Genomic DNA, 1,153,433 nt, shown 5'->3' on the forward strand with positions numbered 1-1,153,433 from the left:
GTGATCAAAGCATAATGAAAGAACACTACACGAAACAAACTGTCATAAAAATCCAAGGCCACAAGTCAAATCTGCCACCACCTTTTTGACAACTAGACATGTGTTGGGGGGGATAATCGGAGGACTAAGGATGTTCATCTAGCAGAGATTGATAACTGCCTAAACATCAGGTGAGAATGTGCTCTAAAGCAGATGTCAAATTTAATTAAACTTACGGCTACTCAGAAAAAAGGCCAGGTCACTTAAATAAAAATTTAAATTAGTCTTTCTCCCTATCCATTTTGTAATGAGAGTTAACTTTTGACTTCAAGAAATAAAGTAATAATTTAACAAAATAATTGTTACCATATGTATATTTAAACTGTGCTGAAGGAAACAGAAGAACTTTTTTAAAAGTTTGCTTTTTAGGGCAAAATGCCCTGCTCTGCAAGTTTTAAAACAACAAAAACCCACTTAGGAGTAAATGACACTATTTGAAAATATAATGATAGGAAATCAAGTGTGAAAGTGTAACAGGGCACAGCCAGGAGGGGGGCCCCCAAAAAGGATTTGGAATGGGGTCCAGAACTCAAGGTGTCCAGGAACTGTTAAGATGTCCTTACCCTCCCCCAACAGGTGTCAGTTGGGGGAAGGGACAAATGGACCAAGGCCTTTGAGAGTTGTTTTGCATAGCAACAGTTTCACAGCTAACCTCTGGAATGGTCATTTAACATATTTATAACCTTTAACTGGTTTCATAGATATGTTAAATAGCTGTGGCCCTGCTTTGAGACAGGGAGAAGGTGGTGACTTCCACCCAGGATGTAACTGGGAGGCAACACCCCGTGGTTACAGCACCTGAGTGAGAGCTTGAAGATGATTGGCTCCAGGCCATGGGGCCACACCTGCCCAGACTCACTATGGCAGCCCAGTAAAGCTGGGAGGATATGGGAGTCCTGGCAGGTGTAACCGATTGTAGGAGGCGTCGGAAATGGGGCTGCAAAGGAGAACTGGAGTGGGGGATTTAAAAGCAGAAGCGGCAGCCATTGAAGGGAGAGAGCCATGCAGTTTTGGCAGAGTGAGGGTCTCCTCTTGGCCATATGAGAGAGAACCACCATGCGGCTTTAGCAGAGAACCACCACTCAGCTTTGCCAGAGTGGTGACCCTACCCTCTCCGCAGCTCTGGTGGAGAGAGACACGGTTTTGGCCAGAGTGCAGACCCCCACAGCTCTGGTAGAAGGGGTCCACACAGCTTTGGGATGCTCCCTTGGGCCACATGGCCTGGCAACCAGGAGAGACTTTGCCTGGAAAATGGGTACAAAGAACTCTTACCAGTAGGTCATGAGGAGGTGCCACATGGCATTGGAGTAATTAGAGATCCTGCCTAGATGGCCACACAGCTGATGGTGCCAGCGGCCTGGAAACAAGGACATGTGCTTCTTTTCCTGAGTTACAGTACCCCGAATTAGGGCAGAGGGGGAGGAAGTGCTGTGGGCATCTGTGGTTATCCTAAAGGACTTTGAAATATTAATGGGGACATTGGATCACTACTTTAAGTCTGTATAGCTTTTAAATAAACCTCTCCTTTCCTTTTTACAAATCTCTGGTATTGAGAGATGTCTTTCCAATTGGTGGCAGACAGATGAGCCCATTAGGTATTAGTATATTGTCCTCGGGGGGACCCTGTTGTTCTGTAACTGTTTTTGGCATGCCTGGGTGGGCCAAATAATGCCTCCCTTGAACCTCTGTTCTGTAACAATAGTTTCTACAAAATACTCTCACAAGTCAAAATACACCAGGAAATAATGTAACATGGAACTAGATATTATTGAAACATACTTCACTCTGCCCCTTAGCAGCTCAACCCATGTCTGGAGAGACTCCACAGCAGCCAGTTAAAACAGAACATTGGCTGGCAATGTGCTAGTCCTTCTCCTCTCCCACTGAGTATGAGAACACGTGCTGCCCTAGGAGCGAAAATGATGTTTAATCTTATTCTAAGTTTCAAAAATGATACCTCTGTTGTAAACATATCTAATTCATAATGACATCCTTATCTTGTGATTCTTTCAGTATGAAACCAAAAGATTCAAAAAATTAAGAGCTGCACTCTAGTTTTATTTTTCAGGGATTAATTTCAAATAATTACAGTTCATTTCATTATAAATTTTAAACTCAAGGATTTTTCTAATTTACATATAAAAGTTCATTTTTTGTTCAGTGTTTTAAGCTGTTAAGAACGTTCTTTATTGATTTACATTTATTATCTACTCTGCCAGGTAGTGTGTTAGTCAATAAATAGCTGAAAGGTGATTCCTTATATACTAAAGTAAAAAGAACTTACAGAATTTGAGAAGTATTATTTTATTTGTGACCGATTATTATAAAAAATGTCAAATTTGTTTCTAAAAGAAGAAAGAATAGCATGGGGAAACCCTGTGTGCTCATTGTTGGGAGAGTAAGAAATATTACTCTACCCTTTTAGGTTCTTTTGGCTGAACTAACAATTAAATTGACATGAGACAAATTAACAAGAAAAATAACCAAAACTAATTACTTATGTACAAATGGGAGCCCCACATACATGAGAGATTCAGAGACAGAAAGATGAAAGGAGGTGCACTGGACGTCCTGAGCTAAGGAGAGAAGTGAGATGCCCTGAGGCTTCACAGGGGAGGAGGTGTTTTGCAGGGCAACAGAAGAGCAATATTCAGTAATTAGAAGTTTTGTTTCTTTTTTTAAAAATTTTAATTGTTCAAGTGCAGTTTTCTGCCTTTTCCCCCAATGCGAAGGCAACTTTCCTCTCAAATCCCTCCTTGTGCCATGGACAAGAGTAAATATGACTGAGACATGATGTGATCTGCTTGGGGAGGAGAACTGGGCCATTTTCCCAGAGGAAAAAGGCCATGAGCAGTGGTTAGTTTCTCAGGGGAAAAAGGCCTCGAGTCCCCTCCTCCAGGGCCTTTTGTTGGGTTCTAATACACAGGAATACAGGGCAGCAAAGATCAAACAGTAGATAACATTTCAAACAAATCTGAGGGCTTACTATGAGTCAGAGTCTGTCAGAAACAGTTTAGGGTTTCCTGCTCGAACTCTTAACATATGAATGAAAACATGCTTAGCAGAGCAGATTTCACAGGTTTATCAGGAAGTCTTTGTGATGCCAGATTTTTCTCCAGAACACACTCTAGCAAGGCAAGGAGCTGCACCTCTCCCCATAAGGTATTCAGGCTTAAGGGGATTAGAGCCAGGAAGTGCTTCTCCCAGAGCACATGGGGACTCCGGCTATGTCAAAGCCAGGGGGAGAGAGTCCATGGCTCCCTCCCTGCCCAGTCCTTCCATGAAGGCCTCCCAAGTGATCAAGTTTGGCTTAGGTTGCCTCCTGCTGTGAGGGGTCTTACCAGTCATTGACTTCCAACCAAGCTTGGAGAGCAGGGAGAGGAAACTGAGGCAGCATTTGCTACCAGAGACAAGCTTTGTCTCCTGTGGTTCGCATTCCAAAGGTAATCACTAGCCCTTAGCCACAGGGAGTTGAGATAGAACAATTCCTAGAACCAGGCAGAGTGGCCTACAACACCCCCACCCAGGCCCACACGTAAATGGTAACTCTGAGAGGTGATGGTTAGGCCACTTCATTATCAACAATTCACAGCCACTCTGCTTTCATCCCCACTCCACCACTTCTCCCACTCCCAGATAATTTTGAAGCGAATCCAAGACTTCACATTACCTAATCTAATAAAAGTTTTTGATCTTAGTGAGGACGTAGGGGGAGTAACACTAAGCACAGAAGATTTAGCACACGCAATTCCAATTTAAATTTTATGGTTAGAAGAGAAAGACTTCAAAAGAATTTCTTCTGGCATCTTTATGATGGATTACATTCCAGAAAATCAACACACTGCATCATCCCATACATAACATTCTTAAAATGACAAAACTGCACTAATAAAAAAGATTAGTGATTGTCATGGCTTAATGAGGGGTTGGGGGCAAGTGGGAATTGGGTGTGGTTATAAAAGAGCACCATGAAGAAATCACGTGTTCATGGAAACGTTCTGTGTCTTGACTATCACTGCCAGCACCTCGGTTGTGACACTGTAGTACGGTTTTGCAAGATAATACCACTAGAGTAAATGAAGTAAAGGATACATGAGCTCTTCTTGTATTATTTCTTACAAGTAAATATAAATCTAAGAGTCCAAAGTAAAATTTAATTAAGAAAACAAAACACTACCCACATCTGAGAAAATCAATCTGCTGTACACAGAAATGTACAAAGTTTAATGTTTATGACACAAAGATTACCACTATAGTTAAGGAAAAAATAACAGAAAATGTGAATAAATTATATACATACATGTTTGGCCTTTTTTCAGAGTAGTATTATAGGGAATTTTTCATAATTAATTTCTATAATAAAATATGTAACAGATATGATACATAATTTCACATTCATCAAATTAGTAAATTATAAGAAGTCTTTCAGCCATTTTTTTTCCAAGAGGCTCAGGTGATCATTAGCATTTTTTAGCAACAAGGTATTTTTTAATTAAGGTATGTATATTGGTTTTTTTAGACATATGCTATTGCACACTTAATAGGCTACAGGATTGTGTAAACAACTTTTGTATGCATTGGGAAACCAACATATTTGTCTGATTCGCTGTATTGTGATATTCGCTTTATGGTTGTGGTTTGGAATCAAACCTGCCACATCTCTGACGATACGTTGTCTGTATCTTCTGACAGTGGAGTACAGTGGGGAAGTGAAAATAGATAGGGCACTTCTCTCACCTAAAAAGAGGTCAGAGTGAACAGTATTCACTTTAGGGAATATAATTCAGTAAAATACAAAAAAACACACAAAGGAATGACAAAAATGAAACATTCGTGGTTATATCTGAGTGAAGGAAGGGTGATGCAATTTCAGAGAGGAATTGAGGAGGCTTCAAAAGTACCGCTAATTTTAATTTTGTAAACTGAGTGGTAGGTACAAATATATTATTTAATATGTTTAACTCTGTGTATATGTGTTATATAAATGTAATATATATGTTACAGAAAAGACCCGGGGAAGATGTACTATTACCAAATGGACCCCACGTTGTGCTCTGGGAGTCCCCCCATACTAGGTTCGCCCTGCCTGCCACCAGGGAAAGATGCCTCTCAATGTCAGAGATTGCTGAAAAGGAAAGGGATTATTTGCTGTAAAAGTTATACAAACTTAGAGCAATGACGTGATGTCTTCATTAAAATACTGAAGTCCGTTAGAATACCCTCAAACACACACAGTCCTTCCTTCTCCCTCTGCCCAGTCTGCAGTAGCATATCTCAGGAAAGTGTAAGTCTGTGAGTTCCTCGGTTTTGGCACCATCAGCTGTGCTGCCACCAGGATCTTCAGTTAATCCAAAACCACATGGCACCTTCTCATGGCCCATCAGTGTTGCATTCACCAACCGTGAGAACAAATGTCGGAGACTTTCGGGGTTCCAAAGATGTTACTTTATTGGCCAAGTTTAACCTGTGCAGGGGCGAACTCTCCAAAGTGTCCGGAGACACGGTGCCCGCAAGGGCTGCAAATGAGAGTCGCGCCAAACGCTTACAGGCTTAGGGTTTTAAGGAGGCGCGCAAGCAAGCTGGATACAGAAGCAGATGTGGCGGTTAGCGGTTGGCTCAGGGGCACAATAGGGTCACTGATTACTCGTGCACTGGCTCGTGCTCCTTTACCTGATTGGTCAGTTGAGCTCGTGCACAGGGGCAAAATTTCCCTCCCTAGTGACTGTCCAGATGGCTATCTGCCTGACTAACCTTTGCTCTTAAACCACATCCTGGAACACACCCTGCTCTTCGGGCGTGTCCCGGAGCCTCTTTGCGTTAGTTAGTAAAACACCTTTTGCTTCCTTACAGCTATGTTCTGGCTAGTTCCCCTTGCCCTCAACAATCAGCAAGTGTCCTTTCACCCATTTTTTCCCTGGCAAGGTCTCTCCTGCTTTCTAAGCCATGTGGCAAAAAAAGGGAGTACTCCAAAGTTGCGTGGTCCCAACTTTCACCGAAGCTGTGTGGTCCCAAAGAGCCCAGCACGGCTGCCGCACCAGCACCGATCTTTCTCTGCAGCCCCATTTCTGCCTCCTCCCACAATCAGTTACACCTGCCAGCGTCCCATATTCTTCCAGCTTTACTGGGCTCTTACAGTAAGTCTGGACAGGCATGGCCCCGTGGCATGGAGCCAGTCATCTCAGAGCTCTCACGCAGAGGCTGTAATCAGAGGGAGTTTCCTCCCAGTTGCATCATGTGTTGAAGTCGCTCTCATTCCCCTGGCTCAAAGCATGGCCACCACTATTTAACTTATCTATGGGACAAGTAAAAGGGTATAGATATGTTAAATGACCATTCTAGAGATTATCTGCAAAACAGTTGCTTTTCAAAACAACTCTTCATTGCCCTGGTCCACAGGCCCCATCCCCCAGCTCAGACTTGTTGGGGTGAGGACATCCTAGACATATATATATTTTTCTAATGTTTCCTGGAAACCCTGAGTTCTGGACCCCATTACAAATTCTCATTCAGGGACCCCCCATTGGCTGCACCTTGTTACAAATGTGGCATGTGTGTTTAAAAATTTTATAAATGTACATATATATTATGGGTTTATCATTTAAAAACTAAATTAAAAAATTAAGATCATAGGCTTTGCATTATTACAAACCTGAGTTTGAAACTTAATTCTGCCACTTTTCAAGTGTGTGATCCTTGGGCACTTGTTAAACACTGTGAGGAACTTTTTCCAAATTTCTGAAATGGGAAAGATAATTTAAAGAGAAATAGTCAACTAGACATTTTTGTTTCTAATACTCTCATTTCCTTAACACTTTTTTTAATCTGAAGAAAATCAGGCTTGACAGTATAAAAACAAAAGGTCTTGCAGTGTTTACTCATTTACTTCCTCTCTGGTGCAACTGCTTTTATGAACCTTACAGAACAGCTAAAACGGGGGTGGACTCTGCATGTCCAATCTTGGGTCTACTTCCAAAGCGGTTCTCCCAAAGACTTTGTAATCAACTACTGTTCCCCTTGGAGTAAGTTGAACTTTGTTTTTATTGTTATTGTAAGAAGGATTTCATTTAGATGGAAATTCAATCCTTTGATTTGCCTTGTACTGGCCCCTAAATTAAGATCTTAGAAGAAATCAAAGTCTAGACTCGGCTCCTAAATATTTTCACCACACCTCTACCGCAATTTTTCTTTAAGTGCTTGAAATAAAATTAAAAATTTAGATGTACAGCTTTTGCCAACGTGAAGCTTTTAAAATTAAAGTTCATTCACTTACACAATTTAGAGATAGTTCTCAGATAAATATAAGTAAGACAAACACTTAAGTGCACGAGGTTCACTAGAAATTAAATTGCTATTCTTTAACCATAATTAGATTTTATTCTTAATTTCTGTGACTTTTCACCTTTTTCTTTTCCTTTCCCACAGGACTTCATATCAGATATTTCATGGTGCAGCCATAACTTTTGCATCTCTCAGTTAATACAAAATGAATCATTGACTATTACTTTAGAAATTCTGCCTACTGGGAGGGTTGCCTTCACCCTCAAAAAGGGTTGCCTTTTGGGGTTGCCTTTTGGGAAGGCAACGTTCTTTCAGGCACATTCCTGAAAAGGCTGTAACCACACACCAATTCACTTCATGTTGGGTGCTCACAGTTCTGTGGAGACCCACATTTTTATTCCTCAGTCAACAGTTATGGAATTCTTCATGAGGCTACTGGTCTGCATTCTAGGCACTAGTTCATGCGTACTTATTTGGAACTTTCTAACCTGCTCAAGCCTGATCTCTTCAATATCGTTTCCACATGGTTATGGATTGCTGTTGAGTATAATCAGTCTTTTGGTGTCTGAGCCAGATATTATCAGTTCAGGATTGTCAGTGATTTGCATTCATTGTCTCCTAGATAAAACATGTATTCAGTCTCTGCTGCATCTCAGGAGTAAGTCAGAAACAGTTCCCAATAAGGTATGTGTGCAGTAAGAAATAATTTTTCTGTAAACATTAGGGTTCTGCACTGGTATGGTCCTGTTGGAGCTTGCCAGAGACAAGTTTGTTTGCTATATACACTTCAGTTATCATTGGCTGTTCTGGGTCTTAAGTCCCAGATACCGGAGAAGCTTCTCCATGCTAGGCCCGAGGTAGAACTTCTCTTGTCCTGTGCCTTACTTAAAATAACAACTTAGCCAATAGATAAGACTAGCACCCTGAATGTGCTATATGTTGACTACAAAAATAAACATACCTACATACGAATGTGCATTTTAGTAACAGGAAGTACAGTTCACAGTATCTTATCTTCTTTGGTAGGGTAAAAAATCTCCAGATCCCTGAATACTGAGAAATTTGCATGAGCTAGTGGGCTTCAGAGTTTTCACAAGGTTTATTGCCTACTCTGGTGTTATGTTACTACTAAGGCATTCTAGATTTTTATAGTTGCTGCTTATAAGGTTTAATTTTCACTACATCATCAATAAAGTAGAGCAGTAAGATGTTTTCTAGTCAACAAATTTTACAGACTAGATAAGGCTGTTTCAGCCAGCTCCTGCAAAGTAGTAGAAAGACAAGAGAATTTTCTACATCAAATGTAGGGTTAGAGGATCTATGTTGATTTGCTATATTGATTAGAGAATATACAATAAGAGAAAATAAAGGATAGCAGAATACAAGAATGCATTAATACAAACTTAATAAATTAGAAAACAGAGATCTAGGAGAGTAATAATAACCCAAAAGTTAAATTTTTGAAAATGAATACATAAAACATAAATTTCTAAGAAAAAAATAAGCTCAAATTTTAAAAAAATGAAGTAATAAGAATGTCAAAAAATAATTTGAGTCATAATAGAATACCTTACTTAACCTGTTACTAAGTATGTTTTTAATATGGGTAAAATACTTTATTGTAAAAATACAATTTTCTTTTTTATTTGTGTTTATTCTATTACAATTGTCCCAATTTTTCCCCTTTTGTCCATGTCCATGGATTATTCATACATGTACTTTGATTACCCCCCCACCTTCTTCCCACCATTCTCCCCATCCTGCTTTCCTCTGGCAGCTGTCAGTCTGCTCCCTGTTTCCATGTCTCTGCTTCTGTTTTGATCATTTGTTTATTTTGTTCATTAGTTTCCTCTCATAAGTGAGATCATATGGTAGTTGTCTTTCACTGACTTGCTTATTTCACTTAGCATAATAGTCTCCAGTTCTATCCATGTTGTCACAAAGGGTAAAATTTCCTTCTTTTTTCTTTTTGCTGCATAATATTCCATTTTTGTAAATTAACCATCCCCAAACTTTTTGGCACCAGGGGCCAGTTTCATGTAAGACAATTTTTCCACGGAAGGGGTATGGGGGAGACAGGAGGTAGGGCTCAGGAAGTAATTCAAGCAAAGCTTTGCACACTTGCCTGCTACTCACTCCTGCAGTTCAGTCTGGTTCGTAACAGGCCACAGACAGGTACCGGTCCACAGCCCAGGAGTTGGGAACCACCCATGTAAACTTACCACAGCTTTTTAATCCATTCATCAACTGATGGGCACTTAGGCTTGTTTCTGTGAGTGCTTATTGTAAATAATGCTGCTATGAACACAGGGTTGCTTAAGTTCTTTTAAATTGTTGTATCTGGATTCTCAGGGTATATTCCCAGCAGTGGAATTGCCAGGTCAAAAGGCAGTTCCATTTTTAATTTTTTGAGGAAATTCCATACTATTTTCTACTGTGGCTGCACCAGTCTGCATTCCCATCAACAGTGTACTAGGGTTCCCTTTTCTCTACATCCTTGCCAGCATTTGATGTTTGTTGATTTGTTTATGATGGCCATTCTGGCTGGTGTGAAGTGGTATCTCATTGTGATTTTAACTTGCTTCTCTCTGATGGCTAGTGATGTTATTTTTTCATATGTCTATGGGCCATTTATGTGCCCTCCTTGGAGAAATGTCTATTCAGGCCCTTTGCCCATTTTTTTAATTGCATTGTTTTTCTTCCTGGTGTTGAATTGTATAAGTTCTTTATATATTTTGGAGATTAAACCTTTCTCCAATGTATCATTGTCAGATATGTTTTCTCATATAGTTGGTTCCCTTTCCATTTTGATGCTGGTTTCTTTAGCCATGCAGGAGCTTTTTATTTTGATGCAGAGCCATTTGTTTATTATTTTTCCTTTTTTCCCTTGCCCTAGAAGATATATCGACAAAAATATTGCTTTGTGGGGCATATGAAATTTTACTGGCTGGCTATATTTTCCACTAAGACTCTTATGGTATCACAACTTAATAAGTCTTTTATACATTTTGAGTTTATTCTGATGTAAAGTGTAAGTTGGTGATCTAGTTTCATTTTTTTTTCATGAACCAGCCCAGTTCTCCCAAAACCACCATCTGGCTCCCAGCAGTGCTGGGGTGCATGGCTGAGTGGGCACAGAGATCAGACAAGTCCGGGTGCTAAGGCACAGCCACTCTGGTGGCTTCTTCCCAAGGAGTTTATTGCAAATTCCACAAAATGGCTCCCACTCTAAATCTGCACAGCCAGAAGTGTCCACTAGGTGGCAGCTGCTGGGGCAGCCACAGCCGCTCTGTCAGGAGAACCTGGGCCACCCACCCCAGGTGCTCTGGCGGGCAGACATGGCCCTTGCACACTTGCACAGACACCCACACACTTTTCCACGTACATACTCACTCACACACTCTGTCACTCACTTTCGGCTGGATTTTCAAGCTGATTGTCTCTGGTTTAGCTGCATGACTGGTCTGGGGCTGGGAGCAAGTGGATGGAGCTTCAGTTACTCTGTCTGCAGCCACCTTGGAAAAAACTAATTTTCTAAAGTGAGTCTAGAAATGACAGGTAATATAAGCAATCCAATATTTATAAAATAAATAGGAGCTACTTTCAATGTGTTACTTAAATGCAAAGCATCAGATTGCGAAGGCAGTGACCAAATGATGATAAATAGTGCTGTGCCAATGTTAACTAGTACACATTTTGTCTCTTCCTGATGTGTTTAGTGTTCCCAGTTGAATTTGATACTGTTGCTTTTGTTTTTATGATATTTAAAATGTAGTCTTCTTCTCTTTTATCATTACATGTGTTTACCAAGGACAGATTATAAATCTTAAAATGCAATTTCAGTATTAATGGATATCCTTTATTTTTCACTTTATGTACATAAATATCATGAATTATATCAATGCATTTCTTAATGTTAAAACATCTTGCATTTTTGGATTCATTCCAATTTACTTAAGTTTTATTATTCACGTCATGTGTTGTTGAATTCTATTATGCTAATGTTTAGGAATTTTATTTACTACATGTAAGAAAATTGGAAAAATCTTTTGAACAATTTTTTCATTTTATGTTATTGTTACTTATTCTCTAATAAGGTAGCAGCTTTCAAATTCTTACATAATCTGGAATAGAGCTGTCTACCCTTATATAAGTCTTGCTATATTAATATAGTTGTTTCCATTAGGTTCACTCTCATATAATCATATTCATAATAAAAGTTAATGTTGTTTCTTCAAATTACAGAGTTATTCATAAGATCTGACTACAACTTTCAACAAAATAGTACATGCAGGATTGGTTATAAGATTTTTAAGACCCAGCGCAAAATGAAAATATGGTGACCTTTGTTAAAAATTATTAGAAATTAAAAAATATTTTATTTATTTGCTTATTTATTTATTTATTCGCTTATGTATTTAATTTTTAGAGCGAGAGAAGGGAAAGAGGGGAGAAAGAGAGACAGAAAAACATTAATTGATTGCCTTTCCCAAGTTCCCAGCTGGGTACCTGGCCTGCAAGCCAGGCATATGCCCTGACCAGCACTCAAACTGGCAACCTTTCGGTTCACAGGCCAGTGCTCAATCCACTGAGCCACACCAGCCAGAGCAAAAAATATATACAGAAATTTTATGATGACAGCAGCAGGGCATTATGCTAAGCATGAAATTCTACTGTGTTTTCTGTCCAGGTCATATACCCACGAAGCCAGCTCTGGGAGCCCTTCACAAAATTGCAGGATGTAGAATCAGAAGGGACTTGAAAATTGTAACCTGACTTCATAGAAACTTGAAATGAAGAAGTTAGCTTAGATCATACTTTCAGAAGCCTTGCTTTGTTACATTAGGTGGAGGTTGGAGATAGGGGTAAGTAAGAGGTGGTTTACAACAGTCCTAAGCCTTCTAGATCCAAGTTTCTAAGGTTTACTTTGACACAGCTAACTCTGGTTCCCAGGTATATCCTCCTTCTCAGTTTACAGAAGATTGCTTATTGAACTGCTTTAACATGAGGAGGATTGTCCAATAGCTACTCTTTGCTTGATGCTGCATTAACCTAGATACATTTATATTGTCTTCACCAATTGTCTTGTGTATACTATCAAACACCAAGCTATTTTCACAACATATGGACCTCAGTTTCCATACAAGAGATTTTTTAAAAGATGATCACATAGCTGTCTTAAGAACTAAGTAGTATAATGACACCAATTCTGTCCTCTTTGAATTGTCAACACCCATGTCATCAGTGTAAGCTAGTAAATGTAAAAAGGCAGGTGCAAAGGTTTTAAGGGGCACTTAATAACAGCTCTTCAATCATGAGCTATAGAATGAAAACCACTTCTAAAAGGGCAAAATTAGACTCTATGTTTCAGCAAAAATGACTGGGCCTGAAAGTCATTTTACAAGGAATATTGTGGCTTATTATCAGTAAGCAAGTTTAAAAAGATTAAGTTTTGCTTTTTGTTTATTATGCAGAACAATGACAGAAATTCCCACCATTCAGCCTCTGAGGACTGAAAGTCAAGATTTATGTCACTAAATAACATGTACTTTAAACCCCATCACTTAATAATTTTATGCCCTCTGAATGAACTAAGCCCTTATTCTTACTTTAAGAGGTATGAGGACATTTTGTCCTTGATGAGTTATTGTCATCTGGCTTCTGAAATAATTTTAAGTCACTAAACATATGAAACAACCTATAAGAAATAACTAGAAATAACTCTTCTATTGCAAAACTTAGAGATATTGTGGTACAAACCCAGTAAATTCTCCAAATTCAAAATCAAGGACCGATGATCTAATATACTTCATAGGTCTTCTTTTATTCTGTAATAGAAATTATCTATGATATTTAAAATTTTTGCATCATTTTAGTTTCTGAGTTAACTTTTTGACTATATAAGTATCACAAACTACTGTGATAAAATTATCTTTACCCATGGTTACAAAATTCAACTTGGACTAGATAACAGAAATGAATATACATATATTTTTTCAAAATAGAGACAACATTTTCAGTTTAGGTTAGTAGGAAATTAGTGCAAGCACACACACATTTAATACATCTATAAATCACTGGACTGGTGACGCCTTAGAGACAAAAACAACCTTTGCTTTTTATAGTTAGGGGAGCTGAAGCCCCAGTTAGGTCCTCACTACTGGTGTGCATTGAATGACAATTCAATCCAGAACCCATGTGCTTCACTACTAAGCTCTTCAGCTTCTTAAGAAAATGCTTTGTACAAAGGATGGCAAGAAAGGAATCTGGAAACCAGTGAATTCCTCGGTCTTGGCTGTAGAGGTGTAGAAGATGGGACCGGGGAACTGAAGTGGACATAGGTGTGACCCAACTCCTTGATACTGCAACCTCTAGTGACGCCTGTACTAGAACTATATTTCCTACAATGAGTATTTATTTGTCCCCAAAGAAAAGAGAAATACAGCTTTTATTTTTTAATTATATGTATGCCACATTAGTTCATTTGAATATTAAAATGTGATTTTTTTGCTGAGTTTTTCTTTTCTTCATGTGTGTAGCTAGGACCTTTTGTTCCCTCTGGTGTCAGACTTCATACAAATGTAATACANGACCCAACTCCTTGATACTGCAACCTCTAGTGACGCCTATATTAGAACTATATTTCCTACAATGAGTATTTATTTGTCCCCAAAGAAAAGAGAAATACAGCTTTTATTTTTTAATTATATGTATGCCACATTAGTTCATTTGAATATTAAAATGTGATTTTTTTGCTGAGTTTTTCTTTTCTTCATGTGTGTAGCTAGGACCTTTTGTTCCCTCTGGTGTCAGACTTCATACAAAGGTAATACATGCTTATAAGCAATGAGAAATCTGAAAATGAAATTAAAGTTCCATTTACAATAGCATGAGTACAATATTTGTGGAAAAAATTAATTAAAAAGTGAATATATAAACTCAAAATTACAAAATTTTGAGAGAAATTAAAGGAAATATAAACAAATGGAGATACATTCTGTGCTCAGGGACTGAAAGACTCAATAATGTTGAGGGCAATATTCCCCAAGTTGATCTTTAGTTTCAATTTAATCACTATCAAAATTACAGTACTTTTTTGATTCAGAAATTAACAATCTAGTTAAAAAAATTTACATGTATTTGTAAAACATGTACAATAGCCAAAACAATTTAAAATATATATAATTAGAGGACTTTCACTAACCAATTTCAGAATTTAAACCTCCAGTTACTGAGATAGTAGAGATAGACATATGGACCAAAGAAACAGACTTGAGAATCCAGAAAGAAATAATTATATTTATAGTCAATCTAATTTTTGAAAAAGATGCCAAGAATGTTCATTGGGGAAAAGACAGTTGTTCAACAAATGGTGCTGGACAACCGGATGTCCACGTGCAAAAAGACGAACTTGGACCTATACCTCATACCACCCACAAAATTAATTCAAAGTGAATCATAAATCTAAATGATATAACTAAAACAATGAAAAATACTTTAAAAATAAGAAAAATGATTGAGATTTGAGTTAGACAAATATTTCTTAGTTATAACACTAAAAACACAGTCCATAAAAGAAAAAAAATCATTGCTCGAACCTCACCAAAATTCAAAATTCAGAATTTTCATTAAAAAACCACAATTAATATATATCTATTAGAATGGCCAAAATCCAGCACACTGGCAATGCCAAATGCTGGAAAGGATGCACAACAACAGAAATTCTCATTCATTGCTTGTGGGAATGCAAAGTGGTACAGGTACTGTCAAAGACAGTTTGGTGGTTTGTTACAGAATTAAACATGTTCTTACCATATGATTCAGCAGTCACACTCCTTGGCATTGACCCAAAGTATTGGAAAATGTATGTGTACACAAAAGCCTGCACACATATTTATAGCAACTTTATTCATAGTTGTCAAAATTTGGAAGCAACTAGATGTGTTCAATAACTGAATGGCTAAATAAACTGAGGTACATCCAGCCAATGAAAATATTATTCAGCACTAAAAATAAATGAAGTATCAAGCCATGAAAATACACGGAGGAACCTTAAATACATATTACTAAGTAAAAGATACCATGTATCTTTTCAGTCCGAAAAGGCCACGTACTACATGATTCCAACTATATTATTGCACTAAGTGAAAGAAGCCACCCTAGAACAGGGAAAACTACGGGGCAGAAAAAGATTGGTGGTTGCCAGAGAGGCTGTGAGGGAGGGAGGGATAAGAAGGCCTACCACAGAGGACATGTAGGTACATAAAGCACTCTATATGGTGCTATAATGGTGAATATATGTCACTGTTGATTTTCCCCAAACTACAGAGTATACAACACCAAGAGTGAACTCTTATACAAACTATGGACTTTGGGTGATTATGATGTGTCAGTATATAATAGGTTCATCAAATGTAAAAAATGTACCATGTTTGTGAGAGACGTTACAGAGGGAGGCTGCACATGTGTGGGTATAGAGGTCATATAGGATGTCCTTGAATCTTACTCTCAATTTTGCTGTGAACCTAAAACTGCCCTAAAAAATTAAGTTGTTAAACAAAATCACCATTAAGAAAATGAGAATATAAGAAATATATCAGGAGAGGATATTTGCAAAATATTTTTCTGATAAAGTATTTATATCCAGAATCTACAAAGAATATTTACCACTGATAACCAAAAATGGACAGATGCCATTCATACACTTCTTGATGACATTACTTCAAGCTCAAGCAACATTCTTGATGCAGTCATAGATGCAGTAATGCTTCCAGAATTGCAACAGTGTCTTCCTCAGTTGCATCCTAGAGCCTGGGCAAAGGACCTCCTCAAGTAGTAGGCCTTAAAAGCTGCTACACTCCATTATCCATTGGTTTGATCAAACAGGTGGTGTTGAAGATCACCAATAAAAAAGAAGATGTCTGGGAACAAAGTTTTGAAAGATATGCTATTTTCCAAACAGTACTTCTCCACTTTGTTGGCACAACGATTCATGCAATTTTCTTGGAAGAGGAGCTGGGTCATCCATGCTCCTGTAGTACGCTGGCAATGTATGCTTATTGATATGCTTGAAGGCCCTGGTATTAACATACCAGTTTACAAAGGATTTCAATTTGTAGCCTTCAGTACTGCCCTCAGACAAAACTGTTACACTCTCCTTAATAGCCTTGAAAGCTGGCACTGACGTGGCCTTAAAGATAAAACTCCTTTCAGGCATCCATATCCAGAATAAGGAGGTTTCATCCATATTGAATATCTGCTCTGGCAAGTAATTTTTCTCTACAACGACCTTATCTGGAGTTTCCAAAAATTCTTCAGTTGCCTTGATATCAGCATTTGCACACTCACCACTTACTCTCACATTATGTAATGACTAATGATTTTTGAATCATTATTTAAAGTACCCAGAGCTAGCAGAAAATCTAACATCATAGTAAGTCCAGCCATTTTTTCAATATTAGAGCCTTTTTGCTTTGCCTATGATTGTCATGATGCTGAGAGGGATCCACTTTGGTATCTGATCCTTAATTTAGGTCATTAGAAGTTTCTCAGTGTGTGCTACAGGCCCATCTTAAATTTTGTTAATCTATCTGATGGCCTTCAATGAAGCAGAATTTTTCACAATTTCCATCACTTTGCTCTCATTCTTCAAGTTCATAGCTATGGTAGAATGGGACAGGCCTAACTGAAAAGCAATAATCATCACTAATTTTCTGCCTTCTTAGTTCTTAATCACTTTTTACTTACATTTCCAGGTTAGTCACTTGATGTAACCCCTAACTGGCAACATTAGCAGTCAGTTTGTACTTGTAGGGGCCACAATGAACAAAGCAACATGAGATTAAATGAAGCACAAGAGAAAATGATGCAATTAAAGAAAAGTGGTAAACATGGGATGTATGAGGCCAGCCTAAGAGGGCATAGTGTTTTACAGAAAACTTTTTTTTGTAACAGAGTGACAGAATACACTCTGTTCTACACACAGGATATCTGAATGTTCTACACTCAGAATTCTGTGGAAAGAATATACTCTAAATAATGATAAAAAGTTTAGTGTAGTAAGTAAACTAGTAACATAATAATTTATTATTATCAAGTATTACATAAAATTGTACATGCTATGGTTTTATACAATTGGCAGTACAGTAGGTTTGTTTATCCAGTACACCACAAACAAATGAGTAATAGCTTATAGTATGATGTTATGACCTATGACTAGACCTCACTAAGCAACAGGAATTTTCCAGCTTTATTACAACCTTATGGAATAAGCACTGTGTATGCAGTCTGTCATTGACCAAAACATCTTTATGTGGCACATGTCTATAATCATTCCTACTCTTAATAAAGATTCAAAGTAAATAGGTTTTGCATACAGCACATTGTTGGTGTGATTGGATTTTTAGCAGCAAATAGAAAAGGAGCCCATACTTGCATATTGATCAGCACAAACCAGATATATTAAACACGTTTCATTTGTAGAGTTTCACATCTTTTGTTTTTAGTATTTTTAGTAACTGGGGAGATCATTTCTCTATTCAGCAATGCTGATAGATATCAGAATAGTAAGTCAATGAAATGTAACATGAAAATTATATCACTTAAGGTTATTTTGAACTATAATTTAATATAGTATTATATATTAAATATACCTAAATTATAGTAATTAACTTTCAAGTCATTTGTGTCTTCTTTTTCTTTTAACTCATGGAATTATGAATTTATTTTAGATACATTTCTTCCTAGGGTCTAATAATTTGCCAATAGTAAATAGATTAAAATGTATTAACATTTACTTTTCTCACTTTCAAGTAAAACTATGAATAAAGGGGAAAATAGTTAATTCATCATAAGGTATAAAAGAGAATAAATCATTGGTAAATGAAAATACTAGCTTTAATAGTGCTGAAGTACACACAGAACATTGTGAATAAAACCATGAAGACTGAGCTGGCTTCCTAGTTACAGGACCCATCAGTCACACAAGCCCATGTTCAAAAGGGCCCGTGATTGGTTTGATGTTCTGCTATTGCTTTCCTGATAGTCTCAACACTTTTTAGCAAGGGACCCCACCTTTTTATTTTACACTGGGCTCAGCAATTTAGCTAGCCAGCACTGCATGAAGAAACAGCATCTGAAGAAAGGTGTCACTTTACCATACTAGTCTACTTTAATTATCCTTAAATTGAAATGTTTCCTCTCTGTGTACTTAGACTTAGATAGAGATAAAAATGTGTGCCTTTCTGTGTTTGTACTCAAACAACAGAAAGAATTCATGCAACCGTCTAAGATTCATTGTTCTGTTCAATTTACTGAATTCTTTGCAGATTTTATAATATAGTAACCAGTTTGTTATTACACAGCTTAGAAAAGGTCAGACTGTGGGATCCACCCAGAAGAACATCTGTCTGGCCAGTGAGCGCATGGGAATGACACATTCACTGCCAACAACTGCTGAGCGGGGAGGGAAGAACAGCTGTCCAGAAGTCTAATTGCTGGAGGCTACTCTGCTCACAGTTGACACTTTGTGATAGAGAAGAAGGAGAGGTGCCAGACAGGATAAATGGCACTTATTCTGAAACTAAATTATACTATATTAAACATACTTGTGAAAGCAAGCGGGTGTCATCTGCTAATGACTTAGCTGTTATTGGCTAATATAAAAGCTCTGAAAAACTTATTGTAGATTAATAAAACATTCTGAAGAGTTTACATTTTCTAGGAAGTAAAAGTTGATCTTCTCACAGCTTCACATGAAACAATACTCTTTCTCTACTTCTCATCCATGAAATGCTTACCCACTCCATCTCTTTCACCCTTTCTGAAGAAATCTAGTTGTAGACTTCCACATTCCCTTTCACTAATACCCCCTACACCCACACACATGTCACCCCGGATTAACTGGTGAGAAGATGCCTCAGTGCTGAGATGAGGACTCTTGGTTGCACCTTGGTAAGCAGGAAAGTGAGTTGTGACAGGTTAGCAGTGTCTCAACATTGTGGAGCAGGGTGTTAAGATTGTGGGTGTGGTGACCCAGGGAAAGGATGGTAAGGAAAGGTGTGTGTTACATGTTTGCAAAAATTGAAGAAGAACCGGATCTACTGCCACCAACCAGCCAAATGCACTAGCGTTTGCAGATCCTTTCCATTTTTTGCAGAAGTTTGAATTTGAGAAATACTGATTCAATCAATGTCATTTTTATATTCACTTGCATCTGGTTTGATATTATGAAGGGTGAAATCTGGAAGTAAATTGAAACCTATACTGAAACCTTAAGTAGTGCAGAGAGTGGGACGGAAAGCATAAAGTCAAATGGATGAATACCAAAGCCTCCACATTTTCTTTTTTCACGTACACCTCTCTACCCTACCAGGGAATGCCCTCGTTCATGGAATTATTGCATTTATTCTTTAAATCTAGCTCGGAAGTCATCTACTTCAGTAAGTTATCCTGCCTTTTTCAACTCAGGTCACTGCACTCTTACCTTTGTTTTTATTTTAGCTCTTTTCACTGACAATAATAATGTACTAATTTTTTAAAAAAACTTTTATTTATTTATCTTTAGAGGGGAAGGGAAGGGGAGAAGGAGAGAAACATCAATGTATGGTTGCCTCTCATGAGTCCCCCAAAACACTGGGAATTGGCCTGCAACCCAGGCATGTGCCCTGACTGGGAATCGAACTGCAATCGTGTGGTTCGCAGGCCTGCACTCAATCCCCTGAGCTACACCAGCCAGGGCATAATGTACTAATTTTTAAGACTGGTTTCTATTCTAACTAATGAACCTCACAAAAAAATCTGGTTCAAGGAAACTTGCCTTTCAGAAGACTTGTTAGAGAAGGGCTTATAATTTAACCTCCCAACATGAACCCAAAGGCCTTTTATGCTGTTATAAATATGATTTCATTTTATGTAACAGGGCATTAATAAGAATAAAAACAAGAATAAGAATAAGAAAAGAATATATGGATTCAGCATCTGCAGAAACATTCCAAGTTAGGGTAGTACTATGATCATAGGTGATGCAAACCTGTCTAGACTGATGTGGGAGAATGAAAATAGGACGAACCCTTGGCAAACCTTGGCACTAGCTAATGGACTTTTTCTGTGAGGAAGCTATAAATATTTTGTCCATCTATAGAGTGACTAGACCTGTGGACATTTTGTTGTCTTGTGTCTTCAATTTTCATATGAATTATGCTTTCTGACAAGGCTGGGTCTTCTCAGAACTGTTTCCAAATATACCGTACTTAATTCCAAAAAGTACACACCTCAGAGCTGTTAATTAAAAGGGGCTGATGGTATAAATAAACACATATGCCGCTTATTAGCCACCCTTTAGGGGTCAGCAGTGGGGAACTCCTGCTGGGCTTCTGTTAATTGTTGTCAAAAATCTTAACAGGAACTGTCTAATGATCTCGTATGGCTTTGGCCATCTGCTCCTCTGAGTTTGCTTGCCAGTAAATAGACAACCTTTAGAGAAAGGAAGAAGTACTGGGTTGGCCAAAAATTTAATTTGTTTTTTTTTTCCTGTGAGATGGTTATAGTAGCACTTACATTGTCTTTAACTTCCTTTAAAACGATTTTATTAGATTATGTTGTGACAGCTCTCATATCAGCATGCATTAAAAAATATCAAAATTAGTGGGGTTGCGTGTAGCCATTTTAATACTGAGGGTAGAACATAATATGTAACATTTTTGGCAAAGTATGCTGTATTATTTCAAGAAAAGTAGAAATGCAACTGAAATGCAGATTGTGCAGTGTGTGGAGAAGGTTCTATGACCAATAGAACACGGTAAAAATTGTTTGCAAAGTTTTGTGCTGGAGATTTCTCCATGCATAGATGATGCCCCACAGTCAGGTAGGTGAGCTGAAGTTGATAACAATTGAATCAAGACACTAACTGAGAGCAATCTATGTTATAATATGTGAGATAGCCAACATAATAAAAATATCTAAATCAATATAGTTAATGGTGAAAATGAAAAATGTGTCTTTTATTTTATGGAAAAAATTAAATGGGATTTTTTGCCAACCAAATATTTCCTATAAGAGAGATATGTTATAGGGTGTGACCTACCCATCCATAAGTGTGCATAAGAATTGATTTACCTTAATTTATGAATCAAACCCAATACATCTAATTTAAATTACCCTTTAGATTTATTCTGATGTCAGCTGCTTTAATACTAGCTACAAAATTAATGCTTTTGCTTTTCTTACATTAGCAGCATTAGATGTAATCAGGACTTGCTAGTAATGCATGCTATATTTATAGTAATAAACTATAAAGATTGTGTCCAATAATTAATACTTCTGGATCATATCTGACAATGTTAAGTAATGATGCATGCTTTTCCTCCAGTGAAATACTGTAGAACTAATGACCAAGTACAAAACCTGGTTTATATTCTAAAAGACTTAGAATTTGGGTTGGTATTAGTCTTCTAAACATAACAAAGCTGCATGATTAGCTGGGTTATTTTTACTACATTATCCTCCCTTTTTTTCCAGAATGTTACATAATGGAAAGAACAGATTTAAAGGTAAAGAGAAACGAGTGTTCATTCATAATAATATATCATTTTAGGAAGTCTGATTTGTCTCATTTTCAAACAGACATGAAAATATGAAAATGTGGGAAGAGGTCTTTCATTTCAAGGTCCATATGTGCATATTTTCATAGATAGTCATGTGTTGAAGAGAAGACTGTAACTGGCCACATTTACTTTTCTATGTATAATATGCTAATATACTATGAAATGAGATCTGATAGCACTCATAAATTTAAGCAATGTAAATGGAAGTTAGTAGGATGATGTTTTTTTTTCCTTTTTTAAAAATTTAATTATTATTCAAGTACAGTTTTCTGTCCCCCACTCCCATCCCAGCTCACCCCCCATGCTCCCCACCTCCCTCCCATTTCCACCCCCCTTAGTTGTTCTCCATGTGTCCTTTATACTCGTTTCTGTGAATCCTTTCCTTTTTCCCCTGAAATTCTCTGCCCTCTCCCCTCTGGTTCCTGTCAGCCTGTTCTGAATTTCAGTGTCTTCGGTCATATTTTGCTTGCTTGTTTGTTTTGTTGTTTAGCTTCCTGTTAAAGGTGAGATCATATGGTATTTGTCTTTCACCGCCTGGCTAATTTCACTCAGCGTAATGCTTTCCAGTTCCATCTATGATGTTGCAGAGGGTAGGAGCTCCTTCTTCCTTTCTGCAGCATAGAATTCCATTGTGTAAATGTACCATAGTTTTTTGATCCATTCATTTACTGGTGGGCATCTAGGTTGCTTTTGTGCTGCTATGAACATTGGGGTACATAGGTTCATTTGAATTGGCGTTTTAGGGTTCTTCGATATAATTTAAGCAGTGAAATTGCTGGGTCAAAAGGCAGGTCCATTTTTAGTTTTCTTAGGAAATTCCATACTGTTTTCCATAGTGGTTGTACCAGTCTGCAATCCCACCAACAGTGAACTAGGGTCCCCATCTCCCCACAACCTCTCCAACATTTGTAGCTTGTTGCTTTGTTTATGATAGCCATTCTGACGGGTATAAAGTGGTATCTCATTGTGGTTTTAATTTGCATCTCTCTAATAGCTAGCGTTATTGAGCATCTTTTTATGTGTCTCTGGATCCTCTGTATGCCCCCCTTGGAGAAGTGTCTGTTCAAATCCTTTGCCCATTTTTTAATTGAGTTGCTTGTCTTCTTAGAGTGGAGTCATGTAAGTTCTTTGTATATTTTGGAGATTAAACCTTTGTCTGAGGTATCATTGGCAACTATGATTTCCCAAACAGTTGGTTCTCTTTTTATCTTAATACTGTTTTCTTTAGCTGTGTGGAAGCTGTTTATTTTGATGAGATCCCATTTGTTTATTCTTTCCCTTATATTCCTTACTCTAGGGGACATATCAGTAAAAATGTTGCTGCGTGAAATATCTGAGATTTTCTTGCCAATGTTCTCCTCTAGGACTTTAATGGTTTCACAGTTTATATTTAAGTCTTATCCACCTTGAACTTATTTTGGTGTATGGTGTAAGTCGGTGCTCAAGTTCTATTTTTTTGCACGTAGCTGTCCAGTTCTCCCAGTACCATTTGTTGGAGGCTATTTTTACTACATTTTATGTCATTGCCCCCTTTGTTGAATATTAATTGACTGTAGAGAGTTGGGTTTAACTCTGGGCTCTCTGTTCTGTTCCATTGGTCTATGTGCCTGTTTTTATGCCAGTACCAGGCTGTTTTGATTACAGTGGCCTTGTAATACAGTTTGATGTCAGGTATTGTAATCCCTCCTACTTTGTTCTTTCTCAAAATTGTGGCTGCTATTCGGGGTGTTTTATGGTTTCATATAAATTTTTGAAGTGTTTGTTCTATGTCTGTGAAATATGCCATTGGTACTTTAATAGGTATTGCATTGAATCTGTAAATTGCTTTGGGTAGTATGGACATTTTGATGATGCTAATTCTTCCAATCCATGAACACGGTATTTGTTTCCATTTGTTTGTGTCCTCCTTGATTTCTTTCTTCAGTGTTGTGTAGTTTTCTGCATACAGGTCTTTTACCTCCTTGGTTAGGTTTATTCCCAGATATTTTATTTTTGTTTTTGCTATATCGAATGGGATTCTTTTCTTGATTTCTGCTTCTGCTGATTCATTGTTAGTATATCAAAGGCCTTTGATTTATGAATATTGACTTTTTATCCCACTGTTTTGCCAAATTCATTTATTAGTCTGAGCACGTTTGGGGTAGAGTCTATAGGATTTTCCATATACACTATCATGTCATCTGCGAACAGTGACAGTTTTGTTTCCTCCTTTCTGATTTGGATGCCTTTTATTTCCTTTTCTTGTATGATTGCTGTGGCTAAAATTTTCAATACTATATGGAATAGAAGTGGCGAAAGTGAACAACCTTGTCTTGTTCCTGATCTTAGTGGAAAAGCTTTTAGTTTTTGCCCATTGAGTATGATGTTGGTTGTAGGTCTCTCATATATGGCCTTTATTATATTGAGGAATGCTCCCTCTATTCCCACTTTGCTGAGTGTTTGTATCATAAATGGGTGTTGTGTCTTATCAAAAGCTTTTTCTGTGTCTATTGATATGATCATGTGATTTTTGTCTTTGCTTTTGTTTATGTGATGTATTACATTTACTGATTTGAGAATATTGAGCCATCCTTGAATCCCTGGGATGAATCCCACTTGGTCATGGTGTATGATCTTTATAATGTGTTGTTGGATGCAATTTGTGAATATTTTGTGGAGGATTTTAGCATCTATGTTCATCAGCAATATTGGCTTGAAGTTTTCTTTCTTTGTTGTGTCTCTATCTTGTTTTAGAATTAGGATGATGTTAACTTTATAAAAAGAGTTTGGGAGTTTTCCATCATTTTGGATTTTTTTGGAATAGTCTGTGATGGATAGGGTTTAGCTCTTCCTTAAATGCTTTGTAGAATTTTCTTGTGAAACCATCTGGTCCAGGGCTTTTGTGTGATGGGAGTTTTTTGATTACTGCTTCAATTTCATCTGCTGTTATTGGTCTGTTCAGGCTTTCTACTTCTTCTTCATTGAGTTTTGAAAGATTGTATTTTTCTAGAAATTTGTCCATTTTACCTAGGTTTTCAAATTTCTTGGCATACAGTTCTTCATAGTAATTTCTTACAATCCCTTCTATTTCTGTGGTATCAGATATAATATCTCCCCTTTCATTTCTGATTGTGTTTATTTGGGTCCTCTCTCTTCTTTTCTTGATGATCCTACTTAAAGGTTTGTCTATTTTGTTTACCTTCTCAAAAAACCAGCTCCTGGATTCATTGATCCTTACAATTGTGCTTTTAGTCTCTATGTCATTTAATTCTGCTCTGATCTTGGTTATTTCCTTCCTTCTACTTGCTCTGGGCTGTCTTTGTTGTTGTTCCTCGAGTTCTTGCAGGCGTAGGGTTAGGTTGTTTGTTTGAAATGTTTCTATCTTCTTTAGGTAAGCCTGTATTGCTATGAACTTCCCTCTCAGGACTGCCTTTGCTATGTCCAGTAAGTTTTGGGTTGTTGTGAATTCATTTTCATTTGTTTCCAGGAATTTTTTATTTCTTTCCTAATTTCATTCTTGACCCATTCATTGTTTAATAGCATGCCATTCAGTCTCCATGATTTTGAGTGCTTGGGGTTTTTTCCTTTGGGATTGTTTTCTATGGTCAGTCCCTTGTGGTCGAAGACAATGCTTGGTATGATTTCAATTTTTTTGAATTTGTTGAGGTTCATTTTGTGCCCTATCATGTGATCTATCTTTGAAAATATTCATGTGCATTCGAAAAGAATGTGTTTTTAGCTTCTTTGGGATGAAGAGCTCTATATATATCAGTTAGGTCCATTTCATCTAGGGCACTGTTCAATGCCACAATATCTTTGTTGATATTTTGTTTGGAGGATCTCTCCATTTTTGACCGTGGGTTAGTAAAATCCCCTACTATAATTGTGTTACTGTCAATAACTTTCTTGAAATCCTCTAAGATTTTCTGTATATAATTGGGTGCTCCTTTGTTGGGTGCATATATATTTATGATGTTAATGTCTTCTTGGTGGATTCGTTCCTTGAGTATTATCAAGTGACCTTCTGGGTCTCTCTGAGACCTTTCTTTGAAGTCTATTTTGTCGGATATGGGTATTGCTACCCTGGTTTTTATTTTTCTAGTCCATTTGCTTGGTAAATTTGTTTCCAGCTCTTCACTTTTAGTCTGTGTAGGTCTTTTGTCCTGAGGTGGGTCTCTTGTAGGCAGCATATGTGTGGGTCATTTTTCTTATCTATTCAGCTATTTTATATCTTTTAATTGGAGCATTTAATCCATTTATGTTTAAGGTTATTATTGATACGTACTTATTCATTGCCATTTTTGTACCAGAGTTCCTCTCTGTCTCTCTCTTTTCCTTCCTTTCCTTAGAGCAGTCATTTTAGCATCTCTTGCAGAGCTAGTTTGGCGGAGGCGTATTCTTTTAGTCTTCTTTTGTGTTGGAAGCTCTTTATTTGACCTTCTATCTTGATTGAGAGGCTTGCTGGGTAAAGTAGCCTTGGTTGCAGGCCTCTGGTTCTCATTACTTGAAATATTTCTTTCCATTCTCTTCTTGCTTGGAGCGTTTCCATTGAGAAGTCAGTAGCTAACCTTATTGAGGCTCCCTGTATGTTACTTCCTTTTTCTCCCTTGGTGCCTTTAAGATTCTCTCTTTATCTTGGAATTTTGCCATTTTAATGATGATGTGTCTTGAAGTAGGCCTGTTTGGGTTCCTCTTGATTGGGAGTCTCTGTGATTCCTGGATTCATGCGACTTTTTCTCTCAACAAATAAGGGAAATTTTCCCTCATTATTTTTTAAAATAGGCTTTCTATCCCTTGTTCTTCCTCTTCTCCTTCTGGTATCCCTATTATTTGGATATTATTAGGTTTCATATTGTCTTGCATTTCTCTTAATCCCTCTTCATTTTTTCGGAGCCTCTTTTTATATTCTTGCTCTTTCTGTGATTTTTTTTTTCTACTTTGTCCTCCACCTTGCTGATCCAATCTTCTGCTTCATCGATTCTACTTTTCATACCTTCTACAGTGTTCTTCAACCCAGAAATTGTATTCTTCACTTCCTCTTGTCCCTTACTGATAGTTTCTATTTCCTTTTTCATGTTGATATAATTTGTGGTGAGTTTATTGTAGCTCCTTTGTAGTTTCTAGTAGCTCATTGTGAGCTCTTTGAACTTCCTGATAACCAGTGCTTTGAATTCAATACCTGATAGTTGACTTGCCTCTGTTTCATCTAATATTCTTTCTTCAGCTTCCTTCTTTTCTTTCGTTTGTGGGTGTTTTTTGTCTTCCCATGGTTTGTGAGCCTCTTCTTGTTAGCCTCAGCTTCTTAAATTGATCTGTTCTGACTCCTTGGGTTTATGGTGTGAATTTATGTGGTGGAATGCCTGTGAAATTCAGTGTTGCAGACTCCTTTGGTTACCCTGGTGTTCTCTGTTTCCACCTACTCCTTGTGTGTGTGTGTGATCAGTTGGAGGGGGAAGCAAAGTGGTTTATGACAGCTGGAGAGTAATCTGTGATATTTACAGTAACAACTGGTGGAGAAGAGATAGGTGATCCCCTGGCTATGTACAGAGTTAACCATAATCTTCAACCCAACTAGCCACTTTTTAGAAAGGATGGAAGGAGGATAAGGCTTTTGTTGGGGAGGGAAGGTTTGTGATTTGGATCTAGAAAGGAGTGAGGTTGAGGGAGGTCAGATTCTGAGGTAAGGTGAGAATAAAGAATGGTAAATAGGTGTAGTGTGAGAGAGAATAGTTAATCACTGCAGTATTATAGTTCAGGCAACAATGTAGGGGGCTAAGATCTGGGGGGGGGTGTTGTGTAGTATTTACAATAGTATGTAATAGCTATTATTTACAATAGTATTAGAGCAATAATCATATGACAGAATCTATGATATACCAAGATTAGGGAGTATTGGACCTTCAATAGTGTGCTAGCTGGGCAAGGGCAATTAAAGGACAGTAAATTAGCAATACAGTATGATTGAGGGGACAGGGAAACCTGTCAAGTGATACAATATATCTAGCCAAGGAAAAGAAGACTATACAGAAAGAGAAGGAATAAAGAGATACTATTAAAATAGAAGATGTAAAAATAATGAAAAAGTACAAATATTCAGTAACTTGTTTTTCTGTTATAGCAAAGTGAATTTTATCTCTCTGTTTCTACTGTTGGGATGCCCCCTCTTTGAGTCCAGCTCTGGTCTTTTTGCCTTTCTAAGTCTTTTGTTTCACTTGGTGGAGAGAGGGGCAAAAAGAAAGAAAAAGAAAGAAAAAAGGGGGCGGCAGATGGGTGGAAATGCAGTAGGTTTGGAAGAAAATGAAGAAGGAATAAAACAAGAAAGAAGAAGAGAGAGGGTAAAAGTATTGAAAGATAAAAGAATAATAAAGTTAAATGAATAAAAGGTTATTTAAAAACAAACAAACAAACAAACATCCCCGCCCCCCACAAAAAAACCCACGCAAAAAACCAAACACCTCTTGTTGGTTTCCAGCTGGTCAAACCTTTTCTTCTGGTCACACTAGCTGCAGCAGCCTGAGGGGCGATTAGTGTGGCCTTCCTTCCTTCTTTGTGAACTCAGCCAGTCTCACCAATGCCCTCCCAAGATCCAGACTGGTGCCACTCTCCAGCGCCCCACTGAGAGCAGATTTTCCCCAGGATTTATAGTCCTGGCCTGGGGTGTGGGCCCGCGCTCCCGGTCATGCTTCCCTGGTATCCCAGGCTTGGGCACAGACCTTTCCCAGTGCTATGGCAGAATGCACAGGGCAACTCTCAGTTCTCCCAAGCCACCAACCACAGACTGACTCCGTGGGTTATCAGAGCTCTCTGGTTTGCTTCCTAATGCCCACTCCGCTCTCTAACACTACAGGCAAACTGATTTCTCCTGGCATTTTTCAATCTGCTCCTGGCCGGGTAGGGAGGGTGCTGATGACTGGCTCTCTCCCAGGGTTCTTGCTGCCAGCCCTGGGCTCCCAGAGACCAAGGCAGACCGGCCGGGGCCCTGGCGCAGTTCCGCGGAGGGCCTGCAGCCTCTGCGCTGTTCCCTCGGACCTTGTTGACCTGTAGTCATCTCCTCTTCTCACCTTCTGGTCATTCAGTGTCCGCTACACTTTCTGGAGTCCTACCTTCCTATATGCTGGGTCTCTGTTGGCTATCCGCTATGCTCCTCTGAAGATCAGCCCGATTTTTCTCTGGAGTGTAGGGGGAAGTGAAATCTTTTGTCCTACTCTGCTGCCATCTTCTGAGCTCCTCCAGTTTTTGTTTGTATTATTTTATTGGTATCTGGCCTTACAGCAAATGAATCCTTTTATTTCTAAATTATCAAACTGTTCTTTTCCCAAGATGATACATTTTCCACTTAGGGCTTTGATTAATTAGTATTATTTTAAGGAAAGTAAGTACAGACAGAAAATATTCATTGTGTTGTTGATGTTGGCATAATCGGTGAAGTAGCATGAATGGTGAAACACAGTCAGCCTGTGACTGTCAACTGTAGGACACATAATTGCTTTTTAGTTATAGTTCCTTGATTCTAAAAAATAAAAACAACTTCTTTAGAAGGTTTTACAAAGAAACTGTATACGAGGAACAGAATGTCAAACTTGTTCATTTTTTGGGTTTTGTCCTCTGTCCCTTTCTTCCACGGCAAATGCTACCAGATGTGAGAGTGGAGTGGAAAATGAGGAATCAACTCAACTAATCAGAAGATTTTTCTAGAACACACTCCATCCAACAACTCTCCATCAGGATGCTTTCCAATCACAAAATTAAACATTTGTTTCTAGATACAATTAAAATCAAACAAAGAAACAAAGACCTCTTGGATAACTGGGAACCTCTTACCCTACATCCTTCCAGAACCCACAACCTAGGCTGCTGTCATTCTTGTTTTGCTTGTCCTGCCACAGCCTGGTTCCATTATTGGTAATGTTGGAAAGTCAGCAAATCTTCCTGTATTTTTTCTTGCACACATTCTGAAAACTCCTACTAATTGTACAACATCTCTCTTCAGAGGCACTTAAATATTTAAGATTTATCCATATACCTAAATATTTTGCACTTGTCAACAGTACAGTAAGGGAAAATATATACCTTTTCAGGGTTTCTATTTTTTGCCACATATTTATTCTTTTAGAAAACATTTTTTTTTATTCTTAAGAGATTTTGGTGAAAGAAATGACCAACTAAAATTGAAGTTAGCCCTGGCTGGTATGGCTCAGTGGTTTGAGTGTGGGCCTGTGAACCAAAGGATCATGGTTCAATTCCCAGTCAGGCCACGTGCCTGGGTTGCAGGCCAGTTCCCAGCAGGGGATGCACGAGAGGCAACCATACATTGATATTTCTCTCCCTAACCCTTCCCCTCTAAAGATAAATAAATTAAATTAAAAATAAAATAAAATAAATTTGAATTGAATTTAAGTTTAACAAATGTATTTATTTGAAATACCTGAAAACTGAATTTAATTGCTAGTATTAGAGTGACTTTACACTTCAGGGAGGCAAAAGAAGACATTTAGTACATTCATAATATTGTACAACCACCACCACTATCTAATTTTATAACATAGCCATCACTTCACAAAGTGACCTATTTATCAACCACTTCCCATTTCCTCCCCCACCCTCAGTCCCATGGCACTAATCTGTTTTTTGTTTCTAAGGAATTCCGTGGTCTAGAAATTTCGCATAAGTGGAAACATACAATATATGTGTGGCTTCTTTAATTGAGCACCTTCTCTTCAAGATCCATCCATAATGTAGCATGAATCAGTATTTCACTTCCTTTTATGTATCAAATAACATTCTGTTGTATGGATACACCATTTTTTGTATATCCATTGATCATATGATGAACATATGAGTTCTTCACACATATGAGTAAATATATAGACATTCATGTACAAGTTTTTGGACTTTAAAAAATTCTCTTCGGTGTATAAGCAAGAATAGAATTGCTGAGCCCCATGGTTTTCCATTTAACATTCTGAGAAATTACCAAACTGCTTCAGCAGGTTTAGTGTTTTACATTCTTACCAGCAATGTATTGTTTCCAATTTTTTCACATTTTTGCCAAAAATTTTTATTTGCATGACTATATACATCTAATGAATATGAAGTGATAGCTCATTGTAGTTTTGATTTTATTTTCTATACTGACTCATGTTGAGAATACTTTCATATGTTTGTTGGCCATGAGTATGTATTCTTTGGAGAAATATTTATTGAAGCTACTTGCTCATTGTTACTGGGCTTTTTTTATTTCATTGTATGATACTTTCTGTATTACAGATGCTTGATAATTATCATGTACATTATTTGCAAATATTTTCTCCTACTCTGTGGACTGCCTTTTAGCTTTCCTGATAGTGACTTCTGAAGCATAAAAGTTTTAGATTCAACAATGTCCAATGTGCTCGTTTTTCTTTTTTTGCTTGTGCTTTTGGTGTCATATTTAAGTAAATGTTGCCTACTGAAATGTCATGAAGATATGTACCTATATTTTCTTCTAAGATTTTGACAGTGTTAGCACTTACATTTATATCCTTGATCCATTTTAAATTAATTTTTTGTATAATATGAATCAGGGGTCCAAATTATTATTTTCTATTTGGCTATCAAGTTGTTCTAGCATGATTTGTTGAAGCACCATTCTTTTCCTATTGAATAGTGTTGAAATTTTAATTGTTTTTAAATTTATTTTATTTCTGTATGATCAGTAGTAATGTCCATTTTCAGTCCTGATCTTAGTAATCTGAGTCTTCTTTCTGATTTTATGGGTCAGTTTACCTAGATAATTGTCAATTTTGTTCCTATTAAAAAAACTTCTAGCAATGTTGATTTTATTATTTTTTCTATTTACTATTTAGTTTATTTCCACTGTAAACTTTATTTCTACTACTGGCTTTGGATTTAGGTTTCTTTGTTCCTTAAAGTGGAAGGTTAATAAATTGATATGCCAACCTTTTCCTTTTAATGTAGGTATTTATAGTTCTAAACTTCTCCCTGAGCACTGATTTTGCTGTATCTCATGAATTTTGTTGTTATACTTTCATTTTCATTCATCTCATAGTATTTTCTAGTTTCCCTTGTGATTTCACTTTTGAAACAAATATATATATATATACTTAAATTTCCAGATTTCTTTTTTAAAAATCTGATTACTAGAACAATGTTTTTTAATTTATTTATTTATCTTTAGAGGGGAAGGAGAGAGGGAGAGAAACATCAATGTATGGTTGCCTTTTGTACATCCCCTGCTGGTAACTGGCCTGCAGGGAACCGGCCTGCAACCCAGGCATGTGCCCTGACTGGGAATCGAACTGCGATCCTTTGTTTTGCAGGCCCGCGCTCAATCCACTGAGCTACACCAGCCAGGTGATTAAATTCCCAGATTTCTTTATGTTATTGATTTCTAGTTTTATTTCATTGTGGATGGAGAGGATACTTTTTGTGATTTAAATATTTTTACATTTACTGAGGTTGTATTTCTGGGCTGAAATATGAGCCATCTGGGAGAATGTTCCATGAACACTTGAAAATGAGTATCTTTCTGCATTAGGTAGCATGTTTTATATTTGATTTATGGGTTGGTCAAGCCTTCTAGTACCTTGATAATCTTGTTTAGTTTTTGCTATCTATTATTTAAAATGTGGTATTGAAGTATCCAACTATTACAGTTAAACTATTATTTGTCCCTCCAACTGTCAATGTTTACTTCATGTATTTTAAGGTTGTTGTTTTTTCATGCATGATTACAAGTTTTATATTTTCTTGATGAATTGACAATTTTTTCAATGCATAATGTCCTGCTTTGACTCTAAACAATTTTTCACTTAAAGCCTTTTTACAAGATAGTGATGAAGCCACCCTAGCTCCCTTTTGGATATTATTTGCATGAAGTATATATACTTTTTTATGTTTTCAAAAAATGTATCTTTGTGTGTGGCAGGAGATGCTGCAGCATAATGAAGTATCTTTTCATGTCCTTTTACTTTTAACTGATTTGTGTTTCTAAAGGTAAATGAGTCTCTTCTAGAGAGCATTTATTTGGGTCATTTTTTCCATCCATTCTGCTAATTCCTGACCTTTAATTGAGGAGTTTAACCCACTTACATTTAATGCAACTACTTATAATTTAATTGATTAAATTATACCTTTTTATTCCAGTATCATTTTCTTTCCTATTTTACTTTGTTTTTGCTTTATTTTTGGTTATTTTCTTAGTGATTACTGTGAGGTTACAATTAAAATCTTAAATTTATATCAAACTAGTTTGACTGAAAACCAACTTTGCATTAATGTACATAAAACTATGCACCTATGCAGCTCTATCCCTCCCCTTTATGTTGTTTTTGTCTCACATTACATCCTCAGGTATTATACTCTTGTTAACACAGATATATAATTATTATTGTTGCATCTATTCATGTTGGGAACCACTCTGCCTGGTTTCAGGAATTATAACTGCCTCCCGTGCCTAAGGATGAGTGAGTGACCTCTGGAATGTGGTCACAAGGAGACAAAGATTGTCTCTGCTTACTTCCCTGCCTACAATGCATGATTGGATAGTCAATGCTGGGTAGCACCCCTTAGAAGCGGGGCAACCTAAGCCAGACACTACCACTTGGGAGGACATCATGGAAAGACTCGGGGGGATGCAACAAAGAGGAAGTGATGGACCCTCGCCCCCCCAACTACTCTGACATAGCCCAAGTCCCCATGTCCTCTGGGAGAAGCACTTCCTTAACCCACTTAAGCCTGAAAACCTGTGATGGGGGAGGCAGTGCAGCCTCTTGCCAACTAGAGCGAGATCTAGGGTGATGGGGCATAAGAAAGAGTTCCTGAAAGTCCTGTGAAGCCTGCTTTGCTAAGAGTGCTTTCATTCATATGTTAAGGGTCCAAGCAGGAAATGAGTATGTCTCCCAAAGTTTCTGCAACCCTCCTTTCCTGACAGACACTGACTCAGACTAAGCCCTCAGATTTCTTTGAAATGTTATCTACTGTCTGTTTGATCCTTACGGCCTGTATTTCTGTGTATTACAACCCAATAAAAACCATTGAGGAAGGGGCTCTTGGCCTTTCTCCTCTAAGAGATAGGCCACCTCTTCTTCCCAAGCAGATCATGTCTTGGTAGTGTTACTTTCGTCCATGGTGGACAGGGGGACTTGCTGGCAAAGTTGCCCCCACATAGTCAGATCACTGTCATTGAAATTTTTTTTTCTTCCTGAAGATACCTATAATGTGGTTTTATTTGTAAATGGAGTTTACACATGTGTAATCAAGTTAAGATGAATTCGTTAATGTGAGCCCTTATCTAATATGCCTGGTGTCCTTATAAGAGAGGAAGATGGCCATGTGAAGACACAAACACACAGAAAAAAATGCTATGAGACAACCAAGGCAGAGATTGAAGTGCTACAGCTACCTAGATTGCCAAAAGTTCCCAGGAGTTATAAAGAATCAAGAAAGGATTCTCCCCTAAGGGTTTAGAGAAAACATAATCCTGATGACAACTTGATTTCAGATTTCTAGCCCCCAAACTGAGACAATAAATTTCTTTGTTTATATAGTATGCATACAAAACTTACAAAGTGCTGGACACTATCAAGATTTGCTTTAACATTCACAATGTTTGTCCTTCACTTCTGTAGGAATTACTAGGGGAACATCCAAGGAAAAAGATATTTTTATAAAAAACAAATTATGGCACATGTGAAGACAATAGGAAAAGGATGAACTACATTCTTGATCAAGTCAGAAAAATCTTGACAGTAGAAAAAAACATTTCATTTAGAAGTGAAATGGTGAGAAACGGTTAACTGGAGCAATGGGAAAGAGTTTTAGATGAGGAGATTTGTGCCAAGCCATAGAAATATGAAAGGACATAAGTTGTTTTGGAAAGTATGAGAGTCCACTACTGTAGGAAATAAATGTCTGAGTTGCAGAAGGGAGGGGGTATTAGTCATGGCCATCAGTTCAAAGATGGAAACTTGCCTCAATTGGATTCAGGGCGAAATGGAGAACTATTTGTTCTCCTACAGCTAAGAAGAATGTGATTTCTGGAATAGGAATATCCAGGGATTAAAATCCCATTATCTGGACTCCCCTTTTGTTTCCATCCTTTGTCTCTTCTTTTCTCTGTGTTGGCTTCATTCAGCTCTAGTGAGCTGACAATGATAGAAGCCTAAGCTGACAGTTTCTACCTATCATTTTAGCTAACCTAAAGAATAACAATTTTTTATTGTTGATATTGTTATTTTCCTAATATGATCATACAAATTCTGGGTAGGGGGTACATTAACTCATTTTGGATCATTATCTCTTTTCTGAACCAATTACATTTTCTGAATATATGGGGTATTCTGTCATATGTTTGATTTCACATGCCCACCTCTGCTGAGGCACAGCAGACGGTAGTGCCAAATCCTTCTTAGCATATATAATGACCTGAATTATTGTAAAATCATATAGAGCTAACCTCTAAAGATAACCTCTAAAGTAGATTGTGAGTAGAAAACAAAAGACAGCATAAGAAGTAATGGCTCTTACTTTTTTTTAAAACCAGAAACCAAACAAACAAGTGCCAACTGCTGAAGAAGAGAAAATAAGCATGATGTGTGGGCATCATTGGACCATGATATAAGAGAAAGAAAATTTTGTTTTATCCTATGGAAAATAAGAAGGCATCAAAAAATGTAAAGGATGGCAACATAATTGAATTTTAATGTTAGAGAAAGAACTCTGAGAATGATCTAGAAGACACGTTAGAAGGTGTGACTGAGACACTCTGGCCCTTGGCAAATAATGTGTCCCAAATACATTTTTTTCCTTCTCTGGATGTATTTTTCTAGTATTTTATTTTTTTAATTTTATTTATTTTAATGATTTTTCAAGTACAGTTTTCTCTCTTTTACTCCCATCCCAGCCCACCCCCTGCAGTGCTCCCTACCTCCCTCCCATTTCCACCCCACTTACATTTTGTCCATGTGTCCTTTATACTTGTTCTTGTAAACCCTTCCCTGAGAATCCACATGTTTAAGTGTTCCTCAGGTGATTATAATTTTCCAATAGATAATGGAGACCCACTCTCCTAGGAAATAGTTTCCCATCAATCCAACAAATATTTATTGAGTATATTCTGTATTCCTGAAAGTATGCTAGGAAATGGCCCCAGCTAAACATCTGGTAGGAGAGAGAGAGATGTTTAGAATGATACTTGAAATGCAGTATCATTAATGTTTTTCTGAGGCATCTGTTAATTGCAGGATGCCAGAAGACAAAAGAAAGGTATATCTGGATTTTAAATATTTTTCAGAAGACTTGGTCCACGTCAGAAAAATATTGGATCATAATTAAGCCAACTATTCAAATATAATTCAATTGTGAAATACACATATAAATATATATTATATATAATGTTATATAATATTGATTTTTGAGGTACTGCTTTTTATAAAAATGAGAATGCCTTATTTCTGAATGGAATATGTGTGTCTCTAAAATACTATTTCCTGTACACACTCATGTGTTTATACATACATAATTAAAATTGTACTATTTTTACATACACACTTTTTATGTAAGCATTGTATATTCTAAGGAAGACATTTTTAGCAGACAAAGCTATAGCTTTCTGAAATAACATGATTTAGAAAATAGTAAAATCAACCAGAATAACAGTGAATATTCATTATAACTTGACATGTACTAATATCATACATTACTTATTAAGTTAATTTCTTGATTATTTTTCCTCCTTTAGTATATATTAAACATTAGCCTGCACTGCCGGTTGCAGCTTTTTCCACAATGAAAAATCACTCATATTCATTCAGGCTCTCACAAATATTTGTGTTTATTTTATATCAGTAATCTTATGTGAGTTTTGATTAAAAACACACCGTGAAATAAAAGCTTCCAACACAGATATCTGGCAGCACAGTACAAACAAAGACCAGCACTTTGAAATCCCATTGTAAACAGAAAGCCTTGGATTACTGAATCATAAAATATGTCAAGAGAGCGTGCTTGCTTATTTACTTTTATGTTGCATATTATACTGGGTCTTTTCCTAAGTTTGTATTTGCATAGTGCTAAGGGTGCAGAGAAAGGAGTGTATATTTGCATTTTTAACATTCAGTGTATTTGGCATAAATGGGAGTAGGCAGTTTGCCTTAGTGTATTCTTAATACTTGTCATGAAAATATCTCCCCGGTGATTCACTAGTATGGTGTGTAGGAAAATTGAGAATATGATTGAAAAAAATTTTCATATATCAGTTAAAAATCTAGGCAGTTAAATCTACATCTCAAATGTAATTTTAAAAATGCTGTTATGAGATTTAGTCATGCATTCCTTCCTCAGACACCTATCCACCATTACCAAACATTCCGTGTGTTTGTTGATACAAATTTTCCCTGACTCATTTATCTATCTCTAACCAAAAAGAATAACATCACTTAAAATCTTACAGTAGGTTAGTAATACCTGGACTCATTCAAACCAATCCTCTAAAGCATACAGCAGTTTGACTGCAAACAGGAGAAACAAACAAATAGTAGTATGTTCTAAAACTCACAGACCTGCCCTGGCTGGTGTGACTCAGTGGATTGAGTGCCTGCCTGTGAACAATGGGTCACTGGTTCATTTTCCAATTAGGGCACATACCTAGATTGCAGGCCAGGTTTCCAGTAGAGGGTGTGTGAAAGGCAACCACACAATTGATGTTTCTCTCCCTCTTTTTCTCCCTCCCTCTCTGTCTAAAAATAAATAAATAAAATCTTAAAGACATAAAAATAAAAATCACAGACCAAAACAGACATTAAGTGCAATTCATACATGTGCTAAATGAAGAAAAGCACAGATATAAGCACAGAAGATACAGAATGGCGGGCCAAAATCTCAGTTTTAATGCTTATTCTCTGGATGAATTTCAGTGTGTTTAAAACAGCCTATAGTAAAACAGGAATTTCATCTGAATTTCATGTTACCACACATATGCCCTAACTTTGTTTTTAATATTGTATCAAAAGTGGCATATGTGAAGTACTTAGCACAATGCATGGAATATTTGGGGGGATTTGTTATATTTTGTTGAATAGATGAATAATGATAGTATTAACAAAAAAACAAAAAATAATTTAAAAATAAAAGAACTTCCTAACATATGAAACAATCCTTTTTAGCTTAGAACATATTAGATTGTGCAGGAATCTTTTAGAGTTCAAAGAGAAACCACACCAAAAAAGCTTATTTTCCAGACCTCACAATATTTTATTGTATATATGAAGTCTGTCCAGAAGGTAACTAGCTATATAATATGAAAATTAGAGACATTTACTGAAGAAGATACAAGATACAAGAAACATTGTACATAGGATGATGATGCCTGAGTTCCCTTCAAAGTAGTCTCCTGGGGACCTCACATGGTTCCCCAGTCACCATCAGCTGCCCTGTTGTATTTTCCTGAAACTCATCAGTGGTCTGAAATCTCTTGCCTTTAAAAGATGATTTTAGTTTTGAGAAAAGCCAGAAGTTGCAGGACACCAAATTTAGTCTGTAGAAGGGCTGAATCGCTTGGGTGATTTGATGTTTTGCCAAAATCTCTACATGAAATATAATACATGTGTGAGCACATTGTTAAGATAAAGCTGCCAATTACCAGTTGCCCAAAGATATGGCCTTTGAATCATCTGAATAGTTTCCATGGATGAATGGTCAAACTTAATGCAAAATTTGGTCAGATTCGTTTTGAATGCAATGGCCATACAATACACATGCTCACTCAGCAGTATCTACCACCCCACTGACTAGTTCAGCATAGTCCTCATTTTTCATGCATGAACATTCCAATCCACTCTCCTTGGCTGTCAGATTACACTGATGTTGCGCAAACCATTCTCATTATATTAACAATGGCTGGACTTTTTCTGTACAGACCTTCGCACTTTTGTTTTCAAAATAATTGTGCACCTCTATGTACAAGTACTATCACATTATCACCCCTTGGACAACTATGTAGTTTTTGTTAGTGCACATGAAACACCAAAACCCATGGTTAAACTCATGATATACCTATTCATAATAATAGGTATCTGTTAATAATACATGTTTTAAATTTGCTCATCAGCTTTATAAAAATGGGTTGGTATTGTATTTATTATTTTCTGACCATGTTTTTATTTCTCATAGTTTTAACATTCACTCAGAATGATTCCTGTAGCCCTATTTCAATCATTTGTATTGTCCAAAAGTAGCAATACTTGAAGCTTTTGGTCTCAGGACTCCTTTTTCTTCCCTCCTTAGTAGATAACTAAAATTATTTCCACAACAATTTTAGTTTACTATTTTCTATATCATCACCCCAGCAAAATGAGCATGTTTGCCAGATTTTATACTCATAGTCTTTCTTCATTCTTACACTCTCCATCCACCTCTACCCTCTCAGCCAATGCATAATGAAAACATCTAGCCCTGGCTGGTGTAGCTCAGTGTATTGAGTGTGGGTCTGCCAGCCCAGGATTGAGGTTTGATTCCCAGTCAGGGCACATGCCTGGGTTGCAATCCAGTTCCCAGTAGCAGACCCACGAGAGGCAACCATACATTGATATTTCTCTCCCTCTTTCCTTCCCTTCCCCTCTAAAGATAAATAAATAAATTATTTTAGCCCTGGCTGGTGTGGCTCAGTAGATTGAGCGCGGGCCTGTGAACCACACAATTGCGGTTCGATTCCCAGTCAGGGCACATGCCTGGGTTGCAGGCCAGTTCCTGGTTCCCAGCAGGGGACGAATGAGAGGCAACCATACATTGATGTTTCTCTCTCTCTCCTCTTCCCTTCCCCTCTAAGATAAATAAATAAAATCTTTTTAAAAATTCTTTTAAAAAAATCTAGAATTTTAGGGCCATCCTAAAAAGGCCACTCATTGTTATCATAATGAGACCAGTTTGTCCAACATTGATGTAACCTGGCAGCCAAGGAGAATGGACTGGAATGAGCATGCATGAACAATGGCAACTTCACTGTACTAGTCAGTGGGGGCAGTAGATGCCATTTAGTGAACATGTGTATGGTGTGGCCATCACATTCAAAATGGCTAAGCAAGTAGAACAATGAATCTGCATCAGATTTTGCCATAAGCTTGAATATTCCTCCATGGAAAATATTTGGATGATTAAGCTATGGGCAACTGTTGATTGGCAGATTCATCATGACAACACCCCTGGTCATCCATCATGTCTCCTGCAGAGTTTTTTGGTGAAACATCCAATCATCCAGGTGACTCAGTCCCCCTACAACCCAGATTTGATGCCCTGTGACATCTGGCTTTTTCCAAAACTAAAATTGCCTTTGAAAAGGAAGAGCTGATGGTGGGGCAGCTGATGGTGATTGGGAGAACTGTGTGAAGTCCCAAGGTACCTACTTTGAAGGGGACTGAGGCATCATTGTCCTGCATACAATGTTTTTTGTGTCTTGTATTTTCTTTAATAAATGGTTCTATTTTCATATTACATGGATGGATACTTGCTGGACAGACCCCATATACATTTGGTAATTTCATTTTGTTTTATTTGCTTTCTGAGAAAATATTAAATTTTACTAAATTATGTAACACCATTACTTCCATTAGTTCCTAGTATCCTCCTCCATGATACTGCTTTCTTCCTAATCAAGCATTATTCTCAAGAGTGTTTATAAATAGATCTTGGTCTGATAAACCATTTGATGCCTTAAAAGCCTGAAAATTATTTATTTTAATTATTGATCCAGAAGTAACTAAATTGAATATAAAAATATAGTCTCAAATTTAGTTACTTAAACACTTGAAAATATTACTTTCTTCTTCAAAATTGCTGTTAAAACTTCAGGTAGATTTGGCATAATATGTTTTCTGTACCAATTTCTTTCCTTTCTAGAGGTTATGAAACATTTTTGAAACATAATTTGTTTATATTTCTCAACAGTATATCTATATGTGATGCTTTGAGTACTCTGAAGCTTTTCAATCTGCTAATATTTTCTCTTATTCTTAGAAATTCTAAAATGATATTTCTTTTCTTCTGTCCCAGAACACTTCTTTTATATTGATATAGTTGCATTTTTGTTCTCCATATTTCTAAACTTTTCTTTTTCATTATCTACTTATTTCTCTCTTACACTTTTCAAAAATGTATCACAATCTGTACTTTGAATTCACTGATTTGTCTTTACCTAAAATTACTTCCCAAAACTGATTAGTCATTTATTCATGTTAATTAAATAATTAATTGAAAATAAAAACAAATTAGTATAATACTAGCCCTTGGTTCTCCTTATAACTTTATATTCTAGAATACTTAATAAGGCTAATTTAAAATTTTCAGTTATATGTTCTATTATTTTTACTTTGTGTAAGTGATTCTATTTATCTTTTTCTGTATAGTTGTGCTCTTTTATCTCCATTTTTCAGTGTCAATTTATGCTTTCTTAGTGCTATAGAGATTATGTGATTTTGTAACCATAGTATCTCAAATGATTGTCTGTCCCTATTATTCCTCTCCCTATGCAAATGAAGAAAGTCAGACAGGGATCTTACTCAAATTCACATAGCTCATAGTAGTGGAATCTCTGTTTTGAAGGTGTAATGTGTGTTCCTTTACTGTCAGAATTTTTAAACTCATAAAAACACTGCAAGGTTTGTAAATTATCCACTTCTACAAATGTGGCATCAAAGTATACAAACAGGAATCCTAAGGCAAAATGGCATTCCATTCATATGATACTCGGGAAAGTTAAAGGTCCTAAAATTGATCAGCGGTTAAGAGTGCAGGGGTGCAGTACAAGTTGCCACCACAAGTGTTCTTGTCAGGTGATGAAGTGTCCTCTCTGTTGATGGTGGTATAACTATACATATGTGAAAAACTCACAACTACACTTAAAATAGTATGTCTGTATACTAAAAATAAAGAATAGAAAACAGCAAAAATGTTTCACAAGCTTGGAGACATTGAAACTATCCTGAACCTTGATTTTTACATGTGCAACACTTCCTTCTACTACTTTGAAATCCTTCTTAGAAAGACCTGTAAGGACTGGGGCCATGGGCCATCACGGGCCTTTCTTGGAACTCCATCTGAAGTTAGAAAACACCCTTTAGGGCTACACATGATCTCATGTCATTCAAATAATTTGTGAAAAAGTGATAGGTCTCCCAGAGTCTGCCTCTAAATTTACACCAGGTTTCTGGGTGTAAATTTAAATCTTGGTCCAGATCTGGGTTGTGGTCTGAAACATAAAAGAACATCTAAAAGATCTTCCCAAGTGGGATCTGCCTGGATTTACCAGCATCCTTGGGCATCAGCATCGTGTCTTCCCTGAGCATATTTTGAGGCCACTTCCAGTTTTTAATGTTCCCATCTCAAGCCTACTGTAGACCTCTGTGCTGGGAAACATGTTTAAACCCCAATATCTGTCCCATTCTGGGAATTTTTTTTGTTGAAACCCCAAGTGACTGAGGTGAAGCAGGGACAAACCCGGAGCCCATGTCATAGACACTCAGACACAATAATCCCCATTGTCAAATTAACACCAGCACTGCGTCAACAGTCTCACAATAGTCTTAATATCACCAATGTCAAAGAGGGATGCCCTGCCGTGTACTAGCTTTAGGAGACCCTTGGGCACTGACAGTGTCTAAATCTCCTGCCTGAGATCCCTGGCACATTGCATGTTGAGGGTTCAGCAGCACATGCACTGAGAGTGCCTTCCTCCCTCACTTCAGAGCTGCCCTCCTGATTGGTTTGGGACCCACCCATTGAGGCCAGTCTTTACTCTTTTGTGGAAGACAACTCACCCTGCAGACTTCCAAACCTCTGTAAGAAATGGTGAGCTCTGTGAGAAAACGTGCTTTCAGCATGACCATCCCAGTGCCAGATCCATAGGTTGACATAGCTCCCATAAGGCAACACAGTTGGAAGAAAGTGGCAGGAAAACTTTTGGGGAGACTCTTCTTCCCTGAAGTGTGAAGGCGTAGGGGGTGGTGCCCTCCCACTTTGTCCAAGGCCATGCCCACTGCAATCCAAAGACAGAAATGAGCCCAGCTACCTCCGGACTTGGCAATACTTTGCTTTCGTGGGTCCACAAGGTGATCTCTCAGTAGCTAGAGACCTGGGATCTGAGGTCCCTCAGCTTCCATGTTCGCCGTCAGTGGATGATCAGGGGACCAGTGATCCAGCCTTGGTGAAGACAACCTCTCAGGCCTACTGAATTGAGGATAGCACCTAGGTGAGGATTCTGGAGAAGGGTGGGAAGAGGATAAAGCACTCACTTGGGAGATCGCAGAGGAGGACATGGGGACTGAGTGAGGACGTACAAACCTGTGTTGACCTCACTGGATAGGCTGTTCTCTTAAAATGCCTCTCAGTTTTTCCCTGTGAGTTTGTTGGTGATGTGTGTTGCAAAGGGTTTTTGCACAATGCTTTGACTATCTTATGCTTCTTGTGATGGATTTAAGTGGTTGGGGTCAAGTCTTAGGACAATAATTCTTTGGCATTTTAATATTGAGCCTCCATCCTTACACGGTTGATTTTCAAGAGTGATCTTTCTCGATTGTAATAATCTTGCCCTTGAGGTATGGACAGAAACTTAAATGGAGTTAATGCTGAAATGTTTGCCAGTTAATTCCTATGGACTGATGACTTCCCTCCATTGCTGAGGTGATGCAGCCAGTAGCTTTCCTTGATCCTGCTCTGCACTTTCCTCTTCAGACTATGAAGCCAAAGTTTCTGTAGTCCTATACACTTCTTATAGGGCTTTCGTTGGTTGGCAAACCAGCTCTTGGCATGGGTATGAAAATCCCTGCTGCTTCATCATTCTCAGAAACACCCACTGACTTTGTATCTTAGACATTTCCTTTTTAGTGACCGATGGATGAAAAGGGGAAGGTAGGTTGGGAATGCTTAGATGCTATCTTCTCCAGTAGCTTTTTATCTTAGGACAATAATAATAAGATGTTTGTATGCCATTCATTCAGCATGTTAGACATTGAGGCAATTGAAGCAGGAGATGATTCCATCTCTAATAGCAAAGTTGCATTAGATAAAGTCCTCCAGAAATAGAGAAATCATTTAGGAACACTGCACAACATTGTGTTACCCATTGAGTGACCTAAGAGGATTTGGCTAGACATTAGTAGGCAGCCAAAGGCTTGCATTTAGTGAAGGAAGATTTTTATTTCTAAGAATAACAAATTAGATAACTTCAACAAGAGATATGCAAAAGTATGATTTTGAAGAAGAGAAAGATCACATTCTGAAAGCTCAGAAAAGTAGTTCAAAATTTGTTGTTGTAGGAACTGCGAATTTGCTTGAAAACTAGGTGCAAATATAAAATGCAATAAAGGATTGAGTATGGGAACAAACTGAAGAGATCTTAAGACTGAAATAAAGTTCTCCAGTGAACAAGCTTAGCTCAAAGGATGCTGCATTTTTAGAAAAAGTAACCACCCTTAGGTCAGAGTCCTAGTGATAAGGAGACCATTACAATGACCAGAGGCCAACAATCTTCCAGGCTTTTCTGAAGGCGGTATTACTGATAAAGGACTTGGCACAGAACCCTGGAAACTACACTTCTTTTCAGCATCGAGGAGAGAGCTCTCAAGGCAGAGTTAATTTGATTAAATAAATTTTTTGAAGTGTCACTTTAAAAAATTTTTAAAAATTATTTTATATTGATTATGCTATTACAGTTGTCCCAGGTTTTCCCCCTTTGTTTCCCCCCACCCAGCATCCTCACCCCCTCAGTCCATTTCCACACCATTGTTCGTGGCCATGGGTCATGCATATAAGTTTTTTAGCTACTCCATTTTCTATACTATATCGTACATCCGAATGGCTATTCTGTAACTACCTATTTGTACTTCTCAATCCCCTCACCTCTTCACCCATTCCCACACACCCCCATTCCATCTGGCAACCACCAAAATGCTCTCCATATCCACGATTCTGTCTCTGTTCTTCTTGGTTGCTTAGTTTGTCTTTTAGATTCAATCGTTGGTTGATATGAATTTATTACCATTTTATTGTTTATAGTTTTGATCTTCTTTTTCTTAAATAAGTCCCCTTAACATTTCAAATAATAATGGCTTGGTAATGATGAACTCCTTTAGTTTTTTCTTGTCTCTTTATTTCTAGAGAAAATTTAGCCTTGACACATGTGTGTACATGTGTGCATGTACACACATGTAAAATATATAAAAGACCATAAAAATACCAAATGCTCAAAATATTCTCTTATTAGTAGGAGTAAAGGGAACAATTATTTTCTTCTTACTTTTTGGCATTTTCTACAATGAGCAATTATTACATTTGTAATTGGGAAAATATTGTCAGGAAGAACATAAACTAACTTAAAATCATTTTTTCAGCTTTCCCACAAAGCCATTGGAAAAAGTCTGCTATGATTTCTGCTATATTTAATATTCTTTCTTATTCATGCTAATGTTTAAAATTAACCACCACATTTTGCCATGTACAATGTGCACTCTTTTGCCCAAATTTTTAAGAAAAAAATAAGGATTTCTATTATACATGGGTAGTATTAATTCCATTATCTATATAAATGTTTTCGATTCTTTTATTAATGTGTATAAGTGTAACTCTAGAAGGCAATAATGATATCCTGAATGAGATGCAAAATAATACTCCGGAATATGATAATTTGTTTTGTTTCTAAATATAAATAAAATATTAAATTAGAAAATTAAAACAAATGATTGTTTTCCTGAAAGTTTGGACCAAAAATGTGGGTGTGCATTATACATGGCAAAATATGATATATTGGCAATGTGGATGTTAATTTTCAATAAAGGGAAGAGCAGAAGGGATGATATCACAGTTTAAGGGTCATTTGGTTAGTAGAACCATGGCAGTAGGCCCTTTCTGATATAGTGATTCTCCCTTATTTCTGATTTTACTTTCCTTGATTTCATTTATCCATGGTCAATTGCAGCCTGAAAATATGAAATGGAAAATTCCAGAAGTAAACAGTTTATAAATTTTAAATTGTATGCCATTTTAAGTAGCATGATGAAATCTCCCAACTTCCTGTTCCATCCTATCCTGGACGTGAATCATCCTGTTGTCCAGGTTATCCGTACTGCATATGCTACTTTCCTTTAGGTAGCTGTCTAGGTCAGCAATTTTCAACCTTTTTTATCTTATGGCATACATAAAGTAAGTACTAAAATTCTACAGCATGCCAAAAAATATATGTTTTGCTGACCTGACAAAAATAGGTATAATTTTGATTCATTCACACTAGCAGCTATTGTTGTGTTGGCTGTTGTCATTTTTTATTTGACAAGTTCAAAGAAAACAGGTCATTTTTGGTCCCTGACTAAATAGTCAGATATTGAATGTTTTAAAAATTCTTTTGGCACACTGGTTGAAATTTATTGGTCTTGATTATAAAATCAACTGTCATTGTATCTCAGTGCTTGTGTGCAAATAAACCTTACTTTATCTAGTAATGTCACATTCACATAACTTGTTTACAGTATATTGTTATTTGTTCTTTTGCATTATTAGTTATCGTTGGTAATCCCTTACCATGCCTAATTTATAAATTAATGTGGGGAACGGGTTTGTCTTGGCCTGGCAAATGTGACTCAGCTCTGTACGGAAAACCTACAGATGCGATTTGGTGGGCAGGAGCCAGATCTTTAAACCGAGTTTTCCTGTGGGAATCAGGCCTAGAAAGTGCATACAGACTGTTATGGCTTGCTCTTGCTAGAACTCCATCACCCTGGTCTAAAGCATCAAATATGTATTGTCTGTCTTCAAGGCAACATCCAAAGCCTGTGTGAGCTCTCCCAAGGACAGAGCTAATGAGCTCATCGTCATTCCCCTCTGCATGTTATTTTCGTTTCCTCGATTGTACCTAGAATGTAGACAATAATATTCTATGTGATAGATAATAAATCTTTCTATGATGTAAGACCCCAGGAAAACAATAAAAGCCTGTCTAGGCAAGGGTCCGCGCACTCCCCTCTTGAGGGAGTGGCTGAGGCACCATAGGCACTCTCCCCTTGAGAGAGTAATCATGTAGCAACACAGGATTGTTGTTGCCTGTGCATTCCACAACAGGCAGACTCTGCAGGTCGGGGTCTGCAACAAATTAAACTTTACCATGGCTATGTAGGTATAAGAGAACATAGTGTTTATAGGGCTCAGTACTATGTGCAATTTCAGGCATCCACTGGGAGTCTTGAAACATAACCCCCGTAGATAAGGGGGGGCTACTGTACATGGGAAACATAGCCCAATCTTTGATGTACTACATTTTGCCATGTATAATGTGCACCCACATTTTTTGCCCAAACTTTCAGAAAAAAATCTTTTGTTTTAATTTTTAATTCAATTATTTACTTATTTATATGCAGATACTTGTTCTTTGTATTATAAAGGAATTTTAGCATTTATTTTGGAATGTATTATGGTCCAAGAAATTTTATGTAACACATAATTACAAAAAACAAAAACAGATACAAGGTATTCGGGTACTACTCATGTATAGTGTGCATATTTATTTTTCCCTCAAAAATTTGTGCAAAAAATGCACATTATACATGCAGAATACGATATTTTTTGGGTTTTTGCCACAGCTCCAGTATCAAGAGAGTGGATTTTGACACTTTTGGCATTTAGTTTAACAGCTTCTCCGGTAGTCATGGTCCTAAAGTTTAAGTGTTCACCATTCTGGCAATAATCACTCAACAAAAATATCTCAGTGCAATGTGCTGCCTAATTTGTTTAAATTGTGAGCAGATAGCCATGCAATGTGAACACCAAACAATAAAGATTACATATACATATATAGCTCTTATTTACACTATCCCATAAAAGCAAATTTGCTAATTCATTCAATAACTTTTAACAATTTTACGTGACACAGTCTTTTAGATGCTGCACCATCAGAAAATATTCCTGAACTCACACAGCTAACATCTTAGGGGCAGAGGCAGATAGCAAGCAAGTGTGCAATAGGCATCCTCAATTATAATGATATGACCGATGCCTTAGGATGTGACCTCTCTCCCCTAAACATGTTATGGAGATCAATATAAGCCCAACATTCAGAAGCCCCAGAATGTTATGTATAGTGGAAATATCACTTTAGCATAACAAATCTTGTTTTGTTTTCTACCATTTGGTTTTCTGTTAAAACTTTGAACAGAAACTATTTCATCACCAGGCAAATGCAGACATACATATCCAAGGACAAATGCTCAATGTGTTTCATTTCTTTTTATTCTGTCCTTTCCTTTCTTGCACAGGTTTTTGTCCTAAGGACATGTGTTAATAAATATCCTCCATGCTAGACTTTCTCACAGGTTATGCTTCTCAGGAAACCCAATCTGCAACACCAGGAAATTAGGCTCTGTGTACAGATTGGTCCTTTCTAATTTTTTGAGTTGGACCACATGGGCAGGTCTTTATAGTCTCCTGTCAGCCTGTCTTTGGATAGCAGTCTCTGAGGATGGGGCATGGCCTTGGACATAGTGTATGGCAGCTCTAGCCAAGGACTGACTGCTTTCTCCTGGATGCAGCTCACTAACTCATGCATCTTTGACCAGCGGCTGATACCCATTTTCTTTTCCTTCTTTCAAGGAGGTAGTGAGCATAGGGTTGAAACTTTAGTCTGTAAGGTAACTACAGGAGGAAAAGAGGGGCCCACAACAAGATGAGTTCAAGGGTTTGTAAGAGACCATCCCATTAATGGCCTGGAACTGTAAAGCCCTCTGGATTATGTACATGCAGAAGAAGGCAGTAAAGGGAGAGTGAAGCCAGGCCTCATAATGCCCATCCTGCCCATCACAAAATGATTTACAAACATGTTTACTAGTACTGATGTATGACCTCAGAGATGAAGAGACTTTTATTTCTACCAAAATGATCATGTCCAACTTCATCACCTTCATGTAGTGGCATTGTTTCTCTTTCATTATTTAATTTAAGGTTAGGTATTTTATAAAACCATTAAAGTGGACTTTTCACATGCAAGTAAAAACGAGTTTAAGTAAATAGCTTCAGCTGTCTTATTTTACTTGCCACCGTTTTCATGCAATAATGAATTATCTTCTAAGCCTCTTCCTTGAGATATTCCCAAAGGCTTACAAAACAGAGAAAAAAGGCATTCAAAAGAGCAAAGTAGGACTTCCAGCCAGATGAAGGAGTAGGTGGAAATACTGTGCCTTCTCGCACAACCAAAATTAAGGACAACAAAGATTTAGAGACAAAAACACCACCAGAACAGACAGAAAATTGAACTGTATGGAAGTCCGATAACCATTTAATCAGATCGGTAAGAGGGGTGGTGGAGTCAGTGGCCAGTGGAGAGGGATCTAGGCAGGAAAAGGAAGTGGCACCCAGACCCGGGAGTACAGGGGGTGCTGGGCTGAATGCAGTCACACATTCATGTGTAGATAAACCAGGCAAAAATGGGCAAGACAGACTGCACAATCCAGGGCCCCAGGGATGAGAAATAAAGCCTAAAAGCACTGGTTGAAAAGGTGCCAGCTTGTGGAGAGTGGCAGAGGGGACTGAAATCCAAGAGAGTGCAGAATAAGCACCATTGCTCCCTCTCTGACCCTGCCCCCACATACAGCATCAAAACCCAGAGATGTGGGTTGCCCCACCCTGATTAACACCTAAATCTCTGCCACTCATACATAACAGGTGCGACCTGACCAAAAATGGCTCAATCAGAAGAACAAATCAAAGCCTCAGAGCCAATACTTTTAAGCAACCAAGAGATAGCTAACCTATCAGATGCACAGTTCAAAACACTCGCGATCAGGATGCTCACAGAACTGGTTGATTTTGGTCGCAAATTAGATGAAAAAATGAAGGTTGCACTAAGTGAAATGAAGGAAAATGCACAAGGATCCAACAGTGATTGAAAGAAAACTAGGACTCAAATCAATGGAGTGGACCAGAAGGAAGAAAGAAACAATCAAACAGAAAGAATGAACAAGAATTCAAAAACATGAGGAGAGGCTTAGGAACCTTCAGGAGATCTTTAAACATTCCAACATCCAAATTACAGGGGTACCAGAAGGGGAAGAGGAAGAGCAAGAAGTGGAAAACTTATATGAACAAGTGATAAAGGAGAACTTCCCCAATCTGGGAAAGGAAATAGAGTTCCAGGAAGTCCAAGAAGCTCAGAGAGTCCCAAAGAAGGTGGACCCAGAGAGCCAAAGAGAAACACATCAAGGCACATCAAAATTACATTAGCCAAGATTAAAATGAAGGAGAGAATTCTAGAAGCAACAAAAGATAAGGGGACGGTCACCTACAAAGGAGTTCCCATCAAACTGCCAGCTGGCTTCTCAAAAGAGGCTTTACAGACAAGAAGGGGGTGGAAAGAAGTATTCCAAGTCATGAAATGCAAGGACCCACATCCAAGATTGCTTTATCCAGCAAAGCTTTCATTTAGAATGGAAGGGCAGATAAAGTGCTTCTCAGATAAGGTCAAATTCAAGGAGTTCATCATCACCAAGCCCTTACTAAATGAAATGTTAAATGAACTTATCTAAGTAAAAGAAGATAAAAATATGAACAGTGAATGGACAGCAAACTCACAGTTATTAACAACCACACCTAAAACAAAAGCAAAGTAAGTGGACACCTAAAGCAGGAGTGGAGCCATAGAAATGGAAATCACATGGAGGGTTAGCAACAGGGGAGTGGGAGGAGGAGAGGCAGGGAGAAGATGGTTGGGAGAAAATAGGGGGAGGGCAGGAACAGTGCGGGAAATGCACAAGCTAAAGAACTTAAGACACATGGACATGAACTAAAAGCAGGGCAATGTAGGTGGGAGGAGGTGTGCAGGGTGGAGGGGGAAGAAGGGGAGAAATGGGACAGCTGTAATGACATAATCAACAAATTATGTCAGAAAAACTAAGATTGAGCCTGGGAAAAGAAACAATTGCAGCCAAGTCTACTTTATTTGAGGACTCCCCTAAATTAGTGTAGGGTGAAGAAAAGTACATTCAAGATACACTAAAGGCTCATTTTCTCCTCCACTCAGGAGTCCTCCAGAATCTGACTTAGCGTGTACAAGCTGATTCAATGGGAGAAAAGCTCCAGAAACACTTATTTTTTTAAAAATGTATTTAAAAAAAAAGTAAAGTGACTTCAAAACCACATGGTAGAATTATATAAGAGAATGAAAACTAATGTACATATATCTGCTTATATAGAAATTCATAAGATAATAGCATGTACATTCCAGTCTACTTTCCTTGGCTGCCAGGTTACATTGGCATAATGTTGCACAAACCACTCTCATTATATTAATAATGGCTGGGATTTTCTGGACAGATCTCATATAATTTAACTACAGTGTACTGAACTCAGTCCCATGGGATGATTCAAATAGTCTTTTAAGGAATTGCTCAGTGTTCTTAAGGAAACATGTTTAACCACTAATATTACTCCATCCTCATTCCTCTGCTAAAGAAGATGCCTAAGTGTATGAGGGAGCTTGCTGTATCACAGGGCAGCAGAAAGGGTAGGAGTCTTCAATTACTGATGGGTTCTGTGGTTTCTCACTGATCTCTGCTGGAATTTCTCCTAGAGACAGTAGCTGGTAAATATGTAGCCCATTTCCTTTTAACGTAATGAAAACTACATCACCTTCCAGTGCTGACATTACACCCCTGGGTATTCGCTGGTTCCTCAGACCCTCTCTCACTGGCCTCCACTTCCACTTTTCATCTTCTGGCCAGGATATCAATGGCACAGAATCAACTGGGAATCATCCTTCCCTTGAACAGTTCAGAACTCACAAGCAGACTTAAACACTACTATCTGCTTCAGACGGAGATTTATGAACTTTTGGGATCTGTCTATTCCACTGAGGAAAATTGGAAGACTCAGAAAAACTAAGATGGAGCCTGGGAAAAGAAACAATTGCAACCAAGTCTACTTTATTTGAGGACTCCCCTAAATTAGTGTAGGGTGAAGAAAAGTACATTCAAGATACTCTAAAGGCTCATTTTCTCCTCCACTCAGGAGTCCTCCAGAATCTGACTTAGCATGTACAAGCTGATTCAATGGGAGAAAAGCTCCAGAAACACTTATTTTTACACAAGGTTATTTCTTCAACAGGNTGAGGAAAATTGGAAGACTGAGAAAAACTAAGATCGAGCCTGGGAAAAGAAACAATTGCAGCCAAGTCTACTTTATTTGAGGACTCCCCTAAATTAGTGTAGGGTGAAGAAAAGTACATTCAAGATACTCTAAAGGCTCATTTTCTCCTCCACTCAGGAGTCCTCCAGAATCTGACTTAGCATGTACAAGCTGATTCAATGGGAGAAAAGCTCCAGAAACACTTATTTTTACACAAGGTTATTTCTTCAACAGGAAGCTCTAATTGTTATATAGTAAACTACATGTTTTCTGCTTTTCTTTCTCTATAATACATAGACTGCTGTTAAGGATTGGGTCTTTCTGCAGGTGCAGTTCCTTGTTATGGTCAGTGATGCTCAACATTAGCTGCCTTTATAGAATGGCAAGAAAATATGGAAACATATCCTATACTACTTCTCTGCCTCTACTTTTTCTTAGTATGTGTAGTTTATCATTTATAGTACACAGCCCCCTGTTGCTATGCATCTGTGCCTTGCTTATCATAAAGAAGGAAAGGATACATTCCTTCTTACTCAGGCTAAGAGGTGCCGTATCAAGGAATCAGGTAACATTCCCCCGGATCATTGTAACCTCAGGCAGAACTCGGAGCCAGTATCCAGCGATATGCTAGAGCAGGCATTGACCACTCACGAGAGATGATTGTTAAAGTTTTAACAAAACCTCTAAAACTTAAATAATGTAAATTTATGATTAATCATATTAAAACAAAATAATAAATACTCAGAGTTCATCACTTATTAACTATTTTAGTATTGCATTTGCTCTTGAGATTAGTTACATCAATTATATTTTTATGGTGGAACTACTGCATTATGGTATACTAATTACTGCACATTTCTTCCCAGCTCTGTGTCCAGTGACATTGTGTCACCAACTTGAAACTGGTTATAATAGGGGCATTTATACCACAGAAACTGGCAAATACGGCAAACATGGGCTTTATTTTTCTCCTAGATTGCTATTGTTCATCGTTTGAGAGCGCACTACTTATATACCTCTCTCCAAATGGAGACCATTGTTTCTTGATGATTAGGAGACAAGAGCAGAAAACCATCCACGTGGCCATTGGACTCTGAAAACTAAGCTCTCAGAAAACTGCCCACTGCGCAGGAACCAAAACAAACTGTTTCACTACAGAACCGCAACTTAACTATTTCTTAGTACATGTAATCAAATCTCAATTACGTACATAAACAAAAACTAACCATTTAAAATAAATAAATTTAATCATTTTAATGTGACTTTGTTAACTATTACCCAACTTATTTGTGAAGCATTTACCCTTCCAAATGTGTCTAGTTTAACCCAATTAGGTATTAACTTTTTGACATAGGATTTGCCACCTATCTTAAAGAAAGAGGAAAATAGCCTGATTAAAATGTTTTGCCACCAATAATACAATCAAGAAAAAAGACTATTCTTCCAATTTCTTTCATGCCATGAATTTCGAAGTTGTTTGAAGTTAACTATACTTTCTCTCTTTTGATTTTTCTATAAAATCTTAATGTATTATTTTAAAATAACACATACTTTAAAAGAATGATGGTGATTCAAGGATGAATAAGGAGTGGTCTCTGCCCTCCATAAAATTATTGCTTAATCGGAGGGAACAGCTGAATAAATAGGAGATATCAAACAACAAAACGAGTGCAATGATATAAATGAAAGATGGTCTGTGGGAGCAGGTGTGTGTATAAATGTGTGTTCAGGTATATAAACATGGGGTAGTCCTTCCTTCCTCCCCTCTTTCCTTTTCTTTCTTTTAGACCGCTCCATGCTCCTGCTGGGTGAATCTATGTACAATATATAGTGATATCCTTCATCCTCAGTTGCTTCATGTGGTACTGTGAAAACAAAACCAATTTTAGCATCAAAGGATATTTTCGAGTATTTTTCTTCACTAGGCAAGCTGTAAGAATCTTCAGCTGTTTTGTTGCCATGGTGAGTGGAGTTGAAATGATATTTCTAGTCAGGGAAAAAATCTAGACAATGAATGCTAATATGAAATAAACTAACAGCCATCATTCTTTAATGCAGCAAGGTTTAAAAGTGAGAGTTATTGACGACTCTCAGACGTATAGAGAAGCATATAATGGTGCATGAAGACTCTGGGGAAGGGTTTGCCTGTTTCTTCCTCTTTGCATATTTAGTTTTGAATACATTTAAAGTTAAAACTTGTACTTTTCTTCAAGAATGGGCTTAAAATTTGATTGTAGTGAGAAGATATGTTTTTGTGGGGACAGAGGAACTAGGTAGGTTTCAGTCAGTTCTCCAGAACTTATTACCTCCTACTTGACCTGGGGAAGTTAAAAAATCTGCAGGAGCTTGTTCCTTCATCTACAAATGAAAAAAAAAGAAAGGAAAATAAAGTCAGAAAAGAAGAAAACAATCTTTGTTCTTACAGAATTATTTCACTAGTACATAATATAACGCATCTTAAAAGACTTGCAAACTGTTAGGCACTAGACAGACATTTAATTTTAGTATTTTTGACAACAATACAACACACAAAAAAGTGTATATTGATCACAACACCTGATACAATAAATACAGACTACCAGGTTGCCAGTGAAAATCCTTCTCCCATTTAGTGCCTTTTTAATGCAGTTTGTGATCATTATGGTTTCTTTTTTAGACTTCTTTAGCTATAGCTACATTCAGGAGGCCAAACTGGTCTTTTGCCCACTATTTTTGTAGATATTTCATGTTCTTATTATTAAGTTGTAAGAATTGGTTGTGTATTCAGACTATAACCCTGTGTTGTTTGGACATTATACAAAAAAGACACAGGATTGGCAAGTAAGCACAAGAACTGTTGCTCAAATGTTTTAGTGACTAGGGAAATGCAAATTAAAATTATAATGACATGCTGTTTCATAAACACTAGAGTGACTACTGTTAAAAAGAATATTGACCAGGTGGGAAACAGCTACAACTCTCATATTTTGCTAACAATAGAGTCAAACGGTACTTTGGTGAATTTTATTTCATTTAAAAAAATTAAACATACACTTATTACAATACCCAGAAATTCCATTCCTAGGTATTTTCCTAGAGGAAAAATGAATGCATATCCAAAAAGAGTTATACACATATGCCATTTAATTCATAATAACCCCAAAAGGAAGTAATCAAAATGTTCTTCCACAGTGAATGAAATACATAATTCATGGTATATTTATAAAATAGAATATTACTTATCAATAAAATAATCAAATGCTGTTTTATATAACATTGACAAACTTCAAAAATATCATGTGACATGAAAGAAGCTAGAAACAAAAGATTAAGATTTTAAGATCTCTAACAAAATTTTTTTTAAATTTTTAAAAATTTAATTATTTTTCAAGTACAGTTTTCTGTCTATTACTCCCATCCCATCCCACCTCCCATGCTCCCCCCTCCCTCCCATTTCCACCCTTCTCAGTTGTTGTCCATGTATCCTTTATATATGTTCCTCTAAATCCCTCCCTTATTTCCCCTGAAATTCCCTCCCCTCTCCCTTCTATTCAGTCACTGTCAGCCTGTTCTCTATTTCAGTGTCTTTGATTATATTTTGCTTGCTTGTTTGTTTTGTTGTTTAGCTTCCTGTTAGAGGTGAGATCATATGGTATTTGTCCTTCAACACTTGGCTTATTTCACTCAGCATAATGCTTTCTAACAAATTTTAAGATTTCTTAATATAAAATTTTAGACAATGAAATCAATATATAATGGTATAGACCACTCAAATTATTTCAGGCTGGGATTAAATTCAAAGAGGTGCAAAGAACTTTATGGAATGATAGAAATATTCTATACCTTGAATAATGTGGTAGTCTTATGTGTGAATATATTTATGGGTATTCATCAGATTATATGTGAGGTATTTCCAGAAGGTATCCAGGCATGTAATATGGAAAATAGAGATATTTATTAAGGAAGATACAAAATACAAGAAACATTGTACATGGGGCAATGGTATCTCAGTCCCCTTCAAAGTAGGCACCTTGGGACCTCACACAGTTCTCCCAGTCACCATTAGCTGCCCCATCATATTTCCCTGAATTTCTTCAATGGTCTGAAATCGCTTCCGTTTCAGAGGTGATTTTAGTTTGGGGAAAAGCCAGAAGTCGAAGTGTGCAAATCTGGGCTGTTTGGGGGCTGAGTCACTTGGGTAAGCTGATGTTTTGCCAGAACCCTCTGCATGAAATGTAATGCATGAGCAGGTGGGTGGTTGTGATGAAGTTGCCAGTCTCCAACTGCCCATAGCTGTGGCCTTCTGAATCATCCAAAGTTTCCACAGAGGAATGTTCAAGCTTCATGCAAAATCTGATGCAGATTCATTGCTCTACTTGCTCAGTCATTTTGAATGTGACGGCCACACAGTACACATGTTCACTCAATGGCAAAACTGATTAGTACAGTGAAGTTGCCATTATTCACACATGCAAATTTAAGTCCACTGTCCTTGGCAGCCAGGCTACACCTACGTCATGAAAACCATTCTCATTGTAGTAACAATGGCAGAACTTGTACTCAAAATTTGTCCATATTCTGTGAAGTATAACTTATAAGCTTAACTTTAAGTAATGAAGGTAAAATAAAGAATTTTCAGATAAATAAATACAGAGAAAAAAATTAAACATAACCATAATAAATGCTAAAGAAAGTTCTTTAGGTTTAAAGAGATATTACCAAACAAAAACTCAGATCTTCCTGAAAACTTTCATATTTAGTGTTCATCTTTTAAAGCTGTTTTGCTGAGAATTCACATACATTTTCATTTTATCACTTTTAAGAGATTGTTCATTAATTTTGTGTTTTCATTGTCTGATGAGATGTCAGCTATCATTTTTATTGCCTTTCCCATGCATGAGTAAAAATAATTTTCTTCAGTTGCTTTTAAGGTTATCTTACTTGTTTTTAGAGTTCAGCATTTGTCTATAACATACATAGACATGATTTTCAATGTATTTATCTTTCTTGGGGTTTATAAAATATCTTAGGTTTTTGGGTTGATATATCCTTTATCAATTGATGAACTTTGCCCAATATCTTTTCTGATTTTTTTTCTGCTTTATTCTTTCTTTCCTTTCCTTCTGGAAATCCAATTTTATAAATGTTTAGTTTATTTGGTTTTTTACAGCTCTCTAATATTATGTTCATGTTCTTTCTTATTCAATGTTTTTATTTAAATATATCATATTTACTTTTATTTGTGTTCACTGATCATTTCTTATGCTATCTCAAGTGTGTTATCAATGTCATCCAGTAAATATTAAATTGCATATTTTTTATTTTTTAGTTCTACAATGTCTATTTAATTTTAATTTAGAGCCTTTGTTTCTCTGCTGAAATCTCCATCTACTCACACATTGTAACCATCTTTTCCTATAAATTAAAAATCCTTGTCTCCATTAGTCCTTTCATTTACTTATTTAATTGTTAATTATTTTATCTTATTCTTTTATCTGTACTTCCTAATTCCAACATCTAGGACATTCTGTGTTCTGAACCTGTTGAATCTTTTTTTTTTATTATGGGTGACATTTCCCTGTATATGTGCATGTCTCTAATCATTGTAATATGTTTGACATTTTGCATAAAAGTTCAGCAGAGAGTAAAATAGATCATTTACTTTTGTTTTGATTTTCTCCCCTGGAAACATAGGAGCCTAAGTGAAGTGGTTAACAGCTGGACAAGTGCGAATTTAATTAGTTTTACTTTAGCTCTGATTTTAAATGACATAACAGGAAGTGTTACTGCCTTTTGTCCCAACCCTCAACTTCTTGCATTGACAAAGGGACTATTCTCTTTGATATTTCATATATTGCCTGGGAAGAAGTGTGTGTTTGTAGCTTTAGTTATGTTAATCTCAGCTCTAAATTCAACCCCAGTAGTGTTCTGTTTTAGAGCTCTACTCTCCCTCAGTTAACATAGCAAAATTCCAGTGAAGAATAACTTTTAAGTCAATATACTAATTTTTGTCTCTGAGACCCTTCCAGTTGCCAACCATAGTTTCCATATTTTCCAAACAATAATATTAATAAAAGTGTGACTGGTTTCTTCTTTTCCTGGGAATGTCTTGCTAGTTTCAGGATTCATGTCCTTCTCCTTACACCTACTTTTGGCAACTGACCCATGTCTAACACCTCACTGAAAGGCTTGTGCTCTTCAGAATGTATTTAATGTAGATTTGTTTGCATTCATTGCTCTTAAATGGCATTGAGGAGAAGCATGCTTTTATTTTTCCAGTGTTTTCTTGTTTCAGTGGGAGCAATGTCTTCTCACATGAATACAGTTACTGTTTTTATTTTGTACTTTGCTTTTTCTTTTATCTTTAACAATATATATTTCCCCCTTATTCTTGAATTGGATAGCTCTCTAGGTTACTTAGTTCATGAAATCTTTTCATTATTTTTACTAATCAGAATGCCGAAGGTCTGAAATCAAGGTTTAGGCAATGCCATGCTCCCTTTGGAGACTGGAGAGTATATTCTGTTGCTTTCTATTTCTTCCTACTTCTGGTGGCTCCAGGCGTTCATTAGCTTGTGGCTGCATCATTCCAATCCCTGTCTCCATGGTTATATTGCCTCCTCTTCTTCTGTTTATAATATGTTTTTCTTCTTTGTGTATCTTTTAGTGGCACTTCTCCTTGGAAATTTGGGCCCACTCTGTCATCACAACTGTGAGATGATTAATTTAATACAGGATGATACATTAATTTAATTACATCTGCAAAGACTCATTTTCTGAATATTTGACATTCATAGTTTGTGGGGACCCAAAATACAAGAACTTTTGGGGGCCACCTTTCAATCTACTATATACCCTGAATCAGGTTGAGGAAGATTCCCTTATATAATAATTTGCTGAGAATCTTTACCATGAATAGGTGTTGAATTTCGTCAAATACTTTTTTGAACTTATTGAGATATTTTTGTGTTTTTTTTCTTTCATTCTGTTAATAAGCTTAATTATACTTACTAATTTTTAGTTGTTAAATGAACTTTGCATTTCAGGGATACACCTACTTGGTCATTGTGGATTATGCTTGGGATATTTTGATTTAATTTTCTAATATCTTGTTATGTTTATCAGATGTCTTGGTCTGCAGCTCTGTTTTGTTTTACTTGTACTATTGTTTTCAGGTTTTGGTAAACAAAAACCTTAAAAAATGAGGGCACTGAGTTCCTTCTCTACACTCTGAATTTTTTTTGTAACATTGGTATTATTCTTTCCTTAATTCAACAGTGAACCCATCTGGAACCAGAATTTTCTTTATAGATAATTTTCTGATTGTGAATTAAATGCCGTTAACAGATAGGAAGCTATTAAGACTTTCAATTTCTAAATGAAAGCTTTGCTGAATAGAGCAATCTTGGCTATAGGTCTTTGGATTTCATGACTTGGAATACTTCTTTCCAGCCCCTTCTTGCATTTAGAATGGAAGGGCAGATAAAGTGCTTCTCAGATAAAGTCAAATTCAAGGAGTTCATCATCACCAAGCCTTTATTATATGAAATGTTAAAGGGACTTATCAGTTATTAACAACCACACCTAAAACAAAAACAAACTAAGAGGACAGCTAGATCAGGAGCAGAAACATAGAAATGGAGATCACATGAAGGGTTAGCAACAGGGGAGTGGGAGGAGGAGAAGGGGGTAGAAGGTGCAGAGAATAAGTAGCATAGATGGTAGGTAGAAAATAGACAGGGGGAGGGCAGGAATACTATGGGAAATACAGAATCTAAAGAACTTGTGACACATGGACATGAGCGAAAGGGGGAAATAGTGTGAAGGGTGGAGGGGAGTGAAGGGGGAATGGGACAACTGTAATGGAATAATCAATAAAATATATTTTATAAAAAGACTTTCAATTTCTTATTGTGTTAGTTTAGGTAAGTTTTATGTTCCAAGACATTTGTCAATTTTATCTAAGTTGTCATATTTATTGTCAAAATGTTATTTATAATATTTCATGCTATTCTCTCGTAACTGTAGGGTTGGTAGTGATATCCAGTCTTCCATTCTTGATATTAATAATGTTGTTAAATGGTAATAGTTAACATTTATTCTGTGCCAGACACTTTGAAAGTATTAATTTCTAATAATAGAAGTAAACAATTATGGGGCAATTATTAAGTAGTAAGCACTGTTCTAAGCACTCTTATTATCTAAATCTTGGAGCAATACTGTGAAATTTTGCAACTGTTATCCAAATTTTTCAGATAAAAACATGGAAGCACCAATCTGCCGAATGTCACATGCCTGGTAGAGACACAGCCAGGGTCCTAGTGTGCCCTGATTGGACCATTATAGGCACTTTAAGCACTTTACTAAAAGCTTCTGTAAGTATTTTATTTAGTCTGCACAACAACTTATGAGCAAATACTATTATTAACACTAATTTTATAGATGAAGACATTGTATTTTAATTGACTTGAGTTAATTACAGTCACAAACATGGAGACCTGTGAAGATAGATTTAAACTTAAGTGTTACATCAAAAACTCTACTGAATATATAAGGCTTGTGTTTGTTATGCCTCAGGCACTAAAGTAAGGAAAGATAATGCTAGTGTATGATGAGGCTAGCTAACATGAATGATAACAGTAACCTGAAACCAGTTCCAAAGGGATAGGTGATGCTTAAAGGAAAACTATTGGGGTCAAGGCCCATTTTGCTTTCTGCATTTCCAGTATAAACTATTGCATTTTAATTAATTGTGTACCATATATAAGTATGAAAGGTAGTCAGATGTGCATACTGGAAAATTGTGGGGTGTCGCATTTTGATGACCTGTAGAATATCAAATCTTTTAGCTGCAAGGGACAGAAAAATACATTCATGCTCTTCTAAATAGTCAACTTACTGTCTCAAATAACGGTCAGTTCCAGATGTAGATTTCATTTTGTCCTGTTCAAATTCAAGAATTGTAATGATCTCCTGAGCACTCAGTCCCACGTTTTTCACTTTTAGCTTCACTCTCCTCTCCTTGGGTCTCTTGGCATGCAGTCATTCTTCTTGCTATGACATTGTAGCCACCACAAGATCTGTACTTTACTGTTCTCCTCACATGTTCTAAAAACATCTAAGATTGGACCTCATTAGTTTTGTGAAGTTCAGGCCTATAAAACAAATCACTCCCTTTAATCAGATGTGATAATAAGTGAGAAGGTCTGGGTGTGAAGCTCACTTCTGGAGGATACAGTAGAATTTTATTTTAGAAGGAGAATGAGGAATAAATGGCTCCCTTCTTCTTTTCCCACTGGAGATAACCAACATTTATTGCTATATTTATTCATAGTTTTACCACTTATGTGCATTCCTGAACAATGTAATGTGGCTTTATCTGTTTTTGAAATTTATATAAATGGCATCAAAAATAGACAATATTTTATCTTACTTCTTTAGCTCAAAATCAAACTTTTGTTATTCATGCCAAGCATTGATTGCACTTGTGGTATACTGGTTGTCATTTATATATTATATTCCAATATATAACTATACTCTATCTACTATTATGTGGATGAGAGATTTTGTTGTTGTTTCTAGCCCTGGAAAATAACAACAAAAATCACATAAATACATGTGATCACATAAATATATGCTGTATAAAGAGCAAATGTTTTTCTAGAACATATACTTATAACTGAGTTTCTGGTTCACAGGATATGCATGTTTTTTCTATTTAGAAGATAAGACCATCCAAAGAATTTGAATCAATGTACATTCCTACCAAAAATGGATAAGAATTCCTGCTGCTTTACATCTTCATTCTACTTTATATGATCACATTAAAATTTTTTTGTCAATTTGTTGACATATGTATAATTGTTTCAAATTGTCATTGTCCTTGGTGCCTTATTGGATGGATTTTCTTTTTGCTCAAGTACCTCTTTATTTTTTGCCTCTCCATGTTGGGTTTTGTGTTTCTCTCATCTAGGTTCTCCCTCTCCCTCTCTCATCTAGGTTCTCTCTCTCCTTCTCTCTCTATCTTTCTCTTTCTCCAGATTTAACTAGTTTTCTAAATTACATGAGTTATGCATAATATTTCTTCTGTCTTAAGCAATTACTTCCTGTCTTTAAGTAAGGAAGTTATTTCCCTATGTTCTTTGTTTTATAATGTTCTGTTAAGAAAATTGTTTTAATTAACTTGCTATTAAGAGATTAAATAGTTAAATTAAAAAATTAAAAAAAATTAACTTGCTATTGATTTTATTGCAAGGTTAGAGTCTACCTTCATTTTTACCACATATTAATACAATTATCCTATAACCATATATTTATATCAATTATAAAATTTTTGTTGGAAAATTTTCAACTGCCTTGCATGGCATGTCTTTCATAAAATAAATACCCATATAAGAAATATCTCTTTCTGATTTTGCATCTTTCATTCTGTCCATTGGGCTTTATGGATATCTGCAATCTAACATTACAGTGTGTTACTTACTATAGCTTAATAATTAAGGTGACCACATGATTTATTTTCCAAATTGGGAAAAGTGTGAGAATGAAAGAAGGCTCCAAAAATTATGTGAATTTTAGAAATATTTATTTATTCATGTGTAATTCTATTTTATTGTATTGGTAGGATTGTAGAAAGTCTTATTAAATATGATTTTTAAATAAAAGTATTTCTGAAAATAATTTTATCTTAGTCTGTTCCAGCTGCTATAACAGATATAACCAAAGACACTGAAATAGAGAACAGGCTGACAGTGACCAGAGGGAAGAGGGGAGGGAATTTCAGGGGAAATAGGGGAGGGATTTAAAGGAACATATATAAAGGATACATGGACAACAACTGAGAAGGGTGGAAATGGGAGGGGGGGAGCACGGGGGTGGGATGGGATGGGAGTAATAGACAGAAAACTGTACTTGAAAAATAATTAAATTAAAAAATTGGGGGAAAAAACAAAAAAAATACCATAGGCTGGGTGGTTTATAAACAACAGAAATTGACTTCTCACACTTCTGGCATCTGTGAAGTTCAAAATCAAGGTGCCAGCAGATTTTGATTCTAATAAGAGCCAGCTCCCTGAACCATACATCTCTGTTTTCTGTGTTCAGAATGGATGAGGGAGCTCTCTGGAGTTATTTATTTTAATAGATTTTTTTAGAGGGGAAGAGAGAGAGAGACATTGATTTGTTGTTCCATTCATCTGTTTCTTCTTGTATATGCCTTGATTGGGCATGGAACCCATAACCATGGTGTATTGAAATGACATTCTAACCAACTGAGCTACCCAACCAGGTCTGGGGTTATGTTTATAAGGGCATCAATCTTATGTGGTGTCCACTTTCATGATCTAATAACCTTCCAAAGCTCCACCTTCAAATATCATTGTCTCAGGGTTAGGTTTTAACATACAAATTTTAAGGGGACAGAGACCTTCAGTCTCCGGCATCATTGTATATATTAAAGCAAATCTTTAAAGTCTTTTTTCACTGTCAGCATCAGATAATAAAAGCACTATAATTAGTCTTGGTAATATTTGCAAAATTGTTTTTTACCTATACCTGTTTGTTTTATTCAGTCACTGCTGTTTTTTAAAAATAAAGTTTTTAAATATGATCTCATGATATATAATTTGTTGTAAAATTTATTGAAGTTTCAAAATTTTCAATTTATGGTTAATAATTTTATGTTCATTGAGATTTTTGATTGGCTTTTGTCTGTAAACCCAAAGATTTTTGAGAAAATACTTCTTTCAAGTTTTTAGTTACCTAGTAAGCATAGAGCAAATTCTGCTTAATGGAGGATTTCCTTTTGTTTCTTTAAAAAATATTAAGTGTGTAATTATTTTACCAGGATATTTTCCAGGTACTATTTTTTAGTCTTTATTCAAATCATCTATCTTTGAAAAAATTTACAAGAAAAATTACTTTAAATCAGTCAATTCTACCTATGATTCTTTTTAATGTTTCACCAATGTATATGCTAGAAAAAAATCATAGAACTTCTCTGTTTCATTTTGTACCAATCGGTACATAAATTTATGCAATTAAAATATAAACTTCATCAAAAATTCTTCTCATGATCCAAGATATTCCAAATCACACGTATAGAAGTTAAAAATTAAATTCTGTACACCATCTGAGCTCTCACTATTTGATTTGTTCACGTCCGCCTTTGCTCTTGTCAGGATAATTTCCAGGGTCTTCTGGCTTGCAAAGTTTATTTTCAATAATAGCTGTTCACTCAGTTATTTAAAAGCTGAAATTTCTTAGCACCCCACTCACTGAATACTTGGATTAAAATATTTTTAACCAATTTGAATTAAAATGGGACTGATTATTTTAAAACTTGTTTATAAAATAATAATATATTATAGATTGGTTTAGCCATACCATATCTGAACTTTGATATATCTGATTGGTTATTTCAAAGCTTTGTTCTCTTAATTCTTCTAGATCAATATAACATATTATACTACAGTTCCATCCACTTTGTGCCTATGTATTTCTGGTGTGTTTTCACTATCTGTCAAAATGTGAATAGGTTTATTTTTTTATCTTTCTCCTTGTGATATTTAAGGATTGGAGTATATCCTCTTGGGTCCTTCCATTGCATGAGATGATGAGACAGGGATGGACTGCGAAGGCTTCCTTTCTCTGCTGGCTTGTGGGGTGCTCCTTGTCGTTTTCCTGAAGGATTCAAGATAGGGCCTTACCTCTTTCAGGTAGGCTTTCTTTGGTCTTTCTAAATGAGGTGTCTCTCAGGGTGACTTTTCTTTTGATGGAAGCCTCAGTCCCAGGGCTCAGGGCCCATGCTGCTCAGGGCCAGGCTCTCAACCTTAGACATCTTTTTGCTTCTCAGTACTTCTTGGACCTGCTTCCCTAGGGCAGCTCCTCTAGACTGACTCCCACTGAACCTTCTCTCACTCTCACACCTGGTGTTCCTTCTCTGCTCAGTTTAGATCCCGTCTCTTTAACTGTTCCTCAGAATAAACCCCTCCTCTTCTGGAGGAGAGTATTTGTAGGTATTTCTGAGGCTCACAGGCACTGGCTCTGTCACTGCAGTGTTCGCCGTGCTGCCTTCTGACTTTTTGAGCTTGCCAACAGCTTGGAGGTTTTGAGGACTTCTGGTGTATCGGTGGCTCTTGGTTCTCTCTGGCTTCCAAACTCAAAGTTGAATCCTCTCTTTGGGTCAGATAGAGGTTGGAAATACATCGGTTTCCACAGCATTTACAAGTTGTGTATTCCCACACATCCTATCACTCACTCCCTCCTCCCCAGATACTGATTTGTATTGGTTTGGCCTAATGCAAACTTGTCTTAGGATATTTAGACACTCTGTCATCTACTTTTGTAGAATATGCTATCATTGTTCTCCCTTTAACTATCCTAATTTGTTTTGTTGTTTTTTTCCAGGAAGAATACTATGGATATTAAAAAAATGTGCTGCCAAAATGATTGCATTACTTGAATTACCTATGAATTCTAATTAAATAATACAAAATAATTCTCACTCTGCCTTTTAATCCTACCCCTCAGAGATAACCACTATTTAGCTTTTATTGGACTTTTAATTTTTTATCCTCACCCAAGGACACTTTTTTCATTGCTTTTTAGAGTAAGAAGGGAGAGATAGAAATATTGATGTGGGAGAGAAGCACCAATTAATTGCTTCCTGCGTGCTCCTGGGCTGGGATCAAACCCTGCAACCCAGGTACATGCCCTGACTGGGAATTGAACTTGCTACCCTTTGGTTACAGGATAACACTCCAACTGACTGAGTCACACCAGCCTGGGCTTTTGTTAGATTTTTAAATATTTTTATGAACTTAAAAAAGCCCTGGCTGGCGTAGCTCAGTGGATTGAGCACGAGCCTGCGAACCAGAGGATTGCGGTTCGATTCCCAGTCAGGGCACATGCCTGGGTTGCAGGCTGGTTCCCTGCAGGCCAACTCCCAGCAGGGGATGCACGAAAGGCAACCATACATTGATGTTTCTCTCCCTCTCTCCTTCCCCTCTAAAGATACATAAATAAATAATCTAAAAAAAATTTAAAAAGATATGGACTGAATTGTATCTCCCCCAGATTTATATGTTGAAGCTTTAACCACAGGTGTGTTGGTATTAGTAGATGGAGTAGATTGAGAAGTAATTGGAGTTCTATGAGGACATGAGAGTAGTGTCCTCATGAAAAGATTAATGTCCATATAACAAGAGATTCTAGAGTTTGCGTCTTCTCTCTCTCCTGCGAGTACAGAGTGAAAGAGCTACCACCACCAGGCCAAGAAGAGAGCTTCCACCGGAGAACCTGGTCTCTGCCACTACCATCCCTCTTGATTTTAAAGTCCAAGAACTAGTGAGGGAAATACAGCACAGCTTACTCTTCTGTAGATGTATCTGATAATAATTTATGACTAATTCTGTACCTAGTGTCACCAATTTATTCTTTGGATGGTGTGCGGGAATAAGCACCAGCATCATAATATCTGGGAATAATTGCCCGGGTGTAGTACTCTGAGATCTGTTCCTCTGGCTTCACCCATATTCTGGCTGGAGATTTTCTAAATGCTGTGGAAAGATGGAGAGGCAGAGGATAAGTCAAATGTTCATGGAATGAATAAGTCAGCATTTATATCCCCTGCCTGGTGTGCTTTCCTGTTGAGTCTTATAATGGAACATCATGAAGTTCAGTTGAAAGTGAGACAGAAGTTCCTATGACAGCTGCAAAGTGTTGCAGACATACACTGAGAAAGGCTTCATGCCAAAATCTATTCACAGTTCCAGATAGTCTTATAGCTTTTCAGGTTCTACAAAAAAATTCTATTTTATTGAAATTGTATTAAATAAACATATTTGTACAGTTTATAGGGTAAATGCAGATATAATGAGTTAAGACCATTCATTTTAATGAATCTGAAACTTATCCCAGAAAGATTTCTTTAAGTTTGTACTTCCCAAATTTAAGGATAAAAATGAAATTAAATAGCAAATATCTATTTATAATATCTCGTGTATTAATTTAAGTACACATTTATTGAAAGTTGCATGTACAGTAATATTTTAATTTTGAAAGATCTCTTTTATACTCTCAGGTACCAGGAAACAGTAGTACTCTAACTCTTCAAACTGTGGATTTGATATCAGAACCTTTCTCACTACTACAGCCGCTGTCACCATCCACTTCATTCTCTCTCTCCAGCACTTGCATAGTTCTATGACAATGTGACTGGGAACTTTGGTACCAAACTAGAGAATCCATTTCTATAATGGTAAGGCTGTTCTTTTCTCTTTTAAAAAAATAAACAGAAACAAAATCTAAAAATTTTGAAAATATATTCTTAACCACTGCCACATGAATGTTTATTATATTATTTTACACTCTGATCTTTAAAATCTGTATTTAAAATAACATCTAATACTTCCTATTGTGGAATCATTACCCCAGAAATAATTACTAAATTTACCTCCTTTAAAATATCTAATTTTGTTACAGTAACAGCTTCATTGGATGAACTATATAATCATCTAAAACTAACATTGGTGAATATAGTTTTAGGGAATATTATTATTTTATTTCAAAATTCCACAAAAGAAGTTTGAATTGGAATATGGAAGCCCTCATAATATGAGAGATTTTGTAAGAATTTGGACAGAAAGTGGATACTTCTTTTTATGAAGAATTTTTTTTTCAGGAAAAACAATCTTACCTTGTTTTCAATAATATATAAATTAATTTAGGGATAATTTCTATCTTTATAATAATCATCTTTCCTTAAAGATAATCATCTTTCCTATTTACATATTGGTATATTTTTCTTACTGTTTATGTCTTTATATTTTTCAATAATTTTGTTTATTTCTTCTCAGGGAATTTACTCTAAATGTCTTGAAGGAAATGTTTTCCTTTTTTCATTTTTTTCACTTGCAAAACTATGTGTGTTTACACATATACTCAGAACTCTAGTTGGAAAATAATAAGCAATTTCTACAATGATGGCTGTGATGTAGATTTTTAATTATGCATGGTATATTTGAATTCTATGGAAAATGTTCATGAGCTAACTCTGTATGTGCTGAATCCTTTTTTTCTATCTTAATCCTGGGTTCATTGTTTAATGTTTTATTGTTTATGCTATTACAGGTGTCCCATTTTTCTTCCTTTCCCCCTCTCTACCATGCCCCCCCCACTTCCATAGTCAATCCCTATACCATTGTCCATGTACATGGGTCCTTCACCCAAGTTCTTTGACTATATGTGCTCTCAATCAGAAATAATAATATTTAAGACTACATTCTCCTATAGATGAATCTTGATATTGGTTTAAAATGTAGGGGTATATCCTCATTTGACTATCACTGGTCACTCTATCCAGCAGGGCTACAATGGTATATAGAAGGATTTATTGGTTATATAAAGTCACCAAGAGGAATTGTTGTGAATGCAATTTCCTCAGACTTCATCCTAGTCCCACTAAAGCAGATTTCTGGAGAGGGGACTGAGTTCACTAAGCTTCCACTTGATTCTCTGCCCACAGACATTTAAAAACCACTGAGCCAGAGCAAATTACAAGTATACAGATGGAGAGCAAGTCTTAGTTCTGCCCAGTCAACAGTCAAATCAAGGTCGATTGGGGTTACAAAGAGACTAGTACATTTACAATTTTAGGTAATTAGTCAGGCCCTTACATACCTGATAGTGCTAGAATCTGTTTTTATATTTTTAAAAAAGGTTTATATTAACTGTAGAGAACTTACAAGATAAAAATTTAATCTTATTTTCTTTATAAATAAACAGGCTACTCTTTATTACTTCTTTATATGTAGCTTTTTAAAAAATGTAGACATTCTGGTCAAGAATATTCATATTATATGTGAATTCTGAAAGTACACAGTTCCTTTTTTAGATGAATAAGTATGGAAGAATGTAATCTAGCTTTACTCATATATGGCACATAAACAGTGTATAATGACAACAATGAGGATGTGCCTATTTTTCTGCATCCAGAAGACATTTAAAGTGAAAAGTCTACATATTTTATGTAGATTTTATATATATTATATAAAATATAATATATTATATATATTTGATTTAGGGAGTGAAGGTATTCAAGAAGTGGTGTTTGCTAGCAAAAATATATTTATTTTTGATTTGACTTTTCCAAAATTATTTAAAATTATTGGGCAGACGATAAATCTAGAGGACAAGAGTAAATATTTGAAAAGACAATAAACATTCTATTGTTTATGTAATACAAAAGCAGAGTTAGAAAACTATCTTCTGATGCATAAAAATTAAGCCATTTAAATAAGGATAAAAGTGCATATTCCCATTAAAACAAGTATTATCAAGTAAATTAAGAATTTTGAATTCTTGGAAGGACATAAGCATAAACGACACCCTAAAGAGTAAACATAGAGCTATGATAAATGTGTAGACCATTTCTGCAATATTCTCTTGTATAAAGCACATTCCATTGCCATATCCCTCAATACAATGTATCTGCAACTGTGTATGATTGATTCAGCAGCCTTGTGAAATGTGCCTGAACCATTAAACTTCTCTATGCCATTAGTCACACTCTTAGGTAAAAGCTACGTAGGAGTTTCTAGACTCTACAGCCTGCTGTTGCTGATAAATGAACCTTATGTTCCAGGCAAACTATTTGCTCTTCTTTTCAAATATGCTACATCTGAATGGATAACATAATTTGCTCCTCTTTTTCACTGAGCTACATTTGAATGGATGAGCTAACAAGAATCAACATTTACTAACCTGGTTAACACTTTCTTCGAACAATATTTTTCATTTTGATTTTAGTGAACAGTGATTTAAATGAAAATGAACTTTTAACCAATATCTAAATTTCCTCCATGAATCCTAACCACCTTTAGTGGATCCAATTTTCTTCACTTACTGCACAATATTGTTCATGTGGAGCCTCAGAAATCTGCAATCCTTGCAGATTTCTCATGTATCCCCCCTCCCTGCCACACATTTCAGCACAGCCCGCTCACCCACAGATCCTCCATTGCCTTGGGTTCCTGCAAGCCCAGAATCTTGAAAATTGGTGTCTGCTTCAAGAATTCTTAATGTTGCTCAGTGCTTAATAGGTTACTGTCCTGGTCCCTCTAAAAATTGGATTGGAGTTCAATCCTGTACATTTGAAGATTCTCAAATTGCTAATCTTAGAGCATTTTCCATTGGATTATGGTTGCTGATCTAGCTGTTATTTCTTCCCCTTAACTAAGCTACTGAGTGAGCTTCAAGTGCACAGACATGGTCTTTCATCTCAGTCATCTCATGTTCACTCTAGAATCAACACAGAGCAAACCAACTTGGAATTGGTTGTGGCTGATAACTTACTTTCAGAGAGCCTGCGAGCTTAAAACTGTCTTATTTTAAAATGTTCTAATCCATAGGAACTATTAGAAGGTAAGGTCCAGGTTACTTTAAAATAGTTAACTTTATTTAACTCTTTAACCTTTAGAGAGTGTTATTATCCTAATTATTTTTAAAAAGCAGATAAAACACTGTTATTTTAATACAGCACATCAGACTTTTGCTAAACATCATTGAAGTATTTTGTGAGACATAATTTGACTAGATATGCATAATAATAAGATAAAAATAACAGCTCAGCTTTGCTTCTTCACCTTGTGAGTAAAGGATATTTAATTTTATATATTGTTCATTTCTTTAATCTTCTGCATTCCTAGTCCGCCTTCTTATTTAATCGCATGCTCGACAAAAGAGATGCTAATGTTCTGGGACACCATTAGAATCTGTGTGTCTCTGGTTAAAATTAATAATGCAATACTGAAAGAGAAATTGCAGTATTATCTACTTCAATCCTTAAAAATAGCTGGCTTGGCTATTTTGTCACAAACAAGGGAACTTGTAATATAAAATAAATGTTAGATGCTACAAAAGGGAAATAGTGACTATATCTGGCTGTTGGGATTATTTATAACTTTTTAAATTGCCAATTTTCAATAATTCTCTACAATGTGAAAATAGTACTTGTAATATATATTATATAATTACAATTATGGTTATTGAACATATGCATATATTTAGTTTAGTTTATGCTATATTGTGGTTGATGGTCCACATATAAAGTAGAAAAATTTGATTAATAGATATTATTTTAGTCTGAGTTATGGAGGAAAATCAATCAGATTTAAATGATAATTGTCAACTGTCCCCTCAACTTCGTGTTGGGCAAGGGTTAAGGGAGTTTTAATATTTTTTGGTCTTTTAAAAATAGTCTATAAGGAGGGTATGTTTAGGTGGTGATTTTAGGTGAAGAGTTCTTAGATTATGAAATCCCTGGATTAAGAAAAAATTATAGTTTTATTTCTGATGCCAGTACTCCCATGCTGTTATGCATTAGGTAACCACTATTACTTTAAGATGTTCTTGGAGCAGTGGTTCTTATGTAGAAGCAAGTTCTAGGAGATATTTGGCAATGCTTAGTACATTTTAGTTGTCAAAACTGGGGAGAGGGGTTTGTCTTTCTGGTGTTTCATGAGTAGAGGCTAGGGAGGCTGCTGAACCTCATACATAGTATAGGACAGCCAGTCACAACAAAGAATTATCTGACTCCAAATGTCAATCGAGCTAATGCTGATAAACACTGTCCAGATAAATTGTAAATAGCTTGATATCAGTAGCTCTGTTGGTTTTTAGCTTTAAACCAAGCCCTGGGAGTTATAATGAGTCTATCTGTCAACAACAAGATCACTCAACAAAGAGCATAACTCTAGACTAGTGGACATGAAATGTGAAGATTGTAAAAATGGAGTGGTGGGATTGGGGAAAGGTGTTAGTAAAAAATGATATTATACTGGATTTAGGAGAAGAAAGAATATATATTTTGAGAACAAATGTGATAGTTCGTTTTAGCAGAACCTCTGCTATTGTTTCTCTAGAAAGAGGAACTTAAGGTCTTTACATTCAATTGAGGTGCTATTAATCACTATGAACAGGAACAGGTTTGACTTGAGCTGAAAGTCCATATTGCTTGGGTTGGAGGTACAGGGCATGCAAAAGAAGCCAGGCTGGGTGGTGGTGGTATGGTACGCAGTTGGGAAGTGGTCATCTATTTAGGTATTCAGACACATGGCTCACCTTTCTCTTGGGCTAGCAGAAGGTCTATGATGAATTTTCCCTTTCCATATTGAAATTCTAGTCATCCTAATACCACCTTTGTGTTCTAAAACTCACCCTAGTCTGCCTGTGAACTTTCTGTGTGAGCATCCCAGCTCAGGGACACCCTGTAGGCTTCCCTAGCCAAGGATATTTTGAGCTTTCTGTCTTACATAGGAGAGATCAAGAGAAATATAAAACTATCCAGGCAGCATCTTCAAATGAGGAAGAAACAGCTGAAGAAAAATGAAAAGGCAGATAAGAGAAACAAGTATGAAATTATTCTGTAAAAAATCCTGTAACTTGGGTATTAAATAACTAAAGCCAGATAGAGATAAAGATAGATAAATAACAAAATTAGGAGAAAAAAATTTCTCTAAAGCATTTTTTAGGATTAAAAAATCTTTACCCTGCCCAGGCTGGTGTGGCTCCATGGGTTAAGAGCTGGCCTGAGAACTAAAAGATGGCTGGTTTGATTCCCGGTCAAGGCACGTGCCTGGTTATTGGACCAGGTCCCCACTTGGGGTCGTGTGAGAGGTAACTGGTTGAATTATCTCTCACACATTGATGTTTCTCTCCTTGTCTTCTTCCTTACCCCTTTCTAAAAATAAATAAAATTTAAAAAAATATTTAAAAAAATGAAAAATCCCCATCCTAAGTTTATAAAAAAGAAAGGCTCTGGATTATTATATTTTATCTGTATACCTTTTTAATTTTTAACATTTATTTATTAGTTTGAGAGGGGGCAGAGAGAACAACATTGATTTGTTATTTCATTTATTCATGTATTCACTGGCTGATTCTTGTATGTGCTCTGACCAGGGTCAAACCCACAACCCAAGGTCAAACCTTGGCCCATTGGGATTATTCTCGAACCAACTGAGCTACCTGGCCAGGGCTATTTCATCTATATATTATAACAAAATTTCAAGAGCTTCAGAAAAAAAGGGAGAGAGAATCATTTTAGGGTTTAGAATATGTTATGCTCACTTTCATGTTCTGCAAAAATCTATCAAGAAATAGAAGTGCAGACTTCTGATATTTCATATGTATTTATTTATACAATAGAAAATATCAGACCTTATACTCATTTATGTCTGCAAGCAGACTTTATGTTGTATTTAAATTGAATTTGGTTTATGAAGTTTAAACTTTAAATTAAAAAAAGTAATCATAAAAGGGTAGAAAAAATGCTTTCTAAAACTTTAAGATATTTTCTTCAAAGGGTATCTTCATCCACATCACTAGTTAAGAAAAGAATATTTTATTCAAAAGACCTCATCCTTAAGTGATCACCTGGGAAGCAGAAGTGGTAGAGAAAGAAGCATCAGTTGAAGGCGTTAAAGGTTCCATTGTCTCCATATGGACTGGACTATTATATGGGCTTTACATGACTTGCCTCTAGGTTGTATGTTTGTTGAGTTTAAAAAGAGACCTTTGCACCTTGATCCGGTGGCTCAGTTGATTGGAACATTGTCCAGTGCACCAAAAAGATTGCAGATGAGACTGAGGACCAGAGAGAATGCGACTTCCCAAAGTCACAGAGTATTTGGTTGAGCTGGACAAGAACCTGAGCCTGTAACTGAAAAGACCAGAGATCTTTCAGTTATAATCTTGGGAAACAGCCCTAAGATCTTTGCAAATTATCTTACGGGGGAAAATGTCTAAAGTCAAAAGAAGCCAGAAAGCTCCCCCAAATGGCTGGGAGTTGATTGAACCAATACTGGATGAGTTAGATAAAAAGATGAGAGAAGCTGAAACAGAACCTCATGAGGGAAAGAGGAAAGTGGAATCTCTGTGGCCTATCTTTAAGATCCACCACCAGAAGACCTGCTATATTTTTACCTTTTTTACAAGCAAAAAGCATAAGCAGAGAACTGTATGAATACTGTATTAAAGAAGGCTATGCAGACAAAAACCTGATTGAAAAATGGAAAAGGCAGGGGTCTAAGAACTTATGCTGCCTGTGGTGCATTCAGACATAGAACACAAATTTGGGGACAAACTGCATTTTCTGGGTCCCCAAAAATAAGCTGGAAGTGGGCCAGATCATTGAGTGCACAAACTGCAGCTGTAGGTGCTGCTCTGGCTGAGGCCCTTGAGCCCTGACCCCTCTCCATCCAGGACATTGGACTTCACAGGTTTCTGCCTGTCTTGCCACCCCTTTCCTGGGAGAAGCTCCACCAGCTCCTTTGGTAGAGCAATGCCCCAGGCCCACATTGGAGCATGGTCTCTGCATATGAAGGCATTGTTGTTCATTAGCTATAATTTGTGGAAACAAAACTTTTAACCTTGAAAAAAAGAGAATGTTTTACTTAATGTCCAAGTAATTTAAACTATCAAAAGAGAAGAATTTAAAGACTATTTCCTCAGCTTAAGCTAGATGCAGATACAAAACTCTGCATATTTCTTTAAAAAAATTCCAAGTAGCCAAAATGGAGGCATAGGCAGACACGCTTTGCTTCCTTGTGCAAGGAATTCTTTGTAGAAGGAATTATAACTATATCTCGAAACAAATAACACCCAGAACCATAAAAAAATTGAGCCATATGGAAATTTGACAACCAAGGATTTAAACAAGCAGTGGTCATCCAGATGAGTAGGGGCGCAGAATGGCAGACATGCGCAGAAATGCGTTGTTGTGTGGAGAGGTGCTGGTGGCAGCAGAATGGATGATCCCACATTCACGTGAGGTGGATACAAATGGGGATGGGTACGTTGGGAGTGAGGGACTCCAGTCCCAGGCCAGACCACCCAGCCCAGGGTTCCAAGAGTGGGAAGATAAATCCCCTTTACCTCTGGTTGTAAGAAACTGACAAATTTTTACCCTTTAAGGACGCTCACAGACTTAGAATGTACGCAAACCAGCCCACTTTAGGTTTTACCAACAGGGAAGTACCTGGAAGGGTGCCAGTTGCATATGAGAAGTGAGTGAAGTGACTGAAAGTGGGGCAAGTGCCAGGCAAACCTCCAAAAGCCAAGCAGCCACAGTGTCCCTTCTCTGCGACCTCCCCACATATAGAGCCACAAAGCAGTGAAGTGCCCTGCCCTGGCGAACACCTAAAGCTTTGCGCCATACAGCTTAATGGGTGCACTAAGTCAGCGAGTCAATGCAGCTCTACCTAACACACACAAACAAACACAGAGAGACTACCAAATTGAGGAGACAAAAAATATGGCCCAAATGAAAGAATAGAACAAAACCCCAGAAAAAGAACTGAATAAACGAGAGATAGGCAAGTTATCAGATGCAGAGTTCAAAATACTGGTGATCAGGATGCTCAGAGAACTCATTGTGTATGGCCAAAACATAAAAGAAGAAATGAAGGTTACTGTAAGTGAAATAAATAAAAATCCACAGGGAACCAACAGTGAAGGGAGGAAGCAGAGATTCAAATCATTGATTCAGAACATAAGGAAGAAATAAACATTCAACTAGAACAGAAAGACAAAACAAGAATTTGAAAAAATGAGGACAGACTTAGGAACCTCTGGGACAACTTTAAATGTACCAACATCTGAATCATAAGGGTGCCAGAAGGGGAAGAGGAAGAGCAAGGAATTGAAAACTTATTTGAAAAAATAATGAAAGAAAACTTCCTTAATTTAGTGAAGGAAATAGAACTACAACTCCAAGAAGCACAGGGAGTCCCAAACAAGTTGGATCCAAAGAGGACCACACCAAGACCCATCATAATTATGTGTGTGTGTGGTTGTGGGGGATGGAGGGAGATTAGGGGATGGAAGAATTGAGCAAAAGAGTAGTAAAACTCATGGACATGGACAACAGTGTGGTGATTGCTGGGGGGGCAGGTGATATAAGGGGACTAAATAGTAATGGAAAAATATAATAAAGATAAAAAAAGAAAAAATAAATAAATTGCCAAAGGTTAAAGATAAAGAGAGAATGTTAAAAGCAGCAAGAGAACTGGATAGAGTTACCTACAAAGGAGTTCATATAAGACTGTGAGCTGATTTCTCAAAATCAACTTTTCAGGCTACAGGGACTGGCAAGAAGTATTCAAAGTGATGAAAAGCAAGGATGTACAACCTAGATCACTGTATCCAGCAAAACCATCATTTAGAATGCAAGGGCAGATAAAGCGCTTCCCAGACAAGGTAAAGTTAAAGGAGTCCATCATTGTCAAGCCATCATTACATGAAATATTAAAGGGATTTACTTTTTAAAAAAGAAGATAAAAACTATAAACAGTAAAATGGAAACAAATGAACAACTATGGACAACTGAATCTAAAAACAAATAATTAAACAAAGCAAAACCCCCAAGTAAATAACCAGAACAGGAACAGAATCATAGTATGGAGATCATTTGCAGGGTTATCAGCTGGGAGGGGGAAGGGAGGGGGGAATAGGGCGCAGATTAAGGAGTATAATTGGTAGGAACTAAAAAAGACAGAGTGATAATAAGAATAGTACAGGAAAGATGAAGCCAGAAAACTTTACATGCACAACCCCTGGACACAAACTAAGGTGGATGATGCTAGAGGGAAAGGAGGTATCCGGCCAGAAGGTCAAAGACGGAAAAACTGGGACAACTGTAATAGCATAATCAGTAAAATATACTTTAAAAATCACTAGCGCCAAATGCAGCCTCTTACAACAACAGCATCTGAAGCACCGATAGAGATGTGTTTCTAGAACACTCAGTTAGTGGGGGAAGCCTGTACTTCAAGGGGCCTGCCCACCAGAAGATAATTCCACATATTTTGGGTCTCCTTTCATATAGTAACTATTTCAAATATTAGTATTAAATTAATAAATGAATTCTGCAACATTATGTTTAAATAATAAGCACAACAAAGCTAATTTCCAAAAACAGCCAAATGGTATGAGATATTTCAAATATTTCCCATAGTTAACTATTAAGTGCCAAGAGGATGCTATAAAAGAAGAGCTGAGGATGTAAACTCTTAGAACTTCATACCACTAAACTGCTCTGTTAATCTGACATTATTTCTCTGTTTTATTTAGATAAAAGAAGTTGACTTCCCCTATAGTATTTCCTACAATAATTATAAGAATCCATGTGTATGTTTATACCTTTAAATGCAAATAAAAATCATTGCTTCTATGTGAAAAAAACTCTCAACAAAACCTCAATTTTTGCCTATTTAAAGATGCTTTATAGTAAGGATAAACTTGCCAAAGAAAACATATCTGTAAATTTGAAGATCTTTTCTGCAGCTAAAAATTTCAGTACTCTGCAATCCAAAGAGCCAGAATAATATGCTTACACAAATGGTACTTTAAGACATTAAATGAAATTTACAGATCAACTAGCCATGTCAACTGCACCGAGCTTTGACAGTCACTGCATATAGTTTTTAGGAACTTAAAATTTACATATAAGATTTAGTATACACATTATGCCACTGACAAGACTAATTGATTGAATCCTGCCCATTCCTTTGCAACCTGACATTTTGAAAACACCCACTTCTCCAACATCCCAATACCCTCAGCATCTCCAGAAAATGAATACAATGATCCATCCCTTTGGTTTCTCAAGATACTTACTTAGAACTTTGGCATTCTAACACTGCCTATGTGAGTGTGCGCCGGACAGAGTATTAGGGTCATTATAAAGCGGGAAGGGATACAGTGATTGCTAGGGTGGAACAAACGGCTTTCCTAGGCCACTGCAAGAGAGAGCACAGGATGTGCTGCGGTTCCGCGCACAGGAGGATCCGGGAACCAGAGCGGTCTACTGCTCTGGCAGCTCCGGTGGGAGTGAGGAATAGAGCGGGCAGGAGCGGGCAGCTCCTCATATAAAGCCAGACTCACATTTGCTCACAGCACCAACCGGTGAGAGCCAGGATCTTAGGGGTCCCGTTTCCAGAGCGTCTGCAGCTTTCTCGGAACTCCGAGAATCAACGCTAAGGGGCACCAGAGGCTTGGATTGCAGTGTCTGCCACCCAGGTGTTCCGCTGGTCCGCGGCTGCGGATGTCTTGAGAGACAGCAAAGCCTCTCTCGGTGGGGACTGGGGTCAAGGAAGCGTGGGATGGTCCAGATCCGAGGAGAAATCTTTCGAGGTCAAGAGTTGAACTCAGCAGAAGGCTTTGACCCCTGGTATCTGAGCTGTTACTGATTTTTCTTGGCTGTATGAGCCCATCTCGAATCTTTTACTTTTGACTATCAAATACTCTCTGTAATTTACACAGGGGTACATATAGCTATAGATATGCACACCATTCTTTCCACAAAAAGCACAAAACTAACTTGACAAAACAATTTAACACACCGGTTGCTGATCTCTAGTTTTTCAAGGATCCCCAGGCCATGTAAAGAGACCAGATGTCACTTCCTTCCTCCTCTAACCTGTTCATGTTTACTCCCCTCCCAGCACTGCCGCCCCCAACCTTTCATTTGCAGTCGATCATTACTTATTTAAAGAGTGCAATACCTAGACCCTCTCCCCAATAAGAAGCCTGGTGCCGACCGCAGCAAGCCTTCTCCCCCCCCACCCCCCGCCCCAGAGGCGGAGAGAGAGTGGGGAGATGCTGAAGGAATTAGCTAGCATCCTCAGTCATGCATCCGCATTCTGACTTTTGTCAGTGCTAACAGAAAAAGCCAAAAGGTGGAGAAAGGGGACTGAAACGAAGGAGCAAGTGCTGGAGCCCAGAAGCCCAGACGGGGCTGGCGGCCACAACCACACCACCCCCACTCCACCTCCGGCCCGGTGCGTCCTCTCCCTCCTCCTTCGCCCCAGCAGAGCCCGAAGCCAATGCGCCAGGATGGAGAGATCTCGGTGCGGGAGGAGATGACGCAAAAGCCAGCGCTCCCCCCAAGAAAGTGTTTCTCCAGGACGAAGATGGCGGCAACTTAGCCGGGGACTGAAGATGACTGTGGCTCTCGGGAGGCCCAACCCAGGCAATTCGGCCCCGAGGTCCCGGGGAGGCGGCGCCAGCAGTCGGAGCCCGGCGGCGGAGGCGCCGGCGGGCAGACCTGCGACAGCGGCGGCAGTTGGAGTGCCGGGTGGGGGGTGGGGGGGAGGGAGAGCCCTGCCGTCCGCGGCTGCCCAGGCTCGGAACTCGGGGAGAGACAGCGAGAAGTAGGAGCAGGAGGAGGAGGAGAGAAAGGAGAAGGAAAGGAAGGAGGAGGAAGAGGAGGAGAAGCGGAGGAGGAGAGGAGCTGGGGAGGCGCACTGGTCGCTCGCTGTCAGTGGGCATTGGAGACGCGGCATGCCCCTGGCAGGGAAGAGCGGGCTGTCCTCAGCAGGGCCATGGGGACCAGCGCTCTGACAATGCCTGGGTGAGAGGAGCAGCGCCAGCCACCCCGCCACCTCCACCAGCACCTCCTGCACTCAGCTCACCACCGGCCACCAGCCCCAGCCACCTCCGACTGCTTCTCTCTCTCTCTCCCCCTCTCTCTCTGTACTATTGTTTCCTACTCTACAGAGGATGGGGTCGGCTGATGATTAGGTCGGAAGCAAGTGAGATCTTCCTCCAAAGCCTGGTAATATTTATGTAGGCAAATAGAGAGGGAGAAAGAGAGAGAGAGAGACAGAGGGAGAGGGGGAGAGAGAGAGAAAGAGAGAGAGAGAGAGAGAAGAAACGGGAGGAGGGGATAAGGAAATTAAACCCTTTAAGTCAATGCATATTGTGGAGACACCGGCACACGAGCCCTCACGGTGGAGTCGGCCCGGGCTGTGCGTTCCCAAAATATGACCAGGGGTGCTTGGATGTGTCGACAGTATGATGACGGCTTAAAAATCTGGTTGGCAGCACCCCGGGAGAACGAGAAACCGTTCATCGATTCAGAGAGGGCTCAGAAATGGCGACTGTCTCTGGCATCTCTCTTGTTTTTCACAGTCCTGCTCTCTGATCACTTGTGGTTCTGCGCCGAAGCCAAGCTGACCCGGACCCGGGACAAGGAGCAGCATCAACATCAGCAGCAACAGCATCAGCAGCAACGGCAGCAGCAGCAGCGGCAACGCCAGCAGCAGCAGCAACAGCAGCGGCAGCGGCAGCAGGAACCCTCCTGGCCCGCGCTCCTGGCGAGCATGGGGGAGTCCTCGCCCGCCGCCCAGGCACACAGACTCCTCTCCGCCTCCTCGTCCCCCACTCTGCCCCCCTCCCCTGGAGACGGCGGCGGCAGCAAGGGCGACAAAGGCAAAAACAACCAGAGCAAGGCTCTTTTTCTAGGAAACTCTGCCAAACCCGTGTGGCGCCTGGAGACTTGTTACCCCCAGGGCACCTCCTCGGGCCAGTGCTTTACCGTGGAGAGCGCGGAGGCGGTGTGTGCCAGGAACTGGAGTCGCGGGGTGGCAGCCGGGGGGGCGGAGCGGCAGGTGAGGGGGACGCATCCAACTCCACTCTGGAACTTGTCGGATTTTTACCTTTCGTTTTGTAATTCCTACACACTTTGGGAGTTGTTCTCGGGGTTGTCAAGTCCCAACACTTTGAACTGTAGTCTGGATGTGGTGCTCAAGGAGGGTGGCGAGATGACCACTTGCAGGCAATGCATCGAGGCGTACCAAGACTACGACCACCACGCTCAGGAGAAGTACGAAGAGTTCGAGAGTGTGCTCCATAAATATTTACAATCGCAGGAGTACTCGGTGAAATCCTGTCCTGAAGATTGTAAGGTAGGGACAGTGGATTTTTTTATGCCTTCTTGAGCTTTTCCATTTATTCTCTTTGGTTGAGGTGTCTTCTAGAGTTTTAAAACAGTTTCGTGTTTGTTTTTGCTCTGGTTTTGTTACTTCTCTCGTCGTTATTGTGTTTGTGAGAGCTTGACTTGGTACTTGAGTTGGGAATACCTCGTGGATTACTGGGTAAACAGGTGCTTTCTTATGGGAATCCTTGGAAGATCAAGGAACACTCTGGTCTCCTGAGATAATAAAAGCTAGGGCTTAAATGACCTCTTACAGATATGCGACTTGTTCAAGCTGTGTTACCTTTTTTAAAAAAATGAAATTTGAATATGGCTTGTTAGGAAGACAGTGGTGGAACTGCATAGTGACGATCCTAGCTGAAATCAGAAGAGTCAGAGACAGGCATATGTGGTTTGGCTTATGGACCAGTACACATGAACACGTTTTACCTGTTTTACAGGAATAGTTCTGGTTGTTTGGAAAGTCTGGAGGCCTACCTAAGCACGTTTACTTACAATAAGTTTTCTGTTTTCTTAGACATTGAAGTAATTATTGATCTGAGACTCATGGGGGGGAAAGTTTTAATTAAGTATCTGATGATCAATGATCAATGTTAGGTTTTATCAGACACTATGCAATTAGCTTGAATTTTCAGAATGTTCTCCAGAAATACTAAATGGCAAATGCAGGTCCTATGAATGAAAAAACACAGCTATTTACTAACCTGTTTCAAATTCAGTCTATTCTTGTTTGATATGATAATGGATGTAACCTTTGTTGATTGACCAAAAAAAATGTGTGCAAATTTCTTAAGAAATGGCCAATGAAACGGTGGGTGCACATCCTAGAAGTGTCACTGTCCGCGGTGCTGAAATGAGACTTGCTTTAGAGCTCTGTTGAAGATGAAGATTACTGTGGTGACGTTTTAGTTGGGAAGAAATGGTGACAAAAATCTTAGTATGCCTTAATGTTTTATTACAAGGGTAATTTGTTAAACAATACAATAAAACGGTATTGCTTTTAAAAAGAAATAATATACCACACTCTCTTTTTCTTTCTCTTAACTGTTCCCTAACACCACATAGGAAGAGTAAAACTGATCCTCTTTTGCGTCCCTTGCTCTGTATTGGGGAAGTGTAATCAAGGACAGTGTGGAGAAAAAGGATGTGACGCTTTCACAAAAGAACTGGTCTAATAGATACCTATTTAAAGTGAATGTAGTTCAGGAGCTGTATTTTACTTTGGATTTATTAGCTGTGCTTTTGACAATTAAGCTAAACTCATACTCGGCTTGCTTTTCAACATTCGTTAAGACCAGAAACGGATCTTTGAAAGAGGTAATATTGAGTTTACAATATTAATTTAGAATCCTACTTTACAAGATAAATGTATTTTAAACTTTCCTACATACTTTTCTTAACCATACCACTGTAGCTCATGCTTGGGAATTAAACTTATTCTTAATGGTAAAAGTTAATAATGAATGGCTAGTGTATTTATTACACAGTTATTTATTGTGACCAGATAAATTGTATCAGAAAGTAAAAATAAGGTAAGTAGTTTGTCTTCCAATTTTGCCACTTATAAAAAGGTTACAAGCATTTTAGTATATTAATGTTTAAAAGTAGCACTTTGTAATAATTTGAATTTTTCTGCTTTTCTAATGAAATTCTCATAGAAATTTCTATTAATTACAACTTGCATAGGTTCAGTATTTAAAATATAGTCTGCATTGTCCATAGACTGCAACACATTTTCAAATAAGCATGTCAAATATGTCTTTGTTCAAATATCCAAATTTTAAATACAAGTAAATTTTAATTTTTCCCATGATGTAAAAGTAATTCTCAACTTTATATTTGTCATCATAGCTGTAAGGCATGATGTAGGTGAAAGTAATTTGTAATGTTAGGGATTACTTCTGGATTGTGTTTTTATATAAAGTGATAGTTGCTAACTGTATACACAAAAGCACAATATAAGAATCTTAACTCCTTTTTAGGGACATTTCGTCTTTCCATTGAAAAGTAAGCACAGCCATCCAGCCATTCAGTCATTTGAGTTTCTCATCACTTCAACACAAAATTTATTACCTGTGTTGCCTTGTAGCTATTTTCTTGTTGGTGTTTTTTTTGTTTGTGGATTTGAAACATTTTTTCCACAATGACTATTATAAATAATTATAATTCCAAATTTAATGTGCAATTGTTGCTGGTTGATAACTTACAAATTAATTAGTTAGTTTCTTATTTGTATCTATAATTTCCTTATGATAATGCAAAAGCCACAAACACATTCACATACAAATTATATTACCTGGCTTAAAATGCTACTTGTACTCTCTTGAGGCTACTTGTAGCCGCTTGAATTTCTTTCTAAATACTTTTACTTATTTCAAGCGTACATTTTATTTAGGAAATTGTGACTATCATCAGGGACTTTGTTCATGATATACATTCTATGCAAAATGTTTTATATTTTAAGGTAGCCACAAAGTCCTAGGTTATGTTAAAAACAAATGCATATATTTCTAGAATTGGTAACATATTCATGAACAATCCAAGTTAATAATTTATAGATACATTTATAAAAATATAGATAAAATACATTTAGTCATATTGCTTATACAAATTATTAACGTTTATATTTTAGGAGAAATACATTAATTTTATCATGCCCATATATAATTAAATAATTAATGTAGTGATTTCTAATTTTTAATTTAGGATGTATTATTATCTTCTAGTTTTATATTCTCCATTAAAAAAGTCACATTCTATACATGTATAAAATAAAATTGATTAAATTTAATTTTTATTTAACTTGTTTTGAAGGGTTTTTGGACCCCTTATCATTAAACAAATCCCTTAATATTGATCTAATACAATTATAGTGCCTTGAGTCCATAATAATTGGAGTTCAAATACAGCTTGGATTTACTGTAGTAAACATTTGTATTGCAACACGTAATAGAAATCATTTGCACCCAAGAATATTTTTTAATATTCTGAAAAATCTGGCTTAATTTTTTTTAAAAGTAATATACATATTTATCTGGGAAGTAATTTATGAAAAAATAAAGAACATTCAAGCTGCTAAATTACATAATCAAGTAGCAAAAATTATGACAGTAATTGTCCATAGTTTGCACTGTTTTTTAAAATAATCTGTGATATATAATAAGAGTGAAAATCTACAATAATCTTCAAGTTGGTTGGTAATAGTTCAATATGCAGTATTCTAAGCTAGGAATTACATATGTATATTATTCACATGCTTGATTTTTTTACTTGAACAAAAATTTTCTCTTCAATATGTCCTACTTTATCTTCTAAGAATATATATATGTATATATATATATAAGAATATATATATATATATAAAATTGGGATATTTAAGGATTTTAAATTTCTATGTTGCTAGTAAACTTTTGTTACTGATAACTTTATGTACTTACCAAACCTTAAAGTAAGGCAGACTATCAATGAAAGCAGATTTGAGACTGTAAAATAAATATTGCATCATCTGTATTTCAGTTCTCTCAGAATAAATACTAATTATATTCTCAAGAGTATATGCATTTTCATATTTTTATCTTTATAATATCCTGTTAAAGTAGATTCTATTGCCTATTTTTACTTAATAGACACTAGCCAAAAGGATGTGATACCAGTGTTAGGCTTATATAATGATCACAATACCTGAGACTTTCTGTGTTGTTTGAAGGAACCACTCATAAACATTAACTAGTTCGATAACATAGAATTTGGGTTACACAATGTACAATTCAAGCATTTCTTCAGTTCTTAATTCATTTTGGTGCACCCTAGATTTCATGCACCCTAGATTTTTTAAAAAATATATATTTAAAATAAAATAAAATATGTAACAATTCTTTCCACTTAAATTTTGAATATAAATTACTTTGCTGTTAAGTACAATTGTACATAATATGACACTGTCCACGAATGTGAAATACATATACAAATAGATCTTTTTATATTTTACCATTTTATTATTTTCAAATCATATTTTTATAGTTGAATTGCTTCTCTGTGAAGTCAAAGAGCCTAATCATGCAGATAATAATTTTAACCATTGATATGGCCATTTGTAAGGTCAAAACCCCTATTGTGACTATTTTTATGACCCCAATTTTTGTTTTTCATACTTTTGTTTTATATATGACCACTAATTTTATGATCTGTATTTTATTTTTATAGAAAAATGCCACAGAATTTTATCTTAATGTTAGATGCCTATAGAGTAAAGAGTGAATTTTTCCTTTGGATTTGGAACTGGATCATATTAGTAGCTATATAGAGGATAACCACAAATTTTTAATAATTGACAATATGCATAGATTTTAATCACTTTAATTCTATGAGATTAGTGTCTGTATGCACCAAATGAATTAAAATATAAACAAAGGGAAATCAGTAATGTTCTCAGTCTCATGTTCCCCCACATACAAATCATAATCCATTAAGACATCTTTATATGTTAAATTAAATATACATGAACAAATATACAGATAAGTACCTCAAATAATATAATTTTGCAGTTTGAATTATTTGGCTTATTGTTTTAATTTCAATTTCTAATTTTTCAAATCTTTATCTTTGATGTTGCCATCACATTGAGTAGGTATGAGCATTTTGTTGCTTTACACTGCAAAGATGTTTCTTCAATATCAGATAATATTTACTCTAGATCAGAGATCCGTGGGGGTCACGTTAATATCCTAGAGACTTAAAAATGGAGCCGCACACAAGATATTCTGATTTTATTCATCTGGCTTGTGTCATGAACTTGGGATCTTCTACTGTTCCTGATGATGTGTAGCCAAGGTTGAGAACCATTGTTCTAGTTAACAGTGGCAACTAATGTGGTAAGACTTTTTAGCTCCATGCCTTAGTAATACATAGTAATCTCATTTGTTCAACTCATGAGAATGGAACACAGACAAATGTTTTTTAAAGTGGTAAAGGCAATAGGACACAGCTCAAGATCAGGGGAGCAAATATGTAGGTACTGAGCTGAGGAAATAGATGAGAAGTAAATTAACTCGGTGAAAGGGGTAGGGATGTTCTGTAAGAGAACATGACGAGAAGGAGGTAGGTGCACAAAGGAAAAGAATTTGAAATGTTTAAGGATGGACTTGTTGGCTGTCAATCTGCCACTTAGCCAAAACTGATTCATTACACTGGTGTTAATAATGAGCAAAGAAATTAAATGAATATCTGTGAAGACTGATCAATTATTCGATTATGGGAGTCCCAGCCTTATCATTTTTATCTCAAATTTTAGTCTATATAAATGAGTGAAACTTTTTCAAAAGTGTGTGGTTGATTTTATGAGTAAGCCTGTTGGCGTTTTATAGTACAGGGTCTGGCAGAAGTAATGCTTGCTTGAATTGATTGTGGTTGGTTGGTAGGGTAATAATATGGGTGTAATAAGTTATAGTTTTCATTTGAATATTTCACCTAAAATGTCATATAGTGTGTGCTTGAGTGTGATATTGTTATGTTACAGAATTACATGCTTATAATTTTGTAGTAAAAGAGTTTATAATAAGGAGGGAATTATTTATGCTGGGCATTATTTATATTTTGTATGAATGAAGTTTATTCTTTCTTCATCTATATACTTTAGTAAACCTATGAAATTACTAATGATTTCTCACTTTATTTCATTGTGATGATAATGATAAACCATGTTTTCTTTTTTTTAAACTTATTTCTGTAATGCTGGAATAACTAGTATAACATTTATGTAGTTTTGGGAAGAGGCAAACTGCTAAGTAGTTACAGATTACTACTAAACTTAATTTAGGAATTAGTTTCAAAATTATTTTATTGCTCAGTTTTGAAGTGATTATAATATCGGTCATATTTTACTTTTTAACATTTTAGATAACAAAATGCTGTGAAACACTAAATCTAATTTTATTTAATAATAAATTAAATATTGTTACAATCCAAATAGTGAAATTTACTCATGCAGTTTTCTAGTACTCTGATTCTGTAATACTGGAAGTAAGAGATGGTTAACATTTGCCCTTTTCACTAATAAATAGGTAATGATTTATACTATGTTTTATACTGGAATATGTAAAAATATTTAATTCTTGACAGTGTAAAGTGTTAAAAGATAATATTTGATTCCCCTCACTCACCTCTGCAATCTATTTCTACGTTCAGGTGTTTATAAACAAATTATAGTAGAGGATACCAGAGATGACAAGAAAAATCCTGCAAAAAATTTTAAGTTTATTATCTATTTAAATACTATCATTGATCTTAGCAGTAACAGTAGGATAGCCGCACATGTGTGATGGATGAATGCAGTAATCATGTCTGTGAAAATGTATGAGGATTACGTTTGTCAGCTTCCCCACCCTGCATAAGAGGGAAAATGGGCTCTAGTCAAAACTGTGACTCTTCACCCTCCTTCATCTGTGTGCTTTCTTGCTGTCATTTGGCTGTGTCCTCTCCTGGCATGTGGAAGCTGCACTTTCCGGGGTTGTATTCTAATGGGAAATCCAAAGGTCAGAAGACTTTCTTCTCTGTATCTCCACTTCCATAAAAAATGATTAGTCTCTTTTCCGTTGAACTATTACTGACTTAGCTTATTTGAAAAGTGAACTAAGATGTAAGTGGATGATCATGACAATGTGTTAGCTCTTCCAGAAAATAATTTGAATCACTCAGAAATTTAAGTTTTAGAATAAATTTCAATAGTAGCTAACAAGCTGTAGAGCTTATTAGAAATCAGAAACTAGTTTATTTTTTCTTCATGTGATCTCTATGTGGTATTATCATGAATTTTATAGATTTTATAGATCAGTACAGTGAAGTCATAAAGTTAACCATTCCAAGGTCAAACTGCTGGATAGTGTTAAAGATTGAGTACACTTTATTGTTTGAATGTATTTTCTGAATGTATATTCATTATGAATATTACAAACATACCAAAGAATGAAAAGATTAATAAACTTACATATATCTGTTACATAGATTTAACAACTATAAACACCTACCATATTTACTTCTTTTTTATTTTAAATTTATTATTAAAAATATTTTACAGCTGATAAAGCAAGCTAAGATGACAGAAACTTAGGAGTCTTGGACAGCTGGCATGATTGGCCAGAAATTCCTAGTTCATCATTTCAAAGGCTTAGGCAGTAGATATGAAAATGAATAAATCAACAGAACACTTAGGGTTAGAATTGGGTAGGTAAAATGATGTGTGTAAGATTTTAGTGGAAGGAAGTAAACTTAAGAAATCTGTGATAGTTCTTATGCTGAATTCATATGTTAAATTAGATACATTCACTTTTTATTTATTATTTTGATCAACACCCCATTTTTACCTTGCTCTGTTAAGAGATGTTTAAACTTATTAGTTGAGAATTGTCTCTGTATTGGCCAATATCTGTAATACTTAGAAATCTTAATTATTATCTGATTTTTATTAGCCCCTGATAGGCCTAAATACAGTCACACTGGGGGTCAGAGCTTCAATGTATAAATTTGGGGGGGTGGATACAATTCCATCCATAACACTGAGTAAGGTGTGTGTCAAGAGGTATAGAAATACCTCCGGGAAGATGTTAGTACTCAATTGTGAAGGACCATGTATCCTGTTGTAACACCTTTGAATTTTATTCCCTGTGTGATAACGTATCAGAGTGGAATTTTAATCCAGGAATCACCTGGGATGATTTGTTTTTCTTAAAAACTGGCTCTGGCAGCAATGTAATAATGAGTTGAAACAGGATGAACTTATACCACAAAGGCCAATTCAGAATAAGCTGCTTCCTTCAGACTAATATGATGACTCTCAATCAGCCTCTCCAACAGAACTTTCTGTGGTGACAGAAAGGTTTTATATTTTGCCCTCTCCAGTATAGTAGAAATGTGTGGCAGTTGAACATATGAAACTTAGTTTGAGTGAGTTAAGAACTGAATTTTAAGTTATATTTAATTTTAATCAGTGTATGTCTAAACAGCCCCAAGTGCCTACCATGTTGGACAGAGCCTTCTAGATGTCTTCAGGGTCTATGAAAGTGGAGAAGAAAAGCATAATTCAGGAGACTTTTTTGCATTCAAATTTACAAATTGCTATGTAGAGGAAGGATATCATTCAGGCTTTAGAAATAATGAGACTGCGCATGTTGATAGCATCTAATGAGATAGTGTATATAAGAGGAATAACGGGTTGGGATTGAGGTTGGTTAAAGAAAGAGTTCATTTTTGGAGTTAATAGTATGTCCAATAGATATTAGGAAATGCCACCTGAGAAGGGAGTTTGGGTGTGATTCAGGAAGCTTTGGGCAGCGATTAGATGGCTTCAAAAAAACATTATATGGAAAGAATAACAAAGATGAATCCTAAGAAATAATAACACCTAAGGGTCTGGACAGAAAAGGTACCAGAAAAAGGTAGTGACAAGAAAGAAGGACTGAGAGTGAGAATGAGAATAAAGGAGAGGGAGAGGGGGAGGTTGGAGAGGGAGAGAGCAAGCAAGCAGAGCCAAAGGAGATAATCATGAGAATGTGATGACTTGAAAGGCATTGGGAAGGACTTTTAAAAAGGCATAAAGAAGAATTATAGAAAAGATTCAGAAGCCGTCAGGAGTATCTCATCTCACAGAAAGAACATGTAGAATGAAGCCTAGAAAGGGGCCATTGAATTTGGTGGTAACATTTGTTGACCTTACAAATGTGGTTTCAACAGAATGGTGGGAAGAAATATCAAATTGTAATGGGTTGAGGAATGAGTTGGAGCTGAGGAAATGATGACTAGTCCAACCTACTCTTCATTAAGATAGGCAGTGAAAATAAAAAGAAAATGGAATAGTTGGGAAAATGTGATTTTAAGTAAATAAATATTTTATTATGAAATAAGCTTTAAAACGTGTGTAGCTTTTGATCTCGAAACCAGATGAGAGTATGAGACTAAAAGTATCATACTCACAAAAATTAATGATAGCAACATACCCCCCAAAGGAAGTGATGGGCTCCCATCTATTGCAATTCCTGGGGAGGAGGAGAGATTGCATCTCTACATTCTGCTGGATATCTAGGTGCCTTTGCTTCATTGTTTATGTTTTAAACAGAAACACAGCTTTAATTTCAGGATTTCAGAAAATTAAACACAGGTACCAACTTGAATATGTTTAAATGAAGAACAGAACTCATTTTTTAAAAATGTATTTTATTGATTATGCTATTACAGTTGTCCCATTTCCCTCATTTATCTCCCTTCACCCTCTACACCCCTTCCCACTCGCATCCCCCATCCCTTAGCTCATGTCAATGGGTCGTGCATATAAGTTCTTTGGCTTCTACAGTTCCTATACTATTCCTAACCTCCCCCTGTCTATTTTCTACCTACCATTTATGCTACTTATTCCATGTACCTTTTCCCCCATTCCTCCCCTCCCATTCCCTGCTGATAACCGTCCACATGATCATTTTTTTGTGATTCTGTTCCTGTTCTACTTGTTTGCTTAGTTAGTTTGGTTTTTTTCGGTTGTTGTTGATAGTTGTGTTTGTTGTCATTTTACTGTTCATAATTTTGATCTTTTTCTTAGAAAAATCCTTTTAACATTTCATATCATAATGACTTGGTGATGATGAACTCCTTTAACTTGACCTGGGAAGCATTTTATCTGCCCTCCTATTCTAAGTGATAGCTTTGCTGGATAGAGTAATCTTGGATGTATGTCCTTGTTTTTCATGACTTTGAATACTTCTTTCCAGCCCCTTCTTGCCTGTAAGATTTCTTTTGAGGAATCTCAGGGGATCTCCATGCCTGGGCCAGGTTGATGGAGTGGTAGCCAGGTTGATGGCATCTCAGATATGATACCCACTTGCCAGCTTAGTGGCTCTGTGTAGAGATGGTTCCAAAAAGGACAATGCCGTCTGCCTTCCTTTTTCTCTAAAAGAAAGCTGTCCCCCAGCTGTCTCCTGCTGTCAGACACTTAAGTTCGCCTCTGCATGCCTCTATTGCCTTTCATGCTGCTACCACAGTGCTAGAGCTCAGCAGGAGTGTATAGAATTCCACTGTCTGGGGTTCTTTTAGAGGAACTACTTGGGACTCCAGAAGTTTCTTCCACAGGTGGAACCTCCACTTGTTTTGCAGCCAGAATTTATAGGAACTTACTATCCTGGCACTGGACTCCTGGGCTGGAAGGCTTGGTGTGGGGCTGGGATTCCTTACTCCCAAGATATTCTCCCAAATTTTTATCAACCACATGTGGGTGTGAGACCAGCCCAGTCTGTGTCTCTGCTCCTCCTACCAGTCTGTATGAATGTGGATTCTTTAATTCCATAGTGGTCAGACTTCAATTCAACCCAATTTCTGATGTGTCTGAGGGATGGTTGTTCTATAGATTAAGTGTAATTTTGATGTGGTTATAAGAGGATGAGAGCCATATTTTACCTATGCCACCATCTTGACAGGAAATGTGTCTTGACAACTTTAACTTTAGAAAACTTCTCTGAGTTTTATTCATATTGTTATCCATTTGCATAATTTTGAAAAAGAATCAATAGACTAAATGTGCTTACCTGAAGATAGATAGGAACTAAGTTAGACTAATTTATAAGTAAATTTTTGTTGTTGCTAATATTAAAAAAATAGACATTCTTTTCTTCTGATCACCAACACATCAATCACTATTATAAAATCTCAAATAATATTGTTTTGAGCAAAGTGGGACTCAACAGCATGGTCAGACTGGGAACAAAAAAAGGCATGTGGTCTTTCTCCATTGATATTACAGCGCTTCTTTTCACATGTGATAATTCATCCCCACATCCAGTTCTATGGAGATATTATCACTGCATAAAATCACCCATTCTCAGCTCTGGCTGGTGTAACTCATTTGGTTGAGCGTGGGCCTTCGAGCCAAAGGGTCACCAGTTTGATTCCTAGTCAAGGCACATGCCTGGGTGGCAGGCCGGGTCCCCAGTAGGGGGCGGGTGTGAGGCAACCACACTCTGACATTTTTCTTCCTTCTTTCTCTCTCCCTTCCTTTCTATCTAAAAATAAATAAATATAAGCTTTTAATAAAATAAAATCTCCCACTGTCATACCCATCTATTACATTTTCAATAAACAAATCCTATACTGACAACTTTAGCATTCTTCTCTTATTTATTCCTTACAACAATTCAATATTATAGGAAAAAATAGCTTTCTTTAATAAATGGGGTGACTAAGGCTTAGAGAAGTCAAGAAATGTGCCGTGGTTCTCACAGGTAAGTGTGCCATAGCCAGAATTTAAACTCAATAATATCTGATTCTTAATCTTATGGGTTTGATTTAACTACTACAATATACTGTTCACTCTGTCAGAAGTCATTGTTCAGGTATAACGTTTTTATGTATTTTATTTTTTTTTAAGGGAGAGAATGTAGGTGGTTGATAGCAGGAATGAATAGAATATAAGGTCTTTGGTACACAAAGGAAAATGTAACTTCATTTAAAGTTTTTTCTTGTTGTAGCATCTTGGTGTAGGGAATGGCCTTTGGCCTAAAAGTCAGAAAGGCCTAGTTTTAAATAAAATTTTGATCCATTTCTGTAAAATGGAGATACTTATATCACAGCTCAAGGAGTCTGTGAGTAAAGTAAGAGAATAGGTGTGTGATAAAATGTAGCTGGCAAGTAGTGTTCCTCTTAGTTCAAGCTACTCTGAGAAGACACCGTTGCTTTGCAGTGCATGACAGCAGGGCTCTACTATCTCTACTGTTTAGAAACGGTGTTGGTTGAGACGTTGATGAGTTTGTTCTTCTGACCCCATAATTGGTTTATAATCAAAGATGTCTTAGTCCAGATGAAGTACCAGATAGACATTTTCAACTTAGTTTCCACTGAGGCATTTCAAAAAGGCACTAGTGATGTATTTACCTTTAGGAATCACAATGGTTCTAGATAAAAGCTGTGTAAAGAGAAACACATGATTTTCTTAAAGATCAGTCTGAATCTTAAACCATTTAAAAACAGGATTTGTCTTTTCCCATAGTGAAAGCCAGACTGGTTGTTACAGGCCATTAAGAAAGAGGTTGTGGGGTGCCTGTGCTTTCTGAGGCAATGGCTGCATGACAAAGTCCAGTTGAAGTAGTGGGAAAAAGACACCTGGAAATGGAAATGGTCTTGCCAGCAATGGAGTCTACATCTAATCTGCTTTGTGGCGGGTTGGAAAATTTGACAAGTTTTATATATATTCTACTAGTCACATGACATTTTAAAATATATATTGAAATTTTAGAGATAATTTATGAAAAAGAATCTTTTCATATCATTTCAGTTTAGAATTTTGAAACTTCATTTTTTATTCAACTTCAGTGAAAATTCAAGCAAAGAGGAAGGGATTTAAATCTGAGCGAACAAGTTCTTATCAGCATTGTTTGGCTTTATTGATTAGTATAGATTATTTGGTTTTTCAGCTGTCACTGTTGTCAGCTGCTTAGCTATGGACTTGAGTTCTCCATTAAACTGTGGGACATTTTAAGATAATTAAATAGTTGATCCAATCTTTAAGTATCTTTTTTGTTCTTAGAAACAGACCAAACATGTACAGGGTATGGTAAATGTAGGTTTACACTTGTGGGTACACAACACAAGTGTTATTCTTGTGTTATTATTTATTAATTATTGTATCATTTTCCATACAAAGAACTGTGAACCTACTTTTGCCTCAACCTAGAGGCATTTTACCTACAAGGAGTCAAAGAAGCTATTTATTTATTTATTTATTTTTGGCAAAGGTAACATACTAAAAGAGTACCTAAACTTTTTATTTTATTTACTTAGTTTTTGATAAAAACATTTCTTGTTTCCAAATAAGTTCCTCTGTGTAGCTTGGCTCTTCAAGGAAACATAATCCAACCAGCAGTTCAGGAATCTGTGATACAGAGAACTCCCTGAGGAACTGGGGTGGGTAGGTAAATGCTACCCTAACCTCCTCCCAGGTCCAAATGATTTTGGAATCTGGGGAAAGTTGATAAAATCCATTAATATTTGTAAGCCTTAACATTTTTAATCATCACTCCAGGACATTATTATTGGTTTCAGAGAGAGAGAAGAAAGGAGAGAGAGAGAAAGTGAGAAAAAGAGGGGGAGAGAAATACCAATTTGAGAGAGAAACATTGGCTGGTTGCCTTCTGTGTACACCATGACTGGGGATTGAATGCACAACCCAGGTACCTGTTCTTACTGGGAATTGAACTAGCAACCTTTTGGTGCACAGACAATGCCCAGCCAACTGAATCACCTGGCGAGGGCTGTAAGTATCAAATTTTTAGTTTTATATTTTATATGTGATATTAAGAAAGCAAACTTTTTCATAATTAATATCTAAAATGTTTCCTTAAAGCTTTGGTGATTAATTTTTGATGTTCTTTAATTATTTCATAGTGGTAGAAACATTTAAAAAGGCTGAATGCAGGAGTAACTCTTAACATCCACAAAGTGGGGTCAGGCTTTGCCCTAGTCACATGGTCCAGACAGGAAGCACCACAGACATGTTGGCCAGAGAGTTCACTGTCATTAGGTTCCACTGCTTTTGAGTGTTAGTGTTGTCTGTCAGATTTTCCTAACCTCTATTTTTGCTGTGTCCACATAGGAACAGAAAAGTCATACCAATAAATAATTATAATTGAAACAAATATGAATTTTCAAAGAATTGAAATGCTTTTGTTAATTAACTTTTTTGGTTAATAGTCTTTGTCTGAAATGATATTCACTTCTCCTGCATCACTTTAACTGGGTAGATGTTTAATATTTTCACAGTGTTCACTTTATTTTTTTAATATAATTTTTATTTAATTCTTGTTCAAGTACAGGTTTCTGTCTGATATTCCCAACCCTGCCCGCCCCCGCCCCATGGTCCCCGCACAGTGTTCACTTTAAACAGATAAATGTAAAAGCTAAGCAGCACAAATTTGCTTTTCTTCAGCAGCTTGATTTCCTAATAATACTAATATAATGTAGTGAATGGCACTATGCAGCCCTCAGCAACTGCTTTGAAGGAAAACTGAGCCAAGAATAGAGTTAATGAATTGTAGAAAAGCTAACTTATGGTAGATATGGTTTAGAGAAAAATCATATTTTCATCCAAATATATTAATTTATTTAATAGCCTGATAGTTGAAATACAGGGGGAGAGATGAAGGACCTGAACTGATGTTGCAAATGGAGCATGGGAAAAACACATGATGGTGTTGGTGAGTTCTCATTTCCTACCTGTGACTGGCTGTAACAATTACTCCTGTATATCCAATGCTGTGTTCATTCTGGGCTATTTTGTATGGCCCTAAGCCTATTCTTATTTTACATGTGCTTTTTTCTTAATACCATGACAATATATGATGCATTTAATGTGGTAAATTATTAGAGAGAATTTCCTAAAAAGCTATTGAACCAAATTCCTCTGATTTCTCCAAGTAATGGTGAAGGCCCACCGTCTGGGGCTGCCTCTGTTTGTTGTGGATTTGTTACTGAACAAACTTAGGGTTCAATTGCCCACCCTCAAACACAGGCATAAGACAAAGTTTGGTGCGGAAGGGAAACTTTTTTATTGAGATATTGCACAATTTGAGGGAATTGGTGACTCCTCACCTCCAGGCCAATCTCACACAGACAAAACCCATCCTCCCTCAGAGCCAGAAACAGTGACCAGAAATCCCATTCCATCCTTATCTGTAGCTGGAGGTTGCTAAATGGTGGGCTCTCTGGCTTCAGTCTTCCTCGTTGGAGTTTGTGTTATGGGACCAGTGGCACCATCACCATGCTGCAGCTTCCTGCTCCAGAGGCAGGACTGCTACATGACCTGATTGTGTAGGGGCTCCATCCATGGGGCCCAGTGCCTGGAGCTGCCCCATCTAGTAACCAGCGAGAGTCCTGGACCACTCATCCATGCATGGATACCAGAGGAAGAAAGAAAGGGTATGTCTTCCCCTTTACACTGAGACTTCCCCTCCATGTGAATCTCTTGGCCCAAATTTTCATTCACTCTGAAAGTGTCCAGCTATCCCAGCCAATCCCTCCCTTTTTCCCAGGCTAGACTGGCAGGTCTGCACCTTCCCCTGCCACATGTTAACCTTTAGGTACGCCTCTGTGACCTCTGGTTTCCCCTTCAATCAGAAACTGGGAGGATATAGGAGGGCTTCTCCTTTTGTTCATTATGCTCCAGCCTTGCACATACTCCACAGAATGACACCCCTGCTCACCCAGTCTCCACCAGGCAGAGGAAATATGCCATCACGCATCGCTCCTGGCTCAGTTGTGGGTGCAATGTGATGCTGCTGCACTGGCTTGTTTACCCTTTACCCAGGGAACCGAGCCTCTCCCATGCCACCTGAGGGCCCCTGACGTCTCCCCAGCAATCTAGCCAGATCTTCCTGTATCAGAATGAGCTTTGAACCAGAGGGACTGAAGAAGTATCAGTACTGAAGAGAATGCATACAGTTTCTCAGAATGTCCTCAGTGATTATTTGCAAAGGATATAATAATTGTCATCCAGATGCATTAAAAGTAGCTACATAAAGAATATTTGAATAACTTAATTTATAATAATTTTCTCTGGGAATGTTTTTGTTTAATACATGTTATGTACTATATAGGATAAAAACATTATGGTAACAAATTAATATTTTAAAAAATAGATCTTTAGTGGAAACTGTTATTTGGATAATTTGAGCACTATTATTATATGACAGTAGTAATTTAGTCACTGAGGTATAAAATATCCCACAGTGCACCTAGTTAAAAAAAGAAAAAATAATTGAACATTATATCCTATGTGACTCATATATGCACATGAAAAATATTTAATAATTTATATATGGACAGGATGATTATTAAAGCAAAGGGTAAAAAGAACATGAGGGACAGTTTAGGAGAGTATGTATTTATTTTTTGTCAAGATGAATGTTAATGAGAATAAGATTAAAAGACGTACATTTTTTAATCCAAAAGCTGTTGTGTTCATAATCTGTCATTGAAAAAAATTACAGTAACAAATTTTTCTTTTCAAATGGTCTTGCCTTCAACCTGTAAGTAAAATTTAGGTTTTACTCAGAGCCTTAGAATCAGGGTAGCGCTGCAGTTACAACCTGAAGTTGTTTCCTCCAACTTGTTTTTGAAAAGTTCATTGTTTTCTCTCGTAAAATACAGTATGCTCTGAATCAGATAATTACAAAATAACAATTTTGTAAAATACATGGTGTTTGATATCTCTGTCGGTGAACATCAGAGCTTTTTATATGGAAATATAAACATAGTATTTTATTTGTACATGCGTCCTTATGGGTAACTATGGGTATGAAAAGTAATAAACAGCAGTGTAATTATGCCGTAGCTTGCCATACGGATGTGTGTTTTCTTAATCTGGCCACTTGAAGAAAGAAATAACTATTCATCGTTGAACCTTTCCAGATAAGCATTTTTTAAGCCAATGTAATTTTCCAAATTTAGAAGACTTTAGAAAAATATTTCATGATTTGGTTTTTCTGATTAGTTTACAAATTTTAAACTGAAAAGCTACCATAATTTTACTATGTTGTAGACCAAAATCTAGAAGAGATCAAGGCAAGTTTCCATTTAACAGGAAAAAGCAAGAGAAATATTTGACAGCATAATAGAAACTTTTTGATTAACCCTACTGTTGGAAAAAAGTATAGATATATACTTTATTTACTATAAGATCCTAGTCTGATAACTAGCTAGGATGTTCTGAGCAGCAAATTTATTATATCATCTTAGAAATTAACCTGGACAGGTCAAATAGGTTTAAAAATTTAAATAACTAAAGGAAAATATTTTAAAATACCACTTTTTAAACACTGTTTTGTATTATTTCACATTGTGGAATGAACTAGAGTGTTAGTGATAGAACAGAGAAGAAGCTGAATCTTTTTTGTAGAATATTTGTTACTCATAGAAACTGATATAAATCAGTACTGTGATCTGGTCATTTGAAGAAAGTTTGATCTTAGTCAATAATCCAAGTACAAGAAAATAACTTATATGAGTCTATGTTTCTGTCTTTGTAAATTAAAATGATTTAAATACATTTTACATATGAACTTTAATTTGATTGATGGATATTCATGAAGTTATGCCCAAAGCTGGAGGGCAGTTTTCTTCTCTGTGAAGATAGTGATAGTTAACAATTAGCATCTCATGTTGGTACCAGCCCATTTATTTAATCCAATGAAGTAGATTAGATAATTATCCCCATTTTATAGATAAGTAAACAAAAAAAAAAGGCCTAGGGTGCACACAGGTCCCATAACGCTTTTAACAGATATTTTATATTTGTGTTATATTACATTTCTACAGTATAGAAGCAATCCTGATTTTCAAAGATTATAGATTATTGAAAAGGAAAAAATAAGAAATTACTGAAAATATTATCTTGAAGACATTTTCTAGGAACATATGGCCAATTTACATAATAAATCTATAAAATAAAATTTACTAATACAGAGTGGGGCAAAATTAGGTTTATAGTTTTGAGTATACAAAATGAAGTTTATTATTGTGTTATTTGTTAATTATTGTGTTATTCTTCATTTGAGCAACTGTAAACCTCCTTTTGCCCCACCCTGTATTTATATTAGTCCACTGTTGCTTCTATTGGATTTGATAATATTCTTACAACTAGGATACCTGTTTTATTCACTTGGTCTAATCACTTCTAAAGAAGATAGGAAAAAAATAAGATAAATGAGCTTGTGATGGTTAGAAAACATGGAAGGAGATTCTTTGACATCCCTTCTACTGACAGGTGCCAGCCTGCCCTCCCTTTGAATCTGGGTATGCTTGTGACTGCTTCATTCAAAAGATTAGGGTATATGTAATCTCTGTCACTTCTAGGCCATATGATACAAGGCCATGTTTTTTTGCTGGAATATGTATTTTTTAATCTTAACCTGTCATGTAAGATACTAAATTAACTAAGGACCACCATACTGTAAGGCAGCCGGAGCCACATAAGGAGGCCATAGTTAGGCTTTTGAAGACAGTCTCAATTGAGCCTAGCCTTTGAGCTGACCTAAGACAACTGCCAGACATGTGATTGAAGCTTCCGGGTGATTCCAACACTTAATTCACTTAAGTCATCCTGAACCTTTCAAATCTTCTCAAGTCACTAGATACTTTGGAGGGGAGAAAAACTACCCCACTATGAAATTTCTGACTTAACCAATTCACAGAATTCTAGACTGTAATAAAATGGTTGTTGTTTTAAACTGCATTTTGGGGTGGTTTATGTAGCAATTGCTATTTTATGTAGCAATTGCTAACCAGGATGGTGTATGATAAGATGCAGTGCCTGTAAGCAGGATGTGTACAATGTAACTGAAAAGATGAGGCAGCCTGTAAACAATGCATGAAGAGGTATATAGCACACTACTTTGGAAATTTAGAAGAGACAATTTTCTTACATTTGTCATTGGATTATACTAACATGTTTCACTGTGTGCCCATATGTAGTATATAAAATGGAATCTAATAAAAGTGCACAAATGATTAAAATATCAATATATATCCACTGAAATTTTTAGGGAAAAAGTCATTTTAAAGCTTCATTAGCTGGGATATTCAGTTGTAATTGTCATATTTTAAATTTTATTTTAAATTAAGGAACCATAGTGAACTAGTGCTCTTGAATCCTTTACTTTTCATTTACAATAAGCATTTTCAAGTGCGTAATTATCATATACTCTCTTTTAGCTACCCAGTTCTACTGTTCTGTAGGAGAAAATAGCTATACTTTTACACATCTATTAAAAACATCACTTCTTTGATTATATACCTACTGGCTATATCTTTGGAATACTGTAAACATCATTTGCACAAATTTGCACATTTTATTTATCCAAAATATTTTGAGATGAGTTAAAAACTAATATTTGTAGAGATCTCAAAAAAACTGGTTATGATATAGTCAGGGGCAAGCAGAGTTATCTGACTGCTGGGCAGAATACAAAGAAGTGAGTGATCATCATGAAGTGAAGTATGAACCAGTTTTCTGAGTGTTTTTCTGAATTTTTTATTCAACAAAATATTCACTATTTTTCATGGATAATTTTAAAAGTGGAATAATATTATATATGACTTGTTTTTGCAGTTTAGATAAAAATGAAGCAACTTGAGTTTTTCTTACTTTGAAAAGAAAGAACATAGAAATTCCATTGTATTAATTATCTATTGCTGTGTAACAATTTATTACAAACTGAGAGATTTAAAACAACACAGATTTATTACCTCACAATATCTTTGGGTCAGAAGTCTAGTTGTGACTTTGATATGTTCTCAGTAAAGGTGTGTGTCAGACTGAAACTGAGACTCTACTAACGAAAGATAAGATTCCAAATTCACTTGGCTATTGGTGGAATTTGTGACTTGGAGACTGTGGAACCCAGGACCACAGATAGTCGTTGCCTATTGTTTGGACAATGTTTTTGTGTCTTTGCCATGTGGCCCTCTCTGGGGTAGCTCATAACCTGGTGGCTTGCTACTTAATAGTCAGCAAGGGGAAGGTTTCTCAGGAAGACAGATGTTTGTCATCATGAAAACGACATCCTTTGCCTTTGCTCTGTTCTATTCCTTTGGAAGCAGTTCCTAACCACTCTCGGGGAGGAGGCTACAGAAGGATGTGAAGACGAGGGAGGGGAATATTGGGGCCACCTTATAGATTATTTTTACATACCCAGTACTTTTAAAGGTCCCTCAAAGGCATTATTGTTTAGTCAGAGACAATTTCACATGTTCCTAATTATCTCAGCTAAGATATATATTTATTTTTATTTATGTTATCACTAAATGAAGAGATATTTGATAAATACTTAACTGTAAGCATAGAAGAACATCAGAATTATTAAATACAAATGTGTTTTACTGTGGGGACATAATTAAGTAAAATTTTTATAATGCATAATTCTACATGGGGAGTATAATTTTTATTAAACACATTGAAAAAGGTCGTTTTCAAGTGTTCTTGTTTTTTTCCAAAATTATTTCCGTATGAAATTATATTCTAGAGTTTACCTTGAAATATTTTTAATTAAAATTTATTCTATAGAATAATAAATCTCACATAATTGATTTAGACAAATACAGTCTGTTTCCTGAAATATATTTTAGGGTAAATTAGTGAATCTTTAGAACCTATAGTTTCTAAGCGGTGGCTTATAATTCTTATAATAAGATTGAATTATTTAGACCAATGCAGTAATCACATTTTCCTATTTAGTCATCCGTATATAATCTCATTTGTGTGGAATACTGCCCTGAATGTTACATTCGGATTAAAGGTTTCAGCAATGGGATTTGAAATAAACATGAAGGCACTTTAGTGCAATTGCCTTTATAAACAGAGATCTGGAAACCCTCTCCAACTATATTGACCTTATTAGGAGAATGTTTTTTTCCCACCATTTCCAGAATGCCAGATATTCTTTTAGGGCCTGCATCTTTTGTCTTCAGTTCTTTGCTTTTTAATTTTTTCATTTTAATTGTTGTTCAAGTACAGTTTTCTGTCTTTTACTCCCATTTCAGCTCACCCACCCAACCCTCTCCACTCCCATTTTCACTCCTTCTAATTTTTGTCCATGTGTCTTTAGTTTGGAGGCACTGTCCTAATTTATGTATTCAACTTATTGAGGAGCTGGCCTGGTGTTGTATGGAGAAGTCGTAAATTGTACTGGTGTGTTGGGCAAACAGGTTAAGACTATGATCTATCCACCTCAACTTCCCCCATTCTTTGTCATCAAATTCTATTCTGCAGCACTGACTTGATCTTCTACTTGTTTAAAGAAGTAGAAATGGAACTCTGCAAACACATCATTATTATTGGAAAAATGATTTCAAACATATTCTACTTAATAGCATCATCTTGGTATTTAAAGGAGAAATGAAATTAATAATCCTTTATCTGGACTTCATGCCAAAATCCATCATCTGTGTCATGCCAAAGCGATGGGCAAAAAAATCAACTAGTACAAAATTAAGAATTAAAAAATGTTGCTGGATTTTTTTTTTTTGCTATCAGTGGAATCAATGGAATCATCTTCCTGGACATCCTGAACTGAATATTAAGCTATGTGCATGTTTTCCTATTTTTCCCTATGCGTAATTAGTGGCTTAGAATTAACATGCTATGTAAAATTAATTCCAGGACTCATTATTATCTTTGCCCTATACCTAGAACATGATTTTCACTAAATATTTGTTGAACAGATAGTGCTAATTTGGAGAAAATCTAGTTTTAATTCCATAAACATAAAAATATTATTAAGTTGGGTAGCCAAAGATGCTCTGATTCCCAGAAACACTTAACTTCATAGTATACTCTTGAAATCAAGCACAATTCAGCTGTGATCTTTTTCTGCATAGTTTTAGATGAAGTCACGCTGGATCACAGTGTGAAAATCTCATTTGAATTATGGAAAAAGAAGTTAAACAAAGTCATCTCTTCATTTCAAACTATATTCATTCCATTGTCAAACTATCAGTAGTTTTTGAATTTTTTCAGTTCAAAGTATGATTCATGTAATTACTGTATTATGATTAACTTTATTAAAGATCTGAAAGTATTTTAATGGTTTATAATGAATGAAAAGAAGCATGAAGAACTAGTCTGCAGTGAGAAGTGCTCAATATTGAATAGTTAGAGTTATTGTTGAATTTTCTTTTGATAAGATTGAATCTAAAGACAAAACATTTTGTTCCTTAAAACCCTATTGAAGTATATTTTAAGAATGACCTACATAATAATGAATTTTCAAATTCTCAATAACATTATGAAAAAATGCCACAATGACTTGGTTTTCAGTTTAAATTTGTGCTTCTTGTTCTCAGTTTTCTTCTGGCCATTTCACAGAATTCTCTCATAGATTTTGATTTTCCAGATTTTCTTTAAATCTATAATTTATTTGTGGCAAGTTACAACTTGATACTTAACACCTTGTACTCATTTTCATTCATAAATAGTAACACCTAATAGATGTTTCATACCTAATTTTAAATGTCAAACAAAATGGACCGGTATATTAGGAATATAAGAAAGAGTCAGCAAGTAAAAGCACAAAATATATGTATTCTTCTTGAATTTGTCCATACTTACTGTCTTCTTAAAATTCTGTTGTGCATATTGATTGTCTACTGCAAAGATACCTATTTGCTTGAAGTTTTATATACTACATCTTTCATAAATCCATCCAGTTTATTTTTGGAAAAGTTACCTTTCATAAAACCAGTTTACATTTCACAAATTCATCTAGTACCTTTTGAGTTTTAAGTCACGTATTCAAGGATATTATTCTTCATCAGACTCATTAGACAGTTGGCACTTATCTCATGATATATCAGAAGTGAATAAAATGAGCAGAGAGAAACATGCACATATTAAGGAAGAAAGTTGATATAATATTCTGTAAGATCCATAGTTTAAGATGTTTTAAAATTTACTGAGTTTCACTTCTCCACTTCAGCCTCCTGGGGTTTTAATTAGTTAAAAAATATTCTACACTTTTTAAAAGATTTTAAAAATTGTTATTCTATTACAGTTGTTCCATTTTTTCCCCCTTTGCCCTCTTCCACCCATCCCACCCCTGACTTCCATAGGCAATTCTCACACTGTTGTCCAGGTCCATGATTCATTCAAAAATGTTGTTTAACTAGTACCTTCCCCTTCTACATTATCCCCCTTCTGCTTCCCCTGTGATCACTGTCAGTCTGTTTCATGTTTTCATGCCTGTGGTTCTATTTTATTTGTTAGTCTATTTCGATTAGCTTATGGAACAGTAAACCTTTTTTTGGGGGCATGATGTTATTTAAGAAGTATATGTTATTTCACTTTGATGTGTGACTTTTTCTCGTCATTGTTTTAAATATTATCGTAATTTTGGAATATCTCAATGTTTGAAGCCTCATCTGATTAAATAATTGTTTAATTTATAAAAATTTTCAGGCTCTTTTGAGTTGTTTGGTTAAAAGTACACATTTTAGATGAGGCATCTCCCCAGGGGTCAAAATTATTCTGAGAGATTGCTCATTTGTCATGACAATAATTTAGAAAACCATAATGTACCTGACATTTTTTCATTTTTAACCTAGGGCTTCCTGCAGTGTTTTGGAGAACTTTAGACTCATTGAACATAATGTGCTTAATTTCCAATGTAGAAATATGATAGATAGTGAATCATGGGTCTAATTACGGGCCTGATAACATATTGGGCCAGACCATGATGTCTGGTAGGATTTTTTGATTTGGACTTGCATCAGAGTATCTCTTACTCCTAGTAGTAAAAGACAAGCCATATGAAAATACAAACAGGTTGTCAAGACAGTTGGTTTCTCATATGCTTTCTGTTGGATATATGCAGACACATCCACTCACCTGTGGATTTGCCACCTTTCCGCCTTTAGGCACATCAGCACAGAAATAATTTATACTCCCTAACTTCTAGATTAGTGAGATATTATGGGACTTAAAGTGTGACTTCTACAAGAAATATAGCCACTGTCCTTACCTACCCTGTGTTTTGGCCTAGGCAGTTTCTATATCCACCCATTTCAAACTTTACATGAGCAGGCCTGGGCCCCACTTACTGCTAGTATAGGTTGAATTTCATGTATTGCAGGGATTTCTAGTACTCAAAGTGATAACAGGAGAAAAGGAGAGTGAAATCCATCAACTGAGGCTCAGAATAATAGTTTCAAAATTAGAAAATTAGAAGCATATAGGCAGTCATTCAGGCATTTAAAAAATATCAAGTAAAGAAGGGGAAGGGACTAGACAAAGAATATGTATGAGTGACCCACAGACATGGATAGCAGTGTGGGAATTGTTTGTGGGAGCTGAGGAAAAATTGGGACGACTGTAATAGAATAACAATAAAAATTATTTTAAAAATGTCAAGTAGAAATTAGAAAAATATCAGTGCTTAGAGAATTACCACTGACTGTCTGATAAATGTTATTAGTTAAATGTGTTTCTACTACCTAGGTACCAGCAGTGCATGTAAAATGCACATGGCTTTTCCTTTGCCTGTCCAAGAATATCTGGATAGTGCTTTTACTGAAGAGAACACAGAAAAGCTCATGGGGGTATGTTGAGGGGCATCCTAGTGATACCTAAGTTAAAAGCTGGGTACAGATATCACACTAGCAGATGTCTTTTTTCCAGAGACTTGCCAAGATTATATTAAATCACCGTCAAATTTTCCCAAAGAATGTTCTTGGGAGTGACTCATTACATAGCAGGTTAAAAAATGTTAAAATACAAAAGATTTTGTGCTGAAATATGTCTGAGAATTGCTAGCTTTAAAAAAAGTTAATTATACTTTATGGCAGGCCTACTCAGAGTTTTTCATATATCACTTTGCTTAGTGAACCTCCAAATTTGTTTAATTATGAAACTCTTTTTTTAAGAGACGTTCTGGGGATTTATTTCCAGTATAATTTGATACACTGTAAAATAATTCAAACAACACTAAAGAGAAGTTAAACAAATACTAATTTTTGTTGGTAAATATATAAATATCTACATTTAATCTTTACATGTAATATACTTTCAATCTACATATTTAATTTTGAAAACAATTATAACCTTTGCACCATAAAATTGTCACTACTGAATACATTTTCTTTTTTTCTTTTTTATTGAATTTATTGAGGTGATACTGGTTAACAAAATTATATATGTTGCAGGTGCACAATTCTACAACACATCATCTCTACACTGTGTTGTGTGTTTACCACCACATGTCAAGTTTCTGTTCATCATTATTTATCCCCCATAGCCTCCTTCATCTCCTCTTCCTTTCTCCTTACTCCCACAATCACCTCACTATTGTTTGTGTCCATGAGTTTTTTCTGTCTTTTTTTCCCTCAATCTTTCCACCACTGGCCCCCCCTGCTTCCAGCTATCAGCCTGCTCTCTATCTACCGGTCTGTCACTATTCTGCCTGTTAGTTCATTTTGTTTATTAGATTGCACATATGAATGAAATCAGATAGTACTTATGTTTCTCTGACTAGCTTATTTCACTTAGCATAATGCTTTCTGTGTGTACCCATGCTGTCTCGAAAGATAAGATTTCTTTCTTTTTTTAGGGCTGAGTAATATTCCATTGTGTAAATGTATGACAGCATTTTTATTCACTCATATACTGATGAACACTCATATACAGTGAAATTTAGACTGTTTCCAAATTTTAGCTGTTATAAATAATTTTGTAGTGAACATAATATATTTTTTTAATTAGTGGTTTGAGTTTCTTCAGATATATGTACTCAGAATGAATTTTAAAAAGGCAGTATACAAATATCGATAATAGACATGCTGTTTCTTTGTGACCCTACACAAGTAATTTGATCTTTCTTGGTTTTGATTTTCTTATCTTAAACTAGGCTTTCTTAATTTACACACAAGCAAATGATAAAGTAGATCATTTTTATGTTATTTTCAATCTGATATCTATGAGTAAATAAATTTTGGATAATGTTTACTAAAATGATATATTGAGTATTGTAAAGAAAGACATGTATTCTTTGTCTTACCTTACTATGTATAGTTAAATTGGCTAAAATATTTCAAAATGGGATCAAAACTTTTCAAAATTATTATGTGTATATGAAAAGAATATATTTCACCAAGTTATGGATAAGAAATATTTTGTAAATATAAATAGAAAATAATGTATTTGCATTCTTAATATGAAATATTTGTTAATATTTTTAAATATTTCATTTATTTATTTTTAGAGAGGGAAAGGGACAGAGAAACAGAGGGAGAGAAAGATCTGTGTGAGAGGGAACATCGATCTGTTACCTCTCATACATGCCCCAACTAGGGATAGAGCTGCAACCCAGTCATGTGCCCAGACTGGGAATTGAACCAGAGACCTTTCTCTTTGAGGGATGATGCCCAACCAACTGAGCCACATTAGTCATGGCTGTTCATTACTATTTCACCTATATGTTTTATCTATAGGTTTTGTTCTAAAATGATAGGAATTTATGTGTAGATGTACATTTATACACATGTTTTGCAAAAAGCATTCTTTTGCAAGAACATTTGAAATTTCAGCATGTTGGAAATATTGTACAGAGTAAAACAAGCATGCAATTGACTTTTTCCCCTAGAACTTATTCACACAGTATGCTTTCCCCATGGCAGTGCCAAAGCAGTCTTTGTGAAATGTGGCGTGTAAAAACAAACAAAGAAAAACAATGTTAAAAAATAAAAACATTTTTATATTTTCTAGTTTGGGCTTTAAAAATTTTTTAGCAATGATGCAACTTATCTTTTTTATTTCTGGTTTGTATGGACTATACAAGCCACAAGTCATTTCATAGAGAACAACCAAGAGCTAGTAAAAGAGGGAGTATCTATGACCTTTAATATTTTTATACATCATTTGACTGCTGGTGATTTCCCATTATTTTCCCCTTAAGCAGTTTATTATTTTTTCCATCTACTAAAAAACACTCCTGAACAGTGCATTCTAATGACATCAACAGTGCTAAATGGTGGTCTTTGATCAGCTCTTTCCCTTTTGAGATGGTTCCCTGAAGGCTGATAGAGCCAGGACTTTTGCTCCATTGCAAGCTCCTTAGATAGCAGTTTTGGCAGGAACAGATGGGAGTCACAGACATTTCCAGATTCCCTCAATCCTTCATTGGACTGTAAAGTCTTAAGTGCTGTTAAAATTTTATTATTTGAAACCTGCTTAAGTATAGTAACATAATTTAGTAGATATTTATTGAACATCTATATGAAAATGTAAGGGAAAGTCATTTCATTTATGTTTGTTGAATCTGTGGATGAATAAATGCACTGGTGACCCCCTACCACCATGTAATTTAATGGGAAAAACATAATTACTTTAAACTATTTGTATTACAAACCAGTATTTTGTGAATTACTAGCAAAAGGTCAAGTTCAACCTGGAAGATTAGGAAAGATTTTATTTAAGAAATATTTTTTAAGTGAAACATAAGGTTAAATAGGATCTTGAATTTCAGAGATATAGTCATTCTCTCTCTCTTTTTATTTTTGAAATAAATTCTATTGATTATGCCATTTCAGTTGTACCAAATTTCCCCTTTGTCCCCCTCAACTCAGTATCCCAATTCCCTCCAGCAGTCCCCCGAAGTTCATGTCCCTGTGTCTTGCATATAAGTTCTTTGGCTTCTCCATTTCCTATACTACTCTTAACAACCGCCTGTTTGTTTTGTTCCTACCAGTTATGGTTCTTAATCCCTGTAACTTTTCCATTTTTTTTCACCTTCCCTCTCCCAGGTAATAAACCTCCGAATGATCTCCATATTTGTGATTCTGTTCCTGTTCTGGTTGTTTGCTTGTTTTTTTTTTTTTTTTTTGATTCAGTTGACAGTTGTGAATTTCTTTCCATTTTACTGTCCATAGTTTTGATCTTCTTTTTCTTAGAGAAGTCCTTTTAACATGTCATATAATAAGTGTTTGCTGATGATGAATTCCTCTAACTTGACCTTGTCTGGGAAGCATTTTATCTGCCCTTCCATTCTAAATGATAGCTTTGCTGGATAGAGCAATCTTGGATGTAGGTCCTTGCCTTTCATGACTTGGAATATTTCTTTTCAGGCCCTTTTTGTCTACAAGGTTTCTTTTGAGAAATCAGCTGACAGTCTTATGGGAACTCCTTTGTAGGTGATGTGCCTTGGTGTATTCCTTCTTGGGTTTAACTTCTTTGGGACTCTCTGAGCTTCTTGGACTTCCTGGAAGTTTATTTCCTTTGCCAGATTGGGGAAATTCTTCTTTATTTGTTCAAATAAGTTTTCAGTTTCTTGGTTTTCATTCTCCCTTCACTCATTCTCCTCATTCTCCCTTTACTGTTTTCTAGTAAAACCCAGATATCCTTAGGGTGGTGCAAAGTGCCTCACTGCTCTGTGTCTCTGTGTGGGGTGAGGTCACTAAGAGGGGTTAGTGCCTTCCTGCCCTTTGGGGGTTTGCCCTGCATCCCCCTTGTTTGGCACCATTGCTCTGGTGCATAATCCTACAGTGCGTGGGTCTGCATACGTTTTAATTCAGTGCAGACCCTTTATGTTGAATTTTTTAAAGATCTATCAGTTTATTATGCTGCCCCAAACCCACTGGTTTTTACAGCCAGAAGTTATGGGGATTTATCTTCCAGGTGCTGGAACCCTGCTGTGGTCTTGCCTGGGGCTGGAATTACTTACTCCCAAGCTATCCCTCCAGATTTTCATCCACTACATGTGAATATGGGACCACCCATTCTGCTGCTGCTGCCTGTCTGCACCACACCACATCTTCGCACCTCTCTGTCAGTCTCCGTATGTCCTCCCCTCTAACCCATCCGTATAAATTTGGCTTCTTTAAATCCTTGGTTGTTGGACTTCTATACAGCTCTATTTTCTGATGGCTCTGGGTGTTATTTGTTTTGAGGTCTAGTTGTAATTCTTCTTGTGGTTGCTTGAGGAGGCAGAGTGTGTTTACCTATGCCTACATTTTGACCAGAAGCACACATTCTCACTTTATTGTTTTCTAATAAAATCCTGATATCTGAACTGAGTTGCAGTTATATGGGGCCACGTGACAAAGTACTAGCCAATAAAATGTATGCAGAATTTCACTGTTATCCTTCAGTGGGATAAAGGTAAAAGGCAATCCTTCACCTTGCATCTCTCTATTTGCTACCTGGAGTGCAAGTGTGATGTTCTCTAGCTTCAGCAGGCATCTTGAATCTTGATGAGGAAAGTCTGTTATGCTAAGGTTAGAGCAGTTTCACGAGGGGTCCTGATGAGTGTTTGAAGCCACTAAGCCGATGTAGACTACCTAGTGCCAAACTTTCTCCTTTTCAAAGTGAGAAAAGTAATACCAGCTTGAAGCAACAATTATTTGGGATTTTACTGTTACATGTAGTACATGTGAAAGTGATCGAAAAAATAGTGACTTTGCTAACGAGCTTTGTCATCTGTGCTCACTTCTTTCTGTATCTTTAAATTTACAACTTAGGATATTTATAGGATCAATTTGTAGATCTCATTTTAGCTATGTAGGAATATAGGACATTCATAGTATATGTGCATTTATGGAGTATTTGTGTTTGTGTCTTTACATATTAAAGAGAGGAGGAATACAAGTTTCATGTAAATTGAATACTATATAAAATAGCTCTTCAGCACTTTAAATTGTGCACTGAATAGTCTTAAAGTTACATATAGGACATTAAAAATTATAGCCCTTAGTCATCTTTATTCTCTGCATTTATTCCTTGCCTTTCAAATTGTTTATGAGTCATGAAGATTCTTCATCTAAAATATAACTAATGTTTAAGAGATAGTTATATCTTAAACATGCACATATTTTTACCCTATGAATCCAGCATTGGATTTCAAATTCCCAACTCTGCTTTCTAGTTGAGTGACCTTAGGAGAATTTCTTAACTTTTCTTTAGTTTTCTCACCAGTAAGATTGGAAATAGTTGAACTTACCTTAGAGTGAATCAAATTAATATTTGGAAGTTGTTTGTATGGTAGTTGGCACTAATAAACATCATCAAATAATGAGCAACATTTTTAGTGGTGATTCTTTAATGATAAGCTATAGAATTTAGATTTTATTAATCTATAAAATGGCAAAAAATTTAAATTGGAAGTAGAAACACTGAGATTTTTGGTGGGTTAAAGAGATTGGAGTTTGGAAGATGGATTGAAATACAGATAAAGTAGAGATGCTATATCATCATTTAAATAACAGCTGGACTCTTTCATAAGGTAACTAGATTAAGAACAGTAAGACTGCTTTCATCTTCATGGCAGGAAGATTATTCAAAGCACTAAAATACGTATGCCAACTAACATCATTGTTTTACTCGTAGTCTTATTAAAATCAGGTATTTTATACCATTAAGGTGGTGGTTATTAACTCATTTTGGGGGTTGTGGAGAAGGTTATTATTTATTATTAATCCTTGCTCTTTGGAAGGGCAAGATCCAGAATCAAACACAGAATTGGAATCTGAATTCTACAGCCAAAGGTAAGGCACCTGCAGATTTGTTTATGGAACTGCTGCATGTGCTCTTCCTCTTTTTTCTTTTACTTTTAAAAAATATGTTCATTAATTTTAGAGAGCAAGGAAAGGAGAGAGAGATAAACACTGATGTGAGAGACAAATATCAATCAGTTGCCTCCCATACGCTCCCAGACCAGGGATCGAACCAACAACCTAGGTATGTGCCCTACTGGGGATGGAACCCACGTGCAACCTTTTGGTGGGTCAGATGATGCTCCAACCACCTGAGCTACACCAGCCAAGGATGATGTTGTGCTCTCTTTCTTTCTTTTTGCAAGGTTAGTTCTGCACTTTCTAGAACATAATAATTACTTACTAATAAATGAGAGAGAAGAGAATTTATTTTCATATATGACTTCCATATTATGCCTTTCATGTTATAAAACATCCCCAAACTCCTTGCAGATGAATGATTAAAGAGCTTTGTCTTATCCTCCCACCTGCTCAGGAATAACTGAAACTTCTGACAGCATATATTTTTTTAAGCTAACTGAGATCACAAGGATGGAGGTGTTTTTGGCAAGATTTTAAATGCTAGCCTGAATAAAAATGATCTCTGAAACACTTTTTACACTCTTGCTGTCTTCATTGTTTTTGCTAAAATCTCTTTAATTTATGATATAGACTAGATGCATATTCATGCAAGCATGCTTCCCATCATTTAGCTTTTATGTGCAATGTAATTTGAAATGACTTTAAGAAATGTGTCCCTGAGTCCCTTTTGAACAGGAGAACCAAAATGATTTCCAAATGTAAGAAGCTATGTGAGGTGCAAGCAATTTAAAAAAAAATACAAAAACAAAAACAAAACACATACCGGAGCTGAGAGCTTAAAAGGAAAAACAAAAACATTCATTGACATTTTACTTTATTGTTTAAAAAAAGTACTTTGTTAAAATTCAGATTTTGATTTGTTGATGGGGTAGAGTCTGAGATTGCACCTCTCAGAAGCTCCCAGGTAGTGCTGATGGATGCTGATGGTAGGGGTCTATGGCTTGATGGCATGCCTCATTAGTAGATATGAGAAATGGTCAAAGACAAGCTCTTCAGAAACCCACTCTTTTATGAGTGGTTCTCATGCTCAGCTTCCAGCATTTGGAAGTTCAATTTAAACGGAAGTCACAGCCACTCCTACTCACATTCTGAGCACCTAACATGAAGGCCAAACCACAGTGCGTTTCTGAAGAATTGTGTGTCTAACGTGAGTTTTGGACCTGTGTTTTAAAATAAGCTGGATAATCGAGTGATGGTGGCTCCCTTGTAAGTTACTTAAGACTCCTTTATTCACAGAGTAATCTCAGTGAGATGGTTTTTGAAGTTTTCAGGCTTTTTTTTTTTTGCAGAAGGAACTGGGAAAGTTTCATTTACATGTATCATCCTCATCAAATGACTTTTCTGAAACTGGGATGGCATTGTACCTGGTAAGTGAAAGCATGTATTGTGCTGACTTCTGGGAGAGTCTGTGAAGGTGGCAAGGCATTTGGGGCCTGAAATCCTCTTCAGACTGTTACAGGTCATATGTGTCAGTCAAACTTTGGTATCTCTCTATGTTCTCAGCATCTTCACACTAATTTCAGGACCCATTATATGCAACATCCTCTATGCTTACAGAACTCACTACAGACCCCTCAGAAAGGCAGGTGCCTGAAGAAACTTGTGAAGATCCATTTGACAGTGGGAGGGGAAGGCCCTTTATTGCCACAAACAAGTATCATGGCACTGACATACTTCATGCAGTAGATCAGAAGTGGGAATTTTGAGAGTGGGTCTGCTGTTCTTCCTTTTGCCCTCTCTCAGTACCAGCCTACCAGACCCCTTTGTTTGCCCCTGGTAAATGCTCTTTGACGGTGATGAGTTTATAAAAAGGGTTATAGCATCTTCCAATGTCAGTAATATTTACAAAGCTTTTCACATAAATTGTCTCAACAACAAAAGTAGGGCAACTCGCCTGAGGAGGTCCCTTGGCTAGTGAGGATTTAAAGGAGTTCGGAAGCCAGGTCAGGGCTATCATTGCTGAAAAATGCAGTTAAATGCCCTTGGAGTATAGAGTAATATTTAACACAGAATATTGTGGAATCCTGATTTTCATGTTTTTTATGATATGTTGCTACTATTTTTCTAATTAAAACCATGATATCTTGAAATTTAAAAATATTCCATCTTATGAGCCAATGGGCTAATCTGTTTCTCAGAAATTTTTCATTCTTTTTTTGTTTAACCTTTATTGTATTTTTACTACCATTAATCTCCTTATATACCTCTCCCCCAAGCAATCACTACACTATTGTCCATGGTTTCCTCGTTGTTATATTTAACAAGAAGATACCACTATATAAATATTGATGTTCAACTATATTTCAATACATAGAATATTCTTCTAAGTGATTCTTATATCAAACACAAATAATTCAAGACAGTTTTGCAAGCAAAGTGTTGTGTAAAATTTGCATGAAATTGCTCCTGTGTTGTGCTTAAAGTCAGGAAGTCTCTCTGTGTCACTCCCTGTATTCGAGTTTTTGTTGTGATGATTAAAATAGGAGTGTGCAGTACACAGCCTGGTAGAGAGTATGCGTGGTCATTTTACATATGTTATGTCACATATTATTTATATACTTCAAAAATGTCATTAATAGCAAACTAAATTCTCAATACTGTTTGGCCTATTGCATTTGTTCCTGCTTTTATGTTTGCTTGAACAAGCTTCTTAGTTTTATGCTTTCCATTGCTTTAAAATCAGTATCACGAAAGACTCAGTGGCAAAAGTCCCTGATTCCTTCATTCTCAGAGCAGATTCAGTGGAGGGAAGGGACAGTACCTAAGTCAGAGTTTATTGTTCCTGTTTTTTGGGGAATGAATGGGTGGAGAAGGTGGCCCTTTTCTTTAAGGTCAATTCTGCTCACTTGTATCAGCTTTCACAGTGTAGGAAATTAAGAGGAGAAAGGTGAGGTCGATCTGTCTTTCCGGTGTTGAGGCAGAAAGATACTGATGATATGTATATAGAAATTTTAAGGCTTTTCATTTTTTGTGTACCTGAGAACAGAAAAATAATTCTAGCTGTCATTTATATATGAACTTGTGCTCTTACATGTTTCTGTGACCTTCATTTTTAATTTGACATTATATCTGGACAACCATCTTATAATATCTTGCTACATCAGAGGAAAAAATAAGTAATTAACTAGTCATTAACCCAATATCAGACTTTATGGATGGTATATGAAAGAAACAACATGAAAGAAACAACAGAAAAAAACAAAGTACTAACATATATCACCACTATGTTATTTCAAAAGCTTTTAGGGCTATCATTTATAGCATGTCTCCCAGAAATTCTATTCCCTTTCTTCTTGGGTGCTATTTGCTGTTATATTAAACCTGGAATTAGTTTGGCATTCTTGTCTCGTTTCCTTAGAAACCTTTCTGAGTGATTTGTTATACAGAAAATTATCATTCCACAGTAAGGGAAATAATGTTACAGATAATAATGTTTTGACAATTTTCAAAATTAAATTGCATGCCATACCTTACCAGAGTTGAAATATCATAATGTATATGTTCCTGAGAGAGTTATCTTTATCATCCAAACAGAGAATACAAAAGCAAGAAATGATTCGTTTTTTGTAACAAAAATTGGAGAATAACTTTTCTCCAGGCAAATGATCCAGCTGTCTGGGGTAACATTTAGACAAGAGATTCAGAATCTCTTTAATTATACCCGTTAATTGTTTACCTACTTAGTGCCTCATTAATTGCCACCTTTGTCGGGCCAGCATCCTCATGACGATCATCTTACAGCTCGGATGATAAGTGGAGAATGATTCATTGCAGTCCCCCGCCCCACTCTCAACCGCCACCACTCTCTTGACATCAGTTGTAAGAGCTCTACTATTATTAAAAATGTAAAAAATTCTCTCATGTTCTCTGACTCATGTATAAAACAAAGGCAGTCTAATTTAGTATTATCTTTGCAATTTCTTCCTTGAAGTTGGAGAGTTAACACGTGTGTTAATGAATGGCATTATTAAAAATAAAAGACAACTTAACTATGCAAATAATAAAAATTTAAATATTATGAGAAGAAAGTAAAATGGTGTCATGGAACAGTATCTTTTCATGGGAAGCATTATGATGGCATTAGATAATAAGGGGGTCAGACATTTTTTAAATTGTAGTAAGAACACTTAACGTGATATATACCCTCTTAAAATTTTAAGTGCACAAGACAGTATAGTTAACTATAGCACTATGTTGTCTGGCATATCTTCAGAGTTTATTCATGTTGTATAACTGAAACTTTATATCTGTTGAATAACAACTATCAATTTTCTCCTCCCACCAACCCCTAGTATCTACTATTCTACTCGGCTGGTATGAGTTTGACTATTTTAGATACTTTATTAAGTGGAATCTTCCAGTATTTGTCTTTCTATGACTGGCTTATTTCACTTAGCATAATGTTCTCCAGGCTCATGCATACTGTTGCATATGGAATGATGTCCTTTTTTTAAAGACTGAATAATATTCCTTTGTGTAGACATAGATATAGACATATATCTTTATATATATATAATCACATTTTCTTTACCCATTTATCTTCCAGTGGACATCTAGGTAACAGAAATCTGGGTGCTCATTTTGACACTTGCTAAATGAGAAATTTTGGCCCATTATTTAATCTTTTGATCCTCCATTGCTTACTACAGAGTATCTTATTTTTAACATTTTTCTATGTGATACAGTTGTGAGCTGTGACTATCAGACATGAGGAAAAGAAATTTAAGTATGACACACAAAAAAGCTAAATACATTTGATGGTTAATCATGATTGGGAAATTGGAATGTAGAAGATTAATTTTAACATGTAGAAGTAAACAGCATAATAAGAGTATGAGTGAGAATAATTTTACCAAAAAAATCTATAGGAGAAATACAGGAATAGGAGGTAATTCTTTTTTAAAAATTTATTTATTTTAATTGTTGTTCAAGTACACTTTTCTGTGTTTTACTCCCATTCCATCCCACCCACCCCCTCAGTGCTCCCCACCTCCCTCCCATTTCCACCCTCCTTAGTTTTTGTCCCTGTGTCCTTTATACTTGTTCCTTTTCCCCTTTTCCCCTGAAATTTCCTCCCCTCTCCCCTATGGTCACTGTCAGCCTGTTTTCTATTTCAGTGTATTTGGGTATATTTTGCTTGCTTGTTTGTTTCGTTGTTTAGGTTCGTGTTAAAACTGAGATTATATGGTATTTGTCTTTCACTGCCTGGCTTATTTCACTCGGCATAATGTTTTCTAGTTCCATCTATGCTGTTGCAAAAGGTAGGAGCTCCTTTCTTTCTGCTGCATAGAATTCCATTGTGTAAATGTACTATAGTTTTTGGATCCATTCGTTTACTGATGGGCCACTTGGCTATTATAAATTGTGCTGCTATGAACATTGGGGTACATAGGTTCTTTTGGATTGGTGTTTCAGGGTTCTTAGGATATAATCCTAGCAGTGGAATTGCTGGGTCAAAAGGCAGATCCATTTTTAGTTTTCTTAGAAAATTCCATACTGTTTTCCATAGCGGTTGTACCAGTCTGAAATTCTACCAACAGTGAACTATGGTCCCCTTTTCTCCACAACCTCTACAACACTTGTTTGTTGCTTTGTTTATGATGGTCATTCTAGCCAGTGTAAAGTGGTTTCTCATTGTGGTTTTCATTTGCAATATCTCTACCTAACAGAGAGGAATAGGAGGTAATTCTTCATTCAACCAATGCATAGCATACAGCAGAGAGCTTATTTTGAACCTGATATAAATATATATATATATGTAACCTGATATAAAAATATATATATTTAGAAAACACATGTCTTTCTAAGGCCAAAATCATTGAACTTATAGACACAGAAATTATGGTGGTTGCCGGTGGTGAGAAGGAGGTTGAAATGGGGACTTTTTATTTGATGGGCATGAAGGTTTAGTTTGGGAAGACATATTTTGGTTTGCACAGTCTAACCTATTCATTTTAGCAATTCTTAGACATCATATTGCTTTTAACATACAAGAGGAAGTAGCAAGGGAAATAAGCCATGGACAAGTGGATCAAAGTGGTGTCCATGCATTGAATCATTTTCTTACTTATTAGATGAAGGTTCCTAGGGGTAGTGATGGCATTCTTGGGATCATGAAAAGAGAGTTGTGTTAGGGATGTTAGGGATGGCATAAGTAGTCAAACTATAATGTTACTCCTTTTTGCTAACTTCCTATGACTTCATGTCCTTGTCAACACAATGACACTAAAAGTAGAGTTGTCTTAAATTGTATTATAATTATCATATTGTCAAAATGCCAAAAGGAGGTTCTGCTAATAACATAACCCCTAAATGTCAGTGGTGTCTGGAAGTGCCTGAAGACCTGGTTTTATGAAACAGCTTCAAGGAAACAAATGACTTGAATTCTAAAAAAGTTATTTCCCTTTCTATTGTGGGCATATATTATGTCAGCATTAAAATGTAAGTTTCACCACTATACTTTTGGTCTAGCAAATTTCTGAAACATGCATGTGACTTTCACACTAAATATGATATACTTTATCAGAGCCCCAGGCTTTGAGTAACCAATGCTATTAGAAGCAGATTAGTTACTGCTTATCTAGATTGTTTCCTAGCTAGAGTGTGGAGCAAGTATGGGAGATGGATGTCGGGGTACTTTTATTTCACCTCTGTGTGACTCTGAGATCGCCAAAAGATCTTTCTTTTCTTTGTTTTGAATATGTAATAATAGAAGATCTCTATTGTATACATACCTTTACATTCTCAGATTTGCCTCTACACTTCTGTTCATGTGGCCAGCTAGTCTTACCTGCAGAAAAGAGAGTGGATATCTTCATGCTCCAACTGTCTTTGAAAACTCAATGGTTACAGATTATATTGAACCTTGGACCAGAAAATACAAACAAACAAAAACTGCACAAAATCTAACTGCTTAGAGAAATGTCTTTGTCCAGGTACACACACAATAAAAATGGTGAAATTGGTACTGTCTCTCGAAGCTGATAATAAATCATGTTCTTAATCATATAGATTGAGTTGCTAGTCATGAAGTGAAATATGAATTTACATCTGTCTTATACGGGTTTGAATAGGTAACCAGTTGTTAAATCAGTATTCTTTTGTCTGCCTTTCTAAGCAGAAATAAGTCTTCTGTGAAAAGAATATTGGAATGGAATACACCAGAAGATATGCTCACATGTGTGTGTCCTGATTGAGTTTAATGTGAATCACCACATATTCTGAACTTCCTCATAGCATTCTTCTCTTTGGGGGGGAGGCAAAAAGACTTCTGTTGTTCAACGCTCAAAAAACACTTTAGTTACTGGGTGATTTTATTTCATCACATTAAATGCAGTGGGTTAGAGAAAAACCGACCGACACTAATATACATTGGTGCAGTTGCTACACAGAGTGTGACCTCAGGCCTTTTAGTTTCAGTTTAGTGCTGAGACATAGTGACTGAAGATTAGAACTACACAAAATGACATGAATATGGGCCATACAGTAATAACAAAATTGGAATGCAAGCAGTCCTTAAGGGGAAGCCTAATTCTAATTACTCATAAAAAACCTTTTCAAAAAGAAATATAAGATTGTATACTTTAAAAAAGTACTATCAGCACTTTAAGAATAAGCTGAAAATTGCCCAAATGAGAAGTACTGTGAAATCTAATTCACAAATACCTTTGGTTTGCTCAGATACTGTAAAATCTCTATCACCCGCTCAGTGCCTAGCACTATGAATACACATTGTCATCAGTTAAATGGCAGCAAGGAGATTCTCACTGAGGAACAAAACTTTTTTCTTCTTGTTTGCTGCAGTTTCGTTCAAGACATGTATCTTCATGGTTATTTCCAGAAGAATTTATCTTTTCTTGGATAAAACACATATTTTTAACTACCAATTTTATTTTTAATATATTTTAATTGTATTTGACATACAATATTATATTAGTTCCAGGTGTACATCATAGTGATTAGACATTTATATACCTTACAAAGTGATTACCATGATGTACAATACCCATCTGGCAAATTACATAGTTATTGCATATTATTGACTATACTCCCTATGCTGTACTTTACATCCCCTTGACCAATTTTATAACTGGAAGCTTGTGCTTTTTTTTAAGAGAGGAGGGGAGGTGGAGAGTGAGGGAGGGAAACACTGATGTGAGAGAGAAACATCGATCTCTCCCACACTGTTGTATGCCCTGGTATTGGGTGGAACCACTAACCTAGGCATGTGCACTAATGGGGGAATTGAACCTGCACATTTCGGTTCACAAGATGACACTCCAACCAACAGAGCCACACTGGCCAGGGTGGGAAGTTTGTATATCCTAATCCCTCTCACCTCTTTCATCCATCGCCTCACCTCCTCCCGGCTGGTAACCATCAGTTTGTTCTTTGTAACTGTGAGTTTGTTTCTGTTTTGTTCCTTACTCTGTGTTTTAGAGTTGACATATAAGTAAAATTAGATTATTTGTCTTTCTCTGTCTGACTTATTTCACTTAGTGTAATGTCTTTTAGTTCTATTCATGATGTTGCAAATGACAAGATTTCATTCCTCTTATGACTGGGTGATATTCCATTTTCTATATGTACTACATTTTCTTTGTCTGTCTATGGATGGGCATTTAGGTTGCTTCCATATCTTGGCTATTGTAATAATGCTGCAGTGAACGTATTGGTGCATGTATCTTTTCAAATTATTGTTTTCAATTTTTATAAATACACAGAGGAGAGATTGCTAAGAATTATGGTAATTTTATAGTAGCTGCACCAGTTTACAATCTCACCAACAGTGTATGAGGGTTTCTTTTTCTCCATATATGTCAACACACATTCTTTGTTTGTTTTTTTTTGTTTTTAATAGATATTCTGACAGATATGAAGTGTTATCTCATGTGGTTTTGATCTGCATTTTCCTGATCAGTGCTCATATGGATCACCTATCTTTTCATGCATGTATTTGCCATCTCTTTGTCTTGGAGAAATGTCGAGTCATGTCCTTTGCATGTTTTAAAATAAGATTATTTATTTTTTGATGTTTGAGTTATATGAGTTTTTATATATTTTGGATATTAATCCATAATCAAATATATCATTTGCAAATATTTTCTCCCAGGCAGTAGATTGTATGTTTTCTTTGTTGTGCTTTTACGTTTGATGTAGTCCCATTTTTTGTTGTTGTTGTCTTTGCCTTAGGAGTCACATCTGAAATATATTGCTAAGACTGATGTTAAATAATTTATTAGATCTGTTTTCTTCTAGGAGTTTTTTTGTTTCGGTTATTACGCTTATGTCCTTAATCTATTTTGAGTTTAGTTTTGTATGTGGTGTAAGAAAGTGAGGTAGTTTCATTATTTTTTTGCATGTATGTGTCCAGTTTTCCCAACACCATTTATTTAAAAGATTGTTTTAAGTCCATTGTATATTCTTGCCTCTATTGTCATAGTTTAATTGTGCAATAGCCATAGACTTATTTCTGGGCTCTTTATTCTGTTCTATGGGTCTATATGACTATTTTTGTACTGCGAAAGTACCAACTTGTTTTGATTACAATGGCTTTGTAGTATAGTTTGGAATCAGGTTGCATGATACTTCCAACTTTGTTCTTCTTTCTCAAGTTTAATTTTTAAAAATGTAACCATTAGTTATAGTATATTTTCAATTAACTACTATACATATAGAGAAAGAAACATTTGGTTTATTTCATTTTTTGTGTCTGTGGAAAATAAAGCAGAATGTTTGTGAATAAAATGTTTTCTTCCTGAGTAAGATCAGACTATTGATTTGCAGGATGTCATAGACTGAATGCTTTTGTTTCTCCATAATTCATATGTTGACACCTACTCCCCAAAGTGGTTATATCTGAGATGGGATCTTTGTGAAGTTACTTGGTCGTGAGCACAGAGGCCTATTCGTGAGCACAGAGGCCTCATGAATAGGATTAGTGCCTTTATGAAAGACAACTCAAAAGCTCTCTTGATCCTTCTGCCATGTCAACCAGGAAGCAGGCTGTTGCCAGATACCAGGTCTGAGGGCACCTTGATCTTGAACTATGCAGCCTTCAGAACTGTGAGGAATACATTTCTGTTGTTTTATAAAAGACTTAATCTGTGGTAGTTTATTATAGCAGCCTGAATTGACTACGACACAGGAAATACATGAAATGTATTTAAAATACATGAAATGTTGAATAGTAGTTAAAATACATGAAAAAGTTGAATAGTAGTTAATTCGAAGTAAATGAAATAAATTGGCCTAGGAGTGGCATAATGTTTGCTGGCCTGTAAAAGTGGGTTTTGGCTGTTGCATTCTCATGCTTCCTAATTATCAGGAATCATTGTTGGAAGACACTAGGTTTATTTCCTAGAAATAGGTGTGTTCTCAATGATTCTTCAGCAAAGTCTCTGATTCTGACAAATATTATTTGGTGCTTGCAGCCGAGGCTGTGAGAGTAAAGAGTGTTTTCTCAAGGTCACATAAATAATAGGATGGAGCAGAATTTTAATTGAAGTGTTTCTGAATTTAAAAGCTTTTCCTGTCTAGAGGGAAACACCCTCCTCTCCGAGTTGACTATTGTCCTCTCCACCAGGATCTTTACCGGTTGTAATTCTAAAAGGACTTTCCTACCCTTGCTGAAAAGTGTTTATAAGCTGCCTTCTATTTTTGTGAAATTTATTTTCTACTTTACACTTTCAGCCTGGAGCCCCCTGTCATCTTTCTGTTCACACTGGATCATTACAGCTCTGATGCTTTTTTCCTGCTCTTTGTAGGGCATGCTCTTTTGTTTCAAGTATGCAAATATTGTTCCTGCTTTCTCTGTTGTGCATGGTCTTCATGCTGTGTTTGACAGCATTTCATCTGCTGGCATTCCCCGAGGCACACCCTCGCAGTTGATGGTGTTGGTTGAGTGACTTTGAAATATGGTAAGAGCCACATATGCATGTGCACACACATGTTCATGCATAACACATGCACACAGGAGAAATCAGGCACCTGTATAGGAATAGACTAGTTCAGAAAGACCACTTTTCAAGGACTTCAAATGAGCCAAATCTTGTTCTCTCTCTCATTTTCTCAATCTGAAATTTTCTACTCCAGGCTTCATCAAAGCAACTGTGTTTAAAAGACTAACAGCTCAGTCCTTTTACTCTTTAACAGGCTTACTACTTACAGTCAAAATACAGATTCATTATTGGACTTTGATGAAACAGTAACTGCTTATTTACAAAGGTTATGGTTTCTCTTCTTTTCAGAGTTTTGCATAGTTTCCTACATGAGGAAAATATGAAGTCAATTATTTTCTACAAGCATGTGAATTTATTGACTTTTAATTATCCTTTTGTTTAATTATTAAATATTTTCAGGAGTTACTCACCTAATGCTTTTTGTGAGTTTTTTAACATATTACATAAGGATTAAGACCTAAGTATGGGTTGAGGTAAGAATTCAAATAAAGAAAAGAAGGTTCTGATGAAATATTATATATGTCATTTTTTTAAATCAACGAGCATCAGTATTTTAAAAATGCCATTGCATTTGATATTGAAAATGGCATTTCACCAACTACATAATGTGTTTCTTTTAGGTTAGGTTAGAGACAAGAAATTATGTGTAGACAGAGATAAGAAATTATAGTTATAAAGCCCGCTAGTCATTGAATATCATCCAATATAAACCAATATCATCATTTTACTCCTGAGAGAATATTGAGAAGTTAGATTTTCAGGCTACTTATCACAAAACAACAGAGCTAGTTAGATGCATAGGTCAGAAATCCTGACTCTCCCCTGACCAGGAATACATCTGTTATACCCTAGGAACTAACAGTTATATTTTTACTTCTGAGAATGATGAATTTATTATTCTCAATATTGCCTTTCCTTTGTAAATGTCCAAAATACTGTTGGAATTTCAATGAACAAGAAAATAAATAACAGCTGCCTAATACCTGCTAGATTTGTTTTTTGGGACTATGTCCTAGTATATTCAGGAGAGGTGGAAACAATTTATTACTTTATCTTCTACTTTTTGACCCTAGCCATTGAAGGGATAAACCAAAGTCCACTAGGTCAGTGGTGTCAAACAAGCAGGATGCATGACTGCAAGACAGTGGGAAGGCCAGATATGCACATGATAGAACACAGGTGCACTCACCCACTTAACTGGGTTCTCATCAGCAATGAAGTACATTTATCGTTATGGCTTCTTTTCCTTGAACTCTGTGATTTACCTCCAGTTATGTATAAAGACCGGAGGACTTGACACATGCAGAATGGAGTTGAGAGTCGGGCAACTTTCTGTTTGAATCAGTTATTTTAATTTTGTAATCTGAATTAGTTTAGGTCAGAGTTTCCTGTCTAGAATATCAGATTTATGGGTTTTTATTCTTCCCTTTTTCCTGCTTGTGTTCTCAAATTTCAGGGGTGTTTCCCCAGGCTTTGTATTAATGGAGAACAGCCAATACAGCCTTTTCAATCCAGTGGAGTCACCTAAAGGCAAGTAGTTAATGAAACTCTGGTTAAAAAAATGGCTGTAAGGCAATCTATTCACACATTATTTTCCTTTATTTCCTAATTTGGTTACTCATTCAATAATATTTACTAGATGTCTGGCACTATTAGGTGCTGGAGTCAAAGCAGATGACTTTGATGTGTTCCCTACTATTATCAGCCAGACAATACAGTGGAAAAACAGAACTATGTTTAATTATTTTAAGGTAAATTAAATATAATAATAGAAATAGCCATTTGTTTCTCCAACAAACATTTATTGAAAGTCAGCCTTTTACTATTGACATGTTACTCAGGGAGAGAAAACAGAAGCTGTTCTTGCCTTGAAGGAGTGTGTAGTCAGATGGGGGATAATAATAAGAGAAATAATCATGCTAGTAATATTGACCATTCTGTAGATGCCAGCAGTACAAGAAACACTTCAATATATAATTCACTGATTTCTCACAAAAGCCTTATAAAATAAGCATTACTATTATTTATAGTTTGTAGATGACTGAGAACAAGGAGGTTAGATAAGTTGCCCAGTATCACACAGCTAGTAAGGAGCATAAGCAACACGCAAACTCATGTTTTATCACTCCAAAATTTATATGCCTATAACACAAACGTAAATAAATTTACATCGAAGAAAGAGCACTGGCCTCTAGGGTGTTATGGAAGGCTTCTCTGAAGGCTAAACCTTTGCTTCATTGTTCATTATTATTCATTTATTACCATGAACATCAGTTATTACCCCTGTAGTTATAGAACACAGGCATACATGTAAATAAAGATGATATTGTGATACCGTGTTGATATCATGCATCCTCTGATATGAAGTGATGAGTGCATTTATTCTCTGTGGCATTCTTTTCAAAAGCTCATAACCTCAGTTTAATCTTGAAAAAATATAGACAAATCTGGTTTAGGGACATTCTATAGGATACCTGACCAGTACTCTTCATATTGTCAAGGTCATAAAAAGGAAAGAAATATTGAGAAACTGTCACAGACCAGAGGAGACTAGGGAGATATGAGAACTAAGTGCAGTGTAATAGGTTGGATTTGATTTAATCTTGGAACAGAAAGAGGACACTAATTGGGCAACTGGTGAATTCTAAATGAAGTCATATCACTAATTATGTGAATAAAATGTAAATAAGTGTTTAATCCAATAAAATGTAAATAAGTGTTTAATCCAATCAGTAGTTGAATAGCAAGGTGTAATCCATCAGCAGCAAATTCGGTAGAAAATTTTCATATAAATATTGATATAACAAAGTAAAATTTTATAAATTTTGTCAACAAACAAATGAGTAAAAAATTATATTAGACACATAAATATTTTCAGTCCTTAAAAAACATTTTTTCAGTTCTACAGACATTTTACATTAAAGAACATAGGCAATGATATATACATACATATAATTATTGTAGTTTGTACTCAATAGCCCTATTTTTTTTAAAAAAATACTAAGGGAAAGGAGTGTACAAAATAAAGAGTATGCATTTTATCCAAGTATATGAAAGTGCAAGTAACAGAATTATTTTTACCAATACCTCGAGTAAATGTATAACAGGGGCTTTTTGCTGCCAGGTTACTAAAATTGATTATGAGCTACATCATTAAATAATATCATACTTTGCCAAATCAAGGTCTTCTGTGCTTATTAAGCTACAGACTAGAACTGGAAAATCCATGTAAGCAGCAGGCACTGTGACAGAAATATCAATGCAGTTAGTACTGGGGAACATGTATTTTCTATTAAAATGTGAAGTCCTTGAGCATGAAGAGAAAGATTTAGGTAGCAGATAAGGGGAAATAGATTAACTTCCCAATATTCATTTGAAAATTGTCATTTAGGCTTTAGGACTTCCTAAATACCACAAGCTTCTGCCTAATAGGTTTTGAAAAAAATATCTTTGTGTCTTTGTGTCAGTACCTTGACAAGGTAGATAGGAAGGTGCAGGTAACAAGGTTGAAGGCATTTTAGTTAGTTTATGTGATACACTATGAAGAGGCTGGAATAATCCATTCAAAGCAAATGTCAGACCTGGATGTGCATTCAATTTTAAAACTATGGGTGTGATTCAGGCCATTAGAGTCATTCATGTTCATGAAAATAAATGGTTCACAATGAGCCCTGTTGACTATAAAATATTTTTGATAGTTTAGAAAATTCTTGCATTTACAAAACATCACTCAATACATCATTTATTAATTATATATTTATTGAGCACTGGTGTAAAACACTGTGTAGCACCATAGATTATGCAGATGTATTTGAGATAAGGAATATAGCCCCTAAAAAGTGTATGAGTAAGAGCATAGTTGTCTGAGTGTTTTTTTGAACCAAGAAGGGGGCAGAGGGTGCTATGAAGCTATTTTCCATAAGCAGGGCTAGATAATGAAGTAGAAAGCATTGACCTTGAAATCTGAGCAGGAATTCTGTAGCCATGTTTCAAGGATTTAGAAGAGTACTAGATTTTCTGTGAATGAATGTACATTGCTAAAGAAATGGATAGTAAGCTAAAACCAGTTTAAACAACTATATAAAATAACTGCAAATCAGAAACCCTACAAAATAAAAAGTGGCAAGGGCCACAAGAAGATACAGATTATAAAATATGTTTGAGAGGAGGAGGAAAAAGGGAGGAAGAGGGAGAGAATTTCCAGATGGAGACTGTGGATTCATTTCATGGAAATGTAGTATCGGAGAAAAATAATTTAGAAGAACTCCTAAAATAATTTCATGTTATTTTAAAGAGATTTTATTTATTTATTTTTAGGCAGAGGGGAAGGGAGGGAAACATTAATATGTAATGTCCTACTGGGGACCTCGTCCACAACCCAGGCATATGCCCTTGACTGGAAATCGAACCAACAACCCTTTGGTTTGCAGGCCAGCACTCAATCCACTGAGCCACACCAGTCAGGGTGCCTCCTAAAATAATTTAATTACAAATCTCAGTGGTCAATGGGAAATGATTAATATTTATAAGTGGTAAAGGAACATAAACTGACTTGTTCTTTAAGAAGATTGATTTGACCACTGTTTATAAAAGAACTCTAGGTATGTAGAGCACTCGGTGTACCATCTAAGTAATATGTGCAAAAGATGATGTTTTAAGTTTGGAGAAAATAACACACAAGCGAGGTAATAGAATAAACACTAATGAGGTAGAATCTGACAAATGATAACTATTTATAGACTCATTCATGTTTAAAGGTGTTTACTAAGTGCCTATTCTCTTTGTGCCATTCACTATGTTAATATTGGAAATTCAGAGTGAACGAGGTAGGTATGGACCCTTACCACATATACTTAGACTCTAGTGGGAAAAAAGAGACTTCATCAATTAAGTGATTAATCATTTATCCATTTATTCAACATATATTTATTGAGAACATCCTATCTGTAAGACACTCTGCTAAGGAGACACTGCTCAGAAGACAGAACAATAAACCATGCAATCATGATCAGTGTTATGAACGTAATGGGGAATATGCATCAGTGAGTGTGCTTTGTCGAAAGAAAACAGATGGGAAATAATTGTCACTTTCATGAGGAAAGCTATCATTCTTTGTGATTCCTCAGCATTCTCTTCCTGCAAGCACATAGCTGGATATTTTTATCCTTACACTAGAAGTCTCAAACTTGCTAGTTTGAAAATTTCTAGGACCATTTCTGATCTCAAGAGGAAGGCATGGCAACTGTAACTCTACAGTGTCCAACTCAACACTAATCCATGTTGCCTGATAAGGGGCTCTCTGAGACTGTGATTCATCCTCCCCACAACCTCTTCTAACAGGAAGAGCTATGCTTGCACTGTATTTACTCCAGTGTTGCCAAGGGCCCTCATTCACACAGCCAAAATGTTCTGAGCACTTGCTGTTCCCAGCAACCTCTGTGAACAGGTAACCCCAGGCTAAGATTACTTGACATGCAAGCTCAAAGTACTTTGCTTTCTCTCTTCATTATCACACTCTTATACCCTAAAAAGAGAGAGCAACATGTGGCTTAAATCCTTCTGGGTCACTACTTTTCAATGTGTCCAGTTGAATTAAAGAAAGTTTATTTCTTCCAAGAATTCCTCCACAGAATGTACCCCTAACTCTGGCCAGGGAATACTTATTGATGTTTCTCAGAGACCATATACGAGAGAAGATAGCTTCATAAAAGACAATACTAATCACCATAGAGAGAATTCAAGGAGTATAGTAATTGATCTTTTTTTAAAGATTTATTGTTATTCTGTTACAATTGTCCCAGTATGGCTTATCTGTCTCTATCACCAAATAGCTCCCTGAGAGCAAACATTTTGATTTATATATCTTTATTTTCATAAGACTTAACAAAGCATACTTATGACAATCAACAAATATTTGTTGTATGGATGGGTAAATAGATGGTTGAATGGGTGGAAATAGAAATCTTCAAGTCTTTGGGTGTGCTACTATAGTACAAGCAAAGCAGATGAAAGCTAAATCACAAGGGGTGTCTATGAGGAAGTGTGAGATTCACAAAGATAGTGCCCTTCCAAAAAGTTTGCATTGATGTGGAGGGGGGCAGTATACAATAAAAGCATGATGGGTGAAAGGACTGAGAGAAGCCCTTTAAAATTCAGGAGACTTGAGAGTGACCGGAGACCAATGGCATTAATGTCCTGTATGATTGGTGAGATATTGAGAACAAACTTAAAAATGAGGAAAAATGACACAAATGGGTGAATTACCATATAAAGAAAGGAAAGTTTCTTTAATAGGAAAGAATTGGGAAAGTAGAAGAGATTCAAAGGGATAAAAATTATTATAATTCCCATGATGAATGTTTTAAAGATAAGAACATTTCTGAAGATATCATAGTATGTTTTTTACATAGTTATGGTTGGGTGTCGTTAACCTGCTTGTAATATCACAGATCTTTGCTTAAGTCTACAAATAGTTTTAGAAAAATCATTGTAAATAACATTTACTAAGATTCTATAGCTGTTATATGTTGTAGTTTCCCTATATCTGTGTCATTTAACATGGATCATAATGCATCCCACAACAATATATTGAATGATAAGGTTTTAATTTTTAGTTGTGAGAATTATTTTAAATTATCTTGTACATGTACATTGTTACTTATGTACCTATTTATGCATATTCTAGCAATGTATTTACCTTTTCATTTATCGATACTGGTATTCATATAAAGCTCTCTTTTTCTCTCTCTCCCTCCAACCCAAGAAAAGTACCCAAAATTACAAAATTACGAAAACATTTGTATTAAAGTCCCCAAAGAGAACTTCATATGTATAACAGAAGGCAGAAAAGATTAAATAATAAAACCAGATTGGAGATAACACTATTGTATTATCTCACATTTTTGCTTTTAAATGGTTCTGGCTACTTCTTTACTGGATGGATAGAAAGTTAATTCTATGAAATATATGGGTACACTCTGCATAAAAGTATGCGCTAACATAATTCAATTGTTCATTAAATTTAAACCATTTTATATTTAACACTAATAGGTCAACAAGCCTTGTCACACAGACAAATATTTTATATTTAACACTAATAGGTAAACAAGCCTTGTCACACAGACAAACATGTATTCTTTGTTGTTAATAAAAACCTTTTAAATAACATCTTTATGATGTCTTATGAGATTTCTTGACCTTATTCCCAGTTACACTTTATACTGTGAGCAGAATAAAGGAAATAAATGTTGAGGGATTTCAGGAAGTTTTATTCCAAGTGACTTTTCTTTTACTACATAGTTTTTTTTTTACATTGTTCTCAGTGATCTAAGGAGTATTTTTTATTTGCATAATGGGAACTGTGTCACAACTAAAAGTGAAAATGGAAATAGGAAAGACCACTCCCTCTGTCAGCTAACCTTTTTTTTTTCTCGTGAGTCATCTATATCTCTCTAACAGTCTTTGTTGGTAACCTGTTCNCATTAAATTTAAACCATTTTATATTTAACACTAAATAGGTCAACAAGCCTTGTCACACAGACAAACATGTATTCTTTGTTGTCAATAAAAACCTTTTAAATAACATCTTTATGATGTCTTATGAGATTTCTTGACCTTATTCCCAGTTACACTTTATATTGTGAGCAGAATAAAGGAAATAAATGTTGAGGGATTTCAGGAAGTTTTATTCCAAGTGACTTTTCTTTTACTACATAGTTTTTTTTTTTACATTGTTCTCAGTGATCTAAGGAGTATTTTTTATTTGCATAATGGGAACTGTGTCACAACTAAAAGTGAAAATGGAAATAGGAAAGACCACTCCCTCTGTCAGCTAACCTTTTTTTTTTCTCGTGAGTCATCTATATCTCTCTAACAGTCTTTGTTGGTAACCTGTTCATAGCAAGTGGATCTGTTAAAGTTAAAACAATGCTATTGTATAGGAAGTCAGGAGATAGAGAAAGACAGGCTTAAGCTAATAGTAGGAACAATCTTGGAATAAATTTCCAAAAACTAAGTGAAATTTATATTTTCCAGGAAAAAAGAGAAATGGATGGGGAGGGGTTCCTTTAATATGGCAACATCTAAATTAGTATCATAAACATTTCATTGTAAATATTATTAGGTATAATAATTTATATGGTAGTCCTTATAAGGTGTTCCCTGTGGTGTGTATATGTAGGCTGCAAAAGCACTTGGGTCACATAATTCCCTTGCCAAATAGGTGATCATTATGGTCCCCTTTAATAAATAAACTAAATCAGCCTAAAGACGAAAAAGGTAATTTTCTTAAATCAGATTGCCTGCTAATGAAGGAGGCCTAGAACTCACTAGAAAAAATTGCTTTCTGCATAAAATATGGTTTGTAGAAGGAACCACATTAAAATCTTGCGAGTTAATTTATCACTGATACATTTATTGTTTTATCAAAATATGTAGGCAATGCAGTGTGGAAAGAATAACATAAAATCTACAAGTGTTGCTTTGGTGGGAACAATGTACTGGCTCTGAATGATTTTTTGTTTTGAAAATGCACATCAGTTTTGAAAATTTTCTTTTTTCTTAAGATTTTATTTATTTATTTATCTTTACAGGGGAAGAAGAGAGGGAGAGAAACATCAATGTATGGTTGCCTTTTGTCCATCCCCTGCTGGGAGTTGGCCTGCAGGGAACTGGACTACAACCCAGGCATATGCCCTGGCTGGGAATCAAACCGCGATCCTCTGGTTCGCAGGCCCGTGCTCAATTCACTGAGCTACACCAGCCAGGGCAAAAATTTTCATATATTTGTGGCATTTTAGGTGCTCATAATCATTTATTTGAGGTGCTAAACTTCTTTGTTTTTACTTATTTGATTTTATCAGCCTTTGCAGACTCAGCCAGGTGCTATAATAATACTATTTTATAATTTATCTTAATGTATATTTATACCTGGTGATAGTTTGTATTTTGAATGTGCATAGTATACAATAGATGTTGATAATAACATTTCACCATAATGCCAATTCTCCCATGAAGCTGAGTAAGCAGACCCTCATATCAGTAATATCTTACTTAGATGCTGGGTATTTTATTACTCCATTTACAAAGAAGAAGTCATGAGGGGATTATTAATACAAGAAACTAAATACACTGCTATGTCCTTTTGTGAGTACATTTCAGTATTAGGTATCCTATTGGCTTGATAAAAAGAATTTTAAACACATATTTGAATTCAATAAAATGGGAAATAAGAGGAACTTAGCAAAAATTGTTTTAATTTTGAAAGGCAATGATAGAATGTTTACTAGCAAAGTAATATAATTTGTAAAAATGAATCTGAAATAAAAGAAATAAAACATAACACTTGTAAGTCAGGAATTTTAAAGTATGTATTATTGAATTCTTGCACTTATACTCTCCAGGTTGGAAAAAAGGGGACTGCTAAAGAAAGTCCTTGTTTTTTTAAAAATAATTTCTAAAACTTTAAAAAAGATTTTATTTATTTATTTTTAGACATAGGGGAAAGGAGGAAGTAAGAGAGGGAGAGAAACATAAATGTGTTTGGCTCTGATATGCCTCCCTACCAGGGACCTGGCCCACAACCCAGGCATGTGCCTTTTCTGGGCATTGAGGGCATTGAACCAGCGACCCTTTGGTTTGCAAGCCAGCATTCAATCCACTGAGCCACACCAGCCAGTGCAAAAGTCCTTGTTTTTAATATATGTCACATTTTAACACCACATTTAATGCTAAATGAACAATCCATTGCTTTATAAAACTCATAAAATCATATATTGTTACCATTTAAAATTTTATGAAATGATTTAAAAAGAACAACACAATATATAATAACTTTAAAAACAATTTGTGTGCCTCAAGGTTAATTCATTTTTATAGGGAAGTTATCTCTACTGAGATATCTTTAACTTCTCTACTATAATTTGATCTGGAATGTTTTAACATTTCAGTGTTTTAATGTTTTCACAAGTGATAAATACAATATATTCTATTTCATCTTTCCCCAAATAAGAAGGTCAGTAAGAAGCCATATATTCAGGGACTGTATTAAGGAAGCACCTAGAGGCATAAAGAATTTTAAAGCTGTTAGTAACAGAACTGGGAGCACAGTGGAATATTTAGTTCTGGAAACTAGGTCATCCCTGTACAAGTACATGCACTCTCCTTTTCTCTCCAGGTCACTTTGAGGTTTATATGCTTAGTTCAAAATACTTGCAATCTGAAATTGTTAGAAAATGAATGATCTTTCCAAATGTTTCTTTGGATCTTTATATAATTCTACAAAATCTATTTGTAACATTGAATATCTGTATAAAAACAATCAATGTGTTTTCACTTTATTTCTTAAAATCTGTAGGTGTTTGGATTGGTTTCCTGTGGTTTTAAGATCAACAGCCCTATCCACTTCAGGGCTATGGGCCAGAAGAAGCTGCAGTCATTAGTTAAACTGAAAGTCCAACACTGACAGGAGTTAGAATTATTTCCAATTCATTAAAAATATACCTGAAAAATGCTTATCCAGGACTTCTAAGACTATAAAATGCTTTATTCATATATAAATTCATTCTTGTGTCACTAATCTTAAGGGTTAATTGACATAGAATTAAATACAGTATACCATTTCTCCAGTAAATGTGTATTTACTCATGGAATATAATTTAGAAATTTTGCATCCATGGAAATTTTTTTCTCCTGCATGGGAATAAAGAAAGGGTCAGAAAGTGGATAGACTCTGTAGTTTATTAGAGCTTCTCCCTTCTTCCTTCCCTGTGTAAGAATTTAAAAAAAATATGGGGGTGGAGAATAAATGAGATTTTTTTATATTCTTCAAGGAGTAGACAAATATGTTGCACATCTTAAAATATCTGTACCTAAGGCCGAGGACATACACGTGAAAAGCTGCAAAGAGAAACATGTTGAAAATGCCAGTGCTGGTGATACCAATAGGTATGGTGCACATGATGGGAAATCGATGGTGACATGAGAAGAGGACTGCACATAATATTTAAGAGCAGACTGTTAGAAATCTTTAAAAATAGGCTCAACAACCTATAGAGTTTACTCACAGTCTGAGGTAGTTAATGCTGTCTCCAGTGTTATCCAATTGAATACATACAAATGTAAACCAAGAATAATTATACTTCTCTGAACATATTCCAACTACTGTTTTTAGCTGCCTGACTCTAGGATGATTTGATATCAGTTGTCTGGGGTCACCTGCCTACTCAGAGATATATTCAGTGATTTTTAAATTATGGTATGTTTATGGCACATACATCATGATACGACATTTGCTCTTGTATGTTATTGTACTTTGTTCCTTAAGTCCTTAAAATGTGATTTGGAGCAAAAGAATTACAATTAAATATATAAGGCACACACTCATTATTTCGTTTACACTGACAGGTAGATATTTTAATTTCTATTTATTTTTCAGGAAGTAAATCCTGCAGGCACACACTGTTTTAGACAAGTACCTGTGTAGCAATTTTCTTCTGTGGTGAGAAAAGAATCTATTCAGTTCAGCAGTTATATACTGAGTGACCCCAGCATGGAGGGCTTTGTGAGGGGCTGAGGTGGGTAGTCCCTTTCTTTTGGGGTGCTCCCTTGCTAGCAGGGCCACTCTGTGACAGACACTGAAAATATGACGTGGGTTTATACTGAGGCACAGATGGGGGAAGTCTCCTCAGAGAAAGGAAATGGCCTTTAAGCTCTACCTGAAGGACAGGGAGGTGGGAAGGAATGAGAATAGAGCCTGTTGATCCTTTTATTCCTGCCTCCTAGCACTAGAGCAATGTGTTGGGCCTAATTGAAACTGAAGACATTTTTTAAATGAGCGATTAAAGATGTGCCAGACTGGAGATGGGCGTGTGCAGGATTGTGAAGCTAGAGAGTGCTCTGAGAGCTTCCCGGGAGGCACTTACTGATACCAAATGGGAAGATGGGAGAAGAGCCATGATTTGGGAGACAGAAACACCGGTTATATTTTAGTTTGTGCTGTGTTTAACATCAGAGCAGGGACTTATAGGAGGGGGTTTGTGCAATTCTGTTTCTGTTTAGGAAAGACAGTCCTGGGAAAGTAGAGGAGAGGACACAACTGTGACATATTGGGGTGGGAGAATGGGTAGGACTGGGTGATTCTTTGTCATGTATGTGTTGTGGTGAGGGAAAGTCAATGGAACTACCAGTTTTCCGTCTTAGACAATTCACCGAGATTGGAGCCACAGAAAACAATCCAGTTCACTTTGAAAATAATGAAAGAGAAGGAAAATGTGGGAATTTATCCTGTATCTGAATCAGTGAAATCAGGAGGAAGATGTTCTTCTTCGGGATGGGAGTGTACAAAGTACATTTTGCAGAAAAGCAAGTGTAGAAAAACTAAAACATACTCCTTTTGTTGGTGTAGGCAACTTGCCCATTTGTTTTCGCTAAGGTGAGTGGCTCCTGAACGTTATCTACCTTTGAGGTTTTTATCGGTGTCTGGAGTCCTAGCCATACACCTGAAGTAACTTCTATACAAGTCAAAAGACTATCACCTGGGTAAAAAAATCCAACCAATTTAGGAAACCTTAGTGCCATTCTTAGTCCAGAAAAGCTAAAACATGAGAGATCATTACTCATTAGTTCCCATTAGTTCCCATTACTGCACAGTTCCCAACAGATTGAAATAAATAGATAGGTGAACCCCTCCTTAAAGAAAAGCAATGAATTTCTTGCCCAGGTGCTTCCACCTACATACAGTACATGTGTCTCCATCCTTATTCAGAAACAGAAACAAGGTTACAAGACCTGTCTTGCTGATCCTAATGGCAATGCATTCATGAGCTGTGTCATGATGGCATGCACTAGGGGAAGCAAAGAAAAGATGTTCTCTTGTAGGACTCACAGGATGAATGACAGAGGTAATAAAACATTTAGGATCGGTTAGGAAAAATCTAAGTTAACAGTAGCCAAACTCCTCCTTAGTGTGAATTATTTGCACAGACCATCATATTCAAAGTACCTCTATGTGGTCCCTCCCTCTGCCCCTGCCCCAGGATCTCTCTTCCTCCTGCTAGGACCAAAAATAAACACCCGAGACACATTCTGAGTTTGAGATATAGCTATGATATATTTGAAATGTTTTTCTTTGGGGATATTTTTACATTTAATTGAAATAACCAAGCACCATCCTTCACCATTTTTTTCTGAAACAACCAAGCTTAAAACTTCAAACTACTTCTCCCCTTTTCCGTGGCGATTTCAGTCCAGTTGTCTTCTGTTTTTCAAACTGCCTCACATTAGTTCAAATCCTTATTGTACCATGTAGCACACAAGTCTAAAATGATAAATTCTGTACCTAAATTATTTCCAGGACTATTTGTTGCTTTAGAGAATATGCAAGAAGTCCTGACATCTCTCACTCAACCAAGCATTAGAAAACTTCAGCTATTAAGCCAAAATCATAACCTTTCAAAAGGCCCATATGAAGACAAAGATCATAGAGGAATAGTCAGAGCATGCTGAATTTGGGGTGAGCACATTGTGCTTTAGATTTGGGGAGTTGGTGGTATATCCCAGAGATCATTAGTTGACTCAAGTTACAGAATCAGCACTGTGCTGCATGGAAAGAGCCAGGGCTGACAGCAGGGAAGCGTTATTTGGACCCAGCTCCACCGTTTTCCCCTGCTTGTACTTGGGCAGCTGCTGCCCTGTTACCTCCATCATGTGCTATTCTGTGGGTTAAAGTAATGCCGATGAAAGTGCCTCCTGTATAATGGTGCTCACTTAAGGCTTACTAAATTTGTTATTTTGTGGTAGTTTTATTTTTGGTTTGTTGAATTAATCAAAACCATAAACAAAAATAAAACCCCATATTTCTGAGATATCTTTTTGAAGGGAGAACTTTTAGTACAAAGATTTCTTCGCTTGTCTGGGAGAATGTATTTCTCTGTGCTGAAAATCATTACAAAAATATGTACAGGAAAAGGACAACAGAGTTCAAATACAGTATTTTGAAAACAAATGGTGAGATAGTGCAAAGTTTTAATCAAATATTTCTTAATGTTTTTTGAATCCTGAATAGTACAAAGCTACTTTTAAAGGTCGTAATCCAAATTAGGCTATAAAATAATAAACTGAGTTCATAAAGTTGTTACTTTTGAACAAGATCTCATTATTATTATTCCCTAGAAACAACTAGGACTCTGAGAGAAATACATATTGACCAGACTGTTGTCAATTTTTAAAAAAAATATTAAATTTAGGTATTTGATGTTATTAAGTTATTGACATTTTCTCCTTGAGTTCATATCAGCATAATTTACAACTTAAATCCTGAATTCTCTGGTTTTCTGCGCTGTTCATTTGCTTATTTCTAATAATGGGCACAATCCTTGTACCTTCTTCTAATCTGAGAGGACAAGGCCCATTTCTTTCATGTCTGTGAGGGTTATCCCATTGTACAGCACATTGCTAGCCCTCAGCAAGGACTTAGTAAATATTTTTGAAGATATATATGCATGATTGAATGATGCCAAATTGGTTATTTACCAGGCAGTTTTTTCTCTTACCCTGTGTAAGAGATCTGTTCATTTCTACATGAAGGATGCTGATGGAGGCTTTTGTATCTAGTGCAACTGAGTTTATTGGTCAATGAGTTCATTTAAACTCAACCTTCCACTAAGATTTTTTTATTTTTGCTCTATCAGGCAAATGATCACCCTCAATATAAAAGCCAAGCACTTGAACTTAAATTTCTAACAAGGGGGTGGTATAAAAATGACTTTTCTATTTTTATTTTGTCTAGCACATTTAGCAACCTTCCTTTTATTCATGCTTTCATGCACACCCTAAAACTTATTAAATATGTACTGTGGTAAGCATTTGTTAGGTACTTGAGTGGAAACACAAAATCATGCCTTGAGGAAACTTTGTTTTGTGCATGTATTTTCTATTCTGGGAAATGCATATCTATATATATTATGTGTTTGAGTAACACATATATGTTGTGTATTAGATGACTGTAGACAAAAAAGAAAGGGTTAGAGAAAAGATATAAAATATTTAATACTTTACTTTTTCTAAGATTTATAGAATCATTCACAAATCATGATTACAAAATATATGTACATGATATTTATGAGGATGTGTTTTACAAAAAGTAGGATTTTGGTATCATTTATAAAACTTGCTCCACCCCTGGCTGGTGTAGCTCAGTGGATTGAGCACAGGCCTGCGGACCAGAGGATCGTGGTTCAATTCCCAGTCAGGGCACATGCCTGGGTTGCAGGCCAGTTCCCTGCAGGCCAACTCCCAGCAAGGGACAAGTGAAAGGCAACCATACATTGATGTCTCTCTCCCTCTCTCCTTCCCCTCTAAAGATAAATAAATAAATAAATAAAATTTAAAAAAAACCTTGCTCTTATTTCAACAATCTGTAGTATAGTATATATAAAAAATCATATATCTAATTTATATAATACATATCTAATACATGTTTACTATACATGCATATATATGTGTGTATAATGTGTATACACATAATATATACATTAAACACATACATATGTATATATTGTATTCTATTAATAGTATAACATATAATAATATATAATGCCATTACATATATGTATCTTTATGTAATATAGGCTCTAAAAGAAAATGTGGATATATACGTTTATATATACATTTCTGTATATATACACTATATATAATGTTTGTGTATGCATATATACACAAATATATATATATATATATATACAGTGTGTATGTGTGTGTATGTGTGTGCACATGCCTATATATATAATATAATTTTAAAATGTAGCCTGTAAAAGAAAAAATAAAAATACTCCAGCACATGTTTTGGGAGGGCTAATTTTGTTATTTAGATTTGTGGTAAGATAATATTTTTTAGGGATACCTTCACAGGATACTAATTTATAATATGATAAGTGAATAATAAATTTTCCCAAGTGGAAAAAAACAGGGTCTTATAAATTGAAATCAAACAATTATAAAACATTAAAACTTAAGTAACTGGTGACCTATATATTGATTCTTTGTACAAATCTTGTCTTTATCTGTGAGAGAAGACATCTAGCAACTAATTCCTTGATAATAGAGTTAAAGATATTTCCAGTGAAGAGTTTGTACTATTGAGGTGTTTTCATAAGACAGTAATGCAAATTTTCAATTAATTTTTAAAAATCATAATCCTTTCTAAAAACATGGGCAAGCAAAATGTTTCCTCAATACGCTGATGCAACTTCAGCCAATGAAATGTGCAAAAGGCAGAGGGTAATTCACAATTATGCCATTCAGCCAACACAGTGTAGGGTGTGGGATGAAGAAAGAGGAAAACAAGTAGGCAAGTAGGAGGGCTAAGTTTATGCGTGTATTCATGGCCAATTTTAGAAAGCTGACTGGGTAGACTTGGTTCATACTTATAAAACATTTTTGAAGTTTCTCTCTGTCAGTGTTAACTAGAATGTGAAATTAAAATCTGTTCACATTCACTGAATAGTATATCAGCAATATAAGGCCCATATTGTCAGTTGGTCCCTGACAGAACTTAATTTTTCTGCAGTCAGTTTCTAGAAAACCTCATAAGGAATGGAATGCACTGATCTATAGTTTCTTTTTCTTTTATTTATTTGTTTATTTTTTCATTAAAAAATATTTATTGTTGTTCAAGTGTAGTTGTCTGCTTTTCATACTCCTCCCCAACCTCTTCCCCCTACCCCAGCCATCCTCACCTCTTTCCCTTGATTCTCCCCTGCATGGTTTTGTCCATGTGTTCCTTATAGTTGTTCCTAAAAACCCTTCACCCTTTTCCTTCCATTATCCCCTCCCTTCTCCCCTATGGTTATTGTCAGTTTGTTCTTAATTTCAATGTTTCTGGTTACATTTTGCATGCTTATTTGTTTTGTTGATTAGGTTTCACTTAAAGATGACATCATATGGTATTTGTTTTTCACTGCCTGGCTTATTTCACTTAGCATAATGCTCTCCAGTTCCATCCATTCTGTCGAAAAGGGCAGGAGCTCCTTCTTTCTTTCTGCTGTGTAGTATTTCATTGTGTAAAGGTACCATAGTTTTTTAATCCATTCATTTACTGATGATCTATTTTTCTATTGACAGCTGCCAGGGTCCTGCCAAAACCATTTGTCTTATTATTATTAATTTTACTGGATTTCCTTGGAATTCCCTATATATAAGAGAAGAACAGTACTGGAGCATTTCCTATGATGGCATTATATTCCACTTGCCCCACTCCCCTTAGTAACTGCTCATCTATTTAAATCCTTTTTTGCAAATATTTTAAAACAAACTGACATCATTCTATTAACACCAGTTATTCTACATTACTCTACACGTCCAAAATATCTGCGAAGTGCCTTATTGCTGTGTTTTATATGCATGGGTATCTAGGAAAGAAAATTAAGTGTGGAAGTAGTGGGAACAGTTTACTGATATAATTACATTTAGTTATGTAGAATGACTAGATTTCTGTGAGAGCAATTTACACCTTTATAGTTATAAGTGCTTTTTTAAAAGAAATACCTTAATATTATACCATGTAGTATACCTTTAATTTTTGTATTAATGTATAGAAAAGACTGCAGGATTAGTCAAAGCAAATGAAAGTTTATATTACTGAAGAATACTTAGATAGTTTAACTGACAAATTTCTAGAACCTGTAACAGAATACACTATACAAACCATATATTTTAATTTTTCTGGATTATTTCAATTTACCTTGTTTTCTCATATCTGTAATAATTACTCAAAAATATATATAAGTTCCCTAAGTTGTTTCACCTTGCTTTATGAAGTAAAGGGGATTTGAGCCACATTTGGACCTTCACCCTTGCTGTTTTGCTTTTCTCTGCTGACCTAATTATAACATGGTTTTCACATTTTCAGCATTATTTTGAGGCTCTTTTGCATACAACATGTTAATGTGTTTTAATTCTGATTTTAAAAGCACCTAAGAATTGTCTTTCTATAGATACTTCTACTCTAAGATTTAACAAATATAAGCTTTGTTAGTTGTCAGAGTAAATAATGAGTCTAAACTTCTAGCCTTTAACTGTGGTAGTGGTTGGGTTGTAGAAAAGCTGATGAACATAAAACTGTTTACATTGTTTCCATCATTCCCAGTTTTGCATATGTCAGGGAAAAGAAGATCACAGGGATGTTCAGGAAAACCAGCTTTCAGTTTTTACAAAGTGTATACACTGGCCTTGGCACTGAATAGAGCATTGTACATACATTACCTCATTTAGAGTCATGCCCTGTTCACATCAGTACCAACTGGGATCCTCTGCTGAGCTAACCCATGAAAGATGGTGTAAATAGCACAAAATGAGAGAAGGCGATGGCAGCTTACTCTAATTTGCTAATGATTTTGCAGTGCATGCTTTCATACCCCAACAGAAGGTGTTCCAATCATTGTAATAAATATCTAAGGCCACAAACACATTTACAAGATTTCCCCTAATGTGGTGCATGAGGATTATGTACTAAGTAAAAGAAGTGGACACTATGGCAAGGGAAATAGGCTTTAGGGATAAAGAAGACCAGGCTACTAAATATTTCCATTTTCTCGTTGTGGTAATTTACATATGATTTTCTGAGGGTTGACTTTTTCTATAAAATGACGTTAGTTATGGAAGACTCATTGAGAGCTTAAAGGCAAGAACATAAAGTTCCTGGCACAGATAAGACCTCAAGAGGCCATAACTTATGTTTTTATTATTGTTACTAATTTGGAAAATATATTTTATTCCCCAGTATTTTGGGAACAGATTGCATGTTTTTATTTATAGTACGTTGTAAACTATGGGCTACATTCAAAGTCAGACTTGCTTAGAAAGATGTAGGTTGGAAAGGAGATACTGTTTTACCACACATGATCAAAGTTTTTAGAAGTACTTAAAATGGAACCATAAAACCATTCCAAAGTAAAAGAACTTTTTCTTGGGATATATTGTTTCTCATAATTTAAACTACACTTTCACTTGGCTCATCTGCTTCTTCAATGTATTTCAAAATTCAAAAGAAAAGACAGGAAGGACACAAATGAAAGAAATGAAGGAAGGGAGGAAAATATGATACTAAGAGAAGGAAGGAAGAAATTGATAATGACAGTCTCCTCTGAAAAGACTGTTACAGAATTTTCCAATTACAGTTCAGGAGTTTGTGTTTATCTATTGGAAAATTGTGTTATTAATATAAATAACAGTGTCTGAATTCTGAATAAAAATATCTTAAATCTCTAGAGACAAGAAATTAGCATATTCAACTTGCAACATCATATATTTAACGTGGGTGTTATTTTATTGATTGTGTCCTCTGAAATATAATTTTGTACAAAAAGGACAAGAAAATATACAAACCTAAACTGACTGCTATCAGCAACTGATCATCTTCACTAATAGTGAATGGACAGATGCCACTGCATCCCATATTCATAAGGGTAAAAGCAGGAAGCAGGAAGCAGAAATCAACAAGGAAAAGCTGAGTATCCATCCTTACACATTCACATGCCTCTGTGGCCAAGAATATTGTTTTCCAAAACACAGTGATATGCAATATTTTAGAAGGACTTTCACAGAATCTGCTGAAATCTAGGCTGAAGAAAATGGGTATGCGATTTAAATTGCTGCAAATGGCTCTCAAACTGGTTAAATATAGAAAAATAGCTATCTTGGGCCATTTCTATTAAAATGCATTTCATTTAGTTTGTTGAAATACTTTTAGGTGCAGAATAAAAAGTATGGTGAACTGTCATGATAGAAGAGAATGCATATGTTAGTGGTTTATGTTTCCTGCTAAGGAATTTTTATTTATTCTATAATCAGAGAGGTGTCATGGAAAAGTTATAATTAAGCAAGTCTAAATGGTAAGTCACATGGTATTTTAGAACAATAATTTTGACAGCATCTTGGAAAATAAGTTGAGATTAGGATCATTAGACAGACACAGGGAGAATATTTTATGATTATTGAAATGGGGAACTGAACTGCAAACATAGAAAACTAAGACTGGCTCAGAGAAAGGTCAAAGAACAACAAAGATCAGTGAAAATTACTGAGATTAATATATTCAAGGGTTATTTATAATTATTGGAATAAATATACTTTTCATAGAAAATTTAGATGGAATTGGAATAGCAATATATCTTGGCCATGAAAATTGAGATTATCATATTTTGCCTTATTTATTGCACATGCACCATTTGGCCCAAACTTTCAGAAAAAAAATCTTTCATTTTAATTTTTAATCAAATTATTTATTTATTTATTTATATTTAGCTACTTGTTTTTTATATTAAAAGGAATTTTAGAATTTATTTTTCACATATTATGGTACAAGACATTTTATTTAACAAATAATTAGAAAACACAAGAACAGATACAGGTATTTCAGCTACTACCCATGTGTAAATGCACGTCCTTATTTTTCCCTCAAATATCTGGGCAAAAAGTGCATGTTGTATATGGCAAAATACGGTAAACATATCTCAAGGATTTGTTTATATCAAATAAAAAATATTTGGAAAAGAGTAATGTGAAAAAGAATTCTTTAAATTAATACATGCAAAATACTAAAAAATTTTAATAGGCTTGAAAACATTCAATTTAACAAATATAACTTTGTAATCCCTAGAGCAGGGAAAGATGAATGTTGACAAATTTGATGCTATTTGTTATGACTTAAAACTATAGTGAATTTATTATAGCACTCAAATACTTAAATAAATAAGATAAATAAAAGGAAATCCAATATCATGAATAAATTTTAAGAAGGGAATATAATTAGTGAGAATTATTAGTCTGTATAATTGCCATACACAAAGATATCTTATATTAGTGGTACATGTGTTTTTGATGTAAAAAATAAAAAAATAACTATCAGTAATTGATATTTTTAAAGAAGGTGACATAGGAACACAATAAGACGCTCACCAATATTGACACTGATATATTTTAAGTTTAGCAGTAATCAATCTGGTATGAAATTTAACAGGTGAGAAACAAGATGCTTTTAAGAGTACAGAAGGAGGAGAAGGAGGAGGAGAAAGGAGAAGGAAGGGGAGGAAAAGGGAAGAAAGCAAAGGAAACTACAGTGTAGGGTAATTGGATTTGGAGAATTTTTTTCTCTGCACAGCACAGGAGTACTCAGATGAGAGTGAGAGAAAAAAAAACGTCTTTTATGTTTGAGGATATTATAATCAATGGAATATTGAAAATGCATGTTAAACTCTCACTCAGTATTTTTTATTATTAAGTTATGATCATTTGGGTTTACTAACTGCAAAATACAAGGTGCTACATGAACATAGTATTATTATAAATATTAGACATGATAATTATTACATGTACAGTATTTTGCTAACATAAAGTGATGTGTTGAAATCATAACAGAGCCTTCTACCTTAATGAACATGGAGTGTATTTGAAGAGAATAGCTTCATACAGAGAAGCATAAAGACCCTTTTTTCTAGCATCTTAAACCTCAAATTGTTGAAAGGTAGAGAGATGTGGTGTCAGAGGAAAACAGACTAGAGAGGGTGGACTAGTTCCTTCGGTGTAACTTCATTCGTTGATCCATGGCTTCTACAAAAGGACATGTAACTAGACAGATAATTTGAATAATTTAAATATGAATGATGAGCTTCATTAAAGCTTTTCTGTTCTCTAGATTAGTGAGGATTTTTTCCTTCTCTCACAAAATGTGTGCAGAGTTATTGTTTTTTTGTTTTTGTTTTGCCTGAGAATGAACAAATTAGATTGACCTGAATATTACTTGACTGCAGTTTACTTTATCCAGAAACACAGGCAGGGTTTGTAATTACCCCTGAGTTCTGGATAAAAATTTCAAATACACAACTCTAACATTACCTTAGCTAATTTTTGCCTGATGTGTGTTCTTTTTTCACAATTATTTGTATATGCAAATAAACACCTTGTGAAATTGATGTACATGTTCACCTTGTCTATTATTTTTGTTGCTTATTTCGTTCTCATTGTTACATTCTCTGTCAATAAGGCTACTGTGAATAATTTTTTTGTCTTCTCAATGCTATAAGAACTAGTTCAGACAGATTTTTTTCCCTGTTGTTTAAGCTAGTTATACCAATTATTTGGTTCAGTTTAAACATAGCTTGAATATATTGTACATACATTCAAAATCAAACTCAAAGAGTTTAAGTAAAATAATTTGTCAGTACTTCCTTTGTGACAGAGGTTTGCCTTACAGCATTTTAAATTCTTACAATTATCCTGTAATGGAGTCCCGGTTATTCCTAAAGTCCCATAGGTAGAAAATAGGGATAGTGAGGGATTCTTTTTCCCATTATGTAGATTAAAAGAATGCTTGGAAACTGGCAACACATGTTAGATTCTAGTAGGGATTTTTTGTTGCTAGATGAATAAAGTCTTGAAAAATGGTTTTATAATATATTGACATATTTTGTTTTAAGTATTTAACATTGACAATAAAAAAGAACTACATGCTACTATGAATAGAGAAAAAAGGACTTTCCCCATTATAATCAGGATTATTAGGCCCTCTGCATGTCTATCGAGTTCAGAAATCTAACAGCTAGAATAGAACTGGGAAAAGATGGACACAGAAATTATTCAGTAGGGGGGAGGTCAGGAGCTCACAGAAAAACAACCATGGTTCAGATTTAGGAGAAAAAAGCCCAAAGAGTACCCTGGCTGGTGTAGCTCAGTGGATTGAGCATGGGCCTGCAAACCAGAGGCAGAGGATCACGGTTTGATTCTCAGTCAGGGCACATGCCTGGGTTGCAGGCCAGTTCCCAGCAGGGGACACATGAGAGGCAAGCATACATTGATATTCTCTCCCTCTCCCCTTCCCTTCCCCTCTAAAGATAAATAAATAAAAAAAAATTTAAAATGCCCAAAGAGTTATGTAACTAGAGGCTTTCAGATTTAATGAAAGAGTGATGGGCTTGTTCTTCATTACCAAGGGCACAGAAAAACTAATAAGGGGTACAATGTATTTAGTTTAAAAATAAATTGGCTGTTGGTTAAATATAAAATTACTTTGGGAATAATTTACTTAAAGAAGATATTTAACTCTTCCTGGATATACCTAAAAACAGCGAAAATTTTCTCACCTGTTGCAAATGATTTAAGTATTAGTTACCATACTTAAAATTAAGAGTGACTAAGATGAGTTAATGAATTTCAGATTCAAGCTCATCTCTTTTTTTATTCAGACAATTTTCAGTAACTTTTAAAGACATAAGAAAAAGTCTGTAATGATTCATTGTCAATTTAAAGTCTAAAGAAAGTAGTTAAGCTGAAGTGGGTTTATTTGTGTCTGGATACCAGAATTCATTATAAGCTATGTAGGTGGGGAGAGACTCTATTACCTAAAATTATAGTAGAAATTGAGTCAGAATAACTAAACCTTATTCAAAATTATGACTCATTGAAGGCAGGAACTTTGAAAATGAGATTTTGAAATACTAACACTAAAATTTTGACATAAACCTACTTCTTAATAGAAGTAGAATTGAGTATTAACTGTTATGTGTCAATGTAGTTTGGGAGAATTTTTGAAATAGAATAAGTGAAACATTCAGGATAACATATTACATGATATTGGATAGAGGTGTTGCACTCGATAGATACGTTGAGATAGTATTAAGTAACCTTAAATTCACACTACTCATATGTTAGAACAATTCTTACATCATAATCATTCTAGTGTTGACAGGGCAAATTTCCACTGACATTATACAATTCCGCCCCCCCCCCCCAACACGCACTTTCTTCATTTTAGTTCACTATTTTCTAACTTGGATTCCTACTTTTGATCCAGGTCAGATGAGGCTTTGATCTACTTTATTGACAACCCAAGGGAGCAGTTCAGTTGGACTCTGAGCTTGCTCTGTCACCCCTGACAGTTTCCTGTCTCCAGTCTGAATACCATTGGTGGCAGACACCTCTGATCTCTCTTTAATCCAATAAGGTTCCATTAACTTAACTAACTAGGCTACACGTGCTTGGTATTTGTTATCCCAGGCCAGCATTTTTAAAGTATATTTCATTGATTATGTTACTACAGTTGTCCAATTTTTCTTCCTTTGCCCCTCTTCCTGGTATCCCCTTCTCTCAAGCAATTCCCCCTTAGTTTATGTCCATGGGTTATGCATATAAGTTCTTTGGCTTCTCTATTTCCTATACTATTCTTAACACACCCTTGTCTATTTTGCACCTGTCAATTATACTTGTAATCCATGCATCTTTTCTCTTATTTTCCCCCTTCCACCTCTCAGCTAATAATCCTCCAAATGATCCATCTCTATACCTGTGATTCTGTTCCTGTACTTATTGTTTGCTTTGGGTTTTGCTTCAGTTTTTTTTTGATTCAGTTGTTCATAGTTGTGAATTTGCTGCCTTTTTTAAATGTTTGTAGTTTTGAGCCTCTTTTTCTTAAATAATTCCCTTTAACATTTTATATAATAAAGATTTGGTGATGATGAATTTCTTTAGCTTTACCTTGTCTGGAAGCACTTTATCTTCCCTTCCGTTGTAAATGATAGAATGGATAGAGTGATTTGGGTTCTATGTCCTTGCTTTTCATCACTTTGAATACTTCTTTCCAGTCCCCCCTTGCCTGCAAAGTTTCTTTTGAGAAATCAGCTTACAGTCTTATGTGGATTCACCAGTAGATAAGGAATCCCTTTTTTTCCTGCTGTTTTTAAGATTCTCTCTTTATCTTTAATATTTGGCATTTTAATTATGATGTGTCTTGGTGTGGTCTCCTTTGGGTCCAACTTGTTTGGGGCACTCTATGCTTCCTGGCTTGTACCTCTATTTCCTTCACAATATTAGGGAAGTTTTCTTTCATTATATTTCCAAATACGATTTCAATTTCTTGCTCTTCCACTTCTGCTTCTGGCATCCCTATGATTCAGATGCTGGCATCTTTGAAGATGTCCCCTAGACTTCTTACACTGTCCTCATTTTTTGAATTTTTGTTTCTCCTTTCTGTTCTGGTTGAATATTCATTTCTTCTTTATGATCCAAATCACTGATTTGAAACCTAGATTCTTTTCCTTCACTGTTGGTTCCCTGTGGATTTTTCTTTATTTCACTTAGTGTAACCTTCATTTCCTCCTTTATGTTGTTGCTGTACTCAATGAGTTCTCTGAGCATCCTGATCTCCAGTGTTTTAAACTCTGCATTGGATTGGTTGGTTATCTCCATTTCATTGAGTTATTCTCCTGGGATTTTGTTCTGTTCATTCATTTGGGCCATTTTTCTCTGTCTCCTCAATTTGACAGCTTCCCCGTGTTTGTTTCTGTGTATTAGGTAGAACTGATTTAACTCCCTGTAAAAGACACCTGTAAATTGTGTGGGGCAGAGCCTTAGGTAATAGCCAGGATAGGGCAACCTGCTTCATAGCTTTGTGACTCTGTTTGGGAAGGGGGTTTAGAGAGGGGACTGTGCCTCTGCTTGGCTTTTGTGAGTTTGCCTGGCACTTGCCCTATTTCCAGTCACTTCACCGACACCCTGTACGGGATCAGTGCCCTTCCAGCTGTTGCCCTTGTGTTGAATCTCAGAGTGGGTAGATTTCCCTATGGTTTAAGACCATGTGGGCCCTTTAAGCAAAGTTTCTTGAAAATCCTGCTACCCCAAACCTTGCTGGTTTTTACAGCCAAAAGTTATGGGGATTTATCTTCCTGGTGCTGGAACTCTGGGCTATGTGGTCTCACCTGGGGCTGGGATCCTTCACTCCCAAGGTATCCCTCCCAAATTTTATCTACCACATATGAATATGGGACCACCTGTGCCTCTTCCATTGCTGCCCCCGACTCTCCATGTCACACCACATCTCCTCACCTCTCCACCTTATCTCTGTGTCTTTGCCCCTCCTACCTGTCTGGATGATTTTGGCTTCTTTAAATCCTTTGTTGTTAGACTTCCATACATTTTGATTTTTTGATAGTTCTGGGTGTTCCTTGTTTTTACATTTAGTTGTAACTCTTTTTTTGTGGTTGTGTGAGGAGGAGAAGCATATCTACGTATGCCTCCATCTTGACCAAAATCCAAGCCAGCATTTTAAAAAAAATTTTAAAGTATTTTATATATTTATTTTTAGAGGGGAAGGGAAGGAGAGAGGGAGAGAGAGAGATCAATGTATGGTTGCCTCTCATGTGTCCCCTGCTGGGCACTGGCCTGCAACCCAGGCATGTGCCCTGACTTGGAATTGAACCACGATCATCTGGTTCACAGGCTCGCGTTCAATCCACTGAGCCACACCAGCCAGGGCCAGCATTATTAATAATCATATATTTTTGCAATATTATTTACAAGAAAATTCTAACTAATCCTCTCCTTTATCACCTTGACATAGTGCCCCTCCTGGAGGGAAAAAAGTTTAAGACACTGCATTCCTTGATTGCCAGATATGTAGATATGTTCCAGTTACTAAATTAGGAGCTGGTGTCCCCAAGATAAGTAGATGAGCCCCTGTTTTCAGGAGCTTGCCTTGTAGTGGGTGGTACTGAGAGATGGACCAGAGCTGAGTAATAACTGTTACCATGTAGAACTGTACTCCAAGTACTATGGAATCACCTGGATAGAACAATGGCTAGCCTGAGCAGATACAGAAGGCTCACTGGGAGAGGAGAGGACTAGAATGATTGCTATATGTAGAAAAAAAGGGGAGGATATTTTAGGAAGAAAAGTAATGATTATAATGCATTCAGAGAAAAGCACTGTTTTATAAAACTCATACTATAGTCACCAGTGGAAGAAAAACAGAATGGCTATGAACGGCCTAAATAGAAGGATTAAAATGGGATTAAGTTGGATAACTTGATATAGTAAGCATAGAATGGGAGACAGAATAATTATGTAAAATTATTATATTAAGGTTCTCAGGTATTTTTTAATAAGTAGGCTTGTTAATCTCTCTGGAGTCCTGTGTTCTTATCTCTAAAATAAAGATGTCAGGTACAGCAGACATCTATTCCACCAGATCCATTCTCTACCATTTCCCACTCTGCTGGGGGAGGTGGACCCCATGCTATCTACTCTAAGCTTTATCTCAGTGAGGCTCTTGACCGTTTGGGTAAGGTAAGTGATTCCCTCTGGGAAAGATGAGAGAAAAGAAGGAGCCTCTGGTTAGGGCATTTATTCTTTGTTCCCTTCCTATCAATGTTGCCTTGTCCTGGCTGGATCCTGAAGAGGCCTTGAATTTCCAGAGAAGAACCCTATGGAACTTTCTCGTCTTTCCCTCTCTCTCCCCTTGTTTTTTGGGGTGTTGGTTTTGGAAAGAGCTAGCTAGCCCCTGACTTTTACTCTACCTTTTATGATATTTTTACATCTTGCCCACAATTGCCCCTTTGTAATCAAAGCTCCCTCACATTATTCATATTTGAGTACTATCTGTATTCTGTTAGATCCTGAGATATAGTAGTTTCTAGAATTACAATCAGGAAAAATATTATTTGTTTGTGTTTGTTTTGAAAACCACTGTCATCATAATAAAACCATTTGCATGTATGTCCAGGATTATAGGTGCTTCTTTGTATCTCAATGATACTGCATGCCTTGTCAATTACATTTTAAATGTTGATTAAAGCAGGCTTTCAAGTGGTTCACCTATGGCACTTTTAGACAATCTGAGAAGTTTTCCATTCTATATAGAGGGAAAAAGAATTATTGACAACTAGGAAAACTCTTCCTGAACTGACACATAGGAACAGCTATTCTGGTATGGCACGCGCTTTTGCACAACAGCACAGGAGAGTTGCTGTTTCAGTGGTCACTAACACCGCACAGTTCCCATATATCCACATTCTATTTTGGTTGTTCAAAAATGGGAGGGAGGTGGGGAGCACTGGGGGGGGGCAGGGCTGGGAATGTAAGACAGAAAACTGTACTTGAACAAGAATTAAATTTAAAAAAATCACAATTTCTATTTGAGATTCAGCATTCAGGGCAATAGTTATTTAGGTCACCTTTTCATGGTAATCTGTGTTTCTAGAACAAACAAATATATATAGACCCTAATGTCCAAGTTCTGTCTGGAAAAAGTACAGCCACTGGTAATATGATGGGAACAGTTTGTGTGACATCAATGTAACCTGGTAGCCAAGGAGAGTGGACTGGAATTCACATTCATGAACAATGACGACTACACTGTACTAGTCAGTGGGGGTGGTAGATGCTGTTGAGTCAGCCTGTGTACTGTGTGACCATCACATTCAAAATGACTGAGCAAGTAGTGCAATGAATCTGCATCAAATTTTGCATTAAGCTTGAACATTCCTCTGCAGAAACTATTTGGGTGATACAGAAGGCTACAGCTATGGGCTACTGGTGATTGACAGCTTCATTATGACAATGCACCCACTCATGCATCACATCTCGTGCAGAGGGTTTTGGAAAAGTATCAAATCACCCAGGTAACTCAGCCCCATTACAGCCCAGATTTGGCAACCAGCAGTTTCTAAAACTAAAATCTCTTCCCTTTTCACCTTTGAAAGGGAAGAGATTTCAGATCATCAATGAGATTCAGGAAAATATGATGGAGCAGTTGATGGCAACAGGGAGAACTGTGTGAGGTCCCAAGGTGTCTACTTGGAAGGGGACTGAGGTGTCATTGTCTTACATACAGTGTTAACTGTATTTTGTATCTGCTTCAGTAAATGTCTCTATTTTTCATATTAGATTGTTATCCAGATACATCTGGACAGACCTTGTATGTAAGTAGTCCTGATATCTCATGTAGCTTGCTTGTCATCTCATACACCGTCTGTGTCTGCTCTCATCTGTTTATGACTCTTGGGAAGAGAATTCTCTCTGTTGCTCATCCTGACTTAAGGGAACAGTAAGCATGGAATTGGTTTTCTGTAACTCAGACAAGACTTGCCGACCTTGTAAGAGTTCGGTTTTGTTGGTGTGCTGTGTAGAATAGGGAGTGAATTCACCTCTAACAGTGAAAGAGTTTTAATGTGATTTCTTATAAACTTAGTCTACAGAAATGTAACTTGCCCTTCTTTATTATTTTTATTATCTACTGGGGAGTAAAAAAACAGTGTTTAGCTCATGATAAGTCAGCTTTGTGCAAAAAATAATCACAAATGTAACTATAAAATAGTCATTTGGTTCACCTATTCATTCAACAAATTTTACTGAGCTAGACAATGAAGGTATTATAATGATTAAAACATATATAATCACTGTCTACATGATGATTATAGTAAATGCAAGAAACATTAAATTATATAGGGAGTTAAAATGAAACAATATAGTTTAGAGAGGCATCCAACTCAAAATTAGATTCTCAGATGAAGTGCTGTAAAAAGAACTGAAGGGTGGGTTTTGCTTCTAACATAGTCTAGTCAACTGGAAAATTTGTGCCTCTATCATTTAATGGGAGTTGCTGATACATATTAAGTTATCATAACAAAAACATCACACTCTTAAAAAAACAATTTAAACATGTAATATTGTTAGTGAGGGTGGAACAGATGTGGATAGACTCAGGTAGCACCTGGAGTTAGACAAACAACTGAGTTTACATGGGAAGGTTTAAGGGCAAGCTGAATCAAAGTTTTGTACAGATCCCAAATGTAGATCAGACTTTAAACAGTCAACAAATTACCCAGGCTGTTTCTTCACTCAGATGTTGATTTTTACATCTCTTAAGGCTTCTTCTGTAATACAGCCGTCGCTCCAAGCAGATATACAGTGCTTTCATATAGCACCTTGTTTTGCCTTAGAATGATTAATATGGGAAAGACTCACTGAATAAAAAACAAACTTTTTTTTGTAGAGACATCTCTGGTTCAAAAAATATACAAACAATTAGATCTTTTGTATAATACTATTACCATAGACAATATTGGTTCTTTTTCCCATTGCATGAGCAGAAATTTGCAGTATCATTACAAGTAGAAAGTGAGCTGCAATCCACCATAAGTTTGATAAATATTTGACATTTTTGCTATGTTCTAGTTTATGCAACTGAGTAAAATACTTAGCACATATTTATTAACTAATTCAATACATCAGTATCTAAATTGTGATGGACAGTGTACTAAATGTTAGAAATATAAAAATTACCGAAACCTTTGACTCTATCCCCCAAAAGCTAGTTTCCTATTATTGAAGATATTGCAAAAAGGCTTTTTATCCAGCTTTTTTGAGATATATAACATTGTGTAAGTTCAAGGTATACAGTGCGATGATTTGATACAAGTATATAGTGTAAAATGGTTACTGCTATAAGGTCAGGAAACATCTTTAACCTCATATAATAGCCATTTTTGTTGTTGTTATAGTGAGAAAATTTCGGATATACTCTTCTAGCAGTTTTCAAGTGTGCAATAAAGTATTATTAATGATAGTCACCATGCTGTACATTAGATCTCCAGAACTTGTTTATTTTGTAGCTGGAAATGTGTATCCTTTGATCAACATCTCCTGTTTTCTTCTACCCCCAGACTCTGGAGATAACCGATCCTATTTCTGTTTCTTTGAGTTTGGCTTTTTAGATGCCACATGTAAATGAGGTCATATAGTATTTATCCATTTTTGGCTGACACCTTTAATTTGGCACAATGTCCTCAAGGTTCACTAATGATACAAATTGTAGGATTTCTTTTTTTCTTATGGATGAATGATATTCCATTGTGCATGTATCACATTTTCTTTATTCATTTGTGTGTTGGTAGACAGAGGTTGTTTCTACATCTTGACTATTGTGAATAATGATGCCTTGAACATGAGGTACATATATTTCTTATGAGATAGTCATTTAATTTCTTTTAGATAAATACACAGAAGTGGGATTGCTACATACTCTTTTCCATAATGGCTATAGCAATTTACATATTTACCAACAGTGCCAAAAATTTCCCCTTTACTCTACATTTTTACCTACATTTGTTTCTTGTCTTTTTATAATAGTCATCCTAACAGATATATCTCATCATGATTTGGATTTGCATTTTATTAATAATTATGTTGAGCACCTTCTGACATACTTTTTGGTCATTTGTAAGTCTTCTTTTGGAAAATATTTATTCATGTCCTTTGCCCATTTAAAAACTGGACTACTTACTTAATTAATTAATTTTGCTATTGAGTTATATGAATTTCTTATATATTTTGGGTATTAACCCCTCATCAGATATACAAAGGGGATGTCCCAAAATGAAATTTATTTATTAAAAACAGTGTTTATTCTTACATGTTTAAACTTTAGTTGCCTACAAAGTACTCACCATTTGATGCAATACACCAATTGAGACGTTTTTTTTCAATGGTCAAAACACTTTTTGAACTCGTTGACTTTAATGCCTTTTTGTGCTTCTACTGTTTTTTTGTTTGTTTGTTTGATGGTTTCACTTCTTCCACATCATCATAACTTTTCCTTTTGAGGGCTTTTTTTCAGCTGAGGAAACAAAGAAAACATCACTTGGGGAGAGATCAGGTGAACAGGTAGGATGGGGCATAGAGTTCATGCCATTTTGGTAAAAAAAATTGCTGAACACTCAGCACATTGTGAGTAGGTATGCTCTTAAATCATCTGTCATGTAATGGGCAAACATGTTGAAAGAGTCTTCAGAAAAATCACTGAAGCTAAACACAGCCTCTGACAACAATGCCAGCTGGTTCACTGATACAGATGGGTTCCTAGAACACCCACCTAGCAGGGAAAGCCTGTACTACAAGGCGCCCACCCTTCAGAAAATAATTCTGGTATTTTTGGGCCCCCCCTCATATGGTTTGGAAATAATTTCTCTCATTCCATAGATTGCCTTTTCATTCTGTTTGTTGTTTCTTATGCTGTGTAAAAGCTTTTAAGTTTGATTTAGTGCCAATTGCTGTTTCACTCTTGTTGCTTGTGCTTTTGCTCTCATATCCAAAAAATGATTGCCAAGACAAATGTCAACTAGTTTTACCTATGTTTCTTTTTAAGAGTTTTATAACTTAACATCTTATATATAAATAAATCTCTAATTCACTTTGAGTTAATTTTGTAAGTGGTGTAAGATAGGGGTTCAATTTCATTGTCTTTTGTGTGACCATTTATTTTTCCCAGCACCATTTATCAAAGGGATTATTCTCTCTGCATTGATTATTCTTGGCTCACTTGTAAAATGCTGGTTGAATGTATATGCATGAGTTTGTTTCTGCACTTTTCTGTTACACTGATCTATGTGTCTGTTTTTATGCCAGTGCCATACTGTTTTGATTATTATAACTTTGTAAGATGATTTGAATTCAAGAAGGGTGATAACTCAAGCTTGATATTCTTCAAGCGTGCTTTGGCTATCTGAAGTCATTTGTGGTCCATATAAATGTAGGATTGTGTTCATTTTATTTCTGTGAAAAAATGGCATTGTAATTTTTATAGGGAGTGCATTGAATCTAGAGATAGCTTGGTGTAGTAAGGACATTTTAATAATATTAGCTCTTTCAATTAATAGATTGGAATAGATTACATATTAATATCTTACTGCAAAAGGGTTTTCCTGTCCTAGCTTGGGACCCCTCTAAAATGGTTACATAGTAATAGCTATTACTGCAAAATACTTTGCAGAAAAAAATTTAAATACATTAGTTTATTTGATACTTTCAATACCTCTGAGAAATAACTATACCTTTTTATCACTTTCATATTATGAATAAGGAAGTTGAAACTGAATGGCATCAGAATTTTTCTCTAAGGCAGGGAAAATTTGTGTAAAATATTGGGTATAAGAAAAACCTTTGAATAATAGAATAAACTTGTAAATAAGTTAAAATATTTAAGTAGGTAGGGAGTACAAGATATGAATTAAGAGAAAAATGAAAAAAAGCAAAGTAAAAATAGCTAAAGATTATAAATATAAGTAGTAAGCAAAGATCTAGATTAGCTGAATGCCATGAGTTTTCAAATTTCAGAACAGAAATTTGTGTAGAGGATCAAAATGTTGCTCCTAGAACAAAATTTTACCCCAATAGCAGCAGCAGCAGCAGCAACAACAACAACAATTATAAATTCAGGGTTAAATATGCTTTGGATATAGAGAACAAAGTAATAATAGCACATTTTATGTAAAAATAAAATAATAATTCTGTATTAGCTTTTATCAGCATACCTTTGTTTTCCAAAAGGCTTATGCCCATGAATAATGCTTTAAATTTTATAGCAGAGAATGTTCAACTTGAACATCCCAGCATAAAATGGAAAAGAAAAATTGCTAATACCTGCTTCATAAGTGAGAGGAACTTGCCTGAGGTTTTAGGACCGGGTGAAAGGAGGAATAAGAGAAGGAATTTAAAAGGCAGCTTGAAAGGATTGATTAAATGACCCAGGTATGGAGAAATATCAGCTTAGTATATGAAAGTATCCAAATAAAACCTAGTACAAAAGGCAGAATAAGAAATAACTAGTTCTTGGCATGCTAGGAATCAGTGTATTTTTTTCTAGCTATGAATTTTTGGCTAAGAGGGGATATGAAAAATGACTCAAATGAAGAATTAGTGTCATTATAAGCAGAAAGGCATATAGAAAGATATTACTGTTTGAGAGTCACTAGGTTTGATTTGAAAATCTTATGTGAGAATCAGAGACCATGAAATACCTGGTTCTGTTACTCTATATTCCCTTAATGAAATACAGAAAAAATTACTTAAAATATGATACACATAGTAATGAAAGTGGTATTAGAGATGGACTTTTAAGCATTGGCAAGTTTGAAATCACCTAAGAGGAAACATGAACTGAAGTATTTGAATGAATTATATAACAATGTATGTGTTAAGATGTTCATTCTTAGTTAGATTAACATGATAAGATAATGGAATATACAGCAGAAAAATCAAAGAAGGCCACTGAAATTTATGTATGAAAAACCATGAAGCTTTGAAAATATTGCACTTCTCGGTGACAATTCAGCCAAAATATTTTAAACATGATATAATGAAGTTCTTATAAATCTATTAACCTAAGTAAAAGAAAGCAGCAGATTTTGATGACATATTGGCTATAAAGTATGTAAGATTAGGAACAGATTAATTATAACACTTTTTAAGTAAAAATTGCAAGTAGAAAAATGTAAGAGTTTGTGGCTAAAGATACATAGATTTAAGAAGTGATATTTGGACTGTGAGAACTGAAGCTGTTGAGAGAGCCATTGGCTGTTCAACAAAATAAACAGACAAAGTTGAAACAGACTCATAGATACAGACAGCAAACTGACAGATATTGGAAAGGAGGGAGTTAGGGGGCTGCGTGAAATAGGTGAAGGAATTAAGAAAAAAAGAAAGCTCATAGACACAGTCAACAGTATGGTGATTACCAGAGGGAAAGAGGAATGGGGGAGGTAGAAGAGGATAAATAGGAGATAAATGGTGATAGGAGGAGACTTGACTTTGGGTGGGGGACATAATATAAGATACAAAAGCTGTATTATAGAATTGCACACCCTCAACCAATATAATTTTTATTAACCGGTGCCACTCCAATAAATTCAATAATTAAATAAATATAAATAAATATTAGTTTGGGCAAAAAGTTCATGTGGGTTTTTTCCCATAAGGTGGCTCTAGTAGCCCTTAGTTGTCTTTAATTTCATTTGAAACCATTTCCTTAAATTGTATTGTGACAGCTGTCATATGAGTGTGCACTTAAAAAGTTGATCAAAATGGGTGAATTTTTATAGTTATTTTAATACTGAAGATGGAAAGAAATACACAATATATTTGGCATATTATGCTTTATTATTTCAAGAAAGGTAACACAACTGAAAGGCAAAAGATTTGTCTAGTGTATGAGAAGATGTTGTGACTGAATGGATGTGTCAAAAGTAGTTTTTGCTGGAGATTTCTCTAGGCCTGATGCTCCACAGTTGGGCAGACCAGTTGAAGTTGGTAGTGATCAAATTGAGGTGTTAACTGAGAACAATCAATGCTACACCATGCAGGAGATGGATGAAATACTAAAAATATCCAAGTCAGTAAAGTTTTGGTGAAAACCCTAAAACACCAATCCCAAAGAACATATGCACCCCAATGTTCATAGCAGCACAGTTTACAATAGCCAAGAGTTGAAAGCAACCTAGGTGCCCGTCAGTAAATGAATGGATCAAAAAAACTATGGTATATATACACAATGGAATTTTATGCTGCAGAAAGAAAGAAGGAGCTCCTACCTTTTGCAACAGCATGGGTGGAACTGGAAAGCATCATGCTGAGTGAAATAAGCCAGGTGTTGAAGGACAAATACCATATGATCTCACCTTTAACAGGAATCTAAACAACAAAACAAACAAGCAAGCAAAATATAACCAAAGACACTGAAATAGAGAACAGGCTGACAGTGACCAGAGGGGAGAGGGGAGGGAATTTCAGGGGAAATAGGGGAGGGATTTAGGGGAACATATATAATGGATACATGGACAACAACTGAGAAGGGTGGAAATGGGAGGGAGGGAGGAGCACGGGGGGTGGGATAGGATGGTAGTAATAGACAGAAAACTGTACTTGGAAAATAATTAAATTAAAAAAATTGGAAGAGCCCTGGCTGGTGTAGCTCAGTGGATTGAGCATGGGCCTGGGAACCACATGATCGCGGTTCGATTCCCAGTCAGGGCACATGCCTAGGTTGCAGGCCAGTTCCTGGTTCCCGGCAGGGGATGCATGAGAGGCAACCATACATTGATATTTCTCTCTCTCTCTCTCTCCTTCCCTTCCCCTCTAAGATACATAAATAAAATCTTAAAAAAATAAAAAATAAATAAAAATAAAAAAATGGGAAGAAAAAATGTGTCTTTTATTTTAACAAAAATATGGATTTTTTGCCAACCTAAGCAAATAGATAAATAAGTAACTAAGTAAATACATACATACATACATACATACATACATACATTCCTGAGAAACAGGATGCTGGACCAACACCTTGCTGATCCTCCAGAATGAGAGGGAAAAGAGGGAAGAGGATTCAGCAAGTTGGGAGGGATTTCAGGGTTTGTGGCCTCAATCTCCTGTTCATACAGAAAAGGTATGGTTAGGTCCCTTTAGAAATAGGTAATTTATTCTTCCACTAAAATATCACATTTCTATCTTAACCCTATCCTGAAACCTGCCTTCACCAAACATCTAATAATTGATTCTGATCAGCCATCAAAAGTCACACCAGTTTCAATTCCTCTTCTACATCTAGATCTTTCACATGAAAATAGCAGTGATACCCCTCTTTAAATATTTAGTTCAACAGGTCCAATATGCCCAGTTACTTTAATCACTCCTGACATGGTATCACTTCAACTTTCCACTTTCCTGATTTTCCTCCTCTGGGCATACCAATTAAGTTCCTTCTTAAAAGGAATGTGGTGCCTAGATTTAAACATGATGTTCCAAATACATTCCGTACACCAAGGAATAAAAGAAGACAGATGTTTCCTTTGTTCCGAATCCTGTGTTTCTATTCATTTGGACCAAGTTGCAGGGGCATTTTTTTAGCCAAGTTTCTCTGTTCACTCCTGTTGAATATGCATCCACCCTACAAAAGCCCTGGGTATTTTTAACAAGTTCTTTCATTTGTTTGGGTCTCCTTCTTCTTGGAATTCGAAGTAAATTCTTTAAGGATTAAAATGTGCCATTTAAATCTATTTATATTAAATTATACTATAATGTACCAGCAAATAAACCAGAAGAGAATTTGAACAAGATAAACAGTAAGCACAATGTTGTGTCACAGAGTCACAGGGAGAACATTTTTGGAAATATTTTGTAAAAATGTTTATCAAATTTAGTAAACATGCATCGCATAAAATCTAGATGATATGTTAAGAGCCTTTTAAAGTTTATTTTATTCAAATTTTTAAATCTCTCTCTCTTGCTTCCTTTCCTATTTACATAAAATTTGATTTCTGTTGTAGAGAGGCATTGGTTGGGTGCATCTTCCTTCCATTGAAGCTCTTCTCTAGAGAGTGATGAAACTCAAGAGGCAAACGTATGGCTGCTTCAGTTCCTAATTTGTCTAGGGCAAATATTAAATTTTCTCTTAAACTTGGTTTCCTTACCTTTAAAATGGGGCAATAATAATGTCTTCTTCATAAGAATGCTGCGACAACCATACAAGGCACCATATCTGAAGTTTCGGACAAATTGCCAGACATAGAAAGGCATCAGTAAATATTGGCTATTTTTATTAGGCATTCACTGAATCTGGAAGTTTTCTATATTTTAGAACTTACATCAAAGCACATTTCATGCATATTTCAAGTATGTGTTTATATTTTTGTTTGCTCTAACATCTGTCATATTCTTAAGGAAACTGCCTATTTTCAACTCAATTTTATATTTATATGCCCTGTCATGGTTTCTGGCACAGTAGGTACTCAATAAATGCTTTGATATAAAAACCAGTGTAATAAATTAATTAGTAAATTAAGATATTATGCAGTCTAAGAGCTCATGAATCAGGCTTGACTAATGTTTAGTGATAGTGCTCATTATGACATAATGCAAGTGTATACTTATGACCTGTTCTTTCTGTGTTAATGACTATATTGCTATTATTACTAAACGATTACCATATGTCTGAACTATTGATGTACAGTTTCTCATTTCAGACTTGCTATATCCCTGTAATATAATCTCAATCACTAGCCTGTTTATATGAATGAGGAAACTGAGGAGTAGAAAGTCTAAGACTCTTACCCAGGGTCATTCAGCTGGTGAGTAATGGAGATTGGATCAGAACCTAAGGTGTCTCACATTAGAACTGAGAGTTATTACTTTACTACATTGCCTCCTACCCTGCTGGGTTTCTCAAAAAACATAGAATTTCTGACTCTAAAATCAGTGACTGTAGTTTCCTACGGAAATTAAATCAAGTGTTCAAGTTTCTTTTGGAATCCAGTAGTGATTGCATGTGGACCTCATTTTCCTACCTGATTTAAAGTATATTGAACCTGTTGAGAGTTCCTAATAAAAACAAGAGCTTCCATTAATATTTGCAAACCATTCAGTGAAATGAATAACATGACATGGCATACAAAATTGGAGCTCCATAACACATGTATACACATAAACATAAATACATACATTTAAATTGACTCGTAATTACTGCTACAAATATGAGCCTTCTTAAACACATTGGACATGTCAACAGAAATGAATGATTAAAGTAACTGTTGTTTTTGCATTCAATAAGAGGAAAATATTCTACCTCACTCCCTGAAACGATTAATGGTGAATGAATAGAAGCATAAGAAGATGGCTTCACTAATTAAATAATTACTTAATAATGAACTGTTTAAAGTACCCGATTGATCATTTAAGTGGAAAAATGACTTTAGCTGGACTGAAAACATACAGTGATCTATAGAATGGAATCGATTTTAAACTAGCACAAAATAGTAACACATTAATTTTAACTAATAAAGAAATGAAAATCAGAAGGCAGGCGAGGCCTCTGTACTGCTAGGACCTCATGCTTGGGTCCTGCAACTAAGCTCTATCTACTTGAGCGAGGTGCCGATCAAAGCATAATTATCAACAGTTATTATGAAAAAAAGGTCTAGGATGAGTCTCTTATATTCAGAAGACATTCAGATACTTTTGAATGAGTAAATTAATTAATAAACAAAGTTGAACTTCTGGCCAAGATGGAGGCATAGGTAGACACACTGTGCCTCCTCGCACAACCAAAAGAAGGACAGCAACAAATTTAAAAATAAAAATAACCAGAACTGAAAGAAAATCAAACTAAATGGAAGTCCAACAACCAAGAAGTTAAAAAAGAAACATTCATCCAGACCAGTAGGAGTGGCAGAGATGCTTAGCCAGGTGGAGAAGACTAGCAGCAAGGGCAGTGGCTGGTGGGCAAGGTGGCAGGTGGCAGACTGAGCAAGGCAGTGGCTTGCAGACAGAGCAGTTCCACATTCACATGCAGATAAACCTGGAGGAATAACTAGAGAGCGAGATAGACCATGAAACCCAGGGTTCCAGCTCAGGGGAATAAAGCCTCAAACCTCTGACTCAGAACACCTTTGAGGGCTGAGGCAGCATGAGAAACCCCCAGCCTCACAGGAGAGTTCAATGGAGAGACCCACAGGGTCCTAGAATGTACACAAATGCACCCACCCATGAATCAGCATCAGAATGGCCCAATTTGATTGGGGGAAGTGACTGAAAACTGGCAGAGAGTGAAGCAAGTGGCATTGTTACCTCTCAGACCCCTCCCCCACGCACAGCACCACAACGCAGCCTCCTGCTGTTGAACACCTAAGGCTCTGTCCCTCACTACATAACAGGTACACTGAGACAAAGAATAAAAATGGCCCAAATGAAAGAACAGTTCAAAGCTGTAGAAAAAAATACAACTAAGCAATGAAGAGCTAGCCAACCTACCAGATACACAGTTCAAAACACTGGTTATCAAGATGCTCCAGGAACTCACTGGGTACTTCAACAGCATTAAAAAGACCCAGGCAGCAATGGAGGTTGCATGTGAAATAAAGAAAAATCTACAGGGAACCACCAGGACTCAAATCAATGGTTTAGAGCAGAAGGAAGAAAGAAACATTCAACCAGAACAGAATGAAGAAACATGAAGATTGAATGAAGAATCTACAGAATGAAGATTTGAGGTGAATGAAGAATGAAGTAATATGAGGAGAGGCTTAGTAACCTTCAGGACATCTTTAAACGTTCCAACATCCGATCAAAGGGGTGCCAGAAGAACAAGAGGAAGAGCAAGAAATTGAAAACATATTTGAACAAATAATGAAGGAGAACTTCCCCAATCTGGCAAAGGAAATAGATTCTCGGGAAGTCCAGGAAGCTCAGAGAGTCCCAAAGGAGGAACACACCAAGGCACATCATAATTACATTACCCAAGATTGAGTATAGGGAGAGAATCTTAAAAGCAGCAAGAGAAAATGAGACAGTTACCTACAGAGGAGGTAGGTAGCCTATCTACCTACCATTAGACTATCAGCTGATTTCTCAAAAGAAACCTTGTAGGCAAAAGGGGGCTGGAAAGAAGTGTTCCAAGTCATGAAAGTCAAGGATCTACATCCAAGATTACTCTACCCAGCAAAGCTATCATTTAGAATGGAAGGGCAGATAAAGTGCTTCCCAGATAAGGTCAAGTTAAAAGAGTTCATCATCACCCAACCCTTATTGTATGAAATGTTAAAGGGACTTCTCTAAGAAAAAAGATCAAAACTATGAACAGTAAAATAGCGACAAACTCACAGCTACTAAAAACCAAACCTGAATAAAAAAAGTAAACTAAACAAACAACTATATCCGGAACAGAATCACAGAAATGGAGATCATATGGAAGGTTTTCAGTGGGGGAATGGGAGTGGGAGGGGGAGACTGGGGAAAAAGGTACAGAGAATAAAAAGCATAAATGGTATGTAGAAAATAGACAGGGGGAGGTTAAGAACAGTATAGGAAATGTAGAAGCCAAAGGACTTATATATATATATATATATATATATATATATATATATATATATATATGACACATGAACTAAAGGGGGGGATGCATGTGGGAGGGGGTATGCAGGGCAGACAGGAATAAAGGGGGGGATGAGACAACTGAAATAGCATAGTCAATAAAATATATTTAAAAAAGAAAAGAAAAAATCAGAGCTTGAAACACAAAAATGATTTTATTAAATTAAAGAATTTTTCTATAGGATAATTTTTGTTTTGTTTCAGAAAATTTAATGAGAAAAGGAGGGGTGTTATTAGGACAAGAATAAAATATCAAGGCTCTGAGATTTTAAAATAAAGTTCTTTTCTTTCCAACCCATGGCAAAGTAATCATAAGATTATTTTGTCAATAACTTTAAGATATAGCCATATAGTAGCTTTCAAGAAAAATAGTAGTCTGTATTCAACATTTTAAGGTAGTTCATTGTATGAATATGATTTATAATGCTGAACCATAATTTAAGATGTTTATCAGGATAGTTTTACATTTTCTAGTGCTATCTTTGTCCCAGCTTGTGTTTCTGATGAGAAAATTAAAAATAATTTATCCATGTAGAGTATGAACAAGCTGGAATTATATCAAAGATTTAAATAAAACATGTATCACAAGTTAAATAGCTTTTGCAGACACATGGCCGATATATCGTTTACCATAATTTGAGAAATAGTACTTTTGTATTATCCTTTGATGAAATTGAGCTTCGTAAAAGTTAGTAACTGAATTATTTATTCTAAATTTCTTGGGCCTATTAGCAAAGTACATTCCAAATAATCTTATGATGTTTATTACAGAAAGGAAATATAAGATGTAAGAAACTTTTTAAAAATAATGTAATAAAGGTCTATCCTGAAATTTTTTATTCTATAAAATTCAAACATTAATTTTTAACTAAAAACAATCACAAATGTTAGAGATTTTGTATATAAATTCAATATAACATTTAAAAAATATGTTTCATAAAGCAGTACTTTTAGAGGTTGTTAATAGGTTTTTCTCTTATATTGGGTCCAGAGATTTTTTTCATAATAGGCCAACATGCAAGATCATGGCCCAAGAAGAGATACAATTAACTGTGTTTTCTATGATTATTCCATCACAGAATCTCTTTTGTCATTAAATTTACTTTAGCAAAGGCTGATGTGAATGATACTCCACATTTCAGATTAATTTGTCCTTTGCTGATGAATTTCTGATATTGTTAATAAGGAATTTTTTCACATAACATTTCATGTAACACCTGCACTGCCTCACTGAAGCTATATTCCAGGTTTAATTTATCTCAAAAAATTGAGGCATACTGAATGTATTATTTATACTAGGACAAACTTTTTTCCCACATGAAGTATGGAAACTTTCCAGAATACATAACTAGCTCAGCCTAATTGTCCACCTACCACAATATTCTTTCATAGTAATTACTAATCTATAGGGATGGGTTATATGTATTTTTAAATAACAAAAAATTTACTAAGTACATTTTAAAGATCTAACTGGCTTTATTGAACAATTAATGAATTAGGCAACATTCTACCTAGCAAGTAGAAAGAAGCTCCAAAGAACTGCAGTAAGAGGAAGAATTTTAAAGGTAGGACAAGGAGGCCATAAACAAACAGAAAAAGGATTATTTCAGTCTCTTCCCTTTGGAGGAGAAAAGGGTCAATTAGGAGGATTGCTTCATCTTCCTTTGGGGATGGAAAGGCCTATCTGGTAGATTACCTCACTCGTGCTGACCAGAAAATCCCAGACTAGCCAGCGTTGCAACTGCAATTAGGTTATGTATTAAGTTTTGGTGGGCTTATTACAAGATTCCATTTAGGGCCTGCCATTTCTGTGTGTGTGTAATGGCTCCAACTACTCGACAGCAATTATGTATGTTATGTATTTATTATAATAAAAATTATAGGCCTTTTTAAATCAATTTATATGTTTGGTCAAAATCCAAGTATTTATCATATACTAAAAAACTTTAATTAAAAATATTATTTCAAACTAATCTAGAAATTTGGGATTTGGAAACATACAGAAAGTGAAATTGAATGCTGTTAATTTTATATTTTGGCTAGATTTTTTGAACTTTAGTCATTAATGTAAAGCAAATCTATACTGTAAGATGAAATGTTACATGTATTATAAGTACATTGTCAAATAAAATTGTTTTATGTCCCGGTGTAAAGAAAGCATACATATCAAGATATTTTTATTAAGGTGCTAACCCAAACTCCTTTAGTCCTTGGAAGGAAAAAAAACAAATGACTGCAAGGACCACTAAAAGGCAAAGGAAATTTAGGCCAAAGCCAAGAATGCAGCAAAAGAATTGACAGAAGCAAAGAAGACACAGTGAAAAAGGAAATCAGCAAGTTCTTTAAAAAGGGAAGAAGAAAATCAAAGTTTAGGTAATTATTTAATTGACTAGTCAAAGTCAGAGAGAGCAAAGACATCAAAAGAAGTTTTACAATGTTTCCAGAGAAAGTTCACCCAGTCTTATTAACTTATCTTCCTAATTACACAAGGCAACTTTCAGACAAGCTGTTGGTAAACCCGCAACTTTTAAGAAACATAATTGGATAATATCTTGAAAAGGAGAGAAGAATCGTTGTGTGAGTCTGTATTATTGTGAAACCATGGTGCTTTGAAGCCTGTATCATAAGTTAAAGCCCAGTTATATATTTTTATGAAAAATGTACTTATGATATAGAGCTTTTCCTGAATAATGAAGTTGAGTTACTATTCTATATATCTATGGACAATTTACTATGTATAAATATTAAATAACTCATATTTAAGTGTTGTAAAAGCTTAAAAGGCTTAAAGCATTGCAAAAGCTGTATTGTATATGAAGCTGACCTCTATCCTTCATCAACACTTTTTTAAAAAAGATTTTCCCATTTATTTTTAGAGAAAAGGGAAAGGAGAGAGAAAGAGAAGGAGAGAAACATCAATGTGTGGTTGCCTCTTGTAAGCTCCCAACTGGGGACCTGGCCTGCAACCCAGGCATGTGCCCTGACTGGGAATCCAACCAGTGACCCTTTCTTTGGTTTACAGGCCAGCACTCAATCCACTGAGCCACACCAACCAGGGCTTTTTGATCAACACTTGTTATACAAAACTAAATGTTTTATGAGAATAAAATAACTCCCTCTGAATTTTAGAAGCTCTAAACAATATAAATAATCCATAGAATGTCTTAGGTGGCTCTATTGTTGGAGATTATAATAATTATTAAAAAACTAAAGTAGATATTGAAATTTGAGATATTTGAAGTGTCTGCATTGATGAAATTTTCCAAGTAGTGACCAGAGTCTAGTACAGTTTAGGCTCAGGAGCAGAAGCTGTGTCCAGCTGAAGTAGCCATTGATCTAATGGGTAATTGGTTAATGTAAATGTTAATGTTAATGTTAATTACTTAATGTTAATGGAGCAGTGCTAAAGGTTAAGCACTATATTTATTTCTAAACTCAGAAGAATTTGCTGTATGTGCTAATCTGTTGCTGGTTTTTTCTATTATTTTTTATTGGTAGTATGGATTTTAAGAATTTATCCTACTTTCAAAAAAGATTTTACTTCCTTCTACTTTTTTAAATCAGATGTTAGAGATGGAGGGAAATGTTATACAGAGAATGACTCAAGTTGTTCATCCCTGTTCTTAACAAATATTTTTGTGAGATTTTAATTAATAGGGAAAATGTGTCAATAATTTTGTTTAAATCCTAAATGTTTTTAAGACTATTGTGTAGTATTGATACATTATGCTCCTTCATGTTAGGATATTTCCATAGATTAGCCTTAATCCTGAAAAGCAGTCCCAGTTTTAGGTAGGAGTGTTTATTCTGATTTTGTAGAAGAAAAGCAAAGAATCACAGTGGTAAAATAACCTACCTGTCACAATTCCACAGTATTTAGCCTGTCAGAGCCATAATCTTATTCAATACATTATCCATTATTGAGTTAGGTACTGTTGAAAGAATTTTGTACTCACATGAATCTTATGAGGTATGTTGCATAGACCCCATTTTCGGTTATGGAAGCTAAGGTTCAAATAAATGAAATAACTAGTTCAGCGATACTGGCCTCTCAAATGACAGAGATGAGATTCACATCCAAATTAATCTGCCCCTCTCTCTGGATGTTTTTGCCCTCTGTGTGGATTACATCCCTCAGAATATTTGCTCGAATGACTGCCCAGTGGTGATTCCTGGGGCTCCTTGATTTCTTGGAGTTTCTCTTCTTATGCATGTCTCCCCACTCTTGAAACATATCTTTTTATATAGAAGCATGAAAATGAGAAAAACACTCTAAAGATTTAGCAATGCCTTAAAATATATACTACAGCAGGATATATTATCATATATAAACAGAAACATTCTATTATAAATAGTATTATAAGGTTACACATACATGCACACAAATACATACATGTATGCGTTTACATGATTAACATGACATGACCTTCAGCAGCATCCGTATGCCTCAAACTATTACATGAAAACATCTAAAACAGTTGATATGCTCCATAACTTGAAGGTACTAATGCAATTCCAGGATAGTTCTCAGCAGGAAGGTACTTATACCTTAACTGATATATTGATATATCACCTTCTGGAATATTCTGATGTGGACCATGAAACTAAATCTTCTAAGGCATTGTAGACCATTTTAGGACACTGGAGTAATATTTAATAACCAGTTATTGCTACAAAACACTAATAGAAGGCTAGACTCAACCTCTGGTACCCAGTTACACTTGGGTGTGTGGCAGGGAGAGAGAGAGAATCCTGGGCGTGTGACTGCATTTTATTGGCCACGGAAGGTCACATGGTATGCATTTCTATATTGTTACCTTTTGTATCTGTTCCTGCCCACAAAATATTAATTTTGCTCCTGAGAGAAGCATCATGGGGTATTTCTGCATAATTTTTCCCACATGAATCTCTGTGTGTATTTTTCTCCCTTCCGGTTGTGTTTTCCCTCTGCCTCTGGTACTTTTTTGTCCCCTTCCGCCAACATTTGCAGTTCTTTCTGCCGTTAGTTGGCTGTGTCCTTCAGCCATAATGTAAAATAAGATAAAAAACTCTGAGTCACTTTTTGGCCTTTTATGTAATATGAAAATAAAAATTAATTTATTTATACCTTTGTGGCTTTCAGTTGATTATGTTTAGGGACCAGATGCCATTAAAGCAGAGAATGGAGCGTGAATCCACTTTCTCTACCTTTTCATGATCTGTTCACAAGTGAACACGTGAAATAAATGTATGACGATTTGAAATTCAATTTGTTACGTTTAATTATTGTAGTGAAATTTGCCGTATTGTATTTTAAATTAAATTGGCACTCTTTGTTACTTTAACAAAAAAGGTATCGATATCTTCATATGAGAAGTGATTTTTCTGTTGTCTTACATATGCAGATATATATCCTCTAAAAGGTTAACAACAATTATAAAATATCCTGCTTGATACTCAACCAATCTGCTTAAAATCTGTATTAATTAGACATGTTAATGCAGGCAATAACTGAGATAACAAATTACAGATTTCAATACATATTTCTCCTATTATTATTAGTGCTAATAGGTGTGCATTTTATCTGCTTTGTAGTAATATTTCACTTGAAAGAAAATTAATTTTAGTGACTGAAACATGCATTTTTTTGTGATTTTCACTTAATTTAAAAAGGAAATGGTTAGTGAGCACATTATTACCTACTACTCACTCATTTGCAAAGCAGCACTTCTTTTTTAAAAAAAATATTTATTTATTTATTTATTTTTAGGAAGAGGGGAAGGGAGGGAGACAGAGAGAGGGGGAGAAAGAGTGTGAGAGATATATTGGTTGGCTGCCAGGCATGTGCCCTGACGGGGAATAGAACTGGCAACCTTCCAGTTTGCAGGCTGGTACTCAATTCACTGAGCTATACCAGTCAGGGGGGCCCAAAGCAGCATTTCTAACACATTTGCTAAGTCATTGTTTCCTTTAGTATGAAAAACCCCTCTTTCATTTACTTATATCTAGGGATGATACAGATTCACTTTCCCAGCACTGCCCTGAGTGAGATTTACTGAGGTTCTGAGGTGGCTATGAGCTATAGTCGCTCATAATAAAAGGGGAAAGGGACTGCAGGAAGGCTCCTTATAGTTGCACCTGCATTATATCGCCTGTTACACCCACCTCCCAACTCAACATAAAGGATAATCATCAGATAAAAACAGTGATTAAATCGGAAGGAACTATCACAGATGACCATTCTCTTCTTTCTCTTTTTTGTTTTTACAGTGAGCAAAGAAAAAAATCTATATTTTAGCTGATTTTTTTTTACAGGACAGTAATGTGACCTACATAAAGAGGAATTAAAAGCAGCTAGTTGATGCGACCCCTAAAGGGTGTAATTTGTCATAGACATAATACATTCCTCAGATATGTATAAAGGTTTAATAATAGGTATTCTCTAAATATTTCATTCTCTTTAAGACCTCCAAATCTATGTAATGTTTATTAGTTTACATATTTATTATATTAGCAAGCTTAAATAAACTAAATGATATTTCAGTGAGACTAGGTTTCATAAATGATACAATCAAGGCAACTATTTTCATTTATTATGAATATAAAGAATGAGTGGGCAGGAATTCTATTTACTAAATGGTTTCATGAGAGACCATTCAACTTAGGTTTTACTTAATCAATGTTGTTTCTCCTCCAAAAGCAATGGTGAACACTCAGTTTAAGTTTTAAATCTGTCTTGACTGTCAAAGTTACTTATTTATTTTTGATGTGATACTTTAAATACTTTATCTTTTATAATATTTTTGTTCCAGTATAGTTGTTTCCATTTCCCCCCCACCACGACTACTGCCCCGCATATCCCTGCCTCCGACCCTGGACCTACCCCCTTTGGCTTTGTCCCTGTGTTCCTTATACATGTTTTTTGTGTCCCTTATACATGTCCCTTTCCCTTTCCCCATATTCCTTTCCTGCCCCCCTCTGATTACTGTCAGTTTGTCCTTTATTTCACTGTCTCTGGTTATATTTTGCTTGCTTGTTTGTTTTGTTGATTAGGTTCCACTTACAGGTGAGATCATATGGTATTTGTCTTTCACTGCTTGGTTTATTTTAGCACAAAGCTCTCATACCCTAAGAACCCTGAAACACCAATTCAAAAGAACTTATTCACCCCAGTGTTCATAGCAGCACAATTTATAATAGCAAAATGCTGGAAGCAAACTTATTTTTATTTTAAAAATCCATCCTTAGCATAATCATGAATGTGTATATATATGCATAGAGGCTTGTGCATTTATATACATACACACATAGTTACAACTAAATAAATATTATGTGAATGGGTTTACAGGTTTTTGTGCTGAACTCTAACAACTAATTAAGATATGATGACATTTTTATGTGCTGTTATTTATGTAACAATAAATACTGTTTATACTGTCTCATCCACATTAACCTGATACTCAGCTTTGGAATTTTGCTGTTAGATAAATATTTTGAAAGAGAAATTTAAAAACCCCACTGAACTGGATTCATTCAAAACAGATTCTGGAGATACCCAGCTCTCTTTGGAAATGATATTTATGGCTTGTTGAACATTTGTGGAGCAAGGAAAATCTGTAAATTGCAATTAACACAACAAAGCTGAAAAATGAAGTTGTGAGATTTCAGTATCTCTTCTGCTGATCTGCTGGCACATGTGGTTGTGGGGATTTCTGCGGTATTCTAATCCTAGCAGCATTATTTTTTCCTATTTAGTCGTAACTGTCATGCAGAAAAGTGGCAAATGTATCTACTAGATATCCCTTTCAGTGGGCGAATAACAGCTCTTGTTTTAGAGAGTACTTAGTAAGGGCTGAGTAATTCGTGCTGACCTAAAGCAGGGAATAGATGTCCTCTGTGCATAAATACTCCCAAGTTGTAAAAAAAAATCAGTTTATAATCTGTATTCACTCTTTCATTCCAATGGCTGGAAAATTATGAATTAAACATAGCTCTCCAAAGAGTCTGACTTGATAACATAGAGTTGGTCTCAACACAGAAAACATTTTGCTAGAGAAATTATAACCTTTGCAAAAGTATGTCCTGATCTGTCACTGAATATTTACACTCTTTCCATTGACTTTATGGATCTTGATGGTATGATGAATATTTTTGTGATAGGAGAGATTTCTCAGGACAAGTTATGCTTTATGTGTGGCAACACAGAATGGCCAGTTCGACATAATCACGGTGATTTTCAGGTGCTGGTTTTAAGAAGTCAAATGTACTTGATTTTTTCTTTCTTTATTGTTCTTACGTAACTATCAAATAGACGAGACAAAGTCTCTTCACTGGAGTATTTTTGTCTAGTTTCTCTCCCAACATGTCCAGGTTCCACCTCAGCTAAAAGATGTGGGAAATAAAACTAAGTTGTCATGACAGTGGGGAAATTCTTGATGTTGTGGTATGTCAACGTAAGATGCCTGGCAGGCTTTTTCAGAGCTCATGGAAAAGAAAGGCTTTGAAGACCAAACTGAGAAGATGAAATTGCTGAGATTATTATATCAATTCAAATATATGGTGAAAAAGAGGAGGAAGAAAATGATGAATGGCACACTCAGGACGGCATGCCAGAGCAGTGGGGAAGCTTATGGCCAAGTGAGGCAAACCTTTCGGGCTGTGCAGGGAGAGCTCATTCGGATGGCTGGCTACCTCGTAGTCCTGTCTTTATGTAAGTTTGTATGATATTGATATATTAATCCAATGGTACAAAAACAGTAAGTATTTTACTAGTAGAATGTGTGCATTATACTCCTGCATATAATTACTATAACTACAAGTATGCATGTCAGTGTCAAAATCAGTCTCTAAGTTTTTAAAAAAGATTTTTTTTTGTTTCCTGGTAATACCTATTTGATGCTCTTTTAAAATGTTTGTTTCAGACAAGTAGAAACAGGACCCAGAGCTTTAATAAATATTTTGAAGGAAACTTAAAATGGAAGCAATCCTATCTACTCTTTTTCTCCTCAGTGAACTGGAAAGGCCTGCTTTTTAATTTTTTAAAATTTCAGTATAGATCTCAGATGTTCTGAAAGTACCTTATGTGAGAACCAGTGATTTAGTGTGGAGAAAATAATCACAGGACAACTAAATAACTATTTAAGGCTATAAGTGGACATTATATGGAGGATGACATCTAGTGATATTTAATATACTGGAATTATTATTTTTATCCAGTGTGATCTGACTGATGCCTAATTCTTGGGGGTAAAGGGGGAGGTTTAAGAACAATTTAACTGGATATCTCTTACTTGTGTAGATATTGATTTTTATAATTTTTCATTTCTGTTGTATTATGTTTAGAAGATTTTACAACATATATAAAAATGGTTTCAAAAGATGTGTTGGTGTCAGAAAAAGTATCAAAATAAGTGTGCTCACTGCTATTCCTTATAGTATCTACAAGTCTACAAGACTTATGCCAAGAGGTTGGAAAATCTATATTTTGCTTGCCTCAATTCCCTTTCTAAAAACCTTGTGTTGGAAGGAGCCTTGACTTGGAGTGGTGAACACCTAACAATATACAGATGATATGTTATCGAATTTTGCACTTGAAACCTACATAATTGTATTAATGAATGTCACCCCAATAAATTTAATAAAACCATCTTGCAATGTTATTTTTATTGACCCTCACATATTATTGTATCTTTAAGGAAATTTAAAAGGCTTTTTAGAAATGATTATTTTGTTTTATTTATTTTTTTAAAGATTTTATTTATTTATCTTTAGAGAGGAAGGGAAGGAGAGAAGGAGAGAAATATCAATGTATGGTTGCCTCTCATGAGTCCCCTGCTGGGGTGAGTCCCCTGCTGGGAACTGGCCTGCAACCCAGGCATGTGCCCTGACTGGGAATCCAACCGCGATCATGTGGTTCGCAGGCCCGCACTCAATCCACTGAGCTATACCAGCCAGGGCGATTATTTTATTTTTAATTGTAGTAAAATTTACCTTCTTAGCCATTTTAAAATATGCAGTTCAGTAGTGTCAAGTATATTCACGTTTTGTACAATAGATTTGCAGACCTCTTTAAAAAATTCCCTGCAAATTAAAATTTATACCCATTAGACAACTCCCCTTTTCCCCCTTCTCCAAACCTCTGAAGACCACCATTCTGTGAAACTTTCTTAATCTGGCTCCTACCAATCTATCACTGGAAAAGGTCATTCTTAGACTAGGTAATTTGGTGTGGCTTCATAGATTTGTGTAGTTTGGATGTAGAATTCTGGGTTTTGTGGTTCCTTTGAAATCTGTATTGAGATCCTGAATAAAACAATTCTGTACCTAAACATTTTTTCAGTTCTATACCTAAACAAAATAAAAATATTTTAAGCATTCATTTTCATGAAAGCAGAAAAAGAATGGCAAGGATATCCTGCTTTGTGTTTGCTCAACAAATGAGTTGCAATAAGAAAATGAATGTCCTTTTGTATAAAACTTAAAATAACTGAGTTATTTGATAGCTTTGATAGTTTGAGGTATATGAACAGGATGATGCCCATACATCAGTGGAAACTTATTTATGCTGGAAATTTATAGTTTTGTCAGTATAAAACCCACACCAATTTATTAATGGTAGTGTAGGAAGGAGTGACGTAAAATAAAAAGTTCACTTTAAATCAAAGTCTTATTGGAGTTCTTTAGATCCTTTTAACCCATTTCTCGGTCAGATGTCTCTCTTGCATTGCCTAAATAACACAAAAGAGGAGCTACATCTTGATGTTACTTCCTCTTTCTATTTTTCTAGAGTAATAATGGGGAAACAGCACCATCAATTGAATATATAAATAAAATGACTAAAGAAAAATTGTATATCTGCCTTATCAGTCCCCAAACAAATGATAGTGAAAAATAACTAGTGCTATTCGTAATGTTCAAAATAAGAGGTTATTCATGAGTTATTATCATTAAGAATAACAATCCAAAGTTAAGATAATTTTACAGGATTTTTCAAATTGTTCAAATCATTTAAGCATCCAGTTTGAGAAATCTTCAAAATAGTCAAGTGATTCACTTGACAGATGCTTGATTTTACTGATCAACAAACAAAACTCTGAAAAATTTATCTTTGGCTCTTGGAACCTGTCTATTTTTCAGTAATAAAACCAAGATGTAATTAATTTCACAAGGGAAATATATATGTGTGGGTATATAAACATACAGTTACCTATTTCAAAACATTGAAGGAGATACTTTGGGAGTAATGATATGCACAACTCCTTGTATCTGCAATGCCTTTACTCTCTGTTAGACAGAATTGAAAGTTTTTCAGAAGTAGGGCCTGCATCTTTAGAGATCGCTAGTTACTTATTGTTCAGATACACTTTCAATATTATACGTTGAATGTACAAAAACAAAAGCCAATGTTAACTGTAATGTGAAGCTGTCCTAACATTCCTCTTTACCTCTCCCAAATTGCTATTACTACCAAATGAAGCCTCAGCTATGTCCATTCCCCTAATAAATCTCCCACCCTTCTCCTCAACATGGAATGTCTTTCTTACTGCTAATACAGAAACAATCTCACATTATTAAGTGGATCCTTCAAGTTTTATACTTTCTAATATTTATCTTTTATTCCTCCACACCAGTACATACTGCCTTTTAATAGCTGTGTTTGTTATTTAATGTCATGGACCATGTCTGGAATCGCCTCAAAGCTTATGTTGGGCAAGGCTTTTGTGTTAACATGTCTTTTTTTATTTTCATTTTCTTTCTCTTTAATTGTTGTTCAAGTACAGTTGTCTCCATTTTCCTCCCACCACTCCCCTGCCATCCCAGCCATCCCCACCTTCCACCCTCAATCCTACCTCTCTTTGTCTTTGTCAGTGTGTCCTTTATGTATCTTCCTTGACAACCCTTCCCCATTTTCCCCTTATTATCTCCTCCTACTTCCCCTCTGGTTACTATCAGTTTATTCTTAATTTTAATGTCTCTGGTTTTATTTTTGCTTGCTTGCTTGTTTTGATGATTAGGTTCTGCTTATAGGTGAAATCACGTGGTATCTGTCCTTCACTGCCTGGCTTATTTCTCTTAGCATAATGCTCTCCAGATCCATCCAAGCTGTCGCAAAGGGTAGGAGCTCCTTCTTTCTTTTGTTGCATAGTATTCCATTCTGTAAATGTACCACAGTTTTTTGATTCACATCATTTACTGATGGGCACTTAGGTTGCTACCAGCACTTGGTCTTCAGTCCAGAGTCTCATCTACACATAATTTTTTCCTTTACAAAGTATCTTCTAGTGAATATTTTTAGTGAGAGACAACTGGAAGTAAAGATGTATGTGTCAATTTGTAAACTTTAATTTGAACTTATTAACTAAAACTCATGACATTAGTGGCTTTATCAGACTAATTGTGAAGATTTGTGTGACAATTATATCTAATTTCATTACAACAAAATGGGATCCTTAAACCTTTGTACATGAACTAACAATTAATTTTACAATCCAATGAGTCTTCTGTCCTTGTTTATTGTGTGAAAGAGGAAATGTGGATCTTCTTTCTGAGTTTAATTGTTGCTTTCACTGCTCACACGTTCTCTTTCCCTGAACCCCCTTTAGGATTGCTTCTAACCCATGATGTGCTTGTGAAAGTTGATATTCATGGTTTATGAGTCACAAGGAATAATTTAAATGGTGACAAATCCCTGGAGGAGTTCAATGTAATTAAACAGACATGGTGAATAAAGGATAAAAATTTTATTTATTTTATTTTTAATTTTATTCATTTATTTTTAGAGGGAAAGGGAAGAAGAAAGAGAGGGAGAGAAGGATCAATGTGTGGTTGCCTCTCATTTGCCCCCTGCTGGGAACATGGTCTGCAACCCAGGCATATGCCCTGATTGGAAATCCAACTGGTGACCCCTTGATCTATAGGCCAATGCTCAATCCACTGAGCCACACCAGCCAGGCTGGATAAAAATTTTATAAGGACAGTTGTGAGGATATAAAAACTGTGTCAGACTTGCTTAGGCTAAAATTTTATGTTGTAGTGTGGAGACTCCATCATGATTTTGTGTTGGTGTTTTATATTAAACCAACTTAATATTTAGTTATGATTATTTTGAATATGGCATTATAATCCACATTTTTGCTTCTTTTTATTTTTATTTATTTATTTATTTATTTATTCTTAATTTATTTCTTTTTCAAGTACAGTTTTGTCTTATATTCACAGCCCTGCCCCCCCCCAGTGATCCCCACCTCCCTCCCATTTCCACCCCCACCTTAGTTATTGTCCATGTGTCCTTTATACCTGTTCATGTGAGTCCATCCCCTTTTCCCCTGTGATTCTTTCCCCTCTCCCCTCTGGTCCCTGTCAGCCTGTTCCGTATTTGAGTGTCTTTGGTCATATTTTGCTTGCTTGTTTGTTTTGTTGTTTAGATTCCTGTTAACCGTGATATCTTGTGATATTTGTTTTTCACTGCCTAGCTTATTTCGCTTAGCATAATGCTTTCCAGTTCCATCCATGATGTTGCAAAGGGTAGGAGCTCCTTCTTCCGTTCTGCTGCATAGAATTAGATTGTGTAAATGTACCATAGTTTTTTGATCCAGTCATTTACCGATGGGCATCTAGGTTGCTTCCAACTCTTGGCTATCGTAAATTGTGCTGCTATGAACATCGGGATGCATAAGTTCTTTTGGATTGGTGTTTTAGGGTTCTTAGGATATAATCCCAGCAGTGGAATTGCTGGGTCAAAAGGCAGGTCCATTAATATTTGACAAAGCGGGTAGTGACATAAAATGGAGTAAAGATAGCCTTTTCAACAAATGGTGTTGGGAGAACTGGACAGCTACATGCAAGAAAATGAAACTCGAGTACATCTTTGCTTCTTAAAGTCCAGCCCATTGACCAGCAACATTGGTATCACCGGGGGGAGCTTGTTAAAAATGCAGAGCTCAGGTGTCATCCTAAACTACTAAGGGAAACAAATTGTAACAAGAATCTTCATCCTGATGTTTTCCATGCACATTGAAGTTTGAGTACTGTTCTCCGTTTCTATGAAATGCTCCCTGTTTGTAGACATGAATTAGTATTCTGTTTTGAAACATGCCATTATTCTTGAAAAGGTATGGCCCCTAGAAAAAATAATTTAATATTTTTATAATAAAGTCTTCGAGCTCTTACCAGGGAGATACAAATGTTATTTGGGAGCCACACAAATGAAATATTATAAGGAAGCATTAAAATAGTGTTGTTAGTAACTTAAAAAACAATATTTCATTAGACATTATGTGTATAATGGGTCTAAATATCTCTGAAAGAAGGCTCTTTCTTGTTAGTGACCCATTTGTCTGTAAGTTGTCATGTCTATATTCCATGTGGAAACCTATAGGATTGTCACAGAATTGTATATAAATTAAAATTTTGGCTGAGTGAATTTGCTGGATCTGATCTGATGTCCATTGCCCCTTAAGTAACAGAGCTCCCAGTTGTACCGCTCAAATCTTTATGTTTTGAAACAAATGCTACCAACCAAAATGTTGGGTCCATTCTAAGCCTGCAGTAGACTGTAATTTTCCTTTACGAGTATACACATAGCGTATACCCACATGCACTCATGTTATTTCAAATTAAGTTGGAGCAGCCCTGGAAGTTTTATCTATCAACTTAAGTTTATTATTGGAGTTGTAGCAGTTACAGAGTTAAGTAGAGAATAATTCTGCCATCTGTGCATTTATAATCTAGTATGGAAAATAAATTGAACAGAAATCACTTTAGTATGAGCTGCAACAAAAGAGCTCCTGATTACTTTTGGAAAGGGTAATCAAAAGGACATTTTTGATGAAATGGTATGTAATTGAATCTTGAAAGTTACATGGCACTCCACAGGTAGGAAAAGGCAAGACCATTTTAACTGGAAGCCACAGTGCAAACAAAAACAAGAAAACAAAAAAAAAATGGTGAAGCATGGAGAGAAATTGAAAAAAAAAACCTAGAAAAAAAAAGAAAAAAATCTTAAAAGTATTACCTAAAATTGAAGAACTAGAACTCTGCTTGTCACTAATCCACATATGTATATCTTCTCACCTTTCTAATAACTGAGGTATATATTGAATTGGCCAAAATATCCATTTAGTTTTTGTCATAAAATAAAAGACATTTTTCATTTTCACCAATAACTTTATTGATTAGAATACACTGAGTATGTTGGCTATCTCTCAATATTGACTTCTAGTTGTCAGAGGCTAGGGCTTCTGCTAAACATCTTCTAATACATAAGACAGATCAACAGCAAATAATTATTTGGCCAAAGTGCCAATAATACCAAGAAACTTTGCAAACCACTTTTGACATGTTCAATCACAAATCGTTTTTTTTTGCATTCCAGTTGTGTTTCTACCTTTCTTAAAATAATAAAGTATAGTATGCCAAAAATGTTACATACTTTCTTCCATCTTCAATATTAAAATGGCTGCACAAGAATAAGTTTTTAAAATGCATGCTGATATGACAGCTATCACGATACAATCTTAACAAAATTGTTTCAAATGAAGTTAAAGACAGCTAAGTACTACTAGAAGAACCATTGTACAGAAAAAACTAAATGATCTTTTTGGCCAACCCAATAAATGAATTATTCTTGATAATATTGGTAGATAAAAATGCTCAGGTGAATTTAGAAGATAACTGAAAGACACTTCTTAAAATAGGTGACTAAAATCATTTGGTCTCAGAATGAAAACATAATTTGAGAGCCATCTTCTCCAACTTTCATGTAAAGGAGAGAAGTCCTTTTTATCTCATTTCTGATTTCCATTAAAGTTTTGTTTAAATTCACTTATTGTTGGGCCTCTTCACTAAAATTGTCAAGACAACTTTTGGTAAGCTCTTTTCTTCTTGAGTTGACTGGAAATCAGAGGAAAACCATTCAATGTTCTACTTGTTTGTCGGCCCTTGATCCCAAATTAAGAAATTGAGAACACATGATTTCTTTCTACTTAGACCTTTGGTATTTTTCTAAGTGAAACACTTATATTCTACAAAGTTCCATATATATCAGATATATATTAGATATATGTTATGTATATATACACATATGCACACACACACATATATACACAGACACATACTATGTCTGTGTGTATCTGTGTGTGTGTATAAAATTTCTAAGTACCCTGGTATTCCTTTTTTTTGCGGGGGGGGGGGGACTAGTTCCAAGGCTTTTGAATCTAATGGACCAGTAAATTCAAATCAGATAAAAGATTTGTCAAAAATTGCATTAAAGTTATTACTATCATGTATCTAATTTCACTTTTATTGGATGAAGAGAAATATAGATTTTACTTAAAATGAAGAAAGGAAAATAATCACAGGATAAAACCACCCCTGACAACAACTTAATTTTATTATGCATAGCAATACTATGCACAATATAGTCTCTATTTCTTTCACTTCTTCATGGATTAAAGGAGAACTATATATGGTCAACAGACAAATTTCATGAAATATTTATTGCTATTCTGTTAGAGTTGTCCTGATTTTCCTCATTTATCCTCCTCCACAGAGACTAGCCTTTTGAAAGCATTCTGCTATCTGATATCTATTTTGTTCATGTATGTTTTGAAAATGTTCTATCAGAATTGAACTCAGTACTCTCAGATGCAGCCCTCTCCTATTTGGGCATGCTCTAGGTGTCAGCGCAGTTGACATTTTTGTCAGTATTAGCATTCTACTTGCTGGTCTTGTATTTTAAGTATTGTCTCAGACCTTTTACTACACATATTTTTTGTGTAATTAACTTTCGAACCCCAAACAGCACTCTGTATTCACCTTTGTTCAATTATATGCACTTTTGGTTTGGGCCCATTGTATTCTGCTCAGAACTTTAAAAATAATGGTGGTGTATCTCTATAAAGTTTATTTTCCATGGTTTCAGGCTGTCAAAAAATTGAGCAGGAAAATTATGTAAAACTCCTCACATAATGTATTCTGTGTATTAATGATGTGCCACATTTCTTTTGCCTTGACATGAATAAAAATTGAATCATGTCCTTTCAAAAAATCCTGCCAGGTTGAAATTTTGGAAAACATAGTTTTGTATTTCATCATCTGTTCAACATTTTTATAATGAGTTTTTAAAATAGGCATTGTATATATATTTAACGTATACAACATGATTTTATATATGTATAGTGAGATGATTACTACAGTCAAGCTAATTCACATATCTCACAATAACCATTTTGGGTGTGTGATGAGTATCCCTGAAATCTATTCTCTTACCATATTTCCAGTGATCAGTACAGTATTATTAAGCATAGTTGTCATGTCTATACTTTAGACACCTAGACTTACTCATCCTACATAAGTGCAAATTTGTACTCCTTGACTAACATCTTCCCATCCCCCCCCCACATGACCCAGCTCCTCACCCCCCCCACACACATGTTGCTGGATCATATAGTAGTCCTATTTTTAATTTTTGAAGAATCTCCATACTTTTTCCCGTAATTGTTGTAGTTACATTCTCATCAATATGTGTGGGGGTTCCTTTTGTTTACATCTTCTCCGGCATTTGTTATCTTTTGTCTTTTTCATAATAGCCATCCTAACAAGTATGAGGTGATATCTCATTGTTGTTTCAATTTATGTTTCCTGATAATTATTAATGTTGAGTACCTTTTCATATATTCAGTGACCATTTGTATATCTTTTGAGACATCTATTCAGGAGTGCTTGCAGTAAATAATAGCACACTATGTTATTATTTCACAGCATAATAGTCTCCAATTTTATTCACGCTATTAAAAAGGTAGGGATTCCTTCTTTTTTCTGCTGCATAGTATTCTATTGCATAAATGCTGGAAATACACCCTAACAATCCTGAAATATCAGTTCAAAAGAATTTATGAACCTCTATGTCCATAGCAGTGCTATTTACAATAGCCAAGATTAGGAAACAGCCTAAGTGTCTATTAGTAGATGAGTGGATAAATACATTCTTTTAAAGAAAAATAGTCAATCCAGTTAGTGTTTTGTGTTAAATCCAAAGACTAGTTGTTGGACACCATTATAGGTATTATTGTTACTGTTTTTTAATCTGAGTAATTTTCTCCAACATTTTACAAAGCAGAGATACTCTTCAGGGTGATTTTCTCTTATATTTAACCTGAAAGAAGGCCTCCATAAACACACAAATGAATTTCTGTTACCTCTATATTAGGCAAAGCAATGTGAAATATTATTGGAACATACTCTCCTGTTTTGCTATGAGCTTTACAGTAATTTATATTCTCCAGAAAGGTTAAGACATGCCATCCAGCTAAAACCTCCTAAGTCTACAAAATAGATTAATTTATGGTAAAGCAGCTTTCCTTTCTCAGTATGCTTTGCCCTGGAGGAAATGAAGTTGCTGCTTTAGAATGTTTAATAGCACATCCCACTCAGCATTATAGCTCATGGTGGTAAATCAGTTTCTGTTCTGTTTTATCGCTTATTCAAGAAGCTTTAATCCAAATTAAAGTTGGCACCTGTTAGGCTTTCACCTATGCACCCTAGGATGTAGTCTTTAAAGGACGTTTTCTGTGTTGCTTTTCTTTTTCTATTATTGTCCTGTTTTATAGAAAGATTTGAAATTAATCAGTTATTTCAAGTTTAACACTGTTTAGTGTTCTAAATTAAAAGAGAAGTTACTTAAATATGTTTATTTTTTAATTTTTAATGTTTTATGAAATTTTAGTGTAATGGACTTTCATAGTAACATTTGAGAAAATACAATTTAAGATCTGTGATTCTCTAGTAGATTCTTCAAAAAGTGAGTACAATATCTACTTGAAAGCATTTTGACCTGTTACTATAACTTAACTGTTTGTGTGTTTGTTTTATCCATTGCTTATCTTCATTTTCCTTTTTTTGTGTTAAAGAAATCCAGAATAATATTGTGCTGGCTATGTATTTGCCACCCCAAATAATTTTTATTCTTTTTGTCCTTTTTCGGTTTTTTTCCTTTTCATAAACATAGGGATTTGGGTTATCTAGAGTCATTCTAAAACACATCTAAACCACTATGTGGTTTACATTATGTTTCTATCATACAGTGAAGCTCTGGAAGTTCAGATGGAGGGAGTGATAGTTCTCTACATAGAGGTGAACTTAGCAGTGAGTTCCCACAAAATTTAACATTTTGTACATCATTACATATTCTTTTCTTTTATATTTATTAACAGAAAATCATCATGAAACACAGATTCCTACAATTGTTGACAATGTTACACAAGTTTTTTTAAGGTTTAATGTGCCATGTACCATATATAATAACCATTATACCCTGGAGTACTTCCCAAATTGTCTTCTAATGAGCATCTCTCAAAAACAGCAGTCTGTGGACCAGATGAAGTATAATAATGGCTATCCAGGTCATTATTTTGCTCGTCTTTTATTCTAATGTCACAAATCACGGTGCCTCACATTGCATACCACATGTGTATTTCACATGTATTTTATGTTACTTGACACTTTTCCATGTGGATAAATGGTCTTTTCCAGCTCTTTAACTTTATATTCCTCACGTAGCTCCACTAATTCTTTCCCTTATTCTCAGATTCATTCTTTGTGGGTAAAAGAACAAATAATGTATGTTAATCAAACTATTTGTGTGAAATCCATACCCCAGTTTTTAACACAAATAATTTCATGTGCTAAGCATTTCTAATATTTTCACTGGGCTCCATCTAAATATATAAGACATTATGTTAACTATCAGAGGGCATTCAATGCTAACAAAATTATTCATTACTAATGATTATTAATTAATTTTGAGGTCATTTATTAATCTGACCTCACAGAATAATTGTATCAATAAAGAAATGCCATATATTTAGTAAAAAGAGCTAATTATAGTATACTATAAAGACATTAATTTATTATTGTGGAATTTCCTTTTTCTTCTTATGTTAAATAAAATATTTTGTGTGGAATATTTTATATGCTTTATATAAACAAGATATGTTAAATATTCCATACACTTTAAATTGATAAAAATATAAATTATAGATGAACAATTACATGATAGATTCTTTTGTTTTTTAAAGACTTACCCGAGGATATGTTCATTGGATTTTTCAAAGCGACAGACAGAGAGACATCAATATGAGAGAGAAACATCAACTGGTTGTCTCCTGTAGGACCACGGAATGTGGATTGAACCTGCAGCCTTTTTGTGTATGGATGATGCTCCAACCAACTGAGCCACCTGGCCAGGCCTACATGATAATGCTGGTTTTAATTTTCTTATGTCTTTCCCCCTTTTCATTGTAATTTAAACATTTAACATCATGCTTCATTCCTGAAAGAGGAAGGGAAGCTAGGAGTGTTTTCACAGTGCCAAAGAAGAGTAGTTAAATCACTGTAATTGAGATTCAACTTTATAATTTTATTAAAATTGAAACTATTACTTACAGAAATAACTTGGCTTCTTTCAACTGATAACTGGTTCACTTAAGATGTTTCTCATTAGAGATCAGAAGAGCTGAAGTATTTGGTGAGCGTAACATCATTCTATAAAATGTACCACTGACTATATGAAGAAAATATATCAATATTAATTAAACTCATAATTAAATAGTTTACCTTAGGTCTTTTAAATTTTTAAAACTTTTTATTCACAGTATAAAATCAAATATACATTTTTACAGTGTTTCATTAGATTTCTTAAAAGTTCCAAATTTGCTCAAAGAAACAGAACTGAATCCTAAAGAGTTATCTTTCCATAAAAGGGGACTGTTACATGCCATAATTTTAGTTATCTGTGTCTAACAAAATTGAATGACATAATTACCATGAATTATAGAATATGGGCATGTAAGATTCTTTGCTAGTTCTCATAATTGCCTTTCAAATATTAGATTCACACTGAAGTTTGTCCATCTTGCAGAAATGTGACCCCATTTGAAAAAAAATGTATATAGAGATAGGTGTTTAAGGCAATGGAGAGATAGAGTGGGGAGAATTTGGAACTCTTGATGTAGATGGAGGCAAGTTATATGACCCTGAAACCAGGTTTTTTTTAGATCAAAGTCCTGCTGAGATTCAGGCAGTTCAGGAACATACTTTACACAAAAATATTTTATCCTCAATTATTAAAATCATCCACAAATATAAAGTTTATTTATATTATTAAATAGAAAAAAGTATTTATTTACTAAACCATTTGACTCAAAATGTAAATGGCCTTGGGAAGTTTAAGTGTGTAATCTTTTACACTTCTGTAAGAATGTATTTAACCAGTTTTCTTCATTTCATCTGGGTTCACTGATTCATCAGAAAGATATGATAATTCTTGAATTGTATGCAATTAATGAAAAAGACTAAATTGATAACAATGCAAATTGACAGAACTACAGAACTCTATTATCATAATGACATATTTCAATATATCTTTCTCAATTATTAAGTCAGAGAAATGAAAAATAAGATGAAGATTGGAAAAACCTAATCAAAAGGTCTGATTTATTAACACTGCTACAGAAAACTGGAGAAAAAGTATATACTTTTAAATGGGCAAAACCAAGGGGGCTGTGATTGAGGGTGGGTGGTAGAGGTGGGTAGAGTGGGGGATAGTGGTAGAGGTTAAATGGAGACAACTGTACTTGAACAACAATAAAAATGGAGAATAATAAAGCCTCTCTAGGTTATTGAAAAGATTCTATAACAGAATAAAGATTATATGTTCCTCCTTAAGTTTAAAAAATCATCCACTAGGCCATACATAAAGCCGGTCTCAACAGAATATTATGCTAAGTGAAATAGCCAGTCAGAGAAAGACAACTACTATATGATTTCACTTACATGTGGAGTCTAATGAACACACTGAAGTAACAAGTGAAACAGAGACAGACTCATAATAAATTTTCCAGGACTCACATCACACAATGATTCAGTGAGACAGTAGGGTTTACTGGTTAAGAGTATAGGCTCTTAAACCCCACTCTCTGATGTGAAGTCCTGGGTTCTTCATTTATAAAAAAATTTGGGGGAAGATGTATATATATTTTCTACTTCTGTTTTCTTAGCTATAAATAAAGATAATAGTATTGATATTTTTAGAGTTATTATGAGTATTCAATAAGTCAATATGTGGAAAGTATTTGGCAAAGTCTCTAGAACATAGTAAAATGATCTAAGAATTTGTTATTTTTGAAAAAGTAGTAGTTTTGTATAGCACAGGAACAATGGAGAAATAAATAGTCCTTAGGAGCAAGGCAAGGCTTCTCTAGCTGTCTGGATAGAAATCTAGAATGGGTTTAGGAGATATAAGAGAATGTGTATGATAAAGGGTGAACGGAAGCCCAATAACTAGAAAGAGAGAGGGGTAGGGAAAGTGAGGATAGAAAAAAGCAAAGTCGGTCTTGTGTTAAGTGTATTGTTAACAGTGATAAATCTCAGACACTGGCTAAGGCATGCTTTTCATCCTGTTGTTTTTTTTTTGTCCCTGGCAGCTCCAGGAATATTTTTACAAATACTAGGTGGTGATGCTCTGGGAGGTAATGGCATGGGCATTGAAGCCCCTCTTTACACCATCTTTGGCATGCCACAGGTTGTGAGCTTGAGCTTTGCTCTGTGGTCATAGATGTTCTTATGAACACTGAGACAGAGTACCAGCAATGGAACTTGGTGTACCAATGGAACAAGGCACACCCCTGTACATTATTGAACACAACCTATTATTGTATAGTCTTAGGCCGTTTTAATTTCACTACTGATAATTCTGTGAAGGCCCAAAACGTGTGCCTTTGGGCTTGGATCTTAATGTACTGATATGTGTTAATGAACATTTTAATAAAAAGTAGAAACCATGGAATTCTTTTTGCTACATTTATTACAATAGAAACTTGTTCTATCTCAGAATGATAGCCAAATGCCTATCTGAAGAATGGAACATTTAATCTTTAATCTGATTAGAGGAATATATATGAATACTTGTTTGAGAATGCTAATTTAAACAGGCCCTGTTTAAATTACACCAGTGTTCCTTTCCAATTAACCTTGAGAAGAAGATTCAAAATTTTACTGCATCTGCAGCACATATGTAGGAGATAATTAGGAATACTTTTATTTGGTAGTAAAATTTCTAGGTAAGTGGAGAATAACTGCTAATTTGCAACTGTAGATGAATTAAAGAATGATTGGTCTCAAAAAGTCTATGCTAAAACAAAGTGCTAATGAGTGAAAAATCAAGTTCTCTAACAAAACATTTCCCATAATGTCTTGAAAGAAAACTTGATTTTTTTCCCCCAACAGATTATCTTTTTCCCTTAGATACACATCAAGGCATCGGTATTTATTAGGAACTGCGGGGTGAGCTCAGGATGTGAATTACTGTTCTGCCTGGCTATAATAGGCAATAAATATTGGTCTTGTGCTTGAGAACAGGAATTCCCTTATTTAATGGTATTTTTATTCATAAAAATAGACATAGGTGACAATAAATATTTTATTATTTTCATTAGTTTTCTATGTAAAATCCATTATGAAATAAAAGGGAAGCAAGAAATAAGATTGGATCTATGTTGGCTAAAGAGCGATAACAGTTCGGGGAGGATTTTAGAACCTGCAGAGACTTTCATGATCATCTAATCTGATATGCTCAGGAACATTTGCAGAAACTGGGTGCTAATCCATGTCAGCAGTTTGACTGATGTCACACAACTGGTTTATGACAGAAGTGAGAGCAGATTTCTCTCTTGGCTTCTTAACTCCCAATCAGGTGCTCAGAACAAAACCTTTCTTCAGAAGTTACTTTTAAAAAGTAATAAAGTCACTTGGTTAATTTGTGTCTTTTTAATTTAAGTTTTAGTTGTAATGGAGTTCATTCTGGTACTCCTTTTACTCTAGGCACTCATGGATTTGAATATTGTTTTTTTTTACATGTTAAAGTGATATTTTATTTTATTATTTATTTATTTATTTAAAATAATTTTTTATTTAATTCTTGTTCAAGTACAGCTTTCTGTCTTTATTCCCAACCCTGCCCGCCCCCCGCCCCATGCTCCCCGCCTCCCTCCCATTTCCACCCCCCACCCTTATTTATTGTCCATGTGTCCTTTATACTTGTTCATGTGAGTCCATCCCCTTTTCCCCTATGATTCTCTCTCCTCTGGACCCTGTCATATTGTTATTGTCATGTTTGTTAAGAGACTTTTACTGAAGGTCATAATGGATCTAACTTACTTTGTTCAGCTCATTATTAATTTAAATGAAATAGAATTTTAAAGAATGTGCAGTCAAATCATTCACTCAGGAGTGTAGAGGACCACCATATGTCGGGCATTGTGAAATGAAAGAAATAAATGAATACAGATACTTCTTTCTAAATTCTTCTCAATCTATAATTCTTTAAATATTTTATTTACATTTATTTATTTATTAACAAAAGAACCTTTTACTTATATAAGCTTCAACAAAGTGTTTTTACTTTCTTTAAATATTAGCTCCCTCATGCAACTGAAACAGAAATTACTAGGCAAAGCATGGATTCACAACATTTTAGGGCTTAAGCTAATATGGGAAGTATGGTTTATCTGAGCCAATGGTGTAATCCCTGTCCTTAGTTTCCATTGCAGAAAGAGACAAGATTTTTAGAGAGAGAGAAAGGGGAGGAGAAAGAGATGGAGAGAAACATCAGTGCAAGAGAGAAATATCAATCACTTGCCTCTCTAACCTTCCCCAACTGGGGACCAAACTTGCAACCCAGTCATATGCCCTGACCAAAATAAAACCAGCAACATTTTGCTTTGTGGGGTGATGCCCAACCAACTGAGCCACACTGGTCAGTCAAATTTAAACTTAAGGTTTGCACTCTTTGAAACTTGAATTTGTTTTTATGTAGATATGTGCCAAATAGGATTCATTTCTTTTTTTAAACAAAATGTTTTTATATTTTCAATGACAGTTGACATATAATACAACACAGTGATTAGGCAGTTTAACTTACTAAGTAATCACCCTGATAAATCTAGTAGCCAGTTGACACCATACATAGTTATTATATTATTGACTATATTCCTAATTCTGTACTTTACATCCTACGATGTACGTTTTAGTCTCCTTGCCATTTTTACCCATCCCTTGCAAATTCTCCCAACTCACAACTGTCAAATTGTTCTTCATATCTACAAGTCTGTTTATTTTCTGCTTGTTTGTTTTTTTAGTTTCCACATATCAGTGAAATCATTGCATTTGTCTTCCTCTGACTTATTTTGCTCAGCAAATTACCCTCTAGATCCATCCATGTTGTTACACATGGAAAGCTTTCATCATTTAAGGTAATTATTGATGGATATGTATTTATCGAAATTTTATTATTAATAGTTTTGACTTTTTTCTAAAAGAAGGTCCCTTAATGTTTCTTATAATACTGGTTTGGTGGTGATGAATTCCTTTAACTATTACTTGTCTGGGAAGCTCTTTATCTATCCTTCTAAATTATAGCTTTGCTAGGTAGAGTGAACTTGGTTGTAGGTCTATGCTTTTCATCACTTTGAATACTTCTTGCTTATCTCTTTTGGCCTGCAATGTTTCTATTGAGAAATTAGCTGACAGTCTTATGGAAGCTCTATTGCACATAATTAACTGCTTTTCTCTTGTCACTTTTAAGATTCAGTGTCTCTCTTCAAAGAGAGACAAAGACTGTCTTTGTCTTTAACCTGTGGCATTTTAATTATGATGTTTCTTGGTGGGGGCCTCTTCAGGTTCACCTTGTCTGGGACTCTCTGTGCTTTCTGAGCTTGTAGGTATATTTCCTTCACTGAGTTAGGGAAGTGTTCCATCATTTTTTCCCACATAGGCTTTCAATGTTTTGCTCTTTTCTCTTCTTCTGGCACCCATGATATGAATGTTAGTGTTTCTGAGGGGCCTCATACTAGCTTAACTTTTTAATATTTGCCCTTCTAATTGGTGTTTTCTGCTTTCTTCTCTTCCAAATTTGATTTGATCCTCTGCATCATCTAGTCTGCTGTTGATTCTCTGAAATGTATTCTTCATTTCAGTTAATGTATAATTCATTTCTAACTTTTTTAATGTTTTCTCTTTCCATGTTTATGGTTTCTGTCTTTTATTGTAGTTCTCATTACCTGTAACATCCAGTGGCAAGGCTTCCTATTCACCTGAGCTGGGCACTTCAGATGTGCGTTGCCCTTGAGGGCTGTGTACACCATTCTGTTGTAGTTGAGCCTTGATTGCTGTTTGCACCTCTCTGGGGGGAGCAGATTTACAACCAAGGTGATTGGCTTTGAGGACTGATAATGAAGGGCCCACTCTATAGAGCAGGACTTATTTCAGGAGGGCTCTGGTGCCCGCTGAGTCTTCCCCTTGATTGTGTCTTTTGTGGAGGTAGTAGAGTGGTTCCAGATGTGGTCTGAAGTTGTCCACCAAGGGTGTTGGCTCTGGGATCTCCCAGGAGGTTCAGGCTGAGGTCAGCTGCTACCTGCACCCTGCCCAGGACCACCCAGCATGAGCTACAGAGTCATCTGCACATGGCTGCCACTTTGCTGAGTTTGTAGGTACCCAGAAGAGGCCAAGCTATACACCAAGAGTGGCTGCCACTAGTGCTAGGCTTGGGGCTACCCACTGAGAGGTAGAGGGCACACTGAGGCCAGATGCTCCTTGTTTGAGAAATTTTCAGAAAACTGAAGCATGAGCCAAGACAGATTGTATGGAACACCTACAGGAAGCAGCTTGACAATGCCTGCAAGTTGGGAGTGCACTGTCTCAAAATCACCAAGGCAGAACAAACAGCATTAGCCAGGATGATGGAGCTCAGATATGGTGCCTGTCTGTAGGATCTGTTGGGAAGAGCTTAGAAAAGGAACAAATGGCCTTTGTCAGAACTTCTGTCTTGGAGAAACCTCCCTCTCCGGTTCTTGCCCTGATGCCAGACAATTCAGTTCCTCCACATACGTTCCTGATACCTTTTGAGCTGTACCCAACACTGGAGTTCAGAGCCGGTGAGTCCAAGTAAGTCTATGTGTGGGCCCATTAAGAGGAACGTCTGTGTCTCCAGTCACCTTCATTCTTGCTTACCACAACCCCAGTAGTTTTTATAGCCAGAAGTTATGGGGACTTCTTTTGTTGGCACTGGAACCCTGGGATGGGGAGCCTGGTGTGGGGCTGGGATCACCTGGTTCTTCACAAAGTTCCTCCAAAGCCAAGACATTCCCCCAATTTTTATCCACAACACATGGATGTGGGGCCATCCTATTCCATATCTCTGCCCCTTCTATAGTCTCAGTGTGGCTTCTTCTGTATATTTTTAGTCATAGGACTCTTGTTCAGCTAGACATGGTGGTTCTGTATGATAGTTGTAATTTTGATATGGTTGTTGGAGGATTCAAGTAATGCATTTACCTACTCTGCTGTCTTGATTAGCATCTGAATTTCTTTCAAGAGTATAAAAATATTATATACCATGTTATAATAGACTATAAACTTCAAATGAGAATTTATTAAACTTTAACAAAAATACTAGTTTCACAGACAGCAGATTTCTCAAGTTAACATGGCCAGTGTTTTATATTATTGTAGTCAGACCTACAAATGAAACCAAATTATAATCTCAAAATCTTTTTTTAACTGGAGAGAGAGAGAGATAGAAGAGAGAGAGAGAGATTGATTTTGACTGATTTGTCATTCCACTTATTTTTGCATTAATTGGTTGTTTCTAGTATGTGTCCTGACCAGAGATCAAACCTTGAACCTTGGCATATCAGGATGGCACTCTAACCAACTGAGCTGCTGGGCCAGGTCCTTAAGGTTGTTTTGAGATTATGGAGGCAGAGGCAGAAGGAAAAATTGCATGATTCATGGATGAGTTGCTGGCCTCTGCTTTAGGTCTGTCTTTTGTTCCCCTTTCTTTAATAATTAATTCTAGGTCAATAAATTCCATCCCTTTTCTGATTGATAAATTCTTTTTTAATATGTTAATATCTTTGGCTAAGTTTTGCCCTTAGGGAAGTAATTTTTTAAAGACTTTGCTTATTATTTATGCTTTAACAGCAGCAACAATAATGACCATTAATTAATTGCATACTTAATATTCTCCAGGCACTCTGCTGGACTTCAAATGCATTATCTGTTTCAGACTTCACAAACCCATAGGGTATGTCTTTTTCCCATTCTTGCAAAGGAAAATGTTCATGTCTCACAAGACTGAAAGAGCCTACAAGATCTCACACTGGATTAAACCCAAATCTGTCTGCCTCAAAGCTTTTTTTGTCAGCTGTACTTCCTGTGCTTTATTTTTATAGTCATATCCTCTTTGCCTTAGAGTCAACCAGGCTGTGTCTGATATATACCTCTGTCTTTTCTTTTCCGTTTTCTCTGTAGTAACCTTAATTCTTGGCATCATTATTTGCTACCTATACTACTAGACTAGCCTTCTACGTGGGTTTTTGAACTCTTTCCCAATTCAAATTTAGCTTACACAATTGAAAGATAAATTTTCCTCAGGTACTTTCTGATCTTGTCACTTACCTTTTTAAAAAACCACTAAGGTGCCCTGGCTGGTGTAGCTCAGTGGATTGAACTTGGGCCTGTGAACAAAACAACTACGGTTCGATTCCCAGTCAGGGCACATGCCTGGGTTACAGGCCATTTCCCAGCAAGGGACGCACGAGAGGCAACCACACATTGATGTTTCTCTCCCACTCTTTCTCCTTCCCTTCCCCTCTAAAGATAAATAAGTAAAATCTTTAAAAAAAACCACTAAGGTTTCTCATTGTCTGTACAAAATAATCACAATTCTTGGCCAAACATGCAATGTACTCCATGTCCAATCTATCCTCTTAACTAACCCCCCTCATGTAGCCTATGATCCAGTCAAACGGAAACACACACTGTCCGTTTAAATCTGCTGTATGGCCTTTATATGTTTCTCAGTCCTTTATTCCGTTAGGAACATCCTCAGTTTTTTCCTGTTAGTAACCTAAACATTACTTTCAATTTGACCTAACTGAGCTTTAACCTATTGCATGCCCTTGGTATATATATCCATAGTTCTTTTCTTTTTCAAATGCCATCTGAAGTGATTTTAAGTATAGTACCTCCTGTGAGGTTCCACGGCACTTGATCTGCACTTACATTATGTCCTCTATCAATTTTAATATTATACCAGAATATAAGTACTTTGTCCCAGAAATCAAAACTGAAACAAAGTTTTGAGTGCAAGTAATTTATTTTGATCTTAGGAAGCATTTACAGGAGATTTGGAAGGGTGAGACAGGGAAGGGAAAGATGTGTGCTAATGAGCAACTTAATGCTCTGAGATACTGAGATTCAGTTCTCTGAAAATCTATAAAAGCTTGTTGTGTGTCCCTGCTAAGGAGGAAGAAGCTAGTGTATTTATTTACTAAATTCCTTCTGGTACTGCTTGAGAGGATCTCACTCAGATAAAATAGATTCTCCAGTCCCCCCGAGAAATGTGTGTGCTGAGGAAAGTGGGTATGGGTAGGACTGTCTGAGCCTCCAGGGCAAAACCTTGCAGATTTATCGGTATAATGACACTTGACAAACCAGTTTAAACTGCATGGGTTCACTTATATGTGGATTTTGAAAAATAAATACCTATTATATTTTTAATACAAAGTGGGAGTATGCACATGGCACATGCAGAGGGCCAACTGTATCCATCAATCTATGCTATTTTATATAGTATATGGAATTTGAATATTCATATATTTCAGTTTCCCAGGGAGCTCCTGGAATCAGTTTCCTGAAGGTATGAGGGACAACTTAAATTTCCAGTGAGTCAAAAGTTATACACGATTTTTGACTTTCTGGTGGGGGGGTCGGTGCTCCTAGCCCCCATGTTGTTTAATGGCCACTTGAACTTAAAATCAATTAAATATAATTTACACTGACTTTTTGAAAGTACACAACATCTACCATTGGGATATTATTCAGTTTTAATCTTTCAGATTCATGTGCAAAATATAATATAATAAATAAATATAATTATAAAGTTAAAATTGTTTGCACATTAACTTCATCTGTCTTACCATAAATCAAATTAGTAAACTGGGAAACTCCCAGATATTAGTGAATGTGCTCACTTTGTCTTCATGAACATTTTATCAACAGCCAACACTTGCGCGCATCACTGGTCTAAGAATGGTATGCCACGTGGGTAGAATATTCTACCAATTCCTGACAGTTTTCTTGGGGATCAAAAAAGCAAAATCACACTGGACCCTTCAGAGTAAGCGATGAGGTGTATAATTCAGAATAGAGACAGAAGAAAGTAAACTATTTCTGTGGCTTAAAGATGAGGGTGTGTGGTTGGAGATGAAGGTGAGGAAGAACATTATCATTAAAACTCAAGAGCTAAAGTTGCAGTGGCCATGATGTTTATTTATTCAGCACGCATTTAATGTGTTTCTGCTATATGCCAGGCATAACATTGATTCTCCTGTCTGATCAGAGTAGTATTTTGTTAGTTATAATGCAACAAAATAAATTGATATTAAGACAATTCATTTGTGATAATATATATGAACTTAGCAATGATGTAGTTGACATACAAATACAAGATCTATTGTTTACATTAGATTCTGGTGCTCAATGGATAACTATTGTGACTTTCTCTGAATATGCTTTCCCAAATAATAAATATGGCAAAAAAATTTCTACACATTCCACAGGAAAATCTTAATAAATGGTAATTACACATTTAGAAATAATTTAACCTCCTTAAAGAAATATTTGCAAAAGCATAAATTTTTAAAGAAATCATCAATTTATTACAAATTTAAGCATTGTTTTGTTCATAAAATTAACACAAAAAGATACTTAGTATACATATACATTTAAAGTAAGAAGACAGCCACATTAAATCATGGTCACTGGCATATTTCTCAATCCTAAAGCAGTACCACCTGGATTTAAAAAATAATGCTTTTGGTATAACTTTAGCTTCTTTAACTTAGATGGGGCAAACAAAATTTTGCTTGCAGGTGTTCCTTAAGCAATGCACACAGATGTTATCTCTGTTTTTTCCTTCTTTGTATACTGACTCTTTCTCAGGTGTGTAAACTCCATGTGACCAGCACTGATATCCATCTTGTTTGTGGATACATCTACAATCCTTAGCACAAGAGCCTAGCATCTAACAGACACTAGATAGACAGTTTTAAACATATGACCAAATAATGAATGGCACCATATTGAGAATTATTGACATTATGAAGAATGTGCAGTTGACCCTTGAACAATGCAGGGGTTTAGGAGCACCATCCCCTATGCAGTTAAAAATATGCATATAACTTTTGACTCCCCCCAAAATTAGCTTGTCCCTAGGTACCTGAAGGTTGCTTCTAGGCCCCCACTCCAATACCAAAACTTGTGATGCTCAGGTCCACTTTGTATAAAACGGTGTAGATCAATGTATACAGTTTGCTTTCTGCACCCTCAGACACTCACCTGCAGATTGAAAACAGTGTTTATTGAGAACAATGTATATAAATGGACGATGTTATTTAAGGGTCAACTGTACTAAGTCCCCCAAATCAAAAATGGTATTTTGAAATTGTTATCCTATCATCTCCAAAAATATAGAGCAGATATAATATTATCAAAAGATAGCTCATGGATTATCTATCCTGATTCTATTCCATACTTTTTAAAATATATATATTTTATTGGTTATGCTATTACACGTGTCTCATTTTTGCCCTTTTATTCCCCTCCTACCCCCCTCCCACCTACATGGGTCATACATATAAGTTCTTAGGCTTCTACATTTCCTGTACTATTCTTACCCTCACCCTGCCTATTTTGTATCTACTATTTATGCTTTTTATGGTTTACTTTTGAGTATATTTTATTGATTATGCTATTAGTTTTCCCAACTTTTTTCCTCTTTACCCCTGCTCCACCCTGCACTCCCCAAACCTCCAAAATTCCCCGCTTAGTTCATGTCCGTGGGTTGTACATATGAGTTCTTTGACTTCTCTGTTTTCTATACCATTCTTAACCTCTCCCCATCTATGTTATGCCTACTGATTATGTTTCTTGTTTCTTGTACCTTCCTCCTCATTTTTCTCCTCCCCGTCTCACTGGAAACCTTCCATGTGATGTCCATTTCTCTGATTCCGTTCCTGTTCTAGTTGTTTGCTGAGTTTTTGCTTTCATTTGTTTTAGGTTCATAGGTGTGAGGTTTTTTTGTCATTTTATTGTCCATAGTTTTTAATCTTCTTTTATTTGTTAAATAAGTACCTTTAACATTTCATTTAATGAGGGTTTAGTGATGATGAAGTCCTTTAACTTGACCTTATCTAGGAAGCACTTTATCTGTCCTTCCATTCTAAATGATAGCTTTGCTGGATAGAGAAATCTTGAATGTAGGTCCTTGCATTTTATGACTTGGAATACTTCTTTCCAGCCCCTTCTTGTCTGTAAGGTCTCTTTTGAGAAATCAGCTGATAGTCTTACAGGAACTTCTTTGTAGATAACTGCCTCCTTTCCTCTTGCTGCTTTTAAGATTCTTTTTATCTTTAATCTTGGGTAATGTAATCATGATGTGCCTTGGTGTGTTCCTCCTGGGGTCCTGGGTGTGAGCACCCTGGACTTCCTGGAAGTCTATTTTCTTTGCTAGATTGAGAAAGTTCTTCAGTATTTGTTCAAATATGTTTTCAATGTCTTGCTCTTCCTCTTCTCCTTCTGGCTCCTCTATGATTCACATGTTGGAATGTTTCAAGTTGTCCCATAGGTTCCTAAGTCTCTCCTAATATTTCTGAATTCTTCTTTCTTCATTCTGTTCTGATCGAACAGAAATTTTATATTTTTATATTTTCTTCCTTCTTATCCAAACCATTTATTTGAGTCCTTGTTTCCTTCCCGTCACTATTGGTTCCCTGAACATTTTCCTTTATTTCACTTTTCATAGCCTTCACTCTTTCCTCTATTTTGCAACATATTCAACCATTTCTGTGAGCATCTGTATTACCAATGTTTTGAATTGTGCAACTGATAGGTTGGCTATCTCTTCGTTGGTTAGTTGTATTTTTTCTGGAGCTTTGATTTGCTATTTCATTTGGGCCATTTATTTTGTCTTGGCACACCTGTTTTGTAGTAAGGAGCAGAGCTTTTTGCCAGGGTGGGGCAACCGAGGTCTTTATGCTGTGGCACCATTTGTAGGGGAGGATTCAGAAAGGGAACAATGCCCCTGGCTCAACTCTTGGTGGGCTTCAGTAACTTCCTCTGTTACCCACAAGCAAATTGAGTTCTTCTGGTGCTGATTCCCAGGTGGGTGGGAATGGTCTGACTAAACTAAGACCATTTTTACTGCTTCTAGTATGCTTGTATTTGTGACTGTGCAGAAATTTTATATTTTTCTGAATGACTTTACATGTTTTAGTATTCCCCTGCCCAAATCATACATGGATGCATTTTGTATTCTTCAGGAAGAATATCCTGACCTCTACATTTAATTTTGTTTATCCTTACCTGAGGATATGTTTATTGGTTTTAGAGAGAGAGGAAGGGGGTTGAGTGATAGATAAATAGAGAGAGAGAGAGAGATCAGTTGCCTCCCATGTGCATTCCAATGGGGGGGTCAAACCCACAAGCTAGATAGGTGCCCTAATTGGGGATTGAACGTTCGACCCTCTGGTTTACAAAACTATGCTCCAATCAACCGAGCCACACAGCCAGAGCTTTTGCAATACTTTTATAGATAACTGATATCCTCATACAAAGTGAAAAAGAGTCTACAAATAATTAAGAAATTTATTTCTATTGTAGTTCCTCCCGTTCCTCTGGAAGTTGTTTATGCAAGGGTTTAGAGTGAAACTAAATAACATTGTTTTATTTTGACTGCATTTTGCAGAAACCAGCAAATATTTTGAGGGTGAAGGAAAAATGATGATTATAATATAGAAAATGTAAATGGCAGCAAACATGGAAAAATATTACCTGCCATTATCAAAATTGTATAGATTTTGAAAATAATGATCCTCCAATTTCCCCATTAATTGTTTAGGAAATTAATTAGTTTTAAAATGGAAATATCTAATACTATTTAGTATTCAATGAGTGGGAATTCTGTATTGCACTGGAATGTTGATAAAACCTATTTCAAAAATAACTGGCTCAGTAAGCTTATAAATATTCACCACATTTGACCTAAGAATTTCATTTATTGTTAGCTATACAATAAAAGCAACAACAGCAGACTACAGAGAAATGGTTTCACAAAGTCACTAATAATGATCATGAAAAATGGAAATTAGATAATGGCTAATGAAGAGCTTACTGGTGCTTCTGTATGAAATACTTTTATGCAGCTATTAACAATGTTGTTTATAAAGATTTAATAATAGTGTTTTAATGTTTAGGATAAAGGAAGATCCTGAAAAAGTTGATACGATTCTCAGCTGGCTCTCTAAGTGGTTGAACAGATAAAACACGTTGTAATTTATGGAATTTGTGTAATTAGAAATGCAGGGCTGCTCCAGTGGTTGGCAGGCCATTGGTGTTTCTTCACTGACTGAGCATCCCCTGCCAAGTTAGTCTAGGAAGATATATTAATATGGAAGAGTGGCTTTTGTTTTGTTTTGAATATTGGAGAAGGGTGTGGTTGGCCTCTACTCTGACACTTCTTCCACAACCTTTATTTTTCTCATCTATCTGTTCCTCTTCACACTTGAAAGTGCCTACTAGTCTTTGATTAACTCTGGTTTATGTCATAACTTTTTAACTAAAAGCAGTAAATGAAATGACTAGAATTTATAGGCAGAGGGTTGAGCTGAAAAAACCCCCCACAAAAACCAAGAGGGGTTAGGGGGTTAAAAAAACATTTTAACCCCCTAACATTTGAATGGTGATCTGACATCCACATTGAACTTGGGGCTATGCTCTGTACTTGGGAGTTCTTTTAGATAACTAACAGTAGGTGCATTTTAAAGAGGTTCATAACTAAGCACAAAGGAGTGAGTAAATTAGCTGTTTACTTGTGCAGATTTATTCCCTCCTGTGAACTGCAGCATCTTATTTTCAGTGAAACCTACTGACAATAGCTGTAGCAGGGCTGTAATCAACCTGCGTGAGCCATCCAACAAGTGAACTCCAATGAGGAAATATTACACAACCTAATAAATGCTGCTGCCACAGCTGCCTCTACATTCTAATGCAGGTGTCCACATTTCTTACAGAGTTCAACTAGTTAGATGTAGGTTATTAGATGTGTATGTGTCTTGGTGCAATTTTCAGAGAAGCCATAAAACACAATGTTTATTCTTTTACATTCCATTCGGTGTAAATTACATCATACAACCAAACAACACAGGGTTACTGCCAATATGCTGCAGTTGTCCCTGCCCTCAGGGTCTTTATGGTCTAGCAGGAAAAATAGTATTAACATAAAAATAACTTTGATACAGAATAAACTGAGATAAGTTAGATTGGAGAAATATCATTTTAAAAGGCTGGGAGTTCAAGACTACACAATTTTCATTCTTAGGCAAAACTATGTTGAACGCTTTATTTGCTACGATAACACAATTTTCAGTTTCCAGGGCTTGCTGTGTTCCTGTTTTTTTTCCTTATACCACAAACAGTTTGTGGTTAAAGACATGCTGGGAGAGAAGCCTGTTTTTGTTTGAATATAATCTGTTAATTATGTGAATTCAAATATAGAAGCCTACAGATCTTTGTACAATATCTACTGTTTTTACTAATGTGATTAGGTGCTTTAGTAGAAAAGAATGGTTTCATGATCAAAGCTTCAGAAGAGGTCTATTTGGGGTCGTGTAGGAAATTCATTTTTTATTTTATCCCTCCCCACTTACCCCTCTCCCACCCTAACCTAAGAATAAAGAAAAGGTAAGCATATGTGTGTTCAGATGGGGAATTTGGAGAGGCAAGCTTTCTGATGTCATAGATTCTTCCTGGATAAAGTGGGCTAGTTAGCATTTCGAAATCAGGAGAAAAGAGAAGCTACCAAGACTCCTTGGCTGACATTTGGCCGTTCTTTGTAAATTATTTGATTCATCTAACCATGTCCTGTTCTTGACCACTTGTTATCTGGACATGCCCACTGCTTAGTCTGTTATGAAGGCATGTTGGCTTTGGTATACCTTTACTGCACAGGATTAGTCGTCATACGTAGAACTAAAATTTAGTGAAAGCAAAATGTGTTATTATAATCATCTCTCTTTGGACATTTGATGAGAATATGTGGCCTGGGTTGCTATTTTCTACTAGCAATGTTAGTTTATTACAGAGAACACATAAACACATGGAATAACATATACAACATGTCCCAACCACCAACTCTTCTTCCATCTTTCCTCCTTCTGACATAAGTTTTTTTGTAGTCATATTTGTGTATCGCTTACCCACATTCAGCAAAAACTTGGTTTTCTGCAAGTTATTTTTAAAGTTCAGATAAAGGCAAGGAGTGAAGACACCTTTGCTTGAAAATACAGTGTTAATTTAATGGAATAATGTGGAAATTCATGAAGTAAGGTAGCACCCTGGAGAATAAGAGGGACTCCTGGATCTGAAGCACCTTCACTCAAATTCTGTAGAAATACTGGGCATTTCTCTGGGTTAACAAAGTATTCTATTAGAATAAAAATACCCCAAATATTGATCCATTAGTCATTCATGCCCTACACCATGTTTTAAGTATTAAATCGATACCTAGTTCCTATCAGCCTAAGTGACCCAGGGTGTGTTGCAGAAGCTGCAGAAGCAGGTTGCAGACCACTTTGCTATTCACCAGTTCTTGCAACTGGATCAAGTCTTTATCACTAGCAGCAGTGTGTCTGATCTGTCAGCCCACCAAGTTTTCTGATGAAAAGTTGGTTTCGTGGTGGGCAGGCAGACTCTCCCTTCTGCACCTGTAGATTTTGCTTCCAGAACTGATAGCCTTTGATCCCATAGATACCAAGATTGGGTTTAATTCACCAGTCAGCTACTCTTTCACTTCCCCTATAAAGAAGGATTTGGAGCAATGTCTAAACTTTGGCCTCTAATGGTTCCAGGAGTGTAGTGGGGAAGGGGAAACAAAATGTAACTCATTTTGGAGGATTTAATGTAATATAATTTATATAAATCACTAGTGTATAGTGACAGTACTGTGAATTGTAGTTCTCAGCATCATTATTAGTAACATGAGCGCATTACATATCTTACTTTATTTCAACCTATTAATATTCTTATGAAATAAGCATTGTCACCCATACTATAGGTATCAGAAATCTGAGGCTCAACATCTTTTCCAAGTCACCAACCTTTTGGCAGCAAGATCTAAAACTGCATCTTTCTGGTTCCAAAGCTTTTTTAAAAAGATTTTATTTATTTATTTTTAGAGGGGAACGGAAGGAGAGAGGGAGAGAAATATCAACGTATGTATGCCTCCTGTGCATCCCCTGCTGGGAACTGGCCTGCAACCCAGGCATGTGCCCTGACTGGAAAGTGAACCGTGATTCTTTGGTTCGCAGGACCACGCTCAATCCATTGAGCTACACCAGCAAGGGCCCAAAACTTTTTTTTCTATTATACCACATATGTTACTGTGTAATATGCCTTAAAATATAAGGATTTTGTAAGAACACCGGTTTTACAGCAGAAAAAAATAAATATATTTTCACTATCCTGTATCTAAGGCTATCTAAGGCTCCTTCGCTTTTTAAAGCATAGAAAAGATTCATGAGTTTTCTATTGCCTCACAGTGCAACACCATAGATGTTCTCTAGCCATGACCTTTCCCAAAATTGTATTGTAGTGGTGGCTGATACTACTTGTTAACGAGCATGAGTAACTGATGTGTGGCAAGAACAAGGTCCTGTTTATATATATTCTGTTCTTTTGTCTTCCTCTTCTGGGAGGTGCACATGAACTGTATGTATCCTAGGAACAAATTTTAATGTTACATGTTATCTAATGATAATTATGTATGTACATTAAGTTTTGTTAATGACCCTAGTGGCTTTTAATGTCATGATGTTTCTACTTTTGGTCATTGATTTATTTTCATATGGATTAGGAATAGTAAAACTGCTATTCTTGGTTTGGAGCTTATATAAATATATCCTATTTTAGGATGGTACTAACATACACCTTTGCTTTTTAAAAAAAGTACTCGATGTAAGAAGTATCACTGTCTATTTATGTAATTTTGCTTTGTAAAGACACATCTAGATAGACTATAATGTTCAATGTAAGCTGTTGAAATCTTCCATATTACCAGAATTCTAACCCTGCCTGAATTTCTAGCATCAGAAATTCAACTAAAAATAAAGTAAGATTTAGGCCACTCTGAATAAACAGAAGCTTTCAAAGTTGTTAATAGTATGAATTTACTTTCCTGAATGTGGTGATATAGGAGTATCTGTAATAAAACGTAGGTGTGTTCTAGGAGGTGAATGAGATAGCACAGTGGTCTGCAACCTGCTTCTGCAGCTTCTGCAACACACCCTGGGTCACTTAGGCTGATAGGGTCTAGGTATCGATTTAATACTTAAAACATGGTGTAGGGCATGAATGACTAAATGGATCGATATTTTGGGCATTTTTATTCTAATAGAATACTTTGTTAACCCAGAGAAATGCCCAGTATTTCTACAGAATTTGAGTGAAGGTGCTTCAGATCCAGGAGTCCCTCTTATTCTCCAGGGTGCTACCTTACTTCATGAATTTCCACATTATTCCATTAAATTAACACTGTATTTTCAAGCAAAGGTGTCTTCACTCCTTGCCTTTATCTGAACTTTAAAAATAACTTGCAGAAAACCAAGTTTTTGCTGAATGTGGATAAACTATATACAAATGTGCTTACATAAAACGTGGGACAGAAGTGCCCTGGCTGATGTGGCTTAGTGGATTGAGTGCCAGTATATGAATCAAAGGGTCATGGGTTTGATTCCCTGACAGGACACACACCTGGGCTGCAGGTCAGATCTCCACTAGGGGGCACATGAGAGGCAACCATGCATTGATGCTCCACTTCCTCTCTCTCCTTCCCTTCCCCTCTCTCTAAAACTAACTAACTAAATAAATTTTTAAAAAGAAAACTATGGCAGAAAGGAGAAAGATGAAAGAAGAGTTGGTGGTTAGGACATGCTGCATGTATTATTCCATGAGTTTACATGTTTTCTGAAATAGGTTTATAGTACTTTGCGTATCTGTATATGATAACAATGAAAGTTTGCAAAAGTGAGGGAAAGCCGCAGCTCTCACTATTGAGAAAAGTAGGCTAGAATGAATAAATACCAGGAGGCGAAGATTCTTCTCCTCCAGTTCTATAGAATACTTAGGTGGAGCTGGTTACACTTTCATTGAAGAGACGTCCTAGATATGTGGGTGAAGAATCACATGGCAATCTGCTGAGGAAACGAGGGGCGTAGACATATTCTGATGCAGTTGGAGCACTACCCTTGCTCTCACGTGCAAAAGGAGGAGGGAACGCCACTCTTAACCAACTTCAACATCACTTCCTGAGAGGCTGACTTTTAGGTGTTAATACATCTTTCCAAGTGCCCACAGTGTTCAAAGTACTGCCCGAAAATGACAAACTCACTGTGTGTACTACACACAGTACAGAAATTTCTTCAAATGGCATTGAAATTAATACAAACCATATATATATGTGTATATATGTGTAGGATGCATATAATACTATACATATATGCCATGTTTATACTATAAGATTGTACAGAGTCCAACAAAAGTAGGTTTACAGTTGTTCACATGGGCAATAGTTCAATAATTAATAAACAATAACACAAGAATAAACTGTTGCATATTCATAGCTATAAACCTACTTTTGCCCCATCCTGTATATATATTCATGTTTGTAGTATATATAGTACATATGGTACAGTGTGCAAGATCAAATGAAAACAATACAGAAAAGATTTATTAAGAAGGATGAATGAAATTGTTTCACAGGGAGCTAAGAGAGAGTCCAGAATAACTGTGAATAAGGGAACTGATATATGAGAAGTTAACCTGTGAAGAATATGCTAGTTTAGGCAACAGTAAATTCCTATTTTCTAGGTTCCTTTTTAATTTTTTCTCACCATACACATTTCTACAGTACCAAATAGCCCTTTGGAAAATTATAGAGGGCAAAAGAAGCAGGAGCCAAAAAGTTTAAGGAATTTTAAAATTTACTAGAGTATAAATTAACATGTGAATCCTCCAGCGCACGTTTTTAACTATTGCCCCAAAGCATAATACGTTATTGAAAATGCACATATGATACAAAGGTTATTGGTGACAGTGAATCATGCTATTCCTGCTGTATTAATTTAGAAATAAAATTTTCTTATAGTGCACAGGAATATAATTCAAATCATCTCCTATGAAGATACAGGACCACTTCCACACCTTTGTGCAAAAGTTGCCTCCACTATTTTTTTTCTGGAAAGCTAGTCAGCATACTAACTTCCTAAGAAAGACACCAGGAAAATAATGTCATATAATTCTCTAATAATATTGATTTCTGTAATTTATACTGTAGAAACAGCTCTCATCCTCTCCTAAAATGTTGGCATGCAGTTCCTGTTTTCAGATGGGTATCCATTAGCATACCGGTAGTGTTGATGGTAAACATGACATCAGTGGTCTGAGGCTAAAAACCCAGAGGTAATTCACAGTGCTTGTATGTTACATTGTCCCTAATTGTTCACAGACTCTGAAACAACCCATTTCAGTTCATGGTGGCCTACAGAGAGGAATGTTACTTGGTTTCTACAGTATCACAAGCACCCACTTTAGACTATGTTACACAGTTACTGACTTATAATAAAAGGTAAATAAATGGTGGCAAGTCGCTCCCAGATTGTTATCTAATTTTATTCAATATTATCAGGTAGCCCAGAAGACTAAAATGTATGACACTTTTATTGAAAAACACATTAAAAATCATTCCCATTTGGCATTCTAAAATTTGTTTCAGAGGTATCAGATTAATCCAGGGTAATACTGAATGTTTTCTTAAAGAAAGTAACTTTTAGATTGGAACACTAGGAATTATTAGAGACTCATTTTCAAAGGCTAGTGAATTAATTCAGTAAGCATAAAAAATGCTGGGAAAACACTAAGTTAAAGTCCCAGTTGAATTTATGTTATGACTAGAGTTGAAACAAAACAAAACAAAAAAAAAAGCACATAACTCAGCAGCTAATGTCAGTCACAACAAAAATGAAAACCAACTGAGGAATCAGAGTCCTCTTTAATTTTCATATGGAGGCTGTGGCTCTGTAATTGTATAGGAGAGTGTTGGTGGAGCCTGAATCCCCCTGTGATGGGTAAAATGTGTGAAAAGCATTCGTATATCAGTCAATTTTTCAGTGACTTATTTGTGCCTACTTCAGTGAAGAGAAATTACTTAAAGAAAAAATAATAATGAGAAGATTCTTGATAGTAAGTCTCTCTGTAGCAGCCTACTTTATGAATGTGCCCTCTCATTTTTCTTGCGAGAGGCTGATATTTGATCTTTCCTGTAGCAATTTTAGTAGCATACTTAGAAAACAGTGAACACGTACTATAAACAGAAACTGTCGAGATTATATTATTGATAATTCATAGGAATGACTTTTGGTATATTAACGAGAAGTTTTATAGGTCTAGGGAATTTAATGCACTTTGACTACATTGCATGAAGCAGACAGTCAATAAATACCTGTGGTATATTGAGTCAGTCCTTCTAGGTGAATACCCCAAAGTCCATCTGCTGCACCTGGCCCAATGGAATTGCACAGTTCCAGCAGTTTGATTCATTTTAAACTCATTTGTAAAATTAGTAATACATTAATACCTAACATCTTAAGATCATTAATATACATTTCCTCATTTATTTTTTCTGAGTAGTAAAATAATGTATCACAGATAGGATTTGCTATGGATGAGGCAAAAAAAGAAATTTAAGATAGGTCAAATAATAGCTTAGGTCAGGGATTGGCAGACTTTTCTTTTTTTAAAAATATATTTTATTGATTATACCATTACAGTTGTTCTAGTCCCCTCTTCATTCCCCTCCACCCGAACACTCCCTCCCCACCATTCTCCCCCCCTTAGTTTATAACCACGTGTCTCAAGTTCTTTAGATTCCATATTTTCCCCACTATTCTTGCCTTCCCCCTATCTATTTTCTACCTACTGTCTATGCTATTTTCTGTGCCTTCTTCCCTCTTCTCCTCCTCCCACCCCCCTGTTTCTAACCCTCCATGTGTTCTTCATTTCTATGGTTCCACTCCTGATCTAGCTGTCCTCTTGGTTTGCTTTTGTTTTAGGTGTGGTTGTTAGTAACTGTGAGTTTGCTGTCCTTTCACTGTTCATATTTTTCATCTTCTTTTTCTTAGATAAGTCCCTTTAGCATTTCATAGAATAAGGGCTTGGTGATGATGAACTCCTTGAACTTGACCTTATCTGAGAAGCACTTTATCTGTCCTTCCATTCTAAATGAAAGCTTTGCTGGATAAAGCAATCTTGGCTGTAGGTCTTTGGATTTCATGACTTGGAATACTTCTTTCCAGCCCCTTCTTGCCTGTAAGGTCTTTTTTGAGAAATTCGCTGACAGTCTGATGGGTACTCCTTTGTAGGTGACTGTCCCCTTATCTCTTGCTGCTTCTAGGATTCTCTCCTTCATTTTGGTCTTGGCTAATGTAATTATGATGTGCCTTGGTGTGTTCCTTTTTGGGTACAACTTCTTTAGGACTCTCTGAGCTTCCTGGATTTCCTGGAAGTCTATTTCCTTTGCCAGACTGGGGAAGTTCTCCTTTATTATTTGTTCAAACAAGTTTTCCGCTCCTGACTGTTTCTTTCCCCCTTCTGGTACCCCTATAATCTGGATGTTGGAACGTTTAAAGATGTCCTGGAGGTTCCTAAGCCTCTCCTCATTTTTTTGAATTCTCATTTCTTCATTCCTTTCTGGTTGGATGTTTTATTCTTCCTTCTGGTCCATTCCATCGATTTGAGTCCCAGTTTCCTTTCCATCGCTATTGGTTTCCTGGACATCTCCCTTCATTTCAATTAGTTTAGCCTTCATATGTTCCTCTAATTTGTGATTATACTCAACCAGTTGTGTGAGCATCCTGATAAACAGTGTCTTGAACTGTGCTTCTGAGAGGCTGGCGATTTCTCGGTCGCTGAGAGTTATCAGCTCTGGGACTTTGAGTTCTTCTTGCGCCATCTTTTGGGCTGTTTGTGCCTGTTATGTAGCAGGATTGGAGCCCTAAGGTGTTCACCAGAGCAGGGCAACTCAGTCACTGGGTTGTGACGCTGTATGTGGGGGTGGGGTCAAAGAGGAGCAATGGCGTCCCGTCTGCCGCCTCCCGCTGTGGCCCCCTCAGGTGGGGCAGCTGCCACCGTCACCGGGGTCCACACGTTTCGTCCCACTGCACGTGAGTGTGCCACTGCCATCAGCCCTCGCCCCCTGGGGTCCACGTGGTCTGTCTCACTGTGCGAGAATGTGCGACCGCGGTCAGTCTGCCCCACTCCCTGACTGGGTCGGGGCCACTTGCGCGCCTAGGTCGGGGGATCTGTCCTGCCTGATCCTGCTCCGCTGCTGGCTCTGCCCCTCTTACCATCCTGGTTGAACGGGGTCGTTGTTGTCGGACTTCCGTATAATTCAATTTTCTGTTCTTTGGCTGTGTCTTTGTTCTCTAAACCTTTGTTGTATTCAAACTTGGTTGTGGGAGAAGGCACAGTGTTTCCACCTATGCCTCCATCTTGGCGGAAATTGGCAGACTTTTCTGTAAAGGGCAGGATAGCAAATATTTTAGGCTTTAGGTTTTGTAGTCACTGTACAATTTCTCTCACATAGTCTTTGTGTGTTTTTTCTAGCAGCCATTTAAAAATGTGAACATTTTCTTAGATCATTGCAATACAAAACAGATGCATTTGTGCACATATACTGGGCTATAGTGTGCTAACTCAGTAAAATCCATTGTGTATTTGGTGGCTCAGAGAATAAATGCCTTTTTTCAACGTTCTGAAAACCCTCAGCCTGTGGAACTCCCATGAGAAGTGCCACAAGCCCCAACATGTTTTTCAGGGTGAATTTCTGCAACAACCCATAGAATTTCAAACAGAAATAGAGAAGGAATGCATCCAACCATTTTAATCTTTTCAGATCAAATTTTTACAAGAGTATTTTAATTTTTTCTTTATGTATATTACCACTTTTTTTCATGGCAAACTGTGCCTTCATACTTCCCTTTAGCAAGACACACTGCTCTCATGTTTGTGCCTCAAGAGATGCCATTTCTTTTGCTGTCAGGAGCAGTCTGTTGTGTGTGAGTGTTTCTTTATGTCAGTTTTCTGCTCTGTCATGCTGAAATGTGCAGAATGTACAGTTTTCACTGTAAGGCAGCCAGGAATCCCAAACTTGCAAAATAAAAATGAATTTATAAGAGTATAAAATGCCAGCAAGATAATAACAGCTAAGATAATAACATCTCTTAGAAAAGAAAATCAAGGCAAAACTCTTTGGAAAATGGGGGTACAAAATAGTCTTGGGTCTCTCCTAAGAAGAAATACATGAAACAAACCTCACCTTTTCCTCTTTAATTTTCAGTGTTTACTTTGTAAGCAATAGTATGTTTTAGCAAATTAACTTTCAACCATTTGTTTTTCTACGAAAAAGGAGTTCTTTATTTTTCAACTCCAATTATTCAGCTTAACATTTAGCTTTGAATACATCTTTATCAATATAAAATTCAAATGGACAAATAAGGTATGTTGATAAAATACAACAATATATAAGACCATTTTGACTCTTCATATAGTTTTTCTTAGTAAAGTTAGATAAAACAGTGAAAGTTACGGCTATAAAGTTTGTAACAAAGATAAAATATGTTTAAATAAACAAATGAAGTTATGATCCAGATAACAAATATCTGAGACTTAGTTTGTTGAGTGAAACTGAAGGAAAATCACAAATCAGATGTGGGTCAACTTTAACGAAAATTCTATGAAGCCCAGTTGAATAGTTGGAATTGTTTTATAAATAATTCATTAAACCAGCCACTAAATCAATCCCAGACATTGCTTAATTGCTTCATGTAGAATTTTTCTCATGAAGTTACATGATTGATATTCTTTTGTTTCACTTTGCTATTGCAACCTTTTTAGCTATATTGGACCAAATTTTTTCTTCCTTCTTCACAAGTCTGTTCTGTTTGCATGTGAGCCTCAAGGGACCATTTTTAACAAAACTTAATTGGGTTTTACTGATTATGAAATTTGAGTGTATTTATCCTCCCTGCATTCCCAACTCTTAGATAATCTCTAAGAAATTATCAAGAAACATTTTATGTAATATGTATTTTATATAATAAATATCAAAATAGTACATGTTTACATATAATATATAAAGTACATTTTAATGTATATAAACTGTAGCCATATATTATATGATATATAATATGCAAATTATTTTAACATATACATATGTAATACATGTTTGAGTATAGTAATTTCAATTAGTAGTGGATTACTTATTTAAATAAGTGCTGTAAATACTAATTACCTAATTTAAATTATAAAAATATGCACTGACCTCTAGTCATCTAGTGAACCTCTGCAGACTTCAGAATTTAAGTGTAAAACTTAATTTGCAAATTTGTAAGCTTCCCTAGATTTCCTGAAGAAAATACTATAAAGTAGACACTGTATATTTTTGATGCCATTCTGTTCTTGCTTGCCCACTGCCTCATCCACATCTCCTTTTTGACCACTAATTTGGTGTTATTTTCCAGGCATTCAACGAAAAAGGTTAACACTAGTGTAGGACCAATGACAGCCACAGAGATTAAACACATAGTAGCAAGATTGTATCATTTCTGGAAAGACAGACCTGCCCCATTCTCTAACGAGTCATCATTTGAAGTGGCTATTGACTCCACCTCATGTACCTGTCCTTACGGTGAGAGATAGAGACATCAAAGGCACTGGATTTCAGTCTTCCTTGTATTAAACAGTCAGACTTCAATGAATCGATGATTTAATAATTCCCAAGCAACAAGAAACTTTTAATATCAGTTGATTTTATGGAAGAGTGGTTAATTTGATACAAATACAAGTTAGATATAATTTTTGCCCATGATTTTAGTTTTAAAAAATATAAAACCTTATGTGTGCCATTCTGTTTTTTATAATTTAAGCACACCAAATCAAGGCTTGTTTAATAAAAGTAAAATAAAACCAAGCTATCCCTCATTTCCCAAATTCACACAGCATGCTTACAGCATGTAACTATGGGAATTGAATTAACATAACAATTAACAAGTTGCATGGCTTGCAGCTTGATTAGGTACATAATGGTCTAGCCTGCATTATAAAAGAGATTTTTCTCTGCTATGAATATGTAACATCAAACTTTAATATATGGATGAAGTCTTCAATCAATTGTTTCTTTCTCTAATGACCAAGACATGCTTTAAATCAAAAATACATTGACATTACACAATCTGTAAAGAATTTTGTGGATGTGGGTGTAAGTATGGTGGGAAGAAACATACAATGTAACTTTATCTTCATTGCATATATCTTTTATATTTAATGGACTTTATCATTCAATTGAAACACTCAAATTGATTAATTGAGAATGCTTTGGTTTTGTATTTAATGAGTCAGTGGTGTGGAGCTAAGAATTATCTCTTCATTTTAGATCCCTAAGATGACATATGAGATGAATAATGCAGGCCAGATATTCTATTGCTTTAGGTGGTATACCACTCGACATTTCACTTTGCCTTTGAAATCGTGTTTGGTAAGCCCATGGCTTCAGAACCTGAGTACTCCTAGCTCTAACCTAAATATGGGAGGTAATTCTGTAATTTTCAAGTGTTCATGGGGTTACCCAATTAGGAGTGGAGGGGGGAAAATGGAGACAACTGTACTTGAACAAAAATACAAAGAATTAGAAATATCCATGACAAAAATCTGGGGAGAGAGCACATTGAAAGACACAATTGAAATAAGAAATATTGTCCTGAATGGCAAAGTTTTAAGTCTAAAACATGATAATTACTACTTTTAAAACATATGTATTCTATTACAGTTGTCCCATTTTCCCCCTTTGTTCCCGTCTGCCCTACACCTGCCCTCTCACCCACATTTCCCACCCCCTTAGTTCATGTCCATGGGTCATACATATAAGTTATTTGGCTTGTATATTTCCTATACTATTTTAAATCTCCCCTTATTTTGTACATACTATTTATGCTTTTTATTCCCTGTATCTTCCCCTCCCATTCTCTCCCTTCCCCTCCATGTGATCTCCATTTCTCTGATTCTGTTCCTGTTCTAGTTGTTTGCTTAGTTTGTTTTTGGTTTTGGTTTTCTAGGTTCAGTTATTGATAGTTGTGACCTTGTTGTCATTTTACTGTCCATAGTTTTTCATCTTTCCTTAGATAAGTCCCTTTAACATTTCATATAATAAGGGCTTGGTGATGATGAACTTCTTGAACTTGACCTTATCTGGGAAACACTTTATCTGCCCTTCCAGTCTAAATGATAGCTTTGCTGGATAGAGTAATCATTGGATGTAGACCCTTGCATTTCATTAATTCAAATACTTCTTTCCAGCCCCTTCTTGCCTGTGAGGTTTCTTTGGAGAAATCAGTTGATGGTCTATGGGAACTCCTTTGTAGACAGCTGTCTTCTTTCCTCTTGCCACTTTTAAGATTCTCTCCTTATTTTTAATCTGGAGTAATGTAATTATGGTGTTCTTTGCTGTGTGCTTCCTTGGGTCCAACTTCTTTGGGATTTTGTGAGTTTCCTGGACTCCCTGGAAGTCTATTTCCTTTGCCAGATTGAGGAAGTTCTTCATTATTTGTTCAAATACATTTTCAATGTCTTGTTTTTCCTCTTCTCCTTCTGGTACTCCTGTGATTCACATGTTGGAATGTTTCAAGTTGTCCCATAGGTTCCTAAGTCTTATTTTTGAATTCTTGTTTCTTCATTCTGTTCTGGTTGAATGTTTCTTTCTTTCTTCTGGTCCAAAGCATTGATTTGAGTCCTGGTTTCCTTCCTGTCACTATTGGTTCCCTGTTCATTTTCTTTTAATTCACTTTTCATAGCCTTCACTCTTTCCCCTATTTTGTGAGCATACTCAACCAATTATGTAAGCATCCTGATTGCTTTGATCTGTTCTTTCTTTGGGCCTTTTTTTCTGTCTCTGCATGCCCGTTACTTAGTAAAGGGAGGAAGCCTTAGGTATTCCACCAGGGCAGGGCAACCCAGGTTGTGTGTTGGCACTGTATCCCAGGCACTGTATCTGGAAGAGGGGTCCAAAAGGGAACAATACTGCTTTGCGGGGCTCTTGGCTGGCTTTCAGTAACTTCTTCTGCTACCCGCAAGCAAATTGTGCCCTTCTGGTGCTGATTCTTGGGTGGATGGTTTTGTATACTTTTTAGGATCCTGGGGGTCTCTCCAACAAACTCTCCTATGAAACTGGGAGTTTCCTGCTGCTTCACCCCCCACTGATTTTTTCAGTCAGAGGTTTTGAGGTTTTATTTCCCCTGGCTGGAACCTTGGGTTGCATGGTCTGTGACCCCCCCCCATTGTTCTACCCAGTTTATGTGCATGCAAATATGGGACTGCCTGGTTTGCCAGTCACCCCCTCACTGAGTCCACTAGCCACTGCCTTCTTTGCCCCAGTCCTCCAGCCACCACCTTGTGATGAGTCCTCTCTGCCCTAGCTGCCCGATTCTGCCCCTCCTACCAGCCTGGGTGAATGTTCTTCTTTAACTCCTTCATTGTCAAACTTCCATACAGTTCGATTTCCTGGCAGTTCTGATTGATTTTTGTTTTTAAATTTGTTGTTGTTCTTTTGTTTGGTGAGGAGGCACGGTGTATCTACCTATGTGTCCATCTTGGCTGGATCACTACTTTTTGATTAATTAATCAATTAGTTATTTTTGATATGTGCAAAAGCTGTGGGAAAAAGACTGTTGGAGAGGAGGTTCATGACAGGATACAATAAATGATTTAAGATGGATACCTGAATTTAGGAATACTCTTCACAAGTGAGATATCAAGCTTGGTAGCTAACAGGCTCTTTCTTTTTTGTAAGTTAGAGAGTTGAAATAATTTGCAGAACTCAAAATGCAGTAGACACCACACTGAATGAATGGCAATATGAATATCTTTTGGATTTGATTTTCTTCTATGCTTCCATTATGGGATACTTCACTTTCAATTTACATCCAATCTGTAATATTGACTTGCATGTATAATCCATAGAGAAAACTGGAGTTTTCAATTTTTCACATCAGAATTGTGCTTCTTGTCCTTATTGTTTATTTATTCAGTAACTCAAGGAAATTTATTTCCTGCCTCATATGTTTACATGTTTGATACATTTTGTATTGTGCAGTTAAGGCCTGGCATGCTCAAAAGTTGATCAACCCAGCATAGCTTGTATTATCATAACATTCTCATGTAACTCTTTATTATTACCATAAAATGTATATGTTATTATATGTATACACAGACACAAATGCACACATTCATAGTTCAATGAGGACAGAGGCTGTGTCTTCTACCCCTTACATAATAGGCATTCAATAATTTTTGCTGAATGAATAAAAGTACATGATATTTAAAGCACATTTTAAACCCAGTGTAAGGGATTACTAGACTTAACTCGGGAGCTAAAGAGTAAGATAAACTAATTAAGAATTAACACCAGTATCAAAGATATAGCATACAATAAACAAGAAGTAGTTGATTGTGCCTACAGGTAATAAAGAATATGATACTGGGCAGCTTCAACCTGAATCTCAGCTTCTCACCTTCCTCCCTGAAAAACATGAGCTTCAGCACGTGCTCCAGATTCTCCACATGCCACCAGACCCTGGACTCTGTGTAGCAGCCCAGCTACTGGCACCGTGCAGGGGCTCAGGCTCCCAGATCTCAGTGTTCTAGTCTACCAACATGCAGGGCAGCTGGGGCTCTGGGGGCCTGGCTGCAGGGGTAGCTGGGGATCTGGTGGGCATAGGGGGTATTCAGAGAGAGAAGGAGACTATGCAATGCCTGAATGACCCCCTGGCCTCCTACCTAGAGAGGGTGAGAAGCCTGGAGGCTGATAATCAGAGACTAGAGAGAAAAATCCAGCAACACTTAGAGAGTAAAACCCTTAGAAAGGATTTCAGGTCAGAGACTGGGCACATTATTTCAAGACCATCAAGGACCTAAAGGCTCAGATCTTTGCAAATTCTGTGGACAATGCCAGCATCATTCTGCAGATTGATAACGCCCATCTTGCTGCTGATGACTTCAGAGTCAAGTATGAGCTAGAGCTGGCTGTGCTCCAGTCTGTGGAGAATGACATTAATGGGCTCCAAAAGGTCATTGGTGACACCAGTATTACTCAGCTGCATCTGGAGACAGAGATTGAGGCTCTCAAGGAGCTGCTCTTCATGAAGAAGAACCACGAGGAGCAAGTAAATGGTCCACAAAACCAGATTGCCAATTCTGGATTGACTATGGAGTTGGATGCCCCCAAATCTTAGGATCTTGGCAAAATCATGGCAGACATCCGGGCCCAGTATGATGAGGTGACTCAGAAGAACCGAGAGGAGCTGGACAAGTACTGGTCCCATCAGGTCAAAAAGAGCACCACAGTGGTCACCTCACAGACCACTAAGATATGTGCTGCTAAGATGACACTCACGGAGATGAGATGTATGGTCCAGTCATTGGAGGTGACCTGGACTCAGTGAGGAATCTGAAGGTCAGTTTGGAGAACAGCCTGAGGGAGGTGGAGACATGCTATGCCATGCAGGTGGAACAACTCAATGGGATCCTGCTGCACCTGGAGTCAGAGCTGGCCTAGACCTCAGCATAGGGGCAGTGCCAGTGCCAGCAGTATGAGGCCCTGCTGAACATCAAGGTCAAGCTGGAGGCTGAGATTGCTACCTACTGCAGTATACTGGAAGAAGGGGAGGACTTCAATCTTGTTGATGCCCTGGACAGGAGCCACTCCTTAGAAACCATCCAAAAGACCATGACTCACAGGACTGTGGATGGCAAAGTGGTGTCTGAGGTCAGTGGCGCCGAAGTTCTGAGGCATTAAAGGCAGCAGAAGTGGGGCATCCCATGGTAGGGCTGAAGGACAATAAAAAGTTCATTGAAAGATTAAACAAAAAAGAACATGATACTGGAACAATTGGTAGGAGTTTTATTTTTCAAGGCATCATTTGAGGTGTTTTGAAAGGATTTTAAAGTTCTCTTACAATCATCTAAAAGACCAAGAAGAAACATTACTCCTCACAATTCAAAATTGGGTTTTTTTGGAGGTTTGAGTTGATTTTATCTTTTATCCTGCCACCGGGATATCATTTGTTTTGACCTATACATGATCCACACTCCAAAAGGTTTCACAGCACGTCATTAGATACTAATTTCATAGAGCAGGATGGATATTGTTGTGCCTGTACTCCTTCGTGGCTGCCAATAAAATGCCTTGCACATAGGAGATACGAAGATCTATTAAGTTTTGTGTTTTCATCTTTCAGAATTTCTCAGTCACATTCATTCCATCTTTGAGGGCATGTCTAAGAAAACTAATATTTATTTTAAAGATTATTAAAAATGAAACGTTTGAACTAGTACACATAACTATGAATTTTCAGGTCTTGGGGGATACAGTATCTAGCAATAGGAGTTGCAGGACAAAAGATGTATGAAAAGTCAGGTACCAAAAAAGTAACCAGGCTTTTGGATTGAGACACTCATGAAGGAGGAACCCAGGGATCACATGCCTCATTTCATCATTATTGCCTTCCTGGTTACCAAAAAAATTGGCTCAGTTTTATGAATGAATGAAATAATTAATTAAGGTTATTGAAAGGATTCCAGCGTTGAGTATGACTTCTAACTAGAAGGCCTGTAAGGTTTTTTAAAATATTGAAAATCTGTGACAAAGAAATGCATAGAAAATTCTAACTCAAGTGATTATTGTGATAGCCACATGTACGGTTTGCTTCAGATGTGTGCTCAGAGCAACCATGTGGTTTTCCTAAACATGAAAGTACATGCTGAAATATATCCTAAGTTGTATTAATCTGATCTGATTGGGCTGATTCTTTAAATGCAATATTTGAAATTGTAGCAATTTTGAGAATGACATTTTATTACTTCCATTTTGCAGATGAAAATAAGGGTTAGAGAGGTTTAGTGACTTGCTCAGAGGACATGGCTAGATATACCTAGGTTTTCTGCATGTGAAGCCTTTCTTTCACTCTCTGCTGCTAGAGCTATGGGCAGACATTTTAAGAAGGGAAATATCAATGTTGTAAGGGGAACTGCAGGAAGACACCACAGGAAATCACTCCTGAGTGAAAGGGCACTACTTCTGCCCCTTTGGTTCTGGAATACGGAAGTCAGGCTTTTAGGCCAGAAAGGATGTGGCTTAGCTTACTCCTAAATTTCTGTTATATGAACCATCAAATCATTCAGTCTCAGAGCCTGTTTCTTTGTTTCCCTCAGTCTGGATTCTCTGAATACAGAAAGGATATAACAAGACCATTTAATGAATTCTTGAATATTCTCCCTCCCTCCCTCCTTTTTTTCTCCCTCTCTCCTTCCTCCTCTCTTTCTTTCTTTAATGGCTCTCTCTGTTTAGCTTATGTTGTACATGCAATTCCACCAGAATGCTTTATTTCTTAACTTGCTGAATGTTTAATTTTGACTTTATAATGATTCAAAGGCTGAAATAAAAAGCACGATTACTTCTGTAATTTATCATTGGCCAGAGTGTGTGGATAAACAGAGCATGACAAAAGCCTTTTGCATGCATATGTTGTTTGAGAAAGTTTTAAAATATTCATGAAATGATGGTAGGAATGTATATGAGAGATCTACAGTCTCCAGGAATGCCTCTCTTGCTGAGGTTCCCCTCTCTCACAGGAGAGACTGAGGAGGATATTATATATTCTGTTTGCCTCTACACTAGGCAGTAAGATTAGTATAATGAGAAGGAAAAATGCAGATTGAGACTATCCCTAGAGTCCATCACTCCCCTGGAGTTAGGTGTTGGGATTCCACTGCAGAAGCAGTCATTGGGCATTGTGGGCAGAGCTCAGAAATGGGTGGGCCTCCTGCAGTCTCCTGAAGCATGGGGCCATGCAGGGAGGCACCAGGCCATGTTTTCTCCCATATGTATTCAGAGGAAGAAAGGTGACTTTGCACTCCACTGGAAAGAGCAGTATTCTGCATATTTTTTTCAGGAACACATAGAAACTGAAATATTAAGCCTGTTCTATTCAAAATACCATTTAGCATTGAACACTGTAAAGTCTGTAGGCCTGCCTCCACTGTTTACTACTCTGGATGTGTGGCAGTTTGTTTCTACTGCACTGCCAAAGGCCCATCCACATCTCTGGGCTGACCCGTGGAGACTGTGTTTTCCTTTAGTTGTGGGTGATGGTGGAAGATGGTGAGGGACCAGCTCACTTGTTGAGGGGAAGGACAGAGATAGAAGTGCCAGCAAAGCCACTTTCACTGTCTAACGTATGCCCTAAGAAGCTGCTTCATTTTTACTTGTAAACTTTATTTCATACAATTTGGTGCATGATATCCAGAGCATTTACAATCCTTCCCTTGGTACCTATGCCAGAAATAAAAGTTATGATGATTATTGTGTTATATATTCTTTTATATATGTTGAAATCTAATGACATAAGTTTTAAATTAATGCAAGGTAACATTCATATGTATACAATGAAATGCCCATGCAGAGCACAGTTATTTATCTGGATACAAATCAATTTAGGAAATAGTGTGTCCTGTTATCTTAGAGTTTTATTGAGATTTGCTTGTACACAAATGGAGCTGGGTTAGTCTCCCTGTATGGAAAAAAAAGCATGTAGGCATCCTTTGCTGTAAACAGATGTGTTTCAATCTGTGTTTACCCAGAAGGTAGCAGGAATCACTACCCTCCACCCAGCATGATTTTGCTCTAAGGTAATCAGTCATTAAAATGACATGGATAAGAACTGCAGTGCAGGCAGATGCATAAATGCTCGAGAAAATAACAAACTCTCTGGTTCCCCAGCCACATTTCTTCCATCATTTGATTTGGCTAATTTGCTGTTGCAATCTTTTAGGTGGTCAAATTAAGAACTTAAAATTTTAATTCAACAGGCACTACCAGACACTTAATACTCATAATTATGATGCTTGGAGCTGTTATTGTTACAAAAGTGAGCAGAGCACATGATTGTCTTCAAGGAGGATGAATAATGCAGATAAACTGTGTGCAGCCCTGATGAATGGCAAGGTCTTGGGGTGGAGGGCCCCAGAGTGCTATAGTATAAAACTTATGTTTAGCTGGAAGTGAATGGGAAGGGCTCCATGGAGTTGGTGGCAAATGAGAGAAGCCACAAAGTTGGAATGAAGTTTGGGATGGGGCATAGTCAGTGGGAAGGGCATTCCAAAGAGATATGACCAAGGGATTGGGTAAATCAGTGTGGAAGAGAGAACAATATTGTGCCTCTTTATTCACACAAATCTGTCATGCAGCCATATTTGCAAAGAATTTGGGTGAAGGAGGTCCCAAAACATGCTCCAAAGGAGCCGTTTAATCATCTGGGTTGGAGATGATAAAGGGCTAAGTAGGGCAAAAGCACATGAGTAAATGTTGGGAAAAGGAAGAAAAAGAATAAAATGTCACTGTGGCCTTTCAAACTTGGATACCAAGAAAACATTCTATTCTCAGCAATGAAAGATTCATTCAGAAGAGGGGAAATTAGGTAGAGGTGAGAGAAAATGAGGAACTACATTTCAATTATGTTAGTTTGCAACTATTTGCTGGAATAGCTAGTACAGATGTGTTGTAGGCAGGTAGCCGTGTGAATTTGGAGCTGAGAAAATGATCAGGATAGGATAAATAGATTGTGGAAATATTTTTAAAAAGCAATGAATAGTCCAGGTGGTAAGCACAATCATATCACTGAAAAAGAGAGAGTTAGAGAGGAAAGAATGCTGAATATTTACTTTTATGGGGGATGGAAAAAAGAGAATGTAGACATGATTATAAGGAAATTGTGTATGCAGTGGGCAGATAGGACAAAGCTGTGTTAAAACAGCTGAGGGAATATTTCACAAAGATTAAAGGCCTCAAAAAGATTAAATATGTGAAAATTCAAGGAATTATGATAATTTGAAAACCAAGAGGTTATTGGTAACATCTGTAGACAGTCACCAGATTTCAAGTAGTTACAAAGAGTAGATATGAGGAAATAAAAATAATAGCTCTCAAAATGTTTTTAATAGAGAACAAAAGGAAAATTGGTAATCTGAAAAGTGATCATGCTAGTACCGTTTACTGAGTATCTACTAGGGGCTGGCATCATATGCAATATCTCATTTAATTCTAATACAAACAATCATGATTGCAAACTTGGAGTACAGAGGAGATGAAAGTATGTAGGGTATCACTTCACCCTCCCTTTGTTTCAGCAAATGTAAAGGTGATAAAGACAGAAAATAAAATCTTATTTTCTTTTTAAGTATCAGTCCTCATCCATCTGGTTTGTCCTCACCGAGTTTGGCACTTCTTGGTTATAACTCCAGTGCCCTGGGCAGTGGACAACATCCCCCAGCTACTTTAAACAGCACATTCTGCTCCCTCCTGATTTCACACTTCACAGGTTTCTTAGCGTTTCTTCCCCTTCCCTTTAAGGATTTTCTAGCTCAGTTCTTAAACCTCAGTGTGCATCATAATCACCCAGAGTTTGTTAAACAAGCGCTTGCTGACTCCCAGCCCAGAGTTTCTGACTTCATAGGTTTATGGTGAGACCTGAGATTTTCATTTCTTGTAAGTTCCAACTTGATACTTATATGGCTAGTAAACATACTGTGCAGGGGGGCTCAAATTCAGAATATATTGGACTGATTCTAGAGAGCATTATTGACTGATTTAAATACCTACGCAGTTTTCAGAAGAGGGATTCTGTTGATATTTAGTTCCAGTAGACACAAATAGAATTAATGAGTAGAGGGTACAGGAAAATCTTGCTGATGCACATAGGAGAACTGAGCTCAACCAAAAGAGTGCACTGACATGGAATATGTGGGCAATAAGAGTGAGATTCGACAACACCTGCTGAGGATGCTGTAGTAGTTTCCAGCAGACAAACATTTGGTATAGATGATCCTTAAGCTAACCCCCAACTCTGAGATTCAGTGATTTTGATTTTCCCAAGTTCACTATTTTTATCCAGAGTAAACCTGTACCCTCTTCCTTTTCCAGAACCCAGCTTCCCATTAAAACAAGCAATAAACATTTATGTAAAAAGGAGTTTCTCTTTACAATTCTATTATTAAATCCACCACTGTCAGCAAGAGAGTTTATATCTGAACTCTTCTTCTCACCAAACTTAACATTCACCATACTTTCTGATGAGGCATGTGGCCTATGTAAGATCTTATTAGCCATTAAAAAAATGTCATCTGAAAACAAATTTGTCTTCAAATACAGTTACCTCTCCTGTGGCCAACCTAGCTCCATTAAAAACATTTTCAGAGCTTAGCTGGCCACTGCATGTCTACTTTGGGGAAGGGAGGTATTTCCTGTGTGATGTCCTGTAGACTCTTCAGAATGTGTCTCTGACTATACAGGGAGTGGAGAGAAAGCGGGTCGTCCCAATAACTTGTCTGGAACTGAAGTGCAAAGTTTCTTTCTCTTATCAAACCTTGACCCTGGATGTACTGAGAATAAGATTGGGAGAAAAAAGTAATCAAGCTGTTCTCTCTCCTGTACTCAGCATTGAACATTGATAAAACTGTGAGCCCTTCAATAGCTCAGCTGGTAGAGCGGAGGACTGTAGGCTACATCTGTGTGAACATTGATAAAGCTTTTGCAATGAGGATGAAGGGGAAAAATATGGTGCAGTGCAATATAATACGCTGTGACTCTTTTCCCCTGGGTAAATTTTACACCAGGCTGAAATTAGGGAGCACTGTTCTGGAGTGATTGAAAGTTTTATTTTCCAAATGCAAAGACTCCAATGGATGAATTTTGAGCCTTTCAGAGCTCTCTTATCCTTGGTAATAACTCTGGCTAAGAAGTGTAAATGTGCCTGATGCCTTTGAGAACACCTGAATGGTCTCGATAGAAACATTGACCGGGTGAACTTGGATATTAAGGTTGCCTTGAAGGCTGACATAAATGGGTTTCAATTACTGCCTGAGAGATGGACACTCTAATTTTTATAGGTGTCATCAGTCTTTTAGCTTCCCAAAGTTAACTGTGTTCCATGCATTGAACTTGGCAAACTTTGATAAAACAAAGTCAGAGAAGACAAACAAACAGTGTGCCATATTCTTTACATATTCGTTTACTTTTTGTTTGGAGTGATTCTTATAATTATATGAAAAAATTATGTTCCCTTTCAGGAAGCCCTGCATCTTAATCTTTTGAGCTTTTGTTTTCATTTAAAGCTTTCATATATCAAAGTCACTCACTGCTAATTCAGCAAACCTGGACCACAGTGGTGAGTAGAAGATGGAGACTTCCATGGCAGAAATGCATGCTAATGAGTGGTGCTTTGCAAACTCTCTCTGCAGAAGAACTCACTTTTTACCCTTGCATCATAACCTGTAGTAGTCTCCTGTATGTGACCATACAAAGGTCATACCATGTACAGTTCCTCACTGAGTCTCAAAACACCCTAATTAGGTGGTACCCTGTTCAACAATGTGACTCTCCTCATCATCACTGTAAAAATGTTTAAGACCCTCTCGATTTATATACTTACCTTGCTGTGGACTGTGACTAATTGTTTATTGCCATACTTAGAGTAGCACTGCTTTTTATAGAAGAAGCTGGCTAACTTTTGAGACATTTCATGATATGAAACTCTTCAGGCACAAAAACCATAGGTATAGGTTTTTGTTGCCATGGACATCATCCAATGTTGCCATGGACATCATTCCTGGGTTTTTGCAATTTAAAGTAGGAAATGATAGCAATAATTTAAATAATATTAAATTAATAATAATAATTGTAATGATTTAATATTAATAATACCAATGCCAATGTTGATAAATATCAATAATAATATGATATATCTGTATCATATTCATAGGAGGTTAACCCAGAATATCAAAGCAGAGAATGAATATACAAGAGATAGATGTTCTGTTCAGGTTAAGAAGCTGTCCGTATTGTGAGGAACAAATAATTGAGGGCAATTTCTGGGTGCATGCTTCCATCACGGGAAGAAGCTAGGAGAAAGAGCCAGCTGGAGGCTTCTAAAGGAAGCTTGGGAAGTTGTTGATTCTAAGCTTTTATGTTTGTTCTAATCATCATATCTCATGATCAATGGTGAGCATGGAATGGATTCTTTGCACTAAAATTTGTGATCACTGAATTAAAAGCTTCAAGAGGCTTTAGTGACAATCTATTCCTTACACAAAGTCAACTTAAATCCATACCGTTGACGTAACTTATGCCAGGCACCACTGGTAGTAAATGCTTGAGTAGGGCCCTTGTCTTGGACTACAAACTTCAAATGTGAGATGTTTTCCTGTATCCTATTCTGTCTCTTTCCATCTTGATTTTTCATTCTCTTCACTTAATTCTTTTTTAAAAACCACTTATTTCCTTTGGTTTACACAACAGACTGCCAATTATGCAATTATTGTTTTCTTTAAATTCAGTGATCCCATTTCTTACCACACAGGGACTAAACTTGTACATTAAGAAGGATTAAAGTATTCAGTCATGTGTCATATGACCCATTCTTTTAAAATGCTGAAAAATAAAAATTACTGATAATATAGAACACACATACTGTATATCTGGTCAGTTTAAACTTTCCATTTTATCATGCACTTGCTTCTGTATTATACTGTTCACTAGGTAATCAGGAACTAAGCTGACTAACTGAAGTAAGGTTATGATAGTGCATTGACTGGAACGCCAGTTTATACAACCCTTCTTAAATCTAGTGCTGTGATTTCAGATGATGTATTTAATCTCCTCAGCCCTCTGTTGCCTTGGCTATAGGACACAGATAATACTAGTTTGTACCATATAATCCTCTTGTGAGCATTACATGTATACATTTATTAATGCACTTGGAGTGTACCGAACATGCAGTACACAAGCTATAACCATCACCCTTGTCATTATAAGTTTATACCATTATACTCAATATAAAAATATCGAAATCCATACAAATATCGAAATCCATGTAATGAGTTAAGAAAGAAACAATGACTAGTTATATTGTTATGCTCTGAGAGAGTAAAACCCATTTATTTTCATTCATTTCCCTGAAAGGAAAATCAATATTTCACACCCTCTGCTTTCTGAAGAAATAGGAAAATTAGAATATAATTAAATTAAAAAATACAGTTTAGGAGTACCATTCTTGAGAACATTAGATGCTGCTTTGCAGTGGCTGTCCCTCAGGTGGCCACAGTCTGATCAGTAGATTTGGGTCAGGAAGGCCTTGTTGCATCTGCAGGGACACTGTATGCTCTGCTCGGGAGCAGAAGTCAAGGGCTCACTCCTCAGTGCTAGAATAACATACTGGATGAGGTCCATCTCCAGATGGAAATGAAGCCTGGGTAGACCTCAAAACTCAGTGTCAGTTTGGTTTATGGGTTAGCAAGTCAGCTTCCTTCTTTGATAGCATACAAGAGAAAGTCTTTTGAATTTAAGGAATCAAACCACTGCAGCTGCTATGAGGCAACAATTTGAAAAGCTTTTGTAGTCTGTGTGCTGAAAGACAGCTCTGTACCTTTTCATACAAGCCTTTCACACTGCGTGACATTTTCAATGCTTTCATTTTTTTTATCCTTCTAGGACATGCCACAGTAAAATTACAAGTATAGCGGTCCACCATCTGGCAAGATTCTTTCTCTCTGAAATGAAGCTGGGGCTGGGAAAGATGCTTTGTACTTTATATTTTTGCTCTTCTACATCTGTATCACTTTGTGTTATCTATTCTACTTGTTAATGAATCTTAAAAAAGAAGTTCAAAATTAATTTCTATGCTTCAAGACCTTAGGGCGTTATCCTAGATCTCAGGTTAATTCAGGACCTCTGAACTTGGTGTGTGTTTATGGCTCATATCCAACACATTTTTTAGTCTGTGTATTGCCTCAACTTCTGTTTTATTACTGTTATTGCCATCTGCTTATTGGTTTAGGGTTCATTCTTTCTGGTTTTTTAATCCTTTCTGGGGATGTCACTGCTTAATGTTTCTTCTGAGAGAGAGGAGTAAAAGAAAGAATTATGGGTATTGAAAATTCTCCAAATGCAAATGTAAATATATGAATTTAATGGAGTCACCCATTTGGACATTTTTTCTTTTAGATCCTTATTATCAAACTGAGGCACAATTTGTAACATGTGTATATTGTAGGATTAAAAGATAAAGTATCTATGGATTAAGATAATTTAATTAATATAAAAGTTTTTTTACATGGAAGGGATTGATATAATTAGGGTCTTATTTATGTATTCTGGCTAGAGACTTTTGCATGACATTTGGTATTCCGTATACAAATTTGTTTCTCTTGCTGTGAAAACAGTGTAAAATTATCTTATGTCAGTACATTTTTATTTCAAGCAGCAGACTTAAAGTATTGTTTTATTTAAAAAATTGACCAAGCACGTTTTCTATTAAAAAACAAGATCAAGAGTGATAACAAAAATATGCTCTTCTAGTCCATCTTTTTGTTTATTCCTGTAGGAAGTAGTATTTAGAAGTACTCTTGAGAATTCTATTTGAAATTCTTGCTGAATGTCCAGGGGTTTGTTGTAGATTAATAAGATATATATATATATATTTTTTTACAAAAGCCATCATATAAGTCTTCATGGAACAAAGATATCTATCTCCATGATGAAAAGGAAAGCTTTGGTAACATATTTATGGATATTTTCCTGGGCAGTTGTACAACTGGCTGTTTTTTTTCTTCATGAATACATATACTTTATGTTAGGGTGAAGGGATCACTATGAAAGAAGAATTATAACTTTGGTATAGTGTGACAATATAATACATAATTCAATTTCATAAACATTCTAGATTATAGACTGAGAGAAGGGCACTCTTTTGGTTGATGCTGGTAACACAGTGCTGTAAAAGAGACAGCCTCTTTGATCAGGTTGCTCTTAATGTATTATAAAAATGAAGCAAATAGATAACTGCTATTATCTGTGGGTGGTAAGTTACTGAGCATTTCAGAAGAAGGAGAAATCACATTGTTTGGAGGGATAAAAACATAGAATAAATAAGTGTTATTTGAGGTGGTCTTTTATAAAGTAATTACTAACACATAGACTTAATTATTCCCAAGCAAATAAGACTCATGGATATATAACAACTAATACAAGTTTTTATATACACTACTTACTATTCCACATAAGATAGATGCCATAGGGAAGTATCCATGCTGATTTTTATAGGATCACATTGATGTCATATAGCTTTAATTTATATCAAAAGAATCAAATGTAGGTTGTCTGCAAAACATTTTGGGATAACTGATATCCTGCCCATCTTGCCATTGGATGCTTATGCCTGTCCAGTTTGACCAAATTACTGAATCCCAATGAAGCTGTCACCACAAAAAAAGGCATTAAATCAATAATAAGACTGTATATACATTTATAAATGTCTCTTCTATCATTTTTATATGAAACCAAATAGAATTAACTAATGTGAAGAAACTCTCTTCATTTCTTTTTTTTCAAAGATTTTAATTTATTTATGTATCTTTAGAGGGGAAAGAGAGAGGGAGAGAAACATCAATGTATGGTTGCCTTTTGTGCATCGCCTGCTGGGAGTTGGCCTGTAGGGAACCGGCCTGCAACCCAGGCATGTGCCCTGACTGGGAATCGAACAGCGATCCACTGGTTCGCAGGCCTGTGCTCAATCCACTGAGCTACACCAGCCAGGGCTCTCTCTTCATTTCTGATGGTAACATTTTGTTTCATTGTGAAGTGAAACTTTATAAAATAGCCATGTTGTTTTTATCCTAAACAACAAATATTGAATGAGTGGAATGTAATATAATAAAAAAGATCTTGTGACCTTTTCTAAAATTACCTTCATTGCAATATTCCACAAACCTTGCATTGCCCCATTACAAAAGCCAGTAACCATGTTCTGCTATCTACAATTAAATTAAAATCAGTTAGAATTATGGACAATAAAAATTTATTTTCTCAGTTCTGCTAGCCACATTTCAAGTACTCAAAAGCCACATATGGGCGGTAGCTTCTGTATTGGAAAATTCAGATATAGAATATTTCCATCATTGCACAAAGTTCTATTGGACAGCACTATACTTAAATTCCTTTAAGGGGAGAGTTGTAATATTTTATTTCACAAGAGACTAAAATATTTTGACTAATTAATTGAAAGAGCCCTAATCTAGAACTTTTGGTCTCTTGGGGATTCCTTTTGGGCTTTGAAAATCCCCGTTTCGCCCTGGCTGGTGTAGCTCAGTGGATTGAGCACGGGCCTGGGAAACAAACAATCGCGGTTCGATTCCCAGTCAGGGCACATGCCTGGGTTGCAGACCAGTTCCCAGCAGGGGACACATGAGAGGCAACCATACCTTGATATTTCTCTCCCACTCTCCTTCCCTTCCCCTCTAAAGATAAATAAATAAAATCTTGAAAAAAAGAAAATCCCTGTTTGTGGTTGAATGTAAATATTAAACTGTAATGGCAATGGAGGCTGATGATGATAATGACCAAAATGAGATAATGGGGATCGGGTTTATGATGCTGATAATCAAGTATGAATGAGCCAGTCTAGGGGATTTGAATATTTGTTTGTTACATAATGAGCAATTGTTGCCCATTCTTTGAACTGGGAATGGCTACCTAGGACTTTGGCATGTCTGTGGTGAGGGTTCAAGTGCTATTATTTACACTGAAACCTCTTCAATAATATTTGAAGTCTTGTCAAAACTCCTGCTAGGAATTTTCTGTATCTGGGGCTGAGCTTTATGAAATAGGCTTTAAATGTGTTGAAATATGCCATTGTGTAACACCAGTACCTGTTTGGGATTATCACATGTTGTAACTATTTTAAATGGTGTAGGAAAGAGCTCTTGAGTGTTTTTCTTTTTCTGAGCTTCTTAAAAGGTGAAATGGCTCGGAAGAGTTTCTAAACTTCATATTCATGTTAAAATAATTCATCCATTTCTAACTGCTAATGGAAACTGATTTCACAGGAGACGGATGAATAAACCTGAATTTTCAAAAGGACTTTACTCTAGAAGAGACATTTTCTCAGAAACTACCTGGATAGTTTTGCTGTCTAGAGTGTCTCTTGTCAGTATAAGTTACTCACAAGAAGCACATTTGTGTTTATCGAGCTACTTGGTTAGCTTGCATTCAGAGTTGAAGGTTTTCAGACTCATTTGATCTGAAGAACTGACAGAATATCATAAATTATCCCCATTCTCACTGCAGAGCACACCTTTCCTGGTAACCAGAAAGATGCTTTAAAATAATTAAGCAAGTATTTTATTAATGTTATTTAATACTAAACCTAACCTTGGGATTACACTATAAATTTCTTAAAAACAAAGACCGTGACCTTCCTTCCTTTAAAAAGTCTATGTGGTGTCTGCTACAGCGATGCTTTTAACTATGTTAGGGAAAGAGACTATTTCAGGAGATCAGGTTAAAGCAACTGAAGAAGTAGCCATAAAATAAACTTTCAGCCAAAAGAAAGACCATGACTTGAAGGGGTAGTTGTACTCTCAAATAAGAATTGCTCAAGTGTACCCTGCTTCTGAATGTAATAGAGGAAAATGAAAGCAATATATATATTACCTAAGGACAGACTATTCCCTAGAAGCAAATTTTATCATAAGTTTTAAAGGTCCATATCATTATTATAAAAAACTTACATGAGTGTTTTCTAGATGGAAGCATAAGGACTCTATCCATCTTTCCTTTGCTGCCATCCAGAAGACAAACCTATCTGTGTAAACAGTTATGTGGAGATTATAATTATTTGTATTAGAATAACATGCATTTCTAAAATGAGGAATCAATTTGTCTTCTTTATCTAGAAGTTCCCAAGCTGAAAAATTAGAGTAAACAGAAAACAGACTATCAGAGTTCTTATCTGCAAGCAGCAGACACCAGCCAATTATGTATCTAATTTAAACATAAAAGTAAATTGCATTTAGGGCTATTATATAGCTTTCCTGGCTCTAAGAAAGCCAGCTAACCCAGCTGGAAGGCTAGATGGGTGTGGACAGTGCGATTCATCCCCCAAATATCTAGCCAGATAAAGATGCCACTGTAATCATTTGTGGGAGAGTGCTGCAGACCCTCATCAGAACTGGTTCTGTGCATTTCTTCTCACTTTGCATCATTAGCTTTCTGTTCAGAACAGGGGGTGAGTGCTTGTAGTTGGCAAAGCCAAAGTCCTAGCTGAGCCTATCTGGAGCAACAGGGAAAGTGATTATCTGGAATTTTCAATTTGGTAGTGAGAGTGAACTTTGGCTCAGGAGGCAGGGTATTTCTCAAATGTTGAAAGGGGGTTTTTAGATGAAGCAACCACAAACTGTGAAAAAGCCCTATTATACATAAAATCGAGTTACATCTTTTTATCACTGACATCAGATGCATTATTTTTATGACTCAGAAAAACAAGGAAATTGAACTTAGCCCGATTATTAGACTTATTTCAGCCTACCTGAATGGCCAAGTGACAGAATGTTCATATGAATGAATGCACCTAACTTAAAAACTACAGGACACAATTTTCTCCCCATGTATGGTAAGCAATTAAGGAATTGCATTCAGCTACTAATGAAAGTAAAAGTATTAAGAAACATTTTCTTCTTTAAGTTTTAGGTTAGAAGATAGAAAGTTAAAGGTCAAAGTTTAAGGTCAAAGAATTGGAGACCATCAGTACATCGAATCCTTGAGCCAGTCTGAGGACAAGCACTCATGCTAGTACAGCCAGCACCCTCTGAGTGGGGGCTGAAGTTATATTAATATCTCCATTTACAAAATTGGTTCTTTTGTTTTTCTGGATGATACTGTCTTGCTCAAAAGTAATCCTGATTTCAAGTCAAATGAAATAGACTGCATTAAATATTAAATATAAATTTGCATTAAAACAGCTCTTCGGGAAGTAGGCATAAGAAATAAAAAAATGACAACAGAATCTTTTCAAGATAAAACTCACCTGCCTGAAAAGAATGTATGTGAGGAATCTAAGTATAATAAGAACCTTATTAGGTTTAATTCAGTAAGCTGCCAATGCAATCTGTCTTGCAGAGCTGTTCGTCTTTGCACTCTGCATATCATGTATTTCTAGAAAAAGAAAAATAGGATCAAAGAAGAAATTTGTAATATCCAGAAAGGAGCAGAGTTCTACATTTCTGACTCACAATTTGACTTTCCCTCCTGAGTAGGGAGTAGGGAGAAACCATTTTTTTTCAGGCATTGAATTGCCACTAAAGATTGAATCCTGTTGTCTCAGAATACTGCAGACGTCCAGCTTTCTCTTTCTCTACAGTTTAACAGGATGTTGCAAATGTGTCCTTAAACTGAATAACTTGTCATTTATCCAGATGCCTATGTCATAATCATTGGTGTTGCTGGAGTGAAAATTCGTACCCGCTGTGGAGTTAAGCTTTTGACAGCTTCTTCAGTGTTTTAGCCACTGCAGCACTAAACAGCCTCCTTCTCTACCTTCCCTCCCTCCCTTACATTCCGCAGTATGTATCAGCTTGAGCAATAACTAGCGCCCTCCTTTCTCACCACTACAAATCTATGACCAAATAAAAGCTCTCAATAGAAATAATATAATAAATGCCTTGCAAATTTTGTGCAAGGATTTTTACTAAAGCATCTATTTGTTTTCTTACGCTGAAAGGAATCGTTGTTTCTATTTTTCCTCAGCAGAGGTTGGTAGCTAATTCAACCACCTTTTTTGTTGTTGTTCAGTGGTAGAGCCTTGGCTTTGGTATAAATTTTAAGGACAATTATTTAACTTACCCACATTGTTTCTTTCTAAGCGAGTGTTTTGCTTATGTTTGATACCATTTCTGCTGTGATCAATGCCAAATTCTGTGTTGTTTTATACTTATGCAACATGATCCAATTCAGATCACAACTGTAAATAGATATGTACACATACACACAAGTATTTACATATATACACACACACTACTTTCCTCTTGTAGACTTGGCACATGAACTTGCTGCAACTCAGTGCCTGAGGCCACATGATCTGCCAATATTCCAGAAGTGAGTGCATTCTCTTTCTTTGCATGCTCATCTCACAAGCACTATCCTGGGATTACCACAATGGATTTGGATTTATTTAAATTCAGGTTTCTTAAAACAACAAGCTAACAAACCACAGAAACAATGATCACAACATACATAGGGAACCCATTATGGCAAAGCATATGTGTTCTGTATCTTTGTGAGGGAGGTAGTACCGAATAGCGGTTAATAGCATAAACTTCATAGTTGGACAAAGCTGGATTTGGGTCTCACTACCACCACTTCATAGTGTTTTGACCTTGGAAATACCCTTATCCTTATCTGTAAAAGGGTGTAATATGCATACCTCTTTGATATAGCTGATATAAACTTTAAATGAGAGAATATCTTTGAAAGCTGAGACATAATATAGTCAATGAGGTCAGAACACAGAAGAACCAATTTCTGTAAGTTATATAGGCCAGATACAAAACTGATAATGAAGTCTGTTTGCACGTTAATTAGACCCCAGGGATGCAAGCATTCAGGGAACATTTTCCTCCTCTTTTTTTCTTCCTTCTCCATTTATTCTCTGGCATAAGTAAGCCAGAGAAATTGGGGTTCAGGGCATCTCAATTCTAAAGTTTAGAAAGAAAAACACAATGAATGTATCATACCGTACACTGGATGGTATAGTTCCTTTCTTCTTAACATTTTACCTAAGAATGCCTGTAACCATGCAAATATCTCCCAGAGTTGGAGGTAATAAAATTTACCTTTGGAAAAATCCAATAATCCCAACACAAAACAGTGACACTAGAATCCTCAAGCCCACGGCAAATACAATTGGCTCAGGACAAATGATGTTGCATTATGAGATAAGAATAGGATAGCATGCAAAATAAATTATCAGAGAATGGAAAAAGAGCTCTTGGAAATTAGAATTATAAGCACTGAAAATAATTAACAGAAGAATTCTAGTTTAAAGTGGCGGGTATTTTCCCAAAACATACAATGAAAAGGGAAGGGATAGACAATAGTATAGAAAAGTTTAGTGAATGAAATTAAAAAAATATGAATTATTATACCTAACTATTTGGAATTTCAGAAAGGAAAAACAAAGAAAAATAAATTTAATATTAATCAGACAGCATATTTCTTAAATATATTCCAGAATTGGAAAACACAGATCATCAGATTAAAAAGACCACTGTGCAAGCAGAATAATGGATGAGGAAAAACTGTAGCTAATGTGCACAATCATGTATTGCAGGTTGCCAAACATAATATGAGTATAAAGGAGCAACAAACCAAAAGAAGAAAAAAGTCTCATGCAAACACATCAAATGTAATTAAATAACTTAAGAGCTACAGTGGAAGCTAGAGAACAGAACAATCTAAGCCTTTCAATTTCTGAAGAACAAATATATTTTAAGGGAATTATATAGTCAATCAAACTATTAATAAAAGAAAAACAAAGACATTTTGGACATGTAAAATTCTTTCATTTTTACTGCTGACACTATTACAGATATCCTCCTCCTCCCCGCCCCCACCTTGGCCCATCTCCACTCACCCTCTACCCTGAATTTTTTAACCTCCCTTTCAATATTTATCACAAAGCTGAGAGACTCTGCTCCATCCAAACAATGCAGTGAATTATGGAAAGAAAAAACATGAGATCCAGTAAACAAGAGATTTAACAGAGAAGAGAGGGAAGAGATGTTCCCTGTGGGGCAGGACTAGAAAAGCTCCAGGGTGAAGGACTCCAGAAAAAAGAAAGGAAATAGAATTGCTAGGTTAGCTGGTGCATTTGAAAATAAAAATAATTTGGATTAGAGTGGTAGGGCTTTTACAAGTGTCTTTGGGAAATTTTTTAAATGCATATATAAAAAATAAGCAAATGGTGCTACTAACCATTTCTAAATTAAGAAAAGCAAAATTTGCACAAAGAATAAATACATGTTACAATGTTTTGGTCCAGTAGGGAACAGTATTTAAATAGTCATATAATGTATAAGCTAATTAGTAATTTAACAAAGATATTTCTCATGACAACAAAATATCCATCCACCATAATGAAAAATGAGTAAAAATATTCTAAATGTATGATTCAATAATTAATATTTAATAACTATTTTTAAGAAATATAATTTGAATACTAAAAAAATCTAAAATGGGTGAAGTGGTTGCTTCTGAGGAACAAGCCAGATGAGTCATCTGGCAAGGGGACATTTGTCATAATGAGCTTTGCAATAGAAATTGATGTTTTAAAGTTTCTGTTGCCTGTATTAATTATAGTAGCTGCTACTTACATCATTACTTTTATAGAATGAAAATAAAAGTAAAAAAATTAAATAAGTTTGCTAATGTCATTCAGATAGTAAGTGAAAGTACCATAATTTAAATCAAATCTTTCTGACTCCAAATCTCCATACTCTCAACATTAACAGTATCATCAACAATTCCATATATGTATTGCATACTTAACTCTTTTCTTGCTTTAATAAATAATGCAGTGTGCTTTGCTTTCAAACAAACATTTAACCAATTGAGTCAGTCACTGTGCCTTTAATTATAGTTCATAGCCAGTTGTGATTTCCTTATCTATTTGCTCCTGTTGGCTGTAGAATTTCAGCATCCTTCCCCTCCTCAGCCAACAGGGGTCCATTGTAATGAGTACAGTTTAATACCTATTTTAATTGAAGACAAGAAAACAATGATGGCTGTTATTGATGTGCTCTCATCCTGCTTTTCCTCCCCTCACACCAGGACAAGGTACTTACGTGGTTCATGAGAGTTCTTGCTATGCATGAAATGTGGCTGGAGAGGATCATGACCTTTCAGTTGCCTGTTTTAGAAAGGGTTTGAACAGAAAATATGAAAGGTAATTCAGAATAATTGAGCTTAAAAATATGGAACACCTATCTCCTAATCAAGATTCAGGATTCTGTAATGCCTTTTCTCCCCTCTATCAAAACAATTCAATCTCAGTAATGTACTTCTTCCAACTGGCTTCTTTCTGTGGCCTTAAGTGTAGTGACAGACTCATTTAAGAGGGTTTTAATTATTACTGGCTCAGTAAGACAAACATCAGCAATACCCCAAACCAGAAAGGTCACATTAATATTACTTCCATAAAATATTTATTGTAATTCTTCACTTTCTAATTGAATAAAAAATTGGTTGAATCTGCATATACTTAGGAAGGAATATTCACTATAATAAATACTCAGTTATGACTTGCAGAGACTTGAAATCATGGACACATTAAACAAGATTGAATTACTTTTTAATCTCTCTTGTTAAATTACAAACTGTTAAGGCAACACTGCTCCATAAAGTCATATGAATCTTGGGATCTTCTGTCTTGTGCCTCTGATATCCCTAGTCCTTATATCTTAGATGTTCAACACCACTGTGTTAGTGTTGCAATTAGCAGGAAGAAAAGGGGGAGCACACCCTCCCTTTGCAGCCAGGACTCAAAAATTGGCTACAATTGACTCACATCTCATTAGATTCAGGGCCATACCAGTTATAAAGAGGGTTGGGAAATGTAGTCATTCTTTAGACTCTGGTGTTTAACTAAAATCCTAAATAACTATAGGTGAGGGCAGGCAACTTATGACCTTGAGCTCAGGGAATGATATTTTACAATTTTTAATGGTTTGCAAAAGATTTTAATCATAAAACAAATAAGTAATATTTAGTAGGGAGTGTATCCTGGTTTAAATATACACTTGGGGAATTATACTGATTTGTATGTGAATAAGTAGGAGACAGCTGAGGGCACAGGAAATAGCCTCTGATGAACAAAAGTGTCACTAGTGAGTACTATGATAGGCAGTTAGAGAATTTTCCCTGGCTGAACCAGGGAGGACAAGATCGGAAGTAGAGGAAGGAAGAGTATGTTGTAATTGCTGTTGGATGTATAAATTGTCATAAACCCATTGGAGGGTACTTTGGCAGTGTCTCCTAAACTTATATAGTATATGAGAGGGGCCCAAATAAGCCAGAATTATCTTCTGGAGGGCAGGCCCCTTGTAGTACAGGCTTTCCTTACTAGGTCAGTGTTCTAGGAACCCACTGGTATCAGTGTACCAGATGGTGTTGTTGTGAGAGACGGCATTTGGCTTCAGTGAATTTTTCTGAAGACTATTTCAGTGTGTTTGCCCATTTCATGATGGGTGATTTACCACTGCATTTGCCCACACCATGCTGAGTGTTCAGCAGTTTTTGACCAAAAATGGCCTAAATCCCATTCCCCACCCTCCCTATTCAACCAATCTCTCCTTGAACAACATAATCAACCAGTTCAAAAACTGTTTTGAGCAGTGGAAAAAATGTCTCAATGGGAGTTATGTATCAAATGGAGAATTTACAGGTGACTAAAGTTTAAACATTCAAGAATAAATACACACTTTTTTTATAAATAAATTCCAGGGGTTTTTTGGGTCCCTTCTCATATGTACCTTGACCAAAAATGTGGACATACTAACACATTTGAGAAATTATATATGTCCAGGATATTAATGACCTTTTTTAATTAAGAAAAATAGAAAACAACCTACATTTCTATTATAAGGAGACTGGTTAGATAAACTATTGATATATTTATATAAAGGAATAGTAAATATTTGAAAAAGGAATGAGGATAGCCTTGTGAATTGACTTGTAGAGATTTCCAAATGAAACTATTAAAAAAAACAAAGAAACAAAACCAGTAACAAACAAAATGAAAAAGTTTGTATGTTGTCCATACTGTTTGTATCAAAAGAATGGAGATATTATATATACACTTGGTTTGCGATGTATGACACACTGGACACTAGGAAAATGAACAGATTGGATCAGAATAGAGAGGACTTTTCCCCACATTTTATATTTTGAGATTTTGAATTTGTTCCTATATGAAAGATAATTTAGAGAAGAGTGGAGTTGTTTGCTAAGAGAAGGTTGAAATGGTGTTTTTAAGTCACAAAGCATTAAAGAATATAATGCAAGGAAAACAGGTTTTCAATTCAAATGCTACTTCAGTTTGTGATAATTTGCAGCTAATGATTCTATTTACTTCTACCTTTGTGTATAGACACTGCGGAAAATTGAAACCTCCTTCTTCCTCCTCCATAGAAGTTTGGTGAGAGCTTACTTCTTAAATAAAAGGCATTTAAAACCAATAACATTTAAGAAAAGGAAATAATACTGATTTTTAATTAAAAATATCTAAAGCCTGAAAAATAAATATTTTCAAGATAGAAAAGTAATTAATTGTAGGTTAAAAACATAACCCAACATTGAGCAATACAAATAAAATGTCACTGCATTAAGATAGACATTTCAAAATAAACTTATCTCTCTTAATCTATGAATACAAGATTAAAAATTAATATTTTGGGTTAAAGTTCATTATAAGCCTTGGAATCATTTTTATTTTGTTTTTCAGTTAAATAAAATAGTTGGTCAGTCAGTGTCTTCACATGAAGTATTCTTAACAAATCCAGGGCTATTAAGAATTATTTAGTAGCTTGAGGTAAAGCATACCAGAAGATATTTTTATAAATGTTTTTCCTAGACATAGTCATTGTATTGAAGTGTTAGGTAGAGGGACATTTAGTTTATATTTCCAATTTTAGTTTCCACAGCATTGATATGGGGCTCCCGTCAGCTAACATACTTTCTAGAAAATCATTATTTAGACATTCTCTAAAATTCACCAGAATTGCCTCAATATACTATATTCTTTATCCTTTGTTATTGATCACTGTACAGATTAACTTTGTACTCATTCATAGAAAGGAAATGAAGAAGCTAATGTGGAGGGGAAATGTAAAATAGAGAAAGAATGTTCAGAAATATGGAGAAAACAAGTAGTGGGAGGATACAGGCAAATACCATGTATAAAATATAAAAAAAAACAGGTTGATTAGGAAAATAAAAACCACACAAAATTTAAAAATAATCCCAAGTATAAATATAACATTAATTAGAAAAATTAAATAATAATTGCTATTAATTGAGCATTTTGTATAACAAAACATTTCTATGAGATATTAGTTATAATATCTTATTTGTATATATGCATATGTATGCAGGTACATATAGCAAATAAACTATATATGTATTTATATACACACCCATAAATTTTATGTACACACAAATTTTAGGGGTACATAGTGAATGGGTAGATTTCTAGACATTCTTCTATGTTAAGTAGATATCATTAGTTTGGTTTACCCATAAAAATAAGTCAAAGTAGTAAAATTAGTTTCATATATGTTAGCTGCACAGATTTTTTGTCAAGGTTTGTGAGAAAATTTTTACTTATAATGGACAGTTTAGCTTTAGTCTTCCCATATTTTTATTTTATTTTGAATGAGATACCATCTCACCTGTCAGAATAGGTAGCATCAATAAATCAACAAACAACAAATGCTGGCAAAGATGTGGATAAAGGGGAACACTTTTGCACTGTTGTTAGGAGTGCAGACTACTTTGGAAAACAGTATACAGATACCTCAAAAAATTAAAAATGGATCTGCCTTTTGACCCAGTGATACCACTTCTGGGAATATATCTGAAGGAACCCAAAACACGAATTCGAAAGAACATAAGCACCCCTAGGTACATTGCAGTGTCATTTACAATTTCAAACATATTGAAACAGCCCAAGTATCCATCAATAAAGGAGTAGGTAAAACAACTATGGGACATTTACACCAAAGAATTCTACTTGACTATAGAAAAGAAGAAAACCATTTGCAACAGTATAGATGGACCTGGAGAACATTATGCTAAGTGAAATAAGCCAGTCAGAAAAAGACAAAAAACATACGATTTAACTTCTTTGTGGGATCTAATAAACAAACTGAACTAACAAGCAAAACAGAGACAGACTTATAGATGGGAAGCAGAAGACAGCTAGTTGAGGGGGAGTAGGGGGTGGAGAATTGAGCAAAAAGGAAAAAGGACTCAGAGACATGGACAACAGTGTGGTGATTGCTGGGGGGAGGATAAGGGAATTAAATGGTAATGGAAAAATATAATAAAGATTAAATTTTAAAAAGAATCATATAATATGGGTTTCTATATCAAGCATAACATGTCAATGAGTACATAGCCTGAATTAAAGTAATTTCTGGATTTCTTCAAACAGGGTTAGATTTGTAGAATTAAAAATCAATTTAGGTTTAAGTTTTCAAGAAAATTGATAACTCAAATGAAAAAAGTTTGTGTTTTTATACATTGGATATTTTATCAAAACTTAACACCCAATATATCACTTAACCAAATTTATGTTTTACAAAATACTAATACTTGAATTGTAATTATCATTACATTTAAGCTGCAATAAATTCAGGAATCTTATATGGATGTTGATCAAAGGGAGATAGCACAAAATTGGCATTGACTGCAAACCTTTCTCACTAGAGTCTAATTTAAAGAGAAATGAATTAAGTATTTTATCTATTTTTTTAACTTTGTGTTGGTCAAAACCACCAGGTGAATAATTTAAAATAATGACATACGTATAAGTCTCAACATCTCTACTTGCCTCGTTTTTTTTATTGTTGTTCTATTCCAATTGTCCCAATTTTCCCCTTTGCTCCTCCTGCCCAGTCCACCTAAGCTCCACCCCCTCTCCCATAGTGAATCTCCACCCTGTTGTCCATGTCCATGGTTCATTTATACCTGTTCTTTGACCAGACCCTTCCCCTTCTTTCCCCACTTACAGCCAGCCCCACACCCCTCCCCTCTGGTCACAGTAAGTGTGTTCTATGTTTCCATGCCTCTGGTTCTATTTTGCTCCCTTGTTTGTTTTGTTGATTAGGTTCCTTTTATAAGTTACATCATGTGGTGTTTGTCTTTCACCACCTGGCCCATTTCACTTAGCTTAATGCTGTCCAGTTCCATTCATGGTTATGTGAAGGGTAGGAGCTCCTTCTCTCTTTTTGCTGTATAGTATTTCATTGTGTAAATGTGCTATAATTTTTTGATCCACTTATTTACAGGTGGGCACTTAAGCTGTTTTCAGCACTGGGATATTATAAACGCTGCTATGAACATAAGTGTAAGTTCTTTTGAATTAGTATTTCAGGATTCTTAGGGTATAATCCCAGCAGTGGAATTGCTGGGTCAAAAGGCAATTGCATTTTTAGATTTCTGAGGAAATTCCATACTATTTTCCACACTGGCTGCACCAGTCCACATTCACACCAATAATGTACTAGGTTTCCCTTTTCTCCACAACCTTGCCATCTCTCTAATGGCTAGTGATGCTGAGCATCCTTTCAAATGTCTCTGGGCCCCCTGTATGTCCTCATTGGAGAAATGTCTGCTCAGGTCCTTTGCCCAGTTTACATTGGATTGTTTGTTTATCTCCCTGTTTTTGAGTCATATGAATTCTTTATGTATTTTGGAAATCAAACCCTTTTCCAATGTATCATTGGCAAATATGTTTTCCCATATGGTTGGTGCCCTTTTCATTCTGGTGATGTTTTCTTTAGCCATCCAGAAGCTTTTTAATTTGATGTAGTCCCATTTGTTTATTGTTTTCTTTATTTCCCTTGCCCTAAAGATATATCAGCAAAAATATTGCTGTGTGGGATATTTGAAATTTTACTGGCTTTGTTTTTCTCTAGGTCATTTCTGGTGTTGCAGCTTAGGTTGAAGTCTTTTAACCATTTTGAGTTTATTCTGGTATATGGTGTAAGCTGGTGGTCTAGATTCATTTTCTTCTGCATGTACCATTCCAGCTTTCTCAACACCATTGTTGAAGAGACTGTTTTTACTCCATTTTATGCTCTGCCCCCTTTGTCAAATATCCATTTACTATGGAGATGTGGGTTTATTTCTGGGCTCTGTATTGTGTTCCATTGATCTATGTGTCAATTTTTATGCCGGTACCTAGCTGTTTTGATTACAGTGGCCTTGCAATATAGTTTGACATCAAGTATTGTGATGCTTCCTACTTTGTTCTTCTTTCTCAAGACTGCTGAGTTTATTCTAGGTTGTTTTGGTTCCATATGAATTTTTGAAGTATTTGTTCTAAATCTGTGCAATATGCCATCAGTATTTTAATAGAGATTGCATTGAATCTGTAATTTTCTTTGGGTAGTATGGACATTTTAATGATGCTAATTTTTCCAATCCATGAACATAGTATATGGTTCCATTTATTTGTATCATTCTTAATTTCTTTCTTCAGTGTTCTGTAGTTTTCCAAGTATAGGTCTTTTACCTTTTTGGTTTAGTTTATTCCTAGGTACTTTATTTTTCTTGTTCCTATATAAATGGATTTTTTGTAGGTTCTGTTTTTGATATTTCATTGTTGGTGTGCAAAAGTGCCTTTAATTTCTGATACTGACTTTTGTATCTTGCTCTTTTGCCAAATTCACTTATTAGGTCAAATAATACTTTGGTGGAGCCTATAGGATTTTCTATGTACACTATGATGTCATCTGCAAATAATGACAGTTTTACTTCCTCCTTTTCAGTATGGATGTCTTGTATTTCTTTTTCTTGTCTGATCTTTGTGGCTAGAACTTCAAATATTATGTTGAATAGAAGTGGTGTAAACAGACACCTTTGTCTTGTTTCTGATCTTAGTGGGAAAACTTTTAATTTTTGCCCTTTGAGTATGATGTTGGCTGTAGGTTTCTCATATGTGGCCTTTATTGTGTTGGCATATGCTCCTTCTATTCCCTCTTGGCTGAGTGTTTTTATCATAAATGGATGTTATAGTGTATCCAATGTTTTTCAGTACCTATTGATAGGATGATATATTTTTTATGTTTAAGTTTGTTTATATGATATATCACGTTTATTGATTTACAAATATCATATCATCCTTGCATCCCTGGGATGAATCCCACCTGGTCATGGCATATGATCTTTTTAATGTGTTGCTGGATGCAGTTTGCCAACATTTTGTTGAGGATTTTAGCCTCTGTGTTCATCAGAAATATTGGCCTGTAGTTTTCTTTCTTCATTGTGTTTTTACCTGGTTTTAGAATTAAGATAATTCAGGCCTCAAAAAATGTGTTTGGGAGTCTCTTCCTTTCTTGAATTTTTTGGAATAGTTTGAGAAGGACGGGAGTTAGCTTTTTCCCAAATGTTGTTAGCATTCACCTGTGGAGTTGTCTGGTCCAGGACCTTTTTTGTGCCAGGAGTTTTTTGATTACTGCTTCAATTTCATTAGTTGAAATTGAATATTTCTTATTGGTCTATTCAGGCTTTCTGCTTCTTGATTCAGTTTTGGAAGCTTTCATATTTCTAAAAATTTGTCCATTTCACCTAGGTTGTCAAATTTCTTGGTGTATAGTTGTTGGTAGTAATTTCTTACAATCCTGTGTATTTCTAGTATCAGTTATAATTCCTCCACTTTTATTTCTGATTTTATTTATCTATCTATTTATTTATATCTCCTTTTTTCATTATGGGTCTGGTTAAAGGCTTGTTGACTTTTTTATCTTTAAAAGAACCAGATCCTGGATTTATCATTTATTTTAATTGTTCTTTTAGCCTCTATGTCATTTAATGTTCTGATCTTGATTAATTTCTTACTTCTACTTGCTCTGGGCTTTGTTTATTGTTGTTCCTCTAGTTCTTGTAGATGTAGGGTTAGGTTGTTTATTTGTGTTTTTTTTTTATCTTTTTAAAGTAGACCCTACAAACTTCCGTCTCAGGACTGCTTTCACTGTGTCCCATAGGTTTTGGGCTGTTATGTGTTCATTTTTATTTGTTTCCAGAAACCTTTTGATTTCTTTATCTCATCATTATCCCTTTTCATTATTTAATGGCATGTTATTTAGTCTCCATTAATTTGGATGGTTTTTTTTTTTGTTTCTTCCTTAAGGTTGATTTCTAGTTTCAATCTATTGTGATCCAAGAAGATGCTTGATCACGATTTCAATTTTCTTGAATTTCTTGAGGCTTCTTTTGTGTCCTATCATGTGGTCTATCTTTGAAAATGTTCTATATGCATTTGAAAAAAATGTGTACTTTGCTTCTTGAGTGCAAAAGGTTCTGTATATAGCAATTAAGTCCATTTGATCTAGAGTGTTGTTCAATGCCACAGTATCCTTGTTGAATCTTTGGAAGATCTCTCCATTGTTGACAATATATTGTTAAAACCCTCTCCTGTTCCTGTCAATATCTTTCTTGAATCCTCTAAGATTTCTTATATATTTGGGTGTTCCTATGTTGTGTGCATTTATGTTTATAAGGGTCATATCTTCTTGATGGACTGATCCCTTAAGAATTATTTAGTGTATTTCTTTGGCTCTTTTTTTGGCCTTTGTTTTGAAATCTATTTCTATTTTTCTCTTTTTATGTAAATAATTATGGCTAGTGTAAAATACAATTTTATTTTGCTTCATTTGTTTACGGACTTGAGAATTATTTATTTTAATGTACAGTTGCTAAAATTATGTTTATAGGTGAAGATAAAAAATTAGACATGTCATTTTTCTGTCTTCAATTTATGTACAAATAATAAAGAGGATAGGGTATTATGGTGTAAATGTTTTTAAGGGAAATAGATTTTTACCGAATATTATTCTGATTCTCTTTGACTATGTCTTTTTCATATGTATACTATTTTTGTTATTTTCACATTTGTGGAATATATTACAACACATAACATTCATATGCAATATTTGAGAATAAATTGTATAGTATAAATGGATTTCAGAGACTTTGCCTTTTTCAATATTCCATTGTTAATTTGTTGCTGCATTGTTTGCCTTTGTAAAAATATGCTGTAAGAAAAATGGAATTCTGATTAATAAGAGAAGAAAGATGAGCCTTTTATGTTACTTTGATTCTGACACCAAATGCAAAGTATGCGAGTCATACCTTAAGATCTGATACTGTTTATATATTGTAGAAAAAGGATGATAAGTGATGCCTTGTTTGCTTGATCAGTCTACTAGGGCAGACACAAACAAAATACTATAAACTAAGAAGCTTAAACAACAGAAACAGAATTAAACAAAATTCTGGAGCCTAGAAGTCCTTCAGGGTATTGGCAGGCTTGTTCATATTGAAGGCTGTGAGATATAATCTGTTCCAGGCTTCTCCCCAGCTTTTATTGGTTGCTGACAATCCTTGGCATTCCCTGGCTTCTGCTGCGCCACCCCAGCCTCTGGCTTCAGCTTTCCATGGCATTCCCTCTCCGTGTACATCTGTGTCCAAATTTCCTCTTTTTATAAGGACGTTAGTCATATTAGATTAAGGGCTTACCCCAATGATCTCATCTTAACTAATTGCATTTGCAATTCTATTTTCACAAAAGGGCACATTCTGAGGTACTCAGAGTTAGGACTACAACATATGAGTTTTGAGGGAACACAATTCAATTCCTAACAGATCATGAATTTTTGGCTCAGATTTATATGAAACTAAACGGATTTTCCAAATCTTTGCAAGAATTCATGAGTGATCTATGTTCTTACCATCATCGTGTTTGTGTGCTTTCTTCATGACTGGTAGGAGCTCTCCACAAGCTTTTGTAGCATGAATAATTAAATTTCTACCTCTCATTGTTTCTTCATTTTTCTGACTGAAGCATTTAATTCTTTGAGTAAGAGGCTATTCTGAGTGACATCAGTCACCCTTGAAGTGTTCTGGCTGTATTTGGTGAACTGGTGCAAAACAGCTTGTTTCCCCACTACTAGTCTACTGTGCTCTGAAGTTGTATATAAGATGAGCAGTCTCAGTGTAAACAGTTTATCTGTTCCACTCAATAAAAATATCTTTAATTTTGAATGTTTTCTTAAGTTTAAATCACTCACTGATTCCCCAGGAGACAGTGTAAAAACCACTTAAGCTTCTCAGTAGAACACACTTAAAAGCTATCATTCCAAATGTCCTACATTGAATTCTCCCTGAGGAAATCAAATCCTGGAAACTTTTAGATGCTTTTGAACCTGTGAACTGCATGTTAGAATATGATGTTCTTTAATATTTCCTAATTTATATCCTTTCCTTCTTGGTGAATCACTGCTTATCATTTGCTACATTGTGAATATGCTGATTTGAATCTTTCATTGCATTAACCACCCTTTAAGCATTATAGAATGGGTCAACCACAGGCTGGGTACCACACAAAACTGTATTTGAATCTCACTTCAGTTTTTTCTTTGCTTATACCTCTAAAACAATTTCTTAAACTCCTGTATGTTCACTTTCTTCATCTGTATAATTGGGACAGTAAAACTGACTTTTAAGGTTTGCTATGAATACTAAATCAGCTAACAACAGCAAAAGACAGCAGGGTTAGTTCCTTTCTTAAACTTTCTTTTGCGTATTTTTTCACTTTTATCTATACACATTCTAAATTTAGCTAATAATTGCTTTAAAGACATTCAAGCTCAGATTTAGTTATATCTACAGGGTGTTATAGTGTTTGAATTACTTAAATGATAAAGCATATACCATTCTAGATGTGGTGTCTTCAATTTGCAAAGGGAATGGAGACAAGAAAATAAAATTAAGTTGAAAGCAGACCTGGAATGTTTTCAGAGTTGCCATACTTATTCACTTACACATATAAAGAATGTGAAAACTTTTTATAGAAGAGAAGATATTTTTTTCCAATGCTCTTGCATTCCCAGGTTTGCATGGAGAATTCTAAATCCGAACCCCCACCCCCAAATCAATATTTAAAATTATCTGCCATAACTCTTTGATTTTCTTCATTAAACATTTTAATATTATTTTCAGAATTAAGTTTAGGCTTAAATGACCATCTCTTAAAATTCTATTTTGGAAGAGGTTCATAAAACCTAGGTATATTCTTTTTAATTGTCAATGAACTGTCTAGCACCAAGCTAGTTTCAACTTCACTTATTAGAAAAAAACTGTTAAAAAATTCAACTCCTGTGTGATTATTTATTGGGATCCTAAAATAAAGAATAGTCAATGGGTGTGAATTGTTTTATATCAGTTATTTAAAAATGTCATTATAACAAAATAGGAGGACGGAGTGAACAGAGGAGGGAAGAGAAAGAAGAAAGAGGCGAAGGTGAGATAGCTGGAACAGGGAGGGCAAACCAAGGAGGAGAGGTTAGAGGGGAGAGGTGGGACAGTGCTGGCAGGGGTTGAGAAGAGCTGTGAACTGAGAACTTGACTCCTGGAAAACACAGGCGCTGGTCTTACATTACTGTAACTCTTGGCAGGGTGATTTCTCTCTGGATGTTTTCAAAGGGACTACAGAGAAATTATCCTCAGGGAAGCAAGCTGTCTGTCTGATCAATCTTCCTGCCCAATCCAATGACAGAACACAAATTTAGGCTTTTTGAGCTGAATCTCTTTGTTCTGTCATTGTCTTTTGACTTCGTTTAAAATGTGCCTTCCTGATTCTCCTCATTTCCATCCACCCCACCTATGACCTCCATGTAGAGACTCTTGTCTGCCTCACTTTGGGGATATTTTCATTAGGTAATGCAGTTATATCACCAGACCCAGGGACCACATTCTACCAAGCTTAGCCTCTGACTTCTGAATTCTCTGAGCAGATTCTTCCCAGTTCTCAAGAAGCAGGTCCAGGGCCTTTGGAGCTAGGGGTGCCTGGACAGGAACTATACAGTGAGTAACACAGAGAAATGTCACTTTTAACCTTGCTGCTGGATTTTCTCTGTAAAATCCTAGGCATGACAAAAAAAAAGTCTGATTTTATTTCATTTGAATAGCCCCTTAAGAATTCCTATCTTCATTTTTCCTTTAAACTCTAAAAATAATTGACTAGAGCTTTGATATTGATATCTATGGCATTTTGTACTGTTCAAAACATAGGTATATATATTTTTATAGCTATGAAGTCTGGGATTATTTGCCACTCATCTAAGTTAAACAGAAATAGCATATAACAAATTTACTAGTGTTAAACTTATTAGTACTTGGGATAAGATCCTAATTTACATCTTTGTGAAAGATGGCAAAGTGGATGGTACGATCTTTTGTAAAATGAGTCTGGTGTCAGGCACCTGGGTTGTAATGCTTTGTGCTGCTGCTTCACATCAGAATGGACTTGGGGAAGCGAATGAACTGCTGCAGGCGGGTTTCTCAGCACTGTTACTGTAGCAGTAAGAGCGAAGTAATATAGCGTTGGATTTAAATCAAAATGGCATGAGAATGTGGTTGTTTAGCAGAGCATCTGCCACAGAGAAAGCAATCCAAAATTGTCAGCCTTTATTATTATTGTTGTTTTTGTTAGTAGAAGTATCTGGAATTGTCCTATTAGTATGTTTTATTTCAAAAAATTGCTACACAATGGTCTTAGAGAAAGGTTGTTATTTTTCAAGTTATATTTCTTTCTTAATAATTGGTTTGGGGATTGCAGGTGTTCTTGCTAGTGCCGTCCAATAGATGTCTCTGCACTAGCTGTCCTCCATCTACAGAACCAAGTGCTGCATACGATTATTGAGCAATTGACATATGGCTAGTGTAGTTGTCAACTGGAAATTCTAATTACCTTTCATTTTAAACACTTTTATTTGTAGTAGCCTAGGGTGACCAGCTTTAACAAATCAAAAATACAGATCATCCATTTGATTTTAATTTGAGACAAACACATTTTCATATTACTATTTTCCAAATATATCATGTCACATATTTATACGGAGTATTTTGTCTGCAAATACAATAGCTACATGTCACTATTGCTTACAGTGTTGGACAGTGTGGCTCTATACAAATTTATTTTTTAACTAGATAAAATTACCTTCCCCTGTCTATTTTCTACCTACCATCTGTGTGCTATTTATTCTCTGTACCCTCCCCCCACCCCCACCCCCACCCCCATCTCTCCTCCTCCCACTCCCCAGTTGATAATCCTCCATGTGATCTCCATTGTTATGGTTATGTTCCTGTTCTAGTTGTTATCTTAGTTTGTTTTTGTTTTTGTTTTAGGTGTGGTTAATAAATGTGAGTTTGCTGTCAATTTACTGTACCTGTTTTTTATCTTCTTTTTTCTTAGATAAGTCCCTTTAACATTTCATATAATAAGGGCTTGGTGATGATGAACTCAACTTTAACTTGAGAAGTTAAGTCTAAGGAAGTTAAATCTAAGTTAAATCTGAGAAGTACTTGATCTGCCCTTCCATTCTAAATGAAAGCTTTACTGAATAGGGCATTCTTGGATGTAGGTCCTTGCCTTTCATGACTTGGAATACTTCTTTCCAGCCCCTTCTTGCCTGTAAGGGCTCTTTTGAGAAATCAGCTGACAGTCTGATTGAAGGGCACTCCTTTGTAGGTAACTGTCTCATTTTCTCTTGCTGCTTTTAGGATTCTCTCCTCTTTAATCTTGGGTAATCTAATTATGATGTGCCTTGCTGTGTTCCTCCTTGGGTCCTACTTATTTGGGACTCATTGAGCTTCCTGGACTTCCTGAAAGTCTATTTCCTTTGCCAGAATGGGGAAGTTCTCCTTTGTTATTTGTTCGAATATCTTTTCATTTGTTGCCCTTCCTTTTCTCCATCTGGTACTGCTATAATTTGGATGTTGGAATGTTTAAAGATGCCCTGGAGGTTCCTAAGCCTCTCCTCATTTTTTTGAATTCTTGTTTCTTCATTCTTTTCTGATTGGATGTTTCTTTCTTCCTTCTGGTCCACTTGATTAATTTTAGTCCCAGTTTCCTTCCCATCACTATTGGTTCCCTGTACATTTTCCTTTATTTCACTTAGCGTAGCCTTCATTTTTTTAATGTAATTTGCGACCAAATTTGACCAATTCTGTAAGCATCCTGATTACCAGAATTTTGAACTATGCATCTGATTGTTTGGCTCTTTGTTGCTTAGTTGTATTTTTTCTGGAGCTTTGATCTAGTCTTTTATTTGTGCCATTTTTTGGTCCTGATGCACCTGTTATGTAGTAAGGGGTGGACCTTTAAGTGCTCACCAGGTCAGGGCAACCCAGTTGCTGGATTGTGATGCTGTATGTAAGGCAGGGGGTAGAGAGGGAATAATGGTGCTTGCTCCACTCTCTGCTGGGTTTCAGTCACTTCCCCTGCTTCCCACAAGCAAATTGGGCCCTTTTGGTGTTGATTCCCATGTGGGTGTTCTCATGTACTCTAGGACCCAATGGGTCTCTCCAACAAACTCTCCTGTGAGGCTGGGAGTTTCTCCCAGCGCCTCAACCCCTACAGGTGTTTTCAATCAGTGATGTGAGGCTTTATTTCTTCATGATGGGACCCTGGGTTGCTCAGTCTGTCTCACTCCCCAGTTTTGCCTGGTTTATCTGCACATGAATGTGGAACTGTGCAGTTCCACAAGCTTCCTTGCACACCACTCCCCTCCACAATCCACCGTCTCGATGGGTCCACCATCTGCCATCTTGCATGCCCCGGGTCTGCCATCCGCTGATTTGCCATGAGCCCTCTCCAGCCTCCTCCTGGTCTGATGAATGTGTCTTCTTTAATTCCTTGGTTGTTGGACTTCCATACAGTTCAATTTTCTGTCAGTACTGGTTGTTTTTTGTTTTTAAATTGTTATTGTCCTTATTTTGGTTGTGTGGGGAGGCACAGTGTGTATGCCTATGCCTCTATGTTGCCCAGAAGTCCCCAAATATATATAGTTTTTTGATGATATTATGGAAAGATACAGTGACTTTAAATAATGTAAGTTGAACCTTACCTCTTTAAATTTTATTATTAAATCTAAGCCAAATAATTGAAATAGTGGGTCACTTTAAGAAATTATTTACTTTCTTGGAATCAAGTAGTATAAATATGGACATTAAATAGCATATGGGGTATGTGATAGGAAAGTCTGGGCCATGGGGGACAGACTGAACAAGCAAGGGTTACATCTTTGAATAAAGTGACATTATTTATGTATTTGCCCACATCTGTAAGTTTCAAGAACAAGGAATTTGGTACACAAGCAAACATTTGCTCTCTATAGAGAAAATGGTCATGATTTGAAATAAAAATAGAGGGAGCAAGAGATTGTGTATTTTTATCACTTTTCTGTAGAATATCTTTTGTAATTTTGTAATTTCTTCAATCTTTAGAAAAAGTCATTGGGCATTCATAATTATCATTATTGAATTCATGATTACTTGAAGCTAGTACATTTTATGTCCTGAAAATGCAAAATTAGTTAAAATGCTTTTTCCTGTAAATTATTAAAACTAAGACAAGAAATCTTTGCATGATCATGGAACAGGCAGAGTGAAAGGGATGATGGACAAAGGGAAAAACAAGACTTGCTCCATAGGATGACCATGAAGCACGAAGGAGCGATAAACCTAATACAGATGTCAGATGCATTTATGATGGTATCAACATGCTGTGACCCTAGGGTGCATTGTTAATTCTTTCTGTTTCATTGTCCTCACTTCTAGTCAGGCAGCATCCTCTCCAAACTTTTTGTTTTCTCCTTCCTTACCTGTCCAAGGCATGACTATATCCTGTGTTTCTGTGTGTGTCTTGCTTTCATCATTACAATCTTAGAATGTATTTTACATGAAAAAGAGCAAACTTTGTAAACATATCCCTTCTTAGATCCCACTCATGTGGCCTCATTGTGGTTAAAATACAATTCTTACCTGGCCTCCGGAAGGTCTGTATTCTACCCTCTCACCCTTGTGCTGCCCCTCTCCAGTGTCCCACTCTGGATCCAGTCCCACTGGCTCTTTTGCTCTCCTACATACCACACTCCCTTTTACCAAGCAACTTTATGACAGACTGCTGTGGAATGTTCTACCGTAGACATTCCCAGAGCTTGTCATAAAGTTCTCAGATCAAACATCAGCACTTCAATGTGGTTTTACCCCACCACCTCATCTCCTCATGTACCAGCTTCTTCACCACCGCCTTGCTACTTTTTTATGCATCTGACTGTTCTATGTTCTTTATTGCACCATCATCAATGATGTCTGTGGTTTATTTGTTTTGATATCTGCTCCCCCCAAGTAGAATGTAAGCTTAGGAGAGAGAAACCCTCTTTAATTTAGTCAGTATTGAATATCAATACCTCAGGAAAGTTATAGCTTACAGGTAGAGCTACAACTGACAGAGACTAAACGCTCCAAATATGCTGGTTAAATGAATCAACAGAATTATTCAGTCATGTGCATTTCTGAACCTTGCTTTCTTGTGTCACCCTTTTCCCCCACACTTTTGTCCTCGTGTTGAATCTGGTGCATATGGACAAATTCATCAGCCTGTTAAAGATTTGGAAGGATAATGTTGAAATAAAGTTTTGTTTCAGTTAAGATTTTTAAAACTCCTTTAAAACAATATACTTCCATGTCATAAAAGGATAGAGACATAATTAAGGAAATTTATTATTGTTTTATTAATCCTCATTCACAATAAGAATGTGCCTTTGGAAAGTAATATTCGATCGTGTCCTTTCTCCTGCTCCTGTCATACTTCACATCTAAACAGGTCATTCAGAAACCATATTAATATACAAAGGTATTGTTGCTTTTAAAAGTCCATTCTTTATTTCAAGCTGCTGAAATAGTAAAACATTTTACTACTTGTTGTGTCTTTTATCTTTAGAATGAGGACAGTAACATATTATCTCCATCACAGAATTGTTAAAGGGTTAAGGAATAAATGTACACATGTAGAAGGTTTTGTGCAAGGCTAGCACATGCCAAAGGATTTTTAGATGTTAGTTGAATCTGAGTTAATATGGAGTTTCTGCAAGTTTGGGGTGAACATTTACAAACCCTGTAACACATTCTGAACTTGTCTTTTTCGGCTGGTTTCAGATGCATTGTTTAGCCATGTCTGTCACTAAAATGGCCAGGTGGTCTTTTGGGTGCTCCGTGGTTGTGGGGTTTTATCAACAGTCCAGGATGCACATACTCCCAGACTGGTGATGATGGAATGGGACTTGGGAGCTGCTTCAGTGGTCCTGGAGAGGAGGAGTGAGCCAGCCACTCTATCATTTCTATTCCTGTTTTGCTGCTTCCCAGGCACTGTTATCTATAAATAGCTGAGGCTTCTTGGACAAGTGGGTTCAGGGCTAAGAACAGAAGGAGCAGCAGGAGATCTGCAGCACAGTGGCCTCCTTAGAGAGGATAGCCTCCCACAGGCACCACAAGGTAGTGCAGGATGCAGACAGCAACATTAAGTGTCACAAGACTGCACCAGCCCGTGGGGTTATGCACAATTTGTTCCTGCATTTTCTCTGGCTCAGCCTACCCTGCTCACCCCAGGGACCATCCCGGCTCTCCTTTATATCTTCAGGATGGTATTTGATAATCAGTTTTAGAAAATAACAGGGCACAGAGATTGTGTAAAATAGTGATCTGTTTTTTCAAACTTTTCCCCCTGGAAACATGGAATACCTGAATGTAACCCAGGGCCCTTTAGGGAGCGAGGGGTTAGATATGGCAGCCTGTCCCCAATTCCCCGACTCAACCAAATCAACATGCCTTTTATTTCATTCATGTTAGGCTTTATGGTATATTTCATTTGAAGTCAGTATGTCGATCTTATAATACACATGCACGTACATATGCATGCATATATACATATATGTGTACACATACCTATGTGTATATGTACATGTATGTGTACATGTGGGAATAATGTATTCTTACTTCTCAGAAATGGAAGTGAATATAGTCACTGGCTTCCAGTGCCAGTGCAGAGTATTCAGGCTTTGCTTTAAAAGTCTAATTTTTAGTTAAACTGGGGCATCCTGTGAATTCCACTGAACAGTAAGCTGGAGATAGCTTCATTGTGAGGATCCATTTTTTTCCATCGGGAAGTTCTTCAGTGTTATAGAAATTTATAGAAGCCTGGTGACACCAGGACACTTGAGGGTACAGAATCATGTGGTTCCTGGGGGCCATGGACTGCCTTGGTGACAGGGCTCTGACACAAGCAAAGAAGGACTCTATGAGAGTGACTGAAGAGGTGATTCACACATTCCATCAGAGCACAGACCGCCCCCTCAATGGTCTTCTGCCCTCCTCCACTCTGGTGTCATTGGCTCTCAATAGTTCAGTCCATAATCTTTGTCATGATTCTAATCAGCTTTCACCTGCATAACACATTAAGGTAAGAGTGAAGGCCACCTGCACAGTGAGCTCTGGCACTGTAACCGCCCCTCCTCCCACCCAGGTGCTGCCTGTCAGCAGGGCATAGATACTGATTCCTTCCACAAATGTTCATCAAGCAATTATGTGCTAACCACTAGGTATAACTAAGGGGGAATTAAGAAAGAAAACTAAAAAATACTAGGGTTATATCCTAGGATTTTTGTAGTTAAAGATGACTATGGTTTCCAATAAAACTTCAGAAAATAATCTGAAAAGATACATTTTCTGCTATAAATTTATTTATGTGGAAAGGCTGATAAAAATCAGCTTGCTAGCTTATAAAAATCAAATATTAAAATTCTTGATCTAATAATTATAATTTTTGAACATTTAAAAAAACTATGGAAGCTGAGACTGTCATAGAACATATAATATGTATGGCCCAGAGATAAAAGTCAGATAAATGGCATGTGAATGAAACCTGTAGCTCACAGTTGTCATTTCTGGTGTCTTTAAGGTTTTCCCAGAAAAAGGAACAATCATGTATTGAATTCCAATTATTTGCTGAATACTTTATGAATTGCATCATAAGGTACAACAGATGAAACCGATGTACAAAGAGATTAGTGACTTGTCTGAAATCACTGAGATAGGTTGCTTTGTCACTAGGATAGGTTAGGGTAAGGGCACTGTTTTAGGAAACCTCCCTGGCCACTTCTCAGGAGCTGTGGAAACATATTTCTGAAGTGAATGGATCATTGTGGAATATTTTTGAAGTGGAAATCTGGAGATTTCTCTCCCTAGATCCCCACCCTCCCCTGCCACACTCACACCTTCCCACCTTCTCAGCCACTGAACACTAGGCACTTAATTAATTCCTGGTGTTAAGAATTTCCTCTAGTGTATCAAGTTCCTTGGTAGGAAGGAGAAAGCTTTTTAAATTATAAACTGAATGTGTAAACCCTATGGCTCTATAAATGCTTCAAAGAAGGTCATCAGCTTCAAAAATAGTCTAGCCAGGAGTACTTTTCATTTTAACACACAAACACAAAATGCACTGTGAGCTCTGCAATTGTTTATGTCCTGGTTATTAATACAAGAATTCATGATTTCACTGAATGTACAGTCAGGCCATTGCTGTGTATAGACATTGCCTGCAGTTTACTATGACACAAACATATTTAAGAGGTTTAAGAATGAGGAGCTGTTTCTCTAAACACACATACATGCATGTGTACATGTGTGTATATAATATGGTGCTGTATAAAAGTCAATTCAAACCTCTTTAAGGCATCTGAATCAAAAGCCTCTACTGTTTGTTGGCTTGTTTTTGCTTCCTTTATCTCCATTTCACATTTTGATTCTTCACCATATAATCAGAGTCAGATGTGTTTAGTGAATAACATGATTAAAAGCAGTTGGTGAATAACATGATTAAAAGCCTTTTTTTTTCTAGAGTATCTTTTTTTTTAAAAAGATTTTATTTATTTATTTATCTTTAGAGGGGAAGGAGAGAGGGAGAGAAACATCAATGTATGGTTGCCTTTTGTGCGTCCCCTGCTGGTAGTTAGCCTGCAAGGAACTGGCATGCAACCCAGGCATGTGCCCTGACTGGGAATCGAACCGCGATCCTCTGGTTTACAGGCCTGCGCTCAATCCACTGAGCTACACCAGCCAGGGCAATTAAAAGCCTTTTGAGCAATATTTTGATTTTGTGTTATGTTGACTCACACTTTTCACTTAACAACTTGTTATATCTTTATATAGTCTTTAAGAAATTGTTTTATCTATATAACATTTCATTATATGAGTTTGCCATGAAGTATTTTTCTGTTCCTGTTATTAAATATTGAATTTAGTTTTGATTTTTAAATACTATACATAATACTGTTGTTAATATGATTGCTTATGCATCTTTGTTTCCAAGCCTGGTTATTTCCTATGACACAACTTTAAGAGTTACAAACGTGCCCTGGCTGGTGTAGCTCAGTTGATTGAACATGGGCTGGGAACCAAAGTGTCCCTGGTATGATTCCCAGTCAGGGCACATGCCTGGGTTGCAGGCCAAGTCCCCACTTGGGAGCACACGAGAGGCAACCACACATTGATGTTTCTCTCCTTCCCTTCCTCTCTCTCTAAATATAAATAAAAATAAAATCTTTAAAAAAGAGTTACAAAGGTGATGTTTAACCCATTAAAGCATCTTGATAAACATTATGGTATTTTCCTCTGTTTATACCAATTTACACGTCCCTGGCCTCAGATATCCAATTTATTCTATCTAGTCATATGTGATCCTAAGCCCCAAATTCAGGCATCTTATTATCTGTAGGGTATTTTAACAACTAAATATTTAATGTTTTATAAATGATTCTGATATTTTATTCTCCTCCCCTTTATCCTTTATTAGGGTAATTTACATGATTTTAAAAGTCTAATAATTTTAAAGGCTTATAACAAAAACAAACATAAGCACGGTTTTATACATTTTTTAAAATGTACATTTATATGTACATTTGAGTGTGAGATATATATATATATATATATATACATATATGTGTATATATACACATTTGGCATCGATATTAGGATATTTTATATATACTTATATGCATTAGAAATATAAATCTTTTTCCCTTTAAGTTCCTCTACTGTAAGTGAAATTGCATTTCTGAGATAATTGCATAATTCCCCTCTTTTAAAAAGGCTGTTGTGACATCTTGCAGACACAAAAGGCAGGGTCTTTCACGTGGCCTCACAGCCCTTCTAAGAAAGCCCAGTCTACCTAGGCAGCATTGACAAATTATTTTACACTTTTCAAAAATTGTCTACTATGCCCAAAGTAAGCATGCCCTGGATTTTTCCTTCCATCCTTCTGCAGGTAAATATCTAAGATCGTTTAAAGGTCGATTATTCGAGCAACTAGAATTCCTAGAAAGCTGACTGCCCAACTCTATCTCCGGACTAGTGACCTCGGTGTTTCACTTGTTTCCTTGTTGTAGTAACATGAAACAGTGTCAGGACAAGATGGTGCACACACCTTCAGAGCAACATTGGCAGCAGTTTAAATGAACTAAGTCCTGTGTTTGTCATGAGCGCATTGCCTGATATATTCATCTGATTGAACTACTTTGACATTAAATATACAGGAACAAATACACTTTCAGAATATGTTCAGCACAATTAGATGAATCTTGACTATCAAAGACAAGGGCCTCATGTTCTGTGTGCATTAGATTGGGAGATAGACAGAAACATACAACACAAGTTGAAATTAAGTCCAGAGAAAGAGACCCTGACACTCCTAGCAGGGCCAGGGAAAACTCTCCTGAGGAGAGCACCTGTGTTGGATCCAGCAAGGTGGTCATCAGTGCAGACAGACAGTGTGGATACTCAGCCTGGGTTGTGACCCTCGCTCCTCCATTCTTTAATCTGTAACCCTGGGGAATCACTTAAATATTCAAATCTCATTTTCTTTATAAGAAGGGAATGGAGCCTATTTGTTTGAATTGGTAAGGATTATAAGAGCATGGTTGTATTTGCCACAAAAACAAGGACTCAAATGATGTACGGTATTATTTTGTTTAATTAATAGAAGTTAGTCATTGTGGAAAATAAGGTGCTCATTTCAGAAAAAACCTGGATCTATGAAAATCTTTACCTTCTGGGGATGGAGTACGGCAGAGTGAGGTGGTAAAAGAAATAAGATGAGAAGTGAGGAGAGACTGGGAGGGATGAGGGCTGGAGGTAGAAATCAGGAGAAATCAAAGTATAAATGATTTATGAAGCCATGGAAGTAGGTATGATAACTTAGGGGTATGGAGAGAATGACGCAAATGGAAATATAATCTGAAATCATGGGAAAATACCAATATTTAAAATTCTGGTAATAGAACCAAGTGGTTACAGCCAGAGAGATTAAAAAAAATAATAGACAAAAGCCTATAAAAACATATTTCTTTTTTGACACAGTAAGCTTAGTCTAATGCCCACATGATATCAAACCATATAATGAGGAAAATATTAATTAAGAAATGTTTAGCCCTGGCTGGTGTAGCTCCGTGGATTGAGTGTGGGCCTGCAAACCAAAGGATCGAGGTTCGATTCCCAGTCAGGGTACATTCCTGGGTTGCAGGCCAGTTCCCAGCAGGGGACACACGAGAGGCAACCGTACATTGATATTTCTCTCCCTCTCTCCTTCCCTTCCCCTCTAAAGATAAATAAATAATATCTTTAAAATATATATTAAAAAAGAAGAAGAAATGTTTAGCCCTGGCTGGTGTGGCTCAGTGGATTGAGCATGGGCCTCTGAAGTAAAGGGTCACCGGTTCAATTCCCAGTCAGGGCACAAGCCTGGGTTGCAGGCCAGGTCCCCAGTGGGGAACACGTGAGGGGCAACCACACATTGATGTTTCTCTCCCTGCTTCTCCTTCCCTTCCCCTCTATGTAAAAATAATAAATAAAATCTTTTAAAAAAGAAATGTTTATATTTTTCAGACAATGCCACATGAGAGTGTGATTAAACATTAAAAGCCCAAATAATAACAGACATGTTTTGTTTTTTCAAACAAACTGATTGTTCTAAAGTCATCAAGGCCATTTCTTTATAAACATGTAATTTCTTTTATAAATATTTCCTAATATAATATTGAATACTTTTAACTTCCAAACCTACATTTGGGGGGGGGATATTTTTTAAAGATTTTATTTTATTTATTTTTAGAGAAAGGGAGGGAGAAAGAGAGGTAGAGACACATCAGTGTGGGATTATCTTTCATGAGCCCCCTAATGGGGACCTGGCCCAAAGCCCAGGAATGCTCCGTAGACTGGGAATCTAACAGGCAGGTCTTTGGTTCTCAGGGAGGCCCTCAATCCACTGAACCACATCAGCCAGGTTTTTTCCTAGATTTACACCACAGGTGGCAAACACAAGGCCTGCAGGCTGAATCTGGCCCTCCACCTTGTTTTATCTGGCCAGCACCTTGTTTCTACCTGGTGGCAGTGCTGAGCTCCTTGCCCCTAGTTAAGGAGTAGTTATGTTTATGCAGTCCTAATATTACATTTGGCCCTTTAAAGCAACTGCAAGGCTGATGTGACCCCCTATGAAAATGAATTTGACACTTATGACACCAATGACCATAGATGGTAGACCAAGATGACTTTTTCTGTATACTACTTAGTGAGTGGTTATAGTTTCACAAATAAAAATTCTGGTATTTGACAAAGGGCCAGCTGAAATTCTGTAGATCTGTGGATGTAAAATAACATTAGCAGGTGAGAGATCTGACTCAGAGAGACATGCTTTGCCCCCCTGTGCTTTCCTGTGTTTACTTCCAGAAAGTGAGTCCTAAGGAAATTGGCATCCTTCTTGGAAATTGTTGGTGTCATTTCTCAGGTCCCGGGCCTTGCTATCAGGGATTTGGTCTCTTCATTAGTCTCTGGTTTGCATAACTAATGATGACATGGACCTTTCTTGCAGGCCATTAGCATCTGTTCATGAACCTCCCAGCACCATGCATTATCTCCAGCCTGTCTACGAACCGTTTGTTCAGGATAGAGACCATATCCTTAAACATTTTACACACTGTGAACTATCATTTGATCGTTTGATTAGATCACTAGTTGCCTATGACTAACTTTTGAGGGAGAATGAAGATGAGGATTTTGTATGTGCATATATAATGTGATTGCTAAAATTGTTGGAACCTTTTTTTCATTTTGACAAAGTACTTCTTGGCTGGGGCAGAATGCTGTGGTCAAAACTTATTTTAGGATTTTGACATGATTAGTGAGACACTTTCACATTTCTAGAGATCTCTGAAAAAGAAACAAAAGATGAAGCAGGCATAATAAGGCAAGATGATCTTAGCATTTTTTAGCTTTAAATATGACATCTTTTCCCCACAGAAAAGCCATGAGAACAACTCTGACCAATTTCATTCAACAAGTGTCCACTGGGTGATAATTTTGTCTATGAACAGGTGCAACCAAGGCTGTGGGGCTGCAGGAGCCTGTACTCCAGTGGGGAAAGCTAATGCCAGTCAGCTGACAATAGACATTATTAGCCAACTGAAGAAGAAGCACATTGTCATAGAAGTAGGGCACAAAATGCCAGTTTCATGATTTGACATGGAAGGTGATATTTGAGTTGAACCTTTTAAAAAGATGCAGAAATGTCTCTTCAGTCCCCATTGTCCCAGCTCCTTGGCTAGGACTGGTCTGAGTCTCTCTCTCTCTTGCTCACACACTGCAAGGACCTCTTCATACAGGTCCTTCAGGGCTGTCCTCAGCCTCCCTCAGGGCTGTCCTCAGTTCTTTGTCACAAACACCATCACACAGGCCAGTCACCCCTTCCCTATCTCCTTTTGGGGATGGTTAAATGTAGTCCTCAGAATTAAGCTCCAATCTTCCAATAACATTGTACTTTTAAGTACCTAGAGAAGGAGAGAAAGTAGCAAGATAAACTACTACTTAGACAAAGTTCTCTCCCATCACTGGGCCTTCTATTCCGCCACAAGGGGCTTTCCCCTGGTTCCTAAATCAGGAAAGACCTTCACTCTCCTATACTTTTGAACATCTTATTTTATGGTCTTGTTATATTTAAAGCAAAGTTTTTCATTGTTCCTTCAGGCTTGTTACTTATTTGTTTATACACACATTGTAAGACTTATTATAGTAGAATTGTAATTGTTTTCCTTATCAGTCTCTGTCCAGTCTCCAGTTTCAGCCCCTTAGAGGGGGTAAGCACAGGGCTCACTACATTGTATAATGTGTAGAATGGACCAAATAAATGCTATTTGGAAAAATTAAGAATGCATGGATAAGTGCTGATTATTCCAATAAAAATAAATTGGAAACAAAGGATACAATGCAGAGGGAACAGCTTCTAGTTATGAAAGGAAATATAAATAATAGTATGTACTCTAGGGTGAACTGGAAAATGAGACTGTGATGTTTGCATGAATGGTGATGGTTGATAGCATGCTTGTGCTTCTGAAAAGAGAATTTGCCCTACTGCAGGTTTTGGGAAAGGAAAGTCGGGTGCCCTCTTCTGTTTATAGATCGTGTTCAGATTGCAGTTCAGGGTAGTAAGATAGCAGAGGATGGAGGCAATGACTCAGTGCAGATTTTTGGCTCTTGTTCTTTGTTTTCAAATCTTCCCATTGGTCACACCAGGCTTAAGAAGCATGCCATGCCAGGAAACCAGATTAGACACTGAGCTTCATGCTGAGACTGGAAGCGAAAATTAAGTGATTGATTGGCATTGCCTCTTGTCCCTGTAGATACACTTTGGTTGACATTTAATGACTGCTGCCCATTTTATAGTAATGGCCCTGGATGTGGGGAGAACACATGTTGTCTCCACACTTCCTACCTTCTTGTGTGGATCAGTGCCAGTAGGTACACCTGAATGACTTCTGCTGTGGATGTGTAGCTGCTTTTAGCATTATTCAATTAGAAGTGACAATCTAGAGTTTGTAAAATAAATGTATCTCCATGTGATGGTACACAAGAAGACTCAATTAAGGAAAAGTGGGGGATGAAAGACAGGGAGAGGAAAGAGGGTGATGAGGCATTGAGAGGTGTCAGGCATGGTAAGCTAGCATTTGAAAGATAACTACTATTAGCAGGTCAGTAATGACCTTGGAAAAATTTTCTGTGGAGCTTTAACTTGCCAGATTTTATCTAATGAGTTGTGAAAAAGGAATGAAAGTACTGACAAAACTACTGTTCTGATGTCACTGGCAGTGGATATAAGAAAAACAGTAGAAATTTTTGAAGTAATGAAACAGAGGATAATATAAAAGAACCATAGATTTTTAAAAGGCAGTAATTTCAAATTCACTTAGAGGAAGTGTCCACATCTAAACAAATGTCCCAGCAGGGCAACATTGGCTGTCTTCTTGACCTGCATCCTCCCTGTGGTTATCTGCTTTCTTCTCTACATGATGGTAATAAGAATAATCCTGTCTAGGCTCTGGCTGGTGTAGCTCAGTGGGTTGAGCATGGGCCTGCAAACCAGACGATCATGGTTCAATTCCCAGTCAGGGCACATGCCTGGGTTGCAGGCCAGTTCCCGGCAGGGGCAAGTTACCAGCAGGGGATGCATGAGAAACAACCATACATTGAGGTTTCTCTTCTTCTCTCCTTCCCTTCCTCTCTAAAGATAAATAAATAAAATATTTTAAAAAACAGAATAATCCTGTCTATACCAAGCATCTATTCCAGGCCATTCCCTATACTGGGTGCTGAGTGTAAGCCCTGAACCATAGCTTTACCCTTTGGTATAAGGCATATCATGTTATTTTCTAAGAGGTAAAGGGCTGGACAAATATCTAAGAGGTATTATTAGATTGAAAGTATAATAATTATATTAATAAATCTTTCTCAATTTTAGCAGGTCACTTGAAAAAGTCTCATGACACTCTTGCGGATATATTGAAGAAAGGACTGGGTGATATATTTAATGATGTTTCACAACTGGTCAGCAGACTAAACATTTGATTTAATTTGAATTCTTACAAACTTATGAGGTCCATATTTTCACTGTGGTTTAACTTTTTTTTTAAAGTAGGCTATTTTATTTTTTTAAACAAAATTCACATTTTATTTATGGTGAAATAAATTATACAAAATTGATTTTCTTTACCAAAAATAACAACAACATTTTCTTTATTATTCCTAGATAACCACAAAACACATTTTTGTAGGTTTTCCATATAAATCAAGACAATTTTATTATAATTTTATAAAAATTAAAGCTCAGAAAATTAAAAGGAAGATATAAGACATTTCCTATTACATGGTAATAAACACTATTGATATTTTGGTGCATATCCTTCTAGGCATATCACTGTCTCCTGGACAAGAAATACTGCATCACACTAACTTTGATTATTGAAGATTTGGACACATTTTATATGTAATTATTGATGATTGGTTCAATTTTTGTGGATTTTTCTTAGTAATTCTAAGCCGATCTGAAGATGATTAGCTAATTTGAAGGTGAATCTATTACAGAGAAGTGTGGACTGAGACAGGCATCAACAAGGAGAATTATAACAAAATTCTGAAACATGCCTAGAGAGAACATAATCTTAATGACTAGTAAAATAGTCATATTCCTCAAACAACAGCAAAACAGAAAGGTTATATAGTAGTCACCATTAGAAGATTCTACTTTGTAGCCAAAGCGATACTGGACTTTTTATGGTCATTAGTTCATTTAATATATAAATCATCCCACACAAAAGAAATCATTACCGCTGTTTAACATGAGAAAACAGAGGCTCAAAGAGGTTGAGTTGTAGCCCCATCTTTCTTAAAGGCCTTACTTAAAGTCCCTTACCTCCTGTTCACCTACAATATCTTGAAAAGGGCAAGATAAACAAAAGGTTCTGACCCTTCCTATGATCTTGTGAGTATGCATGTGTTTCTGTGTGTAGTATAAAGGAGACTATTTTTAGGAGTATGACTACTTTACCAGTCATTAAGACCAAATTCTCTTTAAATAAAGTTCAAATTTTTATCCAAACTTTCATTGTTTTTGTCTGTCTCAGTCCATCCATTTAATGGGTTCACCTCTATGCGAGCCAGCTAATTATCTTCCAATCAATGATCGTAGATTTGCTAAACTGAACGAGTAATTTAACTGGCAACATAAACTTATCACTGTGCACGAACATCTGGGGAAGTCCAAAGTATTCATTTCCTTAAGGAGGATTTACAAGCAACTATTTTCCCCAAATCATTAAAAATCATAGGAAGAGACCAAATAACTCCAAACATCATTTAAGTTGAGTCAAACTTTCATCACTGAGAATTTGCAGCCTCATTATCTGCACAATTTCATGACCTAGAGAGTAAAACTGTGCAGTGCCAGCAAGTGGGAGGATGGATGCTGAAATAGGGCTCCTGGACTGTTCTTGTATTTGTTCTCACTTTGCATCCCAAAGCACTTTTGCTTTTTCTCATGAGCTTTTCTCTAAAAAAAGAAGCAGTAATTGCTGTCTTAGATTTTGGATCCTACATTGAGAGCATGAACATTAGCAGAAACACTGCTGAAATGAGAGAGACAAATGCTGTGCAGTTGGTTCATCTCTAAACGTAGTTGTGTTGGTAAACCTTTGTGATGAGCTCACACAAGTACTGCTTGTAAACCTGTTGTAAATAACAGATGTTAGATTGTTCATGCGGCAGCTCTGTGCTCTGCCAGGGAATGTGATACTTTCAGCCAGCTCCTGCAATTCATTCACCTGACATTGAATGTGTTTTCTTTATTAGTGCCCTGTTTGCATTCCTGTAATGCCATCACACGTCCCTGTTTGTGTTTATTTGGGTTTGTATTTATTTGGGTTTGAAAGTTTCCAAACTTTCATCCCCAAATAAATACAAACAGGTACATATGATGGCATTACATGAATGCAAACAGATATGTATATATATATATATGCACATACATATATATATGCATATACATATCTGTTTGCATATATACACACATGTGAGTTTTATAAATAGCATCAAAAGTAGCATCAGGTGTATGTATGTGTGTGTGCGTATGTGTGTGTATATGTATATATACCCGAGTTTTAAAGTAGCATAAAAGCCTGATATTTTGTAGTTTTCAGGCATTTTCTACAGTATAACATTCTGCACAATCTTTTAGGAAGTGACTATTAGTATTGGTGTTACTCAAAAAATTAATAAGGAAATGCAAATTAAAATGCAAAAACCATGCATAAGCGAGGATACAACTAGCATTTCCCATGTATACTGAGCATCTCCTGAAAACTAGAGTCAGATCTTTCTCCTTTCTTTCTTCTGGATCTCAGGCCTAAGATAGTGCTAATATATAATAGAGTTTCACAGAGTATTCATTGATTGTGTAAATGAACATGTAATTACAAACATAAGAAAAATATAAACTTAACATCAACACCACATAATTAAATTTTCCAAAAAGTATTTTAGTTTATAAATATGAAAAAGAAAGTATAAAAACAGGATTTTGCAAGGGTTTTAGAGTATCATTTAGTATTTCTGATTTTTAATCTATAAGAGATTAAATTTTTAAAAATTATTACCTGAAAGTGGAAACTCAGGAGATCATTCCAATATTTAGTGCACTATTTATGGGCTGCCTGTCTTCTAAGAAGCTCATAGTATCATCTAGACCCAATCTCATTAAATTTCATACTATTCCTCTGAGGTAGGTGATGAGCCATGGCTAAATTATAAATGAAAAGCTGTTAGATTTATAATGAAGTATTTCATGCATGGAGTCCCAAAGGGCAGAGAGGCCTGGGCTCTCCATGAGCACAACTCAGATGTCACAGGCAGAGTTGCTCCTGATTCCACTGTCCTCAGTTGTGTAAGTCCTGGAGTGGGGAAGAGAGGAATGGTTGCTCTCGTCAACTTGGGAACCCCCACCAAATATAACTCCTCCTAATGTTGCAAGGCATGAAAACAAACCAGTGATGTAGATTTAGTTATCTAGGTATCAGATGCACAGAACTAAATAGTTTTAAGGGGTTGAGGGTTTCCTACAAAAGCTGGGTCCCTGCCTCAGAGCAATCCAAGCTTCTCTGTGACCCCCACTCCACCCAGCCCAGCAGCAGCAGCAGCCGTGAAACTGCCTGGGCTTCACTAATGTATGAGAGGAGAAAAGTGTTTAGGAACCTTCAAAATATTAGAAATGACTTAGTAGTTTAGATGCAAAGCAGGTCTAAACAGGACTATGTACTATTTTCTTAACCCTGCAAGTTTACTCTTTGGGTAGACAGAGTGAAATATCTGTTTCCCTTTGGTGGATGGTTCAGCTGTATGTGCTGTGTCATCCTCCAGAAACTTTGGAATGAGTGACTTCAAAATAAACTGGAAACTACTTGAGCTACCAATATAAGTTTCCAGTTAAATATAAGATTCATCATTTCCACTTAAAAATAATTATTGATTAAAATTTCCATGTGGCCATACATTTTTATCATTTTTAAAATGTTACACAAGTTGCATATATGATACAAAGATAAGTACGTAATTTAAAAATCCATTCATTCTGCCATCACTAAAAAAAAAAGAAAGTATTTCTAATTATATTGAGAGGAGATTTTTCAAAAATTCATGATATCTTCTATGATTTTGCAGTGCTTTGATTAGGTGAGTCTTTTGCCATCAAGTAATTATAGTACCCTACATTTTCTGTAAATGTGTTATTTCTGATATACATAGAAATTATACAAATTGATTTTGCTTTGCATGACTAGATACTTGACTTTTTTCTAAAACGAAAATTACAACAATTGAATTTTTAAAAATTCACTCTTATCACTAAATTTTGCTTGAAAATTTATATGTTGAACCAAGCATATTAATATTTCACTTTCCTTTATACTACTTCTCTATCTTCACATAGTTTTAAGAATCTTAGAGATCTTCTACCTTAAATCCTTGCATAATTAGTGAGAAACTGAGGCCCGAATTGTTGAATGACATAATGAGACAAAAAAGGTCTTTTTTCTCTTATTTTAAATAACCAATAACCAGCATTGATATTAGACCACTTTTCCATTTGACTCATATGTAATATAGAATGGGAAAAAGTCTTACAATAATTTGAAGTAAAGCTTTTACAGGGGAGATGGAAAGATGATAGGATCTACTTCAATAGCATAATTTTGTGAAGTAAAGGATACTGATATTTCCAGGGTTTATTATTGTTTACTTTTTAGTGTGTGCATATGGAAGGGGTTCTCATATATATACAAGTGACTCAGATAAAAAATGTGTTTTATGGTAACTAAATGTGAAGTTTAATGTGTTCAAATTGTTGGGTGTCAACTTATTAGGTGAAACTGTATTTATTGAGGTGAAATGGTAGGAATCTGAAAAAAATCTTAAGTATAATTTCTTATCTATTTAAAATAGTTTAATGGTGTCTCTTTTTCTCTCTCTCTTTATGTATTTTTCTTTATTCATTCCCATATTAAAAATATTTAAGAGAATTTTAAAAATACAGCATAAGATAAGTACAAATAAGAAAAATAATGTAGGAGAGCAAAATATTTTCATCAGTAACAGTAAGGTATTTGGTTGTAGGTTATACTTAGTTCTTAGAGTGGTGGCAAGGAAGGGGAAATATGTTTTCTGAAAAATTAGAAGCCATGAATTACTTTATACTTGCAAACAATGGTCCATAAATTTGTCATTAAGTTTCATTGTAGCCAAAGCTGGTATGAAAACTTGCCAGCTACAATATTTATAGTGCCCATATAGTGAAAAACAAAACTTTTGCTCAAGAAAAAGAACTATCACACTTCTGGCCAAGATGGAGGCGTCGGTGGAAACACTGTACCTCCTTGCACAACCAAGCTTATGAACAACAAATATTTAAAAATCAGAACACAACCGAAACAGAGAGAAAATTGATCTGTACCAAAGTCCAACTACAATGAACCATTCATCCAGACTGGTAAGAGGGCCAGAGTCAGTGGCTGGTGGAGAGGGGTATTGCAGGATAAAGCTGCAGAACTGACCCAGGTGCGCAGGTGGCAGTTGGCAGATCCCATATGCAGGGTGGCAATGGGCAGACCCAGTGAGGGAGCAAGGCGGCTGGCTGACTGCAGTCACACATTTGCGCGCAGATAAACCAGGCAAAGGAGCGAGCAGTGAGATAGACTGTGCAACCCAGGGCCCCAGTGCCGGGAAATAAAGCCTAAAAGCACCAATTGGAAAAACTTTCAGGGTCAAGGTGCCAGGAGAGGCTCCAAGGCTCACAGAGAGTTCATTGGAGAGACCCACAGGGTTCTGGAGGTTGCACAAGCCCATATACCTGAGAACTAGCACCAGAAGGGCCCAATTTGCTTGTGGGAAGTAGCAGAGGGGACCGAAATTTGAGAGAGAGCAGAAAAAAACGCCATTGCCCCTCTCTGACCCCACCCCCACATACAGCATCACAACCTAGCAACTAGGTTGCCCCACCCTGGTGAACACCTAAGGCTCCGCACCTCATATGTAATGAGCGCAAACAGACTAAAACATTATGGCTCAAGAAGAAGAACAGCTCAAAGTCCTAGAGCCAATACTTCTAAGTGACCAAGAGATAGCCAACCTATTGGATGCACAGTTTAAAATGCTGGTGATGAGCATGCTCATAGAACTGGTTGATTTTAGTCATGAATTAAATGAAAAAAAATGAAGGCTTCACTAAGTGAAATGAAGCAAAATGCACAGGGAAACAATAGCGATGGGAAGGAAACTGGGACTAAAATCAATGGAGTGGATCAGAAGGGAGAAAAAAATGACCAAACAGAAGAAAATAATGAAGAAACAAGAATTCAAAAAATGAGGAGGGGCTTAAGAACCTCCAGGACATTTTTAAACATTCCAACATCTGAATTATAGGGGTACCAGAAGGGAAAGAGGAACAGCAACAAGTGGAAAATTTATTTGAACAAATAATAAAGGAGAACTTCCCCAATCTGGCAAAGGAAATGGACTTCCAGGAAATCCAGGAAGCTCAGAGAGTCCCGAAGAAGTTGGACCCGAGGAGGAACACACCAAGGCACATCATAATTAGATTACCCAAGATTAAAGATAAGGAGAGTTTTAAAAACAGCAAGAGAAAATGTGGCAGTTATCTACAAAGGAGTGCCCATCAACTAGACTGTCAGCTGATTTCTAAAAAAGAGCTCTTTCTCAAAAGGCAAGAAGGGCCTGGAAAGAAATATTCCACGTCATGAAATCTGAAGACCTACATCCAAGATTGCTTTATCCATCAAAGCTTTCATTTAAAATAGAAGGGCAGATAAAGTGCTTCTCAGATAAGGACAAGTTCACGAGTTCATCATCACCAAGCCCTTATGATAAGAAATGTTAAAAGGACTTACCTAAAAAAGAAGATAAAAAATATGAACAGTGAAAGAACAACAAACTCACAGTTATTAACAACTACACCTAAAACAAAAGCAAACTAAGCAGAGAGCTAGATCAGGAGCAGAACCATAGAAATGGAGATCACATGGAGGGTTAGCAACAGGGGAGTGGGAGGAGGAGAAGGGAGGAGAAGGTACAGAGACTAAGTAGCATAGATGGTAAGTAGAAAATAGACAGGGGGCAGGACAAGAATAGTATGGGAAATATAGAATCTAAAGGACTTGTGACACATGGACATGAACTGAAGGGGGGATGGGGGAGGGGATGTGCAGGGTAGAGGAGAATGAAGGGGGAAAATGGGACAACTGTAATGGCATGATCAATAAAACATATTTTTTAAAGAAACCTTACTAAAAAAAGAACTATTGTGATAGTAACAACATATGTCTTCAGTTATCTGTCTTTCACAATGCCCTTTATAGACTTGGGTAAACATGATGATAAATTTCACATGTGTAGAAAATTAGTGGTGAACATGATGATAAATTTCACATGTGTAGAAAATTAGTGGTGGGGGGCAGTTTGGAGTACAGATGTCTCTTTTCACTTTCTGTTTCACTTGCTCACTGTTGCTCCATTTTATCTGAGTGGTCTATGTAGTTGAAATGACAATGTGTTGTGTGAAGAAGGGGGACAGAATCACGTGGGCAGATTGGTTTCAAATTCATGGTGCTCTTGGAAAACTGCAACAGTGCTTACAGAAGAAGATGTTAGGTTCAAGATAAAAAAGGATGAATACAGAATATCACACTGTGTTAAAGTAATGCAGTGCAGATGCCTTATGTATGGTACCAAGTGGGTATTTGAATTATTGGGAGAATCACTTTGTAAATTATACAATTGTTTAACCATTATTTAGTATACCTGGAACTAATATGAAAGAATATTGAGTAGCAACTCTTATAGGAAAAAATTGAAAAAAGAATACAGTGCAGAAAATTAAGAGCCTTGGATACCACAGCTTCATCTAATATATCCAGGGAAACTATTTTCTTGTGTTTGTATTTGTAGCAAAGTATATAAAATCAGCCATGAATTTTCTCTGGTGAGTGGAGCAGGAGAGGAGTTGGTTCAGGGAAGAGTAATCAAAAAGAGTTCATAGATTTGGGGTTAGAGTGTGGGGGGAAATGCAGATCAGATAAGGCCTTATGGTCATCATTATTGTGTTGGCTTTTCCTCTGAATGAAGTGAGAAACAATTGAGGATTTTATTCAAAAGGGGTCCATGATCTGACTTATATTGGCTACTATGATGACAGTTAACTTCAGGGAGGTTGGCAGTTATACCAGTGAAGATTAGTTAGAAGGTTAATGTGATGCCCCAAATGAGAAATGAGAGCGGCTTAGACAAGATGGAGAAGGGGATAAGAAGTGGTTGGGTTTAGAATATGATCGAAATGTAGAACCAACAGAGCAGATATGTCGGCAGATGGGGATGTGTGTGAGAGAAAGGAGAATGGAAGTTTGAATACTGGAAGAATGAAATCCCTTCTTTTTTAAATTTTATTTATATTTAATTCTTGTTCAAGTACAGTTTTCTGTCTTATATTCCCAGCCCTCCCCCCACACACAGTGCCCCCCACCTCCCTCCCATCTCCGCCCCCCACCTTAGTTATTGTCCATGTGTCCTTTATACTTATTCATGTGAGTCCATCCCCTTTTCCCCTATGATTCTCTCCCCAATCCCCTCTGGACCCTGTCAGTCTGTTCCATATTTGAGTGTCTTTGGTCATATTTTGCTTGCTCATTTGTTTTGTTGTTTAGATTCCTGTTAATGGTGGTATCATATAGTATTTGTCTTTCACCGCCTGGCTTATTTCACTTAGCATAATGCTTTCCAGTTCCATCCATGATGTTGCAAAAGGTAGGAGCTCCTTCTTCCTTTCTGCAGCATAGAATTTCATTGTGTAAAATGTACCATAGCTTTTTGATCCAGTCATTCATTTATTGATGGGCATCTAGGCTGCTTCCAACTCTTGGCTATAGTAAACTGTGCTGCTATGAACATTGGGGTGCATAGGTTCTTTTGGATTGGTGTTTCAGGGTTCTTAGGATATACTCCTAATAGTGGAATTGCTGGGTCAAAGGGCACGTTCATTTTTAGTTTTCTTAGAAAATTTTCTATGAAATTCCTTCTGACGTCAATGAAGAAGACTTTGCATATTAGGACTCAGCCATGGATGTGCCTTTCTGAGATTATTAGATATGAAGTAAGCAGTTGCTATATGGATTTAGGCTTCAGCAGAGGTTTCTGGGCTAGAGCTAATACATTTGGGAGTCATTACCATACTGTGGACATTTAAAGCGATGTTATTGGGTAAGATCACAAAAGAATGAATGTAGAGAAAAAAGGGGTCCAAGGTTAGAGCCCTGGTCCATTAAAACAGTAAGAAGTTTGGCCGTTGATGAGAAACCAGCAATGGAGAAGAGTACGAGTGCTGGACAGTGTGGTGTACAAGAGGCCCAATGAAGAAAGTGCTTATGGAAAGGAAAGATCAATTGTGCAAATGCTCCAGTAAGATAATTGATAATATATTATTCAATTCAATTTAATAATGAGGAGGTTACTGATGCATTGTCAGGAATAGTTTTTATAAAAGGATAAAGACAAAAGGCTAACTGGAATGTTTTACAGAATATTAAATATTTCTTTAATGATTTATATTTTTTACAATAAAACATTGTATTTTTTCTAAATATCTGAAACAAACTATAATGTACTTCCTAAGGTAACAATACTGAAAATTTAACATATCTAACTGCAGTTAAAACATGGTATATCAAGTTCTACATTGAAAAAAAGGAGAGTATTATCTTCATAGATTTTTAGGGGGGTTCTGCTTTGAAGATCATTAAAAATTAACTAGGTTCTCATTTGCTGAAGAGAGCTGAATTGTATGTTTTCCTGCATCACTGGAATCCACTACATACCTTTGGAAGGTCATTTTTTGGCATTAGGATTAAAAAATTCACTTCAAAAATTTTCTACTCAGGGCTTTTATTTTTCAACAGAGAAAGGAAGGTTTGTTCCCTAAAAAGCTGATGAATACATTTTATGTGCTAAGGTGTGAAAAGAATCACCAAATTTATCATTTCCAAACACATCTGAACACTCTTGTTCAAGTAGGAAATGCCACAATACATTTAGTGTAAGGGCTGATTACTATGAGACTAAGATGATACCTATGTAACACCAGCATTATTTGTTTTTCAGTGTCAGGGAATCATTCACACTGAATACTTAGTGTCACCGTAAGTGGAAGAGGAATATCTATTTTGTCAATTTAGATGAATTAATCATATAAGCTTCCATATTTAGACATAGTAAAGTGAATAATGTACAAATATCCAAAAATTAAAAAAATAAAATTGAATTCTGGATTAATTATACATGACTAATTTAAGTTTCTTTTTAGTTTCTAAAATTTTAAAAATATACTTACCCTACAAATGAATAGATTTAGTTTAGGTGAGCTAAATCTGCTTTAAATTTTATATGTAGTCATTCAGCCCCTGAGAAAATGAGATTATCTTTTTACAACTAATAATATTCATTATCACTTAATTAAAATATGTTCATAAGTGCAACTTCCCTTTTATTTCTTAAAGGCGAAATCTTATAGAATAACATCGTACATGAAAGTTTCTTGTTAATTTACTAATCTAACCTTTTAGAATCTTTAAAATTACAGGACCTAATAAAAAAGAATTGTGATATTAATTCTGTTTTCAGATTATTGTTAATGAATGTGGTGCTTGGGAACTGCATGAAACATGTTTGTAGTAAATGATATTATGATGGCTGAAACAAACCCAATTTTTACAGAATGACTATTTTCATGTATTTCCTATGCTATTTTTAATGTTGTTGAGTTAATTTTTCATATTAAAATACTATTTATGTTCTCAATAATTTTAAGTCTACTAAATAATAAATATGGAGGTTTAGTAGAAGATATGCTTTATTTGTTGTCCTAGTCTGTCATAAAGTTTCATTTCCATCTGGTCAAACCCAGTCCCTGGGACACTATATGTATGTTTTCTGGTATAACTTGCAATCATGGTTACCGTTAGCACCTTCCTCACCAGCCCTGGCTAGGCTCTCATGCTCAGGCTATGGGACACAGGCAGATGAAAAGAGTGGTTGCCAATGTGGAAGGGAGGGGAAAGCACGAGTCGGAAGAGTCCCATGCACAAAAATATCGGGAGAAAGGATTCGACTTCCTCGGAAGGATAGAAGCTTTGTTGTATAAACTCCACTGCTGTCACTTTTCTACATAATGGGGATTGTTTAATTCAGTCCTTCTTGGAACAGATGTTAATGTTAATAGTTTCTACATGCAAGCTTTAAAAGATTATAGCCATAGGAATATCCAAAATCATAAAATTATAAATTCAATTAAGAATTGTGAAAATGTTTCCTCTTCTGGATAAAGTTTTAACAAATTCAAGCATCAGGCTTAAAATATGTATAAAATTAGTGTTGTAGAATATATTTACTCCTTGACATTTCTTATTAGCTAGGCATAATTACCTCAGTGTGAATCGGGCTGGGGAACCCATGATTTTCCCAGTGATGATGGATGACGGGATGTTATCTCAAACTGTGAGATCGGAGGTAATTCCATTTTCACAGAGTGTTTGTGTAATTCTAATTGAATTCATCCTTGAGTTATGTGGCTTGTCTTATTTAAGGTATTATATGCCTAGTGCTTTTATTTGTTAGAAAGCTTCTCTATCACCTATTTCAGATTAAGTTATCTGTAACCCTAATTTAACTGGTCTTTTGAAAAAGATATGACTGCAGTTTTGGTTGTTGGGCATCATATGTGCACTGCTTGTTAGATATGTCATGGATAGCAGGTACAAAAGTAAAAACAAACTGAAAAATTGCTTTCCCAAGCTAACAAAAGTGTATATTTTACAGATTAAATTGAAAGGTATATGCCATAGGAGAGAGGAGGTTTCTAGAAATAAATTAAATGTTGATAGTTTGAGGGGTAAGAAGGATGATCTTTTAAGGTATTTATTCATTTGACTTTTTTAAGGCCATTAATGTTGAAGACTCTCCACAGTGTATTAAAGACAAGAAGATGAAAGACATTCTCTACTTATAAGCGCCAGCAATCTAGTGGGGGGAAAGCTAAATACAATAGATTACATGCAAATTATAAGCTAGCTGTATAAATAGGATGGTGTACAGCAAAAGAATTGACTCTTGGTTTCCCCTGGGAGGTGTGGTTGGTTTTCCAGGGGGAAGTGATAATTCAGTGGATTCTTAAATAGGAGTTAATTTGGGAGAAAATTATGTCTGTGTGCATGCGAGTGCATGTGCACACATGCATGTGCAAGGTGAGTTGTGGCTAGTTGAGGAGAGTATCCCAAATAGAATATATACTTAACAGGAAAGGATATAGAGAAACGGAACAAATAAAAGTGCATACTGGTAACTTAGAAACTTCATTGTGCACACAAGGAGCATCATGGAGCACATGGACAAGGACTGGAGATGTAATCCTGTTGTAGATTGTTAAGGGCCTCCTTGCATTTAAGAAGTAATAGGGACCTACTGAATAATTTAAGGAGGGAATGATGATTACACTTTCGTCACAGAAATATAATTCTAGTGGTAGTGAAGGAGAAGAACCAGAACTGAGGGATAATTTAGGGCAGGGAGATGAAATTAATAACACTGGTAAGAAATGATAAATGTGGGTAAGAGTAATACAAATTCTGGGAGGTTAAAGGACTAGTATAGTTGGAATAAGCAAATCTGAGTCTACGACAATACAAAGCTACAGGCAGGGAAGACTTTGGAGTCTGATTTTTCAAAAATAAAACAATCTCAAGTGATGACAACAAGCAGGGTTTGAAAATGGTACTAGGTGGTACTTTTGGAAAGTCCTAGTGCTTGAGGTAAGAAACCAATCCATTTTGTTTAGGGCAGGGGTTGACACCCCTCATTTTCATGAGGGGCCACATCAGCCTCAGGGTTGCCTTCAAAGGGCAGAATGCAATTTCAACTCCTTTACAGTTAAGTAGTTACATTTGTACAGCCCTAAAATTATTTCAGTCCCTTGAAGGCAACTGTGAGGCTGATGTGGCACTTTGTGAAAATGACTTTGCCACCCCATTGTTAAGGGGTCAAGGAATAAGTTTATCAATAACATTAAACATGAAGTACAATGGGATGAACAGAGATTTGATACATGGTATGAAATGACCTAAAATGGCAGGTACTATAAAGAAAGGTCATAGGGATCCATAAAGATTGAAAAGCATACAAAATGATCAAAAGGCATAGATAGGGGACAGGTAAGGCCCATGCATAAAGTACTGATAATTGCTCAAGAGAGGAGAGGTAACCGGCAGTAGACAAAATTCAAAGATAGTTGAGAATTTTGCAGAATCAGTTAAACCCACCAATCCTCATAGTCAGAAAGCTCACAAAACCCCAACAATGATAAGTAAAATGATATTCACACCCAGAGACATCTTAATACAACTGAAAAACAAAAAGAAAAGCCAAGCAAGAGAGAGAGGAGGGGAGAGGTAAAGAGATATTTAGTTTTCAGACTAATGTTGTATGTTCATTTTTTTAAAATTTTGAGTTAAGGAAGGATAGTAATGCTGCTTTCTGAGTTTTGAATGAAATAAGAGATTTCTGAGGATTCTGTTGGTATATTCTTCTTTTCTTACTTTTGTGATATAGGAATTTTTCTTGTTCATTTGGAATCCCAAAATACCTCCTCATCTTTTGAAGGACCTATTTATCGGTTACTGTGTAGTTACTGGTAGTTGTCAGCCCATGATTTTCCATTTCTTTTCACACTTTGAAATATACATGCATAGGGTCAAGGTGAATGCACAGCACACCCATTAGATGTGACCTATTGAATATGTAGGTGGAATTACCATGTTTAGATACACCTTTTCCCCAAAATTTGGGAGGAAAAAGGGGTGCATCTTAAAAACTGAATGTAGCTTACTTGGCTCACTGTGGGGAGGGACTGATGGTGGAGTGGGCTCACAGGTTATTAAATATTTTACCACATTTTTTGCTTCAAAATTTTTCTATTTTCCTCCTCTAAAACTTAGGTGTGTCTTATGGTCTGGTGCATCTTATAGTCCTAAACATATGGTACCTTATTTTCCTTTTTGTCTTTTCCTGAGACTGACCTTCCTGCCTGCCTCAGACAGGTGACTAACCTCAGCCAGTCACAGTGTCCAGTACCCCCAAGGGAAAAGAAACTCTCACAGGTCTTTCTCACTTTCAGATACAACTGTGGGCAGGAGTTGGGTTCACATCAGAATGGGTACTCGTGCTTCACTTCCTTGAATTTTTAATTTTATTTACAATTTACCTCCTTCAGTGTTTATGTGCATGCCTGCGCTGGATGGGTGAGCAATGAGGCAAATATGTTTGACTTTGAAAATGCCTTGAGGATTGTGTCTAGTTGAACAGTTATGGGGGTCTCTAGGAAGCTAGACTTTGGAGGTGATCTTTCAGGGATTCCTGTTCCTGTGTACTGTGGGTAAAGTAGAGACTATATTTTACTTGGGGAAGTGCATTGGAAGTATCAAATGGAGGTAATGACAGTTGACAGATTCCAACATTTCTACAACTTAATTAGAAATTAAAAAGGAAATTATGCTAAGAACAAAAATAGTTTAATTATATTTATCACTGTTAGATGACTAGGAACTAAAATAAATGGTGCCCCAATGTAAAAGAAAAGTAGATAATTGGTAGATAATTTCTCCCATCACCTAATTCACTTAATTTCTCCTTTCAACAAACAGGAAACTTTTAGTGAATTGGCTTCCCAATTAAGTAATTACCAATTAGCTTCTCACCCTACCAAAAAATTTATGGAATGAGATGATATATTAATTAGCTAATAGGCTAACAATTCAATAAGCAAAATTTATAAATTTAAGTTAAATGTGGTGAAATAAAACAGAATAGATTTTTCTTGAAATGCCATGTTCTTGTAAATGCTTTAAAAACCTATTTTTGTTTATTAAATAGCATTCTGTTTTAATCTCACAAAGGACATTTGCTACTTAAACCCACAACTAATTTTTTTGCGGATCAAAAACTCATTCTGTAATGCAAAATCCCTAATTTATCTTTTCCCCTGTATATCTGATTTATTTAATTCATTCATGTGTACTTTCAGCAAATACCAACTCAGGCTTGACTATGTGCAATAGATGCTCTAGGAGCTGGGGTACAGTAGTAAGTGAATATAGTCTTCCCCTCACCAGTTGTTAGCTTCCAGGCAAAGTAAATGATTAGATAGGCAATAACATTAAGAAAAATATGTGCTATGGTAGAAGAAACGGTGGCAATGTTAAGTACCTTCTTTTGCTCCATGTTGAGGGGATACCTGTATGCATCCTTGTCCTTAATTTGATAGCACATGGAAAAGGCTTAATTTGCATAATACAAACAATAGATATAAAATCCAAAAGGAAGAGATTTGGGGTGCTTAATTTCTGCTAGCTGAAGTGTATTTATTGATACCTATAAATAAACTTTAAACTTTATACTTTAAACTTTAAACTTTAATACTTTAAACTTCAATGTTTTCTTTATAGTAGAGTACATACATATTATATAGAATAAACTGTCATTATAAAATTATCATCAATATTATTGTTTATAGCCCTGGCTGGTGTGGCTCAATGAATTGCACGCTGGCCTACGAACCAAAAGGTCACCGGTTCAATTTCCAGTCAGGACACATGCCTGGGTTCAGGTCCAGGTCCCCAGTGTGGGATGCGCCAGAAGAAACCACACATTGATGTTTCCCTCCCTCTCTTTCTCCTTCCCTTCTCCTCTCTAAAAATAAATAAATAAAATATTTTAAAAAATATTATTGTTTATATATAGCAATAAATATTTCTTTTAAATGTATTTATTAACTGCAACATCTTTGTATCTCCAAATATTACATTCCCACTAGCATTTTTCATGTTTGTGGTAAAAGTAGAAATGAAAACAGAAAACTATTGGGTTGTTATATAATGTGCAATAATTTTTCAGTTTTAATAAATTTAAGTAGTGTAATCTAAAAGATACTGTGAAAGATACAAAAGATAAATTTAACTAGTGTAATCTAAAAGATACAAATGAAATTCCATTTTGGAACAGTGCCAGTACTGAGTAGATATTTAAGTTGCACTGTATATCTAAGTAAGCTTTGTTTATTTAAAAGGCTCATGCAAAATTACCTGGATTTTTCAAATTATTCTGTTAAAAATTGGTGATTGGCATTAAGATATTTTGATGAGAACTGTATTGATAGAAAGTGAAATAAGAACATATTGTATTTAATGTTTTATGGCCCTTTTTACATTATTAAATATGCTGATATATTTAATTTAGTACTATTATTTCTGCAAATTATGTTTGAATCATAGAAAACACTTAATTTTTATTTATAACATTAACAAAATTAGCCCTGACTAAACAGTGACATTTTAATGTTACTAAAAATTATCAATTTGATTTAACCCATCTTCTTTTTATTTCCATTTTATTACACCTATCTAATTCCCGTTGGTGAGATCACATATCTTTTGACAGCTTTTGAGGTTAGAGATTGCTTTTCAGTAATTTGACCACTGAATCTTTGGTGAAGTACTTGCAGAGAGGAATACTGCATTTATTTCTTATAACCTGTACCATCTATCCTCTCACTACTTTGGTCTCTACCATGCATCAGACCCCCATACACGTATAACCAGTAACAGGGTAAGTGAATACCCAAGCCTATGCCTAAAGTGCTTTGAAATATATTCAAAGTTTTCCATATGTTAAAAAGGCACTTATTTTATCCAGTAGTCTGATTTCCAGAGAGATAGTGAAAATTAGGGAGACAAAGGTTACAAAATTATGTGGTGCCAGTATTAAACTCAAAGAAGTACTGATTTTTTCTTTATTTTTCGTATCCAGTAAAGCCACGAACATGAACAGATTTTGTGATGTCTTACATTACCTTGAGGAAAGTTACAAAATGAAACTGATAAAACTGAAAAAAATAAATGGTAAATTATTCTACCTTTTTCTAACATGTTATAATTCATGTGATCGGTTGGCTGATGAAAATTATCATGTTGGCTGGGGATGTTTGTGATTAGATGGTGATGATGAAATTGAGACCAACGAAAGCTGCACTGACCAGTCAGGAAGCTCAGAGTGGTGTGTGTTAACCTATTTTCTCCCAAATAATGTAGTGCCTTTTGTTATTATTGGGATAAATGAAATTTCTGATGCCATTTTTAAAGGAAAGAAAGGCTTTTGCTTTCAAAGGAGTTGGATTTAATCCAGCATATTTGCTTCTAGAAACTATACAAAATAATCATTGACAATATAGAAAATTACAGTACAAGATCTTTAAGTGTGAAGAAAAAGTGTTAGGAAGGAGTTTCCACCAGCATAATATAGTGTTTTAGGGGTTTCTTGACAAGATTTAGGGTGGTTTTTAATCAATGTATAATTTTTATTAGTTCTTTTTAGCATAAAGTAGAGACAGGTTACCAGGCTTGACTGCTATATTTTATTGTTCCTTTTCCCACTATGAGATAGTCTTAGTTGAAATTGCTTCTCTTCCTTTTTATTTTTTTTGCAATAGCAATGATATCTAAGAGTAAAATGAAAACATAGAACCATAAGCATGGCTTCTGCAACAACATCGAAAGGTGTAATACAGTGATCCTATTGAATAATCTAGTGAGGGCCCACTGTAGGGGTGAACTTAATTCTCAAAGCTAGACAGGCTACTAGCAGCAAGGTTTACATCACCCAAAAATGCTTTTGTTATTTTTAGAAATTATTTTATTTATGCGTTTTTAGAGAGAAGGGAGAGAAAAAGAGAGAGAGAGGGAAGTATCAATGTGTGGTTGCCTCTCATGCGCCCCCTATGGGAGACCTGGCCCACAACCTAGGCATGTGCCCTGGCTGGGAATGGTACCAGAAACCCTTTGGTTGGAAGGCTGACATGCAATCCATTGAGCAACACCACCCAGGGGCAAAAATGCTTTTGTAAGGGAGTTTTATTACCTGACAAGTGTACTTGTGTGTGTTGAGGGGGGCAGTTTGAGAATCAAGTTTCCTTCAACCCATATTTATCTCCTAAAACATTGTTAACAGAGTCATGAGGAATAAAGAAAGTGGACCGGTGGACACAGAGCAAGCTGTGGATAAACTGAGGGTGATGGTCTGAGGCTCTGAATGCAACAGTGTTTCTAATTATTGGTGTTTTCCGTATTGTGAAAAGGGGGTAATAAATAAAGTGATTATAAGAATAAAGTTCTTTATTGACAACACAAGGATGATAAATTTATAAAGATAGGGTTAGGCAGAAAAATGGAAGCAGCATAATACTCCTGGAATATTCCAAGGAACATGACTTCAAAGTTTTAATACTTTAAAAATTGATTAAAAAAGGAAAAAATGTCTCTGTGAGCATTATGTTCCAGACTTTCTGAGGCAAGTTTAAAATACCAAATGCATTTATTGGTTTAATTATATGAAAAATATGATCATTATTTTCTACTTAATACCTTGCTTCTTATTAATATTTTTCATTCTTAGCACTGTTTAATAGCATTAGGTTGCAAAGTGCTCTAAACTCAAGTAAGAGCTTGATACAACTAATAGATTCTCCAGACCAAAGATAAATTTTTTAAAAACCTGCATTCTAGTATTCTTCATCATACCTCAAAGTTTTTTCAGTAAATCATGATACAGCTATTCATAGAGGAGGTCATACATGTATCTATAAGTACATGTATGTATTTTTAGTCACATATCTCTCTTGTTTGTAACCTCATATTCACTAAAATAGAAAATGTCTATGTTTACAATTAGATTTGCCAAATTCACAGAGGGCAGTTGTGTCCTGTTTGAACATCAGGATGGAATAATGCATCCTTATTCCTTTCTATCCTTCATTCTACCCTGAATCTTTTTCAGTTAAACTAGATATTAGTACTTGAGATTTAGTGGTCCCAGTGTACAGTACTGGGAACATAGCATTGTGAAACAGTTCTCCAGGAACCTTGTGAAGGAAGCTGAGGCTTCAGCTGTGCTCAGAGACAGTTGGAAGTGCTGGAAGATGAAGGTGTGGGTAGGATTTGTGTTTCTTCTATTAAGCAAGCCAAAATGTCTTCTCAATTTCAGAAGTAATTAATATGCTGTTCCAATAAACAGGCTAGTTTTAAAATCTCTGTGTAATACTATGCTCATCAAATTTTTCACTAATGTTATTATTGCAAGTATAATTTCAATATTTTAATATGCAGGTTTTGTTTGTTTTAGGGATTTTTCTCTCCCCCCAACACACACACACACACACACACACACACACACACAAGCAAATCAAGCCTCTAAAGACAGCAATTTTCAACCTTTTTCATTTCTTGGCACACGTAAACTAATGACTAAAATTATCCAGCTCACCTGAAAATATGTTTTTGCTGGCTTGACAAAAATAGTTATGATTTTGATTCATTCACACCTGATGGTGATTGTTGCATTGGTTAGTGTCATTTTTTAAAATTTGACAATCTAAGGAAAAAGAGATCAGTGCTGTTGACTAGCTAGTCAGGTATTGCATGTTTTAAAAATTCTCGCATTAAATGAAAAACTAAACAAAAAACAACAAAATACAGAAAAAATTTTTGTGACACACTGGTTGAAAATCGCTGCTGTAAAGCATTGAAATACTTATGAAAATCTGAGATAGTCATTCACATGAGATAATACAAAAATTGAGATGAGTAATTCATCATTTTGTCATTGAAGAATTACAATAATGAAATGTTTTACAGATTCCCTGACATGATGTGTTGGCATTGCTTTCCAATTATGCTTTATACAAATAAAGAATAAAAAATGAAAGGAGCCCTGGACCAAATGTCTGAAGCCATAGGTAGTGTATTGTGTAACCTTGGGCAAGTCTTTTACTCTCTCTTGACACACATAAAATAGGGATAATAACTCATTTTCCTCCTTTCTCAAATAATGCTATAGATTTATAATGATTTCCATAAGCTGATATTACTATTCAAATGCAGTTCATATTTACCAAAGAATCATTTGATTTTATCAGAGGGGACTCTAAACTACTACCATTAGGTGGCGTAACTTCACTGCACTCACAGCGGGCCAGTTCTACGCTCCCGACAGTCGGTCCTTTCAGATGGGATAATTTGCTGACTTGATTGAAAGTAAAGTGACCTTCCTTTGCATGTGCTATTATTAACTTGGGAGGCATCTGTGTCTGCTTCATCTGACCAGATAAAAAGTGTGTTATTAATAGTCATGCAGGATGTGCCCCCAGTGGCACAAACTCTTCCAATTCTAGACTTAACAACTTTTAAAATACTAATTTTAAAAATGGAGGGATCCGCAGAGCAAATTTACTCTCTTTAAAATTTAGAGTACATTACCAGATATGCTTTTTAATCTATGGCTCTCCTGTTAAGTTTCATAATTTAATGACCAAAGTAATGTATAATGTAGAATTATGTTTTCAAATGACAAGATGACCTTTAGGAGCCAGGGCCTGACCTGTGCCTACATCATTGTGCTTAGGACCATCTTTTTTTGTGTGGACTCCAGGACACAACATGGCACAAAATATAAAGTTTCTTTAAAAAGTCTGTTTTATAAAAAGTTGAATTTTTGTGCTGTTATATTATGGCTTTCCTTTTCACTGCTATCTAACATAGCATGACATTTTTTAATAGTTTTCTAGGATGTGTTTTTCCATGTGACTGATCAATTTCTTATGTGAAAAGTTTTATTTGCAGTTAGAACTGGATAAAGGCAAATATATATATTGTTCAGTAAATATATCTCATGCAGAAAATAATATCTATGAAATAACACTATATAACCCAAAACTCAAATGGTAATTCTTGGCAAAGGAAACATCTGATTTCATCATTTAAGCAAAAATATAACTTAGGGGAAAAACACAATTACTGCACTGTGAGTACATTACAAAAACTATTTATGTAAATTTTATTGTATAACATAGAACACCAAAGGTAATCTTTAAGAATATTTTTGGTATGAACAGAATACAGCACTGTATTTTCATGTTTCTTGATGAATTAATCTTCAGATTCAAGAAATCAAAGTCCCTATTTGAGAAGCTGTTTATCTAAACAATAAAAATGGCAAGCTCCCATGTAGTGCCATGGCAAGGAAAGAAACACCGTTAATTCATAGCTTAGCTGATAACATAACATTTTAAAACAACACTGTTTAGAGAAAGAAAAAACAAGACATAGACTGGGAGAAATATTTACAAAATACATACCTGTAAAAGACTTGTATCCAAAATACGCGAAGAATTCTAAGAAAACAAACAGCTTACTCAAAAAATGGACAAGAACATCTAACAGACTCCTCAGCAAAGATGTTCAGAAATCAAATAAGCATATAAAATATGCTCAACACTATATGTCACTAGGAAATCATAAAATGAAACAAGATACCACTATCTACCTCTTAAAATGGCTAAAATTCCAAACACTGAAAACACCAAATGCTTCCAAGAATGTGAAAAACAGGAACTCGTATTGATTGTTGGTGGGAATGCAAATTGGCACAGCTACTTTGGAAGACAACTTGGCAGTTCTACAAAACCAAACATACATCTGCCGTAAGATCTAATGATCACTCTCCTTCAAGTTTACTGGAGTGAATTGTAAACATATCCACACAAAAAACTGGCACAGGAATGTTTAGAGCAAGCTTATTGATAATTGCTAAAACTTGAAAGCAACCTACAATGAGGCAGTGAATAAATAAAATTTGGTTCATCCACACAGTGGGATATTATTTAGTGCTAAAAAGAAGTGAGCTATCAAACCACAAAAAAGACATAGGAGAGCATTAAATATATATTGGTAAGTGAAAGAAGACAGACTGAAAATGCTCCATACAGTATTCCAAAAAAGGCAAATCTCAGGAAACAGTAAAAAGATCAGTAGTTGCCAAGATTTTTCCTTTCCCCTTCCTTCCTTCCTTCCTTCCTTCCTTCCTTCCTTCCTTCCTTCCTTCCTTCCTTCCTTCCTTCCTCCCTTCCTCCCTCCCTCCCTCCCTCCCTTCCTTCCTTCCAATGATTGTTCATATTATTACATATCAAATTATCTTAATCTTTATAGTGAATCACTGAACACAGTTAATATAGTTTAACTAGGCCCTATGAATGTGTCTTTAGGACATTTCCAAACTTTTGATATATTGATAAAGTCACAATAATCATTCTAGTATATATGTCTTTGTCCATGTGAACAAATATATCTGCAGAGTAAATTCCTATAAATGGAATTGCTTGACCAACATTTAGGTGCATTTACATTTTTATTACTAATGTTGCCAAATTGTAAAGAGATTATGTAAATAACTATCATTGATTTTAGAAGAATAAAAAAGTTACTATACAATTTTTTAAAGCACTGAGGTCATTCAGATTCAAGCTAATGAATTCATGAATAAACATTATGAATTTTACTGAAAAAGGGATTTAAAGATAGCTACTAATATAAAAAAGTTTATACTTTTGTCACAGTTAAAAGGCAGAAAACTGTACTTGAAAACAATAAAAATAAAAAGTGATATTAATTCATATTAATATTAATTTCAATTAAATTACAGTGAATAATAGCTAACATTTTTATGTAACTACCAAAGTCCTAAAGTTTCTTTTTTAAAGGCTTTCATAATGGTGAAATCCAGAAGTTTTGTAATTATTGGGGCAAAATTATTGAATTATCTAAATTTAAAAAGGTTGTTTAAATAAATAAATAAATAAATAAATAAAGCTAAATGTAGGAATCTCATCAAATTAATTTATGTATAGCATTACTTTATTTTTAATCGAAATCAAATACACATTAATAAAGAAATAATTCACATAAAAGACAAAATTACAGGAAAGACATAAGACCCCATCTTATGCTATTATTTGACAACATCATTATGAAAATATTCTTGCTATTGTGTTAAAATATAGTAAGGTGATTATCCATCTGCTTATTTTCTGTTACTTTGTTTTATCCCCAGTAGCTGAAAGTTATCCAGGGAATATGTGAGAAAGAGAACAAGAAAGTTATGTTAATGTTTTCCTTTATAAAATAATATTGCTCTCAATTGTGATGGACTAGCTTGTAGTTGACTACTGCTGCTACTGCAAACAAGTAGAAAAGTCAGATCCTTTCCATAAAAAATGTTTGAGAGCACCATACAGCTGCTGAGGCAATCACAACTAGAAGGGCCATTACAAGAGGGAAGGGAAGACTGATGCTAAACAATGTGTTCTAGGTTTTGGTAAGGTTATCTGCCGCTTGTTGATACAGGACTAGCTACCAAGAACTCAGGCTGAGAACAGCTGCTGAGACACAGACAGAGAAAGCACTGCAGCAGGAGTGTCAAACTCGTTTTCACCAGGGGCCATATCACTTGTGGTTGCCTTCAAAGGGCTGAATGTAATTTTAGGACTGGATAAATGTAAGTACTCCTTAACATTTAAGCTGGAGCTCTGTGCTGCTGCCAGGTAGAAACAGGGTGCCAGGCCAGATAAAACGAGGTGGAGGGCAGGATTTGGCCCTTGGGCCTTGTGTTTGCCACCTATGCACTAGAGCTTTCTGCAGCCTCTTGAAGCTTGCGAGGAAAAACTTGGCACTGAATTTTGTCATGAACTCAGGAATGAGGAAACCAAAAGTAAGAGAGACACAAAGAAATTAGCCCAGTACTCAGTACCAGTTTCATCTTGAGTTATTTGCTGATTAAGCTACTTAGGACAACTTAAGTAAAAACATAGAGATATTCTAAATATCTTTTCATACAGTTTTTCCCCCTGGTCTATGGAGCTGCAGTGAGCTAGAAAGGTTCCTTCAGTAAGCTCAGCGTGGGATGGTTGAATGGAAGAGGCACGTGCTTTATTTAGACATGGTTTCAAGTCTAGTGTCTGGTATTTATTGGTCATTTAGCATTTGATCAAAAAAATTACTTCAGTGTCTATGTAATAATACCAAACCTGATGGGGTATTAGGAAAATGAGAAATAATAGAAACACAGTTCTGAGTGTAGCAGAGCTCTAGGGATTAGCAGAAGCTACTACACAGTTGTGGGAAACCTGTCATTAAAAATTCATCTGAAATTCAGTGACAGAAGGAGTTTCTGTTTCCTGACTGTGAACTTCCCTCTGTTTCTCAGTGCAAAACTCAGCTTCCAGTCAGGCCGGGGATCCCTGCCTCTGGAGCTTGGATTCCCACTCTCCCAGGCTACACAGGAAGTGAATTCCAGAAGGGCCAGGGTTGCTGAGTGAGCAAAAAGGCAACAGTAAGATTAGATTATAAAATGTAAAGGTTTTGTGGTATCAGGCACGATGTTACTTTCTCTATGGTTCAAAAAAGGTCTCTTTCCTTTTAAAATAAAAAATGTAGGCCCTGGCTGGTGTAACTCAGTGGTTTCAGTGTGGGCTGTGGACCAAAGGGTCACTGGTTTTATTCCCATTCAGGGCACATGCCTGGGTTTCAGGCCAGGTCCCCAGTGGTTGACATGGGATGGGGCAACCATACATTGATATTTCTATCCTTTTTCTCTCTCCCATCCCTTCTTTCTAAAAATAAATAAATAAAATCTATAAAAACAAAGAAAATGGTTTTTTTTCTCATCATAAAAGATAGTATATTAAGTTTGAGATTTGGAAATAAAGAAAATCATAGAGAAGAAAATAAAATTGCTTATTTTTCTAACTATCCCCTTTTATTGGATGTTAATGTACTCAAATGACAATTTCTTTTTTCTCTGATTTATTGAAGTGTAAGTAACATATAGATTGTTGATATTTAAGGTGTACAATATGATGATGGTTTGATATACATATACACTGTGAAATGATTACCACAATCATGCTACTAATGTATCCATCACCTCGCATTGTTATCTCTTGCCTATATGGTGAGGACACTTAAGATCTACTCTTAGCACATTTCAAGGATAAAATACACTATTACTAACTACAATCACCATATTTTAAATTGTTTTCTTCCTTTCATTTTTCTCTGCCTTCTGCACACTGTATATGCACATGTCTATATCCCGAGTTTTTCTTATATCATTCTATTGGAAACCTTTTCTTTTCTTTTTTTTCATGTGCTTATTTGCTATATTTATATTAAATTTTTGCTCAAATCCTTTGACCATATTTCATTTTTGTTGGTTATTTTCTTTTTTTATTAATTTATTTAATTGTTGTTCAAGTACAGTTTTCTGTCTTTTACTCCCATCCCAGCCCAACCCCCAGTGCTCCCCACCTTCCTCCCATTTCCACCCCCCTTAGTTTTTGTCCATGTGTCCTTTATACTAGTTTCTGTAAACCCTTCACCCCTTTCTCCTGAAACTCCATTCGCTCTCCCCTCTCATCACTGTCAGCCTGTTCTCTATTTCAGTGTCTTTGGTTATATTTTGCTTGCTTGTTTGTTTTGTTGTTTAGGTTCCTGTTAAAGGTGAGATCATATGGTATTTGTCTTTCACCACCTGGCTTATTTCACTCAGCATAATGCTTTCCAGTTCCATCTATGCTATTGCAAAGGGTAGGAGCTCCTGCTTTCTTTCTGCTCCATAGAATTCCACTGTGTAAATGTAGCATACTTTTTGATCCATTCATTTACTGATGGGCACCTAGGTTGCTTCCCACTCTTGGCTATTATAAATTGTGCTGCTATGAACTTTGGATTGGTGTTTCAGTGTTCTTAAGATATAATTTTAGCAGTGGAATTTCTGAGTCAGAAGGCAGATCCATTTTTAGTTTTCTTTGAAAATTCCATACTGTTTTCCATAGTGGTTGTACCAGTCTGCAATCCCACCAACAATGAACTAGTGTCCCCTTTGCTCCACAACCTCCCCAACACTTGTTGGAGACTGGTTGCAGTCTCCAATAGCAACTAGTTTATTGTGTGCTTTGTTTATGATGGCCATTCTGACTGGTGTAAAGGGATATCTCAATGTGTTTTTTTTAAATAGGTTTTTAATTTTATTTTTAAATTTTATTTATTTATTTTTAAAGAGAGGGGAAGGGAAGGAAAAAGAGTGGGAGAGAAACATCAATGTGTGGTTGCCTCTCATGTGTCCCCTACTGGGGTCCTGGCCTGCACCCCAGGCATGTGCCCTGACTGGGAATTGAACCAGCAACCCTTTGCTTCACAGGCCCGTGCTCAATCCACTGAGCTACACCAACCAGGGCTCATTGTGGTTTTAATTTGCATCTCTCTGACAGCTAGCGATATTGAGCATCTTTTCCTGTGTCTCTGGATCTTCTGTATGTTCTTCTTGGAGAAATGTCTCTTCAAGTCCTTTGCCCACTTTTCAATTGGGTTGCTTGTCTTCTTAGAGTGGAGTCCTGTACGTTCTTCGTATATTTTGGAAATTAAATCCTTGTCTGAGGTATCATTGGCAAATATGTTTTTCCATACAGTTGGTTCTCTTTTTATTTTAATACTGTTTTCTTTAGCCATGCAGAAGCTTTTTATTTTGATGAGATCCCATTTGTTTATTCTTTCCTTTATGTCCCTTGCTCTAGGGGACATATCAGTAAAAATGTTGCTGTGTGAAATATGGAATTTCAGGGGAAATAAGGGAGGGATTTAGAGGAACCTGTATAAAGGATACATGGACAACAACTGAGAAGGGTGGAAATGGGAGGGAGGGGGAGGATGGGGGGTGAGAAGGGATGGGAGTAATAGACAGAAAACTGTACTTGAAAAATAATTAAATAAAAAAATTGGAAAAAAAAAGAAATATCTGAGATTTTCTTGCCAGTGTTCTCCTCTAACACTTTAATGGTGTCAGGGCTTATATTTAAGTCTTTTACCTACCTTGAATTTATTTTTGTGTATGGCATAACTTGGAAACCTTTTCTATAACTTACATTATTCTTTGAAAATGTAGCTATGAATAACTGTATCTTATTCATTTTTGAATGGGAATATTTTTTAAACCCACACCTATTGATTTGCTAACCCTTCTTTCTGACATTTCTTTTTTGTTATGTTAATTCTAATTTACTTTTTTAGTTATGCCACATCATTGTTTAAAAGAAATAAAATCACCTGGCTGGTGTAGCTCAGTGGATTGAGCACAGGCCTGCGAACCATAGGATCGCGGTTCAATTCCCAGTCAGGGCACATGTCCAGGTTGCAGGCTGGTTCCCTGCAGGCCAGTTCCCAGCAGGGGATGCCCAAAAGGCAACCATACATTGATGTTTCTCTCCCTCTCTCCTTCCCCTCTAAAGATAAATAAATAAATAAAATCTTAAAACAAATAAAATAAAATAAAGCTGTCATCTTCATTACCATTCAGTTGGCTGTCCCATCCCTGGAAATATCATCTGAATAAAAACACTTGTTACTTGTGTTTTGTATACTATATTTAATGGAACAATTGTGTTTTTTAGGATGATTATCATGAATCCAGGACCACTTTGTTATGGTGGACGACACCCCTGCCAGGGCTCAAGGTTAGATAGGTGAAGGCAGCCCCTTCCATCCCTTTGGCTGAATACACTGAGCAGAGAATAAACTGCAAACTTAGCATATGATAGTACTCTTGATCAAAAAGTCTGCTCTGCTATATGCCATCTCCTGACTTATGCTTTGAGATATGTTCTCTGCTTCTACATACTATGACTCCCATACATGTGACATTGTGATAGGCATAAACTCCAACACAAAGTCTTCACATAGCTCCTTTTCCTGAAATGGCAGTGATTCAAGAGCAGGGCATATAGCTATAGTCCAGTACAGTAAGTAAAACACAATGAAAATGATGAAGCAGGGCATCCATTGACGATAAATGACACAGTGTGGCTGTGTTACAAGTTAGGCACTGACTCAGGTATACTCATTGCTCTCTCATTTCCCCCTTGCAGCAGCCTCCTCTAACTCAGTCTTTGTGAGCGGCTTACCCACACATTACCTCCTTAGTGTGCCAGTGTGTCGTTCTACAGAGACTGTACACATTTCAGGGGTTTATTTAAGACAAATCTCATTCATCTATTCAGGAGATGTGTGCTGATGTCTGTAGATAAATATTATGCTGTGAAAGAAAAAAGGATAAATTTCATCGGAGCAACATGCAGTGATCACTATCCTATGTCCCAGGCATAAAGAGTCTGTGTTTTATTTATTGGAAACTGGAAATATGCCATGTCTGATACAGTGCCGGACATGTGATATTGACTTGATAAATGTATTGATACATGCAGAAATACTGACTTCAAAGCACATATATTTTTATTGTGTAGACAAAGTCAATGTTTTATCTTGGTTAACTGAACCACAAAGAAATAAACAAGTGAAATATTTACTTTTAGTGAAATGCTAACTCCATGAGTTATGGCATTTAATTCCTACCAGCTCTGGTGTGTTTAAAGCAGTGCTTCTCAGCTTTCACTATAAAACATCCCCTGAGTGTTTTGTTAAGATTCTAATCTAGTAGTTGTGGGGGGATTTTTGCAATTCTAACAAGTTGCCAGACAGTGTTGGTGCCTCTGGACTCAGCACAGTGTTTGTCATACTTGGCTGACACTGGAATCACCTGAAGCTAGAACAGCTTTTGAGCTGAATCCCACTCCAAGGTATCTGGATTTCACTGTTGTGCCATGAGAACTGAGTCAAGTTTTCTAATGTCCCCCAGGTGGTTGTAACATACAGGTTATGTGTGGAACACTGTATAGGGACAACCAGTTCATAAATCTGTCCTAGATTGTTCATTCCCCTCAGTCCTGCTAAGTTATACCCCAGCCCAGTACAGGATGCAATGTCTGATGAAATGCTGTCATCCATGAACTTATAAAATTGGGACTGTGTGCATTGGGTTATTGCCTAACGCAGAATAGAGAGTGAAGTCAATCTGGGCTGTGGCTATCTTCTGACATTTGAGAAATAGAAGCATCAGTCTGCACAGAAATTGATGAATGAAGCCAACTCAATGAGAAATGGGGAGATCTTGGAGCCCTGGGTTTTGGTTCCTGTGTTTTGAGATTCAGCTACACTTACTGCCTTTAGCCTCCATGAGCAATTTCTGCATCTTTGAAAGAAACTCTTCTTTGGAGGCTAGCTATCTGCTATCAAATGATTCTTGACTAAGATAATAACTGATGGATTTAAGCAACAGATTTTGAAAGTTTCACTGATGAGTAAATTATAAATGAGTACAATACGTACATATTCATTATAGACTCATATATTGCCAAAAGAGTGTCTTTGCTGAAAAAAATAACAGAGTGAATACAAATATATGTAGGAGGAAGGTTGCTGAAAATGGGCAGCCACATTTTTCCTGATGATGTGTGACCATTTTTATCTTGCTACAATAGTGGATTCTCAGTTTTTGTTGAAGCTTCACCAAAGAGAGACTGTAAGTATAGCTAAAAGTTATGAGAAGATCAGGGACAAATTTATAAAACCCATATTTCAACTTCATTTGATTCTCATGCTAGAAGTGAAAATTGCATGACCAGATTTCTCTGAAGTTGTGCGTCCATGCCAAAGTAGTTGGAGATACCTGAAAAATTAAAACTTATGCATGAGATTTGTCACTATGAAGGAATTTTTAAATAATTATGTGCTTATATAATTAGCATTATGGTGTATAATATGCACAGGCAAAAATACTATATGTCCATGGCCCCTTCCTTTGAAAAGCTTCCAATACAGTTTGTTGTACTTGTGCACCATTTTTGGGTGCTGATGTTATTCAGACTTTAGAGCCTGGTCATCTACATTCAAATGATAGTTTAGTTAGCTCTTACTTTCTGCTGGATAACCCTGGGCATCCATTTCTGTATACACAAAACAAGGATAATAAAGGTGCTCACCTTGATGGATGTTGACAGGATTGAATGATTCAATGATTTTAAATCAAGGGCTTGAAATAATACTTTAGCTATAGTGGTACATAACCAGTTCTTTTTAGCCATTATTGCTAACCATGCACTATAATTTTATCCCTTAATCTATAATATATTTATTTTCCCCAATCACAGGGCTAACGCTTTAAAACTAGGTTTTTATGCCTTTTAATCTTTCACATCTTATCATGGGGCCTTAAACTGGTCTCAAGGTCCAGGGGTAGCTAATGAATGTTGTTAACTAGTTAGCATTTTGAAGATATTTAATTATTGTTGTTATTAGGTGTCACTCAGATTGGTGTAACATGCATGTCAAATGTATTCCTTTCACTAAAACATTATTCTTAGAAGAATATTTATGCAAATGAAGTCCTCAGAGGGAGAAATATCTTATAGAAGTATAAGAAGTATTTTCACAAGTACTCTTTTCTTGCTGATAAATAGTTCCATGTAGTGATGTATCAAAGTCAACTCTGAACAAAACTTGATCTAAAGATTATGGTTCGGGTTTCATATTTATAAATCTCAAATACTATCAAGAAAACTGATGTGAAATTAATTAAAGATAATGAGAATGCTGCCAGGAAAGTTACTGAAATAGTTTGAATGCATTCCTGCTTTATCATAAAAGTATTATATTAAAATAAATAAAACTAAATAAGCTGATATATTCAGGAATATTTCATTTTGAGTTATATTCTAAAACCCATGCCTTGCTTTTTAAATCCTAAATTTATTTGCAGTACTGCATAAACAAGCCTTGTTCTAATCAGTTTAGCTGTAGGCTCTGTCATCTAGGGTAGGTTATAATTTTTATTTGGTTCCTCTGACTAATGCTGTGGTACTTAGTAGTTAAAACACAGAATTTGTTTATAACCTTCAACATCATGTGAACTGTTTTTCTTCTACTCTGGCAGCACCATCTTTTAAATATAATTTAAGTGATTTCCTTTGTCCTCACCAAAGAAGTGCCATAATAAGAAGAATGCAAGATAGATTATGAATACTTAAAGTGTTAAATGATTCTAACTCTTTGAATATAAGATTTTCCATTATCTTATTATGAATTTGCTTGGATGATGTTTTAGTATAAGGATTAATTTAAAGCAAGCATAAAATAAGTTGATTGATACTTTTCAAATATTTATATATTCAAAAATTTATATATTCACCATATTTATTAAGTGCTGACTACCTTTGTCAACTATTGGTAATACCAACATAAATAAAACATAGTCCCACTCATCTTATAGGTTACTACATATATGTAAATAATGAATACCATGGGTACAATGAGGGTATGAAGCTGAGCATGCTTATTTCCACTTGGAGTATGAGGCACGATGTCAAAGAAGAGATAACCTTTGATCTGAGTTAAGTAATTTCATTAACTTTTAGCTATTTAATGAGTACCTACTCTATGGCAGAATTTGCTTTTAGGTGGTAGGGATATAAAGACATACATGCTTGAAATCTGTGCCTTGAGAAACCTATAATCTAGTGAGGGGATCCTACATTCCTGTAAAGCTGAAATATAGTTGTGCATGTATTTTTAAAGCAATAGTGTTAAAAATATTTGCATAGGCTACCTACAGTGAGGATGTGGTGAGGTAGGGGGTGGGGTGGAAAGGGGACAACTAGTTTCTGCTGGGTAATTAGGGCTGTTTCTTAGATGAATTGTCACCTAAGCTGATTTTTTTAAAGCGTGAGCTGGAGGCAGAGAGTAAGGACACTCCAGGCAGAATATATACTGATTTGTTCAGACTATGAACAAGTGCAGATATGACATGTAGTGTCTGTAGAATGACAAATTTATTTTTCTGCACCACTGGAAAAGAAAGGAAGGTGACTTCATTAATAGATACGTTTGAAGGAGTAGACAAAGGTCAAATCATGCAAGGTCTTGTGGTCTAGGTCAAGGCAGTCAGGCTGTAATCTTCAGAAGAACAGAGGTGGAGTGTCATTGGACTTTGCCTTGTTAATCAGTCCGGCTGCCATAAAGGATGGATTAGTAGTAATCCATTTGGCCTCCGGTAAAATAAATAGTTTATATTAGGTAACTTATATCTTCTATGGGACAGCTATCTTTTTCATTATTTTTATCAGGAGAACAATTTGCTTTTACTGGGTATGCACAGTAATCAATCAGCTGTTCTAACAACAATCAATCAGCAACTGCTTACTGAGCTTCTGGTAATGAAAAGTATTTCACGTTTTATATGTATGTATAGAAGTCATGAATGTTCCTAATCCCTACGGAGCCTGACCTCTCCTGAATTTGTGATTTCATCACTGATCTTTTTCCCTATAGCTTATGCTTCTGTAGTCTCAGCAGCCCTCTGTAGTGCTTCTTCCAAATCAATCTCCATCATGCTTTGGGGTCTTTGCCCACTCCCTCTGCTTAGAGAACGTGTCTCCAAAATCTTCAAATGGCTGTCTTCTGATTCATTTAAGTTCTAGCTCTTCAGACCAGTTTCCTGACTATGCCATAGAAACTCCCTCAGCTACCGCTTTATTTTGTTAGCCCTTTTGATATTTTTTAAAGCTTGTGTCAGTCTCTGAAATTGTCTTAATCAGTAATGATTTCATTTGTTATTACCCAGCACCCTCTTCTTCCTCTGCCCTATGCCAGATTATAAGACTCATTAAAGCAGGGACCACCTCTGACTCACTCATTGCTGTATCTCTAGCACTGTAAACAAAGTCTAGAACATAGTAAGCAATCAATAAATATGTGTTGAATGAATGAGAATGAGAGAATTCTCATGAGAATAAAATAATATCAATGGATCACCTTTACCTCATATATCACATATTTATGGGTAAAACTGAAATTTATGAATACTGTGAGGTATTAAGAAAAATTGAAAATAAGTGTAATATTGAACAAAAGACACACAGAGGCTACTGATTAAGTAAATTATAAAATTAAGACTAATTTAAAGACTACTATAATTTTATATTTTAAAACATATTTCCTCTTATCATACAAAACTGTTTAGAAGTAATAAAAAGAAGCCACCAGTATTTCAAAAGCCAAACAAAATAAGGCACAATAGAAAGTACACACACACTAAACTATCACTCAGTTATGACTGCATTTCATTTCATTAGATTTAGAAGTAAAGAAAAGGGTTTATCCTTTACTATTTTTTCTTGAAAATAAATAGTTAAATATATAGCCAGCCTTCTTAATAAATTTCTATATTGAGCAACCACAATTCAGTGTTTTAAGTAACATGCAACAAAGAAATGTTTTGGTTTATCTTGCAAGTTCTATAGAATTGGCACCAGACAATTTCAAACAACTGTTTGTTTAAAAGCTTCCAATAGATGGGTGTATGTGTAAATTCATCTATATTTCATTTCAGTTTATGTCTTGTTTGTCAACTTTTATTTTTAGATCAAGTTATGCTGGTTAATGGATTAAATAATACAACTGTTTGGTGTAGTGAGTTTGTGCTTCTCAACTACATAGGAGAAACTCAATTGACCTTCTGCTTTTTTCTTCCTTTGGTACAGATTCAAACTGCATTACTTAGAGCACTCAGTATTTGATTTAGTAGAGTCTCCCCGTTATATTCCCTCCCATCCCTCCAAAAACATGTCTCCATTTGCATCTCATTTGTGCAGTTTTTCTTCTTGAACGTCTCTCAATCAGATTGAGGTTTACAAGTTTAATAACAGAGTAAGCTAAAGGGGGAGATCAGATCAGACTTGTAAATTCGAGAATTTACCTTCTTTTGTTCAGACCAGGAAATAAATTTTTTATTAAAAAGTTCTCCTTTACTAAAATAATTCTTATCTTTCTTCTTCCTGCTGGTTATGTAGGTTGCACGAAGTGAAGAGTGTGTGAGAGCTTCCCCTTTAGGGCTTCCTGGCTCTATTTTAAATAAGATTTCCTGTATTTATTTTCATAGGAGGGAATGAGTGGTTTGGGTTAAAGTAATGCTAGTGACAGGCTAATGTTTCAGCATGAACAACATAGAATGATCATTTCACAAGGATGTTTTAAATGATGCATAATGATAGAATGAAAGAACTTGAAATGACCCCAGAAATGGCCTATTTTCACCATTCATATTTAGATAAGATGACTGAATATTAACGAGTTATATGATTTGCTGAATGTCAGCATAGATCTTATGAGTTCTTAAGTATGCTGATCTAATTTTCTTTACATTGGAAATTACTGTTTTCAGAATTTCTTATATCCACGTTTTAAACATTTATTTTTTGAAATGTCACTAAGTTTGGAAATTGTCTGCCTTTGTATCAAACTATACATGTCTGTACATTTGAATAGGCTATTCAAGCTTTCTTTGGCTTCTAAGTAAAGCCTATCACCCCTTCCACAATTTTTAAAAATGGAGTATGATTTTAGAATCATCAGATCTCCCTGTCTAAATATACATGCATGCATTATTTTGCATGCTAATTTTCACTAAAGACAGGTGCTCATTTTAAAGTCCATCAATGATTTCAACATACCTGTACTTTCATGTTTTTTAAGAGTCTGGTTATAAAAGTTTCTGCTTTCATTTTTATGTTTCTAGTCTTTTTTTCTCTAGAGAACATATGATATAATAATTATATTCTATTTATTCACTTATTCATTTTGAATGGAATATTTATGCTCAATTTGTTTTAAAGTAAATATAAGCTGCTATCAAATTTAACCTTTAAGACTTCTGGATGGAAGCAGCTAAGAGTGAAAAAATTTTACCCTTTATTAATGAGTTTGCTGATGTAATTAAGAGCAAGTGACATCAGCTTGAAAAGGCAATTGAAAACATGGTGAAGAAGACAGTCTTAATAAATGGAAGACAAAGAGAAAGTAAAAGAAAATCAATGATCTTGGAGTATACCCTGTGTGGAAAACTACAGAGGTTGAAGGGTTATTAAGAAGGTAGTTTCCTAGGATATGGGAGAGAACAGAGGGTAGTGAAGAAGACACAGAAAGGGATCTTTTGCCGATGTCAGCCAAGGCTAGGCCGTTCCAGCCCACTCTCATTTATACTTCCTTTCCCAGAAAGAAAAGTAACCATACTGAGCTGTAAAATAACCCAAGTAGGTAAAGACAGAGATATATCAACCAAACATGTGTGTGTGTGTGGACGGATAGATGGAGATAAATAAATACATAGGTACATGGAGAAAGATGCATAGATATAAGATAGACACAAAGATAGACATAGCATTAATCTCCAGACCATTGAAAATACATATATCCTATTACAGACACTTATAATACCCCAATGTGACACATTATACTCAGTTTAAATTAAATAGTATACACAAAGATGTCTTGACAACAACAGACGCTATGCAAATGATAGCTATCTTTTATTGTTTTTAGTATATTAATATATACATTTTTAAATTTGATACCCATAATATAAAATGTGAATGACTAATACATGGGTTAGTCTCATTTTTGATATAGGAGTATCATCTTTTAAAATCTCTAAATGGAAATTGAAAGAAGACAATAAGAAAAAAAAGAGAGAGGTGAGGATGTTAAGTGGGTGAACTTACGTTTTCTTGTGTGGCCTTTAAAAAATAAAAGGGAACTCATGTGAAGTATTTTTTAATATTTCTGTCTGTATATTATCTCCATCAGATAAAATGAGCTGTGGGCCAAGATGGAGGCATAGGTAGATACAATCTGCTTCTTCGTATAACCAAAAGAAGAACAACAACAAATTTAAAAACAAAAAACAGCCAGAACTGCCAGAAAATTGAACTATATGGAAGTCTGACAACCAAAGAGTTAAAGAAGAAACATTCATCCAGACCACTAGGAGGGTCAGAGATGGTTAGCCAGGGCAGACAGGATGCATAGCAAGGTGGCAGATGGAGTATGGGGTGGGCAAAGTCGTGGCTGTCAGTCCCACATTTGCATGTGGATAAACCAGGAGGAACAACTGGGAATCAAGACAGACTATGCAACCCAGAGTTCCAACCAGGGGAACAAAATCCTCAAAACCTCTGGCTATAAATACCTGTGGAAGGTTGAGGTGGTAGGAGAAACTCCCAGCCTCACAGAAGAGTTCATTGGAGAGACCGACAGGGCCCTAGAATGTACACAAACTCACCTACCCAGGAATCAGCACCAGAAGGGCCCAATTTGCTTGTGGGTAGCAGGGGAAGTGACTGAAAGCAGGGAGAGAGTGGAGCAAGCAGCATTGTTCTCTCTCTGACCCCTCCCCCACAGAGAGCTTCACAACAAAGCCTAGCGGGTTGCCCTGCCCTGGTGAATAACTAAAATCTCTACCCCTTATAATGAAATAGGTGCACTGAGACAGAGAAATATGGCCCAAATGAAAGAACCTTTCAAAAGTCCAGAAAAAGAACTAAGTGATGAAGAGATAGCCAACGTAACAGATGCACAGTTTAAAACACTGATAATCAGGATGCTCACAGAAATGGTTGAGTATGATTGCAAAAATGAGGAAAAAGTGAAGGTTATGCAAAGTAAAATAAAGAAAAATATACAGGCAACCAACAGTGAAAGGAAAGAAACTGGCATTCAAATTAATGATTTGACATGGAAGGAAGAAGTAAACATTCAACCACAACCGAATAAATGAACAAGAATTCAAAACAATGAGGAGAGGCTTAGGAGCCTCTGGGACACCTTTAAATGTTCCAACATTTGAATCACTGGGGTGCTGGAAGGAGAAAAGGAAGAGCAAGAAATTGAAAACTTATTTGAAAACATATGAAGCAGAACTTCCCAGTCTGGCAAAGGAAATAGACTTCCAGGAAGTCCTGGAAACTCAGAGAGTCCCAGAGTAGTTGGACATAAGGAAGCACACACCAAGGCACCTCATAATTACATTAGCCAAGATTAAAGGTGAGGAGAGAATCTTAAAGACAACAAGAGAAAAGGAGGCAGTTATGTACAAAGGAGTTCCCATAAGACTATCAGCTGATTTCTCATAAGAGACCTTACAGGCAAGAAGGGGGTGAAAAGAAATATTTCAAGTCATGAAAGACAAGGACCTACATCCAAGATTGCTTCATCCAGCAAAACTTTCATTTAGAATGGAAGGGCAGATAAAGTTCTTCCCAGATAAGGTTAAGTTAAAGGAGTTCATCATCACCAAGCCTTCATTATATGAAATGTTAAAGGTGCTTATCTAAGAAAAAAGAAGATACAAAAATATGAACAGTAAAGTGACAACTCATAATTATCAACAACCGAACCTAAAAAATAAAAAACAAAAACAAAAATTAAGCAAACAACTAGAACAGGAACAGAATCAGAGAAATGGACATCACATGGAGGGTTATTAGTGCAGAGGGGGCAGGAAGAATGGAGGAAAAGGTACAGAAAATAGAGAAGCATAAATGGTAGGTACAAAATAGACAAGGGAGTGTTGCTTAAGAATAGAATAGGAAATGGAGAAGTCAAAGAACTTACATGTATTACTCATAGATGTGAACTAAAGGAGGAGGGCAATGCTTGTGGGAGCAGGGTGCAGGATAGAGGGGAATGAAGGGGAGAGAAAAATGGTACAACCATAATAGCATAATCAATAAAATGTACCTTTATACATATAAATAAATAAAAATTTCCCCAGAAAAGATAAGATGAGTTGTCTCTTAATTTAATGTCAGCAAAGATACGTGGGGATTTATCATTTAAAAGACAAATCATTTGCTATTTAAGGTCCTGGCAAGTCTGCATGACTAAAGTCAGTGCAATCCTCCAACCAAGTGACTTGTGGGCATGAGTGCTGCTGTGCACTTGGCTTATCCATAGCTTGCCTTCAGAACTAGAGAGCTTTGAAGATGGTGTCTAGTGTAATTATAGATGTTTGGTTACCACAGTGGCATTGTTTCTATTAGGTTTGCCAAATTTCAAAAGTAACATTCTTATATCTTAACTAAGAATCAACATGAAGGTGATTATTCAGCTCCTGTTTTAAAAGACAGTATTTTTCTCCATTCCCAGTCAGGGCATATGCCTGGGTTGTAGTCCAGTTCCCTGCAGGCCAACTCCCAGCAGGGGACGCACAAAAGGCAACCATACATTGATGTTTCTCTCCCTCTCTCCTTCCCCTCTAAAGATAAATAAATAAATAAATAAATAAATAAATAAATAAAATCTTTAAAAAAAAGACAATATTTTTCCCTTTAGCAATGTGATTTCCATCAAGAAAACATTATATGTCCATGTTTGTAAAATAAGCAGCAGTATCTACATGAAAGGAGTGGAAAGGGAGCATGTATAAGCCCCCAACACAGGGGCACATAGAGCAGGCACCACATGTGGCAATTTTTATTATGACTTGTTCATTAAAGAATATTTGAAAATACAGCATTAACAAAGCCATTTTGCCAACATAAGAAATATTTCCAGAACAGCATTATATTTAAACATTCAGGTCTCTAGATTCAAAAGCTGGGGGTTTTCAGCTGAGTTATCACAGTGATTGCCTTAGCTTCCTGTTGGGTGAACATGAATCCTCATCTTTTCTATTTGGTAGTTGATCTGTCAATCATCCCATAGATGAGAATTTAAAAAATATGTCATAACATAACTAACTATAGATGTTTTATAAACTATATCTCAGAAATCCTTTTTGTCTCAAAACATTTATTTGTCTTTTTATGTTAGACCTGCATATGCAAAATAAAATCTACAGCAGCTGTTAATAAGTAGAACAAAGATACATGTCCCAGTTATTCATTCAACAAATACATGTTGTGAGCTTGCTCTACAGCAGAGATACAGGCAGGAAGAGGATAAAAGCAGTAACTCTGCTTTTAGAGGCTCAAGTGGATGAAAATGATACATTAATTTTGTACAGTGATGGTTTTCTAGTACTCTGAAAAATACTTGTATTTTAATGCTGTTTTGGGGACAGGGTGATATTTGAAATTTTTTCCAGTTTTATGTGGATGTTGAAGGAATTTAGGGAGGAAAATGAACTAAAGAAAAGGCTCTACGGTCAGGAATTCATGATATGTAGTGGAGCAATGAATGACCATAATGGCAGACTAGGGATGTGCAATAAACTCAAAGGTTGGAGGGGCAGTGTGGAAGGAGGTGAGAGTAGACGGACAGCAGAGCAAACTTAAAAGTGCCTCTTATGTAAGAGAATGGACCTAATCCAATTAGGAAAGGGAATTCATCAAAGGCGTAAATAAATAGATAGTTATATAGATAGATATATAGACAGATAAATATATATGAGAGGGGAGCCCCCCAAAATGAAATTTCTTTATAAAAATTGTGTACTTATTTTTACATGTTTAAGCTTCAGTCACCTTCAAAGTACTCTCCATTTGATGCAACACAACTACAGAAATGTTTTTCCACTGCTCAAAACAGTCTTTGAACTGGTCAATTTTGATGTCCTTTAGTGCTTCTGCATTTGTTTGTTTGTTTGTTTCATCTCTTCTATGTGTGCAAAAGATTTCCTTTTGAGGACTTTTTTCATCTGGGGAAACAAAAAAAGTTGCTCAGGGCAAGATTGGGTGAACAGGGAAGGTGGGGCACAGGGATCATGCCATTTTTTTGTCAAAAAACTGCTGAACACACAGCACAGTGTGGGCAGACTCCCTCAGAAATCACCCATCATGAAATGGCCAAACACGCCGCAAGAGTCTCCAAAGAAAAAAACTCACCAAAGCTGAAGGAGCCTCTCACAAGGATGCTAGCTAGTGCACTGATATAGGTGGGTTCCTGGAACATTCACCTAGTGGGGAAAGCCTGTATTACAAGGGGTCTACCCTCCAGAAGGTAATTCTGGGCTTTTGGGAGTCTGTGCTTGTAATAATAATAATAAATAATCTACTTCAATGTATGAATGTATGTGTTTATTTATTCTTACATATTTTTAATGAAAATCACATCATTACTTTCTGGGTTAGTTTAACTACTTCCTAACTAGTGTCTTTGTTGCCAAAATCTTCTCACTCCTACCAGTAAAGATACATTTTCTAACAAGCTACCTATCATTTATCTATCGTCAGTCATCAATTTATCATCGGTCTATTGATCTTTCTCTATTTCTGAAGTAGAAGTCACAAGAGTTGGTGATCAATTGGAAATCAATGCAGTAAAACAATAGAGCTGTTGAAAATGACTTGAATGTTTGTAGCTTAGTGATATGATGAATCACAGCCTTATCAATCAAGAGGGAGAGACAGAGCAACCAGGAGAATGAGGGCAAATACTGAGTTTTGGATTGATTTTGGCAGAACATTTCCATTAACTAAGAGATGATACTCAGTAGACAATAAGAAAATATGGATCTGAAGCTCAAGAGAAAAATCAGAGTTGAAGTTTGATGTAGATATGTGAATCAAAAAGAGTATTTTAATTGGATTACATATTGCCAAAATGCCTTAGAGCACAATATTATAAATCCCTTACAGATAATTGTAAAAGCATTTCAAAGGTTTTTATGCTGACCTGAATAAATACATGTATAATGGGTAAGTAGAATGATATATTAGTGATTGTAATACATTATTCTTGTTTTCAAAAATAGCATTCTAGAGTCAGTAGTCAAGTAATTAAGTCAGTTTATGCCTATTGATAAAGACATGAAATTTTCATAAAGTTATCTTTGTGTTTGATTATATGTCTAGAAGCTTTTATTCTTTAGTGTACATTATTAGTCTCAAAAAATTTAAGTCAGCTCCATGAGGCATTCATGAGAGACAGAAATAAAAGTAGAAAATACTTCTCTCAAGTAAATTTTATGAGGTAGACAGAAGGCCATAAATACAACTGCTATGTATAATAACAGATAAAACTATAAAGAATGTCCTAAGACATATGAAATTTAATTGGAAAACATTCACAGATAAAGGGCACAATAACCTTACTTCTTAATCCAAGGATAAATGTTTGTCATAGTAGTACTTCCTTGTCTCAATTTTCAGTAACCAGTACTGAAAATTAAACATGTTTAATAAATTATTTTATAGTAAAAACATTGATAATAATTTTAAAATGTGTATGCCATTTGTCATCCTATATAAAAACTAATCAGGGTTTGATCATTTGTTTAGTTTCTCTTAAGTAACAATTTGCAAATTGGTAGTATCACTTTAGACAATGGCTTCTTTCCTGAATTAGAAAAAAATTGTGACTGAAAAAATGTTCAAGATGTTACTTAAAACTTGATAGTATCTTATTTTAAAAGAGCATTCAGAATTACCTCAAGCAACTGAAAAAACTGTTACCTTTTGATATGCAAAATACTTGAGCAAACTTATTTTAGCTAATTATCTTTTCCATTTGCTACAAAGTTGTGAGAACATTGAATCAATACACCTTTTTAAAAAATTTTTTATTTACTTATCTTTAGAGGGGAAAGGAAAGAGAGAGGGAGTGAAATATCAATGTTTATGGTTGACTGTAGTGCGAACCCCTGCTGGGAACTGGCCTGAAACCCAGACAATGTGCCCTGACTGGGAATCAAACCACAATACTCTGGTTCGCAGGCCCATGCTCAATCCACTGAGCTACACCAGCCAGGGCTTCAATACACCTCTTAATAATGTGAAACACATTTTATGAAATGTTAAAATGGTAAAGCACTTCTCAGACATTTGTGGGACACAAAAGAAGATGAAGTAAAGGGTAGGATGCCTTGAATGAAATGTGTTAACTTTAACAATTTTGCCAGTGGCCTCAAATTTTAATTGAGGCCCACAAAACCACAAGAGATCAATTAGTATATTCACTTGATATTCTACTTGAAAAAAATAATGACATAAAAGGGTATTCTAGCCAAAGGAAAGTGGAGCTTGAGGGTGTATAATGTCCAATGCATGGAAAGGGTTTTGGGTTTTGCCTTAAATCTGCTACAATGCACTGCAAAAATGCAAAGTGAAGCAGTCTGTTGATTTATAACACCAAGTGATCAGAGCATGAATCTTAGCCGTCTTTTTAAATGAAATGCCTTGCTTTGGGAAGATGTCAAGTGTGTCTGTTACAAGGGTAGTAGGTCCTCATGATGATTTATTAAAAAACACGCAAACAAGCATAAAGGATCAATCATGTGGGGAAAGACAGTGTCTGTGCCACTAAAGTGATTTAAATCTGATTTGTCTGCTAGATTGTGCATTTTCAGAAATATGAGTGAATACTTTTACTTTCATAACATTTGTACATATAGGCATTACTGAGAAATTAAAGTATAATTACATTCGTTGGTTTTATATATATGTGTGTGTGTGTACATATAAACTTTTCTACTTTCAATGTAGATAAAAACCTTTAAAATTTCATTCCTGTTATTCGAATCAGCTGAGTTTCACAACAAATCCAAGATGATGACTACTCTAGAGTTTAAGAAAAATTAAGCCAACCCATGGAAGGTGTTCATATTCAGTGCATGCAAATTTGTACTTTTCCTCTAGAAAGTAAGACATTGTTAGAACTAAGCTGAGACTCAATAATAATAAAAAGGAGAAAGAAAACATAGAGTCTGTTTAGTAGGAAAATTTTCTAACTTTCTAGGTTCTTCTGGCTGAGCTAAGAATTAAATTGACATGGAACAGATTAACAAGAGAAAATCAGATTTAATTTTTTTATATGTGCACAACTCCATAAGAATATGAAACTTATGGGCCTTCAGGTAATCAAGGCTTATAGGCTCCTCAGCGCTAAGTAAGAGGGGTTAGGAATCTGGGATGTCAAAAAGGAAGAAAAATCATTTATAGGGAGATAGAGAAACAAGTGTTTGTTGTGCCATGCAGAGAAAATGAGGTACAGAAAGGACTTTAAACCAAAAGACTTGGCTGAGTTTCTCCAGTCTACTACACCTAAGTTTTATTTTTGATAGTTATCTCTGGTGGTAGTTCTCTTCTTGGGCCAGGCTCCATACCTAAATTCTTTTAGGCAGTTCAGGGGCAGATAAAAGCTCTTCCTGAATCTTTTGGGCCTTAATTGTCTTCAGCTCAAAATAATTCATGTGCCAAAGTGGCACATTCTGGGGTGACATGTTCTGAACCCCTACAAGCCTATAGTCGTGTTCTTTCTTAGTAGTGCTTTTATTTGATTCTTTGCTCCAAGCTGCTTTCTAAGTAGCATTTTTCTTTAAACCTCATGAGTAGGCTTTAAAATATAAGTTAACCAATTACACTCATGGGCTTATATGGAAGAGTGTGTCCTGGTTGCTGATATTCAAGCAGCTTCATGTAAAGAAAATCTAAGTACAAAAGAGAAAACATCCCCCTCGTCTGTGGTAAATAACACTGAAAAGAACATGGCTTTCTCTCTTGGACTCCATTATAAGCTTTTCTAATAATAATCATAAGGAGAAAAAAAACTCAAAAAGTCTGTTCATTTTCATAATACAGGATCTGATAAATTAGTGTGATGGAATCAAGCTGGTGCAATGCTCATTTCCTTTCATATGTTTTTTTGAAAACCAATCTCTAATTCCTGTGTCCCATGGGAAATAATAACACATTTTCTAGGTAATTAAAACTTTCTCAAGTTCAGTGGTACAGAGAGAAAAACTAGATTAGTTGGATTAGAAATATTTCAATAGGGGATAAATATTGTCTTCTCTTGGTTTTGATTACATTTTTATTGTGCCACATCATCTTGAAATTGACTCAAATTTTATAAAGAATTTTTCCTTGTAAGAACTTGTGGGGAAGCATGAGAAACTATATGTCACTCTGAAGTTAGTTAACTCAGCTTTTGAAATTTATCCTTGCAGAGGGTGTGGCAGAGAAAAGTAAAAAAGTAGAATGTGCCTTTGTTTATTTAATCACTTTCTCATTGTGTAGATTTTTTATTGTTTCTACATTTTAGTCATAAATAATAAAAGGAACAGCATTGCATATGAATCCTTTATAGCATTTGTGGTTGTGGTGGATTTATGAAAGTTAGAGCTCAGTATGTTTTTGAAGATTTTGACGTATCTTTCATCTCATTGATTATTTTTTTAAAATATTTTATTTATCTCTAGAGGGGAAGGGAAGGAGAGAAGGAGAGAAATATGAATGTATGGTTGCCTCTCATGAGTCCCCTGCGGGGAACTGGCCTGCAACCCAGGCATGTGCCCTGACTGGGAATCGAACCGCCATTGTGTGGTTTGCAGGCCCACGTTCAATCCACTGAGCTACACCAGCCAGGGCTCATTGATTATTAATGAAATCTGTCCACCATCCATTGCCGTTATTTTCCAATTTCATGTAGCACATAAGATTAACAAGCTTTTAAAAAGCCTTTTACAATCTGCATAGTGAATTCTTTTAAAATAGCTGCGATTGAACCAAATGAGTACTCTGTGTGTTGAGTGAACCCTTGTGCAATTTTTCTGCTTTGAATACGAAACCCCTCATGTATCATTCATGTACCAAATTGACTAAGTTGGTGTCTACATGGCAAAACAACCTGTCAGTTCAGAGAAAATAATCAGTCAAAACAGTTATTTGGTGTCAGGTAGGAATGAATTTTCTCTTTTCAACATGTTTTGTTGGTGTCATAGCTCAGATGAAAAAACACATTTATTCCAGAAATATTATCTTTTCTGGGAAACTATAACATTCCTCTCGTGTGAAAAAAGATGAACGATTGTATTAGGTAATGATGAAGAGGAAATGAATATTGGGGTTAAATGGAGCAAAAGAGACCTAATCATATTTTTTAGCATGTCATTTATAAACTTTGAATTCTTGGAAACATTGTGTACAGGCAACTTGGGCCTCAAATTCAATGCAGTGTTAACATGTGTAGAAAGGAAAGATGAGAAATGACAATGTTTTGCAATATCCCTAAGACACTTTCAAACCTTTTTGAAGCCTACTGCTCTAGGTATAATACCTTAACTAATAACTTTTACATTAAATACATTTGAAAGATTACTTAAGATGTAGCTAACTATTTGGAGGGGGTGATTCATATCTGTGTGCTGTTTTGCTAAATGCAAAGAAGTTGACATATTTTCTGAGTCATTAGTATGGTCTTCTTTTAGCCCTTATTATAAAAAGCATTGAACTATGTTGTTTTGTGGTTTTTTTTAAATTTCAAGTTACATTGCCTCTGGGTGAAAATGGATCTAATTTTGTACCTATACAAAGCTGCAAGTAGAGAGAGGTTAGGATCAAATTATCACACCCTAGTGAAAATTTATCTTTAAAGGCAAGAAAGAGTGACACTCTATGTGGGAGTTTTATGTCTATGCCATGATTGTTGGTAATTCTTCAGCATAAATGACTCTGGGATCCTGGTAGGCAGATAAAATTTTATGCACATGTGATTAAAATGCCTGTTGGGAAAAGCTGAGCATTATGCAGGATAAATTTATGTGTTCAAATTAGAGATTTGTGTGGAATGGACATTTTAATGATATTAATTTCTACAATTTCACCTCTAAGTGGAACCTAATGAAGGAAAGAAACAAACAAACAAAATGGAATCAGAGACATGGAAATAATAAACAGACTGACAATGGCCAAATGTGGGGAGGGGACAGAGGGATAATAGGAGAAAGAAAAGGAAGGGTCTAGTCAAGGAACATGTATAAAGGACCCGTGGACATGGACAACAGGTTGGGAATTGACTGAGGGAGTAGAAAGTTTGTGGGAGAGTAACAGGGGAAAGAAAATTGAGACAACTGTAATTGAACAACAAAATAAAATTAAAATGTTTCCTTTTTAAGAAAAAATAAGATAAAAAAGTAGATATTTGTAAAGGTCTATGGTTTAGTACATTTAAATGTGTTATTTTAACTGTGTCCTGAAAATATAACTTAACAGTTACCATGAAAATGTAGAACTGGAGCACCTCTTTCTCACCCTGCCTCCCTCTCCTCTCCTCCTTTACTGAGAAGAGGAATAGTGGTGATGGGGAGCCAGTGAAGAGTGTGATGATCAAAAGAGGAATTGAGGAGGGTTTGGGAGCTAAAGTTCAAAGGCCATAGATATTGTTATCTTCAATCTTACAATTTAACTATATCTGTCCTAAAATCCACTATTCAAATTTGTACAACAAAAATTAGAAAGAACCTAAGCAACCATCCGTAAACATCCACACATTGACATACTCTGCAGATATTTTTTTAAAAAGGACATTGGCCGTGGCTGGTGTAGCTCAGTGGATTGAGTGCGGGCCTGCAAACCACACGATCGCAGTTCTATTCCCAGTCAGGGCACATGCCTGGGTTGCAGGACAGTTCCCAGCAAGGGACACACCAGAGGCAACCATACATCGATATTTCTCTCCTTCTCTCCTTCCCTTCCCCTCTATAAATAAATAAATAATATTTAAAAACAAACAAAAATAATAATAATAAAAAGGACAATGATTGTGTTATAAAAAAAGAAAAAGGTCATTGATTACATAGATTATAAAATATCTCAGGATTGCTTAAATTTTGAAACAGTGCAGAGTATTGTGTTTAATATGCTACCTTTTTATGTAATAAATAGGGAAATGGAAGTGTTTGTCTGCATGTTTGTGTATGTGTGTGCCTGTGTTTGTATGTGGTTGCATGTGCATTTGTGTGTATGAAACAGTCTGGAAGGATGAGGTGAGAATGGTTTGGTGAGTGTAGAGATTGGAGACAACAGATATCAGAATAAGAGCAAGAATTTTTATTCCATAATTTATTGAATTGTTTTTGCTTTCTAAGTGATTGTGGATAAATTACTATTCAAAATAATAAAATTCACTTTAGAAAAGAGGTTTATGTCATTTAAAAAATTATATTAAAACAAATAATAACTTACTTGTATTATACTGTAATACAGTATTATCTATATTACAGTTTATACACTATAAACTATATAAAACAGTGTTATCCTGTTTTCTCCTAGAACTAAAGATCGAGGAGAGTCTGATATCTTAAGAATTTTAACTAAGAAACTGCAGGATATTATGGGAGGCAAGTGTTATAATAAATAATTTGAATCTTAAGAGCTTTAATTATTGTCTCTTATATTTTTCCCAACAGCCACATATAATATATATTTACATTTGTATAAACCACAAAATGGCTTAATGGTAGAGTGTTAGATAGTAAATAAGACAAAATTTGCATACTGTCTCTACCACTTTCTTATAATTGCCCTTAGATAATGCACTAATATTTCTGAACCTGTAGTTCTTTGTTTTAAAATGAGTATGATTATTCCACTTAACACTGAATTGTTTTTTTCATCAAGGAGTCAGTCCTGTGACATTAAAAAACCTTTTACAAATGGTGAAGCCCAATGTAAATGGAAATTGGTGGTATTTGGTTGTTTTATTATACAACTAGGTGGTAGTTGTGATTCAATCAACCAAACCTATGTGTTGACTGACATACTAGTCGCATCCCTATATATGTTTTCATTTGTTGTCTTGCTTTGAAATGCTTTTGCATGTCATTTTCTCTTCATCTAGAAAATACATTCTCATCCTTTGACTCAAACTGATTTGTCTTTCTATTCCCTGATCAAATATTGTATAGTCCAATAAGTCTCTTCTAGTTAATGTTGTATTCTTTGTGTAGCCTTGTTATTTGCTTAATTAATGAATACATATTTATGACCATGTACTGTGTTTGAGAATTCTCAAGAGATAGGGGAGCACAGTGAACAACTTTATCTTACTTTTTTTACTCCACAGCAAGTTTGCCCTAGCTCCACATTTCTATAAAGGTTTTGTGCAGTTGACTAAAACTATGGATAAAACAGAAAAAAACATGGTGCAGATATTACATTTACTTATATTTAATTTAAGACTTTGGAATATTTTTGCACTTAAAATTCTTAAGCATTCAAAACATTTCTAAGAATAACTTCAGAGATAAAGCTCAAAGGGAATTAAATTATTTTCTGATAACTTTACCCCATTCCAAAGCTTGGAAATGTTTTATTTGTGAATAATATAGACCTTCAACTTAAATATATGATTGTACATAAAAACAATATTCTCATGAAAAAATGCATATAAAGAAAAATTGTGCACTGTGTGTGTGTTTCTTTGAATACAGACTAAAATGGAACTTATGACAGGAGATACTGAAATAGTCAAAAATTTATAAACTCTCTCACTTGAATTTGAGAGAAAGACTAATCCTAGATAATACAAAGTTGACTATGTGTTTGTGATTTATAATTTATGCTATCTCTGCATTCTCAGGAGGCAGCTCTAGGTCCGGGGATTCAAATCATCTTGATCAAGCTTGGAGCAAAGCCCAATTCATTCTAAAAAGCCTGTCCTTGGCAACAGTGGTAACCTATTACTGAAGGTTTTTTTCTTTTCACTTAAAAATAATTTATTAAAAAATTTTTCTATCTCTACTGAGATATAATTGACATAACATTGTGTAAAGTCAAGGCACATAATGTGTTGATTTGATATACTTAACTATTGCAAAATTATTATCACCATAGTATTAGCTAATATCTGCATCATAAGCACCATTTTTTGTATGATGAGAACATTTAAGATCTATTATTCTAGCAACTTTCAAGTGTATAGTACAATCTGAACCCCAGTCATCATGCTGCACATTAGATCCTGAGAACATGTTCCTCTTACACCTGGGAGAGTGTGTCCTGTCACCAACATCTCTCCTTTTCTTCCACCCCAGCAGCCAACATTCTACTTTCTAATCCTATGAGTGCAGCTTTTTTGCTTCCACATTTACATCATATCACAGTTTTTGTCTTTGTTATAGTGGCATAATGTACATTTTGCTGCTCAAATCAGGATTATTTGATGATTTCTACAATTTTGCATGGTGTCATGAGTCTGTTTTTTAGGTAAACATGGCCTCGCATCAATGTGTTTTTCTCATTTTGATGGAAAACCACTGGAGATGACATCAATCATTCCCAATTTCACTGGTACGACAAGTTTCCATAATAGTTTCTAAAATTATTCCCTATAGAGTATACTGTCTAAAGAATAAAAAATATATAAGAAAATAATGATTTAACCTGAATTCAATCAGAAATGGAACAGTTTCTGTTGGAGAATAGTGATGTGTTTATTGACCAATCAATGATATTCCACCCAGGCAGATGGATTTGTGAATCCCTGGGGTGAAGGCAACCCCGGGGATTTATATAGTACATACTTCTCTTTTCTGTCACTTACCTCTGAGTTGACCAGAAGAAATTTATCAGAGATAGAGGATCAGTGAAATAAAATAATTAATTTTGGAAAAAAATTTCTCATGGGCATATTTCAGATATCATTCCATGAATCATAGCATCATCTTTTATGTAGAGGACAATTTTATTCCCGGTTACACATGGTGGGAAAACTTTCGGAGCAAAGAAGGGGATAGAAGCTTAGATGCCTAGGTTCTTCAGGGTATCACTTGGATTAGAACCTCAGGGATTTGATTCCAATGTGATGTCTGTTTAGGTGCCAAGAGCCTCGTCTAGGCCCTCGTTACAGATTGGTTCAGTGGAGTAATGTATCTCAGTTTTTCTCATGGATTTTGAGGGTTTGGTATTTGTAGGGGGTGACAAGTCAGAACTCCAGGCACTATATTCAAGAATGCCTGGGTTTTAAATGTATATTGTCCCTGTGGAGCAAGAATAGAAGCAGAAAGTAATATCCTAACAACTATAAGGCAGGAAAAACAACAACAACAATGCAGCCATTTGAAAGTGAGAGCCTGCCAGCAGTAGCACCCAATGGGGACAGCAGAAAACCTGATTGAAAACCGGATTATCCTTTGCTAGGACTGTGCTGTTGATGACTCAACAATCCTCTCTTTGTAATCTGATGTCTGTCTGGCTTAGCTTAAAAGTTCACTAAACTGGATTCTTTTACCACCGTTTCTCTTGGTTCACAGCTTCTTAATAGAGATTAGACAGTTAAGCATTGTCACTGATAAAAGTTATATGCCCTCAGGGTCCTACATATTTTTTAACCTTAGGAATCTTAATAATACTGGAAAATATTTATTAAGGCAAGAAATACAATAAGAAAATATTCTTATTGACCTCAAAATATGCAAACTACCTCACAGTGGACTGCTGTGTTAACACTAATTTAAGACGGGAAGAATCCGATGACATTGCAGGGACAGTTAAGATGCTCAGATGTAATTACTAACTTGAAGATCAAACAGAACACCACATTCCTTTCATGATGGGATGGGTCTGCAGAAAAACTTCCAAGATCATGAGTTGGTCTGATCTTAATCTCATATTCTACTTGGCAGAACTATTTGGTAGTTCTCTGGGACTACTAGTGAGGTATATGTATTTAAACTCACAGTAAACTAGGTAAAATAAAGGCTCTGATTGACATGGAATGACATGAGCCCTCCCTAATGAAGTTGAGAAAGCAAGAGAGAGAGAGATGATCTATAGGAGAGAGTGAGCATGAGAAAAAAAAAAGGATTACTTCCAGAACTGTGGAATAAATTTTCTCTTCAGATAAACCAAAGACACTTTGAAATACTTAGAATCACACAGGAATGATGACTAATTAGCTGAAAGGAAGCTTTGAATTTGTATAGGCAAGTGTCCATGATGCCTTCCATGTAGAGAAAGTTCCATATTTCTCTACCACCTGGTCCTGTGGGAATGAAATATTAAATAGAAATATGGCTGAGTTAGAAATACGCTTCATAGTTAGGCATTGACATATTTGGTATAATTTGTTGGTTGGGTGTCATCGTGTACTAAATACATACATCAATTGCCATTTTATACTCTTAACTGGCCAAAGAGCAGACGTGGAAAAAAATCATTCTTACCAGGTTCTTACTGCTGTGGCAAAGTCATTCTGTGCAATAGTATCAGAAACTTCTGGCCATCTGCCAGAAAATCCGCAGATGGGGAAGACATCTTGTAGTTAATAAAGCTGAGAAATGTGGCAGATAAAGGGTCTAGCTGGGGAAGAATCTTGTTAAAGATTTCTGAACATTCAGTTATAGGATTGCAGGACTGGAGCCTTTTTTGTTCCTCTTAGAATTTCTAGATGACACATACAATAAGAGATTATCCTGTCTCATTCAAATAGTAGGACATTATTCCCCACACAGATTATTGCTGTTAGTGTCTGATAGCCCTTTGTGGCTCAGGTATGGATAACTTTGAATATCAAAGGTTTTTCCCAGTTAATCAAATCATCATCATACTTTTGGAGTCCTCTGGCTCATCACCAAATTGTGATTTCAATGTATACTTTGGACTTCAATAATAAGCTTCTTGTCTAAGGATTGGTGTTTTTTTTTCTATTCTGGAGGGGTTTTTGGGGAACAGATTTATTTCAAACATCGCAATTAAGGATTATTCACTTTTAAAGTTCCTAAAAAGCCAATTGGAAAATGCCAGGAAAAAAAAATGTTCGGCTGACTTTTGCCAGATTACTTAATAATAAACACACAGAAAGAAGGATACCAGTTTCTTTCCAACTCTCTAACTATTTATGATATGGGAAAAAGACAAGAAAATAGAATGCCCAGGCATTAGAGACTCTGCAATCTTGATATTGGCCTCCTCTGGGAAAAAAAATAGCTTTGGCTACTGCTATTTTGGTTAAACCTTGGCATGGTTACATTTTATGTCTAAATTATACCCACTAAGAATAAGAAGAGCTTCATTCTTGCCCCAGATCTGGCATTAACTCGTTGTTTACCTTGAGGCAAGCCACTTAGCAAGTCACTCATTCAAGGGAGTTAAATGGCAAGACTTGACAATCCCTGAGTGCCTCCTAGTTCAAATAGTTTGTGATTTTCTATAAAACTGGAATTTATTAGACAATACATACTTTTTATCTTTACAAGTTTGGCTTTAGTAAAATGTTATATGTTTGGTCATGATCTAATAAAAAAAGTACATTATGCAAAAGATTTTACATTCTGAGGCAGCCCATTCTGAATTTTCTGTTATAAAGCAACATTTCTTCCAAAATCCACATTGATCACCAAGGTTCATGAGGGACATTGTTTTGCTGCGAGGTAATGAAATACCTAATGATGGAGTACTGCTTCTGGCATCCGTCCAGATATCAGATGAAGAGAATTTTCTAGAGTAACAATACTAGGAATAAGGAGGAAGGGACAGGTGTTAAGAAGTATTTAGAGCGAACAAGAGGATCACGGTTCGATTCCCAGTCAGGGCACAAGCTTGGGTTGCAGGCCACTTCCCGGCAGGGACACACGATACATTGTGTGTCCTCGGCAGAGGCAACCATACATTGATATTTCTCTCCCTCTCTCCTTCCCTTCCCCTCTAAAGATAAATAAAGAAAATCTTTAAAAAAAGAAGTATTTAGAATTAAATTAGCAAGGCTTTGCCATTGTTGCCACATCTTTTTTAGCTCATGTCCAAACTGTCAATACTGTTTCCTTCTCGCCCCAGAAACTCCAGTCTTCAGACTTCCTCCCCATAATCCTGACACAGGTGAAGTCCACCGGTCAGGCCTACAAAATGAGTCTCAAGTCCAGCCACTCTCCTCTCTCTGCTGCCAGCATCCTGGGCTTTCTACTGTCATTTCTTTTACTTGGGACAGCTGCAAAGCATTCAAAGTTGTCTCTGCTCTTCCACTCTTGTCTGGACCCTAATTCATTTCCACACAATGACCAAATGATCGTTTTAACATATAAATTAGAGTATGTCACACTTCCATTTAAAACTCAAGGATATAATTTAGAGTAAAGACCCTTATGACAAAACATGACCCAATAGCCCTATGACCCAATGGCTCAATGATCCAATGGCCCACAAAACTCCAGCCTCTACCTTCCTTTGCCTTCCTTTACAATGTTTGGCCCACATTGTAAATGTCTGGTTTCTTCTGGCTTAATTTAATCTCAGCTGTTGCATCCTTTCTTCAAAGAGGCTTTACCTCATTGTTTTACTTTACACCCTGTTGTATTTCCTACCTTAGCATCTTATTTATGTGTTCTGCAGCACTTTTCCAACTGTCAGTAGCTTTTATTATATTTGTGTTCTTTTTTTTATTATTTGCTTGATGAGAGCAAGGATTGTGCTTGTCATATTCATTGGGGGAATATTCTAATAAGTATGTGTTGAATGAAAGAATAAATAAATAAACAAAATGCATCCATCAGTTTAGTTTAGTTGCTTGCACCAAGCACTACTAAGAATGAGATACAGCAAAATTTTGACGAGGGAAGGTAATCACAAAAATCCTGGATCATGTAAATTATTCAGAGTGGCAAGCTATAGGCAATGCAGGAAACAGGAAAACACCAGGGACCAGGATGTTGTGGGAATGCTAAAAAGAAAAATGAAAGAGGTAAATGAAAGCAATATCAGGACACCTAAAACAAGTACCTACTCCCATCCACATAGTTTTGCTGTTTCAGTGAACTTCTTTCCATTTGTCACTCTTGTGCCGCTTTACTTAACAGACTGTCCTGCCTTGCCTTACTTTTTTAATAAAAAAATTTGGCACTGTTCTCATTTTTTGCCTTCTGTAACCCAGGGAGGTCCCTAGGCTCACTCTTAGCTACTCCTCTTTATTGGAGCTCTTTTTGACATTCCATTCATCATCCACTGAGGTGATGGTCAAACTGTTGTTAATTCTTATATCATATTCAGGTAAATAAAGCCAAAATGTTTATCTGCTTCTGATAAGTTGCTATTCAAACAGCTTGTCATTGGAAGCATTTTGTTTTTCCTTATTGATGCAAAGAGAAAAACTATAGAATCCTTTTACAGAATGAGTGTAACTAATGGTTCCCTAATAAAACTGTTCAATGTAATCAAAGAATTGTAAATGAAGTGATTCCTTTCATTGGGAATTTTTTAAAAAGCTTCATATCATAGAGTATACCTGTATTGCTTCCTGAAATGGAAGACCGGTCTTTTCAAATTGTCATGGTTAAATTTAGAGAGAAATAAATATGTTCTAATTTAAAGAAGCAAGATTTAAAATGTAAAATGCCTAATATTTTTATTTGGATTATTAAATCCCATGACAAATTGCATGTATCTGTCATGAATTTACCTTGCTAAATGTGCACTTATCATATGTACTGGAGAAATCCTATTTTGTATATATGGGTTGCATTTCTATATTAAAATCATTCTTAAGAAGGATTGAGTTGACTGCTGCACACTTAAAAAAACAATAATTGCTCTGTAACAGTTTTTCATTTCCCCATACCTTGATGTTTTATTTCCATATTTTTATCTGTGGGTGGCATCTGACTGCAAACCCAGCTTTATTGCAGTCCAGAAAAAAGAGAGCACAACAAAGTGCTCTTGGAATTGCTTTTGCTGGCCGTGCCCAACCCACTATAGTTGGGAGTTCCAGACAGTGAGGCATCAGCTTGTCCTTTTACTTCTCTCACTATTCCTGATGACCCAGGGAACTGTATGTCTTCTCATATGAAAGCTTGTCTGGCATTTGTTCTACAAAGGAGGGATGAAATAGCAGCTACTGACATTTGCTTTGGACTAAAGGAAGAAAGAGTAAGCATTCAGAAGGCTTCCCTGGATTCTGTTTCAAAACTAATTTGTATTTTTTTTTAATTTTAACATTTTTTATCAAAAAGAAAAGGAGATTGGTGGTTTTGAATGAGATTCTTTTAAAAAATCTGATTATGATACTTGTGACAACAAAAAGTTTAACACTTGTTCAGCAAAAACTGGCTACACTGCCCTTGCGTTATCATTAAGAGGGATAGGATCATGTGACTGGAAGACTTCTCACAAAGAACAGGCAAATTGTCAAGTACATTGAAAGAAATCAGTTCTTAAAAAGCAGGTGCCCCCTTGAAACCTAAGCATGTGTATATGTTTTAGAATTTTAATGTTAACATCCAATTTTTCATTTCCTATTCTGATAAACTTTTATTTTAAAAACAGATTTTTATGTTCCAGAAAGTGTGCGTGTACACACACACACAGGAATTAATTTTCACATTGCTGCTTTACCTTCCTGAGGAGCATAGAAATTCCATGAGACAGCAGCTGTCATTTATTGAGCATCTACCATGTGAGAGGCACTTTAGATTCATTTTCCTCATACTCACAACAGTCGTAGGGAGGCAAGGATTGCAAAATGCTTGCTTTGGGGCTTTTTAATACACATGTGAGTTTAAATAGTAGGAAGCATATTTTTTCTCAAAATGTGCATTTTGTCTGCAGTGTAGATGGGAATGAAGAATTCTGTTTTTAGGGTACATCAGGAAATCTGTTGGAGATTTGACTATTGAGTAGTAAAATTCAAACATCCCCAGGTTGTATCTATCTCATGGTAGAGTATGATTTGAATGATGCAGCCTGGATGGGTCTCCATGTGTTTCTGGAAGGAATTAGCTGGTGGATCAGAAGTGAGACATTAGCTGCACAGCATAGCAGTAAGTTATCTGCTAAAAAGTTATTGAAATGTTTCAATAACTTTCTTCAACTGAAATGTTTCACTGTGTAGAGGGGATATTTCCCAACAGCAATGACTCCATCTACTCTGCAGAAACATCCTTGTCTAGCTCTCTAGAAACACACTGTATGGGAAATAAAACATCTTTTCAGGCCTGGGGACAATCGCAGTGTCGTACACATATGCGTGGAAATTTTCAAGAAAGGCCAAGTTAGTATACTTCCTTTACTATTAACAGAGTCTTATTTTCTTAATAAATCATTTTTGTCCATGACAGCCATGACAAAAGCACCCATAGCAAAAGCAAATAGATGGGAATATTAAAAATAAAAACATGATAATATACAACAGAGTAATAGGCTTAATAATTAGTGTATTGTTGAAACTGTTTTAAATTTACACAGGCAAGTCTTGACTCAATTAACAGGGGAGGTTGAAGAATGCCTTTAGTACCTTTAGGAACAGTTGGTTATGATATGTCCAGTTAAGTTGGAAAGGGAGCAGATAGATATGTTCCGCAGTTAATGCCATGAACTGTAATAGCTTAAAACATTTTGCTAGAAGAGAAGCACATCAAGTTCTTAGAATTTTGATTTAAGAAAAACACATGATACTGCTAGATGTGGTTATATGAAATTTTGACCTTTTCACAAATGAAAGTCATACTTTGAACAACATCTTCAAAATTGTCCTCTAAAGGGTAACAGGGCAAGGCAGCTTAGAGTCTGTCTCTGGAGACAACTGTGCTTAAACTCCAAAACCCAGTCATCCTGTGACCTTGTGCAAATTATGAATTGCCTTGGTTTTCTCATCTGGAGATAGAAACAATTACTGTATCTAATTTAGAGTATACTGTAAAAGAAGACAAGATTGCATGTAAAGTGCTTAGCATAGGGTCTGGCACATAGAAAGCATTCAGAAAGGAAAAGTCATTCTATCTGTAAAATATCAATAACCTGACAGTCATTGAAAAGTTAACATTGTCTTTGCTTGTTACCTGTTGTATGTATGTGGGTATTATATTGAAACTATCATATTTCGAGAAAAACTTAAATTTGATTGCTGGGTACCTTTCTTCTAATTGTCATTGTACTCTTAACCTTGAATGTCATGGTGATTTTCTTATCTATATTAATTTCTCGAGAGACAAGTTTCCTACAGCTTCTTAAGAAGAGGTAAGAATTTGATTTGTTACTATTAATCATCAGGTGATAAGCACCTGAGACAATGGTCTACAGTTTTTGTGATTGCATCTCATAAGATAAGATGGTCTCATTGAGAAAGAATGTATTATATTGGAATTAGGCTATGTAATAGGAAAATCTTAAAAGTTATTTAAATTTTCTTATGTGTACACAATTAGTATTTTTATCATCTATTTAATTATCTATGGATTTAATGACTACCTGCAAGTATGTAGATATAATTACCCTAAATGGTACTATACAACTTATTTAAATAAAGAAAACAAAATATATTTGTTAGATTTCTCTTTATAAACTTTTAATAATTAGCATTTTTAGCTTCTTGTCCTATTGTAGCAGTTAAAATTAACATGTGAAGACAGGATAGGAAAAAACAAAAGCAAGAGCACTTAAAATCATGTTCAACCTTATTACTAATTTGGAAATTAATTTAAAGTAAAATAAATAATAAAATGGCATTATATTAATTGGATTTACGAAAATTTAAATATCTGGCAATGGCAAGTATTTTCTGGGATGTGGAAAGATGGGAAGTCAAACTGCTGGAGGGGGTAAAAAATTGGGGGAGTATGGCAATGAGGGGGGACAAATTACATCAGATCAAAAATGAAAAGAAAAATAAGCTGCAGTTAGTAAGTATGATAATGGATAGGAAGGATGCTATCTCTGATAGGGTGGTCAATATCTCTATAAAGTGATGTTTGATTAATGACCTGAATGAAGTGGGGGAGTAAACTCTGCAGTAATGTGGAGGAAGAAGATCCTATGAAGAAAGACGAGCACATACCAAAGCATGTGTATTAGAGAAGTCATTGTTTGCAATTTCTTACTAGAAGGAAAGAAAGTAGAAAATAGAATTTCTGTGTTGCTTATATAGATAAGACTGAAGAAGGAGCATTCTTAAGATAAGGATGATTAAGTATTGTTTTTTGGCATCTTAAGTATGACATGCACATCAGGTACCCAGAGTATTATGTTGTATTTTTCTGGGCAATTATATATGTATATATATGAAGATCGTGCTCCAGAGGAATGTTGCAGAATAGAAGTTTGGAAACTTCTCTCTATTCATTGCTTTAAAACTATGGGAGGGAGGGGGGAGGATGGGGGGTGGGATGGGATGGGAGTAATAGACTGAAAACTGTACTTGAAAAATAATTAAATAAAAAAATTAAAAAAAAAACAAATAAAACTATGGGACTGACCAGGATTATTGGAAATGTGAATATAAAATTTTAAGGGCTGAGCTTTGGGTTACTTAAATATTTAAAGATTGGAAGACTAGAAGATAAAGCAAAAAGATAATAAAATTTGTTATAAAGATAAAAGCAGAGATCCAAGAGTTGTTGGTGCATACAATACAAAAATAATTAAAAATGAAATTACATTAAAGAAAACTTTGCATGTGTGTGCCTATAAAGCACTATCTGGACAGATAGCAAAAGATTAACATTAGTTATCACAATCTAGGTGATACGACATCAGGTTCTGGATTTATTTTTTCTTTTATTTTTTACTATATTGTTGATTTTTTGAAAATAATAATGTATTATTTTTACAATGAGCAACAAAAGCTTTTTTCATGAAAAATATCAGGCAGGTTTTTCATAGTCTCAGTATAAATTTTTACTGTTGTTTACCATTGTATTGAACTACCTAACATTGACTATTTTTCTTTTGTAAACTTCCATAATTTTTCCCTAGAAACAAGCCATTGGCACAAATCAATACCCTTTATGTTACCTCTGTTATTTATAAGAACAAAAGCCCTGGCAAAAAGAAATTTTCATGGGTGTGAGATTGATGGTTTCAGTTGGACCTTAAATATACAAACTAAAATTCAAGTACTTTCACTGTATTTATGTGAAAAAAAATTGAGAATGAATGGTATAGGGGATGGAGCACTAGATAAGAGAAATTACTGTAGAAGGTTCCTAATCTTGTGCCAGGTACATGATTTAAACTATCTTTGCCTTATTTTCTCTCATCTACATGTGCAGGAGTGCCGTGTGTGTTTATGAATGTGTGAGTGTGTTTTGCATTAGTTACACATTACACAGGTCACAAGGCATGAAGGCAATTATTGGGTTGGCCAAAAGTCTGTTTACTTTTTTCTGTAAAGTAAGACACATTTTTCATTTTCACCAGTAGCTTTATTGATTTGGATATTTTGAGTATGTCGACTATCTTGCTGACAGCATTGATTGTTCTCAATTAATGCGTTGATTTGATTGCTATCAACTTTAACTGGTCCACCCAACCGTGGAGCATCATCCAGCGGGAAATCTCCAGCACGAAACTTTGCAAACCTCTTGTGACACATTCAATCAATCACGGGGCCTTCTCCATACACTGCACAAATCTCTTCTTTGTGTGTTTCAGTTATGTTTTTACCTTTCTTGAAATAACAAAGCATAGTAAGCTGAAAATGTTGCTGATTTTCTTCCATCTTCAATATTAAAATGGCTACACAAAAATTCACCAACTGTGATAAGCTTTGTTTAAATGTATGCCGATGTGACAGCTGTCACAATACAATCTAATGAAATTGTTTTGAATAAAATTAAAGAAAACTAAGTGCTATTAGAGCCATCTTATAGAAAAAGCAATAATTGCTGCTTTTTGTTAGTATCTTTTATAAAAAGGAGACTTTTTCAAGGATTGACTTGAAGAGTCTGTTCACTTTATCTAGAAGTGCACATCTAAAATCTGAAAGAGTGAATATGATAAGTAGCTCCCTCAACATATATAAAATATCATTTAAGTTTAATCTCAATTTAAAAATAGATCAAAATACCTTTAGCAAATGCCAGGTTGAAGCAGGGCAAATAGGGTAACATACCTTAGAAAAACAAATCTTCATTGTTTAAGTGATGGGAGATAACTTCACAAAGTTCAACTTCTTAAAAGAACATGCATGATGTCTTTCCCTAAGATAAGTATAACATTGAGCATAACGAAAATTACCTTTTCTTATGAGGATGTATTTAAACTTCTTCAGATTTAATATAACATGGTCATTCTCCAGACGTGAGGTTGACAAAAACCTTAATATTGCAAAACGTTTATGCATGACATCTGTGATCTTATATGTGCCTAGATGCTTTCTCTCTTAGTCTACTCCTCCTCCATGAAGATTTCTTCTCTATTGCCGTCAGAGCCTGATTCCTCTCACACAGGTGTACCACATCTATATGCACACACACTGGGTTTTAGCAGTTTTCCCCCTACAGTCTTTAACATTATTCTTTTTATTCATCATCTCAGTGGCTAATAGCCAAATATCTAACCTGAAGCCACAGAAATACTTTAAAAAAAGGAACAGAAAAGCTGGTGTGTGCACTGTACTAATAATGAGGGGAAGTTTTCCAAAATTGATTGCAGACCAGTTATCTGACCATCTATAGAGTAGGGCTTCCTTACTGTTAGTGTTAAAATATGTCAAGTTTTTTAAAGTTCAATGTTTTCATTTTTTTTGGAATTGTTCAGTGTTTCCTCTCACACACCGCTTATGGTCAGACACAATGATGCATGTAATAGCTATTTCACACTGGACATGTTAACCAGAGTTTTGCAGTTATCTTCTTAAGAAGAATTAACTGGCAGATATTGAGATTAGAAAGCATGCATTAGAAATAAATCTAGTTTTCTTATATAAAAATAAAATGGGCAGTGGGACTATACTTATTTAGTACCAACTATTTTGTGTTGTCATGAAATAGAGTTAGTGAAGATGGTGGGCTATGGAAAGCATAAATATACAGGCAATAATAGAAAGATGTTCCTTGGTAGTCCATGGCTATTTTTAAAAAGATTTTATGTATTGATTATTTTTAGGTATAAGGGGAGGGAGCAGGAAAGAGAGGGAGAAAAACATCAATGTGTGGCTGCCTTATGTGATCCCCCTACTGGGGACCTGGCCTGCAACCCAGGCATGTGCACTGACTGGAAATTGAACTGGTGACCCTTTGATTTGCAGGCTGGTGCTCAATTCACTGAGCCACACCAGCCAGGGCTCCATGGCTATTTTTAATGCATTTGATAAAAAATACAAGAGGGCCCTTTTAAGATTTTTAATATACTAAAGTTTGTGGGAAAGAAAGAAAAATGTTCTAATTTTTTTCTTATTGTTTAGAATGTTTTGTGCAACAGTAATTTTTCTTAGGGCCACATTATGTTCTCATTATGTTCTAGACTTGATGTACTCCAATGACAAGGAAACATTTTACGCTGGTTATTAGCAAAGTAATGATTTTAAAATGACAAGGTTGAAGTTTGATTTGAAAACGCTGAAGGATTTCTGTTCCCTTTACTATGACACCAAAACACTTCAGGGACACAAGTGGCGGTCTTGGTGGCTCATGTGCCTGGGATGTTTCTTTTAAATCTCAGTGTTACTTTCTGGAACATCTAACATTTGAAATTATATCATTGTAAAAGATGATAAGATAGTGTCCTGAAAGCATACAAAATTTTGATACTTACTTTTTCATTTTTTGCAAAGATTTTCTAGGTTTTAACAGAGTTGTTACTAGGAAAGCACCAGTTCAGTAAATTCTTTATGAGGGAAGCAACAATATTAATTTTACTTTTATTTTCCAACTTACAGAGCTAATTGTCATAGTTGAATTTTGAATCACTCAAATAATGTTATATTTTTATGCTTTAAAATACATTTATATCAATATATGCAATTATTTTGGTTATGATTTTCATTTCTCCTCTCATAAGTTAAACTGTAATGGGTAAAATTTTTAGAATTACTTAAATGGCAATATGTAGGATTCTTTGATAACATACCAAATTGATTAATTTAGGAGAAAGTACAGGGAAGTACACAAAGAAAAAAGAGACTGGAAGATGAGAGATTGGTTGTATTAAAACCACAAAATGATTGACTCTAACCTTGACCACTCCAATGAAAATTGTTACTCATATGTCACTGCATTTACTCAAGCTATGGGGGGGAAAGAGGTTCTGGAGTATTTTCATCCATTCCCCACTTCATACTCTGTTCCATCTTATTCAGTTCCTTTCATATTTAATATGAAGTATAACTATTTTTTACATTTTCTATCTTTTATTAGAACATTTAAATCATCATTAGTATTTTAAAGAGGTTTTGTACTTAACCAACTCTCCTAAATGTTTCACAAAAATAGTCGTCTGTGTACCTATATTTTCATTACATAAAGAGTACTTGGGAACCACTGAGATATTGAATTACCTTGATGGGGTCTGTTGTTATTCTCACTCTCAGTAGCTCCATTAGGCATTTGGCCCACTGGTTGGTCTGTTTCCTCTTAGCTACTAGTCAGTTTCACATTTACACATTATTTCTGTCAATAAGTTTTATAATAGTCTTTGTAAACTCTACCATGAAGTTTATAACAGTTCAATAATTGTATCTTAGAAAGTAGTCACACGTACCCTATGACTTCATAGTTTTATCAGTCAAATCTCACTCACATACAGGGGTTTCCAGGTGTCTGTAAGGTAAATGCATATTAGAGAAGGTGGCAGTGGAAGGTTGGGGAATGTGATGGAGCAGGTGAGTTACGAAACTGCATATGAAGAAAGTACTTGGGTTCATTTATATTGTCAATGTGACAAAACAAACATAGCCTAACTGGGAACTCAATTGCCGATTTAAAGTGATATCCATGTACTGCTACTGAGAGAGAAATCCAACGCTGATGGATGTATAAATGGTAATAGAAACATGTCAGGGGTGGTTTAGGCTTCTTTTTATCCTCTGAGAAGGACTCCACATATTTTAAATAATAATTTTTTGTTTAAAATATTTCTTTGCTATCACCAAATATACAGAATATTTAGCTGTGTTGTGTACTGTAGTAAACCAGGAAACCACTTTTTTCTTATGATCAATATAAATAAGGGTGGCTTACTTATTTTAAAATTAATAGTCTATAATTCAAAAAACTACTTTTTTTCAATGAAAGAACAGACTATTTAGTACATGATATTTAAGACAATAAAAGGACACACAGTATAATGATTATCCTGAATGTCATACTTAACACTAGTTTTCCAAAACAACTGTAAGGTATTTTGGAAATTGAGAGGTTAATGAACTCATTTATGTCTCCTAAAAGAAACAAGTCACATAAGTAAAGTCACATAAGTAGTATTTCACCTTAAAAGCCAGATGCTGAATGTTGTAATTTTTGTGGAATTGTTACCATTTAAAATTTTTAAGTTTTATTCTTTACATGACAAATAATGATCAAACATTTTTTACCTAGCTGCTTGTTAGTATTTTTCATATGAATATTTGTTAATACAGTGTTTGAAGGCTATTATATAATTAAAATTTTGATGTGATCTCGAGTGTCTTTCTTGTCAACAGAGAACAAGACTAGAAAGAACATTTAATTCCATTCATGTAAAAACTAAAGATTACCCTGTTAACTGTACAAGTGGAAGTGCCTAGCTGTTCTCCACTACCCACCTTCAGCTGCGGTGTCAGTGATCCAGCAGGTCTAGATATGTTATCTGCTTGGCCATCCCGACTGACAACTTTTAACAAATATTGCATACCCACTCACAGCATATAATCACTGACTCAGGAGAATTTTTAAAAAATCAGGCAATCAGAGAAGAAACTGGTTTACTAGATAATCTACTTCCTTAATCAGTATCTAATTATACATGAATTGTTGTTTTGGAAATATTTTATTTTACTGTTTCATTTTACAATTGCAGCCTAATTACACAGAATTCAGAGACATTTATATTAAGTGTTATGAAACTATGTGATAGCAATTGTGTTCTAATAACAACAATTTACTGTTTAGGGTGAATGCTAGTTTTTCTCCACCTCACTGGAAAAGGAATGTCTTGGAGAGGTCACTTGCTCTCAAGCCATTGAAATGGCTTAACTATTATAGTAAATTCATAAAGCAAAATTTTAAAACTTCCAAAGTCTTAACTAAACATGTTATTCACTTAATGCACTTGTAAAATTACACAATGTTTAGGGAATTGTTTTCTTAAATGAATTTATAATAATAGAAAAGATTTTAATTGATATTTAGTCAAAAACAACCAAAAGTCAGACAGAATTTTTTTAACTCCTTCTATAATCTGGAAAAGTCACCAAAAGTTAATGCTGGTGAAAATAATGCATATAAATTTGTCTTTATCTTGATTTTCCTAACCACTACTAGTGAGACAATATTCATTAAAAAGTTAAAAGGTAGGAAAAGGGAAATACTTTGGTAATTCACAAATTGACATTTGATTCTTGATTTCTTTTTTTTTAGTTCAACATTTAAAATCTTTATAAAAGGCAAACTTTGATCTTTCCTTTATTTCATAACTGAAAAATGAAAATGCTCAACATGAATATTTGGTACATAATTTCCTTAAAACTATATATATATAAAGAGTGTATAGTATTATCAGCACTCACGACAATTTCAAACCAACTAGCACTGGTGTAGCTTCAAATCACTATTAGTTGTGGCTATTTTGGAGAAAAAAGGTACAAAGCTTATTAGGGCCTAGCACACAAGAAAGACTTTATTTTGCATAGTTATAGAGTTCGAAAGTGGCATCGTAGTCTAAAGACACTACAAATTGCCATCTCTCTCATATGTATCTTAAAGCACACTGGAAAAATATTCGGTACCCTATGTATAATAACTAAAAAAATACTTCCATTGGCTATTTTTGCCCAGAGTGATTAAAGACCCTCCCAATTTTATTTGTGCTACTTTATTATCTGATAAACTGCTAATAAGTTCCCATTAGTAGTTCTTTAGATATTAACCCAAGTAGCTCTGGTCTTTTGATTATATATATATATGTATATATTATATATATATATATATCTTTTGATTATATATATATATTCACACATATATGCATCCATTTTTCAAGTAAAGAAAGGTTTAACAGATATAAACTATTTATTGAATATTTGCCACCCAATATTGTTAAACACATTATCTTGCATCACATTGCTTTCAAGTTAAAATGTCAGAAACAAACAGCAATATTTACAATTCTTTTAAGGAATGTTATATAATGACACATTAAGGCGTGAATTCTTCTGGCTTATAATTCTTAAAAGAATGATAATAGCAAAAGTGATGCAAAATCTTCACTGTGAATTATGATTAAGCTACATTTCACAAAAATATGGTTTAATCCCATTCAACATCCTGGATTAGATCCCTTCAGGAGGGACTGATAATTTATACAGTCAAACTTTAAAATTTACAGATAAAGGCAGTCCAGTACTGCCACTGAGAAGTACATCTCTCAACATATACAACTTTCAGGCCACAGTTTTGAAGGTCTGAAGTATCAAGTTTGTTTGATAAATTAGTCGGTTGGCACTTATGAACACATTTATTGCCTTGCCATCTTTAAAATAAGTTTTAAGAGTACCACTGAAACTTTTGGAATACTTCACAAATTCTTTCTTTTGGTGTTAAAGTGCCCTGTGGTTCTGGTATTGATGTTTCTTGAAGACATTCACTGTATCAAGAAGCTCTTTTATTGCACTAGCTATATCCTTGATTGTCTGCAGAAACCTTGCTCTGTCATTGATCTCATGGGCGATCTTACTGAGGATTTGTTTAAGTGCTCATGTCTTTTCATTCAGGTCCTGGAATTCTGGCTCTGGTCGTTCAGTCATATACTCTTGTACACCATCAGTGGCCATTCGAAGGAGGGACTCTGTGAAGTTAACTTCTACACTTTTCTTCTCAAAAATTTTCATAATGATGTCTTGTGTGAGTCCTGGATTTTCTTTTTCAGCCTTTTTTTTTCATTTTCTTTTTTTAAAATTTAATTATTTTTCAAGTACAGTTTTCTGTCTATTACTCCCATCCTACCCCACCCCCCGTGCTCCGCCCTCCCTCCCATTTCCACCCTTCTCAGTTGTTGTCTGTGTATCCTTTATATAGGTTCCTCTAAATCCCTTCCCTATTTCCCCTGAAATTCCCTCCCCTCTTCCCTCTGGTCACTGTCAGCCTGATCTCTGTTTCAGTGTCTTTGGTTATCTTTTGCTTGCTTGTTTGTTTTGTTGTTTAGATTCCTGTTAAAGGTGAGATCATATGGTATTTGTCCTTCAACACCTGGCTTATTTCACTCAGCATAATGCTTTCCAGTTCCATCCATGATGTTGCAAAAAGTAGGAGCTCCTTCTTTCTTTCTGTGGTGTAGAATTCCATTGTGTATATGTACCATGGTTTTTTGATCCATTCATTTACTGATGGGCACCTAGGTTAATGAAAGCTGCTGTCAGTGTCTGAGCTGCAGACAGGTTTGCTCGTTCTTGCTCATTAAACACTGGATACATGACTGCATAGAGGGGCATAGAAACCATGAAAGTGGTCTCAGCTTCATTCTTCATCTCTTCCATTGTCATCCTCACTCAAAGGCCAATGACAGCAGGAAAAGCAGTGCTAAAATGCAGCAAAATCTTCATTCACTGTGGTATTTCTTTTGTGTGTGTGTGATAAAAGAATAGGGCATAAAAGATATACTGACTGGCTGCTGAGGCACTGACTTCACTTCACACCTTGGAGCCCTCTTCAGCTTCTATCGGTTCACTCTGGCGACGCTGGTAGGACCCCTGATTCTTGATTTCTTGAGAATTCATTAATATGCTACCAGCCCCCCCCTCCACAAAAATAATTAGAAAAGCTGTGAACAAAAATAATGGTTCAAAATATCTTGGCAGTAACCTGTTCCTACTTTCTTTCCTGAATATTTTAGGAAAATTTTTAATTAAAATGAATTGTAATTAAATTACTTTGGGCATAAATGTACCTTGGCTTTTGATTAAGTTGATAATTTTAGTATCTTTAACTGTCTAATCTATTTCTTAAAATGACATTGTTATGATATTGCCATTTATGGAGGTTTACATGCATTTAAAGATTTGGCTCTTTCTCTTTTTCTCATTACTCCTGGAAAATATGATTGATTCAATTTTATACACATGCAGAATGGCATCAACATGGTGCCAAGTATAATCCATTCAGAAAAAAAATTAAAAGGACATTTCTTTTTCTGCTGCAGACAAAATTTTGCAGATGTAGAAATGAAAAGTTCTAAGGCTGTGTGCCAGAGATTGTTCAAGGGAAATTTACTTACGTTGTTTTCCCTTTTCTACTCACAAATAGCAGGTTTAGAAATACCAAAACAACCTTCATCAAAACAATATAATGAGCAAAGTGTTTCCTTAATGACTGCACTCTCTCTTCCACTTGTGTATCCAAACTATTATATCTTGGGTCCCTTTTTCATGCCCAATTAATTGGGGCCTGTCTTATTTTTTCAAATGTACTTAATTGGTTCAGTTATCTGGGGCTTTCCTTGTGGCCTCTAGACATCTAAGGCTGTCATGGTCATGCTTCTCAAATCACTCTCCACATCTTGTAACATATCCGTGTATTACCCTGTGTCAAATTGCATCTAGTTAGAGACTCAAAATTGCCTGAAGTGATATGGACCATTAACTAATTTGATAAGCTAATTTCTGTTAAGGCTCTTTGGACCTTAATCCTCAGCCAAAATTTATGGCAATTGTGGCCTACCACTGACACTTTGCTTTTGGAAGCTCTTGGATGATATCACCGTGATAACAAAGGAGGAAGTTTATGAAGTACCCATTTCATGTGAGCAATGTGGAAACAGCCCTTGATGGGTGGCTATGATAGCTTAATTAAATAAATCTCTGTGAATAAAGACTCTTGTTAAAGCAAGAAAATCTTTACAAGCCATTCAATCATGCATTTATCCATTCATTCATTTATTCAACACATCTTATGGTGCAGACCCTGAAGAAAGGAGTACAGACATTGTATCCTCATGTGGCTTACAGTCTAGCAGGAATGCACTCAGGTGACAGAAATCTATGTACTGTAACTGGTGTCTGTTTGACTCTCTCCCGGCCCAGTTGGAAGTAAAAATAGGCACAATAGAGCTAATGGCAATAATGATAAAACTTAGTATTGACTAGGAGCTCTACGCATACCTCCCATTTATCCCTAGGCAAGCTGTGACAAAACCTGAACCTAAGACAGTCATTTTATTCACTTTTTTTTATCACCTTGACAGTCCCTTTCTCTTCATATTGGGTGGAAATGCATCACTTTTTTCAGATTCATTTATACAACTGCCTCCTTTTATCCATTCTTACTCACATTTCTTCTTACCCCTCTTCTGAAAAGTGACAGTAATATTTGAAATTTTATTTTCTCTACAGAGAAATAGGGATTAAAAAAAAAAACAAAATACAATTGAAATAGGGAAAGGTTACCCTGGAAGATATATATCAAAATTATGTGTAGTTTGTAAGTTGGTAAATTTATCTTCCTAAGAGAGTGATTCTGACTTTTGCACTGTGTAGTGTTTGGTACCTTTGTTTCCAAAGCATCTGCATGTAGTTGAGAAATTATCCTCAATCCCTGCAATTCATATGTAGAAGTGTTTATCTGTTTTGTTGAATGTCTGTGTGTCCCTCACCCTCTTCCTACTCTCCTGAACCTCAAAGCCATGAGGAAGCATGTTAACTTTCAATAGCTTCAACTATCCAGGCACTGTACAACACTCTGGGCATAATTTAGGTAGTTCTATCATTGTTACCTAAGAGCAAGGGCAGGTATTATTAAGCACAGGTCCCCATATTAGTGATACGTTTAGGACTTCAGTTTCACTTGAAGATTTCATGAGATTTATCCATTCTGCCACTAATTCATGGCTTTATCTTAGGATAATGGATGATTCATGGAAAATGTAAGAAATGTAATGTTTCTCCTTTAACCATGACATCTTAGTTGTTTCTGTTTAATTATTGGTCATGTCTCTTCTCTGTACATGAATTTTAAAACTCAAAGGTAACCAAGGCAGAATGTTGAGAATAGTAGAATGCAAGAGTGGCAGCATTTTGTTGATGTTCTTTACTTTTGAAATGCTATTTGTTCTAATGCATTTTATAAATTTATTCCTAGCGAAAAAATCAGCCTAGGATACCTTTGAATAAGGGCATGATTTCTAAAATATAAGTTAAATAATCTACTTCCAATGAATAGATAAATTCAATTTTTTATTTAAATAACAAATAAAATGGACCCATAACACACTGGTATTCCAGGACCACAGTGGAGTGATTGCTTTCAGTGTTTGAATCCATAGGAAATTGAAGGTTCCTATGACATTCAAACTTTAGATGCATGAGTCTTTAAGCCACATGAACCACTGGGATTCTCATCAGTAATGAATAGTAGGACTACATCTTATAGTGCTTTACTCTCTTCTTCACCACTCTATATAGTTAGTAGGATGGTTATGGACCCTGTCTGATAAATGAGGACACTGAGGTTAAGACTCCATGGAGCTACAAATTACAACTAGCTCTTTCTTCCCTACAGTGCTTTTCCCAGAGACCACAATTTCTCCAGGTGCCTTGAATTTCCTTTCTTGCTCTTTCTTTCTTTCCTTTAAACATAGCATTCTATTCTTAGGGAGTGTAAAATGAATTTTATTGCTTGACTATATTTTGTCACCTGCTGAGGTAACAAACATTCTTCGAGTTTAAGTTTTCACAATAGATGCCTTAGAACAGCATGCCACATTAGTTTGAAAACATGCAATACCTAACTATTTAGGTATTGACCTCTTTTCCCTTTGATTGTCAAATGAACAAATGACAACAGCCAACACAATAGCCATCTAGTGTGAATATATCAAAATTATACCTATTTTTGTCAGATTGCAAAAAAAATTCTTTTGATGTGCCACAGTTTTACTAATTAGTTTGTGTGTGTTGTAAGACGAAAAAGGTTGAAAATTGCTGTCTTAGAGCAGTAACGTAGAATTTTAGCTCTATCATATGCAAATGTTCCAGTGCTAAACATATGGTCAAAAATAATTAAATACAGACTTCGTGTGAAATTTCAGAGAATTGGTATTTTTCCGCAATAGAAAGAATTTTGTGAAATAAGTGATTAAACTAGTGAACTACCATACAGTGTGTTTGTGAGGTTGGTATGTGGTAACAGTGGAAAAAATTCACATAAATTCACAAAAATTCACACAAAGAGCATTGCATTGTCGTTTTGAGGTATTTATTGTTCTTGACTATGATCCAAGAACAGATGGCAGAGGCTGTCAGCTGCGTTGTGAGGTCCCACCAAGCAGGAGGTAGGTGATGATAAATGGTTGGTAATTTCCTATAGTGGAGCAACTATTCAGAAGGCCCTGCTGAAATGAATAGGTGCTGGGCTGAAACATCATCTATGGAATCTTGTCTAATATTTAATTTTTTCTGTAATAAGAAAATTCAGAAGTCTTTATATTTGCCTTTGCATAATCTTTTTCAGAAAATTGACAATAATTTGTTTGCTTCTGAAATAAAATTATTGGCCTTATCTAAGAGGTGAAACCTCCTGTTTCTTGAAAGATTTGTTGGATTTTTCTTTCCCTCTGTAAGCAGTTGGGTTTACCAAATAAATACTTCTTGTTTGCTACATTTGCCATGCCAGTGATGATCAGTTTGTCCCAGTGGTTAAAAATCTGATCTAATAATTTTCTGAATTTATTTGTATTGATTTCCAGGTAAAGTAATGAAATAAATTATTTGTTTGACTTGTTTAAACAATTGATTATTAAAAATCTATTTTGAAGGGAGATCAGCAACTAATATAACAGAAAATTTAAGGCTCTAAAAATCAGAATAATTCTGAATTATAATTTTATTACATTCTTCCTTTGTGTTGATAGTCAATAGCTTTATCTTTTTGGCCCTCTGTCAATCATCTGCGAAGTGAAAGAATCTCTCTCAAGGCTACTATGAATATAAAATATTTTCATTATCCAAGGAAGCCAGCATTATATAGTAGCTAATAGGCATTTAATAAATAGTAGCCTGATATTGAATATTGAATATTAGTGATAACTGTACTACTACTAATAATATTGAAAACACAATGTACTGGATGAAAGAAAGCATCAAAGCAGGGGAAATGTGAGAACCACCCAGCCTGTGGGCTTCAAATGGAGCAATGCCTGACACAGAGACAGCCGTGAAAATGAGAGTGAGACCCACCCGCTACAGAAATGAACCTCTCTATTTATCATAAATGAAAAGTACAGTTCATATTTCTATTTGGCTTAAAATTATTTACTTCAGTGATACAATGACAACCATTTTGATATTTGACATTTCTTTAAGAAGCAGTAATTTAAACACCTCTTCTAACTGTTGTTCTTGACATATTGATCACTGTTTCTTTGAGGTTTATTTTATGATGTTAAACTGCAGGTATGAACTGATAAATAAGTGCAAAAAATGAGTTCTTCAAATCCAAGATTTAGAAGAAAACAGCTCAGTTCCTTAAACAGCAAATGTTTTCAATGGTTCTACTTTGTAACTGTCTTGCTTATAAGTTGTAACTTCTGACATTTCAAATGTCAATTCCTGTTAAAACTCTGACATAAATCTGGTATTGATCATTATTATGGGTTCATATAAAATGATGAATGAGAGCTGTGTCTGGTGTAGCTCAGTAGATTGAGCACAGGCCTGTGAACCAAAGGGTTGCCGGTTCAATTCCCAGTCAGGGCACATACCTGGGTTGTGGGCCAGGTTCCCAGTAGGGGGCGCTTAAGAGGAAACCATACATTAATATTTCTCTCCCTCTTTCCTTCCCTACCCCTTTCTCTAAAAATAAATAAATAAAATGTTTAAAAAAATCAAAATGATGGGTGAGAATAGAGAGTGGGAGACTATATAATGCGAATTGATGAGTGTCGGAATTGGTGTGGGAGTAGAAAAATACAATTTACTTATTGAAGAGGAGTCAACAGTTCTCAAGGGTACACTTGCAAGGTTACATCTATTATCTCAACATTTATGGAAACATACTTTCATTTTGTCTCATTAAAACTTTGCTCCAGCTAAAACTAGAACTACCTGTTTATTTTGTTTGTGATTCAGTTACCTCTCTAATTATACAATGTTGTTTTGCTACATGAGATTTTATGTGTTAGTTTTTAGTTAAATTAGCAAAACCATTGATTTTGAAAGTGCATTCTTATCTTCTGATGGCTTTACACTAGTCAGAAAAAAAGACATAGACATTGTATTAAACTTTAAAACATACATATTAAGATAGATGCTAAATAAGGAAACCAAAAGAAACAAGTTTAAATCAGAAACAAGTCATAGTACATCAAGTTATAGAGATTTACTCTGTTGATTCTACATTTTTATATATGAGAAAAGCCACATGTTTCAATTCAAGTAACACCAAGAAGAAACAATAACACAGCAATTACCCAGCCTTTGACAAATGCCATCCTGATCAGTGGTTAGCTTGCCATAGCCTAATTGAAATGCCTCCAAAAAAGAAACAGTACAAACAAAACAGAAATAACTATTTTTCTTGAAAAAATCATTTTCAAGTCTTAGTTTTTACTACCAGAGCTTTTTACTTAGCTCTCATCTGGGTTTACAGTGTTTTGACCATTTTTCTCTGGTCTCTTTTTCATTTAATGCCTCTTGGCTCCTGTTCAGATGGAAAGAGTGAGGAACAGTTGCTCTTCTATTGTTACATTTACTTTCTCTTTCCTTTTGTTCTTCACCTGGGTTTTCTTTGACTTCTGAATCTCCACCAAGCCTGTTTCTCACTGCTCAAAAGCTCACACCTTTTCTCTCTAAATGTTAAAATATTTAGTCATAATTCAGAAAGAGGTGAAAATTAGTGCATTAAATATGATTCCCCAGAGTTTTCAGCTTCTTCCTCCAAACTCAGAAAGCATTTAAGCTTATAGTTTTATGTATCAGGGAAACACTGAGTGCCTTCTATGTGCTAGGCACAGTTCCAGACCCAAGAAATAGAATAACCAGTAAGAAAATGTTTCCTCTGTTATAATTCTTAAAGGAAGACACAAAATGGAACAAATAAACAATAATATAAATAGAAAGAATGAGAAGGACTTTAAAGAAAATGGAAGAAGGTCATGTAATGAAGAGCACCTGGGAAAGTGCTACTTTTGAGCACTCCACCAGGGATGAACTCTGAGAGGAGTGCCATTGGAGCTGATACATGACTGACAAGAAAGGGCCTAACTACACAGAATGGAGGCAGAGTATTTCGAATGAGAGAAATGGATGAAAAATCTCGTGGGTAGAAAGCAGGCAAAAGTGTTAGGGAGCAAAGTGAGGGCATACTGGAGCAAAGGTAAATACTGAGTGGATATTAATTAGGAAAATTAATATTCAAAGTAAAAAGTAAGGTGAAAATTGGACCAGGAATAGCATCAGCTCAGTGTTGCACCTGTGGAATTTCCAGTCTTGGTGAAATCTGCCAGAGGTATTTTTAAGTGAATAAAGATTCAGAGAGTTTTAGATGGGGGTTATATATCTAAAGACAAAGTATTAGAAGTGATACTGAATGATGAGTAGAGAGATTATATTAATGAAAGACAAATGTATTCTAGCAAGATAGGCAAGGCTAAAAGCTAGAACTCAAGACTGAAAAGAAGAGGAAAAGTAAAAAGGACATAGAAATGTGGGAGTTGAAATTGGAGGGATTCAGGCTAATACAACATTCCAGAAACAAATGGGGTTGGAGTGGGAGAATTTCAAGAACATGGTGGTTTTTACAACATCAAAGGTCATAAAATAATTCAGGGAGAGAAAATGAGAAAAAAAATCTACTGAAACATTCAATAAGATTTTCACAACAGACAGAAGATTTAAGTAAATTATTAAGTCACAGAGCTAATACTGGTAAATTGAGTGAGGATCGATATGTTATATCCCTTAACTTGGCAAAAGAATTATGAATATAAATTTTCCAGATCAGTGATTGCTCCATTTGGAAATGTTGTGACTTTAATAGTTGGTGGTATTACACATGGCTGCTTTTTCTCTTCCCCATTTATTTCCCTTCCTTCCTGTGTTGGCAGCTAACCAACTAGAATATGCACCATACTTTCCTCGCAGCTAGCTGTGCCCTTGTGGCTTTCGGGTCTAGTTTGCCCACCCTTAGCCTCTTTCATAAGAGAGAAACAAACTTTTAAATTATTTAGGTGATAGAAGAGCAGGCATTTTTTTGTTATGAAAGCTTTGCTTATCCTCTAATTTATGTTAGGGATATGTGATTCAGAGTTCATGTAACTCCTGTCCATGTAGGGCTAGCTGCTGTATACTCACTCTCATGAGAACACTTGATTACAGAACATTCAACAGACTATAAAGAGCTGCTAAATCAACCCTCCAATTGAGACCAAGAAATATTTGTTTTTATGCTTCTGTCCTTCTAAATTTCTTACCATTTGTCATTTTTAACGCATAGCATACCATTTCACACTTCCCTGCCACTGTATAAACTGTCTCCTTTTCTTAGAGTAGCTTTTCCCATTTTTTGCCTGGCTTACTCCACCCAATTCTATGAGGTCCACATCATAGAAGTTTCCCTGAATTAACCATAATATTAAGCATTCTCTTCTTTAACTTATCTGTGAGATTTTTCTTTCATATGCGGGACTTTGAACATAGTCTTACTGTAGCATATCACATTGTGTGTTAATTATTATTAACATTAGCCTCTTGCACTAGAGTGTGAAGTCCTTGTTGAGTATATAGCATGATTTTTTTTGTCTTTATTTCCCCACTGTTGCCCATCCAAGGAAAAAATTCTTAGAAGAATATAGAAAGAAAATTTTTCTCTCTTTTGGGGTAATAATTCCTTCACTCTTGGGAATTCTAGACTCAGAAAGGAAGGATGTTAATGAATATGTATAAATTACTAATGCTACAGTTATTCTCTGAAGTGAACTTTTTAGTGCATTTAAATCTGGTATAATAGGAGCTGAATCATTATCTGCAATAAGGCCTGTCAGAGAGATTCCCTTTCATCATTAAATTAGAAGCTGAAGAGGATGGTAGATTGCACTCTCATTTCCTGATTTGAGTAAGACAGAAAAATTAATCAGGTCTGATCCTATCACTGTTTTATTTATGTTCTTGCTCTTGATCAGGAGTCAGATGCTAAATGTGTTAAACCTGCACACTCGTACACACAGACCTTCCCAAACATACATTCATTGCACTTTGTTTTATACCCAAACCATATTCTATGTCAACCATAGATTGGAATTCAGAATCCAAAGCTTGTGTTACAGAGGTAAAATAAAATCATGTTAAATGTTATGATTTTTGTAACACTGAAAAATTTGATATTTTCAGACATTGCCCCACCATAGTCTAATGGCTAGAAGTAAGTCAAGTGTTCGTTTTTAATAAAAGGAAAGAAGGAGAGAAGTGATCCTGAGTTACTACTCCAAAGGAGGTGAAAAAAGTAGTTCATATCTGTGAGGGAAAATGACATAATGTGGATGGCAACAGTTTATATCAAGAAATATAAACCACCTCTTGTCATTTACCAGCATATCAGCTATGCTCATGGACTCTTGCGGTGCTGTTGGCCTCAGTATTTTGAGGTGATTTTCCTCTCCTGGATGTATGCAGACGTCATGTAGAATCTCAGGGAATTATGCTGGATTTACCTAAGTACACTGGAACTCCTGAGATGGTGCCAGGAAAAGGCGGATTATCCTGGACTGAGTGCGGGTCTTGGTTCTTCACTGACCTGCTTGACTTTGGACTCCTCCCTCGATTCCTTAACTCCTCAATCTTCCCAAATGCAAAATGGATTCTACTTAATTTTGTTAACCTGAAAAAATTAGCAAAATCCCAAGGTTCCATTCTGTGACAAATAATTTTCTATTCTATATCTGAGTAATTTCCTATTGTTAGTAGAAAATAGAATTTCACACCGGGGCTTGTCCACTTAGCTCTCAAGTTTTATTATTCTTTTTTAAAAATATATTTTGTTGATTATGTTATTACAGTTGTACCATTTTTCCTCCCTTTGTTCCCCTCTGCCATAACACCCCCCCACTAACATTCTCTCCTTCTTAGTTTCTGTCCATGGGTCATACATATAAATTCTTTGGCTTTTCCATTTCCCATACTGTTCTTAACCTCTCCCTGTCTATTCTGTACCTATCATTAATACTTCTTATTCCCTGTACCTTTGTCCCCATTCTCCCCCGTCCCCGTCCCTGCTGACAACCCTCTATGTGATGTCTGTTTCTTCAAATCTGTTTCTGTTCTAGTTGTTTGCTTAGTTCAGTTTTGTTTTTGTTTTTTTTAGGTTCAGTTGTTTATAGTTGTGAGTTTGTTGTCATTTTACATTCATATTTTTTATTTTCTTTTTGGTTTTAGATAAGTCCCATTAACATTTCACGTTATAAGGGCTTGGTGATGATGAACTCCTTTAACTTAACCTTATCTGGGAAGCACTTTGTCCCTTTCCATTCTAAATGATAATTTTGCTAGATAGAGTTATCTTGGATGTAGGTTCTTGTCTTTCATGACTTCAAATTCTTCTTTCCAGCCCCTTCTTTTCTGCAAGGTTTCTTTTGAGAAATCAGCTGATAGTTTTATGGAAACTCCTTTGTAGGTTACTGTGTCTTTTTCTCTTGCTGCTTTTAAGACTCTCTTCTTGTCTTTAATCTTAGGTAATGGAATTATGAGGCGCTTTGGTGTGTGCTTCCTTCGGTCCAACTTTTTTGGGACTCTGTGAACTTCCTAGATTCCTGGAAGTCTGTTTCCTTTGCCAGATTGGGGAAGTTCTTCACTATATTTTCAGATAAGTTTTCAATTTCTTGCTCTTCCTCTTCTCCTTCTGGCGCCCCTGTGATTCTGATGTTGGATTGTTTCAAGTTGTTCCACAGGTTTCCGAGCCTCTCCTCATTGTTTTGAATTCTTGTTTCTCCATTCTATTCTGGTTGAATGTTTATTTCTCCCTTCTGCTCAAAACCGTTAATTTGAGTCCCAGTTTTCTTCCCTTCACTGTTGGTCCCCTGTACATTTTTCTGTATTTCACTTTTAATAACCTTCACTTTTTCCTTATTTTTACAATCATACTCAACGATTCTGAGAGCATCCTGATTACCAGTGTTTTGAACTCTGCATCTGATAGGTTGACTATCTCTTCATTGTTTAGTTGTATTTTTTCTGTAACTTTGATCTGTTTTTTCATTTGAGACATATTTGTTTCTCTCATTTTGCCTGTTATGTAGTAAGGGGAAGATCCTTCGGTATTTGCCAGGGGACAGCAACACACATCACTGTGTCATGACGCTGTATGTGGGGGAGGGGTCAGAGAGGGAACAAAGCTTCTTGAAAGTCAGCTCTCTGCTGGCTTTCAGTCACTTCTTCAGCTAGCCACAAGCAAATTGGGCCTTTCTGGTGCTGATTCTTGGGTGAGTGGTTTTGTGTACATTCTAGAATCCTGTGGATCTCTCCAAGGAACTCTCCTGTGAGGCTGGGGGTTTCTCCCACTGCCTCAACTCCCACAGGTTTTTTCAGCCAGAGGTGTTGAGGCTTTATTTCCCCATGCTGAAACCCTGGGTTGCACGGTCTGTCTTCCTCCTGAGTTGTTCCTCCCAGTTTATCTATACACAGATGTAGGACTGCTCACTCTGCCAGCCTCCACCTTGCCCCACGTCCTCTCCACCATAGCTGCCTTTCTCCACCTCTCCTACGGGTCTGGATGAATGTTTCTTCTTTAACTCCTTGGTTGTGGGACTTCTATACAATTTGATTTTCTGGCAGTTATGGTTAATTTTCATTTTTAACTTTGTTGTTGTCCTTCTTTTGGTTGTGCAAGGAGTCAAAGTGTATCTACTTACACCTCCATTTTGGACAGAAGTTTCTTTTTCTCTTAATACAGCAAAAAAGAGATCCCCTTTATCAGTCCCAAGAAAAGCTTTATGGCATGCATCCATGAGTTTTGTTAGGTGAGTTTGTTATGAGTATTTATAAAGTACATGTGGAAAATATTTCAAGTGTAAGAATAATTATTGCTCACTTTACTCCCCACATTTCCAAGAACTTCTCTCACTTTAATTATTGCGCATTTTACTCCCCATTTTCAAGAACTTCTGTTCTTACTCTAGATGGTACTGACTTTTCTCTCCAGCCCTCTCTTCTTCTTGGAGTGCCAGTTTCTATTTGTAATTCAAAGTAACATATTTACTAAAGAAAGGCTGTTCATTGATATGCAGACTGAAGAATCAGTGTGTCTTAAAGGAGGTTAAAGCTGTGAAATCAAGTCAGGCCTGCAGAATATTAGGGCCATAGAGCCTTTTACATTATGTGATTTTGATCTGCTACCAACAAGTCACTACATTTTATCCACGACCCTCACTTTTCATGAAACAGCAAAGCATGATCTCCAGTACATGATTCTAGTGCAGAAGTGTGGTTTTTTTTGTGAAGTGACAGCATTTTCTTTGTATGTTCATAGTACAAAATCAGTTGTAAAAATGCAAGGAGTAATTTATTGAGTTTTTTAATTCACTCACATATTCAATAAATATTTATTGAGTGTTTTGTATGTGGTAAGAATAAACCATTTTTTAAGAAAGAACCTCTCTTCTCACAGAGTTTATTTTCTAGTTGTAGTAAAGAGGGAAGAAATAGACAACAAATAAACAATAAATGATGAAGACATCATGTCAGGTGATATAAGTGACGGAAGAAAAATGGTGTAGGATGCAAGAACAGAGAATGGAAGGGAAGTGGTTTGCCAATTATATTTGTCTATTTGATCAAATATCTGGATACTGTATCATTTTGGATCATGTGTTGATGCATAAAGTGGAAACTCCTAAAGGATATTGGTTTAAACAACACCAAAATTGGTTTCTCTCTCATGTAGTGAGAGTCTCAGAGACAAGCAGTCTGAGTTGTTTCATTAGGGACCTAAGTGACAGATATTTATGGTCCATCCTAATAGGTAACTTCTGTCCTCAACATCATCTTATGGATATGGAAGCTTAGCCATCATGTTCACATTTCAGACAACAAGAAGCATGAAAGACTGGATAAATGCTTACTGAGTAGCCTTCCTCGACTTTCCCTGCAAGTTCTGTGCACCCCTGTGGACCAGAACTTAGTCACATTTCCACACCCAAGTGACCGGGAAGAGTAGTCTTTTTTTATCTGAGGGCATTGATAAAAAATAAAAAGGTGGGATATATTGAGGACAGAAAGTTCCTGCCTTAGACACCAGTTCTGAGCTAAGGACTGTAGATGTTCTGATTACCCAGGTCAGTTATTTCTCCTACCCTATACCTTGTCCAGAGAAGACTAGACCTCGGCCACATCGGGGTCCTTTGACTGTTTCAGCTCAAACTTCAGAGGCCTTGTAACTCAGCTATTTCTCCCAGTACAGTTATTAAAGTTCAGGAAGATTTGGCTGTGACAGTAGAAATTCCTCATCTCTGTTTCTGTGATGAAGCAGATTTATGTTCATATTTATTATTGCATAAATCTCCAGAGTGTGTGAAACACTGCAAATGTACCTCATTTCCAATAGAAAGTTCGAGTCTTCTGCAAAATCTTTCCTTGCCTGTAAACTTGTGAATATCTTTTTTGAAATGCCTGTCATAAAAGGTCCCTTATTGCCATGAATAGGGTGAATGTTTTTATAGCAATTCTTGACTTTAGATGAGAAAAAAATCTCAGCTTAATGTTGCTGATACAAATTTTCTTATCACATAGAAGTTCTCCCTATAAAAATTGCCTCTCAATAAGAAAGTGTACATCAAAATACATTGCAATTCATATAGCTGCAATGTAAGTGTATTCTTTTCTTCTTCCTGGATAAATAGAATAATCTTTTTCTGGAAAGTTAGCCTTAGTCATGTTAGGTTACATTTGAGACTGAGAAAAACAGTTTCTGTCTTAAAGAGAAAATTAAATAAAAATTTTTTCTGAAAGAAGTTACTATTAGAGGTCACTAGTGAAATCAGTTACAAAATATTATTGGGAAATTTAAAATTTTGCCGGGGAAAAGCATTTTAGGCACATCGATTTCAAGAGTAATCAGATTCAGGAAAAAAGCCCAACTATTCTTGTATTGGAAGACATAGAAGCCCCAAGAGGTTATAAATTACCAAAAAAGAGAAAGGAATGAGTACTAGATTAATCAGGGTGATCACTTTATAAGGTATAGAAATGTCTAATCACTATGTCAAACACATGAAACTAATATAATATTGTATGTCAACTATAATTGAAGATTTTTTTAATTTAAAAATAAGTGAAGGTATTTCATTCCTCAGAAAAGAGAAGAAAACAAGCTGTATTCCAATACTAATACACACATGTGCACACATGCACACAATGTGTACACGTGTATACAGATATACACACGTGCATATACAAACCTGAACATATGTGCACATTATGTTGCATCATGATAACTATTTCTTAATAAGTATCTTTTAAAAAATTATCTATTTTTGGAGAGAGGGAAAAAGGAGAAAGAGGAGAGAAACATCAATGTGTGGTTGCCTCTTTCGCCTCCAGTATACTGGAGACCTGGCTCACAACCCAGGCATATACCCTGACTTGGAATTGAACAGGCAACCCTTTCGTTTACAGGCTGGCACTCAACCCACTGAGCCGCATCAGCCAGGGCTCATGTTAACTAATTTTATTATGGATAATTAAATCGAAGCCTATGGAGAATAATTAGTTGCTTGGGTCATAGAATGAATCTGTGGCAAATTTAGGCCTAGAAAGGAGATTTTTCAAATTCCAGGAATGCTTTCTTTTCAAAATATCTTTGTGCCTCTTTCTAGTCCATATAACTAGGGATTCTGTTTTGTTTTTATTTGAGCATTACTTCCTTTTTGACATATTTTATTACATTTCTAGAGTTCCTACTCTATTGCACCCCTGCATTTCCTTAATTTCTTATATTTGGCCTTTATTCTGTTTCCTCTGGTAATCTCTGGATTTCTATTTTTTCTTGTTGTATGACTCTGTTTGTTTTCACTTTATAATGTTTTTTTTTTGTTTTCGATCTTGCTCATTTTCATCTCCCTTTGAGGTACACTAGCTTTACCTCAGTTATTACTTCTTGTTTTTCTACATTTCTGTATTTGCCCACTGTCCTTTGTTTCTGCCTTCTCCTGCTCCTATTTCAAGTTACCATGATTCACCTGTATCTTCTTGATTCTATTTTATTTATTCTATTTCTGTCTCTTCCTCTTTCATTTGTTCTCCTACTTCCTCAAATAACACACTTATAATATATTTTTCTCTCAATATAAACAGTTTTACCTGCCAGTTCCTCCCTGATTTGGACATGACTCCATGGAAAATGAATACAAAAGACAATGTGTTTTCTACAAGATTTGCATTAACATATAACTGCACTGTCCAACGTAAAATTTAAAATCACATTTCTGTATTTATCTGCAATCTTCCTTTAGGTTTGGGAACATATAAAGATACTTGTAGTGAGTTGTTATGCATGGTCACAATAGAAGCAATATCAACTCTGCCTTCCAAGCCTTGCATCAGCCTTACCTATATGGAGGTTAGGGCTCAGAATTCTAAAGACTCTGATTTAGGTGCAAAGAATAAAGAGATCGTGCTACCTTTAGCTGAACTGTGGGTTAAAAAAACTGACCAAAGGAGGAGTCCTGTTCTCTTGCCCCCAACACCCCTCCAGTCCTAGAGCAGAACATGCTTTAGGCTGGTGCAGAGCCAGAGGTCTCCTCTGGGACATTGGGAAGACAGATGTGTGGAGTCTCCACAGTGGCAGCATGCAGTGCGCAAAGGGCTTCAGATGCGGGGTGATCATCTGAGCTACTCTGAAAAGAAGCAGGGTCCAGCCTCAAAGAATGAAGTTCCAGGAAGTAGGTGCCTGGAACCCTAGATTCGTGGTCCACTGGGATTGAGAAGGAGCAACCAGGGTGAACTCAGAAAGTTCCAACCACCTAGATCAACTTCACTGTTGAAAGGACGTATTTTAATGTTTACTCCAGGACATGCTTGGTCAGAAGGCAGAGAGGGACCTTGAAGAGTGACTGACAATTGTTCCTCTTTCATGAAGATTCACTATTTGGGGAACTAAGACTTTTTGATAAATCTTAATATCTCTCTCTCTCTCTCTCTCTCTCATTCATGCTCCTTTCACACATATTTATACTTTCACAGTGGTTTTATATTATAATATGTGTTTTCAAAACCTTTGAAATCAAACAAAAAATAAATTTAGAATCATTGGATGTTGGAGCTAACACGGCCTTAGAATTGACTAGCTGTATATTTAAAATTGAGAGAGAAGTGTTTGAGGTGCAGAAATAGAGGCCTCATCACCCCACCTCCTTTAGAGTGGGGCATTAACTCCATTCTTTCAATAGCTCCTTCTTTCCTGGCCTTTCCCCCTGGCATATCCCATGAAATTCCAAGCATGCTGTGAATTGGGGAAGTTTGGCAAATACTATTTTGATGAACAATAATGGGTCAAATTGGAGACATACAACAGATGTTTAGAGATCTTTGGAAAAGTATTTTGATAAAGTTATCAAGTATTTGTAAATAACATTTAATTCTCTCATATTTTAAAATGGTTATCTGCCTGACGTATTCATAGTGGATTAATTTATGCTTTTTATTTGGCCCCGGATGGATAAACTAAATAGAATTAAAATTATACAAGTAAATGTTATTTCAAACCCTCCAGTAGCAGGAAATAGCTTTATAACAAAGTTACGTAACAGCTGGTGCTGCTGCCAGTGACCAGAATGGTAATGTTCTCTTTTGATTCCCTTGCAAATGCACAGGGTTATTCAGCTGCACTGTCTTCAAAGACTTTGTAAAGGGTCAAAGCTAAGGGACACTAGGGCTTTATAAGAATAAATAAATTATACCATGTAGTATAAAGTATGGTCTCCTCATGTGAGTCAACTTCCAATTAATGTCACGAGTTTAAATGTAAATAAAGGAATAACATTGCTATAGCATCCTTCTCAAATATTAATGTGTATCCAAGTCACCTGAGAAACATGTTGAAAGGCAGATTCTAATTCCAACTTCTGGGCTGGTCCTGAGATGCTGCTTTTCCAACAAGCTCTTGAGTGATTTTGATGGTCTTTGACCTGCTCTTTCAGGAGCAGGAGTACACACAACTGACTGTCTCTGTCAGAACTGATCAGGGTTCTCTGGGCTGTCCTTAAGTCTACAGATCTGGGAGGGCTGAATTTTGAGCTGGAGGCTTGTGATTTTAATCAGCAGCTGCAGCTCACATAAAGTTGTCATCTTCCTCAATCCTCTAGTCACCTTGAGGGAAAGACTATGTTGCATTCAATGTTTTCACTTTTCAGATACCAAGTACTGGGTCTCAAACTAACCTTTTGTTCGTTCAATGTTTTTTTTAAATCAGATTTCAATAAACACTTGTTATAACTCATTAAATATATTTTCACTCTCATTTACCTATTTATGTGAAGAAGACTTCCAGACTTTGAGTTCAGAATGCCAGCCTGTCTTAGTTCTCAGCAGAGCCAGCTGCAAAATTTCAGAAGTCTGCATTGGCAGTTCTGAAGTGGAACTGAAAGGAAACTAAATGTGGGAACCGAATGGTTCCCTTAGTTGGAGGGAAAACTTCCTTTAAAATGAAAAAAAGAACTCATGACACCCACTCCTGTTCCATTAGATTATTGCACAGTCCTCCTTCAGGGCGGAGATCAAATGAGCTTGTCCCTGTAGCCTCCTTCAGCCTGGGGCACCAAGGATGGTTGAAAACATCTCTATGAGTTCTTATGATACTAGAAACAAATAGCATTATGATTCTGAGCTTCACATTTATAGACAGATTCTTAGAGACCCTACAAAGGAGATTATGAATTTAAAGATCCACTGTATGGTAGCCTTTAACCAAATTTTTAAGAGCAAAATAAAATGGAAACGTTTGTATTTATCCCAAACATCGTCATAAAGCCCAGTGCCGGAGCTGCTGTGGGTCGCATACCAAGCAGAAGAGGCACAGCAGGGGTCGGGTCTGTGCAATACAGCAGCTTCTAGTTTATAGTAGCCTGTCTTCTGGAACAGTCATACAGCCAGAAAGTGAGTGGCAGATAGGGATAGATACACAAATTTCACATAGCCTGTGGCTGTCATTTCTCTTAGAAATAAAACTGCACAGATGCTAGCATAAGACTCATTCAAAATCACGTGCTTTGCAGAATGACACTGAAGGTTAAATCTAAGTCAGAATGTACTAATTTTGTAGGTTTTATTCCATTCGGAGGAAATACATACATGTATTCCAGCCATACGTTGCAGTGGGCCCTGAGGGAAAAGACAACATTTTTATTTCCAAGATCTCGAGGCAAAGTCAAAATAACAAAATCTCTTTTTTATATATTCTGATGGTCTATTAGGCAGTAGTTGTTAGACTATTAAATTTGCTTAAATTCAAGGAATTGCAAAATAGGCTCCATTTTGTATCTTGTCTTGTTAATGTAAAATGGCAAACCCTGGAGGATTTCTTTCAATAAGTATAAGGTCCTTGATAATAGTGAAAGTAAGTCCCGAGATGGGAGATAAGTGCTGGTAATATGCTGCCCTGCTTTTGAAAGGTCAGTGGAGGGAGGCGATGACTACTGCCCCAGCACATGCTTACAACGCATACAGGCTTGCTGGGCTCACAGAAGAGAAATTAGCTGTGTTCTGGGACTGGTGAAAACTTTATACAAAACAGATGGTAATCCTAAAGAAATGATAGGTAGGAATTCACAAACTAAAAATCCAACAATGAGTATTTATTTGTATGTTCTTGAAGCTTCTCCCTGAAGATGGCTTATTATCTCAAGGGAAAAGTGGTAATTGCAGTGGAAATAATAGACAACCTCTTGACTGAGAATTTAAGATTAACATTCCCAGTGACAGAAGACAGACACTGAGTGCCTTCAAATTTGATCCCCTGAGAGTCACAGTTATATATATTATTATTATTATTATTATTATTATTAATTACTCTGGTGGTGATACAACAAAAATATTCTGTAAAATAACTCGCTTTTGGTCTTCAAAATGTCAATATCATGTAAGACTAAGTAAAGTTAAGTAAATTTTACATATTAAAAGAAGACATAAGAAACATAGTATCTAAATATGGTATGTAGTTCTAGACAGAATTCTTTATCAGAACAGGGAAATGTTATGAAGGACATCATTGCTGCATTACTGGGTTTGCGAGAATTGCAATGTGGAATGTACATTAGCTGAAACTGTGGTATCAGTATTATATTTAGTCACTTCAATAGCTGTGCTGTTGATATGTAGGAGAAGATCTTTGTTGTTAGGAAGAAAACATCAATGGGTATTAAGGGTAAAAAGGATATATATTTTTTCTCTCAAATGGTTCAGAAAAACTGGCACACATGTAATGACACAAAATAATGACCTTAATAAAGAATTTTTAAAATAAAATGCTGTTCTCAAAACATGGGTTTAGTGGTGGGTGGTGTTAGAAAATAAGGCTCCAAAAAGGTATATTGAGAACAAGTAATTGACTGTATTCTTTCACCATAATGGGGAGTTTATCCTATATATATATATATAATGTTTACTATTAAGGCTTTCAAACTATATTTTGAAGAAAGTTGCTTTTGTGCCTTAGCAAAAGCAAAAATGTGAGCATTTAAAAATGACTGGTGGTGTCTAAGCAACAACAGATTGCGGAGAGCACAAGCACGCGTGCGAATTCACTCTATTACGAAGACATGACCAGAAAGGCTGCACTAACTATCACAGAGTTTTGAAAATTCCTCTTCATTTAAAATAACTTAAATTCTAACCCTACTTAATATCATATATAAAAATACATTTAAAGACTAAATTAAACAATAAAAATGTACTGAAAGAAAACATAAAATGTATTTAATTTTGGAACAAAGGCCTTTCCAAGTAACACAGTATGTCATGTCAGTATCTAATTTGCTTTTTTATTTGCAGTGTCCTTGAAAGAAAATAATCAAAATTTCAAGTATCAATTCTCTTCAGAGGTTTCTTTTTTTCTTGTTCCAGATCCCCAAACCTCTCTTTCATACCCTCCAGTTCTACCCTGTTTACTTGCCATAGAACCCCTTTCTTCTTCTTTCCTGTCTGGAGTTCTTGATTTTATGTTTTTCATCACGTTCCTTTGCCAATTTCACTTATTTTAATTGATTTTATATTGTTGTTCAAGTACAGTTGTCTCCATTTTCCCACCACTGCTTTCACCCACCCCACCCATCCCCACCTCCCACCCTCAATCCCAGCCCCTTTGGCTTTGTACACGGGTCCATTATAGATAGATGTTCCTTCATGAATTTCAAAAGCATGTTTCAGAAGACTGCTGATTTGGCTAATACTGCTTGAAAATTCTATTAGCTTCTCAAACTCAACTTGCCCAAACCAACTGGTTTAATACAGTCTCTGCTTGTAACATGTAACATGTTTGTAACATGTCTCTGCTTGTAATCCTAAGTAACATGGTCATTTCCCTGGTGTTCATTACCTTGCTTAATGGGATCTCATTGTTCATTGTTACAGAGGGAAACCCTGTAATGATCTGACTTCAAGCCTTCCTCTGCTGATTTCACATCCATCACCACTGGTTCCATCTCTGCAGTGTCTCCTTTTTCTCGTCTTTTCTTTTACCAATATTGATCTATTTCAAATCGTTATGATTTCCCTTGTATAGAAACATTTATGTTAATTTTAGTTTTTATTTATTTATTTATTTATTAAAATTTTTATTTATTTATTTATCTTTAGAGGGGAAGGAGAGAGGGAGAGAAACATCAATGTATGGTTGCCTTTCATGCGTCCCCTGCTGGGAGTTGACCTGCAGGGAACTGGCCTGCAACCCAGGCATGTGCCCTGACTGGGAATAGAACCTAGATCCTCTGGTCGCAGGCCCGTGCTCAATCCACTGAGCTACACCAGCCAGGGCTATGTTAATTTTAGTTTTTAATTTAAAATTGTATCATTAGTTAACATTGATGAATGATACAACCCACAAGCCTATAAATTTTGTTCTTTTTTGCATTGGTCTAATGCCAAATATATGGTTCTTTGCATAACTTTTATATTCCCTATGAGGAGTCTGCTTCTTGATGAGTAGCTGTTCCTGCCCTGAACAACTCACTACTGCACATAAACAGCGTGTCTCAGTCTATAGGACACTATGATTCCCAAGTCTGATAAGCTTTTCCTCCTTAATTTGCATCTAGGAAGCTCAGATGAAAACAAATAGTATAATGTCAGATATTTACTTTTCTCTTGATTTCATTTGACTTCTCTTGTACATAATTTCCTGTTTCCACTGTTTCTTATATTATTCTTACATTTTATTGTGCTCTTTATATCTTTTTCAGCTATCTTCAACTGTTTTTTATGAAGCAAAATCCTTAAGCAATCAAAGAATTATTTCTTACCTAGATTGCTCTCTCTGTCTAGTTCTACTCATACAATGCACCCAATTTAAGTGAAAGAATTAATAAATAAATGGGTGTATGACTGTTCTTAAAAAAGAAAACAATATTCTTGCTAAAATGTAAACCTCTGTACATAAAAAAGATTGAAGAACAGATATTATTTTTTGCAATATTTAAAAATCTAATTAAACCATTTCCCTATTTCAGGAAGGTAAGCTGCTATTCCACAAACCATAACCAGACACACATTGCATGTCAAAGGCTGGACACTCGCATCACGCAAACTGTGCAATATTGAATATATGTGCTTCTCTCCTGTGTGTTAGCAGAGTATTCCTCTCCCTCTTCCTCCTTCTTCCGTCTCCTCTGTCTTCTTTTATCAAATCTGGCAAATAAGCTGAACCTAATCTGAAGGAACTGTTGAAAAATAAAATATATGAAATAATTAAAGTACTTTAAGGCCTCTTGAGTTTTAATATTAAAATAAAAATGAGAAAATGCTTTAATCCAGTTACTTCCAAAGTTTCTCCACATATATAGAAAAATCCTCGTTTATTGGTACATTTTTAAGACAAGCAAACATAACTATTGCTAGTCCCACATCTGTGGTCTGTATAATCTTTTCCTCTCCTCTCTCCCCCTGTTTCTCCTGCTCCTCTCTTTTTTAAAATAAATTGGTATGTCGCCCATTAAACTTATATGTATAAGAATTTTGGTGAATTCTCTTCAGCTAAAACAAATTTAGCTTAAATATAAAAGCAGGATAACCTCCAGGAAAAGAATGTATCCTACTTTTTTGAAGATGTAAACACTTTTAGAATAATCTTTTAAAAAGTTTATTGATTTAGAGTTTGAGAATATTCAATTATAGTTTATGTAGAGAAGTTATATTTAAATATTCCAAACTAAAGTATATTAAGTAACATTGAATCATTTGTTTTGATTTCAACAACATTCTCAACATACATAATTTTTACCCAGCCGGTAAAAGAGACCTGCATAACTACTGGTGGAAATGTAAAGCAGCACTGGCACTAGGGAAAACAATATGGAAATTCCTCAAAAAATTAAAATTAGAACTACCAGATGATCCAGAAATCCCACTTCTGGGTGTATATTCATAGGAATTGAAATCAGGATCTCAGAGCTGTCTGCACTCTCATATTCACTGCTGCAGCATTCACAATAGCCACCAAACTACGTAAACAAGCTTAGTGTCCATTGACAGATCAATGGATAAAGAAAATTGGTATATACATCCTATAGGATATCATTTCCCCTAAAAAAAATGACTGCCATTTGCTACAACATGGATGAACTTGGAGGATATTATCTGAAGGGAACTAAGCCAGTCAAAACAAATACTGTGTGATCTCACCTCTCATCAGGTATCTAAAACGGTCAGTCTCCTTGGGGCAGAAGTAGAGTGCCAGTTGCCATGCTGTGGGGAAATGGGGGTGTGGGCGTTGCTGTTCAATGGGTACTAAGTTTCGATTATGCAGGATGATTAACACTTACAAATTTGTTAAGAAGGTAGATCTCATGTTACATGGTTTTTGCACAATAAAACAAAAAGAAAAAGATCTGTGTCAAATGTATATGATAATATATTTTGCTGGCTACTAATTTTTATATAACATTTTAAGCTGCAGGTAGTAAAAATAAATTTTTCTAAACTTATTCTATGAAGCATACTTTTTTTCTAATTTAAACAATCTTCCCTCAATTATTTAGTTATTTTTCATGATTCTTAGGGAGAATGCCTGATAAATGATGTACTAAAAAACAATAAGGCTATTTGAATAAGCAGAAAAAAGTTAATAATTGTTCTCCACAGTGAATTTGGGTTTCTGGGAAACTTCTCAGATTTGTTTTACTACAATCAGACATTTTCTCCTCTCACAAAAAAAGAACTTGGAATGATAATTTGCATGAAGAAATTTGTTTTATCCTGTTCCAGAGTGCTTTTCTAATGGTTAAGGGTTGTGAATCACAATATAATTAAACAGCCTGCTAAATGATCGATTGCATTGTTTTGGTTGCTGCCAACTGGTACAATTAGAGAGTTGCGATAATCGCTCAAATGAGAGCGATTGTTTTACAGCGCAACCTGGTGTTTTTGTTTTTTTTTTTACCTGAAATATTTAGGAGAGAGCAAACATCTTTCAGTGGCAGCCTCCCTGGGTAGTTTGGGCTCACAGCCTTTGCTGTGCTGTTGCCCAGCCCCAGTGCTTGCAAGAACTTGCAGAGTTAGGGAGCTCCTTGGCATTTCTCCAACCTACATGTTAGTTCCTCCCTTCTTAGGCATTCTCCACAGTCCTCAGTCTTCACGCCAGTATTCATCCCTGCAAGCCATCGGCCTGTGCATTTTGCAGAGGGAAATACCTTCCCTTCACTAAAGGAATGGCAACACCTATCATTATGCCTCAGTGGCAGCTGGAGAAGAAGTACACAGACACAATACAAAATGGAGGGCAGGGAATGTGAATAATGTGAAAGGTGAGGCTGTTACAGAGGAAGAGTGCATTTCAAACTCTGAAGTCAAAACATGTGTAAATAATATATCCAATTTGGTGGGGCCATGGCCTAATTTGATAGGTCCCTACTGGCTTTCACATCTCAGCTTCTGCTCCCTTGAAGTGTCTCTGGGCCTCAATGCCACTGCCATTTGGGCTCTGTATGAGGAAGTGTCATCTCTGCCAAGAGGCAGGACTCCCTGGGTCCCCAACCTGCAAAGGTTCTTGTTGACTGATTGCACTGCCTTCTTCCAGTGCTCCCTTGGCTGGAAGGCCTAGCCTTCAGTATAGAATGCACAGTTCTGTGGTGGCTTTCTTCATCACCTCTTTGAAGCAGCAAACCCTCTGACTCAAGATTCACAAAATCCATCCCCAAAAGAGTATTTTTAGCTTTTTCCCCTGGACCTTTGGACCAAATAGTTTTGTCCTCTCAATCTGCAGAAAGATGGAAATAAACTACTTGCAAAGAGAAGCGTGGGCTCCACTAGCTGCCCCTTCTGACACAGCCCGCTTGATTCAGGCTCTGAATTTGACTCAAACCCTCTGCCATACACCAGGAGACCTCACCTGGTTGCAAGTGCTTTCCACATCACCCAGCCACGTGCAGAGCTGCAAGAACTTGAGTAACAGCAAGGACCCAGGAAGCATGTTGACTCTTTAAGGCTGTGAGATCCTCAGCCATGCTTCCTTACACTTAAAGCAAAGCCAAAAAGTTCCTATTTTTGGCACAATTTTGGTGAGTTACTCATATTCAGTCTAGGTATATCAATAACTTGTATAAATTAATTAAACTTAGATAACTCATATTAATTAGATAACAAAGAAATCAGTGAACGTTTTGATCACTGAGGTTTTACTGATGACAATTCATCTTGAACCTGAAGAATAGAAAATTTTCTGTATCTGTAGATACATTTCAAATAAGAATAACCTATAGTAAGCCATAAGGTTAAATTCAGAAGCAATTGTAAGGCTTTTTCAAAGGTTAGGTTATGCATGTTAAGGGTCTCTTATAATTCCTGGAATATAATGAATACTATGTAAATATTAGCTCAAAAATGGAGTTACATTCTCAGTACAGAGCAACTTCCAATGAGTTTACCATCAAAAACAGTGGGTCACATGTAGGAGTCTATGAGCTGTGGGCATGTCACAGTATGCAATTATTGATGATCACCCAAGGCACAATGACAAAAATGTTATTTTCCTGGAAAATTAAATGCATTACACAATAAGGTTCTTTACATGTTATAAAAACAGTTTTATAGAATGATCAGTAATGAGTTCCTAGCTTTTATAAGCCAGGAAACACTCCTTACCTTTAAACATTGGGTAGAGTTTTCTCTTGGAACCATTTTTGTCCTTTTACTCTGTGTGTGGCTCTTTCCACTTACTAAATGTGGACGTTGTTGAAGATCCATCTGCACTTACTTATGAGAATTGAGATGCTGAACATTCTAAAATTAAGTGAGGGTCACTGAATATTTACTTTTTATTTGTTGATTTACTGGAGAACAATTCAAAGTTTTTGATTTAACGAGCTATATCCTTTAAGCTCTATTTAATATTAATGTGCACCATGTTTTGGCATTATGTAGGGTCTGGCAAAATAACACCTTTTTATTATAAAGTATTCTATTACAAAATCATAAGCATGCAATTCTGTAACATAACAATATCACACACAATATAACAATAAATATTAAAAACTGTATTATTATACATATGAGTTACTTTTCTGATGCCATCAAAGTACAATTTACAATGTAATTCTGTTGATAAATTATGATTATTATTAATAACTACCATTTATTACACTATCTCCAAGTGTCTGGCAATGAGCAAAGACCTCTATAAATATCAAAGAGCACTATATCATTTAACTTCCTTAATAACTATGAGGCAGGTATTATTATCCCCAATTGCAAATGAGGAACCTAAAAGGATGAGAAAGATAAAATGATTTAATGACTGTCACACAGCTAATACTGGAGTTGGAATTAGAACGTACAAACTGTCAATGTTTTTATGTAGATACTCTTACCATACTTCTTTTCTATACAATGAGTTATTGTAAACATATTTCCTCCTTATACAATATATAGCAGCTATTACATTAGGTATCCAATTACACTGAATGTTGCAGAAAGTGCTACTAGGGTATGTAAAAATATATATAAATATATAGCTATGGGCCCCCCCAAAATGGCCCGCTTGTAGTACAGACTTCATGCACTAGGGGGGAGCTCTACGAACCCATCTGTATCAGTGTACCAGACAGTGATGTTGTGAGAGGCTGCGTTCAGCTTCAGTGAATTTTTTTGAAAACTCTTTCAACATGTTTGCCCATTTCATTATGGGCGATTTACCAGCTCACCTGTCCTCATTGCACTGAATGTTCATCAGTTTTTTATAAAAAATGGCTTAACCCCATGCCCTATCCTGCCTAGTCACCAGATCTCACCCCAAGTGACTATTTTTTTGTTTCCTGGGGTGAAAAAAAGTCCTTAAAAGGAAACTTTGTGCTGATGTGGAAAAGGTGAAATAAAAAATGACAAAAGCACTAAAAGGCATCAAAATTGATGAGTTCAAAAACTGTTTACAGCAGTAGAAAAAACATCTCAATAGGTGTATTGCATCAGATGTACAATACTTTGAAGGTGACTGAAGTTTAAACATTTAGTAATAGATAGTTTTTATAATTAAATTCTGACTTTTTATATAGATAAATATTATATATATTACATATTTATCTTTGATATCATATATCATATTAATATTTTATAGTAGTATTAATATATTTAACATTTTTATTCTTTTCTAAAATATATTTTATTCATATATCAATGGTATTTTATCCAATTTTTTAATTCAATATTGGTACTAAGAGTTTTTATGCATAATGAAGCTAGATGACTAGCTTGTAGAAAGCTGGCCAAGAGAAAGAAACATAGAGAAACAACAAAAATCAAATTTGTCTCATAGTGAATTATTATTGATTTGTATTTGTAGAGCTTGAGGTTGTAGATAGAACTCTTTTTGCCTTCTGGAAGTGCAAATAAAAGGGTCAATATGGAACATGAATCTGCAAATAAAGGCAGTATTTTGAAGAGCTGATTTTAGTTTAAAATGAAATAATTTAGGCCATTATACTCTGGATGCTCATCACCCATGAGGTCAATTAAGAAGAAATATGTAAGAGATTTTCTGGGCAAACCTGTGATAGGAAAGACTGAAAAACTATAGCACAGTATGTCTGTGCTTTCAATTTTATCCCTTTGCCTTGTGGACAAACACAGTAGGTATCTGTTAAGAGCACTAAGTTCAAGTGGCACTTTCCCTCTTTACATAGGCCTGCCTGCAGAGCCGCAATTGCATGGATAAATCACTATGGCCTTCACAGACACAGTGGCCCCAGGACACCAGAGGCTTGGTGTGAGTTTACAAGTATTACTGGGTTGTTGGCTGTAACTTCTCAGGAAGAAGGAAGCCGGAGCAGCTTCAAACTATCTGTGAGGTCTCTGGAGAAAACTAAAAGATATTCTCAGGTGCTTGACCTGGAGACCATGAACACCTCAATGTCAAGGAAGCTACTTTTTTTATTTGGCTGCAAAAATGCAACATCATTTTTTTTTCTAGAAAGATGTTTGCTACTGGGGATAAGCCATACTATTAGAGGCAAACTAGTTATTAGAGACATTTGTATGTCCCTATGATCTATTCCAAGGTGTTAGAAATCACAGGAGGAGAGAGTTGTACATTGAGTCTGTCCTCTGCTTAGATGTGTGTTGATGCGTTTCTTTCTCTGTCCACAAGGCCTTTATAATCTTGCTCTTCTCCCCTCGTTACATGAGAACTCCATTGTCTCCAGGCTTCATCCTTACCACCTCTTTCCAGTTGGAATGCATCAGACATCTTGCTCCCTCCGGCTTTCACACCATACTGGTTCCTGCCTGGAAACACATCTTATTTTTCCTTCACTACATTCACTGACCTTATTCAGCCTTCAGATATCACACTCTACCTTCACTTTTTCAGGGAACCCTGACCTCCTCCCTCCCTCCTGCTCTAAGCTCAGGCATTCCTGCTATACTCTTTCATGGTGTATTTGTTTGATGGTGCTGCTGAAACAAAGTACCACAAACTGGGCTATGTAAGACTGAAGTAATTTATTCTCTCAGTTCTGGAGGGTAGAAGTCAGAAGTTGTGATGTTGGCAGGGCCAGGCTCTCTCTGAAGACTCCAGGGAAATTCTGGTCCTTGCCTCACTCTTTGCTTCCAGTATTACAGACAATTATTGGCATTCCTTGGCTTGTAGATGCATCACTTCTGTCTCATCTATCGTCATGCAGCATTCTCCATGTGTCTCTTCACTTATTCCCTCCATACAAATTGGTTTCTGCAGCTGTTCTGTTCTTACTAGGAAATCAGTCATATTGGATTAGAGTTTCCCTTAATGACTTCATCTTAACTTGACTTCGTATGCAAAGATCCTATTTCCAAATAAGGTTACACTTATGGTACTGGCAGGATAGGACTTCTTCGTACCTTTTGAAGGGGACACAATGCAACCCATACTGTATAGAAACCTGTATTTTTCCTTTACAGCATCCAGAATCTACCATTGTCCATGTATTGTATAATTGTTAGTTGTTTCAGGCTTGTCTCCTGCATTGGACTGTGATCTGAATTTGTTCACCTCCAGCTCCATCCAGCTCTTTATACAATGACTAGTGCACACTTGATTTATACAATGATTGGTGCACACTCTTAACATTTCTAGGAATAAATCGTTTTTCCTACTCATAGTCTCATGTGTGAAATATTCCTCCTTTCTGTCTCCCCCAAGGCAGGTGTCGATAACAGGATCCTCCTTGGATCTGAGGGGAAGACAAAACCCCTCTATTATACATGAAGGTGGTTATAGGTGCAGAGATTATTTAGTGGTCATTGCTGGTGAATGCCTATTTTGGCAATGCAGCTAGTTTGACCAAAATACATATTGTTAGACTCTCTAATGAGATCAAGAGTGACAAAACTTTCTGAGGATTTGTTAAAGACAAAATGTCATTTTTGTTGGATGCCACAGAGGTCATTTATCTAAAATTATGTGTTAGCCCTGCCTCCTTCATGTTAGCAGATTGTTATGAGTTTGCTCAGAATCATTTTTCATAATTTAGTTTGCTCTGCATTAGCTTGTTATTATCATGTTTGCATACTTCAATTATCTAATTCCAGTGGAAGGGTGCATTCTGACATATTTGAGTCTAAAGATACTTTGGTTTTATTTTGATTTTCAGATTTTTTTTCTCGGACTAGAAATGCCACCCACTGTTAGATTTTTAGAAAACACTCTTGGCCATATGTATTGAAAATAGATATCTTTTATTACCCACAGTTTATTATTTTAAATTGCCACTGTGGTTCCACTATTTTACTGCTGGTTTTCTTTTCAACTGTGAAGTGCTGTTCAGGTTGAGAACTCTAAAATTTGCCTTATAAAATCTTTCTTTAGGAAGATATCTTGTAAATGAAGATCTCTGATGATGGACTGAATTATACTTTCGTGTCATTTCCCCCATGAGCAGGTCTGCATAGCGTCTTAGTTATTAGACTTGAATTTGTAACATATGGTTTTTATATCATGGTTATTGTTATTTTAAATAAAGTGACCTAAAACTGAGTAATAACATATTATGCAGCATCAATTTCCAGTTTGAATGCTAAACATGCTATGTTATATGTATTCACTTTGATATCTGACATAAAAACTATATATTTTTAATTTAAGAACAGAATTTTTCCTGAGAAATAACAAAGTTTATTATGTATTTCAAAGTATATAAACTTAGTAATAGCCCCATTAAATGTGAATGCTATAGCTAAACAATAATTAAATGTCTTTTAGGGTGCAATTTAGTTTTTTGAAAGATAATAATTCAACTTTTTTTCTTTTCAAAAGTAAACACCATTGGGCTAAATCTAACTCAACTATTTATTTAAAAAAACAAGACTTATAGAGATATAATTCACATACTACACAATTCACCCATTTAAAGTGTCCAATTCAATGTTGTTTTTAGCATAGTCAGAGCTACATGCAGTCACCACCACAGTTAACTTTAGAATGTTAACATCAACATAAAGAGAAACCTGTTCCCTTTAACTATTAACTGGCTTTGGGCTACCATTTCAAACAAGACTCCATTAGCCCTAAGTAATTACTAATTTATTTTCTGTGTCTATAATAGATTTGTTTATTCTAGACATTTTATAAAAATTAAATTATAAAGATATGATCTTTTGTGACTCCTTTTATTTAACATGATGTTTTCAGGTTCACCCATAATATTGTGTGTGCATCATACTTGAATACTTTTCATTATTAAATAATATTCTATAATATGGATAAAGGAAAATTTGTCATTTCATTTATCTTTTAATGGGCTCTGGGGATGTTATCACCTTTCAGGTGTTGTAAATAGTATTGCTATGAATGTTTGTGTACAAGTTTTTGTTTACCCACCTCTTTTAAATTCATTGTCATATATATCCAGGAAAAGAATCACTAGTTCACTTGGTAACTCTGTGATTAAAGAATTGAGGAACTGCAAAAGTATTTTCCAAAGTGGCTGTGCCATTTTGCATTCTAAACCAACTTTTTTTGTTTTGATGTCTCCACATCCCCACCAACAGTCATTGTCTGACTTTTCAATTGTAGCCATTACTAGGACATGTGAAGTGGTATCTCATTATGGGTTTGATTTGCATTTCCCTAATGACTAAGAATGCTGACCATCATTTTATGTACTTACTTGCCATATATATATATATATATATATATATATATATATATTCATATTCCTTGGAGAAATATCTGTTCAGATGTGTTGCACATTATTAATTGGGTTCATTCATCTAATTTTTAACCTCAGAGATTTTTAACTCTTGAGCATAACTTCAAATCTCAATAGCAAAACTTTTCTGTTAAAGAAAGCAATAAAAATTCCCCTTCATCTTGCAACCCCTTCTGAATCTCTCCTTTCTTTTATAGCTTCAACATATACATCTATGTTCACATCCCTCAGGCCTCAGTCAAATATCACTTCCCCTGATTCCTCCAAACTGGGCAAGAAACTGTCATGTGCTCCCATGGAAGGATGTGAATGTCTTTTCAGGACATTTATTCAACACTGTGTGTCAGTCGTATCTTAAACTATTCTGTGGGCACTTTCTTATTCAACATTCATATGACTATGAGATTAAGTAACATACCCAGGAACTTATATCTATCAGGTGGATGATTTGGGATTCAAACCCCATTATCAGAGTCCAACCTCAAGCTCTTAGTCTGTACCAGTTCATTTTACTCATTTTGACTATATTTAATCATTATAAGTAGTCAACTTAATGTAACCCTCAACAGTGGAGACACACAAGAGTGGACACCAGGTCTCTGCTTCCCATGTTATCCCTAACCTTTGTAATAGAGTAGGTGCTGGTTATGACTTCTCCCCAAGACTGAAGAATTCTCTGCACCTCTCACTGTCTTTGCTTAGCTTACTTACCCTTGTTTATTTTTCAAAACACAGATCAGACATAATCTCCTCTGGAGGCTGACCGTCTGAAAGCAGATTGAGTGCCCATGTGAGTGTGGAGGAAAGCATCTGTTTCCCCAAACTGTAGTATTTAGTGCACTATATTTTAACTCTTGTTTTGCCTGACTCTCATAATAAACTGAGTTTGGGGGGAGCAAACAATATAGAGAGGAGTAAACTCTTTGTTCTTGTAGTACACCTCATAGTGCTTGCTTGTTGAAAAATGAATAGACTTGTTCTGACTCTATACATCTCAGTAATGGCATAGCTGTGTATTCACTAATATCTGTAATTGCACTCAAGTAAATATTTGCAATTTAGCTACATAGAATTAATAAACCAATGTGAAGTATTTCGTGAAAAGTCAGACTTGGATTTCTGATCAAGATGGCTACATCGGTAAACACAGTTCACCTCTTTGAGCAACTATATCAAAATTACAACTAAACTACAGAACTACCATAACTTGGAACTGCCCAAAATCAAGCTGAATGGAAGTTCTGAAACTACGGAATTAAAGAAGAAACCACATTAAGACTAGTTGGAGGGATGGAGATTCAGAACAGGCTGGTCCCAAACCTACATATGGCAGATAAAATTTAGGAGGGGTGTCTTGAGAATGAAGGGTCCCACCTCCACACCAGGCCCCACAGCCCAGGGTTCTAGTACCAAAAAAAAGTCCCCATAACTTCTGACTGTAAAAACTACTGGGTACTGAGGCTGTGGAAGACAGAAACTGCTGGAGTCCAAGCATTTTTTATTAAAGGGGCCATGCATGGACTTACTCCAACTAAGTGGGAGTAAGTGGACTTAAACCCACTAAGATTCAGCTCTGGGGGCAGCAGATTAAAAGGCATGCATATGGGACATATGGGGAGGAATTGAAGTGTCTAGCACCAGGGCAAGAACTAGGAAAGTAGCATTCTCCCAGACAGAATGCTAGCACAGGCCACTGTTCCTTTTCTGAACCCTTGCCACACAGAGCCAGCAGACAGCCACCATATCTGATACTCCATCAATCTGCCTCTCACTGTTTGTCTCATCCTAGTGATTCCCACACCTGAGGTCCCACACCACACAACTTTTAGCCCACCCAAGCTATTTCCAAAGGCTTTTCTATAGAAATGGCTTTTCTTGGCGCCATACTTCAGACTTTCTTAAATTTTCTCAAGCAAGCATCATCTGGACTCAGTGAGCCCTGCATATCTTGCTAATTGATTCCAGGCCCAACATTAGCAGCAGGCAGGCTTGGCACACAACTTGGCCTCTCCTGGGTACCTCCAAACCCAACACAAGTAGCATTCATCTGCAGATTGCTTTGTAGCTTATGCCGGGTGGCCCTGGAGAGAACACAAGAAGTGGCTGATCTGGGATATGCCGACAACAATTAAAGCTCAAATAATGAGGAGTGTGTATGTAGCCCACATAATGGGCACACCTTGAGTTCCAGGCTTGGGTGATGAGGGAAGCCATGCCACTGGATCCCATAGGGCACACACTACATTAGGCCACTCTACCATACCTGGAAGATGTAGCAGTCCTACCTAATCCACAGAATCAAAGACAAGAAGGCTGCCAAAATGAGAAGACAAAGAAACATGGCCCAATTGAAAGAACAGAACAAGACTCCAGAAAAAGAACTAAACAAAATAGAGATAAGCAATATACAAGATGCAGAGTTCAAAACACTAATGAGGCTCAATTAACTTAGTGAGGACCTCAACAGCATAAAAAATATCCAGTCAGAAATGAAAGATATACTAATTGAAATAAAGAACAGTTTACAAGAAATCAATAGTGGTGTGGATAAAGCCAAGAATCAAGTCAGCAATTTGAAATACAAGGAAGCAAAAAACACTCAATCAGAACAGCAAGAAGAAGAAAATAATTAAAAAAATGAGTACAAGGAAAGGGGCCTCTGGGACAACTTCAAGCATTCCAACATTCACATCATGGAGAAGAAAGAGAGCAAGAAATTGGAAACCTATTAGAAAAAAAAATTATTTCCCAAACTTGATGAGGTAAACAGACATACAAGTCCAGGAAGCACAGAGTCCCAAATAAGATGAATTCAAGAGACCCACACCAAGAAATATCATTATTAAAATGTCAAAGGTTAAAGACAAGAGAATCTTAGTAGCAGCAAGAGTAAAGCAGTTAGTTATCTATACGGGAACTTCCATAATACTGTCAGCTAGTTTCTCAAAGGAAACTTTTCAGGTTAGAAGGGATTGGCAAGAAATATTCAAAGTGATGAAGAGCAAGGACTCTACCCAGCAAAGCTATCATTTAGAAGGGAAGGACAAAGAGCTTCCTAGACAAGAAGAAGCTAAAGGAGTTCATCACCACTAATCTGGTATTATATAAAATGTTAAAGCATCTTCTTTAGGAGGAAAAAGAAGATAAAAAACATAAACAATACTATGGCAATAAATTCATATCTATCAACAATTGAATCTAAAAATCAAAATAAATGAACAAGCAGAACAGAAACAGAATCATAGATATAGAGAATGCTTTGATGGTTGCCAGAAGGGAAGAGTTTTGGGGTGGTGGGAAAAAAAGGTGAAGGAATTAAAAAGTACAAATTGGTAATTACAGAATAGTCATTGGAATATAAAGTGAAACTTAGGGAATATAGAAGCCAAAGAACATATATGCATGTCCCATGGACATGGACAATGGTATGGGGATTGCCTGAGGGAGTGGACAGGAGCTTAATGAAGGAGAGAAATGGAAAAATTTAGGGCAACTTTAATAGTAGCGTTAAAGATAAAATGTAATTTAAATTTAAAAAGTCAGGCTCTAAGGATCTTTGGGTTTGAAGAATATGCCAGTTACTAATGCAGTAAAGTTTCTAATTCATACCGGTGTTGGCAGAATTCTATTTATTGCAGCTATAAAGGTGATATGTAGTACTTTCTTTTCATCCTCATGGAAAGATTCATGCTAGGCGATGTTACTTTGGCACAAAAGTTTGGTGAATGACAGGCTTGGTGACATAAGGCCACCTCTGAACTCTGGCTTTACATTGATTCAAAAAATTGTCCTGCTTTTACATTCAAACCTATGTATAGACTAAGTAAAAAAAAGCACTTGGTACGTAGAAATTATTTTATACTCATTTTTCTGGAATGTCTCTATTCTTACTTATCAAGGGATCCTTCTGATTTCTTGCTAAATATAAGCAACACTGCAGGGTGGTGTCACACTTAAGTTAGTTTTTTTCCCCTTATTAAAAAAGATTTTATTTATTTATTTAACATTTAAAAATATATTTTATTGATTATGACACTACAGTTGTCCCATTCTCCTCCTTAATTCCCCCCCACCCTGCACACTCCCTCCCCCACCATTCCCCCCCTTTAGTTTATGTCCACCTGTCTCAAGTTCTTTAGATTCTATATTTCCCATACTATCCTTGCCCTCCCCCTATCTATTTTCTACCTACCATCTATGCTACTTATTATCTGTACCTTCTCCCCCCACTCCTCCTCCTACCAATCCCCTGTTGCTAACCCTCCATGTGATCTTCATTGAGGCAAAGCAGTCATCCAGGGATAGAGGTTTGGTGAATGAGTATTGTAGAGAAAGTGCCTTTCTCCATCCTGGGAAAACATTTAATGTTTTATCTTTCTTTATCTTTAGTTCCATGTTTATATTAAAAGACTCTCAAGTTACTATTGTTAAAGGCTGTTGGCTAAAACTTAGAGATTCTTCCCATCTGAAGAACTCTTTACTGTCAAGGAATTTATTTAATAAGATCACTTTTGTTCTACATAGTCTTTTTAAAAATATATTTATATAATTGTTGTTCAAGTACAGTTTTCTGTCTTGTATTCCCAGCCCAGCACACTCCCCCAAGTGCTCTCCACCTTTCTGCCATTCCAGCCTCTTTGTTGTTGTCCATGTGTCCTTTATACTAGTTCCTCCAAAACCTTCCCCTTCTCCCCTAAAATTCCCTCCTCTCTTCCCTCTGGTCACTGCCTGCCTGCTCTCCATCTAGTGTCTTTGGTCATATTTTGCTTGCTAGTTTGTTTTGTTGTTTAGCTTCCTGTTAAAGGTGAGATCATATGATATTTGTCATTCAATGCCTGGCTTATTTCACTCAGCATAATGCTTTCCAGTTCCATCCATGCTGTTGCAAAGGGTAGGGGCTCCTTCTTTCTTTCTGCTGCATAGAATTCCATTGTGTAAATGTAGCATAATTTTTTGATTCATTCATTTACTGATGGGCACTTAGGTTGCTTCCAACTCTTGGCTACTGTAAATTGTGCTGCTATGAACATTGGGGTGCATAGGTTCTTTTGGATTGGTGTTTTAGGGTTCTTAGGATATAATTTTAACAGTGGAATTGCTGAGTCAAAAAGGTATGTCCATTTTTAGTTTTCTTAGAAAATTCCATACTATTTTCCATAGTGGTTGTACCAGTCTGCAATCTCACCAACAGTGAACTAGGGTCCCCTTTTTCCCACAACCTCTCCAACATTTGTTGTTTGTTGCTTTGTTTATGGTGGCCATTCTGACCGGTGTAAAGTGGTATCTCATTGTGGTTTTAGTTTGCATCTCCCTGATAACTAGGGATACTGAGCATGTTTCCATGTGTCTCTGGATCCTCTGTATGTCCTCCTTGGAGAAATATTTGTTCAAGTCCTTTGCCCAATTTTAATTGGGTTGCTTGTCTTCTTAGAGTGGAGTCGTGTAAGTTTTTTGTATATTTTGGAGATTAAACCCTTGTCTGAGGTATCATTGGCAAATATGTTTTCCCATACAGTTGGTTCTCTTTTTATTTTAATACTGTTTTCTTTAGCAGTGCAGAAGCTTTTAATCTTGATGAGATTCCATTTGTTTATTATTTCCTTTGTGTCCATTGCTGTAGGGGACATATCAGTAAAAATCTTGCTGCATGAAATATCTGAGATTTTCCTGCCTGTGTCCTCCTCTAGGACTTTAATGGTGTGACGGCTTATATTTAAATCTTTTATCCATCTTGAATTTATTTTGGTGTATGGTGTAAGTTGGTGCTTGAGTTTCATTATTTTGCACGTAGCTGTCCAGTTCTCCCAACACCATTTGTTGAAGAGGCTATTTTTACTCCATTTTATGTTGCTGCCCCCTTTGTCGAATACTAATTGACTGTAGAGAGTTGGGTTTATTTCTGGGCTCTCTATTCTGTTCCATTGGTCCATGTGTCTGCTTTTATGCCAGTACCAGGCTGTTTTGGTTACAGTGGCCTTGTAATACAGTTTGATATCAGGTATTGTGATCCCTCCAGATTTGTTCTTCTTTCTCAAAATTACAGCTGCTATTCGGAGTCATTTATGGTTCCATATAAATTTTTGAAGTGTTTGTTTTATGTCTGTGAGGTATGTCACTGGTACTTTAGTAGGTATTGTATTGAATCTGTAAATTGCTTTGGGTAGTATGGACATTTTGATGATGTTAATTCTTCCAATCCATGAATACAGTATATGTTTCCATTTGTTTGTGTCTTCCTTGATTTCTTTCTTCAGCGTTGTGTAGTTTTCTGTATACAGGTCTTTTATCTTCTTGGCTAGGTTTATTCCTAGGTATTTTATTTTTCTTTTTGCTATATCGAATGAGATTTTTTCTTGATTTCTGCTTGTGCTGTTTCATTGTTGGTATACAAAAATTCATTTGATTTCTGGATATTGACTTTGTATCCTGCTGTTTTTTCAAATTTATTTATTAGGTCAAGCAGTTTTGGGGTAGAGTCTATAGGATTTTCTATAAACACCGTCATGTCAAGTGCAAAAGTTTTTTATCTATAACATTTGGATCTATTGCTTTGAATTATATATACATATCTGAAATAAAAAAATAAGTGCATAATGGAGGTTTGGTATATGTATAATTTAAGTTCACAGAGTTAATGTGGTTCACAAAGCACATAAATCTTGTTCTCTAAATGAGAAGATGTCATTCAGATGTCTTGAGTTTGGAATCAAAGTCATTAATTTCTACACCTTAAGTGCTCTTTTTGATGTAGAAAATAAAGAAGGAGGAATGGTACTTCTGCAGATTCACGTAGGTGAAATTAATATTCTGAAGCCATTAAAAAGTTCCATTACAAACACAATCTAGTCTCTAGCAGCCTAAAGAGCAAGGCTAACACAAGGCTAAACAGTGCTCCAGCAATCAGCCTTATGTTTGAAATGACCAGAAGGTTTTCTTCACACATGCATATAATGATCCTAGCTTTTTATTCTTTGACAGTTAAATAACTAATTGCAATACATTTGTAAGATTATTGAAAGCTTTGGTTTGGTTGGAGAAAAATAAGAGTCATAAATTTTGTTTCTCATTTTTTGTTTATTACAGGTGGTTGTCAGGGCTGATTTTAATTAATTTAATATTCTTTTTTAAATTATATTTTATTGATTATACTATTACAGTTCTTCTGATATTTCCCCTTGGCCCCCTCTACTCACCACACCCAACTCCCTCAGGCAATATCCCCACCATTGTTCATGTCAATGGATCATGTGTATAAGCTTTTTGCGTATTCCATTTTCTATACTGTACTTTACTTCCTCATGGATATTCTATAACTCCCTATTTGTACTTCTTAATCCCCTCATGTTTTCACCCATTCCTGCATACCCACCTGCCATTTGGCAACCATCATAATGTTCTCAGTATTCATGATTCTGTCCCTGTTCTTCTTGTTTGTTTATTTTTTTATTCAATTTTTGATAGATTGTATTTTTTTACTATTTTATTGTTCACATCTTGATCTTCTTTTTCTGAAATAAGGCCCTTTAACGTTTTGTATAATGGTTTAGTGATGATGAACTCCTTTACCTCTTTCTTGTCTGGGAAGGTCTTTATCTGCCCATTGATTCTAAATGATATTTTTGCTGGGTAGAACGATCTTGGCTGTCGGCCCCCTCCTTTCCTGACTTTGAATATTTCCAGCTAATCTTTTCTAGGCTGCAACGTTTCTCTTGAGAGGTCAGCTGACAGTTTTATGGGAACTTTCCTGTAGGTAACTACCTTCCTTTCTCTTACTGTTTTTAAGATTCTCTCTTTACCTTTAACTTTTGGCATTTTAATTATGATGTGTCTTGGAGTGGGCCTTTTTGCATCCATCTTGTTTGGCAGGACTTTCTGTGTTTCTGGGACTTTCATGTTTATTTTCTTGACCAAATTAGGTAAGTTTTCTTTCATTATTTTTTTCAAATAGATTTCCAATTTCTTCATCTTTCTCTTCTCTTTCTGGCACCCCTATGATGTGAATATTGGACCTCTTAAAGTTGTCCAGAGACTGCTTATACTAACTATCCTCATTTGGGGGGTTCTTTTTCTTCTTATTGTTCTGATTGGTTGTTTTTTTTTTGTTTCCTTATGTTCCATATTATTGATTTGATTTCCAGCTTCCTCCAGTCTACTGTTGTTTCCCTGTAAATTGTTCTTTATTTCAATCAGTGTACCCTTCATTTCTGACTGGGTCTTTTTTATGCTGTTGAGGTCCTCAGTAAGTTAAATTCAGCATCCTCATAACCAGTGTTCTGAGCTCTGCATCTAATAGGTTGTTTATCTCAATTTCATTTAGCTCTTTGTCTGGAGTTTTGATATGTTCTTCCATTTGGACCATGTTTCTTTGTCTCTTCATTTTGGTAGCCTCCCTGTGCTTATTTCTATGTATTAGGTAGGGCTGCTTTGACTCCCTGTCTTGGTAGTGTTGCCTAATGCAGTAGGTATACTATAGGAACCAGTGGCACAGCCTCCCCTATCAGCCAAGCTGGGTACTCAAGGTATGCCCTTCATTTGGGCTGAGTACATCCTCCTGTTGTAGTTGAGCCTTGGTTGCTGTTGGCAGATCACTGGGAGGGATTTACCCAGGCCAGTCAGCTTCAAGAATTGGCTGTGTCCACTGACCACCAACCTTTGCTCTTCATGGAGGATCAGCTGTGTGGAGACAGGGTGGCGGTACTCCAACGTGGTCTGTGGCTGTCCACTGGGTGCTCTGGCCCTGGCATTTCCCAGGTGGTGCAGGCCAAAGTTAGCCCCTACCTGTGTTTGCCCAGGATCACCCTGGTTGAGCTTTGGAGCAATCTGAGATGGCTGCTACTTGTGCTGTGCTTGAGATTCTCAGGTGAAGCTAAGCTGTGAATCTAGTGCCTGGCCTGGAGAGTCACTGAGAACACCTATTGCTTGTTTGATAAGATTTAGGAAGTTTGAAGTGTGGGCCAAGAACAGACATTCATAAGGAAAAGCAGCTTGAGTTGGTCTGTAAGTTGGGTGGGGTGGAGTCTCTGAGATTCTCTAAGGCAGGTTAAACTGTATTAGCCAGGTTGATGGGAGTCCCAAGTATGGCACCAGCTTGCCCGCTCTGTGGGTGGAAGGTTTAGAAAAGGGACAATGGCCTCTCCTCACCTTGCTGTCAGAGACTTCAGTTTCTATCTGCATACCACTGGTGCCTTTCAAGCTACTACCCCATGGCTGGAGCTCAGAAGGAGTTTGAGTAGGTGAGTCCGTGTGTGGGTTCTTTAAAAGGAACTGCTTGGGGATTCAGGGGTTTCTTCCACTGATTCAATCCCTGCTGGTTTTCACAACCAGAAGTTGTGGGGACTTACCTTCCTAGCACTGGGACCCTGGGGGGTACAGGGCTGGTGTGGGGCTGGGACTCCTTGCTCCTAAGGTACCTCTCCCAAATTTTTGTATATCACATCTGGGTGAGAGACTAACCCATTCCACATCTGCACCTCTCCTACCAATCTGGATTGATGTGTTTACTTTAATTCCATGGTTGTCAGACTCCCATTCAACTTGATTTCTGATAGTTCCTAATGATGGTTGTTCTATATTTTAGTTGCAATTTTTATGTAGTTGTGCAGAGAGGCAAGGTATATCTGTCTATGCTGCCATCTTGCCTGGAAGTAATAATAGTCTTAATAACAATAACAAGTCTAGTGAAGAAATTCATTAAAATATGTAAAGTTAATTTTAGAGGGAAAATGTTTAATGAAGTGTTATTGAAGTTGTCTTTTGAAATTAATTAGGGTGATCTTGCTTAATAAGATCATATAGATTTCAAGTGTACATTTCTATGATATATAATTTGTATATTGCATTGTCTGCTCACCACCCACAGTCAAATCATCTTCCATCACCATATACTTGGCCTCCTTTACCCTTTACTATTCTCCCACCTCCTTCTCTCTGGTAATCACCAGACTAGTTTTTGCATCCATGGGTTCAGTTTTATATCCCACATATGAGTAAAGCCATATGGTTCTTATGTTTTTCTGATTTATTTTGTTTAGTATTATATTCTCAGCATCCGTACATGTTGTTGCAAATGGCATTATTTCACCATTTCTTATAACTGAATAGTACTCCATAATATATACGTACCACATCTTCTTTATGCAATCCTCTATCACAGGATGCTTTGGTTGTCTCCATGTCTTGGCCACCATGAATAAATGCTGCAATGAACATAGGGCGTGTTATGTCTTTGCAAATAAATGTTTTTGAATTCTTTAGACAAATACCCAGAAAAAGGATTGCTGGGTCATATGGTAACTATATTCATACTATTTTGAGGAACTGCCATACTGTTTTCCATAATGGCTATACCCACTTATATTGCCACTAGCAGTGAATGAATGTTCCTTTTTCTCCACAACCTCCTCAACACTTATTACCTATCTTATTGATAATAGCTGTTCTAACAGGTATGAGGTAGTATCTCATTGTAGTTTTGATTTGCATTTCCCTAATAGCTAGTGAAGTTGAGCATCTTCTCATATATCTGTTGGCCATTTTTATATCTTCTTGAGAGAGGTGTCTATTTAAGTCCTCTGCCCATTTTTTAATTGGATTTTTTGTTTGTTTGCTGTTGAGTTGTATGAATTCTTTATATATTTTGGATGGTAACTTTTTGTCAGAGCTGTTGTTTGCAAATATCATCTTCCATTTGCTTGGTTGCTTTTTTTGTTTTGTTATTGGTTTCTTTTGCTGTGGAGAAGCTTTTTAGTTTGATATAGTCCAATTCATTCCTTCCAATGCCTATGGGGTCAAATTCATAAAAGGTTCCCTGTGACCAATATCTATATTTGGTACCTATGTTTTCTTCCATGTAATTTATTGTTTCAGATCTTATATTTAGGTCTTTGATCCATTAATTTTTGTACATAAGGACAACTTATCATTTTTATTGGCTTTATAATTTTTCCAGCATTGTTTATTAAAGATGCTTTCTTTCTCCATTGTGTATTTTTGGCTTCTTTGCCAAAAATTATTTTGCCATATACATGTGCCTTTTTTTCTTCCTGGGCTATTGATTCTGTTCCATTGGTCTCTGTGCCTGCCTTTCTGCCAATATCATGCTGTTTTTATTATTGTAACTCTGGATAACAATCTGAAGTCAGGTAAAAAAAAGAATGCCACAGGCTTTCATGGATTCTTAATGAGAATCTCCTATTATCTAAATTAATTCATGTAGACATGTCTGTGTATTTTTTTATTGTTATTATTTGAGTGTACCTCAAAATATTTTTGATATGTGTTGTATAAGTCACTGAGTAGGTACATCTCCTGATATTAGTGGTTACTGTGTTGTCAGAGATTTGGAAATAGAATGACTTTAGTTTACACAAAAAGTTTGAGAGTATAAGGAAGATTAAGTGATTTTTTTTTACCCATAATGAATTCAGCATCTGAAAATACTATAAAAATTGACACACAAGTTTTCAGTCAATCTTGCATTACAAAAGCAAATTGTTCACTCCCCTAAAAGGTATTTTTTTTACTTCTCAGTCAACGTATATATGCAAATATAAAATATTCATTTTAGGAAATAATAATGCAACTTTAGGATACATAATACTATTTTTTAATCATGATAGATGGTATTTAGGTATGTAGAAGTATACTGAAAAGTGGTTCAATCAAATACATAGGCAATTTTCCTAAGTTAATCAAATTTAACAATCTTTTTATATATTAGTATTTTCAGCTTTAGCAGAGACTAAAGGATTTAGAGTTATATTTCTTTTCAGTGGGTTAGAGCCTTATTGGAGGATCAGGAATCCATAGAAAATCCAGTCTGTGCTATATGCCAATTACTCCATTTACGAGGTCTAAAGAGCATCCCTCAACCATGACAAAGAATGACTTAGCAGTGTTATTCTGCTGGGAATTGCCTACAAAATCATAATGCTTTTAGAAATTGCCCTGTGGATGATTATTGTTATATAACTTAGGAACACTTTAATTTCACTGGCTAACAAAAAGCTGGTGGCTCTGTTTTTGTCTTCTTTATGTTGTTTTTAGTGGTATTTTAAAAAATTATTTATTAATGACCTATTCTTAAAATTATGCTATCATTAGGAGCTTAAAAAATTCAGACTTTGTAGGTTTATATATCTCAGTAATAAAAAGCAAGGGCAATGCATTATGGTAGTTAAGAATATCTGCTTTGGAGTCAGAAAGAATTGGATTTGAGTCTCAGCTTCACCATTTATGATATAGACACAAATCATAACAGCTATAGTTAGAAACATATATTGTATATCATGCGATTTAGAACATTTCAAACAGTCAAATACAAAAAAATAGACTACACACAGAAAGTAAGGAATGCGTTTGTTAAATGGATTCATTGGAAGCTAAGTCAGTCAAATGAAGAAGGCAAAGACTGATTGAGTTGTGGTCCTGAGGCATGTTTGTTGTCCCCACAGTCATTCACATTAGCTGGCTGATTGCTTGGATCTTTAGGACCAGCCACCTGATGTGGGACAGCGATAACACCACCTTAAACATGATTCTATAAAATATTGTTAAAATGACAGAGTGGAAATCAATTGTAGACTGCTGGTATTGTAGAAATCAGATTTTAAGTGAATGCTGGCTTGATTAAAATGCTCAAGTGGGATGATGGAAAATATGTCCCAGTCACTAAGTAAACAAATTATAATAATGAAGCCAAAGAATAATCAAATGTTCCAACTCAGTTGTGACACAAATCACATGTGTAAAGGGATTACATGTTCAAGTTAGTTTCCACATTGGGTTAACCAATTATATGCAGAGCACTTCTGTAAAAAGCTCATTTGAATGTCTAACGGCCCTGAGGAAAATAATCAAAAGATGAGGCAGAAACTCGGAAATAAACCCATTTGTGGTTCTCAAACTTGAATGTGAGGATGTGTGAAAACACAGATGTCTGAGCCCTGCCACAGAGTTTCCAATTTAGTAATTCTGGGCAGAGCCCGATGACATGTATTCTTCACAAGTTTCCAAGCTTGCCGATGATGCTGGTCCAAGAACCACACTTTTGAAATCATTGCCTGAGATTTCCCTCTTACTCTCCATCTGAGGCTTCCATTCTCTCTCTCCATTAAGCAGAGAATTTCCTTCTTGCCATCTTTTGTCTAGCAGGATATTTAGATTTTTGGTTTTCCTCAGTCAACAATAGATGTCTTTATTCCTTCTTCTCCCCATTAAAATCAACTCATTAGATCATCAGACAGTCTGAAGAAAGAGTCTCATTTCTTGTTATCCAAGGGCAAGGAAGACACTTCCTTAGAGGTATTAAACTTTTATCAAGTCCTTAACTGAAGTAGTGATCTCCCATTGTGCCCTTCCAGGTACCATAGATCCACAAGAAACACAGGAAGGATTTGTTTGTTTGTTTTTTTTTAATTTGGTAAGCTTGTTTTGCTTTTTATTCCAAAAGAAGGCCTTTCTAATGATCCTTCAAATTCTAATTCAAAAGATATCTGAACATATTAAAGAAACTCTGCTATAATCATAAATTTACTATTTTGCATTTCAAATGAGTAAATGTCTATAAAGGTTTCTGTCACTTTTCAAGCAATCAAAATACTTAGAAAAAGACTTATCAAAGCTGGGTCTCTGTAAAAGTTATGGTTACAGTTGTACATTTTAGCAGGAATATATATGTTTAGGTAAAATGATTAAATGTTTTAATTCAAAAGAAAGGCAACAATTGAATTTTTTCAAAGCAATCCAGTTTCTAATATGTTAAATTGCAAAAGATGGGTATATAAAAACTTCATGTAACACATTTTGATTAATTTTTCAGTAGTTTATGAAGTGTGAGTTTAAGTTATTTATACTAAAAGTCTGGTGTTTTATGCATCCTGAATTCTCAATACTTAATGTAATAAAATCTATATTTATTGATGAGCATGTACACATCACTCAAATAAATATTTGTCAGAAAAACTGTAACGGAGAAAATACTAACAATGGTTTGTGTTTTATTTATTTATTTATTATATTTATTGGAATGATATTAGAACAATGGCTTTTACTCTTCAAGAAGGTATAGCAAAATAGTTCATGGTGACAATTTATCCATAAGAAAGAAAAATAATTGGAAATTCTTAATTTATTCTTTAAAACATTTTTGAATAAGAACACATCTTACACTGGGGAATTCACAATATTTCAAAAGAACTGATACAGTTTTAAATTAAAAATGTGTTCTTAAAAACCTGTATTTTTTTTCAGATTCTAGTTCTGTTTTTCTTCTATTTTGCTTTCACTTTACTCTCAGTTGACTATAATAAATTTTATTCAGACCCAAGCTCTTAAAAGGATTTAGTGTATGATGAAGTGGCTTGTAAATTAGTTAGGAAACAAAACATTTTTTAACAAAGGCTTTTTGGGTAACTAGTTAACTATTTGAGAGAAAAAAATTAAATTGTATTATTATGCCAAATCAGCAGTATTAAAAATGTAATTATGAAAAAATGCCTTAATCCCCTAGAAAACAAATGCATGAATATCCACTTGCAAAATGACAGAGAACTTTGTGAGCATAAAATTAATGAAAAATAAAAAAACAAAGAATCATTTCAAGGCTTTATAAAATGTAGAACTTCTGCATGTCCAAAAGCACCATAAAATTAAAATGTAAATGAGAACATGTAAGTCTGTCAAAATGAAACGGTGATGAACATGTCAATAAAATATGGAATATGCATATAAACAAATTACAAAAGAAGAAAATAGAAATGCTCAATGTAAATTTAACCAAAAAAAACTTTCTAGAGGGCCATATTTAAAAAATTATATATACACATAAATGTTTGATTCAGTAATTCCTCTTACTGGAATGTAACTTAAGATAATAGTTTAGTTGCAAGGCAAATATTTGTTAATAAGAAGGTTCAATAGAGATTAATTTATAAGAGGACGATCCTGCCAAAATAGAATTATCTTCTGGAGGGCAGGGCCTCTTGCAGGTACGGGCCTCCCCCAATAGGTGAGTGCTCTAGAAAACCATCTGTATCAGTGCACCAGCTGGCATTGTTATGAGAGGCTGCATTCAGCTTCAGTGAATTTGGGGGGAAGATTCTTTCAGTGTGTTTAGCCATTTCACAATGGGTAACTCACCAGCACACCTGCCCACATTGTGGTGAGTGTTCAGCAATTTTTGACCAACAACAAAATGACCCTTGTGCTCCACTCCCCCATTCACCTAATCTCACCATGGTAACTTTTTTTTTTGTTTCCCTGGATGAAAAAAGTCCTCAAAGGGAAACGTTTTGCAGGAGGGGAAGAGGTAAAACAAGCAATGGCAGAAACACTAAAAGGCATCAAAATTGGTGAGTTCAAAAACTGCCCTGGCTGATGTGGCTCAGTGAGTTAAGTGCTGGGCTATGAACCAAAGGGTCACAAGTTCAATTCCCAATCAGGACACATTCTAGGATTGCCGACCAGGTCCCCAGTTAGGGGTGTGCAAGAGGCAACCACATATTGATATTTCTCTCCCTCTCTTTCTACCTCCATTCCCCTTTCCCTAAAAATAAATAAAATGTTTTTTAAAGCCCAAGCAGTGGAAAAAACATCTTGATAGGTGTATTGCAGCAACTGGAGAGTCCTTTAAATATGACTGAAGTTTAAATGTGTAAGAATAAATACACAATTTTTAATAAACAAATTCCATTTGGAGAGTGGTCCAACCCTTGTACAATTGCAGAGGACAGTTCTTTATTTTTTTCAGGAGATTTTACACAACTAAAATTTCTTCACTAAAAATTATAGTAAGAATTGAGAGTATTCTTTACACAGATATGTAAGAGATACATTTCTGGCATTATGCTGTTTTCTGTATTATTTTTGAAATTTTACTGTCAGAATGGGGAAAATTTTATAGTTCATAGATTACTTAGAAATGCTTGTTTTTCTTTGTATAATGTCAGCTGCTTTTCCTAGATAGAGGATTAGCTCCAGTATCCTAGAACAGGTTCTAGTTCATATAATTATAACGTGATGAATATTATGTTTTTTCCTTTGCCCCCATAGCTTTGGTGACTTGCAATATTGCTTTGCCTCCTCTTTGTCATGTCATAGCTTCTTGGTTGCCTCAACAGGTTGTATTCATGTCATGGAATTTTTGTGTGGAATGAATATTTTTGCATGTATATGCCATGGACATATAAAAATAATCATATCAGATACACTTAACCTAATCCATTTATTTCAACTCCAGGAATTTGTGTAAGAGGAAATTGTTGAACTCCACTTCTTCCTATGTGGACATATTTTATTTATATAAAAATTCTTTACTAGGTACTTACTACATACAAGGTTCTTTGTGGTATATATGATAGTGGGGGATACAAGCAGGAACCAGGAAAACAAATATAGAAGTAATCATTGACTGTGATAAATGCTTTGAAGTAAACAAACTAGAGTGTCTTGTTGGATGGAGGGTTTTCCTCTGAATGCAGTTGTCAGACTTTTGAGGAGGTTACTGACATATAAAGAGTGAGACTGAGTGGTGATGTGAGTGGCCAGGAAGAGTGGTCCAGGGGAAGGGAAGGCAGAGCAAAGGCCTTGAGTCTGGGAATTTGAGAGGCTGAAGATACCCAAGGGAGCCTAATGTAACTAAATGAGAGTGAGCTGTGGAAAAGTCCAATAGAGTGACTACAAAACCCTTGATTTTTACCCTTGGCTATTGACTATTCTTCTTGACAGTTGAGACTTCTGGGTTGAGCCAACTATGAGTTTGGCTTTGGTCCTTTATGAAAATCTACCTTGAAATCCTATGGCCATTAGATGTAGGGATATCAAACTAGATACCAGCTTTGTATCCCTAGTATGAATAATTTCTCAAATTCTGTCATTGTCAAAACTACGGTGACATCATCCTCTCCTTTGTTCATTTCTCCCATGGTGTTCAGAGAATGATTCCAGATCTGAAAAAAATTTATCTTCTATTCATTGCCTTTCAGTAAAGGTGGAAAATGTTTGGTTGATGCTAACTGGGGCCTTTGTGGAAGACCGGGAAATCAGCATTCCTCCCTTTTATCTGGAAATCCAAGTTAGACCAAGGAACTATAATCTAGGGGTTTCAGAATATGCAGTGTAAAAATGTAAGGTTGTTTGAAAGTCAAAAGCATAAAGTTTGAGGGTCATCTAAGCTTGCCAAATCCTTTGGTATTCCACTAATATACCTTGCTCACTACGTCTCCCTGTTTCCAAAATCTCTTTGTCCTATCTGGAATGATCTCTTTTTCTGACTACCTACTCAACTCCTAATTACATTTTTTATTTTAGGGCCAAGATGTTAAGTGCCTTTTCAAACCCACAGAACTTGTTAATGCTGGAACTATGTTGTCATTTTTCTGCTATTTAATAATTATTCACTTATCCCTTCAAATGTGGACTCTGTGCTAGTCATATGCAAACACCAAGAAAACAAACAGGATTCGGACAAAGTCCTTAACATAGGCTGCTGACTGTCCAATAGGGAGACCTTGTTGAACAAATAAAATGGAATGTAAGGGAATGGATTGGACAGCATCCTGCAAGACAAAGGTTGACTGAGCTTCCCCATGCAAGAAGTTGTAGAATCCACACTGGAAAATGAATGGAGGTGAGGCAGGAGAAGGAAACACTTTCATGGGCAAGGGTCACACCTAACCTGTATGTGGAAGCTCATGATTTAAGGTATGGTGCCATTTTTATTCTTTTAAGTTTTTAGCTATGTTTTGGTTTATTAAGGTGTATTTTCAAATTTTGAACAATACAGCATTAGAAGTTTGATTACAAATGATCAACCTTTGTTCCTTCGCTGCACATTCTCAAGAATCACATCTGATTATGAAAGTATAAATGACTTCCCTGGAGAAATCAGTGACTGCTGACATCGACTTGTGTTAGGAAGGCATGCCATCTCTTGTCCTTCCCAAACGGGGTAATTCCTTGAGGCCTAGTGTCTTCTCCATTTTGACCTGACCTCATCTTCAACTCTGGCTCATACACCAGAAGAACAGAACCTTGACCTCAGGTGGCTCTAGAATCTGACACCTTCAAAACTGGGTACTTATCCAGGAGGCTTCTGGAGACCAGATTATGGAGTCTCAGATATTTATTCAAGTCCAACAACCTCATCAGATAAAAAGAGAAACAAAGGTTCTAGGGACTCAGGTAGGAAATCCCTGTCTAATTGGACATTTTTTTTTTTACCGAAAAAAGCATATGATTCCAGTAAAGATACTAACTGATATGTCACATTTTAGACTATATTTGTATACTTTATCTTAACCTAAGTGTATGGTTTTACCTTATTTTAATATGATATTAATATAAAGTTTCTATTTACTTTATTATATAGATGAGTAAATTGGCCCCACTCTATCAGCTACTCTAATCAGTAAAATATATCTATGCTTTTTAAAATTGCAATTACCAATTTGTACTTTATGTCTTATTGTCTAGATTCATTGTGGAAAATATTTTTAAGCTATCATCCTCACATAATTTGTTTTTAATAATATTTTTATTTATATACATTTGCATTGTTAATTAGTGGATGTTCTTTAAATCACATTAGTAATGACTGCATTTATTTTAAGGGATCAATTATGCTTGTATTCATCCATAGTAAACTAAATACTACTGAAATATAATAAACCTTTTTAAAGGAGAAAATCAAGACAAGCTCAAATTCCCCAGAGTGTTTCAAACTGTGGCAAAAAAAAAATCCTTAGTTAATTATTAATCATAAAACGTGTATGTGTGTGTCCATGCACATACATATCTGTACATATGTGTGATTAAAAGTAACACTCAATATTTCAAGTAACTCTTTGAAAATTAAAGGTTTATACTTCCAAAATGGAAAATATGTATGAGAGCTCTTACAACATTTTCTCTGAACCATCAAAGTTCCTCTGTTCATGTTTCCACAGATGCCCTCTGAACCTTTTGCAAATGTTAACAATTTATCACAAAGGAGCCGAGTTAAGCATGGAGGTGTATCAGCACAAATCCGTTCATCTCTCTACACTTCAAAGTGATTCCCCATGACAGTGGGTCAGCAGCTACAATTCCCCAAGTAAAGATCAGCACATCATAGTCCTACCTGATATGTTTTTTTATTCTTACCACTTAAGGCAATAGAAAAATCATGTTTGAAATTTCACTGGGGTTAATTAGAAAACTCCAGAAGACATATTGCAATTTTGTGACTTGGACACATCCTGCCTGTCCTAATTTTTTACTGCTGTTATTCGGGAGTCTCAGTGGATCTCCAGCAGAAGATCAATTGGGTCATAACTAGGTTAGACTGAACTTGTTCTCAATTTAATTACATTTTTGTCACTTAATAGACAAACACTTCCCAAGCTGTCTTATGTTTGAAAGTATTTTCTTTACTCACCTTTTTTCTGAGCAGCAGAGGCTGTTTCTTAAAGTCAGATAGATTTCTATTGATTTTGAATGTCTTGAGTTCAGTGCTCTCTGAACAGAGGCATGAGCTACACCTCTTCACAGGGTTAATCCCAGGCCTGTAATTTCAGATGATCTTTTCTTTGACCTTTGAATCATATCAATTGTATTGATAATGTAGGAATTCCTATCACATGTTAGGCCCCTCTTGTTAAACACTATTTTTTATTCTTTATCCAACTGCAACAAACTTATTTGTAGTTAGAATGCAACTAATGCTCAAAAATTGTCAGGCTTACTACTATATTGCCTTGAAAAATAATGCATGAAGTGAATAATATTAAATTATTCAAACCAATAACCACCCTGTACGAGGACTCCCCATTTTCTCTGCTAAGGGATATGTAGATAACATAAAACAATCAATTGAAACAGAGTTTAGAGATAAGGGCATCTGTAAATAGAACATTAGTTGCTGCCAGGAAGAAGCTTTTAGTAGATGAATACTCACAGAAGAGATGAGCTCAGTCACTCTTTTACATGTAGCTAAAAGGTCAAACTATCTTAATAACAAACTTCCATTTCTCTAAACACATAAATGCTCAAGAAAAAACATGGAGGTAGAGAGTAATCACCTTTAGAAGGAACCCTGAAACAATGATGTAATACAAAAAAAAGAAAAGAAATTTAAAGCTTTTGCTTTGTGAATAAAAGTTTAAGAGTGAAAAGAAACTACAAATTGGGCAAAGGGGTAATATTTGCAAAACAGAACTTGCATAGATAGTATACAAAGAACACTTTAAACCAATAGTATAAAAAGCAAACAACACATTAAAAATGGGAAGAAAACATATAAATACACATTCCCAAAGAAGATATATGGATAGTAATTGAACATATGGCAAGATATTGAATATCACTAGCCATTACAGAAATGCAAACTAAATCCACTATAAGATACCACAATCTAATATAACTAACATAACATATAATTTCTATATAAATATATATATAGTGTGTGTGTATATATGTAATATATAATGTGTGTTTATACACATAAACACACACGCAGTATCCAGAGTGCCCATGGGGATGCAGAGCATCTGGATCTCATACATTCCTAAAGCAAAATAGTGTCAAGAAGTAAAAAACAGTAGAGACAGTCTGGAAAACACTCAGTTTCTTATAAAATTAAATATATGCTTATAATATGACCCCCAAGTCCCACTCCTTTCTTTTGAAATAATCCTGGGTATTTGTGCAGGCAAAAATATAAATATGTATTCAAATAAGTTTGTGCATAAATGTTTATTGAGAGTCCATAATGGTCTCAAAAGTTTATAAAATGTATGACTTCATTGATAGTGCATTCTGGAAAAGACAAAACTTTTAGAGATAAAAATCAGATTAGTGCTTGCTAGAGGCTAGGAGTCAGGGGATTGTTTGACTTTAAAGGAGTAATTTGGGGGGTGAAGTTGGGGAGTGATGAGACTATTCTGTAATCTGATTATGGTGGTTGTTACAGGAAGCTACATCTGTTAAATTTCATAGAACTGTTTACACAAAAATTCAACTTGACTGTATATTAATTTAAAATGTAAAACTCTGTTCAAAAGGGGATTCACATAGCCTCTTGAAACGTTTAAGATTCACTGACTCATCTATAGGTTAAGCTCTCCAAAGCCCCATGTGGAAAACAAAGTCAGAAATGGGAGATGAACTGTCAATGCTTGGAAGCTCTCTGTGTCTCCTGGGGTTTTGTTTTCTGAGAACAAGTTCTTCAGCTGTTATACTGAAATGTTTAAATTCACAGCTTTTAAGCTGCAGCTGCTGAACTATGGCTCTGGAAATCATCTGAAACTGAGAATGTGTAAATATTATACAGACAGTAATTTAGAAGAGAGTCAATATTTCCTTCTATAACCCAAGGTTTTGAGTTCCTGAAATTGCCAAGGTTGAGTAAACTCTTAAGCCATCCATCTTATTTCATTTTATCCAAGTTTTCCTATTGAATGCCCTTTTCTGTGGCAAACTTCTAAAATTCAAATGATTAGACTACAAAGTGCTTTGAGGCTTTGGGATACAAAATGACTTTAGTGCTAATTATTAGTATGTTATATTCTTTAAAAAAATCTACCTTGCCTTTTGCTATACTGCTCTCTTATTTTCAGTTACTTTGCTGATCAGTTACTTTCAGTTACTTTTCTTATTTTCCTGCTACTTTGCTGATCATTACATTCTAACTTTTTTTATAGATCTCCTTTTTCTCACCCTTCAAATGTTGACATTTTGTTAATAAGACATTTGGATCTGTCAATTCTCTTCCCTCACACATTTTTTTGAAAAGTTATACTAATTGTCTTGGCTTTGTCTAACAAATAATCATGGAAATAGCTTCCAAACCTGTATTTTCTTTTCTGTTCTCTGTACTGAACTTTAGACATACGTTTCTAGTCAATTGCAGGTTCTCTGCTTGACTTCTCTGACAATAACTCAGACTTCCTGTATTTGAAAAATCCCATTACTGCTGAAGGTTGGGATAGATAGTCACTTGCATTATTAATGAAAATTAAAACTAGAAGAAATTTTGTAATGCAGGTTGTCAAAAATATTGAACACTTCTATGGCATCTCCTTTTACCCGAATTATTACTTCTGGAATAAAAAAAGTGTACAGATATGTATTGTCAAGGCTCATCATCACTTAAAGCAAAGATATTGAAAAACATCAATATGCGTCACTTAGGAATTGTGTAAATGCAAGATAATTTCATGTAATGTGCTTCTGTATAGCTATTATAGGTTTATTTTTATTGATATAAAATACACCCATATATGTTAACAAGTGAAACTATGAGGTTATAACATAACATATAATTGCTTCTTTTAATATTAAACATATATAATATTATTATAATATAATATGCAATATACATAATATATATTGTAACACTATATGTGATATATTATATTTTGCATTATATGTAATTTATACATAATATATTATATGCAATAGAACATGATATACACTATGTATTATAAACATATTACAATTATATGTGTGATATGTTATATATTATTACATATACTATATAATATATAACATACAGTATATATTATATATATAAAATACATAATATATCATTATAATTTCTTGGCTTAATTAGATATTTTTATAATCAGAAAAAATCTTCCTATTTTAGGGATAAAATTTAAAAAATAATTTAATCTTTCTCTTAAATGTATTCATTTTGATTTGCCTCTCCATTGATAGAAACCACCAATTCTCCTCGCACTCACATTTGAAAACTAAAAGCATTGACCCTAACAATGCAGTCTCTTCTGCTTTAGCTTTCAGACAGTTTAGGAGTCTTAACACCTGGGAATGACTCTGCCACAGTGATTCTCAAGAGAGGTTGAGGAAGGATCTGTGTATAAAAATCTCCATTGTGTGGTGGTGTACAGGGGCACTTTTGCAACTGAGATTCTAAATTGTCTGTGAACTGCTCACCTGTGCCACTTGAGAATTGCTCTATACATTGAAGGCTGTAACTGACAATGTTTTGCTATCTGTGCATGGTCCACAACAACAACAACAAATATTGCAAATTACCCCTCCGAATTCCATCCCTTCCTCATTATTCCTACTCAGTTCCTTTCCCTGGATAATTTTAGGAGTAATGTCATTGGTTTTTCTCCCTTTTTTCTCTGACATTTACCTTTTTATCCACTTTATGCAGTTCTCTGAGATCGATGTTCCTAACCGTAGTTTGAGATGGGGAAACAGATGATGCATTCAGTTTCCAACATGCTAAGCTTATGACTCCATAGTCCTAAATTTCTTCAACTTGTCATCTCTACAGAACTTTTTTGAAAGAATTTGGATTCTGACAATCTCCTAGTGAAATGAGCAGCATGCAATGTTCTTTCAACAAGAAGATGTGAACTGAAAATTTATCTTAAACTGAACCTAGAGGTGCTCTATAAAGAACCAGAAATAAAGTGCTGTAAATAAATACATTCTGTAAAAGATAAAAGGGAAACAGTTATCACGGAAGCCTTAAAATGGGTATATTTTTAAAGTATGGAGAAAGACGTTAAGAGAACCAGGCTGGAATGAAGAGAAACTGACTGTAAGAGGTAGTCTAAGATGAGGCTATGTTGTCAGCTGATAAATCCATAATGTTCTCTTTGAATTCAAAAAGGTTTGTGATGCAAACAGAAGAGGGTTTTCATTCTTTTCACCTGTACCAGTATTACTAATTGTGTTTTTCTTTTGTTCCCTGGGAGGTTGTATCCCTGGAGAAAGGCACATAGTAAGACTCAGGATGTGTGGGAGGTATGGTCATTTTCTGTGTGTATGGAATGGAGAATGAGCAATTGTGAAAAGAGAGGTGGAAAGAAGAATCAGACTCTCTGTTTCTGTCCTAGTTCTCAAGACCTCAAGGTTTTTATGCTGAAGAAAAATAGAAGCAACTCCTCAAATTATGGATCCAATACTCACTAAAATAGCCATTGTCCATTGAAGTGTGTGCTATAAAATTCGATGTTCTGCTTCTTCCAACTGTCTTGGACCCAATTCTCTGTCTGTTAGGCTCTCTTCATGAACCCACAGCCATTTCCCAGATGACCTGCCACCTCCCAGAGGACATCTGAACAGTGTGAAGAAGGGAACTGGGAATTTTCTACACTTACACATCTCCACGTTTTACCTAGGCTTGAGGCAATCTTTTTGTTTTCTATAATTAATTCTACAATCATACTTCAAAGGCACTTTTCTCTTCTTTTACAGTAGCAATAGCCTTTTAATTAACTCAGATATCCTGGGGGGGGGGGGAACAGGAAGCTCTGGTATCAAATAACTGTTTCTTCTTTCCCTACAGTACCAACCTCCCCTAGGGCAGGGAAATACATACATTTCTTAGAATGGGAGAGTGAGAAAGATTCATAGCCTAAGAACAGCACACAGAATATCATATAGGCAGCTTTCTGTACTTTTGAACTTTTTCAAAATAAAAACTAAAAAAATGACTTAGTTTCTGAGTTAACCAAATTAATAAATTAGTAAATTAATTTGCCACAAAGCACCTAGAAAAGTCATATGTGTGTGTGTGTGTGTGTGTATATATATATATATATATATATATATATATATGCATAGCAATCAGCAGCTACCTTGTTATGTCCAAATACCAAGCTTTATTTATCTCAAAATTATTCTTCAAAAAATTAGTGTTGTCCTATATTTGAGTCTTTATGAAGTCCTTCATACTATAATGCATTATTTTAAATATTTTGAAAATACTGTTTTGGGAAGACATATTGGCTTGAATAAATTAAAGCAATGTTGTTTTCCTGCCTATTTAATAGGTCACCAAATGATATTTACAAATCAAAGAAATTTAATACAAATCTAATATTTATTTACTCTTTGGAAATATGTTCCTACAGTACTAAGCTTTCGATATTGAAGTAAACAAGCTTTTCTAAAGATTATTTTGGAAAGCAATGCAGTATGTGGTTTAGATATATAACTCCAGAGGGAAATAAAAACAACCAAATACTAACATTATACAGATATTTTTGTGGTTGGCATTTGACTTTCAGAAAAGTCATCAAGGAGGCTACTGCTTCTGACTTTTGGAATTTGAAGGTGACGTGCACTGAATAATTGCTTTTAGATAATCAGAAAATTATTCAACATAAAGGCACTAGATACAGGTGAAGAGGCGAATAATTTTTATGAACTATGGATGGAAACTTCAGTGCTTTTAAAATGGCTATATTATTGGAACAAAATTAAGAAATTAAATCTTATAAATAGATGTGCAGTTATTTTGTCTGTTGTCCTAAATTTGCATCTTAGCATGCTCATTTACCAGTTGCATAAAACATTTGCCAATATATTTAATTTCTTGGTGCCTTAATTTCTCCATTTGTAAAATCTGAATAAAATCATTATCTAACTCACAGAGATACTGTGAGAAACATGTTAACCCATGCAAAGCACTTAAGACTGTGCTCACAATAATAGACTTGTTAACTCGTCATTTTGTAGGAGTTGGTCAGAATTTAGGCATTTTTACATTATTATAACATTTCTTACCAATCATTCCCATCTCTGCACATTGTTGGATGAATTTTGTTTGCCAACTCCTCCCACCAACCTTAAGTAATTTTCTTTTTGTCTTTCAACTGTCTATAAATCTATACTTGAGCATCTCATGATTCTAATCACATGCCATGCGTTCTAAGGTTATGTAAAATAAGTCTTGGATTACAATAATGTAGTCACAAGAAAGTACCAATAATAGAAGACAAGAGTTTAAGACTTGCTTCTGTTCATTAAAATATTTGTTATCTGATAAAGTCACTTAAAATGATTTCACTCATATGTAGAATATAAAACAAAAAACTATCAAGTGAGTAGCAATGTAAAACCATTCTGTTGTAGATATAGACAACAGAATGGTCACAAGAGAGTAAGGGGGAGAAGGATGCAAGTTGTGTAAAGGGGGTTATATATATGGGGAGGAAAGGAAACTAGATTTTGGTGGTGAACACATAATGGAGTATACAAACATAGAATTATAATGTTGTATACCTGAAATTTGTATAATGTTATTGACCAATCTTACCTTAGTAAATTAAAAAAGCAAATTTAAAAATATCTTTAGTTTTACTATGCAGATGCACTCTAGCATTGGATACATTGAATATCACCAAAATATATCTGTAGTCAAACAATTTGGATTATTCCTTGTTGCATCGAGGGAGAACACACCATAGAGAATCATGGGGCATCTTAACAGGAGAGTTTGAGGACATATGATAGCCGTCAGGTCTGTGTTAGGTGATTCAGGAAAGGCTTCAGAAATGGTGCTTTGCTCTGGAGGCTCTCAAGAAGCCGAATGCGGGATGCAGGACAGGGAGAATGGACTTTATGATAAGAGATTTTTTATTTTTATTTTTCAGTTGTAGTTTATATTCAGTATTATTTTGTATTTGAGTCAGGTGTACAACATAGTAGTTAGACAATCATATATTTCACGCAGTGATCCCCTATTATTCCAAGTACCCACCTGACACTATACACAGTTATTACAATATTAATGACTATATTTCCTATACTATACTTTACATCTCAATGACTATTTTTATAACTCCCAATTAATACCTCTTAATCCCTTCAAATTTTTCACCCAGTCCCCCAACTCCCCTCTCCTCTGGCAACCGTCTATCTGTTCTCTGTACCTCTGAGTCTCATTCTATTTTGTTTTGGAGATCTTAATAAAACTTACCTATTTCTGGCTGGTGTAGCTCACTGAATTGAGCACAGGCCGGTGAACCAAAGGGTCACGGGTTCCATTCCCAGTCAGGGCACATGCCTGGGCTGTGGGCCAGGTCCCCAGTAGGGGCAACCACACATTGATGTTTCTCTCCCTCTCTCCTTTCCTTCTCCTCTCTCTAAAAATAAATAAAATCTTTTTTGAAAGGGTACAGTTTTTATAAAAAGTTACTAGGAAGAGGGAAAACAAAAGTGAGGCTGTAACTTGTAACAAAGTAGCAGTCACTGGTATTAGGATAGAGGGGTGTTTGAGCATTTATGGTTTGTACCTTGTCCATATTCTGTCAGGATTCAGACATGATTACAGAGTGCTCTTCATCTGTCATGGCCACAGAGTGGCCTTGTCTGAGACTGATGTTCTGTCAGATTGTCTTGTATTCACCTGCAGAATGCCAAGGCCTGGCTGTGAGTGATGAGCAAACTATAGGATGCCAGAGGTGACTTCTCTCTTTCTCAACTATCTTATCATCTATAAATTGGCCATATGACATCAATGTTGTAGGATTATAGTAAGGATTAAATTAAATAGATTTTAAGGTATTTAACATAGTGTAAAATATTAAGTACTCGAGAATGTTTAGTTTTATTTTTGGTGTTATTTTGGAAATCTCCAGGACACATAGCACGATCAACCTCTGTTGCGATACTATCTTTGATTTGCCTTGATTTTTCACTGAAAAGCAATTAAATAAAACCACCATCTGTTGTAGGCTCAAATGGGAGAACATTCCTCTTCTATGCCACTCACAACCTTTATTGGGCAGTTGCTCTTGAGAATCATGGTGCAAACAAGGTTTAATTGCTCCTTCCCTCTGAATTAATGAGAGGAGGGCATGGGACTTAGGTGTGAAAACATCAGTGAAACTGAATGTTATCACTTAAATAACACATCATAATTACAAATATAGTCAAGCTTTTATTAGGTGTTATGCAGGATGTAAATTTTATTAAGGTAAAATAATAGCAAGCTTAAATTTTAAACAATTATTTTAATTTCAAAGGAAGGTCCACTTAAAGCCATTTTTGCTTAATTTATTTAAGAAAAATTTTTGAAGTGGCTAATGGTTATTGTTGCCAATTTACTTGTTAACGTATTACTTTTCAATAGGTTGCAATGATGAAATTGATGTTCATCTAACAAGAAATGTCGATATTTTGAAAGCAAATTGGAAGTAACAATGTAAAATTAGAAAATGACATTTTGCGAAGTTCATAGGGTTCAAAGACAGCCCAACAAATATTGTGTCTTTGAAGGATGAATATTCCAAAATTGCGAATGCATCATTGCTCCAATCCCAGATAACAATGTAAGATGTGTTTTTTATGAATTCTACCCTACTAAAATCCGTGTCATGAGGGTTTGGTTACTGTAAACTTAGTCAACAGTTTCCAAATTGTTAGTTTGCATTTTAATCATTATTTAGATTTTCTGAAGTTAAAGCACTGAAATAGTAAAAAGAAGAGCAGTCAATTCAAACTGATACAAGTAGAATAAGATCCTGCAAAGTGTCTGGTATGTTTGTGTATGTGTACAATGTCGTAAGACACTATGTAAATTGTACATGTAATGCTGATAAATATAAATATACATACTACACACATTATAATGGCATAATCTGATAAATCACATCTACAACAGTTGGCTAAATTTTTATATATTTTCAACCAATTTCTGTGTGTAACAAAAGCTGATAAAAATAAAAATTATATATGTGAAATGTATTTTAACATAAATGTATTATATATTTCAAATTTTAATTGCATTTATTAACTATTAGAATTTTTTAACATATAATTTGCAAATAGCAACTTATTTAATATTAGGCTTATTTTCATTTAGTGTACAATAACAAAAAACAAAAATGTCTCATTCAAATTTTAAACCTAATAAGCATGGAAAGTGTCTTATTTTCCTGCTTGTTTATTCATTTTCTTTTTAACAAGTACATAATTTGTTTAGCTCTGCTCTCCATCTATGAAGCGTGTTTGGTTGGCTGTTTCTTTCCAATTTGTACCAGGTCTGATTCAGGGTTTGTACATGAGTAGTTGAAATTTGTGATAATAAACAGCTGGGCTTTTCCTTCAGGTGATTATTTTTGGTGATGCGTTTTAGCAACCTGCTCAAGGGAAAATCAAAATAAATTTGAAAGATGGTGATAAAAATCAGAATAATTACCTAGAACTGCATTTTATTGTCAACATTTGACAGTTCATTTACCCCTTTTTGTATTACAAATGAAAAGTCAAAGTTTAAGAGATTAAGTGACTTGCTCAAGAGTCACACCTGTTCAGTTATACAACTTCTACCAAGCAAGCAGTTCAGCCCTCACTTAATTATCAGAATTCCTTATCTTCAGCAGTACTAATCACCAGTAATTACAATGACCGTATATTAACCCAATATATGTGATATATAGTATCATATAATATAGTACCGTATTATATTACTATAATTAATATAGCTATATAACAATATAGCAATATATTAATACAACATATATTAATAAGCTTTTTACAGTACTGACTTGACTAGAGCATTTAAAACTGCCCTTACAAATGTAATTTTTCTCCACAGCCCGTAGAGCTTCCTGCAGGTACACTAAATACATATAGATTTATCCAGGTATTGTCTGTTCCCACACCTAGAGCATAAACTCTCTGCAATAGGGACTTTTCTCTGCTTTATTCAACACTGTACTTCCAGGGCCAGAAGTAGGGTCCTGGCATATGTAACATTCACTAAATATTTGTTGAATAAACAGATGTGTAGGGAGGGAGTAACTAGACCTGGGGCTCAAAGTAACTTTACCAAGGATAATTTCTTTTCCCAGATGTGAAGAATGACCGAAGCGGGACAGTTAAAGTGATGCCAGATGCAATGATGGTAACTGAAGACAAAATAGGAAGAAAGGCTTGAGTGAAAGGATATGTTGTACCAAATAAAAATATGAGTTTTGGGATGAGCTTACTGCATAGTATAAAATTGAAAAACTATGCTAAGGTCAGACAAGTTTTAGAGAGATATTCACTGTCAGTATCAAGAATTTTGTATTTTAGTTTACAAACAATGTAAATCCATTAAGCCACAGGTGGCAAACACAAGGCCCATGGGCTGAATCCTGCCCTCCACCTTGTTTTATCTGGCCAGGCACCTCGATTCTACCCAGCGGTAGTGCAGGGCTCTCGCTTAACTGTTAAGGAGTAATTACGTTTATACCGTCCTAAAATTATATTCAGCCCTTTGAAGGCAACTGCGAGGCTGATGTAAAAATGAGTTTGATTCCCCTGCAATGAGTAAGCAATGTGAAACTGAATAGTGAGGCAATTGGAGTATTTTGATAATAAATTAGTGGTCTTTTAAAAAATTTACAATGAGCAGTAATAGCCACTGGAGGTATTTAAGAAAGTTCCTCGATTTTTTTCTCACCACCATCTACCTTCTGTTAAAGTCCACAATTTCCAATTCCTCTAAGGACGGACTATACAGGAAAACTAAATGATAAGTTAGTTTTCATTTAGTTTTCCTGTATAAAGGAAAACAGGCCTGGCTGGGGGACTTCTTCTGGAAGAGGCTGAGTAGGGGTTTGCCTCATCTAAAGGATGGCATTCAATTATATATTTTTTAACTTGAAGTCAGACTGTATCAGTGTACTGGTAGGATTCAGTCTGAGGGCTCTGAGCCTGCAGCTGTATTCTCCACAATGAAATCAACTAACCCTTGGGACTGGATGAACCTCCAGAGCTACATTTTCTGAAAGTTTTTATAAAGTCAAATTTCATGAAGTACAAATATAAAGGGGGAAGTTTAGACTTAACCATGTATCTACTTTCACTTTTATCTCGTCAGAAAAAAAATTTCTCGCACTCTAGAATTTATTGTTTAAATGGTTATAAGAAACATAATACCCAACAGACAGATTTTTAAAAGGAGGGGCTACATCCAAAGTCCCAGGTGTAGGATAAAGTGACTGGCAGTGATGGAATGAGGTGGGAACAGGTGAATTCCCATTAAAATGGGTTCTCATCAAGGCTTTTGAATTTCTCATTTGTTTTTATTTTTTTAGATAAATACCTTGTATATTGCTTACCATTCTAAGTTAATAACAACTTACCAGTACAATATGTATGTCTTTAAATAAAAACCTCCCAAGAGATTTAACTCAGAAAGTAGAAGAGAGGTTTAGACTGTGTTTACTGGAGAACTGGGTGCTGGAGGGGGATGAAGGAGGCTGGAAAGGCCTAAATGTTGCTTAAAGGACTTTTCTGAAAAACAAAAATTGATATTAACTATAGGTTTCTAATTTTCATGCTATCAATATGAAGCATTCTCAAAGGGTTTTTCTCATTCTTATATTTTATAAGAATGTCCAAAATATTAAAAATGAGGAAGACTTATTTATCATTCAAGATTATGTATCCTTTGCACACTTAACCTTATGTAGCAGGTACACAATAGTAGAAATAGATTGCTCTGCTAACAGAAATAATCTGTTTGGTTCTAGGTCAAAAATAGTCTATAAATAACAAGAGATTTATTTTGTCATTTTAAATTCTAGGGATTCTTACTATCTCCTCCAAAAGCTCCAAACCATATTTTTTTTGCATTATGTGAAAAACAATGAAATGTTCTACAGAAGTTCCATCTTTACAGTTGAATAAATTGTTAGTTGCTCCTATTATACCTCAAAAAGTCATATTTGCATTAACAAGAATGCCTAAAATCATATATTTCATAAGATAAAAGGATGCAAAAATTTGCTTCTTTCTTATTTTCTAGTAAATCACTATTTCATTTATCCTCTTTAAACTACCACATTCAACAGAGTACTGGATTGGCCAAAAAGTTTATTTTTTTTCTATAAGATGGCTCTAGTAGGACTTAGTTGTCTTGTACTCTATTCAAAACACTTTTGTTAGGTTGTATTGTGACAGCTATCATATAAGCATGCATTAAAAAAATTCAAATGGTCAGTTTTTGTGTAACCATTTTAATATTGAAAGTGGAAGAAAATAAGCAACATTTTCAGTGTAATATGCTTTATTATTTCAAGAAAGGTAAAAACATAACTAAAACACACAAAAAAAATTGTGCAGTGTATAGAGAAGGTACTGTGACTGATCAAACATGTCAAAAGTGGTTTGTGAAGTTTCATGCTGGAGATTTTTTATCAGTCAATGCTCTGTGGTCCGGCAGACCAGTTGAAGTTAATAGCTATCAAATTGAGCCAATGATTGAGAACAATCAGCGTCATACCACTTGGGAGATAGTGGACATACTCAAAATATCCAAATCACTAAAGTTACTGGTGAAAATGAAAAATGTATCTTTTTATTTTACTGAAACTCTAAACAAACAAACAAAAGAAAAAAAAACTAAACGGTGACAGACCTAGGTAGGCCTAGGAGGAGTTGAAAGTCACTAGGTGGGAAAACTGTACGGTGAGAAACTGCAACTGGAAAATGCCTGCCTGGGAAACTGCCTGCCACCCTACTCAGGACAAACAGAAGCCTGGCTAAGATTGGGGTCTGGGGTCGGCCTATCTGGTGTAACAGGATGCAGCTTTAACTTGAGCCTGACAAGATGTATTAAGAACAATTGTCAGAAGAAATGGCACCCAGCAACCAGCTCTAGTCAGTCAGACTCTGACACCCCAACCAGTTACCCTTTGATGGTTTTTGCGCCTAAAAATCCCATCCTCAGAACAACCCAGCCAGTCTTAACCTCCCTTGGCTGGCTCCCCAACCTCCCTAGGTTGGCTCCACTTTCTCATTCCCGCTAATAAACCCTGCTCCTTAGCTCACTGCATCCATCTGGTTTTTTGAGTGACTCCAACCTAACAAATGGACTTTTTGATCAACCCAATGGAACACTGTTCCCATGAGTGGTCAGCTTAAATAATTCACACACCTATTCTTAAAATTGAAATCGACTTGGTGAATGTATGAAATCACATCTACCTGATACATTTGATGTTCTGAAAATGGAGCTTCTCTTTAAATACTTCAATTTATTTGCTGTTTCGTCAGCCTTATTATTCTTAGCAGACATCTTAATGATGAGATAGGAGATGACACAATGGAAATGACAAAAAATATTTAATACAATGAAAGAAATAAGAATTGCAGCAAGGTGATATTGAGCATAAAATGACATTTTAAGACATAATTTTTAGAACCTCGAAAACAAAATGGTGGGGTACTTTTTTGTATTCCTGTCTACTTTAGAATTAATATATGTGAAATTGTCAAGCCTCCTCATACTCTTGCTGACAAGCTCAGTTGAAACTTCTAACCTCATACATAATAATTGATACAGGTGACCTATAAACTGTGTGTGATCTGTTTTGATAGTATACATAATTTTGGTTCTATTTTCATATTTGACCTTTTAAATGGAATGTTTGGGTGAGTTTTTAAAGATAAGAAGTTGTCTCAGAGAAACAATAGAGATGTCTATCAGTATATTGTTTTAAAATAACAAATAAAATTATACTAGATAATGTAGATATAAAGTAAATATAAGTCCCAAAGTCATTTATAGCTCAAGGAAAAGAGAAAATATCACATATATATAGAGAGAGAGAGAGGAAATGTAGAATAATTAGAGAAGAATATGTTAAATTAAGCATAGCAGGAAAGTCAAACCAAAGGCATACGGAAATAATTCTTTATTTTTTCCTTTGGTCTCTAAATTTCAGTCTTCTTTACAGTGTCCTCAATTTTCGAAATTATACTGTAAAAATCATACATTCTTAATATAGTGAGAAATAGTGACTTAATCAAGATCAGGCATGTGGCATGTAACCTAGAATTTCAAACTAAAAAGTAGAATTTCCATGGTTTCTGAGACAAAGTGACTTAAAAATACTTTTTTTTGTGATGCTGAGCATCCTTGATCTCACCTATAAGTGCAACCTAATGGACAAAACAAACTAGCAAGCAAAATATAACCAGAGACATTGAAATAAAGAACAAACTGACAGTAACTAGAGGGGAGGGAGTGGGAAGGTTATAAGGGTAGAAAGAGAAAGGGTTGTCAGAAACATGTGTAAAGGACACATGGACAAAGCCAAAAGGGGCCAGGATCCAGGGTGGGAGGTGGGGAATGGCGGGGGGTGAGGTGGAGGAAAAATGGGGACAACTGTACTTGAGCAATTTAAAAAGTATTGTGTATAACCTTTGGATATAATACAGTGATTAAATTCTAATAGTTTGTGAACTCTGTGGATCTATAATTTGCAAAATGTTTGGGAAAAATACTTTCAATGTTTGAAAAATTGCCCTTTAAATGGTCTATACTAATAAATTTCAATAAGTGACTATATATGAGTTTTTCCCCTTTCTGACATTAATTTATTGACTAAAATAATTAAGATAATTAAAAATCAGGCATAATCTCAGTTTTATTCACAAGTGTGCTGATCTTTTTTTTCTTTGCTGAAGTACAGTTGTCATTAGGGCTGCATCATAGTTATGCATTTGTATGTATGTATGTATGTGATAGATATGTACATATATACACACATGTATGATGAAACCCTATTAACATTTTAACTCATTACTATTGCTCTTTATATATTTATTCTCATTCAATTATTCTGAATGAAAACTGCTTTTAACTGCTTTGCCCCTCCTTTTTTTTTTTGATTAACCTGAAAGAATCTCTTCCGGCCTCTTACTGTACGACAATCACCAGGATTACTGGTTTTATTTCCCTAGTTGAAGAAACTTGAACTCATTGTTAAAATGATAATAGCAACAAGCACAAATATAAACTTCTATTTAAGTTTTTCATAATCTCTGTGTAATCATTCATTTTCTTGCCCTTCATAATTGAAATAGTCTGAATTTCAAGGTATCTTGTAGGTGTGAAATTATTTCTTAATTCTACATTGTTCTCCTAATGTCTTCTCACCATTTTTGTTTCTTAAAATTGCAGCACTAAGTCTCACTCTTTGATCATTAGTCATCATCTTTCCATATCTCTTTCTGCACAAAATCACTTACCCTCTGAAACCACTGCCCAAATTCAACTGGCTTTTAGAAACTTGAAGCCATTTTTAACAGTGATCAGGAAGCAGAAATCCCCAGGGCTTTCTTTTCTCCGTATGAATTGTTTTGATCCTCCCACATTTCTCTCCCACGACCATCAAATGCTTCTGTAGTTGTTCTGCCGTGCAACCAACAACAGGAATTTTTCTTTGAGCTTTCTGTTATACAATCTGACCATTTTATCTGCTTGACTCCTTTGCTATGTCATTAATATTTTGTCAGCCTCTCTTTTGATATAGGAATAAGTCCATCATCAGATATAACTTTCTTTATTCTTCTTTGTTGTTTAAACATAAATTCTGTTGTCTAGGAATGATATGTCTTTAATGTCCCATTTATCTAACATACTAATAAAGTACCAAATCTGATTGGCTTTATCTTAATTTTTTGGATAGAAGTCAGAACTTGGAATGCAATCAAACAAGATGGCTGTACTTCATGAAACAATATTCTTACAAGGGCAAAGATGCTGATGATCAGGAAACAGACAAATTTTACAATTATTAACTGTATCTGCATGCATGTGGTAGATCTCCTGACTTATGATTTAGTTGTTTCTTTTTATTTAATTGTCAGATGCAACAAAGACACATTTAATCATCTCTAATTAAAGGACTGGACCTAGGACGGATGCTGTAAACATGTGAATGTATTTGGGACAGGCATCTGGCCCTGGACCATCTGTATTTGATGAGGAAGATTTGCATGCACACAAATACCTGTACCAATGAATTACAGTAAGTTATATTCAAGGTGCTGTGGGGAAACTGAAAGTTATTGATTTTAGTTGCTTTGATTACAGAAGTCTTTATTAATGGACTAGCATTGGATATAGATCTTAAATCATCTAGAAGGAAAGTGTACATAAGTTTGAGGGAGTGACTTGCCCTAAGAACCTCAGATGATCTTGGTGATCAGAATGACCACCTCTGTAAGGAGACCACCTAAGATGCAGCCACACTAGATAAGACAAAAACAAGACAGCATTATATGTAATCAATGATTCTACACATATGTTGCTGCTTTAACACAATTTGCAAAATATTGGTGTTTGCTTGAAGTATTTATTTTGTATTATTTCCTTTTCTATTATATAATGCTATTATTTAAATAAAACAATAGGACTATTTAACAGTGTCAGTGGATAATTAAATAGCAGAACTAATTAATCAAGTAGTATGATAAAATATATCAATAGTTTTATAACATTTCTTTCTGTTCTTAGAGAAATTTCATTTAACTTTTTGTTAAACTAGTGGATGTTTAAAATTTGTTGGGTATGTTATCAAATATTCCTAACATCCATAAATGTGAGAATTTTTAAAATGAAAGTATATAAAAATAGGACTAATTAGATATTGCTTATATTTAATAAAATCATACCAACTTGTTGTTTTCTGTTTCATAGTACAGTAGGGTACTTTAATCTTTATTTCCTTCTCCAAAAATATTCTGGACTTCCAGCAGCCCTGAAGACATCCTTCCTTCTTTTCGTGTAGGGGTAAAATTGAACACAAATGTAAGTTTTATTTTGACTTGCAATTCTGCTCTTGTCAGAACTGCATGACCCTGATTCCTGGTGTCGGTCCTCTGTGGCAGCATCAAGCTAAATGTCCTCTTCACAAAGGCACTGGGGCATGGAGCACTTAGGGTTTTATTTACTATCAACAGCAGGTTTTAGACTTCTCGGAATCAATTTCCAGCTTTCGAAAATGCCCATCCACTTTGGGCCTACAGGCTTGTTTTTATAGTCCAGCTGTTTTTCAGTTAGGTCCTAAAACAATTTATAGATGATAAATTCATCATACTGTCACAATACATGTCATAAGCAAAACAGCTCTTTTTCAGGGAACATGCTTTTAAGGCAAAAGATAATTTGAACTTGTGAAATCAAAGTTGGTTTCCAAATGAGTAACAATTTTAGTAAAGAAATTGAGAAAGGAGAGTTAAATTTGTTTGCTCTTTTCTAGTAACATTTTGTAAAACAAAATTAAGTAGTCTTTTAAAAAAGATGTTTGGGGTTGTTTTCCTTTGTTTGCTTTTTTGGCTCTTGAGTTTTTGTCATAGCTTACTCATAGTGTTGAATAACTCAGGCATAGTCAGTTTATCCCTTTTAGGTGCCTTCTGGCTTCTTCAAAGATCATCATTTTTGGAGCAGCAGCATATATATTTCTGTTTTATCATAATTCTTTTCTCCATTCTCATCCTCAGTGTACTTCTAAATTAGTGCAGGACATTCTTTTATTCCACACTCAAAGTATAATCGTACAGCAGGTCAACATTTTAACATCTTTTCTGTGACCGACAACAATAATAACCATTTTGTCTATGGGTGCTATCTCCTTCTATAACTGAATGTAAAAAGTCTCATTAAGTGTTTTTTGTATGTTTTGAGGCAACTGAAAAGTGACCAAAACTTTTATGATGAAAACCTCAGTGTCACAGGGATGCAAATCACACCCCATTTAGCAGTGTTGTATATACAAGGTTGTATACAGTGTTGTATAGAGCATTTGGTTGGTGATTTAGTGGGGGTGCAATAGGGGTGGAAATGTACATTTTATAGTCTGAATGGTATTTATCAAAATTTGTATTTGTGCTTTCTGTCACATAGGCAGATAGGTGAACAAAGTCTAGTTTGCATTTAGATAGGGTATCAATAACCAACACTTTCTGTTTGTGTTTCCTAAGCTTTCATTAACATTTTCACAGAAATCATGATAACACTTTAAAAATTAATTTTTAGAGCAAGATATTTAAGAGTTAGGAATACCATTTTTGACATTTTTATTGCTGTGATTGGACACATTATTTGATATATACAGAAAGCAGGATTGTTAGTAAGATATGGTAAAATTGGTTTTATGCTGTAAGGGTCAACTCAAGTATTGTCAAAATCCCCTTTGACCCATGGAACATTTTAGTTGGAACCTCTGAATCTGGTACTGTTTCTGGTGCCATCAGTTCTCTGTGTCGGGGTAAGTTTAAAACCTGTACAAATAAGGCAAAAATACACTTGCAGCCTACCTGAGTGCCTTAAAGAATTTATGTTCTTAGATATCATTTAGCTGTATAAAAATGTCAATAATAATTATTATAATTATTATTATTTAAAATAATTTATCCTATTTCTTTACTTTCACACATTTTTCTTTGTCTTTAGCTTTTTTTTCTACAGTAATCTACCAGAATGAACTAAATCTGCACTATGGTTTTCATACTGTTTCATGTTTACTGAAAACTGACTGAGTTCTAAAAGAGAAAGAATAGGCATGCCTCGGGGCTAGGAGTAAATCAAAGTGTTAAATATGGGGTAAACTAGAGACAAGTGAGATATATTAGTGATGGATTCTGATGAGGTTGATGACTTTCAAATTCCAGGTACTATTTTTACCTTCTCCAATTTCATCCTTAATCTGTGTAGCGGTAGAGCATAGGACTAACAACTAACATTTGGTACCAGGATCAAGGAAGGAACCTTCTTTAGTGAACTCAGCCTCAGGGGGCTGGTGCTCACCTCGTTCCTGCTGTCTTGGCAGGGTACCCTAGGCCCTCTAAAACTGTACAAAGGAACTATAAATGCAGCATTCTGCACTGCTCTGGAAACCGTGCCTGCTCTGCAGGCATCATTCACTTATCCCCTTTCATTCTCAGACCTAAAGTCAGTCACATAAAGGGATTGCTTGCAGTGTCTGTCACTTCTATATCTGACAAAGGTCATTTGTATGTGACCCTTCAGGGGGAAACAGAAACTCTTCAAGTCTGTATAAATGTTCTGAATGCTCCTTTGTTACCACCTACACTTTACAAAATGTTGTTTTGATTAGATCTATCTGCATTGCATGTTTCACTGTTCTGTGAATCAACTCAGGGCATTTTTTTCTGCTTCAGTTTTGGTTTTTCTTTCGTCTTAACACACACATCTTCAGCTCTAATAAACTGGCTATTTAGACTCATAAGGCAGCTGTTATTACAATTTCGAGGTAGAGTTGTGTGGCCTTTTTAAGTTGAGTATGTAAGATACTTGGTTTAATTTTGCTAAAGGAAAACAATAAGTCGGGGTAGGGACCTGGGTGACTTTATTGCTGGAAACTTCAGTATCAACACTAAGAGGTTTCTTTACAGGAAAATTAGGAGTTAAGTTGAATCGATTAAACATTTTTATTAGTCTCTCAAGTATGTTATATTATCATTTACCATTTCTTCATGCTGCAATGTGTCCTACATAATAAACTTTAAGAGAAAACCCCAAGTAGGTGTTGCTTATGTAGTTAATGGTACCCTTTTTAAAATAAGACATCTTGTGGGAAAATAATAAAATGTTATACAGAGTTTATCATCAAATGAATATACATTTCTAACACCATGGTTCCACCATGTGGCACACCATGTGTGCTGAACAAATGAAGTTGGTCTTTAAGTATGTAAAGTTTTCACACTCTTGGTCATAAATCCCCTATTTTTTTTTCACAGAGGCCTCTATTTGTGGGTATGTTATCAACAATATATTCACTGTCTGCACAAACCCAGATACCTAGAAACTTACTTTCCAAGCCTCCAGAATCATCTGTGAAACTTATTAATGCTCCTCTCCCTCCCCATATTTTGCAAAAGAACATGGTGTTCTGGGAACTGAAAAAGGGCCTCATACTCAAAGACCTTGAGTGTACATTAAAGGTTTTTGACTTCAGTTAAATTTTAGGTAAACATCATATGAAATGGTTCACAGCAATCATGTACAGATGCATCTATACTTCTATTCGTGCATTCAATGAATAGTTACTGAAAAGTCCTCTGCTAACTAGAAGTGTTTGAGGCTTCTGAGCTCAAGCAGTTCAGTCTCCAAAGTATTTATAATGTTATCTTTTAAAAGAATTCATTTTTTCCATTAGAGTTTCCAGTCAATATTATTTTGTGTTAGTTTCAGGTATACAGCATAGTGGGCAGGCAGCCATATACTTTACAAAGTGTTCTCCCTGGTATTTACAGTGCCTGCCTGGCACCACACACAGTTATTACAATAATAGTGACTATATTTGCTTTGCTGAACTTTACATCCCATGATTATTTTGTTAACTGTCTATCTGTACTTCGCAATCCCATCACCTTTTCACCAGTTTTGCCTTTGGATATCTGACTGTAAATGAGGTGTAGGAAATACACTGAAGATAAGAGGGAGAAGAGTAGACTCCTTGCTTAAAAGGTAATGACATTCATTTAGATGTTTGCCCTGCAATAAACTGCTATGCATTGGTGGGTCAGCCTTTACAAACAAAATAATTGATGTTATTGCAGATGTCTGGAGCTTTAGAATGCTGGGAAATGTGAAAAGAACTGAGCTTGATGAAGCTCTAGCAGAAGTGCCAGTAAAGTGTCTAATTAATTTCTACTAATTGGCAATCACTGAGAGGCAGCAGGGAAATGCCCTGCCTTCATCTCCAAAAGCAACATAGATATACACAACACAACTGACAAAGCCTTCATTATTAGGAGGATGGCAATTACCCATGAAACCCTACTTGATAACACTAATATCATAGCTGCACATTTAGGAAATTTGTCAAAAAATAAGATTTTTTAAGGCCTTTGTATGTATTTATGAGGCTAGCAAGTCCTGTGAGGGTATAAACAGACACAGAAGTTGACATTTGTGTTCCACTAATCACATGCTTTGATCATTGGAAACATAATGAAAAAGGAGGGAGAAAGGGAGGGTAAAGAACATTAATGTGAGAGAAAAATATTGTTTGAACCAGTGACCCTTAGCTTTGTGGGGTGTTGCCAAACTAACTGAGATAGATACACAGGTCAGGGCTCAATAGACATTCTTATCTGTTGCTCTTCACTTTCCCTGCCTGCTACCAGGTAGTGTGGTATTACATGCATAATGTTAATGAGAGCTATGAGTGGATTAGAAACATTTATTCAAAGGGGCATCCATTCAACAAATATTTATTGTTTGGCATGGGAAATCTGAAAATGGGTAGCAAGAAGCCCTTTCAAATCTTTGCTTGTTCTTCAGTTAACCTCCATGTAGGAGGAGAGAAAAGGAGAAAGAAGAAAGTCTTTCTCAGCCCAAAGCACGTACTTTCCCTGCCAAACCAGTGGTTCTCCTTGCCAAGGTCATATGGAGATTTCAAAATACTGAAGAATATTTTTTTTTCAGTTTTCAGACGTCTAATGTGTTCTTGTGATTGAAAACATGACCATTCCCTGAAGTAATTTTCCAGGAAGTATTTATAAAGCAAGAAAGTCTCAAATGCGCACAAAACAAGTTCACTTCTATATTGAACATAGAATATGTAGCAAAAAGTAGGTAATTCATTTTTAGAAGTATTGTAGTATATAGGCATATTGTACACATATTTGTCTACTGTCTTCGAGCTGTAATGAATGATGAATTTCTCATTTATTTTTGGTCCTCTACACTGTGCTGTAGTGGTTTGTGAAAAAGAATGAGTGCATTTAATGTTGAATTTTCCATTTACTTGTGAGATTGTGGATAAAGCACTTAATCTCTAAACTTGAGAAAAGATACAATGTTAATAATAATAATAATAACACCAGTAGAATTTATTCCTATTATTTTTGTGAGAATCTCACAAGATTTTATATATGCCATGTGTGTGTATATGTATATGTGTATATTCTTTTAAAAGCCTTTATAACTGTAAAGGATTTTAGCTATTTATGTAAAATATATTTATATTTATAAAAGTGCTATCTGTTATAAATGCTTACAGTGTTGTAATGTCACAAGTGTGAGAGTTTAAAAATTAGTTCCAAGTTGAGGCTCCAATTCTTTTCTGTGTGGTGCAGACCCCGGCGCGCAGAGTCTGCCTGTTGTGGAATGCACAGATGACAACAACCCTGTGGAGAAAAAGGGAACAGACACGACTACTCTCTCAAGGGGAGAGTGCCTATGGTGCCTCGGCCACTCCCTCAAGAGGGGAGGGAACACCTCAACCCTTCCCTAGACAGGCTTTTATTGTTTTCCTGGGGTCTTACATCAAAGAAAGATTTATTATCTATCACATAGAACATTATTATCTACATTCTAGGTACAATCAAGAAAATGAAAACAACATGCAGAGGAGAATGGCCATGAGCTGATTAGCTCTGTCCTTGGGGAAATTCACACAGGCTTTGGAAATTACCTTAAAGATAGACAATACACATTTGTTGTTTTAGACCAGGGTGATGGAGTTTTAGCAAGAGCAAGCCATAACAATCTGTATGCATTTTCTAGGCCTGATTCTCACGGGAAAACCCGGTTTGGAGGTCTGACTCCTGCCCACCACTTCGCATCTGTAGGTTTTCCACACAGAGCTGAGTCACATTTGCCAGGCCAAGACAAACCGGTCCCCTACATCTGTGTAATCTCATTCCTATCCAACATAATAATAATTTGTCCAAAGTGCTTTCAACACAAAAATGACATGGTTTAAAAAATTGTTACGGTTGTAAAATAATTTATCTATTTTATCTAGTAGTTCCTTTGAAGTCCTATATTTGCATCTGTGGATAAAAAATGGTAAGAAATACTCTGAATAATTGCTGCTTCAGTTGCTTTAATAAACCAGATCTATATGTTACAGGTGAAAATCTCATTTAAGTGAAGACCAAACATACTTTGCATGTCTTCAAATCCAATATGCAGTCAATTTTTAGGGTAAAAAAATGAAATATGGCAAATCATTAATTTTATTAAATGACTAGATTTCAGAGATATTCTGACATGATGGGTAAAGTTGTCTTCTAGTCGTAGAAGTTTGAGTTGTGAAATGGGATTTATATTATCTATGTTGGCTAAAGCATTCATTATGCTGATTATACAATATTCATTCATCCATTCATTAATTGATGGAGAGCAACTGTGCTTGCCAAGCACAGGCATGATGCGAGGTGGATAAAAACAGACATGGTAATGTGCTGTACTGTACAGGGGAGATCATGCACTATTTGGGAGGTATACACTAAATGATCATTTCAGCATAAATGTAAATCTCCAACACTCCAGAACTGTTTAGTAGGTGAAGACATTTAGTAGGGGTTACTCTCTGCATGAGTCAAGGATGACTTCTCTGGGAGACTTACATGGCACCGAGGCCAGGAGCATGACAAAATTTGGGGAGAAGAAGGAGACTGTGATTTACATTTTCAACTTATTATTCATAATGAACACTGTGGCTAAGGAAGTGCTTTTGGACTGATTTTGCTTGTATTCTTCTCCTTGCTTGTCTAAGTCCCACAGTTAACCTTCCATGTAGGACCATTATCCATTCCATATGATTGATCTTAACCAAAATACAACTCTGTTTCCCAGGACAATTATTCTAGACGACATCGTGACCTGTTACTGAAAATTCATTTACATATTTTATTAATTATTGTCTTTAAAACACTTGTTATTTCTCATGTTTTGCAAAATGTGGGTGCCCACTTTACTTTAAAAACTTACTGTTCCTTCTCTGTCTTTATCCATTCCCTCTTTCTTACTTCAGTGATCTCTGTCTTATATTTAAGTCCTCTGACACAAAAATAAAAGGATATCATAAAACCTGTTTTGTTGAAAAATAACTTCTTTATTAGGATCCCTGAATGTAAGAGTGAGGGTTCTCTAGAGAAAAAGAATTAATAGTGTGTGTGTGTATGTATGGGTGTAGAAAGCCAGCTAGCTAGATGCGTACATGACAGATAGAAAGATAGATAGATAGATAGATAGATAGATAGATAGATAGATGATAGATAGACAGACAAATGGAGGGAAGGAGAGAGATTTATTTTAAGAAATTGGACCATGCACTTATGGGGGCTGGCAAGTCTAAAATATGCTGGATAGGCTGGTAAGCTGGAGATCATGCAAGTGTTGATGTTGCAGCCTTGAGTTCAAAGGCAGTGTGCTGGCAGAATTTGCACTTCCTTGGGGTACTTCAGCCTTTTTCTCTTGAGACATTGATTGATTTGGTAAAAGCCATCCACATTATAAAGCATCATCTACTGATTCAAAGATTAACATCTTGTAACAAATGCCTTCATAATATCTATAATGGTGTTTGACTGACTATCCGGGCACTACTATAGCCTGCCCAAGCTGACACATAAAATTCAACACACTGACATCATCAATTTCATGCACATGGCAGTAATAAAAATAATCGAACACTTTCTGTATGGCCTAAGTCAACATCTTCTACTTCCACTAAAGCTCATGGTATTTCAATTACTTGATCAGGTAGGACTTCTCAAAATCACCATCTCATGGAGCAGAGGGCTCCTATTAATCTCCTGATCCTCCAGGGCATGTAGCAATCGTCACCTTTTCCAAGAAGTGTTGCTTATGCTGTTAATTAGATCCATCCAGTTCTTTCTTTAACTCCCCACACCCATCCCAATTGCATTTTACACATTCTTCCCCTTGGATATTCACTAATAATGCTTTACTGGAAACTCTGAGACTGAAGGCAGTGTGTCTTTCTCATCCTTTGTCCTCCTAGAGTTCTACTTTTCACCTAATAGTTGCTTAACAGATAATTTTTAATTGAATTACAAAATCAACTAAAAAGTGAACCTTAGCATATCTTTTCATATGCTTTAAAGAGAAATAACATAGGTGTGCTCTGCCCCTGGGGATCCTGCCCATGCCCTTCCCATCTTCTCTTTTCCTCCCCCAGGTATGTTGCCTTTCCCTTTCTCTCCCCTAAGCTCCAAGGGTCCTTCTTTAGCTTTTGTAACTTGTTTCCTGAGCTACTCAGCCCAGCTGGCTTGCTTCACTACTTCTGTAAATTTCTAAATAGATTTCTCTTATAATTTCAAAAAATACAAAGCAATAACATAAACAATGGTTAGTTTAGTAGTTGCTTTTAATGATAATAACCTATTTTTAATAGAAAAGAAAATATCATGTTTTTTAAGTTCTGTTACAGTTTGAAAGGACAGTAGGAAAGACTTTTAAACTGTTAAATCATTTTGATGATTATCTCATATCACTGTAACAAAGGTTTATAGGCAGCAAACCATTTCAAAATAATCTTTTATTTATTAAGAATTCCAGATATGGCCAATTTTCATTCCTGGAGAGAAGTTTTGTGATATGAAATCCATTCAACTATGTATAGAATGAACACTTTTCTTCAATAGCTTTCTCTTAGTCTCAACAAAATAAAAACTCAATTATTTTCTAACATGCTAATCAAGCTCTTAGCAATCACCAGTGGTTGTATGTTTATCAGATCAGTTTAAATGTAATTCATAAAAAGAAAAAGTCTTCAACCTCAAAGAACTAGATGAGACCTAGAACTTCATTTTATGATCAAAAGAACTAACATTTTCAGATATTGATCTTCTTCAGTCACATCACAGGGTTTTTCAGTATTAAATAATCAAAGATTTGTCCTCATTTGTTTGTTTTACTCTGGAATGCTTTGAAAGAATGTAGTAGAATTCATAGATATATTAACCAAAGGGCATAAGAATTCCTTCATCAGTATATTTTGTTTAAAATTAGATATTAATAGCAATCTTAATTTTAGTAAAAACTTGCAGCTTGAGAGCTACCTCATTTCATATAATCCTTACTCAAGTTTGAAAATACTTCATTTTAGTCCAGAGTAAAAAGTACAGTAGACCTTAGCATAAAAAAAATGTAGCTATTGTATAAAGACCCCAGAGATACATGATAAACAATTTGGAATTTTACTGAAGAACAAGTCTGAGTCAAAATACTGCTAGAATGATTTAGCTAATGAATGACTTATCAAATGAGTGGCTGAGTAAATGAATGATTTGACTAATCAGTTAGCTTTACCTCTATAGAGGCAAAATTAGTGTTGTTATTAAAAGAGGATCTGTGAAGTCAGCATACCTGGCTTCAACTTCAGCTCCACTACTCACCAGCGATGCATTCCTGGTCCATCTACTTAATCTCACTGAGCCTCACTGGTCTCCACTGTAAAGTGGGAAAATGCCAGCAGGAATGCTGCTAAAAGAAGTTAGCTTTCAGTAACTCAATTTAGCTTTGAAGTTTTGCCTCCATGTTGGAAGTAAAATAATTCTCCTTCACTGGCTAGTATATTTGGCTCTTTCTGAAAATGAAATCCTTTGAAACATACTCTTATGCCCTACATCAAGCTAGAAATTATTTAAATGACTCATATTCTTGGGCTTCAATCTCATACTTAGTATTGCAACATTTTTCATGAAGGTGAAATTTAGAGAGCGAGAAAGCGGGGAGAGAAAAAAGAGGGGAAGAGAGAAATTAAATGGAAATAATTGTACATGACTCTAAAGAAATTAACTATTCTTTCCACGATATTGACTGCCTCCAACATTCTTGAAAAATAATCAATTTTTACTTTAAAATATTATGAGCAGGTTTCAAAACCATGGTTATTACATTTCATGTATCTAAATGTTTTTCCATAGGCTAAAACTGTAGGAACATTAGATTCTCTGTGAGAGTGGGGATATTAATTAATGATGAGTATAATTATAAAGGAAGCATTAGCTACTCCACTTGCATTTTAGCATACCTCACTTAAAAATTTATCTAACAATTTAATTCAGTTTAGAAATTAACTATTTAGCAATTTGAATCACCAAAATTACAATTATGAAAGTAGATGCATATAGAATATATGCCAGTGACAAATATATCTATAAAAATCGGTAGTGTGGAGGAGGGCAGAATTAGAATGGGTCTCCTTTGAGAAATAGGTAAAAGTAAAATAAGTTTCAAAATATAAAAATTTATATAATATTGGTATTTATTTAATATGGCTGTAAAAGTAAAAGAAGACATATTATGAAGCAATTTTTTTCATGAGAGACTAATAGTTATGGTGTCAGGAACTTTGAAATCCCCCCGATGCAGACCTTGATTATATAATAGATATACTGAGGACTTTCTGCTGGTAGTTTAGGAAGTCAAATGTCTAGGATGCTTTGGAACACTTAGAGGGCCAGGGTGGGAAGGGAGGAAGCAGACTAGGAAGTAGAGTGGCTGGTCCTCACCTGGATACTGACTTGAATGTCATCTTTTAGAAAAGGCTAGACCTAACAGTGTAAGTGAATCTTTTGGCACTCACAACTTATTTGAATGAAAAGGTGACTTTATATGGAGAATTCGTAATTAACTTGTTTTGCCAGGTTCTTTATATGGTGAAACCCTAGAGAAACTTTTGAAGTGTAACTTTAATGAAAAGTCAGGAATTATTTCATTTTAGGATCTGGAACAATCAGATTTGTTTCTAGCCCTGGTTGGTGTGGCTCAGTAGATTGAGCACTAAACTGTGAACCAAAAAAGGTTGCTGATTCAATTCCTATCCAGGGTACATACCTGGGTTGCAGGCCAGGTCCCTGTTTGGCAACCCATTGATGTTTCTCCCCAACTCTTTCTCCCTCCTTTCCTCTCCATCTGAAAATAAATGAATAAAATCTTAAACAAAAAAAAATTGTTTCTAAAGATCCTGTATATTAACCAAATGCTTATTTTAATAGTTAATATAACTGCACACAATATTTATATAACAGTGAGTTTTTTTGTGATACCTGTCGTTTATTTGAAAATGCCAAATATTGTTACTTAGAAGCTCATATTGATTTACCTTGCTTGACACATTATATTTGTAAATAATTTTATTTGAAGTATATGCTTTGAATCATCTCCAAATATTTATTTATTGAATTGATAATGTATTGGATTTTGTTGAATTCCCTGAAAATAATAAAGTGCAACTAGAAAAAAAATGCATTTAGGGACTAAACTTTCCTTTCAAGCAAGTACACTTGATATTTGCATTTAACTTAAAAAATGTTTGAATTGTGAAAAAAAATGTGTATGTTGGAGGTGAAAAAATGAGTAAAATACCATGCCCAAACAAAAACTCCACATGACAAAATTACATAGGTCAGTGTGACTTATCTCAAGGCTACTGCAATAAGGAGGAGAGGCCAGAGCCCAGTATGAACTCTACTCAGCTGAAACAAAAGGCTGAAATGTTTTATGGGCTAGATCAGAGGGATCATAGGCTATCTTGGTTTGCTGCTTGTCCTCACCCAGAAGAAAAGTCAGCTTTCCATAACAGGAAGTGCAGCTATTGCCAGAGTTAGATCCCACCCTGCCAACCCCTTATCCTGGGAGATGAAGATGCTATCTACTTTGCTGATTACATTTAAAAGGGTTGGGTCCAGATCCTGGAAGAAGATATTCCTGGGTTTAGAGGTGGCAAGAGGCTCTTACAAAAATTTACATCTCAAAGGGGCAGAAAGTACTTACAAGTTTTCTAAAATAAATGATCTAAGATAAGGGAGGCTTTAGGAGTTTAAAATCAGAAAAAAAAAGAAAAAAAAAAAGCCTATCTGAAGCATTGTCCCAGAGAGGAAACATTAAAGTTGTCTTGGTTCAAGCACCAGAGTCACTCCTGACCAAGCAAAGTTCAGTTCATGAGCTTCACTAAAGAAAATAACATGATAGTTTTTCAATGGATATTTACGGGCTTTTGAGGGCTCGATTCAGTAATTTGAGTCTTTCAATTTAGGTATCTGATTTGGCTTGGTCCAAACTCATGATATCATGCATTAGGATTAGTGGACCCAGAAAGGTAGGGGTCTTGAAGCAGGAATTTATAAATAAATAGTTATTTGATTAGACTGCTGTTTCAGAAGTACTTTGGGAGAAAGTTCCTCAAAAAAACAAGTGGTTTACTGGTTTAAGGCCTTTCTTGAGCAAGAATTTCTTGGAGCAAATAATAAAGTCATGTTGATATGAAAGTCCCTAATCTTAATCCTGGTAATTAAATTATGAGATGCTTTGAAGTCAGTTCCCAGTAGGTAACATTCAACTATACATTTTTTTTGAAAAATTAACTATAAGACAAGAATTGCTTTCATTTCACTTGGATTTAATTTCTCGACTCAGTTTCCCTGACTACGAATAACCTTAAGCACCCAATAAAAATACTTTTTAAGGTCACATTAACATGATTTATATTTTTAAAAGAATTATTGTTCATTTAAAAGGTCTAGTTACTCTCCTAAGTTGTTTTTGTCAAGTGAAAATTAATTGATATCTGAGCTTCTAAACACCTGTTGGCTCATTGTAGGAACACTTACACAAACTAATTGACCCAGATGAGGGTCTCTGTGGTTGTCTCAGGTGCCAGAGAGTTTCTACCATGTGAATCCATTTAGGGATTTCAACATAAACCCATTATTGTAGCCTGATGAAATGAAATCCAAAACTCCCAATTCCACTTGCTTAAAGCAAGGTGTACTTATAAACAGAGTTAATAAAATGACCAAAAGTTAGCTATACCTTAATCACTGTTTTGTGAAAGATTAAATGTTTTAGATGGTTTTATCCAAATATCAAAAGAATAATTTAGAGTTCTAACTCTTAGAATGATCATCACTTTCTTTACAATATATTAAAGTTAGATTAATTTAATATCACTATATTTCAAAGTATATACCACTTATATACTTTGAAACCAAAATTTAATTTAACTTAACTTACATGTTATGCATGTGAAAGAAATATACTGAAATGGTCAGATAGTTGGTGATGGAAACTAGAAATTCTAATCCAATGTATCAGATCTTTGTATCATGTAGCTTGCAAGTTCAAAATATCTCATTTTATAATCATTCTCTTTGATAAGTGGTTTATATTTCAAAGTTCAGAGCTCAAGATAGGTAATTTGTATACATAAAATGTCAAATCAGACATAAAGTGGCCTGAAAAGACAGAACTTTCTTTGTAACTCAATGCCACTCCGAAAAGTAATCCTATTAATCCTAGAAGCTTTCATTTTTGAAATATCTATTTCTTTCACAAACTCAATGTGTAGACTGGGTACTGATTTATTTCCCAAAAGACTGTGGTAGTCTTCAGAATCTTCTCTTCTCAATAAGTGTGTCTTCAAAGGCATCCTGTGCCAGTGATTTAGAGGGGAAAAAAATGCATTTTTGTCCTGCGCAAAGACTGTGAGCATTTGTTTCTTTATGTGTGAATTCCTACATAGTGTTGACTGAACAATTCTCAATAAAGAGCTCTGTGAGGAAATAATTTCTCCCTCAAGCTCCATTACTTCTTGATTTAATTGTGTCCATTTTATTGAATTGAAAGAGAGGATAATTTCTCTGAGAATTTCTTTAGCAACTTCTAAAATAAAATTAGATATTTATTTTCATTACTTTATTACTTGCCTCTTCAGGGCATCTTTAAAACATTGAAGAGTAATTCTTTTTATCCTAAGAATCCCCAATAAACTCATTGTCAAAACATCAGGCATTTGATCATTTTATAGTAGTTAAGACCTTCTGTGTGAAATCAAAATGCTATATGTGGACTTCCAACGAGAATTAGATTCCACACGTGAATGAATGATAGTTGAATTTGAATGTAAGTTTCGATAAGTCGTGGTGTTGTTTGCATCTCAATTTCAGCTCTTTGGGTATCCTTTCTCAAAATCTAGTGCCCCTTCTAGCTTCTAATGAGAACCTTCAGTTCCATTTTCTGGATGGTACCAATTTCAAATATTGTGCCTACAGACCCATGGCTTTGTCTTTTAACATCTCCAAGGAGGATGGCTAGTTTTATCACCAAAGTTTAGATAATAGTGGCTTAACTCAAATGATATATTCAAATACTATATATTTAGCTCAGATTTGAAAAGAATAAATGCAGTATGAAGTAAAATATCTTGTGGAAGAAGAGAAACTTAGAAGATATATTTCATCACTGTTATTTTAAGAAACTGAATAGATTTTTATTTCACATTAAAAAACAACAACCTGGGTATATCTGTGAAAGTAAGAACTCAGAGAGTTTGGGAGAAATCAAAGTACATATTTTCTGGTAAAAAAAAATCCAATTCCCAAATTTAGCAAGCCATAATATCTCTTATATAGTTTTAATTATAATAATACCTTTGTATATTTTATTAAAACCCATCAAATGGATTCATTTTCAGTAGCTAATTATGTATGTTAGTATATGTATTTTAATTCAACATTATGCAAATATAACTAGATAGTAATTTTTTGTTTTCACTTTTAGTATTTTCCCTTTTCTTTGTTTCTAAAGTGTTTTACTCATATCCCCATTGTTTAAGTCACCTATTATTATAATTGTTTATACATTTGGTTCATCCCTTACTATTTCACAAAATCAGTTACTTGATAAAAGGTGTCATATGTTTATCTTGTCCAGAGATCTAGATGTTCTGTACTTGAAGTTTCAAAACTATTTTATTCTCATATTTCTCTTGTAATATGAATAACTAATGTTAATACAAGAAAACTTAGGCACAAAATTTTAAGTGGATTAACTACTCTTAACCAGTTTGACAGATAGTGAGTTGAGGCTATAAATATTTACAGTAGAACAGCCTCAGCATTTATTTCATTCAGTCATGTATTACAGTTGTGTTACTGTCTCTTTCTTTCTTTTTTGGTACCTGTAAACATCTGTTGAATGGAATCAAACTTTTTGGCATAGCGGCCATAATTTTCCCTCAGGTAGTTACAATACAAAAGTTAGGTTTAGATTAAAAACTACTACAGCTCATCAGAGTGTTTAGCATGTTTTTTCTTTGAATTGTAAAATGAATCAACAATTTGTTTCATTTTGGGGGTATTTTTATTGTCTTTTTGGATTTTTTAATTTTATATTGAATTTATTGAAATGATATTGGTTAGCAAAATTATGTAGGTTTCAGATATATAATACTATAATACATCATCTATAGATTGTATAGTGTACTCACCACCCCAAATCAAGACTCCTTCCATCACCATTTATCTCCCTTTTACCAGCTTCTACCTCCTCCAATCCCCTTTTCCTCTTCTAATCACTATATTGTTGTCTGTGTCTATGAGTTTTTTTTTGTTTGCTTAATCCCTTCACCTTTTTCACCCAGTCCTCAACAGACAACTGTCAGTCTGTTCCCTGTATCTATGAGTCTGTTTCTATTTTGTTTGTTAATTTATTTATTTTTTCATTATGTTACACATATAAGTGAAATCATATGGTACATGTCTTTCTCTGACTGGCTTATTTCACTCAGCATAGTACTGTCCAGTTCCATCTATGCTGTAACAAAAGGAAAGATATCCTTCTTTTTCCTGCTCATCTATTGATGGGCACCTGGATTGCTCCCAATCTTGGCTATTATAAATAACACCGCAGTGAACATAGGGGTGAAAATATTATTTCAATTAGTTTTTTGGTTTCTTTGGATATAGTACAAGAAATAGGATTGCTGGATCAAAAGGCAGACCCATTTTTAATTTTGGGGGTTATCTCCACTCTGCTTTCCACAGTGGTTGCAACAATCTGCATTCCCATCAAGAGTACATGAGGTCTCTGTTTTCTCCACATTCCTACCAGCATTTGTTGTTTGCTGATTTATTGATTATAGTCATTCTGACAGCTATGAAGTAATATCTCACTGTGGTTTTACTTTGCATTTCTCTGATGAGTAGCGATGTTGAGTATTGTTTCATGTGTCTAATGGCCATCTATATGTCCTCTTTGGAGAATGGTTTATTCAGACCATTTGCCCATTTCTTAATTGGGCTGTTTTGTGTGTGTGTGTGTTGAGTTTTATAAGTTCCATATACATTTTGAACATTAAGCCTTTATCAGATGTATAGGCAAATATGTTCTCCCATTTAGTGGGTTGGCTTTTCATTTTATTGATGGTTTCCTTTGTTGTGGAAAAACTTTTTAGTTTGATATAGTCCCATTTGTTTATTTTTTCCTTTTGTTTAAAAAAATACAGCTATGAGAAATGTTCAAGATTGTATTGCCTATTACTTTTTCTAGGAGTTTTATGGTTTGTATCTTCAATTTGTTTTGAATTTATTCTGTACGTGTTGTAAAAAGTTGGTCTAATTTCATTTTTTGCGTGTATCTGTCCACTTTTCCCAACATCATTTATTGAATAGACTATCCTAACCCCATTATATGTTTTGACTTTTTTTTTTACCAAATACTAATTTACCATAAAGGTGCGGGTTTATTTCTGGGCTCTCTGTGCTCTTCCACTGATCCATGGAATAGTCCTTGGTCCATTGAACCAAAACTTCTTTACCCAGCAAGGCTATCACTTAAAATTGAAGGAGAAATAAAGAACTTCCTAGACAAGAAAAAAGCTAATGGTGTTTGTTACCAGACCAGTATTACAAAAAATGTTAAATGGCCTGCTTGAAGAAGAAGGAGGAGGAGGAGGAGGACAAGGAGGTAGAAGGAGCGGGGGGGTGGGGGGGGGGAGAAAAACAAGGAGAAGAAAAAGAAAAGAGGAACATAGTTAAAAGAATATTATGGCAATAAATACATACCTATCAATATTCACTGTAAGTATTAATAGATTAAATGCTTCAATCAAGAAACATAAGGTAGCTGATTGGACAAGAAAACGAGCTTCAGCCCTAAGTAGTGTGGTTCATTTGGCTGGGTATTTTCTGGCAGAGGGAGGGGTAGCTAGTTTAATTCCCAGTCAGTACTCATGCCTGGTTTGCAGACAATGTTTCTCTCTCTCTCTCTTTCTCTCTTCTTACCTCTCTTCCTAAAGATAAATAAATACAGTCTTTAAATAAATAAATATTTTTTTAGAAAAGAAAGAATATAAGAGCCATGTACATGCTGTCTATAAAAGACCCACCACCGCACAAAAGATACACACAGAATAAAAGTAAAGGGATGGAATAAAGATTTTTCATGGAAATAAAAACATATTATTTTTCATTTGCATTAATCAAGTGCATTTCCATCCTATAAACCAGAGATTAAAAAAAGTCATGACTTTTCTTAACCTGTTAGCAAATTTAACAGTTCCAGAATATTGATTACTAAATCATATAAAATTTTTCTGATGGTTAGAGTACTCCAGTAATCTTATTTGCTTTCATACAGCTAAATTTCCTGCGAAATGCAATACTGATAAGATAAACTTCATAATTAGTACTTTACATTGATCAATCATAAAAAAGTATGTCATGAGATTTACAAGTAATTTTTATTGTGGTTTTTCAGTAGCTTGGTTTTACAACAGTCAAGAACAGCAAGTAGGACTGAATATGCTACTATGCCTTTGTAGGTACATAGCAGAAAATATAATGTATTTTATACAAAAATGAGAGAATATGGGTAATAATAGTTCTTTTAGAAAACTGGGAACATTTTTGCTGTTAGGTTTTCAGGAACGAGACTATATCTATGCCGGGTACTAAGATCATACAGATTTTAACTCGATATTTATTATTTCCATTTTTAATAGAAATGTTACCAGGATTCACCTACTTCCATGTCAATGTGGAAAGATATGGCCCTCTCTGTAAATTCAATTAGGTAAGAACATACATTACACTGTATAAAAAGGATTCATACATATGTTTGTAGAGTATATTGAAGTAATAGATAAAAATAATTTAAAAATTCCTAAAAAAGATAAAAGAGTCAACAATTTTATGTGAAGTTTTGGTAGGAGAGGGAGTCAAATCTGTAAGTAATTACTATTCAGAATCAATAGTTAAATGCAATAAAACATGAACATAAGTAAAAGGGAAACTTGGCATAAAGTTAATAGAGCCCTTGAAAGAAGCAAAAAGCAGATTTATTTACCCTCACCCCATCTGCACACTGCCCCTAAGACACCAACATAGAGGAAGACTGAAAAAATACTCTGGCCCTGGCTAGTGTAGCTCAGTGGATTGAGCGCAGGCCTGCAAAACACACTATCTCGGTTCGATTCCCAGTCAGGGCACATGCCTGGGTTGCAGGCCAGTTCCCGGCAGGGGACAAATGAGAGGCAATCACACATTAATATTTCTCTCTCTCTCTCTCTCCTTCCCTTCCCCTCTAAGATAAATAAATAAAATCTTTAAAAAAAGAAAAAGAAAAAATACTCTGAAAGAAAAAAAGAAACTTTTATAAGAAGTTCCCCCAAACCAGATGATACATAGAGATTTTTCCCAACTCAAAGCTCCTTTCCAGCTTAACCAGATGATTATTTTTTATCTCTTCAATCTTTGAGCCATCAAATAAACTGAAGTTGAAGGGACTAGACAACTCAAAATCTGAAAAGTTTGAAAGTTGTCCATATGCTCTAGTGTTCAAAATAAAGGCAGCTGTTGGGCTTCCTGGAAGCAAAAAGTCTCTTTCTCGATTCACTCTAGACCCTGATTCTGAGGTCCTTCGCAACTATACCCCTAGAGTCCTTTATCTCCTACCACCCTGCTTTTCTCCTTGGCCATTCCTGTCCTTATTTTCTTGTCCATTACATTCCTGAACTCACTCCCCAAGTTCCATCCAATCACCAGCCATGGCCCTGCTTTAGGTGTGGACTAAGATCCCACTGCAGGTTTTGGTTGGCGAAACCAGAAGGTCATTAACTGAAGCTGGTTACATAAGGAATGCATTAGCACAGTAGATGTGCCAGAGCAAGCAGTTAAGTGACAGCTCTTCTCTGAGTCACTTTGTTCATCACAGTCTTGTGTGCTAAAGTTTCCCACAGAGCTCAGAGGACCAGGCATATGCTAGATATGCATAAGAAGAGTTTGAAGTAGAGGCGTACAGGGCATTCAAAGGAAAAGTTGGAAAACCTTACATTTAATAAAAGATGCCAAAAAGCAAATAGGAAGACAGTTAAAGAACTATACCATTTGATGAATAATATATGTTAACATGAAAATATTTAATATAATAAAGAAAGATGCCACATGTTTGATGGGAACTGCCCTGCCTGGTTTCAGAAGCTGTAATCCCCCTGTGACTAAGGCTGAGTAAAGGACCTTGGGACCATAAGCCACTTAGGAGACAAAGCTTATCTTCCTTGTAGGGGCACCACCTCTGCCTTGTTTCTCTTCACCTTGCTTGGCCCTGGGCAGATGATGGGTTAGCTAAGGACGGGTAAGATTCCTCAAAAGAGGGATGATCTAAGACAGGCACAGTCATGAAGGGGCCCTCAGGGAAGGACTTGTGGAGCTATAGAAAAAGGGGGTGATGGTCCCTTGCCCCTCAGCTTTAACATAGCCTGAGTCCTCATTCTCTCTGCAAGAAGCCTCCTAATGTCTTGGCTGCCTTACTTCCCTTGCCTGACTTAAGCCTGAAACAATGCCTTAAGCCTAAAATGATACTGGAGGTAGGTGTGGCCCTGTGCTGGAAAGGGTGGGTTCCCTAGGGTGATCAGGCCTAAGAAAGAATGCATAAAATCTTATGAAACCTACTTTGCTAAAACCCTAAATTTAAATGTTAAGGGTCCAAGCAGGAAATGAGTTTGTTCCCTAAAGTTTTATGGCCCTTTAACTATCTGACCCTGACTCAGACTAAGCCATCAGATTGTTTAATCATTTCTGCCTGACAATGATTTACATATACATCCTGTATTCCTATGCAAATTGAACCCAATAAAATCTTGTCAAGGCAAGTGTCCAGGTGCTCTCCTCTTGAGGTGGTGGCTGAGGTGCACCAAGGCTTACTCTCCCTTTAAGAGAGAAGCTGTGCTGTTCCTTTTCCTCCACAGGACCTCATGTGAATTGTGTCCACGTGAATTTGTGTCATCTCATCCACAAAGCTGTGGACCCCAGGAGCTGGGATCTGCCTCATGTGTCCTTTTCTTTTTTATTAAAAAATATCTAAACTGAAAACTTTTGTGATTTCTGAAGTTCCAAATACTATTTATTTATCCACTAAAACCACAGTGAAATACCACTTCACCCCAGTGATAATGGCCATCATAAACAAATCAACAAACAGCAAGTGTTGAAGAAGATGTGGAGAAAAAGGAACCCTAGTACACTGGTGCTGGGAATGCAAACTGGTGCAGCCACTGTGGAAAGCACTATGGAATTTCCTCAGAAAACTAAAAATAGAACTACCTTTTAACCCAGTAATCCCACTGCTGGGATTATACCCTAAGAACCCTGATACACCAATCCAAAATAACCTATGTACCCCAATGTTCATAGCAGCACAATTTACAACAGCCAAGTGCTGGATGCAACCCAAATACTTTTTAATGATAGAAGCTATACATTTTTTTAAATCATAAATTTGACTTATTATTTTTATTCTATAAATTAAAGTATAAATGTTTAAAGTAAAGGTAGTCCACCAATATATAAATTTAATTTTAAAAGTCAAAGTGTAACCTGTGGGATAATAATACTTGTGAAAAATAAAATTAAAAGCCACCTTATAATGACTACATAAGAGAGATCAGATAATTCTTGGATTATTTTACTCATTTGAAATTTCATATTGCATTTACTTAAACCATGGCCTGATTTCTCAAAACATAAAAATTGCAAATAAGTCTTATAAGAATTCAGAACTCACAGTATGATACATTATTTTAGTCTCCTATTTTTGTCACTGCAGGATCACTTTGACTCTTCCTCCTAACATTTTCATTTAAATTTTATTCATTTTCATGTGTAATCGTAATAGCCAAATATCACTTATTATTGTGTATCAGCTACTTGTAAATGTCAGTTTTTATGTGAATTAGTAAATAAAAGTATCTTTTTTACAGGTGATACACAATTATAGGGCTTTAGTAATTTGTTCAGGATAACATAGCCAAGTAAATGGAGGAGCTGGAAATCTAAAACACCTTTCTGGACATGAATAAGGGTTTTCATGTCAGACAGGTAGGTGGAAACCTTCAAAGACCATCTGACTGTTTTGATCTTAATTAGTAGTTCCTTTTCTCAAAATTAATAGTGCACTGTTCATAGCTCTTTTCTTATAATGGCAATGAATGAAATTTTTTATACAGCAATTTTCTATAACTAGATTATGAGCTCCCCAAGGGCAAGAAACTGAGTCTTATATATATTATGCCAGCAACAAACATAGTTTCTGGTTTGATGTAATAGCTCATTAACTATTTTTCCTGTTTTTTTTTGTTTGTTTGTTTATTCCTTGTTCTTTCATCTCCCACCCCTTGCCTGTGCAAGTATAATTCATGCTTCTTCTCTACTGACTGTTCTTTAATCCATGATGGATTTCTGCTCACAACCACCCTGCCTCCATTTCAAACCTCTGTGACACTGCTTTCGTCATGTGAGATAAGTACTGTATTTTCATTCACATGATATTATGATAACTGTACATCTATTTTATCTTCACATGCAAAATTTATGTTTCTCAGTTTATAAAAAGTTGAAGGCAAAAAACAAAAAAAAACCCTGTTTCAAATTATTTAATATATTGGTATCATCTGCAGAGTAAAGTTCAAAATTAGACATACATATTTTTTTTTGGTCCAACATCATCCTTTCCTGTCACTGTGTTCTGTATCCTTTCCCAGATACTTACAATTTTCTCAGCAGGCCATGTAGGATGAAGCCTCCATGTCCATAGGATAGGGGAAAAGCATGGACACTGTAGTCTGACAGACCTGCCTTGAAATCTCACACCCATTCTTCTACCTATGTGTTTTCCTCATTGTAATATGAAGATGATAATTCCTACATCTAGGACACTGAAGATTTAATGAAATTATCAACATAAAATCGGGCATTATTTCTGGCATGAGTAGATAGTCAGAAATGAGAGTGTCCTTCCTTTCTTTTTTAGGATTCCAATTACACATCTCTTTCTATCTCAAGCCATCCCTGAATCTCTATGGAAAATTATCTCTCCTTTTGTGCTTCTATCCACACATTGGCGTATTTATGTCTGGAGTCCCCAAGACCACCTTCAGTTTGATGATTTACTAGCAGGACTCATGGAACTTAGCAAAGCTGTTATGGTTATGGTCATGCTTTCTTGCAAGGATTAAAAGCAGCAAACAGACAAGGTACATTGGGTATGGCCCAGGAGAAACCAGGTACCAGCTTCCAGGCAACTCCACCAACGAAGTCCTCTAGAAATCCTTCATCCTCACAGTAAGAATGAAACAGAACCTGTGAAGTTGTGGAAACTCACCTAGCCTTGAGTTTCAGGGTTTTATTGGGAATCAATCAAAGGTACGTAACATTAAAGTTACTGACCCTTGCTATGCAATCTCTAGTCATCTGTATGTAAAACAATTTATACAATGTGGCCCAGGGCCTCAGGCGTACCTCTGACTCCTCAAAAAACAACAACAACAAGGACAACCCATGGGACTTACTATACATCACATTGTAAGCATAAACTATCTGATAACACCACTGATATTTGTGGGCAGAGCCTCAGAGATACTTAAACACTATAATCAGGCAGGATCTTAAGAGCTGAGAAGTTATGCCTTAGAAACCAATCAAGGGCCATGGCCAGTCCTACTAAAACAGGTGTTTTTTGGATGGCAAAGCCCCACAGAATTAACCTTCATTCCACACCATATTTTATTACAGTAATTTCACATGCCTTAATCTTCTATGTTCTCAATATTTACCATTTAAAACTCAATCATTATGGAGTGGTTGTAAAAATACATAAATGCATTTCTGAAACTCCTAGCATGACCTAAGTTTTCTTTACATATATGCAACATTCATTATGTATTTATAGGTTTCTAATCGATAATAATAACTAAGAAAGAAGTTTATTTTTTTCTTATTTAGGGAATCAGTTAAAATATGAACTTTACATTTGTTCACATTTCAAATTTTGTGCGGGGGCAGGGCTGGGAATACAAGACAGAAAACTGTACTTGAACAAGAATTAAATTAAAAATTTTAAAAATTGTATTTATATTTCTTTACATTATCTGAGAGCCTTTCCAAGATTGGTGGTTTGCAATTATAGTTAGAAAGCAAAGAGGCATTGATCTTTCCTTTAACTTGGAGTACACAAAATGGTAAAATGTACACATTTATGGGTAAACAGAAAACTTACCTTAGAAGGGTTCAACTTCACTAGAAATACTTAAAACATAGGATCAGAGTCAATATTTACAAAGCTAAGGAAAATATTAGTCAGATAATGTTAACTGGCTGTTAAAGGATATCAATGAGACTAACCTTCCTTCTTTATTTAAGTATATTTTATTGATTATGCTATTACATTTGTACCACTTTTTTCTCCCCTTTCTCTCCCTCTGCTCTGTACCCACCTTCCTTCCAGCACTCACCTCCCTAAGTTCATGTCCATGGTCACACATGGAAGCTCTTTGTCTTCTCTATTTCTGATACTATTCTTAACCTAACCCTGTCTATTTTGCTTCTACCAGTTATGCTTCTTATTCCCTGTATCTTTTCCTCCATTCTCCCCACTTCCCCTGCCCACTGATAACCTTCCATTTCTGTGATTTTGTTCTGTTCTAGTTGTTTGCTTAGTTTTAGTTTTTGTTTTTGGTTTTGGTTCAGTTGTTGATAATTGTGATTTTGTTGTCATTTTACTCTTCATAGTTTTGATCTTCTTTTTCTTGGATAAGTCCTTTTTAACATTTCATATAGTAAGGGCTTGGTGATGATGAACTCCTTGAACTTGACCTTATCTAGGAAGCAGTTTATCTGACCTTCCTTTTAAATGATAGCTTTGCTGGTTAGAGTAATCTTGGATGTATGCCTTTCATGACTTTATAGTTCCTAAAAATCCTTCCCTGCTCCAACCTCTCCTCCAGTTACTGTCAGACTGTTCTTAATTCCAATGTCTCCGGTTATATTTCGATTGCTTGTTTGTTTTGTTGATTAGGTTCCAATTAAAGGTGAGATCATTTCTTTTGAGAAATCCTCCAATAGTTATATGGGCACTCCATTGTAGGTAACTGTCACCTTTTCTTTTGTTGCCTTTAAGATTCTTTTCAACTCAGTCTTTGAGATGATTGGAAAGGGATGGCATCTGAGGCCAAAGCAAAAGGAGGGTAAAGAAAAGTCCACCCTGCTTCACTCAGTTCAATTTAGTCTTTCACTGTATTTTAAAAATATCATTAAAAAACTGGGGATGTGGGGGATAAAACGTAACTAAATGGAATGAAAAAAATACAATGAAATGAAAATTTTAAAAAAACGTGTTTTCAAAACTTGTGGGATATAATTAATGAATACTGAAGTGAGTAAATAAAAAAAGGCAGCCCTGGCCGGTGTAGCTCAGTGGATTGAACGCGGGCCTGCAAAACACACAATCACAGTTCGATTCCCAGTCAGGGCACATGTCTGGGTTGCAGGCCAGTTCCCAGCAGGGAACTCAGGAGAGGCAACCATACATTGATATTTCTCTCCTTCTCGCCTTCTCTTCCCCTCTAAAGATAAATAAATAAAATCTTAAAAAAAATAAAAAAGGCAGATAACACTTTTAAAAAATGTCTCTGAATTAGCCATAGACTAAATGCATATGCAAGAAAAAAATATATATATATATTTAATTCTCTCCACCTCATGGTGGGATGGAGATGTCTAAAAGTCTTTTTATGTAGAACACAGGATTTTGGAAGTTCAATACAGAGATAAAGAAATGTTTCTAAAATTTTTGTAATTCTTCAACTGAACAATGAATCTAATATTTGTTATACCTTTCTAGATCATAAATAACATTACATGGAAATCTTGAAACAAATCATAGTATGATTTCACACAATTTTAATTACTTCAGGTTAATGATAATTTTATTAATGCAAGGATATTTAATTTTTTTACTTTTTCGACTCAATGAGATCATAATTTACTCAAAAACCAATTTTATTAGATTTTTTAAAGGAATATAAATTATTGGTACTTTTTAGCAAAGTTGAAAAATCTGAACCTACGGGGCCCAATTCATTGCTTTGGACTTTATTTAACCTTCAGGTTTTTGTGGTATGGGCTTTTTTAACAAAAAGTCCTCTGAATTATGCTATGTAAGCAGTTAGTTAAAATTAAGACAGTATGCTCTGATTTTATACTCTACATTTTATGAGGTGGCTTTAAGTCCTGCATTAAATATTAAAAGAGGTACCTTATGTGTCAACTGATTCCTTTTTTAAAAATAGGATTATGTAGAAGGTACCTTCTAACATTTGTGATTAAACTACACTGGATTAGACAAAGGTATTCTTGCATTTAAAGCCTAAATTTGATATGGTCTATAAAGAATCATCAGAAAAAAATAAGTTGTAAAATAATTTTGCCTTGAGAAACATGAGTCGGGACAAAAGCAAAATCACTTTAAGAAAACTTAGGGTCGCTTTCATTATCATTATACACAGTCTGGTATGTAGAATACCAGATACAACTGCAACATCTATAAAGTTCTAGACCTATAATATGTGCCACCTTGAAAAACGTATCATATCAAAAATCTAGCGAGATTTGCCAGGCTACAAAACAGATCAATGCTTTGCTTCACCAAAGAATTCTGTATACCTTTTGCAGAAATTAAATTTGATGCCCAGGAACACATGCTATAGAACAAAAAGCCTAGAAAAGGTAAGCATATTGGAGCAGAGAAAAGCTGTTCCTCACACAGAATAATACTCTGAATGTTAGTTATTAGTTCATAACATTAGAAGCAGGTACCAAGTCTCCAAATTTTTAGATATGGGTTAAATTAGGAAAATAATTGGATGTCATGTAAAATGTCGATAACCCTGATCACTGCATTCCCATCTACAGTTGCTCTGGAGGCAAGACTCTGGCTGGTGGGGATGCACAGCTGTGCCTCGTGGGGATAAATGTGGAGGTTGTGAGTCCCTGGAGATGTCCGGGCTTTTTAATTTATCATCTTGTCACCTCCCACTCTTGCCTCTTTGGGGTTGAGATGAAAGAAGTGAGATATAAAGGAATATTCATTTCACTTTTTAATTAAACATTTGGTTTGGCTCCAAAATACAAGACTTCAGTTCACAGGCACAGAAAAGATGTCAGAAAAAATGGTAAAAAATTGAAGCCTTAAATAGATATTCTTACACACCAGGGACTTTTACTTACTTTCACTTTAGCAGAAAAACTCTGCTTGCAGGGCTGACAAGGCTTTCATATATTGCACTTTTAGAATGAGACTATTCTTTGAATCTGTCAGTGAAAATTAATGCAATATACTATAAAAATGTACAATATTATGTGGTCTCTGATGAAAAATGTTTCTTGTTTTTATATTTATTTAGTACAATTTATCAATCTCTTGTATTTAGACAGAGAACAGCTTTGCTCATTTCATGTTAACAAAATATATCTTTTTACATATTTACTTTTATGTTTTACTTTAAAAGCTTTTTACCAATTTATAATTATTAGCTCTATGGTAAAGTGAAATGATCTATTTTTTAAATAATTTATGCTTATTTTTCTTTTTTTTATCATTGCTTTTTATTGCATTTTCTCATTACCATTTATTCTCCTTCTACCTCCTTCTCCTGCAGTCACCACCCTGCTGTTGATGTCCATGAGTCCTATTTCTTTTTCCTCAATCCCTTCATCCTCTAACTACACTCCACAGCTGTCATCCTGCTCTCTATCTATGAATCTGTCTCTATTTTACTTGTTAGTATAGATTGTTCATTAGGTTCCACATATGCGTGAAATCATGTGGTGTTTTCCTTTCACTGACTGGCTTATTTCATTTAGCATAATGCTCTCCAGGTCTATCCATGCTGTCATAATGGGTAAAATTTTCTTCTTTTTGTTATGGCTGAGTAGTGTTCCATTGTGCAAATGTTCCATAGTTGTTTTATTCACTCATCTACTGAGGGACAATTTGGCTGCTTCCATGTCTTCGTGATTATAAATAACACTGCAATGGACATAGGGATGCTTATGTTCTTTCAAATTAGTGTTTTGGGTTTCTTTGAATATATTCCCGGAACTACAATCACTACATCAAAAGGCAGATCCATTTCTAATTTTCTGAGTTATCTCATACTACTTTCCACAGTGGCTGCACCAACCTGCATTCCCACCAACAGTGCGAAAGGATTCCCTTTCTCCATCTCCTTGCCAGCACTTGTTTGTTTTATTGATTATGGCCATTCTGACCTGTGTGAAATGGTATCTCATTGTTCTTTTAATTTGCATTTCTCTGATGATTAGTGACATTGAACATCTTTTCATATGTCTACTGGCCATCTGTATGTCCTCTTTGGAGAAGTGTCTATTCAAGTCCTTTACAAATTTTTAGTGGGATTATTTTTATGGTGTTTAGTTTTATAAATTCTTTATAAATTTTGGATATTAACCCCTTATCAGATGTATTGGTAAATATGTCCTCCCATTCACTGGGCTGCCTTCTTATTTTGTTGATGGTTTCCTTTGCTGTGTAAAAACTTTTCAGTATGGTATAGTCCCATTTGCTTATTTTTCTCTTATTTCCCATGCCTGATGAGTTCTATCAGATAAAATATTGCTACAGGCAATGTCCAAGATTTTACTGACTATGTTTTCTTCTAGAATTTTAATAGTTTCAGATCTAATGTTTAAGTCTTTAATCCATTTTGAATTTATTTTTGTGTGTGGTATAAGGTGGTGGTCTAGTTTCATTTTTCTTCACATATATGCCCAATTTTTCCAACATAAATTATTGAATAAACTATATTTAACCCATTGTATGTTCATGCTACCTCAGTTGAATATTAATTGATTATAAAGTGTGGGTTTATTTCTGGGCTCTCTCTTCTGTTCCATTGATCTATGTGTCTGTTTTTATGCCAGAACCATGCTGCTTTGATTACTATGGACTTATAGTATAATTTGATATTAGGTAGCATGATTCCTCCAACTTTGTTCTTCTCTCTCAGAATCACTTTTGCTATGTGGAGCCTTTTGTAGTTCCATATAATTTTTTAAAATATTCATTCTAGTTCTGTGAAATACATTATTAGAATCTTGATAGGAATTGTATTGAATTTATAGATTGCTTTGGGTAGATGGACATATTAAAGATGTTCATTTTTCCTACCCATGAACATTATTCAAAATATGCTTTCACTTATTTCTCTCTCTTTCAATTTCTTTCTAGCGTGTCATAATTTTCTGAGTACAGGTCTTTTACATCCTTGATTAGATTATTCCTAGGGTTTTTTTTGGGGGGAGCAATTGTGAATGGGATTATTTTCTTACTTTCCCTTTCTGAAGGTTTATTGGTAGCATATAAAAATGCAGCTTATTTCTGGATATTAATTTTGTATCCTCCTACTTTGCTGAACTCATTTATCAGTTCTAGCAGTTTCTTAATTAAGTCGTTAGGGTTCTCTAAGTTCAGTAAGTATTATGTGATCTGCAAATAAAGACAGTTTTACTTCTTCCTTTCCAATTTGGATTCCTTTTATTTCTTCTTGTCTGGTTGCTGTGGCTAGGACTTCCAGTACTGTGTTCAAGAAGAGAGGTGAAAGTGAACGTCCCTGTTGTCTCCCACCTGTATATCTTCTGTGTTGAAGTGTTTGTGCAGATATTTGCCCATTTTTAAGTGTGTTCCTTGTTTCATTGTTAAGCTTTATGAATTATTTGTATATTTTGGATACATTTTTAGACATGTGTTTTGGAAATATTTTCTTCTAATCTCTTAACAATGTCTTCACAGAGCAGAAGTTTTTAATGTTAATGCAATATAACATCAGTTTTTCCTTCCTGGATCATGCCTTTGTTGTTGTATCTAATCTGCTCTTAAAAATAGTCTATTAATTTAAAAAATGGGCTAGTAATAAATATTAAGCAATCCCCTCTTTACATTCAAACACCACTTTTGTCATAGATCAAAAATGGAAACTTAGCCCTGGGCGCTCTATTATTTACTCCATGTGATTGTTTTGCCCATTATTACACTACTTCAGATTTTTAAATTTTAACTGTTTAAAAATGGATAGATGAAAGTAGTTTTCCCTTATTAGTGCCACAAATATGCTGAAGTCCAAGGAAGCTTTTGAAACTTAAATATCTCCCTGTTTAACTTGACTTTGTGCTTGCTTTCTTTCCTTACTGTCTTTTCTGTCAGAACCCATAGAACTAGCTTAAATTAATTTTATCTTTGTGGCAAGCATTGCCTGCATCTAAGCAGTATTGTGCCTCCTATCTAGTCTCATCTCATCATTCTTATGTGTACTTGCTACACACCCAGCTGTTCCAAAGTTTGAAGCAATCCATGACTTTTGACTTTAGCACACAATATTCCTTTTGTCTAGAATGCTTTTTCCTATTGCTTCTCTTTCTCTTTTTTTATTATTTATTCTTTCCTATTTTACTTTTTTAACATGCAAAAAGCCTTGGCTAATGTACACAATATGATGGGTTTGGAGATAAACTCACACTTATGAAACCATCACCATAATCTGTAATAAGCTGAACCATTACCTCCAAAAGTTTCCTCCACTCCTTTATGTATTTTTTCATGATAAGAACACTTAACATAAGATCTGCTTTCTTAGTAAATTTTAAGATTGTAATATGGTATTGTTATTCTAGTTACTATGCTGTATAGAAGTTCTCTAGGACTTATTAATCTTGTAGAACCGACACTTCAGACCTTTTGACTAATACTGCCCCATTTTCTTTTTTCCTCCATCCTTGGCAACTGCCATTTGTCTGTCCATTCTGTGAGTTTGACTATTTTAGATTTATCATGTAAGTGGAATCTTGCAGTAATTTTCTTTCTATGACTGACTTATTTCATTAGCATAATGACATCCAGGTTCATCCATGTTGTCACAAATGGCAAGAACTTTTTATTTTTAAGTCTGAAAAATATTCTATTTTATTTATATTCTACATTTTTTATTTATTCATCTATCAGTAGACATTCAAGTGGATTTTATGTTTTTGATACTATGAATAAAGCTACAATGAACATGCTAGTTCAGATATCTTTTCAAGTTCCTAATTTCAGTCCCTTTGGTTAAATACCCAGAAGCAAGATTGCTAGGTCATATGATAGTTCTATTTTTAGGGGTTTTTTTTTGCTGTTTTGAGGAGCCCACCATATCTTTTCCATAATGGTTGCACCATTTTACATCCCCAGCAACAATGCATAAGGGTTCTCCTTTCTCTATATCCCTAACAACATTTATCTTTTGCTTTTTAATAATAAAAGCCATTTAACAGGTACAGGTGGCAACAGATATGTGAATATGTGCTCAACATTGCAAATCATGAGGAAAGTGTAATTAAAAATTGCAATAAGATATTGCTTTCCTCTGTTCACTCTTGTGCTAGGCAAAGACCTAGGTCAAATATTATTTCTGCCAGAAGTTGTCTCTGTTCCCTTCCATCCAATTAAGTGTTTTTTAATCTCTTCTGCTATAGTGACTCTAAAATGTTTATTATTCCACATGTTGAGGACTGGTCACTTATTTACCTTCTGACATAGGATATGCTGTTTTTCTATTTTCCCAATATTGTGTTTAGCTTGAAGTCAGCAATAAGTAGATATGTTTTGAGCCAAAAAGCAAATGAACACATACATAAATGTAGAGTGTTGTTCCCTGTATTATTTTCTTGCTACTTTGGTTTTCGAGAGCCAGAAAAAGATTAGGGTATAGAGTGTGAAGGCTTAGCATAGTGCTGCAGAGTATTTTTCAGTTAAACAATGTGGTCTGAACAACATAAAAAAGAATTAACAAAAAAATAGAAAAAGGTGCCAACAACATCTGTGTGTGCATTTGGAAATGTCTGTTAAGAGAACGATAGTTTGCAGTTGCAAAAGTGGAAAAATAAATGTGAACAAAGTCGCTAAAAATAAATTAAAAAATAAAGCCATAGAAACATTCTAGGAAAGTGTTTATTTGTTGGGCTTTCTTAACACAAACAAATGTTAGAACGTTTGTTTAAAGGACAATCTTAGATTTCTGTTCACATCTGTTATTATCTTCAATTGGCCATTTAGCCTTGAGCAATAAATTACAGAGTGCTGAAAAACATGTATATGCTCTTATTTTATCTTTGCCTATAAAGATGTAGTTGCAGGACAGCAAATGAAACCTTAAACATTCTTTGAGTATAAACCATAAGATTTTATCCTAGTAACTGTTCAAATTAAAGAATAGAATCCCTCCCTGCTTCTCTTTTGCCTGCCACACATTCTTAGCACACTGTTTGCAAATTCACTCAACAAATTATCTCATGATTTATGTCAATGAGACTATTAGTTCAGAACGTCTGAAAGTCTCTGTTCTTTCGCTGTCTCCTGACTTTGCATGTGGTATTTCTCACAGATCCAGGGAGGAATGCAGGTTTTGGTCAGGGCCATCACTGGTTAATGGGATGACCATGGCTAAATCATTGCAGGTCTTAGTTTTTCAGCAGTAAAATGAGGCCTTTAGATAAAATGCACTGAATGTGCCTCCCCAAACTAATCTTCTCTGGATATCTTAAATGTGTCTTTGCCTCCTGGACAGGTTTAACTTTAAATCATATTGTAAACTGTTGGGATGTAAACTCCTTTAGCATTAAAGCAGGATATATTCAAATGTAATGGAAAAATTAAGTATGAAAACATTCATTCTAGTTATTTGATCATTGATTTTTTCCTACACATCTACTTCCTTCTAATAGTGGTCTTATGCTCTTACATCACAGATGCATGTGAAATGTTTTAGCATTTAAACTCTTGGACTAAGTGAAGACAGTAATTTATACAACATTTCAGTGGGTCAGGGAATATATCTAAACCCATTTTTATATTTATGAGAGAAGATTCACATCTATCAGGTCTTATCTCTTTAATGAGATGATATACCCTTTCCTAGAACTTATTGTGACTTTAAGTATAATTTTTTAAAAAAATTATCAGCATGAGAGGAGACTTCTCACATCACATAGAATTTCTTAGTGGTAACAAATCCTGAGCATGGAAAAGTTTTTTTCATTTTTGCTAAAATAAATTACTAAGACACCTGAGGAGATTGTAATAAGAGATCAAATCTCACAAGACATTATATACCATCAGTGAAAAGCAAACAAATAAACAAAACTCCTGTTAAATCACAATGGTAGAAAGAATTTCCCCATTTGTACACCAAGTAAGGAAAACCTGATGAAGAGCCAGGAAATATTGTTTAGACCCGTAAACATTTTATTAAACTAACTGGGCCAAGAAAAGAGTTTCATTTAGATATGGTATAATTTATTTAGGTAATTTCTATTGGTCCCAAGAAATGACTTCTAAAGTTGTTAGACAGAAGATTATTCAAATAAGAAATAAATTCTGAAACAATGATAAGTGCCACAGGCAACAAATCTGGGTAATGATGTGTTTTCAGTGCTCACCATTGCCATCACATTTGTGTCACACTTTAGTGGAAAAATACCATTTTTGTTTTTGTTTTCCTTTTTACAGTAAACGGGGACTGTGGTGTCAGGTGGGTAAAAGCCTTAACTCTTGACAAACTCCAATTCTAGGCTGCCCTTCCACCTTCTGACATGGATTTTTTTAACTGTCTGTTTCACCGAAGAAGGTCCAAAAAGGTTCCCTAACTCACTATCTTGCCTACGACAGCCCTGTAATGAAAAAAAGAAAGCACCGAAGACATAAGGTGAGACAATCCAGCAGTCATGCTTGTAGGTATTACCCAAATGAGTTAAAAATTATGACTCCTCAAAAACCTACACATGGGTGTTTATAGAAATTTTATTCATAGTTGCCCAAACTTGGAAGCAAGTAAAATGTCCTTCAGTAGGTGAGTGGATAAATAAGCATCCAGACAATTGAATATTATTCAGCACTGAAAAGAAATAAACTATGAAGCTATGGAAAGACATGGAGAAATCTTCAATACATATTGCTAGATGAAAGAAGTCATTCTGAAAAGACTGTGATTCCAGCTTTGTGACATTCTGGAAAACACAGAACTATGGAGACAGTAAAAGGATTAGTGGTTACTAGGGGTTAGAAAGGAGGGAGAGATGAATAGGTAGAGTACAGAGGCTTTTTAGGGTGCTGAAACTATTCTGTATGATGCTATAATGGTGGACAAATGCCATTATATTAATATTTGTTGAAACCCAAGGAATGCACAGCACCAAAAATGAACCTTAATATAAAGTATGGACTTTTGATGATTATGATGTGTCCGTAGAGGTTCAGCAATCATAGTGAGTATCTAACTCTAGTGGGGAATACTGATAATGGTGCACGCTGTGCATGTGTGGGTGTCAAGGGTATTTGGGAAATCTCTGTCATTCCCACTCACTTTTGTTGTGAACCTAAAATGGCTTTGAAATAAGTATTTTTAAAAATAAGGCAATAGTTCAGTTATAGAATTTTTTAGGTATCTTGTGTTATTTATGATTCTTAAACACTAACATTTAAGTAAAATATTTAATATAACTAGGAGACAGTGTTTATATTGCTGAGTAAAAACTGGATTGTTAAAAATACTCGCATTTCACTTTAATTTGACTTGATAAACTTTTTTCACTAGCCAGATCTAATATATTACTTATAATGCATAAGTATCTTTCATTTGACTACTGACAAAAAGATTTAATTCCTGGCAAACAACAATAACAACAGCCGTGGTCACGAGAAAGGGTCTGCATGGCCCAGGAATCTGGTCTGAATGGTAGACAGCTTCCAGGAGGGAACTCAGAGGTGAAACATGAAATCAAGTCCCATCCAGAATGATGCGGTTCAGCTGGTTGTAAGGCAGAAATATTTCCAGACTTTACACAGTTTCATTGGACATCAGAGTGTAAAAGTCTCCCAATTTAAAAAGCATGCCCCAGTGTAAAGTGAAACTTTGCAGGCCAAAACAAACACATCTGTAAGACTGATGTGGCTAGTTTTTTAGCTTCTAGAGCAAAAGAAATGAGTTTGATAAAGAGACTTTTGAGGAGTCCTAGGCTAAGAACAAATAGTTGAGTCAGGAAACATAGGAGGAGAAAGCAGAGGAGGCAGCAAGGTGATCAATTAAATAAAATGCACTTATGAGTGATAGACAGAAAGATAGATATGGGCATGATGCTGGAGGGGAGAGGCCCTGGTGGGGACCTGAGCTACAAGCCAAGAAGACTTTTTACTTTGCTTGGGAAAGAAGTCAAGACGGGAGCCATACATGTGGTTGAAGTGAAAAAACATTGAGATTAACTTTAACCCTCACAAGGTATATTTTGTAGCCTTATGTTTTCCTTTAATGATATAAATAAATGATAAAGTATGGCTGAGCCACTATTAATCAGTCTTTGCAGGAATTGTCTTTGTTTGGAGGCTCTTCGTCTCCAGTCAGCCAAGATCTGTGTCAAGACGCACTTTGCAGGCCTCTGAGTTAACTTTGTTTGAACTCAGTTGATTTGTATAGTTTTCATGCCCTTCTCTTGTATAAGGCAAGCAGAAGAAAGAGAGGTGGGTGGAGAAAGAGAGAGGAAGAGAAAGAGAAAGAGATATATCAGGGAAACCAAGTGGAAGACAAGCAAGCAGGATGGGGTGAAATACATATCCAGTTTCTGAAATTAGTATAGGAAAGGCAAGCTGAAGACAATCCACTGTGTTGGACCGGTGTTTACCCTTCACCTTGGCACTGTGATATTATTTGAGCATTAGTATGCTATTTAAGGAGGGGGAATTTGGAAGGAGTTGTGTAGAACTTATTTAGGAAATAAATTGATCAGAAACCAGGAAGATAAAATCAAGTCAATAGAGAAATTATTTTTCTGGGTAAGGGATATTTGTTCAAGTGTAAAGCAGAAGTGAGAAAACCAGCAAGGAAGACAGTAAATAACAGTGCTGGGTGAAAGGGGAAAATGTGCTAAAATATCTTGAGCATTTATTCAAATATGCTCCTTCTTGTACCTATTTTTAAACTGACACTATACTGTGTCATTCTACAAAGCCCACATAGGTTGCTCTGTATTTCACACACTCAAGGCTTAATAAGTACTATAAAGCACTTGGTTCCCTAAGTGCTCAGGACACAATATGTAATTATAAAACTGTAAATTCATCTAATCTACACAATATACCCATCTAATCAATAGGAGTGGAGATCAGGAGAACCTAATTAACTCACAGCCATACCAGGCCTGCTCCCCAGACTGATGAGTCTACAGTGTTACATAAATCTCACAGAGGAGTCTTTATATCTGGCTTCTGCATCCTGGCAAAAGGCAGAGACATTTCCACCTGTCAGAACTAGCAGGATCCTGCCATCCCTGGTCTGCTACAGAGCTCTGACCCAGCCTGGGTCCCTTGCTCATGGTCTGCTTTGCTCAGCGGAGCAGTTATCTTAATTGCCTCCCTTTGGGTTTTCATTTCATCTACAGGGTGAATGGTTTCAGAAGGTCCACATCCTTTGTGTAAGCAAGATAATATGAAATCCAATGTTATTTCCTGTGCTGTGACTCACACCCCATCTGGTACAGCCAGGAATTGAATGAAACATCATCTCCAGGGCACAAAGTATTTAAAATTTCGCTCATTGCTTGAGGTTTTCAGAGCCAATTCAAAGCCTATATTTTCCATTAGTTAAATATTTAGTATTGGCAACATGAATTTGGATTCTTTCATCTTCTTGCAAATTATCTGTTTATAACTATTAGTGATGCCTAATGAGATTGGCAACAAATGGGGTTCTTCTGCAGTGTCTAGTTGCCCTTCATTTCTCAATTTTAAACCAGTTCAGGCCTCAAAGCCTGAGCAATTTACCAGTGGCATCTCCAAGACCTGTTATATATAATGGACTTTCTGTTTCCTATTCTTCTCTCCCTGCCATAAAAACACTCTGTCTCCTAATCATCCCCACTCCCAGATTACTCTTAGTCTATACTCAATGCTTCCATCAGCCCATCTTACTCCTGTACTTCATTCCCTTGCAGTTGGGTTTCCTGAAGCACACTGCAGAAATGGCTTTGTTAAAATCTGTCTTCAGATAAAATCTTCAAATATCTACACTCAGTTCTCATTTTGATTCTCATCCCCACCTCCCCCTGGCTTTCTTTTCTCTCAGACACTGGCCAGAACCACCTTTTCCTCCTGGGTCCTTTCATTCCCCAGGCTCTGCAATAGATTGGCACTTTATATTTCCCCACACCCTCTCTGATTGTTCCTCCCCTGTCTTTCTCATTCACTTTTATCTTCTGGCTACAGTATCTTCTTAATGATGTCATCTATCACTTTACATCTGAGAATTCACTCTCAGAGGTAAATCCTATTTAGAATGTTGCTAACTAGAATATAGCAACTGGGCTTGGAGTCCAGGGGCACAAATGGGAGGAAACATGTCATTTTTTTGTCATCTTTTAAGCCCTTTTGCCTTATTTATTTCACTGTGCCATGACTATTTCTCACTCAGACCTCCTCCTGGAGAAACACTTCAAAGGAAATTGTTGGTGTCAAATTGGCCAACGTATCATAGCGAAAGAGAGGGTGGTCATGGGAGGCAGCCTCCTCTGCCTCCTGACTAGTTGTGAAATTCTAGGCAAGGCATCCAACCTTTGCGTGCCTGTCTATTTGTGTGTGAAATTTGCAATATAATGAGATCTATTGCATAGGTGTTGTGATGATAAAATTAGCTACTATATTTAAAAGAAAAAGAACAGCATCTGACACGTAGCAAGAGCTATGTGGATGTTGACTGCTCTTATTTAATACAGCCTTTGCTTGTTAAGCTACCTTCCTAGCACTCATCTCTCTCCTAAGCTGCAGGACCAGATTGATGTCTTGACCTCATGTTCCCCAAGCACCTGATAATAGGTTTAAAATCAAATTTCTCTATTTCTGTTTCTGTAAACCTGCTTGAGCGTTACCTTCCTAGACTTCTTTTTTAAATCAGTGTTATACCTTACCAGCTTCTTGCCTGACACCCCTCAGTTGCTTTTAATTCCTTTATCTCTTTTGCCCTTAGAAATGTTAACTCTTTTTTCTCATCCATTTTATTTTTTATATTTCATTGTCAATTATGTAGGTCAGGCTTTCTTACCTAATTTGGACTATAAGGAAATCTCCCAATCAGTTCTTGTTCTAGTTTCACATGCCACCCAACCCATCCTCCAATCCTGTCCACTGCCACTGTGATGTTCCGAAGGCACAGTTCTGCTCTGTGGGTAGTTAGGCAGCATTCAGGGGACAGCCAGGAAAAGCCCTGCAGCTCCTGTCACAATGCCTACGTGAACCGTAAGTAGGGCATGATAATATCATTTTTGGGGACTTTGATGTGGAAGTCTATTGTGCCACTTTCAGACACCTGATTTTCAAAAACAATTCCAGGACTGCTTACATACACAAGTATGCGTCCATTATAGAGTGTTAAGTCCCCTGTTACCTAAAACAGCACATTGTATGTTTTCTGAATGATCGAATTATTTTCTAATGCATGTGAAAATACACAAAGAAAGTGCAAATAGGTACACATGCACAGACCACCAATCTCTGACATAATTCATCTTAGACACTCCTCCCCCCATTCATCCATGTAAATATTATGTAACTGCTCAATTTCTCTACTTCCATAGACATGGCAACTCTGCTGAGGTAGAGTAAAATGATCCTAGATGCCAGTTGTCAAAAATAATCTCTTCTTCCTTTATGTCATGTGACTAAAATTCCTGATACTGGGATTTCTCTTTAGGTTAAAGTACTAGGAAGAGAATACCAGTGTTAAAAACTCACATTTCCTCTTCAATGTATCTGCATGATTTTGGGGGGTCAACTTTGTTTCTATTGCTGTCATACAGTGAATGGATATTGGTTGACAGAGACATTGACTGATGACAATGATGGAGCCCGTTGCATGTAAGGTGGGGCCAAAACAAATAAGAACTGCATAACTCAGAAAAGAGCAGGAAGGGCTGACTGGTGGTCAGGCGCTGGGGCAATGAATGCTGTATGAGGGAGGAAGGGAGCCAATTCAAGCCCAGGGGAACTGGCAGGAGGAAGCAGAAGGTGAGGGTGAACTTCACCCTGCATTTGAAAGAGCAGCCATCAATTCCCCAGAACCAAGAAATAGATAAGAAATCATTTAAATGCTCCTGGCTACAACAGGAACAAACAAATGTTTTCTAAGTACTTACAGCCCAGGCAGTCAAGTGCAAGGAGCCCACTGCAGTTTACCAATGGCTGCACTTATCAGGTCTTGATGCTGGAGGCTGTGTGGTTAGAAGAACTTAGTAGCTGTGAGCGCTGACACTGAATAAATGGTGTTTTTTGGACACCATTTATTCCACGGTTGAAAGAACGACAGAATATGAAATTGCCTCTTTTTTTTTAAACAAAATAACCTCTCAGTTGATAGCCATTAAAACATTTTTACACAATGTGAAATAAAATGTTGTTTGGCAGCCCATATACCAAATGGTTTGTTTTAACTTGGTATTTTTCTAGAATATATATTATAGTAATAAATGGAGTTTATTGAGTATTTATTAAAATATCTGCATGGTAAACACATTTATTATAACAGCCAGTCCTTATAATAACCTGAGAATTGGGTATGATCCCTCCTTTACAGGTAAGAAAACAGTTTTAGAATTGCCACACAGCTAGTAAATCGTACTGGTAAGAACCAATGCCTGAGTAAGGCTAAGATTATTCCACATTGATCCACAGTTGAGTATCATGAACTAAGGTGGATTTAAGAAAGTTTACTGCTTAGGCAAACATACCTTGAGGCTTAATTTCAAAATAAAAAAATGGAGTGAAACTTATTAGGTGGACTCAGGGATCTTTTGGAAGAGATGTTGACAGTCAGTTAAGAAGTTGGGGTGGCAGAAGGAGAAAAGGAGATGAGGGTGAATGTGAAGGTTTCTGTGGTGGCAATATCAACTGTATTTGACAACTGATTTCTTCTGTCCTCCAAAAAAGTAGGAAATAGAATGGGTATCATGGATAAGGACATTTTACTGCTCAGAGAAATGGAAAAATTGTGTAACATCTATATTTCTGTTCTTTTTGGTTCTGCTTCCTGCTTTTCAAATTAAATGTGCTGTGTGCTATAGCAGCTGACTTGTGGTTCTTGTACAAGGCTGTAACCAGGGTTCTTAGAGCAGCAAAAAATGACTAAGAGGGATGTTTGTATCTTCCCTAAGGATTGAACCCCAGCCCTACAACGGTTCCCCCATTCGCTGGGTAAAGATGTGCTTTTCTCATTCCCACATGACATTGCTTGTGTTAAGAAATTTGCATAGAAGGAAAGGAAGTTTTGACCATCAAAACTGCTTGGTGGTCAGTGTTTTATGTCCTTTAGTTTTTAGAATTGCCTAATGCAGGTGTAGCTTTCTCTAGCCAGAGAGATACAGAACAAACCTAGAACACAGAAAGCATTTACCCAATTCTTATCTTGGCAGGACTGAACACACAATATATTTCCATATATTATACATACATGTATATCGTAGAAACATATTTTTGATCTCTGGTTTTCAAAAGTCTTTTTTTGGTTGATTTCTTACTTTAAGTAAATCTTAAACTGAAGCCAAAACATTAAAACAGATAAAAATCAGAGCTGATGATTTAGATGTCAATGAAGCTATACAAATAACAATAATCTATTTTATTTTTTTAGAGACAGGAATGAAGAGAGAGAGAGAAAATACATTCATTTGTTATTCCACTTAGTTATACATTCATTAGTTGATTCTTGTATGTGCCTGACTGGAAAACAAATCCTTAACCTTGACATATGGGGATGAAACTCTTACCAACTGACCTACCCAGCCAGGGCGCAAAGAACAATAATTTTAAAAAAGAAAAAAATATGTTAGGCAGACAAAAAAATGGGTTTACTCAAACCAGGCCTGCACTCAGAATTGCCCCCTAATTATTCAGTCCCGCCCATTATCACCTTTCTCTGAGAACCTCAAGACATAATGTATTTTGCTGTGTATAACACGCATCCATGTTTCTGGCCAAAATTTTCAGGAAAAAAATCTTTTGTTTTCATTTTAATTCAATTATTTATTTATTTATATTTTGATATATGTTTGTTGTATTTATAAAGGAATTTAGTGTTTATTTTTTAACATATTATGGCACAAGAAATTTTATGTAACAAATGATTGCAAAATACAAGAACAAATACAAGGTACAAGAAATTTGGTACAACAAAACTGATTATCATATTCCAGAGTATTATTCTGCATATCGATATTGTTATTGTTTTCTAGAGTTACACTTTTAATACATAATCATGAATAAAAGAATTAAAAACATTTATATAGATATGGAATTATCTGTATATGATATGCATGTATGATATGCATCCTTATTTTCCCTAAAAAATTTGGGCAAAAAGTGATGTGTTATACATGGCAAAATATGGTAGCTCCCCACTAACAGATAAACTAAAGGTAACGTCTACATATAATTAGATCAGAGAGTTTCAAAATTGTGTCCTAAAAAGATGTCTTCCAAGCCAATGACAGTTTGTTTTTCACCAAATTGAAATATTAGCATATTTTTAAAAGTGAAAGTGTTAATTAAAAGAAAGATTGGTCAGCCAGGAAATTTAGTAAAATGAGAATCACAGAAAAGAAAAAAATAAAACATTTGGCAGTATTACAGTATCCATCAGAACAAGCCAAGACAGAAGCCAATCACAATTATGAATCTATAATAATAGCACTCCTAATGAGAATAACAAGAACAACTAACATGGTACTATGTCTGATTTTTTAATAGGTACATTACATTTATTATTTCATTTAATCTTCCTGATAACCCTATGAAGCAGATTATTATCCCAACTTCACACTTGAGAAAACTGAGGCACAGAGAAGTTAAGTAATTTATTCAAGATCACACAGGAATGAAGCCAACATTTCAAGATAAATAATCTTATCCACTGTCTGTGCTCTGCCTAGGCAAGATGAGCTCATTAGGGAATATCACCTGGTGCCACAAATATCCCCATCCTTGTAAAAAACTCTACTTCTTCTATGTTCAAAATGCAATTTTCTAATTATGATCATCCTTACCATATAGTTTTGCCTGCCCAAGTCATGTTGTCCAATCTTACAGATAATTTTATTTCTAATAATAAAATATTAAATCAGCATTTTGGATTCAGTCATCAATCTTTCTTAATGGAATCCCTCTAAACCATTCTCTCTTGAGCTGCTGAAACATGTAATTCATAGACCTGAAAAGCTGAAAGCCACGTCTGAGCTCTGTTTCAATCCACCATCATTGCTGCTTTGAGTGGGCAGGACAAGCCGTTGCTTTTCTACTTGCTTCTGTCTGATCATGTTACGAGACTAGTTCCCTAATGTAAGGCCCTTCTGGCTGTAACAGCCTTCAGCTCAATAATCAATACCAGTGGTACTTCTAAGTTCCCTGAAAGAATAAAACCTGTCTAGAACTCATGGAAATCAGCTCCTGGACTAGAAAGGAAGCAGGCCAGCTGAGAACACAGATTCAGATCAAGTTGTAAAGTGAACAGGAAATGCTGTGTCTCCCAAGGTCCTGCTGTGGCTAAAGATTGCCATAACAACCCCTACTTTTTTACCATTAGAGCCCCATGCCCACTTGGCTATTTTCATCTCTTACGGGTATATACAAATGTTGAACTATCCTAGCTCCATGGTGGTACCCAGTCCCTAGTCAATCTTACTCCCCCCAGTTCTGACTCAGAAGTAGAATCCAGTCCAGATCTCATCTCAGTTCCCTTGGATTCCCTTTGACTCCTTCTTCACCTCCATCTGAAGTCTGAACCTTACAAAAGATGAGATTCTTTCCTCCTTGCTCTCATGGGGTGGTATTCCGTGGTTCTGGAGTGCCCTCCCTCTTTATATCCAGTCAGTAAATTTGACTTCATCCAACTGCAGGCTCATACCTGGTGGCCTATGGGATTTAATAGTCTCTAGTCCATGGAACCTGTCTAGACCCAACACCTGGTTCCTATACTGAGTTTGATTCCTATGGCTTCAACACACTGCTTTGTTTTATTACTATTTTTTTTAATCTTTGTGGTTGTGTTTATTGATTTTAGAGAGAGTAGAAGAGAGAGAGAGAGAGAGAGAACTTCAATTGGTTGCCTCCATATTCACCTCTACTGGGGATCAAACCTGCAAGGTTTTGGTGTCTAGGACAACACTCTGGCCAACTTAGCCACCTACCAGAGTTCAGCTCACTACTCTCAAAACCAAGCTGTGTTTTCTGATCTTGAAGATATGATTATCCAACTCATCTGTCAGATCACCAGTGTCTGATTAAATTCCCATTTTTTGAGAAAGGCAATAATGAATACTATGTAGAGAAAGAGATTAGTATTCATGCAAGTCTGATTGTAAGATGTGTTATGGAAGATTGGATTCATTACTTAAATTTTGGAGCCTCAGTTTCCTCACTAGTACAATGAGAATAATATCTACCTCATTTAGTCATATTATAAGGATTAAGTGATGGAAATACTAGAACTATTTTAAAAACTATTGATTTAGATCATAGTGATAAAAATAATAGTTTTAAAAATTGTTTATTTTTTCCATGATACCGCTTACTCTCCTGACCCCAAACTACTAAAATTGCTGCCTAATTCCAACCATAGTCTCACACATTCCAGTGTTGGACTTTCTATAACATTAAAAAATGTTAAACCCTTTCAGTGAGAAAAAAAGTGATTAAAAAAAGTAATGATTTGTTTTAGTAATATGTTTTAAGAGAAATAATTTAAATATTTATATTTCAAGTTATTTATAATTTTTTAAATGTTAGGTATATTTTGAGTACTCCAAGCAAAATAAATAAATATTCCCAAACTACCCCCCAAAGAAATTCTTCTTAAGAATTCTCTTAAGAAGATCAGCTCATTTTAAAGAAAATAACTTATTAATAGGATCAAAAGATATAACCAGGAAAATATTTAACTCTTCTGCTTAATCTATACAATTATTTAGAATCAAACTTATAACACGAATTCACTCAGTTTGCTTCAAGCTAAATCTGAAATAGCTAGGATACTGCGCAAGTGTTGACTAGGGGTAGAATCTTAATGTAATAATGTTTAAAAATAGCAATTAGTTAACATTTTTAGAGTTCAAAATGTATTTCTAAAGCCTGTGTATCCAAAGGATGTTGATCTAGCAAACCTCTTGGATCTCCTCCCTTGTAATTCTCTGATTATGTATAAGCTGCAGTGATCCATACAGTTTCTTAATTTACATTAAGTTAAATTTCTTCCTAGATCTAACCTAATTGTAGAGAAGAATTATTTCATAATTATTGATTTCAGACAAATTATCTTTTCTGACCATTTCATTTTCTGTTGATTTAATTAACAGTGGAATACATCAGTATTGTCAGGTATCAAAATGTCTGTTTCTGACAGAAATTATCCCAGGAACAAGAATCTCATATTTTTTAATAAACTGACTTTCCTTGGATTCAGTTAAAATAGCAAATTTTACAGAACTAGATACTTGAAGGGAGCCCTAACGCACTCTCCTACACAATTTTTAAAGAACATTGATTTGGGGTAAGAGAGGCACCTTTTAGGTAGCTTCAACCTGAAAATTTGGTGGCTTGATTACATTGGTTGAAGACAGCAGAGTTGTTACTTTTACTAAAAGCAGCTGAAAGAAAGTTATGACTGAAGAGCTGTTCTGAGGTTTACATAAATTCTGAAGGAGTGTTCCTTGAACACCAATGCAGCACGAGAATTACAAAACAAGTTTAGTATCGTGAGAGAAATTGGATTAAATACCTAGATTTTAAATGCATTGAAGTTGATTAGTTCACTAAAATCCAATGTAAAGCAAGATTCTGTGATATCTTCCTCACAAATAAGAACAAATTGCAATAACTGTACAGAGTAGACAAATGCTTGAGTTCCTGCTTGGTGTCTGAGTGTTTACCACTGTTTCACACACTATGCTTCAGCAACGGAGCTACTGGTAGTTCACAGAACACACCATCCCCTTCTTTCAACACTCAGTCTAAACATTATCTATCATTAACTTAAAAACAAACAAACAAAAAATGGTTTCTGTTACTTCTCTAGCACTTGGAACAGTGAGTGTACCTAGTGGTTGCTAAATAAACACCTGTTAACTTAAAGTAGTTATGTGACATATTCTCTGACTTCTCCTGGTCTGCTTAGTTGTACGACCTATATCAAACATTAACACACTCTAATTAAAGAAACCATATTGATTTAATACTTTGATATATTAACTATTATGTTCCTCTCATCACCACCACCCTCACATATTCCATAAAAACTTTTCGTCAACTCAGGTAGCAAGGATAATCCACTGTTGTCAATGAAAGGTAGAGTTTCAATGCAAAATAATATGTAGAGAAATTAGTCAAGTTCTCTTAGAGTTTCAAAATATATTTCTAATGCTTCATTTGTAACAAAAGGGTGTTGAGCTAGGAAACCTCTTGTATCTCTTCCTTTCATCATTCTATGATTCCACATAAACTGCAGTGATGTTGGATAAAATCGGATATTCTGAAATATAAAATGGATACATTTGTTTTTAAACATTTAGATATTAAAACATATATATATATATATATAATTAAAGCACATACATTTCCTCTTAAATTGTCAGTGATCTGTAATTTGTTTTGCAATTTGAATCACAGCTGAAGGATACTATAGTCAAGGGTAAGATGTTTTTTCTTTCTTTTTCTCTTCCTTTCTCCCTTCTCCCCTGCCCAGAATCATCTGAGGCTATTTCTAGGGAAACTCATTCAGTTTGGCAACAAAAAGTTGATTTCACTCTGAAGGTAGCTTACTCAGCATAGATTCGGAGGACAAAGGAATATCAAAACCATGAAGTAGGCTATGGTAGTGGAATAACTGGTTTAACTCCACCAAGTGAAAGCAAAATTCCTAACAAGTTTGAGAGTTTGATAGATTAATGCACGTGGAGAACGGGATAATTAGAGGAAAGCAATACAAGAGGGAAAGAATGTGGAAGGAAGGTGGGGCAACATTGTATTTGGGAGGGGAGAACTTATCCAGGCATGCAAGTTGTCTTTCCTTCTAAAATCACATTCTAAGGACAGGTGACATTTTCTTTAGATATTTGGGAAATAGTGTCATTCTCTACCATGAAGATCCAGCCAACATGTCAATACCAGCAACAGGAGAATTAGAATAAGGTGAAGAACTGGGTCCTGGGGAAAACTAGCCATGAAGAGGAAGACCAAAGGAGGCTTGTTAGTGCTAGTCCTATTGATACTGAATGTTCTCCGTCTTTCTTCTAAGAAATTGTTAACTATTTTCCTTTAGATGCTATAACTGTCCTGTCGGGAACATGGCCACAATTTTATGCAAAGTTCTCCGAGTGAGAATCACTGAATATGATGAAAATATGCTCTCTGTTTTCAGGCTCTTTATACTAAATTAACATGTAAAGCTATGTTGGAATAAGGACATTGGTCACCTAGCACTGCGGTTTAATTAAGCATTAAATATGCTTAATATGATTTCAAATATTTGTGAGTTTTTTTTAAAAGACACTTTTGTTTTATGCATTTTGTGAACTTGACATCAACTCATTAATAATGAATGTCATCTCTGAATTAAAATATAAATACTAAAACACAACAATATGATTTAAAATGAATGACCATATCATGTATAAGGTCACGTTGTTGGTATATATTATTGAGTCTTTCTTAAAACTAAAAAACTAGGCACAACATTAAAAAATTAGTATTGAGAATGGAGATTCTTACCTTGTTCTCAATCTTAAAGGGGAAAACACTCAATTCAGTTAACTATGATGTTAGTTTTTAGCAGATGCTCATTATCAGAGATTAGAAGTTCCCTTTTATTCTGTGTTTGTTGACAGTTTTTATCATGAATGGGTGATGAATTTTGTCAAATGCTTTTTCTGCATTGATTAAACTGATCACAAATATATCTCCTGTTATTATCCTAATAAACCAAGTATCAGGGGTTAATTTTCAAATATTATACTAGTCACATTGAGATGATGCTCATTTGGCTATGATAGGTTACTCACTTATACATTAGTTAATTCTACCTTTTTAAAAAATGTCTAGATTTGAGGAGATGGGTTGTTTGCTTATTTTTTTTCAGTGAAGCAAATTTTGTTTGAATAATATTCTGAGCTAACTATTTAGCTGCCATAATTGTAATTGCAAGAATTATTTCTGACAGCATATTTAAGCAGTTATTTAGAAATGTATTAGAAAGACTATAAATTCAAGAACAAATAATAAGTATACAAAGTTCATTTAGCCAAAATTGTCTTGTTTACTTTGATCATTGATGATTTTTTTCTCTCTAAGATAAAGTTTTGATCTAGTTTAATTTTAGGAAGATGGTTCACCTAACAAAGTGAACCCATGAAAAAAATTTATTTTTATGTGACAAAAAAATCCAGTGGCTCTGATGTGTTGGCCCTAGTCTACAGCACTAACCTCTAGAGGAAATTGCTTTAGGTCAGTTAGGGAGCCTGCAGTAGGTGTTCCTGGGAACCATAGTATCCTGTGCTTTCCATAATCATAAAGCTCTCAGAAAAAAAGGGTCCATTCTCTCATCAGATTGTTATTCCGTTTTTCCCTCTCTCACTCCTTCTCCTGTCATCTTCATCCATCCTCCAGTTTTGTTCTCATTCTTTCTCAGTCCCTCCAATTACATTATGGAGATGTGAATATTTATCAAAGGCCCTCAAGGGGTAACACATCAGCTTGTTACCCATTTCAATTCATTCCTTTTCCTATTCAACAACACTATCTTATCAGCTTATTTGAATAAGTACTTTTGCAGTTCTCTTCAGGTAGACAATGGCTGGGCTAATAGCTATGTTGAAACTGCTGGGTTTGTCAGCAAGTCAACACAAAATGTAATCATTTCATGAATGGAAAATAAACCTTTGTGTTCCTATATAATCCTGCAGAAGACATTTAAGAAACTAATATATTTGTCATTTAGCAATGTGGGTAAATCCATATTACGCTTTTATTAATTCAATGAAGGAAAACACCTAAAATGGTTCTGCTTGACATCATCATTTTGAGCTAACTCGACTTCTGATATTTTTCTAATCATATCTGAGGTGCTGTTATTTTTAATATTTTCTGTGCTCTGCTGCAGCTGGGAATGATTTTCAGAAACCCACAGAGCAGCTGGATAATGTCTCAAGGCCAGGATTAGGGTGCTTATTTTGTTGTTCTCAAGCGGCTGGAATCCTTGATACTTTGGTATTTTTGTCTATATATTTCTTATAGAGGTGAAATTATAAATGGTGATGAGTTGCCAGAGTTACCCCCACAAGTCCCACTAATCCCATAATGGAACTGAAGCAAAGACCTTATGAAGGAAAACATCTTTTAAACATATTCAAGGTCTCCAGAAATCTATGGTTGCTTGGTGACTGTCACCATTTTGAGGACAGCATGGAGATAAGTTTGATGTCACTGAAGAAAGAGTATGACTATGCATTGTGATTATTCCTCTCTCTCTTTGTTTGTGCATCCCTTTCTCCTGTGAAGATTAATGAAGCTACCTTTACTGAGCACTCCGCATTTTGGGCCCTCTGCTATCATATTAAAACCCTGTAATAGTTATTAGGGATGTAATGTCCCCTATATTTGAGAAACAGGTAAAATGTATTTTAGAGAGGATATTCTAGTTCCTTGAGGTCATTGCTAGGGAGTGGCAGAACTAGAATATAAAGTGAGATTTTTCTGATCCCAACTCTGTTTTCAAACACTGAATGCTGCCTTCTTGAGTGTCTCTACTCCCATGAGTTAGGTTTAGTGATGCGCCGTGAGTTGTACTCTGTGAGTTCTACCATTGTTTAATTTTGAGAAAGTGTAAACCATATTGGGATTCCATAACCAACTCACAGAAAGGCACAGGAGGAGTGGGCTGACATAATGAACAGAAAGAAAATTCCAGCCGAAGAGCCTCATATGAATTGTATAAACTTCTTTAAAAATATTAGTATGAATTTTATCATCTTTATGATGATGAACCTTTACAAATAGGTTGAAAGAAGATTACATTTCTCTTTACCTATTGAGAATAGAGTAAAATGAGCATTAAATGTAAGTGGTAATTGGGGAGCACTGTGGGGGCAGGGCTGGGGATATGACAGAAAACTGTACTTGAACAAGAATTAAATAAAAATAAAAAATACAAAAAATGTAAATGGTAATGAAAATCAGGCTATTGTAGGTTCATACAAACTCCTAATTTCATGTATGAATTGAAACCATGGTGTTCATCGTCTAAGATATATTTGAATGTTAACAAAAGAATCTTCAAATTACTTTGAATGGGATAGTCTGACACTAAAACAAAACCTACTATTCAAAAAATGACATCCATAGTTATGGAATTTTGAAATTGGATATGCAATTGGTCAATTTCCTTTGTTTTTAGTATTTTAGTAGGGCGGATATTTAGTCTTCTGATTCTCTTGACATTTTCTTCATGTTCTGGCTCACTGGTTCAGTGGACGACTAATTCACTCCCGTTCTCTAGCCTTAAGTGGACAAGGCCTGTTGGCCATGAAATCATGCGCCTCCCTCACACACATAGAGATCTGCCAGCTCACAAGTGCTTATCTCACATCAGCTGGCAAATTGGCTGCTTATGAGTTTCTCAAGATGGGTCTCTATTTTAGCAGAGCATCTGGGAGTCTACTTAACCTTATACGTTAAATGGAAAATGATCTCTAGGGAAATCTTTTTCTTTCATTTCTCTAAGAATTTTTGATGGTATATAATCAGTGATCATAGAGCTTCTATCGTGAAACAACATGAACCATTTTTAACCAAAGAAATGGGAAGTATTCTTCTAGGAAAAAAGAGAACTAATTAATCTCTTTAGATCTCCTTTCCATAATCTGTAACACTAGCAGCAGACTAATTTGGGGTAGAATAGGCAAATTACCCACAAACCCAAGCCTGTGACCAGTTAAGAAGATATGGATCATACAATTTAAGATAATTATATTTTCAAAAGAAATAGTTATTCTAACCTTAGACTATTATTAGTCATTATTATGTAGTAACTGTTTTTTCCAGTATTAAATTATTATATTATATAAATGATATAATAATTATTATTATATTAATAACAAAATATTTTTCACTTATTTACTAAATATAAAAAATAAATATTTTATCATGTTTGCCACTGGCACCAGAATTCTTTATAAGGTCAGGTTTTTATTTACTTATTTATTTTGAGAAAATACTTACATAATTGCTTAGAAGGGAAGGAAAGCATTAGGAAATGTTTGCTTATGGCAGAACAGCAAGGTAACAGATTTCTCTGTAAGATCAAACATAAATTTATCTTCAGATAGAAATAAAAGAAAAGATCAAGAGGTGAGTGAAGGGTTGGGGGGATGTAAGAGGGTGGAACCTTAGTGCTCCATGGGATAAGGTGCAGTATCTTTGAGAAGGGTTGACTTAAGAATATTTTAAGAGATGAATGTCTTATTTGTGATCACTAGGTATTTGCCTCCATAGAGATAAATTTCTTCTTCATTGCCAAAAATAATAATTAAAACCAATCATAATCTTAAGTTATCTGAATGAGTAAATTATTGAAATCTCAAGAAGAAATGAAAACAGCACAATTAGATGACAGAACCTCGGGACAGAGATGAACTTGAGCACATAAGACCCCAAGGAAGTGAAGTATATTGTTGAAGGTTTGAATTTACATGGGCAAAGAATTTTGGGTTTATGACAATCTATCTAGCAGTGTAAACATGGGGTGCCTCTGAAAACTGGATTCCGCACACATTTGTTTATCCACAGAAGTATTTCTCCCCCTTGACTGCATACTGAAATACCCATGGGCAACTTTTAACACCTACTAATACCTGGGACCCCATGCCAGAAAGTCTGATATTTTTAGAATGTAGGTTGAACACCATTATTATTTTCCAGCTAACCCAAATACTTCCAGCATGCACCAATGATGGAGAAGAACTGAATTCTGTGATAACAGAGACTATGATGCTGAAAATGTCATGCAACCAAGGAAATTGTAATGGTCCACTTTCTTAAATGAGGTTCCTCACTGGAACTACAGAACATCCAAAATTATGTTAGTAACTACTTTTTTTTTTTAGTTCTTTCAAGGATTCATATAACTACTACTATTCTAAGTGCATATGGCTCTCCTAGGGCCTTAGGGCCTTTGGGTTTAATTCTTTCTCTGAACCTGAATTAAAGAAATCTGGTAGACAGAGCAGGATGGTAGGGGCATTGCAGGGAGTGAAAACTGCATATAGAGAGGTAGAAATATATGGGGGTGCATTACATGGTCTTCAGATAGTCCCTGCTGTGTATGATTAAGGATATGCCTCAGTGTTCATGGCACTCTTACAAGTTAAACCAAGGCTCTACCACACAAACCTACTTAACATTATCTTCTATCACCAGCAAATACCCAATTCGTTTAAGTTATATTATGCATAGGAACCTAATAGCATCATGATGCTAGCCAAAGAGACCAAATTATCATCCGAACTGGGATAGTGTGTGCATGTGTGTGTTCGGGAGGCACAATGAGGGTTAAACTGACCCATTAGGCATCAGCTAGAACCTCCTTAAGCATATCAGGAAGCCAACTGATCCTACACAGTAAGGAGAATTACTGGGAGGGAGATTCACTTGGGCGACATGACAAGGGCCACATTAGTGGAGTGACTAAAGGATGTGCTTTGGAGTCAGAACTGTGCTTGCTTAGGAACTTCAGCATCTGTTAGCTCCATGGCCTTTTTATATCCAATTCTGGTTATTTGAATTATCTGTCTTGATCAATATTATAATATGCTACTATGTAATAGCTTTTATTTTTTTAAATATTTTTGTTGATATATGATCAATGAACTTTTTAAAATTAAATTTATTGAGGTGATATTGGCTAATAAAATTATACAGATTTCAAATATACAATTCTATGATACATTATCTTTATATTTCATTGTGTGGTTACCACCAAAAGTCAAAACTTTCTCCATCACCGTATATTTGGCCCCCTTTACAACCTCCTCACCCTTCCTCCCTCTGGTAACCATCATACTGTTATCTGTTTCTATGAGTTTTTGTTGTTTGTTTTTCTTATTTGTTGCTTTCAGTTTTATATCTCACACATGAGTGAAAAATATGGTTTTTGACTTTTTGTGTCTGGCTTATTTCAGTTAGCATGATAGTGTCAAGATCCATCCATGTTGTTGCAAATGACTGTATTTCAACTTTTCTTCTGGTTGAGTAGTATTCCATTCTGTATGTGTACCACATCTTTAATCATCTATTGAAAGACATTTCAGCTGTGTCTTGGCCACTGAATAATGCTGTAATGAACCAAAGGGTGCATATATCTTTGCAAATAAATATTTTCAAAAATTTGGGGTAGACATACCCAGGAAGGGGGTATCTGGGTCATATGGTAATAGCTTTTCAATAAATATATTCAAATGTGTGGACAAGTGAATAAGTAAATGTGTTCCAAAATCTGTCTTCATCTGATTTGCTTTGAATGTGTTTTGTAAAAAGTGATGTCTTAATACTAGGGCTCAGAAATGAACACCTAAATCCAAATGGGATCACTGAGCTCTAACATAAGAAAGTTAAGTGGTCTAATATTTTATGTGCTTGTTTAACAACTTTATCAAGTGTTGTTCTTATTAAGCTAGGATATATAAAATATCCCAGGTTTTGTACATCAAGTTGCTTTTTTTTTTTAATACTACCTTCAAAACTATATATGTGGGTTTTTTTTTTTTTTTTTAGATTTTATTTATTTATCTTTAGAGAGGAAGGGAAGGAGAGAAGGAGAGAAATATCAATGTATGGTTGCTTCTTGTGAGTCCCCTGCTGGGAACTGGCCTGCAACTCAGGCATGTGCCCTGACTAGGAATCAAACCGGGATCCTGTGGTTCGCAGGCCCGCACTCAATCCACTGAGCTAGGCCAGCCAGGGTACTATATATGTGTTTTTGACAGACTGAATTTAGGATTTTTACATTTATCCCTGTGAGATTTATCTCAGTTATTTTAGTTCTATATTTCCCTGATATTTGCTTTAAATTGTAATTCTATGTTTATTATCTATTATTCTTATCAACTTGGACACATTATATATTAGTAAAGACTATTAAGTCACTGGTAATAATATTACATAAGAAGAGAAGGGAAGAACACAATGCCCCTCACTATAGACTTTTCTCTTCTTTGACATTAGTTTATTTAGGAATGCTAGTGAGTGTGGTTTTCCACTTGGCAACAGCCCAACAGTGCTATCACCCCACACTGATTTTGCTACATTGTCTAAACAGAATGTTACCATGGTATTAAGTGGCTTCTGCATTCTCCTGCAATTATTTTAGCAATTGGTGCTCTACCCAGAAATGATATTAGATACGATATTAATTTATATTTAGCAGGTAAGCATACACAGTACACACATAGAAAATATGTTGACTACTTTCTAGTCCTCTTGTTTTAAAGATCTGAACAATCCAGACCGCAGTCAGTTCAGAGACGTGGTTACAGGGTTAAAACCCTATAGAATACCTGCTCTGTATGAAGCTCTCAGTAACCACGCTGAAGAATTTATCTTTAAATGTTTACTGATTTATTTACACCCTTGTAAGTAGGGCTCTTTAAATAGTGAAAAGGTTGTAGGACTGCTATTAGCGAAACTGATACTAAGTTGTAGCCAATTGTACATAATTTCTTAAAACAAGAGACCAAACAAGCACTGAACAACTAATCAACATGAAATATTTAGCTTAAATAAGCATTAAAGTTTGAGTAGATAGAAATAAAGATGTTTTTGAAAATATTTGCTTAGAGCTTTGAGAATTTAGAATTTGACAACATACCACTGTGTAACTCTCTGTTCTCACATTGTCCTTTATTTTGTTGCTCAGCAGCTTTTCTTGGGCTGTTTCCTGATTCTAAAAGTCTCTGTTCCAAGGTTTTTAGAGATGGAAAGAGAATCAAATAATTAAGTCTCAACTACCTCTCAAATTTTAGGTGACAAAAATGAAATCCAGAAAATGACTTTTGACGTGAAGCTGTCAGTAATTTTGTATGCAGCATAGAAGCTGGTAAAGACCCCAGATTCTGGGCTGTGTTGCTGGAGTTCTGATTATGGTTAGGTCATTTATAGCAGCTGTCTGATCTCTGCCAAGCTTACAACTCCTGATCCTCAGTTTCCTCTTCTCTAAAATGAGATGATACAATACTATGACTGATCTCATTGGGCTGTTACAAGAATTAGCCTGAGTTAATAGATACAAAAGACTTAGAAGAAAGCCCAGCTCATGAGGAACACTATGTATTAGCTAGAATCAGCTTTACTTGTTAATACTATTCTACCACATTCTAGACATCAGCTCATATACCCCTCTCTTCTAAGAAATATTTCCAACCAATTTCACCTGTTTCTTCTCTAGTAATTCAGTTTTCTTAATTACTTTATTCTGCTTTAGATAACTGAATGTCTTTCTCCCTAGGCAAAGTTCTTTGCCCTATAAGACTAATGGAATAATTCAGATATTTCCAATTAAGTACACACTTGTTGAATTGAAGTACCTTTTCCTTCTGGATTCTGAATTTTAGAGATACTTTATCTTCTTTCCAATATTTAATAGTACTTAGATGGAGAATTGGTTCCTGGAACAGAGCTCTAAGCCAGGTTATGAACAACTCTTGTGAAGCCACTCGAAAGAGGAAGCTCTTAATTGGATCTGAGAAGGAAACTGTTCCCTGTGTCTAATTGCTCCTGCTTTGAGCATACCCAATAGAAAACCCAAGGCAGAGGTTTTGCTTTCTTTTATTTTTTTAATAAAGGGAGCGAGGAGTTCACAAAACTTTCTTCAAATCTCCCTTTTTATTCTCTTTTTGCTACCTTCATCTCTTTTCTTTCCTTATTCATCTGAAGTATTATTCAAGAACTTATTATCTAAAGCTGATAACTCAGCTCTAATTCCCTGAATATTCATTCTGTTATTTAAAAAGTTTATCTTTTAAGGAGTGAAATTCAAATAAATGAGTATTTTTATACTTCCAGTAGTATGCCTCTTGGCAAAATGAAATATCCCAAACAGTCAAAATGACTATGATAATCCCTTACCAAATTGTGCCAGACTAATTTTTTAAATGTAAAATAAAATATTTTCCTTGTTGTATTCTGGAAGTAAAGCCATTTTGGAAGAAATGTAGTAAGAGTATAAACAAGTGGAAAAAACACAAATATTTTAATATATAGAGTTCTAAAAAACAATGGAATATAGTTTAACTATGTGTATGAAATGAAATAAAATAACTTAATGAAAAATTTAAACTACCTCATTTGTGTATATTTATCTATTTTAAATGTCAATCAACATCCTTATTTTTAATTATAAGGATTAATTATTAACATATTCTAGCATCAATGAAAATTTTTAGTTTTTGCTTACTAATTTCTTCTACATGTAAATTTAGAATATGTAATAATAATTGAAGTAATTTGTTAACATTATTTAGGTTATATAATTGGCTCGGTAATTATTTTACATTATAGGAGAGATATCTTAATTTTATAACCTTAGCAATGATTAATTTTAATAACTGTATTGTATTTCACTCTAGTAGATCAAGAGCCTAAAATTTGAATTATTTTATGATTCAAAATAACATGTCATTGAGCAAACTTTTCCAAGAAACGATGGGTTAAAGAAAGAGAAGCTATGTTTAAATCTGATGAAGATCATTGGTCTGTGCGTTTGAAGATAGTGCTTATTGTCTGGTTGAAAAAATCTAGAAATTCTGAAACTGCAGTGCTGCTTCAAGGATAGAACCTGCATATACAGAGGCAGTTATGATGGCCAAACTCTAATTTCTTCCAAGAAAATATTTATTTAGACCATTTACAAATTCCTCATGTTTTATTATTTTTTTAAATTTCTGTATATTCAATGATTCATTGTGAATAAGTGAGAAAAAATCATTCCAAACATACTTAGGCATTTCAAAGCTGGTGAAAGAGCTCGAGCATCACAAGTGGTGAAAAGCCTGGAGGCCCTAATGTTGGTCAAGTGAAAATTTAAATATCTGTTCTGACTGTAGGTTTCTTAAGCTTTCTCAAAAGTTGCACCATATTTATTCATTTATTCAACAATTCTTGTTCTCTTGGAGCTTACCATAGAGCAGGAGTGTCAAACTCATTTTCACCGGGGGGCCACATCAGCCTCAAAGTTGCCTTTGAAGGGCCGAAATAATTTTAGGACCGTATAAGTGTAACTACTCCTTAACTATTAAGGAGTAGAAATTACATTCAGCCCTTCAAAGGCAACCGCAAGGCTGATGTGGCACCTGGTGAACAAGACTTTGACATCCCTGCTATAGAGTTTGCCCCTTCCAACAAGAAGTGTAGACTGACAGGATTGAGCAAGTGATGGAATGAGAAAATGTCCAACATTTTCTGGTACACAGCTATTCAATACATTCTTTTAGAAAATAATAAATAAGTAAAAATCTGAGTTAGTAGGAAGTGAAACTTTTTCCTAACCTGGCCATTCTCTTTTCTTTTCTCTTTTTATACTAACTACTTATATTAAGAGTATTATATAATACTCTCTGTGCTATTCTTGAAATGCTTTACAATGTTTTAGGTTTAATTCACTGATGAAGTTTTTCTCTTCTGAAATGCATCTTGTTTATAGAAAATTACTGACCAACAGGAAGATTGTATCTAAATCTGCATCCACATTTGATTTATAGTTGGGCATATTGCTTCAACCAGTATTGCTTCCAAGTTATCTGTCTTTAGTAAAAAGCATTCTTTTCTCTAAGTTTACTCTCTTCTGCCAATTTGGACCTTGTTCCAATCAACTTTTTCCTACTGTTGCCAGTAGGGGAACTTAGGAGCAAAATGCGACTTTGATTTTTTTAAAGATTTTTATTTGTTTATTTATTTTTGGACAGGGGAAAGGAGGGAGAAAGAGAGGGAGAGAAACATCTATGTGTAGTTGCCTCTCATGTGACCCCTATCTGGGACCTGACCGGCAATCTAGGCATATACCCTAGACTGGGAACTGAACCGGTGACAACTGTTTGGTTCTCAGGATGGAACTCAATCCACCAAGCCAAACCAGCTAGGGCTACAACTTTGATTTGCTAGAGAAAGTTTGGTTTGTCTAACAAAGCAAGCTTCTGAAAGCATGTACTTCTTTCTCACCCAATGGGAAGAATGAGGAACTTTGTAACTCAGAAGTGAACGGAAGTGTATTTTGTGTTCCTTTTATAGGGATGTACTGAACAATAGAGAGATGTATAACTAGTAGTCTCATTTCCTCATGTAGCATACAAAAGCATTGTAAATGAGCATTTTAGTGACCTGCTAATAAATAGCTCACTCCTTAGGAAATTTTAGAATTTCTTAAAGAAATGCTGGAAGTCAAGTGACTTTTAATAAAAGTCACAAAATTTGAGATAGATAAGAATTGAATAGAAAGATGGTATATTATCAATGGCATATTTCTAAGTAAAATCTAAAATGTTTTAAAATGTCTACCAAACAATATCATGAATTACTTTACACAAGTTAATTATTTTGTTCAAGTGGCATGATATAGCTAAATTTGCTTTAAGGGGGTCATCGATAATCATTTAAGATATTATTCTGTTAAAAATAGCAAAAGCAGTCTATGAGCACTTAGTATTGACATGTCAGACTGGCTATGTCCTCATGAGAAGGCAGCTTCCTTACAGATGGGGGAAGGATCTCAGATCACTTTGGAAAGTTCTCCAAGAATCAGCTATATCAGTTCACTTGATTGTGGCTAGTACTGGAAGAAATCTGATAATAAGTTAATGCATTCAAAAAAATTGAAATGTGAAGCAATTAAATAATTCTGTTAGTGTTAGAAACACTATTTCTCAAGATCTAGATGAGTGCTGATAGTTATAAATGATTCTATTTAGTTAATAATTTGATGTTCTTTAAAAATAACTTGCTAAATCACGTGTCATATACTCATTTGCCAAAGATTGGTAGCCTCAGGAAATTGTCAAACAAAAGAAGTTTGCTGTGAACTTCTGGAGGCATCAGTGTATTTATGGTTGCTTCACAGTCACTAGGTGGTCCAGTTCTGGTCCTGGAATGAAGAACAAGTGTTTCTCTCTCCAACTTATAAATCCTTTGTTTTTATTAACCCTAGTAAAACTTTAAAAAATGCTAATTACTCTGTAAAACAAAATTATTATAAATAGATTTTAGAATAAGTCAGTCTGGGTTCAAGTCCTGGCTTGATGACTTCAAATATCTCCATTAATTAAGGAAATTTATCTTACAGCCCTATGTCATAGCCTATGTGCAAAGTGGAGATGATCTTAGTCAACTCTTCAATGCTGGATGTGAGTGTTTGGTGCTCACAGAGTCTGTTATTGAATACTGCTCAACTAACTGTTAGGTACCATTTTTATGAACAGAGGATGTGAGAGAGCAGCTCTTTTTAGATCTTTTATGATATTCTTAATATTCTTTACAGGTAGAAAAACAGCTCTTAAATAATTGATGATAACACTTGAAACCTATAGGGATTGCCTCCTCCCTGTTGACATTCTGGCTAGGGAGTGGTGTGGACAAGTGTATGAGGGTGAATTTTATGGAGTTGGATTGCTTTGACCAATGAGATATTTACCTGGGTTTCTAAAACCATTTTTACCTTGCCATCCTTGTCTTTATAGTAGGGATGGGATGTGCCTAACTCGTACTGTGGTTGGGAGGTTTAAATGAAATGCTGTGCATACAGCCATGAGAGTAACCATGGTATATAGTGAGCACTGGGTACATGTTAGCTGTTATTATCTACAGGGAAAAGCATCTGTTAGACAAGAGAGAAAAGGCCACCAGCCTACTGCTTATTGAGTGTGGGTGGAAGTGGGTGAGTACTATTAAACCAGCAGAATAAGCCTGTAGGAGGTGTTTCAATCCAGTAGAAAGACATGGTGATTTCAAACTTATTTTTCACTTTAAAGAAGGATTTTTCTTTTGTTTATATATAGTGAATGAAAGACAAAGAATTTTATCTTTGCTAATATTTTGTATCTGAAATGTTAAGAAAAGTTCATAGGAGGTTGAAAGAAAGGAGATAAATAGATTGGGAGAAGATAGATTAATAGGACCATTTAGGATGGTCATAGGACCATAGGATGCTGCATTTATCTGAGTACCAGATGAGAAACCCCAAATATCTTGCCAGTTCTTGTTTGAAGTTAGCCAAAATTTTCCACTAGATAACTGAAATGTGTCCATTTTCTGAGCATTGCTTCTTCTCTCCTTCTCATTCCTCTTCCCCTTCTCTTTCCCTTTCTTGTCTTCCACCTGTACGATCTTTTATCACCTATTCTCCTGGTTTATAACAGCAGAAGGAGATATATATCAGGCAACTGTGTTTGGAAGTAGAAATGCAAGTATCCCCAGCTCTACCCCATGACATTATACAGGAATTTAAAGGGTTTTAATAGTTGTATCTTATTCATTATAATAAAATTATAGAAGGGATGATTGAAACTGAAAATTGCCAGTTAGCAAACACCCAAGTAATAAATATTTCAAACAATTAGCATCCAAGGATGCTAAATTTGTAGCTTAAATTATAAAAACAAAATAGATTTTTTGCATAGTTTCAAAGTACCCTTTCATAGATATTTACTAATTGCAAAGGGGAAAATAATAACTGTACACTGAAGAAATCTGACACATCACAATAACCAAATAACCAAAGTGAACATAATCAGTAATGAGACATGTCAATAACCTGCATATCTTTATAGGATGTGAAAGGCAGGACACAGCACTGTTTCTGTTGTGTAAAAAAGTCATAGTTTGATTTTAATCATGATGAAACATTAGACAAATTCAATTGAGAGTTATTCTAAAAGTAAAAATAATTGTTCTGGGGACTATTTAAGTCATTCAAAGCATATAATACAAACTTGCTTTGTGGTAAGAACATCTTGCAAATAAATAATTTGAAGATTTATATTCAGAATATGAAATTATTCTAAAGCTTTTGGCAGATATACAGGATTGTCCATATGTTTTAACTAAATTCATAATAATAACTTCTTGCCTTCCCAGAGCAATTTCAAAGCTAGAAATGTTATTAGATCTTTAAGATTTATTTTGTTTTTCACATGAGCTGATAATATTAAATACGATATTGTTACAGAATTTTTGGTCCAGAGTAACAGTAGTGAGGTATACCAGAAAAGCTTGATGCAGGATTTATTTGCATAGTTTCTCTTTCTTGCATTTTTCACTTTCTGTCATTTGAGAAGAAAATAAGGAAAAATGTATTTTCTTCACATCATTTTTTCTTTTCAAAATAATGTTTTCTGTTTGTGAAAAACTTTCTCTTTTGGAGCATTGGTGTTCCTACCAGTAAACATGGAATATTTTACAAAAAATGACCAATGCAGCAGCCAGAATTGTGAACACAAGCAGACTATATATATATATATATATATATATATATATATAATATCATATATATGATTTATTTATGTCTTTCCAGAAAAAGTCTAACCATTGTTAGTCTAGATTGGTTTGCACAGCATTGATATAACTTGGCAGCCAAAGAGAGTAGAATGGAAAATGCATGTGCATGAACGATGATGACTTCATTGTACTAGTCAGTGGAAGCAGTAGATGCTGTTGAGTGAGCATTTATACTATGTGGCCTTCACATTCAAAATGACTGAGCAAGTAAAGCAATGAATCTGCATCAGATTTTGCGTTAAGCTTGAACATTCCTCCATAGAAACTATCCGGATCATTCAAAAGGCTGCAGTTATGGACAACTGGTGATTGGCAGCTTCAACACAACAACACACCCACCCATACATTCCTCTCAAGAAGAGTTTTTTGACAAAACATCAAATCACCCAGGTGACTCAGTCCCCCAAAAGCCCAGATTTGGTGTCTTGCAACTTTAGCTTCTCCCAAAACTAAAATCACCTTTGAAAGGAAAGAGATTTCAGGCTGTCAACAAGAGTCGGGAAAAATATGATGGGGCACCTGATGGCGATTGGGAGAACTGTGGGAAGTCCCAAGGTGCCTACTTTGAAGGGGACTGAGGTGTCATTGTATACTGTTTCTTGTATCTTCTTCAATAAATACCTTTATTTTTCATATTACATGACTGGATACCTTGTGGATATATATATTAAGTATATATAAACAAATAATATATATATATTCACAGGTTTTAGAGATTAGGAAGTATAGAAAGTGGGTATTTGAGTAAGGGAAGGGCTATTCTGCCTATTACACTCAACTTACTATCATTGTACAGTAAGGACAATATAAAACAGGAATTTGGAAATGTGCACAATTTACCCTAATAAGACCCACTGATGTGTGAATGTGATTATTAGTATTCACACAGTAGTTTTTAAGATTTATTTCATAAGAAACTGAGGTGTCATAAAATAGCTCTCTAGCTAATTTTAAATAAAGTATGCTACCCTGGCTGGTGTAGTTCAGTGGATTGAGTGCCGGCCTGCAAACCAAAGGGTCACCTGTTCGATTTCCAGTCAGGGCACATGCCTGGGTTGTGGGCCAGGTCTCCGTTAGGGGGGCACATAAGAAGCAATCACACATTGATGTTTCTCTCCCTCTCTTTCTCCCTTCCTTCTTCCCTCTAAAGTAAATAAATAGCCCTGGCTGGTGTAGCTCAGTGGATTGAGTGTGGGCCTGGGAACCAGAGGATCGAGGTTCAATTCCAGGTCAGGGCACATGCCTGGGTCGCAGGCCAGTTCCCAGAAGGGGATGAAGTTCCTGGCAGGGGGCACATGAGAGGCAACCATACATTGATACTTCTCTCCCTCTCCCCTTCCCCTCTAAAAATAAATAAATAAAATCTTTTAAAAAAATAAAGTAAATAAATAAATTTTTTAATAAATAAAGTATGCTCAGTGAATGGTTTGTTGATTTAAGCTCTTCATTATATTCATGTACTAAGGTAAAAGGCATGGCAACAGTTGAGATCCTAAGGCTTCAAAACAATATAGAATATATTTTAATATTAATCAATTGGGAGAATAATAAGTTTAATATTTAGGTATGGTGCCTACAATAGACATGTATAGAGAGGAATTTGATAATGTTTTTAAAAGAGTAACTATAACTGTGATGATGACTGGGAACAGTAGTGCTTTCCATACAAAACAATTTATGAAGTACATGGAGTAGGTTCCAGGAATAAGATTCCACAAGTAATATGGAAGAAACCATTACCTCCCAAGGAATAGAATGCCTAAGGAGAATTTCATGCCTTATTGTCAGTTTGCCTTTTCCCAAGTTGTACAGTAGCCAGGGTTTGGGTGAAAGTTGGGCCGAAAACCAGCACCACTTTTTTATGTGACCCAGTGCCAATCATTCAATGTTTGCAGAGAGGAAGAATTCTGCTGAAAGAGCAGGGCAAAAGCTTGTGGTGTTGCTTATTGACTCGCTCGGCTTCTCAGCTGTCTCCCCACGTCTGCTGGGGTGGCATCACGGAGTTCATTCACCCTGCCACACCCGCGGTATGCATCAGGGTAATAGAGTTTAAGGGAGTATCGCTGTAAAAACGGGGTTTAACTAACTCATGTCAACCTTTCTGGATATTCATGTTTATAAAATTAAATAAGATGTGCTTGGCACATTTTATTTTCCCTGTCCTTTATAATTTTTTTTTCTGAATCAGAATGGCAATGTCCTATTTTTTGCTAAGTAGCTATTTTACAAATGAAGAGGAAGCACCAAAGAAAATGCAGCACAACTGTGATTAAGAAGATTAGAGATCATCAGAGCTGGAGAGGAGTATCTAAGATCACAACACTGGCCATGGGGTTTTGTAAAAGTTTTAAGTTTCTCTTTTCCTTGCTTGAATTAAGTATGCATTGCTGAAAAGTGGGTGTTTTGAGATACGAGTGGTATTTCCTTCCATATTAAAGCGACTTCAGTGTTGTATGTTGATGAAATAAAAACCAACTTCCCTTTATGACCTTTCATTTGTGTTGTTTACTAAAAGCAATTTAAAAAGCCCCTAAGATAAAAATAATAGGAAACAACAACAGAGGAATATTGAATGGGATGCCTGGAGAAACGCAGAAATGCACAGAAAAAAACACAAAAAGTAGGAAGTTATAAAATGTTTTACAGCTAATGATAAATAAGGCATATAAAATGCAAATTAATCTATGTATGCCTGTTATGTGTGGCTGACTTTTCCTAGATTAATATTTAGAATGGGTTCCATTAGAAACCCTAAGGAGAGACTAACATTTCTGAAATGAAAGCCATATATGTAGCTATTATCACTTTTAGATGATTGCCACTATGTTCTCATTTGTCAACTGTAACTTCTGTAAAAATCTCATCGAAAACACATGAGCTTCAACAAAATTAATTTTTCTCAGCTGGAAATAGATAATATCTAATAATAAAAATAAAACACATAATTTTTGTTCACCCTTATACATAATTATTGATTTAGTTACTTTTTCTCAAGAAAAAAGTACATTTTTATAATGTCAAGTTATTGCTATATGAAAATTTATACAGTGATCCCTCACCTATCATAGGAGTTATGTTCCAGAGACCCCTGCAATAGGTAAAAATCCACAAAGTAGAGGCATTATGTTTATTTTATTATTTATATATATTCCAGGGCTTTATAAACCCTTCCCACACTCCTATAAACCTTTCCCACTCTCTTATTAACCTTTCCCACACTCTTATAAACACTTCATATTCTCTTAAACACTTTCTACACTCTTAAACCTACGTGATTTTAACAACATATAAAATTCTATATGGGTACTCACCAGTGAAGGATAGTACAACTTGAATGACGAAGATCATGAATTATGTAGCTGTGCAGTACTGATGGCGCTTAAGTGATGATGATAAAATGAATGTACTGCACAGCCAAGAAGAGCATTACAGATCTTCTGCAGGCACCACTTCATCAGGTGCTTCATCAGGTGGTGCAGTATCTTTGCCCTGGGCCATAACTTCTTTTTCCGCTAAAAGTGTAGGCGTAACTTATCTTCTCGTTGGAGTGATGAACATAGTTATGTGGAGTTGCTGGGCTGCTTTTTATCCACAGAAGCAGCTTCTCCATACAGAGAAACACTCTTGAGTCCAAAGCGACTGTGAAATTTGTCAAACCAACCCGTGCTGGCACGGAATGGAATTGGTCTGGTGGGAGAAGCAGTTGACGGTCCTGCTTCTGCGTCATGGTCCTCGTCTTTATCCTTGTCACTGTCATGAACATCCGTGCTTTCCACAAAACTATCATAAAGTTTCTTGGCCTTTGTCCTGATGGTGTTGGTATTCAGCGAGATATTTTTCTTCCTGCAGTCATTTATCCACAGGGCCAATGCAGACTCCATCTTCACAATGACCTTATTGCAGGAAGTGATCACCCTCTTTGCAGTCTTGTTAAAATTCATTGTTGCTGTGGACCTAATATTCTTCTTATATTTCTTTATGTAGCAAACAGTAGATTCGTTGATCCCATCTGGTGGCCTACAGCTGTGTAGCTTTTGCCTTCCTTTAACATGCCAAGAAGTTCCACCTTTTATTTGATGGTAAGCATATTCCTCTGGCACTTGGGTTCACTGCCAGAGGCCTTAGAAGGTGCAGAATGTTTGGGTGGCATCATAGGGCTTGAAATCAATTCAAACTTTTATGAAAATTTCACAAAAACAACACCGCAAAGCAACACTACACACATCGATGAGACATGGGTGTGAAGTGGATAAGGAGAAATGCTGATTTTTTATTGAATTTTATTCAATCAAATAAAATTCAATTTTATTTGAATTTTATTTTGATTTAATATTCTTTTAATATGTTCGAATTAACCTTTTAATATTTTTATATTGTTTTAAATTTTTAGGCAAAATAATCAAAATCATAAAATATAAATACTCATATACTGCAAAATTCTGTGATATAGTGAAAACTCTGTCATACAAAATTAGATACATTTTTTTTTAAATCCACGATTCAGTGAAGCCACAATAAGTGAACTGTGATATAGCGAGGGACAACTATATTAGGTAACCCATCTAAATAAAATAAGTATGATTTAAAACAGTTCCATGATTGCATTCACTCGATTTTTTCAAAACCAAAAAAAGAATCTCTATTACCTTGCTGATTATAAAATCATGTAAACAATTCAAAACTATCAACTTGAAGTAGTATTCATCTCTTAATTTTCTTTGGGGAATAATACAGTTGAATTCTTTTTTTTAAAGATTTTTATTTATTTATCTTTAGAGGGAAAGGGAAGGAGAGAGGGAGAGAAATATCAATGTATGGAACTAGCCTGAAACTCGGTATATGCCCTGACTGGGAGTCAAACTGAGATCCTTTGGTTTGCAGGCCCACGCTCAATCCACCGAGCTACACCAGCCAGGGCCGAAGTTGAATTCTAAAACTATAGTGTCCTAGTAGCAATTGAAGGTGGATGTAGAAAGTAAGAGGCAATGTGCCTTTCTAGAGTACAAACTCAAACTCAGTTCCATTTTTTTACTTTTCATTTGTGCAGTTTTGCAAACATTTGAGACTGGTCCTCTCAGTACCAGACAAGTGACACATAAATAAGTTATTATACCAGCACTCCATAGCAAATTGACTTCTAATTTAAAAAAAAAAAATAGAATTAATCAGAAATTAACATTTTCAAATCACAACAAAAGATATAAAATTTTATTGACACTAGAAATCAGAGAAATACTTTAACAATTATCTTATTTGATTTGCCAGTGTAAATAAAGGATAAATGATATCTGCACAATATATTATAATTTTGCCTCTTTTGTCTTAGGAAATATTTTTTTATAGTGTTTATTAAATATTTTGAAAGGAAGTGATTTAGAAGGACTACACAAAGAAATTTAAAGTATTGAGTCATTTAATTATTTTATTAGAACTACAGTTTCTGAAGTTAAAGTGATCTTAAAGTTTAACCACCTAATTAGGGCTTTTACCCAGTAGTTTTCCAATCTGTGATTGAAGCTCTTCTGAAACATAGTACCTCCTACAGGAACCAGTTCCATTTGTGTTTAGCTTTATAGTTTCTAATTCAAAACTTATATCCTTTTATTCTTTACTCTTGAGGATTAGCTTTATAGTAATACTACTCATGCGTATATGCAGAAAACTGCCTCATTTTAGATATAGGCTTGTGTAATATACCAAATAACTGATATTATGTAGAATATTTTCATTTTCAAACATAGTCACAAAATTTTAGATTTTTAAAGAAATAATATAACTTTATTTCTACTTGATCAATTTGAAAGTGGAGAATTAGTTTTTAATGCATCATCTACAAATCTACAAACAAAAATCACAAAGAACCATAAACAACTACAAACTCCTATAAAGAAAAAACATCTACTCAAAACATATGCAGTTTAATGAATTTGTACTTTGCTTATGGGGCGAATTAAACTTACTGCAGAAAGACAAGAAATTCTATTGATGCTTTCAATTTATTTATTTATCCATTTATTTATTTATTTATTTATTTATTTATTGAATTTGAGTAGCATTACAATTTTGCATACTCATCTTGATCTTTTTAAGTATGTTTTATTGATTATGCTATTTCAGTTTTCCCAATTTTCTCCCTTCAATCCCCACTCTGCCCTGTACCCCCAATCCTCTAGCATCCCCCCCTTAGTTCATGGGTTATATGAATAAGTTCTTTGACTTCACTGTTTCATATATCATTCTTAACCTCTTCCCATCTATTTTATGCCTACCAATTATGCTTCTTATTCCCTGTACCTTCCCCCACCATTCTTCAACTCCCCTTCCCCCACTGAAAACCCTCCATGTGATCTCCATTTCTCTGGTTCTGTACCTGTTCTAATTGTTTGCTTAGTATTTATTTTCATTTTTTGCTTATTTTTTAGGTTCAGTTGTTGATAGTTGTGAGTTTGTTGTCATTTTACTGTTCATAGTTTCTGATCTTCTTCAATTTCTTAGATAAGTCCCTTTAACATTTCATATAATAAGGACTTGGTGATGATGAACTCCTTTAACTTGATCTTATCTGGGAAGCACTTTATCTGCCCTTCCATTCTAAATGAAAGCTTTGCTGGATAGAGTAATCTTGGATGTAGGTCCTTGCCTTTCATGACTTCAAATACTTCTTTCCAGCCTCTTCTTGCCTGCAAGGTTTCTTTTGAGAAATCAGCTAATAGTATTATGGGCACTCCTTTGTAGCTAACTCTCTCCTTTTCTCTTGCTGCTTTTAAGATTCTCTCTTTATCTTTATACTCATTGTGTTCTTAAGTGACATTCTTACTATTAACTTTTCTTCACTATATTAGGCAATAGAAGATAAAATTTTAGTTTCTTTCAAACACTTCTTTGGAAAACAGCTAAGAATTCTGATACTAGCTCACTTATTTTTTATTTTTTAGAGTATCTTTTATTTCAGTGGTATTACTCGTATTTGTATTAGAACTAGATTGTTCTAGTTATCTCTTGCTATAAATGAATTATCCCAAAACTTAACAATTGAGAAAAATGAACATTCATTATTTTGCAGTTTCTGTGGGTCAGGAATTCAGAAACAGTTTAGCCGAGTGATTCTGGCTGCAAGCTTCCCTGGCGACTACAGTTACGGATTTGTGGTGTGGCTGAGTTTGCAGCCATCTCAGTGCTCGAATGAGAAGAGATGTGCTTCCAGGCTCTCACCTGGGCCTTCCATTTGGCTTCCTCCTGGCTTTCCTTGTAACTGATCTGGGGGAGCAAGCAAGAGAGAGAAACAAAGCCTCAAGCCTAACCTTGGAAGAAACATCATGTCATTTTTGCCATATTCTCCTCATCAGAAATGAGACAAGAAACCCTGCCCATACCCAAGATGAGGGTATTACACAAGGGTGTGAGTACCAGGAGGCAAGACTCATCTTGAACTATGTAGAGGAATCTTCTTCTCTAAAGGACATAGAGGGGTCAGATGACTAAAAATCTCAGCTTCTTATCTTTTCTGGGGCAAGCTAGTAGAGTGCCATTTTGAGTGAATTTTTTCATTATTTTATGCCTATGTATTCTTGAAAATAATAGAAAAGAGGTGGAGCCAGACAACCACGTTTCAATTCTTTAAAATGTTGTTGCCTTTTTAACATCCTGGTGACACTATTAAAGAGGAGGTAGGAAGTACTACATGATTTCCTACCTCTTTGGAGCTGTTATAGCCACACATATACCACTGTATTGGATAGAAATAAGTACAATATGCTCGCTTATAAATCTTATAATTGGGTCAGGAAGACAGAGACACAAAAGCTTAAATTAGTATAGAGAGGTATTCAACTAGATATTAAGACTGAATTGCACAAATGATAAATATTGTAGAAATTAAGTTACAGTGAACTTGCAAGCTGCCCGTCATGTTTTCTAGACACATTTGGAATTGTTAGATGAAGATGATAGATATGTACTTACTTTTGTGAAGGCCTACGATATCCTTGGAAGGTGATGTGGTTGATATCTAGGGCTTGAGCAAGGTTAACATCTGATAGACAGGAAAATATTTCACTCTGAGAAATTAGAATTAATATTCAAAGGCACAGACAATGCTTAGGGGTCCAACAGAAGAATGAATTTGAGTAAAACAAGAGACAGTTTACTCAGAATGTCTTCCAGCCAGTCCTAGGAAATAAATTCTACTTTATTACGGATGATGGTAGAGAGAAAGGAAGGTACTTAACAAAAAAAGCCGAGCATTGAATCACAGATCCATTGTAAGAAATTGAATGACCAAGGTAGCTATGATGGCAGGCGTCAGGGGTAAGGGGAAAGTTTTCCCACGCTGGCCAGATGAATGTTAGAGCAAGCTGCCTGCAGTGTGACAGGAACCCAAGAGTCCTGGAGAGGAGGATTCAGTTCAACAACAGGTCTTCGGAGGCAGGTAGAAATGATTTCTTCCTTCAAGTGTGTTGAATAAAGTTAAGTTGAGACAGGACAATGCAAGCATAAGAAATAGTGTAAGTAAACATTCAAACACTGGCATGAAGGACACATACATGGGAGGGTGAATAGCTGCAGAACACACTGGGTATCAGGCTTTAATTTCAAGTAGGCCTTAATGTCAGATAATAAATCTCACCTACACCCCAGAATTTATGTGCCCAAGTAAGGCTTTCTCAATGTTGAAGTTAGGAACTTGAAAGCCTGCTAACGTGCCAGGTCATATCAGAACATACAATTTGAGTATGTCTATCAAAAAAAATCTTACAAATGATTTTAAGTGAAAAGTAAAATGCAAAGTTAGGTGACGTAATTCCTTCTACATTTACATTTAGAGGGAAGCTGAACTATGATACCACATGATGTGATCATGAAATTTAATTTTCCACATATTCAGAGTGAACTGTCTGGCAATAATGATAAATTTGGGTGAAATGTTATAAATATTATTTTTCTATTGCTTTAGGAAGTTTCAACGCTTTTTTTCCTTCAGGATAGTGAAATCTGCTATGTTGTCAGCAAGATTCATGTGAAGGAAAACTTGCCAGTTTTTGCCCACCACTAATCCTAAATCTGTTTCAATCTAGGTAGTATAGTATGTACTGCTGTTGCCGAGCGAAGGAGACTTTATTTTTCACAAAAAAAAGTCTCTCATTTTGGTCCTTGTTTCTTTCCCTAGGATGTTGGGCATTTGGAAGTGCATGTAAAAGCCAATAAAATTTTATCATCTCAGAGTTGCTATATTTGCTGATTAATCTCTTTTATTTGTTTAATTCACTGGTTCTTCACTCTCATTATAAAAAAATTAAGACTATTATTTATGAAGATAGGATATGTTCTAAGTAGAGATAATTTCATAGATACCTTATATATATATAAATATGAAGTAAAATCAGTTCGCTTTGTGTGTCTCGGTTTACCAATGACATGTTATAAAAATAAATTTATAAAATTAAAGAAATATATAAATATATGTGTTATATTTATATATTTGTTACTAAGAAAAACAAGCTACAAATGTAATTTAAAAGCAGTAACACTATAATAAAATGTATAGATATAAATTTAACAAAGAAAATCCAGAATCTGTGGAAGGAAAGCTTTAGAATTTTGAGGCAAACAAAAGAAAAAAAATGCAAAATATATTACCTTCTTGATGTGAAGATTAGTGTTACAAAAATGTTCATCTCAAACCTAATACATATGTTAAATTTAAACTTGGTCTGAATCTACAAACCCTTTTTATTTTCAAATCTGGAAAATAATTCTGAGTTGTATATGGAAATATAAATATTAGAAAATGATCAGAAGAGTAAAGGTTAGAGAAAGACATTTGTTCACTGGCATTTATTCAGGAGATAAAATTAAAAACAAAAACTACCAAACCAGAAAACATTTCCACAAAGGTAACAGACAAAGAAGAAACACTTTTGTGGTTAGAAGAACATTAAAGCAGTTAGTGGGGAGGTTGAGGGGCACAGTGGGAAGGAGTTTGAAAAAACTGAGAACTTCTATAGACCCAGTGCCCTGGGTCCTAGATCCACAGAGCCCTCCTGGGACCCCTATCCAAGAATCACAGTTTTAGTAAATTGGTAAATTAAGTGAATTGGACCTTTAACACACTTATCCTTCAGTGAGTTAGCTTTTGGCAATACCGTCTTTAGCAAGCCATCTAGAGTGATAGCGATATTGGCACATGAGCAAGCAGGCAGGTCATGGAACAGAATGGAGAACTCATATAAATAGCCATATTAGTAATGGAATTACAAATATGAAAGGAATACCCATTGCTTAATAAATATAATTGGTATGATGGGGTAGCCATTTGAAATAAAAATCCAAAGAAAGAGGATGAAAGGGAATTAAAAAATGACGACAGGAAAAAAAAGATGGATTATACTTCACATTTTTACCAAATTAATGTTAATATTTAAATATTAAAAAATAACTTCATAAAAGTGTAGTAACTATACATACAAGGTTTTCTAAAAAATAATATTCAGCATAGAAAAGCATATTATTATTACAGAAAATAATTTTAATGTATGTTTAACTATATAAAATTTTTAAAACAAAATATTAAATATATTTTTGCATAAAAATTACCATTTAAATGAGTGAAAGCTGACTGTGGCTGATGTGGCTCAGTGGATTGAGCACTAGACTGCCAACCAAAGGGTCACTTGTTCAATTCCCAGTCAGGGCACATGCCTGGGCTGTGGGCCAGATCCTCAGTAGGGGGCACATCAGAGGCAACCACATGTTGATGTTTCTCTCCTTCTCTTTCTCCTCCCCCCATCTCTAAAAATAAGTAAGTTTTTTTAAGTAAAATGAGTGGAGAATGAAAACCTGAGAAATAAGTTATCACAATATACATGGCAGTCTTTATAGACATTCTTTATTTATTCATACACACACATATATAATTAGTCTATGATCATTGTGAAGTAAAAAAAAAGCCTCAAAGTAAAAAATTACTAAAATACACAGAGGTAATTCACAAAAGGAGAAGGATAGTCAATAAACAGGTGAGATATTTTCCTTTTGTTTGTCATGCAGTTTTACTTCAATTAACTACATATAATTGAATTCCACAATTCAATTATATCATTCCTATTTTTTTAATCCTCACCTGAGAGCATGCTTATTGATTTTAGAGAGAGAAGGAAGCTAGGGAGGGAGAGAGAGACAAATATCGATGTGAGAGAGAAACATCAGCTGGTTGCCTAGGCATGCTCCCTGACCATGGACCAAGCTCACAACCTAGGCATGTGCCTTTGCAGGAATCAAACCATGACCTTTTGACCTTTTGATCTTTTGGTTTATGGGGATAATTCAACCATCTAAGCCACACTGGCCAGGGCTATATCATTCCTATTTTTGAACATTTATAAACTAAAAGTTGTACAGAGATGACTTAATAAGATTAATCTTTGCTTTTGACATTTTCCTCTTATTATTTTATTGTAATATGCAAAGAGGCCTTGATAATGGATGAGAATTAAATGTAAAAATTGTTTTTTACTCAAAGAATAACTTAAGACTTAGCAGTTAACCTTTTCATCACTGCAAATAACATGCACTTAGAATTAATGGTAATTAATTATTCTTTTCAAGTTTATTTTTTAGAAGCAATAGCTAAAATATGATAATACATAAACATAAATTGTACAGTAATGAATGTTAAATATTTCCCATAAAAGCCAAAGGCTTTTTTAAAAATTACCAGATAGAAAAGGGATTATTCATTACTTACATTATATTCCTTTCTGTTTCTGAAAAACATATTCTTCCTTTTGGCAAGAAGAATACTATTAATATATTTTAAAAATCCAGGTTAAGCTTATAAAAATGTTTTTGGCTTTCATAGATCACACACAATGGAAAATCCTACTCATAACATCTACCTAATAAGAAAAAAAGGGTGTTTTGCTAAAAAACACCTTTTTTACAAGCATATTTCTTTCACTCTTAAAAATAAGGATTCTGCTAGTACCTACAGCATAAAATCCCATTCGTTTTAAGATGACTTCATTATACAAGATGCTGTCTCATAGTAAAGCTATAACTAGAGTAATAACATTGTACTGCATTGGTTAATGTGTTACAAGGTGAATGCATTCTCTTCATATTAAAGTTTTGCAAATATTTTTGAGACAACATCTAACTAACAATTGTCTTATGCTTTGTTGCAGACACAATGTTATGTGACAATGATGTGCAAAACACATTAAATGTAATATGAACTCATCAATAGTGAAATTGTGACTTGCTGCAGGGGACACAAATATAGCAAGCAATATGCTACTCCTCTCCTTTATGAAAATATGTGCACTGCTGAAGATAGTGCATCTAGTGATGTATGAGTTCAATAATGAACTGCAGTGGCAGCAACAGTCAATGTTATAATCTGAAATGATCCAAGTAATGGTTGCCCAGCAGAGGTAATGTTTGCCAAAACAAGGTGATCGTATACTAATGTTTGGCAATCTGAGCAATATTTCTTAATATCATTAATATTCAAGTTTTTATCTAATAAATGAAAATAACAATAGTACCTATTTCATACCATTATGATGAAGATTTAACGGTAGATTTTTGTGCCATGTTTAGTATGGTGCCTGGTATAAATAAATCTCTATTGTGTTAGCCACTGTCATTATTAGTTATTTCAGAGAAAACTGAGTTTCATCTGAGAAACTATCATTTAAGTGTGTGGAAATCTGGCTCTTATGATGTTTCTCTCTCATTTAGAGTCACAGCTCACTTATCTGGGAAATTGTGAATTGAACATATCCTAAAAATTTGTGGATTGTCATGTTTTCAAAAGTGCACATCTGATCATCAGTGGCTTCTCATTGTTTTTAGGACAAAACAAAAAAGAGAGGTAGACCTCTGCCAACACCATTGGCCCCAACTCCAGCTGCTCCCTTTTCCACACACTAGCCCCCACAGCATGTGCATACCCCACATCCTCTCCCCATCCTTCCTCCTCTTAATCTTAGAGGCATTCCAAATGAACTTCTTGCGGGCATTTTGTTGTGTTTTGCTTGCACCTATCTCAGGCTGTCTTCTCTTCCTGGAATGGCCCCTCTGTTCCAGTCCCATTGACCTGCCTTACCTTTCTCATCTTTTAAGAGTGATTTCTTCTGGGAAGTTACCTGCAGCAGTGCAGTATTTAAGGCAGTCATGTGTGCAGTGGCAAATGAAGGTGTGTGCTCATAGCTTACTCTAAGTGCTCAGAAAATGTAGATGTTCTTTCTTTTTTATTTTTAAAATATATTTTCTTGATTATGCTATTAAAGTTGTTCCATTCCACCCCCTTTATTCCCCTTTGCCCTGCATACCACCTCCCACCCACATTCCCCCCATTTAGTTCATGTCCATGGGTCATACATATAAGTTCTTTGGCTCCTCCATTTCCTATACTATTCTTAGCCTCCCTCTATCTATTTTCTACCTACCATTTATGCTACTTATTCTCTGTGCCTTTTTCCCCTCTTTCCTCCTCCCACTCCCCTGCTGATAACCATCCACATAATCTCAATTTCTGTGATTCTGTTCCTGTTCTAGTTGTTTGCTTAGTTTGTTTTTATTTTTGTTTTCATTTTTGGTTTGGTTGTTAATAGCTGTGAGTTTGTTGTCCATTTACTGTTCATATTTTTTATCTTCTTTTTCTTACATAAGTCCTTTAACATTTCATATTATAAGGGCTTAGTGATGACTAACTCCTTTAACTTGACCTTATCCGGGAAGCACTTTATCTGCCCTTTCATTGTAAATGAAAACTTTGCTGGGTAGAGTAATCTTGGAAGTAGGTTCTTGACTTTCATGGCTTGGAATACTTCTTTCCAGCCCCTTCTTGCCTGTAAGGTCTTTTTTGAGAAATCAGCCGACAGTCTTATGGGAACTTCTTTGTAGGTAGCTGTCTCCTTTTCTCTTGCTGCTTGTAAGATTCTCTCCTTATCTTTAACCTTGGGTAATGTAGTCACGATGTGCCTTGGTGTGTTCCTCCTTGGATCTAAATTCTTTGGGACTTCCTGAGCCTCCTGGACTTCCTGGAAGTCTATTTCCTTTGCCAGATTGAGGAAGTTCTCCTTCATTGTTTATTCAAATAAGTTTTCAATTTCTTGGTCTTCCTCTTTTTTTTCTGGCACCCCTATGATTCAGATATCAAAACATTTAAATATGTCCTGGAGGTTCCTAAGCCTCTCCTCATTTTTTTGAATTCTTGTTTCTTCATTCTGTTCTGCTTGAATGTTTCTTTCTTCCTTCTGGCCCACACCAATGATTTGAGTCCTGTTTTCTTTTCCATCAGGAAATGTTGGTTTCCTGTACATTTTCCTTTATTTCACTTAGCATAGTCTTCATTTTTTCATCTAATTTATGACCATATTCAACCAATTCTGTGAGCATCCTGATTACCAGTATTTTGAACTGTGCATTTGATAGGTTGGCTATCACTTTGTCGCTTAGTTGTATTTTTTCTAGAACTTCAATCTGTTCTTTCATTTGGGTCATTTTTTTTTTGTCTTGATGTGCCTGTTACATAGTAAGGCGCAGAGCCTTAGGTGTTCACCAGGGTGGGGCAAACCACGTTGCTGCCTTGTAATGCTGTATGTGGGGGAGGGGTCCGAAAGGGGAACAATGGCACTTGCTCCACTCTCTGCCAGTTTTCAGTCAGTTCGCCTGCTACCCACAAGCAAATTGGGTCCTTCTGGTGCTGATTCCCAGGTGAGTGGGCTTGTGTACATGCTAGGACTCTGTGGGTCTCTCCAAAGAACACTCCCGTGAGGCTGGGAGTTTCTCTCCCTGCCACCTCAACCCCCATCGAAGTTTTTAGTTAGAGGTTTGAGGCTTTATTTCCCTGCGCTGGAACCCTGGGTTGCACAGTCTTCTCACTCCCCAGTTGTTTCTCCCAGTTTATCTGCGTGTGAATGTGGGACCACCCAGTCCACAATCTGCCACCTGGATGGGTCAACCAGTAGCAGCCTTGCCTGCCCCATCCTCCAGCTACTGCCTTGCTAGGAGTCCTCTCTGCCTGACTGCCAACTCCACCCCTCCTACTGGTCTGTATGAATGGTTCTTCAACTACTTGGTTCTTCTTTCACTACTCCTGCCGGACTTCTGTACAATTTGATTTTCTGTGAGTTCTTGTTGTTTTTGGTTTTTAAATTTGTTGTTGTCCTTTTGGTTGTGCCAGGAGGCACAGTCTGTCTACCTACTCCTCCATCTTGGCTGGAAGTTCTCTTTCTTTTATTTGGTCCTCTAATATTTCCTGCTCTGCCTGCTGATGCTAATCACCCTTGTTGTCATTTGTCCAATATCTGCCTTCTTTGCTGCAGAAAAGCAGCGTGAGAGATTGGACCAGTTGCTGCTTTTTATTGTTTTGGTTGCAGTGCTTATCACAGCACTTGGCCTACAGTAAGAGCTGAACACCTGAATGTCTGAAAGAGGAATAAATTTATAACTTCAAATCAGTTTCAGATTTTATATTTTACCTTCAGCCTGTGGGGAGAATTGCAACACAGCAGTCCCAGAAGAAATATGTCATGAACCCTGCAACAAAGGAAAATCCACAATCTTCCTTAAATATCTTTACATTTCTTTGAGTTTGATGTTCCTTTCTCACAATCCCTTAAGGGTTCATGAGACTTAGCTGAAACCATCCCTAGGGTCTTAAAAGCTGAACTGTAACTTTGCTGTTAAAGGAAATATATTTCTTGCACATTCTAAAAATGCTGCTTAAAATAGTTGGATGTCCAGATCCAGGCATTTCTGTTGGTAATCTCAATTTGCTGTACTTCCTCCTATCTCCAAATCTTACTATTCTTGAAAATCTGATGCCTATGGAGCTCCTTTGGACTAAATGTTCTAACATCTCTTCTAGAACAAATGTCTTTAAGACAGGTAGAAGTTATAGCTCTGCATAGATATTTTTCAAAATACAGAATTGCCATAATTTGCCTTGTGTCTCTATCCCCCTTTTATAACTTTGAATAAAAATATGAGCACAGCTGAAGTAAATATTCTGAAAAAGGATGACACAAGATCCAGATTGTCTCCACCTAAGTTCCCTATAAAAGCCAGTTTCCTGTTCCTTCTAAGACATTAGAATCTTTCTCTTTAATCTGTACTCAAAAAAAAGTGGCAAGTGTTTTAACAGGTTTAATTATTGTTTGTATGTATGAGTTTTAAGTTCTCAATCCTCTCCAAAAGTAACTATTTCAATTCATAAGGTCCAGACCCTCGGAAATGATCGTCCAGGCTGTTGAGCATTGCCAGTACCTTCCCAATGGAGCATATGTAGTCCTGGCTTGACAGACCTCTGTCTACATTTCAGTCTCACATTGCATCATATTTACCAGTTTACTCTTTCAGTAGATTTTACTCAGGTTTTCTTCTCCATTTTCACTTTTATACTTTGGGGAAGTAAAATGCTAATAATGCTGGAAATCAGAAAATGACAACAGGAAAATCTGCATGTTTTGCAATGTTAATGCTGAAAGTTAGCCACTAAAAATGAGACTCTGAATATTTCATTGGCTGCTAAGATTAAAATGGTAATGATTAAATTTATATCATTTTTCTATCCCTAAATGTTACACTTTCTGCCTATCCAGGCCCGCCATCATTTAGGGTTTACTTCATACTTTTCTCTAGGAAGATATCAGATATTTTAGCTTCCTATATTTCTTTCTTCTCTCAACTTAACTAATTAACTCTCAACTTTTCTAATTTAACTTTTCACATTTAATCATAAATTGATCCTCATCTTTTCTTTTTAACAATCTCAATTCGTGTCTAATTTCCTTAATGCATGGACAAACTATATAATTGTTCAAGTTTTGCAGTCAGGTGGGCTGAAATGAAATGTATCTATCATTAAGTAAATATTTATTAAGCACTCATTATGCACCAGGCACATATTCTATTGTAGACACTGGGGTACAACAGTGAATAAAACATACAAAATTTCTGTTCTCAAAGCATTGACATTGTAATGGGTAGAGATGTAATATAAACAATTAAACAAATAAAAAGCATATTATATACCAATGTGGATATGAAGAAAAACAAAAGGATAAAATTTTGGAGGGTGCTGCTACTTTAACTAGCATGGACAGGAAAAGCCTCTCAAATAGTAGAGGAATCATGAGGGCATACGTAGAGAGCATTTCAGGGAGAGGAAAGTACAAATGTGAAAATCTGAAGACAGCAGAGTGTCAATATGTTACAAGAACAGGAAACCAGTCACTGTTCCTGGAGCTAGGTGATACAGCAATATAAGTGGTGAGTTTGGACAAAGGGCCAAGATCTGTGGTCATGCTGTCTTGTGCACCAGGACAAGGGTTCTGGACCGTAGTGGTGGAAACCATGGGAAGCTTGGACGGGAGACTAAGTTCACATGTTCGTTATGGAAGGATTTCTTTGGCCGCTGTGGATAATAGATTGTAGGCAGCATCTTTCAAATGTTTTTATCATTAACCACTGTAGTAAATCCATTTCACTTTGTGTCCCAGTATAAATATGTATTTGTGTATATATTGTGTATGTTTATAACAGGACTAATAGTTTCATAAAATAATCCTTCACAAAGTACAGCACACTTTACATTGCCAATTCTCCTCCAATGTTTTCTTTTCTATTATTTATTGAAGTGACTGCAACACACTAAATATATATCCCCACCCAGTTCTTAAATGTACTACTACGTGTGGGGGCGACTTTCCTCGAAAGTCCCCCTGTGTGCCACAGATAAAAGTAAACACGACAGAAACGTGATGTGATCTGCTTGGAGAGGAGAGGTGGCCAGTTTCCCAGAGGAAAAAGGCCTTGAGCAGTTGCCAGTTTCTTAGGGGGAAAAGGCGTTGAGCCCCTTCCTCCAAGGGCTTTTATGGGTTGTAATACACAGGAATACACGGCAGCAAAGGATCAAACAGTAGATAACATTTCAAAGAAATTTGAGGGCTTAGTCTGAGTTGGTGTCTGTCAGGATAGGGGGTTTTGCAGAAACTTTGGGAGACATACTCATTTCCTGCTTGGACCCTTATCATATGAATGAAAGCACTCTTAGCAGAGCAGATTTCACAGGTTTATGAGGAAGTTTTTGTGATGCCAGATTTTTCCTCAGACACACTCTAGCAAGGCAAGGAGCTGCTCACCTCCCCACCGAGTATTCAGGCTTAATGGGATTAGAGCCAGGAAGCGCTTCTCCCAGAGGACATGGGGACTCAGGCTATCTCAAAGCCAGGGGGCCAGAGTCCATTGCTCTCTGTTGCATCCCCTCCGAGTCCTTCCATGATGGCCTCCCAAGTGATCATGTCTGGCCTAGGTTGCCCCTCCTCTGACGGGTCTTACCCATCAAGGACTTCCGACTATGCTTTGGGGGCAGGGAGGAAACTGAGGCAGCATTTGCTACCAGAGACAAGCTTTGTCTCCTGTGGCTAGCATTCCAGAGGTCTTTGCTCGCTCATCCTTAGCCACAGGGGATAGAGTTACATTTCCTGAAACCAGGCAGAGTGGTCCACAACTATGGAGCAGAGCAGAATTTCAGGTGAGAGACCGTGATGGCCCTAAGCAAAGTGAAAGCTGTAGAGGTGTTTGGGGTTTTCTGGTAGACTGGATGTTTGGTAAGAGAAACAAGGGAATTCTGAGTGAATTTTTATTTTTGTTTTTTCCTTGAACAATCAAAAGGTTATGCTTCTTCAAGAAGATATAGAGGGCTAAAGGCAAAATATGGTCAGAGAAGACATTTAGTAGTCCAGTCTTGGACACGTTCAGTTTAACCTTCCCATCAGGCTTCCAATTAGCAGTAGCAAGTGGACCTCTAGAGACACAAACCCAGAGTTTAGGAATAAGGACGAGGAAGAAAGAGTGTGAAGAATCATCAGCCAAAAGCCATTGCCTACATGATATCACATTGTGAGCAAGTGAAGATAGAAAAGAGCAAAGGTCCAAGATGCCCAGAGATATTGGACATACCAACAGGAAGATGAGAAGACTCACAGGGAGCCTGAGGAAATGAGAGAAAACCAGCAGAATGCGGCAGGTTAGAATCTATGTGAGAAGGAATATAATGGATAGGAATCAACTGCCACAGGTGATTTAAACGAGTTGAGCAATGAGAATTGATAACCATGGCTCCAGCACCCCAAGTTTTAAAAAATCTTTTTGAACCCATTTATATTTTAAATATTTACCTATGCTTGGGAAATGCAAAACATTATCTTATATACATAACAATAGAGTATTTTCATACATTTATCATGGAACTGAATTCTTGAAAGCTCATAATATGCCTTCCAGTTCCTGTATTTTGGAATTTGTAAACATTAATGTATATATTATTATACACACATCTATTGAATCTCTTCTCCTTATCTGCTATTACAGTGCTTCATTCCCAACGTCTGATGATATAAACTAAAAAACTATATTACACTCTGGGATAATCAATAGATAGGAAAAGGTGGTCCTTCAACAATGGATTTGCTCTGGACAAAGCATGTGTAGGGAAGGGGGCTGGGCAATACGAGGCAGCGGTACTCCGCAGATGAGGGTGTAAGTAGAAATTCCCCAGTCCACCTGTATGTGTCTGTATGTAATTCACACTAATTGATGCTATCAGATCAAGATACGTAGTTTGTTGTTAACTGGATATTGCTTAAACTTTGTATAAGTCTTGGTTTCTTCATTTATATGATTAGAGGTATATTACAATAAATTTTGTTGGTTGTTGTGATTATTCAGTGAGACAATGTGCAAAGCTCATAGTGGAGGTCCACTTACCTAAGACAATTCACCACTATTGTTCTTTTAGTTCCTTAAATGTACCAAAGCAATCCCTCACTCTAAGACCTAGGACAGATTGTTCCTTCGAGCCTCAGTGTCCCTCGCTAATCAACATCAGTTCACCTCTTTTTGTTTCCTGGAGAACAGTAATTCTCCAGGAAAATCCCCTGTGATTGCCTCAGACAAGTCAGGACCTCCACTTATTTTTCCACTTTTCCCTCTACCTTTCCTTTCCTTCTCACAGTTTCCAATTTTACATTATTTATGTAGTGATTTGATTAATTTATTTCCAGAACCCTAAGCTCAATAAGAGATTGTTTTTGTTTTGTGCACCATATGTCTAACATCTAGCCCAGAGTCTAACATTTCACCGATATTTGTTGAATGAACATTGAATGAATATCATCATTATTTTACTATGGTGGTAGTTGGGTGGTATATTTCCTTTAAGAATCTATTAAACTGCAATGAGAGCTGACATCTGCCACTTGGGACAGAGACAGTAGTCACCCCTCTGGTCCCTGTGAACTCCTGTCAATGTAAAGCACACGTCCTATTCTTATTGGCTTTTGTTTGCTGATTCAACTTTTTAAACTCCTTGTGATGACCCTGCTCAATTTTATTGTGCTCTTCTATATAGTAGTGGTCCCCAACATTTGTGGCACCAAGAACTGGTTCCATGGCAGACAATTTTCCACAGATGGGGTGGGCGGGGGGTGGTTTCAGGAAGATTCAAGTGCACTGTAGTCAAGCTCACCTGCTGCGGTGTGCCCTGGTTCCCAACCTACCCGACCCAGACCTACACTGGCCCGGAGGTTGGGGATCACTGCTGTATAGGACAAAAAGACTTGTTTTTAGTAAATATATAATTTCTACTGAAGTATATACAGACAGTAATGGAATATGTATTGACTTTCTAATATCATTTCTAGCATCCTTATTTATTATTTAGTACTGAAATTTACTTCTCTAAAGTTTTCACCAGCACTTATAACATAGTCTTTTAATAATTTCCTTCTTAGGGACCTAATAGTTTAGTCTTCAGAATTTGCTTTTGATGAGTCAATTTAACCTCAAAAATTTTCAATGCTCTATTTAACCATTAAAATAATTGGCAAAATATTTCTTTTTCTTTTAAGAAATAATTCATATTTCTCTCAGTGAGCAAATTCTTTGGAGCCATCATGAATTCAGATAAGTTTTGGAAATGCTGCAGAGGGCACTAGCAAGGCCATTTACTTTATTTTTTTTTAAGATTTTATTTATTTATTTTTAGAGAGTGGAAGGTAAGGAGAAAGAGAGGGAGAGAAACAGCAATGTGTGGTTGCCTCTCACATTCCCCAAACCAGGGACCTGGCCTGCAACCCAGGCATGTGCTCTGGCTGGGAATTGAAACTGGCAACGCTTTGCTTCACAGGCCCGCGCTCAATCCACTGAGCCACACCAGCCAGGCAAGACCATTTACTTTAAAAGTGTTCTGGAATCGGTGCCAGTAAAAAGTTCTTCCTACCTCCAAATCGTACATCGCACCCTGACAGAATCACAGTCAAATAATACATGAGAGTTAAATTATAGGAGAAAAATGTTCTACTTTGGAGCAAGATAAGAGTTGAGGAGACTGTCTTGACTATATTCTCCTTCAAAAAGGTGGAATTTAGAGTGGATTTAAGGAGGGGATTTAGGGAGGAATTTAAGGTTACTTTTATTTTGATGTGATATACTTTCACGTCAGTGTCTTATAGAAATATCTATAAATAACCTTTTATAGTTCTAAAAGTTTTATTTCTTGCATCCTGATAAAATCCAGATAAAAACAACTGTTCATACTGATGAATCTGCAGTCTTTTTGTTATCCAGTCCAAAAGATTAAGTTATAATAGTAATTTTTCTCATTTATTTCTTTTTTATGGGCCCAAATCATCTTATGACCACCTATATAATAACATAGTAATATAATACATGATTATATTATATACTTCATATAATAAAATAAATATAAGATTCTGTTACTTCAGATTAAAATAAGTAAAAATAGCTACAAAGAAGTACAGTTTTTCTTGTAAATACAGGGTAGGACAAAAGTAAGCTTACAGTTGTTCATATGAAAAAGAATATAATAATTAATAAATAATAATACAAGAATAAACTGTGTTTTGCATACTCACAACTATAAACCTAATTTTGCCCTACTGTGCATAGTGTTCTCAAAGAGGTGAGTCATTGCTTTTCTTTGATCTTTGGAGGAAGAACAATATTGTATCACCTTATGGAAGAACTTGCCTTCAGTGCATAGCATTCATTAAAACTATTGAGCACTCTTTTTACTGCTTTGCAGGATTGATTTAACAGCTTGCTTAAGTATTACATTGGGCATGCCATATATGCTATGGAAAAATGCATTTTTTCCATCTTCAGAGCACATTTAAAATGTTGCATTATGTATTTTTAAAAACAAATAAACAGAAGCTGCTGAGGCTTAACATTTGGGGCAATAGATTGTGCTGAAAAGTAATGAGAGTATGGCAGAATGGCAGAGTGGCCAGAAATAAAGAAAATATCTTAAAATTCATGGAGTATATATTTTTAGAGTTTTTATACTGATGATTTCAGATAACCTGTTAAGTGAACACACAGTCACTTCCTATGTGTCCTACAACACTCTGAAGTCAGAATGATATAACTCCTTTTAGAGGTGAGAAAACCGAGGCCATGAGAACTTAAGACCTTTCCATAAACACAGATTTCACCTTCAGTTCTGTTTGACTTCAAAGTCTGTACTTTTCTGTGTCTCCCAGTGAAAATGTGGCTACAGTATGGAACCTCCGGCTGAAATATTTATGAGCAAAGCCATTAATGACCTATGTAACCCAAATTAAAGCAGGGTATATTGTCAAATATTATATTAGTTATCTATTGCTGTCTGACAACTTACAACAATTTAGTGACTTAGAACAAAACTCATCTGTTTCTCACAGTATTACTAGGCTGGATGTCCAGGCAGAGCTGAGCTGACTTCTGTGCTCTGGGTATCTCCAAGACTGAATTCAGAGTGCTGGGCAGGGCTGAGGCCCCATCTGAAGCCTTGACTGTAGAATGATCTCTTTCCAAGCTCATGTGGTTGTTGGCAGGATTCAGGTTCCAAGAGTTGTTGAACCAAGCACTTCAGTTCCCTACTTGCCCTAGGTCCTGCTCAGTTCCTGCCTACAGGGGCCTCCTTATTCTGGATGCTTGCTTCATTAGAGCCAGCGAACGAAAGAGTATATTAGTAAGAATGAAATCACTGCCTTATGAATCCTTGGCATGGAAGGGACAGGCCACCAGCTTTGCTAGGCCAGCCTACATTCAGGAGGAGAGGATTACACAGGGACATGAATATTGGCCTGCATGGGGATCACTGGGGGCCATCTGAGAGTCTGCCCTCAATAGGTGTGCAAATTTAAATGCCTTTTTGTAAGAAATGCTAAAACAAGTAATTAAATTGATGAATTAATTCAAAAGCAATAAAAAGGTCAAAGTGTATCCGTAAAAAGTCTCTGTTAACATGGCTTTGATCATGACCTTGCCCTATCCTAAATGTGTCATGCGATCATTATCTCCTGTCACATGCCAGTAGAGTGATTGGCAATTATTAAAGCAGGAAAGAAAGCTCAACATTGTTTTTGAAAGTGACAATTCTTTCAGTTGTGTAAGGATAATTTAAAAATGATCTGTTTATTTTAGAATGCACAATATTTTTTCCTTTGACATGGAAATGAGCAACTCTAGAGAAAAGCCTGTCATACAAAAACTAGTTGACAAAATAATAATTTGCTTTAATTTATCTTCAGTATTTGTTGTGATAGAGATATTTAAGATGTTATTTAAAAGAGACAGCATAATCACTACTGAACTACTGGACAAGAAAATGAAATCTTTTAGCATCTCAGGTGTGACCTTAGGTTTTCTGTGTTCAACAAGGATTTATGTCTTGGCCAAATCAGAATATACATATAATTATTACTTTATTTACTCTGCAGAGTTCTTGTAGCCCACCTCAGTGGGATTGAGTTAATTTGGTATCTAAATAATTTCACTGCTGAAGGAGTGTCTGTGTGGGGTCGCATTTAAACTGATCCAATCATTTACTTTTGAGTGCAGACACATGCCAAGGTTTGTTTTATAAACTGTGTCACTACAGAAGACTGTAAGAGATTTCTAAAGATAAAAAGTAAAATTGATTATGTTAAGGCGAGTTAACAAAAGCAAATTTAAATTTATATTATTTTTTACTAGAGTTCTAAGACAATTTAGAAAGGAGATAAAACACATTTTAGACATTAAAAAGAGGTATAGTGAAATTTGATCAACCATATAATTTGCTGCCCAAATGCAGACATTTTTGAGAATAAAAGGGGATGTTAGGCATAGGTAATTTTAGTACATATGAACCAACATATTATTTTATTGTATTGGTTGGTGACTTATAAAAGAGTTACATACAAAAATCATTTTAATAAACTTTCTTTCTAAAATAAAAATGCATGCATATTAAAACAAAACAAACCCTCAAAAAGCCTTATATTAATTATTTGGATATTAAATACTAATGCAAAAATCATTATTCTTGATATGCATTTTATATGCTTTTAATTGCTATGTTAGGCACGTTTTTCTCAAATACTATGCTCTTGTTGTTTTTCTGGAGTACTTTTTAAAATACAGTCTTAATTTTTAAAAAAATATAATTGTAATCTTTATTAAAGATATGTTTTACATTTTCTGGTTTTATATTCATAAAATTTGAAAATATCAACATTTTAAATTAATTCTATGCTATACTATTTTTAAAGAGAAAATTTCTGTACAGGTGCTGAATTATCTGGGAAATTCATAGCAAATTTGGTTTACTGAAGTTTATGATTAATATAATTTTGTTTATATTTAAATGGGTAAATGTTTGAGTGAAAACACTAGCACATGTTTTTCTTTTCTTTTTTATATTTTGTTTAAACCGTACTCTTTGAAGAAATATTTTTGTAACAACATGTAACAATTTGTTATTTATTATCATTATAAATTTTGACAAGTTGAGGTACATCAAAATTGTAAGCTTTTCACATTTTATGCAATTCCGATAAAGAGACTAAATTTACCTAATTAAAAATGAGAGTTTCTTACCATGAGTGGAAATATTCCGAGGCTGTATACTCAAATATCAAAATTAATTTGTTCTGTTTTTCCTTGTTTCTATAAAGATGTTGTTTTATTTTTTTACACACTTTGTTTCTAAATGCTAAAAATACTCAAATGTACCAAGAACATAAAAAGCTGAAGTATATTTGGTGCTTCACTTATTGAATATGTTGGTTTAATTTTTCTATTTTATTTTGAACAAATATAGAACAATTTGTAGGCTTTATTTTAAGAAATGGTTCAATAACAGTAATATATTTGGAATAATTTACAAAGTAGTTCTTTAGAACTTAATTTTTTACTTATAGGTAACTTTCCGTATTTGTATCTATAAAGTACCTTATTATTAGAATTGAAAATGAATGAACTTAATTTAAAAGAATAAGAATAACACATCTTTCACTATTGACATAATTAATATCTAAAGATTTAGTTAGATTTCATGAATTTGTTGGAAAAAACTATTACTGGAACTGATTTTTACTGTGAAATATCTGGTGATATTGGGATTGTTATCTACATCTATCAATGTTAAATTCTGGTGACCTATACCTTGAAATTTTAGCATTAGAAATTACCCTGAGTACTCAAAGTGAGGGACCCAGACCAGAAGAATTAGTATCAAACAGAACCTTGTTAGAAAAAAAAAAGTATCTTGGCTCCAATTCAGACTTCCTAAGTCAGGAGGCTACCAATCATTGTATTACAAGCCTTCCAGATGTTTCTGATACATGATGAGTTTTGAGAACATCTGCCAAAAAACATAGTTAAAGACCATCCTCTCCCTGTTGATATTTATTCTGTAAATACAGATTTTTCTTAAAGTTTACCTAAGGTAAGCATAATTGTGTTGAAAAAAGTTTCTGAATAATTTATTTACTATTAAAAAAATTAGCTACTCTATTGAATAAACCATACCCCAATTTGCATGACTAATTGATAATAGGCTGAGTTTATGTGTGTTAATATGAGTAATTATGTGTGAAAAGCTAGAAATTAGAAGATTTGTGAATCATTTGTTAAACAATTACATGCATGAGACATAGTATGCAATTCTGATATATATACATATAGTATTAAGTTATCATAGACGATTAGCAAAATTTTAATTTTAGTGTCATCTTTATTATACATAACAGTGTTCTAAAATTGTTTAAAAGAAATACTATGATTTTCTTTTTTTTAAGATCTTATTTATTTATCTTTAGAGAGGAAAGGAAGGAGAGAAGGAGAGAAATATCAATGTATGGTTGCCTCTCGGAAGTCCCCTGCTGGGAACTGGCTTGCAACCCAGGCATGTGCCCTGACTGGGAATCGAACCTCGATCATGTGGTTCTCAGGCCTGCGCTCAATCCACTGAGCTATGCCAGCCAGGGCAGAAATACTATGATTTTCTTAAAGAGGTATCATGCAATGACTTTAGTTACTGTCATTTTATATAAATAATTCACCTTTGCAACAATAGCTACAAAAATGATATAATTATTGCATAACTTTTTTCTTTTTGTTTTCAAATTTGTTTTTATGTGGTCATTTGTATGACATGTTCATAAAGAAAGAATCAAAGCAGTTATCTAAACATTTTAATAAAAATCAAGGTTGGGATTTAAGATATTCTGTTATGTTTTATCTTCTTGATTGTGCATCTCAGGATTGTCCTATTACTTTAAACTCGGAGGGTATCGGTGGGGTGTGAAGAATGTCTGAGTGCTTCCAGGAAGTTTGGGAAGCCAGGGGCTTTGGAGTAACCAGGGTTCCGCAGGGAAGAGACACTGTGTGGGTATATTATGACTGTGGCATGGCCAGGGCCATGGAGTTTTTGAGGCACACTGGGTTGAGCAGACAAGTGAGGGGTACCATTCTCTTTCACCAGCTGGGTCAGTTCCTTCTCTCTTAAGCATTGTGTGTGTGTTGTGTTGTTTCGTTTCATTTTAATTTTGAGTTGTTTATTTTAAGGAAGTGCAGTAAAGGTTGGATGATTATAAATTTTTTAACATTTTACTATATTGTTGTGAATGCCAAAGTAAGTGCTCATTTATATGAACACACACATTCACACACACACACACACACAAATGTGAGCAAACACACATATGAATGTTCGAACACACATGCATACACACACACACACATTCCTATGCCCTTAAATGTTCTGAGGGAAATACCAGTAATCAAGACACTTGTGGGTATCAAACTATTTATTCTGCATTAACATGTCAAGTTTGCATATTATCAATAACATGTGGACATAATTTGTACCATGAAAAGCAATAAATAGAGAAAAATTAATAAGTTTCCAGTGAAGCAAAACCAGCTACAATATTTATTTATTCCACACAAAAACGATATTAGTAAGAATCACCATTTTAAAATACTTCCACTTAGTTTCAAGAAGTGTCCACGAGAGGGCATGCATGTTCTTAAACATTGCAGTTCACATTGTCCATTTATTCTACATTGTTTGGACTTTGAGGATGTTTATTTATGAATGAATTAGGCACAACTGCCAACATTTAAAATTTCATGTCTTTTTTTTCTGGGTTGAGGATAAAATCTCTGTTCTCTGAATCCTTTGCATAGCCAGAAGGAATCTGAATCTTACCAGTTCTAAGCTTTTGTGGTCATTTCTTTGGATAGCTGAAATAGTAAGAAAATATGTAAAAAGATAATCATTTTATTTTTTATTTTTTCAATTTTTTATTTAATTATTTTTCAAGTACAGTTTTCTGTCTATTACTCTCATCCCACTCCCCATGCTCCCCCCTCCCTCCCATTTCCACCCTTCTCATTTGTTGTCCATCTATCCTTTATAGAGGTTCATCTAACTCCCTCCCTTATTTCCCCTGAAATTCCCTCCCCTCTCCCCTCTGGTCACTGACAGCCTGTTCTCTATTTCAGTGACTTTGGTTATATTTTAAAAATATGGAACGCTTCACGAATTTGCGTGTCATCCTTGCGCAGGGGCCATGCTAATCTTCTCTGTATCGTTCCAATTTTAGGATATGTGCTGCCGAAGCGAGCACAGATAATCATTTTAAAAGGAGATGTACTGCATACTTCTTCCTTCAAAATGGAGTTTTGCCCTGGCTGGTGTGGTTCAGTGGATTGAGTGCCGACCTGCTGGTTCAGTTCCCAGTCAGGGCATATGCCTGGGTGGCAGGCCAGATCCCCAGTAGAGGGGCATGCGAAAGGCAACTACACAGTGATATATCTCTCCCTCCCTTTCTCTCTCCTTTCCCCTCTCTCTAAAAATAAATAAGTAAACTAGAACAGGGCAACTCAGTCGCTGGGTTGTGACGTTGTATGTGGGGGCGGAGTCAAAGAGCGACAATGGCTCTCACCGGTATTGCAGGGAAACTAAGTCGCTGGGTTGTGACGCTGTATGTGGGGGCGGGGTCAAAGAGGGANAGGGTGAAATATAAATTGCCCATTATTTCTCTGCTTCTACAACACTGTCAAGCTGATGGAAAAGAATGAATAAAAGGATCAATTATGTAACAGTGTATTAGCCACTCCAATTTTAACCACTTTTCAAGATGGCCATCATTTATGTCATAAGCCTTATATGCCAAACCTTGGATTATTTTTAGGATGCTGGAATTTTCTATATATAGGAAGACATTAATATTAAACTTTTTGATTCCCCTCCTTTCCATGACCACTAATTAGACTCAAGCCTGGGATAGGTTCTGAAGGCCTAACGTTGGAAATTGTGATAGGTTATTCTACTTGACAAATATGGAGCAAAGTGATGAATTTAAGACTTTGGGAGCTCCAAAAATGTAAGTGTAGGAAACCAATTGTTAATACTAAGTATTATTTAAAAATAGACTGAAACTCAGGCAGACTAGAGAATAGGTACATACAATGAGAGTAGAATCCTGGGTGATTAACTCCAATGACACAGAAGTGCCTGAGAGTTTTTTGTGTCGGTTGACATATGCATGCAATGAATGAATATATTAGTCTGGGTTACACATTTAGGGTCTGTTCAATGAGTTGGCAAAGCATTTCAACGTCCTCATTAAGGTTCCTTGTCCTTCCTCATACCTTAATATTAGGGGCACACAGAACAAGGGAGAGTCTTGGAGCATCTCTAGTTATTTTTCCCCTTCTTGTCATCTTTCAGGATAGAGGAGAGAAGAGGAAAATAAGGGTCAGGAAGAAGCCACTTAGTTACAGGCACTGCGTGGAGTTAGCAGTAGAAGTAGACACCCGTGGATGGACTCTGAAACAGCAGACTTTAGGAATGGTCCTCACGGCAGTCCTAACATGGTTTCCCCACTGGGGTGGCTGGCCCAGTATTTACAGCCAGCCGACAGATGTATGTGGTGTAGGTGGAAATGCAAACCAGAACCTTGACCTGTAATCCCAGTGGTTAATTAGACCCTCAAATATGCTTCTGGGGTCCCATTGCTTCCTTTAGTCGCTGCCATTTTCTTAATTGTTTTTATATGTATTTATGTGAAAGTATACAAAATGATTAATATCGATCAATTAATATTTATAACTTCCTGCTCTATAACCTTTACCCAGAAGTCATTTTTCACATACACATACACACACAATTTCACAGAACTCCCGAAGTGAAAGTATAAGCAAGATACACTCTTCTGAGAAACCCACCTCCACTACAGTGTAAGAGACCTGCACTAACTCTTCTGATATTACGTAACTTAAAATCAGAATGGCATTAGAGCATTTTAATTTAATTTTCTCATTAAGTGCTACTGATGGCATTTTGTAGAGTATCTTCCATAATTGCCCTATGTTATTTTACCTATCCTTACCAGGTCTTACTAAGGAGGCTTGTTTCCATGACACCTTGCAGTATATTTATAGTCATTTTTGGTCATTTTCTGTCATTCTTTCCTAATAGTCATAGCAGCTCGGTCTCCTTAAATGCTTTAAGCATTGGGATGGGATATTGAGGTGCTCTTGTGATTGGAAAGCAAAAAATAAAAAAACCCTCGTACATCTTCTTTTGCTGGCCTACTAAAGCACAAATATTGAAGAGCTTCCCCGAATGTTTTCTCTTAGACTCTCCCAAAACCAGAGGTGAAAGTGACCATAAGAGGGTTCTTTTGATAACAGACTATTTCCATTATGGGTTAAAATGCGGCCTCCACAAATTTGTATGTTGAAGTCTGCTATGGACTGATTTTGTACCCCAAAATTCATGTGTTGAAACCCTAATTCTCAGTATGATTGTATTTGGGGATAGGGCCTCTGAGGAGAAGAATGGAACTCCTAATCTGATAGGGCTGGTGCCGTTATAAGAAAATGAAGAAATACTCTCTGTATATACCAAGTGAGGGAGGATACAGGAAGACAGCATTTGCAACCTCAGAAAAGAGTTCTTGCCAGACACCAGAAGGTCTAGCACCTTGATCTTGGACTTCCAGTCTCTAGAATTGGGAGAAAATAGATTTCAGTTGTTTAAACCACCTCTCTAAAGTATTTTTATGGCATCTGAGCTCACTAATACAGTCTTACTACCAAACCTCAGAATGTGACTATATTGGAAATTCAGATCTTTAAAGAGGTAATTAAGTTAAAATGAGGTCATGAGGGTGGACCCTAATCCAACATGCTTATTGTCTTGATAAGAAGAAATTTAGGAACGGACACGGAGGACAGGCCATGTGAAGACACAGGGAGAAGGTGACCATCCACAAGCCTTGGAGAGAGGCCTCAGAGGAAACATTAACTGTGAGACATTAACTTTCTATAATGAGCCATTCACTATAGTGCTTTCTTATGATATCCCTTGTATACTAACAGTTTCGGACAAAATTACAAATCTGCTGTCTAACAGAAGCATCAGTAACATGAAGAAGTAAAAACCTCAGAAAGACATGCCTCTGAGTTCATGGTGACTAATCTCAAAACCCTGCAGTCATTGGACCTTAAAGGTAATTGAAAGGAGGTGCTATATTTTCTTATTCCAAAAAGTTCTGAGTACTTACGGGAAGTTTACTGTGGCCTTTAGTCTATGACCTTCCGCGAGGCTGTTACTGACTTCAATGTTGCAAAGGCTTTGCCTTCCTAGAGCTGCCTCAGGGCTGACCAAGTGAAGGTCGTCAAGAACCAACACAGAGGGCAGAAGTGTAACCAGAGGAATCCACTTATTTAGTGTGGTGGATAAGATTATCTCAATTTTAAAAAAACGTCTTTTAGGCCTGGCTGGCGTAGCTCAGTGGATTGAGCTCGGGCCTGCGAACCAGACGATCACAGTTCAATTCCCAGTCAGGGCACACGCCTGGGTTGCAGGCTGGTTCCTTGCAGGCTAACTACCATTTCTCATGTACCTCCATGTACTAACCTATTAATTTCTTTAGTGGGGAAGGGATCTATGCCTAATTTTTGTATCACTTCTAGCACCTAGCACATAAATTTAAAAAATATGTTGTTTAATTTAATGAAGCAGAATATAACTGGCTGTCCCCATTGGAACGCCCTACTTGTTCCATTCTTGCCACTTTGCTGACTGTGTTAAAATCTTAGAAATATTGCTAGTTTGTTGTGCTTTACTCCTTCTTTCCTGTTTATTGCTTTTGTTTCTGCTCCCATTGTCCTTTCCAGGCCTCAGTTTGATGGCCAAGATCCATTCAGCGGGGGCCGTCCATTTCTGGACGAGGCCCTCTGGTTCATAATCAACCCCATGTATTATTCTGCTCTGAAAATTTCACATTATTTTCAGTGTTTTCATAGCAAAAAGTCTCCAATAACAGCATTTGCCCTGAGGTATCAATAATTTTAACAGTTTATTATATCTCTTCAGGTACATTTTTAGTTCAAAAAGAGATGCTTAAAGAAATACTTCCACAGTGAAATGAGTCTGCAGTATCACTAGCTTTGCCACCTGGTAATTATTATTATTTTTTTCCAAATAAGGTCATAATCACAGGTTCTGGAGATTATTTTATAAAGATTTTATTTATTTATCTTTAGAGGGGAAAGGAAGGAGAGAAGGAGAGAAATATCAATGTATGGTTGCCTCTCGTGAGCCCCCTGCGGGGAACTAGCCTGCAACCCAGGCATGTGCCCTGACTGGGAATAGAACCGCGATCGTGTGGTGCACAAGCCCTCGCTCAATCCACTGAGCTACACCAGCCAGGGCACCACCTGGTAATTAGACAGACTTTGCATGAGTCTTTGGCGGCTCCAATTTATGACTTAGCTTAACTACTAATATTTCCTCTCTTACTCTCACAAGCGTCCCATTTTGAATGGTGTATTATACAGTCACATCACGTAGAGACTATATATTTACAAGGGCAGTTTCGGCATACACAAAAACAACATTATTTTAAGGCCTCATTTATTTTATCACACTGATATTTTCTCACGTACATTTCTCACGTTGTTCACTGCTAGAGTTAGTATAAAAGCTGTAGAAATATTTTCCAGTATAATTTTAGTAAGTTATTGAACAAGTAACTGTTAATAAAATGGAAATTACTATTTTTAATTAATACCTTCAGGTGAGCAATTACTAAAATAGTAACTTATTAAATAGACTGCTAATAAGGAAAAGGGTGATACAATTTACTAAAGAGCTCAGGATAATTCTGAAAAGTATTTTTGGTGTGAAGTTATTTGTATGTTACATTATTAACAGATTTTCTCCAGTCCTGGCTACAGTTACTTACTTCCTACATATTTTAATAGTATTTCCTCACCTATCGATTTCTACATCCATTATGTAGTATTTTACAATAATTTTTATTGTTTTAGTCAAATATCTTAGAAAGTGCCTCTTCTTCGCTTTTTGTCATCTGTAATACCCAAAATTCTAATTGAGTTATATTTTGTAAATCATTTTTTAAATTTATTTATTTTTAGAGAGAAGGGAAGGGAAGGAGAGAGAGAAAGAAACATTGTGTGGTTGCCTCTCATGTGCTCCCTACTGGGGACCTGGCTTGCAACCCAGGCATGTGCCCTGACTGGAAATTGAAACTGCAACCCTTTGGTTTACACTCAATCCACTTAGCTACACCAGCCAGGGCTATTTTCTTTCATTTCTATCAACTTCTTTTTAAAATTCACATAGTTACATACAGATAAGGTTTTACATTGAAAAACGAAAATGAAAACAAAAAACCTCCTGAGTCATTTGGGCTGAATTCCATTCTTGAATTTTTTGGGAAGCTTGTCAGAGGATTATATCATTATATTTAATTTAGTCATCATTAACTTTTGCTGGCTGATATAAATATAACCCAATTTTTTAGCTATTTTATTTAATTGTCTTTGTTCTTTCTCTCCAGTTGATGGAGGATGCCGGGGCACATTAAGCAAGAAAGTTATTGAAAATTAATAGTATCTCCTTCCTTACCCAGAAGGAACGGGACTGCTAAAGAGGGCAGGCATTTGCTTCAGGTCATTTACCAATTGTCACAGCCTCATGACACAGACCTTTACAGTCCTGCTGCCTTCATCAAATATTGATAAGCTTGAATAAGTATAAAATCTGAGTAAACTAGCATGAAGCAAAGTGACTAAATCAGTGCCTTGGGATAGTGGGACGTTAACCTTCTTCTTCTCTTCTTCCTCCTCTTTCCTCTTTTTTTAATTAACAAAATAGCTCACATTGAAAAATAATTCTAGAATTTTTGAAAGTTGAATAATATATAGATCATAGTTAAGGGATCTTCCTCATTCCCATAAAGCTCTTTATGGTAACTAGAATATCAGAGTAACTTTAAATAGCTTTAATTAATTATTAAGTTAATAGGAATAACTGGATTCTATGATGTGCTTTCTTTCCCTCCCTCCATCCCTCCTCTAATTCCTCCCTTCCTTTCTGCCCCTGGACTTCTCTATACTCAGCCACAATGTGACATAGTTTTAGGTCCGAAAAATGAGCCATCATTTGTTCTCTAGGTGCTGCTGTCTGCTTCACCCTGCTCCCTGGGACCATGACTCCTCCATGGATTGTTCATCTGCCCTAGCTGGTTATATCCTCCCTGCAATCTTGGTATACTCATAATAGGATGTCAAAATAGAACTGTTTCATTCCAGATTCTTCCAAGGCCCCAGATAATGGATGCTACCTTTTGAAATGAGACTACAGACCACACATACATACAAACAGAGAAACACATATCTCCTTTAGCCCCTGGAGAATCTGATGAGGGAGAGACTGTGCATCCACTTCTGGAAAGTAAAGAAAAATTGCTACCTGATGGGACTGTCTCTGATATCCATCCTGCCAAATATCAGAATATGACAGAAAAGGGATATATGTGTGGTCAATGTGGGGCTTGTTCCAGAGACAGCAAGCAAAGGATTGCTTTTGATCCTGTTAAACAGAGCACCAGAAGGGACCAAAGGTGTAGTGCAGAGAAACCGGAGGTGCTGCCAGATACCCGGCCAGGGTGGGTGGGTGAGGTAAACCTGCATTTCTTGCTGCATACTTCTTGAGATGTCTTCTCTTGTACATCAGAATGCTCTTGCTACACTTACAGAATGGTTTCTAGGAGTTTATAGGCTCTGATGTGGAGCTTCGCACTCTCTTCTACAACTTGCTATGTGCACTCTGGCAAAGGTGTAGAGAAGCAGGCCCCATTCCCTCTTAATACATTTTCCTTGATGAGGAGCACTGCATTTAAAAGGAGTTCGTTGTAAAGCTTGTGCTTTCTGTATTCAGTGCAAGAGTTTCTCCCTAAGGTTGCAAGCTGCACCTGATTTGTTTGCATGACACTGGGGTCATATTTATTATGAGATGATTAATTTCTTATTTTCCAATTTCTTAAGTATTTAAACAGAAGTAGTATTAGGATAAACATCTGTGAGAATATAATGCAGATTTATGTGTGAGCTTAGCAGGTTAGTTCCCTGTAGTTTTACAGATTTCCAAGTGTCTGAGAACAAAATCTTCAGCACAGAACTTTTGAAAAACAGGGATCTTCTATGCTTTTATAGCTTGTTACAATAGGCTGGTCAATATACACAAAGTATTCCAGGTAATAAAACATATGTGATTTTTTATTCTGTTATCTGAGATCAGGATTGAAAAAAACCTATTTGTATAGACTTCAAATATCAACTTTGTAAATGATTAGGCACCAGAAGAAAAATTTGGGAGCATTACATTATATCTCTGATTCTTAAATTTCTAGACCAAAGATTAGCACCTGTATCTCTAAGACGAGCCAGGTATAGGGGTGAAGGGAACTGGGGATGGAGGCTGGTGCTGCTGACATGCTACAGACATTAACAGAAGGGAGGACACAGCAAGAGAGAGTGCGTGGTGGGAGGTGCACAGGGGATGTGCAATGCATGCTTTCTAAATGAGTGCTAATGAAGAGAACAAGAGAAAAAGACAAAAGAGAGACAGACTGTGATGAGAAGATCCATGACAACACCTCTCTCCATGAGTTGGGAGCACCAAGACTTCTGTGTTAATCACGCTGAAGAATGACTTAGCTTTTAAAAAAAACTACAACACCTTTGAATTTCAGCCAAATGTATGCAAAATGTGGGTCGCTGTTTGACCATTTGTCAACTTCACAGACTTGCAAATTTGGCACCTTTTGTCCTGCACACAGTCGGTGTCTACAGTTCACCTGACAGTTTTTGGGAAAGCTCAACCTCTTATGATACAAGTTATATAAATCTCAACCCGGATCAGAGTTGGTCTTTGATATTGTATCACATTCAGAAAGGGTTCAGTTTTCCTGACACCGAGCAGATCCTGTATTCAATCCCAGAAATCTTCCTTCTAATCTAGCAGCGTGCTTTCAGTTGGACAAGATAGCAGTACACAGGCAGTCAGTGAACCCCAATCAGTAGAGGCTGACACTAACCCATTAAGGGTGTGAAGAGAAGTCATGTCTTGTTAGGGAGACTTCAGCTTTGTGAAGTAATAGATGGACTTGCTATTCACCCCAGCATTGCCTGATGGGAGTTGAATCTGGGACAGAAACTTTCTGTCAAATATCATCTCACCTGTGGTCACAAAAATAGACAAATCAATTCCTAACAGGAGTCACACAGGTTTTTGAAATGTCTCTGAGTTTTAAAAGTTCACATTGGATCACTTTCAGAAGATAACTTAATTTCTGTCAGATTTGTCCAAATATCTAAGACATTTTAAATGCCTGAAGTGCTCCTTATCAACTGGTTTTTATCTCTTTTCCAGGGATGTGTCTATATGTCATTGTCCTACTTATTTGAAGCAGCTGCCAGGCTATCACTAAAGACATTTTTGGGCAGAGAGGGATTGGATTCTTGTACGTAAAGAGAAGTCTTTGTAGACTGAGGAAATGTGCAATCTTTAATCTGTGATGCCAGGTACTACATGAAAAATATGTTTGCGGCTTTTTAACATGTCACTTTTACTTAAAAGAAAACTTTGTCTTTATCTCTTTCTCGGAATATCTATCATCTTACATTATTTTCCTTTGACCTCTAATCCCCCTGCATGAAAACCTAAGTTATTTCTGAAGTACAGGTGAGAACATTTGGAGGGAATAATATCTCTGATAACTTTAGGGCATGGCCAAGGAAAAATTTGTGGCCGTACTTACAATAGAGTCATTAGAACTCCAATAGAATATCGCAACTGTGAGGTCATCAAGCCATTTCCCGCACTTCACAGAATTCAGGTGACTGTAAAGGAACACTCAGTTGACTAATATGAAATAAGAACTGGAGCACTTATCTCAAAGTCAAGAGCTATTTAGACTTAAGGATATAGGAAAATCTCCCCTGAGCAGGTGACAATTCAGTGGCAATTTAGAGAAAGGATAGTTAGAAGAGTGTTACGGATTGAAAGATTGTGTCTCCCCTAAAATTCATATATTGAAATCTTAACCCTCAATATAAGGGTATTGAGAGAGTTCATCCCTCATAATGAGATTGGCGACCTTACAAGAGGCCCGTCAGAGAGCTTCCTGACCCCCTTCTGCCATGTGAGCTTACAGTGAGAAATCAGCAGTCTGCAACCAGGAAAAAGGCCCTGCCTTCACCAGAATCAGACCATGCTGGCACCCTGATCTTGAACTTGAACTCTACAGAACTGTGAGAAATAAGAAGTTTCTGTTGTTTATAAGCTACCCAGTCTGTGACACATTATTATAGAAACTCAAGTGGACTGAGACAAAGAGGAATTATGGAGACTTTCAAAGTAGGGAAACCATTGTATAAAAAGCCTAGTTAGGAGAGAGAGCAAATTGCTCACAAAATGGAGAAGAAACATCATTCACACAATTTTTCACTCTTAGAACAGAAGTGGCTGAACATTAATCAAGATATATCGATTTGACTTAGAGCAGACAATGTTTTTGTCTATAAACATTGCCTTTAGACATTTCGTTTTTGTTAAGTAATCTAGAAATTACATTAATGTAATTTTGAAGAAAAGGTAGTCTGAGTGAAGATATTTATCTTTGGATTGTAAATCAATGCTAACTTATAACCCACTATCACTGAGAAGACATAACGGGTAAAGAAATAATAATCTCATGTTCAGCAGTGCATATAAAAGTGTGCTTTTTATGTCATTTTTAGGTGAAACTTGTTCTCTATTTGTTCAATAATAAAATTTGGTAAGGGTCTGGTTTTAAACTTAAAACATCGTCACTCGTCTCAGGGCTGCTCTGTGTGAGAGCATAACTGTTTTAATTTCTCAGTTGTGAGCTAATGAACTATTCGTATTCCAAGAGGTATTGCTTCTTTCTAAGTTGGCATCTGGATCAAACTAAGAAAGGGCTTTTCTATTCAACTTATATATCATTAAGGAGTGAGAACAAAAATTTTAAATATACTATTAAATATCACTTTCTGTGAATGGAACTAGAATATGGAAATAAGGAATTTGCTCCTTTAACACTGTTTTCTAAGAAATGGCATATATAAATTGCAAACTACTAAATAAAGCACAATATTGTTATCCAAGTAACAAACAACCTGATCTTTAATGCTCTCAGCGCACTTAATTTCCAAGAACTTAAGGATGTTGGCTTTACCTCTCCTTGTCATAGAAATGCTTTTGAGTTAAATAAAGGGATTTCTTATTTCACACACAAAAAAATAAAACAAAGGAGGGGGAGGTATTTTTCAACTGAACTTGAAAAAATAAGGCATTCTTTTTGTTAACTTTAGAGATTTTTGAAATAATAAAATGGGAATAATAACTAACATTTAGTTATTTCTTAATATGTGCCAGCACTATGCTAACCACTTTGCTTTGATTATATAATTCAATTTTTATAAACATATAAGGTAGGTGTGGATATTATCATCTGCTTTCTACAGATGGAAAACTGATTTACAGTGAATCATTTGCTTGCCTGGAGTTCCACAGCAGAGCATAGAAGTGAAATTCAAATCCAGGCAGGCCAATTCCTGAGTCTAAATGCATACTCATTGGGCCTGGCTGGTGTAGTTCAGTGGATTGAGTGCGGGCCTGAGAACCAGAGAATTGCAGTTCAATTCCCAGTCAAGGCACATGCCTGAGTTGCAGGCCAATTCCCGGCAGGAGACTCACAAGAGGCAACCAAACATTGATATTTCTCTCCCTCTCTCCTTCCCTTCTCTTCTAAAGATAAATAAATAAAATTTAAAAAATAAATAAATGCATAATCATTGGGAAGTTAACTACTTGTTACATTAGACCTTAGAAAGCAAAATCAACATATTTTTCTTATGGATTTTTATCAACTTATTTGTTCTGTTTGTATTTTTTAATCATATAGATTAATTCAAGTTTTGCTTAACCTTTTTTTTTCCCTCACCACCCTGCTTCAGCTTGTTCTGTAATTAATATAATTACCTTCAGGGGGAGGGGACTTAATTGAAAAAAATCAACATAAGATAGCCACAAACACAGATTCATATATTCTCTGTATCTGATTAAAAATATATGCCTTTCTTGGTTTTACTTATTTATATTATAATTGACCACTCACATTTGGGGAGGTATATAATTTCATCTTAGTCACTGTAAAAATACACATTATAGGAAAAAATAATAAATTGTTTTAGTATATATAAAGGGCACATGGACAAAGCCACAGGTGGGGGTAGGATTGAGGGTGGGTAGTGGGGATGACTGGAGTTGGGGGGATGGGGTATGAAATGGAGACAACTGTACTTGAACAATAATAAAAAGAGAAAAAATTAACAAGAATAACTAACCTGCTTTCTCAAAAATGTAATAATTATCATTAGCTCTATTACTAAGTTCTCAGACATTGTAAAAAGTAAAGTAAGAAGCCAAATCTAGTCCTCTATAGAGGCACATGGACATTTGAGATGCAAATGTACTTTGTTTAATAAAGTGTTTATAATTTTTAAATTGCATTTGACTTATATTTATTGCCACTTGTGCTAAAAGAATGTATTAACAATGGACCAACAATTTCTTTTTCAGATAGGTAAATATCTTATTTGCAGTTTTTAGAATTCCCTTTTAATTTTCCAAATTACTCATTTTTCAAAGGCCTCTTTTGCCATTGCTTAAACTTGACTCCACTTAAATAATATGGATTTGGTGTTTCAGTAGTAAAAGAGCAAATATTGTTGGGTGAATTGTTCCTTTAGTGGAAAAGAATAGAGCTTTTATCCCAAAATTCTGATTGCTTTTCCTACCCAAATATTTTTAAGCATAACAAGGGGATAGGATTTACAGGGACAAGTATAAAGGACACATGGACAAAAACTAATGGGGGCAGAAAAGGGAAGGAGTTGGGGAGCACTGGTGGGGGTGGGCTGGGATGGGAGTAGAAGACAGAAAACTGTACTTGAACAGCAATTAAATAAATATATTTTAAAAAGGGGATAAACATCAATTAGCACCCACAGAAAAAGAGAGAACTTTTTTAAGGTGGAGAGCTGCAGAGCATGTTGAATTTCAAAGTTTGCTTGTTTTAGTAGAACTCTTTTAAAAAGATCAAAGACCAATTAATTTTTCATATTAAATACACCAAGTGAATATGTCTACAGACTGATATTTCTGTAAATTGAATTAGCATGTCAAATTCTAACCAGGTTAGTAGAACACCACCAGATGGAGTTTTTGTTTGCAAATGAGGTGAAATCATATAACAGTTATTGTTGATAGGTTAAATTTGACTAGCTCAATTGCATGTAAATAAAAGCAATGGCTATATTTTCAGATGAAAAAGGTCACAAAATTATATTGCCATTTTAATACTAGTCATGCGTTAAATAGATTCATTGTTGAAGATGCAGACATCTTGCAGATGTGCTAAATAAGATCGTTATTTTGTAATGAGGTCATGAAATTTTCAAAATGTACCCAACTGATATGCTGCAGTTTTTAAACACTTGGAAAATGTCTGTACATCAATCCAGGAGTTGCATTCCCCTCTCCCTGGTGGCTGCTGCTGGAAGCTCTGGAGCCATGATCTCTGAATCACCTGTGATCACTTCACACGGTCCCACATATCTGCTGTCCCATGTCTCTGCTGTCTGTTTCACACTCGTGTTTATTCCCTAAAGCAAAGCTAACAGTAGCCAGTTAGTCAAAAGCTATGAATCATGCAAGAGCAGAGGAGTTCGGAGAAAAAAATTGAACTCAACATCAGATGACACTCTTCATAGTGCCCAGGGTCAAACTGAGAGACATTCTACAAAACGACTGACCATTACTCTTCAGAAGTGTCAAGGTCATTAAGGCAAGGAAAGGCAGAGGAGTGGTCACAGATTGAGGAACTGTAAGGAAGTAGGACAAATAAAGCATGTGCGATCTTGAATTCATTCCTGACATAACAAAGATATTAGGGAGAAAAAGAAGGATTGTTGTTTTGTTAAGAGCATTATATCGATGTTAATTTCATAGTTCTGATCATTACACTATGGTTACATAAGATGTTAACATTGAGAGGCTAAGTGAAGGATATACAGAAATTCTTTGCACTATTTACTTGAAACTCTTCTGTAAGTCTAAAATTATTTCAAAATAAAAAATATAAAAATTTAATAAGTAAAACACATTAAAGAAGGTAGAGTTTTATGGTTCCAGAATATTAAATAAGTGCTGTAGACTTAGTGTGTCTTCTCAAAATTCATATGTTTTTTAAAAGACTTTATTTATGTTTTTTAAAAGAAAGGGAAAAGGAGGGAGAAAGAGAGGGAAAGAAGCATCCATGCTCAAGTAAAACTTTGATTGCTGACTTTCCCATGCCCCCAATGGGGTATCTGGCCTATAACCCAGCAATGTGCCCTGACTAGGAATTAAACTGGTGACCTTTTGCCACTGATCTTTCTCTTTATAGGATAATGCCTGTTCCATTGAATCAGCCAGGGCAAAAATTCGTATGTTGAAATTTAACCTTCAAGGTGATGGTATTAGGAAGTGGAGCCTTTAGGAGGTCCACAGGTCATGAGGGTGGAATCCTCATGAATGGGATTAGTACTTGTATAGACCGAGCAGACTTTCTCATCCCTTCTGCCATAGAGAAGCATAGGGAAAGACTCTGAACTAGAAGGGGAACTGACTCCAAATCTGCCCATGCCCTGATCTTGGATTTCCCAGCCTCCAGAACTTTGAGGAATAAATTTCTGTTGTTTATAAGTCACCTAGTCTATAGTATTATGTTAAAGCAACCCAAATGGACTAGGACAAAAAGAATATTTGGCCACATCCCTTTTAGTACTAAATTGTTAATGCAGCTATTTAAACATAGTTTTTACTTTTAAGCCATCATTTATGTGGCACTATATGCCACCATACATTATCATGTACATACTGTGTACATACCACATAAATACATCACATATATATAATCATGTATATGCTAACCAGGTCATCATTTTATAATGGCTTCACACTTGTACGCATTAAATGTTATAAATTGGAAGATGATTTTTAGTAAATATCACATTTCAAGTCCATAATCCTCTTCCATTTCTTGGAAATATGTAGCATACAAAACTTGAGAGAGTCAACCATGTAGAACAATTCTGAGTTTGTCTAGCATACCTCATGAATAACTCATATTTATATCATTAGTTAATGATTTTAAGAACCAAGATTATAAATCACTAATTATAAATTATAGGAAGTGTCAATATTAATGTTGTTAAATGAATTAGTTTTAGTGGCATGAAGTAATATTGGACATTATTATTTTGTACCTTTCACAAATTTACTAATCCTTTAGCTAAGAAAATGCTATTATGAATACAGTTATTAAGTTAGTTTTATTTATTAAATTATTTGTTCAAATTATTGGAAAATTCCAATTCTGTATAATTCACTTGACAGAGTTCTATTTTTTATCCTGATGATTCAAATAGATCCTCAAATTAAGATAAGCAATTTGTGTGGCCATTCACTTTATTTTTCTATCTTGGATAGCACTTGGCCAGAAAGAAACTGTATCTCATGGGCGTGGCAGGGGGGGAATCAAAGGCCCCACACATACCCACATGGGCCATACCGTTATTTTATTTTCATTCATTTTTCCACCAACTGTTTGTGGCACCCTTACTTTGTTCCAGTCACTGTTCTAGATTCAGAGTATACATTTGGAAAAAATATAGTATTTCTGCTCTTATATAGCTTACATTCCAATAGGAGAGCCAGAAATTTACAACTACCAGTAAATAAGTATCCAGGACAATTTCAAGGAGCAATAAGAACCATAAAATAAATGAAGTCTAGGATGGAAAGTTAATTGTGAAGGAGGGCGAGGCATTTTAAATACAGCAGTAAAAAGAGTCTGTTTAAATAAAGGACATTTGCATAATGATCAAAATGTAAAAATAATTTTAGGTGATGAGAAAGAAAGGGTCAATGGCCTTGCAAAAGGAAGAAATAAGTTGGTGTATTTGAGAACCAACCAGAAGACCAATGTGGCTACAAGGGAATTAACAAGGCAGAGAAAAATTGGAATGACCTTGAAGAATCAGGAAGGATCGCCCTGGCTGGTGTAGCTCAGTGGATTGAGCATGGGCCTGTGAAGCAAAGGGTCGCCAGTTCAATTCCCAGTCAGGGCACATGCCTGAGTTGCAAGCCAGGTCCCCAGTAGAGGACACATGAGAGGCAACCACATATTGATGTTTCTCTCCCATTCTTTCTCCTTCCCTTCCCCTCTCTCTACAAATACATAAATAAAATATTTTTTAAAAAAGAATCAGGAAGGATCGAGAGTATTAGGGCCTCTAACCATTCCTGAGGAGGTTGCATTTAATTCTGAATGCAGTGGAAGCTCTGGGAAAGTATTGGGACAAAGTATAACATGATTTGATTAATGTAGGTTTGGGGTAGGTAACCCAGGGTGCTTTGCAAAGAAAATACTCTTGGCGTAGAGTGGACACAGGGAACTGGGTAAGGAGACTATTACAGAAATTCTGTAAGAGAAGATGATGGCTAGAGCTAGGTTGCTAGCAGGACCATTGTGAGAAGCCAAAATCATTTAATAGATTGGATGAGAGATAGAAAAAAAGAGAAAATGCAGATGTTTCCTATGTTTGTTTTTTTTGTTTTTTTTTTTCATTTTTGTTTCTTTGCCTGTGCAATATAATGAATAGTGGTTGCTATTTTTCTGAGAGGGGAAGTGTTAGGGGGAAACACAGTCAGCAGTGGGGAGTGCCAGTGAAGTTAGGAGTGCAATCTCAATGGTAAAGAGGAATGGAGATCAGGGAAGAGCACCCTAAGGGGTACTTGTCCACTAGGGATGGCTAGTGGATATGGGTGCAGTATTGAGCTTAGGCATCATAAAGAACTAAGACCTGGGAAGGGAAGAGTGGCCATTCTCCTGTGGCTGCTAGATCAGGTAACATCAGCAGAAACTTGTCTTGGAAACAGACCATGAGGGTCCCTTACTCTTAGATACCCCATAAACTATTCAGGGGTCCCAATATCTATCACATCCAACCCTTACACTTAGGAGTGGTCTTGGAGAGGCAGAAAAGGCCAAGACTCCCTTTTTGCTTTCCTCATTTTTTTCTTTTTCAGGTTTCATTCTTCTCAGTAGTAAAGTCTTTAGAAAATTAATATATAGGATATGAAAACAAACCAGTACCACTAAAATATATCACTTTTTATCTCCATCTTTTCACAAGATTCTTTCCCTTACTCAGAAATGGAATAGTTTTTGTTTTTCTTTGTTTTGGAAAACATTCCTTCAACAAAATAACAGCCTATGCATGATGGAAATTTCAAGGGAGGAGGAAATTGGATTCACACAACCTATTTGCAGTCTCAGAACTGACTTAAATTAATACTTGTATCTCTCCTTGCCACACAAATAGGCACCAAAGTTTTGCATTTCTTTGGGTAAGGCCATCAAATCAAACGCCTCCTTACTGCATCCTCCTATAAGATTTTTCCCTTAAGACAATTTACTTATTTAGCTTTGCATTTTGTTTTTGTAATCACTGTCACATAAATAAATAACCAGAGGACTTTTAAAAGAGAAACAACCATAAATGAAACAACCATAAATGAAACAAAAATGTGGCAAAAGCTGGGAAATGTGGAATTTTTAAGGCTATGTTGATTTAAATTGCAAACCTGGAAACATTAAAAATACTAATGCTTTTTAAAAATTCTTATTTTAGTGGATAATGACTCAGAAATACTACAAATGATGACATGAATGAGTACTGAATGTACCCATATTATAACTATAAATTATTTCATTACTTTCTCAGTGTCATAGAGGAAAAATAAAAAGCTAATCTTGCCAGTAAAAAAATCTTGGCATGTGTATAATTTCATTTTCTTGAAACTTAAAAGGAGCTTATAGTGAATTTGCAGGTGAGTATGTGTGTTTAGAAAAGGACTTTGATTCACCTTTATCTTTGAATTTTAGTGTTTCCATGTCCTACTGATTTAACAGAGACTTTTAATTTCAGCCTTGAGTACAAACCTCATATGATCTATTCAGTTAATCATTTCTCACTAGATAGAAAGGTATTCTATGATAGGTTGTCTTAAAGCATGTCATCTATCTGAAGCTTAATTAGTAAGAACTCGGGCTGGGGGGTAGTTAATCAGACAAGGCTTCATGGATATGGGATGGCGAAGAGGAAAGAGAGAATTCTCTAGATGGGGCTATAGTGAGTCCTGTGTGAAAATGAGGAACAGATGGCAAGGCTACGCTGCTGGTGAGAACAACCCTAAAAAGGGCAGAAGATCCCTCATGGTGCCAGTGTGGGTATGAAGCCTCACTCCCCCTGTTTTATATCCCTTTGATATTTCCAAAAGTACTTCTCAGACTTGAACTTCTTCCATGAACTCGGAAATACATTCCAAGTAGGAAGCATCATATTCATAAATTATCCTTTTGGCTTTATGGAAACACAGAAATTTTAGACCATTTTGAGTAACTAATGGAGAGTTACTATAGCAATAACCAAATCAGGCCCAGACTGGGACGAGGACATTTCAAGTTGTTATGGTTTATGTTGGACTGTTTCCTTGGTGAGAGAAGCTATAATTAATTAACAACCTACTACTACAGTTATTTCTGGGTTATCGCTGAACAGAACATAAAGTGATTTTTTGAACTACATAAGAAATGGAATCTTTCAACACTATGTAAAATAATTGATGACATGCAAAGTGGTTCATAAAGATTTTTTTTTAAAGAGGCCCTATGAAGTACTTGCTACAACATTCATCCTTTTGTGGTACAATACGGAGTTGTGTCTGCAAAGACCTATCAGCCCTCAGTGGTGATCGTTGCTTTGATCGGAATGATAAAAAATAAAAACATCCTGAATTTTAATTTTATTTTTCATTTAATATATCAAGCCCTAATTTTCCTGTGTTTCTAGATAATCAACATTCCACTTGTTTTTCTGTCAAACAACTGGTATAAAAAAAGTAAATGCCTGTATATCTTATTTTCAACAATAATATTAAAACTTGGAGGGGGGGGCTGGAAATCTGTTACATTACCTAAGATTTCTTGCAGAGTTTCTCTAAACAATCTTCAGAGAAAGTTTATTCTCAGAATGTTTAGAATATTTTTTTTTTAATTTCATGATGTCCAAAAGTACTTGGTAACTTATGTCTTTGAGTGTTTAATTTGCTGATGTAGTTACCAATCATAATTAACCACATTAAAAATACATCTACATATATTTAGAGATCTCCAAACTACCAGCCAGAGAAGGAAATGTTGCATGGTAATAACCATGGTTCACTGCTCTTATGTATCTCAAGTACACAAATCCAGTATTTCTTGGCATTACTCAAACTTGTAAGAACCTCTTGTTTACTTTTGGAAGAAAAATGGTTTTCATTGTTTTTCCCCCCTAGTGTTGAAGAGAATGTAAAATAGAAACTGTTATAACTTTGAACTTTCAGATAATTCCTTCATATGGCAGCCCAGAATTTACTCTGTTACATTTTAAATTGCCACTTTGTTTAAACTGTGAGGTAGCCACAGAGAGAAGCAGGAAGAGGGAGGAGATGGATTTTAAGCAGGGAAATCGTATCTGGTTAAAGGTAGAACAGAAAGGAGAAAGAAGGGCTGTTTTGGGAAAGGAATGCTAACATACATAAATTGTATCCAGTAGAGGAATTCAGTTCTCACTTAAATTTAGAGTCAGAAGTGATTAATTACTAAGAACTTAGTTTTATCTGCCAGATTATTTTGAAAATTAATTGATGCCTACCTCTCAGGTCATTTTATGCTTTGTCACACAAATCTGAGAAACAACAGATTAAGGCCAGGGCCCAGGGTCAGGGAAAAGACCTGCCTCCCTCCTAGTCTCTTTCTGTCTCCTGTCTCTTCTTTGTGAACCTCTGAAATTCCTTTTGTTACTGATGACACCCCTGTGGAGTGAAGAAGTAAAATACCTTCCTTCAGTTTCTCTACCACTTCCCTTTTAGGACTCAGGCGCAGGGCTGAGAGATATTGTGACTCAGGAAAAAGCTTGGTGACTGAGTCTCTCCCAAGTGCCAGACACAGAGCTGTCTCCTTGTCATCATCCTTCAGTCCATGACGTCACCATCCAGCCCTCTTCTCCAAGGCTCCTCGAAGCCCTCCATTAGGTGGGAGGTCACACCTGAGTTCAAGTAATAGGTCTAGCACTGGTGGTTTCTGATAACTCCCCCAGGCCAAAGGAAGGAGGAAGAGGATGGATAACCATGCCAGGCAGGGCTGCTTTCCTCAGAACAGGGCAGAACAACAAGTGGGCTTACTGAAGAGTGGATGAGCTGCCTTCCAAGGTTTTTGTCTTCTTTGCCGAATAGGAGGGAAAGTGACCTAATTTTCAAAGAGGGAGGACAGAGAGATCAGCAGATGTTAAGTGGCTGGGAGAGTAAAGGACACTTTACAGTCATCACTGTGCTGAACAGAAGGGAGGTGACAAGAGAAACAGAACAGTTGTGGGCATTTGGATGACCTGGGTGAGGTCAGTGACCATGAATTTACAGTGCAATCATTCTTCTTGGTTCTGCAATTGTCTTCACTTTTGTCTAGACCATATGTGTTAAAGTAGGTAGAATTTGATTCTCCTTTTCCACTATCGCAAGTATGGGTTACAACTGTATCATTGGTAAATGAGCTCCCTTTTTCAGTGTTTTGAAACATTTGGTGTATTTATAGAACCCACCTTATTAATATAGATCAGAGCTAAGGTGTTTTTGAAATATTGGATGTAATTTGCAGACTCTGTTACATTACAGTGTAACAACACCCTGAAGAGAGAAGATGGTCAATTACATTTGGATGGTCTTCTGGTCATTTTCATGGGAGACCAGCTGCATACTTTTAATTAGAAATGATTACTCATTGGGTTTATTTGACAGACAATTATTAAGAGCCTATTATATGCCAGGTACTTTCCCAAGCATGGGGAGTACAGAGATAAACAAATAGGCAAAGTAACTGCATTTGTGATGTTTACATGAATACATGATAATTGTCCAAAATCAGATAAGAGAATGAGTTATTCTGCATATGCTTGTGCGTGTGTGTGGGAGACACCCAGACAGGTGTGACTGTCAGGAGGGAGGATCATTGGTGTCATCTTCAGGTCTAGCTTTCACACAGTCTCCTCACTTTCTCAGTTCCATTCCCTATTCTTCTAAACTTTTTCTATATATTTTTTTGTTTTTATTGTGAATGTTTACCAGGATAATGATGCAATGGTCTGTGTTGATCCTTTTCTAAAACTGGGAGCTACTTCTTTTTTCTAGTTTTTCTTTTCTTTGTAGATTTCTTACATTATTAAAAATTAAACTATTAAATTATTAAAATTCTAAATCGAAGCTTAAATTATTTTGGATTTTTTACTATTATGTAATTTTTCTCAACTGATGATGGAAAATTCACTAATCAGTGAAATTGGGCAAAACACAAAGATGAGTTGTTTCACAATTATCTAAAAGATGCATGTTTTCTGGAATGCTTTTTATAATTTAATGCACATTTTCATGAGTAATAATATTGTTGTGGAATGTGACCAAGCATTTTCCGGAGTTGCTTTATGAGAACATAAGAAATACTAAAAGAATTTCCAATTTGTCTTTATTCGCTTGGTGAACAGAAAACGTTCACTGTAACTTGCACATGTTTAATGAATGTGCTGATGGAGGAAACGTATTTTCAAAGCCACGTGCTTGAAAGCTAAATACACACACGAGTACACACACACTTGATGTCACCACTCATGCCATTTATTCAGTTTGCTCATTTTTATTTCTGAAACCATAATTGTTCAAATTCAAATGTGCTATATTTTTCCTATCAAAATTAATGCAGTTAGATTTATGCACATATGCTTCTTTCCTGTAGGAACAGAAAAAACATAATTGAGTCATTTATCTAATTAGAAACTATATGAAGGTGAATATTTTAAACTCCACCTTTCAGTGAAGCCTATCATTCTGAGTCACAGAAGCATCTGTCTTTGCCAGGCCTACGTGAAAACAATCATATAACATTTCTTATCTCATCAAAATCAGTTGTCAGTCAAATGTCCTCAGAGAAAAATAATACCCAAAACTGTAGACTATGAATTCTCTTTTTCTGTTTGCTCTTGATCTAAGATTAGGTCAGAGCTTCAGCTTCTCTGTCCAAAAACTCAGGTAGTTTCTATGATTAGCTCAGTATTTTCCTCAAGCCATTCAGTGATGATTACAAAATGCTTTTCTCAAGTGAAACTGCTTAACGATATTTAAGTTCTTATTTTTAAATACTTGTTAGCCTGTAATATAAAACCTTGAACATTAAGAAATAAATTTTATTCCAGAATTTGATATGCAACCTTTTTGACATCCTGTTAGATTGAAAACTAGCTCCAGAAGATGGTTCGATACTGTCATGTACCGAATTGGAGTAGATGAGTTCTTCTATGCAATAACTGCATAGTCTGGACAGTGACTTTTCCCACACAGAGTGCATATTGCCATGGAGGGGCAATTCAAGCAAAGGTATGTTGGGGAAGCATGATGTTTGATTAAGCAGAATTTGCTTAGGCACACAGGAGGAAACAGGACACTGATGGATTTCATAAGATACATTCTTTATCATTATAAAATAACATGGAAAACATGTTGATTAATAAACAAAACATTGGAAAGATCAACATTTTTTCAACATTTTAATATTACTTAATTTTCATTGGGAAGAAAACATCCTAAATATTTTTTTAGGTGGTGAGGAGGACGGTATTTCATTTTAAGGAATATTAACTAATATGATTTTTAAAATATTGATCAGCATATACAATCTATCTTTTACAAGTGTTTTTAAATAAATAAAAAACATATAAGTAAAAAATTGTTTTGACTGATAGAAAATGTAAAGTATGAATTTTGTGTGGTGAACTAGACTAAATCTCATGTTGGAAAAAATTTGAAGATGATTGTGTTGCCCTCTTGTGGCCATTTCAAAGAGCAGGTTTAAAAGGCCTGATGTCTTAGAAGGCCTGATAGGAGTATCGATTATAGACAGATAAATAGCCCTGGAAATTCGAACAGCCTTTTTCACTTGGTCTGGTTTAGGAAAGCTGCTGGATCAGTGAGGGCGACCCAGTTGAGGGCCCATTTTAGTAGCTGTGGAAGCTGCAGTGTAGTCCAAAGTGTGTAGGGGTTTGGAATTATACTTCCAGTTCTCACTGTAATCTTGATGGAGTCACTGAACAGTCTCTTAGGTAGTGATCCTTAACACTTGGGATTTTGGTCCATCTACATAGCTCTGTTTCATTGTGACTTCAGCCCGTCCGGGTCGGTGCCCCTGATCCAAGTCCCCGTCATCTGTCATTCAAAGTGAAATCATCTGTGTTCTCTTTCCCAAGAACTCAGAGCTGGCTGTAAGAATGTGAGGTGCTGATCTCAAGTCTGCTTTTCACTTGCGATCCTTAAAAAATTACTTCCCTAGGTAGATCTTATTTCTCCTTAATGAAGAACAAAGGAAGAGAAAAAGGAGACTTAACGTGTATTGAGTTCCTAGCAAGAGACTTGTCCTCTGCTAGGTGCTCTGTATGTCAGACAAGACTGCATTATCATTCACATAATGATTATGTAACTCAGAAAGTTACAGGAGCAAATCCCTTAGAAATCAGAGTATGTATTTTTATCCTCAGTTTTCAGATGAAGAAATTGAGGCTCAGAGAAGTGAAATCACTTCACTTCTGTTAATTCAAGGGAATTAACAGAGGTGAGCAGTGGAGGCATTAGGAACCAACCCAAGTGTATTTGATACTTAGGTAATAGCACAGAGAGTGAGCAAGTTATATTTGAGGTTATTTACGTTTGAGAAATGCTGAGGGGAACAATGTTGAGCAGATTTTCTTCAGTTTCTTGTGGCCTTAGATATATAAATGCCCACAGCAATGCAATGCCACACCCTTCAAAGCATATTTGATCCACATTAGTGATCTGAAGGGCCCACTGAAAGCAGTGATGTATGCCCACAGGCTGTTATCCAGCACCTCACCTAATGGAAGATCACCCTAATTAATCACTACGTCTGTCAGAAGTTTTGTTTTAATCCAGGTTTCTTTCTATGGTTGTTTTTCATGATAATGTATAACATGATTTATTTTAATGTTGTAATTTTATTAAATATTTCTTTTCTGCTAAAGTTCCACTTCCAAAAGACAGAAATTAGCTTAGAGATGAGTAAAATAACTTTCAATGAATAGGCACTCAGTAAATAATTGTGGAAAATGAGAATAAAATGATATGGTTATGCAAATTACAATTTATATTTAAGTTTGCCTGGGGTGTTCATGGCTGGCATGTCATATGTTCCTGTCAAGTTATTATTTCAACAGAGGCATCACATTGCTTACCCCGGAGGGTGTCAAAAAATAGAAATTGCAGGCATCACAGCACTGTCAGGGAAGGATTTCATTGAAAGGAGATTTCAAGGCCTTTAAATCACATGCACAATGTTAAAACCTGAGCATTAGAAAGGATTATATGAGTCTGAAAGATAAAAGAGAGACTTCAGTTCATCTGTAATAATGTATTTTTCCAACATCTTACCTGCTCTGGTTGCATTTGCAGCTGAGACTTCCCTGAGCTTTGTGGGGTCCAAGTAGGAGTTCACTCAACAACATCCTTTTGAGCTCAGAGAACAAATGCACAGTCATAGAATTTTCAGGCTGGAAGAACTCTTAGAGGTCATCTTGACAGATTATTTTCAAACTCGGTAGGAAACAGATGGGGAAATTCTGGGAAAGTTTGATTAAATTTCTATTTCACAAGATATGTTTAAATATGTCTAAAAATGAAATTTTAACACATCAGATGCTATGTATCCTTTGACTAGTGCTACAAGCTTTTAACTTCTACCATTTCTACCTGATTAAAAATATTCCAGATTGGAAGGTTAATTATTAATTTTTTATCATGGTTTCTCAGGGCCAATACAATCACAATAGAAATTGGCTAGTAAGACCCAGATAAAATCACAACCCTCAGTCATAACGATTAATTTCAAAAAGACATCTTTGTTCTGGATGAACTGATTTTCTTATAATTAAAGGTTTCAGGACAGTCTCATGACACATGCTATTCTAATAAAATATCACCTCTGTTGTCTTACATTTTGAGTTTTTCCTGTGATGGTGTCTCAAAGCCCTTGTTTCAGAACTTCCCCCTGGGGTTGCCATGGAAGAAACTCAGGCCCAGAGAACAGAGTAACTGAAACCAGGATTTCTCAATCCTGAGTTTGTTTTTTCCTTTCCAATGCACCTTGTATGGAATGATGGCTGTGGGAGAAGTCAATTAGTAGAAGGAAAATAAAAAATTGTGAAGCTTTCATTCTTTTCTTTACATGAAATCAGTTTGAAATCTATGCAAAGAACAGCTCAAATCTGATTGATTAAAGTCTATACTGATGTGAGTTCATTTTGACCACCAAGGACAGACTTTGGTTCACCACCTACTGATTGGCCTTTGGAAGTCTTCAAGTTTACTCATTTTGAGAACTCAGGATAATAGATAGGCCTTTGCAAGAATGTGTTAGATTCTCCTTAGGTACTCAGGAATTTCGAGTTTCTTCCAGAGTAAAGTCAGAAGCAGATTATTTTGGGGAGGAGGATCTATGCCTTCCAGCCAGTGCTGATTCATCTCACTGCATGTTGTATACACCAGGTACGGGTTATTCAGTGATCACTTCTAGACAAGTATTTGCTGTAAAGCTAACCTTCCCCCAAACCACAATTTAGAAGGCAGAAAATGAAACAGGAGTTTCACTGTTATTGTCAAGTTTACAGAATTGCACTTTCTGTGCCTCCCAGCTACTAGACATTTAACTTTTTGAAAGTGAAATTTATGTGTTTCAGAAATGGCACTCCATCTACAAGCTTTCCAGGGTCACTTTCTCTCCTGCAGGGCAGCTCATGTTAATTTCACTTCATAAAAATACAACATTTGTGATAGCTTATTTATTTTCTCTTCCTACTTTAGTGTAGTAAATGAATGAAATAGACATTTCTAAAAAGACCTGGATTATCTTTTTATATTTATCCCAAGATCATTTTGGAAAGTCATCACAGTTAAAAGTGTGAATAAAACATGCCAACTGTCTTTTTATTATATTTTAGAACATCATAAGGAAGAGATACTTTCAGGAATAAACCATTTTCATAATCACCACTATCCAGAAGAATTTCTTCTGCCTCTATTCTTAAAAACTGTATACAACTTGGATAGTAATTAAACTACTTTTGATAAAGTCTTAAAAATAATTTTTGAGGAACCCAAGCATAGACCCATGTTTAGGCAAAATTGATGACTTCTCCAAACCTTTTATTCTGTGATTATGTTAATTCTCTTTAGGTCGTAGTTTTTAATTTTTTTTAATTTATCAGTTCTTCAATTAATTAAAACATTTATCAAGTATATACTTTGTTTCAGCAAGATGCAACTTGTACAAAATGATGTGATTTTAGTGACTTCTTGTACGTATACATAAATATGGACACACAGTAAAAAATATGTAAGCATGGAAAAACATATATCAATTGAATGTTTCCTATTTTTACCTATTAATGGTAGAATCGCAGGGACTTCTATTTTTTGTTTCATGCTTACTTAAATAATCTAAATGTACTTATAATAAGAAAAGCTTGTTGAAAAATATTATGGAGCACTTGGAAAAACTATTATATTCCAGATATTAAAATATAAATACAAGGATGACTCTTGGCATTCTGTGGTGTAGGAACCACAATCAGATGGGGAATATGTTTAAAAAATATTAAATGCATTGTGATAAACACTCTAATATAGTTGTGCAGTAGGTACCAAAGAAGTTCAGAGGAAGAGCACTAAATGTCCCTTGGAAGAAAGTACATCTTATTGGGAATTTTTGGCAGATAATGAGTAAGAGATTGTAAGTTGGATAGGAAATACTACATTTCACGAAGAGGGAGTAGAGTGTGCAAATTCACAAAGCTGTGTGAACAATGGACCTACTTTTTATAAGGGTGAGCCAATAGGTCAAGGTATAATGTATTAGGGGACACTGCCAGGAATTAAGTTAAAATGTGCCCAAGGAGCAACACTACAAACAGTGTAGTGGGACAGCCCTGGCCCAAGTGGCTTACTTGGGGCATTGTCCCTTAAACTGGAAGGTTGTGGGTTTGATACGCTGTTGGGGCACATACCTAAGTCGCAGGTTCAATTCCCAGTTGGGATGTAAATGGGAGGCAACCAATTGATGTTTCTCCTCTCTCTCTCTCTCTCTCAGTAATGAAAAAAATGCCCTTGGGTGAGGACTAAAAACTTTCTTAAAGAGTGTAGTGTGTCAAACAGTGGTCCTCCCAAAAAGTATATCCACACCTTAATTCTCAGAACCTGTTAATGTCACCTTATTTGTTAAAAGGACCTTAGTAAATATAACCAAGGAACTTGAGATAAAGGGAACATTCTAGATTACCTGGATGAGCCCTAAATCCAATCATAAGTGTCCTTATAGAAAACACATTAATGGAAGAGAAGAAACAGAGGAGAAAGCCATGTAAAAACAGGGAGAACTGGCTGTAAGCCAAGGAACGCTGAGGATTACCGTCAACCACCAAAAATTAGAAGAGGGAAATAACAGAATCTCTCCTAGAAACTCTGGAGGGAGCATGGCCCTACCGACACCTCAATTTTATATTTCTTGCCCCCAGAATTGTGAAAGTATATGCTTCTGTTGTTTTTAAAACAAGTTTGTGGTAATTTGTTACAGTGGCCATAGGAAACCAATACAAAGGGCATTATGCATCATATAACAAAGAGCATTATAGGGACTTTGGGAGTGAAACTACTATATTTGTGTTACAACTCTGAGTATAGTAAAATGTCTCTTTGTGACCTAGATGCAAGGACTCAAGATTTTTTCTAAGAATTACAATGAAACATAGGAAGCCAATTCATGTCTGTTTATGAATATAACTCAGGTACACAGAACTACATCTTTTATATACATAGAATTCCATGCTGAATAATGTAGCATTTTTATAGGGAACCAGAGTGCTCAGTATAATGGTTGCACTGCAATCAAGATAGCATCTTCAGAAACACATTCCTTTTAAGACAAAATCTATTTTTATAAATGCATCTTTTTTTGCACAGTGCAGTAGTCTGAGTTTCTTAAGCTCAGTCCTGATTTCAGTAATTTTCTTAGCCTATTCTAATGTTTGCCTAGTAGTTTATCAATGAATGATGATATTTTCCTTTTTTGCCTGTCATGATAATTTTGACATAAAAGTGAAATACTGTATTATTTTGCACAAGAGAATGTGGATCTGGATGTGAGCATGTGTGTCCCTGTAGGTATACTCCTGACCGTGATAATGATGTGATGTTAAGGAAATGTGCTGGATAGCTTATCCTGGGGGCCTGTGAGGCTCCTAATGAAGCCACAGGCTTTATGTGTGCCCTCCTGCAGGTGGAACAAAATTCAGACCACCATTGTCATTAATTATTTTCCAAGTTTGGTTTTCTCCTGCCAGCCAGGATAGATGCTAATCAAATAGGAAACTCATGATCAATATATATAAACAGGAAATGAGGACAAGAATTTGTCCCCTAGCTTCTCTACCTAAAATAAGACTTCAGGACAATGTGAATTCCGGAACAATATTTAGGTCAGTCTAATTCAGGACTGAGCAACCCGGGCACACTTAATAAGCGTCAACTGTTGGGGCACAGGTCTTGGATATGGCAGAGTCACCTAGGGCTCTCTGTAAGAGGTTGGCTTTACAACTCAGTCTTTTATTATCATAATTCATTTCTCAATTGCATTTTCATGATGGAGATTGGGTGGTAAGAATAATTGTCCCAACATTGTTTTTTAAAATTAATTTCTAAATTTAACAGCATACAGTTTAGTTGTCGTATTTCTTTCCTTGCCTGACTTTCTTTTTTCATTAAATTAAATTTATTGGAATGACATTGGTTAATACATTATATAAGTTTCAAGTAGAAATACATTATATAAGTTTCAAGTATACAGTTAGTACATCATTTGTATATTGCATTGTGTGCTCATCAGCAAAGTCTAATCTTCTTATATCACCATATATTTGTCCTCTTTTACCCCGTTCATCTTAATCTTCTATTTCTTTTTCTTCCCTTTTCACTTTTATTCTTAAGTAGGAGATTAGTTGTCTTTTCTGCCAGAGGTTAGCCATGTTCAGGGACACTCAGAGTAAAAGCTTCATTTCCCATGTAACGAAGTTCTGGCCAGTGTGCTATAAATAGATTTATGGAACATCCAGGAAGTGTTTTGAAGGAAGGCCCATGTTTCTGTCATTTTTTCCCTTCTGAAGGCTTCAATGTGGATGTGATGCCTTAATGTGGAAATTGTATATTGAGGGCAACAGATCAACAAGGGAGAGAAAGAGCTGTGATTCATTGACAGAGACATAAACGTTTGCATCGCACTGTTATTTTGGGTGTTTCTATACCACCTCTTAATCTCTCTTCCAAAGCAGAAGTTAGTTGACAGAATTAAATGTGTGATCCAAGTTATCTGTACTGACAATGTGTTATTGGAAAAATAAAAGGAAAATAATGGCTACCATAAAACGCCCTTGCCTCAAAAATAAGTTGGCTTGAGACCTTTGTGTTCAGTGTGAACTTACTCATTCTACATATGTAGACCTTTTTTTTATTGCAAGTTCAGAGCAGGCTTTGTTTGCATTAGGGAACTCAGTAGTTGGCAGAGACTAAAAGGGAAAAGAAGGGGAATAGAGCAGAAAGTTGAATAATTATGATTCCTTCTTTAAGTTTAGATATTCAAAATCATTTTTTTATCATAAGGAGAAATGAATCTATGTGTACAACTTAGCTTTTTGTGTGTGTGTACTAAAGTCATAGCACACTTTCTGCTTCACACTTTTGTATACCTAAGTCCAGGTTTTATAGAAGCCATTTGTCCTGGAGATGTTCTTCGTGGATGGAGCTGTTATACCAATTCTTTTTTTGGATTGAGATTCTGCACATGCTAAGAATGACTTTGCTGATTCTAAAAAAATAAATTGTGAATGATTATCACTCTGTGTGTCTCTGTGTGTTTTAGGGTGATACCTATACTTCTATTAATTGTTTTCTTGCATTCAATACACAAGGAATGTAGAGCAGAACCACAGTAGGCTTTATCATCCCATAGTTGCTTGCTAATTCAATGTCCAATCTTATCATTTGTAGCCAAATAACAAGATGCTTGATAGGTAGGGAGCACATAGTCTAGGGGGGGAATGGTAATGTGAATGATGAACAACAGTAGAAAAATATATGTAAGAGCATAGTTTGAGGAGTAATTTGGCAATCCAAAGAGGCTGTAGCTCAGGGAGATATTAAATTAGTGATGTTTGCAGAGGAGGATCTCTTTGATTGGATTTCAGACCGTTTACTGTCAGTCCGTTTACTGTCTGACTCAGGCCACAAATGAGGCTAGGGGGTTTCCTTCTCTTTCTTAATCAGAATGCCTCTGCAGGGGAATATCAACCTTGACACGCAGCAACCTGAATGCACCTGGTGTCAATAGGCACCATCACAAGAAACTGTCATAAGTTTGGTACCCATGCCATCTACTGTTCTTTTCTGCCTCTTCACTTTTTGCTGCATTTTCTCAGGTCAAAAACTCTAGATAGAAAGCTATAAAGTAGAGCAAGAAAACTGAACTGAGAGATGAATATCTGAGGCTTGAAGTCCCTCTGTACAGGTGCCAGAAGAAAATGTTAGAGCAAAGAGAGTTCAGAGAGAGTAATTTTGAACTTTGGGAAATAATTAAGGTCTTTTGGCAAGAGGAAAGCAGCAAACTGTCAACTCACGTTTGGCCCAACCCCTGGCAAAGTACTCACACGTTGCAATGAAGTGTTTTTTGCAGCTATGATTTTTCTATGCCTTTTCAAATTTGGTCTGATTACTTCCACAATAAAAGCATGTCCATTGTGACATATGGTGAGTGTTTTCAAGTAAACATGCTACTAGTCTCTTTTTGAGGTAAAGATAGGAAAAAAACTTACACACAGACACACAAAACAGACCTAGACCTGAATGATGAAAATACCATCTCTTTGTTTCAGTGTCAACATAACCTCACTCTGGGCCAAGCTGCCAGGCTGTTAGGAACAGGTGTTGATGAACTCGTGACTGTAGCTTGTGTCCGACCATGTTTCCAGATTTATGTTAAGATCCTGACTACCTTTAAGATGAAATAGAAAAAAAAATGTTGACTTTTATTCAAAACCTTATTTTACTGCCTGATCAGCTGTTCTTTTGTTCAACAACATGTGATATGATAATACATCTTTGAGGGACTCCTTGTCCTGGGTACTAAGGACAAAGCAGCCTGACGTTTCTGCCCTCAAGGAAAGAACAGGACCCAATTCTCTGGTCTGGATTGCATAACACCAAAGTGCTGATGGGCCTATGAGAGCCCACATGTTTGCCACTGGATATTTTAGCAATGTTAATTATATTTTTACTGTTTTTACAGCTCTTATATGTGTTAAGCATGTAGAGAGGTCTATATTTGGTGTATAACACCATACCTTACATTTTACATCCATAAAACTATGGCTCTCCATCCTTAGTGCTTTTTGAAGATTCTGAAAAATGAAGCGGTTGGCACTTCCCATCTGAGATTCATAACAAAGGCTGTATCAAAAGCAATTCGACCTCCCTAGGTCAAAATTATTTTGAATGCCCAAGGAAACATATACAATTTTTAAGCATTGTAAGCTACTTCAGTTGTTTAATAAATCAAGATACTTTAAAGTAGTATAAAGTAGCTTTTGTTTCTCAGTGAAAAGGGAAATATTTCAAATAATATGATGTTATGTGATACTCAAAATGTAAGTTTTTACTTAGAGAGACTCATTAGAATGTTCAGAAAGTACAATGATGAAAATTAACTAGCGGTTTTCATTTATGCCTACTTCTACCCTAACTCAAGTAGACATTGTCAATGAAAAATGTCCTGTCAATTGGATTCCCGGGGTTACCTGCTGTCATACCTTGAGAAGGCTAAGAAACACAACCTGACTTAGGTTTCCCTGCATCCTCTCTTTGAAGTAAAATGTTTTTATGATTTTATTTATAAACACCATTAAGAAACTTCTAAACAAAGAAACATATGAGCCTAGTTTATTTATAATACTGAAGATAGTTTTAGAACAGACCAAAAACTTCTCTCATTTATTGTGGATTGTAAACATAATCAAGCCAAACATAAAATTACATATTTTTCCAAATAAATCAAATAGACCATATTTATCAATGTTATACAGGCTAAACAGTGTTCTGAAAAAAACTGTAGGCAATCCTTTTTGACAATTTGTAAAGTGCTAAGATTAGTACTTGGTAGGAATATTAATATTTTTAGAGGAATATCTGACTATCTGATGGTTTTAATAGGAATGAACAAACTAAATAAAAAATTTGAAACATGCACAGTATTAAGGCATTTACTTATTCTAGTAGAGTTCAGGTGTTGTATATGTATTTTATTGTTTTCTAGATAAGGTTTATTTTATCACTTTATGACATCAATTGGTATATAATAAGCCTTTGAATTTTTGGAACATCATGATTATATGAAAGAGGATATGCACTAGAGTTTTTGCCTGTATCATGAGCATGAGGATATGTATAAATAACAAAAACATTCCACTTACTGTAGGAACAAAGATTCACACTTGACATGGGTGCTCTGTTTGTGTATCCATGTGGACATGCACATAAACACTCATGGGGAATTCCTAGCAGCACATGGTGCTCTGCAAGGGAATAGGAGCCTCATACTCCACAAAAAAAAACTGTTTTGGGGGTTGAATTGTGTTCCCCAAACAAGATATTTTGAAGTCCTGAGCCACAGAACTTGTGAAAGTGACCTTCTTTGGAAATAAGCCAGGTGTTGAAGGACAAATACCATATGATCCCACCTCTAACAGGAAGCTAAACAACAAAACAAACAAGCAAGCAAAATATAACCAAAGACACTGAAATAGAGAACAGGCTGACAGTGACCAGAGGGGAGAGGGGAGGGAATTTCAGGGGAAATAAGGGAGGGATTTAGAGGAACCTATATAAAGGATACATGGACAACAACTGAGAAGGGTGGAAATGGGAGGGAGGGGGGAGGATGGGGGGCAGGATGGGATGGGAGTAATAGACAGAAAACTGTACTTGAAAAATAATTAAATAAAAAAATTGGAAAAAAAAAGAAAATAAGATCTTCGCAGTTATAATCAAATTAAGATAAAGTCATTAGAATGGATCCTTATCTAATGTAACTGATGTCCTTATAAGAAGAAAATACCCTGTGAACACATACACGCACAGGGGTAACACCATGTGATGGCAGAGGCAGAGCTCACAGTGGTACAGCTGCAATCCCGGGGACATGAAGGATTGCCGGCCAAGACGTAAGCTGGGCTAGACCTTCCTCTACAGGTTTCAGAAGGAGCACATCCCTGCCAACATCTTAATTTCAGACCCTTAGTCTACATAACTACAAGGCAATAAATTTCTGTTGTTTAAAGCCACCCAGTTGGTGTTACTTTTTTACGACAGTCTTAGAAACTTCATACAACTATTCTTTCCTGCCACATGGATGTTGTAATCAAAGCCATCACCTGATCCAGCTTTCACCTACCATCAGGTAGTATTGTCATTTGTTGTATCACTCAATACAGGATAAACTATGCTCTAGTAATAAGCAACTTCAAGATTTCAGTGGCTTAAAAAATAAGAGTTTGACTCTTTCCTCTCCACATGTGGAATGTAAGTCAGTAGTGGGATTTCTGTGTGTCCATATTTCTGAAGCACCCAGTTTATGGCTGTGCCATCTCAAAACAGGATTTATGATGTTAGATAGGAGAAGACGGTATGGAAAATCAAACACTGGATTTTAAATGCTTCATGCCAGGGTGACATCAGAATTTACTCACATTTTGCTGACCCCAACTAAGGCATTTGGCCTTGCCTAATGCCTAGGAGATAAGATACTAACCCCAGAAGCACTGAGAACAAAGCATAATGGTGACCACCAATCATGTCTCCCACATTTACTAATTGCTTAACTTCATTTTTCACTTACATATAGGGAACTTAATACATATTTTACTTTGTTGTTGTGAGATTTAAATAAAAGCTTATAAACTCACAATAAATATTAATTCGTTCCTGTTTCACCTTGTATCTACAACTTTATAAAATTTACCCTGCTGTACTATCTCTACTTTAATTTTTTTCTTCTCTTTTTCTTCTCTGGCTCTTTGGATTCAACTACTCCCATCCTCAAGTCCTCCTCTTTTCTCTTGATTCATCTTTCTCTTGCAAACTCTTAAATCCAGGCTCTTTCCAATGTCTTTTTTTACAGTGTACTTTTTCCTTGAATAATTTTCTCCACATCTATTATTGTATCTATTATTATCTTCATGTGATCTCTCTGATCTTTAACTCTCCAGAATAACAGAACCAAATTTCCTACCACTTGCTGTTTACAGTTTCCTGAACCACCCACATTTCTTCATACTTTCATGGGCTTTTTACAGCAGCTTTCACTAGAAGGCTTCAAAGCTTGCATCAAAAGTTGCTTTGTTTCATAGACATTATCTAAATTTTTTCAGCCTACTTATATATGATATTTAAGTTAGTACTTAGTATTTACCTATCTTGGTATATACTCATGATAATGGAGGGCTGCACATTGAATTGGTCAGTTAAGGAAAGCAAGTTCTTGGTTATTAATCTACATAGGAAAATATTTATATTATATAAGTAATTTTGGGCTCAAAAATGAAACCTGAAATAGATCAAGCCTTTAACTACCAATTTATAGGAAATGTGGAAGAAAAAACATATTAAATAATACCACTGATGTACAACCAGTGAATTAAGACTAGCGGAAACTCTACAGGGAAAAAATGATATAACTTATTTACCAAAATTATTGTTAAAAGAGAGAAAGAAAAAGAGAAAAAGAGAAGGGAGAGAGAGAAAAAGACAGTGAAAGGTAGCTACAGATTTGAAAATACTTTAAAAATCAACCTGTTAGAATTGTTGCATTCTGATTTGAACAATTACAAATTAAGAAATAATGACAAAGTTTTTATTACATTAAGGAAATTATTTTGATTTTTGGTATAATAATGATGCTGAGGCTGTTTTAACTGTATTTTTTTAAATAAAATATATTAATATAATATCTGTTATTTTCTTCAAAATAATGCAGAGTAAGAAAAAGTATATAGGGATAAAGGTCAATTATAATTTAATATGAATTGAAGCTCGGTGATGGAGTGTGAGAATTCATTTATTATTTTTTCTATATGTTCAAAATGTTTATAATAAAAATGATTGGCTGAAACTGGTAAAAACAACTAAGCCTCCACCAATTTTCATGATGTGAAAGGGTGAGGAATCTTATTTGCAGTTTAGCTCCAAATGGATTGAATAATTCCAATGAGCTTTTGACATGGAAGTGAAGAGGAAAGACAGTTTGGAGCTTGAATTCTTTTGAGATCTGAGAACCTAGTTTAGTGCAGATTGTGTTACAATTCAAATTGTTTAGGTTCTAATACAATGTCAAGTCAAAAATGACTAACAACTTGACATAGATTTCTTTCATCTCTGATTCATTTTATTTCCACTACAATTTGTTGACTTGCAACTGCATATAAGTACCTACTTTTATTGTCTATTAGTGGCATAATAGCCAGCCATCATTCAGAGTAATTATTTTTATTGCCATTCATTTAATTTTAACTCATCTCTTGCATGTTGTTCCAAGTCATTTGCAAATTCTCACATCTATGCAATAACATAGCCACATGTGTGGTTGTCAGCTTTAAAAATTAATTTCTCCTTTGTGCCCATAGTGAAAATGATTACATGTTATATAAATGCAAGTTTTACCATGACAATAGAGCAGAACTGATGTGGCGTATTAATATATTCACTAAAGTGCAAATGAACAAACAATAATCAAAGGTGGTTGCATAGTTCTCTTTTGACCCCATTGTCTGGAAACACATGCTCCATTTAGATGTGAGACTAACAAAGACAGAATATTTGGAGCACGTAGAGCAGTTTGGTTTCAACCCCTCTGAAAGTGTTTTAAATGCCATGTTCTAGAGGCAGCAACATTTTTTATTTGGTTTCTAAAGTGGAGAGATATTGCCATTGAGGAGAAATGAAAGGGAGGGAGAGAGGGAGGAAGGAAAGGGGAGAAAACACTTTTAGGAAGAAGAACTACATAATTTTATCAATATGATGTTCAATTCTTCTTTAATATTTATTAAATTGGCCACTTGTAAGGGCATATTTTATTTGTTTCTTTTATAAAGTGACATCACAGTAGTTACTCAAGGGCTCTAGATTTGGCACAACTAACAAATCTAGTTAGTCACAAATCTAACTAGATTTCACATTCTTCCACTTTAAACATACATGAAATATGGGACATACTTCACATGGAAGTGTGGAGTGTGGAAGGCAAAGCCCACGCTGACTAAGACCTTTGGATTCAAGTAAAAAAACATTACAATCACAACATACATCAATTAGCAGCACACAGCAACTCAGTGGAACAGTATGTTGCAGATCAGTGAAACAGTGTGATTATATTAAGACAAAGGCAATCATTGTGGGTTAGGATATCCAGGGAGAAGTCCCTGCAAGAGAAAAGGGACGGAGAAAGAAAAATGGGAAGCACTTGATCTGGTAGAAGAAAATGGACTTTAAAATGAGACAACAATGAATAGGAATGTTCAGAGCATATTTTGGGAGATTACTAGCCAGGCTAGAACACAGAAAATAAAATTAAAGTGAGATTTGGCAGAATTGTTCAGGATCTCCAACAGGACTTTAAGCAACTTTTAAAACCAGGAATTAACACAAAGTTATTTTAAGAACTTCTAGAACTGTGTGTATTCTTGTGGTTGAAATGCTGATAAAAAGTTGCTGTAATATGAGACTTCTCTCCATGCTACTTTGTCTTTGCACCGGTTTCCAAAAAAGACTCTATGTAAATAGAAAAAAAATACATGTAACTCTTCAAAATCAACATTTCAGTTATGCACGTTGTCATGGTTTTCAAGCTTGTACATTAGCATAGTTCCCACTTCTGGGGTGTTGACTAAATTCACTGGCATAATATATTGTGTTCAATGATGCAAGGGTCATACATATGGCTTATTCTCCTGGTAATGGCAGAGTACATTGTATTCTTAATTTCCAACACTGTGTTTCTTTGGATATTTTAAAAGGGCGTGCTTCTGGGAGTTTCTTCTTCAAGACTGCTTAAACAAGGAGACCTAGTGTTCTAGTTGAATTAGCTTTCTATATTTGTTAGGGTATAGTTGAGTTCATCACATAGGCAATAACTGGGATTAATATTTTTTGAGGTGGGATCCTGTTTCCTAGCGTTTACTGAATCCCATGCACTGCAAAGTGCTTCTTATCTTTATCTCACTGAAGCTCAAATAATTGTGTGACAGTTACCACTATTCTCTCCTTTTGACAATTGAGGACACTAAACATAGAACTGTTAATTTTCCAAAGGTAACATAGCAAGTGGACTATGAAGCCAGGAATCAGAAATCAAATCCTACTTGTCTGCTCCAGAGCCTGTACTCATAATATATAATAGAATATGGTATTTTATTTCATATATAGTATATATAATATGATTGTAATATTCTATTCTATATACAACACAATCATAATAATATAATTATAGCATATGCATTTATACACATAATTAATAGTTATATTGAGTTATTAATAAATTTGTTGATATAATATTAAGTACATAAAACAGGTATATATATAGAAAGACATACATGTGTATATGTTTACATATATACAGAAACACATTTATATGTACACATATATATATAACCATACATTATATATATAATTTATCCATTTATTCTTTGTGGGTTTATTTTTATTTATATTATTTAAAGTTAAATTTTATTTATTTATACTTATTTATTAGTACAAGTACATGTTTTTGTGTACAGCCCAAATGGCCTACTGAAAACTATGTCCAATTAAAGTAAATGATACTATCCATGCAAATAACAGTCCCTGGAGAGCCTCGTGGTAACCTCTAACATAGCAGTGAGCTGCACTGTGTCATTTATTTGAAAATGCTTTAAGAAATAATCCGTTAAACTAAGTTCTCTAATTTAAGTTAATATGTCACTGCATTGCTCTGTGGGAAAGATATGGAATTATTTGCAGATTATGTCTCAGCACTTTGGTGGTAACATTTGTTTTTTGCAGGAATGAAAGTACTGTGGAGTACTGTGGGGAAAATGAAGTACTGTGGGGAAAACAATAGGAATCCTCCACTGAAATGCCTTTCCTTTTCATTCCCCTTGCAAAGTCTTCAAAGCTACTTTCTGTGTGACGTTTTCCTTGGCTTTTCAACAAGAAATTATGTTTCCCAAAGGCATGCCATAGCCTTTTAAAAAAGATCTCTCTACTTTCTACATTGTGTTGTGTAGTTATGCCAGCACATCTTTTATTTTCTCCATTAGATTTCATGCCATTTTATGTCTGATTCCTCTTCCTATCTTTCACTGAGTGTTTATGAGCAGCTCACTATGCTATTCACCAAGTATTTGTATAAACAGTAAAACTGTAACACAGGAAAGGCCCAGGTGAAGCAGAATCAGTGAATTCGCTCGGTTGGCATTTGTTTTTCAACTATTTTTCAAAGATAAACTAAAAAAAAATTTGTGGTGAGTTGGACAATTTGATTGAAATTTGTTGGCCCTTATTGATTTGACCACAGAATATATTCCTACCCAGCATTATAAGAGTTTTATTTATTTTTGTTTGTTTGATTTTAAACTTTTAAAAAACAGACGCCAGTTATTATTGGAAATCATTTTATTTCTAAGGTTTCGCACTGGTGAAATGCTGGGCTCTGCATTATTGAGTGATTCTGAGTTCTAAGCAATAAAGAGGGTAGGGGATGAGTAGGGAGGTCAACAGGCTGCAGAACAAATGCACGCTATAAAAGCAAGAGAAACTGTGCTAATTTTGAAGTGATAAAGATGATCCCAAGTGTAATGTTACTTTCAAAGCAATGTAAGTTTCCTTGGTAGGTATATAGTAATTTATAAGAGTCTAAGTTAGGAAGCCACTTTGGCACTGAGCTCACTAAAATATAGATGACTTGTTACCAAATGAAATAAGTGAACACTCTTTATTAATAATTAAGAATAATATTTATCACATGCATTTAAAATTTCCCTAATAGATGTGACATGTTTTTGATATCTGTTGAAGTGTTAAAGTTGCTCCTGAGTAAACTTACCCTTTTAATATCAATGAAATGCTCCTTTAAAAAAACTGATAATTCATAATTTATATCAATTAAATTAACTTACTTGATCCATAAACTGCACACAAAATTAATTTTCTTCTGAAAATGCCCCTGACAAATCAATCAACCAATCAAATGTTAAGAAGCTCTTTCATGTTTTCTGTGCAAGTGAAACAAAATAAGCAACATTCAAAGGTAGTTCCAGACAGTATAAAAACAATTGAGAAATGTTTCTAGATAAGTAAGTTTAACCGATAGAATAATTGGATATTCTGGAATGGACGTCTCTGGTGGTGGTTGACACTTTCTAGTACCAGAAAAGGTGTTGATACTTTTCTTCCCTCTGCCGTGACATATAAACAAACAAGACCAATTCCAGGCCCGTAGAGTAACTGCTGGTTTAGGAAGTGTACTCATTGCAGCATTTGTGTCATAACGACCATGCATCTTAAAAACTTGGAACTCTTCGTGGACAACCAACAATTCACTGCCATCATTACAGACAGACATTGAAGTTTACGTTTATACATTGTTATTAGTTTACAATATTCACAGCCCCTTACTGAGGTATGGTTAATAATTAGAAAGGCATTTTCTTTTCATCTGACTCAAACACAGACTTTTCTGTTTGTACTCTGTATTATTAACAAAGAGCCTAGAAATAAGGACAAGCCCCTTGATTCAGGGTCAGGCACTTTATGCTCATCACTGTTTGATGTGGTGAGATAGTCTGCCTGTGAAAAGAAGATGATGGAATTTTAAAGTAGACTGTGTTGTAGGTAGATAAGTAGAGCTAGTCATGGGCTTATAATAATTACACAGACTATTTTGTGTACCTTATTTTGTAACTCACAGTGCATGTTTGCTCTTCTGGAAGCCAGAGTTTAAACTTTGTGTCCACCTGAAGTTTTAGGTGCCAAAAGAGACTTGATTTATTAGGTAGAATGAGGTATAGAAAGCAAAAAACATCAGATTGTTGGCCGTTGTCTAGGCAAGCAAGAAGTACCTGACATCCAGCATTAAGTGATGGGGTGGGGGGTGGTGGAATGGCAGAGAGGGGTGACTCCACAGACAGGGCAAGGAGGGCAGGCTTTCCCCATAGGCAAGGCAGTTAGCAGCCTGAAGTCTGAGAACAGGGCCCCAGTCAGCCATCAGTAGAGGCCCCTTGGAGATGAGTCTGGTAAAACTGAAGAAATGAGTTCAATCCCAAGTCCACATTATGGCATTTGTGGGCTCCTTCCTTTGTAAGAAAATGTGAAAAATTATACTTTATGACTGTTAGTATAAAGATTAATGTAATTCAGGCTGGATTATTTTCACCTTTTTTCTTTTCTTTTTTTTTTTTAAATTGTGTGCCCCTCATTGAAAAGGATTTAAGAAAACAACTAACCTAGCCCTGACCTCCTGAATATAAGTATAGTTTGAAAAACCTCACTGGTAAAATTGTGATCTTTTTCCCTTCTCAAATTCTTAGACAAAAGAAAAATAAGCAGTTCTCCCAAAGCACATATCCTAGAAATAGAGTTGGTTGCATTGTTTCACAAATTTTATCACAGTCCTAAATCTGCAACAATGCAAAAATCAAAAATTGATTCTCAGGATTGATAATTTCAGAGAAAAAGCAATAACATTAGAAATTTTAACTATACCTTAATATACCAAATTTTTGACAACTTCATGATTTGTTTTTATAAGCATTTAAAGATTATTGCAAAAATAAGAAATAGCACTTTCAATTTCCATTTCAATTGTAAAACCTAAGTACATATCCACTGCATACTATTTATACTTTATTTTATTTAGCAAACACATGGTATGTTTATACTGTAACATTGTTGCCTAAGCCTTTTACAAATGTCAATCTTCATTTATTCTTTATAACCATTCATTATAGGTTAAATTGTATCTCCCAAAAAGACATTTTGAAGTCCTAACCCCCAGACTGAATGTGACTTTGTTTGGAAATAAGGTCTTTGTAGATGTGATCCAGTTAAGATGAAATCAAACTGCAGAAGCACAGGCCCTAAATCCAATATGGCTGATGTCCTTATTAAAATAAGTTGTTATATGTTTTCTTGACCACAGTAAAATACAGCTCTCATATATGTTGTAACTAACAGTTAAAGAGATGGATCTATTACCTGCAGTCACATGAGAAAAATCTAAATGAGTACTTTCTGAGGTCTGGCCAACTTTCTGAGCTCAGCCATTGTTAATACAACAAGAATGGCTTGCGAAACATCAATGTAACATGGCAGCCAAGGAGAGTGGACTGGAATGCGCATGTATGAACAGTGACAACTTCACTGTATTGGTCAGTGAGGGTGGTAGATGCCACTGAGTGAGCATGTGTACTGTGTGGCCATCACATTAAAAATGGCTGAGCAAGCAGAGCAATGAATCTGCATCAGACTTTGAATTATGCTAGAACATTCCTTTGTAGAAACTACTAGGATAGTTCAGAAGGCTGTAACTATGGGCAACTGTTGATTGGCAGCTTCATCACAACATGTGTGCTCATGCATCGGGTCTTGTGCTCATGCATCAATCACCCAGGTGACTTGCCCCACCCCCCCCACCCCCCCACCTACAGCCCAGATTCAGTGCTCTGTGACTTCTGGCTTTTCTCAATACTAAAATCACCTTTGAGAGGGAAGAGATCTCAGACTGTCGATGAGATTCAGGAAAATATGATGGAGCAGCTAATGGTGATTGGGAGAACTGTGTGAGGTTCCAAGATGCCTACTTTGAAGGGGACTGAGGTGACATTGTCCTATGTACAATGTTTCTTGTATCTTGTATGTTCTTCAATAAATGTCTCTATTTTTCATAGTGCATGGCTGTATACGTTCTGGACAGATCTTGTATAGTTAAAAAAACAAGAATTAGAAACTTATAGAATGTCACATCACAATGAAAGTCTTCACAGAAATTGATGCATACTATCTTTCATAAAATTGAGACATTTAGAACGGTGGCTGAGGGAAGGCCATCTCTCAAAGTGAGCAATTAACTCCTGTGCATATAACTCTGTTTTGTAGAGCCATGCTTCATCAACCCAGCCTGCTCCAGGGGGGAACATTTTTCTGGATGGTGCGTTCTCAGCCAAAATTTTGTACTGTGATGATAGGGACTTACAAGTATCTATCTGTGCAATGTCTGAAGATGGACTTTAGCCAGAGCTTAACAAAAACAAAACTTTACAAAAAATGACAAAATTCCCAATCTTAAATGAAAAACATTTCACCATATATTCTTTATGTAAGCAGCAAAGCAGAGTTTTCAAAAGCATGGACCCACAAGCATTTGAATCCCAGTTCTGCTCCTCATCACTTGATAGGACTTTGGATGGGTCACCTATGTCTCAATGCTTCAGTTTCCTCTGTAAAAGGGGTATAATAACAATACCTGCTGCACGGGTGGTGTATGGGTTTCCTAGGGATGCCACAACAAAATGCCACATATGGGGTTTAAAACAACAGAGATATATCCTCTCACAGTGGAGAGACAAAAGTCTGACATTAGAATTGGTTCCTTCTTGGGGGCTCCAGGGAGAATCTGTTCCTTTCCTCTGTCCTAACTTGTGGTGGTTGCTCGTAAACATTAGCACTTACTAGCTTGAAGTTACATCACTCCCGTCTCTGCTTCCATTGTCATATGGATGTCTTCCCTCTGTGTTTTAGTCTGTGTGTGTGTGTATATTAAATTTGAAAAATGAGGGAAATAATAGTTACCCATGGAATGTGGAGAGGATTATAGAGCTAATTTACATCATATATTAAAGTGGTTGACTTGTTTCTCTCTCTATATCTATATATCTATCTATATATAAATTTATATCATCTATCATCTGCCTATCTGCACACACACACAAACACGTGCACATGCATACACATACACCAAATACACAGTGTGTGTATCTGTGTTTCTGGGTCAATTTACACCAGCTAACCACGTTTCTCTTACTCCTCCATTTCATCATAATTGTGCAAGTACACCAAAAGAGAAGTACACTCTTCTATATAGGAGCCCTGCTCTAAATATTTAAGAGTTTATAAAAAGTAGGCCCCTGGGAACTATCTTATCAGGTCCAAACACATTTTATATCTTTATTATTGATACAGTCTAGGCCTCGTTGTGTTTAGCACCTAGTGTCAGCAATCGCTGCTCTTATCCAGTGTTAGCCGAAAAGGTATGCATGGGTGTTCCAGTAGAAGAAATAGTAGGTATGCATATTTTAATTTTATCAGCAATCTGTGATAGCATTGTGATTATTTAACTTTGCTGATAAGACAATTGAGCCTTAGCGATATCAAGCAACTCATTCAAAATCAAACCATTCAGTGGGGCAGTCCAGAGGGATAGCCAGTGCCTCTGATTCCAAAGTCGTCAACTATACTGCATTATGGTACATTCACAATCCCTAAAAAGTACATAGTCCCTGGATACTTTTTAAACTCTTTTCTCTGTGCAAATATTTCTACTCTTGGATCTTGACTTTTTCACAGAGGAAATTCAATAACAATTGCCCCAAAGAGCTTTCCCAGCATCAAAGGAGGGCAAGGACATAACATTGAGGGATGGAGTATTGTGACGATAGTTTTTCTCTCAAGCTCTTTCTCAGTAATTTCACTCAGGAAATACGTTACACATCAACCAACTTCAGCAATTAAATGAAGTGTAGTGCAATGTCTCAACTCTCTCAAGAATTCAAAGATGCACAAGACCTTTAATCTTTTAACCTTTTTAAAAAGAGGTTACTTTTGAAAGCCATACAGATATAGCACTGAGTTTTAGTAAATATTTACACAGTAACTTTTGCACTTCTGAAAAGTAATCATCCCATTGCTAATTTTAAAGAAGTAGTAGAATTATGATTTTCCACATTTCACAGATGTCCAAAATAGGTACCTGGCATTTTAAAGGGTTAGTCCTAGGCTTATTCTCCGACACCTGGATGTTTGTATTTTCTCAGGTATAGCCCACACCACCACAGGTATCATGCCCAGAAAAGGCCCCTCTTAACATATTTTTATAGCTAACAAAAGGAAATATTTTCTCAGGACAACCTACTATCTAGAATAAAAGAAGAATAACACTGGTCTCTTTTTCCTTTAATTGGTCATTATGCACAAATGTATTCATACTGATTAAAAACAACCACTCCAAAGGTGTTCTTAATTTTCTGTCTGGGTCCTGTTGTCTCTGTAAAATAGAATAAGCAGAAATAAAGTGATTTGGAGACACTTCAAATCAAGCTCAGCTATAGTCCTAAATTTATTGTTTTCTATTCAGAAGAGTCTTGCTTGAATTAGACTGTTGGGAAAGAATGTGAACCTGTTCAGCAATAGATTATTGTCAGGGTTGTTTCATTATAAGAAAACAAAAAACTACTGCTATCGTTAATGGGCTTCACTCACAGTTTCAGGCTACATGAAATTAATGTTCAAGTACATTAACACAAAAGGAAAAATATGAGGCCTTGTAGGTTGGTAGTGTGTGATGAATTGGCACAACTTCTCTTCCTGACAATAAGTTAGAAAACAGAGATTGTGTTTTCCTTTATACGATTTCAACAAATGACTTTACAATCTCAGTGGCTGTTGCATTAGAAGCAACCCACAAATTAAATATATAATAACATTTTAATATTTGTACTGTGAAACATTCTAAAATATAATTTCCCACTCATTACTCTATTAGCAGATTTTAATTACTAATAAGATACTAATTTTGCAAGAATGAGGAAAGTCTACAAGAAAAATCCATCACCACTCCCCAAACTCCCATCATTATTCTGTAGTTCTCTGCCACACTAACTTACTGGTTTAATTGAAAAATGCATTTTTTTAAACTTAAAGATACAATTAACAAAACTGAAAACAAGAACTAGCTAAAATTTTAAATATCTATATTAGACAAAAACAAGTATATTATAGATGATTGGAGGGATTAAAAATGAATGACTTGCTTGAGATTAAAAGAAATACAATCAATTATATTTCTAAGTAGTTATAGGTTTCGAGATAGCCATGAAGATGTCACAAACATGCCTCATTGCTGAGATTTTAAAATTATTTTTAAAGTGGTAGAAAATTAAAAGGACATGTTTAGTTGTAGATGAAAGAAAGAAAAAGGTCATTGCTTTGTGAGATTTAATAGGATATTTGAAAAATGCTTCCTCTAGCACTTTCTGAAGACCGGTAAAGAACAAACTGACAGTAACCAGAGAGGTGGGGGGAGAGAGATAATAGGGGAAGAGCCATCAAGGATCGTGTGTAAGGGACACATGGACAAAACCAAAGAAGGTAGGTTCAAGGGTGGGAAGTGGGGATGGGTGGGGGAGGGGGATGTAGTGGGGTGAAAGTGGAGACAGCTGTACTTGAACAAAAACTGGTTATAGCTTCAAAACACTTAAACAGTTTTATTTGTATTATATACAATACATGATATTTGGGAGCTGTTGTTTTTATAACAATGCCCAGTTGAAGTTGTCAGATATAATTTAATATCAAGTCCTGAGGAATGTAATGTTTTCATATAGCCAAAGCCACCAATTTTAATTTTAGGAGATTTAAGAAGAAAATTACTTAGTACCATCGTATTTTATCTTTGTCTTAATTAATTCATTTAAAAAGTTTTGTTACCATTTATCCCCCTTATACGCCGCCCCCCAAAACAATCACCACACTGTCCATGTTCATGAGTACATTTTTCTTTTTACTGGATCTCTTCACCCCCTCACCTCCCCCCACCCCCGATAGCTGTCATCCAGCTCTCTATGAATCTGTTTCTATTTTGCTTGCTAGTTCAGTTTGTTCATCAGATTCCACATAGGACTGAAATCATATGGTATTTTTCTTTCTCTGATGGGCTTATTTGACTTAGCATAATGCTCTCCAGGTCCATCCATACTGTCACAAAGGATAAAATTTTCTTATTTTTTACAGCTAAGTAGAATCCTATTCTGTAAATGTACCATCGTTATTTTATCCCCTCATCTACTGATGGACACTTGGGCTGTTTCCATGTTATGGTGATTATAAGTAACGCGTCAATGAACATAGAAGCGCTTATGTTCTTTTGAATTAATGTTTTGGATTGCTTTGTATACATTCCCAGAAGAGGGATCACTGGGTCAAAAGGCAGATCCATTTTTTGATTTTTGAGGTTCCATGGTCCCGCACCAGTTTGCTTTCCCACCAACAGTGTGAAAGGATCCCCTTTTTTCTACATCCTTGCCAGCACTTGTTATTTGTTGGTTTATTTATGATAGCCATTCTATCAGGTGTGAGGTGATATTTCATTGTGGTTTTAGTTACATATCTCTGATCATTAGAGACATAGAGCATCTATCTTTTTTTTAAAGATTTTATTTGTTTATTTATCTTTAGAGGGGAAGGAGAGAGGGAGAGAAACATGAATGTATGGTTGCCTTTTGTGCATCCCCTGCTGGTAGTTAGCCTGCAAGGAACCGGCCTGCAACCCAGGCATATGCCCTGACTGGGAATCGAACCGTGATCATCTGGTTCACAGGCCTGCGCTCAATCCACTGAGCTACGCCAGCCAGGGCCTGAGCATCTATCTTTTTAAAATTAAATTAAATTTTATTTTTATTTAATTCTTGTTCAAGTACAGTTTTTTGTCTTATATTCCCAGACCTGCCCCCCAGTGCTCCCCACCTCCCTCCCATTTCCACCCTCCACCTTAGTTATTGTCCATGTGTCCTTTATACTTATTCATGTGGGTCCCTCCCCTTTTCCCCTATGATTCTCTCCCCTCTCCCCTCTGGACCCTGTCAGCCTGTTCCATATTTGAGTGTCATTGGTCATATTCTGTTTGCTTGTTTGTTTTGTTGTTTAGATTCCTGTTAAAGGTGAGATCATATGGTATTTGTCTTTCACTGCCTGGCTTATTTCATTCAACATAATGCTCTCCAGTTCCATCCATGATGTTGCAAAAGGTAGGAGCTCCTTCTTCCTTTCTGCAGTATAGAATTCCATTGTGTAAATGTACCATAGCTTTTTGATCCAGTCATTTACCAATGGGCATCTAGGTTGCTTCCAACTCTTAACTATTGTAAATTGTGTTGCTATGAACATCAGGGTGCATAGGTTCTTTTGGATTGGTGTTTCAGGGTTCTTAGGATATAATTCTAGCAATGGAATGAGCATCTATCTTTTCATATACCTATTGACCATCTGTATGTCCTCTTTGGATAAGTGTCTATTTCAGCTCTTTGGCCAATTTTTAATTGGGTTGTTTTGGGGGTTTTTTGGTGTTGGGTTTTATAAATTCTCTATAAATTTTGAATATCAACCCCTTATCAAATGTATTGGCAAATATGTCATTCCGTTATTGGGTTTCTTTTTATTTTGTTGATGTTTTCCTTTGCTGTGCAAAAACTTTTTAGTTTGATGAGTCCCATCTGCTTATTTTTTCTTTTGTTTCCCTTGCTGGGGGAGATATATCTGATAAAATATTGCTACAAGCTATGTACATAGCTTTTCTTGTACATAGATTTTGTACATAGATTTATGTACATAGATTTTGTACATAGATTATGTACATAGATTTTCTTGCCTTTGTTTTCTTCTAGTATTTTTATGGCTTGAGGTCTAACACTTAAGTTTTTAATCCATTTTAAATTTATTTTTGTGTGTGGTATAAGGAGGTGGTCTAATTTCATTATTTTACATGTATCTGTCCAGTTTTCCCAACACCATTTATTGAATAAACTATCTTTAGCCCATTTTATGTGCTTGCTTCCTCTGTCAAACACTAATCAACTATAAAGTTGTGAGTTTATTTCTGGGCTCCCTCTTCTGTTCCATTGATCTGTGTGTCTATTTTTATGCCAGCACCAGGCTGTTTTGGTTACTATAGCCTTGTAATACAGCTTGATACTAGGTAGCATGATTCCTCCAACTTTGTTCTCCTTTCTTAGGATTGCTGTTGCTATATGGGGTCCTTTGTGGTTCCATAAAAATTTCATATAAATTATTGAAATATTTGTTTTAGTCCAGTGGAATATGTTGTCAGAATCTTGATAGGCATTGCATTGAATTTATAGATTGCTTTGGGTAGATAGACATTTTAATGATATTAATTCTTCCTGTCCATGAACACAGTGTGTGCTTCCACTTATTTGTCTTTACTTCAATTTCTTTCTTCAGTGCCTTGTAATTATCTGACTACATGTCTTTTATATCTTTGGTTAAATTTATCCTTAGGGATTTCATTCTTTTTTCTCTCTTTAGCAGAACACAGTCTTCCTTTAGCAAGACTGGAAAATAGTCCTCCTAGTTTTCTTTTTTCTTTTTTCTTTTTTTTTTTTTGAGTACATTGTGCTGGCTTTGAGGAAGACCAGGATAGGGACAGTCTTCTCTCCAAATGCATGCCCTCTAAACCTTAGCCTGACTCTGCCACTGAGGAGATAGATATACAAAGACTCAGGAAAGTTTACATTTCCCCATTTCTTCCTTATCTTTGAGAGCAACTCTGAAAATCTCAAACAACAGAAATACCCCACCAATAATAAGCAGTAATATAAATCTCCTAACCCTAGAATTATTGCTTTTGCTTCATCCAGTGAAACAAAACATTACCAAACCGAGAGGCTCAACAGCATCCTGGTAAACAAACCAAGCATTTTGTTCCTTCTTCCTGTATTTAGATATTTCATTATTTTCCAAAAATAGAAAGGCAATTGCTTTCAATTTGTATAAAGAGCCTTTTAACAAGTTAAAAAAACACACAGAGGCCCTAAATTTAAAGAAAACTCCATTTCTAGTATGAATTGCAAATTTTAAATGTAATTTTCTTCCTCTGCTTTCATTTTTCAAATTAAAAAAAAAAGCGTCTTGCCTCTGGTGAACTTCTGAAGTCTTCTACTAAGGAGCCTCTGGAAGAATGTGTAAATCAAGGGAAATACAAAGGAACATTCTTCTGAATCACAGCTCATTTGGCAGGACGCCTATGAATGAGGCATTGGGAAAGTCTCCAAATACAAAAATGAGGGTCAAGATGAGAAGTTGAAGCTTGGGTGTTGGTCCAATGGGCCACATATCCTCAACTGAAAGATCAAAGCAGATGATCAGATTCATCAATGAAGTGTGTTTCAAATTATACATATTCTGAGATATCTGTTTGGGGAAAATATCTCTAGGTAATAATGATAGCCCTCTTTGAAAACTTTAAAATACCAGTACTATGTTAAATAAAGTGTTGTTGAATATTGATTTCCTTGAATTCTATCCACTATCACATGAATTGACATATAACAAGAATATTTAATTAATGTTCCATTTCCTTTACAATGTAGATTTTTAAATTTGATGAGGCATTTCTTAACTTCCACACATAACTACATGGATGAAACATGTGATACGGAATGAACAGATTTCATTCCCTTTATTCAAGGGAAACTCAGACGAAAATAAAAAAGAATAAAGGTACATTATTTTCTCTCAATTATTCATCTGTAAGGAATTCTGAAACTGCCAAATCACAATAAGTTTTCTAATAGCAAGGAAAATACAGCCCAAATCAACCAACAGAAGCAATCCCTTCTACAGATTGGAAGCATTCGCTGTCCTCATTGTAAAGAGGAGAGGGAGAGCTAATTGCTTCCATGTTGACCTTCACTTGCTCTGCATTTTAGCACACTGTATGTTAATAAGCATTTTATGGAGCAACCCATTTCAAAGATCTCAAGTATTTGAATATCTGATGTCTATTTTCAAGACCTGCCAATCTTAATTCTTCATTGATATCATATTTCCAAACTCACCTACTCTTTAAAATTTATTTGTAAACCACCTCCCTCTCAATCAATATTTGGAGTACTTTCATGGTCATTCAGGGACATACTCAAAAGCAGTGAAAAATTTGAGTTGCCCAAGGGGTACAGTCTCAGCTGAAATCACACAAAGCAATGCTCTTCTTTCTTGTTTCAGCTCTTTTTGTGGTTTATTTAGTACCATGTTGGGTCTTTTGCCTTTTTATTGTTTTTTGTTGATAACTGCTATTTAAAATGGCTCCTGAGCATAATGCTAAACTACTGTCTAGTGTTCTTCAGTGCATGAGAAGGCCATGATGTGCCTTACAGGAAAAATACAACTGTTAGAGAAGCTTCATTCAGCCACAAGCTACAGTGCTGGTTGTCTTGAGTTTGATGTTATTGAATCAACAATATGTATTATATAAGCTGTCTTTAAGCAGAAGCACACATAAAACAAACTGTTGTATCGATGGGTTGATGAAAATGTCTGCCCAGGAGCAATGGCTCAATATTCATCAATTCAGTATTTGTGGCATTTTAACAGGATATCACTGCCGTGAATGACAAGTCTACTGTTATTTGTTTATTATTTATTTAAATATTTTATATTTAATAAAATTTTATAAAATTTTATATTTTATAAAATTATTTAATTTTAGGTGTAGAATTGCATTAATCTTTTGTTGTTTTCTTTTTATATATATTTTATTGTTTAGGCCATTACAGTTGTCCCATTCCCCCCCTCATTCCCCTCCACCCTGCACACCCCTCCCCCACCCTGCACACCCCTCCCTCACCATTCCCCCCCTTTCATTCATGTCCATGTGTCACAAGTTCTTTAGATTCTGTATTTCCCATAGTATTCCTGCCCTCCTCTGTCTATTTTCTACCTACCGTCTATGCTACTTATTTTCTGTACCTTCTCCCCCCTTCTCCTCCTCCCACTCCCCTGTTGCTAACCCTACATGTGATCTTCATTTCTATGGTTCTGCTCCTGATCTAGCAGCTGTCCTCTTAGTTTGCTTTTGTTTTAGGTGTCATTGTTAATAACTGTGAGTTTGCTGTCCTTTCACTGTTCATATTTTTCATCTTCTTTTTCTTAGATAAGTCCCTTTAGCATTTCATATAATAAGGGCTTGGTGATGATGAACTCCTTGAACTTGACCTTATCTGAGAAGCACTTTACCTGTCCTTCAATTCTAAATGAGAGCTTTGCTGGATAGAGCAACCTTGGCTGTAGGTCTTTGGATTTCATGACTTGGAATACTTCTTTCCAGCCCCTTCTTGCCTGTAAGGTCTCTTTTGAGAAATCCACTGACAGTCTGTTGGGTACTACTTTGTAGGTGACTGTCCCCTTATCTCTTGCTGCTTCCAGGATTCCTCCTTCATTTTAATCTTGGCTAATGTAATTATGATGTGACTTGGTGTGTTCCTTCTTGGATCCAACTTCTTTGGTACTCTCTGAGCTTCCTGGATTTCCTGGAAGTCTATTTGCTTTGCCAGACTGAGGAAGTTCTCCTTTATTATTTGTTCAAATAAGTTTTCCACTCATGGCTGTTCCTCTTCCCCTCTGGTACCCCTATAATTCGGATATTGGAATGTTTAAAGGTGTCCTGGAGATTCCTAAGCCTCTCCTCATTTTTTGAAATCTTGTTTCTTCCTTCTTTTCTGTTTGGTCATTTCTTTCTTCCTTCTGGTCCACTCCCTTAATTTGAGTCCCAGTTTCCTTTCCATCACTATTGGTTTCCTGTGCATTTCCCTTCATTTCAATCAGTTTAGCCTTTATATGTTCCTCTAATTTGTGGCTAAAGTCAACCAATTCTGTGAGCATCCTGATCACCAGTATTTTGAACTGTGCATCTGAAAGTTTGACTCTTTCTTGGTTACTTAGAATTATAGGCTCTGGGGCTTTGAGCTGTTCTTGAGTCATAATGTTCGGTCTGTTCACACCTGTTATGTATGAGGGGCGGAGCCTTAGGTGTTCACCGGGGCTGGGCAACCCAGTCACTGGGTTGTGATGCTGTATGTGGGGGTGGGGTTAGAGAGGGGGGAAGAGAAAAATGTCCCTTTGCTCTGCTCCACTCTCTCTCAGATTTCTGTCCCCTCTGCAGCTTCCCACAAGCAAACTGGGCCCCTCTGGTGCTGGTTTCCAGGTGTGTGGGCCCGTGTACTCTCCAGGATCCTGTGGGTCTCTCCAGTGAACTCTCTGTGAGCCTGGGAGCCCCTCCCGCCCCCTCAACCCAGAAAAAGTCTTTCTAGTTGGTGCTTTCAGGCTCTAATTCCCATCGCTGGGGCCCTAGCCCGAGCAATCTGTCTCACTGTTTGCTCCTTCATTTGGTTTATATGCATGTGAATGTATGACCGCAGTCAGCCAGCCACCATGTGCCCTCACTGAGTCCACCCATCCACCCCCATTGCCTGGGTTCCACCAACTGCCTCTGCCTCCGGTCCTGGGTCGATTGGATGGAACTATCTTTCTAGCTAGACCCGTTCCGCCGATGACTCCGCCCCTCTTACCGGTCTGGCTGGGTGGTTCGTTGTTGTCCAACTTCGATTTTCACTGTTTTGGCAGCTAAAACTTAGCTGCCTTTAAATGTAGTTGTGGGAGGGGGCACCGTGTTTCCACCTATACTTCCATCTTGGCCAGAAGTCCCAATCTTTTGTTGTTTTCTAATCATTTTTGAATACTGATAAGGATTCAGTTTCAAAAATGGGTTTTCATAGAAATAGATGAACTTAGCAGTTCCTCAGTTTGACCATGAGTGGAAAAATTAGTGTTTGTATTATTCAGGTGATCTGGCCCCATGCCTTTGGCAATGAAAAGTAGCTCTGAGAAAGGCCACCTGTCACAGTAGGTGAAATCCTTACAGATGTCCTCTGGTTGTGTATGTGCATGTGTGTTTTCTCCTGCTTTGCTCCTGTGCATAATTTTTTGAATTGTTTAAACAGTTTTGATTTAATATCCTTCCATGTTTAAATCCTCTATCTGTATGCTAGGTGGCACTGTGGTTAATGTGTTTCTGTTCCTTTGGCAAACTCCATAATTTGTACAGGGTGAGAAGGGTCATTCCAGGGTTGTTATGGAACTAAAAGATGAATATTTTTCCAGAGTAGGCTGTTTATTGATACTTTAACAAAATCCATGTATTTAAAAACAGATTGTTTTGTATACAGAATGCAGTTATTTGGAAAAGGCCAATTCCAGGAACTAAGGACTCATATCTATATCTAGGAATTGTTCTTTTATTGCAATTTAATTTAAATTTACTGGAACTTTGGAAAGGAAATATTTTACCAATATTTTTTAAATAAGGAAGAGAAATAGGATGCTTAATGAGTTTTGTCCTTATTTTCTTGTTTGCTCTTTTGATGTCTTTTGAAATGTGTTCTTCATCCTTTAGAGTCAAACATTCAAGGTTATGAAATAGAAAGTCTTGTGAAATACTTTCTACATATTTCGATTTTCTTTTCTAAATGCCTGGCTTTTTCTGAGTATTTAAAATATGCAATTTTCTCTATTGAAAGAAAATTTTATCTATTATGTAAAAATGCCCCCGTATTATAATGAATAGTTAATCTAAAATCATTGTAATACTATGATAAAGTACACATACAGGAAGAACCTGGGATTTCTGTCAGGAGAATACGATTTTAGTTCTGACTGTGCTACTAGTTCAGTATATAAACTTTTACAAGTTACTCGATTTTTCTGGGCTTCAGTTTTCTCAGTTGTGAAACAAGGTCTTTAGACTGGGATTCCTCTCTGGCTTGTGTATTGGGGGGAAATGTGATGATATATACATGATAAATGTTAATCGTACCACAGGAACTTTGTCTTTATATCTAAGTCATTTTTATTAGTTATAAACCAATTGTTTCTCAGTCTTTACAAAAAAATAAACAAGTGTTCTATATCTTCAAAACATTACTTCACTGAGAAAGGTATCAGGAAAAAATTAAGGCTTGAAATTCCTCTAAATACTAAAAAAATAAAATATACAGACATTTTGTTCAATATTATAAAACAAAGTTTCCTGATTGGCATGACATTTTTTATATAAGGGGGTCCCCCCAGAAAACAAGAATTATCTTCTGCAGAGCAGGCCTCTTGTAGTATAGGTTCCCCACACCCATAAGGTAAGTGTTCTAGGAACCCATCTGTATCAGCGGACCAGCTGGCATTGTTGTGAGAGGCTGGGTTTGGCTTCAGTGAATTTTTTTGGAAGACTCTTTCAGTGCATTTGCCTTATTCTTGGTATCTGATTTACCAGTGCACTTCCCCATACCGCTCTGAGTGTTCAGCAGGTTTTGACCTTAAAACGGCATGATCCCCATGCCCCACCATCCCCATCTTGCCAATTTCATCCAAAGCAACTTTTTTTCCATTCACTTGTTTCCTTGGATGATAAAAATTCCTCAGAGGAAAAGGTTTTGCTCATGTGGAAGAGATGAAACAAAAAATGGTAGAAGCACTAAAAGGTGTCAAAATCGATGAGTTCAAAAACTGTTTTGAGCAGTGAAAAAATTGTTCAACAAGGATGTCACATCCAATGAAGGGTACTTTGAAGGTGACAGATGTTTAAATATGTAAGAATGAATACACAATTTTTAATAAATAAAAATTCCACTGGGCAAGTACCCCTTGTATAAACTTGATTTGAAACACTTCAGAAAATGACAACTGTAATAACTGTAATCAATAAAATATAATAAAAAGTAAATTAATTTAAAAAATAACTATCAGTTATCTTGTTTTTTTTATATCTCTTTTACTTTCTATTCTATATCATTGTAAAAATTATTATATATTTCATGTATATTCTGGGACATCTTACATTTCTGTATTTCATGATACAGGTTACAATCAGGCATTAAATGATTCATTATATCAGAAGAAAATGGACATGTGTAGAAGTAGAAAAGAATATAGTACGAGAGGATAAGTTGGTTGAATCATTTATATGTATTTGAAAGAATTTTTGTTAGCATAAATCTCCATTTTTTTCTTCTTTGGAGCATTCTATGGTGTTCTTCATGACAGAGTTTGAATTTAGACTGATCACATTCGAAATTGAAAAATGCAGTTCAGCTGTTTGTACACAAATATGAAACAATTATTTCTGGAAGCATATTTATCCAGTATCTCTGTGTAACCATGGTGACACAGCCCCACAGTTCTCATCCTGTAATTCTGGATTTGAAAGTTCAGTTGAGAGGAGAGGGTAAAAGCATATAAGTATACTTATACCCAAGAATATACAGCTTTTTATTTATGCTTTCTCATTTGGAGTTGTAAACATAAACTATTCTTATCATTGTTATCTTCATTTATTTTCCACCCCAACTGAAATGAAGTAGTTTGATTCAGGGTGTTATTCCTTTAAATTTTATCTATTTCATCATAACAACACAGACATAGTTAAAAATTGAAATATTACATTGATATTAATAGATACAAAATATCAGGCATCATGGAGACAATGTGCTTTAGGTATTTGTTGATAGTTTTCCCCCTTTGCCATCAAGTACACAAAGATGCACATTTTTCATGATCAGAGCCAGAATAACCAGGCCACCTCCTTTTACTTCCTGGAGCTGAAAGTCGGCTGGGTTTGGACCATGACGCATACTTCAGTCAGACAGGCTATAGTTCTGACAAGGGCTACTGCCTTGGAATGCCTGCCTGGGGCTTTGGTCAATGTAGCTAATCAGTGTAGCCAACTTCGGCTGCCCTCGCTGGTCCCTCAGGAAGCCTGAGCCTAGAGCCCATTCTGGGCAGGAGTGCCTGGACCTTTCTCACTGAGCTTCCTGTCCTTGAGTTCTTCAGAACCAAAGATGCCTCTCAAGCAAAAAAGCAAATATCTGATTTCCAGACTTCACTCTTCCAAGTAGTAGGACTTTGTCTTAGTCAGTTCAGATGACAAAATAGCACAGGCTGGGTAGCTTAAACAACAGACATTTATTTCTTACGCTTCTGGAGCCTGGAAGTTTGAGATTGGGGTGCCTACACGGTTGGGTTCTGGTGACATCTCTCTTCTTGGTTATAGACAACTCCTTCTTGCTTTATCCTCATGTGGCAGGGGCAGAGAGAAAAGCTGTCTTTGTCTCATTATAAGGGCACTGATCCCATGATGAGGAACCCACTGCTCACTACTTCATCTAATCACTTCCCTACCTCCTAGTACTATCACTTTGGAGGTTAGGGTTTTACATGTGAATAGAGGAGGAGGGGCACAAACATTCAGTCTATAACAGACCTGAAGTAAAAGGGGGGAGGAAACAAATCATCTTAAGAGGTGAAGTTAGGCAATAAAACCTGTGGAGACCATTGCTTTTTCTCAAAAAGTAAATTAAAGTCAAGCCAGATTTTCTTAGGAAAGTAGCTATTAGATACTCAAAAATTATACTTGTTGGAAAACACTTAGCTAGGTCAGGACATGATGTTTCCTGGATACTCGACAACAGATTGCACAGACTAAGGTAAAATGCTCCTTTCCACTTCACTTGGTTACTAAATCACTAAATGGATTTCCAGAAAAATGTTCCAAATTTCCTTGCATTGAAAATTCAGTATCTTTTATCAATTTTAATGTCTACTAAGATTTTATTCTTAAATTATGCTTTTCTAAACTCCACAAGGCATATTTTCAGTTCCTAAGAAAACTCGATGTTTAAAACAATATTTTAAGGATACTTAGCATTTATGGTACACTGTTAGTCTTAAGTATTACATATCTCATTATCCTGATAATGTACCCTTAGTGAGAAACCTCACCTCATTTATAAAAGCTAATATTGTTAAATGTTATAGTAGTGAAACATTTCTAATTTTGCATGTCTAATTTAAAACCTAGTTAATATTTTTTTGTAGATGTATTGGCTTAAACTGTTAGCCCCTGAAACTCCTTTTGATTTACACTGGAATTGCATGTGCTTGGGATTCTGCAAAAAAGGTAAATTTCTCATCTTTCAGACAACCACTTTGTGGATGAGCACCGTAAACATGAGTACTTCTCATTTATTTCCTACTGTGAATGTAGAGGCTTAGGCTGCGGATTGCAAGTTTATCCCTTTATTTCTTCCTTTAAAACATGAGATGAGAAAATTGTTTTCCCAGAATGTGGATAAAACATTTTAGGAGGCATTATAGTGTTCATTTAGAAACACATTTTTTTTTTCTTTTAAATGCTAGTGTATCCATGGAAGTAAAAGAAAAAAAGCAGAGGAAGCAAAGGTTATATAAAAGCCATTTCTTCAAAGTGCCCTGTAATAACTGATTTACAGAAAGAAAATGCTCCATGTTATGGTTTCTTATCAGGCTGGATTCTTCAATTTGAGATACATTAGATAATTACAAAGAAACAGTTTATACAAACTTCAAGAAAAGTTTGGTTTAAACTCTTAAAAACCTGACAGGGAGTAGAGTGTGACAAGCCTAGGGAGGGAAATTACAGGTTGCTACTTGAGACTATAAGTGAGACTATAATGGTGAGAACTGAACCAGTGTGTGTGTGTGTGTGTGTGTGTGTGTGTGTGTGTGTGTGTGTGTGTGTGTCTTGGAGGGGATGGGGAATTATAAGAAAGGTTAGTAGAAAGGAGAAAATTATATTAGGCTAAGGTAGCCTGGAATTGGTGGAGGCATGCCACACTACCAAGACAGAATGATGGGGCAGAGGTGTGTACCTAGTAACCTATACTGTCGACAGTCACATATAATTAACCAACACATCATTAATAATTGATTGTTGTTGAAGCTAATTACCAAGAAGGAATTATTAGCCATTTGTATGCTACTACTGCAATCCCTGGTACCTAAAGGTTAGAGCAAGTGAAATAGTCACCCACAGTGAAATGCATTTGAAGCCCAGTGGTTCAAGTCAGTGAAAGTTTTGAAAAGTATTGCTATCATCATGTTTTATCAACCTAAAATTATTCACAAGCCTGATATATTACCATATCTAGGACACTCAGTGACATTTGATTAAGTGGTAATTAAACTAAAGCTTGATAATAGGAAAGAATATATTAAAGTATATGAATGACAACTTATTAAATATTACCCATTACAGAATAGTTCAGACATGGTGATCTCATTCATATTTCATGTTTCATAAAATGACTTCTCTTGAATTGAGTATAGTTCATAAAATCGTTTCTCTTGAAATGAGCTTTGAGTTGAACAGAAGGCAGGATCTAACCTCTCTCCTCTTATTCCTCTTACAAATGAGCAGACTAGGCCCTGTCACAGGGTGTGAGAAAGTAGATGGCCAGGATATGGGTAGCTAATGGACATAAGACAATTGTTGGACTCCACATTTAATAGATTTGTTAGCTCCCAGTATTTAGAAAGAGCAAGAGCTATAGATCTTCCTTCCTGTAACTTGTATATCAGATAGAATATTACAGTGGAACAAATTCTCTCTAAAAATAAATATTTATTAGCATGTTATTATAAAAAGAGTTGTACCATCTGGTCTGCGAACTTATTCAAGCCCGAGCTCTCTGGCCCGGTTCTTGGTGGTAAAAACTGTCAACACAGGCTTCTCATGGAACACATATTCTCATGGTAGATCTGCTCATTTGACTAGATCATGTGAGCCAATCCACTCTAAGGCCACACCTAGGACCTTAGACCTAGAGTGGAGGCTCTGTGTTGAAGAGCACAAATTTCATGCTTGCAGGTTTCTTTTATCTATGCAGGGTTGAAGCCCTTGTGCAACATTTCATAGCCAATTCACCAATCTTCAACACCCCTTTTAATAGGAAAACTAATATAGTATCCATGAAGCTACTCAGTCCTTTGATCTGGTCTGAGACAAAGAGCCAGAGTTCAATTTCAGATTGCTCCACTTGCTAAGAATGAGCTAGCTACCAGTATTTAACTCAAGTCTCAGTTTCTATTTCTATAAAGTACAAAAAAATAAAGAGTTGTTCTAAGAATTGAAATAAAGCATATAAATCCCTTAACACAATGCCTTGCATATGAGAAACATTAATAATTAATAAAAGCTCTAATGCCTATCATTGGCAATATCCTCTTAGGCCAGGAAAGCCTGGTCAACTGTGTTTAGATCCACTGTACTTGGACAACTGATTTATCTGAAGGAGTCTGAAAGAAAGTGGTTATGTTTTGTTTGTTTGTTTTTGCCTAAGCAGGGCTAATCTACATTAAACCTTGTTTCTGTTTTCAAAGTTAAGAAATGACTACGGCCCTAGCTGGATATCTTAGTTGGACAGAGCATTGTTCTGATACACCAAGCTTGCGTTTCGAAGGCTAGTAAGGGCACATGCAAGAATCAACCAATAAGTGTAACAACAAATTAATGTTTCTCTCTCTCTCAAATCAATTTAATTTTTTAAATGACATGCTAATTTTTCCAGATGTTATATTAGACTAAAATCCTAATCTTCAGATTTCTGCTTCCTAGCTTTTCAGCCTTCAAAATTATTTCTTTTTTTAAATTTAATTCTTATTCAAGTACAGTTTTCTGTTCCACATTCCCAGCCTTGCCCCCCCAGTGCTCCCCACCTCCCTCCCATTTCCTTCCCCCACCTTAATTATTGTCCATGTGTCCTTTATACTTATTCATGTGAGTCCCTCCCCTTTCCCCTATCACTCTCTCCCCTCTCCCCTCTGGACCCTGTCAGCCTGTTCCGTATTTGAGTGTCATTGGTCATATTTTGCTTGCTTGTTTGTTTTGTTGTTTAGATTCCTGTTAAAGGTGAGATCATATGGTATTTGTCTTTCACCGCTGGGCTTATTTCGCTCAGCATAATGCTCTCCAGTTCCATCCATGATGTTGCAAAAGGTAGGAGCTCCTTCTTCCTTTCTGCAGCATAGAAGTCTATTGTGTAAATGTACCATAGCTTTTTGATCCAGTCATTTACCAATGGGCATCTAGGTTGCTTCCAACTCTTGGCTATTGTAAATTGTGTTGCTATGAACATCGGGGTGCATAGGTTCTTTTGGATTGGTGTTTCAGGGTTCTTAGGATATACTCCTAACAGTGGAATTGCTGGGTCAAAAGGCAGGTCCAATTTTAGTTTTCTTAGAAATTTCCCTACTGTTTTCCATAGTGGTTGTACCAGTCTCCAATCCCACCAACAGTGAACTAGGGTCCCCTTTCCCCCACAACCTCTCCAGCACTTGTTTCTTTGTTTGTGATAGCCATTCTGACTGGTGTAAAGTGGTATCTCATTGTGCTTTTAATTTGCATCTCTCTGATAGCTAGCAATATCGAGCATCTTTTCATGTGTCTCTGGATCCTCTGTATGTCCTCCACAAATTTAAAAGTATTGTTTGAAAATGTGTCTATTTTTCTTTTCTGATGACAATGCTAGTAAAATTGTTTCATGACAAATAGATTATTTTCTTAAAAACTAGCAGTTACCATAGAATAAAATTTTAGAAGTCAAAGGAGAGAAATATACTGCAGAGGTGTTTTCTGCTCTCAGTTCTGGAACTGACAAATTTTGGACAAGTTATTATTTTCCATGAATTTGTTTTTTTGGTCAAATCAAGACTATAAAATATCTCATAGAATTGCCCAGAGGATTAATTAAGAAATAGAAGTGGAGGAACTTAGACAAAACATAAATACTTTAAAAGGTAACTCATTATTATGCATTCTACTTTTAGGCCATTATATTACATCATTTGACTTATTTTTATTTATACTGTACTATATTATACAATTTTATATAATAATATGCATATAGTGCTTTTTAAATTATATGGTGTTTGCTAAGTATCATGAAAAATTTTAGGACATGGAAAAAAATCATGTTGTTAATACAGTACTTCCATATCTGTAAAAAAGTTGTCGGGAACTGCCCTGGCTGGTTTCAGGAGTTGTAACTGCCTCCCATGGCTAAGAATGAGTGACTGACCTCCAGAATGCAAACCATAGGAGACAAAGCTTGTCTCTGGCAGCAAGCACTGCTTCTGCTTCTTCTCCCTCTCCCAAAGCATGGTCGATGTCCATGGTGGGTATGACCCCTCAGAGAGGGGCAACCTAGGCCAGACATGATCACTTGGGAGGCCATCATGGAAGGACTCGGGGCCGGGGCGGGGGGTGCTGTGACAAAGACAGAGCAATGGACCCTCATCTCCTGGCTATTGTGACATAGCCTGAGTCCCCATTTCTGTCTGAGAGAAGCGTGCCCTGGCTCTAATCTACTTAAGCCTAAAAACCTCTAATGGGGAAGCGGTGCAGCTCCTTGCCTTGCTAGAGTGGGATCTGTGATAAATCGGGCGTAAGAAAGAATATGTAAAAATCCTGTGAAACCTGCTTTGTTTAGAATGCTCTCATTTAAATGATAAGGGTCCAAGCAAGAAGTTTGTTCCTCAAAGTTTTATGGCTCTTTAGCTATCTGACCCTGACTGAGACTAAGTCCTCATAGTTCTCTGAATGCTATCTATTGTTTGATCCTTACTTGTATTCTTGTGCAAAACACACACACACACACACAATAAAAGCCCCTTGAGCAGGGGGCTCATGGCCCTTCCCCTTGATGGATCGGCCACCTTTCTTCCCCAAGCAGATCATGTCTTTGTAGTGTATACTTCTGTGGCAGATGGGGCACTCATGGGAAAAGTTGCCCCCACAAGAAGTCACTGACAATTTCAAGATAGTATTTGATTGAAGAGACTATCTTTGGCAAGATTGAGTGATCTCAATAGTCATTGTTAGAATTGATTCAATTGCTTCAGCAAATCTATTTTGTGGCAATAAACATAAATCATTTAAAATTGTTAAAGTGAGCAAATTGGTTTTTCCAGGTATTTTTAATATCGTAGTTGAAAAACTGTCTATGTGGCATTTAATAATGTATATACAATTACTTGGCAGTAGATATTTTTACCTAGCTGTCTTGTATCAATACATTTAGTTTCACCTTTTCTGCAGTGAATAACAATTCTTTAGAAATAATACAAATTATTAAAAAATGGGGAAAAACTTCAGGAAAATGTGGCCCTGTTTCAAGAGAGTACACGTAAATCTACTGCACATATACAAACACACCAGACCCATACATGGTATCCCATGAGTTAATGTATCGGTAAAGTGAAGAAGTGGGGTGTTTTGATTAACCAATAGTTATGCCTTCATGCAGTTGTATCATCCAGCATAAGATACTTTCTTGGAATTTAGGAATCTTCTTATAATTTAAAACCTTTCTTTTGCTTCTTTGTTTTTTAAAAATGTAATACTATAGTCTGCTACCGAGTAAACTTACTACATAAGGTCAATCATTTGAAAAGAGACCTAGAAATACAAATTTGAAAATGTCTCTAGTAAACCTAAATGTCTCTTAGGTAAATATAGTAAACCTAAAGGGAGAAAAGATTAAAATGGATTTTTAAAAGCTTTTCATGGACAAGAAGCAAAATGTTTCAGAATGTAGTCATTTTGAGATAAACCTTTGATCCAGCCATGAGTTAGAAAAATAATAGACAGTTCTGGGAATATTTCTCAAAATGTTGGTAAAATAATAAAAATGAAACTTCTCTAAAGTCACTTTCATTTCTCTTACTGGTAAAAACATCTATACAGCATATAAAGGATATATACATCTTAATATTCCTTCTGTGTACTTTCAAATTCAAAACCAAAATTAGACATAATGTGCCAGGGGCTCCCCCTAAGTGTCCTCAAGCTTCCTCCATAAAAGAGTAGAATTTGATGGAACGTATTACCTTACCCTTTGTTCCTCTGCAGAAATTCTTCCATCCAGAGATTTCAAAGTGTTTCTGCCAATGTAAATTAACAAGCTTCATCATTACTTCTCCCCATAGAGATGTTCCATTTAAGTAACACAGAGATTTACCTAAATGGCCCACTCAAGTTCACCTGAGAGGTCCTTTTTGTAATCTGGAAATGGATAGTGAAAGTGTAAAAATATCTTGCGGCCTCATTGCAGGTCCAAATTCATTGCATCCTTTGTCAAGTACCACTGGAGGGACAAATAGGTTAGTACCAGCTGGCTTTTCCTAAGCCTCACCAAGCATCCACATACCTGGAAACCCGGACTTCAGCCCTCCTCTTTTTTATCTCATCTGCCCAAAAGCGAAGTGAGGACAGAACATGATTGTATTTTCAGAATTTTTGTGTATCATTTTTATTAAATAAGTCATTGGCCATCTCTTCTTTTCTTTTAAAAACTCTTCTATTAATTCAGTCAATAAATATTTATTAAACACTTATTTTGTTGCCATTCATTGTGCTAGATTCAGGGAACACTGTAGTCATGTTCCCCTTCTTTTATGGGAAAGACAGACACAGTAAACAAGAACCAGATATCTTGTGGTCTATGAAGATGACAAATGTGTTGAGCTGGGTGAGGTAGGTAAGGATGGATGGATCAGGGAAGCCCTCTCTAAGCAGGTGATGTTTGAACTGAGACCTGGAGCATGAGAGTAAAAAAGACTTTTCTTTTTTTCTATTTTTTTCTTATCCCTTCCTTTCCTTTCCTTCTTTTCTTTCTTTCCTTCTTTTCTTTCTTTCCTTCTTTTCTTTCTTTCTTTCTTTTCTTTCTTTCTTTCTTTTCTTTCTTTCTTTCTTTCTTTCTTTCTTTCTTTCTTTCTTTCTTTCTTTTCTTTCTTTCTTTCTTTCTTCAGATTTTTATTGATAATAAAGTAAACACCAATCTGTAATATCCCTCATAAATAAAAGGCTATTTGGGCCTTTTTTCACTCCCCAGAGTGAAAGGGTCTTGAAACCAAAAAGTGAGAAATACCAGTTTGGTTTATGTGATTGGTCCATTTCTTACTCCGACTTCCTAAGTGCCATTGCGATGGAATTGCAAACAGCTCCTCTCGAATGCCCTGGCAGGAAGTTGATGTGTAGTGATCTGATGGACTTGGACTAGTTAGGTTTTTTCATTTTGTATCTTTTTAATTTTTTTCTCTCCTTGTTTTTCTTGTTGCTACCTTTCTCATTTTTTAATTTACATTTAATTTTTTTCTCAATTTTTTCTTTGTTCTCCACTCATTTTTTCTTTTTTCTCTCATTTTTCTTTATTTTTTTTTAGTTGATTGACAAGGAGACGTCAGTTAATAAAATTATATGAGTTTTAGATGTACAGTTCTATAATATATCACCTGTATATTGTATTGTGTATTCACCACTCCATCCAAGTAAGGTCTTCTTTCATCATCATTTATTCTCCTTTGACCCTCTCCCAGGTATCCTCACCCCCCTTTTCCTCTGGTAATCACCATAATATTGTCTGTGTCTCTGAAGAGTTTTTGTTTATTTATTTGTTTATTTGCTCTTTTTGTTTAAGCCCTTAAAATTTAGAATTACTTTAGTTAGTATTGTTAGTATCAGTATAGTTACTATAGTCCACATTATTAGTTTTGTTAGCATTGTCACTACATAGTCAGTAGTGGTATAGTCAGTATAGTAAGCATTGTTTATTAGCATACTTAGCATTAATAGTTGGTATTGTCAATTAGTGTAGTTAACAAATCACCATGTCCAAAGACCTTATAACCATATCTGCTGACAAGGAGTGTCATGTCGGCCATGTGTGCTCCTAAACATTGTTTGCCCAAGAACCTGTGCCAAGGTGAGGGTGGACCAACAAAGATTCTGACCAGGACAGAGGTAGCTGTCAAAGTCATTAACTGGTAGGAGTAGTCTAGACTTTTTTGTGAAGTCCATTGTGTGATGTCCTCGAATCACCCAAATATAAATTTATTTGAGGTGATTGCCACCCAAGAAACATTATTCCTCTTTATGGGACATATGAGTGGAGGGGGCTCACTCAGTTACCTGAAGGACAAAGGCTGCATGATAGAGAAAGAAGCCCAAGTCCTGTTGAGGCCACTGGTATAAGTGGTACAGCACTGCCAGCAGAGGGGCCCTGTCCACAGGGACCTGATACTGAAGGACACATAGTTACTGAGCTGGATATCAAACTTGCAGACTTTGGCCTTACTAGCAAATGTATTGGCCATAAGCTTATCATGTTCTCTCTCTCTAATACCACCCTGGAGCTCTTCCTGCACCAAATTTATGATGACTTTGGGGTTGATGTATGGAGCCTGGGAGTAGTTGTTTACCAGATGGTGATGGAGACTCTGCCATTTGTGAGTGAGGACTTTTGGAAACTGAAGCATCAGATACTCAGTATGCACTTCCATGTACCATACTTTATGTCTATAGACAGTCAAAAACTAAAAAAAAAAATAATGGCACTCAACCCCAGGAAAAGAAGAACACTGGAAGATGTAATGAAGGGCCCATGGCTCAACATGGGCCAGCAGAGGAATTCAGGCCTTCCAGCCAGTTGCCTTGTGGTAATATGGACTTCCAGGTAACAGAAATAATGAAGAACCTGGAGTTTGAGTAAGTTTTTATTCAGGAATAAGTAACAGCAAAAAATACAACAAAGTGATAAGCACATATCTGATCCTACCAGGAAAATCAAGGCAAAGGGCCACACCCTTGGGGTAAGGCCCTGTCTCAACCCTGATCCCAGCAGCAGTCCTCCCCCAATCAGTGAGGTTCAACCATCAGGGCAGAAGATCAGGGAGCCTGCCAGTTCCCCTGCCAGCCTGGAGTCAAAGATGAACTCTTAGTCATCCTGGAGACAAGGATGACCATTCTCCAACCCAGCCTGGAGTGGGAGACTGCTACCTCCAGCCCACTCCTCCGGCATGGCTCTAAAGGTTCCCTTCATCACCATCATCAGAGATTGGAGTGTATTGCCCAGGGCCCTTCTCCCCTCCTCTACTCTTTTTTCTCCCACATTTCTGGGGGTTCTTATTAAAGTATTTGAGTCTTCCAAATTTTGTAATAAACTTGATGCTCCAGAAGGATGTATGAGAAACTCCATTTTTCATCCTCTCTGCACAGAATTGGGGCTGTGCATTCACCTGTTTGAGATGTGTTTAGTGATATAATGTAATACGTGGAATTTACTGTGAGATTACCCAACAGCATTGAAGGTGGTTCCACAGGGAAAAACACGGTTCCAGACACCGGGGCACAGCAGTGGGTAAAGCAGGGAGAAGTTTCCCCTCTCATGCAGCTGAGGGAAGTTTTCCCTCTCATGTAGTCTGCCCTGTAATGTCAGCAGAAGTCATCCCTCCTGACCTCTTGGCTTTGCTTGCTTCCCTCTGTGCTGGTGTTGTTCTCAGGTGGGCTTTTTCTTCACCTAAGTCAGACTTTACTGGAGGAAGAGTGCTTCAGTCAGAAGGATCAACAAAAATAAAAAAAATCAATTTGGAAAGAATTTACCATTTTTCACAAGGATCAAGTTTAGTGAGCTAGCATGAGAACAGCAGGAGCTGTGGCTGCAGAGGAAGGGCAGAAAAAGCTTGTGGACCATGGGAAGGAGCATGGTTTTTATTCAGAGGCTGGACTGTTTTTCCCAGGGCCCTTTCCCCTCCCCTGCTCCTCTTTTCTCCCACGTCTGTGGGGCTTCTTATTAAAGTGTTTGGTTCTTCCAAATCTTGTAATAAACTTGATGCTTTAGAAAGAAATTAGGGAAAATGTCAGGATAAACAATGGACCAAGGGAAAATGTAATGGTATGTTTTCATAATTCAGCCATTATGCATTTATTTTACTCAACAAGCATTGACTGCAGGCCTACCATAGTACAGGCACTCTAGTAAGCTCTAGGGCCATGGAACAAGCATATCTTTCTTTCCTACAACCTGGTGTGGCTGAAAACTGTGTTTAGGAGACACTGGTATTTTAAATAGAGGAAGCAATGATTAAATTTACATTTTTGAATAATATCTTCAAAGACAAAGTAGAGAAACAATTGGAAAGGCAAATTCGAAAGTAACTGGGAGGCCTCCTCCCACTCCCTCCCAGAAAAGAGCAATAGGGATACAAGACTGAAAATTTGGAACAAATTTTGATTTTCTCAAAAGTTTTATAATGGCGATCTGAAGATTAAAGCCTCAAATGAAGCAAGATTGTTAAGTGTCCTAAAGTCAAAGTGGAGCTTCTAATGCTGCTCGTTAGATACTGGAAATTTAAAGGTATAATATTCTTTTATTGGACTGTTTTAGAGCAAATGGAAATTGTGTAGCAGGAAGGAAGGCACTTGTAATTTTGTTGGGAGATACACCTGAATCCTTCTCAGGGAGAAATCACAGAACCACAGCAGCATGTCTCTGCTTGTCAGTACTTGTCTGGTGCATTGGTAAGACTTCCATAAAAATACAAGCACACTGGAAAGCAGGGAAACAGTTCATTTCAACTTTAGGTGAAAAGAGCAAGAAAACTCACTGGTGATAAAGTAAGTGCTTGGCATTCAGTACTAGGCATTAGGTTGGAGTGGAGGCACCAGAAAATTACAGACAGAATATTTTGTCTAAACTTCAAAGGAAGACAAAAAGAAATTAGCTAACAGCTAGTGTAGTAGATCTGTAGTTGTTTTCTCATATCTAGTGATTGTGTTTACTTAAAAAATAAGAAATCATTGTAAGAATCCAAAATCAGTTAATTTAATCTGATGCCAAAGAGTATTTATTTTCTAGGGATTCTTTATTGTTTTCAATGAGGCATTTAACAAAATGTTTTATGATAACATTTTCGATTAGATATAGATAAAAAAGTTGATTTTTTAAGTAGTATGGGTAGGAGAGAACGATAGCTGCTTGAAGTTCTTTCTGGAGGATGTTGAGAGGAAAATATCAACCTGAGAAAAATAAGATGCCACCAAGCTTAAGAAAAGGGAGGTTGGATCAGCATGACCAACCAATTGAAATAACAATCATGGAGATCATGACCAGATTAAAATAAAATCTTAACAAATACAATACAAGGTTTAACACAAATTTTATATTCAGTGTAAGCAAGTAAGGTGGTGGTATGACTACTAAAAAACAATAATTGCTTATGCTCCATTAATAGAGAAAGGAAGATAAAAATTTCACTCTGAGTTGATTTACCATGTCAGAAATACAGGGCCTGACAGAAGTAAAGCCTGTTTGAGTGTGGTTGGTAAGGTAATAATATGGGTGTAATGATTTATAGTTTTAATTTGAACATTTCATCTAAAATGTCACATGGTGTGCTTGAGTGTGATATTGTTATGTCACAGAATTATATGCTTATGATTTTATAATAAAAAGCGGTGTTATTTGTGCTGAACCCTGTATATATTTTTTGACTATAGAAGTCATATTTTAAACAGATATTGCTAAAAGTATAATGAGAACATTGTTAATAATTGGAAGTCTTTAGAAACACCTGAAAAGGTGTGCTTTAAAGAAATCATAGACAACATCCATGGATGTCCAGGTGCAGGCCTGGGAATGGCCCTTGGAAATCACTGAGAATCAGAGTTCAGTTCCAGATGAGAACAACCTTTTCACCATTCTGAGTGGCTTAAAAATGGAATGGGCTGCTTTTCCAGAGAGAAAAAGTTGGCGAACATCCTGATACTCAGAAAGTCATCTCACTAATTATCCCCGAAATCAGGATTTAAACATTTGGAACAAACTTGCTAAGTGTAGTTTTTTCTTCAGTTCACAAAGCAAATTTAACGTTTCCAGTGGAGTTCAAGATGTTCTACTAGCAGTGAAAATTGCACAAACTACAGGGAAAATGATTAATACTCATTATCAATCACTTGCAATGTTCTCATATTTTTGTCTCAATATTCAGAAAAACAAAATTGCTTGTTCTGTTCTTTTAGCCAGTCTGTTCCCTTCAACTCATTAATTTATCTCAGAAACTACACTTTTCAAATTTAAAGGCCATAATTAGAATGTTTAATATTGATGGATAAAGTAAAATGAATATATTACCAATGAAAATAAAAACACTTGTCATTCTTTTGAATAAAAGTCCTCTAGATTTGTTTCGTCCACTGTAATTTTTGCTATTGTCTTAAAACACAGGTTGCAAAATAATATTACAAATTTCTCCAAGTATTAAACTCCCTTGGCCTGCAAAGTCATGAAATATTTTTATAAATATTGATAAGACATAAAATTTTTAAAGCTACACTAGCTCCTGTAGAGACAATGTCCTCATTAAATATTCATAGGTATCCACAGCCAGAAGGAACATTAGAGATCATACAACCTACCCTTTCAGTATAAGATGAAAACTTGAAACCAACAGAGGCCACATGAGTAGGCTTACCATGTCACCAATCACTTGCCCAGGATACAGAACTTACTAAATGTTTTTTTTAAGATTTTATTTATTTATTTTTAGAGAGAGGGGAAAGGAGAGAGAAAGGGAAGTAGAGAAACATATGATGTGTGAGAGATGTATTCATTGATCAGTTGCCTCTCAAACACCCCCAACTGGGGGCCTGGCCTGCAACCCAGGCATGTACCCTGACTGGAAATCGAACCAGCAACTTTTTGGTTCACAGGCTAGCACTCAATCCATTGAGCCACACCAGCCAGCACACTAAATGCTCATCAAGCCTCAGTTTTTTTACTCAAGTAAACTTTGATGCTTATAATATTAAACAATGACTTGTTAAAAATGGAAGGCTTATAGAAATAATTTCTGATTGTCTCAAGGTTTGTTTCCCAGTACTGATATTTTATTTTCCTTCCCAGCCCTGCACAATCATCAGTTTAACTCTGTTTAGTCCCTTGAGTTTAACTAAGGGTCAATATGGGGAAGTAGGAAAATGCCTTCCTACTTCCCCATATCGGTTTGGAAGATATGATTTTACTGACTAGCAGCAAAGTAGGTGAGGAAAAGGTGATTTTGTTTGGTTGGTTTTCTTCAGAGTTTTGTTTTTCTGGGGTAAGAAGACCAAAGGTAAAAAATATCAAAGGAAAGGCTACAAATGGTGGGGTTTTCTCCTTGACTGTATACTTTTCAGGTTTATTTTATAAGACCAAGATAGCCATGTTTTCCTACTGCCAGTCAGTGTCTGCTCATTTTATATACACGTATTTTATATACACGTATCCTAGTAAAATCTATGCGTAATATTACACAGGACAACCCCAAAGCCTTGAAATTCCTTTTTCTAGGAAACCACTTAGGTGACCTATATTGTAAATTTGCCAATAACATCTAACATTTGTATCTGAACCCCTTTTTCTTCTCTAAGCTCCTGTTATTAAGTGTCTCAACTTGGATGTATTATCACTTATATTTCAAATTTCAACTCTAAATTGGTATCTGGGTCTCGCTGTTCTTTTGTTTTTAATTTATTTTCCATTTTTATTTTTTAATTGTATTTTCCTATTAACATGTGGTTCCCTTATGTAGATATTTATATGAATAAATATTTGATTATTTATCTTCCACCTTCACTCTCTCCTTCCCCCCACAATCACAACACTGTTGTCCATGTCCATGAGTCTTCTTTTTTGCTTGATCCCTCCACACCCTTTCCCCTCACCCAGAGCTGTCAGCCTGCTCTCTCTCTATGAGTCAGTCTCTGTTTTGCTTGTTTGTTCAGTTTGTTCATTACATTCCACATATGAGTGAAATCATACAGTATTTATTTTCCTCTGATTGGCTTATGAGTATTTCACTTAGCATAGTGTTCTCCAAGTGCATCCATGCTGTTGCGAAGGGTAACATTTTCTTTTCATGGCTGAGTAGTATTCCATTGTGTAAATGTACCACAGTTGTTTTATCTACTCATCTTCTGATAGGCACTTGCGCTGCTTCCAAATCTCAGCTATTGTAAATAATGCTGCAATGAACATAGGGTTGCTTATATTCTTTCAAATTAGCATTTTAGGTGTTTTCATAAATTCCCAGAAGTTGAATTGTGGGGTCATAAAATACTTCTATTTTTCATTTTTTCAGGTAACTCCATACCACAGTAGCTGCATCAGTCTGCATTCCTACTAACAGTGCAAAAGGATTCCCCTTTCTCCATATTCTTGCCGTTACTTTGGGTCTCACTTTTCAATTGAGCTTCTCCTGCATTTCCAATATTGGATTAGTGGTACCTACTGTCAAACATTTAGCCATGTTGTAATCTTGACATCACTGCAGCAGTTCAGAGTCATCAGAGTAGTGTGAGGGAAAGAGTGTAGTGGTAAAATGTATACACAGTAGTGTTAGATGCCTTGGTTCATAATTCTGGGTTCACCATTTATTGACTGCATAACATAATATTGGAATAGTAATTTAAGTCTAATAACACTACTATTTATTCATCTGTGTAATAAAGGTGATATTATTAGAAGCTGCCTTATATAGATGTTGTAAGTAATTAATTAATATATATTATTTTATATTTGTACGCCCCCAAGAACAATGTATGACAAGCCATAAGCACTTTTTCCTCACATCTAACTAATCATCAGTTGTTATCAAGTCTGCTCCTTGAATTTCTAACTCAGCCATTCCATCTTTTCTGTCCTGTCTGCTGATGCTTACAACCAGGCCCTTGGCATCTCTTCCTGAAATACTACAATCGTCCATTTATTAATCATCCCACTTTTGATCTTACCTTAAAACCATCCTTTATGTTACTGTCAGTGATCTTTCAGTACATGAATTTAATTATTATAGCATTCTGTTCAATATGTGTTACATCAATGTTCTTCTGTGACTCTTCCTTTTAACATCTAACACCCCTTACTTTTTGATGAACCTCTTCATGGATAGTCTCCCTGCCAGTTTGTCCAGCCTTGTCTTGTGGCACTTTCTTCCCCACATCTTTCAGTCAATGCTGATCACTATCTTGTCTGTGTCCTCTAGCATCTTGTTAAGCTCTTAGGACTGGAATGGTTTAGCAAGCTGAGTTTCCTTTACTACTCAATGTGCTTCTTAATTTCTTTCTTCTAGGCAAATGTAAATCTGTGTAGGAATGTGTGTGCGTGTGTGTGTCTTACCATAGGCTAATTGATATAAAAATTATGTTCCTAAAACATATTCATGTTCACAAAAACATCATCACTCTTCTAAATAAAGACCTAAAACACTTAGATTATGTACATTGAAATAAATTTAGAAAGATTAATAAAAATGAGTAGGAATTATCTTCCAACTCACTTATTCCAGTTCAGGGTTCAGGGTGGCCAGAGCCTATCCAGGAAGCTTAGGGTGCAAGGCAGGAACCCACCCTGGACAGGATGCCCTTCCATTCCAGGGCACATTCACACCCATCCCTACACTAACTCAGACTGGAACAATTTAGACACATTGATTCACCCAATATGCATCTTTGGGATGTGGGAGGAAACTGGATTACAGGGAGAGAACCAGTGTAGACTGGGGAGAATGTGCAAACTCCACACAAGCAGTGGCTGCATTATAACAAACGATGTTGTATAAAATGGTGTTGTATGGGGATCTGCTGTATTTAAATAGCCTACTATTCCTGTCTCAATGAAGAATATTATGCATGAGTTTGCTAAATCAAGAAAATAGTTATTATCTTGACTTAGCTTATCTGCAAATAATCATATAGTACTGCCAAATAATCTTTTATTTTACTGACTATGTTTTGCCATATTTGATTAAAAAATTAAATGTAAAACTAAATATTATTCCAATTATAAAATCAGAATTATAGTCCTGGTTACTAATGTTTCTATTATAATGTTAAAATTTTTCCATAACTATAAAAGAGCAACTTGTTTCTCTCTTTCTAGAAAATATCTTTCATTTACATTACTAAAAATAAGATAAAAACTATGTTTACTTTTTTAAATGTTTCAGTACCTCCCATTTATCCCATGGTGGGATAGTTGCAATGACGACTTAATGAAAGACTGATGTGTTATTTTAAGACATTTTAAACATCAATTTAATTTATAATTTTTATTGGGAAGGAATATGCTCATTTTTACTATTTTGGAAAGAGGGAGCCAAAAGTAAAAATTAGACTTTATTTTTAAGGCCACTGAACAATAATAGAAACTCAAGCTCAACATGGAAAAAGACCTGCAAAGCTTCTGTAGTTAACTTTTGATAAATTTGGAATACCTGATAGAATTGAATTTTGGAGATAGAAGAACACTTATTCAGAAGTAAATCTGAAAAAAGCAAAGGATATTGAAAATTGAATTTACTCAGTGTTAATATGAAATTGCCTGTAGTGCTTTATTTTACATTGTATGGCAAAGTACATAACCAAGAGAAGGAAGTGAAAGTAAGGTTGTTGAAGTCTTCTCAAGTCACACAGAGGAAGCTCCAATGTAACAGGAATACATTAACTCACAAGTGAGAAACAGCATGAACTTGTCGGCATCACCCATCATGGGCATGTGAAGGAAAAATAAACCTGTAGAGGGTGGCTTGGAGGCATGTTCATGAAGCTGGGTGAATCTGAGAGATATTTTAAGGAAAACATGGGGAACTTATTACCGAGTATCTATACAAACAACAGTAAAAAAAGAATTCCTGACTTTGTTCACGTTTTCTATTTTGATACATAAAAAATTCATTGAAAAAAGAGCCAGTTTGAAAGGAAATGTTACATTTGTAGTTTTGTTCAAGTTGGACTAAAGGTGAGGACAAAGAATTCTTATAAAAGAATCCAATTAATTTTGAGGAATGTGTGGCAATCCACAGGATAACCACATCAAGAGTATTTGAGTCCATGTTATTATGGAAAAATGAAGGAGCATAGTGAAAGTATTTACAGACTAGTTACCTCTACCCTTTGGCAGTTATATTACTTTGATTCCATTATTTATATTCCATGAACATTTTTCCTTTGTGTGTTTATTAATTCAGGTAGTGTTTTTTAAGTGTTTACTAAGTGTTTTTCATTATGCTATGCATTGGACCTGTTAACAGAAAAATAAGTGAGCTTCCTTCTGGATGGAGAGGCTGTTGGGAAACATAAACAGGTAAAAAAAACAATAAAAATCCAAGAGATAAATTCAATGTCAAATAAAGCATATATATACCTAACCAAAGCTAGGCAGGTAGATCTTCAAAAGAAAATGATATTAAAGCCAAGATAATTGTGATGAGAGTAGGAGTAGAAGAAATGTGAAAAATATGTCCCAGCTAAGGGAAGATCATGTGTAAAAGGACTGAAGTGGAAAAGGAGAAAAACTACTCAGTGTAAGACCTAATGAAAATTTAGTCTTTCTGGAGAATTAAGATGAGGGTATAATTATTTTTGGTGATGAAACAGCACCAGAATGTTATTGGCGACTGGACCTAGGTTCAACGACCTCAGTACTTGAGTTCTGGCTAAGAAAGAATTCAAAGTCAAAACTCAAATACAAGCAAAATTTTATTTAGCAAGTCACAGAGTTAGAAGAAGTGAACTGTAGAGGAAATGATCTAGCTGGGCTGCATGAGCTCAGGAAACAGGTTAGAAGCAAAAGAAGGTCCCTTGGAGCTTAGGAGAAAGTAAGGCCCCCGAAATGAGCCTGGGGTAAGGAGAGGGGGAAAGCACAGGGGTGTTCCAGGGACAGGGAGCTGACCTGGGGAAAGAAGGAAAGGTTGAAAGGAGTCAGTATGCTCTAAAGAAAGAGGGTACTGTGTCCTCAGTCCTAAGGACTTTTACGGGTAGAGATTTTAGGGGAGACTTCAGGGGAGAATCTCAATAGAATATTCACCAGCTTTCCAGGTGTGTTCTTTCAGGGCCAAAGTCTCCACTTATTGGTCAGTGCCAGGGCAGGGGCTTATTAGCCATCACAGCTGGTCCTGATGTCAGCTGTGGCATCGCCCTGGCTGGCCTTGGTGCTTTTCTGGGTGCAGAGCTGAAACACAGCTGAGGCTTAGCTGTTACCGTCAGTATGACCAAAACTCTGTTTTTGTGGTCAATAGACTCGAGGCTTTTTTCTTAAGATTATTTGAGGCCAGTCAGAACCTCGTTCTGAGGGCTTAATGCTTAAGGCAGTGGTCTTACAAGGGCCTGTCTGGAAGTAATGAGGCTACTCTCTGGCCCCCTTGTTCCTCTTCCAAAATGATCTACCACTTGACTAGTGCAATGCGAGGGGAGGAAAGGTCTGGGTGGGGTCTGAACCACATGACCAGCAATATGAAAGGTTAGGGGGTCTAAACTGCATGACCAGTGAGTGATATGAGGAAACGTTATCTTGGGGATAAGGTCTTGCCTTACAATTGTCCATTGCTAGGCACCCAGGGTGACATTTCATACCTGATTTATCATTCCTTCTCTGCTCATGACTGTGGAACTGCCCACTACCACTATGAGGAGAGAAATGGAGTTTAGAGAGTGATACAAAATAAAGCAAAAAAAGTGTTAAAAGGGGGCACTTCATGCAGAGCCTCATTAAGGAGTTAGTACACTACACTGAGGCAATGAGGAGGTGAAAGCATATGCATCTGTAGAGGACTGTTGGGATTATCTGGTGGAAAGTAGATTCCAGGAAGCCAGCTGGACACCTAAAGCCTGATTAGAAGGTGATGAGCAAACTCTAGGTTAGGAATGGTGGTGGCTTAAGAGAAAGTAGTTAGATCTGTCAGTCGTTTAGAAGATAGTCAGTTTAATAAGTTATGATACACAGTAACTTGCGGTTGTATTTTTTTCATTGTCAGGGTTTTGTTTTAAGTTTATTGAGATCGTGGTTATGACTAGTCTTTTCAATCTGGAAACACATGCCTTCAATCCTGGAAAATATATTTACATTACATTTAAAAAATTCCTGTCCCTTATTATCTACACTGTGTATTTTGGGGGCTTTCATTAGTTGCTTATTTTGGCTGTACTTGACCATTTTTCTAGTTCCTTTCTTTTGTTTTTTTTCTTTGTGACATCCTAAAGATCTCCTCATTTTATCTTTCAGACTTTATATTAACTTAATTCCAGTTATAATATTTTAAATTTCCGCCCTGGCTGGTGTAGCTCAGTGGATTGAGAGCGGGCCTGCGAACCAGACGATCGCGGTTCGGTTCCCAGTCAGGGCACATGCTTGGGTTGCAGGCCAGTTTCCAGCAGGGGCCAGTTCCCTGCAGGGGATGCACGAGAAGCAACCATACATTGATGTTTCCTTCCTCTCTCCTTCCCTTCCCCTCTAAAGATAAATAAATAAAATGTTTAATAAATAAATAAATAAATTTCCAAGTGGTCTTTTGTTCCCTAGTTTCTTTTCATAGTACTTAGTCCTTGTGTCATGAATGCATTTTTTCTTTTATTTCTGTGAAAATAATATTTCTCATGGTAATGCCATTTTCCTCTGCTTTGTGTATTATGATAGTTTTTTCAACTTCCTCCTTTTGGCTTGTTTTGGTTACAATTTTCTTAGAAAATTTCTCAAAGACTTTGTGAAATTTAATTTTGTGTGTGTATCTAGAAATGATACACTAAAAAGCTAAGTGGATAATCTCTTATTGGTGGTGGGAATTTTGGAATCATTGCAGCATTCTCTGTGCTAACCACTTCCCCATTTACTTTCATTTTTTAAAATAAATTGTCATTCTGAGTTTTACATGTCCCTGAATTTCACAAAAAAATAGTGTTTCTCTTCTGATTCTCCTTCATTTCATTTTTATGACTTCTAAGTACAGAAAGCAGTTTTAGAAATGTCTTAATTTTGTCATTTTAAAACTAGGAGTCTGCTATTTAATTCTGTTTAGACTATCATTGAGTTCTTTTTTGAAAACTGAATTGTAGTGAATATGCTCCAAGATTATCATATAATTTAATGAACAATTAAATATAATTCAGTCTTTAAAAAGTTTTTTTTTTACTTATGTACTACAGTGTTCACTTCTGAACCAGTAAACCTAAAAAATACATTGTGAAGTAGAATTTTATGTTTAACAGCTGGTGGTTTCCAGACTAACAAAGTAACATCAACTCTTTTACTTTTCTGATAATTCTTTGGAGTTGACACACACTTTCAATGAGTTTAAACATAGATGGTAAACGTGTTTATCTTTAAAAGAAGCATACTGGGAGGTAACAGGAACTATTTTTCTGAACTAGACGGCTTTCACTGCTCTCTTTCCCACTGGTCATGGAGATGGGGAAGCTGAAGTACTCTTATTCTGTAGGGGGGGAAATGTGTTACATCACCATTCAGGGTATTTGGCTGACTCTAAGTTGTTTTCTTATCAGATTGATACCTTATTTTTTCTCCCCTTAGGCTACATTTTCTAATTTCACACTAGTCTTTTCACCCATATATGTTCTTTCATAGTCACAGATAGTTTCATTGTGTGTTGTGACAAGGTGGTTGATATATTTATATAATTCAATATAAAATGAAAATTGGGGCTTTTGTTTTCTCCATTTCAACTTTCTTTTCATGTCAGGAAAGATACCTTTTTCCTTTATATTTGATAAAATTAAATTCATGGTCATAGTTTCACATAAAGAAACATCACTGGCAAGAAGCAATGAAAATGTATTTTCTTTTTTAATATTTTAGTAGAAATCACATTTTGATACCTGAAGTATCAATACATTAAAGCAAACAAAAATACACCAAAAATAAGAAACACAAAAATTCCACAAAAACCTAACCCTACATTTGCATCTCAACTTGCTTATAGCTCATGAATCAAATGCCATATAGAATTGACATCTGGGAGGTTGAAGATAATCTGTCTGGGTGTTCTGCTCTTAAAATGAAAAAATAAAATGGCTGTAAACCTTCACTTAAGAGCAGCCTCCTATACTGTAAAACTCAGAGAATGAATATAATTGTTAAGGAAAATCCCTATATCACAGTGAATACCAGGCTGAAATTTGAGCCACATGATAAACAAATCTATTAAATAAACAACACGCTTTCAACAGGAACTGGCTATGTGTTCCAACTATGTTATACCCAGTGTCTGTTGAGCAAAGTGTTAACTGAGACTCAGAATTGGTAATGGTAACGCAAAAATGGGCTGATTATTTCTGGCAACCTTCACATTAAGTTTGAGTAATGGTGCTTCACAAATGAATATGTTCTCCAGATTTCGCTTTTCTTTTTCCACCTTGCTATGGACTTGTGTGCTGACCTCTTATCAGGGTGATGCCAGTTTATTAAATGTCAACTCATGCTTTAATGACTCAGATAAACTCTGCCTTCTCTTGTCCCTATCTGAGTCTTACTGGATTTGGTGTTTCTCTTAGAATTTTGAGAAACATAAAATGATAGCAATCATGCTCTTTGTTGTTTAAAAGGAGGAATATTTATGGGTGAAATCCAAGTGGTCAAGAACTCTGGATACCAATGAATATGAGATGAAAATTAAAAGGGCTGGATGACATCATTCTGGAAACCACTATGTTCAAGTTATCTCTTCCTAACTTTTTGCATACACAGAGAACGCATTTCATTGAACAAAAACAAGTTCCATTTGCTCATCATTGTGTTTTTCATTCACACACCAATGTTTTCATGAAACTACAAAGCATCAGCACAGATGAAAATGAATGAGATGGTGTCCTCACCATTAATGAACTTCCTGGTTACTTAAGAGTAGATTTAAATTAGTAGACACATTTCTATTGGAGTGATGCTCTCGTAAAAGATAGATAATAGAGCAGACAAAACATATTTGATCTGAAGCCTACATGCCTTCAATTTAATTAGTCAAATAAATTTAGCACATCAAAAAAATTATAAGAATTAAAAATGTGGAGGTAAGACAGAATTCAAGTCTAAAGAGAGTCTTGTTCAAATCTAATGCTGAGAGAAGAAAAAGTGTATGTATTCAAGCCAATACATGGGTGTTGGCTTGAAAAAAAAAATAACCTATGGGGTCATAGCTGTTTTATTAATAGCATGCCATTTGGGGGTAGATATAAGTAATTTTGGTATACATCTGTTGGTTAATATTTTTCATATCTAAGATGGATTTCTTAGGAGAATATTCCAAAGTAGAACTAGTGAATCAAAGGTATGAGCATTAAAAATTTCCTAATATGTACTGCAATTAGGGAATTGCAGTACATATTAGAGACATTTAAAAGCAATTGAGGAGGAATATTTTCTCAGCCATTCGGTGACTGTGTGCCTGTATTTTTTTTGCTCCAAATTGTCATTTCATGTGCTGTACCCATCAACTTTTTAAAATTCAGAGAATCGGCCCTGGCTGGCGTAGCTCAGTGGATTGAGCGCGGGCCTGCGAACCAGACGATCAAGGTTCGATTCCTAGTCAGGGCACATGTCTGGGTTGCAAACCGGTTCCTTGCAGGCTAACTACCAGCAGGGGATGCACAAAAGGCAACCATACATTGATGTTTCTCTCCCTCTCTCCTTCCCCTCTATAAATAAATAAATAAAATCTTTAAAAAAAAATTCAGAGAATCTCCTTAATTCTAATTTATGAAAAATTATTGGTAATATTTTATATTGTTACTAATATTTTTCAGTTTTGCTTTTTTATTCTGGTTATGATTGGTATGGACATTAACAAAAGTGTAGGGAGACATAGATATATAGAAGAGGAAAAAATTGAAGAAAAGTCATAAAGAAATCTAATGAGATTCCCAGTGATTTTCTGGGTAAGAACTAATGTAGAACTACAGTGATATTAGGAGAACAAATATTTACTCACTATTCACCCCTCCAGTTCCAAAGTATATTAGTATTATACTAAGGGTATAAAATGTCATATCTCATCATATTAACTGCTCCTTAAAAGATAATCATAATAACTTTTCACTTCCTCTCTGTTCTTTTATATCTGTCCCAAGAAACAAGCATCTTGTTAATGAAGTGATAATTTTCTTGTCAGGGCAAACAACAACAAAATGAAACATTATTTCTTTTTAGTAAAAGGGAAAAAGGCACAGAGAATAGCAGAAGCTCTAAACTGCTGGTTCTCCAACTTGGTTGTACATTGAGATCATGCTGGGAGTTTATCCCAACTCCAGAGATTCTGATTTCATAGAGTGCATCTTGGATACTGGGATTTGTAAGCACCCAAATGGTGGCTCTAATGGAAGTAAATGCTGAGACCAGCTGGTGGTTCTAATGGAAGTAAATGCTGAGACCAGCTGGTCTGAGGCACCACACATCATCACAGGTGTGCATGCTGTCAATTAAAGTGACTAAGACCCACAAATGTAGCAGGGCTTTCATAGGGGAGTGGTCACAGATGTTTAGGAAGAAATATACGTAAGTATGAAAAAACATCTTATTGTAGTAAGGAAAAATGTCAAGTCAGGACTTTCAGGTGATATTTAACATTGCAAAAATGTGGTGTTTCTAAAATAGAAGTTGCTCCTAAATCTTATGATAAACATATTGGCTAGGATGGCTTTTCTAACCACTTCTTGGGTAATTCTGAATGTATCAAGATATGGAAAGAGAAGAAAATATACCCAAACCTAGATCCCCCAGTTCTGCATTCGTAGGATGATCTCAGTAAGCAACATATGGGCTGAGGATTGTAAAAAGAACTGATATAATAGGGTTAGAGAATACAATGAAATTTGATAAGATTGATATCATTGTGTTAACATATAAATGGAATGTCTGGTATTCTAATGGAGAATGTTTTACAGAAATTACTATTATGAATAAAAACAAGATTGTTCTCTGAATCTGGGTAATGTTATATCCATAGGCATTGCATGTTGGGATAAATTTGGTCAAATGATAGAGGTGGCAATAAGTATTTTCACCTGAAAAAAAAAAGCTCATTCTTGTGGTAGTGATGGTGGTGTTCACTCTTGTTGACAGATCAGAATCAGAACCTCTTCCTCAGCCAATTCCCAAATTATAAATGATAACCAACTAATTGTTGAGTGTTTACAAATCATTGAAATTCTAGATTTATCATTGATGCTAATCCCCATTGGCACTAAACGATAACAAATCATTTGCCAAAATCACACATAAACATAGCATAAAATATGGAAGTGACTTTGATTCCACTGTTGCTGTATAATCCACAAGTGTGGAAGCTTGCTTACAGATGAGAGGTAGGGAACTCCTGAGTTCTATACCCATGGTCCAATAGCAATCTTATATCAATGTGAGCAATTGAGAAACACAGTGTTTCTTTGTTTGTTTTTTGTTTATTTTTGGTGTATCTAGTAGTCCATTATTTATTTTCAAAGACACTAATCAGGAAAAAAATTAAGATAAAATGCATAATTTATTTGGGATAATTTTAACATGTTTTTAATATTTTATTTTTAAAATTTTAATTTGTAATTAAATTTATAATTTTGGAAAACTTTAAACATGTACAAAAGAAAAGGAACAAATTTTATCTATACTTCCACCCACTCTCTAACCTCCACACTTGATTTGTTACTATTTTCACAAATTTCAATGTAAAAGTTACACACAAAAATATGCATACATTTCAGCAGCACAATTTTGACAAATGGATATATTTGTGTAATCTTCACCTTTTCACAGATTAGAACATTTTCTCTTCCAAAATGTTTCCCTTTTATTACTTCCCAGTCATGCTCCAACCTCCAGAGGCAAGCACTGTTTTGGTTATTTGATTATTTTGGCTTTTATTACAACTTCAGATATAAGGTAATATGCAGCATATGTTCTTTTGTATCTTACTTCTTTTGCTCAGCACAATCTATAAGATCCACTTATGTTTCTCCAAGTGTCAGTTTTTCATTTCTTTTCATGGCTGTGTGCTTTTCAATTAGGACATATGGCTGGTTTGACAACTCAGTAAATGTTAAAGATCCTGGCTCCTTTCTGCCAACCTCACTATGTCATAGGTGCAATATTTCATGGACACAAATTTGACTTCTCATGACAACATCTAAAGAATGTGAAGAGAATAAGTTTAAAAGACCTTGATATTTTAAAACTTAACCCAAATAAATAAAGTTAGCACTTGAGTAAGTAAATGAGGAATTCGGATATAATTATTCTATTTGTTTTACCAATGGAATAATTAGTAAATTATTCCATTGTTAATCTCTTTAAAAAGAGATTTTAAATCTCTTTAAAAAGATCTTTTTAATCTCTTTAACCAATCCCTTTTTGGTATAAAAATCCTTTTAAAATCTTTTTAATCAATAGGCAACAAGCATTTAAATTTTATTTTTATACCAAAATAAGTGATACTCTGAAGTACTTTCAGATAAGGACCAGATAAATATTAGGTTTTATGATTTATCATGTTTTCTTAAATACAGTAACCTAAAGATAGCCAGTAAACAAATCCCTTTTTTTTTTTTTTGGTCTCTAAATCAAATTTCTGGACACACTGGAGAGACACAGTAAGTGTTTTTCATTTGGCAGTGAGCGACAGTATGATGTGCTAACTTACAACCAACTAATTGATGAGCATAAGGCTATGACTTGGAGGAGTGGTCATAGAGTTGAATATGAGTGTTGATTTTGTTCAATAGACTGTTAGTTTGAAAACTACTGGTTGCATTTCTTTTAATAGCTTATCATTACTATGCATGAACTTCATTTGAGTTTTATTATTTTGTATTCAGAAAATGGCTCCAATAAGACCTTGGAAGCCTTCTGCATCTATTTTCCAGGAGTTAGCCTGTGCTCATAATTACCTATTGGAATGTAGTACATTCATGGAATAATAATAACGGTGACACATATGAGAAGACATTCGCCTAGGGCTACAAGTTGACAAAGACCTGACCTCTCTCCAGCAATTGGCATTCTCATCACCACTGTCTCATTGCCCTGGGTTCCCTTGGCTCACCAGCATGGTGTGCCTCTCCGGTCTCATGCCACTCCATCTTCTTTAATTGAATTTTCCTCCTAGGCTGAAGTGTAATTATTCAAGATTCTTAAGGAGCACTAGACTAAAGATGAGAAATTAAGAATTCTAGTCTTAGACCCGTGGTTTAATGTTTATAGTGGATATCATTAAATATCTAAAGCCGAAATTTCTTCAGCTATAAAATGGGCATTTTTATATTTTCTTTGTTAATTCTGGGGACATTGGCACCATCAATAGAGGTAATGTGTCCAACACTCTGAACACCTAAACGTTCCTTAAAATACAGTACAAATTTAAGGCCCTGCCATTCCTGTGTTCTCTGTATAATCTCAGCAAATTCACCTCTTTCCAAAATCTCTCTCATCTTTTTATTGATGAGTCCCCAATTCAAAACTGCATTTTTCAGGCCCTGGCTGGTGTAGCTCAGTGGATTGAGCGCAGGCCTGCGAACCAGAGGATCGCGGTTCGATTCCCAGTCAGGGCACATGCCTGGGTTGCAGGCCGGTTCCCTGCAGGCCAATTCCCAGCAGGGGACGCACAAAAGGCAACCATACATTGATGTTTCTCTCCCTCTCTCCTTCCCCTCTAAAGATAAATAAATAAATAAAATCTTTAAAAATATATTTTTAAAAAATTGCATTTTTCTGTTTTTGACCTAAATTTTAATTTTTTATTTCTAAAAGTCAATTTTAATGTTCATTAGTACCTTAAATTCAATGTTGAAAGATCATTTATACTAGTAAAAACAAATGAACATGGTCAAATATGAACATAACATGTCTAACTGGAGAAGGGTGACACTCCCCAATGTATATCTGCAATATTAAACATGATTTTTTAAATATTTATATTTACCCATTTTTACCTCTCCTGAATCACATAGAATAAAATTATATGGTCATAAGGAATTGTGAATATATCTCTAATTATTTGCAAATCTTGCATGGGGAAACTAAACCCCAAGGAAGTGGTTGTGCTATGATTTATTTTTCAAAAGGATTCCAACAATAAAAAGTAAAATAAAAATGTATTAACATATAGTTACTAAAATATAATAATATTTAGACTAACTATCTGAATACCTTCTGGAAAAAAATCTCAGTCTGCTAAGAGATAGTATCTGCTATATTTTTGAGTTGCCTTTTTCCAAGTTCAATTGTTTAAAAAGAAAAATAATTATTGAAGAAAACAGTTAATCCTTCATGAATTTTGAGCATCAGGAAATGATTAGTGTAGTAATGGGCTATGTGATTGTGTAGTAGAAATGGAAATTTAGGAAAAGAAACTACATTACTTCATTTGTAATAATGAGAGAGATAATGATATTGAGTCAAAGAGCATCATGGCTTTTAGGAACATGAGAAATTTTATTTACATAATTCAGACATTTTGATTCTATATTTAAATAGCAAGCATCTCAAATATAAAGAAAACAGGAAATCATGATAATTCCATACTTATGGCACACAAATATTTTTATTAACCTATTTATTTTTAGTTGAACTATAATTTACCTACAAAAAGTGCAAAAAACATAGATGTGTAGTTCAATAAGTTTTTTTCCATAAGGTGTTTGGTTTTTTTATCCCGTCAAGGTATTTTTGTTTGAATTTTATTACAGGAATTTAATATCCATAATATATAAAGAGCTCCCACAACACAACAAAAACACAAAAACGAGCAAAGGACTTCATTAGACATTTCTCCAGAGAAAATATACAAATAGCAAGTAAAAAAAAAATCTCAATGTCATCAATCATTAGGGAATTGCGAGAATCAAAACCACAATGAAGTCCTACTTCATGGCTCTAGTAAAATGAACAACAGCAACCAAGATATGGTTGAGAAGGATATGGAGAATGTTATATGCATTTAATTTATTAGGAACAAAAAAGAAGATTATTTGAGGCTCTACATCAGAAGAGCCTGCAGACCAAGTCAAGACCAAAGCATAGCTTTTGCCAATTGTGAATTGTATATCCACAATATACCACAGTTTATAAGTCAGCAGATGCTTCAAGACAAAAATGAACAAGAAAGGAATTGTTTTAAATAAAGAGTCTATCCGTGTGCCGTCCAAATTTCTAAGATTGTGGGCTCTTAACCTCTCATATTTTTGGTAACTATCTAATAATGCAAATAAATTTTCCTTTTAGCTTTTCAGTTGTTTTTGATTGTAGGGCTGATTTCTTACTAGCTGGTCCATGACCGATAGGATGTGAAATCCCATATCACATTTATTTATTCATATGTTAGAATAACTAATGTTAAATATAGACTATAAGAATAGTCACTGAGAAGTTTTTGTAAGAATGAACCAGAGAACAAAAGTGCTATAAAACAACTTGTTGGAAATAACTTAATTATAAAAAGTAGTTATATAAGACATGTATATAATAATGATTTCATGTAAACATAATACCATATAGTATTCTCATTTTCAGATGAGGAAAATGTAGGTGAGAAATAAGTGACCTTTTCAAGCTCACATAACAAGTAATATTAGAGGTGAATACAGGGCAGAAATGTTTTATAGTATTTATTTGGAACAGTGTTTGGAAAATACTATTGATATTACTGATTATTTCCTATTTCAGTAATTTTTACATTTGCTTTATATATCTTACTACACTGGAAGCATTGCCTTATATGTTTTTAATTTTTCACTTTTTAATTCTTCACATCAGTGGTCCTCTGTTTTGCTTCATTAATTAGTGAGTGCATAAGTGACCAAATGCATGGATGGATGTTGAATAGGCTAGAACTGTGGCAGAACAGCAAAGTAAATGTCCACTTGCTTAAGTTTAGGAACTAGGATGGGGAACTAACATAGCAGCTTTGGTTAAATTGTATAGAGAGTTTGTATATAAGGAAACAATGATTTACAACATGTGTATATAAATATTATATAACAATATATACAAAAAAGGAAAGAATATAGGGAAGTCATGAACTCTCAATGCCAGCATCCCATTTTATAATAGTTGAACCTGATAGGTTTAAGAATATGCAAGAAAGATTGGAATATAATGTAAATTTAGATATGTAAGAAGCAGCTGAATTTTGCTTGCTCTAGATATGTGTCCTTCTATCTTTGGGGGATTATGAAGACTGCAATAGCTAATCTGTTCCTCTAGAAAGACTATATTTTAGCTAAAATTTTTGAAACTGCCAGTGGGAGGTAAACCATCATGAGTATGAGGCATTTTTTGTTTGTTTATTTTTAAATATAAATATATTTTATTGATTATGCCATTACAGTTGTCCCATTGCCCCCTTTATTCCCCTCTGCCCTGCACACCCCCTCCCACCCACGTTTGCGCCTTTAGTTCATGTCCATGGGTTGTACACATAAATTCTTTGGCTTCTACATTTTCTACACTATTCTTAACTTCCTCCTGTCTATTTTCTACCTACCATTTATGCTATTTATTCTCTGTACCTTTCCCCCCTCTCTCCTCCTCCTACTCCCCCTCTGATAACCCTCCATGTGATCACCAAGTCTGTGATTCTGTTTCTGTTCTAGTTGTTTGCATAGTTTATGTTTGTTTGGGTTTTGGGGGGGTGGTTATTAATAACTGTGAGATTATTGTCATTTTACTGTTCTTATTTTTTATCTTCTTTTTCTTGGATAAATCCCTTTAACATTTCATATAATAAGGGCTTGTTGATGATGAACTCCTTTAACTTGACCTTATCTGGGAAGCACTTTATCTGCCCTTCCATTCTAAATGACAGCTTTGCCAGATAGAATAATCTTGCATGTAGTTCCTTGAGTTTCATGACTTGAAATACTTCTTTCCAGCCCCTTCTTGGCTGCAAGGTTTCTGTTGAGAAATCAGCTGACAGTCTTATGGGTACTTCTTCATAGGTAACTGTCTCCTTTTCTCTTGCTACTTTTATGATTCTCTCCTCTTTAAACTTGGGTAATGGGATTATGATGTGCCTTGGTGTGTTCTTCCTTGGATCCAACTTCCTTGGGACTCTCTGAGTTTCCTGGACTTCCTGAAGTCTATGTCCTTTGTCAGATTGGGGAAGTTCTCCTTCATTATATTTTCAAATAAGTTTTCAATTTCTTGCTCTTCCTCTTCTCCTTCTGGCACCACTATGATTTGAATGTTGGAAAGTTTAATGATATCCTGAAGGTTCTTAAGCCTCTCCTCATTTTTTTTTAATTCTTATCTCTTTATTCTGTACTGGTTGACAATTTATTTCTTCCTTCTGCTCCAAATTTTTTATTTGAGTTCCAGTTTCCTTCCCATCACTGTTGGTTTCCTTTACATTTTCCTTTATTTCATTTTTCATAGCCTTCATTTTTTCCTCTAATTTGTGATCATATTCAACAAATTCTGTGAGCATCCTGATTACCAGTGTTTTGAACTGTGCTTCTGATAGGTTGGCTATCTCTTTGTCCCTTAGTTGTATTTTTTCTGGAACTTTTATCTGTTCTTTCATTTGGGCTATTTTTTTCTCTCAGCTCACCTGTTACACAGGAAGGGGCAGACCCTTAAGTATTGCCAGGGTGGGGCAACCCACACTGCTGTGTTTTGACGCTGTATGTGGGGGAGGGGTCAGTCAGGTAACAGTGCCACTTGCTCCACTCTCTGCAGGTTTTTAATCATTTCCCCTGCTTCCCACAAGCAAATTGAGCCCTTCTGGTGCTGATTCCTATATGGGTGGGCTTGTATATGTTCTAGGACCCTGTGGGTATCTCCAACAAACTCTCCTGTGAGGCTGGGTGTTTTTCCCACTGCCTCAACCCCCACAGGTGTTTTCATTCAGAGGCTTTGAGGCTTTATTTCCCTGTGCTGGAAGCCTGGGTTGCTCGGTCTATCTTGCTCCCCAGTTGTTTCCCCCGGTTTATCTGCACTCACATGTGGGACCAGCCAGTCTGCCAGCTGCGAGTGCTCTCCACCCCAGCTGCCCGTCTCCACACCTCCTACCGGTCTGGATGAATGTTTCTTCTTTAACAACTTGGTTGTCAGATTTTCATACCGTTGGACTTTCTGGCAGTTCTGGTTGGGTTTTGGTTTTAAGTTTCTTGTTGTCCTTCTTTTGGCTGTGTGAGGAGGCATAGTGTGTCTACCTACACCTCCATCTTGGCTAGAAGTCCCAATATGAGGCATTTTAAAAGGCTATTTATTAAGTCAGTTGCTTTGTTTTTCCTTGTGATTTAGATATAATACTTTCATACTTCATTTTAAAATCCATCCATAAGAAACATGGCAACTGTTAAAATACTCAAATAGCATGGATTTTAATTTACAGTTGAAATTTAGGATGAAAACAATATTTTTATTTTTTTATCATGGCCAACTAAGTGTAGCTACTCTGAAGATGATAAAATTAAAGGAAGTATATTTGTAAGATATGCTCATTTACTGCATTTAGAAATAATATAAATATTAATATGAGTTATAATTGTCCAAATGAGCATAATTAAAGCAATCATGTGCATGAAAACTCACCTTGTTAAATGAAACTGCAAGCATATCTGATTAAATTGGTCCTGAGGCTGTATATACAGTGAATATTCTTATCATATTGCTATCTGGATTGGAGTTTTCTTGATGAATTTTTAAAACTGGTTCTTAACTGTGTGGGTCTACAAACAAGGCATGGATAATTATCAGAGCAGTAACTTTGGATAATTGGTATCTTAATTATCAGAGCCATAACCTTTAATAAATTGTGTAACCTCAGGTTCTCAAACCTTGATAGGCAGAGGGGGAAGAATCAACTCATTTGGTATTTGTGTCTAAATTTCAGAAACTTGTAACCCCGTACTGTCCAAGCAGAGCCTCCAGGCCCTGCATACATTTTAGGGGCAGTTCCCAGGAGTTAACTAATGTGGGCTAAGGAACCAACCCTTCTCCCAACATGACTGCTGACCCTGTGAGAGTCCCTGAACACTTGGGCACCCCAGGCTTTTGGGGGCTGCCCTGTGCTTTCAGTTTGAAAAGCTGCAAGAATGTAGAGAAAATTTTGTTGTTAAAACTTATATCCTTTCTTTTAGTCACAGAGAGCCTAACAGGAAAGCGTTCATGGTATGGCTCCCAGTCTGGAATCAGAAGTCTCATTTCTCTCCAATAACTGAAAAATTTTAAATTAGGCTGATAATTCTTTCTGACTTCTTCTAGTTTACTGAGTTTTTCATAGAGTCTTCAGTGTTCTCTGATCCCCCACCCCTTCTACACATACACACAAATGCATACACACACTTACATACATATATTGTTCTGTCTAAACTCTTGTAGCATGTAAATAAATCATTTTCCCCTGAAATTTTTCGAGTTCCAATTAAACTAGATTTTAGTTTGAATCTCATATTAGTTTGTCTGATCAGCCCGAAATGCCTGAATCTATTATTATCTAGATATAAAAATATCTTAGCTCTCAAACACAAGCAAATGATCTACTCACTACTATCTAACTGATGTAATATTAACACAAAACATAGCCTTTATCTAATTTGAGAGAAATTTTGTTTTACAGGGTTTTTGGTAAATATGTTTTTTAATGTAAATCTCCACATTGCCAGTTCTTAATTGTGGTATTTTTTAAAGATTTTATTTATTTATTTTTAGAGGGGAAAGGAGGGAGAAAGGAAGGGAGAGAAACATCAGTGCATGGTTGTCTCTGGTGCACCCCCTACTTGGAACCTGGCCTGCAACCCAGGCATGTGTTCTGACTGGGAATCGAACCAGCAACCCCTTGCTTTACAGGGCAGCACTCAATCCCCTGAGCCATACCAGCCAGGGCTAATTGTAATGTTTTTCTAAGTATCATTCTCTAGGAACCAGAACTGGAGAAATGTTTAACTTTAGGTAAAGATGGGAAAATACCAGATGAGCCTGAAATTTAGGGCTTATTATCTCTTCTGCGGTGGGATTTTCAGACACCAACATAAGTCTGAGAAAATATCAGGCAACCCTAAACCTATTCTACAAAATAACTGATCAATACTCATAAAAAGTATAAAGTCATGAAAGATAGGAAAGAATGGAAACTGCCACAGATTAAAGGAGAATTAAGATGGAGAATCATTAAGTGCAATGTAGTATCCTGATATGGATCCTAGAGCAGATAAAAAAACAATAGAAAAAAGCTGGTAAAAATTTAATAAACTCTAATATTTATCTAAGAGTATTAGACCAGGCCCTAGCTGGGTGGCTCAGTTAGTTGGAGCATCATCCCCATATGCCAAGGTTACAGATTCAATCTCTGGTCAGGACACATAGAAGGGGCAACCAATGAATGCAGAAATAAATGGGACAAATTGACCTCTCTCTCTCTCTTTCTTCTTCTTCTCTCTCTCTCTCCATTCCTCTGTCTCTCTGAAAACCAATTTAAAAAAGAATATGATACCAAAGTTTATTTCCTGATTTTGAGAATTGTACTGTAGTTATATGTTGTTATCATTAGGAAAAGCTGAATGGGTAGTACTATAGATGGGAAGTATCTGTACTAATTTTGTATTTTCTGCAAGTTTCATGTTTGTTGAATGAAAAATAAATGAATATATGTCTGTGTGTGTGTGCATATGCATGTGTATTTTTATTTACTCATTATAACCAAAACTTAATCTATTAAATTTGCCCAAGCTTCTGTGCATAAATATAGAAAAGATTTTTGGTTTCAGTTTGAGACATAATTTGAGTGGATAACTGGTAGCTTTTACTGTAATAAGTGCTCCTTTTAATTGTTAAAGAATCCCTCAGTGAATTGGAGGACATTATTTGGCTTGTGTTGATTCATGGAGATATTTACAAATGTGTCCTATTTCTCATTTTGCTTCTAATGTATGCACAATTCACATCCATGTGGCTATAATCTATTCAGCAATAACTCGTTAAATTTGCTCCATGTTGCCAGCTGTTCAATATCTTCAAAAGTCATTATTAAAATATAAAAATAAGATGGATTATTAAAGTATGAAATTATTCAGTAAATGGGTTTAATGCAAGTTTGAACTGTATCTGCCAGGTTTGACCTGTGCTCAGGTTTTTCATTAGTTACTCTAATAGCTGTTAACTTTCTCCAGAAGTTCTGAGATCCTTCGATTCCTGTTCTTCTTATGAAGAATCTATGGAAAATGATTTGGAATCATTTTCCAAATCTAGCCTTTTGCACATAACTGACTACCTTCTTAAATAAAAGGAAAAGACAGGGTTGCCCCTTCCTTTTAATAGATGGAAGTCAGATATCTTATCCTCCTCTATAAGTGTTAGACATAGAAGTAATTTCATGGATACACCTGATTTTAGAGAGATGAAAGTGAGACTCAGACAGGTAGATGAATTGTATAAGATCTCAATGATATTACTGGTAATTTGAGAAAATATTATTATCAAAATAGTCATTAAAACATCAGCAAATATTAATTTTGTGTTACCATGTCCTCTGAAGGTAAAAACAAGAAAAGACATAGCATTTTTTTCCTCACAGAGCTTTCCATTTAGTGAAAAAGGGAGGAAAATCAACATCTATAATAGAGCCCAGAAGATTCACAATAAAATCCCTGAGGAGAAGCCCATTATGTGGACTGAGAGGGTTAGAAAAACTCAACATTAGTATCATTTGTATTTTCTATCACAGCTCTATTAAATCAATGAAAAAAATAGTGTGGTCTGTGTAGGCCTGAGTGATGGCTAACAATGTGGCATTAATTTTCTAACTTTTTCCAGACACCTTTGCCTGATTATTAACTTAAGATGACACCTGCCCCTAATCATTTGTGTGGGCAGAGCTCTGTATGGGGCAGAATGGCTCTAAGGACCTCATTCTATCTTGGAACCATATCTGCAAACACTTTCAATCACATTATTTTGTTTTGATCATCTCTTGCCATGCTGCAAAATTATATTTTTATTCACTTCTTATCTGGTAATTTTCTATCTTCCCCCAAAGGATGTTGACATTGGAATATTGCTGTGGCCTAAAAGATTGCCTGAGGACTCACTCCTTAAAAAGTGTTTGTTAAAAGAATGCAATCTAGGGATCAATGGATACTCATTGCTTGTCAGTGTAAAGTGAAATGCCTTCTCTTAAAATGTTCCTCAGTGTACAACAGACTGGCAGCTGTTGGCTGGGGTGGGGCAGGGCATGTGTTGGAGGGCTGAGTGCAAAAGGTAAAGGGATAAAGAAAAAAAAAACAATAGACACATTGAGAAGGAACTCCAGTTGTCTCTCACTAAAGGAGAAAAAGATGGTGGGTTGTACTGTGAGGAAGGACACAGCAGGGGTGGTACCTGAGCCACTGACCTCCAAGGGGTGAGAGCATCTGAAGAGATGTCACTGGAAGAAATATGATTCAGGGAATGGCTACAATCAAACTTCTCACACAGAAGAAGCTAAGAAAAAGGAGTGTTCTGAGTCCTCTTTTCAGTAAATGGTACATTGTCTTGTTTTCATCCTCACTACTCGTGAGTTAGGTATTATACTCACACCCTTAACTTAAAAGAAGTTAGATACACCAAGAGGAAGTATAAAGGAATGTTTAGGAGCTTGGCCATGGCAGATAAAATTCTCTGCTCTGCCACTTCCTAGCTTTCTGATCTTAGACAAATTCCTTGAACTCTTGTTGCCTCAGTTTCCACATATTTAAGATGGGTGTGAATAATAGTACCACCTTGATGGTGTTGTTGAGGGTTATATCACTTACGACATGGAAAGTGCTCAGAAGAGGACCCAGAATATGTTTGACACCAAAAAAAATATTTGTGAGATGAACATGTTTTTCAATAAATTTTAGTTATTCTTCTTCTTATTGTTACTATCATTACTAAGTAGCTTCTCCAAAGTTCCTGAGTTTGAATTTCGGATCTGATATTTTATGATTATGTGACCATGAACAAATTATGTAGAGTACATTCAGTTTCATTATAATGAATGACAAAAACAACACTACTGTTCAAAGATTATAAGGATTACATAGAGTAATGAAGGTTGACAGAAAGAAATAAGGCCTGCAAATCATCTTGTTTGACTATCTGTAGTGTGTGCAGCGTGAATTTTTTTGTTTGTTTTTGTTTTTTTATTATTATTTTTTTATTTTATTTTTTTTTCAAATATATTTTATTGATTGTGCTATTACAGTTGTCCCATTTTTCCCCCCTTCACTCCCCTCCGCCTTGCACTCCCCCCCACCCACATTCTCCCCCTTTAGTTCATGTCCATGTGTCATACATATAAGTTCTTTGGCATCTACATTTCCTATACTATTCTCACCCTCCCCCTGTCTATTTTTTTTTCTTATTTTTTTATTTAATTATTTTTCAAGTACAGTTTTCTGTCTATTACTCCCATCCCGTCCCACCCCCCATCCTCCCCCCTCCCTCCCATTTCCACCCTTCTCAGTTGTTGTCCATGTATCCTTTATATAGGTTCCTCTAAATCCCTCCCTTATTTCCCCTGAAATTCCCTCCCCTCTCCCCTCCGGTCACTGTCAGCCTGTTCTCTATTTCAGTGTCTTTGGTTATATTTTGCTTGCTTGTTTGCTTTGTTGTTTAGCTTCCTGTTAGAGGTGAGATCATATGGTATTTGTCCTTCAACACCTGACTTTGATTTCTCCCCTGTGTTCTGTGACTAGATGGTCCCAAAAAGGGTGAGATTCGCAATAGAAATTTCTCGGTCTGCCCAGATATACCTGCAAAGTGTACCTCACAGAGAAAGAAAGCTAAGTCAGTCCTCACAGCATCTAAGGATATTAACTGAAGTGGTAGCAGAGGAGCTTAAATCATCTTGTTTTCTGCTTTAAATCTGTGCTAAATTTGCTTCCTATGGGTAAAATATCTGCGTTTATTTTTATATAATAAGGCTTTGTTGTCCAAGTCTTTAAATAAAATTGCCTTTCCAACCAGATGCTTTAAATTCCCTGGGTTTGTTTTGGTTTGTTTCCCTTGAAGCCCATTTCTCTGAATAACCTTGGGTACTTCTTACAAATACATGTTGCTGGGCTCCCCTCCAGAAATTCTGAGGCCCAGGCCAAGGAATTTACATTTTTTACCAGGACCTAAAGGAATACCAAATGGGCCCTATATGTAAATGACTTAGTATTGAATACCACTGTACGCATAAGGCTGAGAGGGGGAGAGGGGCAGGGGTTGGTGAATTGTTTGTTATTTCCTTCTAGAAGCCTTTTGCTGGATGCTAGGGTGGGGATCAAATTCCACTGAGTGAGAAACAGGGAAATGAGAGCAGTAAATACCTAGTACAGTTTCCCATGGCTTTGGTTTATGGTGGAATAAACCATGAATATGACATTTCCTATTTTCAGGACAAATTAAAAAACAACTAAAGCAATGCATACTTTTCAAAGAATTATACTGTAATATATGTAGAATTGCTAAGGTGAGATAACAGGCTTTCATTTATATACTTCTGTATTTTATCGAATTATGTAAAAGGTTAAAATATTTAATGACTGTTCTATTTTGAAATTTAATCTAGAATATGCACAAATTTGTTAAAATAAAATATATAAAATATTGTGACATAAAGCATTGCTTTGAAAATGTTTTTATTACTGTTCATTAAAAATAATTTTGGCTTACTCAGAGATGAGTAATTTTAAATCTTTGGTTTTGGAGATAATTTCAGTTTATTCTTTATCAACATAAACCACATAAGGGAGGGGCTTTATTTCTTATTATCATTTAGCCCTTCAGATCAGGATCTAGAGCACATTATATTGGCATTATTTGTCACATTTGGTCACATCAACATAGGTAATGGGTAAAGAAATGGCTTCCAGAATAAAGGTATACTATAGGGAAGAAGGTTTTACATATCTGATTATATATTTGAACTAGTTATTAAAGATGATCAAACAATAAAATATGGTACATTAGAAAGAGTGCCCAAGAAGAGACAATGAAAAAGTACATTGTAGTTGATGAAGGGGAAGCTTTAGCCCACTGAGAACAAGCAACAGCCTTTGTTTCCTGGAATTTCCCTCACAATCTCAAGTGAGAACTATAGGATACACTATACCTTCTATTAATAACTGTTTCTAAATGTATCAGAAAAGACTGGCATTGTTTCATTTGACTTGCAAATTTGAAGATTGACTCATAAATCTGTGCCAGCCTATAAACAACTATAGATGATATGTACATAATATGCATGTATACATGTATGTGCGCGTGTGTATAATGGCATGCCTAAATATCAATTAGCTTACTTAAAGTGTTGAATAGTTTCACTCTAAAATAAAATACTGAACACAAGAAATATATATTTTTTCTTCTATTGCTATTTTTTTAGGGGGAGAGGGAATTAATTACACTGATTACTTGAAGCCACTAAAAGAACTTCCTGGTATGAAATCATCCACTGTGATTTTTAGCAAAAAACTATTTTAGTTTCCTGTAGCTGTAGGAAGTGGGGTGTTGTATAGGTATCTGAGACAGAGGATACTTAGTATTTTAAAAACTTGACAAAGAAATTCTACCAGTGAGGTCTAATGAAGTCCAAGCATCCTCTGGATATAGGACAATTCTGCCATTATCCTACCAGAATATGGAAATGTCAATACTCTGTTACCTGCCATCCTTGCTCCCCTGAGTGTTCCTGGACAAGATCATGGTCAACACTTAGGTACATTTGAATGAAGTCATTACTGTGACTGCTGGTTCTAGGAAATGGCTTGTTTTTTAAATTCATTTATTCTCCAATATCTATTCATTTACATTTTATGACTCATAGGAATGACCATATTTTTTTAGTGTTCTTTTAGTCATTGAAACATCTATATTCCAAGCTATTCTGGTAGAGTGTTGGTAATGAATTCATCCAGGAAATAGCTTGTTTTAGCCACAAATGGCTCTCAGCTGGATAACTGCAGATGGAGACTGATGGATTTGCATGTGTACCCTCAGATGTCTACACTCCTTGAAAGGGTCTGCAAATTTGGATCTGTTATCTTCTAGTTCACTGGCCTCTAAACCATCAGTAAACAGCCCTGGCTGGTGTGGCTCAGTGGATTGACTGCCAGCCTATGAACCAAAGGGTCACTGGTTCAATTCCCAGTCAGGGTCCAGACCTGGGTTGCAAGCCAGAACCCCAGTAGGAGGCATGTGAGAGGCAACCACACCATGATGGTTCCCTCTCCTTCCCTTCCCCTCTCTAAAGATAAATAAATAAAAAAAATTAAAAAAGAAACCATTAGTAAACAGTTTTGAACATCTCTCCCAAGTAGGTGTGTATGTGTGCAACTGTGTGTTTGTATGTGCATACAAATATATAGTAAGTTGTATCATGATATATCTGTATCATGTATTACATTATAAAACAAAAAGAACAAAAACAACAATATTTAATAGAAGTCATTTCAACTCTTTCAGTGAGTATTTATTGAGCACTTATTTTGTACCAGATACCATTCTAAGTGATGAGGACTCAGCAGTGAATAGAACAAACCTTGATACTACATGGTGCATGTATTTTAGTGGACTGATAAACAATAAGTATGTAAGTATATAATAGTGTGTTAGTGATAAGTATTTTGTTTTAACTGTTATTTCTTATTTTTTTAGTGTTGTTCAATTACAGCTGCCCCCATTCCCCACCCCCATTACTCTCCCCTGACCCACCTAGTGATAACTATTTGGAGGAAAAAGCATGGTTTGTTGCTCAGAAAGTGATGAGAATTGAAGGGGCATTATTTTAGCTAGGGCTTTCAGAAACACTTGAGCGAAGACTCAACAAAGAGAGACTGTGAAGAAAATATTTGAAGCAGAGGAAAAAAAAAGTGCAGTGCTTTCAGACAATGTCAGATGGGATAGATAAAATAAACAGAATTAATTTATTAACAGTTAATTAGACACTGTTACAGAGAATAGGGCATATCTCTCTTTCACATATTCTTATAAATACTTTTTATATTTTTTAGTTGTTTGTGTTATCTGATGAGTTTGTTATTAACTCTAAATTGTAGCTAACAGGGATCTTGTACCAAGAATAAGAGAGAGAGTAAAACCTATGCAACTTGTTTTTTTTAATCTAAACATAAATACTGTGTTCAATATTTTCAACAAAGACTGGTCTGCTATTAAATATGCTTTCAAATCTCTTAACAGTCATAAATTTTGCCTAAATTTTATGATAAAAGAATAGAATTTATTATAAAATTTTATATTTAGTGTTTTGCCATCCTTTATTAATAGAGAAAGAACTAGAAGACAAGGATCAAGTCTTTTAAAATATCTGTATATCACAGTGAAACGAGAACCAAAAACACACAATATCTTAAATTTAATAATCAAGGCTTTGCACAGTTTAAGCAAATTTCAGATCATTTCGGCTAGGATACAAATCTCTATTTGGTAGTCAGTATTCCATGTATTGTAACAAACCTATTTTCAGAAAAAGCTCTGAATTCTGGAAGAAATCTGAATTGCTTACTGCTTATCTGACATGTTTAGAGTATCAGAATATCAAACAAAATGTTTAGAAAACCAAAGTTTCAGACAGCAGTCAAGAACTTTAGTAACATGCTAGCTTACATTATGTGTTATTTGTGTATGTCATTGTAGAATGGTAAAAGTCTGAACTTTCTAAAACTCACTCATACATAGAAGGTATCAGAATGCTATATGGGGTTGTATTTGCTGTAATGTTGCAATGACAAAGACAGAATCTATTTGTACCTGAACAGCTTTCCTTACAGTATATGTTGAGGAATGGCAGGAAAGATGGAATGAAGACTAGAGTTACTGTATATTTCTAGTCACTAATAGCTCTTATCAGTTTGCAGCAAGGTATTCATTGCACTCCATCTTAAGAATATGGCTCATGAGTCTGTCTATTTTAAAAATAATTAATTGAAATAAAATCCACATAACATAAAATTAACCAATTGAAAGTGAACAATTACTTCACTGGTATTTAGTATATTCACAATGTTGTATACACACCATCTCTATCAAGTTCTAAAATATTTTCATCTCCTAGAGTAACACCTCTCACATTAATCTATTTTCCCCTATTTTCCTTCCCCCTAGATCAGGGGTGTCAAACTCATTTTTACCAGGAGCCACATCAGCCTCCAGCTTGCCTTCAAAGGGCCAAATGTAGTTTCAACTCCTTAACAGTTGAGGAATAGTTACATTTATACAGTCCTAAAAGTATTTTGGGCCTCTGAAGGCAATGGCAAGGCTGATGTGGCCCCTGGTGAAAATGAGTTTGACACCCCTGCCCTAGACCATGGCAACCATCAATCTGAGTTCTGTGTGTATGGATTAATTTCTTGTGGATATTTTATGTGAATGGAATCATATAATACATGATCTTCTGAATCTGACTTCTTTCCTTTAGCATGTTGTCAAAGTTCATCAATGTTATAACATTTGATAGTATTTCACTGTTTTTATGATTGGGTAATATTACACTGTATACATCTTTGGATAAATAAATTTTGAGAGATATATATTTATATATATATATATATATAATTTGATGGACATTTGGCTCTTTCACTTTTTGGCTATTGTCAATAGTACTGCTATGAATGTATGCATGCATGAATCATGTATTTGAGTAACTGTTTTCTATTTTTTTTAACTTTGGGGTCATATGGTAATTCTATGTTTAATTTTTAGAGGAACTGCCAAACTGTTTTTTACAGCAACTGAACCATTCTATATTCCTGTCAGTAATTCATAAGATTTTCTATTTGTCTTTGGCTTTTAACACTTTCATTATAAAATGCCTCAATTTTAATCTTTTTGAGTTTATCTTACTTGGAATTCTTAGAGCATCTTGGTTGCATACATTGATTAATGTCAACAAATTCAGGAAATTTTTGTTCATTTTTTCCCCTCTTTTTCTCTTCTCTCCTTCTGGGATTCCTATAATTTATACACTGGCTACTTTTATAGTTTCCCATAAATTTTTTAGGATTTGTTTTGTTTTCCTCATTTTTTCTTTTCATTTCTCAAGCTAGATGCTTTCAATTGTTTAATCTTAAAATTTGTTGATTATTTCTTATATCTGCTCTAATCTTCAGTTCAACTTCTCCAATATTTTCTTTATTTCAGTTATTTTACTTTTATTTTTTTAAATATTTTATTTATTTATCTTTAGAGGGGAAGGGAAGGAGAGAGGAAGGAAACATCAATGTATGGTTGCTTCTGGTGCATCCCCTGCAGGGAACTGGCCTCTGCCGGAAACTGGCCTGCAACCCAAGCATGTGCCCTGACTGGGAATCCAACCGCGATCGTCTGGTTCGCAGGCCCGCACTCAATCCACTGAGCTACACCAGCCAGGGCCAGTTATTTTACTTTTAAATGCTACAATTTCTATTGAATTATTGTGTTAGTTGATTTGAGATTTGCATGCTATAACAAAATACTATAGATTGATTGGCTTAGCAGAAATTTACTTCTGGCAGTTTCAGAGGCTACAAACCCAAGATCAAGGAGCCAAAAATGTTCTCTTGGCTTGTAGGTGGCACCCTCTCTCTCTGAGACCTAAGAGGACCTATTCTTTATTTATTCATGGAAAGAAAAAGAGATAATGCTCTCTGGTTTCCCTTATTATAAGGGCACTAATCCCACCAAGGGGCCAGAATCACTAGGCACAAATTTGGAGCTGGCCACCACACCAATTGTTTTATGAGTCAACAAGTTCACCAGTTCTACCCTATCTTCCCTTATCTCTCCCTTATCTTCCAAAATCCATTCTCTCTGCTGTAACTCTAATCCAGGCTTTACTATGCTTATTCATTCTATTGTGTGCCATATGATTTAAGCGTGAATTCAAAAGGTGATTTGGGGTGGAATATTGGTGTTAATGATGACAAATTAGAGTTTGAAACTGGGTTGCTCAAATTAGCAGCAGCCAGTTTATGTTACACCAAATGAGGTTACAGCCAAGAGATGAGGGTCTGCACCTCCTGATTCTCCCTCTTCTTTCAGTGAGGTGCACCAGCTCAGTGGACCATAGAGTCAGGGCAGAGTGAAAGCCTCTGGTCATGTTTGAGGAAGTCAGGACTGTGGACCCACTGACTTTTCAGGCCGGGAGAAACACCTTGTCACCACTCAAATGTTGATCATTTCTCTTTCTTTGTGTTCTGTTGGGTTCTGCACCCGCCACCCCGCAACATATGCAGGACTATAGACACTCTAAAATGTCCTCTTTGCCTCTTCTCATTTTGTTTCCTTTAATTAATTTAATTATTTCCCTTATGTCCAAATTATACCAATTGTTAAAGGATGAGCTCAAGTTTCACATTTCTGTGATGCCTTTCTTCTTCCTTCCTGCTGTGGAAAGAACCTCATTATTTCAAGAACTCCCATGGCATTTAATCTTTAATGCCCTTATGGGATATATTACTGTCAACCTTGAATCAGAGTTATTTGTGTATATTTTTAATGGTCTCCATTATATTAGGAGTCCCTTAAGAACAGGGTTTTTGTTTAATTTATCTTCATATCCTCACAGCACCTGCAGTATTTTTCATGCAGCAGGCACTCAATAGATATTTTTTAGAGTAAATTAAAACATTAACCAATTAATATTTTTAAGGGAATAGCCCCTACATATTGGTCTTTGTATTTATATTCATATAGGGATATAGAAAGATGAACATGCATCATAGAACATTTCATAGAAATATTAAGTTAATTAAGTAAATATAAAGCTCTGATATAGCCAATTATTAATTCAAAGAGCTGCAATACTCCATTTTGATCATATGCATTCTCTTAGTTGGTTAGAAAAACTAGAGACACAGTTGTGGAGCAGTCCAGTTTGGCACACAAATTTATACTCTCATTTCCATAGACAAGTGGCACAATAGAAAGACTACAAACTACTCTTTTTATTAGTATTTGCCCCTTAGTTTGAACTGACTAGCCACAATTTGCTTAAAGGAAGCAATTTAGAGAATAAAGTTTTTTAGGATTCTTCAGTTTACTTCAAAATAAAGACATACAAATTTGTTTGAACAAATTTTATCTTAAGAACAGCTTTCCATCAAGCAATAAAGGCATTTAAGCTATAGGTTACCTTCAGGTTAAACATTATGTGATTATATTTTGGAAGTTAATCAATTAACAATTGTTTGCATTTATCATTGAGTCCATAAGCAACTTCTTCATGGTTAAACATGGGGCACTCCTGGGGGTTTGATGTAACCTCAGTTATCACAGTGTTGGTACAAAGGTAAAAAGGATATAAAGCTACAAGCCCTAGGCAGTTCACTATATAAGTAGCATTTATATAAGTAACTAATAACGTAATTAAAGAGATTAAAACTGAGAGCTTTGAAAGTTCAGATTAGTGAGAGAGTATCTTCATCAAATATCAATATAAGCATTTGGTGAAGAGGAAAATTGAACATTTGGAGATTGTCAGTAGAAAAATCCCAAGGTTCAGAGGCATAAAATGCAGTATTGATAACTTAATAGTGCAGTTCATCTGGAAAATGCAAAATTCATAGATGAACAAATTATTTTAGGCACTGTAGAAGGCAGAAGAGCAAGAATTGAGAAAATCCCATTAAAATTGGCATTTAGAAACTAACTGCTGGCCATTAAATTATGGGAATAGATTGCAAGTCATTATTGAGCAGGTTGAGAGGAAATGAAGATTGCTAGTGGAGATTGTGTGGACTGATGATAAGAAAAGAGAGATAAGACCATATGTGGCAAAGATCAAAGATTTGAGATAGAATGTTTAAAACAAGGAAGTACTTTTTAGGCAGAGTTGAGTGGGTTTAGACAGAGGTAAATGGAGAGATTAAAGACAAGGAGATAATGAAATAATTGATAGTGCAAGGTCTGAGAAGAGGAGATTTCAAGAACATCTCTGGATAATTTTACATTAGAAAATATTGGAGAATGGAGCAGCTATTTCTTCCTCTGTGTCTGGGGGAAGGAAAAAATAGATGAATGTTTTGAGGGAAAAGAAGAAGAAAATTGAGAGACCTCAAATTACTGCAGCCTTGATCTCAGTCCAGTTAGAGGCCAATGTAGAAACTATGGGGGTTGAAAGAGGACAATTGATTTGTTAAAAAAAAAATCCTGTAAAAAAACAAATAGATGGACAGTTGAGAAAAAAATGACATTCATTTTTCTTGAATTTAATCATTGTTATTGCCTGAATTTCTCTAGAAACCTTGCAGCAATGTGGAAAGGGAAATTTTGTATAACATGGAAAGTTTAGCAGAATATTTAAAGCAGATAAATTCCAGTGTACTCTGGAAAAAATTAAAAATGTTCAAAGACTAACAGTCTTTTTTAAAAAATTCTACTTCATAGCCAATCATTTGTAGCTTAATAGGATTAGGTAAAGTACTCTCATTTCCAAGACTCAAAATAAAAAAATCAGGTTTTGTAATTAGCTGGTGATTTCATTTACATAAAACCACTATTGGTTTCCAGATTTAGCTAATATGTTCAGAATACATGGCATTCTTGTTTTGCTCTAGGATATTAGATTATAAGAAACATGATAAACACATCAACTCACTCACTTCTCATTTGTTAAATTATTTACATTTGGTGGTACTCTTGACTATTAAGGAATATTATAGGAGTGTCAGAAAGAAAGAGGAGGAAGAAGCCCATATAATCCCTAATTCCAGGGAATTTATTGTCTGATGTCTAATTCTATCTACATATCTATGTATCTATGTATCTGTGTATCTATCAATCTTGCATGAACAAATGTCAAATACCGGGGGCTTATTAGCAGTAACTCTTAATTTAAAAAAATGCTTTGGCAGATGATAAACAGAATGTTTGACCAGGAATTTAGGAAATACAAAGATCAAAATGGAGTCCATATTTATTTTGAGAATGATTAAAATTAAAATACATGAAACAATCTAGCCAGTAACCTCTACTAAATATCCTCAAAATGATAAATGTGCCTGAATGGTGAGTTGACCTTTAATGTGACCCATGATTAACTGGATAACTGATATTTTGTGACACATTTTTAAACATCTTGCAAAAACTATGTTCTTACTGGTAAATCATGATATCAAATGGAAACACATCGGCTGTTTTGAGCCGCTTTTCCTCCTCAATTATTAAATCAGCAATTCAAAGGCATAGAGAGAGTACTAATATATAGTAAAGGTTTTCATAGAGAGAGTAATGATATATAGTAAAAGTTTTGCACACTGTAAATGGAACAAACAACATCTAATGAAAGGGGTTCATGGGAGAGGTCCATGATGATAGTAGGGGGAAGAACATGTGAAACGCTTACAGTGCCCATACATCAATTTTATTTCTTAAACTCTCACTATCTTGTTTTGAAGTTACTTTGGTTTGATCTTCCCACTAAGAATCAATTTCATAAATTTTCTTATTAATGCTTTGTGAAATAACAGATTGGCAAAAGAAATATTAGGAATTTGTTGATAATGGGTGGGGAGAGGCGCAAAATAGAAGCTGGGAATGTGGAGAGAGCCAGAAATGGGAAACATACGTACATCTTTTAGTGGCTGGCTTTACAAGGAATTTTATTAGTAGAATGAATGACTTTAACTAAGTTGCCTTTTTCCACTGCAATGCTAATGAAAACCTGACAACCAAGATCCAAATTTAGACACTGGTAATGGCTCTTCTTGGCCTGTAGAAACAGCTAAATTTTGACTGAGAGGAGGAATAGGAAAAATTTTCTGGGTATTTGAGTTTTTAGAGAAAATTGTCTAAAGTAGAAATGAATCTGTCATTATTCCTTTCCTGACAGAAAAAAAAAATGAGACGAAGTTAAGATAATACCTATTATCTAACACTTAAAGTTGTATGGTGTTTGCTAACAGGGTAATATGTTATGCAGTAACACATTAGCTAGCTTTTAATTTGCTTTTACATGGTTTATTACTTTGGAGATGGAAGAAATGTATAATTTATATTTAAACGCTGGACTGAAACACAGTTTCTAAGACATAACTCTCATAGCCCCGTCAGAGAAATATTTGGAAACAATGTGTAAATACTGCTAAAACTTTAGTTTTTAAAATAATCCACCTATTTTAAAAACTGTGGTATTCAGAAATTACTACAGCGATGCCTAGAGAAGGTTTGTTGTCACTAACCATTAAAATACAAATAAAAGTTTTTATACAACTTTTGAAACTGCATAGATTACACACATGATCCCTGGTTGAAGTGCAAGATTTCATACTACCTTATTTTTCGGGCTATGAGACACACTTTCTCCCTCCGCAAATTTGGGAGGAATAATAGTTGCTAGTGCTGCTATTGAGTTCTGTTTACATTTACATTGGTGAAATATTATGTTATTTATGTTATTAAATATTTTACCACATTTCTTGCGTCACATTTTTTTTCTATTTTCCTCCTTTAAAACCTAGGTGCATCTTATGGTCCGAAAAATACAGTATATGTAAGACACTTCACACTTATTCATCAAAAACCCAGATCCATCAAAAAAGTGACATTGAATTAATTATATCCTTTTCCTTCCTTTATATCCAGCCATCACTAAATACTGTTATGCCATTCTTTGCAACATTTTTCAAATCCTTACCTACTTTTTTATTTTTTTCTTCCAACCACATTAGGCCTTTATAAATTCAACTGTTCTACTACCATAGTCTTCTAACTGATCTCTCTGTCAATGTTCTCTCCCTCTCTCTCTCTTTTTTTGCACTGTGTAATTTTTTAATTTAATGAACAAAGATCTGCTTCTCATTCTCTTTCCCTATGTAGACTGTGCTGACTCAAATTTCATTTATTCTGCATTATTATCTCTTTAATCCCCTTTTTATCTCACTTATTTTCCCATTTTTAATATATTTTATTGATTATGCTGTTACAGTTGTCCCATTTCTTTTTCCCCTGTATCCCCCCCGTACCCTCCCTCCCACCAGAATTCCCCTACCTTAGTTCATGCCCATGGGTCATACATAGAAGTTCTTTGGCTTCTCCATTTTCCATACTATTCTTAACCGCCCCCTGTCTATTTTTTACCTACCATTTACGCTTCTTATTCCCTGTACCATTTCTCCCATTCTCCCCATTCTGCCTCCCCACTGATAACCCTCCATGTGATCTCCATTTCTGTGAATTTGTTCTTGTACTAGTTGTTTGCTTAGTTTGTTTTTTCAGATTCAGTTGTTGATAGTAGTGAGTTTGTTGTCATTTTTGTGTTTGTATTTTCTATCTTCTTTTTCTTAGTTAAGTCCCTTTAACACTTCATATAATAAGGGCTTGGTGATGATGAACTCCTTTAGCTTTGCCTTGTCTGGAAAGTACTTTTTCTGCCCTTCCATTTTAAGTGATAGTTTTGTTGGGTAGAGTAGTGTAGGTCCTTGCCTTTCATGTGGGAGGAGGCAAAGTGTATCTACTTATGCCTCCATCTTGGCTGGAAGTCCTACTCTGCCAATGTTCTCTTGCATGCCCAGAGTAACTCCACATGCCAGTGTATGTCTTTCTGAAAGATTATAATCACCATGCTACCTCCATGCTCTGAAAGTTTTACTTGCTTTTCTTAGCCAAGAGAATGGGTGGAACACATTTTGAACTAGAAGTAATGTTTTTTGAAAATGTCACTGTGAATCTCGTATTTATTTGTGTTGCCTCATTGTATTCTTCCATTGTATTGGCATTATGAAATCATTTACAATATACTGGTTGCTGGATATTCCACAGAAGAAAATGACTCTGTTGTTACCTGTGTGGAATATAGCATGTCTTCACTCATTTGGATATTCACCATATGTAGAAGCAATGGCAGATACAGGCTTTGGAGGCATCTATTTAAAAAATATAAATTCAGCCCTGGCTGATGTGGTTCAGTGGATTGGGTGCAGGCCAGTGAACCAAAGGGCCATTGGTTCAATTCCCAGTAAGGGCTCATGCCTAGATTGTGTGCCAGGTGCTCAGTAGGGGGCATATGAGAAGCAACTACACATTGATGTTTCTCTTCCTATCTTCCTCCCTCCCTTCCTTTCTTTAAAAATATTTTTTTTTAATCTTTAAAAAATATAAATTCACTAGTACAACATTTTGTATGAAAGTGAAATATTGGTTAAAATGTAGACAAAGTTAAAACAGGTCACTGGACCTCTGAAGATTCAGGTCCTTTTTAACTTTTTCAACACCATAGAGTCCTTGAGAAGCTATTAGTAGGATATGATAATTCCTCTCCCCAGCAAAATACAAGGGTCCACACCCATAAAATGTTTAGTTGAAGTATTCTTAATACTTCACCTCACCTATCTGATTCTGGGAGGTTACAGGATGCCTGTCAGCACCTCAGCTTTGGGAAGCATCCTGATCCCTCAAAGAGAGGACAGCCCTATACTGCACTATGTATCTCAGCTAAAACAAGGTTATTTCCCCAGGAATTTGTTTTACATTCTTCTTCTTCATAATTCTTGGTTCTTCATAATATCCTATCTTCCATCAATCTGCACCCCAAAAGACAGAAAATATGGTGTCCCAACTCAATATTTGCAGCTGTCCTCTATAACCAAATTAAATGTCACTACCCTAATGACATATTAATTTTAGTTAAAATTTATATAATTTTTCATTAAATGCTAAATTTTCAAAACTTCTTATTTATAATATAGAAATAAATCTTTCCTAGATTTGCCTAGATTTATCTGCCCTAGACGAGCAGATAAATGTGTCAGCGGCTTCTTTCATCTTGTCTAGTGAGTAAAAATATGGAGACAAAGAGCTGTGTTCAATCTAATTTTAATTTTGTGTGGTCCTATAAGAATGATTTATTGACCCAATGCTGAAAGTTTCACAGCAAATCTAATAACCAGAGCTATATAAATAAAAGTACATTTTAAATCTATTGAAAATAAGATACTGCATTTATTTACAAAGTTACTTCCACTCAATGTTTTCAATTTATTTGTTTTAGCAGGTCCCGATATTCTTTAATTAGAGTTTTGTTTGGCTACAAGTTACAAAGACCTGTACCATAATGCATTGAGAAAAATAGGCATTCATTACTCTCTCACTTAAATAATACGGAAATAGCAATTGGGACTTAATGGTATCAGGGGCTCCAGATCCCCCTACATAATGATAGCCCCGTATGTACTCTCCACAAAGTTCATGTTCCAAGGTGGCACTAGTAGGTCCAGCTATTAAATCTACCTGCAAAGCAACTGGAAGAAGGTAAAGGCAAAGAAGGCATATGTTATTAGTCTGAGGGCATTTCAGTTTTCCATGTCTGTGCTCATGGACAATATCTTAAATCCATTGTATATCTAGCTGCAGAATGACAGGGAATGTGATTTTTGAGCTGGAAAGAATGTATCCAGTTAAAATTTGATAATTTCATATGCATCTTATATGTAATAAGGGTGTAGTGATTATTTAATGTTTATCTTAAGGTTAATCTACTTATAAATGTTTTAAAAATATTTTATGACTGAGGCAAAGAAATGCAGCTGAAGCAATGAAGTACTGAGATACCCTTTATATGTGTTTGATAAAATCATAAACATTTTTCAAGAGAAAAAAGATAGAAAAACAACTTAGCCAATAAATGGCTTGGATAAATCAAAGGGTTGCACCCTAGCCAAAAGCTTACCAAAGAATAAAATAGTTCTGGCTGCAAGTGAGCAAGCAAACAATATTTGAACCCAATACTGAGTTCATCATAATTAAATTTAATTGTAAATCAATGTAAAATCAGGGTGTATTTACTATGTACAAGAAAAACAAACTTTAAGAAAAGACACATGTTTTATACACTAATGCTACAAAATCCTAAAGTGAAGCTTTTATTCATAATGACAAAATATAATTTATTAACACTGTACTCAGTTAAGAGAACATCCTGATGCCTAATATGTCACAAAGTTAAATTAGCACCACCCAAATAAGTAAGCACTTTCTGTTCCATGGTATTATATATTGAAAATTGGTCAAAACTTTGGATATAATTTGTTTAGAAGAATTAAGAAATGATTATAATTTTAAAAGCTTGATAAGACAGAATTTCCATTTTGTTATCTACCAAATCAATTGCTGAAAAGAAGAAATAAAGTACCCCTCTAAAAACTGATGATCTTACTAAATCAAAGCTGTCCCTGTCTTTGTGGCTCAATTATTTTTAGGTAGTTCAGACTACAGAGGTAGTTGTTTTTAAGTGACACTATTGTATGTTTGCAAAGTTAGCTCTCTGAAGATACATTGTCATCAAAAAGAATCGTTATAGCCAGGAATAACTTTGTGTTGTGTCGTGTTGGGTTATGTTGTGCTGTGTTGTGTTGTAAAAGCTTATTACTATTTTCTGGCTATGAATATAAGTACTGCTGGCAGAGATTGCCACCACTTTCATTCTGCCACATTCATCTCATGGGATGCTCAATGTCCTTCTCAATAACAGTGTTCCATTTCTGATTACTGCATGGAACTTTAAAATGCAGAAATGCAGGATTTCTCTGTCTCTCATTGTACTTACATGTTTTCAACCCACTTTTTCTGCAGACACATTTCTTCTCACAATGTAAAGGCAGATCCTTCTCTATGTTCTATTTAGTACATAATACTTCTCTTATTCATTTACCTCTCTGTTATATATGAGGCAGATGATTCTATTAAAGTGGTCAATCAATCAACAAGAATAACATTAAGAAAAACACGTTTTAAGAACCACTTCTGGGGTAGGTTCCTGTGATGGTCATACTCTTGGCATGGTTTCTGATAATCCTTGGCCATCATTTAAAAGGAAGTTAATTTTGAGAATAATATTAATTAAATGACACAACAAAAACAGTAGTATGTGAAAATAATCCAAAGCTTCTTGAGTAAACATGACATGCTGTCATAAACTTTACATGCAGTGAGAAAGCATGTCTGTACCATATACTTTCTTGTGATAAAAATCTATATATGTGTATATATACAAATATATGTGCCTTCCTTATTCTTATTTCCATATTGTAGCTAATAAAATCAATGTGGATTACTTAGTTATATCAGTGTGTTAATTTTATCTCTGAATTTATAACAATGTTTCTTTATTGGCAATAACAGGATTTCCTTATTTTAGGCAACCACAACTTCAGCTTTTCTTAGTTTTAACAATACTTGAAATATATTGACATTTCAAAGTAACTTATGATTTATAGCATTTTTTCCCTTGCTTAAAAGTTTTCTCAATGGCTTTTAATGGTTTTGATAGTATATGAAATGAATAAAACTCTTGAAGGACTGAAATTTACCTTGATACTGATTTATAGCCTCCTGATGAGCCTTCAACATCACTGCCTGAGCTGACTTCTACAAGACAAGAATTCTTAAACAAACTAACTTCCTTACAGTTGTTTAAAAAAGAATAAAATTGTATAGGAAATCTTTAAATGTGACTGAACAGATACCTCACAAAATACCATGAATTTTTCTTGGAATTTTCTGGGGACTGCTTTTTGTCAGCAAACATTAATTTTATGTGTGTACATTTGGGTACATATGTGTTATATATGTGTGTGAGTATATGAATATTATATCCTTATTTTGACATATTCGTGTTGTATTTTTTAGTGATGAGCTGTTGCCTCCTTAGGGCACTATGTATAAAAAAGAGAAAAGGACCCTCAGTTATTATGTATCAGAACATGAGTTTAAGAACTGTGGAATGATTTGCTACATAAAAATTGACTTACAGAAATAAAAATAAATTCAAACTTTTACTCACAGACCTATTTAAAACTATTATGGACATCCTCACCTCCAAAGTCTTTCCAAAAATTGATCTTGCAATTTGAACACTTGATCCCAGACTTTTTTCAGGTATTTCTGGCTTTAGGAACTAACATTACTTAGCAATACATAAATTTATCTAATCAGTTACCGAGTCCATTTCTCTTCTTTCTAAATATATCCTGAGTCCATCTATTTTCTCCATCTACATTGCCATCAATTACTTTGGTACTTGTAGTCTTTCTTCATTATTGCTATAGATTCTTGAGTACACTTTTCCCACTCATTGACTCCCCAATTTCTAATCTAATCTCCAATCTACAGCCAAAGTGATAATAGAAAAACATTCATCTATTTATATCACTCTTCTCCTCAAAATAGACTGCTCTTGGAGAAAGGTGAAAAACAAAACAGAAAGAAAACTTACTATAACTTCAGTGTCCCCAAAAGTCTGGCTTCTTGCTTACTCTTGATACTCACATTGAAATACCCCTTCCTGCTTTCTCTGCTTTAGCCACACTGACCTTTCCTTAGTGCCTTCAGCCAGTTAGGCTTTGCTGCCTCAGGGCCTTTGAATACACTACTTCTTTTTTTCTGAAATACCATACCCATGACCCCCCAATTCTCCTCATCCACCTAACTCATCTTCTGGGCCTTAATATAAACATGACTTCTTTAAAAAAATTGATTCACCAGTCTATATAAGTAAACCCTTCTTTCCATTTTTATTGGACTTTTTATTGAGATAATTATGGATTTACATGCAATTATAGAAGTAATACAGAAAGATCCCATGTACCCTTTATTTAGCTTCCCACAATGCTGTTGTCTTGCAACATTATAGTCTAGTATCACAACCAGGGTATTAATCATGACACAATCTATCAATCCTATTCATGTTTCTCCAGGTTTACTTGTACTCATTTGTGTGTGCATGTGTGTGTTTATTTGTATATAATTTCATTATTTGTGAGTTTGTATACACATACACAACCAGAGACCAAATACAAGTTCATCACTACAAGAAACCCTCATATGACCTTTTGTCTCCATTTCCACCTACTTCCTACTCCCTCTTTAACCCCTGGCAATTATTCATCTCTTCTGCAGTTTTCTTTTTTATTCAATCCTTTATTAATTTGTGCTTCTGTAATTAATTTGCATGGTTGTATCTTAATTGTTACCTTTTATTTGGCATCTGCATCCCCAGATAGACTTTAAGCTCTATGTTTACCTCCGTATTTTCAGTTTCTACCACATTGCTTGGCACAAAGTAGGTGATCAATAAGTATTTATTGATTGGCTGATGGACTCTAAGGGAAAACAAAATAAAACATGGTGGAGGGAGTCTTGACCAGGAAAGAGTGATTTGGGGTAAACATTGATTCTAGGACTGGCCCTGTAGTGCAATACTTGACTCAGGGATGTTAGTTAAACCTTATGTAAAATGAGACAGAACATGCTTGAAGCAGCATTTGCTCAGTAAACATCATAGTGCAGAAAGGTGAATTGGTGAGGCTCTAGGATCACCACCAGCTAAATTGTACTGTACCCACCGTGTCAGAAATGGTCATCCTCTCTCAGGTCGACAATGTTCAGTTCAACTGTGATACAAGAACCTAACCTAATGGAAAAAAAAAAAAGTATCATCATTGAGCAATAAAAGAGAATTTTGTTAATGATTAACATAGCTGATTTTGAGCACAATCACATTTCATGGTCTTTTTTTAAAGAACAGTTATAATTTGCATTCTGAAGTGCTATGACTTTGGTCAACTTCTGTGATGTTTTTCCCATGATGTTATATTTCTGTTTATAGTTTAAAAATAGATATGTAAAGTCATAGGTATCAAATTTTTCCACAGATGAAGGCTGGACACAAGAGGGTAAAAACTTTAGAGCAATGAGAGAAATAAGCTGAGAAAGAGGAAATCAGTGCCAACAAGGAAAACAGATGTTTGTACCACGGTGTGAAATCTTGTTAATCAGCAATACAGGTACCCATCTACTTGCTGGAGTCGGCATATACAAGGCACTATGTTAACTTGCAATGAACAAGCTTGTATCTTTTTGAGCAATAAAAGGGTAATTTATTTAATTTTAGGAGAATAAAATAATAGGGATAATTTTTCATTTAAATGTAAAAAACAAAATCATAAAACATGCCTGAGTATTTATATCCATGACAAAGTCATCCTGGGACTATGTAGGTGGCTAAAAAATCTTTTAGTGTGATAGGAAAAAGCACTTTGATGAAAAAAATTGATACCATAATGTAGCTTGCTTATAGAATTTGTAGGTTACCTTGTCTAGGTCACTAAAACTTTATTTTTGCTGTATTATTTTACAAGACAATTTAACCTCTTGTTTCACTAGCTGATTTTAGGAAATAGATTATAACATTGACACCACTTCCAGGAAGAGGATAAATGAGAGACAACCTGAAATAATGATCTCTCAACACACTGGAGAAAACCCAAAAATTATTCATTCTATACTTTTATAATTCCCAACTCTGAAGCTACACTGCTGATTTCTTTATTAAGGTATACTTCAGAAATAATTATATTATTTAGTCTATGCTGATTTCATTTCTTATGAAAATGATAAGGTTTCTGAGATATTAATTACATGGAAAAAATAATCTCACATTAATAAACCAAAGTAATTGTGATAATTTCTCTAAACATTTTTTTTTTTACAAAATGTAGCTTCTCTGGCATATCTTAAAATTAATGTTTAAAGAAAGTTTTTGACATTTAGTGGTTGAATTAATGTTCTAAAAATATGATTAACTAGGCAGTTCCATTTTTAGTTGTGTAGGGAAGTTCTGTACTGTTTTCCACTGTGGCTGCACCAGTCTGCCTGCATTCCCACCAACCGTGCAGGAGGGTTTCCTTTTCTCCACATCCTCTCCAACACTTGTTTTTTGATTTGTCTATGATGGCCATTCTCATAGGTATGAAATGGTATCTCATTGTGGTTTTAATTTGCATTTCTCTGGTGGCTAATGATGCTGAGCATCTTCTCATATGTCCCTGGGCTCTCTGTATGTCCTTGGAGAAGCACCTGTTCAAGTCCTTTGCTCATTTTTTAATTGGGTTGTTTGTCTTCCTGGAGTGGAGTCATGTGAGTTCTTTATATATTTTGGAGACCAAACCTTTGTCCAAGGTATCATTTTATAATTAATAAAAATAAAATTAACTAAAAAATCAAGTCACGTATTAATATTAATAAAAACCAAATTTAGTATTGTGGCTAGGTGGAGAATAATATAGAAAGAAATTCAAGCTATATATAATACACACACATATAGCTTGCACCATTACACACACACACACACACACACACACACACACACACACATTGATTGCTAAGGAAGTAAATCCTTTGAAAAGGAGCTCTGTAACTTGCTAAGTGCTTCCAGCAAAACATGGGTTATTTAGAACAAAATTTTCTCTCCTGTTTTGGTCCTGGTAGGAGAAAGACTTGCAGAGGCCATAAGGAAGGTTCAGAAGCTCTTCATAGTGTTGCATTATCCCTCACCCATTCTCAGCAGCCCTGAAATCACCCGAAAATGGCTTTTCTGCAAGTCACATGACTCAACTGCAAAGGTTCCATCTGTAGAGATGGCTGCCCATGCCTCTGGATGCCTCAGGGAAATAGGTCCTCGGCCTCTTCACGGAGGGAGAGTTTCCAGCTGCAAGTTCTCCAGATCAAAGAGAAAAAAACATTTCAGTGATGCCCTGGGCTCTTTATAACTATACCACTGATTTTTGCTAGAACATATGTGAGATTAAATCTAAATCAAGAAAAAATGTGGAAAGAATGATTTTGAAGTCTTGTGAGTATTCATGATAGCTCTTTTACAAGCCAATATTTTAAGTATTTGTCCAATGGATCAAGGATTTTTAATTTCCTGTCATAAGTTGAGCAATTCTATGCTCCATGAGAGGATGCTCATGACTGTGTTTTTTATTGCCATACCAGTAAATGGTCAATAGCAGGCTCAAAGGTGTATGCATAGGTATGTATGTACCTAACTTATGGTACATTTTACTGATATTGGATGTGTAGCACACAATTTATAAAAATAAAATATACAATAATTTTTGTTATAAATTATGTTCAGCAACTTGATGCTTTTGTTGAATTTTGAAAACTATTGCATATATAACCAAACTGTGGTTGTAACTGACAAATGAGTATATTTCTAACATGAATGTTTTTTAATATTTTTAGTTCCATTAACTAGTAAAAAGAAAGTGATGCATTAATGATGTAAATTAAGAATTTGCTTATTGGCCAATGCAATAATGTGAGAACATTTGTTTTTTCTGGATTGGTTGCTAGCTTTTATTTTTAATATATTTTATTGATTATGCTATTACAGTTGTCCCATTTCTTTCTCCCCTTTATCCCCCTCTACCCTTTACATGCTCCCGGCATCATTCCCTCAACTTAGTTCATGTCCATGGGTCATACATATAAATTACTTGGCTTCTCCATTTCTCATACTATTCTTAACCTCCCCCTGTCTATTTTGTACCTACTATTTATGCTTCTTATTTCCTGTACCATTTCCTCTATTCTCCCCCCTCACCCTTTCCCTCCCCATCGAAAATCCTCCATGTGATCTCCAGTTCTGTGATTCTGTTCCTGTTCTAGTTGTTTGCTTAGCCAATTTTTGGTTTTGTTTTTCTAGTTTCAGTTATTGATAGCTATGAGTTTGTTGTCATTTTACTGTTTGTACTTTTGATCTTTTTTCTTAGTTAAGTCCCTTTGACACTTCATATAATAAGGGCTTGTTGATAATGAATTCCTTTAACTTGACCTTATCTGGGAAGCACTTTATCTGCACTTCCATTCTAATTACCTTTGCTGGATAGAGTAATCATTGGATGTAGATCCTTGCCTTTGATGAATTGGAATACTTCTTCCCAGCCCCTTCTTGCCTGCAAGGTTTCTTTTGAGATACCAGCTGATAGTCTTATGGGAATTTCTTTGTAGGTAACTGTCTTCTTTTCTCTTGATGCTTTTAAGATTCTCACCTTATCTTTCATCTTGAATAATACAATTATGATGTGCCTTGGTGTGTGCTTCCTTGGGTCCAACTTTTTGGGGCTCTGGGCTTTCTGGACTTCCTGGAAGTCTATTTCTTTTGCCAGATTAGGGAAGTTCTCTGTCATTATGTTTTCAAATAAGTTTTCAATGTCTTGCTCTTTCTCTTCTCCTTCTGGCACCCCTATGATTCGGATGTTGGAACATTTAAAGTTGTCCCAGAGCTCCCTAAGCCTCTTCTCATTTTTTTGAATTCTTGTTTCTTCATTCCGTTCTGGTTGCATATTTATTTCTTCCTTCTGGTCCAAACTGTTGATATGAGTCCTGGTTTCCTTCCCTTCACTTTTGGTTCCCTACACATTTTCCTTTATTTCACTTTTCATAGACTTCACTTTTTTCTCTATTTTGCAACCCTACTCAGCCATTTCTGTGAGCATCCTGATTACCAGTGTTTTGAACTGTGTATCTGATAGGTTGGCAATCTCTTCAATATCTAGTTCTCTGTACTCTGGAGCTTTGATCTTTTCTTTCATTTGGGCCACATACTTTTTTGTCTTAGTACATGTTATATGTAGTACGGGGCGGAGCTTTAGGTATTCACCAGGGTGGTGCAACTCTTGTTGCTGCATTGTAGAACTGTATGTGGGGGAGAGGTTGGTGAGAGAAACATGCTGCTTGCTCAGTTCTTGGCCCACTTTCAGTCACTTCCCCTACTTCCTACAAGCAAATTGGGCCCTTGTGGTGCTGATTCCCATGTGGGTGGGCTTGTGTATGGAGGACCCTGTGGGTCACTCCAACAAACTCCCCTGTGAGGCCGGTAGTTTCTCCCACTGCCTCAACCCCCACAGGTTTTTTCAGTCAGAAATTTTGTGGTTTTATTTCCATGTGCTGGAACCCTGGGGTGTATAGTCTGTCTCGGTCCCCAGTGGTTCCTCCTGGTTTATCAGAAGGAGGAAATGTGGGACCACCTGGTCACCCTTGCTTGCCCTGGTCCTCCAGCCACTGCCATGCCCTGAGTTCTCTCAGGCCCTCCTACTGGTCTAGAAGAATGTTTCTGATATAACTCCTTGGTTGTCAGACTTCCATATAGTCCAATTTTCTGGCAGTTCTGGTTAGTTATTGTTTTTAAATTTGTTGTTATCCTTCTTTTGTTTGCACAAGGAGGCAAAGTGTATCTACATACACCTCCATCTTGGCTGTGGTTGTTAGATTTTGAATGCTGGAAGAATATTTCTTAACTTCTGTGCTATTCACAGTGTGACAATACACAAGAAGTGCTTTTAGGTTTAACTTGATTTATTAACATGTTGTCCCTCACTTTCTTAAGACTAGGCAATGAGCAAAGCAATAAATCAAGCCAGCTGTGATTTATATTGTTTACTGATTTTTGTTGTGTAAACACACTGTGGCCGATATCCAGCTACCAAATCTCATCACTGAATATGGAGTTGAAAGGAGATGCACAATAGCCCTCCATTACCAGAATGTTCACTACCCAAATACACTCAGTGCAAATAACTTCAAGAACATAGAAAACAGTAAAATAATTGCTAAGAAGTAATGCATTTTGAGTATTTACCCTCTTTGCTATTAATAAAGTTTATTTAATTGTAAATTTATATAATTTAATTTTGAAGGGTGTGAGTGTTTAAATAAGCTTGAAATCTCCTTTTGTAGTGAAAGGAATTTCTGGAACTAAATGATTCTGATGGTTGCACAACATTATGAATTATTCCTTTTTCTGGTGTTGCTTCTATAACATTTCTTTTTTATTGTTTCTTTCTTTCTTTCCCTCTTTTTCTTTTTTTATTTGTTTATCATTGTTCAGTAACAGTTGTCCTGCCTTTTCCCTCATTACTTACTCCTACTCTACCCTCCCCATTCCCCCCATTGTCCATGTCCTTGATTCCTCTATTTGTGTTCCTTTGGTTGCCTCTTCCCCTTCTTTCCTCTGTTTTCCCCCTCCCTGCTTCCCTCTGGTCACTGTCTGTTTGTTCTTTATTTCCAAGTTTCTGGTTCTATTTTGCTCATTTGTTTTGTTGATTAGGTTCCATCTATAGGTGCAATCATATGGTATTTATCTTTCACCATCTGGCTTATTTCATTTAGTGAATGCTCACTAGGGGCTCCTTCTTCCTTTCTACTCTGTAGTATTCCATTGTGTAAATGTACCACAGTGCTTTGATCCACTCATTTACTGATGGGCATTTAGGTGGTTTTGAGCTCTTGGCTATTGTAAATAATGCTGTTATGAACTTTGGGGTGCATAGGTTTTTTTAAATTGGTGATTCAGGATTCTTATAGTTCCAGCAGCAGAATCACTGGATCAAAGGGCAGTTCCATCTATAGATTTTTTTTAGGACATTCCATATTTTTATTTACAGTGGCTGTACCAGTATGAAATTCTATCAATGGTGTACAAGGGTTCTCTTTTCTCCACAACCTCGCCAGCACTTGATGTTTGTTGATTTATTAATGGTGGCCATTCTAACTGGTGTGAGTGGTATTTCATTGTTGTTTTAATTGGCATCTCTCTAATGGCTAGTGATATTGAACATTTTTTATGTGTCCATGGGCCATCAGTATCCTCCTAGAGAAGTCTGTTCAAGTCCTTTGCCTACTTTTGAACTGGAATGCTTGTCTTCTTGTGTGGAGTCATGAGAGTTCTTTATATATGTTGGAGATCAAACCCTTGTCCAAGGTATCATTGGCAAATATGTTTCCTCATACTGTTGGTTTTCTTTCCATTGTGTTGATACTTTCTTTAGCCATGAAGAAGTTTTTTAGTTTGATGTAGTCCCATTTGTTTATTCTTTGCCCTAGGCGATATATCAGTGAAAATATTGCTATGAGGCAAGTCTTCCTATGTTCTCCTCTATGACTTTTACGGTGTCATGACTTATATTTAAGTCTTTTATGCATCTTGAGTTTATTCTGGTGTATGGTGTAAGTTGGTAGTTTAGTTTCATTTTTTTGCATGTATCTTTCCAGGTTATTTTTACTCCATTTTGTATTCCTGCCCCCTTTGTTAAATATTAATTGACCATATTGACATGGGTTTATATAATTTAATTTATAATACCTGCTTTGACAACTAGTGCAAATTTCCTAAAAATTTAAAAACAAGCTTTTCCAAACCAGCACAAATTACATCCATACAGTATTGGATATTCACTCCTATTGTCTAGCAAGCCTATTTTGGCACTGAGCATATACTGTAAAATAATGTTGGTTAATAACTTATAATAACTTCCTATGTTAGATGGCCAGTAAACGTATTGACCAATTGAATACTAAACCTGTAATACTAAACCTGTAGTTAATAAAACCTATCTATCCCTTCTTTCAGTTTGTTCTTAATTTCAATGTCTTTGGTTATATTTTGCTTGCACATTTGTTTTGTTGATTAGGTTCCACTTACACTTGAGATCATATGATATTTGTCTTTCACTGCGTGGCTTATTTCACTCAGCATAATGTTCTCCAGTTCCATCCATGCTGTGGGTGAAGGGAAGGCACTCCTCCTTTTTTTCTGCTGTGTAGCCCTCCATTGTGCAAAAGGATAGTCAAAGAACATGTATAAAGGACCAATGGACAAAGCCAAAGGAGGGTAGGATTGAGGGTGGGAGATGAGGGTGGGTGAGGCGGGGTAAAGTGGTAGTTGAAAAATAAAGACAAGTGCATTCGAATTTTAAAAAAGATTAAAATGAATAAATAAACAAAAATAAAATAAAATTTATCTAACTTTTCTAAATTTTTTCTGGAGTGCACTTTTCAATACAGTAGCTACTGGTTACATGTGGCTTTTAAATTTTATATTACTTAAAACTAAATAAAATTAAAAATCTAGTTTTTCAGTTTCATTAGCCACATTTCAAGTTCTTGATTGTCACATATATTCATATGACATATCACAGATATAGAACATTGTCATCCTTGAAGAAAGTTCTAATGGACAAGTATTGTTCTAGAGTTTACTGGAACATTTTTATATCATGGGAACTTGAGTGTAGAGAGTAATGTACAGTCTTTTATCTTTGCAGTAGAGACTACAGAAATAGTTTCTAAGTGAATAATGTTTATATTGATGGATATGGATAAAGGCATCACAATAAATACAAAAACTTTTAAAAATATTTTAAAATTTATTTTTAGAGAGAGGAGAAGGGAGAGAATAAGAGGGAGAGAAACATCAATGTGTGGTTGCCCCTTGTGCACTCCCTACTGGGGACCTGGCCTGCAACCCAGGTCTGTGCCCTGACTGGAAATCAAATTGGGTGACCCTTTTCTTCTCAGTCTGGTGCTCAATCCACTCAGCAACACCAGCCAGGGCTAAATACAGAAACTTTTAAAACTCTTTCTGGAAGTCTGATTTAAGATGACAGGCATAATACACAGAGATGTGACTTGTTTATATGAACATATAAGTATATGTTTTCAAAGCAAAACATATATACTTAAAACAACACTGACACGTTTCAAGTTGAAAGGTGTTAAAAATTCCTCAGAAAATTTTCTGGTTCTAGAATTTGCATCCTTCCACTTAGTTTTTGAATTTATTCAGAGTATGATTTCTACTATATTTAATACAAAAATATATTGTACAAAATGTCAAAAAACTAGTTATATACCATCAAAGCAATATTTCTCTTTTAAGATTTTAATGACAAAGATATGATAAGAAGATACTTTTGATTTCAAAATTAGAAGTTACAAGTTTACAATAAGATATTGTGATGGTTTATGGCATGGCAAAGGAAATCTAGATTAAATGGAGTTCATTGAGAACCTTATTTTCTTATTGAGGAACAGAACTAGAGCAACACACACAAAAATGTTATTTTATAAACATCACACTCCAAATATATTGTAAAATTCAGACAAATAAAGTTGCACAATAGAATGCTAGGGAATTGAGCCAATTCCAAATAATGCTCTTATCTAATGAAAATACCAACTTTGGGGAGCTAAAGATATTTAGCAAGTGATTACAGGTTAAGTTGCTTTATATAAAATGTGGTCAGATACTTTAAAAAATCAATCTGAAGGGTAGTCAAACTGCTTCTCAAATAGCTATTCAAGTGTAAATGTTTTGTTTTCACATTCAAATGCAAATAAGGCAAAAAAATCAATTCTCAATATATATGTAGGGATATGGCCAAAACTATAATTTTTATATGCCATAGATGAATGAGATTTTTATTCTGTATTTTAATCATTTTCCTTCTTTCCCTTTCTTTTATTTTCTTTTCTCTTTCTTCTCCCCTTTTTCCTTTCTCCCTTTCTTCTCTCCCCCTTCCCTCTTTTCCTTTTTTTCTTTTCCTTTTAGCATCTACCTTTAAAAAATATATTAAGAAATCATGGTGCCCTTTAGTTTTTGTCTAAAAGTTTTTGTTTTATGAAAGTTTTGCTTTTGGAATACTTGTTAATTATAATGTTTGATTTTCATACTGATTACTAAATGCAGATTAATTAATAACTATAAACATGCACCTGGTTTTCAGAGGCATTCCTTCAGTTATAAATCACTGGTTCTCAAACCCTGATGCTCATTAACATTACTTGGGGGAATTTTAATATTGAATATTCTCTTTCTGCTAATCAGAACAATTTTAACAGATCCTGTAGGGATAAGCTAGGGCATTGACTATTTTTTCAAGCTCCCTAGTTAATATTATTGTGCAGCCAGGGTTGAGGAGTATGGCCAAGATAAATTCTTCACTATTGCTGGGACTCTAAATTAGGTAATGTCAGGATGAGTGGGTTAGGACAAAATGGAGGCTGAACTACAACCCGGAAAAGACAGCTGACGTCAAACCAGAGAGCCGAAAGGGTGGGCTTTGCCAAAATAGATATCCGTATAGCAACCTGAGCCTGAGGAGAACCGCCAATGATATATTGCTGCTTTGTTCAAAGGGGACCAACCCCCAGCTCCCACGAAGAGAGCCAACCAAAATAAAACCCTGCCAGATTCCCTGCATGCGGGCATGTAACTTACCCGGCCCCACTCTTCGGACTGGAGAACCTCCCCCAGGTGCGCAAACCCCAATAAAGCTCTACACTGCCTAACTTTGTGGTTGATTGGCATTTCTTCCTAGGCGGAGCCTAAGAAAACCTTTCAGGTAATTCTGGTTATTCACTAGAAAAAAAATAACCTATTTATTTAAGAGACATTATCATAGTAAGGAAAATAATATTAACATAATTGAAATTAGCTAAAATCTATTTTCTGTTGTTAACTAAAAAGGTGTTTAGGGTATTCATATCAGAAAAAAGTAATTTTTAATATTAGTCTCAACAACAGTTACAAGATTTTAAAAATACTTTACAAAAACGGTAGAGCTAGACAAAAGAATGCCAAAAGAACACAGATGAGTGAGTGTATCTTATCTCACATGCGATTTTAGTGGCATTTTGGTTGGTAGTATCATTACTATTGGTGGTTAGCTAATTATTAAGAAAAAAAGGATGCAAAGGAAATTAGACATTGAGGTTAACAATCTGGGGAGCATGAGCCTGTTTGCTTCACCAAGAAGCTACAGCTTCACACCCCAGGGATAATAGCATTGCTGAGCTGAGGAGGTTAACACTCCTCTTTTCCCCCTCTAAGGTTTGGGTACTGGACTGTTGCCAGGCACTGGGGGAGAAACTTGACCATAGAAGTCTGTTAGTCTACCTAGGGGGTGAGTCTATCAAAAAGTCCACAAAAGCTTGAGAAGTCTATTGGTTTTTTTAATACATACCTGGTTCGTCCTAAAACCAAGCTTGTATAACCCCAGAGGAACAAAGAAGCGAAACTGTCCCCCTCTCCCTATGTCTGTCTGTCTCACCTTCTAGTAACATATTTGCCTCCTATATTCAGTATGTTCTCTTGCCTGGAAGCATATGACCACGTGGGTCTAACAGCTACCAAGGTCTGCAGCACATGGTATGGGTTCTAAGGGGACTAAGTTTTAATATAAAGCAAAAACATTGGATACTTGCTTTTGTTTTTGCCTTGCTGAGGATATAGTGGGACTTCTCTTGTGAGACAGCAGAGATGGGACATTGAAAACATACAAGGCAGCTTCTATTTCTATGCAAATAAACCATGCCACAAAACAATCTCCCATGCATGGGTCCTTGGAATGCTCACCTTGCGATCCTATGGAAGAGCCTAATTTCCACCACAACAATACCATTAGACTTAGTAGGCATGATAGAAATATTACCCATTTTTATTTTCACAAACGTCTTATGGTAAAGTTTTCAGAGATGATAGAAAATGCAAAATACTATTTTTAATTAGTTTGGGCACATTGTGCAGCTGAATTTGTTCTTCAATGAATGCCTGCATTTCTATTTCATTAGACTGAAAAAATACAGAAAGCAGCAAATGCAGAAAGTCCAAGAAATTTGTACTTCTGGGAGATCAGAAAATAGTCACAGAATTAAAAGAATAAAACAGGACACTGTTCTATTTTGTCTCAGTTTAAAAAGACATAAATTTGGTAAAGTTGGAACAGAAAATTTTGTTTGTGTGGACAGCTAAGATAGACTTGCAACTTTCCCCAGGTCTGCTACCTGCTTTCATTAAAGAAGTGCAGCTGATGGGCAGGGGCCGCAGGACCCACTCTGGAATAAGAGGTTACAAACTTTGATATGTCTTAAAAACAAAAAACCTGTAAGCTGCAGATAGGAGAGCAATGGAATTTAATTATGGAAAAGTCATAGAAGATGGGGTAATGGACACAATATTAATAAAAAGTATGGGAAGGATATATTGATTTATTTGCATTCTTCTACTAAGAGAGACTTTTTCTTCTCACATGTATTTGGGAGTTACATAGTTAGATTTTGAGAGAAAAGCAAGATTGTGTATGTCTATTAAAAATGGTGTTTGGAATGTATAAGATTTCATTTCCTGGAAATATTTTAATTCTATTATATGTGTTCTTCCAAAACCAGTACATATAATTTTAAAGGCATATTTGAACTAATTCATAGTTGTTAAGAACTTTGAAATAATACGTCCTTTATTCTTTTTATACTAACCTTTTCTCCCCATGTTTGATTTTTTTCTTACCTACTTTCAGAATTATTTATTTCCATTTATCAAGTGATGATTTTGTTTTAGGAGCCCTGAAGCATGTCTGTCTAGCAATGAATTAGATCCCCAGCAGTCTGTTTCTAAATTCATTTGCTTATAAAGCAAAATAGACCCTAAAAGACTGATGACTGGTGCTACTTCCTATGGCAGGCACAATTGGGACAGTTTTTAGATGCTCACATCTCCTCAGGATATCATGCACACCAGCAGAAAGCCACCTTGCTCCCTTCAATAAGTTCCTGAATTCCACTCTAAAGTAGCAAGAAAGTTCCTTTATCCTCCCCCTTTTTAACTTAGTTTGTGTTCTCAGCATCTCTATTGCTTGTTTACATGATGTAATCAGATCATATCATTCTAAAATACTAGTTCTATAGCATGGCTTATAAACTGAGTTATGAAACATTAACTTCTTGGCATGACTCCTGCCTATAACCTCATCTCCTGTCTTTATCTTGACTATTCTCTCCAGTCACACAGGTCTTTTTGCATCTCTCTGAACATGCCAAGCACACTCCTTACTCAACACATTTGTGAATCAACTCCCTTCATCTCATTTCCTCTCAAAGATTTTTATATGTCACTTAATTTTCTACTTAAACAATACCTCTTCAAGAAGCCTTCCTTCTCAATGACCCACAGTTTCTATATACTTCATAGCCTGTACACCTGTCATCATATTATATATTCTTGTGTTTACTTCTTTATTGTGGGTCTCTCCCACTAAAATATAAACTTTGTGAGGGCAAAGACTTTGTTTTGTTCACCACTGTATTCCCAGTGCCCCAAAGAATATCTGCATATCACAGATGTTTAATCAATAAGGATTAAAGGTGTTTATTAAAACTGTAAGCACACAGGAACTTGGTAAGAATAAGATGATTAATCACTGAGTGCTAAGTGTGCATAGACAAAGTTTGGGACACTTTGTTTTCTAACTACTTAATCCCCACAGTAGTTTTATGAGGGAGTGGCTGTTCTCATCTTCATTTTACACAAAAAAGATGGAATACATTAGTTTGTAAAGGGAACACAGCTAGAGATGAGCAGAGTCAGAAATTAAACTCAGGTCATTCCATTGGAAGCTCATCCTTTTAGCTTTGCCCTGTACTGAAAAAGCATCACATGAGAAATAAGACTTATGCTGGGTGTGGAATATTAAACAAAAATTAAACCAAGTGTGGAGCTAGAGGAGAGGTATGCATATTAAAAGGACAGGGAGGAAAGTAAGTGGAGGGCCAAAAAGTAGTAGGAAAGGCTTAGTGAAAGTTTTTAACATCATAGTTTGAAAATTATCAAAATGGGGAACTGTTTTATCTATAGCCACTACATCATTTGTAAAAGATAAATTCTAAAGTAAATAAGCCACTGAAGGTGATATGACAACCTACATCAGGCATTTTTATTTAGATTATAGTAATCACTAACAGAACTTTTTATCATTAGCAATTTCAACCTCCCCCTGCATCTAGAATTTTGAAAAATTATATTTTAGTCATATAATTTAATCAAGCAAATATAATAATTCTAGTTATTATTATTTGCATATTGGTTTATAACCTTTAAATATTCAGTTTAACTCAAGGAAACACATATAATAATAATTAATAAATATCACTGGTCTTATGGAAGTCCATATTTACTTAATCTTTTCAAAATTAGCTTTTTTTCTAAAAAACATAAGGTTGCTAAACTCAGAATGTATTTAGTTTATCTCAGTTTTCTCATCACAGACATTCTGCAAGTATATTTTAAAATCTACTCCACAGGGAAGAGAATTAGTAGTGCTCAGAAAATATCTGTCTGTTTCATTTGCAGATCAGCAATTTTTATTTTAAAGCAAGGAAAATAGACAAATCTTTCAGAGGTTGCATATTCTATCCCTGAATGGCAATGTACTGGCAGAAAAGACAATGACTTCTCATTTTTCCCTATATTTTTGCTGTTTTTTCGTAAAATGGTTTTGTTCTTCATTCCCAACAAAAAAAAGTCCTTTTATTTTTCTGGTCATTGTTTTATGCTTTACTGTATCGTGATACTGAAGTAACTTTTAATAAGCTACAGTGTGGGTCAGCATTCAACTTCTTGGCAGCCACAATGTGTGCTACACAAAAAAGACTCAAATCCATGGATGGACTCTTCATTCTCCAAGTATCAGAATAATATTCACAGCCTTACTGAGTCATTGGCTGACATCCTGGAAAGTCAGGAGTCATTAACCCTATTGCATAGATATACAAATTCAACTGCTATTTAAAGATATTGGAAGAATTAATTCAAAATTTACAAGTGATTTTTTTCCATTTCTTAATATATGCCAAGCACACACATTATATACAGTGTTTAATGCTCACAACATCCTATGATGTTGTTATTGCTATTATCACCATTTTATAACTTGAAGCAACATGTGCCATTTCTTGATCTCTGCACTCGGAGTAAGTTACAGAACCAAGAGTTAACTTAGTTTGTCTGCCTCTGAAGCTATCTTTTTTTTTTTCAATACTACTTTTATTTTTTATTTATTTTTTTAAAGATTTTATTTATTTATCTTTAGAGAGGAAGGGAAGGAGAGGAGAGAAACATCAATGTATGGTTGCCTTTCATGAGTCCCCTGCTGGGAACTGGCCTGCAACCCAGGCATGTGCCCTGACTGGGAATTGAACCTCGATCATGTGGTTCACAGACCAGAGCTCAATCCACTGAGCTACACCAGCCAGGGCTGAANCTGCACTTGGAGTAAGTTACAGAACCAAGAGTTAACTTAGTTTGTCTGCCTCTGAAGCTATCTTTTTTTTTAATGCTACTTTTATTTTTTTTTTATTTTTTTAAAGATTTTATTTATTTATCTTTAGAGAGGAAGGGAAGGAGAGGAGAGAAACCTCAATGTATGGTTGCCTTTCATGAGTCCCCTGCTGGGAACTGGCCTGCAACCCAGGCATGTGCCCTGACTGGGAATTGAACCTCGATCATGTGGTTCACAGACCAGAGCTCAATCCACTGAGCTACACCAGCCAGGGCTGAAGGCATCTTTTAATCACTTTTCTTTATTGTTCAAATAAAGAAGTAGAATTTTATTTTATAAATGATTCTACATTTAACTTGTGATCTTAGTGTATAATATTCTTTTCATTTCTAAAATCTGAGGTAACTCTTTCATTTGTATCCCATGAAATGTATTATCGCAAAGGATTATTAAAAGTTGTTTTTATATCAGAATTTATTTTAAAATAAGCAAAATGTACTCATTTGCTTTGATTACTTATAGTAATCAAATTTTGGGGGGTATATCATGAAGAACATTGAATATCCTTATCTGTCAAGATAATGCAAATCTAAGGTAAATAGATTTTGTCACCATCTTGCCAGGAATTTTACATTTCAATGCATGACACTAGGTAAAATGTGAAAATAAGTAGAATAATCGTTTGTGATTCTTAAAATTAATTCCTGTCAATATTAAAGAAGACGAAATCAAATGTTTAGAAGTTCCATGTAATATTTTATTATATGTTTCAACCAATAGATTATTAATAGCATTAATCTAGATTCACTGTAACATGTCCAGCTGTTTCTTTTTGCTCCTTTATCTTAATCCAAGGAAATAAAAAGGTCAAACCAATTAAAATTAAATTAGGTGAGAAGAACTTATTCCCTGGCTAGGAAATTTATTTTTAACTTTGAGTAAATTTTTGCAGATAAGCTATAAATCCTTGCAAATAAATTTCATAACAGAAATGCTGAAATGCTTTAATGAAAGTATTCCAGTAGAAACTCTCATAAATGTGTATAACAACTGACATAGGAATGTTCTTTTTAGTCCAGAAAGTTACCATATTATTAACTGTTTATTATAATTTTGAGGAATACCACTAGAACATGAAACTTTCTCCTTCCTTCTTTCCTACATCCAAGCATAAGCATGATTATTGAATGTTTGGTAATTTATCATTAAAAATCATTTCCAAAGTAGCATTTTCTTCCACAGCAGAAATAAACCATAATTTTATTATTTTTAAGTAGTCTTTTTGGTCTTTTCACCAAAATATGGCAAGAAACTCTAGCAGTACCATCCTGAATGGAGAAATGCTTTTTTAAAAATCAGATATGCTCTTCAGCAGATACTCATGGGGGATCAAATATATAAATAGAGTTGAACAGTCTTTTTGCAAGTCATACATTTTGCCCTATGAGAATTCTATGTGACTTCTCACTAGGTTTTGAAAAACAAAATAATTTCTAAAAGAGAAATTCAATCTTTGAAAGAGAAAGTAAAAAAGATGAAAGGCTAAAAAATATCCTACATTCTGTAACAGGATTTCAAATTTTAATACTTGATATACAAGCAGGATTCTAACTCTGCCTGCTTTGTTTTCTTTTTAAAAAAAGATTGTTAAATTAGGACTTATACACATGACCCATGGACATAAACAGTGGTTTGGGGATTGCCTGAGGGAGTGGGGGGTGTTGGGTGGAGGGTACCAAAGGGGGAAAAATTAGGACAATTATAATTGCATAATCAATAAAATATAATTACAAAAATAAATACAACAAAATCACAACTTAATGTCTAACGTAAAAAAAAAGTAGTTTTAACTACTTGGAGGACAGATAAGTTTTAACTACTGGGCCTTGAAGGTTGAAGGGAATACTTTTTGTCTTTGTTATTGTAAAGAATACTTAAACCTGCAAATGAAATATTTCATACCACTTGAAATATGTCCTCACATGAATTTTTAAAAAATGCACAGATGGAGAGTGTACAGATGTTCTGGTTTCGGAGAAGCAGAATATTGTCATTTGTGCAGAATGAGACAGAAGCACATGGCTGGAGTGAGAGGAAGACACTCCAGGTACCAGCAAAATTAGCAGAGCCAGAGGGAAGGAAATGCTGGTTTCAGGAGGAAGGTGGTGAATTCTTTTTTATATGTACTGAGTTCGTGTTTGAGGTGATGGTGGTCCTCTTGGAGGAAATGTCTATGCTCCATTCAGAATGTGGAGCTAGGCCTCACAAGAAAGGTCACATTAGGCATAGAGGTATGAATTTGGGAGTTCTCCACATTGAAAGATCCAATCTTTAAAGGGGGGCAGAAACATCCTTTGGGCTGAATGTCCCAGAAAGAATTTCTTTATTTTAAATTTTGTGAGAGAAAATTGTTTTGGAAAAAACATTACTTTTTTTCCACTTGATTTGATTTCAGCCTCTTATGGCAAACATTTCTAGGTAAAAAGATATAAAAGAGAAAAATCAGGAATCAGAATATACAAGGCATCAATACATAAAATGGTTAAAATAATATTCTTAGTATTTATTTTCAAGTAAGAATAAAAGAAAAGTATTATTAGATTTCATTGACTTAGAAATCAAGAATTATCTCTTGATGAGATGTGGCTCTGAACAAGTTCTATTAGTTATAGGAGGTATGAATACAGATGACAATTGTGAACCAGGGCACAAGAATTTGTGTCTAACTTAAAAACTTAATGAAGTAAAACTTTAATCTGATTTCACTTTATATTAGAAATATAATGATAAGCAAGTTTCAAAATTTCAACAAATTCATGACTTGCTATTAAACAACATGAAAACCTTTTTTTTCTTTTTATTAAAAAACTTAGGTGAGAATTGCTATTTTTCATTTAACACATGCTTGTTAAGATGTTTCTAATTTTAGAAAAAGATTTTTAATGTCAAAAAGCCATAATGAAAAGTAAAATTATACCATGTTACCATCTTCAATATATCACTTTGATTCTAGTATCTCAAAATTAAATATCTAACTCTAGCTATACTAATAGCTGCTTTATAAATTAAAGTTAGTATTAAATTGCAAAACAATCATGTTTCTCCTCAGTTAACACACTGTAAAATGTAAATGGCCATTGATGAGGACATTGACACTTAAATAAATAAATAATAGGAAAGACATACTTTGTTTTCTATCTACTGACTATCAGTTAGGATCAGATAATAACCCTTAGCAGCTAAACAACATTGGTATGCAAAAATATACTTGTGTCTTTCCTTTGACTTTTAACAATAGGTTACATTTGGAATTAGTTTTATAATTTAATAATTGGTTTACCATGTATTACCCACATGCTTTTAGTATTTTAATCACAACACAATGAGGTAGGAAGAAAGATACTGTTGTTCTCCATGAAGACTTTGTTTGGGTCAACTATGGAAATAGGACTGTTCAGACTAAAGGAATGGGAAAATGAGAGACTAACCTAAAAAAAAATATGTAGGAACCAGATCATTGAAGTTCCCAAAACACTGGAAGTATCTGAAGAATCCATGTCAGAGGAGTAAATACATCTATCCATGAAGGAAAACAAATTAGTCTTCATATGACTAAAATGTTTTAAGTATATTTTATTGATTATACAATTACAGTTTTTCTATTCCCCCCTTCATTCCCCTCTACCCTCACACTCCCTCCCCCACCATTCTCCCCCCTTAGTTTATAACCACGTGTCTCAAGTTCTTTAGATTGTATATTTCCCCTACTATTCTTGCCCTCCCCCTATCTATTTTCTACCTACTGTCTATGCTATTTTCTGTACCTTCTCCCCCCTTCTCCTCCTCCCACTCCCCTGTTGCTAACCCTCCATGTGTTCTTCATTTCTATGGTTCCACTCCTGATCTAGCTGTCCTCTTGGTTTGCTTTTGTTTTAGGTGTGGTTGTTAATAACTGTGTGTTTGCTGTCCTTTCACTGTTCATATTTTTCATCTTCTTTTTCTTATATAAGTCCCTTTAGCATTTCATATAATAAGGGCTTGGTGATGATGAACTCCTTGAACTTGACCTTATCTGAGAAGCACTTTATCTGTCCTTCCATTCTAAATGAAAGTTTTGCTGGATAAAGCAATCTTGGCTGTAGGTCTTTGGATTTCATGACTTGGAATACTTCTTTCCAGCCCCTTCTTGCCTGTAAGGTCTCTTTTGAGAAATCCGCTGACAGTCTGATGGGTACTCCTTTGTAGGTGACTGTCCCCTTATCTCTTGCTGCTTCTAGGAGTCTCTCCTTCATTTTAATCTTGGGTAATGTAATTATGATGTGCCTTGGTGTGTTCCTTCTTGGGTCCAACTTCTTTGGTACTCTCTGAGCTTCCTGAATTTCCTGGAAGTCTATTTGCTTTGCCAGACTGGGGAAGTTCTCCTTTATTATTTCTTCAAATACGTTTTCCACTCGTGGCTGTTTCTTTTCCCCTTCCGGTATCCCTATAATCTGGATGTTGGAATGTTTAAAGATGTCCTGGAGGTTCCTAAGCTTCTCCTCATTTTTCTGAATTCTCATTTCTTCATTCCTTTCTGGTTGGATGTTTCATTCTTCCTTCTGGTCCATTCCATTGATTTGAGTCCCAGTTTCCTTTCCATCGCTATTGGTTTCCTGTGTATCTCCCTTCATTTCAATTAGTTTAGCCTTCATATGTTCCTCTAATTTGTGACTATAAACAACCAGTTCTGTGAGCATCCTGATAAACAGTGTCTTGAACTGTGCTTCTGGGCTGCTGGTAATCTCTTGGTCACTTAGAGTTATCGGCTCTGGGACTTTGAGTTCTTCTTGCACCATCTTTTGGGCTGTTCATGCCTGTTACGTAGCAGGATCGGAGCCCTAGGTGTTCACCAGGGCAGGGCAACTCAGTCCCTGAGTTGTGACGCTATATGTGGGGGCGGGGTCAAAAAGGAGCAATGGCTTCCCCTCTGCCGCCTGCCGCTGCAGCCCAGCGCCGCAGCCACCACCGTCACCAGGCCCATGCTTTTCGTTCCACTGCACTCGAGTGTGCCACTGCTGTCAGCCCTCCACCACTGGGGCCTGCATGGTCCGTCTCACTGTGCGAGAATGTGCGACCTTGGTCAGTCTGCCCCACACCCTGACTGGTTCCGGGCTACTTGCACGCCTAGGTCTGGGGATCTTTCCTGCCCGACCCTGCTCCGCTGCTGGCTCCGCCCCTCTTACCATCCTGGTTGAACGGGTTTGTGGATGTCGTACTTCCATATAATTCAATTTTCTGTTCTTTGGCTGTGTCTTTGTTCTCCAAACCTTTGTTGTAGTCAAACTTGGTTGTGGGAGAAGGCACAGTGTTTCCCCCTATGCCTCCATCTTGGCAGAAGTCCCATATGACTAAAATTTATATTCACTTTTTCTTGTTTTTCAGAAGAAAAAGGAACTTGATCTTGAAAGATGCTAGGTTACTATGATAAAGCTCCAATAGTATTTGAAAAATAAATAAATAATGGCATGAATACACACCTATAATAACAGTGCATACTACATTTATGGTGTACTTCTTCGATGATCAGAAATTACAAGAAACATCTTTTCCCTAGCAAAATCACTGGAGTAATTAATATTTATCTTATCAACATCCTGAGGTTGTTCTGGCTCAGGGTTTTTGCAGTGTCATTGCACAGAGTCAGTATGAACAGTGGAATAATTTATTGCTGGGCTTGAAGTGACTACTATTGAGGGAAATTACTGCAAATTTTGACACAAAATGATGACACGGATTGTTTCAAAGTCCTTGATATGCCTTTTAATTGATGAGTTCAACACAAAGGCAACTTTCTTCTTGTCCACAAGGATAACCTGGTATCTTGACTTCCGTAGCTTTTGGCACTGCGCGTTATCCAGTATTTTTCCTCATTAATTGGATTAGGGAGGGAGGGACGGGGATAAATGGGAAATACCCTTCAACCACACAGCATTTCTTTAGCAAAACTGAAAGCCTCAGAACTCACAGCATGAGAATCAAATGGGTATACCATGTATCTTTCTTTTGCTTCCAGCTTCCTCCTAGAGCCACAAGGAGAGAGTATCCTTCAGATTACCGATGCTTAACTGTCAGCCCTGCTTACATGTTCAGCATTTTCATCTAATACTATAGGTAAAAAATAAAATAAAGGTAGAGCTTTAAAACAAATAAGGAGACTGGAAGAGGGGGTAGTATTAAACATCTGAAGGCCCTTCTCTAGCTTTTTCTATGTACATGTGCGCAGTTTATAATTTGTCCATTTATTTCTTTTAAAGTACTAAGTTTCTACCATGTTCTAAGTATTCTGTTCAATGCAGGGCAACAAATGATGTCAGATATGGCCCTAAAAGGCTCAAGATTTTGAGGGGTACACATAGTAATCAAGTATACAAAGACAACCTGCACACATTGAGATAAGTTCTACAGAAGAAACCACCAGGACAGGACACAATGGGAGTGAGAGTTAGAGCCAAGTTAAAATTATTTGAATGGTGGGAGCTCAGAAAAAAAAAGGAAGGAATAGCTGGAAGACAGGACAGGTGGTATTCTAGCATATAAAAGGTATAAGATGCATAAAGAGCTTAACCTGTGTGAAGATACAACATAATCACAGAGTGGCTGACTTGAGGGAGAGATACCAAAGAAAATGGCAGAGGACTAGGCAGTGGTCAGATCCTGCAAGATCTTAGACATGAGACATCGGATGTACTTAATTCTCAGTGCAATGAGAGGGCAGCAAAGGCTTGGAAGAACGGGATGGTGAAATTTGGATCACACTCCCTGCCCACTCCATAAAGATGGATTGTGTTGAAGCTGCAATGTAATTGGGTAGCTAGGATGGAAGATGGCTGGGCCTAAGGAAGAAAGGGGCAACTTAGAGGTATTCTAGTGATTCTTTGGAGGTATGATTGATGACAGGAAAGAATATTAGTCCTTTTGCTAATAAAGCAGAAGTTGGAAATATTTGAGAGATCATCTGTCCAACAAATTTAATTTATTTAGGAAAACACCAGGGAATTTATATAACCTACTTGAGTTTCACATCTAATGAATAACAGATTCTATAAACCATGTCTTCCTACTGTGGGGTTGTTTCCACAAGGCCACATTGCAGAATCAATCTTTTGCAAACAGAGAGACACAAATAATGTGCACATGGCTATAACTTTAAATTATTTATGAATTCTGCATTAATCAATGTTGATCAATAAATTAAAATAAATGTAAATTAATTCAAAATAAATTATACATATTTTAAATACTATGAAAGAAAAGTAATTTATCACTGGCAAAAAAAAAAACAATGTCACTTTATTCTCTAAAATAACTAAGAAGAAAATTGCTTGTACCAAATGTGTTTAGCTCTTCTTGCATATCTCCCTTTCATTTCTTCTTGCTGTCAGAGCCTGACAGCTCCTGCTGGGTGCTCACCTGGAGCAGGGCATGGAAGAGGAAGACGGGAGGACCTTTCCAGCAGGGGTCCTCCTTGCCCTACAGAGCTTTCATCATAGCCACTGTGAGGACACCAGGCTGCTTGCAAGAATGTGTGGAGAAAGGAGAGGAAGGAAAGCCAATTCCATGCTTAGAGCCAGAAAGTCTTTGATCAAGGATCATTCCCTGGTTTTATACAAGACCTTCTTTGAAGCTATGTTTCCATACTTTTACTGAGCTGGGAATATAAGCTAAGAAATGGGCTCTAAAGACCAAATTATACCAATTTAAAATGTGGAGATGACTAAGTGTTATGTTTGTCAAAGAGTTAAAGAAATTAGAGGTTTTTCAACAGTAAGAGCAGTGCTAATTGGAAAATAAGATTTCTCAAGATCTTGCAGCATCAGCAGGCCCTCCCACATGTTTCAGCCAAGGTACTTCTCTGACACGTTTCACTGATTCTGTCAAGACATTCAGAAAAGTTACATGCGATGAGTCTTCCGGGAAAAAGACAGGGACTGCTTTGCCAACACTCTGTTAATCACTGTTCGACTGCACTTTACATGTATGATTTTCATATTAGCAATTTCAATAAAAACCTGTAAAATACATTCCCATTTGCAGACAAAGAAACCAAATGTTAGAATAATTAAATGACGTAGGATCCTGCATACAGTAACACAGCATGAATTTGTGCAAGCTTTCCAAACAACATCAAAATAGATGCCTATTGTATGCCAGACACTATTAAGGACTTTTCTTGTATTAGTCATTAAAGCTTCAAAACAACCAATGACCTGATTATCATTAAGTAGCCCATTATTACACAATGAAAAAAATGAGGCACAGAGGGGCTCATTTATGTACTCATGATTACAGAGCTAATGAGTGGCTGGAGAGAATCCATGTTCTCATCAAGTAGGCCTCCCTACATTTATTAAAACTTCAGGCAGTTATTTTGAACCAATATCAATATCAAATATTCCTGCCCCATTTATTGTTTTATCTCAAGCTTTGGAGATGATGTGACTGGGTAGTGATCAGCCAGGACACCAAGGACACTTTTCCATTCAGCTCATCCTCACACCTGCTATTAAAAACATGGAGCGTTCACATGGTTTGTGATAAGTATGCTTTTGGCTCTGCAGATGGCATATTTTAATCAGCCAGAGAGAATGCCCCACAGGGGTCTTACACTTTGTACGCTTTGGTGTTTGGGACACCACAGACCCAAGCGCATGTGATACGGATCCACCTCACCCTGCAGCAGAAGAGTGTTGGCCACTGCTGCATTTTGTTTTCTTGTTCTTTTTTTCTTTTCATTTTACCTTGAAAACCCAATGATAAAACAGCCCAAAATGAAATATAAGACAGCGCTGAAAGATGAGACTCCAGGCCAGGCAGCATTCAAACAGTTACTGAGGAAGAGCAGACAATAAGTATGAATAGTATAGTTGCTGATGACACAACTAAACCAGAGCCAGAAGGACATCTAGTGGGTGATGTGCACAGAGACAAAAGGAAAGAATGATGCTGTACCACATGTACAATTGGAACATGGATCACAAGAAGGATGGATCAAGGGAAACTAGAAATTGTAAAGCAAGGAATAGAACGTTTAATAATTGTAGGGCTTGGTGTTAGTGAACTGAAATGGACTGAAGTGGGACATTTCAAGTCAGGCAACTACAAAATGTTCCACTCTGGAAGTGACAAATTCAGAAAAAAAAAGTGGCTTTAATACTGAGACAAGATGTAGCACAGGCAGTTAGGGAGTATCAGACAAGATCAAACTTCTAGGAAAACCTATTAACATATCCATTATTCAAGTTTATACTACAACTACTGAGGTTGAAGAAGAAGAAATTGAAAGCCTTTACACCAGTATCCAAGAAGAAATTGATCATACATCAAAATAAGACATGTTGATAATTAGATGTGATTGGAATGCAAAAGTAGGAAATAAAGCAGAGCCATATATCCTAGGAAAATTTGAACTGGGGTGAAGAATGAAGCCAACAACTTGTCCATCACAAACATATGTTACTAACAACAAAATGGATGACTGTATACGTGGGCATCACCAGGAAGCCAGTATAGAAACCAAATAGACTATGTATTTGGAACCAGGAGATGGAGAATATATATTCTCTCTACCAAACAAGACCAAGAGCATATTGTGATACTGATCATGAATTATTAATATCAGACATGAGAGTAAAGCTGAAGAAGAGCATATAAGAATCATAGTGCCAAAACAATATAAATAACACTCCTGATTAATTTAAACTCCACATATGAAATAAATTTGCAGTGATCAACTTAACTGACAAGAACCAAGAGAACTGGAGGGTTAAAACTAGAACTATCAGGGAAGAAAGGAAAAAGACAATGCTGGAAGTAAGAAGGAAAGAAAAATCAGATGAACGACAGAAGAAACATTAAATATTATTAACTACAGGAGAGAGGCAAAGGTAAAGGGTGACAAAAGCAGGATTAGAATTCTGAACACAGTTATTCAACAACCATCATGTAGAGATAAAGACGACTAATTACATAGTCAATCTAAGGAGATGGAGAAGAACAACTGAAAAGGAAAAACAGGAGATCCCTACTAGAAGATTCAAAATATGAAAGGAAAATTCAAAGCTGGACTAGGAATGCCAAATGATTAACAAGGAAGCACATTATCTGACCAGGAAGAGATAAAGGGAAAGTGAAAACATTATACTGAAAATCTGTACAGAAGAGACAAACTGATGACACACACCTCTGAACAAGATCCCTCTGAGGAACAACCTGTAATTCTAGAAAGTGAAGTGAGCTATCTTGAAAGTATTGGGAGAAAATGAATCACCAGAGGTAGATGGGATAACAATAGAAATATTTTGCAGCACAGAAACCAAATCTGTCATAATCCTCACAAGAGTATTTCAAAAATATAGAAAAGAAAACAATGGCCACAAACTGGAAACATTCAATATACTGGATGAGGCAAAAGTAATTTTACACTTGTGAATATGCAAGTACAACTTATATTTGTATTATTATTTACTAATTTTTGTGTTATTTTCCATGTGAACAACAGTAAACCTATTTTGGCCCCCTTTGTACCTCTCAATTTTCAAGAAAGAAGGTGCCAGGAAGTACAATAAGTATAAGAATATTGCTTTAATTTTCCGTACAAGTGAAGTGATGCTCAAGGTGAGGCAACAAGACTTCGATCTTACATAGAACAATGAATGCCAGATGGTCAAGCTGGAGTCGCAGAAGGAAGAGGCACTGTGTGGTATGAATGAAGTGTCCATATCTTTCCATATCTGTTTCTTCCTTTGTAATCGACATGATAATCAATAGGCACTTACTAAAATACATTCTCTAAAGGCACAAACTCCTGTAAATATAACAACCTTATAATTTTTAATCTCTGTTTTATAGATTATGAAACTGAGATTAAGATAAAGAAAGTAACCTGTCATATACTTAGTGGGTAGCACAGCTGGCCTAGCACTCAGGAGGTCAGGCTCTCTTAGGCATGATATAGCACACAACCTTTTTGCAAGAAGAGTGAAGTTAAACAATGCATTAAAAACATCCAGAAACGTGACCGGGCACATTAGCAGGGTTCTGTAGTAGTGTATCTCAATATTTTAAATAATTATGATACTGGTTTAATGCCTATTTTCCTGTTCTACTATGAACATCATGAAGTTAGATCACTCTATGGGTATCACACATACTCGTAGTAGAAACTCAAGAAGTAATTATTGCATAAACAAATGGAAGTTTCATTATCTTGAAATTGTTCTTTTAATTTATTGTTTAATCTCCACCTACCACAGGCATTGTTTTCATTTTATTTTATTTATTTTTTTCTGAGAACCTTTTGTATTGATTCAATAGGGCTACCATAACACAGGCCCATAAGACTGGGTGATTTATACCACAGAAATTTATTTTCTCACAATTCTAGATACTAGATTTGTTGACAAAACTAGACCCAGATTAAGGTGTTGGCAGGCTTAGTTTCTCCTGAGGCATCTCTTCTTGATTTATAGTTGGCCATCGTTAGCCTGTGTCCTCACATGGTCTTCCTTCTGTCCCTGTTTGCGTTCTAATTTTCTAGTCTTACAAAGATAGCAATCACACGGATTAAGGCCTGCTCTATTGACCTCCTTTTAACTTAATCACTGCCTTTAAGGCCCTATTTTCAGTTACAGTCACATTCTGAGGTACTAGAGTTTGGGGTTTTAACCCAAGTATGAATTTTGTAAAGATACATTTCAATCCCCAGGCATTGTTACATTAACCCTTTATTTTGACCTACAATGTCTTTTAAGTTATATTTTCTCGTTACAGAAGTTAGCTTTCTTACCAGGTTTTCTTACCAGAGCTCTCAATTTCATACTTAGAGCCTTAATGTTCCACATACTGTATTCTAAATGTATGTTTTAGAACTCACTGTTCACAGAGTTTTACTTTCTTTATACCTATCTGCAGCTTATCTTATTAGTAAATATTCTTTCTAAAATTTTTAATTAATTAAGAGGCTAATTTAAATTATTTGTAATGGATACATTCTACATATTGTATGTAGGTATAAAATAATCAAGGACAGAAAAATAAAAGAAGGGGAAATATTATTATAGTATGTGCAATGTACACTATGTCCCAGGAATATAATTATATTGGTCAAATATAATTTAACTGCTAAATGGAGAGACGTGATTTATAGTTTATATCCCACTAATTTGATGTGTAGCACTGAGAACACACCACTTTATATCTGTGTTCCATTTTTGAAAATGAAGATGTGAGCCCTGGGAGCTTTCCTACACCAGGAGTTTACACACTGTTATCTCTGGGCCGTTCCAGGGAACACACCATGCTTTTCTCTTCTCCTTTATCTTGACAAGAACCTTGCACATTATGAGGAGAGACTGACCTCTGGCTAGATACAGCTACCCTGGAATATTTTAAACATTCTCCCCTGTAGAGAAAATGGAGGCTTCCTGCTTTGTAAGCCTGAGAAATTATGATAATTCCCTGGACCTTCATTTCCATACCATACCCTTTCTCTGTGTCTGTTTGCAGACAGCTTGTCTGAGACCAGACAGAATGCTGTGACCTGGGACAGAGTGCAGCCCAAAGCAGAGAGCGCCCGGCAATAGCAGGCTGTGGAGATGTCAGTTTTTCCCACCTTTCCGACCATCTTGAGCAGATGGCACTGGGGCAGAGGTCAGAGGAGGAGCAGGAGGCAGTAGACATAGGCACCTGCTGCAAATTGCTCTGAAGCACTGTTAGGAGCTAGCAAGCAATTGAATTCATATATGAGATGACATGTTCTTTTCTTTTGGAGTGTTTTCTCTGTAAAATGGCATCAGTCATCATGATAGTATTTACAAGTGAGGAAATCACATGTTTTCTAAACATGGAAGATAGCATTAACTAATTCCTATCATGTGGTAAACCCACACTAAGTATTGACTGAACTGAATAGACTAATATCAATTTCTACCATATACTTCATATAATTTCATCATAATTCTTTGAAAAACATATGCTTTGACATGTTCTTTGAAATGGTATGTCTTTGAATCATCAAAACAAATTACTTTGCATTGGATGCAATGTTTTTTTAATAGATTTCTGTGTTCACAAATTTATTTTTATGTTACTGTTTAGGTAGAACAAAATTATCTGTTAATATATAAGAATTAACTAACTACTTTCAGATGTGATTTGAATAATAAGAAGGCATTGTACTTTGATAATATCACTGGTTTTATCCATTTCTAGCTAGATTTTAATAGGTTGTAAAATAATTAATGGTATCATGCTGAGTTGGTCAAATAAAGTAGTTAAGGACACAATTTTACAGACAAAGAATAAGAAAAAATAAAAAGTGGATATTATGGAGATTTTCAAGTTTCTACATGTAAAGGAAGGATAAGTGGGGGTTCATTTAATATGAAAATCATTTCGATGAAGGAAGTGGAGAGGAAAGGGGTCCTGAGAGCTGCACTGTAGCCATTAGCATTCAAGAAAGAAGAGCATTAGAATAATCATGTCAAGTCTGTCTGAAGTCTAAGACAGGAATCCTGGGTGTCAATCAGTCAAACTATAATTACCCAAAATAGAGATGTCACAGACCAGTTCTTAAGAATAACCATGTTGGAAGGTATTTAAAAAATTTAAAGTAAAGGAGTAGAACTTAATGTCTTCTATTTTTCTTCTGTTGTGCTTATGCCTAGATGAAGTAGCTAAGGACTCTGGGGAAGTCATTTGCAATTGCTCTTAGCAAGGCCAAGGAGCCCTTGGTGAAGGAGAACAGATGATCTTGGAGGAGACTGCTCTGCTGCTTTTCCACATGAGCCAATGCCCTGCCCAGTGCAGGGCTCGCTGACTGAAACTCTCTGCCTTGCCAGGCCGGCTGTCCAGACTGTCTTTGACATTTATAATGTGGGGATGCATCCTCATTAAAGCAAAATACTTCCCTCTCAAGGACATTACCCTGTGTGAGAGGGTGATCAGGTCTTTCTTGGCTCAGACCCGGCTGTGCGTGTGGCATTGTCTTCTGCCTGAAGATATAGGCAAAGCTGTCAGGTTTCTTTTAGTGAAGAGGGCTCACCAAAGCTCTAGGACAGTCTCCTTTTCCATTTGATTCTAACCAGATGCAAATTTACTTAAAAATATAAGGAGGAAGATAGAAAGCATTTAGAAAAGTATGTCAATTTATCACTCTTCAAAAATGGAGCATATAAAAATTTTCATTTAATTGTGCTGGATCCATTTAAAATATAACATTGGCCCTAATGTCCAAGTTTTCATTTGAGACTCTGAATACTATAATCCATACTTAGTCTATGCCACTAGTAAATTAAAGATTTTTCAGCAACATACTTCTTTATTTCTGTTATTGTTCTTTTTGTCATGAAATTTGTATAGTAATGTAATAATTCAAATAATGTAGTAAAAGGAATGCAATAATAGAATAAGCTCATGTGGTACAGCAAGATAAGAGTATTATATCATTTAGAACTCTTATTATTTGTCATTTTACAAATAGACTATAGATTCTTAATCACAGTTCTTTTTTCATTTAGTTTGAGAATGAATAACAACTTAAAAAATGATTTGTTGTCTTATGCATATCTTCTTATGAATTATACTCTTCTCAATTATGATTATTTTACTTATTATTGCATTTTGAAATATCTATATTTTTCATTGGCATTAAAAATTTATGCATTTTAAAATGACAAATAATTTTTAGACAAAGATTTTTAAAAAACGTGATGCAGAAGAAATTATTCTTTCATGGGGTTGAGAGTTGGATGCAAAGTAGGTTCTCAAATGAAGATTATGATTCTATAATTACATTTAAATAATAAAACACTTTTTAAATAGAAGGGGATAAAATGTTCACTTTATTATTTGATGGTTTTATATTAAAAATAAAACAGCACTTGTGCGTGTGTTATTTTAAGCTTTCCTTCTTCCCCCACCTTTTCTCTTCTTTCTTTCAAGTGGCTTTGTGTGGTAAATGTAGTTGTTCAGGTACTAAATTCAATTTTGCTAGTATTGATTGCTGCTCTGCTCTTCCTGCCTAAGATCAGCTTATGTAACACATAGCAGAGCCAGACAGAAATACGCCTTCATAACTCTGGAAGCAAACCACTTATGAGTATTTTTGTCCTTTTTTATGCCCCCAAATTTTGGCTGCAGTTGTCTGTTGGGGATGTTTTTTCACTCCGATATCTATTTCAATACCCACATAAATTCTTTAATTCAAGATTTTATGAAGGTTAAATGGATTAAGGATTAGTGGGCTCACACTATGGAATGTGAATGATGTACCTTTACATCTTCTAAATGGTTAGCTGTCTTTGGATGTAGAAAACTACAAATGCTTCTGTTTTAACTTGTAATCTTTTCTCACTACAGAAGATGATATTACTGTCTATCAGTGACTATGAAACCTTCTTATGTGGTCTTTAAGTTGCATCTTATCTTTGTCGTTGTGTCTCACCTTCCCCTGTGTCCACATTTCCTGGTTTCTTCCCAGTCTGTGCAATCTTCCTGATGTGAGGTTTCAAAATACAACATGGAGAGGAATCTGTCCTTACATTTGCTCTTGATCAAAATTCATAATTAAAGCAGATCTCTTTTCAACTTAACTGTTTTACTTGTTTTATGTCAAATCTTAATGGCACAGAACCAAAAAGGTTTCCTTTTAACTTAAAATACTCTCTAAAATAGAAGCAGTACATCAGAGCAGAGAAGAACATGGGCTCTGAAGCTTGTCTGTTTTGGTTCAGTCTTGCTCCAGTACCAGCTACCTGTGTGATCTTAGGCAAGTTACTTAACTTCTCTGAGTCTTGGTTCCTTTATCTGTAAAGATGAGGAAGATACAATAGCACCTACTGCATGGAATCATTTGGAGGATAACAGGAGCCACAGTATGTGAAGTAATACAGTAACTAAGGAAAGAATAAGTATTCAAAAAATGAGGGCTCATTTTATTGCCTATGTTAGTGTTACCGAACAAGGGTCCGAGGGGGGGCAATACTTGGCCCACCGAGGGATGCCAAAAACTGCTACAGAAAACAGGGGCCCCTCCCAAGGACGATACTCTAATATCTATAGGGTTCTTCTGTCCGCCGCCAATTGGAAACACATCTCTCAGTGCCAGAGATTTGTGAAAAGGAAACAAAATGTTTATTTAATGCTATTTAGGCCTAATGCCTTCCTTAAAATATTAAAGTCTTTAAGGATATACACCTACACACACACACACAGCACTCCCTTCTCCCACTGTCCCAACTCCGGGTACCGTAAATCAGGAAAAGAGCACACGTCCGTTTTTCTCCCAGGCCGCTGGCACGTGAGCTGTGTCGCCTGCCTGTCCAGGCAGGATCTCCAATTAATCCAAAGTCATGCGGCACCTTCCACTGGCAAGAGTTCTTTGTACCAAGTTCTAGTCAAAGTCTCTCCTGCTTTCCAGGCTACTCAGCCAAAGGGAGCACGCCAAAGCCGTGTGGGCCTCTTCTACCAAAGCCGCGTCTTTCTTCTTCACCTGGCCGCAGGGATCTCCATTCTGGCAAAGTTGCGTGGTTTTCTCTTCCACCTGGCCAAGAGGGGGTCTGCACTCTGCTGAAACTGCATGGCTCTCCCTCCTAATGGCTACAGGGGTCTACATCTTTCTAAATAGCGTGGCTCTCCCCCTCATCTGGCCAAGAGGGGGTCCTCACTCTGCTAAAGCCACATGGCTCTCAAGCAGGCCCTCTCTCAGAGAAGCAGCCCCAGTTCCAGCCTGGTTAGCCCCCACTCTGCTAAAGCCACATGGCTCTCAAGCAGGCCCTCTCTCAGAGAAGCAGCTCCCAATTCTAGCCTGGTTTTTTCCACCACTCACTTCTCCCTGGCCCAAAACTTGGCCACAGCTATTTAACATATCTATGAAACCAGTTAAAGGTTATAGATATGTTAAATGCCATTCCAGAGGTTAGCTACAAAACTGTTGCTATGCAAAACAGCTCTCAATGGCCCTGCTCCATTCATCCCTTCCCCCAACTGACACCTTGGGGGTGGGGGGTGAGGACATCTCAATATTTCCTCCAATATTCCTGTACACCTTGAGTTCTGGACACCATTCCAAATCTTTTCTGGGGCCTCCCTTGGCTGCACCCTGTATCATTAGTAGTTTTCTAGGAGCTATGGACAAAATCTTTTTTGCATTGGCTTTAACTCCCCATCTCTCTGGGTACTCTGCATCCAGCCCAAGCAAGCACCTTTATCATCTCAGCCTAGATCTCTGATGAAGCGAGAAACATTATTGAAATAATGCAATTTCCGAAATTTTAAGTACATATATAGCAACATGAATTTATCAAATTAATAGGTACTCTGGAGAAGAGTCCCCTTGTGACTCTTCGAAGCATTAGGTAAGAGCATTTGTGAACAGAATGATGCATTCAATTGATTTCCAGGTCTGTTGCTTGTACATAGCACCTCAGAAATGAAAGGATGGTGAGACTGCATCACTGTTTCTCTGGTCTGGCATATACAACATTGAAGATGACATCTAGGTATCAAGATCACTGTGCTGTGGACAGGCTTTCCTTTATCAGACAGCCTTACTAATTATCTCCCTTGTTCCCCTGATTTTGAACTCTTCATTTGTTCATCTCTAAAGTAAATGCCAGGCACCATGGTATAAATAATGGGACATGCCCTTACCTACCTAGTTACCTTGGCTTTGTTTCCAAGTGCTTATGTAAATAGTGACTGCAAAGGAGGAAATGGCTGTGATTTGTAAGACTGACTTACATTCCATTCTTCCCAGCTCTTATTTGCAAATGCTTAAATTTAGATCAAAGTGCTTGATCAAACTTGCTTAATGTAAGTGCCTTAATTTTCATAGTTGTCTCAACACACTTCTTTAAACACACCAATTTTAACTCTATTATTAAGAAATAAAAAGAAATAGATTGAAATTGCATTAAAATATTAGACTACTTTCACATAAGATAAAACATCAAAACTTTTCTGCTGCCAGCCATGCTCCCTGCAGTCGTCGATTAAGTAGGAAATTTAAGACTTTTGAAGGGTATCTAACACTTTAGTTCTTCCTTCCTTTTACCTTGATGATATCTTATGTGGTTCTGCATTGTACTCTTACATGCACAAATCAGTATTAATTCTCAAATATCACAAAAAAATTAACATCTCTCTTTTGAGGAAAAATAACTTTTTTGAACAATTTGAAAATTGCTCTTTTGTATTTTAGAGCCAGAAGACCATTAAAAAGAGCTACCAGTAAGACCAAAATGTAGCTGGATGAGAGTAATGCTGAGACACAAAGAGATAAAAAAATATGGACCATGACTTCTTAGGTGGAATTGCTCCATATAAAGGCAATTTTTCTAGTCTAAAATTAATGCCACTTCAAATATGCACAATTACCATATTTTTGCACTGTAAGACTCACTCTCCCACCCCAATTTCGGAGGAATAATAGTTGTTAATGCTGCTGTTGAGTTCTGTTGAGTTCTTTACATTTACGTTCCTGAAAATATTATGTTATTTATGTTATTAAATCATACCACAATGTTTGCTTCAAATTTTTTTTCTAATTACCTCTATAACCTAGGTGTGTCTTATGGCCTGAAAAGTATGGTGTTCACAGCACAGGAAAAAAGAAAAAAAAACACCAATCATGTGAACCATTGAGATCGACAATTTGGAAGACTTTACTTTCTAATAAATTATAACTTTCTAATGTTTGAAAACATTAATATTGTAGAAGACATTGGACACAAAAAATATGCAAAGAACTGAGAGAATATGAAAGGTTTTATATAAAGACTTTTGTATCACACGGACAATCTTAGATCTCATATTCATTCTACTAATACTCTCTTTATCCTACGCTGGGCAAATATTTCATATAAAAATAACATTGGCCAATTTTCAATTTCAATTTATTTTTTTATTTAATTATTTTTCAAGTACAGTTTTCTGTCTATTACTCCCATCCTATCCCACCCCCTGTGCTCCCTCCTCCCTCCCATTTCCACCCTTCTCAGTTGTTGTCCATGTATCCTTTATATAGGTTCCTCTAAATCCCTCCCTTATTTCCCCTGAAATTCCCTCCCCTCTCCCCTCTGGTCACTGTCAGCCTGTTCTCTATTTCAGTGTCTTTGGTTATATTTTGCTTGCTTGTTTGTTTTGTTGTTTAGCTTCCTGTTAAAGGTGAGATCATATGGTATTTGTCTTTCACCGCCTGGCTTATTTCACTCAGCATAATGCTTTCCAGTTCCATCCATGCTGTTGCAAAAAGTAGGAGCTCCTTCTTTCTTTCTGTGGCGTGGAATTCCATTGTGTATATGTACCATAGTTTTTTGATCCATTCATTTACTGATGGGCTCACCTAGGTTGCTTCCAACTCTTGGCTATTGTAAATTGTGCTGCTATGAACATTGGGGTGCATATGGTCTTTGGTATTGGTGTTTTAGGGTTCTTAAGATACAATCCTAGCAGTGGAATTGCTGGGTCAAAAGGCAGGTCCAATTTTAGTTTTCTGAGAAAACTCCATACTGTTTCCCATAATAGTTGTACCAGTCTGCAATGTCCACTCTGTACCAACAGTGGAACAGAGTCCCCTTTTCCCCATACCCTCTCCAACATTAGTTTATTGCTTTGTTTATGATAGCCATTCTCACTGGTGTAAAGTAGTATCTCATTGTGGTTTTAATTTGCATCTCTCTGATAGCAAGTGGTATTGAGCATCTCTTCATGTGTCTCTGGATCCTCTGTATGTCCTCCTTAGAGAAGTATCTGTCCAAGTCCTTCCCCTATTTTTTAATTGGGTTAGTTGTCTTCTTAGATTGAAGTCCTGTGGGTTCTTTGTATATTTTGGAGAATAAAGCTTTGTCTGAGGTATCACTGGCAAATATCTTTTCCCATACAGTTGGTTGTCTTTTTATTTTAATGCTGTTTTCCTTAGCCACGCAGAAGCTTTTTATTTTGATGAGATCCCATTTGTTAATTCTTTCCTCTATGTCCCTTGCTCTAGGGGACATATCAGTAAAAATGTTGCTGCGTGAAATATCGCAGATTTTCGTACCAATGTTCTCCTCTAGGACTTTAATGGTGTCACAGTTTATATTTAACTCTTTTATCCACTATGAAATTATTTTGGTGTATGGTGTAAGTTGGTGCTGGCATTTCATTTTTTTGCATGTAGCTGTCCATTTTTCCCAACACCATTTGTTCAAGAGGCTATCTTTACCCCATTTTATGTTATTGCCTCCTTTGTCGAATATTAATTGGCCATAAAGAGTTGGGTTTACTTCTGGGTTCTCTGTTCTGCTCCATTGGTCTATGTGCCTGTTTTTACGCCAGTACCAGGCTGTTTTGATTACAGTGGCCTTGAAATACAGTTTGATATCAGGTAATGTGATCCCTCTAACTTTGTTATTCTTTCTTACCATTGTGGCTGCTATTCGGGGTCTTTTATGGATCCATATAAATTTTTGAAGTGTTTGTTCTATGTCTGTGAAATATGCCATTGGTACTTTAATAGGTATTGCATTGAATCTGCAAATTGCTTTCGGTAGTATGGACATTTTGATGATACTAATTCTTCCAATCCATGAACTCGGTATATATTTCCATTTGTTTGTGTCTTCCTTGATTTCTTTCTTCAGTTTTGTGTAATTTTCTGCATACAGGTCTTCTACCTCCTTGGTTAGGTTTATTTCTAGGTATTTTATTTTTGATTTTGCTATATCGAATGGGATTTTTTCTTTATTTCTGCTTCTGCTGATTCATTGTTAGTATACAAAAATGCCTTTGATTTCTGGATATTTACTTTGTAACCCACTGTTTTGCTGAATTCATTTATTAGTTCGAGCAGTTTTTTGGTAGAGTCTATAGGATTTTCCATGTACACTATCATGTCATCTGCAAACAATGCCAGTTTTGTTTCCTCCTTTCCAATTTGAATGCGTTTTATTTCCTTTTCTTGCCTGATCACTGAGACTAAAACTTCCAATACCATATTAAATAGAAGTGGTGAAAGTGAACAACCTTGTCTTGTTCCTGATCTTAGTGGAAAAGCTTTTAGTTTTTGCCCATTGAGTATGATGTTGGCTGTAGGTCTTTCATATATGGCCTTTATTATATTGAGGAATGCTTCCTCTATTCCCACTTTGCTAAGTACTTTTATCATAAGTGGGTGTTGTACCTTATCAAAAGGTTTTTCCACATCTATTGATATGACCATGTGGTTTTTGTCTTTGCTTTTGTTTATGTGGTGTATTACATTTATTGATTTGCGGATATTGAACCATCCTTGCCTCCCTGGGATGAATCCCACTTGGTCGTGGTGTATGATCTCTTTGATGTATTGTTGCATGCAATTTGCCAATTTTTTGTTGAGGATTTTAGCATCTATGTTCATCAGTAATATTGACTTGAAGTTTTCTTTCTTTGTTGTGTCTCTATCTGGTTTTGGAATTAGGATGATGCTGGCTTCATAAAAAGAGTTGGGGAGTTTCCCATCATTTTGGATTTTTTGGAATAGTCTGTGAAGAATAGGGGTTAGCTCTTTCTTAAATGCTTTGTAGAATTTTCCTGTGAAACCATCTGGTCCAGGGCTTTTGTGTGATGGGAGTTTTTTGATTACTGCTTCAATTTCATCTGCTGTTATTGTCTGTTCAGGCTTTCTACTTCTTCTTCATTGAGTTTTGGAAGATTATATTTGTCTAGAAATTTGTCCATTTCACCTAGTTTTTCAAATTTCTTGGCATACAGTTCTTTATACTGATTTCTTACAATCCCTTCTATTTCTGTGGTATCAGTTGTAATTTCTCCTCTTTTATTTCTGATTGTGTTTATTTCTGTCCTCTCTCTTCTTTTCCTAATGAGCCTACTTAAAGGTTTGTCTATTTTGTTTATCTTTTCAAAAAACCAATTCTTGGATTCATTGATCCTTAGAATTGTGATTTTGGTCTCTATGTCACTTAATTCTGGTCTGATCTTGGTTATTTCCTTCCTTCTACTTGCTCTGGGCTGTCTTTGTTGTTGTTCTTTGAGTTCTTGCAGGCGTAGGGTTAGGTTGTTTGAAATGATTCTGTCTTCTTTAGGTAAGCCTGTATTGCTATGAACTTCCCTCTCAGGACTGCCTTCACTGTGTCCCATAAGTTTTGGGTTGTTGTGAGTTCATTTTCATTAGTTTCCAGAAACTTTTTGATTTCTACCCTAATTTCAATCTTGACCTATTCATTTTTTAATAGCATATCAATCAGTCTTCATGCTTTTGGGTGTTTTTTTTTTCCTATGGGGTTGGTTTCCAATTTCAGTCCCTTGTGATCAGAGAAAATGCTTCGTATGATTTATATGTTCTTGAATGTGTTGAGACTCGTTTTGGGTCCTATCATGTGGTCTATCTTTGAAAATGTTCCATGTGCACTTGAAAAGAATGTGTATTTAGCTTCTTTGGGATGGAGGGCTCTATATATATCAGTTAGCTTCATTTCATCTAGAGTGTCGTTTAGTGCAGCTATATCTTTGTTGATATTTTGTTTGGAAGATCTGTCCATTTTTGACAGTGGGGTGTTACAGTCCCCTACTATAATTGTGTTGCTGTCAATATCTTTCTTGAAGTCCTCTAGGAGTTTTCTTATATATTTGGGTGCTCCTATGTTGGGTGCATATATACTTATGATGTTAATGTCTTCTTGGTGGATTCTTCCCTTGAGTATTATGAAGTGACCTTCTGGGTCTCTCTTTATGGCCCTTTTTCTGAAATCTATTTTGTCTGATATTAGAATTGCTACCCTGGCTTTTTTTCTAGACCATTTGCTTGGAAAATTTGTTTCCAGCCTTTCACTTTTATTCTGTGATGGTCTTTTGTCCTGAGGTGGGTCTCCTGTAGGCAGCATATGTGTGGATCATGCTTTCTTATCTATTCAGCTATTCTATGTGTTTTGATTGGAGCACTTAATCCATAAGTTTAAGGTTATTATTGATAGGTACTTAATCATTGCCATTTTTGTACCAGCATTACTCTCTGTCTCTCTCTGTTTCTTCCTTTCCTTAAAGCAGGTCTTTTAGTATTTCTTGTAGAGCTGGTTTGTTGGAGGCATATTCTTTTAGAGTTCTTTTGTCTTGGAAGCTCTTTATTTGGCCTTCTATCTTGACTGAGAGCTTTGCTGGGTAAAGTAGCCTTGGTTGTAGGCCTCTGGTTCTCATTACTTGAAATATTTCTTGCCATTCTCTTCCTGCTTGGAGTGTTTCCATTGAGAAGTCAGTAGCTAACCTTATTGGGGCTACTTTGTATGTTACTTTCTTTTTCTCCCTTGCTGCCTTGAAGATTCTATCCTTATCTTGGAATTTTGCCATTTTAATGATGATGTGTCTTGAAGTAGGCCTCTTTGTGTTCCTCTTGAATGAGACTGTGATTCCTGGATTCATGTAACTTTTTCTCTCATTAAATTAGGAAAAATTTCCATCATTACTCTTTCAAGTAAGTTTTCCATCCCTTGTTCTTCTTCTTCTCCTTCTGGTATTCCTATTATTCAGATATTATTACATTTCATATTGTCTTGCATTTCTCTTAATCTCTCTTCAATTTTTTTTGAGCCTCTTTTCCCTTTCTTGCTCTTTCTGGGAGATTCTTTCTACTATGTCCTCCAACTCGCTGATCCGATCCTCTGATTCATCAACCTGCTTTTCATTCTTTCTACTGTGTTCTTCAGTTCCGAAATTGTATTCTTCATTTCCTCTTGGCCTTTGCTGATGGTTTCTATTTCCTTTTTCATGTTCATTTAGTTTGTGGAAAGCTCATTGTAGCTCTCCTCTAGTTTCTGGTAGCTCATTGTGAGCTCTTTGAATTTCCTAATAACTAGTGCTTTGAATTGAATATCTGATACCTGACTTTCCTCTCTTTCATCTAACATTATTTCTGAGACTTCCACCTTTTCTTTCATTTGGGCATTGTTTCTTTGTCTTCCCATTGTTCACGAGACTCTTGTTAGCCTCAGCTTCCTAAATTGATCTGTTCTGACTCCCTGGGTTTATGGTGTGAACTTCTGTGGTAGAATATCTGTGAAATTCAGTGGTGCCATCTCCTGCCAGTATCTTGATGTTCTCTGCTTCCACCTACTCCTTTCTTTGTGTGTGTGTGTGATCAGTTGGAGGGGGAGGCAAAATGGTTTATGACAGCAGGAGAGTACTTTATGATATTTACAGTCATAGCCGGTAGAGAAGAGATTGAAGATCTTTAGGCTATATATATATAGTGTTAACTTTAATCTTCAACCCAATTTGCCACTTTTAAGAAAGGATAGACCAAAGATAAGTGTCTCTTGTTGGGGAGGGAAGGCTTGTGAGTTGTATCTAGAAAGCAGTGAGGTTGCGGGTGGTCAGATTTTAATGTAAGGAGAGAGTAAAGAATAGTAAATAGGCATAGTGTGTGAGCAAGTAGAGTTAATCACTACAGTAATAGAATTCAGGAGCCTGTAAGGTGGTCTAAGGTCCAAGTGATGTGTTGTGAAGTATTTACAATGGTATAGAAAGCAACAAACAAGCAAACACACAAGAAAGGTCAGGAGAAGTGAGGAAAAAGCCATAAGTTTGGAATGAAAGGAAGAAGGACTAAAACAGGAAAAAAGAAAGGAGAGGAACAAAGTACTGAAGATACAGCAACAATAAAATTTTAAAAATATACGATTACTTAAAAAAAAGTTAAAAAAAAACCCTCCCTTGTTGGTTTCAAACTGTCCAATCCAGTTTTTCTGGTTTCGGCAGGACCCCTCTGTGGGCTTGGTTGTAGGTCCATGCGCACTCCCGCGTGCCGGCCAGGCTACCAGACTGGGGTGCAGGCGCCTGCCCACCCGACAGGCTGCCTGGGTCCCACGATATCTGGTACTGGTCCTTCCCAGTCCTGTGGCTGGGTGAGAAGCAAGTCAAGCTGCCTTCACAGGAGAATGCCTCAGCCCACTTTCCAATAAAAACTTTCTCAGAAAGCCTGCCTCTCAGCCCAGCCCAATCCCCGACTGGTTAGGACAATGCTTGTCTCAAATTTCCTGGGCTGGCAGGCTGGTGGGTTGGTGACCACAGAGATCGCAACTGAACAGGCCTCCTGTCCTTGCCACCCTACCCGCAAACCTAGGCAGACAGGTCTCTACCACCCAGCCCCGCCTAGATGGGGAAGGAGGGAGCCAGCTCTCTTCCAAGAACCCCGCCACCGGCCCAATGCTCCACTGGGTGCCGGGCTCCCGATGAGTCCTCTGTGGCATTGGCCACAGAAGGAAGCCTCTACGCCCCTAACGCCGCGGCTCACGGGCCTTACCTGCTGGCCGAGGGCAGCCGGCCCCACGGCTGCTCCTTTTGTCTTTACTCACAGGTGCCTGGCTCCAGATGAGTCCTCTGTGGCAGATGTCCCTGGCACTGGGCGCAGACAGAAGTCTCTGGGCCCCTACCGCTTCGGCAGCCGTGGCTCAGGGCCGTTATGCGAGGCTGAGGGCTGCCGCTGGCCCGGACGCCTCCGTCCATACTCACGTCCCTGAGACCCCACCGACCTGTAGCTGTCTGGTTCGTCACTATCTCTGGTCTCTTATTTTCATAAATGCTGGGGAATTGTTGGTTGGGGAATTGATTGCGCCGTTCTTCAGTAAATCTGCCAGGATTTTCTCCCAGGGGTACGAGAACTGGAGTCGCTCTGTCCTACTCTGCCGCCATTTTCCTGATCCAGCTCCCAATTTTTAATTTTAAAATACATGCTACTTAGCTTCCATTTGGTCAATTTGAAACCCTTGAATCTAGAGCCACACCCCACTCCTATTTCTGGGTCTCCCCACCCCGAAATGCTGTCAGATTTTCAATACCTACGGTGCCCACAGTGGTTCATTCTCTCCACTGCGTGGCCTGGCTATCTGCTTCTCTTTTGTTTGTTCTTGTCTCTCTTTCTATAGTTACCTTCTGTTTTACCCCATCATGTCCTCTTTGTATTTCTCATAATACCTACTAGGCTAGCAATAAATATTAATTATATTGAAATTCATAAATGTCCTATTTGATTCTATTGTTCCTTACATATTGAATGGCAAAGAAAAAATACTAGAGAGAAGATGCATGAACATATGGAAATAAATGCAATAAAGCCAATATAGTCATACAAAAAAGACTTATAGGCTTTTTCATGTCAAAGCCAACCAAAGCTAACATTGCTACAGTCCACATACATACATATAGATGTGCTTTTGAAATTCAAGGGTGTATAGAGATGGGGAAAAAAATAAAGTATTCCTAAATTCTGTGAGTATATTTTTTCTTATGTATAAAATCTGTAGTTTCCATGAAATTAACATCTTTTGTAGATCAAACTGATTAAATATCAGGAGTTTTGTGTGGCTCAACCTAATGAAATTAATATACTCATGACATAATTTTAATTCAAAAGTGTGTCTATCCATGACACTTGTGTTTTAAAGACAAGTTAACAGCAGGAAGTTAGCAGCAACTAACGCATTGTTTCAGCATAGTACCAATTATTTTCCTTCTGAAGGGCAAAGTCGTATCAGGAAGGACTTCTGTAAAATGTGCCCAATCTTCCGTCACAGAATAAAACTGAGGTGGCTTTTTTCCATTTCTTTTTTTTTTGCCTACACTTGAAGCACAGTCTGAAATCCAAGACAAGAAAAATAGTTTTGCTGAGGCAGCAGTGGGAAGATAAGTAAACCTGGAAAACCCCTACCTGGCAAATGAGCTTTCTTGAGCCCAGGGAGACTTTAATTAATGTTAATGGAGAAACCTCCTTCAAAACCCAATTAAGCACTTAAATGTGTTCTTAATGATCTCTGCTCCCAGACTCAGGGTGAAGAGAGGGGAATTGATTTAACACTAAGAATAAAACTATAAATGCTCATGGATCCAATATGCTGCTTTTTCTGTGGAATCTTTGCTCTCTCCTGGTAAACAAGCCTTCCTTCATAATCCTCACGCCCTCTGAATCTCCAGGTGGACCCCTTGCCCTGCTCTCTTGAACTATGCTGTGAAAAGGTTAGCAGGGGAGCTAACTGATGCATAATAACTGTTATATAAAGCACTTTTGAAATACAAACAGATTTTGAGTACCTAATTATGCTGCAGGTGTTGCGCCTCCCCCAGCATGAGAAATGATCCTGACACTCACTTTATCACAGGCCTGACATAATGAAAATACCCTGTCCTCAGAGAGAGAATGCCTTTCTCTAGCAGCCTGTGGTCCCATCATCACAGATGGTATTGATTTTAGATTAACATGTATTTCCTATGACATATGTACTTTCTTATAAAAAATTTTAAACAAAATCCAAAATGAATGTGCTCACAAATTTATTATTACTTCAGAATAGCTGAATATGTGTGTCTAAAATATGGTTCATATTTTATGTGAGTGATCTCTGATTAAATAGTATTATGCTGGGAGCTAAAGACAAACCAATATTAGAAAACACTATAAAACATTCATAGGATGTAGTATCTATGAAACTAGAAGATAATTTTTAGAAGAGAAGCTTAAAAATTGAAATGGAGAGTTTTTCATGCAGAAAAACTCAACAGAAATATAATCAACTAAGAATCTCTAATATGCTTCAAATTGTATATTATTCCCTATGTTTGATGTTGTTCCAAAGAGCAATATAAACATCTCAGAAGGACTGAACTCTTTTTTGGCATATGCTTGAGATAAATGTGACAACAGAGTGTGTGTGGTTTGTGTCATAGCTTCGTAACCCTACCCCAAGCAAAAGGATACACGTAACTTCTAAGCCTCTTTACTCTGTGATGATGGGATTCCCTTTGCTTGCCTGTTTTCTCTCACTTCCCTACTTTTCTAACACTGAGGCTTTTTTAATCCTTCCACCTCTTAGAAGATGATCATGAAGGATATGTTTGATGGTCTGATTTCACTGAACTAGATTGCCATCTTGGCAATAAGGAAGTCATTTTAATACAATGATAGAAAGTATGTTTACAATTCCAAACTACCACATGACTTTTTACTATATATTTTTCAAACAGGCTACGTACCATAGTAATCCCCACTTATTCATGAGGGATATGTTCCAATGGGTGTCTGAAATTGCAGGTAATAACAAACTCTACAGCAGATCAACAAGGTACAAGGGAGCAGCACAGAGGCAGCGGCAGGCCCTCCGCCAGGCCACACCAGGGCCCTGGCCGGCCGCCCTGGTCTCTGAGAGCCAAGGGTGGGCAAAAACAACCCTGGGAGAGAATTAGTCACCGGCACCGCCCCCATCTGGCAGGGCGCAGATTGGAAAACACCAGGAGAGATCGATTTGCCAGTAGTGGCAGAGAGAGGAGTGGGCATTCAGAAGCAAACCAGAAAGCTCTGATAACCCATGGAGTCAGGCTGTGGTTGCTGGCCTGGGAGAACTGAGAGTTGCCCGAGCATTCCCTGTGTCCCTGGGCCTGTGCTGGCTCTCAAACAGTCTCGGGGAGTCTTGGGCTGCTGGTAGGACCTCTGGAAGTGAGTCAGTCACCAGCTCCATCCCTACTCAGCCAGCACAGAATGGGAAGCACCAGGAGCCAAACCGTGGCTGTTGGCTTGGGGAACTGCGAGTTGCCTGCGCTGGACTCTCAAACAGTCTCAGGGAGTCTCCGGATGCTGGCAGGGCCCCTGGAAGAGAGCCAGTCACCAGCTCCATCCCTACTCAGCCAGCGCAGACTGGGAAGCACCGGAAGTCAGGCTGCAGCTGTCAGCCTGGGAGAATTGTGAGTTGCCCTGTGTGTTCAGCCACAGCACAGGGAAAGGTCTGAGTCCAAGCCTGTGAGACCAGGAAAGCCTGCCTGGGAGCGCACACCCTCATGCCAGACCAGGGCTGGGAAGCCTGGAAGAAAATCCGTTCTCAGTGGGGTTCGGGAGAGTGGCGCCAGTCTGAATCTTGGGAGGGCACTGGTGAGAACAGTTGAGCTCACCTAGGCACGAGAAAGGCCACATTAACAGCCCCTCAGGTTGCTGCAGCTAGTGAGACAAGAAGAAAAGATTTGACCAGCTGGAAACCAACCATAGGAGTAGGTGGAAGCGGGGAACACCAAGATACCTACAGGAGACTGCAACATTGAATTTCACAGGTATCCTACCACAGAAGTTCACACCATAAACCCAGGGAACCAAAACAGATCAATTTAAGAAGCTGTAGCCAACAAGAATAGCATCACAAACAATGGGAAGACAAAGACACAATGCCCAAATGAAAGAAAAGGAGGAAGTCTCAGAAAGAATGTTAGATGAAATAGAGGCAAGTCAACTATCAGATATTGAATTCAAACCACTGGTTATCAGGAAATTCAAAGAGCTTACAACGAGCTACCAGAAACTACAGGGGAGCTAAAATGAACTTTCCGCAAACTATACCAACATGATAAAGGAAATAGAAACCATCAGCAAAGGCCAAGAGGAAATGAAGAATACAATTTCAGAACTGAAGAACATAGTAGAAGGTATGAAGAGTAGGATTGATGAGGCGGAAGACCACATAAGCAAGCTCGAAGATGGTAGAAAGAATCCCCCAGATGGACCAAATAATGGAAAATAGAATCAGAAAAAATGAGGAGAATTTAAGAAAAGTGCAAGACAATATGAAATGTAATAATATCCAAATAATAGGAATACAAGAAGAAGAAGAAGAGCAATGGATAGAAAACCTACTTGAAAGAGTAATAACGGAAAATTTTCCTAACTTGAGGAGAGAGAAAGTCACATGAATCCAGGGATCGCAGACAGTTCCAGGCAGGTGGGACCCAAAGAGGCCTACTGCAAGACACATCATCATTAAAATGACAAAACTCCAAGACAAAGAGAGAATCTTCAAGGCAGCAAGGGAGAAAAAGAAAGTAACATACAAAGTAGCCCCAATAAGGTTAGCTACTGACTTCTCAATGGAAACACTCCAAGCAAGAAGAGAATGGCAAGAAATATTTCAAGTAATGAGAATCAGAGGCCTACAACCAAGGCTACTTTACCTAGAAAGGCTCTCAATCAAGATAGAAGGCCAATTAAAGAGCTTCCAAGACAAAAAGAGGTCTAAAAGAATACACCTCCACCAGACCAGGTCTACAAGAATTACTAAAAGGGCTGTTTAAAGGAAAGGAAGGAAAAGAGAGAGACGGAGAGGAGCACAGGTACACAAATGGCAATGAATAAGTACCTTTCAACAATAACCTTAAATATAAATGGATTAAATGCTCCAATCAAAACACATAGAATAGCTGAATAGATAAGAAAGAGTGATCCACACATATGCTGCCTACAGGAGACCCACCTCAGGACAAAAGACCATCACAGAATAAAAGTGAAAGGCTGGAAACAAATTTTCAAAGCAAATGGTCAAGAAAAAAAAGCCGGGGTAGCAATTCTAATATCAGACAAAATAGATTTCAAAAAAAGGGCCATAAAGAGAGACCCAGAAGGTCACTTCATAATACTCAAGGGAAGAATCCACCAAGAAGACATTAACATCATAAGTATATATGCACCCAACATAGGAGCACCCAAATATATAAGAAAAATCCTAGAGGACTTCAAGAAAGATATTGACAGCAACACAATTATAGTAGGGGACTGTAACACCCCACTGTCAAAAATGGACAGATCTTCCAAACAAAATATCAACAAAGATATAGCTGCACTAAACGACACTCTAGATGAAATGAAGCTAACTGATATATATAGAGCCCTCCATCCCAAAGAAGCTAAATACACATTCTTTTCAAGTGCACATGGAACATTTTCAAAGATAGACCACATGATAGGACACAAAATGAGTCTCAACAAATTCAAGAAAATTGAAATCATACGAAGCATTTTCTCTGATCACAAGGGACTGAAATTGGAAACCAACCCCATAGGAAAAAAAACAAAACACCCAAAAGCATGAAGACTGATTGATATGCTATTAAAAAATGAATAGGTCAAGATTGAAATTAGGGAATAAATCAAAAAGTTTCTGGAAACTAATGAAAATGAACTCCCAACAACTGAAAACTTATGGGACATGATGAAGGCAGTCCTGAGAGGGAAGTTCATAGCAATACAGGCTTACCTAAAGAAGATAGAAACATTTCAAACAAACAACCTAACCTCACGCCTGCAAGAACTCAAACAACAACAACAAAGACAGCCCAGAGCAAGAAGAAGGATGGAAATAACCAAGATCAGAACAGAACTAAATGACACAGAGACTAAAAGCACAATTCTAAGGATCAGTGAATCTAGGACTTGGTTTTTTGAAAAGATAAACAAAATAGACAAACCTTTAAGTAGGCTGATCAAGTAAAGAAGAGAGAGGACCCAAGTAAACACAATCAGAACTGAAAGAGGAGAGATTACAACTGATACCACAGAAATAGAAGGGATTGTAAGAAATTACTATGCAGAATTGTATGCCAAGACAGTTGAAAACCTAGGTGAAATGGACAAATTTCTAGAAAAATATAATCTTCCAAAACTCAATGAAAAAGAAACAGAAAACCTGAACAGGCCAATAACAGCAGATGAAATTGAAGAAGTAATAAAAAAAAAACTCCCATCACACAAAAGCCCTGGACCAGATGGTTTCACAGGAAAATTCGACAAAGCTCTTAAGGAAGAGCTAACGCATATTCTTCACAGACTATTCCAAAAAATCCAAAAGGAGCGAAAATTCTCCAACTCTTTTTATGAAGCCAGCATCATCCTAATTCCAAAACCAGATAGAGACACAACAAAGAAAGAAAAGTTCAGGCCAATATTGCTGATTGACATAGACGCTAAAATCCTCAATAAAATGTTGGCAAATCGCATCCAACAATACATCAAAAAGATCATACACCAAGACCAATTAGGATTCATCCCAGGGATGCGAGGATGGTTCAATATCTGCAAATCAATAAATGTAATACACCAGATAAACCAAAGCAAAGACAAAAATGACATGGTCATATCAATAGATGCGGAAAAATCTTTTGATAAGGTTCAACACCCATTTATGATAAAGGTACTAAGAAAAATGGGAATAGAGGAAGCATTCCTCAATATAATAAAGGCCATATATGAAAGACCTACAGCCAACATCATATTCACTGGGCAAAACTAAAATCTTTTCCACTAAGATCAGGAACAAGACAAGGTTGTTCACTTTCACCACTTCTATTCAATATAGTATTAGAAATTCTAGCCACAGCGATCAGACAAGAAAAGGAAATAAAAGCTATCCAAATTGGAAAGGAGGAAACAAAAACTGGCATTGTTTGCAGATGACATGATAGTGTACATGGAAAATCCTATAGATTCTACAAAAAAACTGCTCAAACTAATAATTGAATTTGGCAAAATAGCAGGTTACAAAGTGAATATCCAGAAATCAAAGGCATTTTTGTATACCAACAATGAAACAGAAGAAGCAGAAATCAGGGAAAAAATCCCATTCGATATAGGAAAAACAAAAATGAAATATCTGGGAATAAATCTAACCTAGAAGGTTAAAGACCTGAATGCAGAAAACTACACAACACTGAAGAAAGAAATCAAGGAAGACACAAACAAATGGAAATATATACCGAGTTCATGGATTGGAAGAATTAACATCATCAAAATGTCTATACTACCCAAAGCAATTTACAGATTCAATGCAATACCTATTAAAGTACCAATGGCATATTTCACAGACATAGAACAAACACTTCAAAAATTTATATGGAACCATAAAAGACCCTGAATACCAGCTGCAATTTTGAGAAAGAAGAACAAACTAGAAGCGATCACGTTACCTGATATCAAACTGTATTTCAAGGCCACTGTAATCAAAACAGCCTGGTACTGGCATAAAAACAGGCACATAGACCAATGGAGCAGAACAGAGAACCCAGAAGTAAACCCAATTCTTTATGGCCAATTAATATTCGACAAAGGAGGCAATAACATAAAATGGAGTAAAGATAGCCTCTTCAACAAATGGTGTTTGGAGAACTGGACAGCTACATGCAAAAAAAATGAAATGCCAGCACCAAATTACACCATACACCAAAATTAATTCAGGGTTGTTAAAGACTTAAATATAAACCGTGAAACCATTAAAGCCCTAGAGGAGAGCATTGGCAGGAAAGTCTCAGATAATTCCACACAGCAAGATTTTTAGTGATACATCCCCTAGGGCAAGGGACATAGAGGAAAGAATAAACAAATGGGATCTCATCAAAATTAAAGGCTTCTGCATGGCTAAGAAAACAGTATGAAGATAAAAAGAGAAGCAACAATTTGGGAAAACATATTTGCCAATGATACCTCAGACAAAGGTTTAATCTCCAAAATATACAAAGAACTCACTCAACTCCACTCAAAGAAGATGAGGAACCCAATTGAAAAATGGGCAATATACTTGAACAGACATTTGTCCAAGGAGGACATAGAGAGGATCCACAGACACATGAAAAGATGCTCGATATCGCTAGTTATCAGAGAGATGCAGATTAAAACCACAATGAGATACCACTTTACACCAGTCAGAATAGCTATCATAAACAAAGAAACAAACAAGTGCTGGAGAGGTTGTGGGGAAAATGGGATCCTAGTTCACTGTTGGTGGGATTGCAGTCTGGTACAACCACTATGGAAAACAGTATGGAACTTTCTAAGAAAACTTAAAATGAACGTGCCTTTTAACCCAGCAATTCCACTATTAGGAGTATATCCTAAGAATCCTGAAACACCAATCCAAAAGAACCTATGCACCCCGATGTTCATAGCAACACAATTTACAATAGCCAAGAGTTGGAAGCAACCTAGATGCCCATTGGTAAATGACTGGATCAAAAAGCTATGGTACATTTACACAATGGAATTCTATGCTGCAGAAAGGAAGAAGGAGCTCCTACCTTTTGCAACATCATGGATGGAACTGGAAAGCATTATGCTGAGCGAAATAAGCCAGGCAGTGAAAGACAAATATCATATGATCTCACCTTTAACAGGAATCTAAACAGCAAAACAAACAAACAAGCAAAATATGACCAATGACACTCAAATACGGAACAGGCTGACAGGGTCCAGAGGGGAGAGGGGAAAGAATCACAGGGGGAAAGGGGAAGGACTCACATGAACAAGTATAAAGGACACATGGACAATAATTAAGGTGGGGGGCAGAAATGGGAGGGAGGTGGGGAGCACTAGGGGAGCAGGGCTGGGAATATAAGACAGAAATCTGTACTTGAATAAGAATTAAATGATAAATAAATAAATAAATAAAACTCTACACATACTATGATTTTTTCTATAAATTCCTACATATGAGAAAGTTTTATTTATAGGTTAGATACAGTAAGAGATTAATAACAAAACTAATAATGAAATAGAACAATTATAGTAATATATTATAACAAATATTGTGTAAATTAACTATTAAGTAACAGTGTGAAATAAGGGTTCTGTGAACACAAGCACTGCAATACCATGATAGTCTATCTGAAAAATAAGATGGTTCCTGAGTGACCGCTGGACAGGTTGTGTGTACAGTGGCAATCAACTGGACAAAGGGACTATTCCTGTCTGGGGCAGGCTGGAGTGGGATGGCATGAGACTTGAAATTTAAGAGTTGTTTATTCTGAAATTTTATATTTAATATTTTTGGGCCTTGGTTTACCATTGACAGCCGAAACCATGGAAAATGAAACTGTAGATAAGGGTGACTACTTCAATAGGTTGTACCTGCTTTTAACCTTCTTTGAGATTGACCTTCATTGATTGTGTTTACCTAATTAATCAAAAAATACACGTGGATCAATAATAGTACCGTTTCTTTTATCAATTTATCTGCATATGCTCTTCACATAATAGATACTTAGTAAATGTTTGTGGAATGAGTAAGTTAATATAAGGCAATTTATTAATTCTACCAGTATGTGTTGCACATAGAGAGCCCATATTCTGAAGAATCAGTCTTTGCCAACACACATGATTAGCAAAGTCTTATTAGACCTAATTATATTTTACTTTTCCTCACATACATATGGTCATTTTAACTTCCTACAATCCAAAATTGGTATTACTAACAAATAATTTAATTTAAAAGGCAAATAAATAAGCTAAGTGCAAATAAATGTACTTCTGTAACACATTACCACTAATCAATGACTTCCCAAGGACCTTTCTTGGTTTTTAAAGGACTAGTATCTCACCAGTATGTATTCTTTTCCATTTTATTGTCAATTTCATCATGTAAAACTGGCATGTATGGGGGGAAGTGATCTTGTTTTTAGCCATATTTAGTTTCCTGTCTATCAGGACATGAAAATTACCAGTACTACGCAATCTTGAATTACATAACAGAGAAGTTTCAGAGAAGCAGTTGGCTAGAATTTTACCTTAAAGTAATTACCAAGAATATTTGATCAGAAGGTTTGAATTTATTCTTAATCACTGTATTGATATTTAAAAGCCCTCTACACACATGGTGTTTACCAAACAATCTCCTTAGAAGGAGTTTCACACATCTTGTGTCTTGAATAGTTTTAGCAGCTTGCAATTATCAAACCCATTCAACAATCATTCCTAGATCAAAGCTCAGTCCTGAATATGGCTCTCCAGAAATATCAAAGTGCTGTCCTAGTGAAGAGTCAAGAGGGTGAGAAACTGCCTTAGCACTACCATTTTTAAAGGAGAAATTAAGGCAACCAGAAAGCAGATATCACGTAATTCACAGCCAGTCAGAACTGTAAGATTCAGTGTTTGTAATGCTTGCCTGAGGATAACTGAAGATGGTCATACTCTTTTTCTACAAAAAAGGAAAATTTTTATTCACACGTTAAACTCTGCATACATGTACAGTATCTATGTTTCATAAAATGGAATATATGTAGAGAGGGATTGGAGGTTTGAGTTAAATAAGAAGAGAGCTATTGGAAATAAACTGTGTATAACCTGGAAGAAGTTTCTATGCTCTGATGATCTGTTGAGTTATTTGACACTTTAATCTATTCGACCAAAAGGAAATCTCCTGAAATTATGTAACACAAGAATGTCCACAAACATAAGATAGTTAAAAATGGACCACACACTTTCATGAGTGTAAAATACCCAGCAGTTATCATAGATGCCAGGTAGTCACATGGCTGAGTCATGGGATCTGGAAATAGATGACATGGGCTTTAAATTCTGGCTCTTCTTTTTAGCTTGGTGACCTCAGTTAGGGATTTAAACTTTCTGGGCTTCATTTTTCACATCCATTAAAAAAAAAAAATACTACTAGCTACCTTAGAGGTTTGCTGTGAGAATCAAGTGAGCTACTACATGTAATACTTTTATCCATATTATCTGGCACATAGTAAGTGCTATGTAAATATTACTGGTACTAATGTTTGCTTTTAATCAACATGTTGCACTTGTAAGATACGAAATCCTCCATTTCCTGTAATCATCATTGTATTCCTTCAGACTGAGAGTGACCAGGAAAAGTCAGTAAACTGATGTTAATGTCTCTTAGACTGTATGTCTATGAAATTTGAACACCAGGATGCTGTTTTGTTATTTACCTTTATGAATGACCTTTTACATGGGTACTATGTGCAAGAAACAAGTTATTGAGTAATTTTCCACTGTAAAAATTATTTTCATCTAAATATTTATACATTCCAGTAACATGCAACTAAAGTTATTTTACCCTTGTAGTAGAAGTATAAAAGACATCTTTTGGCTGAAACTAATTTTAAATACATAAGTTCTAAGGAATATAAAATCAAAATTTACTTTTGCCTGGATTTTCTGATATCTTTGCATGACATCATACAAATAGCACCCCTTTCTGATCTTACTCACCTAGAAGCTTCCCTGCAGTCTGTGCCCTCTGTTACCTCTGCAGTGCTGTGTGCCTAAACTCAGGCCCTGGCTGTGGTTAGTCATTCTCCTTTCAGCTCACTGACCTCCAAGAAAACCACCTTTATGAAGGGGACTAAATTTTGTACAGACTATTTGAGTCAAATTCCACCGATCAAGAAAAGGTGTAATGAATGCTCATAAAGGTGGAAAGTATTAAGGTGTTTTTATTCACTCATAAGGCATAGCTCAGTTCTAGTCCCAGTGCAGGCAGAATAGGTAGAAAGTGCTTTTTCTTTGCTATCATAACAGAAGTTGACCGACTATAAAAAGTGTGTGTGTGTGTGTGTGTGTGTGTGTGTGTAGTCAGAGTAAGGAGACAATGATGGTTCTTTGGTTTGTAGTCTCTATGATCACTTCACTTTGTTGGGTTTCAGAAGAGGTATTTTTAAGTTTATTTTATTTGCACACTTAATTGTCACCCTCCTATTAGTTGGTCAATATTTAAGTTGAACTGTTACCTAAGTCTTCTCATTTTGATATGAAATTGCTGTTAGTTTTGTTTTATTTCCATTTGTCCTTTATGTCCTTGGTGTTTTCCCCTGCTAAATCATATAGAATATCAATTTGTTAGTGATGGATTCTTTCCTATTTACATAGTGATAAATTGTTAATAACTAATGTCTTGTTTTATTTTTAGGCCAAAACTCAATTTGGAGCTTGTGTTTTAAAAATACATTTCTTTTTTTGTTATCAATACCAAGCTGCAAAACTTGCTTATTGCTTTTGATTTAAAATAATCTTTAAACCTTATTATTTGAAATTGAGTAAAAATAATTAATTAAGGTGCTTATTTCGGGAACTATGGTTGTCAGTAGAGCAAAACACACAATATGGAAGCTAACCATTAGCTTTAAATTTTAGGGTGTTGCCATGGGCACAAAATTTAGAAGCATTTTGCTGATTAGCATTGCTTTGGACTGCTAATATAGATCTGATATCCAAGAATAGAAGAATCGTCTCTGTGTGCAATGATTTATGTTTTAATGATGCATGTAAACATGCATTCTCAACATAGAAAATTCTTTTTTTATGTACCCATTTTCATCTTTTAATTTTTTAATTATGGTTTATGCTGTAATAGTTATCCCAGTTTTTCCCCCTTCACCCCTGTCTGCCCAGCCTGCCCCCGCACTTGCATAGTCAATCCCCACACCACTGTCCATATCCATGGATCTTTCACATACATTCTTTGACTAAGCCCTTCATCCTCTCTTATACTCTACACCTGCCTCCTCCTCTCTTACCTCTGTCAGTCTGTTCCACAATTCTTTGCCTCTGGTTCTATTTAGCTCATTAGTTTATTTTGTTCACTAGATCCCTCTTACAAGGGAGATTATATGGTATTTGTCTTTCACTGACTGGTTTATTTCACTTAGCATAATAGTCTCCATGCTGTCGCCAAAGGTAGGAATTCCTTCTTTTTTCTGCTGTGTGATATTTCATTGTTTAAATGTATCCCAGTTTAATCTATTCATTTACTGATGGGCACTTAGGCTGTTTCCAGTTCTTGGCAGTTGTAAACAGAGCTGATGTGAACATTGGGGTGCATAAGCTCTTTTAAATTGGTGTTTTGGGATTTTTAGAGTATATTTCCAGCAGTAGATTGCTGGGTCAAAAGGTAGCTCCATTTTTAATTAATTGATGAAATTCCATACTGTTTCCTACAGTGGCTGCACTAGTCTGCATTCCCACCAACAGTGCACTATGGTCAATATAGAAAATTCTTGAAATTAAATATCTTAATATTCTGTTGTGTTTTACATAATGATTTAAGAAGTGCTTTTTAAATTTAATGTAAAGATATTTCAGTACAGTTATGAACTTTTTTTCAGGTTTTACTCTGAGCGTGAAACTAGGTACTGCCCTCTTATCCTGTACAATATATAAAAATTAATTTTCTGCTCTGACACTATACCTCCTGCTATTCAGCAATTTTGCTATTAGTGAATATGACTTTGATTAATTATAGCTTTCAATAGTAATGAATATGGTACTATCTTAAACAAAGTGTTACTTTATATTTAAACATTTCTGATGGCATGCTAACCTCAAGGTAAAGAAGACATATGGGCTAAGAGTGACATGCTTACCCACAAATGACTGCACTGTATCTGTTTCTGCAAAAGTAAGAACAAAATGCCTTCTTGTCCTAGAGTTTTATTCTCTTCAGCACAACATTTGCAGGGGTGGGTCAAAAGGGTGAATGATGTATATTAATATTCTTCACTATGTAAATAGCATGACAATGATTTTTCTGCAAGATATGTACCACACACTTAAGGAATAGAAAATACATTCCATTTTACTAGTTATACCAATAGATTTAACTGCATAAAGTAAGTGGAACACAAGGAACACTAAATTAAAAATTCTCTTAGGAAATGTTCTAGAGAGGAATTCAAAAGTCCCATCTTCCAAAATGACTGTCTTAATTTGACTTATGACACCATTGACATGAGTGAATCTATTTATATTTTACCTGAAACATAACTAATTAGATCATTTGAACATATGTGCTTTCTGAGTCCTTAGACAATTGTGTGATATACACATTTGTAAAAGAACACATTTGCTTAATCTTGGCATCTACTGAGGAAACAGAAAAACAGGAAGACAGAAAAATTCAGGAAGAAAAATGTTTCTCTCTTCTGCCATTTTCAAAAGTTGGTGAAATATTTAATAACACAGAAAAGCACTTATCAACAATGTATCTAGGTTGAATTAAACAATTTAATTTTCTTAAGTTTCATAAGATGCCAATAAATGTAATGTTAGCAGTTACATATTTAAGTCTTACCTGCTATGTCTGCTAAGTCATACCAACCAGAACTGTGGCAGACCCTGTCCAGCAGAGTCCTCCTGTTGTGGCTGATGATGAGAATCAGTGCACAGGTGACAACAGTCCTGTGGAGAAAAAGGGAACAGACACGACTACTCTCTCAAGGGGAGAGTGCCTATGGATGACTCGGCTACTCCCTCAAGAGGGGAGCACCCCAGCCCTTGCCTAGACAGGGTTTTATTATTTTCCAGGGGTGTTACATCAAAGAAAGATTTATTATCTATCACGTAGAATGTTATTGTCTACATTCTAGGTATAATCAAGGAAATAAAAATAACATGCAAAGGGGGATGGCAATGAGCTGATTAGCTCTGTCCTTGGGAGAGCTCACACAGACTTTGGAAATTACCTTGAAGATAGACAATACACATTTGTTGTTTTAGACCAGGGTGAGGCAGTTTTAGTAAGAGCAAGCCATAACAATCTGTAAGCATTTTCTAGGCCTGATTCCCACGGGAAAACTCAGTTTGCAAGTCTGGGTTCTGCCCACCACTTCGCATCTGTAGGTTTTCCATGCAGAGCTGAGTCACATTTGCCAGGCCAAGATAAACCCGTCCCCTGCACAGAACAAAGAAAAGTAGCTTTAATACTGTCACTGCTGGTAAAAGTCAGCACCATTATGGCTAATCCAAAATGATACTTTTTAGCACAACTTTTGTTGTTTGCTTTTTAAAAAAATTTCATAGAAGGAAATGGATACCCTTAGTTTTTAGATTTGATTTTATTTTAAGATTCTATTTATTTAATTTTAGAGAGATGAGAAGGGAGGGAGAGAGGAAGAGAAACATCAATATATGGTTGCCTCTCCTACGCCACCTACTGGGGACCTGGCCTGCAACCCAGGCATGTGCCCTAGATTGGGAATCCAACTGGTGACCCTTTGGTTCACGGGAATTTGGTTCATGGGCTGGCACTTAATCCACTGAGTCACACCAGCCAGGGCTCGAGTTTAAAAATAATAGTAATAATGAGTTGGTTAAGAATGTAATTCAACTAAATAGAACTGAAGGGATTTGCATAGGTCTGCTTCACTGGCTGTGGCCATTTAGCTTCACCTTCAGCTTGTGTGTGGACACTCATTTATTTATCCAAGAAATAATAACTGCGTCTTTCCAGAGGCCAGGTCCTGGTAGAGTATAAATTGATAAGTGAAGGTATAGGAGGTTTTTGCCACCATTATGATTTTTCTTTTTTATACAGTTAGATAAAATTTCTAAAAATTTGCTTATGTAATTCAAGCAAGTGATCAGTTTTAAATGTCTGTGCAACCCAAATTCATAGTTTACACAGTTTTTTTCAGTACTCAAAAAGTTTACTGAAACTCATGGGCACAAACAATAGTGTGGTGGTTACCAGAGAGAATGGTTTGGGGGTGGGGGGCTAATATATGGTGACAGAAGATGGTTTGACCTTGGTGGTAGACACACAGTGCAGTATACAGATCTTATATCATAAAGTGTATGCTTAAAACCTACATGACCCTAGTAATCAGTGTCAGCTCAATAAATTTAATTTGTAAAGTTTACAATTTCTTTTTAAGTTTCCGGGCTTCTTCTCATAAGCAGTGTATGCACACCCAGTGCATATGCAAAATGACCCTTTGGAGTGTGACAAGAAAATATTAAAGTTCTATCATTTATCATTCATCCTATTGTTTGTAATAACTTATGTTTAGTGTATGTTTTATAATGTGCACATGATATAATAGTTCATGTGTATGCTTTATAAATAAGTATTTATATAAGGGAAATATGCTAAAAATTTAAATGGATGGAGTAAAAATTATTTAGCAAGTATTTCTTACAAGACATACAACTAACTGTCAGTTTCATATAATGTAATAGTTGAATAAATGTTTATGTGAGAAATAATCAGCCAGACTGAGGGAGAAAAGGAGAGAAAGAGGAGAGGGGGAAGAGGAGGGGGAAACGGAGACTGAAGGAGGTGAGGGAAAGCAGGAGAGAGAGAGAGAGTTTAAGATCTAGACTGGAAACAGAAGCTTCCGAATTGGTGGTGGCAGTTAGCTCTAGTGTCAGGCAGTTTTTTTCAGGCATGATTCTGGTTCTTTCCTCATTAACAATAATATTCCTCATCTCACCAAGGTTGGGGTTTTAAGCACTTTTTAATAAGATCACAGATGTGGTGATCCTTTGCTGAATTTAAAATCTTTCACTATAGAGTAAAATGCATAGTAATTGCTGAAATATCTTAAATGAGATAGAAAACAGATTATGAAGTGCTGAAAACATTTGAAGTCTCCAAAGCTTATGCCTGGAAGGGATGTTTCCAGCAACCCCAGAGGCAGTATTTGTTTACACTAGTCTGTCCATGGTGTCTAATGAAACACATTTTGATGTGGGCTGGGAATGCAGGTTAGAACGACCTGAATTAGCCTGGCTCTGCTATGTTCTCCTGTGTGAACTTGCTAACATTCTAAAATAGCAGAAATTTCTGAGTGTTAGTTTTCACCTTTGTAAAATTGGAATAATCATACTTACTTTACGTAGATAATATATTGAAGATACCTAACAGGAAATGAGTATGGTAAAATATTTAATTATCTGCTTCCTTCTTTCCCTTCTTCCTCCCACCATTTGCCCTCCTTCTTGTCTTTCCTGTATCCCAGGCACACTGACCTCACTCCATTCCTGTCTTTGACGTGCCATGTCAATCTTTTTCATGGACCACCCCTTCTACTCTCCAGAAAAACCCCTCCACCCTCAGTTATCACTAATTTCTGATTTCTCCAAACCATAGTGCCCCGATAATAACAGACCTCTGAGCACATCTTGCCTTGTCTCCGTCAATTTGAAGATACTATTTTTGATACCAGAAAAATATCTTATAGTGAAATTTTTAACCTGTCCTCCATTCCTGCTCCTAAGAGTACTTTTCTACTGTCAGGCCCAGAGCTGGCTCTTAGTAAATAATTTTGAATTAACAGATAGATTGGATGATACCTTTGAAGATAATGTTCATAGAAATCAATTAGTGCTTTCTGTTTCATGGCAACAGGCTACAACTCTGCATTTTAATTAGAATTTTGAAGTGTTCACTCCATGACTTTTTAAAGCTATAAATTCCAGTCAGACCACTGGCACTTTTCTGACAGTCAGTGCAGAGAAAGTTTAAATAAATAGTGTGTTTCTGGAATCATGTGTCATGTAATACTGCTGCCTTCCCATGGCACTGGTTTGCTCATTGTCTACAAAAGGAGCTGTCACCTCACCCTGTCCCTGCTCCTTGCAAGCAGGACATGTTAGGATAAAGCAGAAAACTGAAATGATAGGATGGTATTAGCCATTAGTTGTTGAGCATTGACCTCATGATAATAAAACCAGAAATGCTCACATCCCTGGGAAACAAAGAATTCAAAGAGCTTATTCAGCCAAAGGGCAGCAGCACCTTCTTAGAGCAAAGATAGATTATTATTGTTTTAATGGAAAACTCTTATGAATCTGATATTGGTGAAATAGAGTTGAAGAAATGTCCTAACAATTTTGTAAATAAGTAGAAAATTTAGATATATACTCAAAGCATTTTATATTCTAGTTCTATAAGGTATACAGCTATGTAAAATTATCAGATGGTTAGGCAACTAACTTTAGTATTTAAAATTTTTCATATTTTACTTTGAAGTCTATAATAAGACTACAAATTAACTTTTTAAGAGAGTTTTTGTATGTTTATGAAGTGAGGCTACAACTGCCTCACTTCATAAGTCCCATTATATTTAGGCTTATGAAAAATGAATACATCTGCAATTTTCAGTGATTTTACTGATTACTTATTATAGTTCTATTAAATGTATTGATATTTTCTGAATATATATTCTAGATTTTAGCTTCTAACACTCATTCATTTGTTAATTATCAAGTGCTCCATGTATTCCTATATGAGTTCTACAAAATAAGGAAAATATCATATATACATTCACTTCCTTTCTTTGGTGAATATAGTATAGCTTTATATGTTTTTTAAAAATATATTTTATAGATTATGCTATTACAGTGGTCCCATTTCCCCCCCTTAATTTCCCACCACCCTGTACCCCCATCTCCCTCATGTTCCCCCTATCCTGCTTAGTTCATGTCCATGGGTTAGACATATACAATCTTTGGCATTTCCATTTCCTATACTATTCTTAACCTCCTCCTGTCTATTTTGTACCTACCATTTATGCCTCATTCTCTGTATCTTTTCCCTCTTCTCCCCCTTCCCCTCTCCTTCCCAGCTGATAACCCTCCATGTGATCTCTAATTCTATGATTCTGTTCCTGTTCTAGTTGTTTGCTTAGTTTGGTTTTATTTTATTTTAGGTTCAGTTGTTGATAGTTTTGAGTTTGTTGTCACTTCACTATTCATAGTTTTGATCCTATTTTTCTTAGAGAAGTCCCTTTAACATGCCATATAATAAGTGTTTGCTGATGATGAACTCCTTTAACTTGACCTTATCTGGGAACCACTTTTTCTGCCCTTCCATTCTAAATGGAAGCTTTGCTGGATAGAGTAATCTTGGATGTACGTCCTTGCCTTTCATGACTTGGACTATTTCTTTCCAGTCCCTTCTTGCCTGCGAGGTTTCTTTTGAGAAATCAGCTGACAGTCTATGGACACTCCTTTGTAGGTCACTGTCTCCTTTTCTTTTGCTGCTTGTAAGATTCTCTTCTTGTTTTTAATCTTGGATAATGTAATTATGATGTGCCTTGGTAAGTGCTTTCTTGAGTCTAACTTTTTGGGAACTCTCTGAGCTTCTGGACTTCCTGAAATCTATCTCCTTTGTCAGATTAGGGAAGTTCTCCCTCATTATTTTTTCAAATCAATTTTTAATTTCTTGCTCTTCCTCTTCTCCTTCTGGCACCCCTATGATTCAGATGTTAAAGTATTTAAAGTTGTCTTGGAGGTTCCAAAGCCTCTCCTCCTTTTTAAAATTCTTATTTCTCCCTTCTGGTCCAAACCATTGATATGAGTCCCATTTTCCTTCCCATCACTGTTGGTTTCCTGTGCATTTTCCTTTATTTCACTTTTCATAGCCTTCACTTTTTCCTCTCTTTTGAGACCATACTCCACCATTTCTGTGAGCGTCCTGATTACCAGTATTTTGAACTGTGCATCTGACAGGTTGGCTATCTCCTCATTATTTAGGAGTATATTCTGGAGCTTTGATCTGTTCTTTCATTTGGGATATTTTTTGTCTTGTCACAGCTGTTATATTGAAAGGGGTGAAGCCATAGGTATTTGCCAGGGCTGGACAACCCACATCCTGAATTGTGGTGTTATATGTTGGGGAGGGAACAATGGCACTTGCTCGGCTCTTCGCCAGCTTTCTGTTGGCTCTCAGTTACTTCCTCCTCTACTCACAAACAAAATGGGCCCTTCTGGTGCTGATTCCCAAGTGCGTGGTCTTGTGTACATTCTAGAATCCCATGGGTCTCTGCAGCAAACTCTCTTGTGAGGCTGTGAGTTTCTCCTGCCACCTCAATCCCCACAGGTTTTTTCATTCAGAGGTTTTAAGGCTTTATGTCCCCATATTGGAACCCTGTATTGTATAGTATATCTCGCTCCCTAGCTATTCTTCCTGGTTTATCTGCATGCAAATGTAGGACCTCCTGGTCTTCCAGCTGCCACCTTGCTGTGAGTCCTCTCCACCCCAGCTGCCTGTCCCCACCTCTCCTGCAAGTCTGGATGAATATTTCTTCTTTAATTTCTTGGATGTTGTACTTCCACGTAGTTTGGTTTTCTGGCAGTTCTGATTATTTTTTGTTTTTAAATTTGTTGTTGTTCTTTTGGTTGTTTGAGGAGGTATAGTGTATCTACCTACACCTCCATCTTGTCCAGAAGGGCTATAGCTTTATATGCTTAGCACTAGTTTCTTCTTTACCTACAGGTTCACTTTCACTTGTCTTTCGTCACTAATTTCCCACTTTTTAAACTCTTTTAACATATTAAACATGCTTATAGTATAGTGTTCAGAGCCAAATTTATACTGAAGTGCTCACATGATGCCTTTTAAAAAGATATAAATTCTAATAGGATCACTAGCACTTATATGATAATTAACACAGACCAGGTTAAATATACAGTGGGTTTAGAGGACCATGGACTTGTAATACTGCTGCATTTGAAGGCATTGATTGGCTTATAGTCTACAAAAGGAGATTGCATTGATTTTTGTTCCTTCCTTACTGTAGAAAAAGCCCTTGAGATAGAGCAGTCATGTCCACCAACACTCAGAAGTGGCCTCCATGGAAGACCTACCAGCAGCAGAGCTTCTACCATCTTTGTCCCTAACATGAGAATCCAGAGAAGGTAGCTCATTAAAAGACATCTTTCTTTATGCCAAAAGAAATGGTTATTTAGTAACGATGAGCTTAATCCACCTATTACTATAACTTTTAATACTCATTACTGGATGTACAATAGAACTCTTTTGGAAAGGTATACTTTAGTGTCCTCTGTCTACCAGACAACTTCTGCCATAACCCCTGCCCAAGAAGCTTTTCCATTTCAAACAATAAGTTCAGAATAAATTCTGTCTGCTGAAGCTCTTCAGGCCTTCCATGAGCTCTGTGCCTTAAAGCACATCCTGCCTCCTCTCTGAAGAAACTTTTCTCTACTTGCAACCAAACCTCACACTGTGTCTCATAACCTAAACCGCAGCATTTGTTTGGGAAAAAAGGGTTCAATTCATGATGTGGGTTTTTAAAATTTTTATTTCTAAATAAAAAATAAAAATCCTAAAGGATTTATTTGGCTTCCAATAAAAGAGTAAATTAATCATCCCAAAAAAGGATTCATAGCGCTTAAGATCTTGGAAGTTCATCAGGGTTCACTGTTTGCATCTCTGTGAAGGATCTCAGAGTCAGGTGGACTAGCTCATACTAACCAAATAACAGAACAGGGCCATGCAAACCAGAAAGCCATGGTGCAAATTTCAAATGGCAAATTTCTCTCAGGTACACCAGGGTGCTGGGAACGTAAATGTGCACAAGACCCCTTTACAGGAGTCTGGAAGGGGTGGTAGAGGAGGAAAGAGTATTGCACCACTTCCTGTAAGTTCATAAGAAGAGTTCCTTTGAGACTCTTCAGAGCAGTGCATGGAAGGAATTTGTAAAGGAGGCGGAAAGAAGACCATTGGTTCAGGGCCATGGATAACATGGCACATTTAGTGCCCTGCACATCACTCTACATGGCCAGAGCATACAGTGTAAGGATGGGAGTAGAGAGAACTGAGGCTGGGGTGCTAAGAAGGGCAAAGTTACAAAGCTCTGAGTTAGTTAAGGAGTTTGAATTTTTCATGAGTATGTGAAGAGGCTATGGGCAATTTAAGTAAAGTAGTGAAATATCAAGTTAATTTTACAAATCTTACTCTAACTGCAGTGTAGAGAACAACATGGAGGAGTTTGTTACTGAAGGTACCAAGACAGGCCAAGGATACATCCATGCAGTCATCCAGATGAGCAATGGTAATGGTGGAATGATGATGGTGTGGATAGAAATCAAGAGAGTTGAACAGGTATTAGAGACACTTCAGAGGAAGGCTCATAGGACTTGCTGATGAAATAGTTGTGAGAGAGAGCAGAAGGAGGTATTGATTTTGACTTCTCTCATCTTGCTCTTTCCTGAAGAGAAGATGTTTGATTTCCCCTCTGGACATGTAGAGATTGAGATGTTAAAGAGTGTTGACACACATACACCTAGGAGATGGTATACAGATAAATAAGAGGAGAAAGAGAGGAGATATGCATTGGAAATACAAATTTAGGTTTCACTATACCAAAGACAACAAGTGAATCATGAGCGTAGATGATTGCCTGGAAAGAATGTGTGGAGGAAAATTTAGAACAGAAACCTAAGGGATACCAACATTTTGGGGGAAATAGCAGGAACAAACAAACAGCAATAACAATATAATAACAAATGAAGACTGATAAGAATGGCCAAAAAGTAAGAGGAAAACCAGCATAAATTTCATGGAGTTTCATCAACAGTGTTCAATGTTGCCAAGAAGTCAAATAAGAAAACAACCAATTGGAGCAGCTGGGTTTATTATTAGAGAGGCCAAGTTGCTTAGAAGGAACATATTCTGTGCAACAAAGAGTTCAGGCTGACTCCAGCTCATGGTGAGATGAGGAAAGAGATGAAGATGAAACAAGAGAGACTTTGAGCATATACCTATACAATTAGTGAGGGAAAAAAAGGAAAGGAGAAAGTAAATTGGCTTTGTATTGTTTGGGTAGTGGTAGAGACACTCCGACAAGTTTCTCTGGTTTCCCTTCTTTTTAAGCTTCACACAGATCATCTCTGGATGGGAACATCCTATATTCAAGAAAGCTCTATAGAGTTGATTTATTTTTGTCATCTTTATTATTATGTAGTCTTTGGACCTCCAGGATACCACCTCTCACGTGTAGGTGGGGCTGGACTGGCCTTGACTCTTTTCAAAATGATTCCTTCTCCTATATGGATTGAGCCTGGGGCTATACCATGGTATTGAGAATGGTTTGAGTGGACTTGAACATGCAGTGCAGCTCTAAGAAGCTAGGGGATTTCTGAAGTTCAGAGGGATAAACCAGGTGTTGTGACAGGACCCAACAAGTGGGTCATCAACAGAAAATCAGAAGACATTGCATTTTATTCAGGAAATGAGCCCAAGACATGACCCTGGAGGACAGGTTGTTCTGACATATTCGTAGGGTTGAGAAGCCTGGTTCTTATCGTACTATTCATTTCTTAATATCCTTTCATTGGTGAGTTGGTCCATCCTTAGGCAGGAGTTTTGTATTTTCATTTTTATCTTAGAATATATCAGTATTTCCAATTTCCAAATGTAATGTACTTTAACCAGACACTGACACAGGTATAAAAGAAAGAAGACACTCAGATAAATGAATGTGAAAATTTATTTAGACTTTCACCTCCACTTATAATTGTAACAACATGTGTTATGAATCAGAAAGCCTTAGCCTGAGGCAGTTGCTATAGCAGACTATTGCTTACATAACCAATTATCTCAACCCCACACATTCAGAGCTCGGGCCACTAACACATTAGAGCTGACAGAAAAAGATCTCATAAAATGTATCAACACATATTATAAATGTAAAAGAGTCAGCCTTTACTAATACTTGGAGGAAAAGGGAAATCAACCTTCTAATATGAAGATGACAACCATTTTCCATACATAACATTTTTCTGAATAATAAAAAATTAAAACTGGCATGATTTTTTCTTCAGCAGACTAATGTACATTTGCAATATAAAATCCCTACCTAGCAATAAAACAATAGATACAGGTTTTGAGGTGGGAGGCAAATATATTTAAAATAAATGAAAATCCACGCCTCTACTAAAAAAAATATCAGAACCAGGAGAGGTAATGAGAACCTGACACAATACATACTGAAGGTCACTTATGCTGACAGTCCTAGCCATGATTATGCAGGACACCAGGGTGACTTCTAATGAACAAAGTGGTCACTATTTCAGGTTCATCTTTATATACAAAAAATGCAGTCTTTTCCAGAGCCCACAACTTAACATTGCTTCCAAAAGTCAGGAGCAAAGAACCCTCCCTCTCTCTATTCTTCTGAAATTTCCAACTCAACCATGTTTGTTCCATTAAAATCTAAACTTTGCTGAACACTGAAAATTATCTTTTAAAAAATCAGTCTTCATTGACAGCCTGGAAATGAGATCAGTAGGCCACAGGTCACTTGGATTACCCCTCCTCTCCTCATCCTTTGCTGTCCTCACCCATATCTGCAAGTGAGTACAGAGAAGACCCAGAAGTCACCCCGAGGGCCAAGCAGGGGTGGTGTCTCATTACAGCCCACTGTGCAGAAATGCAAGGGACATTTCAAAGGACAGTCTGAAATGAAGCAGCCTGCAAAAAAATGGGGGGTATATTAGGAATGAATAGTACTCAGATGATGCCTTCCAAATGGTGTGGTGCGCTGTTAAAACAATGGCCTGGATATCAGAGATTTGGAGTTGCCATCAACGGCAGCCTTTCTAGTCTCTAATTCCCACTTTAACATGATAAACTCAGCCAGGCAACCTCTAGGACCTTTCCACTCTAGAACATAGTGCCTTGGTGACTCCAGAGCTTCAGACTTTTTGCTACACATCCTCTCAGATGAGTTCCAGTTGCACGAGTTCCCAATGAAAAAAACGCTCATCAACTGTGGAGACCTGAATTCCATTTGTTTGTTACGGTAATCGCTCTGTAACTTTTTTTTCACTTGTGCAATATTTCCCAGATATGTCTGAAGGATTTTATGAGGAAATATAACAAATAAGAAAATTCTTTAGGAAACAAGGAAAAATTGTTACCCAAATTCTAAGTAAAAATAATGTTTTCATTTAGATTATTTAAATAATTTAGGGCCTGTTCCTTCTCCAGACTATAACTTGAGAATATTCTATGTTGTGGCAAGATGGATAGGTGTCTAAGCAAAGTTTTTGTATTGTCAATAGTCATTTCCTTGGATATGGAGCAGAGGTGAGAGTGTGGGTAAATGGTACTTTTGGGGTGTCCTTCATTAGCATAATAACCTGGCAAACATAACTACTTCTACAGGTAGAAAATGGTACAAGCCCTTAATGAAGAGTGTGGGTGGATATAATTCAGCCACTTTTGTCACCAGAGACCCTACATACATTTTCGTTCCTTCCCCAAAAATTGTTTAATATCTTCCAATTATCTATATCAATCAGTGACACCTAGGAAAGAGAGTACTGATTTTTTTTTCTTTACGATAAGGCTAAGCCATCGTAACATAGATTTCTGACCTTTGTTATTACAAAGAAGTTCCTCTTTCAGAGGAACTTGAAACTCTTTCAGAGTTCCTATGAAAGAAGTCTAGTATATTAATTTCTCATGTGTTTTTTTAAATTTGAAATCCTTTAGTACTTTTAAAGACTAATTTTCTTGTTTCTTTACCTTTGTGCCAATGCAAAACAACTAACTTTCTCTCCCTCAAAAAACTTCCAAAAGGTTATTGGAAATTATATCAGAACCATTTAGTTCTCCCACCCTTTTCCCACAAGTCCTCCTCACAGCATATTGGCAAGAGTTATCTAAACTCTCCTTGACTCTTTCCAGTTATAGAGTACTCAGGACCTCACAGGCAGCCCATTTCATATTTGTTCATCTCTTCTGGCAAGATCTTCTTCATACGGATATTGGCCTGTCTATTTTGTCTCTTGTCTTTATCTTCTAATTTCACATGTGAAAAGCTATTGGCATCAGCCTGTAGCAGCCATTCCCTCAGCTTTCAAAGACAACAGTAAGCACCTAATTTTTCTTTTTTTCTGCCTATGAAGTTTTCCCTGATCACTTTCAGACATATTGCAACCCTGAAATAAAAATTTTAGAAACTATTTAAACTCAAATGAGGAATATTCTATTGCATTTCCAAAATCTAAGACTTGGATCAAAAGAATTAATGATGCAGTGAAAGCCTGGCCAGAGAGGTGGTTGCAGCCTCATGAAAGGTCTGGAACGCTGCCAGTGGCTCTGAAAATCACAGTGCCGTTCTTCATAACTATTACCTGAGCTTTATGAAAACTGCTTCGATGACGTGTTTTTTTTAAGTAAAATATCTACAAAGGAAATACAGCTGACATAGCATTTAAGGATCCAGATTAGAAATGGATCTGTTCCGATTGGGCAATGTTAAGGAGACTGATTGAAAAAAAAATGTGTATATACCCCATCATCTCTGAGAGAGGAGATACTGAAATTGTTCCTTAAGATAGTTTACAGGTGACTTCATAGTCAGAAACCACTTTAATTATAATAAATACACAAAAATCAACTGGGAGGAGAAATGGAGAGCAGTCTGCCCCATAAAAAGTACATGCATGTAATTTTCTGGAATAACACAGGTTTATTTCCTAAGAGAAAAAAAGATGACTCTAATCTTTACAATCCCAGAAATGCTCATAATGTAAGCTTAATTTTAATGGAATTTTATTGTTGTTGGAACTGTTAACATAAACATGCTCAACTTCCTCTAGTACCTAAAAATGGAAATCTAAAGCAAGAATCACAAATTAGACACTGGCCAACTATTCTTAGATTACAGCTCGGTGTATATCATAAATGTCACATATCATATTACATATTATGCAATATTGCACAAATACCAGTGATATTTTGAAAAACATCTCCAACTTTCCCAAGGGACGGTTAAGAAACCACGGCATTTTTACTTTATTTTTCGTTTTTATTGACTTTACTGGGAGTTGCACTGGTTAAGAAAACTGTGGTTTCAGGTGCACAGATCTATGTCACATCGTCTGCACACTGCGCCATGCGTTCACCCCGCCCCGAGTCAAGTCTCCTTCCATCGCCACGTGTCCTCCCTTGATCCCTCCCTCCGCTTCCTCCCCCTGGCAAGCTCCACGGTGTTGTCAGTGTCCCTGGGTTTTTTCGTCTCTTTTTTTCCTTTTTGCTCAATCCCTCCACCTGGGAACTTTTGTCATTGTTTATTTGAATTTATGTTCAGCTTATTTCCTTATATTAGAAAAGAGTATCTGTTCAATACTTATTTTCTTGAATGCCTACCAAAAGCAAAGAGAGAAATTAAGTCATAATCATTTCACATTTTATTAAATTAAATAAATACTTAACAAATATTAACGTGGACCACACACAGTATCTTGAAGGCCTAATTTGTGGTTCTGATGAGGTTTTCTTTCCTGAAGCAATAACCACAGCACAGCATGTCATGGCTAACCTAGGTTGGGTGTTTCCGGATTTGCGGAGGATGAGATATTTAATGCATTTGATGTGAGTCATAAATGTAAATATCCATTGCTACTGGTTCTATGCTTCTGGATCCTCTATGCCATCATTGTAGAGGACTCAGCGCCACCTAGTGCCCACTGGAAGCACAGCTGGAGCAAATGCATGCTCAGAGAACCAACTCGTCAGGCACACTGCAGTAAATAAAGTACATCTACACAGTCCATTCTTTCCTTTACTTTCTGTATCACTGCGTTTTGAAAACTTCAGATCCTGCTTAACTCCACTGTTTTTCAAGTGAGCTACATCAAATCGAATGCCATATTACCTTTTGTAATCTCTTAAAGGGTTAATCCCATGTTTTGCTCTATCGCAGACTCGTGTTGCTATGTTTTTATTGCATGCAGATGACATTGTGTAAATATGTATGTGCAAAATGAGATTTTTCTTATGATCCACTTGAAATTGCAGCATGCTTCTCACAGTACAGCATGTTCTTCATTGGAGTCAGAACTGCTGTCATCCCTCCCTATTTTTGATCCCTCTATTTTTCTTTTTTTTTTTTTTTCAGATTGTCTACAAAGCCTGGCTGTGTTCCCAGTACTTTGAAGTTGCACAGTTTAACTGCAGAAAGACAATTCCTTGCAAGCAATACTGTTTGGAGGTTCAGACGAGGTGTCCGTTTATATTGCCCGACAATGACGAAGTCATCTACGGGGGACTCTCCAGTTTCATCTGCACAGGTACAGTGTACCCTGCAGAGGTAGGGGTTGGTCACCCAGCCTCTGACGGTGATTTTGCTTTCTTGTGTGATGTCTGTTTGCTCTGTTGCTTCCTTCCACTGACGTAACCTTGAATATATGGCTGGTAGTTTTCCATGCTTCCCTTCATAGAGCTCTGAAGGGACTTAATTTAGAAACACCACATTATCTATAGCCTACCTGTGACCACAATTATTAACTTTGTAAAAGGATAATTCTGAGGGTGAAATATCAGTAATCATTAGATATGCTTCAATTTGACTTAGAGGAGGTTGGGTTCCACCGACATTGCCTTTATATTACCTAAGACTCTTAGACTACAACCTCAAACGAAGGGTGAGAATGGATGATGTGATAAAGCCAGAAAAATCATGTTTCTTCAAATTGATAAAAAGTTTCTATCTCACATCTGTTTTCTGAGAAGTGTTATCTTAAAGAAGCATCCAGAGCAGAAAGAAGTGTCCACCTAAGTTATTTGTGTTTATATGTGCATTTCTGTACTAGAGCCACACAATAAAGGCCAGATATAATTTTATCTTATATTTCTCATTAACAGTGTTTACTTCTTTCAGAAAATGATTCACACTGGACAAAACATCACTATCAACATTCGATTTCCAGATGTTTTATAACTGTTGTGGAACTTAGACACAGAATAAATTGCAAAGGATAGAGAAGTAGTTTCTATTTTGAAATCGGTGGTGAGCGAACAAGTAGAACAAAACACTGTGCCTGCTGTGTGATCTTCCAAGTTGCTGTGCCGTGTCTTCTTGGAGAAATGGTGCTGCGTAATATCTTTGTAACTAGATGCTTAAATGGTACCCTGTTTTTGTTTTGAGTTTTAGGAATAAAGTGCACTGTCATAAGTATTGGGAGATGTGAAACCCATATTTTTATATGATTTCACAAAACCCCTCTGAGACAGAGTTGACATATTGAGATGCTCAACATGAGAACATACCAAATTATTTCTAGATCACTATTTACATTTCTGTCTATTAACCATTCTGTGATAAGCTATCAAGAAATAGTCCACCAAAGTTCTCCAGTAAGAACCTGCCTACAAACTGGATGAGCATTTCTTATGCCATCCATTGTTGTAGGAAGAACATGTGACTAAAGGTTAGGAGACATACACTTTCTTCCTCTTTCAACTAGGCATTATGTCTGAGCCCCCATTTCCTCATTAGAAAATCAGTAATAGCAACACCCTCGATACATGTTTGCTGTAAAGATTACAGATAAGGAGATGCTGTTTCAATTCCCAGTCAGGGTATATGTTTGGGTTGTAGGCCAGGTCCTCAGTAGGGTGCATGCAAGGGGCAACCACACATTGATGTTTCCCTCCTTTTTTGTCTCTCTCCCTTCCCCTCTTTAAAAATAAATAAATAAAATATTTTTTAAAAGATTACAGATAAGGGAGAAAAACAAGGTATGTCATCAACAGGCTGTAGCCATTTTGCATAAGAAAGTGGTTTATGAAATGTAAAGCAATTTGCCAATAATTTTTGTTGTTCCACTAATTTGGTGCTGAGGTCATTTTTCACGTACCTCCTCTCTATTGAAAGACAGAGGGAAAGTAAGAGAAATAGAAGGAGAAGAAGAGGGAGAAGGGAAGGGAGGAGGGAAGAAAGGAAAAGAAGGTATTAATATCTTCCTTTAAATATATGCCCAAATTCACCAGACATAGGCTATTAATTCATTTGACATTCACATAAAAGTTTTAATAAGGGGTCATCAAGTAAAGGCTTTCAACTCAATGATTATTTGAGGAGTTTGGAAAAATTTGTGGAATTTTATGTGAAGGTTGTGTATTTGTTTGTTCACAAGCAAACATCTCTTGTTTTTACTAGAGAAGTTCAGTAGTTTTCACCAGGTTCTCAAACTAAACTATAACCTCAAATGAAGAGTAAGGTAGTTGCCTTTCCCTACCTTCTACTATTTCCTAATCTTTTATATGTCTGTGAGAACCTGAAGTACAAATTTGAGTGTTTGCCCCCTTTCTTTCCCTGCTTTCAAGTCCATCAGAAAGCTGAAGGTGAGATTTACTCTCTTTCTGCACAGCCTGAGCAGAATCTCATGTAAACTTCCAATTGTTTTTGAGTTTTGAAAAATCAACCTTTTCATAACCATAGATACACCTCGACTTCTTTCAAAGACAGGAAAAGAAAGTTGCCATTTGGTCCAGGAAACAGTGGTATTGACATTAGCAGCTTTGTGGAAGAATCTCCTTACTGGATATCGGTGACCTCACTCTTCTTTCACTACAGTTGGTGGGGCTCATTTTTCTTTCATTACTAAAAGTCACAAAAATGTACAGAAAACATTCTGAAGTTCTGTGGATTTTTTCAGCAATAAAAGTACTAATTTTCTGGTTGACCTTCTTTTCTAAAGTGTGATCTAAGCCTCCTAGGAGAGCTATTATCTGTCTGGATAACTAGCAGCCATCTTCCACCTCAGGAATCAGGTGTCCCTTTGGTGCTGCTGCTGGACCCGAACAAAAGAAAAATGTCTACTGGTGCCAGTTACTTGATGCCTTGTCGCTACCGATGAGGGTCCCCCAAACAGTCCCTCAAATAATCTCTGTCTGGGAAGGAGTTGGCCCAGAACAGTTCTCAGGGACCACTGGTTAAATCTGTAGAGCCAAGTGACTTGTCACATTTCTAGGGAAACTAGTAAGACTTTAATGTTTCTTTCCAAACATTATCCCACAATTTGGGGAGCTTCATCTTTTACAGCTGGACATGAAGTTAAAAAAAACTCACCTTTTAGATAAGTTAGGAGTGAATGTAAGTGATCTCAGATGACTATGCGTTTTGAATGCGATGTCTTCTGTACTCAAACAATTAAACCAAATATAGTAGAGAAATAGTATTTTTCCTAGTTTCACGGTTGGCTGCAGACAACCTAAAGCTAGGTGGAATGGCTGGCTCATAGCAACTTTTAACGTTCATGAGTAATAGCCGATCTGTTGGGTGTATTCCTCATTGTAAGTAGGTACAATGCCAGTTACCAACCACAATTATATTAAAAGGAAATTACCCAGTGGGTTGGTCTTTATCTTGCCTGCGATAATTCCTCTTTTAAAAATAATAAATGATTTTAGTTCCATTCTATATGCTGAAAAATATAATCATTGGTCATCAAGAGTTGAAAAAATAGGTGGAGTTTCCTTCAAATTCAACTTATTTAATTGCAGTGATTTTCCTAATACAGCTGTATTGGAAATACATCCAATTCACAGCTCCTAGAAGGGTAGAGATCCCTTCTAAGAACCAACCTGAAAAAAGAATTCGGTAAGCACATAACTACATATGGCTTGCTGCCAGATGTTGTCCAACTGAGGACCAGTTTTGTTCAAGGTGCTTCTCTATGGTGAAGCACAAACCAGTGGTGTGGGGATGCTTTTTCCTTGGAGGCCTCCGCGTCCAGCCTTTTTGAGATGGAGAATTATAGAACAGCCAGCTCTTTTTCTCTGATAGGCTTTTACTGGGTATATACTGATGCTTAGGAATCCTTATCACCCACAAAAATAGTACATTTCAGCCCTTGGTATCAGTGAACCAATTAGAAGATTCAATATTTCTTTAAATAATCCAGTGTTGTGTGTAATTTTGGTAACAGCTTTTGGATTCAATATCTTGTATATAATTTCTTTGTAATGCTTAAATTACTTACTCATGCCCTAAATTTGAATATTTTAAATTTTTATGTTTTGATCATCTGCTACTTCATGTGTCTATATTCATCTGAAAGCCTATAAAAAATTTAAGAAACCTGACATATCTGAGAATACGTATCTATTACCATACAGTGTCTTTGATTGAGGATGTGACAGAAGTTCATGACCAAATGTTCTACCCACAAACCTAGAGAGCAAGAAGATCCTCTCCTTTTATGATTTATTCTGCTTTCATTTTAGGAGACAAAGGAAAGTCACTTTGCCTGAGATCTCTCTTAGTTTTTATGTTAAAGAATCAAACTGACACATAACTGAAGGAGTGTTTTAAAAATCAATTAGAGAGGCACTCGGAGGCACTGTCAGGGGAAAACCTGCCATTTAATGTTAGTCATTATTGAGCTAAATGTTTTCAAGGTGGGTTTTGTTCTCAAACTCATTCACATAATGTACTGCTAGTTAAAAACTGGATTTCCTTATCTTTAAAGTGAGAGGGTGGAGTCGTTGGTGGATTCTGTGTTGTCAACCCATCACTGTGGTAATTATGTGGGTTTCCTCTCTGCACACTCCTTTCTTTGTTCTAGAATCCCTTAGGGAAATTCCTGATTCCCTACCCGCAAAGAGGGAAACCAACATTAAGAAAACAGAAGCAGCAGGGTATCACAGGCTATGGGTGCTATGGTAATAAATATTGAAAATTATATTTGATTGAAAGATAAAATAGACTTGACATGATTTGCTGCTATATTTTTATAGAGAAATTATTGAAAGAAAAAGAGTAAAAGCTGGTCTGCTGGGAGTTACTGAAAATCGAAATAAAACTCATTTTGATAATTTTATGTAAATTTTGAGTTTCATTTTTTTAGCTGTGACAAGAATGTTATGTTTCTGCTTCTTGGGGAAAATACTGTGGGCTGTTGATTACCCTGACAGGCCTGATAATGATGTAATGGAGAACGCGTGCCCCCTGGTGGCAGTACCTGTGCTATTGCAGAGGATCCTAAATCCTTGCCTGTAGGCAAGAAAAAAAAAAATAATCCGTTGAGAGAAAAAGGAAGGAAAAAATACTTTGACATGCATATTGACCAGATTAGAAAGAAATTTCTTAATGGTTGATGTCTCATAATTCACATGGCAGAGTTCACAACTATGAAAGATCATTTCCAAAATCCAGTTCTGGCATTACTAGGGAGCTGATAAAGAATTTTAAAAGATAACATAAACGATGTTCTCATTAAAGGAGTATTGTAGTGGGAAAAATGATATTCATAGATTTAAATTTGTACATCTACGCTGTTTTTAATTTCTGCGTTTTCCACAGTGTGTATGTTTTATTGTTTTCTAAAATGGGGGTGTTTCTGAGGAAAAAAAAGAGTGATGGAATGACACTTTAGTTATAGCACAATTTGATGTCACACAAAATCTTTTCATAAATTAAAAATTAAGGCCAAAAGAGAAATGTGAAGGGAGGTAGTATGATCAGAATAAAATAAAGAAATATGAAAATAGGTTATTAAAAAATAAGTAGATTATAGTAGCTTTCAAGTGTTCGGAACATCTTTGCTTGTTAAAACACTGTACTTTTGGAGGTTCATTCAGTTTCTATATTTAGACTTGAGTTCAGCCCATTCATACTAAAGATTGTCTTCCCTAATTCCATCTCCCCAGTGCATTCCAAACAGCTGGAGTTTGCTTTGGACAAGGGGATGTAATATAGGACAAGAGCTCTGGGGTAGAAATTAGGTTGTCTGGATTCTGCCAGTAGCTATGAAATATGGAAAAGTGATGCCCAGTAGAAAGTTTTGTTTCCTCGTCTGCAAGTGGCTAACAGTGCTGAGCCTCCTGAATCCAAAGTTCACTATGTTGTTGAGAGCAGAATCCTCCAGGACATGGGGACTTCTTGGGCCCAGCATGATGATACTTGTAGAAGGATGAAGTGCCACAACTCCAGAGGAAAATGCAGGAGACCTGCTTGCCCATGATGTGGTAGAAACCATCTGAATGATCTTTGCTAGAAAGTCAGGAAGAATTTGTAGATAAACTCATATACCTCCAGGGTTGCTGATAACGTGGACCATTCCTTTCCAAGCCAGTTCACCTAGACAAACTTTGGGGAAATCCTAACATTACCCTATCTAGAGGAGAAATGAAAAGGACTGGACCAGGGAGAGTTTAGAAAACCATGCCTGGAGCACTTGCATGGCCTGGAGTGGACTCAGCTCCAAAAAATGTCCAGTTTTGATTGTAGTGAGCCCTGAGCTTGCTCTTCCATGAGGCCAGGGAGGACCGAGCCTGGGCCATTTCCTGGCCTGTCACCAGGTAGATAAGCACTGCAGGTAGACTGAGAAGAAAGCTGTGCTCTTTGATGCCATCTTGGGAGGATCCTAGTGACATAGGGCCCACAATTGTCTGTTAACTCACAGCAGAAGCAACACTTTTTTGTGTGTAACAGATATGACCAGTGAACTATCTAGGATGGACAGCTACCCTTTGCTTAAGTGAGAGTAATTGAATGCTACCCTAACAAAGGGGCAGCACAAAAGACCCTGGGCCATGAGTTGGTTAATCTATGCTTAGCTGGAAACCGAATCAAAATGTTTAGAGGTTTTCTCTGGAGCAAGAGAAAGGATGAAACAGACATCATTGTGTAGGTTCCCCAGAACTCTAGCTGACAGATAAGACTCAGAAGTGTTTACAAGTGACATGGTAGCAGTTGAAATAGTAAGTTGAAAGAAGAATTCTAGCTCTGAAATTTCAATTTAGGAAGGGTAATTCAGGCAAAGAGGGATGACCCAGAACAGGTTGGATCTTACTCAGTAAAGGCCTTTACCCACTTTATCTCCAATTGGACATCTCTGTGAAGCACTTATTCTCACCTGTAGCTGTTTTTGGACTGCTTTGGATATGGCAATTATCTCACGTGATTATGGATTCAATCGGTTTCAGGAAAAGCCCCAGTTACAGAAGTCATCTAGTCCGATGTTGATTTTACACAGGATTAAACAGAGCCTCTTCCCCACCCCCAACCTGTTATTGCAGAAACAAGAATAGATGCACATTTCCTGGCTATTAGTCCAGCGTTTGAATCACCAGTGGAACAGGAAATGACCAGTCAGTCCATCCTGAAATTAGCCTGTAAGCAAATGTTTCCAGACTGCAGAACAGCTGGAGAAAGTCCGTCAGCTGGTGAAAGGAGATCAACCCAGTTTGCAGACTGCACAGTGCCATTTTCAACAATTCAACACCATGTCCTGTGGTCAGGACATCACATTAAAAATGAAAGTGACAAGTATTTGCTACCTAGACCATTTTTTTTTCTGGTAAAGAAAGATGTGTCTGGCTCACTGTTGTGTAGAAAATGTGTGTAGGTGGCTAAATTTTTTAATCGGATCAGTTGGTAATCGTTCGGATTGCACAGATACATACAAGCATATTAGTATGAAGGGAAATGACAAAAAAGCTAACACTCCTAAAATGTTTGTGCAAATAATCTTGTGAATTTAAATGACCTTCTAATTTGTGCCCCATGGGGAAATAATACATTAAATAAATTTTAAAATGGAAAATTAGCCAATTTTTCTTAATTGTGAAATCATGTTTTTCCATGGTTTGGCTTGAGATTACCAGATGAGATAGCTATTATGAGTCATAATTTCTAATTCATCAGATAATCATAATGTCTCCTTTTTACAAAAGAGTATTAGTACATGTCTTCAATGTGCAGTTTTCTTCAAATTAGTAAAATTTAGAAACTTGGTTTTTATACTCATGATGCAGTCATTTTTCAAAATAATTTTTGAAATTTTGCTTGGAAATTATTTTTTATGTTTGCAGCATTCTCTTTGTGGTTTGGGGAATTTATCTGAGTGTGTGTGTGTGTACAGAGATGTATCCCCATATGTATTAATTACATATAGAAAATTTCTAGAATGTTACTTTAAGACAACATTTGTATTGCCTCTATTACGTAATGGGCGGTATTACCTTTCAGCTGTGATACGTTATCCTTTCACTGACCAGTTTATGCTGTTGAAAGGATGATCGCATCAGGCAGGACTCTGAGAGCACTGACTTCACCACAGGCATTGATGCCTACCACTAAATGTTGGGTTCACGGTCACCTTCATCACCATGCCCCCTGCTCCAAACATGCCTTTATCACAGGGGGAAAAGCTTTGTTGGGCTCGACTCAGGAGCATTTGCCAACTTTCAGTCTTTCTTTGTGTGTGTGGCTTGGAAAATCCCAGGAAGTCCAACTTCCTCCTTCTAACATTGGGAACAAAAGTTGTGAGAGAAATTAAAATGCCATAATTGCAATCACAAGGGAAATGATTGTTTCCAGATAGTATCTGTTTCTTATTGTATCAGGAGTTTTTACAGAGATCATGTAAAAACATAGACTGTGAAGAGCCAAAGACTATCTCTGATCTCTTCTAAAATCTGTGGTATGTGTGTGTAAGTCAATAATCAACATTTCTACCAACAATATTATATTTTAAAGGCCAGTTTGGGGGACCTGGATGCAAAGGCAAAACAGTTCTCAACAGTCATCTGGTCTCTTGTGTAGGATGTTTGCTGGTGTGTTTGATAGGCCTTTTCACTACTGCAGCATTTGTTTTCACTGTGCCCAACCTCCCCTCCCCTTCACCCCTCACGTAATTACAGATTCAGTCAATTTAGGAAACACATCATAGATAGAATAAATGAGTAAACTCCAAATGAAAGATTGAAATTACAAACCCAGTTGAATATACAAAATACAAAACACAAAACACAAAAACACCTAGTTGGTGCTTTTCTATCTTGTAGTTTGAAAACAGAGTTGCCACCAACTGCATATGTGAAGAGAAGCTAAAGCATATGCCACACTAACGTCACTGGGACTAAAGCGATGGGCACTACAGGGTGGGTCAAAGTAGGATTGCACTTGTGGGTATGCAAAACACAGAGCTTGTTCTTGTATTATTTATTAATTATTGTATTATTTTCCATACCAACAACTGGAAACCTGCTTTTGCCCACTCTGGATATACACTTGAAATAAATAAATTGGATTTACTTATTTTTGAATTGGCAGTTTATGCACACAACACAAAATTTTAAAGATGCTAAAAAGTGAAAATTAAACTGACTCTTTCCTCTCTTCAATGAGCAGTTGTTGGTTAGTGATTTATCACAATTGAATCAGGTCCTAATTGATGGCCATTTCAGTGATTTCTAATCTTCAGTTTGAAGAGGATCATTTCCTATACTTGGGATGTTATCTGTAGGCTAAATACGATATCAAGAAGTGGAAGTGGACTAGTGTGGACATCAAAGAGTGGACATGAAAGAGTCTGTACATTTCAGTGTTTGAAAGGTTTTTGCCACGCAGCCCATTCTGGTGGCAAAAGATCATATACCTGTCTCAAAAACCTAACGTCCTCAGAAGGCTTTCTAATCTCTTTCATGGGGCTCGATTTGACCTTTGTTGCCTAACCCTCCCCCACCAGCCTCACTATTTCCCTTTTGGAACTCAGCACTTCAAATGCCAGCCAATGTGTTAGTTCTCTCTGCCTGGCACCCTCTTCCCTCAAGTCTTGACTTGGCTAATCCTTCCACAACTAGCCTTCAATTAGGAGGCCTTGCCAGACATCCCAGGTCTGGGCTGGGCATGTATATGCCCACAGCATCAGTGCTTCCAGCTCAAGAGCACATACTGTGCTGAGTAGCACTTAAAATACTGCAGCTGACCTGTCTCCTCCCATCTCACAATGAGTTGCATTAGGGCAAGGTTTCATGTTGTTTATAACTGTATCCTCAGTGCCCACAAGTATCTGTCATAGTTAGTGCTCAATAAACAAATATGGAGTGATCTGTGGGTGACAACCCAAAGGAATCAGTAGTGAAGAGTGAGAAGCCCTCCAAGGTGAGGGAGAAGCCTGTGGAGGGCAGGGTGGTATGGGTAATGCCCCGAGGGACCGGCAGGTGTCTTCTGACTGCATTCATCTGCTGCAGATATATAATGATCTACACAAAAGGGGGTGACAGTTAGATGCACTTTATCTTATCACTCTCCCCATTGGAGTGATAAGAATATCAATACTTCATTTTAAAACTATTTTGCCTCTTACATTCCATCCTTCTGTCACATGAATTGTATAGACTTGTGTTAAATTGAGTTCAGATCATCATTCTGTGCCTTGCTTACTCACCTGAAATACTGGGACTTACAAAAAAAAGCCTAAGAAGTGATGTGACACCTTATGTAATTCACATTTTAAATGGGTATCCCAAACGAGGTGCCATGGGTCAAATTGTGGCTCCTATATCCCAAATCGATATGTTGGAGTCCTAATGCCCAGGATCTCAGAGTGTGACCTTATTTGAAAATAGTGTCTTTACAGAGGCAATAATGTTAAAATGAGGTCACTGGTATGGGCCCCAATTCAATACTGATTAAGCTATGTATTAATTTGCTAGGCTGCCATAACAGGATACCACAGAATTGGTGGTTTAAACCACATAACTTTACTATCTCACATTTCTGGAGGTTAGAAACCCAAGATCAAAGTGCTGGTGGAGTTTGATTCTCTGAAAGCTTCTCCCATGGGTTCCCTTCTGGCTGCATTCCGTATGGTCTTCCCTTTGTGCGGATGTTCCTGGTACCTTCATGATTTTCTATATGGACAACAATCAGGTTGGATTTGGGTCTACCTTAAAGACCTCATTTTAACTTAATCACTTCTTTAAAGACCCTATCTCCAAATATGGTCATAGATTGAGGTTCTTTGAAGAAGTTAGGGCTTCACTACATCAATTTTAGGGAATGCGATTCATCCAACAACACTGTATTTATTAAAAAGGGAGATTTGGACACATCAACTCACACAGTAGGAGGAAGCTATAAAGAGACGGGGGAGAAGGTGTTTGTCTAACAACCTCTCCGCACCCTGATCTTGGACTTCCAGCCTCCAGAATCATGGGAACATATCCTTCTGTTGTTTTAGCCACCCGATCTGTTGTAATTTGTTATAGCAGCAATGCCCAGTCAATTTGGAATAAGACAGATATATTTGATTTGTTTGTTTAAGAGTAGAATAATGTCAAACTCTTATATGAAGACAAATTGTACTTCAAAAGTTTTAGAAGATTAGAGGTAAGGAAGCAATAAAAACAATGAAAAGGGCCATGAGAGAGATCAGCCCTTATATAGAGAGAAAAGAAATATTGAAGAAGAAAGAGCATTAACTTATACAGATAATTTTTAATTGTAAAATAAAATTATTTTTTACAAATTTTATGACACATCTTTTTAAGGTGTTTAAAACCACAATGAATTTGCAATGCTGTTGTGTGTCTTGGCTCCAAATTTTCATGATTCAATATTTAGAAGACTTTAAACCTGAGTCTGTAAACCCTTCATCTCAGGAAACTACAGTTAGTGAATTTTTATTTGGGAAAATCTAGCCACTCTTTGTACTTTCTGCTCAATATTGCTGTTAACTTAAAACTGCTCTAAAAAATCTAATTCTATCCTACTAAAAAAATCAAGCCAAGTAAACTTTCTATCTCCAGATACATTGTCTTTTATTTGGAAAGGTGTTTGTTCTAATCATTCCTAGCCTACTCTTGTGGTACTAAGAAAAAAAATATAACCTAATAGTTTTATCTTACAGTTTTATGAAATTTGTGGATAGCTTTCAAATTTCAATTTTTTTCTTATAAAAATGAGTTATTACTCTGTTAATTTCTATTATTCTTTCCACAAAGAGATAACTTTTAAAAGCATGGAGAAATTTTATCAATAAAAACATCAAATTTATTAACTGTTATGAGCTCCATCAATTAGTACAAAAGAAGCAAAAGTGAGCATATAATTAGGGGAAACTCCATATGTAAAGTCATGGAGCTTTAGAGCTGAAAGGGCCCAAGCTGCTCTTCAGCTCTCTTGGGTGGGCCTCACATTGGCTCCATAGACTATTGGGTCTGGACTATTAAGGAGAATTGAGATGTCTTGGACTGGTTCATTAAGAATGCATATGGTGACTACTCAGTGTCTACAGGAATGAAGGAGGAGGCAGGGCTTTCTTGACTTATATTTGTTCAACATGACCATTAAACAATTACATCTAGTAGATAAGAAAACTAAAAATTCGAGAAATTAAGTACCTTCCCCAAGTTCACACAAAGGCTAGCAGTAGAAGCCAACACATCTGACTTCCTGCCTAACATAGTTAATTACTTTTCTTCACCAGAACTCTATGTTGTGACTGGAGTAGACTACCTTCTCTTAATTGTTAATTTCTCATTACAAGCTTGACTCCAGAGTGTTGTAAACTCTTTCTGCATTTATTGTAAAATGTTTACTATACTAGAGAGAAATGTCTAATAATACAGATAGTGGATACATATAAAATTGTATGTTCTGTGTTCCTTCCCCAAAATATTTTCTCTTACACTTTTACACCCCCCCCACTAAACACCCCCTATACTAGTTTTCTATTGCTGCTTTAATAAATTGCCACACACTTAGTGGCTTAAAACCACACAAATGAATTATCTCACAGTTTTGTAGGTCATAGGGTAGACCTGGATCTCACCAGGCTGAAATCAAGGTGCCCACAGAAGATCTGGCTCCTGAGCATCCATATTGCTGGCAGAATTTAGTTCCTTGCTGTTGTAGGACTATATTTTCTTGCTTGTTAACCACCAAGGATATTCCCAGCTTCTGGAAGCCACTCACACTCCTTGGCTCTGGTTCCCTTCCTCCATGTTCAAAGTCAGCAATGGAGAAACAAGTTCTTCAATCATTACATCTCTTTCACCCAGAGTTTGGCCTCTTTCTACCCCTTTTAAAGCTCATTTATTTAGTCTCATTTCTAAAATCCAGTATTATCTTAAGTTTATCTAATAAACAATTTTAATTCTGTCTGCATCCTGGATTCTTTTTGTCTTGTTACAAGATGGTCACAGGTCTTGTGGACATCTTGGGGACTGTTGTTTGCCTACCACATGTATGTCAGGCTTTGTGTTAGATGGTGGTGGTATACCCAGGGTTATTAGACATGGCGTGTAACATAAGAAACATATGTTCATATGCAGAAGTAAACAAATAAGTGCTAGACTGGAAGCATTACATGTAAAGTATTAACAAGTATAAAAGAAGAATGGGACAGTTCACTGTATCTCCATAACTTTTCTGGCATAAGTATGGAGAGTGTTGTTGTTATCACAAATCTACAGAAGTGAAAATGGAATACAGAGAAATTACAGTTCCCAAGATATAAGCAAATTACTTCTCAAATATAGATAAAATCCATGATGAAGATTTAATTCACACCTTCCAGGCTACCCTACTGTGTATATATGTCACAACCACTATTATTATAACCACTTCTAGCATTATTATTGGCTACTAATTGTGAGTAATTAGTATGCACAAGACATTTTGCCAAGCACTTAAGATACACCATCTCTTTAAATCTTCATGATGTTTCTGTGAGGAGAGTGTATATGTTGGTGATGACTTTCAAATTGGTAGAAATCTAACTAAAATTGACTTAAGCAAAAAGAGGATTCATTAGTTCATATAATTGAAATGTCCAGAGATAAATATCAAGGTATATTACTCATTTGAGATAGATAGATAATAGATAGATGACAAAGATAGATAGAGAGATGTATTGGCATATGTAGATATATTGATACACATAAATAATGAGGAGATTAGATATAAATATGGACATCTCTCTAGTTCTAGCTCCAACTGTACCTTTAGCCCCTTTTTTCTCTAATCTCTATTTTTCTCTGTCAGTTGAATTCACTAGCAGCTAAAGACTTACAACCTCTCAGTTTAGAAATTGCAGCAGGAAGAGATCGCCTCATTCCCAATACTTTTTGCAGAAGTCCTGCCTTGAAAGTGCAGTTTTGTGTGGAGTGACACGCCCACACTGAAGCAATCCTTGTAGCAGGGGATGGAACGCCCTGGTCAGTCAGACTAGTCAGAAGCCCTTCTGCATGTGGGGGAGCTAGAGCAGCCCCACTTGTGCTGCATCTGGCACGTAGGGAAGAACTGTCCCCTCAAATAAAATCTGGGTGCTGTTCACCCAAAAGGTGCAGTAGATGTTCATTCCCTAAACTAAACAACAGCTGCTCCTGTCACCAAGGAGACCAAGGAAGCCCGAGTGAATTTTCCAGCAGGGCTCTGCTGATAAGTGCCACATGAGAGCTCAAAGCAATCTCATCTTAAACCCAGAGCTTACTGTTTCCACCAAACATATTTTAAACAGGTGCACCTCTTTGACAATATGGCCATTTGGTCAAATATATTTGAAACCTACAGCATCTTTTCTGTAAAGTAAGATTTATTTTTATTTTTATGTTAGTAAATGTATCGATAATCTTTTAAAAACATTTAGTATGTATACGTAAGCAAAAAGAAAATAAGAAGGAAAAACATAATCTACTACCAAGGGTAAAACATTTTATACCATGAATAGTGTTTCAAATTGTTAAATATGCTTCTATAGCACAATTTAATATTTTCATAATAATACAGTGTAGGACAGGCGTGTCAAACTGATTTTCACTGGGGGCCACTCAGCCTCAGTTGCCTTCAAAGGACAGAGTGTAATTTTAGGACTGTATAAATGTAACTACTCCTTAACTAGGGGCAAGAAGCCCGGTGCCAGGTAGAAACAAGGTGCTGGGCAGGTAAAACAAGGAGGAGGGCTGGATTCAGCTCGTGGGCCTTGTGCTTGCCACCTGTGATGTAGGCCTTTATATTTTTTGCTATATAAAAACACAACTCTGACCATAAATGCATACTTATTTTATGTACTTCTGATTTGTTTTCTTAAATTCATTGAATTGGACTTGGAAGGTGAAAGAGCATGTAAAAATTTAGGCTTTTGATGTTTATTGCCAGAAACTCAGAAAGTCTGTGACAATGTAGATTCTCTCCAGCAGTGCGTTACACCATTCTTTTGAGGACACAGGGTGTTATAATGACTACTTGTTACTAAGTAAAATATTACAACATCATTAATCTTTCAATTCTTTAAATACTAGTATTAGGACTTTTTTTACACTAGTCCTTTTTATTTCTCTATTATATTGCCCCCGCCTTGTCTAATTCTTAATTTAAAACATAATCTGTTCTTCCTTCCTTCTCTCTCTGTCATATAGAATGGTTGTAGAATTAGACCAGCTGTAGAATAGTTGACATATCAAATATTGCAAATGTCAAGTGGAAGGGACCCAAGGAGCCCAACTTCTCACTCAGTGCATTACGTTATATTGATTGTGTTGCTGCTGGGAGATGTCAACTTCAAAATTCATTTTTATTATTCTTCAGACATATTCTTAGTTTAATAGGTCCTGCTAAACACACACACACACACATAAATGGAGTCAGAGGATAGTAGATATCTAATCCATTGAAAGAATGACAATTTTGTCATTATGAAGAACAGATAGAACCAGGTATTCTAAGTCTCTCAAGTGAGAGTTGTCACTGAGTGTTAAATCCTATTGTTTGCCAACACAAATGAGAGAATAATTTCATTGTATTGTATCTCCATCACTTTAAACTCATTCTTTGACAAATTAGCAACCACTGCCAGACTCCTCTACAGTTTGTCAAAACTTGAGTCTTGCTTCTTCAATGGCAGATGTAAACCAGTGATGCCAGGGGAAACTGTCAGAAAGAAAAACATAGAAATAACTCAAAGTACTACTAGATGAGATGGATCAAAATTATGCCACCCTTCCTTGCCTTGTAACTAGGGGAATAAACAATTTTCTACTGCCTGAGATACTCCCTTTGGCAAATGAAATGCTGGAATCTCAATCAGTGGAAAATATGTGTGACTATTAGATGCCACTTTATTTTTAATGGAAGTATGTATTCTAATAAATGATATATTTGCAAATGAACCTAGATTTTGTCCCCCAAACCCCTACCTGCCTGTTATTAATATCACTGCTTCCAATGTTTTTATAGCTTCTGTTTTGTTATTTTACTCTATTTTCATTTTAATGTCCTACTTTAAATGTTGAAACTACTGGAAGTCAATTCAATTCAAATATGACAAGTAAAGGTGGCTAATCTATTTAATATTCTTTTTATTAAATTTAATGTTGATTTTAAATTATTGAGACTGATTTTCTTATCTGCTACAAAAAATGTTCTAGAATATTTGCTTTTCATTACAATTTGTGTGTTGCCAACTTAAGTTTTGGCATTTGTTTTGAGTAAAAACATTTTGATTAAAATCACAACTGTATTTTTGTTCTCATTTAATGTTTCAAAAATTGGTGTATCAATTAGGAAAATGATTTCCCCTAAACTCATTGAAAAGAAAGCATATTTTTGAAGTCAGGGTTTTTTTATGAGGTGTTTACATTCCTTGAAGCCATTAGCATGTGTCTACGTATGCATGAGTATACACAGACGTTGGGATAATTTTGTATGTATTCTGTGATTACACAGAAAGTCTGGTTTTCTCTTTAGAAAGGAAAGCAGGAAATGTTGTTCCTACTCTAAATACATTGATGGATCAAAGCATTAGCAAAATTGTCTCTTCAATTAAAGCTCATGGTTTGAGATACTGCAGCCATAGAATTATTTACATAGTTTCCTATTTTCAAGGATATTTCCTTAACAGAGTCTTAGTTACCAAGGATTTCCAAATAAAAAAAAAAGACTGGTATATATACAAAACAATGACATTGATTTACAATATGTGAGCCCCGCTGAGCCCTTTCCAGAGAAAAATAACAAAAATAAAGTGAAATAGAATGTAACAGGTACTGTTCTTAACAAGGAACATACAGTTTTCTTTCATGTGGCTTCATGGGCAACAATGCTGAATGAGCTGTCGCTCAACAGGAAGTCACAGAAATATCCCATGAGAGAGATCCAATTTTTTCACATCCTCCTGTAATATAGATTCACATGACACACTTGAACAAATTTCTGTGAATTCCTGAATGTAGTTTGTGAGATTCCCTTAAACACTCTTCCTGCCTGTAAGAACAATTTTAAATGGAAAAGTGAAAGCATCTTGCAACACTACTTTGTTCATAATGATGGAAGAGAAGGAGTTGAGATTTTTATTCCTTTCACATGTGACTCTTACCAGATCTACCTGGAGTCCCCGGTACTTGGTAGCTTATCAGAATAAATGGAAGAATGAGTCTTTCTGTCCCACCAATACTCATTGCCTTGAACCCTGCATTGTTTCCATGCCCATTCAGATGCAAACAGCTGTACTCTGGTGTGCTAACTTCTCTTCCAGTATTCCAAGTATGGCTTTCCTCCATGCCACCTTATGAAGTCTCCATGAAGTCAACCATAAAAGGATTCATTAGGGATGAGGTTGAAAATTATGGTAAATTATATATTTGGTGAGCATGCATTTTCTTTGTCCATTATTGTTTCTTTTCTTGTTACTTACAATAAATTTTTCATAATTAAAAAATCACTGTAAGCATTTGAGGGAAAAATAACAATGTGAAATACGATATTGAACAGCACTTGTTAGGTTTCTGTTGAAACTCTCTGACTGCAAAGAGTCTTTGTTTTAGTAAAGTCCTGGAAAACTTCAGGACCCATTGTTGAGGAAATTCTCTGCTTAGCGTCAAGATATTTCAAATGCTCAACATATTAATCAACTTAGTTTATGGTTGAATGAGTTAGTGAATTCTCTGTAGAGTCTGCCCTTTTAATGTGAGCCTTTGATTTTAATTTCAGTTAGTATCATTTTTCAGTTTTTAGAGCAACCTATATTCTATATAATGTAGTTAGCTTTCAGCTCTGACTTGTCTTTATAGAACTAGGTATTTGTACGGCCTGTTCTTGAGAGCCTGTGTCACTTTACTTTCTGATATGTGTACTTATATTTTACTATTAGATTACATTGGTTTGCTTTCTTATCTAATATATTCAATTCACGGAAGCATTCTCTTATAACTTGAGGTATTAGTGCATACATTATTCCTTGGTTCCTTCCTCTCATTGAACAAATACTCATGTTCTTTTGGAGATAAGCAACCTGCTAGGTATTTAGAGTGTCAGGAAGGAGTGAATGTGTGATCTCTACTCTCAACAGTGTCAAGTAGAATAAAAGTAAATATAATGCTATTAATATTAGTTAGATGTAAACGCAATGTTAGACTTTATTCACCATACATAGATGATATACCTGCCCCTACACCCCTAAAAATGAATCCTTTTAAAATGTATACCTTAACTACTAAAAATTTGTCCTTGCTTGAAAACAATACTGTATACATATATAGATATTCCTAAGTCTAATTCCTTTTACAGATGGTCACTATGATTTGGAAATTGTTTTCTAGAATTTCTACCTTGACCTCTAATTTTACATTTTACATTGTTTTACTGGTCCAATTTTAAATTAGACACAGAAAATTAGCAAATTCTCTAGAGATCACTTATTTTATTAACTTTACCTTTTTAAAAAAGTGGACACAGTTTCAATACCAGTCATTTCTAAATAAATTTTAGGATATGATATAGTCATGTGAAATCACTATTGTAACAAATATAAAATGAAGAGAAATTAAAGAGGTCTAACACTAATTTCAAAAACTCTTTCTGCAGCACTAGTAATTTACATGATGGCAAAAATTTGTCTCTATAATGAGCAAACCATTGCATTTAAATAGAGCATGACTTCCAGTTCAAATTGGCAAGCTGAAGCCAAAATTTTACCTACCATCTGTCTTTAAACCTTATTGAAATTGATGTAAAAATTACAAAATAAGATACAGTCATTGATCTAATGAAACCTAGAAAATAAGACATTGATAAAACAAAAACAAAAATATATAGAGAAGAAAAAAATGCAGATTCATCACTTTAGAATACTGCCAGATTTGGGGGAGCCTTCAGAGCAGGCTCTCAAAAAGCCCACAGCCAAGGTGGGAACTCTTCTTCCAATAGGTCCCTTTGATTATCTTGGTTTATTTATTGGGGAGTAGAGAGAGTAGGAAAATAAAAACACCGGAAAGTCCCTGATGGATTAAAGACTGTGGGCGGACATCTGAGCCAATTGGCCATCCCCATTTCTACATATATAATGGTGGTGTTTGCCTAAGAATACCAGGATATACTTACAGAAGGTATTGAATGAGCTACTGAGATGAATGTGAGGAAGCCTTCTTACTTGTGACTTTTGGCTAATAGGAAAGGAGCTGCAATTTGTTTACTTGATCTCCACTTATTCACCCTAAGTAGAATTTTGCTATTTGACAAGCTTGAGATTGAAGATGTCATGAGATTAAAATGTTATGTGGAAGAACCAGGACCTACTGAATATAAACTTTACAGGAAAAAAAAAGGTGGCAGTAGAAGAACTGTTTCATTATCAAAGCGATGCTTGAAGGAATTTCTTCAGAGTGGAAGAAAACTATGGTTTCAGATAGAAAAGGTCCAGCAAAAGAAGCTATAAAGACACATGTAGACATAGCTTCTTGAAAGGTTAGAGTACAACAAATATATGGAGTATTCATAGAGGTTTCATAGAGAGTAGCAAACAAGTCCTTGATGAAATATTAACATCAGTGTGGTAGGCAGGAACTTGGCCCCAATGGTATCCCTTGATATTATGCCTGTGAATATGCTACATTATATACCAAAGAAAAAAAAGAAAAGGACTTTGCACATAGAATTAAGATTGTTAATCAGCTGACCTTAAAATAGGGAGATTATCCTGGATTATCCAAGTGAACCCAATGTAATCACAGAATACAGAAGGGTTGACCAAAAATACGAGGCAGAAAGGATATCAGAGAAATAGAAGGCATGGGAAGAACTCAATCTGCTATTGCTGCATTTTAAGATGGAGAAAAAGGCCATGAGCCAGGGAACGTAGGTAGCCCTAGAAGCTGAGAATCTCATCAACAGCCAGCAAGTAAACAGTGATCTCACTTCTACAACCACATGAAACTGAATTCTGCTATTCATTATTAGCCTTGAGAATCAGGGCCAGCAACTCCATTTCAGCCTCAGGAAACCCAGAGCAAGAAACCAGTCAAACCAACCCAGTTTTCTGACCTACAGAACTGTGAGATAATAAATGGGTGCCATTTTAAGCCATTGTGTCTGTGACAATTTTTTAACAGCAGCTATGGAATGAAAACAGATTTTGGTAACTAGAAGTGGAGTGCTGCTGTAGCAAATGCCTAGAAATGTAGACGTGGCTGTAGAAAAAGGAAGAAGAGGAATATGTAAGAATTTTGAGAAACATGATAGAAAACACCCAGATTGCTTTGAACAGGATGCCAATAGAAATAGGGACATTAGAGACTGCAGGTGAGAGATTAGAAAAAAATGAGAAACGTGTTGATAGAAATTGGAAATATGATACATGATAAGAGAAAGCTTAGCAGAATTGTGTCCTGCATTTATAAGGAAAGCAGGGATGGTAAGTTATCAAGTTGGCTCTATAAGCTGAGGAGATAAACATTATAAGCAAAGTGTTTAAGGTATGACCTGTTTTTTTTCTTGATGCTTATAGTAAAATTCAAAAGGAGAAAGATAAATGAGAGAACTGTGAAACAATAAGAATTTTTGATTTGATGATTTAGGGAAATTTCAGTCTACCAAGTTTGCAAGAAATTTCAAAAATTATCTAATGGAATGAATCCCTATGACATTGGCAAAAGTCTCAGTTATTGAAAATTTTATAACGGCAAAAATACTCACAGCTTGGACTGAAAGGGACAGAGACAGGATAAAATGAAGGAAGGCTGTTGGACCCCAAAATTCTGTGGCAGGAAACATACTAATGAAACTACTCAGCTGCAGACATATACTACTGTTCATAAACAAGGATAAAGCAGAGGGCAAAGCTTGGACCCTACAGGGTAGAGCTGAGAACCACAGTGGATCTTTCCTAGGCCTAATGGAGTTTGTGCAGCTGGATTTCAAAATCAAAAGAAATTTGGATTTCTTTTTACTTCTATTTTTGACGCAGAGTGTCTGTAACTATAAACCTACACTTGTCTAACTGTTGTATGTTGGGAGCAGGTAACTTGCTTTCTAGTTTCACAGATAGAAAGAAATATTATCCCAGGATGGATTATGCCCAGAATCACATCCACACCTATTTTAGATGGTTTAGATAATGAGATTTGGAGATTTAAAACTGATGATATTTACAGGAGATTTCTACACTTAAGTTGGTGTTATATTGGGTGGAGACTTTGGGAACCTTGAATAGGGTGAATGTGTTTTGCATGTAACACAGGTGTAAATCTTTCCAGGCCAGAAGGTGGAGCTAATGATGCCCCCTTCAAAAGATGGCCATAACCTAATCCCCAGAACCTCTAAATGTATTATATAGTGAAAGGGGTTTTGTAGATACAATTAAGATTATAAATGTTGAGATGGGGAAATTATTCTGGATTATCTGCGTGGACCCAATCTCAATACACAGGCCCTGAAAGACACTGAAGGCAGAAAAGTCAGTCAGTGAGACACCACATAAGAGACAGGAAAGATATAGTAAAAGGAGAGGTCAGAGAGACTGGAAGAATGAGAAAGATTCCATGTACCTTTGCTGGCTTTGAAGATGGAGAAAGGGGGCATGAGCTAAAGAATGGAACAGATGAGCTCTAGATGCTAAGAACAACCCTGGACAATAGCATGCAAGGAAATTGGGATCTCACTTCTACATTCACAGAGAACTGAATTTTGCCAACAGACTGAATGAACTCTGAAATAGATCCTTCCTTATAAGCTCTAATCAAGAACTCAGTCCCACCAACATCTGGATTTTGGACTCGTGAACACAGACCAGAGAAATCAGTCAACCCTTCTAGCTTTTGACCTACAGAACAATGAATAAATAATTTAGTATTGCTTTAAGCTGCTAAATTTGTGGCAATTTGTTACAGCATCAATACATGGCTGTCCAAAAAGTATCCAGGCATATACTATGAAAAAATAGAGACATTTATTGAAGAAGATACAAGAAACACTGTACATAGGACAATGATGCCTCAGTTCCCTTCAAAGTAGGCACGCTGGGTCCTCACACAGTCCTTCCACCGTTCAAAGCATTACAAAAAGTCCTTTGTTGGAATCCCCATTGGCTGCCCCATTGTTTTTTGAATCTCATCAATGATCTGAAATTTCCTCCTTATCAAAGGTGATTTTAGTTTTGGGAAAAGCCAGGAGTCTCAGAGCGCCAAATCTGGGCTGTAGGAGGCTGAGTCACCTGAGTGACTTGATATTTTACCAAAAATCTTTGTATGAGACATGATGAATGAGAAGGCTGTTGTCATGATGAAGCTACCAATCACCAGTTGCTCATATCTGTAGCCATTTTCATTGTATTGAATCTGTCAAACAACGAAGAACACTGAGGTAGTACTCCTTATTAATTGTTTGACCTGGAGGGGCATACTCATGATGGACACCTTCCCAATCAAAAACACAATTAACGTTGTCTTGACCATGCTTGACTTTGCTGTGCCTTCTTCTGGCATTGAGAATCCGGTGATTTCCATTGGGACAACCAGGCCTTTGTTTCCAGATCATAGCCGTAGACCCATGATTCACTTCTGGTTATGATCTTGAGGAAATCTGGTTTATTGGTAGCAGTTTGAATCGAGTCATGAGTAACTGTAGCATGATGTTCCTTCTGCCCTCATAGCAAATGCCATGACACATTTCATGCTAAGATCCTGCATCAAAATTTTGGACACAGTAGTTTTTGGAATCCCTAGATCTAGTTCTCACACTGTCAGTAACCAATCTTTGTTGATTGCAGCCTGTACACGTTCAACATTCTCAGGTGTTCTGCTTGTTGCAGGCCTTCCAGAATGTGGGTCACTTTCAAGACTCTTGACCATCTTTGAAGCATCTGTTCCACACTTTTATTTGTGCTGCACTCTTTGTATCATGCTTGAAAGTCTTCTGAATCATCCAAATCCATGGAGGAATTTTCAAGCGTAATGAAAAATTTGATGCAGATTTATTGCTATACTCACTCGGTCACTTTGAATGTGACAGCCACCCAATACACATGGTCACTCAACAGTGTCTACTGCCCATACTGACTAGCAGAGCAAAGTCATCATTGCTCACGCATACCCATTCCAGTCTACTCTCCTAGGCTGCCAGTTTACATCTATGATGAGCAAACTGTTCTAATTATATTAACAATGTCTGAACTTTTTCCAGACAGACCTTGACATATATAAAAAGCAAATACAGTAAGAATTCATACACAATGTTAGACACTAAGACACAATAAAATAATGTTCCCAAAGCTATTACAAGATAAATTTATAAATGAAGGATGCTACACCCAGGTAAAATATATTTCAAAGAGAATAAATTCTGTTAAATATATATACTCTTGAAAGTTAACCTTCCCTATATATATGAAAGATTAAAGTTTTACTGTAGTAGAATAAAAATGTAATTATGAAAGAGAATAATACAGAAATTCAATATTGGCAATATAGCAACAATAAATCTTAAGAAAATATCTGTTCAATAAAAGTAATCTGTTCATATTACAGCCTTGAAATTGGTATGATTATGAAACTGGATAAGTTAGTGATAAAGGGATATATAGGGCTGAAGGTATAATATTTTTTGATTACATGAAAAAATAAAACTAGAACTTCCAAAAATGTAAAAGAAAATCATGACTAGAGTATAAAGTGATCTGAAATTTTCATAAATTTTATGAATTGATAAACTATAAAAAGTGATAATGTTGCCTAATATAAGGATGAAATAAGTAGGTTTACAGTTGTGAGTATGCAACTTGAATTATTATTTATTAATTGTATTATTTTCCATATGAACAACTGTAAACCTACTTTCGTCCACCATGTTTAAAATACTTTTAATAATATAGTAATTAATGGAATTAAATTAACTCTAAGGATACTTTTATTTTTATTTTTAAAATTAACATGTAGAACAAAAGCACAGCAAAATGTAACTAATTTCAAATAAAGGCAAAGACTGGCCAAATTTGGGGGTTAATATGTTATGAGAGAACTAGAGTGACATGAAATCACTTAGCTTTTTCAGCTGAGAATAATTAACTATGATCTGAAATCACTGGGATAAGAAATAGATGCATGGATATATTGTTGTTTAGAGTTGTGAAGATAATCACTCCCAACATAAAAACAAACAAAAAGCAAAAACAAAAAACTATCAAAAGATCATACCAGATTATGCCCCCCATAATGACTATAACTTGAATAAGTCTCTTAAGACTCACTTATTAAATAAGGTCACTTTCTGTGGTACTAGGACTCAGGTCTTTAAAAACCTTTTGGGGGACTTGATTCAACTTTTAATTCACATAAAATGAAATATAGAACCTAATGAAATATACTGTACATAAAAGAAGAAAGATAGAGTTTGAGAGGCAGAATAGCATATATTTGAGAAAAGTTACTATTAAGATAACTTGATCAGCATCTACTCAGTAAAATTCAAGGGCATATAGACCTTTCAAAACAAGGATAAAAGAGTGAATGGGAAATTGTCTGGGAAGCAGGAAATCATAACAACAGATTTAGATTTAAAAATAAAATATTGCCACACAGCAAAAAATGCAAATATATATACATGTACAGTACCAACTGCAGAGAAGTTGGAAAAAGCAAAGGGGAGGGTAAGCTTGATAAATACAGAAGCAAAGTTCAAGGTGAAGATGAAGAATATAAAAATGATGACAGGGGATGTGATAAATTGAAAACATACAAAACATGGAACTGAGGAAAGAAACAATCAAAGATATAATAGGAAATATCTTTCCTGGGTTTAAGGATACTCCTTTGGCAGATAAAAGTGATTCTCTTATTCTGGAAAAAATAAGGAAATTAGACCAAATTGCAAACATTCTTTAATTTTGAAAATGTAGGAAATAGTCTACAGGCTCCAAAGGGGAAAACACCACATATGACCAGGAAGAAAAACACTAAGTCACCTTCTTCTTTCAAAAAGGGACATTTGCATCTTTATTTGTTATATGGAAACCTCTGGTGTACCTAGTTGGACAAGAAAAAAAAGTCGAATAGATTTGCTTTCCCAGAAGTCTGTCATTGAGCCCAGAAATACTGACTGAGAGAGTAAAGCATGAATTCATATATGCCCATATACATGAAAAAGCGGAAGACATTTGCCTGCAAGGTGGGGGTGCAGGTGTGCAGCGGGAAACAGATTAATTATCCAGGTGAAGATTACACCCAGTTCTGATGGCCACACTATTTCTTGAAATCAGCTTGATGTTTTCTAACATTCCTCCCATGTCCTATTTTTGTTTTTTAACATACTATAGCTCCCATGAATTTTGGTTCCTTGTAACCAAATAATCCTTGAATAAGATTGATATAGAACAATATGTAAATATTTTTAAATGATTACCAAGATGAAAGACATAAAATATTAGTAGTTTGACAATAAGTAAATATAAAACATTTGATTATAGCCAAAAGAGGTGGTGGGATAAGGAGTTGAAGTAAAATTTTAATTCCCTTATCAATAATCATAATGGTTAGGTAAATATAGGTTTAAATGTGTGTGATTTTTTAAAAGATAAGCTCAAGTAGGATTAATAACAACATGCATTTAACAAATTATAAAAAATATGCATGCAAATATTCTCACACAGCATATGATAGAAATCAAAGAGAATAATAAACAAACATCTTTAGCTGTAGCTCAGTGGATTGAGCTCGGGCCTGCGAACCACACAATCGCAGTTTGATTCCCAGTCAGGGCACATGCCTGGGTTGCAGGCTAGTTCCCAGCAGGGGACTCACGAGAGGCAACCATACATTGATACTTCTCTCCTTCTCTCCTTTCCTTCCCCTCTAACGATAAATAAATAAAATCTTTAAAAAATAAAAAATAAACAAACATCTTTAAATGTTGGAAATGTTATGTGATGAAAGCGAGACCAAGAACTATAGATCTGAAAAAATGTAAATTGATTAAACTCTTCTTTTCAATTATTGTAAAACTCTTGGATGTAGAATACAGTGTAGAGAAAAGTATAAAATAAAGAGATCAATAAAAATTAAAACAATAGCCCTTGCTGGTGTGTCCCAGTGGATTGAGTGCTGGCCTGCAAACCAAAGGGTCGCTGGTTTGATTCCCAGTCTAGGGCACATGTCTGGGTTGTGGGCCAGGTCCCCTGTGGGAGGCATGTGAGAAGAAACCACACATTGATGTTTCTCTCCCTTTCTTTCTCTTACCTTTCCCTTCTGTCTAAAAATAGATAAATAAAATCTTAAAACATGGATGGAACTGGAGAGCATTATGCTAAGTGAAATAAGCCAGGGGGTGAAAGACAAATATATGATCTCATCTTTAAGTTGAACCCATCAATAAAACAAACAAGCAAGCAAAATATAGCCAAAGACATTGAAATGAAGAACAAACAGACAGTAGCCAGAGGGGAGATGGTATGGAATAATGTGGGGGGAAAAGGGGGAAAGGTTTTCAGGAACAACTATAAAGGACACAAGTAGAAAACCAAGGGAGTGTGGAATCAGGGGAGGGAGGTGGAGGTGGTTCGGATAGGGGGTGAAAGGTGAGGGGAAAAGGCAGAAAACTGTACTTGAACAACAATAAAATTAAAATTAAAAATAACAAAAATTAAAACAATGAACAAATGTGCTAATCTGTATAGAGATTACATCAATATCAAACAAAATATCCAAAACCACAACAAGAAGAAAAACAACAAAACATCACCAAAACCAAAAAATATACACTTTATAAGAACAAAAAGTATCTTGTTTTCTTCATTACTAGTAAACTTCCAGTGAAAAATATAAAGATTTATGAATTTTCTGTATCTACTGACATAATAGCCAAATATCTAAATCAAAATCATTAGAAAGAGCTGAAGACACATTTCTCAGTTAATGACATTCTAAATAAGCAAAGTCACAGACATAGAAACTAAGTAATGTTAACCAGTGTTAACATTTGCAAATGTTATATAATATACATATAACTTTCTATTAACATAAAGAAAACATTTGGGGAAAATCAACTTTTTAAAAGTCATATTTCTGAAATGAATGTAAATAAAACTTGAACTAGTGACAAAGTATTTTCTACAGTATATCGAACAATTGAAATTAAAAAACCATAAAGCAATAAAATACTTTAAATCATTAAGATATAAAAGGATATGTTAAACCACTGTAAATGGAAACATGAAAGAATTGGCTAAACCTGTTCTCAGATAGAAATTTAGAGCACTAAGTGTTCTCTTTATTAAGGAAAAAAATGAATTTAAATAAGTGTCATTCATTCAACATAGAAAGCAAGAGAAAATTAGACAAAAGATGAAAGAATTAACATAAATGAAAAAATCAGTGGATTAACAAACAGCATAATTATTGATGTGTTCAAGAGCTGTATGTTTATTTTATTTTATTTTTTAAATAATTTTTTTATTTAATTCTTGTTCAAGTACAACTTTCTGTCTTATATTCCCAACTCTGCCCGCCCCCCGCCCCATGCTCCCCACCTCCCTCCCATTTCCTCTCCCCACCCTTAGTTATTGTCCATGTGTCCTTTATACTTGTTCATGCGAGTCCATCCCCTTTCTCCCTATGTTCTCTCCCCTCTCCCCTCTGGACCCTGTCAGCCTGTTCCGTATTTGAGTGTCATTGGTCATATTTTGCTTGCTTGTTTGTTTTGTTTAGATACCTGTTAACGGTGATATCTATAGTATTTGTCTTTCACCGCCTGGCTTATTTCACTCAGCATAATGCTTTCCAGTTCCATTCATGATGTTGCAAAGGGTGGTAGTTCCTTCTTCCTTTCTGCAGCATAGAATTCCATTGTGTAAATGTACCATAGTTTTTTGATCCAGTCATTTACTGATGGGCATCTAGGTTGCTTCCAACTCTGGGCTATTGTGAATTGTGCTGCTATGAACATTGGGGTGCATAGGTTCTTTTGGATTGGTGTTTCAGGATTCTTAGGATATACTCCCAAGAGTGGAATTGCTGGGTCAAAAAGCAAGTTCATTTTTAGTTTTCTTAGAAAATTCCATACTGTTTTCCACAGTGGTTGTACCAGTCTGCAATCCCACCAACAGTGAACTAGGATCCCATTTTCCCCACAACCTCTCCAGCACTTGTTGTTTGTTTCTTTGTTTATGATAGCCAATCTGACTGGGGTTAAGTGGTATCTCATTGTGGTTTTAATTTTCATCTCTCTGATAGCTAACCATATTGAACATCTTTTCATGTATCTCTGGATCCTCTGTATGTCCTCCTTGGAGAAATGTCTGTTCAAGTCCTTTGCCCATTTTTCAATCGGGTTGTCTTCTTTGAGTGGCGTCGAGTGAGTTCTTTGTATATTTTGGAGATTAAACCTTTGTCTGAGGTATCATTGGCAAATATGTTTTCCCAAGCTGTTGCTTCTCTTTGTATCTTGATACTGTTTTCCTTAGCCATGCAGAAGCTTTTAATTTTGATGAGATCCCATTTGTTTATTTTTTCCTTTATATCCCTTGCTCTAGGGGACGTATCAGTAAGAATATTGCTGTGTGGAATATCTGAGATTTTCTTGACAATGTTCTCCTCTAGGGCTTTAATGGTTTCACTGCTTATATTTAAGTCTTTTATCCACCTTGAATTTATTTTGGTGTATGGTGTAAGTTGGTGCTCAAGTTTCATTTTTTTGCATGTAGCTGTCCAGTTCTCCCAACACCATTTGTTGAAAAGGCTGTCTTTACTCCATTTTATGTTATTGCCCCCTTTGTCGAATATTAATTGACTGTAGAGAGCTGGGTTTATTTCTGGGAAGAGCTGTATGTTTAAAAATGCAAATAAAATTGAAAAAAATCTTGCAAGTCTTATTCAGGATAAAAAATAAGATAAAATATCAGTGAAGAGGAAGATGATATGGACTAATTGTTTTAAAGAGACAATATTATGTAAAACTCTACATTAATAAGTGTACAACTCTCAATAAAATTAGTTGTTGTTAAGGAAATACAAATGCTTGAAACTGACTCAAAACAATCTTGGTAGATTAATAACCATGAGAGAAACTATAAAATTGTAAAGATTACTTCAAATAAATTATGTCCAGAAAGTTTTATAAATTCCAAGCCATATAAAGTGTTCTAGCACTTCTAAAATCCTATAACTATGTATGTGTGTGTATATATGTATGTGTACATAAATACATACAAATATTTTATATGTAATCTTTTAATAAGTATATAAAATACAAAATAGATATGAAATCAAATAAATAATAACAATAGAAAGTACAACCTCACATGCAAAATATAATTTTATATTTGAAATCTATATATAATATCTACAAAGTATATGTGTGTATGTATGAATATCTATATTAATATAAAAATAAAAAAATACTAATCATTTCTCATTTTTTTCTTTTATTCTAACAAATTCAGATTTGGGGTGATTTTCTACATTTTTTTACCTCATTGTTTTCTAAACTTTTGCATTCAAAAATATATCGAAATATACTAGCAGTTCAAATATTTGAAAAATTAGTCTCATATATCCTTGGACTTAAAGATGGTAAAAGGCAAATTGCTGAGGTAATGAAGGATTATATTTGACTATCATGTGTTTATTCTAAGGATTTCCTGAGAATATTTACTTTCCTGTACTTAACTAATATTTAAAATGACCATACTAGAATAATTGTGTTAAGCAATGAAAAATAAGGTGTTTCTGTGAGTCAGAATAATTGAAAACAGAAAAAGAATTTTAATTAGATGTTATTCCAATCTCTTCTTAATTTGTAAAAGGAATTATTAATATAATGTGAGATTTTACTGTCTGCCAGGCACTGTTCTAAACTGTTTATATGTATTATTTAATCCTTAAGAAAAACAAGCTCTATGAAGTTGATACTAGAAGATTGAGAAATAATTGTTATAATTATTAGTCAATGTCAAATAACAGGCAATAATTCATTATTTATTGCAAATAGAACATTTTGTAAGCAAATTATATCAAAACAGTATTTCATTAGCTGAAAATTTGCTTCCTTTTTTCTAACCCTGATTACTTATATATTTGTACAATGAGACTATTGTTTAATAAATTATTTATTTTTATTTGGAAATATGTTCTTATAGTTTGTTTAATGAGGAAGCCACTATAGGTAGGCTTCACCAGGAAGCATGTCTGTGTGCAAATGGCTTACAGGGCAGGGCATTGGGAACTATCCTTGTGAAGGAGTCAGGGAGGAGGATTTGGCTGAGGGTAAAGGTCTGAGGCTGGGATTGCTCTTCACAAATGCCTCTATTTTGGGAAGTAGCTGCCCAGGGGCCGAGAAATTTTAGGTAAGGTTGCTCTCCTCACCCAAGGGTCATTTCTGGGGAGACACTGAGGCAGGATCTACCTGCTGGCAGCATTCCTAGAGGGAAGGGCAAACGTTGTGTCCTGGGAGGCTCTGGGTGTGGACCTCTCCATCTATCACATAAAGCAGGAAACACTGAACTTACCAGACTGTATGTCCTTATTTATTCAAAAGATGAAAAAAGGGAAACAGACATCTGTCAGAATTCAAAACAGAGTAGAATGATGTACAGAAAAGAGCAGTAATATTTTCTAAGTATATCTAACAGAAAAGAAACTGTTTTGAAGCATAAATCCTCCCCCCCAAAAAAATAGAACAATGGATAAGGAGACAGTAACCAAATACCTCTTAGAAACTTCAAAAGAAAACTGATGCAAGCAAAAGGATTTTCTGAAGTCTAGAAGCAGCAGAGAGGAAACCAAGAGTCAACAAGATTTATAGACTGTAGTTCTGTAAATTCCAGTACTGTTTCCAGACACAGGAATCAACAGCATAAGATGTTTGGAGGAGACAACAAAATAAGAAGGTCTTGGTGGAAATCTGTTCAAGAAGCTGTTATATCTCCACAGCCGATGCCCCCCTCTCCAACCTGGCAATTTTCCCTTCATCAGCCCAGAGAGAAGACTTGGAATATTTTGTCCATGGGAGGAGAAGTATATTTTTAGAGACTATCCCAGAACATTATTGTACTGGTTGACATGGTGAGGAGGTAAAGTAGGGAAAGCAGAATGGGGATGAAGTAAACGCCGAAGGCTGAGACTCTTAGGAAACTGGCTGCCCAGGTTTCCCACGACTGAATAGATATTGAATATTTTCTAGGCAGTCCAACCAATGTAAAGGAAAGAATTTTAAATTTTTCTCCATCAAAATAGTTGAGGTAATTCATCCTAAAGTGTAGCCCGCAGCTCACAGCTCACAATCCTTCTTAAGTGCCCAGATTCTAAAACTTTTTAATGTAAGTAGACAATCATGTAGGTAGGTTTCCCATGTAAAAAAATGAGATAAACAAAGAAGAAACTGTGATTTGGAGAAAAGAGACCCCATGCAGAGAGGAAATAAAACATGACAAATAAAAGAGCTGCAAATATCTGAGTGCAATAAAATAATATATTGCAACTATCCATTGAGAACACTTCCAAAAAAGAACCCCTAACACTGAGAGTACATAAAAGTACTCTTCAAAATTAAAATGTAGTATAGAAAAAAGAGAAAAAACTCAAAACCGTTACGCAATAAAGTTCATCAAATCCTCTCAAAAGCAGAGCAAAGGGATAAAGTGATATGAAACAGGAGAGATGAGACAAGAAAATTAAAAGACAGGCCTGAGAGCTCTAACGACTAAATCGTGGAGTGATGGTTAATATATGTGAAGGGTACAGATTTCTAAACCAGAATTTGATACTCAACCAAGCAGTCAATTAAATATGCAGAAAAATAAACACTTTTTAAGGCACACAGCATCTGAGAAATTTACTCCTATGAGCTTTTTCTCATAAGGATACTAGATATTGTGATCCACCAAAATAAGAAAGGAAGCATATGATACAGGAAATAGGAAGTCCACAAGAGAGAGGCAGCAAGTGTCTCCAAAAAGACTGTTCACTAGGATTTTGGGCTGATAGGTATGCACTAGGTGTGAAAGCAACCGGTCTGGATGGTAAAAGGCTTCAGGAAATGTTTCTTCAGAAAGATAAAACTAATAGAATACCTGGCTCCGTCGAAACCACTTGTAAGGTATTTGGGATTGAGTTAGTAAGTACACAGAAAATTGTAAGATGTTAGCTCTGGGAAAAACAAGTTGGTTTAGGTATGGGAAACTAACGTTTACTACTTGGCTGAGTTAAAAATTGGTTTAACAACATCCTAATAAAGCAAACATTAAATACTGAACTCACCACCAGGGCAGAATGGTGTTGGGGGCATGGGATGGAAGGGATCATATAAGCTGGAGGAAGCTGGAGTTTGAGTGTTTTACCTTCATATGCAAAATGAAAACTGAAAAAAAGCACAAAGCAGGTTATTTACAGAAATGGAGTTAATACAGAAACAGCTAAAAGACATAAATATTCGCCACTGAGAAGGAAATCTTTAAGATGGTGTAGGTGAAAGATTTTTTTAAACTTTGTAAAATGTCTTGTGGAATTATTTGCTTGTTAAGATTCATGAATGTATAACTGAATAAAAACTCCTTTAAAAGTGGACAACAGAAATAGAACGAGTAGTCATATTCCCTTTGTCAGTCAAAAAGAAGAACACATATATTGGCCTCAGTGAACTGCCTTACCCCTTCTGACATGACTTCAGTTGTAAAGCAGCAAGCTAGGTATGGAGCGAATTTGGAAGAGCTTCTTATTTGGGTGACATTGTTTAACATTTTCTGACCATTAACGTTCTAAAATGCTGATTGAAATAAACTTTAGATTTCTATTATTATCTTAAATATAAACTCTCTTCATTGTAGAACATAATTTTAGAAAACTTACACTTCAATAAATGATCAGTCTATCAGTGAGTTATCATATGTGATAAAAGAAAATATCATACAATAAAAATGTCACAGATGCAGACCTCATTAATTCAGTTTTTTTTCCATATTCTACCTAGGCGAAGGTGAAGTTTACCTTTGAATGCCTAAGAAGAAATGAATATTGTAAGCATCATTATAAGGATATCTTGGTCATTTCTTTTAAAAAAATTGAAGATTACAGTATATATTACTTAAAAGATTCTTTTTTATTAAATAAATACGTATTGAGTTTTTCATGTGATAAATGCTTGTTAAGCTTTTTTTTCTCCAGGTATTCTACCACATTTTGGGGACACAAAACTGAAAATATATAATTCTTACTTTTAAGTTGACAAATGAGGGGAAAAATATCATCGAAGCGAGCAATTGTGATTAAAAGAAAAAATAAGAATTGCTCTATTGAAGTTAAACAAAATGCACTAGCAGCCCATGCATGTGAATTAAGGCTTCACACAGGAAATTCTTCTGTGAGCTGAACTGGAAGGATAAATGAGAAGAGGTATATTAGTTGATGGAGAATATTCCAGGAAGGAAAAGCAGTTTGGGCAATGGTACAGGCATGGGTGAAAGAACCATGTATTCTGAGAGGAGCCAGTAGTTCAGGATGGTTGGAGCAGAGAGCAATGAGTCTTGAAAGAGAGCAAAGGATATTTTAGATTTCTATTTAGGTGGATTCATGAAACAGTATTAATAGCTGCTGTTATTAATGGTAGCCAACTTTTTAAGTTTTACATTTCATTCTAGCACTGAACCAAGCACTTTACATACAATATCTTATTTAATTTGTTCAATTATTCTATCCTTATTTTTAAGTTTTTCAATCTTGAGTATAACATAATAAAATTTGTGTAGAAAATTTATTCTAATACTTGTGAGAAAATGTCTAAGTCAAATGAAAAAAAAGAGATTCAGTGGTTTATGCAGCTACATAAAACCATTATATATGTATAATATAGCAAGAAACCAGTTGTTTTATTATTTTCACCACTTTGAGAGCTTTTCATCTATCAATTTTTAAATAAGAACAATGTGTAATTTTAGGGGAAGAAGGAAAAAGAGAAGGGAGAAAGAAAAGAGGCTCTGCAGGAGGGAATAAAAAAGAGAGAGTAGGAGTAAGAGAGTAAGGGTAAGAGGTAGATATTCACTGGAAAGCAATACTGGAGGGAGGATAGATCGGAAGGGGAGAAGACCAAGAACTGAGACTCCTCCCACAGTGGCCTAGGAGAAAGATACCAGGCACATTTATATCATTTACCTCATTTAAGCCTCAAATGATCCCATTAGGTAGTCATCAATAGAACAGCAAATAGAAGAATAACAGAAGTATTTAGAATACAAATCAAAAGGAATGGTCACCCATTGGATGTATAGATGATTACGCCCATTCTATATCCCTCCAAGACAGGTAGATATAAGACATTGTGAGGTTTAGGAGAGGAAGTGACTCTCCTAAAACTCAAGAGAATGGCTCCTGTAGCTATGACATTTTGATTGGTTTGTTATTTCATCTAGCATAACCAGCTGATGTTATTTTATACACTGCGTTAATTAACCACATTCTTGTTAAAGAAAAAGGATGGTTGCATGTCCTTGGTCACCAAGTTGATCCAGAACCTCAGGTTCTGATTTTGACCTACTGACATCTTTTATCCTATATTCATCTCAACCCAGAACTTTCATGGGATGACCACCAGGAATATAAAAAGAACACAGCGAGAAACTTAAAAGTTCCGCTTGAGAGAATGGTTGACTAATTACCCAGACTGTCTTGACTTTCTTTCCTCTACAAAATGTTGAATTGCTTATAAGAGTTGATGGATCAGAACATTAAAATAACAGCTTTGCTCTACTATGGGCTCCCTCTCACATCTTCCTTTCTTTTTGACTGTCTACTTTCTTCATCCTACAGGGCTCTACGAGACTTTTCTAACCAATGATGAACCAGAATGCTGTGACGTCAGGAGAGAAGAGCAATCAAACAACCCATCCAAAGGGAAGGTGGGAAAAAGTGGCTCGTGTCACAGGACATCGCTCGCAGTTTCCTCAGCAACAAGACTGTGCAACAGCAGACTCAAACTGTGTGTTCTGGTACTGATTCTCTTACATACAGTTCTCACAGCCTCAGTAGCACAGAACACCACGGCACTGAGCTTCGGAGGCATCAACACACTGGAGGAAAGCTCAACCAATGAGGAATAATAACAGCAGAAGGACAAAGTGTCACCAGAGCGGCCACTGGCCCACCATGAAAATGTAACTGCTGTCCGATGTAACAGAGACTGGGTGCTTTTACCCTCCAATCACTTCTTGCAAGGCCTTTAGGGTAACATTTAAAAAGATGGGCCTGAATCCAAACAAGGACACAAACACAGCTTTTTATTGACTAAAAGGCTGTCAAGTGACTTCGATTTCTCACACCATTTTATACACTGTGTTTTAATGTTTGGAGGTTTTATTTGCTTTGGTTTTGGTTTTGGTTGATTTGTTTGTTTATTTTTGCACTTGTTAATATCTGATTTATTTTGGGGGATGCTTTCTCAGAGGTAAACTAAGTCTTTTCACTGTCTCTATATATATTTCTAGTCATAGTGTGTGTTCATCAGATAGTTTTGTCTCTATGTCCTGTCAGTTTCTATTAGAGGAATGACTGCTATGACCCTGCGGTATAGCAAAAAACAACAAAAAAATCATAAAAAAGAAAAAAAGACAAAAAAAAGAAAACAACAAAAATAAAAATAAAAAAATCCCTAACTCTCCCTCCTGCCTTGAGAACCAGAGCCCTTCCTGGCCTTTCCTCCCCTGGCCCTCTTCTCTCCCCTAAGCAGACAACATCCGCTTGCTTCTGTCCGTGTGGCCACAGTGACTGGGCACGCGCACTCTGGTGGGCCTCTGAGCTGCTGTTGCACAAACCCGCAACGGACCAGACAAGGGGGTTCCTTCTAGCTGAACAAACAAGTGTTCCCCATAATAGGTGGAATCAGTTTAACACATGTTTATGTTGAAAACAAAATAAAAGCAAAGAAAACTACCATGAACTACATTGCTCCAGCTTCCATTCCCCAAGGTCCCCAGCCCTTTCTCACCGGTCATGTGGCTCCAAGCGGCCAGACACAATCAGGGAGAGAAGAGAAGGCAAGTCCTTACTGGAAGGTGCGCTTTCATTGTGATTTCAGTTCCGTTGCAGTAACCTAGGAGCCCATTTTGGCCTTTGTAATGAGAACAAAGAGGCTGACAACACAAATCTGGACTTTCCTTTCCCTTTATTGTTGTGGAGGAGATAGTAGAAATGCTCAAACACCTGCAGTATACAGAATATACACAATTTTACTCCAGTATTTCCCCAACATATGGTTTTAAATTATTCCACATATAAAGTGTATGCAATTCTGCATTATCACAAAAGAAGAACTTTTTTAAAAAATAGGTTAGCCATTTTCATTCAAGTGCAAAAACTGTATAACATGCTCTAGATAGTTGGAGAAAAGAGGAGAAATCTGATTGCTCTGTTTGTATTTTTTTTCTTTTTGTGGGAACATTTCACCTGCTGAGTGTCTATGAATTTGCTTTATTAAAAAAGGCTTTGAGTTTACAGTAGAATCAGTGGAAGGAAGAGTTAATAAGGGCTGTTTTTAAAAAAACAAACAAACAAAATAAATGATTAAAAAAAACACTTTACATTCCTTCCTAGTCTCTAACTACACTTGGGAAGTGCACTTCAGATATGTTTGCTGTGTAGCCGGGAGATGAAGGAAAACCATAGAAAATGTCCTCTTAGCGAACAAAATTTAGTTACTAACTTTATAGCTATGAAATTCCCCCAGGCATTTGTTTTTGTTCAAACAAAGTTTAATCTCTGCATCATACTTAACCCTGCGACATGCGTACAGTATGCATATTTTGTTTTGAATAAAAATGTTTTGTTCCAGTCTGTTAAGAATATTCAAAAATAATAAAGGTATTGCTTAATAAAATTGCTAGATTGTTTAGCAGTAAATGCACAACTATTTTACTAGATTCTTTGTTTTAATAGTGTTTTGTTGAGACTGAAAATCCTAAAATGGTCTGCGCAAATACAAAAAAAAACACCCAAAAAGCAGAATTCTCTAGTTTTTGTTCATTTTTTAAATTTGTTTTTTTTTTCATAAAAATACAAACACATTCTCCCATGCATACAGACATACAGAGACTAGTTTTAATTTACAGAAATATGGCAGTATTTCTGGGACACTGGTCGGGGAGTGGCTGGAGACAAGCTTTGAATGGATGCAAAATGTAAACACTCCTAGAAACGAGCATTTTTAAAAGACTAACTAGTGGTGGAATGTGGATTTCTATGGAGTTGGGAGAACGTAAAGGGGCATTGAATGGAGGGTAAGGGGCTGGGTGATGATTCATAAGGAAGAATGTAGTAGGTGAGCTCTTATCCAACTGACTTCTTAAGAACATCCAGTCATATGGCCCAGAAAAAGTTTGTTATGACCTTTATCTCCTCCTACTGTGCAAAGACTACTCCACGGTTTATGCTTCTTATGCTTCTTTCATGCCAGAGGCATTTCTATTCTTTCAGAAAAATGACACATCAACCCAGATACTACTAGTTCCACCTACTCATGGCAAGATGATGGGCAAAACAATGAAAAGCAGTATTCCCTAACAAACAGGGTTTTGTTTTCTCTTAATATCTCTAAAAACTGGTCAAAGTTCTTTTTCAATGTAAGAGGGTTGGGAGGTTCCATGCACCACATTTTAATTTTAGTTTGGGGACGATGGCAGCCGAAAGAGGGAAAACAATAATCACTGCTATTTTACATGAGTGGTAAGCCCTTCAAAAGATAAATTCAAGAGCTGGAAGAACCAATGCAGTATTAACTGTAAATAAACTGTAATTTAGGTGAGGAGTTGACATGGGGGGAGAAGGGAAATGAGTTCTTTCTCTCAGACAGGTCAGCCAGTGTTAGAACAGTCTGCAGTTCTGGTAGGATTTTTTTCTTGCCATACACATTTATTGTTGTTATGTGAGAATGATCGCAGTGCCTAGTACTTATTATCAAAAGTGTGTAACTACTCCCCTACAAAAATGTGTAGCTTCCACCAACACACTGAACTAAAAAACAGCCTTTCCTGGGTCAGCTAAAAGACCCGAAAAGGCAATGACTCCTTTACAAAGTCCAGGAACAGTCATTGAAGATGCAAATCTCACTATTCTAAGCTGACTATACTAATATTGATCATTGTACTAACTTTTCTACTTGATAACATACTTGATGCTGTGCATATATTAATCCTGACAGAAAAAATTCAGACCCTGCACCTTTGTAACATCATCTTGTTCCATTTTTCTCATAGTGGATAATCAATGCATACTGGGTAATGAATTATGATATTAAAATAATTATTTTTGAAAGCAAATTGGAAACTGAGAAAATATTTTTCCACAAATGTATGGAACACATTTTCCCAACTTTATTATTTCCTTTGTCTTTACAATAGAGAAAATCAAGTATGTGGAATGTATTGATACTGCAAAACCAAATGTCAAATAACATAAGTGAAATTATAGTAGACCTTTGGTATGTGAAGGTTTTACATTGCAGATTCATATATCATATGAATATATATAAATATACAGATATAGATGTAGATACATTGTAAATAAAACTTTAACCAAAAAATTATTTAGTTCATAAAATACACACGTAACCATAATTAATGAGTTCTATTTTTTGCTAAAGTTTGGGCAGCATGCTCAATTAAAGAATCTAATTTTGATATAAAAAATTGACTCTCAAACTTGTCTCCATTAATGAAGAAATAATAACTTTGAAACAAGCAGAATTTTTTCCATCTTCCAAGAATTAACGATGTATAGAAAAAAATTGAATATAGCATGAAGACAGTGGGCAATGGTAAATAATGTGGTTTAAGTATGAGAAAGGAAAGAAACTGGCATTTAAAGCAGTACTTCCGTGATATTTTTAGGAATGATTAAACTGCTTCAAATTCTAGAAATTCTCAAAATAATAATAAAATGTATAGATAATATTCTCTGCCTCAGAATAAAATTCAAGACATGAAGCAAAATATGAAATATGTTCTTTCATTTTAAGATAATTCAGGGCTATGTCCACCTGACAAAACATTCAGATTAAAGTTAAAAATAATAGATTTCTTGAATATTTTTTCCAAGGTCACACAGGTAGAGAAAGCAAAGGTTGAATTCAAACCACATCTGATTGCAAGAGATCTTTAGGTCTCAAACATACTTTGGGAGTAGAAGTTATTTTCTCCACATTCTCAGATACTTACAACATCATAAAATTTTAATTAAAATTTTAAAAAGTGTAAGAGATGGTAATGTCTTAGGACAGATACCTTAGCACACATTTCATTTTGCTCTATTACTCAATATTTTGGAAATATAGGAGAAGGGATTTAATGGGAACACTTGATGAAGCACCTAAGAAGTGGTTGGTATTAGGGGTTTTTTAATTCCCTTTTTTACCATTGATAAGAAGAATGGCATCTTAGGGGCAAAGCCATGGGTTGGGTGCCAGCTTTGGCACCTCTTGCCATGTGACTCAGGGAAGTCAATAATATATTTGAACAGGACACCTCATGAAGTGAAAATATCTCACAGGATGATCTGAGGCTTAAATGGAACAATATAAATGTGCCTAGATATAATGGGTCCTCAGCAACAATTTATTATAATGATACTTATTCATGAAGTGAAACTATCTTCTTGCTTAGAGAGACTGCTCCTGGAAGTTTTTCAGAATTGCCTAATTACTTCTTTTAGAACCCCTTCCCATCTCTAATCTAGCAAATTGATGATCAATGGATTTTCAACATAATTTGAAAGTCTGCTTTGATGACCTTTTCATGTAAAGATCAAGATGCTCTGATGACCTTTTATGTAAAATGGGTTCCATTATATTTTTCTACAACACCTCTTCCCCCCCAAAAAAGCTGTAACTAAAAGCAAAAATTGGAAAAAGTCCATAACAATTGAGGGGTGGTTTTGTACACAAGTGTAAATTGAACTGAAATATTACAGGAAATAAGGAAATGTAACTTCAAAGGATTTTTAAAGAACTCATGAATTTTAGGGGGGAAAGGTATAAATCTTTGATGCCTCTGGATTCCTTAAGGAAAAAAATACCAGAAAAGAAAAAAATACCCACATTAAATTGAATCTTATTCAGTATAAATACATGTTTAAAATGAACTAATAACTCTTTTGTGCTAGATAAATACTATAATATTCATGTAATAAGATCACAGTGAAAAAAATTAAGAGAAACCTGAGAAATTTTTATAAAGTCTAAATAAATAGGTTAAGCAGGTTTCCTGATTAACCTTTCTCATTTCACTCATTCTTATCTCTGTTGCCCTTTCATCCACCTCTCACCCACCTGATAAATATTTTAATGTATTTGCATGTATTTTACCCACTCCATATTTCTGACTATAACTAGCATCTTCAAATGTTTTCATCTTTACCACTTTAGTTGAAAGCCAGACTATGGATATTGATCTATGAATATAAGCTATTGATCTATGGATATATTAATACAAGCAGTGAGTATCTCTACTAAAACTCTCAGCTCACACAACACTGACTGCTTCAAGGTTCTAGTTTCCTGAGTTCCAGGTAACTGGATCATTTATTTTGAAAAGAAAATTTCAACACCTGTCTATTTCTCATTGACCATATCACTGCAATATAGATAATGCAATAAGTAAGGCAAAAGTTAAACTTCTTTGTAAACATTAGAAAAAGTTTTAAAGATTATTCCTCCTTTATTTTCTTTTTACTTCTTTTCCTCCATATCACTTTCATTTCCATATTATGGTAAGCATCTTAATGTTTTATCTGAAACTTAATGTACCTTATTTCCATTTTTCTTAGCTTTGTAGATAATGTGTTATGACATCAAAATAGTTAGATATCAAATAGATAAACATATCATTTTAAAATTATTTTTCTGAATTCACTCAATTATAAATTTTAAGTGAATAGGAACATGAAACAGAAGTATAAACACCATGCAATTCTGAGAGACTAAGAATGATGTGGAAGAAAGCAAGTCTCATTACACCATTATGTAGTATGTTAGTAGCTAGAGAAATACTTTATTGCTTAAATTACAAATTCTACAATCACTAAAATATTAAATATTTAAAAAAATTAAAAAGATATAAAAGCCACTGGGAAGGTTTATTTATCTCTTATTTCTTTGGATGACTAACTTACTTCTTTTAGGTTAATTTGCTATTTTTCTCTTTATCCTTATGTTTCTGACACAACTGACTCCCCTCAAAATAGAATTAGATGAACTTATTTATGCAAATATGTATATTAGATTTGATCATGTTGTTGATTTAGCTTCAAAAATTACCTAGTTAAATAAAATCATTGCGGTGTGTTCCTTAACTTCTTTCTCTTAATTTAATGTAACTTAATTTAACTTTTTTATCTTAATTTAACTTTTTAGTCTCAGCCATATCTATATGTGATTATGAAAATTTCAAGCAGCATGGGTGAGGTCATCATTTCTGCTGACTTTATTAACCTGTCAAGAAGACCAGTGGACCACTGCTATGGCTTGGAGGCAACTAGAATCACTTGGAAAGCCCTGCTGCTGCCTTGGCTCACAAAATCAACGTCTACCTTTATGATGTTTCTAGATAAACCATGTGATGAGTTGATGATCTAATCATGGCTATGGAAGACACTTGCCAAGGTTTTCACTATTTAGAAAGAGCAGAAATCATATTTTTATTTTTCCTTCTCCTTAATCTAAAGGGCATGCAAAAGTTATCAGTTAATGCAATTGAATAGGAACAAAGCCAGTTTCTAAGCCTTTAAATAATGATTCCAGTTTGAAGAAAATCTTGGTGAAACACTTGCTATAGCTCCACACAAATGTCATGTTGAGCGAAAGCATTTTGATTTAATGCAATTTTCTTTATCTGAAATTTGATACAGTGAAATAACTTTTGAATATCCAAAACACACAGCGTGATGAATGCATAAATACAATATATATAAAATGTTTTCAGGTATTTTTACAAAAATTAGAGTCTAAGGTTTGGTGGTTCCCTTTTTGTTGCAGCCTGTTTCCCTCCTGGAGACAATTCTCTTTTATTTAATTCATGTGGCATATAAGAACGTACCTTTTTATAGCTTTTGAAATCTCAATTAAAGGAGCGTTTGAAATGAGCTAGACTGGGGTCCATGATGTTGTCTAACCATGTAGGCTGTGCCATGACTCCTACAACTGAAAATAGAATTAAATGATTATATAAAAATATTAGAAATTGTAATTTTATATTTATTTTTTATTTTAATTGTTGTTTAAGTACATTTTCCTGTCTTTTACTCCCATCCCAGCCCACCCACCCAGCCCTCCTCTCCTCCCTCCCATTTCTAGCTTTTGTCCCTAGCTTTTGTCCATGTGTCTTTTATACTTGTTCCTGTAAACCCTTCCCCTTTTCTCCTGAAATTCCCTCCCCTCTCCCCTTGGACACTGTCAGCCTGTTCTCTATTTCAGTGTCTTTGATTATGAGAAGTTATAAAATGTCTTAAATGTTGCATTATTAAAATATATTTAATTGAGCAGCCAAGACACTTTAATTTTTTAGAAAAAAATTGGTGCACTGGAAGGAAGATGGCAGCTGAGTAGGTGGAAGCTGAGCCCACTTGCTAGTTCCCCCAGCATGAATTTCCCGCTGATCTTCTGACAAGTGACCTGTACAATCAACGGAATCTCAGCTGATATGAATTTTTGAAACCAAGGAGTACAGAGGATGCTTTGTGCCATCTGGTAAAAGATTTTATAAGTTGAGGGGGAAACACCGTGCAGCAGAGGAGAGATCAAACAGAAAATGCAGCTCAGTGGCTCCCTCTGCTCCCAGAGTCAGGCCCTGATCCCACAAAGGGAAACCACCAACACTAGTAGTCAGGAGAGACTTGGAAGGATATACAAAGTCTGGGAGACTTAGGCTACCCACATACACACACACAGCAAGCAGCATGTCCATAACTGCAGTGCCAGCCTGGAGAGTTCCAGAGAGAAACTCTATCTGTTAAAACTGCCAGAGACACTGGCAGTTTTATCAGGCTGAGAGAAACTTTGTGCTTTTTGGACAGGTGGAGTACACAGAAGCAGCCCAGGGCTCGGTGTTACAGTGTGGGGGCCACATAAAGATTCTTTTGAAAGGGAATCTGAGATGAAATTAGTCAGGGAGCCCATGGTCACCTGCATGTGAAGTGGCTTTGCTGACAATGAAACCAGAGTGAAAGCACAGTTTGGTCCCACTAGTCCATCTGCACAGGAAAAACAGAAAGTGGCATGGTAAAGTTATTTCGGGACCCAGCACAGCACAGCTGGTGAGCAAGGGTGGGAGTGGGCAGGGTGTTTCTGAGCAGAGAGAAGAGTTCAAACCTGAGTCTCCTGCAAGAATTGCAGGCTGGGTACTAGAGAGCCAGAACACCTGAGCTTCATTGTAGCCAGGCAGGTTTCCTCACAGGCAGGTGTGCTCAACCACCACCTACAGGATTTCAGGCTCTGTAGACCAGTGAAGCTGGGCTTAGGAACCTACTGCTCAACACTTATTTGCAGGGAAATAAAGAGGAAGCTCTAAAAGAGCCCTTTTGGAACATCTATCAGACACTACAAGCTATGCTGGCTCCTCAGGCCCTGATCCACTGAAACCAACAGAGCAGAGAGAATAGAGACAGGTACAAGGGGCATTCAGATACCTCCCCGTCCCTGGCTCTTACACAAAGCTGCCATCAGTGCTAGGCAGGAAAGAACTGCACCTTTTACACAGACTGACCCCTCACAGGAAATGGACAGCTAATTCGAAGAAGCTATACATTACTGGAAATAATCGGAGACAGATCAAGATGTGTGGCAGGGGGCAGTGAAACACTTCCATCATCTCTCTGAAGACTGAACAGGGCTTCCTAGGGGTGACCCAGGAATTCCACCTTCCTAATTGCATCAGAGGCCCCCACTGGAGACAGGTGGAGGTGGTACTGTCAGTGCTCTCAGACATTAGATGAACCACTCCTGGGCCTTTGTGCTGATGGAAGTCAGCAGGGCAGAACAGTGGGGACCAACCAAACCTGAAGGAGACAGCCACAGACTATGGATCACTTGTAGACTCAAATAAGCTGCTTACGGCTAGACTAGGACACCATCTGATATTACCAGGGACTAATCCAGAAACAGAAAACAGTGGCAAACACTAGATTCTGCTGAGATGAATTTCTCCATGGTCGTCTTCTTATTTCAGTTTTTTTTTTCCTGCATAGTTTTTAATATTCTTTTCCCAAGATTTTCCCTATTATCTCATTATTTTTAAACTTTATTTCAAATCTCATATTTTACTACTTCCTTCTGTTACTCCATTTTGCCTTCCTTCTTTCTCTTCTTAATTTTGTTTTAAATTTTATTTTTTTCCTTTCTATGTCTTGTTTCTATTCTGCACTCTTACTATTTCTCCTCCCTCCAGCCACTCAAAAACATTTTTCTTTCCATTAGTCATCTCACATTCTTTTTCCTTTTTTTAATAATACCCTTATTTCTCTCCACCTTTATTAATCTTTGCTCATCAGCTGTTCATATGGTGGTGGTGGTTGTAATTCTTCAAATTTACTCCTAGAAGTTCATTATTTTTGTATTTCAAATCTCAAATTTTACTGTTCCCCTCTTCTCCTTCATTTTAACTTCCTACTGCTCTTTCTTTCTTTCTTTCTTTCTTGTTCGCTTGCTTGCTTGCTTTTTTGTTTTAAATTTGATTTCTTCCTTGTCTTAGCCTGGTTTTTATTCTTTATTATTTCTTCTCCCTGTATCCTCTCAAAAATCACTTTTTTCCCTTTAGACATGTCATTATCCCCTTTCTTTCTTTTTTCCTTCTTATTACCTTTTCACCTTAGGTAATCTTTGCTCATTTGTTTTTGATATTTCTGTGGTCAATGTTTTTTTTCAATTTTGTTAATATTTTTCACTTTTTTAAAACCTCATGTTACACTCTTTTCTTACTCCATTTGCGTTCTTTCCTCCCATTTTCACTTACAATGTACATTTTTTTCTTTCTTTCTTCACCTTGTGTCTATTCCCCACTCTTATTATTTCTCCTCCACCTACACTCTCAAAATTATTTTTCTTTCCATTAGTCATCTCATATTCATTTTTCCTTTCTTATAATAGTCTTTACATGCTTACTAATATTTGCTAATTTGTCATTGATAATATGGTTGTGGTAGGGGGTTATTTTTGCAGGTGTTGGTTTAGTTTCCTGTTGTTGTTTTTTAAGAATAATTCTTTTTATTTTATTTTTTTCCAAAGATTTTATTTATTTATTTATCTTTAGAGGGGAAGGAGAAGGAGAGAAACATCAATGTATGGTTGCCTTTCGTGCGTCCCCTGCTGGGAGTTGGCCTGCAGGGAACCTGCCTGCAACCCAGGCAATGTGCCCTGACTGGGAATCAAACTGCGATCATCTGGTTCGCGGGCCCATGCTCAATCCACTGAGCTACACCAGCCAGGACCAATAATAATTCTTTTTTAAAAAATTTTATTTATTCATTTTTAGAGAGAGGGGAAGAGAAGAAGAGAGGGGGAGAGAACTATCAGTGTGTGATTGCCTCTTGTGTGTCCCTTGCTGTGAACTGGCCTGTGACTCAGGCATGTGCCCTGACTGGGAATCAAACTGCAGTTGTTTGGTTCACAGGCCCGTGACCAATCCACTGAGCTATACCAGCCAGGGCAGTTTCCTGGGTTTTTTGTTTTGTTTTGTTCTAGCAGCACCTGTACAACAGCATACAAGAGGTGGTTGGTATGACTCTCAATCACCCTGCTGGGAGGAAGAACCTACTGAAGAAAAATCCAACAACAAACAAAACCCAATTAAAACAGGAGAACCCACATAAAGGGCATCCCAAGAGCATCCAGCTCAGGAGATTAAGGAGACTGCACCACTGAGTCCCACAGGTGGCCACCACACAAACACATGAAGTCAAAGCAGATCAATCTAATATGCAGAAACTAACAGAAAGAGTCACCTAAAAGAGGGAAACAAAAAAAAAACCAACAACAACCCCCAATCAAAAGCAAAGGAAGAATCCCCAGAAGGAGCACTAAATGTAGCTGAGACAAGCAATCTATCAAACATAGAGTTCAAAATAATGGTTATAAGGATGCTTAAAGAGCTCAGTGAGAATCACAGAAACTATGGCAGCTACAAGAAACTTAGTGGGAATTACATTAGTATGGAAAAGGACATAGAAAGTATGAGTAAGAGCAAGGAGGAAATGAAGAATACAATATCCGAAATGAAAAATACACTAGGAGTAATTAAAAGCAGGCTAAATGAAGCAGAGGGTCAAATCAGCAAGTTGGAAGACAAGTTAGTGTAAAACACCCAGACAAAGCAATGAAACAAAACAACAAAAGACCTCAAAAATAATAATGATAGTTTAAGAGAGCTTCAGAACAACAAGAAGTGTCATATAATATTCACATCACAGAGATACCAGAAAGAGAAGAAAAGGAGCAAGAGATAGAAAACTTGTTTGAAAAGCAATGATAGGAAACTTCCTTAAGGTGCTGAGGAAAAAAGTCATGTATGTCTAGAAAACACAGAGGGTCCTAATCAAGATGAACCTAAAGAGGACTACTCCAAGATACATCATAATTAAAATGGCAACATTCAAAGAAAAGAGAGAATCTTAAAGGCAAAAAGAAAGAAACAACTAATAATATACAAGGGAGCACTGATAAGGCTATCAGCTGATTACTCAACAGAAACACTACAAGCCAGAAGGGAATGGCACAAAATATTCCAAGAAATGAAATGCAAAGGCCCACAAACCAAGACTGCTCTACCCAGCAAGGCTCTCATTTAAAATGGAAGGTTAAATAAGGAATTTCTCTGACAAGAAAAAAAAAGGTTAAAAGAGTATATCTCCACTAAGCCAGCATTGCAAGAAATGCTAAAGGGGCTGCTTTATGCAGGGGATATAAAGGGGCTAACTGAGAGAGAGAGAGAGAGAGAGAGAGAGAGAGAGAGAGAGAGAGAGAGNCTAATAATATACAAGGGAGCACTGATAAGGCTATCAGCTGATTACTCAACAGAAACACTACAAGCCAGAAGGGAATGGCACAAAATATTCCAAGAAATGAAATGCAAAGGCCTACAAACCAAGACTGCTCTACCCAGCAAGGCTCTCATTTAAAATGGAAGGTTAAATAAGGAATTTCTCTGACAAGAAAAAAAAAAGGTTAAAAGAGTATATCTCCACTAAGCCAGCATTGCAAGAAATGCTAAAGGGGCTGCTTTATGCAGGGGATATAAAGGGGCTAACTGAGGGGGAGAGAGAGAGAGAGAGAGGAACCTAGGTACAAAGGAAAAATGGCAATAAACAAGTAGCTACTAATAGCTATTAATAGCTATTAAGGTGAATAGTAGCTATTCACCTTAAATGTGAATGGATTAAATGCTCCACAAAAGTATTAGGTAGCTGAATGGATAAGAAAGGATGACCTGCAGGTATGTTGTCTACAGAAGACCAAACTCAGAACAAAATCTACAAGGACTGAAAGTGAAGGGATGGAAAGAAATATTCCAAACATTTGGACATAAAAAAGTTTGTGGCAACAATACTTATATCAGACAAAATAGACTTCAAAACAAACATAACAAGAGACAAAGAAGCTGACAATATAATACTTAAGGAAGCAATTCAACAAGAATATATAACCTTTGTAAACATATATGCACCCAACATAGGAGCACTTAAATATGAGAAAGACCTTGGAGGACTTCAAGAAAGATATTAACAGAAACACAGTCATCATAGGGGATATTAACACCTCACTATCAACAATGGATAAATCTTCTAAACAAAGAATCAATTAGACTTTGTGGCATTAAATGACACTCTAGATCAAATGAGTTTAATTGACATATACAGAACATTTCACCCCAAAAAGCAAAATATACATGCTTTTCAGGTGCATGTAATATATTCAAACATAGATGACATGATAGGACACAAAACAAGCCTCAACAAATTCAAGAAACTTGAAATCACATAAAGCATCTTCTCAGATTACAATGGCTTGACATGAGAAACCAAACTCAAGGAAAAAACTAAAAAATATTAAAATATGTGGAGATTGAATAACATGTCATTTAATAATGAATGGGTTAATGATGAAATGATCAAGGAAGAAATCAAAAGGTACCTGGAAACAAATGAAATTGAACACAAAACAACCCAACACCTATGGGACACAGCAAAGGCAGTCCTGAGAGGGAAAGGGAAGTTCGTAGCAATACAGGTCTACTTGAAGAAGATAGAAAAAGCTCGACTAAACAATGTAATTCTACATCTAGAAGAACTAGAGGAGCTACAATAAACAGAGCCCAGAATGATTATAAGGAAAGAAATAATCGAGATTAGAGCAGAATTAAATGACATAGAGACTTAAAAAACAATGCAAAGAATCAATGAATCCAGGAGTTGGTCTTTGATAAGAGAAACAAAATTGACAAGCCATAAACCAGACCCATCAAAAAAAGTGATAGAAGGAGAGAGAGAGAGAGAGAGAAGACCTAAATAAACAAAATCAGAAATGAAAGAGGGGAAGTTACAACAAATACCACAGGAATACAAAGGATTGTAAGAAATTACTATGAACAAATATATGCCAAGAAATTGGACAACATGAGTGAAATAGATAAATTACTAGAGACATACAACCTTTCAAAATTGAATAAAGAAAAAGCAGAAAGCCTGAATAGACTGATAACAGCTAGTGAAATTGAAGTTGCAATAAAAAAACTCCAGTCACACAAAAGTCCTGGACTGGATGGCTTCACAGTTGAATTTCACCAAATATTTAAAGAACTGACATCTATCCTTCTCAAACTATTCCATAAGATTCAAGAAGGAAGACTTCCAAACTCTTTTTTATGAGGCCAGTATTATCCTAACTCCAAAACCAGGTAAAGACACAGCAAAGAAACAAAATTAGGAGCCAGTATCTCTGATGAACATAGATGCTAATATCCTCAACAAAATATTGGCAATACATTAAAAATCATATACCATAATCAAATGGGATTCATCCCATGGATGCAAAGATGGTACAATATTAGCAAATCAATAAACATAATATACTACATAGACAAAATAAAGGACAAAAATCACATGATCATATTATAGATGCCAAAAATCATTTGATAAAATCCAGCACCCATTTACTATAATAGCACTCAGCCAAGTGGGAACAGAGGGAGTATTCTCTCTATTAAACATAATAAAAGCCATATATGAGAAACCTACAGCCAACATCACACTCAATGGGCGAAAACTAAAAGCATTTCCCTTAAGAGTTGAAATAAGACAAGGGTGTCTGCTTTTCCACTCTTATTCAACATAGTATTGGAAGTCTAGCCATAGGGAGCAGATGAGAAGAAATAAAAGACATCCAAATTAGAAAGGAGGGAGCAATACTGTCATCATCCATAGACAATATCATAGCATTAATAGAAAACACTATAGTCACCACCAAAAAACTACTTGACCTGATAAATGAGTTTGACAAAACAGTGGGATACAGACTCAATATTCAGAAATCGATGGCATTTTTGTATACCAACAATGAACTATCAGAAAAAGGAACTAGGAAAACAATCTAATTTACTAATGCCACAACAAAAAAAAATAACGTTCCTAAGAATAAATTTAACCAAAGAGATAAAAGACCTGTACTAGGAAAAATATGGAACACTAAAGAAAGAAATTGAAGAAGATACAAATAACTGGAAGCATATACTGTGTTCAAGGGTCAGAAGAATTAACATCATTAAAATGCCCATACTACCCAAAGCAATCTATTGATTCAACACTATTCCCGTTAAAATACCAAAAGCATATTTCACAGATCTAGAACAAATATTTCAAAAATTTATATGGAACCAAAAAAGCCTCAGTAATCTTGAGAAAAAAGAAGAAAGTAGGAGGGATCACAATATTTGATATCAAACAATACTACAAAGCCACCCTAATCAAAACAGTCTGGTACCGGCATAAAAACAGACACAAAGATCAATGGAACACCACAATTGAGAGCCCAGAAATAAAACCATATCTTGTGGTCAATTAGTATTTGACAAATGGGGTATGAGTATACAGTGGACTAAAAATAGCCTCTTCAAAAAGTATTGGAGAAATTGTACTGGTACACACACAAAAAAGTTAAACTAGGCCACCAACTTATCCCATACACCAGAATAAACTCAAAATGAATAAAGGACTTAAATTTAAGTCATGATACCATAAAAATCCTAAAGGAAAACATAGGCAAGAAATTTTCAGGTATCTCACATAGCAATATTTTTGCTGACATATGTACCAGGGCAAGGGGAAAAAAGAAAAAGATAAATAAATGGGACTACATTAAATTAAAAAGCTTCTACACAGCCAAAGAAACTATTATCATACTGAAAAGGAAATGACCATATGGGTAAGCATATTTGCCCATGATACATTGGAAAATGGTTTAATCTCTAAAATATATAAAGATCACATATGACTCAACACCAGGAAGACAAACAATCCAATTAAAAACTGGGCAAAATATCTGAATAGACACCTCTCCAAGGAGAATGTACAAAGAAATAAGAAGTCTTACCTTTTTGATAGCATGGATGAAACTGGAGAGCATTATACTAAGTGAAACAAGCCAGTTGTTGTAAGACAAAAACCATGTGATATCACCTATAAAGAGGAATCTAATGAACAAAATAAACTAATGAGAAAAATAGAACCAAAGGCATGGAAACATGGAACAGACTGACAGCTACCAGAGGGGTGGAGCAAGGGAGATACTGGTGGAAAGAAGGTGAAGGGACTAGTCAAACAACATGTATGAATTACCCATGGACATGGACAATGAGTGTGGGGATTGATTATGGGAGGAAGCGGGGGTAGGCTGGGCAGAGGAGGAGAGCAAAGGGGGAATAATTGGGACAACTGTAATATATTAACAATAAACATTTGAAATAATTGACGCACTAATGTATTACAATGACTCACAAGACATTCTTTTCTAAATGACAGGAAAACTGTCCAATTGTGAGAAGGACTAGTATAATACTCTCATATGAATAAATTTAAAGATGCAGACTTCTGGCCAAGATGGAGGCATAGGTAGACACACTGTGCCTCCTTGCAAGTTCAAAATAAGGACAACAAAAACTGAGAAACAAAATAACAACCAGAACTGACAGAAAACTTAACCGTATGGAAATCCAATAACCAAGGAGTTAAAGAAGAAACATTCATCCAGACCTATAGGAGGGGCAGAGTCAGGCAGCCTGGTGGAGAGTGCTTGGGACAAAGCAGCCTCTGGAGACCCTGGGCACACAAGGTGGCAGCAGATGGACCCAGTGAGGCAGCTGTTTTGGAGGATACAGCGCACAAGGTGGCTGGTGGACTGGGTGGTCCCACCTTCACACGCAGATAACCCAGGTGAAACTGGGGAGTGAGACAGACTGCAACCCAGGGCTCCAGCGTGGGGAAATAAAGCCTCAAAACAACAATTGAAAACACCTGTGGGGATTGACGTGCTGGAAGAGACACCCACCCTCACAGGAGAGTTCATTGGAGAGACCCACAGGGTCTTAGAATGTACACAAGCCCACCCACTTGGGAATCAGCATCAGAAGGGCCCAGTTTGCTTGGGGGAAGTGGTGAAAGTGACTGAAAACTGCCAGAGAGTGGAGCAAGTGCCATTGTTTCCTCTTGGACCCCTGCCCCACATACAGTGTTACAACCCAACAACTGGGTTGCCCTGCCCTGCTGAACACCTAAGGCTCTGCCGCTCACTACATAACAGGTACATCAAGACAAAAAATGGCCCAAACATAAGAACAGATCAAAGCTCCAGAAAAAATACAACTAAGCAATGAAGAGAGCCAACCTATCAGATGCATAGTTCAAAGCACTGGTGATCAAGATGTTCACAGAATGTGTTGAACTTGGTCAAAAATTAGATGAAAAAATGAAGGCTATCCTAAGTGAAATAAAAGAAAATGTACAGGGAACCACTAGTGATAGGAAGGAAACTGGGACTCAAATCAATGGAGTGGACCAGAAGGAAGAAAGAAACAACAAACAGAAAAGAATAAAGAAATAAGAATTCAAAAAAAATTAGGAGAGGCTTAGGAATCTCCAGGACATCTTTACACATTCCAACATCTGGATTATAGGGGAAGGAGGAAGCTCTTTCCTCTTTCTGTACGAGAAGGAGAAGAGGAAGAGCAACAAGTGGAAAACCTATTTGAACAAACAGTAAAAGAGAATTTCCCCAATCTGACAAAAGAAATAGACTTTCAGGAAGTCCAGGAAGATCAGAGAGTCCCAAAGAAGTTGGACCCAAGAAGGAAAACACCAAGGCACATTGTAATTACATTACCCAAAATTAAAATGAAGGAGAGAATCCTAGAAGAAGCAAGAGATAAAGAGACAGTTACCTACAAAGGAATTTCCATCTGACTGTCAGAGGATTTCCCAAAAGAAACCTTACAGACAAGAAAGGGCTGGAAAGAAGTATTCCAAGTCATGAAATGCAAGGACCTACATCCAAGACGGCTCTATCCAGCAAAGCTTTCATTTAGAATGGAAGGAAAGATAAAGTGCTTCTCAGATAAGGTCAAGCTAAAGGACTCCATCATCACCAAACCCTTATTATATACAATGTTAAAGGAACTTATCTAAGAAAAAGGAGATAAAAAACATGTACAGTAAAATGACAGCAAACTCACAACTATTAACAACCACACCTAAAACAAAACCAAACTAAGCAAACAACTAGAACAGAAAGAGAGCCACAGAAATGGAGATCACATGGAAGGTTAGCAACAAGGAAGTGGGAGGAGGTGAGAGGGGGAAAAGGTACAGAGAATAAGTAGTACAGATGGTAGGTAGAAAATAGACAGGGGAGGGTAAGAATAGTATGGGAAATGTAGAAGCTAAAGAGCTTGTAAGTGTGACACATGGACATGAACTAAAGCGGGGGAATGTGGATGGGAGAGGGTGTGCGGAGTGGAGGGGAGTGGAGGAAGGGAAAGGGAACAACTGTAATAGCATAATCAAAAAAACTGTATTTAAAAAATAAAGATGCAAATTATAACTGGGTTAGGTTAAAAGTATGGATTTATACATATTATAATAAAATATGGAAAATTTACTTTCTAAATTTTATATTTAAAAAGGCATACATTTCCTCTGAAATAGAACTTTAACCTGCACAGAAATTCAATTTTACTATACATATGTTTTAAAGATTTCATGAGAATTTTTTGTTTTTTATATTTTTGTGGAAAAATAGCATCTTAATAAAACCCATTCTCTCCTTATCAATACCCACAATACCTTACAACACTACTGACTTTGTATTTATCTGAATATTTCGAAAACTATATAATTATAACAGTACTGCTTTAAATATGTGGATATATTTTGAAAGATCTAAGGCTAAAGAAAATACATTTTAAAGAATAATCTATACTGAATTTTATATATTAGTGCAACTACAAATAGATAAATCCTGCAAAATATTTATTTACTGTGTCAAACAGCATGAGATTTCACTAATAGAAACATAAATACATCACTTTTTCTTTCTTCATTTTCCTATGAAGTTGGCCAATTAATTTGTCTGTTCCTCCCTAAGCCTTTCCTAAAGGTGAATATAAAATGAAAACTTACTTGTTTGTGACAGTAGAGGGAAAACGATGAACCTTAGGTACAATATTATTTGTATCCCTGCCACAATGTCCCTGGTACACTCAGTGTTCATCACGTGGGAAGACAACAGTCCGTCTCCTAGACGGTGTGCAGCCTCTGGTTACTGAAGCTCTTCTGGAGAGGACTGAGCATCATCCTGAAGCTGTGACCAAGCTTAACTCAAAACAAGAGATGGGGGAGCAGGAAGGTGTTTCTCCTTGAAATCACATGATAAAAAACAATAAAATGTCTGGGTAATAAAAATGTTTCTTAATGGTATTCAAAAGTGTATGTATTGATTTCTTTTCTTCTTTTTAATTTTATTGAAGTATCCAGAAAGCAGAAAAGAAGCCTGAAGATTAAAATCAACACCTAATGCTTTTCATTTGAGATAAGTATGTGTATCTTCCATTTCCATTGTACGTTTTTATAAAACAGAGATATAAACTGCCTACATTCATGAGTTTTATTCATTTATGGAAACAAACTTACTGAGAAAATTCCATGTCATTGGAACTAAGCTAGGCTTTGGAGAAACATATGAGAGAAGTATTTGCGGCCTCTCAGGAGTTCGTAGATCACTGCAGGACATACAATTATAATGCAGATAGATAAGTCAAGAGCATGAAAAGACAAGAAAAGACAAAAAAAGACATAAAGTGGAATCTCAGTTTTCCAGTGTGGCCATTCATGAAATCAAGAATCCAGAAACAATAGTGTTGGGAATGTGGACAACCTATTCACATTTGGAAATATGAACAGTCATCCTGGGTGAACTACCTTAAGAAAGCGTGATATGCTTTCAGTTGGGAGAACACTAAATGCTCTGAAAAGTAGACAATAAAATTTCAGTAGCTTAGCATAATAGACATTTACTTTCTGCTGCCTTTAACATCCTCTGGGTGCCTTTTTGAAGGTTAATTCGAAGGCCCAGGTTTTTTGTCTTGCACTTCCGCCATATGGTAGGCCTGGTCTGTCTCTGTGTCTGTATCAGTGCATATGAAGGAGAGAGTGTGGGGAAGATACAGCTTTCTAAATATGACAGTGACTAAAGTTTTGGAAAATAAGACCTCGGTGGGAAATGAGTACCCTCAGGTCCATACTGATTAGAAAACAAAGAAAACTAAAGGAAGACGTCGCTTTTTCCTTGAACATCTTTCAGGGTTAGACGCTTTTCATGATTCATTGCTGGTTTGCACAAATCTGTATAGAAACCATTTTTAATCCTAAATATTTGGAGGAGCTGCAAGCCTCAGAGACAGTGTGACCAACTCTGATTGTCAGGTGTTAAAATTTCACAGATAAAGTAACATCCTAATAATCAAATAGCAATTCAGCAAGCAAAGGGCAAACAGAAATTTTGGCCATGTGCAAAGACACTGAAGCCAAAGGGATTTTTGTGCAGTGCACAGAGAATTGCAGAGAGCCTCATGGCTGGAGAGAGAAAAGCAGCAATTCACACAAATAGTGAACACCTTTGCTTGGTGTGAGGAAAATTTTTCTAATGCCAAGACCTTCTTCTTTCCCTTATGGAACATTTAATATAATCTTCCTTGCCTTAATCTGGGAAGAGGATAGAATATATAAAATCATTTAAATTTTATTTTAACCTTACGTAATAGAAACAAACTCCATATTTAATTGTCAAAAATATGAGAGAAATGTAGTAAAACTATCTGGTGGTGAAAGGGATTCCCATTTTTCACTCTTGCTTTTTGGTCCTCAAGTTCAGTAATTTTATAGACCAGTTTTATAAACCTGTTTTACCCACAAGTTTATAGTCACCAAACCTCTTAGAATAAAGGTTTGGGTTCCATGCTGAGTAAGTATGATCATATATACAGCTGTGGTATTCCTAAGAAAACCAGTTGACATGAATTGAAATGCATCACCATAGTGTCCAAAGAGGTGGTCAAGGTGAAGAATAAATATTATCTTTTATTTTGACAAGTTTATACTTAGTGAAGGCTATAGTCATATGGCTTAAAGAGTCATACCAAGACAGATCAAGAGTTATAATCTTGGTCTGTTGCTGTAGGGTAATGAAACTGTTTTCATGCCCAATGATTTTGTGATTGGGATTTGTTCTGTCAAAGTTGATAGAAAAATTACTGCTCTCCAGGGAAATATATTACAGGAGAAAACATGCATAATATTACAAATGACATAGAAACTTAAAGAATGTCTCATTATAAACTCAACATTACATACAGCTCAGGGATCAATAATTGTCATTTCTGAAAGAGGTGAGAAAATCTCCATAAAACCTACGTATGTTGGAATGCTCTGAAAAATTCCTATCATTTCAAAAAATCTATTTTCAAAAAAATTTTCTATTCACCATTTACTCCATTTTAATACATTTTCAGAACCAAAGACAGCAAGATATATAATTTTATAAAATACATATCCTGAGTATTATTATTTTAAATTTAGTCTTTCTAGGTTGTGGAATCTTTAAAATTTGCTTCTGTGTTCCAAAATAATTTTTAACAAGCAGGATTGGGAAATACTGGTAGTGAGTTTTGCTAATTGATAAGGGAAGAAGCATGCATTGTACTCAATTTCAGTTACATAAAAGACATAATAAAATAAGCACAGATCCATAAGAGCTATGAACTGACTGTTTGTGACCCCCTCAAACTCTCATGTTGAAACACTGATTCCCAATGTGATAGTTTGGGGGGATGAAGTGTTTGAAAGGTAATCAGGTTATGAAAGTGGAACCTTCTTGATGAAATAAGTCCCCTAATAAAAAGACACATGAGAGAGAGTGGCTTTCTCTCTGCCGTGAAGGTAGCCATGTGAAAAATTAGAAAGAGGGCCCTGAGTAGACATGGAATCTGCCATTACCTTCATCTTGGATTTCCCAGCCTCCAGAAATGTGAGAAATAAATGTTTATTGTGTAAGCAGTTTGTTAGAGCAGGCCAAACTGACATAGACAGAAATCAAAAAATTTGTAAAGTAAAAATAGAGAAAAGTAGCAAAGTCAAAAGCTGGCCTTTTGAAATCACTAACAACATTGACCACACCCCAGTTAGATTCACCTAGAAAATGAGATGACACATATCGCCAATATGAGAAAAAACAGGTTATTATGACAGAGAAGTACTTTTGGCCTCGCAGGAGTTCGTAGATCACTGCAGGACATACAATTATAATCCAGATAGATAAGTCAAGAGCATGAAAAGGTTTGGAAGATTTGGACTATGAAATTGAATTCATAGTCCAAATCTTCCAAAAAAGGAAGCTCCACTACTAGATGTCTTCATTAGTGAAACTTTAAAATCTTTAAAGAAAAGAAACAATCCGATATAAACTATTCAGAAAATGTAATAGGAGGGAATATTGCCTGACTCATTTATGGGGCTAATATCACCCTCCTATTAAAATCTTTTTATTTTACAAGAAGAAATAAAACTACAAAAATATATCCCTCAGTAATATGGCTGGAATAGCTATGGGCCGTGTCAGTAAAAATAGTTGAACACGATGTACTAGCTGAATGTACAATTTCCAGCTCCTTTTCTATGTAAAGTCTAATGAGTAAATGCCAACAAATTCAAGGGAGTTTAATATCTTTTACTTTTTGAATAGATTTTTTCCTCAAAATTTGAAGTTGTATTGACATAGTCAGTACAAGTGCAAAATTTATAAATTTAGTTACATTCCCATGGGATTTTGTGTGTGTTGAGATAGCAGAAAGTAAAATAAATATTACAAGGGTTTTCACTATATTAATGAATACCATATTTACTCAAAAATCTCCAAAGACATAAAAAATAAAGGGCAATTATGCCAAAATACTTTTTTTTCCAAGCTAGGTGAATAATGGCTGGATAGATCTGTTTCCATGAACACTTCCTCATACAGACCTCTTAAAAAATAAAAGGACCAAATAAACCCCCCCAAAATTAATTTAATTTGTATATAAATGTGGATGTACATGTACAATTTATGTTTAATGAATAATCTGATACAATAAAATCCATACAAAGAACATTTACTCCTGGCTGGCATGGCTCAGTGGATTGAGCACCAGACTGCGAACCGAAGCATCACTGGTTTGATTCCCAGTCAGGGCATATGCCTGGATTGCAGGCCAGGTCCCCAGTAGGAGGAGCATAAGAGGCAACCACAAACTGATATTTCTCTTGCTCTCTTTCTCCCTCCCTTCCCATCTGTCTAAAAATAAATAAATAAAATATTTTTTAAGAAAACAACATTTAAACTTATTTTTGCTGATTTTTAATTTCCCATACAATTTCATAAAATATAAGATAGACTTTCTAACTATAAACACTGGTTTATGTTGTTTCTTTAGCAAATAGTGGTACTAATTATGAACACTAAATATATTATAGTTATATATAATATATATCATAAATATGTACATAGAAACTTATTCATCTGTCTATAAAATATAATTCCCTAGGGATGCAAATTAATCTAAAATTATTTGAATTAAATACCTTTTTTGAGTCTTGAACAAGAAGCTTGGCATTTCAACTTGTTTGAATACTTTTGGAAGTAAAATAATATGTGCTGGATTAAGTTTTATTTTTTTAATTTAAATTATCTTATCTTATCTTATCTTGTTGTTCAATTATAGTTTCCGTATTTTCTTCCCACCCTTTCCCCCCACCCTCTCCAAACCCACCTCCCTCCCTTGTTTCCACCCTTCCCCTTGGTTTCATCCATGTGTCCTTTATAGTAGTTCCTGAAAACCTTTCTTCCCATTGTCCGCTCCCCCTTCCCCTCTGGCTATTGTTAGATTGTTCTTAATTTCAATGACTCTGGTTATATTTTGTTTGCTTTTTGTTGTTGTTGATTATGTTCCAGTTAAAGGTGAGATCATAGGGTATTTGTCCCTCACTGCCTAGCTTAGTTCACTTAGCATAATGCTCTCCAGTTTCATCCATGCTGTTGCAAAGGGTATAAGCTCCTTCTTTCTCTCAGCTGCATAGTATTCCATTGTATAAATGTAGCCTAGTATTTTGTTTTTGTTTTCTTTTTAATTTTTTTAATTTAATTATTTTTCAAGTACAGTTTTCTGTCTATTACTCCCATTCTATCCCACACCCCGTGCTCCGCCCTCCCTCCCATTCCCACCCTTCTCAGTTGTTATCCATGTATCCTTTATATATGTTCCTTTAAATCCCTCCCCTATTTCCCCTGAAATTCCCTTCCCTCTTCCCTCTCGTCACTGTCAGCCTGTTCTCTATTTCAGTGTCTTTGGTTATATTTTGCTTGTTTGTTTGTTTTGTTGTTTAGCTTCCTGTTAAAGGTGAGATCATATGGTATTTGTCCTTCAACACCTGGCTTATTTCACTCAGCATAATGCTTTCCAGTTCCATCCATGCTGTTGCAAAAGGTAGGAGCTCTTTCTTTCTTTCTGAGTCATAGAATTCCATTGTGTATATGTACCATAGTTTTTTGATCCAATCATTTGCTGCTGGGCACTTAGTTGGCTTACAGCACTTGGCTATTGCAGATTGTGCTGATATGAACATTGGGATGCATAAGCTCTTTTGGGTTGGTGTTTCAGGGCTCTTAGGGTATAATCCCAGCAGTGGAATTGCTGGATCAAAAGGCAGTTCCACTTTTAGTTTTCTGAGAAAATTTCATACTGTTCCACATTGGTTGCACCAGTCTGCATTCTCTCCAACACTGTTTTGTTGATTTGTTTATGTTGGCCATTCTGACCAGTGTGAGGTGGTATCTCATTGTGGTTTTAATTTGCATCTCTCTGATGGCTGGTGATGCTGAGCATTTTTTCATGTGTCTCTGGGCCCTCTCTATGTCATCCTTGGAGAAGTGTCTGCTAGAGTTTTTTTTTGTCCATTTTATAATTGTTTTTTTTTTCTTCCTGGAGTGAAGTTGTGTGAGTTATTTATATATTTTGTAGATCAAGACCTTGTCTGAGGTGACATTGGCAAATATGTTTTCCCATATGGTTGGTTCCCTTTTCATTTTAATGCTGTTTTATTTAGCCATGCAGAAGCTTTTCAATTTGATGAGGTCCCATTTGTTTATTCTTCCCTTTATGTCCCTTGCTCTAGGGGACATATCTGTGAAGATATTGCTGTGTGGAATGTCTGAGATTTTCCTGCCAATGTTTTCCTCTAGGACTTTTAGGGTGCTACAAGTTATATTTAAGTCTTTTATCCTCTTTAAATTTATTTTTGTCTATGGTGGAGGTTGGTGATCAAGTTTCATTATTTTTCCATGTCCAGATCTCCCAACACCATTTGTCTGGCTATTTTTAGTCTATTTTATGCTTCTTCCCCCTGTGTTAAATATTAACTGACCATGGAGACTTGGATTTATTTTTTGCGCTCTCTGTCCTGTTCCATTGGTCTACGTGCCTATTTTTATGCCAGTACCAGGCTGTTTTGATTACAGTGGCCTCATAATATAGTTTGATATCAGGTATTGTGATCCCTCCAGCTTTGTTCTTCTTTCTGAAAACTGCTGCAGCTGTTGGGGTTGTTTATGGTTCCATATAAATTTCTGAAACAAATTTCCATATAAATTTGTTCTATATATGTGAAATATGTCACTGGTATTTTAATTGGGATTGCATTGAATCAATAAATTCCTTTGGGTAGTGTGGTCATTTTGATTACGTTAATTCTTTCAATCCATGAGCATGGTACATGCTTCCATTTGTTTGTGTCTTCTTTAATTTCTTTCTCCAGTGTTGTATAGTTTTTCTTAGTACAGGTCTTTTACCTCCTTGGTTAGGTTTATTCCCAGGTACTTTATTTTTCTTGCTGCTATATCAAATGGGTTTTGGTCTGTACAGGCTTCCTGCTTCTTCTTTATTGAGTTTTGGTGAATTATATTTTTCTAGAAATTTGTCCATTTCTCCTAGGTTTTCAAATTTCTTGTCATTTACTTCTTCATAGTGATTTCTTACAATTCTTTGTATTTCTGTGGTATCAGTTGTAATCTCTCCTCCTTCATTTCTGGTTGTGTTTATTTGGGTCCTCTCTCTTTTTGTCCTGATAAGCCTGCTTAACGGTTTGCCTATTTTGTTTATCTTTTCAAAGAACCAGCTCCTGGATTCATTGATCCTTAGAATTGTGCTTTTAGTCTCTATCACATTTAATTCTGCTCTGATATTGGTTATTTCCTTCCTTCCACTTGCTCTGAGTTGCCTTTGTTGTTGTTCCTCGGGTTCTTGTAGGTGTAGGGTTAGGTTGTTTATTTGAAATGTTTCTATCTTTTTTTGGTAGGCCTGTGTTGCTATGAACTTCCTTCTCAAGACTGCCTTTGCTGTGTCCCATAATTTTTGGATTGTTGTGAGTTCATTTTCATTTGTTTTCAGAAACTTTTTGATTTCTTCCTTAATCTCATTCTTGACTTATTCATTGTTTAATAGCATGCTATTCAATCTCCATGATTTTGAGTGTTTTGAGTTCTTTTCTTTGAGCTTTATTTTTAGTTTCAGTCCCTGTGGTTAGAGAAAATGCTTGAAATGATTTCAGTTTTCTTAAATTTGTTGAGGCTTGTTTTGTGTCCTATCATATGGTCTATTTTTGAAAATGTTCCATGTGCATTCGAAAAGAATGTATATTTTGCTTGTTTGGGATGAAGAGCTCTATATATATCAATTAAGTCCATTTCACCTAGGACATTGTTCAATGCCACAATATCTTTGTTGATATTTTGTTTTGAAGATCTGTCCACTTCTGACAGTGGGGTGTTAAAATCTCCTACTATAATTGTGTTGCTGTCAATATCTTTCTTGAAGTCCTCCAAAAATTTCTTTATGTATTTGGGTGCTCCTATGTTGGCTGCATATATATTTATGATGTTAATGTCTTCTTGATGAATTCTCCCCTTGAGTATTAAAAAGTGACCTTCTGGGTCTCTTTTTATGGTTCTTATTTTGAAGTCTATTTTGTCCAATATGAATATTGCTACTTTGGCTTTTTTTCCTGTCCATTCACTTGGAATATTTGTTTGCAGCCCTTCACTTTCTGTCTTCATAGGTCTTTTGTTCTGAGGTGGGTCTCCTATAGGCAGCATAAGTATGGGTCACATTTTCTTATCCATTCTGCTATTCTATGTCTTTTGATTGGGGCAATTAACCCATTTACATTTAAGGTTATTATCAATAGGTACTTAATCATTGCCATTCTTCATCCCTGCGTTCCTCTCTCTTTCACTGTTTTTCTTCCTGTTCTTAAAGTTAACCCTTTAACATCTGCACAACTGGTTTGGAGGAGGTTTATTCTCTGAGGCTTCTTTTGTCCTGGAAGCTCCTTATTTGGCCTTCCATTTTAGTTGAGAGACTTGCTGGATAAAGTAGTCTTGATTGTAGGCCTCTAGTTTTCATTACTTGGAATATTTCTTGCCATTCCCTTCTGGCTTGGAGTGTTTCCATTGAGAAGTCAGCTGCTAGTCTTATCAGGGCTGCCTTGTATGTTACTTTCTATTTTTCCCTTGCTGCCTTTAAGATTCTCTGTTTATCTTGGAATTTTGCCATTTTAATTGTGGTGTGTGTTGAAGTGGGCCTCTTTGGGTTCCTCTTGATTGGAACTCTCTGTTTCCTGGATTTGTGTGACTTTTTCTCTCATCAAATAAGGTAAGTTTTCCATCATTACTTTTCCAAACAGGTTTTCTAGACTTTGCTCTTCTTCTTCTCCTTCTGGTATCCCTATTATATGGATATCATTGTGTTTCATGTTGTCCTGCATCTCCTGTAACCCTTCTTCACTCTTTCTAAGCCTCTTTTCCTTGTCTTACTTAATCTGGGTGTTTTTTTCTACCTTGTCCTTCAGCTTATTGATCCATCCTCTGCTTCATAGAGCCTGCTTTTGATTCCTTCTACTGTGTTCTTCAGTTCAGAAACTGTATTTTTCATTTCCTCTTGACCCTTGTTGATAGTTTTTCTTTCCTTTTTCAGGTCGATATAATTTGCAGTGAGTTCATTGTAGTTTCCCTGTAGTTTTGGTAATTCTCTGTGAATTCATTGAGCTTCTTTATAACCATTGTTTTGAACTCAATATCTGATAGATGACTTGCCTCTACTTCATTTGGCATTCTTTCTGAGACTTCCTCCTTTCCTATCATTTGGAGATTGTTTCTTTGTCTTCCCATTGTTTGTGAGACTCTTATTAGCCTCAGCTTCTTAAATTGATCTGTTCTGACTCTCTGGGTTTATGGTATGAACTCCTATGGTAGAATACCTGTGAGATTCTGTAGTGCCTTCTCCTTGATCTCCCTTGCTCACTGGTCTTGGGCTGTTGTTTATATGGTAGCTCTGTGTATTTTGGGGGGTTTTGATTGCTGCTCGGGCTTTCTTTGGTGGGTCCTTCCCACCAGCTGGTTAACTGAGGGTTGTTGGGGCAACTTTTCTCGCAAGGTCCCCCGGTCCACCACGAATGAAAGTAAACACTACCAAGACATGATCTGCTTGGGGAGAAAAGGTGGCCGATCCCTCAAAGGGGAAGGGCCCAGAGCCCCCTGTTCAAGGGGCTTTTATTGGGTTTGTTTGCACAAGAATATAGGTAAGGATCAAACAATAGATAGCATTCAAAAAACAATAAGGGGTTATTCTCAGTGAGGGTCAGATAGCTAAAAAGCCATAAAACTTTGAGGAACAAACTTCCTGCTTGGACCCTTATCATTTATTTTTATTTTATTTTTTAAAATATATTTTATTGATTATACCTTTACAGTTGTTCTATTCCCCCCCTTCATTCCCCTCCACCCGCACACTCCCGCCCCACCATTCCCTCCCCCTTAGTTTATAACCACGTATCTCAAGTTCTTTAGACTCTATATTTCCCCCACTATTCTTGCCCTCCCCCCTATCTATTTTCTACCTACCATCTATGCTATTTTCTGTGCCTTCTCCCCCCTTCTCCTCCTCCCACCCCCCTGTTTCTAACCCTCCATGTGTTCTTCATTTCTATGGTTCCACTCCTGATCTAGCTGTCCTCTTGGTTTGCTTTTGTTTTAGGTGTGGTTGTTAATAACTGTGTGTTTGCTGTCCTTTCACTGTTCATATTTTTCATCTTCTTTTTCTTATATAAGTCCCTTTAGCATTTCATATAATAAGGGCTTGGTGATGATGAACTCCTTGAACTTGACCTTATCTGTGAAGCACTTTTTCTGTCCTTCCATTCTAAATGAAAGTTTTGCTGGATAAAGCAATCTTGGATGTAGGTCTTTGGATTTCATGACTTGGGATACTTCTTTCCAGCCCCTTCTTGCCTGTAAGGTCTCTTTTGAGAAATCCTCTGACAGTCTGATGGGTACTCCTTTATAGGTGACTGTCCCCTTATCTCTTGCTGCTTCTAGGATTCTCTCCTTCATTTCAGTCTTGAATAATGTAATTATGATGTGCCTTGGTGTGTTCCTTTTTGGGCCCAACTTCTTTGGCACTCTCTGAGCTTCCTGGATTTCCTGGAAGTCTATGTCCTTTGCCAGACTGGGGAAGTTCTCCTTTATTATTTGTTCAAATACGTTTTCCACTTGTGGCTGTTTCTTTCCCCCTTCTGGTACCCCTATAATCCGGATGTTGGAACATTTAAAGATGTCCTGGAGGTTCCTAAGCCTCTCCTCATTTTGTTGAATTCTCATTTCTTCATTCCTTTCTGGTTGGATGTTTCATTCTTCCTTCTGGTCCATTCCATTGATTTGAGTCCCAGTTTCCTTTCCATCACTATTGGTTTCCTGTGTATCTCCCTTCATTTCAATTAATTTAGCCTTCATATGTTCCTCTAATTTGTGACTATAATCAACCAGTTCTGTGAGCATCCTGATAAATAGTGTCTTGAATTGTGCTTCTGAGAGGCAGGCAATTTCTTGGTCGCAGAGAGTTATTGGCTCTGGGACTTTGAGTTCTTCTTGCGCCATCTTTTGGGCTGTTCGTGCCTGTTATGTAGCAGGATTGGAGCCCTAAGGTGTTCACTAGAGCAGGGCAACTAAGTCGCTGGGTTGTGACGTTGTATGTGGGGGCGGGGTCAAAGAGGAACAATGGCGTCCTGTCTGCCACCTGCCTCTGTGGCCCCCACTGGTGCTGCAGCTGCCACCGTCACCGGGCCCACGAGTTTCGTCCCACTGCACTCAAGTGTGCCACCGCCACCAGCCCTCGCCCCCTGGGGCCTGCGTGGTCCGTCTCACTGTGCGTGAATGTGCGACCGCAGTCAGTCTGCCCCGCACCCCAACTGATTCCGGGTTGCCTGCACGCCTAGGTCGGGGGATCTTTCCTGCCCGACCCTGCTCCGCTGATGGCTCCGCCCCTCTTACTGTCCTGGTTGAAAGGTTCCTTGTTGTCGGACTTCCGTATAATTCAATTTTCTGTTTTGTGGCTGTGTCTTTGTTCTCCAAACCTTAGTTGTAGTCAAACTTGGTTGTGGGAGAAGGCACAGTGTTTCCACCTATGCCTCCAACTTACACCTATGCGGAAGTTGCAAGGTCCGGACCCTTATCATTTAAATGAGAGCATTCTAAACAAAGCAGCTTTCACAGGACTTTTACATATTCTTTTTTATGCCTGATTTACCTGAATATCCGCTCTTTCCAGTACAGGGCTGCACCGCCTCCCCATCATAGGTTTTTAGTGTTAAGTGGATTAGAGCCAGGCAGCACTTCTCCCAGAAGGAAATGGGGACTTGGGTTATGTCACAATAGCCAGAGGGACAAGGGTCCATTGCTCCCTCTTTGTCACAGCCCCCCCAAGTCCTTCCATGATGGCCTCCCAAATGATGGTGTCTGGCCTAGGTTGCCCCTCTCTGAGGGGTCGTACCCGTCATGGACATTGACCATGCATCGACCATGCATCGACCAGCGGAAGAGACAGAAGCAGCGCTTGCTGCCAGAGACAAACTTCGTCTCCTGTGGCCTGCATCCCGGAGGTTGTTCACTTAGTGAGGCAGTTACAATTCCTGAAACCAGGCAGGGCAGTTCCCAACAGAGGGTCACTCTGTCCACCACCTCTTGTATCTGCTGTGCAGGTATATGCAGGTTGTGTTGAAGCTGGTTTTTCCATGTGTACAAGGTTTTAAGGATGTTGCTCTTGTTCTTGTTCAGTTGTTTGTGCTAGGTAATTTCTTCACTATTTAGTTGTATTTCCAGAAAGGTCCTGGGTTGAGTTAGTGTGGCTTCCACTTCCTCCTTCACCTTCTGTTGTTATCTGTTGGTGGTTCCTTTCTCGGTGAGTTTCCTCTTTCAGCAGGTATTCTGATGTTCACAGCTTCCACCTACTCTTTTTTGTGATCAGTTGGAGGGGGGAGGCAAAATGGTTTAAGATAGCAAGAGTGTATTCTATGACATTCACAGTACCAGCCCATAGAGAAGAGATAGGAGATCCTTTGGATATGTATAGTGTTAACTATACATATTGATATGTATGATATGATATTCTACCCAATTAGCCACTTTTTTGAAAGGGCAGGAAGAAGATAAGACTTGTGGGGAAGAAGGATTGTGAGTTGGATCTAGAAAGCGTGACGTTGTGGGAGGTCAGATTATGAGATAAAGTGAGAGTAAAGGATAGATAATAGGTGTAGTGTGTCAGAGAATGGAGTTAACCACAACAGTAATAGAGTTCAGGAAATCGTGTAGTGGACTAGGATTGGGGAGGGGTGTTATGTAGTATTTACAATTGTATGGAACAGCTGTTATTTATGATAATAATGGAGCAACAATCATATGACACAATCTATGTGATCTGGATAATCAGAATACGAAATATAGGACCTAGAGTAGTGTGCTAGTGGAACACAAGTGAACTGAAACACAGTAAAATAACAATATACTATGAAAGAGAAAACAAAGGGAACCAGTCAAACAATGCAATTTAACCCAAGCAAAGAAGACTAATCAGAAAGAAGAATACAAAAATAGTAATAAAATGAAAGATGTAAGAATAATAAAAAAACGATAATACAAATATGCAGTAACTTGCAAGTTCTCTGTAGTGGCAAAGTGAAATTTGTCTCACTGTCTCAGCTGTTGGGGTGCCCCCTCTTTGGGTCCATCTCTGGTCTTTTCACAGTTCCAGATTTTTTTGTCTCACTTGTAGGAATTATTAAAACCAAAAGAAGGAAGAAGAGATAGAAAGGAAGAAGAAATAAAACAAGAAAAGGGAATAGGAGGAAGGAGTTAAAAGATAAAAAATTTAAAAAAATAAAGAATTACTTAAAAAAAAAAAGAAAGCCTCCTGCTGGCTTCAGACTGGCCTAGTCACTTTTGCTGTTCTTCTTGGCTGCAGCAGGCTGAGGGGTGATTGATTTCAATTTTCTCCCTCCCTGATCTGCAGTCAGCCTCCAGCCCAGTTCCCCAGCAGCCTCTGGTCTGGGAGCGCACTCTCCAGGGGGCTTTGAGTGTCAGTTCTAGGCCTCTCCCTGGGGCTTCAGGTATGGGAGCTGGGCCGTCCTCAGAGAGCACTTTCTCCGGTTTCCGGCCTGTGTCCTCAACCAAGCTGCTTCTGGTCCTGGTCCTGGTCCCTCAGGTTCCGGTGCACACTCTCCCTGGGGCTATGGGCCCGAGTGCTGGGTGCCTCTCCCCTGGGCCTTGGGTGTGGCCTCTGGCCCTTTGCAGTGCGCACTTCCCCCAGAGCTTGGGGTGGGGGATCGGGGCCTTGGCAGAGCACACTCTCCCTGGGGCTGTGGGCGTGTGCGCTTGGCCAGGCAGCTTCTAGTCCCTCCGTTCAGGCGCACACTCTTCTAGGGGCTACTGGAGTGTTTCCAAGGCCTTCCACACCACCTCGGGAGCATGGAGGCTGGGTGAGGAGGAGGCCAGAGTGGCTGCTGCAGGAGAATTCCCTAAATAGCTGCCAAGTGTCTCTTTTTTCACTTTTCCTTTTTTAGAAATTCCTCCTGCTCAACCCTGCCACTCCATACAGAGACCTGGCCTCTCACACAGCTCAATTCTCCAACCAGGGACTATCAGGGTCAGAGCCAGTCACAACCCAACTCTCAACTCTCCTCCCCAGCTGGCATCCACAGGCGCCGTTCGTGCTCACAGCCCCTGTGCTTTTCCCACGTAGTGTTTACTCCCCTCTCTGCGACTTCAAGCAACCAGGTCTCTCCAGGTGCTGCTCAAACCTTGTTTGGCAGGGGAGGGAGCAGTTAACCCGCCTCTCTGCCAAGGACCCTGTGGCAGCCCTGGTGGGCGCAGGGCCTGGGGCTGCAGCTGCCATGGTCCCTGAGCTGGTCCCAGGGACCTTATTGCCCAGAAGCTCTCTGCTTACCCTCTGGTTTTTCAATGTCCTGTACAATTTTTGGTCTCCTATCTTCATATATGTTGGAGTACTGTTGGTTGTTTGCTCTGTTCCTTAGTAGATTGGCTAGGTGTTTCACCCATGTGCAGGGGTAAGTGGGCTCAGCTCCCCACCTACCTCACCGCCATCTTCCTCCCCCTGAAGTTTTAAATTTTTAAATAAGAATTTTAATTGCTCCTATCATTTTCATTCTAGCCTAAGATTTTCATCCTAGGTTGTATGGCTTGTTTTTTGTTTGGTACTGTAGTTATTTGTATATATAAACCTCTTCCCAAGAAGCTAACACAATACTTCGATAAGAGTAGGTGCTCAATAAGTGTTTTTTAATATTATCATTATTTATTATTATTATCATTATTATTGCAAGCAAGGAAAGTATCTTTTCAGTAAGCTAAGTAATTGAGACAGATGCCCAGAAGATGGTGCTGTATGATCCCTAAATAGCATGCTTAGCTCACACTTTGAACAGGAGAAAACGACTGAACTATTTAATTCCACAATTGATTACTATTTTTCAGGAGGGGAAATTCTTTCCACTCCCACCCCCAAATGAAGAATTTCTCACATAAGTAATCTGTATTTGTTTCCTAGGGCTGCCATAACCAAGTATCACAAACTGGATGGTTTAAAACAATAGAAATGTATTTTTTCATAGTTTAGGATCGAAGTCCACAGTTCAGGCTAGAATTCAGAGGGGCCATGCTCCCTCTGAAACCATAGGGTAGGATCCTTCCTTTACTCTTCCAGCTTCAGGTAGCCCCAGGTGTTCCTTGACCTGTGGCAGCATGATTCCAATCTTTGCCTCTGTCTTCACATGGTCCTCTCCCTGCCTTGTCTTTGTGTCTGCACATGGTGTCTCCTCCTGTGTCTCTCCTCTGACTATGAAGGTGCCAGTCATATTGGATTAGGGCCCATCCTAATGACCTCTTCTGAACTCGAGAATATCTGTAAAACCCGAAGGCCACATAAGGTCATATTTGTAGGTACTAAGGGCTAGAATTTCAACATATCTTTGTGGGACATACAATTCAATCCATAAGAAGTAATAGTATTTGCCTGTAGAATCAATACCAAATACTATTAATAAGTGGATTGAGAACTTTGTGGAAATTTTATTAAAAAAAAATTGGATTTGCACTATTTCCTCTCTCTTTCTCCTGTGCAAATGTGTGCATTGTCTGCTTGGTCTTTAAGACTTAATCTGTAGACCGAACTATAATTTTGTTAAACTCAACAAAGATAAATTTTCATATATCGGAATAATATCTACACACTAGCTCTCATTAGCAATGCAATTTAATACTGAGTTGACAAGTTAATTACTTAAATATTCAATACTGAATACTTAATATAGGCAGGCCATGCAATAAAACTGGTGTTCATACTTATTAACAAAAAAGTCAATACCATTATGTGTTATGGGGCAATTGCTTTATATATAAATATGATTATGTTATCAATCAAAAGTCAAGAGAATCTTGCCTAATATTATGGTACATTTTAAGGACTGTATCCTAATGTCCATTAATAATGGACATATCCTTATGTCCATTAATATTTGTTATCATAAATATTTAGCTACAGTTGAAGTTCCTGTTTTCTGAGCTACAAAACAAGTTCAGAAATGAAGCACTAGTTTTTAAAAATAAAGTTGTAGTTCTAATAAATATAAATTGGTATTGCTACTAGTGGTCTCAAGCAACAAACAGGAAACCATACCATACTGAAAGAATTAGCACAGCAACTTACAACTTAAAACAATTTCAAGAAAATGGAGTGAACAAATTAAATTGTAAGGATATTATGAAATCATAAAGGATATTAAAAAAATACTTGTGAGTCTAAAATCAGTCCAAAATATCAACAAACTATGAGCTGAAAAGTGAGCAATTTAGTCAATCTATTAAGTGAGTTGTCTCTGTGATATGAAAAATATTTCACCTAACCCATAAGATGACAAATACTAGAAATGAAAATTTTGGTCCTTTATAAAAACCAACATTTTTCTATGTGAAAATCAATTTTATTTCCCATAAATAAAACTTTTTTAATACAGCCACACTCACTTATGTATTGTCTGTGACTACTTCCACATTGTAATGGTCACTTTGAATTGGCTGCAACAGAGATTGATGGCCTGCAAAGCCTAAAGTATGTACTACCTGAATCTTTATAGAAAAAGTGTGCCAATCTCTGAAACAGATAAAACACAGAAATCTAAGGGAAGAGTGATACAATGACAAACTGATGAGTTAGGCAGGAGGCAATTTATATAAGGCATTTAAGGAACAGTAGACTGTCAATAAATGATTGTTGTTACTACTATGCTAGAAATATAACACAATTTTTAACATCTCATCTATGGGAAGATGCATTAAATATTAAATAACCTTAATATCAACTTTTGGGATGTAATTAATTCTTTTCCCCAAAATTTGAGAACTTATTTTAAAAAATAGTTCTAGTTGAAAAAAAACCAAGGTTTTAAATAATAATGAGTATCTCTTTATATTTCTTGGTCTATGTAGAGAATAATTAGCTGCCCAGTGGTGAAGAAAGAAAGTGGTATTAGTAAATGTTGGCATAGCAATTTTTCTACCCTAAATGTGAAGTCAATTGTATTGCTATACTGTAAGATAATGAGCCAAAAGAAATGCTAGATTGAGTCAAATGGATCACTTCGTTCTAGGTTACTCAAAAGGGAAAGGACACATCCTGGAAAGATAATAAAGCAAATTACTTAAGAGAACACTGTAATCATTATTGAATATTATGAGTTGGGTAGTTATTTTTTTTAAACCAACACTGCTTTGAAATGATAATCAATTGTTCATTATAAATGCTAATGGGGGGAAGAAGTAGAGAGATTGTAAAATCATGAATGACTCCACATGTTTTGGTTGGCTTCCATACCCACTCCTCTAGTTTTAGTCCCTGATTCATCTTAACAATTTCATTTGCTTAATATTAAACACTGTAGAAAGAAATCAAGGAAGACACAAACAAATGGAAACATATACCATGCTCATGGATTGGAAGAATTAACATCATCAGAATGTCCATACTACCCAAAGGAATTTACAGATTCAATGCAATACCTATTAAAATTCCAATGGCATATTTCACAGACATAGAACAAACACTTCAAAAATTTATATGGAACCATAAAAGACCCCAAATAGCAGCCTCAATTTTGAGAATGAAGAACAAAGTAGGAGGAATCACAATACCTGACACCAAACTGTATTACAAGGCCACTGTAATCAAAACAACCTGGTGCTGGCATAAAAACAGGCACATAGACCAATGGAATAGAACATAGAGCCCAGAAATAAACCCAACTATCTACAGTCAATTAATATTCAACAAAGGGGGCAGTAACATAAAATGGGGTGAAGATAGCCTCTTCAACAAATGGTGTTGGGAGAACTGGACAGCTACATGCAAAAAAAAAATGAAACTTGAGCAACAACTTACACCATACACCAAAATTAATTCAAGGTGCATAAAAGACTTAAATAAAAGCCATGAAACCATTAAAGCCCTAGAGAACATTGGCAGGAAAATCTCAGATATTCCATGCAGCAACATTTTTACTGATATGTCCCCTAGAGCAAGGGACATACAGAAAAGAATAAACAAATGGGATCTCATCAAAATTAAAAGCTTTTGTGTGGCTAAGGAAAACAGTATCAAGATAAAAAGAGAAGCAACAGTTTTGGAAAACATATTTGCCAATGATACCTCAGACAAAGGTTTTTTCCCCCCACATTTTTTTATTTAATTATTTTTAAAGTACAGTTTTCTGTCTATTACTCCCATCCCCTCCCACCCCCCATGCTCCTCCCTCTCATTTCCACCCTTCTCAGTTGTTGTCCATGTATTCTTTATATATGTTCCTTTAAATCCCTCCCCTATTTCCCCTGAAATTCACTCCCCTCTCCCCCCCTGGTTACTGTCGGATTGTTCTCTATTTCAGTGTCTTTGGTTATATTTTCCTTACTTATTTGTTTTGTTGTTTAGCTTCCTGTTAAAAGTGAGATCATATGGTATTTGTCCTTCAACACCTGGCTTATTTCACTCAGCATAATGCTTTCCAGTTCCATCCATGCTGTTGCAAAAGGTAGGAGGTCTTTCTTTCTTTCTGAGTCATAGAATTCCATTGTGTATATGTACCATCGTTTTTTGATCCATTCATTTACTGGCGGGCACCTAGGTTGCTTCCAACTCTTGGCTATTGTAAATTGTGCTGCTATGAACATTGGGGTGCATATGTTCTTTGGGATTGGTGTTTTAGGCTTCCTAGGATACAATCCTAGCAGTGGAATTGCTGGGTCAAAAATCAGATCCATTTTTAGTTTTCTTAGAAAATTCCATACTGNCACCTTGAATTTTTTTGGTGTATGGTGTAATTTGGTGCTTGAGTTTCATTTTTTTGCATGTAGCTGATGGAACAGAATAGAAAACCCAGAAATAAACCCAACTCTCTACAGTCAATTAATATTCAACAAAGGAGGCAGTAACATAAAATGGGGTAAAGATAGCCTCTTCAACAAATGGTGTTGGGAGAACTGGACAGACAAAGGTTTAATCTCCAAAATATGCAAAGAACTCACTCAACTCCACTCAAAGAAGACAAGCAACCCAATTAAAAAATGGGCAAAGGACTTGAACAGACATTTCTCCAAGGAGGACATGGAGAGGATCCAGAGACACATGAAAAGATGCTCGATATCGCTAGCTATCAGAGAGATGCAAATTAAAACCACAATGAGATACCACTTTATACCAGTCAGAATGGCTATCATAAACAAAGAAACAAACAACAAGTGCTGGAGAGGTTGTGGGGAAAAGGGGACCCTAGTTCACTGTTGGTGGGATTGCAGACTAGTACTACCACTATGGAAAACAGTATGGAACTTTCTAAGAAAACTAAAAATGAACATGCCTTTAGACCCACTATTAGGAGTATATCCTAAGAACCCTGAAACACCAATCTAAAAGAACCTATGCACCCCGATGTTCATAGCAGCACAATTTACAGTAGCCAAGAGTTGGAAGCAACCTTGATGCCCAGTGGTAAATGACTGGATCAAAAAGCTATGGTACCTTTACACAATGGAATTCTATGCTGCAGAAAGGAAGAAGGAGCTCCTACCTTTTGCAGCATCATGGATGGAACTGGAGAGCATTATGTTGAGTGAAATAAGCCAGGCGGTGAAAGACAAATATCATATGATCTCACCTTTAACAGAAATCTAAACAACAAAACAAACAAGCAAACAAAATATGACCAATGACACTCAAATACGGAACAGGCTGACAGGGTCCAAAGAAGAGAGGGGAGAGAATCATAGGGGAAAGGGGAGGGACTCACATGAATAAGTATAAAGGACACATGTACAATAATTAAGGTGGGGGGCAGAAATGGGAGGGAGGTGGGGAGCACTGCGGGGGCAGGGCAGGGAATATAAAACAGAAAACTGTACTTAAATAAGAATTAAATTAAAAAATAAACACTGTATTTCCTGGGTGATAACAAATTATGACAGGGAGACGTTATATGGAAACAGCTTGAGAGAAGCTGGTCCTGAATTTTTTTTTTAATATTCTGTAAAATTATATCAGAGTGGTAATCCCAGGAAATAGTTGTTTAAAAGTATAATATTGATAGCTGCCAGTATTTGTCACATGAAAAGATCACCAGCTTGGCCACAAAGGAATGTCTTCTGTGTTCCATCGGAGAATTACTCTTACTGAGTACCGCAACATTTCCTGTGACCTAAACTTCCCCATGACATCTCCATGCCCCACTTCTTAACTTACGTCCTGATTTTCATGCCTTCCTGGGATTTTTATGCATCTAGAGCTGAAGCAGGAACTTTGTTGACAATACAGACTATTTAGTGGTAAGGAAAAAAAGTAAGCAAAAAAAGGTAAGGAAACCTGACCTATTTAGGTGGTTATGATGCATTAATTGTCAGCTGCAGTCTTCATTAAAAGGACCAAGTAACAGAAAATGTAAATCTGACAATCTGGCCTATGGCATATATAAATAAACCTAACCATTTTCCCTTAAGTGAGAAACAAAAGACAATTCAAAACAGGAAAGTGTAGTGGAAATACTCCTAAGGTAACTACATATGATCCCTGTCCTGTTTCACTGTTTTTGGGTAATCTTCTCCCTTGAGGGTATGTGGGGGCAGAAAAATGTTCTGTACTGAGCTTCTAACTATAGGATAGAAAAAAAGTGATGGATAAATGTGGTTTTGCATATATAATTACATAATTGTGTCATATACTAAGGCAGTGACCATCTGAGTTCTTCCATGCTGGCTTTGAAGAGGCAAACTTCATGTTGAGAGTGGTGTATGTTAGGAAGTCCACACAGTAAGGAACTGAAGGCAGTCTCTAGGAGCTGAGGGCAGCCTTTGACTAATAAGGGGGAAAAAGCCCTCAGTCCTACAATGCCAAGAAACCAATTTCTGCAAAGTCAATCTTTTTCCTGTTGAGCCACAGATGGTGCTGCAGCTCTGAGAGACACGCAAGTAGGCCATATGAGAACCTAAGAATAGACCTGGCAAGGCCATTTCTGAACCCCTGACCCACAGAAACTGTGAGAAAATCCATGTGGATTTTTTAAAGAAGTTAAGTTTATGATAAATTGTTACACTGGGGCTCAAATAGCATTTTCAAAATATTTCCTGAAAAACATTATTTCAAGGAGATTGGGGGGAAAGATTCTTTATATACATTGCATTTCAGCATATGAAAGTTTTGAAAACTTCTGCAGTAAAGAAATCTGCTTAACATTTAAAGTTAGAAGATCCTTGATGTATTTATTAAAAGAAACTTTGTATGTATTTAAAAATCAAGAGACATTTTCACCTTTGGTTGTTCAGGATGACATGTTGGTGCAAGGAAAGGTATTGGTACCTAAAGCACACATTCCACCTGAATTGCACTGGATGCTTGCACAAGTACTGTGGTGACCACAAGTACTGTGGGCTAGAATTTTTACTTCTGACCTCAAAGGACATCTTAAATAAAGAAAAAGGTATGAGAGGGTTTTAAATTCCCAATTCAATTTATAGTCAAAGAATTAGTGACTTTAAAAAATGTCTTATCTTTGATAGCCACAGTGTATGTTAGCTAAACACTCCAACCAAACATGATATTATTTGGGTTGTATATTTATGAAGCAGGTTGAACTCACATCATTGCCAAGTTTCTTAAGTAAGGCTAAGGAAAGGATTAGAAAGGAGTATAGGAACCAGAGATTTTGGACTAAGATGAAAATGAGAATCTTGAATGCAAAATCCTATTGAGTCATCTCTTGCCAGCAGATTCATGCCCTCTTCCCTGTCTGAGACTAGTCTCTCCTTGATTAGAGCCCTGTGACATTTCATCAGAGACAGTTCTGTTACATGGGGTTGCCACTTAAAACTTCTTTCTCCAGACTCGTATATACAATCATCTTCCAGCATATTTGGAATGGGGGTATTGTAAAGTTTCATTTTGAAGACACAACTTGTACACACAAATCATTGTGAGACCATGCCAATTTATATTGGCAAAAAGTAGCAAATATATGTGGGAATGAAATTTAAGATTAGTAATCCAATAGAACCAATATAATGTTGGATTACACTAAAGTGACGGTTGGGGTATATTTTCCTCAATGTGTTGGTTCAAGCACTGAAAGTGGATGGAACAGTTTTCTTGGGGGACAGAACCATGGACTGGATGATGTACTGATTTACTGTGGCTGGAAGTTCAGAACTGATATAATGAGGAGAAAGAAATTGAAAGCCTTGGGGGAATGGCAATCTTGGGATAGATTATTACATGCAAATATTTCACCTGTTCCTTTACTGCATCAGAAGATACTCATTTGCTAAGATGTTAGAAATTGCATAGGTGAGAGAAAACTTAGCATTGTTTGAAAGCTCTTATGTAATTATCATATTACTGTTTCATAGCTGGGAGGAGAGTGAGAAGTGCACTCTTTGAAATGGGCATCTTGATTTTAGTAGAAGTGCTGCATTCTGAGTGACAGAGGCCACATGGAAGTGCTTAAATACTAGAGACAAGGGGTGGAATTATGGTAATGGGGAGCTGGGGGACAGTGTCAATCACACACAATCAAGTGTGTTTAACTCAAAAGTCATTGGTGGAAGTAGTTAATTAGTCATATTGTGCCTAGAAATTAAATAGATGGATAGTGTACTAAAGTATTAATTGGGAGTTAAAGTATTATTTAACTCCCAACTTTCTCAAAACCTGATATGAATCCTTGCAGTGGAATTTATGTTATTACACTAAGTTGACAGAATTAACTCTGTTCACAGACCCAGATCTTCTTTGATGAAAGTACAATTTCTTTGAAGAGGTTTCCTTCAACATAGCCATGATAAATATCATGTATTGTAAACCTTCTTCTTTGGCCTTTCTGCCATTGTTAAAAGGGCTGTACACGGGAAGCAAGGAAAATATGCTGATTTAGGGAGATTATTAGACTGGTTCTGAGCCACCCAATTTGTGGTACTTTGTTACAGCAGCCACAGGAAACTAATACAAGCTGGAGACACAAGTATCTGGATTCTGAATCACTCATTCCCTGTGGGCCTGTCAGTGAGCCTCGTCTCAACCTCCTCTCTTCTTCCTTCAGTCTCTCATGTTCAAAATCTTTCTTCCTCTGCCCTTCCCTTCAGGCACACTAACCAGATTAATCCTTACAAAGTGCTAAGATTTCCTACAGAAGTCAGAAAATCTGTTGAATTCAAGTTACATTTGTTTTTCTCAAGGAATCATATCGCAAAGCTTAGGCTATTAGTCTGAAATTGAAGGAAAAGGGAAAATATAAGAGAATAACTTTTTAAAACATTTAAATATATTATTCTGCCATACATTCTAAATTTATATAGACATTAATAGAAAAATAATGCAGACACTTAGACATATATACAAATATAAAAATATTGTGCTTTATTTGAGTTCATTAGATACAAGAAATAGATTAAGTGCCAGTGATGGACACTCACTGGCGATGAGTTGAGGAAGCAAAATTCTGTGGTGTTGGAGGACAGTAGAGAGGAGAGAAGATCCTTCAGTCCTCTGCAGTACTGCCTCCTGTCGAAGACTGGAGCTGCTGGGAGGGGAGAGGTAGAACATACTGTGAATTTAGAATTTTGATTATCAACTGAGAGTGAGTGTTTTAAACATTTCAAAACTATGTTTAGAATATGAAGAAGTTATAGGATTTCCTATTACTTATGAGTGAGAAAAAAGGCAGGGGCATGCAAGAATTTTCTCCTAGGGGCAGGAAGATATTACACTCTACTTTATAAAATTTTCAGAGATGGAGAAGCAGAAAGAAAGTAAAATTTGTGATCAAAATTTTCAAGTTAAGCACTTTTTTTAGCATACCAATTATACACATATTTTTTTTTTTATTTCAGTGGGACCTGCTGTCAGAGAGGGACTTCCACTCCAGGCACATCCCTGGTGAGCCCACTTTGAAGTTATTTCCCTCCTTACCCAGCTTAAATTCTACGACCCATCGCTTTAACCACTATGTTTTAAGTGTTGTCTACACCCTTAACTCAAGTTCTGTCTATTACACTTCCCAGTCAAAATCCCAACCTTGTTGAATGTTTCTCCACATTTTTCCCCAGGATACTGAAAGCACCAGAAGAAAAAATATACAACAGTACTCTTTGGTGCCAGTACAAATACAGAATGTCTAACCATGACAACAAACACTCCTACTGTGCTAACTATGCTTTCTTTCTCCTGCGCTCTGCAGTGATAATTTCGAACAGTCCTTTCCCTTCTCAGACTGTTGATTTTCCTATTAACCACTTAATTTCAACAAATGACCTCACTTTTCATGTCTGTCACAGAAGACATTTTCACTTTCTGTCACTTACTATGACTATCTATTTGTGTTCAAACACATATGTCACACACATTGAATCTTCCCCTGTGTGCCATGGAGGTGTGTCTGCCCCTGACAAGAGTGATCCTTCCATCTGCACTCAGGCCACTGTCCTCTTGACATCTTCAGGAACTTTTCTCTTCTAATAATTTTTCCCTTGTGTTTTTAGCTTCTTTTCTTTCTATTGGATTCTTGTAAGCACTGTTTAAACATTCTTTATCTTTCATCTTAAAGTAAACACTTGACCCCACTAGCTATCGTTCTCTCTCCTCCACTTCAACTAACTTTGTCAAAGACTTGTTTATCCTTGCTATCTCTGCCTCTTTACCTTCCTGTTCTTCTTTAGCCCCTAAAATCTACCATCTACCCTTTAGTTTCAATGTGAGGCCTCTCACTGAGGTCACCAGTGATTTCCTTGTCAATAAATTTAGTGGACATATTTAGCTTTATCTTTCTTGACCTTCTGCAGCTCTCGGTCACTCTTTGCTTCTTGAACTGTTTCCTCTCATCGCTTCCAGGACTTTTGATTGCTCTCCTGCCTATTTTAATGAGTCTTCCTCCTCTTCCTCCTTTCCTGCTTCCTCCATCTCCTCAGACCGTCTCAGCATTCTGTCTGAATCCCCCTCTCATCTCTATAGAGAGAGGATGAGCACATCCTCTCTATTGCTTCCATTACAACCAACAACCTGGTAACTTATAGTCTTATTTAAGCCCACCCTGGATTTCTCCATTGTGCTTCATATTTGTGTAACCAAATGCTAACTAACACTCCCAATCATGATATCCTTTTGGCATCTCAAACTCGAAATGTCCAAAGTTGAAAACATTCTCACAATCCTCAAACTTCTGTTTCTATCCTGATAGATGGTTCTAACTTTGAGTTAAATTATTCAAAAACTTGAGACTCTTCATTAACTCCTTCTGATTCTCCAGTCAAACCCAAAGTCCAGTTGATTTTACCTGTTGAGTATCTTTCCTTGTGTGTTCATTATTTTTCATTCCCACAATCTCATAGTGTAACAATAACTTTTCTAGTAAATTGTGAGAAGAAGTTTCTAAATGATCTTTATGCTCCAGTCTGGTCTGTCCACAATCCCTTATCCACAGTGGCAGCACAACTTTTTAAAAAGACACAAATACAAGTATCTTTTCCTTTTGTAGAACATTATTTTTATATATTTTTTGTCACATATTAGTGAAAATCTAAAACCAACATGGCTGACAAGGATCTTATCAAATCCTCCATTTCAATAACTGGACAATTTTTTCTCACCCATCCAGCTCCTCTTTTTTCCTATTTATGACTATTTATTTCCTATTTATGACTTTTTTCCTATTTATAATTTCATTGAAATTACAGCATTGAGTATTACATTTAGAAGCATCACACAGGGCCTTCCAGTATAGCCTCTGGATTCTGACTGTTATGTTGTGATCTCAGGGTTCCCACTTACTAGCTCTGACTTCAGATATCCTATTTATCCTCCCTGAGTCTTCCTTTCATCACCTGTAAAATGGGAATGCTAGTAATAATAGTTCTGACCTCACAGTATCATTATAAGTGCTGAATGGGCAACTTCATGCAAAGTGTTTAAAACAAAGCTTAGTACATAGTAAATGCTGTGAAAGTGTGGCGCACTGCCTTATTACAATTATTTTCTTACAATTAATCTGAGTTCCTTATTGTTTCTCTAAGATCTTTGCTGGGAAAATTCTAACGCAGGAAAAAATTCAAACATTATATCTCTGGCCTGTCCCATATAGGAAACAGTTGCTAAATCTCTCTAGCACATAAGTAGTCTCCAGTGATCCTGCAATACTGACGGACAAAACTACAAGTTTTTTAGTCAGATGCATTTTTGTCCTTTTGCAAAATTTATTTGATTTTTTAAAAATTCTCAAATCCCTAGTAAACTCCTTTCCCCAAAATCCTCTGATGACTTTGCCTTATGTTCAATTGAGAGACTAGGAAACTTCAGACTGAAATCCACGATATTTTCACATCAAGTCTAAAACCCTACCTGAATCAGCTCCCACTTCTTTGTGTCCTTTCAAGGAAACGGGTGCCCTTTCCCTCATCCATAGAACAATACACACAGCAGCCCAGGATCGCATTCCTTTGTACCTCCTCAGGGATCTGTCCCTCCTGCCACTTTCCACTTTGCACTCTGTGGATTATTCTCATCAATATCCCCAGTAATCCTTCCAACACATCTCTTATCTACATGTCTGCCTAAAACTATGGTCCTGTTTCTTTGCTCTCCTAATAGTCAGTTGTCTCAACATTTGCTATACCAGGTCTTTCTGCTGCTTCTTCTTCCTCCCATTCCCAACTGAACTATGAACATGTGAATGTTTTAGAATTATATTAATCAACTTATTTTTCTCATATTTTCCTTTTTATGTTCACTCAAAGGTAACATATGATTTAAAAAATCTATGTCTAAATATGTTTAGAATAATATCTTCTGTTAAGTATAAATAGAGATTCTGATTAAGGAGAGATTTGGGTTATAGTTTAATTAGCCACATTTTTTAGTGGAATGTTTAATATCAATGTATCCTACAATCAGTGCATCTGAGATGTGATAAAATCTAGTACCACAGACTCTCACAGAGGCCTTCACTGATCTCTCAATAATTGCCTGTTGCTCTCTTTCAACAGGAATTCTCTTCTTTACTCCTTCAGGTGCTTATTCCAGTCATAAATCTGTCTCTTCATCTGGTATAAAACTATTTCCATGACTGGGGACTTTGAAGGTAAAGTCACATTTATTGGGCTCACTCCAGTATATACTCCACCAACAGAGTGACTGGGTTACAATGGGATTTCATTGCATATTTCTTGGTTTACTGAATAAGTGGACAAAACCTCCTTTAGTAGTTCACTGTGTATCACAGAATGTTAGTTGCTATAGGCTACAAAGAAGTAAAAGTTCACTTTGATTTTTACCATAGACCAGTTATTAAGTACTAAAACAAACTTGCTATGAAACACTTTAACATGAGAGCATTCTAGGGCTTCATAAACAGACATACAAAAAGCAATTGGTTTTTATTTAGTGGTGCGATTAAGATAAGGCTTTAAGATTTAATCACCACACTACCCAGCTAAGCCCTATGAATTAAATGACCCAAATGTACAGGCAGCAATATCCTTCTGCAAGCAGGGTTGTAGACCTTACAAATGTGAAGTTTCTAGAAGACAGAAAAAAGTAAACATAAACAAGACCCTGAAAAAATCTTGCACAGATACGAAGCTAATAGCCCCCATCTGTATTTTCCTTCGTGTAACCACAGAGAGAAACCAGAGTATAGCCATCATTCTGTAATCCCTCAAATCCTTAAGCAAAGGATACAAAGCATTTTTCTCTTCTGGATACAAAAATAAGAAGTAAACTCTGATTTGGAGCAGGGGGTCAATGCTTAAGTGGATCATAAATTGTAATTAAATATAAACAACCCCTTATCTCACCTTTTGATCTAAACTTTTCATTTGAAGACCTGACGAAATGGTGGAAATCCCTACTTAACCAGATTAGGTTTCATTGGAAAATGTGCAGTTGTCCCTTCAGATCTGGATGGGGATCAGTGCCAATCCAGGAGATGTTATCATTTATTTATATGTATTTAGGCTCTGTCTTTTGCTAGTATTGTAGAGTGGAAAAAATAACTAAATCACAAAAGTATGCAAATTGAATGTCTACAACTTGCATTTGAAAAATCAATTATAAACTGCAACAAACAGACCTAGGAAGTTGAACAAATAAAATGTAATGATTTGCTTCCTTCTGGCGATAATGTGAGGCAGAATGAGAAAACACGCATGAAGTGCTCCTTGAAAATGTCTTATGAATACATGATATTAACAGCCATCATTTTCTCTACATATCCTGCCTCATTAATTTCTATCTAGATTTCAAAAGACTTATACACCATTTCTAATTTTTAAAAATTACACAAAATAATGATTTTACAATAGATTAAATATAAATTCACCATGAAAAATGCTCATTTCTAGAGTGTAAAATGATTTTTAAAATTGGTATCTTGTCAAAATCTTTCTAGAAATGTTATATCAAAATACACCAGATGAGGGCAGTGGTACTTCACATTTTAACATTTTGCTATTTCTTAGATTGGATAGGAATAGTCTTTTCGATTTTTCAGATTTTTCATTGCAAATCAAAGCATAATTATAAGCTAATGTCCTATTCTGCCACCAGCCTCAAAGGTCATTGGAGTATGTTCTATAAATGAAAAGAAATTGTTAATTCTAATTACATATAAAATTAGTATTGTGTGCTCTGAAAGTGCCTGTTTCTTCTTCATTTTACTTTTCATCTTTAAAGCAATGAGATAGCATAGGAGAGACAGAGTAGCTACTGATATCCTTCATGAATTAAATTCTATGCATTGTAGCTTAATTTAAATTACTTTGAATTAAATTACCATGTTTTGTATACTCTCTGAATTTCTCACTAAAGACACTTACATTTACTTTAATAAAATAAAACCCAACGAAACAACTTTAGGATTATTTTTGTAAACCAGGTACTTTCTTACAGTTTTATATATGTACGAAAGCTAAAAATAGGCTGGAATGGGATCAGAGTAAAAGGCAGAGAACTGTACTTGAACAATTAAAATAAAAAAAATAAAGTTAACGATCCAAAAGGAAAAAAAAAGAAAGCTAAAAATAGTGGATTTGGTGTAGGTTCTTACCAGCTGAATGGGTAAATGTGATCACATGTGCATTTGAAAGATGCCTCTCCGAGTCTTGGAAATGGAGGGCAGGTGATTTGAACATAAGATGTATAAAGAGAAGGAGAACTTGGGGTAGAGGAATTACATTCTTACTGATCCCGAGGAGCAGTAGAGCCCAACGCAAAATTCTTCAGAGGACAATCAGCTTGGGGAACTCCTACTAATGTTGTTCTGCATAGTTATATAAAATGCTTACAGCTGATAAAGTACCCTTTCCTTATTTACCAAATGAAATAAAAAATCACCTACAAGAATAGTTTCTAAATTATATAGGAGTTTAACCCTTTAATTCGAATCAAACTTAGTGTAACCAAAAACAGTGGATGGAAACTGCAATTAGATAAATTTTAAATGAAGTCAGATAGAACCACTGAATGGAATAACAATTTCCACGAGAAATGCAGTTCATGGGAGCTTCACACAGGGAACAGACAATTAGTGATTAAAGGCTAAAATAGTAATGAAGTTTGATGAGGTGGTCTTTAAAACGAGTTTGCAAATCCAGAAGAACATGGAGTTAACACTTTTAAGCAACACTGTGTATACAAGGCTGCCTCTGTGGACTTCTAGTGCCTTTGTTATGCCCCAGATTCTCCTTCGGTTCCATACTAGAGCGAATGTTTGGAGGGATAATCAATGGGCTCCCCCCTTTCCTTTCGAACCTTAACTGTCCCATAGTTCTGAGCACTCTGCTCATTTCTAAATTTCACAAATAAGTACAACCTATTACAAAGTGTAGACCAGTTACTCTTTGTTTCATTTTCTCAAATGACTTCAGAGGAGTCAGTATCATCAGAAGTTGAATAAAAATGCTACACAGCAAATTTAAGTATCCCTGTATAGCACTCCATCTATGTGTCCAAACCATTTTCCTTCTATCTTTTTTCCTCTTTTAGAAGAACCATTTAGGTAGTAATTTTTTTTAATAGCAGCAAATGTTTATTTACTACCATTTTCATTTTTACTACCATTACCATTTTTTTCATTACCATTTAGTCCCCTTATACCTCCCCATTCCACCCTGCAATTACCACACACGAATCTTTTTTCCTTTTTGCTTAATCCCTCCACCCCTATACTCCCCCCATTTTTAGCTATCAGCCTGCTTTCTGTCTATGAGTCAGTCTGTCTCTATTTTGCTTGTTAGTTCATTACATTCCACACGAGGGTGAAGTCATATGGCATTTTTCTTTCTCTGATTGGCTTATTTCACTTAGCACAATCCATTCATACTGTCACAAAAGGGTAAGACTTTCTCTTTTTTATTACCAGGTAGTATTCCATAGTGTAAATCTCCCATAGTTTTTTCACCTAGTCATCTATAGATGGACACTTGGGCTGCTTCCATATGTTGGAAATTGTAAATGATGCAATGAACATAGAAGTGCTTATGTTTTTTTTAATTAGTGTTTTGGGTTTTTCTTGGATACATTCTCAGAAGTGGGCCCACTGGGTCAAAAGGCAGACCCATTTTTAATTTTTTTGAGCTATCTTCATACTGCTTTCCACAGTGGCTTTACCAATCTGCATTCCCACTGACAGAGCAAAAAGGTTACCATTTCTCCACATCCTTGCCAGAATTTGTTGTTTGTTGATTTATTGATGGCCATTCTGACTGGTATGAGATGATATCTCATTATATTTTAATTTGCATTTCTCTGATAATTAATGATATTGAGCATCTTTTCATATGTCTATTGGCCATATGCAGCATGTCCTCCTTGGAGAAGCGTCTATTCCGGTCCTTTGCCCCACCCCCACACTTTTAAAAAATATTTTATTTATTTTTTATTTTTAGAGATAGGAGAAGGAAAGGAGAAAGAGAGGGAGAGACACATCAGTGTGTGTTTGCCTCTCACATGGCCCTCACAGGGGACCAGGCCCGCAACCCAGGCATGTGCCCTGGCTAGGAATCGAACCATGACCTTTTGGTTCACAGCCCGAGCTCAATCCACTCAGCTACACCAGCCAGGGCTTTTGCCCCCTTTTTAATTTGATTGTTTGTTTTTGTTGGTGTTCAGTTTTTTAAGTTCTTTATAAATTTTAGATATTAACCTCTTACAGATATATTGGTGAATATTTCCCCCTTTTCTGTGGGTTGTCCTTTTATTTTTTTAATGCTTTCTTTTACTGTGCAAAATCCATTTTCAAATATCCTGTAATTTCCCTATGTAGTTTTCCTGAAATGTACACATCTATTTTTTCATGACATACAAGTTCTTTACTGTGAGCAAGACATGCCAGACTTGTCTATTGTCACCATGTCTTGTTTTGGGCACAAGAGTGGAAGCTCTCTTTTGCCCCATTTGATTCCCCACTCAGGGTTTGTTTCTAAAGTTACTTCTTGTAGTCCATCAGTGCCTATTGGGTTTCCCAGCTCAAAATCCTACTGTCTTTGAGGGTCTTTAATAGCTTTATTTCAGTCCCTGTGTCCATCATTTTGAGTCACAGACCATACCGAAAGTGCTCTCCAAATGGCCTTTAGACATCCTCTGAGCAGATATTTGGCAGCCACTACATATTAAGACCCTGATATATACCAGGTCTCCAGGTAAACAAAGCTTTAAATTAGTTATTTCATTTAATAGTCATGACAACTCTCTGAAATTAAGTTTGCTAATTAATTATTGATAAATACGGGGAAGCCTAACCAATAAAGCTGACCCGGGAACAAAGCCTGCCACATCCCACACCATTTTGGTTAAACCACACATGGAAAGCAGATATCGGCTGAAATGGTTAGTAGCCAGTAGATCAGTCTAGACTTATTTTGCTTAATTTACTAAAACTGGCAAAGGAAACCTAAAAAGTCATCAAAAAGCAAACTTGACTCAAATCAATACTGCAATTGATTCCAGTCTCCCAATTTAGTTCAAAATGCAGAGACAAATGTTTTTTTCTTAGTATTCTTACTACTGTTGTTCTGTATAGTTACATAAAATACTCTTTTCTTATGTATAAATTTTAATAAAATATTACCTATATTATTAGAATAGTTTCTAAATTATATAAGATTATCATAGCACTAGCGCATAACAAATATTCAGTAAATGTTACTTTTATGATTTTCAATTCACCAAAATGTAATTCCAAAGAACAGGCAAGTGTGTCTCTCTTATTCACTCTTGTGTCTTTGGATCCTAAACAGTACCTGGAATAGCATATTTGAGATAGAACCCCAAAACACAGAATTTATTTATAAAAATTGTGTATTTATTCTCACATGTTTGAACTTCAGTCATCTTCAAAGTACTCTCCATTTGATGCAATACACATATGGAGACATTTTTTCTACAACTCAAAACAGTTTTTGAACTCATTGATTTTGATGCCTTTTAGTGCTTCTGAGATTTTTTGTTCTGCCTTTTCCACATCAGCAAAATGTTTCCCTTTGAGGACTTTTTTCATCTGGGGAAATAAAACAGTTGCTCTGGGCAAGATCAGATGAATAAAGAGGGAGGGTGGGGCATGGGAGTGATGCCATTTTTGATCAAAAACTACTGAACACTCAGTGCAGTGTGGACATCACCCATCATGAAACACGTACACATATTGAAAGTCTTCAGAAAATTCACTGAATTCAGAAGCAGCCTCTCACAACAATGCCAGCTGGTACACTGATACAGATGGGTTCCTAGAGCACTCACCCCAGGGGACGGGAGCCTGCATTATGAGGGGCCCACTATCCAGAAGATAATTCCATTTGAGGGGCAGGGTCCTCCCTCATATACTCTACAAATAGCTCTTGAATGATATCTGGTATAATAAGTGTATGGGCTATGACATCACACTGTTCCAATAGACCTGAGATAGTACTTAATCTCCCTTTATCTTTTGTTGCTTAATTTGCAAATGAAGACAATTACAATACTAGTCTGATAGAGTTATTGTGAAGAGTCAGTGAGTAAGTGCTTATAAAATTCTTAGAAAAGCCCTGGCTGGTGTAGCTCAGTGGATTGAGTGAGGGCCTGCGAACCAGACGATCGTGGTTCAGTTCCCAGTCAGGGCACATGCCTGGGTTGCGGGCCAGTTCCCAGCAGGGGACTCACGAGAAGCAACCATACATTGATATTTCTCTCCTTCTCTCCTTCCTTCCCCTCTAAATATAAATAAATAAAATCTTTAAAAAAATTCTTAGAAAAGCCCATGGCATATAGTAAGTTGCAAATAATTATTAATTGCAATTATTATACCACCCCTGTACTGTGACAAAATAAAAATTTGGGATACAATATTTCTACCAATACATTCAGATTTACCTTGTTATCACTTACTGTAGGAACTGTTACAAATGAGAAAATCATGTCTCAAAGAGCTATGTCAGTTTTCCCAGGTAAACTTATAAAGCTCTGTAAGTAACAACACTAGCTTTCAAAACAAGGTGTGTCTGATACTACTGATCACATTCTGTAGCATTGGGCCGAATTATACTTGGTCCTACTTAGGCTGTTTAAAAATAAATACAATTCTCTTACAAAATTTGTTTATGATTTAAATGGTAGATAGCATGAATCATTGTGAAAATATGCAACACACATACATTTACACTAACCTATTTTAACAGGAAGGCCAAGCAACTAACCTGCTGGTTTGAGGCATACTTAGACTAGTCACATATTTGAACAGACATCAAGATCTATTTGGAAATGTATGTGGTAAGCAGCATAGAAAGTAGACAAAACCAAGCTAGGACCCCATTGTGTGTCTAACATGAGAAATGTTTCAAGGAGAAAGGGCAAGTTTGAAATTCAGAGAAAGAGAGGGAGGAAGAGGCACAGGGGGAGGGAGAGAGCAGGGTGGGGGGACAGAAATTGATATCTAGGACTCTAACTGAAGCAGCATGGAAATTCAGTAGTTTCATAAGGGGTTGTTCTAGTAAGACTAGGTCAACATGGTAGTTTTTACCTTGTATGTCATCTAGTCCCATGTTTTAGACTAGACCTTCTCTTTATTATAGCAGTTACCCTGCTATATTCTCCTGGGTGTAGAGGAAACATCATTAACTATCTTTCTCTAATCCATATTCCTGCAATTTGGGTATCCAGTAGACTGATGGGAAGCTCACTCTTCTGGCCTGACTGAGAATTTAAGAATTGAGCAATTTTCATATTAAGAAGTGTAACAAGAGTTCCTTGACATGCCTTTTCCTGTTTTCATTGAACTGTGTATCTTTGAGGACTTGCTATCTCTTTTACAGCAAGGATACAAGAGCATGTTGATTCACTTAGGGGAATGATGATTAACCTGATATTTTAAAAGACCATCTATCTAAGGTCTTTTAAAATCTACAATGAGTAAAATAATTGTTTAACTATTAACATGAGTTATTTTTCCTCTTGAATATCAAGGGTGGTGGTAAAGCAAGTAGATAATGGTTACCTAAGCCCAACCTGCAAAGCATTCCACCATATCATATAGTGAATTGATTTTTCTTGTATCTGCGGTTGTGCATGTATGGGTATGAAAGAGTCATCTGTGTTGGAATGGAAGTTCATAGTATGGTCACAACAACATATTGTTGCTAGAATTGCCTAGTTAATGCTTAATTTTGTAAAGAGCAAAAAGAAAGAAGGTTTTCTTATGAACCAAGAGTAAGCAAATTCATATATACTTTGAAGTGTTAATAATTACTGCTATTAAAGAACATTTATTGCTTGACAACTATTCAATGTATTTTTTCTGATCTTTTAAATGCAATATTAACCAGCATTTAGACTTTATCTCCAAATGAAGACTTAAAAGGACGGTTTCTCAGAGAGCATATTGGGTGTTTTGTGTCTACCACTGACTCATTACATACATTTTGGAAATCCCCCCACCATTTTCACCTCCACCTCAACATATAAGAATTCCAGATTTGTTAATTCCTACATGAGCGTTAAATCTTGCAACATAAGAAAATGAATGTAAAATCTTTTATTTATAAAAGTTAAATAGGAGTGTATATGGTCTTACTGGGAACACTTACAGTCTTGTCAATAAAATTGAAATGTCACTTTGTTTATCCCCCTGAACACTTCTAAATTTTCTAGTTAATTGCTTAATGTACTATTCAAATCTACAGTTGTTTCACAAAGGCTTCCTCTGAACAGAATGACTGCATTAAATTGTTCTAGTTCTTACAAGCCTTTTCTGTCTCACATATTCCTTTGTCAAACTCTCACCCACAGTGTAGCAGAATCAAGACTTTCAGTAACTAACATTTATTTAAGTTATTTGCCAGGCACTCTGTTGAGTATTTGTCTTTGCTAATTCTCAGAGTCCCATGAAAGAAGGACTACTGTTATCTCCAGTACAAAGGTTTGATACAAAGATACAAAACAGCTGATAAAATAGGAGATGTGAGATTTTCAGCCGATCCTTCACCTCTGAAGTTTCTCTAAGTGTTTTACTTGTGTACTAGTAATGTATAAATATATTTCCTGATGTATAATAAAAGCTGGATTACATATAAACCAAGAAAAATATAATATAGTCTAAAAATACTGTTACTTACTAAGTGTTATGAGAGTCAAGAAGGGAGGGTTTCATTTACATTAAGTACCTATTGTATATCATTGACCATCTGGGCACTTTTCACATATTATCTCATTTAATGATAAAATTAAAAATTTCAGGCAACTATTAACCCATCTAGAAATACAGTAGAACAATAGGCCTCACATGCAGTGGCAGGGGATGGCCAGGTGATGGATTTCTGGTCAGTGAAATATGAGCTTAATTCATACTTAGCACTTCAGACCTGGCCCTCACAAGACTTTGTCTTCTCTTTCTCCTCTATCTCAACCACCATTTGGAAGCAGAGCACCTACATGGTGAACTCTAAGCTACAGGCCATATGGAGCCACCATATGGACCAAGCCCCTTGTCTCTGCTCAGTGGCAGGAGGGAAAAATAAGCCAGCATTGTGCTAAACCACTGAGGGTAGCAAATTGTCACAGCAATGAGCTTACCCTAAGTACACTGGATGTATATTTGGCTTTAGAGAGGGAGGCAGTAGGTGTTTCAAACATGATTGAGATGTTTGCTCTTTGAAATGAACTGACACGTGAAACATTATGAGGTGAAATCATGAAAGTTCTGATCTTCCAATTTAAGTAGCAATACTTGTTTATGCCACTTGGGGACTACTTGCCAATCCTTGTTGAAACAATTTCTAACTGTCCCAATAAAAATCTATGAATAGACTATTTAGAGCCATGAGTAGACCTGTAGAACACCAGCTCTCACATTTACTGTATATGGAATAATCACCTGGGAAAATTCAGATTTCAATTCACAGGGTTTGAACACTGATATTTTCTTTAAAAAAAAAATTTCCCCCACTATCCCTCTCCCCACCCCCTCTGGTTACTGTCAGATTGTTCTTAATTTCAACGTCTCTAGTTCTATTTTGCTTGCTTGTTTGTTTTGTTGATTAGGTTCCACTTATGGGTAAGATCATATGGTATTTGTCTTTCATTGGCTGGCTTATTCACTTAGCATAAGGCTCTTCAGTTCCATCCATGCTATCACAAAGGGTAGGAGCTCCTTCTTTCTTTCTGCTACATAGTATTCCATTGTGTAAATGTACCATGGATTTTTTATCTACTCATCTACTGATAGGCATTTAGGTTGCTTCCAGCACTTGGCTATTGTAAGTTGTGCTGCTCTGAACATTGGAGTGCATAGGTGCTTTTAAATTGGTGTTTCAGGATTTTTAGGATATTACCCCTGCAGTAGATTTCCTGTCAAAAGGCAGTTCCATTTTCAGTTTTCTGAGGAAATCCCATACTGTTTTCCACAGTGGCTGCATCTGTCTGTATTCCCAACAACAGTGCACTAGGGTTCTCTGTTCTCCGAAACCTCATTTTGATGATTCTGGCTTTGTAAAAAGAGCTTGGGAGTCTTCCTTCTTCTTGAATATCTTAGAATGGTCTGAGAAGGACAAGGTTTACTTCTTCCTTAAATATTTTGTAAAATTCTCCTGTGAAACCATGCAATCCAGGGCTTTTGTGTACCAGGAGTTTTTTGATTACTGCTGCGATTTCATCAGCTGTTATCAGTCTATTCAGGCTTTCTCCTTCATTCAATTTTGGGAGGTTATATTTTTCTAGAAATTTATCCATTTCACCATGGTTTTCAAATTTCCTGGTATATAGTTCATAATAATTTCTTACAATCCTTGTTTTTCTATGGTATTAGTTGTAATCTCTCCTTTTTCATTTCAGATTTTATTTATTTGGGTACTCTTCCTTTTTTTTTGATGAGTCTGCTTAAATGCTTGTTAATTTTGTTTATCTTTTCAAAGAACCATATCCTGGATTTAGAGATTCTTTGGATTGATCTTTTAGTCTCTATGTTGTTTAATTCTGCTCTGATCCTCATTATTTCCTTCCTTCTACTCTCTCTGGGCTTTGTTTATTGTTGTTCCCCCAGTCCTTGAAGATAGGCTGTTTATGTGAAATATTTCTATCTTTTTTAGGTAGGCTTGTATAGCTATGACCTTCCCTCTCAGGACTGCCTTTTGCTGTGTCCCATAAGTTGTGGACTATTGTATGTTCATTTCATTTGTTTCCAGAAACTTTTTGATATCTCCCTTAATTGTATAATTATTACTATTCATTGTTTAATGGCATGCTATTTAGTCTCCATGAGTTTGAATGTTTTTGAGTTTTTTCCTTTGAGGTTGGTTTCTAGTTTCAGGCCCTTGTGGGCTGATAAATGTTTGATATGATTTCAATTTTCTTGAATTTTTTGAGGCTTGTTTTATGTCCTATTATGTGCTCTGTCTTTGAAAATGTTCCATGAGCATTTGAAAAGAATATGTATTTTTATTCTTTGGGGTGAAAGGTTGTGTGTGTGTGTGTGTGTGTGTGTATAGTTAAGTCCATTTGATCCAGGGCATTGTTCAATGCTTCAATATCCTTGTTGATATTTTGTTTAGAGCATCAATACATTTTTGATAGTGGGGTGTTAAAATTTCCTAGTATAGTGTGTTGCTGTCTATATCTCTCTTGAAGTCCTCCAAGATTTTCCTTATGTATTTGGGTGCTCCTATGTTGGATGCATATATGTTTATAATGTTTACGTCTTCTCAATGGATTCTTCCCTTGAGTATTACGAAGTGTCTTTCAGTCTCTTTTTTTGGTTTTTGTTTTGAAGTCTATTTTGTCCACTATAAATATTGCTAACCTCAGCTTTATTTTTCCTTTCCATTTGCTTGGAATATTTTTCTCAAACCCTTCTTTCAAGGTCTGTGTAGGTCTTTTGTTTTGAGGTGGGGCCCTTGTAGGTAGCATATGTGAGGGTCATGTTTTCTTATCCATTCAGCTACCCTGTGTCTTTTGATTGGAGCATTTAATTCATTAACATTTAAGGTTACTATTAGTATGTACTTTTTCATTTTTCTTCCTCTATACCTGTGTTCCTCCCCATCCTGCTCTTTTTCTCCCTCTTCTTGCAGCAGTCCCTTTAGCATATCTTTCTGGTTTGGTGGAGGTGTATTCTTTCAGCATTGGTTTCTCTGGTAAGTCCTTATTTTGCCTTCCATTTTAATTGAGGGCCTCGCTGGGTAAAGTGTCTTGGTTTCAGGCCTTTGCTTTTAACTACTTGGAATATTTATTGCCAATCTCTCCCAGCTTGTACTGTTTCTGTTGAGAAATCAGTTGCTAGTCTATTGGAGCTCCTTTGTATGTTACTTCTTGTTTTTCCATTGCTGCTTTTATTATTCTCTCTTTGTCTTTAAAACTTGGTATTTTAAATATGATGTGTCTTGGAGTAAGCCTCTTTGGGCTCATCTTGATTGAGACCCTCTGTGTTTCCTGAACCATGCGGTTTTTCCTCTTTCCAAGTGTGGAAAGTTTCCTGTCTTTTTTCATGCAGCTGCTCTACCTGGGCATTTCTTTCTGCCTTGTCTTCCAGCTCACTAATTTAGTTATTTGCTTCATCCACGCTGCTTGTAATTCCTTCTAGTATGTTTTCTTTTTCATTTCAGAGATTGTATTCTTTATTTCTTCCTGGTTCTTGTTTATAGTTCCTATTTCTCTTTTCATACTGTTGTAGTTCACTCAGTTCCTTTTAGTTGTCTGTGAGTTCCTTGAGCATCCTTATAACCCTTCTTTTAAATTCTATATCTAATAGTTTGCTTGCCTGTATTTTATTTAGCACTTTTAGTGGGAGTCTTTCATTCCTTTCAATTGCAGGTTCTTTCATTCTCTCCTTATTTTAGGTGAGTCTTGTTTGTTTGTTTATTTGTTTCTGTGATTCAGGATGCTCTGCTTTGCTAGCTGTCTTTGTAGAATGAATTTTGGGGATAGGAGTTCTGTGGGACTCAGAGCAGTGGTCTTTTTTATCTCCTTGTCTGGATGGTCTAGGGTTGCCCTTTGTCCCATTTGTGTGGGCTCTCTTGTTATACTTGGGTTTTACCTGTTGGTGGCTCCTTTGTTGGTGGATTCTTTCCTCCAGTGGGTTTCCTGGTGTTCACAACTCCCACCTTATCTTTTATGTGATCAGGGACAGTGTCAAGACCAAATGGACTTAGACAGAAGGAAAGTATTTCATGTGATTTAAAGTACCAATGGGTAGAAAACAGATAGGAGAATCTTTGGATAAGTATAGCAATAACTATGATATTTTACCCAACTAGCCACTTTTTATAAACAATGAAAAAGAGATAAGACTCGTATTAGAGGGGAAAATGAATGTGAGCTGACTCCAGAAAGCAGAGTGCTTGTGTGAAGTTAGATGGTGAGATATAGTGAGAATGAGGGATAGAAATGTGGTGTAGTGTGTGAGAGAATAAAGTTAACCACAATAGTAATAAAGTTCTGGAAGATAGTGAAGTGGACCAAGACCAGGGAAGGGTGCTGTGTGGGAATTGAAACAATAATATGACAATAATTACATGATCTGAATAAAAAGTATAAAAAGTAAAAGACCAAGATTTGTGTGTTACTGGAATCTGAATAGAATGAAGGAAGAGAAATTAAAATGCAAATAAAAGGGAGAACAAAGAAAACCAGACAAACAATGAAACCAAACAAACAAAACAAACTAAACGGAAGAAAGAGAAATTAAAAGAATCAAATAACAAAAAAGAAAAATAAAATTAAAAGTAAAAAATCAACTGCAAGTTCTATAGGATAGCAAAATGAATTTTGTCTCAGTTGTTGGCATTAGCCTTCCGATCTCTCCCTAGATTTGTCTTTGGTTCTTTCACAGCTCCAGGTCTTATTTTCTTACACTGGGAAGAAAAAAAGAAGGCTCCTGCTGACTTTAAACTCACCAAGTGGGTTCTGCTGGTCTTTCTGTATGCTGCAGGAGACGGGGGCTGGGCTCCATATTTTTTTCCTTTCCTGTGGTTCTGCTTGGAGACTTGGTCTGAGCTACAATATTCACAAGTGTACACCCTCCAGCGCAAGTCCTCAGAGTGCCGTGTGGCACCCACTGTTCATATATGCCAGGCTGGCACCCTTAATCCACCTTGTGGTGCCACCATTTGATTCTGAAGTGCACAGAGTGGGATCAACTTGCACCCCTCCCTCCTCTTTGCTGGCACGGGTGCTGCACGTGCGCAAGGTTCCTTCAGGGCAGTTTAGTTCCCCTATTAAATTAAGTCTCTCTGGGGACTGCTACCCCTTCGAGCCTCTGCTGCCCCACTTTGATCAGTCCATGAAGTGCGCTGATATGGAATAAATCATGTCTCTCCTCCTCCCTCTTCCTTTCTCCAGTGGCTGAGAGCCTTTCTTTTTGAAATATATATATTTTATTGATTATACTATTACAGTTGTCCCCCCTTTATTCACCTCTGCCCTGCATACCCGCTCCCACCCAAATCCTCCCCACCCTTTATTTCATGTCCATGGGTTGTACATACAAGTCCTTTGGCTTCTGCATTTCCTATGCTATTTTTAACCTCCCCCTGTCTATTTTCTACCTACTATTTATGTTACTTATTCCCTGTACCTTATCCCCATTTCCCCCCTACCCTTCCCAACTGATAACCCTCCATGTGATCTCCATTTCTGTGATTCTGTTCCTGTTCTAGTTGTTTGCTTAGTTCATTTTTGGTTGTGCTATTTTTAGGTTTGGTTGTTGATAGTTGTGAGTTTGTTGTCATTTTACTCTTCATATTTTTGATCTTCTTCTTTGCCTTAGATAAATCCCTTTAACATTTCATATAATAATGGTTTGGGGATGATGAACTCCTTGAACTTGACCTTATCTAGGAAGCAGTTTATCCGATCTTCCTTTCTAAATGATAGCTTTGCTGGTTAGAGTAATGTTGGATGTAGGTCCTTGCCTCTCATGACTTGGAATATTTCTTTCCAGCCCTTTCTTGCTTGTAAGGTTTCTTTTGAGAAATCATCTGGTAGTCTTATGGGAACTCCTTTGTAGGTCACTGTCTCCTTTCTCTTACTGCTTCTAAGATTCTCTCCCTCTCTTAAATCTTGGGCAATATAATTATGACATGGCTTGGTGTGTGCTTCCTTGGGTCAAACTTCTTTGGAACTCTCTGAGCTTCCTGGACTTTCTGGATTGAGGAAGTTGCCCTTCATTATGTTTCCAAATAATTTTTCAATTTCTTGCTCTTCCTCTTCTCCTTCTGGCACCCCTATGATTTGGATGTTGAAGTGTTTATGGTTGTCCTAGAGGTTCCTAAGCTTTTCCTATTTTTTTTTTTTTGAATTCTTGTTTCTTCATTCTGTTCTGGTTGAATGTTTCTTTCTTCCTTCTGCTCCAGATCATTGATTTGAATCCTGGTTTCCTTCCCTTCACTGTTGGTTTCCTTTGTTTTACTTTTCATAGCCTTCACTTTTCCCTCTATTTTATGACCATACTCAACAAATTCTGTGAGCATCCTGATTATCAGTGTTTTGAACTGTGCATTTGATAGGTTGGCTATGTATTTTTTGCTTAGTTATATCTTTCTCTGGAGCTTTGATTTGTTCTTTCATTTAGTACCAGGGATATCAAACTCATCTTCACCTGGGGCCACATCAGCCTCACAGTTGCCTTCAAAGGGCTGAATATAACCACTTCTTAAGGAGTAGTTACATTTATACAGTCCTAAATTTACATTCATCCCTTTGAAGCCAACCGTGGGGCTCCCAGTGAAAATGAGTTCGACACTGCTGATTTAGGCCTTTTTGGGGGGGGGTCTCAGCAGGCCTGTTATGTAATAAGCAGCAGAGCCTTAGATATTTGCCAGGGCAGGTCAACCCACTGGGCTGTGCCCTGGTGCTATACATGGGGGATGCATCCAAGAAGGAACAATGAGGCCTGTTCAGCTCTCTGCTGACTTCAGGTTGCCTCTGCAGCTACCCACAAGAAAATTAGGAATTTCTGGTGCTGATTCCTGGGTGGGTGGTTTTGTGTACATTCTAGGACCCTGTGGGTCTCTCCAATGAACTCCCCTCTAAGACTGGGAGTATATCCTGTCATCTCAACCCCAAAAGCTTTTTGAGTCAGAGGTTTTGAGACTTTATTTTCCTGCACTGGAATGTTGGGTTGCATGGTCTGTCTTGTTCCCCAGTTATTCCTCCCAGTTTATCTGCACACAAATGTGGGACCACCCACTCAGCCTTGCCACATGTCCTCTCCACCCCAGCTATTCATCTCCACCCTGCCTACTAGTCTGGATGAATGTTTTTTCTTTAACTCATTTGTTGTCAGATTTTCATACAGTTCAATTCTCTGGTAGTTCTGGTTGTTTTTTTTTGTTTGTTTGTTTTTAAGTTTGTTGTTGTCCTTCTTTTAGTTGTATGTGGAGGCACACTGTATCCACCTACATCTCCATCTTGGCCCAACTGAGAGCCTTTTTGAGCGAATTCCCCTTGGTTGTGGCTGGCCCTTCTTAACAAGCACCCAGCTTTTCACACAGTCCAACTCTCTGACCAGTCTGAGACTATTTGGGTCAGTGTCAGTCTTGGCCCAGATTCTCTCCCATCTCCAGGTGTCACCCAACTCCCCAGTTTCTCTTATACTGTCCCCGTCGGTGACCACAGTCCCAGCTGGGGAACACCACCTTTGTTTGTCTCCTACTGTGTCTTTATACACCGAGAGACGTCAAGCATCCAGGTCTCCCCCAGTGCAGGACTGGCTTCCCTACTCTGGGAGGGGAGGGAGCTACAAAGTTACAATTGATGACCTGGCTCTCTTCTAAAGCTCCTGCAGAATCGGAGGTTACTGGCTTTAGGCCAGAGACCTTCCCATCAGTCTACAATCTCCTTACCATCTGTTTTTAAACATCCTCTGCAATCTTTGGCTTCCAAACTTCATATAAGTTGGGATTCCATTGGCTGTTCACCCTGTTCTTCAGAAGATCTGCTAGGTGTCTCAGTTGGGTGCACAAGCAAGTGGGTTCGTTCAGCTTCCACCTATTTTGACACCATTTTCAAAGTCCCAATATTTTTGCCTTCTAATAATTATCCAATTGATTCTGACACAGACAGTTGACGGTGAATCCCATTTTGAGAAAAGCTACCCAAGTTCCAATCTACTGAAGAAACCCAGACTTTTGAAACTAAATATGAAATATAAATTAACTCCATTCAACATGCTCTATAATATAATAAGCAGAATCTGAGAAAATGTCATGATACAGTGCTAAAAGGATTTGACCTCAGTGAGATGTTGCAAACTCATGCCTAACTCTCCTTTGTTTACCTAGCAGAGTTATTTGTATACCTTCTGGCATTACTGTGGCCCAAATAAACAGAAAGTTCAGCATGTAGAACTCAGCTGCTTCTTCAGTCCATATCTCCCTTATTATCTGTTGTATGGATCAATCAGATATAATTTAAATAATGCTGCACATACAGTGCATATTAGAAGTTATTTCTGAAATCAAGATTCCTTATGAAAGACCAAAGTCGTTTTTTCTTTATTTTTTATTTGAGTAGACTTTATTATTTACACTATTATAGTTGTTCCAATTTCCCCCATTCTCCCCTCTACCCAGGCCCCCAACTCCTTCAGGCATTTCCCGAACTGTTGTCCATGTCCAAGCGTCATGCATAGGTATGTTCTTTGGCTACTATATTCCTTATGCTTTACATCCCCATGACTACTCTGTAACAACCAACTGGTACTTCTTAATCCTTTCACCTTTAATAAGTATGAGTTACTTTTAGAAGTTTGTCACTGCAAACAGACCACCAGGAAACTTAAAATATTAATTTACAAATTTTCTCTTGATCCTTTATAAACTTACTCAAAATAAGATGATGGTGGCATTTCTTCCTGACAAGCTCACCATTGTGCATTCCTCTCCTCTCTCCCCTGTAAGGTGACAGGATGGAGCAGGTTCCATTACATTCCATCTCAGCTTAATCCCTTGCTGTTACGAGAAGTGGAAAATGCAATTAAATGCACTTCTGAAACCTTTCCCCGGAGTGCCGTTTACAATATTGCCTGCATTAAACAGGCTGAGCACAGGGATGCGCCCACTCTTCTCTGCAGCTGGTGGCTTTACGAAGCTTAGGGAAACCCGTTTGTAAATTAAAGCGTTCAATCAGCAGCTCTAAAAATAAATCCCAATTTGTTATAAAAGAATATCATTTAAGTAAACACTCCTTGTAAGTCTTATTTGGTACAAGCTTTCAGAGTGAGAGGGCTAGCAGGAGATTCCATGGGACTGAAGTTAAGCTTCATTTTGTTCAAAAAATGTCAATGGAATTTCAACATTAATGGACCTTAAAATTACCTTAAAATAGGATTCTAAGCCAAGCAGGACTTTTTCTTCCTAACTTAAATGCTAACCTATTACTTAGATAACTATGAAAGGTGCCTATTTGTTTAACTGAAAAATACATTTTTGTCTGATCATATGTCTTATTTGCTTCTCTCATAAGAATGACTGTTACATAACAGTTGATCAGGGATCACAATAAGATGAAACATGTTCTTGGATCCAGCTAGGACTTTCTGGGTGGCTGTAACTGGCATCTAGCCTTCCCCAGTGATGCTTTTGCCTATCTAAATAGATGCCATTGGCTTGAAGAGGCCAGCACATTTTCCTACATGTTAAACAAACATTTCTTCAGCATATTTCCTCAAATGGCAGTCAATCTCCATATCTCCATACTACCACTTCCTTCTGGATATACCTCCCCCTCTTAAAAAAAGCTGCTTTCCATTTTCATGAATCAATTCTCATATTTTAGGAATCCACCATTGAATAGCCAGGTCTGTTCTGAGGATCTCTGAATTAATAGTTCCTGACCTTGGGTGATCTTTTACTGCCTTCTTCCCATGTCCTTCAGTCTTCTTTCTTTCAACTTCACTGTTAATCATGTCTGCCTTTGAATGCAGAATAATGAAGAGCTCCTCACCCTAATGTAAGCAGTTTTCAAGGACTGACAGATGCTTCACCCCCATCTGTGCCTGTCACTTCCTCTCCATTCCCCCTCTGCTTCCCTGCCCTCCATGCCATTGCTCTTCTGTGAGTGCATTTAGTAAACATAAGATGAATTGTGATGCTCTTCATTAGCAGCAACAAATGTGTTGGAAGGTTGATATAAGCCAAATACCATGATAAGTACTCAGGATCAAAAGTGGCATCATGAAAGGACATCGGTTCCTGTCTTCCTCAGACTTTCTTATCAGTGGACATTATCAGCTCCAACAAATAGGTTTAGCCCCACTGATTCACAAGCCACAGCTGACTAAGACAACTTGTGTGTCAGTCTTCTCAGATCCAGCAGCCCATAGGTCTTGCAGTTTCAAAAGGATTAGAAACCCATTCACTCACAAAATCGCTCCACATCCGTGTTGCACTGGAGCAGTCTTTGTAAATAGACTCTGGCTCTGATTTGAGTTCAGTCTTATTTTTCTTTGTTGGGATTCAGGTCTTATATGACCCAATCCCATGGAGCTAGTGGTCTGCTATCATGCCGGTGATAGCTCCACTTCCTATGCTTGAACTTCAACTACTTCTTGAAGTAAGGTGCCCTGTGTCCCACCAAACCTGGATATTGTGCACCAGCTATGGGTGTGATCTCAACCCAAATTAAAGCCAAGTGTGTCCAAGCACTCGCCAGAAGGAAACCAAAGTAAACTTCTGGTCATCCTCCTCAAGGGCATGCTGTAATGGTTAGCTTTGCTCTTCCCCATCCTCAGTCCCTTTAGACCTGGTTTCTTTCTCTGTAAACCACTAATGCTTGGTGGTCCTAGGTTCTGACATTTCCCACAACTCAAGCTACCACAATCCTAGCGATTGAGCTCCTACCTAGAAAATAAACAGGCTTATAAAATCACTAGAAAGACATATAGTATATTTGGCAAAATATAAATAACAATAAGAATCAGATATTTATAGTATTGTTACAAACAATGAATCTCACAAGGGGGGAGGTAGAGAACATGAGAAAGTACCAAAAACTCATAAATGATTCATAGAGGAAAAGATTTTGAGATGGCTTACTAAAACTTCAAAGTAGAGAAAGGAAGTAGTATTCAGGAACAAAGACTAAAATCAAAACGCAAATATGGAAAGTAGAAATATTTTTTAGAACTAAAATTTTATTTAAGACTGTAATGAGGGATACTGAGGTCAGACAAGCTGTGTATGAAGGGCTAAATGGTGAAATAAAAAAGTTTGTATTAACAGCCAAAAGACTTGGATTATAATCTCAATTGTGCTGTGAGACCAAAAGATATAATTTTAGATGTTATTTATCTTTTAATGATCTTATTTAATTCATCTGTTAGTTGTTAAGGCATGTGGACTGGTGACCAGTGAAGTTTTTTGTGGTAAGACATGATGTAATAAGGTGAATCTGTGTGACTCCTTAAAACTTTTGAAAAACTATGGAGTTAGGAAAATTTAAAAATGCATCATGTGATGAGCAAGAGGGAAATGTGTTAGTGGGGAAATTAGTTGAAGGATCTTTATATTTATGATGTGGATTAGTGAAATGAGTATGGGAAAAGAATAGAATTTGAAAGTCTTTAAAAAGAAATAAATTTACAGAATGTTCTTGTGATTAGAAATAGAAAAGGTGTTCTTGTGATTAGAAATAGAAATAGAAATAAAAAATCATGACATAGAATTTTTAACTGAATTATAGCTAGAACATTAGCACCATCACTCTAAATAAAGAAATCTGGAATAGGAGTAAGATCTGAGGTTGGCAAACTTTTTATGTAAAAGGCCAGATAATAAATATTTTTGTGGACACACTGTCTCTGTCAGAACTACTTGATTCTGCTGTTACAGAATAAAAGTAACCATAAACAATATGGAAACAAATGGTTATGGTTGAGTTCCACTAAAATTTTATAAAAGCAGACAACTTGCCAGATTTGGTCCATGGGCAAAGTTTGCTGACCCCAAAGCTAGATAAGTTGACATTCATGAAGTTGAATTTTGCTTGTGGTGTATACCAATTAACACAAGTGTATGAATTATATTAATATAAATAATAGAGAATGGTTGAATCTCCAGAGAAATGAAGAGTGTATGCTATACATAATGAGACAAATTCAAAATATTTTAAAAATTGAATCAGTTAATTAAAATAAACAGCAGACATGAGAAGAGGGCATCCAGGTGGAGATATTCTGAAGTGAATTATTACAAATTGATGTTATAGAGTTATCTATACAAATTTGGTGACTGAATCTACGAGGTTGAACTGTCAAGGGAGAAACCAAAAGGAAAAAGAACAAATTTCAGTGTTAAGTCCTGGAACGTGCCCACTTTATAAATAGAAAAATGTGGGAGTCACAATAGGGGTTACTCAAGAACAAGAAGATAATAAAGGAGGAAAATGTTTTCTTTGTTGCTAAAGACAGAGGAGTTGGAAGAAGGATCAGAAAGGTCAATAGGATGCCATGTTGCTCAGCTATGACAGAGAACAAAAACTGTTATGAGACCAACTGTTGTGGGGTTGGAGGGGCATTGATGTCATAGGAAAAGGCTGTTTCAATGAGGAAATGTGAGCAGAGATTTTAGGATTATATTGTACACTTAAGAAATGTAGGTGAAGAAATGGTAGCAGCACAACACTGTAGACATAAGGGTGGATGGAGTATCTCTTCATTCTGATACTTACTAGCTACTTAGGTCATCTTTTTATTTAATCTCTTTGAGATTCACTTTTATCATTTGCAGGGTGAAGGAATTAATATCCATTCTAGGGTTGGGATATTAATGGAAATGAGACTGATTTGCCTACATAGTGGTTTGGTACCTGGCATGTATCAGCCTCTTAAACATTCATCTTCCATTTCCTTCACCTCCCAAACCTCTTGGGATGTAGATTTCAGTTTTATGAATTATAATGGTAAACATTTTGTTATATCCCGGTATATATCAACAAGTTCTTGTTCATGTAACAAATTAAAGGGTCAAGTTGAAGCCGTGAAATGATCAATTTCCTCATGTAAGGGGGTATACCAGCAAACCAGAGTTTACTTACACATATATTGTGAATCAATGCAACATTGTTTTTTCACTCTAGGTGTTTTATGCTAAAGAGAAAGAAAATAGAAAAAATTTGAAATGTTAAATAATTGCATTGCAATTGTGTGAAGAAAAAGCACTTTTATTTCAAGATCACTAATAGATTTTTTAAAAGGATTCTACTCTATGGTTAAACCAATAGAATGAGAAGACAATTGTGAACATTTTTCCTAATTGTGTAGCACTTAAATTAAAATTTTTGTCTTGCAAAACTGATAGCAAAAATTATTTTAATTGCTTTAAAATCTTTTTACCCGACACACAAAATTTTAAAGTTTTTCATAAAAATATCTTGGATCCTACATTTAATATAAAGTGTAAGGAAATGAATGAATTTTGTAGACTTTTGGTAGAGTTTTAATATTATTAGCCTAATTCAAATAGCACATAATAGCAATTTTGCTTAATACTTTACTAAATATCAATCTCTAAACTTTTAAGATAAACATTATAATATCTATATTTCAGATGAGGAGATTGTTTGTTCAAAGGTTTCTTATTTAACACAAAGTTCTCAACTTTTTTCAACACACTCTCTTCGGTTTCTCTTTGCTTAGGAAAAGTATCCCCTTCTTCAGAAAGCCCTATCAAGGTTGCACAACTATGGAAATTCTGGTTTGCATCTCCATCCTCACTTGAGGCATATCTAAATTTAAGAATAATTTTCTGTGATCCCTACAATGAAAGGCTATAATGGTTAGAAAATATGAATAAACCAAGTGAATGAAGGGCCAATGGCCATAGAACTGAGGCCCAAACTGGTGACCAGAAGTCCAAAGAACAATTCCCAAGTTATGGCACAAAATCAATTTTAGTTTGTATTTCATCCTGTATATAAGACTGATCTGGCAAACGGGTACCATAGGAGGAATCTTAACGATAAGACTTCTAGGAGACTTACTACTTTTCCAATGGGAAGTAGAGAGGGTTAGTGAGGATGATTCTTCTGAGAAAGCTGAGTGTAAAGAGAAGTATATAATGGATGTAGGGTCCTTATTTGGGGAGGGATGGAAGGGCTTAATGCATTCTTTCACTCACTGATGGGATAATTGTTATATACTCTGTAGGACACAGGTGGCAAACACAAGGCCTGTGGGCTGAATCCAGCACTCCACCTTATTTTGCCTGGCACCTTGTTTCTACCCAGAGGCAGTGCCAAGCTCATTGACCCTAGTTAAGGAGTAGCTATATTTATACAGTCCTAAAATTACATTCAGCCCTTTGAAAGCAACCCTGAGGCTGATATGGCCGCGGTGAAAATGAGTTTGACACCCCTGCTCTAGTAGATTCAATGCTAGGCACGGGAGAGACAACAAGGAACAAGACACAGCCATTCTTCTCCAAGATATTTTCTCCAGACATACTATGTGGTTTGAAGCATTGAGTGGCTGGGGAGGTGGGCAACAGTCCAGTGCCTGAAGAGAAGGGTTTGGTCAGCTAAACCCAAGTCAGCTGAAATCCAGGGCAGAATTTCATTCTCAGAAGGGAATAATGGTACAAGACAGGAAACCAAGACAAACATTCAGACCCAGACTAAACAAACACGGTGGAGTAGAGGGGCAAGGTTATAACTTGATAACAGGGAGTATGCAGAGTCTCTGCACAGGTTCTAAGAAGGGCAGACCGGAGAAGAGACTGAGTTTAGTCCCCTCCCCCTGAGAAGTGGACCTGCAGGCTGAAGAGCATCTGTGATTGGGTGGGACCCAGCCAGGATGAACTCAATTTTGGAGGACAATCGTTATATATGGTATCTCTGAAACAGTCAATTTTAGTGTATATTGTCAAAAATTAGCTTTATTTCGAAAACTTTCTCATTTCCTCTGCCAAAAATTAAATTACCATGAATTTACAAAAGAAGTCCAAGTTAATTATATCTTTCAACAAAGTAAAAATAATGATTATGTTTTTACTAGATTCACTTCACCGAATAGAGATCATTGGTATTATCCTCTCAGATATAAAAGAGGTACTAAACATTAACTGGAGTTTGTAAACTTAAAGTTAGAATTTAGGAATGTCTATACGATACTGGAATATATAATCAAATGCATCAAATGTCCTGGAGATTTAAAGTAAAATCTTTCAAGCTCTTATATATACTGATATGTAGAAAAAGAGTTCATAAATTAAAATTTTTAGGTTGAGCATCAGAATTATACCAATTTTTCTAATTTTCATGACTTTATAGTGTAAATTACTAAAGAAATCTATATTTTAAGAGACTATAAAGGTCATTACTTACAGGTGTTATTGGCAAAAGATTGTAGCTTTAGTTGTCTTGAACCCTAAGTACCTGAAATTCCACTGGAAATGTTAGCAGTTGCTAAAACAATTACTTGTTTTTTGTAACCATGAACTAACAATATATTTATCTGTTGGATATATCAGGCTATGTGTTTGTGCCCTACCAAAAAAAAAAAAGACCACCAAGGTGGCCATAGGCTGTCCTGAAAGACTCATATGGAAAGTATTTATAGTCAGGAAAATATCTATTCTGCCATCATTACTGAAATGTTCAAAATATTTAGGTGGGTAAAGGGCAGAATTTTTTTGAAGTACACATTGAATCCTCAGTGAATCAGGACTGGATGTTCATTCATTCGACAAATTTTTATTGATACCTGCTCCTTGCCATGTATAGTGTAGGCTGGGGATAGAGAGAAGCCCAACTCAAAGCTCTAACCTCAAGAAGCTCCCTTTTTTTTATCTGGCCAGTGCAGTTCAGTTGGTTGGATCATGTCCTATGCACCAAGTGTTTGTCAGTTCAGTTGCTGGTCAGGGCACATACCTGGGTTGCTTGTTCAATCCTCAGTTCAGGCAGTGGTGATTCTCTCTCTCTCTCTCTCTTCTTCTTCTTCTTCTCTTTCTAAAAAGAAATAAAAATGCCTTTGGAAGAGGGTAGGGAAGGCAGGAAGGCAGGAAGGCAGGAAGGCAGGAAGGCAGGAAGGCAGGAAGGCAGGCAGGAAGGAAGGAAGGAAGGAAGGAAACAGGTTCTTCCTCCAGGAGTCTGAAATGAGCACTTTTCCTGATCCACATGTATATAGCTATATTAGGTGGCCAGCAGCAACCAAATAGCTAGCAAATTAAAGGGAGTTAAAACCAGCAACAATCTTAGAAATTAATGCTAATATTACTAGCTCTTTCATTTAAAATATTTTTTTCAATCATTACATTCAATTTCATTCATTCACTCATTGGCTCTTCATCATCAGACTACCTTGTATGAGATATTGTGCTAGGTGCTACGATCACAAAGATTAATTTGCAAAATGTCTGCTTTTGATGAATGAGACATGGTAACAAACATTACTGAGAGTACGAAGATACATATATATATCACTACAGGGGTTCACAAGAAGGAGTGTTCAATTTTGTTTACAGAATGTAGAAAAGGCTTCTAAGAAGAGGAAGTGTTTCTTAATGAAATTGAGCAGAAGTTTATTAGGCAATAAAGAACTTGAGGAAGCTCTCTCAGGTACAGGTGCAGCTAGGATAAAGGCATTAATGTTTTGGAAAGAGCAAGTAATATGCCTGAGCAAAAAAATTTTGGCAACAGCCTGTACATAGACCATGGAAGTGTGAAAGAAAGATAGGATGTAAAGCATACAAAGACAGGCTGGTGTTGGTAGTAAAAGGCTCTGCAGATTTTGTGGTATTTAATTGGGACAACTGTGATAGAACAATAAAAAAGATTAAATAAAAATAGCATGTTTTATTTGACAGGATTATCCAATTTTTTACAAGTAATTACTGGAAATCCTGTCTTTGTGTTTTCTTACATTTATTCTCATATAATTTCAAGTGTGGAGGAAATTACCATGTATATAACCTTAGAAGATAATTATTTATTACGATATTATTATCTGTATACAGTGGTTATTAGAGTCACTCTTCTCAGCCATAAAAGATCATTAATAAGGTGAAGGATTTAGATGTATAGTGAGGGAAATCTTTTTCAGGGGTTCATTTCAATGATGACGAATACAATATAAATCGTATTTTAATGAGGATGAACTGTGTGGTAGCAAATATCAGTGTCATATAGCATAAAGAGGATTTTGTGAAACATCATGTTTCACTGGTTGACACAAAACTGTAAACTTCTCAGAAACAGTCTCAGCCTGGCTACATAAATTTGGTGTCAATTTTACTGCCATCTGGTTAATGAATTAAATGTGTTGCAATGAAAAGAAAAAGAAGTTGTGAAATAAATATTAATACACATGCTTTTGGCCATAAAGAAAATAGGGTGAAATTAATGATAACCAGATACTGAGCCCAAATGGGAAAAATAAAGCAAAAGTCTATGAAAGTAAGCTAATGGATGATTTCTGCTTTCTTCAGTTCAAATATAGTTTTCCTGGGAATCTATGTTAGATAAGTCAATAGGAACTTCTATGAGATAAGATTGATAGGTAGAATGATTGATTTTTTTTTAAAATTTGTGTGTGGTAAACCCAAGCTAATACTTTGTTTGATTAGTTTCATGAAAACACGAAGAAGACGAGAAAAGGGTCAAATAATAGAGCCCTCTTTTCTGAAATGCATCAGGTTGATGCTAAGTGACACTCCCTAATGTCAATGCCAGTTTCGATCAGCAAGCATTTATTTGTGTTCAGATCTGTGTGCCAGGCACTGTGCTGGTCAAGTGACTCATCACCAATGGTCTCATTATATTTTTGTTCAAGAATTCAACATCATTTCTACTTTCCTCCCAACGTATTATATACAGAATTATTGATATTAGGAAGGTGGCCAATATGGTAGACTCTAGGAGAAAGACATATGACCTGGGAGAGCCCCAGTCCAGCCAGATTTCTGAGTTTAGAGGGGATTAGATAAGTATTTTATACTTAATCTATAAGATCAGGTAAAGTTTTAGGAATATGAGTGAAAAAAAAAAGTGTGAGATACATTTGGGTCAACAATAGGGCTTCAAACAAGTATTACAACCAGAACTTCTTAATGATTAGTACAATATGAAATTGAAAATGATATTTTATGTAAATCAGATTTTGATGTAAAGAAAACAGAGATATATGTAAATTAGGTAAGGCTTTTGATAGAGGCTACGGCTTGATTTTCTCTAACTCTGAGTCTATTCTAGCATTGAGTGAAACAGTTCTCAGTTTATTTAACTGTTGCAGAAGAAATGAGATTAGCTCATAGAATTCTGGCCTAGTACTCTTTTTTTATAAAGGTAGGGAAAATTATGCCTACTAAGAATTCCATTTCAGTTAAATTATTCTCAGCTATAAAGAGCATCTGAAGTCGGAACAATAGAAAGGCATCAGGAGAACTTTAAGAATAAAAAAAGAGGAATTGGTTGTGCTCAGGTGGGTGCACTGAAGTGTTTAGCACTAAGTAGAAAATGCTTTTGCAGTGTAAATGTTTTTTTGATAGCAAACAAACCAATAACACTTCCTAATTTTCTTGTATTTCAATCTGTATATCATCTATTTCTTAACATTTTCCCCGCCACAAAAATAGAGTTAAAAGTTTTATTTTTGTGAAGATTTATATGTCAGAATAAGACTCAAAAACAACTTAATTTTTTTCTCAAACAGCAGTATTCCAGATAACAAATTACCATTGAGAAAAGGCTTATAGCCTAGCAACTGGCTGACTACTGCCTGCCATCCCATAATACACATAAAGTAGAAGGATCTGTTATTAATAAAACTCTGATCATTGTAGAAACAAAAGAAAACATTTTAAACAATTACTGAAAATTTAATTAAATGTTGATAAATATAAAGGACTAATTAACTTCCCCATATTAAAAAAAAAACAAAAACATTATTTATATATTTAAACCACTTTTCTAGCATAAATTTTGTTTGCTGTAGAAATTGGACAATGCTGAGACAGGTATCAAGCCTTTGTATTTAGAACATTCCCAGCTGTTTGCTATTTATTATGGAGGTCTTCATATTTTACAACCATTCTGCCTGGGACATTAGACTCTACATAAATATTTGTAATTCATTTTCTTTCTGTCTTACTGAGAGAAGATCAAAAGGTTTGATGATTTATGTTAACTTGGCAAAGAACTAGTCAAATGTGTACCTGCAAGGGTGAGCAATAAAGATTTCTTATCTCATTTACTGCATGCAGTAGAATTCTAAAAGTTCATAATACTTATCAAAATGTATATTCTGAGCAAGATTTATTATTAGTGAATATTATTCTGTCTTTGGTCACTTTACAATTTATTTTTTAATAACAAGGCTATAGCCAAAGAATAAAACACATACCGCTTATTCAAAGAGCTGCACCATTATCCCTTATCTATATCTATATTAGTACCTATCATGAATACAGGGCAGATCTCCTTCATGAATAAAAAATAGTACATATCGAATATATGCACTAATTACCGTGAGGCATCTGGTCTCAAGATCAGTCTCCTCCAATTGGAAAGTGATTTTTTCCCTAAGTTTCTAGCAATACTGGAGTAAATTTTATCCTGAATTCTGTTGTGTTTTCAGTGCATCTTATACTCTGCTTTCCTGGAATGGAGCTTTTGTTCTTTTTTATCATCTACACACAAGTACCAAGGGGTCTCTCTGCTGAAGTAGGTTCCTCGGCACTGAGGTTTTCATTGTGATAACCTAACCATTCAAGGCTTTGCCCTTTAGATAGCCCCTTCAGACTGTTTAATGAAGTGAAGAGCTGGAAAAAGACTTTGTTCTCTCAATGCCTTTTCTACTGTTTGAAATCACATTGTTTTATAGCATACTGATAGAACATTTTTATACGATTCGCCTACACTAATTGCATTTTAAGAAATTCACATAATGCTTGAGAGAACAAGACCATCAGAGATATAAGGAGAAATGTTTCAAACACTGAATTTCAAAAGCAGAACATATTATTCAATATTGCAAAGCCACCTGTCCAATTTCCAAAAGGACCAGATTTTAGTATTCACATGAAAAAAATGCCATGATAGACTTAATAACAATTCTTCACTTTCAAACTAAGAATGTAGAGAAGCAAACAGTGATCCAATTATGGGTAAAGGATTCTCTTTCAGACACATAAGCTGAAATTCTTGTTTAGCTGGGTGGTTCTGAGGTCCTGAAGGGTGTATCAGAAAAACACAGTGATCCGTAGTGCAGAAAAACTCTTACTAAGTACAAAATGCTGTTATTATCTTGATGGTTTGAGATACTCTAAACTGCAATAATTTAAAAGGACACTTTCATAACCAAAAAATTACAAAATTAACCATTTAGAGAACTGCAAGGCAGTTATACAGTGTTTGAAATGAAGAACAATATAAGGGAGCTATCAGAAGCTCTACATTTTCACCAGAATGAGGTTGAGGTAAACTGTGTGTCTAAGGTAAAAACAGAATACTAAATACCATCCTTAAAGAATCCTTTCTGTTGCCCAGCAAGCAGACACTTCAGAGAAGCGAGTGTGGGATTTGCCCTCACCAGGAGCAATGGGACTTCTTTCCATACCAACATGTGCTTATCTTACTGCCTATGCCACAGGACTGAACAGAGCAGGTAGAGGATAACTACTTTTAGAAGAGATCCAACCCTGTTTTAGAAACTGCATAATTTTGTAAGAATTAGTTTCCAGTAGCAATGAACATATCGAGTAATATACAATTTTACTGCCTAATACAACCAAATTGACAAAGAGAGATAAAAACATTTTATTGAGCTTAAGAAAACCTAGATTCATATCTTAAGTATTTCAATACTTAGTTGTGTGCTCTGAGTTTAATTATTGAATATTATTAGGCTGTTTTTCAGCTGTCATATGGAAGATATTGGGCAAGATGATCACTGAAATTAATTCTGAAGACTACAATGTTTAAAAGTTAATATATCTAAGATTAAGCTCAATATATCTATTATTTCTGGCATACTTTGAACTTATAAAATCCTACTGATAAGATGCCCACAACAATGGAAATATGGAAATAATGGAGAGAGTTATTAATAGATTTTGGAGAATTCATGGCTCTGTTAGTATTTTTAAAGTTGCAACGTGAAAATAAAAACATTGGATATACAGACTAGACTACAAAACTATAAATTACTGATAGGCACTTAAGCTGCTTCCAACACTTGGCCATTGTAAATTATGCTGCTATGAACATTGGGGTGCATAGGTTTTTTTTTGATTGGTGTTTCAAGGTTCCTAGTACATAATCCTAGCAGTAAATGAGTGGATCAAAAAATGTGGTACATTTTTACGGAATGGAATACTACACAGCAGAAAGAAGAATCTCAAACCCATAATGACAGCTTGGATGGAAGTGGAGAGCATTATGCTAAGTGAAATAAACCACTTAGCACAATGGTGAAAGACAAAGATTGTGAAAGACAAAGACCTTATCATCTCATCTATGAGTGGAACCTAATCAGCAAAATAAACAAGCAAACAAGATACAACCAGAGACATTAAAATAAAGAACAAACTGACAGTAACCAGAGGATTGGGGGGGGGGGGATAACAGGGGAAAGAAGGAGAAGGGTCATCAAAGAACATGTATAAAGCACCCATGGACAAAGTCAAAGGCGGGTAGGATGGAGGGTGGGAGGTGGAAGTTGGTGGGTCAGGGAAGTATGGTGGGAGGAAAATGGAGACAACTATACTTGAACAACAATAAAATATGTAAATTAAAAAATAAGATGAATACCTCTCTAGTGTTGTCCAGGCAATATGATACATAGTGCCAGGCATTGACATAGGCACTGACATGCAATAATAAACTTGACCTAACCTCCATGTGCAGTCCAATTGTAAATGCATGCACATAAACTTAGTGTGATCAATATTAGGACAAAGATTTCCTCCTAAATATGTCTGTTGAGCTAAAAGGCCATACTGTGTGTGGCACTAGCACAATGTCTCAAGCTTTAGTAATAGTTCTCTGTTCAAAAACTTAACTTTTGCCCTGGCTGGTGTAGCTCAGTGGATTGAGCACGGGCCTGCGAACCACACAGTCGGAGTTCAATTCCCAGTCAGGGCACATGCCTGGGTTGCAGGCCTGTTCCCAGCAGGGAACCCATGAGAGGCAACCACACATTGGTATTTCTCTCCTTCTCTCCTTCCCTTTCCCTCTAAAGATAAATGAATAAAATCTTTTAAAAACTTAACTTTGTATGTGTTTCTTTGGTTCTCACTTTTGGGAGAAGGATGTTTTTATTAATCATTTAGAAATGGCCTGGGAATTGAAACCTGTTTGTTATTCCCCAAGAAAATCTCAAAGGTCCTTACTGGTTCTTAAATGCTTCTGAGTCCTTAAATATTCTTTGATCTGTGTGTCTACATTAAATAGACAAATTACCTAATTCAGAGTGTTAACTCCAAAAGATGGATTGGGAGAACTAAGTTGGTCCATTATAAACGGCAGCTTCTTGGAATGGAACAAAACACCTATTCCTACCACTGTAGTGAAGGCAACATATTCAGTCATTAATTCTGTAGATCTGCAAGGGTCAAAACATTCAGAGTTACCTCTCACCATGACCTGTGTAAGCCAGACAATAGCAGAGTGCTTTAAGGTAGCTGTGATGTCCAAGAAAACTTCAGGAGACTTGTTCAAAGGCTGCATGACTGAGGAGCAAGCCATGTCTTACACTTCCTGGGGTCACTTTCCCAGGTGCACTATTTCCTCAGCTTGTCATGGAATGGGACTACAAAAGTAGACTTACCTATCTTTGCAATGACAAAAGTTTCTAGAACATGTGGCAAAGCCACAAGCCCTACTCGAAGAAGCATCATCCCACAAATGACATTCAAATCCCAGGTAGGCATGCACATTCAACTTTATGGTTAATACTGGGTTCCAGAAATTAAATGGTGCAGATATATCATTAGCTGTTGGTAATAATGGCTTCAGAGCAAAACTTAAAGTACATAGTTAAGACAAAGAGGACAGTTATTGGCTGTCTGCTAAGTTAAGATTTTACTGGTTGTAAAGGATTTAGTGGGATTGCCACGTGAAAAGGTTTGGTTCTCAGATTACATGTCCAGAAGGTTGATTTTTGCCATATACTTACAAGTTTAGAGGTTTGGAGGGTTAACTTACACTTACAACTAACAACAGATCAATGTATAAACCAGCAATTCAAATTACAATATTAAAGGGGAGAAGCACGTTCTACAGGGATAAAAATACCTGAATGTACTGTGCAGAATTTACAGTTTAACTGTGCACTTTTCAGGGAACCCAAGGACTGGTAGGAAATCAGAGCAAGATTTCAATAATGCTAACAAATAATTTCCCAGGTAATATAAAAACCTAGTGAGCTCTCCAGGTTTTGAAATTGAGCACACTGTTCTGGTAATTGGATTTCTCTCCTTGAATGGGTACTATAATTTTGTATTTTATGAATTCTGTTTTTCTGATCTCTCTAAATTTACACTTTTTGGTTGATACGAACCCTTTTTTGTATAGTCAATGCTCTAATTGTACCAGAAAACCCACTATTAATCATGATAGTATTAGATTGCCATCTTCTGCTTTTCTGAGTTTCACTGAAATTTGATGTCTTCTATCTCTCGCTGTACGTTAACATTCAGTAGACTGTTCAATAAGGATGTAATGTATTTGTAATTCATAGAGTCATACTGCTATAAATCAATATTCACTTAACTTAAATCTGATGCCATTATTTCTGCTGACTTTGCTCTGTATAACATCTAGCTTAGTACTAAGCTCTAGGTAACAATAGACAATTGTTAACACATTCAAATAAAAAGTGAATGCGGAAGACAAAATCTCATTTTTGGTGTACACGATGCTAAACGTCAGGTTCACTAATTTTTTTCTCATAGAATTACTAGTTTGACTATTTTTCCTAAATCAGACACACATTATTTCTCAAAAAGTATTTTTTGCCTAAAAATTAAATAACTATTTAAAATCTTTCTTTGGGAAATTGACTTTTTTTGAGTTTTTGAGCATTTCCCCTCATACTTAGTGATAAGCACAGAGTACAAATTTCTGAGAACTTGGGGGTCAGTCATTGACATTCATACAGTATCTTTTCACATTTCACTCTTTGAATCCAGTTCTCATTTTCCTCTTGAAAACTTTTTTTTTCTCCACAACCATATGCGTTAAAACAAGTCTTCTAAGCCAGTAATTTTTCAACCTTTTTCACTTCATGGCACAAAAACTAATTACTAAAATTCTGCAGCACACCAAAAAAACATATACTTTTCTTGACCTGACAAAAAATAGGTATAATTTTGATTCATTCACACTGATAGCTATTGTGTTGGCTGTTGTCATTTTTTAATTTGATAATCTAAAGGAAAAGAGGTCAGCAAGATTTATTAAGCAGTTGGGTATTGCATGTTTTAAAAATTCTTGCAGCACACCTGTTGAAAACCATTATTTTTAAAGATATAATCATACAAAGCTAATCCAGAGGAACCAACACTACCAAGTCATTATTTGGTGCCCTCAGCATTTAGCATTGTGTCCAAAGTCAAGTCTCAGAAGGAAAAACAGCAGTTCAAGAAGGGTAAAGAGGTGCACAGAGTTCCTTTCTTTCTGATTCACAGCTGTTGCCATTAAGCAACTATTTGGGGCTATTTTAATGCTTTCTTTTTCAACTTTATTAGAAATCTCCTACATGTCCCTAAATGAGCTGCCCTTTAGGTGAACAAACACTCTGTAGCATCCTAAGTGCAGCAGGCTAGGTCTATGGTGAAGTTACCACGGCAAAATCATTCTGAGAGGTCCAACACACTCTGATTACCCTCTCCATATAAAGGTCCATTTCAGGGAAAAACAGAATTTTAAAAAATTATTTTATTGTTGTTCAATTATAGTTGTCTGCATTCCCCCCCTCCCCGCCCCAGCAAAACCCATCTCCCTCCCTTGCTTTCATCCCCCATCCCCTTAGTTTTGTCCATGTGTCATTTATAGTGGTTCCTGAAAACCCTTCCCCCCTCCCCTTTGGTTATTATTAGATTGTTCTTAATTTTCATGTCTCTGGTTATATTTTGTTTGCTTTCTTTTTTTGCTGATTATGTTCCAGTTAAAGGTGTGATCATATGGTATTTGTCCCTCACTGCCTGGCTTATTTAACTTAGCATAATGCTCTCCAGTTCCATCCATGCTATTGAAAGGGGTAGGAGCTCCTTCTTTCTTTCTGCTGCATAGTATTCCATTGTGTAAATGTACCATAGTCTTTTCATCCACTCATTTGCTGATGGGCACTTAGGTTGCTTCCAGCACTTGGCTATTGTGAATTGTACTGCTATAAGCATTAGGGTGCATAGGTTCTTTTAGATTGATGTTTCAGGGTTCTTAGGGTATTATTCCAGCAGTGGAATTGCTGGGTCAAAAGGCAGCTCCAATTTTAGTTTTCTGAGGAAATTCCATGTTGGGAAAACCAGAATTTTTGTCTGCTTGCAAAACCTAAGTTGTGCTATTGAGGACAATTGGGGGAGTGCTGATGATTTAGCACTAACCTTTGTTTGAAAGACACACAAACCATAAATTTATTGAAGGTGAATGAATTATATCATTGTCACTAACTAGTAACTGTTGCACTGAATGTGTCAGTGGAATAAATAATACATTTATTGAAAGTGTCTTAGTCCTTTGGTTTCAAATCAGGCAAGAGTAGCTAGAATGACCTATTCCAGTTCTGTGATTTTCTGAAAGTCAATGTTGGTGGTGATAATTTTAGATAAATAAAACCTTCATTAGTTCTGAGAACCTGGACATTATTCTTTCCTAAGAATTATTCACCCACTACAGCAAACTGTATGATTTAGCATCTTCTCCTACCAGGATTTCATCTTCCTTCCTTGATGACATACTAAGCTTTATACTTAAATCTTTTTGTAATTCTAAAGTAGGTAATGGATGTCTTAAATTTCTAACCAAAGTGGGTAAAAAATGTATTTGTACTATTCAAATATAAATTATCTGTGGGAAAGAAAATATGTTAAATATCTAGAAATATTGTTTATAAGCAAAATAATAGTGACATATTTGATATTAGACATTTAAAATTGCCCCTTTTAATATTCATTTATGGAATTGATTATAAATATATCTTACTTTCATTTTTTTAGAAGAAAATAAGTATTTAAGAAATTTGAGTAACATCAAGGCTGACTGGGATTCGATGCCAATAAATTTTGAAAAAACAGCCAACAGCAGAGTACTGAGAAATGCAATATTACTTCATCATTGCAGAAATAAAAATACATGTCCAATTTTTCATGTCATTTAACCATGCTTTCCTGAGCTCAGTGAATCTAAAATATATAGTTTGACAAAAGTAATTAAGCTGTGGACATTTTTTAGTTATTTTGATATTTGAAATGAGAGCTTGTCTACCTTACCGTTTCTCATCCATCAAACTTATTTTTTTAACTTGAAGTGACCTTAAAGTTACTTAGACGCAGTAACCTTGAAGGCCAGTTCTGAAACTCTGATAAGTAGCCCTTCTGTGAGATTTCCTTGACAGGTAAAATAAGATTGCAGGCTCATTCATTTTCACTGGAAACTGAGGACATTAAGATAGATCAGGGCTTTGTACAAAAGCAGCTTGTCCTCAAAGGCAGTTCTCTTATGGGTCATATAGATATATCCAAGCCTCACTGCTGGTTTCAGAAACAATTCAGGAAACAAGGAGCAAAAGCTACATTGTCCTTGAAACAAAATACATGATCTTACCTCACAAGTCTTGATTAGAAGTGGTGTGTCAGGTACTCTCTTGATATGTCCATATTTATAATGTCCTATCTTCTTCCAAGTTGCCATTTTAAAAAGATACCCCAATAGCAATAACACTATACAAGTTATTATTATTTTAAAATATATTTTATTGATTATACCTTTACAGTTGTTCTATTCCCCCCCTTCATTCCCCTCCACCCGCACACTCCCGCCCACCATTCCCCGCCCCCTTAGTTTATGACCACATGTCTCAAGTTCTTTAGATTCTATATTTCCCCCACTATTCTTGCCCTCCCCCCTATCTATTTTCTACCTACCATCTATGCTATTTTCTGTACCTTCTCCCCCCTTCTCCTCCCACTCCCCTGTTGCTAACCCTCCATGTGTTCTTCATTTCTGTGGTTCCACTCCTAATCTAGCTGTCCTCTTCGTTTGCTTTTGTTTTAGGTGTGGTTGTTAATAACTTTGAGTTTGCTGTCCTTTCACTGTTCATATTTTTCATCTTCTTTTTCTTAGATAAGTCCCTTTAGCATTTCATATAATAAGGGCTTGGTGATGATGAACTCCTTGAACTTGACCTTATCTGAAAAGCACTTTATCTGCCCTTCCATTCTAAATGAAAGCTTGATAGCCAGTTTATTGAAATAATGTCAAATGTCTGCAAAATACAATGCTAAATACAAGGATATATAACATGCTTATAATGGCACAGATACAGATCTTAACTTCCAAATAAAAGATAGCTTAAGTATTAAAGAACTGAATTTACTTTCTTCTACAACAGTAGTCCCAAAATTGTGGTCTTCAGATTTTCAGTAGCGGCAGCAAAACCTGGGAACTTGTTAGAAATTCCTATGATAGGTCCCGACAATCTGCATTTTAATAACCCAGCAGGAGACATAGATGCACACTAAATTTTGAGAACCACAGTTCTATTCTTTAATGCTTACAAAAATCTTATGTTTATTTCTTCACTGAACCAAAATAGGAGACATAATCCTCTTTCTAGAGCTAGATTAAAAAAGAGAATTATTTAAGAATGTTTGACTCTTTTATATATCTTATTGATTATGCTATTACACTTGTCCCATCCCTCCCTTTATTCCCCTCCACTCTGCACATCCTTTCCTACCCACATCCTCCCACCCCCTTAGTTCATGTCCACGGGTCACACATGTATGTTCTTTGGCTTCTATATTTCCTATACCATCCTTAACCTCCCCTTGTCTATTTTCTAACTAATATTTATGCTATTTATTCCCTGTACCTTTTCCCACATTCCCCTTTCCCTGCTGATAACCCTCCATGTGTCCCCATTTCTGTGATTCTGTTCCTGTTCTAGTTGTCTGCTTAGTTTGTTTTTGTTTTTTTTTTTTTTTTTAGGTTTGGTTGTTGATAGTTGTGAGTTTGTTGTCATTTTAGTGTTTATAGTTTTGATCTTCTTCTTTTTCTTAGATAAGCCTCTTTAACATTTCCTATAATAAGAGTTTGGTGATGATGAACTTTTTGAACTTGACCTTATCAGGGGAGCACTTTATCTGCCCTTCCATGCTAAATGATAGCTTTGCTGGACAGAGTAATCTTTGATGCAGATCCTTGCCTCCCATGACTTGGAATACTTCTTTCAAGCCCTTCTTGTCTGTAAGGTTTCTTTTGAGAAATCAGGTAGTAGTCTTATAGACACTCCTTTGTACGTAACTGTCTCTTTTTCTCTTGCTGCTTTTAAGATTCTCTCCTTATCTTTCATCTGGGGTAATGTAATTATGATGTGCCTTGGTGTGTGTTTCTTCGGGTCCAACTTTTTGGAAGTATCTGAGTTTCCTGGACTTCCTAGAAGTCTAGTTTCTTTGCTAGATTGGGGAAGTTCTGCTTCATTGTTTTCAAATAAGTTTTCAATGTCTTGCTCTTTGGCACCCCTATGATTAGGATGTTGGAACATTTAAAGTTGTCTTGGAGGTTCCTAAGCCTCTCCTCATTTTTTTGAATTCTTGTTTCTTCATTCTGTTCTGGTTCAATGTTTGTTTCTTCCTTCTGCTCTGGGTCCGTTGATCTGGGTCCCAGTTTCCTTCCCATCACTGTTAGTTCCCAGTACATTTTTCTTTATTTCACTCTGCATAGCTTTTACTTTTTTTCTCTAATTTGCCACCCTACCCCACCATTTTTGTGAGCACCCTGATTACCAGTGTTTTGAACTGTGCATCTGATAGGTTGGCTATCTCCTCAAGTTTAGTTGTATTTTTTTCTATAGCTTTGACCTATTCTTTCATTTGGGCCATTTTTTTCTTAGTGCACTTGTTATGTAGTAAGGGGCAGAGTCTTAGGTATTCACCAGGGTGGGGCAACTCACATCACTGCCTCCTGGAGCTGTATGTGGGGGAGGGGTCCAAGAGGGAACAATGCTTCTTGCTCTGCTCTCTGCTGGCTTTCAGTCACTTCTGGCTACTACCCACAAACCAATTGGGACCTTCTGGTGCTGATTGCCAGGTGAGTGGTCTTGTGTACATTCTAGGACCCCGTGGGTCTCTGCAACAATCTCTCCTGTGAGGCTGGGAATTTTTCCTGCCATCTCAACTCCCACAGGTTTTTTCAGTCAGAGGTTTTGAGGCTTTATTTCCCTGAACTGGAAACCTGGGTAGCGAGGTCTGTCTCACTTCCCTGTTGTTCCTCCCGGCTTATCTGCACTCAGATGTGGGACTGCCCAGTCTGCCAGCCACCACCTCCCACCCCACCAGCCACTGCCTTGACTTCCCCAGTCCTCTAGTCACCATCCTGCCTCCAGTCCTCTCCAATCCAGTGACTGTCTCCACCCCTCCTACCAGTCTGGATGAGTGTTTCTTCTTTAACTCCTTGGTTATCAGACTTCCACACAGTTTGATTTTCTGGCAGTTCTGGTTGTTTTTTATTTTAAATTTGTTGTTGTCCTTTTGGTTGTACGAGGAGGAACAGTATATATACCTATGCTTCCATCTTGGCCAGAAGTCTAGAACCACTGTTCTATAGAAGTGTTTCTCATAGTCTGGCTGCAGGCCAACTAGTCTTAAAATAACACTAAGACGTTACATGTCTTTTATACTATGTTAACATTTGTCCTCTTGATATAAAAGCAAAAATGGTTGACACTGCCGATCAAGGCAGTGGCATCAAACTATGTTAGTAGTCAATATATTTTTAACATGCACAGGCATGCAATTTTTTAAAAAAATGTAATTTATTTAAATATGTCCTTGATTATGCAGTAAAATTTTTACATTAAAACTTGACCCTTAAGTAGGTACTTTTTATTTTGTGTAATGAAATGAGAAGAATGTATGAAATACTTTCACTGCAAATCAAAATAACATGATTTCTGAAGGAAAAATGCTAATGATACTACTGAGTTGCAAGCTGAACTATAATAGTTTTTTTAATGAAACAATATTTTTACTTGAAAGTACAGCTGACAGACAAACTATGGCCATTTAGAGGTGGATTAATCTCTCTCTTATATATACACACACACACTATTGATAGGACATGCCCTGGCTGGGTTGGTTGGAGGATCATCCAGATATGCCAAGATTGCAGGTTCATTCCCCATTTAGGTCACATACAAGATCAAGCAATGAATGCATAATTAAGTGGAAAATAAATCACTCTCGGTCTGTCTCCCCCTTCGCCTCTCTCTCTCTAAAATTAATAAATATATATCTTTTAAATTGATAGTATTTGTTGCAAAATGTTGAGTTTAGAAATTTGAACACTCAGTATTTGCCATAATAATAACAAATGGAATTTTAAAAATAATACATATGGATATGTATTAACTACATAATTAATCGAATTTTGCACCAGTAAAATATACAACCAAAGGGCAAGCTAGACCAATGATTTTTAAAGTGATAGCACATGGAGGGTGCAATGGTATGATTTTAAGCACCGTGCTTCACCTGGCTTTTCTGAAACAACCTTTGTTGAATTTTGTTGAAATGCCAGAATTGTCTGAAAATGCTATTATAGTACTCTTCTTTTCTTATATGTGTGAGAAATATGTATATGTGTGAGGCCAGATTTTCCCCCTATACTTACGCCAAAACAATAGATCACAATAGCATGAATACAAAAGCAGATATGGGAATCCAGCTGTCTTTCATTAAGTCAGACATTAAAGAGATTTGCAAAACGTCTTTACTGTCACGCTTCTCTCATTTTTATGTGTTAGGAAGATGGTTGTTTTTATCCATATATGTTTTTTATCTTAACATATAATGGTTTCATTATTGTTATTCTTTAAAGAATTAATGTGATTTCATTAATAATTTTCCATTTAAGGTCTAGTATTATAAATATCCATAGTATTGAGCACGAGCCGGCGAACAAAAGGATCACGGTTCGATTCCCAGTTGGGGCACATGCCTGGGTTGCAGGCTAGTTCCCGGCAGGGGACACATGAGAAGCAACCATACGTTGATATTTCTCTCCCTCTTTCCTTCCCTTCCCCTCTAAAGGTAAGTAAATAAAAAATCTTAAAAAAATAAGTATCCATAGTTATAATTCACATAAACAAACATCTTTGGTCCTCAGTAAATTTCATCTTCTTTCTTAAAATGCTTTCCTGTCAGAGCAGTACCATTGATGGACTCAGTCTCATCACACTCCTTAGCTTGCTGTCTAGAAAAGCCTCTCATGATTCTCAAGGCCCAGCCACCAGGTCATCCTCTCTGGAAAGACTACCTTCTCCTGATTCACCTACCCAGACTGTTCAGATTCTTCTTAAGGCTTCTACCACAGTAGAACAGACCTTTATCTGTTTAGGCCATTGTTAATAAATCCAACTGGCTTTGACATTAAAGCCATTCTTTACTAGTAATGAGTCTGTTTTTCTTCCATAAAAGAGGTAGAATATCTGTGGCACAGAGTGGGCAGCTGCACACGATGTGATCAGGACACAGCATCTTTCCTCTTCTTCTCCTAGTGACTCAGTGTTTATATTCAAGATCTCAAGGAGACCTCTGGAACTTCCAGGCAACATATAAACATCTCAGGAAGCAGAAGGGAGGAGGTAATGGATGTTGTTCTACAAGCTTTGCCCTCTTCTTTGGAAAGGGATCCTTCTCCATGGACTTCTGCTTGCCTCTTTGGGGCCAGAACTGGGTCATGTGACTACCCTTGGCTATTAGGAAGGCTCAAATATTAAGACTTTTACCTTCCCAGATATTACAGGAGAGGAAAGTAAAAGGAAAAGAGTTGAAATGGTTTTCAGAATGCAGATTCATAGTTTGACACATGCATCTATTAGCGCACCAATCATTCTCTCTCATACTTCTTCCTCAATGCCCAGGCCACTCTCCCCAACAAACAGCTGTGTAACTTTTCACTTTTGTCCCTGTGCCTAGCCTAGTGCCTGGCTACATTATCTTAGGAAGCCCTCCACAAATACCCTAATGTTATAATTTTAAAATTATAGCATTATTATTACCATCTTTGTCCCTTTCTACATTCTTTCTTGCTTATTATTTTTTCAATAGTTAACAACATCTAACATACTCTAAATATGCATCTACATATACAAAGAGAAGAGAGATTTCATTCTCTGTCTACACCCACTATAATACCAGCTCAATAATACAGGGTTTTTTCTTTTTGATTCACTGCCATATCCTTAGCACCTACTACAATGTACAACATGCAGGGCTAGTTCCATAAATAAATAAATAAGTGGCTATCATTAATGTTTGTGGAAGACAGGAAGCAAATGAAGGGGAGAAAGGCAAGGAAGAAGGTAGTTTCATAGAAACCTGTCACTTTTCTCCAACCCAATATTTTATAAACAATTATCAACAGAAAACAATTTTATAGGAGATAGGAAGTATGACTCTACCTTCAACTTACCATCAACTTGTGAATCACATAACATTTCTTTGTGTTGCTGCCTTTTGAAATGCAACATTCCCCTACCTTTCAGAGGTTTTACAACTAAAGGAGGTTATATGACTCAATATTTGCTCTTCAGAATAAATATTACATAAGTTCAAGATGTCATCATTATTATCATTATTTTATTTTGCTTACATTGAATCATGCTATGTATGCAAGCAATTGACATTTTGTAGTGACTTATCACAAAGCAATGTCATCTTTTAAAATGTAAACAACATGTTTTCTCAAAAATGTACATTTCTGTAAAAAACATTCATAATATGAATATTATATTTCTTTCTTTGGAAAAAACCCTTTAAGTTTTTGATGAGTGACAGAGATCTCACACAAGCTTGAATTGCTATATATTATAGAAAGAAACCTTCTGAGAATATCATAGCTGTTCTCAGAATGAAGAGTAATTATATAATGCCTCATGTTTACAACAGAGAATTGCTTTTTTGTCATTTAGATTCACAACTCTGGCATTGTACATAATGCAATGTATCAGAAAAGACTTACTAATCATTTCTTAAATAATATTTATTGTGACTGAAAAATAGGGTGTAGGGTATGATTGTTGAAAACAATCACAGAATTGATAGTTTCAATTCTACATTCTTTTAAATCAATCAAATACATAAGACTGCTCAATAGTTAAAATGGACCTTATGCAAAAAACTACAAATGCCAAGTAAATGTTATTTCATTAATCATTATAACCAGATGGCAGGCAGATAATCTTATTTTACTATTCAAGATGAGGAAACAAAAAGACAAAGACTTTCAAATATGGAACCAATAATAGACAAGTAATGATGTCACCTGGTACTTACATGTCAACTTTCATTCTGAAATCCCTTTACACAATTTAATTAGGATGGTTCTGCCTTTTCAAATAATTATTATCAATATTTACCTTTACAAAGTTCCAAAGCAGTAATCATCCCATGCGTCTCAATGACTTGTCTCCAAAATACTCAAAAAGTCTTTGAAATTAGACTAGGAAAAAGAAGTTAACTTGCTTTTAGTTTTATGATTCTGTGAAATCTTATAAATAAAATTCCACATTAATAGTTTATTTCACGTTTAGGAAAATAGAATATTTAATTTATCCTTCCCCTATTTCTATTATCATTTGGTAAAAAGTGAGGCAATAGGTAGTCACAATAGTTTCTCTAGGACATTGGGATTTAATTATATGCATGGTATCAATCGATAAACAAATGGAGTCAGGAGACAACATTTATGTGAGAAGTTAAATCTTTTAAAACAGTTTCCAAGAATGACTCTGGAATAAATATTTATATATAACTTAGCATTAGTAATATTTTTGAAGAGAAGAAGTTCATTTTCCATAGTGGTAAAAGCTGGGAAAGAGATTGGGCCAAAGAAATAACTTGTTTGAATGGTTGCCCAAGTTTCTACATCAAAGTCAGCAGGAGGATTTTGTTACAACACCAGAAAGGCCTCATATGAGATGGCTGCTGTAATCACATGAGAGGGTAAGGGCAGTGAGAAACTACTTGTTTCCATGCATAATTTATTTAACGCATGGGCTGACACAGACCTGTGGAAGCCCTAATGATCTGCCGTTCAAAAATAGAGGGATGAAAGAGGGATGTGCTAGTGCCAAGGTTCCCTTCAAGGCTTTGAAAGCTGGAATGAGGCAATCTCCTGTGGAGACCCTCTGATCTCTTATATCCTGGAACATGCGTGGGTCCTGATTTTCAACCATGTCTGGCTTTCACTGAACGTTAAACTCAGGCCAGTGTGGCCGTTGGGTGTCCAAATGGTGTGAGCAGGTCACAGCTTCCTTGATTTCATCTGCAACACAGGGACAAGAGGGCTGAGTCCCACAGGCACTAGGGCCTCTTGTTCTACCTGAATCCTGGGGCAAACAGGAGAATGAAGATGTGTCAGTGTGGACACTCGGGACTTCTACTGTTCATTGTCAAATGGGTGAAGAGAGCTTTATGAGTGTTTCACGATAATAGCTGCACTCCAAGAGAGAGGGCCTGTAACTATACTCTAATGTATCATCTGAGCTGGCATCTCATTTCCAGCACTGCTAAGTGTTTCTTGAATATGAATGAGAATAGGGGTATATGCTATTAAAAGTCATCTTCCTTTAATTAGAAATTTTTATACTTGAGTCTCCCAGTTTATGAACTCTTGTGATGGATGTAAGTTCTTTTAGATACTTGCTTGGAATGAGTGAATATCCCAATATTTATTTAGCAAGGATGTCAATGAATTATGAATGGAAGCAGATAGTTCCATTGGACAAGCACTCTAATTAATAAAGCCAGCTTCCCACAGCTTCTTGAGTGCAAGAGCAGCACCAGGGCTTTGCAGCAATGTTACAGAACAGATGTGTAACTGGTATTCCTAGAAAAAGAAAAATGCAGCGGGAGGAGAGCTGGCCCCACTCTAGAACAACCATTCTATTCTCTGAAAGCCTGTTCTCCCTTTCCCATCAAGGAGACCTGAACCATAGCAGTACATTTACACAAAATAGCCTTTCCTCCAAGATTTGATAGTTTAATCTCTAGCATTCATGACAATGGTTTAACAGACTATCTCTCTTGGGAATTCTCTTGGGAGGTTCATATTCTTAAACTAAAAACAGGACCAGTCTATAGATAGTATGCAGTTTTTGCATACCAATTGATAAAATGTCCAAACATCTCCCTACTTGTTGATAAATAGCAACTATTCATAAACCCTAGGCACTACTATTAGGTCATGGAACCTCATCACTATCTAGTAACTGAAAGTTAATGTCTGGAACCACAGAGGGTCTTTAGGTACAACTGCAGATATCAAACTGGCCTGTGTTCTTATTAGAAAATTTTTGTGCCTTACTGGTTGTTAAATATTTGATGTGTGACTGCTAGGTGCCCACTGCCCACCCAAAACTTAAATGCTTAAATTTTACCCATAATCATATAGACTGTAATGCTATTTGTGGGCTTCAGGAATGTTGAGGCACTTTCTCATCCCCATATAAGCATCCATCTACCTGGGCAGTTCTGAGAGGAAGAGTTGAAGACAGGGCACCATTGTGGCCTTGAACTATATTTAGTTTTGATGCAGCAGAAATATGACACAATATTAAGTCCCACAATAGGTTCAGTTTTTTATAAGTCATACTAAGTATAACCATGTTGCTAGGTGCTTTGATAAGTACATGCTTTATGTCATGTACTCACATGACACTCACCTAAGTTAAGGTATTACAATGTCCATTTCACAGATGAGTACACTAGTTTTACCTCTTAAATGGAACATAGAGTGTCAGCCTCTTCTAAGATGGCCCCAAGTTACTTGCCCCCTTGTGTACACACCATATGTATTCTGATTCGTTTGAGCATAGGCAAGGTCTGTGAATATGATGGAATATCACTCTAATGTTATTAGATGACATTTTATTGTAAAAGAGGAGATTTGCAGATGTCATTAAGGTCTCTAATACATTGATTTTAAATTAATCAAAAGAAAGATGATTGTGAATGTGGCTGACTTAATCAGGTAAGCACTTTAAATGACACTCTAGAGGTGAGAGACTGAATACATTACACAATCTCAAAGCAACAGCCAACAGTCCTGTACTGGCCTTGAATAAGGAAGACAGCCAACAACCTTCTAATGGCCTCTGCCATGTGGCCCCCACCATAATCTGGTGGGGGCCAAATGGTAGAGAATGGCGGGCTGCTTCTAGGAGCTGAGAAACATGGTCCTCTAACCACAGAGAACCAAATTCTGCCAACCAGTGAACTTGAGCAAGGAGCCTCAGATGAGATCACAGGCTCATGATCCATACTTCATAGAAAAATGTGTTGTTTTAAGTGCTAAATTGTGGTCATTTGTTATGCCCCAATAGGTGGATAATTAGACCTCTGGACATCTCAGAGGTTTCCATACAAAGATGATGCATACAAGATGGGACCCTCAAAAACTGAAATTTATTTATAAAAAAATGTGCATTTATTCTTACATGTTTAAATTTCAGTCATCGTCAGAGAACTCTTGACTTGATGCAATACATCTATGGAGACATTTTTTTCCACTGCTCAAAACAGGTTTTGAACTTATGGGACATGGCGAAGGCAGTCCTGAGAGGGAAGTTCATAGCAATGCAGGCTTACCTAAAGAAGATAGAAACATTTCAAACAACCTAACCCTATGCCTGCAAGAACTCAAAGAACAACAACAAAGACAGCCCAGAGCAAGTAGAAGAAAGGAAATAACCAAGATCAGAGCAGAATTAAAGGACATAGGGACTAAAAGCACAATTCTAAGAACCAATGAATCCAGGACTTGGTTTTTTGACAAAATAAACAAAATAGACAAGCCTTTAAGTGGGCTCATTAAGAAAAGGAGAGCAACCAAATAAACACAATAAGAAATGAAAGAAGAGAGATTACAACTGATACCACAGAAATAGAAGGGATTGTAAGAAATTATTATGAAGAACTGTATGCCAAGAAATTTGAAAACCTAGGTGAAATGGACAAATTTCTAGAAAAATATAATCTTCCCAAACTCAATGAAGAAGTAGAAAGACTGAACAGACCAATAACAGCAGATGAAATTGAAGCAGTCATCAAAAAACTCCCATCACACAAAAGCTCTGGACCAGATGGTTTCACAGGAGAATTCTACAAAGCATTTAAGGAAGAGCTAACCACTATTATTCACAAACTATTCTAAAAAATTCAAAATGATGGAAACTCCCAAACTCTTTTTATGAAGCCAGCATCATCCTAATTGCAAAGCCAGATAGAGACACAACAAAGAAAGAAAACTTCAGGCCAATATCGCTCATGAACATAGATGCTAAAATCCTCAGCAAAATATTGGCAAATCGCATCCAACAATACATCAAAAAGAGCATACACCACGACCAAGTGGGATTCATCCCAGGGATGCAAGAATGGTTCAATATCCGCAAATCAGTAAATGTAATACATCACATAAACAAAAGCAAAGAAAAAAAACACATGATCATATCAATAGATGCGGAAAAAGCTTTTGATAAAGTACAACACCCATTTATGATAAAGGCACTCAGCAAAGTGGGAATAGAAAGAGCATTCCTCAATATAATAAAGGCCATATATGAAAGACCTAAAGCCAACATCATACTCAATGGGCAAAAACTAAAATATTTTCCATTAAGATCAGGAACAAGACAAGGTTGTTCACTTTCACCACTTATATTCAATATAGTATTGGAAGGTTTAGCCTCAGCGATCAGGCAAGAAAAGGAAATAAAAGGCATCCAAATCGGAAAGGAGGAAACAAAACTGGCATTGTTTGCAGATGGCATGATAGCGTACATGGAAAGTCCTATAGTCTCTACCAAAAAACTGCTTGAACTAATAAATGAATTTGGCAAAACAATGGGTTACAAAGTCAGTATCCAGAAGTCAAAGGCATTTTTGTATACTAACAATGAATCAGCAGAAACAGAAATCAAGAAAATATCCCATTCCATGTAGCAAAAACAAAAATAAAATATCTGGGAATAAATCTAACCAAGGAGGTAAAAGACCTGTATGCAGAAAACTACACAACACTGAAGAAAGAAATCAAGGAAGACAAAAACAAATGGAAACATATACCGTGTTTATGGATTGGAAGAATTAACATCATCAAAATGTCCATGCTACCCAAAGCAATTTACAGATTCAATGCAATATCTATTAAAGTACCAATGGCATATTTCACAGACATAGAACAAACACTTCAAAACTTTATATGGAACCATGAAAGACCCCGAATAGCAGTTGCAATGTTAAGAAAGAAGAACAAAGTAGGAGGGATCACAATACCTGATATTACAAACTGTATTACAAGGCCACTGTAATCAAAACAGCCTGGTACTGGCATAAAAACAGGAACATAGACCAATGGAACAGAACAGAGAGCCCAGAATTAAACCCAAGTCTCTACAGTCAATATTTGACAAAGCAGGCAGCAACATAAAATGGAGTAAAAATTGCCTCTTCAACAAATGGTGTTGGGAGAACTGGATAGCTACATGCAAAAAAATGAAACTTGAGCACCAACTTACACCATACACCAAAATAAATTCAAGGTGGATAAAAGACTTAAATATAAGCCGTGACACCATTAAAGTCTTAGAGGAGAACATTGGCAGGAAAATATCAGATATTTCACACAGCAACATTTTTTATCGATACGTCCCCTAGAGCAAGGAATATAAAGGAAAGAATAAACAGATGGGATCTCATCAAAATAAAAAGCTTCTGCGCAGCTAAAGAAAACAGCATTACAATAAAAAGACAACCAACTGTATGGGAAAACATATTTGCCAATGATACCTCAGACAAAGGTTTAATCTCCAAAATATACAAAGAACTCACATGACTTCACTCTAAGAAGACAACTAACCCAATTAAAAAATGAGCAAAGGACTTGATCAGACACTTCTCCAAGGAGGACATACAGAGGATCCAGAGACACATGAAGAGATGCTCAATATTGCTTGCTATCAGAGAGATGCAAATGAAAACCACAATGAGATACCACTTTACACTGGTGAGATTGGCTATCATAAACAAAGCAGTAAACAACAAATGTTGGAGAGGGTGTGGGGAAAAGGGGACTCTGGTCCAGTGTTGTGGGATTGCAGACTGGTACAACCATTATGGAAAACAGTATGGAATTTTCTCAGAAATCTAAAATTGGACCTGCCTTTTGACCCAGCAATTCCACTGCTGGGATTGTATCCTAAGAACCTTCAAACACCAATCTCAAAGAACCTATACACCCCAATGTTCCTAGCAGCACAATTTACAATAGCCAAGAATTGGAAGCAACCTAGGTGCCCGTCAGTAAATGAGTGGATCAAAAACTATGGTACATACACACAATGAAATTCGCTGCAGCAGAAAGAAAGAAGGAGCTCCTACCTTTTGCAACATCATGGATGAAACTGGAAAGCATTATGTTGAGTGAAATAAGCCAGGTTTTGAAGACAAATACCAAATGATCTCACCTTTAACAGGAAGCTAAATGACAAAACAAATAAGCAAGCAAAATATAACCAAAGACACTGAAATAAACAACAGAGGTACAGTGACCAGAGGGGAGAGGAGAGGGAATTTCAGGGGAAAGAGGGGAGGGATTTAGAGGAACAAATATAAAGGATACATGGACAACAGCTAAGAAGGGTGGAAATGGGAGGGAGGGGGAAACACAGTGGGTGGGATGGGATTGGAGTAATAGAAAACTTTACTTGAATAATTAAATAAATTTAAAAAACAGGTTTTGAATTTGTTAATTTTGATGGCTTTCAGTGCTTCTGCCATTTTCCCCACCGCTTCCACATTGGCAAAATATTCCTCTTTGGGGAATTTTTCATCTGGAGAAACAACAACAAAAATAGTCACTTGGGATGAGATGGGGTGAATATGGAAGGTTGGGGCACAGAGTCCATGCCATTGTTGATGAAAAACTGCTGAACACTCAGCACAGTGTGGGCAGGTGCACTCATAAATCGCCCATCGCGGAATGGGAAAACACATTGAAAGAGTCTTAAAAAAAATTGTCTGAATGTAAACCCAGCCTCTCACAACAATGCTTGCTGGTGCACTGATACAGATGGGTTTCTAGAACACGTCTAGGAACACATACAGATGCCATCCAGTGGTGGCAGCCTGGATTACAAGGTGCCTGCCCTCCAGAAAACAATTCTGTTTTGGGGGGGCTCCCCCATTGTGCATACTAAAAGTCAGTTTTTTAAAAATATTGTATTTATTTATTTATTTCCAGAGAGGAGGGAAAGAGAGGGAGAGAAACATCAATGTGGAGCTTCCTCTTGTGTGCCCCCAACTGGGGACAAGGCCCACAACACAGGCATGTGCCCTGACTGGGACTTGAACTGGCAACCCTTTGTTTTGCAGGCTGGCATCGAATCCATTGAGCCACACCAGCCAGGGCTAAAAGTCAGTTTATAGCAAATACCTGAGATAATCATTAACTACCTAATGGTAGAAAACCTATCTTAGCCTAATGTTTAATACATTTTAGATGTTGGCTAGTTAATAGGCTAATGAACACCAACATTTAACCTAAATGGCAATCACAGAAGCTCAGGCTTAACTCCAGTCTGGCAAATATTTGATGTCTACTACATGTAAATCGCTGATGTCCTCGACCCCAGCTAAGAGTGCTTGCTGTGCACTCATTGTATTCTTCATCCCATGGAGTCTTCTCATTCTCAGCAGGTGCCCTTTCCTCCCACTAACAGGAGTATAGAGTCCACCTGGAATTCACCCTCTGTTTCCATTCTTTCTATTAGAATTAAAACAAATCAGAATAAAACTCTGTATCTTTCTTTCTGATCATAAAGAAAGTGCCACTTCTCTTCTATTCATTTTTCCAATAAATATCTGTTCATTTTCTTCACTGTCCTAGGCACTATAAATACAAATAAATTCTGCACCAAGGGAACTGATAGCACTTTGGAAAAGACAAATTGAAAAAGAAAAGATGTAATGCAGAGATATAGGCCCTGTGATGGATTTAAATGTACAATACAATGGAAGCATTTCTTCCTCACACATAAAATATAATTTTAAATTACATGACCTAAATCCTCTCCTTACTTATGTCTTCTGAGCCACTTCATTAGTTATCTTCATTTTCTCCTTTATTCATTTTATTTATGACTTTACTTCATTATTCTTTCATTAAAAACTTGATGCATACTTATTATTTTTAGAATATATAGATAACAAAAATATCCCAACTTCATAGGTTAACCCATGTGTTTTATATTTTGGTGTGTATCCTACCAGTCTGCCTCTAGGGGTAGATAAATATTTTTATTTTTTATTTATTTTTATATTTTTTATAATACTAATAAGTGTTTTATTTTTTAAAGATTTTATTTATTTTTTCGAGAGAAGGGAAGGGAGGGAGAAAGAGAGAGAGAAAGATCAATGTGTGGTTGCCTCTCATGTGGCCCCCACTGGGGACCTGGCCCACAACCCAGGCATGTGTCCTGACTGGGAATCAAACTGGCAACCCTTTGGTTTGCAGCCTGTGCTCAATCCACTGAGCTACACCAGCCAGGGCAGGTAAATATTTTTAATTGAATTGTACAACACACAGTCTTAAAGTCTTTTTCTTTTGCCTAATATCATATCTTTTATGGCATTATATAAACTTGTACATGTGTGTTAAATTATTTCATCTTATTGTTATATAATTAGTTTTTTTCAGATTTTGCTAATGAAAACAGCACTGATACATATCTATTATATGTAAATCTTCACACCTCTGATTATTTCCTTTGGAATTTCTGGATTCATGTGTACTAACAGTTATAATTGTAACACAAATGGCTAAATATTCATGCACAATGTTTTACCAATTTTTTTCTCTCACAAGCAGTTTTAAGATTCTTCTCTTTTAATTGAAAGGAAACTATTCAGCTTATTAAGTACTAAAGAGGGGGTGAGAGTATTATAAAGATACTCAAGAAAGGAAACAAAGCTGAGAGAAAACAAAATCATTAGAGAACAGAAAGACAAAGACCATAAAGAGACCACTCTCAATGACCCCAAAAATTAAAATCAGAAGTTTGTATGTATGTGTTTCTGGATTTTCATTATACTTCTCCACCAAGGCAATGATTCTATTATTCTCTGCATGCTCTTTTTAAACAACAGTGTATCTGCAGTGTGAGAAAAAGGGTCTGTGTGTGAAATGAGGTGGAAGACAGCCACATGGCGGACCCTAGCTGGTGGGGCTATGGATGAAAATGAAAAAAACAAGATTTATTACCTATTCACTTGTTCCCTGTGTGCTCCTACCCTAGAATATTGGCTTTGTGAGGACAAAAAGAACATTCCCCAGTCTGGCATCATGTAATGCTCTATAAATACTTGCTGACTTACTGTCTGAATGAACGACGTTGGACATGGCAGTATTTCCAGAGTTCTCTTTCAAAGTTTTAAAGATGAGGTGCCTATTAGAAATTCAATGGATTTCCTTTGCTATGCAAAAACATTTTAGTTTGATATAGTCTCATTTGTTTATTTTTCTTTTGTTTCCTTCCCTTTCCTGAGGAGATATATCAGCAAAAATATTGCTGCAGGCAGTGTTTGAGATTTTACTGTGTATGTTTTCTTCTAGAATTTTTATGATTTTGAGTCTAACATTTAAGTCTTTAATCCATTTGAATTTAGTTTTCTGTGTGGGGTAAGAAGGTGATCTAGTTTCATTTTTCTGCATGTACCTGTCCAATTTTCCCAACACCATTTATTGAATAAACTATCTTTAGCCCATTGTTGTGCTTCCTCTGTCAAATATTAATTGACTATAAAGGTATGGGTTTATTTCTGGGCTCTCTATTCTGTTCCATTGATTTATGAATGGCAGTACCATGCTGTTTTGACTATTATGGCCTTATAGTATAGTTTCATATCAGGTAGTGTGATTCCTTCAACTTTGTTCTCCTTTCTCAGGATTGCTGTTGCTATGCCAGGCCTTTCATATTGTAGTTCCATATAAATTTTTGAAATATCTATTTTAGTTCTGAAAAATATGTTATTGGAATGTTCATAGGAATTGTATTGAATTTTTAGATTGCTTTGGCTAGTGTGGACATTTTAATAAAATAAAAAGACAACTTACATAAAGGAAGAACATATTCACTGATAGACCTAAGTGGTTAATATCCAAAATGTATAAAGAACTTATAAAACTCAATATCAGAAAAACAAACAATCCAATTAAAAATGGGCAAAGGACCTGAATAGATACTCTCCAAAAAGAGCATACAGACAAATACACATGAAACAATGCTCAAGGCCATTAATTATCATAGAAATGCAAATTAAAACCACAATGAGATATCACCTCACACCTGTCAGAATAGCTATCATCAATAAACCAACAAATAGCAAGTGCTGGTGAGGATGTGAAGAAAGGGGAGCCCTTTTGCACTGTTGATAGGAGTGTAGATTGGTGTACCCAGTATGGAAAGCAGTATGAGTTATGTCAAAAAATTAAAAATGCGTCTTCCTTTTGACTCAGCACCCCCTCTTCTGGGAATATATCCAAAGAAACCAAAAACACTAATTCAAAAGAATGTAAACACCCCTATGTTCATTGCAGCATTATTTACAATGACCAATACATGGAAGCAGCCCAAGTGTTCATCAGTGGATGATGGATAAAACAACTATGGCTGTTTGCACAATGGAATACTACTCAGCTGTAAAAAAAAAAGAAGAAAATTTTTACCCTTTGTGACTCTATGAATGGACCTGGAGAAAAATTAAGTGAAATAAGCCAGTCAGAGAAAGACAAATACCATATAATTTCACTCATATGTGGAATCTAATGAACAAACTGAACTAACAAGCAAAACAGAGACAGACTCATAGAGAGCATGACAGTTTTGGAGAGATTAGGACGTGGAGGGATCGAACAAAAAGGACAAAGGACTCGTGGACATGGACCACAGTGTGGTGATTGAAAGGTCAGGTATAAGGGGGTGGATAAATGGTAATGGAAAAATTCAATAAAAAATTTAACAGAGATAAGATCTAAAACGTACCGAGTACAGCAGGTCATTGAATAATATTTTTTCCATTTAATATAATTTTATTATAATTTGGATGAGATACCTTAGGAATTTAACTTTTGTTTATATCAATTAGGCTATAGTAACATTAGTTTTATTGTATGTCATTTCACTTAGGGTCACAGAACCAATCAATGATATTAAGTGAGGAATTATTTTATTTACTATGGAGCAAGTATGTTTTAAGCATTTTGTATATATTAACTAATTTAATCTCCCTAACACATCAGAGACAGATACTATTATAACCCTGATTAACAAGTAGGAAGCTGAGAGTAACTTCTGCAGTAGCAAATGGCACTGCAGGGGAGGAGCTCAGGTAATCCTAGCCCTTCTCTGATGCTGCTCGCCCCCTTCTCAGATGACTGTGCAGCCACCTGGGTATACAAGCCTAGAACTCAGGATTGAGATTGGACCTGGAGATGTCAACATGGAAGTCATTAACACAGAGATGCTGGTCAAACCAAGGGATCCAATTTGCCAGCCAGTGCATGTATAGAAAAGGAGCTCCCAACCCCACCATTTTTGTTAGGGAAGTACCTTACACACAACTCATTTAATCCTTAAACAATCTGATGAGATAGTGGCTTTATCCATGCTCCACAGATGAAAAAACAAAACAAGACAAAACTGAGGTTCAGGAAGCTTAAAGTGCCTGACCAAATCCAGATGACTAGAGAATTCAAACCTTGGGGAGTCTTATGCCTAGCATATCTGAACAAAACTGAAATGGTTATTGTTCAGTGGAAATTAGAGATGTGAGAAACACATTTTCCCCTAAAAATCCAGGCCTGCAATGAGAATGTGAGTGTCCAAGATTTTCTTGTCTTAACAGTAACAGGGTCTCAGTCACCAGGAAAGAACTGAGAAATCATTAAATTCCCTAAGACCTTCCTGAATTGTTGGGGTTTACTGTGGTGTCTCATGACCTGGCCCAGGGCCATCATGGTAGGGTTCTTCTTCCCCATGAAAATCAACTGGGTCTTTCGTGGCTGCCCCCTTTCTGTGGCTGAACTTTAGAAATAGGCTGGAGGTTCAGCCTTCTGCTGCTGAATTGACTACACTGTCCCCCATGCTCTACTCTGTATTTCGATGTGCAACCAACTCCTTATGGCTGGTGGGGATTGTGGCAGTGCAGATGCCATCATTTAGTTCTGCATCATTCTGTCCACAGGGCCCAAGGCAGTGCTTCTCTGTGCTGTGGTATCTGTCAGAGATCTAACAAACGCCCATCTTTTCTCTTTACACCTTCTCTAAAATGCCTTTCTCACCTTAAGCCCACACATTAGAAATAGGCTGGAGGTTTCCCCTAGGACCTCCGTGTGGGTCCAGAGGTCCTAGGTGGGAAGTCAGTCTGATGACACACAGTTTCTCAAAATCATCTCTCTACTTCTTTTTGTCATGCTCACCATAATCCATAGCCCCTGGGACCCTCTCATCAACCCCTTCTCCACTTTGGCAAGTAGCTTCCCATAAGTCAAGTAGGTTCTGGATAGGTTGTGGCCCTTCATACTTACATGGACGTGTCTGAATCCACATTATCAACAGAGCTTAGACTCCCATGCAAAGACCTCTATAATCAATACCTGAGAGGGGGCAAAAAGCATAAATAGAAATGGTTTCAGTAAGCTTCTTTTGAGTAGTAACTGACTATGTTATTTACTTTTTATTTTCTTATTCCCATATGTAAGTGGTATTTGTAGCTTAAGGAGATATATCTGAAAGTGTCCTGCTATGAGAAGGGCCACAAAAAATAATTAAGAACAAATTTCCAAGGATGTGGCAATTGAAATCTCTCCAACTTATCAGAGACTTGTAAATTAGGGTATGGAGGGTCCAACTGATCAATTGGGCATTTCAGAATTTCTAGTGATTAGTTAGAAAGACATACTCAATATTATAATTGGTTTCTTTTGTTGCATTTATAAACATGAATTTCCAATGATACTGAGGAAACATTTGCTATATTCACTAAAACTTAGAATAGTTTTTTTTAGGTAAAAACTAAAACAAACATAGAACTCTGTCCTGGCATCCTGGTGACAGGGATCCTTATGCCCCTGGAGAATCCAAACCAACGGTGCACAGTTTTAGCAAGTCCAAATCAAATAAATAACAAAACTTTTTCACACTGGAAAGAACTGAAACCATCTTACTAACCAAGGGCATTTATCCATCCAACATTGTCTGGGTAAATCCAGAATGTACTTTGTACATCATATATACCACTCACTTTATAAATCTTCCCTTCCAGAAATGCATAACAAACCTTTCCTTTCTTCACATCTCCTTCCTTGGAAATTACTATGTAAGAATTTCTGCTGGAGAATGCAATCCTCTCCCTTGAGGAAAACATTATCTCTTTCCCACCCCAGAACACCTCACTCCCTACTCTCATTAAAATAGATATCCTCAAAGTCTGTAATAAAAAGTGAGATCCATAATTACATGTCTTTAGAATAATAGCTTGATAAAAATGACAAATTTTCCCACTCCATTCTGTTGTTTTGTCTACATGACACCCAAGAGCCCTGTTGGCTAATATTTTCACTGGATTAATTGGTCACACCTGTTACAAAATGTCAGAAGCGCCCAGGTTTTGCAATACACCATCCTATGTAGCCTGGAGGGGAAAGGTGGGGATGGGTAGCTGGTCTTCATTTAAAGTTATCACCTTAGAAGGGCTGTGATGTTCCTCAGTTCCTTAGTGCTTCTGCTCAGTGACTGGTAGCTGATTAGAATGTCTTCTAATGCTTTCAAGTTGAAGTGCAGGAAATTATTTTCATAGAGAATGAGGTAAACCTAAAGACAACAGGCCCTTCTTCCTGACTTTCACCCTTCTTCCAAATTCTCCCAAAACCCCAAATCCACTTAATTTTCAGCTCCCACAGAACAATCCCCCCTCAACAAGTCTGCATTTCTTTCTTCCTTAGCGTTTCTTCTTCTATTTTAAAAACTGCTTCTTGTGCTGATACTCAATGCTGCTTTGTGTTAACAGCTCTATGTATATTATTTTTCTCAATAATATTCTTGATTGTAGAAATCATGATTTATATTTAACTGGACTCATTGTCCTTCCTGCCTATCCTGTCTTACTCCATGCATCCCCCGCAGAAAAATAGTAAGTATTCAATAAATAATTGCATTAAATCATGGCTTTTTAAATCGATAACTTGCAACTTGTCCATTGTCGTGTAATTACTAAAGTATATGTCTTTTAATGAAATGTAACTTCATTTCCTACCATTAGTAAGATTTGTCTAACTGATGGATTCTCCTCTTCAAGATTCTATATCTAAACTTTTTCTGGAATTACAACAAAAAGTGAACTCAACAATTTTCAAGGTTCAGTGCACTACATTTATTTTCCTTAACTTGTGTGCATTGCAGTCTCACATGATTCTGCTCTTCTTGAAGTATATACATTCTACATGAGTTACATTTTCAACCTTGGATAAAGTGTTTTAGAAAATTCTTTTTCTGTTAACCACATCTGTACCCCATACTTTGGGTTCTATGGAAATAACAAAGTTTATTAAAACATTTCATTTACTTCCCATCTCATTTATATTTTATGTGTATTTACTATTAAGGTAATTATCCTTAAATTTTTCAGAATTCTTCAATGACAAGTCTCCATTATGCCCATTTGCAAGAAGTCTTGGTTATCATAAGTATCTTTGGTCTGGCTAATGGCTTTTTCAATGGGTTCAATCCTTAGTCCTGACTAAAAATCCTATCATATATCTTTTTAACAACAGTTGACTTACCATTGGTTCAGCTTGATTTCTAAACATAATTTCAGTTACTAAATCACTTTAAAAATGGACTAGCTTTCTAATAGTGATACTTGACCCACGATCTTTATATTCCCTAGAAGCTGTAAACAGAATTCTGCATAAGTGGTTGTTATTTTTTCCTGGTTGAGGGACCATAGCTTTATCAGATTCCCAAAAAGGTATATGACTCCAAAAATATGATGAATAATATTCTAGAAATAAATTCTGAACCAAGAACAGAAGCAGGGAAAGCTCCAAGATTATTGAAAATTTTATTGATATTTTCACCTTTTGTGTTGATAGATGAGTCCCACATTAGGTGATAATATATAATTATGTAGTTAAGTGAGCACATATATGGTTATTTCAGAGAATTTAGAAAGACAATCAACTTTGATCCCTCAGGGTTTATGTTATTTTGGTGTGCAGGGAAATAGAAAGAAAGAAGGCTGGACTTAAATATGGACAGTGATCAAAATAGAAAATCTGGACTAGGTCCAATAAGTTTACATTCTAACACTAGGATGGTCTTTAGGCTGTAGCTTCACTCTATAACACTGTGAATTTCTCAGACATCACACACTCATGTGTAAAGCCCCAAAAATAAAGATGTTAAATTATCTTCTTTTTATCTGCCTTTCCCACTCCAATGTCAAGTATAATTAAGAGTTGACTCTCAAAGAAGACATCATACAGACAAAAACAAACAGAAAGTATTGAAAGCCCTTGAGGAAGAAAGCAAAGAGAAACACAAAATTATCCTCCTTAAACTCTTTTAACCTCACTGGAACTCAGACCCACATTTTGTACCAGAAAAAGGGATTAAGTTAAATGTTCTCTATGGTCCCTTTCAACTCTAAAATCCTTGGATTTCTGAGATCTTGTGGTTTCATTATTTTTATTTCCAGTTTCAATAAGCAATTTCACCCCCAGCCTCCTGAAAATTTCCAAGCCTGCCTTTCCTTGCCATAGCACCATGGGTCCTGTGTACTGTGAAGCCAGCTTTTTGAGGCTAACTCAGGCTCACCAGTGGGTAAGTTTTGTGAACAGGGTTTGCAAACAAACACACACACACGCAAATGAGCCTCCTTGTGACATGACTAAGTGGCTGCAGGTGTGTGTCTACCCCCACCTTCCAGTATAGGTAGTTTAAACCAGTAGGAGTGGAGTGTGGGGTTAACACAGTGACTGGAAAATGAAAGGCATGCACAAGTGCCCATCTTGGAAATAACGTGTTTCTGAAGCTGCTGAGAATTGTCTAGCAACCTGACATGACAAGACACGTAAGTGCAGCCTGGAAATCCATGCTTGCCAATTAAGTCAGCAATTACTGAAGTTTTCTCCTGACTGGATATGAAGTGATCATAAGAGACACATACAGGGTGAAAGTGAAAAAGCTTGCTCAAAATCACAGGTTTTAATTCGAAGAAATCAGACAAGCATTTTAGAAAGTATACTTTGCCCTATAATCGTGCAAAAACAAATGAACATAAAGCAAATGCCCCCATCCCAATTACTGTAGCTTCCCTAGGAATTCCAAAAATACTTATTCTTGTATTTAAAAGGTAGTCCAAGCCCTGCTGGGGTTTTTAGAGTTGCTAGAGAAATAGGGGTTGATAAATGGTTAGCCTCAAGAAAAAAACTAAATGCCTGGATTCCATTTCTCTTGGTTTTAGTTACAATGTTATAAGAAAGAAGACAAATATTTATGGGACAAACATTAGTTTCCTCATGTAATAAAAAACTAGAAAGTGGTGGATGGGAAAGTATAAGGGATTTAGACTTCCCAGGAGAAATAAACTAATTTGCAACAATAAAAGGCAATGCATTGCTCTCCCTCTGCCTAAACTAGTTTAAACTTCACCACGTCATTTAGCTTCCTCCTGATGCTGCTCTCTTGCACATAAAATGAGAGTAATAATGTTGAACACTCTTTAATCTTCTACAGGAGTGTTATAAAAATATAAATTACTCAACAACTACAAAGGTATTTAAGATTCACGAGTGACTATCCCCTTTGGGTTATTAATGAGAGTGACTTTACCATCCCAAGGAGAACACTAACAAGGAATCATAGTCTAGTGCAGTGTCTCCTAAAATTGGACCCCATGAATGGATGTATAGGCTAACTAAACTTGTTTCCACTCAAGAAAAGGAGAATATTATCCCATAATCTGTCCACTCATCTTCAACCTCAGTTTACTAGACATGGATAGAGTCTTCTATATATCTTCAGAGTTGATATTTCCGCATTTGTAGTTGCTATTTTCACTGCTGATAATGAATTAATTTCAATTCTCTTATAACCTTACAATTAATTGTCATTACTTCCTAGAACATCAGCTGAGAAAGATTCTGAGTCTACATGACTTCTGAAAGAATCCCCATTTTATTCTGCTGAGCCAAGCTAATTCTGAGGGAGATTTTCAAAATGAGTCATTTCAGTGAATTAATTATAAGAGGTGAAGATTGATGAAAGAAGTAACCATATGAAGAAACATTTCACAGATCCTACAAATAGGGAGTTGTAGCAACTTTAAATACTGAAGTATAAGACTAGGAGAGAATCTTAAAACCAGCAAGAGAAAAGGAAACAGTTACCTTCAAAGGAGTCCTCATAGACTATCAGCTGATTTCTCAAAAGAAACCTTACAGGCTGGAAAGAAGTATTTGAACTCAAGAAAGGCAAGAACCTACATCCAAGATTACTCTATCCAGCAAAGCTATCATTTACAATGGAAGGGCAGATAAAGTGCTTCCCAGATAAGGTCAAGTTCAAGGAGTTCATCATCACCAAGTCCTTACTATATAAAATGTTAAAGGGACTTATCTAAGAAAAAGAAGATTAAAACTGTGAATAGTAAAATGACAACAAACTCACAACTATCAACAACTGACCTAAGAAACAAAAACAAAAACAAACTAAGCAAGCAACTAGAATAGAAACAGAATCACAGAAATGGAGATCACATGGAGGGTTATTAGTGCTGAGGGGGCAGGAGGGAGAATGGGGTAGGAGGTACAGGGGATAAGGATAATTAATTGGTAGATACAAAATAAACAGGGGAAGGTTAAGAATAGTATAGGAAATGGAGGAGCCAAAGAACTTATATGCACCCCTTGTGGACATGAACTAAGGGGAGGGGGATGGTGGAGGGAGGAAATGAAAGGCAGAGAGGGATAAAGGGGAGAAAAAATGGGGCAACTGTAATAACATAATCAATAAAATATACTTGTAGGGGAGATCATATGGCACTTGTATTTTGCAGCCTGGCTTTCTTCACTTGGCATAACGCTCTCCAGTTCCATCCATGCTGTTGCAAAGGGTAGGGGCTCCTTCCTTTTTTCTGCTGCATAGTATTCCATTGTGTAAATGTAGCATAGTTTTTTATCCACTCATTTACTGATTGGGAATTTAGGTTGCTTCCAACACTATTCAACAAAACAAACAAGAAAGCAAACTATAGCCAGAGATATTGAAATAAAGAACACACTGACAGTAACCAGAGGGGAGAAAGGGATAATGGGGGAAAATAAGGAAAGATCCATCAAGAAATATGTATAAAGGACACATGGACAAAGCCAAACAGGGGTAGATTTGAGAGTGGGAGTCAGGGATGAGTGGAGTGGGAGGCCTTGGTGGGGTGAAAATGGAGACAACTGTAGTTAACAACAATAAAAAATGCATATAGATAGATAGATAGATAGATATAGATATACTTTAAAAAACTAGAAAACTCTTAAATACAAAGCTTTTTAAAAGTTCAATTTAGTTATTATTGTAAAGCTTCTCCTTACTATCAAGAATGACTCATCATTCTTTTTGAAGGCCTTTAGCCTACTAGTCCTCAATAATATTAACTGGCCATTTTGACTTTCCTTTAACACATCCTTCAGATTCTCATGAACATTTACAACCATGAAATAAATTTAATTCATTCTTTTCCACAAGAAAGAGTGTATAATTTGAAGGTTTGTTTTGCTACTAAAATAATTATCTGCCAATTACCACTGTGGGGTGGGAGTGGGTTGGGGGAGAAAAGGAATGACAAATGATGCATTCCATTTAGGAGTTAATTATCTCAGCAGAAGTCACCATCCATTGGCATGCAATGCCCCTGTCAACATGAATTTGTATACCAGAGAATGATATGCCCTTTTCCATTTCACAACACCAGAAAACCACATACCAAAGAATGGGCTCTTTTTAAAAATCACTTTACTTAAAGAAAATATTTATAGTAGAAATCTGAAGTCTTGAATTTTTCCAGATAAATGTCAAAAGTATTATTCATCTCATACTTTTTTTCAGTGTGTAATTTTTTAAATAGTAGAAACTATAGACAGTTATTATTGAACATAGACTATTTTCATATAAAAGTTTCATTTCTCTGCTCTACGGCATTTTGCTAAGTAATCATTTAAGGCACATGGCTGAGGCATTGGAGGTCTTTCCCTCTCCAGCCCTAATCCACCACCTCAGCTATCTTTAAGGACTAAGTCTGCTTCAACTTCATTGAAATATAATTGATATTCTATCAACTGTGCATATGTAAAGTGTAAAGACTGATAAACTTTAACTTGTGTATACAGTCATAAAACTATCACTAAAATAATCAGCATATTCATAACCTCCAAAATTTCCTCATGCCCTTTTGTAATTCTCACTCCTGCCACTTCTTGTGATGGTTAATTTTATCTGTCAACTTGTCTGGGCCATAGCGCCCAAATATCTGGTCAAATATTATTCTGGGTATTTCTCTGAAGATTTTCTTTGAATGAATGATATTTAAATTGGTAGACATTAAGTAGAACAGACTGCTCACTGTAACGTGGATGAGCCTCATCCAGTCTGTTGAAGGCCTTAAAAGTCTAAGATCCTTCAAGAAAGAGAATTTTGCCAGCAGATGGCTCTTCCCTCCAGAGTTTAGACTTATACCTCCACAATCATGTGAAACAATTTCTTAAAATAAATCTCTCTCTCTCTTCATCTCTACACACCCTGCTGGTATGTTTCTCTAGAAAACCATGACTACTAATACACCCCAAACCTGCACAAGCCCCAACCCACAGCAATCCACCCCAGGCCCCAGGCAAACACAGGTCTGCTTTCTGTCACTATGTAATAGTTCAGATTTTTAGAAAATTCACACAAATGAAATAATACACTATGTACTCTTTTATTGTTTGACTTCTTTCATTCATTGTATTGATCTGAGATTTATTAATATCATTACATGTATCAATAACTGGTCTTTTTATTGTTGAATTACATTTTATATATATATATATATATAAGAATTTAAGTAGCTTCCAGTTTTTGGCTGGATATTACAAACAAATATCCTATGAATATTTGCATATGGAAATATGCTTTCATTTCAGTGCCTAGGAGTAGAATGGCTGTGGGTCCATATGGTAAGTGTATGTTGCTAATAGGGCACTGTTCTACATTACACAATAGAGAGGTCAAAGCCCAATTTATCATTCACCTATAAATTCTAGTTATGAAATGTGATTTATTTTATTCTTAGAGTTCAGCTCAATTTTTTGAATGACTGTTTATGGGTATATGTTTGGTAGTATAAAGGAATTAAATATGAACTTTAAAGTCCCAAAAAATAAACTCATTTTAGTTAAAAACAGGATTGCTTTACATTCTTTACATTTAACTATACTCAATGAAAAATAGAATTCAAATTCAATACAGAATAGCATTCTAAGGTTTTTGTAGGAGTTACATTTTTAACTCTATGCTTCTGTCTAAAAAAATTTGGTTATTTTTCCCCATTATAGAGTAGTCTGTAGTTCAACATGGACTTTGGTTTAGAGAAAAGTGCCAAGCTCTTACCACTGAAATAGAGCTGCATGGTATGGAGCAAATTACCTGGAAACTGACAATTAGGTAGACTAACTAAATTATATGCAACACTTTTCCTTTCTGTTTTTCTTAGATTCAGATTTTTGTTTGCTTCTATCTGTATCAGGGGAATTTTTTACCAGGCAATGTTTTCACCATCAGTAAGTTTATTGTTGAGAATGTTCCTTGTTGGCAAATGTAGTGACTCACATGGAAAAACATATTAAATTCTGGGGCACTAAGGGAAACATTATTTGAAGTGGTATTATCATTGCTTTATAAGTGAATTCTTGGCTTATCTCTAGCATCAGAAAGATAATTTTAAAACAAATAAAGCCAATTAGTTATTGAGCCCTAAGGCACCATCAGATAGGAATAGTAATAAATCAGGCTGATAGTCTTAAAGCAGTGCCTGATTTTTCTTACTTATCAGAGGAGATCGGAACCTAGCCATCACTGCAGAAAAGCCAAGTTTAATTAGCTTATCCAACAGTGTCATTTAGTAAATCAAAAGCCTTTGAAAGGTCAATGAATCTTGCCCTTATCATCTCATTATCTTCTATCACTAACGAGGTATCATTAAGCAACCCCCAGCAACAGTTATTTTAGTGTCATGCAATAGCTTGCTATAGTTAGCGACACTTTGCTACTTCAAAAATGACAGTGTGTGGAGAAGTCTATCTCTCATTTCTGATTCTGTTTTAACACTTTAACTTCTCCTTGACTGTGATGGAAATGGTATTTTTCCTTCCTTAAATAATAAATTTTAATAAGTAAAGATGGCATAAAATTTATCAATGTTGATACCCACTACAAACACAGTATTTGCCCAGAGGATAGTAAGGCTGTGAGGCACCCATAACTTCCATGTTCCTTCTTAAGGGATTAACTCACTCTCTATTTGATATATACTTTGGCAACAGAAATGAGTTACATTAAAATGATGCACTGAATACATAGTATTTGAGTGTCTTCTCTGTATGCTTAGGATTTACAGGTTTTATGAGACTGCTGATAGATAGAACATTATTGGGCCATATCAGCTAAGACTGGCCTTTTACAGAGGTGAAATTTTTTACAAGAGACAAGACATACACCATTGGAAACTTTGATAGTAGCCTCAGAAGTGTTGGATTACAGTTGACTGAGTAAACGTCAGTGAGATGAGAATTCGGAAGATGGAGAGCCAGTCTGCTGGGGACAGAGCTGGTTGATGGAGAAGCTGGTCCTTGAGTGGGTGCTTGTTAGGAGAGGAAACTTCAGAGGAAGTTAGTACATGAGCAAAGGCACAGATGCAGGAATAGATACATGGGCTTTTAGAGAATGCATGACAAATCAACATTGTTTATAAGTCAGCAGAGGTGGTTCTTAAACATTTTTTAAAGATTCTATTTATTTATTTATCTTTAGAGGGGAAGGAGAGAGGGAGAGAAACATCAATGTATGGTTGCCTTTTGTGCGTTCCCTGCTGGGAGTTGCCCTGCAGGAAACTAGCCTGCAATCCAGGCATGTGCCCTGACTGGGAATGGAACCGAGATCCTCTGGTTCGCAGGCTTGTGCTCATTCCACTGAGCTACGCCAGCCAGGGCAACATTTTTTTGACTGAAGATGCCTTTAAGCCTATAATGTTGTAATGATGATAATAGTAACTATAACAACAATACCAACAGTAATATAAACTATAAAACACACATAATTTCAATGTGCCATGCATTGCTTTTTTCATATAAGTGCCTTTTACTACTAATTCAATCTTCACAATCCCATAAGGCCTTAGAGTCACAATCCCCATTTATCAGATAACAAAACTGATGTGCAAATGGCTTAAATGTCACTGGGTAAGAATGGGTGACCTGGAACTTGGCTCAACAACATCCTCTCTTTCCAAGTGATACACCCTTTTTCAGAAAAAGATGCATTCTGTGTTTCCCACACAATTTCAGGGAGGGTTCATGGACTTTGTGAGTTGTCACAATTTCAGGTTAAACAGTTTTGATCTGTGGAGTAACTGGTAAAAGTGTTGGATTCATTTTGGTAAATAACTTCATAACTAAAATAAGGTGCTTTCTGTTGGAAACAAGGAACACTAAATCTTTCTGAGCTTTGTTAGTGGGAATGTTATAGAAAAATAGTTTACTTTAAGAAGCATGAAGAGAAAGTAAGGATTGTTCATTTGTTAGTGTATGTGAAATCCTATGGCAGGCACTTTCTTGGAGTATTATGTCATTCCCAATAGCACCTCAATGCTTCCCAATAGCATTTTTTAATGTAACCCCACCTACACATATACTTTTTTAAAAATTTTACAGATAAAGAATCTGGTCTTCTGAGAGTATAATTTTGCCACAATCCACCCAGTAGGCAGAGTTGGTGTTCACCCAACCCCTCCAAGGTAACATAGCATCTGTCCTTTACCAGCACTGATGCACCCTTCTCCTAGCTTCTGTGAGCTGCACACTAATTGCTCGTATCAGCAACCTTCAGCAACTGCTTTGGCCACCTTGTTCACTGCTCAACTGGTAAGAGAACCAGAAATTCCTTCACCTACCATCACCACCACCTCCACCACCTCCAGCTCAAGGCCAATGACTAGTGTGGAAGTAAAACAATCAGTACACACACTCCCAAAGGTTTTTTTTTAAACCAGCTTAAGAATGAGATCTTTTGGGTATACCCTAATATCATGAATGCAGGCAACTGTGAAGGAAATATGATAGGCAACTAACAGACCCTGTTAATGATAGGAAATATGATGCACAATTAACAGGTCCTGATAGCTGGCTTTGTGTGATGTAGATTTTAGAAGGTACATGTCACCTCATCCTGTCCCTGTGTTAAGTAGGATACACGGCAAACCAAAGCAGGGAGAAAGAAGGAGACATGTTTCACCCATTGATCCAGTAGTTTGGAGCCTGGTTTGAAAAGGCTTTCAGGCATTCTGAACAACAAGTGAAACCATGATAGTGTAGAATGGGGGAGCCCTTGAAAGTCCATGTGTATTATCTCTACTGGCTGGGAGAATGAAAACCTTAACACTGTATATTAATTCCAAGGCCTGGAACGGGGAAGAGAAGGGGGCCGAAGTGCCGAAAAGAAAGAAAAAAACATAACAAATTGGGTTTTTAGCCTCCCGTTACATATGCAAAATGAACAAATAGAGTCTAGAGCAAGATAAGGATTGGGCAAACAGACCTACGTTTAGGTAGTCATGTCCTCCCTAGAAAGCTGGCACCACCTTTACCCATGTAACCCCCTCACCCCCATCCTGCCAACTATGTAAGTTTCAGAGCAAAACAATCACCCTTTTTTTGGCCACCCAGCCTCTGGCCACCCTGCTCCAGCTACCCTTGCTTTTGCTTTCCCATTAGAACTTAGTGCTAATAAACTTTGCACGCTAATGGGTTTGCTGATCTGTAATTCTTTACTGCATTGGCAAGAAGAACTGAGTTTCTGGAAGATTCTCCCATAACATCTGATCCATGGATAAAGACCTCTATACTACACACTTTTGCCACACATAGCAGCGACTTGTGGAAGCTATGACATGCCATAATGTCAGTGATCAATGAACTGTGGGTAACTGTATGTATAAGGAATGTGGCCAAATAGTGGTAATAACATGAAGAAACAGAAGATATATGGTGCAATTCTACAGGTATAGTCCCATGGACCATGGTTCTGTGAATTTAATTTTTCTTTAAGAAAGATATACTTAAATAAAATTAAGTTAAAATTCAGTAAGACACCGGGTTTGATTAAAGCAAGCATGTTGATCATCATAATTTAATATGTAGCAGGTTCTTTCATCAATAAATATGGGAATGAGTTTATTTTAAATACCTTTTCTCTAGAGCACACACTGAGACAAAGCTATTCACAATTTTGAAGTGATATTTTTCTTTCCCTTAGGAAAACTTCTATTCAACATGATTTTTAAAAAATACCATTTGTCTTGGTGAAAGTTATTTTTTTTTTAGTATGAGACAAGAACAAAATAAATAGGACTTTACCCTTTAGTAGTACTTCTCATATTTTTAAGTCAAAGTATAGTATAGCCTTTTAATTATGTATTCTATTTCTCCACTAGGTACATACAATTGAATTTTAAAATAGATTATATATTTGTGAAAAAGGAATTTCCTGAAAAAAGAATTCAGTGTGATAGAAAAAACACACAGAACAGAGAATCCAGAGTCTGGATGGAGTGTTCAGATGAGGAGTAACCCTCTGAATACTGGATACTTTCCAATAGGAAAGCTGTTTCCTTTCCTATTGGATGGAGTTCTTTCCAATCACAGGGTATTTTGTAGTGAGATTGTAGAACCCAATCAGAAATACCATGATTTCAGCCAAAATACATGGGGATTTTAAAAAAATTTTTGTTTAATTCTTGTTCAAGTACAGTTTTCTTTCTTGTATTCCCAGCTCTGCACCCCCCCCCGCAGTGCTCCCCACCTCCCTCCAATCCCCCCCCCCCGCCTTAGTTATTGTCCATGTGTCCTTTATACTTGTTCATGTGAGTCCATCCCCTTTTCCCCTGTGATTCTCTCCCCTCTCCTTTCTGGACCCTGTCAGCACCTTCTGTATTACAATGTCTTTGGTTACATTTTGCTTGCTCATTTGTTTTGTTGTTTAGATTCCTGTTAAAGGTGATATCATATGGTATTTGTCTTTCACCACCTGGNTTTTGGATTGGTGTTTCAGGGTTCTTAGGATATACTCCCAAGAGTGGAATTGCTGGGTCAAAAGGTACGTTCATTTTTAGTTTTCTTAGAAAATTCCATACTGTTTTCCATAGTGGTTGTACCAGTCTGCAATCCCACCAACAGTTAACTAGAGTCCCCTTTTCCCCACAACCTCTCGAGCACTTGTTGTTTGTTTCTTTGTTTATGATAGCCAATCTGACTGGTGTTAAGTGGTATCTCATTGCAGTTTTAATTTGCATCTCTCTGATAGCTTGTGATATCGAGCATCTTTTCATGTGTCTCTGGATTCTCTGTATGTCCTCCTTGGAGAAATGTCTGTTCAAGTCCTCTGCCCATTTTTTGATTGGGTTACTTGTGTTCTTGAGTGGAGCCGAATGAGTTCTTTGTATATTTTGGAGATTAAACCCTTATCTGAGGTATCATTGGCAAATATGTTTTCCCAAGCTGTTGCTTCTCTTTGTATCTTGATACTGTTTTCCTTAGCCNTTGGAAATTAAACCTTTGTCTGAGGTGTCATTGGCAAATATGTTTTCCCAAACTGTTGCTTTTCTTTTTATCTTGATACTGTTCTCCTTGGTCATGCAGAAGCTTTAAAGTTTGATGAGATTCCAGTTGTTTATTCTTTGAGGGGGACGTATCAATAAAAATCTTGCTGTGTGGAATATCTGAGATTTTCTTGCCAATGTTCTCCTCTAGGGCTTTAATGGTTTCATGGCTTATATGTAAGTCTTTTATCCACCTTGAATTTATTTTGGTGTATGGTGTAAGTTGGTGGTCGAGTTTCATTTTTTTGCATGTAGCTGTCCAGTTATCCCAACACCATTTGTTGAAGAGGCTATTTTTACCCCATTTTATGTTACTGCCCCCTTTGTCAAATATTAATTGACAGTAGAGATTTGGGTTTATTTTTGGGCTCTCTGTTCTATTCCATCGGTCTATGTGCCTGTTTTTGTGCCAGTACCAGGCTGTTTTGATTAAAGTGGCCTTGTGATACAGTTTGATATCAGGTATTGTAACCCCTCCTACTTTGTTCTTCTTTCTCAAAATTGCAGCTGCTATTCGGGGTCTTTTATGGTTCCATATAAATTTTTGAAGTGTTTGTTCTATGTCTGTGAAGTATGCCATTGGCACTTTAATAGGTATTGCATTGAATCTGTAAATTGCTTTGGGTAGTATGGACATTTTGATGATGTTAATTCTTCCAATCCATGAACACAGTATATGTTTCCATTTGTTTGTGTCTTCCTTGATTTCTTTCTTCAGTGTTGTGCAGTTTTCTGCATACAGGTCTTTTACCTCCTTGGTTAGGTTTATTTCCAGATATTTTATTTTTGTCAAAATGCATGGGGATTTTTTACACAACAAATCAGATGAAGAATTGGGGAAGGGAAAGAGGATAATAGTGGAAAGAAGGGGAAGGGAATCATTGAAGAATATGTATGAGTTACCCATGGACAACAGTGTGGTGACTGACTGTGAGAGAAGAGGTGGGTTGGACGAAGGAAGGCAAAGGAGCAAAATTGGGATAACTGTGATAGAATAACAATAAAAATTAAATAAAAGAATCCTAGTGAAGAAAATAATAATATTTTGTGACATATACAGTAGCAAGAAGAGGGGAAAGCTGTAAGCAAACATATGTGCCTTTTAGAACATCCTTTTTTAAAAGAAAGCAACAGGCCTTGTACTAAAACATTAATAAAGCAGCTATTTATAATTTGTTTCTTTGTGATGTATTAAACATTACTAGCTTCATCTTTCAATTTTCTGTAGTTTGTTTGACCAGAATCTCTGGAAATGTACTTATGTAAGATTCCATTAAATGCCCGAATGTCAGTGTGAAAGAATGTTTGCAGATAGAGAAAATCATGGCATATGGAACTGAGTGACAACTTCTTAAGGGAAACCTAAAAATGGGAGATTCCTAGCCAAAATGTTTAATTATCACCTAATCGAGACAGGCCAAACCATCTGTTGGCTGGAATCTTGTCCCCACCTTTGGGAAGTGCCTGGTGATTGGTTGGCCATGTGTGAGAGGGCCATCTCTTTCTGACATCTGTCATCTGTCAACCCCCAACTGTAATAATGAGCAAAGTTGCTGTCTGCTGTCAATGGGCCATATGGGCTGGTGAGTAAACAAACAGACTGCAAACACATCACATACATTCAGGGTGTTTAAACAGGCAACCCAGAATACTACTCACTAGCCACTTCAGCCTGGATTGCAGCTCTGGAGTACGTTCTGTAAGAGAGGGTGAAGGCAGAGGTGTCAAGGCATCTATTAGACACCATCTTGTCTGAAATCTTTACTGGAAACTTGAATGGAATAAATAAGTAAATAAACTCATACATAAGTCAATCAATCAATTATTCAATACATATGTATGAAGGAAGAACAATGGTAAATCTACACACATAGAGCCATCTCAAGAGTACTGTTAGTAGGAAAAAAATCTATCTTTATTGGTGAGTTTGAAAACTAAGGCAAAAACAGCTATTAACAAGGCTATAATATTGTCTCTTTTGGCAAGCCTTGTGTAGACAGGCAAATTACTAAAGAAGAACATTTTGGTCTAAATATACATAAAAGGCTCTTGAACATTGGTAAGAAAGACAATGATCTTAATACTAATACTACTTAATACTAATACTACTTAATACTAATACATAATACTAGACTTTCCCATCAGCCTTGTACAGATGTTCTAAATTACTCCAAGATTTATTCAAGAGAGCCTGTTATAGTGAGTTACCATTCTTATAGAATTTAAACTCTGAAATTCATTAATAGTACCTAAATAAAATTGGGACCTGACATTGAACCCAAGGCAATATCATTTCTAAAACTATAGTCTAAAGCAAGTATGTGGGAGCATCTTTTTATATCTGATAACTCAATTTGCAATCCCCAATTTTTCAACTTCATTTCAATCAGTGGTTCTTAATCCTGGCTAAGCAATAGATTGATTAAATAAATATTGTAGGGAACTGCATTCTGATATACATTTATATTTTAAATGCTACCTATTATTCAAATATAAAGTTGAGAAGCAGTCATTTCAGTTCCACTGGATTTTGAGCCCAACCTAATGAAGCCTGGAGGGCACTTTGAGACCCAGACCCAACCAAACTGACTGAGGGCTGAAACCAATTGGCTTTCTCACACACTCAGTAGCCAAAGTGCCAGGAGTGAATCAGGAACCCTGGCACTCAACAAGCTTCAGCTTTTATCCAGCAATTCCCACACACATTCCTTGCATACAAATTGTTTTCTTTGTGAGTGTTCTGTCAGCACTCTGGTTCAATCTAGGACCAAAGCTCGTTTCTGCACCCCACCTATCTTCAAATGCCTTTGCTGTGCAAAATGAGTGCTCTGGAATCATAATATCATCTGTGCAGATTTGACCCTCCTCATAGCAAATATGAGGTAAGAATTAAGGTAAGAATTACTATCATCAGGCCCTGGTCAAGTGACTTAGTTGGTTAGAGAGCACTGCCCCAATACATCAAGGATATGGGTTTGATTCCCTGTCATGGCATATACAAGAATCAACCAATGAATGCATAAATATGTAAAGCAACAAATCAGTGTTCCCTTCTTTCTCTCTCTCTCAAATCAATAAATAAAAAATTAGAAGTGTTGTCATCATTTTGAAGACAAGAAAAAGAAAGCTGAAGGGGTCACGTAATTTGGTTGTGTATTTGCAGTGCTGAAATTTATCCCAGGTCTCTATGACTCAAAAACTTACCTCTGTCGAGTTTAGCCTCTAACATTTATCTGTAGCTCCCTTCCCTCAAATTTGGATCTAACTTTGCTAAAGAGGGTCCACCCACCTCCAGCCATTTTCCTTTCCCCCCTTCTGCCCACAGGACTACATTTCTGGATGCCATCCCATCACTAGCAGAGTTATAGGAGAACCAAATCCATACACCAGCTTCCCATTTACTGCTGATCAATCCAGGCTCTTTTGTTGTGTTTACATCTTGAATTTTCTTTTTCATAATTGTAAGACTATTTCTCTGTAGGTTGATCTATGTTAAATGCCTTATGTTTTATGTATAAAATAAAAAAAGCCTAATAAATGCTTTTTCTGCTCCCTTACCTTTGGTGCAATATTTTTTATTATCAAATTTTGACGACTTTCATAAGAATTTTTGAAGTTTATTTTTCTCCAAATGAAAAGAAAAACAATTTGTATTAAACATTAATATTAATGAGAAATCAGAATTAATGGAACTCCAAATTTAAAGTAAATGGGATATTTGATTTTTTTATTTAAAAAGTAAAAAAAAAAGAAGTGAAAGACTAAACAGCACTATAGAAAAACCGCTTTATCTCTTTTTAGTTTTGAGCACTTTCTGGAATTGGGTTACAATACTATACATGAAAAAATTAAAGATATTTACTTTGTACTTTTAATACATTAATTTGCTTTAAATGATACATGTGTTTTTGTTTTAAAAATAATACATGCTTGTACTATAAAATTTGGAAAGTAGATAAAAGAATAATCATAGAAAACAACTGTTAATATTTTAATTAAAATAGATTTGGTAACTTATGACTCAGCAATTCCATTTCTAGGTATTTATTTGGGGAAATTCAAAACACTAATTTGAAAAGATATATGCACCCCTATGTTCACTGCAACACTATTTAGAATAGCCAAGATATTACAGCAACCTAAGTGCCTACCAATAGATAATTGGGTAAAAAAAGATGTGGTGTATATATACAAGGGAATGTTATTTGGCCATAAAGAAGAATGAAATCTTATCATTTGCAGCAACATGGAAGGAGCTAGAGAGTATTATCTTTAGTAATATAAGTCAGACAAAGGAAGACGAATACCATATGATTCCTTACTTATATGAGGAATCTAAATAACAACATAAATAAGCAAATAAAGCAGAAACAGATTCATAGATGCAAAGAATAAACTGATGATTGCCAGGTGGGAAGGGGTTTAAGGAACTGGGTAAAAAAGATGAAAGGGTTACCATATTTTCAGACTATAAGACGTGCTTCCCCCTGCAAATTTGGAAGGAATAATGGTTGTTAATGCTGCTGCTGAGTTCTGTTTACATTTATATAGGTGAAATATTATGTTATTTATGTTATTAAATATTTTACCACATTTTTTTCCTCCAAACATTTTTTTCCTATTTTCCTCCTCTAAAACCTATGTGCATCTTATGGTCTGAAAAATATGGTATGTAGTACAAATTGGCAGTTACAAAATAATCATGGACCTGTGAAATCTAGCATAGGAAATGTAGCCAATAATATTGTAATAACTATGTGTGGTGTCAGGTGGGCACTAGATGTATCAGGGGAACACTTCATAAATTAGATAAATATCTAACCACTATGCTGTACACCTGAAACTAATATAAATAATATTAAATGTCAATTCTAATTTAAACATTTTTAATAAAAATAATAAAAAGCAATTTAAATGATCCATTAAAGAGTATTATATTTGGCTTTACTCAAATTTATTTAAAAAAAACTAAACTGTAGAACTTGCTGAACTTAAAAATTTTCTTTTGATGATATGTACAAATTCTTAGATTCCTATAGAGTTTACATTTTTTCAAAAACTTTAGAAAGTTGGTCTTTATATAAAAAGTGATAAATCACTCTCTAAAAAGAAAATCATAGTAAAGTGATTATGTCTTGTGGCTACCACAAATCCTCAATTATTATACCTGAATTGAGAATATCAGTCAGCCTTCCCTTTTCCTGTGAATTACCTCAATAATGTTTCTTTGATTTTGTTATTTAAAAAGCCACTGATCTTTCAACTTTATCAATTACTAACAAATGATGTCAATATTTCATATGGGGATCATGTTTTATTTTCATCTTGCTGGTTTTTTTAACCTCATTTTTTCTAATTACCTTTTTTTGTCCCTGAAGAAAAGATAACCACTTTCATTTTGTATGGCACTGTCTACTTTATTCACGAAGGCTATTTCATATATAGCTCTGAGACTTTGTGTTCTAGTTTGGAAAAGATTGTTTCTTTGCCAGCAGTGAAAGATTTGCTCCAAGATTTAATTTTTCTGTCCAGTTTTCAGTTAGTACCACCTTTCTTGAAAGTCATGTCCTTTTCTTCAGATTTCATTTTAAATTTTTCATTGAATTTATTTATTTTTACTGCTAATGTGATTTCCTTCACATTATTGTTGCTCCAGTGACATCAAACATTCAATTTTGCTAATTCAAAGTGTAGTGATTGTTTAACATGTGCTATTTTTATTTTTGTTTTTTTTTAAAGCAAAGACAAATTAGAATTTTTTTCTCTCTATTGGGTTCTGAAATGCCTACCAGTCTATATCTCTATGTGAGTTGTTTTTTTTTTTACCTTTCAGAAATTTCTCAAAGTTTTGGTTTGCTAATAATCCCTTTTTTTCATTGCCAATTCAACTTTTGTTATTATTAATGTTAAGGAATGTGTCTGTGCTCCATCTGGAAATAACATTTCATATTTGCTCTATCATTTGGCACTCACTGCTCTAAGAAACCAAAATATTGGTGAGACAACCCTTGTTACCCACAAGGATATAAAATATGCAAACAAATAATTGCAGTACAAGGTATTTAGGGAACTTATTGTCAAGTGCCTTGTATTACAATTCTTACATGACAAAATGTCCAAAGAGAAAAAAATCTTCCAATTGAATAATCAAGAAAGACTGCATACAAAAAAATAGCATTTGAGTAGAAGGGTAGAAATTGAAGTGGTACCTTGGTACTTGTCATTAATTCCTTCTGGAACTCATAACGGGTGCTGAAACTAACAAGTACCAAATGAATTTTTCAAGCAATGAGTGATGAAGCATTTTCTCTTCTAGGGCCCTGTTGTGACTCAAATTCTAGCAAGAGTGATGGGTCCTGAGCAAGTACTGAGTACTGAATTTTTTTTCTCATCAAAATGCAATAAGTAGAGGGTTTAATGAGTTCTGAAGCCAACAAGTACCAAGGTATAACTGTAGCAGAAGAGAATCCAGTCTGGATTGATGTGAAGGAAGAAAGATTGATGTTGAGAAGTAAGTAGATGAGGTTCATCAGTTCATATTCTTGGAGCAGAGATTGGACTAATTTAGTAGAATGAAAACACTTGTGTAAGGAATTGGTGGAACATATATATTGAGAGGGGAGTTTCAGTTACTCACTAAGTGTTTGAACACCTATGATGAAGTAGTGAACAAGCAGGCACAAAGGAATCAGGTTGGATGAGCTCTCTGAGCACCAACCCTCTGGGGTATTCAGTGAACTGAAATTTAATATATATGTACAAGTTTATAAGGTGACACATCTTTGTATGCATACATGTGTAAAATGTGTTCAGTGTACATAATATATAATGTTAAGCTTATATGTTTATATTTATCTATATATAAAATATGATGTGGAGCATAAAAGACTTGTATTTTTTTTGGATGTGGGTCAGATGTTGGGGTTAGGTTTTAGAATCTCATTCTTCGCTATTAAGCTATAAAAAAGTTGGACCTGAATCAGCAGGAAATGCATATCATTGAATCCTTTGATCCTGGAAAAATGATATAAAACATGTTGTATAAACCTAAAACTGATGGTAGTTTATGGGATATGACAAAGAAGGAAAAAAACCCCACCAAGTTAATGAAGATGAGAAATCCAAGAGTAAATAAAGAAGACAGAAGAGGTAAATGCAAAAGTTAGGTTAGCAGGACAGTCAGATATCGGCAGTAAGGTAGCAAGGAGTCAGGGAGGAGGACACAGAAAGTTTCTTTGATTAAAAAATAGGGATTTTTAATCATAGAAACTGGAAGATCATGATAGTACTTTAAGAAAAAAACCTCAAAATACATCATAACAGGGAGGAAAGCACAAAGGTTTTGCACATGGCAGATCCAAATCAAGTCATGTTTCTGCCTCTAACTGTTATGGAAACTTTGGTGAGTCTCTACAGTCCTTTAGGTCTTATTTTCTTCATCTATAAAATGGGTTTCCAGTCTGAAAATATATTAAAAAAATTTCAGATTAGAATTATATCAATATAAGTTCTACTTAGTTCATATATCACTTTTTGTGTCATTTCTTTTTTCTATATATTCACAAGGAACATATAAATTCTATCATATGTGAGCAATGATACTAATCTGCTACCTGCACATCTTACCTTCGAAAGGTTATTTTTTAAATATCTCTTCAAATTCCAGAGCAGGGGATCAAGTAGAAGAATTTTAATATGGATTTCAATTTTATATATAAATCATCCTGTCATTTTTAGCACTGCAGCTGAGTTTCTTCATATTAGCTGGAGAAGATCATGAATAAATTTGCAGCATGCTGCACAGGGGATTATGTGTACATGAAATAATTCTTATTGGCAATTGCTTTTACAATTCACTGCACAGAAAATTTAACATGAGGGCACAGAATCCCATTTCTCACACTGGAGAGAAAACTGAGAACCACAAATACAGATGTTGAAGAATAGTAGCTATCCTAATGAACCTTTCTTCTCTGCAACACTGTTCAGTCAACCTAAGTCAATACCAGGAGTGCATATCTCTGTTTACCATGACCTTCCAGTGACATACCTTAGCTCTTACATAAAATCATTATCCTTCAGTCTGGTAATTAAGGTCTGCCACACTCTGACTCTAATTCATTCCAGAACATTATTCCTAATTTGGAATGTTGTTGTGCAGGAATAATGACCATGTGGTGCTTGTGTTGACTCTGTCCTATGCCCATGGAAGGTACTGTCACTTGATTGTGGTATTTTTTATGCACATCTTCTCAAATCTCCCCAAGGTCATGTTCCAGGCAGCAGATAACAAGCAATCAGAGTGGGCATATAAGTTTAAATACGAGATCTACCCAGAAGGTATCCTGCCATGTAATATGAGAAATACAGACATTTATTGAAGAAGATACAAGTACAAAAATCATTGTATGCAGGACAAGGATGTCTCACTCCCCTTCAAAGTTGGCACCTTGGGACTTCATACAGTTCTCCCAATCACCATCAGCTGCCACATCATGTTTTCCTGAATTTCATTGACAGTCTGAAATCTTTTCTCTTTCAAAGGTGATTTTAGTTTTGGGAGAAGCCAGAAGTCACACAGCACCTAATCTGGGCTGTAGTGGGGCAGAATCACCTGGGTGATTTGATGTTTTGCCAAAAAACTGCACAAGACTTGATGCACCAGCAGGCACATTGTCGTGATAAAGCTGCCTATCACCAGTTGCCCATAGCTGCAGCCCTCTGAATCATTCAAATAGTTTCTGCAGGAGAATATTCAAGCTTAACACAAAATTTGATGCAGGTTCATTTCTCTACTTGCTCAGTCATTTTGAATGGGTTGGCTGCACGGTACACATGCTCACTCAACAGCATCTACCTCCCATACTGACTAGTACAGTGTTCATGCATGTGCATTCCCGTCCACTGTCCTTGGTTTCATGTTATATGGATGTCATGCAAACTATTCTCATTATTTAACAATGGCTGGGCTTTATCTGAACAGGTCTCATATATCCGGTATTTGCAAGGTTTTCTTTTTCCCATTATTTTCCTATCCTTATGGGCAGAACCACTTAACTTCCATCTCTAGTTCAGCTCTAACCCAAGTTCTGAGGTGACCTTTTGCAGTAAATATAAAAGTTTAAAGAACCTCAGGTTAGTAATTTAAAGATTCAAAAACAAATGAGCCTTTTTATTGGTGCCACTCTGACCTTATATTTTAGTTCCATTCACTGGGCTTTGACCTGTTTCTTGGGATCCTTTTTATGTGGTGTCAGATCTAAGTTTATATGTTGGTTACCTGCTGAAGATACATCGTTTCTCTAGGATATAGGTGTTCTCTTCTCTTAGTATTCTCTCTGCATGGCCAGAGTCCTTTCCCTTGATGCCAGCTGCTTGCACAGCTGCCTATGTCCCAGAAACTTATATAGCTTTCCTAGCTCTACGCTTCTACAGAGACACACTTGGCTGACCTTGAACCTGGGCATTATCTCTTAAAAGATATCCTGACATTTCACTTGATGATTTGTCTTTGGTGAAAATAAAATAATATTTGATACTTGTATAGTATTTCTCCTTTAACAAAAATCTCTTCTCCCATCAATTTTATCATACTGTAATTCATTGAGCCCAGTTGTTATTACAATTCTACAAGAAGCTTAGCTTTAGTCAGATTGATCTTTGAGTGTTTGATGGTTTTCTCTTCCTCTGCAGATTTCCTCAGAACACTGTCCCAACTCTGAATATCTTCCCAAGTCCTCCACAAATATTTCCTTACCTTATTCAGACCAAAGCTACCTTAAACCCTCTTAAGTTTATTGAAATTTGCTTCTTTGAGCCAAAACTACAATCAGTTTTATAGCTTAATAATATTTTGTTTTACAAAATCAGGAGTTCCCAGGTTTTGAAGGAATACTGAAGGCCAAGTTTTTAAAATATCAACCTGCCACGATGTATGAGCTTCCTCCACAAATCCACAAGTGCAAACCAAGGCCATCTTTGACCATACCGGTGACAAGGATCTCACCACCTCTTCCATCCTTGTTATTATCTAGGGATCAAATCATCTCCTTCTCAGTTATTTTAAGTTTGCGCTCACAGTCTTAATTTTACTCAAGGTGAAAACAATAACTCAACCACAAAATAGTAGTTCCTTAAGTATTTAAAACAACTGTATGTTCTTCAGCCCATGTATGTTTAATCATCTATTCCTAGTTATAATGCTTTCTAGAAAAGCCTCTGCTTCTGGCCAGTTCCTCATGCTCAGATAGCTTCCTTTAGCAATGTCTCCCTTCTCGTCAGCATATTCCCTCAATGCTTTTCCATGCTGACAGGTGTCCAACGACTACCTGCTGTCCTCTCCTGGATAATTTCACTCAGCTTGCTCTTACCTACTGGACCTGCTGTTCTAAAGTAATGTTTTCCTCTCAGGAAAACTGACCTAATGGGGGATATTAAGAATTAGTATAACTGACATTTTGGTTGCAAGCGATTAACTCCTCTGCTAGAACCAGTGTCTTGCAAAGCACTGGTAGCCATGCTTAATGAAGAACAGTCCCAACTCCCTGCTGTCTTCCCAGGTTCCACAGGACATTCATGTGACAAAGAACATGTTGTTGATGATTATTTGTTCCTGAAAGCAAATTGTTCAATTGTGAATGAAGATTACTTTTTGTACAATTTTAATATAAATTGCATTTTCCAACAATACAACTACATGTAAATTGAGGAAAGATCTTATTTTTCTCCTGTGATTTCCCAAAGATTAGTCACCATTTTAGAAAACCCCACGATGTTGTCCTTCATAGTAACATCACCATCACGTAGCATCTCAGTCAGTCTGCCTTTATAGCCACTTGTGTTCATGGAGAGTCTACACAAAGGGGTGACAGTGTGACTTTTATTTTTTTAGAGTAATACTTCTGAGTCAAGCTTGTACTCTCTGAAATGTGTATTACTTTATTTTAAATTACTTTACTTTTGTTTCTATTTGTATTATAACAAAGGTATTTAAAATTAAGTTGTATCTAATTTTAGGTTGTATGACCTATGTTTTCACTTCAAGTTAATAAATGGAGTACTACAAAACTATGGTTTTAAAATGGTGCCATTAGGTTAAAGAGCACTAAGAGACACTGCTCCTCACATTTCAATATCTCTAACTGGACTGATTACACTAGAAGCCAAAAGAAGAGCAAGCGATTACATTAATCCAACTGAAGATTCTAATACCTGAGACTGTTCACATTTGTCTTTTATTTTACTAATAGTAATCTCAGTTTTGGGCTTCTATGATGTCCAATCATCAAACTACAGTTTATGTATTAGCTCATTTAAGCTCTACCATAAACCCAATGGTGTGCAACATGGCTTCCCTTTTACAGAAGAGTTCTGTGAGCTTGCACAGTATACAAGGGGAAAGCCCCCCCCCCCCAAATTAGAATTATCTTCTGGAGGGTAGGCCCCTTTTAAGTACAGGCTTCTCCCCTACTAGGTGAGTAGGAACCCATCTGTATCAGTGTACCAGCTGGTATTGTCCTGAGAGGCTCTGTTTGGCTCCAGTGAATTTTTTGAAGGTTCTTTCAATGCATTTGCCCATTCAGTGACGGGCGATTTATGAGCACAGCTGTCTACATCACACTGAGTGCTCAATACTTTTTGACCAAAAACAGCAAGACCCCATGCTCAACCCTCCTTATTGACCCAATCTCATCTTGAAAAACTTTTTTTGTTTCCCCAGGTGAAAAATATGTCCTCAAGAGGAAATGTTTTGCTGATGAGAAACATTTTGAAATGAATCAAACTGATGAGTTCAGGGTCGTTTATGGTTCCATATAAATTTTTGAAATGTTTGTTCTATGTCTGTGAAATATGCCATTGGTACTTTAATAGGTATTGCATTGAATCTGTAAATTGCTTCGGGTAGTATGGACATTTTGATGATGTTAATTCTTCCAATCCATGAACATGGTATATGTCTCCATTGATATCAAACTGTATTACAAGGCCACTGTAATCAAAACAGCCTGGTACTGGCATAAAAACAGGAACATAGACCAATGGAACAGAACAGAGAACCCAGAAATAAACCCAACTCTCTATAGTCAATTAATATTCAACAAAGGGGGCAGTAACATAACATAGGGTAAAGATAGCCTCTTCAACAAATGGTGTTGGGAGAACTGGACAGCTATGTGCAAAAAGAATGAAACTCGAGCACCAACTTACACCATACACCGAAATAAATTCAAGGTGGATAAAAGACTTAAATATAAGTTGTGACACCATCAAAGTCCTAGAGGAGAACATTGGCAGGAAAATATCAGATATTTCACGCAGCAACATTTTTACTGATATGTCCCCTAGAGAAAGAAATATAAAGGAAAGAAATAACAAATGGGATCTCATCAAAATAAAAAGCTTCTGGGCAGCTAAAGAAAACAGCCTTAAAATAAAAAGACAACCAACTGTATGGGAAAACATATTCGCCAATGATACCTCAGACAAAGCTTTAATCTCCAAAATATACAAAGAACTCACATGACTTCACTCTAAGAAGACAGCTAACCCAATTAAAAAATGGGGAAAGGACTTGAACAGACACTTCTCCAAGGACATACAGAGGATCCAGAGACACATGAAGAGATGCTCAATATTGCTTGCTATCAGAGAGATGCAAATTAAAACTACAATGAGATACCACTTTACACCAGTGAGAATGGCTATCATAAACAAAGCAATAAACAATAAATGTTGGAGAGGGTGTGGGGAAAGGGGGACTCTGGTCCGCTGTTGGTGGGATTGCAGACTGGTACAACCATTATGGAAAACAGTATGGAATTTTCTCAGAAAACTAAAATTGGATCTGCCTTTTGACCCAGCAATTCCACTGCTAGGCTTGTATCCAAGAACCCTAAAACACCAATCCCAAAGAACCTATGCACCCCAATGTTCATAGCAGCACAATTTATGATAGCCAAGAGCTGGAAGCAACCTAGGTGCCCATCAGTAAATGACTGGATCAAAAAACGATGGTACATATACACAATGGAATTCTATGATGCAGAAAGAAAGAAGGAGCTCCTACCTTTTGCAACATCATGGATGGAACTGGAAAGCATTATGCTGAGTGAAATAAGCCAGGTAGTGAGGGACAAATGCCACATGATCTCACCTTTAACAGGAATCTAAACAATAAAACAAAGAAGCAAGCAAAATATGACCAAAGACACTGAGATACAGAACAGGCTGACAGTGACCAGAGGGGAGAGGGGAGGGAATTTCAGGGGAAAGAGGGGAGGGATTTAGAGGAACATATATAAAGGATACATGGACAACAACTGAGAAGGTTGGAAATGGGAGGGAGGGGGGAGCATGGGGGAGTGGGATGGGATGTGAGTAATAGACAGAAAACTGTACTTGAAAAATAATTAAATAAATTATATAAATATATATATAATAAAAAAACCTAATGAGTTCATAAACTGTTTCAAGCAGTGGAAAAAATGTTTTGACAGGTGTATTGTATCAAACGGAAAGTACTTTGAAAGTAACTGAAGGTTAAACATGTAATATTAAGTACACAATTTTTATAGATAAATTTCATTTTTAGGTGGTCTCCCCTCCTATGGTGGAGTCAGGATTGGGGAAAAGTTCATCTGACTCAGAGCCCCTTTCTACCACATGACCACCTCCCTTTTCAAGGCCTAGCATCTCAGTCCAAATAAATCTCTGGTTGTCAAAAAATCTTGCTAAAGCACACAGCGAACTGGCATGCTTTACACACCCTGAGAAATACTGGGGAGAATGTGTTACAGTACTATAACAATAAACTCTTAGAAAATCCTCTGCTTAGTGATGACATGGTTCAATTACTAACTGAACCTCAAGTGACATTTCCGCACTTCTCCTTTTAGTCACATGACTGAAGTTGGTCCAGATCAGGGGAGATCTCCATAGAAAGTCACCTGGGAGCCAAGAGGCTCACCTCCTTTATTTGGGAGGAAATAAAGGAGTTAAATTCTTCCCTCAAAAATAAAAACTGCTTATTATTTGAGGAAGACAACGAGAATCAAATTACTATAATTAGTGGTTCAGAGAACACCAGACATCTCACTAGAATCACAGAAATTTTTTTATTTAAAAATTCTGTTTAGTCCATATATATCTATATATATATATATATAGATATATATAGATATATATATATATATATTAGAATAGTGAATGGATTCACACCTAATTCACACCTAAAAGCTTTAGTATATTTTCATGGTGTTAGTATTGAGGTGTGGAAAAATTAGTCCAGAAACTTTCAACCCATCCCAATGTCATTATGAAGTGACACGATTAAACAAAGCACAAAGTTGTAATCTGTACCTTTGCCAGCACAGAGCATGGGTTTCATTCAGCCACAAATTCCTGCTCTGCTGTGTTAATGGAACGTTAGCTAAAGTTTCTGCCAAATTTGTCTTCTTTGGAACTTTTTGACATTTTTACTCCCATTTTTGGCTCTTGGCTTTAAAATGAGAGTATTTTTGGCCACCAATGATATAAAATCTATGCTTATATTTGATTCATAAACTTTTCTTGGCATTTCAGTGTACTGAATATTCAGATGACTAACTAGTTTGAAAGACTATATGAGCATTATATCATTTATACAAATTTGTTTTTAATTCAGCACTGGTTAATGGGCCATAAAAATAAAGGGTGAGCCAACAACAAAAGAAATATGGTTTATTGCCTGAAAGAATGCCTTGGGACTGTGGTTGCTTGATAAGTTAATAACAGCAAAACATTAACTTTCCCCAAGGCCTTTGTCATCTGTGACAGTGAGATAGTGTGATATGTTTTAAAAAGTGCACTTAAAATACATAGTCCAAAAGAGAGAAAACATAAAATGCAGAAAATTTGTGTGATATCCTGCCGAAAAAATGAAGCTGAAAATTCAGGTGTGCTTCTAACATACTGAAGACACTTTTCTCACCAGCAGCCTGGTATGAGTTTCTCTCCATTTCCATCTGATAAAAAATACTGGCTGAAGATGAATTTTTGTTCAGCTATACTGGCAATAAAATATAAGAAAGAGCAATAAAATCTGTTCCATGTTTTAAGAACACAATAACCACACTTGTAATCAAACTAGTTTAATTTTCTGTTTTAAAAAACAGACCATATCCCCCAAAGATTATGATCATGATGGAAACATTGCAAAATGTGCTCTACTCAGTGCTGCTGAACTGACCTCAAGTTACAGATGGAGAGCAAAATAATGAGTGGGATGAGAACTTCTTTTCTTCCTTTTAAAACAGGTAAAACTGAAAAATGTGTCCTCTGATTGGGACTAAAGGGTTTTCCCTACATTTTTGTTCTTAGAAGCAGGAAATTTTAGATTACTGAGTGAAGAAACAAAATAAAAAACAAACTACTTTTTAATTTTTATTTATTTTTTAATATATTTTATTGATTATACCGTTACAGTTGTTCTATTCCCCCCTTCATTCCCCTCCACCCACACCCTCCCTCCCCCACCATTCTCCCCCCTTAGTTTATAACCACGTGTCTCAAGTTCTTTAGATTCTATATTTCACCCACTATTCTTGCCCTCCCCCCTATCTACTTTCTACCGTCTATGCTATTTTCTGTACCTTCTCCCCCCTTGTCCTCCTCCCACTCCCCTGTTGCTAACCCTCCATGTGTTCTTCATTTCTACGGTTCCACTTCTGATCTAGCTGTCCTCTTGGTTTGCTTTTGTTTTAGGTGTGGTTGTTAATAACTGTGAGTTTGCTGTCCTTTAGCTGTTAATATTTTTCATCTTCTTTTTCTTAGATAAGTCCCTTTAGCATTTCATATAATAAGGGCTTGGTGATGATGAACTCCTTGAACTTGACCTTATCTGAGAAGCACTTTATCTGTCCTTCCATTCTAAATGAAAGTTTTGCTGGATAAAGCAATCTTGGCTGTAGGTCTTTGGATTTCATGACTTGGAATACTTCTTTCCAGCCCCTTCTTGCCTGTAAGGTCTCTTTTGAGAAATCCGCTGACAGTCTGATGGGTACTCCTTTGTAGGTGACTGTCCCCTTATCCCTTGCTGCTTCTAGGATTCTCTCCTTCATTTTGGTCTTGGCTAATGTAATTATGATGTGCCTTGGTGTGTTCCTTCTTGGGTCCAACTTCTTTGGCACTCTCTGAGCTTCCTGGATTTCCTGGAAGTCTATTTCCTTTGCCAGACTGGGGAAGTTCTCCTTTATTATTTGTTCAAATAAGTTTTCCACTCGTGGCTGTTTCTTTCCCCCTTCTGGTACCCCTATAATCCGGATGTTGGAACGTTTAAAGATGTCCTGGAGGTTCCTAAGCCTCTCCTCATTTTTTTGAATTCTCATTTCTTCATTCCTTTCTGGTGGGATGTTTTGTTCTTCCTTCTGGTCCATTCCATTGATTTGAGTCCCAGTTTCCTTTCCATCACTATTGGTTTCCTGTGCATCTCCCTTCATTTCAATTAGTTTAGCCTTCATATGTTCCTCTAATTTGTGACTATAATCAACCAGTTCTGTTAGCATCCTGATAAACAGTGTCTTGAATTGTGCTTCTGAGAGCCTGGCAATCTGTTGGTCGCTTAGAGTTATTGGCTCTGGGACTTTGAGTTCTTCTTGCGCCAGCTTTCGGGCTGTTCGTGCCTGTTCTGTAGCAGGATCGGAGACCTAAGGTGTTCACTAGCGCAGGGCAACTAAGTCACTGGGTTGTGACATTGTATGTGGGGGTGGGGTCAAAGAGGAACAATGGCGTCCCGTCTACCACCTGCCGCTGCAGCCCCCACCGGCGCTGCAGCCGCCACCGTCACTGGGCCCACACTCTTCGTCCCACTGCACTCGAGTGTGCCACTGCCATCAGCCCTTGCCCCCTGGGGCCTGCGTGGTCTGTCTCACTGTGCGCAAATGTGCGACTGCGGTAGTCTGCCCCACACCCTGGGTCAGGGCCACTTGCGCGCCTAGGTCTGGGGATCTGTCCTGCCCGACCTTGCTCTGCTGCTGGCTCTGCCCCTCTTACCATCCCTGTTGAATGGTCAGTGGTTGTTGGACTTCCGTATAATTCAATTTTCTGTCTTTTGGCTGTGTCTTTGTTCTCCAAACCTTTGTTGTATTCAAACTTGGTTGTGGGAGAAGGCACAGTGTTTCCACGTATGCCTCCATCTTGGCGGAAGTCGGCCCAACAAACTACTTTTTTAAATGCCTCTCAATATTAGTTAAGCAGCATTTGACTGAGACTAGAGACAAAGAATGTTGTGGCAACAAGTGGAAATTTGGGGTGAAAGCATTCCCAGAATCCAGAGATTTGAAGATGAATTATTAGATGCAGCATTCAACACAAAGCTACAAAACAAGGTGAAAAGTGAATGCATGCAATTTGATTATAGATGGAAATTATTTTTAAAGAGAAAAATATCTTTTGAAATTAAAATTGTACCTTAAAGAAGTCTTTGAATGTAGAGCTTCCCTTGATATATTTGCATTTTACAAAGATTATTTTTGTGTGTAAGAAGATAGACATAGCTCATGACTGTGAGATATTGGGAAATAGTGGGTTGGCCAAAAAAACCCATTAAGTTTTTTCCATAAAATAAAAGACATATTATTTTCATTTTCATCAATAACTTTATTGATTTGGATACTTTGAGTATGTCAGCTATCTCCCACATTGTATAACATTGAATGTTCTCAGTTAATGTCTCTACTTAACCACTATCAACTTCAAAAGGTCTGCCTGACCTTGGAGCATCATCCAGAGAGAAATCTCCAGCATGAAACTTTGCAGAACATTTTTGGCATATTTGACCAATCTCAGCACCTTCTCCATACACTGCACAAATCTTGCCTTGCATTTCAGTTGTGTTCTTACCTTTCTTGAAATAATAAAGCATAATACACTGAATATGTTGAGTGTTTTCTTTCATCTTCAATATTAAAATGGCCACACAAAAATTCACCTATTTTGGTAAGTTTTTTTAAAATGCATGCTGACATGACAGCTATCACAATACAATCTAGCAGAACTGTTTTGAATGAAGTTAAAGATAACTAAATGCTACCAGAGCCACCCAAGAGGAAAAACAGAATTTTGGGCCAACCCAAAAGTGACACTGCTTTGTAACAATGTGCCTAACATACAAATGTAGACACTGAAAGATAAAAAAATGACTTTTAAAAGATATTCTTCAAGATATAAAAACAGTTTCTAGCTCCATTACCAACTGAAGATTTTTGAGATGGCTATTTTCATTTCAAACTAATGATGAATTGTCATTAATATGATTATCATCTGTCATAAAGCAAAAACTCTTGAAAAATTTGTATGCAGTGATCCCAAGTATCAACCTTTTATAGCTCTGATACTTGATTGCGAGGAGGATAACCTACATAATGAGGGTGGGGGAAGTGCCAGACCCACACAGGAAGTTGGAGCTAAACAAGGCAAGGAGGGTACCTGGTAGGAAGGAAGACCAGTGCAGGGATCCCGAGCCCATGTGGAGTCAGGATAGCATTGACCTGAGGAAACAGTCAAGTCCAGGGTGAATGTTAAAGGTCAGGCAATGTTAGGGAGGCTTCCTTGTGTTGTTTGGCCCAGAAGCAGCTGTCACAGCCTGAGTGGGGAAGGTACAAAAGTAGTGTGACCATCAGTTTTCACATAGATATTGATAAAGGAAAGACAGCAAAGAGAACTAGACATTGAGTTTAATAAACTAGGAAGCATAAACCTGTTTGTTTGCTTAGCCAGGAAGCTGCAGCCCCAGGGAATTACAGCATTTCTTCAAGGGGATTGACACTCCTCCCTTCCACCCTCTAGTACTGTATTCTTGGGGGACACCATGTGAGGTGCTGGATCATAGTGGCCTATTGGTCTGACTAGGGTGTGTGGACCCATCCAAAGCCTGCAAAAGTGTGGAGTGTTGATTGGTTCTTTTGAGAAAGCACTTGGTCTATCCCAAATCCAAGCTCTTGGATATAATTCCTGGGGAACAAAGAGGTTCTCACTCACACGTGACCTGTGCTCCCACAGTGCATGCCATGCCTTAGTGGCCATGAAGCCTATGGCCTCCAGGAGGGAGACTGGATACTGAAGCACAGTAATGGACTGTAGCTGGAAACATACACTAAACTAGCCAGATGCTGGACTGGACTGGGCTTTAATAAGGAGCATAGACTCTGGGCAGTGACCCTCATCCTGACCCAACTGAAGACAAGCTTGGCCTTTTCCATGGCAAGAAGGACAGAGATGGGCCATGGAAAAGTCAGGAGGGGAATGCCTGTAATTGTACATCATCAGTAAACTGTGGCACAGAGCCACATCCTCCTGTGTGGGTCTCAGGGAACTATTTTCCTTTTGACACTGCAAGAGCCCCACTTCCACCAATAACAAAAGTAGTACAAGATTGGCTAAAAAAAGGGGAATTGATGAAAAAAGTAAATAATATCAAGGTTTCATTATGCTGGTTCCTCACTGTTGGAAGAATTAGAAATATGAAAAAAGGGAAAACTAAAAAGAATCAATGAAGTTGCATTAGAAATGACATATCAGAATGAATGTATCATTTTTAATATAAAGAAAATAGTAGAAGATAATTTAGACACAAATGCATATACATTTTATATTTTTCTTTTCCCAATAGTGAGGAAATTATCTCATATCTTTATTAATTTATTTACTGACTTCTGACCAGTAGGAGGGGCCTAAGATTAGTGACACCACAGAAATAGCAGCCAGGGCTTCTGGAAGAAAAGGTTGATTCCAACACCAAGGCCAGGAGAGTGCACAATGAAAGCCTTGAACAGCTTGTGCCAAAAAGTAAAGAAACACTAAAAAAATTGTGGGAACATGTCTGAAAGACACAAAAGTCATCTTAAAGAGGCTCCCACTGGCCATATCTGGGATAATTTGGGCATTAAAATAACAATGATAATAACTGTTACCCATTGAATATATATATATATGTATTTTCTGAATATATATATTCATAATGCTATTATGAATATATAATACATCGACATTTTAATGAGGAATGAGATTTTTATATAGTTTCATCCCCCCAATGGCTATCAAACATGAAGGAAAATTTAGAGTAGATTTTTAGAGCAGAGAGGCCTCACAGACCCTACCTTAATCAAATATTCAAACTTAATAAAAAATGTGACAAATTGTAATTATGTTTCAGCAGGAAGTATGGGATATGAAGAACACAGCATGGCTTCTGAGCTAATCTTGCCTCAATTCAATCATAGGGAACATTAGACGAACCTGAGGAATGTGAGGGAACATCAGGGAACGTCAGACCAAACCGAGGAATGTTCTACATAATAAATGGTCTGTAATCTTCAAAACTTTCAAAATCTTAAAAGTTAAGGAAGAGCTGGGGAGTACTTCCATAGTCAGTGAGCTGAAGGATCATAACAACTAAAACTCATGTGTAATTCTGAAATGAAACATTTTGCTACACAAGAATGTTTTGGGAACAATTGGAAAGAATTTGCATGGGGTCTGAAGACCGAATGGTAATTCAGCATAAATAGTATTTTCCTCATTTTGATGACTCCATTATCATTCTGTAGAAGAGTGTCTTTGTTTATAGGAAACACACACTAAAGGATTAGGGAGTAATGGGCATCTTATTAACAACATATTCTCAGATGGTTCAGGAGATAAAATGTTTCTATGCACTGTATTTGCAACTTTCTAAATAAAAAGATTGCTTCAAGATTAAAAACAAAAATTAAAGAAAAATGATAGAAGAAGCACTCAATTTTATGGTATTTTCTTTTTCAGGTCAGCTCAAAACCTGACAATCTGGAGAATTCGATTTGGGAAAAAGAAAAGGAAACCCAAACACTTCGCAGTTTAATTTAATGGCCTTTAAAGTGAGATGGTATTGTTCTTAGAAAGTGTGGTTTGTAACCACCCTTACCCAATGATTTTCAGCCTTTGTCTTTCCATAGCACACACAAATTAATTACTAAAATTCTGCTGCACACACAAAATATAACCTTTGCCAATCTTACAAAAATAGGTATAATTTTGATACATTCACACTGGACAGCAATCATTGAATTGGCTGTTGTCATTTTTCATTTGACAATCTAAGGGAAAAGAGGTCAGTTCCCTTGGTATTTCATGTTTTATAAATTCTCATGGCTCACTGGTTGAACATTGCTGCCTTTACCTAATTGTAAGGAACATGTTTGTGCTCTTAAATTATAGTGGCCAAAATTTCAGAATCAACTTGAATCACTTTATCTTTTTAGGATTTCCAATGGGAATTAAGATTATTATATGAAATGAACAATTTAAGAAATCGGTTACTACATTTAGATTTGTTCCAGGAGTGTTGTCGTAAAGTGAGGAGTCTTTTTCACACCTCAAACTCTATTTTCAGGGGGGAAAAGTTCTGTGGGTCAAAGCGTTCAGTCTCCAGTACCTGTCCTTTTTAGTAGGTACTGTTTATTTTCCATTGCCCCACTATCCCAAGATCATTCTTCATCCCCTTCTGCCCTGCTCTATATCTCAGGAGACTGACCTCTAAACACGCTGGACTCACTCACTAGTCCTCTGGCTTCTTGTAGGTTGGATCTAACCAGAGCCTCCTCCATAATGTTAGTTCTCACAGTGGCTGATCTATTTGTTACCATTTCTACGAAGAGACCCTTTTTCCAGGATCCAGAAGAACAGTTTCGTACCTTTACCAGAATGGTAACAACTTCCCATGAGAGTCAGCTCCTCGTAGCTTCACCCTTCTTCACTTGGTTCTCTTAACCATGCCTGCACCTCTGCAAAGAGCTCCTTTGTTAAATTCACTGCAATGAAACCCTTTGAGTGAGTCACCTGTCCCTTTCAGAGTCCTGAAAAAGTCACTATATGCAAAATAATATTTCAATTATTTTTTCTTAGGGTACCGGTTAACAAAATGTGAAATCTGGAAATCAGGAACGGAGAGAATGGGTCATAAGAAGGAAAAAGGGGGAAGGGTTTTTGAGGACATCTATAAAGGACACATGGACAAAACCTTAGGGGGGTATGGTCAAGGGTCAGAAGTGGGGATGGCTGCAGTGGGGAGAGTGATGGGGGGAAAATGGAGACAATTGTACTTGAACAACAATAAAAAAAGTTTTTTTTTTAAAAAAAGAAGGAACATTTTCTACATTAGGTATGATAGACAGCATGGAGTACATTTCAGGTGGTAGAATAGGCCTAAGCATGCAATACAAGGTCAGGGTGAATTGTCTTTTGGAGGTAGAAGAAGAGAAGGAATAGCCATATAAAAACCGAAAAGGAAAGTTAGTTTGGCTGTTCCTACAGCATAGGTAGAAATGAACATGGGAGGCTAGCCAGTAGTTTCATTTCAGCATCAGCTCGGGTAGTAAACATATTTCATTAACATATGTGTCCACTCACCATATATTGAAAGCAGAGAGTTGAAACATCTCTAAGAATGTGTTTGCTGAAAACTGTTCAAGTTGTGTTGAAAATGCCCTCCAGTTGAGGCAAATCAAGTTAGAGTACGGAACGTAACCTCTGACCTCCCTCAAAAGTATTCATAGCCCTCCTCTTTGCAAAGATAAAAGTGTTATAGACCAAGAATGGAAAGTTGAAATAGTTTTGTTTCTAAGTTTATTTTAAATTTGTATGTGTAGATGCTAGCCTGTCTGAACTTCCTAGGAATGGATTTGCTGCTTTCAATAATAGTTAACAGCCTGCACTAGTTTATTTTTTTCTAGCACTGTACTACAAATTTTTTTTTTTAAATGTGAGAGAAACATCATCTGTTGAAGCAATACCCTTTCTGAGTTAGAAATTAAGATGTGGGACAGAATTTTGAAGAGGAATTTTTTATAGAAATGAGCTGGAAAGTCAACCAGCTACTAGGGATTCTTCTTAAAACATCCTTAGAAAATAACCCTTAAACTGTGTTCAGGGAGGAAAAAATAAAGGCATGTGAAATAAACTTATATTTTATAATTTCTATAATACTATGATATTTCAGAATTAATAACCTTTAGTGCCAAGATGAATAAATTAAACCTCTTAAATAAGTATAATTTTCAAATAAGTTTTATCCTGTGCATTATTTGTCTGGACTCAGCATTTACAATAATAAAGACATAAACAGGACTAATTTGATAAAAATAATTTTTGATATAAAATTATCAGGTGACTTAGGTGTAGGCATGTTAGGCTCCTTCACACCATCTTTTCAGAAAGAAGGACCTTGATGCTTTTGTAGGTTAGGTGCTTTGCCAAGAACCTGGTTTGCTGGTGGTCTAGCAGGGACTGACACAATGAGGCCTCAGTCCTCAGGTCACCACGTAGGAAAGGCGTCGTCATAGTTCACAACAAGGCCCTCAAACTCCTCTGCATCCATGTCCTCATCTGTAAAACAGATTTATAATAGCGCTTCATATGGTTACTGTGAGTACTAAATCAGTAGTGTTTGTGGAGGCACTTTCTAAACCACAAAATGCTTTACTAATTATGTTGCTATTTTTACCATATTATATAATGTTCTCCATGTACCTGGTGAGAAAGCTGGGACCTGGGGTTGGAAACTGACTTGTTAATGATCTCCCGGGAGGTGATTCCAGAATTGGTCTTCATTCCAGGATATGCACCTTCCATTCTGTTGATAGTTTATTTCAAAATCACATTCTTGTATTTCTGAGAAGTAGAGTCAAATAGTTTTCCTTTTATTTTTGATGACTATTAGCTGACTCATTTCTCCTAAGCCTACAACCTATGTTGTGCCTCCTTCCTGCATCCTACATCACGCCTTCCACTAATAGACAGTAGACACTAAAAATTGCTAATTCTTATATTTGAATATTGTTTCTATAGTTATCAGGTAGACCTTCAGCATAGTCCAGATCCTCTGAAGGCCCATCCTCAGCCACTAAAAACCTAGCACCTTGGCCACAGTCATTGAAAATGGAACTGGCGTTGACAGACAGATCCTGATTCTGGACCTCAGCTCCTGGGCTGTCTGGTGGAGCCAGGCCCTTCCAGGGCTCCTTGGGGACGCTCATTCCACAGCCACTGACCACAGACCACTGCTTAACCTTCCTCTTCTGAGGCCTCCATGAGCTGGTTGGTGCCAACCAGACAGAGTCTGGAGATCCCCAGCATGATCTGCACATGTTTCACTCCTCCCTGCCAAGTGTCCTGTTGATCTGACCAACATTTCTGCCAACATCATTGCCTTCCACGTGTTCCTGTTTGAGCCAGGCCACCATGTTGTGTGCACCCTCCTTACAGGCCCAGCCAACCTGAATGTGTCGGGCCTATTTTCTAAGGCCAAGTACAAGGTACAGGACCTTATCCTGAGCAGTAAGATAGTTTGCCTGACCAGGGGTGACCATGAGTGGTCCATCTGGGACCAGCTCTACCACCTGTGGTATCAGAGAGAGGCCTAGATGCACAATGGCTAGAGCACATAAGAGGGGCTCCAGGTTCTGAGAGTAATGTCCTAGGAAGTTGGTCCATCATTTACTTAGTCTACACACCAATTTCCCATTCCTGAGTCTGGTGACACTTTCCTCAGGGACCCCTTAGTACCCAGGGGCATGGGTGGGTGAGAGGATACCCAGGCCTCTCTCCCCTCAACACACTGTGTCTTTATATAGATCTTCACTATTTGCTCCACCGGGGTCACATGCTCAAGGGCAGCTGCCTTCATGGTGGCCTTCCCGTAGAAAGAGCCCAGTCCCATCCTGCAGAAGTCTCCTCCTCATTTTCCAACTGAGCTCTTTCTTCCTTCCACTGTCTACCTGGGATCATGGAGCTCAGAGGGTGGTGGGCCTTGGGGTGGCCTCAAGGCAGCAGCTGGGACCTGAGGTAGTACCAGCCCCCAACCCTTCCCAGAGCAAGGAGGGAAAGCTCTATCATGGTCATGGTGAATGGCCTTGATCCTGCCCATAAGGAATGGGGCTTTTAGGACATGATGGGTGGCACTGTTCATGAAAGCCCTGAGGCAGGTTTATACCCTTGAACTTGCTGCTTATGTTGTGAATTTCCCAAGGAACTAGCCATAGAATGCACACTGGGGTCATTTTGCACCCTCTCAATACACAGTGCAGCTGTTTGTCCCTCCAGTGTCCCTGCACCCCTAGGCATAGTCAGCTTCCCTCCTTTCTGGTGCTCAGGTGTTCCCTGCATTGGTGTGAGCTGGTGCAGGACTTACCTCTGTGCCTTGCTGCATCCCAGGGCTGTTGCAGTACACTGTGCAGCTCAGCCACCCCTGGATCGTCCCCCCAAAATGGGCAGCTTGATGACTCTGGGTACAATAGGAAGAAACCAGAATAAATGCTGATATTCCTACAAAGGCTTTGCTGTGGCACAAGACAAACATCTAGACAGCAGGACTGGGCAAATTAATTTACACAGTATCTAGCATGATCTGCACATGTTTGAAAAGCTTCACCCAAAGGTAGAGGTGCTCAGAGTTTTGGTGATGCTAGTCATAGTTGTAATGGTCCTAGAGATGGTCTCTCATCTGCAGATCTTAATCTAGTCCACAAAGTGTCATAATATAAAAGAGTATTATAAATACCTGAATAATCATATAATAATGGAAGTATTTCAAATGTTCAGCAATCTTGAATATTACATGTCACCTAGCATAGTTAATTGAATATAATACACCAAACATGCCTTTATTCAGTGTCCTAGATAATCCAAAATAAGTTATAAGCATCACAGTGTGCACAATATAGTATATTAAATATTGCTCAACTGCATTTGTCAACACAAAATAGATTTGCCTTTCTTTTATACCTTCACCTTAGTGATTAATAAGCATTGTGAGGAAAGCAGATCTAAGGACAAAAACATGTTGAACTTTGGAACTTAATAGGGGCCTCAGATAATTAAATAGCACATGGAATCCCAACATTTTGACTCTGATAGTCTCAATATCTTCTGTCCCTTCAACATTTCAATATCATGGTCTTGCAAATAAGAGAGTAACCATTAAGTGCATTATGCACAAATGAAACTTGTGCCTAGTAATCTTAATGAAAAATTTTGTTGTTTCTGGCCTGGCATGACATGTCTTTTCTAAACCTATAATAATCACATTCTTTAAAAAATACTGACAGATAACCCACTGAAAATAATTAATTTTATATTTTGACCAATAGTCTATAGTTTCTGAAAAATTCCAGAAAATTTGCACTATATCCTCTCATCTAGTCAACAGAAAAAAAACCTCTTCATATAATCCATATATTTAAAAAAATTATAAAGTTTTTCTAAGATTACACAATGTATTTAACATAGTCAATATAATTTTTACATATGTAAATATTTAAATTTATTCAAATGGGTAGGTTTGGTTTTAATACTTTCTGTAGCTTACTTGAGTTTTATTATTTCTCCATCAAATTTGCCCTACCCTTTACAGTTTGGGACTGTTCTTAGTTGAAGGCACTAAAGTCAAATGAAAGTTACACATTTTTGCCTTTGGCCAATATTACATCATATTTCCCAAAGGCTTATGCCTTTTTTGTTTTTGTAGACTAAAAAAAAGCTCTATTTCTTTCCTAGTATTTTTCATGAACCTCATTTGTCATAGATTTGAACCTTTTCTGACATTGTTCTTATTTTATGATCTCCTCACGTTTCCACTTAATTGTGCAGGTATATGTCCTACTTACATAGGATAAACATGTTTCATTCATCAGAAGTTTAGTCCTAGATGAGTAAAATCAGGAGAGCACAATAAAAGTGAAAATGGTTACTTATTGGCTTTTCCGAAGACCAACGCACACAACTTTCCAGAACCCCATTTCCTGATGCACCTTCTTGAGGAGTCGGTCTTCAGGAAAGCCCTCCTGGGAAGTCCCTGGCAGGGCCTCCACTCACTGGGGTATGGGAAGCCCCTAGAGTTCCCTAAAACACTTCCCTAACATCACCCCTTTTAGCTGTTGGAATCTTTCAGAAACTTCCAGTGTTTCATGAGGAAGTGATGTGAATTGCCCTCATTCAAACAACAAATGTTTATTGAGTGCTTACTATGTGCAGGGCATTGTTCTAGGTGCTTGCAATATGTCGGGGAACAAACAGCACAAATCCCTGGCAAGTTGGGAGGTGTCTCAAGATGGCAGCAGAGTAAAAGGATATAAAACACACCTCCTTCCAGAACCAAAATGGAAATAAAACTAAAAGGAGGACTAGCTATCCAAAATAAACTGAAGACTACCCAAAAAAGGGACTTTTAACCAAGGATGGGAACAAAAGAAACCACAACAGGTAAGAAGGGTGAGGTCATTAAAGGGACTGGCCTTTTCACAAGAGAGGAGGGCTGAGGTGCAGAGCAAATGTGGGAGCTTCCCCTTGAAAGGAGAGGAGCTAGACCAAAAAGAGGGATCCCAAGAACAGAGCACCACTGCCAGGATTAGCAGACCACACAGCATCCAGGGTAAAAGGCCATGGGGTTTGTTTCTGCTAGGAAGAGATGAGACCTGCTGGAGACAGAGCCACTGTTTTGTTTTTTTTTTTTTCTTCTTCTTCTTCTTCTTCTTCTTCTTCTTCTTCTTCTTCTTCTTCTTCTTCTTCTTCTCTTTATTTCTTAATTCTTAAAGGGGGCAAAGCACAGGTTTGGATTTACAACCACTAACCTTAGGCCCAAGTGAAGGGAGAGCAATGAAGACTGAAGTTGCACAAGGAGAGTCTGGGGTGGGAGACACAAGGGACAGGCATGGGGAAGCAGCCATGGGGTTATGTTCTAGGTTATACCTGGATTCTGCAATAGCCATCTTTCTTGGGAAGAGCAAAGCCCTCCCAGGGGAAAAGCAATGATCTTATCTTGTGCTTCTCCAACCTCTAGAATTCTGCTCGCCAAATCCTGCATCTTTTTTTCTTTTGTTTTATTTTGTTTTCTTTCTTTCCTTTGCCTTCTCCTCTTCTCCTCCATCTCCTCCTCTTCCTCCTTCTTCTTCTGTTAAATTCTGTGTTTTGTCTGTTTTTTTTTTCCCCTTTTCTTTCAGCCTACATCTTAAACCCTGCTGAGGAGATGGCAACAAACATAGACTCAGGAGCTGTTGGAGATGGGCTTGAGGGTGGAACCACACCATACACTTTTCTGGGAAACAGAATAATAATTCCCCCTTATGGGAGAGCCATAGAAACACTGTTCTGGTTTCCGGCAGACCCAAAATCTGGACTCTGGAGACTCCACTCCTTAGGCTACCAGGAGCCCCACCCTGCTGAATAGAGGTGAAATATCCCAGAGAGACTCAAACTAGTGGCTTGGGGCCAGAGAAACACACCCACCAACTTCCCTGAAGTCTGAAAGGCACCTATCAAGAGAGATCCAGAAGTCCCAACCCTCCCCCTAACCAGATTCTGCCAGAAGCTCTCTCAGAAACAGTTAGGTCTTCAAGTAGTCTAAAACTGACAGCAGGCAGCAGGAAGAGACCAGCAGAGGAGGATTTTGTAGTGACTTGGGTTGCTTGCTGACATACCCCTGGACCTCAGGATGATAAAACCCAGCTCGGCAGAGCAGCTTGGCCCAAGCCAGGCACACCCAAGCCCAGAGGAATAAACCACAATCTGTGGATCACTTGTAGCTTCAAACAGGCTGCTGAGAACTACATGTGGTCAGCACCTGGTATTGGCTTATACCAGCCTCAAACATAAGAGCTATAACAAAAGGGAGAACCTAGTCGGGGCCCAGGTCCACCAGAAGCCTTCTCAGAAACAGTTGGGTTTGTGACTACTCTAGGACTGACAGCAAGCCAGCAGGCAGGGACAAGCAGAGACAGAGGCAGATTCTGTGGTGACCTGGGACATTTGCTGACTCATCACTGGGCCCAGTAGGGATAAAACATAGCTTTTCAGACTGGCTTGGCCCATCCTAGACACTAAGGAAAAAAATGAGGAAGATACAAATAAATGGAACCATATATCCTGTTAATGAATTGAAAGTATTAACATCATTAAAATGGCTACAGTACACAAAGCAACCTTTAGACTCAATGCAACTGCTATTAAGACACAATGGTACACATCACAGATCTAGAACAAATATTCAAAAATGTATATGGATCCAAAAAGACCCCTATAGCCTCAGCATCTTGAGAAAGAACAAACTTGGAGGGATCACAATACCTGTCATCAAACTATACTTCAAGGAACTGTAATCAAAACAGTATGGTTCTGGTGTAAGAACAGACACACAAACCAATGGAACACAATAGAGATTCTAGAAATAAATCCATGCCTTTATGGTCAATTAATATTTGACAAAGTAAGTAAGAGTATACAATGAAGTATGGACAGTCTCTTCAATAAATGGTGTTGGGCATACTGGACTGGTACACGCAGAAAAAAATAATAAAGTTAGACCACCATCTTACACCATACCCCAGAATAAGCTTAAAATAGATAAAAGACTTGAATATAAGTTGAGATACCATAGAAATGCTAGTAAAGAGCATAGATAGTAAAATTTCAGATATCTCCTGTGGCAATATTTTTGCAAACATATCTTCTGGGATAAGGGAATAAAGGAAAAAAAATAAACAAATGGGACTATATAAAATTGAAAAGCTTCTTCGTGGCTAAAGAAACCATCATCAAAATGAAAAGGGAACCATATAAGAGAACATATTTGTCAACAATAAATCAATCAAGGATTTAATCTCCAAAATATATAAATAATTTATACCACTCAACACCAAGAACAAATAACCCAATTAACAAATGGGCAAAGGAGCTGAGCAGACACTTTTCCAAGGAGGACATATGAAAAGATGCTTAACAGCACCAGCCATCAGAGAGATGCAAAGTAAAACCACAATGAGATACCACCTCACACCTCTCAGACTGGCCATCATTAATAAATCAACAAACAATGAGTGCTGGTGAGGATGTGAAGAAAAGGAAACCTCAGTGCCCTCTTGATGGGAATGAAGACTGGTGCAACCACTGTGGAAAACTGTATGGAATTTCCTCAAAAATCTAAAAATGAAACTGGTTTTTGACCCAATGATTCCACTGTTGGGAGTATACCCTAAGAATTCTGGAAGACCAATCAAAAAGAATTTATGCACCCCTATGTTCATAGCAGCAGTATTTACAATAGCCAAGATTTGGATACAGCCCACATGCCCATCAGTAGATGAGTTGATTAAAAAAAAGACCCATGGTACATACAAAATGGAATTACTACATTCCATTGGTACATACTACAAAATGGAATAGCATAAAGAAAGAGGAAATTCCTGCCTTTAGTGATAACATGAATAGATCTGGAGAGCATTATGCTAAGTGAAATAAGCCAATATGTGAAATAAAAATAGCATATTATCTCACTTAGAAAGGAATTCAATGAACAAAATAAGTGAACAAAATAGAACCAGAGACATAGAATCATTGAACAGACTGACAGCTGTAAATGGGGAAAGAGGAGGTGGGAAATGATAGCAAGAAGGTGAGGGAATTAGTAAGAGAACATATATGAAGGACAATGGTGAGGGGACTGATTATGGAAGTAGAGGGTGAGATGGGTGGAGAAGAGCAAAAGGAGAGAAAGTGGACAACTGTAATGGCATAAACAATAACATAAAATAATAAATAAATAAATGAACTCTGCCCTCGTGCAGCTTGACATTACAGACATTCTCACTAGTTTCGAAGAATGAAACAACAGAGAAAAGAAACTTCAGATGGAAGCAATAGGGCATGCTAAAGGTGAGTGAGGGAACAGCTGGGTAGGTTGCAGGAAATAGCAGATTCTTCAAAAATGATGGAACATAATGACATGGTGGGAAGTACCTCAGAGTTTGCAGAGATGAGGACAGGTCCTGTCAAAAAGGCTCTGGGTATTTCTGAGTCTGCCAGTGTTTCTACAAATAATAATCAAATATTTATTGAAATGAGGTAAAAAAAGCAATGACATGCAGTTTAAATTTTATTTGGGGCAATACAGTAGTAGTTTTTATACAAAATATGAGTATTGGGGAATTTGGTATTTTTTTGATAACTAAATGAAGTAAATAAAGAAATGATAAGGATGAGAATCAGTGCCCTGGCACTGCTCCAGGGATCCTCTGAATGGACTCCAAGGGAAAAACCACTCCCTGGAACACATGAGAACACTGACCCCGAGCCGCCCAGCCCCATTGTTGTACAGTGGACAAGCCTTTGCGTGGACAATGGAAATGAAAAATGGGAGCATAAAAAAAGATATTTGGGTAATAAAAATGAATTGGATGTGCCGAGTGCTTGGATTTCTTTGTTTATAGCTAGTGATAGAAGTACTGAAAATTACCTACAATTTTTCTTTAAATTTTACTTGAGTGACTGTAGTATCCATTCTTAGGTTAACATTGGCAAACCATGGGATACAGATAACAATTTTTTTTAAAAAATTAAAAAAACATTCTTTTTACTTGTTATTTACTGAAAGCCTAATAAACACAAAGTTTGTTGCTCTATCCATATATACTACTTGAATCTATGGCACACTTCATTTCCTTCATGAAAATTCTTAAACTACCATGATATCTCCCTGGCTGCTCTCACTGTCCTTTCCACATCTAGACATCTATTGCATTCAAACATACTACTTAATGTTTGACCATATATTGCTTTCTAATTATTTTGTTCCTTGCTATCATAATGCACCTGACACTTATAATTGCCATGAGGGAAAACTCCTCTTCAAAGTTTGGAGGTGTTTAAATATAAGAGGGGGCAACAGAATAGAATTAATGAAATTAAATTTCATCATTTAAGTTTTGCCAAAGACTCCCTCCTAAGAAAAATCTTTAATGTTTCATATTTAGTATTTTCAGCCAAGTGATTTTTGAAATGTCTGTATATAAAAATTGATGTGTTAGAGAAGCTAGTAAATGTCTTGCCATTTTAGCATTAGAATGATTAAAAGTCACTGTTCTGTTTTTTGGGGGCATTTAATTTTTTCATTTCAAAAGTTTATTGCAAGTTCATAAGACTTCATGTTTCTCAGTTTCTATTTTCAATGTGTGGATGTTATTTCTATATTTGTAAAAAATGTGTCTGCATTTTGCACATTTCTAAGATGATCTGCAGGTGTGAAGTTTCTGTTCAGATTTTTAAGTAACTTGTTTTTTTAATCTTATCTTTACATTAAAATTCTAATGTGCTGGGAACCGATTTATTATTCAGAAACCATGTTTGATTTTTAATGGCTCATTTTTATGAAAAGTAAATTAAAATTGTTTATAAAAAGCCTTGCTAATAAAAATTCACTGCTGTTCTTTATGTCATGATTTGGGATCTTTAACAAGATGAAGAGACTGTAAACCAGGTGTCACAATAAATTTGGTTAGAAAGAAAAGAGGACTGTTTATTTCCCAGCCACTACTGAGAGTTCTTGGAAGAATAATTTTGGAGCAGGAAGAGGTAATATTTGTTCTAAACTGACTCTACACTTGAACTCTGTGCAGTGTTACTCCGGATTTAGGTTTCATCAATAGATCTTGGACAAAAGATCATGTGACTGCAACATCCATCACACAAGAGTCAGTGTAGTTGACCTCCTCTTAAGCAGGGTCTTCCTTCCTCACTACTCACTGCCTGTGCTCTCCTAAAACTGAGGTACAATGAATCCACACAGACCAAAACAATTTGGAATATTTAAGTAACTCTGCAACTCCACTAAACTAAGTTCAAGACAGAGTTATACAGAAATTTTGATTTCATGCCCAGAGTCACTCAGTTAACTGCTTTATCAGTCGAACTGCATTGGACTGATAAAGCAGAGGCAGAAATCAAGACAGCAGGAAAGAAACTGGGAGTTAGATAATACAACTCAGTTTAGACATAGTCATGTTGACTTATGGTATTGACCTTTTTGATCTCTGCTTCCTTATCCTGAAAACTGGCCAGCCACTACATTTCAGGAAAGAAGTCAAGACCAAAAATCATTGGCAAATGTTCATAATCTATTTATAAGAAATGAAAAAAGCCACTTCATGGACTTCATCTTTAATGAGACTTCTCTGTATTCTTGGCAATTCTCTTATTTGAAGATGAACTCTTTAAGAACATATCTCCTGAGGCTCAGTTGTAATCATCCATAAAAACAGAATTTTTGCTTCATGTGTAAAATAGTAAAATTATAGAACCTCACAAAGATGCCAAATCTGTCAATCACGACTATATTCTTGAAATTTTATTACATTCCTGTCTAATGATAATTGTGCTGGTTAATTTTACATGTCAATTTGGCAAGGCTATGATACAAAGTTTTTGGTTAAACATTCTGTTACTGTTATTGTGAAGATGTTATTGTAAAGGTATGTTTTATTCTTTAAAAATTTATTTATTTTTAGAGAGAGGGGAAGGAATGGAGAAGGAGGGGGAGAGAACCATTCGTATGAGAGTGAAACATCAATTGGTTGCCTTGTGCACGCACCCAGACCTGGGACAGAACCCACAACCCAGGTATGTTCCCTGACTCGTAATCAAACATTCAATCCCTTGCTTTGAAGGATGATGCCCAACCAAGTGAGTCATACCACTCAGGGCATAAAGGTATTTTTTAGATGAGATTAACATTTAAGTCGGACTTTTGAGTACAGCAGATTACTCTCTGTAATGTAATCAGTTGAAGGTATGAAAAGACAGATCCCTAAGGATGAGGGAATTCTACCTCCAGATTGTCATCAGATTCTAACTACAACATCATCTCTTTTTGGGGTCTCCAGTCTGCTTTTCTACTCTATAGATTTTGGTTTCACCAGTCCCCATAATTGTATAAGTCAACTCCTTAAAATCTTATAACTCAGTCGCTTAAATTTTTCCCTTTCTCTCTCTCTCAATGTGCACATGGAAATCTCTATAGCTGTGTAGATCTATGTACCTATGTCTACATTTCTATCTCTATACATGTTCATATCTATGCATACATAGATGAGAGGTTATTAAGAGAGAGCATACATAAAGGGGTGGGAAAAGGTAGGTTTACAGTTGCATTATGACATTATTTCAAGTTAATAAAGCTATTGTAATTATCATAACCTGCATGTCTTTTCCATTCAAACAACTGTAAACATATTTTTCCCACCCCAATATATATGCTCTCTAATTATTGGCTCTGTTTCTCTGGAACATGCTGCATAAATATAACTATCTGGCTATTTCTCAAATATTTTCAAGTGATCAGAAGTGTTTTGAGATTGGCCTTTATAATAGTGAAATTTTAGGATGGAATTCTACCTCAAAAAGTTATTGTGATTTTGAGCAAGTTAGATCTTTCTGAGCCTATATCCTCACCTATGAAATAGGCATAATACCAACTACTTAGATAAAATTTGTTGAAAATTCTAGATGGTATATATAGAATACCTGCAACATAGCTAGTTCTCAACAAGAGGTTGTCACAATTATTGTTTGATGAACTAAATGTGAATAAATCTAACTAAAAAACAGTACCAGTAGCTAATGGTACACCTATTCTCAACTTCTCAAATGAACTCATCTTTCTTGGCTAGAAATTGACTGTGTACTCCATATTTTAGGATTACTTTTTGTTGCAATGTTGTCATGCAGGTTACAAAGAGATTTCTCTAGAATTGAGTTAGTTTTGTTTTCTCTGAAGCAGTAAAGGAAGACTGCTCAGCAACAGGCGTTGATAGCTAGTTAAAGCAATAGCTGGTTAGCAGAACCACAACTGCTTGACCAAGAATTGAGAGATAACGGTGTGAACTGCTGGTAAGCCCATGGAACTTGACTTAATAACTAATAGTGGAGGAATTCAAAGAAAAATCTTTCTAAGGATAGGTTCATCACCATTAATCAATTTCCAAATGAATCAGATTTTTAAAAAGTAATAATCACTAACCATAATGTGTATTGGTGGTATAATATGTGAGGGCTCACATTTTTTCTAAAGATCATAACTATTGAGTAGATGGTTGTTTTCTAAATGTAAGCATTAGAGATTTGAAAAGCATATCAGCATGATGCCTGTTATTTTTATATGAAGTAGTAAGTTATTTAAAATATTTTTAAAAGAATGAGTAGGCCAACTTCCAGTCAAGATGGAGGCATAGATAAACACTCTGTGCTTCCTTGCACAACCAAAAGAAGGAAAACAACAATTTAAACACAAAAACAAAAACAAAAACCCAGAACTGACAGAAAATCAAACTGCATGGAAGTTTGACAACCAAGGAGTTAAAGAAGACACATTCATCCAGACTGGTAGGAGGGGTGGAGACAGGCAGCCGGGTGGAAAGGACTTGCAGCAAGGCGGTGGCTGGAGGACTGAGATGGGCAAGGCAGCAGCGGGCAGACCAGATTATCTGGCAGCTTGCAGACTGGGTGGTTCCACATTTGCATGCAGATAAACCAGGAGAAACAACTGAGGAGTAGGAGGGACTGTGCAACTCAGGGTCCCAGCACAAGGAAATGAAGCCTCAAACCACTGATTGAAAACACTTGTAAAGGTTGAGGCAGCAGAAGAAACTCCCAGCCTCACAGGAGAATTTGTTGGAGATACTCACAGGGTCCTTGAACATACACAAACCCATCCACCTGGGAATCCGCAACAGAAGGGACAAATTTGCTTGTGGGAAGCAGGGGACATGGCTGAAAGCCAGCGGAGAGCCCAGCAAGGGGTATTTTTCCCTCTCAGACCCCTCTCCCACATCTGGTGCCACAATGCAGCCAGGTGGTTGCCCCACCCTGGTGAATACCTGAGGCTCCATTCCTTATTACAAAACAGGCATGCCAAGACAAAAAAATATGACCCAAAGAAAAGAACAGATTAAAGCTTCAGAAAAATACTATCAAGCCATGTAAAGAGAGACAACCTATCAGATGCACAGTTCAAAATACTGCTAGTCAGGGTGCTCACAGAATTGAGTATCATCTCAAAATAAAGGGAAAACTGAAGTCTATGAAAAGTGAAATGAAAAATGTACAGGGAACCAAGAGTGTAGGGAAGGAAACCAGGACTCAAATGAACAATTCAGAGCAGAGGAAAGAAATAAACATTCAGCCAGAACAGAATGAAGAAACATGAACTCAAAATGATGAGGAGAGGCTTAGGAACCTCCACGAAAACTTGAGACATTCTAACATTAGAATCATAAGGGTGCCAGAAGGAGAAGAGGAAGACCAAGAAATTGAAAACTTATTTCAACTCATAATCAAGGACAACTTGCCTAATCTCAAAAAGGAAATAGACTTCCAGAAAATCCAGGAAGCTCAGAGAGCCCCAAAAATTTGGATCCAAGAAAGCTCACACCAAAGCATGCCATAATTACATTACCCAAGATTAAAGAGAAGAAGAGAATCTTAAAAAGCAGCCAGAGAAAAGGAGACAGTTCCCTACAAAGGAGTTCCCATAAGACTGTCAGCTGATTTCTCAAAAAGAGTCTTAATAGCAAGAAGGGGCTGGAAAGAAGTATTCCAAGTCACGAAAGGCAAGGACCTACCTTGGACCTATATCCAAGATTACTCTATCCAGTAAAGCTATCATTTATAATGTAAGGGCAGATAAAGTGCTCCCCAGATAAGATCAAGTTAAAGGTTTCATCATCAACAAGCCCTTATTATATGAAATGTTAAGGGACTTATCTAAGAAAAAGAAGATAAAAATATAAACAGTAAAATGATAACATACTCACAACGATCAACAACTGAACCTAAAATACCAAAACCAGACAAAGGTTTAATCTCCAAAATATACAAAGAACTCACACGACTCCACTCAAAGAAGACAAGCAACCCGATTAAAAAATGGGCTAAGGACTTGAACAGACACTTCTCCAAGGAGGACATACAGAGGATCCAGAGACACATAAAAAGATGCTCCATATCACTAGCTATCAGAGAGATGCAAATTAAAGCCACAATGAGATACTACTTTACACTAGTCAGAATGGCTAACATAAACAAAGAAACAAACGACAAGTGCTGGAGGGGTTATGGGGAAAAGGGGACCCTAGTTCACTGTTGGTGGGATTGCAGACTGGTACAACCACTATGGAAAACAGTATGGAATTTTCTAAGAAAACTAAAAATGAATATGCCTTATGACTCAGCAATTCTACTATTAAGAGTATAGCCTAAGAACCCTGAAACACCAATCCAAAAAAACCTATGAACCCCAATGTTCATAGCAGCACAATTTATGATAGCCAAGAGTTGGAAGCAACCGAGATGCCCATCAGTAAATGACTGGATCAAAAAACTATGGTACATTTACACAATGGAATTCTATGTTGCAGAAAGGAAGAAGGACCTCCTATCTTTTGCAACATCATGCATGGAACTGGAAAGCATTATGCTGAGCGAAATAAGCCAGGCGGTGAAAGACAGATACCATATACTATCACCTTTAACAGGAATCTAAACAACAAAACAAACAAGCAAGCAAAATATGACCAAAGACACTGAAATACGAAACAGGCTGACAGTGACCAGAGGGGAGAGTGGAGAGAATCACAGGGGGAAAGGGGAAGGACTCATATGAACAAGTACAAAGGACACATGGACAATAACTAAGGTGGGGGCAGAAATGGGAGGGAGGTGGAGAGCACTGGGGGGGCAGGGCTGGGAATATAATCAGAAAACTGTACTTGAACAATAATTTAAAAAAAACCCAAAACCAAAACCAAAAATGAACTAAGCATGCAACTAGAACAGAAACAGAATCACAGAAATAGAGCTCACGTGGAGGGTTAGGTGTATCAGTAGGGAGGGGGAGGGCAAAGAATGGAGGAAAGGGTACAGGGAATAAGAAGCATAAGTGGTAGGTACAAGATAGACAGGGAGTGGTTAAGAATAATACCGGAAATGGAGAAGCCAAAGAACTTATACACATAACCCATGGACATGAACTAAGAGAGTTGCAGAATGAGGGCGGCAGGGTGGGTACAGGGCATAGGGCAATGAAGGGGAGAAAAAAATGTGACAACTGTAATAGTATAATTATATATATATATATAATTTAAAAAATATAAATAAAATGAGAAAGAGAGTCAGAAAGAACAAAATCTTTTATCAGAGAATTATTTGGTTACACAGTGTGAACATAGCCAGAGAGTTATCTACTATGCTGTATTGAAAATATTAGTCAGAACCTATTAGATATCTGGCTCTGTGCCAGGTGTCATTCCTCAAGCAGCAGAAGCTGGTCATGAGCATTTGGCTGATAGCCTGTGGCAGTCTAAATAATCAAAAAAGAGTAGACATCACCAGAGACTCTCTGTCCATCTCTGTACAAACCTAGAATGTTGACTGCAGCACCACTGACAAGCTGTTTGCTGAAATAAAGAAGTAAGCATAGAAGTATCAACAAGGCCTTGTGAAGTGCTCTGGAAACAATGCATGGGTGAATGTATAATGTAGAAAATTTTAATAATATTTTCCTTGGGGACAAAAGTAAGTGATAAAAGCTTATAGTTAGCTACTACATATATTTCTTAAGTCTATGACTTCTGGGGGAAAATTGTGAGAAATTGCATCTCTTTTTTTTTTGGTCTTGAAAAATAACTAGACACTTCTCCATAAATAACTTTTAATATCCATCACTGGCAGAGTTTATTCAACTTTAACACTTATCATTTTTATCCCCTTCCTGTTTATTTTATCATTTAGCATTACTTTTTTAGGGACTTCTTTTTTTGATTTGTCAACAACATGGGATAAGTATTTTTCCTTTGTGACCCTCTGAGAAAGTTCGTAGGTTCAGGATATAGGTATCTAGCCACAAGAATAAAAACCTCATTCTCTAGATTGACCTTGAGCAATCAATTTAATAGTGTTTTGTTCCATAACCTTATGATTATTCAGGAACAAAATTATCTTTCTTTGCTAAATGCAAAATTATCTTTCTTAAATGGGTAATGCATTTGACAATGTTGGCTTTGCTCTTCCTGTCATTTGAAGCCCATGTTATCTGCCTATTCGTGGGAGCCGTCTTAGCAGTTAGTTCTCATTATAGGGAAAAAGAAAGAAATTGTGCAGTAATATTTTATTTTGTCATCATAGATAACAGATCATGAGTTCTTAAAGATGTTCATTTTAAAATAATGCTGAAGCGAGAAAGGCAAACTTAATTAATGATTTTCAGAATTACCAGTTCGTGCTTTTATATGGATTTAGAAAAGATATATTATACCAAATAAACATTTTATATCAGTATTGTAGACCATCTTCAGATTTTATTAAAATTCAAATATATAAGAAGTTAGACTCAAGTTTTTAAATTCATTTCTGCTCTCTATTTCATTATACTGTAACCTATGCTCTCTGTTTCATTATGCTGTACAAGGTATTAACTTTACATTTACTTTCCAGATCTGCCGTTTACTCTACGAACACACTTGATTTAAAAGTCCCCTCNCTCCTCTCTGCATTTTACTAAGTGATTTCATCCATATGCATAACTCCAATTACTAAACAATGACTGATTATTCTAAAACCAATGTCTAGGTAAGATTAATCACCAATGATCCCAAACTACATTTCCAGCTGCCCACCAGATACACCACCAAATTCTAAGAAACATATCTGAGACTGGACTCAGGGTTTCTTTTCAGCTTCAAGAATCGCAATTAATAAAAATAAATTCATCGGCTCTCATTCATGCAATAATAAAAGGTAGTCGATGTTAGTTGAGTGCTGAGATCTCAGATATGTGTTTAATTACCCTCTCCTACTTCATATACTTTCATAACAACTCGATGTGATTGTTATTCTAATTTTACAGAGAAGTAAATAGTTTTGGAGAAGCTAAGTTTCAATTTTATCCAGGCCCCATTCTTCATATTTAGCAGATTCTAGTCACAAACACAATTCTAATTATCATCCAAAATCCTTGTTTTTAAATGCCTTACTATACTTCATTCTGTAGTGATCTGTGTTCATCTCATTAAAACTTCTACTGGTATACCCTGTTTTCCAACTAGAAACTGGAACACAAGAAACATGAGGAGGGGACTTTTAAATCAAGTGTGTTCGTAGAGTAAACGGCAGATCTGGAAAGTAAATGTAAAGTTAATACCTTGTACAGCATAATGAAACAGAGAGCATAGGTTACAGTATAATGAAATAGAGAGCAGAAATGAATTTAAAAACTTGAATCCATAGGGGACACATTTAGAAGATCAGAAAAAAAATATCTTTTCCCTTCAGACAAGAGGGATGGAACTGTGGATTGGGTATAGATGCAACCAAAATTTTATCTATGAAGGGGATAATGAACTGACATGTTTAATAATCTCTACTTTTCCTAGTGAATATTTTGAGAAAAATAATTAGAAATCAGGAAATAATAGAAGTAGGAACATTAAATGGACCCAATTCAGTGACACATATAACTCATACAAACACAGAAGTCAGAGTTAGAAAGAGACATGGGGCCAATCAGAAAGGACCTTAGCTGTTAGAATAACATTTCTCTTTCCTCAATGAGGGGAATGACAAGGTTAGAATAAAAGCTTCAGAATCTTAAATTGATTGTAGAGTGCAGGATAAACTGTAGGGGGAGAAATTGAAGTCATGAAAACCAGTTGGCAAGCTATTGCAATAGTGTGTTATGGGTGCTACTTGTTGGGTGGGGTATATTCCAAACGGTCTGTCTGTTCTGGTCTTGCCGCAGCCACTCCATCACCTTGGATGCCATCAATTATTCCCTTCTAAATATGGCTAGAAACTCTTCATCTTTGAATTTTCAACTCAAGGATTTCTTTTCGAAGGTAGCTCTCCTTGATAGCTGGTCTTACCTTAATGCCCCCCAGCCTCAATATTTCAAGAGCACATTATCAAGACGCTTACCACACAAGTTCGTTCATCTACTTGCCTTTCTCCCCAACTAAATTGCAGACTTCCTAAAGGTGGAAACCATGTCTTCTTATTTCCTGGAATTTAGTGCATAACCTGGAACATTGTCAAAATTCAATGACACTGAATGAGTGAATGAATACAGGAGCTAACTAAATAGTATTAATATAAATTTAAAAATCATAAATGAAACATGGATGTAATATATTTTAAAACAGATTTTATAGAAATGGGTCTTCTGATAAAGGAAAGGTAATTTTCACAGTGAGGGAGAATAAATTCTTCTTCAGCCACTCTACCCATGATTTGCATTCAAATAATAAGTGTGCTTCTCACAATTGCTTCTAAGTCATTCTGTGAGGCACTTAACAGATGCGTTAAGCCTTTCCCTGTCAGCTGAGAGCCAAAAGGTAAGAAAGAAATGAAAATGTTTTACTTTTAATGTGTGCTTGAACAAGCTTTTCTGTTACATAAAGAAATTAGTCTGACCTTTCCTGCAAGTAGCGATGTTTTACAGTACTTAAAAACACACACATACACACACAGAAAGCATTGCTTTTTCTATGGTGAGGCTATGCCTGTAGTCACACCACATCAATGACTTGACAAAATTGGTGTGCTAACAACTTGCTAGAGCTTAGATATAGTTTGCTAAAGACAATTAGGTATAAAAATCTTGTGTCTTTTCTCTAAGCCTAAAAAAGAAATTAGATCTACTAACTCTAAAAGTGTAATCTATGTAGCATTCTTCTACATCAGTGTTTTTTAAACCTTTTTAACAAACCCATGTGATCAGGGCATAGTCACTATATACACATGTATACCCAAAGTTTCATAAATATTCTTCCTTCAATTCTTCACTTCACTGTTCTATTCTATTAATTTTTGTAATGTCCACTCCAACCATAAGTTGATTTTTATACATTAATGACCTCAGTCAGTTTGAGAAACATTTTTGATAATTAACCACTGCTATAAAGTGGTAAAAGGAGTAAAATTATAATCTGCAGAGTAACTTCTGCTGTTTCATCATTACATGTTTTTAGTATTTCTCCTTAATTTAACCCAGTTGATCAACTGAGTCAAATTTCAGACTTGTTTTATCTGTCAACTTTTTGTTTTGTATGTTGAGAGGGGTGGTGAGTAGAATAGAAGAACCACAGACCATGTGAGCTTTGTCTTAAGATAAATGGTAAATTTGGGGAAGTATAAAAGGTAAATGAAACTTTAATATCACCTAGCTTAACAAACAAACTTCAAACTTTACCGTGATTTTCACTCATTCCTGTATCCATTCAGAAAATATTTGGTAGCACTTACTATCTGTCAGATTCTATGCTAAGCAACTGAAAATTCAAAGATGAGACACAAGTTTCTACCATAGTCATTTTATAATCAAGTAAGGAGATAAATGTGGGGGAAAAGTATGAAGCAATTGTTTTGAAAAATCAACCTATTTTCTAGGTCTCAGTTTCTCTATCTGAGTTTAAGTAAAATCTCAGTTCAAATAACTATTATAAGTATGTTATAGTGATACTTAAAGTCTGTTTAATAGTAAAAAATTTCTAGGCCCAGACATTGTACTATCGAACAGAAAGTTGATTTGAATTTAAATTATTCCCTTTCTTGAACTAGTCACGGCTTCCTCCAAACCATTCTCTCCATATTGATTTCAGTCCCTCACCTCTTTACAGGGGCCATTAGAGGTTGTTCATAGTAACTTTCTGTGTGCATTAGAACGTGATCCCTTATTAAATCCATTCCACTAATCTTAGTGCATATAGTGCTATACATTTGGACTAGGACTTATCTCATTCCTTCATTGTTAAATAATAGTAATGAGTAAAAGACTTAAGAAAGACAATGTAGATAACTTTAAGTTTAATTCAGTACATGTACGCTTCCTATGGATAGCTGGAGAAGAAGATAATTTTGTATCTGATATCATTTGCTAATGGTGATATAAAAATTTATATTGTAAGAAATAAATGCAAAAGCATGGATATCCTTTAATTATTTTTATCAAAAATGTATAAATAGACCTCTTTCTGAGGAAAGATTTACATTTTACCTTATAAGTTATTTTAATGACTCATGTTTGAACTGAAATGTGAGATATCTAAACTAGTGACTAAAAATACACAGAAAATTCCTATCAAGAAATGGAGAACTTAGCAGAGGAAAGAAGAAGAGTAAGTACAAATATAAAGCATGGTCTGATATTGAAGTCAAAACCAACCAAAACAACTATTTGAGATTCTCAGTGATGATTGTCCACTTTGTGTTGCTTTGATATCTGCCCCTTGGGCCTCTGCTCTAAGGTTGCTGTGCCCAAAAGGACAGGAAACCAAAGTACCTGGTTGTACTGTTCTCAAATCCTGTGATCCTCAATAGATCACACTACCATTCTCATCCCCAGGTTCCTCTTTTATTGGGTGTGAGGTTTTTAAGCCTATTTCAGAAGATTATATTGGTGATGACATGAGATCATGGTGTGCAGTATGAACTTAAATAGTGGCTGCATTACGTTTAAATCTAAATTTGTTTTTTCTATTCTCTCTTCATTGAATATGTCAGCCAATCTCAAGACTTCATGTATTGTCTTTATATAAAATATTATCAATATTTATACTATTTATAAATATTTATCAATCTTTATCTTCTCTATAGCCCTAAATTTTCTTGTCACTTACATGGCTTGCTGAATATTTTCATGGACGGAATGCCCTCACTTCTAACTCAGCATGTTTAAATAATTATATTACCCCCTAAACAGCTTTCTGTCCCATAGTCTCATTTCCTCTAAATGATAGAATTGTCCTGTTCAGTTGTCTAAGGTAAAAAAAAATGGTGTCATCTTCAATTTCATCCTTCCATTCATTCATCTACACCTACTGTTTTTTGGGGGGAGGCTTAAAAAACTAACATTTATTTCTCATAGTTCTGGAGGCCAGAAATCCAAATTCTAAGTGCTGGTAGATCCTGTGTCTGGAGAGAGCAATGTCCTGATTTGCAAATGGAAAATGCTAATTGGAATGAGTGGTTCTGTAGAAGGGAATTTGACAGTTAAAGCCCTTGTGGGGGTTTTTTGTTGTTGTTTGTTTGTTTTATTTTGTTTTTGCTTATATTATTACAGATGTTTCACTTTTCCCCCTTGCCCCTCTTCTACTCAGTCAGCTCCCCACTTACATAGTCAATCCCACACCATTGTCCATATTCGTGGGTCCTTCATGTATGTTCTTGGACTAATCCCTTCACCTAACTTTAATTAGTCCTCATCCCACACACCTCTTACAGAGGGTAGTATATTCCATGCTTCAATGTTTCTGGTTATATTTTGCTCATTAGTTTATTCTGTTCATTATATCTCTCTTATAAGTGAGATCATATGATATTTCTCTTTCACTGACTGACTTCTATCACTTAACATAATACTCTCCAGTTCCATCTATGCTGTTCACAAAAGGCAGAAATTCCTTCTGTCTGTATGCTGCATAGTATTCCATTGTGTAAATGTGCCATGGTATTTTAATCAATTTATCTACTGATGAGCACTTAGGCTGTTTCTAAATCTTGGCTATTATAAATAGTGCTTCTTTGAACATAGGGATGAATAAATTCTTTGGAATTGGTGTTTCAGGGTTCTTAGGGTTTATTCCATTCAGTGGAATCATGGGGTCAAAAGGCAGTTCCATTTTTAGTTGTTTTTTTTTTTCATTTTATTTTATATCTTTGTTGTCCAAGTACAGTTGTCTCCATTTTCACCACATATCACCCTGCCTGGTCAATTCCCACCTCCCCCTCTGGATCCTAACCCCCTTTGGCTTTCTCCATGGGTCCTTATACACGTTTCTTGAAGACCTTTCCCCTTCTTTCACACATCATCCCCCTCCCTGCCACCCTCTGGTTACTGTCAGTTTCTTCTTTATTTCCATGTCTCTGGTTATATTATGATTGCTGGTTTGTTTTGTTGATTAGGTTCCACTTATAGATGCGATCATATGGTATTTGTCTTTCACAACCTGGCTTATTTCATTTCCCATAATGCTCTCCAGATCTATCCATGCTGTTGGGAAGGGTAGGAGCTCCTTTTTTTCTTTATGTTGCATAGTATTCCATTGTGTAAATGTACTGTCACTTTTTGATCCACTCATTTACTGGTGGGTACTTAGGTTGATTCCAGCACTTGGCTATTGTAAATTCTGCTTTATGAACATTGAGGTGCATAGGTTCTTTTGAATTGGTGCTTCATGATTCTGAGGGTATAATCACAGCAATAAAATTTCAGTGTCAAAAAGCAGTTCCATTTTTAGATTTCTGAGGAAATTCCATACTGTTTTCCACAGTAGCTGCATCACTCTGCGTTCACACCAGTAATGCCCTACATTTTACTTTTCTCCACAACTTCACCAGCACTTGTTGTTTGTTGATTTATTTATGATGGCCATTCTGACCAGTGTGAAGTGGTATCTCATTGTAGTTTTCATTTGCATCTCTCTGATGGCTAGTGATGCTGAGCATTCTCTCAAATATCTCTGGGCCCTCTGTATGTCCTCCTCAGAGAAGTGTCTATTTGGGTCTTTGCCTATTTTTAATTGGGTTGTTTGTCTTCCTAGAATGGAGTTGTGTGAGTTCTTTATATATTTTGGAGATCAAACCCATGTCTGAGGTATCATCTGAGGACTTTGCCTGCAAGTCCCCCCATCTGCCATGGATGAAAATTAAACTACCAAGACATGATCTGCTTTGGGAGGAGAAGTGGACAATCTCTCACAGGAGAAAGGCCAAGAGCCCCTTCCTCAAGGGCTTTTATTAAGTTTATAACACACAGGAATACAGGTAAAGCTCATCAATCAATCTCAGGCAGCAAGGATCAAACAATAGATAATTTTTCAAAGAAATGTGAGGGCTTAATCTGAGTCAGTGTTTGTAACATAAGGAGGTTGTAAAACTTTGGGGGACATACTCATTTCCTGCTTAGACCCTTATTATATGAATGAAAGCACTCTTATCAAACCAGGCTTCACAGGACTTTGTGAATTCTTTCGTATGTCCGATCACCCGGGAACCCATTCTAGCTGGCAAAGGGCTGCGCCACCTTCCCCCTTATAGGTTTTTAGGCTTAAGTGGATTAAAGCCAGGAAGCACTTCTCCTAGACAGAAATGGGGACTCAGGCTACGTCAGAATAGCCAGGGGCGAGGGTCCATCACCCCCTCTTTGCTGCAGCCCCAGAGCCCTTTCTTGAGGGCCTCCCAAGTAATCATGTCTGGCTTAGGTTGCCCCTCCTCTGAGAGGTCATACCTGTCGTTGACTAACTGACCAAGAGTTGGGCGCAGAGATGGATGAAGCAGAAGCAGTGCTGCTGCCAGGGAGATAAGCTTTGTCTCCTTAGTGGCTCACAGTCCGAAGTTCTCTCACTCAGCCTTATTTATGGGGGGCAGTTAGAACTCCTAACCAGGCAGAGCAGTTCCCAACAGTTTTTTAAAATATATTTTTAGATCCTCTTTAGGTAGGACTCTGGGGACTGCTTTCACTATGTCCCATATATTTCGGAATGTTGTGTGTTCACTTTCATTTGTTTCTAGCTACTTGTTTATTTCTTCCTTTATCACTCACTGTTAACTATTCTATTAGTTGATATTATGTTATTCACCCTCCTTGTAATTGAATGTTTTGACTTCTTTTTATTGTTTTTTACTTTCAAGCCATTGTAATCCTTGAAGATGCTTGAAATGATTTGAATTTTCTTGAATTTGTTAAGTTTTATTTTTTGTCCTGTAGTGTGGTGTATCTTTGAAAAAAATACTTGTGCATTTGAGAGAAATGTAATTTTCTTCTTTGGGTTGAAATGTTCTGTAAATTTTCAATTGAGTCCATTTGATCTAGTCTGTAATTTAATGCCACTATATCTCTGTTTTGTGTGTGTGGCGGGGGGGGAGTCTGGAAGATCTGCTCATTGTTGACCATGGAGTGTTAAAATCTCCTACAATGAGTGTATTGCTGATGATCTCTTTCTTAAAGTCCCCTAAGATTTTCTTTATATATTTAGGTGCTTTTATGTTGGATGCATATATGTTTACTAGTGTTATATTGTCATGTTGGACTGCTCCCTGAAGTTTTATGCATTGACCTTCTTTGTCTCTTGTTATGTGATCTTAGTTTGATGCCTATTTTGAAATACCTCAGCTTGTTTTCTACGTTCATTTGTATGGAATATGTTTTTCCATCTCTTCACTTTCTGCCTTTGTTATGATATAGTCCCCTTTAGACAGCCTATATGTAGGTTGTGTTTTCTTGTCCATTCAGGCCCCTATGTCTTTTGTATGGAGCATTTAATCCAGTTACATTTAGAATCATTATCAATTGGTACTTATCCTTTGCAATTTTCCCCCTTGTACATGTGTTTTCCTCTCTTTCTGTTTATTTTTCAAGTAGTCCCTTTAGCACCACTTCCAATGCTGGTTTTGTGGAACTGTACTGCATTAGTTAGTTTGTTTGTTTACTAAACAACTCTTAATTTTGCTTTACATTATAAATGAGAGCCTTTTTGCATAGAGTGGTCTTGTTTGCAGGTCTCTGCTTTTCATTTCTCGAAATGTTTCATGCCCATCATTATTTCTTTAAACAAGTATTCTCCCTTGCTCCATTTCTTCTCCTTCTGGTATCCTTATGATGCACATACTTTTATATTTCATGTTGCTGCAAAGTGCCATTTTGGAATCTATTTGTTTGCTCTGACTGGGGCTTTTTCTGCCTCATCTTCCAATTCACTTATTTCATCCTCTCCTTCATTCTTACCCTCCTTTATTTTTATATGTATATATATTTTTTATTTTTGAAGACTTGGAAAGATTTTATTTATTTTATGATTATATTTTATTGATTATACTATTACAGTTTTCCTGATTTTTCCCCTTCTGCCCTCCTTTACCCAGGACCTCCCATCCCCTGAGGCAATTCTCCCACTGTTGTTCATGCTCATGGGCCATACATATAAGTTCTTTGACTATTCCATTTTCTTTACTGCACTTTACATCCTCATTGCTATTCTATAACTACCTCTATTTGTCCTTGTTAATCCCCTCAACTCTTCACTCATTCCCCCACATCCCTTCCCATCTGGGAACCATCAAAATACTCTCTGTATCCTTGATTCTGTCTCCATTCTTCTGGCTTACTTAGTTTTTTATATCCAAATATTGATAAATATGTATTTATTGCCATTTTATTGTTCATAGCTTTTATCTTCTTTTTATTAAATAAGTTCCTCTAACATTTTACATGATAATGACTTGGTAATGATGAATTCCTTTGCTTTGGTCTTGTCTGGGGAGCTCTTTATCTATTCTTCAATTTTAAATGAGAGCTTTGCTGGGTAGAGCAATAACGACCGTAAGTCCCTCCTTTTCATGACTTTGAATATATCTTGCCAATCCTCTGTAGCCTACAAAGTTTCATTTGAGAAATCAGATAACTAACTTCTTTTCCCTTGCTGCATTTAAGATTCTCTCTTTGTATTTAATCTTTGGCATTTTAATTATAATGTGCTTTGGAGTGGGCCTCTTTGAATCTTTCTTGTTTGTACTCTGTGCTTCCTGGGCTTGCATGTCTATTTCCTTCACCAAATTAAGTAAGTCTTCTTTCATTATTTTTGCAAATATATTTATAATTTCTTGCTCTTTTTCTTCTTCTGGTACTCTTTGATGCAAATATTGGACCTCTTAATATTGTCCCAGAGGCTGCTTATACTATCCTCATTTTATTGAATTTTTTTCCTTCTTCTTGTTCTGTGTGATTTTTTTTTGCTTCCTTATATTCCAAATTATTGATTTGATTCTCAGCTTGTACCATTGTACTATTGTTTCCCTGTAAATTGTTCTTTATTTTAATAACTATGTCTTGTGTTTCTGGCTGGATCATTATTTTGTCATCAAGGTCCTCACTAAAGTTCTTTGAGCATCCTTATAACCTGTGTTTTGAACTCTTGCATCTGATAGATTGCTTATCTTCATTTACATTAGTTATTTTTCTGGATTTTAGATCTGTTCTTTTATTTGAGCCATGTTCCTTTGTTTCCTTGTATTGGCATCCATCTATATTTGTTTCTGTGTATTAGGTAAGCTACTTTGACTCTGTGTCTTCATAATGTGTACACCTAATGTACTAGGTATTCTGTAGGGTCCAGTGTCACAGCCTCCCCTATCACCCAAGCTGGGTACTCAAGGTGAGCCCTTGGTGTGGGCTGAATATGTCTTCCCCTTGTAGTTGAGCCTTGGTTGCTGTAGGCAGATCAATGGGAGGCATTTTTCCAGGCCAGTCTGCAGCAAGGATTGTCCATGGCTGAATCGGCCCTGGAATTCTCTGGGTAATACAGGCTAAGTTTGGCCCTCCCCCCATACTTTTCCAGAGACCACCCTGAGTGAGCTATAAAGCAATCTGAGATGGCTTCTACTTGTGCTGGGCTTGGAGTTTCCCAGGAAAAGTCACATAGTGAATATAGGCTGGCTGCTGCTAGTGCTGGGCCTGGGGTTCACTGAGGCTTGCTGTCATGTGTTTGATAGGATTTGAGACATCATGCAGCATGAGCCAAGACCAGCCACTCACATGGAAAAACAGCTTGGGTGGGCCCATAAATTGGGTAGGGCTGAGTCCCTGGGGATTTTCAAGATGTGTCAAACAGTGTGAACCAGGTTTATTGAGTTTTAGATAAGCATCTGCTTGCCAGCTCTGTGGCTCTGTGGGTGGAGGGTTTAGAAAAGGGACAATGGCCTCTACTCACCTTGATGCCAGACACTTCAGTTTCTCCCAGGATTCCACTGGTGCCTTTCAAGCTGCTACCCCAGTGCTGGAGCTCAGAGGGAGTGAGTCTGAATAAGTGAGTCTATGTGTGGGTTCTTTAAAAAGAACTGGTTATGTCTCCAGCAGGTTCTTCCACTGCCTCAGTTCCTCCTGGTTTTTGCAGCCATAAGTTGTGGGGACTTATCTTCTGAGCCCTGGTATGGGGAGCCTGGTGTGGGACTGGGATTCCTTACTCCTGAGATACCCCTCCTGTGTTTTTATCCACTGCATATGGATGTGGAACCAACTTGTTCCAATTTGGACCAAGACCCTCCTACCAATCTGGAGGGACTTGGTATTTTTTTTGAGTCTGTAGTTGTCAGACTTCCATTCAACTCAATTTCTAACAGTTTTGAGTGATGGTTGTTCCATATTCTAGTTGTAATTTTGATATGGTTGTGTGAAGAGGCAAGCCACCCATGTCCACCTATGTGAATTTCTTGACTAAAAGTCATTATCCTGCATTTAATTCCTTCTAGTGTGTTCTTCATTTCAGATGTTGCATTCTTCATTTTCAACTGGTCCTTATTTAGAGTTTCTATGTCCTTTTTTCATGCTGATGTAGTTCTCACTAAGTTCCTTGTAGTTATAAGTTTCTTGAGCTTCATTGTATCTATTGCTTTGAACTCAATGTCTGATAAATTGCTTGCCTCAATTTCATTCAGCTCTTTTCTTAAGTTTCCTCATTTTCTTACATTTGGGGCTTGTTTATTTGTCTCCCAATTTTAGTTGTATTTGTTTCCGTATATTAGAATGATCTGCTTTTACTCTCTGCCTTTTAGAGTGACCTTATGTATTAGGAGTCCTGTAGGACCCAGTTGTGCAGACTCTTTGATATCCTGATGTGGATGCCGTAGGAATGTCCTTTGTGTGGGTCATATGGACTCTCTTGTTGTTTGGGGGTCCTGGTTGTCATTAGTTCATTCATTGGTGGAAATTCCCTCGGCAGGCTATGAGGCTCAATGTCCATCACATCTTGTACACTGTTGTATATGTGCTGACAAAACAAGGCAAAACAACACAAAAATAACACCTAAACAAGCAACCCTTTCCCTCAGCCACAGCAGCAATATCAGTGACAGAAGAGCAAAGAGTAATAAAAGTGGATGGAGAAATGGAATAGTTGAGAAAGGGGAAATGGGAAAAGATTTGTGATTATGAGAAGAGAATTGGAAAGAAAATACTAGTAATTAATTGAAAGAGGAAAATGGGGAAAAGGAACACAGAAAGTCACACAAATTTAAAAAGAGAGGGGAAGGGGACAATGGAGTAATCAAATATAAGAGTAAAATAGGAGATATGAGAGAAAAAAATAAAGCACCAAAAATATTTTAAAAAGATAAAAATAATAAAAAGGCTAAGAAAAAGAGAAAAATAACAAAATGCAAAAAAATCCAAGCGGATTGGGCTCAGCAGAGATTGGTGTTTGCCTACTGGTTTCTTCCTTTGGATGACACTTTGATGTCTGAGTCTGGTGTGAGCTGACCCTTGGCGGCTTTTTTGAAACTGCAAACAATCCAGTTTGTGGCTGATTCCTCCAGGCTTGGCTGCTCCCTGGGTGGGCCAAGTTACTCTGAAAATCTGGCTTTTATCAGCACTTGCTCCAGGGTGTGTCAGTAAACATCACAAATTACCACAGGATATCCCTCTGGTTTGAGAAGGCTTCTAGTTTTGGGTTAGATCCCCAGTTAGGGCATGTATAGGAGGCAACCGATTAATGTTTATCTCTCACACTGATACTTCCTCTCTCTCTTTCTCTGAAATCAATAGAATATACTTTGTATGCATCGTCTTCTTTCCAGTCTCATATCATCCTGGTGGGGTAAAGAAAGGGAGGGAAGAGTGTAATAGCAAAACTGTAACACAATGGTGGGACACCTGTGCTGCACCCTCTATTTAGTCTCAGCCTCAGATTTCTGCTGCTGAGCTTTCACCATGGCCTCCTCAACCAGTGCCACCCCAGCCGCCTGTCTTCACCCCCAATACTCCTGGCTCCTTTGCCAACCCACAGCTTCCTCTGTCAGACTCTGTCCAACTTGGAGTTCCAGCAATGCCCAGCAGCAGGGAGGAGACAACCACCTCTCTGGCAAATCCCTGGACCCCAGCTCCTGTGGGGGTGCAGAGGGCTCAGTGTTGAGGCTGGGAGTTGAGGCACAGCTGTTCTGACAGTTTCTTCCTGAGGAGGAGTTTGTGAATATCACAAAATGGCACACATTCCAAACCTGTGCAGCCAGAAATACTGGGCCAGGCAGTAGCAGCAGTGGGTCCAACAGAAGAGCCATGTGCTCCCAAGTGCCTGCATAGATGGACAGACACTTGCATAATAGCACATTTGCCTGCACACACATTCACTCACAAATGCTCTCACACACACTCAACCGGTTTTTCAAGTTGACTGCTCTGTTATTGACTTGAAAGATGGGTCCAGGGCTAGGAACAAGTGGACAGAGCTTCCACTCTGCAGCTATCTTGAAACACCCTACAACTGCTTACTTTCCACACTGTCAGGCCCTACGTTAGCACTAAGGCACACAATGATCAACAGACTTTCAGACTCCCCAAACCATGTCACCCTCATTGATTTCCTCCACAAAGCCTTTATCAGCTTAACTTTCTTTTTACCTGCCACTGCCAGCACGTATTTTCACCCTCATGTGCAGTAGTAGTTAAACAAGCTTTTTCATACCTCAGTACATCTAACTCACATTCTTACACAAGACTTTTGAATTTTTCCTATTGCCTCTAGCAGTGAGCAAGAACTTCTTAACTTCCTATATGAAAGATTTTTATTCACTTGCTTTGGCTCAAATTTCTTTCTTGGCCACTAAACAGAAAGGAACTTCCTTTTCTCCACTCTTGAAAATCGTCCATCTTTAAGACAAGCTCTATTACCATTTCTACCCTAAAGTCTAAGTGAACTAGGCTCCTAGTTCTCACTTATGCTCAGCTATGTTTTGTTTCTACTTTATGGGGAAAAAATGTTGTGATTTTCTTCTTTATTAATTAACACTTTGAAAAATTCAAAGGCAATTTTTTTCTTAGTTTGAATGCAAATATTTAAGTCAACAGTACAATGTTCCTTAATATTTATCTTTCTCTATATATAGACATATAAATTTATATCTTACTTACACTTACATATAAATATATATTATACCTATATTATATATTTACATATATGTGTATAAAATATACATATATTTATATATTTTTATATGTTGTATCACATATTTTGTATATGATACAACAGATAGAACTCTAAATAAATCTATAATTCTTGCATAAAGAACTATAGATTTGCATAAAGGTGTTTTGGCGTCATTGCAGTAGTTAGCTCAGTTCTTAAATTCATTGAAATTTCACACTGAACTATTTTTCTCCTCTGTAGCTAGTTTGTGATTGATTTTTCTCAATATAAACAGCAGTAGATTAGGGACTTAATTAAGGGAAATCTAGAATGTCTTCTCCTTCACTTCACTTCACTTGCAATGCCTGCTGGGCAGGTGAAGGCAGCCCCGGGAAGAAGGTTATTTCTCTGTAGTGAGTGTAGAATAGAACAAATATTGTAATTAAAGGGACCTAGGGCGCTTATATTGAGAAAAGGCTTGGTTATGATCTAACAACAAAATAGTATTCCAAGAAATCAATTGCAGTTAATCCTTCTAACTGGTAAAAAATATAGACAACTCTATTAAATATAGTCAGAAATGATAGCACAAAACTAATACATTTATAGTTATAAATTTATAATTATACATAAGATATTACACTCTGCTACTTTCATATATTTCTTTCAAGTAGATTTCTTCCTGAAAAAGTTTACATTGCAAATATTTGTAGATTTAAACATGTTTTAAATACTCTAAATCAGTGTTAGAAAACTGTTTTGGCAAAGAGAGATATTCTAAAGTAAAACATTTTTAACATTTATATTGTGCACCTTAATATGTGTGGTATATGTTTATAGTCACTTGTTTCTGGTGCTTAGAAAAAGAATGTTTGCTTTTTAAAATATTAAAATGTTTAAAATAGTTTTTTAAAAGTTGTTAATATGTAAGTTCTAAAAATCCTTCCCTGATTATATCCTCCCCTTCTTTCCATTAAACATTTTTTCTAACCATCTTTTCTGCCTCTCTCAAGTTTCTCCCTAAATCAATGTGTTATAAACTCAATTGCTGGCTTATTTTCCATGCAAAATAATTTATGCCTTGATTAATGTGTTTCTATCATCACATAGTTTATTTGAGTTATACAGATAATATTGCCCAACTGTGGGAGTCAAGTTCATGTCTATGTTTCCAATCAAAGTTTGAAATTCATGAAGGAAAGAGGGAGAAAGGTAAAGATAAAGGAAGGTTTCTCTTTTTTTCAGATTAAAACATCCTAAAATACTTCCTTACGGTGCTGCTTGACCATGATACATCAGCTAAAGTGTAGTTTAAAACACTCTTTAGAATATATCAAAACAAAGTTTTTAAGATGTTTTTCAAGACCTTTTATGACCTGGCTTCTGTTCTTTCTCACCAGCATCTCTCTGAAATATGCCTCTCCCACACCTGACTTCCCACAGCACCACAAATGTGTCAGTGTCCTCTGTCCAGTTGTTCTCTTTACCAGTGCTTTTCATTTTATCTCAAACAATCTTCAGTATTTTTTCATTTTTGTGTTCATCCTGAGGAGTCATTATGTTGGTCATCTGAAGAATGTGGCTAAGAGCTCTTCCTCCAGAGCCTCTTATATAGATATCTTCAAGACTGTACTGAATTTTGTCTATTTAATTGCCTAATTCTTCACCCACAACTGCCTTGAAACCCCAGATCCTAGACTGGCTCCTGACATTAAGAAAGGACTCAAAGTCACTTTTTGAATTAAACAATATATTAATTGCATGTATGAATGGCTGAAGTTGTAAACGAGTGCATCTCTGAGCCCACTGTGGATTACAGTGCACATCCCTCTTTATACAGAAACATATAAGCCCTTGACTTATGTGCTTCTGTATGTAGATGTGCTTTGGATATGGAAAGAAGGGTTATATATTGGGTCTCATTCTTAAAAACTTCCCTCTTGAGTGTCTGCCAGCCATTACAGCTATAAATTTGGTTTAACAGGAACATATAGACTAAGATGTCAGAGCTTCCCAGGAGTTATGTTCTACAGAGCTGCCCTTGTCTTTTAGTGGTTTCTGAAGAAAGGCCAGCTTCCTTTGCTTCCTTCCTAAAAAAAACACTTAAGTTAAGGATGCATCCTTATCCTTGTGTGATATAGTCTCCATGGTGAGGGCAAGGAACTGAGAAGAAGCTCATCCCATGGTTTTCACACAGCCCTCTGCACCAGAGGTTCTTAATATTTCAGTGTCAATGTATCACTTTCAAAAAGTTTAAAATATAGTCTGTGTCCTCATACAGAATAAAGGTGTTCAAGGAACTCCTCAATCAGTGAGGGAACTAGGAAAATGGTAAAGCTGGATCCAGGAATAATTTGAGGGAGAGGAGTTTTGATATGACCTCAGGAAATGCACTTAAAAAGCATAATATTAAAATTAGATGTAGGTCAGTTAAACATAAAACTGATTTACATCCTATGGAGCATCCTACAAAATATCTGATCTTTCTCACTCAAAACTGACAAGGGCACCAAAAGTAAATCCAAGAAACTATCACAGCCACAAGGAGCCCAGAGACAGGAGATGGTTCATTGTAATGTGACCTCCTGGATAAGGTTCTGGAACTAAAAAACATTAGGCAAAAACAAAGGCAAACTAAATAATCTGTAAGCTTCAGTTAATAATATATCAATATCAGTTCATTAATTGGAACAAATGCAACATTTTAATGAATATATTAACAGAGGAAACTGGTAGAAGAGGTGCATGAGAATCCTCTTTTAATTTTTTTCATTACTCTAAAACTTTTCTTACAGAGTAGATTTAAAAATATATATAAAACCATGTATACAAGGGCATATATTTTCCCTTTTGCCAGAGGCTCCAATATGGATCACCTGTCATTGGCTTGATCCTCAAATGATTCAAGAGCAAGGTCCCAATGTTCTGTACATTCATTTTATTGTGGTAAATGTGTTTCCGCTGCATTTGTGTAGGATTTCTTCCCAGAAACAATCCTGAATATGTAAAAATGTGGCAACATTCTATGATTTTGAGTGGTGAAACCCCTCAATAAATGGATATTTTATTTAAAAAAATAATCATCATTCTCATCATCTGCAAAGAATAACCAATTTCAAATTTAGCAACCATAAAATAAATTTTTAAAATGCTGCTAGAAATTTTATTTTAAAAACTAAAAATAATTATACCACATTGAAAAAATTTCTTAAGAAAAATATTAATGACACAGAGTTACATATCTTTGCAGTTTTCTTCTCTCTCCTGCAAATAACTTCTACTGTATTTACTCTTGATTTTATAGAATCATATTCAGTGAGAGGGTACTTACTTTCCACATTTTCTTCATATAGAAATTTGATTATTTTGTGAATACTTCCAGAAAAAAAGATAGCTTTCTACATTTCCCTAATATTTAATACGATGGATACTCAATACATATTTTACATTCACTTTATTTCTATTAATTAATCATGTGAATCTTACCTCTTCTTTCTCCAAATGGGATATTCCCATTTCTAATTTTTTCATATTGAAACACACAAATATTTCATCCTAAGCATTTTTCACAGGCATTGTCTTTATGTCTCCATTCAGAGTAGCTTTATTTAGCAACCATTTTGTCACTAAATGTTAATTCTTCTAAGTATTTTATATATACCTACAATCCAATACTGTACTTGTTCTCACATTTCACTCTTGGTAATATTCTTTGGATCATTTAGAAAATAGTCTTCTCCTTTTGACATAATTTGGATTTTGTTCATCTTTCTAACTAGTGAAATGTACCTCACAATATAACATACTTTAGCATAACTAATTCTAGGAGGAACCAAAATTTGGACCTACATCCATTGGAAGAACTGTTGCAACAATAAAACTGAGGCTAATAAAATGATTCTTGCTATGAATCAAAAACATTTAGGTTAATTAGGGGAAGTCAGATACAAAAACCCAAGATATTATATAATTCCATTTACATAAAACATTCCTAATAAAGAAAGATCAGTGATGCCTGAAGCTAGGGAGTGAAAAGGGGACTTACCTGCAAATAAGTACACAGAATCATTTGGAATGATGAAAATGTTCTAAACCTGGATTATGATAATGTTTGCATAACTTTGTAAATTACTAAAATTCATTGAATTATACAAATAAAGGGGTGAATTTTAGGATATGTAAAATTATACCTCAGAAGAGCTGTTTTTAAAATAATGCTTGTCAACCAAGTTGTGCAGAGAGCTAAACTCAGCCAGTTTGGCGTCATCAAGATGAATTTCTGAGCTTGGGAATTATTATAGTTTCTTTGCTTCTGAATCTTCTCAGAGGCGGTACTGAATTTCACAGGAGGCAAATTGCAGTTCTAGTGTGTACGAATAAATGTGTTCGGGCCTCTAATACATGATAGAAACTGTGTAAAGGACTTTACAATGAATAAGCTCTACAGATAATTTGAAATATCAATTATTCTGGATCTTATAATTACTTTCTTTTATTCAGCCATTACCCCTTCACTTCCATCATTTCTGTTTGACAACTTTTAAAAAATAATCTCTTATCTTTCTTATTTTTATAGCTTAATGTCAGCTAGCATTATAGGTTCCCCTTTTCATTAATGCAAAGTTCCCTTCTCTTTGTACATGAAACTACTGAGTTCAAGCAGTTAGTTGTGGAAAAAGCTATGAAAACCTTTATATTTCCAACTGAACTGAAGCTCTTAACCTGTGAATAAATACATGCCATTGATGGGTTAGCTATCAATGAAGGAAAACCACAAGGAAAGGCTTTGTTGCAAGAACAGGAGCTCTTTAGCTATCCGTAATTCCTGGGTATTTATGGGAAGTATTCATGAGTGTGAAACAAGGGCATTGTTCGCTTCTTTGAATGATTAGAAGAAAAGACTGAAAGAAGCCAGTTAATAATCAAAATAAATAAATAAAAGGCCAGTGGTGAGAAATTGAACATCCAACCATGAAGTTGTGTTAATTTGATAATTAAAGTGTCGTAGTTCAAATGTGGATCCTGGGCTGTTAACAATATGGTGACAAAATAATTAGGAATTATTTAATACATACATCAATAAGCAAAATGGATAAAATGTGAAGCTCCCTTTAAGAAAATGCCTTTTGAACAGCACAGAGAAATTATGCATAAACCTCATACTATTTCATCGTTCAAAGAGGATCTGGGAGGAAAGACAAGCCTTTCTAGTACAGCTGAGTTCTGAAGGGCACAATCAGAAACAGAGGAGGAATGGAAGATGAAAGGGAAGAAAGGAGGGATGTGGAAACTAACACATGAAGAAAGATGAGCACACAATCCTGCATCTTCGCCCCTTCCTCTCCCTTTTAATTTTCTCAATCTCGTTGCTGTTACTCTCTCCCCTCACATTTTTATACCGTTTAAGATTTTCCTTAGTCTCTTTGTATATTTCATCTTCATTCTTGTCTTTCTTTTCTTCTCATAAAAACATTCACTGAGGCAAGAAAGCTCTTGAGAAGAATGAAAATGAATGGTTTAATATTTGCACCAAATTCAAGAGGGGAAATGAGGAAAGGAAACCCATGCATCATGTCTTTATAGCTCAGACGGGATGGCAACCTTAGGAGAAAATAGCAAACCAGGGGATAGAAATGGAGGGCTTTCAAGAGAAAGGGCAATTCATTACAATACCTATTGTTCCGAGGCTGGGTGTGCGAACTGATATTTGTACAGTTCCAGCTGGGTAATTGGGTTCTCTTGCTTTGTCTCTTTCCCTTGAGGAGTTTAAACTTTTCCTTTTATAACTATAATACAAAGATGAGTCAGTGGCCCAGTTTCTGAAAAGAAGATTTTTAAAAACATAGTTTACAGTACATTTAGAAATGAAATGGTCCCAATTCATGCCAGGGTATTCTCTTGTGCATAAAGCATCCAGGGAATGCATTTAACTGCTACTTTTGAATAATGGGGGAGAAAAAACTAACTATGTGCTCTAATACTACACTACACATCAAAAAATACTCACTAAGTCATTTTATAGTACCAAAATAGTCATTTTACATATTGCCCACAACAATTCCTGTTATTCATTATTGTTACCCATTATTAGTATTATGGTATACTTATTATTATTTCTATTTTTATTAGCATAATGTGTATAAAGCAATTCAAATTAAATCATTTTTGCTGGGTCACTCACGTTATATATTTTTAGACTAAAAAAGATCAGTTGCTTCATCTTGCAAAGGAGGAATGAAGGTGCAGAGAAATTAAGTATCTCATTGCTAATCTGAGGCAAAATTAGTTTGCTAATCTGAGGCAAAATTAGTTTGTGGGCAAACTTAAAAGTAGAACTCAGGCCTTTTAGAGTTCTCTGGCTACTATATCAGGCTACCTTTATATAAGCCTACAGTGATCCACCACCATTGAAATAGAGATATTTTACATGTTTGTCTTCTTTTCAAATAGGTCATAAAGCAGAGAACTCTTGTATACAAACTCTTTTGAATGATCTTGGCAAACACCAGGGACATCATAAGATTATAAATGTATAGTAGAGAGGGTAATTCAGGGCCAAACCTAGGCCATGCTAAAGCACCCTAATATTTTAGGAAATGTCAGTATTTGTCAAGACAGCAATTAGTAACAGATAAGTAACTAATTATTTTTAGATAAGAAAACCCAAAGTAGGTTCCATCACTCCTATGTCTCTCAGAGCAATTTCTGAATGCAACTAGTATTTGCTTTTTGATTTAATGTTCTAATTCCCTATTAGATTCAAGTTTATGCCAAAGCAGAGAGCCTCAATAATTATCCTTAATATTTTGTAAAAAGAAAAGATTGCGTTCTCATACATTGTCCCAGTAGTACTCTCGGATTTTGAGGCAGGCAGTGGGCATTTGTCTAACTTGTTTTTTTACTGTCAGGTCTGCATGTGAATGAAAATCACAAATTAAGCAAAAAATGTAAATAAGAAAATTCTTTTTAATATTTTTACAATAAATCTTCATATTCAGAGGTGTTTTTTCCATGATGCTTTCAAACAAAACTTATTATATTCATTATATTGCATTAAGGCTGATATTCTAAGAAAAGTTTTTATTACTACACTTCTGTCTGGTGGCTCCAGACAGCAGTAGAAGTGATCTACGGCTCTGTGCCTCAGTCTTTTCTATAAAATGCGGCTAACAATAGTGCCCATATTCCAAAAGCTGATTGTGAGGATTAAGTGAGTCAAAATCCAAAATCTTTAGAGTTGTGACTAGTGCATAATCAGTCCCTCAAAAGAGCTGTTTACCAAATGGGATTTCACCAAAGTAAAAAGCTTCTGCATGGCTAAAGAAAACATTATTAAAATAAAAAGAAAACCAACTGTATGGGAAAACATATTTGCCAATGATACCTCAGACAAAGGTTTAATCTCCAAAATATACAAAGAACTCACACGACTTCACTCTAAGAAGACAACTAACCCAATTTAAAAATGGGGAAAGGACTTGAATAGACACTTATCCAAGGAGGACATACAGAGGATCCAGAGACACATGAAAAGATGCTCAATATTGCTTGCTATCAGAGAGATGCAAATTAAAACCACAATGAGATACCACTTTACACCAGTCAGAATGGACATCATAAACAAAGAAACAAACAACAAATGCTGAAGAGGTTAGGGGGGAAAGGGGACCCTAGTTCACTGTTGGTGGGATTGCAGACTGGTACAACCACTATGGAAAAGAGTATGGAATTTTCTAAGAAAACTAAAAATGAACGTGCCTTTTGACCCAGCAATTCCACTATTAGGAGTATATCCTAAGAACCCTGAAACACCAATCCAAAAGAACCTATGAACCCCAATGTTCATGGCAGCACAATTTATGATAGCCAAGAGCTGGAAGCAACCTAGATGCCCATTGGTCAATGACTGGATCAAAAAACTATGGTACATTTACACAACGGAATTCTATGCATCAGAAAGAAAGAAGGAGCTCCTATGCTTTGCAACATCATGGATGGAACTGGAAGGCATTATGCTGAGTGAAATAAGCCAGGTGTTGAAGGACAAATACCATATGATCTCACCTTTAACAGGAATCTAAACAACAAAACAAACAAGCAAGCAAAATATAACCAAAGACACTGAAATAGAGAACAGGCTGACAGTGACCAGAGAGGAGAGGGGAGGGAATTTCAGGGGAAAAGGGGAAGGGTTTACAGGAACAAGTACAAAGGACACATGGACAATAACTAAGGTGTGGGGTGGAAATGGGAGGGAGGTGGGAACACTGCAGGGGTGAGTAGGGCTGGGAATATAAGACAAAAACCTGTCTTGAACAAGAATTAAACAAGAATTGTTAATTCTTGAACAAGAATTAAATTAAAAAAGATCTGTTTACTATTTTCCCTCAACATAATGCTAAATTCTAGATTAACTACCATACAGCCTTTAAATTATCTTTTACAATAATTTCACCAGTTTAATCATGGACAATGGATAAACAATAGTGAACAGTCTGTATTTATCATAAGAAACCACGCAGCCTTCTACACCCCACAGTGTGCTATATGCTAGTTTTTAATCTTGTGTGCACAGGACTTCAAATACCTTCATAATGGAGGTGTTTGAACTCAGATATTGCCCTTTCAGTCACAGCACTCAATCTGAAACACTAGGGGATTTATGGCTGTAAAGTTTGAAACCAGTGTTCCTTGAAAATACTTCAGTTTTGGGGTGGTTTATCTTTATTATGGAAATTAATACTCTCACTGTTTTATTCATTAATATTTTAATATGCTTATGATAAGACTCAATCTAAATCAATTTCAAAATCAAATCTGTCCTTCAGTAATTCGATTTGTCAGAACAGAGAACAAAAGCATTACCAAGGGTGTATTTTGTACGAAACTATAATTAATTAGGCATATGCATGCACTAACTAATTTTGGATGACTGACTAGATGACTATGTTGAGAACTGAACTAACTGTGTGCTTAATGAGATGCCCATGGCCAATTCTACCCATGGAGAATTTTTTCTGTTAGTTAAACTTTTGGTTGTTTTTGAATAATCCAGGATCACCTGTTGCACAAAAAAGATATGTAGAGGTGTTATCTGAGCCTATTTTGACTTGTAATTTCCATTATACACCCACAGTTAAGGCCTCTTTCCAAAATGTGTGTTCCACGACTATACCTCACAGATTTATTGATATTCCACCCCTTTCCTTTCACACCCTTCACACATGCACACCTTCCCACCACCACCTAAATCCTAAGATAATTGATTTAAGTTACTAAATATAGTTATAATTTATTATTTCTGCTTATGTTTGAAATTTACTCAGTGATAAATTAAACAAGAGAAGAAATAGCACATTGATTGGGCCACAGATGAATCCTCATCCATCCTGGAGAAATATCTGAACTGGCAGTTTCTTCTTTGAAAAGGCTCTGCCTGCGACCAGCTCAGATCACAGGCAACCTTGAAGCATTCAGCAGTTCCGCTTCAGGCAGCTGGTTCTAACTAGCACCTATTTGGCAGAAAGCTACACTCAGGATTTCTGGTTTTAAGTTTAAACCAATATTTCATAGCAATTGTGTTGTCAGAATTCAGGTCAGGAAGATGGCAGATGTTAATTCAAACCACAGGAGCAAAACAAACTCTTTTCATTTTTTCTTTTTTTATCATCGAATTGGCAGTTCTGCAGAAGTTATTAATGTAAAATAAACTGCAAGTGGGTTAGAGACACACAAAGTGGAGGAGACTTTTTCTTAAGGTGTTTAAATACCAAAGAAGTTCTAAAATTAGACAATAATATAATGGTGGGAAAAGTGACAGACAGTCTTTGTATGATAGAAAATAACATTGTTCATTTTGTTTATTCTAAAGAAAAAAACGAAAATCATAACAATATTAGTTTTTATGAAAATGAATTTCCTCAGGCATATTATCCAACAAGCCAGACTGTAAGATCTGTCTCCAGAGAAAAGGCATTCACCCTAGTATCTCTATCCCCCCTAGACTTCAAAGAGACTCCCTTTTTCTGAAAGTGTCCTGTCTGTATGAAAATGCATATTACCTGAAATCTAGAGTCAAATCCACTCTATGATTAAAATTTAAGATCCCTTATCCTTTTACACTAAATAAAAAATTTGAGGAAAAATCCTATGAAGCTGTATTAGTATATCTGTATATAGGGACTTGTTCACATATAGCTAGCTATACATATATTCTTCTCTTTCATCTTTTTTTTTACAGTTTCATAAGGCAGAGGAAGACCTACCACAGAATATATTCCTGATAAAGATTTCTATATCAAAAGATAATTATCCATCTACTATAAAATCATTTTGAACTTGCAATTCATAATTCTTCATACACTCCATGGTACTATATACTGAAATTACAATTTTTTCACCACACAACAATTATTAAAAAAATACCCGTTCTATTCTTCTAATCAGTCAGCAGTTATCTAACCAGTGTTTGAAGATTATCAGCTGGAATTACCTGTCTGATCAATATTTTGTTTCCATGAGACCAATCAGCTATGAGCTCCTCTGGTTCCTTTTATGGCTCACTTGTTGAGCCATAAAACATTTTCACAGAGATTTTCATAAACATTTTCACAGAGATTGTCACTGCCGAGTGGTTTTTATGTGTTATGTGGTAATCTTATCTGGTTTGCTGTTTTAGTTTGGTTATTTTTGCTGACCTTTACCTCACCCAGGAAAGCTTCCAGAAATGTGAGTTCTCTACCTGAGGATATTGAAACATTATTTACCTTAGATGAGGCACTTTGGAAGGTCTTGCTTAAGGGGGCATCCTGCTTCCACATCCTTCCTGGGAAAGATCACTTCCCATGCCACAGGTTGCACATGGCTGGTTTCCAGATAGACAGTGTTACACTTCAGAAAAATAGAGACCCTTAGCTTCTCCCTGTTTAACTCAAAGAGCAAAAATAGAAGCCCTCATCATAGATGGTTTATTCCTTAATAAGAAAAAAATGAAGAGAAAGCTTTGAAAGAGAAATCTGGGGCTTACAAATCTCCGTATATGAAAATGTGGACCAAATTTGGAAAGTCACACAACAAAACTCTAAGAATTGTTTCAGCTTGTCCCTTTTCCCCCTAACTTTTCCCTAGATTCAGCAAAATGATGCAATCTCCTTTGGTTGTTAGGAACGTTAACAATTCCGCCCACTTCCAGAAGGCCAGGCATTGTTTTCTTCCTGAGTTGGAAACTTATTAGATAAACTGATACTGTGTCAGAAAAGCTGAAAATAGGAACAAACAAAGGAATTTAAAAACTTCATTTGCTTTTGTTTCTTAAAGATGTAACTTTAGGATGTAACCAGTTGGCACACTTTTACAACTTTAAAATATTCTTTGCACTGTACCTGCATCTATGAAAGTGCTGAACATCTATGAGAGACAGTGAGATAATTTGACGCTAAATTTTTTTCACTGAATTTAGCCCACTACTGCCGATTTAAATTTCTTTTCACAAATTAAGGAACCTGTGCATAGCCCTGAACTTGTCTCATTCAACTAAGTTAACAAACATCGATAGAGAGTCCCTAATATGTGTTGAGCTTGTGCTTGGTCCTGTGGAACCAAAAACTACCAGCAATTCAGGAGAAACAAATATAGCTTGCAAATTATTATTGACCAAGCATTAACTTAATATTAACATACACTGGTATATAAATGTATGCTGTGTGTATATGTGTTTATGCATGTGCACATGTGTGTGTGAACATGTGTGTATATTTGGGTGTGTGTGTGTATATGTGTATGTGTGCCTTGTTTGCTGACAGCATATAATTATTAAAATAAATATAATTCAGTTTGGTGTTTTTTCAAATCTAAAGCCAAAATACTTCTTTTGAATTTTCATGCTGGTTTGATTCTTTCTGTGTATGAATTCACGTGTTGCTAATTACAGAATTCTACTTGGTACTACCATTTGAATTGAGAAAACCATTTTTCTAAATTTTTATATGATACAGTACATTATTTTTGCCAAAGTACATGCATCAAGCACATAGAACAGATTTTAAATTCTGGTCTTGAGCTAACTAACTGGGATAGCTATATGATGAGGTCTGTCCAGAAAAAGTCATTGTTAATACGATGAGAATGGTTTGCACAACATCAGTGTAACCTGGCAGCCAAGGAGAATGGACTGGAATGCACATGTGTGAACAATGATGCCTTCACTGTGCTAGTCAATGTGGGTGGCAGACACAGTTGAGTGAGCATGTCTACTGTGTGGCTGTTGCATTCAAAATGGCTGAGTGAGAAGAGCAACGAATCTGCATCAAATTTTGCATTAAGCCTGAACATTCCTCTATGGAAACTATTCTGAAGGCAGAGCTATGGGCAATTGATGATTGGCAGCTTCATCATGACAATGTGCCCACTCATGCATCATGTCTCATGCAGCCAGTTTTGGCAAAACATCAAATCACCCAGGTGACTCAGCCGCCTTATAGCCCAGATTTGGCTCCTGGCTTTTCCCAAAACTAAAGTCACCTTTGAAAGGGAAGATGTTTTGGTGTTTATGAGATTCAGGAAAATCCAACGGTGCAGCTGATGGTGACTGGGAGAACTGTGTGAGTTCCCAAGGTGCCTACTTTTAAGGGGACTGAGGGGTCATTGTCCTATGAACAATATTTCTAATATCTTGTATCTTCTTCAATAAATGTCTCTATTTTTTCATATTACATGACTGGATACCTTTTGGACAGAACTCGTATTTGTTTCACTTTGTTAATATGTACTTTTTGGTCCTTTGTAGAGAGGACAAAACTTTATATTAGCTACAGGAATTAGTGTTCTGATAGAGTTACTTCTGTACATAGCATTCCATGATTCAGAATGCAAAATATGTCTTCACTGCATTTGATTTATATTGGACATCCACTGAAGTCACTGTTCTAATGACAATGGAATTTCAGGCAAGCTACATTTCAATATACTTTCATGAAAGATGTAAGCTTTGAAAAAATGAATTGGAAGAAGTCAAGATGAGGATATTACATTTTGTTCCTTACCAAAAGTTTTCAGACATAGTTGGCCAGTGAATCCTATCATTTCTACAATTATTTTTAAAAGATTAGAATAACTTTATCATGTTTTATGGCTGTACAGTTTGTAGGGATATGGTAAAAAGACCATTAAAACTAAACACAGGTAAATTCTTTCTCATAACTATTAACTACTCCCAAATTAAGCTAACATAGACCTCAGAGTCTGTGAAATAGAAAACAGGTATTAGATCACTTTTATCCAGCACAAGATCCAGAATTTCCATACTAGCGTCAGAAGCACAATGTGTAGGTGCTGAATGGTACTCAGGGGTGGCTGCTACCAAAACAAAGATGCCATGGTTTCTCAAAATAAAAAAAAAGTAAATGCTATACAATTCATGAATTGAAATATCTAAGGGTCAATTGGCAATTCTAAACAAAATAGAATGAAACAAAGGATAAAATGTCAGGCTGGTCTCTGCTTTCCATTCTCAGTTTTGTATAGACCTTGACAAGGCACATCCTTTCACATCGTGTGTAATGGAGGAGGATTAGCATCATCACTGCGATTTTGTTTTTGGCATACCCCATCACTGTCCATGCCTGAGAGCCTCTAAGAAGGACTTGGTCCAAGGTCGAGTGTAAATTCAGCGGTGGAGGTTCTTCCAAGAAGGTAAAATTATGATTACTTCAAGATGGCTTAAGCTCCCTCATTAGCTTAGGATGAGAGCACATGCAGCTGTGTCACAGCTGGGGTAGCACCTGGCTTCCTACAACCTAAAGCTGAGCCCACACAGCACTCTGCAGCCTCCTACCCTTCCTAGTGGGTGAGATGGAGAGGAAAGCTGGAAACAAATTTCAGAAGTTGAACTCTTCCCTCCACACCAGGTGGCTACATAACAGATGCCATCTTATGTAGATCTGAAGTATTCATTTTTCAACAAGAATTCTTCAAAGCAATGGTATGTAATACCACTTCAAAAAGTTTTTAAAAAGTCCATATATTGTGAATGTATTTTAAATAATTAAAAATTATTAATTTATGAAAGTGAAATTTTACTCATTATCTTTGTTGAAATGTAGAATTAAATCCTGAATTTTAAATAATAATTTTAATTACACTCCATAAAAGCAGCAACAGTAAAAGTACACAATTTAAAGAAAGATTCATTTATTAACCTGTATGTACTTAACCAAGGAATCTGAAAGAATCTGAAGTACCAGGACTACAGTGTAGAGTAGAATGAGGCCACTGGATGATATTTCTTTATTGTTCGTCATTGTGAAAATTAAAGGAATTAAGTAAATTCTGAAAAGGTAAATTAAGGAAAAGTTTGAGATCAATCTATTCCACACTGGAAATAAACGACATAGATGAATGTTAAACTGAGTATCCCAGGAAGACTTGGAATGGTAAAAAATAGGTACTTCTTTCCCTCAAATAAGCAAACAACCTAGGATGGGAACAATTAGTGCACATAAGTAATACAACAAACAGAGAAACTAGCATTCAGAAAAGTGTTGTTTGAGCTAAGGATAATAGTATCTGTGTTACTAATAATTAATAATTAAATTAAATAACAGTTAATTATTCAAATTGGAATACTGGCATATGTTTTGAATGCTCTACTTATGTCATTTAAATACAAACATATTGCTGCCTTTTACACTGATGTCATTATTGAATGGTGTGAAAAATTCTACCACAAACCAAGTATGGGATAACAAGAACAGCTATTAATGTCCCCACTTTACAGGTAAAAATATTGAGGAACTATAAAAGCAAGACAGCTGTATACCATATTTCCAGAGGGCACCATTCATATTGTAGTGGACACATGAGTTTCTTCAGACACCAGAGATGGTGAATGACAACTGGATCTTTTTAGCAACATTTTAGAACATGGGCATTCGAGTTACATGGGTATTTTTACCAGCTGAGTGGCCTTTGTCACAATGTCATTATCATCACTTATTTTCTTTGTGCCTTGGTTTCCTAAGTGTTGCTTTACATGTTTTAGAAGGACTAATGAAGTATACATGCAAGACACTTAGTATAAAATAAACATTCAATAAATAATTTCAGTTACATAAATATTATTTTATAAGAACTAATGCATTGATTTCCAGGTGCGAACTCATTCTAATACATAAAGTTTCTCATTTTTTAACATGGACTGATTCTATACAGCTATATCATTTAAACAAATGTCATGTGTGAACACACACAAATGCACATACATAATAAATTCATACAAATTTAAATATACATAACTTTTTAAAACTGTATGAGAGCCCAGATAGAATTTCACATTTTATTTTTGTAACAAGCACCTGAATTAGTATGCAAAAATTATTCCCTTTTAGAAATACATGACAATGGTTTTAGCTTTGTTTTAAAAATACCTTCAAGTTTAATTTGCTTAAATTAAAGGTAATAAAATAAAAAACTTAACTTCCAGTACGCAAAAAGAATCATTATCAGGGCAGGAGGAAAAGGATGTTTCATCTTTAAAATGTGGCTCTTAGCTTTGATATTATAAGTTTTCAATAAATAATCTTTTCCAAAAGAAGTTCAATCAGATGAAAAAGAACCCAAGATGTATATGATTAAACAATATCAGCAGCCTAATCCATCAATGTGTATTCGGGATATTTCTAATACACCCGTAAATAAATCCTTTCCAGATTTCCTACGTTCCTCCGATTTGCTAAAGAGCATAGCATTTTTTCATTCTTTTATTTTCCCTTTATTGAGCAAATACTAATAACAATATGCACCAGGGATGGGAAAGATGTGTTCCTGCTTTGGAGGATTTTAATGTATGTGGAAGTGTAGACACATAGGTATGTGGGAAACAAGGTCCAACAAGGTAGCAGTAAGTCTCTGGAAGAGGGAAAGAACGCCCTGCAGGTGTCATCTAGGAGGCTGGATGGAGAAAGAGCAGCTGGACTGAGTGGGACAGGCAAAGGTGGGTGAATGGGCATTTTAGGTGCAGGAGAGTTTAAGGCGTGTAAAAGGAGCTATACTGTGGGGAATAGAAAATTAGATGATGAATATTTCTGAGAACAGAATTTAGAACTATTTGTTATTAATTGTTTATTTTGCCAATATTTGGAGGTTCCATATATGTGCCAGGCATTATTTTCTACACTGACAGTACAACCAGACATAAAACATACATAAATCCTTGCCTTTATAGAATTTACATTCTGCAGTGGTGGTGGTTGTGGTGGGGATAGACAGCAAAATAAGTACATAATATGTATTATATGTGTATATAGCATGTTATGTAAGGGTTGAACATTATAAAAGGCATCAGGGATTGCATCCCTGAAGTGGTAGTTGTGTAAGAACCAACGAGCAAGAAGGAAGGTAACAAGTATAATAATAGATGAGGAAATAACATTCTAGGTGAAAAGAACAGTGAGTGCAAAGGCCCTGAGTTGGGAACATGCCTGCAGTGTTGGAATCATGGCAAGGGGGCCAGTATAGCTGGAGGGGAGTGAGAAAGAGCCAGAGGAGAAGGGGATGAGTTCACAAATATGGAGGCTTTAGAAGCAAAACTTGAAGAGGCAGATATTTTTGAGACTCTAGCTTTAACTTGAATGTGAAGACTCAGAGGATTGAGCAGAGGAAACTTGATCTGTCTGGATAATTAAAGTAATAGTAATCACCTGGCTCACTTATTGAATATGCATTCTAGGGGGCAAGCAAAGAGCCAGGAGACTATCAGAATGTTAAGCAAGTATTGCTTCTCGACCTTTTGGCTAAGATCAAGTGTAGAATGTTCAGCAAGTGATAATCATGGCTGGGACCAGCTTAGTATGAAGAGAGGTAATGAAGATTGGTCAGGTCCAGGATATTTTGAAGGTAAAGATGGGATCTGCAGATTAAGTGTGAAACAAATAGAGACATGAAAATGATTCCAGGGTGTTCTACCTAGCAGTTGAAAAGAAGGACTTTTCATTGGAATAGAGAACTGTGGGAAGAACAGATCTTAAAGGGAGTAGGTGAGTGATCCGAAATACAGCTGTTTTGGTGCCTACATGATTTAGTAGGCACCAAATAATTTAGTCATTATTTCAGAATTATTTATTAATTCTGCTTGATAATTATGCTTTTATACTGAGATAAGGTTACATAAACCTAAGAAATAAGAATGCTTTATAAAGCAATACTTAAGAGCTTTACTTCTTCAAAGAATCCAATATTATCAGTGTTAACTATTGTATTTTGTGACTTTTTTTTCTTTTTAGCATGACATAGAAGCTAAAATAGTTGGGTAACAGACATGGGTATATACAAAAAATAAGCTATTTATGCAATACAGTCTAAGGGAATTCCATGATGCCAAAGCAATAAAAGGATCTCCTAAAGGGTCTAGTAAGATGTCAAAATAGACAAAATGTTCTTTCAAACTCCTGTATATCTAAAGTTATCCTAACTGAAACAGAAGAAGGAAGAAGGACTTTAAACAAGAAAAATAAACTATCTGTTCACACCCCAAAATATCTGAATTCTGAGTCCAATATTTCAAACTACAGCAGCATAAGGTAGGTAGCCTTGAGATTTCATAACATACCACATTACTATAAATGGTGTATCAACAAATGAGAACAATTGAAGAAATCTGCCAAGTACATAGGAATCTAAAGGGTAAGATGTCATATACTTCTATTGCTAACCTGATCTAAATAATTTTCAATGCCTTTTTTTTTCAGTTTTTTAAGTGGTCAAACAGCTAATTAATGGCCTACTTTTTGACCAGTGCTGAACTTGCCTAGAGAAATGTACATGTACTCTGGCTGATGTGGCTCAGTGAATTAAGCGCCAGCCTGTGGACCAAAGGGTTGCCATTTGATTCCCAGTCAGGGCACATGCCTGAGTTGCAGACCAAGTCCTCCCAGTAGGAGGCATGTGAGAGGCAACCACACATTGATGTTTCTCTCTCTCTCTCTGTCCTTCCCTTTTCCTCTTTCTAAAAATAGATAAATAAAAAATCTTTTTAAAAAGAAATGTACATGTGTGCTTTCTAGGAGAAAGATTTACAATATTTGATGGTCAAATTTTTTAGGAATGAAACCAAAACTCTTCTTTTGGAGAGTTTAATTATTGGTGCTGCAGTAATTATTATCGTTTATGTCTCCTGTACCCTCAGGTTTGTTCTATTAAAAATCTGAAACAACACTTATTTAAAATATTGTATACCCTCTTTTCTAATTCAACATTTTTAATTCTTTTATTACTTAAACTTTCATCTTTTAATAGAAAATACTTGTTCAATTCATATTCAACTTTCTGCATATAGAGTTTTCTAAATTAAAAATAGAAGATTAAAAATGAAAGTGCTGTTGGATGAAGGGCTGCCTAAAGCTTATTTGCCATTAATGGGTTTGACCTTGGGAAAAACAAAAACAAAACAGATTTTAGTCCATTAATTGTATATTGTTGATGCCAGGAGCAGTTTAACTTTAGAAAGTTTGGAAGGAAGGAAGGAAAGAAGGGAGGGAGGGAGGAAGGGAAAAGAAGAAAGAAAGAGGGAGAGAGAGAGGAAGGAAGGAAGGAAGGAAGGAAGGAAGGAAGGAAGGAAGGAAGGAAGGAAGGGTGGATGGAAGGAAGGAAGGAAGGGAGGAAGGAGAGAAAGAAGAAAGAAGGAAGGGAAGGAAGATGAAAAGGAAGGGAGGGAGGAAGAAAGAAGATGGAATAAAGGAAGAAAACAAGGGAGAGAGGAAGGGAGAGAGCAAGGAGGAAATGAAGAAAGAAAACTAAAGGAAAAAATGGAAATCAAACCAACAGAACTGTTTAAATCAAGATGGAGTGATGCCATAGGTTAACAGATAGTCCCAAATTCAGCAGTGCTTTTGGTCTTGCTTTTTGTTGTGAATTGAATGTTTGATTTACACCACCCCAATCCATATGCTAAAGACCTAATACCTAAAGTGATGGTGTTAAGAGGTGGAGACTTTGGGGGGTAATTAGGTTTGGATGAGGCCATGAGGATGGGGCCCCCATGATGGTAGCAGTGCCATTATTAGAAGGACAGGATAGAGACCACAGATCTTTTCCTTACCATGTGAACACACAGGCATGGAAGAGGACCCTCACCAGAAACCAACCATACTGGTGTCATGATCTCACACTTTCAGCTAACAGAACTATGAGAAATAATTGCTGTTTAAGCTCCTTCCATTCTGTGATATTTTGTTACAACAGCTTGAGTTGACTAATACATTTACTGGCCCTTTCCTATACCTCCAGTTTGTTGGGTCTGGCCTACCCTTGCCTACTATATCTGAAGGCCAACTCCACTGTGCCCAGTGCTTGCTGTGGTGTGTGTAGAGTTTAAAGGGGCTGCATTCTGCCATCAGAGTCTTCAGACAAGACACTGGGAGAACCGAGTTTTATTTACTATTGCTGGTGCATCTGCTCATATAGCACTGAAAAGTAAGTCCAAATAAGGCCTCATGTGCAAAACAAGAAATCCAAAGAAAGTTATTTCATCCAACATCCTTCCTGCAAATGTCAAACAATAGGTGCTTAGTTTCCCAATCTTTAGAGTGGTTTCTGGAAATAAAACATAAAATGAACATGCTTCACATTCTGCATTACTGCTTGGAATATGTATTCATTGTTTCTACTAAACAAAACCTGACATTCAATTTTTATTTTCACTGTGAATTCCAATCTGTGAGCATGTATTTTTAAGCATTAACTTCCAAGTGCATTTTTAAATAGTTTTTCACATCTTTATTCTCCAATGTTTTGCTGCCAACCTGGGCAGCTTCAGTTTCAGAAATTTGCCTTTTAAACTCCAGTAGTCGCGATCCAAACATATTGCTTGTGTTAGGCTAAATAAGAGTAATAGCAGAGAATAGATTCATTGTTCTAAAAAATTGGATGAATGTTACTATCTCACACAATTTTGATACCGTGAGAGTGATGTTATATTACAATTGATTTATCGGGTAGCTCTTAATTTCTAAGACATGTGCTGCTTTTTAAAATTTAATGGTTTTTTAAGGCTTAAAAATAATTTGTCAGCTATAACTAAATTTACACTATTTTACAAGTAACAATGCTATACCTAACAGTTTCTTTAAATGTAAAGAAATATATCCATCAATTTTTTTCACACAAGTAATGGTAAGGATCAGGGGATAAATAAGGTTTTGTATAGCCTGAAGCTTAAAAATTTTTATATTGTTAATAAAAATTGTACCTTGCTTAATAAAAAATACAAAATGATAAATATCACATTGCTAGGGCCCTTGCAGGGCCTTGAATGGAATCTCGTGCAAGACACACAACGTAAAGCATGATTATTAGCTACACAGTGATTTGCTCACTTCTGATATAGGTCCCAGTCAAGAAAGTGTACCTGGCATAGTTGAGATCTTTATTCCTTCAGTGTTGTCATTCTGATCCCATTGTCCACTGACACATCTCACAACAACAGAAGAGAGACTGGTTAACTGCTGGCTTCAATGCGATAATACTCACAATATATCCATATACCTCAGTCTCTTTTTTGTAATACTTCAAGCTCAGTCATTGCTGTTGTTAAATTTATTGTCTATCCCTAACTGCGATTACATATGTCCATGCAAGCCCGTATCATGTGCATGGGGAGTTTACAGTCTTGTTGACTGCTCCATCACATGCAGCATAGTTGATGATTTGCTCCTGGAAGCTTCCGGTTCTCTTTGTGTGTTTCCTCATCCTCCTGGATTTTCATCTATTTCTGTCTGTCTACTTTGCTGGCATCCTTTCCTCAATATGCACATTTTAAAGGCATGTTCTGGCTTAATCCCATAAGTTCTCATGCATATTCTCTGACCTGTCTTCCATCCAGACCTTTCTTCTGGGCTCTAGATCCAGCTATGTAATGAGAACATTTTATTTATGTCACACAGGTTTCTCAAGTTTGATGTGTCCAAATCCGAACCCCTAATCTGCTCTTCAAAACCTAGTGAATGGCCATTCCATTGGTGCATTTGCTTAAATCAGACCCAGAGGAATCAATTCAGCAATTCTACCCGCACTGTGCCCTTTTCCAATCACCAAATATGTACTATGTATTCTCTCAAGTTTATTCACATCTCTGCATCCTCATCATTTCACACTAGTCAAGGTTTTCATTATCATGTTGAATGATTTTTTAAAATACTGTCTTTTTTGGCTTTATTAAATACCCTTTGGCTTTTTAAAATTTGAATAAAACTGAAAGGATTTTCAAGGCCAAATGCTATCTCTTACATTATTTTCCATTACTCAAATATATATCCCAAAATAATTAGTTTTGGATTCTCAATATACAACTTCACAATCTTCTGGAGAGAAAATGATGCTATTAAGGAAGAGATGATCATTTTCAACATTCAAGGACAAAGTTGTAAGTTTTCTGACCTCTGATTGCAATTTTAGTTTTTTATTACATTTAGTTTTTGTTACATTGGACTTCATCTGTGCTATGGATGCCATTACTTCCTTTCTTTTCCAGCACCTTTTTTGATTGTTCAACCTCTTCAGTTCTACCAACCCTTTCCTGTCAAAAGTTTGTGGTTATTGTCTTTCCACCATTAAAACTATTCTCCCCTCACTAAATCTCTTTACAACCTCAGCTTTAAATTTCCTCTCACTAGTGGAGCTTGGCACTTCAATATCTAACAGTAAGTCCAACTCCAATGTTCCTCAATAAGCTCATCCCCTTTCCACCAAGCCTGCTTTCTCTTGATCCCAAATTTTGGTGAGAGGCAACACCACCTACCAAAATGCTCAAGCATGATTGCTCTTGCTTCCCTCACCCCCCTTCCTTCCCACATCTAATCAAATTTTCATCAGTTATTCCATCTAAATATTCTTTGAGCTTGTTTTTCTCCCCATGTCCACTGTCACTGCCCTAATGTTCACTATTACCTCCTACCACTATTCCTGCAACTATTCCAATTTGTTCTCTGCTAATATTTCTTCCATCTAATACATTCTCCATATTGTAATGGGATCCTTTCTCAATGTTAATCTGATCATGTTATTCTTCCGCTTAAACACTTATAATGGGAAACAAAAACCAATCAAACAAACAAATCCTTTATGATGGTTTCCAATTGCTCTTAGAGTAAAATGCATACTACTTAACATGTCTAAAGAGGCCAGTAGAGTCTGGCTCCTGCCACCTCTGTAGCCTCATCAGCCATCACTCTTTCCTAATGTGTGCTGTAGCCATGCTGATCTCTTTACATACCTGAGACACCTCAGGTCATTTCCTCTGACGCACAGCCCCTCCTCATGAGCTCTTCCTATTTTTCAGGGTTCAGGTTGGCAATATATTGTAATGCACTCTGAAGTCTAAGTTAGTTATGCCTCTCTGAGCACCTCTTACAACCTCTATTGATGCTTATTACCATAGTCCCTATTTGTTTATTTGTAGGCTACAAATGCCTTAAGGACAGGAGCAAAGATTGTACTACTAACTTACATTTTTAATACTGAGTTCAGTTTCTGTAAACTGTAAGATGGTCAAGTTATTTATTATGTCCCTAAACTCTAAAATAGGGTCATGAGAATTTAGTAAACGCTGACCTATAAAGCAGTTGGAATAGCACCTAGCATATAGTACATGTTTAAGAAATATTAATGATTATGATTTAATGAATGAACAAGGAATTGTTCTGACTAAGGAACTTTGGACAAGAAACTGTAAATATTGAGTATTATTATTTTTAACTTAATTAATATTGAATCAGGTAGACTGTTCTGTGACAGGTGGGAAACTAGACAAAATGGAGGATGGGGGATGCGCAGCGCAATGTCCAAGACCTCAACACCGTTTTCCCACTCACTCTAATATAGCGGAGGGAGTGCTAAGTGGTGCAGGTTGTTATGGAAACCTGCAGGAGGGAATGCTTTTAGAAAAGGTCATGTTAGCTATGGGCAAATGTATCAAATTTTTCTATTTTAGAGAAAAACATTGCTATACATTACTAAAGGGGCTGCCTAAGATGTAAATCACTTTGAGATCAATAAAAAAATATAAAATCTGGAATTTGAGAATGCACTGGTAAATTTATATTAAAAATACAGTAAAGCTCTACACAAAGCTTTATCTCTCTGAAACTGCAGTTAATGTTACCCGACTAAAAGGGTTATAGCTATTATCAACTTGAGTATTAGTTATCATACCTGTAGTCCACATCACAGAGAGCAGCACTAGATTCATATCTGGGTTCATGTTTTTTACTTGTGTCTATGAATCTAACTTAAAGAACTTCTGACATTTAGTTTCTCAGCTCTTCTTTTTAAATATGTCAGTGCGAAATACAGAGATAAATATGTTTGTACTTACTGCTGTGTTTTTTCCTCAATACGTTCTATACTCCACTAATTGGGACAGGTTGTTTAAGATTACAAATACTTGAGGACAAGAACTAAATCCAACCCATGGAAAAATTCACACAGGAGGGCACTTAATTGATATTGTTAATGATAATAATAATGGCTAACATCAGGGGTTTTAAACTCTGCACTGTTGACATTTTTGGCTGGATAATTCATTGTTTGTGGGAGGCTGTCCTGTGTGTTGTAGGATGTTAACAGCATCTGTGGCCTTGATCCTCTAGATACCAGTTACACACTCTCCCACTTGTGGCAACCAAAAATGTCTTCCGACATTGCCAAATGATTCCTGGGGGACAAAATCACACTCATTTGAGAACCACCACTCTAAATAAATTCAGGCACAGAGGTTTGTCATAAAGGCAACCACAGCAAGTAAAGGATGCAGGCCCACATCACATGTCATATGACCTTGGCATGCCAGGACAGTGAGGTCAGAAAGAAGTATACACAAGCCATAGATCCTACCTAGGATCTGAAAATTTACTCACCAAATCAAAATTATTAGACAGACTTCTAATTTCAAATCTCCTACAAGGAGGCAATTGAGAATTCATGTCACAACGGTACCAGACATGAAAGAGGCTTGAGGGTCATAGGTACATTAAGCTTTTTATAAATCAACAGTGTTATGCAAACTGACTGCCAAACCAATTTGATCTTCTGCTGCATTAAGAGTTATATAATTTATTAAATTATGAATTTAATACTCTAGTGCTTTAAGATCATTTTTGGAATATCTTGAGACTGCATTTTAGAATACGTAGATATGTACTGGGAAATGCTTAAAAACTTGTAAACTATCAGAGTAATCATTTATCTCAATATAGAATAAATGGTCTTCAGAGGTTTATTATGCTTCAATAATACTGAAACTCCAACATGTTCCTAAAGACCATTGATACAGATATTACAGAAAAACCTTAAGTTTCATATGAGCAATTAAACTTGATTATTGATGCTCCTAATCCTGAGGGCTGTGATTCCCTTAAACTAGTAATTCCTTTTTATCTGTCTGGCCCATTTAAGATCAAGACCTAAAGGGTGAGCGGGGTGGGTCTTGGTAGCCTTCACTGGAGAATGAAACATAATTGCACTTTGTATTTAGATTGTGTATGCATATGGAGAATTCACTATTCCTTTACAAACACCTGATCATGATCAATTCTGTGCAAGCTCCTTGGTTTATACAACTTGGCTTCTGCCGATATGAAGAATGTATTTCTAACCAAATGAATTATTAACTATTCTGCTCAGAACTTATCTCTTCTAAATAGCTTTAATCTTTGTCACTAGTACATCATTATTTGTACAGCTTGGGTTTATCCATGAGAAGGGCACCTCTGAGAGTGTGATTGGACAGAATTGAAGTTGCCCATCAATATAGTTGTTCTAACTCAGGTGACCTGTGAAAACACCCTTGATGAGAAGTTCCAGAATTTTTACCTCTCACTTGCATTTCTTTTTTTCTAGAGTCAACCTGTGCATAAACAAGGTTTTCTTACTCATTTATATCTCAAGTATTAGGTTTAATTCATTCACATGTGTTCTCAGAAAGTGGCTCAGTGCTGTAGGGTTAGTGAGTCCCTGCTGTATGATATAATTCCAGAATATGATGTTAAAAGTGAAACCTGTTATTTGTTTCTGATTTGATCTGGAGATGGGTAACATGCACAAGTCAGTTTCTCTCAAAAAACATAAAGCTCTTCTATTTTTAAATTATATCTCCAGTTAGGCAACTTTCTGAATCTTTGAAATTCCCTTTTGTTTAAATATTACCCATTCCCTTGTGTATAATCCCAACTTTTAAATTCTAAATCAGATTAATTCTCTGCCACATACAATACCAATTTTTCTCTTACTCCAGAGTCAAACACAATTTAAGGGCAAAATATTCTATAAATAAAATTATCTGAGATAAGTCTGACACAAAGAGTTCCCATTGGTTTTTTAGATGGTCCTATTATTGTGATAATTTTCACTGGTCCTTCTCAGGAAGTTTCTCTACTTTGTTTGATATGAAGTGATTTGTTTGCTCCACTCAGTAGTTTGGCTGAATTTGATATACTGTTGGAGTTGTGGATCAGTATATTTGTCAGCACCGCTAATTGTGAATCCTTTCCTTTCTGTCTCATATCTTTCCTACTTGTGATGTGAGCTCTCTGGTCCAAGAGAGGACTGAATAGGTTCAGTAAATACATATCCAAGAGTTTTCAAGGATGCTAGACAAAATATGACACATCACATTGCTTTCACAACTTAACATGAGGCCCTAGAAATCTGGTGGTCATGAATTCAGAAGCTAAATAAAAAAAAAAACCAAACATGCAAGCATGTCCCTTTTTGTTGTTTGAGACAGGGGAGAGACATCTCATTTCTATCTCTTATCTCTAGAATACATGCATATGCAGTTGTGAATCTACTTGTAGGTATGCATTTTCTTAAGTTATGACCCTGTACAGAGGTTGCTATCATCCTGGTGGGAGGAAGAGATCCTGGAAATGTATCCCTCTGGTTCATCACAGGATGTTATCTGGATGTGGTCCATCTATCCATTCATAATGTTCTCCAAAGCTCTCATTCATTCCTCAGTTAGTGTTCAGTCCATTCAACAAGTACTTGCTGAGGATTAATTAGATACTATCATACTCCATGCCACCACCACCTCTGCTCAGCATTGACTTCAACTACATCTAGACAGACAAATCCTTGCTTGTTGACAGCTTCCCACCCCTGACTTTTCTCTTTTTTTCCCCCTCTGGGCTTTCTGTAATGCCTGGAAGCTCACCTAGCCAAGGCATTCAAAAAGTGGTTGAGCATTATTACCAGGATAACCAATACCACTATCAGCAATTAGAAAGATGAGTAGATAATGTCCCAGCTTTTCTTTCTGCACATGTGAGTTCTGAGCTACACGCAGGTCAGTTTCTTGGAGGCTCTCATGAGGATTTGCATCCCAGTTGCTCACAGTGATAAACAGTTCAATAATGCACCTTTTATTGGTGTTTTCCTTCCCTATCGCACTCCCTTATGTCCTTATTCTTAGCATCTCTTCCAAATAGACCATTTCACAGATTCTCTTTTTGGGTAAATGTAAACTAAGACAATTTCCTATATCACTTCAGTTCAGTACATTTTTGTGGGCTTATAATTCTATTCTAGGAAATGTGCTGAGGTTTAAAGACAAGCAATATAATTACACATTCTTCTGACCTCAAGGAGAAATTGTTTGTTTGTTTTTGAAGGAGAAAGACAAATAGACATGTCATCAAAATAGAATATTATAGTTACTATAATAATAGCTTGTCCAAAGGCTTATGGGAGCTCAGAGGAAAGAATTTTTTGTTGGGAGGGGGCAGTGGAAAAGGAACCTGTTTGAAAAGTTTCCTGAAGAGGTATCTATACTGATGTTAGATGCACCAAACAATAGTGTAATACATGAAAAACAAAGGAAAAAACAGAAGTAATCTAAACAAAGATTTAAAGTGTGTAGTATTTACTCCTTCAGAATGAAGCACAGAGCACTTACGCATCACGTTTCCTGCAAGTCACTGGAAACAGGTCAATGAAGAAAATGGCATTTTGTAGGACATATTTGTCAGGATTTGTCAGTCTACAGTGCCCCTAGTACCTCACTGACTTTCCACTGTACTATAAACACTCCAACAATAAGTACTACATTTTGTTGTGCATTTTAAAAAATTTCATGTAGAATTTATGAAAACCCTCCACTTTAAAAGTTTTTCCCTATGCATACAAAAATTTTAAGCAACCTGATTTATTGAGCCATTTATGCAGTGACTTGATACAGAGAAGAAGGAACTCAAAATGCTCTGTCTGAGGAACTTAATATTTTTACTCTCTTTTTTGGATCTTCTTAGGTTTAAATTTCTAAAATAAACTGAAAATTTGGGGGTCCCAAACTTCCCCTCAGGTTCTCAACCCATATTGCTCTCAGCCTTGAAATAAGAGAGTGTGTTAAACACTAGGCTGAATGAGGACTTTACTCACTGATAATCACTCAGGAAATTTTGGTCTGTAAACCTAACCTGGAGTCATTTAGAAAACCAGCTATGAGACCTTCATCTGGAAAACTCTGTCACTGTGATGGAATCAAAAGTGGAAACAAAAGTGCAAAGGGGCACAACTGGCTCCCAACTTAATGAAATACACAGCCATCTATGTCTGTAAGGACAGATTTATTTCCTGCTAAAACATGTATTTCCTGTCTTACAAACACAACTTGAGTACACCTTTTCAAACACCCAAGGAGAGACAAAGGGAATGGGGCAGTGTGGCAATTGGCAGGACTGACACACTCTGGGCTCATTTTCATCCATGGAAGATCGCATTTCTCACTCTAAATTTAGCATCTACGTACCTCACTCACATCCCAACACCCAGTCTCTATTTTTAAATGATGATATAGGTTTCTTAGCTCAGTAAACTGCCTTGTTTAAGTATTCTTCTCATCTATTTTTTCTCCTCTGGGGAGCAAAGTATTTCCTGACATCTGTTTTAAATTTGTTTTTCTTTTAATTTCTTTGTATGCTTTTTTTTCCTATCATCTGCACTGAATTGAAAATAGCATGTTGGGCTGCAGGGGTTTTTGCATTTCTAGAATAATATTATCTTTCACTTTAGGAAACTCCAAAAGGGCATTTGTGCTACCTGTACATGGATCATGCGGTCATTGCAAGGCAGCCTCCTCTGTGCAGAGGACAGATGGATACAAAGCTGTGCATCCCTGAAAATCTCCCACCACACTGTTTTACAAGCCTGGAATACTTACTGAAATTGAGCTATGGATGGTCTCTATTAAGGACAGTTTGTGTGGCCCCAAAATTCATAAGATGAAGTCTTAAGTTCCTAATATGGTATTTAGAGATGGAGTCTAAGGGAGGCAATTATTGTTCAGTGAAGTCAGAGTGGGTAGTCCTCTGAAGGGATTAGAGCCTTTATAACACCAGACACCAGAGTGCCCTCGCTTTCTGGCTCTCATTGTGAAGACACAGCAGTAAGGCAGCTGTCTCCTCTAGGAGGAGAGCTCATACAAGAACCTTCCTATGCTGGTACCTCAGATCTCACACTGCCAGTCTCCAGGAATGTGAGAAAGTCCATTTTCAGCTGTTTAAGCCAGTGTACATGCCATAAACCTCTCTCAGATATGCAGGTCATGGGCATCTCCTGCATCTGAGACCATACTGATGGGTACCTCTGGATGTCCTGAACACTGGCAGTTAATGACTGGGGAAAAAAATGTCTCTGTCATAAGAAATAATGCTATTTGGGGCCTTTTTTAGCATGCCCATTGTAGACTTTTGGAGAATAAATGGAAATAGAAATTAAATTATTTGTAAGCCCAGCATCTTAACATAAATAATAAATATGTGTTGTTAAGATTACTTCCAGTTTTTTTGATATCTGTATCTATGCTTAAACTGAAGCACATGCATTATAATGTTTGCATGTCTGTGTGTATGCATTTACTATTATTATATATTCATGGTTATTATATATGAGTATATCCAGTGAATATGTATGTATAGGTATGTACATATTCTGAGTGAGCTTATATACATATACACACACATATATACAAACACATTGTATCTATAATCCTATGATACCAAGAAAATATGCTGCCAACCTAGATTCTTTATGATTCATGATTTGGAGAATGAGTAAACAATTGGAATGTGGAAAAAGGGAGTTCTTCAGAAGTGTTGCTGAAAATTAGAAAATGGGTTCCCTTCAGTGTTATTTGAAAAATGAATGTAAAATTTAGATTGCCTTTTTATTTGCTGTTTGGCAGACAAACTCTCTTGAATGCCATTCTGTGAAAAGACTATGCCATGTGGCTTCCTGCCCTATATGTAGGATAATATAAAAACTTGTCAGCAAAAAGAGATGGTCTGTTCCATCCAGCTTGTGTCATTTTTCAAAGGACACCATAATTTTTTTTACTGAACTCTCCTTAAACAAAATACTTTATGAATAGGCAGTTTTTTTCTTTTTTAAATATATTTTATTGATTATGCCATTACAGTTGTCTCATTTCCCCCCCTTCATTCCCCTCCACCCTGCACACCTCCTCCCACCCACATTCCCCCCTTTAGTTCATGGCCATGTGTCTTAAGTTCTTTAGATTCTATATTTCCCATACTATTCTTGCCCTCCCCCCTGTCTATTTTTCTACCTACCGTGTATGCTACTTATTCTCTGTACCTTTTCCCCTCTTCTCCTCTTCCCACTCCCATTTGCTAACTCTCCATATGATCTCCATTTCTATGGTTCCACTCCAGATCTAGCTGTCCTCTTAGTTTGCTTTTGTTTTAGGTGTGGTTGTTAATAACTGTGAGTTTGCTGTCCTTTCACTGTTCATATTTTTATCTTCTTTTACTTAGATAAGTCCCTTTAACATTTCATATAATAAGGGCTTGGTGATGATGAGCTCCTTGAATTTGACCTTATCTGAGAAGCACTTTATCTGCCCTTCCATTCTAAATGAAAGCTTTGCTGGATAGAGTAATCTTGGATGTAGGTCTTTGGATTTCATGACTTGGAATACTTCTTTCCAGCCCTTTCTTGCCTGTAAGGTCTCTTTTGAGAAATCCGCTGACAGTCTGATGGGCACTCCTTTGTAGGTGACTGTCCCCTTATCTCTTGCTGCTTCTAGGATTCTCTCCTTCATTTTAATCTTGGCTAATGTAATGATGATGTGCCTTGGTGTGTTCCTTCTTGGGTCCAACTTCTTTGGGACTCTCTGAGCTTCCTGGATTTCCTAGAAGTCTATTTCCTTTGCCAGACTGGGGAAGTTCTCCTTTATTATTTGTTCAAATAAGTTTTCCACTTGTGGCTGTTCCTCTTCCCCTTCTGGTACCCCTATAATTCAGATGTTGGAATGTTTAAAGATGTCCTGGAGGTTCCTAAGCCTCTCCTCATTTTTTTGAATTCTTGTTTCTTCCTTCTTTTCTGCTTGGTAGTTTCTTTCTTCCTTCTGGTCCACTCCCTTGATTTGAGTCCCAGTTTCCTTTCCATCACTATTGGTTTCCTGTGCATTTCCTTTCATTTCAATCAGTTTAGCCTTCATATGTTCCTCTAATTTGTGGCTAAAATCAAACAATTCTGTGAGCATCCTGATCACCAGTGTTTTTCACTGTGCATCTGAAAGGTTGGGTATTTCTTCATCACTTAGAATTATAGGCTCTGGGGCTTTGAGCTTTTCTTGAGTCATAATGTTTGGTCTGTTCGCACCTGTTATGTATGAGGGGCAGAGCCTTAGGTGTTCACCAGTGCTGGGAGACCCAGTTGCTGGGTTGTGATGCTGTATGTGGGGGCAGGGTCAGAGAGGGAAAAAAATGGCACTTTGCTCTACTCCACTCCACTCTGCTCTCTTTCATATTTCTGTCCCCTCTGAGGTTTCCCACAAGCAAATTGGGCCCCTCTGGTGCTGGTTCTCGGGGGTGTGGGCACACGTACTCTCCAGGACCCTGTGGGTCTCTCCAACAAACTCTCTGTGAGCCTGGGAACCTCTCCCGGCCCCTTGACCCCGAGAAAGTCTTTCTAGTTGATGCTTTCAGGCTCTAATTTCCTTTCTGGAGCCCTAGCCTGAGCGGTCTGTCTCACTTTTCACTCCTTCACTTGGTTTATTTGCGTGCAAATGTGTGACCGCAGTCAGCCAGCCACCCTGTGCCCTCACTGGGTCCACCCGTTGCCCCCCCACGCCTGGGATCCACCAACCGCCTCCGTCTCTGCTCCTGGGTTGGTGGGACTGAAGGATCTTTCCAGCCTGACCCCACTCCGCTGCTGACTCCACCGCTCTTACCAGTCTGGCTGAATGGTTCATTGTTGTCCGACTTCCATACAGTTTAATTTTCACTGTTTTGGCTGCGTTTTTGCTTCTTAAACTTTGCTATCTTTAAATTTAGTTGTGGGAGGGGGCACAGTGTTTCCACCTATGCCTCCATCTTGGCCAGAAGTCCATGTATAGGCAGTTTTAAACAGTAACACTGTGCGTAAATGTGAAATGTTGATCTTAATGGGGGGAAACTCAGGATCCAAGTAAAAAGTAGATGAAAGGGCAAAAATGTGATAAAGATTTACTTCCTCCTATTACCTTCACTAAGATAGCAAGGAGAACTTCCCTGAAACAAAGCTAATGGAATGGCAAATATGTTCAGAAAAGAGTCACCTGTAGCTCCAAAGACAGTAGAATTATGAGTGAGAATGTGGCTCTGCTATTCCTGAGTAACCACTGAGAGTACTTGCACATTCTCATGTCCACTGGCTGCTTGCCATTTGTATTTTGAGATGTTCACAAAAGAATGGAAAATATTTTCTTCTCATTTCCAGCAGAAAATAATTTCTGTGAGTGATTGACTACTCCAAACAGTCGTCATTCTAGGATTCTCATTTGCTTAAACAGGCATCTCCTTTTATAAAATGGAATATCTGGTCAGACTGTCCCACAATTTCAATTCTCATGATCTTCCATGACCTTGGAAAGGAAAGAACAGGATTAGAGTGTTTTGTTGGGATATGGTGTTCCTTAACTGCTGATTAAGAGCTGATTTCCCTTACTATGGTATCTTGGAGTCTTTCCTAAAGGTATTTATTCTGTCCTTTTCAAAGTTCTATATGTGACATTATGATGAAATGTTAAGGCATAAATAATGACTTTTAAACATCAATGAGAGTTTTTTTCCAAATTGCATGATTACATGATTCTTTATTTAAAAGGCACACAGGTATTAGGTTTCTTTACAAGTTACCTGAAAAATGATTTCCTGAAGCTGACCAAGTACACTGTTCCATTACTATTTTGTTTCAACTCTAAAGGAGGTGGGGCATCGGGACTGTGTGAGAATGGGAAAAAGAAGCATGAGAATATGAGATCAAAGCAGGTACACTAGAGGAGAAAATGCTTTTTTGTGTGGCTTTGAAAGTCTGTTTTTAAAGGGGTCCCCTCCCCAACAACTTTGGGGTTTGGCTTGTGGTGTGTGGTACAGATGGATGTGCAGTAATACAGCTGTTAAGTATCTGGCACTCTTGCTCTTCTGTGCTCCCTGCCAGCTGGCTGGGTTTGTGAGATGAGCTGATTCCTCCCAGCTGTTATGCAAGAGAAAGTAGACAAATGTTGTTCACCAATTTTTCTTCTAAGCCATTTTAGCTTAAGCTAAACAACAATGAACAGGCTTCATCTACATTACAAGTACATAATTTTGATTGTGAGTTTCCATTTAAATAAGGTTAAGAGATGGTGGAAGCACTCATTGCAACAAGCTGTGAATAGTGCATGAAAAGGGACATCTTAGTCCAGTGCAGGGAGATGTGTGGGACAGCGCTGCAGGAGCACCACCAGCACACAACTCAGTCCACATAGAAGGAGGCCAGGAAATTCACCTCATTTGTAGACACCCAGAAAACCCAGTACAAAAGGATTGCTTTACTCAGTAGCTTGTTTCTGGCAAAAAAAAAAAAGTACCAAGCAATATTTATAGCAATAGCTTTTTAAAAAGACCTCATAATGTGAAATAAAATTCTGAAAAGAGTCTGTCTGTTTTGAAAGACAGGTGTTGGGAGAGCAAATCCTATTTGAAAAGCTAGTGATAGAGGAAAAAGATTATATGACAAATGCCTCCTGGGAAAGTCCTCAGCCTATTCTCTTACAAAGTAAAAAGGTCACATGGCCTTTTAGAAATGTGAGATGACATTTTATATTTTCTCAATGAAGAGAATAAATTTGTCTATATTTTTATGTTTTGAATTTACAATTTTCTTTTTAAGAGTAATTTGTTATCTAATGTACACTAGAAAAGAAAATGGTCTACTGTAGGACCCCTCCCTGTTTGACCCAGAAATTCACCAGATACTGTTTCCCACTGCAGCCCCAGACCGTTCATCATGGAGCACTTGTCCTACTGCCTTCCCAGTTCTGGCAGTTCTCTGAGGGGGGAATAAAGATAATTGACTGGAAAATGGGATGTTTGCAAGATTCTCAGGGACAGACCTGAGGTGTTGCCAAAGCTGGTAGATGAGCTGACATCTTGGCTTCTGGTCAGGAGTGAAGGAGTAAATGCAGGAGAATCCATGGATACAGTGCCTTCACCAGAAAGGCACAGGCCACCAGCGAAACTTCTCTTTTGCCCCCTATAATTGTTTTCTGAGATATATACCACCTAACCTCTCAAACTCAACATGCATAGCAAATCCCAAACATTGTTGGGTCTTGAGCAAGTCCACCTGAGGAACTGGAAGGCAGAGTGTGAAAGTATACCATTACTAGAGAACCCTATGGGATTCCAATAGATATTGTGACTTGTTATCCCTCCATTTCTTGAGATTTGACAGGCTCTTTTGTATTTCCCAGAATGCAACAAGAAGCTATCACAAAACTTACATATACTGTCTATAATGGGGGAGAAAGCAGTATTACCAGTGGCATAATCACTATGGAACCTGAAATGAAAAACATACAAAAAACAAATACATCATTTTAAACATCAAGATATGGTTGCTGAAAGGAAGAAAGAAAATGAATGAAGGAATGAATGCTGATTTCCCTCTTAATGTAACTGTGAAATGTTTTAATTAGAGTTGGAGGAAATAGAATTAATATTTTAAATAGTATTTTTATAAAACATAAGGGTGGAATTAAAGAACAGAATTTGTCATGTAATACACACTGAGTTTCTGCAACTCATGTAGAACCCAAGGAAAAAACACGTTCAAACACTCTCTTTATCTCGCCTGGCTGCCAATTTTATCACAAGTGAAAGCAGTGCTTTAGGAAATAACAGCACATTGGCTAATAAACACTGTCTGATTCAGTGATTTATTTTCTTCAGAAGTTGTAGCTGTGTCCAAATTGATATCCAGTGGAGTGTCAAGCATTCATTTAAAAATATTAAGACAAGAAAATTTATCCGTGAACTTTGTGATGCCACCACATTGTTGGAAAATACCCTTTCATTCTTTCCCTCTAATGGCAGCAATAATAGCAACAACATACCTCACAAATACTCAACAAAACACATATGTTAACTACATATGTGTGTAGAGCACTGGAGAAGGCAACATGGCAATGTGGTGGTGGGAGGCAGAAGACAGAGAAGGAACAGAAAACTCTGTTTTAAGGAGTAGAGTCCAGTACTGATAATTTCAGAGAGCTAAGAGCTTTCAATCCTCAAAGAACTTGTTGACTGAAGTAAAGATTTTGGGGGTGGGGGGACAAGGAGGGGTAACTTCTATTAAGTTGTTCAGATTAGACAGTTGTTCCGATTGGACAGTTGTTCGGATTAACTTCTATTAAGTTGTCTGGACTAAGAAGGGAAAAAAGGAAAGAAAATATGGGTAGAAATAAATTATACCTGTTATGCCTCATGGCTAGTAAATTTATGCAAACATTGGAAGAAATAGGACTATCTTATTATTTTAGTGACAATGGACTACTAAGCAGCAGAATGAAAGAAGGAGCTCCAACTGCAACAGCATGGATGGAACTGGAGAGCATTATGCTAAGCGAAACAAGCCAGCTGGTGAAAGAGAAATACCATATGATCTCACCTATAAGTGGAACCTAACAAACAAACCAAACAAACAAGCAAGCAAAATACAACCAGAGACATCAAAATAAAGAACAATCTGACAGTAATCAGAGAGGGGGAGGAAAAGGGCATCAAGAAACATGTATGAAGGGTCCATGGACAGGGCCAAAGGGAGTGCATTCGAGGGTGGGAGGCAGGGCATGGTGGGGTGAAAATAGAGAAAAATTTACTTGAACAATTTTAAAAATTATATTTTATCGATTATGACAAAACAATATAAATAAAAAAGAAAAGAGTCATGGGTATTACAAAAGAAAAATTTCAAAAGTTGAGTTACTTGGTTTAAGATATTGTTTCTCATACAATGGTCAAAGGTGTGCAGGTCTTTTGGTTAGATTTTATTATTTTGATTACATTGAAAGAATTTAGGATTATTATATATTATCAATGAATCTCCTGGCTCGACAAGTGTAAGGCTCCTTCCTTTAAGATTTGTTTTGGTAACTTCTCTTTATCTGCTGCTAAAATCTAGGAACAACTTGTTATGCTTTTTTGCAAGAATACTAGCCAGGGAAATAAACTTTATAATGTAGGAGATCCTAGGAATACAAGTAGAAGAGATATCAAATTATCTCCAGGGCAGAAGGGAAATATGAGTTGGTGATAGTGCCTTTTACCATGCTACACATCCCTTCCTTTCCCAGCTTAATTTCCTTACTTTGAAAAACAAATTCTTAGTGTTTACTAAAACTAATCACTATTCGCAAAACTCACTGCAAACATCTCTACCTTTATACTTGCATTCATGCCAATTTCCTATTATGTCCTAGGGCCATTGTTAGCATTAAATGAGATTGTACAAATATAGCTCACGTCACAAGCCCTATCAACTAAGATTAGCATTTAGCAATAAATCTTTTGTGGTCCAATTCACAACTAAACTTTTCTATGCATCTTTCCTGAACATTCTAAAGAACTATGGTCTTATTTGCTTGTCATTCTTTAAGAAAGTGTTTCTTCCCCTCTTTCCTTAATATGTATAGTATTTAACTACATACCTAGTTCAAGAGCTTGTCTTTAATAATACCGCAAGTGATCTTTGAACTGACTATCATATATAACAAAGTCAAGAACACTGGAACTCCCCTGGCTATTGTAACTCAGTGGATTGAGCACAGGCCTGCGAACCAAAAGGATCTCGATTTGATTCCCCATCAGGGCACATGCCTGGGTTTCAGGCCAGTTCCCAGCAGGGGACACACAAGAGGAAACCATACATTGATATTTTTCTCCCTCTCTCCTTCCCTTCCCCTCTAAAGATAAATAAATAAAATCTTTTAAAAAAATACTGGAACTCTATGATGAAGTATAGTAAGCAGTATTACTAACAAATAAATATATGTGAAACATAGGATAAGAAATGACCAGCCACTAATGAAATCCTTGATTTTAAGAACGACTTTCTTATTTTGGTTCCACTATTAGTTCTCAGTAGTCTTGTGACTTGGTAAGGAATCCAAATTCCTTATCAAGGGTGGATGTGTTCATTGCAGACACACTCACTCTGTCTTCCAACTCGAAGATGTCTTAAAGTTATATTGATTTCATCACTATGGAATTGTTGTCATTTCAGCACTTTCTCCTCCTAATTGCTATGCCACATACAATTTAAATGCCAGAAAAAAACAATCTTCTTCTATATTAATTCCCTCTGAAAAAAATCAGTTGTAAAAAATGGTGAAAATGTGTGAGATAAATTTTGTAGAATTATCGGTAGAATTATCTAGACAGAATAATTCCTGAGTGGAGTATTAACTAGAAAGATTCCTTAATTGAAAACATTCATGTTATGACTGTTATGATAGTTTTCTGCATCCACCCCAATTTTAAAAATTTCTTTCTCCCACTGCAGTACCTGGAATTAAAAGTGAACAAAAAAGACATAAATCTCTGCTCTGATTAAACTGTTTTGATTGAAGAGAGACAGGCACTCAGATAAAAAGTAATTGAATAATATTTGGACACTGCTAAATGCAAAGTAGTAAAAATGAATATAAAAACAAGATAGGGATTGATTGAGATAAGAATAAGAAAAAAGAAAAAAGTAGGCAAAGATTACACTGTGGCATTTGGCTTGAGCAGCTGAAGAAAAAGTCCATTATCTAAGAGAAGTTCAGTCAGCAGTGGCATCAAGTATCAAAAAATATCGGTAAGTTATGGATCTATTACCTATTTTCAGTACAAAACTCAAGTAGGGATGTGAAGAAGCTAGTTGGACACTTGAGTATGAGGGAAACATCTGGATTAGATACATAAATCTGGGAAATAACCTCCATATGAAAGTTAAATTCACAAATCTGGGTGAGACCACCTAGGGCATAAACAGGAAGGAGAAGAGTATAAGGTCTGAGCCTTCTGATGGTCGGGGAGATGGAGAAATCTTCAGAGGAGTCTAGGGAGAAGCAGCTGGGAAGTTGGGAGGAAACCCAGTCAGTAAGGCATCCTGAAAACCAGGAAAAGAAAATGTCTTCAGGCAGAGTATCATCTGTATCAAATGTTACTGAGGGAAAAGTAACACAAAGAGGTCAGAAATGGTTACTGGATTTGCAACATGGAAGTCAAAGATGCCCTTGAGTTGCATGGTGGTGGCAAGAAACCAAATTTCAGTGGACTCATGGAAAAAAGGAAGAAATGCACTGGCTTCTTAGGTACCAGGCATTTTCCTCCAAACTTTATTTTATTCAGCAGGTTGGCAATAAGAACTATGTAACTCTAATGCACACGCTCTCTCTCTCTCCTTCTCTATCTCTCTCCTATATCTCTTTACCAAAGAAATAAATGGGTTGCTTCCTTGCAAAACTTTTTGAAAGACAGAGGGCCGGTTGTCTAACAGAGGTGTTGTTATTTGAGCAGCTTGACACATATTGTCTCTTTTACAGCCAAACCAGTGGCAAAGTTCCTTTAATTGGGATGATCCAAAACAACACTCACATTAGCTTTTAATCCAAAAAGTTTGAAGCATTTTTTCTTGAAAACTGTACTCTAGAGTATGATTACTAAGAAATATTGGAAAGCTGGAATTTTCTTCTTTCTTTTTTTAGGCATAATCTCCTGAAAGCTGTGTGTGTGTGTGTGTGTGTGTGTGTGTAAGTACCAAAATACCAAAGTCAATACCTTTTTTTTAAGTTTCCATAGCTTTTCATGGAAAACATTTCTCGATCTTGGAACAACTCAAATTTGCACTCTGGAAAAATAAAAGCTACATAAACCTCAAGCAATATAGAGGAAAAGGTGAGAAAACATATTTTTAAAGTAGTAGGTATTGGGCTCAATTATTAGCTTTTGTGCCAAAAGGAACATAACATACTCTGGGCTCTCTACCTGGAAAGGTAGGGGTACCAGGGACTCTCATCTTTGCCCTACTGTACAATTAAAGAAACCAAATTGCATCAACTATATTAATAAAACCTCACTAGTAATAGCTAGCACTGGGCTTCTAATATTAACAATGAATAAGAAGCGCATGGGAACATGCCATAGTGCACTGCAATCAGTTTCTGACTGCTAGAAAGCTCTGTTTTCATGGGAGGGAGGATGAAAACATGAGTTTTGCAGTAGAATTTTGATACGCTTAAGAAATCATAGATTTGATGTTGGTTAACTCCCAAAATGCCAACCAATGTTATTAGAAGTTATGCATCAATGTGAAACAGGGTCCTCTATTCAATCATGATTTGAAATCCACATGGGCAACACCTTTATAACTTGGATTGTCATCCATCAGCTCAACTGTGATCAAGGAGCCCCAATTCAACATTGACTTTCTGAAGTCTAATATTTACCAAATGTGCAGCCTTGATCCCTTGCAGTCCTCTTTACAAGTTAGAAAATGGAGACCACTGGCTTCCTCAAAGTCCTGAAGTGACAATTGGTTACAACTGAACATATCTCTAAGGCTCCACAGTTGCCTTGGTTTTCTTGTTCTACAGAGCTTCATTATGTCCTAAACCCCTGTAAGGAAAGCTACATCAGTTTATTTATTTCACACTGTAGCACTTGCCTTAATTTGATAAAACATATTTTTAAAATGCATTTTAGAAATAAAACTGGACCTTATAATTAACTAAAAGTGATCATGTCCAATTAGCAGTGTTATTATTTGAAATACATAACTACCTCAAATTTTATTTAGACTTTCAGAAATTAAAGAAACTTTAATGTAGTCATAGACAGTACATTTTTATTATAATGGTAATTTGCTTAATTAAAAAGATACACTTTGGGGCAGAACAAATAATCTACAGACTAATTTTTCATGACACAATGCAGGGTTTCCAAATTTAGCAGTTATTCACACGGTATACTTATACTGAAAAGGTATTTGCTGTTTATCCTATAGTCAGATTTAACTGGGTGTTCCAGAAAAGAATCACAAAAACAAAGAAAATACATGAACAGCATTTATATACTTCATTTCTGGAATAGCAGAAAGGGAAAAAAACCTTTCAGACAGCATTGATGTTTTAAAAACATGATACAAACTGTGTTCAAGCTGTACTTGGATGTTCCAGCTATCTAGAGCAGTGGTCCTCGACTGTGGGCTGGGATCGGCAGCACTAGCGCTACCCGCACAGTGTCAGAAATATATACTTGCAGGTCCCCCCAGACGCACTGAATCAGAAATCCAGTGGGGATGGGGTTAGAAATCCGTGCTTCAATAATGCCGCCCTTCTTTCCAATTCTGATGCAGGTTCAAGTTTAAGACCCACTGTGCTGGTGACTGTTTTTACTTGTATTAACGTCTAAAATCAACCAGAGAATAAAGAACCTGGGTTTTTATTGCTGTTGGGATTTTTTTCCTTCTTTGTTTTTCGTTTTTTATTATAGATTTAGAGAACTTGAGTCTTCTCTTAACTAAACAACAAGGATGTAGATATGGGGAGCAAGGAAGGGCAAAAAGAAAGTAAGGATTTGGCATTATTTTGCATAGTCTTTCATTGAAGGGTTTGCCTCAGATAGTTTCCTTAGCACCAAGATATTTATTGACTAAAACCTACAGCCATTTAATCAAAGCAGCTGCATTGTAAAGTTATTTTTGCAGATAATGGAGCCACCTTATCTAAACAATGCATGATAATGGTTCCTAACTAATATCAGGTAATGGACATTTTGAAGCTGCTGGTGAAATGCTGGGTATCACGCTTTTGCTTTTCACACAAAAGTCTGGATCCAAGATGTACACCAAGAGATGGTGTAATAAAAAAATTTCTACAGCATCAAATGACCTATGAACTACAGTTCTATGCTTAAGAACATTTCAGACTGTCAGCGGATTTCTCAAAAGAGACCTTACAGGCAAGAAGGGGCTGGAAAGTATTCCAAGTCATGAAATCCAAAGACCTACAGCCAAGATTGCTTTATTCAGCAAAACTTTCATTTAGAATGGAAGGACAGATAAAGTGCTTCTCAGATAAGGTCAAGTTCAAGGAGTTCATCATCACCAAGCCCTTATTATATGAAATGCTAAAGGACTTATATAAGAAAAAGAAGATGAAAAAGATGAACAGTGAAAGGACAGCAAACACACAGTTATTAACAACCACACCTAAAACAAAAGCAAACCAAGAAGACAGCTAGATCAGGAGTGGAACCATAGAAATGAAGAACACATGGAGGGTTAGAAACAGGGGGGTGGGAGGGGGAGAAGAGGGGAGAAGGCACAGAAAATAGCATAGATGGTAGGCAGAAAATAGATAGGGGGGAGGGCGAGAATAGTGGGGGAAATATAGAATCCAAAGAACTTGAGACACGTGGTTATAAACTAAGGGGGGGAGAATGGTGGGGGAGGGAGGGTGTGGGGGGAGGGGATTGAAGGGGGGGAATAGAACAACTGTAATGTATAATCAATAAAATATATTAAAAAAATAAAATTAAATTTAAAAAAGGAATAAAAGAAAAAAAAAGAACATTTCACTTTGGAAAAGTTTAATTGGATACCATATTATTTTAATTACACTAACAAGGAATCAGATATCCATGGACTCAACATATATATTTCATATATTCTAATGAAATTAAATTAGAATTGTATTATCTGAAAACAAAAAGCTATCGTCTAATTGGGATCAACAATTTTTAAAATATCTTATTTGCTATATATTTTGTCTTGGTCTAAGACTCTAACCAAGTAAACATGCTTTATTTGTTTTTATAAATAAAACAATAAATTTAAGTTACCTTTAATGCTATTAACCTTGATCATTTATTCCTTTGATTTTCTCTCTTGCATTCTAAATGGATAAAAAAAGTAGTTGATATATGATGCAATTGTCACTCTTCCCAATATCATATTATATATTCACAATGGAATATTACTCAGCCATAAAAAGAAGAAAATTTTGCCCTTTGCAACAGTATGGGTGAAACTGTAAAACACTATGTTAAGTGAAATAAGCCAGTTAGGGAAAGACAAATACCATATGATCTCACTCATATGTGGACTCTAATGAACAAACTGAACTAACAAGCAAAACAGAGACGAACTCATAAGAGAGCAGATGACAGCTATTTGGAGGAAGTTAGGGGTTAGAGGGATTGAGGAAAAAGGAAAAGGGCTCATGGACAAGGACAACAATGTTGTGTTTGCTGGGTGGAGTGATATAAGAAGACTAAGTGATAATGGAAAAAATACAATAACAAATTTAAAAAGGTTCAGTTAAATGTTTAATTAAATATTTATTATTTTAATGAGGCATAATATATAAAGATAAAACAGATGTGTACAACTATATTTATTTTTACATAAATATATCACATAAATACCACATATGTCAACATTTAAGTAAGATTATAATCACCTAAATGATGCTGTAGTTCCCTACCTTAAGTATACACAATGACTATATAGAGCTATTCAGTAAACATTTTGGCTGCCAACACAAAAAGTCTTAAGAAAATGAATGAGGACTGTAACATCATGTAAATCAGAGAATCTTACTTACATGATCCTAATGGCAAACATACTGTACAATGAGTAGTTCACACACAATAAAAAGTTTTCCTAAAACATAGTATGACAAACATTAGCAATCACAATTTGAGTCAATAACCGATACAAACTCTTGAAGTAAACCCCAAAGGGTATGGTATTGGATCTTGACTAGTGTGTATGTGCATGAATTAGAAAATGATCAGTTATCCCAGTGCAAACCTAGTTCGAATCAAAATTTTGCAAATCTCTTCTAGTCCTTGCATTTAAGAATGAATGTGAATACACAATGAAACTTGGTTAGTAGGACAGATGACTAAGAAGATGACAACCAATTACCAAGGTCTCGAATAAGCTAACCAGGTGCTGATGGAGTTGCATTAAGAGGCATTTGGGTTAAACTTACTGTGAAATTTGAAAAGTTTAAAATATAGAATGGTGGATATTGTGTATAAACTTGTTAATATCACTCAAAAAAAGAAAGGAAAGAAGAAAGAAAAAGAAAGGAAGGAAGGAAGGAGCAAGCGAGTGGAGGGGAGAGACAAAACAGAGAGAAAGACTTTCTTATAGTTTTACACTGACTTTAATTTAAAATAAAATAATATGAAAAGTAATAAACTATATCTGTTTGAAAATATAATTTCCTAATTTTATCATTTCCCAAGGCAGAAACAGCTGTGATAAATATTTATCTTCATGCCAGTCAAGTCTATCTAACTTCAAGGAGAGGTCTCTGAATTCCCTTGATTCTCTGTACATTACCCTCTATTCTAAAGCAGAGGAGAAGATATTCTAGAAGGTTCAATTCATATTTGTTTCTTAAACTTGTTTCTTTGTGTCCAAAGGATTTCATCATATGATAAATAAAAAATTCATTAATATTTTTATGGCCCAACAAGTCAAGACATGCTTTTGTAGGTAACATTAAAACAAAATAACTTGTTTTATTTTATTAAGTAAATCCTTCGGTATTTGCAAAAAAAGATATTAGGCCTACAAATGCTCCTATTGAACAAATAAAACTAACATAAAAGCCAAGAATCATAAAAAATGAAATCATTTCATATTAATCCTAATATTTGATTCATGTTTAAGAAGTTATTCAGTTGAAATGTTCAGGTGGTGTAAATTGCTTTTTCTTGCTGAATTGAACTGAAAAGCACACAGTGCACTTCTTTGCTAAAAAGGGGTTTCTATAGGTTTCCTTGTGGCCCTATTCTTGTAACCAGTGTTCACAGAGTACTGTAATAGTTTGACTAAAAATGCTCACATGACTAAGTTCTTCTATTTTATATAGCTAAGTTCATTTTGGGTGGTGAGTCATTTTAGTTTTGTTCAAGAGAAAATACTTTGAATATGAAGACTGAGCAGAAAATTGAAATTCAAGTTGTAAATGTAGCATGAAATGCTATGAAATTAAGATGTAAAAGCATCCCATTACAGCTTTTCTAATGAATGAAAAGGAAAAATGTTCCATTGGACCAAGATCCTGTCCTCTTAAATTTTATGTGCTGCTATACCAAGAAATAGCAATGTTTGGGTGAGAAGGAAATCTGAGTTCAGAAGACAGTGGGCATCGGCATTCCTAGAACCCAGTTTACATTCCTGAAAACTCTGTTTCCCTTCAATTCACTAAGCCTGCTTTCAAGCTGCCACCCTGAGCAGACGAATGTCCCAGGTATGGCAAGAATTGCAAATAAGAGGAAAATGCTCTTGGATCTTGCAGATTATTAAAGATCATAAACATATCTATAAGCATATCTATAAGCATATAGGCTGTAAGTGCCAGAAAAGACTTTGTGCCCAGGACATAGTGTCCAGTGGATATAGGATCCAGTGAAGGAGCAGGAGCAAGTAAGACGAGCTTCACAGTTAGAATGTAGGAATTAAAATTGACATTAAAACAAAGACAGAAAGAGTCTGAGCAATGGCCTATGTCATAAGATGTGTATAGAAAAGGGGGAAAAATAAACCAGAGAGAGTCATTTGGATCTCAGTGTAGATGATGACAAAAGCCATTCAGAGGAATATTAGGTGTTATTAGTAGTCGTACTGTCAAACCCTTACTTCTAAAGTATAAGATTCATTTGGAGATCTTGTTACAATGTGTTCAACCTGGGGTGTGGATTGAGATTCTGCATTTTTAAAGTTCCCAGCATATGTTGACAAGTGCTAACGAACCACAGAACACACCTTGAGCACTGATATATTAAAATACTTTCTTCTGCATTATTTCTATTTGCATCACAGGGGAAGCAGTTGGAAATAGGGCAGAAATAGATGCAATATGCATAAAAGTAGCACTAAAATAGTAATAATAATAATGCCTTACATTTATTTTGTGTGTTATATTATAATAACCCTTATGCTAAATGAAAGAAGCCAGTCACAAAAGACCACATATTTATGATTAATTTATGTGAAATATTTAGAATAGGCAAATTTTAATGAAACTTATTTTTTTAATTTTTTAAGATTTTATTTATTTATCTTAGAGGGGAAGGGAAGGAGAGAAAAAGAGAGAAATATCAATGTATGGTTGCCTCTCGTGAGTCCCCTGCCAGGAACCGGGAACTGGCCTGCAACCCAGGCATGTGCCCTGACCGAGAATCAAACCGCGATCGTGTGGTTCGCAGGCCTGCACTCAATCCACTGAGCTACACCAGCCAGGGCTTAATGAAACTTTTGAAAAGCATGAAATTGATGTTTATTTATAGGAGGCAACACAAAACATCCCATGAATATATCACTGAGTGGTTAAGAAGATGGTCTTTGTAATCAGACTTGGGTTCAAGTCTTGCTTTTTCATTATTGGCTGAGTGACCATATATAAGTATGTCTGTGTGTGTGTTTCATCTATAAATTGGGAATACAGATGGCTACATCTCAGGATAGTCATAGGATTATATGTAATAGTGATTATAAAACGGAAAGCAAGGACAAAATACTACTCAATAAATAGTAGTTGTTATAGACATTATGGTTCAAATTAGTAAGTGGTCATTTCCTGCATTCTGTAATTTTGAATATCTCTTCCATTTTTTATTTTAAAAAAATTACCAGACTGAATCAGCTTAACCTTCTAGTGATCCTAACTTGGAAAAAAGCCAGGTATACTAAATCTAGCTATGTCATCCAAGCTTGACAACTATCCTATTGAGTGCTTCCTGTATTTTCCTTGACTCTTAAGATTCCAAGAGTTTTACCTAGAATTCTCCTGTTCCTTTTTCTTCTACAATCCCAGTAGCTCATTTTCATGTATGAATAAAGATACCTCTGTAAAACTACAAGTGGTTATGTATATATACATATATATATGGTAGTTGTGTTAACAGAATTTTTTCTTGTATATTTAGTCTCTCTCTCAGCAAAACTCTGCATCCTCAAGAAAAAGGAGTACACTTTCTGACACCATGAGACTTCTTATAGTCATAGTACAAACTTTTGTTGAAAAGATTTATTATAACCCAACTGGCTGGTTTGGGTCCAAACAAAGCCCCCAAACCTGTCAGAAGATTCTGGCCAGGCCAACAAATGTTGATGTGCAGCTTTTGTCCGAATAAGAGACTGTTGGACTCCACTCTAGACCAATACAACTGTACACTCAACTCATGTTAATGTGCCTAGACATTTTCAATGTTTTCTTTTTTCTCTAGTTTTTATTTACCATTTCCTTGTTTCCAAGAACAGGTTAGTATGTACACTATAGCAAGATAAAGTTAATATACGTAATAATAATAATGTTAAGGTACTATAAAAGGTTGAAAAATAAAATAGAATCTGGAGTAAAGTTAGATTTCAAAATGAGGCCGTAAGTTCCTCTGCACCTTGCTGGAGCTAGATCACAAACTTAGATTAAAATGTTTTAGTGTCAGAAAAATGATAGGAAATGATCAGATATAGGAGTTACACAGTGTTCCTAAGTCATAAACCAAGTAGGTGCTCAAAAGATTTACAACTTTTCCTAAAAGTATAAACAGAAATAAATTTCTCCTGTGGGTTTCATGTGATGAACATAATTCTGTGAGTAACATAAGTGAATGGCATTATTTCAAAACTAGTACTCATTAACTCATTTAAGAAAAATACCAGAACGTTACAATAAAGGCAATGATCTAAAGAGAAAACAGAATTCATGTACCTATGTAGTTATCTGCTTTTCAGGTATATAATTATAAATCATTCACCTCTTTGACAATGTACATGATAGTTTATAATATATGAATGAAAGACATCTTATGTGCAGAAATAAATGCTATTGAATTTTATTGTCACATGCTACATCCTTGCATTCTGTTTTTCATTATATCAGCAAAGAGATTTTTAAAGCACTTAATCTTAGCTTTGGTTGTCTTTAAAAACATTTTATCCATCAATAAATAGGATTTTTAAAATATCTTCCATTATAGAAAAGACTGCATTGATTTTTCTCCCTTACCATAAAAGATATTTATAATAGATACCATCATGTTGAACTAATGCTTGACTTACTGGATTCATGGTGGTACAATAATGAAGGAATTCAAGGTACAGATTCTAAATTAATTGAAATTTGAACTTGGAATGATCATTTCTTTGTGCCTGTTTGGGAAACATGATTGCTGGATTTAGAGATGGATAAAGACAGACTGCACTGCTCTGACAAACCATTCTTCTGAGAAAATTGAACTGTTCTTTTTCCAACAGGGTAATGATACCTAATCCATCGAGATGTAAAAACTATAAAAAGGCCTCTTTACAGAGCATTTGGGTCAGCCGATTAAGGAAAGTGAGCAGGGTTCTTAATGGAAGATAAATGGTTGCCCTATAGGATTCTATCTGTCAAACTAATCTCAAAAAGCATCTCATACAAAACTAGAGTTAAAAAGACTGTTGAGGAAGGCTGCACCACTCATAAACGAAAACCTAGTGCCCAAGTCCTGTGCATGTGGAATTAAAATATTTGGAAGAAAGCTTTTCCCTCCACATTAGTCTAGGCATACTCAGTGAACCCGATGTGAGATAATCCAAAACAATTCAGGTTCAACAAAGGTTGGGAAAATATTGTAGTAGACATAAAGCTTTGATGAAGAACTGCTTTGATCTGAAGATTATAAAATACACAGTTTCTAATCTGACAAATTTTGAGCTGCAAAGCATAGTATCTAAACATTCCTCTTTTGTCATAACAGTTTAATCCCTTAAGAATGTGATTTAAACCACTGGGGAGCAAAGGTCACCATACGATTTGTATGAAAGAAGAAAACTGCCTCAGACACCTTGATAGAAGTATGTGAGGGTCATTCAATTATATAACAATGCTGCTTACTATTGGCCCTGCCAGGTCACCTTCAGTTCAAGGCATGCCAAGTGCCTATTTCTTTTCAATGCAATTAGGTAAAAGATGAAACAGGTCTCTCTCTCTATCTCTCTCCCTCCCACCCTCACTTTCACTGTACCTTTATCTCTACCCTTTCATTTATTTTTTTCTTTACTTGAAGATTTACATTCCCCTGATGACACAAAACTAGTGTTTTTAGTTGTAGCTATTAGATTCCTCAACAGCTACAACTAAACTCAATAAAAATGCTATACTTGTAATTGCAGGTTTTCCATACATCATAAATTTAACCAAAAATGCATATATAGTATTTTTATCAGTATTGCCTCAAATAAAACACAGAAATGACCATCAATACTGGCAAAACAAAAACATTTGCTTTTCATATAGGGACAAATGAAACTTAAAGTACTTGGTGTCGCCAAATGTACTTTCTCACATCCTCTGGTGGAAGGAAGTTTCATGCTTGTAAATACATGAAGACAAATGCATATTAACCATAGTTACCTTAACTGTCTCAAGCTACTAATACAGACAGAACTTTGGTCTCAGTATGCTGAATATATGATTCTCTTTTCATTGATCATTAGGCACTTGGGCATAACTGATGCACCTTCATGTGATAAACATTGATGCACCTTGTTTGATATTGTAATATAAATAGATTTTAAATAATGGTTCACTTGGGCAGCAGAAGTATTGTAGAAGGAGTAGTTGTATTTAAACTTAAAGACATATATTACACCTCTACTCCACCTGTCACTTTTGCTATGAGAATAGAGGGAAGAAATGTTGGCTTCAGCAGAAAGATTGAGTTTCATTCAGTAAATGTTGTTTCCTCGCCCCCTCAACTCCAGATGGTTTGGAAAGCCTAGAAAACATGCATTCTATTTCTTCCAGAAATGTAGAGTCAGTAGGAATCTTGCAACATAATCTGCTCCAAGCAGCCAGATTTATGTATATAAATGACTATATGATTCAGGAAACAAATATTCTCTTTTTAAATATTTTATAAGCAAGTTAACCTATAAACTGAGCTTGCCAGATGACTAGTTCAACATCCATTTTTCAGGAATAGTGCCAGAAAACACAGATATATAAATCTGAATATGAAGGCCCTGTACCCAGATTCTTACCCATGCAGAGTTTGTAAACCACCTTGACACTACATGTAAATAAATAGGCCTCACTGATGGTCTAAGCCCTTCATTAGGCTGATCCAGAGACGTTCATGAAAATCTAAAAAGTATTCTTTACTAAACTCATTCCCACTGTAATGGGTATTAACAGAGAATTGATTTCAAGGAGGAACATCTAAGAACACCTTTTAAAAAGTTGGAAAGAACATACATCTCCCAGAGGGTAAGTAAGGCCACAGAGACACTTGGGCCAACCCCAAGCAGAGCTGGACTCAGTGTGTGCAGTTACTCATTCAGCACTGATTAAATGTCCTGAGACTCTTGCACAAGCATGGTCTCTGTCCTCACAGAGCTCATGGTAGGCTGCATGTACATCTCAGTTCTAGTTCTGGTGGGCTGAGCCAATTTTTATCAAGGGCCTGTCTTCTCTATGGTCCATATGTATTTGCAATTCTGGTTGAAATTCTGGTAGGTGACAAGTGCCATTCATTTTTTGCATTCCTTGTGGAAGTGGCCACAAAATTAGGATGCTACTATTTGAATACAATACAGTGTTTACATAAGAAAAAATTAAAATTACATTTACTGAAATTTTCCTATCAGAATTAGTTACTTGGTTGGTGTTGTCTTATCAGAACCCAATAGGCTCCTGTAGCTAAATGATTTTCTATCTTTATCCTGTTAGTTATGTTGTCTTTTTGCTTCCTTCTACTTGGAAAAAAAGGATAGATTTGTTCAAAGGCATGGAATTAGCAAATTAGTACGTCAGAAGACTTGGCTGAGCTATTTATCAAGTGACCAGCTATTATTTTAAGAACTCACAAGAACTCACGAAGGACAATGGTGAAGTTCTAGAGGACTTAAAAAGGGCAAACATAGTATCTGTATTAAAAAACTGGATAAACAATGATACTGGAACTACAGGCATCAGCTTATTTTTCTTATTTGGAAAAACCAGAACACATCATCCAAAAATCAATTTGCAAGCACCGAGGAGAGTACATAGTACTAGAGAATAATTCACAGACAGTTGTGAAGCAAAATATTGATGAAGTTTTACAATTTATTTCTACAATAATGGCCTGGTAAATTAGGGGGCAGAAATAGCATCATAGCTCTTCACTAATAAAGTTTATTGTCTCCTGTAACATTTACAAATAATCTGAGTTAATATGAACTGGGATTGGAGGTCATGTTAAAGGTACATGGCACAGACTAACTGTGATGTTTCAGTGAAATATTAATTAATGAATAATTACATTTCAATTTGGTAACTTAATAAAGTGGGATTTTGTAAGATGCCCACTAGGGAACAGGTGTGATTTAATATTTCAACTTTACCCACAGAGTCAATAGACTATACACGTATTAAATAAACCAGCAATAATCTAAGAGATATAATTATCACCTTTAGCAATAGTATTAATGTTGAAAATAACCCTGATATAATAAACACTGTGAAGTTTAGCAGCAGAGGAAAAGATACAAGAATAGTTCTTGCTTTCTGAACATAAAAAATAAATAAATAAATAAAAGGCATTTACAAAGAAAGAACTGTGGAGACATTTCCAAGTATAAATAAAAAGTTTTTTAAAAATCTAGGATTTGAACTGGAATACATGTGGATAATTATTCAACAAAATAATCATTATAGAAACAGATGGGGCTAAAAGCATTTACTTACATTTAAAAATAATTATTTAATTTAAAAGGCTTCCAACAAAATCGCAGAGAGTTGAAGTTAGTCAGCACCTGATTCAGCAGATATTTAGCATGAGACTGAGCCCTTATGGATAGGAAGTGGGTCTTTCTCACCATCACATCCTGGCCAGAAGGCAGCGTCAGTGTGCTGTTTTTCCCCTGGCAGACACGCAGTGAACACCACAGGGTTGAACCAAAGGCCTCCTCACTCAGAGTTAATATATGTAAGCCGTGGTCGGTGCTAAGATGCAGGTCACAAACTGCTACCTGTTTTGTCTAGACTGGTACTGAAACTGGAAGTAGAGTAACCACTTAGAAATATATACAACACTTTGAGTGATTTTACATGGTTGAATCCAGCAATGAAAAAGTGAAGTTTGTATTTTACATACCTTTTTTTTTTCTGTTCTTAGTGCTTGACTTCTTTTACATTTTACAAATATATGGTTTTGCCATGCGCTAGAAATTTAAAAACCTGGCTTCTCACCATGAATAGCATGAGAAAGACTTATATAGAGCACATAGAAAGACTCAAAGTTATAAATATGGTTAAAATGTTAGAAATATAAGACCAATAAATCTATGGCCATAAAATAATCTCTTTAAATATCTTTGTTTTGTAATGCAATGTTTCTAAGTGCTTCAGGGTCCTTTTAAAATATCTTCTTCCCTTCCAAAAAACTTAAAGCAGGCATATCTATTTTAGTGTTAATGGTCATTCATGTTAATAATGCTTTTCAATTCATCATTTTAATAGATTATTTATTAAATTATAAAGCAATTCTGGCCTTGGCATTGTTTACTTCTAAGGTCAGTGCCGAATCAGTTGCTAGGTACTATCTGTGATTAAAAGTCTTAAATCCACACAGATTATCTATTTATTTCCCTTATCTACATTCCTATCACTCCATCACGAAACACAGTTAAAATGGTCTGACAGAGGAACCGGGGTCATCCATCACACCTTATTTCTCTAGGTTTAGGCCTGATTGGTACCCTCTTTTATCTATCAAGGGGCACTTTTCATCAAACCCACATCCTCTACACATCACTTTACAATAATACATAGTGAAAGTTTTTCCACATGCTAGAGATAATCAAAGAACTGTATTTTAAAAACAACCAAAGGTTAATGGCCTGATGGAGAAAAGTTTTATCTCATCTCTTCTTTATACCAGTTTCATAACATTCTGCCCTTGACATGTTCAGAAGATGACAAGGATGCATTAACAATAGTGAGTGAACATGAAAATTTTATTGGTGTTGCTAATTGAAATATACACACACCAGCCTCAATGAACCATATGGATGGAAAGGTAGGACCTTGTTTGTAACATTGTTTTGTAGACTCTGTCGATGTAGGCCCCTTCTCCTCTGTTAGGACAAGTCTTGATGAGTTTTTCAGTGACTGCCCACTGAATAATTATGTAGGTCCAATTATTTGAAGAACAGAACACTGTCCTAATCAAAGAGCCAGGAACTTATTTATATCTGACTCCTGTAAGTCTATTTCAGAGGTAACTATTTGGTTCCCACTCAATGGTTCAACCAGAAGACTTACCCAAAACCTTCATCAAGGACCTTGCCAGAGTATAACTGTAGCATTCAAGTGTCTCCCTCCAGTCCACCCAGAGACCTGAAAACTGCTCTGTCCAACCTCCTGCAATGCCATTGCCTCTTATACCAAGGTTCACCAGCCTCATATCTTCTAGGAAACTCTCCTGGTCAAGGCCAGGCCAAGTCAAAGTCCCTTCTACACACTTTTATAATGTTGCACTTACGTATCTCTACTGTGTTGTTTACTTCTTGCTTACCTCCATGACCCCACAACAAACGCACTCCTTCACAAGAGCACTGATTTTCAACAGGTGTGCTACTGCACACTGGGTGCCGCAGAATTTTTAAAATATGCAATACCTGACTGGTCAGGAACACTGACCTCTTTTTCCTTAGACTGTCAAATAAAAACAATGGCAATAATAGTCTAATATGGATATCCTGTCTTGAACCATGACTATAACAGTCATATAATAAAGTTACATCTTACTAGTCATGTCACATAATAAGGTTGCATCTAATTAGTTCATTTTTGGTAAGGGAAATCCCTATTTATAAGTACAGGTACCTGTTTTTTTAAGTCACTTTAGAGCAAGAAGGGTAAATAATTACTATTTTTAATAAACTAATCTATTATACCTATTTTTTGTCAAATTGGCAAAAAATGTATTTTTTGTGTGCTGCAGAATTTTAGTAATTAGTTTATGTGTGCCATTAGATGAGAAGGGTTGAAAAATCACTGGACTAGGGCAATGTTCCCGGCCTTCATCTTCACTGTGACTGGTGCTCATAAGTGCTGATGAGGGCATATACCCTCAATCTTTTTTGAGCACAACCTCCCTAGTTTCTAGGCCTGGGCATATCAGATGAACTTGTCGGTGAGTGGTAAATCCCTATTAAAAAATTCCATCTGAAACTGAAGCACAACTAACTACTCCATGTCTCGTGTCCTTATTATCCTTTCTACTTACCAAATTGTAACCGTCACTGTTCATTAGTTCTCTACTGAGGACAGCCACTCACACTGTCACTCTGAAGTTCTCTGTGCTTTCCCTTTGCTGGTGTCCTCTCACAGATGTCCTCTCTTCCCAGAGTTTCTATTGCTGCCTCTGGAATACTTCCCTGCATCATTTTATTCCTGGCCATATCCAGGGACTACATCCCTCAAAGCCCATCAAGGAATCAAACAATGAGGTAAATTTTTTTCCCTAGTATCGCTTCTATACTTTTTCTCCTGCACTTCTCAAGTAATATTCTGTTCACACAAATGTCCTGACATCTCTCCTGGTTTGTCTATCCAGTCATTGAAAGTTTTATTGTAAGAGTGACAGTGTTTTTTGATACCCCAAGCATCATGAAGTTCTTTCATATCCACATGGAGTTTCCTATATGGTCACTCCAAATGACCCTTATTTCCTTTCAGATTCATTTATCATCACTCACAATCAGAGTCTGCAGCCTCTTATCACCCAGAACTTCTCTTCATGATATTCTCAACTCTGGTGTTTCAATCTTTGACCAATAGCCTCCTGGTCTATCCGTTTCACTCCCTTGTATCTACTCTATCTTCTCCTAAGCCTCCACACTCTACATTTCATTATTTTCTTGTCATTTATTAGATTTTCTTTTTCCCCTACCTGGTTTAGTCTCTGTGTGTGATCACTTCAACTACTTTCTCACCCAGAACCCTTAGTTTTCTATCCACACACCTCTCCAACAAAATTCCAATTCTAGTTCATCCAGAATCCTAAAGCAAAGTGCCTGGAGCCAAGTGGTCCATGGTTTGGGAAACAAAAGCAAGAATTTTCAAAATGTCCCACCTAAAATATGGCATCAGATGTCCACCAAATATGTGCCACCCATTATTGTGAGTAAAGTTCTGGGCAAAACAGGACACATGCATGGTGTCTCATTAGCCCTTTCAGGCCTTATTCTGGGTCTCTATTTCCTCAGAAAGTTTACGCAGGGATTAAAATACAGGAATCCTTTTAAATATATTCTTTTTATCTTTCTCTACATCCCCCTTTTTTGCAATAAAGCTCTTATTTTTAAATGAAATCTTACTAAGTAAACCCTAAGTATTTTTTTAAAAAGATGCATGTGATAAAACAGAATCTTGAGGCAGTATACATTTTGTTTTGCAAAAATAAATGTTCAATTTTCATAGCCCCAGAAATACCTGTGTGTCATCCAGAGTTGTGCAGAGCTCATTTGAAAAATGGTGTGCTACACCTTTGGGCTATAGCTTTATTATAAAATAAAAAGACAATTTTCACAGGAGTATATTTAATATAGATCCATTTGTACATATATATGCACACAAATATATATACATACATGTATGTATACATATTTGTATATGTACATATATATTCTTGAATAAATATAATAGAATACTTCAGGAGGAACTAATATAAAATTAACAATTTATTTCCTCCAAAGACCAAGAATAGTATATAAGGAAGAAATTTCATTCTATTCAGTTATATTTATCTTTTTACCATAAACGTGTATCAGTTTCATCATTTTGAATGAAAGAAAAGGAAGTCACCAAAGTTATTCTGAAGTACCTTTTAGCTCTAAGGTTTTGTGATTTTGTTTCCTGTAACCCATGAATCAAACTCCTTTTCTTTCCAGTAGTTGCGCATATCAAAATAACTTGTGAAAAGGGCAGCTCTGAATAGCAACAGAGTTGTTTCTGGAAAGGAAGTCTCCATCAGAACATGTTAGGATTGAACTGTGTCCCCTGAAAAGACGTGTTGAAGTCCCATTCCCTGATACCTCAGAAAATGGCCTGGTTTGGAATTAAGGCCTTTACAGGTATAGCTGGCTTAAGAGGAGGTCCTGTTATAGTGGGTCCCTAATCCAATGTGACTTGTGTCCTTATAATAAGAAGAGAGGAACACAGAGAAAAACTGGCCATGTCAGGACACATAGGTCCAGGGAGACCATCATGTAAGAATAAAACAGATTGGGTGATGCAGCTATAAGCCAAAAAATGCTGAGAATGGAAGGCCATCAACAGAAGCTGAGAAGAGGCAAGGAAGGATTCTACTCAAAGCCCCTGGAAGGAACTAACCCTGCCAACATCTTTATTTGGAAGAAGCTTCCAGAGGTGTAAGAAAAATGAATTCCTGTTGTTTTAATCCACCCAGTGTGTGGTCCTTTGTTATTGCAACTCTAGCAATGCAGTGTACACACCTGTTCTACAAGTAAGGCATAGCTCCATGCCTTTACTGTTTTCCACTTGGCTTCCTACCATAACCACATGTGAACAGTTACCATAAACCCAAAGAAGAAGACAAAGTAAGTGGTCTTTTGTATTCAATGACTCTTAGATTGAAATTCAGGAGGAAGAGTTCAACTCAGTGATAAAATAACTTTATGTCTGGTATTGAACCATGTGATATATGATAAAATAGCAACTACAAATGGAATTATAGTCATCACATTGCTTTATTGAAAATCAAACTGAATCTACAGTGGGTTATTGATTACATTTACCCTTAACTGTCAGTAAAGAGTAGAAATGAACCATGAATATTTCACATCAGAAACCATCAATTCAGAAAGAGCCTCCAAAATCAAACACAAGGAAAACCTGAAGTCATCCCTCTCAAAGTGCTTCAGATTTATTCTAATTTTAAACTTTTGCCCATATAATTCTTAAGCAGTGTTATTTTCTCACTAAAATTTACTTCTAGTATTAGACTATATTTTTTCAATTCATCACTGATAATAAAATAAGACTTCATATGACAGGAGGATTTTAAAGATACAGCTTCATGTGCAGTATGACACCCACCCAACTGACCTAGAATCATCTTTCAAGTTCACAATAGCTGTCTTTGAACTTAACCCAAAAAAACTCATAATTTCCTGTCTAAAAAAAAATCTCAGCTTGGTCTCTGTATCCTATTAGTCAGTTTTCAGATTGAATCTTTTTTGTTGGAAGCTTCTCTTTCTAGGAAAATTTCAAATTTCTGGTGAAATCATTCAAAGTGTGAAATGACCTCTGATTCAAACAAAGATATTCACAATCAGTACATTTAAAGAGCTTCTACTATATACAATAAATTTTTATCTTCATGATTTTAAATATAAAAGAACAATAAATATAATTCTTTATTTTATTAAGATTTATGAATTATGAAGATAGAAGAAATGAATCTATCAATAAATCCAAACTAAATATATGAAGGGGGACCCAAAAACCCTGAAATTCATTTAAAAAATTGTGGATTTATTCTTACATCTTCAAACTTCAATGACCTTCAAAGTACTCTCCATTTGACACAATACACCTTACTGAGATGTTTTTTCCACTATTCAAAACAGTTTTTGAACTTATCAATTTTTATGTCTTTTTGTGCTTCTGCCAATTTTTTGTTTCAGCTCTTCCACATCTGCAAAACGTTTCCCTTTGAGGACTTTTTTCATCCCAGAAAACAAAAAAAGTCACTTGGGGTAAGATCAGGTGAATAGGGAGGGTGCGGCACAGAGGTCATGCAGTTTTGGTCAAATACTGCTGAACACTCAGCACAGTGTGGGCAGGCTTGCTAGTAAATCACCTATCACGAAATGTGCAGACATGCTGAAAGATTCTTCAAAAAATTCACTGAAGCCAAATGCAGCCTCTCACAATAGTAACAGCTGATACACTGACACAGATGGGTTCCTAGAACACTCACCTAAGGGGTAAAACCTGTACTATGAGGGGCCCACCCTCCAGAATATAATTATGATGTTTTGGGTCCCCCTTGTAAGTCAGCTTCTGTCCTACCCATAGACCCATCCCTGAGATCTTCATGAGGTGTCCATAAATGAATTCAACTCTTTCTCTGGAACCATTAACTGGTTAGCTATCAGTCATACAGCAAGCACCCTTAATAACTGGTGTGCTTCAACCTTGCCTGACACATGAGAGGGTGCCAATTACAACCATGTTGATGAACTGCTTTCACCCCCACTGTCCCACATTTAAAACCTTCACTTATTCTGGTCACCTCCTCTGCCCCATGCCACCCGTAGTGACTGGCTTTGGTGAGCTTTGGTGAGCTTTGGTTTGAACTAGATTGCAGACAATTATTCCCCACTATTTTTACCATGTTGCTCCTGAGTGTCTGCATGGGTGGGGAGGTGGGGGGGAAGAAAAGAAAATACAGAATTGCAATAAAAAAATTCAAACTAGAAAGGTAGCTAAGAGATAAGTTGTAAAAGTCATTAAGAAGCAACTAAGAAAGAATAATGTGATTAGTTCTTTCTTTTAAAACAGTGGCTCATATCCAAGATAAAGCTAATGCTCTGATGTATGCCACCATTTTTATGGCAGGATGTCAGAAGTACCAAATTTTGAAAATGATTTTGTTGCCATATAAATTAAAGCGTAATCAATATTATTCCCATAATAGTAAAGTTTCTCAAACTTTATATGAACTCAAATAAGAGTGAGAGAGAGGAAAAAACTTCTGATGAATCATCAGTGTCCACCAATCATTGTCATTATAAAGTTACTATGTTAGGCTGAAAAATGTGACCATTTCCTCAAGGGTGTCCATGTCCTATTTCCTAGAGCCTGTTAATATTACCTTATGTAATATTATATTTCAATTTTAAACTATAGATTTAGGAAGACAAATAGGGGTTTAAAATGTCCATTAAATGGCATTCACTTGTGCACCCTACTTGGGTTAAATTAATTCTATAAATACTTGTATATCAATCATTCTAACAAAATCAAAGGTAAAGTCATTTATGTGAAACTGGCAATATTGTATTACAAATAATATGTTAAAATTAGGTAAATTCAAGTATATATCTCTTTAAAATAAACTCAAATTTTTATAATTATTGTTTATATAATACATGTTAAGCTCAAGATTGTGTTTTAAATATTTTATTGTAAAATATGATATTAACCGAGAAAAGCACATAAAACAATTGTGTATTTGAGAATTATTTTTACATACATTTTTGTTAAAATACATATTTAATCACAACAGAGGTACACACAGGGAAACAAAAGATGATAGGTATGGCATGACAAATCAGTAGAAATATGATGGGCTACCTAAAATATATGATAAGAACATAGATCATACAAATATGAAAAATGAAATTAGATCCTTATCTCAATCAGGTGTGCACATACACACACATTTTCATTTGGATTCAGATTTTTAATACAAAATAAACTTTATAATTTAGAAAAAAACAAGGTATATGTTACTGTTGAGGAGTTTTTCTTAAGTAAAACTCATACACACAAATAACAATGAAAAACTAAAGATTGGTGAATTTGGCTTAATTAATATTAAAAATTCAAACAAACTACTGTTAACAAACAACATAAACAAAATGAAAACAAACTACATACTGGAATAAAATACTTGCAATCTATATCCCAAATACCTATGAGAGATTAGGATGCACACTGAAAAAATCACAATTTAATAGAGTAAGAAAAAGTTATGAATATTTTGCTATTTATAGACAAAAATGAGAATAGCCAATAAAGATATGAATATATTCCTGCAAAATCATTAGGAATCAGGAATTGCAAATTAAACCAATTATGAAATTCTATTTCAATTTAAAGTTTAGAAATCTTAGTCTGTGTGTGAACTGAGGAGAGAGAGAGCTTTCATATAACGCTACTGGGTAAGCAACTCAGTAATTCCTAGGAAAGCTAAAGATGTGTGTTACTGAAATTAGGGGTCCCACTTCTGCCTAGCAATATTGCTGTTCTTTACACTAGAAAGTCTGCCATATGTGCACAAGGATAGTCACAAGGCTTTTTGTTACAGCAGTGTTTGTAACAGTGACATAATGATTAAACTGGAAAAAAAACACTATTCTTCTGTAGGGGAATATATAAATACATGAGTTTATTCAGATATTGGAATCCCATAAGAAGATTTACCAATGAACTATATCAACATGTATTACACATATGTTGACAACAAAAAGTCCTGTGCAAAAGGTAAATGTAGTGTGATACAATTCAAATAACTATTTAAACTTCAATAAAATAAGTTTCTTATCAGCATAAACACACATAAGACACAAACATATGCACAATGATACACAAAGCATCAGCTTCTAGAGAGGCATAGAAGGGGTATGGATGGATGCCCAGTTTTAGTTGTATTTTTTTCCTTTAACACAAAGAAGGGAACTCTGAAGGCAGTGTAGCAAAATGTTAACAGCTGTTAAATCTGGGTGGTCTCTACAGGGATTTCAGTTATGTTATTTTCATTGATTTTTGCCATGTTTGAATTATTTCATATAAAAATAAAATGTGTTTAAAATCAAAATTGCTAATTTATTTATTTTTCCAGTAAATAATATTTTTAAATCTTCAAAAATGGCTGATTTCATTACTTTCACAGTTTTGAAATATTTTAATGATTATCAAATCCAAAAAAGCGGCAATGCTGTGTTTGCTTTATTTCTGCACACAAGTGTGTGGAAGGAGAGTGAATATTTGTCTATGTCCATGTGAATGTGTTGTGTATGTGAAAGTCACAGTGCATGAAAGATTGAGAGCTTTGGGCAGAAAAATATAACTCTGATAGCAAAACCCAAGATAGAAAGAAATAGAGACTAGAAGGAAAGAGATTGGCTGCAGTCCACCTAGAAAAATTATCAACTCGTAGTAGCAAAGAGAATATAAAATTAAAGTTAAAAAATACAGTTAAACAGCAAACTCAACAAGATCTTACAATTAAATTAATGTAGACAGGAGATAAAACATCACCCTGAGATTTTATGCCTCAGAGGAGGTGACATTAAGAAATGAGACACATGGCACTTTTAAATGGAGAAGATGGTGAGTCCTGCTTTGGACATGCTAGATCTCTGGTGACTTATTTAAAAACACAAAATTGTTTTATAATGTGATTAAATGTTACCACAAAGACCTGGAATTTAGGTTGCTAGTGGGCTATAAATATGCTATTTCCCACAGGAAGCTAGAGGTAGCAGTTCAGAAAAACAGAAGTCAGCAATAGTAAGGGGTTGGCATATGGGCTCCCCTACAGGTTATTTTGCTTGATTTTGCCCCTTCTTCCCATTTATTTTTTCTCTCTGTCCATGTACTTTCTTCCTCCACATTACAGAATATATACTATATTTCTGGTATTGTCTATTTCATAAAAATACATGTCTTTATAAAAAGCAAATCAAACTGTGTTTTTTACTTTGAAATACAGTCTACACAGTATGAAATAACATTTTTGTGGATTGTTTTGCTTGCTTGGGAGCCTTGGTTGATCTTTTTTTTTTGGCAGTTTATTGGCATTTCAGAATGAATCCAGACTTCCCCAAGTGTTTCTATACAATCATTAGAACAAGGTATGCCTACCCCTGAGTCTTAGGGATGCAGGGAATCTAAACATTGGCATACCCAGCCCAGCCAGCTTTAGCCTCCCAAAACATCCATATTCCCAGGAGAAGTTCTCCAGGCCTGGTCTAGGGTGGAACATTCCAATCTACATAATTCCAATTACCTTATGATATTCTGTTCTTTGTCAAGAATGTATAGAACATGCCTATAAATCTCTTTTATAACACACATAATGGAGAGAAATTTTTATTTCTTCTATCAGTCTAGTATGAAGTTTCTCCTACCGATGTATGACTCTTAAGAATAGGCATGTGGAAACATTATTATGACCCAGAATTATTTACTCAATAAATAGCAATGGTAGGCAAAAATCTAGACATTAAGACATAGAAATAAATTTTAAAAGATTAAAATTTTATGTCCTTATAGAATTTATAATTTTTGGAGTATAGTATATTAACAATATATAAGTAAAATATTGAGTAAGTAACTAAAATAAAGCAAGGAAAGATAATAGGTATTACAGGAAAATTTACAGTTTTAAATGGAGTCCTTCAGGAAAGGACTCGCTTAGAACATAAGAACATATAAATGAGCAGAGGCCTCTGAAATAAATGTAAGGGAGTTTACACACAGCCAATTAAGAGACGAATGTTTCAGGAAGAAAGTACAGCACGTGCAAAGGCTCTGAGGTAGGGCTTTCCTGGAGGATGAGTGGAACACCAGAGAGGTCATGTAAGGTTGTCTGCAGCATGACAGGGAAGACTTTAGTATTATACTTTGTCTTCTCTGTAGCCAGAGGTAAAAAGTGGCCTCCTCAATCTTTAGTACTGTTTTTCAGCACTAAATTATCTGCTAAAATACTCTCAGTATTTTAACTATCTGCTATAATTACCTCCTAGACAAAATGTATATATACACCTGTGTGAGTGCACGCACACACACCTCGGGAAAATAACAATTTTTCAGACAGTTGAGCCCAACTTCATTTGTAAGAAAAATAACATTCTTCTAAATATAGGAGGTAAAAAGTACCAGGCAACATATACTTTAAAAAAGAGAACACTTAGAGTATTGGTGTAAAGGACGTTCCCCCAGTACCCAGATCCATGTTTCATATCTACCAGATTCCAAAGCTCATTAAGTGTCTCCTCACAGGATAAAAGGTGAGTATCTCAAACAAATTCCTGCTCCCACCTCAGGATACAGAAAGTATTTACTGCTATACTAATTAAAAAGGCAGTTTTCTACCTTAGCCATTTATGTTTTATTCTACATCATTATGTTTTATTATCCTTTGTCACCATATAGTTGACCCCCTCTGTCCTTCACTAATCCTCACTCTCCAGTGGGCTACTTCTTCATACTATCATCAAGCTAATCTTACCAAAACTGTGTGTGTTCCTTTTTACCTTTCAAGAGCGCTGATTTATTGTCAGGCATCACTGTGTACAACGATCTGTGGGGAATGGTCACTTCCTTGAGAGGATTCAGAATCGAGGAACGAGATAGACATGAGTGTAAATAAATGCCTCCCTAATAGAAACATTTTTATAAAAATATGGAATTAAAAAAAATTGAATACACTTTTTAGGCTAAGTCTACAGTCACACTGCCTGTGTTAAGATTTTTTTTAGGTAAGTAGGAGTGAAAAGAGCATTCAGGCAGATGGAGGGGATAATTCACAGGCAGAGCTGTGGACTAACATGACCTCTCAGAGAATTTTAGTGACCTGTGGCTGAAACAGGATGGGATTGAGGAGGAAGAAGTAGACAGAAACTAGCCTCTTATATAGGTGATGAAAAGCCTTGTAGGTTTGGCTACATGCCCTAGAATTTATCCATCTGCCAAAACAGAGTTCATGAAGAATTTTTAAATAAGAAGGTATTATGAGGGTCACTCTAGGTGGGATGCTATAAGAGACAGGATCAGTCAGAAGGTGACACCATCTCTAACATATGAGAGGTCCAGAGAGACATTATTACACTTTTCCAGGTCACACAGCCCTGAAAGAACTTGGATTTATTTTAATTCTATTATCTTCTCGGTGACATACTTTTTCAGAGAGTGACCTTTTATTGAAATAAGATAAAACAAAATGGACCACATACTCTATTCTACCTAAATATCCCAATTGGTATATGAGTGTCATAACTATCTGAACAAAATTTAATTGATTTTAGTGTCAATCAGGGACACCTCCCATTTTTGTATTTGGTACTAGTTTTTCATTCTTCCTTATGGGGCTAGGTAATGTTGACCTGACAGATTCTCATTTCACCATAAACTGTGATCAGTTAAAAGTATTTTATGGGTACAGCATGAATTGGGAGAAAGAAGGAAGGAGAAAGAAGAGTGTGTTAGCTTTCTTCAGGAAAAAAATAGAATTAGTAGGATACATATAAAAATAGAAAGCAACTTATTTTATGAACTAGCTCATGTGATTATGAAAACTGGCATATTCAAAACCTGTAAGATAGAATAGCAGTCTGGAGACCCAAGGAAGACCTTATTTTATAATCCAAACCAAAGGCCACCAGGCTGAATGATTTGCCTCTGGCTTGAGGGTGGTCGGTCTTTTCGATCCTTCAACTGATTGGAGCAGGCCCACCCATGTTACATAGAATAATCCCCTTTCCTCAAAGTCCATTGGTTTAAATGCTAATCTCTTCCAAAAACATCCTCACAGAAATGTCCAGAATAAATGCTAATCTTCTTCCACATAGCTGGGCACAGTGGACAGACAAGTTGATACATAAAAAAAAATTAGTTATCATTGAAAGGAAAGTTGAAAATGAAAGCTAGAGAAAAGGGTGAAGTGTGTCTGTATGTAGGAGTTGTGTCCTGTTGCCAAGTGCAGGCTAGACCTGGAGGTCCTGTGGACACACGTGAAGCATGGTCAATATGCTAAAATAAATCAGTAAAGCTTAATATTATTTTACATTTTAAATTAGCTTGAAGATTGAGACAAAAGACAACTTTCTCCCTACCTGAATCTCTTTATGCTATACAAATATACTATTGGGAGGACTTCCGCCAAGGTGGAGGCATAGGTGGAAACACTGTGCCTTCTCCCACAACCAAGTTTGAATACAACAAAGGTTTGGAGAAACAAAGACACAACCAAAGGACAGAAAATTGAATTATACGGAAGTCCGACTACATCTAACCATTCAACGGGGACGGTAAGAGGGGCGGAGCCAGCAGCGAGCAGGGTCGGGCAGGACAGGGCCCCCGACCCAGGCGTGCAGGCAGACAGTGAAAGGACAGCAAACACACAGCTATTAACAACACCTAAAACAAAAGCAAACCAAGAGGACAGCTAGATCAGGAGTGGAACCAGAGAAATGAGGAACACATGGAGGGTTAGAAACAGGGGGGTGGGAGGGGGAGAAGAGGGGAGAAGGCACAGAAAATAGCATAGATGGTAGGTAGAAAATAGATAGGGGGGAGGGCGAGAATAGTGGGGGAAATATAGAATCCAAAGAACTTGAGACACGTGGTTATAAACTAAGGGGGGCAGAATGGTGGGGGAGGGAGGGTGCGGGTGGAAGGGATTGAAGGGGGGGAATAGAACAACTGTAATGGTATAATCAATAAAATATATTTAAAAAAAATAAAATAATAAAATAAAAACAAATATACTATTGGTAGATTAACTTTCCATACCAAGTAGAGAAATATTTTGTTGTGGTTTTTTAGAGCACACATACTTTCTTTTTTTCAAGATTTCAATGTTTTTTTGTTGTTGTTGTTATTCCACTACAGTTGTCTCCATTTCCCCACCATCACTTCCCCACCCTCGATCCTACCCCGCTTTGGCTTTGTCCATGGATTATTTATACATGTTCCTTGACAAACTTTCTCCCTTTGTCCTCCATTATCCTCCTTCGTCTTGCACTCTGATTACTGTCAGTTATTTATTTCAATGTCACTAGTTATATTTTGCTTGCTTGTTTGTTTTGTTGATTATGTTCCACTTATAGGTAAGATCATATGATATTTGTCTTTCACCACCTGGCTTTATTTCACTTTTCATAATGTTCTCCAGTTCCATCCATGCTGTTGTGAAGGGTAGGAGCTCCTTCTTTCTTCCTGATGCTTTCTTATGTCTATGAAAAATAAAATATTTTTGTTACCTTAACAGTTCATGAAAATTTCTATGGGAAGGATTCAGCTATGTGATAACCAGCCAGGCCTTGCTCTAGTGCCCAGTCATGTACTAGCATGGCCCATGTGGCTTTAAAACATTCTTCAAGCTTTATTTAGAGCTTCCCTGGATATAAAAATTTGATCATACATCCCTTTATTTTTACACTTAATTTTCCACTTCATCCCCTCTCACTTTCTACTTCAACTAATACCTCCTGTCAGAAGTCTGTGTATCTAAAGCTTTCCTACGTTGCTTTCAAGGCCTTGAGGGATCTCCCTCTAAAATTTACCTTAAACCATTCCCTTTACTTCACATCAGGTTGACTGACCCATAAGAACTCAAGTTCTTACAAAGAGGAGGAAAGTTCAGCCCTTCGTTTGAAAACTTCTGTACTCTAGGGACTTCCTGGAATCAAGGAGCTGACTGAAAGGTGAACCAAATGCCTACATTTCACAGAACCAAGGGAACAATTTGGAATTTTTTCAAAAGAAAATTGGGGAAGTAATCATTTATTTGGGAAAGTTTCCTATACTTAGATTGACCTATTCTGTTTGATGGGGTGTCTTAAAGTAGCATATGTGGGAGGTAAAAAAGTCTTTTGGAAATAGGAAGTTATTTAAGACAAAAAGTTCAATGAGGGCACTTCCCATAGCCTATCAACATGATTAGGACAATATTTGACCTTCGAGAAGATCAATAGTCCAGTGTTCTTAACTTGCTTTATTTATTTATTTTTAACTCAGGAGAAGGTTTCACTTTTCCTTGATTCAAGAGTATGGGATAGCCAATCAGCAGGAAAGATGAAAGTGAAAATAAAACTGTATAAAGAAGTTTTCACAATGGCCTGAGGAAAAAGAGCCTGTAAGAATACAGATAACTCTAAGACAGATGAAGAACAAGATGGACTCAATTACTTAAATAACATATTTCCTAACTGATGAAAAAGGGCATTCTGCCAATTTCTACTTGAAACTTAGGAAAAATGATCTTTCTTATTCAATGTAATCATTTTCAAGATTCCTTGATGATGAGAAAAAGTTTCTGAAAGATTAAAATAAAAATAGAGACCTTTTAAAAATATATAAAAAGTGAGTTGATAGCTGAATTGTTCTTAGTTTTCCTCCCTGATTGTTTTGGAAAGCAGTGATAAAAATGTGAATATGAATAATTATTGGGGAAAATGTCAAGAAATTGCTATCAAAATCCTGAAATTTTAATTAACAAATAATGGATTATAAACTGTCTTGATTATCCTCTCTTAGATGTCTTACATTTTGGTGTGCTTCCTTTAAGTGAAATTATATGTAAATTATCAATATTCAGAATATATTTGCTAAATTCACAAAAATCAAATAAACTCATGAAAACTCATAAATTCTGACCTCATATTTGTGGAACCAATACGGAATGATTCTCAAGTAAAGAAATTGAAGAAATGTATGACCATAAATGATAATTTGCCTTCTGATTTGCCCCAGTACTATTATAGTGAAAAACACATAAATACAGAGCTATGTTTGCAGGAACCCCAGGATATTTTTTTTCCTGTGTTTTGATTTTTCCGGTCAAGGCTGGTCATAGTTTTCTTTGCATTTATTCTGTGGCTTCTGTCCTGGATAGTCTGGGATTAACAGCTACATCATCTTCATCTTCTTTTACTTCTGAATTGTTCAGCTGTAGAAAAAAAGTTCCTCTTCCTTGCATCAAAAGTAACACCCAGTCTTACTGGCAAAAAGCGACATAAAATGAGGAAGAAATAATTTTCCCAAACTTCAATAGATCTTTGTTGCTAATGACCAAATTAATTCAATTCTCTCTCTCTCTCTCTCTGCCTGCCCTCCACTTACTCATGTTTTTTAGTAAATAGTTGGTTTAGTCTTTGACTTTAGGTAGGAAAGAAATCACCTCTCAGCTAATAAATAGCTATTGATAATAATTTCCCTTCATGAAAGGGGAAGTTCTCTTAAACCAATAGCAAAGGAGAAAATGTAAGAGCATTGCAACTGCCCGACTTCCTCTGATAGTCTCTTTTTGGCATATGTCCACGTATCACAATTTTTTCTATATTTATAGCTCAGTTCCAATTTTCTAATTTTATATAGCTATACCTTTGTAATATCTCAAGTATTCTTTACTCCCTCCATCACGTACAGGGAAAAAAAGAGAAAGTATATTCAAAAGGAGAGTATCCTTTAAGGAAACTAGCCAGTTAGTGAAGAAATTTAAAAGCAAATGTAAAGACTTAGAAAGCAATAAAAAAAGGAAATCTTTACAAATAGGTATTGCATTATAATGATGTTTTAAAGTACTTAAATTGATTTAAAGAAATAGACTAATCAGTAGAGTACATTAAACTGAACCAACTACCATGATTCCTAGTCAGAGGATAAATTAAAAATAAAAGCAGCAAAACCAATCTTTATTTGTTTGGAGAGGTTCAAATTAAGGGGGGACAACTGTAAAAACATCTCCAGTCAGCTGGAACTACATTTCCATCACCACAGGGCAGCTGACATTCATCCAACCATCTCTTCTAGGATATCAAAAAAGATGAGCCTAATCGCTTTAGCCTTGGTTGGTTAAATAGTTAAGTGCAGGGCTGTGCATAATGGAAAATTAACAATCTTGTGATGGAATTGAAGAACAACATCTTGATAGGACTTCCCCTTCCAACTCTTCCTGGCTGTGCAGAATGAAATGGGTTGATAAGATAGTTCCACTCTCACTCTTCAGCTTCACAGCAAACAAGAGAGGCTTTTATGAACTGTGTAGAGGAAACTTATTTTTCTTAATGAGAATACTAACTCTTCTGGGTAAAATAAAGCTTCTAGACTGAAGCCAGATAGTATTTTTTTGGATTAAAACTGTAACAAAGTACAATCTCCTGAGACAAATTAGCCCCATCATAAGTGTAAAATTGACTGATCTTCCTCATTTTGCTAGAAATGAGTCCCTACTACCTCATTGACCTTTTCTATCCCATTTTTTCTTCCTCGATGTTTTCATGGTTGCAATTACAGTTGTAGCCACATAGTGCATGCTTTCTCACAGCTTATTCCTCTCAGTCTTCTAATACAATATCCCTCCATGATTCCTTTCCTAATAAAATGGCCAATTTTGAAGAGGTAACTATATGACTATATGTCAAAAGTTCTGAGCAGCTGTGACCATTGAAGTACTATAAGAGAAAACACTTTACCTTATGTCATTCATTTCCTCAAATCTTTTCACCCCCTCCCAAGGTATTATTTCACATTTTTATAATGCTATTAAGTTATTCCTTTACAAGATACAGTATTGTATTTACTGTATGAGGTTTGGAACTTCCTACCTAACAGTAAATTATATCACCCTGGTGCTATCTTTTCTTGTTCTTTTTTTCTGGCTACACTTATTTATTTCCATTATTTTACTCTGCTAATGTTCCCATAAAAGAATAAAAAACTATTTATTGTTCATTTCAGGTAAATATCCACATCCTTATCACAGATAAAGTGAAATATAAGAACATAATTAATTTCTTTGGACATAAAAGTAAAGTTCACTGTGAAGAATTCTGAATGAATCCAGAAGAAAGAAAAAAAGATTTTTTTAATTTTTTGTTAGTAGCAAACAAAGTGTTTACATAAATGACATCTCTAAAACAGAAAGTCCCTATACCCATGGATGACTTCAAGATCTCTGAAGACCTAATATGAAAGGTAAAATCCTCTATTCACATACATTTGCTACAAGAGTGTTCATCAGATTCTGAAATGATGCAAAAACATTAAAAGTAAGTACAAGGGAAAACTGATCCAATCCATTCTTCCAAAGAACTACAATTTAACCCTGAACAGAATCTGTGAATACGTAATTATATGAGTATATTTTACAATGCTCTATGACAGATATGCAGGCAGTTACATGCAAAGGGGTTGGATGGCAAAGGCTCCTAGTATGAATTACCCATGGAAAAGTTGTCACAGTTATATTTTCATGGCTTCCTGAGAGAAGCAGGGAAGATATTTTGAAGGTGACATATCCCAGAACTATGGAAGTTTAAAACTCTAGTCGAATAAACTGAGAGTAGGGCAAAGCTGTTATAAAACTCTACAGGTGACAAGAGAAGGGTAGACATGCAAACTGCCCCCTCATGGACAATGGACTGGAAGATTGAGATGGCCAGACCTTCTCCTTGGATATTGATTCTGTGTGTTCTAAGAACACATGTCTAGTACTCTAAACCATTTTATTTAATCCCATGGGGATTTTCCCTAAATCCTTTAGGAAATCTGTGGAGTGTTAGAAAATCTGTGGTGTTTGTAGAAAATTGCTACAAACATCAGAAAAATAATGTTAACCATGTAGTGATTTAATAATCTATATTTTAATGTAAAGAATATTTGGAGAAAATCTTTCCCTTCTTGCCAATGATGCAGGGGAAGGAAGGGGGGAAAGTAGAACAGATGGGGAGAAATGCAGTGGTGAGATTCCTTTCTGGGTCTGAAATATGTGAAAATAAAGCAAGTTATTACTTTACTTGTCAGAATAAGGCATGATCTCCACAGTAAAGTCACTTGTAAGGAAAATAAGAAAGTAAATTTTAGAATAAAGTTTAGAATAAAGTATGTGTCAAAATAAAGTATGATCTCCACAGTAAAATCACTGTAAGAAAAATTAAAAAGTAAAATTCTAAGTAAGGAAAAGGGCCAAAATATTCTTTTGGTAGTATTTCAGAACCTGACACAGTAAGCTTCACATTTTTCCTTTTTCTATTTTTTAAAAATATTTTTTAAATTTATTTTTAGAGAGAGGGGAAGGAAGGGAGAAAGAGAGGAAGAGAAACATCAATGTGTGCTTGCCTCTCAGGCACCCCCTACTGGTTACCTGGCCCAGAACCCAGGCATGTGCCCTGACTAGGAATGAAACTAATGACCCTTTGCCTCACAGTCCAGTGCTCAACCCACTGAGCCACACCAGCCAGGGTGCATTTTTTCTTATTACTTTGACTATGGCCTGGGCATACAAGGATCACAAAATAGAAATAGAGGGAGGAAAATGTAGATGGATATATAATCTTACCAGGCAAAATATGCACTTATAAAACTCATATATTTTACCTTATTTACATGTGCATAAACAATAATAAATAAGAAATTACATTTATGATTGCTACAATTTTTAATACAAACTACATTTAATTAAGGTAAAAAGAAGAGAAAGAGAGAAAGCAAAGGAAACTCATTTTTCTTCACAAATTGTCCCACACAGAATGTTCCATGAGCAGTGGTTTCCATAGGAATCACTCAGATCAGGTGACACGGCAGTACAGAGCGGCCGTTGTCTGATGAATTCAATGCTAATGACAGCTTTCTCAAGTTTATGCTGTAAGTGCTTCGTGATACTGTGCTTTTTTTCCTGGACCCTTAGGTAGAGCTGGGTCCCAGATTCATGCACTACTGACACATCCTTTCTGTTAGAGTATAATTTGTGACAAAATCCAAGTTTTCAGTTATTAGTTGTATTTGAAAGAATTATATTTGAGGGAGAATATATAATAATTAAGAGAAGAAATATTACTAATACATTGCCGGTAACAGTGTGACAGATATCCCAGTAACCACAGAAATAATTAGGTTGGAAAGTTCAAGTTTAACTATCTGTCACTTTTAAAACACATTTCTGAGATAAAATAATTATGATAGCAATAATAATTATTATTATTAATTATGAACAGCACCACTAGTGATAAAACCAAAGAAAATACACAAGGACCCACTGATTTAAAATGTTGCATAATTTTCATGGGGCCAGAGGGCCAGAAAGAAGAGATGTCTACAAATCTACTTGGTCAGTCCCCATGAGCTGTATGGCCAGGGCTCTGGCAACCATTGAAGAGGTTAGCCATATCTCCTGGTCAGAAAAGCGACAGAAAGGCTCTGGATCCTGATAAAACTGAAAGAAAACTTAGCAAGGAATGAGAGAAGTACTCCTGCAAAGGGATCTTATCACAGCCTGAGATATTTCTTTGGCATCATACCCTAACAGCAAACAAATCATAAATATTGAAATTTAAAATATTATTTAATTTTTTTTATTATTCACACTATTGTAGCTGTCCCCATTAACCCCATTGTCCACCTCTGCCCAGTCCCCACTGCCCCGTCAGGCCAGCACCACTCCATCGTCTATATCAGTGAGTCAAGCATATATATTCTTTGACCAATCTCTTTATGTTCTTTCCCCCAGTTCCCCCTTCTCTTTTCCTTCTGACATCTGTCAGTTTGCTCTGTGTGTCTATGACACTGCTTTAATTTATTTGAAATTTTTATTTAGTCTACTCTTAGCATCTTATTATTCTCCAATAAGAGCAATTAGATTTATACGATTGGTTTAAAGCACAATGTTGATTTTTGTCACCTCACAAAGTCTAATTAGTATGAAAAACACCCTTAAGAGGCAAATATCTTGATTGTACCTAACACTCTCCCTGAGGTTCACCATATTGGCTGTGCCTTATTACCTATTCTCATATCCCTATTAAACACTGAATAGTGACTGTGAGAGCTTAGTATGTCGAGTTGAAGGACATGGGGTAGCAAAGTCTGAATATTTGGATAGAAACAAGTAAGTCAAATCAGCTTGTTAAAAGGTGACAAATTTATAAACTACTGTTGTATAAGTTATTATAAGTTAGTTTGAGGGGCTGACTACCCCACATCTCAATTTCCACATTTAGAGTTAGAAACTCCCAATTATAACCTTAATTATTAAACGTTCAACACCAAACACAGTGACATTTTCTAGATGAGCCATTTTCTCATCATAGAAGTTTAAAAAAGACTCAAACTTGGACCTCCCTGATTCCAAATTATGTTTTTCTTTTTACAACTAAGCTATTGCTCTTTAGGATTCACTGTGGGTTTTTTTGTTGTTGTTTTCTTTTGTTTCATCAAATGGTCTAAAAATTCTGCTATCAACATTTTAGGCCCCCCAAACTAAGGCTCCATAGTTTAGTCTGATGTCTCTTTCGTCTATATAATGCAATCTGGAACACAGATACATTAACCATGGAAGGATTTTATTTGTGTTTTATTAATTTTAGTGAGAGGATAATAATTTTATAAAGTACAATTGTGAGTACAAGGTGGCCTTTGCTCCTATGAAGGCTTTGTAATATGCTGGAGAAGACAGACATGAAAATGGATAATTCTACAAATGTAAACTGTTGTCATAGATCTCTGTATATGCTCACAGAAAAACAAGTAGAAAGCAAGATAGAAAAGTAGGACATAGAAAATAAAAGTGGACCAGGCTAACTGCTTGAAGACATTTGGGGAAGCTTGATAGAAGAACTAGCATTTAGACTGAATCTTGGAAAGACAGGAATGTTACTTTGGAAGAAAAGTGGGAAAACAGAAAACAGCCACAAAAATGAAGATATGTAATAATAATTATAGCTAAAACTTGAATATTTATTCTGAACTAGACCCTGTTCTAAGGACTTTAAATATTGCCTTATTTAATCTTCCTAATGACCCAATAATGTAAGCACTATTTATCCCACATTACAGATAAGAAAACTCAAGGAAGTATAAAGTACTTTGTTTACAAAACTTATAAGTAGTGAATGAGAAAGTTGACTTATGCTGAAACTCTCCAGGGCCCATATAAGGTGTTTTAATGAGCTATAAGTTGTCATGACCAGAAATTAAATATATACAAAGAAAGGGTATGACCAGATTCATAAAGAGACTTATATGATATGCCTTGTCTCATTTTTCAAGCTAAGGAGTTTGGAGTTTATCCAAATGTAGTTGATGAAGAACCATTAAAGAATTTTAAAGCAAGAGAATTTTCTTTAAATCGCTCTGGTGACAAATGTAGATTGGATCAAAGGAGGGAGAGACATTGGAGAGCAACAGCAATGGAAAAGTCAAGAGGACAAGACTCCAAAAGAATCCCCTGAAATTCATCAGGCCCAATTGTCTCCTTTGTATAGTGAATGAGGACCCAGGACCAAGGACCCATAGCTTCATGAGGGGACATCTTGTGGTTGTGCCACTTAGAACTCAGATGAGATATCTGAGCTGGAAATAGGATAGTGCAGAGGGCAGGTGATTGTGTTGATTAAAAACTGAGAGGAATGAAAAGAGAAAGGCTAAACTATTTTCTTTCTCTACTTCTAAGCATACTCATTTATTTCCCAAAATGAAATAAAAATCTCATTGACTCCATATTGTTTTCTAGCTCTCACCCTTTTAGCTTTTTTTCTTTTCTCAGGCAAGCTGCTTGAAGGCAATAAAATGACATATTCATTCCCTTCCCCCCTATTCTCACCTCCCATGCATTTTCCTACCAACCACCATCTGCTCTCTGCCTCCAAGTCTCCACAGAAATGACTGGCACAGGGTAGATGTCTTTATCATCAGAGCTCTTAGACACTTGTCAGCGTTTATCTTCCTGATGCCTCTGGTCACTCAGTATTTTAGAAGTTTTACTGGCCAAATATCAAGGGAGACCCCTTCTTCTTTCCAAAGTACACATGTATTAGGGTCTTTCTTTCTTTCTTTCTTTCTTTCTTTCTTTCTTTCTTTCTTTCTTTCTTTCTTTCTTTCTTTCTTTCTTTCTTTCTTTCTTTCCTTCTTTCTATTAAAGCAGTAAAAGATAGATTGTAAAACTACAAAGAAAGACCTCAGTCAGGGAAGATTTGTTCACTTTTTTTTTTACCAATTTCATTCATTTTATGTAAATGCCTACACACTTATAGTTTTCTCTGCCCTTTGCTGATGATGTAGCTGTCCTCGAGCTAATTTGCAATTCAAATGAAGAAAAAGCTACCTAAGAAAAGTAATTCATCCACAGTCAATCTCCGTGGAGTTGGCCTAATAAATGCTCTCCCTCATGAGACTACTAGCCTCCCTCTTTCATTTTACAGATGATTCACAATGATGTGATGATATTGCAACCATTTTTTCATGTTTTCTGGGGCTCTGGGGGGGGTTCCTCTATACTTTAACAAAGGTAGCATGAAGAAACAAGAATGCAAAAAAATTCTTGAGGCTAGATGTATAGATAGAGTGAAGAACAACCCGAAGTTTGCAGCTTCTTCTTACTGTATAATTGTTATAAATTGTCTATGCAGAGTATAAGTGATCAAGCCTAATAATCCCATACTCTTCTATCGAGTTTATCAATTTCTGATGAAGCTTGCAGTGAAAGACACATTATTCCATGAAAAAATGTCCCCCTGAATCAAAACTATATAAGGATTCACTGGCACAATTTTGATGACACTATTCTCTTATGATTCTATATCAATTGTTCCCATCTTTTCTCTCCACACCCTTAAAATTGGTCCTCCTAGTGGCATTTTTCCTGATCCATTGATCTCCTTGTCCTCATCTTCCTGAGTGAGGTTATCTCATTTTGATTCTTCATATTCACTATAAAAAATTTCCCCCCCAACCTCAAGAAGAGAACGGTATAATTGAAAAAACATTTAGGATAGTAGAGAGAAGAGTTTGCCCCACATCCAGATGACATGTTCCATAGATATAAATAGGGTTTAATTACATATGTGATGTCTGTGAGTTTCAGTTTCCAAATCAATAAAATAGAAGTGTGTATGTCTGTAACTTCTCTGGTCTGAGCTCCTATTTGAGATCTGGCTAATTCCACGAAGCTTGAACGTTTGAAATGACTTAATGAAACTCAGACACTGTGAATGCTGCCCATTGGGGATACAAAAGAACAAAATTTATTTATTAACTGACCAAAATCACTAATTTAATCACTAGATCTATAAATTGGCTATCGATTCTCCCAGGGGGAAATGATTCACATTGTACAATTACAAATCTGAAATAGAAATCAAGTTTCATCCCTATCAATTCATTTGTTTTGACAACTCTGAGTCCCCTTGGTAAAGTCTCCACAAATTTACATCTCTGTCTCCATGACCTCTGAAATCTTCTAAGCTGAATAAAAAGAAAAGAACCAAACCCCAAAATGTCTTTTACACACAAATGCCTACATGGGACTATAGCTGTGGTTGTGGAGCTGTCTTCATCTGCCAACTATTCCCTGCAGGAGGCTTCCTAATTGATAATGAGCTCCTTGGGGAAACACAATTTCCGAGTGTAAATTAATAATCATTTTTGAGGATAGCACTAGATTTTTAATAAGATATCTAGTACACTATGTGTTATATTTCATGATAAACTCATCCTGAAATGCCTTTTACAAAAAGAAAAAAACATTTTTAGTTTGATGGTACACATGTAAACAAATCAATAATTATTGTGACTTACTTTTTCTAGAACACAAAATACCCGTATTTGTTTTCTAAGACAACTTGTTGAGTTTGAAAGTATTTCAGTCTAAGAACTGAGTCTATGAAGGGCAGGTGTCTCTTAAATCCTGACTCATTGGGATATATGCTGACTGCTGACATTTCCTTAGAAGAGCTTAAGAGAGTCTTCAGTGAAACTCAAAATAGTAACATAAACATTAATGTTAAAAAAAACTCTAGGTTTAAAGATTCATCCAAAATGAGTTCTCAGTAATTTTTATAACCCACCTTTAGGGTGGTGATAATTCACTGGTGATAAAACTTTTTATTAATAAATAATTCAGCAGCCAGAGAGTGTAAAAACATCATTTGTATTGTAGCTGAGTATTTTGTTTGCTAATTATGAAGCCACTGGAAGGCTTGCTGCTCCAGGGCTGAGTGATTTCACCAGGTTTGTTCTGTGGTTCCCTATTGTTGCCCTTGCAAAGAACATTCCCACAGAGCTGGCTCAAAGACAATAAACATGGTAAGTAAAAAGAAATGACATAATATTCAGATTCAGCACTGATAAGGGGAGCTTTTCCCAGGGGCTGTGTGGGACAGCCTGGGAGGGTCAGCTCTGTCTGCTGTCTCTGTTAGGTGCCTGGAAGGAAGTGTTCGCAAGGGACGTTTACTGGGGCCTGGGGTAGGCTCCGCACAAAGAGCCCAGAAGTGGGTCGGTCCCTCCCTGCCTCTGTGAAAATCAATCCAAGGAAGTCTAATGCCATGGAGCCATTTCCTGTCCACTGTGTGGGAAATTTAACTGAGTGCAAACGGCCGGCAACAATGGGACAATATATTATAATAAACAGGAAAAATAGCACTGGCCACGGAAATCAATGGCTGGAGTTCATGAAGCATTCATAAGATTGACAAGTGAATAAATTAAATCCAAAAGGTTAGGACACTGAAAGAGAAGTTAATTTTACGTCTGCCCCGGAGCTCCTTTTTTCAGACTCAGATTAAGACTGTGTATAATAAAATCAACATAAAGTCTTAGATGTAGAAAAAAAGGCTTCATTAAGACCTACATCACCAGAAAACTAGAGATTCTTTTATAAATGTCCACTTGCATGTATAGTCGTTGCTCATGGTGCATTAATAACCCCCCTCGACAGCATGACCAAAGACTTATTTAAACGAGTTTCTTGCTTTAAATAAACCTGCTCTCAGCAACCAACCGTTCATCCAGGAAGTGATGTGACACCCCAATACACTGAAGAAGTTTATTCAACCAGAACAGAATGGAGATGTGAGCAACTCAGCTATTTAATTTCAAGAACCCAAGGAAAAGCCACATGAGACTCCTTCAAACCCCCAGATAATTATAAACAATAAAACATAACTAACTCTAAAAAGGCTTTAGTTAAATAAACAATAATCTGTCCATTTCTATGCCATAGTAGCTTCCCTTCTTAAAGTTTTAAAATTTAGTTTCTTTTTAAATAATGACTTTAATTAGAATTCACCACTGAAACTTGGTTTTGCAGTAAAGCATTTGACACATCAAATTCTTTCTCCTAATTGCTATTAAAGTTAGAGCTGTTGTTCAGTAGACAAAGCAATAAATAGCTGAGGATTTTGAGACAATTAATTTTTACCCAGGCTTTACAACTAACTTTCACTCCATCACAGTTCCTTTGACAATTAAGCATGAATCTACTCTATAATTTATGAACATTTGTTTTAAGTTGTTACAAAGCATGAAATGGTCTGGTGAGTGTTGTTAGTGAGCAACTCTACATAAGGTAATATTTAGAAGCTGTATCTCATGTGCCTTGTAAGTCTTGTTTGGGCTTCAAAGATAGTGTCTCTTATTTTGGACTAAGAAGGTTTCTATCAAGGGTTGCTGATTGGGTCTAATATTTTGGAAAGTTACATGATTTAGTCTTAAGTAGAATTAATACAAGAATTTCTAGTCTCTTAAAAACAGACTTAAGTACATTATCATAGACAGATAATACCGGCAAGTCAAATTGTTTTCACTCTAAAATGTCCACTCTGTTTTTGGGATGCCGTACAAAGGTTAAGAAATAACATTCTTCAGTCTATTATTTTAAATGTGGTAACAACCTAGTTTTTTGTTTGTTTTGTTTTATTTTTTTAGGTTTGTCTCAAAAGAGGGAAAACAAAGTCAAATTTATTTGTTTAATCCAAATTCATTCTTAAACATTCAGTTCAAAGGCTGATAAAACACAACTGAAGTAGCCAGCAGAGGGCAATATATAACAGTAGAAATAGTCTGCTTATTTGAAAGATAAATCCTGTTAGTTCTACTAGACCGAAAAGAAAAAAGAAAAATTACAGTTTTACATAAAGCAATTTCTGACCAAAGAAACAAAAATTATATCATAAACTATATATTAAAATGCAGGAGGAGGATTTCAAGGCTTCCTGGCAAATCTGCTGGGTTTTGATGATATTCCTCAGGAAGCCTACCCTTCACACTGGTGACTCCATTTTCCTCCAAGCAGGCCAAAAATAGTAATTGACTTCTTCATCTCAGCTTTTTGTGTAATTTAGAGTCGATCCCACTGAGCAGCAAAGAAATGTCCACGACTATGTTCTGAAGAGAACCCAGAGTGCTTTCAATAAATGTTAACAAGCATTAGTGGGGGCCTGGTGCCAGAGGCCTCGCTGGCCAGCGTGAGGGGTGCCAGCTTTACCCTCCACACAGAGCTTCTGGTCTGACTACATCTTAGTCCCTGCAGGAGGGTGTAACGCTCTCTCCCTACCCCTGCAATGTGCATTCTTCCTCACCTCTCTCACATCTCCATTCCCATACCCGAAATCACTCGAATATTCTCAGTGGTAAGAAAAGATTCTAAGGAAAACCCCACTCCTCAAACAGTATCTCTAGTTTGCTCTTCTGGGTCCTGTACATCTTTTAATAGAGTAATTGAAATTAAAAATAGAATGTTTTCCTTTGGAGCTCAGGCGTTGGCCCTCCTGTCTTTCCTCTTTCAATGTATCCAAGGGCACATTTTCCTGGGTCCCCTCCCACACCAGCCCCACCCTTCCCTCAGCCTCTCTCCACTGAAACACAATCACCGCCACTCCCTTTTTCTCCTTCACATTCTTAAACCATGGAAGTGAATTAACAATCACAGTGGCCTATTGGGCACTGACCTTTGCAACCTGTCCCCAGCGCTCCCCTGGCTGCTTACTCTCCTGTTGATATCTCATTTCTTATTGCTCACTTTTTTGTTTTGTTTTGTTTTGTTTTGTTTTGTTAGGGAAGCAAAGGCCAACGGCAAAAACTGACTATTAAAAAAATCAGCGAACACGAATCAGGGTCTTAACTAAGAGCCCAGCCGTTGCATAACTCCCAGAACTCCAGTCAATCAACCTCATTTGGGTGAGTAAGACCTTGGTAATTTCAGTAATGAGTGGGTTCACTTTTTAAAATTCATTGTGTTATGAAAAGAAAAAAAAATAGTTCTTAAGCAGCAGCATCGCCCACTGAAATTGACATGAACTGTAAGTGCTTAGCTCAAAGGTGTTTCCTTGCCCTCTCAAGAGAATTTAAAACTTTTCTCTTTACATACAGAATATGAATTTGTTGGATGGCATATTAATTTATACTGAGAACTGAAATATACCAAGTACTTTCAAATATTTCAAGTTCAAAAAAATAAAGGTAAAATTTTATATTTTTAAAGAAATACATGTTGCCATCTGGGTTTTTCATGCTGAATTATAAAGGAAAGAATATTTCAAAAATTTAATTAAGGATTATATGATTTCCAAGGGCAGTATAGAATCTCAGCAGTTCTTACTACCCACTGTCCACTTCACACCTCAGCTGAACTTGACTCAGTCTTTGCAGAAATGTTTTACTCTGAAAAAAGAGATTCTGTAACAGGGTGCAGCCAAGAGGGGGGACCCAAATAGGGATTTGGAATGGGGTCCAGAAATCAAAGTGTCCAAGATGTGTTAGAAAGATATACAGAATATGCTCACCTCTTCCCCCCTACAGGTGTGAGTTGAGGGGAGGGACAAATGGAGCATGGCCATTGAGAGCTGTTTTGCATAGCAGCAGCTTTGCAGCTAACCTCTGGCATGGTCATTTAACATATCTATCACCTTTAACTGGTTGCATAGATATGTTAAATAGCTGTGGCCATGCTTTGAGCCAGAGAGATAGAAGTTACTTTCACCCAAAATGTAACTGGGGGCAGGGCCCAGGTTACAGCACCTGTGTAAGAGCTTGGAGATGATTGGCTCCATGCCATGGGGCTGCATCTGCCCAGACTCATGATGGCAGCCCAGTAAAGCTGGAAGGATACAGGAGTGCTGGCAAGTATATCCAATTGTGGGAGGAGTCAGAAATGGGGCTGCAGAAGAGGACTGGCACTAGGGTTAAAATAGAGAAGCAGCAGCCATTGAGGGGAGAACCACACGGTCTTGGCCAAGTGGAGACCTTGCAGCCTTGGTGAAGAGAGGACCACAAGGCTGCCAAGAGCCTGAATCACGGACTTCTACTTCTTTTCCTGAGATACAGTACCCCAGATAAGGGCAGAAGGAGAAGGAAGGACTATGTGCATCTATGGGTATCCTAAAGGACTTTAATATTTTGATAAAAACATTTGGTCACTACTTTAAGTCTGTATAGCTTTAAATAAACATTTCCTTTCCTTTTCACAAATCTCTGGCATTGAAAGATGTCTTTCCTCTGGTGGCAGACAATGTGAACCTAGTGGCGGATCCTTTTGGTAATAATATATGGTAACCCCTGCCCTTGGCCCCCTTGGTCCCTTGTTCGGTAACAGTTCCATAGTTTACTCCATAAATAGACCCTACCTTAGGCGGGAAAATCCTTTGTTGAGAATGGTATTTCTTCTCTTTATCTCTAAAATGAAAAGCCTAAATATTTTTTAATCCTCACCCAAGGACATGCTGATTGATTTTTACAGAGGAGGGTAAGGAAAGACAAGAGATAGGGAAACATCAATGTGAGAGAGAACCATCAATTGGTTACCTCTCCCACACGGCCCAGCTGGGGATCGAACCCACAACTTAGATTTGTGCCCTGACGGAGCGTGAGACCTGCAGCCTTTCAGTCTGTGGGTTCACATTCCAACCAACTGAGCCATTTCAGCCAGTTTACATTAAATCATAATGTAAAGAGCCTAAATTCACATTAAATCATATCTAATGTGAGTTTGCAAATCATTGTATCACTACTAATATTTTCTACTCTGGTCAGTGTTCAGAAGGCTGATTATTTTAATTTTTTAAAATTTCAACACTTAATTATTTTTTCTATCTCAGTGAAAACCTGTCGCTTTTCAATGTTTAGTCTGAGATTTATAGGCAGGGACCTTGGGAAGTGTCTGGCACTGGATCAGAAAAGTGACCTTAAGGACAGCTTTCGAAGGAATCCCAGCAACCGAATCTCTGGCAAGCTTTCATTTTTCATTTTCAAATACCCCAGTGATGAAGAACTCAGTATCTGGAAAGGAGATTAATTTCATTTCATTTTTAGGGAGTATAATGGTAAGACAAGTCATTCTTATATTGAACCCAACTTTGCTCAATTTCTATTCATTAATCCTAATTATGACTTCTGAGTGCACATCAGTGGGGGTGGGGGGAAATGAAACATTGTTTTTCAACTGTATTTGAATGAAGTTCTCATGTCTTCTTGGAAATTCTCTAGGCCAAACATTTCTGGCTCTGCCTTTTGCAGGGAGGACCATAGCAAACCCTATCAGCATCCCAGTCTCATTTCTCAGGATGTATGTTCACAAACTTGGCACTGGAAAATGAACACTATCTGCTGGGTATGGTTCAACCGGCACTGAATGCGAAGTTTCATTCTTATTTACCAATAATTCTTTAACTTTTGAGTGTATAAGAATTATCTAGGGAACATTAAAAATGGGAACTCTAAACCCTCTATGTAATTCTGAGATACTCAAGTTGCTAGGGGCCCAGAATGCTGCATTAAAAAGGAAAACAAAGCCATGTTTTATGAGGATGTATTCCTCGGCATATACACTGAGAAACACTTCCTTAGGGCAGTGATTTTCAACTGGTGTACCAAAAGAATTTAAAACATGCAGTGCCTAACTGTTTAGTCAGCGGTACTGACCTCTTTTCCCTTAGATTATCAAATTAAAAGAGAAATGACAACAGCCAACACAACAATAGTTGTCCATTGTGACTGAATCAAAATTATACCTATTATTGTCACATCGGTCAAAAATATAACACATATTTTGGTGTGCCACAGAATTTTAGTAACTAGTTGATGCGTGCCATGAGATGATAAGGTTGTGAATTGCTGCCTAAGGGGATCGATTCTTTTTTTTTTAAATCTGGCCTCATATATTATTTCTTTTTCAAACTGCACTATAAACTCATTTTAATATTACAATGAAACTAAACAATAAGTTTTCTTATACAAACCCTTTTAGAGTCACCCATCCTGCTATTGTATAACTAAGTTTTAAGCCTACAATTCATAAAAATGCATTTATCCCTATGTAGGGTTGCTAAAGTAAACACAGGAAGCTCAGCTAAATTTGAATTTCAGATAAACCACAAATAATTTCTTAGTAGGACATACTTATACTAAAAAAATTATTCATTTTCTATCTGAAACTCAGATTTAACTTGGTGTCCTGTATTTTTATTTACTAAATCTGATCATTATAACCTTATCAAACTTACTGTGGTTAGATTTGATTGTTCTAGTTTTGCCTGTTTATGTAAATTCCCAGAGACAGGCTCAAAGTTGATGGTTGCTCACCCTTTGTAAAACAAACAAACAAACATCCACGCACTGTATGTTACACAAGGGATTACATACAAAGTTTCCATCTTTCTTCACTATCTCCAACCTTCTCCAACATCCATGATGGCTACTTTGTTTTCAGCTGGAGCATAAATAAAAAGCACACACAGCTTGAAATCAGGAGGCCTGAGCTCAGATGCTGACTTTTCCATTTATGAGCTGTTCAAACTCAGGCAATTAGTAAACTTCTCTGAAACTCAATTTCCTCATTTGTAAAATGGAGGTTCTTAGTATCATTATGATAAGTTAATAAGATGATGCAGAAAAAAACCTCAAGCCTGTGCTTAATCATTTCTCAAAAAAATTCTTTATTCATCAATTTTTAACTACTCATGATAGCTTCAAGCTCAAATGGGTGGAAATAAGCACATAGATCACTTTCCCATGTCTTCTGAAGTCATCAAAAGCATAAAAGGAAGTAAACACATAGCTATGAAGAAGAAAAAGGAGGTGTGTGATGGGTAATAGTTTTACTGAGGTGATCAATTCATAATATATTTAAATGCTTAATCACTGCATTGTACCTCTGAAACTAATGTAATATTGTGAGTCAATTGCAATTGAAAAGTAAATGTTTAAAAATTAGATGTAGTCATCATCATTTAGAAACATTGGGAAAATGAAAAAAAAAGGAGAGAAAGAAATTCATCATGAGATATACGTTACCAATGAATTACTGAAACACAGAAAGCCAAGACTCTGGGCATCTAAAACAGAAATAAGGGAACATAGTCCATAATACACTCCTTTGTGAAGGGCCCTAGGGAAGGTGGAAGGATTTTGTGCATCTGCACCTAAGGCTGTGAACCAATAGAAAGTTGGCAGGAAGAGAAGAAATGAGCAAAAACAGTATAGCTCACAACAGAGAAACCATGTGAATACTTACTTTTACTGAAGATCTTCTGTTCATAAGTCACCAGGGGTTTATTATTGGTAAAACAACAATAGAAAAAACAATGTGGGTGCTGGCAGTCCAAAGTAAAGCTCTACTTGTTGTGACATTTGGGGGGGGGGGGTCAGGAGGAGCTTACAGCTGTCAGCAGGCTCTCTGTGCATTTATCTTAAAGAGAAACAGGATTCTTCTTCTACTCCCACATTTAAGGGATTCCCAGTTAGTCTGACCCACAAAAAGGAAAAGCCAGAAGTGTGTACGTGGAGGTAAATTTTCTTGTATTGCAGCAGAGAAAATCTCACCCAGACCCCCAGTCTGTCAGTCTCAAAAAGGAGACAAATATCAAGGAGGAACCTCGTCAAACAAGATAGAGAAAAAAACAAACAAAAACTGAATCCAGAAAGAAAGACATAATTCAGAGGATAAAGAGACCTAAAAAAGAAAAGTTCTGTAAGTTGGTGAACGCTTTTATTTTTTACATGTAGCTGTCCAGATCTCCCTACATCATCTGTTGAAAAGGTAATGTTTACTCCATTCTGTGCTTCTGCCCTCTTTTGGTGAATATTAATTAACCATAGAAACTTGAGTTTATTTCTGGGCTCTCTATTCTGTTCCATTTATCTATGTGTCTGTTCTTATGCTAGTACCAGACTGTTTTGATTACCATGGCCTTGTAATATAGTTTGATATCAGGTATTGTGATCCCTCCAGCTTTGTTCTTCTTTCCCAAAATTATGGCTATTCAGGGTCATTTGTGGTTTCATATAAACTTTTGAATTGTTTGTTCTATATCTGTAAAATATGTCATTGGTATTTTAATAGGGATTGCATTGAATCTATAAATGCTTTGGGTGATGAGGGCATTTTGATGATGTTAAATTCTTCTAATCTATGAACAAGGCATATGCTTCCATTTGTTTGTGTCTTCCTTAATTTCTTTCTCCAGTATTGTGTTGCTTTCTGTGTACAGGTCTTTTACTTTCATGGTTATCCTTATTCCTAGGTACTTTAGTTTTCTCATTGCTGTAGCAAATGGCACTGTTTCCCAATTTCTGTTTCTGATATTTCACTGTTGATATACAAAAATGCCTTCGATTTCTGAATATTAACTTTGAATTCTACTGTTTTGTAAAATTTGCTTATTATAGAGAGTAGTTTTTTTGGTGGAATCTATAGGGTTTCAAAGTATATTTTCACTGATATGTCCCCTAGAGCAAGGAACATAAAGAAAAGAATAAACAAAGAGGACTTCATCAAAATAAAAAGCTTCTGAATGGCTAAAGAAAACATCAACAAAATGAAAAGGAAACCACCTGTATGGGAAAATATATATGCCAATGATATCTCAGACCTGGGTTTGATTTCCAAAATATAAAAATAACTCACAAGACTCCACTCCAGGAAGACAAATAACCAATTTAAAAAGTGGATGAAGAGTCAGGGCACACGCCTGGGTTGCAGGCCAGTTCCCGGTTCCTGGCAGGGGACGCACAAGAGGCAACCATACATTGATATTTCTCTCTCGCTCTCTCTCCTTCCCTTCCCATCTAAGATAAATAAATAAAATCTTTAAAAAAAAGTGGATGAAGGACCTAAACAGACACTGCTCCAAGGAGTATATATAGAGGGCTCAGAGATATATGAAAGGATGCTCAGCATCACTAGCCATCAGAGAGATGCCAATTAAAACCACAGTGAGATACCACTTCACACCAGTCAGAATGGCCATCATTAATAAATCAACAAACAACAAGTGCTGGTGAGGATGTGGGAAAAAGGGAACCCTAGTATAATGTTGGTGGGAGTGCAGACTGGTATAGCCACTGTGGAAAACAGTATGGAATTTCCACAGAATACTAAAAATGGAACTGTTTTTGACCCAGCAATTCCACTGCTGGGATTCTACACTGAGAATCCTGAAACACCAATTCAACAGAACCTATGCACCCCAATGTTCATAGCAGCACAATTTATAATAGCCAAGTGCTAGAAGCAACCTAAGTGCCCATCAGTAAATGAGTGGATCAAAAAACTGTGGTGCATTTACACAATGGAATACTACACAGCAGGAAGAAAGAAGGAGCTCCTACCCTTTGCTATTCAGCAGGGATAGAACTTGAGGGCATTATGCTAAGTGAAATAAGCCAGGCCATGAAAGATAAATACCATATGATCTCACCTTGAAGTGGAAACTAATCAACACAACAAACAAGCAAGCAAAATATAACCAGAGACATTGAAATAAAGAACAAACTGACAGTAACCAGAGGGGCAGGGGAGGGGAATAACAGGGTAAAGATGGGAAAGGGTCATCAAGGAACGTGTGTAAAGGACCCATGAACAAAGCCACATGGGGTAGAATCAAGGGTGGGAGGTGAAGATGGGTGGGATGAGGAGAGTGGTTTGAGGAAAATGGAGACAACTGTACTTGAACAACAATAAAAAAAGAAAGAAAGAAAACTTCTCATTGATAAAATTAGAGAGATTTGAGTAAGTGCTCTATTTCTAAAATAGAAACAGAATTGAAAAAAGTTACAATGAGGACAGGAAAGAAATTTTATATCACTGGTAAAACTGAAAAAATACACCAACAAACGTGTCAGAAAATACAATCTAAGAAATCCTGAATGTGGAACAGCATAATAGAAATACAAAATAAAAGAACATATGCAGCCTAGAGGACAAATGGAGCCATAATGATCCAATAATACATCTCATCATAAGCTGAGAAAAGAAAATAATGAAGAAGAAATTATAAAGGCATTATAGAAAAAGAATTCTCCAATTCTAAAAAGTCACTTGTCTTCAGATCAAAAGAATTGGGGTGGGGATTGTCTTTGGGAGCAGGGGTTGGACAGGGCAGGGGATAGGAAGGGGGGCAGGGAATGGGGACAACTGTAACTGAACAACAATAAAAAATAAACCAAAAATAAAAAAGATAATTTAATGAGTATAAAGAAAAATAGATGCAAAGAAAAACCCACATCAAGATACTGTCTGATACATTTTCACAACAGTGAAGTTAAAATTCTTAAATACATTTGTAAGAGGTCGGAGTGGTAACCAATCAAAGAGCAAGAGTAAAACTACCATCAGATACCTTATCAGCAACACTGGTAAGAAAGGAGGCGGTGGAGAAATACTTTTAAAACCTAATGGAAAATTACCTGGGACTCAAATTATAAACCAAATATGAAAACACATTTTCAAAGGTTAAGAGATCTATAAATTCTACCTCCCATAGATATTTCTCTGAAATGCCTTGCAAATCTAAACCAGCAAAAGCAGATGTGGGAAAAAACCACACACACAAAAAGATGTACTGTGGGATTCAGGAACAAATGGATCGAGACCAAAAGGAGGTAAGAGTTAAGTCCCAGGACAAGAGTAAGACAAGTACAGAGCATATGTAGAAAGAAAATGGTTTAGATTGGATAATTAAAGGGAAGGCAAAAAAAAACCCTGTTAGGTGAATAGTGATCTGATTAAAAAACAAAGTAATAATAAGAACAAATACTCATATAAAGCTAACTATATAACAAAAACTTTTTAATAATTTTGTGTATACTGATTAATTATCCCTCACAAATAAATGAACAACATCCATATTTTCAAGATAAACTGAAGCATAAACAGTTTAACTCGACAAAGTTCCAAAGCTAACGTACGGGCAAGGCTGGGCCTCAGCTGCAGCAATGTGACTCTAGATTTTATGCCATTAATCACTGTAGTATATTTCCTATCTAAAGTGGATGATGTCTCTATTGATTTTTAACTGATTATTTCTGTAAACTGGGGATATATTTCTAAGTCAGTGAAAAGGAGATTCTCCTGAGAAAAAGATTAGGATGGAAGAGGGTAGAGTTCAGAGGCTAGGCAGGTTGCCTTATTATGTCAAGAGAAAAGGGAGAAAGAGTCCACAGAATTGAAGGTAAGTTTTTTGTATGTTTTCCAGAAGATGATAGTATGTCTATCTGATTGCTCGTTTTTTCTTTGTAAAGTGAGAAATGAGGTCATTGGCCAGGAATGTAGGACCAAACATGTGCTCAGAGATTTACAGAAACTAGGGCGACTTTCAAATCATTCTTGTGCAGAGTGGAGTAATGGTTGACTGAAGGAATCTAGTAGGATTGCCAAGCAGCACTGCAGGTTACTGATCATGAATTTCAAGTAGGTCCACTCTCCCCTGATCTATGGCTTTCTCCAGAAGCACTCAACACATTGCATGCAAACAAAAAAGAAGGAGATAATTGGGTCTTCAGAGGTGAGTTTTTGGTCAGATCAGTTGGAATTTTTAAAAAAGAGAAAGAGGGGCAAAAGGACTTTGGGTATTCACAAAAATTGCCAAAAAGATGCAGCATTAAACAAAAGCAAGATTATCAGAGAAGTGGAAAAAGAAGGCTGGTGGAGAAAAAATAGAAAGGTCAATGGGTAGAAGACTCAGCAAGGTACAGGAAGTGGTATGGTGGAAGTGGTATGGTGGAAGTTAGCAGAAGATAAAGAAAATTTTTGGTCTAAAATCACTGCTTTAATAATGACTTTGGAGGTGTTTACAGTTATGCTTAACAGCAACTCTGCCAGTGTGACTTGGGACTGACAAGTAGGGCAAAAGTAGACACGGGTGAGAGAGTCAAGGATGGATAAGTGTCCGTAGGTACATGTTACCTACACTGATTAGGCCTTCGTGAAAAGACTCTAAGTCATGTGTAAAATCTTTGGTATTCTTGAGGTTTAGAAAGTAGATAATAGCAATAGAGAGAAAGAGATGGTAATTCGGGTGAAATGTTCTGTGCTTTAAAAACAACAGGGTTTGTTATTGTTGCTTGGTTTTCTTTTTACAAATGGAGAAGAGAGAAGTTGTCATATGAAGGCATCAGTGGGGCTAGGAGAAAGCCAGTGCCTTGCTTTGTGTCTGAAGTGCATGAACTGTGAGAAAATACACAGCAACTATTCGTGCACAGTAGGAGACATTATGGTCCCAGGTGGGAACCAGGTAATAATGCAAAAAGCTAGAGAGAACAGGAGGAATCTGAGGACATAATACATTGGCATTAAAAAAGGCTTTGGGAAGTGGGTAGAAGTTGCAAAGCTGGGCACCAAGGAAGTGACAACAACTAAGGGTGGAAGAATATGACCAGGACTTCACTTGAGGTATTGAACAATGAAGACAAGGAAAAGAAGTATGGTGGGCTTTGATCACATCAGTCTGATTTGGGTGGGCACCAAGCTTGGTATGTCTTTAAGTCACAGAAAAAAATGTACTTTCACCTACAATGCGTTGAATTGGCATGACTTCTAAATTTGTGAAGTGTTAATTTATGAGATTTTATAATGACCAAGATAAAGTACAATAATTATAGAGCAAAGGGACATAAGAAAAAACTCAACTAAAAATACAGTCAATTGAAGAAATCAGTAAAACAAAGTATTCAAGTAAAAGAAAAAGGAAAACATCAAAATATGAGTATTTAAGAGAAGTATGGGGCTCTCTATTAAACTGAGAGTAGAAAGTATATTATTACTTTAATGACAACAGAAAGCTAATGGGAAAGTCAAAGGTAATGTTCAGTAATACCAATCCACATTTTATTTGTGGGTGAAAGGGATGATAATGTATATCTGTGGTGTTTGTATTTTATTTGAAATTTCATAAAATAGTATCCATGATTTAAATTTAAGGCAGTGACATAAAGGCAATCAGGGAAACAACGATTTGCTGGAAATACATCTTACAGGAAACTCAAAGTCAAAGGTGATGTAAAATTTAGAAAGTCTGAAAAAATAAGACTCAAGAAACTATACAGGATGGAGCTAAAAGGTATTTGTGCGGGGAGTACTTTTCTATAATAGCTCTATTTTATCTGCATTATGCTTAGGAACATTAGCAAACATCCAAACATTAGTACCAGAAAACAATCATCAGATGCAGCAGCAGCCATTGTGGTATTTGCAAAGACCCATAAATATCCCCAAGTGCTATTAGTAGGACAGTGCAGGGGATGAGCACAGGTTATTCTGACGAATAGATGCACATTCCAGACACACTGAATTGGTTTCAAAATATATCATCCAGGGACATCAGATGGCATTGGAGAAAGGGGAGCTCAGAGCAATATAGAGCAAATCATAAGAATGATGGAGTGTAATTAAAGCTGATGGTCAAAGGTGTCAAAGGGCACAGAGGGTTCAGCAGGACCAGGGAAAGGCAATCATGACAACATTGCTTTCGAGATGCACATAGGTCACTTCAGACAATGCAAGGACACAGAGAGAGCAAGACTCAAATTATGATGCATAGCAAATCAATTTTGAGCTGTGCAATAATGGAGATAAACTGCCTGAAACAAGATTTATAATTATCAGCAATGTCAACAGCAAACCATAGAGATTTTTAGGACTTTATCTTTTTATCTTGAGGGAAGTAAGAATTTGTAAATATACACTAAATCAAAACAACAAAAAATTATATGTATATTTGTATACACACACACACACACAGAATAAGAGAGATTGAAACTACCATCAAGTCCCCTTCAATAAGCATTACTGAAGGCCAACTGCATGCCAGGCATTAGAGATGCAAAGGCAAATATGAGACACTGAGGGGTCTGCAGTAGAGACAGGGAGAGAGACCATGAAAATATCAAATTATTTTATAACGCGCAAGCAACTGTGTGTGTTAGGTGCAGATTATTCACATGCTATCATGGAAGGGTTATGGTCAGAGAGTTTTTCCATGAATACTTGGTATTTTTAAAAACACAGAAAGATGAGGACTTCTAACAGAAGAAAAGGCAGGTGAAAAGGAAGGTCATGAAGTGACATGCTTACTGTGGTCAGGGCCGTCCTTGGTATTTTTGTCTCGGTGTCTTGATGGAGGAGAAAGTTCAAAGAGGCAGTAGTGAAGGAGGAAGTAAGGCAGGAAAAGCAGGTCTGAGTCAGTCATGGGCGACCTTGTGTGTCAAGCAGGGAGGAGGGACTCCGTCTTCAAGCAGTGGAGTCAGTGAAGGGACACATTACAGAGAACTCTGTGTTTTGAAGGATCATGCTTGTGGCAGCGTAGCTGGCAGACTGAACAGAAACGAGACTAAAGCGAGCTACCTCACCAGCTGGGAATGGGGAACATTGGGGGTAGGAAGTGCTCCTCAAGTTTCTCCTCTGATATTCTAATAAGAAGAGCTACAAACTATTAATTACTTCCTGTACGCTAACTGTTCTGCCTGCAGTTTCTCATTCACTCTTTATAACAATCAAATATCTCCGTGTTACAGACCTAAAATTCTCCATGAAGCCCAAAGAAGTAAACAACTTGACAAATTCCATCAGTCTCAGCACCGACGAGGCTCTAAAACTCACCCTCTTTAAACCACATGTGCTTAAGAGAATGTTCTTCCTGAATAATATGTAAAACTGTAAATTCATCTGAAAGTCTGTAAATAAATTTAATTTGGTGAGAAAAGCAGCCCCTACCTCTTCCCATAACTTCCATCTTATGTCTCAGGCTGGACCACAGACCATTTCTTATTGAAATAGTGTCCTGAGTTGGCCCTTTCTAGGCTGGAGGCTCCAAAGTGCAGGGTGTCGAGTTGGTGGTATAGTGGTGAGCATAGCTGCCTTCCAAAGTGCAGGGTGTCATTTATCTCTTGATCATCAGTTCTCAGCAAGTGCCTGACACAGAGAAGATGCAATTATTGGTTGAATGAACAAAGGAATCTTCTCTAAATGGTTGTTTATCCCTGTAAAAGGACATTTGCAATGGCGGCATATTAGTTAAGGTAGTGATTTTAGTTCTCAAGAGTTACTGTCCCCTCATCAAAGGATAGGCTTTTCCTAGAGGAAAATAGTAGATGCTACCTCCACTGAAGGAGCCTGATGACCAAGCTTTTACCTAGAGAGTGATAAAGAAATAAACTAGTACAAATCTTTATTCATTAATCTTTTATACCTAGTATAATCATTAAATAGGCTCAAAATCAAAGAGTGCTACATAAATGCATTTAAAGACCAAGATACTTTTAAATGCTTAAGTAAAGGTTAATTTTTTATCCTTTGCTTACTCTAATATACAGCTTCATGTAATCATCATGGTTTTTCCCATCCATTTTTAAAAAACATACTTCCTAACCAGGTGTGAAGTTGGATTTTAAGGGTCATATCCCTTCCAGTGCTCACATGCACTTTAAGGAGCCAGAGTCACGGGACAGTAGACCGGCTTCTTACACCTGCTAAAGTTTCCACATCACCCACTCTAGATCACTTCAGCAATTGAGGCCACCTGTGCTAATTAAATGTACGTCTCTCAGTGAACACGTCCTTATCATTCTAGAATGTGTTTTCTCTTTCTGGCTCTGCTCACTACTAGCGACCCAGGTGGGCAGGAAGCAATTAAGGTAACTGGAAACCACCCTTATCTCCAGTCTAGGAGACCCCTCCAGATCTGACTGCCTCAAGGGATTTTCTGTACTTGCTGCCTCTTTTTCGTTTGTTTATTTTTCTTTTTGAGGTACCTCTCTCCATGTTTTTCTCTTTCCTGAGCAAATCTTTATTTTACAAACAATGCCTTTTCTTATTAGCTCCCTTATAATCTTTAAGTTTTTACTTATTCAGTGAAAAAGACTATATCATATTACAAAGAATAGAAGTTTTTAAAACCAAACCTAAAAAGGACTTAAAGCAAATATTTTTCATGGATTTTTTCCATAATCATTTGACATATATTGTGGGTAAATAAGATTCCCATCTTTTCCTCAGTAAAGCAGTTGCATTTCAAATTAGTTCAATTGCATTTCTATTTCTCAATTTGATTTATTTATACTAAAACAATAATAGTTAAAACAGTTAACCCGTCAACTTCATTTCTAAATATATTTTCCCAGCTGACTGATAGAGGGAAATCAGTATCACTCTAAAGAAAACTTGAGAGTCCTAAAATAGGAGGCTGCCATTGCTAGAATGCTGTCTACTCCTCAGGGGACAAGGGATCTCAGTCTTCCTTAAGAATCTGCATTGTAAATAATGCAGCAAGAGCATAGCAATAAATCATAGCTTTTCATTTTTGCTTCTTGTCCCTCTCCATATACAAAAATAGATGCTAGTTGAACAAAGAGATGGGAATAATGTCTGATAATGACAAGCCTAATAAAAAGAGAGACTCCAAGTCCTACTGTCATCAGAAGGACATTATGTGTTCATTGCCCTTGCAGGGCATTCTTGCCACTACTGCTTCTGATTGTCTTCATCTTATGTTTTCCTCTACTCACCTCATACCCATTCCAAAGCTGAAATTCAATGAGCAACATTCATGCCCTAGGGACTCTAAATACCCTAGACTAAATGACAGCTCACCATAGAAACACTTTCTTTATGCAACCAATCAATAGAAACAGATCTGTACAACTTCCAGGAGCCCCAGGCTTTCTGTCTTGTCCCGTCTACTCTCCAGCTTCCAAGCTATTTCTTAGCGATTCTCTCCCCATATGGCTGAGTGCTCTGAGAAATGCCTGAGGAAACCATGTCCCCTCCACCTTACAAAGAAAGCAGGAATTAACATCCTCAATGCCAGTATTCAAATGATCCCTGTGATCCAACATTCAAAACATGGCATTGGAAATCAGAAAACCTACATTTGTAATTCAGTCCTGGTACTCATCCTCACTTGCACATTAGAATCATCTGGGACTCTAAAAGGAAATAACAATTCTAGGCCACTTCCAGAGATTTTCATTTAATTCCTCCATGGTGTGTCCTGGACATGGGCATTATTGAGTGGCTTTCCTAATTATTCTAATGTGTAGCACCACTGGAGACATGTGTATGCACACACATGCACACACACATGCATGTACATCTGTGAGACTTGAGAACAAGTACTTCTTTGAGTCTCAGGTTTTTCATTTGCAAAATAGGGGTTATAATTTCTTACTTGTCATTACGAAATACAGGATGATTAAACATGATATATACTGTATGGGAGCACTTTGTAAAATATACATCACTAAATTTAAATTATTTTTATAATAATAATTACAGGTAATTTTGTTGACTTATTAACTCTTGTTCATTCTTTATTCTATTGCTATTTTTCTTCCCATCCCAACAACCTGTAAGGACTTTGTGTCTCTCTGTCTTGTACATATATGTGTAATAGTTTAGGGACAAAACAGAAGTTTCAAGGAATGTGGACGTCTTTCCAGCCAGTCTTCTTAGAAGGTCCTAGATGCCTAAAGAAGCAGAAGGTCAGGGAACTCAGGTGTTCAAATATAGCTTCCTTACACATGGGTAGAGGGAGACTGTGAAGCCAAGTGCCCACACAATGGAAGAAGGGGTTTAGGTCTGAAATGAGGGCCAGATAGTGAAGTAATACCTCCCAAGCCTGTGTAGGATTGTGTTAGAGCAGTGCTCATGGTCCCACACCTCAGTGATGCAAAGAGGCCCAACCTGTAGGATAGAAGCCAGGGAATGTGACCCTGAGAGTTACAGCCTCCAGAGCTTGCTTGGCTGGCCACTGGAGAAGCAGAACTCACCACTTCAAGGCACACACTCACTTCACTGTGATTAGAATTCACATTCCTACCAGCTGAAAAGAATCCAAGAGCAAATTTTTTGATTTATAGAAATAAAGAAATTTAACTATTTATTATGTGACGCTGATACTATATTATAAAAATTTAGAGCTAATAGTTATTCAGGTAACAACTGTTTAACAAGACCCACTGGGTACCTCATAGCTACTGTATTAGTTTCTAGGGGTAGCCTTAAAAATCAACAAAACAGGTTAGGGATAATAATAATAAAATTGGTAATAATACTACTACGTTTGTCCTCCCCACTCAAAGGAGTAAAGCTCAAAGGAGGTAGTGTGTTTGAAAGTCAACATCTGCACTACAACCAGAGTGAATTAAGAGACTATGGCTCTGCCACAGCCAAATACACGCAAGTAGTGCAGAACCAAATTCAATAACTTTTATATAGCTATAAAATGAGTTCAAGGAAAATTCAGAATACTAAATAGTAAATGCCTTCAGTATTAATCATTACTTGATACCAGCCTGTGGGTAAAATAGCCTGGGTGGGGATTTCAAGTTTAAATCAGAGCTAAGAACCAGCAAATTGAAGTCAAAGTGATATCCATCGTACTTGTAGGGTCTGGACTTGGAGCCCAGTTTGACTAAGAGACTATGAAAGAAAGCTCAATCTGCCTCTTATAGTTTGGAGGAAAGTTGCCCTGGTTATCAATCACTCCAGATCTCATACTCCAGCCAAAAATCTCTGAAGGCACAAACTCGGCCTTTAATGATGCAACCCAATTTAGTTGGAATAGAAAATTGTTTCCATAAAGAATAAATAAGTGGCTATAAATAACCCAGAAAGGCTTAGAATTAAGTTTATTGATGACATAAATCATATTTGTTATATGAAGACTTTGTGTTAAGTTTGGAAAGAACAATTTGTATATTTGATATTTAGAATACTTATAGAAAATTTAACATCCTAGAGAATTCAAAAGATTACTCTGGGATTACAAATTTTTAGAGCTTGTTTGGAGGTTCTAGCAGGGGAGCGCAGCTACTCGTATACCCTTGACCGAAGACCGGTCCTCTCCTCTAGTTGGGAAGGTCGTCCTCTTCGACCAAGCGCGCAGCTTCGGGAGGGACGCACATGGATCGGTGAGGGAGGAAGGGGACACCCGCCTAGCCAGCCAGATCAGCGGAATCAACCCTGGCGATCAATGGGGTGACAGATGTCGCAGCCAGATCGCCCTCACATCCACAAATTTTTAAATGTAATGAGTAACTGATTTAGACTTGGAATTTTAAGATAAAAATTAAAAAATAATTTTACCAAGTCTTAAAATAATATTAAAATATGTAAAACTGGTAAAGTCACCATGATTTCTAGAATAAATATTGTTTGTCAATTTGTATTGTTTTAGAGTCTTCGCCTTTGCCCCCAGTAGGTGTAGAAAATATTTGGCATTTAAGGAGAAGCACTAAAGCATTTCTAATGTCAAATGGGAATATTCATCCTCTTTCTCCAGGTAGTGTTTTACAGTCAACGTGTTTGCTCTTTTCTAGGGTTTTAGACACAAAATAATTGAGAACTGTCATTAGACTAATTTTCTAACTATGTAAATGAAGAAACAGACAGACAAGTTAAGTGATTTTCTCAAACTACAGAGCTATTTAGTAATAAAACTAGCAAAAGATTTCATGACTCCCCAGCTGAGTGTTTTCTCTACAGTATCACCAGCTTGGCTTGTTGCTTAGTGAAATGATATCGTTTCCTGCGATGTATCATTGATAGTGTCTTAGTATAAACACAATAGACTGTTCTTATTTTTCCAGCCAAAGAGAAAGTATTTATGTTATTTCAATTTCTACAGATGAGAATATTCCTCTTCCTGTTTATGGTAATTCTCTCCTGTGTACATAGTAAGAAGGCTGTTACCCTAATCAAACTCCACCTGTTTCTTTCCTGAAAGCATTAGAAAACCACAGTGGTCTGAAATATGTGTTGTTTTGGCTACAGTTTATCTACCATTCAAAAATATTTTCTCACCCTGGCCAGTGTGGCTCAGTTGGTTGGAGCATCATCCATAGACCAAAAGGTCATGGGTTCAATTTTCAGTCAGGCACAGAGGAGAAGGCAACCAATTGATGTTTCTTTCTCACAATGATGTCTCTCTCTCTCCGCCCCCCAACCTTCCCTCCCTTCTTCTTTCTCTAAAAAGTGATGAAAATAACATCCTTTGGTGAAGACTAAAAAAATACTTTCTGAATGTCCCATGTTCTATATTCAATTCATAACTGTAACAAATAACTTATTCCATATGAGATTTTTGTGAAGTGCTTAGAATACTGAATAATCCTTCTAGGACCTACTGGAAAAGTATCTTATGCTACAAGCACAATTCGAGGTCCTACTCTAAAGTGTTAATACTTCTCTAGGGGTAGGTGGAAAACTGCTTATGCAGAGGAAGAAATCTGGCTCACTGTTGACAAAGTACTCACAGCTCTTTAGAAAAGTGGTATTGTGCAAATGCAAAGCTGTTATTATATAAAAGCATTCAGAGGATAATATTAGCCATAATTGAATTAAATATTAATATTAATGCAAATGGTGGCTAAGAGCTTAAAGAAGAACTGTAGAAGTCAATAACAAATGGAGCAAAAGTATACAAAATTCATGGTTTTCTAACTATGCATACCACAAAACCCCAACAAACTGAGGACTAATAATGAATTGCTAGCAGTTAATGTTGCTGATCTTTATTAAATCTTTCAGCTAAAGTAATTTTAAAAATGTTGAAAACCAAGGTTATCAAACTTTGTTTTCAATCAGCATTGAACATCAGACTTCAAACTCAATTTACTTCATTTCCTATATGATAGCTTTTTGATGTGGCTACTTGGGTAAGCTAAAACATAGTCCTCAGTCATTCAACCAAACAAAATCTAGAGATTTTGTGAAATTTTTTAGAATCTTAATCAGTTGGCTTTAAGCTATTGAAAAGGGAGATTATCCTAGATGGGCCTGATCTTCCCAGGTAAGGCCTTTAAAAAGCAGCTTAGTGCTTCAGTGGGCTTGCAGACTCCATGATTTAGTTCAGACTCATGGTACAATTCTCTCATCATCTTTCCTTCTTGACTTCTGCTCTAAGGACTTTAAGCTTGCCTAGACAGCTCCCACAATTACATAAGCCCATTCTTTGCAATAAAAGGGAATCTCTGTTCTTTATCTCTATTTCTCCCTGCCCTTACTCTTTCCCACTCTTTCTCTCTCCCTCCCTCTTATTGGTTCTGCTTCTCTGGATAAACTTTGACTGATAAATTGTATTTTTCGGGCAACATATATGGAGTATTGGACTTTCATGGTAAAAGAATGTATTCTAAAACATACATATTTATTTTGCATCCATAACACATTGAGAAGAACAATTATTTATTTTGCTACCTCTGTAGGTAACAACCTGTCATTGATTTTGAAAGATATTACCACTCAAGACAGATGAGTTTTCAAATGCTTTTTAATTGGATTTCAAATAAAATTCCTAACGCAATAAACATTGGGTCCTAATACATTGGCCTAAAGCAAAGATTTGGAAACAAACTACGGCGCTGGGTAAAAATAAAAAATGGCTCCCAACACCTTATATCCTTGAGGTCTTATTTCCTCCATCCATTACATAGAAATCACCCATGAGCATACACACACACACATAAACAAACACTCCAGAAGAGCAGAGCAAAATGCAAGATTGGGGCTATCCCTTGGCAAGCCTTAAGAATACTGGAAAGTTTTTAAATAAATAAAACTATAAACTAGTTTAAAGTTGAATAAAATAATGAAAGTAATTTCACCTGGTTATAATAATTATCTTTCCCATTTCTCCTGAGCAGCTTTTGATATCTTAGCACATGCCGTACGTTTACCTTTTTTCTGGAAATATATCTGAAGAAACTTAAAACACTAATTTGAGAGAACATAAGCACTTCTATGTTCATTGCAGCATTATTTACATTCACCAAGATTTGGAAGCAGCCCATGTTCATCAGCAGATAAGTAGATAAAACAACTGTGGGACATTTACATAATGGAACACTACTGAGCCATAAAAATAAAGAAAATTTTACCTTTTGCAACAATATAAATGGACCTGGAGAATATTATGCTAAGTGAAATAAGCCAGTCAAGAGAAAGACAAATACCATATCATTTCACTTATTTGTGGAATCTAAGGAACAAACTTAATTGACCAGCAAAATAGAGACAGACTCACAGATAAAGTGCAGGATGACAGCTAAGGGGGGAAGGTTAAGGAGTAGAGAGATTAAGCAAAAAGGAAAAAGGACTCAGGAACATGGACTATGTGTGGTGAGCATGGGGGGCAAGAGGGTATAAGGAGACTAAATGGTAATGGGGAAAAATAGATGTTTTGAAACCCCCAAAAAGTGAAAAAATATTTTAAACTATATACCAAAAACTGGTTAAATTTATCAGGTCCTTCTTGCTCTATTTCCAGCTGAAATTCCTCAAACAATAATGTCTCAAAATTAAAAAGCATTAGGAAAAGTAAATTATAATACTGGCCAAGTATAATTAAAATATTATAACTGGCCAAAATGGAGGCATATGTAGACACGCTGTGCCTCCTCACACAACCAAAAGAAGGACAATAACAAATATAAATACAAAAAAAAAAAAAAACAACCAGAAAGTCAAACTGTATGGAAGTCCAACAATCAAGGAGTTGAAGACACATTCATCCAGATTGGTAGGAGGGCTGAGACAGGCAGCCAGGGCAGAGAGGAAGCACCGCAAGGTGGTAGCTGGTGGAACAGGTGGTCCCACATTCAAATGCAGATAAACTGGGAGGAACAACCAGGGAGAGAGATAGACCTCACAACCCATGGTTCCAGCAGAGCAAAATAAAGTCTCAACCCCCCCCAAAAAAAAGTCCTGTGGGGATTGTGGCTGCAAGAGAAACTCCCAGCCTCACAGGAGAGTTCACTGGAGAGACTCAGAAGGTCCTAGAAAACACACCTGGGACTCAGCACCAGAAGTGCCCATTTTGCTTGTCAGTAGTAGAGGAAGTCACTGTAAGTCTCTTTATTTTTCTAGAGACCAAGTTTGAATTCACTAATTCAGCCGGGCTGCTTCATATATACCCTTGCTTGTTCTTATGATTATCCATATGTTCTTAAACTGGCGTTTTGATTTCAGCATTCTCATTACATTTTCGACTTTTCTTCCCCAAGTACCATGGTTGCCTTTATCACAGAACTCTCTCTCTCATCATAAGTTCTCTGTAGTAAAAATTATCTTTCCAATTAACCAACCAGATGGATAGGAAGTATAGGAAAGTTCAAAATAAGGAGTCTCTAAATCAAAATTTGAAAACCTAGCAATTATCCCCAGTAATTTGTGTCTGAGAATAGCCTTGCTGCTTTTCTCTCACATGTATGGTCCCTCCATATGGAAGAGAGGGTGGAAGATCAGTGGCTTCTGACCATCTTTACTCCATGCTGGATTTCAGAGCAGATTCTTGCTTTAAGCTTCAGTTTCTGAAACATCTACCTCTGTCATCACTTAAAAAAATATTGGCCGTAATGATCCAGCCAGTGCCTTGCGTGGAAGAAAAATTTGGAGTGGATGCACAGCTCCATGGAGAATCATTCTGATCTGCATGAAGAGGGAATAAATTCTCATTTCACCAAAACCACTAAAAGGTTTTCCTTTGCTTATTGATGACACATCAAAAATATACATCTAGATCAAGTGACCAAAGGTATAATTTTTTAAAATCAGATTTGACATACTGATTGTAGCTTGTTTTCTAGCATAATAATAAAGAAAATAGCCAAACTAATGAAAAATATTTTAAATAATAACAAAGACTTGATTATCAATATTATAAATACATAATTATCATATATCAAGGAAACAGATATAGGGTATTAGAATATTGAAAGACTCAAATAATAGTGTTTGAAAAGAACTAAACATAACTTGGAAGTTATATAAAGTCACGTACACAAAATGGACTCTTTGCTTAAGGTTAGAATAAAACCGGCTATTCCAATTCCTGTCAAAATGAAAAGTTAATGGGGGCTACCAGCTCTCTCCCCTGTACCTTGGAGATCCACAGAAGCAAGAAAAAGTTGGTGGATTTGAGAAACTGACATTAGAAGCATTTGACAGCCCTGGGAAGAGAGAAGGTGATTATATCTTGAGGTATGTGGGGAAAATGATGGCCCAGAACTGAAATGAGCCAGGAGCATGAATGGGACTAGGGGGAGGAAGAGCACTTTCTTTAGGATATTTTCTCTCAGTCATAACCCAGGGCAGATTATCGCTGCCCATCAAGTTAAAAGCTTCCTGAAGGAAAACAAAAACAAAAACAACAGACCACCTACCATGGAATAAGAATCTAGTAGACATCAGACACCTTGTCAGCAATGCAAGATGCTAGAAGACAACGGAGTGATTATTTTCAGTGTTGATACCAACATTGAAACTAGTATGGTTCCCTTTAATTATATTCTCAATCATATCATTTGCAGAAGTTTTACTAGCTAAAACTCTCCTAAAAGAAGCAGCTCAGAAATAAAAATAAATAAATTTAGGTTCTATGAAATATAATTGTTTGCTGTTTTAGAAAAAGAAAACAACAATTTTATGAAAAAGGCGAGGTTTTTTGTTTCTAAGAATGAATACATAGATATTGATAAGTTTAAAAATCAATGAAGAAAATGTAAATAATGATGCACCTTTTAAAAATTAAGGATACTAACCAAATGCATAAAAATAAAGCATATAATTTTTAAACCCAAAGAAGAAAAATTGATTTAGTTTTTGAAAACAAAAAAGGAGATACATTAAAAAACATGGTTTAAAAACACATAAAATAGCGCTGGCTGGTGTAACTCAGTGAATTGAGCGCGGGCCTGTGAACCACCCCATCGCGGTTTGATTCCGGCAGGGCACATGCCTGGGTTGCAGGCCAGTTCCCCGCAGGGGACGCAGGAGAGGCAACCATACATTGATATCTCTCTCCTTCTCTCCTTCCCTTCCCCTCTAAAGATAAATAAATAAATAAAATTTAAAAAACACATAAAATAATGGCATAATAAATCTGACTATAAGACTCATGAAAATATGTAAATTGGTTACACTCACTGATCATGACATTCTCAGACTTGTCTCTTCAAATGTAACAGACTGAGCAATATGTTTTTTACAAGACACATTTAAAACCAAGGCATACAGAAAGTTTGTAACTCAAGGGAGAGACAAGACATACCAGACAAATATAAAGCCAAAAGAAAGCCAAGATAGTGGTTTTATTATCACACAAAATACAAATGCAAGGTAAAAATTTCATAGCTAATATTACATAATAAAATAACAGTGGATATCTTAGGGTTTTATTATTATAAATATTTATTGACAACATTGCCTCACAATCCATAAGAAAACAACTAACAAAATTACAAGTAGAAAGAGATAATTCAAAGAAGTTAGTCTTGCTCATAGGGAAATGAAAGTATTTTAAACTTCATTGAGATAGTGTTCATCATTTATAAACCCAGCAAAAATCCAAATATTTGGCAGGATATTCTATTGGTGAGACCATGGGGAAATATGTATGTTCATGCATTACTGGTGGGAATGCAAAATAATTCAACACTTGTGGAGAGGAATGTATTTATGTATAGAAAATTTCCATATAAATTAATTATTTGACCCAGCAGTCCTACTTCTTAAAATCTATTTCAAATATCCACTGAAAAAAGTACAAAATGATCTTTAGACAGGTACTTTTTTGTGCCTTTATTTATAATAACAAAAGTTTGGTAGTAAAGTTGAAGAAAAATGGGTTAGGGTTTGGCTTTTGTTCATTGCTTTTGTTTTTTTTTAAGTATTTGCTTTTGTTTGTTTCATTTAAGTATAGCTATGGGTATTAATAAACTTAAAAATCAATGAAGAAAATGTAAATAACTATGGGCCTTTAAAAATTAAGGATACTTACCATAAGCATACAAAGAAAATTTGTACTTTTTAAATGAAAAGAGTGTTGATCTATTTTATTTAAAAATAAATAGATTTAATAACAGAACATTAAAACAACCCTAATAACCACCAATAGGAAACTGGTTGAAAAACTGATACATCCACAAGATGGAACACATCTTCTTATACGACTAATTATAAGAAGCACTAAAGAGATGTGGATTTCTAGGTTACATTGTTGAAAGAAGCAAACTGGAGACAGTAGTTACCTTGTTTAAACTCTTGAGTAAGTATAGAGCAGGACAATATTATTTTTTTCAAAAGAAAGACCTTAAGAACAAATAATAAAGATGCTCATGGAAGAAGAGGAAAGGCAAATTTTCTAAGCAAGTAAAATTAAAGTTAAGATGTTATGCTAAGTGAAATAAGGCAGGCCATGAAAGACAAATACCACAGGATCTCAGCTGTAAGTAGAACATAAACAAAAAAAAAACAAACAAACAAGGAAAAAATATAACTAGAGGCGTGGAAATAAAGAACAAACCGACAGTAACCAGAGGGGAGAGGGGAGGATGATAATGGGGAGAAAAGGGGAAGGGTTACTGAGGAACATGTATAAAGGACCCATGGATAAAGACAAAGGAGAGAAGTGGATTGAATGCAAGAGGTGGAGGTGGGTAGGACAGGAGAGAGTAATGAGGGGAAAATAGGGACAACTGTAATTGAACAAAATTTTTTTTAAAAAAAGTATCCTGTAGACAACCCCCCAAAATGTTATTGTATAAAGGTGAATTGGCAATACCAGGACAATGCATATACCATATATCAATGCATATTTTGCAGACTAGAATCAATAAACTTATTAGCATGGCTAGCACCTAACCTGTGGTCTCTCAATAGCATTCCCATTAAAAGGAACCTGGATACATACAAGGTTTGGGGTAGAAAGTTTATAAATTAAATCTTTCAGGCATAAATTTCTTGTTATGCTAGAAAGTAAAGAAGTTATCAAAGATAAACAGAATTCTATTAAAAAAAAGAGGAACTGACATAAAGGTACTTCTGATGACCGTAGAGGGGGAAGTCTGAGCATGAAAAAAAGTAAAGGCACTAAATGAAAACATTGTAAGCATAGAGCAGCTCATGGGTTGCTGATAGTAAAATACACACATTGCTTACTCTTGGAGTTGCTAAGACACTAGCCTATGATTCTGAAAATTTGTAAAAGCAAATAAACCAAGCATTCATTCTGAATATATTTTTAACAACTCTATTTCACAGTGGAAAATGGTTGCTGAGGAATATTTCTTATTTATGGAAGAATTTTAACTGATGCATACAGAAGGAAAGACTGATATAAAAATTTTCCATTTCTAATGAAATAATAAATGTGGGCAACAATGACTGAAGATCTCTAAATTTAATTTTAGTAAAATTTGACACGAGTAACAAAAGAAGAAATAAAAATTCTGTATATCTGGAAATGAAGTAGATTATTACTAAATGACTTTTGGATTAATGAGTAAAATATGGTAAAACAGGTCTAAATACGGAAAATGTAAACTGAACAGTAAAATATTGCATGTCCAAAGGAGTGCAGTGTAGCTAAAAAAGCATGTAGCTTAAGAGGAAGTGTTTGGTGAACAAGAAAGTAAGAAAATAAACGAGCTGAGCATTCTTTTTAAGCAGTTGAAAAAGAGAAAGAAAGTAAATTCAAAGGAGCAGGATGAAAACATATAATATAGACATGAGGATTAATCAGTGAAATAGAAAATTACACCAAAAACAAGAATGGTAATGTTTCATGAATTAAGCAACATGAATCATTCAACTATCTGCATTTGATGTCCAAATGAAAAACAAAAGCATAAACCAGACAAAACATTTAAAGCAATAAAATTTAGATCTGGAAAGCACTTCTAGATATAATAGCAGGTATCCGGAATGCAGCCATTGTTAATATAACGAGAACAGTTTGTGAAACATGAATGTAACCTGGCAGCTGAGGAGAGTGAACTGCAACGCACATACGTGAACAAAGACGACTTCTCTACTAGCCAGTGAGGAAGGTAGACATCATTGAGTGAGCATGTGTACAGGGTGGTTCTTGCATTCAAAATGACTGAGCAAGTAGAGCAATAAATCTGCATCAAATTTTGCATTAATCCATGCAGCACTATTTTTACTGATATGTCCCCTAGAACAAGGGACATAAAGGAAAGAATAAACAAATGGGATCTCATCAAAATTAAAAGCTTCTGCATGGCCAAGGAAAACAGTATCAAGATAAAAGAGAACCAACTGTTTGGGAAAACATATTTGCCAATGATGCCTCAGACAAAGGTTTAATCTCCAAAATATACAAAGAACTCACAGGACTCCACTCAAAGAAGACAAACAATCCAATTAAAAAATGGGCAAAGGACTTGAACAGACACTTCACCAAGGAGGACATACAGAGGATCCAGAGACACGTGAAAAGATGCTCGATATCACTAGCTATCAGAGAGATGCAAATTAAAACCACAATGAGATACCACTTTACACCAGTCAGAATGGCCATCATAAACAAAGCAACAAACAACAAGTGCTGGATAGGTTGTGGGGAAAAGGGAACCCTACTCCACTGTTGGTGGGATTGCAGACTGGTACAACCACTATGGAGAAGAGTATGGAATTTTCTAAGAAAACTAAAAATGAATATGCCTTATGACCCAGCAATTCCACTGCTAGGAGTATATCCTAAGAACCCTGAAACACCAATCCAAAAGAACCTATGCACCCTGATGTTCATAGCAGCACAATTTATGATAGCCAAGAGTTGGAAGCAACCTAGATGTCCATTAGTAAATGATTGGATCAAAAAACTATGGTACATTTACACAATGGAATTCTATGCAGCAGAAAGAAAGAAGGAGCTTCTACCCTTTGCAGCATCATGGATGGAACTGGAAAGCATTATGCTGAGTGAAATAAGCCAGGTGGTGAAAGACAAATACCATATGATCTCAGCTTTAACAGCAGTCTAAACAACAAAACAAACAAGCAAGCAAAATATGACCAAAGGCACTGAAATACAGAACAGGCTGACAGGGACCAGAGGGGAGAGTGGAGAGAATCACAGGGGGAAAGGGGAAGGACTCACATGAACAAGTATAAAGGACACATGGACAATAACTAAGGTGGGGGGTGGAAATGGGAGGGAGGTGGGGAGCACTTGGTGGGGGGAAGGGCTGGGAATATAAGACAGAAAACTGTACTTGAACAAGAATTAAATAAAAATAAAAATAACAAATTTTGCATTAAGCTGGAACATTCCTCCATGGAAACTATTTGTATGATTCAGAAGGTCATGGCTATGGGCAGCTGGTGATTGGCAACTCCATCATGACAACACACCCACTCATGCATCACATCTCATGCAGAGCTTTTTGGCAAAACATCAAGTTACCCAGGTGACTCAGCCCCCTTACAGTCCAGATTTGGTGTCTTGTGACTTGTGGTTTTTCCCCAAACTAAAATCACCTTGGGAAGGGAGATTTCAGACTGTTGATGAGACTCAGGAAAATATGACAGGGGCAACTGATGGTGACTGAGAGAACTGTGTGAGATCCCCTTACTTTGAAGGGGACTGAGCCATCATTGTCCTATATACAATGTTTCTTGTATCTTGTGTCTTCTTCAATAAATGTTTCTATTTTTTATATTGCATGCCTGAATACACTTTTCTGGACACACTTCACATAGCCCAACAATAACCATTACATTTTTGTTTTTAAATGTTCCCACCTGCTTTCAGATATACTGAATACAATTAGTTAAGCAAACTAAAAAGTTAAAGAAAAGAACTCCCATAAGACTGCTGTTATTTCAGACACCAGCCACAAGTTCAGGGACCACATTCACTTCAGACCAGGGGACTACAAATTTGAGGATCTCCATATCCACTCTTAAGTTGAATAATTCATGAGACTCACAGAACTCACAGAAAGCTCTTCTACTCATGGTCATGTTTATTACAGGTAAAGGACACACATTAGAACCCACCAGAGGAAGAGACAGGCACTTTACCATCTGGCACCTATGTGACGAAGTACAAAGTATCACCCCGCAGGGAGGCTCACTCAGACATTTGGTGTCCAAGGTTTCTGTAAGGGCTTAATCACTTACTGCCTGCATGGCTGACCTTTATTCTCCAGCCACTTTTGGAGGTTTTGGTTAATACCTTTTGACCCCAGCTTCTTGAAAGTTTGAAATATAATGCTGTGTACCCACCATAACCCTCATCATATGTTGAAATGTTAGCCCCAAGCAAAGACTCTCTGATTGGGCAGGACATTCCAGTGGCTTAGAGACTGCTTCCCAGCAGCTGAAGACAATGGCCAGAGATCTCTTTAAGTAAGATAAATTCTTCAGTCCACACAAGTCTGACAGAGAATCGATGATTTTTTAAAGCTTTCTGGGTGATCCTGATAGACAGACTTGGAAACCATCAACGCAGTTAAACCTTTTAGCCTTTATTTTCAGATGAAAAATTTGAAGACCCAAGAAATTAAAGGACTTGTTTATGTAGTAATGATCATGTGGAGACTAAGAGAGGAGCTAAGTCTGGGTTTTGAGGGTTTGCCTGGGTTACTGAAGGGACTCTCTCACCCACATATTTTACTCATTGTCTACCAACTGAACAATCACCTACCTACCTTGACCATAAATCCATAAACCTATTCACACAATGATACTATTGAGAAAATATAAATTCCTGTGAAAACACTGCTTAAATTTTATTGCCCTATAAGATCAGAAGTTGTAAAGATTTCCAAGGTGTGTTCTGTAGAAAAGGCTCAAGAATAATTCAACAAGCACCATTATCTATTACAGCAACAAATCCTGCCCTTATCAATTTCTGTAAGTCAGGTTTAATCTTCCCAAAATCAAACATTAGCCATTGTGGTAGGGCAATTGTCAATTTAATAAAACAAAATGGGAGAAAATTTCTGTGGTTCAATTACTTTTTAAATAATTTACCATTAAGTCAACTTCACTGGTGCTTAAATTGTACAAGAATCTTATGTACTAGCTTCATTGCACAGAGGTCATCATCCTTATTAAACTGTCAACTACTTATTCCTCCTTTTATCTGCTGGGCCTCATTGTAGCACTCAGTAATGGAAATAAAAGAATCAAACAATAATGTTTCTTTTTCTGAGCTTTTTTGTATTACTAAGCCTTATTGCCTCAATGCTATGTTCTTAAATAATTATAATAAATAACTCTAATTGAATTTGATTATTAATTGCTAAATTTTTGTGATTGCTCCCATGAAATTAATGATATAAATATAATTTTGTCAAAATAATCATTATAAGAAAGTAGGTAAGGGAGACCCAAGATGTCAGAGGAGTAGGTGGAAGCTGCACTAACCTCACCTTAGGACCAAACTGGAATCACATCTAAATTAAAGAAAAGTCACCCTGAGTAACCAACTGAACACTAGCTGGAGAGAAGCCTGATAACCATGGACAAAAAGACTGGTAGGGAGTGTGGAGGCACAGAAAGGCTGTCTCGACTCCCACAGGTGGCTGCTGAAGTTCCAGGGGATATTTCAGCAACCAGTTGGGAGGGGTTTCCCCTGAGAAGTGTGGCATCTAAACCCTAAGCTTGGCTTCACAGCCTAGAGAACCAGAGCTGGGAAAGGGATCCAAATAACCTCAAGCTGTGAAAAGCAATGGGGCTTTCTGTCCACCCGGGGAGAGATGGCTAGAGACACAGAGAGCCTCTTAAAGGGCCAACACACAGAATTCATTTGCCACCACTTACCCTGAGCTCCAGCAGAGGGAGGGCAGAATGGACTAGAGACATGTGTTGAGAGTCTGAGAATGGTGGTTCTGGGGAGAGAACGGAAGGAACTACTACCAGGATCCCTGTGCTGAGTTATTTCCCATATGGCAGAAGCCATCTTTCTCAGGCAGAGCACTCCCTTCCAAGCTCCATCAGCCTGAGGGGAAGCAAAACCCCCACTAACCGGAATCTCTTACATCCCACTCTGTGAAATTTAAGCCAGGCTGCTGAGTAGAGCTGGAGGCTATCTCAATGATTAAATCTACTAGTAAAGGCAGATCTCTGGGAGCTCTGAGACATTAGATGACCCTCCCCCAGACCCTGTGCTGGTAAAAGCCAGCTTTGGTGTGCAGCTTGGTTCTTTCTGCACACACCTAGGCCTAGCAGTGACACAAGCTGTGGGTCACTGGTAGATCCAGAGAGGTTGCTCAGGCCCGGTCACATTCAGTGTCTGACATAGGTCTGTACCAGAGTCTTTGCAGATCTACCTAACACATTGAAACAAATACAAAGAAGCAACAAAAATGGCAAGGCAAAGAAACAGGCCCCAAATGAAAGAACAAGAGAATTCTCCAAAAGAAGAACTAAATGAAATAGAGGGGACCTATTTATCAGCTATAGAGTTTAGAATAATGATTATAAAGAGAGTTGACAGCATGACAAAAAGGCATAGAAACCATAGAAAAGGACCAGTCAGAAACAAAGAATGCAATATCTAAAATAACACACTTGAAGGAATGAACAGTAGGTTAGATGAAGTACAAGATCAAATCAGTGATTTGGAAGGCAAGGTAGGAAAAAAAACTCCCAAGCAGAACAGCAAAAAGACAAAGGAATTTTTAAAAAATGAGGAGAGCTTAAGAAATATTTGGGACAATATGAAGCATAACCACATCTGCATCATGGGAATATCAGAAAGAGAAGATAATGAGCAGGGGTCCAAGAATGTGTTTGAAGGGTCCAAGAACATGTTTGACCACTAGTCTGGTGAAGGGAAAAGGCACACAAGTCCAGGAAGCACAGAAAGTACCAAACAAGAAGGACCAAAAAAGACCTATACCAAAATACATCATTATTAAAATGGCAAATTAAAGACAAGGAGAGAAACTTAAAAACCACAAAGAAAAGCAGTTAGGGGACACTAATTATACTATTATCTGATTTCTACAAGGGACACCAATTATACTATTATCTGATTTCTCAACAAAAGCATTTCAAGCTAGAAGGAATTGGCATGAACTATTCAAGGTGATAAAATGCAAAGACCTATAGCCAAGGCTATTTTATTCAGCAAGGCTATCATTTAAAAATAAAATAAAAAGCTTTCCAGATATCAAAATGCTAAAGGAGTTTGGTAACACCAGACCAGTACTATAACAAATATTAAAAGGCTTGCTTTAAGAAGAATAGAAAGAAAAACAAAATAACAGAGGAAAATAGTTAAAAGAGAAAATGGAAACAAATATGTATCTATCAAAAATTACCTTAAATGTAAATGGCATAAATGCTCCAACCAAAAGAGAATGGTAGCTGAATGGATAAGAAAACAAGACCCAAATATATATATATGCTGCCTCCAAAATACCCATCTCAGATTCAAAGATATACACAGAATAAAAGTAAAGAAATAGTTAAGAGATATTCATGCAAAATTGAAAGGAAAAAAGTGAGATGGCAATACTTATATTGAACAAACTAGACCTTACGATGAAGGCTATAATAGTAAAAGACAAAGAAGGACATTACATAAAATAAACAATACAACAAGAGGATATAACCCTAGTAAACATTTACACACACAACATAAGAGCACCTAAATACCTAAAGCAAATCTTGATGGACATACCAGGAGAGGTTAACAGAAATACAGTTATAATAGGGGATTTTAACATCCCCCCTGACTTCAATGGGTAGATCTTCCAGACAAAAAATCAATAAGGAGATAGTAGTCTTGAATGACACACTAGATCAAATGGATTTAATTAATATCTTCGGAACATATCACCCCAAAGCAGCAGAATATAGACTTTTCAAGTGCACATGAAATGTTTTCTAGGATGGACCACATGTTAGGGCACAAAATAAGTCTCAATAACTTTAAGAAGATTGAAATCTTATCAACCACCTTTTCTGACCACAAACTATGAAACTAGAAGACAATTACAAGAACACTGAAAAAATGCACTGACATGGAAGCTACATAACATGTTATCACATCATGAATGGGTCAACAATGAAATCAAGGAAGAAATAAAAATTACTTTGAAACTAATGAAAATGAGAACACAACAACCCCAAATCAGTGGGACACAGGGAAAGCAGTCCTAATTGGGAAATTCATAGCATTACAGGCCTATTTCAGGAAACAAGAGAAAGCTCAGATAAACAATCTAACTTTACACTAAAGGAACTTGAAGAAAAACAACAATCAAAGCCCAACATGAGTAGAAGGAGGGAAATAATAAAGATTAGAGCAGAAATAAACAAAGTAGAGTCTAAAAAAGATACATAAGACAAATGAATCCAAGAGCATGTTCTTTGAAAAGATAAACAAGATTGATAAACCTTTAACCAGACTCATCAAATAAAAAAGGGAGAGGACCCAGACAAATAAAATCAGACTTACACCAAAGAAATAGAGGATTTTAAGACAATATTATGAACAATTCTATACCAATGAATTGGAAATTTGGATAAAATGGATAAATTCCTAGAAACATATAATCTTTTGAAACTAAATCAGGAAGAATCAGAGAGTACCAATAGAAAGATTACACCTAGTGAAAGTAAAGCAATAATCAATAAAACTCCCCAAAACAAAAGTTTTGGACGAAATGCCTTCACAGGTAAATTTTACCAAACATTCTGAGAAGAACTAATACCTCTTCTTTTCAAACTATTTCAAAAAATTCAAAAGGAGGGAAGACTTCTCAGCTTATTTCATGAGGCCAGCTTTATTCTAATCCCAAAGCCAATAAAGACGATACAGACAAAGAAAATTATAGATCAATATCTTTGATGAACATAGATGATAAATTCCTCAACAAAATATTACCAAAATGAATATAGCAATACATCAAAAAGATCATATACCATGATCAATTGGGATTTACCCTGGGAATGCAAGGTAGGTAGAACATCCACACATCAATTAATGTGATATACTACATAAACAAAATGAAGAATAAAAAGTACATGGTCATATCAATAGATATAGAAAAAGCATTTGATAAAATCCAGCACCCATTTTTGGTAAAAACTCTCAGCAAAGTAGGAATAGAGGAAACATACCTCAACATAATAAATATATATATATATAGCAAATGACTATATATATATAGTCATATAATGACTACATATATATATATGACTATATATATATAGTCATATATAGCAAACCCACTGTGAGCATCATACTCAGTGGACAAATCTACAAGGTTCCCCTTAAGTTTGGGAAGAAGACAGGGCTATCTACTTTCACTTCTTTTATTCAGCTTACTACTGGAAGTCCTATTCATAGCAGTCAGAAAAAAAGCATCCAAATTGGACAGGAAGAAGTAAAACTGTCTTTATTTGCAGATGACATGATACTGTATGTAGAGACTCCCCCAAGATTCCAGCAAGAAACTACCAAGACTGATAAATGAATTCAGCAGAATAACACAATACAAAAGTAATATCCAGAAATCAATTGCATTTTTATATACCAATAATGAACTATATCATAAAGGGAAATTAAGAAAACAATCTCATTCATGATTGCCTCAAAAAGAATAAAGTATCTAAGAATAAATCTAACCAAGGATGTAATAGACCTGTACTTGGAAAATTATAAGACACTGAAGTAAGAAATTGAAGAAGAAACAAATAAGTGGAAGCACATACTGTGTTCATGGATAGGAAGAATTAACATCATTAAAATGTCCATAATACCCAAGGAAATCTATAGATTCAATGCAATTCTTATCAAGATTCCAATGACATATTTCACAGAAGTAGAAAAAATATTTTCAAAATTGATATGGAGCCACAAAAGGCCCCATATAGCAATAGCTATTCTGAGAAAGAAGAACAAAGTTGAAGGAATCGTGCACCCTAACTTGAAACTACATTACAAGGCCATAGTAATCAAAACAGCATGGTATTGGCATAAAAAAGACTCATAAATCAACGGAACAGAATAGAGAGCCCCAAAATAAACCCAAACCTTTAGAGTCAATTAATATTTGGCAGAGGAAGCACAACAATGGGTTAAATATAGTTTATTCAATAAATGGTGTTGGGAAAATTAGACGGGTACATGCAGAGAAATGAAACTAAATCACCTCCTTACACCACAAATAAGAGTAAATTCAAATTGGATTAAAGACTTAAATGTTAGACACGAAACCATAAAAATCCTAGAAGTCGTCAAAATCTATAGGCAGCGAAATCTCGGACATTCCTCATAGAAATGTTTTATCTGATATATCTCCCCAGGCAAGGGAAACAAAAGAGAAAGTAAATGGGACTATATCAAACTAAAAAGTCTTTGTACAGCAAAGAAAATCATCAACAAAATAAGAAGACATCTTTTGGAATGGGAGAACATATTTGCCAATCCTTTGGATAAGGGGCTAATATCCAAAATTTATAAAGAACTTATAAAGCTCGACAAAAACAACAAAAATCTAAAACCAAAAAAAAAACACCCCCAATCCATCCAACTAAAAATAGAGAATGGGTCCTGACTGGTGTGGGTCAAGTGTTGTCCCACAAACTGAAAGCTTGCCAATTTGATTCCTGATCGGGGCATATGCCCTGGTTTGTGGCAGGGTCGCTGGTTGGGGGCACGCCAGAAGCAACCTATTATTGTTTCTCTCACACATCAGTGTTTGTCTACCTTTCTTTATCTCTCTGCTTCCCTCTCTGGAAGATAAATAAGTAAAATCCTTTTTAAAAATGGACAAAGGATGTGAATAGATACTTCTCTAAAAAGGATATACAGAAGGCTAAGAGGATATACAGAAAAGATGCTTGACGTCACTAATTATCAGAGAAATGCAAATTAAAGCCACAATGAGATATCACCTTACACAAGTCAGAATGGCTGTCATGAATAAACTAAAAAACAATCGCTGGTGAGGATGAGGAGAAAAGAGAAGCTTTTCTACTGTCCATGGGCATGCAGATTGGTGCAGCCACTGTGGAAAGCAGTATGGAGAGACTTCAAAAAATTAAAAATGGATCAGCCTTTTGACTCAGTAATCCCAATTATGGGAACATATCTGAGAAAATCCCAAAACACTAATTCAAAAGAACATAAGTGCCCCTATGTTCACTGCACCAGTAATTATAATCACCAAGTTATGGAAGCAGCCCAAGTGTCCATCAGTAGATGAGTGGATAAAACAACTATGGGACATTTACACAATAGAATACTACTCAACTGTAAAAAAAAGAAGAAGAAAATTTTACTCTTTGCAAAAGCATATGTGGACCTGGATAACTTTATGCTAAGTGAAATAAGCCAGTCAGAGAAAAACCAATACCATATGATTTCACTCCTATGTGGAATCTAATGGACAAACTAAACTGACAAGAAAAACAGAGACAGACTCATAGATACAGAGCAGGGTAACAGCTAATACGGGGGCAGGGAATTAGGAAGCTGAGGATCAAACAAAAAGAAAAAAGGACTCATGGTTATGAACAACAGTGTGGTGATTGCAGTGGCTGGGGGGTGGGTATAAGGAGAATAAATGGTAATGGAAAAATACAATAAAAAAGAAAGTAGGTAAATCAAATTTAAATTGTACTCTAATGATAAAAAAATACTTGTTGAGTAAGAAACAATTTTATTTCAATTTATTAAATCTAACCTCAATCCCCTTCACCAAGGTAGTGATGCTCTATCATTACTTCTCTGCTACGATCTTTGTGAAGACACAAGGGCTTGTACAGTTCAAACATTCTCAAAGGGTCCTCTAGTCATCTGTCCAGTCTGATCACTACTGATGGCCTCATTGCCCAGTGAAACAGGTTACCTTGACAGCTGTTTGGGGCCCTAACTTGAGTTCTGGGACTTTGGTCAAGGGTCAGTGGTAAGGTCATCCTCTTGAAATCCCCAGTACACTCATTTTCTTCAGATCTTTCCCCTTCCCTGCATTCTTCAAGGGAGAAGTGCTGATGGTCCAAGTGAACTCACTCTTCCAGTCCTGCAAATCTCTCATTTCCCCTTGCTTTGGTTTCTTGTCCGTGCAGAGGCAGGATCTACTTTCCTCACCCTTCTGGAAAAGATGAACATCATCCTCTCAGAAGACATAGGATTTAGGCCATGACTGAAATGCACACAGGTGATTTCTACTTTGGTCTCTTTAACAGAAACATGAAGGTGTTTTTCCATTGGATGTAGGAAAATCAAAGGGACACAGTGCAAATTAACATCCCATTAAGTCATCCTTTTACACATGAATAAATAAGAAGAGGACGGTTTGCTATAGCTTTTTGAAGATGTTAACAGCAGGAAGGATATGAAAACAAACAAGGGTGAAACATTGCTGATTGAAAAGACACTCCCTCACTACTGTTCCTCTGACTGTCCAGACGAAAGATTGGTGCAGATCATAAGTCCAGAAAAAAATTTTATTATCATGCAGTACATAATTTTCTGTTAAATCTTCACTACAAAAAGGTTTAAAATGTGAGACTGTAGCTGCTATTTTAATCTGTTTGATGAAGAGGCTGAGGAAATATTGATATTTATTCATAATAGCTGCAAGAACTGAACATGTAAGTGTTAGCAGAAGTTATTAACCTTTTGGTCAAAATAACCAGCATGCTTTTCTCTTAGAAGTCATGGAAGCCACAACTATCTTGTCCTCTGAACAGATATTTATAAGTACCTATCATTATCATATCATTTTACACTATTCTATTTTCAAACATTAAGGTCAGCAAATTGCAGTTTAGAAAACAAACTTGGACCACTACCAAACCTAAGAATCATTTTACATTTTTAAGTTGTTTTTTCAGGGCAAAAAAGAGATAATAATTTGTAATGGAAATATCTATGGAATTCAAATTCCATCATACATGAATAAAGTTTTATCAAAATGCAGCCATGCATAGTGATTTACATAGTGTCTACAAACTCTTTTCCTTCTCTAATGACAGAACTGAGTAGTGGCAGCACAGGAAGTATAGTGCACACAGCGTGAAGCAATTACTATCTATTCCTGTTCAGAAAATAACTGCCAACCCCAGCATTAGAATGTATCCGTGCATGGGAGCTGGGAAAAGAGAGGGGTTTTCACTTTTATCCTGAATGTTTTCATTGCATTTTTTCCGTTACCGTTTATCCTCCTTGTACCCTCCTCCCCCTGCAATCACCACACTGTTGTTCATATCCATGTGTCCTTTTATTTCTGCTTGGTACTCCGTACTCAAACTGCCCCCACATGGTAGCTGTCATCCTCCTTCCTATCTGTGAGTCTGTCTCTACTTTGCTTGTTAGTTCAGTTTGTTCATATTAGAGTCCACATTTTAGTGAAATCACTTGGTACTTGTCTTTGTCTGACTGGCTTATTTCACTTAGCATAATGTTCTCCAGGTCCATCTAGCTGTTGCAAAGGGTAAAATTTTCTTCAAAAAGCCTGTGCCTAGGTTCTATTTCATAGGTTCTTATTGTGTAGATCTGTGTAGGAGACCAGGAATATGCATTTTAAATACACATGCTGAATGAGACTGTAAAAAAGATCCTAGCCCAGGACTACTCTGTGAGAAACCTTTGAAAATACAGTTGTGAAGATATATCTTACCTCCTGTGCAACAAAATATTCCTACTCTCTCTAGGATATTGAGATAAATAAGTAAATTTAAATAATAAACTATAAATGGATGTTGAAATATTTAAAAGTTTTTATCACTAAACTTAGGCGTACATTTGTCCCCTTATAAAAAATAAATTTACTTCCTGCATGTACATACACCTTGGAAAAAAAAGAAATTATTCTTTCTAAAAAACATTTGTCAGAAACAATAATTCTTTTCTTTCCCAGTCTAACTCAAATTTAAATGTTTGATTAAAAAACATAACTAAGAATAGGTATGAAGGAAAAGAAATATTTTCATAAAATGTGTGGGGAGACTAACCCTACCCAGGAGATACGCATAGCAGGAAATGGTATATTTAAGGTTACAAAATGCTTTTTGTTTCAATTCTCAGTTTAAAGACACTTGCATGTTTTCAAGTTTTTTTCCAGGATAAAATTTCTGAGATTATGCCTAAGAATGTTGGGGAGATATGTTACCAGGAAATGGTTCCTTATCTATTTCTTAGCAGATAATAGGTCATGTATTCACAAACTCAAAGAAAAAAGGATTTGAGCTGTCAGATTTAAAACTTTTAAATTTAGCCTATAAGTAAGTCTCATACATTTATGGTAAATTTGAAAATATTTTCTCATAAAATAAATATAATAAATTATTTTTATTTTTATTTAATTCTCGTTCAAGTACATTTTTCTGTCCAGAGAAGACTGATCTCTATGGATTCAATGGAGTAAGACTGTGGTGAAATGCTAAGCAGGCAGCAGGCCCGGTGGTCAATGATACTGAGAAAGCAGCCAGCAAACTTAGCCTTCGTGTGTGTTTATACATAGTTTGATGCTCCTATTACATAGACCCTCTGCTCGGGGAGGATTTCTTCCATAGAGGAACTGGACTGGACCACAATCCGTAATAATACATACTTTGTGCACTGAGAACCAAGGTTAAAATATCCCAAGGAAGTTAGGAGAACTAATAACTGCTGTTGGCCATCAGTGGGGAAATCCAGCCCAATTGACTCAATCACAATTCATGATGTAGAGCATGATTGTGCACAACTGGGCTGGATTTCCCCACTGATGGCCAACAGCAGTTATTGGATCTCCTAACTTCCTTGGGATATTTTAACCTTGGTTCTCAGTGCACAAAGTATGTATTATTACGGATTGTGGTCCAGTCCAGTTCCTCTATGGAAGAAATCCTCCCCGAGCAGAGGGTCTATGTAATAGGAGCATCAAACTATGTATAAACACACACGAAGGCTAAGTTTGCTGGCTGCTTTCTCAGTATCATTGACCACCGGGCCTGCTGCCTGCTTAGCATTTCACCACAGTCTTACTCCATTGAATCCATAGAGATCAGTCTTCTCTGGCCTCCACCCTTTTCTTTGCCTCTTGGCTTTGTTCTACTTCCCCCCCCTTAAGTCTGCATATGCAGAAGAAATTCTTGTGATAACATAAATCTTGGCTGTGCCAGGGCTCTGGATGCACTTCTCACCAGACTTGGTTTCAAGGTAGAAACTGAAAAGAAAACCCCACTATAATTGTTTCTCATCTTTTCAACTCAAATACTTGTAAAGAAAAAGAAGCATGAGCACACTGTCAAGAGGTTAAAGATATGCCCCAACAAGACAGCAAGTGCCCCTTACACTCTCATGTAGGTTTGTATGGGTTGACCACGAGACTGGTACTTCTGTAGATGTGGTCTCATTTTGCAATGGAAAACTTGAACATCTATATCAGGTATTCTTGCATTCAATGCAAGACAATGATTGAAACAGTCCCTTACAAACTTCAAAACCCCTTAGTTTTCTTAGTAGCATTTGGGTAAGTAGAAATGAGAAAGCTGGAACATTTATGACATTTTGGCAAAGGATTGAGAGTCAAGGTCCTTGGGACTGGCCTCCTTTGGTCTCCAGAGTGATTTCCACGTCTATCTGGCATTCAAGGCTGCACTGATTTGGCATGAGATCTGTTCTCTTTCACCCCCAGAGTCTGTATTTTCCCTGAGTCACAGAATCCTACCTTGGTTCTCACTGGTGTGGCTGATGCCTTTTTTCCAACCACATCTTGTCAAGAAGTCCTCACAGTCTTTGGTGGAGGGTGACCTCATCTCTTACTGTGGATGGCTCTTGGCAAAGTCCCCCATGAGAGAATTTTGGGGCTTCTTTTATTCCACACAGCAAATCACAATTTCAAGACCTCTGCCATGAATTTAAGTGTATCTCCCACAAAAAAAAATGATATATTAAAATCTAAATCCCCAGTATCTTAGAATAAGCTCTCATTTGGAAGCAGGCTGCTAAAGATATGACCAATTCAGCTAAAATGAGGTTGTACAATGGGTTTCATCAAATATGACTGGTGTTCTCATAAAAAAAGAAGGAGACACAAGGTTTCTGAGGGGGTATGGCCCTACAAGTACCTTTGTATCAGTCTTCTAGACTCCAGAAGTGTGAGACAATAATTTTCTATTGTTTTAGGCCACCCAGTTTGTCGTGCTTTATTACAGCAGCCCTAGGAATCTAGTGCAGTGTCTAATGCATTAACTTTAATGTGATGCCCTTCACATTGGTGCCAAGGAGATGAATGTACAAGTGATTTCTGAGTCCCAAACAGAAAGAGAGCAGAAGGCCTTAATATTTTAAGCTCTCTCTTACCCAGTTAACCCATTGTCCCTCTCTCTGAGCTGACATCTTGAAAGAGGAAAGTTTTGAGACATAGTTCTGATCACTTCACTCCCCTCTTTGACTGTTCTTTTTCCCCACAAACATCTGGTCCCACAAGGAGCAGGTGTCCTGCCTTCCTCTGTCCATGACTCCCCCCTACAGCACAGCCTAATGTCATCAAAGCTCACTGTCCTTGATGGAGGAGAAATCTTTACACAGCAGAGCACCATGTGATTCAAGTTTTCAAGTCTAATACTTGATAAGTTAAACAAGACCTTAAGAGGCTTAGAAATAAGGAACTATCCTGAGAAAAAAATGTGTCCTCATAAATAAATAATGAATGACCAGGAAAACATTTGGCGTATATGAGAGTCCCTGTGCATGCATATGACCTACATATGCCAAGGACAATGTTACTAGACCTAGGAGAAGTTAGCTGTTTTAGGTTATAATTCTCTACTGTTATCTCAAGATTTTCATTCATGTTTGTTGTAAGTGATAGCCTAGGTAAGCTTTGGAGGAAAGAACAGGGTCTGTGCTGTTTGCATACTTAAATGGGACAAACTGTCCTGAGAGGTTTACAGAAAATGTAGAGAAGTGGTTGTGGATGGCAAAGGAAAACTGCAGAGAACCATAGAAGAGCAGTTTGGAGAAAGACAGCTGAGGAGTACTGAGTCCTTCTCTGGGAACCTCAGAAGTCCCAAGAGACAGGAAATTGACTTCACTCCCACTGGAACTCCTTATTTTCATTTTGCATTGAACCTCCGCAAATGATGTAGCTGGCCCTGTCAAGAGTGGAATTAGAGCTTATTGTATATACTCTTTGCTTCCTCTCCCCCAAAATAGAGTGTGAATAATGACAGCAATCCAGGTGTGAGGTTTGGTGTAAGGGAACTAAAGGGTCTGGGGAATGGGAGACCGTGCAAGGAGGATGACAGGAGATGCAGTAGAAATAGGGATCAGGAAACAAGTGCTGCAGGAATTCTCTTGAACACACACTGACATGAAATCAGGTTTTGGGAAATAATAGCAACATTTTCTGTTTGCAGGTGTGAAAGTTATTTTCTCCATTATTGCTACTCAGAGTCTTAAAGCACCATAGATAAGTAAATAGGTAAAGATGCAATCAAGTTTTCACCATAAACTTGTCGGGAATAAATATTTCTACACTTAAGGAAGGCATAAAAATACGTGTGCATGAACTCCAGTTCCTCAGGTGATCAACCCACATTCTTTCCTTTGATTTTTTGATTTGCTTCTGTTTTCTTCTAATAAATAAATGTATAAGACTTCTATTACAAAAAAAAGCCTAAAGGCCAAATCAGAAAGTGCCAAAATTAGACTGTGTGATTCAATGTTGAGTATCAATGTGCATATACTTTATTGTTATGTGCATGTGTGTTCATGTGAGCATGTGCATGACAGAGGCATGTCATGAGCATGACAGAGACAAGTCACGGCCGTTGTAGATCTGCCTCATCCTGAGCTTCATCCTGCATGCGGTCAGAGAACACACTTGAAAGTGAATGTAGCTTTCCCTGGAGTTGAAAAGAGGACAGCTAAGTCTTAAACAACTTCAAATAGAGGATGTAAGAGAAATGGTTTTTCTGCTCCTGCTTTCTCTGTGGCCATAGGGAACATGGTGCTATTGCCTATGAAACTGGAATTTTAAAAGTAAGCCAGAGAGAAAATGATCTTCCCTTGCATCCTAATTTTTTGAATTTCCTCTCCCTCGGGACATAATTTCCAAATGATTCAGTAGGCACTTATTTGGACAGTGATCAAGAATGCCCAATTTTATGAGAAAATAAAATCATTCCTGTAAAACTGGAAAGCAGGAGAAAACTCTTTGATGATGTTGCTTGGACAGAAACTAACATCTATTACTGAATAATTTTGCTTTAGTAGGTTTCAAGGATTGATATGGAATCTGAGTACTGTATTTATTCGGCAGTGATAAAATGTTATCTTCCTTGACACCGGGAATGTATAAAAATGTATCTGACTCGTATTTTAGAAATGCCACTTGTATTTTCTGTATTTGTTCTATGGCTGTGCAACATCATTACTGAAGCATTATTTGATTTTTCTTTCCAATAAAATAGGTATTCCACGCTTATTGTATATTAAGTCCTTTAAATACATCATCCATTGAACTCTTGTGGTAAGACTCTAAGGTAGGTGGTATTGTGTGATACATTTCATGCACGGGCAGGAGTAAGCTTACAGAGTCAAGTGGGAAGTCAATGTTCAAACCCAAGTTTGTCTTCCAAGTGTGTACTCTTAACCAGGTTTATGATACAACAGAGATGCAGCCAAAGAATATTACAGTACTCAGATGAATCAGTAAAAGTAAGGAAAATATCCTAATAACTCTATCAAGCTGTTTTCTGAATTTTTTATAGTAGTAAATTTTCAAAAATTCAAACTTGGAAAGCTCAGTGTTTTTCTTTGTTTCTTATCACAGGCTCCTTTTTCTCCCTCATTCAACTATCGTCTCTCTATTATAACAATGTACATTGGACCCTTTTCCTCTCTGGAGCCCAGTTACTGAACATTTATTAGTGGAGAAAATATTTTAATCTGGACATTTAAATTATAGTTAAAACTTATATTACATTTTAAAAAGCAAATGAGTCATATGAAAAATTTTCAGAAATCAAATTATTTAACTTAAAATGAGCTTTTTAAATGAAAACAACATATATAGTGTCTTTAATAATAAAAACAAACAAAAGCAGGTATTTTAAGGCTTATTAAATTATACATATGTACATATGTTTATATACATTCTTCTGATCTACCCTCCTCCCAGGGGTTCTGCTTCCCAGAGACAGCCGCTCTTACACATTTTGTGTCCTTAATTATTGCTGCCTTGAATTACAAGACTTAAGCTTATTAATTGATTTCCACCTGGTAAAGAAAGTCTGAGAGAAGCCATTGAAATCATCCAGTAAGATACTAGCCCAGCCCTGTCCTGGAGAGCCCACTTTACTGAAAACAAGTCAAAAAAAGGTTAGTTTCGAAACCAGAGGGAAGGACAGGTCTTCAATAATGATCTGTTATTTGTATTGCCCTAAAAACTAAGAATGTGACCTTTGGTCTCTCTGAATAATGAGGTCCATCTAGTAATCCTTCAGGGAAGTTCTAGGCACAGACAACCAAAGGGCCCTTAATGAAAAGGATCCTTTTTCTTTCTATTTTGTTTTAACTCTTACTCTTTTGCTTGGCTGACTGGATAATCCAGGACTTTTTAAATTCCAGGGCATTGTGTGTGCTGGCTAAGAAACCCAACACTAATGCAAAGGCTCCAGGAAGTGTCTTGAGGAACAAAGTATATTTTGTAAACAGACAACCAGGATTGGATTGAATACAAATACACATAAGCCACCACTTGTTTGTGTTTGTTAATGGTCTTCAGGATTTGGGCCAAGATTTTAGCTTAAATTTCAATATGGCCAAAATTAGTATATGCTAAGCAACAATCACACTATTTTCTTCATTTACAAAGTAATAAACTTTTTAAAATAAAAGTCATTGCATTTCGTCCATGTGTACCTACTGAAGAGTAATGCTAGCCATCTTTAATAAAAAAGGGGAGAGAAGAGCATGGTTTTGGAAACAGAAAAAAGTGTAGATGGATGGGAACTAAAATAGCTGGGTTTGCTGAGCAGTTTCCAGCATTTATTCTTGGAAACCTTGGAATTATTTACATGATCTTAAAATACTCTCAACAGACTGGAGATATGGCAAAGCCTAAATAGTTTTCATTTGAGTACCAACATAACAATGAGATGTTTTTCTGGCATATTTTATAATACAGTTTAAACAGGAAAACAACAGTGAATATATGAAATGACCTGTCTGTACATATTCAAGCAAATGTGGATTCAGTGGCCTAGGTTTAGTAAGCCTTTGGATCTGTCTTCATCCACTAAATATTTTATACTATGAAAACCTAGAGTTCCTGGAAAGTTAGACAAGTCAGGACATGAAGGTTACGGACCCCAGGAAGAAATATCTACTTGATATGAACTTGAAAAGGAATTTGTCTGCTCGGATGGACTTTCCATGATTAACCAAGAAGCCAAATTTTACAAATAATAAGAGCCTAGTGGCCATTTGCTAAAGAGGGTCCTCATGTATTCAAACTGAGCTCTCAGTGTCCCTCACTATACCCTACTTATTTCACCCACATAGTCAGAGTCAACTACTGCAGGAAAACTCTGGCTTTATTTTTCTACCAATGGACTGAGACTTTCCCTGTTTAATCAGAACTACACAAATTGTATCCTCCCATTCATCTACACTGACCAATTAGAAATGCACAATTTGGAAACCTCATTTGCATAATATTGGGGACTTCCTCTTTAAAAAGTACCTCCCCTTTGTCCCTGTGGAATCTCTGTCTCCCAGGCCAGACTTCCTTTTGCTCAAATACAATTTTTATTTGTTATTACAGTTTAAATTTATTTTGGTTTACAGAGTCTTGGAGGAGACTTGGCTTCTGTTCACCTTTATTTCCTTTACCCTGTCTGCACTAAAATCCACATTGCCTATTTTGAATCTGCTATACATAAAAGTTGTTATCACAAAACCAGGAAAAAAAAGACTTTAAATAAATTCCTGAGTGTTGGTTCATTATACATTTTCCCACCAAAGAATAGACATAAATGTCTGTCCCTGTATAACTGCAACTATATGTGCACAAATCTGTGTGAGAATAGTCAACTAACCTATGCTAGAGATAAGAATGCATGATGAGCCCCGGCTGGTATAGCTCAATGGATTGAGCATGGGCCTGCGAACCCCAGGATCACGGTTTGATTCCCGGTCAAGGGCACATGCCTGTGTTGCAGGCCAGTTCTCGGTTCCCGGCAGGGGACACAGGAGAGGCAACCATACATTGATATTTCTCTCCCTCTCTCCTTCCCTTCCCCTCTAAAGATAAATAAATAACATCTTTTAAAAAAAGAATGCATGATAAAAAGAACTCAAAACTAAGAATAAAAAGGCATCACAGTTCAGGCACTGAGGAGTTTGTTAAGCAGAAAATACAACAATTTTCAAACAGGTAATAGAATTTGGAAGACAATTTTTTTTTCCAACCAGAAGAAAGTCTTCAGCAGTAACATAGATATTATCACCAGACATGTTTATATTTTTCCTTCTGTAATATTTTTCAGTACATGGCAGAGTGTGGAAAAAATGGTAAACAGTAATAATCATAATTTCCCATAAGTTCATTTCTACATACTTAACCATGAATTCATTAATAGAAAGATTTCTGTGTATATCATCAGTCATCATACCCTCTTTAGTGCCATTTCATGCAAACAACTATAAACTTAAACTGAGCTTGATTTAAGGCTGAGTTTGCTTAACTGAGATATATCTTTTTTGTTCTTTAATACTCTTTCTTTTTATTTCTTCAATACACAGTTTTAATTGCATTCTTAAAGTATCACAAATAACTTTGAGAAATCATCTGACAGCTTACTGTTTCTGAAGCTGGACAACTCAGATCTTATTAATCAACCTGCCAAACTGTTCCTTTTTCAGAAAAATAGACACCATCCAAAAACTTTCTGTTATCTTTGTTTTTAACTGTTGCGGCTTGCTTGATCAAAGCAGCTGCATTTGACACAAGTTCAATATCTTTAATACTCTCTCAGTGGGAGGAAGAAAAAAATTCAAGAGCAAGTATCAACACAGTCTTACACCTGTGGACACCTGTTGCTGATGAGAGGCAAATAGACATAAAAGAACGAGGTCCTCTGAATACAAAGTGACCAATGACCTCAGAAATCCTGAAGGCTGGTTCTTGCTCTGTCGCAGATGTGGCGTGTCACTTGGGTATGTTACCAACCTAAGAATCTATATTTCCTCTTTAAGCAGCAGTAGGCTGCTTCAGAAGAAGGTTGCTGAGTTTTCTGATTAAATGACAGACTGCCCAAAATCATCTTTCCTTTTATATTACAGACCTCCCTCCACCACCTCAGAATAGTAAGTCCTCACTGAACGTTGTCAATAGGTTCTTGGAAACTGCAATTTTAAGTGAAGTGATGCATAAGAAAGCAATGTTATCATAGGATAATTGATATAAACCAGAGTTAAGTTTTGCATATTTCTGGTCTCAAAAATATCATCTAGCTTGTAAATAAAGACTGAAAATCTAGAAGTATCTAATATAGGTAAGAAAGTTGGATTTTTCTTGGAAGGTTTTGCTTAAAATCTTGTGTCTGCCACTGAGGGTGCCATGGCCTCAAGAAAGTCATCTCACCATTCAGAAACCAGGTACCCTTTTTTCACAGTGAAACTAATATCTACCCTGCCCAGTAAATATAAATATTACATGAGCTAAAATAAGTAAAATAAAGGTCCACAGGGGCCATTTTAGTATATCATGTGAACCTACATCAAATTTTGAGATTCTCACTTTCATTTAGAATGTTTCCACACACCAAAAACAATTTAAATGATTCCACAAAAGAAAGAAAACAGGATGGAATTCAGTTAATTTACCAGATTCAATTTCAAACAAACTAAATAACTGTTTCATTGATGCATGACCTCCCAACTAATCATTATATTTTGACATTGTTTAGGCATAGTCATGGAGGGTGCAAAGAATACCAAATGCTTACCTTTAAACTTCAGAAATATCCTCTGATAGTACTTTTGTTATTTTCAACACATCTTTAAATTCCTTCTTCTGAGCAAAAAATACCGACTTTTGTTCATGGATTCTATTTCCACTGGTAGCATGCACATTTCAACAAGTGGTTAAATTTTGTTCATGATAATTATGCTTTTACAGGCATAGTCACAGACTGGAGAATTGAGACAGCTTGGGAAATAATTCAATATTAAAAATAATTACTCTTTTCTCCACTATTGCTCTACAACAAATGATATTTTTCTTCTTAATTATGTAATTAATTGACTCAGTTCTTCATTTTACTCTGATTGAAACACCAAGAAGCGCCACAGCCTCAGAGCACTAAATACTATGATTTTTCTATCTACCAAAAACTGGTTGCTGTGGGAGGTAGACAAAATAGAAAACTTGTGAAAAAATAAATGCACTGACAAGGTTATCAGTTATAACACATTTTTGCGTGTAAATAAATATTCATGTATATGAGATTAGCATATCAGTGGTGGCAGTGACAACTTCTCTGAGAGAAAGGAGTGGTTGATTGGCAGTGCTTCATGCTGTGGAACAAGTATTTAAACAGCAGTCTTCCAACTAAAGGAGGATTAAGGAGTCCTGTGATCATGGAGATGGTCATTTCATCACTACGATATGCACAGTTTATGATGGTCTGTATGTGATCTCATATACTTCCAAGATTTCAAATTTCAGCTATAAAACAGTGACTTCCAAACCTATATTTCTAGACTAGATCACCAATGAATCCAAGTCTCTTGAGGATATTTTTCTTTGCTTTAACCACAGTTTCAAACTTCTAGCATAATGAAATTTTTAAAAACATGGGTTAAGCTGTGTAACCTTGGTCAAATTACTTAGACTCTCTGTGCTTTAGTTTTTTCATCTGTGAAATGGAAAAGACAATAACACACCATCAGAGAGCTATTTGTGGGTTAAGCCACTTAATTTCTGCAAAAGGCCTAGAATGCTGCCTGACAAATAACAAGCTCTCAATAAATGTCATATTCTCTTGTTGTGGTTATTATTCTTCTCTGTTTCAATGCATGGTACCAGAATTCGCCCAGTGATTAAAGCATAAACTTGAATCCAACTCTTGGATCAACTACTTACAAGTTTGATGACCTTGCACAAGTGACCTCACCTCTTTCAGAAACTCAATTTCCTCTTTTGGAAAACAAACACACAGCGATTTCTAATATCATTTAGTGAAACAACCCAAGTAGAATGGGTTGGTTGGGGCCTGGCATACAGCAAGCACAAAGTAAAAATAAGCAATGGCTACTATTATCTCAGATTCTTTTTCCTCTTTTGTTACATGTCTTTTTTATATATATTTTTATTTTGCTAATTCTTTTTTAAAGATTTTATTCATTTATCTTTAGAAGAGAAGGGAAGGAGAGAGGGAGAGAAATATCAATGTATGGTTGCCTCTGGTGCATACCCTGCTGGGAACTGGCCTGCAACCCAGGCATGTGCCCTGACTGGTAATCGAACCACAATCGTGTGGTTCGTAGGCCCATGCTCAATCCACTGAGCTACACCAGCCAGGGCATTAATTCTTTTTTTTTTTTCGAGTACAGTTGTCTCCATTTCCCCACCACTACTCCACCCCAACCCCAGCCATCCCCACCTCCCACCCTCGATCCTACTCCCACTTTGGCTTTGTCCATGTGTCCTTTACACATGTTCCTTGATGACCCTTCCCCCACCCCCATTATCCTCTCCCATCTCCCCTCTGGTTTGTGTCAGTTTGTTCTTAATTTCAATGTCTCTGGTTATATTTTGCTTGCTTGTTTGCCATTTCTAATTATTTACCAAGTTTTGTTGCTTTTAACCCTTCAAAAAAAAAACCCTCATATATCTCCCCCTTCCTTAAACTGTTTTTTACCCTTTATCAACTTCCATTTCCAAACTGCCTCTCAGCTGTCCAGTAGAATGAGTTTATGGTGTGTGACTAGCTTCTATCCTTGCTCCCCATCCTCCAGCGTTGCCTCTTTCTCACACCGTTAGAATAACAGCTCAGGAGAAATCCACATCTGGTGCTCCCAGGTTTACCTGTCCACTGAATCACCCATTTCCGGTCTAGAAACTCACTTCGATCATTCCAAACAATTCCAGCTCCCAACTACCCAGTGGACCCTTTGGTGCTGTCACACATGTCCATTCCCAGGGACAGAAGTGTCACAGGTATGTGAAACAGCATGACAAGATACAAAGGGCTAATCATTCAAAGCATTCTTTTCAGATGCCTGCACTATATAAGGTTAGCATTATTTAAATGTCTTTAACCAACAAAGCTTGCAGTTTTATACGGTCCAATCTAGTATTTTGGAAGAGGCTACAAAACAAATTTTCCATTAATTTTCAAGTTGAAGCATGAGAATTCACATGTTCTTTCAGGCTTGCAAAGGGTTGCTGTGGGTGGAGATGGGAAAACTTTGGGATTTCGCATTTGCTCCTCACTGCCACTGCAATTATTTCAGGGGAAAACACTCTTTCCCTTTTATGTTTTATATCCTCTTCTCTGAGCAACTTGACAGAGAAGACCAAGCCTACCATTCCATGTTCCAGCCGAGTTAGTGATTCTTCCACGTCCACCTTTTTGCCTGTTGTCCCCATCATTCAGCTCAGGTGTTCCTGGTCATCTTCTTTACCTATTTCTCTGCTATACACTCTAAAGGCAGTGGCTCTGTCCTGTTCTTTTTTACATTGTCATGGTCCAACACAGTTTTGGACCATGGTAAAATATAAAATTAACGTTAGTCAAAAGAAATAAGTCTCCAAAGTAAATCATGTTTCATAGAAAAAGCAATCTGGATATCTAACTAAGCTTTTTAAAAAACTTATTTCAGATTCTAAATAATACAGCCTGAACTGTAACAGAGACTGTAAGATATGGTCATAGCTATTGTATATATACTGTGATTTAAGTCCACATTCACACATGCTAATGTCACTTTGTGACATTTTGATAGATGGGTAAGAATATATTTTTACATATTTGAAGCAAAATGTTTAAAGGGTTGTGAGGAAATATCCCAGTCTTCCAGGATACAAGGGCCTTAAGGTACAGTAGTTTTTTTGAAAACATGTTGGGTTATCTTCAAATTAATTATTTTCTACAAAAATTAAAGTTGGGTCCTTCCGTGGCAGTCTTCTTTTATGCTCATGAGACTTGTCCCACTCTTTGTTACCAGAACTGTACCCTTTTGAAGGAATCAGGCCAAAAACAAAATCCTGTTATATTTGTCTTTGTAGTTTTGTTTTGGAGGGGTTTGGGGATTTTTTTATTTTTTACCCTTTGTCAACATTTGAGTTACAATAGCTGTAGCAGTGGCCAAGCTGATAAGAGAGAAAACCTTGTAAAAGTACAAACCTTGAGCAAGAAAGGAAGTTACCAAATAAAGAATTTTCATTCTCCCAAAATTAAAAACAGCCTGAATTTAAAGCAGCATGACTGGAAGCCTCCTCTAGTTGTTTTTAATTGGTTTTAAGAACAATAAAGAGGTGATCCTGTAAACAGAGCCCAGCAACCTTCCTTCCTCGCCCCATTCCTCTACCTAGAGAAGCGTCTTGGTCCCAAGAACACCACAAACCAATCGGCCCAAGAACTGTTTTTTTCAAGTCCAGACTGTCCTTCCACAGTTCTCTGGTCCTTTCAAGAGAGTCACCAACAAAATCAGGTTCAATATCGCAGTGCTTTAAAGAAAGTGCAGACTGAACTTTAATAAGAAATTTTGGCATCCCTTGAATGGAAGAACTTAAGCCCAGTTTGTTCTTATTTGGAGCTAGTGGGGTGAGAATAGGGAGCCCAGAGGGAGGTACAGGTGAGTGCTGGGGTGAATGTGGAATGTTCAGCCAATTAGCTCTGTCTTTCTGGGGCTCATGGTTTGATGCTGGGGAGGAAAGGATTCCAGACGTAGTGGTTCAAAATTTCTTTCATTTGGGCAAGGACAGTTTACTGGAGTGCCTTGATGGCCCATCATGGTTCTCTTAATTCAAAGCATCTATCTTAGCTACTTTTGACATTTCATTTCCTTCTTAGATTCATTATTTGAAAATAAAATCAAAATGCAAGGAAATATGGAGTATTTCTGCAAAACTCAATTGACGTGAGTAATCAGGAAACTGCACATATCCAACTGCACCTTTTTTCTACTTTGTCACTTCCTTCAACCCCAAGTGAAGGTGAAGTCATGGCCAAAGCTGTCAGCTGAACTCTCATAGCAATATTTTCCCGTTGCTGCTCAAAATGTCTGAAATTTTCATAAAAGGGTGGATGCTTGATTTTCAGTTAGTGTAGCTGCTTGATGCTTAGCGTATAGAAATAAACTGTGGCACAACAAAAGAAAGAAAGGGAGGAAAGTTCCCACCTCAGCTTCATTCGTTAGACCTAGCTTAATAACCACGGGATTTTTGGATTTCTTGTCTGTTTTCAAGTAAATAAACAAAATAACTTGTTTTAGTTAGCTTGGGCTGCTGTAACAAATGATAGGCTGGGTGACATAAACACTAGACAATTATTTCTCACAGTTCTGGAGGTTGGGAAGTCCAAGATTAGGGTACCAATCAGTTTGATTCTTGGTAAAAATGCTCTTCTTTCTGGTTTGCAGATAGCATTATGCTCATGGTAGAGGTGGAAGGGCAGGGGGAAGGGAGGAGGAGAGGAAGAAGGAGGGAGGGGAGGGAGAAAAGAGAAAGCCAGAGGGCTCGCACTCTGGCATCTCTTCTCCTTTTATGGGAGCACAGATCCTGTCATGGAAGCTTCACCCTTATGACCTCATCTAAACCTAACTACTTCCCAAAGTCCTGTCCTACAAACCACCACACTTGAAGACATGTGTTTAAAGCCTGTGGTTCTTTCGATAGGTTTTTGGTTTGGGGTTCTTTTTTTCCTTAACATAGTTCTTTAAAAGTATTTTAACTAAATCTTTGTAGATCACATCCCAACAGAAGAGATAGGACTGTCTAGAAGCTTGCATTCCTTATGTTCCACTTCATTTGTAGTCATAAACTACAGCCAGCCAAAAGAAATAGCTATAAGCTGTCAAGCAAATAAACTGGCCAGGAATATGCCTCCGATGACTAGGCTGCAACCTCTGAATCATGGAGATAAGGGAATTATTATCTTCTTTATTTTTTATGTACAATATTGTTTGCCGGAATATTTGGATCATATGTGAAACATTCAAGATGTGGTGGCCTTTTTCTTTCTGAGGTCCATACTCTAAAGCAATTTGGTAAAAGTATTACTCTTCAACTACCTGCAGAAAAATTAAAGGATGGAATATTAGCAGAGCAACCATGTAAAAATCCTGCAATTAGGGGAAAATTCTGTTTTACAAGTTCATGGCAAACTGTGACTCCATGTTGTCTCTCCACACAGGACAGGAAGCAAGAGCTTTTAGAAGGATTTTGCTGGGCCCTAAGAAGTACTTAAGGGCCCTAAACTAGCAAGAATATGTTGAGTTCTATTTGGGGTAATTGAAGTAAGCATCCAATTAAAGGATTTCTTGCCAGAAATGAGGAAGTCAATACATTTCAGAACATTTTTGAGTCCCAAAGCAGTACCTCTACAAGAAGGAAATCCCTGGAGAAAGGTGGACTGTGCCCCTGTGAAGGGTGAATAAACTCCAGGTTCCAAAGTCTGACAATAACAGCTGTATTTAGATCAAGCTGATCGATCAAGCCGATCCTTACATCTATCTAGGTATCTTTTGTTTGTTTTAAGCATTTACCTGTACATAGGAAAGCAGTACTCTGTTAGAAAAATGATTGTGAACAAATTGCACTAATTAGTAAACATTTTAATTATTTTTAAAAAGTAACATTAAATGAATCAGCTAATAAATGTTCTAAACTAGTAATGACCAGCAAATTAGCTTAAATGAAAGTACTGGGTTATTTTAACAGATTCAATTAATGTTGCAGCTACTAAAATTATCATGTAGTGCCAAATAAGAGACAAACACCTTCTAGAAGGTACGCCTTGCAAATAGAATCTTACTATACTAAATGACAAAGTCACAAATAATAAGTAGGGCAAAGCATGAATAAATGTGAATAGTTACATTCATGCATCAATTTAAGGCACTTACAATCCAGTATTTATAAGAGAGAATATAATAAAGGAAATAATGATTCCATAATAAATTGTTATCCTTTGAACGTGTCATTTGAAAGATTTAAACATAAAATCATATTTTAAGTATAGTTTTTAAGTGATCTCTGATTACACAGGAGAACAAAGCATCACAACAAACTAACATCCTGTCCTAGAAACAAAATATCTCCTGCATCCATGTTTAGAACATAAAATAATTAATAGCCATGACCTCAATTTTGTAAAGTATTATTATTTGTTTTTTGCCTATAGGAAGGGAGTGTTTTATGGAAACTCATTTATAACACTGCAAGCCATTGTGTATTATCGAAACTGAGAAAGAAGTAGCTTGCCTAAGGCCACTCATAATAACAGTTCTAGAAAGAAGAAAAATCCAGGAGTACAAGACTATTAATTTTTAAAATTATTTGGATAATATTTATAATAAATTTAAATATATATTATTTTGTGATTTAATTAAGATTACATATAGCCAAAACTTTGTAATCAAATTTGAGTTACTCTCCAACCATTAAAAAAATGGAATGTGGGTTGATTAGGGGAGAAAAACATGAGAACAAAAACATTTATGATACTTGCAATATGCTTCAAACTCTATATTTTTAGATGTTATACTAGTGAGAAAGGTGAACACCAGATCATGAATGATCTTGAAGTAGAAACTGGCAATTATAAGTTTTGATGTTAATTAAAATCAAGATGACTTTAAATTCGTATAAGACTCTGATAAACATATTAAAAAATTTAAATTTATTAAGTTAATTATATTTGTCACAAAATTTCCTGGTTTAGCTTGTATTCTCTATCTCATTCTGTGGTACAGCTAGTCATACTCTCAAGCAGTAAAACTAGACACATTCTTGACCTCTCTCGTCCAATCCCCATATCTCGCCTCCAAAATATTTATCCAAGTCGTCCTCTATATCCCCATTGACACCACTCCAGTTCAGGCTCTCATCCTGCTAAACAGTACATTAGCATCCTCACTGCCCCTCCACCACCAGCTTTGTCCTCCTTAATTCCATCTTCTTCAAAATCACAGTCCATCGATTTAGAGCAAGAGAAGTAATTTGGGTGGTCACAGAGGATACTGGCTGGAATTGCCCATAGGGATACAGTGGTGACAAGTGATCTCTCTAAAACTTTTAACATCTTCCAATCACCAATGGAATAATATCCCAACTCCTTGACACCTTGTATGAAAATTTCCATGACCTGTCCCTGGGTATCTTCCCTTTGTCCTATCTGGAGGATAATCTGTGCACATTATTTCAGCAAACTTCTTGTTTCTAAATGAGTTCTGTCATTGTTCAGTACAGGCATATTAAAGAAAAGGAAGAGAGTGATGTCAGGACACTCGCTGCAGCTCTCTTCCAGTATTGTCACCTTCCTCAGTGAAGACAACCACTCTTGTCAGGGTGCACTCGCCACAGAGCAATACTTCCACACCCTGGGGGCTCTTCAGGCCTAGGGGCAATAACACTCCTCTTTCTTGGGGGTCTATATTACCTCTCTAGTTGTCCTATAATCTTCCCACAGCTTGGCATATAGCCTCTCTAGTAATCTGCCAAGCCTGTTATCCTGGTGCACTGCTAGACCCACTGCCAAAGTTGCCCTCCTGGTCATTCCCCTTTCTGCTTTGCATGTTAAATAATCCTCTTTCCCACTCCCTGCCAACCCCTTTTCTTCATACTGAAGAGTGCTATTCTTACATGCTCTAGTCTAATGATTTTTCAACTGATGCGCCGCAAGAATTTTTAAAACATGCAATACCTGACTATTTAGTCAGTGGCACTGACCTTTTTTTACTTAGACTGACAAATAAAATCTGACAAGAGCCAACACAGCAATAGCCATTTGGTGTGAGTGAATCAAGCTTATACTTACATTTTTTATCAGATGGGCAAAAAGTATGTGCTTTTTAGGTGTGCCACAGAGTTTTAGTAATTAGTTTATGTGGGCCATGAGATGAAAAGTTTGAACATCACTGCTCTAACCCACTCTCAGTAGAGTGCATAAATGAATTTTCATATTCCTCCATTTCCAGGCATTGGACTGTGCATGACTAATGTATGCATGTGGTATTTCTCTCTTCCTTACACAATTCTAGAAAGTCTGTTATTTGTGAAATCTTGGAATCTACACTCAGACAGTTGAAGTCCTAATTTTAGAATCTTTCCACTTTCTCAGTAGCGTGTCAAGTGGGGCAATTTATCTCATTAACTCAGTTTTCTTGTTGGCAAAGTGAGAAAATAGTAACACATTTTCTCCTGGAGTTGATATGAGGATTAAATGAGATAACTCATGTTAATTTCTTAGCCCAAGCTCCTTTAAGTTTGGGGTCTCAATATCCTAGTCAAATGTTATTTTCTTTTTTTCTATATAGGTTAAACAAGAATTTATCTTTCTTCTAATAGAGTGTAATCATATTCTATTTCATTCTGCTCATTGATACCAGATTATAGATGTACATGTATGTGACACATGACCACTAAAATCTAGGCTACCAAACATTAGGGAAGAGTCTCAATTGAACGCACTACTGTGAAAATGCCTACACAAGATAACTCCCAACTATTACACACCTGCTATGGGTTGGCCATTCCATTTGGTGCATTATCTCATTGAATCCTCACCAAATGTCCTGTCTACAGGTGAAGAAATTGAATCTTAGAGAGGGTAACCCACTCAAGGTCATGAACTGGTGAAAGCCTGAGCTTGGAATTGAACTTTTTCTGACTTCAAAGACATCTTTCCATTGCATGTTCCAAATGAGCATCTACAACTTGAAAAACACATTCATGCATCTTGCAGGGACTAGGGAGTTTAGAGTTTTGACTACCGCTCTATAGAGGCATATAAAAGTTAAGACTTAACTCTGCCAAGATCGATCTGAATTGGTAATATTGGAATTGTATTTAAGAACCATAACTACTACATTATCAACTGCTGTATAAGCAATTTGTTGTTCTTTCCAAGTGTGCTGGAAGGAGCTAAAATACTATTGGCTCCACAACTCTGCTTGTAAGTTGATCACTAACATTCTAAGATCATCTAAAATCTTCAGGGTATGTTCATCTCTGACTTCTGCCTCCTAATTTAGAAATATAGTAAGTGTCTTCCTTCTGACTTAAATTTGTCTAACACTTTTTTCTGATTGTGTTTGAATATTCCATAAGGGAGATCATTGTCATCCAACCTCAGAGACAGTGTAACAATTTTCCCAAAACTTCTCCATGAAAAAATGTTAGTCCTTGCCTTTCCAGTGCCTCCTCTTTTTCCAGTGCCTTTGATGACTGGTCCTGTTAACAGCATGCTAACAGAGCACACTGCTTCATGTGTCAGCTTAGACAATTTCACTTACTAAGACAAAGGTTACCTAAGGAACGCCAACTCCCTTTCCCTGCATGAAGCAAAAGAATTTTGTGTCACCTCTGCTGCTTAGAGGGGAAAACACAAAACAGAAAGTCTACCAGACAGGCATCACATAGCAGTCAGCCTGGCAGGCATTTCAAGTGAGCAGGGAAGGGAAATAGGAGGGGACACTCCCTGGTCACACACAACGTGTCTTCCTCAGTGTTTTAGTCTTCAAAGGAGAGGCAGCTCCGCCAGTCCTGGGCCTCCTTTTTGCTTGATTCTCTGACTTTTGTTTCTAATTTAAGCTTTCATCTTTTCACTCTGTCTCCCTTATTCTTTTAGGATCTTCTTTTCATCTTTCCTCCCCTCCCCTTTTTCACATTTTCACTTTGTTTTCAAACATAAATAATGCATTGTTCAATCAAGTTTAAAGGATAATAAAAAATGTAAGTTGAAAGAAATAATCCTTTTATGTTTCCATCTGATTTTTAATCCATAGAAATATATCAGTTTTATGTCTCTACAGGTCCCAGTCTCTGTAAAATTTTAATAGAGCCATGTTCTACTTTTCCACTCAACATTTTTTGTGAAGACTTTCCCCTTTCCCCTAATTTTATTATAGTAGTCATTTTAATAATTAGGTGATATTCTGTCATGCTAGTATGCCTCTTATTATTTCTTGCCTCCTCTGCTTTTCCACACTCAAGAATCTCTGATTTAATTAGCTGTGCTATAGCTGAGCATTCAATTTGTCGCAGTAACAGGTGGTAGAAAGTTCTAGAGTCACTTTCATGTAGCTGTGTGTTACTGCTGATTTAACCTAACTTTGAATGAAATTCACCTATCGAATCACAAGCTTTTTGTAGCATTTTAAAGGGTATCAGTGGTATGTGGTGAACACAAAGCTGGTACTTTCTCCACTTTAATCTACTTGAGAGCGTAGAGATTACTATTTTTCATCCACATAACTATTCCAGGTAGAGGCTGATAACAGTTATAGTTCATTATACCTTGTCTGACATATAAAAGTTGGGTAGTGTATGTGTTATGTCAGTTATTTTAAAAGCCTTTACCATTCCTTAAAATTCCTCTTTGCTTTAGAACTCTCATGGCATAATTCATTCAACTCTGGTTTTCCCTTGATCTGCAGAAATGTTTCTGTTTCTAATTCCCAAGTAATTTTCTTAGTTAAGTGCAACTGTACTTATATTTATTTGTATGATGTGCCTAGAAACCAAAGACCAGAGAAGAATAAACTGAGCCTTGTGATAAGTATTTTATCTCCTGCTCTCATCATGGGCCAATGTTTCCTGTGCTTCCAGGTGCCATGCTGTGTGATCTAGTAATGCTCTCAAGTTTCTGCTGATATCATGAACAAACTCAAGACACAAGTTGTTCCATTCTTATGGCAATGAAATATAAACCAACAAAATGAGCAGTGACATTGTAGTTAAAGCCCTGCAATCTCTAATCCACATAGGCAGGTTTCTAGAAGGGAGAGAAATGTCTAACTCATACCCCAAGCTCAGAATTTATTTTGCTTTGTTTTTTTCCGATACTATCCCTCAACCCTGCATTAACCACAGTAAGTAACTTCCTACACCCCTACACTTAAGTCAAAAGTATAGTGATGTATGCAACTACAAACACAGGTTGCATTGAAAAAAATCCACATTTAACTGCTCTAAAGTATAAGCATTGTTAAGAAATAAATGAGCTGAGGATGCTTCCTTTTTCAGGGTAAAGTCATCTCTTTCATGTAAAAATAAAATGAACTTCTATAAAGATTTTATTTAACCCATTCATAAAAAATGAAATCAGTAAGTTGTTTAAAAAGTTCAAGAAATAATTTAAAGATTAGGCATAGATATAGGCAATTCTAAAAGAAATTTACATATTGATGCCAAAAGGATTAATATTCAAAAGGGAAATAAAATGCAGTGTTTGGGGTTATCTGTAAGGTAAGGTAGAAATCAATTATACGTACTGGACAAAATTGATTTGCTTTGTTATAGACAGGAGTCATTTGGCTTAATATTAATTTTCTACAACTTAACTCTTTCCCCTAAAGAATTATAAAAAAGTTTCAAATTCCTATGAACTCTGTTCCCAGAGAGTTGGCTAGACCTACACTCTTCAAAATCATAGCCACTAGCCACATGTGGCTACCATATGGAACAGGGAAGATACATAATATTTCCATGATCATAGAAAATTCTACTGCACTATTCAATGACCAGAACTCAAATGAAAGGGTACCCGGTAGTCCCTTTTGCTCATTTCCAACTCTTTGATAATTTCTTGACAAAACAAAATAAACTACATCAATAATGATAAGGGGCATAGTATTTGAAGGGGTAATGGTTAGAAGAATACCATTTATATTCCAGGCATTGTATAAGATCATTTGCATATCTTATTTGAGTTTTCACAATTGACTACAGCTTAACCTCACATGTTAGTTAAGAAAACAGAGGTTCAAAGGGATGAAATAATTTGATTCCTCAGAATTTATACACATTATTTAATGAGGTCTCTTAATAATTTAGTCACACTTACTAGTTGATGACTCAAATAGATTAGAATGATTTGTTCGAGACCGTGCCTCTATGAAGTGGTTGAATCTGGATTCAATCTCACATATGTATAGTTCTTTGTCTTGCTTATCTCACTAGGCTGTATTGCTTAGCTTATGTGCCTTGAAAGAAGAGTAAGGGCTGTAGATGCAGGTAAACATAGGGGTAAATTAGTAGTATAACTAATTAAAGAGGCACCCATTAAACTTGGCCTGTGCATGTTGACTTAGGCCACTTTTCTCAATAGAGTAAAAGATGGTATCCTGGATACTGAAGAAAGAAATTAAATGTTTTTGTCCCAGCCTTCTCTTGTGTTGAAGGATGTCATTGAGTCAATGGCAAGGCACAAGGCACATTGTCTTCAACTGTATAGAATCACTCACAACATAGCAGCATATTCAACACTGAGTGTCTGTCTCCCCAATTAGACCTTAGATTACCATAGGGGAAAATCCGAGATGAGACACACTGACTTACATCATCTTGCATGGTGCATAGCTTTTTAAAGAATATTCGCTAATAACATGATCGCCTCTAACAATTTTTATACCTCTGCCTCCTCCTCCAAGTTACCCCAAGTTAACAATTGTTAAAAGTCACAGATACCTGTACAACTTGCTAGGTACACAATCCTTCCTTCTACTATTATTTTACTTTTGCAACTATTAGGTGATATGTTATACCATCAAGTGATGGCTAGGCATCAAATAGACCAGAACAGCCCCACCACTAACTAGCTGTGAGACTTTGGGAAAGTTGTTAAAACTCTTTAGCAACCCCCTTGTTTTTGTAAAATATAGACAATAACCAAATTTTTATTATAGAGTTGATTAAAGAATTTAATGAGATAATATATGTAAAAGCTTAACACAATGTTACATACTTAGAGCCAAGAAATGTCATGTATTATTTTGTTATTATTCTGAGTCAAATAAATAATATTACTAGAATTTTATAACTTTCAATAATTATATTAAATATCACTACTTATTTTTGAGAGATTAAAGAATTAGAAAATTAAATAGCATCTATCTTAACATCCTTGCTCATATAAATGTACCAAATACTCCATTTAGAACTATAACAGTGTTCCAACTTCAGTAACTTCATGCACTGAAAAAAAAACAAAACCAAGGTTTTTGAACTATAAGAAGCAATGTGATTAACTGCGAACTTTGCTAAAATCAGAGCTGAGTAATTTTCTGTTGTAAGGGTTTAGAACAGACCTCCCCCAACTGTACCACTTCGGCATGTGAATTATTTTGAGGTAAAGACAATCAAGGTCCTGCAAGCTCAGGAGAAACTTTTACCTCTTTCTTAAAGAATTTAAATTAGCAGCCTTGCCTATAATAAGAGCTATCACCAGATATAACTTTTTTAGCCTATCCACTTAGCAGGGCAAACTACTAATTACTGAACATCTGCTCTCCTTATCACTCTACAATGACCTTCCTTCCCTCTGAAGCCCCAGGGCACCTTAAGTCATTCTTAGCTAAGAGTGTCACATACACTTCATTTTCCCCTTCTGTCTTTGAACCAATTATGATTGGGAGATCTCTGATGGCCATGTGTATGGGATTCCCATGCATATGTATGTATTAAATGTGCCTATTTGCTGTTATCAATGTGTCTGATGTCAATTTAATTGTTACACCAGTCAGAAAAACATAAGAAGGTAGAGGAAAATTTCATTTTCCCCCACAGTGGCTTAAAAACACTTAACTTTTTGACCATTTAAATTTATTTTTAACTTATTTTCTAATACAGGACAATACACTCTTTCTGCTGTAGCCAGAATGGATGTGCCTTATTTATTTACTTATTCCCTAGATATTATGGGTGCTGGTATTTAGATTGAAGCGAAGGGAGGAGAAAGGGAAGTAGATGGAATGGAAGACAATCAAATCAGCAACCTAGCTTTAGGAAACTATTGCAGGAATTGAGCAAACCAATGGCAACAATGATGGGAGAGAAGGATCATGGCGGTGAGGGGGGTTGGAATTATTGAAAATTTATAAGAGAGAAGTTTGGTTCTGGAGGTAAATACAATAACAAATGTACAGTTCTCACATCCTCATGCATACACACAAACACACACACATGCTATTGGGCTGAGAACTCCCAGGGTCCTTCCTAAAACAAACTAACATAAACTAATTTAATCTCCTGAATCAGGTCAACTGAAGCCCAGACCCCCAACTCTTGAAACCTGAGCAGGCCTTGTGGCAGAGCCCAGGAGTGAAATCCTAGCATGCTAATCAGCTGCACAATCTTACCCTTTGCAAATTCTGTGTTTGCTAAACACCTTGAGCCTGTATACACGGAACTGAAAGGGAATGCCTTCTCATTTTCAACCTTCTGGGGCTGGTGTTCTGCATCAGTCAGTGCTGCCATCACGGATCTGACATTCTTCTTTGTAAATACACACAAGTTTCCTTTTTCAGGATGTGAGCAAATTAAAATCTGTGTGCTAATGATTTGCAAAATGTACTGTGCTACAGAGACAGCTTTCTGATGAGCCTGGTCCTGTTGTAGCCATTGGTTTTGCAGGAGTGATTCAAGAAATGTTCTTAATGCAACCTAATTCCCATATGCACATGCACGATGATACACAAGAGGATTCTGCAGATAGGTATTTAATATACAAATAGTTGAGAGGAGCCTTTAGCTGCAATTTATTTTGAAGATCCAGGTAGTTAATATGTGAGGACTATTGCCAATAAACATGGTAGGATTCTTTCTCTCTCTAGAAATGCGTAAGGTAATTGTCTTCTAAACGTAAGAAGGTATTTGAAACCAAATCCACCTGCATGCCAAGCCCTTCCGGTAGTCTGAGAGGTTTATGATAATGAAATCCTCCATTCTTTTACATTTTCTTCAGTGGTTATGCAAATGATCCTATGTTTTACTACCTTGAAACAGACTCAGGGATGAATGAATCCCTTCCTCCTAATGAAAACATTTCAGTCCTCCTGGCCTGGAAGTCTCCAAAAGGGTATTTGTTTGGATAATTATAAAACTACTTTGATATCCTCCTACACTAAGCTTCAGAAAATAAATAACTGTAGTATTTGTGACTGTCGCAGAAATGAGCCTTCAGAGTAATCATGTTTCCACTCAAACAAAGAAGCAAAGTGTAATCCAGTATTTTAAAAATCACTAAGTGAACATAATACTACTCTCTGGATTTAAAAATTAAAAATCCCCAGTGTTTCTTCCAAATGTGGCTCCAAAATAAAATAAGCAAGAATATTACAAAAGCAAAAAACATAACTCATAAAATTTTCTGTCCTGTCTTTCGTTTACTTGATATATTAACAAGAGAAAGTCTTATAATAATTCCTCCTTAAAGAAAGGGTTGTAGCAACTTGAGATCCATCTATTGTCAAAGGTTTTGTAACAGGGTACAGGGTGAGGAGTGCCTGGGAAAATAGGAGAAAACCCTCACAGCCTCTGGGTTGGAGGATGGGGAGAGCAGAGATATTTTGCCTATCTATAGCAACTTGGTAGCCAATTTAATAACTGTGTTAATAGCTCTGCTACCACATAGTGCAAGGTGGGTGTGACTTTAAGGGCACATCCTGACTCATGATGTAGCCACGGGAGACAGATCCCCCTGGATCACAGAGTCACTCTTGCCCTTGCTGGGGATGGCAGCTGAATAAATGTAACAATACAGAAAAACTGGAAAATGTAGCTCATTGTGGGAGGAGTCAGGGATGAGGTCACGCAGGAGACTCTGGGTCAGGAGTTAAATGAGGGGCAGGCAGCCATGAGAGATTCAGTTATAATGCTTTGAAGAGAATAGAAAAGCCATGAGGGAGAAGTAAGCAAGCAACTACGTGGTATGTAGTCAGGATGCGGCCATTCAGCCTGGTGTAGTAAGGAAGGAGATGTGTTGCTGCTTTGATCGTGCCTGCTCTAGTCAACTCTGGACTCACCAAGAACTTGCAAGATGCTGACCTGCTTCCTTGCAAACCTGGACTCTATCTGGACTCTTGGGATTTAATGTCTTTCCTGAACTTCACCATGATCCAATATACCATGGCACATGCTTTCTTAAACTACTGTACAGGCTGATGACAACATACTGCCAATCCTGAAGGAGAGACCTATTGCATGAGGATGGACTTTGGTCCCTTACAGAGAGACTGTTTGTGTAGATGGCTGAATATAAGAAATGAGGAACTATTGGGCTTAGTTTGGGCTTATAGCCTTTCAGAGGACAAGGGAAGTGCTGGGTCTCATGGGAAAGGAGAGCTCTGAGGTTAAGTGCTTTAAGCCCTCCCAAGGTTGGAATATTGTAAATAAAGACCTCTCCTTCCAGCATTAACTGTTGGGTGAGTCACCAAGGTGCCACTGGGATGGGTCTGTCTGCTGGGTTACAGTTTCTGACCTCTGTTTGGTGAGACCAGGATGGAAACATCCAAACAGATAAAACAGACCTACGAACGCCATCTTCTGATGTACCAGAAAACCAGCAAAGAAGCAACAATTGTGATGACTTCTGGCTTACTCCCAACTGTGCAAGAGAGGTGGTCTCTAATTTAATAACATGTCAGAAGTGGATGTATTGTCATTTAAGTATCAGGTTGTTTTATGCCATTTCAAATAGTCATTTAAATATATATGAATAATAGGGAAATAATTTTGTGTCTGTTTTTTTCATTTTAATAGGTTGCTCTAGGCAAGCCTAAGGAAGGTTTACTTGACATCCATACTAGAATATCTTTTTTAAAAATTTTATTTATGTATTTATCTTTAGAAGGGAAGGGAAGGAGAGAGGGAGAGAAACATCAATGTATGGTTGCTTCTCATGCGTCCCCTGCTGGGAACTGGCCCCTGCTGGGAACTGGCCTGCAACTCAGGCATGTACCCTGACAGGGAATCGAACTGCAATCTTTTGGTCCACAGGCCTGTGCTCAATCCACTGAGCTACACCAGCCAGGGCTGTACTAGAATATCTTTTATTTAACAATTTTAAAATACATCCAAGACTTTTGTAGTTTTCTAAATTCAAGATAGCTTTGTAAATAATTCAACATGATCACTGGATTTTTAAGGTATACTGCAAAAATCTTATTATATTTAATTTCATTAAAATATGGATTTTGTTTGAAAGGATAGTTCTGAGTTCTTATGTATATCATGAGGTGCAGGTGAAAGCCAGGTAGGAACTCAGTGTTTTAATTCAGTTTGAACCTGGTTACAAACACCAACCATGGTGAACATGGTCCTGCTGCAAATCCTGATGTTTTCTAGGTATGTAACCACAGGCGAAGTATTTAGCTTTTGAGTTTCAGTTCTCCCTTATAAAATTTTGGCTATATTAAATCTAACTCTAGTGAGAATTAAATAAAGTGATTAATCAATAAAATAATTAGTCAGTCAAAAGTTATTGAATATTTGCCAATGATCAGATACTGTGTTTGAAACATATTTCTTTTAAAAAGCCAATGGAAATATTGAAGGGATGCATTGTCCTGGCCAGGTGACTCAGTTGGTTGGAGTGTCAACCCATACACTCAAAGGTTGGATTCCAAGTCAGAGCACATACCTACATACGGGGTTACATTCCCTGTGGAGGTGGACGTGGGAGGCAACTGATTGCTATTCCTCTCTCATATTGATGTTTTTCTTTCTCTTGGTAAAAACAAAATAAATAAACACACCCTAAAGTGAGGCGGAAAAAAAAACGATGTATTAATTTTTTTCATCTACCTTTGGATCACTATATGGCCATCACCAGAATATAATATAATCAGGATATAATCAGAATTCATTAATTTTGACAAATTAACACGCCTTCAACTTTTAAAAGGGAAAGATAGAAAGATTTTTTATTTTAATTTTATGGATGAAAATAGTGAGGCTAGAAATTTCAAGTACATTTTACTAGTCAATAAAAGTGTCTAAGATCGGGTGCATAACTTACAGGTACAACTGACTATCACCATCTTAGAAAAAGCTTAATCTACTTTTACTTTACCATCTGCAAAGCAGAATTTAGAAGTAATGTAATGGCTAAACAAACAAATAAAAGGTTAACATGAAAATAATAGTTAATAAATTATAATATTCTAGTTATTAATAATGTTCTTATACCTATATGTTGAAAAATCTGCTTCAGTTTTCACTTCCATCAATAGAGCATGAGTGACTCTCCTGCAAACTTTGGCAATATTGAAATTTTAATAATGCAATGATTACAAATTTTGAGTATCACTATTGTTTTAATTATCATTTTTCTTTTAATGTGTTAATTGGCAGTTTGGTTCTCCTTCAACATATTGGTCTCTGCATAACCCTTAAAATTTTTATAGTGTTAATAATCTTTTAAAGAAATTGATTTGAAGGCACTCTAAATATAAAAATATTAATGTGTGAATATAATTTGCATATTTTAACAATTTTGAAGTTCATCATATAACTTTTTTATGCTGTATACGTTTTTTGTAGAAGCTTTAACTTTTGATCCATATAAGAACACTATTTATTTTTTTCAGTATTAAGTCTAATATTTGTATCTTTCTTAAGGCCTTCATCATCTCAAATTTATAAAGATAATATTCTCTTTCTTTTGTTAGCCTATGGTTTTATTTATCTGGGTCTAGATGTTTAGTCTTTTTCCCCATTGGATATACAATTCTTTGCAGTGAGTTGAAATGCCTATTGGACAGTCTGCTGTGGTAGAGGGATTGCACTGATTAATTAAATTCCTCTGCATCCAGGCCCTTCACCTCCCATCAAGAGCTGAACCCATTTTCCACCTCTGATCTGGGCCTGCCTTGTTGCTTTAGCGAAGTGATATGCCAGTGTCAAGAAGGCATGCATGTTTCTGCTCTCTATCTCAATACCTCTGGATGAACCTACCACAGGCTGAGGGACCAGGCAGAGAGGAGTCCACATTCCCCAGCCTAGGTTGTGTGAACCAGTCTACAGCCAGTCAACCCTCAAAAGTACAGGAGAACTAAGCTAAGTCCAAAGAAACTGGCCATTTAGCTAATAGATTCATGAACAATAGCAAATGCGTATTTGTTGTAGACCAGTCTGCTTGGTTCTAGGAATTGTATCTCGACCCCTCATGGCTAAGGGCAAGGGACAACCTTTGGAATGCGAGCTGCAGGAGACAAAGCCTGTCTCTGGTAGCAAATGCTGCCTCAGTTTCCTCTCCCTGCCCCCAAAGCTAGGTCGGAAGTCAATGACGGGTAAGACCCCTCACAGTGGGGGGCAACTTAAGCCAGACTCCATCGCTTGGGAGGCCATCATGGAAGGACTTGAGCGGGGAGGCTGCAACAAAGAGCAATGGACTCTCAACCCCCAGCTTTGACCTAGCCAGAGTCCCCAGGTTCTCTGGGAGAAGTGCTTCCTGGCTCTAATCCCCTAAAGCCTGAATACCTGATGGGGAGAGGTGCAGCTCATTGCCTTGCTAGAGCATGTCCTGGGGAAAAATCTGGTGTCACAAAGACTTCCTGATAAACCTGTGAAATCTGCTCTGCTAAGCGTGCTTTCATTCATATGTTAAAGGGTTCAAGCAGGAAACTCTAAAACTCTTGTTCCTGACAGACTCTGACTCTTACTAAGCCCTCAGATTTCTGTGAAATGTTAGCTACTGTTTGATCCGTGCTGCCCTGTATTCCTGTGTATTGCAACCCAATAAAGGCCCCCGAAGGAGGGAGCTCAATGCCTTTTCCCCCTGAGGAACTGGCCACTGCTCACGGCCTTTTTCCTATGGAAAAATGGCCACTTCTCCCCAAGCAGATCACATCATGTCTCAGTCATGATTACTCTCATCCATGGTGGCTGGCGGCGGGGGAGGGGAACTTGAGAGGAAAATCGCCCCCACACATATTATTTTCAACCACTGAGATTTTATTAAACAACAGTGGATAACTGATACACACATTACATTCACATACATACGTACATATAATTTTTCTGGACTTGACTGTGTTCCATAGTTTTTCGGCATGTATTTCCATATTACCATTTGACCAGAAATTTTCTGCCACATTCTTAGCCATGTCCAGTGTGAGGTGTAATAAACAACAGTCCCATTTGGTATGTCACGTATTCTTCCACATCCCCTAAATACTTTTGGGTAGGGCTTTTGTTTCTTTCAGGAAATACATGCATGTCTCAATATTAAGTTCCATAGCAGATCAAAGGATGAGTATGAAATTGTATACTGGGATCATGTAAGTTCTCACAGTGCTGCAGATACTGGATAACTTAGTACTAAATTTTTTAAAAAATTTTTACATACTTTTCAAGAGCAAAGCAAAAATTACTCTGATAACCAGAGGCAGAGTAGCATTCTCTCCAGCTCATAAAGATGTGGTTGGAAAAAAGTAAAAGGATAAGAAAAAGACAAGGAAAAATAAAGTCTCATAATACATACGAAATGACTCCAAAAGGTGAGACTGTTATTTTTTATTTTATAAATGTGGAAATTGTGTTTCTCTATGTAAACAGACTTTTGCATTTTGCCAACATTTTCTGATAAGCAGAAATATGTGTTTCCTGAGATTGTAGCAGTCTGGATGGTCCAGAAGCTGATATGTGCTCTGTTTCCAAACTCAAATTTCTATCATCATCCCTTTCTTCATCTTATACAATAAAATCAGACACTCAAATGTACTGTATCTCACTTTATGTATTAATAAAATTACAGCATGTTGTGAGGCTTAATTAAATAATAAAGCACTTTGAGACACCTCCTTGATAAGTCTGTGCAAGTGAAGAATACTGCTAATTTAGTTTCATCACACACACTGAAAAATTTTCCCCTGAAATGTTCACACACATCATGGAAACCATGGACAATCACATTAGCTTTGGGTATGGTGACAAGAAGTGATGAGGATCTTCAACTTGGGGTGGATGAACTATGTTGTGCTCACTTGATTTTTTAAAAATTTCTATTTATACTTTCTCTTCATTTAAATGTTTAATTAGGAAGGAACTCTTTCATGCATTATAATTAAATGCAAACACAGATTCTTCAACACAAAAGAGTCATTTTTCCATTCAGTTTATACAAAGTTTTGTTTTGTCCCAGAATAAATCAATATAAAAATTAAGCTGGTTGTCTGAAAGCCTTAAAAAAGTATAGCTTTCATAATACAAGGAAGATTAGAATGAATTTAAAATATCAAAGCATATCCTTTTAGAATAATTGCATACTATATTCTTGTGACCCTTAAAGGAAGATTTCCCAGAGAAAAGAAAATGAACAAAGGAAGCCTTCATTTCAGTTTATCTTCTTTAGAAGCTGGAACCTTTTCACAGTTGAACTATATTTTTCACTTTTACTTGGTGAGTTTGTAATAAGAAAATTGCAGGACCAAAATGAATCTTTCTTCTGATTAGTGATTGAGGGGGACCTGTAAGGGATGGGAAGTTTGAAGGTAGAGAACAAATAAAAGATGTCAAGTTTACATGTTTCTTGAATCTTCTCCAAACATTCTAACCCTTCCAAAGCTAAAGAATTTGGCAGGAAATCTTGTACAAAAGAATGTACTGAAACTAGGGAATTCTTGTTTTACCTGTTCGAGTTCCCATCTGATCTTCTCTGTGCCAAAATTATATATATATATATATATATATATATATATATATATATATACACACATATATATGCATGCATATATGTATATGTGTGTCTGAGTGTGTCTGTAATAAAGAGAACGAAGATTATTCCTTAAATTCCTTTTGACCTGCAATCTTTTCTGCTGTAAAATAATAGCAAACCTTCCATTTCAGTACTGGCTTGAGATCCTAGGCTCGCAGATTGATGAAATGTGGAAGCATTCTTCCAGTATTTCCGTTTTTCTGTTAAACACTTCGCTCATACCACTTGAAGTTAAAGAGACATTAAATAGACCCTTTTCCCTCACTTGATAACTATGATGTGCTCAAATTGGATGAAAGCCAAGATGACTCATATTTTACCAAAACCTTTTTTTGGTTTTGTGCATTGTTGTTTAATTTTGGCATTAATGTTTCTAACCATTTTTTGTTAAAATAATTGATAATTTCAGAGTTTTCTGTGTACAAATTGTACAGACATGTAGATGCTGTCTTAATTATGGTGGTGTCTAGAAGCTAATATCTATAAATCTGTCCATCAGAATTTAAGTAGGAGTAATTTATACTCATCTAATTGCAAGGCAAGAACAATGGAAATCACCAAACCATTGGAATAGGGAATTGAGGGGCTGCAGACTGAGTCGATGACATCTTGGTCTATTTTTAAGTGAAGTAGAGAGTTGAAGTAGAGTTCAGTGCATTTAGGTTATGTTGAAAAATTATAAACAAAAACAGATACATAGATAATATTTTTCTCCTCAATAATATATGCTGCAGACTCTATTGCCTCAAGTGTTCAAATCATTCTTCTACATAGATAATCACACATAGATTTTATGAAGTATACACTAAAGGTTTTATGGTGACTTTATTTCTGTCATTTGTGGCCAAGGAATCAAAGGGTTTACTTAACAAGTAGGTTTGCACAGCCAAAGAACTGTGCAAACCTACTTGTGTAAACACAGCCAACTCATTAATTCATGTAAAGGCAACACACCAAACACTCTCCCCAAGGAAGAAAGGTATAAGCATTCTTCTTCCGATCTAGATGCTGACATCTGGTTCAACTGGAGCATCTCTTGCCAACAACTGTGAGCAGAAAAGCATTCTTCCTGCAATTATTTCTGAAGTATTGTACAATCAAATAGGATTCCCAAGCACCAACATCTTCTGATCCCACCTCTGGTCAACCACTTAACACACCAACATCTAGACCTTTATGAACATATGAGCTAAGGACAATGAAAAGTCACCTTTCCACATGCAGAAGAGTTCCTCTACCCTCCTTCACTTTGGTTTAACCTCACTCTCCCTCTTGGTGAAGTCCATCAGAATTACTCAACTCTCCTAATTGCATTTCATCTTTGCAAAGTCCAAGAAGGTACAGAATGTTATCTTCATTTTACTGAAGAGAAACTGAGGCACACAAAGTTAGGTAACTTGCTCCATACACCTAAGAAATGTCAGGATTAGACCCCAGGTCTCCTAGCTCCAAGGATCTTCTGAAGCTTTTTCTCTTCTCACTTTTAATAAGAATCATGTTAATTGTGATCTCTGGGGGTATTCAAGATACATGTTTATGAAATAATTTAGGTTCCCAGGTCATCAGAAAGTGGAAGATGCAGTTGAGATGCAAACTTATTTAGAATAGCATAATTTGGGACAAAGAAACTATTCATACACACACTGAGGTGGCTTTTTGAGATTATAGCACAGAAGTATAAACCTCTGAAGAGTGGAGCCTTTTCCTGCATCATTCAATGGTGTGATGGTAAAACTTAATATCTGGCTTTCCTGAGGGGGTATAGCAGAACCCTGAGATGTAGTGTTTGCCTATTGTTATACTGAGTTGTTCTCACCACGGTGGGTGCTGAGCTACCAACATAACTTCAATAGGCTCTGAAAATTCCTAAAAATATAATGATTAAATTTTGAATAGTTCTGAGCAGACTTTAGCACTCCACTGAATTATCATTACAGTAATCATGATATCCTATTTTTAAAAGGAGAGAAAGAATAAAAATAGGTGGAAAAATTTCATATCACACCTTATATAGAGGCATTTAATACTTTTGCAAACATAAAGAAGATAATGCATAAAGAGACCTCATTTTTGTGGTGTTGATCCACATTACAGAATGCGGATCAACATTAGTCAATTAGTCAATTTTCTGTAGAGGACTAAGTCACTCATAACAAATTTGAAATTAAATTTTTTTCTTGCTTACTTTGTGAACTGTTCGTATTTACACAGAAAAAATTGTCACTGGACACTGATAAGAGGACTCTAAGCAGGAGTACCCAGGTATGCCATTTATAGGTTTGAAGATTTTTCTAAAGAAGTTATATATATTTTAAATGATTTAAATATAATAATCACATTTCATCACATTTTAATATGTTAATCACAAGTGAAGATGTCTCCATGGAGAAAACAACATCAAAGATTTTGAGGAAAAATACCAACTTATTATTGTTTATTTTTATTGTGTGTTGGGACATATAAACTATTCCACTGCAAGTCCTCCTAGAAAGGAAAGGGAAAGCTCTGAGTATGGAGAAAAGAAGACTTCCTGGTCCAGCCAAAAGGCCTGGTTGGTGATACTTGGTGGGCAAAACACACATTTGACTATTATCATACATGCCTCATCTACTCTCAAATACAATGCACACTCAAGAGACTTACAGATATCTTCCCAACCACTTAGATTCTCTCAGTCATTCAAAAAATGTTTAATAAATTTCCATGAGCTGTTAGGCCTTTTTTTTGAGAGACTGAAAATACAGTATAGTAGTGGCTCCTTTTTTTATAGGGGTTATGTTCCAAGACCCTAGGAAGTGTATGAAACTGCATGGTATCTAATCCCATATACACAACATTTTCTCCATACTTACATGCCTTTCACTTAAAGGAAACACTTTATAGTTTCTCTTTGGCATATCTAAATTGCCAGTTTCAGGGCCATTATGAAATAAAATAATGGCTACTTGAACACAGTAATGGATCTGATAACCTAGATGGGCACAAAGTGACTAACTGAACAGGGCTTGTATACAGGATAGATAAGCTGATCAAAGGGATGATTCATATCCTGGGCCAGATGTGACAAGAACGCATGAGATTTTATCACACTGCTTCGAACAGCATGTGATTTAAAGCTCACAAGTTGTTTATTTTTGTAATTTTCATTTCATGTTTTTATTTTGGTTAATTTCATTTAATTGAAACTACTGAAAGTGAAACCACAAATATGATGGGGAGGTGGTAGACTACTGTATTAAATGTTTTCTGTTGTCATGGAGCTCATATGCTGACACTCAAGTCATTCTTTCTTCACATCTTTGATAAAGGCTTTGGAGGAAAATGTGCGGTGGTGAGTTACATTGGATAGTACATAGCCTGGAAGCACTTGGCAAAATTTCCCTAAAGGAGTTCCCTGAGAAAGATCCTTAGGAAATAAAGGATGCACAGGAGTTGTCCAGAATGAATACAGCATTGAGGAGATAATCCTTCCAAGTGTAGGGAACCATATGCTTAAAAATTCAGAGGCAGAATGAGTCAGGAGAACTGAAAGGTGGCCAGTGAGTTGGGAACTTTGAAAGCTGGAAGAAAGAGTTGGAACCACCTCATAAGGGCTCTCGCAGGCCAAGTCTGGGTATTTGTACTTTAGAATAAGAGCACTAGGAGGCCACTAAAGGGTAAAGTGGGTATGACATAATCATGTTTGCAATGAAAGTAAAAGCAGAAATTGCTTAGCTTAGCCTATAAACCCTCTGACTTGGAGTTGCAGAGTGGTTAAGCCAGCTAATATTGAAAGCACATGACAGGAGCATTTTTGTAGGTAGTTAATTACTTTTATTGGAGGCTAGAATAGGACAGGGAAGTAGGATACTTTATGGAAAACCAACTATTATTTTAAGTATTAGGTGAGAGCTGATGTTTCTCAGCTGAAAACCTGTAATATTGCTCTCATCTTCTAAGTTCGTGTTTTATTTTTAAAGAAGAGTCCAGATTTGTAAGTCCTCATTAAGCCATTCTCAAACTACAAATGGAATAAAAATAAATTTATTTAATTCCTTTGGAGTACATAAAATATACAATTCTTATATGTGTCTAGATCCCTAGTCAACAAATATTATCTTAATCTATTAAAGAGGACTGGCATTTGTTTATCAAATGGCAAATTGAGCCTATGGTAAGGTGCAAATCTGTCCTCAGGTCCCATGACAATAACCAAAGACAGAGAGAAATAAGAAAGAAAAGAAATCTGCCACACCTTGAAAGCAGAGTACAGGTCCATCAACAGGTCAGAGATTTTGAGGAATTTCTAGGAGATACAGTGTATCTGTGATCAAAAAGAAAGAGGTTTAATCAATATGGAACATCCTAGTAGTTAAAACAAGGCAGGGAAAACAGAGCTCAAAAGGCTGGATTGTTTCTTTGAGGTTTCGTTGAGGCCAAAAAAACCCCTCAGAAAATCTAAAAATCTTTTGGTGAATCAGGTCTTATAATTTTAGAGAAAGGGAACCATGAAGAAAAGACCAACATACTTGATGTTATAAGAAAAAAAAAAACCTTCTGTGAAGCAAAAATAAAGTTGTTGGAAACTCTCAAAACAAACAACAAAAATGGTAACAAATAGAAAGTTTTTGCAACATATAAAGATAAACAGATAAAGGCTTACTACTTTTAATATGCAAAAAAGATTTGTTAAAAATATTAAGAAAATGATGATAACCACAATGAAATAATGTTGAACCAAAATGATAAATTGTAAAGAATTCAAATGGCCATAAATCTGTTTTGTTTTCATGTCAGCCTACTAATAATGAAGATAATTCAGAATAAAACAATAAACAATCTTTTTTTAACCTAGCGTCATAAAACTATCCAGTGTTGACATGCATGTATTAAAAACAAGCAAACTACCCTATGAATATGTAATCTTGCAGAAGAAAAATCTGGAAATAAGCATTATAGCCTTGAAAATGCTATACACTTCAAGTTATCAATTTTATTATTTAATTAATCAGGTAAGTTTGTATATTAATTAGTCTTTGGAGCTGTATTTGTAATACTTCTACTGAGTTGCATAGTGTACTCCTTAAAAAAAAAAAACAACAATTCATGTCCTTTCCAGAATCTCAGTGTGTGTGACCTTATTTGGAAACAGGGTCATTGCACATGCAGTTAGTTAAGATGAGGTCATGCTACATTAGACTGGGTCTTAATCCAATATTATTGGTGCCCTTCTAAGAAAAGGAGAAAATATACATAAAAACACACAAGGTGAAAGCCATGAAAGATGGAGATTGGGGTGATGTGTCTACAAGCCAAGGAACACCAAGAATTGCAGCAACCCCCAGAAGGTAGGAGGAAGCAAGGAAAGATCCTTCTATGAAGCCTTCAGAAAGAACACAACCCTGTCAACACCTTGACTTTAGACTTTTGACCTTCAGAACTATAAAAAAATGAAGTTTTGGTGTTTTAAGTCACCCAGTGTGGTTTCCTATTATGGCAGCCCTAGGAAACCATCACAAGATTAAAATGAAAAAACCACCTTAATGTTCACCAGTGAAGATTGGTTCAATGATTAAATATATCTATAAACACTATAAAACCACTAAGAAAAATAAGGCATATCTATGTAAATGGACATGAAAAGATGTGAGCAATACAGTAAGTGGAACTATCTGGTACTACCTGTAACAATATGTATGATATAATTTTATTCCAAGAATAAATGTGTGTATGAAAAAAGGATGAAAAATATAACTCAAATTTTTAGCCATGTATATTACTGGGAGGTCATAGTAATATTACATAGGCTTACTATTACATAGGCTTCTGTATTGTCTATAGTTTTTTGTTTGTTTGTTTTGTTTTTATCCTCACCCCAGGATATGCTCATTGATTTTTAGAGGGAGAGAAAGGGAGGAAAATAAGAGAGTGAGAGAAACATTGATGAGAGAGAGAAACATCAATCAGTTGCCTCTTGTACATGCCCCTACCAAGGGCTGAACCCACAGCCCTAGGCATGTGCTTTGACTGGGAATCAAACCCATGACCTTTTGGTTTACAGGACGATACCCAATCCACTGAGCCATACCAGCCAGGGCTAGTTTTTTAATGAGAATATATTACTTAAAATCAACAAAAAACAATTAAAGTATTTCAATTTTGAAAAAATTTACTTTTTAAAAAAAATAAGCACCATCTAAAGAAATATCAGCCAGTGGATCAGTATCAAAGTGGTGTCATTGAATAGATTTCTCCTCCTCTGAAGAAATTATCATTCTTTCCCAATATATCTTATTTATAGACTTTTTTAAAATCCTAACTTTGAGTCAAAGCAAAGGTATTGGTGGTAATCTCCTCTTAATATTAATGTTACTATAAGGAAAACATTGAGGTAAAAATTAAAACCAAAAAAGTGGAGTATTTTCCAAAGAATCTTCCTATTATAACACTGTCCATTTCTAATTTGTTTCTTTCCATTCATCATCCAATATAGATTCCATTTTGAATCAAATCCATTTCTTTTCCATTGTCTTCTTTTTTTCCCCAAACATACTGCTGTGAAGTCCTTGACCCTGTCTAACTATCATAATGAAGGTCATCCTATATGCTGTAGAGTGGAGTTAGCTGTAGATTTGCAAAGAATGCCATATGGCACACAAACACATCACTCATTGGAGAAATGTGTGTTCAGGTCAAACATGTTTGATAGTTACATCTAAGGAGGATTCCAAAGTGCGGCCCATTTCCTTATAGTGATGATCCTTCCCCTATCATCTGCTCTTCATCCTGGGCCAAAGAGTACAAAGTCTGTACTCAGCTAATCAACAAAGAAGTCCTGGTTTCTGTTTGCTGCTGTTTGTTTTTTTAATTCATGCATTCATTCTTTCATTCCATCTTTCTATAATTAACTTTTCCTACTATGTGGCAAATGGATTAGTTTCCTCCTATATCATATCTACTCCTTACTAAAGACCTACTAGGTAGGCATCCCAAGAACCAATTTATAAATGGATAAATAAAAGTTTCCAGAGCTTTAAGTAAAGTCCCCCAAATCTCATAGGTAGCCTTTTGGCAGGGCTAAGATTCAATATCAGACCTATTCATTTCAGGAACTCATGACCTGGAATCATGAAGATTTCATGGAGCCCCAGTCCAATGTGGGTGAGGAAAAGAGAGTTTACCATAAATAAGGTGATAGTTGACAGGCCAGGGTACATTTAAGTGCAAGCAAACATGATTTAGAAGAACACTACAAGATGTCATGGGGAAATTTGGTGAACAGGAGGCCTGACCTCGTGTGGATTTTGAACTGTCTTGAGAATGATTAGTGTTTATACCCACCTGGAGGAAAACATGAGCCAATGCAAAGGCTGAGATCCCTGGGGTGGTGTGCATATATTTCTAGTTTTATAATAATTCATTCTGTAAACTATCTATTCTTATGATATGCCAAGTTGCGTAACATTTAATTTTTCTTCTTCCTTTGACTGTAGGAGGCTTCAAGTCAAAAGCTGAACTCAACAAAGTCTTGGAATGAGCTTATCTTCTTTCTATTCCTTAAACTTCTGATTTTTGCCTTCATACTTTTATGTTATTTATCTTATGATGTAGATCATTATCTTTATTTTCCCATCTTCCTTCTTTGTTTATTTCTCCTTCTCCTTTCATTCCAAAAGTAGACCCTTTTCTCCAAATAAAGGAGTATTAGAGAAATTTTAAATAACTAAGTTGGGGATTTGTTGGATCAGAAGAAATTCCACTGTCTGTGTAGTGTATTCTCAGTACTCTGCCAGGATGTAGTCCTATAGACCTAGAAAAATCTGTTTTAGACTGCTCTTGACAAAAGCTCAAAGTGATGCTTGCTCTGTCCCTCTACTGAAATCAGGATGCTGTTTGAGTCTCCTGTCTCCAAAGAACACATGAGATTTACAGTGTTTCTTTTGCATGTGTTTTGTATATACATAATTTAATCCTTCCAATAAATCAATGAAGTAGTCATACTTTCACAGGAATAACAAAACTGAAAATTAGAAGGTTAGTAAAGACCCTCAGACTACACAACCAAGAAGTGTAAAAAGCAAGCATGGGCTTAGATTTGTTTTACTTTAAGGCCCAGGCACATTTGATTATATACAGAAGTCTGTCAACATGTTCTACATTTATAAATGTGTCCCACTATATACATAAGTAAAGAAATCATTGAGATTCACTTTTGAAATATCCTGTTATTAACTAGAAATTAAGAAAATTAAGTTAGATACAAAAGTCCATACTAAAGCTAAACTCACCTGTAAAACTAAACTAAAATCAAATGCATAGAAAATACTATTGTAAAAACTCCAATTTAAATCAATTTAAATAGAGAACTTTAGTAAACGAAATAATATGTGGTATACATTATACATATCTTTATTTATGTATATGAAGATTATACTGTCCACAATATTAAATAAATTATAAAAGAAACACATAAAACATTCTTTTCAAATATTTTTATTTCAGTCAGATTATTACAATATCAAAGAACAGATATTTCAATGTCAAAAAGATCAAATATATATATGGTCTCTTAAATCACTTACTAGTATTATTATAAACTTATTATACATCCAAGCATAGTTTGAAATTCAATAATGCGTAGACTTTTCCTGCAAGGCATTTGCCTATGTAAGCTGTCTCCTTGGCTTTGTGGGTTATCTCATTCCCCCAGATGGGGACCGTCACATTTAAAGAGAGAAAGAAATGTCCTAATTTCATTAAGATCCGTCCTATCAGGGCTTCCACTGGGCATGCAGCCAGCCACCTGCAGATCAGAGCCCTGAGCATGCAGCTTGATGATCAGAGACCAAGACGGGGTTATGCTGGAGAACACATATAGGATGGGAGCACTGTGTTCCTCAGAGCCAGCAGTACTTGAGGAGCTCCTAGGAGAATGGAGGAATTTGCTAATCAATAAGCTAGCAACACGGGTTGTACTTACTTGTATTCTCTCAGATTCTGATCTCCCTGAAGCAGGAGCCATATCTTATTTATCTCTGCCTCGTCTTTTTTATTCTAACGAGGTGCCTGTTATGGACAGGATGATTGAATGAAATTATCTGACATCAAACTCGTGCAAATGACTTGAAAGTACCATTGAACCTGGGGCTTCATGTTTTCATAGTTACTGTCAATTTATCGTTGTCTGAACAAAACTATGCAACATACAATCATGAATGAACAACATATCTAGAACTTTGCATGCTAGAGACACAAGGTATAAGAACAAAAATGCCAGGAGCCAGAAAAGGGACATTTGGGGAATGATTTAGACTGAGGGCTGATAAATGCACCTTGCCCTGTTGCCTTTGACTCCAGCACTTAATTAATCAACAATATAAATGATGGAGAGGTAATTCAACATTTTTCTTAGATAAATTTACATATAATAGAGCAAAAATGGGACAATGATTGATGTATAAAGTAAAATGCAATTGGGAAAAATTGTCAGTGTGGTAACTAATGAAGGGAATCATTCATCTAGAAGTTAGAAGATAAATCCATCTTGGGCAAAGGCATTTAGGAGAGGCTGTTGAATGACCATGAATCTACACAAGGATGAGAAAGACAGTGAAATTCAGATCTAACCACCAATTCAGATATTGCTCAAAGAAAGATGGGGCTTTAACTACAACATTTTTAAAACCACAGATTAACCCATTGTTCTAAAAATAATGGTTGAGTCAGTCACTTAATTTTTATAACAAGAGCCATGTTGCCCTGGCTGGTGTAGCTCAGTGGATTGAGCATGCGCCTGTGAAGCAAAGGGTAACTGGTTCGATTCCCAGTCAGGGCACATGCCTGGGTTGCAGGCCAGGTTCCCAGAAGGGAACACTGAGAGGCAACCACACACTGATGTTTCTCTCCCACTCTTTCTCCTTCCCATACCCTCTCTCTAAAAATAAATAAATAAAATTTAAAAATTAGAGAAAAGAACCAGATATCTTTACACACAGTGTGGATTTCTGTACAAAGCAGTAGAGAGGATGAAGGGTTATTACCCAAGATGCTTGCTTTGTCTCAAGAGCAATTTCAATGATGATCACTAATGTCTCATGTCTCAGAGGAAATAGAGAATCACATGACCAAACTCAGGAACCCCTGCATGGCTGCAGTAGTAGAATGGGACACAGGGGTTTATAAGTTGTTGCCTATGACATATCAGCATATTGGCACCCCCACTACAGCCCACTAACAGTTTTCACTCATCTCAGCTGGCACGGGTAAAATATCACAGCAATTATAAAACTCAGGAAGCTGAGTAGGAGAACTTTAGGAATGGCTCCAGCAAATTGCTTCCATTTTTCAACTCACAGTGTGAAGAAAGACAGAAACAGAGAGTGGTAAAAAAAAAAGAAAGAAAGCAAGTACAGGCTGTATATTCTGTGTATGTACATATACAACTATATTAAACTTTCCTTTGTGCCTTGGAGATAAAAGAACCATGATCAGCAATTCAGGGACAATCAAATAGATTAACGTGAACATCTTATATGTCTCAGAGGAGCCAACACTAACATCTTTATTCCTGCTCAGCTACCTTCCACTCCACACTATGTGAGAGAATATATTTTATTAAAATCATTTCTTTTACCTGGAGGTCCTGTCAACTAACTAGCAAAATGAAAAGGAAAGGAAACTGAGAGTGTCTTTTGTATGCCCAAAATAAGCTAATTAAGAACATGATTTTTGCTTAAATAGGGAGAAAGAGGAAAGAACTCAGCTTAGATTTCCCCTTGTGAAGCTCAGCAGGATTTCTGCTTCCTTGCCTGACCTTCCTTTGGTATTCCAGCCCAGTTTGTGCATCAAAAATAAACTTCGTATCAAAAATAAGCAATTTGGGTTTTAAAAATTTCTTTTCAAAAATACACAGAGCTTCTTACTTGGAAACATTTTCATCTCTACAACACTGTGATTGCTTAATCTTATTTTTTACTAGATAACACAGATTTTGGAATGTTTTGAATTGACAAAAGAGCTGGGCAATACAATTTAATCTAATTTGATCCGATCTATTCTGATATTTGCACTATAATTGTCATGTTATAAAATGTTTCTGGCCCTGGCTGGCGTAGCTCAGTGGATTGAGCGTGGGCCTGCGAACCAGACGATCGCGGTTCGATTCCCAGTCAGGGCACATGCCTGGGTTGCAGGCCGGTTCCTTGCAGGCTAACTACCAGCAGGGGACGCACAAAAGGCAACCGTACATTGATGTTTCTCTCCCTCTCTCCTTCCCCTCTGAAGATAAATAAATAAATAAAATCTTAAAAAAATAAAAAAAATAAAATGTTTCTGGGTTTTCTGTAGTTCCATTGAAATTTAAGCTTTAAAAACTAATACTTGCATACCACAAAAAGTTAAGTTGATTCTGTTTTGTAGCTGAGCTCTCTTCAATATCAATAGGGAATATGTCAATAAAAAACTTTTTAAATTTTATTTTATTTTTCTATTTTTTATTTTTATTTTTTCTTTTGAAATTTTCTTTTAATTTCTGGACATCAGAATATGACCATATGCTATAACTTCAAATTTTACTGTTTTAACTAGTGTTTCCTGCCAGTTGTCAAAGAATAAACCCATAAACATTAAATTTTCTCAAAATCACAAATACTTTAGAAAGGTATTACTTTATAAATTAAAATTTTGTGACATTTTTCCTCAATTCTTTTACACCAAATTGATTCCCTTATAAGAGAGGAAGCTAGCTGGGAATTTTCTAAATATTCATTCTGATGCAAAGTCAGCATAGTATTATGAGAGAAAAGCTTATGATACCTTGCACACCTGGGTTTTTTAAACAATCAATTTAAACATGATGAATGAACAGATTGCCATCAAATTTCATGGCAATTGGTTTTCCTGACTAATTTTCCTCACTTACAAAATATAAGGATAATTCCACAGGAGCTATCCCAAATATCCTCACCCTTACAATGTGTCTATTATGTGCTATGTCCATCAAGAAATCCAAAGTACGCTTTTCAATGGGTGTGAAACCCAAGGCTTAATGATTACACATCATCTATACAGAGCAAAATGATGAAGGAAGAAGATCTTAAAGCATCTATACTGATCACTAAAGACCCTGAGTTTCGTGTTAGACTCTGCTGTCTATACATTGACTCATAGTCCTTCTTTCTTTGTTTTCAGGTTTTCTTTATTAGACATTGGCTACTTTTGTTTGGTCAGTCTGCCATCTACCCCATAATTATAGGATTTCAAATTCATGTCTTCAACTACACAAGCCTCCAGAACTGTGGGAAATAAATTTGTGTTGTTTATAAGCCACCCAGTGTATGGTACTCTGTTAAAGCAGCCTTAAGACAATGTGCTCCCCAATGTTCATAGCAGCAAAATTTACAATAGTCAAGAGTTGGAAGCAACCTAGGTGCCCGTCAGTAAATGAATGGATCAAAAAACTATGGTTCATATACACAATGGAATTTTATGCTGCAGAAAGAAAGAAGGCGCTCCTACCTTTTGCAACATCATGGATGGAACTGGAAAGCATTATGCTGAGTGAAATAAGCCAGGTGTTGAAGGACAAATACCATATGATCTCACCTTTAACAGGAAGCTAAACAACAAAACAAACAAGCAAGCAAAATATAACCAAAGACACTGAAATAGAGAACAGGCTGACAGTGACCAGAGGGGAGAGGGGAGGGAATTTCAGGGGAAATAAGGGAGGGATTTAGAGGAACCTATATAAAGGATACATGGACAACAACTGAGAAGGGTGGAAATGGGAGGGAGGGGGGAGCATGGGGGGGTGGGATGGGATGGGAGTAATAGACAGAAAACTGTACTTGAAAAATAATTAAATAAAAAAATTGGGGAAAAAAAAAGACAATGATGCAGACCAATGCGTACTTACTAGATTTGTTTCCTAGAGCTGCTGTAACAAATTACAGTGGGTGGCTTGAGAAAACAGAAATCCATTCCTTCACAGTTCAGGAAGCCAGAAGTCTGAAATCAGGGTGTCCACAGGGATGGTTCCTCCCTAGGTTCTCAAAGACAATTTAGCCCATGTCTCTCTCCAGCTTCTGCTGGTTGCTGGCAATTCTTGGCATTCTTTGTTTCATAGATACATCACTCCAATCTGTGTCTCCCTCTTTGCATGATCGTCTCCCCATGTCTGTGTCCTCTCTTCTCATAAGGATTCTAGTCAATAGATTTAGGATCCACTGTTAATCCAGGATGATCTCATCTTCAGATTCTTAATTTAATTACATCTGCAAAGACCCTTTTTTCAAATAAGGTCACATTCTGAAGTTTAAAGTGGACATAAATTTTTAGGGGATAATATTCAACTGTATTAGTCATACTGTGTTCTCCCAGAAATGGAACTGATAAGATAGATAAAGATATATATATAGATACAGAAATGAAGAGAGATAATATATATTCATATACACATCATATGTAGCTTTACATACACACACATACACACACTCATAAAAATTATATGTGAAGAGATTTATTATATGGTCTTGACTCATACAACTATGAATGCTGCAAAGTTCCACCATCTGCTGTCTGCAAACTGGAGACCCAGGAAAACCAATGCTGCAGTTCAAGCCCTGAGAGTCTTGAGATGGTATGCTTCCAGTCTGAGTCTGAAGGTCTGAAAACCAGGCATGCTGAGGGCAGGAGATCGTTGATGTCTAGCTAAACAGTCAGGCAGAGAATGAATCCATTCTTCCCCACCTTTTTTTTCTATTCTGTCCCTCGGTGGGTTGGGTGGTGCCCACCTACATTCATGGGGGCAATATGCTTGACTCAGCCCTCCTATTCAAATGCTAATATTTTGTGATGCATCCAGAAATAATGTTTAACCAACTACCAGGGACCTCCTTGACCTAGTCAAGTTGACATATTAAGCTAACCATCACACATATATGTATGCATTAGATATATTCCTGTTGTTAAAGGTACGTGGATACTAAAAATCTATTTTTCTATTTTTTAAAAAAACATCTTGATAACATCTTGATTTAAAACATCTTAAATACAGGAAGTCTGAAGGAAAAACTTTAGCTATTACATTTTAATGTATTTGACTTTTTATAGTATTTCATTTCTTGATTAATGATTTTACAATCTTATGTGTAATAAATCCAGGGAACATTAAAAAGAGAGTATGAATGGACCTGGAGAACATTGTGCGAAGTGAAATAAGCCAGTCAGAGAAAGATAAATCCCATATGATTTCACTTATATGTGGAATCTAATGAACAAATTGAACTAACAAGCAAAATAGGAAGAGACTCATAGATAGAGAGCAGGCTGACAGCTAAGCAGAGGAAATTGGGGGTGGAGGAATTGAGCAAAAAGGAAAAATAGCTCATGGACATGGACAACAGTGTGATGATTGCAGGGTGAGGGATCGGGAGGAAGGTACAAGGGGGCTAAATGGTAATAAAAAAGTAAAATAAATTTTTAAAAGAGTAGCAGTTGGGAGATGGTTCTGCTTATTGATTAAAACATGAAGTAGTTTATTAATAAGAAAGCTGTATTCTTATCAATTTCAAAAACATTACTATTTTAAGTATATACAAATTTGAAAATTACTTTGAAAATAACTTAATATGCTACTGACCTTCTACAAATATAGATTCCACACACAAGATATGGACCCTGCCAAAATATACCCTAAGTCACTAGAAATTGAGGGTTAACTTTGTGAGAAGTTTCTAGAACAATGGTTTTCAAATGGGAGCAATTATGTACCCCAGGGGACTTTCAGCAATGTCTGAAGATATTTCTTCATTGTCACAACTCAAGCAAGAGGTCTATTTGCCACTGGCACATAGTGAGTAGAGATCAGGGGTGCTCCAAACATTCTACAGTGCACTGAGCCACAAAGAACCATCCTGCCCCAAATGTCAATAGTTTCAATTCTGAGAAACCCTTTTTCCAAGCTGTACTAAAAGATTTGTGCTGTTCCAACTTTCTTTTCATTCTTTTATGACCAGTGATATCTATTTATGAGGCCTCTGGCTATAAAACAAAATACAAATTGTCCCCAAAATACTGCATGTAAAACTTGAGCTTCATTTCTACCATGACTTCAACTGGTTTTTATTCAAGACAAAAAGCCAAGTACACAGAACACATATTGATTATGAGCTTAAATAAGTAGAACATTTAGTATGCACAGTGGACCAGTCTCTGCATAGCACATTACCACATGTCTCCCAAGAATTACAGTCTAAGAAAAATCATATTATAAATGTGTTCAGGAGTTAAAGAGATCATCACACTTCACACTATGTAGCCCTCACTACCCCTTTTCCCCATGTTTTAGAGTTTGGCATGTGATTTGGAATCTTAAAACCTAACTAAAGTAGATTCAGGATCCACTTTTTTCCCCTTGCTTTTCTGAGGACAAGTTACATCACTGAACATAATGGCATCAGTGAGGTCATTTGAGTAATGAGGAAATTAGGACAATAATAGTACTTTACATAAGTATTAGAATTTACTATATTTGTTTTCATTTTGATCAACTACAGTGTGCTTGCTGTCCTCACCAACTCCTTCCTCTACAGGTGGCCACCTGGCCAAGCACCACAGCCCTGGGGTCCCCATAAAGTTTTCCTTTGTACATTGGAGTAGTAAAAAGAAAATTATCCTAAAGTGCTTTTGTGTGCGCAAGTGTACATGTGAGTGCAGGTGACAGTGACTGTGAGTGTCCACATATGAATGTATGTGTAAGTGTGTGTGCTTATAACTACATTTGGTACCTTCTCGACAATGTTGTGAAGCAGAGAGGCAAACAACTAAAACAGGTTTTTGTCAATAAGGAAATAGGGACTTGTAGTATTAAACTGACCTGTTTCAAATTGTCCAGGCAGCTTCCTGACTCCTAGTCCAGGTTTTGCTCTTGACCTGTTAACCTCATAAGTCTTCCCGGACTGGAAATCTGCGTGATGTAAGGCAGTGATTTATTCAAGTCATGTCTAAAAAGCTGTGTCTGGCCCATAACTTCAGGCACACCAAGTTCAAGTAAATTCATATCCATTTGGAAACTGTTTACCCAACAGAGTCAAAAGCTTAAAATTATCAGAAGATAGAACATCTCACTATAATACAATCACTATTTGATTTACACTTTATGATGTGTGTGAATAATGAGCTTGAGGACTTCAGCATCTTCTTTGATCACTTGTTCTTTTGTGGTTTCCACCTATACCAAACCTGCCTCTGAGACAGGAATTAATTGCATATCATGTTGTGTTTCTAGCGTTTCATTTCACTGACTTTTCTTCTTTTTCCCTCTCTGAGTTTGCAGATTCCTGCTGCTTTCAACATTTAACCATTTCTTTTCAGGTATCTTTTTATTCCACTTCAATGTTTGGATATGAATTAAAGTTGGCCAATTTTTTTCATACAGTCCTGTCAATGTTCCTGCATTCAGAAGTGTTTGTTGACTAAGTTGCAGGAATATAGCTTTTCCCATAGTTTATTTGACACGTGCAAGCCCACTCTGTACCAGCTTCTATTGTGCTAAGCAAATAACCATACTGCACTGAAATTCCACTCATTGTTAATGCTAAAGCAACAAGATTTTTCTCCCGTTCATGGCCAGCCAAACCTGTTGTGATCAGAAAACCCTCTCCTGATGAAAACTGAAAATCATATGACCCAGAAAAAAGATTAGCCTTCAGGAAGTCTTTGAGTACTGCTATTTTTGTCAAGACATCCCCAGAGGGAGTGGGAAATAATAAAGTAAAACCTATTTGTGGAATGAAGACCATTTCAAAATAGAATCTATGAACTTCAAATTTCTAAGACAAGGCTTCTCAAAATAAGAACCACAAAACTGGCCTATTGCAAACCCATAGAGACAAGAAGCAACTCAAAACAAGGATTTAGTAACTTTTAATTGCCTCATTTTCAATTCAAAGGGAAATGTAAGTATTGATATTAAGCTATATAGCTCAATTGCACACACCAATCAGCTAGTTTGCTGTGACACATGAATCCTCAGAGATTCATCATTATCCAGGATTTCTGCCATTTCAGATGAATTTTCCACCTTGTTGGAAACAGTATGCTGTACTTTCCTGATCTCTATTTCTATGCTCCTGTCTGGGGAAAATGATTTACATTAGTGTGCTCTGAAAAAAGCCTGGATAAGAAAACAAACCCAGTATTTTTTTGTATTTGAAAAGACATAGTGTAAAACATTTGTTCTAAAGGCATATGGGATTTATTTACTAGAGAAATACAAAGCTTTTAGAATCTAAGATTAAAACTTAAGTAATACTATAAAACAAGGGTGTCGAATGCATTTTCACTGGAGGCCACATCAGCCTGCGGTTGCCTTCAAAGCGCCAAATGTAATTTCAACTCTTTAACAGTCAAGGAGTAGTTACATTTATACAGCCCTAAAATTATTTCAGCCCTTTGAAGGCAATCACAAGGCTGATATGGCCCCAGTGAAAATGAATTTGACACCGCTGCTGCAAAAGCTGACTTAAACAAAATTAGAAAATGGATAAACAAAACTGGCTAATGAATTACCAAGATTTATGCTATGGCACCAGCTTCTAGGATATCAAGCTGATTTCAGAGATTCTGGGTGCTAGGACACTACTCCAAGTAGAGAGTTTTATTAGAATAGGGACAGGTATTTACCCTCTGGGGCCATGACAAGTCCAGGCACTTCATAGACTGAGGAGGCAGACTGCACTAACATCTTTTATTTGCAATCATGAGGAATAACTGAAATGTTCTATGCTGGGCTGTTTGTGTATTTGCTATCTATTGCTGTATAATAAGTTACCCCCAAACTTAATAGAATTAATAACAACCAGTTTGTTACTTCACTATGGTAGCCAACTTCCAAGATGGCCCACAAGAATTCTCACCTCCTGGTTTTCATTTCCTTATATAGTTCACTCCTGAACTGAATAGTACCCACCTGTGTAACCAATAAGATATTGTGGAAAAGAGAATGTGTGACCTCTAAGGCACCATGGCTTCCATATTGTCTCATCTCTCGAATCCCTTGATTTGAGCAAAGCCTGCTGTCATGATGTGAAGACATTCAAGCAGCATGGAGAGTTCTACAGAGGGAGAAATTGAGGCTTCCTGCCAACAGTCAGTGTGGAACTGAGACTTTCTTAACAGCCACATGACAGAACCATCTTGCAAGTGGATCCTTCAACCCAGTCAAGCCTTCAGATGGTACAGCCACAGCCAAGACCTTAATTGAAACCTCATAAGAAACCTTAATCCAGAAACACCCTTTTAATCCACTCATCAATTACTGCTTCACAGAGACTGAGAATATAAAATTTTGATTCTTGAAGTCACAAAACTTGGGGATAATTAGTTATACATCAATAATCAACTACTCCTGTGGGTTGAGAACTTGGGAGTGGCTTATCTGGGATATTTTGGCTCAGAGTTTCTTCCAGGATTACAATCAAATGTTGGCCAGTGTCACAGTTAGTTAAAGGCCTGACAAGGTCTAAAGGATATATTCCTAAAATGGCTCACTTACATGGCCGGTGAGGTGGTGCTGGATTTTGGCAGGAAACCTCAGTTTTCATTCTACAAGCCTCTCACAGTCTGCCTGAGTATCCTCGCAATGTAATTTTAGCTTCCTCCAGAGTGGTCTAAGAAAGAAACCAAAGAGGAAGTGAAAATGTGTTTATAACCTAGCATCAAAAGATACATACTGATACTTCTGGAACAGTCTATCTGTTAGAACTAAGTTGCTAAGTCTGAGCCATATTCTAGGAAAGGATTTAGGCTTTACTTTTTGAAAGAAAAATGTCAGACTTTTTGGATGTGTTATGAAACCATCAGAGTCTGTTCTTATACTACAAATTATTACTCTTCTCTTACATGCAAAATATGTACAACCCATCCAAAATCAGTCACAAATCTCATTTTTTACAGCAGCAACTCAGACTCAAGTTGGAGAATCTTGGCGTATAAATCATATCCTACCACAAATGAAGTTTCTCAACTGTGATGGTTCCTTGAGTACAGCTTCTCCATATCTGAAGACCTGTTAACTGAAGAGACAGTTATCTGGACCACACACCTACATAAAACAGTGGGACAAGATTAGGTCTCTAGCAAATACTCCTTTTCAAAAATAGTGAAACAGAGAACACGAAGGAGTCACTGGTCCATGGAAATTCTGAAATCTGGCAGAGCACATTTTGACAGTTCTTTGCTTAGGAGTCAAGTCCTGAAAATTATTCTCCATAGCTCAAGGCATTACCCTCTAAGCTATTAGAATTTCCCTCTGAATTATTCTTTTTCTTCATAACTAACAGCTAGTGTTTTCAGCTGAATAATTTTCTCAGCCTAATTCTTACTTGTAGAAATTTTGGTTCCAAAGCTCCTTTTCATTTCTACTTTGCCCTTGTAGTTCAAGCAAATAACATTTTCACTTCTGGCCAAGATGGAGGTAGATACACTGCCTTCCGAAACAATCAAAAGAAGGACAACAAAAAATTAAACAAAAAAAAAAACCAGAACTGCCAGAAAATTGAACTATATGGAAAGAAGTCTGCCAATGAAGGAGTTAAAGAAGAAACATTCATCCAGAGCAGTAGGGGAGCTGAAAAGGGAAGGCAGAGTGGAAAGGACTCACAGGAAGGCAGTAGCTGGTGGACCAGGGCAGGAGAGGTGGCGCCTGGCATAGTGAGTGGTCCCACATTTGTGTGTGGATAAACCAGGAGGAACAACTAAGAAGTGAGACAGACCATGGAACCCAGGGTTCCAGTGTGGGGAAATAAAGCTTCAAAACCTCTGACTGAAAAAAACCTGTGGGGGGGGGGGTGCCACAGCAGGAGAAACTCCCAGGAGTTTCTCACAGGAGTATTTGTTGGAGAGATGCACAGAGTCCTAGAACCTAGGACTCACTCACCTGGGAATCAGCACCAGAAGGGCCCTATTTGCTTGTGGGTAGCAGAGGAAGTGACTGACAGCCTGCCAAGAGACAAGGGAGTGAGCAGCATTGTTCCCTCTCAGACCCCTCCCCAACATACAGTGCCACAATTCAGCAACATGGGTTGCCCTGCCCTGATGAATACCTAAGGTTCTGACCCATGTTACGTAACAGGTGTGCAAAGACAAAAATATGGCCCAATGAAAGACCAGATCAAAGCTCCAGAAAAAAATAGAACTAAGAGATGAAGAGATAGCTAACCTATCAGATGCACAGTTCAAAACACTGGTAATCAGGATTATCACAGAAATTGTTGAATGTGGTCACAAAATAGAGGAAGGAGTGAAGGCTATGAAAAGTGAAATAAAAGAAAACGTACAGGGAACCAACAGTGAAGGAAAGGGAACCAAGACTCAAATCAACTGTTTGGACCAGAACGAAGAAATAAATATTCAACCAGAACAGAATGAAGAAACAAGAATTCAAAATAATGAGTGAGGCTTAGGAAACTCTGGGATAACTTTAAGTGTTCCAACATCCAAAATCATAGGGATGCCAGAAGGAGTAGAGGAAGAGCAAGAAAATCTATTTGAAAAAATAATGAAGGAGAACTTGTTCAGTCTGGCAAAGGAAATAGACTTCCAGAAAGTTCAGGAAGCTCAGAGTCCCAAAGAATTTGGACCCAAAAAAGTACACACCAAGGATCATCATAATTACATTACCCAAGATGAAAGATAAGGAGAGACTCTTAAAAGCAGCAAGAGAAAAGGAGACAGTTACCTACAAAGGAGTTCCCATTAGACTACCAGCAGATTTCTGAAAAGAAATTTTGCAAGCAAGAAGCGGTTGGAAAGAAGTATTCAGGTCTTGAGAGGCAAGGACCTACATCCAAGATTACTCTACCTAGCAAAGCTATCATTTAGAATGGAAGGGCAGAAAAAGTGCTTCCCAGGTAAGATCAAGTTAAAGGAGTTCATCATCACCAAGCCCTTACTGTAATAAAATGTTAAAAGGACTTACCTGATAAAAAGAAGACAAAAATATGAACAGTAAAATGATGACAAACACAACTACCAACAACTGAACCTAAAAAAAAAAGCAAAAATAAAAACGGACTAAGCAAACAACTAGAACAAAAACAGATTCACAGAAATAGAGATCACATGGAAGGTTAGCAGCAGGGAAGGGGAGCAGAGAGAATGGGGGAAAGGTATAGGGAATAAGAAGCATATATGGCAGGTACAAAATAAAGATAGGTTAAGAATAGTATGGGAGATGGAGAAGCCAAATAACTAATATTTACGACCCATGGACATGAACCAAGGTGAGAGAATGATGGTGGGAGGGGGCAAACAGGGCAAAAGGAGAATAAAAGGAGGAAAAAAATGGGACAACTGTAATAGCACAATCAGTAAAATAAATTAAAAACAAATAAATAAACAAACCTTCGTGGGTCTCTTAAAATCCCTGTTGTTATTCACTTCATTAGACAAAAGCCATAGCCACAAATGTCTTTAAGATAAGCTTTCTCTATCTTGGGCTTCTTCTGTGATTGTCATATATTTTGTTCTACTGGCTCATGTTTTCTGTGGATTAGGAATCTGAGAGCCCACAGATGAGTAAATTCTGTCTCAGCTTAGCCAGGGCCTGTCATGTGGTCATATTCAAATGTTAACCAAGACTGCAATCATTTGAGGGCTTGACTAAGCTGGAGTATCCGCATCAAGATGATTCCCTTACATTGCTTATAAATTTGCACTGATTGTTGGCATGAGATCTCAATCCCATTCTGTGATAACTTCTCCAAAGCTAAGAAATTACCCTGGTGACCTGGCTAGTGATCCAAGAGAGATCATGGCAGAAGTGATATTGTCTTTTGTAAACTAGCTTCAGAAGTTCCTCTGCATCATTTCTGTAACATTGTATTTGTTAGAATCAAAGCACTGTCAGGTCCATAGTAAAAGCAAGAAAATTCAATCTCCACCTTTTGAAGAAAGAGTGCCAAAGATTTTGTGGACATATTCTTTAAGTACCACAATATGCCTCTGAACCTCCAACTGAATTAGGACTCTTAAAATATCTCCAGAACTTTTCAGAAATCCTCCATCATTCTCAGAATGGACAAGACTAGTATCCTTACATGAAATTAAGGCATTAGACATATATGAGTTCCAAGTTAATCTAAAGGGCAAGTCAGTAGGATAAGGGCTTATAAAATCAGTCTGCAAATTGGGACATTGGAACTGGTTTTACCTCTCAGCTTTGCAGCAGGTGGATCAAAGTAAGTGTCTTGTTCAGAAAAAGTCAAGAGTGCTTATTTACCTGGCAGGTGGCCTGATCTTGCAGACACAGAGAAAGAAGTCAGAGCCCTGAAGGAAAGCAAATGGTATATAAAAACTCATAAAATAAAATAATTTCCATGGACAGAAAAGATGGAGATATAGATATGGTTTGGGGGGTCAATAATTAATCCCTCTGTGCAACAGCAATTAGCTTAAGTACATTCCTTTAATTTTCAGAGCACTTTCATATGTATTCTTTTGTTAATAAGCAGTATTTTTGATACAGTCATAGTGGATTACTGGGTAATTTGATATTTGAGTGGTTCCTATTTGTATAGGTCAGAAAAAAGAAGTTGAAGTTCATAATATTTTATACAATATTTACAATAAATATGAACATTGGAAAACATCTACTACTAGAAATATGCATACACATTTGATAAGTAATAGCTATTTTAATTTTATAAACATTGAATGTGGTCTTCAAAGAATCTGAAATCTCATGGGGAAAGCAGTAGTATATGCAGCTCTCTGTCATAAAAAAGCTAATTATCTCCTTGAGCAGTGTGGTACAGTTGGCTGAGCATTGTCCCTCAAAACAAAAGGTCGCGGGTTCTATTCCCAATCAAGGCACATATGGAAGTTGCAGGTTCAGTTCCCAGTCAGAGTACTGCTACAAATTGTGTTTCTCACTCACATCATTGTTTCTTTCCTTCTCTTTCTGCCTCCCTTCCTCTTATCTAAAAATAAATAAAATTTTTAAAGAAAAAAAAATTTTAAAGAAGGTAATTATCATCATATTCAAAACAGAGGAATCAATGAAGTACTGTGAAAGCTTGAAGTAGGGAAATGTTTACTGTGACCAAGAGGATCAAAATATTTTTCAGAAACCTTAATTTTGGATGTTAAATACAATTTTCCTTCAAGAGAAGATAGAGAAAAATAATTTCAATAAAGGAAACAAGTTGAGCAAAAAAATTGGATATGAATGCAATTACAAGGTGTTTCTCAAAACATCCAAGGACCCATAAGACTAGGAAGTAAATTGGATGAGGCAGGTAGAGAGAGTGGTAAGGGATGAGGTTCAAATTAGGCTGAACCTAGATTTCGTGGAGTGGGGCCAGGAAGTGTAAGGGAAATTCTGAACCCTTGACTAACCACCTTGGGCTCGTTAAAGGCAAAGGGGAATGGTGTCAGATTTTTGAGGATGGAAATTACATTATCAGGTCCGTGTTTAATGAACCATTATTGTTTTTTCCTCCATTATAATAGTATATGTGGACTTTGAATGACCTTAGAAGAAAATTAACATCTACTAGACTTGCTGAGAGAAATTAGTATATTAATACCTGTGAATGAAAAAAAAATTAGCAGAATGTTAGAATGGATTTGGTTAAAACAAAATGAAGAAAAAATATTTAGAAATGCTTACAAGTGTGAGAACTTTAAATCCTCTCATTCACTTAGAATAACACAAAACACACAAAAAAATCATGGTCATTCTTTAATCCACACACAGAAAGTCAAAAATAAAGTAATCATGACTTAACATTCCAAAACAATAGCAAAGTAGAGTTTTTTGATGGACTTTTCATGACTCTCTTTAGAGTCGTTGCATTGCCCTTCTTCAGAGATTTATGAAAGTGTTAACATATTATATTAAACAAAAATGTCAGAAAAGTCAGAAAAACAAAAAACAAATTTCCCTCATTCCCCCCCCCCCTTTAATCCTCATTTTTCTGCAAGATCAAAACCCATGTGGAGCAGGTTCCTCAAACTTCCAAAAGGGCCAGCCCTCTCATGCCCAAGGTGGGCTGGAATGAAAACTGGAACCATCCTTTTTTAAAATTTATTTCTATTTTTTATTTCATTATTGTTCAAGTACAGTTTTCTGTCTTTTACTCCCATCCCAGCACACCCCCTTCGAACCATCCTAGTTGCAGCAGTGGTTTTTCAGATTCTGACATGCTGGAGCCCCCTCTTTTGAATGCTGCCTTTATAAATTCATTTTTATGAAAGGGCTTACACTTTAAAAAAAAACAGAATTATCAAAAAGTGATCTGTAAGTAGTTTTGCTGAAGTTCAATGAAAGCATAAAACAGAAAACTCTAAAATATACCTCATTTTTCAATGGGTGTTCCCAAGGTATTTGTTGCTAAATGATTAATGGCTGAGGTGTGGGAGGAGATACAGAGAGATGCTCTGAGGTGAAAGGCAATGTAGCTAAAATGAGCAGATGAATAAAGGGAACAGCAGCAGATCAGTTTGGAAAGGAGGTTACCACCCTAGAAAAAGAGAAAAAATTAAAAATAAAACTACATTAATTTAAAAATGTAGCTGAACAGAGGATATGATATATAATGTCTATTGATTACTAAGATGTGAGATAGAAGCATTACCTATTTATTTGTTAATTATTATATTAATATACTCTGGTCAAAATGTGGATTGGGAAATAAAATGTAAAATCTAGAAATAAAACAGAAAAAGCATAACAAAAATTGTCCTTATTTTTAAATGTTGCTATTCGATTATTTAAAGGAAATTACATATGAATCATTGATGTAATAAAAAATATTCTCTTCACATTCACTACATCAAATTCAAGTCAACTATGTTGGTATCAAAAATAAAACCTTTTAGAATAAATATTACCAGGGCTTAAATTTAAACTATTACATCTAGAAAGATAAAAATTTAGATTTTTAAAAAATCAATCTCTGTGCCACTTCAGAAATCTGCATTTTTGTGCTCTGACACATAAATGTGAGTTAAGAGCTCTACAGAAGGAAGATAACATTCAAGAAACTAAACAGTTTTCTTTGCTTCTTAGGCAGCTGGATAGGAGATGCCTGCTGAAAAATGAGCCTACACATAAGGAGAAAATAGTCCAAAAAATGGAAGGAATATTATAGGACACATTTTTTAAGCATCTGCTCTGTGTTGATTACTGGATCAAGAGGAACCTTTAAAAACATAGGAGCTTTTCCCCCTCCTATAGAGGATTTTATAAAAGAACAAAAGGAGACAAATATATCTATGCTGTAGGAGCTTCTGGTTTTTATCCATCTTCGGGAACTTTTACCTTATCTTTGATAGAGCTGTCTCTTTGGGGATTACACCAACCTTTTTAGATTGTCTTCTGTAAGGGATTTAGCTCATTTCTTGGGGAAATCAACAGCTTTCCAGAAGAGAGTAGAATAAATACATCTAACGGTCACTGAGCTCTGTTTCTGCCCCACCTGCAAACTGTCACCAGAGTGACACTTAGTCTCTCACACTCGTGTCCTATATTCTGGCATGTGTTCAGGCTCCTGGGCTGAGGAAGCCAGCTGGCATCTGAACGTCCATGTCTTTACCTCTGCACTCCTAATATGTTGAGTTCTGTTACTGAAGAAAAAAAAAGACAGATGATGGTGTTTCAAGTGATCATCTATCTCCACTGGAAAAGTAGATATGAAAGTGAGGAAGAGAGCTGGGGAAAAATTTCAGGGTGTGAGAGAAGAGCTCAAAATGAAATGTGAGTGAAAACAGGTTTATGCTGGAAATTTTCTGTAGATCAGCTAATAGGAAAAAACAGTAATCATACAAAATACCTTGCAAGTATTTTCAATCCAAAAGAATTATTTGCTCTCTGAAGTGTGTCCTTTTTTAAAGCCACTAGATATCAGGATCATATTCTCCAAACCAGAGACAAGTGAGATTCAATTATCAAATCTGGACTATTTGATTTTTCCCAGAAAGTTCTTTCTACCCCCTGGTGGCACAGTGCAAGATATATGACTTATTAAAAATATATCTGATAATTACATTGGTAAAATCCAATCTTAAGAGGTATTGTGCATGTCTGGGCTGTGGAGACTGACTGGAGAGTCATTTTACATTTTATTGGATTTTAAAAGCAGGTTAGAAAACAGAAATGGTGCCTAATGTTTACCTGAATACAAAAGGCAGACTGTAGAGAAAAGGGGGTGGGGAGGTGGGGAGAGAATAAAGTGATTTGAAGATACTACTGTAAAACTGTATTATTTCAAAAATGGCAATATCATATGATATAACCAAATATTTTCTTTGAAATATATAAGGGCATGATTAGTGCTATTCTGGTGTTTGGGAACATCTAAGGAAGTACTAATACTCCTTTATGTTCATTCCAGAGACATCACAGGTACCTTTCTTTGAACACGACAGAGCTATTCGATACCATATCTTCCCCTGAGAAGTGTTCCTCAAGGTAGATTACAGGATGAGCTACAGGGTCCTGAAATAAATCGTACAGTTAATTGTTGAAATTTAAATTTCATAAATACCTTCCAGATGATTTTTCCCAAAAAGTTTTCCTGGATTATCAACCAAGACAAAGTCCATGAAAATACTATAGAGCTACTTGATGAAGACAGCAGCTGAGTACCTGGAAAGACTGGTTCCTGGTGAGAATCTACCCTCCTTGTATTTGAGAAGCACCTGTAGTCATGTTTATATAACCAGAGGTGAGAAAGGTGAAGCACTCGAGCAACCACAAGCCAACAAATGCATGTTTGCAATTACAAGTTCGACACTGAAAAAAATACTGGAGTGGAACATCACGATGCTTTATATCAATAGATTAGTTGTAGACATGCAGAATGTTCTCAAAAAGAGCAAAGAACTGAGGATATATTTGGAATATAATACATATTTTTAAAAATGACAGGAAAGTCATAAATATGTAAATATTTTACAAGAGTGATAATCTTTCTCTTACTGCTGCCATACAAATATAAATATTCAGACATATTCTCTTCATCTCTCCCACAGTAGCCCTAAGATAGAATAAAACTGTGAACATTATCTACTGGTGTTAGCAGCAACTATTCTAGAATGAATATATTTGTGTTTTAATTTAGGTCAGGTTTGAGAGGGACTTCATCTCCTAGCCCACAGGTGGGAAACACAAGGCCTGTGGGCCAAATCCAGCCCTCCATCTTGCTTTATCCGGCCAGCACCTTGTTTCTACCCAGCTGCAGCGCTGAGCTCCTTGACCCTAGTTAAGGAGTAGTTTCATTTATACAGTTCTAAAATTATGTTTGGCACTCCGAAGGCAACCGCAAGGCTGATGTGGCCCCTGGTGAAAATGAGTCTGTCCTAGCCTTTCTTCCTCAGTTTGTTCCTTCAGCATTCCAAGCACATTCTTCCACTCAGGACCTGTGCATATGCTACTTCTTCTGAGTAAAACACTTTCTCCAGACAGCTGCATAACTGACACCCTCAACTCCTCAGGTCTTGCCATTCGTCTGTCTGATTAGAGGCTTTCCTGATTCACTCAGTAAATCATAACTGCCCCTGCTGCCTGCAAACCTCCTTTCTCTCTTAGCCTGCCTTATTTTCTCCAAATACTTGTTACCACCTGGCAGACTATAGAGTTTTTTTTATTTGTTTATCATTTTTCTCTATCCACTAAAATATGTAAGATCTATGATGAATTTTTATTGTTGGCCAGTGCTAGATTCCCGGTTCTTGAAGTACATTCTTGCACATAGTAGTCACTCAACAAATATTTGCTAAACAACTGAGAAGGTATCATAATGAATGTTTTACTAGGCTCCATGTTTTCTGTGCCCCTCCCTGCACAACTGGGATGCGGTTATCTTTCTGGAGCACAGACAAGAGTAAAACAACAGACTCTATTGTCTTAAAACCTTCAATAGCAAACAGAGAAATTAATAACTTAGGAGGCTCCCCATGTAAGATAAAACTTACTTTCCTTAAACTAGTTTACAGGGTTTTCATTTATATTTATTTATTTATTTATTAAATAGCTTTTATTTTACAATTAGGGTTGACACACAATATTATTTAGTTTCAGGTATACAACCTAGTTATATAAATAAATTGTTTACATAACTTAAGAAGTGACCGCCCCAATAAGTCTAGTACTCATCTAACACCATACATAGTTGTTACCATGTTATTGACTATATTGCTTAGACTGTACTGTCCATCCCCATGTCTGCTTGTATAACTGGTCATTTGCACATCCCTTCCTCTTTTTCACCATCCCCCACAACTCCCCTCCTACAAGACTTTTAATAATCTGCCTCCTGGGGGTATCTCCAGATTTATTTCCTACTGTTTTACTCATTATGTGCTAGAAATATGAATTTTGGAACTAAGTTACTGAGTACAAACTTTGGTTTCATCACCTGTGTGTCCATAACATTGCTATAGACAAATTTCCTAATTGTAGAATGACGATAATCACACCCAACTCATAAATTGTGTTTTAAGAAATAAGTATGTTATCTGTGTAAAGTGCTTATGGAAACAAAGAAAAACAACTAGATATTCACCTACAGTGGGATCTAGCAAATGCATTCCTGGGAATTCACCAAAGAGAAAGGAAAACATATGTTCACAAAAAGACTGGTACCAAATGTTCATAGCAGTTTTATATATGATAGCCAGAAACTATAAAGATTCCAGATAGCCATTAACAGGAAAGCAGATAAACAATCTGTGGCATACCCACACAATGGAATACTACTGAACAATAAAAAAGAATGAACTATTAATGCAGGCAACAACATACATGAATTTCAAAGGCTTTATGCACCTTATGAAAGAAATCATAATGTATTGATATAAAATCCCAGAGGAGGAAAAATATCATCAGTAGTGGAAGAAAATAATCCTTGCTTCATGGAAAGTAGGGTGATAAGTGACTAGAAAGAATCATGAGGAAAGTTTTAGGGTAATGGTGATGTTCTTTATCTTGATAGGGTATTGGGTAATACAGGTATAAAGCAATTTGCCAAAATTCAGAGTATGTACATTTATAACTTGTGCATTTCATTTTATGTGACTTTTACATGAAAAGAATGTAAATAAATATTAAATTTTAATTTATGATATGAATGCCTATGTATTTAGAAGGAATTGTACTATCTGTAATTTACTTGGAATGTATCAAAAACAGGATGATTCATTTATAGGGAAGCACACGGGGAATGTAGCCTAGCTCCTGACTCAGAAAATCCAGTGGGGAGCAAGTCAGAATGCAGGACCCAAGCCCACAAATAGGTTTTCCTGTGCAGAATCTGGCCTGTATTGTACTAGGCTGCTTTGAGGCTTCCTTTTGCTAAAACTCCCTCACCCTGGATTGAGGCAGCAAATGTTTACTGCATATCCCTAAAATGGTTTCCTAAAGTCTGTGCTAACCTCCCAAGGATGAAGTGTAACCAGTTCAACCACTTTTCCCCTTGATCTGCAACATCCTTTTCTTTAAAGTAATTAGCAACATTCTTTCCTTCATTATCTGTAAAAGGTAATCACCTACAGTGAACCTGTGCATAGTAAATAAGCCCATCCTCCATGTAATGTACCCAAAAAAGCAATAAAAGCCTGGGCAGGGGTCAGGGCCCTGTCTCACTTAGAGAGCCACCATGTTGTCCTTTTTTCTCCATAGGACTTCTGTAGTGCATGTGAATTTGTTCATCACAGTCACAACACACGGACCCCATGGCCAGAGTCCGCATCAATTCATTGGTGAATAGACAAATGGGAAAATGAATAGACATGTGATAAAGAAACTCCAGTTACATGTTAACGTGAGAATCCAGGTGGTGAGTATATGGAAGTTCACCTAAAAAGGCCTTCAACTTCACTGTATTTGAACATTATCATAATAAAGTGTTAAAAATGTATAAAAGATATCTAGCAAAAATATTAATTCAGCTTATCATTGTACAAAATGATTTTACACTTGTATGTTTTTATTGTTTATACCATGATTAACTCTTGACATATGTGTACATATATATTACAGTATATAGTATACACATATATGTATATAAGTTCTCAAGTTAACCACATTATTTTTTATTTACAGTTTTTTATTTATTAACTTTTTAAATTGTTGTTCAAGTACAGTTGTCCCCATGTTTTTCATAAAAGTAGACTGAGCAAGTTTCCTTTAGTTCTTCGAAGCATGGCATTATACACTGCCTGACAATCACTGACAGATTGATCCTGGACTAGCACTAACTATGTATTTCTTCATTGACCATCTTTAAAGAACAAAAGTTAAATGAGCTCAGTCTTTTACAATTAATTTTTATAGAATCATTGATTAGGCTTCTCCAAATAGTTTATGTCTCCCTTACATCCTAGAAGGTAATAGCATTAAATATAGTAGTGTAACATTTTATACCAGACTGCCTTCACTTTCCACTGACAGATTTACATAGGTTTGAAACAGGAGCTATTCCCACCTAATGATCTGGATCTCTATGTGAGAGCAATATAAATATGAAGATACGGATAATCAATTTACAAAATCTTACATATCTGCTAGGAGTCTCTAGGTAATCAAAGATTTCCTGGTGAAGGTCAACAGGCTCCAGTTAATTAAACACTAAAAATATATGTTTCTTTTGAATTTAACATTACTTCTGCACAACTGGAACAGTAAACCATTTGGTGTGGTACATTCAAATATACAACCTAATTCTAATTCATTTGGTAGATAAAATTAGGTAATTGTCTGCAGCCAAAGGCACCAGATATACTCTCTGGAGATGCTTCTACCAAAGATAGTTAACATCACAGTCAGAAACTAAGGAAAGCCTCACTCTCAAAGAATGTTGTACCTTACTTAGGGGCATGCAAAGATATGATGAAAAATTAGCCAAATACAGTGTCACAAGGGGATACAACATATTTAAAGAAAATTAATTCTAAAGTGCCACTCCCATAAAATACCAAATGTAAGTTACAAATATAATTTCAGGTTGTTAATGAATATACTTTATAGGTCAATAATTTCATTATCATATTTAATATTGAATTTGGAGAAATAAAAATAAATATTTTCTAATCTTCTACACAATAATGACTCACATGTATTGGAAACATTTTTAGGTACTCTGTTAAGGAGTTCTCTACTGGTAGATGAATTCTCCTAATAATTTTATGAGATAGACACTATTTCCCCTCATTAAACTAATAAAATTAATGTGTGGGGTTATTTGCCCAAATCTAGTTGTTTAGCCAAAAAGTACATTTAGTTTTTTTCCACAAAATAAAAGATACATTTTTCATTTTCATCAATAACTTTATTGATTTGTACACAAACCCACCCACCTGGGAATCAGCACCAGAAGGGCCAAATTTGCTTGTAGGTAGCAACAGAAGTGACTGAAAGCCAACAGAAAGCTAAACAGGCCAAATTGTTCCTTCCTGGACCCATCCCCCACAGACAGCATTGTGGGTTGTACCATCCTGGTGAATACCTAAGGTTCTATCCCTTAATATGTAGCAGGTATGCTGAGACAAAAAGAAAAACAAACAAACAACAACAAAACCCCCCAAATCTATGGCCCAAATGAAAGACCAAATCAAAGCCCCAGAAAAAATACAACTAAATGATGAAGAGACAGCCAACCTATCAGATGCACAGTTCAAGACACTGGTAATAAGGAAGTTCACAGAATTGGTTGAGTATGGTCACAAAATAGAGGAAAAAGTAAAGGCTATGTAAAGTAAAATAAAGGAAAATGTACAGGGAACCAGCAATGAAGGGAGGAAAACCCAGACTCAAATCAATGGTTCAGGGCAAAAGCAAGAAATAAACATTCAACCTGAACAGAAGAAGAAACTAGAAGTCAAAAAAAAATGAGGAGAGGCTTAGGAACCTCCAGGGCAACTAGAAACTTCCAACATTCAAATCATAGGGATGCCAGAAGGAGTAGAGGAAGAGCGAGACATTGGGAACTTATTTGAACAAATAATGAAGGAGAGCTTCTTCAGTCTGGCAAAGGAAATAGACTTCCAGGAAGTTCAGGAAGCCCAGAATGTCCCAAAGGAATTGGACCCAAGGAGGAACACACCAAGGTGCATCATAATTACATTACCCAAGATGAAAGATAAGGAGAGAGCCCTGGCTGGTGTAGCTCAGTGGATTGAGCACAGGCCTGTGAACCAGAGGATCGTGGTTCTATTCCCAGTCAGGGCACATGCTTGGGTTGCAGGCCGGTTCCCTGCAGGCCAACTCCCAGCAGGGGACACACAAAAGGCAACCATACATTGATGTTCCTCTCCCTCTCCCCTTCCCCTCTAAAGGTAAATAAATAAATTAAAAAAAAAAGAAAGATAAGGAGAGAATCTTGAAATCAGCAAGAGAAAAGGAGACAGTTACCTAGAAAGGAGTTCCCATAAAACTATCAGCTGATTTCTGAAAAGAAATCTTGCAGGCAAGAAGTGGCTGAAAAGAAGTATTCAAGGTCTTGAGAGGCAAGGACCTACATCCAAGATTACTCTACCCAGCAAAGCTATCATTTAGAATGGAAGGGCAGAAAAAGTGCTTCCCAGGTAAGATCAAGTTAAAGGAGTTCACCATCACCAAGCCCTTATTATGTGAAATGTTAAAGGCACTTACTTATCTAAGCAAAAGAAGAAGATCAAAAACTGTGAACAATAAAATGACAGCAAACTCACAACTATCAACAACCAAACCTAAAAAAAAAAATAACAAAAACAAAAACTAAGCAAACAATAGAACAGGAACAGAATCAGAGAAATGGAGATCACATGGAGATCGCACTCCCCCCATCCAACAGAGTACCTGTTTTCAGTGGGGAGGGGCAGGGGAGAAATGGGAGAAAAGATACAGGGAATAAGTAGCATAAATGGCAAATAGAAAATAGAGGAAGGTTAAGAATAGTATGGGAAATTTATAAGCCAAAGAACACATATGTATGTCCCATGAACATGAACTAAGGGGTGGGGGGACTGCAGGTGGGTGGGAGTGTCCAGGGCAGAGGGAAATAAAGGGGGGCAGAACAATTGCAATAGCATAATCAATAAATCACGTTCAAAAATAAAAAGTATTATGTAATATTTTTCCAGGTATTTTTAAATGACTAGACTTGGTTTAAAGGATTTTAAGCTTCACATGGAGGGTTAGCAATAGGGGAGTGGGAGGAGGAGAGGTGGGGAGAAGGTACAGAGAATAAGTAGCATAGACAGTGGGGAGAAAATATGGGTGGGCAAGAACAGTATGGGAAATGTAGAAGCTAAAGAACTTATGACACATGGACATGAGCTAAAGTGAGAGAATGGGGGTGGGAGAGGGTGTACGAGTAGAGGGGAATGAAGGGGGGAAGGGGACAACTTTAATGGCATAATCAATAAAATATATTATTTTTAAAAAACCTTCATAATGTCAGGAGAAAAACTGGGAGAAAGTATTTTAGAGAATTCCTAAAAAAGTAAACTAAACTTTCTTGGGCAAACTTTCTCCCATTTAGTTCAAAAGTCAAGAAAGGAGCAATACTATCACCATCATCTAGTTCTCTCCCTCCCATGTAAATAACAGCTAACTTTTATTGATTAATTACTATCTACCAGACACTGTTTTAGCACATTCTGTGTACCATTCAGTACTCTTCATTTTACAGATGAAGAAACTGAAACATAGACAGATTAGGGGACTTGCCCAAGGTCAGTAAATTGGTGGAGCTGGATTTACACCCAGATCCAATCTGTGCCTGATGTCCCAGTCATGTCAACCGAAATGCACTGCCTCATCTCCCAAATGCACAGTGCGCGCTTTTTGACCTTTCCAATTTCTCTGTGTGGGGTGAAATTTAAAAAAATATTACATAATAAATTTTTAAAAAATTCAAAAAAAAATTACATGATATACCTATTAACTAACTCTGACTTCATTTTTTATTCTTAAATCTCTTGGGAAAGACTATTCCACTCCCAGGTCACATTTCTGGTGTAATTATTTCCCTGTCTTCTTCAGGTTTTAGAATGAAATGGGATAAAGTACCTCACTTTTTCTCTCTCTCTACACACACTCATATATGTATATATATGGGACAAATGGGCTATGAATGGGAAAAGTATATATACATTTATTCCTATTTGTAGCTTTTTTCCTAAATGGAGGATTCATTTTAGAGTGATTGTATTTAATTGTAGACATTCTAAAGCAACAGATTTTTGAGATAGAACAACTTATATAATGTCATTTTATCCTCAACAACAGTTAAAATCTTCTAGATGTCTTTCTATATATTGATATACATACTGTATTTTTGGACTATAAGTTGCACTCCCCCCATCCAAATTTGGGAGGAATAATGGTTGTTAATGTTGCTGTTGAGTTCTGTTTACATTTACATTGGTGAAATACTATGTTATTTATGTTATTAAATATTTTGCCACATTTTTTGCTTCAAAATGTTTTTGCCTATTTTCCTCCTTTAAACCTAGGTACATCTTATGGTCCAAAAATAAGGTAAATATATAAATATATGCCTATACATATAGATGTTCACATACTCTGTATACCTTTATAAAAATGACAGATAGAGTTGTATGTTAATGTACCTATCTTTACATGTATATGTGTTAGATAGATAAGTGATGGGTTATTGATATAGGTGGGTGGATGAGAAGATGAAACAAGTATGCATATTTTTAAGCATGGGTAGAGGAAATTTAACGCTCACTTCCTATAATAAACCATTTTTTCATCCAGGTTAAACTATTTTTATCATATCATTACTAGTGTAGAAATGCATTCATTACTTGTTTAGCTTAGGTAGTTTCAAACTTGGGGGCTGAATATACATCTTTGATGGTCACAGCTGTGTCACCTACTTTGTGCAGCCTGAGTGGTGTAAGCCAAATTTCAACTCTTGATTACCTTTAGACCAACCACTCAAGAGTCCTTCTGAGCAACAAACATTCTCGCATTTTGAAAACTAGGCTGTGATTTCTGATAATTCCAACTTAGTAGCATATGTCTTGTTTATGCATGTATCTGTATACAAAAAATAATTACATATATTATATAATATATTATGCATAATTATATACTATATTATATAATTATATAATATGTAAGTATATGTCATATATAATTTATAATTTTATATAATATACAATCATATATTATATAATATATTATAAAACACTATAATATAACATTCTCTGTATAAGTGTGTAAGCTATAATGTTCTATATTTGGTAATTTAATAGAAATGCTTTAAATTTATATTTATATTTTTGGCTAAATTGGAACAAAGCAAATCGACCTTTAAAACCTTCAGAAAAAATTGCAAAAAATAGTTACAATATATATTTCAGAACTTTTTTTCACAAATATAATAAATTAAACATTCTCCTTTGATATTTCTTTATTGTGCAAAATGAGTCCCATTCAGGCAAACTGTTCTTTCTACCATTTTTGACATGCCAAGCAGAGATATTGACATTTCCAAAAAGAAAAGGAAGACGTCCCAGGGTTTGAAGAAGAACTATGAGTAATTAACCTGAAATTAGACATAGATTATGTTGGCTCTCCTCTCTTGATTTCTTTAAGATTTTCTTCAATGAAGCAATAGTGAGCTGAAGGTAAGGAAAGCAACATATATACACAAATATTTTTGAGAATTTAATCTAAGTATCATACTATAGAAAGAAATGACAGGCTGTTAGGCAAAACATTCTTAGAAATGGTAGTTTTAAAGTATATTTTATTCATTATGCTATTACAGTTTTCCCAATTTTTTTCTCTCCTTTATCCCCCTCCGCTCTATACCTCCTGAACCTCCAGCATCCCCCACCCCACGTTAGTTCATGTCCATGGGTTGTCTACATAAGTTCTTTACTTCTTTGTTTCCTATACCATTCTTAACCTCTCCCCATCTATTTTATGCCTACCAATTATGCTTCTTATTCCCTATACATTCCCCCTGCAATCCTCCCTTCCCCCTCCCCACTGAAAACCCTCCACATGATCTCCATTTCTCTGATTCTGTTCCTGTTCTATTATTTGCTTAGTTTTTGTTTTTGTTATTTTTTTTTGGTTTGGTTGTTGATAGTTGTGAGTTTGCTGTCATTTTACTGTTCACAGTTTTTGATCTTCTTCTTTTGCTTAGAAAAGTGCCTTCAACATTTCACATAATAAGGGCTTGGTGATGGTGAACTCCTTTAACTTGATCTTACCTGGGAAGCACTTTTTCTGCCCTTCCACTCTAAATGATAGCTTTGCTGGGTAGAGTAATCTTGGATGTAGGTCCTTGCCTTTCAAGACCTTGAATACTTCTTTCCAGCCACTTCTTGCCTGCAGGATTTCTTTTCAGAAATCAGCTGATAGTTTTATGGGAACTCCTTTCTAGGTAACTGTCTCCTTTTCTCTTGCTGATTTCAAGATTCTCTCCTTATCTTTCATCTTGGGTAATGTAATTATGATGCACCTTGGTGTGTTGCTCCTTGGGTCCAATTCCTTTGGGACATTCTGGGCTTCCTGAACTTCCTGGAAGTCTATTTCCTTTGCCAGACTGAAGAAGCTCTCCTTCATTATTTGTTCAAATAAGTTCCCAATGTCTCGCTCTTCCTCTACTCCTTCTGGCATCCCTATGATTTGAATGTTGGAAGTTTCTAGTTGCCCTGGAGGTTCCTAAGCCTCTCCTCATTTTTTTTTGACTTCTAGTTTCTTCTTCTGTTCAGGTTGAATGTTTATTTCTTGCTTTTGCCCTGAACCATTGATTTGAGTCTGGGTTTTCCTCCCTTCATTGCTGGTTCCCTGTACATTTTCCTTTATTTTACTTTTCATAGCCTTTACTTTTTCCTCTATTTTGTGACCATACTCAACCAATTCTGTGAACTTCCTTATTACCAGTGTTTTGAACTGTGCATCTGGTAGGTTGGCTATCTGTTCACCACTTATCCCTCTTTTGAGCTTTGATCTGGTCTTTCATTTGGGCCATGTTTTTTTTTTTTTTTTTTTTTGTCTCAGTGCACCTGTTATATTGTAAGGGGGTGGGCCTTAGGTATTTGCCAGGGTGAGCCAACCTTCTTTGCTGCATTGTGGCACCATCCACTTGAGAGAGGTCAGGGAGGGAACAATGTTGTTCACTTACTCGTCTCTAGCCCCACTTTCCAATATACTCTCTCCTGTGAGACTGGACATTTCTTCCACAGTGGCAACCCCTGCAGTAGTATACATCTACCTTTGAGTCTTTTTTTTTTTAATTTGATTAAGCTCTGGATCTTTAGTTTTCCACTCAGCCAGCCTTGTCTTGCCTTCAGGGTCCTCCACCTTGCCATGAGTCCTCACTGCTAGGCTGCCCATCTCCTTTAACTCTTTGGTTGCTGTAATTCCATGCAGTTTGATTTTCTGGCACTTCTGGTTGTTTATTATTTTTAGATCAATTGTTTTCCTTCTTTTGGTTGTGCAAAGTTATGTGTTTCTACCTATGCCTCCAATTTATCCAGCACTCCCAGAAATTGTGTTTCAATTTTTTTCACTTCATATCATGAACTCTTTACATGATCTCAGTTTTTGTTCTATGCACCCACCTCCCCAGTTTTATTCTAGGTTCTTCTGTGGATCCCAAGGAAACAAAAACTGTTCAGACTCTTCCTTTCATGTCTGCATCCTTCCTGCTTCTCCAAGTGCCCTGCTGAGAAAAGCCTGTTCTCCTAATTTCAGTCATTCAACATATTCTATGTCTCCCAATGTAATAAAATGCATAAACATTCCTAATACTACATGCACACAAAGAGAAGCACTTTAAAAATTGCACTTCAAGAATATGGCTTAAAATATTTTTTATTTTACAAAAAAATAATTTTCTTCCTGCTTGGATCCTAGTTAACTGATCCCCCTCCTAGACCTATGCTGTTGAAGCAACATTTGTTGAATAGTGCACACAATCAATAATAAACATAAATAATGATGGGCATCTGACCTTTGTTTTCAGGGTAGACCCTTAACATTCCATAAATATTTCTCTACATCAGTGTCTTTGTAAACGTCAGATCACAACAATGACAGAAAATAAATCATTTGATCTTCACATCTCCCAGACTATAGAAGCTTATCCTCAGAGGAAAAAAAGTATTAAAACATTTTGTTTAAAAGGTTATACAGGCTGAGAGTGGTATCTCAGCAAAGTTCCATGAGATGCAAAGACAGTCATCAACACATCTGCCATCTGATTTCCTTCTCACAGCATTTTACTTAATATAAATGAAGGTTCTTATGTTGATTATGTATCAGTATTTTCCATGCATCAGTCTTTCAAAAGATTCTAAAAACTAAATGAGTAATTGAAAAAAATGATATTTAGTCATTCAATACTACTTCAAAAGGAAAGAAGTAATTCCTCTTCAGGTCATGATGAGATAAACTGAGTGAGAAGAGTCGTGGGATAGTTCTACCACATTGCCATTGAATCACTCTTTCCTTGAACTTAAATAATGATGTGACAGATAAATTTGCATTAAGTATATTTATTTATAGTATAGATTCACTTTACTTTTTTATCTTTAATTTAGATTTAATTGAATGTTTGTAGATACCAAGGGGTCCTAATTTGATTAACATTTTGTATATTGCCTAACCTATTTTACTTGCATATGTGTTCAACATATACATATACATATATATATATTTGACATTGATTAGGCTTGGCTTAATTTAGACTTTCATGCTACACTTTCATGCAAAGTAAACCCCAATTCAATCAAGGGTACTACCATACCTTTATTTATTTTTTATAGTTTTTAAAATATGTTTTTATATTTAATGTATTCTTAAATTTTTAATTTGACATACACAACTGAACTTTTTGAAATTAAAACACTTCATTTCAGATACTCAGAGAATTAAACTTTTATTTGAAATGTAGACATCATGATGATCAAGTTAATTTTAAAAATGAAAAAATAATTTATATTTTGTGCCTACTGTCTAATTAAGAATTGGGGAATTGAAGTAAGGTCACTAGGAATTATTTTAAATGCAATTAAAATGAAAAGATAACATTGTCAACTAACAGAATGGCAAAAATTGAAAAAAATGAGTGACCATGTCTGGCACTGACCAGAACAGAGTTTGCTAACTACATGTTTTTCACTAGTATAGGAAGTCTTTAAAATATGTGTACCTTATGATGAAGTAATTTCATTTTTAGAAATCTAATCTCTGTCAATAACAAATGCCAGAACATTGTACAAAAACATTCATACATATTCAGAAAAGGAATAATATAAGGAAATACTTATGAGAGAATGATATGTCATCATTTTAAATAAGACTTAAATATTTATGTAGCATAGAGAGACAGTCACAATAAATTGCTCAGCAAAAAGCACAGGCTACATGTAGCATAATGCCAATTTTTATCAACTTACATGTATAATGTTATCATAAATGCATGGGGAAAAGGTAACAACAGATATACCCCAAAATATTAGCATCACCTTTATTTGGCTTATGAGGCAATAGAAAATTTAATTTGGAGTTTCCTTTCATTTTCATTGACTTTTGCTTTTAATTATTTATTTTTTAGATTTTTTTTAGGAGACATCTATTTTCATAGCATTGAGTTTAGTAGCCTTTAATTGGAAAAATGTTTAATAGAAATTACTTAGTTTTTCCTTACTATATTCAACAGAGGAGGCGGGGACAGTGTCTTTTTGTACGCACTTCTCCATCTGACTTCACCGAGCCCTGTACAGAGTGATTAGCAAATCCACTTTGTCATATTCCATGACCAACTGCATCATGAGTGAGGTTGCTATATGCATCCAAACATCATGCTCATAACTGTAGTGTCTGGGTTTTTGTTTTTTCCTACTACTATTTCTCCAAAATGGTTCACTGAACTAAGGCTTCCTCTCATTCTTAATGCCAGCTTTTTTTTTGTCTGTCCTATGTTTTCTTGTTTGTGTTTGGATTTTTCATCTCCCCTGCTTTCTAAGTAAGCTAGCCTGCATGGGGGGCAGGGGGGAAATGGTGAGAATCCAGAAATAGTTTGGGCTTAGTGTAGTAAAGAGGAGATTATGACTTTGGATTAGGCAACACTCTCCAATCCTGTTTACTAAAGTGCTCTGCAGATTTTGTGCACAAGCCCAACCAATAATAGGATAGTATACCAAGTTTTATTTTTCTCCCATTGTCACTTCCACCTGTAAGTCCCTCAGGAGCCTTCTAAATAGATGCTGCAGAAATTGGAAGTAAGAATGAGGCATTCCTTGGTCTCTAAGGCAAATGCCATTGAATAACTTTAAGATTTACCCCAACCTGGACTCCTGTCATGAGCTCTTTTTAAAAATTTAATGTATTTAATTATTTTTCAAGTACAGTTTTCTGTCTATTACTCCCATTCCATCCCACCCCCTATGTTCCCCCCTCCCTCCCATTTCCTCCCCTCTCAGTTTTTGTCCAAGTATCCTTTATATATGTTCCTCTAAATACTTCCCCAATGTTCATAGCACAATTTACAATAGCCAAGAGTTGGAAGCAACCTAGGTGCCCATCAGTAAATGAATGGATCAAAAAACTATGGTACATATACACAATGGAATTCTATGCAGCAGAAAGAAAGAAGGAGCTCCTACCTTTTGCAACAGCATGGATGGAACTGGAAAGCATTATGCTGAGTGAAATAAGCCAGGTGTTGAAGGACAAATACCATATGATCTCACCTTTAACAGGAATCTAAACAACAAAACAAACAAGCAAGCAAAATATAACCAAAGACACTGTCATGAGCTCTTAATGTGGGTTGCACTGCAGGCCCTTCCCTAGAATGGCCCTGAGTTTGGCTATTGCTCTGCTGTTGCTGTCCTGAAATCTTTAATAATTTTTGGAGCAAAGACACTTGGGCTCCCAAATTATGTAGCTGGTTCTAGCCACAGACCCAAACACCAAATGTCCTTTCTGGGGAAAAAATGGCAAAGCCAAAATTCACACGTAGACACTTTGCAAATCGGGGAAAAGGAGATAGGAGTATCTTTCCTTTTGGGTTGTCTGTTAATGTGGGTCTTCCATTCTCAGAAAGCCTCCTGATTTCTTCTCTTTAGCATCTCACTATAGATTTGCATTTGATAATCATTTTCAGACATAAGTTAAAAGCCCTTCCTTCTCTGCACTGTTATCAGAAGAATGGAATAGAAAAGTTACTGAATAATGGAAAACCAGATATAATTCATGATCTCAAGATTCTAGTTTTTTAAGTACTTTTATTTAACCGTGACAGGGTGACTAAGCTTGGGCGGAGGGGGGTTTCTAAACTTATGTCAAGATTAAATTCACATGTAAGTAGAAGAGCAAGGCTTACATGATGAGCCCAGTGAGGCTCTCTTGGATCTTAACTAGTCATTGGTTGGCAGGAAGGTCAACTAATAAATCAAATGATGACATCATGGAATGGTCCCAGTATTAATTCTTTGTAATGCCATTTCTAAGAAAAATAACATCACTCTTATCATTCCCCAGGATTAAGTTCAGAAGCTTATGCTCATGCCTTCCTAATCAATGTCAAATTTCCTTTAGGACAAGGTCAGGGATAACTGTCTTAACTGAAACAATAACTGGAGATGAGAATCAAAGTATTTCTATCTACAGCCAGCAAAAAGTCATGTTTACTTTTTTCTTTCAATCCAGTGCCCTGCCAACAAATTTAGGTTAAATGCATGTAATGTTACAATCTGTTTAAAAGATTTGGTAGAAAATAAAAGAATAGAGTATATTATGAATAACTCTGTTGACAGGCTCCAGGGACATAATGCTCTTAAATTCATCATATTAAAACGATATGGTTCTCATATGCTAATACTCATTCCAATTTGTTTACAACAAAATGGGTCAATGGACCATTAATTCACTTGCAAATCTGTCATCTCTAGCTTTAGGTTTTGTAAAACTAATGAGACTTCACTGGTATTTGCTCACAAAGTCTGCTCAGCACTTCATGCTAATAATTTCTATTGACAAGGTTATTGGATTCAAAATGAATGTTTACATTGAAAGGGGAAACAAGTGTCAAATATGAAGCTCAAATAGATACTCTAAGGTGGAGAAGCTTATCATGCTTAAACCCTGTACTGTTTATTCCCCTTAATGAAAAGCAAAGACAATAGGAGACATGGGGATAAATGTAATGAACAAAAACAATACTGGGGTTCTGAGAGGTTAATCCAGGCACAACAGAGTTAATCTGGGAGAGGTGAGGGGAGGTTTTAGGCTAAAGGCTGAGACAAAACTTGTTACTTTTTGATCCAGTTGTACCCAATGACTGACTCTATTTACAAAGAAGATATTGGATTTTTTAAACCAGTGGGGCAGAAGTTACAACCTTGATTTTTCTGGTTAAACACACTTGGGTACTTGTTTCCACAATAAATGGTGTCAAAGAGCTTCATTTTCTTCTTAAACAGCACAAAAGGACTATAACAATATATCTATTTTAAAAGACACAGATTTTTACCCCAAACCAAAAAGTCTCTAAGAGCCAAACTATATATTCAACAGATGCTATAATAATATTGTTTTGTAAAACAGAGAAGAAATGCCATTCTATTTTAATGTTCCAAAGGTTAAAATATAAATGTACACATTTGATTAATGATTGCTTTAATAAAGTTCTTTTAAAAATCATTTATTTTATTTTATTTAAGATTTTATTTATTTTTAGAAAGAGGGGAAAGGAGGGAGAGATCTCTCAGTTGCCTCTCAAGCCCCACTGCCCTCAACTAGGAACCTGATCTGGCCCACAACCCAGGCATGTACCCTGACCAGGAATCCAACCAGTGACCTTTCAGTCTGCATATAGACACTCAATCCACTGAACCACAACAGCTAGGGTCAGACAATCATTTATTTTAAAAATACATATTCTGCATTATTTTATCTGACATGTAGAGTGAGATAAATGGGGTAGTGTTCAAAACAGTTTAAGAGTATAGTTCTCCTTTGCATATATTTGCAAAAGTCTTGCCTCACAAACCTGAATGTGCAAACTCTGAAAATATGACTGAATCAGATTCACTTATGATGTTCCCAAGTTAAGAAACTAACCATAACCTAGGGAGTGGGGAGACATTAAAATCAATTAATATTTTGGGGAACTAACCATATTCTTCGAATTCGATAACATATTTTTAACATATCATTAAATTTGCATGTAAATCCCTACAGATTAGATCTGAGTCTGCATTGCATGCTGTCAGCAATTACACCGTGCTTCACATTTGAAAGAATGGGAAAATGTGAAAACAAAGTAAGGAAGACCAAAATAAATAAATAAACAAAAAATAAATAGCCTCACAGCCTTCTAGAGAATGGGTAGGTAGGCAATGAAGGGGAGACTGTTACTGCCAGAATGTTAACTAAGAATTGTCCTAAATCCAACAATTTTCTAAATTTGAAATGTTAATATGGAAACATATAATATTGTAGAATATGAAAATTATCTTCTTGTAAAAGTTTATTAAATTTACATGCAATTTCAAAAATTATACCTTAAAGAGGTAATATAAAATTATACTAAAGTGTAAATGCTATTTGAAAATGTATTTACCATTGTTATTTCTATTGTTTATTAAAATGAGCTTGAAAGCAAGTTAGACATCTTTATCTTCAAAGGAAAATCATTTCTACATATTTACAAGTGCATGAGAAAAGTCAATATGTTTATGAGATTTGTTTATGTTTATGTTATGAGATTCCTTTTGAATTCCATTAGTGAGGTCATATTGGATTTTATTTAAACTATTTTCATTTTCTAGCATATCATCTTTACATTAATTAAGTTGAAATGAACACAATTTATAAAGCAACAGTAAAGAAATGCATTTCTCATGTATACAATTTGTGGAATTTTGAGCTGTTATTGTTTAATTCTTTTTTAAAAAAATAATTTGTAATGTCATATGCTCAAGTTTCTCAAGATTGCTCAAAAGTTTCTAGGTAACGACAATGTTAAAACAAACAAAGTAGATTAAAATGTAAAAATGAATCCTTAGTTATCATGCTTAGCATAGCTTGCTTACAGGAATATAAATAAGATCATCAACAATTGGCATTTTAACGTTGGCTTTGTTTTTCTCAAAGAATATCAGATACAAATCAAGTCTCCCCTACCACCACCGCGCTCCGCCATCCTCTGGGAAGCCTTTCCTGACTCTCCAAATTCTACTGCGGAGCCTGTTAGATGCTCTAAGGCTTCTGTGCTTTCTTTTCTTTTATCATTTGTGCTTCCTGTGTAAGCAGTGACCTTGAGCATCTATGTTCCTTATGGAAAAAAAATCAGTGAGCAAGGGGATTACACTTTCCTGTTACATGGCTAACATTTATTGAATATCACTCTGTTTTGCATATGGTATCCCATTTGATCTTCACATCACTTCTCTAAGGTGGGTGCTACTTGCCCTACCAAAGAGACAGAGTGGCACTGTGGATAAGGTTTTGGACTCTGAAGCCATAAGTGCCCGGGGTTTTCATCCTGCTCTGCCACTGTTAACTGTTTAGATTTAGGCAAGACAATGACCTCTGTATACCTCCATTTCCTCATTGTAAAATGAAGGTAAAAATGGTGTGTGCCACAGAGTTTTTACGAGAACTAAATACTTTACTATATAAGGCACTTAGAATAGTGCCATGCATATAGTAGATGGCAAGCAAATGTTATCTAGAATCACCCACATTTTGCAGATAAGGAAACTGAGGCTTAAGGAATCTGTGTCACTGGTGGTAAATGGGGGAGTTTTCTTTCTATTAAACACTCAGAAGACCTGCCTTATAATGTAAAATATAGAAAAAATTTACTTGCAAAACAAAGAACAGCAATAAATGATGGACAAACGTTGTTAGAGGGAATGAATGGCAGAAATATCGCTTTCCTCAGCACAGCCACCCAGACAAGCCTTGGAGGGCAGACACACAGGACCCACTGGCACTCGGACATCTGCCTGAGAGGCTGTTCCCACTGAGCAGCATCTTGGTTGAGACCTTAAAGGGAGGTATTAATTCCTGGCATCTGACCACTATTCAGAATGTCTGGTTTTCTTTCCTTAATTAATTAAAATCACTACATACCTTTGACCTATAGGTTCATCTCTGAAAGAAATCCTCATTAAAGCAAACATTTTTATGTACAAGATGTAGCCAAAGAGCTTGGGAAGTGGATCTGTGCGTGCTGGAGACAAGGACAGGTTTAGGAATCATTCATTTACTCAACAAGTGTTTACTTGAACAACTATGGATCAGACACTACACAAGCTGTAGGCATTTGCAATACTGAATTAGGTAAGATCACGTACTTTCCCTTTTAGAATTAAAGACTTTCTTAAGTGGTTGATACTGGAAAAATTGGTTAACTGCTTATAGGTGAGAAATATATCTAGTTTCTCAACTTCTACTACACATTAAAATTAAACCTTAATGTCTTAAATAATTAAATGTAAAAGGAAACATATAATAAGTGAGTTATTAAGTTGAAATTATCTGATTTATGGTAGAGAACTTTTCAAATGCACAATCACAGAAAAAATGGAAGGTTATAAGATATTAATTCAATATAAATATATTTGTGAGTCAGAATGTCATGAAAGTAAAACCCTAGGAAACATATTTGAAATAAATGCAGGAAGTCAATAATCTAGAATTCACTTTGTTGCTCTGTAAGGCCTCAAGCCCTCCTCCAAGCCCACCACTCTGTCAGTTTATAACTAATCCTGCACTGATCGCCTCATTCCAGTGCCTTGATTATTGCTTCAGTGTTCTCAAGAGCTCCCAAGTTCTTGAACTGATTTTAGATTATTTTTCCTCAAACACTTGACTGGTCTTGGTCCTAATTCCCAGTGAAATTCTTACCACAGCCTCTACCCAGCCTAGAACCTATCACATACCCCCAGTCCCGGCCAGGTCCGGGTCCAGCACAAACCATTTTTTTTACTAAGGCTGGTGTAGTCACATTTTCCTTTTGACAGTATGAATACTGTCGTTGACACCTTCCCTGACGAATTAGCGCTAGTAAGTTTTTGTCAATTCTGGGATTCTTTCCCACTGGCCTGCTGCTAAAGAACCAGGCATGATTTCTTAGTTTGTCTGGATTGTGACAAAGATGCTTGAAAGGAAACATTCATGTTTATTTTAAATGCCAGAAGCTCATTATTTTGCTCTCTTCACCCAAAGAGTTGTACTGGATCTCCATGAAGAGATCCGGAATTTTCCAAAGTAGATAAGAGACCTGTGGAGCAGAAAAAGAGTTTGCTCTCATCTCCTGAAGGGTGAACAGAGAGGTCCCTGAACTGAGCCTATTCATTGAGTGCTATCCTCTCAGCACATTCTAACAAGTCTTATAAAGTGTTTCCTCCCTTATAATGTGATAATCTTTTCTCTTTTAAAAGCTGTATCTTCTTTCACAAGTCACAATATTAAGGAAGAAAAAAATAACTGGGCATTTATCTTCAGTTGTTTACATTACATTCAGGCTCAAAACTCCTGTCAAATCAAAAAGCTGGGTGGCTAATGGAAGTGGAAATAGGAAACAACAATACACTTCTAACCCACAAGTTAAAACTCATTAAAACTTACAATGTGGGCAGATGTGAAGGGAACTAACAAGAGAGTCTTACAACCCAGATGATCTGCCAGAGATCAAACTCTCCCATTGATGTGACTTGCATTAAAGGATGTTCTTTTGGCCCTAGAGGTTAAACTGCTCATGGGAAGGCCTGTAGCCTGGGTATTTAGTGTCATTTTGCATGTTTGTCAATGAATTACAAGACACAAAACATTGTTGAGGGTTTAGACTTGGGGATTTGGGGCTGTTTGAGGGTATAAGTTCTGTTTTTGAAGGGGAAACTGGAGGAAAGATTTTCAACAATATTATTGAAACCCCAGTCTTATCCTGAGAAAAACACCAGACAAATTCTAATAGAGGGGCATCCTGCAAAATACTTAACCAGCCCTCCTCAAAATTGTCAAGGACACCAAAACAAGGAAAGTCTGAAAAACTGTCACAGCCAGGAGGGATCTATGACAAATAAATGCAATGAGGTGTCCTGGATGGGATGCTTGATGAGAAAAGAGATATTGTATAAAAATGAAGAAATTCTAAATTCTGTATGGACTTTCAGTGAAAATAATATATCAATATTGGTTCATTAATTATAACAAATGTACCATACTATATAAGATATTTGTAACAGGAGAAATGATAAAGGATATGTGGGAACTCTGTCCTGTCTTAATATTTCTGCATGTGTAAACTGTTCTGAAACTAAAATCTATTTAAAACTTAAAAAACTATATAATTGAAATTCAAGTCTATTGCTAAACCTTATACAACTTTGATACATGAAAGTCATTATTCTTTTAAACTTTTTTTATTGAACAAAAATTGCAGCAACCTACATTCCCATTCTTTTTCTTTTTAAATTAATGTTCAAATAACTTATTGAGGTTTTTCTTAATCTAAAAGTAATGACTGCTCATTGTAAAGAATTAAGGGGATAAAGGTAGAAAGAAGAACATTGACATTACATAAACACATACAAATGAAATAGATCTAGTAGTGAAAAGATATTTCACAAGTCTGAACACCTGACTTTGTCTTGAAAATGTACAAAGACTACATAATTTATAGCAAAACAGCTGCATAGCAGTTCATTATATGATGGACTATTTTTATTTGGCCAGTGCATTATATGGTGACATTAATATGCTTTACAACATTTTAATGTTATGTTTTACAACTCAGCCAGGCATTCTTTGTATTAATTGTTGCCTAAGTCTGGAATTATTTCCTTAGTATAAATGCCTAGAAATGGATATCTGAGTCAAAAGCTATGAATGATTTTAAGGTGCTTATAAATTTCATCAGATTACAGTTTATGTTTGTGTCCTCCAATAAACTAAGTTTGAGTGTGTATGGAAGTTCCCTTCGCTAGTTAGATCAGCCATTCAACAAATATATTTAAAGAGAACCTTCTATGTCCCTTGCTCTTCTTATAAAAGTCTCTGTTTTCCAAATAAGGATGGATTACAAGAACATTTTTAAAAGAAATTCTTACATTTTTAAAACTGTAACATTCTGCACTAAAATGCTTTGGGTTCTTTCCCTTGTTCTATTATGAAATATAAAGTAACATTATATTAAATAATGAAGGGAGAAATAAACATTTTTCAGTGCTTATATGTATTTTTGCGCTTCCCATAATAACAAAGCTTCAACTAAAATCAGTTCATATGCATGTTTATTTTGTTAAATTGGTAAATTTGAAATTGATCAATTGAATTCAGTGTGTTTTATATAAAACAGTAAATACAATATAATTATTGTAGAATAAATAAATGCCTTTTAGGCAACAAAATAAAGTATGTACAAAGTGTTACTTTATTTTCTGTAAATTAGCTGTTCTGTCTTTCTCCACCCCATGGTTCCAGCATTTTGGGAAATACAATCTCAGCTGTTTCATGTTTTCTCTTGTCCCCAAGGTCTGTGGAGATCCTTCCAGAAGCGCCCACTCGGTTTCCCACAAGGTCTTCGAAGCTGTAGAGGCTCTGCTGCTTCTTAAGAGCCAAGCACCTTCAGGGTTCAGGTTCCTCCCTGTGGGAGGGTCCCAAGACCTAGTCCTCTTTGTAAATCTGGAATCAGCTCTTTTCTCCCGGGCACTGGGGTCAGGAGTCCATCGGATACAATCTCCTGCACCAAGTCTCTCTCTGAAAAAGGAAGACCCAGCCTCAAGGGACAGCAGCTTCTACTTTGGAGCCCTGCAGAAATTCCTCAGGGAAAATTTCCCAAACTGACAGCTTCCTGCTGGGATCCTACAGTAGAAAAAGTACACACCAAAGAGAGACACAAAATAATATTTCAACATATCTTTCTTTTTTTCCATTAAAAAAAAGATTTTGCCTAGTGCAGATGGTGTTATCAGTGTTCCTAGATGATTTTTCTGGTGTCTTAGTTTCCCAGGAATTAGCAGATTAGAGGTAAGTGGGGGCGGAGGGGGTGTCTTAGAATAATTTAAGTACAAAAAATGCACACTGTGCTTAAAACAAAATGAATTCACAAGATTTTAGATCAGGATCTTCAAATTCCAATGTGGTTATGCTCAGGATTGCTGCAGACAGTTTTAAAATGGGAGGTTTGCTCCGTTTGCACCTTCCAGGAATGGCCTTATCCACACGCACTTCTTTCCTGCCTTACTTAGTGTATTCAAGTTCCTGTACTCGGCAATGACATCTTCCTTCACTTTTCCTCTAAAACTCTGGCTCTCTGAGTGCTCAAGGTGAGTTTAACAGATTTCAAGCATGTGCAGGTTGGCAGTGAGAGAAAAGTACTTCTGGAGCTCCTTGGAGACCAAGCTCTAAGTGCACAACTGGAGACATAACTTTTGTAGAGGGAATGTCACACCTGTTCCCAGGAAAAGATGCTGTTATAGCAAACCAACTGAAAACACAATTTGAAGAACTAAATTAATTATGTCTCTGAAAACTGAGGAACACAGTGTTCAAAAGGCTTTACCACACATGAATGCAAAGTTACCTTGCTTATTTAAATGTACAGCTATGAACATGTGGGAAGCTGGGATGAAGGGTTACAATACACTTTCAAGAGTTTCTGTAGTACTGACATAGGCAGTGAGCATCTGTTTACCATAATTCTCTACATAAATGGTTGTTTTTCCCACCTTGGTTGGTGTGGTTCAGTGGATTGGGCATCAGGGAACATACCTGGGCATTGGTACAGGTTCCCAGTAATGGGTGCATGAGAGACAACCATGCACTGTTGTTTCTCTCCCTCTCTTTCTCTCTCCCTTTCCCTCTCTAAAAATAAATAAATAGGCCCTGGCTGGCGTAGCTCAGTGGATTGAGCGCGGGCCTGCGAACCAGGTGATCACAGTTCAATTTCCAGTCAGGGCCCATGCCTGGGTTGCAGGCCGGTTCCTTGCAGGCTAACTACCAGCAGGGGACATACAAAAGGCAGCCATACGTTGATGTTTCTCTCCCTCTCTCCTTCCCCTCTAAAGATAAATAAATAAATTTAAAAAATAAATAAAATCTTCTTTTAAAGGTTATTTTTTCCCACTTAAACTGATGACCCTTCCTCTCCATATCCAGTCTGCTACTGGAGTCAGAATTAATTAATCCATCCCTGGAACTGAGGGATACATTTATCTCTTTATAAACATACTTAGCTTGGCTTGTTCATAGTTGTGTAGATGCTTGTCTCCTCTGTTACAATGAACTGCTCCAAAGCAGAAGCTGGGTCTCAATCCTATATTCACTCATTCATTCAAGAAATGCCATTTCTTCTGCTCTACAGGAGATCACAGTTAAGTAGCTAAGCTAGATATATGCAGCAATTATAAACTCATGTGGGAATGTAGAAATACATGTAAAAGACACTAGATTTCATTGATAGGTCAAGCAACTGGGCTTTTTGTCCTTATAATCCCAACCCTTAGCATAGCACTTGACATACTTAGAACTATGGTTGCTGAGCAGAATTAAATAAACAGAGCGATCGTGTCTAAAGTTGAATTTAGATTTGGATTCTTGCCTACTTACTGCTAATCACGTAATACATGGCTTTTTCCATGCCCTGTGAGTTGACCAATATTGCAAATAGATGATCTATATAAAAAATAAGCATTGTTATAAAAATAATGCTACCCAAAAGATATGTGAGCAAGCAGTGCTTCTTCAATTCCAATTCTAGAATTCATTCTTAATATACAAAAATGAATCATGATAGTAGTCACTAAAGTATATGGAAAATGTAAGGTTATTATCTAATTATTATTTTATGGCTGGTAATGATGAGCCCAGTTGGGTGAAGTGTTAGTGATGGCAAAGATAGAGGACGTCAGAGTCTTCATATAATGATTAAGAAATGTATTCTGTCTCTGGTTTTTGGAGGTTTTATTTACATCCTCATCATCTGAGCAATTAGTATTTACAGATTATGACAGTTTTATGTTCTGCCTTGGAGTGCAGTTAAATTGCCTTAACCTTATGTTCATCTCTCTTCTAAGACAAGATTTTGGTGAGGGAACTTAATCTTTTACATCTCATGTTAATATCCTTATTGGCTGTTATCTGAACGATGGAATAAATACTATTTTTATCTGGATTGAGTGCTAGTTCTATTTGAATCCCTTAGTACTAACATTTTTTTTTCAGTTTGATCCCTTTAGTGAAATTGAAGAAAATCTGCCTTATCAGTATGAACCATTTTCCTCTAATGGATGAGGTTTTGTTTTTAGAAGTTAACAGGTTTGAGTTCACAAAGATCTGAGAAAAAGTCTCAACATATACATTCACATAAGTCTCAATATGTACATTCACTAATCAATAAACTTGTATTATTTTATAATCAAAAATCTAGATCCTTTATTAAATAGTTTGTTCTGAAATCATAAACAGAGCAATTATCGTAACTTATTCCAAAGAAAATGGATATGACATCAGGTGGGCAATATTTCATGATCTGTGACATCTTTATTTTGCACAATCACTGAAAACTGGTCTTAAACAGGCTTCATCTTTTGTAAAGACATAATCATGCAACATTTTGGGATCATTACCTCTTCCTTTGGTCAGAAACAGAAATTGTTTGAAACACTTCTAAAGGAATTTCAAAGATAAGTGCTTTGAAAAATTGCAAATGACTATTAACTGTTCATAAAAAGGAGCCTGTATGTCCTGATGAGAAGCTAATCATGTTTAGACAAATTTAGAAGATGACACTCTAGACCTAGCAACACCTAGAAGATCTTTTCACACATCATTTGGTTTTTCTTTTCCTTTGATGGGTGGATGAGCAAACTTTAAGGAGTTAATGGGCAGATAAAAGTTGAAATAGGAAAGGACAGTGATGTTAAGATAAGTTAAAAGCTCTTTCCAACACCAATTCCCAACAGAGCCTCCCCAGCCCTTTCCCCTGTGAACTTTTTGTGTTTCATTCATTTTGCTGGAATTGGAAATGGAGAGGCAAAGAAAAGGCCATATCCTGCTTCACTGACTAAAGCTATCCTGTAAGTGAGTTTGATGGGTTAGAAGTTAATACCAGTGACAAGTCTAAGAAAAGTTACCAAGTGTTTCCAGTGCCTAGAGAGGCTCCCTGTGGCTCGGACTTCTTTGCCTTTCCTTCCACTCTCTTCTCTTATCTGCTGAAGCTTCCAGAACAAACAGGAGACATCTATTAGGAAACAAAACCAGCAGCTAATAGAAGAGCACAGAGCCTCATTAACAAAGGATCAGACAAAGAACTATTTCTAATTACAATGGACTTTAAAGTGATGGTCTCCTGAACAGAGAAGTTCTTGAAGAGAGAAATGAAATCTCCTTTAAATTTGCAAACGATTGTTTTTTTAATCTACCCTCTAAAAAGAGGTTTTGCTCTACTCGGATGTGAGCCCTCTCCATTGCACTCACTTTTTCTGCATGCTTGTATTTTGACCATTTTCTTATATCATTTTCCCATATGGTTTCTCCCAAAACATATAAATGTAATAGTCACAGAGAAGTCAAATTATTTCTGTCAACTGGGCACAAAAAAGGGCTTTTTCCTGGACTTTGTGATATTTAGTTTTACCTTTTAGTTGAGGTATTGTGTACAAAAGTGCCAAACTCATTAAAGCACAGCTCTCAGAATTTTCACAAACTGAAACTTCCCGTGAAATCAGCCCTCAGTCTAAGAACAGGGCATAGCCATCCTAGCAGTTTCCTAGGCTGAACTAAGCATCACAAACTAAGAACTAAGTATCACATACTTTCCAGAACTAAGTGTCATGAACTGGGTGGCTCACAACAACAGAAAGCTATTCTGGAAGCCAGAAGCCCAAAATCAGGCTGTCAACAGGGTTGGTTCTTTCTAGAGGCCGTGGGGGAAAGTCTTCTTCATTCCTCTCTCCTACATTCTGGGGACAGCCAGCAGTGCGTGGTGTTGCTTGGCTTATAGGTGTATCATTCTAACCTCTGTCTTCATCCTCACATACCCTTCTTCTCTGTGTGTACTCCCTTCTTCTAATAAAAATACCAGCCATGTGGGATTGAGGGTCCATTCTAATGATAGACCTTAACCTGATAACATCTGGTAACACCCTACTTTTATTTTATTTTTTCTTTTCTTTTTTTGTTGTTGTTCAATTACAATTGTCCCCATTTTCCCCCATTACTCTCCCCTGTCATACCCACCCCCACCTTCCACCTTCAATCCCCCCCCTACTTCCCCCCCACGTTGTCTTTATCCATGGGTCCTTCATACATGTTCCTTGATGACCTCTCCCTTACTTTCCCNTTACTCTCCCCTGTCACACCCACCCCCACCTTCCACCTTCAATCTCCCCCTACTTCCCCCCCACGTTGTCTTTATCCATGGGTCCTTCATACATGTTCCTTGATGACCTCTCCCTTACTTTCCCCTTCTATCCACCTCCCTCTCCCCTCTGGTTACTGTCAATTTGTTCTTTATTTCCACATCTCTGGTTCTATTTTGCTAGATTGTTTGTTCTGTTGTATAGGTTCCACTTATAGGTAGTAACACCCTATTTTTAAATAAGTCACATTCATAGGTACTGAGGGGGTCAGCACGTCAATGGATCTTTTGGAGTTTCACAACTCAACCCATAACAACCAGTGTTCCAGATACCCTCTCATTCTCCTTTCTACTCACACATTCCCACCCCAAAGACAACTGCTGTCTCAACCTCTGACAATATGAATTTCTCTTTAGAGCTTTGTTTAAGTCATACATATCAACTCTTTGAGCTGTGATATGATTTTTTCAAGGTGGCTTCCAAACGTTAATAGTCACTCGGATTGTCTGAACTGATCCTACTCTTGATATTACTGACCAGCAATCAGTTACATAATCAGCATATATAGTTTTAAAAATCAACCAAGCTATCAGAAAATTATTATGCGATTAATATGGAAGAAAAGTTAAGGGGTTCAGAACATATTACCCCCGAAAATATAGCCCCTTGGCGTATTGAATATTCTAAGCTGAAGGAGTTTAAGAAATTGACCTTAATCCCACCTTCTCTGAAACAAGTCATAAGACCCTCATGGGAGAGGTGCCCTCCCTTTACCCAGAAGAAAGGAGCAAGCAGCCTTTCTCCAAGGTGGAGAGATGCTGAGAAGAATCCGAATGAACAGGACTTGTTAAGATTCCCCTAGTCTAGTACACTCCCTTACTACTCCTTAGCACATCATATCTTGCCACAGCTGTCCATTCTTCCCGAAACCTTGCATTGAAAAAACTCATGTTTAACCACTTCTTGGGGTTTTTATGTCCTTATGAGTCTTCCATGGTACATAAAATACATATTAAATACATTTTTGTGCTTTTCTCTTATTAATCTGTCTTTGTCATCTAATTTCAGACTAAGCCCAGGGCCCTAAGGGGATCTAGAGAAAAATTTTCTCCCCTACAGAAGAAAGCAAAGCAAGTTTGTTTATAAGCAATGGTTTTACAGCAGTAGGAATGTTTTAAATGAATGCATTGGGTGCATTCAGGTCAGCAACTCAACATCTGTAGTATTAGGTGTGCAAGAAATGCACCTGGAAAAGGGGATGGTCTCATATGAACAAGTATAAAGGACACATGGACAATAACTAAGGTGGGGGGGCGGAAATGGGAGGGAGGTGGGAAGCACTGGGGGAGCAGGGCTGGGAATATAAGACAGAAAACTGTACTTGAACAAGAATTAAAAAAAATAAAAATAAAAATAAAGAAATGCACCTTCTCTACATCTCAACGACTCACCTAATTTCTTATTTTGAGCCAGTACTCCAACAGGACAGTAGAATCTTAACCTCAGTAGATTTATGTTTCCTGGGGATTGGGTCTAAGTCCTGGGGAGCTCTGTAGAAGGAAACCCAGGGAAGGGATTTGGGGTATCTCATCTGTCTCTACAAGCATCTGCCAAGCTGTGCCTAAGCCTGTCTGATTAAGGGTTGTTAATTCACCTCTGTCTATGAAATGACTCAACTCTTGCAGTTCACTCCTGCACTTTTGAGTTCCCTGAGAATCTTCCTGCAACTTTTAGCTCACGTGAGAACCCTGGGATCTCTGAGGCCATTCCTTTGTTTTAATCTGCCTTGGGCTTTGCCTCCTTCCCAGAACTCCAGGGGAAGTAGGCTGTAAACATTCTGCTCTTACCTCATCCCCTTCTCAACAGCTATTCTACACAGCTTAGGGAGACACAGAAATTCTATCTTATTCTCTGCCTTGATCATTCTCCCAATCATTTTGTCTAAGCCTTGATTCTCCTAAGTTCCCTTGAAGGTTTTCTTTTTTTTAAATATATCCTCATTTTAAGTTAATAAATACAATATGGACAACCTGGTTTTGTAATTTTGGATGAGTTATTTATTCTAATTAAAAACTGTCCTTATCTGTAATGAGGGAATAAAAACAGGTTAAACCTCATAGATATTTTTAGGGAGGGAGAGTTAAATTGACTGAGATTTTCTCTGTAAAGACAACTCTGTCTGGTACATAGATTCTATAATGTTGGTTAGTAATTAATAGTTAATAATTAATTACACCTTAGATGAAAGGGGAGAGGCAAAATGATAGAAGAAAAACTAACTTTGCAAATTAAGAACAAATAGTTCTTCTAAACTCATACAAGCCATTCTAAATTCAGTAGTGCAATTGTAGAAATGAAGAACTATAGTGAGGTGCCAAGAATGGACATGAGAATTGCGCTCTATTTGCTTCAGTGTCGTAGCTAATGGTGCTGTGAGAGTTGTGGGGGTGCCCTGGCATGTGTCCTTGACAGAGCACTGCTCTCCAAGAAGTATAAAACCTCACAAGCAGATAAGCCAAAAAACAATTATTTTCAGTAAGTTTAAGCCATCCCCCCCAAATAGAGTTAAGGTAACATTTTATCTAAGTAGCATAGACAGTGGGGAGAAAATAGGGGGATGGCAAGAGCAGTGTGGGAAATGTAAAAGCTAAAGAACTTATGACACATGGACATGAACCAGAGTGGGAGAAGGTGGGTGGGAGGGGTGTGCAGGATGGGGGGAAATGAGGGGGGGAATGGGACAACTGTAATGGCATAATTAATAAAATATATTTTATAAATAAATAAATAAATAAATAAAGCATGGAAAGAAAGAATGGCATCATGGCAACTATAATTAATTTTTCAAATGACCACAGAAATAGCCCACGAAGTGGAAGCCATGGGTTATCAACACAACAATTAGTCCTCCCAGACTGAGTAAACACAGACAAGGAAGTAGTCACTTCTAAGTGGTTTTTCAATTTATCACTTTCAGTGGTGTCGAATACACTACAATTAAGACTTAAGTAGCATGTTAAGTGACACTGGTCTCACTGAATCTAAAGATCACTTTCACAGTAAACACTTTGTTTGAGGACCATACACCTAGTGGGGGAAAATAAATATTAAATGGAAATGATACCAACACCTGAGGTATCATATGTCGGACATGCTGACAGTCACCTCAGCTGGAATGCACAGAAACCCAACTGGATGTCTATTCAACTCTGCGAGTTACCCTCATCAAGATGTTGGGAAGCATTTTTTAAAGAGAGAATTAGTGACCAGCTGTTCTTCCTCTACATTAAGTGAGAGGGGAAATGTAGCTGAAATGCAGCAGGAAGGATATAAGTTATATGGGAGAAACAATGAACTCATTATGGAGAGTAAAAATTATTAAACATAGGTACCTCCAATCTTCTTTAAAGATATTTTAAAAATCAGTGACAGAATCTGTGAAGATTCATGTACATCAATGCTTCAAATTAATATATATATGGATTAAAGTGAACAAATTAAGGTGAACTAGATGAACTAGGTGCTTTTTGAGATTCCTTTTATCCCATAGCACTGCAAAGATATTAAGGATGCAAATATTGAGAAAGTTATATGGCACTTTGACTTACCTCAAACTTTTCTAAATCTTAGGAGCTATGTTCCAAATTCAATTATTGCAGCTATTTTTCACAGCTACATTCCTGCATAGGAAGTCACTACTACAAAATAATTTGGTGCATATCAGAGACTAGCAATAGATAAAGTAATTAAAAATTTCCACATGACCATTAATTTATTAAATGTCCTGTTCTATACATCTTAATTATCCAGAAAGCAATTTCCCAATGAATGACTTAAGTAAGAACGCTGTAGTTCATTGTTTCTTTTGTTAAGATTAAATGTTTATTAAAATAGAATTCAATGTAGTGATTAATATTGTGTAGAATAATATTTAATGGATTTGGGTAAAGTTTGTGATATACTGGTCTTCAAGAAAGTAGATTAACTATGTAAATTACCTTTTTTTTTACTTAAAAACACATATATAAGAACATGAAAAATAATAGAGTAGATACATTAGTAGTATTGCTCATGGATAAAATTTAGGTTGCTGTTCTTTTCTTTCTCTTTCTTGTATTTTTTAACCTGTCTGTGATGAATGTACATTATTGTTATAATGAGAAGCAAAAGCTATTCTGAAAATAAAGAACATTGTGCCTTAATGGTGAAAAATAGGTGACCATTCTCAAAATGAAAACACTCTCATGGAGCAGAAAACACAATCACGATGAGTCTAATTTGCACCCCTAAACCTCTCCTTCAGCCTGGGTGGAGGCTAGTATGTTCTGTGAATGTGAAGGCAAGGAGATAACATCTATTTTAAAATATCAGCTGACTTCACCAAATATGGCAGAAATAGTCTGGCATTTCAAGGTCTGATGAATCATCTTGGTGGGAGCCCATTTTGATGAAATAGATCTACCGTCATAAAAATTGTGCCTCTACACCCAAACTTAAACATATTCAACATGCTGAACTTATGTGTACTCCAATAATGTGGAATTTGTAAACGTTTGGACAAAGAATGAGCCAAATTACTGCCTTAAAAAATCTTTCTCCACATTACACTTGAATTACAGGGCTAATGTTTAAATTTCACAAAATACGTTTCAAACAGCATCACTTTTTTATTTATTAAAGCAGGTTCTTTATTAAATACTTCTTGACCTAACTTGATTTACATCTACTTTACAGTAATAAATTATGTTTTTCTATTCAAATATAACATAGCTTTTTAAACAGTTATTAATTTACATAAAACTTTTACAATAGAATCATAGTATGACTATATAAAGGATTGAAAGAGATGTTTAGTTGCTATCTACTCTTTTTAAAGATCAAGAGCAAAGAGAGTCAAACCTTTGCATATATACTTCATATAAGGGAAACCAATTGTTGATACTTATTTTTAAAAAAGGTATTGAAAATAAGATTGGTTGTGACTAAGGTCTAGTGCCTAGACTTAGAAAAGGGACCAGGGATTTATGCCTGGAGTATTAATCTGTGGTGAAAAGTATGAAGATAACAGGATCTCTAAGAGAAATCCCAGATTCCTTTAAGGAAATGCAGGGATGTATGCTTTATTTACCAGTGTAGTTTCAGGAACCTGCAGCTTCTTGGAGAAGCCTCATGACCAGCGCAATTTCTGAGCTTTAAAGTAGCACCTCTCTCCAAGAGCAGCCCTACCACCAACACCCTTCACCTGTGAAATGCAGATTTGGGGCCTTACCTCAGACCCACTCTATCAGAAATTTTGGAGAAAGGCTCAGCAATCTGCTTACCAAGGCCTGCTGGTGGCTTTCATGCACACTGTAGCTCAAGAACCACTGTGGTGGAGTAAGAGTGTCAAGCAAGATGGAAGTTATTAGCAATTGGCACTCTTCTCCAAATAGTTCCTGTTCTCTTCCTGGGCCTACAATGAAATTACTTTTGCCTTACCCAAAAAGTTACATGTGGCCATTTGATTTGTTTAAGCCAATAAAATGTGAGAAGAAATGCTATATTTCATGTTCTAGATGACATCTGCTGGGACAAGGGGTATGTGGAGCAAAGGCCCAGCAGACTCTTGAAGGCTATGTTACATGAGCAAGAAGTAAACCATTACTTCTTTAAGTCAATGATCTTTGGGAATTACTTGTTACTACAACACAACCTAGTCTATCCTGACTAATATTAGAGGTCAGAGGACTGTGCACACTGCTCAGACCATCCCACCAGTATGGTTGATGATGCTACATACACTTCAGGCAGGGTTTCACCACAGCTATAGCATTAGGGTATCCCAAGAAAGAAAGGACGGGGCAGAGAAGAGAGGCAAACTGGCAGAGGCAATTTACAAATTCAAAGAATATTTTTAAATATTTTGCTTATGATCACAGGCTTTAATAAGGACAATCAGAAACTGCAGATAATGTGAATGCAGAATTCAAAGACCAAGCACAGGAGAACCTCTCTGCAAAAGGCACTAGTGAGAGGCCTTTCCATGGGTGCCCCAAAGATGTGAGCCCAAAAGGAGGAATGCAGGAAAGGGAATGGCAGCAGCGGAAAAGACGGAGCATTTATAATTGATGGCATTGAACTATGATTGACTATATTTCCTTGAGTTAGACTTGTCTACAATGGATGCAAATTAAGGCTTGTGATCATGTTAAGGAGAAATGTAGAAATCTGCACTTCTGCAAATGTGATTTATGCTGTAATTTTAAAACTCTTCTAGTTAAAGAAACAAAAACATATTCATAGTGTAAGAAACAATGAGAAGGTAACAGGGCAATGAGACAGAGAAAGCTGGGGAGATGGATGATTCTAGAAGGGTCACTCTGGAAGGCCTCTTTGGGAATTGACACTCCCTTTTTAAACTTTTAAGCTGAGTTGTGGTGATGGGAAACTCTTTGAGGTTCTAGGGAAACTGAAATCCTGGCAAGGGAAAGAACACAAAATGCAAAGGCCTAGAGGCAGGTGTTAGTGCTCAAGTGGCAAGAAGAATATCTCTACATCAACACTTCTTTCTTGAAGGATTTCTCAGCCAGAACTGCCAAGAGAATTAAGCCCTGTAAGAAATCATTTGAATGACAACTTTCTCAGTTCTCTCAAGTTTGGTACCATTCTAGCCACACAAGAGAAAAGTCATGTATATGCATGCTTAAGGAACTATAGCCAATTGTCTCACAGAACATCAGATGAGAAGGGCTAGCTGGAGGGTGGGATATTGTAAAAAGATTTTTTTAAATATATTTTATTGATTATACCACTACAGTTGTTCTATTCCCCCCTCCACCCGCACACTCCCTTCCCCACCATTCTCCCCCCTTAGTTTATAACCACGTGTCTCAAGTTCTTTAGATTCTATATTTCCCCCACTATTCTTGCCCTCCCCCTATCTATTTTCTACCTATCATCTATGCTATTTTCTGTGCCTTCTCCCCCCTTCTCCTCCTCCCACTCCCCTGTTGCTAACCCTCCATGCGTTCTTCATTTCTATGGTTCCACTCCTGATCTAGCTGTCCTCTAGGTTTGCTTTTGTTTTAGGTGTGGTTGTTAAGAACTGTGAGTTTGCTGTCCTTTCACTGTTAATATTTTTCATCTTCTTTTTCTTAGATAAGTCCCTTTAGCATTTCATATAATAAGGGCTTGGTGATGATGAACTCCTTGAACTTGACCTTATCTGAGAAGCACTTTATCTGTCCTTCCATTCTAAATGAAAGTTTTGCTGGATAAAGCAATCTTGGCTGTAGGTCTTTGGATTTCATGACTTGGAATACTTCTTTCCAGCCCCTTCTTGCCTGTAAGGTCTCTTTTGAGAAATCCGCTGACAGTCTGATGGGTACTCCTTTGTAGGTGACTGTCCCCTTATCTCTTGCTGCTTCTAGAATTCTCTCCTAGGGCTCTGATCCTGCTACGTAACAGGCACGAACAGCCCTAAAGATAGCGCAAGAAGAACTCAAAGTCCCAGAGCCGATAACTCTAAGTGACTGAGAAATTGCCAGCCTCTCAGAAGCACAATTCAAGACACTGTTTATCAGGATGCTCACAGAACTGGTTGATTATAGTCACAAATTAGAGGAACATATGAAGGCTAAACTAATTGAAATGAAGGGAGATGTCCAGGAATCCAATATCGATGGAAAGGAAACGGGGGCTCAAATCAATGGAATGGACCAGAAGGAAGAACAAAACATCCAACCAGAAAGGAATGAAGAAATGAGAATTCAAAAAAATGAGGGGAGGCTTAGGAACCTCCAGGACATCTTTAAATGTTCCAACATCCGGATTATAGGGGTACCAGAAGGGGGAAAGAAACAGCCACGAGTGGAAAACGTATTTGAACAAATAATAAAGGAGAACTTCCCCAGTCTGGCAAAGGAAATAGACTTCCAAGAAATCCAGGAAGCTCAGAGAGTCCCAAAGAAGTTGGACCTAAAAAGGAACACACCAAGGCACATCATAATTACATTAGCCAAGATTGTAAAAAGATTTAGATAAAGTCAAGGAGGTAGGTAAGGGCTAAGAGAGGATTGGGGGTTTTATTCTACATGCAAAGGCAAGCATTTGAGGATTTGAAGCAGTGGGATACTATATCTGACTTGCATTTGTAAAACATCACCTGCTGCTGCTTTGAAAATGGAGTACAGAAAGACAAGAGAAAATGTATTCACTCATGAGGCTTCTGTGTTATTCCAGATGAAAGATGATACAATGGGGATGGCTGGAGTGGGAGATGATGAGAAAAGTCAAACTTAAAATATAATTTTAATGTCAGGCTAGACTTGCTTGTGGGCTCGATATGGGGCCAGGTAAGGAAAGATGAGATTAAAGAAAGTCATGAATCAAATAGTATTCCTGAGCAGCTCATGGTTGTGATGCTATTAAAGGATATGAAGGAGATAAAAGGAAGAATGAAATGAGGGTGGGAGAATGAAAAGAGAGGATGGGAGAACCCTGTGGAGATGCTAAGTTGACAGACGAATAAATAAATTTGGAGCTCAAAAGAGAGGCGAAGACTAAGTATGTAAATAAGGGAGTCATCAGTATATAAAAGTATTTAAACCACATTATTGGATGAGATCATCTAATTCTATTAATTTGCCTTAGAAAGTTCCTCGAATGCATTTTTTTCTCCATTAATCTTTATTTTTCAGAAGCCCACTGCACTACTTCTATATCTGATATGTGCTCTCTCTCTCCTCAGCAGTCTTCCTTGTTCATAACTGTATAATTCATCATCCTGTTACACAAATTAGATCATTATTTTATTCAATAAAACTGAGTACTCACGTGCAAATCTCTCAGGTTCTTTGGTAACTCAAAGATGAATAAGAAATAGATTTTGATATTAGGAGCTTATAGTCTACAGAAAAGACAGGCTTGTAAAAAATACTATATTTCATGGTAGAAAGTAGTAAGATCCTTAAGGAGAAAAAGGAAATATTGTAAGAAATTTAGGAGATGGAGAGGTGACTTTTAGCTTTGTGGATCTAAAGTCTTCATTAAGATGGTTGTGTTTGGGTTGGAAGAAGGTACCCAAAGGAAATTTCTACCTTGATGACCAACTTCATGGTCCTCCATGGTCCCCAGTCTTTCAGAATCTGTTTAATTGGCTCTTCCACCACTCTCTGATCTTTTAAACATTGGAGTTTTCAAGGGTTCGGTGTTAGGTTATCTTTATTTGGTGCAACACTCATTTCCTAGGCAAGCTCATCATTTCTGATGGTAAATTTATTTTTGTCCCTCCAATTTATTGCCAACACATTTCTTAAAAATTAAATTCTGAAGCCTATCAACTCTATTGCTGCTAGGATTAATATCCAAAATCTGATCTCGACTACTTCATCTCCTGTTTGTCCCCTGTTCACTCTCTGAACTCCAACTACTCTTAGTTCCTCCAGTAAGGCACACTTCATTCTACCTCAGAGCCATTATCCCTAACATTCCTGATATTTGCAAAATTCCTTCTTTTCCACCTTCCTATATCACTCAGCTCACTTCTATGACTTCTCAGATTAAGATTCCACATGACTTGCTCTTATACATTCTCACAACAGCTTTTATTTTGCCTTTCTTGTCCTATCAAATTTGTATCTTGTTTATGTATTTGTGCAACATCTGCTGTCTTCTTCTCTGTTTCAAAAGTCTATAAGCACCAACAGGCCTTAAACCATGTCATTCTTACTCAGCACTGCATCCACAACACACACAAGACCTGGATCATTACAAGTGCAATTTGATTTGTATTACTCAATGCTAAAATGCTCACCATGCTATTACACTGTTTCCTGATTTGATTATATGCACCCTCATTTCTCATGTATCCCCCCATCTACCACTTTAATGCCAGTTCTTCTGTAATATTGTATTTCACAGTTTCACCTATTAAAACTCTGGCCATTTTGAAGAGCTAGTTTTTTCCCCCCTTCATCATGAAGTCTCCCCTGCTCACTTCTGTCTAAGATGGTTTTCCTCTTCTATAAGTATGTGGTACATTCTCTGAGTTGTTTTAACTGACTTGGATCACTACTACCAAGGTTTTGGATGTATTATTACCTCTGAATGTCACACACTTATATTCTAAAGTAGTTAGGGGTATGTATACTATAAATCTGTATGCACTAACAACATCTACCATATCACTTTAGAATTTAGGAAATATCAGATCATACTTGCAAAAATGAATTATTAACCCACCCCCCAAAATGTTGACACTTAAAGAGTTAATATCAAATTATTTGAAAAGTTCTTAAATATAAAACACTTCATTCCTGCATGACATTAGATAAAAAGAGAATTGCCATTCTTGGTTGTAGGCTATGATATCCAAAGAACTAAAATAGAATTGTCCTACTCTGATATTTACATTAATAGATGTTCCTAATCCATTTGTTGTCAGGATAGTGGGATCTTGCTAGAATAATGACAGTTATATGACCTTCCATGACCAGGTGGTCAGGGGACTTAAACCATAACATGGAGGGACCAGTTACATATGTGGCTGCTTAGCTCATTAGAAAACATAATATGAAAGAGAAACAGGCATCTTGGCCATCTTCAAATATTAAAAAGTTTCTGTAATAGAAAAGGAATTAAACTTACTCTATATAGGCCCAAGAAACCTTTCTAGGAATAGCAGATAGATATTTCAGGAATAAGAACATTTACTTAAGATAAAAGTGAGCATTATAATACCCAGAGCTTTGAATGACAGCACGAATTACATGTGGAGTTACCGAGTCTCCTTTCACTTGAGGCATTCAACAAGTTGTGTAAGCATAACAGGAAGGCTATAGGAGATTTCAAACTCTGCAAAGTTGTATCTAACACTTTTCATACCTGAGATTCTTTAATTCTATAATAGTTAAAATGTACAGAACATTAATCGCATGTCATATTCTGCCCTAAATATGTTATATGTATTATTTCATTTCATTGTCACAACAGCTGTTATTACACCCATGATTAAAGAGAAGAAAACTGAGGCACAGAGACATTAAATAGTTTGCCTTAGTTCCCACAATACAGGAAGTCTTCTTTCAGAGCCCAGGCTTTTATCGTACCTCTCACAATCACATGACAGATGTGAGTCCAAAATGGGCAAGGACTTGCCTGGAAAAGCATGTAACAAGGTAGAGAAGTAGGATGATCTCTGGAAGGGTGTGTGACAGAAACATCACGTTATGAACTGATGGCACAGATATTCACAAACAATGAATTCAAAGAATGACCAGAGGCACATACACTCCCATCTGATGACAATAGACAGGTTACTAAAACACACTGCTTTGTAGTGCAACCCAGCTTATTGTATTTTGAGGATATGAAAACAGTGTTATTTAATTCTCCTTATACACCATTTTTCTGCATCATTAAGACTAAGCTCTGAAATTCAGTGCCCTAAGAAAGAAAAGAAAGGATACCATCTAAAGTTAAAACAGTACAAGAAATAGAGAAGAAGAGGGGAGACATAAAGGAGAAATAGTGGGGGGGAATAGACAAAGAAAGCAAGAAGTCCCATGCAGGAACCTCACTTAGATTCATTCTGGAGGGAGTGAGATAGAAACCTCAGATATGTTGAGAAGGATGCTGAATGCAGAGGTCTCTTAGCCTGCTTCCCATTTTGGACCTTGAGAAGAAACTGTCCTACCCAATGTCCCTAAACCAAACACGAGCAAGTTCCTGCACCAACATAGAAGCAAGAGGAGAACACCCCTTTAGGACCCAGATGTTACTGAGTATTTTCATCGGGTATCGGGAAACATAACTGATTCAAGATCCAGAAGGACTGCAGGGAAGTTTCCGTTATCACGGTTGAAATTGTTGCCAGAAAACAAAGTGTGAAATGATCAAGCTGGAGGCCAGTTAGAGGGCTTAGCAGAGATCTACAGATAATAAACACTTCATAAAGAGAAAGAGACTGAACATGTCGGGGGGGGGGATGGTAGTGGGGGGGCGGGAATTGAAAACACTGATCATGGTCAATGTGAGGAAGAACACATTGACCAGAAGTAGTGCAGCAGGCTTATGAATCACCAGGCATTGCAGGGGATAGTCCAGGCATGGCACGGAATATTCAAGGATGCAGAGAGGAATATAAGAGTTTGCACCAGGATCTGAGTTTCATTTCATTACCATACGGACACACAGTTGGTCTCTCTAACCAAACGCTGTCTTAGAGAAGGATCATCTACAAATACTAAAATAATAATTTTTAAAAAAGAAAAACTAAAAGTCAAACTTGAGCATTTAAGCAAAAGAGTCTGAGTTAACCAAAATGAAGCTAATTCAAAAGTGAGACACTCTTCACTTTAATTGGTGATGTAAATAGTTTCCCTTCACCATCCAGTAGGAATTCACAAGTAAGTTTGGATCATTAGCAGGTAAATGACAATTTAATATACATTTTTCTTTTCCACATTTTAATATATTAAGGGTTAAATGTCCCTTTCTAAAGGCTTGATTAAAAAATAAAGTTTCCTAAAAATAAAAACAAAATATTAAGTTCTTTGAACTATTTGTGCAAGAAGTTTGAATTTATATAATCATTTAACATGCTTGGGAGGTATTTCTCACTGTTCTATTGAAGCAAACCTAGCTGGGAGAAAAGGCCAAGCCAGCACCAGTGTCTCCTGACTGGATGATCCCACACTGGGGAACTGCATCACAGGTGAATTTCAGTTCCTGATTCTTCTGGCTTCTCACATTTACCAAATATGTTCTCTGCTGGGATCCTCAGAGTTGCCCAGTGATATATTAAGACTTATCACTAAATGTCACTGAGCTCCCATATAGTTTTGAAAATGTGCAGTTGCAATAAACATAACATAATTTTATTTTGTAAACCACTGGTACTTATATTTTGTTACCTCACTTCAAATTATTGTACTGTTAATAAATTGTACATATAACAATTTTAAAAGATTTGAAATATGAACCATCTATCTGTGTATTTTAAGCATATAGAAAGGTGTTTCTATGTTATGAGAGATAATATAATTTATGTAACTTATAAAATTTGGAGAAAACTAATATAATGTAAGGGAATGTGATGAGTGAAATATGAATAGTAAGCCAAGTTTTGGAAACATTGCACTTTGCATCAGAAGTGTAATATGGTTACAAAAAATTCTAAGGCAGGAAACATCTTGTCCTGTGGTAACTTGGTAGCTGCTTGCAGAACTAGTGTCTTGTACTTTGGGAAACACTGATATATAAAATTGTTAACTAACAAAAATATGAATAAATACAAGAATGTCACAGAAAGCAATTTTAAGACGATGTGGTAAAACTTAACTGACTATATTTGGGAAAACAGTAAATAAGGTCCTAAACTTGGGGCATTCATCAGTAATAAGAACTGAGAAAAATATCTCAAATCCTGTGTGACTCTCTCAATGAGACTAGTTTTCACAATGTAAAAGGTGGAACAAATACTCATGAGAGAAAATTGAACACTTAGGTAGAAGAAGACATTGTAAGGTAGCATGCAGGTACACCAAATGAATATATATAATTATTATATATTAAAAATTTATATAAATTATATATAAATATGTACAATTATGTACCATACTTTTATATGTAATTGTGTACATAATAATTATGAATATCTATATACATAAATATATATAGTTCTGAGTATCTATATGATAATTCTGACTGAATTAATTAAAATGAAATTTCTGCATTATTTCTATAATCCTTGGGGAACTATAGATATGGAGAAAGTAGGGAGAAAGGGCAAATCCACTAACTATAGACAGGAAGCCAAATATCAAATTTCAATATGGATTATAAAAATAATTATGCATAATCATTTAGAAACACAATTTATTATTTAAATAATTTTCTTTCTACTCTTACTAGGGCACATCAGTGGAATGTGACAAAAACTAAGTACCTTTTAGCAAAAAGTTTGAAAAGACCTATTATGGTATTATGTAATCAACAGGGGGTAACTGCAGCCAATAAAATGGCACTTGTTAAATGATGCAGGACAATTGACTGTTCTCGTCCTAAGTGATGTTTATAAAGGAAAGCTGAAGAGCTATTTTTTTTGCCTTATCTGATGAGCATATTTTTGCCTTGCTGATTTTTTTAAGGAAAAAAGTTAGTATCTCCTTAAAATTATATTGGGTGATGACATTTTTTAATTAAATTTAGTTTTTGAATTGTTGTTCAAGTACAGTTTTCTGTCTTTTACTCCCATCTCAGCCCACCCATCCAGCCCTCCCCCCTCCCTCCGACTTCCACCGCCCCCTAGTTTTTGTCCATGTGTCTTTTATGCTTGTTTCTGTAGACCCTTCCTCTTTTCCCTAGAAATTCCCTCCCCTCTCCCCAGTAGACACTGCCAGCCTGTTCTCTTTCAGGGTCTTTGGTTATATTTTGCTTGTTTGATTGTTTTGTTGTTTAGGTTCTTGTTAAAGGTGAGATCATGTGGTGCTTGTCCTTCACCCCCTGGCTTATTCACTCAGCATAATGCTTTCCAGTTCCATCCATGCTGTTGCAAAGGGTAGGAGCTTCTTCTTTCTTTGTCCTGCATAGAAATCCATTTTATAAATGTACCACAGTTTTTTTATCTATTCACTTACTGATTCATTTTTATCTATTCATTTACTGTCTATTCATTTATCTATTCATTTACCCAGGTTGCTTCCAATACTTGGCTATTGCAAATTGTGCTGCTATGAACATTGGGGTGCATAGGTTTTTTTGGATAGATGTTTCAGGGATCTTAGGGTATAATCCTAGCAGTGGAATTGCCGGATCAAAAGGCAAATCCATTTTCAGTTTTCTGAGAAAAATTCCATACTGTTTTCCATAGTGGTTGTACCAGTCTGTAATCCCACCAACATTGCACTAGAGTTTCCTATTCTCCACAACCTCTCCAACACTTGTTATTTGTTGCTTTGTTTATGATGACCATTCTGACTGGTGTAACATGGTATCTCACTGTGGTTTTAATTTGCATCTCTCTGATAGCAATATTGAGCATCTTTTCATGTGTCTCTGGATCCTCTGTATGTCCTCATTGGAGAAATGTCTGTTCAAGTCCTTTGCCCATTTTTAATTGGGTTGCTTGTCTTTTTAGAGTGGAGTCGTGTAAGTTCTTTGTGTGTTTTGGAGATTAACCTCTTGTTTGAGGTATCATTGGCAAATAAGTTTTCCCATATGGTTGGTTCTCTTTTTATTTTAATACTGTTTTCTTTAGCAGTGCAGAAGCTTTTTATTTTGATGAGATCCTATTTGTTTATTCTTTTCTTTATGTCCCTTGCTCTAGGGGATGTAACAGTGAAAATATTGCAGTGTGAAATACTTCAGAATTTCCTGCCTATGCTCTCCTCTAGGACTTTAATGGTGTCACAGCTTATATTTAACTCTTTTATCCACCCTGACTTTATTTTGGTGTATGGTGTAAGTTGGTGCTCGAGTTTCATTTTTTTTTTGCATGTAGCTGTTCAATTCTCCCAACACCATTTGTTGAAGAGGCTATTTTTACTCCATTTTATGTTGCTGCCTCCTTTGTGAAATATTAATTGACCATAGAGACTTGAGTTTATTTCTTGGCTCTCTGTTCTGTTCCACTGGCCCATGTGTCTGTTTTTATGCCAGTACCAGGCTGTTTTGATTATAGTGGCCTTGTAATACAGTTTGATATCAGGTATTGTGATCCCTCCAACTTTGTTCTTCTTTCTCAAAATTGCAGCAGCTATTTGGGGTTGTTTATGGTTTCATATAAATTTTTGAAGTGTTTGTTCTATGTCCGTGAAATATCCCATTGGTGCTTCAATAGGTATTGCACTGAATCTGTAAATTGCTTTGGGTGGTATGGACATTTTGATGATGTTAAGTCTTCCGATCCATGAACACGGTATATGTGTTCTATTTGTTTGTGTCTTCCTTGATTTCTTTCTTTAGTGTTGTGCAGTATTCTGCATACAGATCTTTTACCTCTTTGCTTAGGTTTATTCCTAGGCATTTTATCTTTCTTTTTGCCATATTGAATGAAATTTTTCTCTTGATTTCTGCTTCTGCTATTTCATTGTTGATATATAAAAATGCTTTTGATTTCTGGATATTGACTTTGTATCCTGCTGTTTTGCTGAATTCATTTATTAGGTAGAGCAGTTTTGGGGTAGAGTCTATAGGATTTTCTATGTATACTATCATATCATCTGCAAACGATGACAGTTTTGTTTTCTCCTTTCCAATTTGAATGCCTTTCATTTCCTTTTCTTGCCTGGCTGCTGTGGCTAGGACTTCCAGTACTATATTGAATAGAAGTGGTGAAAGTGGACAACATTGTCTTGTTCCTGATCTTAGTGGAAAAGCTTTTAGTTTTTGCCCTTTGAGTATGATGTTGGCTGCAGGTCTCTCATAGATGGCCTTTATTATGTTGAGGAATGCTCCTCTATTCACACTTGGCTTAGTGTTTTTATCACAAATGGGTGCTGTATCTTATCAAATGCTTTTTCCACATCTATTGATATGATCATGGTTTTTTTGTCTTTTATTTATATGATGTATTACCTTTACTGATCTTGCAAATGTTGAACCATCTTTGCATCCCTGGGAAGAATCCCAATTGATCATGGTGTATGATCTTTTTAATGTATTGTTGGATGTGGTTTGCCAATATTTCATTGAGGATTTTAGTATCTATGTTCATTAGTGATATTGGCCTGAAGTTTTCTTTCTTTGTTGTGTATTTATCTGGTTTGGGGATTAGGATGATGTTGGCTTCATAAGAAGAGTTTGGGAGTCTTCCATCATTTTGAATTTTTTCAAATGGTCTGTGAAGGATAGGGGTTAGCTCTTCCTTAAATGCTTTGTAGAATTATCCTGTGAGATCAACCAGTCCAGGACTGTTGTGTGTCAGGAGTTTTTTTTATTACTGCTTCAATTTCTTCTGCTGTTATTGGTCTGTTCAGGCTTTATGCTTCTTCTTCACTGGGTTTTGGAAGATTATATTTTTCTAGAAATTTGTCCATTTTACCTAAGTTTTCAAATTTCTTGGCATACAGTTCTTCATAGTAATTTCTTACAATCCTTTGTGTTTCTGTGGTGTCAGTTGTAATCTCTACTCTTTCATTTCTGGTTGTGTTTATTTGGGTACTCTCTCTTTTTTTTCTTGATGAGCCTGCTTAAAGGTGTGTCAATTTCATTTATCTTTTCAAAGAACCAGCTCCTGGTTTCATTGATTCTTAAAATTGTGCTTTTCATCTCTATGTCATTAAATTCTGCTCTGATCTTGGTTATTTCCTTCCTTCTATTTACTCTGGGCTGCCTTTATTGTTGTTCCTCATGTTCTTGTAGGTGTAGGGTTAGGTTGTTTGTTTGAAATGTTTCTGTCTTCTTTTTTTTATATTTTATTTATGTATTTATCTTTAGAGGGGAAGGAGAGAGGGAGAGAAACATCAATGTATGGTTGCCTTTTGTGCGTCCCCTGCTGGGAGTTGGCCTGCAGGGAACCGGCCTGCAACCCAGGCATGTGCCCTGACTGGGAATCGAACCACGATCCTCTGGTTCGCAGGCTCACGCTCAATCCACTGAGCTACACCAGCCAGGGCCTGAAATGTTTCTATCTTCTTTAGGTAAGCTGCATTGCTATGAGCTTTTTTCTCAGTACTGCCTTCGCTGTGTCCCATAAATTTCAAATTGTTGTCAGTTCATTTTCATTTGTTTTCAGAAACTTTTTGATTTCTTCTCTAATTTCATGCTTGCCCCCTTCATTGTTTAATAGCATGCTATTCAATATCCGTGATTTTGAGTGTTTTGGGTTTTTTCCTTGAGGCTTATTTTTAGTTTCAGTTCCTTGTGATCAGAGAAAATACTTGGTATGATTTCCATTTTCTTCAATTTGTTGAGGCTTACTTTGTGTCCTATCATGTGGTCTATTTTTGAAAATGTTCCGTGTGCATTTGAAAAGAATGTGTGTTTAGCATCTTGGGATGAAGGGCTCTATATATATCAGTTAAGTCCATTTTATCTAAGGCTTTGTTTAATGCCACAATATCTTTGTTGATATTTTGTTTGGCAGATCTGTTTGTTTTTGACAGTGGGGTGTTCAAATCCCCTACTATAATTGTGTTGCTGTCAATATCTTTCTTGAAATCCTCTAAGATTTTTTTTTATGTATTTGGGTGCTCCTATGTTGGGTGCATATATATTTACAATGTTTATGTCTTCTTGGTGGATTCTTCCCTTGAGTATTATGAAGTGACCTTCTGGGTCTTTTTTTATTGCCCTTTTTTGAAGTCTATTTTGTGTGATATGAGTATTGCTACTCCGATTCTTTTCCTGTCCATTTGCTTGGAAAATTTGTTTCCAGCCCTTTGTTTTTAGTCTGTGTAGGTCTTTTGTCCTGAGGTGGGTCTCTTGTAGGCAGCGTATGTGTGGACCATGCTTTCTTATCCACTCAGCTATTCTATGTCTTTTAATTGGAGCATGTATTCCATTTACGTTTAAGGTTATTATTGATAGGTACTTACTCATTGCCATTTTGGTACCTGTGCTCATATTTCTCTCTCTTTTCCTTCCTTTCCTTAAAGCAGTCCATTTAGCATGTCTTGCAGAGCTGGTTTGGTGGGTGTGCATTCTTTTAGCCTCTTTTGTCTGAAAAGCTTTTTATTTGGCCTTCTATCTTGATTGAGAGCCTTGCTGTGTAAAGTAGTCTTGGTTGCAGGCCTCTGGTTCTTGTTACTTGGAATATTTCTTGCCATTCTCTTCTGGCTTGTAGCATTTCCATTGAGAAGTCAGTTGCTTAACTCAATTAAAAAATGGGGAAAGGACTTGAACAGACACTTCTGCAAGGAGGACATACAGAGGACCCAGAGACACATGAAGAGATGCTCAATATCGCTAGCTATCAGAGAGATGCAAATTAAAACCACAATGAGATACCACTTTACACCGGTGAGAATGGCTATCATAAACATAGCAATAAACAACAAATGTTGGAGAGGGTGTGGGGAAAAGGGGACTCTGGTCCACTGTTGGTGGGATTGCAGACTGGTACAACCATTAGGGAAAACAGTGTGGAATTTTCTCAGAAAACTAAAATTGGACCTGCCTTTTGACCCAGCAATTCCACTGCTAGGATTGTATCCTAAGAACCCTAAAACACCAATCCCAAAGAACCTATGCACCCCAATGTTCATAGCAGCACAATTTACAATAGCCAAGAGTTAGAAGCAACCTAGGTGCCCATCAGTAAATGAATGGATCAAAAAACTATGGTACATATACACAATGGAATTTTATGCTGTAGAAAGAAAGAAGGAGCTCCTACCTTTTGCAACATCATGGATGGAACTGGAAAGCATTATGCTGAGTGAAATAAGCCAGGTGTTGAAGGACAAATACCATATGATCTCACCTTTAACAGGAAGCTAAACAACAAAACAAACAAGCAAGCAAAATATAACCAAAGACACTGAAATAGAGAACAGGCTGACAGTGACCAGAGGGGAGAAGGGAGGGAATTTCAGGGGAAATAGGCGAGGGATTTAGAGGAACATATATAAAGGATACATGGACAACAACTGAGAAGGGTGGAAATCAGAGGGAGGGGGGAGCATGGGGGTGGGAGGGGATGAGAAAAGTACAGAAAACTGTGCTTGAAAAATAATTAAATAAAAAAATTGGAAGGAAAAAAATAAATAAATTGATGAACCCACAGGAAAAAAAAAGAGAAGTCAGTTGCTAACCTTGTCAGGGCTCCCTTGTATGTTATTTTCTTTTTCTCCCTTGCTGCCTTTAAGATTCTCCCTTTGTCTTGGAATTTTGCCATTTTAATTATGATGTGTCTTAAAGTGGGCCTCTTTGGGTTCCTCTTGATTGGAACTCTCTGTGTTTCCTGGATTTGTGTGACTTTTTCTCTCATCAAATTAGGGAAGTTTTCCATCATTACTTTTTCAAATAGATTTTCTATCCCTTTCTCTTCTTCTTCTTCTGGTATCTCTATTATTTGGGCATTATTATGTTTCATATTGTCATGTATTTCTCTTCATCCCTTTTCAGTCTTTCTGAGCCTCTTTTCCTTTAATTGCTTTTTCTGGGTGTTTTTTCCTACTCTGTCATCCATCTCACTGACCCAATCTTCTGCTTCATCAATCCTGCTTTTGATTTCTTCTACTGTGTTCTTCAGTTCAGATATTGTATTTTTCATTTCCTCTTGGCTAGTGTTCATAGTTTCTATTTTCTTTTTCATGTTGATACAGTTTGCAGCAAGTTCATTGTAGTTTCCCTGTAGTTTCTGGTAATTCCCTGTGAGCTCATGGAGCTTCCTGAGTACCACTGTTTTGAACTCAATATCTGATAGTTGAGTTGCCTCTATTTCATTTAGCATTCTTTCTGAGGTTTCCCCCTTTCTTTACATTTGGTTTCTTTGTCTTCCCATTGTTTGTGAGACTCTTCTCATTAGCCTCAGCTTCTTAAATTGATCTGTTTTTACTCCCTGGGTTTATGATGTGAACTTCTGTGGTAGAATACCTGTGAGATTCAGTGGTTCAGTCTCCTTCAGGTATCTTGGTATTCACCGTTTCCACCTGCACTTTTTTGTAATCAGTTGGTGGGGTAAGGCAAAATGGTTTAAGACAGAAAGAGAGTATTCTATGCTATTTACAGTAGTAGCCAGTAAGGAAGAGACAGGAGATCCTTTGGCTATGTATAATGTTAACCATGATATTCCACCCACCTAGCCACTTTTTAGAAAGAATGGAAAGAAGATAAGACTCCTATTGGGGAAAGAAAGGTTGTGAGTTGGATCAAGAAAGCAGTGAGGTTGTCTGAGTTCAGATTCTGAGGTAAGTTGAGAATAAAGGATAGTAAATAGGTGTAGTGTGTGAGAGAATAGAATTAATCACTACAGTAAACCATGTTCAGGAAACCATGAAGTGGGCTGAGATCTGGGAGGGGTGTTGTGTAGTATTTACAATACTATGGAACAGCTATTATTTACAATAATATTAGAGCAACAATCATGTAACAGAAACTATGAGATCTAAATACCAAGAATAGGGAGTATCGGACCTTCAGTAGTGTGCTAATGGAACACAGGTGAAGTGAGGGACAGTAAATTAGCACATGCTATGAGTGAGAAGACAGGGGAAACCTGTCATATGATATAATATAACCAGCCAAGCAATGAAGACTAAACAGAAATAAGAGGAATATAAAAATATTATTCAAATAAAAGATGTAAGAATATTGAAAATGAATAATACAAATGTTCAGTATCCTTCAGGTTCTCTGTAGTAGCAAAGTGAAATCTGTCTCTGTGTCTCAGCTGTTGAGATCCCCTCTCTTTGGGTCCAACTCTGGTCTTTTCACAGTTCTGGTTGTTTTGGTCTCATTTATGGGTATTTCAAAAAAAAAGCAGACAAAGGAAGGTAGAAGAGATAAAATTAGAAAGAAAAAAGAAGGAGTAAAATAAGAGAGAAGTAAAAGGAATTGAGAGATAAAAAATAATAAAAATTAAAAAATAAAAAATTAATTAAAAAAAGCAAAAGAACAAACAAAAACCAAAAACACACACAAAAAAAACTCTTGCTGAGTTCAAACTGCCCAAACTAGTTTTTGTGCTCTTGCTGGCTGCAGCAGGCTGAGGGATGTGTTTACAGATGTGGGCGGGTGTCCTGAGGTGCTCACTTCATGTTTAAATGTGTAGTCTCTAGGTCTCAGGAGATGCGCACACTCATTCCAAGTTTACCAGTTGGGTCCCCATATCTACAGAGGCATGTGCGCTCTCTTCAGTCCTTGGGTGTGGTTCCCAGATATTCTACAAAGCTCTTTCTTCCCAGGTTGCAGGCATGTGTGCCGGACCAGGCTGCCTCCAGTCACATGAACTCCAGCGCACACTCTTCCCAGGGCTATGTGTGGGTGCTCACAGCCCCTGTGTGTTTGCCACTCAGTCCTTACTCCCATCTCTGTGCCTTCAAGCAACCAGTTTCTCCAGGTGCTGCTCAAACCCTGCTTGGCTGGGGAAGGAGCACCAATCCAGCTCATTCCCAAGAGCCCTGTGGCAAGCCCAGCAGGCCCGGGTCCTGGGGCTGCAGCTTCCCTGGTCCCCTCGCTGATCCTTGGACCCTTATTGTCCTGTAACAGTCTCCTTACCGTCTGGTTTTTCGATGTCCACTACAATTTTTGATCTCCTATCTTCATATATGCTGTGGTACCATTGGCTGTCTGCTCTGTTTCTCCATAGATCAGCCAGGTTTCTCTCCCGTGTGTAGGGGGAAGTGGAATCTGCTTTCTCTTACCTAGCCACCATCTTCTCTCTCCCTTGGGTGATGACATTTTCATAAAAACAATTCCCTTTCATCATGTTACTTATGAACCTCATAGCAGTGGTCCCCAGTGTTTTGGCACCAGGGATCAGCTTCTGGGAAGACTACTTTTCGACAGACCAGGATGGGGTGAAGGGAGATAGGAAGCAGAGCTCAGGATGGGGAAGGGCATGGGAGATAGAAAGCCAGCTCAGGCATTGATGTGAGTGGCATCAGTACAGGGAGAGGGAAGTTGGGGACCCTTGTCATGTAGGATTTAAATAGTTTTCTCATTATATCCTACCTCATGCATTAGTAGTTTGAAGGGGCTGAGTACAGTGAACTTTATTGATGGTATATGGCAAGGTAGGGCTCCCTGAACCCCTCCCCTCTTCAAGGGGTCTAGGATAGAATCTGGAGGTAAGGGTATTGATTTGAAGCAAGGACTCCCCAGCAGCTTAGGGTCTCTCTTCTATTGCTGGGGCCGATGGTTCAGGGGGCTCTTATTCCTTAGAGGCGATGTGGACCATAAGTTACATCAATCCTGTTGCTATAACCAAATTCATTGTTATATCAGGAAAAGAGCTTGACAAAATTGTCATTGAGGGCAATGTCAGTCCAAGCATTGAAAGTGGAGGAGTGGGTGTCACTGGTGCAGTCACAGGAGACAACCTGGTCCTCAGTATAGCCCAGGATGCCCTTGAGGGGGCCTTCTGACGCCTGCTCCACTACTTCCTTGATGTCATCATATTTGCATTAGTATTTTGATATTCTCACATGTTAACATTTATAGAAATCCCTATTTTGAGCATGTTTGTTCTTTCTGTTGAAAATGTTTGCTGAGTTAACACTGATGACTTTAAATAATTTTCTAAAAAATTATATAAGTTGCATGCTAACGCCTTCTATGCAAACTTGTTATTAGGACAAAAGTCGTTCACAGGCCTTACCTCCTGACTCAACTCCTATACTGACCAACATGCCTCATGGAGATTTAGCCACACAGAACAACCTGTTTTCCCTTGTGATAGTAATATTTTTTCTAGTATCCCTTCCTACTCTTTGCCTAGTGAACTCTGAATGATGAAATTTTTTATGAAGCAAATATAGAAGATGTTCATTTACATTTCTTTCTATCATAAATTATGGAAGTTCAATATAAAGGCAAAAACTTAAGAAAGAAAATTTATTGGTTTATGTAAATTGGAATGTCCAAAGTAATTTGAGGGGTTTGAAATGTATTATTGAGATTCCATTTCTCTCTTCATCTGTCAGCTTTGCTTGCTTTCTTGCTGCCTGGTGTAGTATTGCCTTCAGTATCCATAGTTTCAGAGGATGAAGTGGTTCTCTTGATAGTAACAGCAAAAATCCTGTGTAAAGGCATTGATTAGCCTGACTGGGCCACAGTCCATCCAGTCACTGAGGATGGAGTCATGAGACACTTCAGTTGGCTGGCTGGAGAGCTGGAGACCACCTTTTCAGTTGTAGATGAAGAGAGGAAAAGAGAAGTCAAATCACAGCCAAACCACACGGAATGATTGTGCACATGAATGAAGGGTTGACAAGAGAAGGGGGGAAACAAATGATAAGAAATATTAAAAATCAGGAATGCAGCAGTGTACTTCATTGTCTAGACCCTTAACAGAGTTCAATGTGGAGTTCTATACTTGGATCCAAAATGAAATAGTGTAATGATATAAAAATGAAAGAGATGTGGCTTTATGGCTAAACATATACAAAAGAAGAGGAAAATTCTAGTGACTGTGAACTGAATCAACAGAGTCTTCAGTATGTTGTGGATCCAAAGAATACAACAACAAACAAGAAACAGAAACACAATAGATAATGTCTACATTAAATAAGAAAAGGTCTAGATACAGAACAGAGCAGGGGGAACACCAATCTCTTTCTTGGACTTTAATAAGCTGGAATTTATCCAGAGAAGAACAACAAGAATGGAATGAGGACTGGTTGTGATATCCTAAGAGAGAATAATAATTCCTGAGTAGCCAACTAAAGCTAGAGATCATGAGTTTGGGGAGATATAAAAGGAGGTATCTGACTCAACTTACCTAAGGTCGGAAATGTTCATTCCAAGTGCTTTTGGAAGGATGAGTGGACAAGAGCACTGAGTGAGTCACAGAAGAATGGCCAAAGTGCTTCTCTTTGTGGTGTATAGTGAAGGGACTAAGTCCAGGAAGGGGAAGAGCTGAGGCAATGAATCCCTGAATGAGGTCAAAAACCCGGAGTCACAAGAGGGAGAAAGTAGAAGGAAGAGGGACTGGCGGGAAAAATTGGAGCTTTTAAGTTTGAGTTCAGATTCCACATGAGCAATCATTTTTTTCTCTTACTTAATTTGGGCTGCAATAACAGAAATATCATACACTTGGAAGCTTATAAACAATAAAAAATTATTTCTCACAGTGCTGGAGACTAGGACATCCAAGATCAACAAGGTGGCAGATTTGGTGTCTGATAAGATCCCATTTCCTGGTTCATAGATGGTTGTCTTCTGCTGTGTCCTCACATAGCAGAAAAGGTGAGAGAGCTCTCTCAGTCTCTTTTACACAGGCACTAAGCCCATTCACAAAGGCCATCCTCATGACCTAGTCATCTCCCAAAGGTTCCAACCCCAAATAGCAATGAACTTAGGATTTCACTGATACATTAGTGGTTAGGATTTTAACATAAATTTTGAGGGCAATGCAGTTTAGTCTGTAACAGACAATAAAGTCAGTGATATGGTATTGGTGAAGTAATTTGAAAAATATTTGTTGGAAACAAGTTGGTCAAGGAATTTGGATGCTAGGCATTGGACTGGATATCTCCCTAGGTTTTGAAGTGACAGGTATTGAATTCAGGTGGAAAGACATGTCAGGAGCTGAAGTCCACAATGATTTAAAGGTATGTTCAGGAGTTTGGTCATTAAAAATAAAAATAAAAGGTGCATGAAGGTATAACCTAAGGAAAGAAACTTCAAAGGAGGAATTTATTTTGAAAGTGAGATAATGGTCAACCAATAGCAATGGCATGCTTGTTTCTTAGGGATGTTGTAACAAATTACCACAAATCCGGTGGTTTCTAACAACAGAAATTTATTTTGCTACAGTTCTGGAGACCAGAAGTTAAAAATGAGAGTTTTTTTTAAATAACATTTAGGAGCAAGCAGAGCTATACTCCCTCTTGCAAACTCTAGAGCAGAATCTGCTTCGGTCTCCTTGTTTCTGGTGGCTGCTGGCGTTTCTTTATCTGCAGCCTTTTATCTTCAATCTGTACTTTCTGGTCACATCGCCTCCGCTCTCCACACATGTGATAAAATCTCCCTCTGCTTCACTCTTAATAAGGATAAATGTGACTGCATTTAGGATCTAACTGAATAAGTCAAAATAATCTCCTCATCTCAAGATCTTTAATGTAATCACATCTACAAAGAACTTGCGTCTCCTTTTTCTCCTCCCCTCCCCTGTTGTTGTTGTTGTTGTTGTTCTTCTTCTTCTTCTCTCTCTTTCTCTTTTTTATATAAAGTAACATTCACAAAATCTTTGATCTTTGGGGTGCTTTTGCACAGTCTATCACAAACAGTAAAGTAGATGTGGCAGAAATGTTCCTAGGAGAGAGCTAGAAGTCTGCTAGACCAGGGGTCTACAGAAAACACCTTGTAGACCAGTGACTGTTTCTTGTAAACAAAGTTTTATGAGAGTACAGCCATGACATTTTTTTACATATTATCATTGGTTGCTTTCCTGCTATAAGGGCAGAGTTGAGTAGTTGGGACAATACCCATATAACCCTCAAAGCTTAAAACATCTACTATCTGGCCTGTTACAGAAGAAGTTTGCCAATCCTTTGATTAGACCAAGAATGTGACAGAATCATCCCAGGGAGCTGGAAAGGTTTTCATTCGCAATTGATCAATGGTCATGTGTGGATAAGGTCAGTAGGAGGAAAAAACTGTAAAATGTCATTGAATTTTACACTTACGTCTTGATAGTTTGGGGTAAGAATATTTTATTAAAATGGTGAATGTAGAAAACGTATTAAGAAAAACATCCTGCCTTGGTCTGGTAGGTCAATTGGAGCATTGTGCCATACACCAAAAGGTTGCAGGTCACAGTTCAATTCCTGGCCAGGACACATACCTAGGTTGTGGGTTCCATCAATCCTCAGTCGGGATGTGTATGGGAGGTAACCCATTAATGTTTCTGTCTCATATCAATGTTTTTGTTTTGCTCTCTCTCCCCCTTCCTCTCTCTGTAAAAATCAATACACATACCCTCGAGTGAAGATTTTTTAAAAGAAAATGCTAATAAAATAGATATTAGTAAAATATTATGCTATTTGCTTAATAAAATATATTAATTATCTTATATATGTATATGTATATAAATATATAGTTACTAATTACATAAATTGGTAAAATATATTGCTTGAAAGTGTATTTCAAGAAGTTTGTGTATGCAACTTAAAAAATTGGATGGGATTATAGTAAGTAGTGTTGCAGGGTAAAAGTAATGTCTTATGATATTACTTGGTTATGTCAAAAAGTTGAAAATGTAGACCAAGAGGAAAGGGAATAAGATTTAAAGGAAAGGAAGGGGTGAGGAAGATAACGAGTGATGCCTCAGCCCCAGAACAATAGAGGTTGGAATCGAGACCTGGGGGAAAAGCACTCATCTGAATGAGCAAGATGGAGCCTTGTTCCTCTCCAGGACACTAAGGAGAAAGAAATGCATAGAGACACTGAGCAATCTTGAGGTAGAGGTGAAGCAAAATAAGTTTTGAAACTGTAACAGATGGAACGTGTATAATGATAGATTTTAGAAACACAGGATCTATATAGAATCCTGATTAAACTGAAACCCTGGAGAGTTTGGTGAGAAGTTTTACCGGAAACCCAGTGAATAGGGTCATTGGCTGAGTGTAAAGAAGTTAAAACTGGGGCTTGTCTGTGGAAAATCTATTTAACAGCTGTTCTAAGGAGTGCATGTGCAGATTTCATGAGAGGCCATGGAAGGGCCTTAACTCCACTGGGGAGCATGAATTTGACCGAGTAGGGAGGTGGTGTGTATGTGTGACTGTGTGTGGGTGTGAGAGACAGAGTGACAGAGTGGGATTGTGTGTGTGTAAAAAAGAGAAGAGAATTAGACAGAGAAAGATGTACAGATAGAGAGAGAGACTGAGAGAGAGAGAGAGAGACTCCCCAACAGTGTTCTGCAAAACTGGATTAGGAGCTTCTGAAGTACATGGAGGGAGGCCTCTCTTCAATGTGCACAGCTTACTATAGCAGGTATGCCCAAAATTTAAAGGTAGGAGGGGATTTTAGAGATATGACAACATTACCATGACTGGTTCCATGTCAGTAAAGCAGAAGAGGGCAGGTGCCTGGGAAAATAAGAAGTGTCAAAGAGAAAATTTTTATCTTCATTCTTGTATCTTTGGTGAATAAAACAGTTCTTGGCACATCTAGGTGCACAAATATTTGATGACTAAATAAATGGAAAATTACATTTCCGAAAGCCTACAATGCACCACGCACAATCATCCTAACAAAGCTCTCCAAATTATGTTATTATTAGCAGGCTGCACCTAACCCATATCATCAATTGATAAAACACTAGGCCCGGAGATGTTACAGTTTTTGTCAGACAAGATAAATAATGAAGGGTAGGGCCAGAATTTGAACCCAGGTTCACCTGAACCTGAACCTTTTCCACTCTCTTAAACTTCTGATAAACTTTGGAGGTCTGAGGAGGGCGGCACACAATAGTGGATACAGTGGAAGAAGTGATATCTGCTGTGGTTTTGCACCATTACTTGAAGCTCTGAAACTGGAACTTTTGTGAAAAGCAGTGCCATTAATACATATCCTTCTCATTTTGCTTCCTACTTTTATAGAGTCTGCCTGTCCAAACTTCCTTGAAGGCAGAGACACCAAGGTGCTGGGGCCAGGGGTGCCCACGGTGATGGGCTGGGAACAAAGGGATGATAGAAGAAGGCATCCATGGGGAGCAGTTATAGGTAGTCTAAACCAAGAACCACAAAGAAGCAGTCAAAAGGGGCTGGGCAGAAAAATGAAACTCCTGGACTGAGGAAGGGGAACTGGGATGGGGAAACCAGCAAGACTTAGGGTATTGGGGCCAGCAAGAGGCCAAACATCCAGAATGCTAAAGACTCTACTTCCCAGAACCAGGCCTTCCTGAATAGAGGGCCTCATTCTCATCAGTGGATTGTAAAAGGAATCATGAAGGGGACCAAGTCAATTGCACAACACTAAATGTAGTTCCTTTTATCCTGGGTGACCCCAAACATCTCTCTGTGTTATAATATGGTCTTCTGCTGTGTCATTCTTTAACTCATGACTATGTCTCCTACTGTATCCAATGTCAGTCTCTGAATGTTTTTTCTCATGCATCCATCTTTTCTCCATACTATGAGTTTGCCTTCACAGCTCGCTACCCATTGCTTTGAAAACAAATATATATCCAAGTTTGTGTGGTACTTTTCCTTTGTGATCAAGTGCAATTGACTTGATGATTTTGGTTACTTATGCTCCAAAGGGCTCATTTAGGGAAGGCCACTGCACTTACAGAAAGTTGTTTTCCAGAAGTGTAATTTCTTCTTAAGGAGGTCCTTTCCTAGTCTTTCCTAACCTGAGCTGTTTAAACATCTATAATTATACTGTGGAGGCTGAACAACCAGGTCTTCTCCAGATTCTTACCTTCAGCTCTTTGGACAAGTAAGTATCTTGGTCTGCACCTATGACTATGGCCAATCTCACCCACTTCCAGCTGGCCCCTGTTTTCAGGATGAGCCTGCTTTTGATCCAAGGAGAACTTTTAAATGATTCAGAAAAATGAGGAATTTTATACATGCTGTTCTAGTCCCCCACGGCTATTGAAAGTTGTAAGTTGGCTACACTTTCGAGAAATTTGTGGCTGAACAAACCAATCAGTATCCACATCATAACCATCCACCTTCAGAGAGTGTTCTTGAATGTTAGCTGTGCATGCAGAGCAGACTTCAGAGTCCTGAGTGGAGAAGAAGGAGAAGTACAATCCACATCACAAATCAGTCAATCCAGAGGCTTTTCAAATGAATAAAAAAGGCAATTGGCAGCCAGACTTTGGGCTGTTTTCTTCTCCATATCCCCCTGCCCTCCCCTGCTTTCAAGTGTATGTTGGTGTCTCTACAAACAAAATAATAAGAGCACTCAGGTCCTTCAAACAAAGCAAAATATAATCCCTTTGTGGCTGCTGCATTAATAAGTGAATGGCACTCCCTAGACTCGAGAAGAGCAATATCAGATGTACTTGGGGATCTTAATAATACTATTATTAAGGACTAGACCGATGGAGAAATTTGTTTTGCCTGTAACACCTGGAGAAACAAAAGTCCAGAGGGAGCAGGGAATAATAGTTTTTCTTAGATTTGTCTTTGAAATTCATTTTCTCTTAGTAAGGACCTGTCAATCAAACTCCTAAAATAAGAAAATGGCCATTTTTACTAAAAAGTATCTGAGGGAAAACTTGTAGTTTGATTTAGGTAGAAATCGATATTTTTATATGCTGAAGGAAAGGGAAAAATACCTTAGCAGTGCTTTAAAAGTTCTTTTGATAAAATTAACATTTTATGAATGCATAACTCATCACAAAATAATGAATGCAAGCCTCACATAGGTTCATTTTCTTCTGGGTCCATTCTGTCATCTAAAACTGAAATCTTACTGGATTTTTGCCCAACTTAAGTTCTGTTCCTAGATGTTCTTATGTGCAGTGCAGTGGCAGACAAGACCTCATCCCAGTCGTTCTGTGTACAAGGGAAACATCCCTGTATTTTCTTCCTCGGTCTCCTGCCCCCAATCCTTCTTGCTTTCCCTTTCCATTTCATAAAGGAGTAGAGAGTTTTATAAAAACTTTGTATATTTTAGAGAACTATGAAATACTAAATTTGGAAGTGTTTTTAGACATCAATTCAGTTCCCCCTTTTAATAGACAAGAAAGTTGAGACTCAGATACATTGAAACTTATCCAAATTCTACACCTCGTTAGTGGCAAAGCCAAAAATAAAACACAGGTCTCTCACCATCCAACATCATGCTGTACTTGCTGCACCAGAGATTTCCAAAATTGCCTAATTATCCAAATTACTCTGGGCCCCTGTGAAAAATACAGAACCTAGGTCTTCTCCGGAGATTCTGAGTCAGTTGTAATAATCTTCCCAGGTGATTCTTAGGACCAGGCATTGCTTAGGAAACACTTCATGACAACATGATGCTTTATCCTTTTTTCTCAAAGGGGAATTCTCTTTCATCATCTGCAGTAGATGCCTTGGGTGGAAGATCAGGGAGCAGAGGGAGGGGAGAGTTTGGCTTGTTCTGAAGTTTGGCAGCCATCTCAAGGAAAGACAAGCAGGAAATAAAGAGTCACTTCCAGGCATGACCACTACAGCTCCCAGTGGTTTTTCCCTTGTTCACATTCCCATAATTTATTTTCACTTTGTGTAGCAATCACTTGCTGCCTATTATTGAGTTTGTTTTTATTCATATTTATATTCCTTGGGCACATGAATAAATTAGGGAATTATTAGAAGAGGAAGAATGTCTAATCTATCCTTATCTCTTAATATGTAACATTAAGATAATTAATTAATTGATTTAAGGTATAGTATGGCTTCCAATTTGCAAGAAAAAGACAAGAGAGTATTTCCCTCTTCCCCTGTCATAGTCACCCAAAAGCAACTAAGAGCATTACAAAAATAAATGCACATTCCATCTTTACAACAAATAGTGACACCTGGAGAATCACTAATGTATGAGAAAAGGCTGCCAAATACTGTGAAGGTCAAAATCGAAGGGCTGGATGACAGAGAAAGAAGATGCCTGTAGCTGTAGACTTCAGGCTCAGTCAGGAGCACACTAGCTATTTAAAGTATCAGTCGTGCCCACACCCTAATTAGAGTAATGGGAAGGTGCTGGTGATAGGAGTCACTCTGGATCTGTTTAGTTATACAGAAGAATGAAGCAGGGAGCTGAGTAGGGGATACAGGAATGTCATGCTTCCAGGAATCATACATCGTAGAGGCAGGGTGGAGGAAAGAGTCTGTGCATTGTGGACAGCCCTTCAGCTCCTGCCTCTGTTGAGCGAAGAGATACAAAGTCTTAGGTAACCAGATCACACATACACTCTTCTTTCATAGGGAGAATTCTTGCTAGTTTAGAACTCACCTGATCTAAAGATGAAAAAGGAGGAGAAAGAGAAAGAGAAGAAAGAAGAAGAAGAAGGGGAAGAAGGAAGAGGGAGGAAGGAAGGAGTGAAGGAGAAGGAGGGGATAGTATAGAACTGTACAACTGTAAGAAAAAAAATGGGCAAATACTCATCAGAAAAATTGACATAGAAGCTGGTTAAAAAGGATGACTAAAGTATATAACCATATATACTCAAAAAAATGAAATAAAACAAAGTAGATCATGAAATTGCTTTTATAAAACAACAGTTCCATAGTAATATAGAAACTCAGAAAAGATATGTTAGGAAGGATAAAACCTGAGATAAGAGAGATCAGAAAATGAAAATTACAAAATACTGTCTCAGAGATGAAGGCAATATTAGAGGCAGCAATATACCCTATCCAGCTCATCATTCATTCCAACACAACACTTATCATTCTAGAAATAAAAAATAATCAAGTTATTCCTGGGATAAAAGAGTTTTCTATGCCTCCACATTATCTACAAAATTAAATCTAAAATTCTTTGTACAGCATATTAGTCCTGCCCATTCTTTAGCTTCACCTCCCATGACCTAACCACTAATTTTTGTAAATTAATTTGTCAACTGTTACAGACAATTTGACAATTATTTGTAAAATCAAGGGGCTGATTTGACAGTATTTTGCTGTATTCTTTGCTTTTATCATCCTCTCATCCCTAAATGTGCCCTACAACTATTAAAACCCAACTCATGATTGCCTACGTGCTAAGACCTTCCCTCAAACTGCTTCCTTCACCAACACTCACACAGGTAGGACCAGGACCTCCCTTCTCTCTTTTTTTCTAGAACTTATTGTAAAAGTGTTCACTGTATCGTTACAACTTTTAAAATAGGTGTCATTTCTTCTTGTGATCAAGTTAAGAGAAGGAATTTGTGTTCTTCAATACCCAGCACCATGATTCATATATTACTGGAACCTAACAAAACTGTTGAATTAAGAAAGGTTCTTTTTTGCTTTCTTGCCAGATAATTGGAGCCTACTCCATATACTTCCAGCTAAGTTGTACTTTCCTCTTCAAAATGTCATGATATCTATAATTGTGCTACCAAAATTCAAGATCCTACAAAACATTCATATAGAACATTACAATGTGGATACCAAAATTAACATGTACAAAACTGAATTCACCATCTTTCAACCAATCTAGCTTCCTTTTTTATTCTTCCTTTTGTAAGTAGTATTTCTGATCTTGAGACTTCATATTTCAGGATCTATCATATTCATCCTTCTGTTTGGTCCCTTCCTTAATATTTGGTACTCCACAGTATTTCCTAAATTTTCTTTTTTCCCCTTATTTCCAGTACCACTCCTATTTGTTCCTTTGTTTCAATAGTTTTCAAAATAATCTTTTTGGCTAAAGTCTTTGGTGTGTGATTAATTCAAACAAAATATACTGAAAGCACTCAGTATATTTCATAAAACATTTTTTAATTCAGAAACTTAAAAACATTTATGTTTATCTCATACTAAAATCTCAGCTCTTTTTAATTATTCCCAAATTTACAAATCCAACCCTCTGAAATGTAAGTGCCATATTAAAGCTTTCTCTCTTTTTTTGAGTTAATTCCATTCTTTACCTAATCACACTCCCACCCGTGTTTATGGTGCTTCACACCACAGAAGCTCATGGTTTACTTTATTGTTCACACAAATCTTCCAAGGAATAACTCCAGTTCTGCATGAAGTGTGTTTGAATACTCCAGATGGCATTGATCTTGACTTTCTCTGAATTTTCACAACATAACTTTTATCATGTATATTTTATCACTTCCTAACTACAGTTCATGTCTTAGCCCATTCAGGCTACTATAACAGGCTACTTAGCCTATTCAGGCCCCTGAATGGTGGCTTATAAACAAGAAAAATCTATTTCTCACAGTAATGGAGGCTGGACGTCCAAGATCAGGATTAGCACAGATTGGTAAAGGGTCTGTTTGTTCTACGTCACACACTTTTCTTTGTGTCCTCACATGCTTGAAAGGAAGAAAGCTCTCTGGGACCTCTTCTATAACGGCACTAATTCCTTTCAGGAGGCCTCCTTGTGATTTTAGCACTTTCCCAAGCTCCCATTTGCTAATACTATCACCTTTGGGGGTGAAGATTTCAACCTGAATTTTGAGGGGACACAAACATTCAATCCACAACATTTCAGGTGTTCATCCTAAAGGTTATCAAATATATGTGAGTGTGGTAGAGGGGGTGGGTGTGTAGATGGATGGGTGTGAATAGAAAGGGTATTAATATCCCATCAATTAGAAAAAAATTAAAAAGCAGCTAGAGCTGTATTTATTGCTCTGACTCTAACATGTTCTCTTTTAAATCTGAATCTTCACCATGTCAATCACAGCTACAAGAGGAATTAACACTCAGCAAGTTGGGTAATTGAGTCTCAGTAAGTAGTCTACACAAATTTAGAAGCTTTAGTTAAAATGGGAATTGTTTATAAATAGGTAGCTGTGCAGATTTAGCTTCCTATTATTTCTAATTTGCTTTGACATATTTGGGGAATAATTGGAAGCCCATCCTCACCCTCAATACACATAAATCATATTGTGTGAAGAGATGTTTCATTTGAGGAAAATCATTTGCAGAACAAGGTGTTCACTTCTGAATCTTATGTGTGGTCATGAAAGCTAAAAAGATAAATTAATGGATATGCTGTGGCTGTGCTATGTGGGTTTAGATGGTAAAATATCCAGATCCAGGGAGAGGCCCAGGGCCATGAGAAAGACAAGGTCGTAAATCAAGTGGACTTGGGTGACTTGGGTGGATGTGGTTAAAATATATATTGAAAAGAGATGGAGTTGACTTAGCTCAATGCCTTGGTATTACCCAACATGCTGGTCAGGAAACATTGCCTTTCATTAGCCTCTATCTATATTCTTTGTCAGATCAGCTGTTCATCAGCTGTCTCCCAGACTTCTGGAATGGTCTCTTGGGGATTTTTTGAACCAAGATTTCCTAAATTCTATGAGTCTGCTTGATGGTAAACATAACATTAACCCTGAGATGTTAACTTATATCTTATATTTCCAGGACTCCTATCAACCTTACCAGCAAGGCTGAAAAGTACTCTTATGATTCACCTAATAAACAGGTTTTGTAAATCTGTATTATAATGATATAATACAATAAAAATCAATTTATTCTAAAGAATTTGTATTTCAATTTTCATTGAATACTTAAAATTTTTATTATTTAATTGCATAATTTGTATTTACTTGAAATGACATGGAAAAGAACAAATTACATAGTACAGTTCTCAGGAGCACAAGCTCTGGATTAAAATCCAGGAAACACCAGGGACTAGCTCTGTGACTGGACAAATTATTTAATATCTGTTTCTTTGCTTCTTCCTCTGTAAGATAGGAAATATATTAGTTAATATTTACCTCTGAAAGTTGTGCCATGATGACTAACGAAGATAATACATGTAAGATATTGCCCACAGCAGTGCTGGTAGGGTGCCACTAAAATAAGATCATACTCTTATTTTAGATCTGTTAAATGCCAATTCGCCTTGGAGTTCAAGGTCTCACATATAAGGAAGATTATATTTATAAAATAATTCTTTTGATCACCTTTAATAAATCTGCTGACTCTCACCTTCTGCTAGCTTTTTTATTTAATATCTGAGTTACTGGCAAAGCTGGAGATATAACACATGAAGTTCATCTCTGTAACCAACTGGCTTGTGTTCAGATTCCAGGTCTGCCACTTGCTCTGTGAACTTGGGCAGGAAACTAAATGTTCATGAACCTTGTTTTCCCCTTATCTTGGCTACCTAATAGAGTTTTTTAAAGTTATAATTAATTGTAATAGATAATGTATGTGCCATAGGTCAATATAACATGCAATTAGCCCTCCAAGACCAAAATCAAAGATAGAAAAATGTATACAAGGCATGGAAAAAAGAAGCGAAGGCCATGTGGAGATGGAAGCAGAGATTGGAGTGGTGTAGCCACAGACAAGAAATGCCAGGAGCTACCCAATGCTGGAAGAGGCAAGGAAGGGTTCACCCCTAGAGCCTCCATAGGGAGCACAGCCTTGCGAACACTTTGATTTGGGACTCTTGCCCTCTAGAACCTTGAGAGAATACAGTTCTGTTGTTTATTTTATTGTAAATGTTTGTTGCCATAACAAATGTTGGCCACCCTGGGAAACAACACACTGGGAAGCGCTGAGTGTGAGCTCTCAGCAGGCCACGATGCCAGCAGCTGAAGAGCAAACACTTCTGTTTTGAACGGAGGGATCCGAGAGACATACTTCAGCATCCACCACACCACAAACACAAGTTTTCTTCAGTGCATCTCATTCTTTATAATGAAGTTCTGTTCTTTGTTAAATCCCCTTTAGTATCTATCTTTCATGCAACACACTTTTATGGAGCTATTGTCAAGGAGTATGTTAGGCTATAGGCATGGCTGTGATGATTGAAGCAGTCGTTAACCTCAAGTAGCTTGAAGAATGATGGACAAATAAGAAATGTTAAAGGGGTCTAAAGGCTTTGGTGGGTACATATACAAAGGAGCATCATGAACCAAAGGAAGGAATGCAGCCTGGGGTTTGGTATAAGAGTGACTTTTGATTGAGTCCCAGTAAAGAGCTGGCTGAGTAGAGTGAAGACAGTAGGTTCAGGCAGCAGGGCTGGCTATGAAGGCCAAAGGCTCAGATGAGGAAGGAACCAGGTGAGGAAGGAACCAGATGAGAAATGTGTGGGCTCCAGTGTCTGGGCATCTTCTAGTGTGATCACAGCCCTGCATCTGGCACACAGGCGTGACCAACCTTCCCCAAGGACATCTGTGCTCCTCATAAACCTGTCCTGTGAGTGTCATGTGAACAAGTTTGATAACCACTGCTGTAATATTATGTCAGAGTAATGCAACCGTGCACACTTTTATTTATTTTTATGTTTTTAATGTGAATCATAATAATTTCTGCATTTGGGGGTAGTTTTGAAGTAAATTTTATTTATTTAGAGGAAAGGGAAAGGGGGGAGAACGACAGGGAGAGAAATATCAATTTGTGAGAGGAACATCAATTGGTTACCCCCACGTGCCCTGGGGACCTGGCCTGAAGTCCAGGCATGTACCCTGACCAGGAATCAAATTGGCAAACCTTTTGGTCTGAAATCCTGTGTTCAGTCCACCTAGCCACACCAGTCAGGGCAATACACTTTTTATTTTTTTAAATATAAGTACTATATAAAGAGGAGAGCAATTTATTACAGAAATAATCTAACTTTTAAAACTTCTCTTTAACTGTATCTGCTGTATACATATACAGTGTGCATAGATATCTATGCATATAAGTATACATTTCATTGAACATTAGCCTCTTTGAGCCTGTGTAGATGTCCTGATTAGTTTGAACAATAAGCAGATAAACTACGATGCAACTCTTCTTCTTCTTCTTTTTTTTTAGCTAGCACTCACAGTTAGATTTCTTAGTATGAGAGTTAACTGTGTAAATACAAGCAGAGTTCCAAGCCCAGTACCATCTGTGTTGACAATGGCTGGAAGTAAAAGCAATCAATTGATACCAAAGAACTAAAAGGATTAGCAGCAATAAACGTCACCCCTGGATGGAGCATTGTCCTGAAAGCTGGCCACCGCTCAAAGTCCATCTTGCTCCTGCTTCTAAAGGTAATTGCAGCATCTGTTTCTTGAAGTCCTTGAAACCAGTACATGCCTAGCTTCTATTCCATGAATAGCAAGTGGCCTGGAGGGCAGAGGTACAGGGCTTTGAGGAGAGCCAGCCTGGGCCCCCTGCGGGTCAGAAGTGAGACCCAAACAGCTGCTTCTTCAATAGACTTCTCAGGCTTCTCCATGACCCTTGCACTTGTCAACAAGCTGCCAAGCAGAGCCTATTGTGGGATTCTTATGCAGTGAGAACACTGGCCTTAAAAACAAATGGACTAGCTTTACTATTAAGTGTCAATCAAAGATGTTAGGAGGAGTGTTAAAATTTTAATTAGTGTATTTTGTTTTTGTTTTTGTTTTTGTCACTCTGTGATCACTCTAGCTCCCTTTGTTAAGTTTACTACATTCAGGTGAACAAAATTCCACAGGCCTTTTATCACTGGGCCTTTCTATCCTGTTTTATAATGGCCCCAGCAATAATCTCAGATCTTCAGTGTAGATTCCCAGTTTCCTGGCACTAGGAACATGCACATATTGATACCTGTGAGAACTCATTTATTGTGGTCACAGATTTCACATAAGGAACAGTCATCAGAACCTAACCAAGCTGAGCACTTTGCTTTCTTCCTGGGCTCTGTATCTCATTCACTAATGAGCTTGGCTCTGAACATAAACAAACACGGGGAAGCAACTAATAATAAGAGATTGTTCATTTTCTCTTTCTCACCCCCCCCAAAAAAACAGGTGGTATAAAGAATAGAAAGTACACATAAGGAGAATGATTCCTCCAGGTTGCTTCTATGTTAGTCTTAGTTGATACGGAGAACATACCAAGAACTTTTCTGAAAGAAGCTCCAGAGAACACTGGATTTTTAGCTCACTGTGCATCTTAATTCATGCTCCATTGAGTATGTGCATGAACTGTGAGAAGCTTCCCTTCCCTTGAAAGTATTATCACAGAGGTTCATTTAGCAATGAATCTACCTGAGCACCAGAAAGTCCACCTGCAGAGCACGTTTCCAGGCAACAAGTACAGTGTCCATCACACTTCCACATGAAGGCAGATTCTTTTCCTAACTATCCAGACTTCTCAAGCATTAGTGTAAAATATCCACCTTTTGTTTATAAAATATTATCTATATAAAGACAAAAAGGAGGAAAATAACAGGAAAGCAAGCATTCTTAGCCCTGTCAGATAAGTGCTAAATTGGCTTTGACCAACTAGAAGGAAGCTGCATGCAGGGTGTCTGAGGAAATCTGCACAAGGACAATCTATTTTAGTGTTGAAGCATTGAAGCTGTGCACCTAAAATAGGTGAAAATAACATCCAGGGCCTGAAACACCCACATGATCTGAGTGGAAACTCCAAGACAACTATTGAGAATTTTCTACAGTTAAAATCCAAAATAAATTTAGCAGTTTCATGATAGCTAATAGAAAAGTATAGTAAGAGAGTTTTCAATGGGGAAATCAACAAAGGAGAGCTCCAGGTCGCAATGTTGGGAGAAGAGCGTGAAGAAGTTTACCCCAGGAAAGGTTATAAATGAGTTACCCTCAAAACCTAACTATCCACCTACATCGGGAGGATTGGCATTAAGGCAACTTTTCATTCAAATTAACTGCTACTAAGAAACATTGTAACCAAACTAAATGGCCAACAATAAGAGATAGATTAAATAAATAAATTATAATGTGAGTTGTGAAGAAGTAATGAAGTCAGAAAATATTCTTATTAGAGTAGGTAAAAACAAATTGTAACATAGACTCCCATTTTTAAAAATACTAGCATTGGTAGATAGGTGTAGAACTACTTAACCATATACATAAGCAGAGAAAAAGAGATGAAATCAGCAAACCAAAATGATAACAGCAGTTGTCAGTGGATGAGGAGATTATGTATAACTGTTATTTTTTCTTTGCATTTTTCATATTTTCTAAATTAAATACACACCAAATATTATGTTTTAAATTTCCAGTGTATATGTCCTCCAAAAACATGAACCTGTTATTCTATTCCTTTTAAAAATGATTTCTTCTATTAATGACAAATTACTAATTTTCCAAATTTCAAGTAAGCTTTAATGTACATAATTAATCTGATATATTAATAAGCGATGGCTTACTGATAATAAACTACTTAATTAAATTATTTTTCATGTTAAAAATTATTTTAATACTTTTGTGATTCTCCTGAAGAAAATTTACTAGGTGCATATTGGTTTCATTGAAGTTGAATAGAGAACTAGAAAGAATGAAATATTTTAAAACTTTCTTCATGTACAATGGTAATAGCGTTACATTTTTACATGTCAGTGAATGCCCCAACATGCACATGTACACACATATACAAAATTCCAAAAATTTGAGTCATCTAAAACTTTCATTCAAAGTCAAAGCAACATGCATGAAAAATAAATATTAATTTCCTGTGGTATCAACAATTGTGCATTCTGAAAAGCTAAAGCATTTTTTTCAGGTATAATTGAATCATCAATGGAACCATGTTACCTTTCCTTGGTAGATGTCATGTGTAAAAATACAAACCCAAGTTGTCTGTACATGAAATACAGACCCTCCAGGTTTGTATGAAGAAATTAGATTTTCAAAATGTTTTCTTTTTAAACAATTGTAGATGGAACCATGACACCAAGGCAGGCTGAAGAAGAACAAATGGCCTCTCTCTCTCTCCTCCACTCACAAGCAGTTTTACTTTCTTCAAATATTTACTTGTTTCCGTTTGTCAAGATAATGTTTAGGTAAAAAAAAATCCTTTAAGAAGGGCAGCTGCAGGAAGTCAGATGGAATCTTTTATTTGGACTCTCTGTTAGTATCCTAATATTCTAAGTTCTTTATTAATGTTGTTTTAATCATATATACAATACGTATCTTAAACAAGAAAATTCTACTTCAACACAAAAATACTTTTATTTTCAATAGTCCATTGACTTTTCTGGTTTCTACTTAGTATTTCTTCCCTAAATTATTCCACCTTTATTTCCTCCTATTTTTTCATCCTCACACACACACAAATGATTGTTAATATCCCTTCTTGAAAATTACTTCTAATTACATTTCTCATCGTCAGTTAATAGCTTGGAGTAGGCAAGCAGGAGCCCATAAAAATACAACCTTTAATCTCAACGACTTCCTGTCCAGAAAGGCGTCAGAGCAGACCAAATGGCACCAAATGAGTAGCGTGACCTGTGGTGGCTCCCAAAGTGGATAAACAACCCTGATTAAGAGTTACACTCTGTTAAGGATATTCTCAATGTTTCTGCATCAGAAACAGCCATCTTGCCTATGCTGAAATTTCAGTTTGTTTCCCTCAGAATAAAATAAAGCTTGTTCAGATGGTGAATGCAGGGGAGTGTTGGATTTCCTTCCCTGATTCAGAGAAACACAATAACTCTGTTATGGGCCTTCCCACTGGTACCTAGAAACCACCAAAAGAGGGTGGGGGTTCTGTTTTACTCAAACCCAGCTGTTAGTCTCCTTATAACTCCAGTGTCCTGAAACATTTGCCTATTTGCTACCCCCCTTAGCTTTTTAAAGCTCTTAACAACCTCTCTCTGTGCCACAATTGAAACAGTTCAACCTTAGCCATATGCTTATAAATCCTGTACTTGAGGATATATGTTGAAACCATGCCAATCCAAGACTTCACACTTCCCTAGAGCCTCTTACTCTGTATTCTCTTCTCTGCTTGTGAGAAACAGATACTCCCCTGAAAACAATAGACTGTAAATTGAGAAAAGTTAAGAATCAGCATCAGTTTCTCATAAATCTAATTTCCAATTTCCCACCAGTCTGGGTTCAATGTCAAACTTTAACACACACTCCCCTGTGGGGAATGCTTGTTCATGTTCATTGACCTGCCTCAACTTATTCAGCTGGTTTTTCTCCTTGGTGAAAGGAAATAATATAATTCAGCAAAGGAATTGTAGAAGGAGGTTATTAGAAATGGGTAGATTCATTGTAATTTCTTTTTTTTTAATCCTGGCTGGGTGTGAGAGGGGAAATATACTTACCCATAGCAAATGCCTGTGGATACATTTCCATGCTAACTTGCAGTTGCCCGGAAAAAACAGATTAAGTCTACATTCTTACCATTCCATAGAAGAATATAGTAAAATCACCTAAAAGAAGGTATGATAATATAAAATAATCATTCATAAGGGATGATTGATTGACTGTGGATATTTAACTCATTTTGCTACAATAGGAAAATGCGAAATAATATTTTGTATACAGGAATAAAAAGATCACACACATATTGGAATGAGTACAGTAAAGCTGCAACTGAAAACCCTTAAAGAGTGTGAGATTGAAAAATCACATTCAGTATGAATCCTTCATGTTAGACCTCTTAGTCTTAGGCTCACTTTAGTGAAACATTGTACATATCATAAGTAGTATATGTTTTGCCCATTTGGTCAAAATTCTTTTCTTACTTTTATGACAAAAAATTAAAATATATGATGCTGAAAGCTAAAAAATACAAGTGTTCCTTTCAAAAATTGTTATTCCTTTAATATACCTGTTGTCTCATCTTTTTAAGTCATACGATGTGGCTAATGCATCTTAAAAGTTTACGAGGAAGTGTTATCACTTAGATCTATGGGTATAAATACATTTTCTTTCACAACAGGCCTGCTAAGACAGCTCAGGGACAGTGCTTATGGCATCATGTAGCATTTAATAATTCAACAGACTCTAGATCTGAGTATAAAAAAATTGATAATGACTTTAATGACAATATAAACCTGTAGTTGCAAAATAAAATATACAATATGACTTATCTACTAACCTTTATCTTTAAAATAAATAAAGATCTTACTAATACAAGTAAGTCCTGGAATTTAAAAAATCTCTCTTGAAAATTAGTTTGTGTTCTCAGACAATAATTAAGGAATTTAAAGGTTTAAATTATAAAAAATAATAAAAAGTACTGAAAGTAGAGAGAACTAAGGTCAGTAACTGGACCCCTGGACCCCTGGGTCCCCATTCTGACTAGGCCAGCATGACTCCAACAAACCACTTCATCTCTTCAGGCCTGTTTCCCCTTCTGTGAACCTCCTCTAGGGTGCACAAGGGCCATGCCAGACTCCTCAACTAGCTATACACCTAGCACACTCCAACAGCTTTTCCTGCATTCAGTCAATCCTCCCAGAACCCCAGGAGGCAGGTACCGTTTGGATAAGGAAACTGAGACCCAGAGAGGCAGAGCTCTGACTAAGACTCAGACAGATCCCCACAAACCACAGAACCCAAGCTGCTGGCTACTTCTCTACACTACCTTTCATTCTGAGGCTCTAGATCCCATTTGAAAGAGAACAAGAAAAGGCATTGTTGGCCAGAAATGTCCATAATGCATGTTATGGACAAAACAAGGAGACTCACTCTGCCGCTGTGCACACACTGGTCTCCCCTTGAAGCAGTCAGCCAGCAGGATTTGGGCTGGTCATCATACGGGGAAGCTGCTGGATGCAGACACAGCATTCAGGGGCAGCAGGAGAGTTGAACAATCAGATTCTACCATTTTATCCTGCACCTTTAAGCTTCACAAACTAGATTTAAAAAAAAACATATAGCATGTCCAGAGGCAACTATATTATAATAGTAGATTCACATTTGCAAGACTGACAAGGAAAGTGTTCTGTAAACCCAAGAACCATTGTAGTCATCTATAAAAGAGCTGTTCAGATTATCTCAGTTTTCTGCAGGGGTATTCATGATCTACTAGAAGATTTAAACAAGTAGATTTAAAAAATACATAGTAACTTAGTGCACCTCACATTTTATCACAATTAGTAAGCCAATGGTAACAATTGTAGGAGTGAAGCACTAGATTTCTCCACTCCAAAGTCCCTAGAAGAATCTCAAAACACCTGGTGCTTCCATGCTCTGGCCTGTTTTTTTTTTTAAAGGTTCAAAGTCATTGACTTAAAAAAAAGCCTACTCACAGAATGACACAGTATTTGGTTTTTCTTTTGTGACTGGCTTATTTCACTTCTATGAGATACTTGATTTTGACTTTGAGCCTTCAAAATCATAGAGACAGACAGTAGAATGTTGCTTGTCGGAGACTGGGAGAGGAAGGCAGGGGAGTTATTGTTTAAAAGATATAGAATTTTAGTTTTACAAGATGAAAAGAGCTATAGGAAGTATGGTGATGATGGTTGCACAACATTATGAATGCATTTAAAACTACTGAACTGTACACTAAAAAATGGTTAGGGTGGTAAAAATTATGTTATGTGTATTTTTACCATAGTGAAAAAAATTAGGGAATGAGGAGAGCTAGATAGAAAACACCATTACTTTAGTACTTCTCTTTGAGTGGCAGGACTGTGGAAATTTTTTCTTCTCTTTCCTTCTGTTCATTTTCATTTTCCAAGTAATTCTTTATGGAAAAAATAAGCATTAAAAATACAAATGAAAGAATTTTTTTAAAAGGCCTACTTGTGGTCTACCACTTTTTTCATGGATAGTAGAACCCAGGCTTCCTATTTTTATCAATCCATGTTTTTTGCGACTGATTTGGAAACTGATACAGAAACTCATTCTTTTAAATGTCTTTTTATTGAAAACCTTTAATTTTCTAAGCCCAAATTATTTCATTTGTTTGAGTAGCTTATAGACACTTGGGGTAATTGCTTGAAGATCTAAGAATTAATATGGTGGTATAATTTCATTATTTTTTAAAATATTTTATTTATTTATCTTTAGAGGGAAAAGGAAGGAGAGAGGGATAGAAATATCAATGCATGGTTGCCTCTTGTGTTTCCCCCACTGGGAACTGGCCTGCGACCCAGGCATGTGCCCTGACTGGGAATCGAACCGCGATCCTCTGGGTTGCAGGCCTGTGCTCAATCCACTGAGCTGCACCAGCCAGGGCAACATTATTTTTTATCTTTCTACAATAGCACACTGCTACTGACTTCTACTGGGAGTGCCTGTCCTTTTTTCTGTATCACATTTGGCTCTCCAAACTCACAAAATGAACTACACACACTGAGTGACAAAGGGCTAGATGCGTTTTTCAGAAAAGAGTCAACTCCAGATGCTGTTCCTGTGCAGTGGTTCTCACCGGGCATCATCCTGTCAGGATGATAAATTGTATACACAGTTCATAGTTGAAGCAGATGGAAGAATGTAGTTTATTAAAATCCAAATCTGTCCCTTTCCTACTCCCCCCAAAAGAGAATTGTTTACCTCTCAGTGAAATATAGATTTCTCATAAATTTTTTTTGAATATTCCCGTTTTAGTAACTGAAGCAGTAATGCAGTTAGGGACATCTAAACTATAGTAAAATTAAGGTTTGTTATAAATGAAGTTAAAAAAGGCACTCATTCATTTATTCATCATGTTCATTCCATGCCTGCTAGCTTCCAGAAATAGATTTTCCAGAAAATACGCTGTAAAAATAAATAACATTTTTCTTTCCATTAAATACTTAATTTGTGGGCAAATAAACCTTATGATGTGTTGCTTCAGCCCAGACATTTAGAGAAGCTGTTTTAAGATGTGCTATATGATGGCAAGGAGTTGGGATGCATTATGCTTTTAAAAACACTTGCAAATTCCTTAATCTTCAAGAGTGTTGAAAAACTCGGATTTCGAAAGGGAAAACCCATAGGTGGAGAAAAATAATATAAAAGCTAAAACAAACTTTATTGGCCCTATAAAGTTTTATTCTAGTTTTATTCTAGTTCTAGTTTTATTCTAGCCATAGTAAAGCAGAATCAAGAGATTTTAGATCCAAATCTATTGATTAATTTATTCATTTCTAATTCAGCAACTATTGATGTAGCTCTAATATGTGATGGTATTATGGAAACTTCTGGAAAACTGTCATTAATATATTATTGACCCCAAAAGCCATCTTGGTTCCAGAATTTTACCTAGGGCATTATGTGTACCTTTGGTAAACTAAATGGCATTATTCAGCTTTCTTAAATAGATAGATTCCAAGAAACCATTCATTTAAAAAAAAAAAAACTTCTGTGTATTATCCTGGCGTGTGGTAGAGAGTTTTGACTCATTGTCACTTAGCAACAATTCTGAAAAATAGCATACTGCTGCTCCACTTTACAATTAACAAACCTGTGTCTTAGGCAGGAGTTTCTGCCCAATATCTCACAAATAAGAGCTGGGACTGGAAATCAGGTCTGACTGGCCCCCAAGACCCCTCCCCATTTCACTGTACCACACCATCTTCCAAGGAAAGGGACATAGTTCTGCATTTAAGCAAGAATACAATACAGACTTGAATTCTTACAGAAAAAAATGTGCTCTGTTTCATTTGGACATTGGTATCAATTTTTATTCCATGAGTTAGAGTTCAAATATTTTGTTTTCAGAAAATGTAACCATGAATTCCTAGCAGCCAGCATTTACCAAAACTTAGCAGAGAACTCAATATATGAAGGCTCAATCTAATGGGAATTTGATGCATACATTCCTGGAAAGTTCTAAACCATACACCTGAATAATAATGCCATCAAAACTCAGACAACTAGGTAGATCATATTATCTTCACTTTCTTTGAGGAAATTTACCCCAAAGATTGAAATTTATTGTAATCTCCTGAGTTTTGAAGAGATGGTATTAAAGGCTTTCATTAAAAAGAATTTACTCATTCAGTACCAGGCTGTTTTGATTACAGTGGCCTTGTAATACAGTTTGATATCAGGTGTTGTGATCTCTCCTACTTTGTTTTCTTTCTCAAAATTGCAGCTGCTATTCAGGGTCTTTTACGGTTCCATATAAATTTTTGAAGTGTTTGTTCTATGTCTGTGAAATATGCCATTGGAACTTTAACAGGTATTGCATTGAATCTGTAAATTGCTTTGGGTAGTATGGACATTTTGATGATGTTAATTCTTCCAATCCATGAACACGGTATATGTTTCCATTTGTTTGTGTCTTCCTTGATTTCTTTCTTCAGTGTTGTGTAGTTTTCTGCATACAGGTCTTTTACCTCCTTGGTTAGGTTTATTCCCAGATATTTTATTTTTCTTTTTGCTATATCGAATGGGATTTTTTTCTTGATTTCTGCTTCTGCTGTTTCATTGTTCGTATACAAAAATGCCTTTGATTTCTGGATATTGACTTTGTATCCTGCTGTTATGCCAAATTCCTTTATTAGTTCGAGCAGTTTTTTGGTAGAGGCTATAGGATTTTCCATGTACACTACCATGTCATCTGCGAACAGTGCCACTTTTGTTTCCTCCTTTCCGATTTGGATGCCTTTTATTTCCTTTTCTTGTCTGATCGCTGTGGCTAGAACTTCTAATACTATATTGAATAGAAGTGGTGAAAGTGGACAACATTGTCTTGTTCCTGATCTTAGTGGAAAAGCTTTTAGTTTTTGCCCATTGTGTATGATGTTGGCTGTAGGTCTTTCATATATGGCCTTTATTACATTGAGGAATGCTCCCTCTATTCCCACTTTGCTGAGTGCCTTTATCATAACTGGGTGTTGTACCTTATCAAAGCTTTTTCTGCATCTATTGATATGATCATGTGATTTTTGTCTTTGCTTGTCTTTGTGTGGTGTATTACCTTTACTGATTTACGAATATTGAACCATCCTTGCATCCCTAGGATGAATCCCACTTGGTTGTGGTGTATGATCTTTTTAATGTATTGTTGGATGCAATTTGCCAATATTTTATTGAGGATTTTAGCATCTATGTTCATCAGTGATATTGGCCTGTGATTTTCTTGCTTTGTTGTGTCTCTATCTGGTTTTGGAATTAGGATGATGCTGACTTCATAAAAGAGTAGGGGAGTTTTCCCTCCTTTTGGATTTTTTGGAATAGTCTGTGAAGAATAGGGATTAGCTCTTCCTTAAAAGCTTTGTAGAATTCTCCTGTGAAACCATCTGGTCCAGGACTTTTGTGTAATGGGAGTTTTTTGCTGATACATCCTCTAGAGCAAGGGACATAAAGAAAAGAATAAACAAATGGGATCTCATCAAAATTAAAAGCTTCCGCATGGCTAAAGAAAACAGTATCAAGATAAAAAGAGAACCAACTGTTTGGGAAAACATATTTGCCAATGATACCTCAGACAAAGGTTTAATCTCTGAAATATACAAAGAACTCACATGACTCCACTCAAAGAAGATGAGCAACCCAATTATAAAATGGGCAAAGGACCTGAACAGACACTTCACCAAGGAGGACATATAGAGGATCCAGAGACACATGAAAAGATGCTCGATATCACTAGCTATGAGAGAGATGCAAATTAAAACCACAATGAGATACCACTTAACACCAGTCAGAATGGCTATCATAAACAAAGAAACAAACAAGTGCTGGAGAAGTTGTGGGGGAAAGGGGACCCTAGTTCACTGTTGGTGGGATTGCAGACTAGTACAACCACTATGGAAAACAGCATGGAATTTTCTAAGAAAACTAAAAATGGACCTGCCTTTTGACCCAGCAATTCCACTGTTAGGAGTATATCCTAAGAACCCTAAAACACCAGTCCAAAAGAACCTATACACCCCAATGTTCATAGCAGCACAATTTACAATAGCCAAGGGTTGGAAGCAACTTAGATGCCCATGGGTAAATGATTGGGTCAAAAAACTATGGTACATTTACACAATGGAATTCTATGCTGCAGAAAGGAAGAAGGAGCTCCTACCATTTGCAACATCATGGATGGAACTGGAAAGCATTATGCTGAGCGAAATAAGCCAGGCAGTGAAAGACAAATACCATATGATCTCACCCTTAACAGGAATCTAAACAACAAAACAAACAAGCAAGCAAAATATGACCAAAGACACTGAAATACAGAACAAGCTGACAGGGACCAGAGCGGTGAGAAGAGAGAATCACAGGGGAAAAGGGGAAGGACTCACATGAACAAGTATAAAGGTCACATAGACAATAACTAAGGTGGGGGGTGGAAATGGGAGGGAGGTGGGGAGCACTGGTGGGGGCAGCACTGGGAATATAAGACAAAACTGTACTTGAACAAGAATTAAATAAAATAAAATTAAAGAAAAAGAATTTACTCATTCAACAAAAACTTACTGAATATTTCCTTATGCTAGCCCTATGTCTGCCACACAATGTTGAATAAAAGTAAATCTGGCCTCTATTCCTATTGAAATTAAATGTATTTAGTACAAATTACAGGTAATAATCACATAGAAATTACAGCTATGCTATATACTTTGAAGGTAAGAAGTATGATGCTCTAAGGGTGAATCATAATGGGATTTGACCTGATAAGAAAATTCTCCTGCATAACCACGGTCAAAAATGATCCTGCAGAATATAAACTATCTATTTTTGTTGGAATCCACTTATGAAGCATTCTTTGTAGAATTAAATCAGTTTAAAATGTTTCACTACCCGATTATGTTTTTTTTTTCCTTTCATCTCAAGAGGACCAAATCTAATCTAATCTAATCCAATCTAACCTTTTTTAAGAACTTACTTTCTAGAAACTCAAAGCTAAATTTGCTGTTCAATGTATAAGGGACACATGGGCAAGGCCAAAGGGAGTTAGGATCGAGGGTAGGAGGTGGGGATGGCTGAAGTGGGCAGAGTAGCAAGGGGGGAAATAAAGACAACTGTACTTAAACAACAATAAAAAAGTTTTAAAAAAGAGACAAATAAAAAATATATATATTTCAAAATTAAAAAAGTAAAAAAGAAAAAATAAATAAATTTGCTGTTGGATATCTTTAAGGTATAATTTCTTTTTTTCTTTTTTACTTTAACCTAATTTTATATCTTTATATTTTTAATTGTTATATTTTAGATATACTTTAACATTTAATATACCTCAAACATTTTTGATATAGATAAGCATAAATAAAAATAAATGATGGATAAACAGCTTAATTTTAATTGTCACCTGATTTGTTGCTGAATTTTAGATTGTTTTTTAACCACAACCCTGGTGGAACCTAAAACAGGAGCTGAAAATTCCTTTGGATTTTTTAGAAGATTTCAAAAGGACATTTACAGATAAATTTGTAACAAACTTTAGGGCAGTAAATATCTTAGAACTATTGAGAACAAAGGTCTTAAATATCATTCAGAAGAAAACGTAAAAATTCACAACAACCTACCTTTCAGCCTTCAACTCTTACTCTCTCTACTATAAGGAATAAAATGTATAATAAAAATGTTTATCCATTTAATCAACATTCCACCTCTTACTGGATTTGGACAACCTTATCACAGCAAACTGCTTGGTTACACCTTGCCCACCCAGACAGACTTAGACCGTGAGAAATGAAGGAAACTGAAAACACAGACATCCACAAAAGCCAGTGGGCACTCTGCTCGTAGACAGTGATCCCCTGATGCAACAGCGTCTGCACCTGCACCTCCACATGGGAAGCCCTACTGAGAGGCAGCATCGGGGGCCCACCCACACGCCTCATGCTGCTCATACTTAGAGAACTAAGGAGATTCTTAGTTCTTTTAGGAGATTCTTAATGTCTGAGGATTACATATGTTGTTAGAAAGTTGCATTAGTCACACTTGAGGAAAATATGAGATTTGGTGCCTGCCTGTTTTACTATCTATCTACTTCTATCAAGGAATTTTATTTAACATAGTAATAACCCTTTTGATTATTTTCCCATTAGCTTATTTTTTATATCTTGACCTTACTTTTAAGGTCAAGAATGACCCTTATAGAATGACCTTTTGCTGACTTTGTGAGATATGCTTATTAAAGAAAAATATCATTTTCCTTACATAACAATAATACGTAAAAACATTTGCTGTACTTAGTTGCTACTCTATTTCAAAACTCAATATCCAAATCTGCGAAAATACAAATGAACCTCTTAATTTAAAAAGTATGTTTATAAAAGTGTAAGATTTTAGAATAAAGTCAGTAAAGTTTGGATAGCTACATCCTTTCTAATCCCTTACATTTTCCTTCTTCTTGTTAAAATTATCTTTTGGTCATTGAGATGGAGCATTAACAATGTGTTCTTATTAATCTAGCTGAGTGCAAAGGATGCCGTGCTAATGAATGATTCAAACACAAGAATTAAGTATTTACATAAAATTACTGTGGAAATATTTTAATTAGACAAATTGTTTCTATTCCAACCAATCTCCTTCATGTCACAAAGCAGATAGCAAGCCCTCTAATTCCATTTCTGGGTTTATGTGAGGGCTGTTTTGAAACATGAACTGGTTACAATATACCTAGTCCCACTGATAACTTAATCAAATGATCATTGTGCACTATTATTTTATCTTGGTCATGAAAGTTTGAAATTGCAAAGTGAAATACTTATCGTCTATTTGTTGATTAAACACTAGAAAGAGAAACTAAAGCCAATTTATATTCAGATCAGGAGTACTTGAGAAGCCGCAATGCCTTCAACAATCCAACCTTAGTTCAATTTAAAAAAAAAGAAGTTAATGTACACTAATTCTTGTCAGAGAGTTGAGTTTCAGCAGTACTGTGTCACACCTGCTTATAGAGAATTTACTAGAGAATGATACATACTCTGTTATGCATTACCTAAATTTACATCTTTTCTTTTAAGTCACGCGCCTGCCCCGCAAAAAAGTGACATTGCAAAAGTAAAAGTAATGTCACTTTTGTTTTCTAATGTAGCTGTATTTTATAATCAATTATCTATTCTAAAGGACACATGGGAGGGAGAGGGAAAGGGTTTTCAGGAACAGCTACAAAAGACACATGGACAAAACCAAGGTGGGTGGAAGCAAGGGAGGGAGGAGGCTTTGACTGGGGTTGGGGAGGGTAGTGGAGAGTAAATGCAGACAACTGTAATTGAAAAACAATAAAATAATTTTAAAAAATAATAACTGAATAAAGTGTAAAAAGCAAAATAAATAAATAAATAAATAAAGGACAAAAAATAATGGTCATTATGATGTCAGACCTTAAAATCATACTTCCATCCAACACACTGGATCACCAGTGTCTAAACACATCAGTCTTCTATGTCTAAACCCATGGTGACTCGAAATCAAGTAAAAGGAAATTTTCAGGGTCTGCTGATCTAGGCCCAGCTGCAGGGCTTGAGGTAACTTCAATGGAAATGCCCTGAGATAAGTAACTCTGCTATTTTTAACTTCCCTATGATGAAGGCACATATTGACTGAAGTTTCTCTGTAGAGGATTTGTGTTTCTTGTGTCTCAGGAAAGTTGAGCTAATTTGATGAACTATTCTCTTTCTCAACTACTCAAGGTTCATTAATGTGATTCTCACATCACAATGCCATTAGTAGGTGACGCTGGAAATATGAACTAAGAGTTCCAGGCAAAGCTTGTACTGGAAGACAAGTGGAACTGCTCGCCAACGATCAACTAAGGAAAAAATAATGGACTCCAAGGGGAATGGGACAGAAACAATAATGCTAGGAAAAGATGGAGAAAGGGTACATATGAGAATAATGAAATGCAACTCACTTCTGTTAATTTGAAGCTCTTTTGTGTTTGTCTCCAGTTTAAGGTGTCTTACCAAGACACTCTAAGAAGATGAAATTCACCCTAGATGAATTAAAAAGTAACACTTGGAAAAGTATGTTACCAAGAAGCCATTAAAGAAATAAACTCAGACAGCTATGGTGACAAAAATTACTAGAGGTGATAGGGAATAACAAATTGTTTAGAAAATAGCATGGTGCCAAAATGATAATGAGTAGAGGACTGGATATGTAATCATCCCACCACACATCACAGGCAGGTGAGAGTTCCTCTTCTCAAAAAGAATATCAAAGAAATGTCAATAAAGGCTCATTGCTGGTCTGTTTTGGAATATTCCTCCCAGTATGATACTTCTTCTGCCTATTTCTCAGACTTTCTAACCTTTTTGTTTAAATGCATACTTCTGTGTAAAATTTTTTTACATTAAGACAGCATAAATGTATTTTAAACATCAAGCCTTCCTTAACTGAGATTTCCAAGGGGAGGAACTGAGAACTCTGGTTTGGCAAATCCTTTTATAATTCACTGTTTTTAAAAAGTAAGTCTTGGATGGAAAAGCACCACCACTGGAATTTAAAATGGTTGCATTTCTGTGAAAATCCAGAGAGCAAATGAAGACCTGTAAATGGGGAAAAATACTTATCCAAAATTTTTATCCAAACAATGTTGGCTAGTTTATTGCAAGCAGCTACTAATAAATGTTCATCCTGAAGTGTGGTTTAAGGAAAACATTATGCTCCAATTAAGCAAAGTGAGTCTAGTGCACCAGTAGCATTAAAATAAAATAATTCTTATCCTGGCAGTGCCTAGTATTTGCTAATTGCTATTAAAGTTAACCAAAAAGACATCAGCCCACTAGAACAATATGATGTAAACAGATGGAGGGAAAGGCTCCACTCTTATCAGAACATTGGGAGAGTAGAAATTGATGCAAGTATCAGAAGCACATTATTAAGTGGACAAGCATTTATTAAGCACAGCAACAAAGAAGGCTGTGAGTGCATTCCCGTCTACAGTGAGACTGGACAACTGTAGGTTTAGGGAGTGTGTGATTGACATGTCCAAGAGATAGATATGAATTATATACAATTGTTTTCACAAGAAAATAAGATAAAAAGAGGGATTAGAGAAAAGTAAACAACCAGCAGGAAGTAGAACAAAAAGAAAACATCCTCTAATGTAAAAGCCCTCTTTGAAGAAAGCAAACTGGAAAATTGAAGTAATTTTGCAGATCCGTTAAATGCAAAAACTGTTTTGGTGGGAAATATTTCAATTATGGGTCTTTGTGTGTAGCATAGTGTCTATATATGTCCTATTTTTTTTAATTTCTGTTGAAAGTTTATCAGCTATCTTATTTATTTTCTACTTTATTTCCCAAGCTGGGCACTGTGGTGATTTTCTTCAGTGAAGAACTATTACTGTCTTACAAAGGTGAAGATTTCTGCCTGCAGGGGAACCAAGAGACCAAAACATGAAAAGAAGCTGGGACTCCCTGGAGTTTTTGAAAGTTGGGAGGAAAGACACAGAAGTAAATATGGGGCTTTGTTTAAATAAAAAGTATTGTCAGGCAGAGCTTTGACCTTTGTGAAAGTCCTACAGCAAGAGAATTGGGTCTAATTGGTATGGATGGCCCAGTTAAATTAAGGAAAGGTTGATGGGAAAAAGGTTTTAATTATTATTCTGAGTTACTATTTTTCAGGTACTTTGTCCTGTATATTTTCTAAGTAAAAATACAAACACAAAAATAAGACACAAATGACTCCCAAGTATACTAGTGCCTTACAGACATGTTATGGAACTGTATTCTGTTTTAAAATGTGCTATTTGTCTTAAAAGCCATCATATTTTTCACAACTCTCTATGGTTGAGCAGTTAAAACTTTTTAAGTTTTATGATGTTCTGTCTACATTTGGTTAAAGTACATTTTAAAAATTTGTTGACTTTACCATCAATCTAAACTCTAAAGTTTAATGTCAAATGTAATAGTGGAACTCAGTAGGATTTGTGAAAATCAAAGTACAAGCCCGAACTAAATATGTGGTTTCTAATGGGTTATAAAGAAAAGATGGGAAATATAACATACTCCAGTATCAAGAGTATCTTTTGAGAAAATGTGTCATTTTTAATTCTTTATTCTTTAAAAAAAATAAATAACAAAAATACTGTGGTTTGTAGAATGTGATTATTGCCAGAAGCCTTTGTTGTTGATGATGTGTCAGGGCTTGGATCTTGTTTACCTGATTCAAGTAAACTACGGCTATTGTGAAGGATGCCTGTGGCTGTTTCCAGAATATACCTCATGACTCTGGAAATGAGTACTGCTTCCTAGTCAAGACTCAAAAGAAGAAATGGAAAATGTAGTGCACTTACACACTAAAATACTTGCAACAGGTATGATCAATAAAGCAATAAGTTAATGAGAAATGTCATTTCTACCTTTCCATTTAGCAAACAGCATGAAATAATTTATTACTCACCATGTATTTTTATCTTTCTCTTGTGTAAAATACTGTTCCCTTTTCTATCCTTTCTCCAAATGATAAACATTCATATATCTTTTAAGCCCTATTTCTAGTGGGGTTTTAGAAGAAGCCCTCTTCTAAAATATTTACCCAACTATATCAAGTAAAACAATTTCCTTCTTTGCATTTCCATAGCATTTCATAAATACTTATTTTTAGCAAGTATTATATGGTATAAGAATTAAATGTTTAAGAAAACTAAAAATGAACATGCCTTTTGACCCAGCAATTCCACTATTAGGAGTATATCCTAAGAACCCTGAAACACCAATCCAAAAGAACCTACGCACCCCAATGTTCATAGCAGCACAATTCACGATAGCCAAGAGTTGGAAGCAACCTAGATGCCCATCGGTCAATGACTGGATCAAAAAACTGTGGTACATTTACACAATGGAACTCTATGCTGCAGAAAGGAAGAAGGCGCTCCTACCATTTGCAACATCATGGATGGAACTGGAAAGCATTATGCTGAGCGAAATAATCCAGGTGGTGAAAGACAAATACCATATGATATCACCGCTAACAGGGATCTAAACAAAACAAACAAGCAAGCAAAATATGACAAATGACACTCAAATACGGAACAGGCTGACAGGGTCCAGAGGGGAGAGAATCATAGGGGAAAAGGGGATGGACTCACATGAACAAGTATAAAGGACACATGGACAATAACTAAGGGTGGGGGGGGAATGGGAGGGAGGCGGGGAGCATGGGGCGGGGGGGTCGGGCAGGGTTGGGAATATAAGACAGAAAGCTGAACTTGAACAAGAATTAAATAAAAAAATCATTTAAAAAAAGAATTAAATGTTTACATGTGGAATATCAATGCTAGACTTTTTTCTCCACAGACAAAGCCTTTTGTTCATCCTTTTGTCTCTAGAAACTAGTGATACAGAAACTGTCACTCAACATCTGCTTTTTGGATGAATAGATTGTTGTAGACTGCTCTGCCTGGTTCTAGAAACTGTCTCTTGACCTCTTGTGGCTAAGGGTGAGGGATGACCTTTGGAATGCGAGCCGCAGGAAACAAAGCTTGTCTCTGGTAGCAAACGCTGCCTCAGTTTCCTCTCCCTGCCCCCTAAGCTTGGTCGGAAGTCAAAGATGGGTAAGACCCCTCACAGTAGGGGGCAACCTAAGCTAGACTCCATCGCTTGGGAGGCCATCATGGAAGGACTGGGGGGGGGGAGGCTGCAACAAAGAGCAAAGGACTCTCAACCCCAGCTTTGACAAAGCCCCAGAGTCCCCATGTTCTCTGGGAGAAGTGCTTCCTGGCTCTAATCCCCTTAAGCCTGAATACCTGTTGGGGTGAGGTTCAGCTACTTGCCTTGCTAGAGCATGTCCTGGGGAAAAATCTGGCATCACAAAGACTTGCTGATAAACCTGTGAAATCTGCTCTGCTAAGAGTGCTTTCATTCATATATTAAGGGTTTGAGCAGGAAACCCCAAAACTCTGTTCCTGACAGACTCTGACTCATACTAAGCCCTCAGATATCTTTGAAATGTTACTTACTGTTTGATCCTTGCTGCCCTGTATTCCTGTGTATTAGAACCCAATAAAAGGCCCTGGAGGAAGGGGCCCAAGGCCTTTTTCTCCTCAGAGAAACTGGCCACTGCTCATGGCTTTTTTCCTCTGGGAAAATGGCCACTTCTCCTCCCCAAGCAAATCACATCATGTCTCAGTCATGATTACTCTCATCCATGGCACACAGGGGGACTTGTGAGGAAAGTCGCCCCCACAATGGATGAGTGAATGAACCCATACTCTGAATCAAGGCTATTTGGTTCATTTTGTATCAGAATCATATAAAAATTGTAAAGTCTTATAGGATTTCTATGGAGGCAGCAAGCACAGACAATCCCAAACAAAAATAAGCTGACCTAAAGGATTTCTAAAATCTTTTCTCACTAGAATGTTCTACTACTTCAAGTAAGTGGTGAGCCATTTCCTGTATATCTTTGCTTGTGCATGATACAGAATATATGAAGGTAACTATTCATGGCATTATTTGAGCATAATTTTCTCTTCACTCTTTTACAAATATATCCTACATGTTACTAAAGCACATGAGCTCTTTATGCTAAACAACCGTTGTATGTCCAAAGTCTTTTCCTCTCTACCACATACAGCAAATATCACAATGTTGCAATCCTTCTTTACTTATCTCCTCTATCCTACCTCAGCAGGTGGATGCCAAATGATCATAACAGCTTTTGCCTTAGGCTTGGTAGGAGTCAAGTTTGTGTTGACTTTGGTTGTATCATTAACTACATTCTCTGAGATCATCTAGAGTTTTCAAGATGAAATACTTCACTGACGCTTTCTTACTAAGCAGATTTTGACATTTATACAGGAGAAGATGATATCTACCAAAATAGCATCTCTACAGAGAAAGAAAATTTCCTTAAGATAAACATAGCAAATTCTGTTAAAAAGTAAGGAAGATGACTATTAACACATTCATGAGCAACATAGAAATCTTGGAAGAGCAATGTAATACACTGGCTTCTATTAGAGCTTACTTACACAGATATTTCTCTACAAAGAGGTAAAGTGGTATTCTCACGATGCAAGCTGACCAGTTACATAAAGAAAAGAATTTTCTCTATCATGAATGACTGCAGTCTCTGTATAAAGATTATCTTTGCATTCAATCATTTATTTACTAAATAGATTTTTTTCCCTTAGCAGACTCCATACACGGTAATGTAGCTCCTCGAGGATTATTCACAGACCTGGAATAAAGATTCCAGAAACACTGAGAAAATTCAGAACAAGACCATTCATATAGACAGCTTTTCCACTTCACACCACACATAAACCACATCAGTTATGGTAAGAAAAGAGTTGATTCAGCACACAAGCCCCTCCTCAACCTGCATTTTTTAAAAATAGTATAGTTATATCACCAATATTTTGCAAACTGTGCCAACAACTAGGAAGTTTTCATTAGAAATATAACCATGGTTGCTTATAATTAATAAGTTGTAACAAAAATATTTAAGTAACAAAGAATAAGGATAAAATTAAATGGCAGATCAATTCAGAGTCTAAGAGGGAGGACTTAGTTTTCACAGAAGAAATGTGTGTCAGCTCAGAACCTTCATGAGTTTGAATTTTGATTCTGACTTTTATTAGTAAAACAGTGCTCTAAATCCCAGCTGCTTTTTAAAAAAGATTTTATTTATTTATTTTAGAGAGAGGGGAAGGGAGGGAGAAAAAGAGGGAGAGAAATGGTAATGTGTGCTTGCCTCTCACATGAGCCTCACTGACCTAGCCCATAACCCAGGCATCCACCCTGACTAGGAATTGAACTGGTGACCCTTTGGTTCACAGCCTGCTCTCAGTCCACTGAGCCACACCAGCCAGAGTCACAGCTGCTTTTATCTGTTAAATGTTCACAGAGTTGTTGTGAAGAGGAGAAATAAAATATTTTAAGAAAACCATAGCTTCTTTGTAAGTTGAAAAGGCTTTATGAAGGAGATAGAATTTTATTTCATTCTTAAACAATTGCAGAAGATGAGTAAATTTTAAAAAGCAGAGAAATGTTCTCATTTGTATAGTATCATGAAATAAAGTCTCAGCTGTATCTTGCTCAGAATGTAAAAGCTCAAAGATTCACCTTAATTGTGTTTAGCATACTTAAAGTTCATCTTCCCCTAAACAAAGCATCACTTGCAATTTATCAACCAACTACAAAATAAGAAATTCCCTGACTGCCTTCTCGGGTTTAACAGACTAATTACTCTGGCTGAGTTCTAATCCCAGTTGAGCTGCAGCCTCCATAGACTACTCTCTGTGACCCCTCACTCCAGATATTATGAGGATTAACCAATCAATTTAAAACACCTTATAAAATACATGTCGGGCTTTCTAATTCCTTTACTAATTAATTCCTACTCAATCCATATTTTTACTGTGATGAATTTTAAGCTCCATGTACAACTGTGTCACACCTGACCCAGAACTTCAAAATTTCTCTAGCCTGCTTGCCATTTATCTTTTTAATATTGCAGAAGCAGCAAAAACAATACTTCCGAATTCCACTTAAGCAAGGGATTTCCAGGGTAAGATCTCTGGGATGTTCTATGCAGACTGATTTAGTATTGCCTCTCTCTCTTCCATTTAGTGCCTTTTGTAAACAGGCTGCAAAATTTCTAAGCCAAGCAAAAACAATGTAAAATCACAGTGAGAATTAGACTTTGTTGCTTTCCTCATCTTACTGTCCAGAAGAGGCTGACAGTCTCAATTTCTTTTTTCATGAGAAAGAAGTATAAACAGTCATATCTGTGTCCTGGCTGGATTTCTAGCTATGACACCAGAGAAAGCTGAGCTAATTGGAGCTGCTGCAGTGCATGAGCAATCTTCTTTTGTCAATGCTCTAATATCTCCACAAGCTGCACTATAAGCAACACCATCCCAGTACTCTGCAAAATAAGCTCTTCCCAGCTGGCACTCACCTGCGTTCATCTCAAGCTGGGTGCTTAAATTCAAAGACGGAATCCAACACACTAACAAATTCAGTGGGTCGATCCACTGGACAGAAAGCACCAGAATGAATCCCTTTCTCCCCTTCCTGCTTGAATGTGTCTACTTTCAATTACCAGGTAACAAGATTTAGTCACGCTTGCATCTCTTTTTTACCTTTAGGTGCAAAGAGGAACACAGTTAGTTGGCCATTTTCTAGAAATAGTTTTCTTGCAGAAAACTTATCTGTGTGTGGTAAGAGCTCAAAATAAACCCCCTAATTTTTGTGAAAAACAAAAACAAAAGAAAAACTAATAGATTTGACTTTAAAGTATCATCATTAACTATTTATAAGTCAAACTGCATTTCCAAGATGTAACAGAGCATTGATAACTTGTAACACAACCCGAAAGCACAATATATTACAGATGGCTAACGAAACAAGCTCTTCTCCAAGTCTGTTCCTTAACCATTCTATAAAATAGCTAAGCATGACAATGCTGAAATATTTTTGGAGTTTATCATTTAAATATGTTCACATTAAAACTTATTCTCCAGCCCTGGCTGGTGTGGCTCAGTGGATTGAGCTTGGTCCTGTGAACCACATGATCACAGTTGGATTCCCAGTCAGGGCACATGCCTGGGTGCGGGCCAGTTTCTGGCGGGGGACTCATGAGAGGCAGCCATACATTGATGTTTCTCTCCTTCTCTCCTTCCCTTCCTCTCTAAAGATAAATAAATAAAATCTCTAGGAAAAAAAAAACGTATTCTCCATATATGTACCCTTTAATCTTTAGAAAAAACACATGAAAGTTTTGTTTCCAGAATAATATCTTATTTACTCAGTACTGGCACACAATTATAAAATACCTTGATTTACAAACTTCTGTGCATGGGCACCCTAGTTGCAGCCTTTTAGATAAACCAATGTTTCAAAGGAGTTTTATAAAAAGGCACAAATCTTAGTAAAAAAAGCCCTAACTAAAGAAGAAAAGTCAAAAGCTTCTGACCAGGAATTTTACCTCAAAAATCTACGTCTCAAAATGATGAAACTGATCACGCTGTCAATTTTTCAATTTTTTAATTGAAATAGACGAGGCCAAATAAGTCGTTAGCGTGGAGACCAACTAAGAAGCACTGCCTGCCCCTGCTCTCCTCACATAACTCAGAACTCTGTTCCACGAAGCAGGACTTATCTGACATCTCCATTGCTGCTGCCTGGGTCAGAACTCTCCTTTGAAAGCATTTCAAAGTAAAACAAGATAAGAAGCACCTCTTCCAACAGAATCCTTCCGATGGAGTCCTGTGATGTGAAAGAATGAAGTGCAAGTCCACTGGTATCTTTGCCAGAGCACTTTTTTGTCCTTTGAATAGATAAGATGAGTAAACTTGCAAAGGGGCAGGGATGCAGGGGTGAGGAAAAGTGCCACCAGATAAGAAACAGAGGGTGTCTGTTCTCCTTGGAAGGGAACCATTCAGTGGAAATTGCTGTTATGAACCACAAGACAGACAAGTCGCCTGTTCACTCTAAGCGACGAGGAGTCCAGGAAAGACAGGGAAAGAAAGAAGTGGTGATGGCCCTGAATCTCTGGTTCATAACCAGCTGGTAATGTGCCAGCCAGAGGGAATCTGGTTCAAAGGCTTTAGGCTAATTTAGGCTTTATGCTAGCTATTTAATATTTGATAAAATCGGTGTTAGGAAATACACTATTTGCTTAAGGAAGACCTATAATATAAAAATTTTCAACATAAAATTTTGTATCCAGGCCCCAAATCTCCAAAATTAGAGGCTTGTTACTGGTTCTTAATTGTTACCGTTTGAGTTTCACCTTCCTTGACTGGATGTGATTTTAAAAGAAAAGATAAGGTAGAATTAAAAGTGCCCTGGCCTAGACGGGAGCTTTCTTCTCTGAAACTCATTGGTTACTGATTTCTGCAAACCCTTTTCCTTTGGGTCTTGATTGCTATAAACCACTCCACCCGGTTATATCAGTAAAGAGGTGGAAAAGCTGGCATCTCAAAATAATAAGAGCTCCCAAATCTCTGAGCCCAGTCCTTCCTGACCATTCTGAGTGCACATGAAATATTACTGCCTCCAAGCAGAAATTTTGTCAATTAATTTGGCAGTTAATCAAGGACTGCCTGTGTGACATCTCTTTCACAGCCAGCCTTGGCTTACACATTAGTTGATTTCTTAAAAGTACATTGATAAAGAATACCATGTAAATGGTACTTTGAAAACATTTTACAATAAAATTAATATTATAAATGAAGGTTATACTCAGTCCCCCAAATATCTATTTAGCACAAATTATAATCTAACCCCAAATTAACACTGTATTAGCCTCACTGTTCACCTGTCCACCTATTTTTATGTTGCTTCTATAGGAACATATTCCTTGAGTTTTAATTTAGGACCACAGAAACACACTGTCCCTGACAGAGGAAGGAAGTACCTTCTGTGACTCCAAAGGTTTCTTCTAGGACCCCAGGACTTCATCAAGGAGGTTCTAGGGGCCACTGTGGGGCATGTTAGGCTCTCCAGGTGTTCTGGAGTAAGATAATGGTTCGTACAACAAGAAGATGGGTTTATGAACACAGACAATTTGTTAGATGTCCCTAAAACAGTGACTGTCTAGATTATACTCTCAAAATGTCACTTAAGCTATCTATCTATCATCTATCTATCTATCTATCTATCTATCTATCTATCTATCATCATACTTCTTAGAGAAATTCTAAGTTCACAGAGAAACTAAGCAAAAGGTACAGGATTTCCTACAAACACTCTGCTCCTGCACACACACATTTTCTTCCATTGTGAATATCCCCCATCAGAGTGGTACACTTACTACAATCAGTGAGCCTACAGTGACACATCATCATCACCCAAAACCATAGTTTTATTAGGGTTCACTCTTGGTGTTGTGCTCTATGGGTTTAGACAAATGTATAGTAACACATATCCACCCTTAGAGTATTATACAGAGTAGTTTCACTGCCCTAAAAATTCTCTGGGTTCTGTCTATTCATTCTGCCTTTCCCCCTATTTAGTATAATTTTTATAATCATTTTTTGTGTATTTAGGTCTCACTTCTGCCACCACAGTATGGGCTTTTGAAAGCAGAATCTGTACCTAGACATCTTTTCATCACTCAGAGCGACCCAGTACATGAAGGGCCACAATTTGGCAATTAATCAAGGACTGCCTGTGACATTTCTTTCACAGTCAGCCTTGACTTACACATTGGCTGATTTGTGTACCTACACAATAGGTCTGGATTGATTTTTATTTGAATCTCATTGGATTTTTACAAAATGTAATATGACCTATGACATTATCACAAACCATTAAATAGGTTAAATAGCAGAACTATGTATACAAGGAACTCCCTTGCCTTTGTACTTCTTTGTATACAAATAAAACAGGCTGCCTTCATGGTGCAAAGGCAACTACAGAATAAGAGTGGAGGCCAGTTAGTGTCTGTGCACCCGGCCACCTCCATGCTCACCCACACTGGCCTGCTCCTCTGCCTAGGGTGCAAGGAGATGGAGACCTAGTTGTGCATGTGCATTTGCCACCTGCAGCTGTGTTGCAGTTGGTGCCCCTAATAGGGAATTTTGTTTATTCCAAGTGCACATCAGCTAGCCTTTGTCACATTGGCCTGTAGCTGCTCCTATTCTGACTGCCCAGCCTGCTGAGTTCTTCCCTCCAGTCAAGCATGCACTTCTCTTTTTAAAATTACATTTATCAAAGTCCCAGCATGGGGTGGGTATTCAAACTGATGACATAATGTGTGTTTCCATTTCCATGGGAAGATAAGAAATCTCATCTTCACCTTGCAAAACTTAAAACTCCAACACAGTCAACTCTGTCTTTCAAAACCCATTACGTTATTGAGACGTGTTTTTTGAAAATATTACCAGATTTTTTAATCCTAAATGTGTTTTTTAATTATTATATCTCTCAGTAGGAAACATTTTGAATTTCAATGTAAGGAGACAATCTTGCACAATTTAAAAATTCTGTAAGATTGCAATAAGGATAGCGTGCAAAAAGTGTGCATGAAGCCCATTCATAGAATAGTGCAATTATGCCACAAAGATTTTCCATCTTTATTGCTCAACAAATTATACATAGTAGCAAATGGAATGTTATTTACATAAAGTTTAATGATTCTCCCTGATAGTTGGGCAAAGCTGCACAGAAAACCAGTTTTCTCCATTATGAAGTGCTTAAAGATTCCATTTGCACCAGAATTGGTCCAGGTTTTCCTTCCCTGAAAGAGGTTCACTGATTTTCCCAGGATCTATACATCAGTGTTATTAATTTACTTTAAACTCCCATCCCCTTTTTAATGAATATAAAAATCTCATGCATTTTAAAATGTTGTTTAACATATCAAAATAAATTATATATCATGGCTAAAACAATCAAAGAAGTGAGGCTAAATAGTGCTTTGATATCAATCTATACCCTCTTTGTTCAATAGCCCCTTCTGATAACCTTCCCTAGGAGGTGGTAGGAGGTGACTTATTCTCTGTGATTAAGAGTTATTACCATACAGGACCAGGCCAGGAACCACAGTATCCAAGCAGGAAGCAAAAAATAATGAATTGATTGATTTGACTACAGCCAAGAGTAGGTAAGCCAAAAAAAAAAAAATGTGTGTGAGATGGGGGTGGGGGTCGAGTAAAGGCAGAGGATTTGGCAGCCAGCGAGAAAACAAAACAGGGAGGTAACAGGAGAGAGTGAAGGTACCAGAAAGTAGAATAAGTGGAGATATCTCTTTTTATTGAGATTTCCAGGCAAATATCTTCATCCTGAAATCTACTTTTTAAGCACCCCAACCCCCATTTACATCCTCAAATGAACAGCATGTTTTTCTCTCCTTTTCCCTTTCTTTCTTCTTTCTCTCCTGACTTCTGCCTGTCACAGTGTCCCTCCTCTCAGGCCTTCCTACCCAGTACACTTTGCTTCTTGCCCAAGGCACAACATTGAGGGAAGTTGTTAATGCATACTCCCTCTCACTTGCTTTTCCAGTCACTCAAAGCAAGTGAGGATGCAGGCAGTACAATCACATACAGGAGACCCTGGAAAGTAAGTGGGGAAGGGACTCAAGTAGCAGCAAAACACAGACATACATACACACACCCCCACCCATACACAAACGCTCTTCCTCACTGGAAGCTCTGGAATCCCATCAAATACTCATTCACCATGCTGTTATCCCTCTTCTTTTTAAAAAAATATTTTTACTGATTTTTTTTAGAAAAAGAAGGTGGGAGGGAGAGATTGAAACACTGAGGTGTAGAAAAACATCAGTTGGTTGCCTCCCATAGGCACCCTGACCTAGGATGAACCCACAGTGTAAGTACAATCCTGACCAGTGATTGAACCTCCAACTTTTTGGTGCAAAGGTTGCCCCTCCAACTAACTGAGTCACAATAGCCAGGACTGTCATCCCTATTTAAAAAAAAGAGTTGCAGGGAGATGAGTCAAATGATTTGCTACTAATTCGACAGACCCAGAGTAGAAGGTCTCATTCCAAATACGTGCCATCCGTGCGGAAATCAGTGAGTCTGTGACATATTATGAAGATTACTTAGCATTTTATTAAGTACATCCACTTGGGGTTTACACACAGCTCTTGCAGGGGAAAGAAAATCTTTAGATTAGCAGTGTAACAACAATTTTAATTCCGGTTTTTCTGTGCCCTCTCCTCTGCAAAAAGTAACTCCTCCTTTGAAAAGAGGCAGCTGGTTGTGATAGGCCTCTTACACTGGAAAAGAAACAAAGGAATGGGCCTGCCATTCGCTGGTCAACCTAGTGAAACAATGAGACAGTCACAAGACTTTTTCTCTGAGATTGACATGATAAGGCCTGGCTTTAACACCTTCTCCGGGCCTTAAATGAGTGTGAATAATGAGTATACATGTGGAGCAGCTCCCTCATTGTGGACAGATTTTGCCTTGGACACTGAGGTGCCACTGTTTAGGGAAAGGAAGGCCAACAGCCCAGATGATCCCAGCCACCCTTGACAGAATCAAGTCAAGGGCCATAAACTCATGGAGAAATGAAAGGATTTGCAAAAGGATTGCAGGCAGTTCCAAGAAGAGACTTGGCTGAAGGACTGTGTTGATGGTATGATTTCATAAGATAGTCTGTCATATGTTACTTAGAGTAAGTGGATGCTCTCTGGCCACCAGAGTTAAGGGTGTAGGATGTTGTTTACCTTAATTGGATTTGTTAAAATCTTTGTGTGCAACCCATTCTGTTGTTTGTGGATTTTTAATCCAAGAAATTATTCTCTTCAAAAAAAGTTGATTTATTTTCCTATTTTTTCCAGTCTCCAATTTAGATATTTTAAAACTATTAGCATCATTATTGAGACTTTGATATCCCCATTATTTTTCAAAAACAAGTTTCCTTTAGTTTATGTTTTAACTTTTTTAAATAGAAGAACTAATCATATAAGATTTTAAGGTAGATTTACATCATTGGAACCAGGGAGAATTTTACTAGATTCTGTGAAATATGGTTAGTTAGTTGCTTCTTCTTCTCCTCCTTTTGAAATAAAAAATCATTTTCTGAATAAATAAATGCATCTTTAATTACAGGGTTAAGTGTGGTGTATAATTTTAATTCCCTAAAAGTGAGTCCAAACCAACCACTCTTCTTACTTACTCCACTGCAGCTTTCAGATTTGGAATATTTATTTCTTCTACCATTTTTAGAAAATAATTCTGTAAAATGTTTCTATAAAAGGTTGAGTCAGACTACTAACACATATATTGAAATTGTCAGGAAATTCCAAAGCATATAATGTGGTATTATTTGTAAGAATAAGGAAATTGATGTAATAGAAAAAGTAAAAACTTTGAAGAGGGATCCTAGATAATCTGATCATGTCATTTGTGCTCTCTGAGCTTGATATTCCATGTCATAAATAGAGATGCAGCTTTGGGGCACAATGGGTAGGAGCTGAAAATATGTAGCTGAAATAGAAAAGAAACTCAAAGAACTTATATCACATATCCTTGCAATAGTGAAAAATCAATAATTTTAGTAAAACAGTCTGACCTTCAATTATTATTTGCAACAAAATGTGCCATGCATTTACTAAGTTGCTTTTTAGTAGTATTAATTAATATTAATATTAATTGGTTAATTTTTAAGAGCCTTAATTGTTTCTAAGACAGCCAAGAACTCGGATATAGATCAGAATATTTCTGAACATCTAAAAGTGCTGTCATATCCCCCACATGCAGCATCACAGCACATGATGTGGGTTGTCCCACCCTGGTGAACACCCAAGGCTCTGCCCCTTACTACATAACAGGTGCACTGGGACAAAAAATATGGCCCAAATGAAAGAACAGATCAAAGATCCAGAAAAAAATACAACTAAGTAATGAAGATATAACCAACCTATCAGATGCAGAGTTCAAAACACTAGTAATCAGGATGCTCACAGAAATGGTTGAGTAAGGTCGCAAAATAGAGGAAAAAGTAAAGGCTATGAAACATGAAATAAAGGAAAATGAATAGGGAACCAACAATGAAGGGAAGAAAACTTAGACTCAGATAAACAGTTTGGAGCAGAAGGAAGAGATAAACATTCAACCAGAACAGAATGAAGAAACCAGAATTCAAAAAATGAGAAGAGGCTTAGGAATCTCCAGGGCAACTTGGAACTTTCCAACACCTGAATCATAAAGGTGCCAGAAGGAGAAGAGGAAGAGCAAGAAATTAAAAACCTATTTGAAAACATAATGAAGGAGAACTTCCTCAATCTGGCATAGGACATAGACTTTCAGGAAGTCTAGAAAGCTCAGAGAGTACCCAAAAAAAATTCAACCCAAGGAAGCAAGCACACACCAAGGCACATCCTAATTACATTATCCAAGATTAAAGAGAAGGAGAGAATCTTGAAAACAGTAAGAGAAAAAGAGACAATTACCTACAAAGGAGTTCCCAGAGACTATCAGCTGATTTCTCAAAAGAAACCTTGCAGATGAGAAGGGGCTGGAAAGAAATATTCCAAGTCATGGAAGGCAAGAACCTACATCCAAGATTACTCTATCCAGCAAAGCTATCATTTAGAATAGCAGAGCAGATAAAGTGCTTCCCAGATAAGGTAAAGGTAAAGGAGTTCATCCTCACCAAGCCCTTACTATATGAAATGTTAAAGGGATTTTTCTAAGAAAAAGATTAAAAATATGAGCAGTAAAATGACAACAAACACATAACTGTCAACAACTGAATGTAAAAAACCAAAAGCAAGAACAAAAATGAACTAAGCAAACAACTTGAACAGGAACAGATTCACAGAAATAGAGATCACATGAAGGGTTATCAGTGCGGAGGGGATGGGGAGAGAATGAGGGAAAAGTACAGAAAATAAGAAGCCTACATGGTACGTACAAAATAGACAAGGGGAGGTTAAGAATAGTGTAGGGTGCCCTGTAGCTCAGTGGATTGAGCACAGGCCTGCGAATCAAAGGATTGCAGTTCGATTCCCAGTCAGGGCACATGCCTGAGTTGCAGGCCAGTTCCCAGCAGGGGATCCATGAGAGGCAACCATACATTTATATTTCTCTCCCTCTCTCCTTCCCTTCCTCTCTAAAGATAAATGAATAGAATCTATTAAAAAAAAGAATAGTGTAGGAAATGTAGAAGCCCCAGAACTTGTATGTACAACCCATGGACATGAATTAGGGTGGTAGAATAATGGTGGACGTGGAGGACAATGGGAAGGGGAATAAAGGGCAGGAAAAAAATAGGACAGCTGTAATAGCATAATGAATAAAATATATATATTTTAAAAATGCTGTCGTAAAGTCCAAGGCCTTAAACTCCTCTCAACCCTAAAAGAGTCCCTTACAATATTTACAGAAAATATGGCCACAATTTACATATAAAAAGCTATGGATAAGTACATAAGAAAGAACAGCTAGATAAGTCATTCAAGAATAAAAATTGATGATTTTTAAAAAACTTTATTTTAATAGTAACCAAAGAACTACAAGTGAAAATAAAAGATTATTTTAATTGTTAAATTAGGAAATATTATTTTTAATGATCCTATTTAGTTGCTACAAGGGCAAGGTGCAATCAGCACCCTCGTAATGGTGATGAACGTGTAAAGCTGTAAAACAATTCTGAAAAGTAATGTGGAAGATATCAAGTTCCTTAGGAAAAGTTGTCCTCTTTAACAAAGTAATGTCCCTTCCCTAATTCTATTTTAGAGGAATAATTCAAACTACAGACAAAATTTACATGTAAAGATCTTCCTCCCTGCACTATTTATAATAGCTAAAAAATGGAAACATAATAAATTAAAAAATAAGTTCAGATTTATGCAAATTAAAACACAGCTGTCAGTGAAAACTATGCTTGCAATTTTAATGAAAAAATGTGTTCACAAAAATTATTAAAATTCTGCAAAAATGCTCATTGAACAATGTTAAGTGAAGAATGAATAATGCAAAATATTATATATAGTATTATACCAAGTGTGTAAAACAATGTAATATAGGTTATAGCATTATGTATGTAAATAATGTCTGCATACTTACATATAAACACACAAGTATGCATTTGTATGTTTATATTTAAATATATAAACTATTTCAAAGGGACTCCAAATGTGATAGTGTAATCTCTGACTAGCCTGCATGTTATATTTTTTATGATAATTCCTATTTTTCCAAATTTTCACAGTGATTTTATAGTATAATTATTATATAATCAGCATTATACATTGTACTTAGAAAAATAACTCATTCAATACAATGATTTTTAAATGCTGCTAAGAGCCTAGTTGCTCATGTTATAGATTCGGTTCTTTTGCAGATAGCAACCTAATTTCTCAGTGCAGAACTGATTTTCCTCCAAGAAGAGGAGAAGGGAGGGTAAGTTCACTAGCAGCAGCACTTCTCACCAAGCCCCAGCCCTGATGGGAGTCCATCATAATTGACTGGCATCAGGTACTCCAATTGCTAAGTGTGATCCTTAAGAGGCACTAAGACAACCACACATGGAGAAAGAAGCAGTAAGTGTATGAAATGTTTAGAAAAGTTCATCTCTGAATATCTAAATTGGGCATGAAGTCAGGAAGGTTGGTTTTGAACCTGTTACTCTGTGACTATTGTGATCTGGTAAGATTTTTAAATCATTTTGGTGCTCAGTTTCAAATCAGAAAAATGGGAAAGGAAATAGTACCTACCCCATAGGATTGTAGTGAGTGTTTGAATAAGCTAATTCACAGGATTTAGAACACCACCTACCAGTGATAGGTGTGGTTGTTAGGATTTTTGCTACTTTCTAAATGATGCTCTTGAAAGCAAGTTTTCTCCAAGTGTGATTTTCCCCACTGCTTGGACCAGAAACAGATACAGTCTACTGAGTAAGAATTTCTGGAATGGGTCCTGAAAAATATATTTTTTGACAGGCTCCAAGGTTGCTCTTGTGTGCACTAAACATTAGATGCACTGCCCTAAAGGTGTTAGTATATTTGAATTCTCTATAAATGAGCCTAAGTCAATAAGAAGATTAAAATATTGAGTAATTCAGCTTCAATATCTGAGAGGTATATGTACCCTAGTAAATTGATGTCTAACACAAATGAAGAAATAGGTTGAAACTTTATTTCTAAGTATGTTTTATTTTTTAAATTATATTTTATTTTTAAATTGTATTTTATTGATTATACCCAATTTCCCCCTTTGCCCATCTCCACCAAGTACTACTAACTCCCTCAGACAATTCTCACACCATTGTTCATGTTCGTGGGTCCTGTGTATAAGTTTTTGGCTACTCTATTCCCTATACTGTATTTTACATCTCCAGGGCTATTCTGTAACTACCTATTTTACTTCTTAACTCCCTCACCTCTTCACCCATTTCCCACATCTCCCTCCCTTTTGACAACCATCAAAATACTCTCCATATCCAGGATTCTGTCTCTGTTCTGCTTGTTTACTTAGTTTGTTTTCCAGATTCAATTGTTAATAGATATGTATTTATTGCCATTTTGTTGCTCATAGTCTTGACCTTTCTCTTTTTCTTAAATAATTCCCTTTAATATTTCATATAATAATGGTTTGGTGATGATAAAATCCTTTAGTTTTTCCTTGTCTGGGAAGATCTTTATCTGATCTTAGATTCTAAATGATGGCTTCACTGGTCCCTGCTTTTCATGACTTTCAATATTTCTTGCTAATCCCTTATAGCCTACAGTTTCTTTTGAAAAATCAGCTGAGCGCCTATGGGAATTCCCTTGTATGTAACTAATTGCTTTTTTTCTTACTGCTTTTAAGATTCTCTCTTTATCTTTAACCTTTGACATTTTTATTATAATGTGTCTTGGAGTGGGCCTCTTTGCATCCATCTTACTTGAGATTCTTTCTGCTTCTTGGACTTGCATGTCTATATCCTTACCAGATTAGAGAAGTTTTCTTTCATTATTTTTCGAAATAGATTTCCAATTTCTTGCTCTTTCTCTTATCTTTCTGGCTGGCACCCCTCTGATGTGAATGGTGGATCACTTGAAGTTTTCTCAGAGGCTGCTTACACTACCCTCATTATTGTTTGATTCTTTTTTCTTTTTGTTGTTCTGAATGGTTGTGGTTTTTTCTTTGCTTCCTTATGTTCCAAATCATTGATTTGATTATCAGCTTCATCCATTCTACTGTTGTTTCCTATAAACTGTTCTTTATTTTAATTAATGTATCCTTAGGTTCTGACTGGATCTGTTTTATGCTGTTGAGGTCCTCACTAAGTTCCCTGAGCATCCTTATAACCAGTGTTTACATCTGATAGATTACTTACCTCCATTTTGTTTAGTTTTTTTTTTCCTGGAGTTTTTACCTATTCTTTCATTTGGGCCACATTTTCTTGTCTCTTCATTTTGGCAGATTCCCTGTGTGTGTTTCTATGTATTAGGTTAAGCTTCTATGATTCCCTGTTGTGGTAGGTGTCCTATAGGGTCCAGTGGCATATCCTCCTGTATCACCCAATCTAGAGTCTCAAGGAGTGTCCTTTGTGTGGACTGAGTACACCCTCCTCTTGTAGTTTAGCCTTGATTGCTGTTGGCTGGTCATTTGGAGGGATTTACCCAAGCCAGTCATCTGCAAGGTAGCTATAACAATTATTACCAATGTCTCCCGTTTGAGGGGGATCAGCAGTGTGGGGTAAGTTGGTAGTGCCCCAACATGGTCTGTAGCTGTCCTCTGGCTATACAGGCTCTGTGGTTTCCTGAGTGTTGTAGGCCAAGGTCAGCCCCTACCTTTGTTTTTTCTGGGGTCATCCTGTCTGAGCTGTAAGGTAATCTGTTGTGGCTGCTACTTTGCTCTGTTTGGAGATTCCTAGATAAAGCCAAGCTGTGAATCTAGGCTGGCTGCTGCTAGTGCCTGGCCTGGGGCAGATTAGCAAGGGGTACATGAGCTGGAGGCTCACTGAAGCTGGCTGTTGCTTGTTTGAGAGGATTTAGGAAGTTGTGAAGCATGAGCCAAGACCACTCTGTCATATGGAAAAGTAGCTTGGGTAGAACCACAAGTTGGGTGGGACTGAGTGTCTGAGGATCTCCAGAGTGGGGCAAATAGTGTTAGCCAGGTTGATAGAGTCAGATATTGCACCTGCCTGGGCTTTGTGGCTCTGTAAGGGGAGGGTTTAGAAAAGAGATATCGGCCTCTGCCTGCCTTTCTGTATGGGAGAATGCTGTCCCACAGCTCTCGCCTTGATGCCAGACACTTCAGTTTCTTCCTGTATGCCACTGGTGCCTTTCAAGCTGCTACCCCAGTGCTGGAGCCCAGAGTGAGTGACTCTGATTAAGCATATGTGTATGTTTTTTAAGAGGAACTGCTTGGGACTCCAGCAGTTTTCCCACTGACTAAGCCCCATCTGGTTTTTGCAACCTGAAGTTACGGGAGTTAACCTTCCTCGCACAGAACCCTGGATGAGGAATCTGGTGTGGTTCTTGGACTCCTCGCTTCTGAGATATCTCTCCCAAATTTTTATATACCATACGTGGCTGTGGAATCAATCTGCTCCATGTCTCCACCCCTCCTAATAGTCTGGATGCATGTGGTTTCTTTAATTCTGTAGCTTACGAACTTTCATTCAACTCAGTTTCCGATGGTTCTGAATGACAATTTTTCTATAGTTCAGTTGTAATTTTTATGTAGTTGTGCAATAAGTTAAACCCTATTTATCTATGCTGCCATCTTAACCAGAAGTCCTCAAGTACATTTTATTTCAACAAGAGAAGCTTTTGTTATCAGGAAAAATTGTTTATATGGAACACATCATTCTTTGAAGATGTTAGTTAAAAGATGTGTTACTGTATTAATATCTCTTTGTATATAAGATATTAATTTTACCTGTTATATCACAAAAAAGCTTTCTTCAATAAGGAGTTGAAAATGTCTAGATTCTTAAAGCTACAGAGAAATAATGTTTATTTGTAATCTGTTGAGGGCAAGAGTAACTAGCCAGAACATAGCTGTAAGGAAGCAAAAGGTGTTTTACTAACTAACGCAAAGAGGCTCCGGGACACGCCGGAAGAACAGGGTGTGTTCCAGGATGTGGGTTAAGAGCAAAGGTTAGTCAGGCAGATAGCCATCTGGACAGTCACTAGGGAGGGAAACTTTGCCCCTGTGCACGAGCTCAACTGACCAATCAAGTAAAGGAGCACGAGCCAGTGCACGAGTTAACTCACCAATGATCAGTAACCCTATTGTGCCCCTGAGCCAACCGCTAACCGCCACATCTGCTTCTGTATCCAGCTTGCTTGCGGCGCCTCCATAAAACCCTAAGCCTGTAAGCGTTTGGCGCGACTTCCATTTTGGCGGCTCTGCGTAGCCGCGGGACTGCGGTCTCAATTGGGAAGTTCGCCCCTGCGCAGGTTAAAACTTGGCCAATAAATATACCATCAAGTTGCTCTCAGTTTCTGTGGACTCCTTTCACTCGCAATTTGCATATAACATAATCAAGTAAATTTGTGAACTTCTAAATGAAAAAAAATATATATTGCTCAAAGTGATAAGAAATACAGTATCTAAATTTAGATTTTTTCCTTTACAAGCCTTCTTATTTATACTCTGTCCCCCATAAATACAATATTTTTTTTAATTAGCATTGAGAACATTCATTGTAATAAAAGTGATAGCATCATTCAAAGCAACATGTTCTAAGTTGCATCCTTACGCACAAAGCCTCATGTTTCTCTGACCAACTCCCTGGCTGGTTCTCTGGGACATGTCTACATAGATTAAATGTGAGTCTAACAGTTGCTCTACTCTGGCTTCTGGTATCATTAGGGGAGTCATGTTATGTCAAGATGGAAAATTCATCAAACTATTGCCACATAAAATTCAAATGTAAAGAAAGGAAATTCTACACTGTAAAATGTGTATTTATTCAATACATATACCATAACTGCAATTAGAGCAAATTTCTCCTCAAATCCAAGCATTCATAATTTTAAATTTTCCTCTGTAAAATGATTTTACTTCCATAAGCATTGAAACTAGTTTCCGTGTTAATTTTCAATTTCAGAATTTTTACCAATCTAAATACATATTAGAAGGTGAATCTAATTTGTAGACTTACCTTGCTTAAGAAGATGAGTTTGTCTACTTTTTTCTGAAATAAATGAGAATTTTGGATGACATTGATCTATTTAATTATACTAAAGATACAACCATCGAAGTTAATGAGACTCAGTTATTTTTAGCCCATGATAGATATAAAAATACTCATTTTAAAAAGTTGAAGAAACTTGTGCTTGTTTAATTGGGGGAGGATAAATGAGCATGCTCAGGAAGCTTTTAAGACTTGGCTACAAGCAAAAGTTACTCGTATCAGCATCTGAACAGGCCTCACATTTCCATTAAACACACCTCCTGCTCTCGTAGATGGTCACCTAATGACCATTAGAGCACATTTTAACACTTCAATGGTCAAGGTGATTTAGACATTTTAGGAGTTTGCCATTCTGCTCCCAAACAAAACACCCCATTTCTACTACCCAGGGCCATTATAATGCTGAAAATAACATCACCATGGCTTTACCTCCTTAGAGTCTCTTAAAAACGTATTGCCATCTACTTTGTCAAAATAATATTCTAAGTAGCTGAATTTAAGTGTGACATTGTAGTAAAGCAGGTCAAGTTTGGAAAGAATAAGGGGTCCCTAAAATGGAATCAACAAAGATAACCATAGAGGGCACTTCATATGGAATAATTGGTGTCCAGGAGAAGAGAAAGTGACCACAAATGGTATTTGACATTTGTTTTGAGTTTGTTTGAAGAAAATACACCCATCTATGAAATAGTTTCTTTCTAATCACATCAGTCCAAAAGCTAAATAAATAAATACATATGATGTAAAAAGCTTGCAGTCAAAAAGAAATTGACAGGCTTTCTGTAAGGTAATTCATTTCAAATAGACCATATTTGTTTAAAATGCCATGTCTTGCCATTGGCTATTTTCATTCCAAATGTGATGAAAAGTAATACTCTAACCAAAGCAAACAAAAGTTTCTAAACTAAAAAAAAATTTAAACCAATATAATTATGCAATTGTCCTTCCCCTCCTAAAAAAACTAAAGGGAAAAATTTTTGACTTGAATAGAATCAACTTTTTCAATGTAGAAAAGAAATAAAGTAAGCCTGCCAATTACATTATTTTATTTATTTGATCTTATCTTCCACCCAAGGAAAAATTCTCAATCCAAGCATGGCTGCAGTATACAGAATGCTTATGCTCCCCCCAAAGTCACCTGCAGAAGTTCTACCTCCCAAAGAGATGATAGTAGGAGGTGGAGTCTTTGGAAGATAATAGGATCATAAGGGTGAAGAATTCATGAATGAAATTGATATCCTTAAGACCCCACATTGCTCCTTAGCCCCCTCCACTACATGAGGACACAGTGAAAACACAGCCATCTAGGAAATGCCTTCAACACACACCTGCTCTGCCAGTGCCTTGGTCCGGGACTTCCCAGCTTCTGGAGCCATAAGAAATAAATTTCTGTTGTTTGTAAGCTATGCAGTCTAACATATTTCTGTTACAGAAGCACAAACAGACTAAGATAGTGGCTTTCTTCAGCTATCGAAGTTTTATAGCTGAGGATGGGTAAGAGGTAAGAGATTCATTTCTATTTGCTCCTCCAAGAAGACAACAAGCTAAACACCACCTACTCCTCTTGAAGGCCATTGTACAAGCCAATAATGCCCATAAAGGGCCCATCCTGCCCATAAAGGTAAAGGCTTCTGTTCTAACCTTCAAAGTGAGTACTTTTCACACACTTGTACACACTTCCATTGTTAAAGAGAAAAATACAATTCGGACTCTTGAATTAGATTCTCCCAGAGCATTAGTAATGCTTTGTAGGTAAAACAGGCTAAGTAAAGTACTGGGTTGGTCAAAAAGTTCATTTAGTTTTTTCTGTAAAATAAAAGACATTTTTCATTTTCACCAATAACTTCATCAATTTGGATATTTTCAGCATGTCAACTATCTGCCACAATTGGCTTCTAGTCAGTAGAGTTTGGGGGTGCTGCTAAACATCTTCCAATGCATAAGACAGCCCAATAGCAAAGAATTATTCAGCAAAATCTCAATAGTACCAAGAAACTTTGCAAACCACTTTTTAAAAATATTTTTTGAAATTTATCTTTAGAGGGAAAGGGAAGGAGAGAGGGAGAGGAATATCAATGAATGTATGGTTGCCTCTGGTGCGTCCCCTCCTGGGTACTGGCCTGCAACCCAGACATGTGCCCTGACTGGGAATCAAACTGCAGTTATTTGGTTCGCAGGCCCAGACTCAATCCACTGAACTACACCAGCCAAGCCTTGATGTTTTTTTTTTTTTTAATGCACACTGATATGGAAGCTGTCATAAGCCATATAACTAAATTGTTTTGAATAAAGTTAAAGACAATGAAGTGCTGACTTTAGAGATAATTAGAGTCATCTTATGGACAAACCTAAGGGAACTTTTTGGCCAATCTAATACATTGCTCCTTTATTCTACTATCACTGTACTTCCCTAGCTTTCCTAGCTTTTACTGTATTTTACAGAGTAAATTCAAGTTCTTCCTATCTGGCCTCTTCCTGTTGGAGCTTTCTCTCTAAGAACCAAATAAGTTTGGAAACATTTTCAAAAACATTCCTTGCTGTCCAAATTCTGATTCACTTTCTGAAACACAAGCACTGGATACTATTCTAGGATTTTGTTAGTTGGCAAGAGGCCGGTGTTCTAGTTATCCTTACCATCTCTTTTTATCTGGGTGATACTGAGCATAACATTTAACCCCACTGGGTCTCAGCTGTTTCATTTCATCTAATTCAAAAAATGCTTATTCAGTTCTCACTATTAACCAATCACCTTGCCAGTTGAAGGAGGTCACTTGTGCCAGTTACTCTTAGGATCTGAACTGTCTCTTTCAAGTGCTCAACAGTGTGGCTATTAGATGTATGATATATGACATGTAAGACTGAGGTATTAAATTCCCTATTTTATTTAAAATTTAAAAACTAATATTTCCTTCAGTTAATGCAAAACTTTAGGTATGTTTGAAATAAATTGAGGAGGTGATATGAATTTTCAACGGTTATAAAATCTCACTTAACACAGATCAATATTCACAATGAAAATTTAGTGTCCAAGTTGGGATATGCTATAAAAGTACACATTTTGAAAGATAGTTAAAAAAACAGTGTAAAATACCCACTGATTTTTATAGTCATGTAAGAATGGTAACATTTTGTATATACTGGGTTATATAAAATATTTTTAAAATTACTTCACTGGTTTCTTTTCAAATTTTTTAAAGACTATTTATTTTTAGAGAGAAGGAAAGGAAGGAGAAAGAGAGGGAGAGAAACACCATTGTTCAGTTGCCTCTCACATGTCCCCAGCTGGGGACTTGGCCCATAACCCAGGTATGTGCCCTGACTGGGAATCAAACCAGCGACCTTTGGGTTCATAGGCCAGCACTCAATCCACTGAGCCACACCAGCCAGGGCTCTTTTGAAATTTTTTAACGTGGCTGCTGTGACTCGAATATAGCTTGCAATATAATTTTATTAGACAGTGCAGCTCTAGGACTCCAAAATAAAATACTCCATGCAACAAACATGCTATATTTCTTTCTAACTTCCTAGGTACCATGCAAACTGTTTAAGGTTTTTTTCCTATAGACAACCCAACTGTACTTTATTTTCAATTCTTTCTTCCCTACTTATTTCTTCGTCTTTTCTCAAAATAGCTTATAGCAATATAGTTGTTTGCTCTGTTGTTTCTTCCAATATGTGAAAATTCCACAAGGAAAGAAACAGCTTGCTCGGCATAACACAGTGCCGCACAAAGAGTCGAAACTCACAATAGATGTGTGTTAAGCAATAAGTATAAGTGTTCCTGAGAAATATCTAAATTTAGCCCTTGAAGGTGCTGACAAGTTGTTTTTAGTATGACAATTCACCTTCAAGTATAAAGACACCTAAATTACTTTAGAAAATTTTCCAGTATCTTAAAGAACCAGAGTTATTTCATCAAAACCATAAATGACAATAAGTATAATTTAGTTTTAATATTTGTACTCCAATACTTTGAATTATAATTGGCACGTCTTCAGAAGCATGCAGACCATTTTTTCCACACATACATTAAAAAACAGTAAATAAACAAATTAATTTCTCCTACTGTAACTACTACTTAAGATATAAAAAAGTAGTACTCAATTCTCAATAAAATCATATACTAGTAAAGCAATTTGTAAACAGACTTGTCAGTTCAATCATTTGTTTTTCCTAATTACAGGCTTTCACTTGTGCAAAAGGAACAGAGTGTCTTCCATGGCATCTGTGACTGTCACTATGGCTAACATAATACATAGCATGAGATCTGCTATTTGTGTTTTAATTAGATTGAATTATCACTCATAATGTTCCATGTGTTTGCCTAGTATTGCTAAAATGTAGAAATAATAGAGCAGTATTTTTGAAGAATTATTTTACAATCTTAACTCCCATTACTACATAGGTTTTGCTTTCATTTGTCTTTTAATTTGATCATTATAAAAGCAACATTATCATTTAAAAGATACTGAGCTCCACTCTCCCCAAGTAAGAGCTAGTAGAGATGCAAAGAGGCATGGAGAGGCACAGAGAGGCGGGCAGAATGGGTGGTTCCTCATTCATGTGTGGTAGATAAAAATCAGTAGGGGTACCTTAGGAATGAGCAATCCCAGCCCCAAACTAGGCCAGCAGTCCAGGGTACCAGTGACAAGAAGTTAAGTTCTCCTAATTTCTGGCTATAAAAGTTAGTGAAGGTTGGGGCGGTGGAAGAAACTGCAGGATTCTCAGAAAACTCTTGTTAAAGGGTCCACAAATGTTTCAGGACCACCCCCCTCTGTATTTCAGCACCAGGGCAATAGGTGGAAGGGCACAAGTGGTATACGGGGAGAAAGTGAAGTGATAGGCAACAGGATGAGTGCCAGGAAACAGCTTCCTCCCAGGCAAATATCAAGAGGCCAGTGAGTGGTATCGTCCCCTCTTCAAATCCACCCCCACAAAGAGCCACAAAGTAGTGAAAAGGGTTGCCCCACCCTGGTGATTACCTAAGACTCTGCCTCACACAATTTACAGCTGCCTTTTCTACAATAGCCCGTGCTACTAAGATAGGGAGTCAAGTCAGTTCTACCTAGTACACAGGAATAAACATAGGAAAGCTGCCAAAATGAGGAGACAAAGAAATATGGCCCAGATGAAAGAATAGAACAAAACTTCAGAAAAAGACCTAAACAAAATGGACATAAACTTATCAGATGCAGAGTTCAACACTGGTTATAAGGATGCTCAGAGAACTCATTGGGTACTGCAACAGCATAAAAAAGACACAGGCAGAGTTCTGGCCAAGATGGAGGAGGCATAGGTAGAAATGCTTCACTTCCTCACACAACCAAAAGAAGATAAAAACCCATTAAAAAACCCAGATCCACCAGAAAATCAAACTGCACAGAACTCTGACAACCAAGGAGGTAAAGAAACATTCACCTAGACCACTACGAAGGGCAGAGATAGACAGCCAGGCAGAAAGGACATGCGGCAACGTGGCAAAATGGGTGGGGAAGGTAGCGGCTGAATTGGGGGCTCCCACATTCATGTGAGGATAAGCTGGGAGGAACAATGTGGGAGTGAGACAGACTGCAGAACCCAGGGTTTTGGCGTAGGAAACTAAAGACTCAAAATCTTCGGCTATAAAATCCTGTGAGGATTTTGAAGGCAGGAGAAACTCCCAGTCTCACAGGAGAGTCTATTGGAGAGGCCCATGGGATCCTAGAATGTACACAAACCCACCCACCTGGGAATCAGGACCTGAAAGGGCACAATCTGCTTGTGGGAAGCAAGGGAAGTGATGGAAAATAGGGCATGAGCAGAGCGAGCAAGCACATTGCTCCCTCTTGGACCCCTTCCCCACAGACAATGCCACAATGCAGCAAAGAGTTGCCTCACCTTGGCAAATACCTAAGGCTCCACCCATTACAACATAATGGGTGTGCCCAGACAAAAAGTATGGCCCAAATGAAAGAACACATCAAAACTCCAGAAATATAACTAAGTGACCAGGAGATGACCTACCAGAAGCAGAGTTCAAGATACTTGTAATCAGGATGCTCACAGAAATTATTGGGTTTGGTCATAAAATGACCAATGGAGGAAGAAATGAAGAATATACAAGTGAAATAAAGGAAAATATATAGGCAACACAGTGAAAGAAAGGAAACTGGGACTTAAATCAATGATTTGGAACACTGGATAAATCAACATTCATTTGGAACAGAAATAAGAAACAAGAATTCAAAAAAAACAAAGAGAGACTGAGGAAGTTCTGGGACAACTTTAAATAGTCCAACATCCAAATCACAGGGATGCCAGAAGCAGAAGAAGAGCAAGAACGTGAAAACTTATTTGAACAAATAATGAAAAACTTTTCCAATTTTGCAAAGGAAATAGACTTCCAGAGAGTCCAGGAAGGTCAGAGTCCCAAAGAAATCGGATCCAAGAAGAAATACATGAAGGTATGTAATAACTAAGTTACCCAAGATTAAAGAGAAGGAAAGAATTTTAAAAGCAGCAATAGGAAAAAAGGGAGTTACCTACAAAAGAGTGCCCATAAGACTACCAGCTGATTTCTCAAAAGAAACCTTACAGGTAAGAAGGGTCTAGCAAAGTATTAGAAGTCATGAAAGGCAAGGACCTACATTCAAGATTACTCTATCCAGCAAAGCTACCATTTTGAATGGAAGGGCAAATAAAGTTAAGATCAAGTTAAAGGAGTTCATCATCACCAAACCCTTACTATATGAAATGTTAAAGGGACTTATCTAAGAATTAGAAGAAGATGAAAGACCATGAACAGTAAAATAACAACAAACACAACTGTCAATAATTGAACCTAAAAAAACAAAAACTAAGCAAACAACTAGAACAGGAAGAGAATTACAGAAATGGAGATCACACAGAGGGATATCAGTGGGAAGGATGAGGGGGAGAATGAAGAAAAAAGTACAGGGAATAAGAAACATAATTGGTAGATATAAAATAAACAGGGGGAGGTTAAAAATAGCATGGGAAATGGAGAAGCCAAAGAACTTACATGTACAACCCATGGACATGAATAAGGGGGTGGTGGGCAATGATGGAGGGTTGGGGTGCAAGGCGGAGAGAAATAAGGGGAGAAAAATGGGGACAACTGTAATAGCATAATCAACAAAATATACTTAAAAAGAAAAATATATTTCTTATACCCTTAAATTTATATAGCATGTAATAAAAATAACTATTAAAATTGGGTAAAATCCAAGACAAATACACAGGCAGAAATAAAGCTTGCATTAAGTGAAATAAAGAAATATCTATAGGGAACCAACAGTTGAGGGAATGAAGTTGAGAATCAAATTAATGATTTGGAACATAAGGAAGGAAAAGAGCATTCAATCAGAACAGTAAGAACAAAAAGAATTAAAAATATAAAAATAGAATAAGAGCCTCTGGGACATCTCTAAATGTACCAACATCCAAATCATAGGGGTGCCGAAAGGAGAAGAGGAAGAGGAAGAAATTGAAAACTTATTTGAAAAACTAATGATAGAAAACTTCCTTGTTTTGGTGAAGGAAATAGACATACAGGCGCAGAAAGCACTGAGTTTCAAACAAGTTGGACCCAAAGAAGAACACACCAAGACACATCATAATTTAAATGCCAAAGGTTAAAGATAAAGAGAGAATCTTAAAAGCAGTGAAGGAAAAGCAGAGAGTTACCTGCAAAGGAGTTTGCATAAGATTATCAGATAATTTCTCAAATGAAACTTTGCAGGCAAGAAGGGACTGGCAAGAAGTATTCCAAGGGATGAAAAGCAAGGACCTAAACATAGATTACCCTATGCAGCAAAGCTTAATTTAGAATTAAAGGTTAAATAAAGTGCTTCCCAGATAAGGTAAAATTAAAGGAGTTCACCATCACCAAGCCATTATTATATGAAATGTTGAATGAAACTATACAAGGGAAATAAGATCAAAACTATGAACATTAAAAGGCCAACAGATTCACAACTATCAACAACTGAATCTAAAGTATAAATTAAGCAAGCAAGCAAAACAGAGACATAATCATAAATATGGAGATCATTTGGAGGGTTATCAGCTGGGAGGGGGCTTGAGGGGCTGGGTGTAAAAGGTGAACAAATTAAGCAAAAAAAGAAAACTCATAGACACAGACAACAATATAGTGATTACAAGAGAAAGGGGGGAAGGGGAAGTGAAAGAGAGTAAAGGGGGGATAAATGATGTAGGAAGAAACTTGACTTTGGGTGGTGAATACACAATATACAGATGATGTATTATAGAATTCTACACTCAAAACACATATAACTTTATTAACAGATGTCACCCCAAAAATTCAATTAAAAAATTTAAAAAGTGAAAATGGTAACTAGGCAATAGTAGAACATATTTGTAAATTATAATTCTGATAAAATTCTTGCACCCACAATATGTAAAGAATGATAATAACTCAACAAAAAAATACACAGAGTCCAATTTTAAAATGGTCAAAAGATGTGATTAGATTTCACTTCAAAGAAGATATGCAACTGGCCTATAAGTTTATGAAAAGATGCTCAACATCATTAGCCATTAGGGAGATGCAAGTCTAAACCACAGTGAGGTATCACTTCATAGCCACTATGATGACTATAATTTTAAAAAGGAACGATAAAAATGTTGATGAGGATGTAGAAAATCCGAAGTCTCATAAACTACTGGTGGAGAGGTAAAATGGTTCAGCAACTGTGAAAAACAGTTCGGTATTTCCTCAAGAAGTTAAACATATACTATATAGCCCAGTGATTCCATTCTTAGGCATTACACTCTTAGGGAGGACAACTAAAAATACATGTGCGCACACACACAAAATGTACAGGAATACTGATAGCAGCATTATCCCTAATAACCAAAAAGTAAAAATAACCCAAAATTCTGATGAATGAATAAAAAAGTGTGGTGTGTGTAAATAATGGACTATGATTTATCAATTAAAAGGAATAAAGTATTGATGCATGTATGCCACGAATGAAACTTTTTCAAAGTCCACATCATGAGAAGTGAAAGAATACAGTCACAAATGATGTTGTATGATTTCATTTTTATGAAATCTCAAGAATATACAGATCCATAGAGATGGAAATTAGATTAGTATTTACCAGGGACTTTGTAGAAGGGAGAATGGGAGTTGATTGGGTCTGGGATTTCTTTGGGGGGTAATAAAATGTTCTAGAATCATATAGTAATTATGGTTGCATCATATTGACTGTACTAAAAACTAAAATTTATACTTGTAAAAATAAACAAAGAATGCAGCAATGCAAAATATAGTAAATTTAATGAGAAGTAAAGCTAGAATTTTTAAGGCGAATCTTACAAGGATGGATATGATGTTGGTAGAAGAATATAACATCAATAAAGACCTCTTGGAGCAGGAAAAAACCAGTTAATTTAGTAATTAGAGATGGTCTCATTTAGCTAAATCGTAGAACAGTTTAGCAAGACAATACTGAATCACTAGAAAGAAATACAAAGGAGGACCCAAAAAGCCCAGAATTTTTTAATAAAAAATGAGCATTTATTCTTACATGTTCAACCTTCAGTTGCCTTCAAAGTACTCTCCATTTGATGCAATACACCTATCAAGACATTTTTCCACTGTTCAAAACAGTGGAAATGAGTTTTGAACTCATAGATTCTGATGCCTTTTAGAGTTTCTGCCATTTCTTATTTCACCTCTTTCACATGGGCAAAACGTTTCCCTTTGAGGGTTTTTTTTCTTCCAGAGAAACAAGAAAAAAAATCACTTGAGGTGAGATCAGGTGAATAGGGAGGGTGGGGAATGGGGGTCATGCCATTTTTGGTCAAAAACTGCAGAACACTCAGCACGGTGTGAACAGGTGCACTCACTCATAAATCATCCATGGTGAAATTGGCAAAAATGTTGAAAGAATCTTCAAAAAATCACTGAAGCAAAATATAGCCTCTCATAATACCACCAGCTAGTCTAGTACACTGATACAGATGGGTTTCTAGAACACTAACCTAGTGGGGTCCAAGTGCTCCAGAGGTAATTCCTGGTTTTGTTGGGTCCCCCTAGTAAGATGTCTGAAACCCCTGAATGCTCAGCTAGAAGTTCTCATCACCTGAGACTAGTGAAGGCAGTTCTGTAGGCCTTGAGGTGAGTGCCTTAAGAATATCATTACAGCCCTGGCTGGTGTAGCTCAGTGGATTGAGCACAGGCCTGCAAACCACGAGATCGCGGTTCGATTCCCAGTCAGGGCACATGCCTGGGTTGCAGGCCAGTTCCCAGCACGGGACTCAGGAGAGGCAACCATACATTTATACTTCTCTCCTTCTCTCCTTCCCTTCCCCTCTAAAGATAAATAAATATAAAATAAAAATAAGAAAATAAGAAAAATAAAAAAAGAATATCATTGCAGGTCCATTCTGACCCCCACTCCTAAGAACCCTAATGAATGCTATAATCATCAAATATTATAGCCACGGGGGCCTGTGATATTATCTAGTTCTACCACTAAAATCAATATTAGCAACACAGAGAACAGATAAAGGGAAATGGCTCTGTGACCCAAACACTGAGACCCTGTCACCTGAGTCACCCTCTTCACACCCAGTGGGGAAAACGGCAGCAGCACAATCTGATGCAGTGAGCACTCCTCATTTTAGAAACAAAACACTTTGTTTCCAAAGACACAAGTTGCCATCATGAAAACATGCAAATCATTTTGGTAAAATGTATCTAGGCTTCAGGGGAAATGGCAAAGGCTGAGACGATGTGGAGAGCATGTTCAGGAATGTTCAGGAAAAAATAGCACAGTGTGCTGGGAGCCAAGACAATTCCATCTCTGCGATGAAGTCATTTAGACCCAGCATAGTTTAAATTAGTCAGTGATGTAACCCCTGATGTGTAGGAGCATATCTTAAGCAGCCTGCATCTTTCACAACAATCTGCACTTAATGAATATCTATTGATTCAATAAATAAATCAATGTTCTCCTTGGATTTGTTTATTCAAGGGCAGTTCTTGTGGTGCTATCTGATATGTATCTGCAGGATGGTCAGAGGTGGCCCTCTGGGGGAAGTTGGATACTCTTCCCAGGTCCCATGTTTACCAGACTACAGGGGGCACCCTAAGAGAGGGATTTCATTAAGCTTATCTCTCTAAACTCAGGAAGGAAGGCAGCAAATTTCCCCTGTATCCAAAATAGAAAACGAGGTTTATTGTACATTCTTATTTCTTAATGGTCTGATAACAATACACAAAGTCCGTATTTTTGTCTCAACTTTCATATTTTTGACCAGCTGTGGAGGCAAAAATGCCTCCACAGGCATTTTATAAATATAACAAGCTGACATTTCCAAAGGGTTCCCACCAGTCCTTCCTGACCTTCACTCACCACCCCAACAATTGGTGTGATCTTTGGTGGCGAGTGTCCCTGAGCTTAGTCATAGTCTTATTTGAATAGGGAGAAAACGTATATGCACTTATCTGAGAAAGAAAGAATGGTGTGAGAGAGATTTCTATCCTGGAAATGGGAGAAACCCTTTGTCAAGACATTTCCCAGTTTTCAATGCCTGGTGAAGACATACACAATAGGGAAAACTCAGGCAGCTGAAGAAGAGGAAATCTGTTTGTTTGCACTGAGTTGTTTCTTGCATTAGATCATGATTCCAAGGAAGTGCTGTTGTGACCATTTCAATTGTAAGCATTACAAGATGCAGGTCGTGCCTCCACACGCTAATGTGAACACCAACAATCGTTTTTAACATATATCATGGCATTTTCTAATAAAACCCATTTATGGGAAACAACCACCAGCTTAACTTTGGGGACATTTCACAGGATCACAAGGCTATTGCTTATTTAATCATCTCAAGGAAAAAGTCCTAGCAACTGTCTGCTTGTCATGGCAGTTTCCTGGATCTTTCTTTGTCTGACATTACAGTTATTAAAGGGCTTCTATAAATAGCTGGAGGTTTTTTCAGGTATATTCTATTATTGAAGTGTATCTGAAGAAAGATTTTCTTTAGAGAAATCTGTGCCAAAGTGTCTTTCCTGAGGATGCCACGCACGAAAAGATGTAAAACAATTCTTTTGTCACAGGGAAAATACTCCTGACATTAGCCATGATGCACTTTGTTCTTATTACCATAAAATACAATCACTGCCCATAAACTCGCATAGAAGACATGAAGAGAATGTCTCTGTCACTGGGGGGAATATTATTCATCTTCATTTCCACAAGTGGCTGTCAGTGCTGGCACAGCGGCTCACACCCAGAGGATGTTGTTGCTTGATCAAAGGCCAGCTGCTCTGGTCCAACCTCCTCCGGCAGGATAGGTCAGAGGTGTCCCTCAGACGGAAATTGAATGGCTTCAGTTCCGTAAATGTGCCTCGGACTAATACCCCTCTGCTCCTCCAAGGCTGACCTTTGCTTCCTCCATTGCCTTGTTTTCAGCACTGTTTTTTATTCCACTTTAGAGCAGCTGCAGAGAATTCCTGTTTAGATCTGTTCTCCTACTTTGCATGTCTTTCTTACCTTCCTCTGCCAAAAGAAGTGTAGCCCCTTCTTTTTTGGAGGGTGGGATTAAACAATATAAATGATTCCTTTAGAAACAAGAGTCAGACTGGCCCTCCGTTGCACCCTTGGGATGCAAAGGATCAGGATGAATCAAAGCATGGCTCACATTTTCAAAGAAAATGCCTACTTGAATCAGATTTTTGATGAGTTTAATTTTCCCCTTTGAGCCTTCAGTGGAATCATAATTTCCTTTATGTGGAAGAAAGTACATTGGCTCGGTTAACCCAAATACTACAAAGCTGCTGAGTGAAGAGCAGAGGACAGCTTGGCAATCAGATGCTTTTGTAAAGGATTTTGTTTTATAGTAGCCGCTTCTAACATTCATGACTCCATGCCAAAAGGCTCCATATATAAAGCTTGTTATGATGTTATAATGAAACATCCTAGTCCATTAGTCCTCAAAGCATTAGGCTTTTTGTTGTCTTTTTTTAGATTACCAGGCTGTGCTCCTAAAATGTGGTGCACTGTTAAATGAAATCAAATTAAACTGAAAGAAACAAAACTGGAGCTGATAAGCACAGCCTCAAGGATTACCCTCTGACTTCTATATAATTTAATTATTGCATCGGTTAACTTCTTTTTTATCAGTGTTGAGTAAACTTTGATGACTGTAAGAATAGAATAAACCATTTAAAGGCCACTCTATGGTACCTTAAAATATAAAGAAAAACAATTCCCTTCATTGTTTTCCTTTTTGATAAAAATGAGTGGTTTTTTTAATTAAAAATAAATCATACATTACAGGCTATTCCATAAAATCTGGAAAATGCTTTCCCATCTGTATGTTGGAGGTGAGAAGAAATTCCTTTTCCCCTCTGTTTTTCACATTCTCTGGTCCCACCAGGTATGAAAATTTCATTATAAAGCTAGAGGGAGGTCTCTAACTTTCCATATTCCAAAACCTTCTTTACCCAAGGTAAATCACCATAATCATTCTGTATTGTTGAATTCAAAGCATTGCTTTTACTGCTATTCTTGCAACTTTGACTATGAAGGCAAAAGAAAATGGGACAGCAATTATGCAGATGACTAAAACTGAGGCCAACACAATGCCCCCTGCTCCTGGGGACCAACCCAAGGAAAAGTATAAGGGGCTGAATACATTGCTTCGGTCTTTCCCTTCATTTACGAACACAAACGTGTCCTTTCTGGGCACAACACCTCTCGGGAAGCTTGGCAGTGGTTATAAACCTTCTTCACTCAGTTTTTTTTCCCCTTCTTTGACTTTTACATCAAGCATAACACAGGGAACATAGTGAAAAGAGCTTTAGGATTGAGGTCTAGCTTTGCAATCTGAATTTGCATCCCTCTTGTCTCTGCAACTTAACTGGCTGTAACACTGGTTAAATTACTTAACTACTCTGAGCCTTAATTTTGGATTCCTAAAATAGTGCAAATATAACTCAAAACTGTGGCATAAATAATAAATTAGATAGCATATTCAAGAAGAATTTTATAGAGGATGCATTCAATAATCACTATTTAGCTTTAGTTCAAATTAAACCCTTAGTGCAGTATGAGGAAATCACAGATCTACAAAGATTTAAGCTTTCTCATTCCTTGTTCTTATATCCACCATGACCAAAACAAACACAGAAAACCAAAAATACATTATCATGTATTATGACCATATTGCCATATGGTCATAATACGACTTAACATTCACTTAGATGCATTCTCTCTTTTGGGTTGCTACAACAAAAATCTAAATCCCTTCTTATCTGTGCTTCTCTCTATGTCCTTGAGATGCATAGGAGCATGGATTTCGAAGCTGACCATTCCATCAGTGGTTCACTTAGGCATCATTAAAACAAATTTCCAATGCAATAAAGCCTCTTCCTTTTGAAAAAGTAAATTATATTAAATAAGGCTGGGAACATGTGCCAAATCTGAAGCAAGGCAACCTTGATGACTTCAGTCAGTTCTCAGCCCTTGATTACAATTTGATTTCCTCTGGCATCAAAAGACAAACTATTTTAGTGAACAATGTTCTTCCTTTAGCAATAGCAAGATCTAGTTACTTGGCAAAGGACCTGTTCATTTGCCAGACAAAATGTGTAACCTCATAGCAATAGCTGAAACACTGAATCTGATTTAGAGCCACAGAGGGTGAGGAAAATGACAGGAAGTATAAGGCTTCCTAAAATGCATATGTTGAAGCACCAGCTGGCTAATTATCATGTCATCATTCTTTTCAGCTACCTCTTTTCTATAAGGTCTGCATTTGGGAATGAAAGCTCTGCCTTTCATTGGTCCTTCAACTGAACATTTAAGTTAATATGTTCCAAAATATTATATTCTACTCAAAATTCTTTATCTTTCCCTGTTTCTTCCTCAGAGTCACTCGATGTTTAAAGCTCTGTGTGGCTTCGGTCTCCTGGGGAACCACGTAACCTCCTCTGATTTTACTCTGGCAAGTTACTCTCACAAGAACTTTTGGCTTCCCTCATCCATGTGAATGCCTTTCTTTAGGAGTTCATCTGAGGTTTCAGTTTGTTCATGTAATCTTATTTGGTTATCTGTGAGTATTGTTAATATTATTGCTAGTTTCATATTGGCAAGTTGACTTTCCTCCCATTCTACCAGGCGGAATTTTCTGTGTGTGTGTGTGTGTGTGTGTGTTTGTGTGTGTGTGTGTAAGGAGGAGTGAGAAGCATTTCTGTTCTCTAACTAGGCAAGCAATAGTACTCAGAGACTCTGGGTACTGCTGTTAACACTGCATTTCTCACACTTGAGGAGAGTGATGACCTAATATCCTTGTCCCCACTACTTTCTACTTTGGACCAATACTGGTCCAAAAGAGAGAAGCCACATGGAACTGAGAAATAGCCTGTTTCATGAATAAGACAGATACAGAAGCCAATCTATCTGCCTGTACAGGGTCCACAATGCTTTTTACCTAGAAACTGTTTGTAGGGTCTGTAGTCTAATCCTTTTGAAATCTCTAACCAAATAGACCTCTGTGCTAACTCTGACTACCTAGAGTCTGTACTCTAGAGTCGGCAACCAAGTCTGTACTGTGAGATTCTCCTCATGCCCTAAATCTCTTCAATTCTATCCTAAAAATGTTTCTGTTATCTGTTCTGTTCTTTCAGAATGCTGCTCTTTCTTGATTACTAAACTAACCTGGCATGCCTGTCATATCTAAGATATCATCAGATTAATATGAAGCACAATTGTATTTTAATGGAAGCATACCACAGACAATTTTTTTAATCTCACAAATGTTGGCTTAATTTGGTAGAAATTTCTGGCAGCAAGACCGAATATCAGGATGGGAGGAATAACGTATTTGGAGGTAAATGGGATTTTAGCATTTACTTAATTATATCTTATAGGCATATGTCAAAGTTAATTTAATTATTTGCTAACTAGCTACAGAAATAAGGAAGTAAAATTCTCTAAATAAAGTGCATACAAAGCACCAGAATTGTCCACAATAGGGCATCTCAATGTAAAAATTAGGGCATCACCTCTTTTCATATTTAAAACTTTTATTTTCTTAATTTTTCATTGTATTATTTCCATTACCATTTAGTCCCCAAGTATCCACTCCTCTACCCTGCAATCACTACACTGTTGTCCATGTCCATGAATCCATTTTCCTTTTAGCTTAGTCCCCTAGACCCACTAACCTCCTGGCCCACCTTAGCTGTCATCCTGCTCTCTCTCTGTGAGTCTGTCTCTATTTTGCATGCTAGATCAGTTTGTTCATTAGATTCCACATATGAGTGAAATCATATGGTATTTTCTTTTCTCTTACTGGCTTATTTCACTTAGCATAATGTTTTCCAGATCTGTCCACTGTCATGAAGGGTAAAATTTTCTTCTTTATTATGGCCAAGGAATATTCCATTGTATAAATGTCCTGTAGTTGTATTATCTGCTCCTCTACTGATGGACACTTGGGCTGCTTCCATAGCTTGGTGATTATATATAATGCTGCAATGAACATAGGGGTGCTTATGTTCTTTTGAATTAGTGTTTTGGGCTCCTTCAAATATATTCCCAGAAGAGGGGCTGCTGAGTCAAAAGGTAGTTCCATTTTTAATTTTTAAAGAAGTATCTCTATACTTCTTTCCACTCTGGGTACACCAATTTGCACTTCCAACAATAGGGCAAAGGGGTAACAGGGCAAAAGTGCTTCACATCCTCACCTGCACTTATTTGTTGATTTATTGATGATAGCCATTCTTACAGGTATGAGACAATACCACATTGTGGTTTTAATTTGCATTTCTTTGATTAGTAATGTTGAGCATCTTTTTAAATTGTTACATAACAGACCTGGGGGTGTGAACGATATGCTGTTACCAAAAGGACCCCCACTTTTGGCTCTGGGGGTCTCCCCCTCAACTAGGTTCGCCTTGCCTGCCACCAGGGAAAAGATATCTCTCAATGCCAGAGATTTGTGAAAAGGAAAGAAATTATTTATTTAAAAGTTATACAGATTTAGCCCTGGCTGGTGTAGCTCAGTGGATTGAGTGCGGGCATGTGAACTAAAGGATCGTGGTTTGATTTCCAGTCAGGGCACATGCCTGGCTTGCAGGCCAGTTCTTAGCGGGGGACCCACAAGATGCAACCATACATTGACATTTCTCTCCATCTCTCCTTCCCTTCCCCTCTAAAGATAAATAAATAAAATCTCAAAAAAAAAGTTATACAGACTTAGAGTAATGTCTTAATGTCTTCATTAAAAAATAGTAAAGTCCTTTAGAATACCCACAGACACACACTGTCCTTCCTTCTCCCCTCTGCCCAGTCTGGAGTACCATATCTCAGGAAAAGAAGTAGAAGTCCGTGGCTCAGGCAGCCCCTTGGTTCTGCCACCATCAGCTGTGTTGCCACTGGAATCTTAAATTAATCCAAAACCATGTGGCACCTTCTCATGGCCCACCAGCAAGAGTCCTTTCACCCCTATTCTTCCAGGCAAAGTCTCTTCTGCTTCCTAAGCCACATGGCGAAAAAGGAGCACCCCAAAGCCACGTGGTCCCCACCTCTCACCAAAGCCATGTGGTCCCAACTAGACATGGCTACCATGCCTGGATTAAAATTCCAGCGCCAATCTTCCTCTGCAGCATCATTTATGACTCCTCCCACAATCAATTACACCTGCCAGGATTCCCATATTCATTCAGCTTTACTGGGCTGCTGTACCAAGTCCCAGACTCTGCTCCATGGCGAAGAGCCAATCATCTCCAAGCTCTCACGCAGGTGCTGTAACCAGGGGGAGTTGCCTCCCAACTACATCTTGGGTGGAAGTCACTTCCATCCCTCTGGCTCAAGGCATGGCCACAGTTATTTAACATATCTATGAAACCAGTTAAAGGTTATAGACATGTTAAATGACCACGCCAGAGGTTAGCTGCAAAGCTGTTAATATACAAAACAGCTCTCAATGTCCCTGCTCCATGTGTCCCATCCCCCAGCTCAGACTTGTGGGGGTTAGGACATCATATATATATTTGCCTAATATTTCCTGGACACCCTGAGTACTGGACCCGTTACAAATCCCTGTTTGGGTTCCCCGTCTTGGCTGCACCCTGTTACAATATGTCTATTGGCCATCTGTATATTCTCTTTGGCAAAGTGTCTTTTCAGGTCCCTTGCCAATTTTTTAATTGCATTGTTTGTTGTTTTTGGTGTTGAATTTTGTAAGTTCTTTATGAGTTTTGGATATTAACCCTTTATCAGATGTGTTGTCAAATATGTTCTTCCATTCTGTGGGTTGTCTTTTTATTTTTTTGATAATTTCCTTTGCTGTGAAAAAACTTTTTGTTTTGATGTAGTCCCATTTGTTTATTTGTTCTTTCATTTCCCTTGCCAGGGGAGATATATCCAATAAAACATTGCTATGAGCACAATGTCTGAGATTTTGCTGCCTATGTTTCCTCTACAATTTCTATAGTTTGGGGTCTAACATTTAAGTCTTTGTTCCAATTTAAATTTATTCTTATGTGTGGTGTAAGAAGGTGGTCTAGTTTCCTTTTTCTGCATGTATCTGTCTAACTTTCCTAATGCCGTTTATTGAATAAGTTATCTTTTGTATCTGCTTGTTTTCTCAGTCGAATATTAATTAACTATAAAGGTATAGGTTTATTTCTGGGCTGTCTATTCTGTTCCATTGATTTATATGCTTGTTTTTATGCCAGTATCATGCTGCTTTGATTACTATGGCCTTATAATATAGTTTTAAATTAGGTAACATGATTCCTCCAATTTTGTTCTTTCTCAGGATCAGTGTGCTATATGAGGCCTTTTGTGGCTCCATATAAAGTTTGAAAATATTTGTTCTACTTCTGTAAAATACATCATTGGAATCTTGATAGGAATTGTACTGAATCTATAGATTGCTTTGGTTAGTACAAACAGTTTAATGATGTCAATTCTTCCTATCCGTGAACAAGATACACGCTTCCATTTTTTCATACCTTTTTCATTTTCTTTCTTCAGTGTCTTATAATTTTCCAAGTACAGGTCTTTATATCCATTCAGGTTTATTCCCAGGTATTTTATTCTTTTTGAAGCAATTGTGAATGGAGTAAAATTCTCAACAAAATATTAGCAAACTAAGTACAGCAATGCATCAAAAAGATCATACACCTTGATCAAGTGGTCTTTATCCTGGGAATGCAAGGTAGTACAACAATCACAAATCAATAAGTGTGACTTACCACATAATAAATGAAGGATAAAAAGCACATGATCATATCAATCAATGAAGAAAAGCCATTTGATAAATTCAAGCACCCACTTATGATAAAAACTCTCAGCAAAGTGGGAAAAGAGGGAACATACCTAAACATAATAAAGGCTATACATGACAAACTGACTGCTAGGATCATTCTTACAGGCAAAAACTACAAATACTTCCCTTAAGATCAGGAACAAGACAGGAATGTCTGCTTTCACCTCTATTATTCAATATAGTACTAGAAGTTTTAGCCATAGCAATCAGAGAAGAAGAAAAAATAAAAGGTTTCTAAAATGAAAAGGAAGGAGTAAACATGTTTTATTTGCAGATGACATGATACTACGCATAAAAAAACAAAATTCAACCAAGAAACTACTAGAACTGATAAATGAATTCAGCAAAATAACAGGATTTAAAATAAACATTTAGAATTCAATTGCATTTTATGTATCAATACTGAACTAACAGAAAGGAAAATAAAGAAAACATATGTAAAACTTCTAGCACATCCATTTCACTCTAACAAGCCAATAAGAGCTTAGTCTGAGTCAGTTTTATAATTCTCTTGTTTTTTTATATAGTAGTAAAATATCTACTTCAAGAGATACTATAAATTTGATGGGGAGAAAGAAGAGCATGTATTACTATGGAACACCTTCGTTCTCACTCTGACATAGTCAAGTGTGTCACCCAACAACATTTTTATGCAATTCTAGATAGAAGTAATTCAACAATAATAGAAGATTTAATTCCTGACTTCAAGTTATTTCTAATTAGCAAATAAATTAAGCATACATATAAAAAACAACATATATGTCAGGAAAAAATATGTTCTGGTGATAAAGTAGACATAATTTCTGAGAAATGTAGGTATGACTTAATCATTTGAGAAAACAGAAAAGATCTCTGTAAAACTATGCTTTTCTAACAATTCTCCATGTCCATCACAGAAAATTTGAAAAATACTGAGCGCTTTATGGAACAACATGTGAAACAGTACAAATCCCATCCTATAGTGGCATGATTAATTGATTCTATTCAGCTAGCAAATTTACTGAGTACATGTATAAATATAAATTAAATTTTAAAGAATTGAGATACTATGTAGAAGGCTATCATGCTTTTTTTACTTAGTATTAAATTATTAACTGTTCCCCCATTCTGTATAACATTTTCAAAACATATCTCTTATATTTTTTGTCCAAACTGTCTGTTAACAATACCTAAGTAGACAGTGGGAGAAAACCAAGAGCAAACCACATATAATGTTGGGAAATACCAGGTATAGTTAAAGCCATCCTTATTTTTAAAATAAATACACTAAAAATGCACACAAACATATTAAAATAGAAAGGCAGGGGAGTGAGCTCTAATGGAGCCTATAAAAATAATACCAGGCAGACAGCATATTGGAACATAATCTAAGGACTCAGAAGAAAACAATATCTCTGAACATTATTAAATAGAGCCCATAAGAAATGTTTTTAAGTTTTTTAAAAATTCTTTATAACAATAATATTATTTACAGCTGTTGCTTCTGAACTTTTTTAACAAAAGAATCTTACTTTTCATATGAAAAATCCCAGTATAGAATATTCGATAAAGGTTGGGCTTGGACCTGGACAACCATGGGTGGTCAAGAAAAAGCTCAGTCCTGGTTTTAAAATCAGTAATTGTAATAGTGAGCTCAGTGTGGCACTATTACTATCCAAGAGATTATAAATTACCCAACCTCCCTACACTTTCCCACCAAGAGCTATAGACTCAATATGGTGCCTTAGGCTCTTATATAGTCAGTATGCATTTATGGGAAACCTCCAGATTGAGAATTTATAACATTTGGAAATGTCCTCCCAAGACCTCATCACAACTTAAAAAGACAAAAAGTAGAAGGATAGAGGAGTAGAAATCTCTCTGCTGACAAAGTTTAAGCAGATTGGAATTTGGTGCCAGGTCTGCCCTCAAAGTCCCTGAGTGGGAAAGGATGTGAAATAATTAATATAAGCCAATGTCCCACTTTACCTGTAATGCATACAGTCAATTCATTATTATCTTCAACTAACAAGAAAACTGAGGCATGGAGAGATTAAATGCTAGAAGTCACATAGCTCATAAGTATTGAAGTATCAGATCCCAGCTGCAGTCTCATTCTCAAGGCAAATTCTTCCCATTTCACACAATGTTGACTCCATTTATGGATCCTTTCAAAAGTCGTTTTAGGGCAGTTCTCTGAGGTTTATTCATTTAATTTTCTTATTTCCTTCATGGATAAAAAATTCTAATATAAATATAAGATTTCAAAATAAATAAAAAATTATGTGTGGGGAAAATGTTATAATTCTTTTAAGAGAATATAACATGTTAACTTTGTGTGGTGATGCTTGGATGATGGAACAACAGTGGTTTCTTTTTTATTCTTTTGTGTGTGTATGTGTGTATGCTTATCTCCAAGTAATCAATAATGGGAAACATGACTTTATTTGCTAAAAGGAATATAAATTAGTTAACTTTATTTGTCTCTATACACATACACAGAGAGCACACACAGGAAGATATACATTAATGTTGACAATTTACAAGTCATGATTTCCTCTATATTTTTAAAATGTTTTGGATTTTCTACAATGAACAAATAGTACTTGTAAAAGTGAGAATTACAGTGTTACTTCTAAATTTTTTTTAGAAACTTTCCCTTTTTTTTCATTTTCTACTTAGGATAAACCAAAATTGAGCACAGTTGAACCAGAAAATATTTCTAGCCAGTATTTACAGAATTTATTTAACCCAGAAATAGGGTTAAAGTGCTTTAAATAATAATAAAGGTCATCATTTTTAAGAACTTTCTGTATGCTAGACACTGTTCCAGGACTTCAGGCATACAATATTTTTAATAATCCAACAATCCTATGAGATTTTCATCTGCAGATGAAGAAACTGAGGCCTAGAGTTTAGGTGTTTTTACCAAGGTGGTAGAGGCTGGATTTGAAGGAAGAGCCCACAGTAACCATAAAGCCATACTTCCTTAAAGACATCATAAAGAGTGGCACAGAGATGACAAGTGCTTCCAGGACAAACAAAATAGACTTGTCCATGAGCCATTTTACAGTCCTTCCTAGCAACAGCATGCTCCAATATTCTAAGCACATATGTCCTGGTTCCACACAAATGATGAAGCTGTTTGCAATACCACAGTTCTTCTACTAACTAGAAGGAGGCTTTTAGTGCAAGTAAACACTAAGAGTTCCAGCACATTATGCACCAGCTTGCTTCTGTAGTTCATTCCCTTCTGGGTTAGACAAAACAAAAGGAAAAGTAAATATATTTTATATACCCATGCACACACACACACATATATACCACACATACACGTGTGTGCACACATGTATGTATGCATACATGTGCATTATGTCCATACCCACATATAGCACATGTGTAAAAGTATTTATATATATACGTTTTTTCTTCTCATTAAAGAACCAAAATATGACTTAGGGAGGGAGTTGTTGGTTTAATCACTAGCATCGCTTCCTTCATCATCTTGATAAAAATTTACAATGATTTAGAAAAGGAAAAGGGAACAACAATAGTCCCATAATGTTCTTTTCCATGGGAAAGAAAGATTAAATACCAAAGACCTATTCAACTTGAGTGTGAGAACCTATTATTTTCTGCTAAATCTCTCATGGTAGAATGAATTCATAATTTTAACAAATTATTAATGAATAGAATATGAAAGATTTGTGAGGACTCCAGCCTTGGACACAAACAAACAAATTTCCTCATATGCTTCTCTCCGACAAGCAGTTGCCTTGCTTGCAGCAGAGATGGTGACTCAGTCATTCAGTCGTACATTCATTCATTTATTCATTCAACAAATACATTTATGAAGCACTCTAAATGTCAGTATTGCACAGAATACAGTTGTGAACAAGTTAGCATTTCGGCTCTCAGAGGAGTTTATTTTCTAGTAGGTCAGGTCAACAGCAAACAAACAAAAATATATAAATACTACGAAATACAATAAAGTAGGTTAAAGAGAGAGACAGCAGAACTGGGCAGAGGGTTGGGGGAGCACTATTTAAGAGAGAGAATAAGAAAAGAGCTCCCCACCAAGGTAATATTTGAGCAGAACAATTTAGAAAATGAGGTGTGTAAAGTTCTTGGAAAGAGAGGTCCACGATGAGGGAGCTGCAGTTCAAATGCTCTGAGGCAGAACTAACTTAGATGGTCATGAACAGCAAGGAGGTAATTACTGCTGAATGATCTAACCTAGTAGATGAGTCTCAAATGGGGGCAATGTTACCACCCAGGGTACATTGGAAAATGCCTGGGGACCCTTTGTATTGTCCCATACAAGGGGTGAGTTTTACTTGTATCTAATGGGTAGAGGCGAGGAATGCTGCTCAACACCCTAAAATGCATAACCCCCAACAAATAATTATTCAACCCAAGATGTCAATAGTGCCCACAGTTGAGAAACCCTGCTCTCAAAGCTCCTCTATAGTCTTTCACAGACTGTTTTGTCTCTTCCTGTGATTATGGAACTCCATGATTAAGGAGATAATTTAGACAGGAAACTGAGACATGTTTTCGTCCCAGATTGTATACATCTTCTCATGAGGAAGAAGGAACATCGAAACGGCGATAAATTTGCTCTACCAAATGAATGGGAAGGTACAACATATCGAGAGGACATATAATAAAGGTTTACTATAGAATCATTCTTACCTTGATCTTTAACTGCAAATTAGGGAATAGAAACAAAATACAAGATACATTTCTAACCCATTTTGAACCCTGTCTACATTGCCTCATACCTTAGCTCCATAGCATACCATATGTTGTAGCACTACCTCTTCATTACCAATCTGCATCCTCAAAATTTGGCAGTAAGTGGTGCAGTTACATTAAAAGGGTTGATTATAGCCCAGGAAGAGGAAGAATTTAAAAGGTATAGGAGAGGAAGAAAAGATGCATCCCACAAGATTGGAAATGCAATGGGGAGTTAGGAGGGTAAAGAAATAGATCAGCCGGGCTGTTGTAGGGATGTCAGACATCACTGAGCAAAGACGGCTCTGAGCTGTCCTGGCAAGGTGGTGTTGGACAAGAACCAACAAATGCTGCACATAGGATGGAAGGAGAGAGATGCAGAGAAAGTCAAAGGTTAAAATTTCTAGTTTTCATTATATAGTGTTTCCAATGCCTTTCAAGCAAAATGTGTTTGTTTCTGCTACAAAAGATGTCTCAACAATTGGTCTCCACATTGGAAATTGGTTTCCACATTCGCTAGACTTTATCTTCTGATAGTGGGAAAAATGGGTGTTTACCAGGCCCAATAGGATTTTGGTCTCAACAATTTCCTCCTTTGATTGTTGCTATTAATTTTCTCCATTCCGCCTCCTGTTCCACCTTCCTTCTTCTTCATTTAAGAAGTGGAGATCTAAGGAGAGGAGCAATAAGAGGGAAATGACTCCACCAGGAACCAAAATGAGGAGAAAAGCTTACAGGCCTAGAAACTTATGCACCTTAAGTTTCATCCACATAAATTAAATAAAATACAGCACATAAAGATACTCAAGTAATTATAACTATTATAAATATATAAAATCTATGAGATTTTAAATCTTCCTAAGCTCAGTGAAACAAAAGAAAAATTATTCAGTATGAAAAAAAATCTTCCTAAGAATTTGAAAATTTATGATAATTGTGCTAATGCTATTGATATGTATCTACCAGTTGTATTTCTCACTAAAATATGTATGAATTATTAAAGACATGAAAAAGTAGGATACTCAGTGGCTTACCCAAAAGAGATCTCCCAGCAATATGATAGATAACTTCAAACCAGACATTATTCCCACTTAAAGTAGTAGTATGTATTTATGACTGCATCTGTCTAGTTTCACAGCTCACTAATAATACTGTTCAAGAGAAGATTGCACTGTAATTGCTTACTGCATTTGTTATTTAGGCCACTGCAGTGGACACATATATCCCAGCATAAACAGCATACAGTTCAGATACCTTCAAAATCAGTCATCTATCTTACATGCTAATAAATGTCTCTTTACATCACTGTGTAAATTTACATTGTCTTGAATTAGGGGGAGCTGTAAGCACACAAATATATGAGATGAAATGTTGCTCCAGAATAGCAAAAAGGAGTAAAAATGGGCCTGGTAAACACCCATTTTTCCCACTATCAGAAGATAAAGGCTAGCGAATGTGGAAAGCCTTAAGAAGCATCTGGTGCAAAGTTTAATACTGGCCACAAATGGTTGGGAAAATAAAAGCTGATAACCATCAAGTCTAGATCTTAACAGAGAGATTAATCTTGAGTCAGTTTGGAATACATGTTTTTTGTTTTGTTTTGTTTTTTGTTTGTTTTTGTTTTGTTTTATTTAAGAG

The 1,153,433-nt window shown here is 36.3% G+C and overlaps 1 protein-coding gene, 1 long non-coding RNA gene, 1 other non-coding gene and 3 pseudogenes across 4 annotated transcripts; 4 read left to right on the forward strand and 2 right to left on the reverse strand.

The window, feature by feature from the left end:
* The first annotated feature begins 73,698 nt into the window (after positions 1-73,698).
* LOC119002029 (protein BUD31 homolog) lies at positions 73,699-74,325 on the forward strand (annotated as a pseudogene).
* A 4,941-nt stretch (positions 74,326-79,266) lies between these two features.
* Positions 79,267-691,649, forward strand: NALF1 (NALCN channel auxiliary factor 1). Of its 2 annotated transcripts, XM_037067711.1 has the most exons (4): positions 79,267-80,773; positions 654,893-655,064; positions 687,734-687,779; positions 689,566-689,631. In XM_037067711.1, exons 1-3 carry the CDS (start codon positions 79,850-79,852, stop codon positions 687,754-687,756), a joined length of 1,119 nt encoding a protein of 372 aa, XP_036923606.1. In that variant the 5' UTR covers positions 79,267-79,849; the 3' UTR covers positions 687,757-687,779; positions 689,566-689,631. The 2 variants fall into 2 exon arrangements, with proteins under 2 accessions (XP_036923606.1, XP_036923605.1); XM_037067710.1 differs by lacking the exon at positions 687,734-687,779 and having other exon boundaries at positions 689,566-691,649.
* On the forward strand, positions 212,200-213,528 carry LOC119002026 (keratin, type I cytoskeletal 18-like; annotated as a pseudogene).
* LOC119002027 (programmed cell death protein 10-like) lies at positions 322,175-323,423 on the reverse strand (annotated as a pseudogene).
* LOC119002089 (U6 spliceosomal RNA) lies at positions 477,678-477,784 on the reverse strand. The gene has a single exon (XR_005069673.1). It is a non-coding gene; the product is annotated as a U6 spliceosomal RNA (small nuclear RNA).
* Positions 691,650-933,346: 241,697 nt separating the features above from the next.
* On the forward strand, positions 933,347-942,652 carry LOC119002022 (uncharacterized). Its single transcript, XR_005069665.1, has 3 exons — positions 933,347-933,580; positions 941,161-941,278; positions 942,091-942,652. It is a non-coding gene; the product is annotated as an uncharacterized LOC119002022 (long non-coding RNA).
* Positions 942,653-1,153,433: the final 210,781 nt, after the last annotated feature.

This window comes from Sturnira hondurensis, unplaced genomic scaffold (genome assembly GCF_014824575.4).
Source record: "Sturnira hondurensis isolate 20B ecotype Veracruz unplaced genomic scaffold, ASM1482457v3 Scaffold0017394, whole genome shotgun sequence".
NCBI classification, from domain to species: Eukaryota; Metazoa; Chordata; class Mammalia; order Chiroptera; family Phyllostomidae; genus Sturnira; species Sturnira hondurensis.

What these genes read in the sequence shown, in the direction of transcription:
- NALF1 (XM_037067710.1), top strand. Translation starts at nt 79,850, where the DNA reads ATGACCAGGGGTGCTTGGATGTGTCGACAGTATGATGACGGCTTAAAA. An exon ending in CCTGTCCTGAAGATTGTAAG is followed by an intron (nt 80,774 to 654,892) that starts GTAGGGACAGTG and finishes TTTTTTTTTCAG; the next exon opens with ATTGTCTACAAAGCCTGGCT. An exon ending in CTCCAGTTTCATCTGCACAG is followed by an intron (nt 655,065 to 689,565) that starts GTACAGTGTACC and finishes TTCATCCTACAG; the next exon opens with GGCTCTACGAGACTTTTCTA.